This window comes from Muntiacus reevesi, chromosome 2, assembly GCF_963930625.1.
Source record: "Muntiacus reevesi chromosome 2, mMunRee1.1, whole genome shotgun sequence".
NCBI lineage: Eukaryota > Metazoa > Chordata > Mammalia > Artiodactyla > Cervidae > Muntiacus > Muntiacus reevesi.
Window position 1 is genome coordinate 83,543,051 of NC_089250.1, and position 1,031,920 is coordinate 84,574,970.

The 1,031,920-nt window shown below is 38.9% G+C and overlaps 2 protein-coding genes, 1 non-coding gene and 1 pseudogene across 3 annotated transcripts in view; 2 read left to right on the forward strand and 2 right to left on the reverse strand.

Annotated features, from left to right (window-relative positions):
* ZP4 (zona pellucida glycoprotein 4) overlaps window positions 1–238 on the forward strand; it is a 7,190-nt gene extending 6,952 nt beyond the window's left edge. Inside the window, exon 12 of the mRNA XM_065919830.1 lies at window positions 135–238. Coding sequence (XP_065775902.1) covers window positions 135–238 — 104 coding nt within the window. The remainder of the gene's footprint in view (window positions 1–134) is intronic.
* Window positions 239–90,411: 90,173 nt separating this feature from the next.
* Window positions 90,412–904,242, reverse strand: RYR2 (ryanodine receptor 2). Its single transcript, XM_065922240.1, has 106 exons — window positions 903,908–904,242; window positions 690,406–690,525; window positions 623,701–623,805; window positions 591,085–591,105; window positions 583,269–583,283; window positions 571,968–572,042; window positions 569,028–569,106; window positions 566,011–566,123; window positions 557,396–557,495; window positions 556,590–556,686; window positions 531,987–532,061; window positions 526,287–526,443; window positions 508,448–508,612; window positions 505,559–505,680; window positions 492,664–492,847; window positions 489,670–489,805; window positions 475,799–475,894; window positions 451,852–451,970; window positions 451,389–451,522; window positions 449,926–450,167; window positions 445,627–445,819; window positions 444,319–444,535; window positions 442,490–442,594; window positions 436,413–436,516; window positions 423,233–423,316; window positions 410,611–410,770; window positions 406,620–406,767; window positions 390,853–391,061; window positions 388,663–388,837; window positions 371,397–371,605; window positions 370,402–370,754; window positions 368,636–368,750; window positions 366,114–366,274; window positions 363,956–364,115; window positions 363,133–363,219; window positions 359,422–359,648; window positions 356,550–357,354; window positions 351,771–351,971; window positions 346,137–346,242; window positions 344,569–344,712; window positions 341,433–341,706; window positions 336,590–336,704; window positions 334,306–334,438; window positions 334,003–334,106; window positions 323,513–323,648; window positions 322,780–322,966; window positions 320,975–321,080; window positions 317,746–317,866; window positions 307,485–307,654; window positions 306,041–306,261; window positions 304,683–304,773; window positions 302,719–302,859; window positions 300,898–301,061; window positions 298,590–298,668; window positions 292,008–292,097; window positions 291,108–291,245; window positions 283,246–283,323; window positions 281,823–281,898; window positions 276,534–276,657; window positions 275,892–276,007; window positions 272,525–272,589; window positions 269,983–270,104; window positions 262,251–262,300; window positions 251,167–251,227; window positions 248,824–249,062; window positions 247,252–247,333; window positions 242,703–242,833; window positions 238,325–238,645; window positions 236,488–236,728; window positions 235,321–235,408; window positions 233,489–233,581; window positions 225,464–225,634; window positions 224,312–224,371; window positions 221,620–221,754; window positions 218,418–218,462; window positions 217,573–217,685; window positions 215,226–215,322; window positions 213,305–213,408; window positions 211,602–211,653; window positions 201,858–201,911; window positions 200,587–200,610; window positions 186,136–186,235; window positions 184,835–184,914; window positions 180,401–180,477; window positions 179,530–179,603; window positions 169,306–169,386; window positions 168,024–168,112; window positions 166,515–166,643; window positions 155,792–155,896; window positions 152,814–152,895; window positions 148,327–149,624; window positions 147,449–147,516; window positions 144,645–144,792; window positions 141,093–141,179; window positions 140,113–140,331; window positions 138,526–138,656; window positions 137,199–137,241; window positions 134,402–134,535; window positions 130,714–130,774; window positions 128,987–129,133; window positions 126,194–126,328; window positions 107,202–107,358; window positions 105,733–105,797; window positions 103,609–103,709; window positions 102,571–102,622; window positions 90,412–92,054 (listed from the first exon to the last, which is right to left on the reverse strand). The coding sequence occupies exons 1-106, from the start codon at window positions 903,953–903,955 to the stop codon at window positions 91,959–91,961; spliced, it is 14,937 nt and encodes a 4,978-aa protein (XP_065778312.1). The 5' UTR covers window positions 903,956–904,242; the 3' UTR covers window positions 90,412–91,958.
* On the reverse strand, window positions 209,846–209,931 carry LOC136162214 (small nucleolar RNA SNORD62). The gene has a single exon (XR_010662033.1). It is a non-coding gene; the product is annotated as a small nucleolar RNA SNORD62 (small nucleolar RNA).
* Window positions 696,147–710,301, forward strand: LOC136159007 (small ribosomal subunit protein eS24 pseudogene; annotated as a pseudogene).
* Window positions 904,243–1,031,920: the final 127,678 nt, after the last annotated feature.

Consider the following 1,031,920-nt stretch of genomic DNA (forward strand, 5'->3'; position numbering starts at 1 on the left):
CTTACTGGTTTGGTCAACGTGAACCTCAAAAGGAATGACCTAGCTTTTTTTTCCCTATAACTCAAGACTAGCAGCCTCTATTAGGATGTAACATCACTTGACTTCAGCATACTAACCTATGTTTCCATCCTCAGGGTCTCCTGTAGACTCTCAAGCTCTGTGGGTGGCTGGCCTATTTGGAGTCTTAATTGTTGGAGCCTTGTTCGTGTCCTACCTGGCCATTAGGAAATGGAGATGAGTTACTCAGATCAAATGTTTTAATAAAACCAGATTGCACTGCTAGTCTCCTCAGCTCCTCATTTGACAAGTAATCTCTTTAGACTAGCTCATCTGCTGTTGGCCTCCCCTCTTTCCAACTCTTCTTCAGCTCTTCCATCTTTTGAATAGAACATTTCAGTAGAATTTCCTAGTTTAACAACTCAAGCAGAACCTACAAAAATAAATATCTCAGGCTTAGCAGACATATTTACAAGCTCATGAGGGTGTAAAACAGAACTCTTTCAGAAAATCAAACTAAGGAATAACTAGTTTAGAGCTAGTCATGAGTCTTCTAGACCATCGGTACTGCAACTTCAGTGTGCATCAGGATCAAAGGAGGTCTGGTGTAAACAGATTACTATCCCAACCCCCGGACTTTGAATCTTCAACTACTTGTCTTATCTGTTGGCCTAACATTAATCATTAAGTAGGTCTGGGCTGAGGCTTATGGACATTTGTAATCACTCCTCAGGTGATACTGATCTTTCTATTCAAGCATCACTTCAAAAACTAAGGTCTAGGACAATGCCTAAAAAGCAGCATCTGATCTTCAATTGATCAACTGGAAGTAACTTGCTCAGAAGAGGCTTTGGTTTGAGCTAGAACCAACAAGTAATTTCCCAGTTTAGTTCTTAAGACTAATAGAAAAGGGGGGAAAATGAATTATTGTGACTTCTCTATGTAAACATCCTACCCAAAGGACTCCTACAACTCAGCAGTCCCCAACATTTATTTTTAATTGGAGGATAATTGCTTTACAATGTTGTATCGGTCTCTGCCACACATCAGCATGAATCAGCCATAGGCATACATATGTCCCCTCCCTTCCGGCCCCCACCCCATCCCACCTCCCTAGGTTATCACAGAGCACCGGTTTGAGCTCCCTGTGTCATAGAGCAAGTTCCCTCTGGCTGTCTAGTTTACATAAGGTAGTGTAGGTTCCAATGCTACTCATTTTGTCCCACCCTCTCCTTACCCCATTGTGTCCCCCAAGCTTCTGTTGTCTCTATTGCTGCCCTGCAAACAGATTGATCACTACCATTTTTCCAGATTCCGTATTTGAAAATACAATACTTGTTTTTCTTTTTGACTTCACTCTGTGTTTAGTTTGGTAGCTCAGTTGTGTCCGATTCTTTGTAACCTGATGGACTGCAGCATGCCAGGCTTCCCTCTCTATTACCAACTTCCAGAGCTTGCTCAAACTCATGCCCATCAAGTCAGTGATACCATCCAACCATCTCATCCTGTGTCGTCCCCTTCTCCTCCTTCCTTCAATCTTTCCCAGCATCAGGGTCTTTTCCAATGAGTCAGTTCTTCGCATTAGGTAGCCAAAGTACTGGAGCTTCAGCATCAATCCTTCCAGTGAATATTCAGGGTTGATTTTCTTTAGAATTGACTGGTTTGATCTCCCTGCAGTCCAAGGTACTCCCAAGAGTCTTCTCCAACACCACAGTCCAAAAGCGTCAATTCATTGCCACTCAGCTTTCTTTATAGTCCAACTCTCACATTCATACATGACGACTGGAAAAACCATAGCTTTGACTAGAGGGACCTTTGTTGGCAAAGTAATGTCTCTGCTTTTTAATATGCTGTCTAAGTTGGTCATAACTTTTCTTCCAAGGGTAAGCATCTTAATTTCATGGCTGCCGTCACCATCTGCAGTGATTTTGGAGCCCACACAGGCTCTATATCTTTAATCTTTTTGGCACCAGAGACCATTTCAATGAAAGAATTTTTCCACAGACTGGCATCAGGGGATGGTTTTGAGATGATTCAAGTGCATTATGTTTATTGTGCACTTTATTTCTATTACATCAGTTCCAACTCACATCACCAGGTATTAGATTCTAGATGTTGGGGATCCCTGCTGTAACTAACACTGATAGCCAAGGTCTGTGGATCTCTCTTCCCAGAGGGAGGCTCTGAAAGTATGCCTGATTAAATAAGATGCCAACATTTATCTTCCTGGAGCAAATTCCAGGTCTTTTTGAAGTACATTGTTGATAAACATTGGCGTTGTTTCTAGCCTGGGGTGGTTAGTAATAAACCTGCAATGAACATTGGGGAGTTCATCTTTCAGTGTCCTATCTTTTTGCCTTTTCATACTGTTCATGGGGTTCTCAAGGCAAGAATACAGAAGTGGTTTAAAAAAAAAAGTGGTTTGCCATTTGCTTCTCCAGTGGACATATTTCGTCAGAAGAGGTGGAAAGAATACACAGAACTGTACAAAAAAGATCTTCATGACCCAGATAATCACAATGGTGTGATCACTCACCTAGAGCCAGACATCCTGGAATGTGAAGTCAAGTGGGCCTTAGGAAGCACTACTACGAACAAAGCTAGGGAAGGTGATGGAATTCCAGTTGGGCTATTTCAAATCCTAAAAGATGATGCTATGAAAGTACTGCACTCAATGTGCTAGCAAATTTGGAAAACTCGGCAGTGGCCACAGGACTGTAAAAGTAAGTTTTCTTTCCAATCCCAAAGAAAGGCAATGACAAAGAATGTTCAAACTACTGCACAATTGCAATCATCTCACACGCTTGCAAAGTAATGCTCAAAATTCTCCAAGCCAGGCTTCAGCAATACATGAACCATGAACTTCCAGATGTTCAGGCTGGTTTTAGAAAAGGCAGAGGACCAGAGATCAAATTGCCAACATCCATTGGATCATTGAAAAAGCAAGAGAGTTCCAGAAAAACATCTATTTCTGTTTTATTGCCTATGCCAAAGCCTTTGACTGTGTAGATCACAATAAACTGGAAAATTCTGCAAAAGATGGGAATACCCGACCACCTGACCTGCCTCTTGAGAACTCTGTATGCAGGTCAGGAAGCAACAATTACAACAGGACATGGAACAACAGACTGGTTCCAAATAGGAAAAGGAATACATCAAAGCATATTTAACTTATATGTTTATTTAACTTAAATGCACAGTACATCATGAGAAATACTGGACTGGATGAAGCACAAGCTGGAATCAAGATTGCCAGGAGAAATATCAATAACCTCAGATATGCAGATGACTCCACCCTTATGGCAGAAATTGAAGAACTAAAGAGCCTCTTGATGAAAGTGAAAGAGGAGAGTGAAAAAGTTGGCTTAAAGCTCAACATTCAGAACACTAAGATCATGGCATCCGGTCCCATCACTTCATGGCAAATAGAGTAACAGTGGAAACAGTGGCAGACTTTATTTTGGGGGCTCCAAAATCACTGCAGACGGTGACTGCAGCCAGGAAATTAAAAGACACTTGCTTCTTGGAAGAAAAGTTATGACCAACCTAGACAGCATATTAAAAAGCAGAGACATTACTTCGCAAACAAAGGCCCATCTAGTCAAGGCTATGGTTTTTCCAGTAGTTGTGTATGGATGTGAGATTTGGACCATAAAGAAAGCTGAGTGCCGAAGAACTGATGCCTTTGAATTGTGGTGTTGGAGAAGACTCTTGAGAGTCCCTTGGACTGCAAGGACATACAACCAGTCTATCCTAAAAGAAATCAGTCCTGAATATTCATTGGAAGTACTGATGTTGAAGCTGAAACTCCAATACTTTGGCCACCTGATATGAAGAGCTGAGAGCTGACTCATTTGAAAAGACCCTGATGCTGGTAAAGATTGAAGACAGGAGGAGAAGGGGATAACAGAGGATGAGATGGTTGGATGGCATCACCGACAGGATGGATATGAGTTTGAGTAAACTCCAGGAGTTTCTGATGGACAGGGAGGCCTGATGTGCTGCAGCCCATGGGGTTACAAAGAGTCAGATATGACTGAGCAACTGAATTAAACTGATGAACATTGGTAGCCAGCCTCCTTCTTATGTACAACCTTGTGCCATTTCCTGGTTGGAATCAGAATGGCCTTGTGTGACAATTAACATGGTAAACATCATGGTATTGCTGGCACTGGGTTATAAGAGATGTCACAGCTTCTGCCTTAGATCGCTTGCTCTGGACAAGTTAGCTGTTATGCCACAGTAAGGATGCTGAAGCTGCCCTGTGGAGAGGGTCTGAGGCTCCCTGGCTAACAGCCATGTCAGTGAACCTCCAGTGGTAGTCCATATCTAATCAAAACCTTAGGAAAGGCTGCACCAGAACCACCCAGCTGAACCATTTCTGAATACCTGCTCCACCACAACTGATGAAAGATTAATGTTGTTATGCCATCACAGTTTGGGATTTTAAGATAACTAAGACAAAGTCTTTAAACTTCTTAGATGTCATGTCATCTCTTGAATACCAAGGAGTAGAAGTGCTCAAAGGGTGTTAACTCTATAAGCAACTGCCAAACCATTTTCCAAAGTATTTCTAATGTCTTTACATTCTTACTAGGTTTGTAAAGAGTTCTAGTAGTTCTAAATCCCTTAAGGATAGGCTTAAGATTCCCTCCCAACTTCTTGTTGGGAGGGTAAACTTGCTAGAGTCAGATATTGGCTCCTCCTCAGCTTTTGCTTATTTCAACTTATGGGGGCCCAGAGCTGTCTCAGTTCCCCTCTGTCATTGCTCTAGTTTCTGACACTGCAAGTTTAACTGCATATTTTGTTAAGACTGTTTCCTCCTCTTCAGTTTTGCAAGCTGAGGGGGTGGGGGGTTGCTGCTTGTGTCTAAATGGCCAACAAGCAAGGGAGCTTTTAAGCCATGAGATGTAATAGAATTCACAAAAATTGCAAGGCTGAGAGACAGAATTAATACTTTCAGTCATACATATGAAAATCTACTAGCCACCAACCATTTAGAGATTAAAGAAGTATCAAGTTTCCTTCATTTTCCAGGGGTACAGTTTTCTTAGGGTGAGTCTAAGAAAACCCAAAGCAGCTGGCAGCAGGCTGAAAACAGTATCTGGACATCAGTCCCATAAGTTGAAACATGATTTTATGTTCATGTTCTTAATGTTCAGTGAAATAAGCTCCCTTCCATACCAGGGATTGACAGTACAGGACTCTATTTTAGCAAAGAGGAAACTTATGGATGTGGCCTGGGAACAGGAGAAGCAACAGGGAACCAGAAGTTGAATATCATAGCAGCCATTCAGGTGGAATCTTGTGATTTTTAATAGAGAATATCAGCCTCCTGCTACTTCCATCTTCACCCGGAATATTTAGAACAGGATATGGCATGACTCTTCGCCAGACATATAATCCCTACAGATTCAACCTTCTCAGTTCTGAAATAAGGACTTTATTATTTATTTCTACCTTTAAATTCTTCATTAGAATATTCTTAATCTCCAATCATTTTCCATTGGTCCTTGTTCCTAGCTCTTCCTTGGAAATTCTACTTCCCTGATTCCTTGCTCAGAGTTTTCATGCTGTGAGCTGGTGATGTGCTTTTTAAGTCTTAGACCATAGCATACTTCTGTCTTCTAAAAGCTAAAACTTAGCTTTTATTTAATATTAATAAAAGTCTCTACATGCCTTACTGCAACAGCCATAGGCCAGAGGGAGCCGAAATTAAGTAGTTCTGCCACTTAGCAACTTCTTATCACTTTTCCCAAGAAGTATTGCTTTTTCATCCTTACTAATATGAAACTGAGGACGTTGCCACAGAAAAATAAATCACCTTCAAGCACTCCCCAGTAGCCCAGTTCAGGTGTTGAGAAGTGGCCAAATCAAGTGAAGGCTCTCATTTTATTCAAAGTGGTTAGGGGGTAGAGAAGAATGGACTGACTATACAAAGATTTATGGCTATAAAATAAATAGGTTTCGATGAAATTGGATTGAAAAATGTTATACGTACAGAATTTTGGCTTTTCATCTCAATAAAGGGTTGGATCATAATAACTGCTGCTTCTAGCATATGAAGAGTTCTTATGTGCCTGGTCAGTTAATTTGTCCCCTCATAGCATAGAAATGCTGCTGTCTCAGAAGGCTGAATTTGTTTTACATGTATCAGAAAAACCTATGAGGTTAGTTTCAAATAAGGTATCCACTTTCTTACCCTGAAAATTACCCTTGGCCTTATTGTCCTCTGTGGGATAAATGGTAGGGATTAGGGGACATGGAGTGGATGGAGATCAGGAAAACAGGAGAGGTGCCAAGCTAGGGAGAGAGACCCATGTCTCCACCAGACACTGATTCCTCACCGTGGTGAAGCTGTACCTGAGAATCAGTCCTGAGACTGAGGAGGTTCTTGTTGGGAGGTCTAGGTCCTGTTGCCAGTGGCCTTCATGGCTGGTTGTGCTACCTAGGATTCATCAAATTCAGACTTTCATCCTAAAAATTCACTTGTCCTTGTCCAGGTTAAAAGGCCTGGCACAGACCATGAACTGAATGAATCACACCAAACTATGTCATAATTTAACCAGATTTAAAGGAGTCTTGAAAATTCCCAGAAATTGGATGGCCAGATTTTAATGAGAACACACTGATCTCCCAGCACAGAACTCCTGACCTGGCAGGCCTTTTAGGGTATGCAGACTGTCTGCCTCTTCAGCAGCCCCTGGTGGTTCACAGGAATGACGAAAGCTTCATGGTAACTAAGGAGTGTCCCTTTGCACACACTTAAATGTCTTTATCTTGTGATAATTAGGAAAGCCACAGACTTCAGATTCTTCATTAAAACACTCACAACTCTTTTCTCCCCTTGAGGAAAAGTACTTAAGCAAGAAATAAAACTGCCACAACAAAACAAAACAGAAACACAAATCCAGTGGCAACTGTATTATGCTTTTCTCTTTGGAAACCTAGGTTCTCACAGTTTAACAGCTTTAGTGACATATAACTCACACTCAATTCATCCATTTAAATTGTACAATTATTCAGTGGTTTTTTTGGATATTCAGAGTTATGCAACTATCACTACACTCAATTTTAGGACATTTCTTCATCCTCCTCAAAGAAACCCTATTGGAAGTCACTCACAGTTCCCACCTCTCCCCAATTCCTGACATCCACTAATCTACTGTCTGTCTCTGTAGATCTGCCTGACTTGGAGCATCTCACATAAATGAAACCATATAATATGTGGCCTTTTGTGACTGACTTATTTCATTGCATAATGTTTTCAATATTCATTTATGCTGTGAGGTGTGTCTGTACTTCTGTCTTTTTTAGGGTTGGATAATGTCCCATTGTTACTTTTTGTGTGTCCATGGACATTTGGGTTGTTTCTACCTTTGACTATTAAGAATATTGCTGCTATAAACCTGTATACAAGTCGTTGTACGAACATATGTTTCTCTCTAGGTTATAGACCCAGGAGTAGAATTTCTGGGTCATGCACTAACTTTGTGTTTAACACTTTGAGAAACTTTGGAACCGCTTTCTAAATTGTTCCACCATTTTACATTCCTGCCAACAATGTATAAGTGTCCCAATTTCTCCGCATCTTCACCAACACTTACTATTTGTCTTTTTGTCTCATATTGCAAAATAAGATGAAAATGGTTTTTAAACATGAAAAAAGGGAAAATAAAGGGACCGACAGTTCTGCCAGTAAAAATACTAATATGTATGACCAAATTAGAAAAAATTCAAACTGTGTAGAAAAGCACAAATAAAAGCTACCCCCATTCCCACTCCCATCACTCTTCTTGAAAGTGAGTATGTCAGGCCAGAAGAAACAAGCCTCGTGTGTACATGGTATACTTTTTATTTGGTGTCAGTTTGATTTTGTTGTTCTTGTTCAGTCACTTAGTAATGCCTAACTCCTTGAAACCCCATGTAGTGCAACACACCAGGCCTCCCTGTCCTTCACCATCTCCCAAAGCTTGCTCAAACTCATGTCCATTGAGTTGGTGATGTCAGCCCCTTCTCCTGCCTTCAATGTTTCCCAGCATCAGGGTCTTTTCTAATGAGTGGGCTCTTCGCATCAGGTGGCCAAAGTATTGGAGCTTCAGCTTCAGCATCAGTTCTTCAAATGAATACTCAGGACTGATCTGCTTTGGGATTGACTGGTTTGATCTCCTTGCAGTCCAAGGGACTCTCAATAGTCTTCTCTAACACCACGGTTCAAAACCATCAATTCTCCAGTTCTCGGCTTTCTTTATGGTCGAACTCTCAAATCCATACATGACTACTGGAAAAACCATAGCTTTGACTAGATAGACCTTTGTTGGCAAAATAATGTCTCTGCTTTTTAATACGCTGTCTAGCTTTTCTTCCAAGGAGGAAGCATCTTTGAATTTGACAGCTGCAGTCACCATCTGCAGTGGTTTTTGAGCCCCCCAAAATAAAGTCTTTCTGTTTCCATCGTTTCCCCATCTATTTGCCATGAAGTGATGGGACTGGATGCCATGATCTTAGTTTTCTGAATGTTGAGATTTAAGTCAACTTTTTTACCTCCTCTTTCACTTTCATCAAGAGGCTCTTTAGTTCTTCTTTGCTTTCTGCCATAAGGGGGGTGTCATCTGCATTTTTGAGGTTATTAATATTTCTCCTGGCAACCTTGATTCCAGTGTGTGCTTCATCCATCCAGCATTTTACATGATGTACTCTACATATAAGTTAAATAAGCAGGGTGACAATACACAGGCTTGATCTACTCCTTTCCCAATTTGGAACCATTCTATTGTTCCATGTCCAATTCTAACTGTTGCTTCCTTACCTGCATATGGATTTCTCAGGAGGTAGGTAAGGTGGACTGGTATTCACATCTCTAAGAATTTGCCAGTTTGTTGTAATGGACACAGTCAACCAGGACTTTCCTGGTGGCTCAGATGGTAAAGCGTCTGCCTACAATGCGGGAGATGCGAGTTCAATCCATGGGTCGGGAAGATCCCCTGGAGAAGGAAATGGCAACCCACTCCAGTACTCTTGACTGGAAAATCCCATGGACGGAGGAACATGGTGGTCTACAGTCCATGGAGTGACAAAGAGTCAGACACAACTGAGTGACTTGACTCACACAGTCAAAGGCTTTGATGTACTCAATAAAGCAGAAATAAATGTTTTTCTGGAACTCTCTTGCTTTTTCAAGGATCCAATGGATGTTGGCAATTTGATCTCAGATGCCTCTGCCTTTTTGAAATCCATCTTGAATATCTGGGATTTCACAGTTCATGTACTGTAGAACTTGGCTTGGAGAATTTTGAGCATTACTTTGCAAGTGTGTGAGCTGATTGCAATTGTACAGCAGTTTGAACATTCTCTGGCATTGCCTTTCTTTGGAATTGGAATGAAAACTGACCTTTTCCAGCCCTGTGGCCACTGCTGAGTTTTCCAAATATCCTGGCATATTGAGTGTAGCACTTTCACAGCATTATCTTTTAGGATTTGAAATAGCTCAACTGGAATTCCATCACCTCCACTAGCTTTGTTCGTAGCGATGCTTCCTAAGGCCCACTTGACTTCACATTCCAAGATGTCAGGCTCTAGGTGAGAGATCACACCATCTTAGTTTTCTGGGTCCTAAAGATCTTTTTTGTATAGTTCTTCTATATATTCTTGCCACCTTTTCTTAATATCTTCTGTTTCTGTTAGGTCCATACCACTGAGGAAGGCTTTCTTATCTCTCTGCGTTATTCTTTAGAACTCTGCATTCAAATGGGTATATCTTTCCTTTCTCATTGCTTTAGCTTCTCTTCTTCTCTCAGCTATTTGTAAGGCCTCCTCAGACAATCATTTTGCCTTTTTGCATCTTTTTCTTGGGGATGATCTTGATCCCTGCTTCCTGTATAATGTCACAAACCTCCATCCATAGTTCTTCAGACACTCTATCAGATCGATATTTGTCACTTCCGCTGTATAATCCTAAGGAATTTGATTAAGGTCATACCTGAATGATCTAGTGGTTTTCTCTACTTTCTTCAATTTAAGTCTGAATTTGGCAATAAGGAGTTCATGATCTGGGCCACAGTCAGCTCCCAGTCTTGTTTTTACTGACTTCTCCATCTTTGGCTGCAAAGAATATAATCAATCTGATTCTGGTATTGACAATGGTGATGTCCATGTGTAGAGTCTTCTCTTGTGTTGTAGGAAGAGGGTGTTTGCTATGACCAGTGTGTTCTCTTGGCAAAACTCTATTAGCCTTTGCCCTGCTTCATTTTGTACTCCAAGGCCAAACTTGCCTGTTACTCCAGGTATATTTGACTTTCTATTTTCTATTTTGCATTTCCGTCCTCTATAATGAAAAGGACACTTTTGGGGGTGTTAGTTCTAGAAGGTTTTGTAGGTCTTCATAGAACCATTCAACTTCAGCTTCTTCAGCATTACTGGTTGGGGCATAGATTTGGTTTCTGTGATATTGAATGGTTTGCCTTGGAAACAAGCAGAGTTATTCTGTCATTTTTGAGACTGCACCCAAGAACTGCATTTCAGACTCTCTTGTTGACTATCAGGGCTACTCCATTTCTTCTAAGGGATTCTTGCCCACAGTAGTAGCTATAATGGTCATCTAGTTAAATTCTCCCATTCCAGTCCATTTTAGTTCATTGATTACTAAAACATCAATGTTCACTCTTGCCATCTCCTGTTTGACCACTACCTATTTACCTTGATTCATAGACCTAACATTCCAGGTTCCTGTGCAGTATTGCTCTTTACAGCATCAGACTTTACTTCCATCACCAGTCACATCCACAACTGGGTGTTGTTTTTGCTTTGGCTCTGTGTCTTCATTCTTTCTGGAGTTATTTCTCCACTCTTCTCCAATAGTATATTGGGCACCTACCAACCTGGGAATTCATCTTTCAGTGTCATATCTTTTTGCCTTTCATACTGTTCATGGAGTTCTCAATGCAAGAATACTTAAGTGGGTTGCCATTCCCTTCTCCAATGGGCCACATTTTGTCAGAACTCTCCACCCTATGAACTTTGTGGGCAAAGTAATATCTGTACTTTTTACTACACTGTCTAGGTTTGTCATAGCTTTTGTTCCAAGGAGCAAGTATCTTTTAATTTCATGGTTGCAGTCACCATCTGCAGTGATTTTGGAGGCCAGGAAAATAAGTCTGTCACTGTTTCCGTTGTTTCTCCATCTATTTGCCATGAAGTGATGGGACCAGATGCCATGGTCTTTGTTTTTTGAATGTTGAGTTTTAAGCCAGATTTTTCACTCTTGTGTTTTACCTTCATCAAGAGACTTGTTAGTTCTTTGCTTTCTGCCATAAGGTTTGTGTCATCTGCATACCTGAGGTTATTGATATTTTTCTACTCAATCTTGATTTCAGCCTGGCATTTCACAAGATGTCCTCTGCATTTAAGTTAAAGAAGCAGGGTGACATATACAGCCTTGACGTATTATTTCCCCCATTTTGAATCTGTCCACTGCTCTTTGTCTGGTTCTAACTTGTTTTTTGACCTGCATACATGTTTCACAGAAGGCAGATGAGGTAGTCTGGGATTCTCAACTCTTTAAGAATTTTCCACAGTGTGTTGTGGTCCACAGAGTCAAAGGCTTTAGCACAGTCAGTGAAGCTGAAGTAGATGTTGTTTTTCTGGAATTCTGCTTTTTCTATGATCCAACGGATGTTTGCAACTTGCTCTCTGGTTCTTCTGCCTTTTCTAAATCTAACTTGAACATTTCTAAGTTCTTGGTTCAGATACTGTTGAAGCTTAGCTTGGAGAATTTTGAGCATTACTTTGCTAGCATGTGAAATGAGTGCAATCGTGTGGTAGTTTGAACAGTCTTGACATTGCTCTTCTTTGGGATTTGAGTGAAAACTGACCTTTTCCAGTCCTATGGCCACTGCTGAGTTTTCCAAATTTTCTGGCATATTGAATACCACACTTTCACAGCATCATCTTCTAGGATTTGAAATAGCTCATGCGGAATTCCATCACCTCCACTAGCTATACAGTTTTATACCTGTATATGGTATCACTGTCATTTCTTGCTATACGTATATGTAATCCATCTCTTGTCCAGAAGGCCTGTAGCCTCTGAAGAAGAAGGACATGTCGGCTCAGGATAACCAGCCAGCCTTCAGGAGTCCTGAGGGCAGAGTGGTGCCTTTTCGTTTGTGTCTTCCATGGGCTCACCAAAGTACTCTATGTGTAAGAAAAAACATTTTCACAAGCTGGCTTTTTATTTAACTGTGGCAGGAAGAAGACCCTAGTGTATGTGTTGGCTTTCTCTTTTTGCTGAGCTTCCCAAAGTAAAGCCCAAGGGATGGGGAAGCTGACCCCAGGGTCAGTGGTCCTCTTATGTGCCTGCATTGTACTCTGCTCTAGGCCATTAGATCAGGCTCCATGCTCTTGATAATGCCTGCATACTCTCAACCATATCTCCTTCAAATGGATTTTCCTGCAAGCATGCTGTTTCTGGCATTTGCTGTTGCCCAGGAAGCTACAGGGACAGGTGATGGGAAAGCATTCATAATTAAGTTTATTCATAATGATGGCTAGGGAAGAAGCCTTCTGTCAAAGTCACATTTAAATTCGATGAGTCAACCCTTTTTGCAATTACCATGCAGAAAAGCTTAATATAATCTATTGAAGTGGCCTCTGTAAGATGACACAGAAACCCTTAGACACCTCCAGGATGACTCGATGCCCTTGGTTTGAGACAATCAACTTAATGTTCTGTGTTTCCTGGGAATGAACTTTCCCTCATTTCACCCCATAGTCTACATTATGAGATTCCCTACATTGTCAAGAACCATCTTCTTTTGGCCAAAATATGGAAACAATTGAAATAGTGTAGCACAGTGAAAGTACTTCCCCAGTTCAGATATGATGAAAAAATTTAGTAGAATATATTAATGGAAATGTGGACAGAGCACAAAAGCAGTGGTATTTAGATATTATGATTGTAATAAATATTTATTTCATGCTAATGATGCAATGGGTAAAATAAAGAACAAAATGAGATGCAGAATTAATCATGTGTCTACCCTGGTGAACTTAGCTAAGTGAAAAGTTACTCTATGAAATAGATGATGTGGAAAGGAAAAGATTAGTTTGTGCATTTTAACCTCTGAAATAAGTGTTTAGGAAGCATAAAATAATAATTAACATTTTTAGCATATATAACATTCCAGACACTGTGTGAGTGATTTCCATGGATTATTTAATGTTTACAATGCCAAAGAAGTATATGTTTAATAAATGATGATGATCATGGTAATGATGGAGCTTCCAAGGTGGCACTACAGGTAAAAAAAATCTGCCTGCCAATGCAGGAGAAGCAAGAGGTTGAGGTTTGACCCCTGAGTTGAGAAGATCCCCTGGAGGAGGACATGGCAATCCACTCCAGTATTCTTGCCTGGAAAATTCCATGCACAGAAGAGCCTGGCTGGCTACAATCCAGGGGTCACAAAGAGTCAGACACTACCAAGCACATGGTAATAGTAACGATAATGTTAATATAGAGGATCTCTACCATTTTGTGTGCACTGTGCTAAGCTCATTAAATATATCATCATATTTGATTCTCATAACTCTTTTCTACATATTGATGTAATTTGTGATATCACAGTTGTTAGAGATATAGACAGGCAAAAATAGCAAAACTTACTATTTCTAGTATGCTATATCCTACAAAAGAGAAAAACTTACTTATCTATACAACAGTCTCTTTTGAATTTATCATGGGAGGTTGACAAAGATTGTTTTGGTTTCTCATCCATCTGGTACTTTCCTTGACAAGAATGAGAGACACGCTCACTTGTGAAAGCAAAAGTAAAATTCATTGCTCACCTATATTTTCTTAAACACTATGTGTTGGGCTCTGCATGAGGGAGATACTAAGGATCAGAACTCAGTGTCTAAAGAACAAAAACATATTAACTGTGATACAAAGATAGAGACAAAAAGGGCATTGACTATGGCCACATACAGGTACCAAAATATGAAGTGAGGGCTTAGGAAGTTGGGGGTTAGATTGGTGAAGAGTTGGAATAGGAAGGGCAGAGAGAGGGTCAGGTCTTCAAGAGAAAGCAGAACAGAAAAGCACGAACAGAACCTGAGAGACAGCAAATAGCCTGATGTATCCAACCAAATCCTAAAGCATATGGTAAAGCTACTAATCCGTAAATGCTGTGAAAATGGTCTGGAATAGGTGGATACATCAATAGAATGAAGTACAGAGTTGAAAGAAAACCATTTATATCAATGAACTTAATATATTAAAAAGGCAGCATTTCTAGTCATTGCAGAAATAATGAGGAATTTCACTTCTTACTCTGTATAACACTGTAGGTCAGGAGTTCAGACAAGAGCATGGCAGAATGGCAGGGATGGCTTATTTCTGTTTCACCACTGTCTGGAGTTTCCCCTGGAAGATTGGAAGGCAGGAGGTAGTACTATTGCCCACCTCCCTCCCTCCTTCCCTCTTTTTATCATGGGCCATGAGTACTCCTCATGGCTTCTGCACTTATGAGTCCATAGGACCCATATTCTCCTCTTTCCCACAGTCTGCATTCTTTTGCTAAATCACACCAGGATTCCAGTTTCCTCACAGCTTCAGTTTGCACATGGCTCTTAATGGCCACCTAGACCCTGAGTCACCTTCCTGAATTTTATGCTCCATTCCCTTAGACATGAAATTAAAAGATGCTTGCTCCTGGCGGGGGGGGGGGGGGCGGGGGGGGCGGGGGGGCCCGGGGGGCGGGCGGGAATGACAAAACTAGACAGCATGTTAAAAAGCAGAGTCATTACTTTGTTGACAAAGGTCCATCTAGTCAAAGCTATGGCTTTTCCAGTAGTCACATATGGATTTGAGAGTTGGACTATAAAGAAAGCTGAGCACTGAAGCATTCATACTTTTGAACTGTGGTGTTGGAGAAGACTCTTCAGAGTCCCTTGGACTGCAAGGAGATCAAACCAGTCTATCCTAAAGGCAGTCAGTCCTGCATATTCATTTGAAAGACTTGCTGAAGCTGAAGCTCCAGTACTTTGGCTACATTATGTGAAGAACTGACTCACTGGGAAAGACCCTGATGCTGGGAAACATTGAAGGCAGGAGGAAAAGGGGACAACAGAGGATAAGATGGTTGGATGGCATCACTGACTTGATGGACATGAGTTTGAGCAAGCTCCAGGAGTTGGTGATGGACAGGGAAGCCTGGCATGCTGCAGTCCATGAGGTTACAAAAAGTTGGACATGACTGAGTGACTGAACTGAAGACAGCATATTAAAAAGCAGAGACACTACTTTGCCCACAAATGTCCATATAGTCAAAGCTGTGGTTTTTCCAATAGTCATGTATGGATGTGAAAGCTGAACCACAAAGAAGACTGAGCACTGAAGAATTGATGCTTTTGAACTGTGGTATTGGAGTAGACTCTTGAGAGGCCCTTGGACTGCAAGGCGATCTAACCAGTCAATCCTAAAGGAAATCAACACTGAATATTCATTGGAAGGACTGATGCTGAAGCTCTAATACTTTGGCCACCGGATGCAAAGAGTCCACTCATTAGAAAAGACTCTGATGCTGGGAAAGATTGAAGGCAGGAGAAGGGGATGACAGAGGAAGAGATGATTGGATGGCATCACTGACTCAATGGACATGAGTTTGAGCAAGCTCCAGGAGATAGTGAAGGACAGGGAAGATTGGAATGCTGCAGTCCATGGGATCATAAGAGTTGGACAGGACTGAATGACTGAACAACAGTCCTTAGCCAGTCCCCTTTGTATATCCAGTTCCAAACTCCAGGGCCAGAAATATGATTGGAGCAACTCATCTTTGAAGTCAGGCCTCTCAAATCATGGGTAACTAGCAGCCCATGATTGGTTGTCCTTGGGGCACATAACCATACCTGGTCCAATCACCTGTTGAACAGGTAAGGTCATGTGATGCAAACCAAGGCCACTTAACTGTAGTTGGGCAGATCCCATTAGCATGGGTTAGCATGAAATTGTGTAAGCCTGGGCTGTCTCTTCCACCAGCATGAGGAGAGTTTAAATGCCAATTTATTGAAATAAAAATACAGTTCCTCATTTACACTTGCCACCTTTCCAGTGCACAAAACGCACCTCCCTCCTCACCATTGGGCTGCATATATAGCCTAAGCTAAAAGAAATAATCTCATTCTTCTGGACAGGGACAGATTTGGGGTCCTTGTTTGACTCAGGAAGGTTCACTTTTCCATGACTGGACTAGGTACACACAGAGAACTGTTTTGTCTTTGGAGAGCAGAAGCTCTAAGAATCATATTCGCCTAAATCTGCTACAGGCCATCACTACAACCAAGTGGAGAGAACCTGACAGAGAACTGCATCAAATCTAAAAACAGCAGCGATAACCCTATATGCAAAACAGAAAAAGAGACACAGAAATACAGAACAGACTTTTGAACTCTGGGGGAGAACGTGAGGGTGGGATGTTTTGAAAGAACAGCATGTATATTATCTATGGTGAAACGGACCACCAGCCCAGGTGGGATACATGAGTCAGGTGCTCGGGCCTGGTGCACTGGGAGGACCCTGAGGAGTCGGGTGGGGAGGGAGGTGGGAGGGGGGATCGGGATGGGGAATACATGTAACTATATGGCTGATTCATGTCAATGTATGACAAAACCCACTGAAATGTTGTGAGGTGATTGGCCTCCAACTAATAAAATAATATTAAAAAAAAAAAAAAAAAACAGCAGAGAAAGGGAGAGGAGGAGGCAGAAGACAAGGAAGAAGTGAGAAGAAGCTTTAAAATGATTTTTGTTTGTACTTCTGGGCTCACCTGTACATGAAGTGCCAGCCTCATAAACAGTCAGTATGCTTCCACTTGCTGGAAGGAGTCTAAGTTTGTTTGTTTCATTTTAAGCCAAAGGGCTTGGCTGAAACTCATTTTCTCCACATCCTGAAGCCAACTAAGTACAGGGAAGAAAATCAGCTGATAATGTAGTTTATACTAAGTTACAAGTTACTTATGGCTCAGTGTTTCATCTGCTCACTAAAAGGTCAGATTTTGAAAGGACCCTGGAGTTGATGCCCTCTTTCCATAGTACTCTATGTTACCTGCTTTTTTTTCTTTTCTTCATATTCTCTTCTTTATTAGGAATTAGTTTTTTAGAGCAGTTTAGATTTATAGAAAAACTGAGGAGAAAGTATCAAAAATACCCCTATACTTCCTCCCTCCCCAACAATTTCCCCACTTATTAGCATCTTGTAATAGTGTAGTGCATTTATTACAATTGATGAACACATATTGATACATTATTATTAACTTCATGGCAAATAGATGGGGAAAAAGTGAAAACAGTGTCAGATTTCATTTTCTCAGGTTCCAAAATCAATGTGGAGATTGACTGCAGCCACAAACTTAAAAGACACTTGCTCCTTGGAAGAAAAGTTACGACAAACATAGATGCTGTATTAAAAAGCAGAGACATCACTCTGCCAACAAAAGTTACATCTAGTCAAAGCTATGGTTTTTCCCGTAGTCATGTATGGACGTGAGGGTTGGACCAAAAAGAAGGCTGAGCACTGAAGAATTGATGCCTTCAAACTGTGGTGCTGGAGAAAACTCCTGAGAGTCCCTTGGACAGCAAGGAGCTTAAATCAATCAATCCTAAAGGAAATCAGCCCTGTTTATTCATTGAAACGATTGGTGCTAAAGCTGAAGCTCCAATACTTTGACCACCTGATGTGAAGAGCCAACTCATTGGAAAAGACCCTGATGCTGGGAAAGATTGAGGGCAAGAGGAGAAGGGGGTTACAGAGGATCAGATGGTTGGATGGCATCACTGACTGAATGGACATGAGTTCGAGCAAACTCAGGGAGACGGTGAAGGATGGGGAAGCCTGGTGTGCTGCAGTCCATGGAGTTGGAAAGAGTCGGACATGACTGGGCAACTGAACACCCACACATAATTTATATTATGGTTAGTTCTTATTGTTCTACAGTCTAAGGATTTTGACAAATGCATGATATTGTGTATCCACCATTACAGTATCATGCAGAATTAGTTTCACTGCCCTATAAATCCCTTGCTTCACTTATTCATCCCTTTCTTCACTCACATCCCTGGTGACCAGTGATCTTTTTACTGTCTGCATGGTTCTGCTTCTCCAGAATGTCATGTGGTTGAAGTCATGAAGTACAGAGTTTTCATGTTGGTTTCATTCACTTAGTAATATTCATTAAAGTTTCCCCATGTCTTCTCATGGCTTGGTAGGGCCTGTTTTAATTACTGAATAATATTCCATTGTCTGGATGTACCATAGTTTCTTTATCCACCCAGCTACTAAAGAACATCTTGTAAAGCTGCTGTAGACATATGACCTCTTTCTGTTATGGCTGCCTAGCCTATTTTGAAAGCTGCTTCTCTTATTTCAAGAGGAACTCAGATGTCAGCTGCTTGAGGAAAATTTCCTAACTCCCCTGAATGATATAAATCACAGCAAACACTCAACCTCTTACATTTCTTACATGCTTCTATAACTCAATTATCATATTATTGGATAGATTCTTTGTCTCTCTTTACCAAGTGATCTGTTTCGTGATGTCTTACTCTCTACTGAATTACTTAGTCTTTACTTCAGTTTCCTGATCTATAAAATAAAAATTGTCAGAATTAAATACATAGATACAATATGTATGTTATATATATATTTATATATTTTGAATATATATATTTTTTTTTCAGTTTTATTTATTTATTTTCTTTACAATACTTTATGGGTTTTGCCATACATTGACATGAGTCCGCAATGGGTGTACATGTTCCCCATCCTGAACCCCCCTCCCACCTCCCTCCCCATCTCATCCCTCAGGGTCATTCCAGTGCACCAGCGCCAAGCACCCTGTCTCATGCATCGAACCTGGACTAGTGATTCGTTTCGATGCCATTGTCCCATATCATCCCACCCTCACCCTCTCCCACAGCGTCCAAAATACTGTTCTGTACATCTGTGTCTCTTTTGCTGTCTCACATACAGGGTTATCGTTACCATCTTTCTAAATTCTATATATATGCATTAGTATACTGTATTGGTGTTTATCTTTCTGGCTTACTTCATTCTGTGTAATAGACTCCAGTTTCATCCACCTTATTAGAAATGCTTCAAATTATTCTTTTTAATGGCTGAGTAATACTCCATTGTGTATGTGTACCACAGTTTTCTTATCCATTCGTCTGCTGATGGGCATCTAGGTTGCTTCCGTGTCGTGGCTATTATAAACAGTGCTGCGATGAACACTGGGGTGCACGTGTCTCTTTCAGATCTGGTTTCCTCGGTGTGTATGCCCAGGAGTGGGATTGCTGGGTCATATGGCAGTTCTATTTCCAGTTTTTTAAGGAATCTCCACACTGTTCTCCATAGCGGCTGTACTAGCTTGCATTCCCACCACAGTGTAAGAGGGTTCCCTTTTCTCCACACCCTCTCCAGCATTTATTGCTTGTAGACTTTTGGATAGCAGCCATCCTGACTGGCGTGTAATGGTACCTCATTGTGGTTTTGATTTGCATTTCTCTGATAATAAGTGATGTTGAGCATTTTTCATGTGTTTGTTAGCCATCTGTATGTCTTCTTTGGAGAAATGTCTGTTTAGACCTTTGGCCCATTTTTTGATTGGGTCATTTATTTTTCTGGAATTGAGCTGCGGTGTGCTGCGATTCGTGGGGTCTCAAAGAGTCGGACATGACTGAGCGACTGAACTGAACTGAACTGAACTGAGCTGCAGGAGTTGCTTGTAAATTTTTGAGATTAATTCTTTGTCCGTTGCTTCATTTACTATTATTTTCTCCCATTCTGGAGGCTGTCTTTTCATCTTGCTTATAGTTTCCTTTGTTGTGCAGAAGATTTTAAATTTAATTAGGTCCCATTTGTTTATTTTTGCTTTTATTTCCAATATCCTGGGAGGTAGGTCATAGAGGATCCTGCTGTGGTTTATGTTGGAGAGTGTTTTGCCCATGTTTTCCTCTAGGAGTTTTATAGTTTCTGGTCTTATGTTTAGACAATATCTGACACACAGTGTACACTATATAGGTCTTCCCTGTAGCTCAAATGGTAAGGAATTTGCCGGGTTTGATCAGGTCCAGCAGACCCAGGTTTGATCAGACCCGGGTTTGATCCCTGGGTTGGGAAGATCCTCTGGAGAAGGGCATGACAACCCACTCCAGAATTTCATCACCTCCTACTAGGTTTGTTCATAGTGATGCTTTCTAAGGCCCACTTCGCTTCACATTCCAGGATGTCTGACTCTAGGTGAGTGATCACACCATCATGATTATCTGGGTCATGAAGATCTTTTTTGTACAGTTCTGTGTATTCTTGCCACCTCTTCTTAATATCTTCTGCTTCTGTTAGGTCCTTACCATTTCTGTCCTTTATTGTACCCATCTTTGTATAAAATGTTCCCTTAGTTTCGCTGATTTTCTTGAAGAGATCTCTAGTCTTTCCCAGTCTATTGTTTTCCTCTATTTCTTTGCACTGGTTACTGAGGAAGGCTTTCTTATCTCTCCCTGCTATTCTCTGGAACTCTGCAATCAAATGGGTATATCTTTCCTTTTCTCCTTTGCCTTTCACTCCTCTTCTTTCACAGCTATTTGTAAGGCATCCTCAGACAACCATTTTGCCTTTTTGCATTTCTTTTATTGGGGATGGTCTTGATTACCGCCTCCTGTACAATGTCATGAACCTTTGTCCATCATTCTTCAAGCACTCTAGCAGATCTAATCCCTTGAATCTATTTCTGACTTCCACTGTATAATCATAAGGGATTTGATTTAGGTCATACCTGAATGGTCTAGTGGTTCATTGTTTTTCAGTCACTGGCAAATGCTCTTGGCCAGTACCAATTTGTAGTTGACAGGCAAGTGCAAATTTGTAGTTGACAGTGTTAATCCCAATCTCCTAGTTTATCCCCCACTGCTTTCCCCTTTGGTAACCGTAATCTTATTTTCTATGTCTGTGCTTCTGTTTCTGTTTTGTAAATAAGTTCATTTGTATCTCTTTATTTTTTGGATCCTGCATATAAGTGATACCATAAGCATCACTATGAACAAAGCTAGTGGAAGTAATGGAATTCCAATTGAGTTATTTCAAATCCTGAAAGATGATGCTGTGAAAGTGCTGCACTCAATATGCCAGCAAATTTGGAAAACTCAGCAGTGGCCACAGGACTGTAAAAGGTCAGTTTTTATTCCAATCCCAAAGAAAGGCAATCCCAAAGAATGCTCAAACTACCACACAATTGCACTCATCTCGCATGCTAGTAAAGTAAAGCTTAAAACTCTCCATGCCAGGCTTCAGCAATACGTGAACTGTGAACTTCCAGATGTTCAAGCTGGTTTCAGAAAAGGCAGAGGAACCAGAGATCAAATTGCCAACATCTGCTGGGTCATTGAAAAAGCAAGGGAGTTCCAGAAAAACATCTATTTCTGCTTTATTGACTATGCCAAAGCCTTTGACTGTGTGGATCGCAACAAACTGTGGAAAATTCTTAAACAGATTGGAATACCAGACCACCTGACCTGCCTTCTGAGAAACCTGTATGCAGGTCAGGAAGCAACAGTTAGAACTTGAAATGGATCAACAGATTGGTTCCAAATAGGAAAAGGAGTATGTCAAGGCTGTATATTGTCACCCTACTTATTTAACTTATATGCAGAGTGCATCATGAGAAATGCTGGGTTGGAGGAAGCACAAGCTGGAATCAAGATTGCCGGGAAAAATATCAATAACCTCAGATACGCAGATGACACCACCCTTATGGCAGAAAGTGAAGAACTAGAGTCTCTTGATGAAAGTGACAGAGGAGAGTGAAAAGTTGGCTTAAAGCTCAACATTCAGAAAACTAAGATCATGGCATCTGGTCCCATCACTTCATGGCAAATAGATGGAGAATCAGTGGAAACAGTGGCTGACTTTATTTTTCTGGGCTCCAAAATCACTGCAGATGGTGATTGCAGCCATAAAATTAAAAGACAATTCCTCATTGGAAGGAAAGTTACAACCAATGTAGAGAGCATATTAAAAAACAGAGACATTACTTTGTCAACAAAGGTCCTAACCCTAGTAAAGCTATGGTTTTTCCAGTGGTCATGTATGGATGTGAGAGTTGGACTATAACGAAAGCTGAGCACAGAAGAATTGATGCTTTTGAACTGTTGGAGAAGACTCTTGTGAGTCCCTTGGACTGCATGGAGATCCAACCAGTCTATCCTAAAAGAGATCAGCCCTGGGTGTTCATTGGAAGGACTGATGCTGAAGCTGACACTTCAGTACTTTGGCCACCTGGTGTGAAGAGCTGACTCATTGGAAAAGACCCTGATGCTGGGAATGATTGAAGGCGGGAGGAGAAGGGGACAACAGAGGATAAGATGGTTGGATGGTATCACCAACTCAATGGACATGGGTTTGGGTGGACTCTGGGAGTTGGTGATGGACAGGGAGGTTGGCGTGCTGCGGTTCATGGAGTTGCAAATAGTCAGACACAACTGATCGACTGAACTGGACCTGAAGTGAATTGAACTGATATGATATTTATTTCTATGTCTGACTTACTTCACTTCATATAATAATCTTTAGGTCCATCTATGTTGCTGCAAGTGGCATCGTTTCATTTTTTATGGCTGAGTAGTATTCCATTGTATATACATACCACTTCTTTTTTATCCAATCATCTTTTTTACCACATCTTTTTTATGATCAACATTTAAGTTGTTTCCATACATTGGCTTCTATTAATAGTGCTGCTATGAATTTTGGGGAGCATGAATCATTTTTAATTAGAGGTTTTTTCTGGCTATATGCCCAGGAGTGGGACTGCTGGATATACTAACTCTGTTTTTAGTTTTTTAAGGGATAGCTATTTCTAAGGGTTGTTGTGGACTTAAAGGAGGAAGCACCAGGTAGAGAGCTGGCCACAAGTTCCCTTTCTTTTTCTTGTCCACCTGATTTGCCAGAACAGTAAGTTTCTGAGGATACAAATACAGCTCTTGCTTCTAAGAACCCACTCCCCAGTCCAGCTGGATTTCCAAGTATACCTCTGCCTCATTCACAGCTGACTTGCCTTAAGGTTTAGACATAACCAATTCTCAGAAGTTGAGTCAAAGATTAAATTTTAGAAAGATTAAATTTCTTTGAGCCAGAATAGTACTTGAAACTTACTTTATAAATGATCTTTGATTCCTCAGTAGTGATAGTCTCTCCACCCTCCTTCCCTCCCACAGTTCAGTAGATGATGTCTAACTATCTGATCTTGCAAAGTTATTAAATATGCATTTGTTAAAGTCATTCTCTTCTCCCCCCACTCTCCCTGGAGATTTTATCCTAATTACCAACTTGCTTTCCTTCATTAGACTATGATTTGTTTGTGAATTTTTTGTTTTGCTAGCATGTCTTTGTAGCTGGAGGACTCTGGGAATTTGTGCCTGGATGCCAGTTGTTTTTTTCTTCTTTCCCTCCAAAGGGGTGAATTGCAAATACCTGCCACCTCTTCTCAGCCTTCATGGATTGGGCCCAATGTCAACCAGTATTCTTATCAGTAACGAGGTTTATATCATGCAGCAATGTTGGCTGCACCTAGATAGGGGAGATGAAGGGGAACACCAGGTTTGCCAATCTGTAGCTCAGATCATGCTTTGTTTTGTTGTAGGAAGTACCTGTGAGCACTTGAGACTTGTCCCCTCAACCGTTCTCTTCATGCTGGTTCTCAGGGATCAGCAGGCTGCTCTGACAGTGGACATTTGGAGGGAGTGCACTTGAGCAAGCAGGTACAAGAGGGGTCACAACTATAGTTGGTCTCAACGAGCATTTTGGAACTTCATAAGCAATTTGTCCGAGAAGGTGATGACATCCCACTCCAGTACTCTTGCCTGGAAAGTCCCATGGATGGAGGAACCTGGTAGGCTGCAGTCCATGGGGTCGTGAAGAGTTGGACACAACTGAGCGACTTCACTTTCACTTTTCACTGTCATGCATTGGAGAAGGAAATGGCACCCCACTCCAATATTCTTGCCTAGAGAATCCTGTGGACAGAGGAGCCTGGTGGGCTGCCATCTATGGGGTCACACAGAGTCAAACATGACTGAAGTGACTTAGCAGCAGCAGCAAGCAATTTGTGCCTTGGCCTGGGTTCTCCTGAAAGCAAAGACTGAGACAACATCCTCTGGGCAGGTAGTTTGCTTGTTAGAAGAGGAGCAAGGGACCAAGAGGAGAGAAACAGAAGGAGCAAGCGGTGATGCAAGAGGGTGTTGCCATGTCAGCAACTATTACAGCAGATGGGCTCTATCTCCTGGAATTATCTGAGGAGCTTTCTGACACATGACTCCAAGTTTTCCCCCCAGGTGTAAGAAAAGGACATTATTTATCCATTGGTTCTGATTTCCCTGTCAGTCAAGGTGGAGTCCCTTATGACAAAACTCCTTGAGTTGCACTTTTGGGCAGCACATGCATGAGTAACCTCAAAGGTGATGGGAAACCTCAGGCATGTCCCACTGCAGCCCCAGAGAAACTGAGGAAGGAGACAAGGATGCACAGCATGAGCCAGACCCAGCGCTGTCGGGACAGCAGTCCAGAGCTGGCCAAACGCCTGCATGGAAATACAAGGATCCCATTGGTCCTTTTAATTTTCTACTCTCAATCTCATTTCACAAATGGCACAATGCTTTTTCTCAAATCCTGTATCTGATGCTACTCATTTCCAGCTGAAGGTTAGAAGGCAAATTAAAGGTGATTCCCAGCACTATTTAATGACACTCTGGGTGCTGTCAATTATTTTGAAGCACATTGTAAAACTCTCCAAAATAATTCAAACCTGCATATTAACATACCATAGAATATATTTCAGAGGAGTACTGAGGTGGGAAGGGCTGCATATTGTTAAGTCAAGCAGTGGTGAGATGTCCCTGTTCATAAAGCTTTAGAAGAGCTTAAAGAGCAACACTTGTCTTGACACTGGAGATGAGTAACTTCAAGTCCTCAAAGGTGTAGGTGGTGATGATTCAGGATGTATTCAGGAAAATAATTTCCTCCAACAATAGAGGAAACCATTGTCTGATCCTGAAGTGTCTCAAATGTGATTCAAATGGCGCATCTTTATATCTTTTCAGTGTAACAAAAGTAAATTAGAGTCTAAATGTAAACGCTGGAAGTCCTAGAGGGCAGGGAGTTGATTTATATACTTATCACATTGTGACTAATCATGTATTTGAAGGGCATGGGGAAATTATGCTAAGATAGGCAGAATGTAAAGGCCAGGGTGTCTTCAGAAATCAATTACTTAACTCTGGTTCAAAATGACACCCATGGTAACTGACAACAGGAGGTTTCTATTCAGATCTGTAGGGAAACCATGTCCTTCACCATTTAAGTTAAGGAAAGAACACTGTGTATTACCCTGAGGAGCAACACCAGTCCTCTAGACACTAGTAAGGTGAGCTACTTGGCTCAGCATGTGTAGACACATGGCTGTAGTCTTGACTGATTTCTCATTCTGAGGATGTTTTCAGGAACAAAGCATGACATTGGGACAACATGGAAGGATATTTGCCTGAAGAAGAGTGGGTCTAAAGCCTTAAAAAATACATATATTTCAAGTGTGTTGTGAGTTCTGGAGAACAGGCCTTATGGTATTTGTCTATGCTATTTCTATTCCAAACCAATGGGAATTTGGGCAAAGTCACTATCCCAGACATCACTGTGGAGTATCAGTGGAGGCATGAGAAAGAGAAAGGGGGAAGGGAGATCCAATGAGAGAATGTTCCAGTGAAATAAATTGGTATGGGTTAAAGATAATGTTGGAGACAGGACAGAAACTAGGAAGGAGCGTTTATAAGACTAGTCATCTTTAAACTGTGTGGGAAGTGAAGACAAAGTATTTTGAGAGGGACAGACAAGGTCAAGGCATTAAGAAACAATGGCAATTTATGAAGTTGATTTTAGAGGTTGAAGCAATATATTGAGAAGGTTATGTTAAAGGCACATTGGTATGAGTGAGGGATTTAGCTGCAAGCTATGGATATATTTGGCTGCAACTCAATAAAAATGATTAAGGATAAGAAAAGAAAGCCATGATTTGACTCTTCTGTTCCAATAATGACTGAAGAGTTTAACCTTTGCAGTTCTGGAATTGAAGACACAGCAAAAGTTCAGGCTGAGCTTGACAATAACACAAAGAGATGGGGGAAGGAGAGAGAGGAAGAGAAAGAGCAATGCTCTGGAGGGCATCCATATGAAAGCAGCCTGCCAATGTGTTTATAAATGTGATCAACTTCCTTCTCTAAATTCTCATCAAGGGAGATTAAAACATTTTTAATATGATACTTTATAATTGGCTTGGGAAAATTAGGTGGAAGGCAAATGCAAATCAGATAGGAGACAAATTCCAGTTAAAGAACACAGGAGAAAATTTAGATGTGATCAGCTTCCAGTAAGTGAATGAGTGACAAATGAACGGAAAAAATCATCATCTTTCTCTTAAATGCCAAAGGAAAGTGTCATCTTGAGGCTTATCCAATTTATTACAATCCCATTGTGAAGATTGCTATAATGCAGAAATCCTTGTCACAATTATATTCTGCAGTATTCTAAATTACTGAAATAACTGAAAACACTAAAGAGAATTAAATGTATTTGATTTACCACACCCCTAAAGCATGGATGCAGAATATTAACAAATATGATAAAGACTAATAATATTTGCTGAGCATTGTTCAGAAACACAGTAATGTGGGTGCTTTATCTCATTTAATTCTCCTGACAATGCAATGAGGTATGAAACTGTTATCCTCATTCTACAAGGGGAAAAACTGAGATTTAAAAGGGTTAGAAAATGTACCATATTTGGTTTTGTTCAACTCTGTATTCATAGTACCTCCTAGCCTAGTGACTGGCAAGTAAAGAAAGGCATTAATAACTATGAGTGATGAGTGAATGGATGAAAAAATGAATTGGTGATGCCTAAACTCATATCTTGAACTGCCTAAGGCCAAATCTTTAAGAGTTCTGCTCTATTGTTTATTACTAATATGACTGTGAAATACAGTTTGAAATTAGTTTTATAATATTAACAACCTTCAGCAACCACCCAGACAAGTAAATCACATCCTTTCTTTGGCATTTTGCAGCTAATCTGATGGGATATCTACCAAAACAATTTAAACACCCCTGGAGAAAGTAGACAAAAATTGCAATTTAGCCCTTTCTTCATTTTCCAAACCAAAAATTTACCCCTAATTTCAGGGTAGGCTAAAAAAAATTCCAAAAAAACAAAATGTACATTAACAAAAAAGTGAAGCAGCTGCCAAAAACACACCCATCCTTACAAGTAAATTCCAAAATATTCAACAATCAGATAGACATCACAGTGATTTTTTAAGAGCCTAGAAAGAGAGAGAGAGAGAGGGAAAGAGGGAAGGAGAGAGAGAAAGAGCAATAATGCTTACAGGAGACAGCATTGAAGACCCTCAGAGAAGTTTCAAAATACTGAGAAGAAACAAAATCAAAGTTGTGCAACGTAGGTGATCCACGTCATGTTCACCACGGCAGAGAGAAACCTTGCACATTCACTTATGAATCTCCTTCAATTCAGTGGTCGCGTTGTCTCAACCCGATACAACATGATGGTACAATCATTGTATTAGGAGCAGAACACGCTGTGCTGATTCAAATAGCGGTGGCATGAAACACACGTAGCCAGGGTGTTTTGCTGATGCTCCTCACTGGTTTCCTCTGTTAGTGATCCCAGGGCGACATCCAGCCTGAAACTTGGTGCTAATGTAAAAGTGGAGTATGTTTAGCTCCATTCAGTTGCCTTTTCCTGGCTCTGATTATAACTTGCCTCCTCCGGTGGTATTAATTAGGTTGCAAAGTTACACTGCCACAGCTGAAACAATTTCAGTATGATGGAACGTTCCACCAGAATCTTGATCCAGCATAAAAAGTTGGGTCTGACAGTGAAAAGCCTCAGATCCAAAGCCTCAGTGAGATTAAACCAAGGCCCGTTCAGCTGGGTTCCATGCAAGAAAGTGAGAAGACTTAAGACAGTCGAAAAGTAGTTTTGTGAAGGTGGAGCATAAAACTCCTCTCACAGCACCAATTAAAGAGGCAGACATTCATGTAATAAACAGTTACTGAAAAGCTGTAACTTACCGAAAATTGTTCTAGGCACTGCTGAATAAGAGCAGAGTAAGGCAGCAATGCTGACCTTCAAGAGTTCACCGTCTAATAAAACAAAAGAGATTTGCTTTTTTAAAAAAGCATTTTGGTAAAGTGACATTTAAAATTCCATACAAATTACAGTGAGGAGAGACTGTTTCTTGTGGGCTATCATGATCATCCTCTCCACTGGAAAACAAATAAAAACACTAAATGAGATATAAAAGCTGACTATGGTTTAAATTTTTTTTTTATTAAAGCACAACATGCTTAGAGAAAAATGTGCCAATAACTACATAGTTGAATAAGCACAGAGTGATGCAGCAACCTCCTAGATCGACAAATGTAATCCAGTGTACATTTCAAAAGCCAGCCTGTGCCCGTTCTTAGCCACAAACCTCTTCTTCCCTCAAGTGGACTTTAAAACCATAGGTTACTTTTTCTCCATTTGTTATCATGCCATATTTACTGCTTTTGGATCAGACTTCTTTCATTCAACTGTGAGATTCATCTATATTGTTGCTTGTGTGGTAGCACATTCATTTTCATTGGTATATAGTAGGTCATTGCATAAATATGGCATATCAGTATAGAGTTTGTTCACTGAATTATTGAGGGCTATTTTCCTACTGTATGGTCAGGCCACTCAAGGTGGCTATTCTCTTGATCTCTGCACATCCCCAGCAGACCAATGCCTGCTTCACCTATACCTACTCACCTGACTGACCTTCCTAATCAGTAAATGCCTACCTACCTACTTATCTCAGCTGTTGATTGTTCTTGTCAAAGGGGTGTTGAAGGGTGAGCGCCTCTGCTGGTTTCCCTGGTGGAACCAATGAGCCAGCCTGATATCAGTACCACCTGTAATTGGCAATCTCCCCTTCCCCCCAGGAGCAGAGATTGCTCCAGTGTCCTGCATTCTCTGTCCTGCCTGCTGTCTGCCGCACACAGAGTGGGGTGTTGCTCCAAGACCCTGCTTCAGACTGTCGAGCTCCCCCTATTCATTAAAGCAATGACATCTCTGTCACTCACTCTGGGTTCTTTCTTCAGTCTTGAAGTTGATTAAGCACAGGACTTGCAGTCCTCCAGTTGAAGCCCAACAGCTGGTGGACCAGCCAGCAGACGGAAGAAACTTCCGTGAGCGCCAAGATGTGGAGAAGGAAGGACAGTGACTGAAAAGTTACAGGGGTCTCCACTAACATGTGGGGCCTGAAAGTTTGCAGAGGTTAGCCCAGAGTGACTGTCCACTAATATGTGGGACCCCCAACGTTACAGGAGTAACTGCAGTGTGGCCGTCCACTAACGTGGCGCAAAAACTTCCAGTAAAAGTGACGTAAAAGTGAAAGCCACTCAGTCGTGTCTGACTCCACGACCACATGGACTATACAGTCCATGGAATTCTCCAGGCCAGAATACTGGAGTGGGTAGCCTTTCCCTTCTCCAGGGGATCTGCCCAACCCAGGGATAGAACCCAGGTCTCCCACACTGCAGGAGGATTCTTACCAGCTGAGCCACAAGGGAAGCCCAAGAGTTCCAGAAGTGATCCCAAAAGTTGCTGGAGTAACCCCAGGGTAGCTGTCCATTAATATGGGGGGGGGGGGGGGGGCCTGTGGTGGCTGTCCTTGATAAATGGGGTCTACCAAGAGATTTAAAGAGCAGTGTTCCCCTAATGTCTCTGCTGTTGAATCAAAGTGAGCATTTTTGTATTTGGTTAGCTAGATTCTAGGGGGAATGGGTCTTTCTTTTCTTGTGCTTTTGAGATGTAAATGATCCACCTGGGCTTTCAGAAACTTTAATCAAATGTGATCTCTAAAAGTAGGGGAAAACGCAAAATGATAGGATACTGAAAGAGGAACTCCCCAGGTCGGTAGGTGCCCAATAGGCTACTGGAGATCAGTGGGGAAATAACTCCAGAAAGAATGAAGGGATGGAGCCAAAGCAAAAACAATACCCAGTTGTGGATAGGACTGGTGATAGAAGCAAGATCCAATGCTGTAAAGAGCAATATTGCATAGGAACCTGGAATGTTAGGTCCATGAATCAAGGCAAATTGGAAGTGGTCAAACAGGAGATGGCAAGAGTGAATGTTGACATTCTAGGAATCAGCGAACTAAAATGGACTGGAATGGGTGAATTTAACTCAAATGACCATTATATCTACTACTGTGGGCAGGAATTCCTTAGAAGAAATGGAGTAGCCATCATGGTCAACAAATGAGTCCAAAATGCAGTACTTGGATGCAATCTCAAAAACGACAGAATGACATCTGTTCGTTTCTAAGGCAAACCATTCAATATCACGGCAATCCAAGCCTATACCCCAACCAGTAACACAGAAGAAGCTGAAGTTGAACAGTTTTATGAAGAACTACAAGACCTTTTAGAACTAGCACCCAAAAAAGATGTCCTTTTCATTATAAGGCATTGGAATGCAAAAGTAGGAAGTCAAGAAACACCTGGAGCAACAAGCAAATTTGGCCTTGGAGTACAGAAAGAAGCATGGCAAAGGCTAATAGAGCTTTGCCAAGAGAATGCACTACTCATAGCAAACATTCTCTTCCAACAATACAAGAGAAGACTCTATACATGGACATCACCAGATGGTTAACACCAAAATCAGATTGATTATATTCTTTGCAGCCAAAGATATAGAAGCTCTATACAGTCAGCAAAAACAAGACCAGGAACTGACTGTGGCTCAGATCATGAACTCCTTATTGCCAAATTCAGACTTAAATTGAAGAAACTAGGGAAAACCGCTAGACCATTCAGGTATGACCTAAATCAAATCCCTTATAATTATACAGTGGAAGTAAGAAATACATTTAAGGGACTAGATCTGATAGACAGAGTGCCTGATGAACTATGGACAGAGGTTCAGGACATTGCACAGGAGACAGGGATCAAGACCATCTCCATGGAAAAGAAATGCAAAAAAACAAAATGGCTGCCTGAGGAGGCCTTACAAAGAGCTGTGAAAAGAAGAGAATTGAAAAGCAAAGGAGAAAAGGAAAGATATTCCCATTTGAATGCAGAGTTCCAAAGAATAGCAAGGAGAGATAAGAAAGCCTTCCTCAGCGATCAATGCAAAGAAATAGAGGAAAACAACAGAATGGGAAAGACTAGAGATCTCTTCAAGAAAATTAGAGATACCAATGGAACATTTCATGCAAAGATGGGCTCAATAAAGGACAGAAATGGTAGGCACCTAACAGAAGCAGAAGATATTAAGAAGAGGTGGCAAGAATACACAGAAGAACTGTACAAAAAAGATCTTCACGATCCAGATAATCATGATGGCGTGATCACTCACCTAGAGCTAGACATCCTGGAATGTGAAGTCAAGTGGGCCTTAGAAAGCATTACTATGAACAAAGCTAGTGAAGGTGATGGAATTCCTGTTGAGCTATTTCAAATCCTGAAAGATGATGCTGTAAAAGGGCTACACTCAATACGCCAGCACATTTGGAAAACTCAGCAGTGGCCACAGGACTGGAAAAGGTCAATTTTCATTCCATTCCCAAAGAAAGGCAATGATAAAGAATGCTCAAACTACTGCACAATTACACTCATCTCACACGGTAGTAAAGTAATGCTCAAAATTCTCCAAGCCAAGCTTCAGCAATATGTGAACTGTTCAACTAGATGTTCAAGCTGGTTTTAGAAAAGGCAGAGGAACCAGAGATCAAATTGCCAACATCTGCTGGATCATAGAAAGAGCAAGAGAGCAAGAGAAAAACATCTATTTCTGCTTTATTGACTATGCCAAAGCCTTTGACTGTGTGGATCACAATAAACTATGGAAAATTCTGAAACAGATGGGAACACCAGACCAGCTGACCTGCCTCTTGAGAAACCTATGTGTAGGTCAGGAAGCAACAGTTAGAACTTGACATGGAACAACAGACTGGTTCCAAATAGGAAAAGGAATACATCAAGGTTGTATATTGTCACCCTGCTTATTTAACTTATATGTAGAGTACATCATGAGAAATGCTGGGCTAGAGGAAGCACAAGCTGGAATCAAGATTGCTGGGGAAAATATCAATAACCTCAGATATGCAGATGACACCACCCTTCTGGCAGAAAGTGAAGGGGAACTAAAAAGCCTCTTGATGAAAGTGAAAGAGGAGAGTGAAAAAGTTGGCTTAAAGCTCAACATTCAGAAAACTAAGATCATGGCATCTGGTCCCATCACTTCATGGGAAAGAGATGGGGAAACAATGGAAACAGTGTCAGACTTCATTTTTCTGGGCTCCAAAATCACTGCAGGTGGTGATTACAGCCATGAAATTAAAAGACGCTTACTCCTTGGTTGGAAAGTTACAACCAATGTAGAGAGCATATTAAAAAACAGAGACATTACTTTGTCAACAAAGGTCCTTCTAGTCAAGGCTATGGTTTTTCCGGTGGTCATGTATGGATGTGAGTGTTGGACTCTGAAGAAAGCTGAGTGCTGAACAGTTGATGCTTTTGAGCTGTGGTGTTGGATAGGACTCTTGAGAGTCCCTTGGACTGCAAAGAGATCCAACCAGTCCATCCTAAAGGAGATCAGTCCTAGGTGTTCATTCAAAGGACTGATGCTGAAGCTGAAACTCCAATACTTTGGCCACCTCATGCGAAGAGATGACTCATTGGAAAAGACCCTGATGCTGGGAGGGATTGAGGGCAGGAGGAGAAGGGGATGATAGAGGATGAGATGGCTGGATGGCATCACCGACTCGATGGACATGAGTTTGAGTAAACTCCGGGAGTTGGTGATGGACAGGGAGGCCTGGCGTGCTGAGGTCCATGGGTTGCAAGAATTGTACACGACTGAGCAACTGAATTGAACTGAACTGAACTGAACTGAACTGAAAAGTGGGGGGAAAAGAGCTTCTAGGTAAACTCTATAGGAATGATTGTTTGGGGGACTATCTAAAATAGTCTCTCCAGATTTTTGTAACTTGAAATGAAACTAAGTGAAATGAAGAGAATTCATTTACTATCTGGATCATTTCAAGTAAAACAAAATATTGGAACATTAATTGCTGGGCCATCTGTATACCTACCTTACCTTCTTAGGAGAGTTAGACTAAAGCATAAGTTTTCCAATCAGGAAGTGCTGATATGGCAAACAGTTTATAATTACTTGCTTCTTGGTTTTTGCCTGAGATTAAGGTTTTTAAGGGTTATAAGATTATAACCAGTCATAATTCTGATTATTGTAACCAAGTTTCTTCATTAAGTAAATTGTAATCAGGTATTTAATTGTGATACTTTTGCAAACCTGCTGCATCTTCAAGAAGATTCGTATGAAGGACCTTTGACTAGTATGGGTCTCTGATAAATCTCAGATTATGCCACTGAAGTGGGTAAAAATTTTTAAGTCCTAATGGAAAACCTGATGCCTTCATAAAAAGTTAACAAAAGGATTGTTTACCAAGTGAACTGATGAATATGGTTATAATTTGTATGGTTTTAGTCTGGAGTGTTACTGATTTTGATCTGTGCTTTCTCCTTCCCCTCAAGTTAAGTGTGATTTACAGGAATTTGATAAATTACACCTGTGTGAAAATTGAAACGTCTCTCTCTCTCTCTCTGCCTGGTTCCTACATAGGTTTGAGACTCTTGTGAGCAGCCTTATCAGGTAAGTAGGAAAGACTGTTTCCTGACACGTACAGGAATCTTGATATTTTGGAGAACTCTAGAAAAGAAACATCCAGAGGTGGACCTGATGGCAGGTCTTTGGCATGGCTTTCTTGGCCTCCAGAGCCCTTTGGAGAATTCAGTCTGAGATTCTGTCTGAAGAATTCCTCCACAGCCAGTTTGGAGCCAATTGACCAGGCATGTTTTAAAGACAAATTAGTCTTGATTTGCTGTGTTTGGTAGACAGTAAGGTAGTTTTAGAGAGGAAAGTTTTATTTCAGTGGATATTAAATTCTGCTTTTGCTAATTGAGATCTTTATTTATGAAAGTTTCTGCATTAACCATACTTTTACCCTGATGATCAGGAGGTGAAAGTAATTATCTAGTGAAGTTATCAGAGTATAACTACTCATGATGTGTGACACAGCTTGCTTTTTGTCTACTGTTAAAAGCACATGTACAATGCTTGTGTGACAATTGGCTATAGATGATTAGATACATGATCACCATATCTGATTAGTTTTCCCCAGTGTGGATGACTAGGAAAATACAAAGCAGGCCTATTACTGAGGGACATGAGTTACACCCAAGGCAGGCAACTGAACCACCCCAGCTTCTAGGGACAAATATTTCGATCATCAGTGCTTTCTATTAAATATTTGGAATCAAAAGGGAAAATGATGGGAAAATCTGCATATATTGATGTATGGGGAAGTCAGAAGCCTCGTGCATTGTTTAAGTTAAATTTTAGTGATCAGAGCAGTCTATTTAGACATGCACTGTACATATGCTTTGTCCACTAAGGAAGGGAATGCATTTGAAAGTCAAAACTTAATAGCTCTGGTTTCAGACATCTATGGTAAAACAAGATGGGCATTGCAGTTGTGATTTTTTGTTTGTTTTTGACTTGATTCACTGTCTTTAATTTTTAATCAAAGTACAATTGATTGACAATGTTGTGCTAGTTTCAAATGTACTGCAAAGTGATTCAGTTATATAAATAAACTTTTGCAGATTTCTTTTTCTTATAGGTCATTATAGTTCCCTGTGCTATATAGTAGGTCCTTGTTGGTAGTCTATTTTATATGTGGTAGTGTGTATATGTTAATCACAAACTTAATTTACCCCTCTTTCTCATTTGGTAGCCATATGTTTGCTTTCTATGTCTGTGGGTCTTTTTCTGTTTCATATATCAAGACCGTTTCTATCTTTTTTTTTTTAAGATTCCACAAAAAGTGTTTTCATGCGATATCAATTTTTCTCTCACTAATCTCTAGGTCTGGTCTGTTCATGTTGCTGAGAATGACATTACTTCATTCTTTCTTATGGCTGAGTATATTCTATTGTTTACATATGTCACATCTCCTTTTTCCATTCCTCTGTCAATGAACATTTAGGTTACTTCTGTGTCTTGGCTGTTGTAAATCTTGCGGCAATGAACATGGGGGTGCATGAATCTTTTTATTGGGATTATAAGTACTTTATAGTATTGTGTTTGTTTTTGTTGTACAACATCGTGAATTGGCCATATGTATACATATATCCTCTCCCTCTTAAGCCTCCCTCCCACTCTTTCATTCCACCTGTCTAGGTCATCACAGAGCAACAAGCTAAGTTCCCTGTGCTATACGCAGCGGCTTCCCACGAGCCATCTGTTTTACACATGACAGTGTATACTCTCTCAATTCATTGCCCCCATCTGCTCTGTGTCCACAAGTCCATTTTCTACGTCTCTGCCTCTATTCCTGCCCTGTAAAAGGTTTGGTACCATTTTTCTGGATTCTAGCAGCAACAGCAGCATACTATATTGCTGCTGCTAAGTCACTTTAGTCATGTCCGACTCTGTGCGACCCCATAGACGGCAGCCCACCAGGCTCCCCCACCCCTGGGATTCTCCAGGCAAGAACACTGGAGTGGGTTGCCATTTCCTTCTCCAATGCATGAAAGTGAAGAGTGAAAGTTAAGTTGCTCAGTCGTGTCCGACTCTTAGCGACCCCATGGACTACAGCCTACCAGGTTCCTCCGTCCATGGAATTTTCCAGGCAACAGTACTGGAGTGGGGTGCCATTGCCTTCTCCGATACTATATTGCAGACCTCCTCAAAATCACAAGAAGCTGTGATACTATCTTGGAATGCGATTACTGCTTGTATTTTGCTTAATTGTCATGATCTCCCCTGTGTTGTGCCTGTTGGATGTCTTACATTTCATGTCTAGCAGAAGGGAGGAAATCTATTTGGGGACTGAGGAGCAACACTGGTCTCACTACAAAATAAGTCTAATTGCTGGGTCTACAGCAAGATGCTGTAATCCTCTGGACTTCCATGAAAAATTGACATGGCTAATGACTATGTGGGGAAGCTGACCATGGGGAAAAAAGACCCTCACCATCTTCCTGTCCCACATGCCAATACATCAGAAAGACTCCTGTTGGTAGGCGTTTCTCTACAGCTGACTACACATAAGCGCCTATGGGCTATGCTGTGTGGAATGGACTAGACTGACTTCTGGACACACCAGCCCAACTAGTGGAATTAGCTGTTTTTGTTGTTGTTGTTTAAAAAGACCTAATCAGTCCACCCCTAACAGCATGCAACATAACTTGGGGTGGCAGACTTGTACTGTGACTGCTGACTTGTGCCTAGGCCACCAGAATGTTTCTTTTGGAACCAGGGCCTTATCCTCCCTGTGGGGGTGGCTCTGGGTTTGTGAATACCAGGGGTGGCCTTACCTTCCTTGTAACTGGAGAGGGCACTGCTACTTTTAACTCTTTCTCCATTGATCTGGTGAGCTCTTGGCTCTGCTCCTGTCTGTATTGTATTTGTGGCATTCTGATTTCAGTGCCTCCTACGTTACTAACCCCAGGGATGTTGCAAAAGAGGGATGGACCAAGATTGTAAGGGTTATGCAGGGAGTTTAGAGGTAGGGTATGGTCAAACCCCTGAAAGTGGCTGTTCTGTTGCTCTTTACATTCCCTTCCCAACCAGTGCCTGCTTCACCTATACCCTACTCACATGAAAGAACTTCCTGTGTACTTGTCCTCAGCCCCAGCTAAAGATTGACCTTATGAAAGGGGCAGTGAGGGGTGTGCCCCTCAGCTAATCTGCTTGGTAACTGATGAACCAACCTGACATCAATTCCCTGCACAAATGGCAATCTACCCTGCGCCAGGAGCAAAGACTACCTCCATATCCTGCCCACCACGTGTCACACATGAAGGGGTATTGCTCCAGGACCTTACTTCAGATGTGCAAAACTCCCCATCCATTAAACTGTTGACGTTTCTCTTGCTGACTACAGACTCTTTGTTTGGTTTTGAAGCTGGGGATGCACAGGGCATAGTCCTTAGTCATGCGTAGTTCAGCCCAATACCCACAGTGCTTAGCTATTATGGAAAATTTTTCTATGAAAATTATTGTATTTACTTTATGGTGTACATATGTCACAGTTGGATGAATACCAAGCAATGGGATTTCTGGCTCACATAGTATGTATATGATTACCTTTAGTAGATATCACTACACAGAAAATTATCTTATTAAACACCCTTTATGAATTAGTAAGAATGTAAAGAATAGTCAGGGGACAAAGTTTCCTCCCTCCCATCCTTCTGTCCTCCTTCCTCAATAATTCAGCCTACAAACCAGTGGGTGGGGCATCTGACAGGAAATGACAATGGTAGCAACCTGGTCTGTGGTATCTCAGAGGAGTGAGGAATGCAGCTTCATGGGACAGCAAGAGTGAACATGGCGGGGAAGCCAGGAGAGGAATGCTGAGGGACGAGAAGGGTGTCCAGAGTGGAGGGAAGTTACCGAGCTGGTGGCAAAAGTGACTGGGTGTGGCTGACTGCACAGTAAGAGCAGCCCCATGAAGACATCAAAGGCTGAGTGAGATAAGGAGAAGGGACCAGGTGCAGAATGATGAGGAAAAGGCAGCTTAGTTACATAGATGGAGTAATGGTCCAATGAGTAAACTTGTTTAGGATAAAGGGATCCAGGTTTCTAACTATTGGAGAAAGGAGTTACAAATATGGAAGAGGAGAAACTTAAATGAACTCTATGATGTTAAATTGGACTTGGAGATATCAGTATAGATGGTCTCAATACATAGAAATAGATATAGATATAGATGTGTGTATATATGGAAGCATATATATTCCCCAGCTCAGTGCACTGTGACTAGGGATAATTTTATGTCTTCTTTGTCTCTCTGGGTGCCTTTTCTTTATCTTGCCTAGTTTCCTTAGCCAGGACCTCTTGTATAAAGTTGAATAGAAATGGTGACAGCAGATTTCTGTTGTTGTTTCTGAAGTTAGAGGAGAAAACTTTGTCTTTCACCAATAATTATGATATTAGATAGATTTTTGTTTGTTTTTTGGTAGATGCTATTATCAGGTTGAGGAAATTTCTCTCTCTTGAAAGTCTGTTGAAAGTCTTTATCATGAAAGGGTATTGGGTTTTGTTAAGTATTTTTTTTTTGCCTCTATTGAGATGATCATGTATATTTTGTGCTTTAATCAGTTAAAAAATTAACTCTCTATTTTCAGTCTTTTTTCTCTTTATTTTGGGTAGTTTTTTTGTTGTTGTTTTGCTATTTCTTCAAGTTAACTTTTCTCATGCATTCCAGACTTCTGTTAAAGTGTTAATCCCATCTTACATACCTGTCATCTCAAATGCTGTGCTGCTGTATTATTTTGTCTCTACTGGTATTTGTTTTCTATTACTATCATAACAAATTACCACAAATTTGGCATCTTGAACCAACAGTCACTTATTATATCGCAGTTCTATCAGTCAGAAGTCTGTCCCATGTGACTTGGCTAATTCTATGCTTTGTGTTGTATAAGGTTGAACTCAAGGTGGCAGCAAGGCCATGTTCCTTCCTGGAGGCTCTGGGGGTGAACACATGTCCAGGCCCCTTCAGGTCACTGGCAGGAAGTTCTGTGCTGCTGTCGACCAGAACTTCCTATTCCCTCGCTTGGGTGATTCTCTAGAATCACTCTTCTAGAGGCCACTCACATCCCCTGTCCCTGGTCTCCTTTCCTCCATATTTAAAGCTAGCAACAGTGGTTCAAGTTCCCATCACACTTTCAATCTCTCTAGCATTGCCTTCTGACTCATGTCTTTTTTGCCTTCAGCTTGAGAAATTTTTTTTCAGATATTTCTTTCCCTAGCTTCAGAGTTTCCTCACATGCTTGTGTTGATCTCTACTCAGCTGAATATGAGAAGGGTACCCTCCCCACATTTGTAGAGCTCTCCATTTCTCCCTCTCTCTCTGTATATTTCTTTTTTTTCTGCTTTTCCTTCCACATAACACCAACCAACTTTGGCCTCCCCAGAGTCCTAGCAACGTCTTGTTAAATTGGACAAGGTGTGATAGTTGTTGTTTCAAGTAAGAGAAATTAACCAGCATTACCTTAAATAGTGAATTGATATTTACTTTGAAATGAAATACTAAAAACTTAAATTTTTATCACATAATTTTTAAACTGAGGTATAATATACATATACTAAAATGACAAATCCTAAAAATATAAGTTGACGAATTTTTACATATGTATATGCCTATATAACCACAACCCTGATCAAGCTATAGAACAGTTTTAGTATCTTTTAATATGCCTGTTTCACAACTCTGTTTGTTTCCTTTTGTTACCCATAAGATAGCTGTCTGCCCAATTTTAAATTTTATTTTTATTTTATATTATTATATAGTATATTTATAATATCATTTTAATTTCAGGTATACAGCAAAGAGATTGTTATACATATGCCCATTATTTTTTCAGATTCTTTTCCCATATAGGTGATTACAGATTATTGAGTACAGTTTCTGTGCTGTATAGTAGGTCCCTGATGATTATCTATTTTTTTATAGTTGTATGTATATGCTAATCCTAAACTCTTTAATTTTCCCTCTCCCTACCTTTCTCCTTTTCATAATCATGTTTGTTTCTAAGTCTGTCTGCTGTTTCTGTTTTGTAGATAAGTTCTATTGTATCATTTCTTTAGATTCCACATGTAAGTGATAATATATTTGTCTTTCTCTGACTTACTACACTTAGTATGATAAACTCTAGGTCCAACCATGTTGCTGCAATAGAATTATTTCATTCTTTTCTATGGCTGAGTAATATTTCATTGTATATATTGTAAAACGTCTTCTTTATCCTTTCCTCTGTTGAATTTAAGCTGCTTCCATGTCTTGGATATTGTAAGTAGTGCAGCAGTGAACACTGAGGTGAATATATCTTTTTGAATTATGGCTTTCTGCAGATAATATTGCCCAGGAGTGGGATCATCTGGTAGTTCTATTTTAATTTTCTTAAGGAAGCTCCATACTGTTCCCCATAATAGTTGTACCAATTTACATTTCCACCAACAGTGTAGGAGGATTCTTTTTTCTCCACATCTTCTCCATCATTTATGTTTGTGGGCATTTTGATCATGGCCATTCTGACTGGTATGAGGTAATAGTACCTCATTGTAGTTTTGATTTCCTTTTCTCTAATAATTAGTGATGTTGAACATCTTTTCATGTGCTATTTGACCATCTGGATGTCTTCTTTTGACAAATGTGTATATATATATATATATATATATATATATATATAGCTACATGAGTTGCTTATATATTTTGGAGAGTCATCCCTTGTCAGTCACAGACTTTACAAATATTTTCTCCCATTCTGTGGGTTGTCACTTCATTTGGTTTATGCTTTCTTTTGCTATGCAAAAGCTTGCAAGTTTAATGGGGTCCTGTTTGGTTATTTTTGGTTTTGTTTTCATTATTCTAGAAAATGGATCCAAAAAGATATTACTATGGCTTATGTTTCTCTAAAGGTTTCATAGTATCTGGTCTTAGATTTAGCTCTTTAATCCCTTTTGAATTTATTTTTGTGTATGGTGTTGGAGAATGTTCTGATTTCATTCTTTTACCTGAAGCTTTCCATTTTTCCCAGCACCACTTATTGAAGAGATTGTCTTTTTTCCATTGTGTATTCTTGCCTCCTTTATTGTGGATTAGGTGACCAAAGGTGCATGGGGTTATCTCTGAACTTTCTATCCTATTCCATACCCTGTTAATCTATATGTCTATTTTTGTGCTAGTATCATATTGTTTTGTAGTATAGTCTGAATACAGGACTGATTCCTCCAGCTCCTTTTTTCTTTCCCTGGGTTGTTTTGGCTATTTGGGGTTTTTGTGTTTCCATATAAATTTTAGAATTTTTTGTTCCAGTACTGTGAAAAATGCCATTGCTGATTTGATAGAAGTTACATTGAATCTGTAGATTGCCTTGGGTAATATAGTCATCTTGACAATATTAATTTTTCTAATCCAAGAGTGTGGTATATTTTTCCATCTGCTTGTGTCAACTTTGATTTCTCTCATCAGCATCTTACAGTTTTCAGAATACAAGTTTTTGCTTCCCTAGGTACTTTTATGCCTAAGTATTGTACTTTCCAATGTGATGATAAATGGGATTGTTTCCTTAATTTATCTTTCTGATCTTTTCTTGTGAATGTATAGAAATGTAATAGATTCTATAAATTAATTTTGTATCCTGCAACCTTGCTGAATTCATTGATGGGCTCTAGTAGTTTTCCAGTAGCATCTTTAGAATCTTCTATGTATAGTATCATGTCATCTACAAACAGTGATAGTTTTACTTGTTTTCCAATTTAGATTTTTTAATTTCTTTTTCTTCTGTGTGGCTATGGCTTGGACATACAAAACTATATTGAAAGTACCAAGAGAAGACATCCTTTTCTTTTTCCTGATCATAGAGGAAATGCTTTCAGCTTTTCACCATCGAGTATGATGTTAGCTGTGGATTTGTCATATGTGGTCTTTATTATGTTGAGGTAGGTTCTCTCTATACACACTTTCTAAGGATATTTAACAAATGGTGTTGATGTATATTTATGGCTGATTCATGTTGATGTATGGCAGAAACTAACACAATATTGTAAAGCAATTATCCTCTGATTAAAAATAAATTTATTTAAAAAACATTTTTTCTGCATCTATTGGGATGATCATATGGCATTTGTTCTTCAATTTATTGATTTGGTGTATCACACTGACTGATCTACTTGATCATGGTGTATGATCCTTTTAATGTATTATTGTATTCAGTTCACTCATATTTTGTTGAGGACTTTTGTGTCTGTATTCATCAGTGATATTGGGCTGTAATTTTCTTTTTTTGTGGTATTATTTTGGTACCAATACAAATACCAGACTTTGGTATCAAGGTGATGGTGATTTTGGTCAGGGTGATGGTGAGCTAATAGAATGTATTTGGAAGTAGTGTTCCTTCTTCAATTTTTTGGAATAGTTTCCGAAGGATAGGTGTGAACACTTCTCTAATTATTTGGTAGAATTCACCTGTGAAGCCATCTGGTCCTGGATTTTGTTTAAGAGTTTTAAAATCACAGATTTCAGTGCATGCCATTGGTCTGTTCATATTTCCTATTTCTTCCTGGTTTAGTCTTGGGAAATTGTATCTTTCTAATAGGTTGTATATTTTATTGATGTAGAGTTACTTGTAGTAATATCTTATCTCTTGTATTTCTATGATGTCAATTATAGCTTCTTTTTGCTTTTAAGTTTATTGATTTGAGTTCTCTCCCTTTTTTCTTGTTGAATCTGAATAAGGGTTTATCAATTTTGTTTATCTTTTCAGTGAACCAACTTTTACTTTCATTGATCTTTTCTATTGTGTTCTTCATCTCTGTTTCATTTATTTCTGCTTTGATTTTCATGATTTCTTTCCTTTCTCTAAGTTTAGGGCTTTTTTGTTCTTCTTTCTAGTTGGTTTTAAGTGTAAGTTTAGGGTGTTTAAGGTTTTTCTTATTTCCTGAGGTAAGGTTGTATCACCATTAATGTCCCTATTATAACTGCTTTTGCTGTGTCCCGTAGATTTTAGATCGTTGAGGTTTTTTCCACCTATCTTTCAGTATTTTTTTATTTCCTCTTTGATTTCTTCAGTGATCCATTGATTGTTTAGTAGCATATTCTTTAGCCTTGCATGTTTGTCCCTTTTTGCAGTTTTTTTCTGGTAGTTGGTTTCTGATCTCATAGTGTGGTGTAAGAAGATACTTGATTTGATTTCAATATTCTTAAATTTACCAAAGCTTGCTTTGTGGCCCAGCAAACCACAAGTGATGTGTCTTGGAGAATATTCCACGTGCACCTGAATGTATATTCTGCTGCTTTCGGATGGAATGGTCTATAAATATCAATTAAGTTCATTGGTCTAATGTGTCATTTAAGTCCTGATTTCCTATCTGGGTGATCTGTCCACTGATGTAAGTGGGATGTTAAAGTCCCCTATTATTATTGTGTTACTGTCAATTTCCCCTTTTATGGTGATTAGCAGTGCCTTATATATTGAGTTCCTCCTGTGTAGGATGCATATATTTATAATTGATATATCTTTTTCTTGTATTGATCTCTTGATTATTAATGTTAGTAATGTTCTTCTTTGTCCCTTGTAACAGTCTTTATTTTAAAGTCTATTTTGTCTGTCAAGAGTGTTTCTGCCTCAGCTTTCTTTTGATTTGTATTTACATGGAATACCTTTTGCATCCCATCGCTTTCAGTTTATATGTGTTCCTAGATCTGAAGTGGGTCTCTTGTAGAGAGCCTATATTCAGGTCATGTTTTTGTATACATTCAGTTGGTCTGCATCATTTGGTTGGAGCATTTCATTCATTTCTGCTCAAGGTAATTATCAATGTGTATGTTCTTACTTTTATCTTGTTACTTGTTTTGCATTCATTCATAAGTCTTTTTACTCCCCTTCCTCTTTTATTCTCCTGCGATTTGGTGGTATCTTTAGTGTTATATTTAGATGGCTTTTTATTTTCTTTGTGTGTATCTATTGTAGACTTTTGATCTGCAAGTACATGAGGTTTTGATACAACAGTCTATATATTTACAAGATTTTTCTGTTTCTGGTCTTTAGTTTCAAATGCAATTTCAGTATCCTACATTTGTACTCTGTTTTCATGATTGCTGGTTAAGGTGTCATATTTGTGTATGGATGATTTTTTACCATTACTGTATGATATGCCTTTACTGGTGAGCTTTCCCATTTCATAATTTTCTAGTTTCTAGTTGTGGCCTTTTCTTTTTTGCCAAGAGAAGTTCCTTTAGCATCTGTTGTAAAGCCGACATGATACTAACTTCTCTTAGCTTTTGCCTGTCTGTAAGGCTTTTGTTTTCTCTATCAAATCTGAACAAGAGCCTTGCTGAGTAGAGTATTCTTTATAGGCTTTTCCCTTTTATTACTTTATATACATCTTGCCACTCCCTTCTTGCCTACAGAATTTCTGTTAAAAACATTGCTGATAGTCTTCTGGGAAATCCCTTGTATGTTACTTGGTACTTTTCCTTTGTTGGTTTTAATATTTTTTCTGTCTTTAATTTTTGTCTATTTGAGTAGTATGTGCCTTACTCTGTTCCTCCTTGTGTTTATCCTTACTGGCACTCTGTGCTTCCTGTAATTTAATTGAGTGTTTCCTTTGCTATGTTAGAGAATTTTTTGGCTCTTATCTCTTTAAATATTTTCTCAGGCCCTTTCTCTCTCTCCCCTCCTTCTAAGACTCCTATAATGTGAATGTTGGTGCATGTAATATTGTTCCAGAGGTCTCTTAGACCATCTTCATTTTTTTTTCATTCTTTCTTTATTCTGTTCCATGGCAGTGTTTTCCACTACTCTTGTCTTTCACTTATTCGCTCTTCTACCTCATTTATTCTGCTATTGATTCCTTCTAGAGTACTTTTCAGTTATTATATTGTTCATCTCTGTTCTTTAAAGGTTCCATCTCTTTTAAACATTTCTTGAATCTTCTCAGCCTGTACCTCCATTCTTTTTCTGAGATCTTGCATCATCTTTTCTGTTGTCTTTACCCTGAATTCATTTTCAGGTAGATTGCCTATATCCACTTCACTTAGCTGTTCTTACAGGGTTTTATCCTGTTCCTTCTTCTGTAACATGTCTCTGCCACCTCGGTTTGTCTAACTTTCTGTGTTTGAGGTCTCTGTTCCTCAGGCTGCAGGTTTGTAATTCTTCCTGGTTCTGGTGTCTGCCTCCTGATGGGTTAGGTTGGTCCAGGGTCTTGTGCAGGCTTTCTGTTATGATGGACTGGTGCCTGCCCACTGGTGGGTGGAGCTGAGTCTTGTCCTTCTGGTGGACAGAACTGTGTCAAAGGGTGTGTCTATAGGCAGCTGTAGGCTCAGGATGACTTTAGGCATTGTGTCTGCTGGTGGGTGGGACTGTGTTCCTGCTCTATTGATTGATTGGCCTGAGGCATCCCAGCACTTGAGCCTGTAGGCTGTTGGGTGGGACCAGGTCTTTGTGTCAAAACGACCACCTACAGGAGAGCTGATGCCAGTGAGTTTCTCCTAGGGTGTCCACCAGCAGGGTCCTTGCACCCACAGTGAACTGCAGAAGACCCCTACCTACCCAGGAGACCCTGAAAGGCCTGCAGGTGGCTCTGATCCAGGCCCTTGTGGAGTCATTGCTTTGCCCTGGGTCCCATTGCTCATGAAACCTTGTGTATGCCCTCCAGGTGTGGAGTCTGTTTCCCGCTATCCTGTGGACCTCCTGCTCTCAATCCCTGTTGGCATTCAAAGCCAAATGCTATGGGGGTTCCTCCTACTGAATCCAGAACCCCCGGCTGGTGAGCCTGACCTCAGGCTCAGAACTGTCGCTCCTGAGGAAGAACCTCTGTGATAGAATTATTTTCCAGTCTGTGGGTTGCCAATCCACCAGGCATGGGATTTGATTGTATCCTGAATGCTCCCCTCCGACTATCTTTTCATGGCATGACTTCTTGTTTGAGTGTACAATATCTTATTTGGTAGGTTCAAGTCTTTTTTGTTGATGATTGTTCAGCAGTTGTGAATTTTGATGTGCTCCTGAGAGGAGGTGAGCTCAAGCCTTTCTACTTCACCATCTTGTCTCTTGTCTATCAAGAACCACCTTCTTGATAATACCCTGACACTAAAGATTATACCCTTGAACATTAGTTTGAGAAATACTGATCTCTAGGAACAAATTCAAAGTCATTACCTCAGGACTGTTATGGATTGAGTTGTATCTCTAGCTCCCCATCTCTAACCTCAGAATGTGGTCTTATTTGAAGAGAATCTTTACAGTGGTAATCAAGTTAAACTGAGGTCATTGGGGTGGGCCCTAATCCAATATGACTGATTGCCTTATGAACATGAGAAATATAGCCAAAGACAGGCACCCAGGGAGAATGTCACATAAAGGCTAGAGTTGCTTTGCCACAGTGAAGGATCTCCAAAGGTTGCCAGAAAACATCAGAGTCTAGGAGAAAGGCATAGGACAGATCTCCCTTACAGCACCAAAGAGAGGTGTAACTTCATACCTCTGTCTCTAGAACTGAGACAATAAATTTGTTTAAGCCACTCAATTTGTGGTGCTCTGTAACAGAACATAATATGAATAAACGGCATTCAACTGGGCTTCACTCATAGGTCAGTCAGTGAAGAATCTTCCTGTAATGCAGGAGAACCCTGGTTCAATTCCTGGGTTGGGAAGATTCCCTGGAGAAGGAAATGGCAACCCACTCCAGTATTCTTGCTTGGAGAATCCCATTGACAGAGGAGACTTGCAGGCTACAGTCCATGAGGTCACAAGAGTTGGACATGACTCAGTGACTAACTCACCAGGCATTCAACATGTTTCTAAATCAACAAACTATAAATATGCCCATTTTCTACAAATTAATCAATAATTTAACAAAATTATAATGAAAACCTCAAAGGAAATTTTTTGGAACTTGAGAAAATGATTTAAAGTGGTATCTGAAAAGAATTAAAGCATTAGAAATATAGAGAGGTTAGAGAGGAATAATAAATTATGATAGAGGGCTGACTTTATTATTATTAAAACATAATAAATTAATTAAAATATGGTGCTAAGGTAGAATTTGTTCAAATACTTATTATTGTCAATAACAGAAAGCTACTTCAAATTAGTTTAAACAGCAATATCATTGTTTAATATAACTGAAAAGATGTATGGCAGGCTTCCTGTGGTGGTTTAATTTAGAAGCTCATGATGACCTCTAGGATTATAGCTCTGTTTCCCTGTTATTCTCTCTTCTCCCTTTCTCCTTCTGTCAACTTTATTTTCAGACTGTCTTCTATACAGTAGTTAAATGAGTATCTGACCTGCTAAAGCTTAATGCTTGTCATTCAGATCCAACAGGATAGATAGATTGATACATGTATATAACTATCAAAAAAGAGAGTCCCAAGATTACTGCCTTTAACCACCTACCCTGTAAAAATCACAGGGTAAGTGATATAATTACTTCATTGCTGACTCTCTTTGAACTATATGAAAAAGTTCTTAGGCAATGATAATTAGAATCAGAACAAAAGGACACTTGAAAATAATAGGGAAGAAACAAAGTTTGTTAAAATTCACTAGTGAAATCACCTTTGAAGGAATGTTTTTAATAACAAATTCAATTAGTTTGGTAGATTAAGGGCTTACTGACATTTTCAGTTCATCTTTTCAATGTGGTACAGTGTTTTTCAGGAATCTGTTCATTTCATTTTAGAAAAAGGCTAAATTGTCAAATTTATTGCTCTACAGTTATTAATGTTCATTATGTGTTTAATATCTGTAGTATCTTTGATGATATCTTCTCTTTTATTCCTGAAATTAGTAAATTGTGCTTTTATTTTCATGCTCAAGTAATAATACTATAGATTTGTCAACTTTTTTATTCTTTTCAAGAACCAATTTTGAGTTCATTAATCTTTTCTATTTTTCTGTTTTCATTTTGTTGATTTTAGCTCATATCTGTCTTATTTCATTTACTTTGGATTTAGTTCTCTTTTTTAAATTCTAGCTTCAAATATAGAAACCTATACAATTAATTTTAAACCTTTCCTTTTTACTAATAAAAGAATTTTAAGCTAAACATTTAGCTACATCCCATAAACTTTGTTCAACTTTAATTATTGTCTTTTTTTTAAATACTCTGTAATTTCTTTTTTCCTGTTAAAAGTTTTACTTTCAGCTATTAAAAGGGGAGCAGGGCTAAAAAAGAGGGGGTGGCACTAACAACAAATAAGAGAAAGTGGTAAAGTCCTTATGTTAATAATTTGGTCCCTGGTCACTAGTTCCTAACTGGCTTTTAGTCTTGGATTTTTATATTAGGGTTGGGAAGAAAGGGGTCATCAATCCCATTTCCTCATCTTCCTCCCAACTTAGACCTTTAACCAAGACCTTGCTGTTTCCTTTTTTGACAATGGTTCCTTATCCAGTACTACAGCCAAAGATGACATTCAAAGCAAGTGATCACTGGTTGACTTCCATCTGAACCTTAAACCTGAATGGATTCAGCCGCCCTAGGAAGCTCATACTCCTTGCCCTTTCTGGTTCTCCCTCAGAAGAGCAAGTATATGCATGCTGTTGCTTCAGTCATGACTGACTCTGCGTCTGTGGTCTCTGTAGCCTGCCAGGCCCTGCTGTCCATGAGATTCTCCAAGCAAGAATACTGGAGTGGGTTGCCATTTTGTTCTCCAGGCAGAAGAGCAATAGGAACTCTAGAAAAACCAAGCTTGAAATTTACGTGAAATAGTAAATATACAATCTAAATACTCTCTTTTACAACCACGGAGAATAAAGTAGAAACAAACAATCAGAATTACAGAAAAAATATACTATTTTAGATTTGCTTAATTATTCAGAAGTTTAAAGCACTGAATTTTATAATTATGATTACACTGAATTATTAAATTTTTTTCCTCGACCTTGGAAAATCTTTAGATTTAGGAGTGCTAATTATCTCCTGTGAAATCTCATTTCATTATTTTGGGTAAGTTTATAATATAAAATCCCTTGCTTCAAATTGTATTTTTCAGTTCTTAGCATTTACTTTAACTTTGAGTTTTAGAATTCTGTCATTAAGCATCAGGTAAAGTAATCTAGTCCTAGCCAGTTTAAATGACTTCATCAATACAGATTAAATAAATTTACTAAATGTGTATCGCTAGTAAGTGCTAGAGCTGGGGCTGGAATCCAGATCTCCTGACTCCTAGGCTAGTGCTTTTACACACTACACTTGAAGACCAGTACGTCATAACATCATCAAATAATCTTAGGTTCTTAGGGGCCTCAAGATCATGTAAACTCCCTTAAATTATAATCCATGAACCACTTGTATCCAAACAGAGATTGGGTGCTGATTTTAAAAGCAGATTCCCTGACCTTATCAGACCTTCCAAATCAGAATACTTTGGGGTATGGCTGAGGAATTTGATAGATTTGTAAACTTATAAATTCGCAGATGTTTGTTATGTACCTATACTGAGCATACTTTTCTAGGAATACTGAAAAATTACAGTCTTTACTTAAAATCTTCTCATAGCGGCTTCCCTGGTGGCTCAGTGGTAAAGAATCCAGCTGCCAATTCAGGAGATACATGTTCAATCCCTGATCCAGAAAGATCCCACATGCCTCTGCACCACAGCTGTTGAGCCTGTGCTCTAGACCCCAGGAGCCACAACTACTGAACCCACGTGCTGCAACTACTGAAGACCACAGGCCCTAGAGTCCATGGTCTGCAACAAGAAAGTAGCCCCCAATCACAAGTAGAGAAAAGCCCCTGCAGCAATGTGGACCCAGCACAGGCAAAAATACATTAAAAATTAAAAACAAATTCTCACAGGGAGCACTTAACTTTTAAAACCATCATAGTCCACTGTTGGGGAAAGCATTAAAAAGCCGTTGGAAAGATGAACAAAACCCCTGTTTTTATTACTTTTAACAGTTGGTTCTAGCTTCTTGAAACAAAACAGAATAGGTTTTTCTTTTTTTTTTTCCCCTGGAACTTAAAATTTTCAAATTCAGTAAACAGACTCTCTGTACTTTCATTCAAGTAATCGATCATACCATTCTCCTTGTTGGAGAAAATGGAAGTAAATTAAATGTTAAAATTTTGTTCTCTTTCTGGACCTGCTAGCATTATGCCACATTTCCCTAAGATTTGAAGCTATTTTTTCTCATTCATTTTTGATTATTGTATATTTCAAATGTATAACATTCCAACAAAAAAGTTACTGGATGGACACTTGTATCAGGCCCAGATCTCATTTGCTTCCTTGGATCTCTTCCATGCCACCTACTTCCTGGCCTCCAGCCACTGGCTATCCCTCAGCCTCCCCCACCAGACAATTTTGTTCATGTCCTTGTGGTTCTACTGCCTGGGGTTGTAGCACCCAGGGAATGTTGGCTCCTTTTGCTACTTACAAACTTGGACCACCCACCCATTGAGAGTATGGATCTGTTACCCAGAGTGTCCTCTTAGAGGAACCCTGGTGATTCAGTGGAGCAGGTGTTAGGAGGAGTTGATATGTCCCAGGATGAACTCTGACCAAGGGGGACAGGGGATAGAAGAGAAGTAATATATTCACTGCCTGTTCTATCTTCTCTCATCAATTATTACAAGACAGAATTTCCTTTACAGAATGTCTTGTGAAGTCCTGGTGGGCCAACTACACAGCACCTGCCAAGCTGCTCTTCTACTGCTTGTGACTCGTGGCGGAGTGGGGCCAGTGCATGCATGGATTGATTTGCATTGCTGAGCAGCCTTTCTTGACTCACTCTTACTGCTTGACTGCCACAATGAAGCATAATCACTTAATATCCTTGTCTCGAGCTACATTCTAAGATAATACCATGTTGGTACAGGCCAAGATAAACAGAAAATTGTTCCTTTCATACTATCGTGCCTTAATGAATGATCATGTGTGTAGGATTTTGCCTCTGCTCATTTAAACTGAACTTCCATGACAATTTCATATGCAGACAGTCATTTCAAGATTTATACTTTTAAAACAAAATGATAAAGAGTTTCTACCATTTACCTCACTGGTGAGAAAACTTCTTGAATAATTGTGTTTCTTCTGTTTATAATAAAAGATGAATAAGCTGTCAATCTATACGTTTTTGTTAATTTATATCTTGCCAAACCTTCTGCTCAATTCATCTTTTTAAAAAATTTTATTGAAGTATAGTTGATTTACAATGTGTTAATTTCTACTGTACAGCAAATGATTCAGTTATAGATATATATATATAGATATATATACATTCTTTCTTATATTCTTTTCCATTATGGTTTATCAAAGGATATGGAATATGGTCTCCTGGGCTATACAGTAGAACTTTGTTATTGATTCAATATATAATATTTTGCACCTGTGAATCCCAAACTACCCACTTCAAGAATCACTGCCTTGTTGTGGCGAAGGGGCTTGCATAACTCAATGAAGATATGAGGAGAGAGGGATAGTGAGGCCTAACGTGCGGCAGTCCATTGGGTTGCAAAGAGTCAGACAGGATTGAGCAACTGACCAACAACAACAACAATCCCGAACACCAAATCCATCCCTGTCCTACCCGTCCTCCTCCAGCCACATGTGTGTTCTCTGTGAATCTGTTTCTGTTTCACAGATAAGTTTATTTGTGCCATGTTTTAAATTCCACCTGTAAATGATATCATATGACATTTGTCTTTCTAACTTAGTACATTAATCTCTAGGTCCATCCATGCAAATGGCATTATTTTATCTTTTTATGGCTGAGTAGTATTCCATTGTATATATGTACCACATCTTCATCTTTTTTATCCATTCATATGTTGCTTCTAAGTCTTGGCTATTATAAATTGTGCTGCAGTGAACATTGGGGTACATGTATCTTTGTGAATTATGGTTTACTCTGGATATATGCCCAGAAGTGGGATTGCTAAATTCTAGATAGCAACTCTATATTTAGTTTTTTGAGGAATCTCCATGCTGTTTTCCACAGCAGGGGCACCAATTTACATTCCCACCAACAGTGTAGGAGGATTCCTTTTACTCCACACCCTCTCCAGCATTTGTTATTTATAGACTTTTAAATGATGGCCCTTTTGACCAGTGCGAAATGGTACCTCATTTTAGGTTTGATTTTCATTTCTCTAATAACTATAGATGTTGAGCATCTTTTCATATGCCTGTTGGCCATGTATATGTTTTCTTTGGAGAAATGTATATTTTGGTCTTCTGCCCATTTTTCAGTTGGGTTGTTTGTTTTTCTGTTGTGTCATATGAGCTGTTTATTTATTTTGAAAATTAAGCTCTTATTGGTTACATCATTTGCAAATATTTTCCCCCATTCTGTAAGTTGTCTTTTCATTTTGGTTATGGTTCCCATTGCTATGCAAAAGCTTATAAGTTTGATTGTTTCTCAATTGTTTATTTTTGCTTTTATTTTTATTGACTTGGTAGAATGACCTCAGGAGATATTGGTATGATTGTCAGAGAATGTTTTGCCTATGATGTCTTCTAGGAATTTTATGGTATCATATTTTGTGTTTAAGTCTTTAAGCCATTTTGAGTTTATTCTTGTACGTGGTGTAAGTGTGTTTTCTAGCTTCATTGATTTACATGCAGCTGTCCAACCTTCCCAGCACCACTTGCTGAACAGACTCTTTTTCTCATATTGAACTGTTTTGGTTACTATAGATTTGTAGTATTGTCTGAAGTCTAGGAAAATTATTCCTCCTGCCTGGTTCCCCACTACCCCTACGGATTACTTTGACAAGTCTAGATACTTGTTCTAATTCTTTGAAAAGTGTCATGGGATAATTTTATAAGGATTGCATTAAATCTGTAGATTGATTTGTGTAGTGTTGCCATTTTAATAATATTAACATACTTTCTATTTCTTTGAATCAACTTTAGTTTCCTTTATTAATGTTTTATACTTCTAAGCATATGTCTTTCACCTCCTTGGTGAGGTTTATTCCTAAGTATTTTTCGATGAAATTTTAGAAGGGATTGTTTACATTCCCTTTTTGATATTTTATTTTCAGTATAAAATTTTCTTTTTTGATAGTGTCTTTGTCTGATTTTGGTATCAGGGAGATGATGGCTTCATAGAATGTCTCTGGGAGTGTTCCTTCCTCTTCAGTCTTTTGGAAGAGTTTGAGAAGGATGCGTATGGGTTCTTCATTGTATGCTTGGTATAATCTGTGTACCAAACATTGTATGTGAAATCATCTGGCCCTGGACTTTTGTTTGTAGGGAGCTTTTGGAGGTTTTTTTATTTTTGTTTAATAACAGATTCTATTTCACTGCTAATGACCAGTCTATTCAAATTATCAGTTTATTCTTGATTCAGTGTTGGTGGATTGTGTTTCTAGAAACTTGTCCATTTCTTCTAGCTTGTCCAATTAGTCAGCATATAATTATTGATAATGTTCTCTTATGGTTTATTTGTTATTTCTGTAATATAGTTTGTTATGTTTCCTTTTTCATTTCTTATTTTGTTTATTGGGGCCCTTCTCTTTTCTTCTTGGTGAGTCTGTCTGGAGGCTTGTTAATTTTGTTTACTCTTTCATAGAACCACCTCTTAGTTTTACCAAATTTTTTTCTATTTTTTATTCTCATTTATTTCTTCTCTGATCTCTATTACGTTCTTCCTTCTGATGACTTCTGATCTTTTAAAATTCTTTTAGGTGGTATGTTAGGTTGTTTATTTGAGAATTTTCTTTGTTCTTGAAGAAAGTCTGTATTGCTATGAACTTTCTTCTATGAACTGCTTTTGTTGCATCCCATAGATTTTTGTATGGCTGTTTTTATTGTCACTTGTATCAAAATACTTTTAAATTTCCTCTTTGATTTCACTGTTTACCCATTAATTGTTTCGTAGCATGTTGCTTATGGTCCTTGTGGTCCTGTTTTTCTCATTTCTTTTTCTGTGGCTAAATGTCTAGTTTTATGCCATTGTGGTCAGAAAAGATGCTTGAAATAATTCCTATACTCTTAAATTTGTTGAGTCTTGTTTCTGTGCCCTTACGTATGGTCAGTCCTAGAGAATGTTCCATGTGCATTTGAAAAGAATGTTTATTCTACTTTTGGGGGGGATGTAAGACCCTGAAAGTACCAATTAAGTCTAACTGTCCTATTGTATCATTTAGGATCTCCATTGCCTTATGGATTCACTGTCTTGAAAAATCTGTCCATTGATGTGAGTGGGATGTTAAAATATCCTACTATTTTGTATTCCCATGAATTTCTTCCTTTATGTCTGTTAGTATTTGTTTTATATATGTGGATGTTCCTATATTGGGTACATAAATGTTGACAAGTGTAATATCCTCATCTTGTATTGATCCTTTTATCACATTATTGAGCAGAGGCATATTAATATGTTTTTTGCTATCCAAATTCTATTGATTAGAGTATTTCAATATTCACTTACATAACAAATGGCTGGCCACAGACATTAGTTTCTGCAAAATTCCCCCAGTCAATAATGTGTTAACATTATCTAGTATCTTGTTTTATGTTTCTCTATGGCCTATGTTTTAAAGTCTATTTTGTCTGAGTATTGTGACCCCCTACTTTCTTGTCATTTCCATTTACATGAAATATCTTTTCTTAACCCTCGCCTTCATTCTATATGTGTCCTTTGCCCTAAGTGGGCCCCTTATACACAGCATATCATTGGCTTTTTTGTTGTTATTGTTAACCAATCTGTCACTCTGTCTTTTTAATTGAAGCATTTAGTCCACTGACATTTAAGGTAGTTGTTGATAGATTTGTATTCATTGCCATTTAAATCTCTTTTTCCCCCCATTGACTTTGTATTTATTCTTTGTCCCTCCTTTTTGTTTAACATTTTATGGTTTCCTTTTCTTTTATATTATGCTTGCATTCTCTTCTTTTGCTTTTTTGTGAACCTGTTGTATGTTGTTGATTTGTGATGACCCTATTTTTCAAGTATGTTAACCCATTGCTGTATTTACTTGCTTTAAGTTGATAGTCATATAGGTTCAAATGCATACTTTAAAAAAAGTCTACATTTCTTACTCTACTCCCCAACATTTTCTACTTTTGATGTCCTTCTTTGCATCTTCATGCTTTTCGTTTTGCTGTTCATTTTGGCTATCATCACTTTTACAATTTTTTTTATTTTAATTTTTTTATCTGTGTATTGTCTTATTTAAGTGATTTACCTTTTCATTCTATTTCTTAAACATTCTTGCTTATTTTCTTTTTTTTTTTTTCATTTCTTTTAGGATATCTTTAGTATCTCTGTAGTCTTTTATTTTTTCCTTGTCAGAAAAATTCTTTCTCCTTCTGTTGTAAATAACACTCTTGCTGAATAGAGTATTCTAGGTTGCACATTTTTCCCTTTCAGGGTTTTGAATGTATCTTGCCATTCCCTTCTGGCATGCAGTGTCTCTACAGAGAAACCTACTGATAGCCTTATGGTGATTCCTTTGTAGTTAACTCTGATTGCTATCATTGGACTTATAAAACTATGTTGAAAAAAAGTGGAGAGTGGACATCCTTGTCTTCTTTCTGATCTGAGAGGAAATGCTTTTAGTTTTTCACCACTGAGAATGGATTTGTCATATATGGCCTTCCTTATGTTGAAGTAGTTTTCCTCTAAGCCCACTTTCTGGAGAATTTTTATCATAAATAGGCATTGAATTTTGTAAAAATCTTTTTACACATTTTTTTGAGATGACCATATGATTTCTAGTCTTTAATTTATTAATGTGGTGCATCATTGATTAATTTGTGGATGTTTAAAAGCCCTTTCATTGCTGGGCTAAATCATTTTGGATCATGGTGTATGACACTTTTAATGTATTTTTGGGTTTGGTTTGCTAGTATTCTGTTTCAGATTTTTCATCTATGCTCATCAGTAATATTGGCCTGCAATGTGTGTGTGTGTGTGTGTGTGTGTGTGTGTGTGTGTGTGAAATATCCTTGGTTTTGGTATCAGGTTGTTGGTGGCTTTGTTAGGGGAAGCACACTGATTGAAACCACTCACCCTGGCCAGGCACCATAGTAACCATTTGCATGAGTTGTTTTATGACAGGAGATCCTGATAAGGAATACGGAACTAGTAAGCCACCACCAGCCTGAAGAATTCGGGAAAGGTCAAAAGGAGACATGGCATGTCCGTCCACTTCCCAGAATCCCTCTTGCTAGCATCCATCTTGGCTGAGCGATGCGTGCGCCACCAGGAAAGGCTCTGAATTAGACTGATTGGCCAAAGACCACCCGGAAACTAATCCCATCACCATGAAACCCAAGACTGTGACCCACGCGGCAGAGCAGTTCTCCTGGGTTCCCTTACCCTTCTGCTCTCCACCCGGGTGCCCTTTCCCAATAAAATCTCTTGCTTTCTCAGCACGTGTCTCCTCAGACAATTCTTTTCCAAGTGTTAGACAAGAGCCCACTCTTGGGGCCCTGTAGGGAGCCTCCCCCTTCCTATAACAGCTTCATAGAATGAGCTTAGGGTGTTCCTTCCTCTGCAGGTTTTTGAAATAGTTTGAGAAGTATAGGAGTTAACTCTCCTCTAACTGTTTAGTATAATAGAATTTGCCTATGAAGCCATCTGGTCCTGGACTTTGTTTGTTGGAAGTTTTTTAAATCACAGTTTTAATTTTAGTACTTGTGATTGATCTATTCATATGTTCTATATCTTCCTGGTTTAGTTTTGAAAGGTTGTACCTTTCTAAGAATTTGTCTATTTCTTCTTGTTTGTCCATTTCATTGGCATATAATTGCTTGTAGTAGTCTCTTGTGACCCTTTGTATTTCTGTGATGTCAGTTGTATTTTCTCCTTTTCCATTTCTAATTTTATTGAGTTAAGTTCTCACTTTTTTTTCTTAATGAGTCTGGATAAACATTTATCAATTTTGTTTATCTTGTCAAAGAAGCAGCTTTTAGTTTCATTGATCTTTTCTATTGTTTTCATCTCTATTTCATTTATTTCTGTTCTGATCTTTATTATTTCTTTCCATTTACTAACTTTGGGTTGTGTTTGTTCTTCTTTCTCTAATCACTTTAGATATAAGGTATTTACTTGATATTTTTCTGGTTTCTTGAGGTAAGATTGTATTGCTATAAACTTCCCCCTCAGAACTATTTTTGCTGTGTCCCATAGGTTTTAGATTCTTGTGTTTTCATTCATTTGTCTCAAGGTATTTTTTACTTCCTCTTTGACTTCTTCAGTGATCTATTGGTTGTTTAGTAACACTGTTTATACTTCATGGTTTCTGGGTTTTACCATTTTTTCCCTATAAATGAGTTCTAATGTCAGAGTTGTGGTTGGAAAAGATACTTGATATTACTTCAGTTTTCCTAAATTTACTGGGACTTGATTTGTCACTCAAGATGTGATTTAACCTGAAGAATGTTCCGTATGCTCTTGAGTAGAAAAGTGTATTTTGTTACTTTTGGATGGATTGTCCTATAAATATCAATTGAGAATGCAACACTGTTAAGTAATTATCCTCCAATTAATAATAAAAATATCAATTAAGTCTGTCTGGTCTAATGTGTGTTTTATGGCTTTCATTTCCTTATTGACTTTCTGTTTGGGTGTCTGACAATTGGTGTAAGTAGTTGTTAAAAAGTCCCTAATTTTCTCCCCTTTTACGGCTCTTAGCATTTGCCTTGTGTGTTGAGATTCTTCTCTGTTGGGTGCGAGTAAGTTTATAATTACTATGCCTCCTTCCTGGCTTGAGCCCTTGGTCGTTAGGTAGTGTCCTTTCTTGTCTCTTATTAAAATCTTTAAAGTCTATTTTGTCTGATATGAACATTGCTACTCAAGCTTTATCTTGATTTCCATTTGTATGGAACATGTTTTTCCATCCTGTTGCTTTCAGTCAGTATGTGTCTCTAGGTTTCAAGTAGATATCTTACTAGAAAAAGCATATGTACAGGTCTTTTGTATCTATTCAGCTAGTCACTAACTTTTGATGGAGCATTTAATTCATTTACATTTAAGGTAGCTATCAATATGTGTGTTCCTATTGCATTGTTTTCAGTGTTTTGGGTTTGTTTGTATAGCTGTTTTTTGTCTCTTTCTCTTTTTGTTGTCTTTTCTTATATTTTAATGATCATCTTTAGTGTTATGTTTGGGTTGCATTTTCTTTTGTGAGCATGTGTCTCTTGTAGTTTTTGGTTTGCATTTCCCATGAGGTTTTGGTAAAGCAGTCTATACATACGCAAGATTGTTTCAAGTTGCTGATCTCTTAATTTCAAATGCAGTTCCCTATTCCTGCATTTGTACTCTCCTCATGGTTTCTGGTTTTGATATCATATTTATGTGTGATGATACCCTGCTTTTATTGTATGTTTACGTTTAACAATGAGCTTTCCCTTTTTTTTTTTTTTTTTTTTTTAGTTATAGCCTCTTTCTTCCCCCCTTCCTAGAGAAGTTTCTTTAACATTTCCTGTAAAGCTAGTTTGATGGTGCTGAATTCTCTTAGGTTTGGATTTTCTGTAAAACTTTTGATTTCTCCATTGAAGCTGAATGAAAGCCTTGCTAGATAGAGTATTCTTGGTTGTAGATTTTTCTGTTTCATCACTTTAAGGATATCATGCCACTTCCTTCTGCCTGCAGGATTTCTGCTGAAAAATCAGCTGATAACATTATAGAGATTCCCTTGTGTGTTATTTGTTGCCTTTAAAAAAACGTATTTATTTTTGGCTATGCTGGGTGTTTGTTGCTGCATGCAGGCTTTCTCTAGTTGTGGTGAGCAGAGGATACTCTGTGTTGCAGTGCACAGGCTTCTCATTGAGGTGACTTCTCTTGTTGTGGAACACAGACTCTAGGCACATGAATTTCAGTAGTTGCAGCATTAGGGCTCAGTAATTGTGTCTTGTGGGCTCCAGAGCTTGGGCTCAGTTGTGGTGCATGGGTTTAGTCTCCCCACAGCATGCGGAATCTTCCTGGACTGGGGATCAAACCCGTGCCCCCTGAACCCATGTCCCCTGCGTTGCAGGCAGATTCTTATTCAGTATACCACTGGGAAAGTTCTCTTGTTGGTTTCAATCTTTTTCTTTGTATTTAATTTTTTTTAGTTTGATTAATTTGCATCTCAGCATGTTCCTCCTTGGCTCAGATGATAAAGAATTGTTTACAATGCAACAGACCTGGGTTTGGTCCCTGGGTTGGGAAGATCCCCTGGAGAAGGGAATGGCTACCTGCTCCAGTATGCTTGCCTGGAAAATCCCCTGGACAGATGAGGCTGGCAGGCTACAGTCCATGGGGTCGCAAAGAGCTGGACACGACTGAGCGACTAACACTTTCACTTTCATCTTCCTACTTAGATTTATCCTGTATGGGACTCTCTGTACTTCCTGGACTTGAGTGACTGTTTACTTTTCCATGTTAGGGAAGTTTTTGACTATAATCTCTTCAAATATAATCTCTTCAAAGCTCTTCAAACAGACCCTTTCTATTTCTCTTCTGGGCCTGCTATAAGTCGAATGTTGATACATTTAATGCTGTCCCAGAGGTCTCTGATACTGTCCTCATTTTTTTTTCATTCTCTTTTCTTTATTCTTTAATGCTGCAGTGATTTCTACCATCTTGTCCTCCAGCTCACTTCCTCTACCCATTCTTTGGCCTCAGTTATTCTGCTATTGATTCCCTATAGTATATTTTTTCATTTCATTTATTTTACTGTTCATCTCTGTTTTTTCTTTGTTTCTTCTAGGTCTTTGACAAACGTTTCTTACATCTTCTAGATAAGTGCCTCCATTTTTTTTTTTTTTCTCCAAGATCTTGAATCATCTTTACTGCCATTGCTCTGAATTTTTTTTCGGATAGATTGCCTATTTCCTCTTGATTTAGTTCTTGTAGGTTTTTATCTTGCTCTGTCATCTGTAATATATTTCTCTGGCTGCAGGATTGTAGTTCCTCTTGCTTCTGGTATCTGCACCCCACCCCCCACCCCAGTGGATGAGGTTGGTCCAGAGGCTTGTGCTGCTAGCCTCTTGATAGGGGGTTTGACTGATGTTGTGGTGACCAGAGCCTGCCCTGGGGATTGAGCAGACCTTCCCTTTGCTCTATGATTGTCACTGCCATGTCAGGGGCAGGTCTGCTCCCTAGTTGCTGATCTGTTTCTTAGCTGTTTCTGATGTTCAGTGCAAGGTAGGCAGGATTGGAGCACTCCCACTGGGAGAGATGTCACTGAGTATTCCTCTTCTGAAGCTGTTCTCCTGTGAATGTGCTCTGTTGTGTCCCCATTTGCCTATTGTGCAGGCTCACAAAGTACTTGTTGTTGGCACTCTCTTGGTCCCACCTTAACTGTGAGTATGTTGGCAGTTGGTCCTAGTAATTCTCAGATGTTATTTTCACCAGGCCTCCGGGACCGATCCAATGTATTCAAGTCCCAGGAGTGCAGTACCCAGGCACCTTGATCTGCTATGGGAGCTATGAGGTAGCTCACACTCTGGCTTGACCCAACCCTCAAATGTAGATGCCCACAGCTGCTAAAGCCAGGGACGTCTCAGCAGCAGGAACACTGGTCCATTTGGATGTTCTGCAGGCGCTGAATTTGAGAAACTGTCAGCAGAGCTGTAACTCTGCAGTTCACACAGCCATAAGGAAAAATTTTAACTCTTCTTCTTTAGTCACAGCTCTCCTGGGCTCAGCTGTGGTTTCAGCCCACCTCTGTGTGTGTTCCTTCCACTGGAGTCTGCTCTGTAGGTTGCCAGCACACACAGGCTGTCAGCTGGGAGGAGGCTAAGGCAGTAATCAGAGCGCGTGGGCCACCCAGGTAGGAAGGTGCTGGCAGCAGTAATTGGAACCCCTGAGCCTCTCAGTCTGGAGGGAGCCGAAGCAATGATTGTGAATAGCAGGTCACCAGGTAGGAGAGGAGTGGCCAAGAAGTGATGATAGGGCATGCTTGCCAGCTCCAAAAGGAGACTCCCTCCCCCAGTGCCCTTGCTGACGTACAACGAGAGAGAGATTGCAGTGGTGGCCCCACTCTTTGCACATCACTCAACAATGGCACCTTGCTTCTATGTCGGCCCATGCTTCCTCCACAAGCATTTCTGGTTGCAGAGCTCCTCAGGCTGGCCCCTCACCGCCAACGCAGTCCCCTCTGCAGGTCTGCTCTCCACACCCCACGTGGCTGCACCCAGCCGCCATGTGCACCAGAGGACACCCAGCTCAGTTTGAAGCACACAGAGCTGTGGCATGGACTATCTGTGTAGGTCTCACTGTCCTGACGGCCACACACGGCCGGCTTTGCTCTCTGCCAAGCGCCTGAAGCTCCCCTTCTTTCCTGGCTGATCTCTCTGCCGGTGAGGGGGTGTCCCCCAATGCAGGACTGTCTCCTCACCTTCAGTTTCCCTCCAGGGATGCAGGTTCCATCCTGCTCCTCCTCTTCCTTTTCCCTTCTTTCTTCTATCCTACCAGGTTATTTGGGGGTCTTTCTCATCCTTTTAGATGCCCAGGGCTCTCTGCTAGTGTTCGGCAGGCGCTCCACTTATAGATGTATTCTTGATGACTGGTGAGGAGAGATGAACTCCTCGCACTCCTGCTCCTCTGCTGTCTTAAGGATCTCATGTCAGCTTTTATAATCAGTTATCGTATAAGTTAACAATCTGCTTACATTTAAAGGGCACTGACTTTGACAAAAGCCAGGTCTCAGCCAATATGTCACCTAGCTGTGTAAACTCAGACAAGTTGTGCCTTTCTGAACCATGATTTCCTTATCATGAATGAGGAGCTGTGGCCACACATGCTTTCCTGCCAGACACTCATATAAGATTCTGAGAGCAAGAATCAAGGAGGACAATAAATATGCAAATCCTTTAGCACAAACTGGTTATTTAGTGGGTGGACTGGGGTACTGGGAGGCAGAAAGGAAAACAGTGACTATGGATACTCAACTTTGGCTCCATGAAGTTTCTTTGTCCTTTTTGAATCAGAGCTTCAGGTCCTGAAGAGGCTCACTCATCCACTTGGTCTCTTCCAGCCATCCAAGGTCCGCTGTGTCCTGTGAATTCTTGGGGAGAAGGGTAGCTTTAATTCTAGAGAGGTGCACCCAACCAGGGGTCCCTTTAGTTTTACTGTGGTGGCAGTGATGAGAAGGACCTAACTAGGCCTTGCACTTGGGCAGTACTTAATCACAGGGGGACCTTTCTCTCCGTGTTTTTAGGAGAATAAAATCTCCCAGCTGACCCTGAATGGGGTCCATTTCTTAGCTGAGGACCAGCGAAACCCAGTTTCCATATTCTGATATCACCATCTGGACTTGTCATAGATTAATTAGGTACTTAATGAGCTCACTGGTTTTGGCATTCACCAAAATGTCAGGATAGAAAGGGCCTACCATAAGTCATTTCAAAGGAGTTGAGCCTTAGCCCCATTTCAGGTGCAATGCTGATTCTCAGGAGGGCTATGGATAAAGCTCTAAGTTTATGATGTCATTTTTTTTTACTGAAACATAATTGCTTTACAGTGTTGTAGTAGTCTCCTCAATACATCATTGTGAATCAGTCATAATTGTGTGTGTGTGTGTGTGTGTGTGTGTGTGTGTGTGTATCCCCTCCCTCTTAAGTGTCCTCTCCCCAGGCCCCCATTCCACCCCTCTGGGTCTCTGCCATACATCAGTGTGAATCAGTCATAATTATGTGTGTGTGTGTGTGTGTGTGTGTGTGTGTGTGTGTGTGTGTATCCCCTCCCTCTTAAGTGTCATCTCCCCAGGCCCCCATTCCACCCCTCTGGGTCTCAGAGCACCTGGCTGAACTCCTGATATTATACAGCCGCTTCCCAGTAGTTTTCTATTTTACACATGATGTTATATATATGTCAGTGCTACTTTCTCAATTTGTCCTAGCCTGTGATATCTCTTGATAGAGTTTAGCCAAGATTGTATTTATTTTTCTTTCTTTTTTATCATAATAAAATTGTTTTCAAACATACAGCAAAGTGTTCAGATATATATAGATATGTAGATACAGATTTTTATGAGCTTCCCTGGTGGCTCAGCAGTAAAGAACCTGCCTGCCAATACAGGAGACATGGGTTTGATCCCTGGGTAGGGAAGATCCCCTGGAGAGGGAAATGGCAACCCACTCCAGTATTCTTGCCTGGGAAATCCCATGGACAGGAGCCTGGCGGGCTATAGTCCATGGAGTTGCAAAAGAGTTGGACACAATTAAGCAAGTGAGTGTGCACACACATACACATATAATTATTATTAAAAAGTATTGATCATAGTTCCCTGAACTATCCAGTAGGTCCTACTTGGCTATCTATTTTAAATATAGTAGTGTGTTTATGTTAATTCCAAACTTCTAATTAATTGCTCCCACCCTCTTTCCCTTTTGGTAGTCATAAGTATGTTTTCTATGTTTATGGATCTATTTCTGTTTGGATATTAAGTACATTTGTATCTTAAAAAAATAAAAGGTTCCACATGTAAGTGATAACCTCTAATACCTGTCTTTCTCTCTGGCTTACTTACTATGGTAATTTCTAGGCCCATCCATGTTGCTGCAAATGGCATTATTTCATTCTTTTTTATTGCTGAGTAATATTCCATTGTATATATGTACCACATCTGGACACTTTTTAGGTTGTTTTCATGTCTTGGCTAATGTAAATAGTGCTGCAATAAATACTGGAGTATGTATCTTTTTGTATGGTTTTCTCCAGGTGTATGTTCAGGGGTGGGATTGCAGGATCATATGGTAATTACATTTTTAGTTTATCAAGGAACCTCCATTGTGTTCTCCAATTGCTGTACCAATTTGCATTCCCACCAAGATTGTAGGTGGGTTCATTTTTCTCCACACCCTCTCTAGTATTTGTTATTTGTAGCCTTTCTATAATGGCCATTCTGACCAGTGTAAGGTGATACCTCAGGTGATTTGCATTACTCTAATAATTAGCAATGTTGAGCATCTTTTCATGTGCCTTTTCACTATCTTTATGTCTTCTTTGGAGCAATGTCTATCTAGGTCTTCTGCCCATTTTTTCATTGAATTTTATTTTTAATTGAGCTGAATAACTGTTTGTGTATTTTGGAGATTAATCCCTTATTGGTCACATCATTTGCAAATATTTTCTTCCATTGTGTATGTTGTCTTTTTGTTTTGTTTATGGCTTCCTTTGCTGTGTAAAACTTTTAAGTTTAATTAGGTCCTATTTATTTTTTGAAAGAAATCGAAAAGATGACACAAACATATGGAAAGATAAAGTGTTCTTATGTTGGAAGAATCTATAATTGTCAAAATGACTAAAGTACCCATGGCAATCTACAGATTTGATACAATCCCTATCAAATCATCAATGCCATTTCTCACAGAATGAGGACCAAAAAAAAAAAAAATATGGAAACACAAAAAGACACCAAACAGCCAAAGCAATCATGAGAAAGAAAAATGGAGCTGGAAGAATCAGGATCCCTAAATTCAGACTATGCTACAAACCTACATTAATCAAAACATTACCAAATTGGCATATAAAGCAGAAATATAGATCAGTAGAACAGGATAGAAAGCCAGAAATAAGACCACATATCTATGATCAATTAATCTACAACAAAGGAGGCAAGAATATACAGTGGAGGAAAGTCTTTTTAATAAGTGGTGCTCAGAAAACTGGACAGCTACATGTAAAAGAACGAAATTAGAACATTCTCAATCACCATACACAAAAATAAACCCAAAATGGATTAAAGATGTAAATATAAGACCAGATACTACAAAACTCCTAGAGGAAAACTTAGGATTCTTTTTAAAGTAGATTTGTCCTTTCTCCTTTTCCCACTGATTAAGGTCTCCAGCCAGCATGAGGTTGGTAGCAAATGCCTGTGGCAGTAGAGATTTGTTACGTGACCTTAGCCACAAAAGAGGGGCCATTAAAACTTCGTAAAGACTGTAATGTCTGAACTGAGGAATTATTTTCTTTCATAATGCCATTATTGCTTCCTGAGCTCTCTGGGTACATGTTGGAAAGGCTTCACCAACCTATTAACACTTTAACAACCAGTAAGTATTTACATCTCTGAGAATGGCATCTGAGAAAATTCTATTTGTCAGTCTTCCATCAGATAAATTCCTCTTCTTTGGATGAACTGGAGGAGGAGTGGAGACCTAAGTTTTCCCCCTGGGTTGTTATGGTAGTATATACTACAGGCCTTAGTGATTTCTGAGACAGTCTGAGGAAAGCCTATGCTGGAAAAATTTCTTCCACCAGGTTAGTCAAATCATCCCTCCCCAGATGAGAGGAGTCATAGAGTGCCTTTAAAATTGTCCACTGTAATTCTCTGGGCAGCATCATTGTTTTTTCCTCAGTCCACCATTCACTGCGGCCATTTTTATGTCCCCTAGCTCTGGCCTAACTTTATTTTCTCCTTTGTATGCTGGGGTGGTAAAAGCAGGTTAGTACATGAAGGAATAAGGTGGCCCAAGTTGAAGGGATTTTAAGAGCTGCACTCTACTGTCTTGTCGGCCAGGTTATTTGCTGATACTGTAAATTTCCCTTCTGGCATCTCTTACAGTGGATAACTGCCATTTTCTTGGGGTCTCGTTCTGCCTCTAGGAGTTCTAAGAGAACTCCTGGCAGTGCTGGAGGGGAGAGCCCCGTGCAGTCAGAGTCCCCTGTGTTTTCAGATGGCAGCATGAGCATGTAACACAAAAATGCAGGCTTAGAATTTGTCTAATGTTGATCCTCTTGTCTTTTCCTAGGTTTGGAGCTAGAACTAGAGCTATAAGCTTGGGGTTTTTTTGTGCCAAGGTTTGAGGTGGCAGGGCATCAGTCTCTGTGAGCTTGTAGAAATCTACTCTGGCATACCTGGATTTCTGAATGCCATTGTGTATGTAGTTGCTTCCATCAATAAACCAGAGAACATCAGGGTCCTCCAGGGGCTGGTCCCTAAGATCAGGTCTGCTGGAATATTGTTCGATGGTCTCAGTACAAGAACGAGACAACTCCTCTGGGCTTTCTACTTTCATAAATATAGCTGGATTTAAGGCATGTCATACTGTAAGGGTCACTTCACAAGAGTCAAGGAGGGCTTGATATTTTGTGAGGCAGCCTCCAGTCAGCTCTTGCTGTCCTTCAATTTCTAATATTCCCTGTACCTGTGTGGGGTGGATACCTCAGGGCTCTTTCCTCTTGTGGCCTCTTCAACTAGCACAGCTGCGGCTGCTCTGACTCCCTGGCCACCCCGGGGCTGCTGGGTCTAATTGCTTGGAGAGATGCTACTGGCCATGGAATTGGCCCTACTTTGGTTGCCAATTTTTGAGAATTCTCCATATTATTCTGCTTTGAGGTCAAAAGAGGGCTTGTTAAGATCTGGGATCCCTAGGGCTGGGGCACTAGCCAGGGATGTCTTAATATAATCAAATGCTCTTTTATAAATTCCTTGTCCAATCTAGAGGTTCTATGTCTGGTCCCTTCAAGGCCTTATGGTGGATTTTGTTTTTATTTTTTGACTGCGCTGGGTCTTCACTGTGGGATGTGGGCTTCTCTAGTTGTGGAGCACAACAGTATGTGGGATCTTAGTTTTCTGACCAGGGATTGAACCCAGGTCCTCTGCATTGGAGTAAGGAGTGCTGTCCACTGGACCACCAGGAAAATACCCTCATACAATGGTTTTCCCTTGAGACCAAATCCAGGAATCCAAATCTCATAAAACCCAGTCATTCCTAAGAAGGGTCTAAGCAGTTTCTTTGTTTGTGGTGATTGTAAATGGACGACTGCTTCCTTATGCTGGGTTGTAAGGGTGCAGTTCCCTGGGCTTAGAACATGTCCCAGTGAGGTGACAGTCTGGGAGGAAGTTTGGGCTTTCTGTGGGGATACTTATGCCCCTTGGAGCCCAGAAAATTGAGGAGCTATATAGTGTTTTGGCTCAGAGGGTAAAGCGTCTGCCCACAATGCAGGAGACCTGGGTTCGATCCCTGGGTTGGGAAGATCCCCTGGAGAAGGAAATGGCAACCCACTCCAATATTCTTGCCTGGAGAATCCTATGGATGGAGGAGCCTGGTAGGCTACAGTCCACGGGATCGCAAAGAGTCGGACACAACTGAGCAACTTCACTTTACACTTTACACAGTGTTTTAGTCCGAAGCTTTCGTTGAAGGGCTACAGATAAGGAGGTTATATACATATGGTGATAATGGCCCTGTATCTAACTTTAGTTCCCTTAATTCCAGGCCTTTCCAGGCAGGTGTGGACTATCCTGGAATCCATGAGGAAGGACATTATTGGTATATTGTTGGGTTTCATCAATGTCTGTGTCAATCCATTCAGAAGCAAAAAGGGGGTACTTTCCTGGTAGTCCCGTGGTTAAGAATCTGCCTGCCAATGCAGGGGACATGGGTTTGATCCCAGATCAAAACTAAGATCCCACACACCATGGGGCAACAAAACCCATGTGCCACAACTGCTGATAGCCACAGATACTGAGCCCATGTGCTCTAGAGCCCAAGCTCTACAACCAGAGAAGCCACCACACTGAGAAGCCTGTCACCACAACTTGAGAGTATCCCTTCCCCTGCTGCAACTAGTGATAGCCTGCATGCAGCAAGAGCCCGTGTACTATAACGAAGACCCAGCACAGCCAAAAACAAATAAAAAAATTTTTAAATGCTATTTAGACTTTCCTGATGGCCCAGAAATTAAGACTCTGCACTTCAAATACAAGGGGTAAGAGTTTGATCCCTGATCAAGGACTAAGATCTCAAGTGTTGTGAGGTGTGGCCAAAAAAAAAAAGAGTATTGAGAATCAGGGTGAGCTGGTATACAGAATGCATCTTTATGATCAAGGACTGTAAACCAGGATGTATCCTTGGGTATCTGAGTAGGGTTGTACATGGGTTGGGAACAACTGGATGAAGAGGAATTATAGCTTCACTTAAGATTCAGAGATCTTGAACCATTCTATATTCCCCACTAGGTTTGAAGACAGGTAGAATTTAAGTATTGCAGGGAGATTGACATGGCACCAAAAGCCTATAATTAATCAATTTTGAGATCAGGGGTTGAAGGCCTTGTCGGGCCTCTGGTTCTATGGAATATTGGTGCCTGGAAGAGAAGTTACTAGTTTTTTTCAAGGGGATTTTTATAGGGATGACAAACTTCAACATCCTGGGATTCTCTGATCCCAGTTTTTCAATTTCTTGGGGAATATTTTGGGGTGGACTGTCCATGTCTTGTATAATACATAGCCCAGAGAAAAACATTTCTTGCTTTTGGTTTTCACAGAGATTAAAAGTCACCCTCAAAGCTGAGAGAAAGTCCCTTCCTAATAGCAGGCTGGGACATTCAGATGTGACAAGAACTTGTGAGTTATAAGGGTCTTTCACCAGGTGTAAGTTAGAGGGGTAATGAAGTGTTTTATCTTTTATCTTTCTCCTATCTCAACAATAGAACAGGTTTGGGGAGCAAGGGGTCCAGTGTGAGAAGTCAGGACAGAGTAAGTGGCTCCTCTGTCCCCTGGAAACTGGTAGGCTTACCTGCCATTTCAATGTTGTTGTTCATTCGCTAAGTTGTGTCCGATTCTTTGCAACCCCATGGACTACAGCATGCCATGCTTCTCTCTCCTTAAGTATCTCCTGGAGTTTGCTCAAACTCATGTCCAGTGAGTTGATGATGCCAAACAACCATCTCATCCTCTGTTGTCCCCTTCGCCTCCTACCCTCAGTCTTTCCCAGCATCTGGGTCTTTTCTAGTGATTTCACTCTTCACATCAGATGGTCAAAGTATTGGAGCTTCAGCATCAGTCCTTCCAATGAATATTCAGGTGATTTCCTTTAGGATTGGCTGGTTTAATATCCTTGCAGTCCAGGGGACTCTCAAGAGTCTTCGCCAGCACTACAGTTCAAAAACATCCGTTTTTTGGTGCTCTGCCTTCTTTATGGTCCAACTCTCACATCCATACATGACTACTAGGAAAACCATAGCTTTGACTAGCTGGATCTTTGTCAGAAGAATGATATCTGCGCTTTTTAATATGCTACCTAGGTTTATCACAGCTTTCCTTCCAAGGAGCAAATGTTTTTTAATTTCATGGCTGCAGTCACTATCTGCACCAATTTTGGAGCCCAAGAAAATGTCACTGTTTCATATTTTTCCCCATCTATTTGCCATGAAGTGATAGAACTGGATGCCATGATCTTAGTTTTTTGAATTTTGAGTTTTAAGCCAGCTTTTTCACTTTTCTCTTTCACCCTCATCACATTCTTCAGTTCCTCTTCCCTTTCTTCCATTAGAGCAATATTTTCTGCATATTTGAGGTTGTTGATATTTCTCTCAGCAATTTTAATTCCAGTTTGTGATTCATCTGTCCCAGCATTTTGCATGAGGTATTCTGCATATAAGTTAAATAAATAAGTAGAGTGACAATATACACCCTCGTTGTACTCCTCTTTTGAACCAGTCTGTTGTCCCATGTTTGGTTCTGGCTGTTGCTTCTTGACTTGCATACAGGTTTCTCAGGAGATGGGTAAAGTGGTCTGATGTCTCCATCTCTTAATTTTCCACAGTTTGTTGTGATCCACATAGTCAAAGGCTCACAAAGATTCACATAGTTACTGAAGTAGCAGTAAATGTTTTCCTAGAATTCCCTTGCCTCTCAAATGTTGGTAATTTGATCCCTGATTCCTCTGTCATTTTTAAACCTAGCTTGTACATCTGGAAGTTCTCAGTTCATGTGCTGCTTAAGCCTAGCTTGAGGGATTTTGAACTAGCATGTGAAATGAGTGCAATTGTGCAGTAGTTTGAACATTCTTTGGTATTGTCCTTCTTTGAGATTGAAATGAAAACTGACCTTCTCTAGTACTGTGGCCACTGCTGAGTTTTCCAAATCTGCTGGCATACTGAGTGCAGCACTTTAACAGCATCATCTTTTAGGATTTTAAATAGCCATTTCAGTGGTATCCTGTAATTGTTCTTGTGTGAGGATGACTGTCTTCTCAGGAGCACTGGGTGTTACTGGGTCCTATCAATCAACCTTGGGGGAATTTCCTTCCTTCAGAGCTGGGGGCATTCCCTCCTCCAGTGGCTCACTTTCTTACAGTGTGGACATGGTGTCTGGGTGTTTGCTGGGACCTGTTTCCTGGAGTCTAGGGTTAGGGCTCCCACAGTTTAAAAAGGCTTCCTTTCCTGGCAACAGTCTTCTGGAAGTACTTTAAGGGTTTCCAAGGAGATGGGTTAGGTTTTCTTATGATGCCTGCAGTCGGTCCTTTCATATGTCACATTGTACCTTCCTTTCCTCCTCAACCTGGCCTCTGTTGTTAAAGATGGTGAAGACTATCAGTAAGAAGGTTGCAAGGCATTTGGGGCCCATAGCAAACTTTTGAAGCTTCCTACTGATGTTAGGGGCTGATTTGCTAATGGAGTGAGCTGCAAATTTCGAGGGTATCCCTCAAAAGTGTCTGGGCCTACATCTGTATAGTTTCTGATGGCGTCTCCCAATGAAGCCTGAAATAGGACTGGATTTTCACCTTGATCTTGGGTGATCTCTTTAACTTTAGTGTGGTTAACAGGTTTAGTTATGCATCGTTTCTTCCCTTCCATGAAGCAAAGGATCATGTGGTTCCTTCTTGTGATTCCAGGCTGGCCTGGCTGATAGTCCTATTGAGATCCATCAGAGGCACTGCTGTCATGCCCACAGGGCATTGGTGAGGTTGGTTGACATGTCATCCATAAGCATATGTTTGAGCCTGTGCCCAAATACAGGTCTTTCCTCTGGCACAGCAGTGGGAAGGGACAATATGTAGGTCCTCCAGGTAAGGTCATAGGATAGAGTTAGTCCCCGGAAGTTGCCAGTGAGCCAACTGGGGCCCTCTGAGAATCAGCCTAAAAGAGTGCTGGTCAGTCCAGCACACTGGTTGAGGCTGGACACAGAAAAGGGGGTGTATCCCCTGGGAACTCCCCGAGACCCACCTGCTACTTCCTGAAGGGGGCAGGGAAGCTCTGGCTGCACTTTTGGTTCCAAAGAGTAAAGAGGCTTGTAGGGCAGGGAGGGTATGAAATTGGTGGAAGAGCACTGGGTCATGAGTCTTCTGTCTGGGGCTCATGTTCCTCTCCAAGTTGCCATCTAGTTCCATCTCCAAGATGCCACTAGAGAGGGCTTTTGTGTAGCGTGCATGGGTCCCAGCTGGCAGGGGGGCTGTCTCACATAGGACTTGCAGAGCTCTGGGTTCTCTCATAGGATTATAAAAGCCTGAATATAGAAACTTCTGTCCATTTCCCCTGCCTTTTACAAGAGATGTCTAACTGTAGGGTGATATTATAATTGAGGCTTTCATTTTCTGGCCAGGCTTCATCATCTCCAAGATTATATTCAGCCACGCTGTGTTACAAAAGAAAGCGAGATTTTCTTATTTTAAAGAATCTAGATAAAACTTGTCCCAGTGACTCAGAACCACCTGAGGGGTGAGTCCGTGGGGATGGAGGAAGAGTTTCCCATTGTTCCTTCATGGAGAGGGTGCGCCCATAACAGAGAGAATCACTAACATTAGGAGATCCAGAGGGCATTTCTGAAGACATGACTGGTTCCAGACATCCCCGTCCACTTAGTCCTGTTGACACTGGCCACAGCTGGGGTTAGCTTCTCCCCCATGTGGTGGTCCTACTGGCCCTAGCATCCAGGGGTCTCTGTCCTATCCTGGCACCTTCAGTGCCCAAGATGAGTGACCTTCCTGAAGTCTTCTCTATACTAGATTCTATGGCCATTTATTAACCTCTGTGTTCTGGGGTATGTTCTTCTAGAATTGTTGTTGCTGTTCCATTGCCCAGTCATGTCCAACTCTCTACAACCCTATGGACTGCTGCACACCAGGCTTCTTTGTCTCTCACTATCTCCTAAAGTTTGCCCAAGTTTGCTTCCATTGCATTGGTGATGTCATCCAGCCATCTCATCCTCTGACACCCTCTTCTCCTGTCCTCAATCTTTCCCAGCATCAGGGACCTTTCCAGTGAGTCAGCTATTCAAAAAGATGACCAAAATATTGGAGCTTTAGCTTCAGCATCAGTCCTTCCAATGAGTATTCAGGGTTGATTTCCTTAAAGATTGACTGGTTTGATCTCCTTGTTGTCCAAGGGACTTTCAGGAGTCTTCTCTAGCACCATAGTTTGAAAGCATCTGCCTTCTTAATGGTCCAGCTTTCACAACCATACATGACCACTGTGAAGATTACAGCCTTGACTATATGTACCTTTGTTGGCAGAGTAATGTCTCTGCTTTTCAACACCCTGTCTAGGTTTGTCATAGCTTTCCTGCCAAGAAGCAATTGTCTTCTGATTTCATGGCTGCAGTCACTGTCCACAGTGATTTTAGAGCCCACGAAGAGGAAATCTGTCACTATTTCCACCTTTTACCCTTCTATTTGCCATGAAGTAATGGAGCTGGATGCCATGATCTTGGTTTTTTGTTTTTTTTTTTTTTGTTTTTTTTTTTGATCTTGGTTTTTTAATGTTTAGTTTTAAGCCGGTTCTTTCACCCTCCTCCTTCACTCTTATCTAGAGGCTCTTTAGTTTCTCTTCGCTTTCTGCCATTAGAGTGGTTTCATCCACATATCTGAGGTTGTTTATGTTTCTACCTCCTATCTTGATTCCAGCTCAAGATAGGAGCTCATCCAGCCCAGCATTTCTCATGATGTGCTCAGCATATAGGTTAAACAAACAGGGTGACAGCAGACAGCCCTGTCGTGCTTCTTTCTCAATCATGAGCCAATCAGTTGTTATATACAGGGTTCTAACTATCGCTTCTTGACCTGCATACAGGTTTCTCATGAGACAGATAAGATGGTCTGGTATTCCCATCTCTTTAAGAGCTTTTCACAGTTTCTCATGATCCTCACAGCCAAAGGCTTCAGCATAGTCAACGAAACAGAGGTAGATGTTTTTCTGGAATTCCCTAGCTTTCTCCATGATCCAGTGATGTTGGCAATTTGATCTCTGGTTCCTCTTCCTTTTCAAAACCCAGCTTGGACATTTGAAAGTTCTGGTTTTCATAATGCTGAAGCCCAGCGTGCAAGATTTTATGCATGACCTTACCAGCATGGAAGATGAGTGCAGTTGTCCAATGGTTAGCACATTCTTTAGTACTACCGCTCTTGGGAATTGACCTTTTCCAGTCCTGTGGCCACTGCTGGGTCTTCCAAATTTGTTGACATATTAAATGTGTCAGGTGGGTGTATGCTCCTTGGTTCTTTGTCTCGTCACAACAAAGATTGGGAGTGACGGACATTAAAGCCCCCTCAGCAGGTCACAGCTCTCAGGTCTTGGACAGACTGTGTTATAGCTCTTAAAGAAATCAGTGTTACAGCTCAGTGTTACAGCTCTATTTATTTAGATAATATCAGGAAAATCCATCTTCGAGGCGTGAGGGAACGTCGATCCAAAGACGCGAAGAGAGGAGTGCCCCATCGCGTGGGGGAGAGAGAGAGAGAGAGAGAGCATACACACGCGTGGGAAAGAGAGAGAGAGAGAAAACCCTTTGACTCCTCTTTTTATATGTTTTTTCCTTCCCCCTGGGCCTGTCCTATGCAAATTGAGCTTAGGCAGGAGCGCTGCTCTACCTGAAGTCCTTACTCTGGTCCTCGGACCTTCCTTTGACCTTGCTCTGCTCTATTTTCGCTGGCTTTTCCCTTCCTTGTCTTTTAGCCACCGCCATTTTGGACTCCTTTTCCCTATTCTACCTACCTAACATTCCCCCCTCAGGAGATGGGAGGCCCAATTCTTTGGGAATAGGGGCGTCGAGGTCTTTCTGGCTTCTTCCTGCTGAACTGGGATGGCGAGGGGTATTGGGCCTCCCCCTCTTGCTAGTCTCAGGCCTCAGAGTCCTTATAGCAGTGTCCATCTAAGCGGAATGATGTTTTCCGTTGTCAGCTGTAGTTTTGTATCTTTGTTGAACTGGCACTGCATGTTGTAGTTTGTTGACCTGAGCAGAGACAAAACAGGTTAGACAATTGATAATGCATGGAACAATCATAAGCAGCATCAGTATGGCATAACAAGGACTAGTAGGGGCATTAGCTAATTTCAAATTCACATAGCCAGGATGGCTCAAGTCTCTCCTTGTTCAGAGATCAGAAGATCTATCTCCTGTCTGTTTTGGAGTACTATCCCTGCCAAGTTGTGTTGGCTCTTTAGAGTTATCCTGAGAAATCTTATCCCCAGAGACCAGATTTTGGGGTTGTTCATTAGAATGGCACTCATTTGTAGTCCTGAATAGGTATCTGAGATCTCCCAAGGGCTCAAAGGTGTATTGAGTGTCCTCTTCTCTTTTCTTCCATGGCTTGACTCATGAATAGTGAATCCAGGAGTCATGTCCTGGAACCTTGGCCGCTGTGGGAGTAGAAAGTATTACAGGGTAGGGGCCCTTCCATGTGGGCTGGAGTTGAGCCTTTGGGGACCCATCTTTCCAGACTTTAATTATGACTTGTGTCCCTGGAGCATATAGTGATGACTCCTTAGAGTCTTGTGGGTCCTGGTTCATACCCTACAAGCATATATCCTGTTGGAATTGCCCAATGGCCATGGTATAAGACTGGAAGGTCTGAACCTCTGGATCTAAGAAGAGGTCATTGACATAAACAAAAGGTCTCCCATATAGCAACTCATAAGGACTAAAACCAACCTGTTTCTTAGGGGCAATATGGGTACGGAGGAGAGCTATTGGTAAAGCCTCCTTCCCTCCCAGGGAGGTCTCTTGGGTTATCTTTTTTATCGCTGATATTAAGAATTGATTGGCTCTTTCTACTTTTCCTGAAGACTGAGGCCTCCAGGCACAATGGAGATAATGCCCAATGCTTTAGAGACCCCTTGGGTGACCTTAGAAGTAAATGATGTTCCATTGTCACTTTGTAATGACCTGGGAAGACCAAACCTTGGAATGATTTCATGGAGCAGTTTTTTTACCACCTCCTCAACCTCCTCAGTCCGGGTGGGAAAGCCTTCAATTCATCCTGAGAATGTATCTATCATGACTAATAGGTATTTATACCCTTGAGAAACTGGCATCTGGGTGAAGTCCATCTGCCAGTCCTCTCCTGGATAGGTCCCATGTCGTTGGATGGACTGGGCCAGCTGGGGTCTTTGAGCTCCTTGGGGGTTGTTTAATTGGCAAGTGGGACAAGAGGAAACCACTTGTCTTATAGTTTTTTGGGAGCCTGTTCCTCTGAAAGACCTTTCTAGTAATCTTTGAAGGGCCTTTTCTCCTAAATGAGTGGTGGCATGTAAGGAGTTAACCAACTTCCATTGGAGGTTCCCAGGCAGAAAAACGAGTCCCTCCTTTTGGAACGACCCCATATGGTCTTCTTGATAGCCCTCACTCTTAGCTTTAAGAGTTTCACCTTCATTTATGTGAAGGAGTTTCTGGCAAGTTAGTCTGTGGAACTAAGGTGGCAATCCCTATTTAGGTCATGGTTCTGTAATGCTGCTCTCTTAGCTGCCTGATCGGCTGCTTGGTTTCCTCATGCCACATCTGTGCTCCCTTTTTGGTGTCCTTTAAAGTGGGAGCCTGAAACCTCAGTGGGCAGATGGACTGCCTCCAAGAATCTAAGGATTTGATCACCATATTTGATTGGGGACACTCGGGTGGTCAAGTGGCCCCTTTCTTTCCAAATAGCAGCATGTGCATGTAGCACCAGAAAGGCATACTTGGAGTCAGTGTAAATGGCTATTCTTTTTCCTTTTCTCAGCTCTAAAGCTCAAGTCAGGGCTATGAGCTCAGCTAGTTGGGCTGAAGTACCTTGTGGTAGAGGCTTAGCCTCTATGGTCTCAAAATTGGAGACTACTGCATATCCAGCTCTTCTTTTTCCATCCAAGACAAAGCTGCTTTGTCAGCGTACCAGATTTCCTCAGGATTGGCCAGAGGATCTTCTGACAATCCTTCTCTGGGTTTTGTTCAGTGGTCCAAGGTTTCTAGACAGGAGTGAAAGGGGAGAGAGCCCTCGGGGGTAGGCAGGAGGGTGGCTGGGTTAAGAACCTCGAAGGGGGATATAGTGAGGCCTGGATTTTCCATCAGTATTACTTGATATCTGAGGATTCTTTGATCAGACATCCACAAATGGCCTCTCCCATTTAGGAGCTGTTTTACTTAGTGGCTGGTAAAAATAGTTAGTTTGCCCCCAAAGGAGAGTTTTAAAGCATCTTCTATCATGATTGCATTAGCTGCAAGATTTCGAAGGCGGGGGGGCAGCCTTGGGTAGTTGGGTCAGGTCTCTTGGATAAGTAGGTTACAGGCTGGGGCTCAGAACCCAACCTTTGAGTTAACACCCCCAAGGCTATCCCCTCTCTTTCATGGACATAAAGTTGGAATGCTTTTTTTGAATCTGGCCACCTCAAGGTAGGTGCTTGAGTTAAGGCCTGTTTTAGTGTAGCCTCTGCCTTCTTTCAAGGAGTTCCCCACATCAGTGGGATTGAATCATCTCGTCCCTTTAAGCTTTTATATAAGGGCTGGGCAATAAGACCGTAGTTGGGTATCCAGATTCTACAATACCCAGTTAGCCCCAGGAAAGCTCGCAATTGTTTTCGAGTCGTGGGGGAGGGCAACTGGAGGATTCCGATCAAAGGACAGCCTCCTGGACCCGTGTGTAATCTGAACTCCCAGGTAAGCAACCTTTGTCTCGACCATCTGTGCCTTAGCACGGGAGACTTTATCCCCCTTTCTGCCAAAAAGTTTAGAACCTGAATTGCATGTTGTTGGGCACTTTTCTCATCTGAAGAGCAGATTAGTAGGTCATCTATGTATTTTAATATTTTCCCATTAGGCCCCAGGTCCAGATCTAGGAGATCCCGGCTAAGGGCCTGTCCAAACAAGTGGGGGATGTCTCTGAACCCTTGAGGTAATACTGTCCAAGTCATCTGTTGGTATTTTTCTCCTGGGCCCTCCCACTCAAAGGCAAAAAGATATTGGGATTCTTTAGCCAGTGGTATGCAGAAAAATGCATCTTTGAGATCCAAGACTGTAAACCACTTGGCACTGGGTGGGATTTTTCCCAAGATTACATAGGGATTGGGTACTGTGAGTTGGAGGGGGACTACAGCTTCATTTATGATCTGGAGATCTTGAACCATTCGCCAAGCTCTGTCCTTTTTCTTTACTGAGAGGATTGGGGTGTTATTTGGAGAACTGGTGGGGACCAATAGCCCACAAGCAAGGAATTTATTTATTAAAGGCTGTAGTACCTCCCAAACCTCTCTTTTGAGAGGATATTGTTTCCAGTTAGGAAACCGAGTGGGATCTCGGAGGACAATGATGACCGGTTCAGCTTGGCAGGCTAGTCCAGGAATCCCCTGGTCTCACAACTGGGGGTTAATTTTGTCCTCCTATAGTTTTTGTTCTCTCTCTATTGGAGAAGGTGTAATGGATTCTTCAGTAGTAACCAGAAGCTGTAGGACCCTAGGGACTGAAAAGCTTCCCATCACAAGGTAAGTGAGTATGTCTCCCCAGTTTAATGAGTATGTCTGTTCCCATTAAGGGAGTAGGACACTCAGGAACCACCAGAAACTGGTGGGAAAATATCTGTCCATCCCAGCAACAAAGAAGTGCTTGGGTGAATCTTTTAGTAGTTGCTTTTCCTGTAGCACCCAAAATGGTACATGTTTGGGAGGAGAAGGCTCCGGAGTAGGAGATCAAGACAGAGTAGATAGCCCCTGTGTCAACCAAGAAATTCTCAGACCTACCTGCCACATCCAGTTGCACCCTTGGCTCCAACCCTGTGATGGTTATCTGTGACAGGCGGGCTGACTGGAATGGGCGCTTCAGTCCTCTTGAACCATCCTGAGGGAAGGCTTGGCCCTTGACCTTGAGGCTCTTGGGTCCCAAGGGCAGAGTGCTACCCAGTGTCCCAGTTGATGGCATTTGTGGCAAGCCATTCTAGGAGATTTGTCACGTTAGGACACTCTTTGGACCAATGCCCTGCCTGTCTACAGATTAGGCATTAGCCTCGGTACCTTGTCATTTAAGGAAACAGGGTGTGCCATAGGGCTTCCCTGGAGGACAGCCAGCATCTGGGAATGCCTTGTCTCTATCTTTCTCTCCCTCTCCTGGGCCTTGGCCTCTTTCTCCTGTTCTCTGTTATAAAAGCTATTGGTGGCTGTTTGGATCATCTCATCTAGAGAGGAAGCAGAGTCCTGCTGCTGTAGCTGTTGTAACTTAATTCTGATATCTGATGCATATTGAGACAGGAATTTGTCCTTTAAAATCACCTGTCCCTCGTAAGAGTCTAAGTCCAAATAGGTAAACTTTTGGAGGGACTCTTTTAGCCTTTCCAGAAAGGGAGTGGGGTTCTCATTGGGCTCCTGAGTTATTGCTAAGACCGGGCATAGCTGGTTAGTTTTTACTGGGCTGCTTTTAGTCCTGCCTTCACACAGATTAGAAAATGATCCCTTTTCCAGATGTGTTCAGGGTCATTATAATTCCAGTTAGGATCGGAGGAGGGGATTGCAGTTTCTCCTACTGGGTATCTATCATTTGACATGTGAAGCCCTGTTGCATACCTCCAGGCTTCCTTTAAGACCCTAGTATGTTCAGGGTCATCCAGTTGTCAAGGATGCATCTCAAGGGTGTCTGCTGGGATATGGATTGTTTATTTCCCATCTGAAAGACAGTCATGTTAGGGAGGAAACAGAAAAGAAAAAGACTAGTAGCTTTCTGAAGCTCATCCTACCCAGAACTGTAGCAACCTGAGAGCCAGGCATCCCCGGGTTAGGCTGCAGATCCGCAGACAAGCTGAGGCATGACAGCCTCCTAGAGATCGAATCCCCAGACAGGTCGAGGCATGACAGCCTCCTGAGAATTGGGTCCCCGGGCAGGTTGAGGCGTGACGACCTCCTGGGACCCTTGGGACTAGAGGATCCCCAAAAGTTTGAGGCGTGACAACCTTTTGAGGACCAGATCCCTAGGCAGGTCAAGGCGTGATGACCTCCTGGGACCCCGGGCTGGAGTTTGGGCGTCCCCAAAGTCTCCAGTGTGACCAGTGCTAGGTAGGATTAAGGGGATACAGTATTTCCCTCCCAAGGCCAGCTATCTTCTGGTTGTCCCTCTAGAAGATTGTAGAGGCAGCATTGTGGACCCGGATGGGGCTGAGGAAAGGAGCATGAAACAGGAGGGAAAGGGGGGCAGAGCACAACCTTTGAAAGAATGACATAGCACAAGGGCATAACATATACCGATTAAAATCAGTTGGGTCCAAAATGACAAGTCAAATTCAGGTAAACCTTAATCCCCAATCTATAAGCCAAAAGACACACCCAGAGGTGGCAGAACAGCCCTAAGGCACTGTCAAAAGAGAGAGGAGTGGGTGGTTCCCCAAGGGCTGGGATGATCCTCCTGCTCATTAGCATATGAATTAATAAGATAGGATAAGTGAGGTAGAAGATAAAATGATGGAAATAAATGAAGCAGAGACGAAAAAAGAAAAAAGAATCAAAAGAAATGAGGACAACCTCAGGGACCTCTGGGACAATGTGAAACGCCCCAACATTCCAATCAGAGAAATCCGAGAAGAAAAAGACAAAAAGAAAGACCATGAGAAAATACTCGAGGAGATAATAGCTGAAAACTTCCCTAAAATGGGGAAGGAAATAGCCACCCAAGTCCAAGAAGCCCAGAGAATCCCAAACAGGATAAACCCAAGGCAAAACACCCCAAGACACATATTAATCAAATTAACAAAGATCAAACACAAAGAACAAATATTAAAAGCAGCAAGGGAGAAACAACAAATAACACACAAAGGGATTCCCATAAGGATAACAGCTGATCTATCAATAGAAACCCTCCAGGCCAGAAGGGAATGGACTTTAAGGACATACTTAAAGTAATGAATGAGAATAACCTACAGCCTAGATTACTGTACCCAGCAAGGATCTCATTCAGATATTAAAGAGAATTCAAAAGCTCTGCAGACAAGCAAAAGTTGAGAGAATTCAGCACCACCAAACCAGCTCTTCAACAAATGCTAAAGGATCTTTGCTAGACAGGAAATGCAGAAAGATTGTATAAACGTGAACCCAAAACAACAGACTAAATGGCAATGGGACCATACCAATCAATAATTACCTTAAATTTAAATGGGTTGAATGCCCCAACCAAAAGACAAAGACTGGCTGAATGGATACAAAAACAAGACCCCTATATATGCTGTCTACAAGAGACCCACCTCAAAACAAGAGACACATACAGACTAAAAGTGAAGGGCTGGAAGAAAATATTTCACGCAAATGGAGACCAAAAGAAAGCAGGAGTCGCAATACTCATATCAGATAAAATAGACTTTCAAATAAAGGCTGTGAAAAGAGACAAAGAAGGACACTACATAATGATCAAAGGATCAATCCAAGAAGAAGATATAACAATTATAAATATATATGCACCCAACATAGGAGCACCACAGTATGTAAGGCAAATGCTAACAAGTATGAAAGAGGAAATTAATAGCAACACAATAATAATGGGAGACTTTAATACCCCACTCACACCTATGGATAGATCAACTAAACAGATAATTAACAAGGAAACACAAACTTTAAATGACACAATGGTCCAGCTAGACCTAATTGATATCTATAGGACATTTCACCCCAAAACAATCAGCTTCACCTTTTTCTCAAGTGCACACGGAACCTTTTCCAGAATAGATCACATCCTGGGCCATAAATCTAGTCTTGGTAAATTCAAAAAAAATGAAATCATTCCAGTCATCTTTTCTGACCACAGTGCGGTAAGATTAGATCTCAATTACAGGGAAAAAATTGTTAAAAATTCAAACATATGGAGGCTAAATAACATGCTTCTGAATAACCAACAAATCATAGAAGAAATAAAAAAAGAAATCAAAATATGCATAGAAATGAATGAAAATGAAAACACAACAACCCAAAACCTATGGGACACTGTAAAAGCAGTGCTAAGGGGAAGGTTCATAGCATTACAGGCTTACCTCAAGAAACAAAAAAAAGGCAAATAGATAACCTAACTCTACACCTAAAGCAACTAGAGAAGGAAGAAATGAAGAACCCCAGGGTTAGTAGAAGGAAAGAAATCTTAAAAATTAGGGCAGAAGTAAATGCAAAAGAAACTAAAGAGACCATAGCGAAAATCAACAAAGCTAAAAGCTGGTTTTTTGAAAAAATAAACAAAATTTACAAACCATTAGCAAGACTCATCAAAAAACAAAGGGAGAAGAACCAAATCAACAAAATTAGAAATGAAAATGGAGATATCACAACAGACAACACTGAAATACAAAGGATCACAAGAGACTACTACCAGCAGCTCTATGCCAATAAAATGGACAACTTGGAAGAAATGGCCAAATTCTTAGAAAAGTATAACTTTCCAAAACTGAACCAGGAAGAAATAGAAGATCTTAACAAACTCATCACAAGCAAGGAAATCGAAACTGTAATCAGAAATCTTCCAGCAAACAAAAGCCCAGGACAAGACGGCTTCACAGCTAAATTCTACCAAAAATTTAGAGAAGAGCTAACACCTATCTTACTCAAACTCTTCCAGAAAATTTCAGGAGAAGGTAAACTTCCAAACTCATTCTATGAGGCCACCATCACCCTAATTCCAAAACCAGACGAAGATGCCACACACAAAAAAAGAGAACTACAGGCCAATATCACTGATGAACATAGATGCAAGCATCCTTAACAAAATTCTAGCAAACTGAAGCCAATAACATATTAAAAAAATCATACACCGTGACCAAGTGGGTTTTATCCCAGGAATGCAAGGATTCTTTAATATCCACAAATCAATCAATGTAATACACCACATTAACAAATTGAAAGATAAAAACCATATGATTATCTCAATAGATGCAGAGAAAACCTTTGACAAAATTCAACACCCATTTATGATTAAAACTCTCCAGAAAGCAGGAATAGAAGAAACATACCTCAACATAATAAAATCTATATATGACAAACACACAGCAAGCATTACCCTCAATGGTGAAAAATTGAAAGCATTTCCCCTAAAATCAGGAACAAGACAAGGGTGTCCACTCTCACCACTACTATTCAACATAGTTTTGGAAGTGCTGGCCACAGCAATCAGAGCAGAAAAAGAAGTAAAAGGAATCCAGATAGGAAAAGAAGAAGTAAAACTCTCGCTGTTTGCAGATGACATGATCCTCTGCATAGAAAACCCTAAAGACTCTACCAGAAAATTACTAGGGATAATCAATGAATATAGTAAAGTTGCAGGATATAAAATTAACACACAGAAATCCCTTGCATTCCTATACACTAACAATGAGAAAACAGAAAGAGAAATTAAGGAAACAATACCATTCATCATTGCAACAAAAAGGATAAAATACTTAAGAGTATATCTACCTAAAGAAACAAAAGACCTATACATAGAAAACTAGAAAACACTGATGAAAGAAATCAAAGAGGACACAAACAGATGGAGAAACATACCGTGTTCATGGATTGGAAGAATCAATATTGTCAAAATGGCTATACTACCCAAAGCAATCTATAGATTCAATGCAATCCCTATTATGCTACCATCAGTATTTTTCACAGAACTAGAACAAATAATTTCTCAATTTGTATGGAAATACAAAAAACCTCGAATAGCCAAAGTAATCTTGAGAAAGAAGAATGGAACTGGAGGAATCAACCTGCCTGACTTCAGGCTCTACTACAAAGCCACAGGCATGAAGACAGTATGGTACTGGCACAGAGACAGAAATATAGATCAATGGAAGAGAATAGAAAGCCCAGAGATAAATCCATGAACCTATGGACACCTTATCTTCGACAAAGGAGGCAAGGATATACAATGGAAAAAAGACAACCTCTTTAAGAAGTGGTGCTGGGAAAACTGGTCAACCACTTGTAAAAGAATGAAACTAGAACATTTTCTAACACCATACACAAAAATAAACTCAAAATGGATTAACGATCTAAATGTAAGACCAGAAACTATAAAACTCCTAGAGGAGAACATAGGCAAAACACTCTCCGACATAAATCACAGCAAGATCCTCTATGACCCACCTCCCAGAATATTGGAAATAAAAGCAAAAATAAACAAATGGGACCTAATGAAACTTAAAAGCTTTTGCACAACAAAGGAAACTATAAGCAAGGTGAAAAGACAGCCCTCAGATTGGGAGAAAATAATAGCAAACGAAGCAACAGACAAAGGACTAATCTCAAAAATATACAAGCAACTCCTGAAGCTCAATTCCAGAAAAATAAATGACCCAATCAAAAAATGGGCCAAAGAACTAAGCAGACATTTCTCCAAAGAAGACATACATATGGCTAAAAAACACATGAAAAGATGCTCAACATCACTCATCATCAGAGAAATGCAAATCAAAACCACAATGAGGTACCATTACACACCAGTCAGGATGGCTGCCATCCAAAAGTCTACAAGCAATAAATGCTGGAAAGCGTGTGGAGAAAAGGGAACCCTCTTACACTGTTGGTGGGAATGCAAACTAGTACAGCTGCTTTGGAGAACAGTGTGGAGATTTCTTAAAAAACTGGAAATAGAACTGCCATATGACCCAGCAATCCCACTCCTGGGCATACACACTGAGGAAACCAGATCTGAAAGAGACACGTGCACCCCAATGTTCATCGCAGCACTGTTTATAATAGCCAGGACATGGTAGCAACCTAGATGCCCATCAGCAGACGAATGGATAAGGAAGTTGTGGTATATATACACCATGGAATATTACTCAGCCATTAAAAAGAATTCATTTGAATCAGTTCTAATGTGATGGATGAAACTGAAGCCTATTATACAGAGTGAAGTAAGCCAGAAAGATAAAGAACATTACAGCATACTAACACATAAATATGGAATTTAGAAAGATGGTAACAATAACCTTATATGCAAAACAGAAAAAGAGACACAGATGTACAGAACAGACTTTTGGACTCTGTGGGAGAAGGCGAGGGTGGGATGTTTCGAGAGAACAGCATCGAAACATGTATATTATCTATAGTGAAACAGATCACCAGCCCAGGTTGGATGCATGAGACAAGTGCTCAGGCCTGGTGCACTGAGAAAACAGAGGGATCGGGTAGAGAGGGAGATGGGAGGGGGGATCGGGATGGGGAACACATGTAAATCCATGGCTGATTCATGTCAATGTATGACAAAAACCACTGCAATATTGTAAAGTAATTAGCCTCCAACTAATAAAAATAAATGGAAAAAAAAAAAAAGACACACCCAGTGGTGGCAGAACAGCCCTAAGGCACTGTCAAAAGAGGGAGGAGTGGGTGGTTCCCCAATGGCTGGGATGATCCTCCCGCTCATTAGCATATGAATTAACCCCGGGCCTGCAAAACTTACTAAGGTGCATTCCATGGCCCAAACCCTTGCCCTCGGCAATGGCCCACACCCTGAAGCATGGCTTCCTCTGAATCCTAACAAATCCACCTCTTTTTGGCTGGGCTCGAGTCCCGGGATAGAACTGAAGGATAGGAGGAAAAAGCAGTGGGAAAGATGTGCCAAGGAATCCCCTTCATCGCCTGCTGGAAAATCTGCTAAATTCCTGACCTGTGCTCACAGTTTTCATTGGCCTGATTCTTGGCACAGAGTAGGGACAGAAGAACCCCCACCGGCCCCAGTAACAGCTACTGGGGCCCAGCAGATAGTGCCTTTGGGACATACCGAAGAGTATCCTCTCCAGAGTCCCTCAGTTGCACCCACTGCCACCCGCCTGTTTGTGGGGGGTTCAAGGAAATGAGAAATGAGAGATTGTAATTGTTAGGCATATCCTTCCAGCCATAGGACGAGGACCACCTACCTTAACCGGAGGTCTTCTGGAATCTGAGACTGAGCCACGTGGGCTTTCTGCTGAGTTCGTTTTTCACTGTCCCAGTTTCCAGCACAACAGGCCTTCCCCTGTACTGGGTTTTCTTCGTGTTCTGCTTCTACCACGGGAGCGTCGCTGAGTTGGGCTCCTGCTGCGCTTGGCCTCTTCCACGTGGAGGTTGTTTCAGCCAGCTTAAACCTGAGTCACGGCATCATAGATGTCAGGCGAGTGTATGCTCCTCAGTTCTTTGTCTCGTCACAACAAAGATTTGGAGTGACGGACATTAAAGTCCCCTCGGCGGGTCACAGCTCTCGGGTCTTGGACAGACTGTGTTATAGCTCTTAAAGAAATCAGTATTAGAGCTCTGGTTTATTTAGATAGCAGCAGGAAAATCCATCTTTGAGGCGTGAGGGCACCTCGATCCAAAGATGTGAAGAGAAGAGTGCCCCATCGCCAAGGAGAGAGAGACAGAGAGAGGGAGAGAGAGAGAGAGCGAGAGCATACGCACGCATGGGAAGGAGAGAGAGAAAACCCTTTGGCTCCTCTTTTTATATGTTTTTTCCTTCCCCCTTGGCCTGTCCTACGCAAATTGGGCATAGGCAGGAGCTCTGTTCTACCTGAAGTCCTCACTCCCGTCCTCGGACCTTCCTTTGACCTTGCTCTGCTCTATTTTCATGGGCTTTTCCCTTCCTTGTCTTTTAGCCACCGCCATTTTGGACTCCTTTCCCCTATTCTAACTACCTAACAAATGCAACACCTTAATGGCATCATCCTTTAGCGCTTGAATAGTTCTACTTGGAAGTCCATCGCATCCACTAGCTTTATTAACAGCAGCACTTCCTAAGGCCTACTTGACTTCAGTCTCTGGAATATCTGGCTCTGGTGGCTGACCCCACCATTGTAGCAATTGATTCATTTGGATCCTTTTTATACAGTTCTTCCGTGTATCCTTTGCATCTTTTTTTGATCTCTTCAGTGTCTATTAGGTCTCTACTGTTGCTGTCCTTTATTGTGCCCTTTTTTGGGAGAAATGTTCCCTTGATATCTCCAATTTTCCTGAACAGATCTCTAGTCTTTCGCCTTCTGTTGTTTCCCGTTCTTCTAGAGTAGACATCCTCATAGTTCTAGGACCTATTTAGATCCCAGCTTTTTTTCCTAAAAGAGTGGTAAATTTATGGAAACTGGCCATTAAGGCAAATGGTTTGTGAAAAACCCTCTTTCCCTTCCCTTTTGTGGGAGGCACCTCAGGACCTCAGCGCCACCCTCTCACCACCCCTCCCACAAGCACTCTTTTCTAGCTGGTGGTGGGGCTGGACACAGGCAGGAGATATCATGGTCAAAGGTGGAGGTACTGTCTGCACTTAGGGGTATGGAGAGCCCAACAGTCCTGCAAGAACACGCCCCCAAACACTCCCCATTAAATGACCCTGGGGAGGCCAGCATGGCAAATGTCAGTGCCCAGGCATGTATCCCTGGGGCGTAGCCATGTATGGACCCTACCCTGGCACGACCTGCCCTGTCCCAACAGCATGAGGTGGATGGCAGTGGGGGCAGGGACAGACCCCCATCACCTGGTGGACCACGGAGAAGGCTGGCTGAATACAGGGTGGCTTGCAGAAGCCAGTGGCAAAGGATGGCGGCCCAGATGCAGTCCCACCACTATTAGTTCCAACCACATGGGGCAGGACTGCCCCGCTTCCAGCACCAGGGGTTATGCACACAGACCACCCACTGGACAAAAGAGCTCCTGAAGGGCTGCAGTGTGAACACTCTTACACTCTAAGGCTGCATTTATATTGCCACACAATCGAACCTGATGAGAGTTAAATGATGGATAAGGCAAATCCAGAGGGTCAGGCTCCTATGGTTTAGGTCCTTCACTGCCTGTGAGAATGGTTGGAAACCTTTCCTGACATGCCTTGCACATAGTGAGGTATAAGACCTAGTGGCAAGATTGGAAAATGCCTGGTAGATTTTTTCCCCATTTCCAGTGCAGTAAGGCATGAAATAAGAGTGGAAAGTACGAGTGAGATAGGGACAGAGAGGAGACAAGGATGTTCAGGTATAGGTGAACCAGGAATAAGCTTCAGGGAGGAGGCAGTGTTATTTATGCTTTTTACTGTGTGCTTAAAACTGTTGTGTGGAAATTGCCTTCGGGTGGGTGGACAGACCCATTGTCTCTTTAGCCCATCCCATGAACCAGTCATCTGGATCAGAGTGTTCCATTGACGAGTGCCCTGATGACTTTTAAATCCTTGACTCATGCCCACACCTTTGCAGCAACAGGTCCAAAAATGGGAAATTAGAAAGTGAGGGGCAGGGCGGGGGTGGGGTGGTGGGAGGTAGGGAGGAGAAATGAATGAATGGCAGGAAGTAAGACAGTACCTGTCAAGTACAAGGGAGGAAAGAGGCTAGTTTCTTGTCTCACAGAAAAAATTCAGAGACAAAACAGGCAGGTCAAGAAAGTAAAGAGAGGATTAATTTACATGATAGTATGCCAGATTGCCCAAAGAAATATCAATAACCTCAGATATACAGATGACACCACCCTTATGGTGGAGAGTGAAGAGGAACTAAAAAGCCTCTTGATGAAAGTGAAAGAGGAGAGTGAAAAAGTTGGCTTAAAGCTTAACATTCAGAAAACTAACATCATGGCATCTAGTCCCATCACGGCATGGCAAATAGATGGGAAGACAGTGGAAACAGTGTCAGAATTTTATTTGGGGGGGCTCCAAAATCACTGCAGATGGTGACTGCAGCCATGAAATTAAAAGATGCTTACTCCTTGGAAGGAAAGTTATGACCAACCTAGATAGCATATTGAAAAGCAGAGACATTACTTTGCCAACAAAGGTCCGTCTGGTCAAGGCTGTGGTTTTTCCCGTGGTCATATATGGATGTGAGAGTTGGACTGTGAAGAAAGCTGAGCGCCGAAAAATTGATGCTTTTGAACTGTGGTGTTGGAGAAGACTCTTGAGAGTCCCTTGGACTGCAAGGAGATCCAACCAGTCCATCCTAAAGGAGATCAGTCCTGGGTGTTCATTGAAAGGACTGATGCTGAAGCTGAAACGCCAGTACTTTGGCCACCTCATGCGAAGAGTTGACTCATTGGAAATGACCCTGATGCTGTGAGGGATTGGGAGCAGGAGGAGAAGGGGAGGACAGAGGATGAGATGACTGGATGGCATCACCGACTCGATGGGCATGAGTTTGAGTAAACTCCGGGAGCTGGTGATGGACAGGGAGCCTGGCGTGCTGCGATTCATGGGGGTCACAAAGAGTCAAACACGACTGAGCGACTGAACTGAACTGATGCCCTCAAGGGGCTTCCCAGGTGGATCAGTGGCCAATGCAGGAGCCACAGGAGACGTGAGTTCAATCCCTGGGTCAGGAATTTCCCCTGGAGGAGGAAATGGCAACCCAGTCCACTATTCTTGCCTAGAGAATCCCGTGGACAGAGGAGCCTGCAGGCTGCAGGCCATAGAGTTGCAGAGAGTCAGACGTGACTGAGCATGCACGCACATCTCTGAAGGGGAGAGCAGGCTGGCTCAGCTGAGTGGCTGCCATGTTTCTCTGGCAAACTGGTTATGTGGGGCGTAGAAATGAAGAAGTGGACTATTCATTTGGGAGGGAGGGTTTTTGGGTTTGTTTTTACTGATTTTCATCCCAGCCCCACCTGCCTGAGGGGAAGAGGGATTTTTGTTTCATTTAACCTTGATCGGAAGTGTCATGGCATTGGTGCATGATAATTGTTTATCTGCAAGGCTTATTTTATTGTAATAAGGGCATAGTGAACAAAAGGTTGTATTTGGACACCAGAAATTCCTGCCTTTTCCTACCTTTCTTTGCGTTCAGGACACTTAGGACAGGCCACACACCCCAAAATATATGGTTTCCTGTCATTCTGGAAGTTCCTGCTTTTCATCTACCTAGGGATACTAGTTGTTTACAAGGTGTGTGGTTTCCTACCATTTGACCCATGGTCCCCTATACTCTGCTCATAGCTAGCTAAGTGCTTGCTTTAGCACTATGACTGTTTATTTTATGAAGTAGGATCAAGAAATGTTTCCCAGAGAAAAATAGTGGGGGAAGAGTAAATAGGAAAGGGAGAAAAATGTTGTGAGAGTGGAAGTGGAGATGTGAAGATATGATATTACAGCACTCTTGGCAATTTTTTGAATATTTGAAAATTTCTAAAGGGATTACATTTCTTGAGATTGAGTCAGGCAGCCCTGAGTTTAATCAGAGAAATAGAGAGTTCCAGTGTAATTCATGCAACATTTCCTGGGAGAATTAATAATAATGGTAAGGAAGAAAAGCCACCTCCCAACACCTCTTTGAGGCCTTGAGAAGGGAATAGAGATGCCCTCCTCTAAAGGTAGGCCACTGACACCACCGATGACAGGTTTTTTTTTGATTATTTTTTTTCCATTTATTTTTATTAGTTGGAGGCTAATTACTTTACAATATTATAGTGGTTTTTGTCATACATTGACATGAGTCAGCCAATACATGTAAACCAATGACAGTTTTTAAAGTGAATGACACAACTACTCTCCTCTTCCTCCAACACTGATGCCAAGAGCCCACTAGTGGGAGGAAGTTTCCTTTCCTGAATTCAGCCTCTTTCTCTGCTTCTCCCTGAGTACTTGTCTGTCACCTGCTAGGGTTCTAAAGCCAGGAGCAGTCAACTAGGAGAATCTACAAGAATCTGCAGAATCCAGGCAAAAGAATCTGCAGAATCCAGGTAACTGCTAGGAATTTGTTTGCTCACCTCTCACCTGTACTGTTGTTTCATGTAAAAGCTGGCTTTGGCATTATAAACAAAAGATCTGAATCTATCAGATTTTATATCCCAGAAAAACATTTATTCCTCTCCACTGTGTACTTCCTCTGAAGTGTTTTGTGACAAAGGAAACGTGGTCTTGGGTGTTTTGCAGAGTTGATGTCATTTATTTTATCCAAATTTCTCAATACATGGGCTCACCTCCCTGAGCAGGATTGGGGATGGAGACTGCACAAATTGACTGCTTCTCTTTAATGAAAATGTTACTGAGAGGTTTAGTATGAGCTTCTCCAGAATATGTCACTTTGATGTGTGAATTACTTTGAGCTGAAGTCAACCAAGCCTCAAAAGACACAGGAAGAGCTTTTTATCTTCACCTTAAGTGTCTGAAAGAATTCAGACTAAAGACCTAGTCTAGGAAGAGAACTGACCAGGCATAACTATGAAGAGTGTAGGCCGGTGTGAGAAGCTGGGGGAAGCCCGGGGGACCCGTTTGTTCAGCTTCCTTTGTGTCCCATTGCCTATATCTAGTGTGACAATCCATAAGTTTACCAAATATCTACTCACCAAATATTTGCTCTTCCCACTTTCCTGTGAATTATTTTCTTTCCCTTTGAGGGCCCAGACCCCTCCACACCCCTTCTGAGCTCAGGAAGGTATATAAGCCTCAATTGCCTTTCATGTCTTTGTGGAGCTCATATACATACAAAGTTTGTTTTTCTCCTGTGAATCTATCTTATATCAATTTAACAGCCAAAGAACCTAGAAAGGAAGAAGGGCAAAGTTTTCCTCCCTTACAATATCAGAAAACAAATGCAAAATCTAAGTACTACAACTTTGATATTATGAGAGCTCCAATGAGCTGGAAAATGACAGTTGATACCCAGCACCATGCTTTGCAAGGCAAATGTTCAATGCACAATTGAAAATTTAATACATCACTAAGTTGTGGGCCAATCCTCTTTCAGATTAAGACAGAAAATGAATCCCTGGTTACAATGTGGAAACAAATTTGCCCTGAACAAGGAAGAGCTTTCTAAAATGAAAGAAAGCTGGATAAAAATGAAAATGATTTTGGAGATGATGATTTTTCTGTCATTGGTGGTTTCTAAGAAATCTGGATGACCCCAAGATAAAGAAATGACAGGCGTGGGGCTAGGTGATTCAAAATGCTAGATAGCTCTGAGGTTCCATAATCGTATGTGATGAAAAGCTGCTTAGTTACAGGGAAGTATGATGGGCTTTAAGGCAGTATTTGGATTGCCCTAGACACACTCAACTGAAAGTTCAAGGCTTTTTTGATGAATCCCAGTTTATAAGTGAAATGGAAAAAGAAAAAGGTGAGAAAGTTAGTTAAATAGTTTAATCAGAGCAGTTTTACAATTCTAAAATTAACAAGCAGACTTGTAATAAAAGAGCGCCAATATTTGCAAAATGACCTTGCTTCCATTCTGAATCTTTTTATTTGTAAAGATTCACATCACATTTAAAAGGACTCAAAATGGAGTGATTGATATTATCATCCATGTTTTTTGATGCAACTGGTGAAATCCCTGAATGGATATTGCTTCAGCTTTGATATTTAAAAAATGGCCTGAAAAGAAGTCCTTAATCCACAACTGATCACAGGTGGCTGAAAGAAAGAGAAAAACTCAAAACTACTGTCAAGTTCATAATGTATCATATTGTTGGTGGATGACACTGGCTCCAAATACACAATTAAGCCCACAACACTTTATTACTATGAATATAATTATCATGAAAATTCTCTCACGTGGATCAACTTGCTTCTGAAAGTTTTCTTGGTTTGTTTAAACTTGCATAATAAACATGCAATAAATTATTTCTTTTGAAAGTGTATTTTTTGCAGTCTTTTTGTTTTCATACAAAGATTTCATAAAGTTGCAATATTGCATCAGAGCATTACCAAAATAACAGCAGGAGCACAGGGGGAGGGGAAGTGGGAATTTGGATGAATGAGAAGAACCTCCTCTCGTCCTGAGACAGGCCACCCGTCTTTTTCAAAAGGTGCACACAAACTGCTTTTCTTACCCTCCCCCACCGAAGAAAAGCATGAAAGAAAGAAAAAAAAAAAAAAAAACTCACAAAAGTCAATCTAACTAAGAAAAAAAGTCGACATAAAGAAAATAAAGATTTTTTTTTCATGCACATATCTTCTGCATAGCTCAACCCACATATAGTAAGGCACTATTTCCCTTCGTAACTGGTGTCCACAGCAATCTGGTAAGTGCTACAGTGCTCTGTGACCATTAGAGAGTTCCTTTCCGGATGGTGAAATAAAGAGGCTGAATGAGTGTGGCTGCCACGCTTCCCTGTGAATGTCCAGAGTGCAAGCAGATTTCCAGGAGTCCCAGAAGGAAATCTGTCTGTATAATAATGATTGAGAATCTCCAGAATGTTTTTCTTTTCAAAATTCCTATTTTGTCTGTGTATGAATTTAGATTATTCTTCAGTCATTATTCTTAAAGAAAATACCCTAGGTGGGGGGAAAAGCAGAGTCAGGTCTTCAGAAACACAGCTTCACTACTCCAAGAAAGCATGTAACGCTGGCAGTTCACAACATCAGCAAGATGTTTTCAAGAGAACAGAGAGAGACAGAGTCTAGAAACAGAAGGACAGAGACAAAGAGAGTGTGTGTGTGTGTGCATGTGTGTGTGTTTTGGTTTTTGGAGGTGATCTTGGACTGAGATTAATTTAGCTGGTCTTCATACTGTTTCCGGAAACAGTCTCCGGCTGGGAAAAATTCCCAGCACCTTTCTTGATACATCTTCCAAACATAAGATTCCTGTGAAAGTAAAGGCAGTGTGTTAACAACATGTCTTTCCTTAGGATCTGTGTGTTACCACAAAATACAAGATGGAAAGAAACCCAAATCTGTTATTATATATATCACAAACTATCACGGTATATTACATATAGTTATATAATTAGAGACTCTCAAATTCACTTAGATGGTTCCTAAATACTCCAGGCTGTATTTATTTCTACTAATAATGGATCTTCATCCTGACCATAATAATGATAAAAAACTATTTGTGATATATGATTTTGAGAATTCCTTAAAATTGTTATTATTAATTTCACCATTCAAATTCAAACTATTAACAACAGGAGGTGAATATTTGAAGAGAGAGAATTTCAAAAAGCTTGAGCAGAACCTTAAACATTTAATATGCAATTATTTCTTTTTATTTTTTTTACTTGAAATATAGTTGATTTACAGTGTTGAGATAGTTTCAGGTGAATAGTAAAGTGATTCAGTTACACACGTGTGTGTGTAAGTGTGTATGTGTGTCTGTGTATTATTTCCAGATTCACTTCCCTTGTAGGTTACTATTAAGTATAGTTTGCTGTGCTATACAGTAAGTTCTTTCTGATTATGTTTTACATATGGTAGTATGTATATGTTAATCCCAAGCTCCTAATTTATCCTTCACCCCTCTCCCCTTTGGTAATTATAGATATGTTTTCTATGTATGTGGATCAATTTCTGTTTTATATATAAATTTACATCATTTTTGTAGATTCCACATATAAGAGATATCATATGATATTTGTTCTTCTCTTTCTGACTAATATCACTTAGTATGATAATCTCTAGGTTCATCCATATTGCTGCAGATGGCATTATTTCATTGTTTTTTTATGGCTGAGTAATATTCCATTGTGTTTGTATGCATGTGATATATATACAAAGGTTGTTTTCATTCTAGGCTATTGTAAACAGTGCTGTAATGAACACTGGGGTGCATGCATTTTTTCAAACTAATGGTTCTCTCCAGATAATGCCCAGGAGTAGAATTGCTGGATCACAGAGTAGCTCTAGTTTTAGTATTTTAAGAAACCCCCATACTGTTCTCCATCATGGCTGGACCTATTTACAATCCCAACAACAGTGAAGGAGGGTTCCTTTGTCACCACACCCTCCTGGCATTTATTATTTGTAGACTTTCTAATGATGGTCATTCTGACTGGTATGAGGTGATACCTAGTTGGAGGTATCACCTCCATTGATTTGCATTTCTCTATTAATTAGCAATGTTGGGCATTTTTCATGTGCTTTTTGGCTATCTGTATGTCCTCTGTGGAGAAATGTCTATTTAGGTCTTCTGCCCATTCTCTGATTAGGTTGTTTGTTTTTATGATATTGAGGTATATGAGCTGTTCGTATTTTTTGGAAATTAATCCCTTGCTGGTTGCATCATTTGCAAATATTTTCTCCCAGTCCATAGGTCATTTATTCATTTTGTTTATGGATCCTCTGCTGTCCAAAAATTTAATTAGGTTGAATTTGGTTATTTTTGAACTTGGTTATTTTCCCATTACACTAGGAAGCTGATCCAAAAAGACATTACTGCAATTAAATCAAAGAGTGCCCTGCCCATTTCCTCCCCAAGAGATTTATAGTATCAGGTCTTACATTTAAGTCTTTAATCCATTTTAGGTTTATTTTTGTGTGTAGTGTTAATGTTCTAATTTCATTCTTTGACATGGAGCTCTCCAGTTTTCCCAGCACTGCTTTTTGAAGAGAATGTCTTTCTCCATTATATATTGTGACTTTTTGTAGATTAACTGACCATAGGTATGTGGATTTATTTCTGTGTTTTCTATCTTGTTCCATTGATCTGTATTTCTATTCTTGCACCAGTAGCACACTGTTTTATTGTAGCTTTGCAATATAATCTGAAGCCAGGGAGTCGGATTCCTCTAATTCCATCTTTCTGTCTCCAGATTGCTTTGACTGTGTAGGGTCTTTTGTGTTTTCACACAAATCAAAAATTTTATTGTTCTAGTTCTTTGAAAAATGCCACTGATAATTTCACAGGGGTTACACTGAATCTGTAGATTGCCTTGGGTAAGTGTAGTCATTTTGACAATACTGATTCTTCCAATCCAAGAACATGATATATCTTTCCATCTGATTGTGTCATCTTTGATTTCTTTCATCAGCATCTCATAGTTTTTAGAATAAAGGTCTTTGCCTCCTTAGGTAGATTTATTCCTAGCTACTTTTATTCTTTTTGATGCAATGGTAAATAGAGTTGTTTCCTTTTATTTTTGTCTTTATGAAGTTTTCATTTTTCTTTAACTTTATTGTAGCTGATTTACAGTATTATGTTAGGTTCTGCTATACAGCAAAGTGAGTCAGTTTTACATATGCTCTGTGTATTCAGTAGCATCTGACTCTTTTGCTACCCCATGAATACCTGCCAGACTCCTCTGTCCATGGGATTATCCCAGCAAGAATACTGGAGTGGGTTGCCATTTCCTCCTCTGGGGATCTTCCCAATCCAGGGATCAAAGCTGCATCTCTTACATCTCCTGCACTGGCAGTCAGATTCTTTAGCACTGAGCCACTAGGGAAGCCCTCATTTTACATATACATACGTTCCTTCTTCTTAGACTCTTTCCCATAGATTAGAGAGTTTCAGGTAGACTTCCCTGTGCTATACAGTAGGTATTTGTTGATTATCTATTTTATATATAGTAATGTATATATGTCAATCCCAATCCCCATCTCCCAATTATCCCACTCCCCTTCTCCCTACTTGGTAACCATAAATTTGTTCTCTACATTTGTGACAGTATTTCTACTTTGTAAATACTTTCATTTGTACCATTCTTTAGATTCCATATATAAGTGACATCATATATTTGTCTTTCTCTGTCCAGCATACTTCACTCAGTATGACAATCTTTAGGTCCATCCATGTTGTTGCAAATGCCATTATTTCATTATTTTTTTAATAGCTGAGTAATATTCCATTGTACGTATGTACCACATCTCCTTTATCCATTCCTCTGTAGATGGACATTTAGGTGCTTCTATGTACTGATGATTGAGACAGTGCTGCAATGAACACTGGGGTACATGAATGTTTCCAAATTATGTTTTCTCTGCATATATGTCCAGGCAATGGATTGCTGGATCATATGGTAGATGTATTTTTAGTTTTTTAAAGAAACATCCGTACTGTTCTGTACAATGTCTATACTAATTTACATTCCCATCAGTGTAGGAGGGAGGGTTCTACTTCTGCACACCCTCTCCCGCATTGGTTACTTGCAGATTTTTTGATGGCTGTTCCAAACGGTGTGAGGTAATACCTTGTTGTAGTTTTGATTTGCATTTCTCTATTAATTGGTGATGTTGATCATATTTTCAAGAATCTCTTGGCCATCTTACAAGTCTTCTTTGGAGAAATGTCTATTTAGATCTGCCACCCATTTTTTGACTGGGCTTTTTTCCCTTTAGATGGAACTTCATGAGCTGTTTGTGTATTTAGGAGCTTATTGCCTTTGTCAGGCGCTTCATTTGCAAATAGTTTCTGTCATTCTGTGGGTTACCTTTTCATTTTTATTATGGTTTCCTTTGCTGTGCAAAAGCTTTTAAGATTAATCAGGTTCTGTTTATTTCTGTTACTCTAGGAGGAGGACAAAAAATAGTTTCTGTGATTTTTGTCAGAGAGTGTTGTTACTGTGTTTCCCTCTAAGGGTTTTACAGTATCTGGCTTACATGCAGATTTTAAACCCACTTGGATTTTATTTTTATGTGTGGTGTTAGAGAATGTCTCAATTTCATTCTTTTGCATGGAGTTGTTCCCAGCACTACTGGGAGTTTTGCATGGAAGTTTTCCCAGCGCTATTTATTGAAGAGACTGTCTTTTCTCCACTGCATATTTTTGCCTCCTTTGTCATAGATTAGGTAACCATGAGTGCATGGTGTTTTGTTTTGTTTTTTAATTGGAATATAGCTGCTTTACAATGTTGTGTTAGTGTCTACTTTACAGAAAAGTGAATCAGCTTTTTATAGCTCCTTTTTGGATTTCCCTCCCATTTAATTCACCACAGAGCACTGAGTGGAGTTCCCTGTGCTAAACAGTAGGGTCTCATTAGATACAACCGCTGCTGCTACTGCTGCTGCTGCTAAGTCGCTTCAGTCGTGTCCGACTCTGCACGACCCCATAGACGGCAGCCCACTAGGCTCCGCCATCCCTAGGATTCTCCAGGCAAGAACACTGGAGTGGGCTGCCATTTCCTTCTCCAATGCATGAAAGTGAAAAGTGAAAGTGAAGTTGCTCAGTCGTGTCCGACTCTTAGCGACTCCATGGACTGCAGCCTACCAGGTTCCTCCATCCATGGGATTTTCCAGGCAAGAGTACTGGAGTGGGTCGCCATTGCCTTATATATAACTAATATAACTAATTTTATACATAGTATCAGTGGAGTATATATGTCAATCCCAAGCTCCCAATTCATCCTACTCCCCCTTTCACCTTTGGTATCCATACATTTATTCTCCATATTTGTGTCTCTATTTCTACTTTGTAAATAAGATCATTGATACCATTTTTTTCAGATTCCATATTTATGCATTAATATATGGTATTTGTTCTTCTCTTTCTGACTTACCTTACTGTGTATGACAGTCTCTAGGTCCATCTGTGTCTCTACAAATGACCCAGTTTCATTCCTTTCTATGGTTGAGTAATATTCCATTGTATATACATACCACATCTTCTTTATCCATTCCTCTGCTGATGGACATTTAGTGTCCTATTATAAATAGTGCTGCAGTGAACATTGGGGTACATGTATCTTTTCGAATTATGGTTTTCTCTGGGTATATGCCCAGTAGTGAGATTACTGGGTCACATGGCAGTTCTACTTTTTAGTTTTTAAGGAATCTCCATACTGTTCTCCATAGTGGTTGTATCAATTTACATTTCCACCTACAGTGCAAGAGGGTTCTCTCTTATCCACACCCTCTCCAGCATTTATTGTTTATCGATTTTTTGATGATGGCCATTCTGATTGGACTATAAGCGCAGAAGAATTGATGTTTTTGAACTGTGGTGTTGGAGAAGACTCTTGAGAGTCCCTTGGACTGCAAGGAGATCCAACCAGTCCATTCTAAAGGAGATCAGTCCTTGGCATGCATTGGAAGGACTGATGTTGAAGTTGAAACTCCAATATTTTGGCCACCTGATGCGATAAGCTGACTCATTTCAAAAGACCCTGATGTTGGGAAAGATTGAAGGCAAGAGAAGAAGGGGACGACAGAGAATGAGACGGTTAGATGGCATCACCGACTCAATGGACATGAGTTTGGGTAAACTCCAGGAGTTGGTGATAGACAGGGAGGCCTGGCAGTTCATGGGGTCGCAGAGTCGGACATGACTGAGCGACTGAACTGAACTGATTCTGATTGGTGTGAGGTCATGCCTCATTGTAGATTTGATTTGCATTTCCCTAATAATTAGTGATGTTCAGCATCCTTTCTTGTGTTTGTTGGCCATCTGTATGTCTTTGAGAAATGTCTAATTAGGTCTTATGTCCATTTTTTGGTTGGGTGTTTTTTTAAAAAATATATTGAGCTGCATGAGCTACTTGTATGTTTTAGAGATTAATCCTTTGTCAGTTGCTTTGTTTTCAAATATTTTCTCCTATTCTGAGAGTTATCTTTCCATCTTGTTTATAGTTTCCTTTGCTGTGCAGAAGGTTTTGTGTTTAATTAGGTCTCATTTGTTTATTTTTGTTTTTATTTTCATTACTCTAGGAGGTGGATCAGAAAGGATCTGCTGGGATTTATGTTAAAGAGTGTTCTGTTTATGTTCTCCTCTAAGAGTTTCACAGCTCCCGGTCTTGCATTCTCTACTGTGACTGTAGCTGGTTCACAGTGTTGTGTTAGGTTCTGCTGCACAGCAACGTGACTCAGTTTTATATACGCTCTGTGTGCTCAGTAGCATCTGACTCTTTCGCCACCCCATGAACGCCTGCTGGCTCCCCTGTCCATGAAATTTCCCAGGTAAGAATACTGGTGTGGGTTGCCACTTCTTTCTCCAGGGGATCTTCTTGACCCAGGGATTGAACCCATGTCTTCTGCATTGTAAGCAGATTCTTCACCACTGAGTCACCAGGGAAGCCCTTTGTACCAGAAGCACACTGTTTATTGTAGCTTTGTAGTACAATCAGAAGTCAGGGAGCCTGATTCTTCCAGTTCCATTTTTCTTTTTCAAGATTGCTTTGGTTATTTGGGGTCTTTTGTGTTTCCATACAAGCTGTAACATTTTTTCCTAGCTCTGTGAAAAATGCTATTGGTAATTTAATAGGAATTGCACTGAATCTGAAGATTGCTTTGGGTAGTATAGTCAATTGCACAATATTGCTTCTTCCAATCCAAGAAAAAGGTATATCTCTGTTTGTGTCATCTTTAATGTCTTTTATCAATATCTTATAGTTTTCTGCATGCAGCTGTTTTGCCTTCTTAAGTAGGTTTATTCCTATGTATATTATTCTTTCTGATGCAATGGTAAATGTGATTGTTTCCTTAATTTCTATTTCTCACCTTTCTTTGTTGGTGTATAAGACTGCAAGAGATTTCTGTGTGCTAATTTTGCATCCTGCAAGTTTACCAAATTCATTGATGAGCTCTAGTAGTTTTCTGGTAGCACCTTTGCAATTTTCTATGCATAGTATCATGTCATCTGCAAACAGTGACAGTTTTATGTCTTTTCCAATTTGGATTCACTTTATTTTTTTCTTCACTTATTGCCACGGCTAGGACTTCCAAATCTATGTTCAATAAAAGGGGGTAGAGTGGACATCCTTATCTTCTTCATGATGTTAGAGGAAATACTTAGTTTTTCACCACAGAGAATGATGTTTGCTGTGTTTGCTGTATAAGGCCTTTATTATGTTGAGGTACATTTCCCCTATGCCCACTTTCTGGGGAGTTTTTTTTTTATCATAAATGAGTGTTGAATTTTGTCAAAAGATTTTTCTGCATCTATTGAGATGGTTACATGGTTACTGTTCTTAAATTTGCTAATGTAGTGTATCACACTGACTGACTTGTGGATACTGAAAACCCTCTGGCATCACTGGGATAAATCCTTTTCGATCATGGTGTATGACACTTTTAATGTATTGTTGGATTCAGTTTGCTAGTGTTTTGCTGAGAATTTTTGCATCTATGTTCATCATTGATACTGGCCTGAAATTTCCTTTTTTTGTTCTGTCTTTGAATGGTTTTGGTATCAGGGTGATTGTGTCCTTATAGAAGGAGCTTGGGACTGTTCCTTCCTATGTAGTTTTTTTTTTTTTTTTAACAGTTTGAGAAGAATAGGTGTTAACTCTTCTGTAAATATTAGATAGAATTTGCCTATGAAGCCATCTTGTCTTGGACTTTTATTAGGAGTTTTTAAACCACAGCTTTAATTTCAGTACTTGTGATTTGTCTGTTCATACTTTATGTCTTCCTAATCCAACTTTAGAAGGTTGTACTTTTCTAAGAATTTGTCCATTTCTTCTAACTTGTCCATTTTATTAGTGTAAAGTTGCTTGTAGTAGTCTCTTGTGATCCTTTGTATTTCTATGGTATCAGTTATAAGTTCTCCTTTTTTCATTTCTAATTTTATTGATTTGAGTTCTCTCCTTTTTTTTCTTGATGAATCTCCCTAAAGGTTTATCAGTTTTGTTTATTTTCTCAAAGAAGCAGCTTTCAGTTTCATTGATTTTTTGCTACTGTTTTCATCATCTCTTTTTCATTAAATACTGCTCTGGTCATTATGATTTCTTTCCTTCTTCTAACTTTAGGTGTGTTTGTTCTTATTTCTTGGGTTTCTTTAGGTGTAATGTTAGGGTCTTTATTTCAGGTTTTTGTTTCCTGAGGTAAGATTTTATTGCTATAAACTTCCGTCTTAGAATTGTTTCTGCTCCATTCCATAGGTTTTGGATTACCTGTTTTCATTTGTCTGTAGTATGTTTTTATTTCCTCTTTGATCCATTGGTTGTTTAGTAAGGTATTGTTTAGTTTTCATGTGTTTTTGTCTTTTACAGTTATATTCATAGAATTTATTTTTAATCTCATAACCTTGTTATCAGAAAAGATGCTTGATATGATTTCAATTTCCTTAAATTTACCAAGGCTTTCTTTGTGGCACAGAATGTGATCTATCCTGGAGAATATTCCATGTGCACATAAAAAGAATGTGCGTTCTGCTGCTTTTGAATGAAACACTCATCAATGAACTACATCTGGTCTAATATGTCATCTACGGCCTATGTTTTCTTATAGAATTTTTAACTGGGTGATCTGTCAATTGATATAAGTAGGGTATTATATCATAATTATTGTGTAACTGTCAATTTCTCCTTTTATGTCTGTTAACATTTACCTTCTATACTGGGGTGCTCCCATGTTGGGTGCATAAATATTTATAATTGTTATATCTTCTTGATTGTTCCCTTGATCATAGGTAGTGTCATTCTTTGTCTCTTTTAACAGTCTCTATTTTAAAGTCCATTTTATCTGATGTAAGTATTGCTACTCCAGCTTTCTTTTGATTTTCATTTGCATGGAATTTTCCGTCCCCTCACTTTCAGTTTATATATGCCCCAATTTCTCAAGTGGGTCTCTTGTAGACAATCTATTTAGGCATCTTGTTTTTGTATCCATTCAGCTAGTCTGTCTTGGTTGGAGCATTTAACCCATTTCTAGTCATGTCAGACTCTTTGCAACCCTATGGACTGTAGCCTGCCAGGCTCCTCTGTTCATGGGATCTTCCAGGCAAGAATGCAAGAATATTGGAGTGGGTTGCCATTACCTTCTCTAAGGGATCTTCCCATCCTAGGGATTGAGCCCGAGTCTCTTATGTCTCCTGCACTGACAGGCAGGTTCTTTACCTAGTGCCACCTGGGAAGCCCCATTAATGTGATATTCTTATTACTGTTTTGTTAATTGTTTTGAGTTTATTTTTATTAATTTGTTGTTCTGAGTTTATTTTCTTCCTTTCCTCTTCTGTTCTCTTTGATTTGATGATCATCTTTAGTGTTGTGTTTGGATTCCATTTTCTGTGTGGGTGTATCAATTGTAGATTTCTGATTTGCGGTTGGCATGGGATTTTGATATAGCAGTCTGTGTGTATACTTGATTAAATTGCTGATCTCTTAATTTCAAATATCCTGCATTTGTACTCTCCTCCTCCCACAATTACTGACTTAGATATCATATATGTGTGAGAAGTATTTCCTACCTTTATTATATGTTTGCCTTATTGGTGAGCTTTCCCATTTTGTAATTTTCTTGTTTCTAGTTTTGGCCTTTTCTTTTCCACCTAGAGAAGTTCCTTTAGCATCTATTATACAGCTGGTTTGGTGGTGGTGAATTCTTTTAGTTTTTGCTTGTCTGTAAAGCTTTGGTTTCTCCATCAAATATGAATAAGAACCTTTCTGGGTACAGTACGTATTCTTGATTGTAGGGTTTTACTTTTCATCACTTTAAATATATCACACCACCTGGCCTGCAGAGTTTCTGCTGAGAAATCAGCTGCTGGTACTATTATATAGAACCTCTTTTATGTAATTTGTTGGTTTCCCATTGTAGCTTTTAATATTTTCCCGCCTCCTGAGGAGACCCTCCAAAACCAGCAGGTACGTCTGGCCCAGGCTCCTATGAAATCACTGCTTTTGCCTTGGGTCTGATGCACACGAGACCTTGTGTGCACCCACCAGCAATGGCGTCTTTGTTTCTTCCAGTTCTTTGGATCTCCTGCATTTAATCCCTGCTGGCCTTCAAAGTCAAATGCTCTGGGGGCTCTTCTTTCTGATGCCAGACCCTCAGGCTGGGAAACTCAAATGCTCTGGGGGCTCTTCTTTCTGATGCCAGACCCTCAGGCTGGGAAACCTGGCATCAGCTCAGAAGTCTCACTCCTGTGGGAGAACTTCTGTGATATAATTGTTCTCCAGTTTGTGGGTTGCCCACCTAGGGGTCATGGTATTTAATTATACTGCAAGTGGCCCCTTTATACCATCTCATTGTGGTTTCTTCTTTGTCTTTGGATATAGCATATCTTTTTTGGTAAGTTCCAGGCTTTTTCATCAGTGGTTGTTTAGCAGTTAGTTGTGATTTTGGTGTGCTCCTGAGAGGATGTGAGCTCAGGGTCCTTCTGCTCTGCCATCTTGTCCCAGGATATGCAATTATTTTCAAATGACAGTAATACTGTTGGATGAAGTTCACTTGAAATAATCTGCTATCTTATTAGGCAATCAAGTACATTATAATTATCAAAACCCAAGCTCGGCATTTTCAGCTAATAAATGTTCAATTCTAATTTTACTTTTTTCTACAACGGCAATCTTTTGTATACTCATCCAGAATAAAAGGAATTTTATACTAAGATACCATGACCAATATCTGAGAGTAATTCTGATATTAATGTTTAATGTACACGTTTATTCCAGCAAGCAGAGATTCTTTTATCAATTTTTTCAGATGATGTAGGTCAGTGTTTACGTACCTGTCCTGTGTGCTCCGTTTCATCTTTGTTTATGAGATACATCAGAAAAAACCTACAGACACACAGAGAGTAATCAGAAATGGATTGTATGGAAATAGCATAAACAGATACCTCTGATCTTGCTATGGGCTAACTCTTTATGGCAGAGCATAGAAATGTGTCAAACCTGAAGGGCAAAGAAAAGAAACAAGAAATGCCATGGGGACCAAAAGCTTATCTTCTTTTAAATATTTTTTTCAAAAGAGCTAAAATATATGCACCAGTCAAGTTATACTTCTTGGGAGCTGCTTTATGCCAGGTTTAGTGCTAGACCCTGCCTGCAACTATATCCTATTGATTCACTTATGGGGCAGGAACTGCGATCCTCATTTGGAAAATCAAGGGTTAAAAAGGTTAAATAACTTGTCTAATATCGCATACTTTTGAATCCCAAAGTCCACTTCAACGCTATTCTTTATCTCTTCTTTTAGATATTATTATCAGGTTAGAAACAGATTAAGAATTAATATTGTACCAAAGTACAGTTTCTGGCTAGTCTTGAGTAATAGCTAGATTTCTATGTATTAAAAAAAAAATGTAACTTTTATCTGTGTTTTCCAATAGTGCTTAAAGAGCTCTGTATTTTCTCAGGAAAGAAAAATGAAGATTCACATATTTCTAGGGAGCAGATGGAACATTCCTGTTCGAAATAAGAAACACAGACAAAGCTCTCTGAGAGGCTTGGTGCACATTCTGCTCATCCTTTCCACCTTTTCATTTCATGTTCTAGAAGGTATCTTTCTAGATACTTTGTGGAACAAGATACAATATACAAGATACAATGATACAAGATACAATGTGGAACATTGCAACTTCATTTCCTAAGTTAACCTACTCTTGAAGAAAAAGAACCACTAGCTGTGGGTGTTTCCCTCCAGGAGGCTTATAAGAAGCCTGAGGCCAGTGGTAATGAGAGGGGTTCTCTCTCCAGTTTCTCCAACATGCTGAGTTGAAGCCTGGGTATCGGGAGAGGCAGGGGAGTGAGTCAGGCATACTCACAGATAATTGGCCAAGTTGTGTTCCTGTAAAGTGTGAGTTTCAAAGCCATGTGGCACAGTGTCAAAGTAATCATTGCCTATCCCACAGATGAAGCACTTGGTCTGGAAGACAAAGGCAAATATTCAAAGGTCACAGTTGAGAAAGGAAAACATAACTCACCACTCGGGGGCAGTTACTTGATTTACTCAGTCTACATAAAAGATCATCCCAGAAGGCCGCACCAAGTACTTGAATACCAGTTTAGCTGCTCCCACAACTACAGATTATTGTGGAGTTTCAGTGACATAGGAACCAGCAGCAAGAAGTAACAGGGGCAGAAAGAGTACAGGGTGATGATGGCTGAAAAGCAATGTGTTCTTTTTTCCTCCAGCCTGAGTAAGCACACCCAGGCTTGTTGATCACTCTTGTTTATGACACTGGCTCTAGCTAGGCATGACTAAATGTGTCCTCAGTTGAAACTACAAACTTGGTACCTATCCTAGTTATGTCTGATGACCAAGTTGGGTGGGTGGGGGACACCAAACCAAATACCAAACTATGAGGTATAGAATCAACAATTCAGAGAAGGTCCACCATGTGCCAGGTACACAATTAACCTGTGGCCATGCATTGGGATGACAATCTATTCTAGAAATAGGATGCCTTCTCTCCCTGCTTCCCTCCCATTCCATCCATCTCTCTCTTCACTTGCTAGGTCTGCTATCTGCAGGCCCAAAACACAGGGAGAAGCAGGCTTTCCATTTTATCATTAGCACTGCCTATGTATCAACTCAAATGAATTCAATAATTATTATCCTCATGCAGCTCCAGATGCTCATCATCCCTGCAAATTAGAAGCTATTTTGTACCACTAGAGGCATGTTTATGATGCCCTAGATGCTACAATCAAGATTCTAGAGCCTAGAATCAAGATTATTAAGATATTTTATAATTCTCTTTGCCTTACTGATCAACAGCTACTGATGACAGAAAGGCTCCACTCAGCGGTCCAGTCTTGGACACCATTCAGGGTCTCTTAAATAAATAGGTTCACACTTAATAGCTTTCCCTAGGAACTTGCCCTTCCTCTGTCACCTCCCTTGGTGACTGCGTTTAACTGAGCCACCATGCTTCTTTCTAGAGGCTCATGCCAGAACCTTGGTATCATTTCTGCTTGCTCCAAACTTCATCCTCTGCATATGGCCAATCACCAAGTTCTTTTCATGCCAGCTCCAAAGTACTCCTTGAGTTCATCTGGTTTCTCCCTCCTCAGTGGCACTTCTTTAGCAAGAGCCTCATCATCTCCTACCTAGAAAATGCTGACAGCTGCTTCCCTGTTCCTGGTCATGCCTTCATTCCCCCTATTTTAATCTATACTTATTTTTTATAGTGTAAATCTGATCATGTCACTGCCCTGCTTAAAACCCTTTTCCTGTTTCCTAGCTTGTAAGTTACACTGTAAATTTCTCAAATGCGTTTTTACACTCTTAATTAGTTGGCCTTCCTTGTCAGTCCCATTATTAGAATGTAATACTCCATCCTGCACCAGTTATGCTTCCAAGGGAAAAATCTGCATATCAAATTCCCAAAAACCAGAGTCTTGGTATATAGAACCTCAGGCAGTGACATTCTCACAGAATCCAATGGGCATAGTGGGGCACATCAGGGTGACGGGGTTTCCTAAACTGTCCTGCACTCTCTCTCTCTCTGTGTCTCTCTCTCACATCCACACCTCTGCAATCTTCAGGCCTCAGCTTGTGCATCTCTTCTTTTAAAAACTTCCCTGATCATCCAAGATGAAATGAGACACAAGCCCCAAGGACCCCAGTACTCAGGGTTTCCTCCTATAAGTGCTCATCACACTGCTCTGTGATTGCCTGTTTACTTATCTGTCAGTGAATCCATCATTTAGAATGGACGGTCTTCCCACTGCTGGAGGGGTGGATGGTGCCATATTACTGTCTGTATGTACCTGGAGCCCACCACCTTGCTCAACTATACATGTTGCCTGAACCAAAAACAGGCCAATGAAATTACACATTGTTCATGTTCTTCCCCCTTCCTCCCACTGCCATAATTCTTTGATAAAGGCAGTAAGGACAGAGAGTGTCCACAACAAAAACGTATAGTGAGAAACAGACTTACCTCCATGTCTTCTTTGACCTGTTCCTGTTGGTCTCTTAGTTCCCCAAAAGCATCGATGATTAAACCTAGTGTTAAATAAAGACAGGATTTAATCTTTAGCAACCAGAAAGTGATAATGAAATTCACAGCCCTTTGGCTAATCCTCCTAAGGAAAGGGACCATGTACAGCTACACTGGGAAATGCACACACTGGATACTCCTATGAAGGCAGTGGCGTTATCTCCTGGGGTGGGGAGGGCAGAAATACATGCAGCTCCCAGGCCACACACTACCCAAAAAGGGGTTTAAAAATGAAGCAACAGAGCAGGGAAACCTTTGGTTACCTTGGCATCAATAAATGGTATGTTATACTATCTGCTTCATGCTAAGAAAGAGCAATTGAGATTTATGTTCATAAAGTACAGAAAAGGCCACCGATAAGTTTTCAAGTGTTAATTTGCAAGTCAAACATGCTTATATTCATTGTGAGGAATTTGCCCCAAATCTTTTTTTCCCCCACAAATTCCTTATCAGTAAACTTCCTGCAACGTTATTAACTGCAGCAATCAGCCAACTTCCTCCTGCTCTGTCCCCTTTTCTCCTGTGATTTGCCTGACTGTTCACTGTCTTCCAAGTGTATTATGACTTTGCCTTCTTATAAAACATTATTATTACACTCAAGAAAGACATAAAGGAAAGAGAGACACAAAGGGGAAGATCATGAATCCTTTAAATGTGTTCCTGTGCTTTACTAAAAAAAAAAGTACCATTTTTGCCTCTGGAATTTAGAGGATAATGTGTCATTAATAGACATGTAATTCAAGCTAGGAAATATGTAAGCAGAAAAAGACAACATGAATGATTTTTCTAAGGGGAAAAAATGTTACCTTGGAAAAAAGGAGGGGAGAAAAACTACCCACTCCAAGTTACCTTGGGGTGAAAGAAGGAACGAGTGGGTCAACATGGAGCTATGGCGGCGTGTGAGGGGCTGGATTCCAGCCCTGACACTTTGCAGCTGTGCACTTCAGCTGAGTCACTTGTTAGGGCTCAGTTTCTTCAAAGGTGAAGAGCAGTACTCTGCTCACAGGGCACATGGAACAGACATCATTTTTAAAGAAATATTTTCTATAATCCATGGCTCAGAGCTTTATATAATTTCCATGTGAAAGACCCAAAGAGGTTAAATGGCTTGCCCACCGTTAGTTCTAAAGGATGTCAGTGGCAGGGCTGGAAATCAGACCCAGGAAAGTGCTCTTTCCGTTATGTTATTTGAAAGGAGTCCAAAGAAACTTGTATTCATCTCTTCCCCCAGACCAAGGTCCGCTACGTCTTTGTTTTTCCCTCTACAGATTTCCAATGAAGAAACACTGAACGGAAAAGTTCTATTTGGCTTTTCTAGGAAACACTTGACAGTCTTACCCTATCTTTAATGTCAGCTTCAACAATAAGTAGGTCAGATTCTAGATCTTCTTGACCTCCAGTGAGCTTACCTTGTATTATGGCCAAGAGAATGACAATTACAAAAAAGAAGAAGGTGATGTCAAAGATGATTCGATATATCTCATATTCATCACCAGCTGGATCTTCGATTTCATCACCAATACCCCCTCCGGCACGTACTCCAACATACATGTGGAACATATAGCACTGGAAAATAAAGGAATGGCATCACCTCCTGGAGGATCATTGCCCATTTTTATAATCAACACACCTAAGGTTCTCTCTAGCTCCTAATCTTTACTCTGGAAATTATGAGAATCTTTGCCTTCTACATCATTTCTCTTTGTTTCAATATTTGTAACTGTGATGCCAACACTTGATTCTGCTGTCTCTTAAACAAAAGGCTGTACTGCATACTCTGCTTAGCACCGGCTGACACACTTTGCAGGAAATGCATCTGGCATTAAGATCATACTGGGGGCACAAAACTATATTTAATTGCATTGTTCAATTTTTTTAGCATAACAGATGAAGGAATGGGGAAGTAAAAGTCCAGTGTATAACTGGATAGAATGTTAGAAATAAAGAATAAAGAAAAAAAAAATTAAGAAAATAAAGAAAAAAAAATCAGACTTAAGACTTATCATCCCCTCATCTATCATATGTGGAATATAATGCACAAAGTTTTTTAACTTTAATTTCTAGAATAAAGAAAAATGAGAGAGGCAGGGAAGAAATAGCAGCTTATCATTAAGATGCTAAAAGTTTAAAGTAACCAACAATATGTACTGCTGCAAATGTCCACTGCCAATAAAAGGGTGTAGTAAAATGCTTTGGGGTGGGGTTTCTCAGCCTCATCACTATTAACATTTCAGAAAAGATAATTCTTGGTTGTGGGGTTTCCCCCCTTATATTTCTGGTCATTCCTTCTCAGCCCTGTCGGCCACTTTTTCCTCATCTCCCTATCTCTTCATAAACTGATCCCCAGGATTGGGTTCTCTGATTTCTTTTTTTTTTTTCTTTTAGGACATTCCCTTAGAAAACTTTTCTAGTTTCACACTTAAGCATCATCTGTGGTAATTATAAAATATTTCTGTTTACACCTCAGGTCTCTTTCTTGAATCCCAGACTTGTATCTCCAACTTATTTTTCATTTGATGTTTTATGATCTCATTTCATTATAATTAGTCCCATTATAAGAAGAATTACTTGGGTTACTTCCTTGTCATCTTGCGTCTTTGCATCTTGCATGACTGCTCAGTCATGTCCAACTCTTTGTGACCCCGGGGACTGTAGCCTACCAGGCTTCTCTGTCCATGGGATTTCCCAGGCAAGAATACTGGAGTGGGGTGCCATTTGCTTCTCCAGGGGATCTTCCCGACCCAGGGATCAAACCCAGGTTTCTTGCATTTCCTGCACCGGCAGGCAGATTCTTTACCACTGGCACCCTGGGAAGCCCTGTATCATCAGTGCCTGAATAATGTTCAGCACTTAAAACTCACTGGGGATGACTGAAGAGTGAAAAATTATGATTAGCCGGTTGTTTCCTGGAGAACAGCTCAGATACACCTCAAATCCTCAAGTAGTTTTAAAGAGCACCAAATTCAAGCAAAGAATACAAGATAATACCAAAATACTCATACAGACAGCCTGATGAGATCAGTGGTGTCTAAACTTAATTCTGCATCCACATCTCCCAGAGGCGTAAACATTCCGAATTCCTGGTATCACCTACTGAATTAATCTCTGGAAGTAAGATTTGAAGACACTTTAAGAAAGCCTTTGGGGAGATGCCCCAAGAGTCTCCTCAGTTTGGGTGAGTGAAAATGCCCTGGATGTGAGAAACAGGTCCAGGTCATCTTGGCTGTGTTTTCAGATGTACATATATTTCTTCTAAGTTGATTAAAGTTGTTTAGGGAACTATCAAGTACCTCAAAGAAATGCACTGCATTGAATACCTGTCAATCATGCATAAAAAGAAAGAACCGTTTTTGGTGCAGTGAAGCAAAGGCTTGCAAAAAAAAAATTGTTTTCCAAATTCTGAGTGTCCTGTCAGTTGTTCATTTTGGTTAAACTGTCAAGATACCTCCTGCTGTTGTTCAGTCGCTAAGTAATGTCTGACTCTTTGTGACCCCACGGACTGCAGCACAGCAGGCTTCCCTGTTGTTCACCAACTCCCGGAGCTTGCTCAAACTCAGTCTATATTGATGGAAGACCACACACAATTTACATTCTTCATGGTAGTGGTCCTGTATATAATGAATAGATAAGTGAAAAGCTGGATCACCCAGAGAGAGAAGAAGGAAGCTTTTTCAATGATTTTTGAAATCTACATGACAAATTTTAACCTCCTTTGAAAAAGATGTTCAATGCCTTTTTGGAATAAGGCAGTATTTTCCATAGTCCAGTTACTGCCTGGCCAAATCCACCAACAGGGATGTTATTAAAGAACGTATTCCAGCCCTCAGATTGGGAGAAAATAATACCAAACGAAGCAACAGACAAAGGACTAATCTCAAAAATATACAAGCAACTCCTGAAGCTCAATTCCAGAAAAATAAATGACCCAATCAAAACATGGGCCAAAGAACTAAACAGACATTTCTCCAAAGAAGACATACAGATGGCTAACAAACACATGAAAAGATGCTCAACATCACTCATCATCAGAGAAATGCAAATCAAAACCACAATGAGGTACCATTACACGCCAGTCAGGATGGCTGCTATCCAAAAGTCTACAAGCAATAAATACTGGAAAGCGTGTGGAGAAAAGGGAACCCTCTTACACTGTTGGTGGGAATGCAAACTAGTACAGCCGCTATGGAGAACAGTGTGGAGATTCCTTAAAAAACTGGAAATAGAACTGCCATATGACCCAGCAATACCACTCCTGGGCATACACACCAAGGAAACCAGATCTGAAAGAGACACATGCACCCCAATGTTCATCGCAGCACTGTTTATAATAGCCAGGACATGGAAGCAGCCTAGATGCCCATCAGCAGACGAATGGATAAGGAAGCTGTGGTACATATACACCATGGAATATTACTCAGCCGTTAAAAAGAATTCATTTGAATCAATTCTAATAAGATGGATGAAACTGGAGCCCATTATACAGAGTGAAGTAAGCCAGAAAGATAAAGAACATTACAGCATACTAACACATATATATGGAATTTAGAAAGATGGTAACGATAACCCTATGTGCAAAACAGAAAAAAGAGACACAGATGCACAGAACAGACTTTTGAACTCTGTGGGGGAAGGGAGGGTGGGATGTTTCGAGAGAACAGCATGTATATTATCTATAGTGAAACAGACCACCAGCCCAGGTGGGATGCATGAGACAAGTGCTCAGGCCTGGTGCACTGGGAAAACCCAGAAGGATCGGGTAGAGAGGGAGATGAGTGGGGGGGGGATCGGGATGGGGAATACATGTAAATCCATGGCTGATTCATGTCAATGTATCACAAAAACCACTACAATACTGCAAAGTAATTAGCCTCCAACTAATAAAAAAAAAAAGACCGTCTTCATTGGACTGTAGGTTTTAGAACACAAAGTAACTGGCCCCTTGTCAGTTAGTATAAGAGCACTGATATGGTTGTCAAGACAAGGAACTGTAATTAAGTGGGGAGAGAGAACAAGATGGCAGAGGAGGTGAACATGCAGCACATCTCTCTCCATGGATACAACAGGAATACACCTTCAGACCCTGAAGTGCACGCAGAACACCAGCTGAGAGTGGACAAGAGTACCTGACCAGTGGAAAAGAATATATAGAACCATGCAAAACTCGGTAGGATGAAGGAACTAGGGGGAAAAACAGGAGTGTTAGTAGAATTGGACCTGCCCTCGGCAGGTGGGGGAACTGAAGCAGGGGTCTAATCCCCACATGGGGGCAATTCTCTGAGTCAGAGGAGAAACATTTAAGGCTGGGAGTGAAACAGACGATCTGTGGCAGCCTAAATTGAATGAGACTCACACAGTCCTTGCCCTTGCCACAACCACACATACCCTGGACAGGAACACTGGTCCCCTGGAAGGTGCAGCGGCTGGGAGCGGGAGTTTAGGGATTGTGGAGCAATCCCAGTGTGAGGGCTGATGTTGACTGTGGAGAGATGGATTGAGGAGATGTGAAGGAGGAGACTGGGGTGGGAAATGCCTATGGAGGAAAGCCAGGCAGCCATGGAAGCAAGGTGATACTGCTGAGTCACGCAAAGTGGGTGGAACCATCACCATAGCGTCTCCTTTCCACAGGCCAGCACCAGCAACTGAACAATAGACAGGCTGGCCCATCAAATGCCTAATGCACTGACCTACAGAGTAGGACCTCACCCAGGATGCCCCTTTAAGTGCCTGATGCTCCATTCTACGGAGTAGGACCCAAGCCAGGGGGGGCCCCCTCTATGTGCCTGATGCGCGGAACAACAGAGAAGGACCCCAGCCAAGGGAGTCCTCTAAGCACCTGAATGGGCAGAGCTACAAAGACTGGACAAAGAGGCCTTCTGATTACCAGCTACAAGAGGTTCAAAAAAAGACTGACAGGGCCATAACTCCTGCAGGGGAGGCAGTCCGTGTCCCTGCACATTTGGTGCCCCCAGGGTCCCCACAAGCCAAGCAGCTATGCCACCTTCACACTCAGCTCTCACGGGGGCAGAGCTGCCACAGGCAAAAAAAGGCTTGCCTTTATGCATGCAGGGTCACTTCGGTTATGTCTGACTCTTTGCGACCCTGTAGACTGTGGCCTGCCAGACTTCTCTGTCAGGAAGGAGGGTTCTCCAGGCAAGAATACTGGAGGGTATTTGCCAGTACTGGTTGCCATACCCTTCTAGAGCACTATATTTCCTGCTGTCCTAGCTGCCAATCCCCCTGAGTACCTGGTGCTGCCATAACCCCTGTGACCCAAGCAGCTGCACCACCTCCACACCTGGCCCTCACGGGGCAAACCCAAGCTCTCCAGGGCAGCCTCAGGCGCAAACCCAGTGGATGACTCACATGTAGAGGTAAAAATAAAACCACAATTGAAACCCAGGGGCAGTGTGGTTAAGGAAGATCCAAAACTTTCCCACCAGCTGTACAAGCTGCAGAATAAATCCACACAATCAACTAGGCAGACTCTGTGTCTAAGGAGTATATAAAAGGCCACTGAGAGCTCCCACAAAAGAAAACGCACTAGCTCTGACAGCAGTGGGCATTGGAGGCAAGGGCACACAGGAGCAGGACCAGGTTAGAACCTGAGCTGCCACCACAGCAGGTCCAGAGACCAGCAGTGCTGGAGGGCATCCCGGGGAGGTGAGGTGGACGGTGACTCCCAGCGAGGGAAAGGACTCTGACAGCAGTGACTGAAGAAAAACATTTATTCTTCTAATTTTTTGACTTGTTCTGTGGATTCTTCAGGAATTTTTTTTTTTCATTTCTTATTTCCCTTTTCCCCCCCTTATGTTGTAGTTCTCTATTTTATTGGCACTAAGAAATACAATTAAGCTTTTTGAGTTTGGTTTTTGTTCCACAGTCACATTTTTTATTGTTGTTATAAACCTCTACCGCTACATTGGGCTTTTGCAATTCTGTAGAGTTTTCCTTTTTTTTTTTCTTTTTAAGTTTTTAAAACTATTGTTATTTTTTCTACATTTATTCCTTTGTTTGCTTTTCCTACTGTTCTTTTCCTCTTGCAGTTCATCTTTAACATATATAAATCTTCTTTATCTACCTCTATTCAACTTTGCATATCTATTTGTTCTTTCTTTTCTTTCTCTCCTTTCCTCTCAACATATTTGTTAGGTTTATTTTCATTGCTTTATACCCCAATTGGTACCTAGCTTTAGTTTTGTTTTCCAGTTTGTGCTTTAGCTAGTTTTGTTCTGCTAGATATAATTTTTGGTTTCCTTTGTTCACTGGGTCAATCTATTGTACTTTATTTTTGTTGAACTGTTTTGATTTTGCTTACAGGTGTATATATATATGTGTGGGTATTCAGTCACACTTTTTATTGTTGCTGTAAACCTCTGCCTATGTGTTGGGCTTTTGCAGATCTATGGAATTTTCCTTTTTTTTGGCCTTTTTCTTTCTTCTGGCTTTTTTTTTTCACTTTTAATTTTAATTTTTAAAAATCTATTCAATTTCTTCTATATTTATTCCTTTGTTTGCCTTTCCTGCTGTTATCTTCCCCTTGCATTTAATCTTTAATGTATATGAATCTTCTTCATCTACCTCTATTTAACTTTGCATATCTATTCTTTCTTTCCCACCCTCTCAACATATTTGTTAGTTTTCTTTTTATTGCTTTATTTCTCACTTAGCACCATGCTTTAGTTTTGTTTTACAGTTTGTGCTTTAGTTCTTAACTGGTAAATATAATTTTTTATTTCCTCTGTTTGCCAGGTCAATCTACTATATTTTTGTTGGATTATTTACACTTTGCTCATGGGTGTATATGTGTATGTGTATATTCCATTATTTTAATTATTATTTGCCTGATTTTATAACTGTCATTTGTCTGAGGTTCATCTTTGGTTTCTCAAATTGGATATTTGTTTTAATCTCACTAAATGCCATAGCAAACCACTTGTGGAATCTTCATTTCTGACCAGAGATCAAGCCCTGAGCATTTGCAGTGGGAGTACTGACTCCAAGACCCTAGACTGCCAGAGAACTAACCCTGCTGCTGCTACTGCTAAGTCACTTCAGTCGTGTCTGACTCTTCGCGACTCCATGGACTGCAGCCTACCAGGCTCCTCCGTCCATGGGATTTTCCAGGTGCGAGTACTAGGGTGGGGTGCCATTGCCTTCTCTGAGAACTAACCCTAGGCAGCATCAAATACTGAGAACTCACACAAAGGAAACCACATGAATACATCACCCAACCATCAATTGCACCACCCTATGCAGGATGCCTCATCTAAAAATCAAACAAAACAAAATACAAATCACCAGCAGACAGGATTACCACCTCACTCAGTCTTTCCCATCAGAGGAAAAACAAACAAATAAACAAAAAATCACCACAAATCTCACCCTATATGAAGCTTACACAAACTACTGGATGAACCTTAGGAGGGCAGAAACCAAAAGGAAGAAAGAATTCAACCTTCTTCAAGGAAACAATTCAACTTCCCTTGAAGTCTGGGAAAAGGAGACCTCAACCATAATAAGTTAAAAAAAAAAAAAGAAAAGGCAGAGGAATACTACACAAATGAAGAAACAAACTAGAAACACAGAAGTCCAAATAAATGAAGAGGAAATAGGGAAAAGACCTGAAAAAGAATTCAGAATAATGATAGTAAAGGTGAACAAAAACCTTGAAAACAAAATGGAGAAAATGCAAGACTTAATCAACAAAGACCTAGAAGAATTAAAGAACAAACATAAATAGAAAAACAACACAATTACTGAAATTAAAAATACTCTAGAAGGAATAAATAGCAGAATATCTGAAGCAGAAGAATGAATAAGTGAGCTGGAAGATAACATGGTGGAAATAACTTTTGAAGAGCAGAATAAAGTAAAAAGAATGAAAAGAACTGAGGACAGTCTCAGAGACTTCTGGGACCGTATCAAATGTACCAACATTCAAATTATAGGGGTCCCAGAAGAAGAAGAGAAAAAGAAAGGGTATGAGAAAATTTTTGAAGAGATTATAGTTGAAAATTTCCCCAACATGGAAACAGAAATAGTCAATCAAGTCCAAGAGGCATAGGGATGAGATGGGGAGGGAGGTGGGAGGAGGTTCAGGATGGGGAACACATGTAAATCCATGGCTGATTCATGTCAGTGTGTGGCAAAAACCACTACAATATTGTAAAGTAATTAGCCCCCAACTAATAAAAATAAATGAAAATAAATAAATAAAAAGTTTAAAAAAAAAATCAAGTCCAAGAGGCACAAAGACTACCATACCCAGGATAAACCCAAGGAGAAACACGCCAAAACACATGCTAATCAAACTAACAAAGACTAAACACAAAGAAAGAATATTAAAAGCAGCAAGGGAGAAGCAACAAGTAACATACAGGGGAAACCCCATATGCTCAACAGCTGATCTTTCAGCAGAAACTCTGCAGGCCAGAAGGGAATGACAGGATATATTTAAAGTAATGAAAGGGAAAAATCTACAAGATTACTGTACCAGTAAGGATTGCATTCAAAATTGATGCAGAGATAAAAAGCTTTTCAGACAACCAAAAGTTAAGAGAATTTAACCACCAAACCAGCTTTCCAACAAATGTTAAAGGGACTCATATGGTCAAGAAACACAAGAGAAGAAAAAAGATCTACAAAATCAACCCCAAACAATTAAGAAAATGGCAATAGGAACATGTATATCAATAATTACTTTAAATGTAAGTGGACTAAATGCTGCAACCAAAAGACACAGCCTGGCTGAATGGATACAAAAACAAGGCCCATATATATTGTAGCTGTCTACAAGAAACCCACTTCAGACCTAAAGACACATATAGACTGAAAATGAGAGGACGGAAAAATACATTCCCTCAAATGGAAATCAAACGAAAGCTGGAGTAGTAATCCTCATATCAGACAAAACAGACCTTAAAATAAAGAATATTACAAGAGATAAGGAAGGATGCTACATAATGATCAAGGGATCAATCCAAGAGGAAGACATAACAGTTGTAAATATCTCTGCACCCAACACTCAAAACATAATACAACACTCTATACAAAAGACAAACATTAACAGACATAAAAGGAGAAACTGACAGTAACACAATAATAGTAGGAGACATTAACACCCCACTCACACCAATGGCCAGGTCATCTAAACAAAATTAATAAAGAACACAAGTCTTAAATGATACATTAGATGAGATGGATCTCATTGATATCTTCAGGACATTCCATCCAAAATCAGAAGAATACACCTTCTTCTCAAGTGCACATGGAATATTCTCCAGGATAGACCACATCTTGGGTCACAAATCAAACTTCAGTAAACTTAAGAAAACTGAAATCATATCAAGTGTCTTCTCCAACCACAATGCTATGAGACTAGATATCAATTACAAGGAAAAAACTGTAAGAAACACAAACACATGGAGATTAAACAACACATTTCTAAATAACCAAGAGGTTACTGAAGAAATCAAAAGGAAAATAAAAAAATTTCTAGAAACAAATGACAATGAAAACATGACAACTCAAAACCTATGGATGCAACAAAAGCAGTTTTAAGAGGAAAGTTTATAGCAATACAATCCTATCCTCAAGAAACAAGGAGAGCATCGAATAGACAACCTAACTTTACACCTAAAACAACTGAAAAAAGAACAAAAAAGTACTGAAGTTAGAGAAGGAAAGAAATCATAAATATTTCAGTAGAGATATATGAAAAAGAAATGAAAGAAACAATAGTAAAGATTAATAAAACTAAAAGCTTGTTCTTTGAGAAGGTAAACAAAATTGACAAACCTTTAACCAAACTCAACAAGAAAAGAGAGAGAAGAATCAAATCAACAAAGTTAGAAATGAAAAAGGAGAGGTTACAACAGACACTGCAGAAATATAAAGGATTACAAGAGACTATTATGAACAACCATATGAAAATAAAATGGATAACCTGGAAGAAATGGACAGATTCTTAGAAAAGTTCAATCTTCCAAGACTGAACCAGGAAGAAATAGAAATTATGAACAACCCAATTACAAGCACTGAAATTGATGCTAGGCTCAAAAATCTCCCCCAAAATAAAAGCCCAGGACCAGAGGGCTTCACAGGAGAATTCCATGAAACATTTAGAGAAGAGTTAATGCCTATCCTTCTAAAACTCTTTCAAAAATTGCAGAGGAAGAAACACTTCCAAACTTATTCTACGAGGCCACCATCACCCTGACACCAAAACTAGACAAAGACAACACAAAAAAAGAAAAGTACAGGCCAATATCACTGATGAACATAGATGCAAAAATCCTCAACAAAATTTTAGCAAACAGAATTCAGCAACACATCAAAAAGCTCATACACCATGTGCAAGTTTGGTTTATTCCAGGGATGCAAGAATTGGATTCTTCAATATACACAAATCAATCAATGTGACACAGCATATTAACAAATTGAAAGATAAAAACCATATGATAATCTCAATAGATGTCAAAAAAGCCTTTGACAAAATTCAGCACCGATTTATGATTAAAACTCTTCAAAAAATGAGCATAGAAGGAACTCAATGCCAGAAAAACAAAGAGCCCAATCAAAAAGTGGGAAAAAGACCTAAACAGACATTTTTCCAAAGAAGACATACAGATGGCTAACACACGTGAAAAGATGCTCAACACTGCTCATTATTAGAGAAATGCAAATCAAAACTACAGTGAGATATCACCTCATACCAGTCAGAATGACTATTGTCAAAAAGTCTACAAACAGTAAATGCTGGAGAGGGTATGGAGAAAAAGGAACACTCTTGCACTGTTGGTGGGAATGTAAACTGATACAGCCAATATGGAAGACGGTATGGAGATTCCTTTAAAAACTAGAATAAAACCACCATATGACCCAGCAATTCCACTCCTAGGCATATACCCTGAGGAAACCAAAACTGAAAGAGACACATGTATCCCATTGTTCATTGCAGCACTATTTACAATAGCTGAAACATGGAAGCAACCTAGATGTCCATCGACAGATGAACGGATAAAGAAGTTGTGGTACATATACACAATGGAATATTACTCAGCCATAAAAAGGAATGCATTTTCATCAGTTCTAATGAGGTGGATGAACCTAGAACCTATTATACAGAGTGAAGTAAGTCAGGAAGAATTTGTTCTAATGTGTTCTAATGTATATATATGGAATCTAGAAAAATGGTACTGAAGAATTTATTTACAGGGCAACAGTGGAGAAACAGACATAGAGAATAGACTTATGGACATGGGGAGAGGGAAGAAGAGGGTGAGATGTATGGAAAGAGTAACATGGAAACTTACATTACCAAATGTAAAATAGATAGCCAATGGGAGTGTGCTGTATGGCTCATGAAACACAAACAGGGGTCTGTATCAACCTGGAGGGGTGGGATGACAAGGGAGATGAGAGGAAGGTTGAAAAGGGAGGAGATACATGTATACCTATGGTTGTCTGAGGAGGCCTTACAAATAGCTGTGAAAAGAAGAGAAGTGAAAAGCAAAGGAGAAAAGGAAAGATATTCCCATTTGAATGCAGAGTTCCAAAGAAGAGCAAGGAGAGATAAGAAAGCCTTCCTCAGCGATCAATGCAAAGAAATAGAGGAAAACAACAGAATGGGAAAGACTAGAGATCTCTTCAAGAAAATTAGAGATACCAATGGAACATTTCATGCAAAGATGGGCTCAATAAAGGACAGAAATGGTAGGCACCTAACAGAAGCAGAAGATATTAAGAAGAGGTGGCAAGAATACACAGAAGAACTGTACAAAAAAGATCTTCACGATCCAGATAATCATGATGGTGTGATCACTCACCTAGAGCCAGACATCCTGGAATGTGAAGTCAAGTGGGCCTTAGAAAGCATCACTATGAACAAAGCTAGTGGAGGTGATGGAATTCCAGCTGAGCTATTACAAATCCTGAAAGATGATGCTGTGAAAGTGCTGACCTCAATATGTCACCAAATTTGGAAAACTCAGCAGTGGCCACAGGACTTGAAAAGGTCAGTTTTCATTCCAATCCCTAAGAAAGGCAATGCCAAAGAATGCTTAAACTACCGCACAATTGCACTCATCTCCCACGCTAGTAAAGTAATGCTCAAAATTCTCCAAGCCAGGCTACAGCAATATGTGAACCATGAAATTCCAGATGTTCAAGCTGGTTTTAGAAAAGGCAGAGGAATCAGAGAGCAAGTTACCAACATCTGCTGGATCATCGAAAAAGCAAGAGAGCAAGAGAAAAACATCTATTTCTGCTTTATTGACTATGCCAAAGTCTTTGACTGTGTGGATCACAATAAACTGTGAAAAATTCTGAAAGAGATGGGAGTACCAGACCACCTGACCTGCCTCTTGAGAAACCTGTATGCAGGTCAGGAAGCAACAGTTAGAACTGGACATGGAACAACAGATTCGTTCCAAATAGGAAAAGGAGTACATCAAGGCTGTATATTGTCACCCTGCTTATTTAACTTATATGCAGAGGACATCATGAGAAACGCTGGGCTGGAAGAAGCACAAGCTGGAATCAAGATTGCTGGGAGAAATATCAATAACCTCAGACATGCAGATGACACCACCCTTATGGCAGAAAGTGAAGAGGAACTAAAAAGCCTCTTGATGAAAGTGAAAGAGGAGAGTGAAAAAGTTGGCTTAAAGCTCAACATTCAGAAAACTAAGCTCATGGCATCTGGTCCCATCACTTCATGGGAAAGGGATGGGGAAACAGTAGCAGACTTCAGTTTTTGGGCTCCAATATCACTGCAGTCATGAAATTAAAAGACACTCCTTGGAAGGAAAGTTACGGCCAATCTAGATAGCATATTAAAAAGCAGAGACATTACTTTGCCAACAAAGGTTCATCTAGTTGAGGCTATGGCATTTCCAGTGGTCATGTATGGATGTGAGAGTTGGACGGTGAAGAAAGCTGAGTGCCGAAAAATTGATGCGTTTGAACTGTGGTGTTGGAGAAGATTCTTGAGAGTCCCTTGGACTGCAAGGAGATCCAACCAGTCCATCCTAAAGGATATCAGTCCTGGGTGTTCATTGGAAGGACTGATGCTGAAGCTGAAACCCCAGTACTTTGGTCACCTCATGTGAAGAGTTGACTCATTGGAAATGACCCTGATGCTGGAAGGAATTTGGGGCAGAAGAAGGGGACGACAGAGGAAGAGATGGCTGGATGGTGTCACCGTCTCGACAGACATGAGTTTGAGTAAACTCCGGGAGTTGGTGATGGACAGGGAGGCCTGGCGTGCTGTGACTCATGGGGTCACAAAGAGTCGGACACAACTGAGCGACTGAGCTAACTGAACTGATGGCTGAATCATGTTGAGGTTTGACAGAAAACAGCAAAGTTCTGTAAAGCAATTATCCTTCAATAAAAAATTAATTAAAAAGAAAAACCTTTGGATACCACATTAATTTCTTATAACTAATATCTAAAACAGTGCTTGAAACTGTTAACAGTGGATATGTGGGAAGAGAAAGTTTTATTTTCCCTTATATACTCTTACATACTATTGGAATTATTTTTACCATGTGAATTTCTTGCTCTTATTAAGAAAAACTGGGGGTTATATGTTTTTCTCCATATCTATTCTCACATGTGCTTAACTGTGGCCACATGAAACAGAATCATCATTGCAGCTGCTCACTATTTACTTAATGAACTAGCACAGTCCATCCGTTTCTGGCTTTTGCATCCTTAGCTTTGTTTGTAATCCGTCCTGCCCCCTTGGGCTGGGGACCCAGTTTGGACAATCTACCTGCCTATGGTCGGGCCCGTCTCTCTGTCCAATTCTGGCTCTTTAACTCCTCACAATAATACCTACTGTGAGTCCTCAGTAGATCAACTGCAGTTCCCAGTTCAGGTCCTAGAATCCTAGCTCTCCAAGTCCTGCCTGTTTGACACGTATGTGACTAAGATCATCCAGATAATTCCTGCTGATGAAGACTGTGGATTACAATTTGGCTCCCCACATAGAGTTTTTCTATGGGAAAAAGACTATCAGCTTGTTATTTGAACTCAATGTGTGGAATGTGAATACTCTGACTCAAATGTATGACTCAGGATTCTGGTTAATGTGAGTCTGTCTTCAGGCGAATGATCCACTTTTACTTTGTAGATATTAAAGTTGAAAACAAGACCATGGGATGAGGCTAAATTACTGAGGTAAACATCTTCTTTTTAGATTTCTCTTCAGCCACCTAGCCTCTCCTGGCAGTATCCTTATCTCACTGCTCACCTTCACTCTATAATAGCACTAAGAACTTTAAGGAGGGGATTCTACCATTTTTCATTAAAATGAAATATGGCCATTCTGTGAAAAGACAGAGTTTTGTGGATGTGATCAGTTAGACTTAATAAGATACCAAAGTTCTTAATAAGAAAATGAGTAAAGTACACAATTCACCAATGGAATTTTGATACAGATTTTCCCAGCATTCTCCTTCATTATCAGAAGTTATCACCAGAAATATCAGAGAGACGGTTGTTTTGTTAGAATAGAAGGAAGTGTGGTGATCACCCACTCACTGGGGTGACAGGCTTTCAGCTATCAGATTATCATTCTGCTCCTGAAAAGGGAAATTCTTTCAGCTACCTTCCTTTTCAGAGAATCAGCTTCAACCTGATAATAGGAGCTGGAGGGGCAATGCAGGGCAGCAAAAAGATTTACTACTTCAGAAAATCTGAGTAATGAGGAAGGAACATGCCTGGTGCTACACAAACCCGGCCAGGGCAGTTGTTAATTCTCAAGATTTAATGTTCAGTGACTTCCCCCCTTGGTCTACCTCCTAAACTAATACATTCTGGGGTTAATCATTGTTTATGTTGCCTTTAGGGAACACTGGAAGAGTAGCAGTTTCTAGTGAACTGGTGGTTTGATCCCTGGATGGGGAAGATCCCCTGGAGGAGGGCATGGCAACCCACTCCGGTATTCTTGCCTGGAGAATCCCAAGGAGAGAGGAGCCTGGCGGGCTACAGTCCATAAGGTTGCAGAGTCAGACACGATTGAAGTGACTTAGCACACACGCATGCACGCACACACACACACACACACACACACACACACAAATATCCTTGTAAGATCTCTATCTTGGAAAAAGAAAAAAATCGGGGATAGGGACGAGTAACAGACACACGGAGAGAAAAAGAGAGATTGACTCTAGAGGAAAACAAATTATTCCTTGAGAAAATAAGGTAAAGTAAGTAATTTAGAACAATTACCTAAGCAGGTTACTTCCCTAGGAGTATACTTTTTATCTCAACTGCCTAGAAAGCTTTTTCCAAAATACATGGGTCTTTATATCTTCCCTACAGTTTCTGACTCAAGGGATCTGGGGTTGGTCTTGAAGATCTGTGGATTTACAAGGATTTTTCCTGGTGATTCCTCTAAGCATTTGAGGCTGAAAACCACTCCTTTTGTGATGAATGCCCTCATATATGACATATCAGTCTCCCTAGCTACAATCTGCTTTTCGCTCTGAACTTTAAAACTTCAGATTACTTTTCACTTTCTCCTCCTACATTCATGGTGAAGAGGTTCAAATCCTATCAGGTTACTCCTGGTTTAATTAGATTGATTCTCTGGCTCAAAACACCATGACCCTAAATAAATAAATAAGTAAAGAAAGAAGGAAAGACATTTAAGTGTGAATCATCACTGTTTGCAAAACTGCAGTCACAGTGCCACCTGCTGTAAGTTATGAAACACTGACGGGTGAATTAGATCCTTGGGAAAACCTGCAGTGTTCCTTGAGACCCAAAGAAGTGAGAAAAACCTATCTCAGATGAAAATACTAGATTTTACTCATTGAAAAAGAAATGCGAAGGAGACTGGCATAAAGGATTCTCTAGGGGAATTACAGTAATTAAATCCGACCATTTCCTACTCCATAATTTCGTCTTGCTAGATATTTGGTTTTACTAAGCCTCCACTTTTAATAAACTCTACAGATGTTGGCATCTTCCAAATCTACCCACACAAGCATTTGTAAGAAGCAAATTAAAAGGAGTTTTCAGATCTAAAGGGTTTCCCTCGTAGCTCAGCTGGTAAAGAATCCACCTGTAACGCAGGAGACCCTGGTGTGATTCTGGGTTGGGAAGATCCCCTAGAGGAGGGAATGGCCCGGGGGAAGGGAACGGCTACCCACTCCAGTATTCTTGCCTGGAGAAGTCCATGGACAGCTGAGCCTGGCAGGTTAAAGTCCACGGGGTTGCAAAGAGTCAGACTCAACTGAGCAACTTTCACTTTTCAGATCTAAAACTGAAAGGTTACTCTAGATAATGTGGCCTCACACAATAGTTATTAAGGCCAATCAGCTGGATTTGAATGTGTGCGAAACGACTCAGTCTCTTGTCTGGTTCAACTGATTGACCACAGAACATGGTCACAAGAGAGGCTGGAACCGAGGTGTGGTTGGTGTCTTGGGACTGAGTCTTCTTCTGTAAGAAACACACACCCAGGATGAAAACTGTGATGCCTCCAACCTCGCCTCAGTCAAAGGCAAGGTACATTTATTGTTATGTGTAGAGACAGAAATACCTAAGACAGAGTTGGTCAGACGTAGTCTAATCTATATGGACAGAAATTCTTCAAAATGAAGAAAATCCTGGCTGTAACTCAGTTCTAAGCCCATAGTTGAAAAGATCAACAAGTCTATTTCCCCATCTGCAGGTAAGGCAAACTCCTCTACGTTCTTTATATGTATGTCATGTCACTGGGTAAAATCAGTCAGATAAAGGCAGTGGTCTTCCTAACCCACTTCGTGTTCAGATAATGCATGGATTCTTCTCATAGTAAGTCCATTGACAAAATTTACCAAAGCAATGGAAATTCATTCCGAGAGCAAAATTCAAAATGTAGTCATCTAAGGATACCACTGGAACAACTTGAACAGGGTCAACGATGACTCATGATGTGGCAAGGAGAGTCCACGACGTTTGGCAGCGGGGGTGGGAGGTGGTCTTGCCGTGGTGGGAGAGGGGAAACTAAGTCACATATTGTTCCCACTCTGTAACACAGGCCACTGCATATCCCTGTCTGAAACCACTCCTCCTTTCCATCAGTCTTGAGGGGTTCACTGAGCATCATACCCTCTGGGGCTGAATGACTCCAGAGGAACTCTATGACCCAAGGCTTGTGAATTCTGAGATTTAGAACCTCTGTGGTGTTTCTCTTGGAATGTTAATGGATCTCCCGTGGGTCAGGGTAGGCACAAATGCCCTTTGTGTCTTGTTGCATCTTGCAGTCCCCCACTCCCCTGCCTGCCTCTGGCCAGCCGCTACCCCGAGTCTTCAGGGTCACGGGACACAGACAACATGTGGTTTTAAAGGCAGCACACAGAAGAGGAGCTGAAGGATCTCTAGAGTACTTTCTTCCCTGGGCCTGGAATGGCAGGGTAGGGGTGTGGAGAAGCAGGAAGGAGGTGTTAGCGACTCTGGTGAAGGTTATTACTAGTGATTAGGCAGTCTGCCAGAGCCTAAGTTTTCTCTCTCCTTTATCTGTGACCCTAATTCCTGTAAGAACACTTGCTAACAGTTTCTTATGTATCCTTCCAGAAAAATCATACACATAGTCCAACATATCTAATATATATATTTGTGTGAGTGTGTGATCTTGTACGTTAGGCTTCTATCACAATACTGTTCAGGATCTTGCTTTTTTACCCCACTTAAATACAATTTGTATGTCTTTGCATATTAGCATATTCAAACATATCTATTATTTGAAAAAGCTACATACTTTTCCATTATATGGATCTACCATAATTTATTTAATTAGGACCCTATAGATGATAATTTATATTATTTCAATTTGTGATAGCAACTAATATCCTTGAATATACAGAGACATATTTATGAATGAAATTAGATCAGTTAATAGCAGTGGGACATAAGTATAAATCAAAGATTAATACACTTAAAAATCTGATAATCATTACAAAATTTCTCTAAAATTGCTGTTAACTTCCTACTAATGTTCATGAAGATGCCAGTTTTTCAATCAATTCAATAACTCTAGGTATTAAGTCTTTAGGTGGCAACTGAGTGTTTTGATTTGCATTCTTAAACTTATGATAGAGCTGAGCATCTTTCCATATTTACAACCTCAATTTATTTTACAGTGAATTATCTAGTCATATAATTTGCTTGTTTTTCTTCTTCTGGATGTGATTAAGACTTTATAAATTAAGGAAACTGGCTCTTTGTTACAGTGTTCAGCGTGTTTTTGTTAGCCTGTCATTTGCCTTTGAAAAGAAACAACTATAAGGAAAATCTTAAAGCAATTTTTTGTGCTTGCATGAGTCCTAGGTTTTATGTCATACAAACTCCTTTCCCCATTAAAAAATTGTTATTATTTCAAAAGTCAAATTCTGTTTTAACTTTCATTCATTTTTTATTTCTTTTGCACTGAAGTTTATTTATTGACATTTCATTTGGGATTTATTTTGATGTAAAGAATTTGGCTGGCATTAATTTTTATCAATTTTCCCCCAAAAGCATGTCCATGGTACTTCTACCATTTATTATTTTTCATTTTATAATTTCTAAGGCCACTTTTATCATTCTTTTAATTTCCGTGTGTATCTAAATCTACTTCTAGACTATTCCATTGTTCTGTCATTCTCTAGTATGAAAATTGTCTTCATTACTAGTCTTTTATAATGTTAGTAGTTCTTGCTCATTATTCCTTTGAGATGTTTATTTTTTCCTAGAGTAATTTTAGCATCACTATATCTATCTCTTTAACTTATACCAAGCTCAGTGGTATAGGTGTCTCGACTTGGAGCTCATTGAAGGATTCATCTATTTCCAGGTAATGGTTAATATTTTGTCTAATTTTTACTTCCTAGTCTAGGATCCCATGTATGGTAATTTCTGATTTGCCAGTATCCGAGATGCAGGTTACAGAAGAGTGATAAAACAATATAAAAGCTTTAATGTCTGTTGATTTTAAAATCAAGAGTAAGAGTAATTTAAGCCAGGATACTGAATATAAAAAGTATTTTTGGACATCAGTAATTTCAGCTAACATCATTAAGGTGAACAAATACCTAAGCCTTCAAAATGTTCTACAAGGAAATAACTTTACCTGCTGTCCTAGAATATATGAACAATGGGTTAAAGGGTTTACATTAATCCTTCCAGTTCTAAGGACTTTACTTGGCATTCTATTAATTATCAGGCTGATGCAGCGGATGTGCAAAACTGGCAAAAATGCTCCATGTTCCACAAAACATGAAAATCTTTAAAAAGCCACACAGCTTTTGCTGTATACACTACTTTATATTTTGCACTCTGAAAGAATAAGTATACAATTCTCTGAACAGAATAAGCAGGAGAACTTTTTTCACTCATATGAGATCAGAGTGTGTGAACTTACTGTTAGCATGTCATCGCATTTCATGTCTGGTGTATCGCCATCTTCACTTTTATTGTAGAATTTTCGGAAAAAATTGAATGCCACGACAGTATATAGGTATACAACAACAGCCAATAAGCCAACAGTTAATACAAGCTGGAAAGCAATGTGACATTGAACATATATTAGAAATACAAATCAGTGGATTTACTGACTAAAAGCTAATGGAATCCACACCTTATAATCATCCTTTTCTTATACCCTCAGTGGGGAAGTCTATTTTCATGGTCTGTTTATTTTATCACTTTGTCAGATTACTTTATGTAAAACTTGACTACTTGATTGGCTAATAAAGGCATGCTATAACTGGAATATGAAAAATCGCTGATTTAGTTTCCTATCCAAATTCAATTTGGATAATTATTAATTAATATTTATTTTAATAAAATTATTTAAAATAATTGTTTTAATAATATTAATAAGCAGCTTAATATGTTCATTTTTCTATTATCTAAATATCTGGGGGTAGATACTATACTAAATACTTTCTTTTCATAAGGTCTGTTCCTTTTAAATAATTTACATTCCTAATAAAAACTATCTCATTTTTGTTATGATAGTAAGAGGGGTTGCAAATCATGTTTTCCTTCAATAACATCCTAAATTAAAATAGGAATTTCTTCTAACACCTGGAAATGAATACCTGTTAATAGTATGTAATATAAATATTAAAAAAATAAAAACTAAGAAGTCTGGCTTTGTTACTATAAAGCAGTGATCAAAGGGAAAGACTCCTTTAGTTACATATTTACTTTTTTGGCTATGCCACATAGCATGTAGGATCTTAGTTTCCCAGCCAGGGATTGAACCCATGCCCCCTGCACTGGAAGATCAGTCTTAATCACTGGACTGCCAAGGAAGTACTGGGAAAAACACTTCAAAATAGTGTTAGTTATTTGGTATTAAAGGCTAATTTTCTTGTTGTATAAATAAAATTCACAGTTTGAAAGGTCTTCTTTCAGCTGCACGTAATTTTTAATTCCAAACTAAACACTATATATATATATATATATATATATATATATATATATATATATATATATGCGTGTATATATAAACACATCTTATGGAATATGTATATATATGAATATACACATAATTTGTATATGAATATTTTGGGGGCTATCCTGGTGGCTCGGATGTAAAGAATCTGCCTGTAATGTGGGAGACCTGGGTTCAATCCAGGTTTGGGAAGATCCCCTGGAGAAGGGAAAGGCTACCCACTCCAGTATTCTTGCCTGGAGAATTCCATAGACAGAGGAGCCTGGCGGGGTTGCAAAGAATCAGACACTACTGAGCAAAACAGTTTCACTTTCATGTATATTTTTTAAATGTGCTTTCCACCAAGTTGGTGAAAATACTTTTCTGGTTCCATCATAGAAATTCTAAACACACTAAAATACATTATTTTTTATATCAACTTCCTCTGATTACAACATACCCCTTATGTTGTGGTGGCATATATTAAGTCTTATAAAAATCACTTTATAATTATCTGAAATAAAACATGTCTTAATAGAGGGCTTACTTCACTCCTATAAATTAAGTACAAAGCCACCGTAAATTTTACATGTTTACTATAAGACTAAGCTCTCTATATCTCTGCAAATGGAAATCTGATACCTTAAAAAGAGAGGGAATAGAATTTAGAAACAAGCAAAATTTAGAAATTGAGAATAGTGCTAGATTTTTTGTGTGAAAACACTCCACAGATTCAGCATCTCCAATTCTTTGAATATGCTTGGAGCTCAAAATTAATCTACTAACTGACCAACAAATAATCACAGTATAGTTTTTGTCACTGGATTTATGCCATGCCATGCATAACATACTCATATTCAGAAACTAGAGTGACATATATAAGAACAGCCTGCTGAAATTTAGAAAACTGAAGGTCATGATAATGTGAATTTAACTGTGGATATAGTTCAAGGTTTTAGGAAGGGCACCAATTTTAAAATATGGTGGATTATAAAATTCTGGAAAAAGAAGGACTCTTTTATTCCAAGTAAATAACATAGAATGTGTTACCTCTCAGTGGACACTTGATAAATAGAGAATGAATTGATAAATTTATTAATAATGAACACTTTAACATTACAAGTGTGTTGCATTAGAACATAAGCTGATTATCTGAAATTAAGCCAACTTTCTTCCAAGTAAGCATGACCTGTCAGGTGTGAAACATTATTATTCTTTTTGCCCAATATAAAAGTGGGGAAAAGAGCCCAAGAATATCCGGTTTAAAATACTGTATTAAATTACGGATGCAGCATCTGTTTTATTAATAATGCAACTAGTGTGTTAGGATGTTGTAGCATACTTTGGTTTCCCCACAGTATCAAATATAGCAAATATCATATTAGGAATAAAACAATAACCATTTTCCTGAGAATTTACTGTGCCAGGGCCTATGCTAAGACCTCCACGTTTATGTTTTTATTTCAAATTCTCACAAAACCCCGGTAAGGTAGGTACTTTTGTTGCTTTCCTTCAAAATGAGGGAGTTGAGATTTAGGAATGGTAAATAATTTATCCAGGGTCACAAAGCTATATCAGTCAAACCAAGACTTGACGTAGGTCTAGGGGGCTCTCAAACTACAAATCCTTATGGTTTCTAGGAGAAAAAGCACAGCTCCTCTATCCACAAAAGCTTTAAAACTGTACACTGTCATTTGAGGTTTGGTTTTACTTCTGTTGGAATATTTGTTAGTTTTTCAGTTTTTTCAAGGGAAAGAAAAGATAAACTTTTACCTGTTTGCCATTGTGAGTTACTGATGACAAGATGGTTCTTAATGTCTTGAATCCCATAGCAATGTCCAGAAGATGAGCAGCAAAAAAAAAGTTATTGTAGTGTCCAAGAATGGACATGGTCATATACCAGGCAAGGTACAGGAAGGACTATTAAGATGAAATGAGAGAAAAGAATGTCAGAAAATAGAATATATATTATTGTCAAAAGCTACTCTGATATTCTAACTGCTCCATTGACTTTATCTTTTGATTATGTACTCATATAATTCCAATTATTTATATGAGTTTGTGTATTTTATTTTTATTTAGTTCATTCTGCAGGGTTCAATGCCATCCATTCTCTCCTTTACACTAGATTGGTTGTTTTTATTTATTCTCCCACAGAGAAAAATGAATTGACTTACTATTCAACAGCAGCTTCTATCAATCAGCCTCAGCGCTATTGCTAGTTTGGGCCAGTTAATTCTTTGTCATGGGTACCATCGTGTGCAGTGTACGATGGTTTGTAAGCAGCATCCCTGGTCTCTATTCACCAGTTGCCACTAGCATGCCCTTTTCCCAGTCATGACAACCCAAAATATCTTCATATGTTGCCACATGTGACCGAGTTGAGGTGACCTTTTTATTCAGGGAAGCTGCTTCCACTGTTAGGTGAAAAGTTAGCTGAAAGATACCTTAACTAGCAGTTGACAAAAGATATTTCAAGACTTGAGTTTGAGCTCTTTGGAGAGTTCTCTAAGATACCCAGGATTCTGGGCCATGACTGGATGAGGCAGGGGTGGAGACAGAGGTAAGAGTATGCAGAGGAGGGGTGTCACAGGTCTTTAGGAGAATGGAAGTAAGGTTCACTATAAAAGTCTGTGCTAAAATTAGAGTGAGATTTTTTTAGACTAAATGAGATGTCCAAGGAAGAAGCACAGAAGTGAGAACAGCAGAAGGCCTTAGGGGATGTTCTTACGTTCCTTTCTGAGTGGATGTGAGACGATGGTAAAAAAAATTAAGAAGCAAGAATGAGGGGATGAGCTGAGATCTACAGAAAAAAATTGTAGCCAATGTATTCAGCCGTGTTTCGTGATTCTCTCTCACAACTTCCCAGCAGCAAATAGTAGCATTAAAAACAACTGACAGTAACAGTTATTTAAACTGAAAATTCTAAGAGTCAAAAACGTCAGGCTATTGAACCAATGAGGTAGTATAATGTGATTCTTTGCCTTGGACAGCTGGTGGCTTTTAGTCATGGGTGATTTTTTTCATAATATTTGTACATATATGTGGGTCCTATGTTTTACTCATAGACTCTTTGATAAAAGGAAGATCCATCAAGAAAAAGAACACAATAATGTACTTAACTTGGCAGAAACAACTGGATTGCAACTAATGTTAAGAAAAACTTTTAAAAACTTATTTAGAACTTTCTAACATCTGTAAAAATTTTGAAGAATGCCATTGTTCAACTAAAACCTGAATGAAAATACACATGAATTTTCATCTCAGTTTCACCTTCTTGTGTAAATATATTTTCATTTTAATCTTTCAGCTAGTGAAAGAAATGGAATGAGAGATGGGCTGATGAATCATGTATTTCTGTGGGTCTTTCTCAGATATGGTCAGTACTAAATGAACCGATGTTTGAATAACTTTCTTAAGTAGCCATCTTTCCACCTGATGAAAACCAGCAAACTCATCTGATCAGTGTGTTTTACTTTGTGGTATTGAAGGTAGCTTACGTTGTCAGTGAAAACGACTCCTAGTTTCCACATCTGATACTTCACATCAATAGAGTTCAGTCTGGAAAAACAAAAGAATTTGTAGATATGTACATGAAGCAAAGGCTCACAGGCTTACAAGAGCCTGCTGGCATTCACTCCCCGTGGGATGGGGTAGGGCTGGCAACCATCTCAGAATATCAGTTCTAGTTCAGCTGCCCAGGGAAGAGCTTGAGAGCTCCATTGGACAATGTATTCCAGAGTTTTGCGATTTTTTTAGAGGAATCTTAGAAGACAAAACAAAGCGTCATTTTATCTTCTATTATTTAAAAATAGGGTTTTTTTGACCTTTTCTTTTCTCTACATTAAATGTAAGATAAACACTTTACATCTAACAATTATTCCTGAACATTGTACAGATTAACCAACATAGGTTTATCAAGACTTTCCTCTCTAACTTTCACTCTACATTTATAATTGCATACCAACAGAATTATTTTTAGTTCAACTAATAAAAACCTGCATAAATGTCCACATTTACTTTATAACGGTACTGATTCTGCCAGTAAAAGGGCTTATTGGTTTTGTTTTTGTTTCCTTTTGAATTCAGAAATGCCCCTTCTCACATCCTTCTCTATCTGAAAAGGAATTTAACCCTTTCCCTTGGTTCCCACAGCACTTTGTAGTCGCCTCCCTTTATAGCCACTTCCCACAGTTTTGTAGCTGTAGGTGTGTATGTATGTATGTACATGTATTTACACCTCTCTCACTAGTCTCTAAAATCCCCATCACCAAGCACATTACATGATACACTGAATGCATCATATAATATTGAATAATGTTGAATGAATGAATTGCCACATAAATACTTCTGATCTTTGCAGAATAAAATAGACATGTATTAAAATATACTTTTCAGCTTTCTTTTTTCAGAACTTGCACTGGTTTATAGGGCTAGACATTATAATTTTGTTAGCCTTCCCAACATTCTAGGAATTGATATAATAATATGATGTAATTTTTAGTGTTATTTTCAAAACGGCTTCTCTAGAGAAATTGTTTTAGTCTGTAATTGCTTTTTTAATCATTTCTTTAATTAGGCCAATCTTAAATTATAAGTGCAGTGATAGTTTATCATCTAATGTTGACTTCATAGGAGGGTTTTCCCCTTGGAGTTAAGGTTTAACTTACTTTAGCCTAGGATATTTTACTTTTAAGGAAATAAAATTGTAATTTTGTTATTTTAAATAATCATTTTTAAAGTTTCATGAATGTTTACAATAGGTCTCAATATAACAATATTTTTTCTTAAAAAGATTAAAAAAACAAACAATTTGGGACACTTTGCATGAGAGCATAATTATTTCCCATGAAAGCAATCCAAAATAAAATAAGGGTTTTATCAGGATGTCTGAATTTCCCATGGTAGTTTTGTGCTTTATTTAAAAATCTATTCTTATGATTAGTTCTTTTCTATCCCTATCATTCATTAGGGTAGCAAGTCGCCACTAACTGCATGAGAAGTATTTTGTAGTACACAGTTCTCTCTTCTCACCAATGGCGGCAGTAATGCTCTTTGGGCAGTGCTGACTCCACCCTCAAGGATGGAGCACAGCTGATCTAGACCAGTCATGGCCTCCCCAGCCACAGCGCTTGGTTCAGAGGTAAACTAGAAGCCAGACAGCTCTGAGATAGAAGCTCCCCCCTCACTCCATAAAGACACATAGTGAAGAAGTATGCAGGCTTTCTGGCTGTTGGAGGCCATTCCACCCCAGGAGGCAAGTTGGCCACCTATTTAAATGTGCACATTTGTCGCTGCAGTTGTTCAGTCGCTGAGTCATTTCTAACTACTTTGCTACCTCATGGACTAGCCCGCCAGGCTCCTCTGTCCATGGAATTTCCCAGGCAAGAATTCTGGAGCAGGTCGCCACTTACTTCTTCAGGGGATCTTCCTGACCCAGGGATCGAACCCATGTCTTCTGCATTAGCAAGTGGATTCTCTACCACTGAGCCACCCAGGAAGCCCAAATGTGCACATACCAAGTCCTCTATGTTTGACTGATAAATGCATGCACACACAGATACCTGATCATAAATCATATAAATCATCCTTGTATGCAAATGTTCACATTAAGATAATATTCATATAGAAACCAGATAATCTTTTAAAACGCCATCTTTAAAACACTTTAATAAAGGAACACTACATGTAAATTTTTTCCTAGTAATGTGTGTTATTTACTAGCTGACTGCAATTTTATTATCCCTATTTAATGATATTAATAAAGTCCACATTAATTTCTTCGTACTTTTCTAGGGGTCAAAACTGCAAATATCTACTATGTAAAACAGTGGAAAATTCTACTAATTTACAACTGTTCATAGCAAAACAGTAGTCTAAACTTTTCTGTTTTTTCACTTATTTTCCAGAGTCACAAATATGACCAAGTAAAATGCATAATTCAGTAAAAATATTTAATTCTACCTTGCTTATCAGGGATCTGAAAATGTTAGTGGGAAACTCAGCAAACTTTTCACCACTGTCCTTGTTTTACATGATATTCTAACATAAAGGTCTTAATGCCTAAGGGTTATCAACTGTGTTTCTTTTTATATTTGGTGATTTGGTCTTTAAGAACCATATTTGTTTTCTTAAAGTACCAGATAATACTTTAAACTTAAGTTCATAATTTCTGTTACATATTTGCTTATTGAACTACTTTTCAACTGGGTTCACATTATTTTTAAAGACTCAACTAGCTCTAACCAAGGTTTCAGGGAGAAAAAAAACATGACCAAAAAGATAGGTCAGCCAAAGAGTCCTTTTTAATGCTAACTAAAATATTTATCTAAGACAATCTAACTCTGCTCTACAGAACCTTAAATATTTATGTTTTCAAAGAAATCATCACATACCTAGTTGACTGACACCTTAAATACACCTTAAATAAGGGATGGTAACCACTGTTTTTTCTAAAATTGTTGTGACTACAATAAGAAATTACTTTTTAAAAGCATATAGGCTTTACATTTATTTTCAGGTTACAGTTTATTAAATTCATAAAATATAAATAGATGTATATATACATATACTCATACTACACATGTGTGTGAAAGTCAGTCTCTGGTGAAGTCAACCAGTTTACATTCTCCTAGTTATATCATAACATTCCATGCAAACACTATAGAAGGGTGCCTCATTTTAATGTAAACTTTCTAAGTAACAGTATGATAACATGGTACCAAGTCTTTGCTATTTAAATAAAATATAACAATTATAATAAAAGGATATGAACTTTGAACATTTCTAATACAAGGCCTACATGACTCCCTTTTCCAAAATAAGAAAATTAACTTCTTTTCAAATAGGAAGCTTTAAGAAAACATAGTCAAATATTATGTTTTTGTACCTCTGACTTCGACTTAAGTGGCATTTAGGGGTAAAAAGGCAAATCAAATTAAGAACATAAATCTTTTTTTCTTGCTTTATATAAATAACAAAAAAAGACATGTTCAAAAGTTATAGATTAAATCTAATGATTCCAGAGCTCAGAAGTACAAAAGCAGATTTTGTATATATACTGTTTCTCTCATCTCTCTGTTCTTCTGACACTGAAGGAAAGGAAATCAATGCTCTAGCAACTTCAGAAGTGTATTCATTTTTCCTCCTTTCTACACACATCTTGAATAGAGCAAAATTAACACTCACACAGCTGACAGGGAGCTGTCTTTCTTCGGCTTCTTCTTTTCCCGGGCATCACTGAAGTCCAAGGCAGCTTTGTCCATGCCAAGTAACTCGCTGATTCTGTCTCGGCCATAGAACTCTCCATATTTATCCATAACCTGGGGCAAGAACAGAAGCGTTTTACAGACCTCCACCATTAAGTAGTCTCATCTATGTATGTACATACAAACATCAGAGTATTTTAATACATAATAAATGTCTTACTTTCAAGTTCACTTAAAAATCTAACTTACAGCTCATGTCCTATGATCATACTATTAAGATCTAAGTGAATTTAACAGCATTTATTTGTTTAGGGCATGCTGCACAGCAAGTGGGATCTTAGTTCCTCGACCAGGATCGAACCTGCGCCCCCTGCATTGGAAATGTGGGGTCTAAGCACTGGACTGCCAGGCAACTCTACTTAAAGCATTTTAAATAATACCTAGCTGAAGAACATGATTTCTTAGGCAAGAGAGGAAGGCATGCAAATAGAAGTGGATGGGCTGAAGGAAATGGGTAGAGGGGTGGTGGGAGGTAATGGAATAAAGTAACTTCTACCAAATTCATACTTTATGCTGGGAATTATGCTAAGAATTTTGACTTGTTTTCCATCATGGGGCTCTTACAATAAGGAAGTTTCCTCTTATTAGCATCCTGCTCTGCAGGCAAAGAAATTGTATCTTAGAGAATGTCACATGCCCAGGGTTGGTGGGCTTGGCAAAAGAGCGGGTGAGGAAACATCCAGGCAAGGCTGGCTCTCAGCAAAGGTCTCCTGCACAGAGCACAACCCGCCACTGGGATGGTCATGACACGCTGGTCTTCCCTCTGTGCTCTCCACCTGAACCTGAAACCGTGTCACCATCCTCAGGCCCTCAGTTAACTCTAGTATAGATGCTTTATCCATCACTAGAATCACTTCTCAGCAACCCCCCTTGGTTTCCTTGCTCCTCTGCCCCATCACATTTGCCTGGTTTTGCCCAAGTGCTGGGTTTTTAAATCAGTGCTGAGACGTGGGCTCACAGATCACCTGTGAGCTCAGTACCTCTGTCTCTTCTATAGCAACTCTTGGCTTAGGGTTTATATACCATGCGGATCCTGCAGATCAGTGAAAGTGGAGGCAACAGGAAAAGTAATGAAAGAAATCCAGAAGGAGAGAGAACTGGCAGCAAAAGAGGGACAAGAAAGCAAGGAAAAGGGATGTAGGAGAAACAAAGGCATTGGGAACCAGAGAGAAAGGAGGGGGATGTTAAAGTAAAAGATTAGGTGATGGAAAAATACATAAATAGAAAGAAAGAAAGGATTAGCAGAAATTAAAAAGAGCATTTTTGGAATGTGGACAATCAGGTAAACTGAAAGAAAACATAAAAGAGCAAAGGTAGTTTAAAATCCCATGAATGTATACTATTTAGGCTCATTAAAACAATTTGTTTTGCATTATTCTCACAGTACTGAAGAGGAGCTGGGCTGATCTGAGTGGGACTTCTTCAGGGGTTATATTCTCGCCCAGGAGGACAAATTGGACCCCAGAGCAGGAACGCCATGGAGAGTCTTAGCTGCAATTACAATTTGTCTACTTATTTGACTCTAGATATATCATCTCCTTTAGAGATAACTTAAAGTTGCTTCTTTATACTGTTAAATACTTAATATGAATAAAATATTCAAATCATCTATTTTAAATTACTTAAAAATTATTCTTTCAAAGCTCTGACCTAACTTGGATGCACTCATTTGCATTAGTACAATGCTACTACTTTGTGGTCACAAGGAGACAAAAAACTTGCACCAAAATGAAAATCAGCAAACATTCTGCCCCTTCCAACTAGAAAGTCTCCAGGGTTTTTTGTGTTGTTCTGTTTTCTCTAATGTGCTTCATTTTAAATGATGTACTTGATTTAAATTCTTGGCAAACTCACTTTCTCCCCTCAGACTGGTATCAAAAAATTTGTAGCTGCTAGTCACCAACCACCCTCTGAGTACCACTAAACTGGTAGAATCAAAGGGGGAAAAGATCACTTCATTCAGCAGATATTTGTGGCCATTCTACCGCAGACCATATATATACACTGGAGCTACAACTCATATGGTACATGGCATGAATTGATTCGGCTTGGCAACTGGAGGATTCAAGGAATAAGAAAGAGATGCAAAATAATGTTTACTGTATTTTACAATGTACAAGTACTGTGTATGTATTATATATTTTTTTTAAAGTGATCTACATTAAATAATGTGTGATAGGAAGAGCATAGATAAATCCTTGACTCTCAAAATCAGAACTGACAGTCTTTACTGTCTTCCTCCTACCATCCTATGATGTGCATCAGAAGGAAAAAACTATCAAAATTAAAAGTCTTTGAAGTTTATGTAAAGTAAATAAAATTTAGTCCTCTGTTGTTATAAAACAACTTTACTTCTTTATAAGGGAGAATTCCAGCCCTGGTAACTCAGCTGTCTTATCAGAAAAGAACCTTCAGTCAGTTACCCAATCTCAGAGAAATTTCTTACCAGTTCTTTTTAATGTACAGGCTGAGCACTGTTTAATCACCTGAGTCAGACGATAGGTGGATGAGCAATGCTTATTTAATTTTTAGCTGCAGAGTATGGATTTTTTGCGACATTTTTGAAATTCATATTCAATCCTATTTCCATTTTGAAATGACATTGACAGATAAAGCATACCTCAATATCTCTTTCTACATATGAGCCACAGCAAATTCAAATCTGAATTGCACTTTGGGAAAAAATAGAAAACTTAAAGTGTTCTAAGTAGTATTACCTTTCTTTTAACAAATTTGTCCCAGTAGTTGTTGGGAAATGACCTAAAAGATATAAAAGCACAGAAGTAAAATATAGTATCATTTAAAAAATGATAAATAACAATATATTGTTTGGAATAAACAAAATACTAAAAATAATATGTAAATGTGTTCTTTCATTCACAGAAATTACAATGAACTTTTCCCATCTTATTTCATAATTTTTCTATAAGAATATTAAATATTATTTTAAATGTTAATATATCCATGTAAATCACAAAAAATATGGACTAATATTGTTATGGATAAAATATGAACATATTTATTAATAAGGAGTTATATTTTTATTTATGTATGTCAATATATACATTGCTCTGTCAATTGTCTTTAAAAATTAAAGTATCTAAAAATCTGTCACTGTTTCTCCTATGAAGTTTTTAAAAACAACTCATTACCACCAATTTTTCTCAAGGAAACTGAGCATATTAACATCACATGATCCTGGCATCTTAAGAAGTCACCTAAGGGGACAGACTTGATTGGATTTAGTATTAGTAAATAGAGTTGCTAAACAAAATATTGAGCATTTAGAGTAAATGTTTATAACACACATATACATCAGCCCCATTTGAACTTACTAGAAATCATAACCTTTTAAGAATTAAAAAAACTAATTACAATTAAAAAGAATCTATTTCACTCAAGTAGCACAAACTACTAGAAAATATTGTATCATTAATACCTTTAATAGTGTAAATTAGACTTCAATGATGGATTTATATCTGAAGCAACAGCTAGTCCCTTGGATCTTGATCTCGTAAGGCTAAATAATTAGTACACAGAAAAGCACTTGATTTTCTGTCATATTTCACATGTCATAATGCTTAGCTAGGTATATGCCAGACTGCTGGATGATACCAACTAAAAATTTCCAACTTAGATTAAATGTGTGAAAGTCAATATTTTTGCCTTTAATGCTACATCCCTTTCCTTAATGAGTAATTTTGGCTTCCTCTACGCTTTTCTGTGAGATAACCCTGCACTGCAGGTTGTGTACCTTGAGCTACACACATCCCTGAACACTGAGTAATGGATGTTAAGTTCCATTACTGCCGTGGAAATGGACTTAAAGCCATTTTTGATGGAGGAAATCAGAACACAGAGGGCAAAAATTGATGGCATCCATTAAGAGGATGATGGAGCTCAGTCATTTGATTTTCTTGGCTGAATATATAACTATTATTCACTTCTGCTAAACTTTTGACAAATCTGCAGGAACTCTGGCAAAGTATTTTATGTCCTGAAATTTTTTGAGCACAGAAATGTTTCATCTAATTCTTTACTCACTGTGTGTTGATTACGAGTCTATCCCACTGGCCTTTAATATCATCTTCTGAAGGCTGTTCTGTAATATAAAGCCCATCAAATTCCAATTTTCGAGCTACTTCCTTTTCTCGCTTAAAAATAACCAGTGGGACCTACATTTGAAAAATAAACATGTTAAAATTAGTTTACATTAACCGGCATCTCTTGTGGTCACTATCTATACAAAACAGCTTTTGGAAAGAAATATTTCCCAAGTTACTTCCAGGAAAGTAAAAAGTGAGTGAAAATGAACCAGCCATATTTAGGCAGAAAGAGGCATCTAGAGGTTTTAGAAAAACAGAAGATAGTGTAGATATATGTATGCATGTGCTTTTAAATACAGAGAGGTTCATAGATAATTTGCATTAATGAAATAAATTTTAAATATTGAGAAAAAGATTATATAAAATTTATTTTCTTTTGCATATAATATATACATATATATATATATGAATGCAATAAAACATAGCACTGTTATAATGTTCCAAAATGCATACTTTTAAAAAATTTTAGAGCTTTGAAAAATCTATTTAATAACTGCATGCTCAGCATGCCTATATATGCTATTTTGAAATAAATTCTAATTTCGACATCAGCAAAAATGTTTGTCAATTTGCCAAAATGTCTCCAGAATTTACTGACACTCTTTTCATATGCACAGAGTTTACACAAGACACAGATGCAAAAAAGATGCAAACATGGTAGAAGTATCTAAGAACAGCCCCCTGTCCCTCTCATAAAACAAGGGAAGGAAAGGGAGGTAGAGGTGTTTCTGAAGAAAACTTTACATTCTAATCATTTACTCTGGACCTTAGTTTTCCAAAAGTCTTGTATAAGCTTCCCAGTCAGAAGCAGGGAACAGTGAAACAAAAGCCCTGCAGCATTAACAGTGCCATGTTAGGAAAAGATAAAAGAGGTGTGCAAAGGTAGTGTGAAGCTCTGAGCACTTGGAGAGACGACCTTGAGTTCTATTCACCAAACTATACTACTCCCTTACAGGATTCAGGAAAGAAGCTAGGGTGATGTGTGACAAACCATGAAGCATTTCTGCCAAGGATGGTGAGAGACATGTGCCTAATAGCAGAACAGTTGAGACGACTTGGAGGTCGAATATGATACATTTCTAGAATTTTTACTACACTGAACATTGCTAGTACACAGTGGGTTGGTTACTGCTGTGCTGTCAAGTTACAGGTGAAATTTTCCATATGTGAATAATTACTGTGGGGGGAGAAACAAAAACAAAACTACAATGTCACAGCCACATCCCCTTCCCATGGCAGCCTGCAGCCTGTGACCGGTCAACACAGAGCTCCAAAGGGCAGGCTCCAATGCCCCCAGCCCAGGACCACCCTGAAGGGTGTCTCAACTTCAGAACAGAGGCTGTGACGTGCCCTGTTGGGTCTGTTCTCTCTTCCCCATGCTGCCTCTTCCCTTTGCCCCACAGGTGTTGATGGAACATTCCCTAATAAACTGTGTGTCTGCAGTTTCCATCTCAGACTCTGCTGCCCCAGAGCAACACGCATGCATGCGGACACACACAAGTTCCTTGGTGCCTTACTGTCTTACTTTCAAGCAGTAGTATCCGATGATGCAGAAGAAAGAGATGACCGTGTGCAGAATGGCTAATATCCGCAGCGTGGGCTCCATGTAGCCACTGCTCTCCTCCAGCACGTAGTGCACCGCGATGATTCTAGGCGAGCTGCTGTCCAAGCTGCTGACTCTGGCGCTTCCACTTGAACTGCGAGTGGGTAGTTCCTTTCCTTCAACCACAGAAGAAGTGGAGACCTGATTCAAACCATTTAGAGAACAGTCAGTTCATTTTCTCTAAGAGATCAGGGTGAACAAGAATCAATGGGAACTCAGCCTTAGCGGCAAAGAGCTGGATGTGAAGCCACTGCATGATGAAAAGACCAAGCACAGGCTGAAAAGATAGCTTTTCAAAAACCCAGCACAGGGAACTATAGTCAATATCTTATAATAACCTATAATGAAAGAGAATCTAAGAAAGAAAATATATGTATATGCACACACACATAAACAAATCGCTTTGCCATACAACTGAAACTTACACAGCACTGTAAATAGAAAAACAGAATGAAAAAATAGAAATAGAAACGGCAAATGATGACCATATTTTAAAACTCCCTCTAGTCTAACCAGTTATGAGGGTTAAAATGCATGCAGGGGAAAATTAGATGGCTAAGTTGTCTTCTCAATGATCAAAAGAATTTAACGGAATACAGGTATGCCATACCACAAGATACATGTGACATATCAAGCCAAATCAGGCTACAAGTACTGTGGGCAAACCCTCTAAAATCCCACATTCTTCAGTGGGGGCATTTCTCACTTAGTGCGAGGGAGCTAATCTATTCTTGCTGTCCCAGACAGTCAGTGATGCACCTGAGATTCAGATTTTCTCTTTCATCAAAATACATTTCAGAAAAGATGTTCGTGTGCTTATTAGTGGATCTGTCAAATCATTACATTCAGTTCAGTCTACTTGTAATTTCACATTGGTTATTAAAAGACTAAGACGTACGTACCTTATAAAACAGCAAGATGAAATTGATTGCAAATGCGACAAATAAGGCTAACATTCTCATGTTGTAGAAGTTGCGAGCAAAATAGTTCTGAAGGTGAAAAAAATTATTAAAAGGTCATTGAATCAAGAGATTTGAAATTTGAAGGCAATTGAAATAAAATATTCATGCATTTACCGAAAACTGTTTCTTGAGGGCCTATCATTTATTAAGTCCCATGTTTGGTGCTGTCAACATAATAGTGAATAAGAAAACTTAAACCATCACGGAGCAGAGAAAAAAAGCACACTCACAGATAACAAAAAATAGCCTAATTTCAGGGAATGGTAAATGCTCTGAAGAAAAATGCATCCGACTAAGGACTTAGGGAAGGGGGTACTATCTGGATAGGTGGTCAGGGAAGGTTCTTGGGAGGTGGCATTGGAGCTGAGGCCTAGATGCCACAGGGCAGTAATCAAGTGAACAACTGTGGGAAGGCAACGTCATAGAAAGAGCTTGGAGGGCAGAGGTCCTGAATTCTGAGGGATGCTGCTGTGTTTGATGGATAGCGAGGAGGTAGCAAAGTGGGAGGAGGAGAGAGTGGGAAGGAATGAGGTCAGAGAGGTGAGTGGGGGACAGCGTTCTGTAGGCCTTTGATAAAAAGTCTGCGCTTTGTGCTGTGGATGATGGTCACACACAGATGGTATGTGTGCAAACATTTATCCAGCTGAGCTGTATAATTAAGGTCTGTAGACTGAACTGTTGCTTGTAAGGTATATCTCAATAAACACAAAAGAAACGTTAAGAAAAAGAAAAAGTGTTGCCCCTTAGTGCAGTGGTTCAGTGTCTGATTGCTGAGATCATACTGGCTGGTATGAAGCCTGACCCCACCACTTCCTCACTGCGGGAGGACAAGAGACTTAATCACTCTTGTAAGCATCACTTTTCTTATGTATAAAGTGGGGATAACAACAAAACCTGTCTCATAAGTTTGTTATGAGGATTAGATAAGTTACTATAGGGGAAGGTAATCATTAACATTATTACAACTGGAATTACTATTTTACTGTAAATGAGATGGCAAGCTCTTGAAGGAGCGGAAGAGGGCTTGATGCGATCAGATGATTTGCAAACATGATTCCAGCTACTGTGTCTAAAGTAGACTGGAGGCATGGAAGGCAGGGGACCAGTTACAAAGTTACTGCAGGATGCAGAAAGAGGATGTTGATGGTGGTGGCTTGAACCAGTGGTGGCTGTGGAAATGCTAAGAACCGGGAAGACTCTGGATATATTTAGAAGAGAGAGCTGAGAATTATTGTTGGATTTATCGAGGTAGGAAAAAGAAAGGACTCAATAGAGGGTAACTTCTGGATTCTGGGGTCTGAACAAGTAAGTAAATGCCTGGTGTCATTTATTGAGCTATGGGGGAAAAGTACAAAACACTTATTAGAGCAGAATTAGGTTTAAGTGAAAAGATTTTGGGACATACCAAGAATTTAAGTGGGAGATGACCAGAAAGTATCTATCTGAATATATCAGGGGCTTTAGCATTATAAGGCCAAATCAGAATGATACTTCATTAGTTATCTCTCTCCATGGACACAAACTGACTTGGATGGTGTCATCTCCCCACATATGATCCTGACTGTTCTGCCACCATTTATAGGACCAAAGATGGTCACCACATCCAAATTGGGTCAGTCACATTGGTTCCCCTGAGAAGGTGGGACTGGGTCATAAAGTCTGGGTTAGTGACTTTGGTTATCTGAGCTGGGAGGTCACGAAGACTGGTGTCACGAGAGGCACTGTGGCACCCGATGTGGCCATGAGTAGGCTTATGCATGCAAACAGGTGAGCAAAGAAAGTGATGGTGCAAAGAGAAACAGGAAAGAAGGCACCTCTGGGACAGAAGGATGGGGAGAAAAACCTCAATTACTTGCTTTGTTCAACTGCAGTTACATAAACTCCTCAGGAACCCACTGGGGCTGCTACAGCTTATCACAGCGCCTGTACAACCTCACACCCTAGGCAGACCACACCAGCAGCCGTGGCCACTGTGACGGCAAATCAAACCACGGATGTTCCAGGGTTGCCTCAAAGACATTTCCGTTCCATCTACTCTGTACTAAATAATATAGGAAACATACAGTGTAGTTTAAGAAAGCATAGTTCTAACTATTAATAAGCTGTATAAATTATTTAAAATATGTCATATATATATTTATGTATAAGCAGTTAGAATATATCATGACAGAACAATCCATTTTGCTTATAGGTGAAGTTCTATACTATATGAGTTTTTGGTCTTATTTTCCTCAAAGGTTAAATTTGATTTTGCCTTTCAAATGGCTTTATTATGGAGTGTTGTTCTTAATTTCTAGGTCTGACATTTTTGGTCAGTACCTCACGTAGGTTTATTTGAGACATTCATCTCCCAATCTTTTCCTATTTATATGATACAAATATATAATATTTATACACATATACATATATACTCATATAAAAGGTCTTTCAGACAAAATTTTTAACAATTCTATCCTGTACAAAAAGGAATAGAGAACTACATCTTCTTTTTTGTTTTTCACATATAAGCAGATATTTTATTAACTAAAGGAGCATTTCTGAAAAATGTTTAGGATACTACATAAAGAACTATCTTCTCCCTCTTCTTTCACTTTTTTACTTATTTCCATTTAAAGAATAATTTTGAATAGATCTTATTATCATTGGAGAGTTGGCTCACTGCATTAATATTTTTATAACTGGATTTTTAATAAAAGGGCAATTCAAGAAAGATTAACTAACCCCACTCTGAAACATCAAGATGAATTATTTGTCCCCTAGAAGGCTTGTTTTGCTATCATATATTGCAGAGCCTTACATAGTGTCCTGGAAAGAGGGAGCCTCGGGGTATGTTAATTAACTTACTCTTTTTTTTTTTTCTATTTTCTTTTTTTTTTTTCCCCAGAGGGTTTTGTCATACATTGACATGAATCAGCCATAGAGTTACACGTATTCCCCATCCCGATCCCCCCTCCCACCTCCCTCTCCACCCGACTCCTCTGGGTCTTCCCAGTGCACCAGGCCCGAGCACTTGACTCATGCATCCCACCTGGGCTGGTGATCTGTTTCACCATAGATAATATACATGCTGTTCTTTCGAAACAGCCCACCCTCACCTTCTCCCCAGAGTTCAAAAGTCTGTTCTGCACTTCTGTGTCTCTTTTTCTGTTTTGCATATAGGGTTATCGTTACCATCTTTCTAAATTCCATATATATGTGTTAGTATTAACTTACTCTTTAAATGTCCTTTTGGGAAGATGCTGGCAGTCACTAAATCACATGGTCTCAGGTCATGTGAATGTGTGCAGAGATTATGGGTTTGATAATAGGGAGCCATGGACCAAGACATTGATTCTAACATATAAACACTAAGATGGGCAAATACCATATACGTTCAGGGCTGACTTGATTCTCTGATTACCACCCAAGGGAAGGTCAGTGGATATTTATTGCACCCGAATGATCATGGTCTTACAATATATCAAAAGCAATATTCATTCTAAAACATCTTACTAGAAGTTTCTGTTGATAGGCTATGATTTTCTTCCAGAATGCTGACTCAGGAACTTCTGGCTCTCCATATCTGTGTGTGTGGAGCTGTCTCAGTTTTTGTTTACCCTTGTCTTCTTTGGCTTTTTCTTCTTTTTCTCCATCTTCTCCTCTATGAACGCAAATGAGTGAACTATAAACCAACCAGACACCAAAGAACTGAACAAGCTTTATGCCAAAATATATAAACATACAAGTATTTAAATCATAGTATCAGTTTTAATAACTGATGCCTCTTCTAATTTTAGAATTAGCAGTAGAATTTCTGGCTTATCATAGCCTCCTATATATGAATAATTCTGTGAAGTTCAGCTCTGTAGGACATCTTATGGGCTTCATTTTTCTTTGTATCTATACCCAGTATATTCCTTTCCAAGTGTACAATGAAATAGCTAACTGAAAAGGGAATAATAGAGACTTTCTTTTGGTTGTGACTTTCAACATACCTTATTTTTCAATTCTGATTTTAACGTTCAGCCTCTAACACTGACTAGCTATTAGGACTTAAAATCAGAGGCATATGCATTTGGTTGATGACACATATAGAGAATGTCAATATGTTAATTTTGCAGACAATAATGGAATTGGGAGCACTGAAATTTGATACTTAAATCTCTCCAGGTACAAAATACCAGGCCTTCATGGAGATGTATTTATGTATATATGTTATCATATATATGTAAACCACATAGTATAACTCATACTTAACCCATATGAGACTTTTCCAACATTATTTTTAACATTTAAGAGTTGCCACTGAAATGACTGTCAAGCTCTCTTACGTTTGTCTGTGTTTCATTGTTATAGTCATTTACATGGCCATTTTTAACTGATTCAACAGTGCAAGATCTGTGACAATGAATGGCTCTGATTGTGAAGAATAGACAATGGTGACCCTCATATGAGGCCTAATTCAAACAAACCAATGGTAAAAATACACCTTTGAGACAAGGAAGCTCGAAGCTTAAATATTTAGCAGCTATTCGACAGTATTTAAAGAATAATTGCAAATTTTGTTTAGTGTAAATAGTAGCATGGTAAATATGGTTCTTTAAACAGTCTTTAGCAATTAGTAATGTGTACAAGGTACTTATGGGTGAAATGACATGGTGACTAGTATTCTCTTTAAAACAACTTGTCCCACCGAACGCCTCAAAACGTGTGTGTGTGTGGGTGTGTGTGTGTGTCTATGGGTGTGTGGTGGGGATGGTTGGCAGTAGAAAACCTACATGAAACAAGGTTAGCAAAATGTTAATAATTATTAGAACTAAAGTGAAAGTGAAAGTCACTCAGTTGAACTGATGCTTTGAGATGCCATGGAACTATATAACCCATGGAATTCTCCAGGTCAGAATACTGGAGTGGGTAGTTATTCTCTTTTCCAGAGGATCTTCCCAACCCAGCAATTGAACCAGGGTCTCCTGCATTGCAGGTGGATTCTTTACCAGCTGAGTTACCAGAGAAGCCCTTATTAAAACTAGGTGATGGGTTTACAGGTGTATGTTATTACCTTCTCTCTTTTGTCTGTGTTTGAAAATTTTATAGGCTTCAAGTATCTTTATGTTTATATATTGTATTTTTCTTTCAAAGCATATGATAAAATATTTAACTGAAAAGAGAAAAATAATGATGACTTTTTTTGGCTGTGACTTTTCAACATACCTTGTTTTTAAATTCTGATTTTAATGTTCAGTCCTTAACAATGACTAGCTATTAGGGCTTAAATGCTTCCAAATTTTCTCAAGTATCTTAGAAATTAAAAAATTTGATTTTCCCTGCAAAAGTATTAAATTACTCAAAAGGTAACTCTAGTAATGTCAAGCATGCATGTGAAAAAGTTGAATAAAACTGTTTTTCCGTGAAAATATAATAAGAATTATTTCTGAATTATTCACTTTAATATTATTTTAATTTTATAGGTATAACTAAATTAACATGATTCTAAACAAACATTTGTCTAATCTAGGGGGAAAAACAGACAATGAAAACAGGCCAAAGAAAATAACAGAACAGAGGGGAAAAATAAAGTGCTATGTGAGAATAGTGGTACTATATGCAGTTAAAAATTTGATTTCCCCAATTTTTAAAAATATGCATATAAAACTGTGCAAACTTGGGGAATGATGTAGGTCTCCATTGTTAACAGGAAGCCAATTTTATGAGAAAATTACACATTTTCATTGTTTCATATCCAGCTCTTTATGCCTTAGTAATGCATTTATAACTATGCTCTCCATAGCACCAAGACTATTGGTGAAAATGAAGCTTCCTCGGCCCCACACCAGCCCTGCTGACTCCGAACCAGTGTGGGGGCCCAGGAAACTGTGTCTTTAACAGACTCTCCAGGCGGTTTTTAAGCAGGTGGCCCTGGGACAGTGTGTTGAGGTCCACCAGTCCCCAAGAGTCTATGCAATGGCATTCAGAATGCCTGTCCCCTCCCTTCTTTACAAGGACAGAATAGACACTCAATTAAAAAAAATAAGAACTACAACAGTCATCTTGCAGGGAACATCACATCACATGGAATCATACAGTCGTTTCTGCTGAGAAACACACAAACAAAATCCTCATGGAACCAGAAAGAGATAGGACTGCCCCCCCACCGACCCAGGTAGGTGTTTACACTGATCCCCGCCCACAGGCTGAGGGCTTCCACTGAGATGACAGGTGTCATCTTGCAACCTGAGATTCTCCCCACTGCATCCCCGAAGGGAGAGGATGAGTGAAAGACACTGAACCAAAGGAAGGGACACAGAAACGACACGTACTCAGCTTTCTCAGGTTCGGATTTACTTTCTTCTTTTTCTTCCTTTTCTTCTTCTTTTGCCTTCTGTTCCTTGGATGAGTCCATGGGAAAAGAGAAGCGGGATAGCACGTCACCTTTGAATGAGTTCAGGAAGCTCTGTGACCCTGCGTCAAATTGTAACCTATAAATGATACCCTCCTGCCTCAATCGAGGGGATAAAACCGCCACGTGTGCCCTTCCTTCTGCTGCTTCGTGCCCGTCCCCCTTCCCCACACTCACCTGCCAGGCCAGAAGGGAGCACCAACTTTCTAAACTCCTTCCCACTTATTTCACAACCACCTTCTTTCCCTCACTCACCTACTCAAATCTTACTCATCCTCCAAACCAACTTAGGTCCCACTTTTTCAGTCTCACCCAGCTACTCCAAGCCATACTAAGCTTTCCATTTTCTCATGTAATCTCCACAGTCTGCGGCCCATGCTGCTTACCACTTAATGATTTTCTAATTTTTTTCATGAGTGGTTTATCTTTCTAATAAACTCCTTAAGGCAACTTGAAAGCAGTGATTACATCTTACATTTCTTTTAAATCCGTATGATACCCAGGGGTACCAGACACATGGCCAATCCTCATAAAATATTTGTGGAAGGAATGATTATTGATCAACTGCTTAATGTTGTGAGGGTGAGTACCAGAGTTTGTACCTTCATAGTTTAATGAAATAATTTGTAAAGGACCTTCAAAAGGCTGGCTGGCTCTGCCTACTAAAAAGCCATTACTCTTTGGCAAGTCAAGTCATCTATTGAACACCACTCTGGCACAAGCAAGACAGCTGATGTCAAGTTCACTTATCATGCCCACCTGAAGTCCAGAGAGCTGCTGTGACTGGAGGTAAGTTACCTGGAACTTTTCTTGCACCTCTGGGATGGGGACGGGGTTGCTCATGAGGTCACTCAGGCCAGCATTGGGATTGTGAGGAATCAGTTTGTACTGCCCTCCTTCTCGCTTCAGGTCCAAGCCAAAGATATCGGAAAGCAGGTCACTCTCCTCTGTCAGTTCCTTTAAATCCGTCAGATCTTCAGAGGGCAGGGCCCCTTCCAGAGTTTTCCTCTCCCCCTCCTCCCCGTCTCCTCGAACCTCATCCTGTGTGGGGTCTGGCATGTTGGCCAGGAGCTCTGCCACTTTAATCTTCTTCGCACCTTCGACTAGGCTTCCTCCCAGCAGGAGGCTGCCGATGATGCGCGAGAAGCCTCTGAAAACGCTGGCTACAAAGTGCAGGAGGCTCATCAAAATACCCCAGTAGGATGTAAAGAAGGCCGTGATCATGTCCTTCACTGTCATCTTCTTCACCTTCTTCATCTGCTTCTTCAAGCTTTTCAGGCTGAGCATCCGCATAAGGATCAAGATATTGTACCTGAGGGCAAACAGGGCGGACTTGACCGTCACGATGGAAAAGAAACCCATCCTTGGACCCTGCTCCTCCGGCTTCTCCTTCTCACTCTCCTCTTTATTCACTGACCTCTCGTTCAGATCTGACTCTGATATCTGAGCCGCCAGCTGCATCTCGAAGATGGTGTCCTCACAGAAGTTCACAAAGAGCTCCATCTTCTCCTTTTCCCCCCCTTCATTGACCACGTCAAATATAAATTGTCTTTTGGACTCCTTGACCTGGGGCTTCTCCCACTGGGTTCGGCTGGACTCACTGATTTCAAAATACACCCTCTCTATGCGCTTGGCACTGCCCATGATCTCGATGCGGCCCAGGAAGGGCTGGAAGTAATTGAGCACGCTCTCAGCCAGTTCCAGAAAAGTCTGCAGCCGGGTATCATTGGGCATGTGCTCGGAGAGGTTTGTCAGAAGCACTGCCACGTTGAAGCCAATGTCCTTGGCAGGCTCGTGGAACCGTTTGACAAATTCTTCATAGTCCAGGGTTTCATTTTCATCTGTCTCTGCACAGGACAGGAGAAACTCAGTCTCGGACTGGGTGTAGTGTTTATGGCTCTCCATGGCTTTGTGAAAGTCCCTCTTGGAAATAACTCCCTTACCATCAGGGTCATACTCTTTGAAAGTATCAGAAGACGTCAAGTCCTTGAGTTTTAAGAACATGTCAAAAAACTTGAGAATCATCTCCACGTTGTTAGAAGATTCCACGAGCATATCAACCATCTGTTTGCCAATGGTGCCATTAACAACATTGCCTGGGGATAAAGAATTGCATTGGCTCAAAACGAACATTCCCAATAAAACCAGTGTCAATGGCAGATAGAAGCCAATGTACGTTGAGTGTGTGTGACCAGTCATTGCACCCTGGTCCAATTGTGTAAGTTGCTGCTAACTTGTGCAGGTAAATAATAAACGTCTTAAAATGACTTTTAAAAAGTGTCTAGAGAGAAAATAACAATGTAAATCTTATATGACATCTGAATCAAAGATAGATCTTTTCTCTTCCAATGCGTGAAGGAAAAGATGGATAATTACTTGTAAACTCTAATTTTAGAAAGTGATTACATGAACATATGCAAAAGCATATTTACAAAGTAATCAGACAAATGCATGTAAAACAATATGTGATGAAAGGCTGACATTTTTCCCCTCCAGTTGATCCCAGAAGCAACATGCTTTAGGATTTTTTTTTTTTAATTTTAAAAAGGCAGATATTTATATTATCCTAAAACCTGAAACGGATCCAGTCTCATACTAATAATAAAAATAAGTGTTTGCATAGCCCTTTGGGAATGAAAAAATCACTTCTCACAGACATTACCTGATTTCATGTTCATACCTGAAAATACTTGTGAGGGAGGTACTTTTCATTATTAATTATGATTTTACTATTGAGGAAACTGTGTTTCGCAAGGTTAAATTAAAGTGCTTGCTGTAGCATGATTATTGAGAGCTAGGGCCAGGACTTCAAACGGAACCACTGAGAGCAAATCAGATGCTCTTTCTCATGTAAAACGTAAAAGACCTCCTTAATTTCCTCATGGTTCAGAATGTTTATAGCTAGAAAATGGCATATTATGAATAAGCCTGACAAAATGAGATACTACCCTATATTATAGAGTCATCATTCCTTGAACAGAATGTGATATGTAACACAAAGGTAGGCATCAGAAGAAAGATACATAATGATGGGTTTGTGGGGTTCATCTGTAAGGCAGTAAACACCAGAGTTAAGAGCATGGGCCCAAGGGCGTTCCTGGTGGTCCAGTGGTTAAGATTCTGCCTGCTAATGCAGGGAACACGGGTTTGATCCCTGGTCTAGGAAGATGCCACATGCCTTGGGACAACTAAGCCCGTAGGCCACAACTATTGAAGTGGTACACCTAGAGCCCACGCTCGGCAATGAGAGAAGCCACCACAATGAGGAGCCTAAGCACGTCAACTCAAGAGTAGCCCCCATTCAACCCAGTTAGAGAAAGCTCACACGCAGCAATGAAGACCTAACACAGCCAAAAAAACAAAAAAGGCACTGGCTCGGGAGCCACGCTGTTGGGGTTTGAATCCAGATCCCACCATCTGCTGGCACAGCAACCTGGGCAGATTTCTGAGTCTCTCTGCACTACTTGCAAAAGAGTGGTAACGATACTAACCAATTCACAAACCTGGTATTCAGATGAAAAAGTACTTAAACGAGGTTAATTTTAACTCGTTATTCCTTCAGTTATTATGGCTGTATTGCTGCTATTTAGACTAAAACTTGAATTGAGGTCCTGGGAAAAGGATCTTGTGCTTGGAGGATATAGAGTGACTGCCAACTAAGGGTTTCAAGCAAACACTGCATCTTTAAAGTCCTAGAGCAAGATGTGTCTACTACCTTAATTAGTTAATGCAGGGTAGACTAAGTGAGAGAAATTAGGAAGGACAGTGAAAGAGGAGAGAGAAAAAGTTGGCTTAAAGCTCAACATTCAGGAAACAAAGATTATGGTATCCGGTCCCATCATTTCACTTCAAGGTAGATAGATAGGGAAAGAGTGGAAACAGTGGCTGACTTTATTTTTCTGGGCTCCAAAATCACTGCAGATGGTGACTACAGCCATGAAATTAAAAGATGCTTACTCCTTGGAAGGAAAGTTATGACCAACCTAGACAGCATATTAAAAAGCAGAGACATTACTTTGCCAACAAGGGTCCATCTAGTCAAGGCTATGGTTTTTCCAGTAGTCATGTATGGATGGGAGAGTTGGACTATGAAGAAAGCTGAGTGCCGAAGAATTGATGCTTTTGAACTGTGATGTTAGAGAAGACTCTTGAGAGTCCCTTGGACTGCAAGGAGATCCAACCAGTCCATCATAAAGGAGATCAGTCCTGGGTGTTCATTGGAAGGACTGATGCTGAAGCTGACTCATTGGCCACTTGATGCGAAGAGCTGACTCATTGGAAAAGACACTGATGCTGGAAAAGACTGAGGGCAGGAGGAGAAGGGGATGACAGAGGATGAGATAGTTGGATGGCATCATCGACTCGATGAACATGGGTTTGGGTGGAGTCCCGGAGTTGGTGATGGACAGGGAGGTCGGGCGTGCTGAGGTTCATGGGGTCGCAAAGAGTCAGACATGACTGAGCGACTGAAGTGAACTAAGAAAAAAAGGATAGGGAACATAATAGTAAACATTCTGTAGTGGCTCTGGTCGCATTCACATGATTTCACAGAATGCTCGCATAAGCTGTCCTGAGCTCCGTTTCATAGAGGAGGGAAGTGAGAAACGGAGACATTACTCACGTCGGGGTCATGCTGCCTGTGTCAGAAAGTGAGACGTGGGTGCTGGTGGCAGATCTCAGAACCCCATCCCTTACCTGCTATATTTACTGCCTGAGATAGAAAGAAAACACAGTAGCAAAGGAAAATAAGGTGGAAAGAGAGAGAATGAAAACCCAAGAAAGAGGCTTGTAGAAGGGAGAACTTAGGCTGCCACCAGCCTTGGCGGGTGGGGTGCTCTCTACTGCCTTCTCCACCTGCAGAAATTGATGACCCACAGGAGCTATAAGGCAGTCAGCTCAAAGCAGCAATTTACGCATTTGGAGTGTCCCCAAACATCTGTAATCCCTACTGCTTACAAACAAACAAAATGACTAACAAACAAAACCCTCTTTAAGGTACTCTCTGAAGAGCACACCCTTTAAGGTGTCACTATGAAGTGAAAAATACTATTATAAAACGAAGTACTACTGGTTTCACTCCATAGCTTTGTGACCTGAGATTGGCAGGATTTCTTTAAAGAAAAAACTAACTTGAGAAAAGAGTAGTCAAGCCAGCAATAAGTCTGAGGTATCTGTCCCATTTTGGCACTGATATTTTATCCTTTGCAGCAGACTGACTCCCAGAGCAAGCATATATGGAATCCTTCAAAGAATAAAGGGGATTTGAAGATATAAATCAAAACTACCTTCCAACATGGACAGCAACATGACGACCATGTCCTTCTGAAGATCCATCAGTTCTTTTAGTAGCTCAATTTGACTGGAGTCCTGAAAGTGTTAACACAGTGCATTTGAGATGACATGAGAAAATTACGCAGCAAGAATGCCATACTCATCCTCACAAAAAAGAATACTTTTCTACCGACAGCAGACTTTACAGCATTATACAGCCAAAAAGAAGCCAAATAAACGTCTGAAGCTTTTTAAAAACACACACTTCAGAATGAAAGAGTATTTACTATTGATTCCAATTCCAATATTTTTTAAAGTATTCGTAAGGACAGTGAATAAATCTAACAAGAGTACGGAAGACCTAAAGCAATGGTGAGGACCCTCGGGTCAGGCAGGCAAGACTCAGGTACTTTTGAACACTGGGCATCCTTCTTCTCCTTGAAAACACTAGACTTGTCTTTTCTTCTTTCTAACTTACTACACTGAGATGCTATACACATTGTAAAAATTAACTTATTCTGGAAAACACAGGCATAACAGTGATATGAGATAAACTTACCCTACATAAATCTAGCCAAAAAATGTACACAACTATGTTATTTACCAGCTTTATTAAGCTTTTGGATATTTCTCTATTTAAAATTTTCTAGGTTTTTGGTCTTCGATTTTTCACCATGAAAAAAAAAATTTATATAGATATGTTGTGTACAAACATCACTATGCTTATATTCAGTGCCTGAAAACATGGAATACTGATATCTACATTATAACCCCATGCAGCATCAGAGTTTTTTCTTATTTTAAAACTATACTTTTTTTCAAAAAAATACACACACACACACACACACAAATATATATATATATATATATGTGTGTATACACACACACACACACACACACACACACACACACACCCAAAAGGTATTGTTTTATTCACATGAATTTTTCTACACAGGAAGCCAAATTTCAACATTGTATGAAAGATGAGATTTATTTCTTTCTAAATAGTTAGTACCTCAACTAGGTCTATAAACTATGAACAACTGCTAGGTAGCACTGCTAGATTTAATAAAATGATGGAAATACATCCAAATAAGAACTCTCTTGTGATAAATTTGGTTCATGTTGATTTTCTTTACTTACTAAAATGTCACTAGCAATTAGATGAAAACAATCATGATATTTCCTTATTTGGTAGAAGTTACCAATAACTAGATACTGACAAAGATTCTCTCCTTGACCAAACTAGCCAACTCCTCTGGGCCCTCTTCCCAAGGAGGCTTTAATCTTGGTTTATAAAGCCTTGAACAACTAGGAAATGGGATTAGCAGATGCAAACTATAGGATGGATAAACAAGATTCTACTGTGTACCACAGGGAACTATATTCAATATCCTGTGATAAACCATAATGAAAAAGAATATTAAAAAAAAGAATGTCCATATGTATATAACGGAGTCATTTTACTGTATAGCAGAGATTGACACAACACGGAAGATCAAGTATTTGTTGTTGTTCAATTGCTACATCGCGTCCAGCTCTTTGTGACCCCATGGACTGTAGCATGCCAGATTCCCCCTATCCTTCACTATCTCCAGGAGTGTGTTCAAATTCAAGTCCACGGAATCAGTGATGCTATCTAACCATCTCATCAGTAAATCAACTACACTTCAGTTTAAAAAAAAAAATGGCTAGAACAAAAGGCAACCATGATTTCTAAAAGCTCAAAGCTACTTCACTAGGAAGACCCCAGGCCCTCTTAGGGTGCTTGCCTGAGAAAACTCAAGGCTGTCAAAAAAGTTTACTATTTGTTCCAGCCAACACCTGAGGATGCTAGAACCTGTCTCCCAGGCTCCGTAGGAGGTAGAATACTAATGTCAATACTTGCCAGCTAGCAGGCACAGGTGGCCCATCATGTTTACACTGACCAATCTTTTATAATTTTTCTCTTTCCTGAGCCCTGATCATCCCCTCCTCCTCCCATTATCTCTGTACAAGTCGAAGTTGAGTTCAGCTCACACTAGATTTTTCTCCCTACAGTGACAGTTATCACTGATTACATCTGCTCTTGCCACTTTAACCTGCGCCTGGCTCTATCTGAAAATATTTTCCAGCTTGGAGGGCAGGGTGGAGGTGTGAGTTTCCTCACTTTGCTAGAGGCAAGGAGACTCAAGGAAGAGATGGACATGTGAATGAAATTGCGGGGGCTGGACTGGTGGTCCTCTGACTTTTAATCTTGCATTCTCTCCTCTCTTGACACCTGACAGATATCCACACTCAACAGATATGTCAAATCTCAGGACATCCCAGTAAAATTCCCAGCATCAAAGGGACATATTTACTCAAGATTTATATTTAGAGTTTTTCTATTCATATACCTCTGACTCCACATGCAATACAGGGGTGAGCAAATAGCATGCTGACGTTTCCAAGATGTGCTCCCAGACTACCATTAAGCATGGTGAAAAATCTGTTTCTTCATCATTTGCCTATCTGTACTGCTATTTTTTTCTTTGACTTTCATGAAGTTAAATACCCGGTTAATTGGTAAATGTCATCTTTTGAGAGCAGCTGCTTGTTTATGACCCTATAAGAAAACTGTCTCTCCTTAACAAGGGATTTGGAGCAGATTACAAATCCTCTTCCAATTACATGTGTGGATGAGGAAAATTCCAGTGAGTAATCATTGAGATGCGGGTCTATGAAGGATTGTAAAATGTACAGTGTTTATTGTACTATTGTACTATACTGCTTTATTTCTCCATTATAGTCAATTCCTTTATCTTTTATTCTCAAAGTTGAATAATGGCTCCCACCTATTTGCATAAAATTCTTTTATTTTAAAAAAAAAGGATTTAAAAAAAATGTCATTTAAAAGATGTATAAAGAAGTCATCTAAGAAAGATAATATTCTGACACGGGAAAGTGTTTAATTTGCCAATGATCACAGTGTACAGTGCTCACACAGGCTGAGAGAAGACAGTGACTTTACCTGAGACAGCTTCATCTGCATGTGGGCAAATACATGAAGAAAGCCCACCACAGCGTCCCAGAGCCTGCTGTGAGCCAAACTCTGCTGGTTGCCAGTGCAAGGACCCTGGGCCAGAAACAGACAAACAACAGTCATTCCTGATAAATTAACTGCCAAAATAAACTTTACAATAATAGATTTTATTTTACTTTAGCAACAAGTGACTGGAAGAGAGGACTGCATTGAAGATACTGACAAGATGTCAAAGTGGAAGCATCACTTAAGGACCTAGAGCTGAGGAGAAAAGACATAACTGAGCAGGAATGAGGCCCTCCCAAAACAGACCTCCACTCATGTCCTCGGCCTTCCTTTTGTCTGTAGGAAAACTTTAGTCAAAGAATAAATTTAACCAAAGAAGGGGGAAAATGCAGAAGAAAGGAAAACAGGCAAGACAAAATAGTAATACTTCAGCCAATTAAACAAAGTCAAGGACCTTTAGTTCCTTCTCAAGGACAACAGATAATATTCTAAGCCATGTCCTCTGAGCTGTTTGGCAGAGACTGAAACCCCTACCAGGTGGACGAAGTTAACTGTATACTGCCCACCAACATGTAGACCAGACAGGTTGATGATGTTGACTCCCAATGACCTCACCACCAGCCAATCAGAAGAATGCCCATGAGCTGATCACACACCCCACAAGCCCCCTCTCTCAACAGTCCATGAGCTGATCACACACCCCACAAGCCCCCTTTCTCAACCTGTCCATGAGCTGATCACACACCCCACATGCCCCCTCTCTCCACCTGTCTACAAGCTGATCACACACCCCACAAGCCCTCTCTCTCAACCTGTCTGTGATCTGATCACACACCCCACAAGCCCCCTCTCTCAACCTGTCCACAAGCTGATCACACACCCCACAGATCCCCTCTCTCTACCTGTCCATGAGCTGATCACACACCCACAGGTCCCCTCTCTCAACCTGTCCACAAGCTGATCACACATCCTGCAAGCCCCCCTCTCAACCTGTCCATGAACTGATCACACACCCCACAAGACCCCTCCCTCATCCTGTCTTTCTAAACCTTTACCAGAAAGTCTTCAGGGACTTCAGGCCTTTAAAGTTCTAGCTGTCCTGGACTCCTTATTTGGTGCCTGCAATAAATACTGCACTCTCCTTCACCAGCACCAGGTGTCAGCAGATTGGCTTTACTGCACACACACAACCAGACCCTGATTTGGTTCAGTAACAAAGACAGTAAATGCCAAGTATCTTCATATTCCTAAGTAAGGTGCTAGATTCAGTACTTGCAAAAGGAAACCAATTAGATCTTTCTAGCCTTAACACATAAAGGCGTTGAAGCTGAAAAGGGACAGACTTTGCAAAGTGCTCTCCAACCTCCATCCCGGCAGCAGTGGGTGAGGACAGGGCTACCCTTGCCTTCCTTTACACCGAGAGAGAGAGGAGGCCTCAAGAGAGCCATCAGGAGTGCTTGACTTCTGTCTTCTGAGGTTGGGCAGCAGTATGATTTTGTAATCACATAGGTCAGGGAGTCCCCAAAGAAAGAGAACCAGGAGTATCTTTTTTGACGTAAGGGAAGCCATTTTGGCCTGAGTCATTTTTGTGATCTCAGCCGGGTCACAATGCTTGCCCTTGGATAGATCTCAGTAATCAGTGATCTTAAGAAAACAAAGGAGCACAGGAATAGAGAAAGCGCAGTCAAATAATAGTGCAGTGAAAACCAAGTTTTAGTTCCTCCTCCAAAGAGGTACATAATCTGATACAGTCCTTGAGTTTTGCAGGAGCTAAGGCCCTCACCCAGGTGGGGACAGAATGATGACATCTCTCCTAATTTCAGTCAACTAAAGCTTGGACCCTGTCAACCTCTGTCTGAATTCTTCACTGCTGAAGCCTCTTCATGAATATGCATGTACCCTTAGCCTAAAACTTTCCCAATTTTGCTGTTTGGAGAGACACTGCTTTGGGAAAGAACCCTAGTGTTCTCCTTACTTGCTGCAAGTAATGGTAAATCCTTCCTTCCCTCAATCTTTGGTTGTATCTACTGGCTCAACATCCATCCAGAGAAGAACCTAGTTTTTGGGTAACAGCCTGGTATTAGAAAGTGTAAAAGAGGGAAAGTAAGAAAAAATTGATTTATTAAGTGGGAGCTATTCTGCCCAAAAGGACTTTGAAATATTGCCAAGGAAACTGTCTGAAAGGGTAATGCGATTTTCGGAGGTGGATGGGGGCCACCAGATGCACAGAGATTGTGGAATAATTTGAAACTGGAAGGGAAAAGACACGTTTCCAGGCACTGGAAGCAGTAGGAGAGCCAAGCCCTGTCATAAGAGGAAGAATACAATACGTCACCCAGGTGGCCAGGCCACAGTGCAGTCCTGAATTCCACGTGCCTGGAGGAAAACCTCCCTCCCCATACTCTTCAGGGTTCCTACCCTAAGGAGGCCTGAGGCTGGCTTGTGGGGGAAGGAGGAAAAACAGACGCCCTGTGGAGAGAAGGTAGAGAAGCCCAGATCCTACTTCTTGCTCTCTACCCTCAGCCCACAAGGCCATTCCAGCATGAAATCAGGCATGAGGGGAAGTTTTTTGTTTCTTTGAGGGGGAGTTTTAAAATGGGTAAGAGTTAAGTGATGGTGTCACCATACAATGACTGAAGTGAGACAACTCTTGTGACAGTGACTGAAGGAATTTTGCTTATCTGAGAGTGACTGAAGTATAAGGTCCATTCAAACAGGGGTAAAGAAAAGGGCCACAGAGTAAGTTTGAAGAGACAGTGGGGAGAAGGAATCACTTAATGTAGAGATTAACACATTCAGTGTACCTGGCCAAACTGATTTTACAGAGTACATCAATCCTGTCTGGCTTCTGGGTCAAAGCAATAGATTTTCAGGATTTCACTGCGGTCCATTGTTGGCAATGTGCCCAGTGTGCTTGCAGTAGAGAAGAAACCAATTCTGACTTCCTGTTGAAACTGTTTCTTTAACTTGCTTTTTGTTGCTTTTGTTATTACAATCATGCATAATGAGCTGCCTAAAAGGACCCTGAGCCTCTGCCTGACTGTAAAGTAAAATGCCTTTGTTCAACTCAAAAAGAGACAGTGTGACACTGCCTACCTGTGAATGGAAGAGATTAACACATCCCTTTCAAAGGCTGAGCCTTCCTGGAGATGTTTTCCAAGACTGAAGACCCTTTCTGCTCTACTTCCTCACTGCCTCTCCCTCTGTATTCTGCCTTTTGACTTTAGCTCCTCATTGCTTCTTTCTCTCTGATTCTATGAAAGGGCCTGTCATCCAGATCACAATAAGATGGATATTTTGAGAAATTAGTCTGACATCTTCTCAGTCAGCTGGCTTTCCTGAAGGAGGAAACAGAACAGGCTCTATCTTGAAAGCAGGACTCCATCTTGGGCCAGACTGTGGACTTTGAGTGATACGCCCAGTATCGATGGAAATGATATACCAATGGAAAACCAGACCCCCTCATTTATTCAGTGCCTATAACATGAAATCCTCGCTACTATTATATACAGAATGGATCAACAACAAGGTCCTACTATATATAGCCCAGGGCACCATATTCAATATATTGTGATAAATCATGATGGAAAATAATATGAAAGAGTGTGTATACATAAATAGATGTGTACATATATATACATATGAACATATATACATATATAAACATATTATATATATACATATATATAAAGCTGAAGAAGCTGAAGTTGAAGTTGAATGGTAATATGAAGACCTACAAAACCTTTGAGAACTAACACCCAAAAAAGATGTCTTTTTCATTATAGGGGACTGGAATGAAAAAGTAGGAACTCAATAAATACCTGGAGTAACAGGCAAATTTGGCCCTGGAGTACAGAATGAAGTAGGGCAAAACATATAACAGAGTTTTGCCAAGAGAACACACTGGTCATAGCAAACACCCTCTTCCAACAACACAAGAGAAGACTCTACACATGGACATCACCAGATAGTCAACACCAAAATCAGACTGATCTTACTCTTCACAGCCAAAGATAGAGAATCTCTATACAGTCAGCAAAAACCAGACTGGGAGCTGACTGTGGCTCAGATCATGAACTCCTTATTGCCGAATTCAGACTTAAAATGAAGAAAGTAGGAAAACCACTAGACCATTCAGGTATGACCTAAATCAAATCCCTTAGGATTATACAGTGGACATGACAAATAGATTCAAGGGATTAGATCTGATAGACAGAGTGCCTGAAGAATTATGAATGGAGGTTCGTGACACTGTACCAGGAAGCAGTGATCAAAACCATCCCCAAGAAAAAGAAATGCAAGAAGGCAAAATGGTTGTTTGACAAGGCCTTACAAATAGCTGTGAAAAGAAGAGAAGCTAAAGGCAAAGAAAAAAAGAAAGATGTACCCACTTGAATTCAGAGTGCCAAAGAATAGCAAGGAGAGATAAGAAAGGCTTCCTCAGTGATCAGTGCAAAGAAATAGAGGAAAACAATAGAATGGGAAGACTAGAGATCTCTTCAAGAAAATCAGACATATCAAGGGAATATTTCATGCAAAGATGGGCACAATAAATGACAGAAGTGGTATGAACCTAACAGAAGCAGAAGATATTAAGAATAGGGAGCAAGAATACACAGAAGAACTATACAAAAAAGATCTTCATGACCCAGATTACCATGATGGTGTGATCACTCACCTAGAGCCAGACATCCTGAAATGCGAAGTCAAGTGGGACTTAGGAAGCATCACTATGAACAAAGCTAGTGGAGGCGATGGAATTCCAGTTGAGCTATTTCAAATCCTAAAAGATGATGCTGTGAAAGTGCTGCACTGAAAACGCCAGCAAATTTGGAAAACAGCAGTGACTGCAGGACTGGAAAAGGCCAGTTTTCATTTGAATTCTAAAGAAAGGCAATTCTAGAGAATGCTCAATTGCACTCATCTCACATGCTAGCAAAGCAGTCAGGTTTCAATAGTACATGAACTGTGAATTTCCAGATGCTCATGCTGGATTCAGAAAAGGCAGAGGAACCAGAGATCAAATTGCCAACATTTGTTGGATCATTGAAAAAGTGAGAGAGTTCCAGAAAAAATATCTACTTCTGTTTTATTGACTTGAACTTCCAGATGTTCAAGCTGGTTTTAGAAAAGGCAGAAGAACCAGAGATCAAATTGCCAATATCTGGTGAATCATCGAAAAAGCAAGAGAGTTCCAGAAAAACATCTATTTCTGCTTTATTGACTATGGCAAAGCCTTTGACTGTGTAAATCACAATAAACTGTGGAAAATTCTGAAAGAGACAGGAATACCAGACCACCTGACCTGCCTCTTGAGAAATCTGTATGCAGGTCAGGAAGCAACAGTTAGAGCTGGACATGGAACAACAGACTGGTTCCAAATAGAAAAAGGAGTAAGTCAAGGCTGTATATTGTCACCCTGCTTCTTTAACTTATATGTAGAGACATCATGAGAAATGCTGGGCTGGATGAATCACAAGCTGGAATCAAGATTGCCCGGAGAAATATCAATCACCTCAGATATGCAGATGACACCACCCTTCTGGCAGAAAGTGAAGAAGAACTAAAGAGCCTCTTGATGAAAGTGAAAGAGGAGAGTGAAAAAGTTGACTTAAATGTCAACATTCAGAAAACTAAGTTCATGGTATCCAGTCCCATCACTTCATGGGAAATAGATGGGGAAACAGTGGAAACAGTAGCTGACTTTATTTTTGGGGGCTCCAAAATCACTGAAGATGATGACTGCAGCCATGAAATTAAAAGACGCTTACTCCCTGGAAGGAAAGTTATGACCAACCTAGACAGCATATTAAAAAGCAGAAATATTAATTTGCCAACAAAGGTCCATCTAGTTAAAGCTTTGCTTTTTCCAGTAATGTATGGATGTGAGAGTTGGACTATAAAGAAAGCTTAGCACTGAAGAACTGATGCTTTTGAACTATGGTGTTGGAGAAGACTCTTGAGAGTCCCTTGGACTGTAAGGAGATCCAACCAGTCCATCCTAAAGGAAATCCGTGCTGAATATTCATTGGAAGGACTGATGCTAAAGCTGAAACTCTAATACTTTGGCCACCTGATGCGAAGAACTGACTCATTTGAAAAGACCCTGATGCTGGCAAAGATTGACGGTGGGAAGAGAAGGGGATGACAGAGGATGAGATGGTTGGATGGCACCACTGACTCAATGGACATGAGTTTGAGTAAGCTCCGGGAGTTGATGATGGACAGGGAAGCCTGGCGTGCTGCAGTCCATGGGGTCGCTAAGAGTCGGACATGACTGAGCGACTGAACTGAACTGAGCTGATATATATGTATGTATGTATACAATGAATAAATGAAATAAAAAACAAACAAAAACACCTGGCTAACTGTCAAAAGGCAGTGACTTTCAAGTTGACCTTCTTGTGGAACAATAAATACAACTTTCTCTTTTCTCACCAGTTATCCTGTTGTCTTAATCTAGGAATTTTGACAATAAAATGTCCTCTTACTCAAGTTCTTCTTTTCCCTTTGTTAAACTGGAAGTGAAATCTTAGAGATTACTTTTATTTTGATGATTTTGGATTTCCCCTCTTATATAATTTTCTATAGTCAGCTAAAATTGAAGTTAAAAACCAATATGCAATGCTGTCAACTGAAAGCCAGATCAAAATAAGCATGAAGGAAATTATGAGGTTTTATTCATAGTATCATCAATAATCAATAAATATTATGATAAGGCAAAACTTGAATCATAACTTCTTGACTGATATATGTGTGTGTGTTTATACATACATACATATCAAGAGAGAGAAGTTAAAAAATGAACTGGCCATAATAAACCTTGTTCTTTTACCTGCTGACCCACGAATGTTCATTTAGAATGTTCTGTGTTATGTAAATCAGTTCAGATACGCAGTCCTGTCCACTTTGCGACCCCAAGAATTCCAGCACACCAGGCTTCCCTGTCCATCATCAACTCCCTGAGCTTGCTCCAACTCATTTTCACCAAGTCGGAGATGTCATTCAAACATCTCATCCTCTGTCATCCCCTTCTCCTCTTGCCTTCAATCTTTCCCAGCATCAGGGTCTTTTCTAAAGAGTCAGTTCTTTGCATCAGGTGGCCAAAGTATTGGAGTTTCAGCTTTAGCGTCAGTTCTTCCAATGAATATTCAGGACTGATTTCTTTTACGATGGACTAGTTGGATCTCCTTGCAGTCCAAGGGACTCTCATGAGTCTTCTCCAACACCACAGTTCAAAAGCATAAATTCTTCAGTGCTCAACTTTTTTTATGGTCAAACTCTCACATCCACATGTGACTACCGGAAAAACCATAGCTTTTACTAGATGCATCTTTATTGGCAAAGTAATGCCTCTGCTTGATTAATAAGCTGTCTGGGTTTGTCATTGCTCTTCTTCCAAGAAGAAAGGGTTTTTAACTTCAGGGCTGCAATCACCATCTGCAGTGATTGTGGAGCCCCCCAAAATAAAATCTGTCACTGTTTCCATTGTTTCCCCATCTATTTGCCATGAAGTGGTGGGACTGGATGCCATGACCTTCATTTTTTGAATCCTGAGTTTAAGCCAGCTTCTCACTCTCCTCTTTCACTTTCATGAAGAGGTTCTTTAGTTCTTCTTTGCTTTTTACCATAAGGGTGGTGTCATCTGCATATCTGAGGTTATTGATATTTCTCCCAGCAATCCTGATTTCAGCTTGTGCTTCATCCAGCCCAGCATTTCGCATGATGTACTCTACATACAAGCTAAATAAGCAGGGTGACAATATACAGTCTTGACGTACTCCTTTCCCAGTTTGGAACCGTCCATTGTTCCATGTCTGGTTCTAACTGTTGTTTCTTGACCTGCATATAGGTTTTTCAGGAGGCAGGTAAGGTGGTTTGGTATTCCCATCTCTTGAAGAATGCCCCACAGTTTGTTGTGATCCACACAAGCAAAGGCTTTGCCATAGTCAATAAAGCAGAAATAGATGTTTCTCTGGAACTCACTTGCTTTTTCAATGATCCAATGGATGTTGGCAATTTCATCTCTTTTGTAAATCCAGCTTGAACATCTAGAAGTTCTCAGTTCATGTACTTTTCACAGGAGCTATTTCTGCTCATTGGCACTGAACAGTGATTAGTTAGTATTGTCCTGGTCCTGGTTCCTCTGCCTCTTCTTAATCCAGCTTGAACATCTGGAAGTTCACTGTTCACGTACTGTTGAAGCCTGACTTGGAGAATTTTGAGCATTACTTTGCTAGTGCACGAGATGAGGGCAATTGTGCGGTAGTTTGAGCATTCTTTGCCATTGCCTTTGGGATTGGAATGAAACTGAACTTTTCCAGACCTGAGGCCACTGCTGAGTTTTCCAAATTTGCTGATGTATTGGGTGCAGCACTTTCACAGCATTATTTTTTAGGATTTAGCTCACCTGGAATTCCATCACCTCCACTAGCTTTGTTCATAGCGATGCTTCCTAAGGCCCACTTGACTTTGCATTCCAGGATGTCTGGCTCTACGTGAGTGATCACACCATCATGATAATCTGGGTCATGAAGATCTTTTTTATATAGTTCTTCCGTGTATTCTTGCTCCCTATTCTTAATATCTCTGCTTATGTTAGGTCCATACCATTTCTGTCCTTTGTTGTGGCCATGTTTGCATGAAATGTTCCCTTGGTATGTCTAATTTTCTTGAAGAGATCTCCAGTCTTTCCCATTCTATTGTTTACCTTAGGTCTTTGAATTGATCACTTAGGAAGGCTTTCTTATCTCTCCTTGATGAATATATCTTTTCTTTTCATCTTACATAAATAAGTTAGAATAAAAAATTTTGCACATTGAGAGGTCAAAGGATACTTCTAATTTTATATAACTTTAGGACTCTCACTTACTTTTGGAACCAAGAAATGCCTACTCTTGGCTCAAAAGGCATTTGTGTTTTAGTTTTTTTTTAAGAAGCCATTTGCTGTTTCTATAAAATTCACTTGCTTGTGAATGTCAATCAATAAGATCAATCAATCTTATTACTTAATCAGGACAGTTCACACCAAACATGGAATGGCTCTCTTTCTAGACACTGATGAGAATATTAAGGCAATAATGGAAGCCAAGGAAGATAAGGAAATAGGAACATGAGTGGTCTGGACTGGATTTCAAACTTCACTTGCGTTTGAATAAAGAAAATTTATAAGAATTATCAAGTGTGGCTTTCCCATTTTGAAATGCTAAAATAAGAATCCTCTTCCCTGCCGAAGGAGAAAACAGAAATAGTGAGATCCTTCCAAGTTATTAATACAGAGGAGAGGGTGAACCTAGGGGAAGTAAGGAGCAACCACGCTTCCATCTTTCCTCCACACCACTCAGCCCTGGCGGCTTCACTTGGCCATGAAGAGTTCTCTCCCACATTCATTCTCAGATACCTGCAAGTATGCCAGGCTTTGGAGACACAATCTGTTATTTTTACTTAACCCTTTCCCCCTTAAGACTATGTTTTGTCTGACAAAGCAAACTGTGAGTTTCTTCCTCCTATTTTATTTTTGTACATGACACTTCAGTTACAGTGATGGAGTCAGAGTAATATCAGCCATGGACACAAGTCTTCTAGAAAATGGCAACGTTTTGCTTGCTGAAGAAAGAAGAATTTTATAAATTCTTTTAAGAATCTGCAGGTCAAAACTAGAAGTCTACCCCAAGAAGAATGTAAAGCAAATCAATGTAAACAACGTATATTATTCATGGGACTTGAAAATTTTAAGTATATTATAATTATCCTGTTGTATTGCTATATAATATATTTATATATACACACATATATGTACACACACACATACTGCGTGGGCAAAGAATGCCGCCTGCCATTTAAGTAAACAAAGGATGCTGCTGCCATCAAGCCAACAGCCACTGCAGCCACCCCAAATGGTTTACCTGAGGGGATTCAGGATCCAGGCCCTGAGAGGTAAGGTGCAAATCAAAGGAATGAGTTCAGGGAGCCCAGACTCTTGCACCTTCCCATACATAGGAAAGCACAAAATCCACTAACTTCAGATGTCTGGTTTTCTTTAATTGTAATCTTTTGATATTCTGACTACTTTATTTATTTATTTATTGCAAAAAACTACATATCCTGGCTCATCCCTTACGTTTTTGGACAGTCACTCAAAGCTGAGAGGCTGCTCCTGGGTTTAAGCCCTAAGTAAGTCCACCAAATAAAACACAATTTCCAACTTTTAGGTTGTGAAATATTTTTCTTTTTTCAGTTGACAACACACACACACATTAAAGTGAAGTTTTTAAATGCTCTTTTCCTTTTTAAAAAGTTTCTATAAAACTCCCTCCTCATTCTCCCAAGAATACTATAAAAAGTGCTTTAAAGTTCTGCCCTTTCTCCTTCACTTCTTCTCTCTCCTTCTTCGTTAATATTTATTGAGTGCTTAATATATACACTAGGTGTTGGAGATACAACACATTCAACCTCATGGTTCATGCTTTAGTATCTCATGATATCTCAATCCACCAAGTGGTAAAGCAAGTTCATTCCACATAAATTCACATGTCATTTTAAATGACCCATCGGTTAAGATTCTACAGAAGGGGTCATTAGGAAATGTGGATGAGAGCAGGAAAATACTTTAGGCATGCTGCATTTTTTCCAAGAAATTTAATGCTAACCAGTTGACTCTTTTTCCTCATTCTTTTTCAAATAACAGAAATGCTTAAAAGTTTACCTGAATATACTCTGTAAGAGTGTTAAAGACTTGTTTTGCTACTTGAATAGCTTTGGAGAAATTCCTTTGTCCTTGTTCATCAATGACATCTTTCCCAGAGTAATACCAATAGAAATCACTAATTGATTCCTGAAAAAAAGAGATGATAGGATTAAGGCTCATTCTGAAGCTATCAAAGACCAGTCCAGTTTTAGACTCTTTAAAGGAAAGCATTTTAAATAACAGATTGGAAGCAAATAAAAAGATCTGTGAAATAAACACTATTCTCAATGATTTTCCTAAACATAAAATACAGCAATATCCTCCCTAGATATAAATAACATCTGGAGAGAAGATAAGCAGAAAACTTAGCTTTAAAAATGACTTTTTGTCTCTGAAGACCTTGAAATTCACAAACATAAGGATTCATAACACTAATGCATATTTATCCATAGAGCAGTTAAATATTACCATATGAACACAGAAATTAGACAAATCATAGAATATAAACATCTGGTCTACTTTTTCTCCAGTAAAGCCAGTAACATTTCTTTAATGAGAATTTCATAATGTTCCTGACTTGTGTAAAGGCCCTGGAAGAAACTGGTTGGATTACTTATAAATACTGACAACAATTGTAAAAAAAACATCTAAATATGACTGATCTGTCCAAACAGGATGTTTTCAACAATAACTTACATTTTAAAGGAATTTTAGTTGCCTAAATGAATAATATAATTTGGGCTACCATGTAAACTACATTCAGGTTTTGAGATATGATTTTGAAAGTTACAGATATATTTCAGCAAAGCTTCTTGATATATTTGCTTCAGAACTAGACTTTTTCTCCATTAGTTTTAGGTAAGAGTGTTGTGCTTTTACATATTCAAAGATTAAGGAAGAAACAGGGAGCTTGTGATCTTAAAAGTACTACACCTGATTTCCTTCTAAATAAAATGAGAAATAAAAGTATAAAATTCCATAACGAGACCTACACCTTCAGATTCAGTTCTAGTAACATGGAGAACATTACTATAGTATTGAAGATATTTTTAAGTGATGGAGTGTTAAGATGAATTTTTTCATCAGACATTTGGAGAGCTGAAAAGAATTGACCTTAGGTTCTTGCATTTAATTGTATGTTAGGTAGTTTGAAAGCCTTTCTTTCCCATTTGTAGTAATGTTTCAAACATTCTTCTCCCATTTATATATCAACCACAGAGGAAGGAAAAGAGCATGTTGATGCTTTACAAATTGAAAAGGAATTTAAAATGCCATCAAGCTAAAAACTGCAGGGAAAAAAACATTCCTGCTTATAGAAAGAAAATAAAGTAAGAGCCAGAATCAGAGGCAAAGATAATAGTGGCAGTTTCAACCTAACATTTGGGGAAAGACTGTGATCAAAGACAAAATACCTCAGTAAGTTTTGCCCTTATAAATCAAAACACATTATACCATGTCAGTTTCACAACTGCCATATCATGCCAACTAGCCAGCGTTTTAATTTGCTACTAATAAAAAGCAACGTACCTGAACTCTCAGAAGGTAGTCTACAGTAGAGATGATTATATTGACAGTTGTATTATTGCCAGTCTGAGTTCTCAGATAATTTTGAAAATCTATATAAGATCAAAAGATGTTATTAAAGTGCATTCAAAAATTTTAAATTAATTCTTTGAATAATTCTAAGAGCAAATGATGTCTAGACCAAAATCACCACAGCTTCTATAGTGTTATATCTGATACTTGAACACTGAATAATTTATATTTTCCATAAAAAGTGAGCACCTCAAAAACAAACCTAGGTGCTTCACAGAATATCAATATTTAAATTTCGCCCAAGAGGTTTGTTAACACCTGTTTCCCGATTCCTTGCTCTAAAGCTCTGGGCATGTGAATGACCAAAAAGGACTTCCACCCTGTAGGATAGGGTAATTAAATGATTTATTCTATAATCTCTTGTTCTTCAGTACTGTGTTAAGTGTTGGGGAAAGAAAAAAAATCAAGATAAAGCTCCTGCCTTCACAGATGCACAAGCCTGATGGAGAGCTCGATACATAAACAACAAATGGAAATACATCATGGCAAGTTACATAGTGAAGTAGATTCCCCCAGTTAAAGAGAGGAGGTAAAAAAGAAAGACACCTACATATGTCTCCACAGCTATTTATTGTATTTAATTTACATCTTTTTTCACAATCTGCATCTTTCTATCAGCTGTGTTCTCCAGTATGAGAAAAACTAGTAAGAATTATGAAATTCATGTTTTGAAAGTCTATATTGTGAACAAAATTTCTTGAGATTTTCTTTATATCAAATATGCACACTACATTTTTAAAACCTAAAAACTGTCTTCAAGCAAGTCAATTTTAATTAAAAAATAGCATGTATGTGTAAAATGTACAAATCAATGCTATTCTAGAGCTTTGCTTTTCAAATTATTGATTATACACATATGCCATTCAAATGGACTTCCCTGGTAACTCAGATGGTAAAGAATCTGCCTGCAATGCCATTCAAGCAAGACAATTCAGCATTACTGTAATTTTATCACTAAAAAATATCTCTCTTAGAATATCAATATCTTAAAACCATTTATTTAGAGGGGAAAAGAAAGAATTAAGTGAAATAGCTAGCAAAGGACTTTGAAAGACTCAAAGTGACATAGAAAATACCCCAGGGCCAATGCTCAATGTTCAAGAACTTTCTCGACCTAGGAGAAGCAGAACAATTAGAACTAAGAGGCTCCTGTTATTACTGGTTTCAAAATGCTTACTGCTGGGTACCATGAACAGTCTGGGGTCTCACAAACCTGAGTTGTGTCCCTCACAAAGCAGTTGCAAGAAGCGGAAGAGGTCACAGGTGAATTCGTCATCCTGCAGAACCTTTTCTCCTGAAGGAAGTCCAGAGGGACCCAATGTTATCAACCACTTTAGCCTCAACCTCCCTTTGCATCCCCACCTCCATCAAACTTGCATATTCATCTAGCATCGTCTGAACCAAAAACAATCACAAATCATAGCCACTTTTCTATCTGAAGCTCTTAAGATCATGCGCTTGACAGATAGATGCACTTTTTCTTGGTAAGAAAAGAACATTTGACTCTTAAAAACGCAGATCTCTCTCTGTTAAAGTAGCAGCATGGGTTTGGCAACATTTTAGAAACAACCTGAAGAGGTTCAGAGATTTGAACTTTTTCCCCCTTTCTTTCTATCTTTCTTTTTGTGTAGGATCTCTGCATCTCTTACAAATGTGGAAGTTAAATCTGCTTTTTTCCTAGAGTCTGACCAAAAGTTTCAATACAAAGGCATTCGGTATATATATAAAATAGGGCTAAGAGTTTCTTGTATTCACATATTAATTAAAGGATTTCTGTGAAAATTCTAAATGACTAGAAAATGTTTCTTAACTCATTTCAATGAATTCTCTCATGAGCTTGTCCAAATAGAGTGCTCATTGGTTGTAGCATTCCTTCCAGAGGAGGAACTGGCAAGCATACCTAACTCCAAGTATCAAAGCAAAAGAAAGACTTTGCTGATTCCTGCTAAGAAAGCTAAACCTAACAAAGCAATGTGCAAAGGAGGACATCTCAGAGCCACTGGAGGTATTCCGCATCACTCAACACTAACTATATGTGTGGGGGCCAGGATGAAGCCTCAGGAAAGGGTTCAGATATTTCACCTCTATTTCAATTTAAATGTACCTTGATCACAAGTTACTTTGAAAGCAAAAACACAAAGAAGAAAACAAACAAAAAACTGGCACCACACAAATGAAAGTTGAGTTTAAAAGCATAGAGTGTCCGTGAAAAAAACACTGTCAACATTATGAGTGTATGCTCTGGAATCTCAATTTGTTTAGAAAGCAAAATGACAAAAAACATAAAAAATGTTGTTTGGCAAGTGAATGAATATACTCATGTATTTAAAAAAATAATAATAACTTTTCAGACTGGAGATAACTTTGGGCTAGGAAAGAAAACTATGCAATGATCATGTGTTTACTGGAACCGAAATTATGAATGATCATAATGACAGAGAGGTGATGGACTTACCAGTCTGCAGTCTGTGACTTTCAAAGTGAGAGGCTTCATATAATGGGAGGGTTAGGAAGCAAAACCATTTTGAAAACTAATATAAACATTAAAAAAAGTACATAAAATCACTGTACTGGTTTCCCTATGAGCCTGTAAGATATGATATTTGGTGACCAAACTAAGATCACCATGTCGATAAATGTGACATGGCAAATCTAAACGTTTAAATGTGCGTTGTTTTGAATTTCAATACATGGCTGATAAGCCCATTTCTCAGTGTTTACATTCATGACAGAATAGGAAAAAAGGAACAGTCTAAACTAATAAACAAACTAAACTCTTCACTGATGACACTTTGTATCATTTCGTGAAGATGCTTTAAAATGATATTTAAATCAAAATGAGTTACATAGACTTACTGACTTTTTCCTTGTTGAACCCATCTAAAATGTTTTGTTTTTTCCATTTTCAGAAATTTGAATCAATAAAACCAAAGACATACTATCAATCTTCATAACTTCAATGTGGAATACGTAACCCGTGGTAGAAAGTATTCAGGAAAGTTAACACTGAAATAAATTAATATGTAGTCTACCAGGGTACCTAGAAATGCTCTGTACAATGCACATTAATTTATAACATAACATTTTATTTTTTGTTGGCATGCACAGTATCTTTTAGACTATATACCGAAACACACACAAGTGACTTCACTTACATTGGACACGCTGCACACAGCAGAATGAGAGAGAGAACAGAGGGGAAAGGGGGCAAGCCTTCATTTACCGTCAGGCGATACCAGGTTATTGACTAGGGTGCTACTGCTTAAGGAATACATTCCTGATTAAAATGCTGCCATTGCCCATGCTGCCTGTAGGTGGTGGAGGAACGAAGATGGAGGATGGCTTTATGTCTGCAGAAGGTACACGAGCACCAGTCTATTTTGGGATGTGCGCAAAAGAAATTCCATTGTAAGATGGAAACTAAGGTTAATAAGAAATAACGAAATGGAGTAAAATGTAGTTGAAAGCGCTCTTACATTTTAAATATCTTACTTGTAATAGCTGCATGATGGCCAAATGTAGCTATTGTGAAGGGCTCTCCCTTGGTTTTGTTTTCAGTTATAAAGGGCTTATCATTTCTAACACTGTAATAAAGGGGAAAGCTGTTTCCACACTGTTGTGATGATGAGTTTGCTCCTTGTGCTTTAGGTTTCTCGTCTATAAAATGAATGGAAAGTGCATACTGCACACCCCACTGGCTACATAGTCTATCCGACCCCTTTGTAAAGAGCTGTGAAAAGGCTAGAATTATCAGGAACAGTGGCGATGACACTAAATAAAGCTGGGAACAACATGCCTATGAACTTAGGTGTTAGTATTTTCAAAAAGTTGCCTTAACTTTTTTAAAAAAATATTTTATTTATTTATTTATTTTTTCATTTATTTATATTAGTTGGAGGCTAATTACTTTACAATATTGTAGTGGTTTTGCCATACGTTGCTATGAATCAGCCATGGGTGTACATGTGTTCCCCATCCTGAACCCCCCTCCCACCTGCCTCCTGATCCCATCCCTCTGGGTCATCCCAGTGCACCAGCCCTGAGCACCCTGTCTCATGCAAAAAAGTTGCCTTAATTTTAATGGACCAAATATTATAAAAAACACAAATTTTCACCTGGAAATAATATTAGGTAGACCTTATTTATTCAAGCTACCAATAAAAAGTAATTCCTCTTTTAGAGATTTAATAAAATTAAAATACTTTAAAAGGCTTTTCTACTCCCAAGTGGTTTATCTAATTAATAAAAAAGTACACAAAGTTTTGCTTAAGTTCAGTTAAAACAAAGTTGTTTTTACTTAGACTGTCCATACATATAGCTCATATATTGGCAGACCTATCTCCAGAAAAGATTTAACTGTTAATAATTAATTATCAATAACTGTTACTAAAATTAGTGAAATAAATAAAAAGACTACTATATACATAAACAACTGCATTAGCATCAATAGACTCCAGAAGACTAAGATCTCCAGTGTTGTAGGGTCTTGCTATGTCAATATCTCTAATAATGTGGAGATTAAAAAAGTGAGTAGTGTGAAATATGAAACTGGCTGCATTAAACAAGTCCCCCAAGTCTATTAAGTGGATCTCAAAAGCCCCCATTGCCAAGGACGAAATAATTCTGATTACAGATCTTTAGAGAACTTAAATATTTACTTTGTATATGGAAAAACTGAAGGATAAAGGCTAAAAACTTTTAAATAGTAAAAAGTTAGGTATTTAAATCCATGTGTGTAGTTTTAGTATCATGTTGCTTAAATGATCTAAATATGACTGCTTAAATAATATTACAACTCAACTACCAAAGAATAAAAAATTTATTATTTATTCATTTGGCCATTTTTTGTGGTTTTTGGGATCTTCATTCCCCAACCAGGGATCAAACTCCTGCCCCCTGTAGTGGGAGCACGGAGTCCTAACCACTGGATCACCAGGGAATTCCCTGAGAATAAAAAACTTGAACATGGATTTATAGCTAGCATTTAGTTAGTGACTATAGTGTGCGAGGCATTGTGCTAGATATATTTCCTCATCATTTCATTTCAGGTTTGCAATAATCCTAAAATGAGGTGATATGACCCCATTTTGTTGTTTGGGAAACAACTCAGAAATTAAGTAACTTGACTACTCTCATAGAGCTATTAACAGGAAAAAGACTTGAATTCAGTAAACTTCAATAAACATTCATTACATGTCCCCTATATGCTAGGCACTTTGTGAGATGCTGGAGATAAAAAAGACTAATGGACACAATTCCTAACTTCAAGAAGGTCAGGTAACAAACAGCTAATTTCTATACTGTATGGTCTCTCTAAATGCAGGAGGCCATAGTTCCTCCACTTCACAAAGTTCACAACAGTAATCAATCTTTGACTAACAATCATTTTGCTTATCTTTTATTTTAAATTGTGGACTCCTAACTTGTTTTCAATTTTAGAACCCAGGGAAACCCATATTTTAGACATGTGGTTTTGGAAAAATCAATTCACCTTTCAGACTCTTTTTTCATTGTTTTGATATGGGACTTAACAATCTCCTGACTTCCATAATTCATAGAGCTGCTGCAAGAATCAAATTGGTTCAAACAAGTACAACTGCTTTGAAATATGCAAAGCATAAAAGGAATCAATGTGAAGTTTTAATGGCAGGAGGTAATTTTAAAAGTCCTAGATTTCTAAAATACAGAATTCAAGTGGGTTGTAATAAATCATTTATAATTTTATTAAATGCATGTATTTAAACTAAGGTAACAGCCTGACACCATGTATAAAATGCATTCCTAGATAATAAAAATGACCACTGTATGAAATAAATTAGGTATGACCCATGGATAACAGAATTAAAGGCTAGCAGTGGAGAAAAAAATATTTTGCTTTCAAACATGATTTCAGATTGTTTTCCTTGTAGCCTTCTCTCTTCACTTTTTTCCCCTTTTTCTTTCTTTTTTTTTCACTTAAGTGTGTGTGTGTGTGCATACACACACACACACACATATATATATGGTCTATTTGGTATGCTAGCACTACTGAGAATGAGAAATCTGTAAATTTTAATGTTAGTAGATTCTACCGGAAGCATTTTGAAGAGTGAATGTGGGAATTTAGATTCCAAGTGAATCAACACACAAAACATAATATTACAGAAGTGTTATTTAACGGCTCTCCAAGGTCTCAGAAAGAAAGTGCAAGTTCCCCGTAAAGAAGGTCCTTTAGGGTCTCCCACAGTACCTTTCCATCCTCTACTGGCTTCATTTCTTTTCAATCACACCGGGTTAGTTACTGTTCTCCCATATGTTTTGTACCTTAAACTCAGCATATGGGGATCTCTTTCACTGGAATGCTTTTCTTTGCTTTACTTATCTACCAGATAAACTTCTGCTTCAGGCTGTGTGTTACATCTATGATGATATACTTCCCCCAGCCCTGGCAGCTAACTATCAGCTCAGTTTTTCTTACACAGAGGGAACTGCTCTGAAGTTGCTTATTTACAAGTCTCTCTACACAATACTCTGGATTTCCTGTATAAATCCAATATCTAGGACAGTGTCTAGCATGTAATAGCCACTCAAATTCAAATGAGTGCTTCAAAGTTTAAAAACTGTGCAAGGATGTTAAAAAAAAAATCTATTTAGTGCCATTAACCATAGGCTTTCCTTGAAGAGAATATTTACACAGGAATGGCAGAGTAATATAGTTAGGCTCCAGATGGATATCAGGATCTACTGGATTCCATGTGGGAAAGTACCCTTGGGACAATCTAGGGTGGAAGATAGCCAATAAATAATTAAGCACTAAAAACACTAAAAAACATGAGCGTGGTCAATATTTAAAGATTGCTACAATTATCCTTTTGATTAATTAATTAAAAGGAAACCTTTTCACTTAACTTCACATAAACTTCATGAGGTCACTATAAATATATAGGCAAGAACCTCAATGCAACACATTACCAAATACAGGTGGAAATGGAAGAAGCTTAACTTGTATTAATGTTTTATATAACATTTTAGAAAATCAAACAATTTCTGAGGAATCAGATCAGCTTCCAAATTTTAACTTGTTTATGAAATCAAGGACCCCTGCAAAATGATTAAAAATATAATGCAGTATCTTCAACTATATTCCAAGATGTTTGAAAGAAGAAAAATTGCACTTTCAAGCTCATCATGAATTTGTAATGAGGATAAATGGTACTGAGGAGAAACAAATAAAAAATCCAAGGATGGAATGAAATTTCAAAAATTCATAGAAGTTTTTGGTTTTGAACTTCATTTCATATAGTAAAATAAAACATATAGGACTAAAAAATATACAGAGAGGACAACACTGAGCACATCACAAAATCCAAACACATCTGAAGAATTTTTTTTCTTTTTTTAACAAGGGGGAAGTCCAGACTTTTGTATTGAGTGGGCCAAAAAGTTCCTTCAGGTTTTTCTGTAAGATGTTATGGAAAAAACAAGTAGGACTTTTTGCCAACCCAACAAAAATGAGGGAAATTTAACAAGGTGGGGTAAGGATACATGGCAAACTTACATGACAATGACAGTATAGAAAAAGGAGTATCAACAATTAGTCCGATATCCTTACACAGCTGTCCTATATTTGTGGATACAGGGCTATGACCACGCTATGCCATTTTATATAAGGGACTTGAGCATCTGTGGACAGGAAGAGGGTCCTGGAACCAATCCCTCATGGATCTCGAGGGACAGCTGTATACAAACCTTAGAGAAGCATGTATTTCCTAATGGTATCTCAATCCAGATGGGGAGTATCATGTGAAATCATAAAAAGCCTAAAAGTGGTATTGAAACTTCAACAATGGATTCAAAAATTGGCCATAGATGGGTGCCTTTGAAGGGAGACATTAGGGGGCCCATAATTCTAACCTAAGTCAATGTGCTGGACAGAAAATAAGTCCCCTAAAGACTCCTAGAGACTGGAAGGAAAGGGAATTGGCTTGTGGAATTGGCAAATTAGAGACAGAAAGAATGCCTGCGTTTTAGCCTTGATCCTGCCACACCGCTGTATGACCCTGGACAAGCCATGGAATCTCACTTTGCCTTGCTCTATTTATAAAACAGGGGGAATACCATGGGAAAGTCACGGGTATGAAAAAGTTCATGTATTTAAGTCACACATTTTACATAGTGACATAATTTATGGTCATTTCATCATCAGCAACAGATTTAGCTTAATAAACAGAATTGGTTAGGATGGAGATTTAGATCCATCAAATTATTTTCTCAGTCCTGAGCTTAAACCACATAAGCCTCAAGCTGTGAAGCAATGAGATCACTAATGGATTTAGATCTTTCAGTCTTTTCTATATTTTCCAAGAGGGATGACCTAGGTTCTTTCACTTATAAGGGTACATACTTTTCTTAACAGTTGCAGAATCTTAAAAGAATGGCCACGTAACAAAATTTTTTTAAAAATGCCAAAGATAGAGTCGGTATAGGTGTTCTCAGTCTTGGAAATAGTATAGTAATCATTAGAGCCAATGAGTTGTCATTGTAGTCTCCTAAGAGGTCTCTTGATGAAGGCAGCAGTGTGTACTGAGAAAGCAGAACTTAATCTCTGAAGCCATGCTGACACACAGAATACTGTTTGAGAAAACCTCATCCCTTCTTTATCACCACCACATGTCATGTCTTTTAGAGACTACCTTGCTTCCCTGGTGGCTCAGAGGTTAAAGCATCTGCCTGCAATGCGGGAGACCTGGGTTTGATCCCTGGGTCAGGAAGATCCCCTGGAGAAGGAAATGGCAAACCTACTCCAGTACTCTTGCCTGGAGAATCCCATGGATAGAGGAGCCTGGTGGGCTACAGTCCACGGGGTCGCAAAGAGCCAGACATGACTGAGCAATTTAACTTTCTAACTTTAACTAGCTTTGCAATATCAATGCCATCTTTGTTATTATGCTAGCCTGAAGAGTAAATACTTGCTACTGTTTCTAGTGTTCTTCCAATTTGATCTCAAGAATGAAAGGTCATTTTATGTTAGAAGGTTTTTAATATGTGATATTTTCAAAGGCACAGAGAAAAACTGTAGATCCCTTAATACTTGGAGGTGAACTGGCAGAGTCCAATGGCTTAAAGGAGACTCAACCATTCACCACCCACCCTGGATCAGCATTGATTTTCCCATGCACCACTTGGTGCAGCCATAAAGCCACAGTATGTCCAAAACAGAAACGCCACAGGGAAACTATTGCACACATTCACTCATTTACACAATAGTTGCAAACACTGGGTCCACCAGAACTTCTCTTAAATGAAAGAACAGAACCAAACAAATCCAAGGCCATCATTTAAATGCTTGTTGCCCCTTTATGTCTGCTATGTTAATGACTACACATCCTCATAGGGAGAAAGAAAAGGAAAGCTTGATACATAAGTCTTAAAAGTAAAAGGATGCATAATGATGAAAAGTAAATAATCTACTTGCTAAAATGGTCTAGAAAAGGAAAAATGCACAAAAACTGTCACTATCAAGACTGTACATCAAGCTAACAACAAATAAAGGAGCAAATAAAGAAAAGGCAGTTCATTTTTAATAATTACCACGCTCATGAGTGATGACTGAGGAAGGGAGAATATACATGGACAGTAGTTGAAAGGAAAGGAAATGGGGAAAAAGAAAAGAAGTTGAGACATTGTTTTTGTTTTGCTGTTTGTAAGGAAATAAAATATAAACGTGTTAATCAATTTGGGCAATAACTTTTGTGTGCATCTTTAAAAAGAATAAACTAACCAAACCAATCTCATATTGAGAGACAGAACTAATTCTCACATCAGGATGGCTGCTCTTATCAACTTATTTCTGAATTGGGACTCACAAGTGTTATTCCAATCCATATCTGGTTGATAAAAGTCTAGGAGGCCAGGAAAACAAACCTGTGTGGTCACTATCTCTTTGTGGGAGCTGATGTAGAGAGTGACATGGAACGGTGAATGGAATTATGTTCAGAGCCTCTGGTACATTAGGCAAAAACTTCAGGGGAAAATAAAATTGATTACTAATTCCAAAACAGGGAAATCAGCTAGAGAACAGACTCATTTTTAGGCACTTTACAGCTGTAAAAACCCTAGGACGTCCGTGAGGCCTTAGAGGCAATGCAGTTGATGGGACGTGGGCTTTGCAGTGGCTCTGAATTCTCCAGACAGGTCCGTTAGGCCAGGAGTTGTAACTGGTGACACAAATGTTAGTAATGAAGAGATTTAGCTTGAAGTTCCTTTTCAGAATATCTAAGTAAGTTCAGAATTCTGCTGGTGATTTTCCTTAAAGGTAGCTAACCCAATTAAATAACCAATAATAATCAAGTATTAACTTGATGTCTGAACTTCTACATTCAAATGCCAAGCACAAAATAAAATTACACAGGTGATATAGAAGCAGCAGCATTAGAATATGTATAAATGATCATCTTTAAAATACAGGAAGAAAAATGCAACTAAATTCTTTTTCCTATTGTGAGAATAAAAATATACAGAGATAATTAGAAAGATTCATTAATTCTAAAATATTTTAGAAAGGCAAGCGGACTACCAATGGCAGAAGGGAGAAAATTTATTTTTTTTGCAATAAGCGTAGTTTTTTAGAAGACCCAATGTTCTAAAACTAATACGTTGATAAGGTAACAACTCCAAACCAGACAAAACAAACAAAAACAGATAAACACACGGGGCCTTACTCAAACTAAAATAATTTAAAAATCAAACACAAAAGAATAAAAACAAATCAAAACCAAAAATAGAGAAGATAGTTTTTTCTTAGTAGATACCAAAATGAATGTGCAGCAACAATTATTTCTGCTTTAAATGCACAGTGTGCTAAATTTTCTAGTTTACACATCTATTTAAAGAGAAAAACTCTATTATGTGAGTTATTTTTATGCACATGTACATTAAATGATCAAAGTTAAACACAAAGACTACTCTTTAATTTATTTTCTTAAACAACTTGTACTTGAAAAGACATGTGGATTTATCAAATAGAAGGATAACTGAGCTAAAAGGGAAGAGTAGTAAGAATATTGATGGACTGAAGGCTCTGAAAGCATTTCTATCCTAAGGAGATAGAATCTGGAAGCCTGCCAGTTTGCTAAAATGGCCAAAGGAAGTCAAACATTTTCTAATTTGGCTCATTCATGCACTTTATAATTTTAGATATAATTCTATGATAAGGGTTGTTTATCCCCAGCTAGGGGAAAGGTCACAGACAGTGGGTCTGAAATAACAAGGAGTCAATTACCAACATGGAAGGTTAGGTTTGGGGTCTTGGATGTGACCTATATAGGTGTCTAACTACGAACTTTTAAATGAGTCACGTAAGCATGGTGTCCATTTAGATAACCTTGCATCTCTCTGTACTGGAAAGGTAATTTCAGGGAAGAAGTGGGGACAGGTGATCTTTTTAAGTGATCAGTACCTGATCCTTCCTCAGTCACCATCCCAAGTCCTTCAGCTTTGTTTTGTCGCTCAAATGCATTTAGGTCGAGGACACTGCAATAACAGGGAGAAAAACATTTAGAGGACTAACAGAACCTTTCCTTTCTTCAGAAGGGCAATGTATATCATGAAGTGTGAACCGAATGCTATTATGCATTGAAAACACCCTGACTCAATGTCTACCAATAGTGTTTTTTTGTAGCAGACCACCTCTCCAGGGACCACACTGAAATGATCCATTTGAAAGTCAAGTATATGCCATTAATGGGTTTCAACTTGGAAGAACATTACAAAGTCAGCAGGCATAATAAACATGTTTTTCCAGTTGGAATAGCTTATCACATTAAGTATGTGTCAGGTTCTTTAGTCAAATGCTATCTGAATGATTTTAAACACTGTAAAAACTAGAAAATGATCATAAATTATTTGGTTAAGGATCATTGTAGGGAAGATGAGACGTGATCTCAAAGCTCATAGATAAAATGAAATGGACTTTTCTGGTTTTCAGAAATCATCCAAGGTCCCTATTTAAGCACAAGGAATATTATTTTAAGACATTATTAACATGGAACAAGTTAGTAATGCAGATATTACTAACATCTAACAGCAAGACAGAATATAAGACACCTGCATATTTTTGCCCCACTTGAAAGTGTGTTTAACCATTAAAAAATCTACTGTGAACACAACATTCTAAAACAACTATATACTCCAATAAAAATTAATTAAATTTAAAAAACTGTTTCAATAAAAAAAAATTTCTGTATATAAGTACCATCAGTAATGTAAAAAAAGTACTTTTAAAGATACAACCACTGAGTGGAACTAAAGCAAGGAAAGCAGGTGCTTACCTGCAGGACTGCATCAGGCCAGCCAGGCTCTGAAAGAAGCCCACATCCTTTTTCTCCTTGAGGTAGTCAAGCATTTTCTGCAGTAAATAGATAAACCACATGGTCACTGAACATAAATCTTGTTTTTTGTTAAATAAGAAACAACAAAATATTCTTTCTATGCTAAAATAAAGATAAAAAATATCAGTGCATACAAACATGACCATGAAATAGTGACACGCCTGTCACATCAAGAGACTTGCACATTTCTGTGTGTGTGCAGCAGGACACACCCATGGCTTGGAGCAAAGGAGGTGCTTTACAAAACACCACAAGCAGTATAAACATCGGGGAAAATAGTACCCTTAGTTCTCTTCAAGTCACTCTGTCAGCATTTAGAGATTCAGATACTTAGTTCAAGTTTACTGGGAAGAAGGCCCATCTGAATGCTATTCACAGATTTCACTACAAAAGTAAGCTCCAATGGAAGTTTGATGCGTGATGCAGGGCACTCAAAGCTGGTGCTCTGGGACAACCCAGAGGGATGGGGTGGGGAGGCAGGTGGGAGCGGGGTTCAGGATGGTGGGACACATGTACACTCATGGCTGATTCATGTCGATGTATGGCAAAAACCACCACAATATTGTAAAGTAATTAGCCTCCAATTAAAATAAACAGATTAATTAAAAAAAAAAAAAAAAGGTGAGCTCCTTAAAAAGCAGTCATCCAAGAGCTCTGACTACCATATACTGCTAAGACAGAAACTCAGTTTCCATTACCATGGTCTCTAAACTCAAGGAATGGTGGGAACCATTTGGCTATTAATTTTTCTCCTCTGTTCTCAGAATGATGTCCAGATTCTGTGGTCAACATATTGGTTAAACATAAATGTAAAAAATACTAATGCAATGCATAGCTGTGAGTATATTGTCATATGCCATAGGGAAACAGCTACTTCGACTGTGAATAGGATGTGCTGGAGGTTTCAAATAAGAAGTACATTGCAGATAATAAGAGAAACACTAAGAAAATAAAGACACTGCTCTTCTTTGAATCTTAAATTCCTACTATCAGTGCTATTTAGACAGGGATCGGCTAAGCAGTCAAAATGATGGTTAACTAATCTTTTTTAAGAAATTAGAGTTAAAGGTAATATAAAACTAAATATGTGAAGGCTGCATACACACACACACACACAAAGTGTAGTGTGTGTGTGTGTGTTTGCACACATATGGATACACCTACACATGCATAGATCAATACAAATACAGACACATACAACATAGCTGTTTTGGGGGTGTATGTGTGTGTGTGATAACTTACCGGTGTAATAAACATGAAGCAGTTATTAATCATTGGCCTTTTAAAACAAAATGAACATGGCTTACATGGCAAAGGAAGGTATATCTGAAGGTTTAGAGAGAAAAAGAAAGGATCTGTACATACAGTGAGTATATTTATTACATGATCTCTCAAGGTTCCTTTTAACTCCAAGGATTCTGGATATATATATGTATATGTATATGTGTGTGTGTATGTGTGTGTGTGTGTGTGTGTGTGTATATATATATATATATATATATATATATAATTAAGATCTTTTGAAGTAATACATAAGCTAAGGGAAACTATTTCTTGATCAGTATTGTGGAGAGATTAGGTAGGTTTTCTTTATTTTCCCTTACATTTTAAAAAAGTCATATAGTCTTTTACTATGGAAATCAAAAAAGAAAATCTGTAAATTGGATAGTAAAAAAATTCACTTTTATCTTTGCTAATTTCTAACTGAAATTTAGCATTCCTTTCAACAAGTAATCTAAGCAACAAACACAAGTAGGATTAATAATGGCTACGACTTTGTTACCAATAAACATTTCGGATATTTTCCTATCACATTACAGTTGTTATAGCTACTTAAAAGTATTTAATCTTTTCTTCTCAATAATTGTTAGACTAAGCACTAGATCTTTTATTTAATGAATTCATAAGGAAATACACAACTTTATAAAAAACCTGTTATATAACATTTTGATAACCACATTTCAATATACTTTATTTCTTTTGTCAACCTGTGTAATTTTACTTTGTGCACTTATAAACATTACACCAAGAAGAGGCCAGAGTTTTCAATACAATTATAACATGTAATGATTATATTTACAGTAAAAAAAGCACACAATTTGAGAACAAGGTAAACATGAATTTTTCAGTTCTTCTACTACTAGTTTGGCCAAAAATATTGTTCATATTTTCCTATAAGATATTACAGAAGAACCCAAATGAACTTTTCGGCCAAATCAACACTTCATCTAGTTCAAAACTGAGCCAATCCAAAAGAGGCCTTCACAATTTTCTGTTTTTCTTTTCTTAGACTCAAAGGTCTTCTAGGAACATATTCATGGCTTTGTCCCACTGTAGTGATTCCCACCTCAGTGATTCTGAGGTTCACAACAACTTGAAGTCAAACATTCTAAGGTTCTCACCAGCCTTCCTTTCCTTCAAAGAGAGAAGCCCATTACCTGCCTCACTAAAACTCAGCCAGGAAAGAATAGTTATTAGTTCCCTGTTCATCAACTGTTCTTTCTCATACAGAAGCCAAGATATATAAACAAGAGATCTTAGTTTTAGAATAACACCATCTGAAGTTTATATTTTACTGTTTTTCAATAAGCATAAGAATTTTTTCTCCAGTGAATCAGATCACTAGCCCAGGTGGGATGCATGAGACGAGTGCTCGGGCCTGGTGCACTGGGAGGACCCAGAGGAGTCGGGTGGAGAGGGAGGTGGGAGGGGGGATCGGGATGGGGAATACGTGTAACTCAATGGCTGATTCGTGTCAATGTATGACAAAATCCACTGAAATGTTGTGAAGTAATTGGCCTCCAACTAATAAAATAAAATTAAAAAAATAAAATTAAAAAAAAAAAAAAAAAAGAATTTTTTCTGTGCTCAGAGACACAATGTCAGCTGTGTCCCCAGAGGCATGCAGTACATGCTTGTCACTCTGTTCCTGTTTTTTTTCTTAAGTCACTCATATATATATATATATATATATATACACTAGTGACATAAACTTGATTTACAGTGTTGTATTAATTTTTGCTGTATAGCAAAGAGACTCAGTTATATACACATACACCTTTGTTTTATAGTCTTTTCCATTATGGTTTATTGTTCCCTGTGCTATACAGTAGGATGTTGTTGGTTATCCACTCTGTATATAATAGTTTGCATCTTCTAATTCCAACTTCTAAGCCCTTCCCTACTCTCCTCCCCCTTGGTAACCACAAGTCTGTTCTCTACATCTTTGCGTCTGTTTTCATTTTGCAGATAGGTTCAATTGTGGAATATTTTAGATTTCACATATAAATGAAACGGTGTCTGTCTTTCTCTTTCTGAGGTACTTCACTTCTTATGAAAGCCTCTAGTTGTATCCATGCTGATGTGAATGTCATGGCATTATTTCATCCATTTTTAATGGCTGAGTAGTATTCCATTGTGTATATGTACCACTTATTTATCCATCATATGTCGATGCACATTTAATCTGTTTCCATGTTTCAGCTATTGTAAACTGTGCTGCTATGAACACAGTAGTACATGTTTCTTTCTCAATTATAGTTTTTTCTGAATACATGTCCAGGAGTAGGATTGCGGGCTTATATTTTAATCCTATTTTTAGTTCTCTGAAGAACCTCCATACTGTTTTCCATAGTGGCTGTACCAATTTACATTCCCACCAACAGTGTAGGAGGGTTCCTTTCTCTTCACACACTCTCTAGTATTTATTAATTTATAGTAAGTCACTCAGATACTCTTATTCTAACAAACTTACAGATCTTTGCATTCAGTTGTGTAGAGAAATTGCATTATCAAATCCCCAGTCCTGATAACGTCTAACTTTCAAACTGAATATAGTTATAAAACTTGGTTGGGAAGTGATTTTTATCTTATCTTAGGAGAATACAAAGATTTATAACTGGAAAAAATTCTGAACAGTGCATCCTATTTACATGTTAATCCAGGAGCCAGCTTCATACTATTAACAAAATCTCAAGAGTCAACTTATAGGAGGTATAACACTATGAAACATGTTCCCAAACTAGGCTGCCTAGGTAAGGATATTTATATTTCAGTATTAAAACAAAACAGCTGCTTTATGCTGACTTGGTCACGTGAAATGCAGCATTGCAAATGACAACACCACATGACATGACTTCAGACTTCTAAAGAGAAATATGATCTATTGTCGTACCCAGAAGCTGTGTTGATTGCGCTAACTAGAAGATATCTGGATACTAGAACAAGACCATAAAATAAAAACATATTTTACATAGAAAGTGAAAAAAAATGTACAACTAACTGTTCTTTTAGGATGACTGAAATAGTTCAACAGGATGGCTATATGGTCCATCTATTTGAAAAGCACATTGTGTGAAAGGCTTAATGACATACCTGCTGCACTGTCGAGTTCCCTCCATTTAAGATAGCAATTCCAAGTTTCAAAGTAGCAGCCACCATGGGTCCAGTTTCACCTTAAAAATAGAAAATATAGTGTTCCTTGTATCTCTTCACTTGCTACATTAACTAATTACATCTCAAAATGTGCACTTTTAAAGTCATTATTAGCTTCCTACAAATGTGTGCCATGGTAGAGGACAGACTGACTTATATACCAAAAGAAAATTAAGTCATAATGCATATGTTGCCATCAATGTTTTTACTAAATTCTGTTTACTATGTCCACAAATTGAAATTACATGAGAAAACAGAAAAAAGGAACAGACAGAAACAAATGATTTTGAAATACTGATATCTAAAATTATTAAAATTTAAAACTAATCATGTGAAATAAAATAATATTGAAATGAACGTAAGCCACTTAAAACTTTCTCCCTCCTCCCTCAAGTATGTTTGAACAACTTTTATGATTTCCATTTCATAACTTTTATCTTATTAAGATGACTAGTCATAATTTTAAGTTCTTCAAGCAATAATGACAAAATTTAAAATCCAACTTGTTGTCTATAATTTAGCATATTATGTTTTATTTTTAATGTAATTCACCTCCACTTATCTTAAAAATGAAGCAATCCTTGTATTTGGAGAGGAGTGTTTAATATCGACTATTACTTTTCCATTCCATTCAAATTATAGTAAAAAGTTTTCATAAAGATGATGTTACTAGTGGAAGAAAAAGCAGCTTGAATTGCCTGGCTATTGAAAAATGCAATAGCACTTGAATTGCTAAAAATGACTCACTTTAAAAATCTAAACATTTATATCACGGGTCCTGAGGGCCACATCCAGCTTGGTACCTATTTTTGTAAATAAAGTTTTATTGAAACAAGGCCACACTGTTTATGTATTGTCTCTAGATGGCAGACACTATGGCAGAGTTGAAGAGTTGCCCTGAGACCCCAATGCTTGAAAAACTGAAAATATTTACTACCTGGCCTCTCACAGAAAGTGTTTGCCCACCCCTGATTTACCTGATCAGTTTGTTAGCATTGTGTCCCAATATAATTCCAAGACTTAATGAACAGAAACAAAATAGATCTCTTAGTTAAGACTTTGATTGAAAATAATTAACATTGGATCTGGCAAAAGAGTTGGCCTTTATGAAGTCACCTGACTTCATCATAAACATGAAATTCAGAAACTAAATAAGTCAGTATAATACCAACAAGGCAGCTCCCAGGGAGTACGGGGAAATCTGAAGAATCAGCCCTCCCAAGAGAGGGCAATGAGCTCACCTTTGCTGGCACTGATGGTCTGCAGCACCATCTCAGCAGCACCGCGGTCGTGGAGCCTGGCTTGCTGGTATAGAAGCTTTTGCTTTTCCATTTCTTTTTCCTGAACACAAATCCCAACCATTTATGTCGTGACTATCATTAAGCAGAGTAGCTTTCTATAAACCATATTTTCATCATCTCTTCATGTATGGGCTCTATGACAACATTATGGACCATTTCAACACCAACAATGTTATCCAACAGATGCTAACATAGTCAGCTCTCGGTTTTTCCCTTCATATTTCTTGTGATAGACTTTTGGTACTTGTTTAACAGGATGAATTTTCTTAATTTCAATGACTAGATTAGTCCAAAGCCTGTATCATACTTTTGAAGTACTATACTTCATCATTGAAACTTGCACTTTCTGAATGATACATTTGTGCATCAGTTTGCCATGTTTACAATCATCTCCCAAGTCATGGCCATAACTTGATACTGCTCAGCAAATGGCTTGAGTTGCAAGTTATCACTGAGTGACAGAAAAACATCAACTGAGGACGTGTTGGAGTTTAAGCAAAATTGAAAGCTGATATGGATAAAAAGGTAGGCTTCAACTAAGTAGTGGACTTATGATAACAGATCTCCCCAGTCCCCCCCCAAAGAATAAAAGAAGCAATGTGCCTTTATATTTTGTATTCTCAGGTGGTAACAAACGATACTGCATGGTACTGCTAGAGCAATGGCTGGAGATTGTTCTTTTCCACTGAAACTACCATTGAAAACATACAGAAGGAAATCAAAATAAAATATAAAGGCACAGCAAGTTCAAGACTGGTAGGATCATTCACTTGAGCTATTCAGTTCGCTGGAGAATTGAGACGGAACCAAGCAGTATAAGTTGCAGAATGAAAGTTGCATAGAGCCCTATGACAGCGCGTCCATCAAATGGCGTGGTAGAGAAGCTTAGTCAATGGGACATGAAACAGTCAATTAGTATCATGTCCATAAACACAACGGCCAAAACATATATGACCTAAGAGCAGGAAGAGCTGCAGCAGAAGTAGCCAGAGTGACAGCTTTGCTGCCATAAACTTTCCATCCAAAGTACAGAAAATAGACACTGGAAGATGGAAGAGGTTTAAAAAATGAAGGCTTGCTAGTTACAGAATATGAAAAAGAAAGTAAACTAAAAAGAGGGGGGGAAGAAATGGGCTCAAACAAATGAAAAAAGAAACCTTTAAATCAAAAGCAACCAACACAGACATTTATGCTGTTACCAGAGAGTTCTCGCCGAGGCTGGCAAATTTGTCTCTTAAATCTTTGATAATATCGTGCTGCGAAAACAAAATTGATCAGGGTTTTTTTTCACACTATATAAGAGCTCCTGTGATTAAATTTTATTTTTTCTTAAATTATGTGATAGGCCTAAATGGAAGCAGAGAAAAGAAAAAAAAAGGCAGCTTTGCTTTATATGTAGCCATGCTAACATCTAAAAGGTTTGCCTTCATGTTTAAACCTCTTCCTGTGAAGTCAAAAACAAAACAAAAACAAAACCACACAGACACACAAAACCATACTGTCATTACAACACAGTTTGAGAAAAACTGAAAGAAGACCCTTTTGTCTGCTCTTCAGGTGTTTTATAAAATTAGTGAGCAACATTTGATTCTTCCTTTTAGACCCAACAATCTTTGACTTTCCTCCCATTGCCAGAGCTATTTACAGAACTTTTACTTCCCAGTTTAACCAACTCCCTTTGTGATAGACTTTGCCAGTAAAACAGTGATAAGAAATTATTGGCTTAAGGAACTGCACTGTAATTTTCTATCAACTAAAGAAGCAAGGGAGCTAGAAAGATTGATTCTTCTATTGACTCAGTACAACATACAAAGACAGTCATCAAGACATCCAAAGAAGATGGAAGATGCCAGCATGCTGTATATTCTTGAGGAAAAACAAAAGTAGGTAGACCAACTCAAAGATCTGCCAGAGCCACCTGCACAATAGATTCTAAAATCACAACATCCTCTTCGGTAACTGAAATCACTCATGATGGACAGACCTTATGAGCACCAAGAAAGACAAGGTAGCAAATTGCCTTCTTTTCAAACTTAACTCTCTGAGCAAAGATTACACATTTCTCTCACATAATATATAAATTCCAATAACAATACCTTGGGGGAGATGATGACACTCATTTGAAACAAGAAAATGTTGAACAAAAAAGATATGCTGATCTAGAAGCAGCAAAATTACTTCATTAAGAGGGATTGACCACTCTTTTGAATTTCTTCTGTTAGATTGAATTGGAAGCTCCCTCTTCAGAACATCTTTAATATTATTTATCTTTGTACTTTGTTGTCCTTTGAGGACTGCTTCTGGGTATATAAAGCTCCAGGAGTTGGTGATGGACAGGGAAGCCTGGAGTGCTACAGTCCATGGGGTCGCAAAGAGTCAGACATGAATGAGCAACTGAACTGAACGGAACACTGGATGTATAATTTAATCTCATTAGAAATTTGATCACGACATAAAAAAATAAAACTTTGAAAGTGAAACTAGAAAGTTTTCATACAATAAAATAATAGACTATCTGGAAAAAAATCTTTCATTTCATATCTATTGCAGATTAGCTTTTCTAGGCATATTGGAGAAAGATCTTTTAAAAGTATCTTAGTTAGGGAACATAGCAAGTATTTACTATAGCATTTAGATACTTTTAAAAGATCTATCTCCAAGGAACCCTACTTTTTAAAAGTATTTTTAAAAGTGGAATTCCTCGTCCCTCTCCACTCCCAATTCCACTTGAACTGCCTAAGGGTGTTATATAGGCACTATACCTTCAACCTGTAGTTTCAGTCTTTAAATTATTCCAAGGTCACAAAGGAAGGTTAAGGTAAAAAAATAAATAAGTAAATAATCAGGAACAGCTCCACAATTTGAATTTTCCCTTAGGCAAAAAGTTCTGATCACCAGAAGTAACGCATCATCAGCTGTTTTCTAAATAAGATTGTTATGACTCTTTCAAGGTCAAGGGTGATCATATGTCAGACCTATGATAAAATCAGTCATTGAATGGAAGTATTCAACATCATGATTTGCTTCTAGTATAATTGAAGTCTGTAATAAAATTGCTGATAATTCTCCACTCTGTCTAAGAGTGGCTCAAGTCTTTAGCACTTGATGGAGGGGAGGGAGGGAGGGAGGAAGGAAGGATCAAGACCTGAAGAAAAAAAAAGCCATTCAATTCTTCAGAAATTTGCCTTATATGAGAAAAAATATTGAGATAAGAATAAATTATACCGTCCCTTGCTTCTTGATGGATAAAACAGTTTATCCCCACAATAGAGATGAAAATATGATGACAGCAAAGGAATTCACATTGTTTCTGAAGGACCCTGCTAATTTCATGGACATTTGGGACATCACAGGTTGAGGGCAACAATTCTATAGCCTATGCATGCTACTGGCTTGCATTTTGTTGCATTTTCAAGTCTTCAGCAACTGGTGAAAAGGTTTCCATATGTTTTCCTCTTAAACTGAATGTGGAAGCTGATTATAAGTGAAGAAAAATTTCCAGGAGATGAACCCTCTCTAAAAAAAGTCATAATGTAGTAATGTTACAAGTCAATATTAAATCATCTTATTTGGCATCTTAAATGTAGTCATAATCTACAAGGTGATGTTGAGACTTAATATTTCAAGAAGAAAAGATCAAAATACAGAAGATTCAATTAAATAACTATGAGGACAAAACTGAAAAGCAGTGAAATAGTACTAATAGTTTGGTTTACAACATAAACAGGCCAACTCAGACTAACGGAAAAACAAAAGTGATAGATAACAGTCACATTTCCAGAGATTCACCTAATTTTGTTCTATATTCCAGCTTCCAAAACTATAGATTAGCTATGTTCCTATATGGATGACTCCCAGTGCTAGGGAAACACTTATAAGATTATAATTTTACTCAACAATGGATGGTTCCCCAAAGTTTTAAACTTTAACTTTTTAAAAATCTAAATGTACATGGAGGTTTCTAGAAGTAAAGCTTCATGAGGAAAAGTATCACTGTTTGTTTGTTTATATTAAACACAACACCAGTACACATACACTGGATACTCAGTAGCTTCCTGCACATAAAAGATGTTCAAGACTGTATAAACGAAGGATGGAACTGAATAATGTGATATCATTTAGTATGCAAAATTAATCTGAAACTTTACAAACATTATCTTTCAGGTGAAGAGCTACTAAGTTAGTAAAATGTAAAGTTTAGCTTCCTTTTAGTACATGGTCTATGAAGTTGAATTATACATACACAAAAAAAGAATAATTCTCAAATTGTAGTTTTTAATTCATTTAGCAGCTTAATTGTTTTATTTTTTATCTTCCAGAGTTGTTCTCAATAGGATGGTCACAGTTTCTAATATTCTCTTTAATTTTAAAAAGTGTCTTTTTACCCAAAATAAACTTTGTTTAAATGCCAAAAATTTACTAATGTGTGATCAGAGACAACAAAATTATTAAACCAGAAAAATTTAGTTCAGATAATGTGTTGGAGGCTCTGAAAGTCAGACATTATGCTTTACTTCCTGTATCAGATACACTTGCATTTGTAAGAATATCATTTCCCCTAGATTCTGCATATTTAGGACTAATTAATACTACAGTGAAATACCAAATGTTCAAGCTGGTTTTAAAAAAGGCAGAGGAACCAAGGATTTAATTGTCAACATCTGCTGGATCATCAAAAAAGCAAGAATTCCAGAAAAACATCTATTTCTGCTTTATTGACTATGCCAAAGACTTTGACTGTGTGAATCACAATAAACTGTGGAAAATTCTGAAAGAGATGGAAATATCAGACCACCTGACCTGCCTCTTGAGAAACCTGTATGCAGGTCAAGAAACAACAGTTAGAACTGGACATGGAACAACAGACTGGTTCCAAATAGGAAAAGGAGTACGTCAAGGCTGTATATTGTCTCCCTGCTTATTTAATTTATATGCAGAGTACATCATGAGAAACGCTGGGCTGCATGAAGCACAAGCTGGAATCAAGATTGCCAGGAGAAATATCAATAACCTCAGATAGGCAGATGATACCATTCTTATGGCAGAAAGTGAAGAAGAACTAAAGAGCCTCTTGATGAAAGTGAAAGAGGAGTGTGAAAAAGTTGGCTTAAAGCTCAACATTCAGAAAACAAAAATCATGGCATCCGATCCCATCACTTCATGGCAAATAGATGGAGAAATAGTGGAAACAGTGGCAGACTTTATTTTGGGGGGCTCCAAAATCACTGCAGATGGTGACTGCAGTCATGAAATAAAAAGATGCTTACTTACTCCTTGGAAGAAAGGTTATGACCTAGACAGCATATTCAAAAGCAGAGACATTACTTTGCCAACAAAGGTACATCTAGTCAAGGCTATGGTTTATCCAGTATCCATGTATGGATGTAAGAGTTGGACAATAAAGAAAGCTGAGCACAGAAGAATTGATGCTTTTGAACTGTGGTGTTGGAGAAGACTCTTGAGAGTCCCTTGGACTGCAAGGAGAGCCAACCAGTCCATCCTAAAGGAGATCAGTCCTGAATATTCATTGGAAGGACTGATGCTGAAGCTGAAACTCCAATACTTTGGCCACCTCATGCGAAGAGTTGACGCATTTGAAAAGACCCTGATGCTGGAAAAGATTGAAGGCAAGAAGAGAAGGAGAAGACAGAGGATGAGATGGTTGGGTGGCATCACTGACTCAATGGACATGAGTTTGAGTAAATTCCAGGAGTTAGTGATGAACAGGGAGGCCTGGCGTGCTCTAGTCCATGGGGTCGCTAAGAGTCAGACACGACTGAGCAACTGAACTAAACTGAATACTATGCTGGATCAGTTGGTAAAGAATCTGCCTGGAATACAGAAGACCTCAGTTGGATTCCTGGGTCGGGAAGATCCAGCTGGAGAAGGGATACGCTACCCACTCCAGTATTCTTGGACTTCTCTGGTGGCTTAGCTGGTAAAGAAGCTGCCTACAATGCAGGAGGCCTGTGTTCCATCCCTGGGTTGGGAAGATACCCTGGAGAAGCGAAAGGCTACCCACTCTAGTATTCTGGCCTGGAGAATTCCATGGACTATCTAGTCCATCGGGTCACAAAGAGTTGGACATGACTAAGTGACTTTCACTATTATGGTAAAGCAATGAACCCAGCTGAGTTAAAATGATTTTCTAATTCAAGATCCTATTGACAAAATCTATGCTATGCCACAAAAAGCTCCAGTAACCAAGGACAAAATGAAAGGAAGGAATGAGTAACTCTAAAATCAGAGGGTATCAAATTAACAACGTGATGCTGATTTATCATTAGAGGGCATGTAGTTTGTCCTGAGTACAATGTTGACTTAAAACAGCATTCATCTACCTATTTGTTTGTTTAAGCCTTAAAAGCACTGAATACTGCCTTGAATACAGAGAATGAGTGCCTATGCAGTCTACTAAGATAGCCTGACAAAGGAGAGAATAAGGACAATAAGGTGATTTATGACCTCCCATAAATTCGAACAGCTGACTCATCGGAAAAGACCCTGATGCTGGGAAAGATTGAAGGCAGAAGAAGAGGGTGACAGAGGAAGAGATAGTTGAATGGCATTACTGATTCAATGGACATGAACTTGGGAAAAGTTGGGGAGATGGTGAGGGACAGGAAAGCCTGGCGTGCTGCAGTCCATGGGGCGGCAAAGAGTTGGACACAACTTGGCAACTGAACAACAACATGACCTCCAATCACAGGATGAAATGTTTTAGGTGAGAAGGTGCCAGAAGGTTGGAATAATTAGAAGAAGCAGTTAGAAGAAATTGTATCACAGGAACTCATCATTTGGATTTTGAGCTCCCCCGATTCTAGTAGTTCAAGTATTAATATTTACAATTCTAAGTTTTCACAAATGGTTATTAATCCCATCCCGGGCTAACTCTTAGTTGCACTTTAAGTACTTGACACAGTCTCAAATTCCCTGCCAGGTGTTCCCTGTTTAGCTGAGAGAAGGACTTTTCTTGAGACTTTCTTGAGGATTCACAGACCTTCCATTCTTCAAGATACCTGGTGCTTGTTCTACACTAAACTATCCCATGATGGCACCTATACACCTGGACTTTATTGTTATTAATTCTCAAATAATTACATTTACTGAATCACCAAGGACCTTTTTAAATTATATCACACATTGCTATTCCCACAAAGATCCTCAGGATGAAAAATGCTTCAGGTATTCCTTTTTTTCAAAACAAGAAGATTGTCTCTGTATTTTATTGTTATAGCAAAATTTTACATTTATATGGTTTTATGTTGACTTCTAGAAACCTTGGAATCAGTAGTACTGACAACCTGCAGCAAATGAGCAACACTGTGGCCTGAACTTCTGGATTACTCACATTCTTGGAAGACCCCTAAATGCTTTCCATCTCCCAATACATTTTTTTCTTTATCTAACTGTATTGTGTATAATTGTGTGATATTTTAAATAAGTGAGGAAGTGATAGAGATACATATACATGTACAGAAACTAGACATTTTCTATAAATCATTTTTATTGTGACATCCCTACACCAAAAAAAAAAAAAAATGGAGCTTTTCTTTTTCATTCCTTCAGAAAAGATCAGAAGAAATATAAGGAAAATTTGCATGCATCTAATCAGTATTTTTGCACCTAGAAACCTAGAAGAGTTTTGAAATTGTCCTGAAAAATGAAAAGAACTTCTGCAAAACCAGCAAATCAGACAGTTTTAAAGGTGGATATTACCCCTGAGAAAACAGCTCAGAACTTTCAGTCCAAAGATGAAAACGCTGAGGTACAGGGCAATTAAATACGACCAGCTGAAGGTCATCTGGTTAGCACCCAGATGAGAATCCAGATCTCCTACCTTGTGAGGTTCTGTGGTCATTATGCTGAAAAATTTCCTCTGTGGGCTTCTCTGACTTGATTTTAGTAAAGAAGGGAAATTGATTAAATATAATGATAATAGCAAATACTGAGAGCCTGTTATGTGATATGCAATGTTCTAAGCGGAATATATATATATATACATGTATGTATATATATATACACACACATATATATGTATATAAATTAATTTAATCCTTATCACAATCCTAGGAAGTAGAGACCTTAATTAGCTCGATTTTATAGATAGGCAAATTGAGACTTAAGATTACACATCCATATGGTGGATCTGGGATTCAAACACAAGTGGTCCATTCAAGTGTCTATGCTCTTAATGATTCTGCTGTATTTTATTTCCTGTACATAATGTGATCAAGCATAAGCTTCAACTGAGATTACTATTATTTTTATTTGATATTAGAGCATAGCTGATTAACGATGTTGTGTTAGTTTCAGGTATAGAGCAAAGTGATCAGTTATACATTATCTATTCTTTTTAAAATTCTTTTTTTCATTTAGGTCATTACAGAATATTGAGCAGAGTTCCATGTGCTGTATAGTAGGTCCTTGTTGGTTATCTATTTTAAATATAGCAGTGTACACATGTCCATCTCAACTGGGATTATTTTTAAACACAATAGCACATGAAGTCAAATTATTGTGCATATCAAATGCACAATTAGGTGTTTAAATATGTGTTGTCTGCATATCATATGCTATTTAGGCCTACACATTCATATATATAAATTACCATATACAATATAGAGGATTGTGCTTTGGGGGAATTTTCCTTGTATCAGGACCAGTACTCCAGTGTATCCTAAACCCCCTTCTCTCTAGGTCTTAGCAACTTGCCTTGCTTCTGAAGTACGGTGGCCCTATAGACGGTTTGTACCAGTTATTTGGTTATGAAAGCTAACTCTTAGCACCACAACCACTGTCTAAGGAGACCACATACTAATGGAAATGGAGAGACAGCAGTGCCCGGACACTCAAGAGGCTGAACCCATGCTGGTTCTGGTTTCCCTGGTGGCTCAGACAGTGAAGTGTCTGCCTACAATGTGGGAGACCCAGGTTCAATCTTTGGTCGGGAAGACCTCCTGGAGAAGGAAATGGCAACCCACTCCAGTATTCCTGCCTGGAAAATCCCATGGATGGAGGAGCCTGGTAGGCTATAGTCAGTCCATGGGGTCGAAAAGAGTCTGACACGACGGAGCGACTTCACTTTCACTTTCTGCTTTCTGGAAGAGCAGACATATGAACAAATTAACACCCTGTGACCAGAAGTGCTCCTTTTTCCTCAGGAAGTACCAGCCCATGATGTATATGACTTCTTCAGGGCCATCTAACACAGCCAAGCAACTAGCTCTACTGCTGGTTGCTGTGGCTAGCTAGCCAGCTCAAGAATGCACTAGTGTGTTCTCTCTGCCTCCCTGCATCAGATCTCTCCTTCCTCACTCTTACTTCCCCAAGACTGTACCAAATCCAACAAAGTGCTAGCAAATAACCTCTTTACTCTGTTTTCTACAGAACCTGGGCTAAGATGGGAGGATATTACTTGAGATCAACAATTTCAGTATATAAAAATGGAGTTGGCAGACTGAAACAATAAGATTGAGTATGAGAGACCACGGGCCATGGAAACTCCTTCCCCCTTTCCCTTCAGTCACTCAACAGTATGACAGCTGCTCAACACTCTAGAGTCCATATGTTGATACCACAGAGCTTCTGAGGAAGAAACTAAAGAAGTATACATTTTCTTAATAAGAGAGAATTACTTCCATGTTTTATAACCATAGATGTATCTCAATTTTTAAAATATTTAATGGTTCTCTTTGATTAAGATTCATGAAGTCATTACAATTTAAATTACTGTGCTCTTCAACAAAGGAAACTATAAGCAAGGTGAAAAGACAGCCCTCAGATTGGGAGAAAATAATAGCAAATGAAGCAACAGACAAAGGATTAATCTCAAAAATATACAAGCAACTCCTCCAGCTCAACTCCAGAAAAATAAATGACCCAATCAAAAAATGCGCCAAAGAACTAAGCAGACATTTCTCCAAAGAAGACATACAGATGGCTAACAAACACATGAAAAGATGCTCAACATCACTCATCATCAGAGAAATGCAAATCAAAACCACAATGAGGTACCATTACACGCCAGTCAGGATGGCTGCTATCCAAAAGTCTACAAGCAATAAATACTGGAAAGCCTGTGGAGAAAAGGGATCCCTCTTACACTGTTGGTGGGAATGCAAACTAGTATAGCTGCTATGGAGAACAGTGTGGAGATTTCTTAAAAAATTGGAAACAGAACTGCCATATGACCCAGCAATACCACTCCTGGGCATACACACTGAGGAATCCAGATCTGAAAGAGACACGTGCACCCCAGTGTTCACTGCAGCACTGTTTATAATAGCCAGGACATGGAAGCAACCTAGATGCCCATCAGCAGATGAGTGGATAAGGAAGCTGTGGTACATATACACCATGGAATATTACTCAGCTGTTAAAAAGAATTCATTTGAATCAGTTCTAATGAGATGGATGAAACTGGAGCCCATTATACAGAGTGAAGTAAGCCAGAAAGATAAAGACCATTACAGTATACTAACACATACATATGGAATTTAGAAAGATGCTAATGATAACCCTATATGCAAGACGGAAAAAGAGACACAGATGTACAGAACAGACTTTTGGACTCTGTGGGAGAAGGCGAGGGTGGAATGTTTCAAGAGAACAGCATCGAAACATGTATATTATCTATGGTGAAACAAATCACCAGCCCAGGCTGGATGTATGAGACAAGTGCTTGGGCCTGGTGCACTGGGAAGACCCAGAGGGATTGGGTAGAGAAGGAGGTGGGAGGGGGGATCGGGATGGGGAATACATGCAAATCCATGGCTGATTCATGTTAATGTATGACAAAAACCACTACAATATTGTAAAGTAATTAGCCTCCAACTAATAAAAATAAATGAAAAAAAAGAAAAAAAAATTACTGTGCTCTTATAAACAGAAGCCAAATAAGCTCCTTCAGAGATCAAATTATGGGTAGCTATTGGAAAGGGAACATCTTATAGGCAATTCATTACCAAGAAAATGAATTCTGTTCAAAATTAGAATCATTGGAGGGGCCAAATGAAAGTGTTTTTATCACGATGTTTAGCTATATAACATCGATCCTTAAGACATTTTAGACCTAAATTGATTCCTCCACATGTAATCATACATTCTTTGGAATGTGAGCTGGGTATTGATTGCTCTGAGTATTGGGCAGGTATGATGTCACTTTAGTTATGTCTGAGGCCCATCCAGGAGAAGACACAGATTAATCTAAATTTTTATTACAGAATATCAACTCTGCCACAGCCGTATTTGGCACTGAAGACACAAGGAATTCTCCTTAATCAATAGTACAGAATAATAGGACCTCAGGGACTCACCAGAGAATTCATCTGTGAAGTAGAAACTGGGCATTTGCCAAAGGATGATGCAACTTGCTTAATACTGTACTTGAGAAAGACGGTCTAGAAGGTGAGTTAATGGTCCATTCCTTTAGATTACTTACGATTCACTGTCATTAATTTAGGTTTTTCCATGAGTAATAAATCTATATTATAGCACTTAACATTCCACAGAAATGCTTTCATTGAATTATCACTGAACGATGCACCCTCAGCTTTGAAAGAATAGTAATAGGAGAAGCAACCATTGGAACAAAGTTTCTGAGTGTTTTACAAAATCTTAATTTAAAAATGTGATCTGCTCTGGTCCAAAGTTTCTTGTTATTCTAGGTGAGAAAAACCCATCATGCTCAGAAAAGTTACTTGACTTGAAACATTATGATTTATTTCTTATTAGTATGTGCTTTGCTTAAGAAAAATTCAAAGGCCAGAAAGGCACTGGACTGTAGTAATTAACACTCTGGGTCATTGCTAAAACATTTCTTCCCTTTCAGTTAATACTGGCTTTTTTGTGATTTAACTGTCCTTTTTTGTAGTTTTAATATTAAAGTAGCCTGAAGTCAAAGAAATATATTACTACTAATTATGCAATAAAAATTTTAATAAGTAGTTGTAGATAAATATACACATATTACAGATAAAGCTGGGAATTAAATTATCAACTTAAATCAGGCAAGTTTTAACAGGATCTCATCAGTAAAACATACATGTGACAGAAGAAAAGGACTGGCTAATACCAGGCACTTAGCCTCCACTCCTTGTTTTCCATGTTTCTTGAGCTTTATTTAGTTTACTTTATTCCTCATGGAAAATTTCCTTATAATGCTACCTTTTTAATCTACTTCTTTCTTCTTTTCAGTATCTTTATAGATGGAGAATTTAAGTAGAAAGTTCAGTAAACATTAATAATCAGCCAGTTATTGGGATAAAATTTAATAATCACACACACTATATTATTCCCAAATTTATTTAATATAATTTATTTAAAGAATTACTGAAACTACCAAATGACCTTTCAAATTCATTATAACTTAGATGAAAAACTCCACTATCAGACTATACCTAAATGATGTTAGCCAACCAGACATCTCAATGTAAAAAGTCTAGTACGTTACTAAATTTATAAAGAGAAAGTAGTAATTCAGTTGTCTGGCCAAATTTTTTCAGTCATGATATTGGTATCAGAGAGTCAATTTCAGACAAAATTATCCTTATAGGCTGTTGATTCTATCAACTCTCTGAAAACCATGATTCTCTTTTTTCAACTTGGGAAGAGTTCAAGTTCTTTACTTACATAGTATATATTTTGCAAATAGATTGTTATACAGATTAGACATAGATGATTATAGTACAAAATTACATGAAGAATGAGTGAAGCACTGGTTAAGAAGTGAAAATTTCCAAATCTTGTCTACTGTGTTATGCAATTGAATATATGGCAACCACTTGTAACTTTGAAATCCTCTCTCTGCTGGGACAGTTATATCTGGTGGCCTCTAGCTCCTTTGGGGGTTAATTACCAGGTTTCACCATTATGTGATCTTCTCTCCCAGCATCCTAAATCCATGGCATGTAGCCCATTCTCCCAGGGGGTGCTCCACAGTCTCCTGATTTCTTGTTCTCCGTATGACCGGAATCCTACACTCTAAATGGTAAGATTCCACTACTAGGAATTTTCAAATTTTTTTTCTGAATAGGGAACCTTTCTAATGTCACCAAATTTGATCCTATTTACCAAATTGTATTTGCCTTTAGTTCTTCCTGAAACTACATTCCTCTTCAGAGTAAAATGGTTTTCTTAACCAACAACACTTTCTTATCCCTGCCTTCCTTATCCACCCCCATTCCATGGATGTCAATATATACTCGGGCATGAACTTCAATAGTGTCTAACGAAATCAAATCTTTGGTGAATGTCAGGAGGTCCCTTCATATTTTCCACCCTCAACAAGTCACAGGAATTCTATCTGAGATCATCAGTGATAAAACTATAAAAATCCAACAAATCAAGATTATACCCATGATACCTACTGATAATTATAATTTATAATTTTTACACATATTATATGCCATTAAATTATATCCATCTGATTGGAGCTAAATCTAGTAGCATCTGCATGAAGTCAAATTTTAAAATGGTATAAGAACAATATATTTCTCCAAATATAATAGTGAGTAAAAAACATTATAATTTGTTTCTTAAAAGTAGATTAAAAAAAAAAAGTAGATTCTTTATGACATTCTAAGTTCACTTTAACAGCAAATAGTTCACTTTATAAAATAGAAGGCAAAAAAAGGACACTCTACACTCATATAAAAGAGAAGCTTTTTTTCTTTTCTTTAACTAAAGTCATTATAGGCATTTTCTTTTTGGGATGTTTATACCTGATTTTCTGACTAAACAGTCTCATGAAAATAAAATGTAAGCTTAACAGGGTTCAAATGAAAGGCAAATTTTTGTGATTCTAAAATATTTTCTCTCAGCAAACTTTCTACATACTTAGCTCTTCAGAATATTCAGAGATAGAAAAGGTCATCTAGCTCTTCCCTAGAAGGAAATAGTAAATCAACACTGAAATCATGGAATGTCCTCTCTAATTACCAGTTGAGGGTATTACTAGCACAAAAGAAAAGGAGGTTATTTCTAATCACACCAGCAATACCATATATCATATCTCTTTTCTAGAAATGAGACCAGTATAAAAACTCCCAAGAGGGGTAAGGCATGAAATCTTACAATGAAAAGTCACCAGCTAAAATTTAATCACCTAAAGGGTGGACTTTTTCACCTCAGCACCGTACGCATTCAAATTCAACATGGAGGACAAAATTTCAAATTATGAGTCATTTAAATTGCAAGAAGAATAAACTTATGTCAAGGAAGGGATACTGAAGAGACCAATTGCATTGGAGCTACAAACTTGGTACAAAGATTGCAAGATCTTTTTTTTTTAAACAAAAGAATCCAAGATGTTGGGTCTAACAAAGGTAAATGTCACAAGAAACTGAAACTCAGACCCAGACAAATACACACATATATATATAGTTTTACCTTGCTGCGTTGGGATCCTGTGACCTTAAGGAAGGATGAGGACAAGAAGCAAAATCGCAATAAACAACTGCTCGGAAGACAACTGATAGAGTATATATGGTGTGCACTTCAGAAAAATAGTATGACTTGCTGCTCACAGCTCATTCTAATTTAGCTAAGTTTCTTATCTTATTGAGACTAGAACACACATACATTAGAAAAGATTATAGTGTTATCCAGGAAATGAACCTTAAGGCATTTTTTTCTCAGCCAGCAATAGTCATGGATTATTCTCAAATTAGCTTGTTCCAGCATTTTTTTTTTTTACACAATGACTTCAATGCAATGCCACAGGGACACTCTCACCCAGTTGTTCCAGAAAGGGTCCTACTCATTATCTACTCCTCACCTACTCGTTTTTTTGTGGGTCCACTTTAATTAAAGACTTACAGCTGGCTACTAATATAGTTCCAAACTTCTAGCTCAAAGCAGACACGTAAATTAAAAGCAGGAAAAAAAAAAAGAGTCTAATCTATTTCATTTAATTTCTTTTTGAAAATTCAAAAAAGAAAAAAACAATAAATAAGGAGAATGGTAGTTAGCAATAGCTAGTCTTTCTTAAATATATATATATATTAAAAAAAAAGTACAGCCTAAGCCAAGGGGGGAAATAATATTTGCTTTCTTTTTGGTTAAAGAATATTGAGCAATATTTCAAACTATAAGGAAATTTAAAAGTTGAGAAGGTTTGAGGGAATAATCATATAATAGAACATAATCCTAGGAATATATGCAATCCTGCCTCATGCAAGCAAACTGTGTGCCACCATTTGCATATGTACAGGGGATGAGTGACCTAATTGGGCAGAAGTCGAAAGAGGCCAAATCTTTCGGACTTCTTTGATTCAGAAAAAAAATTCAAACCAAGGCTTTAATTAGAAACTTGAAATTGGGTTGCTCTTCCATAAATATTTTTCTCCCATGTCTGCTGGAAATTTCATATCCCATCCTTCACCAAGATGAGAACAATGAGAAGCAACCTCATCTCCAAGATGGAGGAACACTCATCCTGAACATATGGGCTTTATTTAATTCTTAAACTAGTCTAAGTTCCTTGGCCTTAACTTCAGCAAATGTTAGGACTCAAATTTGTCCATCCAGCTTCTGACATGCAGTTCCTTGACACAATAAGCTGCAATAAGCCATGAAGCAAGAAACATAAATGTCAGTTAGAAGCTATGAAACAATGTTTCAACATAGATAGAAGACAAATAGTGAAAGATCCATCTTACTTCAAAACTCTTCACTTCCTCTTCCCCATCGTCATCTTCCTCATCATGACAACTCTGATACATGTAAAAAAAATTGAGAAAAGGTCAACAGGATAAGAATATGTTGAGACAGAAAATATAAATGAATTAGCGCAGAATAATAAGTCACTTGTGCTAATTTATCAATATTATTTGAATATATTCATTATATGTAATAAACTTACATGATATGATCAATGAATTTGTGAACTAAAAGAAAACTATACTGTGCAAATACTAAAGTGCCAATTTTATATATATCATAGAGATATTTATGAGGTCTGTATCATACTGTACATACTACTTTTTCATGCATTTTCCTTGTTGAAATCAAGTTACAAACCTTAAAGACAAGATCATTGTTTTTTCCTCTTTTATCCTTCCATCACAATGTGTTAATACAAACATATTTAATAGCTATGAATTAAAATTAAAAGAAAGCAGTGTCTATTAATTAAAGTGAATCTTGTAATCCTTTTTTTTAATAAGTTAATTTTTTGTTATATTTGGTCTATAGGAGGAAAGTAAAATTCCAACTGCTACCAACATACTTCTTTTACAGAAAAATTATAAAACTGACCACTGAATTATTTTATTTTTCCAGAAATAATAAAGGAGCTGTGCATGTATTCTTAATTAATTCCCACAGCTGAAAGTTTTGGTTACTAAGGAAGAAGAGCTGTGCGGTGGTTAGGAACCTGGTCTGAGGATGCAGAGTGCCCAATTCAAATTCTGATGCTGACATTTAAGAGCTGTTTAGTCTAGGACAAATTCCTTTACCTCTCTGAGTCTTTGTTTTCTCATATTTAAAGCGAAAATAATAAAAGCAGTAATAAGCTTCCTAACAGGATCACATGACTTAACATATGGACAGAAGTTACTAACATCATACAGGAGGCAGTGATCAAGACCATCCCCAAGAAAAAGAAAAGCAAAAAGGCAAATAAGTTGTCTGAGGAGGGCTTACAAATAGCTATGAAAAGAAGAGAAATGAAAGGCAAAGTGAAAAAGGAAAGATATATCCATTTGAATGCAGAGTTCCAAAGAATAGCAGGGATAGTAAGAAAGCTTTCCTCAGTGATCAGTGCAAAGAAATAGAGGAAAACAATAGAATGGGAAGGACTACAGATCTCTTTAAGAAAATTAGAGATACTATGGGAACTTTTCATGCAAAGATGGGCCCAATAAAGGACAGTAGTGGTATGCACCTAACAGAAGCAGAAGATATTAAGAAGAGGTGGCAAGAATACACAGAAGAACTATACAAAAAAAGATCTTCATGACCCAGATAATCATGATGGTGTGATCACTCACCTGGAGCCAGACATCCTGGAATGTGAAGTCAAGTGGGCCTTAGGAAGCATCACTATGAACAAAGCTAGTGGATGTGATGGAATTCCAGTTGAACTATTTCAAATCCTAAAAGGTGATGCTGTGAATATGCCAGCAAATTTGGAAGACTGAGCAGTGGCCACAGGACTGGAAAAGGTCAGTTTTCATTCTAATCCCAAAGAAAGGCAATGCCAAAGAATGCTCAAACTACACAACTGCACTCATCTCACACGCTAGCAAAGTAATGCTCAAAATTCTCCAAACCAGGCTTCAAACAGTACGTGAACAGTGAACTTCCAGATGTTCAAGCTGGATTCAGAAAAGGCAGAGGAACCAGATATCAAATTGTCAACATCTGTTGGATCATCAAAAAAGCAAAAGAGTTCCAGAAAAATATGTACCTCTGCTTTATTGACTATGACAAAGCCTTTGACTGTGTGGATCACAACAAACTGTGCAAAATTCTTCAAGAGATGGGAGTACCAGACCACCTGACCTGCCTCCTGAAAAATCTGTATGCAGGTCAGGAAGCAACAGTTAGAACTGGACATGGAACAACAGACTGGTTCCAAATTGGGAAAGGAGTACATCAAGGCTGTATATTGTCACCCTGCTTATTTAACTTACATGCAGAGTACGTCATGAGAAATGCTGGGCTGGATGAAGCACAAGCTAGAATCAAGACTGCCAGGAGAAACATCACTAACTTCAGATATATAGATGACACCACCCATATGGCAGAAAGCAAAGAAGAACTACAGAGCCTCTTGATGAAAGTGAAAGAGGAGCGTGAAAAAGTTGGCTTACAGCTCAACACTCAGAAAACTAAGATCATGGCATCCGCTCCCATCACTTCATTGCAAATAGATGGAGAAACAGTGGAAATAGTGACAGACTTTCTTGTTTTGGGCTCCAAATTCACTGCAGATAGTGACTGCAGTCATGAAATTAAAAGACGTTTGCTCCTTGGAAGAAAAGCTATGACCAACCCAGATAGCATATTAAAAAGCAGAAACATTACTTTGCCAACAAAAATCTGTCTACCCAAAGTTATGGTTTTTCCAGGAGTCATGTATGAATGTGAGAGTTGGACTATAAAGAACGCTGAGTGCCAAAGAATTGATGCTTTTGAACTGTGGTGTTGGAGAAGACTCTTGAGAGTCCCTTGGACTGTAAGGAGATCCAACCAGTCCATCCTAAAGGAGATCAGTCCTGAATATTCATTGGAAGGACTGATGCTGAAGGTGAAACTCCAATACTTTGGACACCTCATGTGAAGAACTGACTCATCTGAAAAGTCCCTGATGCTGGGAAAGGTTGAAGGTGGGAGGAGAAGGGGATGACAGAGGATGAGATAGTTAGACAGCATCACGGACTCAATGGACATGAGTTTGAGTGAACTCCGGGAGTTGGTGATGGACAGGGAGGCCTGGCGTGCTGCAGTCCATGGGGTCGTAAAGAGTCGGACACAACTGAGTGACTGAACTGAACTGAACAAATATGAATACTATTTAAGCAAATGAGAATATGAATACAAAAGGTTTTTTAAGGATATAAAGTTGTACCTTCTCTCAAACATGTCATCTGCCATATATATTTTGTTACCTTCAGAAATACTGGGTATGAACAAGGTTTGAGTTGGAGAATACATTTAGAGAAGTTGGCATTTACAGTAAAAGATGTGTTTGCTCTTATACACAGGAATTTGGGACTCTTATCTAACAGGTATTTCAAAACAATCCTTTTTAAGGAGTATTTTAAACCATTTTTTTTTTCTTAAGAAAATGAAGTGAGATTTGCTTCTAAAAAGGTTAAAGTTTGCAATCAAAAAAATAATCTATTAAGCTTGAAATACTTGGAGAATTCAACAAAGAATTCAACAAATCCATAAGCTAAACTTGTACTGATTGGCATGGGACATGCTGGGGCCACAAGAAAACTATCACAGATGTCTAGCACCTTTTAATGTACTTAAGAGAAACTGAAAGATTTATAGGCATAGGAGATAAGTTCTTCAACAGCAAATTGCATCCACATATTATGATGATGCTGGATAAACAGTAGGTTCTATTAGATGGTCCTAAAATACAGGATTCAATTTTCTGGATCAAACTGATCATTTCTAGGGAAGGAAGAGTAATACTGTATGCCAGAAAGGAAAAAAAGTAAATAAAATCCATACATAATGGGGCAGAAGCATGACAGAGAATTTGAAGAAAAAAATAAGAACCAAAATAGAGGCTACATCTTCAGACCATTCAGATATCTAGAGCAAAACTCAAAACTAGCAATGAGAATTCATAAGCATAAAGTTTACACGGGGTACTTCTCACCATCACTATCTGCTGGAAACTTCATTCTGCAAAACAAGTATATTTCATATCTTTTTCACTTGCCTTGCTGATTCTGTCACTCCTCAGAAGATAGAGGATGCAAAAAGAAATTATCAGGATGAATTTCAAACTGAAATCCATTTTGGATGGATTTGGATGAGGTAGAAGAGAGAAATTTCATAACAAAGTGACCCTTGCATTTTATAATTTTAACCAATGAAGAATGAAACACTGGGTATAACTTAATGTGTATCTTTCAGTAAATTATCTTGCTCTCTTCTTGTAAGAGCAAGAGAAAAAGTTTTCACTAGCCAGAAACTCAAAAGAGTGTTTACTTTATGATGGTATTATTCTAGATACTTCTACATAGTGAATCTTGTTTAAATTGGTAAAACCATTCCATTTGGACAGAACAGCTTCAGACAGTTTAGAAAGGATGCTGGGATATAAACAGACATTCTGAGAATCAAGCATGAGTGATCACAATGAGGAGAAGGAAAGGGCACCAGCAAACCAACATGGATGAACCGAAAATTTTCTAAGATGTTCACAAGAAGAGATATACATGATAGAAGGAGGGTGTTGGGAAGATTAAAAAAAAAAAAGAAATTAACCCAAGGTTTAAAATAAAGTGTGGCTCGAAAAATACAAAGATGTAAAATGAATTTTAAACATACAGCCAAAGGAAGGAGAACAAGGAATACTAAGTATATGATTTAGTGCAGAAACTGTAGTAATAATAAGATAAAAGTGCAGAATTACTCATCAGCTGTTTGCTTCAGACTTAACCACCAAAGAGAAGTGATTTTTAAATGTGAAAATTACCTACTCAAGAAAATGAAAACTAAGACCCCAATGAAATGTCATACTACATCCACCTGGTTGACAAAAATTAGTAAAACATAAAATATAAAATATTGGAGAAGATATGTATCACCAGAATCTCTCTTAAACGTAGCAAGGAGGAATGTAATTTGGGGCAGTAACTTTGGAAAACGGTTGGGCATCTTCTCAAATTTAACATTCATACATCCCATGACCCATGGCTTTTGGATGTGAATATGAATAGGCATTTCAAGCCCTTTTTCACATCAGCAAAAATAGAGATTCAACACAAAAGGCTACAAACAAAAAGGTAAATGGATAGGCTATGGTGTAGTTGTACAAGGGAATGTAAGTCAAATATAAGTCAAATCAAATTATCTCCAGCACACACAAAAGTACAGATGTATCTTAGAAAACAACAGTGAAACTATTAAGTACCAAAACTTTACATACAGCATCATGCCCTTTTAAAAGTTAAAACAACTAAAATCTTAAAAAATACATAATTTATATATGTGTGTGTATATATATATATATATATAAACACGTTTACATGTGATAGGGCTTCTCAGGTGGCTTAGAGATAAAGACTCTACTTGCCAGTGCCAGAGACACAGGAGACGTGAGTTCGATCCCTGGGTCGGGAAGATCCCCTGGAGGAGGAAATGACCACCCACTCCAGTGTGCTTGCCTGGAGAATCCCATGGACAGAGCGGCCCGATGGGCTACAGCCCATGGGGTCTCAAAGAGTCGGACACGACTGAGTGACTGACAATGCACATATATATATAATATATATATTTACAAAAACTTCATATAACTAACGAAAACTGTGTAAAGCTCCTCTGTTCATGAATTCTCCAGGCAAGAATACTGGAATGGGTAGTCATTTCCTTTCCAGGGTGGGAGTGTATCATGGATCCAGAGTTCTGATTAACCCAATTCTGGGCTCCAATGATTAAAAAAAAAAACAATGAAAACTGAAATTTTATAAAAACCAATTATGATGTGAATGCTGCCTTTATAAAGTCCTACAATAATGAAGAAAGACAGGATGACAGAAGTCTTTCGAATAGAGTTCAAATGTCAAGACTCAAGTCAAAAGTCATATATGAATGTAAAACGACCACTAATAAATTCTGAGAAACCATGAAGTCCAAGGGAAATTTTCAGACTCCTGGGATGCTGACTGCCAGAGTGAACAAAGGCAGCCTCGTGAAACTACTTACTAAATAGTTTGATGTGACTTACCAAAACTAGCAACTTAGGGAAACACTGGGATAGCACACTTACTAAGTCTGTGGGTAACATAAATGCAAAGAGATATTTAACACTGGATGAAAAAACTGAACTTTAAAACTATTTTGGCCTTGGACAATGGTTCAACTCCAGTTAGAGAACTGATGACTTAACTAAAGCCTACATCAACTGTATGATAAACCTTAAAAGAAATTCATAAATGACCTGGAATTGAGATGAAAAGGCAGGCTCACAATGAGAGAAAAAATGCAATCTGGCTGTTCAAAAACTAGTGAGTTCTTACAATTTATTGTAAATGTACAGAATCCCAGGGCAGAATAAGCCAGGATAAAGTCCCACTGTGCACTACACAGGTACACTCCTAAGCGGCACACACCCTGACAACTGACTGGCAGAAGAAGTGACGGAAGCGTGGCATTCCTGGGATACATTAAACAACAAACGGACAGAGACTAGTTACTTTTGATGGGAAAATCTTGACGAAGAGTGAGCATCAACAAATATTTGATCATTTCTCAAAAGAGATTAGATTTAACTGTCGGATGCAACCAGGACAAGTGTAGGGGCTGACTCTTCTCCCGTCACAAGGAAGAATGTGAACTCTCAGGAATCTCTTACTCTCAAAACAGGAGCTTTTCCCTTTTCAGACCACTTGCTCATTGCTTCTTCAACTAAAAGGAAAACAGTCCAACGACTATTTTACAATCTCCTTACTTATCAGCTCCCTCTTGTCTCATTTCCTTATTTGTCTTACTCAGAATCCAAGATCCAATGCCTCAGCCACTCTCATAATGACAGAAAAAAGCCCTATGATCCTCTGTCCTTCAACAACAGTCTGGTAAATATTGCCATCCTTGATGAATCTAACTTCCTGCCTTCTCTGACTCTGCATTTGGTTCTGGGAACTGCTAGGGTAAAGCTACACAACCAGGAAGGCTGGTACTGCCCAAATTCATAAGAACTGACATCAACCAGGCTTTCATATTTTAATCAAGTGTTTTTTAAAAATTTATCTTGTTGAAGGATAGTTGATTTACAATGTTGTATTAGTTTCTGGTGTATAGCAAAGTGATTCACTTATACATACGTGGCTTCCCAGGTGGCGCTAGTGGTAAAGAACTTGCCTGTCAATACAGGAGACATAAGAGACAAAGATTCAAACCCTGGGTGGGGAAGATCCCCTGGAGGAGGGCATGGCAGCCCCCTCCAGTATTCTTGCCTGGAGAATCCCATGGACAGAGGAGCCTGGCATGCTACAGTCCACAGGGCCGCAAAGAGCTGGACATGACTCAAGCGACTTAATACAACTATCCCAAACTCCCAATCCATCCTTCTCCCACCTTCCTGAAAACCACAAGTCTGTTTTCTGTGTCTGTGAGTCTGCTTCTGTTTTATAGATAAGTTCTCTGTGTCATGTTTTAGATTCCATATATAAGCAATATCATACAGTATTTGCCTTTCTCTTTCTGACTGATTTAGGATGATAATCTCTAGTTCTATCCATGTTGCTACAAATGACATTATTTCATTCTTTCTATGACTGAGTAGTATTCTATTGTATACACATACACACACACACACACACACATATATATATATATATCGAATTCATCTTTTTTATCCATTAATCTGATGATGGACATTTAGATTGTTTTCTTTTTTTTTTTTATTTCTTGGGCAAAGGGCACAGTCAGGAGGACAGCATGCATGTCCGAGAGCAAGCCTGTGTCGCGCTTCAGGCTCTCATTCCAGAGGAGGAAGCAAGGTCCTCCCCCAGCAGGACAGATTCTCGACAGACTGCAGCAGAAATCACCCTAATTTTACACTCTCAGGAAAGCAGGAGAAAGAACCACAGGCTGGCTGCAGGGGTCAAGAGGAAAGACAGAAAGGTCAGCGAGGCCCAGAGACCTCCTTCTAAGTAGTGACCCAGTGAGTCCCCCAAAGAGGGGAGCTGGAGAGCAAGGGTATCTTTGTGCCCCCTTTTGTGGCACAAAAAGGCAGGAGTCCTTTATGCTTTGCCTCCAAAAGTGACATAAAGCACTGGGGTCTGGGGCTTAGGGTCCCTAGTGTCTTTGGATCTTCCTGAAGCCTGTCATGACAGGACGAGGCGGGAGCCACCAGGCCCAAGGGAATGCTCCTACGGCTGGAACGAGGTGTGAGAGAGCAAGGAGGTGGGTCAGGAGACCCTCAGGAGGGGGGGCCGGGGGCCACCACGTGTCATCTCTCAGTCACGCTCCTCTTCATCTCCCTGCTACTGAGGCCACAGTGGAGGGGCAGAAGGATCTACTGGAATCGCATCACTGAGACTAGATTGTTTTCATGCTTTATACACTATGGCTTTCAAAACATTAACTGGATATGAAATCTATTTAGAGATTCATCATCTCAGAGACCTTTTTATTTAAATAGAATAGAAAATATCAGACGATATACTGCTCATAATTTAAATATAATTTCATGGTGATTTTCTTTAAAGGTAATTGCTTTTATGTCTGTATAAATATACTGGTAAATGTATTACTATGAGTGGGAAGCCATGACTTTTCCTTTATGCTCTCTAACCTGCCCTGTCACCATGCTCAAAGCATGTCAACTGTTCAAAGCCTCATTTCACAAATTAGTCCCTGTCTATTCTTCTTGATCCTTCCCACCAGAACAGAAGCATGCTAACATCTGCTTTTTAAAAAGTAAAAAAAAAAAACAGGCAAACAAGCAAAAATAATCCCCCTTCGACCTTATAATTCCATCTAGATGTTTATTACCTTGTATCTTTCTCCTCCTTCTCAGTCTTCTCAATAAAGAGCCTTATGCCACATCTACTCACACGGAAGTCTCTATTTCCCCACAGTACACACTTGGGCCGTCAATGTTCCCTCAACATTCTCTGCAGTTATTCTCATCATGGTCACATGATGTCCATGGAATAAATCCTGGGGAATCTTCAATCCTTATGTTCAGTCCCTCAGCAGAGTAAGACCTTGTTGACCACACATTCCAACAGTTCCTATGTACGCTCACACTTAAGGTTCCCTCCTATTTTTCTGGTGAGAAGTCCCTTTGTTCTAGTCGTCTCTTAAGCATTTGCGTCTTTAAAGGCTTGGTCCTATGCTGACTGTTCTCATGCTTCCTTTTCTGCCTGAGCAAGATTATCCACTACTTGGCTTCAGTTTCCTTCTAATGCTGACAAATAACAAAGGTATATTTATAAGCCTCCCATGAGATACAGAATGTCAGAAATGACTATCTTACCACACGCTGGACATCTCCGTTTAGATGTCTCACAGGCATCTTTAATGAACATGTTGAAAATTTAATTTGCCATCTTGCCTCTTCACTCTAGGCCTGCATTGATTCTGGTGCTCCCCGACTTAGAATATGGTACTGCTGTCAACTCAGATGCCCAAGTCAGAAGCCTCAGAGAAACCTGACACCTCTTTTATACTCATCACTTCATTCATTTCCTTGCTCTAAGATTAAATGAAATAACCACCCAGTAAATACTTAGCTATTACTATTTTTGCATGGTCAACTCATCATTCAACAGTCAAGGACTTCCTTAAAACTCAGTGCTATGCAACCTACTCCATATACTCCTAATTGCTCCTCTACCATTAAACTTGTCAGCATCTTTTGGGTAATCATTTGTTCAAAGTTTGCCTTTCCTATCAGATGATAAACTCTAAGACGACAGGATGTGTGTATTTCTCTCTGATTCACCATGTTATCTCCAGTATCTTGATGCCCAGTGAATATTTGTTGAATGAATGAATGTTTGGAAAATTAGTGAGATTCCCAAAAATAAAAATGTTAAATGAAGAAACAATGATTATCTGTCAAAAAAAGTTAGAACAGATATTCAAGAAACAAGTGAAAAGTTGAGATTAATGCCCATAAGTTTTCTAAAATTTAACAAGATTTTAATTGAGAAATATGTAGAATTTTACATTTTACCATTAAAATCAAGACATTTATTTACCTTTGCCATAATATCTGCATAAGCCATATATAAAAAATCTTCCTCCAGTTTGCTATGAAAAACAAGAAAAAAACAACAGTTTTAAAGTAGGTTAGTTACACAAAAAATTACCATCACCATATAAAATAACCTTCTTTCAACAAGTGTGTTTTTTTTAAATGAAGCAAACACAAAACTTAGAGCAATCATTCAAAAATATTGTAGAATCAGAAAGCAAAGATATTTGACTTCCTCAAGAGTGGCCCCATCTTACCTTACAGTCTAATATAATAAATATGTTTGTGTGTAAAGAAACAATCTACTGATTTACACACAAATGTAGTAGCATTAATATTTTCTTAAAAATACGAACATTGAAACAAGAAAATTTACGTGATGTCAGGGATTTTGACAGCAGAAGTGATATCTGATATTTGTTGGAAAGACTCCCCAAATTATTATATGACTACATAGTGAAAAAATATAATGGTCATAAGGATTCTTAAAAATTAAGACAAGTTAAAATCTATTTATTATCTTCTTTTGAAAAAGCATGAAAATCACTAATTCACTGAAGAAAGACTTCCATCAAAAAATTCCTGATGTTTGCAAAATTAACAGTTTTAAGCTTACAGCCATCAGAAAAGTCCACTTATGAGAAAGACCTCATTACCTGACAATGCCACAGGGAGCTGCTCTATGCTTAGGGATGAGATGATTTGGTTAGTTAGGAAATAATAAGAGAGAGAGAGACAGTGAGAGAAAGATGGGTCACATTAGCTAAGAGGGAGAAATGTACATTATTATGACATGCACAGAGGTCAGATGAACTCATCAAGACTCATGTGAATAGGGACTGATAATTCAATTCTTTTCCTGCTTTGCCTGGGGCAAAGCTGGCTTTCTTTCCCAAGACAGGGAAGCTGATGAAGGTTTTGAAACCTCTGCAAGGTCTCATCTACAGAATGAATCTACACCATGCCCCTGTAATGGGCAGGTGCTGGCACACTTTAATTATCAAGCCTATGAATGCATTTCTTATTCAATTCCGTAGAGGTTTTGCCCTCTGTGGTTACAATGAATTCAGAAGAACAAGAACCAACAAAAATGGAGAAGGCCTTTAAAACAGATCTCAAAGAAACTTTGCATTAAGTGGATGGCTTACCCATCTTCTCAAGTTTCCTAACACTCACTGAACAATGGAGATAATCTATCCAGGAAATTTGGGGTCACCGGTGGTCTCCAACATTTTTGGTATTGAAATTCACTTTGGGCTCTTTTGTTTTAATTTCTAAAGGATATTTGTGATAAAGAGAAGATTATAAGAAGATTCAGAATCAGCTCAACCAGCTAATTACAATGTTGTTAAAAGAATTAGAGCTAGGTAAATATTAATGTTTGATAGGTAAATATTAAAGTCTGAAGTAGAACGAGTGGGTTCATACATGTATACCAGACTGGTCCTGTGAAGTGAAGTGAAACGAAAGTTGTTCAGTCTTGTCCAACTCTTTGCAATCCCAAGGACTGTAGTCCATGGAACTCTCTAGGCCAGAATACTGGAGTGGGTAGCCATTCCCTTCTCCAGGGGGGTCTTCTCAACTAACTTTGAACAATTTTCTCTCCTCTCAAGAAGAAGATGAAATTGAAACATGTGACGGACAGAATACTCAGACATGGGTTTCTGTTTGTTCCTCCTATGTCTCCTGTGAACTCCCCAACCATACCATTTCTCCGTTAAAGCTGTTCGACTAAACAGAAGGATCAGCTGATGAAGAGGATCAACCCTCTTAGCTCCTTCATCTTCTTCTGGAGGTTCTGCTCCAGGTTTCTATAAAAAAGTCAAATTCATAAAATTTCACATTAAGGTGAAATGTTCACTTCAAACCCAGGAGCACTATGAAGGCTTGGAATGGCAAATAAAAAGAAAGCCTTTTTCTTTCTATTGTGGTGCATGTGTGTGTCTATGTTATATGCATTGTACCTTCATGTCTGTATTACATGATCAATGCAAAAGTATACAGTTTTAAAGAATAAAGTTGGGACTTCTATGGGAGTCCAGTAGCTAAGGCTCTGCACTCCCAATACAGGGCACACAGGTTTGATCCCTGGTTAGGGAACTGAGATCTCACATGCCACACAGTACAGCCAAATAAAATAAAAATAAAATAAATTTTTAATTTTTTTTCTTTTTTTAAAATTTTTAATTTAAAAAGTTGTTTAATAATGGAACAAAAACACTGTGGGCAAGGATGATTTACATCATTTAAAAATTCTGAATACTATTCTTATGAGCAGCATCATAACTAACTGAAAAGTGAACTGCTACATGGATTTCAGTGGCGCTAGGAAGATCTCAAATACAAAAAAAATTGCAATAAAACACTGTCACTCCATGTATAAAAATTCTGTGCACCTAGCAAGGCAAACTGTTTTATCACATGAAACATTTTTGTTGCCTACATAGACAGAGATAGGTAAAGAATGCTGAATGACTTAATATTTGAGCCACTTACATGTTATTCTCACTTTTACTTTTAAAACTTAAAAAAGTAATTTCATTTATTGAACATTTACCATAAAGAAAATTACTAAGCATTTTTTACTGACTTGAGAATGAATTAATCCTGTTTGTTGAATGACTAATGAATTTTGTATCTCTATCAGACTTACCCATTCAAACTGATATTCTTTCTATGTAAATGATGTTCTTTCTTGGATTTAAGGCTTAATGTTGCAGCTAGTATGGTAAATCTGCAAGGTTAAAATATTCTAATATTCTAAAGAAAAATGAAACTCACTTAAAATATATGGGATCATTGTACAGCAAAGACTAACACAACAGTGTAAATCAACTATACCCCAATAAAAATAATAACTAAATTAAATATATGGGAATAATCAGGATTAAGGTTTTATGAATGAGATTAGTTTGTCCATTGCATGCCCTGATTATTTGTGTGTTTTTTCAAAAAAACCTTTTAGACAAAAATTTTAACTTTGGAATTATGAAGCCTCTCAGTCTACAAAACTCAGCAGAACGATATGCTTGTAAATTTTCCTGAGAAGATGGTTCTTGATCAAATTTTTTAATAGGTCCACAGCCTATAAAAAATTGAGACAATGGCTCCCTTGAGTGAAGCATTCTCAGTAACACAAGCCTCCTTATCAGCATGGTTGGGTGAAAAATTCTACTTCTCCATTTATGCTGTATCTACTGTGACTTCCTGCTCTTCCTGAATCCAATCTATCATTCTCTGCCCTGTATATGTTTAACAACCAGTCACTTTTCATTGGCTTTTGTTAAGCTTCAACTTATTTTTGGTGAATCATTCTTTATGGTTCAGCTTTTATAGTTCTATCCTGGTTCTGAGGTGTTTGAAGTTGCTTTGAGGAATAATTTAAAAGAACAATAGAGTCAAAATTTAGTTAAATTTTGAATTACTGGATGTTGATGAGATCTCTTTGAAATAAGAAGAGCGAATTTTCCCTAAATATTACATGCAGTAATAATCCAGAATAAAGTTTCCTAAGCTCCATAGGCTGCAATAATGTTTCCTCTTCAACGTTATAAGATAAATGGCTCACACAAATGTTATTCCACCAAGCCCAGACCTTCTTTCCTCTTCTAACCCAGTAAAAACATACCGCTAAATCTTCTATCAATTTATCTTCAAAGTAATGTTCTTCTGTCTCAATCCAAGACTTTTCATATCCCTGAAGAAAGAGATTGACAGCCCGATGCCTAAAAGGTAAGCACAATTTCAAAGAGCCTTTTTAAAAAATAAATTGAAAAGTCATTCAGTAGCACTTAATCACTGGATTATCTGTGCATTAAAAGAATAAATAAAAATAAACTTTCCAGTCTTGACTGGAGAGGCAAGACATTGCAGTCGATAGAGAAAGCTTTCTCGGATCACACACTGACCTGGATTCAGTTATTTCTAAGTTTTGTAAGACTGGTCAAGTTATCCAACTTTGTCAACTTTCCTTCTCTCATTTATAAAACTAGGATAACGCCATCTACGCTTCAGTTTTGTGAAACTCAAACAGATAAAGAATATAAAACATGTTGGATATGCTCATTACATGGTAGCTCTTACGACATAAAGTGGCTTTGGATAAACAGTCGTGAGCATCAAGGAAGGAATTATTCAGTCTTCCTGCTAACATCAGATATAGCCTCTGAGGATTACAAAACTAAATGTATCAAGGGAACTTTATGGGAGTATATCCAAAGATTAAATCCTAAAATACTGATGAAAATAGTTGCCTATGAATTAAAGAAGACCAATAAAGACTAAAAGAATAAGTAAACTCATCTTGAAATTGATGCGATATATGGCTAAGGTTCCCCTAAGAAAGTCACATCAATAAGGGAACGTAAGAACATACCAGACGTGTTAAAATGAGATGGTGCCATTGTAGAGTGGAATGCTACAACATTAACAGTATTAAAGGTAGACTAAGGGATCGTGAGACATAAAGTTAGATAGGTTTATGAAGGGCCTTGAAATCCAGGGAGAAGAACTGACCAGGCACCTGGAATGGCCAGAACTCACCATCAATTCTTGTACAAGAGAGAGGCTCAACTCTACTGATAGATCAGAACCCCCTGGGGAGTTTTTACACAGTACACATGCTAAGCCCTCAGATATTTTGATTCAACAGGCTTGGACATTCCTCAGGTGAATCTGAGTATATTTCCTAAAAGTACCAGGTCTGAGAACCACTGGAATAAGGAATACAATTTTGAATATGTTATATCAGAGAAAGTGGAATAGCAGACTCTGTTATATTGTAGAAACTAACTTGTAATCTGCTATTTGATGGAACTGGATGTTGAGTCAATAAAGTGAGTTAAAGAGGTACCATGACGGGTAATATATTTGCATTATTCCCTTAAGTTAGTTCCCTATCAATTCTTTTTCCCAAAGATGAAATAATCACAAAAGTAACAAACAATGATTAACATTGTGTCATGTTCAGTTCTAAGCATTCTGTCTACCTCAACCCATTAAATAACCTAAACAACTCTATGAGGCAAACCTTATGGTACAGTTGAGAAAACTACAACAAAATCAGAAAAGAATCTTGTCCAAAATCATGCACTTATAAGCTGTGAGGTCAGGATTCAAATCATGGCAGTCTGACCCCAGAGACTGGCTCCTGGTTACTCTGAAAGTGAAAGTCGCTTAGTTGTGTCTAGCTCTTTGCAACCCCATGGACTAGACAGTCCATGGAATTCTCCAGGCCAGAATATTGGAGTGGGTAGCCTTTCTCTTCTCCAGGGGATCGTCTCAATCCAGGGATGGAACCCAGGTCTCCCGCATTGCAGGCAGATTCTTTACCAGCTGAGCCACAAGGGAAGCCCAGGAATACTGGAGTGGATAGCCTATGCCTTCTCCAGAGGAATTTCCCAACCCATGAATCGAACCAGGGTCTCCTGCATTGCAGGCAGCTTCTTTATCAACTGAGCTATTGAGGAAGCTATTTCTCTTTCCTGCCTCAAATACGTGAGCAGATCCTCCTAAGTATTTAAAAGCAACAGATAACAAACTTATAGTTACCAAAGGGGAAAGGGTGGGGAGGGATAAGTCAGGAGTCTGAAGTTAACATATATATGCTATTATATAGAAAACAGATAACCAGCAGGACCTACTGTATAGCACAGTATCTATCTATTCAATGCTCTCATAACCTATACAGGAAAAAAATCTGAAAAGGAAAAGATAAATGTATAAATCATTTTACTGTACATCTAAAGCACTATACTTCAATAAAAAAAAAAAAAATCTATTCAATAATGACATTACAGGCCAATGAGAACAACCAACAAGGAAAAATGAAGTTAAGTATTACACAGAAGAGGCGATAAATCTCCTTCATCCTTCTCTTGGACTACTATATCCATGTTAAGGTATATGCTAGCCTCCTATCACTTCTTAGAGGAAGAGTAACTTTAATCTATTACCGACATTAAAGAAATCCTGACCTCGGCAGATTATATAAAGGAGCCATTCGGAAGCAAGCAACCACAGCACGTTTCCTCTGCTTAGAGAGCAGTTTGTGCCACACGGCCTTTTTGGATCTCTGAGGATGCTCAACCTGAGGTAGAAAGACAGAGACATACATATTTAACCCCCCAAACATCTTCAGGAACATAGTATTAAACAACTGTACCTTTAAGCTAAAAACTTGTAGATTTTCAATTTTCCAAAAGTATCTTACAATTATTACGAAAATATCTTCAAGTTACCCTATGCTACATTTGAAATAGTTTAGGATGTTATGTATTTTCCTAAGAAAAAACATCATATTTTCCCAACAATGTGTACTTAAGAAGCTGTATCATTTTTAAAAACCAAAGAAATAGGAAACCATCCTATATGAAATAATTTTGCATCTTTTAAAAAATTCAGTTATGGTGCCAAAACATAAGTAAAGAAAAATTAACCTATCCTTGCTTATGCATTTTCACTAATTTTATCCTAAGACCTACAATAGTAAATATAAATAGAGGCAGTTAAAGAAAATTCTAATGAAGTCTACTCTTTCTTAATATATTTAATAGGATGGAGAGAAAATGACAAGTCTTCGTGAACACATTAGTAGGAGTGAGTAAAAGAATTTAATTTTGCAAAAATGTTAAACTATGTAATTATTTTGTTAGATAGGGACAAATGAGAATTTATAAGTTGCAGTAAATGATGCAAGCAAGCTATGTGTTTAGCTAATGGCATTTGGAATTTCAAGGAAGAGATTAATCATAAGTATTAGAGGGAAAAAATCCCAACATGGAATTCTACATTCATTAGTAATTTCTAGGCAATTGAACACTGTACTTCCCAGATTGTAATATCTCCGGCGCATACATGTAGATTTCTGGAAGAAATAAAAATGTTATGTTAGCTAAAAAAAAAAGTAAAACTAAAGGTATTATCCTTTGCAGTAAAGAGACAAAATATGAATGTAATAATAATGCCTGAAGAAAACATTTAGAATGTTTGGATTACAGTGGTTTGGAAATTTTAGCAAAGCAATTTGTGCAATTTGAAAGTACTTATTTCTGTGATCCTCTTTCTTCTATAAGATCAAGAAACACTTTCTGATGATTATCCAGTTAGTTCAGTTTTTTCTCGGTCATGTTAAGCAAAACAAAACATTGTTGAGACAGTGCAGGTAAAAACAGAATCAAGGATAATGCTATTCACTGAGAACAAAGCATTCTGATCAACATGGGTAACACTTAACAAACATAATTAAGTACCTAAGCACTGATGAACATGTTGGAAAAGGTCTCTGCTGTCATGAAGGCTGCCATTTGGCAGAGCATTTTATTACCCAAAGGAAAGACCTTAAATAGTGAATTTTCCTATAAATGAAGTAATTAGACGTTGGTAAGATCTGTGATCCTTGAGTGAACATCAAGATGTGTCTTGCAACTGTTTGAATGTCTGGCTGTGCTGATGTGTTAGCTTGTCTGGTGTTTGAGTATTAGAAAATCCCAAGAAGACAGCTCACTCTTCTGAGAAAGATGACCAGATGTACAGTATAAAAAGTCACTTGCATAGGTCACTGACATTTGAGATAAATTAAGTCTTTCCTGTGCATCCACCACTTTTGCAAGTGAAAATATTGTTTAGCAAGTGAAAATATTCTTAGCAAACTATTCTATGACTCACAAATTAACATAAGAATAGAGAGATTACAGGAATGAATTCTGCACACAGATATTCCCCACTCTTTTCTGTTTTTTGATAATTCATGAGTTCTTTTACTCATATTCTTAACATTTTGAAGAATACTTGGCCATTAAAATCTGACCTGCTTACCTTTTCCTAGATATTCACACATCTTAAAGATTTACACAGGGATCACCCTCATCACAGCTAGAGTAAGTCTGGGTTCCTTTTATTCTCTTCAGTACGTTCTGTATGATAGCACATCTAAATCATTACATAGTTATCTACGTGTCTGTACCCTCTACTAGAGCACCAGTCACTTGAGTTGAGTGACAGATTTCAACCCCTAGGACCTGCAGAGTACAATGCTGTCATATGGTAGTGCACACAATAAATATTCATGGGATAAATAGTTGCTCAGTAAAATGAATCTCATTACTGTGCAAATGATATCATTCATCATGGTCACATGGATTTATGAATATATAACATATGACTATAACAAAACATAGTTAGAGTTCAATAAACTTCTTTTAAGTATCTAAAAGTCATTCAAGAAACTTAGATATGTATAAGAAAACCAGGAAGAATTAAAAACTCACGATACAGTAATGCCATTTAATTGGTGACGCTAGTGGTAAAGAACCTGCCTGCCAATGCAGGAGAGGTAAGAGATGCAGGTTCGATCCCTGGGTCAGGAAGATCCCCTGGAGAAGGGAATGGCAACCCACTCCAGTATTCTTGCCTGGAGAATCCCAAGGATAGAGAAACCTGGCAGGCTACAGTCCATAGGGTCACAAAGAGTCAGACACAACTGAAGCGACTTAGCATGCACAAGCATATGTAGCACAATCTTCTTTAATATGTATATCATTTCAGATATACAATTCTATGACTTTCTTTTAACTTTTCTATTTTAAAAAAGTTTTGGTCAAGCTGTGTGGCATGTGGGATCCTGGTTCCCCAACCAGGAATAGAACCTGTAGTGTCTCAACCACTGGACCACCAGGGAATCCTCTATGCCCTTACATATCACTTAGCATTTCATTACCTCAAATCCTGTCATCTGCTGATATATGATTATTTATATTTATTTAATATTTCATGACAACATTTAGGGAAACATTAAGTTGCCTAAATAATATTTTATTATCATATTATATTATTAATATTACAGTGTTACACAGTGTGGATACATATTGATAGTCATACGGCATAAGAGTATCCTAGCTTAATTTCATCAGGTATAGTGATAAATTTCATGGTTTTCGAGAACTTATTTGCATTTTAGTAAACAAGAAGGCAGCAGCAAACAAAAAGGAAATTAACAGATACTGCATTAGATGATATCCTCAGTTATTCAACTGGCTAGGGCAGAGATAGGAGATTATGAGATAAAATAGAAATCAAAGAAATATATTTATTATTGCTATTCTAGTGTGTTCTACAAAACATTCAGATAACAATATCCTGAGATGATACAGGACATTTTATTATTTTATGTTTAATGTAAAATAACTGCCCCTCCATGTCGGGCAGGTATTTTCATGGAGACCCAGAGACAGCACACTTTTGAGTTTACATTGAGCACCTTCAGTCTGGTGTTAGTTGGTTGAATGGGTCTCATGAGAAACAGATAAAGTCTCTGGGTTGCAGATATTTTACGTAAGCTAGGAGATTCCTTATACAAAAACATAATCCACCAGTTGATAACATTTCAGATATTATTGGTTTGGGAATTCTTGAGTGAAGGTAATAAATAAGAAAATAAGATACACAGTAAGCTTTGTAGTTTAAAATAGAAAACCACAGAAAAATGATATAAAACATTATTCTCACATGGTTTTAATATTAATGCATTGCTCTTCTCTAAATGTAATGTATTACTGATCCTGAGAAAAATCAGCTCAAAAATATTAAAATGAAGGGTTAAACAAGTGACCTTAAATTCAAATACGAGACCAGGGAAAGACAGTATCTCAAACACGTTGCTATGAGCAGTAATGAAAAATACAGGTATAAAATATTTGAAGTCAAGTGTAACTCCTGAAATTTTTGTTAGAATGGTTTAAAATTAAGTATATAATCCTAATTATCTGTTTAATTTTAGAAATATTTTGGAAAAGACAATAAAACAGAGGCCTTGATCTCCCTCAATACATTATCTAGCAATAGTTACAAAAATTATAACCTTGGAAATAATGTTGATTAGATACTAAGCAATCCCGAGGCACAGATTATTTTTAATGAACACACTGAACACGCATGCTTCTTGGCTCACAAGTTAGCACACGTCCTTTAAGAAAACATTCTTACAAGGTTAATGCAAATGTGACTGCATCAACACAAAAGCTAACCTGTTCAAGATGAAAAAGCACGTTTGCTATATCCAAGACCCTTTCCACTGTCTTCTCAGGGTCTGAAGTGTCTTCGGTCCTGTTGGGTAAATCTTTGTAAAGAGCCATTTGCCATCTAATAGCAGGATCCTCCAACTGCAGAAAAAAGAAAACCGCTCAAAAAGTACAGAGGAAAGAGAGGAACATCCACTTCTGAAGAGTCAATCTATAGCTACGTATCCAGCACAGCACAGGGTGAAAACATGATGCAGAGATCAAGACAAAAGTACCTTGTACTCTTGAAACATCATATGGTGAGAGAGACAGACATCAAATAAATGTTTACAACTGTACAGGGCTACTAGGAAGAAACAAAAGGTACCTTGGGAACTTAGCCTAATCTGTTGTGGTTGGGAAGATTTCTCTAAAGTGAAGTTTCAGCTAGGATTTAAGGATGAACTGGAGATCACCAGGGAAAGAAAACAGGCAAAAGCTATTTTTATTTTTTTCTTTTCCTTTCACTCGAATCAGTGAAGATTTACATATTTACTTTAGAGGCAATGATATAGGATCACATTTAATGTGATCCAATAAATATAAAAGTCCTATAAATAAAAGGACTCAACAACAGAGCCCAGACTCACTGAAACTAAGATACCAATGAATATAAATCAATGAAGGCATATCGAATCATATTCTGATAAAGTAATCTATAGACTCTACTTTTTAATACTGTCAATTTTCTTGAGTTAAAGATACAATGGAATTCTGAAGGTTTTTAAGAAAGATTATTTTAAACTATAGAAACTGACAAATATAAGCATCTTTCCAGGGATAGATCACTTCAAAGAAATAATTTAGAATAACTATGTCATTAAAAACAGGCAAAGCAATACTTTTATATTTCTCCTCCCATTAAATATTTCCTTTCAACATGGGAGATGGAGAATAATGAAGCAGAATTAGATCAACAACATCCAAAGCTTTACAACTCCTAGCCAGAGAAAGCAGAGCCTGAATGTTTCAAAAAAATAACTTTTATCTAGTCGGAGGCAGAACTTTGTACACTGAATGACTTGTCAACACCTATTTGTCCTTTGATAAAACAAAATGCTTCTTCTTTATATACTTTTTTTCATCTGAGGACTATTGGACTTACAGATTTTATTCTTAAATATAAAATTACCCCCTCTTGTCCCTAGGATTACCAGTCCTACAATTTTAAGACAATGTGTTCAAGAAGGAGCTGAGAACAAAAGAACTCATTGTTTGTAAATCCATATATATGAGGGCCCAACCCTTAGTATAAAAATTCTGTAATGAAATGTCACAAAGAATAAGTATTTATTATGTCTTTACTTTCAGGTTTTATTCATTGGGAGATGAAATACTGATTATACATGTTCATCCTTCTCAGCTCTTCTCTTTCTTCCTGATACCACAATATACAACATACATTGTCCAAAGTATTCCTATAAGTAACCTCTAGAATATCATGGAAGGATTTCCTCCTGCTTATCCAAGACATAACTTTTTATTTGCTGTTTCCTTAGAGTGGTATAAACACCTACTTAAGAGGTACTAAATACTTCCTGTCTCTATTTGGGACTATGGTTCTCAAAGCATGGGCCCAAATTCCCTAGAAATCTTGAGATCCTTTCAGCGACACATGAAACATTCATGTATAAACTTGAGGTTCAGCTGGAGGCTTTATAAATATTTTGAATAATGTTCAAAATCTTTTTGCTTTTATCTGCAAAGACATCAAGCTTGTATGGGAATTAAACTCCTACTCTGTTAAAATTAAAATTAGATGAATGACAGAGTTCATAAACAAGTGCACATGAAATCTGCCCTAAATAATTTCTGTGCATTGCAAATATTGCAAAAGCATGTCACACCTTTATCACATTATATTCTGAAGTGTTAAAAAATGAATATGGCTTGGATCTTTGCAAAGAAACATTTTAATACCCAGAAAGGAATACATTATACTATAATCAATACTTTTTGACATCTGGACATTTTCATAATTTAAAAAATCCTCAGAAGGGACATCTGAATAGAAGCAAATAGTTGAGTCAAAATAACAAACTGCAAGACATCTCATATTAAATAACTGGTCCAGTAAACAAATGAATAGTTTATCCACTACTATGAAAGCATTTCCAAATAATGGTAAATACTTTGACTACAAAAACTACTTAGAGCAAACATTTTACCCACAGTTAAAAACTAGATGTTATAATGATTTCCATTCATGTTTCTCTTCTAAATGTACACTGGCTTTCCTATTACAGTAATTCTTACTATCTCCTATGTGCTAATGACTTTTAAATAAATATTTCATTTCTGAGAACTAGGTGTAAAACATCAAATTTTCATAGACAACTGCCTCTGTTGTCACAAAAGTCCTCAAATTCAGCTGTATGAAGGAAATTCCCAACTTTTATTTCAACTGGCTCCATCCTTTTTTTTTTTTTTTTAAACAAAGCTTGACAGTCTCTGGTGATCTACTTTAGAAATACGTCTTTTGTTATTTTGAGAGACATTAATTCAAAAGGATTTGCAAGCAGAATAATGAATGATTAAGATGATATATTTTCACTATCTTACTTGTTAAAGTAACATTATTTGGAGTATTTCTTCTAAAGAGAGATTAACTATATAGTTTATAGGTGCTAAGGGTCCTTTTGAATAATATTGGGCTTACCTTGCCTTGTAAGTGAATATTACTGCGGATTATATCTCGAACTTCATCCTCAGTGTCTTTCTGTCAAGAAATAAATGTTACCTAAAAGAAGTCTTATAATGCATCCATGGTCACAAGTCAATAGAAATAACTCCAACTTCTTTTGAAATAGTCTATGTCTGAACAAACATCTTTATAGGATTTAATACATGCCATAAATCTGGGGGATTATCGCTCAGGTAATTCTTTGATATTGCTGGGACTTGAAACAAGACAACCACTTAACTGAACTTCACTGAAAGTTCACTAGATTTAATGCAACTCAATTTCCAGGTCACAAGAAGTAGAACAGAGGCATATTCCCTTAGGTTTCATAAGAAGGTCTCCAGTAAGGTCTCTAAAATCTCCATGAAGTCATTTTAGCCAATAACATCTACAAATATCCAGTAATCATGAGGAGCAAAGTCTGAGAAGCAAATATTAAACAACAGCCAATAGGCCTGCATCCCTGCAGCCCCCGTGGCCACAACCTCCCTTCAACTTGCTCACAGGAGGGTCTCAAAACTGTGGAGATACAGAGAGGCTCCTCAGGGTGGGAGGGAGAATATACCTTTTATTTTACATGTATATAACATAGCATGCCTATTTTCAAAAAACTGCATTCTCTATGTGTAGCCATAGAGGAAAGTTGAAGGCCATCAAGAAATCTTGAGAACTTCAATCTTGATGCTCACAAAGGAGAAAAACTGATTTAAAAGTCAACATCGTATCCACCCACGATCAGCATAACACATTATGCACCTAACCTAACACATTATGCATTTATGAAAAAATACCCATCATAAATCTGCAGATACCTCTCATCACAAATTTGATATAGGAGTTTATATGAAATCCATTTCTTCCCCCACTACTAGTGACTTGTTGCCATCTTTCCATTTGGTGTGTGAATATACCCTTGAGGTTATTAACATAATTTAGAAATAAAAACAGCCTCCAAAAAAATATTAGGCCATCTCTGTATCTGAGTCCTAGGGCCTATATAGAAAGACTGGTTAATAAAGCCTTCAATGAAAAGAAACATTGACACAGAAGAGTGAGACAAAGGAATCCAAACACTTGAGGAACTGGAGGTCAAATGATCTTTCCCAATGGGAGGAACAGGAGCCTTACCAGACTAAAGCGATTTTTGGCCAGAGCAATGAGCTCCTGGTCCCCAGGGGCACAGATGTTCAACCCAATGGGCAGTAACCGCTTCAGAGCGGCCACAATAAGAGAGGTCTGCATGGAATATCGGTCCCCTTTGCGCTTCATTTTCTTCCTTTCCTGATCAGAAACAGCTGCCTATGGAACAAAGACAAACATTGGAATCTGCAACAATTTCTTGTCTCAGGATTCACGAGCCTTTTCTAACTGACTGTGGTTTTCATCTTCCTCATTTTCTGCTGGTCCCTGTTTTTGAAAATCCTACTGAGGATACCTCTTCTCTTTCCTTTTCAGCATCTCTTGCTGTTTTTGAGTCCTACTCTCAGATTCTCAAGTCACTGTAATTCCCCAGTAGGCATTTCTATATAATTATTTTTTAAAGAACAAAAAAGGGTTATTATTTTGTTGGTTTGTTTTTGTTTTTAGTCTGGCCACACCATGTGACTTGAAGAATATTAGTTCCCTGGCCAGAGATTCAACCAAAGCCCCCGCCAGTGGAAGTGTGGAGTCCTAACCACTGGACCAACAGGGAATTTCTTCTATATAATTTCAGAAGGAAACTGCACATTGTAATTTTAGAGAGGCATATAGATGTATGAAAAATTCATGGTAATTTCAGATACTATATGCTATATAATTATCAATGCTTAAGAGGAAAAAAATGTAAGAATAAATGGTTTTGCTTTGACAAATGCTTGCTTTGTTGCATACACCCAGCATATATAAAACTCTCAAACACTTATTTGTGTTTTACATAGACTGTTACATAGACTGAACACTTGTCTCTCTAAGGCCTTAATCCCCATCTAACAGAAAGAGACATATTAATAATATACTAATCAGTGTTACTTAAATATTTAGGATTATCTCTGGATGACTTGCTTACAACTGAGCACAACCATGATACTTCAGAGTTCTCTTGTAATTCTGTTGAAACCATGCCTGTGCTAGGGTTACCTCAAATTATAGAGTCTACTTTTCACTGGGTAGTGAGGATCCTTTTTTCTATTTAGAGGGTACATTCAAAGACTAAAATTAAAACAACTGTCCCATATACCTTTGTTCATATATGCTAAATTTCTTTGTAGCAAAAAATCAAACATTAAAGATACTTTTATGATAATGATATAGTGCAACAGTTTTGAGCTGATAAAAAAACAGAAAATAATTTAATATACAAATGATTTGTCTTCCCCCAAAGAAGGCAAAATATATCACAACATGATACTGAAAGAAGTTTTTTGCATAGCAAAAGTTTTGAAACAACTTAAATCATGTAGTGACAGTAGCTGATATGTTAATAATATCATATATATTATATCACATAACATATCATTACATATATAGTATATATTGATATATATATATAATGTATTAAATCTGAGCCATAGTAGTAAGAACCATATTCACTTTCCAAAGAGATGTATTTATAGCTTCAGTCGTGTCCAACTCTTTGCGACCCTCCAGGCTCCTCTGTCCATGGGGATTCTCTAGGCAAGAATACTAGAGTGGGTTGCCATTTCCTACTCTAGGGATCTTTCTGGTCCAGGGATCAAACCCATGTCTCTTATGTCTTTTGCATTGGCAGGCAGATTCTTTATCACTAACGCCACTTGGGAAGACCACTTATTGCATAGATCCCACTTTTATCTGTACCAATTTGTAAGAGATTATTCTAAGTTTCATAAAAAAGTACAATGAATAATTACTTCTACTCTTAAATTCATTAATCTATAAAAATAATGAATTAGTGGTTTTGAATGAGCTCTTTGCTAAAAGGAAACATAGCCACAGTAATTAAAATAATCAACCCATATGAGGAACCGCCATCCTAAAAATTAAACAAATTACGCAAACATATTTCTATCCAACACTGGTAGTCTGGTCTTAGAAAAACAATATTACTAAATATTAACACATTAAAACCTACATTTTATTGGTGTTGAAATTTTCTTTGATTTTTAACTTTTAAAGATCTTTCAGCTTTATGGCTGTATAAGTAAATGGAACTTTAACTTGGTTTGATATTTATAAATATTTAGGTGACCTTATAATAAAAATAGTTTAAATCAACACTAAAGGCAACTCTACATTGTTCAATTTTGAGAAATATTAGAAAAATTAATTCTACTTATGCTCAAAATATTATGTAATCTTGTTTTCTATACCACAGGAAATCTGTAAACCGAAAAGAATAGTTAATATATCTTTGAACATTTATGGATGATAATAGTCCACTGTTGGTATGAAGAAATTAAATATACAAAAAACCAAATATCCTCATGGACATCTGTATGTGTTGGTTTTGCTTGTTCAGTGCATTTCCTCCCCAGACTTTGGAGCTCCATTAGGGAAGTAGTCAAACCTATTTTGTTCCTTTCTGTATACAGAACTAAGCACTGTGCCTGACTCATAGGAGCTGTTCAATAATTTGAACCCGAACTGCTATAGTTACTGAATGTGCATATTTTATTTTCAATCCATTACCTAACATTTGAATCAGACATGAATACACAATAACATGGTCAATATGTAGGCACTGATGAAAGAAAATTTCAGATATTGAGATCTGGGGAAGTCATTCTTAAGTCATACATAATTTAACTGAAATTTTACGTTAACCAGAACAGCTTGTTTTGTGGCCCGTCAAACACTCATTGCACATCTGCTTTAACTATTAAAGAAAATAATACATTTAAAAAATTAAAATAGAGTAACAATCGTTCAGGCATCCAAAATGGAGCTCAGCGGCCACAGTGAATGTGATGGGAGACACGATCCTAAATTACTGAGAACATGAATTTTCTAACTGTACCAGACTCAAAGACACCACCAGCCACCCTCAAAACAAGATCTGCTAGCAGCTTCCAGCTTTTATAGTCTCCAGCCTTATAGTCTCAAGACCTCCTCTGGTAACTATGCAACTATTTCAGATCCCAATCAATCCTTACTTAGCAAGCACACTTACTTCTTGCCAGCTCCAATCATAATTCTTGACAAACAATTTAAGTAATTTTCTGGTGTTTGCCTTTATTAGTCTCCTGCATTTTGCAGTATGGCAGAACATAACTCTGACAAGTGCTTCTTGAATCTGTGTCTCCCAGGTTACAGTTGTTTGGTTCTGATAAAATTCCTGTTTATTTCTATTATTAGATTGCTTATTATTTCTGTCAACAGCATAGTTAAGGAGGAAAGTAGGACAAATAAATTCTATCTAAAATAAATCTCTGTGTGTGTATTTCTATCTTTCTTTCACACACACCACAAACATAGCTCCAACAATTTCACCTAAAATGATCTAAAATTTAATAGAGGACCAAGAAAAAGGGAAGAATTTTCTAGTTTTCTCCCACTGAAAAGGCCTACAACTCTCCCAAAGTAGAAACAACCAAAATTATAGATGATTTAAACATTTTTAGATATATGAAGTATAAAAGTGAGACTATACATCAAAAAGACAAAAGATACAAGTTTTGGCGACAAAGTGGAAGAAAGGGAACCCTTGTGCACTATTAGTGGGAATGCAAATTGGTTCAAGCACTGTGGAACTGCATGCAGGTTTCTCAAAAAATAAGAAAACTAGAACTACCCAAGTATTATGGCCAATTATCTATACACTAGTCTCTCTCTAGGCTACAGATATTTTGCTTTAGGTCAAACTGAGCTTCCCTATTCCAGATTACCTTATTCCATATTGGTCTGCTGGCCAACTTACAATCCTCTTCTAATTTTAGAAATGGTACTCCATACACATAGTGATTATCCCTGCTTGAGGGACTAGCTCAAGACTTGATATGTGACAATTTGTCTCTTGGTTGGTGTTTGTATTTGGTCTCAATCTCTGTTCATAACGAGTTCCTGGTGATCTATTTCACATATGATAATATACATGTTTCAATGCTATTCTCTCAAATCATCCCACCCTTGCCTTCTCCCACAGAGTCCAAAAGTCTGTTCTATACATCTGTGTCTCTTTTGCTGTCTCACATATAGGGTCATTGTTACCATCTTTCTAAATTCCATACATATGGATCAATATACTGTATTGGTGTTTTTTCCTTCTCACTTACTTCACCCTGTATAATAGGCTCCAGTTTCATCCACCTCATTAGAACTGATTCAAATGCATGTTCTTTTTAATAGCTGAGTAATATTCCATTGTGTATATGAACCAAAGCGTTCTTATTCATTCATCTGCCGATGGACGTCTAGGTTGCTTCCATGTCCTGACTATTATAAACAGTGGTGTGATGAACATTGGGGTACATGTGTTTCTTTCAATTCTGGTTTCCTCCGTATGTATGCCCAGCAGTGGGATTGCTGGGTCATATGGCAGTTCTATTTCCAGTTATTTAAGGAATCTCCACTCTATTTTCCATAGTGGCTGTACTAGTTTTACATTCCCACCAACAGAGTTAGAGGGTTCCTTTTTTTCCACACCCTCTCCAGCATTTATAATTTGTAGACATTTTGATAGCAGCCATTCTGATCAGCATGAGATGGTACCTCATTGTGGTTTTGATTTGCATTTCTCTGATAACGAATGATGTTGAGCATCTTTTCATGTGTTTGTTAGCCATCTGTATGTCTTCTTTGGAGAAATGTCTGTTTAGTTCTTAGGCCCATTTTTTGACTAGGTCGCTTATTTTTCTGGAATTGAGCTGCAGGAGTTGCTTGTATATTTTTGAGATTAATTCTTTTGTGAGTTGCTTCATTTGCTATTATTTTATCCCATTCTGAAGGTTGTCTTTTCACTTTGCTTATAGTTTCCTTCGTTGTGCAAAAGCTTCTAAGTTTCATTAGGTCCCATTTGTTTATTTTTGCTTTTATTCCCATTACTCTGGGAGGTGGGTCATAGAGGATCCTGCTATGATTTACATCACAGAGTGTTTTGCCTATGTTTTCCTCTAGGAGTTTTATAGTTTCTGGCCTTACATTTAGATCTTTAATCCATTTTGGGTTTATTTTTGTGTATGGTGTTAGAAAGTGTATTAGTTTCATTCTTTTACAAGCAGTTGATAAGTTTTTCCAGCACCACTTGTTAAAGAGATTGTCTTTTCTCCATTGTATATTCTTGCCTCCTTTGTAAAAAATAAGATGTCCATAGGTGTGTGGATTTATCTCTGGGCTTTCTATTTTGTTCCTTTGATCTATGTTTCTGTCATTGTGTACCACACTGTCTTGATGACTGTGGCTTTGTAGTATAGCCTGAAGTCAGACACGTTGATTCCTCTTCCATTCTTCTTTCTCAAGATTGCTTTGGCTATTTGAGGTTTTTTTGTATTTCCATACAAATTGTGAAATTATTTGTTCTAGTTCTCTGAGAACTACTGTTGGTAGCTTGATAGGGATTACATTGAATCTATAGATTGCTTTGGGTAGTATACTCATTTTCACTATATTGATTCTTCTGATCCATGAACATGGTATATTTCTCCATCTATTTGTGTCCTCTTTGATTTCTTTCATCAGTGTTTCGTAGTTTTCTATATATAGGTCTTTTGTTTCTTTAGGTAGATTTATTCCTAAGTATTTTATTCTTTTCATTTAATGGAATTGTTTCCTTAATTTCTCTTTCTGTTTTCTCACTGTTAGTGTATAAGAATGCAAGGGATTTCTGTATGTTAATTTTATATCCTGCAACTTTACTATATTTATTGATTTAGTTCAGTTCAGTTGCTCAGTTGTGTCCGACTCTTTGAGACTCCATGAACCATAGCACGCCAGGCCTCCCTGTCCATCACCAACTCCTGGAGTCTACCCAAATCCATGTCCACTGAGTCGGTGATGCCATCCAACCATCTCATCCTCTGTCATCCCCTTCTCCTGCCCTCAATCTTTCCCAGCATCAGGGTCTTTTCAAATGAGTCAGCTCTTCGCATCAGGTGGTCAAAGTACTGGAGTTTCAACTTCAACATCAGTCCTTCCAATGAACACCCGGGACTGATCCCCTTTAGGATGGACTGGTTGGATCTCCCTGCAGCCCAAGGGACTCTCAAGAGTCTTCTCCAACACCACAGTTCAAATCTTCTGCTGGAGTCTTTAGGGTTTTCTATGTAGAGGATCATGTCATCTGTAAACAGGGAGAGTTTTACTTCTTCTTTTCCAATCTGGGTTCCTTTTATTTCTTTTTCCTTTCTGATTGCTGTGGCTAAAATTTCCAAAACTATGTTGAATAGTAATGATGAGAGTGAGTATCATTGTCTTGTTCCTGACTTTAGGGGAAATGCTTTCAATTTTTCATCACTGAGGATAATGTTTGCTGTGGGTTTATCATATATGGCTCTTATTATGTTGAGGTATGTTTCTTCTATGCCTGCTTTCTAAAGGTTTTTTTTTTTTTTATCATAAACGGATGTCAAATTTTATCAAAGGATTTCAATGTATCTATGGAGATAATCATGTGGTTTTTATGTTTCACTTTGTTAATGTGGTGTATCACATTGACTGATTTGCCAATATTGAAGAATCCCTGACCTCTTATGGCCTCTCTCTATGCTTCTGTTAACACTGGTCTAAACTGACAACATAATGACAAAGCAAAGTGATTCACTAACAGTTTTCAATTCAAAATACCCCTGTGAAATGTATACTCTTAGTATACCATCTTCCAAAGGAGTAACTCCTTACTCTTCAGGCTTATTGTCTTCCCAGAGAAAAGAAAATTTATCATATTTTATGAGAGTTTCAATAACATAGACACACAAAATAATAATCCATAGCAGTCAGACAACTAGAGATGTCAAGCTTCAGCTAGCATTAGATTCAAGTTCATGTCTAGTCATGTCAAATACATGTAATTACAACTCTAAATAAGACTAGAGTATTGGGTGATGCTGTTTTATTTTCCCAGTGATCATTAACAAAACAAATCAGATGAACTCTTGGGATTCTGGGGTATCATCTCTCTTCTCCCAAGGCATCACTCTTCAGTAATTTGTTGAGTTGGCAGAGACTGATTTCCTTGGCTAGAGTGTCATACTATTTTGCATCTTTGACCATTCACTAGCATACCTTGTGTGCTATCCCATGTAATATATTCATCTTCTTATTTAGTGGTAATGCAAATGATAAAAGCATATGTTTTTCAGTGTTTTGAAAGGTCCTCTGCAGAGTTGGAAATGACTGAGCAACTATGTACACATGCCAGTCCCCAACTTGAGTGATAGAGAAAACAAACATTTCCATTTCATGTATAAAAATTTGGAATTTATCATGTGGTTCTTTCTTAAACTATGCAGCTAATTATTTTGAGGTGTATATACATACATATATTTACCCTTGATGAATACATATCATTGACTAATTATATGTACATCATACTGACTGGCAATTTTGTGAATGTGTACGTCTATTAAGCATGCCTTATTTATTCTGATGCTTTGATATCTTGGGCCTTGCTGATCTTTGATTGCTCCTCCCAGAGCTAGTCAATTCCTAGTGATACAAAATTACTTGCCTGTAAGCATATCTTTCACAGACAAACCAGTCAATCCAGAGTCCTTGTCTTCCAATCACTTCCTTTACCTGAACCTCAGTCCACCTGCCGTCATCACCAAGGACCAGGCACCAGACAAATAGGAACAGTCCCAAAATTCCAGAGCCCACTGAAATTATTCAAACCATCCAATTCTAAACCTTCTTATCCTACCTTGCCTGCTCCTTCCCATAGAAACCATAATAAAGGTTCTTGTTCACATTCTCCCCTTCCTCCCTCTGCCTCATGACTGACCCTTCTGCTTCCAGGGACTGTGAATAAAATCTTCTTCCTCCCTGATAGTCATTTCCATGTCTATATATCTTACCACACCTGATTACAAGTCCTAGGTATCCTCAAACCTGTGTTGGTATGTGTTTAGTCAGTAAACAATATTATCAAACCTATCAAATTCCAGGTATAAACCTTCAAGATCTAAAAAATATCAACCTATTCAACAAATGAACATTATATTCAAACATTTCCTAGAACATAAAACAGATTATAGAGCATACCTTGGACATCTTTGACTTGGTGTCCATAATAAGGAAAGACATATTGTTGATTTCATTCTGCACCACGAAGTTCTGCTCCTCCCTTTTGAAATTCTGAGAAGTTCCAAAGGAAGTTTCAATTAAAACCACAGAGATAAGAAGTTCAAATAATTAGAAGTTACACAGGACCCCAAAGTTTCTACCAAGATAAGTAGTAATTTAATATATAAGACATAAAGAAAGGAAACAAATAGTTGTTGAATATCCAGTGAGGGTGCCTGGCTGGGAACAACAATTCTGGGAACTATGATAGAAATATGAGTGCTTTAAAGATGGGAAAACTAAGATTTAGGAAATTTAAGTAAACAAGTCACACAGCCACCAGGGGATTAAAATGAATACTCGAACTCCAACTACTTGATGAAAAGCATATGTACTGCTTTTGGAATAAACACAGAATTACTAAGGGCAAGCACAACTATAACACAACTTTCTGTCAGATATTTTAAGTACTTTTTCATGTACCCTAACATTATTTTATTCACTTTAAATTTAGGAACATAAAAACACCAGCAAAGTCAAGTGTTTAAGCTGTGGTAGTAGTTAAAGCAAATATGGAATAAGAGCAGAAACCATAGAGTTTTAATAGACAGGCTAACAATATAGCTGTATGTCCTTCTTTTTTAAGAAAGCAAAACCTGAACAAAAGAGCTTCATAGTAAGCATCTACATATATTAATAATTGATAAGTAATAGAAGATTTCTATTGAGGACAACGAATAGACTAAGCCTCAATTTTAATCCAGCTCATATTAACATTCTAATTTTACTATTATGGATACTTATATAGTTTCACCTTTAAAAATTTGGGTTAGAATATATATGGGGAAACAAACAATGAGACTTTATTTTGAGGGGCTCCAAAATCACTGCAGGCGGTGACTGCAGCCATGAAATTAAGACACTTGTTCCTTGGGAAAAAACAAAACAAAACTGTGACCAACCTAGACAGCATATTAAAAATCAGAGACATTACTTTGCTAACAAAGGTCCATCTAGTCCAAGCTATGGTTTTTCCACTAGTCATGTACGGATGTGAGTTGGACTATAAAAAAAACCTGAGTGCCAAAGAATTAATGCTTTTGAACTATGGAGTTGGAGAAGACTCTTGAGAGTCCCTTGGACTACCAGGAGATCCAACCAGTCCATCCGAAAGGAAATCAGTCCTGAATATTCACTGGAAGGACTGATGTTGAAACTGAAACTTCAATACTTTGGCCACCTGATGCAAAGAACTGACTCACTGGAAAAGACCCTGATGCTGGGAAAGACTGAAGGCAGGAGGAGAAGGGGACAACAGAGGATGAGGTGGTTGGATGGTATCACCGACTCCATGAACATGAGTTTGAGTTAGCTCTGGGAGTTGGTGATGGACAGGGAAGCCTGTCGTGCTGCAGTCCATGGGGTTGCAGAGTCAGACACAACTGAGTGACTGAACTGAACTGAACTGAAAAGATTTGTGTTTTAAATATATTCATGGAATTCAAAAGCACATATTGAGATTTTTTCTTATTCTTAAAAGTATCATGGGCATTCATCTAAAAACCTACTGCTTATAATAAATACTCAGGGCAATTAAAAATCTCTGTGACTGAAGAATAATTACAAAACTCAACAGAAGGCTATACTGCCTCAAACTCCCCAGGGAAACCTTGTCTCTCTCCTCACCAGTTTAATGATACATATGAGACGAGCTTGAGAAACTGTGATCGGTATTAACTAAGGGGATTGGAAAATTGGTTAAATTTTGAAAGTCCTTAACATATAAGCACTGTTAATATTTTTCTACTTACATGGGATTTTGACCAGTAGATAAACACCTCAGCAACCATGCGGAAAAGATCTTCTGCTTCTTGGTTAGGCTCTTTCAGCCACTTTGCCCTGGATCATATAATAAAGTGGTACCTCAGTTACTTCTTCAAGTTAATAAAAAAAAATCACTTCCCAAAGTTAAGTTTGAAACCAAGTAAACTGAGGGCAATCGCACTTGCCCACAGAGCTCATAAATGGATCAGTGTACAGTTGTAATGTTTAAAATAATGTAAACATTGTAACCGACAAACTGCTAGCTTTCACATGTGAGAGGTGGACTGCTCCAGAACGGGATCTCCAATTGTAATTTTTGCTTGCCGAAATTCACTTATCTACAAACATCTGGTAATGTCATCCTCATGCAAAATCTCATTGCTGGAAGTGAATGAAGCAATTCCACTGGGACATATGAACCCAGTAATGTTATGACTGAATTAGAGACATTAAATCACTTTTGAGCATTCCACCTCAGGGGTCCCCAATCCATGGACTGTTACCAATCCATGGTCTGTTAGGAACCAGGCTGCAAAGAAGGAGGCGAGCTGCAGGCAAGTGAGCAAAGATTCATCTGTATTTACAGCTGCTCCCCATCACTCTCACTATCGCCTGAGCTCTGCCTCCTGTCACAGCATCAGTGGCATTAGAACTCTACTGTAAACTGCACATGTGAGAGATCTTTGTTGTGTACTCTGTTTATGCTGTTGTTGCTTAGTCACTAAGTCGTGTCTGACTCTTTTGCGACCCCATGGACTGTAGCCCACCAGGCTCCTCTGTCCATGGGATTTCCCAGGCAAGAACACTACAGTGAGTTGCCATTTCCTTCTCTAAGGGATCTTCCCGACTCATGGATCAAATCGATGTCTTCTGCATTAGCAGGCAGATTCTTCACCATGGAGCCACCAGGGAAGTAGCCCTTATTTGCAGAAACACAAACTCAAGGCTCCCAGTGATTCTGCATCATGGTGAGTTGCATAATTATTTCATTATATATCACTATGCAATAATAATAGAAATAAAGTACACAATAAATGTAATGTGCTTGAATCATCCCGAAACTATCACCCTCAACCCAACCCTGGGTCCATCGAAAAATTATTTCCTATGAAACCAGTTCCTGGTGCCAAAAAAGTTCGGGACTGCTGGTCTACCTGTTATAGTCCACAAATCTAATCAGGAGTGGATAGAAGGCATAGAGATCTCTGGCCAGTGTGGTGAACTCATCTAGGATGAGAAGTTCAGCTTCAGACATATCTCCCCTGGCCTCAGATTTCAGATGGTCCTCTTCTGATACCACCATCGCTGCCTTTTTCTTGAGCTTCTCCATTAATGGCAAGAAATGAGTTTTCAAGAGCTGAGGTTTCACTTTATTTATAATAGGCTGGGAAAACACTGTTTGAAGACAGACATTAATATTCCATTCTGCATAAACATTCATTAAATGAGGATTAGATGGTCATTACAATTGTAGCATGATTAAGCCTCCCTCTCCTCCAGCACATGGCTTCCTTCAGAATTCAGCCCATGCCTCAGCCCCTTTTCTAGTCCCAAACCTAATTACATAGCTGCTGCTCAAAAATGATTACTGAATTGAATTTGATGTGCTTCCTTGTTTTCAAAAAAGAAACTGGCAGCTAATTGAGAATTTAGAAAAAAGACATTCATTCACTTTGGAAATCAATTACTTTCCCACAAAGAAGAAAATTTCCCAAATGGAAAAAGTCCCCTGGCCCTCTCTTTTTTTTTTAAAGAAGAGATACACACTGAATAATTCTATGAGATCACATACCTACTACTATATAACCACTATGCCATTACACTTTAACTGTCTTCATCTTTGTTCCAAAGGAAGAGTTAGATTACATATAATACTGCCTTTTTATTTAGTAATAGTTGAAGCTGTTAACAACAGCTGTAAGCTTGATTAGGCCATTTTTTAAATTTAATTTTTATCTTATATTGGAGTATAATTGATTTACAATGTTGTATTAGTTTCAGGTGTACTGCAAAGTGATTCATCTATACATATACATATATCTATTCTTTTTCAGACTCCTTTCTCATATAGGTTATTAGAGAATACTGTAGAGTTCCCTCTGCTATAGAGTAGGTTCTTATTGACTGGCTATTTTATATATAGTAGTGTGTACACATTAATCCCAAACTCCTAATTTATTCCTCCCCCCACCCCAACCCCAGCAACCTTTCCCATTTGGTAACGATAAGTTTGTTTTTTAAGCCTTTTTTAAAATGAATTTTTTCCCTGTAAGTGTAACATAGATGCATTGGGGAAATGTATAAAAGAGAAATGTTAAAAATGAACCAAAATCACCCTATCCAAACTAATAAGACATTGGTGTATTTGGGCGAGAATTCTGTCAATGAACAACTTCGTGTGTATACCTCCAAATTCAAGTTTTTAAAACTCTTTCTTTTAATCCTCCATGATATTCTGAATATTCTCTAAGTCATAAAGTATTGAAATCTTAACATTTAAAGAAAGCATAATATTTTGGAATATGGATATACACAACCTATTTAACCATTCTCTAGTGCCTGGTCACTCAAATTGCTTCCAATTACTCAATATAAATAGTGCAATCCTCCCTGACTCCTGCAAAGACAGATTACTAAAAGTGGGTGAGTTCAAAATCCAGTTTTATTTTTGTCTCTGTCTACAGATCATTAATTTTGATTGCTGTGTTATGATTAACCTTAGCAAGATTAATCTTCACAAGATTGGTCAAATTAAGAAAATGTTTACTCACTTAAATGTACTAACTATATGGAAAGTTACACAATGTCTGATTAAATCTAGTTTTGCTTTTCTTTTTAAGAACAGTGAACAGCATGAAAGAAATAAGCAAGAATATTTTTTGAGTACAGAAGCAAATATTAATCAAGACTGAGAGAGGAAGATTCTAGTCTTCTGTACTTCGAACCTTCCTGAAAACAAAATGCAAATGGCACATTCCTTCTCAGTCTTACCTGCTAACCTCTTCATCCAGGCTCCCTCATCAATACCCAAGTTGTTATATATGATTTTCAGGATATTGCCCAGAAGTGTGTTCATGTGCTCTGAGTTCAGAGCCGTACAGCACATCTCAGCCCTGCCCGGATTATTCTCAGGTCCGTGCTCCCACCAACGAGACATGTAGCTACAAAGCATGGGCAGAATAACTTCCATTACGTGTGGCATCTGAGTGTAGCGAATACCGGACTCAGCCAAGTCCACAATTTCTTCCATGAGCTTCTCCAAAGATGGTATATTTGGACAAACATCTTCCACGTTAGTAGGCAAATTAAGAGCTAGAGAAACACACATACAAGTGACACATGTTCAGTCAAAGAAGTCACCTACCAGCCACATGGCTACTGTTAATAACAGACATGAGCAATCATTTCATGCTGAGCTTCAAAACTCAACCAGACCTGGCACGCCTTCAGCTGGATCCCACTCCCTCTTCTCATGGTAGCTACTTCAAACTTTCTCTGCCCCCAAGTCCCGACTCCACCAGCTGAAGATCAGCAAATGACCATCCCTTGTACTTCAGAGCAAACGGGAGTATCAGATGTCTCTCCCTCCAACTGCCTGCTCTCATGTGGCCAGGATTTGTGCATCTGGTTTCACATTCACCTCTATTCCCCTTTTCAGAGGAAGGAGTTCTGAGGTTCACTGCTCCACCTGTGACCTGATGTCAAGACTACACTCCAGCAGAGGCCTTGCTCAGGATTGCATTTTCAGCTCCTTCTCCACTGTCTCCTCCCAGGCAGCCTAAACATAAGCTTAAGTCTCTCCCAGAATGTTCACTTTCCAGGTGCTCTCCTAGCCACAGATGTGAATGCTCTGCTTTCTACCACTAAACAATTTTTTTTTTTAATCCTTATCTAAAGTAAAATTTTACATCACCGACCAAAACTCCCTTTTCCTCAAAAATCCCCCTTTCCTTAACTTCAATGCATTCAGTCTTTCTCGACTCTTTTTTAAATTTTGTCAGCCTCTTCTTAACTAAATCTTTTCACCTTGCTGAACTTTTATATGTGGGTTTTCTTTAGGGATTTGTGTTGAACTCACTTCTCTTAGCTTGTATGTTTGCCTAGGCAATTCTGGCCATTCCTATGAGATTCTGTTCAGGCAAATTAACTCTCAATGCCATATTTCCTAAAGCTTTGTGTGTGTGTGCACACTTCATAAGGAATGTGTCAAAAACCAATAAACTGCAAATGGGTCTAAATTTAAACTTGACCTTTCCTCTCCAATCTACCTTTTGAGACTGTACTAGTAGTATCTCGGTGAGGACAATGTTGTCTGGTGAGTCACCCAGGCTAGAAACCTGGAAGAAATTCTAGGCTGTGAGGCTCCTTCATCTCCTATAGGAGATGCTTATATCTCAAGGATTTCTCATAACCTCAGCACTACAAACTTCATCCAAGGGGCCTGATCCAATCAGATCTCTTCTGAATCACCACAGTCATTTTCTAATTGGTGACACACACTACTTCCTCTCTCTTATTTCTATCATGATGGATTTCTCAAATGCAAATCTACTCATGTTACTCCGCTTTTCAAAGCCAGTGAAAGGGCCCTATTGCACTGGCACAGTCCCCACTCCTTACCTGACCTGGAAAGCCTACCTCACTCTTCTTGGTTTTTCAATACTTACCTCATATTTTCTCTTTCTTCCCTGAAAGCTATTGCTACCTCAAAGTACTTGAAGTTTCTCCTAAGGACTAGCGTTTCAGTGTCCCTAATTTCAAGGCTCACATTGTACCAACTTTGCTAAGTCTTCCCAGGTGCTCTTAGCTCAAACTGCTTTTTTGCATCCCCAGTGTTCTTTATTGTGAATTCTATCACATATATTCATCAGTTTCTCTCCCTTGATGCAGCTAGAACCTCCCAGAGGAAAAGAACCAAATCATATTCATCTTTGTATCACGTCTCCTCCACCTACCAACAATCATATGTTGAATGACTTGAGTAAAAAGTGAATGAAGGGGAATCATTAAATGCAATTCCTTTGCTTTGTTATGAAAATAGTATATTATAAAAAATAAGCAGGTAAATTATTGTCTCTGTATATTTCCTGATCTGTGATGAAATAATAATCTGCTTCATTCTTGATTCATTGCAAAAATATTAACAGATCAAAAATCTTAATAAGACAACTTAATAAGACATGCTAACACAGATATTATAATCAAAATTTAACTGTGTTTTACTGTTTACAAATATATTGTGCAACTATCTAGAAAAATATTGCTAAGTTATAGTCAACATATTTTCCTTTAGCTTCCTCTCTATGATATGAAATTAGAATCATAAACTAGGTAAAGTAAATGATAAATATTCAACTTTTAAAAAACATTCTTACTTGAAATTTTCACTATAAAATTAGTGTAACCAGTAACTACCATACAAACATGAATTACACAAAATGATCTCATTAACAGAGACGTATGCATTTGTGAACAGCAAATATTCTTGTCCAAGTTTGGGGAACTCAACATCTACTTCTGTTTTATTGACTATGCCAAACCCTTTGACTGTATGGATCACAACAAACTGTGGAAAATTCTGAAAGATGGGAATACCAGACCACATGATCTGCCTCTTGAGAAATCTGTATGTAGGTCAGGAAGCAACAGTTAGAACTGGACGGAGAACAACGGATTGCTTCAAAATAGGGAAAGGAGTACATCAAGGCTGTATATTGCCACCCTGCTTATTTATCTTATATGCAGAAGTACATCATGAGAAATGTTAGGCTGGATAAGGCACAAGCTGGAATCAAGATGGCTGGGAGAAATACCAATAACCTCAGATATGCAGATGGCACCACCCTTATGGCAGAAAGTGAAGAACTAAAGAGCCTCTTCATGAAAGTGAAAGAGGAGAGTCAAAAAGTTGGCTTAAAACTCAACATTGAGAAAACTAAGATCATGGCATCTGGTCCCATCACTTCTTGGCAAATAGATGGGGAAACAGTGGGAATAGTGACAGACTTTCTTTTTTTGGGCTCCAAAATCACTGCAGGTGGTGACTGCAGCCATGAAATTAAAAGACGTTTGCTCCTTGGAAGAAAAGTTATGACCAACCTAGACACTATATTAAAAAGCAGAGACATTACTTCACTAACAAAGGTCTGTCTACTCAAAGCTATGGTTTTTCCAGTAGTCATGTATGAACGTGAGAGTTGGACTGTAAAGAAAGCTGAGCGGCAAAGAATTGATGCTTTTGAACCATGGTATTGGAGAAGATTCTTGACAGTTCCTTAGACTGAAGGAGATCTAACCAATCCATCCTAAAGGAAATCAATCCTCAACATTCATTGGAAGGACTGATGCTGAAGCTGAAACTCCAATACTTTGGCAACCTGATGCGAAGAACTGACTCATTGGAAAAGACCCTGATGCTGGGAAGATTGAAGACGGGAGGATAGGGGGTTGACACAGGATGAGATGGTTGGATGGTATGGTATCACTGACTCAATGGACATGACTTTGAGCTGGTTCTGGGAGTTGGTGATGGACAGAGAGGCCTGGCGTGCTGTAGTCCATGGGGTTGCAAAGAGTCAGACATGACTGAGCGGCTGAACTAACTGATTGCAAGGCTTTTGGAAAACAACTAATATATAATATAGTTTATCAGACTTAGAGGACAATACTATTAGAAAAAATCACATAGAATCAAACTGTCCCAATAAGATGGATATACCAAGTGAACTGAGAAAAATGCAAAGTATGAATCTAGGCTGTTGCTGCTAAGTCGCTTCAGTCGTGTCTGACTCTGTGCAATCCCATAGACGGCAGTTCACCAGGCTACCCTGTTCCTGGGATTCTCCAGGCAAGAACACTGGAGTGGGTTGCCATTTCCTTCTCCAATGCATGCACGCATGCTAAGTCACTTCAGTCATGTCCGACTCTGTACGACCGCATGGACAGCAGCCCACCAGTCTCTCCTCTGTGCACAGGATTCTCCAGGCAAGAATACTGGAGTGGGTTGCCATTTCCTTCTCCAAAGAATCCATAATCATAACAAATGAGAATACTATACACGTGCTGACTACCTTTAAGAGATAACTGAATTAGAGTGACCTATTTTTTGCATACTGCTGATTATTCTGTCTTATTATTAACAGGGTTAACTTGTCTGTGGTTCATTAATTTAAAAGAAACTAATTTTCTTTCAGAAAAACAATGGAGATAGTATAAAACACTCCAAAAAATTTCAAATAATAAGACTTAAGAACAAATAGCATTGGAGATAAATTAAAAGAGCCCATTAAAAAACCATGGTTGTAAAATACAACAGATGTCACTCATTGTTAGCTTCAAATATCAAGTACCACGCGTGCTTCTGTGCTACCTGATCTCTCTCTCGAAGACTTCGTGTTGTAGATGGAGTAAATATTGTGCTTGTCCAGGTGAGTTTCTAAAAATGCTACAGGAAAGGCACCAGCAAAAGCAGCCAGACATTCTCCCAATGCCGAACGTTGCCTGTAAATGGAAACTTTACATTTTTAAAGTCTTCTAAGTGAATAACTGAAGAAGTTATATTAAAATTGGCATAGTCAACCTAAAAGAAGGACAATCATAGAGCTACTGATAAAACCTACCCCTCAGATCCAACCTCTATATTGCAAAATATCATATGCTTTCCATAGCAAGTTCCTTACCATTTTTTTTAAAGCTAAATTACCTGTCAGCTAAAAAGAAGTTAAAAACAGTACAGACAAAAACAACAACAACAACAAACACACTTGTAAATGCCTCCACTAGTTGGACATTTCATTTGACCTCCTTTTCTTTCTTGTTTAACACAGTGCTCTAAGGAACAATTCTTGCCATATGAATAAATGGATTTTGATTAAAAATTTTAAAAAGTAAAGTACTAATACTAACACACATACAACTTTCTGAAAATTTGCCATATATAATTAATTTCAGGGTTATATAAGTAATTTCAGATTATTACTCAGTTATGAAATAGTAAAACACACTAGATGCTAAAGACTATTGATAACACTTAAAACTGATTTATCATTTTCAAGAGAAGGAGGTGCCTTGGGAATCAAACTGTGATCAATTTATTCAAGAATTCTCCTGCCACTGATATATTAAAATTCTCTCTCTCCCTCAGTTTTCTACTTAATCCAAGGCTTTATTGGCACCTTAAATGTTTATTAAATATAGAATAATATGAGAGTTCAGGAAATTATGAACTCTTTAAATGACTTTGTATACATATTTAATTTAAAAGTCAATAAAATGGATTAAGTTAAGACAAGATAACATAATTCTCTTGGGTAGTTTTAAATTTCTTACTAAAAAATAATAAATAATGCTTGATTATTCAATATTTTAATTAAAATGACTAGGTATGTACTCTGCTAGGAGAAAATATTCCTTCATGGAAAGAAACTGAATAAGGTAAAGTTCAATTTAAACTTTTAATAACATTGCATTACTAAAAATAGGACATCAAGAAATTACAAAGAGCACAGGCTTTTATTCATACAGATCCAAGTCCTGATCTTACTCCTAATGCTGTGTCACTCACTGTAGGAAAATTACTTATACTTTTCAACTTTTTCTTTCCTTACCTAAAAATGAGGACAGAATTGCAAAATATCTGGTACACGATATAGGTTCAATAAATGTTTTAAAATAATGAGACATACTTTAAGAATTTAATAGCCTAAAGTGTTTTGTGTATGACCCCAAGGTAGGTAATCTATTTCCTGACATCTGATTCAAAGCATGAAAGCGGTACTCGTTCAGTTGTGTCTGACTCTGCAATCCCATGGACTGTAGTTCACCAGGCTCCTATGTCCATGGGATTCTCCAGGCAAGAATACTGGAGTGGGTTGCCATTCCCTTCTCCAGGGATCTTCCCATGCAGGGACTGAAGACTGGTCTCCCACATTGCAGGCAGATTTTTCACCATCTGAGCCACCAGGATATTGGGCTAGTCCTTTAATTTCATTAATAATTCTTCTGAATTATTTAATGATTCACTTTAAAATACCAATTCAAATAGTAATTCTCAGATTAATTTTGATCATTTGTGTTGTTTTCTGGAAATAGCAATATTTCTTTTAAATGACTTGTATAAAAATAACTACATTTTTTAGTATAGCATCATTTTTTCTAAATACCTTTTATTTACCTTCAAATTTTTATTTTTATATTCTCCCAAAATCACTTTACAATTGTGAAGTTAACTGAATAAAATGCACATGTATCTTTCTTTAGACTCTAAGAGAATGATCCAGATTTTATCAACAAAAATATCCAGGCAAGAATAGCAAAAAACAATAACAGTAACTGTGAGGTATAAGAGAATTTTGACTACCAGATATTAAAATAAATTACAAAATACTAATAAGTTAGGCTAAATGGTACTGCTCTTATCATTCAAAAAATCAAATAATAGAACAGAATTCTAGGATTATCTATTCTAGAACACATTCTAGAAATACAACCTATCACATTTAGTGTATGATTGAGCTTATTTCAAATCAGTGAATAAAAGAAACATTTAATAAATCATTATGTTAGACACAGTGGATGATTTAAAAATTGAATTTAAATTCTACATAACACCAAACAGAAACATGAAATTCAGATGCATTTCCAGTAAATTCTCTTCTTAGCCCTGAGAGAATCATTTCAGAAGAGGGCAACAGAGGATTAGATGGTTAGACACCATCACCAACTCAATGGACATGAATTTGAACAAACTCTGGGAGATAGTGAAGGACAGAGAAGCCTGGTGTGCTGCAGTCCATGGGGTCGCAAAGAGTTAGACACAACTTAGCAAGTAAAGAACAACAAACGATTTCGGACATTCTCTGCCTTCCTCAGGCTTCTCACGCTTGTTTTCTCAACTATGATTTGGCTAAAGACTCAGATCATTCTTCACTGAGACAACAAAAGTTATTAGACACAAACCTAGCCTTACCTTCTACTTGTCTCCCATTGAGTGAGTAAAGAAAGTTTTGAGTCCAAAAAACCATGTTTTAAAAAATACATTCCTGACTACTCACGTAATTCTCTGTATTGTGTGCTATTCACACACAATAACTTGCCACTGTAACATTTATCAGTTTAGTTGCTCTGTTTCGCCTCTTCCACTTGACATAAACTCTTTGAGGGCAGGGATCTATCTGCTCACTGTTGTATCCCAGAATCTGACATCTAGTAAATATTTACTGAATGAACAGAAGAATTAAAAAGTAAATCTAGACAAATGAAAACTTGAAAAACCTAGGAGATCAAATATTTTAATTTCTAGCTGCTAAGGTATAGTATAAATTTTTTAAAATCATGAAACTAAGAGGAAGACACACATGACATAATTGGTAGATCTGACTATATAAAAGTTCATAACTCTCATGACATAAAAACTATCTGCACATTATGTTTTATATATAAGCACTATAAAGGTATAAAAATGTGAAAAATCATAAAAACAGGAGAAATAACAGACAAGAGGTTAATAATAAATAGAAAGGTTATTACTAATGAGTAAGACAACAAACTAATAGAAAAATGGACAAAAAATCAGAAAAGGTAATTTATCAAATAAATAAAAATGGCAAAGTAAACATAACAAAGTACCCCATATCAAGTAATCAGAGAAATGCATCTGAAAGTAAAAATGATATCCCATTTTAACTATTAAATTTATAAATAGTAAAAAAGAATAATCAGAAATGAGAAACATGTGAGGAAGTAAGAATCCTCTTGCAAACTTTATAGTATAAATTGAATCAGTTTTTTAAAAGACAGCAAAATGTGTATCATAAACCATTAATATATGCATACTTTTTAACCCAGATCTCCAAATTCTGATAAAGGAAAGAAAATACACATAGAAAACTGTGAACATTGATTTAGCATTATTTGTGATAATGAAAAAGAGAAAAGAGGCTACATGTCAAAAATGAAGGAACGTTTCGATATATTATGACACTTCCTTAGGATAAAATATATTTTAGAGTCACATAAAATTATTTTTAAAAAGAGTGACTTAAAATGCAGATAAAACTTCCAAAATATTTAGAAAAAATCAATTATTTTTTTTCCATTGATCTAGTTTCCTATATCTTGGTAATTGCAACTTTATCATTTTAAAAAAGTTTTAATATTTGGTAGGCCACATGCATACACATTTATTATTTTATTTTTCTCTCTCAAAATTGTATTGGCTAGTCTCATGCATTTATTCTTCCTAATGAACTTCTGAATTATTTTTTCAAGTTCAGTAAAAAAGCAAATATCTACTTGAAATTGTATTATAGTTAAGATTAATTTGAGAGTAATTTACATCTATTCAATGTTCCTCTCTCAGAATATCGTTTGATTTACTTCATTTATTGGTCTTTTATTAGCATGTCTTTTTATTTATTTTACCTGTTAAAAAAAGCCTTCTTTTTCGTCTCTCTTCCATAGAAATTTTTTAATGAAGTTACCAGTGATCCCTTTTTTTCAGTTCAGTGGGGACACCTTATCTTACTTGATCTGTCCACATCCTCTGACCCTGCAAATCTTCCCCTCTTGAACTTAAGAACTTATGAAAAAATTAAACTGCTTTAATAACTACCCATATTTAATCTTTTATAAGATTCATTAATGCTGTAAAGTTTAAACTTTATATTAAATATGGTCTTTACCATTATTGCTTTACATTTTTCATTCATAAATTGGCATTTATTATATCAGCAAACATCATATCAATCAAATTTAGCATTTAGCTTAAAGATTGGCTAACTCTTCCCAAGGAATTCAACATATCAATCTGGCTGTTTAGTTTATAACTAAGGAAAAAGTTATAAAGTGAAATCCTTGAAGTGAATAATTATAACATCTAAAAAAACTATTAGTAAGACGTTAAGCTCTTAAAATCTTACCTTTCCACATAAATACTCTTGCTGGTTCCCAAAGCATACAAGCTAGTCAGAATTCTATAACATGACACCTGTACATCTTCCACTAAGGAAAAAGAGAATTTCATTTAAAACACTTGTTACCAATACACTGTCCTGAGAAAGTTTAGGCTAAAAACAAAATTCTATATCAAAGACATACTAATACTGTAATATTTGACAAAATGTAAGAACATATAAAATTATATTTAAATTCATAATTATATTTTAAAATACAAAATTTTTTAATTATATTTAAATTAAATTTAAAACTTTTTTCTCAAATAAAACTCTTTTCTTGAAGGAACTGAAAGCATTCTAAAGAGTCATGCTCTGATTATACAGACAGAATATTATCAGGAACAATTTATCATTTTTCTTTAGGTATAAGAATAAGGATTTCTTCAAGAATAAAACTAAGCACAAGAATATCAGGGAGGACAGGTCCATTTTGACTCCTGTTTCAAAGGTATATAAAGACAGTATCTTTTAACTCTCAAATGAACAAGAATGAGAATGTTGGAGAATGGTGTGTATCATTTATTTCTGAAACAACCTGGAATTCAAAGCATAAGAAAGTTACTCGTGTAGTTTCTAGAGCTAGAAAATAAAACTTCTAAGATGATCTCTGATTCAATAAACATCCTCAACAGGCAAAGAAATATAAGAACCTTGGATTTCTAATGCCAACTCTGTTACCACTTTCTGGAGGACACACCATATGAATGGAGAAATCATTCTCCTCTCCCATACTTGTTTCTATGTCAATATGGGACGGGAAGTAATGTTCCCACTGATTCAAGTAGTGTCAATATTTTGAAACTAGTCTTTGTGTTATTCACTGATTACCACCATGGTTTTTATAGAACTTTACTTTACCTGGGAGACCTACACCATTTGAGAGTCTGAGTGGGTGGGTCTGTTGGCAATACCCACTTGACTACTAGATACGGGCTCTTATCTTCTTTCATGCTCATATAGGCAGAAGGGAAGAAACTTAGGTCATGTGGTTCTCTTTCCACTCAAGCTTAGGCATTCTGTGGATATTTTTTAATAACTACAGAATTCCAGACAAAAACAGCAGATGAACTCCCCTATGAAAACAGACTGAAATATATAAACCAAAGACATTGGAGCCACCCTACTAGATCAATTATTTAGACACAGACTTTGTCTCTGCAGTCTTCACAATTTGGTAGGATAGCTTGCAGAAACAATTTGCATCAACTCAGAAATAATTTGAAAACACTTAATGCTGCACGTCCTATAGTGAAACTGCGTTAGAACTTTCCATGGAAAGAGACAACACAGAAAGAGTATAATTTGTAATGTCAACAGTGTGGAAGTGACTATCTATAACCACTACCTCACTGGTCCCTCCTGTGCATTCACGATCAATCTCTATAATAATGGCTTTGAAACTGAAATGTCAACCTAAAGTGTTCTGCCAAAAAAAAAAAAATTACTGTAGGCAGTGTTTGAGTAATCTCTATGACGTGGCTGTTACAATTTCTGATTGTACTATTTAGATAATGAAACTCTAATAGATTTACATACATATTAGATCTTCTCCGAATTGATGCTGGCCAATATGCTCAAATAATGATGACAGCATTGGCAACAGTGCCACCGTGGTATAATTGATAATCTGAGTAACACCTTTGGGCTGGTTTCGGGTGTGGGTGAACTGGCCCTGCTTAAGATTTTCCATTGTCTTCTCCAGATCCTCTGCGGCATTGTCCAGGAAAGCTCTGAGTGCACTTTTAACACTCTCCAGGCCAGTCTTCATCACAGTCCTATGGAGGAAAGAAGGGTAGGAGCACATGAAATACAAATAAAACATGCTTGTACATCATGTTTATTTGTTCATGACGATATTCAGTCAACTTAATTTTTTTAATCCACTTTTTTTCTCATTTATTTTTATTAGTTGGAGGCTAATTACTTTACAATATTGCAGTGGTTTTGTCATACATTGACATGAATCAGCCATGGATTTACATGTGTTCCCCATCCTGATCCCCCCTCCCACCTCCCTCTCCACCCGATTCCTCTGGATCTTCCCAGTGCACCAGGCCCGAGCACTTATCTCATGCATCCAGCCTGGGCTGGTGATCTGTTTCACCCTAGCTAATATACATGTTTCGATGCTGTTCGCTCAAAACATCCCACCCTCGCCTTCTCCCACAGAGTCCAAAATTCTGTTCTGTACATCTGTGTCTCTTTTTCTGTTTTGCATATAGGATTATCCTTACCATCTTTCTAAATTCCATATATATGCATTAGTATACTGTATTGGTCTTTATCTTTCTGGCTTACTTCACTCTGTATAATGGGCTCCAGTTTCATCCATCTCATTAGAACTGATTCAAATGAATTCTTTTTAATTTTAATCCACTTTCAAGTAATTTTTTCCTATATACTTGAAGTTATAGTAATATCACTCCATAAATGCATATCCTTTCCTAAATGCCTTTAGAGTCAACTAAATTAGGATCTTGAAGCAAAGAGTAGTTCTTTTTTGTTTTTTAACATCCTTCCTACTCTCCCTACCCTCCCTGTGGCCGCACAAATGAGGAACCTTAGTCCCCCAACCAGGGATCAAACCCCAAACCTGCCCTCTATGTTGGGAGCTCCGAGTCAATTTCGGGACTGTCAGAGAAATCCCAAATGGCTTCCAAAGTTCTATTGCTTTATGCTTTAAAACTGTGGTCTCAAATTTTGAGAATACTTATTTCATGACTAACAAAACTTAGGTCCTGAGCCAGTTTAGTTCATCTCAAATCCAACAAAACTAGACTGTTTTGTGAGGCAGTGGGTGTGAAAGAAACATTTAATGCTGGTTAAACCAAGTTACCAACGGACACAGATTTTTTTTTTTTTTTTTTTTACTTTTAACGGTAAAAGATCAGTTTTTTCTAAATAAGTCTCTGAAGACTGAACTCTGTATCAAAGTGACACGCTAAAAGCCACTATTTTGCATAGAAAATCAAGGTGCATAATTGTATCTTCTTCCTTCATTTACTATAATAAACATCTCAAATAAAATTTTAAACATTAAAATGAATAATTTAAGGTATCACTGAATATTCTCTGTGGAAGAATTTTAGGAACTTTTATTTAGATATATCCTGGATAACTAATCAATTAAATGAATGGCTTAAAGGCTGAATCAAGCTAACCAAATTGATTTTGTATTTGGATTTCTGGTCATGGTGATATCACGGCAGGGTAGAAAGTGCACGGACTTGGAAATTGGTCTACTTCCACACTTATTATAGAATCTTGAGCTTCACTTTACTCAACTGTAAAATAAGACTAAAACCCTCATGTTTCCTATAAAACTAAATATTATAACAAAATGGAGTACAACTACCATGCTTTGAAGTTAATAAGCTGTCTAGAGTTGTAGCTCATTATTTTTACCTCACATGATACAGTCCCAATGCAACTCTCAATTATATACCTAGCCACTACAGAAATTACTTGAAATTTAAACAATCTGTATCTGATTAAATATAAAAATAATATAATGCTCTTGTATTATTGGGCTTTCCTTGTAGCTCAGTTGGTAAAGAATCTGCCTACAGTGCAGGAGACCTGGGTTCGATACCTGGGTTGGGAAGATCCTCTGGAGAAGGAAATGGCGACCCACTCCAGTATCCTTGCCTGGAAAATCTCATGGACAAAGGAGCCTGGTGGGCTGCAGTCCATGGGGTCACAAAGAGTCGGGCACAACTGAGCAACTAACACTTATTTACTTGTATTATTAATTTATAAAATCTTTTCTTTTTCACCTGAAGTCTTCATTACAATTCCAAAGAAGACACTAGCTTTTTCTTCACATTCCTATACATCATGTTTACACTCATTGACTGAGATAAAAACATATCCATTTACCTTGCATCCAAAGTCTGACCCAAAATATGAAGACAGTTGACAATTGATGTTGCATCATTCCCTAAAGAGGAAACAAATAGCTGTATAAACTGCTCTGAGAATTTCTCAATGTCTTTCCGTTAACAATGCTTGTGTTCCAAATATTAGTCAAGGCACAACTCAATAAGGATAACTCAATTCAAGGGACTTTTTGATAATCAAGTTTAAAATCATGCAGTTTTTCTGCTTAAAAGTGGTTATGCAAATGTAAGTAGAAAAGCAATAAAGCATGTCTCATCAAATAGCTGACATACTCAAGAAGCATTCAAAGCACTGCACCATCCAAAGAATTTTAACTGGATACATCAAACATATCCCCCTCCCCATACCAGCTCACATTATTTTTAAATCATATTGTATGTCACCCTTTTAAGTTAGCTGATATCTTCTGTCAAATGAGGTGAGCTAAATTCTAATAAATGTAATTGCCTTTTAATTACCCCAAGTGTGTCTGCTTTCTTATTGTATTCAACTGCATTAAGATGAATTATTTTGCCTGAATTTAACTGCGTTCACATGAACTAACATGCCTGAATGTTGTTGGTCTTTGGTGAAAAAGAAGTACCAGACCATCATGTAAGAAAATATCAGAGGCTGAAGAAGTTAAATGCTACTTATGAGATATCTGAAATGGGGCAACTCCTCTTGAAAAATAAGATGAAACTCAACCATTTTGATAGGAATATTTCACCACCAAGTACAGAAATATGAATCATATAATACATATATTTTACTTTATGATAAGGATACAATAAAGAAAATATGAATCCAAAGTAACAAAGTGACCACTCACAATATAGTCTGACACTCATCACTTCTTCATTTCATGCTTTCCTATGTGTAATATATACAATAATTTCCTGGTTCTTAGGTTAACAACTCTTATTTAAATGTGAGTTTTTAAAACATTTGCGTATACAACATTCTTTATACACAAAAGTACCCTAAAATGAATGAATTAAACACACATGGAAATTAATAATATCCTTAGTATGTGGGTATTCCAGTTTAGTGGTATAACACAAACACAAAAAAATAAATTAGGTATTCATTGCTGAGACTATTGAGTTCTTTCAGTAAGTGTTCCATTAATCTCACGCTTTGAATCTCACAACTGCCAATAATAATGAAGACAAAATCAGTAGAAATGCAGAATTTGTCATGCCCCTGTCTATTGACTAGTGGCAGTACTAGGGTTTCTACTATAGTCCTGAGAAGTATTATTCATTTGATCATTCATTCACTCAATAAATACACGATAAATACCAGGTACTCTCAAACTTCCAGTAATAAGCTAGAGTATGGTACTTGCATTTTAATGGGGGACACATAATGAACTATTAAGCTCCCAAAAATCAATATGTTATGTAATATCCAGACATGGTAAAAAGTATATATAGCAGGGAATGGGGATTAGAACAACTGGATAGAGTAACAGGGGCAGTGGTCATTGGGCCCTCCCCAAGAAGGTGGCATTTGAGCAGAGATTTAAATGAAGTGAAAGGACAAACCATGCACATATCTGGGAGAAGAGTCCAGGTGGTACAAACAGATGTGCAAAGGCTCTGGGGCAGAAAATGAACCCAGTGATCCTGGCAAGGAAGTCAAGATGGCTGCTGTGGACAAATTCAGGAGAGAGAAGGAGAATGTATGGTGGAGACAAGGGAATCAGGTTCTAGCGTGTCACAACCAGAGCACGCACTTTGGATTTTTTTTTTTTTTAAGTGCAATAGGAAGACATTTTGAACAGAATGTGAGCCAATTTATATGTTAAGAGGATTCATCCCAGTCTGCCAGATTCTGGGAGGGCAAGAGTAAAAGTGAGTTAGGAAGCCCTCACAGTAGTCTAGAACCAGCGGACTAAAGATGGCAAATATGGCCTAGGATATTATTGGTGAAGCAATTAAGAATGTATGTTCAATTTTTGCTTACGTGTTGCATGTTGGTGAGAGGGAAAGGAGACAAGGATAACTCCGCAACGGTTTTGGTGAGCAACTGTCTGAGCAGTTAGGTGAATGGTGGTAGGATTCAACAATGTGCAGAGAGCAGGAGGTGGGGGTCAGAGAATGCAAGGGGAGGGGAGGGGTGGGAGCTGGGCATTCTGCTTTCAACAGGTGAAGTGCAACGGGCCTATTCATCTCAGGATGAGATATGGAATAGGCAACTGATACAAAAATCCAGAGTGCAGAGATGAGATCTAAGTTGGAGCTGTAAATCTGGGTGTTCTAAGCATATGGACATGTCTGTGAATCATGGGGCTGAATGAAATTAGTTAGCATGAACATAAATATAGAAGCAGAAAGGTCCAATAACCTCTAATGTTTGGAAGTAAAAACAATAAGGAGGAGGCAGCACAGAAAATGACAGAGGGAAGGCCCAAGAGGGAGAGGGGATACAAAGCGATGCCCATGAATCTCATGCAACCGAAGTCAGCACCAATTCAGAGAGGCTGGCCTCTAACTCTCTTCCTAAAACTGACAGTTATACTGTCCCTTTATACAGACAGATGATCAGTATCTGTACTTCGTAAAGATGAGCCTGACAATGCCTTTTCCAAAAGGAGGTTCAGGGCATCTGAAACTTCAGTTTGTACGAGCTCGTGAGGTGTGATTTGTGTTTGCTCTGTGCCCTGATGGAGCCCAGCACCTAGAATAGTGCCTGACATACAGCAGGAGCCCAGTTAGCATCTGCGGGGTGGCAGTGGGATGTGAGTATGAAGAGTAAGAAAGGGGACCAGTGGCTAGACAAGTTCTGCGAGTCAAGTGAACATCTTTACGGTGAATATGAGATTTCTGTGATTTTTTTTTTAATTTTATTTTATTAGTTGGAGGCCAATTACTTCACAACATTTCAGTGGGTTTTGTCATACATTAACACGAATCAGCCATAAAGTTATATCAAAGCCACAAAACTATAAGCTCAAGCCGGATACACATTTTCGGACACTCCAAATCAGATAGAGTACAACTTTAAATGGAAACAGCCCTCTGTAAAAAAGGTGGGGGAAAAGACCCTAAGGAATGAAAGAAAATATTAACTGAACTTTAGTGTTATAATGTATGAACCAAGCAAAAGAATCAATTTCATTGGCATATATAGATGCCTAAACTGATGGTTAAGCATGAAGAGACAAAGTATGTAGTAAGACTTTTAAATCAAATAGCAACCTGGATATTGTCTTTCTGAAGGAGATCTAGATCACCATCAGGGCTGTCAATCACACTATTAGTAAGAACCAGAAGGGCTAGTTCAGAGCACAGTAAGATGTTAAAATTTTAAGGTGATGACTGTATTTTCAAGCACTTAACTGTATGCAATTTCTTAACTGCTCTATGTAGTATAAAAACCAAAAGTTTGATACTTTCAACTCGTGTTTTTTCAAAGTTCAAAGCTACTTCCTCTGACTTCAAACATAACTCTCATACTTCTAAACACTTAGGACAACACTTATGGATTACCCATTATCTTTAAGATTGTGTTTGCATGTGTGTGTGTGTGTGTAACATCAAAGATACAAAGGTACAAAATTAAAATTACAGCTCATAGAATCTAATGACAACATACAGCAAGCATAAGGTTTTTAAAAACATTGTTAGCAACTCATAAAATAATACAACTCCCTAAATAATAGTAATAACAAAGCTAAAGCTGTTAAAAGTCAAAATATCCTTTTTGCATTTTAATCTCAAACTGTTTTGTGGTTTTAAATATAAGGTTTATACAGTTCAGGAGCTTTCAATGGTATCCAAAATTTGATACATGTAACTGCTGCTGTTTTATAAACTGATATACTAAGAATTCTCAGAATGTTGACTTTCTCCTGGGTAAATAGTCAACAGTTATTCTAATGTTCTAACAGTTATTCTTGTTTACTTTCCTAACATGGCTCCTGATACAATATCTCATTATACTATCTTCTCTGAAGAGATGATTAACCTTAGAAAAATCTTTATTAATAAGATGAAATAAAATTATGCTAAAAGAAAAAAATTCTCTCCAAATTATGAGTAGGTAGAAACTGAAGCATGCTGAAGATTTTATTACTTCTGAAGTCTGTGATATTGAAAAGAATAAAATTACTAAGTCCCTAACTTAGCGAAAAGTTTCAGTTAAACTGAGAATATATATTACACATGCTATTCTTTTGCTCAAAGTCAGGAAATCCTCTCAGAGTGACATATTGAAATGAAAGAAGTATCTATCTATCTATCTTCCGATATTATGTTCATTGAAATGTCTGAGTCTGATATTTACCCTCTATAAGAACTAGGCTATTTTCTATATAGCAAGTTTCCTTTATACATCGAAACTCTTGCTTTTCGCATATATACTGTCCTAAAACTATAGAATCTTTCAGTCACAGGAGTCAGACACAACTTAGTGACTAAACCACCATTCATCATTAAGAGGATCCTTAAGGTCTTAATGTGACTGAAAGATTCTGTAGCTTTAGGACAGTATGTATGAGAAAAGCAAGAATTTCCTAATGTATAAAGGAAACTTGCTATATATTCAAATAGATAACCAACAAGGACCTACTATAGTACAGGGAACTCTGCTTAATATTTTCTAACAACCTAAATGTGAAAATAATTTAAAAAAGAATAGATGTATATGTAACTGAATCACTTTGCTGCAGACATGAAACTAGCACAACATTGTCAACAGAAACAGAACAGAAACAGAAAACAGAACTCTTCTAAAAGTAGCAGATTGTGTTACTTTTAAAATTGAATTTAAACCATTAAATTATTAGCATAATGACATATAGTTCTCCCCAGAGGCACTATACTCAGGGATTCTTAGTGCTTCAAATGACTTTCATTTCATTATATGTATCCTATTAAACAAACACATACACAATCTGAACCTTTTTAGGGACTACAAACATTAACAGTTGTTCCTCAGTATCCGCAGGGGACTGGTCCCAAGGCCCTCCCCCAACACCAAAACCCAAGGATGCTTGAGTCCCTTGTATAAAATAGCATAGTATTTGCAAATAACGCACATGCATCCTCCTTTATACATTAAATCATCTCTAGATTGCTAACAATACAGAATACAATGTAAAAGTTATGCACAAATTTGTTGAGGTATGGTGAATTCAAGTGCTACTTTTTGGACCGTTCTGGAATTATTTTTTTCAAGTATTTTTGACCCCTGATTGGTGGAATTCATGGATGCAGAGCCTGCAGATATGGAGGGATGACTATAATATCTCCTAACATCTCTGGTACAAGAAAACTCTTCATTTAAATACATGAACAGGGTTTGGGGTGGGGGACTCACAGAGGAATCAACATAAACTTAATCCACTAATTTTTTAATTAGACAGAGATACCAATGGATAGAACTCACTGTATTACTCTATTTACTACTAAAACTCTTTTAAAAACAATATCAAGATTTCGGCACTAATTTAAATCAGTCATACTCAGTTAGGGGGAGAAAACAAGTATTTTAACAAAACCTGTTGTTTCATTTAAACATGTGATAATACTTGTACAATATTCCTGAAGCTAACATTGGATCTGTATTAATGATGTGAAAATGTTGAGTTCTAGGGTTATTGAGGTCAACCAGAAGAAATATTGCTGATAAGAAATATGCTGATCATGCTGCAAAATGCTTGCTTTACTCCAGGCATTCCTAGAAACCTGTTTGTCAACAGAGCTGGAAATTCTCCAGTAAATCTTAGGGCTCTCTGGACTGTCTTGCTAATTAACTGTCTTGCTAACATGTTAAAAACTCAGCGGAAAACAGGAAAGTAGACAAAGCCTCTAAATGATAACTATTTTTTGCCAGCCTTCTGGAATAGTTACTTGAACTGAATAGATCATTGTTGGTAGAGTTTAATGATCTTGTTGTTTTAAGAGTCGTTAGTTATAGTGTTACTTCTTTTTCAATGTAAGTGCTCTAAGTGGAAGGCTTCAAGAACTTTTTAAAAATGTGATTCTCATCAATTGTGAGATAAGTGGTTACTATATTTTTCTTAATCTCAAGTGGAAAAAATGTAAAGTTAGGGCTATTTGTGATTGTAAGAAAATTCCAAACCGATAGCACTTATCTCATTGCTAGCACTTATCTCATCTGCTTACTTATCTACTCTTTAGACTGTAGCCTTCTTTAAAGGTAAGACCTTGTTGGTTGATTCATTCTGTCATAAGATATTTATAAAACAGCCACTATGTGCCAGACTTCCTCCTGGGCTCTGAGGATACAAAAGTAAGCCCTCAAAGAGCTGAATTTTGCACCAGAGAGAGAAGTTAATCTAGTAACTCACCAGTGAGAGGAAGGAAAAGTACATAGAGCTAAGAGAATGTTATAATAGTAGAGAGAGCATAATCAGAGAGGTCAGTTATGATCTTCCAGAGAGAATGCTACTTGTTGAAATCTGAAAGGTGTGAGGGACTGGAGCGGGGCATATATAGGATCCCATTACAGTCATTAATCACAGATGGTGCAAATGGCCTGGGCAGATATGAAAATGACACTTTCAAGAAGCAGAGAGAAGACCACTCAAGCTGAGGCATCGTGAGGAAGCAAGAATTCTCTGGGAAACAGGGATGGAGGGGTACACGGGGGCAGACTATGAAACACTAACCAGATTAAATGGCCAGATTAAGAATTCTGATCTTAATTCTAGAGAAATGGGAAGCCACTGGTTACACAAGAGTATATTCAGTTTCAAGATCATTTTTTGCTTTGTCTTGTTTTTTGGAGGGGAGGCCAGAGATATGATGGTTTTGAAACACAGTTTAGAAAGGCAGGAGGGAGTTCTGAAAGCAGGGTTAGTATGTTCTAAGAGACATACAGGTGAAAGATACCTGTAGATTGATTTAGGTTGGGAGTAGTAAAGAGGTAAAAAAATCTTCATTTTTCTATCCTCAAAGCCTAAGAGAATGCTTCACACACAGCAAATATTTACTGAATGAATGCACAAAATGAATGTCATTAAGGCATTTGATTTATTTTCACATGGAAAAAGAAAGCCGTTAAGAAACCCTGTGTCACCATTGCTATTCCTGTTGGGAGTTATAGTTACCAGATTCCACTTCCTCTAAAAATAACTGAAAGCCTTAAATAGGCTATAATAGTAGAAGTTGAGTATTCTCTAATCGCCTTAAAATTAGGCAGTTAAGACAGTCAGAATTTCCACTTAGCAAAAGTGAGGGAAAATGGAGGCATTAAAAGGAGTATTTTGTTAGTTAACAATGTGTCCCTGAAAATGGCACATGCAGTCCTTATACCATGTCAACCTGCCTGGGTCTTAGCCAGTCCTAACTGATTTTCCAAAATATAAGAACTTATTTGTTCCAAAATATACCAACTTATAATTACTAGCAAGCATTTCAGAAGTCAAAAGGGAAGACTACATATAAAACTGTTGCTGTTTAGTTGCTAAACTGTGCCCAACTCTTTGTGATCCTATGGACTGCAGCCCACCAGGCTCCTCTGTCCATGGGATTTCCCAGAGAAGAATACAGGAGTGGGTTGCCCTTCTCTTCTCCAGGACATCTTCTCTACCCAAGGACTGAAACCATGTCTCCTGCACTGGCAGGTGGATTCTTTACCACTGAGCCACCTGGGAAGCCCTATATATAAAACAGATGCTATTTTACTTACTATTTTTTCCATAAAGTATTTTACAGGTATACCAGAACTACTGTTATGCTGGGCCTATGACTTGTTCCCCTTCTTAAAAATCCTACTTTTTTCTAAGATAAAATGAAGTGGTTTAAACACCTGCAAAAGCATATATGAAGCATAAAAGCATGACTCATCTCTTTAATTCTTAGTGTGCTTCAATGTATAGAAAATATTTTAAAGTAGGTAAAAGATAAAGTAAATATAGAAGTCTAAATTTGGGGAATACTCATTTTATACATCAGAAAAATTTCTGAACCAGAGATGAATTTTTAGAGATATAAATATAATCTGCCAGCCACATTAGAATAAATATTTCATTGCTGATCAAACTCAGCTCCCCATAATTACTACCATCAGGACAAGAGTTTTGTCACCTGTTTTTTTTTTTTAATGCTTCCTTCTAATCACTAATCCCACCTTCCTGACATGTTTCAGGTTAATGTATTTCTTTCTATATTTTTTGCTACTTGACACAAGCCCAAGTATTTCTTTGTTAAACTCAACTTTCACTTCTGTCTCACTTTATCCTTAAGTAAGGCCATGAACAATTTTTTGAACTAAATACAGGAAAAACATTTTGATCATCAATTGGTGTCTCCCAGAACACAGAAAAACATAATGTAAAGATAGGGTGAAAGAAAAAAATAAGAGATTAATATGTCCATATACAAAAGACCACTGTATATATGCTGTCAGGTCTCTTTTTCTTTAGGAAAATCCACAATGGTATAATTGATACATCAAATGGTCAATACTTGGGACTTCCCAGACAGTTCAGTGGTTAAGACTCCGTGCTATCACTGCAGGGGGCACAGGTTGATCCCTGGCTGGGTAACAAAGATCCCGCATGCCCCATGATATGGCCAAAAGACAATAAGTTTTTTTTTTTTTTAAGTAAATACTTGAATTATACCACTTTTGCTTTGATGTGAAAATGCCTAGATTTTAAAGGCTTCATGGTACATGTACTTTAAATAGCTAACTGCCCTAGTTTAGTCTGTATGCAATTTGATTCATCTAAATATAAGCTGTACAAATAAGACTAAGAATACCTTAGACTTGAAAGTGGTACGATTACAGTTTACAAAACACTTTAACATCATCATCTGAGATTTTATATATACAATAGATCTCTAAAGTTAGTAGTTATTTTAATCTAGTTTCAAAATGAAAAAAATAAAATAAATAATGCTCAAGAGAAGTTAAGTCCCTTGTCCAGATCATTCAACTGGTTCAGTTACAAAGAGGGGACTTACAGACAGGTTTTCTGATCAAAATCCCCTATTTTCTTCAGGACATTACGTTAATGTCTAAAACCAAGCTATAGCTATAATATGTAAAGTTTACAAGTCTAAGACCTAACATGCTAACATGCTGACAAGGCTATATTAGAGTATTGTTGAATAATAAAGACTTCTTGACGTTTGTATCATTTTACAAGCAAATGCCAAAGCAAATTTGAAAAAATAATGTGACATTAATAAAATGCACATTAAAATAAGCTTTCCGGATAAAGACACAAATTAGTTTTCCAATAAATTCCTGTTAAAAATAAAAATAATTGTATTTAAAGGCAAAGGGATATAATATACAATGCCTAGATGAAATATTAGAATCACAGATGAAATGAATGTTAAAATCCAGTTCTTCTCCTCTAATTGCTACAAGTTACAGTATGCATTTATCTTCCATTACTGAGCCCTTAATATATTCAAAGGAAAAAAGGAGATTAAACAACAGGCAGAATTAATACATGATAATGAAAGTCTACATTAGTAGACCAATAGATTAGTTTAAATATAGTTCCTTTGCAGAGGGTTATATAAGTTGCAAAATCGCACGAGGTAGGCTTCTCGGATGCTGAAAATGTTCTATGCCTTGAAGTGAGAAAATGGGCAAATACATGTAAAATTCCATCAAGCTATGTCATCATGCTGCTCTTAAGATTTGTGTACTTCACTGTATATACGGAATACCTCAAAAAATTTAAAAAGTGAAGTTATAGCAAAATGTAACATTGGAAACCAAGAGGTTAAAATATGTAAGAAGCTAGAGATAAACAACAGAAAGTATTAAGGGGTCCCCACCAGAGGTAGATATAATTAGAAAGTATTCTCTGAAGACAGATGGAGAATTTTTGAATACATAATTATTATGAGAAGGTTAAAAAGTACATGAAAGTTCTGTCTGAATAATTTACATAGAAGTTTTTCTAAGTTGAAGAGAAGTCAAAACAAAAGGTAGTCAACTGGAAATCATTCTGAAAGCAATTTTCCTATTAATTTTGGATAACTGAAACATTAATGCAAAAACCTAGGCAATTTATGGGAACCATATCTTAAGAGTACCCAAACGCTGGATATAATAATATTAGAAACCAAATGCAGCATTAAGTAGTCACATCCAGAAGCTATCATTTCTTAAAAAATGTAAAGAATGTAAAGATTATTTGCATATATATATATATACACATATATATATATACACACACACACATATACATGTGTACATTTACCTATTTCTCAGTTTCTCCATTGTGGCTTTTTTTGTGTGTGTGTGACTTTTACAGTAATAACATAATCCTTAGGTTTTTTTGTGAATGGACTAGGACTTATAAACCTCTATAAATACACTCAGTGTTTTCTTACTGAAGTCACCACAAGACTGTCTCAAAATCTAGAGAGCCTTGGGCTAAAATTTACCTTGGCAGTTTACGAAAGCAGATGCAGAAAAGTGTAAAAAATAAACTCTGCCAACTGCTATAGAGTCTTAAAGCCCCACTGCAAGGAGAGTCTGTGAAAAGTGAGTGACTGCCCTGCACGGCTATTGGAAAGCAGTGTTTGGGAACATGAACTTCAGCTACATGAATTCTCAGAAATGAACAAAAACTGACTACTGTGGAGTTTGGAGGTACCAGAGAAGTTGCTTTTGGCAAATCCAGGCCTGTCTCTATTATGAAGTTCCAATGTCTGGAATACAGTCAACATGCAAATTTGTAGTCAAGAGCACTGAAAAAGTAAGTGCAACTAAAAACTGCAGATGGGTATTTAATCTATCAGAGATAAACAAACACAAATTCAGAGGCCCAGTTTTGCTTCACTCCTCTGAAATAAAATAAGGTAGAAAGTATCATTTTTATTCATTTGATCTTTAATAACATAAGTTTGTGATTTTCAAGTGTGCTTTGGACTGGTATACAAAGTTACGGTTTTCAATTTTACTATAGGTAATGCTACTTATAAACAACCTTGAGGACCTTACCTTGGCCTATAACGACCATGCATGCAGCCATGCAAACATGCATTCATGCAACATAGCAGCACATAACACAGTGCAAAAATGGCAAAGAAAACCAAGTGATGGCCATGCTAGAATTTGTTTAAGGGTCTCCTTACCAAATAGTGAAATCCTATGCCTGACAAGAACTCCAAGTTTGCAGAATAGGCTGAAGACAAAAGAAAAACAAAAGAGAAAAGGGAAAGGGGGGAGGGAAGGTAGAAAAAACAGGGAGAAATTAAATTCAAATGAAATAAAACAAAAAAAAAAGAAGAAGAAAAAAAGAAAAATAAACAGCTGATATATGAGCCGGAAAAAAGCAACATGATGTCACGCAGAAAGAATCAATTCTCTGAGCAGAATGTGGAGTAAAGGTATTAAATAAAGAGTCTTTGAGTGCATATCTTTAACAAACACGGTTAAAAAAGCACATATTATAAGTAAAGGAACCAAAAAAAATTGAAAGCAAAGCTAATTAATATAAAAGCAATCTATACAAACCCCACAAAAATATAACTACAGAAAACCATAAGGAAAAAAAATTAATTTTATCTGTACCAAAGTACTACTGAAATTCTAGAATTTTTCTTTTTGTTGTATGGACATTATTTAACAATGGAAGTATGGTGCTTTGTGCACAAAATGCTACTTTTAGTATGCTTTCTCATTTGAACTTTCCTTCTCCTAGACCTTGACCATTACCCCATACACATATACCAAAGCATCCAGTGAATATCACACAATGAACGAGAAAGAGAATTTAAACAATTTATAATCACTCAAAGAAAAACATTACAGCTGTTATAACCTAAAGGACTTTGAATGCTAATGCATGAGTCAAAAATATATCCCCTCTAGAGTGAGTTCCCAGGTCTTTGTGCCCTTCCTGGCGCTCACCCACAGAAGACTCCAAATAAGGGTGCCCAGCACTCAGCGTGATGGCACTGCTGCGCATGAATGCTCACGTCAGAACCCAGACTCTGGGCAGTACCTGGCTTTGTCCTGTCGTGTCTGTCACCAGGCAGTCTGGTGACCTCCTTGCAGGGTCCTATTGTTAAGAACCTTTCACTTCCATGTTATGACCCCTTCCAAGCATCCCGCAGGATTCAGCTCAGGACATGTTTACTCCAAAAAGCCTTTTCTAACCCCTGGTGCTCCTTTACCACTTCCAACCCAAGCTCACAGATGTCCCCTCCCAGCCAGGGGCCATCTGCCAATATCTATAATGACACTATCCTCCCATCTTATACCTGACATTATTTTCACATCTATCCACACTTTCCTGAACTCTCAGACAGCACAGGTGTTCCATAGCTAGAACTTACCAAAGCTCTACTTTTGAAAATCCACTTGTATAGCACCACCCACACTCAGCCTGACTTTCCCAGTCATGTAGCAGCTATGTCCTGATAGCCCTGTCCTCTCTGGCCATCTTTGCCGTCACTACCAGGGTACAGATATACATGCTTGGTACTGGGGATATAGACTATGCCATGGAATACAGGGCTGGCAACTGCTCATGGCAGAATAGGAAAAAGGAGACAGAATCACCTTTTTGATGTTGACCACTTTCACAGTAAGTTTTGCCCATTATTTCTCACTTTAGTAACAATGTGATATAATTTATTGGTGAAAAGTAATTATACAGGGCATAGGGTAGCTTTTCCAAGAAAATATTCATCCACAAGTGCTTAAACGACGTTGAAGTCTTAGGAAATCTCTTATCAGTGCTCTCTCTCTCTTTCTTTTTTTTTTCCCAAACAATGATCTTGTCAAGTAGACATTAGACACAAGATTCAACCTTGGTCCACTGAGCTGTATTATCTATCTTCAGGCTCTAACTGAAATGAACAAAGACAATAAAACAAAAGCACCTTTCTCCAGGTACCCTCATTCACTGAGCTTTCTCTGTGTTAAGTCAATAAGGATCTGTCTCTGGGACTTCCCTTGTGGTCCAGTGGTTAAGACTCCAAGCTTCCACTGTAGGAGGCATGAGTCTGATCCCCAGTTGGGGAACCAAGGTCCCATATGCCAAGTCACACAGACCCCCCCCCAAAAAAAAAACCCACAAGGATATGTCTCCATCTGAAAAGAGAGTTAACATCTTAGAATTGCATACATTTTGGATTATTGGAAACTATTTTAAGTGGTATCTTTTACCTCTTAACTCTCTAGTATTAGGGTGAAACACCCTGAGATGATGTTGAATTTGTAATATACAGATCATGTTGTAACCCGATTAATCTAAACCTGGGATGTTTTGTGATGATGGGAAACAGAATTGCTCTGTATCCCATCCCATTGGATCACATTTATGCCTGAGAATCTGTCAGAGAAAAATGATTTCTTATGACCAGCTGTTTCCTAATGCTGTGCTGTTATTAGCGGCTCAGTTGTGTCCAACTCTTTGCGACCCTGTAGTCGCAAAGGCTCCTCTGCCATAAAGTCTGCCAGGCTCCTCTCTCCATAGGGATTCTCCAGGCAAGAACACTGGAATGGGTTGCCATGCCCTCCTTCATTCCTAACCCTAGTTATTCCTAATTAGTAACAGATGTGTCACCAGAGAGACATACAGATGTATGTTGAGTTGGTCAAAAAATTCATTCCAGTTTTTCAGGACACATCATACAGATGGGAAAACCTGGATGAACTTTTTGGTAAACCCAATGGAAAGCTAGGTCCTCAAAACAGACAAAACATATCTCTTCCCTTCTGTGCTATCCCCTTTCAGGGTGTAATTCCTGTGCAAACTCTAGGTCTGACTATTATCAGCGCTAACCTGTAGTTTCTCTAAAGCACTTCCCATAATCCTGTTAACCCTTTGTTACTAACATACTTAAGAATTCAAAAGGCATCTGCAGCTTCCTTCCTGACTCTCTGCCTTGTGAGTGTCCTTTCCACCCCTCACAGCTTCTCCTTGAAGTTCTCAATACCCTTCAAATAGTTCATCTAATAATCTCTTTTTCAGTCTCCGTCCTGGAGAGCTCTCCACAGTACTCGCCATCATTAACTAATCACATCTGTGAAACTCTTGTTTCTGTTTTATAGTATTATTTCCCACCTCCTTGCTAATGAATTGTTCTCTCTATTCTTCAAATACCCGCTTCTTAAAACCCTCCAAGGGTAACAACTCTCCAAGTTTTGGTGCTCAGCCCTTTTGGCTTCTCCCCATTTCTACCTTGGTTTCCTCTTGCTTTCCAAGCTTCAAGCAATAGATGGGCATAGATTGTCCCCAAATACATCATTCCTTGCCCTGATCTCTCCAATACCAAACACCTATTTCTCACTTCCTGCTGTACACTTCCAGCTAAAACGACCTGTTAGCACTTACTTCTTCTTCCAGAAACACCAGTTTAACCAAATTCAACCTCTTCTCAAAACTGTGTTGTGCTGTGCTAAGCTGCTTCATCCATGTCCGACTCTTTGCAACCCCATCAACTGAAGCCCACCAGGCTCCTCAGTCCATGAGATTCTCCAGGCAAGAATACTGGAGTGGGTTGCCATTTCCTCTTCCAGGGGATCTTCCCCACCCAGGGATTGAACCCGTCCCTCTTACGTCTCCTCCTTTGGCAGGCGAGTTCCTTACCACTAGTACCAAATCAGTTCAGTCAGTTCAGTCGCTCAGTCGTGTCCGACTCTCTGCAACCCCATGGACTGCAGCACGCCAGGCCTCCCTGTCCATTACCAACTCCTGGAGCTTACTCAAACTCATGTCCATAGAGTTGGTGATGCCATCCAACCATCTTATCCTCGATCATCCTCATCTCCTCCCGCCTTCAATCTTCCCCAGCACAAGGGTCTTTTCAAGTGAGTCACCTCTTTGCATCAGGTGGCCAAAGTATTGGAGTTTCAGTTTTAGCATCAGTCCTTCCAATGAATATTCAGGACTGATCTCCTTTAGGATGGACTGGTTGGATCTCCTTGCTGTCCAAGAGACTCTTAAGAGTCTTCTCTTAATACCACAGTTCAAAAGCATCAATTCTTTGGCACTCAGCTTTCTTTACAGTCCAACTCTCACATCCATACATGACTGCTGGAAAAACCATAGCCTTGACTAGACAGACCTCTGCTGGCAAAGTAATGTCTTTGCTTTTTAGTATACTGTCTAGGTTGGTCATAGCTTTTCTTCCAAGGAGTAGGTGTCTTTTAATTTCATGGCTGCAGTCACCATCTGCAGTGAGTTTGGTGACCAAAAAAATAAAGTCTGTCACTGTTTCCATTGTTTCCTCAAAATTAGCTCTTCTGAAGTATCTTGCTTTCATTAGTGACACCAGCATTGTTCCAACCACTCAGCACAGAAACTTCAGCCCCATGTTGGCCTTCTCCTGTTTCCCTGCCACAAGCCCCATTACTGAGGTGCTCTGGTTTCCTCCTCCTGTGTTTCTCACACCCAGCCTCTTTCTGCATTAAGCCTCCTCTGCACTCCCAGCACTTTATATATGGCTCCATTGACACTCATCACAATGTGGTATATGGCCTAGCTGTATATGTGTGTGTCTACTCGACTGTACTTCTAAGCTCATTAAAGCTGGGAACTGTGCCCTCGTACCTGTGTGTTTATCCTCAGACCTAGGGTAGCATTTGGTACCCAGCGGGCATTCAGAACACTTGCTGAACAAACCCAAGGGTAGCATCACCTACTGGGGGCACCAATCCTGTTACGACAGCCTGCACCCCTGTCATAGCTCTGAACGGCTGCTGCGGTCTCCGAGCTATGCTACTCTTATCAATCCCACTTTTGCTGCCAGGCTGTTCTCAGTTTTTCTATTTAAAAAGCATTAATGGCTTCTTAGTGCTCATGAATTATTTTTAAAAAGCAAAATGAAATTTTATTCTGGCAGTTACTATCAATTACCGTGTTCCATAAGGAATCTATATAACCTACATTTCCCCTAAATGACCCAGCTTCTACTTTTTATGCTGTTATTTAGGAAATATTCCTTTCTTAATCTCTGATCTGCATATTTTTTAAAATCACCTTTGACTGTCATGACTTCCATACACCTCTAAGCCCATCCATACCCATCCGAAGGAGTCTTACTTTATCTGGAATCCCATAGCACTGCTTGGCTTTCTGCTACTGGAACTATATGTATTTCCATACACTTAGCCACTGCCATGGCACACTCCTGAAGTACAGGGGCTCTCGTCTAACACATCTTTGTGGATAGCAGAGCAAGAGATGCTTGATATATAATTTCTAGTGCCAGAAGGTATTCTAACAACTAATGGGAACAGCTTGGTTTTAACTGTGGAAAAGTTAACTTAGACCCACTCAACTACAGCTACACGCAGCTATTAAATCATGGCAGTTCTCATTGTGGGTGTGAAGCCATGCTTGTACGCTCACAGTAGCAGAGTCAGTTTTTTTTAAATCTATTTTATTCTTTTTTTTTCTTTTTCTTTTTTTTACTTATTTTAGTCAATAAAGTAATACTTAGCTGAAGAGGTACAAAATCAGATTTATAAATTTCAGTGACTCCACTTCAACATACCAAACAAATTGTTTGTTTTCATTAATGTGGTAGTGATGTTGGTTATTTTAAAACATAGTTTTATGATTATTAAGGTAAGATATTTTTTCATTTTAAAAACTTAGAAAACACATAAAAATAGTAGTACAAAATCTACATGTACTACATAAAGAAAACTACCATTAACATTAAATATATCCCTTACTGCTTTTCTATACCTAAAAATTTAGTTTAAAAAAAGATCCAGATCAATACTATTTGAACATGTATTTTATTTTTTAAATAATTTCCCTAAGTTGTCACATATTTATATCCATCATCATTTTAATGACTGGACAACATGTACCATAATTTGCTTATCATCACCTTATTCATTTTTCAACTCTGATTTTTTTTTTCTCTCTGAGCTTAAGTTCAACCTATGTTTGGCACAAAAGTACTGTGAAGTAATCAGTTACCTTTCCTATTACATCTCTCATTTCTGTGTGTTGGTATTTTAATGGCATATATTCCTTTTGGAAGTGCTCATTGGAGAAGTAAAACTTATCAACCCTCTTTCCAAGAGGTGAAGAAAAATTTGAAGATGAAATCATTAAAAACTGGGGAAGTATTACTATAAGAGCCCCAAACTACATCAGTGGAGGCTAGCACAGACTCATGATGTTCTTCTGATTTATTCTATGAGGGATATATTTGGTAAAGGAAAATTAGTTACTTCTATAGTTAGTGAATTATTCTCAGAGTAAGACTAAAACTGAAACGGCAATAAAACACAAAAGGGAAGGGGAAAGAGCAGAATTCACACTTTTTTTTAATTTCCCCCCTATATTCTCTAATTATATTGTCTTGATTTATGTAATTGAATGTCATTAAGTTAACACCACCTGTAAGAACAAAGTTTCTGTTACAAAAGGCTAACTGGCCAGAGAAGACTAGGTGACCGTGCGGTTGCCTTGGTTTCAGAGTTTAAGGGTAACTTGGCGCACGGACATGGGGCCAGCGATGTGGATGAGTGCACGCATGAAACGAGGCGGGAAGGGTCCCTCTCTCTCCCAGAGAAGATGGAAAGAAGGCCAGGCCCAAGTGGGCAAGGGATGAAATCTGCATCTTGGAAAATAGTTCTTCCTTCCCTTTTCTTCTGGTAACAGAGCTGGTGGAAACAAAGTAAGTCACTGGGATGGGTTCTCTGTTATCTTTATGAGCTTTGCAAGAACCTTATTATTTGAAGAAGTTTGGAAACATTTTTAATGCTGTTGCAATCTTACATCACATAACTGGCTACTTATTGGTTGGAAAAACAGACAATAAACAAACTCAAGAGATGAGCTTAAAATTCCACCCCCAGTGTTACATAACAAAGGAATCTTATTTACTCTTTACCCTCTGGTGACAGGTTATATTCAATCTCATCTCATTCTGTTCAATTGACTGATACTGCACTGCCATTCAGCATATTATTAAAGTCAAGTCCATGCTATGACTCTAAAACTGCTCTAAAATGTCTTAAAAAAAAAAAAAGGTTTGTTTTCCAAGTAAGTTACTGCTGACAAATACATAGACACTGTGAGATAATAAATGCATATTCTTTTAAAACACTAAACCTGTGATAATCTTGCTAAACAGCAATAGATAGATAAAAAGAAAGTGAAGTCCAAGGAAACCCGGTATTCTGCTTTATACAGGGTACTCATTTTCACAGAAATTTTTTTTTTCAATACAATCTAAAAGCTTGGTATAGACTCCTGAGCAATGTAATACAGAAGCAGGCTTTCTCAGGATGCATCATCCTAACTTCTGGCAGAATTTTGAGGACTCAGACTTGAAATTGCCAGCAGAATCACAAATCTAAAGAATACTTAGGTTTAAACATAAATGAGAAAGCACTGCTAAGATGTGGCTTGAGTGGTGTGAGTGGAAAGCCTCAGAAAGTATGTATGTTTACATCATTTTATTCCAGGATTGGTCAAAAGTTTTTTAATTTAAAATTATAATTACTATAAATGAGACTTTGCCCTCCTAAAAAATACAGGCTGGCAAAAATATTAGATTTGAAAAAATTTTAATGAAACCAAAGCTAAGAGCATCATTTATCAAAAATACTAATATACTGATGTATCTCTAGCCTCTACTTGTAGATTCTGAACTGTGCATTTTATTCCCTCAACTCAGTATTATATTTAGCAGTAAAAGATAAGAAAATTCAATACCTAGAACACATGTATTAACTTGCCCAAACCATCATCCTTGTAGTATTTGATTCCCAGGGGCCAAGGAAGATGGGTGAACACTCTGCATGCTCCTACTTCAAGATCCTGAGATACTCTTTCTCAAATGCAAATACACTTAAACAACAGTCTTTATTTTTATAGCTGTTTACCTAGTCACCATTTCTTTCTCTTTGTTTGATGCATGTCCTCCAGAACAGAGAGGTCTGCTTGCTGCAGATAAGAAGTATAAACGGTGGTTTTTGAAATACTGATCAATTAAAGGAAGAACGACCTGAAAGAAAGGAAAAGAAAACAGATCTACACAGTGGAATCTTCTGGGGGCCAATGCGCGCTGAGTCTTTGGTGCAGCCAGAGCTCTGTTCACAAGCAGTGAGTCCCCACATTCACAGCCATGCTATCAGCACCATTGCAGAGCACCCCTCTCTGCTTTCTCCAGCCTGGGAGTGTGTGTGTGGGTGGGTGGGTGGGGGGCTGGGGGCCAGGGTGCAGGGGTAGGGTGGGGCGGGGCGCCATTATGAAAAACACACTGAATCTTCAGTGTTTGAAATTAGGCTCAATACTTCCTCAAAATGAAACAGTCTTAATATTTTCACACTGCAGTTCAGTGCCCAAAAAATTCAAAGGCAATCAAGGACGACCTTCTGTGGAGTCTCTACTATGTCTGGGGACTGTAACTGACATGCTGTAATTTCATGTATCCCAGTGACCACGCTGTATGGTAGGTGTTATCAGCCCTGTTTTCGAGGTTGAAGATGGAGATGAAGATAAATTGAGATGAAGAAAGTGAATGATGTACTCAGTCACATCGCCACTTACTGACTTAAAAGCTCTTCATCCCTGGCCTTGATCAAAGCCTACCTGTCAATTCTGCACTCTAATCCTGCTGGCCTTTGTCCAATTGCCCCCGTCCCCATCCACAGGCTGTGTACATGCCATGCCCTCTGTCTGAACTGTCCTCCCCACACCCCATAACCGAGTCACTCCACCCCTCCTGCAGGCCTCAGCGCAGTAGCACTTCATCAGGTAAGCCTTTGCTGGCCTATCAATGACATAAACTCCCCATATCTTCTGGTCCTCTAACATCATTTGCAATTTTATATTTTATTTGTGTGATTTTGGATTAGTCTGTCTCCCTAAGAGTCTATAAGGTACATGAGAGATAAAAACATTTTGGGGATTGTTTAAACCCTTCTCTTGGCCTCTATGACTCCTGCTTGCTCTGTTACATTATCACTGACTCTCTTGTGCCTAGGACTTTGCTGCAAGCCTGTAGCAAGTACTAGATATATATTCATTGAATACATAAATGAAAAAGGTGATAAGAATAGGCATTATCAGTATTTAGACTCTCGTCTAAATCCAGTTTTTTCCTACATGGTATATTTTAAATAATACATTTATTATTTTTTAATAACAGGAATACACAAGTTTCCAGTGATCTGTCTAGAAAGTTATGACATTGTCTGAACTTAGCGATTGACATATAATAGGTACTCAATAAATATGTGAATGAATGAATCACAGAGTGAGTAGAAATTAAGCCTCATGAGGCATCTGCAAACAAAATTACTAGGAGTGCTGAACACATTGGCAGTGGTATACAATGTATTCTAAATGCATGATTAGAGGTCATGAATACAGCATTTCTGATCACTGGTTATCAAGGAGGATTACACCCTGGTAGAATAGATACCTAGCAATGTGCAGCCTAAGACAAACTTCAGATGATGGATACAGACTTTGGGTGCTATACTGAATGGAAAGAAAAGACAGAAGAAATTTCCCTTATAATAAAAAATACAATTCTGAAAACATAATAGAAGCCAAATATTAATCAATCAAAATAATATGCCATTTTACAAATGACCTATAGTTGCCACATGTAAGTTCTATGACAGGAAACTGACAGAAACACTCAGACCTTCGGGTTAACTAAAGCGTGCTGTAGCTAGGAACGCTTCCCGGGGGATTCTGTCTTCGTGACACTGAACCTACATCCCTGCAGGCTAACGCAGGACACAGACCAGACACACGGTGAGCACTGAGTCAGTGAATGGACCCAACGTGGAGACTGCACCTCTTCACCTCTTCCCTGGACTGGCTGAAAGGGAGTCAGGAATGCTTCAGACGTACAGCAAACTTTTGCTGAATTCATATTAAGTGGAATAAATAAAAATGATTGGCTATTACTCTAACTATAAACAACTGATCCTGTTTGAGCTTCAGTTTTCCTTTTCTGAGTAGGACTCGGCTCCACAATAAAGATTCTATAGTATAGGTTATAACGTAACCACTGACAAGTTAACTCAGGCTTCTCCTCTTTAATGAAAAAATATGCATCTAAAATTTTTAAATCAGAACAATATTCAAACATTAGGAAGAAGCTATTTCTCCTTTATGTCATATGATGAAGCCAAAAAAAGAGAACTTTGAGTCAGACTTCATAGAGAACAAAGTCATTTGAGGAATACCGTATGAAGAGTAGAACAAGTTATTTTAAGTATGACCAAGGATGCTGGGAGCAAATTTATCCCACATGATTCATGCAGTTATTTTCGTGCCACAGAATATTTACTTAGAAGAGAATTCATATTTGTAGACAAGTGCATTCTGCAAAAAGGCATCCATCTAAAGAGTATATTTGGTAAACAAACATATTGAAGGAAAAACAAGACAGATTGTATACTGTACTTTAGCAAAGAACTTGATTTCTTGCTCATAAGGGAAATGTTCTCCTTTGCTTCTGCTGCCACCATCTGTAGACATGAAGAGTTTTTTAGGTACATGTTGCACTTCAAACACTGCAAAATATTCACCCAAAACGCAAAGTTTAGAACACACTGCTAAATGTGTTACCCTCCTAAACTAGACACAAAGAGACAAAGGTTAACCTCAGCAGTGTCATTAATGAAAAAAAAAAAAATGAAAAATATACCCAAGTCAACATAAAAAAGCTTTTGAGACAGCCCACACATGTGGTTACAATCACAAATTTCTGATGTAACTCTGAGATCTTATTAATATGTACTGAGAAAACTGGAATAAAGTAAAAAGTCCACATTTCTAGCAGTAAAATCCCACATTTTCTTTCAGTGAGAAAGAAGTTCACAGGGGTAAGAAAAGTGAGTAGAAAATAAGTAAACAATATTCATTAGATTTTAACTCTAGTCTCCCATAAAGATAGTTACTTCTTGGTGTGACAAAGCTAAAGCTGTTAATATTAATATACCAATGGAAAAATTGCAGGAAGCCAGTGCCTGTGATGAGGGGGAGGACTACAATTATAATACTAGGTTGGAAAATTAACATTCTGCTAAAGAACAAAGAAGTTCACCAATGTCAAAAGATAATCCCCATAAGCAAAGCAAAAATCCTCAGAGTTTTCCCATGGTATATAAAATGAGTTCAAGGTTAAGAATTGATTGACCGAATGCATTTAGCTTAAAAGGTGGCCTTTCCTCATTCCCTCATGCATACAGAAGAGATTTCATGCATACTGAAGAGGCAGTAATAAACTATAATAATCACAATAATATGCAGAACAGATTGGAGAGCTAAGAATTTCAGAACTGGATGTAAGGTTTTAGTAAAATTTGTAAGCAGAGCTTCCATTTTTTATAAGAATCAAACTGACTTTTCCTGGAAAAAGTTCTTTTGCCAAGAGAAATAAAAACAATTGGAAACAGCCTTTAAATTTTTAAAGACACAAATTTGGCATAAGTTTTAGATAACCTAGGTGATATTTTGTAAAATGAGACAATGATCTTCCCATGGATAAATAATAGAAAATTAAGTCTTTTTAACATTTATGAATTTCATTTTTTAAATCAACTTGTCACTAAATCTCTCTCAGACATTTGCACAATGGCTGGATCTACTTAAGGGGCTTTTCAAATAAATGCTATTTGGACAGAATTTGTATCTACCTAAATCTTATCATATTTCAAAGCATTAAATAGGAAATATTTTTCCATTAATTATACATTTTAATAAAATGCTTATGTAGAAACTGTGAAAAGATCTGGAGAGAGTAGGATCTATGATATAACACAAAAATTAGAAAAGGCACATACATATTCTTATTGACACCATGAGTCTATGTTTAAGAATGACTATGTTAAAGATGTGCTGCAAAGGCAATAAAGTGAAAAATAAAAGAAGGTATCATAAAAATTTGGGGTTTTAGTAACAGTGGAAAATGAAAATAAATGACTATACAGACAATCTCAACTCTCTCTGATTCTCTAACAGTGTTCTTATACATAACTTGCTTTGCAGTCACCTGAGAAAGGAACGGCTAACATCAGCAATTGTAAACAAACAAACAAACAAACAAAAAACCTAATTTTGTTGGGCTCTATACTAATCTAACCTTATTTCTCCCCAGAATTCTGTTTATAAGACCTTCTCCTATAGAAAAAAAGAAATGTGTGAAGTAGGTGAACTCACCCTGTAGTAAGCTTCTCACTACTTCTTATACAGAAACACTGTCCTAGGAGGTTTAGTCAGAAACTTGAATATAGTATGACTAAAGCCTAAACAAATTTCTCCTTCAAAGTTCTGTTTCTGTTATCCATAGCGAAGCAAAAGAAAGTTTGTTTTTCTTGTTCCCGTCTCCAAATGATAACTCTTTTTTCCCCTCTTCTACTTTCTCTGGTCAAAAAAAAGACTGGATGCCAGAATTGCTGTTCATTCATAAACTATTAAATGTGGAATAGAAATGTCAACATTTAAGTTTATGCATAAAAGCTTCAAAAATTCACCATGGCCTCATACTTGTTCTTTGGCAAAATATCATTCAGAGTAATTTGGTTATTAGTCAGGATGACTACCATATTTTAAAAATATACTGATGGATGACATACAAAGAGATTGCATATTATGGATTAGTTTATATAATTGGTCTTTATGAAAAAGTTGGTTAAGAGATCAAAAATATAGCATTTGTACTATAGGAGGCAGGTTGAGAGAGAGGAAGGTTCTCTAAGAGACTGATGCTCAAACTGAATATCTCTAACCACATCTGGGATCCAGGGACCCAGGAATAAGAAAATATCAGAGCTCAAATTTCTATAAACTTTAACCTGATGCTATGCTGAAAACTAAGCATAAATCCTAAGATAATAGCAGCAAAAAGAGCCCCTGGTTAGGAGGGATCTTTTGCTGACGTATTGCTATGAGACCTAGGACTATGGGCCCCAAGTAAAGGGGCTGAAAACCGAAAGAACGTGGGTTAAAAAAACATAAAATAAAAACAGAAATACAACCTTAAAAGTGGAAAAGAAAATAAGATCACCACCAGCAGAGCACACAGTTTTTCAAAAAGGACAAAACTCTACCCTTTATATCTAATACCAACCAGTGGCTGGAAGGGGATCGGACATGAAGATAAGTCATTAACAGCTTGAATTTTAATTCAACAATGCTAGGACAAACACAAAATAAGAGAAGTGAGAGGAGGCTGTCTTGATGATCTGTTCCAAATCTACAATTTAAATTAAGGAGTTCTTTTTGTACTTAAATGTCACTGAGCCAGATGGGGAAGACATCTTTTCTTTCGCCCTAAGAAGATAATAAAGTATTCCGCATTGCTGATACTCTAGCATAAATGTGTGTTCCTGCAAAGGCTAAACTTGAGGGCTTTCCATTGTCTAGAAATTTGGAGAATCCATAGAGTTTTAGTTCCTTTTTTTTTAAAAGAGCAGAACAATTAATTTCATAAGGACAGATTTAACTGTACCTTAAAATTTGATGTCCATCCAATGTATCTTTCAAAATGAAAAATCAATGCCAATATACATTTTAAGGAGAAAAGAATTGCATGTTAAAATTTTTTAAAGTTCTCAAAATTTACCTTAAAAATTACTTCATCCTTAAAAAATGAGTTTTCCTATCGACTTTTAGACTCAAGTTAGTATTAGGATGGATATAAAAATGTTTACACCATCAGGGAACAGACCATAAGCATCCCAGTGGTCTGTGTTGTCCTATATCCTGATGTTGTAAGTAACAAGCGTAACAAAAACTGGGCTGTTAGTAGCAGGACCGTGGTACCTACCAAACTCCAGGATATACTGATGGGCTTCATCCACATAGCGAATGAGTTGCTGAAGGAAACTATAGGCAAATCGTTTCTCAATAGAAGGTGTGTCCAGTTCCAGGTCTTTGAACCCTCTAGGATGGCAAAAACAAAAAATGGAAACCAACATCTAACTGACTATTAGAAGGCAAGGTAAAAACAAAATATATTTTGTTAAATATCTACATACAGAGAGGGATCTTAACATTTTACATACAGCGATATATACATTTATACACAGACATAGATACATTTGCAAGGTTAGCTAATATTTTATAGCTAAAAATAAATTGTAAAACATACTTTGCATCTGATAAGAAGCTGTACTTAACAAATATTACTACACAATAAGATCTTGCATTTAGAAATACAGAGTGTCATTTCTGCCTAGAGATTTTGCCTAAATGATGAATGGGGACTTAACATAAAAAGTGTAGGGAACTCAATTATATGGCAGCTAAGGGCATTAATGTTTCCAACATATATATTTTGAGCACACTAAACAGTAGCTCTGACATTTAAAAAGGCCACAGAACTCATTTTCGGCATTAAATCTGACAGGGCTTCTTTAATACTCAGCCTTTTAACAGGAACGTGTGGCTGGAGCAGGTGTGCTTTTACCTGGACACAGCATAGCCGTTGATCTGCAGGAACTTGAGGATGTCCTGTGCTTTTTCCCTATCCTTGGCTTTCTCTTTGGCTGTCAGTGTATCATAAGGTACCAGCAGGGGATGGTTTCCACCTCCTAAGAGGGTGTCAAGATGAGAATACAGCATAGTATTTAGAAAATAATCTGAAATGAGATACGGCTGCATTTGGGTCCTCCTAGTAGCTGAGATGTAAAGAATCTGCCTGCAATGCAGGAGACCTGGGTCCCATCCCTGGGTTGGGAAGAATCCCCTAGAGAAGGGAATGGCTACCCACTCCAATTCTCTTGCCTGAAGGACAAGAGGCACCTGGCAGGCTACAGTCCATGGGGTTGCAAAGAGTCAGACACAACTGAGCGACTAACACTTTCACTACTTTCACAATAGAATTTTAACTTTCACTACAGAATTTCTGGCATCCTCAAATTATACATAGAATATATAGGGCTCTCATCCAAGACTCTTTCCTCACTAGTCCCTTTAATGCTCCAATTAATTTTAGGAAACCTGTTCAAAAAAGACTATGCATATGCCTTCTAAGATGCAACTAAAACTTGAACATAAAGACAACTGTAGAATCAAGTGCCAAAGACATCTACAGTCACACAAGAAAGAAAAAGAGGCCATGTTTTCCTTCCCACTCAAATGAACTCTGAATGCAGAGTGTACTATGCACTAAAATTTGCACAGCTGGATCCAGTGAAATTACAAGGCAGGTTTCAAGCAAAATGCTTCATTTTCTAATGCACAGAGAAAAGAGAAAAAATTGTCTTAAATTTTCCCTGTGCCTCCCAGATCAGAAAATACTTTATTATCTTTGTTGTTGTTGTTTAGTCACTAAGTCTGACTCTTATGTGCTCCATGGACTGCAGCCTTCCAGGCTCCACTGTCCATGGAATTCTCCAGGCAAGAATACTGGAGTGGATTGCCATTTTCTTCTTCAGGGGATCTTCCTGGTCTAGGGATCACACCTGGGTCTTCTGCATCGCAGGCAGAGTCTGCCACTGAGCCACAGGGAGCTTACTTTGCAGTCACATATTTATAAACACACAAAACTCAGATTGTAAAGGTACAAGCTGATTGCTGTTAATTACCTAATAAAAGTAGCATATGTAATTGATTGACTTAGAATTCTGGCAAGAATCTAAGTTTCTAGGATATCTCTTCTGATAAGAAATACAAAAAGCATTCTTTTAGATTTAAAAATTCTGGGAAGCATTTAAATTTTAAAAACCTGACCAAGAGAAAACCATTTATAAAATTATAAATTCTGTAAAAACGTTTGCAAAAATCATAAAAATCTCAAAAGATCGTAACCAGATGTAAAGATCTGGTACAAGGAGCACTGTTTAAGTAGCAGCAAAAAGAATAGCTTGGTATGTCCCAGATTAAAAGTTTACAAAACACATAAAGGAATATATTTTATGTGGGATGTTGAAATTTCTTGAAATATAACTGCTAAGGAACTCCAGAATAAAAATAACTGAAATGACTGTTTTGTTAAAATTACAAGGAAACATAAAGCCTGTGAAATGTGTCCAATGGGGTTAAGTCAGGAGTTCCAGAGCAATCATAAATGTTGAATCGGCCCTCAAAAAAGAAATAAGCAAACAAAAGGACAAAGGAGAATATGCCATGCTCTCCTAGAGCTTGCTTGGATTGAGTGCCATCTACAGAAATGTAATCACGAAATGAACCTTCTGACCATTAGGGGACACTATGTGATCGCAAATGCAAGGGGCAGTCAGGCGCTACTACACTGACATGAAGCAGATTAAGAAGCCGTCAGTTATTTTACAGTCTGATACAATTCTAACTGTCAACAGACTACAACTGTCATATGATAATACTAATAAACATTCTGTGACCAGCAAGAAGGATATGAAATAAATTACTAAGCCCGCTGAGAACAAATCTGACTTCTAGCATATTTTATGAAAAAATTTATAAAGCAAATATTTAATTTAATCATCCTGCAGTTATGACCTATTTTTGCATGCAGTTCTTTATTCCTAGGGAAACTGACAACTTAATTTGTAATCCCCAATGATTCAGGGATCAGACAGTAACAGATCATTTTGGGAAAGGTAGAGAGGCAAGGGAGGTGGGGGGGAGGGGGAAAGAGAAAGAGAGAGACAGAGACAGGGAGAAAGAGAAAAAAGCTTAAACTTTAAAAATCCTAAGGACACAAAGGGCTTCCCTTGCAGCTCGGTTGGTAAAGAATCTGCCTGCAATGCAGGAGACTGGGGTACAATCCCTGGATCGGAAAGATCCCCTGGAGAGGGAAATGGCAACCCACTCCAGTATTCTCGCCTGGAGAATCCCATGGAAAGAGGAGCCTGGTGGGCTACAGTCCATGGGGTCCCAAGAGTCCAACACAGCTTAGCAACTAAACCACCACCAAGGACACAAAGAACCTTTGGCCTTAGATAGGGCAGATACTTTAAAGTCAGCCAGCAGACTTGAAATTATGTCCTTTGCTGTGCCACTAGCTAAAGGCAGTGGACTACCCCGATCTGGCCCATTTATAAAATATACTGTATGGAAGGGAAATAAAGAAACTAGCTACACTTGAGAGGTGAATAAATGTGTAGTACTTTCCAGGACTCTGTCTCAAACACACAGCACAGGCCAAGCGCATTCATTCTTGCTAAAGGGTCAAAACTGCTTGATACCTCTGCTTTTCTTGGCTTCATGACAGATCATCAGAGCCCACAATATGTGGCAGTAGGAAGCAAAGAATAACAAGGAATGCTAGCTGTTTCCATTTTTCACTAATTGGGGAGCACAGATAAAATTTCTTGGACTTTCACTACTTTATTCAAGATATACTCCTTAAACTGCCTGATTTCCCCAACTCTGTCAGATTCTTGAATCAGGTTGGGAAGGCACTAAGGAACAAATAACCTGGGAGAGCAGAAGAGGAAGCTTTCTCCAGATTTATCTAAAGTGGATTCGTCTTGTGTACATAGACGTAGGGATGATAAACACACATACACCCCACCACGCCCTCCCCAAGAGCTACATGCAGGTGACAGGCCCCTTGTACGCTTCCACCCCGATCTTGAAAACGGAAGCAGAGTTGTCAAGACGTGAGCTGGCTTTCTCCAGGAGAGACACAAAGTGGAGAAAAGTCACCTGGAGTTTCTGCCCTAAAACTGTCCACAGTCTCAAGCCTCACTGGCTCCAAGACTCACTTCTCCCTCCCATCAGCCTCAATACTTAAATGCCAAGATCCAGGGCTCTGCATCTCAACACCTGTCCTACTAGTCTGCTGTCTTAGTGCCAGAAAACTCACTGTCTCCTTTGAAAGGAGGAAGAAGACTAATTTTGCCACCTCATCTTTTAGCCTTTCCTGTAACTATGTTCATCTTTCCACACAGTACAAATCTGAATCAAGACAAGCTGGATGCAGAGGTATGGATGTCTCATTTACAAGTGATGTCCTTCAAAGAAAACACTGATGTTAGGGCATTTAATGGCTGGCTCAGAAATTAAAGGATAATGATGACTTTGCAATGCACTAACTTAGAAGGGAGTACTGAGATAGCTGCTTATTACTTTTTATTTTAATTGGCGTATAGTTGCTTTACAATGTTATATTCGTTTCTGCTGTATAATGAAGTGAATCATCTGTGTGTGTGTGTATACACACAAATGTATATATACACACATACTCTCCCTCTTGGACCTGCCTCTTACCCTCCCATCCCACCACTCTAGATAATCACAGGACACCAAGAGCTAAGCTCCCAGCAGTATACAGCACCTTCTCACTAGCTATCTATTTTGAAGTGAAGTGAAGTGAAAGTTGCTCAGTCATGTCCGACTCTTTGTGACGTCATGGGTTATATACATAATCCATGGAATTCTCCAGGACAGAATACTGGAGTGGGTAGCCTTTCCCTTCTCCAAGGGATATTCCCAACTCAGGGACTGAACCCCAGTCTCCCATACTGAGGGCAGATTCTTTACCAGCTGAGCCACAAGGGAAGCCCCGCTATCTATTTTACATATGGTCTAATTAATTACTTTTAATCATAACCAAACCATAGTGATTGAAACGTACTTAGAAAAGAATAACTGAATTTTTCATGTAATTTGCTCATGGAACAAATAGTAACTTTGTTAACTAGTTATGTGGACAATGCCCCTACAAGAACTTTACTAAGTGAAAATACTGTGACTCTGTGACTCTGCTCTCCATCCATCCTTCTATCTATTCATACATCTACCAGTCAACCAAAGAGCTGATCATTCATTTTACAAACATTTATACAATGTTTCTAGAAAAACAGGCCTAGCACTAAGCCAAATTCTGGAAGAGGCAATTTTGGTATATGGAATTCTCTGTTCATTCCTATGATCAATTCTAATTTGTGTGATTCTGTTTCCCAGTGCTAAGTGCCTGGTACTATCCTCCAAGGAAACCTATTCCTTTCATTATGAAATATTCTCATCCTTCAAAATGATCTTCCTCCATATTTTTACCTATATCAATAAGTAAGAAATAGAGCTTCCTGGTGTCCAGTGCTATACAATAAGGATGACAAAAATCATAAAAGTTACAGCCCTGAGCTTGAATTATATTTTCACTGGGGAAAAGAAACCCACATAGAAGATTATTAAAGAGAACACACACAAACATAAAATGTGTGTATAATCTAATGTTGAATAAATAACAATGAAAGAGATGATCAGTACAAGATGCACGTAACTGAACAAAATATTTATGCAAATATTACATATTTATTTTCAGAAATATAATTTTCTTAATAAATTAAGAAAAGATCTGAGAAATGACTAAGGGAATATTAGGTCATTTTAGTATTCAACAAAAACAGCAGGAAAGGGCAAGCAAAAGCATGTAAGAGACAGTACACAACTGGACTGAACAAACTAAGGAGGCCGAGGATAGGAGAAACAATGAAATGAGAGAAATATTTAGTCTGGGGGTGGAAGTCATTGAAGGAGGTCTAATTAATTAAAAGGATGAGAAATATAGATATCGACAGGCTAAAATGGGCAAGAGAGACCATTTGATACGCCATCAAAATTCTGAGACATGAGGAACTATATACTAGCAATAAGGAAATCAGAAAATAGCATTTCCACCTTGAATCTATTATAACCATATTTGAACCATTCTAATAATCTAAAGGGTATAACAAACTCTTGTGCCAAAAAGACTACTTTATCCTTATTGTACATTCAAGGACTCAACCTCTGGTCATTTTTTAATAAGGAGTTTAAAAAATATTACCTTTGGCCTCCAGTTCCAGTTTCTTTTTCTTTGCCCATATATTATGGTAGTTTTCAGCCATCATTTCTGCCATAGCCTTAAACAAACAAAAATTTTGCAACTAAGTTATACTTTAAAAGGATACTAGAAAAATATAATTTTGGTTTCCAATATGTAATATCAAACATGTTTTAAATGAATAAATTGTAGTGTGTTAGTGCTAAAATACATCTAAAAGAAAATTATTTAGAATTTCTTGTTTATAATCTGAAATTTCAAAGGTTTCTAATGATCTGTGAAATTATAAAGTAGTAAATAGCCAGAGATGATTTGATGGGAAAGGTCATTGTTCCTTGAAACATTTAAAGACACGTGTTTTATTAATTTAATAATGAAACTTCAAACTAGCTATGGACTTTAAAAATATGTCTGTTTACAAGTTCTTATTTCAGTTTCTAAAGCTTTACAACATGATTAAAACTTACTGAATAAACACTGAATGCAGGGAACATCCAAGGAACAGACGGAATAAATGTCTGTGCCAATCTAGGTGACAGATCTTGGAGCCTCATTAACTTTTTCTGTGGCCTTTGACAAGATTGCCTCTAAAATTCCTTTCACTTAAGACAAGCTTACTATGTCATTTTAACATATTCATACTAGAAAATGACAAAAGGCAAGCCTAATCTAATCTTTAGATTTTTATCTTTGTATACTTACTTCTCTTGGAATGATACTAACAATGCCAATATCACTGTGTGATCATTATATTGACCTGTCAACTTATGTCCCATGGTAACAAATTTTATCTTTTCACTCAAATCAGGCATTTCACAGTAGGCTCCTTATTGACAAAAGAGAACTATGACAGGAGCAAGCAAAATGTTGTCAGTTTGGTTAAATAAACAACTTATAACAGTGGTCTCCAACCTTTTGGCACCAGGGACTGATTTCATGGAAGAAATTTTTCTATAGACTGCAGGGGGTTCAGGATGATTTAAACTCAATACATTTACTGTGCACTTTATTTCTATTATTATTATATCAGCTCCACCTCAGATCATTAGGCATTATATCCCACAGGATGGAGACCCCTGACTTATAACACATATTCTTTCATGAGTAATTAAAGTGATATTTGAGTAGAGCATTATAAATTACTGATTTAGTTTCTTCTTCTTCTATATAATTATATAATTATTTAATTATATTAGGGTTTTTAAAAATAGATATGATCTTTAAAGAAAATATATTATTTGGAGGAAACACCCTGAAAAGTCGTATCAACTTTTATAGCATTAAAAGCTTAGGGTACATTATCAATAAATTCCATGGACCTTCTCTATGATCAGTACATTCAATAATTCATGCTGTAAAATAATGCAGGAAATCCATGTATACTTTTTAAAAATGAAATTTGAAGAGTATTTTAAAAAATACTTACATGCAGATCTCTGGATAGTGTAACATTGCTCATGTCAATGGCTCGTGGGCTATACCCATGGGCGGCATCTACAGAAACCTAGATAATGCACAAAAAAATAACAGCTCATGAGAAAACCCAGTGGAGAGAGATTTAAGAGGCACTTTGAAAACATTAAGGCAAGCAAATTCTCAAATGTACCATCTCCTCAGATAAAACAGGCTAGTAGCTAAACAAGCTGATTTTGCAGACGTTATCTAGCAGATTAAATTATATATGGGTGTCTGACAATTATTTCTGGTTGAATAATACATCCCAATATCTTAGGGTCTGCCAATCCAGAAAGTTAATGCTCAGGATGCACACAATTCTGAAATATTACCCAAGTCAAAGGATAATTGATTTCTTGAGTTTCTTACAAATTCTTATCGGCTATAGTGAAATTTACTTCTCCTCACACAAATGCTAGCTAATCACAGGTCAGTATTTATAAATGTCTTTATAGGTCAAACAGCAAAGCCCCAGGAAAGCAACCATTCCAAAGAGGAATGGTGACTGGGGATCTTCTTTGGAAACCAAAATTGTGCCTAACACAAAATCTAAAATCAAAAGCATTATCTGCTCCTTGCTACAACCCTGCCCAGTACTAACCTCATTTCACATACCATACCCAGCCTGGTAGCCCAGTCCAGACCCATGGCAACCACCTCTGATTATTCCTCCTCAATTGCTATTATGGATCAGTCACAAAATTCTATCTCTTCTACCACAAAAAACATCTCTGGTATACAACCTCCATATCCATATCCACTGTCTTTGATCTAACTTAGATATTTAATGTTTTTGTTTTGTTTTGTGGAATATATACAACCTCTTCCTAAGGAGTTTCTTTCAGCCTTCTATCTCCTTCTCTGATTCCTTCTCTACTCTGTTGTCAGAAATATACTTCCAAAATATTTATTGTGTTATTCCCTGAGTTATAAGCCTTTCCACAGCACAGTAAAAATCTGCAGGCCTGGGCTAAATCATATTTGTCTTAGTATTCCCAGAGTCTGGCACAGGCCATCTTTCATCAAATTTAGGATTATAAAATGATTGTCAATCTCACAGATATTGAGATATAGCAATCACATGTCTTACAACTAATAAAAAGGTATTAGACTCTCTGCAACTTTTGTTGAATAAATGAATAAAATAGAGCTGATGTCGATAACTTTATTTGTTCCTAAAATAAAATTCTCAGTATTTAATATCCTCTTAGACCATGTTGCTTATATAACTGAAATGTATATCCTTTTGGTTTTACATTGAATTATTGAGACTGACTTAAAGAATGCAAGTAGACATCTCTTTATTCAGAGAGAGATTCTTTTAAAAGTTTTCATCACCTGTTTCTCCTCTTTATATATGCAGAAATCAGAAGACTGGCAAATTTCTTCTATACTCTCAAGTTACCTGGAATACATACCCATTCAGAATTTAATTTACTCTAGTCTTCTTAGCAATAATAATAACAACCACCATGTGAATGGTTGTATGTAAAGCATGTAGACTATCTCATTCAAGTTTTAGAACAACTCTGAAAAGGAGATATTGCTACTTGCCATTTTAAAATGAGAAAGAAAGTGATTCAAAGTAAATAATTTTAACCACTATCATGTAAATAGTAAACAGAAGAATCAAGGTTTTAAGTTAATTATATCTAATTCTAAAGCACTTCTCAAATATCTTAAAACAGCCCCCAATGTCCTTCCTGATTCGACTCCTGAGACCTCTCCTCTCATCTTGTTGTTAGTCCCTAGCTCCAACCTTACTGCATTCCTTGTTTTTTCTCACAAACTTCAGGCTACTCCCACACCTCAGAGCATGTGCACAACTTGTCACATTTTTCCCCTGGATATGTCTACCTCTCTTAGCTCTATTCAATTTATCTTCTCCATGAAATCTATTCTGATAACACCATATAAAATTGCAACTCATCCCCACAGGTTATTCAGCTCCCTCCTCTGCACTCACAATCTGACTTTCCACGCTGGTTTCTCTTTCCATAATATTGATCATAGTGTGATATAATATGTAATTTACTTAAATCTGTTCTTTACTTTCCCCATAAGCAGGAAAATCCATGAGAGCAGAGATGTTTGTCTATTTTGTTCAGGGAACTACCTGAAAAGCTTAGGACAGTGCATGGAACAAAGCAGGTGCTCAGGAAATATCTACTGAGAGAATGAATGAATCATTCCTCTGTCCTAGCCTGTATTTTAGTTCAAGATAGGTAACAAAGCACAAGCTGGAATCAAGATTGCCGGGAGAGACATCAATAACCTCAGATATGCAGATGACACCGCCCTTACGGCAGAAAGCAAGGAACTAAAGAGCCTCTTGATGAAAGTGAAAGAGGAGAGTGAAAACGTCAGCTTAAAACTTAACATTCAGAAACTAAGATCATGGCATCCAGTCCCATCACTTCATGGCAAATAGATGGGGAAACAATGGAAACAGTGACAGACTTTATTTTTGGGAGCACCAAAATCACTGCAGATGATGACTGCAGTCATGAAGTTAAAAGATGCTTGCTCCTTGGAAGAAAAGTTATGACCAACCTAAACAGAATATTAAAATGCAGAGACATTACTTTGCCAACAAAGGTCTGTCTAGTCAAAGCTATGGTTTTTCCAATAGTCATGTATGGATGTGAGAGTTGGACTGTAAAGAAAGCTGAGTGCCAAAGAATTGACGCTTTTGAATTGTGGTGTTGTAGAAGACTCTTGAGAGTCCCTTGCACAGCAAGTAGATCAAAACAGTTCATCCTAAAGGAAATCAGTCCTGAATATTCATTGGAGGGACTGACGCTGAAGCTGAAACTCCAATACCTTGGCCACCTGATGCAAAGAACTGACTCACTTGAAAAGACCCTGATGCTGGGAAAGATTGAAGGCCGGCGGAGAAGGGGACGACAGAGAAGAGATTGAGTCCCATCACCGACTCAATGGATGCGAGTTTGAATAAACTCCAGGGGTTGGTGATGGACAGGGAGGCCTGGCGTGCTGCAGTCCATGGGGTCACAAAGAGTTGAATATGACTGAGCAACTGAACTGAACTGAACTGAGGTAACAAATTTCACTCATCCTCTTCTCCTTCTTAGGATAGAAGCTTATTTTTAGAATTTGTTTAAATAATGTATATTCTACATGCGTAATAAAAACTAGATGCAAGAAAATAAAATTGGGGGTAAAAAAATGACTATTAAGAACCTGTGGAATACACCTTAAATTGCCAGAAATGTCCTCCTTTTCTGCTGACGTGAGTGACTATCAAGTCAAAATTCACCAGTTTAGCACCTCAGATCTCCCCACTTCTAATTCTATCAGCATTTTTACACTCATTCTTTTTTATTTTATTAAAGTACAGTTGATTTACATAGTTGTACTAACTTTTGCTGTACAGCAGTAATTCAGTCACACACACACACACATTTATGTATATTCTTTGTTCACATTCTTTTCCATTATAGCTTATCCCAGGATACTGAATATGGTTCCCCGTGCCGTACAGTAGGACTGTGCTGTTTATCCATCCTGTCTGTATATAACAGTTTGCATTTGTTAATGCAAACTCGAAGTCCTTCCCCTTGGCAACTACAAGTCTATTCTCTACGTCTGCATGTCTGTTTCTGTTTCATAGATAAGTTGATTTGTGCCATATTTTATTGATAGATTCTACATATAGGTATATACTCTATTCTATATCCTGTCAAGTTATTGGCTTTGTCTATGCCCATATATTATCTTAATATGCAAATTATAAAACTCTAGTTGAGTAGTAAGTTTCCTGAAATCATGCTTACAATGATCATAATGAGGTCCAATGTTGACTGCAATATATGCTCACCACATTCGTGATTTGTAAGCATTACAATGCGATCCTTACAATAACCTTTTAAATTAGATGCTCTTTCTTTGCTGTTTTATCTGTAAAAGGAGAACACTGCTGCATAGGAAGGTTAAGCAGTGTGCCCAGGCTCATAAAAAGCTATCTGCTCCACGGCGAGCCAGGACTTCAAACCCAGATCTTGCTGAGTTAAATACAGGCCACTTCTGCCTTGCAGACAGAGTACTGAGTCCCAGCGGAAGGAAATGAAGAATACCGGCTCAGAATCATGTCAACAAGTGATCTCAATTCATCCAGGTATAGTCCTTAATATAAAGTGATGAAATCAAAAGTGTTCCTTAGTTTATTCAAGAGTGTACCTATTACATAATAGAAAATATCTTTATAATCACATGGGAAATCAATACTGGAGAGAAGAAAGACATTAAGAAGTTTGGCAAGATGATAACTGAAAAAGATGATAATACTGTAAGGTTAGTAATTAAGAAATGATAATCCATTTTAACATTTCAAGTTATATTGGATCATGTTTAAATAATGTTAGGGTGAAAATAATGACAAGGATTATAAATATATTTTCAGCATTTGCTGCTTTCTGTTTCTGACACTTATAGAAATATTCTTTTCTTTAAACTACTAAAAGTCAAAGTAACACAAATACAAACAAGCTCTTTTATTTACCTTTGAAAAAATGCTTCCTGGCATTAAAATATATAAATAATAATGGTAATCATGAGTTACCATCTACTGAGGTAAACAGATTAAGTAATGTGCCCAGCAGTTTATTTCTACAGAGTGGAGGTCCCAGGATTGAAGTCTACCTCTACGGCTGTCCCTCTTAATCCATACATCTAGCACAGGCACCTCCTAATATTTTTGAATGAACAGGGGGTTTAACAATATATGTCATATATCACACATGTCACTGAAAATCAGTAAGACTTAAGTGATGGTTATGTGGCTATCATATAAAATCCTATTTATTGAGGGTTTATCGGGCACTGAAAACTACATTACGAGCTAAGGGGGAAGTAAGGAAGAAAGGAAATAAACACAACATAACATTTTTTAGCACTCTTGAGAAAAGTTTACTTTAATTCAGCAAAACAATTAATTTTCCTGGGGTTAAAGAAAAAGGTAATCCTTTTCTGATGATTGACTGGTTATAGTTTATACTTTATAATTTACAGAGTCTGTGATGACTTTCAATGTTTCAGAATCAGTTTCTTAAATCTGGGGTAAGACTATATCTGACATGATCTAGAACCATTTTGGAGCTTGTTATGTTTCATCGTCAGTTACTGTTTTGTTTTGCTTTGTTTTTCAGGGGTGCTTGCAAAAGTATGCAACCCATCAGTTACTTTAATCTTCAGGGGAGCATGGCTAAAACCATAGGATGACCCTTTGCTTCTCTTCCTTTGCTGATAGTCTTGAAATATTCTAGAGACAAGACAGGAAGAGGCTACTTAGCCGTCAGCTCTACCCGCTCTAACAGCAATGGTGAGAAAACATCCGGCAAAGGCAGCAGCGAGAGAATGGGGTACCCCTCACACTGCTGCAGCCCCTCCCGGCCTTCTCTGGGCTGTGCTTCAGCATGCTATGTAGGCCCAGTTTTTTCTGGCTAAGAGGCAGGTCTTTTTTCTTATCTGCCTTCTACCATTTCTACTCTTTAGTACTGGCTCATAGAATTGGGGCCATTATTATTTCAAAGCGCATGCTCTCATTCAACACACCCAGCTTTAAATTAGAGCCCATAAATTTTGCTACCAAGAGTGGGGCAGAATCTATGTTTCCTGGCAAAACTTCACATCACTTCCATTATGTAATAATATCCTTATTTCCTATACAATTTAGAGGGGGAAAAAAACCCCAGATAATTATATTTTCTGCACTCTGAGTAGCTTGTATGTACCACTAGCCCAAATCTTATCATTGGAGTAGGTTTAACCTGATTGTCTCTAACACCAAACTGTGAGTCTTTTGGAACAGAATCAGATCTTCTTATCTTTATATTCCTATGGCCCAGGACTCAGTTTGTGCTCAATATTTGTTTAAACAGATTAAAACAAAATGGAATTTAGTTAGAAATATGTGCAATCATGATATATGCTTTTATGAACTTCTATGTTCATGATACTTAGGAGAATTTTATATAAAATATGCACCTGGGCTACCAGATGGTGCTAGTTGTGAAGAATCTGCCTGCCGATGCAGGAGACACAAGAGACCCAGGTTTGATCCCTGGGTCAGGAAGATCCCCTAGAGCTGGAAATGGCACCCCACTCCAGTACTCTTGCCTGGAAAACTGCATGGGGAGAGCAGTCTGTTGGGCTACATTCCATGAGGCCACAAAGAGTTGAACATGACTGAGTGGCTGAGCAGAGTAGGCCCAAATCAAAACTTAAATCTGTTTAACAGTATATTTCAAATGTGAAGCATGTGAAACACATGCTTTGAGTGTCTTCATTTTCTGCTTTCAAAAATGTTATCAATATAAATGGCAACAAAAAACATAATATTTTGGCTAAACCAAATATAGTGACCCAAACAGTTTGAAAGGGACAATGGTAGGTTTAGCTCCTAGGAGAAATCAAAGAGCCAGCTGGTATCTGGTCAAGGCTAGGTTCTCTTCCAACAACAAAGAGACAACTCTACACATGGACATCACTAGATGGCCAATACCAAAGTAAGATTGATTAAATTCTTTGCAGAAGATGGAGAAGCTCTATATAGTCAACAAAAATAAGACCTGGAGCTGACTGTGGCTCATATCATGAGATCCTTATTAAAAAATTCAGACTTAAATTGAAGAAAGTAGGGAAGTTCACTCAGGCCATTCAGATATCACCTAAATCAAATCCCTTATGATTATACAGTAGAAGTGACAAATAGATTCAAAGGATTATATCTGATAGACAGAGCACCTGAAGAACTATGGATGGAGGTTCATAACAATGGACAGGAGGCAGTGACCAAAACCATTCCAAAGAAAAAGAAATGCAAGAAGGCAAAATGTTTGGTATTTTGCCAACAAAGGTTCATATAATCAAAGCTATGGTTTTTCCAGCAGTCATGTATGGATGTGAGAGTTGGACCATAAAGAAGGTTGAGCACCAAAGAATTGATGCTTTCAAACTGTGGTGCTGGAGAAGACTCTTGAGAGTCCCCTGGACAACAAGGAAATCAGCCCAGAATATTCACTGGAAGGACTGATGCTGAAGTTGAAACTCCAATACTTTGGCCACCTGAGGCAAAGAGCTGACTCACTGAAAAAGACCCTGATGCTGGGAAAGATTGAGGGCAGGAGAAGAAGTGGGAGACAGAGGATAAGATGGTTGGATGGCATCACTGACTCGATGGACATGACTTTGAGAAAACTGTGGGATATAGTGAAGGACAAGGAAGCCTGGTATGGTGCAGTCCATGGGACTGCAAAGAGTCGGACACAGCTCAGCAACTGAACAACAGCAAAGGTTCTCAAGGTGGAGGCTGTGCTTACTGTGCCCTCTTGAGCACAGAAGCCCCATGGCCACGCTCTGCTGAGCTGAGTGACTTCTTGACTTGGCCCACTAACAGCGTGCTCTTTCACTCCTGCTCTGCCTGTCCAGTTGTATATCTTCCCTTTGCAAGTACATCCATGGAAGTTTTAGGTCCAAATCACTACTATCTGACCACTCCACTAGCCCCTAAGAACCAATCTGCAGTTCTTATTGGCAAGGAGACAAAACCTCTATAAACAACCTAATTGTAGGTAAGGAACACATTTATTAATATACCTTTAAGACTTTATCATCAGGTACTCCTTTATATACAGTCAGAAGTACAATCTGACAGATAAACTCTAAGGCCTAAGCTTACTTAAAGAAAAAGTAGACTTTCTAAACTTTGTATTAGTCTTCAGAATTTTCAAACTAGTTGCTGCAGAAAACACAATAATTAAATGAAATACTCAAATTATTTTAAAATGATATAAACATCACTGTGATATTTACCTGACTTGTCTGAGAAATACGACGGGTACGGTTATAAAGGGCCATGCTGTCTCCCTCCCGTGTCCTTTCAATTCTCCATCCCCAAGCCAGCATAGTTTTTAAAGATTCTTTAATTGGCCAGCGATAAATTTCTTTTTCCTAGTAAGAAAAAAAAAAGAGAAAAAGATGGCATATGAGGAACCTAAATAAAAGTTTAAAATAATTAATGCTTTCTTCTGAAATATTCTACCTTCACCTAAACATTTTTGATTAGCACTTTTTATTTAAAAATAAAAGAGGAAAGTAAAAATTCTGAAGAGCAGAGTGTGAGCTGAAATCTAGTTTGACTAATGCTGCTAAGAAGGATCCTGGCTTATAATAACATGAGGTTAATTGTCTTTAGTTTCCCTAGAAAGCAGAAACACTATTAGGAAAAAGTTCCAGATTACATGACACGTGCTTGACGGCTTTTCTACAATCTGAATAAACAGAGAAGTAACTTATTCTATAAGCAGAGAGCCAGAAAATCCTTTACAGTTCATTTGTCAAGATACTTTCCCCCCAAAGAAGTAAAATACATGAAAACATAAATAATAAAAATATTAATATATATTACTTCATTATAACTTACAAAAGACCCTTTAGATTGATAAGAATATTTTCTAAAGTTCTTAAAAATATAGAAGAGGAATAAAAACTTTTTAAAAAGCAGAAAAATATTACATAGAAAGGAGAATAACCAGTAAAATACTGAAAGAAAATGGGATTATGAAGAAAAAGACAAGACAAAAAACTGTAAAAAGGAGACCTATGAGAAAAGGTAAAAATAGTATGCATAAAGAAGACATTTTAATAACAAATTCACATAGCAAAAACTTCCACCCCCAAATTAAAACTATGTAAACTTAAAAAAGAAGTCACCTTTTCAGATAACAGTTTATATGGCTTCATTAATGGTTGAACTTTAGATGAGTCTGAATATATTTCTCCATAAATCCATCCATTTGCCAACTAAAAAAAATCAAAATTGTTTTACATGCATTAATTTTAGAGTGTGGTTGTGCATGTGTTTAAGTATGTACTTGATAAATGTAAAATCAACCAAGATAAGCATTAAGGTTTGAACTTTTGTCCAGTATAAGTCAATATAAAGATTTTTGTCCTAGTCAATATTATTTTGAGTAATCACTGGGAACAATTTTTTGTCTGTTTGTTTCTCAGACCAATTTTTTGTTTGTTTGTTTCCCTGCAGCCTCTACAGGGAAAGTAGAGAGTCGTAACAACTGGACCACCACAGAATTTCCTAGAACACATTTTATTTCTGCAGAGATGAAAAGCATCCAGCCTTCCTTAGACAGATCTGTGATTATGTCAATCGCCTTCCCCTAGGAGGAAGCTATAGGCTGCACAGCCAATGTGATATTCATTTTAGCTTATCAGGTTTAACTAAGGACCTCAACCTGTGACACATGTATGTGAGACACTCATTTTAATCTGAAGCAGCTGTTTAATTTGGAAGCCTCCCTAAATAATGCTATTTGTTTTGCTACTCCTATGTTCAATGACCTCACAACACATTTGTCCCACATGCTTTTGCCCATATAATTTGGCACACTTCACTGTTTCCCTGTATCATATCACGTATGTCTATGGAATCTGAGTAATTAGGCTGAAACAGTTCAGGACCACTTTCCTGTAAACTTCCTCTCCATCACCACCCCTGACAGCTTGGTACCTAAGACAGTCTTTAAATAGGGCAGATACTTCAATCTTACTGACTTACCTACTGCTGCTGCTGCTAAGTCGCCTCAGTTGTGTCTGACTCTGTGCGACCCCATAGATGGCAGCCCACCAGGCTCCCCCACCCCTGGGATTCTCCAGGCAAGAACACTGGAGTGGGTTGCCGTTTCCTTCTCCAATGCATGAAAGTGAAAAGTGAAAGTGAAGCTGCTCAGTTGTGTCCGACTCTTAGTGACTCCATGGACTGCAGCCTACCAGGCTCCTCCGCCCATGGGATTTTCCAGGCAAGAACACTGGAGGGGGTTGCCATTGCCTTCTCTGGACTTACCTACTAACGTGGTTAAATTACTGAACAAAGAAAAAGTCACATGCTTAACAAAACAAAAATGGGGATTCTTAGAGGAAGGAAAGGACTGGTTGGCCAGGGCAAGGATTGAAACTGGGTAATACTGAACTGACACATAACACAAGCATCTTTTGAAACCTTTGCTGTTTGATTTTCCTTTCAGCAAAGCAGCATATCCTCATTCTAGATTCCTGCATCATCTCAACTTAATTTCTCTGACAAACCTATTTTAACCATCTTCTCTCAAGTTTTACTAGGCTCAACTGAAAAGTGACAACTGTGCATGATAGTTCCTCTAGAAAAATCTCATAAAAGTACGTAGGACTTATGTTACACATTGGGACTACTTAGTTATCTCATTCAAGTCGCTCATCTTCTATTGACAATGCAAATAAAACATGCCATTTTGCCCTGCTAAGGGAACTGAAGATCTACTTAGTGATAAGAAATGCAACTGAAGACTAGAAGATGTAAATAATTACTACATTCTGATTAAAAATTTTCAAGATCTTTTTGTAATGTAAAATTACACATAAAAGGTAAAGTTTCCTTAAAAGATTTCTGGATGCAGAGTCACTATGTCTTACTGAATTTGTCTTACTGAGTTTATTTTTGTGTATGATGTTAGGAAGTGTTCTAACTTCATTCATTCACATGTAGCTGTCCAGTTTTCCCAGTACCATTTATTGAAGAGGCGGTCTTTGCCCCATTGTATATTCTTGCCTCTTTTGTCCAAAATAAGGTACCCATAGGTGCACAGGCCTATTTCTGGACTTTCTATCTTGTTCCATTGGTCTATATTTCTGGTTTTGTGCCAGTACCATATTGTCTTGATGACTGTAGCTTTGTAGTATAATCAGCAGTCAGGAAAGTTGATTCTTCCAGCTTCATTCTTCTTTCTCAAGACTGCTTTGGCTATCGGGGTCTTCTGTGTTTCCATGTGAATTGTGAAATTTTTTGTTCTAGTTCAATGAAAAATGCCATTGGTAATTTGATAGGGATTGCACTGAATCTGTACAGTGCATTTGGTAGTATAGTCATTTTCACAGTATTTATTTTTCCTACACAGGAACATGGAATATCTCTCCATCTGTTTATGTCATTTATGATTTCTTTCATCAGTGTCTTATAATTTTCTGTGTACAGTTCTTTTGTCTCCTTACATAAGTTTATTCCTAGATATTCAACTCTTTTTGTTGCAATGTTGAATGGGATTGACTCCTTAATTGTTCCTTCTGATTTTTCAGTGTTAGTATATAGATTTCTTTTCTGATCTAGATTTCTTTCATTTTTCTTCTCTGATTGCTGTAGCTAGGACTTCCAGACCTATGTTTTATAATAGTGGTGAAAGTGGACACTCTTGTCTTGTTCCTATCTTACAGGGAATGCTTTCAGTTTTTCACCATTGAGAATAATGCTAGATGTAGGCTTGTCATATATGGCCTTTACTATGTTGAGGTAGGTTCCTTCTATGCCCATTTTTCATCATAAATGGGTGTTTTCATTATAAATGGGTGCTGAATTTTGTCAAAGGCTTTTTTCTGTGTCTATTGAGATCATATGGTTTTTATATTTCAATTTGTTAATATGGTAATATCACACTGACTGATTTGCATATATTAAAGAATCTTTGCATCCCTGGAATAAACCCAACTTGATCATGGTGTATGAGCTTTTTGATGTGTTGCTGAATTCTGTTTGCAAAAATTTTGTTGAGGATTTTTGCATCTATGTTCATCAGTGATATTGACCTGTAGTTTTCTTTTTTTGTGGTTTCTTTGTCTGGTTTTGGTATCAGAGTGATTGTGGCCTTGTAGAACGAGTTTGGAAGTGTTACTTCCCCTGTAATTTTCTGAAAGAGTTTTAAAAGAATAAGCATTAGCTCTTCTCTACATGTTAGATAGAATTCTCCTGTGAAGCCATCTGGTCCTGGGCTTTTGTTTTTTTGGGAGATTTTTGATCACAGCTTCCATTTCAGTGCTTATAATTGGGTTGTTCATAATTTCTATTTATTCCTGGTTCAGTCCTTGAAGACTGACCATTCCTAAGAATCTATCCATTTCTCCCAGGTTATCCATTTTATTGCCATATAGTTGTTCATAATAGTCTCTTAAAATCCTTTGTATTTCTGCATTGTCTGTTACAACCTCTTTTTCATTTCTAATTTTGTTGATTTGATTTCTTCTCTCTTCTTTTCTAGATGAGTCTGGACAAGGCTTCTTCTTTGGTTCTTCTCAAAGAACCAGCTTTTAGTTTTATTAATCTTTAGTATACTTTCATTTCTTTTTCATTTATTTCTGATCTTTATGATTTCTTTCCTTCTACTAATTTTGGGGGCTTTTTTGTTCTTCTTTTTCCAGTTGTTTTAGGTGTAAACTTAGGCTGTCCATTTGACGCTTTTCTTGTTTCTTGAGGTAGGATTGTACTGCTATAAACCTCCCTCTTAGAACTGCTTTTCCAGGATCCCATGGTTTTGAGTTGTGTTTTCATTGTCATTTGTTTCTAGAAGTTTTTTGATTTCCCTTTTGATTTCTTCAGTAACATGTTGGTTATTTAGAAACATGTTGTTTGTGTTTCTTACATTTTTTTCTTATAATTGATATCTAGTCTCACTAGCGTGAGACTAGTGTCACTAGTGTCGTGGTCGGAGAAGATGCTTGATACAACTTCAATTTTTTTAAATTTACTGAGGTTTGATTTGTGACCCAAGATGTGGTTAATCCTGGAAAATGTTCTATGTGCACTTGAGAAGAAGGTGTATTCTTCTGCATTTGGATGGAATGTCCTGAAGATATCAATGAGATCCATCTCATCTAATGTATCATTTAAGACTTGTGTTTCCTTATTAATTTTCTGTTTTGATGCTCCGTCCATTGGTGTGAGTGGGGTATTAATGTCTCCTACTATTATTGTGTTACTGTCAATTTCTCCTTTTATGTCTGTTAGTATTTGCCTTATGTATTGAGGTGCTCCTATGTTGGGTACATAGATATTTACAATTGTTATGTCTTCCTCTTGGACTGATCCCTTGATCATTATGTAGTGTCCTTCCTTATCTCTTATAATCTTCTTTATTTTAAGGTCTATTTTGTCTGATAGGAGGGTTGATACTCCAGCTTTCTTTTGCTTCACATTTTCATGGAATATATTTTTCCATCCTCTCACTTTCAGTACATGTGTCTTTAGGTCTGAAGTGGGTTTCTTGTAGACAGCATATATATGGGTCTTGATTTTGTATCTATTCAGCCAGTCTGTGTCTTTTGGTTGGAACATTTAGTCCATTTACATTTGAAGTAATTATTGATATACATGTTCCTATTGCCATTTTCTTAATTGTTTGGGGTTGATTTTGTAGATCTTTTAAATTCTCTTGTGTTTCTTGACTATATAAGTCCCTTTAACATTTGTTGTAAAGCTGGTTTGGTGGTACTGAATTCTCCTAACTTTTGCTTGTCTGAAAAGCTTTTTATTCCTCCATCAATTTTGAATGAGATCCTTGCCAGGTACTGTAATTTTGACTGTAGACTTTTCCCTTTCAGTACTTTAAATACATCCTGCCATTCCCTTCTGGCCTGCAGAGTTTCTGCTGAAAGATCAGCTGTTAAGAGTATGGGGTTTCCCTTGTACGTTACTTGTTGCTTCTCCCTTGCTGCTTTTAATGTTCTTTCTTTGTGTTTAGTCTTTGTTAGTTTGATTAGCATGTCTCTTGGCGTGTTTCTCCTTGTGTTTATCCTGTATAGGACTCTTTGTGCCTCTTGGACTTGATTTGACTATTTCCTTTTCCATGTTAGGGAAATTTTCAACTATAATCTCTTCAAAAATTTCCTCATACCGTTTCTTTTTCTCTTCTTCTTCTGGGATCCCTATAATTCAAATATTGGTGCATTTGATACAGTCCCAGAAGTCTCTGAAACTGTCCTCAGTTCTTTTCATTCTTTTTACTTTATTCTGCTATTCAGAAGTTATTTCCACCATTTTATCTTCTAGCTCACTGATTCATTCTTGTGCTTCAGATATTCTGCTACTGATTCCTTACAAAGTATTTTTAATTTCAGTAATTGTGTTATTTGTCTCTGTATGTTTATTTTTTAATTATTCCAGGTATTTGTTAATTGATTCTTGCATTTTCTCCATTTTGTTTTCAAAGTTTTTGATCATTTTTACTATCATTATTCTGAATTCTTTTTCAGGGAGTTTACCTATTTCCTCTTTGTTTATTTGGACTTCTGTATTTCTAGTTTGTTTCTTAATTTGTGTAGTATTTCTCTGCCTTTTGATTATTTTAACATATTGTGTTTGAGGTCTCCTTTTCCCAGGCTTCAAGGCTGAATTCTTTCTTCCTTTTTGTTTCTGCCCTCCTAAGCCTGGTCCAGTGGTTTGTGTGAGCCACTTAGGGTGAGATGGGTGCTGATATTTTGTTTGTTTTTCCACTGATGGGCAAGGCTGAGTGAGGGGGTAATCCTGTCTGCTGATGGTTGGGTTTGTGCTTTAGTTTTGTTTGTTGTTTAGATGAGGTGTCCTGCACAGGGTGCTACTGGTGGTTGGGTGATGCCAGGTCTTTTATTCAAGTGGTTTTCTTTGTGTGAGTTCTCACGATTTGATATTCCGTAGAGTCCATGGGGTCGCAAAGAGTCAGACACGACTGAGCAACTTCACTTTCACTTTTCACTTTCATGCACCAGAAAAGGAAATGGCAACCCACTCCAGTGTCCTTGCCTGGAGAATCCCAGGGATGGCAGAGCCCGGGAGGTTCCCGTCTGTGGAGTCGCACAGAGTCAGACACGACTGAAGCGACTTAGCAGCAGCAGCAGAGGATGAGATGGCTGGATGGCATCATCGACTCGATAGACATGAGTTTGAGTAAACTCCAGGAGTTGGTGATGGACAGGGAGGCCTGGCATGCTGCGATTCATGGGGTTGCAAAGATTGGACACGACTGAGAGACTGAACTGAACTGACTGAGGGCTACTTCTCTGGTAGTCTAGGGTCTTAGAGTCAGGGCTCCCACTCCAAAGGCTCAGGCCTTGATCTCGAGTTTTGCGTGGTTCTGTATGTTCTTCTCCTCTGGTCAGGTACTCCTGTCTGCTCTCAGCTGGTGTTCTGCATGCACTTCTGTGTTTGAAGGTGTATTCCTGATGGATCCATGGGAGAGATGTGCTCTACATCCAACTACTCCTTCGTCATCTTATTCTAACACTGTGCTATTTATGAACACAAATATTCTTATTCATAGGTGTATCCTAAGTATATCAGTGGCAGAGCTAAATATTACATTAGCAAATCATAACTAAATGTTCTTTCCTAATCTAATGCTCTCACTTGAAAGTAGAAAATTGGCATGGTCAGAAACATGTGAGGCAGAATCAGTCATTAGGCACATTCATTAATGATTTAGAATGTGATGTTCTGACTTTTACCTTATCCATTGACCACTTGTCATGGGCATGTTCTGCATATTTGTTAATGAAGTATTCCAACTTCTCAGGAATTGTAATACTATGAGAAAAACAAAGAAAAGAGGCTTGATTTTCATAGGATTTTCAGGGAATCATTCATAATTTATTCCACAGCTTATGACTGTTTATATTTCATTCAATGCAAAACTGTTAAAAAATTGGTTTAACAAGGTATTACTTTTCCATATGGTAGAAACATTATGAGAAAAGTCAAGCAAATAAGATTCTATCTGCTCATCTTATATTTATTCATACGTTATATCTTAATATAAATTATACACAATAAAAATTTTACATAGTATGAGAAAAATAATTTAAATGTATGCAAGAAAAGGACAATAGATTGCACCAATTATTTTTAAAAATCTGAATAAAGATATAGTTAGATAATGAGCTTACAGACATACTTTACTCTCACATTGGTTCTTTGAAGTTATTCTTTTTTGATTTTAATCTCTTCTGCAACAACCATAAATGGGTAAAAGGCTGCTGAAATGTGATGTTACATTTTTGAAATGTACTAAAATTAATTATAAGTTAATTGAATACAACCAGTGATGTGTGAATGATTTTAAATAATAATGGTCTATATATAAATTCTAAATGTTACTAACATGAACTATAGGGAAAAGCATTTAATCAATCCATGCTTTATGATTGTGATAACATTTCTGCTTGAGTTCTTTCATGTTTAAATAAATATTTAATCTCTCAAACAGACATCAAGTCCATGCAATTGGTGACCAAGTCTGATGGTAAATGTAAGACTTGGTACTATCACATATATCTATTAACAAAAAACTAAGTATGTATATAATTCCATTCACTGATGAAAATAACTTATTAATGCAGTTAACTTTGAGAATAGAATTATAAGTAAAACCTGATATAATGAGGTTTACTGTTCTTTTCTCGCATGTTATTAGTTAGTAATTGAACTTTATGAGACACATGTATTTTAAAAACAATACGTAAAGATCACAGAGATGTAGACATTATTGATATCACTATGCAAACCTAATCTGTTAAGAGGTCCCCAAAGGGGTAAACTGAGGTAAATTAATATATACGCCCAGCATTTACTCATTAATTGGATTCAATTAATCAACATCAAAGCCATGACATAGTTCTGATGTTATTTGAAAATTCTGGATTACATTGTATGTTAGCAAACCACAAACTTACCCACGAAGGAATGTGAACATGTGACATTTTGGTTTACTTACTTTAGAAGAGATACAAAGGATCAATCAATCACATAAGCCAAATACTGGGGGGTAGAGTCTTTTCTCACAGGACTGTCATCAAATACCAAACATGCAAATTTAAGGCATTATCAAACTAACAGCATACCACTTGGGTCAAAATTTTGATCTGGTTATGGAAGCTAAACCAGCTAGGGGGACACAAGAGGCCTGAAAGTTGAACACCCAAGCGAATTCAAATGCTGTGGATGATAACTACCAAGTGACTACCTTGCTAATACTGATCTTGCTGAGTGACTACAGAATGGATAAGAGAATGTGGCATGAAGAGCAGCCTCTTTGCAAGTGGAAAACCATGATTCTACTTAAAGATAGTAACAAAAACAAAAGTGCTGAGACCCCAAACACCTAACATGCCCAAAGATCTACAGAACAATTTACACAACCAGGTCCATGGAAGAACTTTCATAACGTTAGGTAACATTGTATCTGTAGTTGAGACTGTCACACTGCACCCTCACTGCACAGCTAAATTTTCCAGAGATATTCTCATCTGACATTCCCTTCACTCTCATGCTGTGCTTTATAAGGCTGAACACTGACTACTAACCCCAGGCCTGGCTGAGATGTAGTGATGATGAAGTGATGCCCCACTGCTCATAGAAATAGCCTTGCACTGCATGCTGGAAGCATCCCAGTCAAAGACTCTACACAGAGGTTGACTGCAATTACTAATTTAACATTTAGGGGAGAACTTCAACTAAAAAGATAACTGATATCATTTCTTGATTCTCATGATTATAGATATAACCATGTGGTTACATACAGAGAATCCTGGTGATAGTAAGAGTATATCTCTTAAGAGGTACATCTTATCTATTTCTGGTATTCATGTAACCATTATTATTACTATTATCATTTCACCAAGTAAAGGGACCCCTATTAAAAGGATACCAATTCAAAGGGGGCATGGATGAGAGAAAGTTCACTTTAGTACCTTATTCAATTTCAGACTTCACACATCATTTACAATAAAAATCTGCTGCAATAGAAAGAGTCCATACTTTGAGGTATCAACAGGTTGTGGATTAAAGTTCCCTTCAGAATCCATTGATGACTGTTTTTCCATCATACTGACATAATTTGACTCCATGTAGTCTGGAGGCAAAGCTCCCGCAACTGCACTCAGGCAAGGCAGTGCCAGTTTGAAAAGTTCTTGTTCATATTTCTGGGAAGAAATGGAGGACCAAAAAAAATAAATATCCCATTACAACTTAGCAAAAGTTGTCAACATGAGCACTGCAACTGACACGATGTTGTAGGAGAAAAATGGAAATACCTTCAGCTAACTCAGTTCCCCCAAAGATTCTTTTTCTAGAAAACGCAAAATATGGCCTTAAATTCCAACAAACATAAGAGAAACTGAAGCTTTTTACTGAAGTCGTAGCATAAAAAGCATAAAATCTTTGCTTCTCTAAAAGTTTGTTTTCCAATATGTGAAGTGAGGTGAACTTGAATATTCAAAGTGTACGACATGCTTTTACAACATAAACATGATTTCAGTCGAGGACTACATTAGTTACAGATTATTACAGCTAGTTACAGATTATTGCTGTGCCATGCTATAAAGACTATATATGAAAAATACCTAAAGAATAATACCCAGAGAGTAAGAAATTTTAATTTTATACATTGCATTTCAAGGTATAAAAAAAATTCTGAACAGAGAAAGAACTTTTACAGGAAAAATGCATAACCAAAACTTCCAGGGAAAAGTATATTAGTTACATAGTTAAACTGTATTTACAGATTTTTTTAAAAATCAAAAATAATAATTATTTTTTTAAAGTTATCTCACTTTGAGTGCTAACTTTTACAGTTGCAAATTCTTCTAAAAATACGTTCTACATATTGTTTTAAAAGGAATCTCAGTTTCCCAAACACAATTCAACAAGAAAAAGCATTCAGATGTAGCTACCACATGTTATCACAGATAAACTTCCTTTATTATGTAGCAAACTTCTGTTATACTATTCCAGTCATCTGATAATGCCTGTCTGGGAATTCAAACTGATTTTGATTAATGATTTAAGCATAAGCATAGCAAGCATGTTCTAATTTTCACTGAAATACTATGCTTCAGTTTCCTGCAAAGTGTACAAAACTATTCACTGCAAATTTGGCAACTATTAGAGGATGTCACGCACATAAAGCAAGAGTGAGTGCAGACACTTAAATCACCATAGCAGCAGAGTGTGAAAAATCAATAAGGCTACTGGAATATTATAATTTTAAGAGCTCTAATATTTAACATTTTTACATTTGACAAGATTTCTTCAGGCTTTATAAGATTGGGGAGGTGACTGATGAGGGAGGGTTTGAGTCCAAATAAATCCAAATATACCAGAATATACCAGATATTCAAATATATACCAAATATATATACCAGATATATACACCAGATATATATGTACCAGATTTATATATATATATCAGAATATGCCAGATATTCAAATATATACCAAATATATATACCATATATATATATATATATATACACACACCAGATATATATCAAATATTCAAATATATACCAAATACCAAATATATCAGATCAATCCATGTGAACAATCTGCTAAAATGCTTAGCCATTTTCAAGTCAAAAAGTGTTGTAATTACAAGAAACAGGTTACCATCATGATTATGAAAAGTCAATATAAATTGCATTCTCAACATTTGTTATAAAGAGAAAAAAACAAAATTATGTCAAGTCTTGATAAGTAAAGGTAGCATTTCACTATTCTACTAGGAACACTTTCTTATCAAGAACCTATGGTTTTTCAATTATTTTATCATACAAATAAATCCACAAAAGATTAACTTACCTTTTGAGACAGGGCATCAAAGATGCCCCAGAACAGCTTTCTTGATAAATGAAGTTCTTCTTCTGAGGCAGCTCCGAAGTTTCCCCACCCTCCAGGCAGGCAGTAATATTTCCAGCATCTTTCATAATGATTTGTCAGCAGCTAGGTAGGAAAACAATTATAAGAGCACTGAACTAAAGATACTTCAATGTTATTTTTTTTTTCCATTTCCTCCCAAAGGCATTCTAATGCCATGTAACAAGGCCAAGTGGAAGGAAACTACTCAATTCCATATGAATTCTTTTGGAAAATACTATTACCTTATATAGGATATCTCTTTAAGATTTAACACTGATTACAATTTAAAGACCAAACACCCAATTTCACAAATTATCTTGAAAAGAATTCTTTAGGAGGCTGATTGGCTATCTGTGTACTGAGATCTACTTTAGTTGCTATCACTTACTTATAATTTTATGACTTGTTATCTCCTGGAATCTATGAATTTAACCGAGTGATTGGCGTTAAGGTGACCCAGAGGATACAGCACCTAACCTGTGCATTCTAAGGGGACAGTGCCTCTGGATATGTTTGCTTCCTCTCTGCCCATCACTAATCACTATACTTCATGATTCCATTATTTAGTAACTCTTTGGATAAGGTATTTGTGATTAATACACTAAGAAATAGTCACAACTAATTGCCAAATTAATAAAATGATCTTTATAAAGCAACTATATGTTTTGGACTCTTATCTATATCTAACAAGGAAAATAAACTGATAAGAGTTACTCTTATTAAAACTAACTACATATCTTACTGTAGACATATTTTTTTCTCACTTAGTATCCTTCTCAGTTATAAAACACACAAACGCACAATTTAGGAATCTCAAATGATGAAATACTGAGATCTAATTTGCTTGGACTAACATAGAACTATCTATAATGCAAAAGAGTTTTATCACATAAAGTGATCCTGTATTTTTTTCAGGTATCTTCTAGCTCATTTGTATCAAGAAAATTCTACGTGACAAGCAGTATCCCAGGTAAAAATGGGATTTTCAGCAAGGACAGAATTTACGGAATTCATTAATTCCCCTAGGTTTATTAAACCAAAATTAATTTTCATAGAGAAAGATTGTTTTTTGTTATTAAATACAAATTAGTGTAATGGCAGCTCAAAAAACAGCAGTTCATTTTTATCTCAAACCTCTTTGTATAGCACCATTACTGTGTGGCCATGAGAAAAAAATATAATGCTTACCAGGCGGCAGAGCAGAGTGGTCACCTATAAAAAGTCCATTACAGGACAATGACCTCCATGCACCCACCATGCCACTAGACCATTTATTAGTATACACCTAACATCTTAATCCTCAGTGTGGATTGGGATATTCAACAACAAAAAAATATTCGAAGTCAATAAGATAGAATGAGACTTGATCATTTCCTGTGCAGAATAATAAAGCTGGGAAGCAAATATGTCAGGCAATTTTCTATACTCTATGGTAAACCGTAACTGCATATACTAAGGATTATTTTGAACCTTATGAGATGATATTTGGAAACTGTCATTTGATTAACAGACTTAGCAAATGCTGTTTTTAAAGTCTATTCTTAATGCCTTGAGGTTGTTAATACTTTAGGCCAGGCCTATTACCATGTTTTCCATAGTATATAAGAATATATTGGCTTAAGAATATATTGACTCATCTTTATCTTATGGCCTGTTTTCTTTCCACTGATTTCTATTTCCACTGACATACAGCAAACCAATCTTAGAATTTCTCTGGCCTTTTATTACTTGTTTATTTAGGTTTATGTACACACAAATACAACTTACACGTCCATTTCAATAACTGGAAGAAAATTTCCAGCATTCAATATTAAACATGATGAATTTAAGAAATGTACATATTGTAATAGGAAACAAAAGTCAGAGTACCCAGTAATCAAATAACTACAAACATTTCCTGTACTTACCTTAAGAGGCATCTTTGCATGTTCATTTAATAATGGGACATCAAATACTAATCGTCTGAGTAAGTGTTGCATCATAGAAGGTCTCAATTGGCTGGTGGAACAAAGCTAATTTTAATAATGAATATCTAATAATGTTTAAACTAAGTAGATAATTCATTAAACCAGATTATACACCCCAAGAACCTACACCTACACTTCTCTTCAGATGATGTTAATTTTAGGTGTTCCTAATTCAAAGATTAACTGAGAGTTACATAATTTCATAAAAAGTTATATTTCAAACTCATCTCTAGCTCCCTGATCTGAAGACCAATCTTCATTTGCTATAGGAGATGTTCCTCTTCAGCCCCTTCTCTTCTCACCAGGCAAAGCCACAGAGCCCACTGTTCCTATTAATTTAGTAAATGCTATTCTCTCTTTTCAACGGGTGGGAAGGGGCTCAGTGACTAGATCAGAAGCAGAAAGAGGAGGCAGAGTAGGAGCAAGAGGAAGAGAAAGACTAAGAAATTTTGCCAGAGGAGAAAGGGAAAGAAAACTAACACCCTGTGACCATTTATTACTCTGGTAATCCCGAGTGCTTCACCTCATTTAATATTTTGAAAAAATCAGTGAGACAGGTTTTGATTCCATTTCACAGAACTGTATTAGGGTCGGGAAACTAAGATTATGAACTAATCTCTAACCTCTCTCAGTCCCATCTGGCTCCTACACCCATACACTCATTCCACTGTGAGTGAAAACCCTTCTTTCACCAATGTTCTGGACAGATGGCAAGCTTTCCCCTCCAAGAGCTCCTGTCCATTAGGAAGAAACCATTAACCTAGATAGGGGTCTGAGAAACTGTCAGTTGCACTTGTCGGAACTTCAGAAGAAGATACATGTTTCTGGTTTTCCTAGTAAGACCCTTGATTTCCATCATTGTCAAACATAGGCTATACTTTACTGTTTTTACTATATTACTAGATATATTTCTTTTTTACCTTTAATAAGTCTCTTTTTTTTTCTTTTCTCTTCTAGAAGAGGAGTTAAAACCGTAACACACAGTTGAAAAGTTAATCCTACACTAACACAGCCAGGGATTCCCCACACAACACCTTTACCTGCCAACATCCAGAACAGCATCATCAGTCCAACACCATATTCAATGGCTAGATACCTATAGTCTTGGAGGAACACTCCTGAATTTGATCAGGAGCAAGAGTGCTCTGGTAAGACTCATAACTCTACACAACAATGACTAACATCAATTAATTTTTTGGCCCAGAAACTGTTGCTAACATTCATAACAAACTGTCAAGGACCACGGAGTAAATTCTCTCATTTAAAGAAACAGGAAGCGGATTTCACTGTCCACTTACCCACAGATAGAGAGTAAGCACACTTCTATGGAATCCCGCTGAGCTTTGGTGAGCGAGCAGCCCTTAGAAAGCCGGTACACAGTGTGAAGTAACGAATCAATGAGAGAAGCGTGGTGCTCGGTGCCCGCAAAAAGAGGGGCGCACCTTGTTAACAAGGGCAGCACGGCTGTGCACAGGTACCGATTGAGGGCCAGGGCCATGTCTGTGGCACTCAGAGCAGCCTGGAAGGGAAGTGCAGAGGAGCCCATCATCTGCATTGGTCCGGAGGCAACTTTCAAAGGCATCATACATGTTGACATGTTATTTCACTATCCAGAAATTGACAAAAGTATGTAATATGGAAATGGATTCCTCTGTTACAGCTTTAACTGTGGTTCATATGCTTTTTTTAACCACTAAAAACAACAGATTTTTAATTGCTCATCAATAGATAAAAATGAATGAAATAATAGTTATCTCTTCAAAGAGTCACAGAAGTTCATGTTCTATAATAAAATGTTAAGGGTAGGATGGGTGAAAGATGAAGATGCTAATGATATCAAAGAATGGGAGACTCTCCCTTTACTAGCAGAGGCAAAAGGAGTTTATTCTCACAGTAAATTTCAAACACTTTATACTCATGTCATATATATACTCATCGTATTTATGCTCGATCGATTTATGTCGATCAGAATCAACGGTCAAAGGTTCATTTTCTTACCATGCTATCATCTATAATACATAGGGTTCAGAAATTCACATGAACACAACCAAAAAAAGAAAAAAGAATTCAGTTTCATTTTTATGATTCTCCTCTCACGGTTTTCACGAGGGAGCTACTGCCAACTCAAGATCTGATTTCCTCCGATATCAACAAGACATATAATTGAGAATAAAATAACGTATTATTACAACTACTAGAATAACATTTAGCATTCCAGCTTATTTTAAAAATGTTTCAAATAGTAGAACATTTACACTGATGGTGGCAGCTTCTTGACATGGGCTACTGATCTCACAAAACAGATTTTAATTTATATGTACATTAAAAAATGAACACAACAGGATGATACTGTAGTTGAAAGACTCAATAATGTTCACTAGACCTTTTTAATACTTTAATTGCTTTTACTGAGACACACAATTATTTATGTCGACTTAGAAGTTGAACAGGAACCACTGTGACCTCCCTAATTAGGGTTATATAAACTTCTTACTGTCTTCCATTGCACTGATCAGAATTCTTAGTGTACTCTTTGGGTTGTCCATTTTCTCCACTATTCAGTAAATTCCTTGAGGATATAGTCTATCTTATTTTCTGTTTACTCTCTGCTACCCTAAAAAATTGGCATTTGATAAACATGTGGGGACAATGAATGAATGAATGAATATATCTGTGAAAGAATTTCAGGTGGCAGAGACTGAAGAGTTAAAAGTTGCAGAATTCATTTGTTCAAATCATTACCGTGTCTAAGGAAGCAGCAGCGCGGAGATCTGGCAGAAAGCCAACCTCAAGAAGATGGAGGAGGAAATCCTGAACCTCAATTCCATAGACCCTGTCAAGGAACAAAACCATGGCTGCCTTGTGATCTGGACAAAACCCTGCAGACATGTCAGGCTCCACCACATTCCCATCTAAAAGAGAGAAGGTGATACACCGCTGTTAATGGCCATGCCATCCATGAAGGTTGATTACAAATGGCTACTTTCAGCCGCTCATGTTTTAAATAAAGTTATCAGTTGAATGCTTTTCTGTTCTTCTAATACATTCAAGTAAGGGCTGGGAATCAGCTGAGGAAATATGGCAGTGCACTGTAAATCCAAGGTCATTTAAATGCTATTTTAGCATCTATTTGTTAATTGTGTATGTGATTAGGACAGAGTATTATGCCAGATTATGAGAAGGAAACAAAATGACACCCATAATCCAATTATAAAACTAGGGGTAAATATCCTAAAAGCTAATATGTAAAGCAAGGTTTGCAGTCTTTTCAAAACAAGAGCAGGTCTTTAAAACATTGGTAAGACTCATGTACTCTATGTGATAATCATGGTATGTTTACATCATTTACATATATATGGCTTAAAGAATTATAAAATAATGAACAAAACTCTATGAACCAGTTTGACTTTCAAATGAAATATGTTTCATTAATCATAATAGCATTTAATAACATGTAAAACATATTTGAGAGCCATATTATTTTCTCTATCGACAGTCAACACTTGATGCCTATATAGTGGAGTGAATTTCTTAGTATAACTCCATAGATTCATAGATGGGATCACTGAAATGAAAAATTAGGGAATTACACGCCAATTTAAAATACTGGAGAAAAAACTTGTTTTCTGTTTGACCATGGGATAATTATGCCAAATTGTTGCTGAAATATACTGTAAGAGTCCACAAATTATATCACAGAATTTTTAATACATGCAAACGTTAAAAAAAAGCAGGCCCCTGAGAAAGATGATACATGATCATACCCAACCTGAAATAACAAAGTCACAACATTTTTGTTTTCATTCATACTCAATGACTGAATCTGAACATAAAAATGAACAAAAGGTGTTTTAAAGGACGATTGGATTGAAGACTAATGCCAAATTATTTCCATTCCTTATAACAAATAATATAACTAATATCTTCCTTCCTATAATTATTAATACAATAATAATAACTCTTGACATCTGTGCTGTTGTCAGGTACTGATAGGAGTGTTCCAGATACAATCTCATAAATATTCACAAGAGCAGTATGAAGGGGGCATTATTATCTTCATTCAACACAAGATAAAAATCAGTTTTCAGAAAAGTTAGCTAACTTGTCTAACTAGTCATCGGCAAACTTAGATTTAAACTAAGTAAAACTGCACTTAAAATCCGATCCAGGTAATTTAATCCCTGCATTGAATCAGAAAGCTCTAATGACACTGAATGGAGTAAGAAATGTCAGCTGCACTGGCGTTACTCTGTGCTCCCTTCATCATTCATCGCCTGAAATTACTGGCTCAGACAGCCTGTGGAAATCTGCTCCATCCAAGAGCTGCAGGAAAAGAACATCTACTTCTGAGATTAGATACCTGACCCTTACGTTCTCTAAACTCCTCCTTCTTTCATTATCATTTTGGGCTAGGGTAAGTATAATAAAAATTTTTAAGACTGGTGAAAACTGGTCCATCAAAAAATCTACAAACAATAACTGCTGGAGAGGGTGTGGAGAAAAGGGAACCCTCCTACATTACTGGTAGGAATGTATAGTGGTCTACCCATTACAGAGAACAGTGTAAAGGTTTCTTAAATAACTAAAAATAGAACTACCATATGACCCAGAAATCCCACTCCTGGGCATATAACTGGACAAAACCATAATTCAAAAATTTAACACATCTCAGTGTTTGGAGGAGCACTATTTATAATAGCCAGGGCATGCAAGCAACCTGTGTCCACTGACAGATGAAAGGATAAAGAAGATGTAGTACATATAAACAATGGAATATTAGCCATAAAAAGAATGAAATAATGCATTGGAGCAACATGGATGGACCTGGAGATTACCATACTAAGTAAAGTGAGTCAAAGACAAATGTCACTTACAAGCAGAATCTAAAAAATGATACAAACCAACTTACAGGACTTAGTAAACAAACTTAGCATTACCAAAGGGGAAAGGTGGGGGAAGGGAGAGATAAATGATGAGGTTGGGATCAATTAGTATATATACACATTAGTATATATTGGCTTCCCTGATGGTTCAGTGATAAAGAATCTGCCTGCTATGCAGGAGATGTGAGTTAGATCATTGGGTCGGGAAGATCCCTTGGAGAAGGAAACAGTAACCCGTTCCAGTATTCCTGCCTGGAGAATCTCTTGGATAGAGGCACCTGGCAGGCTACAGTCCATAGGGGTCACAAAGAATCAGGCATGACTTAGTCACTAAACAAAAACAACTCCTATATATAAAATAGATAATCAATAAGAACCTACTATAAAGCACAGGGAACTCTACTCAATGCTCTGTAATAACCTAAATGGAGAAAGAACCCTAAAAGAATATATAAATATATGTGTGTGTATAACTGAATCAATTTTCTGTACCCTTGAAACTAACAACATAGTAAAGCAACTATACTCTATATAAAATAAAAATTTTAAAAACCTCAGACTCAGGGAAACAATGTATGAAAAAGGCTTTAGCTTTATATACTAAATACAAAACAGAAATTATCACTGATAACTGGTGATGCTTAAAGAACCAACTGATTTCCCATTGAAACATAAGAATATTGATGGTTTGAGTTTTAAGGTTGATTTAAGGTGTAACACAGCAAAACAGAGACATAAAAGTTTCTCTCTGTGTTCTCCATTTGTTGCTATTTGGTCGCTAAGTCATGCCAAACTCTTTATGACCCCATAGACTGTAGCCCTCCAAGCTCCTCTGTCCATGGGATTTCCCAGGCAAGAATACCAGAGTGCGTTGCCATCCCCTTCTCCAAAGGATCTTTTTGGACCAGGAATTGAACCCATGTCTCCTGCACTGGCAGGCTGATTCTTTACCACTGAGCCACCGTGGAAGCGCAACATTCTCAACAGAGGTTAAATAAAAAAACGCAATAATTTAACAATGGCCAGTAGATGGCATTTTAAAAACTAACTTTCACTGCGATGATGACAGTCCACACATAGAATTCTTTAATTCCAAGTTAGGCAATATACTTCATTGTCATTATTCAGTCGCTCAGTCGTGTCTGACTCTGTTACTCCATGGACTCCAGCATCTCAGGCTTCCCTGTCCTTCACTATCTCTGGGAGTTGGCTCAAACTCATGTTCATCAAATCAATTATACAAACCCACCATCTCATCCTCTGTCATCCCCTTCTCCTCCTGCCTTCAGTCTTTCCCAGCATCAGAGTCCTTTCCAATGAGTCGGCTCTTTGCATCAGGTGGCCAAAGTACTGGAGCTTCAGCATCAGTCCTTCCAATGAATATTCAGGATTGATTTCCTTTAGGACTGATTGGTATGATATTCTTGTGACCCAAGGGATTCTCAAGAGTCTTCTCCAACACCACAGTTCAAAAGCATCACTTCTTTGGTGCTCAGTCTTCTTTAATGGTCCAACTTCCACATCCATACATGACTACTGGAAAAACCACAGCTTTGACTATACAGACCTCTATCGGCAGAGGCAAAGTGATGTCTCTGCATTTCAATATGCTGTCTAGGGTGGTCACAGCTTTTCTTCCAAGAGGTGTCTTTTATATTCATGGCTGCAGTCACCATCCGCAGTGATTTTGGAGTCAAAGAGAATAACATCTGTCACTATTTCCATTTTTTTGTCCATTTATTTGCCATGAAGTGATGGGATTGGATGCCATGATCTTAATTTTTTTAATGTTGAGTTTTAAGCCAACTTCTTCATTTTCATCAAAAGGCTCTTTAGTTCCTCTTCACTTTCTACCATAAGGATGGTGTCATCTGCATATCTGAGGTTATTGATACTTCTCCTGGCAATCTTGATTCCAGCTTATGATTCATCTGGCCCAGCATTTTGCATGATGTACTCTGCATATAAGTTAAATAAGCAGGGTGACAATATACAGCCTTGACATACTCCTTTACCAATTTGGAACCAGTCTGTTGTTCCATGTCCGGTTCTAACTGTTGCTTCTTGACCTGCATGTAGGATTCACAAGAGGCAGGTAAGGTTGTCTGGTATTTTCATCTCTTTAAGTGTTTTCCACAATTTGTTGTGATCCACACAGTCAAAGGCTTTAGCGTAGTCAATGAAGCAGAAGTAGACGCTTTTCTGGAATGACCTTGCTTTTTTTATGATCCAACATATATTGGCAATTTGATCTCTGGTTCCTCTACCTTTTCTAAATCCTGTTTGTACATATGAAAGTCCTCAATTCATATACTGTTGAAGCCTCGCTTGAAGGATTTTGACCATAATCTTGCTAGCATGTGAAATGAATGCAACTGTGTGGTAGCTTGAACATTTTTATAGCTCATATTTATGACCAAAAAAAAATCATAACTTTATTATAACACAACTAGGTGGAACAAGAAAGAAACTAACTAGAAAAATCTAAAAAGTTAGTAAAGAAAGAAGAAACTGCCACATTGCAGTTCATGGGGTCGCAGAGTCGGACACAAGTTAGTGACCGAATAAACAACAATAACAAAAGATAGATAGTTGGACGAAAAGGAGATCTATTGCAACTTTTGGAGCAATTCTAAAAGAGATGTCTGAACACTCATAATCCTTGTTCTTAGTTCCACGTTATTACTAATTTTAAATGTAAAACTAGCATTTATTTATTTCCTAGTCTGTGTGTTACTCTTATCCTAAGAGTATCAATTTTGTGGCTCAAAATGTAGGGGAAAGACAAAATATTTTAAATAGGTAAATGAACATGAGTTAGAAGTGAAGTAAAAGAGGTAAATGAGGACAGTCACTTTACACACAAGAAAAAGAAACTGCCTAAAGTGGGGAATGAGCAATGCAGTGTAGGGCCACCCAAAACAGACAGGTCATGGTGGACAGTTCTGACAAAATGTGGTCCACTGGAGAAGCGAATAGCAAACCACTTCAGTATTCTTTTCTTGAGAATCCCATGAACAGCATGAAAAGGCAAAAAGATAGGACACTGAAAGATGAACTCACCAGGTCAATAGGCACCCAAAATGCTACTGGAGATCAGGGGAGAAATAAATCCAGAAGGAGTGAAGAGATGGAGCCAAAGTAAAAACAACACCCAGTGTGGATGTGACTGGTGATGGAAGTAAAGTCCAAATCTGTAAATAGCAGTATTGCATAGGAACCTGGAATGTTAGGTCCATGAATCAAGGCAAATTGGAAGTGATCAAATAGGAGATGGCAAAAATGAACATCAACATTTTAGGAATCAGCAAACTAAAATGGAATGGAATGGGTGAATTTAACTCAGATGACCATTATATCTACCACTGTGGGCGAGGATCCCGTAGAAAAAATGGAGCAGCCATTATAGTCAACAAGAGTCCAAAATGCAGTACTTGGATGCAGTCTCAAAAACGACAGAATGATCTCTGTTCGTTTCCAAGGCAAACCATTCAATATCACAGTAATCCAAGTCTATGCCCTGACCAGTAATGCTGAAGAAGCTGAAATTGAATGGTTCTATGAAGACCTACAAGACCTTTTAAAACTAACACCCCAAAAAGATATCCTTTTCATTATAGGGGACTAGAATGCAAAAGTAAAGAAATACCTTGTGTAACAGGCAAATTTAGCCTTGGAGTACAGAATGAAGCAGGGCGAAGGTTAATAGCATTTCGCCAAGAAAATGCACTGGTCATAGCAAACACCCTCTTCCAACAATGCAAGAGAAGACTCTACACATGGACATCACCAGATGGTCAATAATGATATCAGATTGATTATATTCTTTGCAGCCAAAGATAGAGAAGCTCTATACAGTCAGCAAAAACGACCAGGAGCTGACTGTGGCTCAAATCACGAACTTCTTATTGCCAAATTCAGAATTAAATTGAAGAAAAGGGAAAACCACTAGAACATTCAGCTATGACCTAAATCAAATCCCTTACAATTATAAAGTGGAAGTGACAAATACATTCAAGGGATTAGATCTGATAGAGAGTGCCTAAAGAACTATGGATGGCGGTTTGTGAGACTAGAGAAGGCTGGGATCAAGACCATCTCCAAGAAGAAGAAATGCAAAAAGGCAAAATGTTTGAGGAGGACTTACAAATAGCTGTGAAAAGAAGAGAAGCGAAAGGCAAAGGAGAAAAGGAAAGATATGCCCATTGGAATGCAGAGTTCCAAAGATGAGCAAGGAGATATAAGAAAGTTTTCCTCAGTGATCAATGCAAAGAAATAGAGGAAAGCAATAGAATGGAAAAGACTAGAGATCTCTTCAAGAAAACTAGAGATACCAAGGGACCATTTCATGCAAAGATGGGCACAATAAAGGACAGAAACAGTATGGACCTAAGAGAAGCAGAAGATTAAGAAGTGGAAAGAATACACAGAAGAACTATACAAAAAAGATCTTCATGACCCGGATAACCATGATGGTGTGATCACTCATCTGGACTCAGACATCCTGGAATGTGAAGTCAAGTGGACCTTAAGAAGCATCACTACAAACAAAGCTAGTGGAGGTGATGGAATTCCAGTTGAGCTACTTCAAATCGTAAAAAATGATGCTGTGAAACTGCTGCACTCAACATGCCAGCAAGTTTAAAAAACTCAGCAGTGGCCACAGGACTGGAAAAGGTCAGTTTTCATTCCAATCCCAAATAAAGGCAATGCCAAAGAATGCTCAAACTATCGCACAATTGCACTCTTCTCACATGCAAGTAAAGTAATGCTCAAAATTCTCCAAGCCAGGCTTCAACAGTACGTGAAATGTGAACTTCCAAATGTTCAAACTGGATTTAGAAAAGGAAGAGGAATCAGAGATCAAACTGCCAACATCCATTGGATCAAAAAAGCAAGAGAGTTCCAGAAAAACATCTACTTCTGCTTTATTGATTATGCCAATAGTCAACTGGTTGTGTGGATCACAATTGTGTGGATCACACAATTGGTCGTGTGGATCACAAGCAACCTCAGAGAATCCTTCAAGAGATGGAAATACCAGATCACCTGACCTGCCTTCTGAGGAAGTGTACGCAGGTCAGGAAGCAACAGTTAGAACTGAACATGGAACCACAGACTGGTTCCAAATCGAAAGGAGTATCTCAAGGCTGCATATTGTCACCCTGCTTATTTAACTTATATGCAGAGTACATCATGAGAAATGCTGGGCTGGATGAAGCATAAGCTGGAATCAATTGCCAGGAGAAATATCAATAACCTGAGATATGCAGATGACATCACCCTTATGGCAGAAAGTGAAGAAGAACTAAAGAGCTTCTTCATGAAAGTGAAAGAGGAGAATGAAAAAGTTGGTCAGTCAACATTTAGAAAACTAAGATCATGGCATTTGGTCCCACCACTTCATGGCAAATAGAAAGGGAAACAATGGAAACAGTGAGAGACTTTATTTTAGGGGGCTCTAAAATCACTGCAGGTGGTGACTGCAGCCATGAAATTAAAAGACGCTTTATTCCTTGGGAGAAAAGTTATGACCAACCTGGATAGCATATTAAAAAGCAGAGACATCACTTAGCCAACAAAGGTCCGTCTAGTCAAAGCTTTGGTTTTTCCAGTAGTCATGTATGGATGTGAGAGCTGGACTATAAAGAAAGCTGCGTACTGAAGAATTGATACTTTTGAACTGTGGTGTTGGAGAAGACTCTTGAGAGTCCCTTGGACTGTGTGGAGATCCAACCAGTTCATCCTAAAGGAAATCAGTCCTGACTATTCATTGGAAGGACTGATGCTGAAGCTGAAATTCCAATACTTTGGCCACCTGATGCAAAGAACTGACTCATTTGAAAAGACCCTGATGCTGGTAAAGATTGAAGGCAAGAGGAGAAGGGATGACAGAGGATGAGATGGTTGGATGGCAGCACCAAATCAATGGACATGAGTTTTAGAAACTCCGGGATTTAGTGATGGACAGGGAAGACTGGCATGCTGCAGTCCATGGGGGCTCAAAGAGTTGGACACAGCTGAGTGACTGAACTGAAAGTGGGGAAGACAAAAAGCTAGGGGACAATTTTTAAGGTCCAGCTTTCCTTAAAATTAGAATGAGTATTCAGTTATCACAACTTTTCTGTCACCTGGAGATGTGAGTGTGTTAGGTTAACACACATGAAACTTCTCTTCCTAACAATCATAGAGCTGCCATGTAGAATAAGCATCTTCTGTCACACAGCAATCCCCTCATTCCAGATTTGAGTTATCACAGTTAATCTTCTCTGGGAAAAATTCATGAAAGAAAAGGGCCATCATATGTACTTCCTATCCAATCAAATTTTCAGTCTAAATTCATCAGTTCTGTTCAGTGCAGTCACTCAGTCATGTCCAACTCTTTGCGACCCCATGGACTGCAGCACACCAGGCCTCCCTGTTCATCACCAACTCCCGGAGTTTACTCAAACTCATGTACAGTGAATCGGTGATGCCGTCCAACCATCTCATCCTCTGTTGTGCCCTTCTCCTCCTGCCTTCAATCTTTCCCAGCATCAGGGTCTTTTGCAATGAGTCAGTTCCTCCCAATAGGTGGCCAAAGTATTGGAGTTTCAGCTTCAACATCAGTCCTTCCAATGAATATTCAGGACTGATTTCCTTTAGGATGGATTGGTTGGCTACAAAAATGACATATAAATGGGACTTCTCTGATGGTCTAGTAGTTAAGAATCTGCCTTGCAACACAGTGGATGCGGGTTCAATCCCTGGTACAGGATCTAGGATCCCACATGCAGTGGAGCAACTAAGCCTGCCACAACTAGAGTCCATGCACCGCAAGGAGAGATCTCACATGATGCAACAACGATCATGCACGCTGCAACTAAGACCTGACCCAGTCAAATAAATAAACAATTTTGTAAATGACATATGCAACAATATCCAATAAAGTCTTTAAAACTGAACAAAACTCCAATTGGAATAAGGGAAAATAAAGTATAATTTGGATCTAACATATCTTTTAGGTGCCTTCAGTAACTGCTTATATCTTCTTATGTTAGGCAGAGTGAATTATAATACCAACAGGGAATTAGGCCTTGAGCCCAAGCCATGTGCCATTTCTGCTATAGTCTGGGGCATGACAGAGGCTCAGTGTGAAAGAAGGCTGGGACCTTATTACCAACCCCTTCACTCCATCCCTCCTGAGCTGCCCCCTCCCATCTTCTCCCTAGACCCAGGCAGGGGCACGAGGAGCCATAGCTTCTGGCTATTTATATGCAGAGTCTGTTGATTTTATTTTGTATGCTTTTGAATTAATACTGTAAACTAATCATAAGCAGTTTCTAAACCAAAAATTACATGTTGTAAAAGAATAACAAATGTTGGGTCAAACTAGGGAAAAAGAAATCTTTTTAAAATATGTTCTCCTTAGTCTTAAAAAGCCTACTTCTTTGAACACACTGGGGATTTTTAAATCCCTAAGTCAAAAGCTATGACCATTGTTTTAGGGGGAAAAAAAGCATTATAAAAAAGTGACTACGAATGGGACTACCCTGGTAGTCCAGTGGTTAAGACTTCACCTTCCAATGCAGAGGGTGCAGGTTCAGTCCCTGGTCAGAGAGCTAAGATCCTGTATGCCTCATGGCCAAAAACCCAAAACATAAACAACAGAAGCAATATTGTAACAAGTTTAATAAGTACTTTAAAAATGGTCCATACCAAAAAAAATCTTAAAAAAAAAAAACAGAAAGAAAATGTCCATGAAAACAATCAAAAAGAGTGAATTAAAGTACTGCTGTCAAGAAAGACAGTGAAGAATGGAGGACCAAAGAACTCCAGGAGAGATATTAGACAGACAGTTGAGGTGTCTATTTCTTCTTCTCGGGAAACTGCAATGTCACATGAAAAAGAATAAAATCCCATTGGAAACATAGCTGTTTAAAAACAAGGACTACAGAAAATATTTTATAAAATAATGTACTTTAAAAAAAAAAAATAATGTACTTCGTGGTTAATTTTTTAAAAGAAATATGTAACTGTACTATGCTGCAAGGAGAGAAACTGTGAGCACTATGACATTATTGAAAACAACACATCATCCAATGTCCTACTGAATTACAAAGAATGGAAGATAGTCTTACCTTTGGCTATTGTGGGCATCTGAAAAGCGATGCTGATCACTCCCACCAAATCTCCCAGTGGAATCAGAGATCTCAAAATAGACCTGATTCTGATGGCTTCTCCCTTGGCAGCATGAATCAACTACAGACAAAAAAGAAAAAAAAAATGAATCAACTACAGGCAGAAAAACAAAGGAATGAAGAATATTGTGTGAAATCAATGTTCTAATTCTATCTGGAAAAGTGAAAGAATGGGAATCTAAGTCTGAAATAATTTTCTGTTAATTACACACAAAATTAGATTTCTTCTTTAATAGAACCACTCTATGATCCAGCAATTTCACTCCTGTATATATATCCAAAGAAAAAAACACTAATTTGAAAAGATATATATATCCAAATATTTACAGCAGCATTATTTATAATTGCCTAGATACAGAAGCAACCTAAGTGTCCATGCACAGATGAATGGATAAAGCTGTGGTGTATACACACACACATTTTATATATATATATATATATATATAAAATAAATCATATATATATGATATATTATTGTATTATTATTATATATTATATATACCCTGGATACTCTAGAGTGTATTATCCTTAGTGAAATGAGTCAGACAGAGAAATACAAATACTGTATGTTATCATTGTATGTGGAATCTAAAAAAAACACAAATGAACAAATGTAACAAAAACAGAAACAGACCACAGTTACAGAGAAAAAAATCAGTGGATACCAATGGGCAGAGAGAAGGGTGGAGGGGCAAGATAGCATTATGGAATTAAGAGATAAAATTGTTATATATAAAATAAATAAGATACAAGGATATATTGTATAGCACAGAGAATATAGCCAGTATTTTCTAATAACTTTAGAGTGTAACCTGTAACAATCTTGAATAACTATGTTGCACATGTGAAACTAATATAATATTGTGAAGTAATTATACTTTAATTTTTAAAATTTAATGAAAAATAAACAATGAAGTTGAACCTCTCTTGGAAATTGCCACTTCAGGCTTACAGATAGATATTTACTTGCCCACATCAGTTTCACTGACTTCAGCACACACGAGTCAAATATTGCCGTCTAGGCCAACAGGTACCTCCATTAGAACAATAGCTTTTATCCTCTTTGGGGTATTAAAGTACTGGATCAGCCAAAAAAAGTTCACTTGGATTTTTCCATACCATCTTACAGAAAAACCCAAATGAACTTTTTGGCCAACCCAATATTTTAAGCCTGATAAGTCTGTGAATGCTTACCCCCCAGAATTACACATACATATCTATCCATAAAAAGAGCAACCATACAAAGGGAAAAATTATTATCGCTAGACTCTGAACACATACTAATATTTATGACTTCTCTAGTCTCTTCCTTGTTTTGTGATGAAAATGTAACCGTATCTGTACCTACAGTCTACACTGATTTCTCCCAGGAATGGGTTAATAATGGGGGAAAATGATGAACATGGATGCTAGCAGGTCTGTTAGACCTGACGTCCCCAGTCTTCTACTGGTCTGTTAGAAAGTGAGCTACATGGCAGGAGGTGAAAGGAGAGGCAAGCCAGCGGAGTTTCATCTGTATTTACACTTGCTCCTCATTACTCACTTCAGGTGTCACTGTCTCCCATGACCCCAGGATGGGACTGTCTAACTGCAGGAGAACAAGTTCAAAGCTCCCACTGATTCTGCATTATGGTTAAGTTGTATAATTATTTCATTATATATCACAATGCAATAATAATAGAAATAAAGTGTACAATAAATGCAAAGAACCTGAATCATTCCCAAACTATCCCTCTCTTCCCAATCCATGGAGAAACTGTCTTCCACAAAACCCGTCCCTGGTGTCAAAAAGGTTGGTGACCACTGTGTCAGACCTTCACTGGCTAATAAAATACCTATGAAGAATGTAGATCTGTCATGGTTACAGGTCTCAGCCAGTCTCTGAAACAGACTGGACGCTTCCAGAACCAGGGAGTCATTTGTTCCTTCACTGTAGGGTGTGAAACAGAAGCACAATTTCTAACACCTAGGAGATCCTTCAATTAATGGTTGCTGAAGATGAACAGATTTCAGAAATGCCAAGATTAGTCCCTTATTAAGTCATTTAGTTTTTTTTTCCCTTTAATATAGCAGGACAAGGATCTTCTATTTACTAGCATTATTTCTCTTGTGATTCCTTTGATCAACTACTTTAATAGGGAAAGAACACATATTGTCAGCATAAAGGTTTTGTCTGAAATCACTCCTAACACACAATATTTTAACAATTAAGTCCCATTTACTAAAATGAAAACCTCAATGGCAGCAAGTTCATACAAAAAAATCAGACTCCAGGTTTTCTAACATTCTAATATTTCTTCACACTGTGATTCCTCTCTATTCACAACAAAAGATTACATCCAGAAAGCAAGAAAGTTTTAAGTTATGGGTGTGAGAGAAAAAAGACAGAAACAAAGTCCCCCTGAAACCAAAGATTTGAAGGGTAGGGAGAAGGGTGATTTAACAGGCATTGTGGCTTCATGCTCAGAGCAGTCAGAAGTATATTTGCTTTCCTCCATAGCACTGGTCCATCTGCTACAAACTCTGGTTGTTTCCCACCCATCAACAGATCATGAAGCTAATTTCATGGACCCTGGCTAGCATTTTTAAAATTAATATAATGGAGAAAATCAGAAAAAAGTATAAAATATCAGAATGTATCACAGAGAATCAGTCCACAAACCTCAATTACATTTTGGTCAGAAAGTTTATGAAAACACTAATCAACAGCTCTTTCCTTTCCCCTAAACTGCTCCTATTCCCACTTCCCCTTAAAAAGTGGTCAGCTCATAGCAGCTCCATAGCTTCAAAAGGACTAAATACTATATAGCAAAGAAATAATTCTTGAGAGGAGCAGTGCTTTATGCATACACTAAATAGGAAAGGACATTATATAGAAAAAAATATGTTCTTTCCCTCTTAGAGTGTGGGAAGTCTTATATGAGTTTTAGAGATATATTAGAAACTGACTATTCTATTAATGAATCATACTGAAATCTCACTACTAATTTTTATAACCAAGGTATTTCCAACTAAACAAACACTTGTTCAGCAATTATGCTGCAGCTATTATTTTTAATGGAGCATGAAGATTACTGGTTTTGGATATTTTGTGCTCTTTGTCAGTGATGGGTCTCTTAACAGAGAGAGATACACCAGGATTGTTGCTCCTGGACTCCAAGACACTTACATGCATCTCAGGAGCACAGCGTCCTAACAGGTCAATCAAAGCTGCATAGAAGGTCATGATGGCATTTCCCATGTGGATGGTGTCATCCTCTTCCTCGTCTGTATCACTTTCATGGATTTTTCAAAAGAAACAAAGAGAAGCAAACAGGATAATAAAGTAACATTTCAGATTTATTACATACTTCTCAAAGGACAGGGACCAGTATTGTAATTACTTCTGCCTCCTCTGACACTTTTCATATATATGTTTAATATACAGCTTGTCATTTCTAAAAGAAAAAAATGGGTTAAAGATATTATTTGAGATTTTATCACCAAGAACACATGTGTGGGAACTTTAATATTAAACATCCTTTGAAAGGAAAAAGTGGACTTGTTAATTTGATGGCATCAACTTATTTGTACTGGCAAAGAGGATATTAACAAAGAAAATAATTGATGGACGAAATTGGTAAATTTGATTTTCTATACAACACACAATTAGAGAAAGGGTGATAAAGATCTGTCCTACAAGACTCCCAGAATAGTGATTTCCCCAGAGTACTTCATAAACGTGATTTCATTTACTTACCTTTGTTTACTCTGCCCAACCACCCACTCCCAAGTAATATGACATGAAAAACATAAATATTTCATTATGTCATTGATGAGAGAGAAATCTGGATGGCCCTGGAAGATCATCTCATTCTTCCCTTTGGAGGCCTGGCAGACAGCTGCCTCATCTGGATTTAATGGTCTGCAGAGTGACAGAAGACTTGTTGACAATATTGTTCCTGGCCTGCAAGGCTGTCTTCAAAGCTCTCAAGTGCACACCCACTCATGTGATACTTGACCAGCAAGCTCTTGATGTACATTCTACTACCTAGAAAAACTAAGGGATCCCTAGTTTGTCAACGACTAACTGATAAATACATAACATGCTTTTGGAGTGCTCCCATCCTGGAACCCTTGTCTTAGAGTGAATGGAACACTTATCCCAGATCTTTAAGTGGGAGAACCAGGATTTGCAGGACTTCTCTTCTTGGAAATTTTCCTCCACTAAGCCTTATGTTATATCTCTACCAACAGTGCTAGCAGTGTGGTTACATGTCCCTCAAGCAGGACACTCAGCTCCAAAGATTAAAAGAACAGGAAGCTGGAACTTCCCTGGTGGTCCACTCATGAAGACTCCACACTTCAACGGCGGGGGGGACAGGTTCCATCTCTAGCTGGGGAACTAAGATCCCAAATGTCATGTGATGTGGCAAAAAAAGGGGGGGGATCAATATGCCTGGGTGAACTTATTGCTGGAACTGAGTTAACAACATATACTATGGAGAAATGTAAGTTAGTCAGTGCCTCCCATTATCACCACCAGGACCTAAACAAAGCGCTTTATTCCTCAAAATGACAACATCCCCTTTTCTTTACTTTGCCAATACACCAGTTTAATTAAGTCCCCACCCTCTTGCTAAAGGCCTCTTTCTCACTTACAATTATCATGAAAACTCATTCCAGCTATCCTCCCAGTAAACTCTAACTTCAAAGGTTCATCTGTCATCTTTTAATAACTCACTATGCCATAGAGCCTTAAGAAAATTCACAGAACACATCTCCTTCTGCAATCTCAATTTCTTTTTACTAAATCCACACAATATTCCTGATGTCTCTTTGCTCATCCCTTCTCCCAAAACACATTTGATTTTCAGGGGCAGAAATCCTGAGTACTGGAGTATTATATTACAATTAAGATAACAAAAATTTATCTTGTAAAACTAAAAGTCAAGTAGTATCACTGAATTTTAAGAGTGTGTATATTTGACCTACGGTGTTTTGCTGGATCCGGTAGTTGGTGAGGGACCATCTCGAGAGGGATCCTCGGCTATTTTTATGGCTTCTTCCATGGCTGCGAGCAGGCCGTTCCCACCTTCCCCCCTCAAGGCAGGACCGAAACACTCAGGCCTCCGAATGAGCAATCTCACCACAACATTTGCATTCTCCTCCACGCTCTCCCCTAGGATCAAACGGGAAACAGGAGGAAATAAGCATTGACCACGTGGAAGTTCAGAGGAAACATCATACTAATTCATTTACATTTGAAGAAAGTTAACTAAAATCAAATAAGGCAGTAGCAGAGCCAAAGTTGAATCCAAATGCCTAGGGTTCTGTACACAAAACACAGGAAAGCTCTTTTCTTTCACCTCACATTTTCAAAGTAAATAAAAGCACGATAGAGATAGAAACTATTTATTTTTGTTAATTTGTTACACAGAGTGAAGATCCTAGCTATTATTAGAGTCTAATGATAAAAAGAACAAGAATCTAAGAGCCTAAAATTTTTAATAATGAAAGCCTAGCATGTACCAAAATAAATATTTTAAAATAAATGATTACTGTGAAAAAACTTAATGATTACAAAATAGTCAATTTCTTTACTACTATTTACTTCCTTCATGAAAATGCTGGGATGCCTCATTATTTTGCACCTTCTTCGTTTTTTTGTTTTTTTTTTTTAGTTTTAAAATAATGTTTTTAAAAGATCCTACAAGATTCATCCTACCATTACAGAAGACAGCAAATCTGAGAAAGTCAAGATATCTCTCTCCTTCAACTGGATTCCACCCAATGTCTGGATAACCCTTTGACACCAGCATCTGGCAACTCTGCAGTCCACAACCAGCCAAATATCGAACCACCTACAACAGAGAAGAAGATAAGCATAAGCATCACCCGTGGGGTGAGAATTCATTTAGATGCTTGCACTAGACATGGTAAATCATATCATCAAAGAATGGTTTAAAAATCACTTGCAAAAACAAAAATCACTTGCAGAAACACATTCATTTTAATCTCATGACTATCTACATGAACTCCCTGTAATAAAACCATAGAAATCAAGAAATACTGACAAATCATAACAAGTGCTATCACAGTAAAAATGTTTACAAAGCAACTTCATGAAAGAAAAATATCCCTAAATTTCATATCATCTGAGACTTTTACCCACAAGAGTTGTAATATTGATAAACTTCAATATTTTGAAGTTTATGTAAAATGAACATCAAAAATGCCTAGTGATCTCTGGCCCAATGTAAAACCTGAATCCATCTGAGATACTGAAAGATCCACCTGAGACATAATGATGCTATAAAGAGTTAATTACTCCCAAAATAAGTATCAGTTTAATGGGGGGATGGGTGTGTGTGAGAGGACATCCTAGAGAGGTAGAGAAATCTAAGCTTAGAGAAGCTTAGAGTCAAATATCTTTAGGTTCAAATCTGACCTGCATTAGGACTCAGTGTATCATGAGCCATGTATCATGGCTTAGTGTCCAGAGCCATGGGTTTACTATCTGTAAAGTTTGGGATAACACTACCTATCTTTCTGTATTGTTAAATTTAACACATTAAGATTTCTGCTTAGCTTGGTCTTTTAAAATATTCCATCTTATGTGAATATTGATCCTCTACAAGATTTCATCACAGAACCAGTTTTTAAAAGAAATCCCTAAAGCAGATGGTAAGAGGAGCAACTTATCAAAAACAAAACAAAACAAAACTACATCCAAATCAGTCACAAGTGAAGTCAGTCTTAAAAATAAATGCATAATACAGCTAAAAATATTTTAAATCATCCTTATTGAGGTATAATTTATGTACAATAAACTCATCTATTTAAAGTGTAAATTCAATGAACTTTAAGAGATTTATCCACCTGTAAGAACATCCACAATCAAGATGCAGAGTATTTCCACTGCTTCTCAGATCCCATGATTTGTGCAGACCATCCCGTCCTACAAGCCTATGTCTTGATCACCTGTTCTCTGCCACTACAAACTAGTTTGCATGTTCTAGAACACTGATGCATGCAGATACACTGTGGGTCTTTCTGAGTCTGGCGTCTTTCATTCAGAATAATAACTTTGAGATTCATTCATGTTAGAGTACATGTTGGCAATCCATTCCTTTTTAGAGCCTAATCATGGCATTTTGCTACTTAAAGAAATACCCCAATTATTTTATTTTATTTTTTGACCAGCTGATGGACACTTCAGTTGTCTCCAGTTTTGGGCTCAGGTGAGTAAACCATTATCAATATTCATGTACACATCTTTGTAGAGATACACATTTATATTTCTATTGAGTAAATACCTAGTACCAGAAAGGGTAGGCACATATTTATGATAAGTGAATATTTAACTTATTAAAAATAATGCCAAACTGCTTTCCAACTGACTAACCATTTTTCATCCCAACAGCAATAGATGAGTGTTCCAGTTGCTCCAAAGTCTCAGCATTCAGCATTGTCTATTTAAAAAAAAAAAAAATTCTAGCCATTTTATCAGTGTGTAGATTAAAATATTTTGGATTATATATGGGAAAAAATGTTCCAGAAGTTATTCAGAGATGCAAAGCTGCATGATGCTTGACTAGCACATCAGAAGGATTTGAAGAAGAATCCACTTTTTAATGCCTTCAACAGCTATGCACTGACTGGAAAAAAGCCAAGAGTGACAGACGGGAAAAAAAAAAAACCCTGTGCTCACTGGCCTTACATTATACAAAAAAGTAGATTTTGAAAAATACATAAATATATAGACTTAAATATAATTTTAAACCATAAATATTTAAACTGTAGCACAGATAGGGAAGAGAAGAAAGGTGACTTTGGAGCAATGACTGGAAGGATCTCTGGAAAAGAGCCATGACGACATCTGGCAAAAGAATACTACAGACGGAGAGAACAGCAAGCACCAAGGCCCGAGGGCAGGTGCAGACCTGGCAAGTGCCAGTCACAGCAAGGGGACCAGGGTGGCTGGAGCAACAAGCAACGGAGAGTGGCAAGAAATGAAATAAAACAATACGTGATAGTCAGACAGGGTAGGAACAATTCAAATGCTTTTTACTGTTGCTCAAAGTGAGAAAGAAAGTCTAGAAGGTTCCGGGCAGAAGATTAACATGAAACTTTCAAGAGACTCACTCTGGCTGCAGGTTAGGCTCAGGTAGACTATTTAGAATGTAACTGCAATTAAAATATGGGGGAAATTTATCCATATTTTGGTAAACATATATATGGCTTACTATGATTAGAGTGCACAGCCTTTAGTATACTAGTAATAACTTGCACTGTAATATGCAAACTTGTCTGATATAAATTATATACATGAGATGTTAAAACAACCTTTTAAGGAAGCAAAAATGCATAGTTAAAGTAAAAGTGACAGCAGATTATTGTGAAAGGACATAAACATCCAAGAATATAAACTTGATTCTCTTTCCAAAGAAAAACGCATGTGAGGAGGAGCCAAGATGGCAGAGGAGTAGGACGGGGAGACCACTTTCTCTCCTACAAATTCATCAAAAGAATAACTGAACGCAGAGCAAACTTCACAAAACAACTTCTGATCGCTAGTTGAGGTCATCAGGCGCCCAGAAAAGCAGCCCATTGTCTTCGAAAGGAGGTAGGACAAAATATAAAAGATAAAAAGTGAGACAAAAGAGCTAAAGACGGAGATCTGTTCCAGGAAGGGAGTATTAATAAGGGACGTTTCCAGACACCGGGAAACCCTCGCACTGGCGGGCCTGGGGGAAGTGTTTGAATCTCGGAGGGCAACCTGACTGGGAGAGAAACAATAAATAAAACCCACAGATTACGAGCCTAAAAGCAACTCCCAGCAGAAAAGTACCCCAGACACCCACATCCGCCAGCAGCAAGTGGGGGCGGAACGGAGAGGAGCGGGCTGGAGGGCTGGGGGCGAAACGGAGAGGAGCAGGAGGAGGGCTGGAACCGCGCGGCAGCGCAGGGCGCGCTCCAAATAGAGCAGCCGGGAGCCTGAGCAGCGCCAGCCCCTCCCGGCAGCGCCAGCCCCTCCCCGCAGGGCAAGGGATTAGCTACTTGAATAAGAGACCACCTCCGCCCGCCTGTGTCAGGGCGGAAATGAGGCCCTGAAGAGACCGGCAAAAAGAAGACAAATAAACAAAGGGACCCTCTTCAGAAGGGACCGGTGCAACAGATTTAAATCCCTGTAGAAAACACCGACTACACCAGAAGGGGCCTGTAGATATCGAGAAGTGTAAGCTGGAACGAGGAGCTATCTGAAACTGAGCCAAACCCACACTGACCGCAACAGCTCCAGAGAAATTCCAAGATATGTTTTTACTTTTTTTTTTTTAAGTAACAAAAAAAAAAAATTTTTTTATTTTTTCTTTATTATTTTGTCGCTTTTACTTTCGTTTAAAATTCCCTATTGCTCCCCCATTACTCCTTAACTTTCATTTTCATAGATTTTTACGATTTTTTTAATTAGGGAAAATTTTTTTTTTCCTTTTTTTTCTTTTCTCTTTTTTCTTCTTTTTTTTTTCCTTTTTCTCTTCTATTTTCTATTTTTCTTTTTCTCTTATTTCTTTTAAAGTCCTCTAGTACTCCTGTACTGCTCCTTAATTTTCATTTTCAATACACTATAACCTTACAGGAAAAAAAAAAAAAAAAAGAAGAGAAGCCCTATTTTTAAACCAAACTTCATATATATTTCCAAAATTTTTTTCTGGGTGTTTTGGATTTTGTTTTTAATATAGTATTTTTAAGATTCTAACCTCTATCCTAGATTTTTAATTTTTGTTTTTCAGTATGTGATATAAATTGTGAACATTTAAGAATCCAATATTCAGTTCTCATTTTTATTCAGGAGTGTGTTGATTATTCTCTCCCAATCTTGACTCTCTGTTTTCTACCTCAGAGCACCTCTATTTCCTACTTTCCGCTTCTCTTCCCAATCCAATCCTGTGAATCTTTGTGGGTGTCTGGGCTACGGAGAACACTCTAGGAACAGACGACTGCGTAGATCTGTCTCTCTCCTCTTGAGTCCCCCTTTTTCTCCTCCTGCTCATCTCTATTTCCCTCCTCCCTGTCCTCTTCTTCATGTAACTCTGTGAACCTCTCTGGGACTAACTAACGGGAGAGAATCTTTTTGCCATTAACCTAGAAGTTTTATTATCAGTGCTGTATAGTTGGAGAAGTCCTGAGACTACAGGAAGAATAAAACAGAAATCCAGAGGCAGGAGACTTAAGCCCAAAACCTGAGAAAACCAGAAAACTCCTGACTACATGGAACTTTAAGTAATAAGAGACTGTCAAAAAGCCTCCACACCTACACTGAAACCAACCACCACCCAAGAGCCAATAAGTTTTAGAGCAAGTCATACCACGCAAATTCTCCAGCAACTCAGGAACATAGCCCTGAACATTAACATACAGACTGCCCAAGGTCACACATAACACATAGACCCATCTCAAAACTCATTACTGGGCACTCCATTGCTCTCCAAAGAGAAGAAATCAAGTTCCACGCACCAGAACACAGACGCAAGATTCTCTAACCAGGAAACCTTGACAAGCCAATCGTTTAACCCCACCAAGGAACCACAGACCTCAGGAATACAGAAAGCCCATTCCAGACACAGCAATCTAAACAAGATGAAAAGACAGAGAAATACCCAACAGGTAAAAGAACATGAAAAGTGCCCACCAAGTCAAACAAAAGAGGAGGAGATAGGGAATCTACCTGAAAAAGTATTTAGAATAATGATAATAAAAATGATCCAAAATCTTGAAAACAAAATGGAGTTACAGATAAATAGCCTGGAGACAAAGATTGAAAAAATGCAAGAAATGCTTAACAAGGACCTAGAACAAATAAAAAAGAGTCAATTAAAAATGAATAATGCAATGAATGAGATCAAAAACACTCTGGAGGGAACAAAGAGTAGAATAACGGAGACAGAAGATAGGATAAGTGAGGTAGAAGATAAAATGGTGGAAATAAATGAAGCATAGAGGAAAAAAGAAAAAAGAATCAAAACAAATGAGGACAAACTCAGGGACCTCTGGGACAATGTGAAACGCCCCAACGTTCAAATCATAGGAGTCCCAGAAGAAGAAGACAAAAAGAAAGGTCATGAGAAAATACTCGAGGAGATAATAGCTGAAAACTTCCCTAAAATGGGGAAGGGAATAGCCACCCAAGTCCAAGAAACCCAGAGAGGCCCAAACAGGATAACCCAAGGCGAAACACCCCAAGACACATATTAATCAAATTAACAAAAATCAACCACAAAGAACAAATACTAAAAGCAGCAAGGGAGAAACAACAAATAACACACAAAGGGATTCCCATAAGGATAACAGCTGATCTATCAATAGAAACCCTCCAGGCCAGAAGGGAATGGCAGGACATACTGAAAGTAATGAAAGAGAATAACCTACAACCTAGATTACTGTACCCAGCAAGGATCTCATTCAGATACGAAAGAGAATTCAAAAGCTTTACAGACAAGCGAAAGCTGAGAGAATTCAGCACCACCAAACCAGCTCTTCAACAAATGCTAAAGGATCTTCTCTAGACAGGAAATGCAGAAAGGCTGTATAAACGTGAACCCAAAACAACAAAGTAAATGGCAACGGGACCACACCTATCAATAATTACCTTAAATGTAAATGGGTTGAATGCCCCAACCAAAAGACAAAGATTGGCTGAATGGATACAAAAACAAGACGCCTATATATGCTGTTTACAAGAGACCCACCTCAAAACAAGAGACACATACAGACTAAAAGTGAAGGGCTGGAAAAAAATATTTCACGCAAACGGAGACCAAAAGAAAGCAGGAGTCGCAATACTCATATCAGATAAAATAGACTTTCAAATAAAGGATGTGAAAAGAGACAAAGAAGAACACTACATAATGATCCAAGAAGAAGATATAACAATTATAAATATATATGCACCCAACATAGGAGCACCGCAATATGTACGGCAAAAGCTAATGAGTATGAAAGAGGAAATTAATAGTAACACAATAATAGTGGGAGACTTTAATACCCCACTCACAACCATGGATAGATCAACTAAACAGAAAATTAACAAGGAAACACAAACCTTAAATGACACAATGGACCAGCTAGACCTAATTGATATCTATAGGACATTTCACCCCAAAACAATCAACTTCACCTTTTTCTCAAGTGCACACGGAACCTTCCCCTGAATAGATCACATGCTGGGCCATAAATCTGGTCTTGGAAAATTCAGAAAAATTGAAATCATTCCAGTCATCTTTTCTGACCACAGTGCAGTGAGATTAGATCTCAATTACAGGAAAAAAAATGATAAAAATTGAGACATATGGAGGCTAAATAACATGCTTCTGAATAACCAACAAATCATAGAAGAAATCAAAATATGCATAGAAAGTAATGAAAATGAAAACACAACAACCCAAAACCTATGGGACACTGTAAAAGCAGTGCTAAGGGGAAGATTCATAGTGTTACAGGCTTACATCAAGAAACAAGAAAAAAGCCAAATAAATAACCTAACTCTACACCTAAAGCAACAAAAGAAGGAAGAAATGAAGAACCCCAGGGTTAGCAGAAGGAAGGAAATCTTAAAAATTAGGGCAGAAATAAATGCAAAAGAAACTAAAGACACCATAGCAAAAATCAACAAAGCTAAAAGCTGGTTTTTTTAAAAAATAAACAAAATTGACAAACCATTAGCAAGACTCATTAAGAAACAAAGAGAAAAGAACTAAGTTAACAAAATTAGAAATGAAAATGGAGAGATCACAACAGACAACACTGAAATACAAAGGATCATAAGAGACTACTACCAGCAGCTCTATGCCAATAAAATGGACAACTTGGATGAAATGGACAAATTCTTAGAAAAGTATAACTTTCCAAAACTGAACCAAGAAGAAATACAAGATCTTAACAGACCCATTACAAGCAAGGAAATCGAAACTGTAATCAAAAATCTTCCAGCAAACAAAAGCCCAGGACCAGATGGCTTCACAGCTGAATTCTACCAAAAATTTAGAGAAGAGCTAACACCTATCTTACTCAAACTCTTCCAGAAAATTTCAGGAGAAGGTAAACTTCCAAACTCATTCTATGAGGCCACCATCACCCTAATTCCAAAACCAGGCAAAGATGCCACAAAAAAAGAAAACTACAGGCCAATATCACTGATGAACGTAGATGCAAAAATCCTTAACAAAATTCTAGCAAACAGAATCCAACAGCATATTAAAAAAATCATACACCATGACCAAGTGGGCTTTATCCCAGGAATGCAAGGATTCTTTAATATCTGCAAATCAATCAATGTAATACACCACATTAACAAATTGAAAGATAAAAACCATATGATTATCTCAATAGATGCAGAAAAAGCCTTTGGCAAAATTCAACACCCATTTATGATTAAAACTCTCCAGAAAGCAGGAATAGAAGGAACATACCTCAACATAATAAAAGCTATATATGACAAACCCACAGCAAGCATCACCCTCAATGGTGAAAAATTGAAAGCATTTCCCCTAAAATCAGGAACAAGACAAGGGTGCCCACTCTCGCCACTACTATTCAACATAGTGTTGGAAGTTTTGGCCACAGCAATCAGAGCAGAAAAGGAAGTAAAAGGAATCCAGATAGGAAAGGAAGAAGTGAAACTCTCTCTGTTTGCAGATGACATGATCCTCTACATAGAAAACCCTAAAGACTCTTCCAGAAAATTACTAGAGCTAATCAATGAATATAGTAAATTTGCAGGATATAAAATTAACACACAGAAATCCCTTGCATTCCTATATACTAACAATGAAAAAACAGGAAGAGAAATTAAGGAAATAATACCATTCACCATTGCAACAAAAAGAATAAAATACTTAGGAGTATGTCTACCTAAAGAAACTAAAGACCTATACATAGAAAACTATAAGACACTGATGAAAGAAATCCAAGAGGACACAAACAGATGGAGAAACATACCGTGTTCATGGATTGGAAGAATCAATATTGTCAAAATGGCTATTCTACCCAAAGCAATCTATAGATTCAATGCAATCCCTATCAAGCTACCAACGGTATTTTTCACAGAACTAGAACAAACAATTTCACAATTTGTATGGAAATACAAAAAACCTCGAATAGCCAAAGTAATCTTAAGAAAGAAGAATGGAACTGGAGGAATCAAACTGCCTGACTTCAGACTCTACTAAAAAGCCACAGTCATCAAGACAGTATGGTACTGGCACAAAGACAGAAATATAGATCAATGGAACAGAATAGAAAGCCCAGAGATAAATCCACAAACCTATGGACACCTTATCTTTGACAAAGGAGGCAAGGATATACAATGGAAAAAAGACAACCTCTTTAACAAGTGGTGCTGGGAAAACTGGTCAACCACTTGTAAAAGAATGAAACTCGAACACTTTCTAACACCATACACAGAAATAAACTCAAAATGGATTAAAGATCTAAATGTAAGACCAGAAACTATAAAACTCCTAGAGGAGAACATAGGCAAAACCCTCTCCAACATAAATCTCAGCAGGATCCTCTATGACCCACCTCCCAGAATATTGGAAATAAAAGCAAAAATAAACAAATGGGACCTAATGAAACTTAAAAGCTTCTGCACTACAAAGGAAACTATAAGTAAGGTGAAAAGACAGCCCTCAGATTGGGAGAAAATAATAGCAAATGAAGAAACAGATAAAGGATTAATCTCAAAAATATACAAGTAACTCCTGAAGCTCAATTCCAGAAAAATAAATGACCCAATCAAAAAATGGGCCAAAGAACAAACAGACATTTCTCCAAAGAAGACATACAGATGGCTAACAAACACATGAAAAGATGCTCAACATCACTCATCATCAGAGAAATGCAAATCAAAACCACAATGAGGTACCATTACACGCCAGTCAGGATGGCTGCTATCCAAAAGTCTACAAGCAATAAATGCTGGAGAGGGTGTGGAGAAAAGGGATCCCTCTTTCAGTGTTGGTGGGAATGCAAACTAGTACAGCCGCTATGGAAAACAGTGTGGAGATTCCTTAAAAAGCTGGAAATAGAACTGCCATATGACCCAGCAATTCCGCTTCTGTGTATACACACTGAGGAAACCAGATCTGAAAGAGACACGTGCACTCCAATGTTCATCGCAGCACTGTTTATAATAGCCAGGACATGGAAGCAACCTAGATGCCCATCAGCAGATGAATGGATAAGGAAGCTGTGGTACATATACACTATGGAATATTACTCAACTGTTAAAAAGAATTCATTTGAATCAGTTCTAATGAGATGGATGAAACTGGAGCCCATTATACAGAGTGAAGTAAGCCAGAAAGATAAAGAACATTACAGCATACTAACACATATATACGGAATTTAGATAGATGGTGGTGATAACCCTATATGCAAAACAGAAAAAGAGACACAGAAGTACAGAACAGACTTTTGAACTCTGTGGGAGAAGATGAGGGTGGGATGTTTTCAAAGAACAGCATGTATATTATCTATGGTGAAACAGATCACCAGCCCAGGTAGGATGCATGAGACAAGTGCTCGGGCCTGGTGCACTGGGAAGACCCAGAGGAGTCGGGTGGAGAGGGAGGTGGGAGGGGGGATTGGGATGGGGAATACGTGTAACTCTATGGCTGATTCATGTCAATGTATGACAAAACCCACTGAAATGTTGTGAAGTAATTAGCCTCCAACTAATAAAAGAAAATAAAAAAAAAAAGAAAAACACATGTGATTGGATAAAATATGTTAAATTTCTTATTCTTTATAATTTAAAATAATATTACATACAGTAGTATGTATTATATATAATAACATACAATGTATTAGTCACTCAATCGTGTCTGACTCTTTGCAACCCCATGGACTCTAGCCCACCAGGTTCCTCCGTCCATGGAATTCTCCATGCAAGAATACGGAGTGGGGAGCTAGTCCCTTCTCTAGGGAATCTTCCCTACCCAGGAATCGAACCCATGTCTCCTGCAGCACAGGCAGATTCTTTACTGTCTGAGCCACCAGGAAGTCTATTACATATAAGAAGTGTAACATATTTAGAATACATAGTATATTATAGTTATAACAACATAATTATAATTATTTATAGTTAAATATCTTGAGAAACAATTATAAACAACTGTAACTCACAGAAGCACATCGGGCAGAGATTGTACCTACCTTTTCCAGATCTGGCTCCCGCAAAGCTAAAGCTAGTTCATTATTATCCATCACCGAGGCTGCTGCCACATCCAATGGTGTTGACCCTCTCATAGCTGGTGAGGCTGTTAAAGCAAAGATGGAACAAACCTGAATTGTGCTGTAACTCTGAATCCCATATAAAAACATACTTTGACATAGAATTTCATTTCTAAATACATTGCACATTGTACCAATCCAAAATAATTTAAAGTTTAGTTTTAAAATCCAGTTTGTATATCCCTTTTATCTTAAAGATTCAATGAAAGTCATACATTTACTTACCAAGACCAACACTGCTGTTTTCCAGTAAATAACTGAGATGATCAAACATGGCTTTCTGATTCTGCCTACTTATACGACAGAAGTAACAGAGGAAACGGCAACAGTTGGCCACCATCTTTGGAAAAGTGATTTCCTACATAAAGAGCATTTAGTTAGCTGGGAAAGCAAAGAAACTTTGTTAATAGTGAGTTCTGAAGTTGAGGTCTCAATCAGATTGCCCATCCATGTGTGCCCATGTCTACGAAGCCTCGGATACTAAAGACCTTTAAAGTCCAGATGAGGGCTCATCTAGTCCTAGAGCCACTAAAAATCAAGCCTGACACTAATAGGAAACCTCACTATTGTCAATGGTTTGATATGGAAAATATCTACAGCCCTATACTTAAAGGTAGCATGAGCCTACTTTAGGATTCAGGCAGGCTCAACAGTGATTCTTGACGCCCACTATTAGCTGTGCTTCCTTGGAAAATTAAACAATCTCACTGATTCTATTCTGAAAACTGGAATAAGATGGATAATATTTAGGCAAAGGAAGGACAGTTCAATGAGGCATTTTGTGAAAAATACCCAGTTTAATATTTGGAACCACATAATAGGATGTTGAAGCTGAAACTCCAATACTTTGGCCACCTCATGTGAAGAGTTGACTCATTGGAAAAGACCCTACCTAATGCTGGGAAGGATTGGGGGCAGGAGGAGAAGGGGACGACAGAGGATGAGATGACTGGATAGCATCACTGACTCGATGGACATGGGTTTGGGTAGACTCTGCGAGTTGGTGATGGACACAGAGGCCTGGAGTGCTGCGATTCATGGGGTTGCAAAGAGTCAGACATGACTGAATGACTGAACTGACTGAATACGATGTTCTTATCATCAGTGTTGTTGTTGTATTATTATTAAGATTCCAGGAATTCAGATCTTCCCTGACTGGTACATGACTTGTCTCCTGTGATGAATACCCTTCCTGGAAGGTCTGCCTGCTAGGCCCCAGCAAACATATCTCCCTTGACATCTAGATCTTATTCTAGTATACCACAGATAATCCCCAAAGAATCCAAGTTCTTATTAAACAGAATATTTTATAAATATCTTTATAAGTTTGTCTAACCAAGAGTCTGAACGTGAGAAATATGGACTCATTTCCAAATTCAGAAAAATACATTTTAAAATTTCAAAAAGAAAATCATTTTTCAAATCAGAGGTCATGAAATGGTACTGCTTTACGTGGAATTATATATTATTCTATTCATTTGGTCCTAAAACTTTTTATTTTACATGTTAACCATTTAAAATGTCACCTTAGAGTCTTACAACAAGTACTATACAGTATCATCTTCAAAATACTATAAAGCATATTCTGCATCAGGAATTCAGTGGAACTAACTCTTGTCTGAATCAGGGGAATGGTTGGGTCTAGAGAGTATGTTTTTGTTATGGACTTTGAATGTGATGGAAATGTATTTAACTGTATAAAAATTAGCATATTATTAACTGTTATAGTTTCTAAATATCTTCTAAATTAGAATAATAGAGCAAATAGCAAGTTACATGGCATTAGACAAATTATCAGGCTTCCCTGGTGACTCAGATGGTGAAGAAACTGCCTGCAATGCAGGAGACCTGGGTTTGATCCCTGGTCTGATCCCTGAGTCAGGAGATCCCCTGGAAAAGGGAATGGCAACCACTCCAGTATTCTTGCCTGGAGAATTCTATGGACAGAGAAGCATGGTTGGCTATAGTCCATGGGATCACAAAGAGTCGGATACAACTGAGTGACTAATACGTTCACTTTTTCAAGCAAATTATCAATATCAAAAAAAAAAAAAAAAAAAACCCAAAACTTCAGTCAGACCTCTTTATCTGCAGGTTACACATCTGCAGATTCAACCAAGAAGCAAAAACTACGGAATGCTCTAAAAAGCAAAACCTGAGTTTGCTGTATGCCAGTAACTATTTAGATAGAATTTATATTAGGTATTGTAAGTGATCTAGACATGATTCAGAGTATATGAGAGAACGTGCATAGGTTTTACACAAATACTATGCATTTAACCTAAGGGACCGGAGCATCTGCGGATTTTGGTATCTGCAGTAAGGTCCTGGAACCAATCACCTGTGGATCCTGTGGGTGTGACTATAGAAGTATAGCCACCTCTCAACCTGTAAGGGATTGTTTAAAAAACAGTTCTAAGAGGATTTACAAAATTCACAAGAATACACAATGAATGTACTCTAGGAGGTTACAGTAAATTGCACCCCAAGAATAAAGGGTTTCCTTTACCTTGGACTCTCCACCTCCAAGGACATTGACCATGACCTCCATTACTGTCTCATGCATCCCAAGTGCCCTCATGAGATTAGGATGCTGGTAAAACACTTTATTGTTCATGATATCCCTAGAAAGGACAACACAAGTTTAAGTGAAGCAAAGAGTTATAGCAAAATTTAAATAAAAATTTATCTGAGATCATAAGTATTTTGGAAATAATTACTAGCATGTATGGACATGTAAGAGAAATCGTCACCAAGTCTTAAAAGAAAATAAAGATAATTGGGCTTTCCTCAAAAATACAGAAAGTTTTCCAAAGATATTATACAAATCATTTATTCTTTTTAGTTGCAAGAAATGTACTAATAAGTAAATATTAATTTATATGACACAGAGTTTGGGACACTTATCATTCCTAATTCCATGGATATCCAAATTCAACCTTATTTTGTACAGAAATATGAAGCAGTGTTATTCTTACTTTCTTATGAAAGTTCCTATATAAATAATTGCTGTATAAGTATCTCTCCTTTTCATATGCACTGTTTTTAGAACTATATTCATGATTTGTATGTTTAAGAACAGTAGTGCTATTTCCTGCTACATTTATGTTATTATTCTGGTGAAACTCTTTTAAAGGCGATGTATTCTCCAAGAGACACCAAACTAAACTGAAGCCCAGGTACAAGTAATCCTACTTATTAAAAGAGACAATTAATTTAAAGAAATGGCAGGAAATGATACCTAAAATGTTTCATTATTATTGTATTACGTATTATTATAATACATATATAAAGGCATTTTAATGTTTAACAATCATTGCAAAAGAGAGCTCGGTTAATTTTTATTTTTACATATATCAAATCACACAAGAGTCTTTTCCATAAAACATTTTCTGTCAGAATCAGAGCAAGAAAATAACATACAACTGATAGGAAATTTGAAGCTTTCCTTTTGAATCTGATTACCTTAACTGAGTTACTCATCTATTCATTTAGTCATATTCTGGCTATATCAAGAAAGTGAAATAATATGATTATTTTCTTTTAGTTTTAGTTCTTCACTTGTAATTTATTAATCACTTTGTTTAGGTTGTGCTTATGAAGACAGTTTTTAGGTAGCACCACTCAGATAAATGACTTGGGGGCCCAGGGCTAATTGTGTGTCTGCTCAGCTGCTCAGCTGTGTCCGACTTTGCAGCCCCACAGACTGTAGCCCGCCAGGCTCCTCTGTACATGGAATTTTCCAGCCAAGAATACTGGAATCAGTTGCCATTTCCTACTCCAGATCTTCCTGACCCAGGGATTGAACCAGCAACTCTTGTGTCTACTGTGTTGGTAGGCAGATTCTTCACCACTGTGTCACCTGGATAATATAGCTCTGATCTATTTCATGCAAGGACAAACAAGGTAAAGGCATCCTTTCCTTCACAAATGATAGCTTGCCAAGAGAACCTCAACCCTCAAACCACAGATGTAATCATGAGATTTGTCCTCCTGTTAATTCAAATCTTTTTACATGACATAAGTTTGGAAGGTATCTAATTGAAAAATCTCATTTGCTTTTAGTTCAAGGTAAATTAAATGGATCTTTAATTCTACCACCAGCAGGCAGGTTGTCACTCATTAAATGTGTCACTTTGGGAACTTTCTAATCCCACAAAAAAGTAGCATTTTATCTTGTTTCATAATCATTTTGAGTTTCATCCCTATTGAGTGATGTATATGTTAATAGTACCTCTTACTGTTACATGGTCATTTAAGAAGAAAGTGCTCTCCATTTCCTGGAAGGCTTCCTTTCTCATTTAATTAAGATCACTTCTCACCAGAGGCTCCCTCAGGTTAGATATAAGCACTAAGAGTCCAAAAAAAGGCTCATGCACAGACAGTTGTAAGAACATAAAATTAGCTTATGTTGTTTCAGTCTCTTTGTTTTCCTTCTTTGTCCCAAAAGTACACTGATTTTTTAGTATGCAATCATTTTAAGGATTTCTGGAATATAACTCTCCAGTTTATGATTTCAAATATTTAATAGTCCCACAGGAAATATCTAGTATAATGTTATGAATTTAAAACATACATAAATATCACATAATTTGTGTCTTTCCATACTTTTTTTTCTTTCCCCTCAGAATAAATTTTTTAGCCAGAGAAAACATCAGTTATTCTGTTTCCTTAGTTGTTTTTCAAAGAGCCAACTCCAAGGTTTTTTAACCCTATTCATTGATTACTTGTGGATGGTAAAGAATCTGCCTTCAATGCAGGAGGTTCCTGGAGAAGGGAAGGCCTACCCACCCCAATAGCCTTACCTGGGGGTTCCATGGACCCGGGAGCTTGGCAGGCTACAGTCCCCAGTGTCAACACGACTGAGTGACTAACACACACACACATTATTAGAGTCTTATTTTACCTATGTCACTAGATATCATTATCTCCTCTTTTATCTGTCATTCATAGAACCAAACTAGCTTTTTTGGTAGTAAGGGGCCTAAGTATTTGTCTTCTGCATCACTTTTCAGCATTCCACATTCCAGATTTTTACATCTTTACATTTAGCTATTTCTTTCTTATGAATATCATGTAGCTTAATTTAAGTTTTTATTTTTCTCTGGTTATTTTAATTCTCTTATGTTTCTTTTTTTAAAGATTATTTTGATGTGGACCATTTTTAAGTCTTTATTGAATTTATTACAATATTACTTCTGTTTTATGTTTTAGATTTTGGCCATGAGGCATGTGGATCTCAGTTCCCCAACCAGGGGTTGAATCCACACTCTCTGCACTAGAAGGTGAAGTCTTAATCACTGGACCACAGGGAAGTCCCTCTCTCATATTTTCTTATTCCCAAACCATGCAAGCTTGTTAATGATTGCTTACATATATGCATATATGTGCTAAGAGTTGGACATGACTGAGCGACTTCACTTTCACTTTTCACTTTCATGCATTGGAGAAGGAAATGGCAACCCACTCCAGTGTTCTTGCCTGGAGAATCCCAGGGACGGGGGAGCCTGGTGGGCTGCCGTCTACGGGGTCGCACAGAGTCGGACACGACTGAAGCGACTTAGCAGCAGCAGCAGCAGCAGCCAGTAACATACTCACTGAAACAGATTACCTCCCACTTTTCTGAATTCCATTTTCTTTTCCATTATATACATACAGCCTTTAGGAGGCCTTTCAATCAGGGACTATAAGTAAACATTCTGAAATTTCTTTGTTCTGCCCTCACTCTTGAATAGGGAATATAAACTCCAATATTCAAATTCACATGAAGCACAAGCTTATGATGATAAAATTTTAGTTGAATAACACATTCTAAATAAAGGGTTATTATTTTGTGGTCTCTTAGAACTTTGTGATCTTTTATTAGTTTTGCAGTTGAGAATTCTAAACGTTGTTTCTTTTCAAGTGTCTGGGCTTTTCTATTTGCTTTCAAAATATTCTATTTATCACTGACGTTATGGGGTTTCACTACAGTCTACCCAGCTGTGGATGTGGAACTATTTGTACTCTAGAAATAGGTAAATTCATGTTTGTTATCAGTTCTGAAAAACTCAAGCCAATAGCTCTTCCAAGCTTTCCTTCTATAGTTCATCTATTCTGTCTTTTCCATAAATCCTACTTGGCATGTTAAGGATCTTCTTATACTATTCCCCAGGTTTCTTAATTTCTCCATCAGTGCTGCATTACTGATCTCCTCAGCTCTATGATTCTCGTCATTAATTCTCTTCAGTTTTATTTATCTACACTTTTGATACTTTTAAAATCACTGCTCTTAATGTCAATTATTATATTTTTTACTTCTAGAACTTTTTTGTGGATATTTTTCAATTTCTCATGGACTTCTTGTGTGTCTCATTTTGAGGATTTCATCTGTTTCTTGGCATTTTTAAACATTTTAGATACAGTAACTTCGTGTTCTCTTTCTGGCTTTCTATGATTTGAAGTTCTTCGGGGAGGTGTTCTAACTCCACTTTTCACTGTATCTGCAGACCTGCCTATGGTGGAATATTTTCTTAGGTGCTCTGCACTTTCTGACTGGATGCTAATGTTTGGTAGCATGGAGGCTTTTACTGTTCACAGTGAACTGAGTTGAGAAAGCATAGCTTCAGGCCAAATTACGTTAACTTCTCAGCTAGTGGATCCTTAGACTATGCATGAGGCATAAATGTTAACCCTGTCTAAGGCAAGCAGATGTCAATTGCTACATATAGGATGGATAAACAACAAGGTCCAATTGTATAGCACAGGGAACTATAATATCTTGTGATAAACCATAAAGGAAAAGAACATGAAAAAGAAAACAAAAACATATATATATATAGACATGAATCACTTTGTTGTATACCAGAAACTGAGACAATTTTGTAAATCAACTATAATTCAATAAAGAAAATGTTAACCCTGAAATTTACATAAAGTACAACCTATGATGTTGAATTTTCAGAATAGCTGTTTTATCCCATTATTTTCTCAGGAGACATGGAGAAACTTCTTTATTATCTCCTACTAGTAATATTTGTACCCCTATGGATTTTAATGAGTTTTTATTAATCTGTATTTTTATACATGATTGGATATCACTCAGAAACTAATAAAAAAACAAATCTAAGATATGTTATGTACCACAGCCACCTTGGCATCTAGTTGTAAAATTAGTCATGCTTGCTTTATTATTGAGCAATTTTCCTATTTAGTTTTAAAACATAATCTCTAGAAAACTGACAATCTAATGATCATAAAATCTAGATGGAGTATTTATGCTAAAATGCCCACTATATTACTACTGGGATAAACAATTGGAAAGAAGACATTTATAAGACAAAGGTTATAATATCAACAGTTAAATAACTTACCCTAATCCACGAATCATAAGTTTCTCTTCTTCTTTGCCCATTCTCACACTTAGCAGAGAACGAATCTGACCAAGAGATGCTAGCAGATTGATGGTATCCTCCACAGAAACACCATTTATAGTATAGGTCTTTGGCAGAGCCCGTACCAGACCCCCAATGCCATCATACTGTCGATGGAGCAATACAAACATGGCCCTCACCAACTCAGGGTCTTCAATAACAGACTCTTGAGCCCATCGGACCATGGTCTCAGAAATCAACTGCTGAAGAGTGGCTGCAAAGTAATCATGGATACTTCTTAAAAAAGGAAAATAATAAGGCAGATTAGATGGGTATTTCAAATGCATATTTCAGATAATCTAAAAGTGAAAGTGAAGTCGCTCAGTCGTGTCTGACTCTTTGCAACCCCGTGAACTGTAGCCTACCACTCTCCTCTTGTCCATGGGATTTTCCAGGCAAGTGTACTGGAGTGGGTTGCCATTTCCTTCTCCAAGGGATCTTCCCAACCCAGGGATCGAACTCGACTCTCCCACATTGTAGGCAGACGTATTACCATCTGAGCCACCAGGATATAACCCAAACTGGCATCTATGTTTGTACAAGAATCAAAAAGGAATAATTTTTTGAAAAAATATAAATATTCTTTAAACAATCATCAGTGACAGTATGTCAATAAAGATGAGTTAACAAGCATGCAAGGATAAAAATACACAAACTTTCTTTAAAAACTATTCTTATAACTAAGGCATTTAAGCTATTTCAAAATTATAGCAGCTTTTCCAGAACTACTATTGGCAACCATAGGGTAATCAATGGGTTGTCCTATTACTTTTATTTTCTTTGTTTCACTCATCTCCTCCCAAAAGATATGACATCATATATCCTTAAAAAGGTCAGTCATGGTCATTTAAGGAGCTTCTTTTTTAATCCAACTGTTTCCTCATTTAAGTACTTAGTAGTAGTGACCTCATGAAATTACATTTCTACTTCAATTTGTATCCCTAATTGTCACTTAAAATGTCTTCAAAGGATTTGACTGTGAAGCTGTATTAAGTTGAAAAGTTATCCTATACATAAATGATTACTTGCAATGTGATCAGCAATAACACACTTAAAAGCAACAGGACTTTCAAACCTCTTAAAGTATATAGTAAAATGATCAAAGCTTAGCAGGGCTGATGTGACTGACTCATCTTGTTGTTGTTCAGTTGCCAAGACATGTCTGACTCTTCGTAACCTCACAGACTGCAGCATTCCAGGTTTCTCTGTCCCTCACCATCCCCGGAGTTTGCCCAAGATCATGTCCAATGAATTGGTAATGCCATCCAGCCCATCCTCTGTTGCCCTCTTCTCTTTCTGCCTTTAATCTTTCCCAGATCAGGGTCTTTTCCAAAGAGTCATCTGTTCACATCAGGTGGCCAGAGTATTGAAGCTTCAGATGCAGCATCAGACCTTCCAATGAATATTCAGGGTTGATTTCCTTCAAGATTGACTTGTTTGATCTCCTTACTGTCCAAGGGACTCTCAAGAGTCTTAATTCATACATAGGTACTAAATTCCTATCATCAAAACACTGGCTGATTTCCAAAAGAAACTGCTAATCTGTTTTAATCTATGCCTTATTAAAGTAAAAAAAAAAAACAAAAAAAAAAAAACACAGCTCAGATTACCATCTGAGAACCTGTCTGCAATGCAGGAGACCGGGGTTTGATTCCTGGGTTGGGAAGATCCTCTGGAGAAGGAAATGGCTACCTGCTCTAATATTCTTGCCTGGAGAATTCCATGAACAGAGAAGCCTGGCAGGCTACAGTCCAAACAGGGTTGCAAGAGTCAGACACACTTTACTTTTCACCAATTTTAACCAAATATACAATTTAGATAAAATGCCAATCTACTTCTACGTATCTCAAAACCATGTAGTCATTGTCAATAGGTCAAAATCATAAGCCTGTTAATAACAAAAAATGCTTCAGAAGAAACTCTGAACTCTGATTTTGAAGACCTGACTCAAATGTGGTTGTGATACTGAAAAATAAATATAGCAGTAATTATATGGATAAAAGATTTCCATTGTAAGTTAGGGGGAAAAAACACAAAAATTGTATGAGTTTGTTTTTTTCTTTCTTTCCATAAGCGCTGTTAATAAACTGACACTGACTCTTAAATAAAAGGAGTCTCAGAGTGAATCAGCTGATCTCACAGGCCTACTTCATGAACACTTTCTGGATGAGTGTGCAGGTCTGAAAAACCCGTTGCTTCAGTGTGCTTTATTTGGTTTCACAGAGTATCAGCTATGACTTATCAGTTAAATAGGATATGGATGAATCAGAAATGCATAAGGTTCTAGAAAATATTTCCAAACCAAAATATAGTTACAGACAATATCTATTTAAACTTTAAGAAAAGATTTAACTCAATGCAAGAATATTTGAGGGTCAACAGCAATTATTTAGATATGAAGCTCATTTTATACTTTCTCTTGATAGCTGCTGCTGCTAAGTCACTTCAGTCGTGCCCAACTCTGTGACCCCACAGACGGCAGCCCACCAGGCTCCCCCGTCCCTGGAATTCTCCAGGCAAAAACACTGGAGTAGGTTGCCATTTCCTTCTCCAATGAATGAAAGTGAAAAGTGAAAGTGAAGTCGCTCAGTTGAGTCGGACTCTCCGAGACCCCATGGACTGCAGCCTACCAGGCTTCTCTGTCCATGGGATTTTCCAGGCAAGAGTACTGGAGTGGGTTGCCATTGCCTTCTCCTTCTCTTGATAGACTCTGATCCAATTATTTTGCTTTTTAATTTATTTATTTTAATTGGAGGCTAATTACTTTACAATATTGTAGTGGTTTTTGCTATACACTGACATGAATCAGCCATGGGTGTACGTCTGTTCCCCTAAATCTTTAGTTCTCTAGGGATAGCCCATCCATCCTTACAAAACTGCCATCTCTCAGTCTGTTCCTGCAAATATAGTCTGATGCTGCTATCTACTTCTGGTGGCTATGGGGATCTACTTAACAACCCGATTCTTGCAAGCTGTAAATTCAACTCTCTCACTGGTTCATCTAATGTAAAATTTGTTCAGATGATGAATAAATGTCGTGGTGGAGTCATTTTGGCAGTACCCTTTCATAGCTTACATGACTTCTTGGAGTCACTCTCAACTGGCTTTTCAGCTTGCTTCTTCTTTAGGTATGTCACCTTTTCTACCAAGGACAGCAGGCGTCCTCTAATAGTTAAATCATTGTTTCCATCCAGAGACCTATCTTCATCCAGCTCAATTCCTAGTAGGAAGAAGACAAAGAGAAATAAGAAAAGAACAAATAATGTTTAAAAAATGCATTGAGGGGAAACAATTCTCAGGTTTTGCAATTTTTTCTGCTCATAACTTAAAGCAATGAAACATGCCTGAAACATCTGAGGAAACCAAGTTAAGTGATCTTTTCCACTAGCATTCACAGGTAAGATTCAATCACTGCTCTCTTTTTCTGCTTTCTCTTTTTCCCCTGTCTTTGTGAGACTGGAGCTATCAGCAGCTAGCACAAAATATAAAGCCAAGCAGAGAGCAAAAAGACTCTTTTAGGAGTTAAAATCCATTCTACCACTTAAGCTAACCTTAGGCATTTCTTGACCTTGGGCACTGTCTAGACCTATAGTTCTGCCCTCCCTAAACACCCTGCTGGCTTTTTATCCTCCTTACTTGCCTCCAAAAATATCAGTGATATTTTAATAATTTGAGACACAGAGAGTGCATATATAGTTAGATATACAAAACAAATGAATATTTTATGTCTGAAGCAATAAATCTACCATTTTAGAGTATCCCTTTATTTATAGCATCTGTGTGTGTGTGTGTGTAGTTATTTATAGTATAACCTTCTGGCAGTCATTTAGTGGTTCCTCATTCATAAGCTGAATTAATATACTTTTACTGTCTTCATTAAAATAAAATACCACTTAAGATATAACTAATTTGTTTTCTTTCATCAAGACACAGACTTTTTCACATCACCGCATAAAGAAAGGAAAACACCAATTGATTGGATTCAGAACATTCAATCAATTCCATTTTTAAAGTTCTTAGAATAAAAACAGGGGCATGTGTGCTCAGTTGGATCCAGCTCTTTGCAACCCCATGAACTGTAGAGCCTGCCAGGCTCCTCTGTCCATGAGATTATCCTGCCAAGAATACTGGAGAGGGTTGCCATTTCCTCCTCTAGGGGATCTTCCTGACACAGGGACTAAATCTGTGTCTCTTGCTTTGCAGGCAGATTCTTTACCACTGAGTCATCTGAGAAGCCCCCAGAAGAGGGAAGAATTGCCTTAATAGGTTTGGGCTACTGACCTGCAACTTATCAAAGGAGTTCTTTAGGCATTAATTAATTTCAAACATGCCAGATTTCCTAGGTCAATCCTTAAAAGGGGCCCCTCAACCAGTTGAAATATAACAGCCTATGAACAAATTTCTTTAGATTAAATCAACTTAAAACTTCCTTCTTTGACAAAAGTTCCCGGTTACATGTCCCCATTCCCCAGGCCACTGAAGGAAGAAGAGGGGAAAAGGAAAGAATGTTGGTCATGTTCTGCTTGGTCTTAATGCCTTTCTCATCTCTATACCCCTCAAGGCTTTCCACATGAGAACTTTTGTACCAACATATGTGTACTAAAATATATATTCAGTAAGAGTTCTAGGTCAAGAAGACCCTACCACAATGTGTCATCAAATCTTCGTGAAAATCCAAGAGTTGGTCTCGGATTTCTTCAGGACATGGACATTCACTTTTGTCATCCTTAAAATTGAGAAGCATATTGATCTGAAAGTTCAGAAAAAACAAGAGGAAGAACTAAAGCAAAAGAAAAGTGAATCTAGGAACAGCATAATAAAGAAAATTATAAAAATCGAAAATGTTCAAACTCTGCTTTTAAGTATTCATGGACTTGTGCCCAACAGATGAAAAATCATTATCTATTACTCAATCCAACAAATAACACAATCAAATAATTCAAAGCTTAGCATGCTAAAATAGTCATATTATTTGAGTCTCCTTTCTCACTTTCACAAAATCTTAGACCTGTGTATACTTAGTGTTTTTAAACTAATTAAGACCTAAGTTTACTTACTAAATTTTTATTATCCTTCTAGATATTTTTCTAGCTAATTTGCATGCATTATTGACTATTTTTAAGAACTATTTTGTTAAAAGTACACAGCAAAGAAGGAAAACCAAACATAACTGAAGAGCAATATAATGGATCACTATGCCTTTTCTAATATTAATGGTTCAACTGAACAAACTGCAAGAAACTTTCTTCCATTTATTTTAAGTTTTGGATACAATAGTATTAAATTCATGAATGAAGAAAAGTATGTTCCATAATTTTCCTTTATGAAACAATTGTAAGTTGTCCTTTTAGAGTTTTACGTATGTAAATTTTTTGTTAAACTATTATTTGAGAAAATTATAGATTCATATGCTATTATAAGAAATAATACAAAGAGATCCTGTGTATTCTTTATTCTGTTACCCCACTATAGTGACATCTTGCAAAACAGTAGTACAGAATCACAACCAGGATACTGACTTCGATACAGTCAAAAGAAAGAACAAGTCCATCCCTTCAGGATCCCTCCTGTTAATCCTTTTATCACCACACCCTCTTGCTTGCTCTTCATCCCTAATTCCTATCAACCACTAACCTGTTCTCCATTTCTATATTATTGGCAATTCAAGAACATTATACAAACAGAATCATAGAATCACATAGCATGAATACATGTATCCCCATATTATCTATCCTTTTGCAATCTATAGTCTGTAGTGATATCTCATTTCATTTCTGATTTGGTAATTTGTGCTTTCTTTCTTTCTTTGCTAATTCCTTTAGAATTTTATTGATTTCTTTAATTTTTAAAAATAACTAGCTTTTGGATTCATTGATTTTTTCATCGTCCTGTTTGCAGTTTCATTCATTTCTCCTCTGTTCTATATTACTGCCTTTTTTTTTTTTTGCTTGTTTTGGACTTATGTTGTTATTTTTCTAAATTCTTGTGATGGCAGTTTAGATTATTACTTTGAGTCTTTTGCTCTTTTATATATAAGTATTTAATGCAATAAACTTCCCTCTTACACAGTTTCAGCTGTTTCCACAAAGTTTCATATGTCATATTTTCTCTTTCTTTCAGTCCAATGTATTTTTTATTTTTTTCTTGAGACTTGTTCCTTGAACTAAGTGCATTGTTTAGTTTCCAAGTGTTCAGAGATTTGCCTGCTATATTTCTGTTACTAATTTCTAATTTGACTCATGGTGAAAAACCATCCTGTATGAAAAAAAAAAACAAACCAATTCTTCTACATTTGTTGAGGCTGTTTCATGGTTCAGGCTATAATCTATCTTTGCAAATGTTTCATAGACACTTGAAAATAAACCTGTATTCTATTATTGGGCAGAGTGTCCCATAAATATACAAAGATCCTGCTAGTGATAACACTGGTGTATTCTCCTCCATTCTTGCTGATTTTTTGTCTATCTTGTCCTTCAAATATTTAGAGAGGGGTGTTAAAGTCTCCAACTACAACCCTGTATTCATCTATTTCTCCTTTCAATTCTATTTGCAGCTCTGTTGTCTAGTGCATACACATTTGTCTTCCTTGTGGACTGACCTCTTATTCTTATATAATGTTCCTATCTATGACAAATTTCTTTGCTCTGATACAGTCATCTTATTTTCTTTTAATTAATTTTTCATAACATACCTTTTTCATCCTTTTTATTTTCAACATATCATTACATTTTAAGTGAATTTCTCAAAGACAGCATATAGTTAAGCCAAGTTTTTAAAATTCACTGGCAATCTCTCTTACTTTATTTAAATTATTTATACTCATGAATTTATTGATATGCCTGTCATTTTGCTTGTTTTCTGTTTGTTTTTTCTCATTTACTTTTCCCAAAGTGCTGTGGGTTCCCTGAACTATTTCTAGGATCCTATTTTGAACTATCCATGGGTATCTCTTTGCATAGCTATTTTAGTGGTAACACAGGATATTATATTAATATATACATAATTTATCTCAGTCTACCGGTATTAACACTCTATCAGTTTAAATGAAATACAGAAACTTTATCTTCCGTTATGTCCCTTATTCTCCACCATTGAAAATACAATTGCCTTAAATATTTAGTAAGCATACATTTAGAACATATCAGAGTTACCATTTTTGCTTTGCACATCAAACATAATTTAGAAAGTTCAAGAGAAAAAAAAATTGTATTTACCCCTATTTTAACACTTTCTGTAGGGTAAGGGAGTTAGAGAAGGCAAGGTTCAGAAAAAGAAAAAGACTGGCACTTTACGGGAACAGATCACCTTTAATGAGGTGAGAAGGGGCAGCAGTGAGATTAAGTGAGTTGCTGCCCTAACCCAAGAAAAGAGCAGGCATATAGAGGCATGTATGTAGAAATCTACTGTCTTAAGGGGGCTTGTTCTCCAAGGTTGCTCAGGGTAGTTATCTCTTAAATGGCTAGGGCAAGAATTCTGGAGATCTGCCAGAAGCTGAGACCAGCTGGGAATGGGGCATAATCAACCCTAATGTCCATTTTTTTCTTCTGGTGAGAGGGTTCTTTGTTTTGCATAGAATGGTGGGGAGGACCCGGAGGGGAGTTTTAACTTCAAGCTATTTTGAGCCTTGTAACTTTCCTTCACTTTCTGTTGTTGTTCTTTCCTGATTTTTCAAATTTTCTTTTATCATTTCCTTTATGTTTAAAGAACTTCCTTTAGGGACTCTTTCAGGATAATCCAATTCTGGTAGTTTTCCTTAATTTGAGAAAATTTTGATTTCCCCTCGATTCTGAAGGATATTTTCACTGCACATAGAATTATGGTTGACAGGTCTTTTCTTTCAGCACACGAAAAATGCTGTGCCACTTCCTTCTGTCCTCTGTATTTTCTGATGAGAAATTTGTTGTCACTTGACTTGTCTTTCCAAGCGTCATTTGTTTCTTGGTCCTATCAAGATTTTTCTCTTTCATGTTCAGAAGTTTGACTACAATATGTTTTGGCTTACATTTGGGGTGTATTCCATTTGGAGTTTACTCAGTTTCTTGAATCTCTATAACTTTTGCCAAATTTGAAAAGTTTTCAACCATTACTTTTTCAAGAATGTTTTCAGTTCATTCTCTTTCTCCTATCTCTCTGGAAATCTAATGCCATTAATGTTAGATCTTTTGCTATATTCGCATTGGTGCCCCAGGCTCTATTTTTTTCACTGTTATTTTCTATTATGGGGGCTAAACAACGTCTATTCTCTCTTCAATAATATTTTTTTTCTTTTCCACTCCATTGTGCCATTAAATCCACCTACTGATGATTTTTAATTCAGACACTGTATTTTTCAGTTGTAGAATTTCCATTTGGATCTTCTTTGTAGCTCCTATTGTTTTTGCTGCAACTTTTTTATTTTTGTCATCACAGAGTTGGTATCTATTGATTGCCATTTTTCATTCAAGTTTTTGCTGGATCTTGGTGTGTTTGTGTGATTTTTAATTGAAATCTGGACATTTTTGGTAGTACCCTGGAGAGGGAAATGGCAACCCACTCCAGTATTCTTGCCTGGAAAATCCCATGGACAGAGGAGCCTAGCAGGCTACAGTCCATGGGGTCACAAGAGTTGGACACGACTTAGGAGACTTTGTTTCTTATTTAAACTTCTGACTTCTGATGCCATTACTGCTAGGTGGCATACACGTCCATTTCTCCACTTGACCTCCTTGAAGGAGAGAGGAGACCTCATTTCTGCTGGGTGAGGCTGGGAACAGTGGACCTGAACTCACACAACCCTGGCTGGAAAGGGTGAGCGCCTTAATACACCTCCCTCTGTGACCTTATTGACCCTTTGGAAGGGATAAGCCTCATTACCACTCAACCAGGATAAAGTCTCAGCTTCTCAGGGCCCCAGCTGGAGCACCTGTGTACAACCTGATCCGAGCAGACATCTAAGCTCTCCACTCGGTGTCTGCTGGTTTGGTGGGGGGTGTGGCACCAGGTTTACTGTGGTCTTCGGCTGGAGTAGCATGGTCATTACCTAAAAGTTTTCTCTCTTGCCAGAAAAACAGTTTTTCTGGTTCTCTGGCTAGACCAAGAAGGTACTTGTTGAGGCTTTTCTTGGTGTTTCTGAGTTGCTGGCTTCTTTAGCTCCAAGTTTGTGATAGATGAGAAAAAAACAAAATCCCAGGGAACTTGCCACCATGTCATTCCTCAGCTCCCAAGTTCCACAGCCAGTCTTTCTTCTGTCTTTCAGTCTTCTTATGTTGTCTTTCGTGTAATATCCAGGGTTATAGTTGTACTTAGAAGGAAGAATAGGCAGAGGTATTCCATTTTTTCAGAAGCAGAAGTTTCCCAATAGTATTTTAACAAATGGAGTTATTCTGGGAGAAGGTGGATTTGTTCTCCGCTCAGTAAATGTTCTTTACAGTAATAAACAAAATTCCATGTCCCTTCCCTCAAAGACTTTACATTCTGGTGAGAAAAAGATAAATTCTACAATTACTCCCTAAGTACCTCCATTCACAGCTATCTTGGATATAGAGGGAAAGAGCAAGGTAAGATATTGAAGATGAGATCTGTATAAGTTATACCTTTTAACCATCACAGCTACTGGCTGGGCCAAAAAGCTCATTTGGGTTTTTCTGTATCATCCTTTGGAAAAACCCAAATGAACATTTTGACCAACTCAATACATTTTGGTAATTTGTCACAGTAAGAGACCCATCCTGAGGAAGATATCAGAAAGTTCATGGCCCTAGAATAGCTCATTCTTGGATTTAGGCATAGGCTTCTGACTTGGTTGCACCCTAGGGAGACCTGGGTTTGGAGGTGAGCAACCAGAGGAAGACCCACAAAGAGGTGATCAATATTCCTGCAAGACTGGTGGCAGTGACATGGGGTTCTTCGAGGAGACACAAAATGAAGTGTATTAAGTCTTAGAAGTCAAGGGTTCCTATTAGCTGGGGTGGTGCTGTGCCAGCCAATGAAGACCCCCCTGTGACCTGGATACTTTTCCTACTTGAAGAACTTCAGAATCTGGCACACTGGCTTCCTCCAAGGGTACATCATATACTCGATACCTTTTAATAAGTCTCTTATTTAATTTGTTTAAACTAACCAAGTAGATTCTTTTGGTGAGACCTATGATTACTGACAAAATGAACTTAGCCAGTGTAAAGAAAACAGGAAAAAAAAAAAAAATACACTTGCAACTTCTGGTAAAATTCTGCAATGTGTCAAATATGAATGAATAAAACCCAAAGTAAGGAAGGAAGACTTTTCTGTTCATTCTTATACCTGTTCTTGAGGCGGGGATCTGAATTCCTTTGTTTTCCTGGCTGTGAGTGCAGCCGACATGTTTAAGGCTTGCATAACTTCGTTATAGCGGAATCGTTGATTGTCTTGGAGCTTGGCTACAAAGTCATCTGAAAAGGCCACAATGGCTTCTATTCGGTGCCGGACCTGGCAGTCACAGAGGTATTGAAGTAGCAGGCACATCTAAAGAGATGATTAAAAAGATACAAAGCTTAATTTCTGAATTTTTCAATAGTTAATGTATATCAAAGCATAATTTGTGACAGACACACTTAGTTGTCAACACTTCTTTATTAATAGAATCCTGATTTTATGTAGACAGCAATGTGCCCAGTCTAGGGGATGAAATACAATTTGTCTAAGCTCAAAAGGCAAATACCCTTTGATGTCCCTTTGATGAACGTTTACTGGCCAGTGTCCTCTGTGGCTAGAGGGGCTATAGCAAATAGGGTAGGTAAGAAAAAGTTTGCAAGGGGTCTTCTGGGAAAGCATTTTTACCATTAACAAAAGACTAGAATATCCTATTTTCAAAAACTGGCTAATGGCACGATCACTGATGGAAGGAGGAGGTAACACACTTTAGGATAAAAACCATAAACTGAGGATCACAGAAAGATATTATGGTCTGGGTTCCTGATGACACCATTAAACTACTACATTCATGCTAGAACTGTCTACCTCCAGACTCTGCATGTAAGTTAACTAAGTGGTTCACTGCTTATTCATTAAATAGTCAGCTGGGTATTTTCTTACCAGAAGCCAAAAGGATTTTTAACTGATACAATGCACCATAGAAACATGCCTTCCAGAAAATGTTCGGCCCAAGATTTGGGAAATATTTAAATGTACTTTATACCAACTGTGATATAAACGCACAGCAGTGTTACAGGACTTTAAATCCTCGTATTCCACCATCTTAAGTACAGCCATTTCTGTCGATGCTGCCTCTAAGCTAGCCCTAGCGTCCATGCCCCTCTCCCCACCTGCTTTGCCCCACTCCAGTGGAAACACAGTCTCCTCAGCCTTGACCCTGCATGTCAGCCTCCTGACTAGGTGGGCTCTGGACCACCCTCTCATACTCCCCTTATCTATCTTCCTCATAGCAGCTATGTTGAGATTTTTTAGAACAGACTTATCCTGCTGAAATTCTTCAATGTTTTTTTTTCCGTTTATTTTTATTAGTTGGAGGCTAACTAATTACTTTACAATATTGTAGTGGTTTTTGTCATACATTGAATTGAATCAGTCATGGATTTACATGTATTCCCCATCCCAGTCCCCCCTCCTGCCTCCCTCTTCATCCCATCCCTCTGGGTCTTCCCAGTGCACCAGCCCTGAGCACTTTTCTCATGCATCCAACCTGGGCTGGTGGTCTGTTTCACCCTTGACAGTATACTTGTTTCAATGCTGTTCTCTCTGAACATCCCACCCTCGCCTTCTCCCATAGAGTCTAAAAGTCTGTTCTGTATATCTGTGTCTCTTTTTCTGGTTTGCATATAGGGTTATCGTTACCATCTTTTTAAATTCCATATATATGCGTTAGTATACTGTATTGGTCTTTATCTTTCTGGCTTACTTCACTCTGTATAATGGGCTCCAGTTTCATCCATCTCATTAGAACTGTTTCAAATGAATGTCTGTTTAGATCTTTGGCCCAAAGATCTAAACAGACATTTCTCCAAAGAAGACATACAGATGGCTAACAAACACACAAAAAGATGCTCAACATCACTCATTATCAGAGAAATGCAAATCAAAACCTCAAAGAGGTACCATTACACACCAGTCAGAATGGTTGCTATCCAAAAGTCTACAAGCAAGAAATGCTGGAGAGGGTGTGGAGAAAAGGGAACCCTCTTACACTGTTGGTGGGAATGCAAATTAGTACAGCCACTATGGAGAACAGTGCAGAGATTCCTTAAAAAACTGGAAATAGAACTGCCATATGACCCAGCAATCCCACTCCTGGGCATACACACCAAGGAAACCAGATCTGAAAGAGACATGTGTACCCCCAATGTTCATCACAGCACTGCTTATAATAGCCAGGACATGGAAGCAATCTAGATGCCCATCAGCAGACGAATGGTTAAGGAAGCTGTGGTACATATACACCATGGAATATTACTCAGCCATTAAAAAAAAAGGGAATTCATTTGAATCAGTTCTTCAATGGTTTTAATTGAACTTAGAATAAAATTCAAAATCCACCATATGGCTGGCATTAGCAAAGAGGTAGACTCTGTATTTACTGCCTTCTCCCTATCTCACCCTCCCTCCTCAGCTCATAAAGCTGTAGCCACACTGGTCTCTTCTCACCTCAGAGCTTGTATGACAAGCTTCTAAAGCACTCTTCCCCTCCTTCTTCACAGGTGTTGAACCTCTGCTCATCAACCTGACCTCAGCTTAAAAGGCCTCAGAAAGGTCTCCTCTCACTTTTCTCAAAGTATTCCAGCTGAAATTTTTCTTCTAGAAATCCATTTTTTTCCTTCCAAGCATTTAATGTGATTAATTATAAGATATTCTACAGAAATACATAAGTATGCATTTCCCCCAAGGACAGTGATCTTCCTTGAGCCAGCACCCAGTGCCTGGATCAGAGAAAGATGTCAATCAATGCTGACTGAAGAAGGAAAAGCAGAAAAGGGAGTCAAGGATGTAAGCATCAAGCTGATATTAATGGAAGCATCTGAACTGAACCAAAGTAGCATTAGGAACAAGTCTTTCGGACACCTGCGTGAACACAAAGGCAGTCAAGGTCTTTGTTTCCTTAGAAACATAGATAGGAAGTAAAATCTTGCCATTTGAGAATAGACACACCTACTGGTGAGCAAGTATCCTAAGGTTGGAAGGGTGGAGGTGGGGTAGAAAGTGGTATGAAAAGCTTTGTGTTTCAGGCATTCCAACAGAATGTCAGTGAAACACTGACACAGAACGTCAGTGAATCTGCAGAAACAAGGAGAAACACAAGGAAATTGCTAATGAACAAGGAGGAGAAGTGTAATAGGGAAAAACAAACCTGACTCCATATTGGATTCATTTCTTTAACCTTTACACTCTATTGTTTTCACTACAAGTTAATTGCAAAAGGGATGTTGCTTACAGCAACAGTCCCCAACCATTTTGGCATCACGGACCAGTTTTGTGGAAGACAACTTTTCCATGGATAGGGTAGGGGTGGTGGTTTCGGGATGATTCAAGTGCTCATATGATAATCTAACACCGCCACCAATCTGGCAAGAGGCAAAGCTCAGGCAGTAATATGAGTAAGTGATTCAGAGCAGCTGTAGATACAGATGAAGCTATGCTTGCTTGCTGGCCTCTCACCTCTGGCTGTGTGACCCAGTTTCTCACAGGGGGTTAGGGATACCAGGCTTACAGTGTCTATAACAGCCCATCTCCAGGGGCCCTGCCTCCCATGCCTGAACATTAAGCTAAAATATCTTTGTTTATGATCACAGGAAACATCCCAACCAGGGTCATCTGTGAACAGCTGCAGGAAAGAAGAGATTAATATATCCCCTGCCAAATACGGGGCTTCCCTGGTGGCTCAGATGGTAAAGAGTCTGTCTGCAGTGCAGGAGATACAGGTTCTATCCCTGGGTCAGGAAGATGCCCTGGAGAAGGGAAAGGCAACCCATTCCAGTTTTCTTGTCTGGAAAATCCCATGAACAGAGGAGCTTGTCGGGCTACATTCCATGGGGTCGCAAAGAGTCGGACACGACTAAGCAACTAACACACCACATGTCTCCCAAATGTGGTCACGAAATATTTGCTATAACTTAACACCTTTTTTACTCAACCTCCACATCTCTCCCTATTCGTTCTAAAAAAGAAACTAGCATCCCAACCTGGGCAAGATGGTTCTTTGGGACACAAGCGCACCATCTTCTCAGCCTGCAAGATGTCTGAATACAGTCTTCTATTCTTCATTCCAACACTTCAACTCCCAATTTACTGGAGTGTCATATAGGGAGAAGATGAGTCGGGGCTCTGTGAAACTGGCAGGACAAAATCCCATCTCCTGTGCTCCTTTCAGACACACACATGCACACACACACACAAATATGCATACACACATTCAGAGAAATAGTGACATGCCACATCACATATGTGTATGACAGGCAGACCTGTTCTTGACCAGGAAAATTTTGCCCTGATAAAAATTTAAAATGTATCTTTTACTAACCATGGTCAATTAACCTGATTCGAAAATTAATGGATTTCATTTGGAGAAGACTCTTGAGAGTCCCTTGGACTGCAAGGAGATCCAACCAGTCCGTCCTAAAGGAGATCAGTTCTGGGTGTACATTGGAAGGACTGATGTTGAAGGTGAAACTCCAATACTTTGGCCACCTGATGCAAAGAGGTGACTCATTTGAAAAGACCCTGATGCTGGAAAAAATTGAGGGCAGGAGGAGAAGGGGACGACAGAAGATGAGATGGTTGGATGGCATCACCAACTCGATGGACATGGGTTTGGGTAAACTCCAGGAGTTGGTGATGGACAGGAAGGCCTGGCGTGCTGCAGTTCATGGGGTGGCAAAGAGTCAGACACGACTGAACGACTGAACTGAAGTGAACTGATTCCAAATGCCAGAAAATTAGATGGGCATGTTCCCAAGTACAACAAGAAGCTGGTTAAGTTTATGAAGAACTATAAAATTACCCAGGAACACAAATACACACACACACAGAGAAAGAGACCAAGGTCAACGTCAATAGGTTGTGAATTCACTGCCATCGTTTGTCTCTGTTTACCTGTAATTTTACTGGCTCTGGTAGTTTCATTTGGAGCAGGCCCTCCTTGGGCCTCTTAGCGCCTTTGTTTTCTTCGTCTGGGGCTCCTTCCAGCTTGGAGTCTTCCACGCAGGGCTCCTTCTCCACCACCTCGGTCTCCTCCTCGGGGCTGGCGGCTTCTTTGAACACACTAGGCTCAATCAACTGCAGGACGTGCTTCAAGTCCTCGTTGTGGAAGACACCCATGATGAGCAGGGTATAGAACAGCTTGATGAGAGGGACGAAGAGGAACTCAGTGGTGCCCCCAACGGGGTCTCGCGCATGAAGGCTGCCCTCTCTCACGGCTTCCGTCAGCATCTGAATGGTCTTGGCCTTCAGGATGTCCAGCGGGAACTCCGGGCTGTACTGGTAACCCTCGGTATTAATGCTGACAAAGCTCGGGGAGGAAAACTGCATCCGCGGCCGGAGGGAGGTGCTGAGGCCGATGCCCGGGAGCCCGTGCTTTTTGCTCTCATCCGGGAAGAGGGTGATGCTCTTCGTCTCCTCGGTCATGGGGACGATGAACTCGTTGTTCATCATGAGCCTGGCGGTGGCGTAGGAACTGAGGTGGATGTCAATGAGCAGGTCGTAGTAGCCGGCGCGCAGCAAGCCGGGCATGTACTTGTTCTCGATGGCGTAGAGCAGCTGCGGCTCGTCCACGTGGCTGCACAGGGCGTGGGCCACGCGGTGGTTCCCGAGCGCGCAGACAGCCGAGTAGAGCCGGAGAGTGTGGTAGTGGAACTTCAGCAGCTCCTCCTGCTCCGTCAGTTCCAGAATGTCCACAGATCTGGAGACGGGAGGAGGTAAGCATGGACACTGAAAACGGTTCTCCATCAGAGGAGAAGCCTGCCTGTCTCCTAGGTTTCACAAGTTATAGAAACAGACACTTAAATAAGCATGTATAAGTGTTTATTTAAGCATCTACTTGTATTTTCTGCATCCCCTCCCTTTTATGACTTTTTTTTTTGGTGGTTGTTGTTTTATTTTTGTTTATTTTTAGGCTGCATCATCTGGGATGCAGGATCTTGGCTCCCCCACCAGGGATGAAACTTGTGGCCCCTTCACTGGCCCCCCATGAAGTGGCCCCTTCACGTCACTGGACCACCAAAGAAGTCCCTACAGTAATTTTTTTAAATTAGTCTTTTATGACATGTTTGATGACACCACAGTTTTTTTTTTTTTAATCAATTCTAGATATTTAAAAAATTTTCTTCCAGATAGAATTTTATGTTGAAAATAGTGCTTGGAGCTTTCTTCATGCCCCGTCACCCCAAGATTCTGGGCATCACTTTTATTAATAGACAATCTGGGTCTCAAGTTGAGCCTGGGGACTCCCCTCCTCTCAGAATTTAAGCACTCTTTGGAAAATCCGGAATCTCCTTTTCCAATTTGGCTAACCAGCTTCAAGAAGACAGAAAACTAACTCTGCCTTAGGCTGACTTGTCTCTAACTTTAGGATCAGCTATTACCCTAATAACAGTCACCAGTCAGTCAATTTCACCAGTCAGTAGGTGAAACGGAGGGATAATTCTTTTGACATAACTACCTACTTATGTGTCCCTCAAATACCCAAACATATGCCAATGCCACCCTATTTCTATCAGGTATGTGCTGCTCATGAAACAAACATTATTAGAGACATTTTCACTTAGGAAAATTTCTATTGGGAATCTTGAATTTACATCAGATCATTTTGCTCCTGCCATACATCATCAGCTTTCAGCACAATTAAACTTTTAACATATGGCCAGAATAAGCCTAAAGTCAAGTCATTCCCTTTAGAAGACAGTCTATTTTAAAAGCACATAATTTCTTTAGAGGGACTAAGTTTTCAAAACTATTTAAATTACATAGATTGTTCAGGGACAACACTATAGCATTAAAGGTAGAAATTTGATACATTCATAATCAAGGAACTGCTCATTCATCCCCAAAGGTGCCCTTGGTGAGACTAATATAATCTCATCAGGACAGGGGCTGTTATACACTTTGCTTATTAGTATTCGCCCAGCACCCAGCGTAGCACACAATAGATAATGAGCAATTATCTGTGATTCTTTACCATTAGGCTTTGCCACTATCTTTAGATGCCTTGTCATCCTGTCCATACTTATCCACTGTACATGTCCTTTTCAGGTCATAGGCATTCTGTCAAAAGCCGCTGTGACGTGATGGTGCTGACTTATTCCAGACCCCATGTTCTGACTCAGAGTAATTACCCACCCGTGTATCACCTTGGCTTCCAGGAAACCACACATCTGCTAGGCCCAGCTACAAGCACCTCGCTCTTGGAAAGGTATGATTGAGTATGTCTTCCCTCAAAGTGAAGTAGAGGATTCCCATATCTTAGCTGGGCTCTTCAGTCTCCCAAGAAGACTGCTACCTCACCCCTCAGCCTAGCTGATGATTTAAATATATAAATCCATTCATTGTAGCAACACAGAGTATCTACACGCTAGGTTCTTACTGAAATCACTTAGAAATTATTTCTCTGGTTCCGCCTCTACTGTCTCACAGTTCTCTGATATTCTCTTAGTGTGCTGCCTTAACTCAGATGGTGGCTGTACCTGTCTGAAATTTTACTTGCTGTTTTCTCATCACCAAAACAAGAATGAGGGAATAAATCACAGACTATTAAATCATACCTTTAGCTGCAATACAATTATTTTCTTTCACTAAACAAGGAGTTGAGATATAGACTGAAACTTGGAATGTGCAAAATAACGTATGCCTTGCCACATGTTATTAGCATTTTATAAAGCCCATTTTGTTTCCCCAGCAGCACCCCTGAGCCCCTGGCCAGGGTCTAATTTGATAGGTCCCCATTAGACAGTAAGGGATGTTTGGGCCTGACCTGTTCTCCTCTGGGATATGAAGTGACATGAACTGCAGAGGCTCCACGCACTGCACCAGCCAGCCCTGGCGTTCACTTATTCGAGAGACATCTACCTTCAAGAACTGGTTGGGCATTCTGCTCCACAGGACATGTGAGAGAAATTGCACATGGAGACGTGGGGGACACTGTGGCACAGGATTTTTGTGCTCACTCTTGAATAATCCCGCTGAGAGAGGCATCACATTCTAGGAAATGGGAAAGCAGAAAAGAATGAATGGATAACACACTCCTTGGGGTCAAAAAAGTGATAACTAGAGTTCTGTGCAGGAAAGAGATAATGAAAGATACACTGTGTGTTGAGCAGAGTCAATACAAAAACTAACAAATTGGGTTGAGTTGTTCCAGAAAGGACCAGCAGAGAAAATTTGAGGATCTTTTCTCCTCCATACTAAGTATGGAGGATGCATGAGCACTAAGGAAGCATGAGCAAGCAAGTATATCCAGTATCTGTTCTACATCTTTACAAAGCCAAGTCCTCAGCACACCTGGCAAGGCTTTAGCTGCTTTCATCCAAAGGTCCTGAAAGACTGGTCACATTCACTTGGCTTTCTTCCTCTCTCCTTGTCTGTCCTTTGTCACCCACCTCATTCATCCTTAAGCTACTTACTACCCCACTCATCATCAGGTTTGCCAGGTTTGAGTAACTAGTAATATACCAGAGACAGTTCAACAGATAAACATGACTACTAAATAAGAAAAGAGAATTAACCAGGTATGAACCAACACAACTTCTTTCTCCACCTTCCTCCACCTCCAATACATACCTTCAGTCATCTCAACTCCTACAATTTGGTCTCAGGGAAAGAAAAGTCTCTACTTTGCCAAAGCTTATTCATTCATTTTTGACCATGATACCACCCTGCCTGCCTCTTCTGGCCCAATGAAACAATGAACTCATCTCTCTGCATTATCTTTGGTCTCTCTCTCTCCTCTAGAACCTTCTCTACTGCTTTATTTACACTTCCTCATCCTCAAGCTACTTTCCTGTTCTCTTCTGCTAATGGGGAAGATAAACAAGGCACTTGTATCAGACACTGAGAATGTATCAGTGGACAAAACAAACTTCCTACCCTCATACAGCTTCTATTGTTTTACTAGAGCTATAAAACAAACAAAATAAGCAATTAAATAGTTTATTAGAAAAGAAGTCATGGAGAGGAAAAGAGAATGAGGGTGAGAGAATCAGAATGCAGGACAGCAATAATAAACAGCATTATCAGAATAGGTGTAACTGAGAAGACATTTAAAGAAAAATCCAAAGAAGAACCATGTGGATATGCAGAGAAAGAAACTTCTGTGCAAAGGAATCTGTGAATGCAGAGGACCCAAGGAGGGAATTTGCCTGGCAAATCTGAGGAAGAGTCGAAGGACAGTGTGGCTGCAGTGAAGTGAAAGAGGAGAGATTAGGAGAAAATGAAGTCAGAGGGAAACAGGATGTCAGATGGTTTAGAACTTGTGAAACTTCATGAGACCTCTTAATTTTATTCAGGGAAACAGGGTTTTGAGCAGTGAAATGACATGATCTGATTTTCATTTTAAAATAATGACAGTCACTCAGGTGGTTCTATCATAAACAGATGGGTGATGATGAATTGAATGATGAATGAAATGAATGAATTGATGATGGGTGAATTGAAGAAATCCAGATGGGAAATAATGGTGATGGAAAACAGTCTGGTGACCGGCAGGACTGATGGTGGTCAGTAGGTGGAGGATTTGCTGGGAGATAGAACTAGGATGCAGAATGCAAAGGAAGGAAGCCAAAGATGACTCTGAGGTTTGGGGTCTGAGTTATTAACCGACAGGACAGGAGGACTTAGGCAGGCAGGTCAGGAGGAGGGGGTAGTGATGGTCAACAGTCCATTTTTGGACATATCCATCCAGTATGTGATATCTATAGCAAAAAATGGAAAATGTCAAATAAACCAGTATTAGAGTCTGGGTTCTGAGAAACTACCACTTTTCTGTCAAATTTTAACTTTCTTTCAATTGTCCAAACTTGCTACCTGTCCTTCATGTTCAAACTTGAATACTAAGAATTGAATAATCTTGAACCAAATAACATAGCTTCTTCCATTATTTTATGGAAATTTTTTGAAAGGTCACTAAAGTCCTCCTACTTAACCAAAGTCACAGGTTCCTTTAGTCTGTATTATACTGACTTTTCTGTGGCAGCTGGAATCTCATGTTACAAAAGCAGAGACTGCATTCACATGGTTTAAGGAACATGCCCAAGGTAACCAGGCCGCATGGCAGCTGCCCATCAACTTCACTGTGAGGTGTGCCCAGCGTCTCAGTGTATACAACTGCAAATTTCAGCTAAATTCCTCTTCCCAAATTCCAACAGGCTCTTCTGCTTGTTGTTGTATTAGTATCCATTGTCTGGCCCAATGAAAATTATTTAAATTAATCCTTTTGGGATGAACATATACCCAATACTATACGTAAAACAGATAACAATGATGTACTACATAGCAAGGGAACTGTACCCAATATTTTGTGATAACCTATAAAGGAGAATCTCAAAAAGAATATGTTTATGTATAACTGAATCACTGTGCTATGCTATACACTTGAAACTAACACAACATTGTAAATCAATTACATTTTAATTAAAAAAAAGAAACATCTCTCCCTCCACACACAAAAAAATAATAATAAAAAATTCTTCATTTCTCCTTGAGCGCTGAATCCAATCAACAAACTCTTTTAATCCAATTTACTGACAAACTCAATTAATTTCTCCCCTAAAACATCTTCTCATGTATCATTCGCTCTCTATGATGACTTTCATGAATCTTATCATTCTTCTCCCACATGGATAGAATCAAATTGTGATATCTAATTATTACTGCCTGCTCTCATTTTTATGAGAGCAGATGTTTTCCATATTACTACCAACATATTTTTCCAAAACAGGTTTGATTATACTCAGTCCCTTCTTTCAAATTTCCAGCGAATCGCCACTGTCTATGGAATAGGTGTCAACTTCTTAGTGTGGCAGTTAAAGATGTTTCAACTGGAACCTGCTCTACCTTCCATCTATATTAATCTCTGGCCACATCCCAGAAGCATCCTTTGATACAATAACACTGAATTCCTTAACCTGCAGCATTTTTCATGCCTTCAAATTTTTACTTTTTCACCTTCTGCATAGAATGCCTTCTCCAAGCAAATGTACCTTAAGATCTGCTGTTCAGGTTGTGAAAAATCAACCTAAATGTTACCTGCTCTTTCAGCTGCTCCTGATCCACACCATCCTACTTAGCTATTTTCTTGTTTATGTTTCCAGAGTACTCAGTACCTGCCACTCTTCTAGCACTTACCAGTATGTAGCACATTTCCAGCCTTTCAATCCCATTCACAAACTCACCTGTGAGTTCAATGATTACTGACTTGTATATAATTTGGCATATTTGTTCTGTGTAAGTCTAGTTTTATTGAATAATTTATTTATGATGACCAAAGAAAACCCCTTCTAGTTAATGATGTTACCCTAGTGACCTGAACAAGAATTACAGAATTTTCAAACATGGCAACATTTTTCTTAGAGAGTGATTTATATGATTAATATCAGTACTAATAAAGACGTGAATTCATTTAAGAAGTAAATGCTATTTCCTAATGGAAAATAACCCAAATACAATAACAGGAATGGATCATTCTTACCTTTATTCTTCCCAACTCAAACTGAAAAACATTGGGACTTGTAGCTTGCGCAAAAACTGCAGGGAATAACTTTGTGCTTGGCTCCACCTTAAATAAACAAGCAAATTCCATAATATTAGTAAGGGCAGAGACACAAAGAAAACACACTTTCTTCATAACACTTACAGGACACTTTCACAGAAAAAGACTTTTCCTTCCTCTCATATGGATATTCCCTTTCAATAACTGGAGTATTTCATTTCAGGACTGTGTGAACATTTTTGGAGAAATACACTGCTTACTCTGAAGGACTTGGGGCACAGTTATTATTCAAAGAGAAGTAAAAATACAGAATCAAGTCATTTGTGTCTTCATGTCTTATTTCTAATTTGCGCTTTTTTTTTTAAACTCTTTTTGGCCATACCACAGGGCCTGTGGGAACCTACTTTCCCAACCAGAGATCAAACTTGTGCCACTGTATTGGCAGCATGGAGTCTCAACCACTGGACCACCATGAAAGTGAAGTGAAGTTGCTCAGTCATGTCCGACTCTTTGCAACCCTATGGACTGTAGCCTACCAGGCTTCTCTGTCCATGGGATTTTCCAGGCAAGTGTACTAGAGTGGCTTGCCATTTCCTTCTCCAGGGGATCTTCCCATCCCAGGGATTGAACCCAGGTCTCCTGCATTGTAGGCAGACACTTTACCCTCTGAGCCAGCAGGGAGGACCACCATGAAGACCCGATAATTTCTAATTTACTTTTTGGTATTGCAAAATGTGTTTTCCTCTCTAACAAGGATAAAGATTTCTTCTCTGGAGGCACAAGGTCATCCCTGACCACACACCTGATAATAGGTGCTCAGTTCCTTGCCGTTGGCCGTGAAGGTGAGCAGCCCACTGGCGGCATCCACCACGCAGCCAATCTCCAGGCCGTTGTTGTTGCGTCCTTGCCCTGGGCTCAGGCTCTCACCCGCACACACCATATAGCAATTGCTGCGTTTGATGCTGAATTGTAAAAAGACATATTTATCTTTGTACAAGCAAAGACAGTGTGGTAAGCATGGATGTCTGGCAGACTAAACCTAAGTTATGCTGTGCAAGCAACAAGCTCATGCTGAAATGGGACAGGTGCACAATGGGCCCGATTCTGTGATTCTGAGCAAAATTCCACTGACTTCAGTGGACATTCTGAGTCAGGTCTTCCAGTCTCTCAATTTCACACCTAATGAAGACAGGTCAACTGGTAAGAAGCAAGGTTAAGAACTGACCTGTACCTTCCCTCCAAAAACTCAAACCAAACTGGACCTTTTTCTGAGGTTCAAAAAAGTTTAAGTATGTAATAATCATCCAAATTGGTAATTTTCATTCTCATAGTTTTTTATTTTAAACCACTTATTCTGAGATGAGAAGCATCCATTTCCAGACACTATAGAGCCCTAGGCCAATTCTACACGAGCCATCAATGACTCAACAGATGTAAACTTTGGCCAAGATTAAGCCCCTTTCTGGATAATTCCTGGTGATCTGTTATGAGAGATGGATCAGCTGGGATGTGCACCAGATCCGTGATGTTAACAATAAACCCCACCTGAGTTTCAAGCTCACCAAAACCTTTATCAGAGATGGTGGCAAACTTAGATGCTTTGAGTTTGCCACTACACAGTGCATGTGTGAATGAGGCTAGAGAAAAGGCCAAATGCAGGCAAGCAGTAAGAGGAGAGTAAACAGGTTGAGATAAAGTCAGTTTCTGAATAATCAAAAGTTGGCTGTGTTTCTATGCCCTTTTTACATAAGTTTCAACAACCTTCCTTAGCCTGTATTTCCTACACCAAAATCATCAATCAGATAACAGGGATCCCCAACCGCTGGGATCTAATGCCTAGGGATCTGAGGTGGATCTGATGCAATAATAATAGAAAATGCACAAGTAAACATAATGTGTTTGAATCATTCCCAAACCATCCCCCTACCCCTGACCCGTGGTAAAATTATCTTCCATGAAACTGGTCCTTAGTGCCAAAAAGGTCTGGGGACCGCTGATGTTATCACAGCCCTATTCTGAGTTATCTCCTTTCATTGTCCCCATCTATGAAAATCAAAATATCCATCAGAATACGTCTGGAAACAGGTAGTTTGGGCCTCCCTATTGATGTACACAGTACTCTTCATTGGAGGATTTTTTGCTAAGTCCACTGTCTCGAGTGCTAAGTTCGCTGCGGTTCAAGTGTTACAACCTGAAGGCAGGAGAGGGAGCTTCCAGTCACCAAAAATAATGACACAGGTAGAAAAGAAGAGTTATATTCTAGGGGAAGAGAGGCTCTTTCTATGAGAGCTATCACTGCAGATCAGAGAGGATGCAGACACAACCGGCCAGGTCTCCTCTTGGCTTATTCTGCAAGGAAGAGAGCCTTCTTCACTTTTTTGAAGGTTTGGTTTGAGTTTCGTTTGCTTTACAAATGAGAAAGGATGGCACAGAAAGTGTAACTGACTTACCCAAAGCCACACAGCAAGTCAATGGCAAAGCTGAGGAAAGAATCCACTGCTCCTCAGTTGGAGTTCAAATGTGTCCATCCGGTCTAAACCACTAGCCCACACTCTCTTCACGTTTTTCTCCCCACCACCTAACCAGTTACCAAGATACAGACCAGACGACAGGCTAAATGCCTCACATTCACCTGTCTCTTAATTCCCGGAACGAAGGCTAAGTAATGGCAACCCAAGTTGCTAGCCATGTGCAATGTCTCCTGAAGGAACATGTGATTAGTACCCCCAAGACGCAATGCTCTTACTATATACGATTTTGCACTTGCAATATATTCAGATTCCTTACTGGCTTGTTTGAGTAACAAAAAGGATACTGACATTAATGGTTTGGTTATATTGTTCCTATAAATAGAATATTATTTTAGGTATAAAAATCCAAGAGAAAACGATGCCTAGGTTTATCCACATTTTTATTAGATATCATTTATGTAACAAAAAATGGAGGAAAAACCAACCAACCTTTCGTGCACCTTTCCTTTTTCATCTCCCAGAGTCACGGTCACTGTACGAACTCTGTCCAAGTCAAAGCCTGTATCGTACTGATGGAAATCAGATGTGATCCAGCCCACCCAGACATTGGCAGGTTCTTGTCCAGGAAAGATTCTCACTGAGTAATAGTACTGTCAAGATAGCAACACCAAGTATTGGCAAAGCAAAAAGAAATAAAACTTTGACTTTCAATGTCATTAAGTTGCCTAAGAAGGTATGTCTTTATTTAAAATCATTTGACCTATTTATAGCAACATCAATGCAACTAGAGATTATCGTACTAAGTGAAATAAGTCAGAAAGAAAAAGAAAAATACTTTATGATATCACTTATATGTGGAATCTAAAATATTACACAAATGAACCTATCCATGAAACAAAAACAGAAACTCAGACATAGAGAACAGACTGGTGCTTACCATGGGGGAGGGGGTTGGAAGAGGGATGGGTTGGGAGGTTGAGGTTAACAGACAGAAGCTTTTATACACAGAATGCATAAAAAACAAGGTCCTACTGTATAGCACAGGAAATTATATTCAATATCTTATAATAACCTAGAATGGAAAAGAATCTGAAAAATATAATATATATATGTATAACGGAATCACTTTGCTGTACATCTGAAATTAATAGAACATTGTAAATTAACTATACTTCAACAAAAAATAAAGTAATAGTATATTCAATTAAGCTATAAAAACAGCAACAAAACTCAAAGCTTAAAAGCAGGAAAAAAAAAAAAACACTTGGCCTAATTAAAATGACATAGGCACAAAGGACTGATGTGACAAAATAAGCAAAGTCTTGAAACAGAGATCCCAAATTATTTCAGAAGTAATGGGAAAAAGAGAAAAGACTATCATGAGCCAAGATGATCTGAACCTTTTTATTAAATATACTTTCAAGTATGAATGTATGGTGATGTATATGTATGTATGTATATATATATGCCTGTGTGTGTGTGTGTGTATACATATATATTATGTTTACATAATAAAATCATCAGTCCATTAGGCAGGTAAGCTTTGAATTCTTCAAGCTTATTCAAGAACACTAATCTATTCTAGAGTTTTCATACCTGTTTTAAACCTGTTTCATATTGTTTTATACCCTAAATATGCTTTGTTTTAGTGATATGTTGCTATCACTAACATAAGATCCTTAAAATCACTCCTTAAAATCACTTTGAAATAGTTCAGATCTAACATGTGAAAGTCAAGTTCAAACACGGGGAACTTTACAAGGGACACAGCTCCCGTATTTTTTTTTCTGTTTGGAGTTTTATGAGGAGTGTTTTAAAATATTTAAATGGCAGACAGCACAACTTGACGTCTAACAAAGTATGATAAATGGTCTTGTAGACACACCACTGAGATGAAGGAAACTACACAAGGTGATTGGAAAACTTAGGTGGCAAATTAAAATGTTACCAAGGAAGAGGATTGCAAAATTAGGACTGAGGGTGCCATTAGGTGCTATTTTTCTTTTTTTTTTCTTCATTTATTTTTATTAGTTGGAGGCTAATTACTTTACAATATTGTAGTGGGTTATGGGTGCTATTTTTCTTAAAGTAGCTTGCATAATATAGGGCATCCAGTCCCATCATTTCAGGCAAATAGAGAGGGAAAAGGTGGAAATGGTGGCAGATTGTATTTTCTTGGGCTCCAAAATCACTGCGGATGGGCACTGAAGCCATGAAATTAAAAGATGCTTGCTCCTTGGAAAGAAAGCTTTGACCAACTTAGACAGCATATTAAGAAGCAGAGACATCACTTTGCCAACAGAGTTCCGTATAGTCAAAGTTATGGTTTTTCCAGTAGTCATGTACAGATGTGAGAGCTGGACCATAAGTTCAATTATGATTGAACTTTGGCGGAGCATCAAAGAACTGATGCCTTCGAATTGTGGTGTTGGAGAAGACTCTGAGAGTCGAATGGACTGCAAGGAGATCAAACCAGTCAATCATAAAGGCAATCAACTCTGAATATTCATTGGAAGGACTGGTGGTGAAGCTGACGCTCCAATACTTTGGCCACCTGATGTGAAGAGCCGCCTCAGTGGAAAAGACCATGAGGCTGGGAGAAATCGAAAGTAAAAGGAAAAGAGGGTGGATGAGATGGTTAGAAAGTATCCCCAACACAATGGACACGAGTTTGAGCAAACTCAGGGAGATAGTGAAGGACAGGGAAACCTGCTGTGCTGCAGTCCATGGGGTCACAAAGAGTCAGACAGGACTTAGTGACAGAACAACAGCAACAACAATCACCTCAGAAAATACATGCCTTGCAACTTTCTGGCCCCTGAAACATAAGTGAGTAATTATTTTAAAAATACACTTGCACAATAGTGGGCCACCCTTGTGGCTCAAATGGTAAAGAATCAGCCTACAATGTAGGAGATCAGAGTTTGATCTGAATCAAAGCTAACTATTTGAAACACAAACCATGATCATTTGGCAAACGGAAATAAATGACGAAAGCAGCAACCTCATACCGTGGACGTTTGCATCAAGTAATCGTAGTCATCCCTCTCATCTGCAAGGACATCTTCAGTGAGTCTTGCAGAATGGCTGGTGCTATAATCTGGCTTTGTTCTTCGAAGCAAAAACCTGAAATATATTAGAGGATTAGGAATAAGCAACTTTAAAATGTTCTGCCTATCTCAAACATGAACGTATAATTAACTTGACTGTTTGACTGGTTGTCAAACAGTATGATTAACCCCCAAGAGGACATCTGACAATATCTGGAGATATTTTTGGTTATAACAACTGGTGGAGTGTGCCACTCGCTTCTAGTGGTGGAGGCCAGGGATACTGCTAACCACCCATCAATGCACAAGGCAGACTCTTACAATAAATAATTATATGACCTAGAGCACTGGCAATAGTGCTAAGGTAGAGAAATTTGCATTTATTGCAAGAAAGGATGCAAAAACAATTTGCCTTCTTCTCCATTAAAAACTACTATTTAAAATAAAACACTAAAAATATTATTTAGAATATAAAGACAGAATACTTCAACCAATGCTGTAAATGGAAACATCTTAAAAACTAACTCTTGGGAGAAAGTACTTACAATCATATATCTGAAGATAGCTTAATATCTAGAATATATAAAGAACTCCTACAAATCAGTAACAAAAAAGCAAATCACCCAATCAAAGGAAAAAAAAAAATGGCCAAGAAGTCGAATAGACATTTCTCTAAACATGATATACAAATAACCAATAAGAATATAAAAAGATGTTCAACATCACTGATCATCAGGGACATGGAAATGAAATCCACAGTGAGACATCACTTCACACCGTTTAGGATGGCTACTAGCAAAGAAACCAGAAACAATGGTTGACAAGGATATGGAGGAATTGAGACCCTTGTGCAGTGGTGACGGAATTGTAAAATGGTACAACTACCATGGAGTACAATAATCTTTTTCCTTAAGAATGTAAATACAGCACCACCAGGCATCCCACTTTTGACTATATATCCAAAAGAACGGAAAGTAAGGTCGTGAAAAGCTATTTGCACATCCATGTTCATAACAGCATGAATCACAATCACCAAGAGGTGGAATCACTCTAAATGGCCATCTGTGGATGAACGGATGAACAAAATGTGGTGCATATACACACACTGTATGTATATACACACACTGTATGTCGTTCAGCCTTAAAAAGGAAGTGAATTCTGACCTATGCTGCAACACACACGACCCTTGAGGACAATATGCTACATAAGTCAGTCACAGAAAGACAAAAACTGTGTGACTTCGTTTATATGAGGTATCTAAAGCAGTCAAATTTATAGAAACAAAAAGTGGAGATGAGCAGGGGCTGGCACAGGTTGGAAGGGAACGCTGTTACATGGGTGTAGAGTTTCAGTTTTGCAAACTAAAAATGTTCCAGAGATCTGTTTCACAACAATGTGAATACACTTAGCTCTACTGAACTGTACACTTTAAAAAGGGTTATGATGGCAAATTTTAGTTTTGTCACAATAAAAAAAAATCATAGGAAAAGTAACTCTTGAGATACGTTGTTAGTGCTAACAAATCAGAGGGCAAGCAGGCTGCTTTATTCCTCTGTGGAATCCTTGGCACATAGAGAAGGAAGAAGAGGTAGAACAAACTGACTTTGGACATGCCTTACCCTCTACTGCCCTCTCCTGTGACACCACATAATAACTACATATTTAAAATAATTTACAAAATTAAAATTACAAAAAATTTAAAAATCATTTTGCATATATCAATGACCTCTGTTTCAGACGAGAGGGTTTTTCCTGAGCATAATCTTTGTGGTTATTAAACTCTGGTTTTGTAGCCTCTTTGTCTTTGTCTCCTCGATCTGGCACCAGATGGCCGTGAGCTGTCTTCATGAGAACCTCAAAGTCCGAATCCACATCATAATCCTCCAGATCATTCTTGGGCCCAAAGAGGCCGGTGCCAGGGATCCCTCCAGCTGCAGTCTTGGAGAAGACCTCTGCACACTCTATGGGCATGCTCAGACGATAAAACATGATATCCGTGCTGCTGTTCTGAGAACCAAAGGACTTCTGAGTGACCTTTAAACATGGGGAACTGTCGATGGTGCCATCTATTCTGGTTACCTAGCAAATGAAGAGACAATCATTCAGATGCTCAGGACTGTTGACTTCCTGATTCCAAAACCCCTTTAAAAGTGCATCACACCTTTAAAACCCCAGACATGGCCCACTCGTGGCATGATTTTATAAATGAGATCATTAAACATAGGGATGGTTGTATAAGCATATGCTCACAGTTCTGCTTCTAACTCAGAAGACAATCTGGGAGATTCACATTACAACTGTATATACTCAGATTGAGCCTGCCATTGCCTATATATATATATATTAAAAAAATAATTACATACAGTTGACCCTTGAACAAGGAAGGTTTGAACTGCTTGGATCCACTAAGATGTGGATATTTTCAAGGGGAAACACTACCATGGACACTACATAATCCATGGTTGGTTGAATCCGCAGAAGCAGAGGGCCAACTATAAATTATATGCAAGTTAACCACCAAGTTGTTCCAGGGTCAACCATAGTTAATCAGTCTAATCAGCCTCTCACACAGTACCTAAAATCAGAGGGAATTCTATCCTTAGATTCCCCTATAATGGAACACATTAGAAGCATCATTTTAAGTAAATGACAGTAATTGTCTAAGTAGGAACTTCCACTCCTGGTTTTGGCCAATGGTCCAAGTGTTAAAAAAAAGCAAACCTCAATATGTTCATGGTTTGATGGAACTTGGAGAAATTGAGGAAGCCTCTTGCTCAGCCACATGGTAATATCCCTATTTGTGTTAACGGCAAATGGCTCATAGCCCTCTTGTAAGCCACAGATGGTGAAATATTTCAAGGTGCTGACATCCTTTCCAAAGTTCATCCTGCCCACTTGAGCCACTCCAAGGCTACACACAGGTATGAATCCTAGGAAGAAAAAATACATATCAAACATTTTAAGATCATTCACATAAAATCCTTTTAGTATGGAATTACCAAAAGTATCACTCCAGAACTCTTACCTTAGTGAGAGCTGTCACCCCAAGGCAAAAACAACAGTAGAGTAAAGAAACCATGGACACTATTTCTTTTTTCTTTTAATTGGAGGCTAATTACTTTACAATATTGTGGTGGGTTTTGTCATATATTCACACGAATTGCCCATGGGTGTACATGTATTTCCTATCCTGAACCCCCCTCCCCATCCCATCCCTCAGGGTCATCCCAGTGCACCAGCCCTGAGCACTTGTCTCATACATCGAACCTGGACAGGTGATCTATTTCACATATGATAATATACATGTTTCAATGCTATCCTCTCAGATCATCCCACCCTCTCCTTCTCCCACAGAATTCAAAAGTCTGTTCTTTACGTCTGTGTCTCCTTTGCTGTCTTGCACATAGGGTCTTAAATGTGAGGATCAGAAGACCAGTATTTGCCATTGGCATTGTAATTCAGTAAATATGGGCTCTAGGTAAGTGCCTTCTTTCATCTTAAACAACTTCTGCAAAATGAAATAATGGCTAAGCACCCCCAAGTCCTCCAGGAATCATAGCGAGCACAGTCCCCACCCCACAGTCTCCTAGTTCCAAGGTGCACAGGAAAAATGAGAAAGAACTGCCAAATTGTGCTGCTACTGAGCCTGAAATGTGTAAACACAAAACACAACTAAGTTATGGATTTCTTTACATGCAATGCAACGGAAAAAAAAAAGGTTGGAGACAACATTTTTAAAGGTTTTCATTCACTGATAGCTGCTTTTGACCTTTGAAGAGAATTTTGTCTGCTTTTTTCCTAGAGTTTCCTAGATCTAAGCATCAAAAATACACATATAAATAAAAATTTTGAAGTAGTTGCTAAAATCCTACTGAAACTCCTTCATCTGTCCCATTTCCTTCAATATCACTGTCAGTATAGCTAAAGAAGGATAATGCAAAATTAACATAAATAAGATATGAAATCAAAAAGTAAGTTAAAAGTTAACAAGAAAATAAATCAAAAGCAACAGCAATGAGAAATGAAGAAACAAACATTTTAATGTGTGTCAGGGTTAATCTTTCCACTATTAAATAAAGAAGGGAAACCACATTAATTATGTTAATTTTTAAAATTCTTTGGAATTAGCTGCCTGGTAAGGGGATGAGATGATGTATTTCACAAGATGCAGCATTTATGTACTTTTAAAAACCTCAGATATGCAGATGACACCACCCTTATGGCAGAAAGCAAAGAAGAACTAAAGAGCCTCTTGATGAAAGTGAAAGAGCAGAGTGAAAAAGTTGGCTTAAAGCTCAACATTCAGAAAACTAAGATCATGGCATCTGGTCCCATCACTTCATGGCAAATAAATGGGGAAACAGTGGAAAGAGTGGCTGACTTTATTTTTTGGGGCTCCAAAATCACTGCAGATGGTGACTGCAGCCATGAAATTAAAGGACATTTATTCCTTGGGAGAAAAGTTATGATCAACCTAGACAGCATATTAAAAAGCAGAGACATTACTTTGCCAACAAAGGTCCGTCTAGTCAAGACTATGGTTTTCCCAGTGGTCATGTATGGATGTGAGCATTGAACTATAAAGAAAGCTGAGTGCCGAAGAATTGATGCTTTTGATCTGTGGTGTTGGAGAAGACTCTTGAGAGTCCCTTGGACTGCAAGGATCCAACTAGTCCATCCTAAAGGAGATCATTCCTGGGTGTTCATTGGAAGGACTGATGTTGAAGCTGAAACTCCAATGCTTTGGCCACCTGTTGGGAGGAACTGACACATTTGAAAAGACCCTGATGCTGGGAAAGATTGAAGGCAGGAGGAGAAGGGGACGACAGAGGATGAGATGGTTGTATGGCATCACCAATTCACTGGACATGAGTTTGAGTAAACTCCGGGTGTTGGTGATGGACAGGGAGGCCTGGCGTGCTGCAGTTCATGGGGTCGCAAAGAGTCAGACATGACTGAGCAACTGAGCTGAACTGAATTTCTTTCTGTTATACTTTACATGAAATTTCAAATAGCCAGCACAATAAACAAGGTCAGTATTGGGATGCAGACTACAAACGAGAGCATCTAACTTGTAGATCAAAGAAGCAGAGGATCCGAAGAATAAAATACGAAATTTCTACCATTATGATTTCCACTCCTTTCCTTGCTGAAATTAGTGGCAGTGAAAGCATTATATTGGGCTTCCCAGGTTGCTTAGAGTAAAGAATCTTCCTGCCAGTGCAGGAGATGCAAGTTTGATTCCTGGGTCAGGAAGATCCCCTGGAGGAGGAAATGGCAACCCACTCCAGTATTTTTGCCTGGAGAATCCCATGGACAGAGGAGCCTGGCGGGCTACAGTCCAAGGGGTCGCAAGGAGCTGGACATGACTGAGCAAGCACAAAAGCAATGTATAACTCTCCAAACAGCACAAGACAATAGAAATAACACCTGATAATTCACAAGGATTTCACCCAGTGTGTATCACCAGTATATACTTAAATAAACAGTTGTATCACAGTGCTACCAACCAGGAAGCATGACCACATCCAGCTGGGTTCAAGGAAGTGTGAATAATGAGTTTCTAGTTTAAACTAAAAAAGCCACAGCTGTGTCTGTAGCTGTGCCAGTTCTTGATGATGTAGTCAATGAAATAAGCGTCCCCAGAGGAATAAAAAAAAAAAAAAAAAAAAATTGAATAAATACAATAGATCTGAAAGAGTTTAAACTACATGGGAACAAACTGGCAAGCCTAACATCCATTTGACATAAACTAGGGGATATCAAGATAGAAATAGCTCCTCTGATGCTAAACATTTGTTTCTTTCTAATCACTTTATGTGTAGATGGAGTTACTACCCTAAAAGTGAAGTTAATGAATACATAAAAATATCTGTATAGATAGTGGGTGTTCATTATATTAATATCTGAAGTTTTCTGTATGTCTGATATGTATGTAAACATTTGTATGTCTGATGTTTTCATCTAAAAAATCAAGTACTTATTGCTGTGTCCAAAGATTTATGTCCTAGACTGTTCACTATGACTATATTTAGAATCCTAGAATATTGGTTTGGACAATAAGTATGTTTTTCTTTTCCTTAAGATAGTATACTACTTAATTTTTGAAAATCTGTTTTACAAAGGTTCATTAATATTTAGGATATAGTCATAGTAAATATTATTTCAATAAAGAAAGATGTAACACATGGCTTACTTTTAAAGATGAAAAAACACCAGAAGGTTTTTTTAATCAAAAAAGTTTCAGAATTTTGGAAGTTTTAATACTTTTTTCTCTTTTTATGTTTCTCAATTACACAATTTTTAAATGAATACATATTTTATTATGAAAAAAAGTGATATTGTGTGTAAAAATATTCATTTAAGAAAATGGGATACAGAAATGTGGAAGAATGATGGGGATATAAGATGGTTCAAAAACATGTTCTTCAATTTACTGAAGTTCAAGTTCTCAATGCTAGTGAGTGTGTACTGAGCTCAGTACGAGAAATCCTGCTACCAAAATTATACTAGTGCAAGAGTGATGAAGAGTGATTTAGTAATATGCGTTACTAACTCTACCCAATATTCTATAATAACCTATATGGAAGAAGAATCCAAAAAGAATGAATATATGTATAACTGAATCATTTTGCGGTATACCTGAAACTATCATAATGTGTAAATCAACTATACTCCAGTAATTTTTTTAAAAAAGACACTTTCAACTATTTATTTCTTTATCCAAGTTTTTTGAGCAGCTACTGTGTGCCAGAAACCAGAAATGTTAAGTGACTAACACAGACCAGCTAAAAGGTTCTCACAGTCTAATATGACGGGGAGATTAGTGAAGAAGTGAAGCCAAAATAGCCTACTGACCCACTGAAAAAGCAGGAGTGACAAGGGGCCAGGCAGAGCAGAGAGATGAAGTCAGAAGATTTTGCAAAAGACCTACCATCTAGTAGAGGGCAGACAGGCAGTACTAGGAAATGACTAAACACAGAGTTTGGAATCCAATAGACCTGGATTCAAATTTCAGCTCCACTGCTTCTTGGCAAGTTACTTAAACTTTCCAAGCTTTAATCTTTGCTTCTGTAATATCTATGCAATACGGCTATGGTTTTAAAACCAAGATCCCATAGTACTTGATATGTATGTTCACTAAACTAATTTTAAATGGGGGGAAAAAAAGGTAAAAGAAACTAAATAGCCATAATAAGAGAATGGCTAATTATGATATACACACAAGATTAAATAGGTACAATCACTAAAAATCATGTTTAGGACTCAAAAAAATAAAATTGTAGAGGCAGATAAAACTACCCTGGCAACACTTAAAAACGGGTTATTCCAGGTGAAGCATATACAGGTGTTCACGGCACTATTTTTGCACTTCTCGAAAAGGCTGACATTTCTTAAAATACAAAATTAGAAAAATATCAGAAGTTATGCTTAAAATGTTTTTATGCCTTAGGACAATATTTATCAAATTAAGGTTGCAAAAGAAAATTATTTTTACACCTCAAACTTTTAAATGGGAGAAAACACATTAAAAATCAAATTTCTCTCTGGGTAGTGGAAACATAATTTTTAACCATTTTTATTATAATCCTTTATACAAATGTTTAAAATGTATTAATCTTATGAAAGATAAATGAATATAATTTTTCATCAGCTTATAGCAGTAGGTTTTTTTTTTTCTTTTTTGCTTTAGCATTTTGGTCTCCTTTAGGAGAATATATTTGTGAAAGTATATCCATAAGTAGAAATTATGCTATTTCTTTCACTTTTTAATTTAAATGAAGTAGAACCTAATAAAAATTAAATTGTATTCTGACCTCTTCAGAGGTCAGATCTCCTGGAGAAGGAAATACAACCCACCGCAGTATTCCTGCTGGGGAAATCCCGCGGAGGAAGGAGACTGGTGGCCACAGTCCATGGGGTCACAAAGAGCCAGGCATGACTTAGCCCCCCCCCCCCCCCCCCCCGCACAGCACAGCATGATAATAAAACAATGGTTATTTCTACAAACTATGTTTCTAAAATGACCATCTTACAGCAGGAGCGGCTAGATGACAATAGTATCGGAGCAAACAGAGTGGAGAAAAAGCACTTTTCAGCTGCCAGGCCTCGGTCACTTCCATTTGGTCAATGTCCTGCAAAGAAATGCTTACCGCACAGGGCTCCCTAATAGCAGCTAAATTCCGAGTGTTTATCTAACGCTTCATCTCAGTGACCATTAACAATCACTCACTGTGACAAGAATCATTATTATCTTTGCCCAGTGACTGAACTCCCATCTCAGTTTAAATCACAGCTAAGTGGTCAGAAAAGAACCCCTGGTGTGCCAGATCTCAGAGTCCACACTTTCAGCCAGGCCTATAAATTCCCAAAGAGTAGAGATTTTAGGTTTCACGGATCATATAGTCTGTCAAAATTACTCAAGCCTGAGTTGCACTGCAACTACAAATAATCTGTGAACCAAGGGGCATGGGTGTGTTTCAACAAAAGTTTACTCACAAAAACTGGATGTGGCCCTCAGGCCTTAGTCTACCAACCCCTGCTCTAAGTTTTCAGCATTCAAACACTGTATCCAGTCCCTCCATTTGGCAAATATCTAATGTACACTGACTACGTGCCAACCACTGTTCTAGGCACTGGAGATAGAGTTGTGAACAGAACAAAAAGGAGCCCCTGCCTTACCAAAGCTTACCTTTATGTAGAGAAGGCAGATACTAAGTAAAGAGTTATCAATATACATAATATAACGTCAGAAAGTCATAAAAGTTATCAAGACTGATGTCTCACCATAAATTACACAAGTTGATAAATGACCTCACTCTTAATAACTGTTCACAGTAAAAAATGATGGTTGAAGTTCAATTCTTTATTAATGTGAGGTGAGAGCTGAACTCAAAAATATTCCAACCCAATGAAACAGATTTCCACAAATTCACACACAGCTCCCTCAGAATAGGTAAAATATCAGTCCTACCTTCCTGTCCTCTGTGTTCTCCATCTTCTGTTCCAGTTACCTTAACTGACATCCTACAAATAACAAAGTCTGATGTATCTAAAGGAAGTTTTCTTCCTGGCGGTGCGTCTTAAATTAGTACACATGAGTCCGGTTGGTTACTTGGGCCTGTGCCAGACCCGCCCTAACAATGTGTAAATCTGTTAAAACAGTGGCTACAACTTATGGCTAAATTGCTTCCTCCAACAAAAGACAGATGGCTTCAGCAAATTTTAACTTTCTCCCTAGATGAGCCACCTCACTCCTGAGCAGAGGGGTGTGTTGGGAGCATGCAAGTCCAGCAAAGAAACTGGCAGTCACAAGGGTGTGGGGGCGAGATGGGGGTGTGAAATCTGTGGTGGGAGCCAGGATAAAAAGAATACAAAGTAGATCACAAGCCTACCAGCTTTTCCTAAGAACACACAACTCCAGATTTTGGACTTTCTAAAATGCAGGTAGAAATCCACATTCATAACCTAAACTAAATGGACAAAAGCAGATAAAAATGGATAATATTATGCTAATGTGTAAATCTGAATTCTTTGATCAGAAGGAAGGGCAACATTTTCAGTGGTCTACTATGTGCCCGATTATATGTAGCACCTTTCCATCTGTTATTAAATATTAACCCCAGTTTTCACAGTGAGGAAACGACTAAGATGTTAAATTATTCTGTCTAAGGTCCTAAAGTTAGTTAAATGGAATGCTAAAATTTGAATCAAGAATGCTGATAGGGAATGTAAATCAAAAATTGTTCACCTTAGATTTCTGAAATCTTTAGAACTTTGAAAGAGGTATGAAAAGACCATTTCCAATTAGTGTTTTTTTATTTTAAGGAAATGAAAACAGAGGGCTATACGTCCAAGACCATATAGCAAGTATTATTTTCCAGAACTGGATCTAGAAGCCAGGACCTCAGACATGATATTTGTTGCTTCTATTCCATTTTGGCTTTGAAAATGAATTAAGAATTAAGGATGGGAGACCAGGATGGGGAATTCGTGTAACTCTATGGCTGATTCACATCAATGTATGACAAAACCCCCTGAAAAATAAAAAAAAAATAATTAAAAAAAAAAAAGAAAATGAATTAAGAAATCATGCCACGTGAGGTCTTAGGGGACTTCCCATGATGCACATGCATCTGTAGCGCAGGACTTTGTAACACCAGTGCTGGCACAGAAGGGACATCTCCATGCCTTCTTCCTGGCTCTTGATTCAGTAGGGTTTTATTTTTGAGCTTGAATGCCATTTCAAAGCCATCACGGGGCTTCCCTGGTGGCTCAGTGGTAACAAATCCACCTGCCAACGCAGGAGACACTGGTTTGATCCCTGATCTGGGGAGACCCCACGTGGCGAAGAAAAACTTAGTCTGTGTACTACAGTGACTGAGCCTGTGCCCTAGAGCCTGGGCGTCACAACTACTGAGCCCACATGCCCTGACTCCTGAGGCCTGGGCACCCTAAGCCTGTGCCAGCAGCAAAAGAAGCCACCACAGTGAGAAGCCCGCACGCTGCAGCTAAAGCGAAGCCCCTGCCTGCCGCAACTGGAGAGAAGCCCACACAGGAACGAAGACTCACATAGCCAAAAATAAGTAAACAGTAAAATTATATACAAAAACGTCCAGGGTTTTTTGGGTTTTTTTGGTACCATCTTGCAGAAAAATTGGAATGAACTTAAAAAAATAAATAAAACCATCCCATTCTCCCCATCAGTTCAAATCCAGAAAAAAAGAATGTTTAGTATACACAAGGTCTGACATCCTTTATCCTGATTCCTTGACCTTTTCTGTATAATTTAAACCCTAAATCTTGCTGTTTGGCTCTACTGCATTTACAAATAGTAAACTCCTGGTGTTGTACATCTATATAACTCCTTCTAGTACCTCCAAGTTATATTCACAATATGCAAAACTGCCAATTTGCACAGAGGTTAGTATGTATACAAATTATTTTATTAACCATCCACCAAGTTTATTCATTCTCAAAATGCTCTGTAAGGTAGAAACTTCCTCTATTTATCAATATATAAAATTTAACTGTCAACTGGTCAGCTTAGGTTGAACAGTTTGATTTTCACTGAATTAATCAATCATTTCACAATGAATTTCCCCAAATGACATGCTGTTTATATTACATACACACAAGCTCAAAATACATGTTAAATAATAATCTAAAAATAAACTGCAAAGATTAAAAATCTTACATTTAAAAAATTTTATTTTTTGACCCCATATGGGATCTTCCCTGACCAAGGATTGAACTCATGGTCCCTGTGTTGGAAGCACAGCCTTAACCACTGGACCACGAGGGAAGTCCCAGAATCTCCTCAGTTCTTAAAGTATTCATGAATGTACAACATTTTAAGAGTTATTCTTGGAAAAATCCAGAGAGCTTCTAGGATAGCTTCCCTTTCTGATTCTAGACAAAACTATGAGACTGTTTATGCTGGTTTCCAACATCTTCATATTCTCTAGAGTTTGTCAACCACTTTATAACTAAATGTCTTTATCTACACTCAAAATATCTAGTGTCCCAATCTATTTCCTTAGCTGTTTGGATTGACCCACTGCAGGGACTCATAATCCTAACTTCTTCCTTCTTTCAACAAGCACTTATTTTTAGGGGAAAGTGAAAGTGAAACTTGCTCAGTCGTGTCCCACTCTTTGTGGCCCCATGGATATAAAGTCCATGGAATTCTCCAGGTCAGAATACTAGAGTGGGTGGCCATTCCCTTCTTCAAACGATCTTCCCAACCCAGGGGATGAACCCAGGTCTGCCACACTGCAGGCAGATTCTTTACCAGCTGAGCCAGCAGGGAAGCCCAAGAATACTGGCGTGAGCAGCCTATCCCTTCTCCAGGGGATCTTTGCTACCGAGGAATCGAACCAGGGTCTCTTGCACTGCAGGTGGATTCTTTAGCAGTGAGCTACAAGGGAAGCCATATTTTTAAGTGGGGAGAGTCCCAAAAATGTTACTTTCCCAGGTCTGTTGCGAACCTGAGTCCCAGTTCTGTATCAAGAACAGGTTGTACAGGGTGGTACTAGCTACAGAAAGGACAGATGTTATGATGGAATCAGAAAGGCAGTAGGTATTTGGGACAGTACAGACCCAACCTTAATTTACACCATGTTGATAGCTACACTGGATGAGTCATACAAATAGTCTGTACTTCAAACAAGGGTAAAATAATATTGTAAGATAGACTGCTAACTTTCTATACTCTTTTTCTTTCTTTTTTTAAGACAGCATAATAAAATCAATAACGGAAAGCTATTCCTCCCTTTTCCTTTAGCGGTCCTTTCTGCCTAAAGTTATGCAGCTATTTTAATGATTAAAAATATTCTTTCGGTTTTCTCCCCAGGAAAGGAATTCCATGCAGTCTCAGCACCAGGAATTGTTTTGCTCATTGTCCTTTCAAGTGTTAGATACAGAATCAAAAGCGCCCTTTCTGGATTTGATTATAATTATTACAGGTGTAAAACCTGAGGACCCAGAGGTGATTAACAGAAGAGCTGACAAGCTTGAAAAAGCTCCAGTGTGATGAGACACTTACACGAGATACATGCTCATAGCCTACTTTGTACAGTGCAGGTAATCTCTAGACAAAATAACTATTATTTCACCATCAGGCAAGATGTTAAATAATTCTCTTCCTTGCTTTAAATTAAGGATGTGATTAGCTCTTCAAACTACTGGTAACATGAAGCTCTTGCACATTAACTGTAAATTAAGAATGGTACTAGGGATGTAAAGTATAGAGGGGGGTCATGTATTCATTTCCTAAATTGCTATAGCAAAATACTACAGACATTTTCTGTACTCATTCATCTATCCACAGGCATTTGTATTTTTTTTTCATAATGTGGCTATTGTGAGTAATCCTGCACTGGACATGGCAGTGCAGAGATCTCTTTGAGATTCTAATTTCTATTCCTTCAGGACTATATCCCAAAGTGGGATTGCTAGATCACATGGTAATATATTTTAAATTTTTTGAGGAACCTCTATACTGTTTTCCACAGTGGCTGCACCAATTTTCATTCCCATGAATAGTGTACCAGGGACTCCTTTTTCCCATACTCTCACCAACATTTGTTATCTTTAGGTTCTTTTTTAACATATTCTTGCAGGTGTGAGGTGATATATCATTGTGGTTTTGATTTGCACTTCCCTGGTGATTAGTAACATAGAGTACCTCTTCCTATTTATTCAGTTTCTTTGCTTATACTGAAAATGGGTTATTTGGTTTTGGTTTTGGGTTTTACTAATGAGTTGCAGGAATTCTTTATTTTGGAATATCCTTTATCATATATGTGACTTGTAAATATTTTCTCCCATTCCATAGACTACTTTTTCATTGTGTTGATAGTTTCCTTTGTTGTACAAAAAGTTTTTAGTTTAATTCCACTTCTTCATTTTTCCTTTTGTTGACTGTTCTTGTTGTTGAAAAAATCATTGCCAAGGCCACTATCAAAAAGCTTCTCCTTTATGTTTTCCTCTTAGTGTTAAAGTTTCAAGTCTTATGGTGAAGTCTTTAATCCATTTTGAGTTGATTTCTGTGCAAAGCCCAAACTCATGTTGTACACAGTCACAGAAACATTTTCTGTATGGTTCAGAATCAAGTAAGGGTCCAATTTCATTATTTCCATATGAATATCCTATTACCCCAACACCGGTTATGAAAAAGGTGAATCTCTTCCGACTCTGTGTTTATGGCATCCTTGTCAAAGATCAGCTGACCATATATGATCAATCTCACAATAAATTTTATCTCTTAATAAAGTTTAAAAATTATTTTCTCTATAAAAGTATTGTATACTTTCTGTTAGAGTGATAACTAGTGACTACTGAAAACTCCTAATATTACTGTAAATGGAGTCTTCTATTTAGTTTTGCAGGTTTTCTGTTAGTATAGAAATGATACCTTGCTAAATCTTCTAATTATTCCTAGTAATATCTGTAGCTTCTTGAGGGCAGAGGTCCCCAACCTTTTTGCCACCAGGGACCAGTTTTGTGGATGACAACTCACAGAGAGGGTGGTTCAGGCAGTAATGAGAGCCACGGGGAACGACAGATGAGGCTTTGCTTGCTCACCCCGTCACTCACTTCCTGCTGTGTGGCCTGGTCAGTCACGGCCTGGGGGTTGGGGACCCCTGCTTTAGGGTTTTCCCTGCAAATGATTACATTATCTGCAAATACAGATTGTTGTTCCTCTTATTCCAGCTCTTAATATTTCCAATTTCTTTTCTTTGTCTTATTAAAAGTTTGAAAATCAGTTCAGGAAAAGACACTTTTTAGCACAAGAATATACTAAAGTACTAAAAGAGTTTATAAATACTCTATATTTAAATTTTTTCTTACATCTACCTGTCTTTATATTTGTGCCATACTTGACTTGGGCTATTTTTCCATCTTCATAGCTACTTCTTATCGCTATAGAGAATGTCAGCTCAGACATAAATATATTGGCTAGTAAAGCATCAAGAGAACAATGTTTTTAAGATATATAAAAATATATTTATTCTCCACTAGCCCTGTTCTTGTCCATTATGGTAAGAATTACTTCCACTGGTCTCCGGAGGAAGTGTATTAAGAAATGTTCCATATAAAAATTATCACTTAAAAAACAAAAAACAAAAAAACTTTAGTCCCAAATTTGATATGGAATAAACTCTGGCTTTGGTAAGATGAAGCAGACTCTGGATGAGTCAGGAGAACTCCTTTCAGGTTCCTGCTATAGAGCAGGTATCATAGTTTGACTGGCTACCAGGCCTCTGTGGGTAAAAGTTAGAATATCTTCTATGTTATGAGAAAGACGATTTGTGATAAAAATAACTCCTGATTAGTTAACTGCATATAGATAGGGGGAATATATCTAAAGATTCCTGATGAAGAGACATGCTTGAGGTGGAGCAGTGAGCAAGCATAAATTCCTGTTATATTCTGAATAGACAGGCACCAAGCATGCCTTTTGATAGGAGGTTCAGCTGAAACTAAAAATGTATTGGTCAATATAATTTGTTTTCCATTGCTGTGAGACAAATTACCACCAACAGCAGTTTAAAATAATGTCCATTTATTATTTCCTAGTTCTATAGGTCTTCCCTGGTGGCTCAGATGGTAAAGAGTCTGCCTGCAATGCAGAAGACCTGGCACGATCTCTGGGTTGGCAAGATCCCCTAGAAGAGGGCAGAGCAACCCACTCCAGTATTCTTGCCTGGAGAATCCCTATGGACGAGGAGCCTGGCGGGCTACAGTCCATAGGGTCGCAAATAGTTGGACACGACTGAGTGATTAAGCATAGCACAGTTCTATAGGTCAGCAAGTCTAGGTATGGCATAACTGGGGTTCTCTGGTCAGTGTCATAAGAATGTAATCAAGATACTGACTGGACTGTGTTCTTACATGAAGCTCAGAGTCCTCTTCCAAACTCCTTGGTTGTTAAATTAATTCAATTCTTTTTAGTTGTATGATCAAGATCTCCTTTTTCTTGTGAGTTAGCAACCATGGGCTGTTCTCAGATTTGCACCATGGGGCCCTCTCATATCAGAGCAGTTTGCTCCTTCAAGTCTAGAAGATTTTATCTCATACTTTGAATCTCTCCAACTTCAAGAAGCACCCAATCTCTGATTAGGTCAGGCTCATATGGTCCATCTCTGCTTGATTAGCTTAAAGTCAACTGATTACTAACCTAATCACAAAGCTATACCTCATCATATTCAAATTCTGCCCACACTCAAGAAGAGAGGGTTATACAAGACATGTCTACAAGAGATCCTCTTAGAATTCTGTCTTCAATAAAGGATACTGCTACCTCTTTTCCTGGTCTCTCCCCAATCTTGACCCTGAATGTTTGTCAGTCTAGTGGGGAGAAGAGACAAGGAAGAACTCACAGAAAACCTTACCAGGGACAGCAACTGCACTTGTCAGCACTATTCCTTGGCTGACATTATAGCCAGAGGGCTCTTTGAAAAATGAAGACTCAACTAATCTCTTCATTTTATCTACAGATGCTCTGAAGTGATTTTTTTTTTAATCCAAATAGAAGGAAGAATCCTAAAAGAGGATTTGCCACATAGATGAAATAGCTTTTAAAGTCTGAAAACTCCACTCCAGGACTACAGCTCCGTAACACTCTTGATCTTGACCATGTAAGTCCTGGTCTTTGAGGGGAGTTAAAAGACTGACAGAACTTGTTCTTCTACCAGAGGCCAGTATATCTCAGCAATTTGTTCTTTGTTCAAATCACATATAGGCTTTAAGGTCAAGTCTGTGGTCACTGAGGGATAGTGCAATCCCCTTTTGAGAAAGAGATCTGTAGCCTTTTAGAAAAGCCTCAATTGCGTCTTTATTTTGTGTGTGTGTGTGTTTGTGTGTGTTTTAGATTTTTTTTTTTTTTAAGTTTTTTTTTCATTTACCTTTATTAGTTGGAGGCTAATTACTTTACAATATTGTAGTGGCTTTTGTCATTTGCATCTTTATTAAATAACCATAGCCTCACCTGGAACTAAATGGATGGCTATATCTCCACCTGGATTTAACTGGATAATCCCATTAGTCTTTCAAAGATTTTTGTAATTTTCCTTTTGATGCTATCTAGAAACAGTTTATACTGGTCAAGACATCGTTTCAGCTATGTAAACTATACAAAAGGCAGAGACATCAAAATATGTTTAGCCATGTTGTCTATTGAGCTGATCAGATAGGGATCTGAAGAGTGTGTGTATGCAAGTGTGTGTGTACATATATGTACATGTTTTATATAGATAAAACTTTCTGTCCATTTTATTACATAGTCCTTTTGATTGCTTTACAGATGACTAAGCTATTTCTGCAGAAACAAAAAGAAATGATGGGATCTTTAAAAACACCAAGTCAAGCATGACACAGATACAAAGACGAACTAGGTATAAGAGCAATCTGAAAAAGAGCACTTCTGAACCTTTTTAATATGTTAGCAACCACAGCATATTCCGGATGACCTAAATTAAAGGTTTTTTGAATATACTCCTTTGAGCTGTAGACATCCCGAGGGCTCACTCTCAATGGTGATGGGTAAGTTAGAGAGCTCAACTCAGGGCCTCATGTTATACTTTTACCCACAGCAGTTCCATTGTAGATTTTTAGGAAGCTATGGATTGAGTTGAGTGCACTCTGCAAAGGCTCATATGGGAAAAGAATTTTTAAAAGGGTGGGTCTATGATTCACTTTGCTGTACGCCAGGAGCTAATGCAACACTGTAAACTAACTATACTCCAATAACAATTTTTAAAAAAGCAGCAGCTATATAAAGTAAATTGGAAGGGAAAGGGAAAATTCCACTTCCATAAAAAAGCATTTGAAAGTTACAGGCATGGATAAGCTTTGTAGTCCTTTTAATGACAGAAAGTTTAAAATTATGACTAGTCCTTACAAAGTTAATAGTTAACAGTCATGTCTAAATAAAACTTATCACCTGCTTTGGAGACCAAAAGGATACTTTCTAACACATCCAATAATAATCTAATGAATGGACCATAGAATTTTAAGATAATTCATCAGAAAGCTCTTTATAATTCTAACATCATTCTATGAATCTATGTGGTACAAATTAAACATGCAAAACTTACACAGTCATTTCAAAAATTGAACTTCAAAATAATAAAAGCATAATATGCAAGCATTTTAAAATAACAATTATAGAAACAAAACCTCAGGTTATATCCATAGTACTGGACAGTATGGACATTACACAGAAAAAACACCCTCTCCCACCTTCCCTATGAAATGCTGACACTCATATCCCAAAAGCAAAACTAGAGGAGGGGAGATAGGCGATGGAAGGCTAAAGGGAAGAATGGGAGCGCCCTGTGGGGCTGCTGAGCCAGAATCCTTTCCTTGTCCCCTGTTTCTTGTTTGTAGGAAATAGACTGTGGCCTCCTTGAACGACCCCAAGTTCCAAAGGGCAGATTCGAACAGTTGCTAACCAGGAAAGGGAGGGAACACAGAGACAAGAGAGGATCAGTCAAGAAACAACAGCTGAGTCTTGGGACAGAGTCCAGGTTCTGCCTCAAAAGACACACACAAACTTATCTTTAGACTCGTCACAGAACCAAAACCCCCAGCAAATGGAGGATGCCAGCATTTTCCATTCCAGATTAAAGGAACCAGAGATACTCATCAGATTACCTGAGATCAGATTGAAGAAATGCAGGCCCTATGCACACACACCCTGATCTCAGGAACCCCACCCTTGAACCAATCACTATTAAACTCCTCCCCAAATCCTCCTGATGGCAGGAACCCACTGTGCCCCCCTCTGCCTGCAAAGCAATAATGGTATTTTCCACTTCATCCCAAACTCTGCCTCTGAGGTTCAATTTGGCACCGGTACACAGGCCAAACTTTCAACATCAGTTTCATCCACTACCCAGAGATACAGGTATTCAAAACAAGTTATAAAAAGGCAAAATTCCTACTATTTTCACAAATCTATGTTTGAAAACTATGGTCACACCTGCTCAAATCCCTGGGTCATACCTGCTTGAAAAATATGGACCTAACTGTTCAATTCCTGGGCTGAGAACATTCCCTGGAGGAGGAAATGGCAAGAAGTTCCATTATTCTTACCTGGGAAATCCCATGGACAGAGGAGCCTGGTGGGCTGCAATCCTTGGGGTCACAAAAAGTCTGACATGACTAAGCACACCTGCTCAAAAGCTCAGTTAATGAATAACTATAGAACTTAATGCAAATAATGAACTGGCTAAGGTTTTTTTATGGTTGGTGAGAAATTTATAGACTGTTAAAAGTACTGATTGAGGTACATCTTAAAATCCAAGACTATATATACATATATTAATATATTCGAGTAACAACTACTCAGTTATAGCCAACTCGTTTTGAATACATGGACTATAGCCCACCAGGCTTCTCTGTCCATGGGATTCTCCAGGCAAGAATACTGGAGTAGGCTGCCATGCCCTCCTCCAGGGGATCTTCCAGACCCAGGGATCAAATCTGTATCTCTAACATCTCCTGCATTGGCAGGTGAGTTCTTTACCCCTAGTGTCACCTGAGAAGCCCCAATAGGATATATTCAGTCATTTTGAAAAAAAAAAAAAGTGTTAGTGTTAGGTTATTTTGTTTATATGCTCTAGATTAACACTATTCAATAGAATTTTTGTTGATGATATAAATGTTCTGTATCTCTCCTGTTCAATTAGCCACCACTAACCATAGGCTCCTGTTGAGCATTTGAAATGTAGCAAGTACCATTAAGAACTCAATTTTTAACTTTATTTCATTTAAATTAATATAAATTCAAAGAACCTCATGTTATGACAGTGGCCATCCCATTGGAAGTACTGTCCTGAAAAACACCTACCCTCTCATTTCTTTTACAAACAGCTTTGTCTTTCTCTTACAACCCTTTTCAAGGTCATCTCATAGACCCACAGGCAGAGGTATTTTTACCCTGCATTGTGCTTCCATGGGACTTTCTGCATTTCTTTATTATAGAACTTATCCATGGAATAGAAATTGTGCAGGTGCAAACTTGCCCTGCTAAACTATAGTCTGCATAATGGTAGGACAACGTTTCATTCTTGTCATCTCAGAATCCAGCAGAGGGCTTGATATGCAGTAGGCTTTCGATATATTTTTTGAAATGAATGAAAGAAAAGAAGCTATAAGCAGCTGATTGAACAGGGTCTAAATGAACATTTAATATGTGTGGAAAACTATCCTTTGTCTGTCATTATATTTTCTTACTCGCATTCATAAAAGCCATTTATGCCTTAGCAGGATCCTAGCTCTGAAGTACAGAGAGAGTTTCTGCTTAAGTCATTTCAAGCCTATTGGATCCAATAATCCTTATGGGCACCATTGTGGTTTACAGCTGCAACTCATTTGCTCACTCACCCTCAAACTGAGATGGTTGGTAAAGGGGCATCAGAACAAAGAACTTCCCTGTATCCCAGCCTGAAAACAACACAAGATGCGGTACACTTACCATCACCAACATCAAAGTCCTTGAAAGCCAGTTCTGAACCTGAATCATCAAGGAGGATTTCACCATTCAGTGTGAACATCATGGTGTGCTCTGTCATGTCAACCATACACCCCACAACATCGCCAGCTTGCCAAGAGCGCCCATAGTGCTCATTGCCCTGGTGCCACCGCTGGGCCTGGAGAGAGAAGAGTCACTGTCACAGAAAAAGCCAGAACGGCACCCGCCCACCGCTACTGGAACAATTCAGAGTAGCCCTTGTATTAACGTGGCGGGAGGAAGAAATGCAGTCAGCCCATCTGTCTACAGCAACTCACTAAGTGATGTGGAGGTACCCAGGGATTCTCAATCCTTGACAGTAGCACCATATGTTATTGAATGCTGAGAAAAACCCAAATGCTGCTTCATGATTTAACAGTCTATTATTTTAAAAAATCGAACCCTATATCCTTTCTGTTCAAAGAAAAACTTGTGTCTTTAGAAATTAATATTTCTCACTACAATGAACACTTCCCAGGATATGAGTTGCTTTTCTCCACTCCCCCAAACACAGAGAATTATGAGCTGAGAATAAGCTGGAAACTGATCATTGAAAATGACATTGTAATTTTCATCTCTTTCAAAACAAAATTCCATTTATTGGAACCAGTGGCACCACATTTTAGCAAAATAGAAAGCTAGAAGCACTTTAGTATATACTAAAATGAGAAAAGGTTTGAATCAAACTTAAAAATATTAATATATTTACTGAAATAATAAGCCAAAAATTGTATATATGTGTCAACACTGCTTTATATATAACACAGGTGAAATCTCATAAATACATTTGAAACACAGTCTTGATAAATGTGACTTTTGAATCTGTAAGTATATTCTAATGATTTACAGATACAAAATTATAGTATTTTATCAGATAAATCTTTTAATTTTCCCCTAATGTATCATCTTCACTGTAAACTGATATATAACAGAACATACTCACCAATGCAAAATAATGATTCTTCTAAAGAATATAATCAAGCTACTGTACTTTTAAAAAATTTATTTAACTAAATTAGGTACCAAAAGGTGTTAAATTTTTCTATCTGAAATAGAAAATAGGACTCAAAAAATGTAACATTTCAGAACAAAGTGGGTCAGTTGCCCTAGAAGACACAATACTGATTTCTAGTCCAAAAATGCTTTCCTAGACACACACCTGGCTACCCAAATGTCAAATATCTTCACAATTGCTGATTTATTTTAATTTTCTTTTCTTTAATTAGGAAAAAAGCTCCCTCCAAAAGAAAACAAATTTACTGAAGAAAATTAGCAAATTAAAATAAGATAAAAGAATAAAATATCAATATATCAACCAAAACTGACAATTACTATTCTATAGTGGTTATGTCCATATATACATATTTTTAATTTTAAAATATTTTATACAGAAAAAGTAAACATTCAATATTTATATAATGTACAAATAAACAAAGTACCAAAAAAGAAGAAACTGACCAGCTTTCATCAAACTGAAAAAAATAAAATTACTCATAACATTGAAAATGGAAACTTTTGGTGATTATAAACAGCAAACAGCATTACTATGGCTATTAAATGTTTATATCTATCATTAATTATTGCTTGAGGATAAATTCCTTCTATGGAATTGCTATGTCAAATGGATATATTTTGCATTAGCATATAGAGTTTTAATGCCTTTGATAGATGAGGATAATTTGTCTTTTTTATATTATAGAGAATATTTTACTTCTTAAATTTTGAATAGTCTTGAATTTTCACAGGGTGAGGGGTCTCAAAATGTCTCAAATGTTTTGAGACTACAAAAACAGAAGTTGTCCTAGAAACTATTTTCTGAGTTCGGGTTCAGGAAAGCACAATATTAATATTTTGTGTGTGTGTACTGTTGTGTTTGACACGTTGTGACCCGAAGTACCGTAGTCTGCCAGGCTCCTCTGTCCATGGGATTTCCCAGCCAAGAATACAGGAGTGGGTCCCCATTTCCTCCTCCAGGGGATCTTCCTGACCCAGGGACTGAACCCACATCTCCTGCATTGGCAGGAGCCCCTGGAAAGCTGGACCATCACAAGGAAAACCAGTGGAAATGCAGTAAGGCAGTGTGGCGCTCACAGCAGCCTACAAAAGCAGGAACCCACAAACTCCAGTGTTTGGCGCCCAGCAAAGCGCACTCACCTTGAAGCCATCAAAAGCAAAGGCACGTTCATCTGAGCCAAGCTCCTGATCAGGTTGACAGCCTGGCCTGCTCCAGCCAACTCGCATGTCTCCAGCAGTGACCGCCTCGAATTCAAAATACCACCTTCCAGCCTTCACAGCGTACGTCTTCTCAGCACGGAAGATCCGGAACCTCTCTCCCGTGCCGCTGCACATGTCTGCTCTGGCAGCTGTGAACATAAACGGGTTCTGGTGATCACCGGGTGGGGAACTGAAAGAGGAGGGCAGATACCACTTCCTACAGGAGCAATGCTAATGATACCTCCTCTTGATTCGCATGGAACAAAGTGTTTTCACATCAGATGGACTTTGGAGGCGCTGGTGGTTAAACTTCACTAACTCTGTAAGAGCTGATGATGATGAGAAATTTTTTTTCCTTTGGGAAAAATTTTACCAAATACTTGGTGGTCTGGTAATGGAAACCAAAATGACAGTGGGAAATGAGATCACTTGAGGGCATGAATGGTAAGAAGACAATAAAAAAGGCGGATGTGGTGGGAGAAGTGAGGGGTGGAAGGACTCCGGCGAGTGGCCCTGACATATACATGCACTGCTGTGTGTAAAACCGATAGCTATGGCGAGGCTGCTGCAGGCACAGGGGGGTCAGCTCGGCATTCTGCGCTGACCTAGAGGGGTGGGGCGGGGCTGTCACACGTAAACAAATGGCTTACTGGCGTCATTGTTCAGCAAAACTAACAAAAAACACTGCAAAGCAATTATACTCCAATTAAAAAAGCAAGAAAGAGACATTTATGGGTTGGAGAAAAGAGGGAAGAATCAGTCAGGAAGTGAGGAGGAAAGAGAGAAAACCACAAGAAAGAGATAAGCATTCACAGAGAAGAGTAACCATTGACAAATTTCACAGACAGGATGCCTAAGTGCGTTAGGTGTTCCTCTAATCTACATCTTCACTGTAATGTGCTATACATACCAATGCTGTGTTTAAGAGATTTGAAGAAACAACGAAAGGGTGAAGTCCAACATTAGGATGAGTGCTGTGTGAAGGGAAAAACATATCTGTAGGAAATGAGATGTACATGAGATGGAAAGGAAAGTGAAGTCGCTCAGTCGTGTCCGACTGTTTGCAACCCCGTGGACCGCAGCCTCCCAGGCTCCTCCGTCCATGGGATTTTCCAGGCAAGAGTACTGGAGTGGGTTGCCATTTTCTTCTCCAGGGGATCTTCCCAACTCAGGGATTGAACCCGGGTCTCCCGCATTGCAGGCGGACACTTAACCCTCTAAGCCACCAGGGAAGCAGTGTCAGGGAAAACTTCAGACCAGGGAAACTGGAGCCAGGATAACTTTAAGAATGTCACCTCCTAGGAATTCACAGTGCATGGGGACATCAGTCCCATTAACAGATATCAAAGGGTATGGTCAGCTCTGTGAAGATCAGGGTTAAATACAGAGGAGGAAATTTAAGTGACTTGACCTACATCTCACAATTAACAAATGGCAGAATCTGGGAGCTGCCAAATGCTACAGACTGTGTTCTTTCCACTCTGCCTCCAGCAGCTGACACAGAATTAGTAGATACCAGCTACATATTAGTTCTCATCTGTTCTCAAGTTAGGAAAGACCTTATAACTAATAAAAGTTTAATAAGAACTTAACAATTGATATGGCTAAACAAATAAAAACAGTCAAGATAAGCTCTAAAGTTTGCCAATTAACACACAGTTAGATCATCTTTAACAATTTAAGATTAGATTGAAGAAAAGAAAAATGGACTAAAGAGGTTCTAGCCCATAATAGGGGCTGCTTTAATGAAAGGATCAGTTATTGCTTTTTGATGATTATATGATGATTATAGGGCATATAGATGAACTATATCTGATAAACCTTTCAAAAGCTGTGTTGTTTCTGAATAAACAATATTTTGTTTTTTCCCCTCACCTACATACACATACATGCTCACACCTAACAGCCTCGTCTGCTCCAGGCAAATCTCCTGTGTCCAAGAGTGAAGCCTCAAAAGTCACACACTCGTATCATGCAAGACACTCACACATCTTCCTGAAAAAATAGAGGCATTCAGGTCAGTCACTCAGTCATATCCAACTCTTTGAGACCCCATGGACTGCAGCACGCCAGGCTTCCCTGTGCATCACCAAAACCTGGAGTTTACTCAAACTCATGTCCATTGAGTCGGTGATGCCATCCGACAATCTCATCCTCTGTGGTCCCCTTCTCCTCCCAACTCCAGTCTTTCCCAGCATCAGGGTCTTTTCAAAAGAATCAGTTCTTTGCATCAGGTGGCCAAAGTATTGGGGTTTCAGCTTCAACATCAGTCCTTCCAATGAATATTCAGGACTGATTTCCTTTAGAATAGACTGGTTAGATCTCCTTGCAGTCCAAGGGACTCTCAAGAGTCTTCTCCAAAACCACAGTTAAAAACCATCAATTCTTCGGCACTCAACTTTCTTTATAGTCCAACTCTCACATCCATACATGACTGCTGGAAAAACCATAGCTTTGGGTTTAAAAATGAGACATTTATACTCCTCTATAGAGCAGACAGCATGTACAACTTTCTCTGAAGAGAAAAGGTTTGCTTTTGATACATTCAAGTTAGAAGTGGAAAGAGACTTGAATGAGAAAAACCTTCACCTTTACCTTCTCCGTGAAGGGTAAAAATTTCTCACATCTATTATTTAAAAACTCAATGATTTTTGAAAGATTGAATAGTAAACTACTTTCCAAGGATAAGAAAATTTACTATTAGCAAGACAATTCTATATGTCATGGTACTAAAAAAAAAAAAATAGGAAACAGCACATTTCTAGAGTCAGTGTCTCCCTCAAAACAGAACACCGATCCATTGTTTCTTTAAGTCATGCTTGTAATCTTCCTGAAATGCATCATAGAGGTCCAGAATATGATCAAGGAACTACATGAGCCTTGGGAGATTATGTGTCAGGAAAATAAAATGCCCTCACATATTTATCCTTATTTTTAGTGATGCTGACATTTGTAAATACAATCATACTTACTACATTCTCATGTGGACTAACAGATTAAATCCCCAGTTTCCTAAGTATGGAATATTTCATTTTTTAGAAATCTAAATTACTGAAAAATTCATAGGTCCTTTTTCTTATTTTAAATTTCCAGGATATCAGACTCCACAAAATGCAAAGTATGCTCAAAGAGCCAAATAAATTTTAATATTAGTTTAAGTCAAAAACATTGGGAAATGTGATATAGAAATATAACCACTACATAATTTCCTTAAAATCCTACAACAAATTTCTCTTGATATTAAGATTCATCATTAATCTTCTCTACCAATAAAGGTAATAAAAATAGGGGGACTATAAAGAAAATCTGGGTCAATAAGAGGCAATGATGAAGAATTTGTTCATCCTGGCATTTTTCTCCTTGACCTCAAGCTGCTGTACTGTTCTTTTTCTTCTTGAAGTATAGTTGATATACAACATTGTATATATGTACAACAGTGCCTCACAATTTTAAAGGGTATACTCCATTTATAATTATAAAAAATAGGCTATATTCCGTGTTGTACAATATATCCTTGTACTTATTTGCTACACAGTAGTTTGTACCTCTCAACCACCTACCCCGACACCTTGCTCTTCCCTCCTCCTCTCTCTCCACTAGTAACTCTACTTTGTTCTCTACTTCTGTGAGTATATTTCTTTTTTTAAAAAATGTATTCACTACTTTGTTTTATTTTTTCGGATTCCACACATTTGTTGCTGTTCAGTTGCTAAATGATGTTCGACTCTCTGTGACCCCATGGACTGTGTGTAGTACGCCAGGCTCCTCTGTCCTCCGTATCTCTGGAGTTTGCTCAGAATTATGTCTATTGAGCTTGTGATGCCATCTAAGCATTTCATCCTCTGCTGCCCCTTTGTCCTTTTGCCTTCAATCTCTCCCAGCATCAGAGTCTTTTCCAATGACCCGACTGTTCGCATCAGGTGGCCAAAGTATTGGAACTTCAGCTTTAGAATCAGTCCTTCCAATGAACATTTAGGGCTGATTTCCTTTAGGAAGGACTGGTTGGATCTCCTTGCAGACTAAGGGACTCTCAAGAGTCTTCTCCAGCAACAACAGTTAGAAAACATTAATTGTTTAGCACTCATCTTTCTTTATGGTCCAACTCTCACATTTGCACATGACTACTGGAAAAATCATAGCTTTGACTTTCTGAACTTCTGTTGGCAAAATGACCTCTCTGCTTTTTAACATGTTGCCCAGGTTTGTCACAGACATCGAAGGAGCAAGTGTCTTATAATTTCATGGCTGTAGTCACTGTCCACACAGATTCTGCAGCCCAACAAAATAAAATCTGTCAGGGCTTCCACTTTTCCCCTTCTATTTGCCATAAAGTGATGGGACCAGATGCCATTATCTTAGTTTTCTGAATGCTGAGTTTTAAGCCAGTTTTTTCACTCTCCTATTCCACCCTCATCAAGAGGCTCCTTAGTTCTTCTCTTTCTGCCATTAAAGTGCTATCATCATGACTGAGGTTGTTGATATTTCTCCTGGCAATCTTGATTCCAGCTTGTGATCCATGCAGCCTGGCATTTCGCATGACGTAGTCTGCATAGAAGCTAAATGAGCAGAGTGACAATTTACACCCCTGCTGGGAACCAGTCTGTTGTTCCATGTTCCATTCTGTTGCTTCTTGACCCACAGACCCACAGGTTTCTCAGGAAACAGGTAAGGTAGTCTGTTACTTTCATCTCTTTAAGAATTTTCCACAATTCATTGTGACCCACACATATGTGACATCACACAGTATATGTCTCTCTGACTTATTTCACTTAGTATAATGTCCTTCAAGTGCATCCATGTTGCTATAAATGGCAAAATTTTCTTCCTTTTTTAAGCAATATACCACTGTTTATCTACACCATATCTTCTTTATCCACTCATGTGTTGATGGACACTTAGTGTTGGTTACTCAGCCGTGTCAGACTCTTTGTGCTCCCACGGACTGTAGCCCATCAGGCTCGTCTGTCCACGGAATTCTCTACCAAGAATACTGGAGTGGGTAGCCAATCCCCTCTCCAGGGGATCGTCCCAACCCAGGGATTGAACCTGGTCTCCTGCATTGCAGGCAGATTCTTTACCGTCTGAGTCAACAGGGACACTTAAGTTGCTTCCACACTGCAGGAAGATTCTTTACCAGCTGAGCCACAAGGGAAGCCCCTAAGTTGCTTTCATATCTGGGCTACTGTAAATAATGCTGTTATGAACACTGGAGTGATTGTACCTTTTTGAATTAGTACTTTTTATTCTTTCAGATATATATACCAGGAGTGGAATTTCTGGGTCACAATTGCTGCACTATTCTTACACTCATTGATGGCATTCAACTGAACTTGAAGTGAACATGCTGTTCATAGATATCATCATGCAAAGGACTTGCACGCTTCACGGATTTTCCTCCAAATGTTCACATGGCTCACTTTATGTTCTAATTTTCTTACATTAGTTTATAGTGGCTTGCAATCATGGTTTAAAGAAGAAACAGACCAGTATCCTGTTTCTTGATAAAATTACTAAGTAGAAATCTGAATCCACAGACATTAAAAAAAAATATACCCAGGCAATCTGCAACAAATTTCTGTTGCATATCCTATAAACATTAAGCAGCTGAACACAAAAGTAGGCCCTATAAGTCCCTGCTGAATTGAGTCTAATAACAAAGACTCTCTTGAGCCTGGAACACAGGAGCGCTGCCAGACAGCTAGCCAGCAGCATCACCGTCAAAATACAGAACTTTCCTCCAAACATGCAATTGTTATTCTTTGCTTGAATTTAAACACTCTATATTCATATATTTCTAGCTCATGTAAGTATGTTACATAAATTATTTTTATACAGTTATAATAAGTGCAGTAGCAATTGACATTTTAAAAAATGAACAGCAGATAAATTCCCATCATACTCTATCAAGGCTACTCAAAGAAAAAATTCAGGATGTAGGCCTTTAAAAACCACTTTAAGATTAAGGGCAAGGTCTGATAATATACTGTGTTCCTAGTACCCCAGAGATCCTACCACTGAAAAGGCAAACACCAATGACCATTCAAATAGGACCTAAAATAGCTACACTCACTGCATCTAAACCATACACTGAGACATGTACCACTAGAGGGCAGTGAAGATCTAACTATAGATTAAAAGTATATATTATAGTAAGCTGGAAGGCAGGCTAGTCTCTTGAAAATTTCACACTTATCTAGAATCCTTTAGGTGTATCTACTAACTAATTTTATAAAATCACTGATATTAATCAGTCATTATTTTAACCTCCTGGTATAGCCTCTAAGTAAGCAATTCAAATCTTGATAAAACCTTGTAATGAATAAGCATAAATGACTTTTCCAAATATGTTAAAATATTATTTAGGACAATTCTCCAAAGATAGTACAATTTCAACACTGAGTTCATATTCATCCTGGACTACATAAGTCAGCATTCTGCTGACTAATAGAAAATAAATAATAACCCTGATGAAATACATAAGGTCGAGTATTCTGGTCATATGCCAACAGCCGACTCATTGAAAAATACCTGGTGCTGAGAAAGACTGAGGGCAGAAGAGGGTGTCAGAGGATGAGATGGGTGGAAGGCATCACCAATGCAATGGACAAAATAAACTTGGGCAAACTTTGGGAGATGGTGAGGGGCAGGGAGACCTGGCATGCTGCAGTCCCTGGGGTCGCAAAGAGTTGAACATGGTTGGGCAACTGAACAACAACAGACTCAATTTTAACAAAAATATTATGCCCTAAGGTAAGGTACACAATCTATATTCAAAATGGATAACCAACAAAGGACCTTTTGTATAGCACATGGACCTCTACTCAATGTTAAGTGGCAGCCTGGATGGGAGGGGAGTTTGAAGAAAGGACACATGAATATGTATGGCTGAGTCCCTTTGCTGATCACCAGAAGCTACCACAACCTTGCTAACTGGCTATAACGCAATACAAAATAAAACATTTAAAGTTAAAAAAAAAATTTATGCTGTTAATTTTTCTGATGTCAGCATAACAGTATTGCCAATTACAAAGTTTTAAATTTTATCTTAGTGATCAGACATTTTGCTTCATTCCATAAATCATCTCACATCTATTTTTTCATTTGCATTTTTCACCATCCTTGTTCTGAAGATCACAATTTTCCAAAAGCCTCGCAACTGGTCTCTCTATCCAAGGACTCTCCCCCTCCCATCTGTTCCCTCCCACTGTTGTCATAGCTGTACTGCTGCTGAACACTCTAACCACAAATCAAACTTTTGCTTTAAAACTTTCTGAGGCTAGAACTTCTCACACAAATTTACCATGTTTCTTAGCTGGGGTTTTCAAAATAGTCCATATTTTAGCCTAATCCTTCTATTTCCAACTATTGCTATTCTCTATCCACTTAAACTCTGTATCTTAGCCTAACTTGACAATCAATTTTCCCTCATCTCTTTCTGTATTCAATTACATCAGGTACACTTCCCCTCTGGCACGAATGCTCTTTCTACCACCAATCCCAACTAAGTATTTTGATCTCTCTAACAGTGAACTCAGACACTGTTTCTCTAATTGGAAAATGAATCTTTCTTATGTGTGTTCCATAGCTTTCAGTGACCACACATGGTAAACAGAATAGACTCCACAGAACAAGTTAAGAACATTCATCAAACAAGTAACAACAACTGTAACAACAATAACAACAAACATAATAACAAATCCTGGAGGAAGCGAGAATCCAGAGCTGCCTCATTTTATTGTTTAAAATGTTCAATTTTCAACAAAAATAGTGAGACATGCAAATAAGAAAGTATGTTTTCTATGTATGGGGGGAGGAGTCAATAGAAACTGTCACTGAGGAATCCCAAATACTGGCCTTTAAGACAAAAATGTTAAACTAGCTATTTCAAATATATTCAAAGAATTAAAAGAAATATTGTTTAAAGAACTAAAGGGAAATAGGAGAAAAACGTCTTACCAAATAGAGATTATAAATAGAGACTGAAATTACTTTAAAAAGAAATTCTGGAGTTAAAAATTATAATGACTGAAATTAAAAATTCTCTAGAGAGGCTAAACAACAGGTTTGAGCTGGAAGAAGAAAGAATCAATGAATGTGAATAAAGATCCACTGAGATTATTAAGTATGTAAAGCAGGGGGAAAAAAGAAAAAGAAGAAAAATAAGCAGAGTCTTACAGACCTGCCAGATGCAGCAAGCCTAACAATGTACACATGATGAATATCTCAGGAGAGGAAAGAAAGAGAAAAAGAGGCGAAAGAATACTTAAACACTGACAAAACATTTTCCAAATTTGGTGAATAAAATTAATTTACAGATACAAGAAGCTCAACAAAATCCAAGTAAGATAAACTCAAAGAAACATGTAATGCACATCACAAACTACTGAAAGACAGAGAGAGAATCCTGGAAGCACCAAGAAAGCAGCAGCACATCACATACAAAGGTCCTTCGTACGAGTAACAGCTGACGCCTCATGTGAAAACATGGAGACCAGAAGGCAATGGGGTGAACATACACAGTGCTGAAGGGAAATGCAGCTAGAATTCTATATTCAGTAAATCTTTATTGTTCTCTCCAAGGCTTCTAACATACAGCATCACTCTTTCACTTTTCCCTCTTAGAAAATAACCTCACTTAATATTTCAACAGAGAATTCTAACTAAACAGTAACAATTCCCCTAGCTTCTTCTTGATTTTCCATAACATAGTTTACTGCATCTTTTAAATCCTTACTGCTCCCCCATCAAGCTTAGTGGTGTGTGTATTCTTCTTATGTAAGGCCAAACCTTTTACCTGTGTTGTAAACTTCATTTCCCCACCCCTAATCATCCTCAGATCATGCTTCATCAAGTTTCTCTCTTTTATTTTCAACCTCCCCTTTCCTCTGATTCTTTTTCTTAGAACCAGAAACCATTGCTTAAAAATGTTCAAAGTTCTTCTATTTAAAAAAAGGAAAAATGTAATCCTCTCTTTCTCTCTAGCAATAGTCTCAGCTACACACACACACACACACACACAAACACACGTGTGTGAGTGTGTGTAAATTTAGTCTTGGTTGTTGTGTATAGTTGTCTCAAACACAACTCAAACTGAAATTCAACGTGTTTAAAACCAAACTCAGCATCTCCTCAAGTTTCCATCTCTGATTGTTCCAAAACCATTCCAGACACCTCCTTCATCTTTCTACCGATTCTCTCTCTAAAGGTCAAACGAGTCTGTCCTATTCTCTCTATGCACAGTGCTGGTTAAGTTCAGGCCTTTGACACTCGTCATCAACACCAAACTGCTGTCCTCACCTTTCAGTTTGTGCACTTTCAGCCCATTCTCCAAAGAGAAATGGAATGATTCTTTCAGCTGAAAAACCTTCTGTTTCAGTCTCTGCCTTCTCTCTTTCATTTCCTTCTACTTCTCAAACTCTACTTGACATTCAGTCATGCAAACCCAGCCGAAAATTCCCAGGTGCAGTCCTCCCTTGACTGCCAAGCCTTCACACACTCTTCCCTCTGTCTTAACAAATGAACCTGACTGATTCCTACTGATTCTTCTAAGTAGATGGAAAACACATCTCCAAATATTGTGTCACACTTCTCTTCAAAAACTGTGGGCTTAAGTGTTAGATGCACTTAGTGACTCACTTCCAACAAACAGAATGTGGTAGAAGTCATTGCAATATGCATTGAGGCTTCTTCCCTGCACTATCTCTTAGATCACTCACTCTGGGGTAAGCCAGCTGCTACGTGAAATCACTGAAGTATCTCTGCGAGGAGGTCTTCATGACAAGGAACTTAGACCTCTTGCCAATATACAGAGAAAATCTGAGTCCTTTACCCAATAATTACGCAACTGAACTGTCTTAGCAGCAAATCCCCCAGCCCCACTGAAGTCTTCAGATGACTGCAGCCCTGGTGGACTTGACAGAAACCTCGAGAGAGGCCACGATCCAGAACCACGTGAATAATCCACTTGTGTGTACGGGCTAAGTGGCTTTAGTCATGCCTGACTCTTTGCGACCCTATGGACTGTAGCCCGCCAGGATCCTCTGTCCATGGGATTCTCCAGGCAAGAATACTGGAGTGGGTTGTCATGCCCACCTCCAGGGGATCTTCCCAACCCAGGGATTGAACCCATGTCTCTTATGTCTCCTGCATTGGCAGGCGGGTTCTTTACCACTAGCACCATCTGGGAACCCAGTGAAATCCATTCACAAATACCTAAAAGAAAGAAACTTTGAGATCAACAAATGTTTGTTGGTTTAAGTCATTAAATTTGAGGGAGAGAACAGTTACACAGCAGTAGATAACTAATACATACCATTTAAGAAGACTTCTCTGACAGCTCAGTTAAACCACTGCTGTGATACTTGGGGATTAATGCTTACATCACACAAAAGTGTGAAAAATTTAGTCTACTTTCCCTGCCTATAATGAAATCTACCTGTGGGCAAACTTTTTCATTCATTGTTGAATCTAAGCACAGTATATGTTCAAAAACTACATATTAAAATCAAATGGAAATGAGGATGATCTGAAACAGGCAGGTAATATGAAACTCAAAGATGGCATCACTGACTTGATGGACAAGAGATTGAGCAAGCTCTGGGAGTTTGTGACAGACAGGGAAGCCTGGTGTTCTGCAGTCCATGGGGTCACAGAGTCAGACACGACTGAGCAACTGAACTGAACTGAAGCTGCTTTTCTTCCTTCTTGAAATTCATGTAAGTCACAAGAAAGTGGGGAAGCATAACATACTAATATATTGCTTCACTGATGTGTTAAAGCAAAATTATATTACACTTGTAAATAATATGTATGTAAATATGTATGTTATCAGAATAACATCTTATTCAGCATCCTCCTGAATATAGTTCTCACTAAAAGTGAAAGTATCAGATGTATATGACACGATTTATGCCCATAATTGATAATGTCTTTAAATATAATCATCGACACGATTTATGCCCATAATTGATAATGTCTTTAAATATAATCATCATTATTTTTCTCTAGCATATACTGCATGTTTCTTTATATAGGGTAAAATGTATTCTCCTCCTTGAATACTGACTGCAATTAACTAATTCCATGAAAACTCAAGGTTATTGTTAGAGCCATCATTAATCATTTCTCTGAGCTGCAGTGGGTTTGTTTCTTTACTGTTTTCTCTTAATTAGCTGGCTGTCATCTATAACTTAAGAACTGAGTCAGCTTGACATTGGCAGCGCTCTACATAATTTTCAATGCTCAATCAGAAAAGTAATGGTATAGGAAATACATATAAATAGGGTAAATAACTTCCAAAATGTTTTAAATAAAGCAGAGTTGGGGAAGGAAGTGAAGAACACACTAAGAGTCTAGACAGCCAAAATATAAATATTCATGTAGAAAGGAATAAAAATAAAATTGGAGGATATCAAGTGGTTGCTATATTAGACTTTAAAACCAAAGATGATTTTTTTCACTGAAACTTTATTATCATCATTATAACATCTTTCCAGCAGAAAAGATAAAGATTGTCATCTCTCCTATCTAATACTATCTAGGGAGATACAAAGGTAAGAAAATATAAAGTTAGAAAGAGGCCCCCAAACATCTATGACTATTGTACACTTGCTAGATATTTATTGTATGCATATTAGATATATACCTAATAGAGTAGTTGAATCAAATATTTTTAAAGTATGGAAAATACTGGAAAATGGTATACTATTACAGGCATTCTTAATGAATACTTGTATGCTCGATATATCCAACTGTTCATTAAAGAGTGAGTTTAATAGGTCATTACAAAAAAGGTTTGTAGATTTTTAAAAATAGGAGCTCTTAACACTATTACTAATGATTGAAGTTCTCCATAGGATACCATAGTCACTAAGAAGATGTAGGAAAAGACACTTGCAATTATGAGAGTTCACTCATAATAATTCATGAGTAGGTATTTGTAAGGCTTCCTCAGACAACCACTTTGCCTTATTGCATTTCTTTTTCTTGGGGATGGTTTTGGTCATCACCTCCTGTACAGTATCACAAACTTCCATCCACAGTTCTTCATGTACTCTGTAATCCCTTGAATCAATTATTGGGAATAGATTGGGATTCTCTTGAATAGAATCCCTTGAATCTATTGGGAATATACATAAATGTCTGAAAGTGTAGCCAAAAAATGAAGATAATTTATCCCTTTTTTGCCAACAGAACATGATGGTCATAGCAAATATCCTCTTCCAACAACAAAAGAGATAACTCTACACATGGACATCACCAGATGATCAATACTGATCAGATTAACTACATTCTTTGCAACTGAAGATGGAGAAGTTCTGTTTATAGTCAGCCAAAACAGCTCTATACAGCTCCTTATCGTAAAATTCAGGCTTAAATTGAAGAAAGTAGGGAAAAGCACTAGGCCTTATGATTATACAGTGGAGGTGATGAATAGATTCAGGGGTTTTGGAGTGCCTGAAGAACTATGGATGGAAGTTTGTCACACTGTACAGAAGACGGTGACCAAAACCATTCCCAAGAAAAGAAATGCAATAAGGCAAAGTGGTTGTCTGAGGAAGCCTTACAAATAGATGAGAAAAGAAGAGAAGAAAAAGGCAGAGGAGAAAGGGAAAGATTGAGCCAACTGAATGTAGAGCTCCAGAGAATAGCAAGGAGAGATAAGAAAGCCTTCTTAAGTGAACAATGCAAAGAAATAGAGAAAAAACAATACAATGGGAAAGACTAGAGATCTCTTCAAGAAAACTGGAGATACCAAGGGAATATTTCATGCAAAGATGGGCACAATAAAGGGCAGAAACAGCAAGGATCTAACAGAAGCAGAAGAAATTAAGAAGAGGTGGCAAGAATACACAGAAGAACAGTTAAAAAAACGTCTTAATGATCTAGATAACCACAATGGTGTGGTCACTCACCTAGAGCCAGACATCCTCGAGTGTGAAGTCAAGTGGGACTTAAGAGAAGCATCACTACAAACAAAGGGAGGATGCAATTCCAGCCGAGCTATTTCAAATCCTAAAAGATAATGCTGTTAAAGTGCTGCATTCAACACGCCAGCAAATTTGGAAAACTCAGCAGTGGCCACAGGACTGGAAAAGGTCAGTTTTCATTCCAATTAATTGCAAAGAAAGGCAATGACAAAGAATGTTCAAACTACCACATAATTGAACTTATTTCACAAGCTAGCAAGATCATGCTCAAAATCCTTCAAGCTAGGCTTCAGAAACACATGAACTGAGAACTTCCAGATGTACAAGCTGGATTTAGAAAAGGCAGAGGAACCAGAGATCAAATTGCCAACATACCCTGAACCATAAAATAACCAAGGGAATTCAAAAAAAAAAAATCTACTTCTGCTTCATTGACTACATTAAAGCCTTTGTGTGGATCACAACAAACTGGAAAATTCTTAAAAGAATGGGAATACCAGACCACCTGGCCTATCTCCTGAGAAGCCTGCATATGAGACAAGAAGCAACAGTTAGAACTGGACATAGAACAACAGATTGGTTCCAAATTGCAAAAGGAATACATCAAGGTTGCATATCATTACCCTGCTTGTTTAACTTATACTCAGAGTACATCATGTGAAATACCAAGCTGGATAAATCACAAGCTGGAATCAAGATTGCTAGGAGAAATATCAACAACTTCAGATAAACAGATTATACCACTTTAATGGCAGAAAGAGAAGAGGAACTAAAGAGTCTCTAGATGAGGGTGAAGGAAGAGAGTGAAAGAGATGGCTTAAAGCTAAATATTAAGAAAACTAAGAAGATGGTATCCAGTCCCATTACTTCATGGCAAATAGAAGGGGAAAGGGGGAAAGGGGGAAGTAGTGACAAATGTCCCCTTCTTGGGCTCTAGAATCACTGCGGATGGGACTGCAGCCATGAAATCAGAAGACGATTGCTTCTTGGCAGGAAAGCTATGACAAACCTAGACAGTGTGTTGAAAAGCAGAGAGATTACTCTGCCAACAAAAGTCCATAGAGTCAAGGCTATGGTCTTCCCAGTGGTCACATACAGTTCTGAGAGCTGGACTATAAAAAAGGCAGAGCACCAAAGAAGCAATACCTTCAAACTATGGTGCTGGAGAAGACTCCTGAGAATCCATTGGACAGCAAGGAGATCAAACCAGTCAAACTTAAGGGAAATCAACCCTGAAAACTCATTGGAAGAACTGAGGCTGAAGCTGACTGCTCCAGTATTTGGTCACCTGATGCAAACAGCTGACTCATTGGAAGAGTCCCTGATGCTGGGAAAGATTGAGGGCAGAAGGAGAAGAGGCATCAGAGGATGAGATGGCTGTATGGCATCACCACTGAACTTGGACAAACACTGGGAGGTGGTGAGTGACAGGGAGGCCTGGTGTGCTGCAGTCCCTGCGGTCAGAGAGTCGGACATGACTGGGCGACTGAACAACGGCCCAGGATAAGCGTATGTAAATATTCACTTGTTACACATAATAACATTATATAAATATCAGCAATCATTACTATTTAAGGCTGAATTTCTATGCAGAGATACTACACTAAAAATATTGGCCATTAGCGAATATCCAGCATAGATTTTAAGAGTTTTCTACCAAGAAATATAGGCACTGCAAAGAAACACACAGAGCTCATGTCATTTTTGGCAGTTTTAAAATATGGATGTTAATACAACTCAAACCATAGGAGAAAATGATTAAGGGGTTGACTACTTAAACCGTATTCTTAAAAAGTATTATTCAAAGGAAATGTGTTCTTCATAGATCCTCAAAAATCCATATATTCAACACATTTATTGAGTGTCTGTTCTAGAGTGTTTTCCTTAAAGCAAAATATTGTACTAATTAATTACTATGGCCTATATGTGAGACTCTAAATAATGAAGATTTAGAAAACACTAGCTCATCATCCTAAATTTACAGCAAGTTTCCCACATATGAACGAGTTCCATTCTGAGAACACATTGACAAATTTAATTTGTTCATAAGTTTAACAAAGTTAGCCTAGGCACTTAACTAACATAGTCAGTTATATAGTATTGTAATAGGTTTAGAATACTTTCCACACAAACAATACATAAAAGTAAACACAAAAAATAAAAAGAAGATTTTCACCCTTACGTTACAGAACTTTGAAAAGTACAGAAGTACAAGACAACAGCTGGATACAGGGGTTAGTGAACAGGCAAGAAGAGTCACTGCTGGAGGAGGAACAGGAGGTGGAGACGGTGGAGCTGCAGGACCCTCGGCAAGAGGAGACGGGGGCAAGCTGCAGAGTCACTCACGCCTGAAGTGACTGGGCAAGTGAACCCACATTCGCATCTTTGAAAGTTTGCAACTCGAGGATTCATATGCAGAGGACTTACTGTTCTCCCATAAACAACTAAAAGTAGCTGTTCTGAAAGAGAGCTGGTGAGGTGGGTGGGACTGAGGGGCAATATCAGAATCACAGAATTAACTGTGTCCTCACACTCTTCAAGAAGGTAAACTCATTTCTTCCCCTCTGCAGAATCACCAAGGTCCTCAGTCACTCTGATTAGAGATGATCTAGTCCTTTAAGTGTCCTTCAGGACAAAAGTTCACTAAACTCCTGGCCTAAGTCACATACTTCAAATAAAGGACTCTTATCTCACACTTCCTTTTATTCATGCATTTGGCTTTAAAGAATTTAGAATTCTATTTTGCAATGAGAGGAGAAGAAAGTGAAATGGAAATACCATGATCTTGATCCGGTGCCTCCAGGTTGTAGCCATATCCCAGGAGTGTGCGTACAGCCTCACGGAGGCTATCCTTATTGGATTTCTTAGTTCTGTCATCTAGAAGGGCATAGGGAACAAGCCGAGGGTTTCTTCTGTTCTTTACATCCTACAGGAAGGAACAAAAAAAGGTATGTGATCATCAAAGGACAACCAACAGCATTTGGAAATTACACAGCCACCAAATACATCAAAATATAAAGTGTCTGAAGGTAGATATTGTGCTTTTTACCTTCCCTTTGTCTTTCCAGGTTGTAGGAGTTAGTGAAATACTACCAGTACAAAGAATCTATCAACTGAGTCACTGATCAATGTAAATCAGGCTCTCTCCATGAAAAGAAAATGCAAAAATAACAGTAATAACAAAAACCAACTTCAATGATCTCAATAACCATCATCCATCTGTCAAGATTGCAAGGCAATGGGCTAACTTAAGAGAACCTACCATTTCCTTGCCCAGTTGACTGACAGGTCTTTGTTACAAAAAAAGCCTAATTAGTAACCATCATCACTGTGCTTTTTGAGTCAATGTACAACACAAAGCCGCTGTCCCTTCCTCAGAGAAAAGTCAGTGTGTGATGGCCACCTCACAAACTCAAATAGCTTAAAAAATGATAAACTGACTCCATCAACTGGTGAACCAGGTAATAGTGGGAGCATTACAAGAATTGCAAACCTCACAGGTTTTTATAAAAGAGGCTCCAAGTTTAAAGCATGATTAAAATGGCAGTGACCAAGCAAGAACACAGGCTATCTTACCATCTTAACAAAAGAATACATAATTTAAGTGTAAATTCAAAATCTGGGCAGTGGAGATGCCCCAAGACTGCAAGTCTTTCTAACACTTAAGAAATTACTTCTTTGCATTCATTCGTTGCTGCAGATTTGATCAAACTTTCCATATTCCAGGAGGGATGCTGCTGCTGCTGCTAAGTCGCTTCAGTCGTGTCCGACTCTGTGCGACCCCATAGACGGCAGCCCACCAGGCTGCCCCGTCCCTGGGATTCTCCAGGCAAGAACACTGGAGTGGGTTGCCATTTCCTTCTCCAATGCATGAAAGTGAAAAGTGAAAGTGAAGTCGCTCAGTCGTGTCCAGCTCTTAGCGACCCCATGGACTGCAGCCCACCAGGCTCCTCTGTCCCTGGGATTTTCCAGGCAAGAGTACTGGAGTGGGCTGCCATTGCCTTCTCCACCAGGAGGCATATTCAATCTCAATTCATCTTAGCATGAAGAACAATCTGGATGCTGTAGATATTCCCAAACATTCTCCAAAAAATATAAGCTATTTGGTGAATAGCATTTGTTCTGGTTGGGGAGGAACAAGGAAAACTATTTCCCAATTTCTTCTTCCCCTTCTCTAGCAAATCTGTAGTAAATACCTTATACTGACTACCTGACCATTTGGACCAGAGTTCAAATCATCTGGGTTGCTCATTGGGGAATCCCACTCCAAAGCCACCCCCAAAGAAATAAGCACTATAAACAGCTTCAAGCCACAATACCCAATGTCTGTTAGTTATTCTCACGAGTATGACCATTAACAGAGATCCATGGACTTGCCTGGTGGGCCGGCGGTTAAGAATCTGCATCCCAGTGCAGGGAACAGGGGTTTGATCCCTGGTCTGGGAAGATCCCACATGCCACAAGACAACTAAGCCTGCATGTCTTAACCACTTACCAGCACCCCTCCCTTTCAAAATGGTGGCAACCCCCCAGCTTTTCCTAGAGAAAAATTAACAGGCCTCTGTTGAATCACACTTTCTGGATATGGTGTTCTGGGGATCTGATTATACGAAGAAGCTGCTCCAGGGGTTTCCATGCACAAGAGTGCTTGAAATCTAGTGTGCTGGAGACACAGAAGGAATTCAAGCAAACGCCTGCTCTCAAGAAGTTTAATCCCATGATGAACCAGACTATTTTAAATAGAGGATGATGAAAAATTAAAGACAATGCTCATTCAGATAACCCAACAAAACTGTGTTTTGTCAGTGGGGAATGGGGTGGAAGCTGGGAGAAAGGACGGAGAAAGTTCCAAAGAGAGCTTTGGCCAACTCAGACAGAACCCTGTGCTTTTACAAAGAGGATCCACCTGCACAAGGAAGAGATGGAGAGCAAAGGGGTCCTGGTTTGCCCCACAGACTCAGTGATCTGCAAGGCAAGGGAGCAGTCCTTTGCCAGAGAAACAGTGAGGACTGTCCAATCCCCCTGTGTCATATGGCTCAGGTTCTCACACACACACACACAATGCTGAAGCCAGCTGAGTACTGATGATCTCCTCAGTTACAACAACTTTAATTCAATATAAGAATAGCTTATTTTATGAAGTAAATCAAGGCTATGCAGTTTTCCTTAGCCTTTGAAATGACAAAAGTTGTGGGCTAAAAAGAATTTTGGAAATATCAAATCAACATTTAGTCTTTATCCTGCTGGTAAGTAACAATCCAGTTTAGTCCTGAAAAGCTTTAAGTAAAGGTATTGCCCACCATGAGCTGCCAAGAAGTATTGTAACAAGAAAGAGGAGAATTTGAGCTCTGGAGGCAAAAGGCTTGATTCCCATCCCGGTTCTGCCACCTGGGTAGCATTGGACAAACTGCTTTCAAGCTCCCTGTGTATCATATGGGAATTGCAAATAAAAATTGTTCATCCTTCATGGAATCGTTGTAAGAAAACACACATAAAACTCTAGACATAGTGACTGTTGTTTAACAATAATAGCAGTTTTGTGTACTATTTGTTAGGTGCTAAGCCTTTCTCATATATGCTATATATTAAATTCAATAATTTAGTGAGGAGGAAACAGTGGCACAGAGAGAATTTAAGTGGCCACTCCAAGGTCACACAGTCACTAAGAGACAAGGCTAAAATTTGCTCTGTTTTGCTGTCCCCATACAGACCCAATGTCTGTTAGTTATTTTCACGAGTGTGACCATTAATAGAGATTCATGGACTTGCCTGGTGGGCCGGCGGTTAAGAATCTGCATCCCAGTGCAGGGAACAGGGGTTTGATCCCTGGTCTGGGAAGATCCCACATGCCACAAGACAACTAAGCCTGCATGTCACAACTGCTGAAGTTTGTGCCTCTAGAGCCAGTAGTCCACAACAAGAGAAGTCACTGCAGTCTACGGCCATACCACCCTGAACGCACCCGATCTCGTCTGATCTCGGAAGCTAAGCAGGGTCGGGCCTGGTTAGTACTTGGATGGGAGAAGTCACTGCAATGAGAAGCTCGCGCACTGCAACTGGAGAATAGCACCCACTTACCATAACTATAGAAATCCCAGGCACAGCAACAAAGACCCAGAGCAGTCAAAAATAAAATTAAAAAAAAAAAATTTAAAAAATAGAGGCCCACAATTCTGAAATCTAGAAAAAGAAATTTTTTTAAACTAAGTTTAATAAAAACGCAGTTGGTGGCAAAAAATGACCTGCATTAATGCAAGGCTGTTAATAATCATTTTTTCTCTCTCTTGGTTTCATCAGTCTACACTGCTGAACAAAGAATAATTTATACATAGTCTGCTGCTCTGCTGAGGGCACTATGGAACAACTTCATTTTACCACCATTCAAAAAATCTGGATTATGAAATTCATCTGGCCCAAGGGGCATTAAATGTGACATTATGGACCTCTTTTATTAATTTATCTTGATACTATCATATTTTACATACTTAAAAACAATCCTAAAAATCAATCTCAGAGAAATGTCACAAAACGACGTTATAAATCAGTGGTCTGGAAACGTTCACTGGGAGCCTCATGATAAAAACCAGGCTTGAGGACTGACGTCCTGCGTCCAGCAACAAACAAGTGCTTCAGTGCATATGTGCATTAAAGACATCTATATGATGTGAGTTTCAATATAGTCATTATTTAATCTCTCTGTTACAAAGTATACTAGTCCCCACTTAGGACAATTTCAGAGCATGTGCTGTAGAACTAAGGTCCCACATACCTGTTGGATGCCGTAGGTCCAGCCCTGTCGAATCCGATCCCGAGCCCACACGTTATGAGCATTTTCCGCCAGCTTGTCCACCATAGCCTCTTGAGATGGGGTGAGTTTGATAAAGCTCAGGTCCATTGGGGCAGGTTTGTATCCACTTGTCAGTTGGTAACTACAAAGCAAAGCCAAAGACATAGACAATAGGCCTGTCCAAAAAAAATCAAGGTTGAGAAATTCCTATATTAATCTTTTAACTTCAATTGTTTCTAATTTTTATTGTTCCATAGACCACAGTGGGCTTCCCTGGTAGCTCAGCTGGTAAAGAATCCACCTGCAATGCAGGAGACCCCAGTTCAATTCCTGGGTTGGGAAGATCTCCTGGAGAAGGGACAGGCTACCCACTCCAGTATTCTTGGGCGTCTCTGGTGGCTCAGCTGGTAAAGAATCCGCTTGCAATGTGGGAATGTGGGAGACTGGGGTTCGATCCCTGTGTTGGCATGATCCCCTGGAGGAGGGCATGGCAACCCACCCCAGTATTCTTGCCTGGAGAATCCCATGGGCAGCGGAACCTGGAGGGCTACAGTCCATGGGGTCGCAAAGAGTCAGACATGACTCAGTGACCAAGCACAGCCCAGCCCACAGTGGTGACCCGTGGCGATGTGCCTGGTCAGCAGTTACGGACCCCTTTCACTTAAACTAAAAACTCATCCGGTCGAAAAGCCACCTGATCTTTATGTTTTCACTTTTACATCACTAAAACAGAAAGGAAGCAACACCTCTCTCTCAAATTTGAGAAGCATTTATCATTGTTTGTGTCCCAAACGTTGATGCTTTCGTATAGCATAACCAAAGTATCAGTAATTAAAATAGTTAATGAATTTCTCTTTCTGTTAAGTCCTCAGTTTTCTTCAACATTTACATGTTATATTCATGTAATATTTATTTCAGAAATCTGTGTATCCTTTCAGACACAAGCTGTTCATTATTCTACAGGGGAATTCTAACACATTCATACTTTATTTTTCTATTGCCATTCCAAGTTACATAATTTAGGAAGCCTCTAGATAAGACAGAGACTAGAAAATACCAGGCATGTAATCATCTAAAATATGATTAAGGCCTGGATTTTAGGGAATGCTTACCAGAGGCTATTTCTACACCTTGAGCTAGAGAAGAAAGGTATCAAGACCAGTATAATTATTAATTTGGGGGGAGAAATAGAAAATTGAAAATATAAAAATTTTCAGACTTTTCATGGTCCAGTGGTTAAGAATTCGCCTGCCAATGCAACAGACACAGGTCCCATCCCTGTTCTGAGAGGACCCCACATGTTGCAGGGCAACTAAGCCCGTTTGCCACAGCTACTGAGCCCATGCTTTAGAGCCTGCGAGCCCCAACTACTGAAGCCCATGTGCCCTTGAGCCCATGTAGCCAAAAATAAATAAACAAACAAATAAAATTTTAAAAAGAAAGAAAATATAAAATTTTGCACACACATTTATTAGGGCGGTATGACTGCTACACGCACACACACATACACACACACACACACACACACAGAGACATCCGTCTCATCTATTAGAGAGACTGGCACAAAGCCTACTGTACAGCTGGTTCTCTTTCATTCTCTGTCACTGTTCCGTCCCCTTCCATCAACTGTGCCTTGGGGTCAGGATCTGCTTCTGATCCATTTTTCTAATTATCATTATACTTAGAAGAGTGCCTGGCAGAGAACAGCCTTTCGATCTATAGTCTTCAAAAGGACTCACTTTATGTACAAAATGAATATAAAGAGATAAGCATCTTCATCTCAAAGATTCTCCTTTGGTGCAAACAAAGTAAACAAAATTTGCCAGATGATTACGCTAAGTAAAAAAAAAAAAAAAAAAAAAACCAGACCATGAGAAAATGGTCTAAGATAAAACTATAAGTAATCGTTATTCTTCTAATTATTCTGGCTTGTGGCTAGCCAAATTAAAAGGTAAGCTCCTTAATAACAGGGAGAAAACCTAAGATAGTGCCTGATATGTGGTGGATATTCAATAAAAATCTGCTGATTGAATCTGTGTATGACAGAAATAAATAATTTAAGGTTGAATAAAGTTGACTTTACCTTAAATAACTTCATTATACTTCATTATACTTCACTGAACTTCTACTTCGTTATAAGACATCTTGCATTTTATAAATGATTTATCTATAGGCAGCAGTCTTAAAGAACGTTTTGTTTCGTTTACGCAGATCAGATTGGTCTGGCAATTGCAAAAATTGTGGCTAATTACTACCTTATGTCACTTCATTTACGTCCACAGTTGAATTTACTGACATGAAATTTTGTTCTGTTTTAAATCATTAACAATACATTTTATTTTTCTATAAAGAAGCCACACGGGACTTCTGAATCACTCATACAAATCACTGCCTTTTATAGAATCTGTATGTTTAAATCGACATATCTGTCAACTGTAAGCACAGTCTATATTCAAGTTCTCACTTGGAAAATATTTTCTTAAAGAAAGCACTCAATACATTTCAAATGCACCAAGAGGTGATCAAGCCCAGCATCATCTAATTTCCAAGTTTAACATTATTTGCTGGACGAAGAGTTGGGGGCAATGATAAAGAACTTGGTCTTTTGTACTCAACCCCTTCCCACCTCTGTTCCTCACCCCTTGCTCCTGAATTTCCCCAATATCACCCAGCACATAATTCTCTTTCTTCTCTAATTTTCCCGTGGTCCTGATCCTTCCTAGCTGTAACAGACAGGCTCAAGTTTTGAAGGTACTCTGTGAAGAATTGATTACAGCCTATGCCACTTTAGTGAGTGATATATGTTTTCTAAAAAGAGGAAAGATACTTCTCTTGTGATCAATTCTAATAGTAGACTTGTCAGCAATGTCAAAGGGAGAGGAATTTTTGAAGGGTATTTTCTACAAAAACTTACCGATAAATTCTATTAGTCTATAGTAGAACTACACAATCTACTGTATTTCTGTAGAGTAGTATGACATATACTATATGTACATGCCATAATTCTGGCATAAGCATTTCTCTTTACTTTCTAAATTTTTCTCTCACTGTATACATTATCTATTAGAGTTGCTTTAGATTCCAATCACAATGAAAGCCTACGGAGATTCATTTGCATCTATTGATTTGAAATGACCCAATAATTAATTCACATTCATTTTCAGATGTAGACTACAATTCATTCTACCAGCTTTCCCTCATAGTCTAGTGTAAGAAAGAATTTAAAGTTCCAAGTAGTACTTTTAAATGGTGAATAATCCCATTCAAATTGAAGTTATTAATTCCCATTTCACCTGAACCTTATTTCCACACTGTTGTACTTCATCTTTTACAGTGTAAATAAATACAAATATCTTTGAAATTAAGACTTCAACCTCAGTATGTTAAAAATGGTAACATCATGAATGCTTTTATATGACTTACAAAATCATTCACAGGACATAACAAAGAATCAAAATCACTATACCAAAATGAGATTTTTAAAAGTACATAAGTGTACTTTAGCAAATCATGCCCATTTCATCTTATTAATACAATCTAACTAGGTACATAAAGATCAACCAACTACTAATAGAAACTATTTTCTTTTTGTGGTTGGAAAAGGACAAAGAATGAAGCTTTTGAGTAAAATGCAATCGAAGTGAATCTTGGAAGCTAAATAATTCCAAGTAAAGTTTCAGATTGATTTCCAGAAATTTAAAAGAAATAAAGGAAAGATTGCTAAAATTCTTCGGAAATGGGATTTTGTAGCCCAAATACTAGGGAAAAGGCATGTCATTAGTAATTACACTAATAGAAAACATGCTTAGCTCATACTAAAGACATCTATGTGGTACATTCTACCTTGTCAGGCTTTCAGGGAAAATTCTCCCAGAATCAGTCAATAGATCTCTTTCTTCGGTCATGTATTTGTCCAGTAGGTGTAGTTTTTAACTTCCTTTACTTTCATACTCTAAGATGCAGTACCATCAATCATTTTGCAAATTTAGGTTATGAGGAATATATATGGTACTAAACAAATACATTCAATATAGTCATTTTCAAAGTGTCAAAGTTCTTTTGTAGTTACTAGCTGTTAGTTTTATTTGATGTAATACCTAATAAATATTTTTTTTGAAAGTGAAATTAACAAATCACATAAAACTCTCTGAGCATCAGTTTCCTTACAGCAAAATTTCTTTTAAAAAACTTCTTTGCCCGGTGAGGGGGGCAGGGCTGGTGGGGGGAGGACTGAGAAACCGCCAGTTTCATTTGCATTGAATTACCAAAGATGTAAGCAAACAACCTATAATGCTTGGCCCCAGGGGTGAACTGTCATACGAAGCGGCAGTTCAATTCTGTGCTTCATTCCCACCTGACCCACATTCCTTCCCCAAGCAGGAATTGTAAGTGAGTTTTTTCTAAAAAGTGTTCAGTATAATGTCACTAAAGGGCCAATTAAAGTAGTGCAACAAAAACGTGGCAGAATACCAAAACATGAAGGATAAGTCTTTTCTGTTTTTCCTGCCTCTCCCACCTCTCAAGCTTACTTGTTTAGTATGAATCAGAGTAAATGAAGCTTGGAAGTCATTACATTGTGAAAGATGCACAGTAAACATGAAAAGATTATGTCCAAGTTCAGTGGATGTTAGCTGTAAATTTCAAAACCAAATCAGTCCTCCAAGTACCTTGGAACAAATGGGAAAATCTCAGATGACTGCACACCACAGATACTCAGAACAAGTTTTGCTAGAAGCACAGCTACTAAAAATGGTGCTGGGTTGACATTCTCAAAGAAAGGAGACAGAGAATATTAAAAAAAAAAAAAAAAAGCCTCCAGAAAACAAATACAGAAGAATAATTTCAGTTGAGAAATTAGAAGGAATCTGCTTCTTCTACTACTTTAGGGAAATTAGAAGGAATCTGTTTCTTCTACTCCTTCACTTCTTCTCTTTACATGTATTTTAAAAACTCATTTATTTACTTATTTATTTGGCTGTCACTAAATGGAAACAATGACAGACTTTATTTTCTCAGGCTCCAAAATCAATGCAGATGGTGACTGCAGCCATGAAATTAAAAGAAGCTTGATCCTTTTGAAGAAAAGCTATGACAAATCTAGACAGCATATTAAAAAGCAGAGACATTACTTTGACATTACAAAGGCCCCTCTAGTCAAAGCTATGATTTTTCCAGTAGTTATGTATGGATGTGAGAGCTAGACCATAAAGAAGGCTGTGTGCTGAAGAATTGATTCTTTTGAACTGTGGTGTTGGAGAAGACTCTTGAGAGTCCCTTGGACTGCAAGGAGATCCAACCAGTCAATCCTTAAGGAAATCAACCCTGAATATTCATTGGAAGGACTGATGCTGAAGCTAAAGCTCTAATACCTTGGCCACATGATACAAAGAACTGACTCATTGGAAAAGACCCTGATGCTGGGAGAGATTGGGGGCAGGAGAAGAAGGGGATGACAGAGGATGAGATGGTTGGATGGCATCACCAACTTGATGGACCTGAGTTTGAGCAAGCTCTGGGAGTTGGTAATGGACAGGGAAGGCTGTTATGCTGCAGTCCATGGGGTCGCAAAGACTCAGACACAGCTGAGCGACTGAACTGAACTGACTTGGCTGCATTGGGTCTCAGTTGCAGCATGTGGGATCTATTTCCCTGACCAGGAATTGAACCCAGGCTCCCTGAATTGAGAGCTCAGAGCTTAGCCCTTGGACCACCAGGGAGATCCCCATTTTGCTTTTAAATAAACACATAATATGACATGCCCTGTGCCTCCACCATCTTTAATCCCTTTTTCACTCCAAGTTCTTCTTCATAGCCCCTTTGAAACAAATCAAGAGAAGATCATTTCAAGAAAGACCAAAAAAGCCATTCTTGGCTTTTGGATTTTTAGAATAGGCTTTGAAAAGTCATAGCAGAGACAACAGTATTTAGAGAAAGACCTTCTGATATGAATAGCTCTACTTTTGAATATTAAAAGAGCAAGGACCTGATGTGCTGGATGAAGGTTTCAGAGTCTAGAGGAGAGAATTAGAGGAATTCAGTGTTCTCTATCCTCTTGCCCAGAGGGAGACCAGACAGATCCCACAGTCAAGACAGCTTCTGGCTTACTTACCAGATTAGATGCAGGAGAATGGCCAGTTTCTAGAATCTCCCACACCCAAACCCTTGTGCAGCAGATTCAGGAGAACAGATCTGGCACCAAGCCAAGACTAGGGTGCCAGGCAACCTTCCTCCCTCTCTCTGCCTAAAGACTAAAGTCCTCAAGCTGCTGAAGACAGTATTCCTAGGTTTCCAACCTCCAAACGAGGCCTGAGTGGAGGTGAAAGAACAGCAAAGACCTTGAGGACTCAAAAGAGGTGAGGAAGAAAGATCCAGTGTGTGGTCCAAAGATCAGTCAGGAAAACGTGCATCCCCAAATGAGGCAGGAGACAGACGGACCCCAGGCTGAGTAGCTGGAGTTTATCCCCCATGGACAGATACTCCAAGATGAGGACAACAGCAGGAGGATATTTGGAGGTGCTAAGCCCTGTCCAGATAAAAGATAAAGAGACTACAGTTTCCTCACTCTCAAAGTCAAGGACAGCTTCCCAACTATATATGCACAGAAGGGCTCCTTGAAGATCAAAAAGGAAGGGCTATCACCACGTAGGCAGTGATGTTAACCTACCCACTAGAATCCATCTTGGCTGAGAGATGAGCACACAGACACATGGGAGGATCCTGAGAAATACTACAGATGGACCCAGAGCTAGGCAAGCAAGAGGACAGTCTAGAGGAAACCCAGAAGAAATGCTCCATAAAAGTGATCAGGGGGCACGAGTCTCTCTCTGAATCTGTCCTGTGAGTATATTCACATGTACCTTTTTTCTCCTAATAGACACTTTGTTTCACTACTTTCTGTCTCTTTGTGGTAGTTCATTTCAACAAAGCTGATGGGTCAGGGACCCTGTCACACTGGTCACTGGTTTGGTGGCTAGAATTCAGTGCTCTCACCACTGAGACCTGACGTTAATCTCTGGCTGGGAAACCAAAATATTGCTTCAAGCAGCTGCAGGCAAAGGCCACTCAAAATCAGTAAGATGTCAGAAGAGATAAATGCAGACAATTAATAAAGAATCTCCTTTGACCAACCTGACTCAAGCGCCTCCGAATCCTCTTTCTGACCTGGCTTCTGACCATAGACTTTGACCTTGTTTTGCTTAGTCCAGTTTTAGCAAGACTCCTGCTTAGGTCAGCTTGGTGGAAATCCCCCACTCATGATATCCGATCACATTCCTCATCCCCCACCTTTGACATCCTATCACTCTGATCTGCCATTAGCAACAATCCTACAAACTTTGCTTTACCAGAATCCCCTTTTCCCTTGATGTTTCCTCTTAGTAATTTTCCACCCACTGACCCCTAACACTGGTCCTGTCTACAAATTCCCACTTGTCCTTGTTGTATTGGGACTGCCAAAAATTCATTCGAGTTTTTCCATAATATCTCACGGAAAAACCCGAATTTTTTGGCCAACCCAGTGTATGACTACTGAGGTTTCTCTTCCCCTATTGTAATAGTTCTGGAATAAAATTTGCCATTATTCCTTTAACTTCTGTATGGCTCTGGCTTTCTTTGATGTAATTCAGTTCCTGACAGCAAACTCAAATGAGAATGTCCAAGGACCCAATGTTTCCTCCCCAATCAGGTGAGTGTCCCAAAGATACATAGCCCTGGGAGTAAGAAGGGGGTAAACTTTGAATTTGAACTTAATTCAAATATTTATCCTCCGCTCGAATGTTTCAGGCCCTGTTCTGGGAACTAATGATACATCATTGAATAACATGGATAAACAACCTATTTTTATAGGTAATTATGTTTAGATGAGGACTAAGGTAGTAAGTAAAACAAACATAATAGTATGTTAGATGATATTTAAATACTATCAGAAAAAAATCAAGTAGGAAAGGGGACAGGAGAGAAAGCACAGTTTTAAATAGGCTGCAATTTTAAGGAGGCAGAGAAAGACGGCTTTCAGAAGATGACCTTTGAAATCAAAACACATAGGTGAGAATAAACAGAAAACTGCGATTTCAACTGAGTTTGCAGTGAAAAGACTAGGAATGGGTTGTCACTAACAAGCTGCATTCTGGCTGCAAGGCCCATTGGGTTTAAACAGGAAATTAAGTCCAATGAGAACAAATGAACAACAGTACATGTTGGCACATTTTAAAATTTGTGGTCTGTGAAATTTACTCACTACACATAAAAAGAGTATATAAATATTTCTTTCTTCACAATCACAGGGCCTCATATTTATGGGGAAAAAATCCAGTTGCATTTGTAACACTATTTTTCATTTAGGTAAATATTTATAGACACTGTATTTTGTGTGTGGGCTTGTGTCTATATGCATTGTATAAATATGGGTCTGAATATTCTGGATCCATCTAAGCATTAATTTCTGAAAGTCATTTAAATTTATACACATATATGAACACTGAGAATATCATTTTTAACCTTGTATCTGCCCCAATATGCCTGAGAGATACCAGTTACACCTCAACTTGACATCACGATAGTGGTTTTACAGCAGCAGGGAAAGACTGTGGTGCAGGAGGGAGGGAATTTAGCACGAGTCGTAAATACTTCTCAAATAATTCTAATACACTTTTTCATAACTCAGCACTATCTCTTACTTCCCAGTGATATATAAAGCAACCAGTTTCTGACCTACTACATTTGGGGTTGACTTAACAGCAGATAAGTGCTAACAAAAAGTGTGAATAACAGGCATTGATATTCAGATAAGAACTGCATTTTCATTTAAACTTTTAGATTTAAAAAAATTCTCATTACTCAGGGATATAAGATATTGTGAACCACAATATCTAGGAATGTGTTCCTTTTCAGTTGTATTTTACTTTATTCCTTCAGCAATTGGACTCTGCTCATCAAACTCTGCAGTGGGTCAAGAGTTTAATTTTATAACACATGTGGGAAGATTTACAAAATTAAGAATAGACAATAATGTGCTACACTTTTCAGTTGCCCGCTGGTTTGTTTAGAGAGGAGGGTGAGGAGAAAGAGGGAGAAGAAGCAAAACAGAACTACAATGAATCACATATTCTATAAAAGTCCTCACAGATTTTCAGAGAGATGATCTGTATTATCAGGGAAAATAACTAACACTCAGGTTGCCTATTTTAAAAAATGGAATGAAGCACATCATTCTAACTACCGTTTGAATCTCCACTGTTCTTAAATCTGAAATGGATCTCCTGTAGGCAGTGTATAGTTAGGTCTGTTTTTTTATCCATCCAACTGCTCTATACTGTTTGAATGGTGAATTTAATCCATTTACATTTAGAGTAATTACTGACATGCAAAGGCATACTAACACCATCTTATTAATTGCTCTCTGGTTACTTTTTATTTCCATTGTTTCTTTTTCCCTCTGTCTATGTCTATATCCATAAATTATTTTCCATGTTGATATGCTTTGTTTTCTCTTTCTTGGTTTTGTTGAGTCCATTCTAGGTTTTTCTTTTGTGGTAACCTTGCAAATTACATAAAATATCACACAGATAAAACAGTCCATTTTAGTCTTATCACCTTTGCAAACCTATAAAGGATCCAACTTTTTCTCCTCTCTTTTATATTACTGATGATAAAATTTACTTCTTTTTATGTCCTGCATTCATTAATAATTTATATTTATAGCATTTATAATTCTTTTTATGGGCTTCCCTTGTAGCTCAGTCAGTAAAGAGTCTGACTGCAATGCAGGAGACCTGGGTTCGATCCCTGGGTCAAGAAGATCCCCTGGAGAAGGAAATGGCAACCCACTCCAATATTCTGGCCTGGAGAATCCCATGGACAGAGGAGCCTGGCAGGCTACAGTCTATGGGGCCACAAGAGACGTACAAGACTGAGAGACTAGGCACACATAATTCTTTTACTATTTTCTTCCTTTAACTTTTGTACTACAGTGAAGGGGTTGATACACCACCCTAATACTTCTCTGCGTCAGACTGTCTTTGTTTCTCTAACACCAGTGTACTGTGTATTTTTGTTATGTTGTCTTGTTCCTGATCAGCGTCTTTTCATTTCACCTTGAAGAATTCCTTTCAACATTTCCTGCAAGTCAGGGCTCTTGGTGGTGAACTCCCTCAGCTTTTGCCTGGGACAGCCTTTATGTTTCCTTGAGATCTGTAAGGCAACTTTGTTGCATAAAACATTCTTGGCTGGTAATTTTTATCTCTCAACACTCTGAATGTGTCATTTCATCCTCTCCCGTACCATAGAGTTTCTGTTGAGAAATCAACTAATAGCTTAATGAGATCACTTTGTAGGTTACTTTCTTTCCCCCTAGTTTATGTAGGATGATTTCTTTCTCATTGATTTTTGACAGTTTCACTGTAACGCATCTTGGAGAGGTCTTTTTACTTGAGATAAAAGGGCATTCTTTTAGCTTTATGGACTTGTATGTCTAAGTCTTTCCCCAAGCCTGAGATGCTCTCAAATATAGTTTCTTTAAATGAATTCCCTGTCTCCTTCTCCCTCTCCTATCCTGAAACCCAATTATTCAGATATTTGTGTTTCTGGTAGAATATGATAGTTTTTATAGGCCTTCATCACTCTTTTAATCTGAAGTGTCCCCTCCTCTGGTAACTGGATCATTTCTTTATTCTTATCCTCCAGGTCATTTACTCTTCTACTTGGTCTGCTCTGTTACAGATGCTATCTGTTACATTCTTCACTAGATGCATTGAATACTTTAGTTACAGTGTTTCTGTTTGTTTCCTTTTATACAATAGGCCCCCTACATACAAATGAGTTCTATTATGAGTGAGTCTGTAAGTCCAAAAAAGCCCAGGTATCTAACTAACACAACTGCTATATGGTATTGTACTGTAATAGGTTTATAATATTTTCACACAAATAATACATGAAAAACAAACACAAAAAATAAAGAAAAGATTTTTTAATCTTACAGTACAGTACCTTGAGGGCTTCCCAGGTGGCGCTAGTGGTAAAGAACCTGCCTACCAATGCAGGAGACATGAAACATAGGTTTGATCCCTGGGTCAGGAAGATCCCCTAGAGAAGGGCATGGCAACCCACTCAAGTATTGCTGCCTGGAGAATCCCATGGACAGAGGAGCCCGGCAGACCACGGCTCCCAGAGTCATAACGAGTTGGACACGACTGAAGCGACTTAGCAATCAAGCATGCATAGTACCTTGAAAAGTGTAGTAGTGCAACAGTGGGCATACAGGGGCTGGCATCGAGTGAACAGGCAAGAATTACGGACTAGAGGAGGGAGAAGGGGCAGGAGACAGTACAGCTGAAGGACTGTTAGCAACAGGAGACAGGGGGAGGGCATGCTGCAATTTCACTAATGCCTGACATTTGATGGCACAGGTCCTGGTTCCTTGTTGGAACTAGATGCACATCTGCATCTTTGGAAGTTTGCAACTTGAAGGTTTATATGTGCAGGACTTACTGTATATGGTTTTGGTCTCAAAAATTAGTCCTATACTTTATACAACTTTGTACAATGTGTTTTTAATACCATTTTTTAAATGGAGGAACTGAGTAAAAATGTTTGTTGGCCTAAAGGATCTGCTATAATTTGCATGGCAAGCATGCTATTTCTACTTTAATTTTATCTGGGGTGACTAAAGAAAATTATGGAATAGCTATGTATACTTTGGGTTTCCCTTCTGGCTCAGCGGGTAAAGAATCCACCTGCAATGCGGGAGACCTGGCTTCGACTCCTGGGTTGTGAAGATCCCCTGGAGAAGGGAAAGGCTACCCGCTTCAGTATTCTGGCCCGGAGAAGTCCATGGACTGTATAGTCTATGGGGCTGCAAAGAGTCAGACATGACTGAGCGACTTGCACTCACTCACTCATGTGTATGTTATTTCAATCTCCATGATAGTACTTGGTAAACTTCCAGGCATGCTATTTACAACATACAGGCCCCAAAAGAGTGCTTTGAATACTTAACAAAAAAGTAATAAAATGAAACAGCTACAATTCATTAAGCACTTAACTTATTTAATCCCTAAAACTTCCCTTATTAATACCTGTGAGTGGGTAAGAAAGCTGAAGTTTTAAGAAGTTAAAACAAGGTCACAGAGGTTGCAATACAGTAGGCAAAATAACTCCCAGAGCATCCCATGGCTCAGTTTTCTCATCTTAAAGTGGGAGTGATAACACTGACTTCATAACACCTCCTAAAATAGATTTTCTTTGTGAAAATAAATAAAATGATATATTTTCTGGTGAAAAGTGGGAAACCACATGCAATAAGGATGTGGACACGTGCTCTCTCACACACACACACACACACACACACACAAGGAAAATAACCTACTCATAACACACTACCAAATATTTTGTGAGCCTACTTCTCCTTAGGGCACTGTGATGGAAGCTTCAACCCACCACCATAAACTTGATGTGGCCCCTATATTAATGCAGCATGTTTAAATCCTGAATCTGAATTTTATAGCTTATGTGTAGGCAAGGAATCTAGGAATCCATTGAGAGTTATGAAGGTGCAGTAACACTCAAGTAATGCATGGACCATTTAACATTGCTTAGACATTCAACTTACTTCTTTGGCAGCTTCATTTTTTTCACCTTTTCTTCAGCATGTTCATCTGATATACCCACATGACATCCTAAAGCCAACAACGTCCTGGAAAACAAAACCAAACATAAGTTGCAATAATCCCTTCCCTATGTCCACAATAATCCAATATAATAGCAGCTGGGAATGAGGTACAACAGTCCACCTTAAATGCAGAGAGGTCTTTTGCTTTGGAGCAAAAGGAAAGCTTACTTACTTGTAAATTATTTACTACTGAGTAATGAGTAGGACATTTGAAAATTGAACGTTTCAAACACAAAAAGGAAAACATTGAAAAATCTCTTTCCAATCCTGACTCTCCAACTTCTGTTCCTTTCCCTAAAGGAACTGGTTGTTACTAATTCTTGGATGTACTGCTAGAATCTATGCATATTCTAAAGCAGATTTGTGTGTGTGTGTTTGATGCATGTTGTGGCTTTCCTTCTACTCAATGATTAGCTGCAAGAGACAGTTTTCCACAATTTGCTATCTTGACTTCACAATAAAACTTTGATACACAATATGACTTTGATTCACTATCCTTCATATACAGCTGGTTTATTTTTCAAGAGTTCTGAAGTGTTCCATTCACTGGATATGTCACAGTGTTTAATCCAATTTTCTGTTCACAATTTTTGTAATTACAAACAATGCTGCAATGAATAACCTCATACATTGAACTGTATGTACTGTAACCTATAGAATGGAGTACAGAATGAAGCAGGCCAAAGGATAATAGAGTTTTGCCAAGAGAATACACTGTTCATAGCAAACACCCTCTTCCAACAACACAAGAGAAGACTCTGCACATGGACATCACCAGATGGTCAATATCAAAATCAGATTGATTATATTCTTTGCAGCCAAAGATAGAGAAGCTCTATACAGTCAGCAAAACCAAGACCGGGAGCTGACTGTGGCTCAGATCATGAACTCCTTATTGGAAAATTCAGACTTAAATTGAATAAAGTAAGGAAAACCACTAGACCATTCAGGTATGACCTAAATCAAATCCCTTACGATTATACAGTGGACGTGAGAAATAGATTCAAGGGATTAGATCTGATAGACAGAGTACCTGAAGAACTATGGAAGGAGACTCATGCAGATTGTACAGGAGGGAGGGATCAAGAACTTCCCCAAGAAAAAGAAACGCAAAAAAGAAAAATGGTTGTCTGAGGAGGCCTTACAAATAGCTGTGAAAAGAAAAGAAGAGAAGCAAAAGCCAAAGGAGAAAAGGAAAGACATACCCATTTGAAATGCAGAGTTCCAAAAAGAGCAAGGAGGAAGAGCATGGAAGAAAGTCTTCCTCAGTGATCAATGCAAAGAAATGGAAACAATAGAATGGGAAAGACTAGAGATCTCTTCAAGAAAATTAAAGATACCAAGGGAACATTTCATGCAAAGATGGGCACAATAAGGACAGATATGGTATGCACCTAACAGAAGCAGAAGATATGGCAAGAAGAGGTGACAAGAATACACAGAAGAAGTGTACAAAAAAGATCTTCATGACCCAGACAATCATGATGGTGTGATCACTCACCTAGAGCCAGACATCCTGGAATGTGAAGTCAAGTGGACCTTAGGAAGCATCACTATGAACAAAGCTAGTGGAGGTGACAGAATTCCAGTTGAGCTATTTCCAATCCTATAAGATGACGCTGTGAAAGTGATGCACTCAATATGACAACAAATTTGGAAGACTGAGCAGTGGCCACAGGACTGGAAAAGGTCAGCTTTCATTCCAATCTCAAAGAAAGTTAATGCTCAAACTACCGGACAATTATACTCATTTCACATGCTAGTAAAGTAATGCTCAAAATTCTGAAAGCCAGGCTTCAACAGTACATGAGCCGTATACTTCCAGATGTTCAAGATGGATTTAGAAAAGGCAGAGGAACCAGAGATCAAATTGCCAACATTCATTTGATCAATGTAAAAGCAACAGAGTTCCAGAAAAACATCTACTTCTTCTTCATTGACTATGCCAAAGCCTTTGACTGTGTGGATCACAACAAACTGTGGGAAATTCTTCAAGAGATGGGAATACCAGACCACCTGACCTGCCTCTTGAGAAATCTGTATGCAGGTCAGGAAGAAAGTTAGAAATGGACAGGGAACAACAGACTGGTTCCAAATTGGGAAAGGAGTACGTCAAGGCTGTGTATTGTCACCCTGTTTATTTAACTCATATGCAGAGTACATCATGAGAAACGCTGGGCTGGAGGAAGCACAAGCTGGAATCAAGATTGTCAGGAGAAATATCAATAACCACAGACATGCAGATGACACCACCCTTATGGCAGAAAGTGAAGAGGTACTAAAAAGCCTCTTGATGAAAGTGAAAGAGGAGAGTGAAAAAGTTGGCTTAAAACTCAATATTCAGAAAACTGAGATTGTGGCATCTGGTCCTATCACTTCATGGCAAATAGACGGGGAAACAATGGAAACAGTGACAGATTTTAATTTTTTGATTTCCAAAATCACTCCAGATGGTGACTGCAGTCATGAAATTAGAAAATGCTTGCTCCTTGGCAGAAAACTTATGAAGGACCTAGACAGCATATTAAAAAGCAGCGACATTAGTTTGCCAACAAAGGTCTATCTAACTAGTCAAAGCTATGGTTTTTCCAGTAGTCATGTATGGATGTGAGAGTTGGGCTATAAAGAAAAATGAGTGCCGAAGAATTGATACTTTTGAACTGTGGTGTTGGAGAAGACTCTTGAGAGTCCCTTGAACTGCAAGGAGATCAAACCAGTTCATCCTAAAGGAAATCAGTCCTGAATATTCATTAGAAGGACTGATGCTGAAGCTAAAACTCCAATACTTTGGCCACCTGATGCGAAGAACTGACTCATTTGAAAAGACCCTGATACTGGGAAAGATTGAAGACAGGAGAAGGGGATGACAGAGGATGAGATCATTGGATGGCACCACCTACTCAACGGACATGAGTCTGAGTAAACTCCAGCAGTTGGTGATGGACAGGGAGACCTGGCATGCTGCAGTCCATGGGGTCGCAAAGAGCTGGACACAACTGAGCGACTAATCTGAACTGAAATGTAACCTTCATCTGTAGGATAAATTCCTAGACACACAATTACTGGATCACAGGGGATATACATTTCAATGTTTGACAAATATTGCCAAAATGTCTTTAAAGCTGGTGATCATTTATATTCCCATAAGCAAAGGATGACACTGCCTATTTCCCATGCCTGTTCCAACAGAGTTGTCCATTAATATCCTAATGAGATCTCATTTATAGTTTTAATTTGCATTTTTCTTAACACAATTGCATTTGAGCATCTTTTTTCTGCCTCACTGGCATCTGTACATCCTTTTGAGAGGGTAACAGACAGGAAGGCCAGGGGTCTCCAAAGGGAGGAAATAGGCTGCAAGTGTCAGACATTTTCAGGAGGAAACAAACTAGAGATTTTTTTCCTTCTCTTTACAAATTTAACAGGAGGTTTCTCTTAAAATACTGTGTTGCCACGACACCTGGTTTCACCTGAAGGTAACTATTCTCAAACCTCGAGTTAACCAATACATTTTTCTTATGGAAATGCTTGTCTTAAGTTATGTTAATGTGCTATGCATTTATCCCAGACTCTGTCTTCAAGTCAGTTCTGCCAAAGGCTTAGAACCTACTTGACAAACCAGTATGTTATACTCAGATATTGTTCCCCTAATCTATGTAAACGAAACTATTTGTATGGTAATCTGCCCTTCTACAAGATTCAAGTCAATCGTTTTATGGCCTGGGATGAATCAGCTGGTGCCAAGATTATCACAAAATGCAATTTATGGATGAGGGGCCTGGTGCCATTCTGAGTTTTAAGACATTCCTTTCTTTTCATTAACAGACTGCTAGTGACTATATAACATCCAGCTGAAGACTAGCAGGGGGTACTCTTTCTGCCCACTTCTGATGCCTACGTCAGAAGCTTTCTCTATCTCCTTTATACTTTAATAAAACTTTACTACACAAAAGCTCTGAGTCATCCAGCCTTGTCTCCTCCAGAGGCCAAGAATCCTGGCGTCTTATCGTGCAGCAACAACTTTTCACTTTCTTCTATGAAAATATTCCTTGTTCACTTTTCTGTTTGATTTGGGCTTTATTGTTGCAGTTTATAATCTCTTCAAATACACAAGATATAAGTTACAAATATTTTCTCCAGTTTGTGATTTGTCTTTTTACTTTCTTTATGGTGTTCTATGTAGAGTTTTCAATTTGTTGTGATTTCATTTTGCTTTTACACGATTGAATCGTTCTGTTTTTTTATAAAAATGGCTTCTGGGTTTTATATAATACATAGAGATTGGGCTTCCCTGGTAGCTCAGTTAGTAAAGTAACCACCTGCAATGCAAGAATCTGCCTGCAATGCAGGAGACCTGGGTTCGATTCCTGGGTCAGAAATACCTCCTGGAGAAGGAAGTGGCAACCCACTCCAGTATTCTTGCCTGGGAAATCTCATGGACAGAGAAGCCTGGCAGGCTACAGTCTATTAGGTCACAAAGAGTCCAACACGACTGAGTTACTGAATCACCACCAGAAAGAAATTTCCCATTTGTTAAATTGTTTCAAGGAAATATCCATGCTTTTTAAACAAGAGTCAGGGAGGCCATATGTATTAAGATTAAGTGTTTAACTTTATTTCCCTGATGGATACTCAGTTATCCATAACATATTTACCGAATAATAAGTTTAAAAATTTATTGGCATACAGCTGTTTTACGTGTTAGCTCCTGCCATACAGCAAAATGCATCAGCTATATGTATATGCATAACCCCGCTTTATTGGATTTCCTTCTCATTTTGGCCACTATGGAGAATAGTATGGAGGTTTCTTTAAAAAAGTAAAATAGAACTTCCATATGACCCAGCAATCCCACTCCTAAGCATATACCCAGAGAAAACCTTAATTGCAAAAGACACATGCACCCCAAAGTTCACTGTAGCACTACTTATAATAGCCAGCACACCAAAGCAACCTAAAGGCCCATCAACAGAGGAAGGGATAAAGAAGATATGATACATACAGGGAAATTACTCAGCCATAAAAAAGGAATGAAACTGTGCCATTTGCAGAGACACGGATGGACTGTCATACAGAGTGACATACGTCAGAAAGAGAAAAACAAATATATTAATGCATATATATGGAATCTAGAAAAATGGTACAGATGAACGATTCATTTTTACCACTGATTTGAAATGCTACTTTTCTGATATACTTAAGTCCCCTTATGTTTTTAAATCCTTTTCTGGACTTTCCAGTCTAGAAAAATCTCCTTTTTACATAATACACTGGGATTCCAATTTGCCAATAACAGTTTTTCCATTGTTTAGACACTCCCTATTGTTTTTTAACTCCCTTTAATGAGTGACCTTTTGTTGATTTTCCCAAGAAAGATCATCATCATTCACACTTAGAGTTCAACTTTAAAAGTCCCCAGACTTGGGCAGAACAATATCCTTTAGTATTCCTGATAATGAGTGGTTCCACCTACTTCAATAGAATAAGATGCAATGGCATAAACTTTTTGGATGACAATTTCTAATGTCTGGTCAGTTCCAAAAGGAAAGGTCAAGTATCTAAAATCCATTTACAGTTACCCTCCTTAACATTTAAAAAAGTGACAATCTGGAGATAGATATAGATACACACATTTAAACATCCTGTTATTGTTAAATTTTAGATTATATACGACATAAGTGAGATTGACTATTAAACTGCAAGAGCAGGAACTAACTGAAGCTGTGCAGTTAGTTAAAACACGTACCAAACAAGGGGCTTCCCTGGTGGCTCAGTGGTAAAGAACCTGCCTGCTAATGCAGGAGACACAGGTTTAATCCCTGATCCAGGAAGATCCTACATGCTGCAAGGCAACTAAACCTATGGCACCACAACCACTAAGCCTGCACCCTAGAGTCCAGGAACCGTGACTGCGAAGCCTGTGTGCCTAGGGTTCGTGCTCCACAACAAGAGAAGCCACCTCAATGAGAAGCCCGAACACCACAGTTAGAGAAAGTCCACGCAACAACGAAGACACAGCACCGCCAAAAATAAATAAATGAAATTATTTTTTAAAAAAAGAATGTGCAAATTAAAATGAGATAGATCAGCAATAGGAAAATAGAAATTTGACTCAGAACAAACACAGGTTATGCTTGTTCAAACACTGCCCAAGGAACAGAAAGTTCCCTGCCATCATCTTCCATTCATTTATCTATTCGGTAAGTATCTTTTGAATTCCAATGTGTGCCAGGTCCCGTGCTAAGTTCTGGGATAAGCTAATAGACCAGTGAGGACTAAGACAAAAGTTAATTATAAAGCAGTGTCTTGCTTGTGGTGACAAATATATAGGGCTATTAATGGGTCAAGCAGGATATTAAACCAGCTCTTAGGGAAATCAAGGATGACAATAATATTGAGATCTATCTCAAATCTAGGTTACTAAACTTCCAAGTGCAGGCCTACCAAGAAATCTGATTAGAACATAGAGAGCCCTGCCTAATACATTAAGTAAGGGTAATGACTATCATTGAATGACCATCACTACAATCCAGTTTTAGAATATTTCCATTACACCATCAGATTCTCCAAGCCTGTTTGCAGTCATTCATCATTCCCACTCCAAGCAATCATTAATCTGTTTTCTGTCTCTATAGAATTTCCTTTTCTGGATATTTCATATAGATAGAATAATATTAAATCTTTCATGTCAGGCTTCTTTGACTAAGCATAATGTCTTTCAGGTTTATCCATGTTGTAGTGTATATTAATAGTATATTTCTTTTTATTATTCAATAGTATTGCATTGTATGTGTCACATTTTCTTTATTCATCAGTTTATTGAAATTTGCAGTTTCCAGTTTGGGACTGTTATGTGTGATGATTCTATGAACACGCTTTGATGAACATTCATGTACAAGTGTTTGTGTCAACACAGGCTTTTATTTCTCTTGTATAGGTATCTCTATTGCATAGGTATCTCTCCTGTGTAGGCATCTCTCCTGCGCAGGCATCTCTGCTGCGTAGGCATCTCTCCTGTGTAGGCAGTTCTCCTGCCTAGGCATCTCTCCTGCCTAGGCATCTCTCCTGCGTAGGTCTCTCTCCTGCGTAGGCATCTCTCCTGCGCAGGCATCTCTGCTGCGTAGGCATCTCTCCTGTGTAGGCAGTTCTCCTGTGTAGGCATCTCTCCTGTGTAGGTCTCTCTCCTGCGTAGGCATCTCTCCTGTGTAGGCAGTTCTCCTGCCTAGGCATCTCTCCTGCCTAGGCATCTCTCCTGCGTAGGTCTCTCTCCTGCGTAGGCATCTCTCCTGCGCAGGCATCTCTGCTGCGTAGGCATCTCTCCTGTGTAGGCAGTTCTCCTGTGTAGGCAGTTCTCCTGCCTAGGCATCTCTCCTGCGTAGACATCTCTCCTGCGTAGGTAGTTCTCCTGCCTAGGTATCTCTCCTGTGTAGGTCTCTCTCCTGCGTAGGAAGGGAATTGCTATGCTGTTGTTCAATCACTCAGTCACACGTCCGAGTCTTGGCGAACCCATGGACTACAGCACATCAGACTTCCCGGTCCTTCACCATCTCCCAGAGTTTGTGCAAACTCAGGTCCACTGAGTCAGTGATGCCATCCGGCCATCTCGTCCTCTGTTGTCCCCTAGTCTGTCACTGTTTCCACTGTCTCCCCATCTATTTACCATGAACTCATGGAACCAGATGCCATGATCTTAGTTTCTTGAATGTTAAGTTTTAAGCCAGCTTTTTCACTCTCCTCTTTCACCCTCATCAAGAGGCTCTTTAATTCCTCTTCACTTTCTGCCATAAGGGTGGTGTCATCCACATTTCTGAGGTTATTGAGGTTCAGAATACACAATACACAAGAGAAATAAAAGCCTATGTTGACACAAACACTTGTACATGAATGTTCATTCTGAGGTTATTTCTCCCACTATCATAAATTTATGTTTAACCTTTTAAGGAACCACCACGTGTCAGGGCCATTTTACATACCCTCCTGTAATACATGTAGATTTCAGTGTTTTTCTACATTTGCAACAATACTGAGTATATCTGTCATTTTGATTATGACCATTCTAGTATGTGTGGCTGTATCTCATTATGATTTAATTTGTATTTTCATAATGACTAATGATGTTGAGCATCTTTTCATGTGTGTATTAGGCATTTACATATCTTTATTAAAATATGTTCTCAAATGTTTTGCCCATTTTTAACTGGGCTGTATGTATTCTTATTATGTAGTTGTAAGAGTTACCTATATATTCTGTGTACAAGTTCTTTATTGGCACATGTATGATTTACCACAAATCCTACAAATGTAAACTTACATGATTTATAAATATTTTCTCCCACTCTGTACCCTATGTCTTCATTTTCTACATGGTTTCTTTTGTAGTACAAAAGATTATACTTTCAATGAGATCCAAAGTATTGGTTTTGTTTTCTTTTACAGATATTTCTGATACTATAGCTAAGCACTTTATGTCTAATCCAAGGAGATTTTTGAATGAGAACAATGAATATTTTAAGAAATCTATTTAATACTATTAACCACATCAAGTTCTTTGAACAAGAACTCTTTTGTGTTTACATTATCTTTTTTAAAAATTGGGGTATAGTCACTTTACAATGCTGTGTTAGTTTCGGCTGTACAACAAACTGAATCAGCTCTATGTATACATATTTCCCCTCCCTCTTGGGTCTCCCTCCCACATAATCCCCATTCATTCAATCCATCTGGGTCACCACAGAACATTAAACTTAAAAGTTTTTGCACAGCAAAGAAAACCATAAATGAATTGAAAGACAACCCTCAGAATGGGAGCAAATATTTGCAAATGAAGCAACTAACAAGGGATCAGTCTTTAAAATGCACAAACAGCTCATGAAGTTCAATATCAAAGAAACAAACAACCCAATCAAAAAATGGGTGGAAGACCTAAGTAGACATTTCTCCAAGAAAGACATATAGATGGTCTTTATGTAATCTTTATTAAGACAATTTTATTTGACTTAACACTGCTCAATTCACGCACTTCAAATGGTTTTACGGTCTGCAGAAGATTGGGAGAGAGCAGTATGGGCCATGAAGCTTGTGCAGAGGCTAACAGACAAGAACAGAGTAGAGGAAGTGGAAAAGATGTGCTAGGGGTCAGCTCCCATCTGATTCCTCTGTGTCCCACTGTAACTTACATATGCATTCAGTACATCTTGACTATAAGATTAAGTGGCAATAATTGGTTCATGTGGCATTTTATTACTTCAACTGTAAGGTCACCGACAAGAAGAGACAGACTGGCACAAAGCCACAGAGAGAACAGAAGGCACCCCGTTTCTCTGATAAGCATTTGGTATACAAAAGCCTGCCTAGAGACTGAGTTTTATTGCTTATTTGTTGCTTCATTCATTTGACAAGCATTACCGAGCTCTGTGTAAAGTTCAAATGATGGTGACTAAAATCAACTGAGATGCCTGCCCTCAAGAAACTTAGGTCTGGGACTTCCCTGATTATCCAGTGGTTAAAAATCTGCCTTGCAATGCAAGGGGACATGGGTTTGAGCCCTGATGAGGGAACTAAGATTCCACATGCCTCAAAGCAAGCAAGACCTTATGCTGTAACTACAGAGCCCTCACACCACAATGAAAGATCTGCAAGATGCAACCAAGATTGTGGATGCTGCAACTACTAAGACCCGACTCGGCCAATTAAATAAATGAATGAATAAAAAAATTTAAGAAACAAACAAACTTACATAAGAGGTCTGGTGGAGTACAGTGGCCATCCTGTGATTATACATAGAAAGATTCTATGCTGAGAGATACAAAAGGGCTGAGTGCCTATCAAAGGGGGCTTTATTGAGTCAAGCAGCTCAGCAAATGCTGCCTGAAGTGACCGGAGATCTAAACGATAAGAATAGGGCCTGGAGGAGAGCATTACAGAAAGTGGACACAAAGGGGAAAGGGACATGCAAACAGGCAAAACAAAGGCTAGTGTGATGTCAAGCAAGGGAAAATAAAAGCAGCCTCCTATAAGATGATGCTGGCTAGAAGGGAAGGACCTTGAAGGACCATTAAGCAAATTAGGGTATTGCCTTTATCTCAGGAGCAATGAGAAGGAATTCAAATAGGGAGAATGGTATAACCTAAATATTTGGAAAAAGTTCAGCAGGCTACAGAAGGCAAAATGGGTAACAGAAGAGCCAGGTTAATATTTCAACTGTAACTGTCAGGATAGTTTTATAGCTTCAGGTGGGGCATAGAGGTAGCTTAGGCTAAAGACATGGAAGCAACCTAAATGTACATTAACAGATGAATGGATAGAGAAGATGTGAGATATATATGTGTGTGTGTGTGTGTGTGTGTGTGTGTGTGATACACACACACACACACACACACATACACATGCACTGGAACAATTACTCAGCAATAAAAAAAGGATGAAATAAGCTATTTGCAGCACCACAGATGGACCTAGAGATTATCATACTAAGTGAAATAAGTCAGAAAGAGAAGACAACTACCTTATGATATTACTGATATGTGGAATCTAAAATATGACACAGAGAAACAGACCCACAGACATGGAAAACAAACTTATGGTTAGCAAAAGGGAAAGGGGGGAGGGATAAATTAGGAGGCTGGGATTCATGTATCACACTAATACATACAAAACAGATAACCAATAAGGACCTACTGTATAGCACAGGGAACTATACTTAATATTTTACAGTAACCTATATGCGAAAAAAAATCTGAAAAAGACTATGTATGTGTGTGTGTGTGTGTGTAGATAACTGAATCACTGTGCTGTACTCCTGAAACTAATACAACATTGTGCATCAATTATACCTCAATTTTTAAAAAGGCAGCTTAGGCTAGGGTAGTACAGTGCTGCTTTGAAAGAGGATGTCAGAATTTCTGCAGTGCTATACAACGTACAGATGACCACTCAAATCTGGAAGTTAGCTATCTTTGTCAACAATTTACATGACAAAAGTCACATAAGTGCAACAACAAAAAAATCATATTCACATGAAATCACCACAAATCCAAAATAAGGAATATTCTGAAATAATCGTTCGCTTATTTGTTACTTGGCACACCTCAGGATTTGGTGAGTAAAGTTGCTAATCTCCCCCATAGTATATATAAAAAAGAAAAAACACCTAAACGTTATAGAGTGCTTCTTCTGTTAGACATGATGGTGCTAGAGGCTCTATCAGCTGTGTGTCATTTAAGCTTTACTACAATTTCACTAAGCAGATATACTATTTTAGCAGATATACTATGATCCTCATTTTAAACTGATGCTATTAATAAAAAGCCCAAGGTTCAGAGATACTAAGATTTCCTCTGAAGAAGCAAGTCCTTAAATCCTAGCCATCCAATCATCTGGATTCCTTGTTCTTACCCAGTCTGTTCTAGTGCCTGTAACTAATCAAGTGAATAAAATGAACACAAAAATTACTATACTTTCTTTAAAGTACTGACTGGGCATAGCTTGAATTTTGCAGAATAGGAGCTCTATTTTAAATTTTAAAGAAACAAGTGAAATGAGTCCATCATAACACCATGTAAATATGAAGAATGAGTTCTTGAAAAGGTTTATTAGCATTCACCATAGGCAACAGCACCGTGGTATGTGCAGTCTTATGATTAATCGAACCAGCCACCAGGGACTGAAAGGAATGAGACTAGATCATGTGTAGCAGTCAAAGGTTCACATGCCAAATGTGAATATGCAGACTTCTGCATTACAGGTTACCCAGGATCTGCCTAGCTGGCTTAGCTGTCAATTGTTAAAATTACAGGGACTGTACCACAAATTTAACGAAATTATCTTAGGCAATGAACTTTCAATAAATTCATTTTGTTTTAAGAGATGGATAAATAATGGGCTGTCATGAATTACCAAGATAAATGTACAAGCTTCACATCAAGATCACAGAGGAAGACAGGAGATGCAAAGAGCAGATACACGGGTCACAGTGATGTGTTCTGCGGTCCTTATTACAGAAAAGCTTTGTCGTTAGTTACCTATAGTGATTTCTCCATTTACTTGGTTTGTATTCATATATTCCTTTCCCTTTTAAGTTACTAGTAGAGCCCAAACTCAAGGCCCAATTTATTTATTTATTTTCATAATGAAAATCACTACATCATCTTTGCCGATATAAACCTGGACTGAAGTCGTAGAACTTGAAACAGTGCTTGTGTTCTAGATCTTTGGTAAAATAATTTCAATAGAAATAGCTCTTTACACTTAACAAAACTGAAACAAAACAAAGATGGGGGAAAAGTATTGTTTCATTCCTAACATAAGCTGGTATTAGGATAAGTGATCTACTGGAACAAATCCAGTTCTTCAAGTTCAACAAGGATAGAAAAGCACAAAACTATATACTTAGTAAGTTCTTCATAAGTACTTACTATTTAACAACTGTCTAACCATTACTGAGTTAGTGAAAGGATCCCGTTTTCTAATCATGTATCAGCAAGTCTTACAGTGAAAAACAGGTCTAGATGAGAAGCTAGAGAAACTGGATCCCTGTTCTAGCACAGCTACTAACTAACTGTCAAGACATTTGACAACTCCATGAGAAACCTCAGCTGTGACATCACTGGTCAATCTGAAATAATAAAACACAGCCCAGGGTGCTGTTAGGAAGTTTAACCCAGCATCTATAAGTGAAAAAATAAAGCTCTAAGTAAATAAATATACTAATTAGTATAAAGTAGCATATGGTATTACTACTAACACTAATAATGCATGTCATTATTCAAAGCTCAATGCAATACCTTAACTGGTATAAGAATTCTGAAACACTCATTTTAGTATCATCACTTATCTTGTCACACACCAGTAACGATTTATAACTGACAATCTGAGAAGTACTGAGTACAATGGCAAAATCCTTATAGTCCCAAATACCCATAAACATCCATAGAGAACCCTTTAGGAAACACATAGAGCACAAAGTCATAAACAAATGCCTAGTACAAACAAATACTGATTCAATCTACCAATGCATTATGAAAAAAATCTAACTGGAGCTAAAATAAATTAAACTGTAATATCAACACCTTGTTTCCTTCAGGGAATACAGAGAGGAAAATGAGAAATTTAAGAAACTCACTTCAGGGTCTCAAGCGACATCTGTAAATTGTAATTGCGTTCCTGTTCAGGCAGCTTGGAGAACTCCACCAGACATGGGTGCTGTCTCTTATTGTCGTCTCTAACCTGAAACAGAACAGGAAATCAGCATATAACAGTTTCTAAGGTCCTATACTAATGATGGTTATCCAATTGCATGGAGGAAGGTGAAGTGGGAAGCAAGAAGGGAAACTGCAACCTTCATCCCAGCAAGGCGGCCTCGGTCATCCCTCAAGCATGGCTAACGCTGAAGGTCAGTGGTAAACCTGGCATTGTCTGGGCTGCCTCATGCCTTCTCCTTGCCACCGTTCCTGGTCAGTCCCAGCCTTCACGTCTGCTCTGCCCTGGGACCTCCACGCCCACTCTCACATCAACTTACAGCCTTGGCTTCAGCCTTACTTTCTCAATGTGGCTTGTCCTCCCCACCTTCCTAATCTGCCAATCTGCTGCTCATGCTATTTTTTTTTTTTTCTGTAACAGTTACCACTGGCAAGCAGACTAGGGTCTTATATATGGGATTGTCTATCTTCCTGCACTGCAAGAATGTAAGACCAAAGGAATAGGGACTGGGCTTTTTTGTTCTTTGATAATGTGTTCTCAGCACTGAGCATGTGCCTGGCACATGGCAGGCATGCAACAAATGCTTTTAAGCTGAAATGAACTCTAGGTAAGAAAGTGTCCTAATAACTCAGTTGTTATTGTTACATGTTTAGACACAGATTAGAGACATCAATTAACGTCATGACTGATTGATACAAACTCTCCAGTGGTGGTTCCTTCCAGCTGTTCATTTCATCCCATGTAAGTTACTTCTGCTCTAACAAGTCACTCCAGAGCCTTACCAAAGCAAGGTAATATCCCACAGATACCTTTCATATTAATCCTTGAAAGTGCTAGCAATCAGAATAAACTAAAGTCAAGATTTTAGGACTGAATTAATGAGGAAGATGTTCTGTATCCTTGCATTAGTAATTAGATTTTTGTCTTCTTAGAGGCCTAAATTACACCAGCACTACTGCCACGGTGACACCTCAATCACAGCCATATGCTCTAAGGGAACAAATCACTCCCTGGGAATAATTACCAGGTTTTATAAATGTCACATGAAAAAGTAGGAAAACACAAGCAAGAATTTTTTTAAAGTATTCAGGAGCTGACAAGTTAGAAACAAGATAGTCTTTTCTTTCTTGATCATTGCAAATGAACAGGACTTACACATGAGCACACAACTCATTTACTTAAGGGTGTAAGTGTGGAAATGAAGCCGTGAGTTACAAAACCAAACACTAAATGCTAAACATAAAGGTAAAAATGAATGTGCCCAAGTTCAGAGACAATTTACTCTCTATCTATGCAATTTCCACTTACCCTCTACTCTCTACACCACAGAGTAACTGTCCCCATCATCCTCTCGGGTCCCAAGCCAAAACAAGAAATCTATCCAGATTTCCTTCCTTCTCTTAAATACTTCCCATACTTGAACTTCTTCAAAACATCTGCAGTCATATCTCTCCACTCCTCCTGCCAGTACACAATTGGGAACCTCACTACCTCCCACCTGAGTCCTCTCCCTGACCTTTTTGCTGCCTCCAGGTTCACTGATCTTCCACAGGAATAGCAGAGCTCAGATCAAGTATTTACCACCCTCTGGAAGCCTTCCCTGATTTCACCAGGAGAGCTGTAAATATCCCTTGCTTACAGTTAGCTTATCCATCATAGTCCTTAGTTTGTAATTGTTTGTGTGTCTATTACTCAGCTAAACCAGAAGCTCTTTTAAAAGGCAAACTCACTAAAACAAGGTCTTTTCAATTTGAGGACTACAGTACCAAACACAAGGTTAGGCAAATAATATGCAAAGGAGACAGATGAAGGCTTGAATGGATCTGCCTGATGTTTTTCCACAAAATAGAGCTCCCAATCAAAAAGCAGGAAAAAGATCTAAACAGACACTTCTCCAAGGAAGATATACAGACGGCTAACAAACACATGAAAAGAAGCTCAACACTGCTCATTATTAGAGAAATACAAATCAAAACTACAGTGAGATATCATCTCACACCAGTCAGAATGGCCATCAACAAAAAGTCTACAAACAATAAATGCTGGAGAGGGTATGAAGAAAAGGGAATGCTCTTGTACTGTTGGTGGGAATGTAAATTGCTACAGCCACTATGGAAGACGGTATGGAGATTCCTTAAAAAACTAGGAATAAAACCACATATGACCCAGCAATCCCACTTCTAGGCCTATACCCTGAGGAAACCAAAATTGAAAAAGACATATTCATCCCATTGTTCATTGCAGCACTATTTACAATAGCTAGAACATGGAAGCAACCTAGATGACCATCGACAGATGAATGGATATAGAAGTTGTGGTACATATACACAATGGAATTTACTCAGCCATAAAAAGGAACACATTTGAGTCAGTTCTGATGAGGTGGATGAACCTAGAACCTATTGTACAGAGTGAGGTAAGTGAGCAAGAGAAAGATAAATATTGTATTCTAAAAAACGGTTCTGAAGAATTTATTTACAGGGCAGCAATGGAGAAACAGACATAGAGAATAGACTTATGGACATGGGGAGAGGGGAGGAGAGGGTGAGATGTATGGAAAGAGTAACATGGAAACTTCCATTACCATATGTAAAATAGATAGCCAATGGGAATTTGCTGTATGGCTCATGAAACTCAAACAGGGGCTCTGTATCAATCTAGAGGGGTGGGGTGGGGAGGGAGACGGGAGGGAGGTTCAAAAGGGAGGGGATATATGTATACCTATGGCTGATTCATGTTGAGATTCGACAGAAAACAGCAAAATTCTGTAAAGCAATTATCCTTCAATAAAAAATAAATTCATTAAAAAAAATAGAGCTCTTGCATGATGCTCCAGTGAAATACACCCCAAAGACATTTAAAGAAACTAATCTCTTTGCAAAAAATAAAAGCAAAAAATTTATTCAAGAGTTCAAATTACTCCAAAGAAAAACACAGTTGCTATACAATGGAATATTGTATATTCCATTCAAGGAACCCATTTGAGTCAGTTATAATGAGGTGAATGAATCTATAGCCTATTATACAGAGTGAAGTATGTCAGAAAGACAAATATTGTATATTAATGCATATATATGGCATCTAGAAAGACGGTACTGATGAACCGATTTGCAGGGCAGCAATGGAGACAGAGACATAGAGAACAGACTGTGGACACGGGGCGGGGGGAAGGAAAGCATGGGACGAATGGAGACAGTAGCGTGGAAACTACATACTTCCACATGCAAAACAGCAATGGGAACTCACTGCATGACTCGGGGAGCTCAAACCAGCGTTTTGTGACCACCTAGAGGGGTGGGATGGGGCGGGAAGGAGGGTCAAGAGGGAGGGGACATACATATCCTTATGGCTGATTCATGCTGCTGTATGGCAGAAAGCAATACAATATTTTAAATCAGTCCTCCTTCAATTAAAAATTACTAAATTAAAAAATAAAAGGTAACTGACAAAACAGGAAAAAACAACAACATAAAACATGGACCTGCACTCCTTAAATGGATGAATTCTAAAATATTAACTCAGAGAAAGACTGGAACACATCAAACACTTATGGAATTGGTCTCAGTGAGAGGTGTACCTAAGTCTAGGATAACAGAGATGATAAAGCCAGGGATCAAAGATACTGATCTGAAAAGAGTTTCAGGAGAGCCCCAGTCAAAGAAGACACAAGGTCAATTACGAGATGGAAGGACAATGCGAAACCTCTTCACGTGTCAGTCCGAGACTCTCCCAAATTACTGATCTGATAGGATATTTGTGGTTGTGCTTGCCCAGAGTGAGACCTAAGGAAAAAAACGGCTTCATTTTTCAGCAAGTATTGGGTCGATTCCCTGTCCCAGGAAAGGTGCCAGGTGCCAGCACCACAGCAACAGACTAAGTGCTGAATCTCCCCCGCAGAGGCACGTAAAACCCAAAGTTGCTGCCATCAGTCTCAGACCAGGTAAAGTGTAACTGGCCAGTCAGTTTGGCTCAGAAACACCGTGTTCCCTTTCAGCACCTGCAAACTAGTAGCAATAATGGTATGGTGTTGAAATGAACTGAATTTACTTGCAAGAATAGATAATAATGAGACCTTATATTTCCTCTTTTTTTAGAAGAAGAAACATAAAGAAGTTCATTGTAGAATGCTATCATTTAGGGAACCTATAGAAGCTTGCAATAGAAATCATCTTTTTTGAGTGTAAACCTATTAAACAATTCCTGTTACTATGATTTTTTTTTGGGGGGGGTGGTAGTTACTTGTTTGTATGAGATCTTTTTAAATCCTAGCCTGTAATTATCTTTCTCTGAATTTTGTCTGTAATTCAAATCTTTCCCTATCTCGAATCTTGTGGTAAATTTGTCTGTAATTCCTCTGCCAAGTGACTAGGAATACTTTTACAATATCTCACCTCCTACTGACTTTAATTAATGATAAATATTTAACACTCATTCACTTCCTCAATTTTTAAAAGTCAAAGAAAATTGCATAAAACCACATACTTAATAAGGTACTTCAAGTGCTTGCTGATTAGACAACTGTCTAACTATCACTGAATTAATGAAAGGATCCCATTTTCTGATCATGCATCAGCAAGTCTTATAGTGAAAAACAGTTCTAGACAAGAAGCCAGAGAAGTTGGATCCTAGTTCCAGCACAGTAACTAGCTGGAAGGCATTTGAATCATTGGCAGCGGCATCACTGGTTAATTTGAAATAATAACACACAGCCCAGCGTGCTACTGCGACGATTACCCCAATACCTTTAAGTGAAAAAACAAAGCTCTAAATAAATAAGACGAATTAGTATAAAGAAAGCGAAAGAAAGTGAAGTCGCTCAGTCATATCCGACTCTTTGCGACCCCATGGACTGTAGCCTACCAGGCTCCTCCATCCATGGGATTTTCCAGGCAAGAATACTGGAGTGGGTTGCCATTTCCTTCTTCAGGAGATCTTCTCAATCCAGGGATTGAACCAAGGTCTTCCGCATTGTAGGCAGACACTTTACCGTCTGAGCCACCAGGAAAGTCCATAATTAGTATAAAGTAGCATGGTATTCCCTGGTGGCTCAGTGGTGAAAAATTTGCCTTCAATGCAGGAAACACGAGTTCGATCCCTGGGTCAGGAAGATTCCCTGGAGAAGGAAATGGCACCCCACTCCAGTATTCTTGCCTGGGAAATCCTATGGACAAAGGAGTCTGTCTGGCTACAAGTCCATGGGGTCATAAAGAGTCAGACGTGACTTAGCAACTAATCAACAACAAGCATGGTATTACTACTAACACTAATAATAAATGTCACTATTCAAAGCTTAATGCAATAAATTATGACTGCGCTGAATACACTCATTTCTATATTCAGTCAAATATAAATGTTATAAATATTGGGATATTTGGACTATTAATATCATAAAAATGAAAGCACTGCCACAGTCCTGCTTAAAAAAAAAAGGTGTATAACACACTGGTATTACATGAGAAGTTGTTTTGGTGTTACCTAAATTTTATTGATAAACTATAAACTAAGTTCTCTAAACAATAATCATTTGGAAACATATGCAATCATTATTTCTCAGCCTCTCTTCCACTTATGAAACCAACTGTGAACCTCTTCCCTGTGAACTTATACTACTAAATACAACTGGGACTAAAAGAAACATCAGAGGAGGAGAGTAAATTAACTTCTTTCTTTCCATTTTCAGTTTTCACTTTCCGTTTCAATGAAATTTCTTCCTAAGGTCCCTAGAAATCAATGCCTATTGTCTGTATATGTTAACTTTGATTTTAAAAATGTAACTTTCAACCTGAATATTAATAAGTTTTCAATTGTCTAGGCAACTGAGCCATCCTTCAATGACCCCACCACTAACGTCATTCCCTCTCTTAAAGAAAAACTGCAGACAGAATAAAACTTAGGATGAAAAAACTCAATCAGATCAATTCATGTCACCATACAACAGTGAGAAGTGTTTGCAGAAAGATGTATTAATAGAATCTGAGAATAAATTTCAAAATTATGTACCGGACCATACTGCCAGCCAAGTTCAATTTTATTCATCACCCAGAGCTCATGGATATTCTCTGCCAGTTTTTCTCGTATCCTCTCCAGGTGGGGAGGCAACACAATCTAAAATTTTAAAAAGAGGAAAAGAAAAAAAAATAAAAATAAAAAAATAAAAAGAGGAAAAGAAAACACACATCAGAAACAAATGCAAGAAAATGCAATGTTAACTGTTCTTATTGTGGATTGAAATGTAATCATATAACTGGGTTCCAGATAATCCATTCTAAATTTATAAAACTAGGTATCTAAATAATTAGTAGGTAAATTTGGGGAACAAAATTTAGAAAGAAAGAAAACAGAGTACTACTGAGGACAGCCATCATTTAAAAAAAAAAAAAAGGTCTTAATGGATATGGGATAATCACAGGAATATGCATTATTTAAAAAGAGAAATCACTCCAGACTCCTTAAACCAACCTGGCCAGCATTCACAGGCCAGGATGAAGGCAATACAGTGTCCAAAATATAATCCGCTGAGTTTAGAAATATCTGATGGCAAAGATTTATATCGTCCCTTAACTCTGCTACTTGCAGTGGTTTCTAAACATAAGCCTCAGGGGGAAAAATCTGAACATGTTTCCCTTAAAAAGGGGAAGTTTAATGGCCTCTTCATAAAGAACACTAAATGATTTTCAAGATGAGGGGTTGGCTGTACATGTCTGATGATGCACAGACATTGCCCCACAATCAGTCCCTCAACACAGACAGCAGGCAACTGCCTACAGTGTTCATGGATGGGGTGGAGTTTCCATGGTGAGCAGGCCAGCATTGCCTCCTTCCCCTCCAAACAAGAGGTTATCCAGGTCTCAGGAAATCCTAAATGTGCTAGTGACACCAAGAAATCCCACTGGCTGTTCCAGTTGATTTCCATCCTCCAATCATGTTCACTGCTCAACTCTGAAAGCACCATATACACCCGGCCTTGTTCCAGCAAAGGCAACACAAACTGAATGTGAGTCATGAACAAAGCATGCTTATGTTATGCATCATATAAAAAACTGGCAGGGAGAGATAGGAAATACAGTTCACGGCACTAAACCACAGAGGCGTCTGAGGCCTGCTCTTACTTCGGTATCAGACTTCAGAAGCAACGCCTCTGATCTTTGAAAGCTAATGAACAAACTATGACTATCTAACCAACTGGACTGAACTTACTTCACCTTCAAAATAAAACAATATTTAATTCGGTGTCAGGATAATTTCACGTCTATGAAAGAGAAGAGCATGAATAATGGCTAATGTTGCTTGGGTGCCTATTTGCAAAGTACGGTGCCAATATGTTCTTTATTATACATTGAACATACTCTTAGCATTCCAATCAATGAGATGAGTAATGATTTTTTCAAGTCTCAGAGCATGCACTGGATCCAAGACATTTTGACTCTAGAGTTTATGATCTCAATCTCTACCTGAGATAAAAGTCAGTTAAATCACTTAAAAATGCCAACTGTATATAGACAAGGAGAAGAAATTTAAAATTCCACTACTACCTTATGTAAAAAAACACTCTAAAATTAGTAAGCATTGACTTAGGTTGTGGCCCAATTGTTCATTGTAAAATCAATTTAGTAACTTAAAAACACTTTTAAAAAACAGAACAGACTCAAAATGAGTAAGCGGACACGGTAAAGGTAAGCATTATTTTATGAAACTTGCTTCACTTATACATATAAATTGTATTACTGTAAAATGCATCCCTATAGGTTCCAGTCCAAGGAGTCTGAAACCCACTGCATGTGGGAATGGCTGCAGTTCAAACAGTGCCATCACAGCTGATGATCCAGTACCTGGGTGGTGTCCACTGGGATCGGCGTGAAGGCAGCTTGTGTCAGGGAAACCGTGGGGCCCAGGAGGTCCCGCGTGTAACTCCTTTCCTGCTTGTACTCCCGGCTGTGCTCCACCTTCAACTTTTCTTTTGGCAGAACAGCTTCGTAACAAGGAGCATACCCAGGCGGAGGAAGGAATTTAAATTCTCCATGTCTCCCCCCAAGCAGAAAGCGTACTCTAAAAAGGATGCATCTCAGGGTAAGTTATATCTCTGGCATACAGAAAAGTTTCCTAATCAACAAAATTCAAGGAATAAATTCTTAGTATAAAATTAACTTTGTCAGAAGTCACATCTTCTCCTCTAAGAACCATCATGAAGTCAGTAACTAAGAGTTTAAGAGCCTCTAATCTAAAAGTAAAACCTGATTAAATTATGTTAATTGCTCAGCAAAACTATATCACTCTCTGGAGAAATAATAAAAGCACATGCACCATATTCCTATGTGAATGAAATACCTGTCTGTAGTATTTGGTCATTTAATACCTCAAGGTACCCAAATAACCAACAGAGAAAGACAGATTTGATCTAAATACCTATATATCAATACTTAAAATTACAGGGCTGGATGAGATCTGATAAAAAGAAAAAACAGCCACTTTCTAGCATTCAATTTCCCTGTGAAATTCCTTAAGGGAACTCAAATGACACTTCTTGATACTGAATTATCATTTTAATTACTCTTTCTGTCTGGTAGTAGTGAAAAAGCAAAGGGTTAGAGAAAACCACCTTGACCCAGCTGATCACAAGCAGGTTATTTACAAATATAACAGGTAGAGGGTGATATGGAAAGGAGTCATCTTGACCTGATCACCCAGAAGTGTGTCATTTCAGTAGAAATGAAGGGATTTGGAGTCCAGAATATAATGAAAAGAAAAATTAATGAAAATAAATATGAAAAAATTAATGACATTTTTAATCCAACATTGTGTATTTACCCTTAGTAAAGTAAAAAGTGAACTTAAGTGGACTAGAAATATTTCTGGATACTGGATAGAGGAAGAGATATTAGACTGAGTTATCTAAATGGCTGGATATATGGACAAAGAACTCAGCATCCTGAGATTCCCCTCTTGAATTAATCTTATCTCCAACCTTCAAGGAACAAGTTGCTTGTTGCTTCAAGGAACATTTTGCTACAGGGCAAAATGCCCGGTAGACAGATGCCCAGGAGAGCAGGTTAGTGAAGCAAGTGTGATGGCAATGCAGAGTCTTCTCTGAAAGAACAAGAAATGAGAAGGCAAACAGACCAAAAAACAGTGATACTAACTTGATTCCTGCAGAGAAACTGACAACTGGAAAGAAGAGGCCATCAATGTTGAAATTCTCAAACATGCCTTGAACAGGTTGTCCATTAATTCGGAAGGAGATGCTCGGGGCACTTAGATCTAAACAGCAACTGATGACATCATCAGTTCTCAAGAGATGCTGGTTTGGTGAGCTGACAGTCCGGGCAATACAACCTGTGGGGAAACACATTAAAGGAGGATGATATCTTTTTATCTCAGAGAAAATCATCATCAGAGACCAAGTTAAAGATTTGAATAGGCAGTGACAATGAATAGTACTGGACTAGAAGAAATCTTGAATATATTTTCATGTTATATGTCAGATCTTTAATTAAAAAAAAAAACTGTTGCTTTTTTTAGGAGCAATGCTATTTTTATTGTAAAATGGATCTTCTGATATGCAGAAAATTTTGCATGCAGATGGATGGTATTTGATACAGATACCATCTTAGAGTTGATAACATAATGATGTCAGGGGAAAACCTCTAGGGAAAGACTTGAAGTCAAAGATCTACTTTACCATCAGCAAATTACTTAACCTCTATAAGCCTTGATTTCTTGTAAACCAAATGCCATTGCCTTGCAGAGTTGTTATGATGACTAAATTAATGTTATACAAGAACAGAGTCTTAGACATGGAACATATTCACTTCAGTCCCCATCTCAAAGATTAAATTCCCTTTATTTTATAAAATAAAAACATAAAAGGATACTGAAGAAAACAGAAAATATGATCATTTGTACATTATTTGTTGAGAGACAATACACATCAATTGGTTTGTTTCTGTTCTATAATTTATTCCTACAAGACCTTAGTTGGCTTCTTAAGTAGGAAACAGCAGGATACAATTTGAGGCATGAAAATGATACTGGATAAATGTCATTTCTTGCCTTGGCCAAACTATGATTTACACTCATTCTTGACTGTGTCAGAACTTCTTGGCCTATGAGTCCCATGGGCAAACTGGAAAACAAGAAGGTAAGATTCTCCTAAACATTCATGCTCACAAATGTGAACATACAGTATTTTTCGATTTGAGCAAAGACAAAAATAGATTTGATGATGCCAGCTTTGAATTTTTATAACACCTATTTAAAATTTCTAGCATGTCCAGATTTTTACCAACAATATGTTGAAATGCCAATAGTAGGGCAGATCTACATTATGAAATATGTAGATTTTTAATTTTACCAATATTCAAATTTGCAAGTAGTAAATTCATTATGAGGTGGTCCCTCTAGAATTTCCTAGATATAATAAACGGAATTATTTAAGAAAATCACGCAAAAAGCAACAGAACTCACAAAGTTCTGCATTCCTGTCTGTATCAAGATCTGAAGCTGATAATGTGGTTATACAGATATTTGTTGCTGTTTAGTCATTAAGTCATGTCCGACTCATTTTTGAGCCCATGGACTATAGTCACCAAGTTCCTCTGTCCATAGGATTTCCCAGGCAAGAATATTAGAGTGGGTAGACATTTCCTTCTTCAGGTAATCTTCCCAAGATTATCTGGTAGATTCTTTATCACTGACCCACCTGGGAAGCAGTCAACAGATATTTACTATAGTCCAAGTATGTTGTTCAGTCTGAGGAATGAGTATGCCAAAACTAATGACTATTTAAAAGGCCCCATGGTAAACTGTTTTGTAATGCCTGAAACAATTAGGTTAGAGAGAAAAGATCACTAGCAACCAACCTAAGCCCATGGTTTCAGTGGCACTGACACTGCTGCATCTGCTAGTGAGCATTCTCAGGTTGCATTTATGACTTAACAGGTGTATCAGATCAATATGAGAACTACATTCTTATTTTCTACATCAGCCAGAAAGGAAGATAGCAGTGGGCTTTCCATAGGTCCTATAAGAGAATCCTTACCTTTCTTTCCTGTACTATTCTCTGACATTTCTTCATTCTGTTCTACCTAAGTTCTTCAAAAGCACCGAGATTTTTTTCACACTACTGACCCTAATACACAGAAGATATGGATGCCAGAAACAGAATCATTATTCCCCGAAGAGGAACACAGCAATGCTGTGCAAAGTTTAAGGTGGGAAGAAGAAATGAAAACAGAGATTGAAACTTTTGCTGATGAACCAAACTCTGGTACCAAGGAACAACTCTATTCTCCAATCACAAAAAGCTAAGTGTCCCCCCCCCCCCCCCGCCACCAGAAATCACAGATGCTTAATACTTTAAATTCAACCTCAACCATTAGAAAGAAAAGGTATAGGAGAGTGAACCTGAGAAGATTATGCAACCTAAGATGAATTTAACCATGGTAACTCAGTCAGAAGTCAATTAATTTAGATCTGCCTTTATTGATCATGAATCTAAAATTAGCAAGCGAGTCCAATGGCTTAAGAGAACACAGCTATCAACTGCACATATTTTCTTGCCATTAGGAAAAACAATCAAATATTTTCTCTTGATATAAATTAAAGTTTCAAGATGATTTTCTCCTGAAATTCTACAACCTATGCTCCTTTCTGTGATAGATTCACTGAATATTCCTGTTGCTCTTATCATGCTATTTAACAGATACTTAGTCATAAAAGGCATACTGGACACAGTCCAATTCCAGAGGCTCTGGGTTCTTCCCATGTGTGGATAGAAAAAGCTTCAAACTAAATGCAAACTTCACCATTTAGTGAAGTGACGCTATATGGCTGAAATTAGATGCAATGCAGCATTTTAAAAAAAACCAGAGTAGTGTTTTGTTTTCTCCTAAATTTTACGCAACAGGAAAACAAGTGAACCTGTTTCATTCATCCAGCTGAGGATCCATTTTGTGTGCAGTGACATGTGAAGGTAACAGAGGGAGGACGACCTCTCACGGGTAACAGTTGAAATGTCTTATAAAACAGACATTAATTCTATTTCACGTTTGTCAGGTCTTCTGAAGTTAGGGCTCTTTGCCTTTTGGGTCAGTAGAAAAATTTTGGAACAAGCATTGTGACTCTTTCTGAGCAGCACAGAACACAGTGTATAAGATGTGCCACGCTGCAGCCTGGGCCCCAACCAGTGCCCACAGGTTAGATAAAATACCCAAAATACAGCTTCATCTCTTCAGGCTACTGAGCTACTGGCCCTGAAGAGAGGGAAGATTTAGTACACATTACTGTTGAACACAAATATAGAGTGCTTTCATTTGTAAACCCCCTTACCACAGACTCTTAGGCTTTAATTAAATTTATATTAAAATATCTTTGCACAATTTATGATTTATACAGCATTAATAAATGAATATCATTTGATTTGCCCATAAGAGGTAAAGTTCAACATTTTGTACTGTAAGAAACCTCTGCATATTTTCTGTAGGTTTTGTGTGCTCAGTCAGGTCCAACTCTGTGATCCCATGGATTGTTGTCCACGAGTTCCTCTGTTCACAGAGTTTTCCAGGCAAGAATACTAGAGTGGGTTGCCTTTTTCCTACTCAGGTGATCTTCCCAACCCAGGGATCAAACTTGTGTCTCTCGAGTCTCCTGTGTTGGCAGTAGTCTTTACCACTAGCACAACCCGGGAGCCCCCTTCTATAGGTTAAATGTGTTATAAAATAAGTTTGGATTCATTCTAAATGCAGCTTTATGAATACAAGCATAAGTCTGCAGAATCCAGATGAAATCTAATACCTACAAAATCAAAGGCTAAACTTTTAAACAGAGCCAATCAAAATAAATCTTTTAATAAATCAGAAAAGAGTATATTTTTATACATTACCAATTTTCAATATATGTTCAATCATTAAAGCTTAGGGTTGTTAGCTAGTGAAATGAGCTATACATTTATTTTTTAACAGCTCCACACTTCTGAAACAACACATCATTTGATTGTGGACTGTTTCCTCATAATACATTTAATAAATTGCCCATTCCTGACATTAAGCTATCAGCCAAGAGATGAAACTTAGTCTTTTAATTATGATTATTTTCCAGGATTTTTTTGGTTCCTGTTTATACTGGAAGCTAAAGCTTTGCACATACCAACTAAAGCACGTAGGAAACATTTAAGTTTTTGCATTCAATTCGTGAATCAGAAGGCCACTTCTGATATATGTCATTCATACACAATTCAGTCTTTCGGAGACGTACTATAATTGTGAGAGTTTTCCTTTTCCTCTAGTGAAATTCTGCTTTTGACTTACCACTTTCACCATTTTAGTGTTGCATTTTTGAAATCAATGTATCTGACTTGAGCAACACAAATAGGTTATGGAAATGTACAGTAAGGGCAAAATATTTCCTTGAGAACACTGTGAAGGAAAATGGATGGTACTTACCTGACCAGAGGTGAAGGCCATCGAATCCGTAGGAGAAGAGGTCGTCTCCGACGCCGTTTCCACCCCATTCCTCGCCCCCGCCGGGGTAGGGTGAGTAGCCCTCTGTGGAAGCCCAGCCCACGCGCAGGTGAGTGGCTTCAGCAGTCACGAAAGGCTCCGTGTGGTCCACCATCAACTCATAGTACCACTTCTTATACTGTGCAGAGCCTTCACTGACACCCAGAAAAATATTGGGTCTCATGCTTTAAAGAGATGGGAATAGCATGTGAGAAAATCCAAATAAACCTTTCATTGTCTCAACTTACATCATGCTATCCTTAATTAGTCCTGCTTCTCAAAGATACATTGCATTGACCAAGAAGTTTGTTTGGGTTTCCAAAACATTGTACAGAAAAACCTTATTGACTTTTTTGGGAAACCCAATGTTTCCTTAAGTGCAACAAATTATTGAAACAATCACTGAAGTCTACTTTAACAGCCAATCCTACAGTTAATGTTCAGTGACTTATGTTTGCTTTTGGGAACATTTGGCTACATCACTCAACAGCCTACTACATTTTTTCATAACTGCTCTTCAACCTATTTTTATATCATAAACCATATTTAAGGGGAGACACTCAGGATAGCATCAGGCCCCAGAATTAATGGAGTTATTATTAATCCAGGACATAGAGACATTTTCCTAAGCTAAGGTTTGTGTCACACAGGGTTTGAGGCTGACACAAGTCATAGCCTTAGTGAAGGTACCAAAGTGATTAATCACCTTTGTTGTTCTCTATGCCTCGCGGTGAAGAGTCTCTAGTTAGTTGTATTTTAATTGCATTTTATGAAGAGATCCTAACCCAAATTAACATTAGGGATTAGAGAAAGTCTCAGGAATGCCACCCATTAACAACAGGTCTCGTATAGAAAGAACAATAAAGGAAGTCTCAAATGAATCTTTATTAAAAAAACACAATATATTTGTGTTTAAAAAAACACACACACACACGCAGAGGAGAAATACATAACAAACCCCACATTTTTGTTTGAAACATGGTGAAGTAGAAAGTATTTCCTGGATAGCTGCTAAATACTGTGCTAAGTGTATCAAAGTCACTACTACCACACACAACACCTTCTTAATTATATTCAATATTATCATTGTTACATATGGAAGGCATTATAACATGGTGGTTAAGAGCTCAATCTCTGGAATTAGACTCTAGCCTCATTTTCAGCTCAAAAATTTTAATTTATAAAACATGGATAACAGTAATATTTCATGCACACACAAACAGTGAAGAAGGCTTGTAAGGAATCTGGCATTGTGCCTGGCACAGAGTACCCAATGAATGTCTGACACATTGGAAAGTAGATCTAACTGGAAATGCAGTTTCACTGACTTATGGACTTTATTGTATTTTGGATATCTGAATTCCTATTATACAACCAATCTGGTGACATGGTCTGTCTGAACCTACCTGCTCACATGGTTCACAAGGCGTGTCTGCAACAACAGGTCTCTTCCTGGCAGAAGATTGTCACAGATGAGATGCTGGTTAGAACGGACTGCTACTCCATGGCAAACACAGAGCGAGCATAAGACATCCAGAACCTGAAAAGAGAAATCCCTTTCAGCTGGCTCTCATTCCCTTTTCAGATTCAAGCATCAGCAGTAATTTCCACAAACAGAAACATATTCCCTCCAGGTACCTCTGACCCAGTCACTTTAAACATGATAGCAATGAGTCCACTTATTTTCCACAACTGAGAACTGCTCCATTCCCCCACCGGTGCTATGCATAACCACTGCACAGCATTATCTGATTGCAGTTAAAAAGCGAAAAACATGAAAAATGTGACACCTTTTTAAAATTATCTTTATAAAGAATATGTTTGAAATTATTCCAGAATTCATTTCTGGCAGTAAAATGGTTCACTTACCTTGTGATTTCTTCCATGCTTGTCTAAAAGTGAGATAATGGATTTTATATGGCCTTCTTTAATAATATTGAGAGCTTCTGGACTTTCTACTAGCACGCAGTGTAAAACTTCAAGAATACCTAAACAGAAAGTAAAGAAAGGGGGAAACATGATTAACTAGTCTACAATGATCAGTGACTTCCCTCTTCTCTATGTGCTTATTGAGGTGTTGACTAAATGTAGTACAATTAAGTGCTCAATGTGTTTGTCACCAAGCATCTGTGATAAGTGACAGCTGGTGTTTGGGAGGCAGGGCTGATAACCAAATATGCTAACAAGTGAGGACGAGGCAAATATACAGTGTTCAGCTAAGTAAGCAGGTAACTCTGCCTATAGAGAAATGAAAGAAGGCAACATTTAAGTGGGGCCACAGGGAACTCATACATGACCATTTTCCAGAGAGGATAACATGGGCTGACTGAAGTCTTGAATGTTGGGCAGAGCTGATGTGCCTGAGGTACAAAGCCAGTAGGAGATGGAATAGGTAGATTATGGCCAGTTTAGGAAGATTTCAGACGCTAAAAGCATAATTCTGCAGCAGTGCATTTAACCCATGGAGATCATTACATTCTTCTGGAGGTTTAAAGTCAAAAATGTTTCTTGGTTTACAGAACAAGAGAAATATACGAGATTACACAAAAAGAAAAATAAAATATACAAAACCTGAATAACAATGGTGATATTTTGGAGCATTAGTCATCAGAGAGGACAAAATAGAATGTATCTTTTCTTAGAGTTTAAAACAGACATTAGAAATAAATCTCATTATCAGAAATTTTAGTGTGAAATTGCAAAGCTAAATGGGTACACATGTATTTATATTTTCAAAGCAAGGCTGCCTTGTCAACAGAGAGAATGTAGTTCATTTGCAGCAATTAAACATAACATTTAGAACATGTGATCACTGTCTGAGAGCTACATAGTATTAAGAAGGATCTCAAAGGAACCTTGTAGAAAGGTTTATTCATTTCAAATGGAGATTACTTTCTCAGAACAGAAATGTACTCAGGTGTACAAATTGTATAGAAGTAATTCACTATAACTGTCACAAATGACTCTTGATCTGAACCCCGACCCATTACAAGGGCTGTTAATGCTAATTTCTTCACCAATGATTTAATTCTTCAAAATATATAAATGTAAATTCAGTTTAAAAAAAATACCCAAAAAGGTTAAATTAATTTTTGGTGTGGTTCAATATCTGTTGTGGTATTCCAAAAATCCATGCCAGTTGAAAATCAAAGAGAGTAGAAAATAATCATACAATAGACTAATGGATAAATTAAAGAAGATTTTTATATAAAGTTATGAAAATTATTTCTGCTATTAAAAAAGTAAGCAATAAAATAAACTCCTTTATTCCAAGCAAAAAGAAACGAAAATAACAGAAAGGGAAGAGCATTTTTAATAGATTATTTATCCTGATGTCATATGTCATTCTGATGTTTTTTGTTTTCTTCCTATTTCATATTAGTATAGAGCACATGGCTGCCTATATTTACAAATAAAGTTGTACTGTGTATACACATCCATATCCATTGACACATCTTCTTGGCACTAAAAGTATGACTCTGCAGTGCATCCTAACCAGTGGAGCTCAGTCACTCTCCTGGATGTTTACAGTAGAAAATGTTTCTTAGTCTCCAAAGCATGAGAAGCATAAAATAATACAAAGGGTGCCTTTGCACTAAAAAGGCAGGGTGAGTGACTACAGCAACAAAGCCCTGTGATCCCAGAGCCTAAAATATTTACTATCTGGCCTTTCACACAAAAAGTTTGCCAATCTCTGATATAAAATGTAATTATTAAGAAAAAGCTAGTAGACGATTAAAAAAAATCAATTATTTCTATAAATAAACATTCATAAAAGCCTAAAGCATTTACGCACCTAAATATATTAGAAAAGATGAAAGACAAAATTTTTGGAAAGAACAGTACATATCAAAAATGGAAGAATAGAGCCAAGATGGCGGAGGAGTAGGACGGGGAGACCACTTTCTCTCCTACAAATTCATCAAAAGAATAACTGAACGCAGAGCAAACTTCACAAAACAACTTCTGATCGCTAGCTGAGGTCATCAGGCACCCAGAAAAGCAGCCCATTGTCTTCGAAAGGAGGTAGGACAAAATATAAAAGATAAAAAGTGAGGCAAAAGAGCTAAGGATGGAGATCCGTCCTGGTAAGGGTCTTAATAGAGGATGTTTCCAGACATCGGGAAACCCTCGCACTGGCGGGCCTGGGGGAAGTGTTTGAATCTCGGAGGGTAACCTGACTGGGAGGGAAACAATAAATAAAACCCACAGATTACGAGCCTAAAAGCAACTCCCAGCAGAAAAGTACTCCAGATTCCCGCATCCGCCAGCAGCAAGTGGGGGCGGAACGGAAAGGAGCGGGGGGGGGCATTGCTTGGGGTAGGATCCGGGCCTAAGTGCCCTGAGGACAATCGGAGGGAGCTTGTGTGAGTTCCCAGCTTGAACTGTGGGAGAGCAAGAGAGAGAGAAAATTAACCGGCCGGAACACACTGCCGGCTGTTCGCAGAAAAAAGGGACCGAGAAAGTCCTGAGAAGAGCTCGCAGGCTGCGGACCGGCCCAGCCCCGCCGGAGGCAGGAGGCAGGGGGGAGGGGAAGGGGGCAGGTTCTGCCCCAAGGATCGCATCCCCTACCACACTGCAAACGGGCCTCCGCCTTCTAATAAAAGACCTCCCGAGATTCTGGATGGTCGACATCCGCCGGGAGGGTCGCGGCTAGACACAGGGCACACGCACCCGACCGGCGCGGGCGGGGACTGGGGCTGGGGACGCGGAGGGCAGAAGGCGCACGCACCCGACTGGCACGGGCGGAAACTGAGGCTGGGACCGCGGAAGGGAGTGGGCGCGCTGCACCCGGGGAGAGAGCGTCTGTCAAGCTCCTGGCTGCCTGAGCCACTCGGGCGGCGTAGGGACAAAACGCAGGCGCAGCTTTGTGTTCCGCGCTTTTGTGAATCACCCGAGGGCTGGAACCGCGCACAGCGTGGGGCGAGCTCCATACAGAGCAGCCGGGAGCCTGAGCAGCGCAGACCGAGAAAACAGCGCCGGCCCCTCCCTGCAGCGCCGGCCCCTCGCTGCAGCGCCGGCCCCTCGCCGCAGCGCGTCTGAACTAGCTACCTGAATAAGAGTCCACCTCCGCCCGCCTGTGTCAGGGCAGAAATGAGGCCCTGAAGAGACCGGCTACAGAAGCCATATAAAAAAAGGGAACCACTTCAGAAGGGACCGGTGCAACAGATTAAAATCCCCGTAGAAAACACCGACTACACCGGAAGGGCCTGTAGATATGGAGAAGTGTAAGCTGGAAAGAGGAGCTATCTGAAACTGAGCCAAACCCACACTGACAGCAACAGCTCCAGAGAAATTCCTAGATATATTTTTACTTTTTACTTTTTCTTTTTTTAAGAAAGGAAAAAAAAATTTTTTTTTCTTTTTTCTTTTTTCTCTTTTATTTTCCTTTAAAATTCCCTATCATTCCCCCATTAATCCTTAACTTTCATTTTCATAGATTTTTATGATTTTTTTAATTAGGAAAAAAATTTTTTTATCCTTTCTTTTCTTTTTTCTTCTTCTCTTCTATTTTCTATTTTTCTTTTTCTCTTATTTCTTTTAAAGTCCTCTAGTACTCCTCTACTACTCCTTAATTTTCATTTTCAATACACTATAACCTTACAGAAAAAAAAAAGGAAGAGAAGCCCTATTTTTAAACCGAACTTCATATATATTTCCAAAATTTTCTTGGTGTGTTTTGGTTTTTGTTTTTAATATAGTATTTTTAAGATTCTAACCTCTACTCTAGATTTTTAATTTTTGTTTTTCAGTATATGATATAAATTGTGAACATTTAAGAATCCAATATGCAGCTCCCATTTTTATTCAGGAGTGTGTTGATTATTCTCTCCAAATCTTGACTCTCTGTTTTCTATCTCAGAACACCTCTATTTCCTCCTTTCCGCTTCTCTTCCCAATCCAATCCTGTGAATCTTTGTGGGTGTCTGGGCTACAGAGAACACTCTGGGATCAGACAACTTCGTAGATCTGTCTCTCTCCTCTTGAGTCCCCCTTTTTCTCCTCCTGCTCATCTCTATCTCCCTCCTCCCTCTCCTCTTCTTCATGTAACTCTGTGAACCTCTCTGGGTGTCCCTCACGGGGGAGAATCTTTTTGCCATTAACCTAGAAGTTTTATTATCAGTGCTGTATAGTTGGAGAAGTCCTGAGACTACTGGAAGAATAAAACTGAAATCCAGAGGCAGGAGACTTAAGCCCAAAACCTGAGAAAACCAGAAAACTCCTGACTACATGGAGCTTTAAGTAATAAGTGACCGTCCAAAAGCCTCCATACCTACACTGAAACCAACCACCACCCAAGAGCCAATAAGTTTTAGAGCAAGACATACCACGCAAATTCTCCAGCAACTCAGGAACATAGCCCTGAACGTCAACATACAGGCTGCCCAAGGTCACACCTAACACATAGACCCATCTCAAAACTCATTACTGGGCACTCCGTTGCACTCCAGAGAGAAGAAATCAAGTTCCACGCACCAGAACACCGACGCAAGCTTCCCTAACCAGGAAACCTTGACAAGCCAATCGTCTAACCCCACCCACTGGGTAAAACCTCCACAATAAAAAGGAACCACAGACCTCCAGAATACAGAAAGCCCACTCCAGACACAGCAATCTAAACAAGATGAAAAGGCAGAGAAATACCCAACAGGTAAAGGAACATGAAAAAAGCCGACCAAGTCAAACAAAAGAGGAGGAGATAGGGAATCTACCTGAAAAAGAATTTAGAATAATGATAATAAAAATGATCCAAAATCTTGAAAACAAAATGGAGTTACAGATAAATAGCCTGGAGACAAAGATTGAAAAGATGCAAGAAATGTTTAATAAAGACCTAGAAGAAATAAAAAAGAGTCAATTAAAAATGAATAATCCAATAAATGAGATCAAAAACACTCTGCAGGGAACCAAGAGTAGAATAATGGAGACAGAAGATAGGATAAGTGAGGTAGAAGATAAAATGGTGGAAATAAATGAAGCAGAGAGGAAAAAATAAAAAAGAATCAAAAGAAATGAAGACAACCTCAGGGACCTCTGGGACAATGTGAAACGCCCCAACATTCGAATCATAGGAGTCTCAGAAGAAGAAGACAAAAAGAAAGGCCATGAGAAAATACTCGAGGAGATAATAGCTGAAAACTTCCCTAAAATGGGGAAGGAAATAGCCACCCAAGTCCAAGAAGCCCAGAGAGTGCCAAACAGGATAAACCCAAGGCAAAACACCCCAAGACACATATTAATCAAATTAACAAAGATCAAACACAAAGAACAAATACTAAAAGCAGCAAGGGAGAAACAACAGATAACACACAAAGGGATTCCCATAAGGATAACAGCTCCCTCCAGGCCAGAAGGGAATGGCAGGACATACTGAAAGTAATGAAAGAGAATAACCTACAACCTAGATTACTGTACCCAGCAAGGATCTCATTCAGATACGAAGGAGAATTCAAAAGCTTTACAGACAAGCAAAAGCTGAGAGAATTCAGCACCACCAAACCAGCTCTTCAACAAATGCTAAAGGATCTTCTCTAGACAGGAAATGCAGAAAGGTTGTACAAACGTAAACCCAAAACAACAAAGTAAATGGCAACGGGACCACACGTATCAATAATTACCTTAAATGTAAATGGGTTGAATGCCCCAACCAAAAGACAAAGATTGGCTGAATGGATACAAAAACAAGACCCCTATATGTGCTGTCTACAAGAGAACCACCTCAAAACAAGAGACACATACATACATACATTACAGCATACTAACACATATATATGGAATTTAGAAAGATGGTAATGATAACCCTATATGCAAAACAGAAAAAGAGACACAGAAGTACAGAACAGACTTTTGAACTCTGTGGGAGAAGTTGAGGGTGGGATGTTTTGAAAGAACAGCATGTATATTACCTATGGTGAAACAGATCACCAGCCCAGGTGGGATACATGAGTCAAGTGCTCGGGCCTGGTGGGCTGGGAAGACCCAGAGGAATCGGATGGAGAGGGAGGTGGGAGGGGGGATCGGGATGGGGAATACGTGTAACTCTATGGCTGACTCTTATCAATGTATGACAAAACCCACTGAAAAAAAATAAAAAATTTTTTTAAAAAAGGAAGAATAGCAGTGTGAAAAGAAATCTGATTTTTCTCATGTTCAGCCTGTTTTAATGGGTTTTCAGAGTTTTGAGTTTTTATCAAATTTTTTTTCCAATGGAGCCATATCAGATCCAACAAATAAGCACACAGTTGAAAAGAACTAACTGCCACTGAGAAATGAAATTTTTCCTGCCATACCAATAAATAAGGATGTCCCAGTCATCAGCAATTCCAGCCCTCCAAGATGAGCTGGTGAGCCCTCAGGGCTCTCAGGAGGAGAAGAATATCTGCGATACAACAGCCACTAGGCTGCAGCTACTCCTTAACATGAGCCCCAAGGGAGCTCAGGAGGTGAAAAACACAGGAAAAAGGCCCCAGATAGATGAGGTTACACATCAAAGGAAAGATTTCATTAGCCCAGACTCTTGCATCTTCCCATATGTAGAAAAACATAAATTCCTTAAGTAAATTCCTTAAGCTGGCATATCTGGTTTTCCTTAATTAACAATAATCTTTTAATGTTCAGACTACCTGCCCTTTGTTGTAAAACTTTTATATAACCTGGCTCCTCCCCTTGCCTCCTAGGAGCAGTTCTCTCAGGGTTACTTGAGATGCTGTCTCCCAGGCCTGAAGTCCTACAAATTCCCATGGAACAAAACATAACTCAACTTCTAGGTTGTGATTATTTTTTAAGTCAAAACTTCTAATTCTGAAAATAAAAAGTAGAAGAAAAAATTTTTAATTTCAACTGTTGGAATAAAACAGTTTTTTTATATATAATAAGAAATTATATAATTATTTTATATATAATAAATTATATATAATAATATATTATATAAATATTTTTATATATAATAAGAAATTATATATAATAAGAAATTCCTTAAGGAAAGCAAATTGGAAACACCAGAAGAATAATTTTCAAAAAATAAAGACTAGCAAGATTGACTGCATTATGTGTCTATATAAATCATGCTGATATATGCCTCAAAAGTCTGTGTAAAAAATGAGAGAAATAATGTTTAACATTACAATGGCAATAGTTGACTAAAGATGATTTAACATTTAAATTTTAAATTCACTGAATAAGACCCAGGAATGGCAATACTACATAAAAGTTATGGTGGCATTCTCAAAGAAAAACTTGAAAGCTTGGTAGATTATAACAGAATTATCTGAATGAAAGAATTATGAGTATACTACACAGTGTTCAAAAAAAAAACACGCCCAAATATGACAAAAATTTTATTTTATAAATTTAATTGAAGAGGAAAAGTTAAAATTTTACCTCCTTTTGCCTCTGTAACTCATCCTGCCCCCTGCAAAGTCTGGATCACGTAGGTCACATAGTCTCAGAAAGTGGGGACTTGCAATACTAGGAACTGGAGTTTATCTCACTCACCCTTGTCCTGCTCTTTGCAATCGCCCAGCCCCTGCAACCCCGCTTAATCATGCCTGTCCAGGTCAGGCATCCCCCTCCCCATCTTGACCACTGTTCCCACGAGTGCAAAAACCCCTTAGTTTAAACCCCTTAGTTTAAAACAGCTAGTGTTGCCCACTACAGTCTGTCTATAAAAACTCTGCAGGCCCTTTGTTCGGGGCTCAGAGCTTGGAGTGTTAACTCCCCTGGGGCTGCTGGCGTGATAAACCCGCACTCCCCAAATCTCCAAGAGCGGTGCTTAGTTTCTCCAGTACTGGTTTCTGAAACATTTCTGGAGGCCCCAGTGAGATTCCAGCCACGCAGGCCCCTCGAGCAGCCAGACTGGTGGCTCGGCCAGGCTGGAGTGAAGGAAGCCCGAGACGGACGAGGAGGCGCGCCACCTGATGTATTCCGGGTCTCTTTCGGACCGGTGTTCTGACTCTCCCGACAGCTGCGCCCCAAATGCAGTCATTGGAGGGATGGACCAACTCACCAGGAATGGCCACAGGGTAAGGTGAGGCCCCGGGGCCGGTCCCCAAGCAGGAACCTACCCCGACGGGCAGAAGAGGAGACTGATCACCTCCTTGGGCTCCCAGGAAGGGAGCATCTGATAGGGAGACCTCGGGACTTGGGAGGAAGGGAGGCATCAGGACTGATCACCTCCTTGGGCTCCCAGGAAGGGAGCAACAGTTAAAGAAACCTGTAGACTCGGGAGGAAGGGAGGCATTGTGATAGCCTCTGAATGACTGTGAGTGCCTGATTGCTGATTGAACTGGGTGAGAGAAATATTTCTTTTTGGAAACTGCAAAACCAATTCTTCTTGCATATGCAATTAAAAACAACTAGCTTAAAAAACAAACAAACAAACAAAAAATAATAAAAACAACTAGCTTGTAAAAAGACCTGTCCAGGGAAAAGCCTGAAGTTAACCCTTTCCATGTCCTTGAAATACACAGCCAGCTTTGCCTGAGACCTTAGCCTTGGGCAAATTAGAACTTCAAGCAGGAAAAAAAAGAGGGGGAGGGTTAAAGAGATATTTTAAACCTCAAACTGAAAACTATAAGATCTCTGTCAGTCTGTCTGTCTGAATTTATGTATGTCTCAGTATATGTCTTTTTTCTGATAATATTGTTGAAGTTGTAAATGAGTTCTAATTTAATTGGTCTAACGAAAAGTAAGCACTTACAAATCAAACAATTCTAAATACAAGAATGAATTGGGAAATAGTCAATATTAAATATCAATATTTAATATTAAATATTAGTATTAATGTTTGTTTGCTAATCTAATAAGAAAGTAGGCTTGAATGTTTTTAATAAAGAAGATACAAAAAAATAAAATTACATTTTCTAAAGGGAAAAGAAAGTAGGTCTCACTTACAGACAATAAGTCAGTGGTGGTAAAGTCAGTAAGTCAGTAAGTAAAGCAGGTGGCTGTTACAGAAAGTGATTAAAAGGTTTGTGGAATGTGGACCGTGAAAAAGTTTTGTACATGGTTAGGACTGACTAAGTTTAAAATAAATTTAATTAAGCTTACCCAAATGAGTTTAAAGTAAGCTGGTGCAAAAACTTAAATTCGGCCTTTCTTTCTGTTAAGAGGACATACTTTCTTCAGATGCTGAACTGCTTTTAATAATAGATTTAAGATTTTTTTTGTTTTTTTTTAACCTCTTAATTGATCGGTTCTATATTTACCTTTGAAATCTTTTGTTAACTTTGGCTAAGTAAATAACTGTTATTTCACAGAAACTTATATGATCCTACCTGACTGTTATAAACCCTTTTGATATTTACCGACAAAACTTCCTAAATAACTTGACTTCCAGCTAACTTCGGGATGCTTCAGAGGGTCCCTGAGACATCCCAAAGAGCTATTAAGCTATCTGGGCTCATAGGACATGTTAAATTACATGGGAAGTACTATTAAAGGGGTGAAAAATCTTTTCAGGTTATGCTGTATGGTTGATGGTACTAATACAGACATTCTAAAATTATGTGAAATTCATATAGATCTGACATGCCCTGATAAAATATGGTCACTTATAATTTTAGTTATCATATTAAAGTGTTATAACCAGGTTTCTTTGTCAATTGTGATAGAATCAGATTCTAAACATGCCTTCTATGGTTTTACTCTCATGCCTTTAGAAGAATGCTGCTAGTTCTTCAAGATTTATGGAAAAGACTTTCTAAGATTAAACAGATAAATAAATTTTGTTATTAACAATAAGCTGGTACCAGACTGGAATTTGGTCTTCTCTCTATTTAGAGAACAAAGTTTTCTTAAAATGCAACTTTTGATAACAGACTAAGAATTTCTTTACCTTTAAGTGATTTATATGGTTTTAAAATCTTTTTGTTTCTTTGGGAAAGTAAATAAACATTATTTAAGATTATGGTACATGCAGACTTCTGCTACATGAACATGGTACATTCTGCTTCCACAAAAAATAAGCCCTCATGGTTAGACTTTTGCTATCTTGATGTTCTTAAAACATAGCAATAGTCTGCTCTTAAATCAGGAAATTTAAAATGGATAAACAACAGCTGAAAATCAAAGAGCCAGGGCTATGGGAAATCCAAGACTGCCACTTGGCTTTTCCCGGCTCCCTGACAGACCTCATTTTTATTTGATGGTTTAAAACCTTACCTGATTACACTGTTAATACCCTCACAATGAGTTCTCCAAAAAAAAAGAAAAAATTATGTTTCACTAAATATTAAGGTCTAGTTTTGTTAATTAAGGTCTGTGCTTACTAAGACTCACTTCTGAGAAAGTTTCTTGTTATACTGCTAAAAGGTTTAATTAAGTTATCAAAAACGACACTCTTAAGATTGTTTCTAAAGCTTATCTCAGTAACCAGTCTTTGGATAAAGGCAGATGCTCCGTGATGTACAGCCAGGAGATTAACACTTGGTTAATCTTGGTTAATAATCATTTAACTGAGACAGATGACCTGGGTTATACTGGGCTATACTCAATGAAAGTTCTTGACTTAAATTCTTGCTTGTGAACTTACTTATAACTGCTAGCCATAATACTTTCTATGTAGTGTGTTTCAGAAGATTATCTACTCTGTTACCAAATGTGTGACTGAGCCTATGATAAAATGTTGATATGAGATGATATGAGATCAATAATTGTAATAATGTAACTCTAGATATGGGAAGAAGCAACAAGAGGAAATATTTTCCTGGATCAAGAGACTAGTAAGACAGGTATGGTCCAGAGACTTTTGCTACTTACAAGGCCTGGTCTAGCGACAACACATTGAATGGCTTGTCAATGGAATCTTTGTTAGACCTGGGAATGAGCCTTCCCAGCACTGCGGAACACAATGACCATGAAATGCCCCAAAACATGGTCAAATATGACTATGAAGAGGCCCTGCTGACTTGAAGTTGGCCCTTGCCAGTTGCCTCTACAAAGATTAAATCATGAACACTACAAGATGCTGACCTTCAACACCCGCTTGAAAGGAGTTCAGGAAGGAGATAAGAAATAAGGCACTCTGTGCTCTGGGAAAATCCAGAAAAACAGGCCTTCAGATAGTCAGATGTTTTCAGGTAAAGATTTGTATGAGTCTAAATTCTTGCATCTTCTCATACCTACAGAAACACTAATGTCACAAACCAATGTCTGGACCTGGTTCTCCTCGCTAGCGCCTCGGCAGCTTTCCTACTTCTATTAATCTTTGGGTCATATATCTTTAACTTCCTTGTTAAGTTTGTTTCTCCAAGTACTAGTACGACAAGAATATCCCCCAGCCAACACCCAGACAGTGCTAGAACAAGCTGCGTTATTCTGTGGAGTCTCATTGCCTTCTGTAAATGAACCCTGAGGTCCTCAGGCTATTCTCCCTTTGAGATCATATATGGGAGACCACCCCCCAGTGACTAAAAAAGCTCACGGGAGACCTCCAACAACTAGCTGACCTGGAGATATCCTGACACCTCCAGGCCCTGGGAAAGTCTTCCACCATATCGCCTGAGAAACCTGAGAAAGGACACCCATTCCTCTTGGCAACTGAGTTCATCCCTATCAGCCAGGATATGAGATATGGGTTAAAGACTTGGAAAAGTAACCACTTCAGCCAGTTTGGATGGGCCCTCACACGGTCGTCCTGACAACCCTTACTGCTGATAAAGTTAGGGGAGTCATCCCTTGGATCCACCACACCACAGTCAAGAAGGCAGCGACTTCCTATGATGAGGACACCTGGAAAGCAGTTCAGGGCCCCAAAAATCTCCTCAAGGGCTGGTTCCAAAAACAACGACCCTCACCCATGAAGGGTGCTGAGCCCTGCTCTAGTCACTCCAGGAGCCGAGTAGTCAATGCACCACAGAAGCCTAAGGATTCTACAGCGTTGCTCCAGCCACACTCCAGCAGCTGGTTGGTCAACACATGGTAGAAGCTTGAAGATCTGGCTATCAAAATATCAATGGATCATAAAAAGGAGAGAGGAACTAGCAAACTCCTGGGGTAACTGGAACAATATCTACAGAGGGACATCGTGACTTCTCCCTTTAGCCAGTCCTCTCTTCATGTCTTTGTGGCAGTCTTATTTGGCCCTTGTATTCTCAATGCAATTACCCAGTTCATAACCTCTCAGATTGAATCCATGAAGTTACAAATGGTAGTAGCTCAATATAGCCCCCCCTAAACAATGGGGAGCTCTAAACGTCCTACCAAAACATGGATGATGCTTTCTACAACCAGTGACAGAAGCATCAAGAGAGGGGAATGAAGAGAATAAGTTAAAATTTTACCTCCTTTTGCCTCTGTTACTCATCCTGCCCCTTGCAAAGTCGGGATCACGTAGGTCACAGTCTCAGAAAGTGAGGACTTGCAATACTAGGAACTGGAGTTTATCTTATTCACCCTTGTCCTGCTCTTTGCAATTGCCCAGCCCTTGCAAACCTGCTTAATCATGCCTGTCCAGGTCAGGCATCCCCCTCCCGATCTTGACCACTGTTCCTGCAAGCACGAGACCCCTTAGTTTAAACCAGCCTATTAACAGCTAGTGTTGCCCACTACAGTCTGTCTATAAAAACTCTGTAACCCCTTTGTTCGGGGCTCAGAGCTTGGAGTGTTAACGCCTCTGGGCCCTCCAGCGTAATAAATCTGATTCTCCAACTCTCCAAGTGTAGTGCTTGGTTTCTTGAGTACTGGGTTTCTGCAACATAATAATTTATAGAAATGATTTGTGAAGTTTCTAACAATGACACAGAAATGTAAAATATAAACTTTCAAGAGTAGATACAAAATCCGATATATATTAGGATTGCAACTATGTAAAGTATATTTATTGGTATAATATTAAATACATATTTAAAAAACATCAGAAGTTACCACATCAGGATGTTAGTGGGAGTTATTGCTGGAGTATGTACAACTCAGTTTGAACTGGAAAGTCCACTGGTATGTGGGTTTTTTCCACTAAATATGGACTATGGTGGTACATGATCCAAGGCTCATTTAATCTACGGATGTGGAACTGCACATACAGAGACAACTGTAAAGTTACACATGGATTTTCAATAGCACAGGCAGTTGGCAACCGTGAGACCCATGATGTTCAAGGATCAACTGTTCTCTTCCAAAATTTTGTCCGCTCAATGAAAGGAGCACAAAAAACTTTTAAAGTAGAAAACATTTCTAGGTTTTGGTTCAAGGTAGTGACATTGGTGTGCCTAGCGTGCTGCAGTCCAAGGGGTCGCAAAGAGTTGGACATGTCTGAGCGACTGAAATGACTGACTGGAAGAGACATTGGAAGGTCCTGAACTCACCTCCTCCCAAGAACACACTACATCTACATGTATATATGGAACAGTTTCATTTGAAAGAAACTAAAAAACTGAGTGAATCCTACATATCAGGCAAACACAAACATACACAAAAACCCACCTTGAATCAGGTGTGAAAGGCTTTCACATGATCTTGCTATAAACCCTACTCCTAGAGCCATTTGCCTTAAAACGTTTATGGCTGTAACTTCCTGAATCGTTTATATTCTCATGAGCAAGAAAAATTTTCGAGGATATAACGAAGTGTCTGGAAAGAACTTAATAATATTGGAAGCATCCAAGTGCTGGGGTGGTAGAGTATGCTCCTCACAGTACTTCCTGTAGTTGAAGTATAATGGCCCAGTTTGCTTTTTATCAGTAGACTCACTTGCATGTTATTTGGCTTCTAAAACTATGAGAGCTCCATCTGGGATCAAACTTAACTGTCCTACTTTCTGATCACGGCTCATGCCCAGGGCTTTCCAAGGTTGAACCAAATTTGTTGAGGGTCTGTATGGAAAAACTGGAAACAAGCCACAGAGCAGAAGTCTTGTATTTGGTCTAACTTAACCTACCAGGAGATTTTACCTTGTGCCAAGTAGGCACAAGGTCACTGGTGAACCTTGTTCATTTGAGAGAACGAGTGAAAAGAATCAGACTGGTAGCCACTCCAACATAGAAGACCCTGGGGGCCAGTTGTGAGAAATAATACATGCAAAGTTTTTAGAACAGGGCTTGGATCCAAGTATTGTTATAATAAACACCTGCTATTATTTTATGGTTGTAACAAAATAACATAAAAGACAGTGAAATAAAAAGGACGAGTAAGGAAACATTATAAACTATGTTTCCTTTTAAACAGAGGATAAAAATTTAAAAATAGGAAAAGGTATAGAAATGCTGAATGTACAACTCTGATTAGAAGAAAATTTCAGGAAAAAATAAAAACCCACTGATCAGCAGCAACACAGAAAAGCGCATGTGTAAATCAATTATACTTCAATAAAATTACAAAGGTGAAACTTCAGTTATGTCCATGGCAATGGAACAGAAGTTCAGCACCCAAGAGTACTAGAAACGAACCATGTAAAATGTAGAGATCACTGTGATTTTGCTTTTAATAAGCAATTTTTCTTAAGTGAGAACTTCCTGGATTATACAGCTATTCTAGGAAAAGATTTCCCCTTTTATTTCTCTAGTTAACCAGGATTCTCTAGAGTACATGAGTGCTCAGTTGTTCAGCTGTGTCCAACACTTTGTGGTCCCATGTACTGTAGGCCACCAGGCTCCTCCATCCATGAGATTCTCCAGGCAAGAATACTGCCATTTCCTCCTCCAAGGGGTCTTCCAGATCCAGGGATTGAACCCATGTCTCTTATGTATCCTGCATTGGCAGGCAGATTCTTTACCACTGTGTCACCTGGGAAGCCTGGATTTTGTGGAATGCCACCCTAAAAGACTACATGCAGGGAGAAATAAAAGCAGCAAAAGGAGTGAACACTCCTGTCTTCAAACCAACTATGGAGAATCTAAGGATGCAGGATGGAAACCTGAATTCTAGGAACTGCCCAAGAAAACTGCTAGAAGACAAAGGCTTTCTTGAATCGGTGGAGAAAGTGGCTGCAGCCTGGATGGAGACCAGGCACCCAGGATAGGTGGGACAAGTCTTAATATAAGTCTGCTGTAAGACAACTGCTTGCCCTTAGCTGCAAAATGGGTAGCAGCAGCCCAGGTCGCTGGACCCAGTATAATTTTAGGAGAGTACTAGAATCCTCCAAGGACAGGGAAGTGACCATAACACATGCCACCTGACCACCCGCCCTTGGGAATCCGCCCTTTCATATGCTCATCTAAATCTTCAGGTGGCTGGTTAGTTAGAGCCTAGGGAAACCACTTCTGTATATACGCTCCTTTTTGAGGTGTAAAGACCAGGCATACAAAATCCATCTTTCTATAAAAGTCCCTAAAGTCAGGAACAAGACAAGGGTGCCCATTCTAACTACTACTAATCAACATAGTTTTGGAAGTTTTAGCCACAGCAATCAGAGAAGAAAAAGAAATAAAAGGAATCCAGGTTGAAAAAGAAGTAAAACTCTCACTGTTTGCAGATGACATGATCCTCTACATAGAAAACCGTAAAGACTCTTCCAGAAAGCTACTAGAGCTAATCAATGAATATAATAAAGTTTCAGGATATAAAATTAACACACAGAAATCCCTTGCATTCCTATACACAAACAATGAGAAAACAGAAAAAGAAATTAATGAAACAATTCCATTCACCACTGCAACAAAAAGAATAAAATAATTAGGAATAAATCTACCTAAAGAAACAAAAGACTTATATAGAGAAAACTATAAAACACTGATGAAGGAAATCAAAGATGACACAAACAGATGGAGAAATATACCATGTTCATTGATTGGAAGAAACAATATAGTGAAAATGAGTATACTACCCAAAGCAATCTACAGATTCAATGCAATCCCTATCAAGTCACTAACGGTATTTTTCACAAAACTAGGACAAGTAATTCCACAATTTGTATGGAAATACAAAAAGCCTTGAATAGCCAAAGTAATCCTGAGAAAGAAGAATGCAATTGGAGGAATCAACGTGCCTGACTTCAGACTATACTACAAAGCAACGTTCATCAAGACAGTACAGTACTGGCACAAAGACAGAAATATAGATCAATGGAACAAAATAGAAAGCCCAGAGATAAATCCACGAACCTATGGACACCTTATCTTTGACAAAGGAGGCAAGAATATACAATGGAGAAAAGACAATCTCTTTAACAAGTGGTGTTGGGAAAATTGGTCAACCACTTGTAAAAGAGTGAAACTAGAACACTTTCTAACACCTTACACAAAAATAAACTCAAAATGGATTAAAGATCTAAATATAAGACCAGGAACTGTAAAACTCCTAGAGGAAAACATACGCAAAACACTCTCTGACGTAAATCATAGCAGGATCCTCAATGACCCACCTCCCAGAGTAATGGAAATAAAAGCAAAAATAAACAAACGGGACCTAATTAAACTTAAAAGCTTTTGCACAATGAAAGAAACTATAAGCAAGGTGAAAAGACAGCCTTCAGAATGGGAGAAAAAAATAGCAAACAAAGGAACTGACAAAGAATTGATCTCAAAAATATACAAGCAGCTCATGCAGCTCAATTTCAGAAAAATAAATGGCCCAATAAAAAATGGGCCAAAGAACTAAACAGACATTTCTCCAAATAAGACATACAGATGGCTAACAAACACATGAAAAGATGCTCCACATCACTCATTATCAGAGAAATGCAAATCAAAACCACAATGAGGTACCATTACACACTGGTCAGAATGGCTGCTATCAAAAAGACTACAAACAATAAATGCTGGAGAGGGTGTGGAGAAAAGGGAACTCTCTTACATTGTTGGTGGGAATGCAAAACTAGTACAGCCACTATGGCGAACAGAGTGGAGATTCCTTAAAAAACTGGAAATAGAACTGCCATATGACCCAGCAATCCCACTGCTGGGCATACACACTGAGGAATCCAAAATTGAAAGAGACACATACACCCCAATGTTCATCGCAGCACTGTTTATAATAGCCAGGACATGGAAGCAACCTAGATGTCCATCAGCAGATGAATGGATAAGAAAGCTGTGGTATATATACACAAGGGAATATTACTCAGCTATTCAAAAGAATACATTTGAATCAGTTCTAATGAGGTGGATGAAACTGGAACCGATTATACAGAGTGAAGTAAGTCAAAAAGAAAAACACCAATACAGTATATTAACGCATACATATGGAATTTAGAAAGATAACAATGACCCAATATGTGAGACAGCAAAAGAGACACAGATGTAAAGAACAGACTTTTGGACTCTGTGGGAGAAGGCAAGGGTGGGATGATTTAAGAAAATAGCACTGAAACATGTACATTATGATATGTGAAATCGATCACCAGTTCAAGTTCAATACATGAAACAGGACATTCAAAGCTGGTGCACTGGGACAATGCTGAGGGATGGGATGGGGAGGGGGTTTAGGATGGGGGACACATGTACACCCATGGCTGATTCATGTCAATGTTGGCAAAAACCACTACAATATTATAAAGTAATTAGCCTCCAATTTAAATAAATTAATTTTTTGAAAAAGCCAGGCATGCTCTCAGCCTAGTCACTTCCACTTTTCCTTCACACTTTAACACCTATTGTTAGAAATAAGTTATGTGGTTAAATAGTAAGTATGGAAAATGATTATAAAGTAAATTCTATGCTGCAAAGTGGTAATTTTTCTCTAATGTGATCCAGTTGAAGATTATGTTTCAAGAACTATTTTCTAGAAAAGTAGTTTGCCATCAATCCCATACACAGGCTTGTACAAAGGCATTCTGAAAAGGATAAATATTGTGGATACCCAGAGACTTGAATCATGTTTGCATTCAGAAAACAAGGTTCTTGTTCATTTGGACTTTACTTTGGGAGAATTCTTTTTTCATTTTTCACATTCAAAATATAGGAAGCCCTCCAAATCCAGATTCCCCATTCTCTACCCTCTTTTTCCTTTCCAGTTACAACTTAATGCTTTACTACATACTCTATGGCTGTATACTATTTTAGTGTCATTCAAAAATGACTAATTTTTGACAAGAGTCTTAGCTAACTATCAAATTAGTAATCTTTAACTTCTAATATATGATTTCAAACATTTACAGTGAATATCTTTGAAAAATTTAGTTTCTGTTCCCCTATATTTAGTGACCCATCAGCATTAAATATCATTTACACATCTTGATGACCCAAGATCATTATTAAAAACACCAATCACTGTAATGTGCTCTAGGTGAATCTCTGGATGCAAACAGATGATTACATGTGGTGTTACAGAGTCAAACATGTATTGATCCCAATAACTATCATAGAAGATTTTCTTTAAAAGGTCTCCAGTATCACCATGATTCTGATTCAGTGTTTCTTATATGGTTCAGGTACATGATCTCCTGGGTTTAGCATAGCTGACTTTCTGAAAAATCAAAAGCTTTCAATCAAGAGCTAAAGACACCTTTTCTATGGCTATCTCCTAAAAAATGGTCTCTTTCTCTGGTATCACTGGTGTTGCTTGGATTTGCTATATCTATGTCCCTAGTACTGGATCTCATACAATATCCTGTGAGCCCATATTCTTTCTAACTCAACTGATTATACCTAAGTAGATATTAAGGTGGAGGAGTTTCCTAAACACAATCTTCTGTGACAAATTATTCCAGTAGCTACAAAACTTTTCCTTTGACAAATGATTGGTTTATGCTCTGTAAGAAATAGTTGTGACATCTTTGGAAGCTTTAAAGTGTCATGTTTCCAGGTAGCAAAAGCTGGACTGTATGTTAGTACAAAGCTCTGGCAATTCAGAACCACTCTCAGCCCCCTATTCTGCTTAAAGCCAGAAGGAACACCATTCATGGCATTTGCTAAGTATAGGAGGAATTAGCAGGAATCCAGAAGAAGCCCACTTTGATCCCTGCAAAACTATCTGGGGGAACAGACTATATAAAAAATAGGAAAAAAATAGTCAGCCTCCTGACCAGCTGATTGTTCTTAACCACCTTCTGAAAAAGTATCTTAAGGGCTGAAAAAATTCCAAAGAAACACCCAGCCTGAGTGGATTACATCAATTCAGTCAACAGTATTTTTTATACAAATCTTTTGTCTTTGCAATTAAATTTGGCCCACACACAGAATCACACATGAAGTCTGGGACATTGTCTAATTTATCCCCCCATACCCCACCAAAAAAATTCATAGTGGATATTCTTATAAACTGATCAGATAGTCTAATAAGGCTTTATGCAGTGGTGATATTGGTCAACTTTAGATAATGCAGAACATCAAAAAAGAAAAAAGCTGCCTTTCTATCATACAGTGAAATAGCAGTTGCCTGGGTAGTGGTTGCTGCCCTGGTCAGACTCTCACGTTCTCCATTTGGTGAATGCTGCCTGACTTCCAACTGCCAGAGTCTGCATTTCTTTGTTTTAAGATTTGCTCAGACTCCAGCAGCAGCTAGAGGAGCCCTACAATTAATGTCGGTAGGAGACAGCACCACTCAACTACAGAAGACAAACTGGTTACAAATACCCCAACTCCCTCACCTCTCAGGTGGGATAATGCTAATGCAGGTGTCTGCAAAATTCCCCCTCACACCAGAAAAATAAAAGCCTCGGGTACCCATGGGTGTAACTTGCTTTACGAACATACCCTCTCTACCTGTCTCACGTCCACTCAAGTCGCAAATAACTTGCCTTTCAATCCTTGTCTCACGGTCTACTTCTGGTGGAACCTAAACTAAGGTAAGATTTTTTCATTAACACAGCCTCTTGCTGACTCTTTTCAAAACTTCACAGCTTTCTACTTAATTTTGCACAAGTTTATTTTGAGTTTTGTCCACTGCCCTTTTCTGAAGGCAGCTGAGAGCTGTCATCCCCCAGCTCTGCTCTGTTGCTCATATTCTGATACAGAAGCTACTAACACAGTTGGGAGACTGACAAGCAGCGGGGCATGTGTGTTTAGCAATCCCAGATAGAAAATAAGATGATGCATGTGGAAGCACTCAGTAAACAATACAGCATGACTGAAATATATTTATATTATTTCTTGTGAACATACACATATATATGCAGAGCTTTATTGTTAGTGTCTATTTTAAAAACTGAGCAATGTTCTACTTCCTCTAGGGGAAAAAAAAAAGAGTTCACTGAAACTTGTACTGTATTCTCTACAGTAGAGAAACTTGTTTCGTGAAAAATATTTTAGATAGTTAAAAAATAGGAGGCTATCAGGCATAGTGAACATATTAATATTTCAAGCCTGATATGAGGGAGCTGGTTTTCATCTTGGCTATAAAAGTTAATTCTAGCATCTCAAAGCAGTCATTTCAAGGTTTTGTGCCTCAATTTTCTTTCTCCAAAGTGAGAGTGTGAGGGGGAGCATTCTCTAAGGGCCCTTGCTACTCCTGACTTTCAATCTGCTTTCTCTGAGCACAAGGCTTCTATTTTAAGCAGAAATATCTGCTACTAATGGCTGGATTGGGAAATGATCATAACAAGCAGTGATGTGCAGCCAATAGATCTGTGCCTTTAACTGACTAAACTGAATCCTAAACACTGGACTCTGTGTGGCTGAGCTTGAAACCATATACCATTCTCAATGTCCCTGTTCTCTGAAGTACAAAGGCTTTTGCTTTAGTCTCTCAGGCTTCCATTAAGTCTTAAAAGGATGACTCAAGAGTTAATGATTAGGAATCAAATAGTATTTGTCTGTACCTAATGTATACTGGAATGCATTTTTAAGGCTAACTTAATATATGTCCTAAAAACAGATTGCATTTTTCCCTCTCTGCTATGCCGTAGGCCCTCACCAGCCATTCACTTCAGATGTAGTAGTGTACACAGGTAAATCCCAATCTCCAATCCATCCCCCCCACTCCTGCTTGGTGTCCATACATTTGTTCTCTGCATCTGTGTCTGTATTTCTGCTTTGCAGTAATAGATTCACCAGCAAGAGTCAAATTCATAGAGTCAAATTCATAAAAGCACATTGGTAAATGTCAGGAGCCAGAGGCTAAGGGTCGGGTGGAAGGGGGAGCTAAGTGTTTAATGGGGCAGAATTTCAGCTTAGGAAGGTGAAAAATTTGGGAGATGGATGATGGTGACAGTAGCACCATTTGTATGAACTTAATGCCACTGAATTGTACAGTAAAATATGGTTGAAATTGTGTTATTATGTGACTTTTATCAAAGTAAAAAATAACATTAAAAAAAAAGAGTCAATGATTCGGAAATGTGAAGATGTTAAAAAAACAAAAAAGCATTGAATTGGGAAACTGGTAACAATTTTGACTACAAGTCCTTTGGCTGAATCACCAAACTCCCAGGTCCCAAAAGATATAGATAAAGACCTGACACGCATACCTAAGTTGTTTTTACAGGAAGCAGACACCAACCAGATGAAAACTGCTGACCACAAGCACATAGACTCTACACTGCTTGAAACTAAAGGTTGATGATGCTGGAAACTTCAGCTTGATGCCGACCAATCTGACAACTGTGCGTGAGCTGATCATGCACCCTGCAGCTCCCACCCCCACTTTCTTTGATGGTTTCCCTGAAGGCCATCACACTCACACTTTGGAGTGTGAGCTGCCCGTTCCCCCAGCCTGGCATCCTGCAGTAAATGCTGTACTTTCCTTCAACACAACCCAGTATCAGTAGACTGGCTTTATTGTGTGAGGACAAGTGGACTCAAGTTTGTTTTGGTAACAAGGTCAAAGGATGCTCTGCTCTGTTTTTTCCTTCTCTTTCTCCTCTTTTCCTGTGATTTTTTCTTTTTTTCTTTTTGCTGTGCATATTTTTAAAAGTGAAGCAACTTACAGAACCCATACTTCATCCTGAAGGTTGCTCTGTTCCTTTCTCTTTCTAGATACTCCCTGGGCCAGTGAAAGAGAACAGCATGCACTTTTTTGTATACAATGAAACTTACCAATAACTCTAGATGCTTTGAATCAAGAATTTATCCATTTTTGCAATCCCTGCCATCATCTTACTACTATCTGATCACTTACTCATAGTAGCTATTAAGTTTTTCCTTAATGAATATATTCTATATTGATATATAGTCATCTCACTCACACTGTGGTACCCTGAAAATTTTTGTCTCATAATTATTACACCATTTTTTCTATCAACAATTTGCTTTTTTATATTTGTCACCCAATGATCCAGCAATGCTTTAGAACTCAGTGTTACTCAAATTTCCCTTACATTAGATTTCTAAGTTATTCAATCTTAAACTCTGAAATTCTGCTCTTTGACTTAAAATCAACCTCCTTTGACCACAATCATCTGTACTTCTTTCTCTCTAGTCATTCAAATTCAGCAAACATGTCCCTGAATGGGTCTCTATCATGCACAGTCATGGAATTATTTCTGTACTGACAAGTATTTTCTTAAGTGAATTTAAACATTCATTATTCTTTCAACAAATGCTATAAAGTACCTACTAGGTGCCAGACAGTATGGTAGATGCAGAGAACACAAAGATGAATAAAACTGAGCCCCTGACTTCAAGGAGTTCACCACGTTTAGGCAATGGAGAGGAAAAATAAGTAACAGAAATGGGCATTAGTACTATAGAAAAGCAGCTAATGGAATACTACGTGAACTGATATAGGAGCAATAGACTCAGCTTGGGATGTCCTTGAGGCAAACTGCTGTGCCACAGATGCATGGGTACATCTCCACGACATCGATACAAAAATAACATTCTTGTTAGACACAGATATATCAGATTTTACTGTCTTTAATTATTTTACAATGATGCAGACTTTTATCTGTATTTACTAAATCCCTTTAAAATAAATTACTGTGACTGAATCTCACAAATATACTGAATGAAAGAAACCAGACAAACAAAAATTTACTCTGCATGATTCCAGGCACACAGAGTTCAAAAACTGGCAGAATAAATCTATGATATTAATACCTAGGTGCTGGAGCAGAGGATTGGATAGGTGGAAGAAGGTTTCAGGGTATGTTTCTGATAGGTGATAATATTCTGTTTGTTAACCAGTTGTTACACAAATACATTCTATTTGTGAAAAAGAACTGATCTGTATATTTATAATTTATGAACTTTTCTATAGAAATATAATATTTCAATAAAAAGTAAAGGGAATGAAGACGTGGAATAACACAGGTTAAAATGCTAACAGTAAATATCTCTGGTTGATGGGAACATGGATAAGTTTTGAAAAAACATTTCTATGCTTTTGTATCTTCCAACTTAGTAACAATAATCACATCTTATTATTTGACTCTGAATAAAAATACTATTGTTTAAAAAATTAAAAAATAAACTATTGTCCTATATGATTTGGAAAACCAAATTTTTTTCCAAATCTGTCCGCATAAGCATTTAAACAAAAATTTAAAATGGGAATTCCAAACCAATCTAATTTTTTCAAATTAAATTCACTTAAAGTAAAAAACAAAGACAATTCACCCAAACAAATTTTTTTATCTCTAGAGTATTGTATTAATTGGAAAAGGAAATGGCAACCCACCACAATATTCTTGCCTGGAGAATTCCATGGACAGAGGAGCCTGGCAGGCTAGAATCCATGGGGTCACAAGAGTCAGACACCTCTTAACGACCAAACCACCAATGTATTAGTACATCAGGAAGAATTGATTTGAAAAATAATGGGAATTCTGGCTCTTCAGTGGCTTTCTGAACTTCATTCTTTTATAAATGTAAATGAAAAAGATACTCTTACATTGCTTTTCAGAAATAATTAATGAAAATACCAATGATTTCAGCCACCAGTAAAAATATTAACCTAATAACAGGAAAACATTTATATTGCACTGAATTTGTTTTTATGTCTTAAAGGACATAAAATAGAAAAAAATGAATACTATATCATAAAAAGGAGAGATTCGAAAACCTACCAGAAGAAGCTTCCAGTCTTTCCAGTCGGCTGATTAACCAGTCAAGGGATCCAGAAAATTGAGCACAGTTTTTACGATTTCCTCTAATTAGTGCCGCTGCAAAAGAAAAAGCAGATTTTACAGTTATGTGATTTTCTAGTTTGAAACCAAAGTAAGTCCATAGTAGGCACAAAATATTGGATCAAAAACAAAACACATTAATTTTATACCAAAAACACATACAAATACAAACACACATATATACATATACACACAAAATTGAACTGATATTTATTAATGGGGACCGTAAAAACACTGCTTATTAGAAGAAATATATTTTTGAGAAAGTAACATTTCATATTCCAAGCAATAACGAAGGGTAATGGAAAAACTAGTGTCCTGGGATTTTCCTCACTTGGGTTCTAATACTCACTGCTTTTAATTAGCTGTGAGACTAAATTATTTAATTTCCCTAGAGTTCAATTTTCTCACCTATATAATGAAGATGTTAAGAGAACATCAGTTTTTCTGAAAATGTAGCACAAGATACTAGGAGATACAACAGGTAAGTGTAACAAACATACAAAGATGTACCATCAAATTGTTATAAGAAAACACAGGGTGTGAGGGCAGATGGCTAATGAGTTTGAAAACCTTTCCCCCCCTGCATCTCTTCTTCCCATTTAGAGATTCAAAATGCATATGAAAGATTCTAGAAACTAATTTCTGCAGTAAAGTCACCTATTTCAACTTTTTTTTAACCTAGTAGTGTTTTCTACACCTCTTGAACCAAAGAACCCACTTTATCTGAAATTCCTATGTCAACTTTATGATATCTTTCAACCTAATTTATATACTCAATTTAAAACTTATGTTTCTAAATCATTCAGTTATTTCAAAGCAAATATGGTAAATATTTTATGTAAATTCAACTCTTAGGCCCATAAGATTGTTCGGAAACTGTGTAACTGCTGAAAAATGGCAAATGACGTTTTTATATATTTAATGTGAAAAATATGTTGCTATAAGAAAAAAACCACAATTTAAAAATCTGATAGTACCAGGAGGTAGTTTAAAGAACTGAAGTTTGAGAATGCCACCTGTTCATCTGCTTGTTAAGAGCAACAGGGTTCAATGAAACTAAAATACTTCCTTCATATTTCCTCTTTCTTCCTCCCAAAAGCTGTTACCTGGCCTGAGAGGAAGAAAAGAAATAATGACACAAAAGACAAAAAGGATTAGGTTTGTTCAACTACATAAGAAAAGCTCTTTTGTGAATGGAATCCCCATAACATTTGTACAATTACAAGGTGATGCATTCAATTACTTAGGCTCTCCTGCAGCTCTGGAACCAATAAGAACCAGTAACCACGAATACACACACACACACACACACACACACACACACACACACACACACATCCAATGATAAGCGCCAGGGACAAGTGTGTTCAGGATGAGGTGTGGTAGAGGAGTCCGACATGCTCAGTGGGACCTCTGCTTTTAACCTGTAAGAATATCTTTTCCTGACCAAGAACAATAGGAATTGACAGAAAGTATATGGTGAAGAGTTTGAATCTTTATAAAGTATCATTTGCTTAAAATTTAATCCCCTCCTTTAATTTTGCCTCGGGCTTTTTAAATTAAAGATATCAGCTATTTTCTAGAAGTCAAAAGTGAGAGATAAGGTAATTCTTGAAGAAACTAGGATTTCTCTAGTGGTCCAGTGGTGAAACTCCGTGCTCCCAACAAAAGGGGCATGGGTTTGATCCTTGGTCAGGGAAGATCCCACATGCCACAGCAAAAAAAAAAAAAAAAAAACAACAAACTAAAACTGTACAAATAAACCCTTTTAATAACCCATGGGATATTTAAGAAAATCATAAAGTAAGCCACTGAGAAAAAGGTCATTAAACTTACTGCAAAGAGAGATGGTATATAAACTATGCTCTCGGACAATAATGTTAATGATAAGTAACTAATGATTAGTAAGAAAAGCAGAAACAAAAATAATCTGCCCAAAATCAGAAATAAAAAACAAACGTAAAACTTGAAATGAGTAAGAAAAGCAGGAACAAAAATAATCTGCCCAAAATCAGAAATAAAAAACAAACATAAAACGTGAAATGAGTAAGAAAAGCAGGAACAAAAAAAAAACCTATATAAAAACTTAAAATTTTTCCAAAATAATACTTTTAATCAATGAAGGAATCAATACCACAATTCGAGAATATCTAGCAACTATCAAAACTGGGCACAACTTTACACAATCAACAGTAGACAGTCAAAGCTGTACTCAAGGAAAAATAAACTAAACATTCTAATTGTAAGAAAAAGAAATGAAAAAAGCAAAATGACTGTATGAGGAGGCCTTACAAATAGCTGAGAAAAGAAGAGAAGCTAAAGACAAAGGAGAAAAGGAAAGATATAACTATTTGAATGCAGAGTTCCAAAGAATAGCAAGGAGAGATAAGAAAGCCTTCCTTAGTGATCAATGCAAAGAAATAGAGAAAAATGATAGAATGGGAAAGACTAGAGATGTCTTCAAGAAAATTAGAGATACCATGGGAATTTTTCATGCAAAGATGGACACAATAAACGACAGAAATGGTACAGACCTAACAGAAGCAGAAGATAATAAGAAGAGGCAGCAAGAATACACAAAACAACTGTACAAAAAAGATCTTCATGACCCAGATAAACATATTGGTGTGATCACTCACCTAGCGCCAGATACCCTGGAATGGGAAGTCAAGTGGGCCTTAGGAAGCATCACAAAGCTAGTGGAAGTGATGGAATTCCAGTGGAGCTATTTCAGATCCTAAAAGATGATGTTGTGAAAGTATTGTATTCAATATGCCAGCAAATTTGGAACTCAGCAGTGGCCACAGGACTGGAAAAGGTCAGTTTTCATTCCAATCCCAAAGAAAGAATGCAAAACAATGTTCAAACTACCACACAATTACACTCATCTCAAACACTAGCAAAGTAATGCTCAAAATTCTCCAAGCCAGGCTTCAACAGTATATGAACTGTGAACTTCCAGATATTCAAGCTGGATTTAGAAAAGGCAGAGGAACCAGAGAGCAAATTGCCAACATAGGTTGGATCAGCAAAAAAGCAAGAGAGTTCAAGAAAAACATCTACTTCTGCATCACTGACTACGCCAAACACTTTGACTGTGTGGATCACAACAAACTGTGGAAAATTCTTCAAGAGATGGGAATTCCATACCACCTGACCTGCCTCCTGAGAAACCTGTATACAGGTCAAGAAGCAACACTTAGAACTGGACATGGAACAACAGACTGGTTCCAAATCGGGAAAGCAGTATGTCAAGGCTGTACATTGTCATCCTGCTTATTTAACTTACATGCAGAGTACATCATGAGAGACGCTGGGCTGGAAGAAGCATAAGCTGGAGTCAAGATTTCCAGGAGAAATATCAATAACTTCAAATATGCAGATGACCCCACCCTTATGGCAGAAGTTGAAGAAGAACTAAATAGCCTCTTGATGAAATTGAAAGAGGAGAGTGAAAAAGTTGGCTTAAAATTCAACATTAAAAAAAACTAAGATCATGGCATCCGGTCCCATCACTTCATGGCAAATAGATGGAGAAACAGTGGAAACAGCGGAAGACTTTCTTTTGGGGGGCTCCAAAATCACTGTAGATGAGGACTGCAGCCGTGAAATTAAAAGATACTTGCTCCTTGGAAGAAAACTTATGACCAAACTAGACAACATATTAACAAGCAGAGACATTACTTTGCCAAAAAAGGTCCGTGTAGTCAAAGCTATGGTTTTTCCAGTAGTCATGTATGGAGGTGAGTGTTGGACTATAAAGAAAGCTGAGCACCAAAGAATTGATGCTTTTGAACTGTGGTGTTGGAGAAGACTCTTGAGAGTCCCTTGGACTGCAAGGAGATCCAATCAGTTCATCCTAAAGGAAATCAGTCCTGAATATTCATTGGAAGGACTGATGCTGAAGGTGAAGCTCCAATACTTTGGCCACCTGAGGCGGAGAACTGACTCACTGGAAAAGACCCTGATGCTGGGAAAGGTTGAAGGCAGGAGAAGGGTATGACAGAGGATTAGACAGTTGGAATGCCATTAGCAACTTGATGGACATGAGTTTGAGTAAGCTCCAGGAGTTGATGATGGACAGGGAAGTCTGGCATGCTGCAGTCTGTGGGGTCACAAAGATTCTGACATGACTGAGTGACTGAACTGAACTGCTAAGTAACAGAGTGAAAAATGTTAACTAAACATTCCTTCCAAAACATTCAAAGAGAATATAAAAAATAAGTAGAACAGAAAAAAGAAATAGAGCAATAAACACAGACATTAATAAGTTAGAAATAGTAGAGGTGATCTATGTAATAAACTGAAATAACAGGACTGATCAACACTGTCAAGGACCCCTTCCCTTTAAATAAATGCCAACAACTTTAATCAAGAAAAAAGACATAATTAAGAAGAAAAGGAATCATACACAGCCACTTATTGCTGTACTGAAATTTTTAAACTTTTAGGAAAAAGGATGACTTCCAAATATTTTTTCATGAAAATTGACCCAAAGAAGAAAATCTAGATAGAATAACAAACAATGAGTAATATTGAGAAGTATGTCAAAGTCAAAAACATTTTTTTCTAAATTTAGGAAATAAGTCATTGCTATGTTAAACTGTTCCAAAGTAAAGAAACTAAGAAAACCCTTCCAATATATTTTTTCAAGACAGTAAAACTTTGCTATGTAAACCTAATAAAGAGAGCATGCATATCAGAAAACTAAAGGAAACTCTTAGCTATGAATACAGATCCCCAAATCTTATACAAGGAGGCAATTTATAAATCACTATAAGCAGTGCATTCAGTTCACTTCAGTTGCTCTTTGCGACCCGATGGACTGCAGCACGCCAGGCCTCCCTGTCCATCACCAACTCCTGGAGTTTACTCAATCTCATGTCCATCGAGACACTGACACCATTTAATCATCTCATCCTCTGCCGTCCCCTTCTCCTCCTACCCTCAATCTTTCCCAGCATCAGGGTCTTTTCTTGAGTCAGTTCTTCATATCAGGTGGCCAAAGTACTGGAGTGTCAGCTTCACTATCAGTCATTCCAATGAATATTCAGGACAGATTTCCTTTACCATTGACTAGTTTGATCTCCTTGCAGTTCAAGGAACTTTCTGTCCAAGAGTCTTCTCCAACACCACAGTTCAAAAGAATCAATTCTTCAGTGCTCAGCTTTTTATAGTCCAACACTCACATCCATACATGATTACTGGAAAAACCATAGCCTTGACTAGATGGACCTTTGTTGGCAAAGTAACATCTCTGCTTTTTAATATGCTGTCTAGGTTGGTCATAAGTTTTCTTCCAAGGAGCAAGCATCTTTGAGTTTCATGGCTGCAGTCACCATCTGAACTGATTTTGGAGCCCCCAAAAATAAAGCCAGCCACTGTTTCCACTGTTTCCCCATCTATTTGCCATGAAGTGAAGGGACCAGATGCCATGATCTTAGTTTTCTGAATGTTGAGTTTTAAGCCAACTTTTTCACTCTCCTCTTTCAATTTCATCAAGAGGCTATTTAGTTCTTCTTCACTTTCTGCCTTAAGGGTGGAGTTATCTGCATATTTGAAGTTATTGATATTTCTCCCGGCAATCTTGATTCCAGCTTGTAGTTCTTCCAGCCCAGCATTTCTCATGATGTACTCTGAATATAAGTTAAATAAACAGGGTGAGAATACACAGGCTTGGCTTACTGCTTTCCCGATTTGGAACCAGTCTGTTGTTCCATGTCCAGTTCTAACTGTTGCTTCCTGACCTGCATAAAGATTTCTCAGGAGGCAGGTCAGGTGGTCTGGTATTCCCATTTCTTTAAGAATTTTCCACAGTTTGTTATGGGTTCCTTACTCCAATGAGAGAGAAAATGTGCTAGAATAAATCAAAGGTGAAACATGATGATCACCATAGACTCTGATAATGTATATACTTCTAATAAAAAGTAAACTTAAATAGAATGCCTCTGGAACATTATCAAAGCAAGTCTACATGTGTGTGCATGTGCTGGGTATGTTTTACAGATAAAGTGTGATTTACTAAAATTCAGCAAGTTAGTCTTGAAGAAATCAGTTAAGCGAGTTTCTAAAGTAATGAAAAAGTATACAGAGAAATGCAAGAACACTCATCCTAACACTGTTTACAATAGCAAAGCTTTGAAAACAGCTTGAATGTGGGCTAAATAAATGATGACACATCCCATCAGTAGGGTAGAATACATCCACTAAAGCCTGATGGCAGTTTATAGTTACTGCCAAGGAAAGATGCCCACAGTACAGAAGTCAGTGGAAACAAACGCTATTTAAGGATATGGAGAATATGAGCCCATTTTGATGCAAGTATGTACACAGAACTGAAGAAAAAGGAAAAGCTCTTCCTTCACGTACACAGGGCTCACAGTGGAGCCAAGACTTAAAGCCAGACAATTTTGATCCCTGAGTCTGTGCTCAGGTCCTGAGCTATGCAGCCCCCTCCCCCACAATCTTTTCCTGCTGGGATTCTGTCTGGAAAGTTTAGAAGGGCAGGGTCATGGTAGTATATAAGCAAATTAAGAAAACAGGTATCTCACAAGCTTGATTAGATAATGAATTCCCATCAAAATTAATGACTTTCATTTCATAGCCATGAGATCATTACCAAGTTGGAAAAAAAGTAATATGTCTTGGTAATGAAATGCCTTTTTAGGATTTCCTGGAGAACAAGATGAGAAAAAACTGTAACTACTACCGTCAGAGTAATATCTGCTATGAGCGGGTTTGAAGCCAATGCCCTTCTTTTCTACTCCTTGACTGCCTTTCCCCAGTGTTTAGGGCATTTAGGAAAATCTGTGTCCCTAAGATACTGGGAAAATAATCTGGATTTGCAAAAACCTTTCCTTGCTCTATCCTTTCTCAGTCTTTAAAGATTCAGAAACTGGTAACTTACGCCTTCCTAAAAGAGAAGGTGTCTACCCTGTTTGTTTTATACTTTGAATTTTCATAAAATGCGTATTCACAAAGAGAGTTTGCCAAAGAACATTTTCTAGACATCTTTAGAAAATTATCCTGGCTTGCAAGCCTCCTGCAGATTAATTGTGTGGATGTCGGAAAAGATGTATGAGAGCATGTCCCAGTGATGCTTCGCAAGCTATGAACATCGGTGTCTGTAAGACCCCTAGGTCTTCCAGATGGCACGCTCATAGATGCACTCTTGTGACTCTGAACCTAGACACATAGTAAATATATCCACATCAGATTTTTAAATTGTTATAGATTATCATCCCCTCCATCTCCCTTTTCTCTCCATGCTAAATAAAACTGCTTAAGTAAAGGAGGAAAAGGTGTATTTTACACATGACTACATGAAAGACTCTACGGTCCACCTTTCTGCAAGAATGAGGAGGAGGCTTAATTAAGCTAAAGTTACTGATGGTAGAACCAAACTTTCTATTAGTAGGGTAAAGAGGGACAATGACATAAATATATTGTTGAACTCAAAGTACTGCTGACAGTCTGAGAATTCACCAGCCAAGGTAAAATAAACACTACATATACATGTCTACCTATTATATGATTACATCAACTTCAGTAAAAACTATTGGTGTCAGATGGTCCTTATGTCAAATAAGATTTTATTCATTGTTTTTTTCCTGATCATGAAATCAGTGTTCACTATAATAAAAACAGAAAATGAAGAGTAGTCAAAGGAACAAAACGTAATCGAACAAAGTGACAAATTTTCTCATAATTCTATTCACTTGAAATACCATTATTAAGCCATGTGTATACTGAAAAATATTCCATTTATATGCACTGACATAAATGTTCTTTTAACTCAACTAGAAAGAATAAATTAGCTTCCCTTACATTATCAATTATCTAGCATCACACATTTCTGTTATCTATTTTTTCAATAATAAAAGTAATATATACAGTACTTCCCTGAGTGGTAAAGAGTCTCCCTGTCAGTGCAGGAAACACGGGCTCAATGTCTGATCCAGAAGGAGTCCACATGCCATGGAACAATGGCGCCCGTGCATCACAACTACTGAGCCTGTGCCCTAGAGCCTGTGGCCCACAAAGGGAGGGGTAGCTCCCGTTTGCGGCCATCAGATAAAGTTCACACAGCGATGGAAAACCAGCACAGCCAAAAACAAATGAATAATACATGCAGATAGATTAAGAACACGTTTATTAATACACAGGGACAAGTCAAAGATCTCTCTCCCAAGGAGCAGCTACCCAACAGTTTTCTGGGCATCCTTTCAGAAATATCCACTGTATACACAGGAATGTATCTTTCTCTACATATTTTTAATTGTATGTAATTGGAATCTAACTATACACACAGTAAGCATCTTGCTTTTTTTTCCACTTACTATCATATGCAGTCTAGCCTGATTCATACAATTTTTCAAATAGTATACTTATCTCAATTTTCAATGATAACACATACCTATACTCTATAGGTATATTATTACTTATATAACCAATTCCCTGTTGATAGAAAAATTGTTTTCAATATTATGCTATCTATAAATAATTTTTAAGTAGATATCCTTTCCACACTTGTAGAGACATATTTATGTCTCTAGACTGTATTTCTTAAAGTGGAAATTCTGAGAGCTAAAGGATATACACATTTAAAGTTTTGTATATACTGATGACTGAGACTTGCTTGGTTTTTTAAATTTTCATCAATTTATACTCCCACCAAGAAGATTCTGCTCAACATTTTCCCCAACGATGGGTATTACCATTTTGTCTATGCCAATCTAACAGATGAAGTATGATCTCCGCTTATTTTAACTTCCATTTCCTTATTTGTCATGTTGAGAATCTGTTACTATTTTATTCATTGTTCTGTAAACTACCCGTTGCTACTAACTGTCTGTTTTTCTGATACATGATATTTTCATATAGATTTATGAAAATTATATTACAGAAACTAAGCCTTTGTCTTTCATATGGCCTGCACATTTTATAAAATTCCCACCTGTTTATTTTTAATGATATTATTTATCCTATAGGTTTTCATTCTTATGTAGTCAATTGATCAGTTTCTTACTAATCACTAACAAAGACTAATAGTAACATGCATAGAGATGGTCAAGGCATTACATGCAGTAACTACACAGCACTGTGGCTAACTCTGCTATTTACACCACCTGTCTCTCTCTCACTCAACCATAAGATTCATGATAGCAGAGACTATATGCTGCTCACAACTGTACCTCACTTGCCAGATTAGAATATTTCCCATAGCAGGCATCCAATTACTCTCTGATGAATGAATGAAGCTTCTATTGAAACCCACATCCACTGGATTCCACGTTCCCCCAACATGACACAGTCTCTGTCACCAAGGATGCCCCTTCAGGACACTGTATAAGGAATTAAGAGGCAAAAGACTTGGGAAAATATGCAAAAGGGAAAAGCAATATATATATATTCAGAAGATCCTTCTTAATGAGATATATATATATATAGATAGATATAGATATATACATGCAAACATATATATCTTCAGAAAAGCTTCCTTAATTACACACACATACCTACATACATATACACACACAGGAATAGCAGATTAACAAAAACCCTCTCAGGAATAGCAGTGTGAAAATATAAGCTATAGTTAAGAGTGAGTGTGTGTGTGCGTATGTGTGTGTACGAGTAGAAAGTATATTGAGAATTTATGTCTTTTATTGTATGAAAAAATTAATTTGAAAGCCACAAAACATGCATAGCCTGAAATCACTGTATGCTATCTTAGTTACATATGTTGTTATTATGCTAATATTTTCCATTACAATGTGAGTTTTAGGGGGTTCTAGTTATGTCAGTTTTAAGTCCCTTAAAGGAACTTAATGTAGCTCCCTTAAATCCTCCCTTAATCAAAAAGGATTAAAAGAATTAAAGAAATAAATGCATATATTTAAGAAAAACATACTATATATATGCATACATAATATATAACATATAGTACAAATAAATGTGAATTTACTGCATATCAGATCTCTGATATAAAATAATTCTAGACAGTCTGAAAGGACAGTGCTGGATTAGAGGTAAAGAGCTAGGTAGGACTGAGAGACTAGAGATAAAATGACTGCGGTCACAGGGGAACCAGAAGGGACACACCAGCCATGGGGCTTGAGGATTTCAAGAATACTCAACTATTTTTCTTATTGTAGAATAAGAAGTTGTATTTCAAGTATCGGAGAGTCAATGAAAATGCTGACTGTGTGTGTGAGGGCTTCCTGGAGTCTGAAATAAATATCAGTGGAGAGAAGAGGAAGAACTGAGAAATTAACAAGAAACCTATAATACCAGGTTCTCAACATGATCTTGAGGTTTACATTTCAAACATCTACTGAACGCCAGCGATGCACCAGACATATAGGCTACTAATGTATGAGATGTGTGATGCTGTGTTCAGAGAATGAGTAACAGAATATAGAATTTCAACCTGGAGGGAACTACAAAGAAAACTTTGTTTCTTCCATCTATGATAAACCAAAATGAAGGTGTATCTGCAATAATCATGATGCTATGACCTTCTATCACCTGATCTGGAACTTTCTTGCTATACCCAACAATTACAAGTTTATTTTCTAAGACATATTTAAAAGGCAAAAACAACATAAAAAATAAAGAAGTGGAAGAAGAGAGCATTACTATGAGGGAGAAGATGACAACAAAAGCATCCAAAAGAAGTGAGAGTATATGATAAAAATATGTTATGCTACGCCTGTGACGTAAATCACCATGTGAAAGCCATCCAACCACATTATGAATGTCTGTAAAGAGCAAAGAGGAACACAGCATAAACTACTGCAATTTTTGCTGAGTGTATGCCAAGCACACCGAGAAGGCACAGATATAGAACTCCACAAGCTTAGAGGAGGAGATCTCTGACAAGATGGAATGCTGAGAAGATGGGCTCATGTGGGACTAACTTCAGAATCAAAAAGGAAGTATTTAATGTGCATCCCTATAGAGTCCCCTCGCTCACAAAACTATACCCTACATGACTCTCCTCTTTTAATCAACAGTAAATCTACAGCTATGGCCACCTTTCATGCTCAGAAATAGATTTAAATATTAAAACTAAACATCATTTACTTTAGTGCAATAGTAAAACATGAAAAGCCTCAATTAAGAAGCAAGTTATAAAGCTGCTGTAACTGTTACATAATCATGTTGAATAGACATAACTCAGGTGCCTTGAAAACCCAATGGTAGTTCTGTGAAAAATACCATTGGTAGCTTGATAGGGATTGCATTTAATCTATAAATTGCCTTGGGTAGAATAGCAATTTTGACAATATTGATTCTTCCAATCCATGAACACGGTATGTTTCTCCATCTGTTTGTGTCCTCTTGGATTTCTTTCATCAGTGTTTTATAGTTTTCTATGTATAGGTCTTTTGTTTCTTTAGGTAGATATACTCCTAAGTATTTTATTCTTTTTGTTGCAATGGTGAATGGTATTGTTTCCTTAATTTCTCTTTCTGTTTTTTCATTGTTAGTATATAGGAATGCAAGGGATTTCTGTGTGTTAATTTTATATCCTGCAAATTTACTATATTCATTGATTAGCTCTAGTAATTTTTTGGAAGAGTCTTTAGGGTTTTCTATGTAGAGGATCATGTCATCTGCAAACAGCGAGAGTTTCACTTCTTCTTTTCCTATCTGGATTCCTTTTACTTCTTTTTCTGCTCTGATTGCTGTGGCCAAAACTTCCAACACTATGTTGAATAGCAGTGGTGAGAGTAGGCATCCTTGTCTTGTTCCTGATTTCAGAGGAAATGCTTTCAATTTTTCACCATTGAGGGTGATGCTTGCTGTGGGTTTGCCATATATAGCTTTTATTATGTTGAGGTATGTTCCTTCTATTCCTGCTTTCTGGAGAGTTTTAATCATAAATGAGTGTTGAATTTTGTCAAAGGCTTTCTCTGAATCTATTGAGATAATCATATGGTTTTTATCTTCTAATTTGTTAATGTAGTGTATTACGTTGATTGATTTGCGGATATTAAAGAATCCTTGCATTCCTGGGATAAAGCCCACTTGGTCATGGTGTATGATTTTTTTAATGTGTTGTTGGATTTAATATGTTTGCTAGAATTTTGTTAAGGATTTTTGCATCTATGTTCATCAGTGATATTGGCCTATAGTTTTCTTTTGTATGGAAATACAAAAAACCTCGAATAGCCAAAGTAATCTTGAGAAAGAAGAATGGAACTGGAGGAATCAACCTGCCTGACTTCAGACTCTACTACAAAGCCAAAGTCATCAAGACAGTATGGTACTGGCACAAAGACAGAAATATAGATCAATGGAACAGAATAGAAAGCCCAGAGATAAATCCACGAACCTATGGACACCTCATCTTTGACAAAGGAGGCAAGGATATACAATGGAAAAAAGACAACCTCTTTAACAAGTGGTGCTGGGAAAACTGGTCAACCACTTGTAAAAGAATGAAACTAATACACTTTCTAACACCATACACAAAAATAAACTCAAAATGGATTAAAGATCTAAATGTAACACCAGAAACTATAAAACTCCTAGAGGAGAACATAGGCAAAACACTCTCCGACATAAATCACAGCAAGATCTTCTATGACCCACATCCCAGAATATTGGAAATAAAAGCAAAAATAAACAAATGGGACCTAATGAAACTTAAAAGCTTCTGCACTACAAAGGAAACTATAAGTAAGCTGAAAAGACAGCCCTCAGATTGGGAGAAAATAATAGCAAATGAAGAAACAGACAAAGGATTAATCTCAAAAATATACAAGCAACTCCTGCAGCTCAATTCCAGAAAAATAAATGACCCAATCAAAAAATGGGCCAAAGAACTAAACAGACATTTCTCCAAATAAGACATACAGATGGCTAACAAACACATGAAAAGATGCTCAACATCACTCATCATTAGAGAAATGCAAATCAAAACCACAATGAGGTACCATTACACGCCAGTCAGGATGGCTGCTATCCAAAAGTCTACAAGCAATAAATGCTGGAGAGGGTGTGGAGAAAAGGGAACCCTCTTACACTGTTGGTGGGAATGCAAACTAGTACAACCACTATGGAGAACAGTGTGGAGATTTCTTAAAAAACTGGAAATAGAACTGCCATATGACCCAGCAATACCACTTCTGGGCATACACACTGAGGAGACCAGATCTGAAAGAGACACGTGCACCCCAATGTTCATCGCAGCACTGTTTATAATAGCCAGGACATGGAAGCAACCTAGATGCCCATCAGCAGACGAATGGATAAGGAAGCTGTGGTACATATACACCGTGGAATATTACTCAGCCGTTACAAAGAATTCATTTGAATCAGTTCTAATGAGATGGATGAAACTGGAGCCCATTATACAGAGTGAAGTAAGCCAGAAAGATAAAGAACATTACAGCATACTAACACATATATATGGAATTTAGAAAGATGGTAACAATAACCCTATATGTAAAACAGAAAAAGAGACACAGAAGTACAGAACAGACTTTTGAACTTTGTGGGAGAAGGTGAGGGTGGGATGTTTTGAAAGAACAGCGTGTATATTATCTATGGTGAAGCAGATCACCAGCCCAGGTGGGATGCATGAGACAAGTGCTCGGGCCTGGTGCACTGGGAGGACCCAGAGGAGTCGGGTAGAGAGGGAGGTGGGAGGGGGGATCGGGATGGGGAATACGTGTAACTCTATGGCTGATTCATGTCAATGTATGACAAAACCCACTGAAGAAATAAATAAATAAAAAATAAAAATAAATTAATTAATTAATTAAAAAAAAAAAAAAGCCAATGGTAGTTCTTACCCAACAACTCATACAAAGAATTCAGAATCGATTTCCAAGATTCCCCTGCTTCTCTCCCAGCAACATCAGCGAAGTGAGCAGCACTGCTATACACATGCAGTCTGTCTATACACTCGAGTACGAGGTTGATCATTCCCTGGAAAGGCAGAAAGATAACTGTCAGCAACTGTGACTCTGCTCACAGGCCAAAAAAAAAAAAAGAAATTGCCAAGTTGATTTTTTTTTTAAAGTCTGGCTTAAAATAAGTCTGTTAATCATAAAGAACATTGAGATCATTTATTCAAAGAACAGGAAGAAACACACTTGCATGCGAAATAAAATGTTCTTGAAATAATTCAAGTGGTTTTTAAATCCTGAGTGCTATTCTCAATTAGAAACAGAACAATATAAAAAATATGTATTTCTTACTTATTGTAATAATTTGCAAGGTTTAATAGTAGGTTGATTAACTACATCAAACAAGCATTCTACTATGAGTGAAGAGGTTCAGAGAGTGCCACTCCAAAATAAGTCACTTCAGCATAAGGAATATTAGGGGTGAAGGCCATTGAGAAAAATCAGACATGAATAATTCCTACCCTTCTCCACTCCATCAGGAAGGACAGGAGGGTGTCTGAGACAATGCCAGTCTATTATCAGTTCAGAGCCTGCACAGAATAATCTATGCATCAAACTAGTCATTATTATCCATTAGTTTCCACCTTATATTTACCTTCTAACAATTTGTTGCTTCAGCAGCTACCCAGAAACTCAAAATGCCTTTCCTTTGTCTTATCACTTCTCTACAAATTAATTTTTTTTTAATTAGCATGCTATATAAACCTGAGTTCTAACCGTTTCATGTAAGACAGGCTAGGACCTGGGACCCTTTGCCGCAATGCCTGCTTGCACCTGGACACACCTCTTCTAGACAACAAAATACAGAGAAACTGTATGGGATTAAAAATAACTGTTGTACATGCACAGATAGGACAAATTCTGGACAAAAGATACAAAGAGACAGAAAAACTCAACTGCCACTTTTGAAGACCCTGAAGCAAAATCAAGGTACTGCACATGTCCCCCACACACAGCATCACTTAAGAGGTGGGCAAAGCCTCCAAGTCAACCCTCCCACCTGACTCCTGGACACAATGCTACCTTGCCCCATGTAAGGAATCACGTTATCCCCCTCCTTGATGGAGTGAGCAAACAAAGGAATCTGTTGCCTGTTCTCCCTTCCCCTGTGCTACAGCAGGGACCCCAATAAAGCCTTGCCTGAATTCCTTGCTTGGCCTCTGATCAATTTCTACTGACTGGGGAAGGCCAAGAACTCTGGTTGGTGATATTTGGAGTTACCCATCACGGAGTACTCCCATGTACACACACAGTGTATACATTAGAAATATTTCATTTGTTCTTCACTTATACATCTATCTTCTGTTTGTGTAACCTGCAGGGCCCCAACCAATGAAGCTGAGCAGAAGAAACTGATTTTTCACCTCCCCTATATAAGCATGAGAAGAGATCATTACTCTTAGGGAAGATATAATCACAACCACCACCACCATCACCATCATCATCACTTTTCAATAGTAAACTGAAGATGTACTAAATACAGGAAAGCTCATGGAAAGACATTTAAGGCAAATAAAAAATTCATTATAGAAACTTTGTAAGAAGCTATCTACATTTCAAATTATATTTTTATTATTTCTAGATCAAGATTGCCAAAATGAGGCAAAGCACATTAATGGAAAAGCTATGAGGAGTTGACAAATTAACTTCCTTCACACAAAGAATTTAAGAGGGACCGTGGCCCTAAGAACACTTCTAGGTTCCCATCCAGAGTGTGTTATTGAGAAATACACTAATCCAAATCAATATTTTAAATTTTCACAGCTCAGTATTTCATTCTAGTTCTTCCATATATAAAATAAGTGTGGTATGCCCAGCAGTTTGGCATGTACAAAAATAAAAAAATCCCAGGCAACTATTCCATGTTGCTATTATAGGTTTATGTTGACATTTCCTGTGCTTCCTTGCCATTGTGATCTCTAAGTGGGTTATTTCTTTTGTACACAGTGAAAAAAAAATTCTCAAAAATTAGTTATCAGTTTCAATGGCTTTTGATGGAAAATTAGGCAACAGCTTTAAAACTAGAAGACTATAGACTGGGGGACTATGGGAACTCAGTTAATGTCCACTAATCTTTTTCTTTTCCTTAGTTACTTTTACTCAGAAAAATGCACATAGTCCATTAGCACAGGGGGAACTGAGAAGAAAGGGAACAAAGGCTGATCTGGCCTGATCTGACAGCTCAACTCTGACACCCTCCCACTGAAATTCTTGAATACTAGGTCTAACATTAGCATTAGGACCATTAGATACATCACACGATCCTTCTGCTCCTCTGCCTATAAATTATGGCTTGAGTACTTTTTAGCAGTGGAACTTCTGTAAAATATAATCATATATAGAATCTTAACACATACAGAAAAGAAAAAGAGGGATTGCTTTGTCTGAGCAGGGAGCCTAGAGCCGGCCTCCCCAGGAGGCCCTCTCCCAGACAGCTTCCATCCCCAATACAAAGCTCCAGTGAGTCCTGAGGCATTTCCGAGGAGCCCCAATGAACCTGTTGAACAGTGTGAAAACCCCTGTGCTTTTCAAGGACTGTGTTCATTTAGACTTGTTGAGAGTCTCTTTTTATATGATGACCATAAAGCAAACTACAGCACAACAATGATCAGAGTGAAGGCTGAGCAGACAGTGAAATAAAAATGTCTTTTGCCAGAGGAATGAAGAGTGTCATCTTTTAAAATTAATACTTATTGAGAGAGTAATAACAACCATTGCAGCATTCCTCCAAGGTCTGATTCTCTTCTCCCCTTGTACAGTAGCATACCTGCTCACATGTACCTCAATATGCAGATAGTCAAACGGGTAGAGAATGTCCGACACCAAGAAGTTGTTTCCCCAAGACGATGACAGAAATGAGTGTTCGTAGAAACTCACCTCTTCCTGGAAGAGATTCTGCCTGTTCTTCAGAGCTCGTAATCTGTTCTGCTTATCTTCATGCTCTAAATGCTCATCTGGTGGGTGGAAGTAGCCAATAAGGTCCTGCAGACTCAGACTTACAGACTCTATAGGTAAGTCTACTGTGGAAGCCTTCACCTTTTTGCTGAGAGCATCAAGGCCCCTAAAATAAATAACAAATATTTCTCCACATCAGTGAACCACAATTTTATCAATCTTTTTATTCTATAGATGATTGAAAGCTTTCTTTTCTCTCCCTGTATGCCTGTAAAAGGAACGATAAGAAAGACCCCATGCTCTGCTTAGTTGCTGTCATGTCTGATTCTTTTGAGACCCCATGGACTGTAGTCTGCCAGGTTCCTCTGTCCATGGACTTTGAGTGGGTTGCCATGCCCACCTCCATGGGATCTTCCCAACCCAGGAATCAAACCCAGGTCTCCCACATTGCAGGTGGATTCTTTACCATTTGAGCTACTAGCGAAGCACTAGAAAGACCCTGAAGTGAAGTGAAGTCACTCAGTCATGTCCGACTCTTTGCGACCCCATGGATTATAGCCTACCAGGCTACTCCATCCACGGGATCTTCCATGTAAGAATACTGGAGTGGGTTGCCATTTCCTTCTCCAGGGAATCTTCCCGACCCAGGGATCAAACCCACGTCTCCCACATTGCAGGCAGACGCTTTAACCTCTGAGCCACCAGGGAAGCCCCAGAAAGGCCCTAGTTTTCCTCAAAGAAAAATAATGAATATTTAAAAATTAGAAATGTTATAGTCTATCAAGTATATATAATACTATGTTAAAGGCACCAGTATCAAGAAAAACTCATCTAGAAGAAAATCTAAATGATCTGGAGAACTGATACCTACAAAACCATGGTCTAAATAATCAGAAATCAGTTGATTTTCATTTTAAAGCACTACATACTTTAAGGATTGAGATGCAATTTCCCAGGTTTCTAATTCTGGAATTTACTTGTTTTTGGCGTAGGAACTGTTTACCGCTATCCCATCACTAATATTCACTGTCATCCTGCCCAATTTTTGACAATTTAAAATTTATCCCTATAATAAAAAATTAGAAAATTCACTCAATCAGAAAACAAAATATTAACATGCTTTTCCATTGTCTGAAAGAGATGTATTTAAAAAGTAGGATAAGAAACAGCATCAAGTTGTATTTTCTAGACTTTGAAAAAAAATATGACTACAACTTAAATGTGATATTTTGCTGCGCTTTGAGACTCTGAATTTAAAACTCACATCTGTGTATGTATCTTAAAAGAATTTTAAACAATAGTGTTGGTAAATAAAAAGTATTTCAAAATAAAAAGCTTAGTAAAAGAATACCCAACAGATAGTATAAAGAATGGGAGAAAGCCTATACTATAGTTGATATAGCAATGTTTATATTGGTCATGACAAAACTTGATGCATAAATATACTACAGTTCCTTCCCTGCCCTCTGCATTAGCAAAACTGTAAGACAATATTTTATTACAAGGAAATATGTCTTTTGAGTTATCTGACTGTACTGCAATTTATATTTGAAAAAATTGTTGTTGTTCAGTCACTAAGTCATGTCTGACCCCTAGTGACCTCATGGACTATAGCACGCCTGGCTCCTCTGTCCATAGGGGTCTATAGGCAAGAATACTGTGGTGGGTAGCCATTTCCGTCCCCATGGGATCTTCTGACCCAGGATTTCAACCTGGGTCTCCTACATAGGCAGGCAGATTCTTTACCCTCTGAGCCACACAGAATTGCCACTGTCTTTCATGGTTTGCTCAAATTCATGTCCATTTAGTCAGTGATGGTATATAACTATCTTATCCTCTGCCTCCCCCTTCTCCTTTTTGCCTTCAGTCTTTCAGTCATTAGGGTCTTTGCCAATGAGTCAGCTCTTCACATCAGGCAGCCTAAGTATTAAAGCTTCAGCTTTACCATCAATCTTTCCAGTAAATATTCAGGGTTGATTTCCTTTTGCAATGACTGGTTTGATCTCCTAGGAGTACAAGGGACTCTCAAGAGTCTTCTCCAGCATCACAGTTCAAAACCATCTATTCTTTGGCACTCAGCCTTCTTCACAATCCAACTCTCACATCCTTACATGACTACTAGAAAAATCATAGCTATGACTATATGGACATTTGTGGGCAAAGTGATGTCTCTGCTTTTTAATAAACTGTCCAAGTTTGTCACTGCTTTCCTTCCAAGAAGCAAATGTCTTTTACTTTCACAGCTACAGTCACCATGCACAGTGATTTTGGAGCCCCCCAAAATAAAATATGTCACCGCTGCAACTTTTTTCCCTTCTATTTGCCATGAAGTGATGGGACCAGATGTCTGATCTTAAGTTTTTTGAATGCTGAGTTTCAAGCCAGCTTTTTCACTCTCCTCTTTCACCCTCATCAAGGTGCTCTTTGTTCCTCTTCACTTTCTGCCATTAGAGTGGTATCATCTGCATATCTGAGGTTGTTGATATTTCTCCCATCAGTCTTGAGTCCTGCTTGTGATTCATCCAGTCCAGCATTTCGCATGATGTACTCTGCATATAAATTAAATAAGCAAGGTAACAATATACAGCTTTGTTGTACTGTTTTCTGAGTTTTGAACTAGTCAGTAGTTCATGTCCAGTTCTAACTGTTGCATCTTGACCCATATATAGGTTTCTCAGAAGACAGGTAAGGTGGGGTCTGATACTCCCATCTTTAAGAATTTCCCACAATTTGTTGTGATTCACACAGTCAAAGGCTTTAATGAAAATGAAGCCGAAGTAGACGTATTTCTGGAATTCCCTTGCTTTCTCAGTGATACAACAAATGTTGGCAATTTGACCTCTGGTTCCTCTGCCTATTCGAGACTCAGTTTGTACATCTGGAAGTTCTCAGTTCACGTACTGCTGAAGGCTTGCTTGAAGGATTTTGAGTATCATCTTGCTAGCATGTGAAATGAGTGCAACTGTATGGTAGTTTGAACATTCTTTGGCATTACCATTCTTTGGGAATGGAATTAAAAGTGACCTTTTCCAATCCTTGGAGAAGGAAGTGGCAGCCCACTCCAGTACTCTTGCCTGGAAAATCCCATGGATGGAGGAGCCTGGTAGGCTACAGTCCATGGGGTCGCAAAGAGTCAGACACGGCTGAGCAACTTCATTTTCCAATGCTGTGGCCACTGCTGTTTTCCAAATTTACTGACATGTTGAATGCAGCACTTTAATAGCATAACCCTTTAGGATTTTAAATAGCTCATCTAGAATTTCATCACCTGCACTAGCTTTGGTTGTAGCAATGCTTCCTAAAGCCTACTTGACTTCACACTACAAGATATCTGGCTCTAATTGAGTGAGCACACCATTGTGATTTTCTGGGTCATTAAGATCTTTTTTGTATAGTTCTTCTGTATATTTTTGCCAATTCTTCTTAACTTCTTTTGCTTCTGTTAGCTCCCATTACTGTCCTTTATTGTGCCCATCCTTGCATGAAATAGTCTGTTGATACTCCAATTTTCTTGACGAGGTCTCTAGTCTTTCCCATTGTATTGTTTTCCTCTATTTCTTTGCACTGTTCACTTAAGAAGGACTTCTTATCTCTCCTTGCTGTCCTCTGAAACTCTGCATTCAAATGTGTATATCTTTCCTTTTCTTACTTGTCTTTTTCATCTCTTCATTGCTCAGCTACTTGTGAAGCCTCCTCAGACAACCACTTTGCCTTCTTGGGCCTCTTTTTCTTTGAGATGATTTTGGTCACTGCCTCCTGTACAAGGTTAAGAACCCCTGTTCACAGTTCTTCAGACATTCTGTCTACCAGATCTAATCCCTTGAACCTGTTCATCACTTCCACTGTATAATCATAAGGGATGTGATTTAGGTCATACCTGAATGACCCAGCAGTTTTCCCTATATTTCTTCAATTTAAGCCTGAATTTTGTAATAAGGACCATCTTTGTAACCAAAGATGGAGAAGCTCTATACAGTCAGTAAAAACAACATCTGGAACTAACTACGACTCAGATCATGAGCTCCTTAAAAAAAGAAAAAAGAAAAAAAAATGTTTTAAATGAAAAATTTGAATTTATGATGCTCGAAAACATAATTTTAAATATATCATCATTTACCCTAAATATTACTAATAATTTTGGAATATTTTGACTTCAACCTTATAAACAGCTGAAATAGTTAAACTGCATGACTATCCTAAAGTTTCTATCTGAACTTCCAAGTCAGATATATCAATTAAATTCATCTATTACCTCATCTTGTTATCTCTGTAAATTCTTTCTATGCTCAAAAAGCAACAGAAATGACTTGGCAGAAGAAAATTATTTCTCCCTTCTTAAAATGAACACTTATATACAATGAAATATTGCTATTTTAGACATTTTAACCCATTAATTCTAGTTGAATGATAAATATAACAAAGTCAAATTCAAATCTCATCCACAAATGCAAATAAAATTCAAAAATAACTCAAATATAATATCTACATTTTCAAACTTAAAAGGAAATAATAGCAAATGTCAGTTGTTAGATTATTAGGTTGAATATATCTGCTACAAAAAATGTAATCATTTAATTGCTTTCTAGGAGAAATTTCTTGTCAGAAAATGCTGTCCAAGACTCTTAAAATTGTTAATGATGCAAAGTTTTAGAACTTCTATCCAATATGAGGACGTTTTTCATCTTAATTTATCAAGGACCAAAAAAATGAAAAAACAAAACAAAACAAAACAAAAAAACCTAGGGGAAACCAAAGGTGATAGAATCACACTATGCCAAAACAAAAATTAAAGGTATGAATTCCTCCCCTACTTTTCATAACTTAAAGATTAAACCATATTATAAACAGATTTATCCCTTGTCCCATTTACTTGAAGAATACATTCATTAATATACACCTACAGGGATTTAATACACTTAAAAAAAATAGTCCAGAAGAATAGAATACATTCCCCTATACACAGAAACAAATGCAAACACATACACCCTCACACACACTCCACGACCAGTACCCTAACCTTGGTGACAGAGACCAGAATGGTCATAGAAAATAAACTACATAAGAAAAATACAAATGTATAAACACAAAATAGATTTTGACTTTCACTCTATTAAATAAAAAAGGTCTGAGTTTACATATTTAAAATAAGGTTTTTAATAGTATATAAATCTATATTAATAAAATGAATATCTAAAAAATTACCTTGAAAAATACCTGAATATTGTGAAGATTGAGGTTTTAAATACTTTTAGTGATTTTATGGATGTGACAGAAGTATCAAATTATGTTACTTAACATACACTTTACAATTTCTATAATCATGTAAAATTTTTCAGTTTCTCAGGGATATTAAAGAAGCTATATTAAATTGTATCAGGCTACATTAAAGCTATTTAAATTCAGGAATTCAAATAATTCAGTAATATTAACAAACACATAAATAAATCTATATATACAGATACACATATATAGATATGATGAACAATATAACCAGCAGGTAAGTATTCCAGAGAGAAGAGGGAAAAATAAAGCTAAATTAAATTTTAAATTTTAATTTTTTAAAAAATGAGGACACAATTAAGGTTAGGTAATTGTAAAAAAAAAAAAAAAAAAAAAAAGGGAAACTGCCTCATTAGGTTCAACCATTGCACCTGTTACATGATCACAGTAGACAGATTTTAAAAGGAGATGCTGGGTAACTCAGGAAAAGAGAGTAGCTTAGTGATAGGCTTGTGGTGAGAAATCAAAAGGAGAATAAATATAAATATAGAAGTAGAAAATATTAGACTACATTTGCCAGAGGAAACATGGAATCTCATCCTGAAGTAAGAATTACATGTGTCAACTTTTGAATTACTTCTGGACAAGATAAAGTGAACAGGGACAGCATTTACTCTCTTCTGAAACAATTCTTCCCTCCTTCCACCCCCCAAAAAATACCAGACAAAATATCTGGGGAAGAACATATTTCAAGACACTGAACATCAAGATACAAAGGATAGGTAGGGTAACAACCAAGGTGAGCTGTACATTTGTTCCAGTTTGCCTTAGAAGAATTTCTCAGCTATGATGTAGGTAGGTAAGGGAACCCAAGTGAGGCACAAAAGACTCACTGAGTTGAGCAGACACGGCTGAGAGTCTGGAATACCAAGGGTGCTAGAGTTTGCAGGACACAGTACCAGAGAGGAGACAGCTTTACAACAGTAGACTCTAGAGGACTAAAGAGGATCCCTTTCAAATATTCAGCCGACTATTGATCAACATGTACACATGAGAAAACTGCCTCCAGCAGGGAACAGAACCCCCCAAAATGATTAGAGGGGACAGTAGTCAACCCTTACCCAGGTTCTGAAGTCAACCTCCTTCCATCAGCCAGACTAGAAGTCCTCACAATTCATGGGGCACCAAGTTGAGGATACAGGTAGGCTTGCTTCAATAGCAGAGAATAACCAGTCCCAGATTCAACCCTGCTCTGCTCCCACCCCAAAAATTTGAAAAGCAAATTCCAGAAGAATCAAACTTGGCTGAGTGACTTAACTGCCTCCCAGAAAAATCTTAAAAACACTGATAGGAAGACAAAAATATACAGTACCCAACAAATTTACAATGTCTGACAACTAAACAAAAATGACCAGATATATAAAGCATAAAAGATAATCATCAGTAAAAATAAAAATCAATGAACCAAAAAAATTCAGCTGAGAATATTATACCCGGGGGGGAGGGGGGAATCACTTAAAATAAAGGTAAAATAAGAACATTTCAGAAATAAGTACAGTGGCCAAAAGTGCTGATCTCCAACTGACATGCACCATAAGAAATGTAACAAGAACTTTGGGAATAAAGATAAACTACCTAAAGGAAATGCAAATCCTCAAAAAAATAATGAAGATGAAAACAACTGAAATGGTAACTCTGGGCACAAAATGTTGAATGTTTTTGTGTGTATTTAAATCTCTTTTAAAAATCTAACCTTAATTAAAAATTATAAGAATGTAGTTTGGGGTTTATAATATCAATAAAAGCCAAATGTATGACAAAAACATGACAAAGACTGGGAGAGAAGTATTCTATTGAAATGTTCTTATATTATTCATAGAGATAAAATGACTTGAAATTACAAGATAATGACAGATGCTAAAAATATTAAGCAACCATGAAAATGACAAAAAATTATAACTAATAAGCCAACAAAAACAAGATTAAGATAGAATTGCAGAAAATATTCAGACAACACAAAAGAAGGCAGAAAAAGAAGGAAAAGGGACAAAGACCACATAGGACAAATCCAAAAGGAATAATATGATGGCAGACAAAACTATATATCAATATTCATACAAATATAAATGGACTAAATTTTACAGTTAAAAGGAAGTGATTGTCAAAGTGGATAATAATTCAAGACTTAACTACATACTGCATGAAAGAAATGACCTTTAAAGATGCAAGTATGTTAAAAGTAAAAGTTCTTTTAAAAATATACAATGCTAACACCAAGAAAAGCAAGAAAGCAGGAGTTCAATATTAACATCACACAAATTTGATGTCATAGCAAATATCAGGAATTTTAAAAAGGCAATTTCATAATAAGGGGGCCAGTTTATTATATCCTAAACTTTTATCAATCTAACAACAGAGCTTCAACGTACATGAAGAAAAAAACCAGAACTGCCAGGGGGAAGTAGAAAGATCCAATTATAATCAGAAATTTCAATACCCTTCTCTCAATAATGAATAGAACATACAGACTGAAAGTCAGTCAGGAAACAGACAACCTAAACAACACTATCAGCCAACTAGATCAAATGGACACTTATTAGTACTCTACTCAATAAAAGGAGAATGGGCACATGGAACATTTATTTCCCAGTGCACACAGAATACTTAGCAAGATCGAACATTTCCTCAGAGAGCAACTAACGGCAAACATTATGAAAATGTCTGAAAGGACTTGTGACCGAGTTGATTCGCATGATCTTGGTTATAAAGCTAACAAAAGAGGGATCCATTCTTAGACTGAGTTATAACACTGTTCATGGTTCAGTAACAGTGAGGGATATAATTTTTTCAGGGTGACTTGGAGTAGTCATGCCTGCCTCTGCATCAACCTATGCACATCCTCCAGTGTACCTAAACCATCTCTAGATTACTTATGATAGACATTACAATGTAAATACGATGTGAATAGCTCCCAGCTTGCAGCAAATTCAAGTTTTGCTTTATGGAACTTTCTGGGCCATAAGTCACATCTGGATAAATTTAAAAGCATTCAGTCTTTTAAGTATGTTTTCTGACCTCAAAGATATTAAATTAGAAATCAGTAACAGAAGGATTTTTGGAAAATCCCAAATACATGGAAGAGGAGGGCATGGCAACCCACTTCAGTATTCCTGCCTGGAGAATCCCCATGGACAGAGGAGGCTGGCAGGCTACAGTCCATGGGGTCGCAAAGAGTCAGACATGACTGAGCAGCTAAGCACAACACAAATATTTGAATACTCAACAACCTATTGGTCAAAGAAGCAATTAAAAGAGAAATTAAACACAGCACAACAAAAAGTGACAGGGGACAGTAAGGACAGATATTTAAGCACTAAAGGACAAAGAAAAGGTTTCAAACTAATGATATCAGCCTTCATCTTCTGAAACCAAAAATAGGAGAGCAAATGAAACCCAAGGGAAGCAGAAAAAAGAAAGACTGCAGATCAGACTGGGAATCAGATCATCTTTTAAAATGATTATCCCTCCCTCAGTTCCAGGACCTTCCTCAGATATCAAACTCAAGTCCCTTATATAACAATGGTATAGTACGGGTTTCCTGGTGGCTCGGAAGATAAGAATCTGCCTGCCATGCAGGAAACCCAGGTTCAGTCCCTGCACTGGGAAGATCCCCTAGAGAAGGAAATGGCTACCTGCTTCAGTATTCTTGACTGGAGATTCCAACGGACAGAGGAGCCTAGTGGGCTACAGTCCATGCGGTCACAAAGACTTGGACACGACTAAGAGACTGAGCATGTGTGAGCATGCACACACACACGTATATAATTATTACTAAAATATATTGAGTATAGTCCCTGAACTGTCCCGTAGGTCCTACTTCATTAACTATTTTAAGTAGAGTAGTGTGTTTATGGTAATCCCAAACTCCTAATTAATTGCTCCTGTCCTCTTTCACTTTTGGTAGTCATAAGTTGGTTTCTATGTCTGTGGAACTATTTCTGTTTGGATATTAAGTATATTTGTATCTTAAAAAAAATGATTAAACATACAAGTGAAATTTCACTTTCATATAACCTACTAATATTCTTCTGTATACTTTAAATCATCTCTAGATTACCTACGTAATACTATGTAAATAGTTGTAAATACAATATAAATGCTATGCAAATAGTAGCCATCATGCTTCAAATTCAAGTTTTGCTTCTTTAAACACTCTGGAATTTTTTCCTAATACTTTTGATTCATGGTTGGTTGAATATATAGATGCAAAATCCTTGAATATAGAGAGCTATCTAAAGTTAAATATGGGTTATATAACTAACCCATTTTATCAAGAGAAGTATAATGAATGAATTTCATCCAAATAACCCAAATAAAAACTGAATTTTATTATGAAGCAGCAAATACTTAGTAAGTACTTTTGCCACAGAACCCAAATTTCCCATGTTTGGTTCTCTAATCAAATTAAGCAAGAAATAAGATTCTAAAACTAATCTTCTAAATCACAGGTTCTTTAAAGAAAAAAAAAATGAGTACTCTTGAGCACAGAGCAAATGTGTGAGAGTCAATCACATCCAATGTGAATTATCGTATCTTGATCAACATAGAAAATGTCACTTAAGGCATAGTATCACTACATTAAGTCTAAACACTGATATAGTATCTTTCTGACAAGATATACTTTAAAACAAATAATTTTTTTTCTGTTATTAAGCTAGCTCTTTCTTGCCAAATGGAATGTCAACAGTGCCTCTGAAAATACCACAAAAGTCACATTGCAATAAAAACTTCTATAGTTGAAGAAGTCAGTACTAATGGATAGACTACACAGAAAATAGGCTATTTTAAAGATTTATGATTATTTTCCTCAATAGAACTGATTAGGCAGTAGGATAGAGAAGGGAATACCAGACCACCTGACCTGCCTCTTGAGAACGTGTATGCAGGTCAGGAAGCAACAGTTAGAACTGGACATGGAACAACAGACTGGTTCCAAATAGGAAAAGGAGTACGTCAAGGCTGTATATTGTCACCCTGCTTATTTAACTTATATGCAGAGTACATCATGAGAAACACCTGGCTGGAGGAAGCACAAGCTGGAATCAAGATTGTGGGAGAAATATCAATAACCTCAGATATGCAGATGACACCACCCTTATGGCAGAAAGGGAAGAAGAACTAAAGAGCCTCTTGATGAAAGTGAAAGAGCAGAGTGAAAAAGTTGGCTTAAAGCTCAACATTCAGAAAACAAAGATCATGGCATCCGGTCCCATCATTTCATAGCAAATAGATGGGGAACAGTGGAAACAGTGGCTGACTTTATTTTTCTGGGGCTCCAAAATCACTGCAGATGGTGATTGTGGCAATGAAATTAAAAGACGTTTACTCCTTGGAAGGAAAGTTATGACCAACCTAGACAGCACATTAAAAAGCAGAGACATTACTTTGCCAACAGAGGTCCATCTAATCAAGGCTATGATTTTCCCAGTGGTCATGTATGAATGTGAGAGTTGGGCTATAAAGAAAGCTGAGCATTGAAGAATTGATGCTTTTGAACTGTGGTGTTGGAGAAGACTCTTTGAGAGTCCCTTGGACTGCAAGGAGATCCAGCCAGTCCATCCTAAAGGAGATCAGTCCTGGATGTCATTGGAAGGACTGATGTTGAAGCAGAAACTCCAATACTTTTGCCACCTGATGCGAAGGGCTGATCATTTGAAAAGACCCTGAAGCTGGGAAAGATTGCGGGCAGGAAGAGAAGGGGACAACAGAGGATGAGATGGTTGTATGGCATCACCGACTCAATGGACATGGGTTTGGGAGGACTCCGAGAGTTGGTGATGGGCAGGGAGGCCTAGCGTGCTGTGGTTCGTGGGGTCTCAAAGATTTGGACAAGACTGAGCAACTGATCTGAACTGAACTGAAAGAAGAATTATGGAAAGGACAAGATGGAAAAAGTCTAAGTTGAATTGATCCTAGATAAGTTACAATTTCCCAGTTAAAATATTGCTATAAAAAATAAGAATCTCATGATGTCTACTCCAGCAAGCATTACTCCATCTGAAAAGGGTTAGGATTTATATAAGACAGAGAATTGAGATAAATACTAAGGATATGATGAAGGTGAATGCTCTGCACATGCTCTGATTTCATGAAAGTATGCACAGAAATGCAAACACAATGCAATGGTTTATAAAAGAAGCAGAGAATAATTGACATTCATATAATCTTAGGTGGTAAAGGTCTTTTATATGCTATAAAACCAAGACATGATTTATTGAGCAAACCACAATGGAAAAAACACTTTAAGATCTTTTCCAAACCAAAAAAATGGGGAAATATTTACAATTTATATAGGAAATTAATATCTCTAACATAGAAAAAGCTCATAATGGCCTAATATAAATATTATCAAATAACAGGGCAAATCACAAAGAAAAAATAAAAGAAGAAACCTGGCCAAAAAATATGAGATATACTCATTGGTTTTTTTAACAATTCACACTGATGTGCAAATTTTAAAAAACTAAATATCATTATAAATAAATATGTGGAGAAAGAAATGGCACCCCACTCCAGTATTCTTGCCTGGGAAATTCCATGGATAGAGGAGCCTGGTGGGCTGCAGTCCATGGGGTCTTAAAGAGTTGGACATGACTGAGTGACTAAACAGTAACAAATAAATAAGTATATACTATAAATATATACATGCAGGCTTGCATGTTCAGTTGCTTCAGTCCTGTCTGACTCTGCGAACCTATGAATGAAGACCTCCAGGCTCCTCTGTCCAAGGGGATGCTCCACCTAAGAACTAGAATGTCTTGCCATTTCCTCCTCCAAGGATCTTGCCGATCCAGGGAACAAACCTATATGTCTCCTGCATCAGCAGGTGAGTTCTTTACCACCTGGGAAGAGCATATACACATATATATCAGTTTTTCCCATCTTTAAATTGGCAAGTGTAAAAATAGATATAATACCTATCACCAACCAGAATATATATTGGTATAAGGTTTCCAGAAAACACTTTGGACACAAATTAGACTTAGTTTTGTAGATATGCAATTGTTTCCATTATTACGTGGTAAAATTTACTTATTACAAGAATCACCTAAAAAAAAAAATTCAAAATTCACAAAGTATCTAGGAAGTACCAACTTCAGTGTGAAAGAGCTAGCACAAAGGTATGTTATAGAATAATTCTCACATACAGCTAACAATTATAAGTTTCACATACAGTTCCTAAAACCACAGTCATTTCTTTAAAAATCATTTAAAGGAAATAGACTCAGTACTCTATAATAATCATAAGGGAACAGAATTTGAAAAAGCACAGATATATGAATATGTATAAGTCACTTATAAGTGACTTTGCTGTATAAAGTCACTTATATGAATATGTATAAGTCACTTATAAGTGACTTTGCTGACTAAGTCACTTTGCTGTATACCTGAAACTAACACATTGTAAATCAACTATATTCCAATTTTAGAAAGAAAAACACAAAATCATCTAACTAGCATTTCCTAATGTGTTCAGCAGAATTGCCAAACTGTATGAGATTTACCAACATAATATGTTTTAGAATTGTTTATTTGTAATCTGAAAACAAAATTGAAATAAAATATCAAGCAATCACAACAAAGAAGGAAAATGTACCTAATAAATCTATTAAAAAGAAAGACTGTGCTCCGGATGACACGTGCTGTTCGTGATTCTTCATGCTGAGATCTGGATAAATTTAGGCCATCATCCATGTGTCCTTCATGATGCATAATAGCCTGCATGAAAGGACAAATAACTCCATTACTCCCAACATCCGTTTTTCAAATGGGTGTTAGGAAGATGTGCACTCAAAATGGTGAACTATGACAATAAACAGAGTCTAAAGACAGGTGAAATACGCTGTACACAGTCATGCTCAGGTAAAGTAATATATACAGGTCCCTGTACAAATCCATCATTCAATATATTTATTCAGTTTTTGCTTTAAAGATGAATCTGTTGTTGTTTAAAGCACAAATCAATAAATGTATTGATTTGAAAAACAAATATTAGAGTGCTTTCACATATCTATATTCAATAATTCATCCACAGTCTAAACAAACTCTGAACAAAAGAAGCAAAGGAAAACATTACATGGGATACCACTTATACAGTAATTCTGAACATAGCAGGGTTAATTTATAAGCACTGAGCAATGCTTCTAAGGTATGTCAGTTCTTTTAAAAAATGTATTTTATTGTATTATTTCTTTTGTTAGGCTTTATATTTCTGAATATACAACATAAAGAGATAATTGAACAGCTGAATGAATTTTACAAAGTGAAACAACTGTGTAACACCCAATCAAGAAAGAGAATGTTAAGGCACCTTAAAACCTGCCCCAGTGCTCACTTCCTGTCCCTGTTCTCCAAGGTATTTCCTATCTTCTGGACTTGTTTCAACAGCAAAGGTCACTTGTGTACTGACATGTAAATGGAACCATATGTGTCTAACTCCCTTCACTCAACACCAACAGCAAGATGTCTTCAGAACGTTTAACCAGATAAACTGAACTAAAATTAGCAACAAGAACTAATATCACAAACTATTTAAAAAGCAATGTAAAGATAATTTTCTCTATACCAAAATCAATGAGATAGAGACACAAAGTCTTTTTTTCTATTTAAAGTTTTGTTTTTTTCCTTTTTGCCACTCCATAGAACACCTGGGATCTTAGACTAAACCAAACTGGGTTTAGTCTATGAATATAAAGATTCTTAAATATTGTGATGTCTTCTACCAGAGATTGAACCTTTGTCCCCTACAATGGAAACTGGGAGTCTTAACCACTGGACCATCAGGGAAGTCCCAAAGTCAATCCCAAAGCCTTAAATGCATTCACTGACAAAGAAAAAAATGACCATAATGAAGCAATGTATTACTCATTTTTAGACTCTAAAAAACAAAAACAAAATTGAAAAGATGAATTAATTAAGATAAAAAGAGAATTTAATGAACTAGAAAGAAAATGATATAGTAGGTAAGGATGAATAAAAGAAGATAAATGAAAGAGATTAACCTCTCACAAAGCAGGCCAAAGATAAAATTGAAAGAAAGAAATAAACACATGAAATATGATATAAGATACAAAAGACATTAAAATTATAAAATATAATAAATCAATGCTGTATAAAACTTAATCCCCATCTCCAATTTTTTATTTTAAGAACATAAAAAAGAACTGACTACCCCAGAGGACATGGATGACTTCCTAGCAAGTTAAAAATCATCAAAAGGAATCTCCTTAACATAGAAAATTTGATGATATCAACTTATTTAACAGAGATTGGAAAGGAAATTTAAGATCCAATATTTAAAAGATCATAGGACTAGACAATTTCACAAGTGAGCTCTAATGAACCTGCAAAGAGAACATGCTCTTTTAATAGTAGACTAGTAAGTGAGCAATGACTGCTGCCTGTCTTTACACAGTCTGTCACCTATGAATGGTCTACATTTTCTAAAGGTGGAAAAAAACAAAGGAAATACTACTTCATGAAATCTGAAAATTGTATGAATTTCAAATTTCAGTATCCATAAACAAAGAAAAATTAATGCATAAATTTATCAAATGAATATATGTGGCAATTCTAGGTAAGTTCTAAAATAAAATATAAGTAGAAACCAATAAGATTTAAGCAGAATAATAAACTAGGCCAAACCGGGTTTAGTCTATGAATATAAGGATTCTTAAATATTGTGATGTCTATTAACTTATTTATCAATGAAGTAAAAGACACTAAAATATGATTTTTATCTCCCTTCAACTGATAAAATTTAGCAATCATATCTGCTTTATTAAAGTCAGATAAAATGAAATAGGAGAATATTATTTAAGTATATAAACTATTTTAATTGTCTACAGGATGCAAGAAGGCATAAAAAGAGAATTTAATGAACTAGAAAGAAAATATTTCTTGAGTGAAAGAGGAGTGAAAATTCACAATAAGAAGTCATACTGAGATGAACAACCAGAATAGATGAAATGACAGCAAGCTGAGATAAATGTGACTTGGGCATAATAATGAAAAACACAAGAAAACTAAAATTTCAACTCTTTCATAGTTCACAGCCTTGTTGTGGTGAAGGGGTTTCTGTAACTCAATGAAGCTATGAGCCACGCCCCATGCAGGGACACCCAAAAGCGATGGATCAAAGTGTAGAGTTCTGACAAAATGTGGTCTACTGGAGGAGGAAAAGGCAACCCATTTCAGTATTCTGTCCATAGGACAATCCTATGGACAGAGGAGCCTGGCAGGCCATACAGTATATGGCGTCGAAAAAAGTCAAACAGGACTGAGCAACTAAACAACAACAAGAAAGCAACATCTAATACTGCTCACCATACAAAACCCAGAGAGTTTACCAGGGTGGGACTGGACCTCTAGCTTGTAAATAAACACAGCAAGTGGCTGAAAGTGTTGCTACTTGTTTGGGTCTTGCATTTTTGTTTTTCAGTTATTAAGAATGACCACAATAGACAGTGTTTTCGTACATTCTTACCTTGCGTTGTATGGATCCCATTCTCACTGATTTCACATCCACAGACTGGTAAGTCAGCCACAAGCCTGTACTGATGTGCTGTATATAACACACTGAGTCTCCATATTTAATTTCAGAGGTTCCCATGCCATCGACTTCTTTTCTCACTCCTACATCCAATTTTTCCTGGGAGAGGGGACAAAAAAAAACAAGCAAAGGCTTTAAAAAATACTGGTTTAATATCAAAGGAACTTTGCCTTGTTGTAAATCATGTTCCTTGAAAAATGCAGCCCTCTGAAATAATAATGGTCAAATGTTCTATTGTAGCAGTTCAACCTCTACTAGAAACTGAGTAGGAGATTGCAAAGATAAATAACATACTCCTGAATTATTCATACGGGCAGAAAATTATTTTGGCCATAACACAAAATTTTATATTGCTTCATGGCAAACTCCAAACTAGAGACCTTAAGATCAGTAATTTAGGTTTCATACTCTTTCCAGATTATTATTTTTATGATTAATGACTAAGAGTATAGGTTGGGGGACAGAAAATCCAATTTTGAGCCTAATCTCTGCCACTTAGTACCTCTGAGGCCTTAGGATAAGTTAATTAAACCTTTTAAGCCTCTGTTTCTCATCTGTAAATAAAGCTAACATGAGAACCTCCCCCACAGTATCAGAAAAAACGAGATAATGAATGCAACACTTTCAGCACAGTACCTGGGATAAAATAAACACTTTAATAAACTTTCATGATTTTGACCATGAAGCTGTTATTTATAATGCTGATGATGAATTTTGTTTTAATGAGGATGTTAGGAATAATGATGATTTCTTTCAAACCCTATTCAAGGGTATAAGTCAGTTTCAATATAGTTTTTGGACTACAGAGTTCCCTATGCTAGGAAGAAACAATCAATCCTCTGATACCAACTAAATATTTCCTTTCAATCCTGATTTGTTTTAATGCTTCTTCCTTCAATTTTCCCTTCCATGTTTCATTCTGGTCTTCAAAAACTCATTATGCCTTGAAGTACTGTATAATTCTTAAAATAGCAGAAAAAAAATCTAATCTCTTTTGGTTACAATATCTTCTTTTGTGGTTTCTTACTGTCCTTGTTCTAATTTTCTTGTTAAATTTACTTTAAATTTTGTCTATCTCTTTGGCTGTTTGAGCATTGTTTGAAATCAGTACTAGTTATATAAATGTTTCTAGAAATTAGGTTGGATTCAATTTTATGTCTGTTAAACCACCAAAAGGAACAATTCAAGTAAAACAGAAATTTTGATTTCTTATGGTATTATTACACCACACTAATAATTAGCAACTCCGAAATAATTATGGACACTCCGTCAACAATTGAAAATTAAAACTTAAAAGAGTTTCGATTCTTAATGCAAAAAGGGTCAAGGTCATATAAGAAAGTGAATGCAATTAGAAGTTAAGTTGATTTAACCATTATGCAAATAACCTTAATCTGCAATAAAACAGATAATAAACCATTCCAATTTCATTCTATCAAACCAGATAAACTACAAATCTACATAAACCAACCCTCTAAATAGAAAAAATAAACTCTAGGAAAAATATATAACAATGCAATTATCTCCTCAAAATAAAACAAGGAGCTTCTAACATGATTTTTGTTTTTCCTTTATCCCAGGAAATTGGCTTGTAGTCTATTTATAGGCTTGTGGCTAGTGCTTTGAAAAGTGCAGCTACTAAGTACAAAGGTATGCTGTGCTTGCTTTTTACTGAAGTGCTTCACATCACTCTCTGGGTTAGAACTTTTAATTCCAAAACTTCATGATGACCATGTTTTTGTAATTATTCTGATCCTCAAGTCAAGTAAGAACTGCTAAAGTGACATGGGGGGGGGGGAACACCAGATTATTTGCTTTTTACAAGAACAAAAAGCCAGTCAGTCTTTTCCTTCTTTTATTTCCTATCATTTTCTGTAGCTCAAGTTTAGGAGACATTCAGGTGAAAATAATCTAGATGATCTGACCAATCACCATGGTAAGAACATGACAGCTGGTAAAAGCATCAAACAGAAAACTAGTCTGTCTTTCCAGAAATAAAGTGTCCAAGTTAGGTGAGACATCAGATTCCTAAAACCCTGTATTAGCTAACCTATATCTAAATTAGTGACATTTAGTTTTAGCATTACCTTGATATATTTTATAAATCTTCTATATTTAGTTTTCTTTTTAGTTATTCTAGACATGGGAAATGACTGTAGTTTAGTTAGGCTAATCATCCCAGAGACAACCAGTTAGAAAAATGGAAAAACATATTTTTTAGACTCTGTTGTTAGGCATTTCAGAAACCAAAAGCAGAAAGTGAACAGCAGACTTCTCTATAAAGACAAAGACTACTCAAGTGATTTGTAAGATGTAGCCTTTGTCTAGGGGCATGCCCTGTCCAATCTGCTTGGAGCTCAAGTAGAAGAAAGGTTCTTTTTTTTTTTTTTTCATTTATTTTTAATAGTTGGAGGTTAATTACTTTACAATATTGTAGTGGTTTTTGCCATACACTGACATGAATCAGCCATGGATTTACATGTGTTCCCCATCCTGATCCCCCCTCCCACCGCCCTCCCCATCCCATCCCTCTGGGTCTTCCCAGTGCACCAGCCCTGAGCACTTGTCTCATGCATCCAACCTGGGCTGGCAATCTGTTTCACACTTGGTAGTATACTTGTTTCAATGCTATTCTCTCAGAACATCCCACCCTGGCCTTCTCCCACAGAGTCCAAAAGTCTGTTCTATACATCTGTGTCTCTTTTTCTGTTTTGCATATAGGGTTATCGTTACCATCTTCTTAAATTCCATATATGTGTGTTAGTATACTACAATGGTGTTTATCTTTCCAGCTTACTTCACTCTGTATAATGGGCTCCAGTTTCATCCACCTCATTAGAACTGATTCAAATGTATTCTTTTTAATGGCTGAGTAATATTCCATTGTGTATATGTACCATTCTGACTGGCATGTAATGGGACCTCATTGTGGTTTTGATTTGCATTTCTCTGATAATGAGTGACGTTGAGCATCTTTTCATGTGTTTGTTAGCCATCTGAATGTCTTCTTTGGAGAAATGTCTGTTTAGCTCTTTGGCCCATTTTTTGATTGGGTCATTTATTTTTCTGGAATTGAGCTTCAGGAGGTGCTTGTATATTTTTGAGATTAATCCTTTGTCTGTTGCTTTGTTTGCCATTATTTTATCCCATTCTGAAGGCTGTCTTTTCACCTTGCGTAGAGTTTCCTTTGTTGTGCAAAAGCTTTTAAGTTTCATTAGGTCCCATTTGTCTAGTTTTGCTTTTATTTCCAATATTCTGGGAGGTGGGTCATAGAGGATCCTGATGTGATTTATGTCAGAGAGTGTTTTGCCTATGTTCTCCTCTAGGAATTTTATAGTTTCTGGTCTTACATTTAGATCTTTAATCCATTTTGAGTTTATTTTTGTGTATGGTATTAGAAAGTGTTCGAGTTTCATTCTTTTACAAGTGGTTGACCAGTTTTCCCAGCACCACTTGTTAAAGACGTTGTCTTTTTTCCATTGTATATCCTTGCCTCCTTTGTCGAAGATAAGGTGTCCATAGGTTTGTGGATTTATCTCTGGCCTTTCTATTGTTCCATTGATCTATATTTCTGTCTTTGTGCCAGTACCATACTGTCTTGATGACTGTGGTTTTGTAGTATAGTCTGAAGTCAGTCAGGTTGATTCCTCCAGTTCCATTCTTCTTTCTCAAGATTACTTTGGCTATTCGAGGTTTTTTGTATTTCCATACAAATTGTGAAATTATTTGTTCTAGTTCTGTGAAAAATACCGTTGGTAGCTTGATAGGGGTTGCATTGAATCTACAGATTGCTTTGGGTAGTATATTCATTTTCACAATATTGATTCTTCAGTATATTTCTCCATCTATTTGTGTCCTCTTTGATTTCTTTCATCAGTGTTTTATAGTTTTCTATATGTAGGTCTTTTGTTTCTTTAGGTAGATGTATTCCTAAGTATTTTATTCTTTTTGTTGCAATGGTGAATGGTATTGTTTCCTTAATTTCTCTTTCTGTTTTCTCATTGTTAGTGTATATGAATGTGAGGGATCTCTGTGTGTTAATTTTATATCCTGCAACATTACTGTATTCATTGATTAGCTCTAGTAATTTTCTGGTAGAGTCTTTAGGGTTTTCTATCTAAAGGATAATGTCGTCTGCAAACAGTGAGAGTTTTACTTCTTCTTTTTCTATCTGGATTCCTTTTATTTCTTTTTCTGCTCTGATTGCTGTGGCCAACACTTCCAAAACTATGTTGAATAGTAGTGGTGAGAGTGGGCACCCTTGTCTTGTTCCTGACTTTAAGGGAAATGTTTTCACTTTTTCACCACTGAGGATAAAGTTTGCTGTGGGTTAGTCATATATAGCTTTTATTAGGTGAGGTATGTTCCTTCCATTCCTGCTTTCTGGAGAGTTTTTATCATGAATGGATGTTGAATTTTCTCAAAGGCTTTTTCTGCATCTATTGAGAGAATCATATGGTTTTTATCTTTCAATTTGTTAACGTGGCGTATTACATTGATTGACTTGCAGATATTAAAGAATCCTTGCATTCCTGGGATTAAGGTTCTGTCTTATTTGATACTTGAGGTATCAAAGGACACAGTTTGGGGCTTACAAGCAGACAAAAAAATTAGACGAGCTAAATCCTGGATGAGAAAAGTAGCCACAAAATCTGTTTATGCAATCTGCCAATTCTTGTTAACCATTATACTATGCACACCCAGGGGCGCCCTAGTAAATAGTAGCAGCTAGACTCCAAAATAACTGAGCACAAACAGTACAAGCAACAGCCCACTGCCAAAGAAAGAAAGAAATTGGAGCTTCAGTTCAGCAAGATTCACTGCCTGAAAAAATCAAGGTCACTCTTGAGAAAAAATAAAATAAAATAGCCCCAATCCCAGAATTCAAATAATCCTACTCATGAATGCTTGGAAAATCTAATTTCCAAATGAATATTAATATGGTTCCAGAAGTTTAAAAGATCAGCCTGAAAAATAAAAAATGATGTTTTGGCATTGGGTATGTCAATCTGGCTCATGACTATGTCAAAACTATGTCTGAACAACTGTTCTCCTTAAATTATATATACTGGACATAATAGTGGAGATTAGACTCATTAAGAAATTTAAACTAGTCCTAATAGCATAATGTTTTAATTATATGGACAAAGGTAGTTCAAAGACATTCTTCTAGCATTAACTGAAATTTTCCTTAAATGTCCCCAAATTATTCTGTCAAGTGACTGAGAGAAAGAAGACAAAGGCCTACATCCTTAGCAGATGGAGTATTTTGGTATTTTCTCCTTAAGACAAGTAGTGGCTAAAGTTTGAGAGTTAAAAGGTCAAAAATTAATTTATTTGCTTCTATACAGGGGCACATTTTGGCAAAAAAATAGCTGGTCACTGTGAAATATGAGTCTAACAATGCTACAGGTTAAGAGAAATTGCTGAGATGGACAGGCCAGGCCAAGCTTAGCCCATCCAGGGCAGAACTGCAAAAAAACACACAGCTGGCTTTAGCCCCTGTGTTCAGAAGTTTCATGAGGAAAAACTCCAGTGGGTGGGTTTATGGAGAGAAGAGCTTTAAAACTTTTCCTGTATTTGGAGATGTAAGCAGCTTGTAGAAGGCCCCTCTTTTGTCTCTTCACTAACCTTAAACCAGGCACCCCCATGCTCTACTCATTTTCGGCCCTAGCTCACCTTTCAAATCTTTACGTCACACAATAGTTTGCAACTTGTTGGTTCTTTCCCTAAATCAAAGAAGCAGAAATGAATAAGTAATTAACAGATGACCAGATCACTTCCCTAGCTTCCCCTTCAGAAATCTCACAAATAAACTGTGTAAACAAGGCAGTATCTAAAGAAAGATCATGTAAAGTCGATGAGCCTGCACACTGCGGGGGATGGCCATGACTCTGACCCCCTATCTCAATGATTCACTAGATTACTTCCTGGTTTCCCTTTAAAAGCTTCCACTGCCATGCAGAATCTTCAGAGGTGGTTTTGGGGGTTGCTGAGTCCACCATCTCCCCAGACAGTAGTTATTCTGATTCAAGGCAACCTTCCTTTCTATCAGCATTTGTGACTATTCATTTTGTAAGCAGCGAGCAGCAGACCTGATTCAATAACAGAGGGTCTTTGAGGAGCTTCCATGGGGACAATGAAACAAGGACACAGAGCCTTAAGAGAAGCCCTCTAAAAATCTTGTACTATATCTTCCCTCCCCTGGAGTGTGGGCAGAACCAGTGAACATGATGGGGTATCACTTCTGCAATTAGGTTGTGTTACACCGCAAAGGTGAAAAGATCCAGCAGATGTAGTCAGGGTCCCGATTCAATTGATTTGAGCAAATAAAGTGGGAGGCTTCCCAAGGTGAGTCATACTTAATCAGGTGCAGTCTTTAAAAGAGGATTTAGGCTTTCCTTAAGCACAGAGACTACAGTGAGTCCCATCGATTTCATTCTGCTTACAATCTTCCTCTTCAGGACATTTGCACTACAAACTCCTCCGCCAGCATCCAAATCTCAGAAAGCAAGTCCATATAAAACATCCTTTCATATATATGTCTCTCATTCTGACACTGTCTCTCTGGTTAAACTCTGACTGATATACCTCATTTTTTTTCTTTTTTTTTTTTTGTTGTTGTTGTTGTCTTTTTTTACTTCATTTTAAAGGACATTGCTTCTTTCTAATTTTACAAGCAAAATCTGTTCATTGCAGACAACTACAAATACATAAAAGTATCAAGAATTAATGATCACCTATAGTCCTCATCTCTCCCAGAGACAACCATCATTAACATCTTGTTGCATTTCTTTGCAGCATCTCCAATTTTAAAACTTGAAATATAATTGGCCTACAATATTATGTTAGCTCCAGATATACAACACAGTGATTCAATCATAATGCTATACATTACAAAATCATCACTATGATGTCTAATTACCATGTGTCATCTAAGATACTACAATATTATTAATTATATTCCCCATGCTGAACATTTCATTCCTATGACTTATTCATTTGTAATTGGAAGTTTGTACCTTTTAGTTTCTCTCCCTTCTGGCAACCAATAATGTTTGTCCTCTATATCTATGAGTCTGTTCTGTGATGCTTGTTCATCAGTTTTGTTTTTTAAATTCTGCATATGTACATATATAAATATATAAGTGAAATCATAGAGTATTTGTCTTTCTCGGACTCAGCATATCCCCGATGCCCATCCATATTGTTGTAAATGGCGAGATTTCTTTTTTCAGATGAGTAACATTCCATCATATATATTTGTATGTACACCATATCTCCTTTATCCATTCACCTGTCAATGGGCACTAATCAGTCTTAGTTAATATAAATAATGCTGCAATGAACACAAAAATGCACATATCCTTTCAAATTAGTTAAACACCTCATCTTAACCACAGATGGTTTCACCAAGCTCACTGTCAGGCTTAATGCTATTTAAAGTTACCATAAAAACTAAAACTGAATTTCTGTATCTTCTGTAAAAAGATAGTGGGCATTACTTTCTATTATGCCATCAAAACCCTTTGAGAAACAGCACCTGATTGCAAAAATTTATTCTGAATTTAATCCTGATTAAAAACAAAAATCCATCTGCATTGAAAACTTCATATAACTATTTTGATAACAAAAAAAGCCCAAGTTATCCATTTTGATTTTAATTTTTAGATATTTAATCAATCACGAAGCAACCATAAATGCAGGTGATCACAGATGAGCAACATTTCTTTTTATGTGCTACTTATTATTATTAAACCACAAGTTTTATCATTAAAGGAGGCTTCAGATTTACTATTAATACTTAGGTTCAGAGTATAGATCTGCCACTTAACTAACCTAAGCCTAAATATAGTCATCTACATAATGAAGACTAAAAACAGTATCTAAACTTCATAGGTTTGAACTAGGATTAAATAAGAAAACACATAAAAAGGACTTAGCACATTACTTGGCACATTATAAACTGTTAGCTTGACTCTTATTTTTATTGGTGGGTCTATATATTTTAAAATATCTTAAACATATTTTGAGCCAAGAATAAAAATCTCAAATAAAAACATGCTAAAACTATGTCCTAAAAATATTTTGTTCTATTTTTACAATTTGCTCCATAATCCTTGTAATCTCATTGGAAGTCTTATTTGAGGTTGGTATTCCATCATTTCAATAGCTAAAGGTTTCTATTTATGGTTCATGAGATGAAAAAGACTGCATAAAATCACCCAAAGAGGAATATTGTAGTGGCATTTTAAGTTAAAAAAAAAATTACATCTTGGGGGCAGTGTAATACAGGGGTGATTGTCAACCTACCTTATGATTAAAACTGACATTTCAATACACTAATGTAACGGTTTAAAATTCTAGGAGTAGAGAAAGTGAAGAAAAGTTCTATGAAAACCTGCATGAATCAAACTGAATTTTTCATGATATAAATGCTTTCTTAAAAAAAAAAGACCAAGGATTTTGCAATATATATGTGCATCAAAACATCACATTGTACATCTTACTTTCACACATTATTAAATGTCAGTTATATCTCCCTAAAGCTGAGGGGAATAAGGGGACAACATGGGTGATATTATAAATTGTCTTTCACTTTATTGTGTTTATTCTGAATATATCCAGTCATCAACAACTGATTATTCTGCAAATCCTGAACTTGAGAATGGCTAATGAGTGTTCACATTAGTACAAAGATATTCCAATGACAATTTTAAAAATTGCTTTTTTTTAATTTTTTTTATTTATTTTTTTTATTTTTTATTAGTTGGAGGCTAATTACTTCACAATATTTCAGTGGGTTTTGTCATTGCTCCTTATATTAACTAGTAGAACAGATTTTTAAAGCTGTTCACAAAATTTTAAGTAAGAATGATCTTGAAATGAAGTGAAGTGAAAGTCACTCAGTTATGTCCAACTCTTTGGGACCCCATGGACTATACTGTCCATGAAATTCTCCAGGCCAGTATACTGGAGTGGGTAGCCTACCCTTCTCCAGGGGATCTTCCCAGCCTAGGGATTGAACCCAGGTCTCCCACATTGCAAGTGGATTCTTTACCAGTTTTACCAGCTGAGCCACAAGGGAAGTCAAAGAACACTGGAGTGGGTAGCCTATCCCTTCTCCAGCAGATCTCCCTGACCCAGGATTCGAACTAGGGTCTCCTGCATCGCAGGTGAATTCTTTACCAACTGAGCTATGAGGGAAGCCCAGAATGATCTTAATGTTTTCAAATATATAGAATATACTTTCAAAGCAGTTTCACACAATCATAGGTAAGGGAATGCTAATGTAAAATAAGGGTCCTTAAGAGGTGATTTTCACTTCAGAATTCCTAAAACCATACCCTTGATTCTAAGATAAAAGTTGGTATTTTCAACTGTTCTAAAAAAAGTTTAATTTTTCACCAGTAATAAAAACTTGGTTTACAATATAGTAATTATGTCAACCAACAGTCATTTATTAATTGTCTACTCAAAGTACACCAAGAACCAAAGAAATATCTTACACACAAATCTTTGCCTTCCAGAAATATAAGTACTCATTATTTTCATTGGATATAGAAAAAATATGTAAAAATATAGCAAGCATTTTCAGCTTGTCAGTGGCATTAAGGGAAAACAAGAATCAGATACACCTTTAAGAAAATGTGATTATTTATTCAAAGACCAGGGACCATAACCAAGTATAATGCTTAACAAAAGGATGAAAGAAACTGTTTACCTATATCATCTTCTCTAAAATGTTAACAATATAAAAACAGTATTTTATTTTAAAAACATATTATGTTATCTATAATTAAGAATTGTACTTTTACTCTATTTTAGTTTTAAGTTCATGCTTTTTTATTATGCAATTGCACCTTTCTTCTTGAATAATTTTTAATTTTAGTTTTTAATTTTAATATGTAGCCCTATTAGTATAAAAATATGCATATAGTTGTTAAAGACTGAAATACATACACTCAATAGTTGTTTCTGAGTGATGGATAGTACACAATTTTAATTTACCCCTTACCATATTTTTGCATTATTTCTTTTTAAAATCTTCTATAATGATTGCACATTATATATAATAGAACAAAGTAATTTAGAAACAATAGTTACTGTCTTGACTTCATAGAAAACACTGTATTACCTAATATGTCAATGATTTTAAAATGAAAATTCTGTGATTTTAAAAATAAGATTTCCCAAAAAAATTAAAAATAGAGTTTCCACGTGCTCAGTGGCTTCAGACACAACCGATTCCTTGAGACGCTGTGGACTACAGCCTCCCAGGCTGTTCGGTCCACGGGATTCTCCAGGCAAGAGTGCTGCAGTGGGTTGCTGTGCCCTCCAAGAGATCGAACCCCCATCTCCTGACTGCAGATGGGTTCTTTACTGCTGAGCCCCCAGGGAAGCCCCCAGAGTTACCAAACCATTCAGCAATCCCACCTCTGGGTATTTATCCAGAAAAGCTCTAGTTCAAAACGATACAGGGACTCCTATTTTCATAGGAGCACTATTCACAGTAGCCAAGATATGGAAACAACCTAAATGTCCCTCAGCAGCTGAATGGATAAAGAACATGTGGTACACACACACACACACACACACACACACACACACACACACACACACACACACACACACACACTAGAATACTACTCAGCCATAAAAACAATGAATGCCATTTGCAGCAACATGCATAGCCCTAGAGATTATCATACTAAGAGAAGTTAAGTCAGAAAGAGAAAGTCAAATACCATATTCTATTAATTACATGCTGAATCTAAAATATGATACAGTTCAGTTCAGTTCAGTTCAGTCACTCAGTCGTGTCTGATTCATTGAGACCCCATAAATCGCAGCACGCCAGGCCTCCATGTCCATCACCAACTCCCGGAGTTTACTCAAACTCATGTCCATAGAGTCAGTGATGCCATCCAGCCATCTCATCCTCTGTCGTCCCCTTCTCCTCCTGCCCCCAATCCCTCCCAGCATCAGGGTCTTTTCCAATGAGTCAACTCTTCACATCAGGTGGCCAAAGTATTGGAGATTCAGCTTCAGCATCAGTCCTTCCAATGAACACCCAGGACTGACCTCCTTTAGGATGGACTGGTTGGATCTCCTTGCAGTCCAAGGGACTCTCAAGAGTCTTCTCCAACACCACAGTTCAAAAGCATCAATTCTTCGGCGCTCAGCTTTCTTCACAGTCCAACTCTCACACCCATACATGACCACTGGAAAAACCATAGCCTTGACTAGACGGACTTTGGTGACAAAGTAATGTCTCTGCTTTTTAATATGCTGTCTAGGTTGGTCATGACTTTCCTTCTAAAGAGTAAGCATCTTTTAATTCCATGGCTACAATCACCATCTGCAGTGATTTTGGAGCCCAAAAAAATATTTTTGGGCTTGCACTGTTTTCCCATCTATTTGCCATGAAGTGATGGGACCGGAAGCCATGATCTTAGTTTTCTGAATGTTGAGCTTTAAGCCAACTTTTTCACTCTCCTCTTTCACTTTCATCAAGAGGTTTTTTAGTTACTCTTCACTTTCTGCCATAAGGGTGGTGTCATCTGCATATCTGAGGTTATGCTTGCACTGTTTTCCCATCTATTTGCCATGAAGTGATGGGACCGGATGCCATGATCTTAGTTTTCTGAATGTTGAGCTTTAAGCCAACTTTTTCACTCTCCTCTTTCACTTTCATCAAGAGGTTTTTTAGTTACTCTTCACTTTCTGCCATAAGGGTGGTGTCATCTGCATATCTGAGGTTATTGATATTTTTCCCAGCAATCTTGATTCCAGCTTGTGCTTCTTCCAGCCCAGCGTTTCTCATGATGTACTATACATAGAAGTTAAATAAGAGGGTGACAATATACAGCCTTGACGTACTCCTCTTCCTATTTGGAACCAGTCTATTGGTCCATGTCCAGTTCTAACTGTTGCTTCCTGATCTGCATATAGGTTTCTCAAGAGGTGGGTCAGGTGGTCTGTTATTCCCATCTCTTTCAGAATTTCCCGTCATTTATTGTGATCCACACAATCAAAGGCTTTGGCATAGTCAATAAAGCAGAAATAGATGTTTTTCTCTTGTTCTCTTGCTTTTTCGATGACCCAGCAGATGTTGGCAATTTGATCTCTGGTTCCTCTGCCTCTTCTAAAACCAGCTTGAACATCTGGAAGTTCACAGTTCACGTATTGCTGAAGCCTCGCTTGGAGAATTTTGAGCATTACTTGACTAGTATGTGAGATGAGTGCAATTGTGCGATAGTTTGAGCATTCTTTGGGATTGCCTTTCTTTGGGATTGGAATGAAAGCTGACCTTTTCCAGTCCTGTGGCCACTGCTGAGTGTTCCAAATTTGCTGGCATATTGAGTACAGCACTTTCACAGCATCATCTTTCAGGATTTGAAATAGCTCAACTGGAATTCCATCACCTCCACTAGCTTTGTTCATAGTGATGCTTTCTAAGGCCCACCTGACTTCACATTCCAGGATATCCGGCTGTAGGTGAGTGATCACACCATCATGATACAAATGAACTTATTTATGGGACAGAAATAGACTCACAGACATAGAGACAAACTTGTGGTTGCCAAGGGGGAGTGGGTGGGGAAGGGATGAATTGGTAGTTTGGGATTAGCAAGTGCAAACAATTATATATAGGATGGACAAACAATAAGTCCTACTGTGTAGCACAAGGAACTGCATTCAATATCCTGTGATAAATCATAATGGAAAAGAATATGAAAAATAATGTATATGACATGTACAACTGAATCATTTTGCTATATAGCACAAAACAACATAACACGAAGTCAAGTATACTTCAATAAAATAAATTAAAAAGATGTTTTCCTTGATTTCACCTCTGTTTTCACGAATCTCAACCATGTTATACACAAACTGATAGTGTGTTATTAGCAACCTGTGTATTAGAGTGGCTCCATGAACGTGAGCTCCATACAGGAGACCAGTTTTACAGAAATCAAACAGCTCATTGGGTTTCCCAGGTGGTGCTAGGGGTAAAGAACACAACTGCCAGTACAGGAGACTTAAGAGACCTGGGTGTGATCCCTGGGTTGGGAAGATCCCCTGGAGGAGGGCTTGGAAACTCACTCCAGTATTCTTCCCTGGAGAATTCCATGGACAGAGGAGCCTCGCAGGCTACAGTCCATGGGGTCGCAGAGTCAAACATGACTGAAGCAACTTAGCATGCACATATGCATGCAAACAGTTCATTAAAAGGCAATATTGAAATTTCAGTTCTCTGTTTTTTCAATGTCAGCTATGACAGTATGCAATCACCAAAAGTCAGAAACAGAACCTCTGAGCAGAGACCACAGAAGAATCTGGTCAGTAAAAATTCTTCATATGCAAACTATAACACTGACCGAACAAAAGCAGAGATATTTATGGGGAAATGTTTCAAAAGCTATTGCTTTGGATGAGAACTGTTTCTAGATTTTGAAAATATTCATAGCTTTTGAGTCAGTATTTCTGATTCGAGGTCTCCCCATAAAGAAAGAAATTTAAAATGTGCACAAAACTCATGTCCAAATATGTCAGTGCAATGGTTGAATTTTTTAACAGATTTTTTTGTTACAAAGGAAAAATGGCTATCATAACAGGCAAAACAACCAGAGATTTTTTTTTAAGTTAATAAAATCTTTCCCCTTGCACTCATATTCTCATATACCTTCCATTTTGATCTGTTTTTTAGTTTTATTTTTTATATTTTATGGAAGTATAGTTGATTTGCAATGTTGTGTTAATTCTCACTGTATAGCAAAATGATTCAGTTCCATATATATGCACATTCTTTCTCATATTCTTTTCCATTATGGTTTATCACAAGAGTTTAAATATAGTTCCCTTTTGTACAGTAGGACCTTGATGTTTATCCATTCTCTACATAATAGTTTGCATTTGCTAACCTCAACTCCCAATTCTTTCTTCTTTCTCCTGCCTCCTCCATTTCGATCTTTCTAAAGCCATCAAAATTAAAAGATTAGCGCAGATTTTTCACATCTAACATATAATAATATACAAACACACACTGGGGTCTTTTTCTTCACTTTTAAAAAAAGGTAAGATTTTTAAATTGCATCCTAATTTGCTTTTTTTCACTCAACAATATGATGATGGATATCTTTCCAAATCAATATTCTCATAGCTAATACCACTAAGTTACCAACTCTATTAATATTTGTTAAACATTTGAGTCCTTACCAGGTTTTTTTTTGCCATGGCAAGGAATGATAAAGGTAATATGCACAGTTTTATTTTATTTCTATAAGAAAACCCCTCTCATTTAAAATGCACTTATATAGAATGTTGCTAGATCAATGGAGGCATGTATGCAAGACATTTTGAAATGTTAATATATGTGTCTGTTTTGTATTTGCATTTCCGTAGGAATAACCCAGACCCTATTTTGCTCAGTTCAGTTCAGTTCAGTTCAGTTCAGTGGCTCAGTCATGTCCAGCTGTTTGCAACCCTATGGACTACAGCACGCCAGGCCTCCATGTCCATCACCAGCTCCCGGAGTTTACCCAAACTCATGTCCATTGAGTTGGTGATGCCATCCAACCATCTCATCCTCTGCTGTCCCCTTCTTCTCCCGCCTTCAATCTTTCCCAGCATCAGGGTCTTTCAAATGAGTCAGCTCTTCACATTAGGTGGCCACAGTTTAGGAGTTTCAGCTTCAACATCAGTCCTTCCAATGAACACCCAGGACTGATCTGCTTTAGGATGGACTGGTTGGATCTCCTTGCAGTCCAAGGGACTCTCAAGACTCTTTTCCAACACCACAGTTCAAAAGCATCAATTCTTCTGCGCTCAGCTTGCTTTACAGTCCAACTCTCACATCCATAGATTACTACTGGAAAAACCATAGCTTTGACTAGAAAGACCTTTATCGGCAAAGTAGTGTCTCTGCTTTTTAATATGCTGTCTAGGTTGGTCATAACTTTCCTTCCAAGGAGTAAGCATGTTTTAATTTTGTGGCCGCAGTCACCATCTGCAGTGATTTTGGAATCTAAAAAAGCTAGAGGCATCCATTTGCCTCCTGGAGAAGTAGGGCTGTTATAGTAGAAAGAATGAAAAGAGAAAGATTGTGGAGGTATTCAGCTTTCTATAGCAAAATAGGATTTCTGAAGATTATAGGAATATGATTGTTAGAGAAATAATGAAAAGAAAAAGATGAATTTCAGATTTCTCCAGCAATAACAGGAACTGAGGAGACCACAATTAGACAATAGTGTCTGGCAGCTGCCTGGGAGCCTGTAGAGTGGATAAGAAAGCGCTTCACTACATGAGATCCTGGGGCAGTTCTGACAGCCTTGGAGGTGAATGAGTGACTAGCCAGTACCGGGTTCCAGACCCGGAGATCAGGCTTGGTTATTGAAACCCACCCTGGGCAGTGGTTTGGAGCAGGGTTAACCTCATGTTCACCAGCTCTTCTATACACCCAGCTAAGTGACTATCCATAGAAGGTGGACAAGTGACTCACCTCTCCTGCCTTTAGTTTTTCCATCTGGATAATGGGGATCCTGTTTCTCAGTGAGATCACTTACAGAAAATACTCAGCTCAAACTGTAGACTTACCGAGAATCACAGAATGGTAGCAATTATCATCTTTAAAAGGTGAAGGATTTAGGGGAAAAGGGGTCCCTGCTTCCCAGTGCCTGAAACAAGGTTTAGGAAGGCATGGGCTATCAGCATCTTCCCTGCTCCCAGTTGAGATCAAGTCAGCCCTCATACGTCCTGGGTGAAAACATGTCCACTTCCTTTCTTTTACAGACTTCCCTTTCTTCCACTACCTTCGTTCAATAAATTTTATTACAGTTGAATGCTTGGATTTTTACTCAGAAATATCTTGTTTGTTACTTGATTTTGAAATTTTTAGAAAATATTATTTGACTTACCACTGTTTTACTGGAAGCAATCAGAGCACCTTTTACTTTTCTTCTTTCACCTCCAGTTTTTGTTAGATATATATTTACCTTTTTAAATGCCATGTCTTGAAAAAATTTCTAATGTTATTTCAATGTGATATGCATGTTCATATTTTTCCCCTTCTCTGGGATTTTATTTCAGTAGATACATTTTGCTGGGATGTCATGCATTTCTTTGTGCTTTTCCAATTTTCTGCCATCTTTTTTTCTTGAAAAGGGCTTTCACCATGAGATAACTGATCATCTTTTGCAGGTTTAATCTTTTTGTCTTTCTGGACCGAGGGATATCAGTGGATAAACCAGTAAATTCCCACCTCTGTGGTGAAAGTCTTGAGGAAGAAGCCTACTGGCACCAAGTCTGTTCACAATGTGATCAACTGCTTTCCAACTAAAGAAAGTCCACCCAAGTACTCCCCCCTTCAGAGCTCCCCTGTGGGTCCCTATAATAACTATAAAAGCTGATCCTGTCTCAGATTATCCACTGGAACTGACCAGCCTTGTCTGTTTCCACCAGAATGAATAGGGACCTACACTGGATGTCGTTCCTGGAAAATTTGGGAGAACTCACCAGATCAGAAGCATCTTCCACCATTCTGTGTCTTCCAAAGCAAGAGAACTGAGAGCATGGCATTAGAGATGTAAACTCAGGCTACTATCGTTTCAGAGTTAGTTCTGGTCTTGCTCAAACATACCTTTATCTGTGACACGGGCATAAAGTTATGCATCTCTGAGACAAAGCTAACCAGTAATTCAATACCATTTCTAACACAATGCCCAAATTTCACAATAATCTTTAACTTAAGGACAGAAATATACAATTATCTTAAAAAGGCACACAGCAGACACTTGGCATGTGTCAAATGAATAAGCGATTTTCAGCTTTCCTGAGACACTTGACTATTCAGGACATGTGCTGTTTTACTGAGGCATGGTTAGCAATCCATTGCATGGTGGGGTTGGTGAACTGGGAATCTCATCAGGTACTACGGCTTCCTAGGCGGCGCTAGTGGTAAAGAACCTGTCTGCCAATGCAGGAGATGTAAGAGACCTGGATAAGAGACACAGGTTTGATCCCTAGGTTGAGAAGATCCCTTGAAGCAGGAAGTGGCAACCCACTCCATTATTCTTGCCTGGAAATTTCCACGGACAAAGGAGCCTGGTGGACTACAGTCTATGGGGCCACAAAAAGTCAGACACAACTCAGCTACAGTCTATAGGACCACAAAGAGTCAGACACGACTCAGCTCACACACACACACACACACACACACACACACACACACACACACACACACACACATCAGGTACTGAGACAGTCTAACTGTGCACCAGCATTTCAACCTGACTTTGATGTACACTTATTTTGTCTATTCTACTCAACATCTACTTCAGAGGAATTCTCATGAAAGATCTAAGGACATTCTTAGATGTTTTGTCCTTACACAGGATTCAACAGACCTAAGAAGAAAGGTCTGTATGTAAGAGCAGATATGTAACCGAGCCTGCGAGGAAAAGGTTCTGCTGATGTGCCCCTCACACTGTTATGCAAGAGCAGCACAAGGTCTGTGCTTACCGCATTGTCGATGCCTAAGAAAACTAAAAGGAGTTGGATGGATATGCTCCATGAAAATAGCCAAAGAACCATAAACCAAGTGAAACACCTGGGCAGGTTTTACTGGTTGAGGAAATGGATTTGACTGAAGAGGAATGAATAGAAGAGTAACTGGGAATTTAGAAATTTGTGTAAAACATACATCACTTTTCTTTGTATTTCTAACATCAAAAGAAATGCAGTGGGAAATCCAAAATTATATCCGTCTTACCTTGGAAGATCGGAAGGTAAATGCAGTTGATTTGACATCAGCTTTCTCTTTGTCCATGAGTAGAAGGCTTTTGTCTTCCATGAGACTCAAGTATTTTCCTGTTGTGACATGGCGTAGTCGAAAAGGTTGTCCCCATCTTATGTGGCTTCCACTCCACCTAACAAAAAATGTTAAGACTTGATCCAAGAGCAAACGCAATGACAGGAGAAACAGTAATTAAAATGTATGTGTCAGACGATGAAAAAGGAGGTTTTACATACACTGTCCTCTTGAGTGTTTCCAAAACGTTATGATGGTGGCAGTATTTTTATTTCACAAATAACAAAATGGTTATTTGGAATGGTTATAGGTAATATTCAATGTCACGTAGATAATAATAAGTAGAAGCAAAATTTATCTCAAGGTCTTCTGACATTAAATATAATACTGTCCACACCAAACACTACTAAGATGGCTAAGAACTTGTGTTCTGAGTTAATTTCTAATCACTAGTCACAAAGACATTATGAGATTAAAATGACACTTTAAACTCATAAAACTCATAAACTAGGATTTACTAGCTTTTTGTTGGATTTGAACAGATTTGAAGGCGAGTGGTACTAAAGTTAATGCCTAATTATGTTAACTGGAATTCATATATACAAACTGAATTAGACATTTATCTGAGAAAAAGAAATCTCATCTTATGCTTTAAATTTTAATAATATGGAACAATGATGTCAACAAAAATCAAGGAACAAAAGAGACAAATGAAGAAACTAAATTTGAATAGGGTCAAGAGAAAAAAGGCAAGAAAAAGTGCATGTAAAGCACAGAAAATGAAAACTAAAGTTGCAGAAAAAAAACAAAAAGCAAAATTGTGATTATCAAAATCTGCTTTTAAAAACAGTGGATTTCGAATAGAGAAGAAAAGAAAAATGAAGATACAGACCATTCTTACATTGTACAGAACTGTGTTAGCTGAAAGCTATATATAACAAAACCTTGCCCTCACTATGGTAAAGAGTGGAAACAAAGTTCCAATAATGGAGACTTTCAGTTATCATGCTAGTGTGCAAAGCAAAGACAGCCTCTTAGCAATGATAAGAAATGTGATAAAAATCAAACTTTTTTTTCAATAAGGTAAAAATAAGAAAGATTCCCCATGCCCATATAACCAAGAGAAAATAATGATGGCAAAATTTCTATCAGACAAATTAAAATTCAAGGCAAAAAGTATAAAGGAGATATTATTGTTGTTGTGGAGTTATTAAGTCATGTCCAACTCATTCGAGACCCCATGGACGGTAACCCGCCAGGCTCCTCTGTCCATAGGATTTCCCAGTCAAGATTACTAGAGTGGGTTGTCACTTCCTTCTCTAGGGAATCTTCCTGAGCCAGGGATCAAACTTGCATCTCCTGCTAGGCAGACAGGTTCTTTACTACTGAGCCACCTGGGAAGCCCATAAAGAGGATACGGTTGATTACTTTATAATGAGAAAGATATGCTCTAAAAAGAATGCACTATTTCATGAAGCTTCACATGCCAAAGGCAAACAGAAAATGAAACACAAGACACACAAGCATAAACTTTTAAAAGATAATACAGGAGAAGCTCTTACCACTACAAACAAATCAAACAGATAAAAATAAATATGTAGAGCATTGCAATATGATTTATTAATTAATAAACTTGTTTCCATACAGAATCACTAAAAACTTTTAGGTTCTATAAGTTATGAACACTATATTTATTTTTTTAGATTTGCAGTAAATTTATTAATGCCAATTTTGTTTCAACAAATTATCTTTAAGTCAATTTTATGCTGTTGTTGGACCATAAAGAAAGCTGAGCGCCGAAGAATTGATGCTTTTGAACTGTGGTGTTGGACAAGACTCTTGAGAGTCCCTTGGACTGCAAGGAGATCCAACCAGTCCATCCTAAAGGAGGTCAGTCCTGGGTGTTCATTGGAAGGACTGATGTTGAAGATGAAACTCCAATACTTTGGCCACTTGATGCAAAGAGCTGACTCATTTAAAAAGACCCTAATGGTGCGAAAGATTGAGGGCAGGAGGAGAAGGGGATGACAGAGGATGAGATGGTTGGATGGCATCACCGACTCAATGGACATGAGTTTGGGTGATGGACAAGGAGGCCTGGCATGCTGCGGTTCATGGGGTCGCAAAGAGTTAAGACACGACTGAGCAACTGAACTGAACTGAATGCTGTTTCCCTAACTTGGATTTTTCTTAACCTGAAATATTAGCCTGGAAAATTAATACTAGAATGATACTGTAATAAGTTCAAGTTTTACATGGAAATGTTTACAAAGATAATTACTTTGGACAATTCCTCCTACTAAAATAATAACCATGTACCAATAAATCTGATAATAACACAGTAGTGCCTTAAAAATGAAATTTAAGTTTGTTTACCAACAATAGCATGTTAAAGCATTTCTAATCTGGTAATAGAAAAGCTTTGTGTATTCCCCTCATAAAATTAAGTGTACTGTTTGCAGGTGCTACAAAAAAGCAATTATTTTTAATACCATTCCATTATTTCAAGGATCATTTGAATATTTTATCAAATAATCACTCATCCTACCCAGAGAAAACAACTTCATTTTCAAAAAGTTCATAAGTATGTCCTGAAACACATACTTTTCACCAGAACGTCTAGACAGGATTCTGGATCCCATGTTCAAATCTATTTGGGCTCAAAACGAATAGGGTTCATATATATAAGTTCTCTTCTCGACCCACCAAGGGAATTCTGTTAGAAATAGAATGAACTTGCCCAATTCTCAGTCAAATATTGTGAAGTCTAAGCTCATTTTCTTTAGCTCACAAGCGCTCAAATTAGCTCATCTCATGTGTCCATGGTCCAAAAGAAAAGAGGACAAGGACAGGAGAATCAAGGGCAAGAAACTAATATTTCAGTAAAAACTGAAAACAGTTGAAATAAAGTAGTTATATAAACCAGTTTCCTAAGTTAACATATTAGACAACTGTTCCCAATGTATTATCTACATTTACTTGTAAATATCTCAAAGGAATGAGGATGTTAATTTTTTTTAAATTTGTAACATAAGAAAGTAGAATTTTAAGTATACATAACACGTATTTATAAAGGAATGAGGATGTTAATTTTTTTTTAAATTTGTAACATAAGAAAGTAGATTTTTAAGTATACATAATGTGTATTTATAATTGCAGTGATCATTTCTATTACAGAAGCCAACACATATCCTACATATAATAGTCTTAAATTTTGCATTGGGGTATAATATAGGAATGTGTTTTCTATTACATTTGACTTCCCAAATTAAAGCTTACTTTATTAAAAAGTTCATGATACTGAAAAATTTTTGACACAACTAATGCTATTTGTATGAGATTGCAATATAAAACATATAATTACTAGACTACATAAATTATAACAAATATATAGTTTGGCACCTCACTGGAGAAAAAACCCATATGGCATCCCAAAGATTACAATATAAACATTGACCTTTGGAATATAGTCCTGTTATACACATAAGCAGTAATTTGAATATCACTTCCAAAGTAAAAGAAAAGTATGTAATTACGTGACCATTGAATATAATAAGAACACATGCAAATTGAATGCAATCTAATTTACATATTTACAGTGATGCCAAAGGAAGTCAAAGATGCAACCAAATCTTTTTAATAAAAAACTTCAATGGAGAATCCATTCAGATACTTTCAAGAGTATTTCTGTAATTACAGCTCATCAATAACATTGCTGACAATGAAACGGAAGTCTTGTCAGACTTTTAGGAGCTCTTATCCTTTTTTATTTTTTAATAAGTGATAGACAGGTTTAGGACCTGTCTTCCTCAAAAAAAAAAAAAACAACAACAACAATAATTTAAGTACACAATCGTGAAGGATAGGTAGAGCTACAAATGTGAAAAAAAATCTGAAATCTGTTTTATAAAGGCACTATTTCATCTCTAATTAAGCTGTCATTTTTAATAATACATAAGGCAAATTACAGAAATATATGTATATATTTGGAATTCTTTTCCCTAGATTCTCTATATAATTTATGAAGCACATAAAGGCTATGAGCTTTCTTCCTTTTGCTTTATAAGTCATCTCTTCTATTTCCATCCCATTAATAGATTCACTGTCCATAAAATCTTACTTTTAAGTTCAAGATTTATCAGTTTTAATATTTCAGTGGGTTTGACCAACCATGAATTTATATAGAAAGAAACTTAGTATTATCAATTAACTGATAAATAATGGATTAATATAGAGCACTTTTTAAAAGTTGCATACTTACAATCAGAGGAAATATAGAAATATATTTAATTTACATGCATATTTTTGTTGAGTAGGAGTAGACAGAGTGAGCAGATCATCAATCATAAAAAAATCTGATTGGGGTAAAATTCTGTCATGGGAGAGAAAAACTAATATGATTTCAATGAGAAAGATGAACAATATTTTTTTTACTGTTAAAGAGACCATGTTCAAGCATTTTTAAATAAATAAAGATGGGTATTAAATTGCAGAAGTACACAAGGTCAATGGGATACTTTTATGAGAGTAGTTTACTCATGTTATCTTAAAATGTCACTACTTAAAATACACTGTAAGTTATATTCCATGCATCCATGTAAACTGATAATGAAAAAAATTCTATGTTGAGCCTAGCAATGTTCAAGGAAATACAAAGTTTTTGAAATTATTGTACAAAGTACATAAGCAAAAAAATAAAATAAAATAAACCCTGAAGACCACTGAACTATTTTAATCATTAACCTCAAAATATCAAGTTAATAAAATACAGCAATTCCATAATAAGACAGTTCCCTACACACATCCACGAAGAGTCTATTACCCTAAATCAATAAATTTTTGAAGTGTAATATAACAGGGAACAAATTCATGGAAACTGTTTTCTGGACAAAGGAATGACCTTCTAATCTTTTCTTTTAATTTGATTGATATTTAAATTCTATTTAAAATAGTTTAGTTCAAAATGACACCCTTATCAGAATCGCGTTTACTTAGAGTAACTAAAAGTCAATCTCTGGACAGCTTTTTGAAGTCACCAGAAAAAAAAGATAATCATTATTTGTATAATGAATACACAGTGAGTCTGTTTTCAATTCACATTTCTCACTGGGCTACCAAGCTAGTTTTAAGTAAAGATAGTGACTTGTAGTGATGACTCTGACACCTCATTTGGGTTAAAGTTCCCACTGGTTTACATATGCCTTTGTAATCTGAAATGTGATTCAGATCAAGCCCTGATCTGATATGTGTGACAGGCCTGCAAATAATTTGTCCTGACTCCAAACCTTACATCACCCTGCACTAGGAGCTCTTCCTGCCAAGAGAAGAGGCACAGACTGGGATGAATCGATAACACAAAAACAAATGAGGCTAGAAAAAAAGCAGATGGTATAAAATCATTGCTTATGACCTGGTGAATGTAGGCTAGTGAACAGTAAATAAATGCAGGGGGAAGGTAAAACAAGAGAGTGTTTCATCTACGTGTTGTTTGTTAGCATGACCATTTTGCAGAAAAGTTCAAGAGCATTAGATATATGGAGTTGGCCAAAAAGTTCACTGAGGTGTTTCCATAAGATATTACAGAAAAACCCAAACGAGCATTTTGGCCAGCCCAATCTTTTGTACCCAAAGCATTAGGATGAATTCAGAAGTTCTACTTACGCAACTCTTAGTGTCTCTAGTCGCCACAGGGAACGTGCGTGAACCGATACAGCACCACCTTCGTAATGAACAGTTCTGTTAAAAAAAAATATGAATATAAAAAGCCCAATTTTAATGTTGCATTCTTAGACTCTATTTTTCAAGTCAATTAAAAAAGAAAGTAAATGGAAAAGCTTTGGATAAACTGCAAAAGCTATACTTTTTGGTAGGAGAGAATATAGCTGGAAATATAAATAACAGTAATAACAGTGAACTGCATAAACAATTGATTTAAACACATTTCTTTGTCATTTACTCCCTGTAATCCCGTTCATCCTCTCTCCCAGTGAATACTTGTACTATTAAACTTAAGTCTATAAAAGTACTCTGTTCTGAGTTTAAGTGCTATTGAAGTGTAATATATTATAGCTTCCCAGGTGGCTTGGTGGTAAAGATCCACCTGCCAAGCAGAAGATCCAAGTTCGATCTCTGAGTCAGCAAGATCCCCTGGAGAAGGGAATACCCACTCTATTATTTATGACTGGGAAATCCCGTAGACAGAGGACCAAGGTGGACCACAGTCCACGGGGTCACCAAAGAGTCAGACACGACTTAGCAACTAAACAACAACAAAGAACGGTTCTCCTATTTTTTTCCTTCTTACCATTTATCTGTTGGGGAAAAAAAACTACTATCATTTGTCCTGGAGTACTTTCTACCTTCTGACTTTGCTGATGACATCCTCACAGTGTTTTTTTAACATCTGCCTCTAAGTTGGTAGTTATATTAAAAAATCTAGAAACTTGCTCATGTTCAAGGTTGAGAAATGTTGGCAAGAACACTTCAGCAAATGGTGTTTGCCTTCCTATTACATCACATCAGGACTACTTTTTACAGTAAAATTAATTCAAGATCACCCAGATCTATCCATTAGAATTTAATTTCAGGTACCTCAATGACCAGGGTCCTCGGCAAGAATTTTCAATTATGGTTGCAAATATAATCATGGGGCTAGCTTTTAAAATCCTGACATATTGCCCTTAACACTGGCCAAATTAAACTCAATTTGGAATCCCCAGCTGGTCATAAGAGGCAGCCAAAGCTGGGAAGCTATGGTACACATCAGTTTCTACACACTAGCACTTCTGACACTTCAGTGCGGTAATTCTCTGCTGTGAGGGGCTATCGCGTGCACTGTAGGGTATCTGACACATCCCTGGCCTCTATCAACCACACACAAACACAAGTCATCCAAGTTGTGACCCACAACGTGAATCACAACTTGTACGTGAACACCTAAGTTGTGACAATCTAAAACGCTTCCAGATAAGATGAAATGTCTTCTGGGGACAAGATTACTCGCAATATCAAAACACTGTTATGCATCAGTAGTTCTCAATCTTTAGTGAATGCTGGAATCATCTTTCAAGTTTTTTAAAATACAGACTGCTGGAGGGGAGCAACATAAATGTCCACCAAAAGATGAATGGATAAGGAAATTGTGGTACATATATACAAAGGAATATTACTCAGCCATACAAAAGAACAAAACTGAGTCACTTTTTAGTGATGTAGAGGGACAGAGAGTCTGTTACACAGAGTGAAGTGAGTCAGAAAAATAAATATGTATATTAAGGCAGGTATACGGGACTCGAGAAAAATGTTACCGGTAAATCAATCTGCAGGGCAGGAATTTGACGCAGACATAGAAAACAGACAAGTGGACACAAGGGGAAGAAGAGGGTGGGGCAAACTGAGTGAATTAGCACCAACATGTGTACACTATGGGCTTTCCGGGCGGCTCAGGCAGCAGAGCATTCACCTGCAGTGCAGGAGAAGCGGGTTCAATCCCTGGGCTGGGAAGATGCCCTGGAGAAGGGAATGACAACACATTCTAGTAGTCTTGCTGGGAGAATTCCATGGACAGAGGAAGCTGCGGGGCTACAATCCATAGGGTCCCAAAGAATTGGACATGGCTGAGCAACTAACACGTTCACTTTTATATCTACACTATCATGTGTAAAATAGATGTGGGAAGTGGGAAGCTGCAGTCTGGCACAGGAAGCTCAGCTTGGTGCTCTGTAATGACCTAGAGGGGTAGGATGGGGTAGGTGGGCGGGATGCTTAAGAGAGAAGGGATTATGTGTATACAGATTCCTGATTCACTTCATTGTACCCAAGAAACTAACACAACAGGGTAAAGCAATTATAACCTAATAAAAATCAAAATCCATACACACTCCTGGGCCCCCGAGTTTCCAGTTTAGTAAAATCAATAACTTGTATTTTTAACAAGTTCCCAGGTGATGTTGATACAGCCAGTCCACACTCAGAATCACTGGACTAAAATCATTATTTCATTAGGATAGTGATTCTTAGTCTTGGTTGTATGTTATAATCACATGGAAAGCTTTAAAAACTCCAGACAATTCTCAGACCATTAAATTAGAATCTCTGTGTATGTACTTGAAAGGTAATGAGTGATAAAATATAGATGTATGTTCACGTGCATTTGTGTACAATATATATTGTACATAGTGATAGATACATACAAACGTAGATTTTTTAAAATTTGTTTCTAATTGGAGGATAATAGCTTTACAATATTGTGTTTGTTTCTCCCAGACTTTTAATAAAGATCTCATACTTGGCTATAAAGAAAATTTTATAAGGCTTTTTTAAGTGTAGCTATTTACTCACATATTTTCTGATAAAATTTGGGAATAAATAGTAAAATGATGAAGGAAACAACAATTTGGAAAAGTAAGAAACTCTCCTAAATTGCTTATAGGTCAAAGAGGAAATAGAAAGTATACCCTAACGAGAATTAATAAAAGAAAACTTCATAACACATTTATCAGCCACAGGTAAACTTTTAGAGATTGTAGCCTACAATTCTTAATTATTGAAGAAATAATGAAATCCAACAAACCAAAGAATTGTCTGAAGAGATGAGAGAATTCAAAAGCATGTCTTCAGCTTTCTGTTCACTAACTCTATTGAACTAATGAACCAAAACAATGTTACAGCTGAAGAGAAAAAAGAAAGTGTGCTAAAACTACTGGACAATGATATTATTTGCAACAAAATTTTTAAAAAGAGTCTTCTACTTCATAAATCAGAAGTCACTGAAATTTTACTGAAAAGGAATTTTTAAAATATGCACACCTATTAAACAACAGCATGTGCCTTGTTCAACAATACTTTAAAAAATCCCAGGATTCGGGCTGTAAATTATGACCTAAATAAAACATTATCCTCCAACATAACACACTTCATTAATAAACTCATATTTCAGGCTGATCACATAAAACTGCCCAAAGAAGTCCTTTAAAGTTATTCTTTTAATAAGGACAGATTATTCCTCTCATCAATTCCACTTCTCATAAATGTTATAATATTGTTCACTGAATGAAAGCGGCGAGCTATTTTTGTATTTGCAGCTATAGAATACTCTTTAAGCCTCATCTCAGATGTCAAACCACTTATTTCTCAGCAAAAAGCAGGCACTCTGACAACCAGGATAGCTCATCTTCAGAGTCGGAGCCCCAGAAAAACCTAGCATTAGCATACAAATAAAAGCACAGGTCCTCAGCAAGAATTCACAGCCTGGCGGTTTGGCATTTACCAGCATGTATATATAACAAAGTCTTACAGGATACAGAATTCCAATCAGTGGGCTTCAGCACAGAATCATAAAACACATCGCTAATAAAAGATTCAAGGCTATAAAGAGACCCCTCCCTTCAGCAGAGAAACTAGAAACACCCAGAATAATTTGATCAAATAGTTTTATCAAATATTTGGGTACTTGGTGACCCACACAAGTTGACACATAAAATTAAACATCACAATACCTAATTCAGAGAAAATTCAATCTATCTATCTATATTTCTCAATCTGTAATTAATGGCCACATTGCAAGGGATTCCTATTTTCCTCTCCAAGATAAAGATGGATAAATTAACAGTGTTTCAGAACAGGTCTACGTGCAGGTCTATGTCCCAATAAAACTTTATTTAGAAAAACAATTAGTGGGCCAGATTTAAGCCACAGTTAGAGTTTGCTGACTCCAATCCAGAAAATCACACCCGTATTATCGTTAATTTTAATCTGAGAGAGAGGCAGCTAGACGAAATTCAAAGTCTAAAATTTTTCATAAGTGTTTTAGTCAGGGTTCTTCAGAGAAAAGAACTATTCATATACATATATGTGCATATGTACATATGTATGCATATATGTATGTGTATATATATATGCACCCATATATACATATAATTTTATATAAAGAGTTTACTATAAGGAGTCTGTTCATGCAATTACAGAGGCTGACAAGTTTTAAGATCTGCTGGAGACCCAGGAGAGCTGATGATTTAAGTTCCAGTCCATGTCTGAGAACCAGCAAAGCCAATGGCGTAATCCTAGTCCAAAGACCACAGGTTCAGATCTCAGTTCAGTTCAAAGGGAGGATAATATTGATGTCTCAGCTCAAAGACAGTAAGAAGAAAGAGTTCCCTCTGATTCATGAAGAGTCAGCCTTTCTGATCTATTCAAGTCTTTACCTGATTAGATTAGGACTACCCACATAAGGGAAGGCAATCTGCTTTACTCATCTGTAAATTTTAATGTTAAACTCATCTAAAAACACTCACATGAAACATCGAGAATAATTTGTTCAAATAGTTAGATCAAATATTTAGGTACTTGGTGATCCACTCAAGTTGACACATAAAATTCAGTTCAGTTGCTCAGTCGTGTCCGACTCTTTGCGATCCCATGGACTGCAGCATGCCAGGCCGTCATGTCCATCACCAACTCCCGGAGTTTACTCAGACTCATGTCCATTGAGTCAGTGATGCCATTCAACCATCTCATCTTCTGTCATCTCCTTCTCTTCCTGACTTCAATCTCTGCCAGCATCAGGGTCTTTTCCAATGAGTCAGCTCTTCACATCAGGTGGGCAAAATATTGGAGTTTCAGCTTCAACATCAGTCCTTCCAATGAACACCCAGGATTAATCTCCTTTAGGATGAACTGGTTGGATCTCCTTGCAGTCCAAGGGACTCTCAAGAGTCTTCTCCAACACCACAGTTCAAAAGCATCAATTCATCGGTGCTCAGCTTTCTTCATAGTCCAACTCTCACATCCATAGATTACTACTGGGAAAACCATAGCTTTGACTAGATGGACTCTTGTTGGCAAAGTAATGTCTATGCTTTTCAATATGCTGTCTAGGTTGGTCATAACTTTTCTTCCAAGTAGTAAGCATCTTTTAATTTCATGGCTGCAGTCACCATCTGCAGTGATTTTGGAGCCCCCAAAAATAAAGTCTGCCACTGTTTCCATTGTTTCTCCATCTATTTGCCATGAAGTGATGGGACTGGATGCCATGATCTTTGTTTTCTGAATGTTGAGCTTTAAGCCAACTTTTTCACTCTCCTCTTTCACTTTCATCAAGAGGCTTTTCACTTCTTCTTCACTTTCTGCCATAAGGGTGGTGTCATCTACATATCTGAGGTTGTTGATATTTCTCCTGGCAAGCTTGATTCCAGCTTGTACTTCATCCAGCTCAGCGTTTCTCATGATGTACTCTGTGTATAAGTTAAATAAGCAGGGTGACAATATACAGCCTTGACATACTCCTTTTCCTATTTGGAACCAGTCTGTTGTTCCATGTCCAGTTCTAACTGTTGCTTCCTGACCTGCATACAGGTTCTCAAGAGGCAGATCAGGTGGTCTGATATTCCCATCTCTTTCAGAATTTCCCACATGAAATTAAACATCACAATAACTGAAAGAAAATCTAATTTATATATCTATATTTCTAAATCTGGAATTAATAGCCACATTGCAAGGGATTCCTTCTTTCCTCTCCAAGATAATAATGGATAAATTCACAGTGTTTCAGAGCACTTGAACTATCCCCCTAAAAATTTCTGTTTGATCAGTAAAGCATGAGCAACAGTACTGGCTTCTGCCTGAATTACAAAAACAAGTTAGGTTGTTCTCAATTTACTTTTGTTTCTTCAACACAGGGAAGCCCTAAATTTAGTATATTATTTTAACACTGAACAGCTTATAGTTAATTATTACTGCAATACCACAGACATCACCTTTTTTCTTCCAAATGAACTTCTTTTTTCTTAAAATCTACCATATGACCTTAATGCATAGGGATAAGAAATGTTGCTATTAGAGTTCTATTTTTGAACACATTTTGGTTTCATTTTTGTCTTTATAGAGGTTTGAGTGTGTAACAAATCCTAAACAACAAAAGAAGAACAAAAAAATAAAAAAGGAAATTTACTCAGTCACATCCAGTTTTGATAATGAATCAGTTACACAAATTAAAAATAGAGAAGAGCAGTTTACTGAGTTTTAAAGATTGCCTTGCCATTTCAAATGTTTATGATATGCCTATGTAGAATTTAGTAGGGACAAAAAAAGTCATTATCATTGTATTTTAGTTACCACAATGCAGGACAGTAAGAACAAATAGCAGAATTCTTCATTTTTCCAAACTTAATGTTCAATAAATGAATGACAGACCACAGAATTAACTTTTTTTTAAAAATGGTTTTTTAATCCTAACAAAATAGATCTTAAAAGTCACAACTGGTATCCACAGGAACTACCACTATGTTTTATCAGAAAAGAAATGTTTTAATATAAGTATGCAGCAAAAATGATTGCTCTTCTCCCTTTTTACACACATTTATTAATTTAAAATATCATTGAATATTTATACAATCCATCACAGACACAGGCTAAAGAATAAAAAACAATACAGTTACATTAACAAATGCAAAAGGAATTTGACAGAACCCAACATCCATTCACAATGAAAACTCTATCAACTAGGAATAGAAGGGAACTTCCTCAACTTGATAAAGATTATCTACAATTAACATCTTATGTAATGTTAAGAAACCAGATGCCTTCCCCCTAAGATCAAGAACAAGGCAAGAATTTCCCCTCTTAATATTCCTTTTCAACATTGTACTAGAAGTTCTATCTAATGCAATAAGAGAAGAAAAGGAAAGAAAAGGTATGTGGATTGAAAAAGAAAATTTTTAACTGTTTTTGTTCATAGATGACATGATTGTCTATGTGGAAAATTCTAGAGAATCAACAACAAAAATAAAACTCCTGGAACTAAGCCGCAATTATAGGAAAGCTGCAGGATACAAAATTAAGGCAAAAACTAGACTTCAGTGATGAACAACAGGAATTTGAAATTAAAACACAAGACATTTATATATCAACCAAAGAGAAAATGTGCATTTCTTAGGTATATATATAACAAAATATGTACAAGATTTTTTCCTAAATGTTCTATGTTTTACATTTATGCCCATGATCCATTTTAATTAGATTTCATATAAAGTGTGAGGTTTGGACTGTGATTCACTTGGGGGGTGGACATATGGGTATCCATTTGCTCCATCTGAGTGTCTTAAGTCTAGGGAAAAAAATCACTTCTTCTCTTCTTTTTTCTGTTCTCCCTTGCGTGTAAGACATTAAGTATAATGACTTCTTTGGATTTAGTCTTTAGGGAATAAAAGGCAGGAAGGGTAGTACCTTGCAGAAAGCTTAAGCTTTCTGCCAACTCTCAAATCTTCCCTGAGAAGAAAAGTGCACTGAGACTGCTAGTTGCTTCACTGGGGAAAAATAATAGAAAAAGTACCAGGAGAAAACATAAAATAACATCACAAAAACTATCTCACAGGCAAAAGTTCTGCATGTTGGCAAGTATATGAATTTTCTCTGAAGAAGCTATAAGATACAACAGATTGTCAAATACCCACAAACCACCCCAATATTTTTTTTTAAATCACTGTCTTTAAGGCTCAGATTCGTGCTATAGGAACAGTGATTCTTCCCTGTAGAATGATGTGAAGTTAAGATGCTTCCTCTTGGCCAAGAATGTGGGACTCATTGTCCTCAAAATAGAGTTCTATTCACTCAGGTTGGTAGGCTGGTTTAGTTAAGATGGTGCTTCTTCCCTTCCTGGAATTGCAAGTGGATAATTATCTTTTAGGAGTCACCAAAATCATACAAATGAGGGCGCCAAACCCTCCTGAGTTAATCAGAGTGGTTCTCAATGCAGGCATCCCACTGCTCTTCTTAAACAACCTGCAAGAAGCGTGTGACTTTTTTTCTCCATTTTTTTCTTTTACAAATACAAGATCATCAGCACTTGTGTGCAGACTCCCATATACACATAACTATATAAAAGGGGTAAAGAATGAATAATATAATCCTGGATGAAAACTAAACAGAAGAGATGAAGCCTGGCTTGGAGAATTTTAATTAGTACTTTACTAGCGCATTAGATGACTGCTAATGGATTAAATATGCACTCTCTGAATTATGTCATGCTTTTAAATGAATAAATTTTAAAAAGGATCAGTTAGGGGAATATTATTCAGAATTATTGTTTGGTATCTCTAATGTGAAAGTCATTATTAGGGGAACACCAATAAGGATAATAAAAGGCAGTATGTGGCACATGGCACTTATCTGGGGCAGTTAAAGACAAGACAATTCTATTACCAACACATCTTCGACCAAATTAAGTTCTGTGTAGTAATGTATTACCAGACCCCAGATACTGAGGATTCATCTATGAATCCTTGAAAAACAGGCAAATCACTCACACACAATTTCCACTGAGAGCTGACACTATTCAAATAGCAGTTTTCAAAGTAATTATTGGGAAGAAAAGCTTGCTTTATTAACTTATAGGCTAACAAAAGTATAACCTTAAAATCAAGGGCAACAAAGATTTCTCCTTGCCTGAACTTCCTCAGTGGGTAAAATAGTAAGATATGTTTTCCCACCTAAGTCACCCTCTTTTGACCTGAGCCCTGAACATACCTCTACCCTAAGGAATAAGCCTGACCCCTCCACACACACACAATGAAATAAACCAGGGAAATGTTACTTGTTCTTGTTCCCTCCTGCTACAGCAGAGGCCCCAATAAAGCCTTGCCTGAAAAAAATTTTTGAAAGATATATTTTCCAAAATCTTCTACAGTCTCATTTTTTATAGTCAGCACACACACACCAAATGCCTAGAACCTACAAGCCCTTCAAAAACATTAAATGAATTGAGTTAAAGTGACTGAAAGCAGACCTACGATTAAAAGATTATTACATATCTCCTCAGTAGAATTTCCGCTTGGACCCCATCTACTATGTATGTGCCTATGAGAGTGTTTGGCTGATCAGCTCAGCCCCAGGCAGGTGCTAAGGCAAGCTGTCAAGAATCTCTTCATCTAACAGAGAAATCAAGAAGTACATGCCTATATAGCACTTAAAGAAGTATCGCATATTTACTCAGGGCTGAGTTTGTGAGATTTCTATTGAAGTTGTCTCACAAGCAGAATGGTCATATTTTGAGATGACACATCTATATGAAATGTAAATGGATTATTGCAGATTAAAAACAATAACATCCTTACACTCTGATTCCATATTAAAAGGATTACATAAATATCACTGAAGCAGAAAAACAACAAACTACATGCTGCCGCTTTTACTTTTCAGTCTATACAGAATAAAATACAACCACAAAGTCGTGGAAACTGAAAAGAAAAGGAAGCTTGTCTTTTTTTTTCTTCCTTAAAGATATTGCTTACACCTGGATTAAGTTAAAAAACTGAACGTGAGCCAGTGAAAATGGTCTTAAATTTTCACTGAGAAAATAACTGGGAGATTTCTCTTTTTTTCTCAGTCTTAATGTTTAATCTATTGTCTCTTGGAACTCACTCACTTCAGTGAAAACACCTCAACTGCTTTTTAAATTTTGCTGAAATCAAATGGCTTCAATTGTTATATTTTCAATCCTTTGCTTTCAAAGGCTGTATTTTTAATTATTTTAAACAATTAAAAAAAATTTTTTTTGGTGCTCTGCAGCCTGTGGGATCTTAGCCCCAGACAAGGGATAGAACCCATGTCCCCTGCATTTGAAGCCAAAGTCTTAACCACTGGACTGTCAGAGAAATACCAAAGCCTGTGTTTTTGTAAATACTGTCTTCTAGCCAGTCATTCTCTGAGAGTTTCACTCTAGACTAATTCAGGCTCCTAAAGGAAGACAGGCCAAAGCAAGATTAGGGTGCTCTCTGCAATCAGCAGGGAGGGTAAGTTTAGGTGAAGGACTGAAGTTCCTTCCAGGGAGAAGAGATAAAGAATCAAGAATAGCTCTCCTTCATGTGCGTACTCTTCTAGTAAAACTATTTGACAAACCTATCTTATTCCCAGACCCAGGCTAAAGAGGTATGTATGCACAGGACATGAAGGAGAAGAGAAGAAAGGAAAGTTCTTGTGTGATAACCTGACCCTTTTGGTGGAAAACAGAGGAGCTCTGGAAGCTTGCTCCAAGGTAGTGACTGAAGGCATACACACCCTGCAGGATATTACTCATCCAATTGTGTACTCAGATATAAACCATGCATCTCCTGAGAAGTCAGGGAGACATTTAATTCATTAGATCACACCCATCTCATGCCTTATCAATTATTTACCAAGTAAAGCTCATTAGGTCATAATATTAAAAGGGGCATGAAGGTAAAAATATTCTCAAGCACACATACAGAAAGGCTTTTGCCTGCTGAGTCACTTCTGGAGACCAAAGGTAGCATTTATCTCCAGACACTGTCAGAAACAATGACTTAACAACTCTGCATTTGAAAGCAAGAGGACAGAGCAAGTATTTCATGCCAACAGTGATGCCTGGTAGATGTAAACAGGATAACCTTTCTTCCTCCTTCTCTCTCCCCTCTAACCCAAGACAGACACACATAATCGGGCATATTTTATCGATACATGCATGTATATATGTGTGCATTTATACACAAGTATTTTAAGCTTTTACTGTCAAATATCACACTAGGATGTAAAATCCTTGAGAAAAGAGACTTGGTATCTTTTTAGATACTATTATAACTCCAGCACCTAGAACATGGCAGTCTTTCCTCAAATTTTTATTGAGTGAATAAAACTACTTATGAGCTATGTGTTTTAACATATCATGTTTTAACATATCACTAAGCAAAGGAGAAAAGGAAAGATATACCTCTTTGGATGCAGAGTTCTAAATAGCAAAGAGAGATAAGAAAGGCTTCCTCAGGGACCAATGCAAAGAAATAGAGGAAAACAGTAGAATGGGAAAGACTAGAGAGCTCTTCAAGAAAATTAGAGATACCAAGGGAATATTTCATGAAAAGATGGCTCAATAAAGGACAAAAATAACATGGACATAACACAAGCAGAAGATATTAAGAAGAGGTGGCAAGAATACACAGAAGAACTGTACAAAAATAGATCTTCACAACCCAGATAATCACGATGGTGTAATCACTCACCTAGAGCCAGACATCCTGGAATGTGAAGTCAAGTGGGCCTTAGGAAGCATCACTACAGACAAAGCTAGTGGAGGTGATGGAATTCCAGTTGAGCTATTTCAAATCCAGAAAGATGACGCTGCGAAAGGGCTGCACTCAATATGCCAGCAAATTTGGAAAACTCAGCAGTGGCCACAGGACTGGAAAAGGTCAGTTTTCATTCCAATCCCAAAGAAAGGCAATGCCCAAGGATGCTCTAACTACCGCACAATTGAATTCATCTCACACGCTAGTAAAGTAATGCTCAAAATTCTCCAAGTCAGGCTTCAGCAATACATGAACTGTGAACTTCCAGATGTACAAGCTGGTTTTAGAAAAGGCAGAGGAACCAGAAATCCAATTGCCAATACCCGCTGGATCATCGAAAAAGCAAGAGAGTTCCAGAAAAACATCTACTTCTGCTTTACTGACTACGCCAAAGCCTTTGACTGTGTGGATCACAGTAACTGTGGAAAATTCTGAAAGAGATGGGACCACCTGACCTGCCTCTTGAGGATCCATATGCAGGTCAGGAAGCAACAGTTAGAACTGGACATGGAACAACAGACTGGTTCCAAATAGGAAAAGGAGTACGTCAAGGCTGTATATTGTCACCCTGCTTATTTAACTTATATGCAGAGTACCTCATGAGAAACGCTGAGCTGGAAGAAGCACAAGTTGGAATCAAGATTGCTAGGAGAAATATCAATAACCTGAGATTTGCAGATGACACCACCCTTATGGCAGAAAGTGAAGAAGAACTAAGGAGCCTCTTGATGAAAGTGAAAGAGGAGAGTGAAGGAGTTGGTTTAAAGCTCAACATTCAAAAAACTAAGATCATGGCACCTGGTCCCATCACTTCATGGCAAATAGATGGGGAAACAGTGGAAGCAGTGGCTGACTTTATTTTTCGGGGCTCCAAAATCACTGCAGATGGTGATTGCGACAATGAAATTAAAAGACGCTTGCTCCTTGGAAGGAAAAATATGACCAACCTAGACAACTTATAGACATTACTTTGCCAAAAAAGGTCCGTCTAGTCAAGGCTATGATTTTCCAGTGGTCATGTATGGATGTGAGAATTGGACTATAAAGAAAGCTGAGCACCAAAGAATTGATGCTTTTGAGCTGTGGCTTGGAGAAGACTCTTGAGAGTCCCTTGGATTGCAAGGAGATCCAACCAGTCCATCCTAAAGGAGATCAGAGCTGGGTGTTCAATGGAATGACTGATGCTAAAGCTGAAACTCCAATACTTTGCCCACCTGATGTGAAGAGCTGATTCACTGGAAAAGACCCTGATGTTGGAAAAGACTGAGGGCAGGAGGAGAAGGGGACAACAGAGGATGAGATGGTTGGATGGCATCAACGACTCGACGGACATGGATTTGGGTGGACTCTGGGAGTTGGTGATGGACAGGGAGGCCTGGCGTGCTGCCATTCACGGGGTCGCAATGAGTCAGACACGACTGAGCTACTGAACTGAACTGAATACTTTTCAAAGAAATGTTCCCCTAATAATGGCTTGCACATTAGAGATAGCAAACAATAATTCTGAATAATATTCCCCTAACTGATCCCTTTTAAAATTTATTCACTTAAAAGTATGACATAATTCAGAGAGTGCATATTTAATCCATTAGTAAAGGTTGTACACATAAAGGAAACGCTTTTGTTGGTATTTTATTATATTCATGTAAAAAATGGACAGAAGTAAATAAGTACAATCCAGAGACAGAATATAGAATAGAAAATACCCTCATGTAAAAGATTTCATGCTTGAAATAAAAACTGGCAATCAAATTTCAAGACTCCAGAATGAAATCTTATTTTAAAAGCAATAATTAAAAACTGTTGCATCTGACAAATCTCTTGCCAAGCACCAGAACTTGTTCATCCTTAATTTATTCTATCTCACCATTGAAGAGTTTGGAAAACTAAGAAATTACAATTCTACAGTTAATCTTCACTGCATTTCTCCCTTTCACCTGACTGCTCACAACTCTTATTGATGATACCTTTATTATTCTTATTGTTGTTCAGACAAATTGGATAGTGGTAGTTTTAGAGCTATACATCTTTCTGAAAAATTCTCAAGAAATATAAAATAAAACCACAGTGATGCTTTCTTTTGCGAACATGTCAAAATTCAATCCATAAAAACAACATGAACAGGAAGTATGGGGAAATAAACAAACAAACAAAAATATATGTATATATGTATATTTTCTTAACTTTGGAAGGGCTCATTCTCCCATTCAATTACACTTAATTGAATGGGACAATATATGCTCTTTGTTCTGGAATTCTGATTAAAACTCCCATGAGAATGCACAGGAAACAACATACATATATAAATTTAAATGTGAATAGATTTATCCATCAGATACAGAACAGATTTGTGACTGCCCAGGGTGGGAGGGTTACAGATGGAAGGATTGGGAGTTTGGTATTAGCAGAGGCAAACTATTATATATAGGATGGGTAAACAACAAGATCCTAATGAATGGCATAGGGAACTATATAGAAATTCCTGTGATAAATCACAATGGAAACGAATATGAGAAAGAACATATATATGTATAACTGAACCACTGTGCTGTACCCGTGAAATTAACACAAAAATGTAAATCAACATACTTGAATAAACTGTAAGCATAATAAAAAAGACCAATGCATCAGTATTTAGAACTACAGCATTCATCACTGAACTGCATCTTAAATTGCTACAAGTAAGAGCTGTATTCAGTTCAGTTCAGTTCAGTTACTCGGTCGTGTCCGACTCCTTGTGACCCCATGAATCGCAGCACGCCAGGCCTCCCGGCCCATCACCAAATCCTGCAGTTTACTCAAACCCATGTCCATTGAGTCGGTGATGCCATCCAACCATCTCATCCTCTGTCATCCCCTTCTCCTCCTGCCCCAATCCCTCCTAGCATCAGGGTCTTTTCCAGTGGGTTAACTCTTTGCATGAGATGGCCAAAGTATTGGAGTTTCAGCTTCAGCATCAGTCCTTCCAATGATGAACACCCAGGACTGATCTCCTTTAGGATGGACTGGTTGGATCTCCTTGCAGTCCAAGGGACTCTCAAGAGTCTTCTCCAACACCATAGTCCAAAAGCATCAATTTTTCAGTGCTCAGCTTTCCTTATAGTCCAACTCTCACATCCATACATGACCACTGGAAAAACCATAGCCTTGACCAGACGGACCTTTGTTGGCAGAGTAATGTCTCTGCATTTTAATATGCTATCTAGATTGGTCATAACTTTCCTTCCAAGGAGCAAGCATTTTTTAATTCTGTGGCTACAATCACCATCTGCAGTGATTTTTGGAGCCCAGAAAAATAAAGTCTAACACTGTTTCCACTGTCCCCCCATCTATTTACCATGAAGTGATGGGACCAGATGCCATGATCTTAGTTTTCTGAATGTTGAGCTTTAAGCCAACTTTTTCACTCTCCTTTTTCACTTTCATCAAGAGACTTTTTAGTTCCTCTTCACTTTCTGCCATAAGGGTGTGTCATCTGCAAATCTGAAGTTACTGATATTTCTCCCAGCAATCTTGATTCCAGCTTGTGCTTCTTCCGGCCCAGCATTTCTCATGAGGTACTCTGCATATAAGTTAAAGAAGCAGGGTGACAATATACAGCCTTGACGTACTCCTTTTCCTATTTGGAACCAGTCTGTTGTTCCACGTCCAGTTCTAACTGTTGTTTCCTGACCTGCATACAGGTTTCTCAATAGGCAGGTCAGGTGGTCTGTTATTCCCATCTCTTTCAGAATTTTCCACAGTTTATTGTATTATGTATACTCAAAAACTGTCAGTGGAACAAGACATGAGCAGATAGAGAAATTTATTTACTAACCCAGGATTTATGACCAAAAATGGTTCTAAATTGCTCAGAACTAAATGAAATTTACAGTGATCTCCTTAATCAATTCAACTACTTCCCATAACAAACTGGATGTGACATTAGTTATTAAACTTTAATAACAGAATACAATTGTGTATCAGTTCAGTTCAGTTGCTCAGTTGTGTACAACTCTTTGTGACCTCATGGACTGTAGCATGCCAAGCTTCCCTGTCCACCACGAACTCCTGGAGCTTGCTCATACTCATGTCCATCGAGTTGGTGATGCCATTCAACCATCTCATCCTCTGTCATCCCCTTCTGCTCCTGACTTCAATCTTTCCCAACATAAGAGTCTTTTCCAATGAGGCAGTTCTTCACATCAGGTGGCCAAAGTATTGGAGTTTCAGCTTCAGCATCGGTCCTTCCAATGAATATTCAGGACTAGTCTCCTTTACGATTGGCTGGTTGGATCTCCTTGCAGTCCAAGGGACTCTCAAGAGTCTTCTCCAACACCATAGTCCAAAAGCATCAATTCTTCGGCGCACGGCTCTCTTCATAGTACAACTCTCACATCCACACATGACTACTGGAAAAATAGCTTTGAGTAGACAGATCTTTGTTGGTGAAGTAATATCTCTGCCTTTTAGCCTGCTGTCCAGGCTGGACATAGCTTTTTTCCAAGGAGAAAGTGTCTTTCAATTTCATGGCTGCAGTAACCATCTTCAGTGATTTGGGAACTCAAAAAAATAAAGTCTGTCACTGTTTCCATTGTTTCCCCATCTATGTTCCACGAAGTGATGGGACTTGATGCCATGATCTTACTTTCTTGACTGTTGAGTTTTAAGGCGGCTTTTCACTCTCCTCTTTCACTTTCAAGAGGCTCTTTAGTTCTTCTTCACTTTCAGCCATAACAGCGGTGTCATTTGCGTATCTGAGGTTATTGAAATTTCTCCCAGCAGACTTGATTTGTGTTTCATCCATGCCAGCATTTCCCATGATGTACTCTGCACAGAAGTTAAATAAGCAGGGTGACAATATACAACCTTGTTGTATATCCTTTCCAAACTTGGAACCAGTCCATTGTTCCATGTCCAGTTCTAACTATTGCTGCTTTACCTGCATACAGATTTCCTGCGAGGCTGGTAAGGTGGTCTGTTATTTCCATCTCTTAAAGAATTTTCCACAGTTTGTCATGGTCTACACAAAGGATTTGGTGTAATCAATAAAGCAGAAGTAGATGTTTTTCTGGAACTCTTGCTTTTTTGATGATCCAGGAGATGTTGGCAATTTGATCTCTGGTTCCTCTGCCTTTTCTAGATCCAGCTTGAACATCTGGAAGTGCAAGGATCATGTACTGGTGAAGCTTGACTTGGAGAATTTTGAGCATTACTTTGCTACCACGTGAGATGAGTGCAATTGTGCGGTAATTAAAGCATTCTTTGGCATTACCTATCTTTGGGATAGGAATGAAAACTGACCTTTTCCAGTCCTCTGGCCACTGCTGAGTTTTCCAAACTTGCTGGCATATTGAGGACAGCACTTTCACAGCATCATCTTTTAGGATTTGAAGTAGCTCAAGTGGAATTCCATCACCTCCACTAGCTTTGTTTGTAGTGATGCTTCCTAAGGTCCACTTGCCTTCACGTTTCAAGATGTCTGGCTCTAGGTGAGTGATCACACCATCGTGGTTATCTGGGTCATGAAGATCTTTTTTGTATAGTTCTGTGTATTCTTGCCACCACCTCTTAATATCTTCTGCTTCTGTTATGTCCATATCATTTTTGTCCTTTACTGAGCCCATCTTTTCATGAAATATTCCCATGGTATCTCTAATTTTCTTGAAGAGCTTTCTAGTCTTTCCCATTCTACTGTTTTCCTCTATTTCTTTGCATTGGTCACTGAGGAAGGCTCTTTTATCGCCTCTTGCTATTCGTTGGAACTCTTCAGTCAAATGGGTATATCTTTCCTTTTCCCTGTTGTCTTTAGTGTCTCTTCTTTTCTCAGCTATTTGTAAGGCCTTCCCAGACAGCCATTTTACCTTTTTTGCATTTTTCTTGGGGATGGTCTTGATCACTTCCTCCTGTACAATCTCACAAAATTCCATCCTTAGTTCTTCAGTTACTCTGTCCATCAGAATTACTCCCTTGAATCTACTTGTCACTTCCACTATATATTCACATAAGGGATTTGATTTAGGTCATACCTAAATGGTCTAGTGGTTTTCCCTACTTTCTTCAATTTAATTGAGTTTGGCAATAAGGAGTTCACAATCTGAGCTACAGTCAGTTCCCAGTCTTGTTTTTGCTAGCTGTTTAGAGCTTCTCCATCTTTGGCTGCAAATAATATAACCAATCTGATTTCGGTATTGACCATCTAGTAATGTCCATGTGTAGAGTTTCTCTTGTGCTGTTGGAAGAGGGTGTATGCTATGACCAGTGTGTTCTCTTGGCAAAACTGTTAGCCTTTGCCCTGCTTCATTCTGTACTCCAAGGTCAAATTTGCCTGTTAACTCCAGGTACCTCTTTACTTCCTCCTTTTTAATTCCAGTCCCCTATGATGAAAAGGACATCTTTTTTTGTGTGTTAGTTCTAGAAGGTCTTCATAGAACCATTCAATTTCAGCTTCTTCAGCATTACTTATTGCAGGATAGACTTGGACTACTGTGATATTGAATGGTTTGCCTTGGAAACAAACAGAGATCATTCTGTCATTTTTGAGACTGCACCCAAGTACTGCATTTCAGACTCTTTTGTTGACCATGAGGGCTACTCCATTTCTTTTAAGGCATTCTTGCTCACAGTAGTAGATACAATGGTCATCTGAATTAAATTTGCTCATTCCGGTCCATTTTAGTTCACTGATTCCTAAAATGTCGATGTTTACTCTTGCCATCTCCTGTTTGACCACTTCCTATTTACCTTGATTCATGGACCTAACATTCCAGGTTCCTATGCAATACTGTTCTTTACAGCATCAGACTTTACTTCCATCACCAGTCACATCCACAACTGGGTGTCGTTCTCATTTTGGCTCTGACTCTTCATTCTTTCTTATTTCTCCACTCTTCTCCAGTAGCATATTGGGCACCTATCGCCTTGGGGAGTTCATCTTTCAGTGTCATATCTTTGTGCCTTTCATACTGTGTATACATATAATTTCATACATATAATTGTGTATAGACTAGCTATAAGAGCTATGAGTTATAAGAAAGACCTACGTATATCCTTGGAACTTCCCCAACTCTCACATTGCTGTCCAAAAGTCAATTTTTACTTCTTTTTAAAAAATGAATCAAAATATATTTTTTAGGTTGTCATTATGTGTTTCTTATACAGAGTTCTACCAATTAAAGAAAAGTTGCCTCCTGGCTGTACTTTCCTTTGCCGTCCCCTCATTTGGTAAGACATTGAAACTGACTTATGGTAAGGATAGAGGGGGAGAAAGACATTTCTAAACAATGATATTAAGAAAGAAAGAAAGCAGTGCTCTGTAAACATAAAATTTAAGGACTACTTTTATCATTATTTGCAAGAAATTGCTCGATTTCACTGTGTAATCAAGATATAGGTAACCCTCCTTCTTCAGCAAGATCCCTCATGCTCCTGCTGCCTATTTCTGACATATTTTCTCCCTCAATTCATGACTTGATATCCATTTTCATTTAATTTTACCCATGTAAACATGCTGTACAAGGGGCATTAGAAATGTGTTCTTACTGACATCGCTACCTAAAGAGAGCAATATGTTGATCTGAATGCATGTTGAGATTAATTTGACACAGAAATAATCAACATTAAATCAAGAATAATACTGGAAGTACATTTAGAATGGATAAACAACAAGGTCCTACTGTATACACCACAGGAAACTATATTGAATATCCTATGATAAAATATAATGGAAAAGGATATAGAAAAGAATATGTATATATGTATACAAAAAGTTATATGTATATAACTGAGTCACATTCTTACAGAAAGACTGGCACAACACTGTACATCAACTATACTTAAATAAGAAATTTAGAAAAGAATAATACCGGGATGGGGGAGAAGTCTTCAATAAAGATGCAATGGAAAATTGGACCCAGAATAACATCAAAATGTCTTCAACATTTCCCCAAGTTTTCTCAGAAATGATTAATAACCAACAATCTAAAGAATTAGCAGGAGACATTATCATGCTAAGTGAACTAAGTCAGAAAGAGAAAGACAAATTTAATATGATATTCCTTATACATGGAAATCTAAAAAAAATGATACAATTGAAGTTATTTACAAAACAGAAACAAGACTCACAAAATAAACTTACTGTTTCCAAAGGGACAAGGTGGAAGGGGGATGGACAAATTAGAAGTTTGAGATTAACACACACACAATATAAAATAATCAATAAGAACCTACTGTATAGCATAGGGAACTCTACTCAATACTCCACAATAACCTACATGGGGAAAGAATCTGAAAAATAGATACATATATATGTATGACTGAATCACTTTGGTGCATACCTGAAAACTAACACAACGTTGTAAATCAACTATATTCCAATATAAAATAATAATTAAAAAAATGAAGGACTCCCTCCCTCCAAAAAATGAGTTAGCAGTAAATCTGCTCTTTAAGCATCATGTTTCATAAAACACCTCTTTAACATACAGATTCCCTGGAATTCCTGGTGGTCCATGAGTTAGGACTCTGTGCTTTCACTGCAGGGGGCATGGGTTCGACATAACTGAGCAATGCAATTAAAAAAAAATTCTCTAATATCCAGGAGAGGTGGAAAACTGAAGTCACTGCCAGTGAGCTTAGTCTGGGAAATCTGGGATGTATCTGATGCTGAATATTATCATTTGAAAGTGAGAATTAAAAACTATGCTCATCCATTCCTGGGTTTTAAAGCTGATCAAGAAAGAGGGATCCTTCTCCACTACAAACCAACCACATTCAGTTCAAAACAGTTGAGGATTTTCTTTGCTATAGTTTAGCTTCCCTTTCTCTACAATCTACGCTCTACCATTCTTTCATTGGCATACCCAGGGTCCCTCAAATGCTTCCATATCTGACTAAATGCTGTTCTTCTAAATAATAGTGATAACAGTAACAACAAAAGCAATAATACATTTGTTGATCTCTTAATATGCATCAAGATTTTATGTGCATTTTCTTATTGAACCTTCACAATCATCCCATGAAGTAGCAGCTAGTATTTAAACTGCATTTTATAGAGGAGAAAAATCATGTTTAAAGAAATTTAGTCATCTTCATGAGTCACACAACTAGTAAGGGGCAGAGGAGAGGCCCACACCTAGGTCTGTCTAATTCTATATCCCTAATCTCTACAGTAACTGTACAAACAGTAGAAGGGCTCAAAAAATCACTTGGCTTAAGTGCTTGATTTAACAAGTCAGAAATTAAGACTCCAAAGACTATGGCACAGTGTCTCTTGGCTCCTAAGTCTCTATGATTATATTATAGCATCGAACACATCTACACCAATGATCCTCCTTTGGACTCCATAGGACTCCATAACTTCCCTGGTTCTCCACTTAACTTATCATTCTGGCTTTCTAGCAACTCTCCTTTGCCTGTCCATGTTCTAAGTGTCAGCCTTCTCTAGGACTCCAGCCTCAGCCTCCTCCCTAGTTTGTCTGCAAGGTTTTGCAAACTGCAAAAATAAACATTTATTTTTTTAATTGGAGTATAATTGCCTTAAAATGTTGTGTTGGTTTCTGCTGTACAACAGTGTGAATTAGCTATAAATATACATATATTCCCTCCTTTTTGAGCCTCCCTCCCGCCTCCCCATTCCACTATTCTCAGTCATCACAGAGCACCAAGCTGAGCTCCCTGTGCTACACACAGCAGCTTCCCGCTATCTATCTATTTTACACACTGTAGCATATATGTGTTAATGCTGCTCTCTAAATTCTCCCCACCTTCTCCCACGGTATATCCATAAGTCTGTTCTCTGTCTGCATCTCTATTCCTGCCCTGCAAATCGGTTAATCAGTACCATTTTTCTAGAGTCCCATACAACGTTCTTCTCTTTCTGACTTCACTTCATTCTGTATGACAAACTCTAGCTTCATCCACATCACTACAAATGGTCTAATTTCATTCTTTTTTTTTTTTTTTTCGAGTTTTAAAAATCACCACAATTGCTGATGAGGGAACAAGCTTTGACTTCTTGGAAGTATAGTTTCTTTTTTTTTTTTTTCTCATTTATTTTTATTAGTTGGAGGCTAATCACTTTACAATATTGTAGTGGTTTTTGTCATACATTGACATGAATCAGCAATGGATTTACATGTGTTCCCCATTCCAATCCCCCCTCCCACCTCCCTCTCCACTCCATCCCTCCAGGTCTTCCCAGTGCACCAGCCCTGAGCACTTGTCTCATGCATCCAACCTGGGCTGGTGATCTGTTTCACCCTTGATAGTATACTTGTTTCAATGCTGTTCTCTCAGAACATCCCACCCTCACCTTCTCCCACAGAGTCCAAAAGTATGTTCTGTACATCTGTGTCTCTTTTTCTGTTTTGCATATAGGGTTATCGTTACCATCTTTCTAAATTCCATATATATGCATTACTATACTGTATTGGTCTTTATCTTTCTGGCTTACTTCACTCTGTATAATGGGCTCCAGTTTCATCCATCTCATTAGAACTGATTCAAACGAATTATTTTTAATGGCTGAGTAATATTCCATTGTGTGTATGTACATTACACACATTATCCATTATCCATTCGTCTGCTGATGGGCATCTAGGTTGCTTCCATGTCCTGGCTATTATAAACAGTGCTGCGATGAACATTGGGGTGCACGTGTTTCTTTCAGATCTGGTTTCCTCGGTGTGTATGCCCAGGAGTGGGATTGCTGGATCGTATGGCAGTTTTATTTCCAGTATTTTAAGAAATCTCCACACTGTTCTCCATAGTGGCTGTACTAGTTTGCATTCCCACCAATAGTGTAAGAGGGTTCCCTTTTCTCCACACCCTCTCCAGCATTTATTGCTTGTAGACTTTTGGATAGCAGTCATCCTGACTGGCGTGTAATGGTACCTCATTGTGGTTTTGATTTGCATTTCTCTGATAATGAGTGATGTTAAGAAAGAAAGAAAGTGAAGTTGCTCAGTCATGTCTGACTCTTTGTTACCCCATGGACTGTAGCCTGCCAGGCTCCTCTGTCCATGGAATTTTCCAGGCAAGAGTACTGGGGTGGGTTGCCATTTCCTTCTCCACGGGATCTTCCCAACCCAGGGATCGAACCCGGGTCTCCCGCACTGCAGGCAGACGCTTTACCATCTGAGCCACCAGAGAAGCCCTTTTTTTTTATGGCTGACTAATATTGCATTGTATATATGTAACATAACTTCTTTATCCATTCATCTGTCGATGGACATCTAGGTTGCTCTTTGCATACTTTTCAAAGCTATGCCCAAGTTGCTAAACATACCCCTGTAATTACAGTTCCTTCCTCTCTATACAGGTCTTCCATTCCTTCAACTACCCTACATGCATCTGTGATTCATATCCAACCCAAGCTTTGTCTGAGCTAAAGACTCAAAAATTCCAATTTCCCATAGACCCTTTATTTCCCATGACCCTTTGTGCTCACCAGTGTCCAAAATCTCATTCAGTCCTTCATACCATACCATACTGTATCTCCTAGAGTCTTTAACATCATCTCTCCTTTGAATCAGAAACATCAGCTCACCCTTAACTCTCTCTCAGCGACTACATTGAGTTCATCCCTAAACCAGTCAATCAATCTGACCTGAAATGTCTCTGGATCAGGTCATCCTATTCTAATGGCCACTGTCCAAGCTAAGCTTCTCTGTTTCTCCCACATGAATGACTACATCAGCCTTCTGCTTTAAGTGCATTGGTTTCCTTGATCCACAATCTCTCTACCTCTGGTCTAAGTTCCTCTTGTTCATCAGAGCAACACTTTTCAAAGATACTGACTATGTTATCCCTGCTCATTCCCACAGAATCCTTCCCAACTAACTCAGAGCAAGAGCCAGCCCATGGTTATGGCACTAAGGAGTCTTCAGAAGCTGATCCAACTCCTCCCTCCTGTCTAATTTCTATCCTTCCATCCTGCCCCTCATCACTCCAGAATAATTACTATTTCCAGGACACACTTCTGTTCATATTTTTGTTTGGAATTAATCCCTCAAAACAACAGCTTTTTGAAGTCCCTCTCATTTTCATACAAACCCTTATCAACACCATCAACATCTTCCTAGCCTACTATAAGCAGCACTTTTTAGTTTAGGAAATTTTTACAGGCTCTGTGTTTCACACTTCGCCATAACTAGCTCTGCCTGGCAAGAGAGGTTAAGACTAGTATCCATGTCTCAAACTGATTTTTTCCCAAAGTTTACCAGCTAGTTAAATGATTGATATTAATTTTCTAAATGTTTTCATTTCTAAATATTCATATATTATTAGAAATCTCCACCAAAAGACTTAAAGCCATGTAATAAATCGCCCAGCTCATCCTTCTCTCACAGTTCTCTCTTATGTATCCTACCATATCCCTTCATTAATTTGTGAGGCAAATAAAACATTCAAATCACCCTAAATATTTTTATGGTTTTTTATTACCTTGTGCACTTTTTCCTGTGATCCAGAGTACTTCTATCTTGGCCCAGTGTCAAATAATATTAACACAAGAGCAGTATTAAAATCACATAAAATATTAGGGGAAATGATTAACTTTTTTACTTATGTCAGGTGGCACTGGTGGTAAAGAGCCCGCCTGCCAATGTAGGAGACATAAGGGACACAGGTTCGATCCCTAGGACAGCAAGGTCCCTGAAAGGGGGCATGGCAACCCACTCCAGTATTCTTACCTAGAGAATCCCATGAACAGAGGAGCCTGGCAGGCTATATAGTCCATAAGATCGCAAAGAGTTAGACATGACTGAAGCAACTTAGCACACACATCAGTCAATGGGAGGTAACAGAAAAAGGTCCTGAACTTCTGGGTAGTTTGAGAACTCTGACTTTGAAACTGAATTTGAGACTAAAAACTCCAGAAAGAGAATTCATCAAAAAAAAAAAAAGAACATTTAATGAATCCCTAAGTAGTTAAATGAGCACACCTCCCACTCAGTTTCTTGTATTCAATGCATCTAACCATGTTTTCATTATACAAAAATTTTCAGCAACTCTATTGATAGGCAGCAAAAACCTAATATGAGAAAAAATTTCAGAGGAGATCAATAAATGGATCACTTCAGTGGACAGATAAACAATAATGGCCCACTTTCTATTACATGAATGGCCTGAACAGACATATCCTTAAATTATAAAAATTATGTCAAAACATGAAAATGCAAGGCTTAAAGCACTGAGCCCAGATACCAACCTCCGCTGCTCTTCACCGTGTTCTCCTGAAGGGACCGTGAGGCATTCATCCATGTGTCCATGAAGCAACCTGAGGACGTCACCACCAATCAGATACCCTAGAAGGATCGAAACGCAGTTACATTTGAACTGTCATCATCGGATAGTGAAGGCTAAACAGATCATCTGATCTGATCTCCTATTTTCACAGACAGAGACACAGAAGTCTGGTAAGGAGTAAGTACTGGACCGAAATCGCAGAGATGGGTGGGGTCACCTGTCTTCCACTCCTGAACCCTGGGTTTCCAAGTCCCAGAGTCAGTGATATTCCCACTACTATACGTGACCTCAGCCTCATAAAAGCATCCACTAAACATACAAACCTAAATAGGCTCAGATTTGAACTTATGTAAGTGAGAATAATCAGAACAAACTGATACATCCCAAGAAAATCCTGATGCCCAAGCATTGCTGTGATCCAGCACTAAGTCACACACCCTGGAAGATGAGAAATCTTGACCTTAGCCTAACTAAGCAATACCCTGAGGCCAAGACATGGAGAAAATAACCGCTAGAAAGCTAGCACTTAAAGTACACACAAGAATAAGCTAAAGTTGACAATAGTGTAAAAATAAGGAGAGCTAAATCTTAACACAAACTTCACTTTTAAGTAGCAATTGAAATAAGTTTCTTAAATGTCATGTATCTTCATTATAGAATATTTTGACACAAACAGCTCTAATTTATTTGCTCATTATCACAGTTTCAAAAGTGACTCTCAACTCTGTATCAGGGACCAGCCTCCTAGTGGAAGTGGAGTTTTTTTACCTTGGGCTGCTTCACTTCCTGAGCTGATGGGGGCCACGCTCCAGAGGGTCTGCTGGAAAGCAGCATCCACGTGCAAGCTGCCGTTACCGTAAGACAAGTGCTGCAGGAGAGGCAAAAGGAGGCATCACTACAGGCTCTGGGTAAATCTTAACATGCAAGTGCTTCTGGCCACTCAAACTGCACACTGCAGATTTGGAAACGTCCACAGAGAAACTCTGTTTCAATCCTGTCACCAGAAATGAAGAGACTAGTAGAATAAAAGTTAAGAGTTTATATCTAACTTTGGGTATTTTTCAGCTTCCTTCTAAGCATTACTACTCAAGTCACTAATCGGAAATCATACAAATTAAAGTAATAAAAATAAATTTGTGAAAACGGACTATTCTTTTGTAAAGGCTTACTATACAGACAGAGGGCACTTATCATTAAAACTACAATTAAGGTTTTAGATATTACACCAAGACAGTGTTTTGACAGTGAAGTAGGTGAATCTATAGGACTGATATGTCTTGGTTTTACGGGGTCCTTTAGGAACTTTTATCTACAATTTGACATAATAGTCATTAGATGACCATACTTCCTGCTGCTGCTAAGTCACGTCAGTCCTGTCTGACTCTGTGAGACCCCACAGACGGCAGCCCATCAGGCTCCCATCCCTGGGATTCTCCAGGCAAGAACACTGGAGTGGGTTGCCATTTCCTTCTCCAAGGCATGAAAGTGAAAAGTGAAAGTGAAGTCACTCAGTCATGTCTGACTCTTCGTGACCCCCATGGACTGTAGCCTACCAAGCTCCTTCGTCCATGGGATTTCCCAGGCAAGAGTACTGGAGTGGACTGCAATTGCTTTCTCCAGGCAATACTTCCTAATAGTATCAAAAATCAGGGCAATAAATGTCTTTCAAAATTCATTCATTTCAAATTTCAGATTTTCCTGTTTAAAATCAAATGTATTAAAAGATGGTCATATTTTACATCTTTAAGAGCCATAATTGATGAACTCTGAAATGACAAGTAAAGAAAAACAAAATTATGGATACAACCAAATGCCTTGCTTATTTCCTTAACCATTACCTGGCTGCTGCTGGAACAACCACCTGTTCTCTCAGAGTCATCTCAGTAAACATCACCAACATTCCTATAATATTCCTGCAACATTTTCCAATTTTGATAACAATAGCTTAAACTTTTAAAGATTTTAACTGCACTAGAACTTTTTCAGAAATCTGACTCTCCTAGTTAAATAAAGAGCAACCACAGCATGAAAAGTCACACTGGTATATGTCACAGGTCCTTTTAATACCCAAAGGTCTCTCCTACCTAAATATACAAATATTTATTATATATAATATTTATACTAAATACACTAAGTTACCAGCACACACAGGTACTTCATTTTCTTTATCTTAAAAACAAAATCAAAGAAATTTGTGACATTTGACATATATGTAATTATCTAGAAAATAATTTTTTCAGTCAGTAAAATTAAGAGTAAATGCATCAGATTCAGCAATAACATGCTCTTACCCCTCACCCCCACACCCTCCTCTTCACCTGAACCTGTCACTCTTAAGCAAAATTTCAGTTGAGATGCCTTTACTGATTTAATTTCTTCTCTGATATGTTAAAATTCTTTAACTGTTTACAAATAAATCACATGCCAGCTGCTTCTACAACCAAGAAAAATATATTTTCTTTCATAGCCTTCAACATACAACATTATCCTTTAGTGTATTTTTATTTCTCCCTCCTGTAAGCTATCTGGCACAGGCTCACAACCGTATTCCTTGCATCTGAAAGGGTTATAATAAAGAAGTAAGTGCAGAAGCCAACCAGAACTTTCAAATCAAAGTAGCATAAACTTTAAAGACTCTAATTTAAATTATTTCATAAACATTCTTATTTCAATGATGAAATCCAGAATAACAGCAAAAGAATAGAAAAATACATACACATTAGCTGAACTGTAATTACAGTGCTACAGGAACTCAGAGATGAGACCTGCCTAATCAGAACCAAGTCCATTGTCCTGGGCCTTGAGGACAGGTGGTGTTTCCACAGGAGAAACTGGGTTCCATGTGGAATGAAGCATTTTAGGAGCCAGTATGATCATTTGGCCTGAATCTCATATTGAAATATTTAGAGATGCTGTCTTCAAAAGTTTGCACATACATTGGATTTGGGTATCTGTATTCATAATGTTAATGTGCTAAGTAAGTGTAAATATACTAAAAATACCAAAACTTTTCTAACCTAGTTCGGAGATTTTCATTCCTAATATTCCAGAAACCTCATAGTTGGAAGTTGCCTGGGCTTTTTTTTTTTTGGGGGGGGGGGGCCTCTAACCTCTAATATGGGAAATAGGATGCAAAGAGGCAGAGATAAAGGAATGTAAGCACAGTAAAGTTTCATCTTTGGGGCATATAGCATATACTTAGAAACAGAGTGAGACAAAGGCCTGCAGACAAGGCAGGTGCCAGATCAAGGACCTTATTGGGAATAAGGAGCCACTGCAATGAAAAGCAGAGACGGCAATGGCACCCCACTCCAGTACTCTTGCCTGGAAAATCCCATGGATGGAGGAGCTGGTAGGCTGCGGTCCATGGGGTTGCCAAGAGTTGGACACGACTGAGCAACTTCACTTTCACTTTTCACTTTCACACATTGGAGAAGGAAATGGCAACCCACTCCAGTGTTCTTGCCTGGAGAATCCCAGGGATGGGGGAGCCTGGTGAGCTGCCATGTATGGGATCACTCGGAGTCAACACAACTGAAGTGACTTAGCAGCAGCAGCAATGAAAAAATAATGGAGGAAGGAGTACTACAATGTAATTTTCAAATCATATCTAAGCCTGAAAGTCAAAGTGTTAATTGCTTAGTTATGTCTGACTCTTCTTGTTATGCAATGTTCTGTCCAAGGAATTCTCTAGGCAAGAATACTGGAGTGGGTAGACATTCCCTTCTCCAAGGGAACTTCCCGACCCAGGGATGGAACTAGGGTCTCCTCTATTGCAGGCATTTCTTTACTGTCTGAGCTACTAGGGAAGCCCAAGATATACAATAAGTATAAGCATAAAAATAGGAAAATCTCAGCTTGTTGGAAAAAAGTTAAAAAAAAAAGCCCTTAAGATCATATTATACCATTTAAAGTTATCTAGATAATATCCACTCTTCTCAAAGAAATATTCTCTACGCATAACTCTTTCGGATGCCTCTATTTAATTTTGCCACTTCACCAAGAAAGGGAAATCTGCATAAGAACCACACTGTCTGAATTCACAGGTCTGTGAGGTAAAATATTCAGAAGGCAGTAACAGTTTCAGTAACTAGCACTAAGATGAGTTATCCTTAAAGCAAAAACAGATGTCCAAGGCTGAAAGCACAGTTGGCCTTAGGCTGAAACATGCAACTGCTCTCAAACGTACACACCTTCCAGGGCACTGGAGGGACCTGGGAAGAGTCATCTGCTCCCTTCTATCGCCTTGATTCGCATGTTAGTGACTCTAGAGTTCTCACAGACACATGAATCATATGAGGAGCTTCCCCAAAAAAGGAAGATTTGGGGAATTTCCCTGACAATTCAGTGGTTAAAACTTCACCTTCCAGTGCAAGGGGGTGCAGGTTCGATTCCTGGTCTGGGAGCTACAATCCCACATGTCTCAAGACCAAAAAAACAAAACAAAACAGAAGCAATACTGTAACAAAATCAATAAAGATTTTTTAAATGGTCTATATTAAAAATCTTATTAAAAAGACAAATTTGAATTCATGAGGTGGGGCCAGTCGGGGGATGGGGGTGGACAACCAAGGCCACTAATCCAAGAAGCATGCTTTGAGTAACAAGATTTTATATGATAGAAGCACACAATCTCAGGCTTAGAGAAGATGCTACAAATCACCTCCCAGGAGATCTCAACCTGGAATCCACTTTGATACCTTCCGTTTCCTTTGTAATTCAGTGTACACATTGTATGCATTTTAAAAGCTAATGAGATAAGGAATATCTGACTGCCCAAAAGGTTTAAAGCACAAAAATTTTTAAGAATATCCAAATTCAACCTTTATCTGAGGCATTCATTCACTCATTTATTTCTCTCTCATTAAGGGCCAGGCACTTTGGGTCCTAGTGATGTGAGACTCTGGAAAAATGATCCTCCAGCGACAGGAAACACAAGTAAACAAGATACATCACCCTTCAGGCTTCATTTTTTTAATTCTGAGGAAAAAAAAAAATGAGAGACACAGAGAGATGTTCTTTTCAAATGGAACATGGAACAGTCTATGTTTTCATTACCTGAACCACAGAGGAAAAAAAAAGGTGACTGCGGTCATTCTAGCTATCAATATTTTCATGCAACTTGAGGCAGCTCAGTAACTTATACAATCAAACCACCTAGCATTTCTTATCAGAAATAGAGAGGTTAGTACGAGAGAAGGAAATTTTTACGAGCCTTAGAATAGCTTTGTTTTAAGCATTTTTCATCACTTTCGATTGTGAGGTTCTGCTTTTCCCAATTTACTTTTAGACAGTTGTTTGGTAATATTTTCATGAATTTTTTTAAAAAAATCTATCTGTTTCTATAGGTGACAGAGAAAATTATTCAAAAATTAATGTTTCAAATGAGAGCAATCCAATCTATGGGTTGAAAATTCCTGTGCATACCTGGCTGATTTTATATCTTTCTAACACAAATAAGAGTTGTTTTACATGCTTTACTTTATTTTGTTCAGTTTGAAATAGATTCACAGTAGTAGCTATTCGATCATGTTTCCTCTCTTTTAAATTGTATTGTTCTCTTATAATTTAAGCTGCTTTGCTAAAGCCTTTTTTAAAAAAAAATAAATAAATCATTCCAACGGGGAGAAAAAATTTCCCCGTCACTTTGGATATTCCTGAAAAATGGAAGAAGGTATCATTTTTTGTATTAAAATATGAAACAGGAAGCTTGGAAAACATTATTTTGGATAAGGGGTTTGCAATCTTTTCTGGAGATAAGATCCTTTATTCCTAGGAAATCCTGTAAAGAGGTTCAACACTTGAAGCAGAAGGCAGAGCACCCCAGGAGAAGCCTGGGGCTCCAGGAGTCCAGCACAGTGCCCTTTCGTCCAAAGACAGAGGAGAGAGAAAAATCAGTCCTTCAATCAGTTTCAATCAATTTACCATCCCAACAGATGTAACCTTGATTAGAGCAGCAAGTGAACAATTAGATAGTTTAACCTTAGCTTAACAATCACTGTTAGTGAAGAGAAATTAGATCAAAGGCCAACTACCAGAAATGACTTAAAAAAAAAAATCAATGACTGGCAATGCTTATTTTCAGTAGTTAGTTATAACTGCTGTGTTTTCAGTCAAATTTCTCAACTAATTTTTAACCATATCAGAACCTTCTCAACAAATGACTCTTGCTTACACACGACAGACCTTTATTTAAAATCAACTGTTACATCAGAGTCTGTTTACTACTCACTTCCCCTCCTTCTCGTCTTCTGGTTAAATATCTAAAGTTCCTTTAACTATTCTTAATAGGTACAAATCGCCCAGGTAAATAAAGATAACAATTTTTAGATGTGTCGTAGAGCTCAAAGTCTTGTCTGGATTAAGCATTCAAATCTCTTAATATCCCTGTAAATGGAGCTATTACACAGATCCAAAAGATGAAGAAACAGAGAGTTTGAAGAGGTTATGTGATTAGCCCAAGCTCATGCTTATCGGACTCTGTACTAACAAACAAGTGTGTGTATGTGAGAATATATGCAATCCATTTTCAATTATTCAGGTTCAGTATGTGGATTATTCCACCGCTACTGTTTATTCCAATGTCTTTTATTTCCTCACATTTTACGCTTTCACTTGCTCCAGATCCTTCTAACTAAGCACCATGTGGTCCTTGAATCCATGAACATAAGACTCCATATTCTTACTATAATCACCCATGTGGAAATGGAAGGTAATAATTAACTATGCCTAAATCCATTCAAACATCCCTCAGCTTCTCTAACCTAAACTTGAACACTAAGTTACTGTCTTAACAATATTCTCCTATAGTTCCATGGGCTTGGTCTATTTTTTCACTACTTTTTCAAGGGCAGAAACCATGTGTAATATGTGGTTGTTCCTGTGATTTCTATTATTATATGTGAGGTCCATAGAGATAACCACTAAAATCACTGACTTCATCACCAAATGAAAGTAAATTTTTAACAATCTTTTGGTCACCTATATGTACTTTTTTTTTTTAATTTACCTATTTTTTAATTGAAGGACAATTGCTTAACAGAATTTTGCTGTTTTCTGTCAAACCTCAACATGAATCAGCCATAGGTATACACACATCCCCTCCCTCTGAACCTCCCCACATCTGCCTCCCCATCCCACTCACCTAGGTTGACACAGAGCCCATTTGAGTTTCCTGAGACATCCAGCAAATTCCACTTGGCTATCCATTTTACATATGGTAATGTACGTTTGCATGCTACTCTCTCCACACATCTCACCCTCTCCTCCCCTCTCACTGTGTCCATAAGTCTGTTTTCTATGTCTGTTTCTCCATTGCTGCCCTGCAAATAAATTCTTCGGTTCCATCTTTCTAGATTCCGTATATATGCATTAGTATATGATATTCATCTTTCTCTTTCTGAATATAAAAGGTTATCAGAGGGACAATCCTGGCAGTGCAGTGGTTGAGACTCCACCCTTCTATGCAGGGAGTACAGATTTAATTCCTGATTGGGGAACTAAGATCCTGCATGAAGGGCAGTGTGGCAAAAAAAAAAAAAAAATTTTAAGGGTTATCAGAAAAGGAATTTAAATAAACTGGCTAAAATGTAACTTGATTTCTAAATGTAATTAGTCATGAAGTTCATTTATTTTCCAAGGTAACAGAAGGGGAACCTCATGCATTACAATTACTACCGTTGTTTGTACAGTGTTCTTTAATTCCAAGAATGTTCAAATTTATCCTCTCATTGCTTCATCACAGTAACTGTGGTGTTAGGGATAACTGTCACCATTTTGCAATGAGGAAGCCAGAATTCATGGAACTATGTGATTCAAGAAATTAGTGGTAGAATTGACACTTAAAAGCCCTGGCCTCAGTGAGATTCTGAATTTTCTACTCCTTCTGTGCATACTGATGCCATCCTGTCAAACTCTGCTCTGTAGTGGGAAGACCAAGTCTGTACAGCAAAAACATGCATAGTTGTGCACAAATAGAAATAAGATATGTGTAGAATTTATATACTGAGAAGTGGGCATGAATTATTTTTATTACTGCTATTGGTTTCCAAGTAAAATGACAACTCAAAATGTCTACCTCCTGATCAAACTACATCAACATCACATACACAGCACAGGCACACAGCAAGGGCTTAATAAAAGCTTACTAGACAAGCCGGCAAACTTGCACTGTCCTAGAAATGTGCGTGGTGTGTTTCCACCTACACTGGTTAGAGAAAAAATGAGAGTGATGCTCCAGGCCCCCCTTTAGCTCTGCATTATTAGCTGCTCCATCTAATAGCTCCTGTCAGTTACATGAGGCCTTGTTTCACCACCTCCCTGTCTTCCTCATTACTTCTTTCCTCAAAGCAAGTAAAACTACACCCTTCCTCTTAGCAATGCTTCGAAAATTGGAATTAATTGTGTTGGTTAGCAAAAACTTACTTGACCCACAAGACCCACTCTATTTAGAGTCTCATAGAGCCAAGGGGTACCAACTACTTTCTTAATTCAAAATCACACACAAATATTTTGATTTAAGGAAGTGGAAATAAACTCAAGCTAATTTATAGAAAATTTATTACAACAACGCTCTGTTTCTGATTTTTGTTTCAGTCATCATCCACTATGATGTCTGGGATTTTTTTATGTGGATATTCATGTAGAGTTTATAATACTCCATTTTTTATTTGTTTACTTTCTCAACTTTAAAATAAAAAATATTTTGCCCTGATATCTTATACACTTCCATTGATTGCAATCTTTTGTGAACTTCTGCATATGATTATTTTTACCAAAAATACAATTTACTAAATAAGTTAAATTAAATAGATAATGACCTTAGCACAAAAATAAAAAATAACTCCTCTGATTAAACATAAACTTCTTTCTTTAATCTCTCATTTCCAGCCCTTCTCCGCTGGAACAATGCAATGTCAGTGAGAGAATTAAACTGTATTTCATTTATTTCTCCTTTCTTAGCATGACAAGTGTTTCTCCTATAATAATTTGCTTTCATAAATAACAAAATAGGTAATCATAGCCTCATTAATACAGTTTTATCATTGGGCACAAAATAACATCTGTGAAATTTCAAAATCCTGATTGGATTGCGTTTACCTGCTGTTGATAAAACAATCCAAGAACAGGCTCTATCAATGTCATGAACATACAGACCAAGGGCATGAAGGAAGTCTGTGTAAATAATCCTGCTAAGCCACACTTCCACACATGTCACATCATTCCTCTACTTATGGAGTTATTTATAACTCATCAAATAGAGATACAGGCTTGTTTCTAAGCAATTTTCCTACATAATTGGCAATCTCAGCTTTAAAGGGATCATCTTACTGACCTGTCACTCATCTTTTTACCAAGTACATGATCTCACTTTCCACACTTACCAGGTACCTTTCAGAGGACACGCTCACTAAGATGAGGTCATCTCCAACCCGCACCTTTTCCCCTTCTGAGCGCTGCTTAGAGGCAGGATGGATGGTCCACCAACAAGCTTCACCTGCACGATGATTGACAAGTGAAACACAAAGAAGTGCCTCTTAGTTTAAAACTTGATGTTCTTGGTCAGTGACTCCAAAATAAAAGAGGGAAATGAAGTAAATCCTCAAAATCACTCTCCTGAAAATAAAACTGTCCTGTTTACACAAACTTTAGAAATTTGAAACAGAATGCAAATTCACCTCATAGACCATGAAAATCAAAAGAATTAGGACAAATTAGCTTTAGAAACTAAAAAAAGAGTGAATATATGCATATGTTTAAATGATTCAGTGTATGGCACACCTGAAACTAACACAACATTGCAAATCAACTGTACTTCAGCGAAAATTTAAAAGGAAGGAGAGAAGAAAGGGAGGGAGGAAAGAAGGGAGGGAGACAGTGACATGCAAAGGTTCTTCTCATAGAAAATTACTGTGACATTTGGGGAAGTGTGGAGTCTCTTTCCCCCACTAAGAACTGCTCTGAAAGAATATTTATTTATGCCAACATAAGACCAAATTCACCGCCACACTGATCCAACTTCGTTCCTTAGACAATCACAAGTCACTAAGCAGCTCACATGGCTCCTTCCAATTATACCCAGTTTTTTATCACTTGATTTTCAAAAGGATTTGGGGTTGTGTTATGTGACAGTTATACTGTGATAATTAAAAAGCTTCTAATTTGGGTGGATATTGATTCAAAATGAGTACAAATATTGTCACTTAAGTTTTACTAACCCTGTGCCTTATTTTAAAATGTAGCAGTTTCTATTAATTTAGGAGTAAAATAGAAGAGAATCCTACAGAATTGTCTAGGATACATTCTAAAAAGACACATTATAAAGCTATCTGAGTAAACATAAAATTAAATAATTTCTTCTAAAACAAATCAAGCATAAGCCTCATGAACCACATAACCGTTCTCCATTCTTCGGTCCCATCATGAAGGACATAAGCGTAAGCATACAATTCTTCAGTCTGCTCATGGTCCCTTTTAAACCTAACTTCTATGGCAAAATGAGAACAGTGATGCATTTGGGCTTGCATGCTAAGTCGTTTCAGTCGTGTCTGACTCTTTGAGACTCTATCAACTGTTATCCATCAGGCTCCTCTGTCCATAAGATTCTCCAGGCAGGAATACTAGAGTGGGTAAGCCAAGCCCTCCTCCGGGGGATCTCCTTGACCTAGGGATCAAAGCCACATCTCTTACGTCTCCTGCATTGGGAGACGGGCTCTTTACCACTAGTGCTACCTGGGAAGCCCCATCTAATAACTATCACTCTCTTTCTCTGTGCCTCCAACTTTATCATTTCTCCATAACACTTATGTTTAGCTTTTTTTTTTTTTTTTTTACTAATTACCAAATGCCAGAACATAAATTCAAGGCATTTGTATGTTTTCTTTACTAGGGTTTTGTCAGCTCCTATTAGCATTTTGAAGGCATTTGCTCAATATTTTGTTACACAAACCAATCTTACTTGACTGTCACCTTGCAGAATTCCTTATCTTCATTCACTCAATTCACATTTTTAGAGTTGTAGGAAGTTTTCCATTCATTCACTCAAACATTGATAAAGCACATGCTATTTGTCAACCACTGCTTTAGTAGCTGGAGATATATCAACAAATATGGGGGGGAAATGTATCTGCCTTATGAGTTTCATTCTGATTGAGGCAGGCACACAACAAACAATAAATATAGTAAATAGTTTGGTAATTCAGAATTAGTATGGAGTTATGGGGAAAATAAAGTAGCATAAGGGAATTAGGGCATAGAGATGAAGGTGACCTTGTTTGGTGAGTTTCACTATTATATAACAGTATCACTGAATGAAAACAAGTTATAGATCATGCACGTGCTTTACTTGTTTTGAGAGGGAACTGAAGACCTTTTTCACATAACTATGTGTTGAAGTAAATTATGGTGAAAAAACTAAAAAAACAAACAAACAAACTAGCCAAAGCACAGAGGAATGGCTGAGAATATATAGAATTAAATAAAAACGAGAGGAATATATTTATCTTTTTGGTGCCTGGGATTCTCAGAATTCCCTGTTAAAGGTAATGTGCTTGTCTATTAAAAAGTTAATTAGGTTGGTAAATAGAACTTTATTTTATCCATTTGTTATCTGTCAAACTTTTAGAGTATGGGAAAGTACTTCAAAAAGGAGGGCAGGTGTGAGTTTCATGTCACCTATAAAAGCAACAACCTGATGCAAGTTGATCTATTTCCTTCCATTCCTTTTTCTAATCGGTCCTTAATCTTTAATTCCAAAGGCAGACATGCTTACTGTAAAAAATAAAAGAATCAAATCATACAGAGGTGGATATAGTGTAAAGTCTTCAGAGCATTGAGAACAAAAGCACAAATAAAATCTATACTCTATTTTGAGTCTTCAAAAGGATAAATATATTAATATATGTAAATAAAAATATATATATATGTAGCATGATGACCCACAGACAAGGAAATGAAGAAGATTTTCATTTTCTGTCTTTTTGGTTGACTGTTGACACTGATTATGTTATATTTGCACACTTAAAAATGTTTTTAAGATGAAATGTAAAAGAAATAAATATGCAATAATACTTTACAAACTAATCAGTGCACGTTAATATGGTTATCAGACAGCAGGGCATGTTGCAAGTACCGTTTTCCTACCCAACTCCATCAAAAGAATAAAGTTTAAAGTCTATAGTTTGCGCATCGAGCTAATTATGTCAGGATGACCTACCAACAGGAACAGTGCACATTTCCTCCTTCTAATAAAATCTTTCCATAGTTAGCCAATGGTTTTATCCTGAAACCGTTCCTAAGAATATTCAGCCAATATATCTTCCATCGGATCTCATGGCGTCTCCCCATCCAGTTCCTGCCAAGCTCTCCTGAACACAGCTTCATCGCAGAACAAGGTGCTCACCTGTTGTATCCTCTTGCAAGCCAACATCAAAAGCCAGCTTATCAGTTGAAGACCGAGAGGTGGACAGGCAGCACAGATACTAAAAGACACAATCAGCAGTCGTCACTAAACACTTCCAGTTCTTTCCAAGTCTAATTCTGAGCACTTAGCATTCACTGGGAGCAATGTTCTAGAGGAAATGTGGGTTGTTGTTGTTTTTTCCCCACTCAGAAAAATATTGCAGAAATATGTCCTGTAGACAAAACGAGACGAGTAACTGGGGATATGTCTCTACATCTCTCATTTTATGTGATATTCATGATCATAAGCAAAAGAACAACCTGATCTGTTAGAAATCTTTCAAGCAGAAATTTGAACACTATTCACTTTTATCTTCTACTTTATTTTCAAATGTTTAAACTCTTTAAAATTCATCTAGAATTGACTGTGGTGTGTAGCATATTGCTTCACTGCAATGAGCCTTTGTCACGTGTATATCTATGTGTGTTTACCTAGGAAGAATGCAGCTCTGCCCAAGATCATCATCTCTGACTCCTCTCTCTGCCTCAAGTTTTCCTAACTGTATATTCTTGGACATAAAGTTTAGGTTCATTTTTCTGGCCAACTCCCCTACTCCCATGCTAACCTCAAAATCTACAGTAAGTGCTACAAGACTGAGAACACAGAGATGAATCTAGAATGAGCTCAAGATACACTGTCATCTACCCCAACCAAATGCAGTGCCTGAAAAAACAGGAACCCTGCCAACAAGCCTCAGGAACAGCTCTGGGGATTAAGCCAGCCCAGACTTCCCAGAATCACTGGACAAGTAATGCAAGACCCAGACAATCCCTACAATGGAAAAGGGTCCACCCAGCTCAGTGGGTGTCTGTGAGTGTAAGGAGGCAAGTGATAAACGGATTGGGGATAGAAGTCAAGTGGAATTTGGTGCCATGAGGGTGTAAATTCAATTAATCAGGAGAATCTGTTCCCTGACTGCAAACCATGGACTCCCAAAGATAAAGAAAAGATGCTTCAAAAGTCCTCGAATATATTCGTAGCTAGTTAGGAGTCTAATCTCAAGACATTGTATTCTCTGAGGTTTACAGACTTTAGATCTAGGCATATTAAATATCAATGCTAATTTGAGAAAAAGTACCAATGTTGTAATACTGACTTATCAGAAAAAAAATGCAGAGTGATTCCTATTAAAGTCTTCTATGATTTTTTCAATTATATTACAGTACCGTGCCCTGGAGTTGTTAACGTACCTTCTCTCCTCCTCTAATGTTCACTGCAACTGCTAGGTAGAGACTATAATTATTCAACTAAATGTTAATTAAATTTTATATGGCAAAGACTAGTCTTTCTTACTACTATATCTAGCACCCAGAACAGTATCTAGCACACAAGACGTGTTGAATAATATTTACTGACTGAATGAGTAAAATTTTCAGATGCATTCGCAGGCTTGGGGAGGTTCAGCAAGGTACCCAAAGCAGTATAGCATACAGGAAAGTAAGCCTCAACCCAGATCTACCAACCAACTTCAGGCTCTTTCCCATCTACTATGTATAGAGAGAGTAGTTATTTAAAAACAGACCCTCATATTTATTATTTTATGTGTTCTGATGGCTCCTGAAAGTGAAATTCTTTCCATGAAGTTTCAATGCATGAGTGCTATATGCAAAAAGGTTATTTTTATACATTTGTCTTATATCCAGTCACTTGAAGTGTTTTCCTTTATTTTACTTCATATCTTAGTAAGTCAGTCAAGATTTCCAGAACAATGTTAGATAGCATATTCTTGGGGTTTGTTTTTGTTCTGTCAAGAATGGACTTAGTGTTTGACAATTAACTATAAGGTTGGCCATTGATTTAACATAAATATTTTCCTCATCATTGAGGAAATAACCATCAATGATCAATTTTCATTAGGAATTGGTACTTTTATTGAAAACCTGTTTCAGTACCTGTTAAGATGATTACATTTTTCTCATCTGACGTACTAATGTGATGTAGTCCATTAATAGCAATGATGTTTTTAAGTCATTATTAAAATCATGTCTATACTTTTCCTATACTTCTCTTCCTATACTTTTCAATTCCATTAAACAGATTTTACACACCAGTATTCATGATGACGAAGACTGATGATTTTTTTCTGTTTTGAGGGGCATTGTTATAGAGACTATGCTTAAGTTTTTGCTCAGAAACAGTCTACTTATTTAGGGAATTATCTCCTTCTTAAAAGTAACAATTATTTTATATTTCCAAGTACTGGACTATCATGTAGTCACTAAACTAAATCTGAAAAAAATTTAAATAACATACTGTGATAATATGTAAAAAAAAAAAAAGCTGTATATGAATTTGGTTATGTAACAAGATATCACTTATACAAAAAAATTGAGATTGAAAATTTTTAAAAAGTCCCCAAGAATTTTCTGCCATTGATGTGATCATGAAGATTTCATTCTTCTGTAATTTCCAAATCTTACAGAATGAATATGCATTGTTTGTATAACTTAACAAAGCTTTCAAAAGAAGGGAATGTTTATATATTTATAATACTTTATACCTATAAGAATATGTATACACACATATATAAATGATAATGAGTAAATTGTGTCTGAGAGGAACCCCACAGATAAATGGATAATTGGGTGTAAGAAGGAGCTGATATGGGGAAAAAAAGAAACTCTCCTCCTAAACCTAGTCTTTCAAAAATAAGATACAAAGATAGAAGTCATACAATGATAGAACTGAAGGACCTGAAAGGTCCTGTAAGCTAACCATCATATTATAAATGAGAAAATAAACAGTGTTCAAAGATATGAGAAAACACACACAACTAAACTTATTAAAGCCATCAGTGGAACAGGGTCATCAAATATTTCCTCGCCCTGTATGCACAGTAGATCACATGGCCACAGAGGAGACGCCGACACGCATACTCACCATGCCGCTGTAGGAGTGCCGCAGCAGTACTGCATGGCCATAGAGGAGCGTTCGGTGGCCGCCACCCTGAGCAGTCTGCACAGAGCAGGGAAAGAGCCGGCAAAGAAAAAAGAGTCAATCTAAGTGTGTAAAATGCTCTCTTATTCTCACGAACATTTTAATGGCAACAAAATAAGAGCTAGTGCCGATGTGGTAGAGAATCCTCTTCCCAATGCAGGAGAGATTTAAGGGAAATGGGTTTGATCTGTGGGTCAGGAAGACTCCCTGGAGGAGGAAATGGCAATCCACTCCAGTATTCTTGCCTGGAAAATTCCATGGAAAGAGGAGTCTGGTGGGCTACAGTCCGTGGGGCTGCAAAGAGACAGACATGGCTGAGCATGCATGCACACAGATGAGCAACGTGCTATGGAAAGAATCCTTAAATTGGGACAAAGATACCGAGGGTAGCTGGGGGCGGGGGGGTGTGGGGGGCTAGCACTTTAATTAGTTCTTAAAGAATGAACATGAGTTCAAAAATATCGTGATTTGTAATTACTGACTCCCAGTTGTTTATTGTCTGTATCTCCCATTACACTCTGGTCCATGTTGAATAGGGACCATGATACTTTGGGCACCATGGTATCTCAGGTACCTTGCAAAATGCCTGGTACACAGTAAGGACTAAATAAGCATTTCTTCAATGACTAAGTCTGATTAAAACACAAAGATCATCAAATGAATCTTCAGGCTTAAAAACCTTTCATACCTTCCAAATGTTTCTAGGAAAAGCATCCAAATACCGTTATCTGAGATAGAAGGTGGGTGTTCACTCATTCACTTGTGTCTGACTCTTTGTGACCTCCATGGACTGCAGCCTGCCTGGCTCCTCTGTCCATGGAATTCTCCAGGCAAGAATATTGGAAAGGGTAGCCATTCCTTTCTCCAGGAGATCTTCCCAACCCAGGGATCGAACCAAGGTCACCTGCATTGCAGGCAGATTCTTTACCTTCTGAACTACCAGGGAGGCCCACATGAGATAGAAGAGTGCTTCTCAAATTCTAGCATGCTTAGAAATCAGCTGGAGAGCTTATGAAAACACAGAACCCTTGGCGTGTCCCTGAGATTCTGATTCAGTAGGTCTGGGATAAATACAGAGACATTGCATTTTAAAAATTTCCCAGTGGTGCAGGTACTATTGTTTGGGGACAACACTGAGTAGCACAAGCATCAAGGACATTTAGTCTCAGCCCTTTCTATCCTTGCCTCCAAATCCCTTTGTGCTCCAAAGAGACATGCTTTCCCTGCCATGAGCTTTCTTGCTGCTCTTAACACATTATCCCTGTCCTCTGTAGTCTTTTCAGCCTCATATGCATGCATGATCAGTTGTGTCGAACTCTCTGCAACCCCATGGACTGCACTCCGCCAGCCTCCTTCTCTCCATGGGGTTTCCCAGGCAAGAATACTGGAGTGGGTTGCCATTTCCTACTACAGGAATCTTCCTAACCCAGGGATGGAACTCCTGTCTCTTGCATTAACAGGGAGATTCTTTACCACCGAGCCACTGGGAAGCAACTCTCAGGCTCATAGATTGTTTTAAAACTCAGGTTAAGGGCTCCCTCCTCTATGAACCTACTTCCTTAGCTGACTTTGAGGAAACTAGATGAGGAGCCGCATCCAAGTGGAGTGCAGGCAGCATGTGAGGATAGGTGCCATAAGAAACAACCGCAGGGTATTAAGAAAGAGGAAGAGACGATGTGATTGAAGGACTGGGTCACGGACCAGGTTAAGATCATGGAAAGTAGAGAACATTACACTAAGGAGTTTTTACTTGTTTCTATAGGAAAAAGATGTCTTTAAGGATGAGTATGAAGATACTGACTTAAACATACTTCAAGAAGTACAGAAGAAAACACGTTAATATTCAATATCATTACACCTTCTTTTTACTAAAAATATATCTCCTTCCTATTATTCCAATTAATTTCTTTTTTAATTTATTTTTTATTGAAGGATAATTGCTTTACAGAATTTTGTTGTTTTCTGTCAAACCTCAACATGAATCAGCCATAGGTATACATACATCCCCTCCCCGTTGAACCTCCCCACCCCACCCCTCTAGGTTGATACAGAGCCCCTGTTTGAGTTTCCTGAGCCACAGAGCAGATTCCCTTTGGCTATCTATTTTACACATGGTAATGTAAGTTTCCATTTACTCTTTCCATACATCTCACCCTCTCCTCCCCTGTCCCCATGTCCATAAGTCTATTATCTACGTCTGTTTCTCCATTCTTGCCCTGTAAATAAATTCTTCAGTACCATTTTTCTAGATTTTGTATATGTGCATTAGCAGGCGATATTTATCTTTCTCTTTCTGACTCATTTCACTCTGTATAATAGGTTCTAGGTTCATCCACCTCATCAGAACTGACTCAAATGTGTTCCTTTTTATGGCTGAGTAAATTCCATTCTGTATATGTACCACAACTTCTTTATGTATTTATCTATTGATAGACATCTAGGTTGCTTCCATGTTCTAGCTATTGTAAATAGTGCTGCAGTGAACAATGGGATACGTGTCGCTTTCAATTTTGGTTTCCTCAGGGTATAGGCCTACGAGTGGGATTGCTGAGTCATATGCTGATTTTATTCCTAGTTTTCTAAGGAATCTTCATACCATCCTCTATAGTGGCTATTACCAATTTAGATTCCCATCAAGAGTGCAAGAGTGTTCCCTTTTCTCCACACCCTCTCCAGCATTTATTGTTTGTAGATTTTTTGATGATGGCCATTCTGACTGGTGTGAGGTGATATATCATTGTGGTTTTGATTTTCAATTCTCTAATAATGAGCGATGTTGAGCATCTTTTCATGCGTTTGTTAACCATCTGAATGTCTTCTTTGAAGAAATGTCTGTTCAGGTGTATTTCCCACATTTTGACTGGGTTGTTTGCTTTCCTGCTATTGACTGTGTATGGGCTGCTTGTATATTTTGGAAATTAATCCTTTATCAGTTGTTTCCTTTGCTATTATTTTCTCCCATTCTGAGGGTTGTCTTTTCACCTTGCTTACAGTTTCCTTTACTGTGCAAAAGTTTTTAAGTTTAAACAGGGCTCACTGTTTACTTTTTTTTTATTTCCATTACTATAGGAGGTGGGTCACAGAGGATCTCGCTTTGATTTACGTCACCAAGTATTCTGCCTATGTTTTCCTCTATACTTTCTGCTGTTACATTAAGGCCTTTAATCTATTTTGAATTTATCTTTGTCTACAGTGTTAGGAAGTGTTCTAATTTCATTCTTTTACATGTAGCTGTCCCGTTTTCCCAAGACCACTTATTGAAGAGGCTGTCTTCGCCTCATTGTATATTCTTGCCTCCTTTGTCAAAAATAAGGTTCCCATAGATGCATGGGTTTATTTCTGGGCTTTTGGTCTTATTCCATTGGTCTATATTTCTTTTTTTATGCCAGTACCATACTGTCTTGGTGACTATAGCTTTGTACTATAATCTGAAATCAGGAAGGTTGATTCCTCTAGCTCCATTCTTCCTTTGAAAGACTGCTTTGGCTATTGAGAGTCTTTTGTGTTTCCATATGAATTATGAAATTTTTTGTTCTAGTAATTTGATACGGATCACAGTGAATCTGTAGATTGCGTTTAGTAGTATAGTCATTTTCACAATATTGATTCTTCCTACCCAGGAACATGGAATATCTCTCCATCTGTTTATGTCGTCTATGATTTCTTTCATCAGTGTCTTATAATTTTCTCTGTATGGTTCTTTTGTCTCCTTAGGTAAGTTTATTCCTAGATATTTAATTCTTTGTGTTACAATTGTGAATGGGATCAATGTCTTAATTTCTCTGATTTTTCCATTGTGAGTATATAGAAAAGGAAGTGATTTCTGTGTATTGATTTTGTATCCTGCAACTTTACTAGATTCACTGATTAGCCCTAGTAATTTTCTGATACTATCTTTAGGGTTTTCTATGTACAGTATTATGTCATCTGCAAACAGAGCTTTACTACTTCTTTTCTGATCTGGATTCCTTTTATTTCTTTTTCTTCTCAGGTTGCTGCATTTAATTTCTTAAAGTAACCTTATTTGTCGATTATGCTTAAAACACTGCCAAACCATTTAAAAACTGATATTAAAAGGCATTAAAATTATAAGAAAAAGTATTTTATCAAAAAATGGAAATAACTTCACGTCCTGAGTGAGAAAGGGAAAAGTCGACTGCAAAATTATATTCCTCCTAAGAATGAGGACCAGTTTAGAGAGTAATTTCATTTTCTGTAAGACGTTTGATTTTTTGTGGCCGAGAAAAATTTATTTACCTTGTCTGATCTGTACTACTTGATAGGACCTTACCTTTTCCTACCATATATAAGTTCCAGAGCTATAGATACAGTTGAAATTTAATGACACTACACAGTCAAGGTAGTTTCTTTGACTTGTAGTTTTTTTGACTTGTCTTCTTGACCAAAACAAGGTATTTCTAAATGAAGAACAAGGCTTCAGATTTAATTAGAATAGTATTGAGTGCTATTTTTTTCTATAAAGCTTTGCTATGCACTTCATATGTTCATATGCATGTATAAACTGTGCTGTGCTTAGTCATTCAGTCATGTCCAAGTCTTTGTGACCCCATGGAACTGTAGCCTGCCAGGATCCTCTGTCCATGGGGATTCTCCAGGCAAGTATACTGAAGTGGGTTGCCATGCCCTCCTCCAGGGGATCTTCCCAACCAAGGGATCAAACCGAGGTCCCCCTCATTGAACGCAGATTCTTTACCATCTGAGCCACCAAGGAAGACCATGAATACTGATGTGGGTAGCCTATCCCTTCTCTAGTGGACCTTCCTGACCCAGGAATCGAACCGGGGTCTCCTGCATTGCAGGTGGATTCTTTACCAACTGAAGGTATAGGTTATCCACTCCATATTTATTTTTTCTTCTCTTTAAAGTAGTATATATTTTTCTTTTCAACTGGAAGTCTAAGGACTTAATAATGTATTAGGACTGTGGCTAGAATAGTCACATGAACAGTATAGTTTGTTTTTTAAACAAACTTAAATGAAAATCTTAATATGTTTATATAGTTACATGAAGCTTCCCTTGCTTTATACAGAGGAATTTCTAGAAATCTCTGAGGGCAAGGATGTCTCCAAGAGTAGAGAGCTAGATGGATAGGTCGGGTCTCTATGTGATTTTTTTTTTCTTTCTTTTTCCCATTTATTTTTTTATTAGTTGGAGGCTAATTACTTTACAATATTGTAGTGGTTTTTGCCATACATTGACATGAATCAGCCATGGATTTACATGTGTTCCCCATCCCGATCCCCCCTCCCACCTCCCTCTCTACCCGATCCCTCTGGGTCTTCCTGGTGCACCAGGGCCAAGCACTTGTCTCATGCATCCAACCTGGGCTGGTGATCTGTTTCACCCTTGATAATACACATGTTTTGATGCTATTCTCTCAAAACATCCCACCCTTGCCTTCTCTCACAGAGTCCAAAAGTCTGCTCTGTACATCTGTGTCTCTTCTTCTGTTTTGCATATAGGGTTATCGTTACCATCTTTCTAAATTCCATATATATGCGTTAGTATACTGTATTGGTCTTTATCTTTATGGCTTACTTCACTCTGTATAATGGGCTCCAGTTTCATCCATCTCAATAGAACTGATTCAAATGAATGCTTTTTAATGGCTGAGTAATATTCCATGGTGTATATGTACCACAGCTTCCTTATCCTTTTGTCTGTGGATGGGCATCTCGGTTGCTTCCATGTCCTGGCTATTATAAACAGTGCTGCGATGAACACTGGGGTGCACGTGTCTCTTACAGATCTGGTTTCCTCGGTGTGTATGCCCAGGAGTGGGATTTCTGGGTCATATGGCAGTTCTATTTCCAGTTTTTTAAGAAATCTCCACACTGTTCTCCATAGCGGCTGTACTAGTTTGCATTCCCACCAACAGTGTAAGAGGGTTCCCTTTTCTCCACACTCTTCAGCATTTATTGCTTATAGACTTTTGGATAGCAGCCATCCTGACTGGCGTGTAATGGTACCTCATTGTGGTTTTGACTTGCATTTCTCTGATAATGAGTGATGTGGATCATCTTTTCATGTGTTTGTTAGCCATCTGTATGTCTTCTTTGGAGAAATGTCTGTTTAGTTCTTTGGCCCATTTTTTGATTGGGTCATTTATTTTTCTGGAATTGAGCTGCAGGTCCACTCCATATTTTTAAAATATGTTTGTATCATATAGTTGCTTATTAACACATCAAATGTCATTGCTGTTTTAAAATAATTTAACTTACTAAGTATATAACATCTATATATTTTGAGCTTTCCCATTTTAGTAATATTTTCTGGACAAAAATGCTGTGCTAATCAGTTTAGGTCATTTCTTGCAATTCCAGGCTTTTGTTATTCAAGAGGTCTTTTTTTTATTTTTAATAAATCAGACTCTACAGGAGAACCTTTCTATATCTCTTGACTGTTACGAAACATGATTTCAGAAGAAACACAAGGAGATCTTAAAAAGACCTTACTGCTTAGGTAATACTAAGCTATGCAACCAAGGTTTAAAACAAGAGAAACAACAAAAAGAAATCTGCTTTAGAGCACTTTCATAGTGCGCAGATATTTAAGCAAAGAAGCTTTTAACTTTTGGCTTCAAATACAAATAGTAATAGTTGGGCAAAGAGTGGTTTCAGGGAGGAAAAACAAGTATCTCTATGCAAAGCCTATACATCACTTGAAAATAAGTTTCATGCAAATGTGAACAGTACTAACTGGACAGGAGCAGCACAGAATTGCTGAGCTTGGCATCTGGTCCACCTGCAGATCTCCAGCAGCAGAAACTATGCAAACATGCCTGCCATCTTCAATAATGAATAACAGATTTACAGGATGATTACAATAATTAATGAGAAATCTGGCTTCAGTGCAAAATCAATATGCCTGACAAAGCCAGACAGCCACTTGGCATCAGATGGCCAGCTTGTGATGGTGTCATAAAGAAAAGTCTCCAGAGGGAAGACACCAGAATCAGGACAATTCAGTTCAGTTCAGTGGTTCAGTTGTGTCCGAGTCTGTGCAACGCCATGGACTGCGGCACGCCAGGCTACGCTGTCACCAACTCCCGGAGTTTACACAAACTCATGTCCACCGAGTCAGTGATGCCATCCAACCATCTCATCCTCTGTCGTCCCCTTCTGCTCCCATCTTCAATCCTTCCCAGCATCAGGGTCATTTCAAATGAGTCTGCTCTTCACATCAGGTGATCAAAGTACTGGAGTTTCAGCTGCAGCATCAGTCCTTCCAATGAATATTCAGGACTGATTTCCTTTAGGATAGACTGGTTGGATCCCTTTTCTGTCCAAGGGACTCTCAAGAGTCTTCTCCAACACCACAGTTCAAACCATCAATTCTTCGCCACTCATCTTTCTTTATAGTCCTACTCTCACATCCATACATGACTACTGGAAAAACCATAGTTTTGACTAGACGAACACTTGTTGGCAAAGTAATGTCTGTGTTTTTTAATATGCTATCTAGGTTGGTCATAACTTTCCTTCCAAGGAGCAAGGGTCTTTGAATTTCATGACTGCAGTCACCATCTGCAGTGATTTTGGAGTCCCCCAAAAAAGAAAGTCTGTCATTGTTTCCATTGTTTCCCATCTATTTGCCATGAAGTAATGAGACTGGATGCCGTGATCTTAGTTTTCTAAATGTTGAGTTTTAAACCAACTTTTTCAATCTCCTCTTTCATGTTCTTTCATGTTAAAGGCTCTTTAATTCTTTTCTTTCTGCCATAGGGTGGTGTCATCTGCATATTTAAGATTATTGATATTGATATTTCTCCCGGTAATCTTGATTCCACTTTGAACTTCATCCAATCCAGCATTTCTCATGATGTACTCTGCATATAAGTTAAATAAGCAGGGTGACAATATACAGCCTTGACGCACTCCTTTTCCTATTTGGAACCAGTCTGTTGTTCCATGTTCAGTTCTAACTGTTGCTTCTTGACCTGCATACAGATTTCTCAGGAGGCAGGTCAGGTGGTCTGGTATTCCCATCTCTTGAAGCCCATTCCACAGCTTATTGTGATCCACACAGTCAAAGGCTTTGGCATAGTCAATAAAGCAGAAGTAGAGGTTTCTCTGGAACTCTCTTCATTTTATGATGATTTTATGATGATCCAACAGATGCTGGCAATTTGATCTCTGATTCCTTTGCAGCCAAAGATGGAGAAGCTCTATATAGTCAGCAAAAACAAGACCAGGAACTGACTGTCGCTCAGATCATGAACTCCTTATTGCCAAGTTCAGACTTAAACTGAAGAAAGCAGGGAAAATCACTAGACCATTCAGGTATGACCTAAATCAAATCCCTTATGAATATACAGTGGAAGTGACATATAAATTCAAGGGATTAGATTTGATGGACAGAGTGCTTGAAGAACTATGGACAGAGGTTTGTGACATTGTACAGGAGGCCGTGATCAAGACCATCCCCAAGAAAAAGAAATGCAAAAAGGCAAAATGGTTGTCTGAGGAGGACTTATAAACACCTATGCAAAGAAGAGAAGTGAAGGTAAAGGAGAAAAGGAAAGATATACCCATGTGAATGCAGAGTTCCAAAGAACTGCAAGGAGAGGTAAGAAAGCCTTCCTCAGTGATCAACTGCAAAGAAATAGAGAAAAACAACAGAATGGGAAAGACTAGAGATCTCTTCAGGAAAATTAGAGATACCAAGGGAACATTCGTGAAAAGATGGGCACAATAAAGGACAGAAATGGTATGGACCTGACAGAAACAGAAAATATTAAGAAGAGGTGGCAAGAATACACAGAAGAACTATACAAAAAAGATCTTCATGACCCAGATAACCATGATAGTGTGATCACTCACCTAGAGCCAGACATCCTGGAGTGCAAAGTGGGCCTTAAGAAGCACCACTGTGAACAAAACTAGTGGAGGTGAAGGAATTCAAGCTGCACTATTTCAAATCCTAAAAGATGATGTTATGAAAGTGCTACACTCAACATGTCAGCAAATTGGGAAAACTCAGCAGTGGCCACAGGACTGGAAAAGGTCAGTTTCATTCCAATCCCAAAGGCAATGCTGAAGAATGCTCAAATTACTGCACATTGCACTCATCTCATATGCTAGCAAAGTAATGCTCAAAATTCTCCAAGTCAGGCTTCAACAGTAGATGAACTGTGAACTTCCAGATGTTCAAGCTGGATTTAGAAAAGGCAGAGGAACCAGGACCAGGACAGTACTAACTAATCACTGTTCAGTGCTAACCAGCAGAAATAGTCCCTGTGACAAGGAAGCATCTGGCTGGTTCTAGGAAGTTATTAACAGTGTGTCTGGGTTTGAAACCCAAAGCCAAGTTATGATTGAAAAGTGAAAGTTGAATAAAATTTAGCATCCTTTTCCTTGTAAGTGGCTTAAATTACTATAGTTTAACGCATATGCCTTCACTCGGTTAAATTTTAACCTTTCTAGATGATTCAAAGCAGGTACAAAAATAAGTCACTGGGTTTCTGACCTTGCAATTAAAATAAATCACAACCTAACTAAATTATTTTAGGTATGCCACTTGGTTTAAACTAAATGGACATCATTTTTCTATTGCCATTGATTTTTGTATGAATCTGCTCATGAAAGAACTTGAGGTGCATGCTTCAGGGAACTATCCCATTCACCATCCTCCAAGTAAGGATAGATATGAAACTGATAAGAGATTTGGATAGGGGTGAGATGGTATTAATAAAATGAGTACAATAAATGCAGATTTAGTGAGCAAGTTTATTATTTGTTAACATTTGCAAAGAGAGAACATATTCATGTTTCCCACTATTGATAACATTGTCCAACCAAATCCTTCATTTCATGATATGTTTCATTGAGCAGTTCATGTCTTCTCTTTGCAAGGTAATAATATATTTTACTGAAAAATAATAGATGGAATATTTTGAAATTCTGAAAAATGTTTTGGGTCCTTGTTGCCTGGGACTTCAAATAAATACTCTGCTCTGTCATTCTACCGAAACTGTTCAATTCTTAAGGCTAATGAATAGATCCATGTGTCAGTACAATGCCCCTTTTCAGAGTTTTGTTAAATAAGAATGTAACTCCACAGACAGACATGGATACTTTGCTTCCTAGAAAAAATCTAGCAGTCACTTAAATCTACATTCAGAATTTTAATTTCATACTTTTCAGAGTTTCTGTCTTTTGAAGTGATATTCTTTTAACATCTCAAACTATATGAAGCCTTCATTACCTGAACACAACTTCTCTATACACTGTTCCTCAGCTTTTAGGATAAAAAATAAACTTTGTTAAAGTTATATGGGAAATGTGGTAGGTACATAAAAATGAAAACATTTCTACTTTTTGTCTCAAACAACATTCTGCTGTTCCACATTTTCCCCTACATGTGTCCTTTAATGACATGACCATGGATTTTACTCTGCAATTTTAGTCTGTCTCTTTTTAAAATATTTTCATTTTTATAATTTGATAGAGGAATAGAAAGAAGTTGAGGGGCTCCCCTGGGGGCTCAGTGGTAGAGAATCTGCCTGCCAGTCCAGGAGCATCAGGTCCATCCTTGATCTGGGAAGATCCCACATGCCACGGAGCAACTTCGCCCATGTACCACAATGACCGCGCCTGTGCTCCGAAGCCCCATGGTCACATTAGCGGAGCCCACACGCCACAACTCCTGAAACCCGTGTGCCCTACAGCCTGGGCTCAACAACAGCAGAAGCCACGGCGATGAGAAGTCCAGGCACAGCAACGAGAGGAAGCTCGGGGAGCCACCAGGACCCAGCACAGCCATGAATAAACAAATAAGAGGGTGAATTATTTTCACTTCTCCTGGAGTAAGTAATTCACTAGGAGTCTCTTGATGTCTCTTCTAATTTTCCAGTGTATGAATTTCCTATTACATTCACGCAAGAGTGCATAAACATGTAACACTCTTTACAGCTCCCACAGTAAAAATTCTAAATGGAGAACTGTAGAAAAAAATAACTGCTTCAATGGAAGAAATTCCTGACATTGGCTAAATAAGACCTAATATGTCACAATGTGACCCAAAGATATAAAATGTCATTTTTGACAAATCTAAACATGGGATGTACTTACTTAGATTTTAAAGTTCTAAAGTTTGGTTTAATTTTTTTCAACTTGAAAAAGTGAAGAAAAAAGCCACAAATTTAAAAATTAAACAAATGTGACTAACCAAACATAAAACATACAGAGTAACACACATACAGTAGATGATCCAATGTCTTACCTTCATCATGAATTTCTGGAGGGGCATAAGGAAAAAAGAGAAAATATTAAATACACATTATTTCAAAGACATTTTAAAACCTCCTATTTATAAAGACTACCTTGTTGTAAGTGGAGTAACATGAACAATAAACAAAAAAATATTCACTGTGTTGTCACAACAAAACTCAATGTCAACTACATGCTAGAGAAAAACTGTAGCAAGCAAAACTCTCTTTTAATATGTTTTTAGATTAGTTCATTCTTTTTCTGTGAAAACGTGCTGCTTGACATTAATGCGTGATTCAATTTACAACATTTCTAAGCATCTCAAAAAAGGTATACTCTTAAAATTATACTCTGGAAATGGTCTAGACTTTTCTTTCATCTTATCTATTATATAAAATCGCAGTAATATAAACAGCAACCCACCTAACTTGAGTAAAATAGTGGATTAGAAACAGGTACAGTAGACAATCAATTAATATGCTGTGATGGGCTGCCCATATTTCATGCAAAAAATGACCAAAAGCAATTCCTTAGGCACTACATATTGCTATATATGAATTTCAAAGAAAAAAATCACAAAACTTTTCTTTTTCTCTTGATTCAGCCACCTCTAATGATTTATATTAAAACAGCTCTTTTTCTTCTACAAAATATAACATGTACATGTATTCCTTTCTTTTTCTTTAGACTCATAAAGTTTCTTTGACTTCTTATTCCTGGGAGAGGTACACAGATGGAAAGAGTGAAGAAGGAAAAATATTATATTTGACAACTTAGGGCAAAATCTAGTTGCCAGGAGCATGTAAGTCCTACAGAGGAACACACACACATACCCACATTAGCTTTAAAGAAAACAAGGGGAAGTTTTCTAACACAGGTGTTAAATATCACACTTGCTTCCCTGAAACATACAGACATAGTAATATGTATACGACTAAACGGCAATTCTATCATGAGTGATTGTTTCATTTTCAGGATTATAATTTTAAGGAAAAATTGTAAAGAAACATTTCATTCTCATCTCAGAAAACACAGTCTGTGTAGCTACACTGTGTAGTTAATATCCACGGTAAATAATACCCTGGAACTTATTTTTCATGTTGAAACTGACTAATCACGTGCCTACAAATGATCACCAGTGATATAGATATCAATGAGGAATTACAAAAAATCATTGTAAGTCCTAATTCAAAGAAAAACTTCAAAATCATGTTACAGAACATGGTTTGTAGTAGATACTTTCTGATGAGATTTTTGGTTTTCTAATTTATCTAAGTTTTGGAGATATTTCTTTCAGAAATGGTCTCAGCTTGATTTTGTCAGTTATTTAGGTTGAACTACTTCAGAACTGTAGCAAATAGAAAAAAGTGGTCAATTCAGTTTTTGAAGTCTGCTCATCATAATTTTTAGTTGTATGTGAATGCAGCATGAGCAAGCCAGAGAAGAGAGTAATCTGTATAAATGATAAAATAAAAATGAGCCCTGTAAATAAGCAAAAGCTAAAATAGCCATCATACAAAGAGAAAGAAGAACAGATGTAACAGACACACATTATTTTCAAAAGATAAGAACATGAAAGGTTATTTCTGGCATTACTGACATAATTTTTTGTACAAATCGTCTATTGGTTCATTTGGCTTATTTCTTTATGAGATATCCAAAAGGGATCATTCAGGGCAAGAAAGAAGGTAAAACATATTAAAATATAAAGGAAAAATATATTATTTTAATCTCAATGTCAATGGCATAAGTATGATAAAAAGCAACAGAAAAAGAATAAAAATTCCTTACAAGTTGATAATGACAGGAGAAAAAAAAAGAAAACTCATGAATGATAATATTGAAACAAATAGCTTTGATTTAGGTGAAAAGAATTATCATTTACATGCATGCAATAAGTGTAATAAGGAAATTATTTAAGAGATAAAATATCATTAGACAACATATGGAGATGGACAACTATAAAGAAAAGGCCAGGCATGGTGCTTTCTGTCTTGGAAGAAATTTGAGGATGAAAATCAATTCACACAGAAACACAAAGAGGGGAATTTTAGTTCTTTAGGGCAAAATTGCAAGTGGCAGCAATTCATTGTCTCAGGTTTAGTTTAATTACTCCAGAATGGACAAGTCAGATGAAGTGTCAAATGTGAGCAAAAAATGGGGACATATCCCCTCTTCCCATTGTGCTACATTAACATGAAAACCAGGAAGAGACATAGCAATTCTTACATTTTAACTCAAACAAATATGGCACTGGGAGTCTAATGGATGATAAAAACAAGCAGGAGCCTTTGATCTATAAGCTTATGTTACTTGATCTAGTAGATATAAAAGCCCTCAGGGATTTTCTTAGCATATAAAATGATTATGATTAGAAAAACAAATCAAACAATACTTTATTCTAAAAATTGCAATCAAATATCAGACTTCAAGAGAATGCATAATTATATTCAATCTGTTACTGGTACAAAGAAAGAAACAGTGATGTACAAAGCTTTTCTACCATAATTATGCCTTTCACCGCAACACTGGATTATTTTTAACTCTTATTTTAGTTTTGTGAGATGACAACTGATTACAAAAATTTATACCTGTACAAACGGACTTTTCTTAGAAGTTTTAAAAGAACCTTTACTGAGATGTCTTCTTAAAAATTACACAGATAAGGGATTAGCAACAAAATTAACATAGGAATATAATGGAAGTTTAAAAGAGATTCAAGGGTTTAGATCTGATAAAGCAGTGCCTGAAGGATGGAGGTTCAACACATTGTAGAGGAAGCAATGACCAAGACCATCCCCAAGAAAGAGAAAAGCAAAAAGGCAAAATGGTTGTCTAAGGAGGGTTTACAAATAGCTGAAAAAAGAAGAAAAGCGAAAGGCAAAGGAGAAAAGGAAACATATATCCATGTGAATGCAGAGTTCCAAAGAATAGCAAGGAGAGGGAAGAAAGCCTTTCTCAGTGATCAATGCAAAGAAATAAGGAAATCAATGGAATGGGAAAGACTAGAGATTTCTTCAAGAAAATTAGAGATACCAAGGGAACATTTCATGCAAAGATGGGCTCAATAAAGGACAGAAATGGTATGGACCTAACAGAAGGAGAAGACATTAAGAAGAGGTGGCAAGAATACACAGAAGAACTCTACAAAAAAGATCTTCATGACCCGGATAACCACGATGGTGTGATCATTCACCTAGAACCAGACATCCTGGAATGCAAAGTCAAGTGGGCCTTAGAAAGCACCACTACAAACAAAGCTAATCCAGATGATGGAACTATGTTGAGCTATTTCAAATTCTTAAAGATGATGCTGTGAAAGTGTTGCACTCAACATGCTAGCAAAGTTGAAAAACTCAGCAGTGGCCACAGGAATAGAAAAGGTCAGTTTTCATTTCAATCTCAAAGAAAGTCAATGCCAAGGAAAGTTCAAACTGTCACGCAATTGCACTCATGTCACACGCTAGCAAATTAATACTCAAAATTCTCCAAGGCAGACTTCAACAGTACATGAACTGTGAACTTCCAGATGTTCAGGCTGGATTCAGATAAGGCAGAAGAAACAGACATCAAATTGCCAACATCTGTTGGCTCATCAAAAAAGCAAGAGTTTCAGAAAAACAAATATTTCTGCTTTACTGACTACATCAAAGCCTTCAACTGTGTGGATCACAACTAACTGTGAAAAATTCTTCAAGAGATAGGAATACCAGACCACCTGACCTGCCTCCTGAGAAATCTGTATGCAGGTCAAGTAGCAACAGTTAGAACTGGACATGAAACTGGTTCCAAATAGGGAAAGGAGTACATCAAGGCTGTATATTGTCACCCTGCTTATTTAACTTATACACAGAGTACATCATTTGAAATGTCAGGTGGGATGAAGCACAAGCTGGAATCAAGATTTCCAGGAGAAATGTCAATAACCTCAGACATGTAGATGATTCCACCCTTATGGCAGAATGTGAAGAGGAATTAAAGAGCCTCTTGATGAAGATGAAAGAGGAGGGTGAAAAAGTTGGCTTAAAACTCAACATTCAAAAAACGAAGATCATGGCATCCAGTCCCATCACTTCATGGCAAACAGATGAGGAAACAATGGAAACAGTGAAAGACTTTCTTTTCTGGAGCTCCAAAATCACTGCAGATGGTGACTGCAGCCATGAATTTGAAAGACACTGGCTCCTTGGAAGAAAAGCTATGATAAACCTAGACACCATATTAAAAAGCAGAGACATTACTTTGCTGACAAAGGTCTGTCTAGTCAAAGCTATGGTTTTCCAGTAGTCATGTATGGATGTGAGAGTTGGACTATAAAGAAAGCTGAGTGCTGAAGAACTGACTTGAAATGGCTGTGGAGTATCAATGAGAAAGGTGCTGGACCCCTTCTTAATTTAACCCAAGCGGACAGCAGAAGGAACCCCGAGGGCAGACTGGTAGGCAGAGGGTTGAACTGTTTCCTGTTATCCTTCAAGTGACAGAAAAAGGTAACAAATTCTACCTGTGACTGCAGACTTTCAAAATTCCTAGAGCAAGTGCATAAGATTTGACTTCTGTGGGTTTTCAATGAAAGAAATAACTCAAATCTAAAACTTACTGAGATCTACACATAAGTTATACATTGATTCACTTGCAAAACTAAGCGGCATGACTGTCAGCTCAGTGTTATCTCCAATACTTTCTCATAACTAGAAAGCAATCACTAAAGTAAAGGTTTGCAAATAAACATATCAAGAGTAAATTTTGAGATGAGAAATTATTATGAAAATGAGAGAGAAAAAAACTACACAGCAAGGCAGGATCAAGAAAGCAACCAAATGCACAGAGGAAAAATGGGAATACCTCGAGACGATAGTAAAAGGGGGTTTTATTCACTTACACATTCTATTTCCAAAGGAATTAAAGTTGCTTGAATGGTTGGTTTAAGAAATATTGGTTTGGATACAGCACAGAAACACTGAATGTAAGTGAAGGGATAAAAAGATGAGAGAGGGACTTATCTTAGGATGGCTGATCTTGGGGAAGGAGCACAAAAAGGTGAAACACATGTTCTTAGAAAGAAACAGGTTTCCATTCCCAAGATAAGAATTCAGATCAGAATTTTAACTATAGGCAAAGAAGAGAAGACATTTCAAAAGGAAAGGACTGAACAAAATTAGTAATAGGCTAGTTATAAAGAAATAAATGAAGAATTATAATTATTTCCAGAGTTATAATATTGAATTAGTAGTTCTCCAAAATCCACACAAGGGTGTCATCATCAGGGAAATGGTAAATTTAATAAACAAAACTTCTCTTAAATTAAGGACTGAAAGAGATGAAAAAAGAGCAAAGAATCACACACACACACCCACAAAACAGGTGGACATACGACTGTCTGGGAAACAACTGAAAGGCTACTGAAAAGACAGCAAATGTCTCAAAATGTTGCCTCAGGAGAAAAGCATCGCAGAATCAAGAAAAACAACGAAACTAAAATAAAGCCATCAGTTAATCCAATCTTAGCTGATTCATCATATTAAGTCACAGAGCGAACAACAAAATACAACAGTGAAGGGCCTCACTGTTTGGCTCATTTGGGGAAAAAAGTGGATCCGGAATGTCAGTGGTGGAAAAGGAGATTCTCTTTTCCACTCAGAATTACAAGGAGTTGAGAATTAGAAGGCTCTTTCCCTGTCTGCCTGCCCCCCTTCTTTCCCTCTCTTTTTCAATAGCTGAAGAAATTGAAACCAACAGTAATAACATAATTTGGTTACATTACACATTGTCACTCTGTTGGTCCCCAAACTTATCCTCCAGATTCCTGGCAACTGTTAACTTTCCTCATGATATTTTATCATTCACTCTCACTTTTCAAGATTGTATGAATATGGAAAAAGCCTTTTTCTATAGCACATGGAAAAATATAAAACTTAATAAGAACTTAAGATTAAACGGTCAAGATTTAATTGACGGTCAAGATTAATTGTATATCTTTGTGTCTGACTCTTTGTGACCCCATGGACTGCAGCACCCCTGACTTCCCTGTCCATCACCAACTACCTGAGCTTGATCAAACTCATGTCCATCGAGTTGGTGATGCCATCCAACCATTTCCTCCTCTGTCACCCCCTTCTCCTCCTGCCTTCAATCTTTCCGAGCATCTGGGTTTTTTCCAGTGAGTCAATTCTTCTCATCAAGTGGCTAAAATATTGTAGTTTTAGCTTCAACATTGATCCTTCCAGTGAATATTAATACAAGATATTAATATACAAAGATATACAATATTAATACAAGTCTTCCCATTGACCAGGAAGTCTTCCTTTCGATGATCATAATAACAAAGCCAATTATATAGAGATGATAATGTTCACACTAGCAAAGTAATGCTCAAAATTCTCCAAGCCAGGCTTCAATAGTATGTGAACCATGAACTTCCAGATGTTTAGGTTGGATTTAGACAAGGCAGAGGAACCTGAGATCAAATTGCCAACGTCTGTTGGATCATTATAAAATCAAGAGAGTTCCAGGAAAACATCTACTTCTGCTTTACTGACTAGGCCAAAGCCTTTGGCTGTGTGGATCACAATAAACTGTGGAAAATTCTTCAAGAGATGGGAATACCAGACCACCTGACCTGCCTCCTGAGAAATCTGTATGTAGGTCAAGAAGCAACAGTTAGAACTGGACATGGAACAACAAACTGGTTCCAAATAGGGAGAGGAGTACGTCAAGGTTGTATATTGTCACCCTGCTTATTTAACTTATATGCAGAATACATCATGCAAAAAGCCAGGCTGGATGAAGCACAAGCTGGAATTAAGAATGCCGGGAGAAATTAACCTCAGATATGCAGATGACACCACCCTTATAGCAGAAAGCAAAGAGCTAAAGAGCCTCTTGAAAGTGAAAGAGGAGACTGAAAAAGTTCGCTTAAAACTCAACATTCAGAAATGTTAAACTCAACATTCAGATCATGGCATCTGGTCGCATCACTTCATGGCAAATAGATGGAGAAACACTGGCTGACTTTATTTTCTTGGGCTCCAAAATCACTGCAGATGGTGACACCAGTCATGAAATTAAAAGACACTTGCTCCTTGGCAAAAAGCTCTAACCAACCTAGACAGCATATTAAAAAGCAGAGACATTACTTTGCTGACAAAAGTCCATCTAGTCAAAGCTATGGTTTTTCCAGTAGTCATGTATCGTTGTAAGCGCTGGACTATGAAGAGGGCTGAGCACTGAGGAGTTGATACTTTTGAACTGTGGTGTTGGAGAAGACTCTTAAGAGTCCCTTGGACTGCAAGGAGATTCAACCAGTCCATCCTAAAGGATATCAGTCCTGAATATTCACTGGAAGGATCAATGTTGAAGCTAAAACTACAATATTTTAGCCACTTGATGAGAAGAATTGACTCACTGGAAAAAACCCAGATGCTCGGAAAGATTGAAGGCAGGAGGAGAAGGGGGTGACAGAGGAGGAAATGGTTGAATGGCATCACCAACTCGATGGACATGAGTTTGATCAAGCTCAGGTAGTTGGTGATGGACAGGGAAGCCAGGGGTGCTGCAGTCCATGGGGTCACAAAGAGTCAGACACAACTGAGTGACTGAACTGAAATGAATGTTCTAGTAATACAGAATATTTGAACAGATCCCATTTTCAAAGAAACAAAACTAGAAATTTAGAAAGTTCCAACTAAAGACTGGTAAAATACGTGTTGGTTACAACATACAGTTACTTTGAATACTAATAATATCAGCCACACCAGGAAGCCAAACAAAAAGATTAGAGGCAACAGCAAACATGCAGCCATTTAGATCACAATCTCTTAGAAAACACATACCCATTTTTCCACATCAACCTTCTGTGGAAAGAAAAAGCCGAGATAAATAATAAGCAAACAAACAAACAGCTAGCAAGGTTTTAATTAGTGTCACTTAAATAAACTGAAATGTAGTCCCTGCACCAAAACCTATCTCCAATTCTGAAGGACAGGTAACAGTATTCAAACTTTTAATTTATAGCATTTAATCTCAAACAAACAAAAAAATTTCATTTAATTTTGTTATCAGAACCTCAAAAGGCACTGGGCTGAGTTTGTACCAGGTACATGAAATAAAAATAATCTAATATATTCAAAAGCAAACGTGAACATTTATCACGTTCTCAAACCTACAGACCTTTGATTCTGGAACCACTATTCTCTTAAAAGATCAATTTAGAAATACAGCATCTAACTATACATCTCTGATAAAATAAAATTTCTCTTTGCCAAATCTTTCCACAATTATACAAAAGTTCACAATATAACAAATGGTATATGCTGCCAAAAAATTCTGAAACTGCATCAAAACATTTAAAACATATTTATTAATGAATTTGTTAGTCTCATAACCATTATGTACTCTTTAAAAAATAAGTGAATATAATTATATCCAAAGTGCAAAACAGAACAAATCACAAAGCCATATATTAACAAAAACTGCCTTCTCCTGCTCAATCCATCAGAATTTAAAAATCTCAACACTCTCACCTTAAAGGTTAAGTTTCTATAACCAACCTCCCTTCTTTAGCACATATGAAATACCTCAGTGAAACTTGAGGTGTGCTTCAAATTCCTCATTCATTTAAGTTTATTTGCAATTTTTTTCCTTAGAAAATTCATTAATTGAGTCAAAAGCTCACACTACTTAGGCAGGAATATTTGCCATAATTAAGAACCTCCATTCCTTAGTAAACAAGCTTCAAGAAGGAAATGTGCATAATATTTACATACACACTAAATATTTTTTAATATTATAAAGTGATATAAAAATATCAACCTAAGTATACAGGTAGGATTGTTTTGAAGGCCCAGTGAAATTCAATAGATTCAACAGATTACTTGTAACAGAGCATTTTGGTTTCTTCAATAATTTACTTCATCTTCAGAAAAATCTCTTCTAAGCCTACTCCCAGCCTAGAAAGAACACTTTACTGAATGGAAAGTCCTGGTTTTCATTATATACTTTCAAGATATTTAACTGTTATCTAAAGTTCAAGTTCTTATTTTAAGCATGAAACCTATTAGAATGATGAATATATTTCTTTAGATCCTGAGTCACAGGAAAGCAATCTAATCATGGCAAGTATAAAGTAATTATCACACAGTTTTCTACCTTTAAAAGAACAAATTCTTATATTTATTCCTTTCATGAAAAATAAGGAAACATGAAATGATTTCCCTTTCATGTTTACCAGGAAAACAGGATATGTCATATTTCTCAATGATTAACAAAGACATCGCGTTATTCCGTCACTATTTTCATATCTCAGTTTTAACATACACACACGTTTGCATCACCACAAAGATAAAGTGCTGTGGGATTTTTCTAGAAGAAAGAAAACCTGTAATCAAGAGTCATAGTTACTAGTTATTAGTAATAAATGGTCTTTAAAGATCTATATTATAAAACAGAAATGTCTCTTAAGAAGTAGGAACTAGTTAGCAGTAATATAACAGACTCAGGATCCAAACAGCCAAAGAAAGGCATAGCAACAGCATGTGCTGGGGGTGAAATTTCAGCTAAACATAAAAGACAAAACAAATGGTCCACAGAGTTAAAAGAGTGATAAAGTGCAAAAGTTGTAACTATGCATAAGTGACGCAGAGAGATTTCATGACACTTATGAAAGTTAACAAGAACTATTTAATTAAATGCCTATTAACAATGAAAAATACAATGATTTATATGTAGCTCATCAAGGAAGGAAAATATAAAGTGCACAAAGAAATGGACCAATTTTATAGTTTAAACAATTACCAAATCCATAAAGTATATAAGATAAATGAATATCCCAATAATATTTTACCCAAGTATGTGGGATTTTTAAAAAATATATCAACTCTATTAATTTAGGGAAAATAAATATTTCACCATCTGTAGAAAGCTGCCTTAAATATTTTAAGACCGAAAATGAGCAATCTTATTTTCAAATAAAAACAAAACTTCCATTAAAGAAAATAAAACAAGTCAAAGGAACAGCTTGATTTAGCAAAGAGGACATAAGTTAAGAATATAATACAAAAGTAGTTAAGTCTAAATTTTATTATAGCATCATACAAAAGCTGAAACACCCACATGACATCTCCATTATTGTATTCATATTTTAGTCAATATGTACAATTAGCATGTTCCAATAATTTATATGCCTAATTAACATATAAATTATAAATTAGGGTACATAAATATGAACTTTTCAAAATTAACATATAAATTATAAATTAGGGTACATAAATATGAACTTTTCAATAATCTACAAAAACAAATTTGGTTGTTTCTTCCAAGCTGCTTAACTTACTTTACTGTTTAAGGTAAAAAATGTTATTATTATTAAAGCTATAGGTCATATAGTTAGAAGTTACTATGTGCCAGGTTTTGAGCTAAACACTTTACATGTAATCTTATTGCCTGCATTTTATATATGAGGAAACAAATGACATGCAAATGTGTTACAAATTTTCCTCAGCAACAACAAAGTTGTTGGAAAAAAGCTATTGGACTTGATCTTGAAATTGGGTTTTTAACTTCAAAGTCGCATTCTCCTAAGCAATTCTTTGTACGCCAATACCAAGATACATCATCTTTTTGCTTCTCTTTTGCTTCAAATTTTTAGTCTATTTAATTTTAAATTTTTCACCAGGTATTTCTTATGGTTAAATGTCACCTAATACAATGTGTTAACATCAAGATAAGAGAATGCAAAATGAACCTAGAGATTCTTATGATATCAAATATTTTACCTAGTCTCAGTTATTCAAACAGCAGGTCTGCTTTTTCACCTAGATAAAGTTCACCTATAATTACAACACAACAATTAAACATCCATCATGAATATAACATTTTTAATATCAAGGCATAACATAAGAAAAAGAATTTGAAATATTTAATTCACGCCTACAATCCATTACCGTTTTTAAAAATAGACAAACGTGAAAAACAAAAAACTACCCCATAAATAATTCTCCACTGCACATGTTTATTATTAAGATTGAGAAGAAGAACATGAGAAATTTGCACACAGGGTTCAAGGATTCAAAAGACAATAAAGTCATTTCAATTTTTTAAAGTAAAATTACAGTTTGGAGGGCCCACGTTTTTAATAAATATAACAAATTCAGAAAATATATAAATCCTGAATATATAACTTCATAAAACTTTACTTCATAAAATATATAACTTCATAAAACTTCAAGTAAATAAACAAACCCATGTAATCATCACCCAGATCTAATAATAGGACAGAAACTACAACCTAGAGGCTGCCTTCACATCCTCTCCCAAGGTAACTACTATTCTATCACCATGGATTAATTTTGTAATTTGGAAATACAGCCTGTGTTCTCTTTTTATCTAGCTTCTTTAGCTGTCATTAGGTCTCTAAGATTCATCATGGTGGTGCATGTAGTGGTAAGTAATTCATTTTCCCTGCTTATAATATTCCACCATATGAGTATGTCACAATTTATTTACCCATTCAACAGTTGAATGGGCTTCCTTTGTGGCTCAGCTGTTAAAGAAACCAGATCTGAAAGAGACACATGCACCCCAATGTTCATCGCAGCACTGTTTATAATAGCCAGGACGTGCAAGAAAGCTAGATGCCCATCCACAGACGAATGGATAAGGAAGCTGTGCTACATATACACAATGGAATATTACTCAGCCATTAAAAAGAATACATATGAATCAGTTCTAATGAGATGGATGAAACTGGAGCCCATTATACAGAGTGAAGTAAGCCAGAAAGATAAAGACCAATACAGTATACTAACGCATATATATGGAATTTAGAAAGATGGTAATGATATCCCTATATGCAAAACAGAAGAAGAGACACAGATGTACAGAACAGATTTTTGGACTCTGTGGGAGAAGGCAAGGGTGGGATGTTTTGAGAGAACAGCATCGAAACATGTATATTATCTAGGGTGAAACAGATCACCAGCCCAGGCTGGATGCATGAGACAAGTGCTTGGGGCTGGTGTACTGGGAAGACCCAGAGGGATGGGGTGGGGAGGGAGGAAGGAGGGGGGATCGGGATGGGGAATACATGTAAATCCATGGCTGATTCATGTCAATGTATGACAAAAACCACTACAATATTGTAAAGTAATTAGCCTCCAACTAATAAAAATAAATGGCAAAAAAAAAAAAGAAAGAAAGAAGGAAAGAAAAAAAAGAAACCACCTGCAATGCAGGAGACCTGGGTTCGATCCCTGGGTTGGGAAGATCCCCTGGAGAAGGGAATGGCTACCCACTCCAGTATTCTGGCCTGGAGAATCCCATACACTGGTATAGTTCATGGGGTCACAAAGAGTCAGACATGACTGAGTGACTTTCACTCACTGAACAGTTGAACATTTGGGTTGTTTCCTGCTTGGGGCTATTACAAAAAAATCTGTGGTAAACATTCTTGTACATATCTTTCAGTGAATATAGGAATATATATATATCCAGTGGTATATACCTAGAGTGGAATCTCTTGATCATGGATTTATAAATGTTTTGCTATAGTGGATACAGCCAAAGAGATTTCCAAAATGGTGGCATGCATTTAATTCTCATCAGAAGTATACTAGTTTCACTTGCCCCCCATCTTGCCAATACTTGGTATTACTAGTCTTCATTTCAGCTCTTCTGGGGAATGTAATACCTCATCACAGTTTTCAGCTGCATTTCCTTGACACTGGATGAAGCATTTTTTCATATGCTTTGGAAATTTGGAATATCTCCATTGTGAAACATTTGTTCAAGTCTTTTACCCATTTTTTTGCTATTAGTTAATCTGTTTTTGTTCTTACTGATTTGTCAGAACTGTTCATACTTTCCAAATATCCTCTCCCAGTCTGTGTCCTGTCTTTTCCATTTTTTAATGGTAACTCGGAAGACAGACATTCTTAGTTTGGGCATAATTTCTCAATCTTTTCCTTCATTGCTGGTGCTTTTTGTCCTGCAAAGACCCTTCTACATTATTTTTGAGACAATTTATTATCTTAACTCTTACCTGAGACCTACAATCTGTCTGGTATTGATTTGGGGAGCATATGGTACTATGGAGAGAATTTAGATTCATTTTCCCTTCTTTTAGCTATTCAACTGACCTGATCATCTTTAACAAAAAGATAATTCTTGAGCCCACTGCATTGCACTGTCACCTCCATCATGTCAAGTTACTAACCTGTAGAGGTACTGATGAAATCTATTCTATTCTGGCCTATTGTTCTATTTTTGTTATCCTAACCACTATTCCATCAAAATAATTTTTGATATCAGGTATCCAAAGGCTCCAATTTGGTTCTTAAACATTATATTTGTTAATATTGACCATCTTTATTTCCTGTAATGCTGAGAATAGACTTACAAATTTTCATGTACACGAAAAGAAAACCTGTTGGGATTTTGATTTTGATTGCACCGGTTAACTGATAAACTTAGAACTGCCATCTTTACAATATACTGCATTCCAGCATCATATATTCCTCTCTATTTTAGGTCATCTTTAGTTTCCTTCAAAATGTTTTTCAACTTTCTATAGAAAGGTCTGCACATCTTTCATTATAATTATTCCAAGGTATATGTTGTGCAAGATAAGTGAACTCATTTTGAAATTTTTATTTTATTTTTGCTAATATATAAAAGATAGCTGAAAATGGATACTGAGTTCTAACTTTGCTAAATACACTTTTTATTTCCAATAGTGCCTACCATCACCCCTTTATTATACTAAAATAATTCACTGTTTCACTGGTTTTATAGTTTCTATCAGATTAAAGTGTTCCTTACCTTACAAATTTACTAAGTTTGCAACAAATTATTTATGTTTTAAATGCTTTGAAGGTATCAACTAAAATACAGTCTTTTCCCATTGGTCTTTTAATATGGTCAAAGGCATTAATCGGTTTTATGGATACATTAACTACTTTTGAATCCCATATTAGCTATAATATGCTATAGATTTTATATATCCATAAATTTGATTTACTGGTATTTTATAGAGGATTTCTGAGTCTATTACTTCAATGAATATTAGCATATAACAACTTTTTTCTGGCACGATCTTTCTCATGGTTTAGGACCATGGCTATGTTGACATCATATAATTAGTTCAGAAGGATTCTGAAACAGGTTAAGATTAAGATTATTGCTCTCTCAAATGTTTTTTAGAATTGACCAGAGAAGCCATCTGGGTCTGGACTTCTTCATGGTAATGTGAATTTCAATAATTCTCATTTTTTAATATTTTAAATCTGAGATCTAATTGTATTAACTTTATATTAAATGAATGATTTGATATTTGCATATATTGTGAAATGATCATTACAATAAATCTAGTTAATTTCCATGACCACACATACTTACAATTTTTTTCTTGTAATGAGAACTTTTTAGATCTACTATCTTAACTTTTAAAATATCATACAGTGTTATTAATTATAGCAAACATGCTGTACATTATATTTCCAGGGATTACTTACTTTATAAGTGGAACATTGTATATTTTGACCACCTTCACCCATTTTGCTTCTTCCAATATCCTGCCCCTGCAACCACCAATCTGTTCTCTGGAACTACAGGTTCAGTTTTTCTGTATGTTTTTCTGATTCCATATAAAAGTAAAATTACATAGTTTTTGTCTTTCTCCATTTCACTTGTTCCTACATAATCCCTTCAATGTCCATCCATGTTGTTAGAAATTACCTCTTTTTGTGGTTGTATAATATTCCACCGTGTGCATATACCACATTTTCTTTATGGATTCATCCACTGGTGTTCACTGAAGTTGTTTCCATGTCTTGGCTACTGAAAATAATGCTGTAATAAATATGGGGAACACATACCTTTCCAAGTTAGTATTTTCCTGTCCTTTGGATAAATACCCAGAAGTGGAATTGCTGGATCATGTGATAGTTCAATTTTAGCTTTTCAAGGATCCTCCATAATGTTTTCTCCAGTGGCTGCATAATTTACATTCCCACCAACAGTGCACAAGGATTCTCTTCTCTCCACATACTTGTCAACACTTGGATTTTTTTTTATTATAGCCAACCAACAGTCAAAAAATAGATTTCACCAAAGTTTTGATTTGCATTTCTCTGATGATTTGAGATCTTGAGCATCATTTAATGTACACTTTGGCCTTTGTATGTCTTTAGGAAAATATCTGTTCAGATTCTCTGACCAGGGCTTAACCAGATTGTTTCGTTTTGTTATTGAGTTGTATGTGTTCTATATATATTTTGGATGTTAAACCTTATCAGAGATGTAATTTGCAAATATTTTCTCCCATTTCATAGGTTACCTTTTCATTTTGTTGATGATTTCCTTTTCTGTCTGAAAGCTTTTAGGTGTAATGCAGTCCCAATTGTTGATTTTTGCTTTTGTGGTCTTTGCTTTTGGTATCAAATCCAGTATTCACCAACACTGATATCAAGAAGCTTACTGTCTATGTTTTCTTGCAAAAGTTTTATGGTTTCAGGTCATAAAACTTCAAGTCTTTAACCCATTTTCAATTGATTTTGTCATTGGTATAAAATAGTGGTCCCTTTTCATTCTGATGTGAGACTCTGTCCAGTTTTCTCAGTACCATATTGTGAAGAGACTGCCCTTTTCCCATTGTTTACACTGGCACCTTTGTCATAAGTCAATTGACCATCTATCTATACATGGGTATATTTCTGGGCTCTCTGCTATGTTCCACTGATCTATGTATATATATATATATATATTTTTTTTTTGCTAACACCATACTGTTTCCATTACTATAAGCACAGAATATCTTTCCATTTATTTGTTTCTGATTCAATTTCTTTCACCAGTGTCATAGATTTCAGTGTAAAGGCTCTTCACCACTGTAGTTAAATTTATTCCTATTCTTTTTGATCCAATTGTAAGTGGCACTGTTTCTTTAATTTCTCTTTCTGATAGTTTCTATTAGTGTAGAGAAATGCAACAAATTTTTGTATATTGATTTTTTTTAACCTGCAGCCTTACTGAAATCATTTCTCTATGTAACATCATATCACCCATGAAGTGTTATAGTTTTACTTCCTCCTTTCCAATCTCATACCTTTTCTTTTTCTCTGGTTAAGATTTTCAGTACTCTGTTGAATAGACATGGGAAGAGTGGCCATCCTTGTCTTGTTCCTGATCTTAGAGGAAAAGCTTTCAGCTTTTTACTGTTGAGTAAAATGTTAGCTGTGGACCTGTCATATATGACGTTTAGTAAGTTGAGGTATGCTCCCTCTGCACCCACTTTATGGAGAGTTTTTCAATCATAAGTGGATGTTGAACTTTGTCAAATGGTCTTTCTGCCTGTTGAGATGGTCACGATTTTTACCCTTTGTTTTGTTAATGCGGTGTATCACATTGACTGATTTATGGATGATAAGTCATCTTCACATCACTGGGAAAAAAACCCAGTTGGTCATGGCATTGATCCTTTTAATGTATTGTTGAATGCAGTTTTGTACAGAATTTTTTCCTCTGTATTCATCAGAGGATATTGACCTATAATTTTCTTTTCTTGTGCTTTTCTTGTCTGGTTTTGGTTTCAGGTAACACTGGCCTCAGTGAATATGTTTAGAAGTATTTCTCCTCTTCTGTTGTTTCAGTTCAGTTCAGTTGTATCCAACTCTTACATGTCACCAAGTAAGTCCAATAATGCACTGAATTATACTTTAGCCCAATTTCCTATCTTTATTCTGATTTTTGTATTAGACAGAATGTTATTTTAATTTGTCAAATAATGTCAAACAATGAAACAGACTTATACAATACAGTAAACTTGGCCATCTCCCACAATATTATATTCAACTTAATAAAGGAAAAGATTTTGAATTTTCACTTGGAAATTTAAATATTTTTCTTTTAAAATTTAAACTGAGTAATAGAAGACTAAGATCTACTGCTTCCTAAGTTATTCCTCTTTTAGAATAGGAAAAGTTCCTGTAATACTCTTTACATTGCTTTCTGAATTTGTCCAAATTCTGAGGAATGGTATAAACACTCTCTAACTCAAAACTACCAATATCTCCATTTTCAAGCATAGAACATATTAAAATGGGGCTTGTACATAATGTTTAATGTTAACAAATTCAAACTGATGGGTACTAAGCAAATATAGCAATTCTCTTCTGCATAAGCTCTTACCAGAATTACTAAGTTTGATTAAATACCACAAGTAAATTCATCTGGGAAAATAAATATTTAAGAAACATATGAACAATTAGTGAGCAGAAAAAGAGAATAGGTAGAGCTAGCCTTATTAAATATTAAAATGTTCCTAAAATACAGTGATTAAATCAATACTGTTTTGGTATAATAATAGACAGACATGTGTGACAGAATATTCAGCTTAGAATAACCCATCTGGGAATGCATCAACTTAATGTATGACTAAGAAAGGCATCACAATAAATAAGGAAAGGAATCACCAGTCGTGAAAAATGATGGGCATTCTTCTTAGCCACTGGGGGAAATAAAATCAAGTTAAACAGCAATCTTAAATGAACTCTGGATGGATCCACTATGAATAATAATGAACTCTTAAATAAATTCTACATCCATTTACTATTTAAAAAGGGATGGGTATAACAAAGGGTATACAATGATATAAACAAAACAATTCAGTGCAATCTCAATAAAAATATCAGCAAGTTATTTTGTGGATACGAAGAGAAACTTATTCTAAAGTTTATATGGGAAAACAAAAGACCCAGAAAAGCCAAAACAACACTAAAGGAGAAGAATAAAGTAAGAGAATTGATACTACCCAACATTAAGACTTAACTATAAAGTTACAGTAGTCAAGACAGTGTGGTACTCATGAAAGAAGAGACAAACGGACCAATAGAAAAGAACAGATAGCACAGAAGTAGACCCACACAAATGGAACCAATTTATCTTTCACAAAGGTAATTTAGTGAAAAGAGAACAGTCTTTTCACCAAGTGGTGCTGGAACTCTACATCTGTATACAAAAAAAAAAGAAAGAAAGAAAGAAAAGAAAAAAGATTCTAGATACGGATTTTAAAACTTTCACAAAAATGAGCTCTAAGCAGGTCACAGCCTTAAAATAATATATCAACTATAAAACTCCTAGAAGATAACATGGGAGACCATCTGGGTGACCTTGGGTTTGCTAATGACTTTTATAGATATAATGACAAAAGCATGATCCATGAAAGGAAAATTGTTAAGCTGGACTTCACTGAAATTAAATCATTTTCCCTGTGAAAGAGACTGGCAGCCAAATGAAAAGTCAACTCACAGGCGGGAGAAAAACTTTACAAAACGTATATATTATAAAATTCTGGTATTCAAAACATACAAAAACTCTTAAAATGCAAAAATATGATATACAATAGAATACTATTCACCCAAAAAAAAGAACGAAATAATGTCATTTGCAACATGGATGAACCTACAGAATATCATACTAAATGAAGTCAGAAACAGAAAGATAAATACTATATAATATCCCTTATCTGTGAAATCCAAAATATGACACTAATGGACTTATCTACAAAACAGACTCACAGACACAGAGAACAGACTTGTGGTTGCCAAGAGGAAGAAGGGATGGGGGAGGGAGGAATTACAAGTTTGGGATTAGCAGATGCAAACTATCATATAGAGAAATGATAAACAACAAGGTCCTACTTTATAGCACAGGAAACTACATTCATACCCTGTGATAAGCCATAATGGAAAAGAATATGGAAAAGGAAACATGTATATGTGCATATGTGTGTATACAGGCATCCCTGGTGGCTCAGTGGTAAAGAATCAGTCTGCTAAGCAGGAAATGTGGGTTTGATCACTGGGTTGGGAAGATCCCCTGGAGAAGGAAACTATAAGCCTCTTCGGTATTCTTATCTGGAAAATCTCATGGACAGAAGAACCTGGCAGGCTACAGTTCATGGGGTAACAAAACAGCTGGACATGACATAGTGACTACAGAACAACTATATATATACACACACACACATATGTACATATATGTATAACTGAATCACTTTGCTGCACAGTAGAAATTAATATGACATTGTAAATCAACTATATTTCAATTTAAAAACTTAACAATATGAAAATAAATAACCCAATTTAAAATTTGGCAAAAGGTATCATCAATAGATATTTCACAAAAAATATATCAGATGGCATGTAAGTATATGAAAAGATGGTGTACATCATATGTCATCAGGAGCTTTCAAAGTAAAACAACAGTAAGATACAATTACACAACTATGAGAATGGCCAAAACCCCAAACTGACACCACCGAATGCTGATGATGAGGTATAGCAATAGCTTTCATTCATTATTAGCTGGAATGCCGCAAGGTACACACCCTAGAAAAGTCAGTTTGGCAGTTTCACAAAAATAAACACAATTTTAACATATGATCCAGCAATCTCTTTCCTTCATATTTACCCAAAGGAGCTGGAAGTGTATGCCTACATCAAAGTCTACACATGAGTTTATAGAAGCTTTATCCACAATTGTCAAAACTTAGAAGCAATCAAAATGTTCTTCAATAGATAAAGAGATAGACAAACTACTGTATATCCAGGCGATGGAATTCCGTTGTTGTTCAATTGCTCAGTCATATCCAACTCTTTGCAACCCAATGGACTGCAGCACACCAGACTTCCCTGTCTTTCACCATCTCCCAGAACTTAGTCAAACTCAAGTCCATTAAGTCAGTGATGCCAACTTAGTAATAAAAAGAAATGAGCTCTCGAGCTAAGGAAAGACACAGAGAAACCTTAAATGCATCTCCCTATGTGAAAGAAGCCAGAATGAAAAGGCACCATACTGAATGATTCTAAGTATATAACATTATGGAAAATGCAAAACTATGGAGCCAATAAAAAGATCAGTGGTTAGAAGGGAGGAAGGCATGAAAATGTGAAGTTCAGGGGACTTTTAGAGTAGTGAAACTATTCTGTCTCATACCAGGAACAGTGGATACAAAACATAATATATTAACTTAAAAAAAATATGCTTGCCATGCTGCATGGCATGTGGGATCTCAGTTTCCTCACCAGGGATCAAACTCTCATCCCATGCATTGTTAGCACAGAGGCTTAACCACTGGACCATCAGTGAAGTCTATGTCAGAATTTTTAGATTGTACAGTACAAAGACTGAACTATAATGTAAACTGTGAAGTTTAAATAATGATTTGGCAACATTGGCTCTAATGTAAACTATGAACTTGGGGTGGTAATATTTGTGAGTTATAACAAATGTATCACATTAATGCAAGATTTTATAATAATAAGGGATATGGGGGAGGGAAAAGGCTATAGGACATTTTCAAACAATTTCTGTAAATTTTAAATTGCTTTCAAAAATTAAGTGAAACAAAACATTTTAAGAAATTAAAAATATATTCTAATATAAAGAAATTATATAATATATATAATTATATATATATACCAAATGTTATATATATATATATATATATATATTATATATACACCAAATTATTATGAGAGAAATGAAGAAAAACTTAAAAATCCAGTGATATGGATCTCTGAGTAAAATATTACTTCTGGCTGGGAGGATCATGAAAATAGTCAAGGAAGACACTTTCTTGGACATAAGCATAGAAGGACAGGGTAAAATTGTGAAAGATGCAGAACTGCAAGTTGAGGAATTAATGTGGTAAGAATATGAGAAATGTATCAGGGGAAAATAGAGCTTATTCAGGGAGTGAATCCAATCTAGATATAGAGTGGACAGTAGGAAAAACTAACTAATGGATAAAGAAGATGTGGTACATATATTCAGTGGAATATTACTCAGCTATCAAAAAGAATGACATAATGCCATTTGCAGCAATATGGATGGACCTAGAAATTGTTACACTGAGTGAAGTCAGTCATACAGAAAAAGATAAATATCATATGATATCCTTTATATGTAAAATCTAAAAAGAAATTATACAAATGAACTTATTTACAAAACAGGGACAGACTTACAGACTTATGGTTATGGGGCAGGGACGGAAGGGTGAGGGAAAGGGATAGATAGGGAGTTTGGGATTGACAGGTACACACGGCTACATTTAAAACGGATAACCAAGAAGGGCCCACTGTAAGCACAGGGAATACTGGTCAATGTTGCGAGGCAGCCTGGAGGGGAGGGGAGTTTCCGGGAGAGTGGACATGTATGTGTGTATGGCTGAGTCCCTTTGCCGGCTCCCTGAAACTATCACAACACTGTTAATCTGCTACACCTCAATATAAAATTAAAAGTTTAAGAAAAAAAGAATAACTAAAGCTAGACAGAGAGAGAAACGAAAACCTCAGGTTTCTTCATAAAATTGTTCACTTGGCAACAATTAAATTAATGAAATTAGGTCAGAGGACAGTTCATTCAACAGTTACAGGCAAGTTAAATACCTAGAGACAAGCCATAATCAAAACAGGCCTTGACAAAGCACAACCAGAGTCATCTAATCATTGGCTGAATCTCCTGTTCACAGGTTTCTTCCTAAGCAATTCATGAACAATTTTCAAAGGAAATAAAAACTCTTTATGGTGAAACGAACTACAAATTTACTGAATTTAAATATCTATGTAGCATTCACCTCAAATCCATACTGAAGGCACAGAGATTATACCTCATGAATAATTAACACAATATCACTCATTTCCCTACTCATAATTGTTAGACACACTAATACCATTAGAAATAAAACAGTCTCCAGGCCATGGGTGTGTAAAGAAAATCTCAGTTTTTATCTTTTCCCTGGCATCTTGTTTTTATTTCTTCACCCTGCTCACTCAAAGATTTATAGTTTATAAGGCACAGATTCCACTTATGTCCTATTCTGGAAAAAACATTCCTAGCTCTTTAGGCTCTACCTCACCATTTACTGTTCACAGAACTTGGAACATAGTTATTCATTATAAGTCTATAGAATAAACAAGTGCAAGTAACTCCAGCTAATGAAGTATTAAATTTTGTGGCTGACAATCGCTTCTTCTGTTGTCTCTGCTGTGATTTATCTCTCACTTCTCACTTCCTCTGCACTGTCTGATTTCACTAGGACACTTCTCTCTCATGTCAGATCATGCAGTGATTTCAGTAGGTTCTTCTCTCACACCAGGCTCCCTGACTCCAAAACTACGGACATCAGTTGCCTACAACGCGGAGCCCGTTCTGTGTGCCTTGGGTGTGCTACTCTCTGTACTCTGTCAGTGGTCTAAGGACAGTTTCAGCGTTTCCTATTCCAACATAGAACTCGACCCCAGCTCTGTTGCAGTCTTAAGAGATAACTGCTTCACTGCTATCTCAGAAGTCACACCTGGTCATATTGCCCATGTTGGCCTTTCTTTGTCCAGACGGCCCATCTGGTCTCTAAGCTACACAGATCCCCCTGGATTCTGTTTTTCCCTCACGGCTCTGAGGTTAGTTGTAAAAAAGTATAGATTCTGACACTATGTGGCTACAAGTCAAAAAAATTGCTTGATTTCCACTAAGTCCTTAAATTTGAAATTATATGAAAGATTCTGTATGGTTAGAAATTATCCTTCTTTTTTTTCCCCTGGGGAACAGGTTTGTAATTTTTATCTATTCATCAAGATACCACAACAGGGCATGGCCAAATAATTTCTCACCTGGACTGGAGCACTATGGACAGTGAAGGAGGGATAACAGGAATTAAGTTGTGACATGTGTTAAGCTGAACTGGGCAGGCAAACAAGGACGTATGCTGTTCTAACTCCCAAAGTTGACTTTCCCACTTTCTCTTCTGAATAGATTTCTTTTGTCTCAGAGCAGAGCAGGGCAAGGAGAAAAATAGCTGAGCTTAACACTCAATGTTATACTTAGATTCAAACTTGCTACCACAGTAGTAGGCGCAGAATTGTTGGCACTTTTCAGTCCCTTAATTTTTAGGTTTCTAAAATCTATTTTTCAATCCCTCAAGTCAGCAAATATTTACTATCTGATTCATTACATGCTTTGTCCTAGGTGTTCATGCTAAAGCCATAAACACAACAGATCAAAACCTCTGCATTCATGAGATTTACACTGTAATAGAGATAAATGGTTTATTTAAAAATAAAAATAACCCAGAGAAAATCATAAATCAAAAAGACATATGCACCCCAATGTTCACTGCAGCACTATTTACAATAGGCAGGACATGAAAACAACTTAAATGTCCATCAACAAATGAATGAATAAAGATGTGGTACATATGGAACATTATCAACCATGAAAGGGAACAAAATCCAGTCATCTGTAGAGACATGGATGGACCTAGATACTATTGTACAGACTGAAGTAAGTCAGAAAGAGAAAAACAAATACTGTATATTAACACATATATGTGGAATCTAAAAAACACTGGTGTAAATGATCTTATTGCAAAGCAGAAATAGAGACAAACATATGAATACAAAGGGTGGAGTAAGGTGGGATGAACTGGGAGATAGGGATTGACATGTGTACACTATAGAAACTATATATAAAATATTAACAGATAACTGGTGAGAGCCTACTGTAGAAGACAAGGAACTCTACTCAATGCTTTGTGATGACCTAAACATTCACCTAAAGAGAGGGGGTGTGTGTGCATATATATATACACATATATACATATACAGCTAAGAGAATACAGCTATATGGATATAGATGTATTCACTTAGCTGTATTGTAGAGAATAACACAACATTGTAAAGTAACTATACTCCAGTGGAAATTAATGAAGACAAAAAATAAAAACACAAATGCACAATATTAATACATCAGAAGGAAACGAAATGTTTTGGAGAAAACTCAAGTGAGGTAAGAAACGGTGCTAGTGAGGGTATGGGGAAAGTAAGGAGAAGCAGCATTTGATGAAAAATAGTTTAAAAAGATATATTCTGTCAAATTAGACTGTAATTTTTTAGGAAAATAAAGTTTACTTTAAGAGAATAAAAATTAGAATTTGTTTAGTTCAACAGGTCATGAACATCTTTAAATTACTGGTAAATTCAGAATCATCTATCACAAATACTTGCTTGATTCACTTGCTATCAAACATTTACACATGAAATTTTTTTTTACTTTAAATAGAAAAAATCTGAGGAAGATGTCCAAATTGAATGACACTAACAGAATAAAATAATCTATACATTCAAGAGTCATAATCTAAAACAGTGCATAACTCTGGCATAGTGATTCAATTACATGCTGATGAAACTGACCTCCTTATTGAGTTTGGTGCTGTTATCTCTGGAAACCACATCATTCAAACACGTAGAAATATGCAGTATACTTTGCTTCAGAGTAGGAAGCTGTCTTTTCAGAGACAAAAAGACAATAAAACAAAGCGTCTACAAATAGAGGGTATATATTTCAACCACAGACAAATGTCCACACTCTTATAAGTGGTAGACAAATGTTTTTTGCCCAGTGAATATTTTTCTCTATAAGCCTTTTAAGAAGTTATAATTATGTTCACCTTCTAAATCACTGCACTAATTTCACAGATGAAAGATAGGTACATGGTTATACACAGAGGCTTTAGACAAGACGCTGCCTAACAAACATGTCAGTCAGTAATGTCTTGGTTCATTTATCAGCATCACAGAGTCATTCCCAAGGCAGTATTTTACCAGGGGTGCTCCTGAACAGCAAGGTACATGGTACCCAGCTTCCCGAAGTAAATGTTACTCATAGTTAATTGGGAATTTCAGTTTCAATATAAATAGCTAGTAACATCATTTTGTCAATTATATAAACAGACTAATCTATTAAGCTTTTCACTGCTTTTAACCTATAGAAGACCTCAGCCACTTATGAAGGGATGTGTGTCTTTATACAGGGGGGTAGTGCTGGGTAAGTAATTAAGACATCCCTCCTCTGGACTCTCATTGGACTTCACTATCAAAGCGTATTTCACCCATGTTCAATCATTATTTACTTTTACTTTTCACTATTAGATCATTAAATTCCTCAAGAACAAGGCTGCATTCTTATTTATTCCTGCATTACCAGCTTGGAATTCACAATAGCATCTCATCGTACTTTTGTGGAACAAATACTACATGAATCAGTTGGGTGAAGAAGTAAACAAGGGTTTAACATTCCCCAGATATAGAAACAACTGAACATAGACTTTGATTTTTCTTTCTGGGTAAGGATTTATTGATAACTTGATACACCTAGTTTGGCTCAAGAACCTGGAGGATCTCAAATATAAATAAGTTTTTCGAAATAAGGCTTAAGGAGGATAACACCATGTCTGCTCAACATTCATTTACATATATAACCCTTCTCTTTCTTCCAAAGAAATCCCTAATTTTGTAAAGGTATCCTCTCTCCCCTCTAAGCCAGTTGTGTTGGCCACATTTCCCCTTGCGAGTCAATAATCTGGGCAATGAGTATGTGACAGTGGATATAATGGGAGGTCCACCAGGTGGTTTCTGGTAAAATCTCATTAGTTTCATAAACAAAAGTAAAGAAAGCCACCTGCTCTGTGTGTCTATGGATGATGCTGAATTTGGGTATCATCCCTGAAATTGTTGTAGCCATGCTGTAACTAGAGAAACTAATCCAAGAACCAAGGAACAGAGTCAGGAGAACTAAAGGAAATCTGTGCCGGAGCCCTAATCAATTAAACCTGATTCTCTTGCTTTCATTTTTTTAGCGTCTTAATATTTTTAAGTGGAATATAATAGCTTTACAGTATTCTGTTAGCTTTGGCTGTACGGCACAGTGAATCAGCTATACTTGCACATGGACTTCCTCTCTTTGGGGTTTCCGTCCCATGTGCGAGGTCCACTGTGCTGTAGGTTCTCACTAGCTGTCTACTTCACACATGATAGTGTACAGATGTCCATTCCAATCTCCAAATGCCAAGTCCCACATTCCACCCCTCTTCCACGCTTGGCATCCATACATTTGTTCTCTATGTCTGTATCTCTATTTCTGCTTTGCAAACAACTTTCATCTACACCATTTTTCTAGATTCCACATAAATGTATCAATATGATATTTCTCCTGACGTCACTCTGTATGACAGTCCCTAGGTCCATCCACATCTCTGCAAATGGAATAATTACATTCCTTTTTATGGCTGAGTAATATTCCATTGTATATTTATATACCACATCTTCTTTATCCAGTCCTCTGTTGATGGACATTTAGGTTGCTTCCATGTTTTGGTTACTGTAAATAGTGCTGCAGTAACACTGGGGTGCATGTATCTTTTCGATTTATGGTTTTTCTCCTGATATATGCCCAGGTATGGGATATATGGTAGCTCTATTTTTCATTTTTTAAAGAACCTCCATACTGTTCCCCATACTGGCTATACCAATCTGCATTCCTACCAATAGTTTAAGAGGGTTCCCTTTTCTCCATACGATTTCTAGCATTTATTGTTTGTAGATTTTTTTGACGAAGACCATTTTGACTGGCTTTAGGAGAAATTTACTGTAGCTTTGATTAGCATTTCTCTGATATTTTAAACCACATATGATTAAATTATAAAAGATGATACAACAGTCCATGGAAAAATATTTATACATGATGTTCTAGACGGATATAAACCAATATTAGCTGTGATTATCTTCAGGGGAAAAACGGACTATGAAGAAACTATCTTCAGTTTATACTCTTCTATATTACTGTTATGAAAACTGAAGACTGAAACAGCTCTAGAATTTAAACTTAAGCTGAAATTTAAGTGTATTTTTATATTGCATGCATGGAAGGCACTAATTTCTCCTAGTTTTATTGAGATATACTTTATATATATATATCATGGTGTAAGTTTAAGGTGTATAGCATAATGATTTGACTTACAAATATTGTACAATGATCACCCAATAATTTTAGATAGCATCCATCATCCTAGGTAGATAAAGTGAAGAGAAAATGAAAAAAAAATTTTTTCCTTGAGATGAAAACTCTTATAATTTAATCTCTTAACATTTTTTCTATATATCATATAGCAGTGTTAACTATAGCCATCATGATGTACATGTACTAGTACTTACTTACTTAGAACTGGAAGCTTGTAATTTTGACCCTTCCTCCAATTTCCCTCTTCTCGACCTCTGATAACCGCAAAGCTGATCTCTTCTTTTTTTTTTAATTTTTTACATTTTAATTAGTTGGAGGCTAATTACCTCACAACATTTCAGTGGGTTTTGTCATACACTGACATGAATCAGCCATAGAGTTACACGTATTCCCCATCCCGATCCCCCCTCCCACCTCCCTCTCCACCCGACTCCTCTGGGTCCTCCCAGTGCACCAGGCCGGAGCACTTGTCGCATGCATCCCACCTGGGCTGGTGATCTGTTTCACCCTTGATAATATACATGCTGTTCTTTTGAAACATCCCACCCTCACCTTCTCCCACAGAGTTCAAAAGTCTGTTCTGTACTTCTGTGTCTCTTTTTCTGTTTTGCATATAGGGTTATCGTTACCATCTTTCTAAATTCCATATATATGTGTTAGTATGCTGTAATGTTCTTTATCTTTCTGGCTTACTTCACTCTGTATAATGGGCTCCAGTTTCATCCACCTCATTAGAACTGATTCAAATGAATTCTTTTTAATGGCTGAGTAATATTCCACGGTGTATATGTACCACAGCTTCCTTATCCATTCTTCTGCTGATGGGCATCTAGGTTGCGTCCATGTCCTGGCTATTATAAACAGTCAAAGCTGATCTCTTTTCCTGAGTTTCTTTTTGTTGTTACTGTTTCAGATTCCACAAATACATGAGATCACACAGTATCTGTCTTTCGCTGTTGAACTTAGCTAACACCCTGAAGGTCCATCCATGTTGTCCCAAATGGCAGAATCTCCCCATTTTTATAGCTGAACATTATTCCACTGTACATAGGTAACACGATTTATTTATCCATTCATCCATCAATGATTGTTTCCACTGTCGTGGTTATCATAATGCTGCTCTGAAAATGGGGGTGCAGATATCTTTTCTCATTAATGTTTTCATTTCCTTTGGATATATTCCCCAAATTGGGGGATCTTATGGTAGTTTTGGATCAGATCCAGCAATCATATAGGATTGCTGGATCATATGGTAGTTCTGGATCACATTCAGCAATCATATAGGACTGCTGGATCATACAGTAGTTCTGGATCACATCCAGCAATCATATAGGACTGCTGGATCATATGGTAGTTCTGGATCACATCCAGCAATCATATAGGACTGCTGGATCATATGGTAGTTCTGGATCACATCCAGGAATCATATAGGACTGCTGGATCATATGCTAGTTCTGGATCACATCCAGGAATCATATAGGACTGCTGGATCATATGCTAGTTCTGGATCACATCCAGCAATCATATAGGACTGCTGGATCATATGGTAGTTCTATTTTTCGTTTTTGAGGATCCTGTACACCGTTTCCCACAGTGGCTCTACTAGTTTACAATCTCACCAAGAGGAGAGGATTCCCTTTGTTCTGCAACCTCATCAGCATTTGTTACCTTTTGTCTTTTTGATGATGACCATTTTAAAAGGTATGAGATGGTATCTCACTGTGGGTTTGACTTGCATTTCACTAAAGACTAGTGGTGATGCGCATCTTTTCATGTACCTGTTTGCCCGTCACACCATCTTTGGGAAAATGTCTATTCAGTTCTTTTGTCTATTTTTGATTGGATTATTTGGGGTTTTGCTATTGCTATTTGTTATTTTGGAATTGCATGAGCAATTCCAATTATATATTTTGGGCATTAATGCCTTATCACATACTATGGTTTGCATAATATGATTTTCCATCCCATAGGCTGCCTTTTCCTTTTGTTAATTGTTTCTTTTGAAGTGCAGAAGCTTTTTAGTTTGTTGGAGTCCCACTTGCTTATTTTTCAGTTTGCTGCTTGTGCTTTACATGTCACTAATGACTTTCCACAATACCAATATATAAAATTTATTGATTCCTTACCACAGTTCAGATGGCATCGTCCTGACACAAAAATAAAAATTCTGAGTGTGGTATTATTTTTCTTTATCAAAAAGGAGCACTGTTCAGTCTTTTGTCTCTTCAGAGGCAGATTTCTACTGCCCTGAGAGTATTTAAAAGTATATCACAGTTTCATATCCTCATTGTTTGATTCTGTGTTTTAAGGACACTTAGAATATGCAGAAAGTGAAAGTGAAGTCGCTCAGTCGTGTCCAACTCTTCAGGACCCCATGGACTAATGTAGCCTACCAGGATCCTCAGTCCGTGGGATTTACCAGGCAGGAATACTGGAGTGGGTTGCCATTTCCTTCTCCAAGGAATCTTCCCAACCCAGGGATCGAACCTGGGTCTCCAGCATTGCAGGCAGATGGCTTTACCGTCTGAGCTACCAGGGAAGCCCCACAGAAAATGCAGAGAAGTAACATATTTGAAATGATGAACAATGTCAAGTGTTTAAGAAAACTTCATTTTTCTTCCCAGTGAATCATTAGCTCATTCATCTGAGTAACTTATTTTTAATAATGTGCAGAACATAATCTATCTTATATGAACCATGAGCAAGATGTGCCAACCCTTACTTTTTCCTTCACACTACTCCAATTCACTTTAATAAAGAGAAAGCAAATTGAAAAATAATCAATATGAAAACAAAACTCAACCAGGGAAGATACAACATTAATTATTAATTTTTGATGCTTATCCTACTGGCCCAAGAGCATGAACAAATAAGTCTTTTAGATATAGTGAACATGTACCATAAATACAAGAGAAATATTGAGCACCACTTTTGGAATGAAAACTCTTTAGAAAATAAAGTTTTCTTAATTTAAAATGTGTGTGAACCTATTAATTCATATGGATGTGTGTGTGTATGTGTGCATGTATATATACACACACATAGGATCAGTTCAGTTCAGTTCAGTTGCTCAGTCGTGTCTGACTTTTTGTGACCCCATGAATCTCAGCACGCCAGGGCTCCCTGTCTGTCACCAACTCCCAGAGTTTACTCAAACTCATGTCCATTGAGTCAGTGATGCCATCCAGCCATCTCATCCTCTGTCATCCCCTTCTCCTCCTGCACCCAATCCCTCCCAGTATCAAGGTCTTTTCCAATGAGTCAACTCTTCGCATGAGGTGGCCAAAGTATTGGAGTTTCAGCTTCAGCATCAGTCCTTCCAATGAACAACCATGACTGACCTCCTTTAGGATGAACTGGTTGGATCTCCTTGCAGTCCAAGGGACTCTCAAGAATCTTCTCCAACACCACAGTTCAAAAGCAACAATTTTTCGGTGCTCAGCTTTCTTTACAGTCCAACTCTCACATCCATACATGACTACTGGAAAAACCATAGCCTCGACTAGATGGACCTTTGTTGGCAAAGTAATGTCTCTGCTTTTAATATGCTATCTAGGTTGGTCATAACTTTCTTTTCAAGGAGTAAGCGTCTTTTAATTTCATGGTTACAATCACATTCTGCAGTGATTTTGGAGCCCAAAAAAATAAAGTCTGACACTGTTTCCAATGTTTCCCCATCTATTTCCCATAAAGTGATGGGACCAGATGCCATGATCTTAGTTTTCTTAATGTCGAGCTTTAAGCCAACTTTTTCACTCTCTTTCACGTTAATCAAGAGGCTTTTTAGTTCCTCTTCACTTTCTGCCAGAAGGGTGGTGTCATCTGCATATCTGAGGTTATTGATATTTCTCCTGGCAAGCTTCATTCCAGCTTGTGCTTCTTCCAGCCCAGCATTTCTCACGATGTACTCTGCAAATAAGTTAAATAAGTAGGGTGACAATATACAACCTTGACGTACTCCTTTTCCTATTTGGAACCAATCTGTTGTTCCATGTCCAGTTCTAACTGTTGCTTCCTGACCTGCATATAGGTTTCTCAAGAGGCAGGTCAGGTGGTCTGGTATTCCTACCTCTTTCAGAATTTTCCACCATTTATTGTGATTCACACAGTCAAGGGCTTTGGCATAGTCAATAAAGCAGAAATAGATGTTTTTCTGGAACTCTCTTGCTTTATCGATGATCCAGTAGATGTTGGCAATTTGATCTCTGGGTTCCCCTGCCTTTTCTAAAACCAGCTTAACATCTGGAAGTTCACGGTTCACATATTGCCAAAGCCTGGCTTGGAGAATTTTGACGATTACTTTACTAGTGTGTGAGATGAGTACAATTGTGCGGTAGTTTGAGCATTCTTTGGCATTGCCTTTCTTTGGGATTGGAATGAGAACTGACCTTTTCCAGTCCTGTGGCCACTGCTGGGTTTTCCAAATTTGCTGGCATATTGAGTACAGCACTTTGGTAACAGCATCATCCTTCAGGATTTGAAATAGCTCAACTGGAATTCCATCACCTCCACTAGCTTTGTTCGTAGTGATGCTTTCTAAGGCCCACTTGACTTCACATTCCAGGATGTCTGACTCTAGGTGAGTGATCACACCATCATGATTATCTGGGTCATGAAGAGCTTTTTTGTACAGTTCTTCTGTGTATTCTTGCCACCTCTCCTTAATATCTTCTGCTTCTGTTAGGCCCATACCATTTCTGTCCTTTATCAAACCCATCTTTGCATGAAATGTTCCCTTGGTATCTCTAATTTTCTTGAAGACATCTCTAGTCTTTCCCATTCTGTTGTTTTCCTCTATTTCTTGCATTGATCACGGAGGAAAGCTTTCTTATCTCTCCTTGCTATTCTTTGGAACTCTGCATTCCAATGGGAATATCTTTCCTTTTCTCCTGTGCTTTTCGCTTTTCTTCTTTTCACAGCTATTTGTAAGGCCTCCTCAGACAGACATTTTGCTTTTTTGCATTTCTTTTCCATGGGGTCTTGATCCCTGTCTCCTGTACAATGTCACGAACCTCCATCCATATTTCATCAGGCATTCTATCAGATCTAGTCCCTTAAATCTGTTTCTCACTTCCACTATATAGTCATAAGAGATTTGATTTGGGTCATACCTGAATGGTCTAGTGGTTTTCCCTACTTTCTTCAATTTAAGTCTGAATTTTCCAATAAGGAGTTCATGATCTGAGTCACAGTCAGCTCCCAGTCTTATTTTTGCCAACTGTATAGAAATTTTCCATCTTTGGCTGCAAAGAATATAATTAATCTGATTTCGGTGTTGATCACCTGGTGATGTCCATGTGTAGAGTCTTCTCTTGTGTTGTTGGAAGAGGGTGTTTGCTATGACCAGTGCGTTCTCTTGGCAGAACTCTATTAGCATTTGCCCTGCTTCATTCCATACTCCAAGGCCAAATTTGCCTGTTCTTCCAGGTGTTTCTTGACTTCCTACTTTTGCATTCCAGTCCCCTATAATGAAAAGGACATCTTTTTTGGGCGTTAGTGCTAAAAGGTCTTTTAGGTCTTCATAGAACTGTTCAACTTCAGCTTCTTCAGTGTTACTGGTTGGGGCATAGGTTTGGATTGCCATAATATTGAATGGTTTGTCTTAGAAATGAACAGAGATCATTCTGTCATTGTTCAGATTGCATCCAAGTACTGCATTTTGGACTCTTTTTTGTTGACCATGATGGCTACTCCATTTCTTCTAAGGGATTCTTGCCCACAGTAGTAGATATAATGGTCATTTGAATTAAATTCACCCATTCCAGTCCATTTTAGTTCGCTGATTCCTAAAATGTCGACATTCACTCTTGCCATCTCCTATTTGACCACTTCCAATTTGCCTTGATTCATGGACCTAACATTCCAGGTTCCTATGCAATACTGCTCTTTACAGCATCAGACCTTGCTTCTATCACCAGTCACATCCACAACTGGGTATTGTTTTTGCTTTGGCTCCATCCCTTCTTTCTTTCTGGAGTTATTTCTTCACTGCAGTAGGTGTCAAATATTGGGCACCTACTGACCTGGCGAGTTCCTCTTTCAGTATCCTATCATTTTGCCTTTTCATACTGTTCATGGGGTTCTCAAAGGCAAGAATACTGAAGTGGTTTGCCATTCCCTTCTCCAGTGGACCACATTCTGTCAGACCTCTCCACCATGTCCTGTCCGTCTTGGGTGGCCCCACACGGCATGGCTTAGTTTCATTGAGTTAGACAAGGCTATGGTCCTGTGACCAGATTGGCTAGTTTTCTGTGATTATGGTTTTAGTGTGTCTGTTCTCTGATGCCCTCTCGCAACACCTACCATCTTACTTAGGTTTCTCTTACCTTGGACGTGGGATCTCTCTTCACGGCTGCTCCAGCAAAGCGCAGCCGCTGCTCTTTACCTTGGACGAGGGGTGTCTCCTCACAGTTGCCCCTCCTGACCTTGATCGTGGAGTAGCTCCTCTCGCCTCTCCTGACATTAATATTGATTGGTTTGCAGGAAAGCCAGGCTATGAAACCAAATCATACTTTTAAGTCCTTATCAACTAGATATCTCTGATTCTCATCTCATCTTGTCAACATCTTACTTAAACTGTATTTCCATGATGTAGAAGGGCAAAGAATGGCACCTCAAGGCCATCTGCATCCTAAACACAGATACTATGAATATGTAACGTTACTGGCTTTGAAGATGAAAGAGGGACCACCACCCAAGAATAGAAGCTAGAAAAGGCAATGAAGTATAATAGATTCCTCCTTAGAGCTATCATAATTAATGTAGTCCTGCTGACACCTTGATTTTAGCCCACTGAGACTAATTTTCAGAATTCTTATCTGAAGAACCTGAAGATAATTAGTTCATGGTGTTTTAATCCATCGGGCTTGGAACATAATTTGTTAACAACAACCAGAGAAATTAATATATATATGGCTTCTGTAGCTATTTCCTCTTGGTTTTCCCCCTATCTTCCTAGCTGTTTCTTGCCAGAGCCTTTCATGGGGTGCTCCTCCTCTTGTTCCCATTGGTTTAGTATTGATATCCTCTTAGGCTCTCCCGCTGCTCTCCTCATTACATGAATACTGCATAGTAAAGAGCTAAAAAGCATAGACTTCAGACTCCAATTGACATTAATTTGTATCCTAGTTCACTTACTAAATACATAAACTTTTCAGATAATGCAGTTTTCTATTTTATAGAAATTCCATTTTGTCACTTGAATCATTTTTATACGTTGATTTTTTAATTCTTTTGTTGACAGTAAACGTGTTTTCCTTGATTTCACTGAATATAGCCATAATAGCTGCTTTAAATCTTCATCTGCTAAGACTGTCTCTCTGTTGTTCTTGGTAGTCATTTATCCTGAGACTGGGTCATATATGATTATTTCCTAAGCAACTGTGAACTGTGTCCTGTCCTTTTATATTGTTGAGGTTCAAATATATCCTGCTGAAGAACACTGATATATTTGTTTTAACAGGCAATCCACTTGGTAGGACTCAAAACGCAAACTGCAAAATGCTTGGTGGCAGTGCAGATCTCAGTGCAGTAATAATGTTAGCAGTGGTAACTGAATTGACGTCTGTCCCCCATACAGATGGTTAAGCATCAGCCAGAGACCTGGACAGAGTTTATGCGCAAAATTTGGGTCTCCCTCTCTCTGGATATCTCTTCTCTATAACTACTCCTTGACTTCCGAAAGGCCCTAAATATTGTCTTCGGAGAGACCGTGCTTGTTCTTTTGAAGTTTTAGCAACCACAATCCTCAGGCTAAAAACCTTAAAAATGTAAAACAAATCTGCCCCAATTCCATTTTCCAAGTCTGACTCCTCTCCAGAATCTTCCTGCTTTTGTTCAACTCTCTGGAACCCTCAGGTAATTGCTGTTGGCTTTGCTTTTATTATTTGGACCAAATATTTGGTCTGGAGAAGACATTTGCATTCCCAAAGCAAACACAGTAACAATAAGATATGGGTTTCCCAGGTGGTGCTACTGGTAAAGAACTCGCCTCCCCATGCAGGAGACATAAGAGAGGCGGGTTCAATACCTGGGTCTTGAAGATCCCCTGGAGGAGGGCATGGCAACCCACTTCAGTGTTCTTGCCTGGAGAGTCCCATGGATAGAGGAGCCTGGAGGGCTACAGTCCATATGCTCACAGAGAGTCGGACACGACTGAAGTGACCTAGCATGCATTCCACAGACTATAGTGTGCTTCCTATGTGCTATGAATGTTCTACACACTTCTTATTGACTTATGAGATTCTCACAATACAATGGGAGGACGTTATTATTTGCCCCCACTTTACAGACGAGAAAATGGAGGTACAGAAAGTTTAAGCAGTTTTCTGAAGATTACCAGAAATTTAACTCATGAAGTTTCTTTATCATCTATATGCCAATCACTATGGAACAAGGCACACAGCTTGAACTTCAACTTCTGCTCTTGCATTTATATAAAATGATCCTAAATACAATCACTTGCCTGAAATTAGTACTTCATTGTTTGATAAATGTATTTTTTAAAAACTGATCTATGGTGCTTTAGTGTTTCTAAAATGCATTTAAAAAAAAAACACCTCATTTACCAGTTAATTTAAATGGCTACTTCATGATGCATTTAGAATACTTTCAGAATCAGTTCAGTTCAGTCACTCAGTCGTGTCCAACTCTTTGTGACCCCATGAACCGCAGCACGCCAGGCCTCCCTGTCCATCACCAACTCCCGGAGTTTACCCAAAACTGATGTCCATTGAGTTGTGATGCCATCCAACCATCTCATCGTCTGTCGTCCCCCTCTCCTCCTGCACTCAATCTTTCCCAGCATCAAGGTCTTTTGAAATGAAAAGACCCTGAACTTTCAGAATATATGCTTCTAAAAAAGCAGAGGTTTTATTAAAAGAGTGTCACAATTGTATTAATAATCCTCCCTATTCTATAACTTCATTTTTCATAAAAACTGAAAGTGTTGGAGTCTGATATATCTCTCTATTGGTAACTAAGTCTATTGATACTGTGGCATTTTGTAACTTTAATTACAAGACTATATAATTTAGAAATACGAAACACTCTTAGGACTTCATATAAAATAATAAACCATTTCAGCAAATTGAAACATAAAAATCATAGTAAGACTTATCCCTAAACATGTTACATATTGTCCTCTTGGCAAGTACGTTTCTAATAGAATTCTAAAGATCAGCATAATGAGATCAAATTGTTTCCTGGAGAAAATATTTAAGTGACTTTTATATTAATAGCTTTAATATTATTTCCATTTATCTTAGAAATTATGTTTAATAGAAAGTCTAAAGAAAATTCAAAATAATGCCAAGTTCCATAAACTCAATCCCTTCCTTCTGCTAATACTACAATTATATCTACTATTTAATGATAACACACATCATATGGCACTATAATTATCCTTCTATTCTTGCATTAGACTGTGAATCCATTAATGGTGAAACTCACTTATTATTCACCTTTCTATCCACAGAGGTTTATAAAGCATATCTTCTAAATATTCAAAGTTTGCATTAAATATATGAATGATTAGGACTTATTCATACTAAGCAATATTTATAATTACATTGCAACTTTATAGATATTTAAAGCACTATTTGTAATTTAAATAATAGGAAGCTACCAAAAAAACTCGACCAATTACCTATAGTAATGAGGAAAATATGACATGAATGAATGATACTAATAAGAACCATTGAAATTAAAATTTTTAATCTCTTTCCCCACCAAAAAGTAGGATATAAGGGACAAATACTGTTTTTAGTTTTTGTTTCTTGGTTCAAGCTACTAATAATCTAACAGTAAGGTACCAATATCAAGAGGCTACAAGCAAAAGTTAAAAGGGACAGGACCCTACAATTCTCCTGCTGCTGCCGCTTCAGTCGTCTCCGACTCTGGGCAATCCCATAGACTGCAGCCCACCAGGCTCCCCCCTCCCTGGGATTCTCCAGGCAAGAGTACTGGAGTGGGTTGCCACTGCCTTCTCCTACAATTCTCCTAGAAACAGCTAAAGCAAAAGACAGAAAGGACAGTCAATGTTATTTTTGTATATACCCTTCTAAACAGTAATACAAGTAAGTCACTTAATATATTCATGGTGTTAAAACAAAAGCAATGCATTGTCAACAAGTGATAACTATTAAAAACAGTATTTGAAAAAAAATTATCAATAAATTTCACAGATTGCAAAACAAAAGCCCTTTCCACTATACTGTCTCACTTCTCAATTCATATCTGTGTTTCTATGAAATGGAATCCTAAGTTAAACTAGATATTACAAAAATAAACTTGAATGGAGAAAGAGTTCATTGAAAATGCTTCTGAATTAAGGTATAATGAAACAAATGGCCAAAAGCATAGGATCATCTAAATTATTAAACTTTATTAACCAGAACACACACACAAACAAGCAAATACTATCACTGACTTATACATTATAATTTAAAAATCATAAAAAATCATCAGATTTAGTGATTATTAAATGATATCATATATTGAGCATCCATATAACAGTGGCTGTTTTTATTGTTTTACTTATTCCTTTTTTCATACCTATATACGCCTTTGACTGAACTGCTACTAATCCCTGAGTGCCTTTTCCCTGGCCTTGGCAGTTTGCTTCTCTGCAACTGCTAGTTCAGGAACCCCTCCCCGCTCCCTCCAATATCCCAGTCAGCCAGTTCTCGCATGTGATCCCGCCAGTTTGATGATGGCAGAGTAAGGTTAAAATATAGTCAGTGATATTGTTTGCTTATTTGTGTGTGTGATCTAGTTAATAAGATTTAATAATTTAGATGGCCCTATGCTTTTGGTCATTTGTTTCATTATACCTGAATTAATTCAGAAGCATTTTCAATGAACATTTTCTCCATTCAGTTTTACTTTGTAATGTCTAATTTAATTTAGGACTCCATTTCACAGAAGCACAGATATAAAGTGAGAAATGACACGGTATAGTAGAAGGGCTTTGGTTTTGCAATCTGTGAAATTTATTGATAATTCTTTTTTTCAAATACTGTTTTTCACTAAACTTGATGACCCAGGTAGCACCAGTGGTAAAGAACCCGCCTGCCAATGCAGGAGATGTAAGAGATGCAGGTTCCATCCCTGGGTGGGGAGGATCCCCTGGAGGAGGGCATGGCAACCCACTCCAGTATTCTTGCCTGGAGAATCTCATGGACAGAGGAGCGTGGCAGGCTACAGTCCATGGGTTCACACAGAGTTGGACACAACTGAAGCGACTCAGCACACACAAACCTGATGATAAAGACTGACCTTCCTTAAGGCCACAGAGTAAATATGTGGCACAACTGGTATTCTTAACCAGTTCTCAAATTCTAGAAAACCTAGCTTTTAGCCCTATGCTATATCAACAATATGCAAAATAAATCTGAAGAATGAGAGGAGATAGACAGAAGTGGATACAGAAGTAGACTAGTGATCCAGAGCCACCTAAAAGCTGGGGGGCAGGGAACAAAAAATAACAGAAGCAAGGAATTGATGCCTGTGCCAAACTAGTTATGCAATATTTTGAATATCACTCTTAAACATCTCCTGCATTGGCAGGCAGGTTCTTTACCACTAGCGCCATCTGGGTAGTCCAAACATCACTCCCAGGTACAATCAAAACTCTCCTGTAGTCTAAGAGAGCATTTTCTTTCCCCCAAATATAATATCCTCTGAGTCACTGGACAGTGGTTCTTCCTAGTCTAAAAGTGAGATTTGGCTCAATGAAATATTTTCCTTTTCTGAAGCTGTTTTTTCTCTATTTTTCATTTAAGAATTAATGTCTAATGGTAGCTACACTGGGCTTTATAAATGATGTTCCACGTATCACATAAATTATCGCTTTATCTCTGACAGAAGCTTTCTAGATGGAGCACAACTGAAAATTAAGCTAAATAAATGTATTTGGGAGGGGGCAGAAATTCTAACTAATAAGTATCTTCAATAAGTCCAAAAATGGTATTTTCAACACTTTCTATATACACAGATAATTTGAGAGCTTGCCTAATCCATTGCCCAAATTCCGGGGAGATAAAACCTCTTATCAAGCGTTTAAATTTAGAAAAAGCAGCTTAGCAATATGAAAAATTTATGGTGATTTCATCATAAGTTGGTATCTACAAAGATAAGTGAAATGACAATACACACTTTTCTAGACGGTCATGCAAAAGAAAAAGAATTTTCCTTCATAAAGACAGATTGGAATTTCAAAGCAGATATGCCTCAGTGATGTTTTAAATTCAAGAGGGGTTGGTTATTCCAGGTAGAAAGGAAACTAGTTGAATTGAGAAAGGCTTTATTCCTCTTTAATTCAATCCTACTCCAAAAGCACTGCATTAATTTACAGAAAAACAATTTTTTAAACTTCATGTAGTTTAATACTATAATTTCAAACTGTTGTAACCAAAAGTGTACTTGAAAAATTAAAATATGCATGACATAGTTGGATCTTTTAAAAAATAAATCTAATAAATTTATTAGATTAATTTAGATTAATAAATCTAAAAATAAATCTAATAAAAAATATCAAAAATAATTTGATATTATTCTAATATCAAATAAAAATCACTAAAGTATCTCTTCCATATATACATATATGTGATATAGTACTACAATTTTAAATTAATTTAAAATTAATGCACAAAGCAATTAAAGTCCTAACCTCTGTGACACTAAAATTTAAAAAACTACAAGGCTAACGAAAATACATTACATTAGAATTGATCATTCATTTTCTATTAAATGGTATATTATCATTTTTTAATCTCATTACTTATCCAAACCACAGCAATGATTAACAACAAAAAGAGCAACACATGGACCAATAATGGCAAATAAAAATGTTCAGTTTCATTCCTGGAAATAGTATAGTTTATTAAAATATATACCACAGTAATTATAGCAACAAGCAAATGAATAAACAAGAAACAAAAATTTGACCAATCACTCTCCTGCTTAACTCTAAAATTTAATGAATCAGCTAAGAATGGGTAGTAGCCCAGAAATCACTCAACATAAAATGGAATATAATTTAAATTACCAAATAAGCTTTCAAAGAAAAGTGTCTGCATTTGGCGACAGAATAAAAATCTCAATTTTCAGAAGAAAATGATTAGCTATTTGCACAATTACAACTGATTAAAGCTGTAACACCATAATTTCGTTACTTCAAATATATGAGTGCCATGAAATTTTACTTGCCATAAGGAAGCTTAGAACAGAGTCACATGGTTAGAGGCATTTGAAAATGAAATAAAGATTAATGACAGCCATGCATAAAGCAATTAATTGAAAGAGTCAAAGTAACAGCTCTGAAAATGTAAGAAAGCACAGAAATGCTCAAAGAAAGAGATTCTGCTTTAACTACTGAAATAAGCATGAGGTTCAAGGACACAGATGGATTTTTTTTTAAAGTTATTTAAGACATCAACAGATCTCCTGGATAAAGCAGAAAGGCAAACTTAAGAAAATCACAACTAAATGGCATTGACTTATTTCAGTCAAAAGAACATCTCCAAAACCTGTGAAGAAATAATTTATATAATAGCTGAGTTCTTTAACATACTGCCAGCCTACATAAATTAAGTACTTGCCCCTTCAGACTTTTCCACAGTGTTAGCCAGCATCTCCTGCAAGGCCCGGACAGACAGGGACTGCTCCAGCACGAAGGTGCAGATGGAGAGGTCTGGAGGGACATTCTGTGCGGAAAGAGGGAAAGCCACCATCACCATCACCATCATCATCACCTTCACCATCACCATCACCATCACCGTCACCATCATCACCACCTTCACCTTCAATCATCCAGACCCAGACTTACCTTATGATGCTTCAGCTTCATTCACAGAAAGAAAGAATACTTGTCAGTTCTCTGACATGAGCTCCCAAATCATCCAAATATACTCTCTATACCACCCACACTTAAACCGTGTTTTAACTAGTGGATAACTATAGCTCCCATTTACTGAGTGCCTACTCTGATTAGGCACTGCACTCGAAGCTTTATCAGTAACACTCGTTGTCATCTACGATAATGTGACTGTGTGGATAAGAAACTAGAGAAGTTATGTTACTTTTCCAAGTCACAATTACTAGATTTTTCAAGCTGGGACCAAAAAGCCAGACTTCTCTGAAGCTCAAGCATTCATTTCTAATTTGCCAAGCAGTTCGCTGATAAAAACTAAAAGGACAGAAAAACACTTCACTCAGTAGTGAAGTTAAGCAAATATAAAATTGAATTGGTATAAAATATTCATTTACATAGACTTGTTCTTATTCACAAAGATAACAATTACCCTGTCTTACTGAAGTTGGATATCATATCTAGCTTCTAACTTTGTATGCAACAGTTTGACTTTTATTTGGTGTGTATGTATTGCTTTATTTGGTCAATCATCCTTTTTTTCTATTTCCTTCCATAAACTTCCACTTCAATCAAGTAATAACCCCATAAATTCTGAAAAGCAGACAAACAACACAGGGTGGGAAGTGACTGCCAAGTTAGACAGTACTATCCCAATCAGGAATAAATATGTTATCATCCATGCATGCTTCTGTTTTAGATAAGCAGGATCCAGTAGGCAATGCAGCTGTTCAATTCAGATGTTCAACCTAGCATTTTCTTAACAGAAGAACATTATAAATACATTAAACACAAAACAAAAGCAAGAATATATCTTCCTAAAAAGAATATTATGAGGATAAATTGATAACCTAATTCACTGCCTCAAAATTACAATTTACAGTGTTGAAGCATTTATTAAATTTAACCACTACCAATAAAAATATCCTTATCAGCAAAGAATGATGTTTTAAGGTTTCAAGGAAAGATTAAGTACTAGGGTTCTAGGAGTTTAAATTATTTTATGGAAAAAAGAAGCATAATTACTAGGTTTACTCATACCCCACAAGCCTTGTTGGCATCCATGTTTTGCTTTTGAATGAACTTTTCTGAATTCCTCTATCCCTTTATCGCATGTTTCTGTGTACCTCCCTTCCAGCCCAACTTCCTTTCATTTCTCCTCAGACTGTCTCGGCTGGTAGTCAAAAGAATCTCTCAAATCTGGGTGCAGCCACTGCTTTTATACTCCGCAGTAATTGAAAGAAGTTTTCCTCACTGAGGTATGGGGAAGTCATTCTGGTTTATACAACACTTGGCTTGAACTTTATTTTAACCAGAACAGTTTGTCTTCTGATCTATCAAACAGGCATTGTACATCTGCTTTAACCATTTTTAAAAATTGCATTTACCAGACTGCTTAGATGAGGATAAACGTCCATTTTGAAGACAGAGATAAATGTCCCCACTTGTACATTCCTAACGCTAGTACTCCTTCAGTGACGAGCTTTGTGGCCCAAACACCAAGGTTCATGCTGACTTGCTGTGTTTGCGCTAATCATTCTCTTAAGAAACCTAGAAGGGTTGTATCCCCTGTCATATTTGGTGTTTGTCTTTTGTTCTGACAAGACATAAAACTGTGGTTCAGGCATTCAAAATGGGGCTAGTTGGCCACTGTGGATGTGATTTTAGACACATTCCTGCATTACTGAGAACCTGAATTTTCTGAACTGTATCAGATTCAGAATGCCACCAGTCATGGTCAAAACAAGATCTATTGGTAGCTGCCAGCCGCACCTTTACGGGTTCATGGTCTCCTCTTGTAACTATTCAACCATTCCAGACCTTAACCAATCCTGGTTTAACATGCATCCTTACTTTTTGCCAGTCCAATTATAACTGACAAACAACTTATGTAATTTTGCAGGTTTTGCCTATATAAGCCTCCCCTACTTTGTAGTCTAGCAGAAGACAGTTCAGATGCTTTTTGAATCTATGGCTTCCAAGCTATAGTCCTCAGTGTGACTCAATTAAAACTCTTATCTACCTCTGTCATGGACTGTTTGCTGATTATTTCCATTGACAGCAGTCAGCTAGACAAGGGTTTTCTTTCCAAAAATCCTCAGATGAAAGACTGGAAGCTAGGAAACAGACTCCTTTCCATCCTGAAATTCAGGATAAGGTCTTTTAAATTTAATATTCTCAGTTCTAACTATATTAATAACAATTTATCACACTGAAACAAATGTTACTGGAAAAAACTGATTATTTATTCCATTCATATCCACTTAAACTGAGAGTTTGGAAGCTACACTTTGACAAATAGCACTGATAGAGAACTATGTTAAGAAATGGTGTGCTGATGAACTAATGTCTCAAAAAAAAAAAAAAAGGTCTAGATTTGCCCATTTCTGTGGTGTAAATACTCCAATGATGGCTGATTTCAAAGTATCGAAGTTTACTAATCAGCTCACAAACTTGCTAAATATGTAATAATCAGCTCTCAGAAATCTGCAAAAGCCACTGCCAACATACCACTGAACTGATTTCAGACACATATTTATGAATTGCTTTAGAATCAGTATATTATAAAAAAAAAAAAAAAAGAATCGGTATATTATAATACTCAAAAGACTGGATGCTATAAACAGACAACCAAAGCTAAAATCTAGGCCTTACTACTTAGGAGCTCTTAACTTTTATAATCTTTAATTTTCTTCCCTGAGAAATTGGACAGTAATTATATCATCCTCATAGGGATGCTGTGAAAAAATAAATGAGATAATCTAAGTAAAAAGCTTACCGTAGAGTCAACACCATAACAAGAACACAAGAAAAGTGAGCTACTGCCATTAGCTTTGCATATCGTCATCTCTCCCCATTTATGAAGCACCACTCATTTCTTAAAATCGGTTCTTAAGTGAATTCTACTTTAGAGAAATAGTGTTTGAAAACACAAAGTATTAACTATGCACCTGTTCATAACACCTAAAGTGTTCTGGTACTTTCAAGAAAAGGCACTTTCTGGTCATATTGAAAAGTTTACTTCTTGGGTATACTTAAATTGTTTCCTGTTTCACTTTAATCAAAATGTTAAAGTATGAATCACTGAAACACCTTAAATTTATTTTAAAGATACTTGAAAATCACATGAATTTGAAATGAAATAATCCTGCCAACCAAATTCATATTTTTAGACTGGCATGCTCATAACAGATAGCGAGAGTTAACAGGAATAAATGAACAGACAATCAGCAAAGGAAGTTCTTTCTCACAAACTCTAGCCTTTTCTTGCTTTGGAGCCGTCTATCTCTCTCTCTTTCTCTCTCTCTCTCTTTCTCTCTCTGTCTCCCCCCACAACTCCCCATCAAAACACACAACTGGAACAGAACGGCTGAGCAGTATAGAAACAAAAAATGTTTACCCCTTACAGGAAAATTTTGAACAACACAAATCAGAGCTTTGCACTGTTGTCTGTTTCTTTTGCTCTGAAGAAAAATGGTCTGGTTGCTTTAGGCAAAGGAATCATTACCAAAACTTGTATACTTTTTAAAGTAAACTACTAAAAATATTCCTTCATTTAGATGCATATTTCTTCAAATAACCCTGAAGTTTTTAAATCATACTATATCATTTATATTAAGACCTTTTCCCACTTCCCCAAAATGAAGTTGTCAGAGGAAAATAAACGGTCTCACCCATGAATTAAAGACCAACTATATGACCCCAAATCAAAATGACTCCTAACATCAAGCACAAGAGATAAAGTATAACAGTCAATGTATCTGTACTGGAAATGTCAATGCACAAGCATTTGCAAGTCACCATCTTTTCCTTAGTCTTTTTTTTTTTAACTCACGTCTAATTACTGAGAAATTAATTTTTAGAACTTCAATTTTAAAGAACTTTACTTACCCTTTCAATGAGTATGCTCCCAAATCATAAAAGAAATCCTTATGCAACATATGCTTTACCTTCTAGGTACTTCAAAACAGACCACATGGGAACATGAAAAGGAAATACCACTCCATCTGTACACCTACCTGCCTCTTAAGCATTACATTTACTTGTCATACAAAATTAAACCAGAGAAACTTCAGTCTGTCTTAATGTCTATCTAGGCTGCCCAGAACCCAAAGTAGGCAGACATATTTTTGCTTTTTATCTAGAGACAAGATCAATTTAATCAGGATAGGTGTTCTTTGCCAAAAGTAACAAACCTAAACCAAGCAGCATGGCTGTATAACTTTTATTCTTTTTAAAACACAAACTGGTCCCCATTCTCCTCCGCCTGACAAATTATTACCTGATCTTTGGGGAGAGAAACAATTTCCAAGAATAACCACAACAGAGCATCTGGCTTTGCTGGCACTGGAGAGTGAATGTAAAATCAATTAGGTTTTCAACTGAGGTACCCATCAAACCATTTGGCAGCCACGGATGTATCTGCCTAACTCACTTACAAGCCTACTGAAACATGTTGCTGCCGTGACTTAACTGTAACCAATAATTTGGGACTAAATAAGCCACTGTAGGGGGCTTCCCAGGTAGCTCAGCAGGTAAAGAATCTGCCTGCAATGCAGCAGACACAGGAAACACAGGTTCCATCCCTGGGTCAGGGAGATCTCCTGGAGAAGAGAATGGCAACCCACTCCAGTATTCTTGCCTGGAGAACGCCATGGTCAAAGGAGCCTAGTGGGCTGCAGTTCATCGAGTCTCAGAGAGTCGGACACAACCAAAGCAACTGAGTGCTGGCCACTATAGACCTCTTTTGTTATCACCACGTACAACCTGCATACTAACAAACCACTCCATTTGAAGACCTTGATTCCCTTGCTTATATTTTCTTCCTTAGTGTGAAATATCCAACTCCAGGTCTCCATCAGTGGAAAACAATAAAATCAAATATAAAAGCATTTTTGGTGAAAATTCAAATACTGATTTTTTTTAAAAAATTCTCTATTTCCAAACTTAATTGTTCATAAACTCCCTCCTACATAGGAATTGGGCGGGCCTTTGGATGTTTATCTTTCCAAGCCTTTTTCTAACATTTGCATACAACTGTATGTTCACACAGAAGTATACAGACTGGGGACTTTCTCAGTGCCCGGTTGTTGAGAATCTGCCTTGCAGTACAGGAGGTGCGGGTTCGATTCCTGGTTGGGGAACGAAGATCCCACATGTTGTGGAGCAACCGAGCCAACACCACAGCTACTGAGAGCACATGCCACAATTAGACAGCCCATGGACCATAACTAGAGTTCCTGCACCATGACGAAAGATCCCTCACAATGCAGCAAAGACCCCTGTGGTGGAACTAAGAAACTAACACCTGATGCAGCCAAATAAGCAATGTTTTTTTTTTTTTTAAATAAAATTCTTAACAAGATGGGAATACCAGACCACCTTCGAGCCTCTTGTGAAACCTGTATGCAGGTCAAGAAGCAACAGTTAGAACCAAACATGGAACAATGGACTGGTTCCAAGTTGGGAAAAGAGTACATCAAGGCTGTATATTGTCACCCTGCTGATTTAACTCATATGCAGAGGACATCATGTGAAATGCCAAGCTGGATGAAGCACAGCTGGAATCAAGATTGCGGGGAGAAATATCAATAACTTTAGACAGGCAGATGACACCACCCTTATGGCAGAAAGCAAAGAGGAATTAAAGGGTCTCATGAAAAAGATGAAAGAGGAGATTGAAAAAGATGGCTTAAAATTCAGCATTCAAAAAATGAAGATCATGGCATTCGGTCCCATCACTTCATGACAAATGGATGGGGAAACAATGGAAACAGTGACAGACTTTATTTTATTGGGCTCCAAAATCAATGTGGATGGTAACTGCAGCCATGAAACTAAAAGATGCTTGCTCCTTTTAAGAAAAGGAATGACAAATCTAGAGAGCAAATTTAAAAGTAGAGATATTACTTTGCCAACAGAGGTCTGTCTAGTCAAAGCTATGGTTTTTCCAGTAGTCATGTATGGATGTAAGAGTTGGGCCATAAGGAAGGCTGAGTGCCAAAGCATTGATGCATTCCAACTGTGGTGCTATGTAAGACTCTTGAGAATTCTCCTGGACAGCAAGGAGATCAAACCAGTCGTTCCTAAAGGAAATCAACCCTGAATACTCACTGGAAGGACTGATGCGGAAGTTCCAATACTTGGGCTACCTGATGCGAAGAGTCGACTCACTAGAAAAGACCTTGATGATGGGAAAGACTGAAGGCAGGAGAAGGGCACGAGAAAGGATGAGATGGTTGGATGGCATCACTGACTCACTGGACATGAGTTTGTGCAAACTCCAGGAGATGGTGAAGGCCAGGGAAGCCTGGCGTGCTGCAGTCCACAGGGTTGCCAACAGTCAGACACGACTGAGCAACTGAACGACAAAGATTGGCTTTACCCATTAATGGGCTCATGCCAATTACATATTTTGACTTACTAATGTGTATTGAAGATCATTGTTAATAGATCTCTGTTTACTTCATTCTTCACAACCGCTAAAGAATCTAGATAAACCATATTCCTCCTGAAGACTGGTTCAAAGACTGGTTCAAGTTTAATACCATGAAACATTGTTATTCAACTTGGACCTTCACCCTCCCACCCTGCAACAACTTACAACAGAAAGTGTTCAATGTTAGATGAGTTGACCTCAAGCTACGGTTTTACCTCTTTCTAGAAAATTAAGCAAATGTGTAGACAGGGACACAGTAGTTACAACCCTAATGGCAGATCTCCACTTTGGGTTTTTTCCCATAATCTTATGATTCTAACATGAAGACAAGCAAATTTACCTTTCTGTGTCACACAGTTAACCAAAGTCATGCACCAAACAACCTTCAGAGTAATGCAGAGATATATCAAAATGTATTTTGAAAATAATCAGGTATTGAATTTTGATAGTTTAAGAGCATAAGAAAATAGGCAGGGCACCATACCAAAGGACATGGGATTTTGACTCAACGCATAGGCTGGCAAGGGATTCTAGGTAAATCAGCCTGAGTTTCCCCATCCCTAAGTGGCAATACACTCAACTATGCTTCAAAGAACAGTTCTGAAACAAATAAGAAAATCAATGCGCTGCAAACAGAAAATGTCAATAAAATTTTATTTTCTCAGTGTAATTAAAAATGTATCTCACAATGAAAACTCAGAAACACAGAGATATAAATTAAGACAAAAGTTGATCTTCTACCAAGAAATGTGAAGATGGTATTCTCTGGAGTGGAACAGATGGTCTGAAGTAGACTCAGGTTTGTTTTTTCTCAGTCACCCATCTGCTGAGTGGCCTTTGGCAAGACACAATAACCACTGAGGGTCAACTTGTTCACAAACTATGGAGATATCAAATTTCTCTAAAAAATAAAGTTGTCATTGCTGTTGCTTAAGTTGCTAACTGAAGACAAGAACGAAGCAAAATTACATCTACCATATGGGGCAAAATATCTTCTAAAATGTTTATATATCCTACAATTCCAATATAATTGTGGTCTGTATTCCCTGACTTATTAATATGTGGAATACTGTAGAAAAGAAATATCAAATTGGATATAAGAAAAATCTTAGTTCACATTTTCCTCTTTATGTTTTCAAAATTCTAATCACAATATTTCCCCAGGCTAGGAAAGTGAATATTGCTAGACTTTCACACATTTAATGGGAGTCCATAGTTCTGGGTAGTTTTCCTTGTCATATTCTTTTTCTCTTCATCATTTTGCACCAAACATTAACAGAAGATTCGATTAAAGAAGGAAATATGTACCCTGTCTCAATCACAGGATAAATTCTTTCAGAGATCAGCTATTTCAAAGACAAGGTTAAATGTGACCGTAAGAGATGAAACTAGTATGTCTGAGTTTCCACAGGTCTCAAGCCTTTGGATGCCTTCAGAAAAGCTCAAGTCATTCCAAGTGGCATTGTTAAGAACACAGGTCTAAGTGGGAAAGGCTCTGTTAGTAGGTAAAACAGGTTAACTAACAGTACATCACCATTATAAAGAGTCACAGCCTGCAAATTTACCAGTTAATTATGAAAATCCCTAGTGAACTGATAGGGGTTCATATGATTTGCTCAATGCTCATATTTTCTCCTTGGCATATATACATCTTTTGTAATATAATCTTACTAAACATAATATTAAGTAGATATGTCAGTCTATCTTATTGTTCTAATTATTTTAACATTCAGCTGACTCAAATGTGACAGCACAAATCTAGAGGCATACTAGTTTGACATTCCACACTGCACGACCTCTCTCCTTTTGTATTACATAACAGGAATGTTGTATTAGGTCAATCCTGTTCATATGTATCTTTTTATTTTTTAAATTCTGGAAGTATGATAATACATTTACAGGAGATTTGGAAAATACAGAACAAAGTTACATATAGTTTTACTATATATCACAATTATTTGTTAAATAGATAAAGATTTTCGGTTGGAGTTTCAATATTAAACTCTCAAAAATTAATAGAATGAATAGACAAAAAAGTAGAAGAATACAGTAGACCTGAAAAGCACTATGAAACTATTCAGCACAATTAAGATTTATACAATTTTCACACAACAGCAGGATATAAATTCCAAGTTCCCATAGACTATAAACCAGGAGACACTGGAACTATAACCAAGGATATAAAACAAGATGCAATAATTTCATGGTCTGAAGGTATTGAAATCATACAGAGTCTGTTCTCTTATCACTGCTGTTTACATGTATCTTAAGTGGAAGTCATTGTTGGTGAGAACACACATATAAGGCAATTTGAAAGCAAGACATTCAAAGAGAAACTGAGGAAAGACTTCTGCTATGACTTAAGCCTCAAAATGATCTGCAAAAATCTATTAAAATTCACATGTGCTACTAGTGATTCATTGGATACAGCCTCCTGCTTTAGAACACTGATAAGTCAAACCTGTATCTGTCACAAGCTCAATAAAAACTTAATAAACCAACTTTCCACACTCTAGATAATGGCCCACTTATCTAATTTGCATATAAAGCACACAACTTCCAGTCATATGTGTCAATGATGTTCCATGAAGTTGGGCTCAAATTTGAAAAATCTGATGTTAAAAATCAATGGAATTCACCATCAAATTCAGAGCTTAGAGCTGAGTAACCAGCTAAATAAATGGATGAAGAAAGAAACCACAAAAACAAATCAATCAGTGGAAGTACCCACAAATTACATGGGAGCAATGTTTCACTCTATTCAATAGTCTTTTTTTCAGAATTAGCAAGATACATACATGTCTATTACATATGTACACAGTAAATAATTGGCACAGTCATGATATCAAATATACAAAAATAATTATGGCAGAAATAACATATGTCCTACGTATTTATCAGTTAGCAGAGTCTGTGACATCTCAGCCTTGCTCCCTGCAAGGGCCCAGTGTGCCACAGACAATGAGCAAACTTGGCGGATTCAACCACTGAAAATTTCCAATGATCCATAGAGTTGTCTCTGCAGAAATTTGCAAAAAAAAAAAAAAAAAGAGAGAGAGAGAGATTTGGGTAGAACCTATTCATTAGCCCATTTCCTGAAATACTCGGGGAAAAAATAATTTTTACTGTAACCTGGCCAACCTAATCATCTGACATATGACCTCTGTCACAAAATCCATACCGCCTTACCTCACAGTCTGCTTAAAGAAAAGGGAACAACTCACACTAACTTATGGATAAGGGCAATCAACTGGTTCTAACTTAGCTAGAGCACTATGAAAAGCCAAAGGAGGGTGGGAAGTGAAAACAATAATTATGGCTTCTACATCAAGTTATGCAGGCGATGAGATGATGTCTTCAAATTTAATTAACAACGTAATACAGTGCAGATTTATTCAGGCATAACCATACAGCCATCTCACTCTTTGCAGGCATCTCATTCTGTGAAAGTGTGCTGGATAATTTCATCTAAATTAATTTAAAATGGCAAGGGCTAACTTAATTACTCAGTATCAGTCTGAACAAATTAAGCTGGAATCAAGTCAGTAGTATGACTCAAATCTCAAAACTGAAACTCCAAGCAGACTCAGATGGAGACAGTCAACACCTTGGAATTCCTACCAGGAATTCCGCTTGCATGGATTTTCTTTAAGAAAATGGCTTTAATAATGATTGGCCTCCAACTAATAAAATAATATTAAAAAAAAAAAAAAAAAAGAATGTAGGAAATAGCCATGTAGACATAGCTTTAAGAATGTAGGAAATAGCCATGCAGACACAATTATGTAAACAATAATGGTTACATGTAACTTCTCAAGTGTCCTCTGTGTGCTAAGTCCTAAATCGCATCAAAACTCTATAAGACAAGTATTACTATCTTCACTTTGGAATTGAATAAACGGTGAGTCAGAAAATTAAATGACTTGATTTAAACTAGAAACTATTAAGAGGCATATTTGCTTAGCCCAAAATCCATATATCACACTGTCCCTGTCAAGGTACCCTAATTACCAGCTTCTTTTTTTTTTTCGTTTTTGTTTTTCCGTACATTTGTCGGAACAGCTTTATTATCGATAAATCAAACTTCAATGTAACAGTGTAAACACTCTAGAAGAAACTACACACAGAATTAAAGCCACAAATACCCCCAAACTCTATGACTTTGGTTTAAGGGACAGTTCCTAAGTTCATTACCCAGTATGAGACCCCTGGGAAAGTACTGGCAAAAGCAAAAGTGACTAAAACAGTGATCCTCCTTAGGAGATGCCCTGTGGGTATATCTGGATATAGGGATCATTCCCTCGTTGTCTGAAGATTATGTCAATTGGCAATGTAATACTTTCTGGTTGAAAATTCTTGACAAGAGAGAGGTAAATGGTAGAGTTAGAAAACTAAGGAGATATTTCAGCTGTATTTGTGATACCTAACCTGAATAATGTAGATGATCTGGACATACTTGAGAGTCCTATTAATCCATGTAATTTACAAACATGCAGCTGAAGATAAAAGGATACCAATACAATTTGAGTAATCAAAAATTCCATTCACCCCAGCACATAATTTAGACCAGAAGGGGGCTAATGGTAACATAAATAATACTTTAAGAATGATAACTATAGCAGCTATATATATGATATATGAAAGGTGAAGTATGACACTTTTTAGTGACACTTTCTATGTTCAAGGATCAAACTGGGAAATATAAAAAGATTTACAAGCTACATTTTAAAAATCATCCTCAGCTATAAGGAGAAATTCTCATAATTTCTTTTAAAAATGTAGGCAAAACTATAACCTATACTTACTGAGAGAAAAAACATTCAAGAGATGGTCATTGAATGTCCCCAAATACTGGAGTTAGCAGATAAAGACTTCAAAGAAAACATTAAACATAAATATATTTAAAGTCTGGAGAAGGAAATGACAACCCACTCACGTATTCTTGGCTGGTGGACTACAGTCCAAGGAATCACAAAGAGTTGGACACAACTTAGCGACTAAATAATGACATATTTAAAGAACTGAAGGAAAAAAAATGTTTAAAGAAATAAAGTATGATAATAATGAATCAATGAACAGAAATGCTCACTAAAGATATATGAATTATACAAAGAGGAATAAATGGAAATTCTATATTTTAGTATAATAACTTAAATGATAAAAATATTAGAGGGGCCCAGTATCAAATTTAAAATGAAAGGAAAAAGTTTCAGTGAACTTGAAGATTATTCAATAAAAATTATTCAACTGGAAGTATACAGTGGGAAAAAAACAATTAAGCCTTAAAAACCTATGGAAAAATATCAATATAAATGTAATGGGACTCCCAGAAGAATAGGAAAGAAATAAAAGAATAGAAAATATATTTGAATAAATAAAAGTCAAAAGCTGCCAAAATTGAATGAGAAACATTCATACTGCTGAACGTCAAAGAGAAAAACAGAAAGGAAATATTTAAAGCAGCAAGACAAAAGATTATTCATCACAATATGATTAGTTGCTGACTTCTCATTTGAATCAACAGAGCACAGACGGCAGTTGATGACTTATTCAAAGAATTGAAAGAAAAAAAGTCATCAACCCAAAATCAATATAGAGCTAAACAATTTTTCAAACATTAATTAAAACGAAGACATTCCAAGATAAAAAAGGATGGAGAACTTATTGCTACCACAGTTGCCCTACAAGAATGTCCACTCTCACCACTTTTATTCATAATAGTACTGGAAGTCCTAAACAAAGCAAGAAGGAAAGAAAAATAAAAGGCACTCAAGCTGAAAAGAAAAAAGCAAAATTCTTTCTATAAGCAGATGACCTAATATTATACATCAAAAATACTAAAATGCCACCAAACTTCTTCTTATAAATAGAAAGATATTCTAGGCTCAAAGATTGGAAGAAGTATCTTATAAAAATACCTACACTACCTAAAGTGATCTCCAGGTTCAATACAGTCACTGTCAAAATTCCAATTTCATTTTTCACACAAATAGAACAAACAATCCCAAAACTTAAATGTAACCACAAAAGATCTCAAATAGCCAAGGCTACCCTGAGAAAGAAGAAAGCTGAAGGCTTCATGCTTCATGAACTTAAAGTACATTACATCACTCATTATCAGAGAAATGCAAATCAAAACCACAGTGAGGTACCATTACACGCCAGTCAGGATGGCTGCTATCCAAAAGTCTACAAGCAATAAATGCTGGAGAGGGTGTGGAGAAAAGGGAACCCTCTTACACTGTTGGTGGGAATGCAAACTAGTACAGCCACTATGGAGAACAGTGTGAAGATTCCTTAAAAAACTGGAAATAGAACTGCCATATGACCCAGCAATCCCACTTCTGGGCATACACACCGAGGAAACCAGATCTGAAATAGACACGTGCACCCCAATGTTCATCGCAGCACTGTTTATAATAGCCAGGACATGGAAGCAACCTAGATGCCCATCAGCAGATGAATGGATAAGAAAGCTGTGGTACATATACACCATGGAATATTACTCAGCCGTTAAAAAGAAATCATTTGAATCAGTTCTAATGAGGTAGATGAAACTGGAGCCTATTATACAGAGTGAAGTAAGCTGGAAAGAAAAACACCAATACAGTGTACTAACACATATATATGGAATTTAGAAAGATGGTAACGATAACCCTGTATGCGAGATAGCAAGAGAGACACAGTTGTATTGAGCACTCTGTGGGAGAGGGCAAGGGCGGGATGATATGGGAGAATGGCACTGAAATGTGTAAATTATCATGTGAAACAAATCACCAACCCAGGCTTGATGCATGATAAGGATGCTCGGGGCTGGTACACTGGAATGACCCAGAGGGATGGGATGGGGAGGGAGGTGGAAGAGGGGTTCAGGATGGGGAACACATGACCCAGAAGGATGGGATGGGGAGGGAGGTTGGAGGGGGTTTCAGGATGGGGAACACATGACATGCATTCAAGTCAATGTATGGCAAAACCAATACAATGCTGTAAAGTAAAATTAATTAATTAATTAATTAAAAAAATAATAAACTACATTACAAAGTTATAGTAACCAAAACATGAAAAAGACACATAGACCAATAAAACATTACAGAAACCAAAAAATAAATCCATGCACATACAGTCAATTCATCTATAGCACTTAAGCCAAGAATACAAAATAGGGAAAGGATAATCTCCTCAATAAGTGGTGCTAAGAAAATTGTATGGTCACACGTAAAAGAATGAAACTGAACCACTACCTTACACACCACACATAAAAATCAACTCAAGACCATCTAAAGACTTGCAGGTAAGACCTGGAGGTGTAATACTCCTAGAGGAGTGGACAGGGAGTGGCAGAGGGGGGTGGTCGGGGGGTCCTTGACATTAACCTTGGCAATTTTTTTTTTTAATTTGACACCAAAAGCAAAGACAACAACTAAATAAGTGGTACTACATTAAAGCAAAAAGCTTCTACAGAGTAAATAAAACCACCAACAAAATGAAAAGGTAAATCATATCTCTGGCAAGGGATAAATATCCAAAATGTAAAATGAATGTATATAACTCAATAGCAAACAATCCGGCTTAAAAACTGGCAGAGAAAGTGAACAGACATTTTCCCAAAGAACACAAACAAATGCCAACAGGTATAAAAAAAGTGTTCTACCTCATTAATTATCAGGAAAATGCAAATCAAAACCACAATGAGATATTACCTCACACCAGTTAAAAAGGTATTTATAAAAAAATAAAGATAAATAACAAGCACTCAGTTGGACATAGAGGAAAGGAAACACTTTAACACTCTTGTAAGAACTTAAATTGGTGCAACTACTATGGAAAACAGTATAAAGAAAAATTAAAAATAAATCTACCATATGATCCAGTAATCCTACTTCTGGATATAGATCTAAAGTCTTCAAGGAGATATCTGCAGTCCTATGTTCACTGCAACATTTTTCAAAATAGACAAGATAAGGGAACGATCTTAGTGTCTATCAAAGAATAAACGGTAAATGGAGAAGGAAGATGTAAAATATATACACACACACACATATATATATATACACAAATACATATATACATCTATATGTGTATTTATACACACACACACCATGGAGAATTATTCAGCCATGAGAAAGAAGGAAATAATGCCATTTATGACAATATGGATTTTGAGATTGTTGTGCTAAATGAGACATCAGACAAAGAAAAATATTATATGATATGGAATGTTTTAAAAAGCCAGAGACTCAGAAACAAGAGACTAGAATGGTGATTACCAGGGGAAAGGTTTAAGATGAGTGAATTCTGAGGATCTAATCTACAGCACAGAAATTACAGTTAATAATACTGTATTATATACCTTAAAGGTGCTAAGAGGGAAAGTCTTAAATGTTCTTGTAAAAAAAGAATAGTAATTATGTGAGGTAATGCATTCATATATATGTACATATATAATAAATAGACATATATGAGAACAGTACAAAATGAATGAAGCTATGTGGAGTAAAATTTCTATATTTTGCTGGAATTAAATTAGTATTAATCTGAAGTAGATTTGGAAGTTACAACGATGACTTAAAATAAGGTATATTATAATCCCTACAGTAACTATTAAGAACACAGCTGAAAAGATATAAACTTTAAAAAAAATGTTTTCAAAATGTCACACTAACCATTAACAAAAGAAAAATCAGAAACAGAGGAACAACAACAAAGGAGGCATATTTTTAAAAATGGCAGGTGTTAATCCAACCATTTCCTACTTATTTTAAAAAGAAAATGTGTTATATAAAATGGAATATTATTCAGTCTTTAAAAAAGAAAGAAATGCTGACATTCAACAACAACATCAATGAACCTGGAATTATGCTGAGTGATATAAACTGGATTTATAAAGACAAATACTGCATAATCTCACTTATATGTGGAATCAAAACCAGTCAAACTCATAAAAGAAGTGGAATGGTTGTTGCCAAGAGGTGGGAGTTAGAGGAAAAGGAGAGATGCTGGGCAAGGAGTACAAAGTTGCAGTTATCCAAAATGAATGACTCTGTAGATCTAATGCACAGCATAGTAAGGATAGTTCTTAATACTGGATTGCACACTTGAAACTTACTAAGAGAGTTAATCTTAAGTGCTCTCAGCGCCTAAAAAACAACTGTAACATATGAGTGATGGATATGTTAACTAGCTTGATTGCTGTAACATTTCACATGTGTATATATATGTGTGAAAACATCACATTTTATACCTCAAATATCTACAATGTTTGTTAATTACAACCTCAATAAAGCTGGGGGTAAGGGAATCTCATTGTCTAATAAATTAAGACCTATCTTCCCTATCTGGTATTCATATTCTGGATCCAACCTAATTTTCCAGCCTACACTAAATGCTTACAACAATATGCTCAATTAGATAATTCTCTATTTTTCACAAATACATCTAATTTTCCTATCTTTGGCCTTTGTCCAATTTCTACTCATCATTCAACTCCAACCTCAACTACAATCCCATCCATGAAGCATCTCCTGATGACCCAAATTGCCAGATATTATACCTATTTTTATACAACATATCATTCATGCTACTTCGTAACTTTATGAGACTTTGTTACCCTCCATAAACACCTTACTTCTTATGTGCTTTGATGAATATTCTTAATAGTCGTAAAGAGATGGGAATACCAGGCCACATTACCTGCCACTTGAGAAATCCGTACACAGGTGAAGAAGCAACAGTCAGAACCAGACATGGAACAACAAACTGGTTCAAAATTGAGAAAGGAGTACGTCAAGGCTGTTTGCAGTCATCCTATTTAACTCACACGCAGAGCACATCATGCAAAATGCCAGGCTGGATAAGGTACAAGCTGGAAACAAGATTGCCAGGAGAAATATCAATAACCTCAGATAAGCAGACGACACCACCCTCATGGCAGAAGGCAAAAAGGAACTAAAGAGCCGCTGGAGGAAGGTGAAAGAGGAGAGTGAAAAAGTTGACTTAAAATCCAACGTTCAAAAAATGAAGATCACGGCATCCGGTCTCAGCACTTCATGGCAAATAGATGGGGAAAAAATGTGACAGACTATTGTCTTGGGGTCCAAAATTAATGCAGATGGTGACTGCAGTTATGTAATTAAAGGATACTTGCTCCTTGGAAGAAAACTATGACAAAGCATATTATCTAGCATACACAGACAGCGTATTAAACAACAGAGACATTACTTTGTGAACAAAGGTCTGTCTAGCTATGGTTTTTCCAGCAGTCATGTATGGATGAGAGAGTTGGACCATAAAGAAGGCTGAATGCTGAAGAATTGATGCTTTCAAACTGCGGTGTTGGAAAAGACTCCTGGAAGTCCCTTGAGCTGCAAGGAGATCTAATCAGTCAATTCTAAAGGAAATCAACACTGAATATTCATTGGAAGGACTGATGCTGAAGCTCCAATACTTTGGCCACCTGAAGTGAAGAGCAGACTGCCTAGAAAAGACCCCGATGCTGGAAAAGACTGAGGGCAGGAGGAGAAGGGGGTGACAGAGGATGAGATGGTTGGATGTTATCATTGACTCAATGGACATGAGTTTGAGCAAACTCCAGGAGACAGTGAAGGGCGGGGAAGCCTGGCGTGCTGCAGCCCATGGAATCACAGAGTCAGACAAGATGGAGCAACTGAACAACAAACAGTGCTGCCTGTGCCTCATGCAAATGTCTACTGAAGAAAAACAATTCTGTGACACAGTACATGTACCATCTCATTGCAAGCAGGCCAGTGAAAAAATATTTCCTTATAAGTCCTAGGAATATTTTTTAATTACTTTTTAAATATTGACTGATAAGTTTTAAATGAAGGGTACGAGTTTTCAATAATACAGGTGTGATTCTTCAAAGATAAACGTATGTTAAAATAATGCAAAAACTAACATTTTGATATTATAATGACCTAAAAATTCAAGTTTATGCTGACTGGAAAAAATATCTTCATAGGATTGAATATTAAGCAATCAAAAATATCTACACAGAATTTAATTTCATTATTTCAGGATCCTTTTTTGTAGAAAATGAAATAAAATTGATACATACCAAATCCATTCACAGGCAGGTTACTAACCTGAAAGATTCATTGGGTTTTTACAGGAATAAATTCTTTACTAATAAAAATTACAGGCTTCTAAATCTTTTATTTGGCAAGTACCACAGTAGACTTAAAGGTCTAATGCCTGATTTAATCCCAGTAAAGAGACTTAATGATAAAATCACCCCATCAAAATAACCATCCATCTATTTTCTATAAGCTAATCCCAGTTTACATTAATTTCATCCACATTAACCACAGCTTATGTTTATACCCATAAGTGGTTAAAGAATGAATGACCTACTTAAACGTTGGTGTCTGCTGAAATGCATCTTTGTTAGACTGATCTCATTTCCCGCAGAAACCAATTTCACTTTCTTTATGACAGAGCACCAGATCATAATGATAAGTGAAAAACAAGCAACATAAAGTACCAGGGACTCCAGGAAAACCTTCATCTGTGTTCCACAAAACATTCCCTTCTTTAAGCATTAAATCACCCAAACTTTTACAGGTTATACCTGTAACACTAACCAACCATTAAATTGATACACACACAATAAAGGACTTCCCCAGTAGCTCATGGTTAAAGAATCTCCTGCATTGAAGGAGCCACAGGAGATGTGGGTTCAGTCCCTGAGTTGGGAAGATCCCCTGGAGGAGGGCATGGCAGCCCACTCCAGTATTCTTGCCTGGGGAATCCAATGGGGAGTATTCTTGCCTAGAGAATCCCATGGACAGAGGAGCCTGGCAGGCTACAGTCCATGAGATCGCAGAGAGATGGACACTACAGAAGCAACTCAGCACAAACACACGTACACATATTCAATAAAACTAGCAATTAATTTGTCATAGTGTACTCAAATTCAGATTAGTAGTCTGACCAACTGTAAGGCTAGTATCACATTTTACCTATATAACTTTAAACCTCTAGCTAGAAACAGGTTTTTAAAGGATAGTATAAATTCAACTTAATTAAAGTTTTATTTTCAAGGATGCCTAATTGTGATATGTAAATCTTTCATACATGTTATAAAAGATTAAAATGAAAATTAGTAATACAAATAGCATTTTCTATAGTACAAATCTATTTTATTATAATTGCAATAGAAAACATTATTTTTTGCTTGGGTTTTGAATAAAATGTGACTAAACATGCTTCCTTCTTTTTAAAATCTTAAGACTGAAATTCTGTGAAACAATAATATGAAAGGCTGGCTTTCAAGTACAGTTTCTCCCAGTAATTTATTTTAATGACTTTCAAAACAGAAAAACATGAAAAAATGAAAAAGGATTTCTGTTTTTCATTCTAATCCACCAATTATAAAAGGATTTTTGTTGAAATTTAGCTAGTAACTCTCCATATTCCCCATTGTCAACCAGTTCTTAAACTAATTACACATTTTTTTTACATTTTTTTAATATTTTTAACAAACAATTAAAATTTCACTTTACCTTATTTAAACAATTAGAAAATTTTACATTCATATTTTTTAAAGTCTGCTTACGTCAAAGTTTATATACTTGACAGATTTAGAGCATTTTTGGCACATACTGATGCAATGTAAAAACATACTCAAACATCAATTTTCAAAATGTTCTCTCCATGGTAAGATTACTTAGAAAGCAGGTACTTTTTCACTGTAAAAATGTCATCTTCACCTTGGAAATAACTCCAAGGGAACTGTGTCATGAAAAGCTCCTGATTATGTCACTGCAATTCTGGAACAGTTAAATTTTTGTAAAAATAAACATTAAAATTAAGTAAATTCAAATTAAATACTTTGCCACAAAATTGAAAGAAGGTTGTCTATAGTATAAACATACAGTATAAACAGTATGAATGAGATGTGCACATCTCATTTTAAAGAATTGTGGAGAATTTATATTGTAGCTCCAACTTCCTTGCTGCAATAGTGTGCCTAAGAAAGAAAGTATGAATCAATCCCATGTAAGGAGCTAATTCTGTGAATTTACCCAAGACTCTTGATATACGCAAGATTTGCCCAAGTGTTTTCCCCGCAAAATGTGACATTTTGTCTTTTACTATTAAAGAAGACAAAATAAGAAGCTGCTAAATATTTTTCAGGGATATTTGAAGTCATGAAACTCAAACCTCATGTTCTAAATATTTACTTCTTAAATGTCTTACTGCAATGATGACATACTCTCATTAGCTTATATTAAAGGAACAACTGATTCAGAGAGTAAGATGTGCAATTAACAATAATACAAATCCCTACATATCCCCTGATATTTTAAATGGTTTGAGCCATTTTCTTTTCAGATGTAATTACTGTCATTGTTTTGATCTCATAACACAGCTAGCAAAGAGTTTATGGAAATAAAAATATCAGCTATTCTAATTTTTTTTTCATTTGTACTTAACATTACCAGCATAGTTTTCAATTTGTGTCTCTCTGCAGAATATGTTAATTCCAGTTGTCTACTTTTCAAGCTAATTTAAGCACAACTAAAAGATTTATAATAATGATGATAAGAATAACACTCACCTAGTATCTATACTTGCCCTCTTCTTTAAGCACTTGATATTTATTAACTCAACTCATCTATAAAGGTACATAAGATAGATATCTAATAAACTAAATTAATTTTACATTATGAGATAATGTATCAAACAAATCTGAACTGTGGGATGCCCACTCATCTCCAGGATGCCTTGCATTCATTAGGCAACAAATGATGATGATAAGAAACTAAATGTCATTGAGACCAATAGTGGGAGAAACAAATTGTGTCATAATTATTAGTGAAATTTCATTGTTTTCTTTCCTGTTTTTGGCTAAAAATAGTATTTAAAATGTTACATTATCTTTCCACACTCCATTGAATTGCCATGTCTAACCCCTAGAGGCAACACTTTAGATTGGAGACTACCACAAGAAATATTAGGAGTCTACTATTTTGTTATTTTGTAGGCTACAATAGAATAATAATACTGGGCAGACAGTACAGTTAAACTTAAAGGTCATACTTAAGATAACTATTAAAAACTTTAAAATAACTTACATATATATATATATATATATATATATAAAATATAGTAATAAAGTGTATTTAGTACTGGGAATAATAGTTTCCATGACCTGTATAAATATCACAGAAATGGAAGAGACTCTGGTTAAAGCACTGGATCTATCAGGAGCCATGAAATTTGATAGAAAGCTAACAAATAAGGAACAAAGTTCAAAGGAGTTTAATAAATAAGACACATGAAAAAGTTCAATAAGCAAGTAAACCAGCAAATATGCACAGAGGATAAAATCATAATGAACACATTATGACAGTAATTTCAGAATTACTGTAGAAGTTCTCCTTCTATTCCGAGTATATTTTTCACCATTATACTTTGAAAACCAAGACCAGTATTCCCTGTTGCTTTTCAGTGTTTTAAGAATACCCGAAAAATTGATGCTTTTGAACTGTGGTGTTGGAGAAGACTCTTGAGAGTCCCTTGGACTGCAAGGAGATCCAACCAGTCCATCCTAAAGGAGATCAGTCCTGGCTCTTCATTGGAAGGACTGATGCTGAAGCTGAAACTTGAATACTTTGGCCACCTCATGCGAAGAGTTGACTCATTGGAAAAGACCCTGATGCTGGGAGGGATTGGGGGCAGGAGGAGAAGGGGACGACAGAGGATGAGATGGCTGGATGGCATCACCGACTCGATGGACATGAGTTTGAGTAAACTCCGGGAGTTGGTGATGGACAGGGAGGCCTGGCGTGCTGCGATTCACGGGGTCGCAAAGAGTCGGACATGACTGAGCGACTGAACTGACTGACTGACAAATTCACTAGAGTCGAATGCTTAGTTCACGCCAAAGAGAGTTTATCACACGGCAGTCAGAAAGAAGCGTGGGATCCTGACTTTGCTTTTGAGCCGCTGCGTGCAGGGCTGCGCTTAATCTCTCAATGGTGTCTGACTCTCTGCGACCCCACGGACTGCAGCTCACCAGGCATTCTCCAGTCAAGGATACTGGAGTGGATTGCCATGCCCTCCTCCAGGGGATCTTCTCAACCCAGGGATTCCAGGTCTCCGGCACTGCAGGAAGATTTTTTACCGTCTCAGCCACCAGGGAAGCCCCAGCCACCGTAAACTCTCTGAACTTCAGATTCTCCTCAGGACGAAAAGTGTGTAATACTTAGGAGAGTGTCTAATAATCATGTGCATATTAAAAAATGGTTAATTGTGTTATGATTCTAAAGTTTTTAAGGTAGAAAAGAAAATACTGTCTGGATTCAACTACAGTAGACAAAATGGTATCTTAAGTTAGAGAAAATTTAATAGAGAAACTGAATATGTCTCATACTGCTATTTTCTTAGGTACAAGCTACTGAAAGTGTTGGGACGTAACTCTTCATCTCATAAGGGTTAAATTTTTCTTCCCACTGATTAAACTGCATATTTTTATTGTAATGAGGAGCTATAATAATGTAGAATGGATACCAAAGAAATGATGATGAAAGTTTTAGTCTTAAGTTGACCAATATAAGGACCAACTCTTATTAAGTTACGTAATCTAAATGCCTCAGGTTCCTCACAAGAAACAAGCAGGAGGGGTAAAATCACTTTAAAGTGACTTCAAGTTCATTTTCTAAATGATATCCACAGTCACCACTTGCTTGGTTTGGTCACATCCGTAACAGATCTGTTTCTACAGTTTTTAATACAATGGAAACAATTTAAATCATGGAAACAAAAACCCACACAGAAAACCCAAAACATTAGATAACAGAAAAGGGCAAATAATTACTTTCAGTGTCAATCAAATGAAGCATAAACAAGAGAACAACTTTAAATAGTTGTCCTCCATTTTCATTCATTTCAAAAGAAATCCACTTAAATGTCCTCAACAGGTTCACATGCAAGTAAATGGAACTTGATACTGTAAAAAGATTAAATGATGGAAGAGCTCGTAGACTCTTCACACACAAATATTTAAAATAATGCTAGATTATAGTCTAGTTATAGTGGAAGTCGCTCAGTTGTGTCCGACTCTTTGCAACCCCCTGGACTATACAGTCCATGGAATTCTCCAGGCCAGAATACTGGAGTGGGTAGTCTCCCTTCTTCAAAGGATCTTCCAACCCAGGGATTGAACCCAGGTCTGCATTGCAGGCAGATTCTTTACCAGCTGAAACACAAGGGAAGCCCAAGAATACTGGAGTTATTAGCCTATCCCTTCTCCAACAGATCTTTCTGACCCAGAAATCAAACCCGGGTCTCCTGCATTGCAGGCAGATTCTTTACTAATTGAACTATCAGGGAAGCCCAATGCTAAGATTACCATAATTGACTGTTAAGTCATTGACCAATCTGAGGAATAAAAAACTGTGAAATTATATAACTGAATGTTCAATAAGCACAAACATTACCTTAAATTCAGACACAGCAAAATTTAAATTTTGTGACAGGACACAAGACCTCATTAGGTTAATTCTTAGCATGGTAAATAGATGATCAGATAATTATAAAAATAATCCCACTAGCTACTGTATGATTATTCAATAGTCCAGTCTTAGCAAATATTTTAAGCTTCTCTCCTCAGATCGAGTTGTTAATTTCCTTATCCACATAGTTGCTCTCCTGCTTACTAATACAGCAAAGATTAAGAGAAATCTTTTCATTTATTACCAGCATTTTCTCTAGATTATAGTCAAAGTTTGCAGACTGGGTATCAAGCACAGTTTTATTAAAAAGGTATCATATACTCAAAATTATATAAAGAATGTATGTTTTAAATAAAATGAACAACCATGAATCATCAAGGAATTTAAAAATATTAACACAATAGTATGAGTAATTTTGAAGGTCCCTATATCCCTCTACTCAATATTTCTTTGATATTGTTTATAATAGTATCACAAAAATTATATACTATTTAAATTTGCTAGGGTTTGCCTTTTATGTAATCTGTAACATAAAGTATATATTCTTCTGTAAGTTTTTTTGGTGGAACAATATTACATTTCTGAGAATCATCTATGCTGAGGTGAATAACTATATTTCATTTTTACTGCTACAGAGTACTCCATGGATAAAAATTGTTTCCAATTTTTTTTCTTGTCAACAATACTGCAACAGATGTTCTTATATGTGTTTCCTTCTGCATGTGTGCAAAAAAATCTCACTAAGAAAGAATACTTTAAATTACAGTGTACACACATCTTCAAGTTTATTCAATAGCCAGTTTTCTAGTTACATTCCTACCAGAGGTGAGTGGAAATTCCTAATGCCCCACATTCCCACCAACAATGATATGCCCAGTCTGCAAGATGACCCTTTATTATGCTTTTAATTTTCATTTTCCCAATTAATAATTAGGGCTGAGGGTTTTGATGGTGACTTGGTGGTAGAGTCTGCCTACCAACGCAGAAGACACAGGTTCCAGCGTGTGCGCCACCTCTGCTGAGCCTGCGTTCCGGGGCCAAGGCGCCAAACCACTGAGGCCCGCGTGCCCTAGGTTCACAGTCTGCAGCAGCAGAGGCCCCACCACCTCAGGGCGGCCTCCAGGTCACCACAACCGCAGAAGACTTCACAGCAAGGAAGATCCAGCACAGCCACAGATAAACAAATAATGAGGGCTGATGATGTTTTCATATTATAATGGCCCATTTGTATTTCCTCTTCTGTGAAATGCCTCTTCACATGCATCTGTTTTCTCTTTGGTTGTCATTCTCATATTTATTGATAGCAATATTCTATGTACTCTGATACGTCTAGATTTTATGTTTCATGTTTTGGTATGCAACAAACAAACAGTACTTTTGGGTTTTCCTTCTATGGTCTACACTTTTTACTTAATTGATAAAATACATGTTCATAAAACACATGGCACTTTAATGGTTCGATACCTGGTCAGGGTGCTAAGATCTCATATGCCTCAGGACACAATGAAAGATCGCAAATGACATGATGAAGATCCCACATGCTGTAACTAAGACCCAGTTCAGCCAAATATGAATAAAAATTTTAAAAAGACTCTGTGCTCTCAATGCAAGGGGCACAGGTTCAACCCCTGGTTGGAAAACTAAAAGTTCACATGCCTCATAGGGTGGCAAAAAAAGAAAAAACAAAAAACAAACCTGTTGAGTATTCAATTTAATCAGTGTTTAAAGAACATATGGTAACTGGCCACTACAAAGTTAGTTTATATTTAAATCAAAGTCATGTGTCACAAGAAACATTCTCATTTCCTATAACATTTAAATGTTCATTACATATTTCCTTTGAGGAACAGAAGTTCTTTTTAATTCAATCCCACAAATATTTAGTGAGTAATTATTATTACTTCATGTCAAACATATTGGGAAAAAATGGAAACAGTGACAGACTTTATTTTGGGGGGCTCCAAAATCACTGCAGATGGTGATTGTTGCCATGAAATTAAAAGACGCTTGTTCTTTGGAAGAAAAGTCATGACTAAGCTAGACAGCATATTAAAAAGCAGAGCCATTACTTTGACATTACAAATGTCCATCTAGTCAAGGCTATGGTTTTTCCAGTAGTCATGTACGGATGTGAGAGTTGGACTATAAAGAAAGTTGAGCACCGAAGAACTTATGATTTTGAGCTGTAGTATTGGAGAAGACTCTTGAGAGTCCCTTGGACAGCAAGGAGTTCCAACCAGTCCATCCTAAAGGAAATCAGTCCTTAATATTCATTGGAATGACTGATGCTGAAGCTGAAACTCCGATACTCTGGCCACCTGATGCAAAGGACTGACTCATTTGAAAAGACCCTGATGCTGGGAAAGACTGAAGGCAGGAGGAGAAGGGGACGACAGAGGATAAGATGGTTGGATAGCATCACCGACTCGATGGATGTGAGTTTGAGTAAGCTCCAGGAGTTGATGATGTACAGGGAAGCCTGACGTGTTGCAGTCCATGGGGTCGCAAGGAGTCGGACACAACTAAGCAACTGAAACGAACTGAATTACTATGTGCCAGAAACTAGTTTTCCATTAAATTCACTTCCATTATTTATAAGACAGTTACAAAGACTTGGTTGTAGCTTGGACTGATACGCAGAAAATTCAACAGATAACACTTGTGCCATGATGTCTTCAGGGGGGGAGAATAAAGCTGGAACTTACCAGCAAGCTCATAAGCGTTTATTTTATCAAAAGTGTGGAGAAGTCACATGTATCTCTTCTGAGGTGAAAGTGTTAGTCGCTCAGTCGTGTCTGACTCTTTTTGATCCGACAGACTTTGGCCTGCCAGGCTCCTCTATCCATGGGACTCTCCAGGCAAGGATACGAGGGTGAATTCCCATTCCCTTCCCCAGGGAGCCTCCTGACCCAGGAAGAGAACTGAGGTCTCCCACACTGCAGGCAGATTCTTTACGATCAGAACCACCAGGGAAGGCCTTTATCCCTTCCGGCATCAATTAATTCTCTGCCATCACTCTAACTACTATCTGATGATGAACTGTTAAGAGCATTATCAGAAAAATTAGGAGAGAAGCACTTTTTCTAACTCAACATTGAAGATGTTGTGTGAGTTGCCAACAACTTATTCATGACAGTCAGAGAACATATAGGATCACAGAAAAGTTTACAGTGGAGCAGGGTTACACTCAATATGTTAGCAACAAGGGTAGCATTTAAGCCTCACTCATTTTTAGTAGGGGGCTTCCCCGATAGCTCAGTTGGTAAAGAATCTGCCTGCAATGCAGGAGACCCCAGTTCGTTTCCTGTGTCAGGAAGATCCACTGAAGAAGGCATTAAGCTACCCACTCCAGTATTCTTGGGCTTCCTTTGTGGCTCAGCTGGTAAAGAATCTGCCTTCAATGTGGGAGACCTGGGTTCAGTTCCTGGGTAAGGAAGATCCCCTGGAGAAGGGAAAGGCTACCCACTCCAGTATTCTGGCCTGGAGAATTCCATGGACTTTATAGCTGATGGAGTCCCAAAGAGTCAGACACAACCGAGCAACTTTCACTTTCATTTTTAGAAAGGAGATCAGACAAATATTAAAATTAACATATATGTACATGTTACCTGGGATACAAAAGAAAGTATAACTGATGCCCCCCAACCTCAAAGATAGCCATCTTTAATAGACTAAGAGTTTGCAGAAAATGAAGAGTACAATAAAATCAAGCAGGATAAACATTAATAGAAGTAACCAGATTGCCAATCAGGCAGAGGAAACCTAATGTCTCTATTAGTCAAACTCCTTCTCCCAAACCAAAACAATAGGGAAAAGATCTCTTAAATGTTCACTGTCCATATATCACCTTAACATAATCTCTCAATAATCCTCTGTAAGCCTTCCCTATTTGATATCTCTTACCCATAATACAGCCAAGGCAAAGGAAGTGCTTCTTGTCTAATGACTTGCTCAAATCCAAACAGAGAGGAAGTGAAAACCTTCACCTAAAATCCAGGTCTCCCAAAGTCAAGGACAACACCCTCTCCTCCAAACTTGCAGATGTGAATGCCACAAGTCAACTGTACTCTTTGACCAGAAAATAAATGTGAGAGGTGGCATCTCAGCCAAGGAAATTATTTTCCAAACATTATTCCAGGCTAAACCTTTGGTTTGTGCTTTCCATCCTAGCAATTTAAAACACATTATGAATTTGTCAGCAGTTCCACAGCCCTTAGCATAATTAAAACCCATTAGTCTGGTTCACTGCATAATGGTACCACATGTGCTGTGAAAACATATTCACCTAAAAGCTCCTAGGAGGACATTAAACATTCACAACCAACAATAAAAACTTAGCAGAACATGCCAAAGGATAAAACTTTTTATTAGCAGACAAGGTAACTCACCACTCAGGAATACTATACTTTCAGGTTCAGCCAGCGCTAGTTTATGACTTTGACCTATTAGACGTGAGGGAAGAATCTGGAATGCCTCAGAAAAACTTTTCTGGTTCTGAAGGCCACCACATCATGTCATTACAATGCTGAAAACTTCTTACCGCAGAATTCTGAAAGAAGTAACATGTTCAAATATCCACCCTAACCTAATAAGTGCATTTTATAAACAAAATTCCTTCTGCTTATTATTAACTTTTCATGACTTAAACCTTATACATTTCTTCTTCCATACTCAAATAGACTAAGTTTCATCCCTAGATCCTTTCCTTCAGCAAAAGATCACCTTCTGAAAGTCACATTAGGTTAAAAACATTCTCACCAATGATTACAATTCCACCAACAGAATAAAGAGGAGGAAATGGAAAAGTTGACAATATTTTAAGAATTTAAGCTAAGACCAACTTTGAGTTTAGAGCAAAACCTATGTAGATCACATGATAAAGAAAAACAAAACTCTAAGAACTGTATTTTAAGTGCTCATGATTTTGACTAAAAGAAATATCTTTTTCCCCCTAAATTTTAAAGGGGTTTTCAGGTTTTATTTATACCTATAAAGGTTATATGAAAACCACAATCACAGAAATGAAATGAAAACCACAATCACAGAAAACTAATCAAACTGATCACAGGGACCACAGCCTTGTCTAACTCAACAAAACCATGAGTCATGCCATGTAGGGCCCTCCAAGACAGACGGGTTATGGTGGAGTGTTTTGACAAAATGTGGTCCACGGGAGAAGGGAATGGCAAACCACGTCAGTATTATTTCCTTGAGCACCCCATGAACAGTATATCTCTGAGCACATTTATGCAAATGCTGAATAGTTTATCAGAAGCACTCAAACATGACACAAAAACAAAGTGAATCTTACAGAAATGTTTTTCCTTCTATCTGTATGAAAATCATCCTCATTCACTCTGTTACTTTGCTGTTATATTGGTGCCGATGGATGCCCTCAAGAAAACAGAATGAAGCCAATGAAGAAAAGATTAAGAATTCTGATTCCCTTAGATTAGAAGAATTGAAAAACAAAACTTAAAATAACACTGTGTCACCAAGTCAGTCACATATTACATCTGTAAAGCCTAGAAAATGGCTCTTTGTTTGTTTTTCTGGTCACAGATCCCATCGTTGAAAAATGTACGTATTTGTAATTGTAGCTACAACTTTCACAGATTTTGAGTCCTCATAGGTCAGCCCTGGATGATTAGAATCCCTGCTAGGAACCATTTGCTGGTGAGGTCAGGAATCTCACCTTTATCTTTCTGCATTAGCATGCAGCAATGCGCCTGCATCCAGATGGTGGCAGAGTTGATGAATGAATGTGTGCGTCTGTGGTCAAGTGACCACAGAGAAGAATTTGATAGGTTAACGGAATGATGTAACGTGCTCCTGAAGGATAAATGATTCAAAGGCATCAGAAGCATCGTTGTTTTACATATATGTGTGTGTGTGTGTGTGTGTGTGTGTGTGTCTATTACTAAACTTGGGGCTTCCCAGGTGGCCTCTAGTAGTAAAGAATACCCCTGCTAATGCAGGAGACAAATGAGATGCAGGTTTGATCCCTGGGTTAGGAAGATCCCCTAGTGGAAGAAATGGTAACTCACTCCAGTCTTCTTGATTGGAGAACCTCATGGGCCTAGGAGTCTGGCAGGCTACATTCCACAGGGTTGCAAACAGTCAGACATGACTGAAAACTCAGCACACAATTACTAAACTTATATTTGAGTGCTTCCAATTCATTACAAAACTCGTTTCATATTGAGAATTGCACAGTGAAATTCTCAATATGAGTTCCGGAATACTTTGTTTTAACTAGAAACTTCAAAATTAATGTTATCATTGATATTTAAGGGTGACTATCATGCTTCAACCTTATTCTAAATCAAACCATTATTATATACTCCCAACTGATGTGATTCTCCTAAAAATGCTTTAAAATTGTTTGAAGTACTTATTTTTCCTGGGTTTTAGAAGTTCACGTACGTCTTTCAACCTAATGCCTACCTTTACCTTACTTTTCTGTAGGGAGACTATTCTAAAAATGACATGTGATTTCAACCTATATGGAAGTCATCAGTCGGTGTTAAGACACACTGGAGAGTTTAAGCCGTATCTGTTCCTGCAGTTTGTTAGGGCAGAGCACAAAGACTACCTCCATCCCTCCTCCAGGTATTTAACTCTAAGGACCAGCCTCATGGGTTTGTCTTCTTTTATTCATTTCCCTCCTTTTCTTTACACATCAATGTTCTTCCCCCTCTCAAGTATTTCTATTTCCAGGATAGAATTTTCTATTCGTTTCCTTTCTCTTTCTTCTCCTACAGAGTAAATAGGACTATTAATTATATCTTTCATTTTATCATTTGTATTTCTTGACAACTATTTTGCTCCTTGCACATTCTTTACTTTTTCCAAATATGTGCATTTCTTCAATAATTTCTAAAGGTGTGATTTTATTTTCATGTTCATCATTCACTTTTCCAGCAATAAAACAGCTACCACTAAAATTCAACTATATATGGTATTTACATTTTAGTCCTCTATGACTTTGTACACTATTCAATTCACAGCAATTCTAGTTTGTTTAGATGAAAAAGTTCCCAAGAAAGATTTTTATATTCTTTGCAGACCAAAAAAAGTATCTCCTTTGCTGAGCCATTCTTTTCTGATCTACGCAACATGAGAGCCCTTTCTTCTATATTCACAAATCCCTCAGAGGATTTTCACCCAAACCCATGGTTTTGAATATCATAATATAACCCCATGACTCTCAAATCTATTAATAGGTCATGAGACGTCATCTCTCCTTAGGACTCCAGGCTGACATTAAGCTGCTTATGTGACATCCCTACTTGATGACATAAATCCAACATAGTCAAAATAAAACTCTAAATATTAATGTCCTCCTTTCTCTATGCCTTCCACCAATCTTGCTCATCTCAACAATATACTCAAATACAAACATCTTTGATTCCTTTTTTCCCCTTACCTCTCAAAACCAATGCAATAAAGATTTTGCATGCAATTACTCCTGTTGTCTTTACCCAAATCTCATTCCCTAGCTTGCAAAGCCCATGATGAGCTGGTCTGTGCCTGTCTCTCTGACATTTTCTCATGTCACTTACCCACTTGACCTGCTAGACTCAAACCATACTAGCCTCTTACTGTCCTTCAAACAGTCCACGCTCATTCTCACCTTAGAGTCCTTGAACCATCTCATCCCTCTGCCTACACTGCTCCTTCTGCTACACATCCAAAGCATGGTTCCTTCGAGCTATTCAGCAGAGAGGCCTTCTATAATTAAACCAATCTAATAGAGCTATCCTCTCATTTACCACCACGTTATCTTCCATAGCACGTATCACTGCTATCACTGATTGTTAACTAAATTAATTTTCTGTCTTCATCCACGAGAATGAAAGATCACAAGATGATGAACTATATTTCAATCACCACTCTATCACCATGATTCCGGAAATTGCTGAGCGCAAAGTAGGCACTCAATAAAGTGTTAATTAAATGAATGAATTTAAAGAATTTAAACACAATTAAATTCTATGAATTTCATGGCATTGACGGTTTTTCTTTTTACAGAAAATTAACACATTTACTACAAGATCTCAAGCAAACATTCATTTCAGGCAATTTTCATGGAAATTCTTGGCAGTAAAGAATATTAAAATATTACACTACAATGTTTAAAATGTTCCAGAAATTATAGTACCTCCACACTCAACCTGGTGTTAATTATACAGAATTATTACATTTTCAATAATTAAAATGCAAATAACCCATACTTCAATGTTGCTTCATATTATCTAAAATATCATATTTTATGTTCCTCTGAGTTTAAGAAATTTAATTTCAACTTCATGTGAATTTTGCTAGCAATGTGAAATATATCATCAAGATCTGCTATGGTTTATTTTTTTCCAGTTTTTCTGTACCCCAACCCTCTTATACTAATACAGATTAAGACTTTTCATTACATTATACTTAAGATGACTCTAAGAGGTAATCTTCCCTCCCTTCTTTTGGCTTTTCTGCTTCCATCTTTATTCCAAACACTGCAAGTACAATTTTTAGAAGAACATTTTTTTAGGTCATTTCCATGTCCAGTCCCCCTCCCCACCAGAAAAGTCCCATACTCTTTAATACTATTTCACTAACTCTTCTCACAAAGACTTTGTGCCCTAGGTTAATCAGCCCTTCTCGAAATCTCTGACACATAATTCAGTGGTTGCCCACCTGTGAGCCTGGGATTAGGGATTATAAAAAGGAATAAGTGCAACCACTATACATTTCAAAAGCACTGTCTGAGTCTAAATAACTTACACATCTTGGAAATGTATGTTTATCCATATATATGTGTGCATATGAATTCCATATACTATATTTAAATGTATTTGATTAATCAAATAAAGCATTTTATTTAAATACCCAATAGTGCTTCCAAATTCATAGTTTAGTCATGTTCCATCTTCGTAATAGACACTATAAGCTACTATGAGCTTAAAGTCCTAAAAGTTCTTTTGAAATTTAAAGGTGGCTCCATATTTAAGTTTTATTATATTCTATTTCATTGATTGAATTTATAATACAAATACTATGCTGCCAAACCATGTGCCTGTCACACCAAAGCAAGATCAACAAACACTGCCTCAGAAGTCTCCTTAATAAAGTAAGCTTCACCTTTAAACATTTAAACATTAATGAGCCATCAGTTTCATCCAACTAAGGTAAATAATATTTATATTTTAATTCAATTCACTCTTTACTCATCAAATATTAAGTAAGAAAATGTAATAAAGTTATTTCTAAAAGCCTCTATCGTTTTACTTAGCTAGGTCTGAAAATTGGCAATACTATAATATACTCCCTAGTACTGAGGAAAAATTACTTGAGCATATCTCTAAACCAAAAATGAACAAAAAAATTAAACTTGAAACAAATTTTTAGACAACGGGGCTCATCATTTCTTACGGGTAGATCCATAAGGAGAGCCATCAAACTGAATACTAGTAAGTTGACTACCTTAATTTACTGATTTTAACCTATTTAACTTATTGCTTATTCATATTACCTATTCCGCTTTATCTGAAATAAAAAGAGGAGACATTCAATGCCGAGGAGACATTCAATTCAAGCAGTCAACTCCTTGAGTGAATAATAATGAAATGTAATATATTCAATAAAATATATTATGTTTTAAATATGTAAAATGATATTTTATAATGTCAATATTAAAAAAACATTTCTCAGAAGTTGACCACATTCTAAAATCATTCCAAATGTGTCCAATTACCTTTAGAAAACCGATTTAAACCTTAGGAATGCATTTCATATAGTAGGTAAGCTCTATATTTATAAGAAATGAATCTTACTACATTTCTGTGTTTGTCCAAAGAGCAAACCCAAGGATAACACAAACACATTTAGGTATTGTTCCTTTCTTAGGGGTGAACTATCCTCTATGTACCTCTAAAAATTATACTTTCTGTATAGCCATGGTCTACTAATCTCCAGGTTCTTCCTCCAAATAACTGGACTTATCCTGCAAGATTTGACTTTAGCATCATTTTATCATTGAGCTAGACGACCTTCCTATATTTCCATAAACATCGTGTACTGGACCCTAGAGAGTACCTATGACACAAAAATAAAGACTGACTTCTTGTCTCCACATGCGTGCATGCTAAGTCACTTCAGTTGTGTCTGACTCTTCGCAACTACAGACTGTAGCCTGCCAGACTCCTCTGTCTATAGGATTCTCGAGGCAAGAATACTGGAGTGGGTTGCCATGCCTTCCTCCAGGGGATCTTCCTGACCCAGGGATTGAGTCTGTGTCTCTTAAGTCTCCTGCATTGACAGGCAGGATCTTTACTACTAGTGCCACCTGGGAAGATCAGCTCATTAGCTGTGAGCAATTAGCAGTAAGCAGAATTGACATGTGTCTCTTTAAAAAAAAAAAAAACCACTCAAAAAAGGAAGTCAGTCCTCTGTACTCTTCTCTTCCCTGCCATAGTAAATAAAGTCATTCTAGATGTGGAATGTTAGTTACCTGGGGCTAGAAAGTGACCAACTGGAGTAGAACTCCTAACCAGTGTTGGACATGTACATGAATTAAACCACTGAGGTTTGGGGGTTCATATTTTTTTCCTACAAAAGCATAACTTATCTTAACTAACCCAGGATGGTAAATCAGTTTCATTCCAGGTACAATTGACTGGCAGTAGCTTCCTGGAACAGAGCACTGAAAAAAATAATGAGACATTTTGGAAAAATTAGAAATGAATGCAATGTACAGTCAACATCTCCGTAAGTATGGGAGACTAGATGAATCCGGAAATCCAACCTAGATCATATGTTTTATGAAAAATGAGGCTTATGAACTTTAGTTACTAATGGCCTGAACAGTAAGCCCAAACCACAGCTGGTTATTTCCTGTAGTTGCAATATAATTCTCTAGTATAAACAGCCTCAGTTTTTCTCTATTCCTATATTCCTCTTCACCAAGTTGAATGTCTTACTCCCACACTAAACCCTGAATTACAGTAATTTCCAGTAAGGCAATTACTGCCGCACACTTCTAAGGCATAACCTTGAAAATGTAAATCTAACAAGACAAAAAATTATTATTCATGACATCAAATCCCAGTTTAATTACTTGAGTGTTTACTGATCATTTTTAAAATATTCTGGCTATGAATCAACAATCATCTTCCATAAGCTATTTTCTAATGGAAACTTCAGAAACGCAAAATAGTATAAAAGTATTACAATAAACAACAAATTTTCAACACCCAGCTAAAAGATAACTTATTACATATACAGATGAAATCAACCAGGTACCCAGAACAGATTTTATTCTGTTTGTTCCCCTAAAGAAGTAGTAGGTTACACAGCGTTCCCCTACAGGAGTGGTAACCCTTGTCACAATCAGTGACTCTGTACTAAAATGCTATATTATCGAAGATGGCAGAGGAATAGGACGGGGAGACCGCTTTCTCCCCTACAAATTCATCGAAAGAACAATTGAACACTGAGCAAATTTCAAAAAACAACTTCTGATCGCTAGCAGAGGACATCAGGCGCCCAGAAAAGCAGCCCATTGTCTTCGAAAGGAGGTAGGACAAAATATAAAAGATAAAAAGAGAGACAAAAGAGCTAGGGATGGAGACCCGTCCTGGGAAGGGAGTCTTAATAGAGGGAGTTTCCAAACACCAGGAAACCCTCACACTGGCGGGTCTGGGGGAAGTTTTTGAATCTCGGAGGGCAACCTAACTGGGAGGAAAAATTAAATAAGGCTCACAGATTACGTGCCTAAAAGCAACTCCCAGCAAAAAAAGTACCCCAGACTCCCGCATCCCGCCACCAGCAAGTGGGGGCGGAACGGAGAGGAGCGGGCGTCATTACTTAGGGTAAGGACCGGGCCTGAGTGCCCTGAGAGCAATCAGAGAGAGCTTTTTTAAACTGTGGGATAGCAGGAGAGAAAATTACCCAGTCCGATCACACTGCCGGCAGCTCGCAAAACAAAGGGACTGAGAAACTCCAGAGAAGAGCTAGTCTGCGGCAGACCGGCCCATCCCCTCCGGAGGTAGGGGGTCGGGGAAAGGGGAAAGGCTCAAACTCGGCCCCAGAGACGGCATCCCCTCCCACACTGCAAACAGGCCTCCAGTTTCTATCCAAAGACTTCCTGAGATTCTGGATGGTCGACATCCGCCGCCAGGAGGGTCGCGGCTAGAGGGCAGCTCCTGAAAACAAACACAAGCCGCTGGCACCTGACCTGGTGGGCACAGAAACTGAGGTTGGGGCCATGGGGGGGGGGGGGCGCACCGCACCCCGGGAGAGTGCACCCATCAAGCTCCTGGCTGCCTGACCTGCTCTGGCCGGGAAAGGCACAAAACGCAGGCGCAACCGAGTCCGTGGTTTTGTGGAGTGCCGGAAAACTGGAACCGCACGCAACGCAGGGCCCACTACCTATAGAGCAACCGGGAGCCTGAGCAGCGTAGATGGGAAGGCACAGACTCCCGTGAGTGGGAACAAACCCAGTGTGGCCGGAACACGGTGAGTGCTCCCCACACACAGCGATATCTGTCTGCAGCACCCCGCCCTCCCTGTAGCAAGACTGAACTAGAGAACATAATAAGAGATCACCTCCGCCCGCCTGTGTCAGAGCAAAAATTAGACACCAAAGAGACGGCAAACAGAAGCCAAATAAACAAAGGGAACCGCTTTAGAAGGGACCAGTGCAACAGATTAAAATCCCTGTAGGTAACACCGACTACACCGGAAGGGGCCTGTAATATCGAGAAGTGTAAGCTGGAACGAGGAGCTATCTGAAACTGAGTCGAACCCACACTGACCGCAACAGCTCCAGAGAAATTCCTAGATAGATATATATATATTTTTTTTAATTTTTTTCTTTACTTTTCTATTTTTTCTCTATAATTTTCTTTTATAATTCCCTATTACTCCCCCATTACACCCTAACTTTCTTTTTTGTTTTTTAATTTATTTTTTTTTTTTTCAGTGGGTTTTGTCATACATTGATATGAATCAGCCATAGAGTTACACGTATTACCCATCCCGATCCCACCTACCACCTCCCTCTCCACCCAATTCCTCTGGGTCTTCCCAGTGAACCAGGCCGGAGCACTTTTCATATATTTTTACAATTTTTTTAATTAGGGAAAAAAATTTTTTTTTCTTTTTCCTTTTTCTTTTGCTTTTTCATGTTTTTCTCTCTTATTTCCTTTTAAAATCCTCTACTACTCCTCTGTTATTCCTTAATTTTCATTTTCATTTCACTATAACCTTGCAAAAAAAAAAAAAACAGAGAGAAGCCCTATTTTTCAACTGAACTTCATATATATTTCTAAATTTTTTGTGTTTGTGTTTTTAAATATTGTATTTTAAAGAGTCTAACCTCTATGCTAGATTTTTAACCTTTGTTTTTCAGTATGTGATATAAATTTTGGACATTTAAGAATCCAATATTCAGTTCCCAGTTTTATTCAGGAGTGTATTGATTACTTTCTCCCACTTTTGACTCTCTGTTTTCTACCTCAGAAAACCTCTATTTCCGCCTTCCCCTTCTCTTCCCAATCCATTTCTGTGAAATCTCTGTGGGTGTCTGGGCTACAGAGAACACTCTGGGAACAGACAACTGTGTAGATCTGTCTCTCTTCTCTTGAGTCCACCTTTCTCTCCTCCTGCTCATCTGTATCTCCCTCCTACCTCTCCTCTTCTTCATGTAACTCTGTGAACCTCTCTGGGTGTCCCTCACGGTGGAGAATCTTTTCACCATTAACATAGAAGTTTTATTACCAGTGCTGTATAGTTGGAGAAGTCTTGAGATTTTTGGAAGAATAAAACTGAAATCAAGAGGCAGGAGACTTAAGCCCAAAACCTGAGAACACCAGAAAACTCCTGACTACATGGAACATTAAGTAATAACAGACCATCCAAAAGCCTCCATACCTACACTGAAACCAACCACCACCCAAGAGCCAATAAGCTCCAAAACAAGACATACTATGCAAATTCTGTAGCAACGCAGGAACATAGACGTGAGTGTCAACATACAGGCTGCCCAAAGTCACACCTAACACATAGACCCTTCTCAGAACTCATGACTGGACACTCCATTGCACTCCAGAGAGAAGAAATCCAATTCCACGCACCAGAACACTGACACAAGCTTCCCTAACCAGGAAACCTTGACAAGCCAAATGTCCAACCACACCCACTGAGAGAAACCTCCACAATAAAAAGGAACCACAGACCTCCAGAACACAGAAAGGCCACTCCAGACACAGCAATCTAAACAAGATGAAAAGGCAGAGAAATACCCAACAGGTAAAGGAACATGAAAAATGCCCACCAAGTCAAACAAAAGAGGAGAAGATAGGGAATCTACCTGAAAAAGAATTTAGAATAATGATAATAAAAATGATCCAAAATCTTGAAAGCAAAATGGAGTTACAGATAAATAGCCTGGAGACAAAGATTGAGAAGATGCAAGAAATGTTTAACAAGGACCTAGAACAAATAAAAAAGAGTCAATTAAAAATGAATAATCCAATAAATGAGATCAAAAACACTCTGGAGGGAACCATGAGTAGAATAACGGAGACAGAAGATAGGAAAGTAAGGTAGAAGATAAAACAGTGGAAATAAACGAAGCAGAGGGGAAAAAAGAAAAAAGAATCAAAAGAAATGAGGACAACCTCAGGGACCTCTGGGACAATGTGAAATGCCCCAACATTCGAATCATGGGAGTTCCAGAAGAAGAAGACAAAAAGAAAGGCCATGAGAAGATACTCGAGGAGATAATAGCTGAAAATTTCCCTAAAATGGGGAAGGAAATAGCCACCCAAGTCCAAGAAACACAGAGAGTCCCAAACAGAATAAACCCAAGGCGAAACACCCCAAGACACATACTAATCAAATTAACAAAGATCAAACACAAAGAACAAATATTAAAAGCAGCAAGGGAGAAACAACAAATAACACACAAAGGGATTCCCATAAGGATAACAGCTGATCTATCAATAGAAACCCTTCAGGCCAGAAGGGAATGGCAGGACAAACTGAAAGTAATGAAAGAATAACCTACAACCTAGATTACTGTACCCAGCAAGGATCTCATTCAGATATGAAGGAGAACTCAAAAGCTTTACAGACAAGCAAAAGCTGAGAGAATTCAGCACCACCAAACCAGCCCTTCAACAAATGCTAAAGGATCTTCTCTAGACAGGAAATGGAGAAAGGTTGTATAAACCTGAACCCAAAACAACAAAGTAAATGGCAACAGGACCATACCTATCAATAATTACCTTAAATGTAAATGGGTTGAATGGCCCAACCAAAAGAAAAAGACTAGCTGAATGGATACAAAAACGAGACCCCTATATATGCTGTCTATAAGAGACCCACCTCAAAACACGAGACACTTACAGACTAAAAGTGAAGGGCTGGAAGAAAATATTTCACGCAAATGGAGACCAAAAGAAAGCAGGAGTCGCAATACTCATATAAGATAAAATAGACTTTCAAATAAAGGCTGTGAAAAGAGACAAAGAAGGACACTACATAATGATCAAAGGATCAATCCAAGAAGAAGATGTAACAATTATAAATATATATGCACCCAACATAGGAGCACCACAATATGTATGGCAAATGCTAACGAGTATGAAAGAGGAAATTAATAGTAACACAATAATAGTGGGAGACTTTAATACCCCACTCACAACTATGGATAGATCAACTAAACAGAAAATTAACAAGGAAACACAAACTTTAAATGTCACAATGGACCAGCTAAACCTAATTGACATCTATAGGACGTTTCAGCCCAAAACAATCAACTTCACCTTTTTCTCAAGTGCACACGGAACCTTCTCCAGAACAGATCACATTCTGGGCCATAAATCTAGTCTTGGAAAATTCAAAGAAATTGAAAACATTCCAGTCATCTTTTCTGACCACAGTGCAGTAAGATTAGAACTCAATTACAGGAAAAAAATTATTAAAAATTCAAACATATGGAGGTTAAACAACACGCTTCTGAATAACCAACAAATCATAGAAGAAATCAAAATATGCATAGAAATGAATGAAAATGAAAACAAAACAACCCCAAACCTATGGGACACTGTAAAAGCAGTGCTAAGGGGAAGATTCACAGCATTACAGGCCTACCTCAAGAAACAAGAAAAAAGTCAAATAAATAACCTAAATCTACACCTAAAGCAACTAGAGAAGGAAGAAATGAAGAACCCTAGGGTTAGTAGAAGGAAATAAATCTTAAAAAATTAGGGCAGAAATAAATGCAAAAGAAACTAAAGAGACCATAGCAAAAATCAACAAAGCTAAAAGCTGGTTTTTAAAAAAAATAAAATTCACAAACCATTAGCAAGACTCATTAAGAAACAAAGGGAGAAGAGCCAAATTAACAAAATTAGAAACGAAAATGGAGAGATCACAACAGACAACACTGAAATATAAAGGATCATAACAGACTACTTCCAGCAGCTCTATGCCAATAAAATGGACAACTTGGAAGAAATGGACAAGTTCTTAGAAAAGTACAGCTTTCCAAAACTGAACCAGGAAGAAATAGAAGATCTTAACACACCCATCACAAGCAAGGAAATCGAAACTGTAATCAGAAATCTTTCAGCAAACAAAAGCCCAGGACCAGATGGCTTCACAGCTGAAGTCTACCAAAAATTTAGAGAAGAGCTAACACTTACCTTACTCAAACTGTCCCAGAAAATTGCAGACGAAGGTAAACTTCCAAACTCATTCTATGAGGCCACCGTCACCCTAATTCCAAAATCAGACAAAGATGCCACAAAAAAAGAAAACTACAGGCCAATATCACTGATGAACATAATTGCAAAAATCCTTAACAAAATTCTAGCAAACAGAATCCAACAACATATTAAAAAAATCATACATCATGACCAAGTGGGCTTTATCCCAGGAGTGCAAGGATTCCTTAATATCCGCAAATCAGTCAATGTATTACACCACATTAACAAATTGAAAGATAAAAACCATATGATTATCTCAATAGATGCAGAAAAAGCCTTTGACAAAATTCAACATCCATTTATGATTAAAACTCTCCAGAAAGCAGGAATAGAAGGAACATACCTCAACATAATAAAAGCTATATATGACAAACCCACAGCAAGCATCGCCCTCAATGGTGAAAAACTGAAAGCATTTCACCTAAAATCAGAAACAAGACAAGGGTGCCCACTCTCACCACTACTATTCAACATAGTGTTGGAAGTTTTGGCCACAGCAATCAGAGCAGAAAAAGAAGTAAAAGGAATCCAGATAGGAAAAGAAGAAGTGAAACTCTCGCTGTTTGCAGATGACATGATCCGCTACATAGAAAACCCTAAAAACTCTACCAGAAAATTACCAGAGCTAATCAACAAATACAGTAAAGTTGCAGGATACAAAATTAACACACAGAAATCCCTTGCATTCCTATATACTAACAATGAAAAAACAGAAAGAGAAATTAAGGAAACAATACCATTCACCATTGCAACAAAAAGAATAAAATACTTAGGAGTATATCTACCTAAAGAAACAAAAGACCTATACATAGAAAACTATAAAACACTGATGAAAGAAATCAAAGAGGACACAAACAGAGAAGTATACCATGTTCATGGATTGGAAGAATCAATATTGTCAAAATGGCTATAATACCCAAAGCAATCTATAGATTCAATGCAATCCCTATCAAGCTACCAACGGTATTTTTCACAGAACTAGAACAAATAATTTCACAATTTGTATGGAAATACAAAAACCCTCGAATAGCCAAAGTAATCTTGAGAAAGAAGAATGGAACTGGAGGATTCAACCTGCCTGACTTCAGAATATACTACAAAGCCACAGTCATCGAGACAGTATGGTACTGGCACAAAGACAGAAATATAGATCAATGGAACAATAGAAAGCCCAGAGATAAATCCACGCACCTATGGACACCTTATCTTCGACAAAGGAGGCAAGGATATACAATGGAAAAAAGACAACGTCTTTAACAAGTGGTGCTGGGAAAACTGGTCAACCACTTGTAAAAGAATGAAACGAGAACACTTTCTAACACCATACACAAAAATAAACTCAAAATGGATTAAAGATCTAAATGTAAGACCAGAAACTATAAAACTCCTAGAGGAGAACATAGGCAAAACACTCTCCGACATAAATCACAGCAGGATCCTCTATGACCCACATCCCAGAATATTAGAAACAAAAGCAAAAATAAACAACTGGGACCTAATGAAACTTAAAAGCTTTTGTACAACAAAGGAAACTATAAGTAAGGTGAAAAGACAGCCCTCAGATTGGGAGAAAATAATAGCAAACAAAGCAACAGACAAAGGATTAATCTCAAAAATATACAAGCAACTCCTGAAGCTCAATTTCAGAAAAATAAATGACCCAATCAAAAACTGGGCCAAAGACCTAAACAGACATTTCTCCAAAGAAGACATACAGATGGCTAACAAACACATGAAAAGATGCTCAACATCACTCATTATCAGAGAAATGCAAATCAAAACCACAATGAGGTACCATTACACGCCAGTCAGGATGGCTGCTATCCAAAAGTCTACAAGCAATAAATGCTGGAGAGGGTGTGGAGAAAAGGGAACCCTCTTACACTGTTGCTGGGAATGCAAACTAGTACAGCCGCTATGGAGAACAGTGTGGAGATTTCTTAAAAAAACTGGAAATAGAACTGCCATATGACCCAGAAATCCCACTTCTGGGCATACACACCGAGGAAACCAGATCGGAAAGAGACACGTGCACCCCAATATTCATCACAGCACTGTTTATAATAGCCAGGACATGGAAGCAACCTAGATGCCCATCAGCAGACGAATGGATAAGGAAACTGTGGTACATATACACCATGGAATATTACTCAGCCATTAAAAAGCATTCATTTGAATCAGTTCTAATGAGATGGATGAAACTGGAGCCCATTATACAGAGTGAAGTAAGCCAGAAAGATAAAGACCATTACAGTATACTAACACATATATATGGAATTTAGAAAGATGCTAATGATAACCCTATATGCAAAACAGAAAAAGAGACACAGATGTACAGAACAGACTCTATGGGAGAAGGCGAGGGTGGGATGTTTCAAGAAAACAGCATCAAAACATGTATATATTCTAGGGTGAAACAGATCACCAGCCCAGGTTGGATGCATGAGAAAAGTGCTCAGGCCTGGTGCACTGGGAAGACCCAGAGGGATAGGGTAGAGAGGGAGGTGGGAGGGAGGATCGGGATGTGGAATACATGTAGATCCATGGCTAATTCATGTCAATATATAACAGAAACCACTACAATATTGTAAAGTAATTAGCCTCCAACTAATAAAAATAAATGAAAAACAATAATAAAGCTAACAATCTGTTCCAAAAATAAAAAAATAAAATGCTATATTATCACCAGAAGTCCACAGTTTACACATGAGAGTTCACTCTTGGTGCTGTACATTTTATGAGTGTTGGCAAATGATTTGTATCCACCATTATAGTATCATACAGAATAGCTTTGTAAGGGAACCACTGACCAAAACCACCTACCTTGGCCAAACATGATGATGACCACTTGCAGGAGTTGTCTCACAAGAGGGGGTCCCAGTAAGAAACACGGTCCTGCTGCCAAAAACTAACGAAGAATTTTGGAGAGGTCAAATGGAGGGAGGACACGCCAGCCTGTAATATGTCCTACCAACTTCTGAGAATTCTTCACGCTGCAATCCATCTTGGCTGAGAGATGCAAAGCCAACAAGAAGGACCTGAGTCAGACCAAATACAGGCCAAGCAAGAGGACTGGCCGAAAACAACCCAGAAGCTAATCTCATTACCAGAAAATCTCAGACTGAGAGCTACAAGCTATGTGGCAGAGCAGTGTTCTTGAGGCCCGTTACCCTGCTGTTCTCCGCCAAGGCGTCCCTTCCCAATAAAGTGTTTTGCTTTGTCAGCACGTGTGTCTCCTTAGACAACTCATTTCTGGAATGTTAGATAAGAGCTCACTCTAAAGCCCTTGAAGGGTTCCCTCTTCTTGCAAAAGTTTCACTGCCCTAAAAGTTCTCTGTGTTTCATGTATTCGTCCCATCCTCCCCATAACACCTGGCAACCACTGGTCCTCTTACTGTCTCCATAGTTTTGCCTTTTCCAGAATGTCATACAGTTGAAATCCTATAGTAGGGAGCCTTTTCAGATAGGCTTAAACATTAATTCCTGGCAGCACGAAGACTGTCTATGCATTCATTGGAAGGTAAAATAGGATTTAAAAAAAAAAAAAAAAGGCAAATGAATTGGTGCATTGTCAAAATAGATACATCAGTATTAATTAGGTCATCAGTCCAAAGAAGGAAAATCAGTTAAAAAATCAACCAACATTTAACTATCTACTTCCTGCAAAAATGTATTATGAACTTGAGATATAAGATGGATGGGATATTGCCTCCTCCTGCAGGTTTTTTCCTGGTTATTAATCAATAAATTCAGAAAGTAAATGTAAAGGGCCAAGTGATTCAGCAGCAAGAGGGTCAGTAGAAGGAATACGCAAATAAGCGAGAAAGGAGGAGGAGAAAGGGAGGGAGGAAGGGGAGGAGGAGATGGAGAGGGAGAGAAAGAAGGGAGGGAAAATAGTATGAAAAGAAAAGAGTCATCTTTTCAGAGAGGAGGGGATGCAAATTAATGCAGGAGAGCTTCACATATTTGATAGCTGCCTAAAGTGGGAGCTACAATGTTGGAGACCTGAGTTCAATCCCTGGGTCAGGAAGATCCTCTGGAGAAGGAAATGGCAACCCACTCCAGTACTGTTGCCTGGAAAATCCCATGGATGGAGGCGCCTGGTGGTCTACAGTCCATGGGGTCGCAAAGAGTCGGACATGACTGAGCAACTTCTCTTTAAAGGCTAAGCAGGCTTCCTTTAGGTGAAAAATTAGGCAAGGATGTTTCAGGTAGAGAGCTGAGCATATTCAAAGGCAAGCTGTCTTTTAGTAAACTCAATCAGGCTGGACTGATTATACCTCCAGGGAAGTTTATGCCTGTCTAAATATACAAAACAGTACAAAATGACAAAGATTCACTCTTTGACCAAATTCTCCCCAGGCGCCTCTATACCCTCTTTTCAACTAGGCCTCAACCTTAGCCTGTAAAAACCAAAGACTCAAAGATGATTTTGTTCATCCCTGCCCTCGCCAAACTCACATTCCTGCACTGGGCACACTCTGCCCAGGAATGGGCAGAGTCCTGACCACTGGATTACCAGGGAAGTCTCAAACATAGTTTCTAATGGCTCAGTGCCACTCTAGACGCTCTAAAAGGGCCTTTATGAGAAAGCTCAGGGCTACTAAAAGTATTTAGTTTGTTTTAGCCAACACCTGACAATAGGCCCCACCACTCTTTCTTAAAGCATATACTAAAAGACCTTACAAATATGAATCATTCTTCTGTCCTTTTCAGATATACTAGCATCTTCAACAGCTCAAGACTACATTTCTTTTTTTTTTTTGTTGTTGTTGTTGTTGTAACATTTTAATTTATTTATTTATTTTTTTAATATTATTTTATTAGTTGGAGGCCAATCACTTCACAACATTTCAGTGGGTTTTGTCATACATTGACATGAATCAGCCATATAGTTACACGTATTCCCCATCCCTATCCCCCCTCCCACCTCCCTCTCCACCCGACTCCTCAGGGTCCTCCCAGTGCACCAGGCCCGAGCACTTGACTCATGCATCCCACCTGGGCTGGTGGTCTGTTTCACCATAGATAATATACATGCTGTTCTTTCAAAACATCCCACACTCACTAACGCATATATATGGAATTTAGAAAGATGGTAACGATAATCCTATATGCAAAACAGAAAAAGAGACACAGAAGTACAGAACAGACTTTTGAACTCTGGGGGAGAACGTGAAGACTACATTTCTTAAGTACCTAAAAGCTATCCCTTTGAAATGCAATCATCAGGAAGGATGGCATCCCTGCCTCCCAGTCTCTCTGGAAGTAGACAATCCTGTCTTCAGTACTTGCCAGCTACCAGAAAGAGCAGGCCTAATCAGTATTTACACTGAAAAACCCTTTGCAATTCTTCACTCTCCTTACTCAATTGACACCCTATTTGCCCCCTATCTATTCCCTCATCCTCCCTTTAAAATACCCAGATACAGAGAGAATGAGATGGCGGAGGAGTAGGTGAAGGTGGAGTACATCTCTCTCCATGGTTACAACAGGAATACACCTTCAGACACAGAATCGCATGCAGAACACCAGCTGAGAGCAGACAGGAGTACCTGACCAGTGAAAAAGAATATATAGAACCACACAAAACTCGGTAGGATGAAGAAACTAGGGGGGAAAACAGGAGTGTTAGTAGGACTGGACCTGCCCTCAGTGGGTGGGGGACTTGAAGTGCCCCGAGCGCCACATCAGGGCAATTCTCTGAGGCAGAGGAGAAACATTTAAGGCTGAGAGTGAAACAGCAGACCTGTGGCAGCCTAAATGGAATGAGAATCAGACAGTCCTTGCCTCAGCCATACATACACTAGACAGGGACGCAGGACCCCTGAAATATGCAGTGGCTGGGAGCTGGAGTTTAGGGATTGTGGAGCAGTGCCAGGGTAAGGGCTGCTATTGACTGTAGAGAGACGGATTGAGGGAGTGTGAGGAAGGAGACTGTGGTGGGAAATGTCATGGAGGAGAGCCAGGCAGCCATGGAAGCAAGGCAATACTGCTGAGTCACATGTAGAGAGTGGAGTCATCACCATAGCCTCTCTCCCCACACGCCAGCATCAGCAGCTGAACAATAGGGAGGCTGTTCCATGGAACACCTGATATGCTGACCTAGAGAGTAGGACCTCCCAGGGCACCCCTTAAAGTGCCTGATATGCTGAACTACAGAGTAGGACACCACCCAGGGCACCCCTTTAAGTGTCTGACATGCCAATCTACAGGGCAGGACTCCAGCAAAGGTGCCCCCTTTAAGTACCTGATGTGCCATCTACAGAGCAGGACCCCAGCAAGGGTGGCTCCTCTATGTGCCTGACGCGCCAATCTACAGAGCAGGACCCCAGCAAGGGTGCCCCTTTAAGTGCCTGATGCACCATCTACAGAGGAGGACCCCACCCAGGGTGCCCCTTTAAGTGCCTGACGCGCCGATCTAGAGAGCAGGACCCCAGCAAGGGTGGCTCCTCTATGTGCCTGACGCGCCAATCTACAGAGCAGGACCCCAGCAAGGGTGCCCCTTTAAGTGCCTGATGCACCATCTACAGAGGAGGACCCCACCCAGGGTGCCCCTTTAAGTGCCTGACGCGCCGATCTAGAGAGCAGCTCCCCGGCAAGGGTGGCTCCTCTATGTGCCTGACGCGCCTCACGACAGAAAACAACCCCAGGCAAGGGAGCCCTATAAGTTCCTGAATGGGCAGAGCTACAGAGAAAGACTGGCCAAAGAGACCTTCTGATCACCAGCTACAAGAGGCTCAAAAAGAGAGTCTAAGAGGGCCATAACTCCCGCCACAGAGGCAGTCTGTGTCCCTCCACATTTGGTGCCTCCAGGATCCCCGCAAGCCAAGCAGCTGTGCCACGTTCATGCTTAACTCTCTCTGGGGCACAAGTGCCACAGGCAAAAAAAAAAAGTCTTGGGTCTATGCACGCAGGGTCACTTCAGTCATGTCCAACTCTTTGCGACCCTGTGGACTGTGGCCTGCCAGGCTTCTGTGTCAGCAGGGTCCTCCAGGCAAGAACTGGAGTGTGTTGGCCAATACTGACTGCCAAACCCTTCTTCTTCTTCTTTTTTTTTTTTTAAATAAAAAAGAAAAATTTATTTTACAGTTTAAAAAAATGCAGTAGTTGGACGAATACAAAGCCAGATTGTCTTGAAATACAAAAATCCTACCTACAGACTACATATTTAGCTAAAACAGGATCTAGCTGTTTACCAGAACTAATTTCAAAATATACATATGTGGATCTACACAACTGGTATTTTACAAGTTCTTGAAAATCTATCTTCAAACTAGAAAGTTAAGCAGAGTCCCGTTGCCTCAAGCTCAGCGCTGCAGTCGGGCTGTGCCTTCCGGTTCATAGTCTGTTCGCAGTTCCCTCCCACTCCAGCTGCAGCGTGAGCTTGGGGGAGAGAGGCTGCTGCTTGGGTTCCTTTCCTGTTGGCTATTTATGGCAGAGGTGCATTATGCCCGGTCCCAGCCAGGGAAGAACACGATGTCTGTGCAGTCTCTGAAGGGTGGACAGACGAACGCCACTTCACAGCCAAGGTGCTGATGCGGGGGTCCTCGCTGCTGGTCTTCAGGGTCAGGATTCCGCTTCGTCGTCCTCGCTCTCATCCTTGTTGTTCTCCTCCTCTCCTCTCTTCTCTTTAAGCATTTTCAGATATTTACTAGCTAAAATCTTCTTTGGTAATATATCTGCAAGGAACTGAAAAGTTTCCGACTCCTCCGCAGTATTTGATAAGTCACTATAGGTGAGAGCTTTCTTTTCTTTTCCACTGCCATGTCTATAGGAATACGTGGCGAGATATTGAACAGAGTTCCTATGCGCCGCAACCCAGACCTCCCCCGCGCGAGGGACCTGCCAAACCCTTCTAAAGCACTATATTACATGCTGCCCTAGCTATCAACTCCCCTGAGTACCTGTTGCTGCCAGAACCCATGCAATGCAAGCAGTTGCACCACCTCCACACCAGGCCCGCACTGGGGCAAACCGAAGTCCTCCAGGGCAACCTCAAGAGCAAACCTTTGTAGAAGACCCACATGCAGAGGTGGAAATAAACCCACAATTGAAACCCAGGGGCAGTGTGGCTAAGGAAGAAGACCCAAAACTGCCCACCAGCTATACAAGCTGCAGATTAAACCCACACGATCAACTAGGCAGACTCTGTGTATAAGGAATATATAAAAGGCCACTGAGAGCTCCCACAAAAGAAAACACACTAGCTCTGATAGCTGTGGACATTGGAGGCAAGAACACACAGGAGCAGGACCAGGTTAGAACCTCAGCTGCCACCACAGCAGGTCCAGAGACCAGCAGTGCTGGAGGGCATCCCGGGGAGGTGAGGTGGACTGTGACTGCCAGAGAGGGAAAGGACTCTGACAGCAGTGACTCAAGAAAAATATTATTCTTATGTTTTGAATTATTCTGTAGATTCTTTTGGATTTTTTTAATTTTTTCTTGTTTTTTTTTTCTTTTCTTTTCTTTTCTTCCCCCTGCTATTGCAGTTGTCAATTTTACTGGCACTGTGAAGTCTAATTAAGCTTTTGAGCTTTATTTTTCCCTCAGTCACATTTTTTACTGTTGTTATAAACCTCTGCCTCTACATAGGGCTTTTGCACTTCTGTGGAGTTTTCCTTTTTTTTTCTTTCTTCCATTTTGTTTTCTTTATTCTTTTTTAAATTCTAATATTTTTAAACATATTATTATTTTTCTACATTTATTCCTTTGCTTTTCCTACTATTCTTTTCCCCTTGGAGTTAATCTTAAATGTATACTAATCTTTTTTAAGTACCTCTATCTAACTTTGCATATCTCTTCTTTCTTTCCTATCCTCTCAACACATTTGTTAGTTTTGTTTTCATTTCTTTATTCCCCACTTGGCACCTTGCTTTAGTTTTCTTTTCTAGTTTGTGCTACAGTTAGTTTTGTTCTAAACTGTTAATATAATCTTTGGTTTCCTTTGTATGCCGGGTCAATTTATTGTATTTTATTTTTGTGGGACTGTTTTGATTTTGCTTGTAAGTGTATATGTATATGGGTATATTCGGTCACAATTTTTACTGTTGTTATAAAACTCTGCCTCTACATTGGGCTTCTGCAGTTCTGTGGAGTTTTCCTTTTTTTTTTTTCTTTCTTCCACTTTTTTCTTTTCTCTTTTTTATTATTTTAATTTTTAATCCTATTATATTTTTTCTACATTTATGCCTTTGTATGCCTTTCCTGCTGTTCTTTTCACCTTGCAGGTAATCTTAATTTATATAAACCTTCTTTATATCTGTTTAACTTTACATATCTATTTGTTCTTTCTTTTCTTTCTTTCCTTTCCTCGCAACATATTTGTTAGTTTTGTTTTCATTGCTTTATTCCCCACTTGGCACCTTGCTTTAGCTTTGTTTTCCAGTTTGTGCTCTAGGTAGTTATGTTTCTAACGGGTAGATATAAATTTTGATTTCCTTTGTTCACTGGGTCAATCAACTGTACATTATTTTTGCTGGACAGATTAGATTTTGCTTATAGGTGTATATGTATATGTGTATATTCCATTATTTTAATTATTATTTGCCTGATTTCATAACTGCCATTTGTCTGGGATTCATCTTTGTTTTCTTGTTTGGGGGCATTTGTTTTAATATCACTTAATGCCAAAACAAAACACTTGTGGAATCTTTGCTCCTGACCAGAGATCAAGCCCTGAGCCTTTGGAGTGGGAGCACTGACTCCAAGACCCTAGACTAACTAACCCTAGGGAGTATCAAATAGTGAGCACTCACACAAGGAAACCACATGAATACAAGACCTGGCATCACCCAGCCACCAGTAACACCCTGTGCAGGACGCCTCATCTAAACAACAAATAAAACAAAAATACAAACCCAACCGTCAGCAGACAGGATTAACCCCTCACTCAGCCTTGCACATCAGGGGAAAAACAAGCAAACAAACAAACAAAAACTCAGCAAAAATCTCACCTTATAGGAAACTTACAAAAACCAATGGATCAACCTTAGGAGAGCAGAAAACCAAAAGGAAGAAAGAATTCAACCTTGAAACTTGGGAAAAGGAGACCCAAAACACAATTAGTTAAAAAAAATAATGAAAAGGCAGAGAAATACTACACAAATGAGAGAACAAACTAGAAACAGAGAAGTCAAATAAATGAAGAGAAAATAGGCACACTACCTGAAAAAAAATTCACAATAATATAAAGATGATCAAAAACCTTGAAAACAAAATGGAGAAAATGCAAGGATTGATTAACAAAGACTCAGAAGAATAAACATACAGAGACAAACAACACAATTACAGAAATTAAAAATACTCTAGAAGGAATCAATAGCAGAATATCTGAAGCAGAAGAATGATTCAGTGAGCTGGAAGATAAAATGGCATAAATAACTTCTCAAGAGCAGAATAAAACAGAAAGAATGAACAGAATTGAGGACAGTCTCAGAGACCTCTGGACAATATCAAAAATGCCAACATTTGAATCACACGCGCCCCAAAAGAAGAAGAGAAAAAGAAAGGTATGAGAAAACTTTTCAACTTTAGTTGAAAATTTCCCCAACATGGAAAACAAAATAGCCAATCAAGTCCAAGGGGCACAAAGAGTCCCATACAGGATAAACCCAAGGAGAAATAAGCCAAGACACATACGAATCAAAGTAACAAAGACTAAACAAAAAAGAAAGAATATTAAAAGCAGCAAGGGAGAAGCAGCAAGTAAATACAAGGGAAACCCCATATGCTTAACAGCTGATCTTTCAGCAAAAACTCTGCAGGCCAGAAGGGGATGGCAGGATATAAAAAAAAAAAAAAAAAAATTTTAATATTTAAAACACTGAAAGGGAAAAATCTACCAAGATTACTGCATCCATCAAGGATATCATTCAAAATTGATGGAGAAATAAAAAGTTTTCAGACAAGCAAAAGTTAAGAGAATTCAACACCACCAAACCAGCTTTACAATAAATGTTAAAGGCATTTAATTTATATAGTCAAGAAATATAAGAGAAGAAAAAAGATCTACAAAATCAACCCCAAACAATTAAGAAAATGGCAATGGGAACATATATATCAATAATTACTTGAAATGTAAATGGATTAAATGCTCCAACCAAAAGACACAGGCTGGCTGAATGGATACAAAACAAGACCCACATATATGGTGTCTACAAGAAACCCACTTCAGACCTAAATACACATATAGACTGAAAGTGAGAGAATGGGAAAATACATCGCATGCAAATGGGAAGCAAAAGAAAGCTGGAGTAGCAATCCTCATATCAAACAAAACAGACCTTAAAGATTACAAGGGATAAGGAAGGACACTACATAAAGATCAAGGGATCAATCCAAGAGGAAGGCATAGCAATCAGAAATATCTATGCACCCAATGCAGGAGCACCTCAATACATAAGGCAAACACCACCAGACACAAAAGGAGAAGCTGAGAGTAACACAATGATAGTAGGAGACGTTAACACCCCACTCACACCAATGGACAAATCATCAAAACAGAAAATTAATAAGGAAACCCAAGTCTTAAATGATACACTAGATGAAACAGATCTCATTGATATCTTCAGGACATTCCATCCAAATGCAGAAGAATACACCTTCTTCGTAAGTGCACATGGAACATTCTCCAAGATAGATCACATCTTGGGTCACAAATCAAGCCTCAGTAAATTTAAGAAAACTGAAATTGTATCAAACATCTTCTCCATCCACAACACAATGAGACTACATGTCAATTACAAGGAAAAAACTGCAAAAAACATAAATTCATGGAGATTAAACAATAGACTTCTAAATAGCCAACAGGTTACTGAAGAAACCAAAAGGGAAATCAAAAAACTTCTAGAAACAAATGACAATGAAAACACGACAACTCAAAACCTTTGGGATGCAGCAAAAGCAGTTCTAAGAGGGAAGTTATAGCAGCACATCTTACCTCAAGAAACAAGAAAAACATTGAATTGACAACCTAACTTTACACCTAAAACAACGGGAAAAAGAACAAAAAAAATCCCTCAAAATCAGAAGAAGGAAAGAAATCATAAAGGTCAGAGCAGAAATAAATGAAAAATAAATGAAAGAACAGCAAAGATTAACAAAACTAAAAGATGGTTCTTTGAGAAGATAAACATAATTGACAACCGTTTAGCCAGACTCATCAAGAAAACAAAAGAGAAGAAATTAAATCAGGAAAATCAGAAATGAAAAAGGAGAGGTTACAACAGCCAATGCAGAAATACAAAGGATTTTAAGAGACTATTATGAACAACTATATGGCAATAAAGTGGATAATCTGGAAGAAATGGACAGATTCTTAGAAAAGTTCAATCTTCCAAGACATAGAAATTATGCACAACCCAATTACAAGCACCGAAATTGAAGCTGTGATCAAAAATCTCCCAAAAAACAAACCCCCAAGACCAGAGGCTTCACAGTAGAATTCTATCAAACATGTAGAGAAGAGCTAATGCCTATCCTTCTAAAATTCTTTCCAAAAATATGCAGAGAAAGGAACACTTCCAAACTCATTCTATGAGGCCACTGTCACCCGGATACCAAAACCAGACAAAGACAACACAAAAAAAGAAAACTACAGGCCAATATCACTGATGAACATAGATGCAGATATCCTCAACAAAATTTTAAAATTCTGTTTGAATTCAAACAGAATTCAAAAATACATGAAACAGTTCATACACCATGATCGAGTTGGGTTTATTCTAGGGATGAAAGGATTCTTCAGTATATGCAAATCAATGTGATATACCACATTAACAAACTGAAAGATCAAAACCATATGATAATCTCAATCGATGCAGAAAAAGCCTTTGACAAAATTCAGCACCCATTTATAATTAAAATTCTTCAAAAAATGGGCATAGAAGGAATGGGCATACTACCTCAACATAGTAATGGCCAAATATGATAAGCCTACAGCAAACATTATTCTCAATGGTAAAAAACTGAAACCATTCCCCCTAAGATCAGGAACAAGACAAGGGCGTCCACTTTCACCACTATTATTCAACATAGTTCTGGAAGTCCTAGCTATAACAGTCAGAGAAGGAAAGGAAAGAGAAGGAATCCAGATTGGAAAAGAAGTAAAGCTCTCACCATTTGCAGATGACATGATACTGTACATAGAAAACCATTACTAGAGCTAATCAGTGAATTTAGAAAAGTTGCAGGATACAAATCAATACACAGAAATCACCTGCATTTCTATATATTAATAATGAAAAATCAGAAAGAGAAATTAAGAAATCAATCCTATTCACCACTGGAACAAAAAGAATTAAATATCTAGGAATAAACTTAACTAAGGAGACAAAAGAACTGTACACAGAAAATTATAAGACACTGATGAAAGATGACATAAACAGATGGAGGCATGTTCCTGGGTAGAAGAACCAATATTGCAAAAATGAGTATACTACCAACATGCAATCCCTATCAAATTACCAATGGCATTTTACACAGAACTAGAACAAAAAATCTGACAATACATATGGAAACACAAAAGACCCCAAATGGCCAAAGCACTCTTGAGAAAGAAGAACGGTGTTGGAGGAATCAACCTTCCTGACCTCAGATTATACTACAAAGCTACAGTCATCAAGACAGTATGGTATCGGCACAAAAACAGAAATATAGACCAATGGAACAAGATAGAAAGCCCAGAAATAAACCCATGCACCTATGAGTACCTTATTTTTTACAAAAGAGGCACGAATACACAATGGGGCAAAGATAGTCTCTTCAATAAATGGTACTGGGAAAACTGGCTAGCTACATGTAAAAGAATGAAATTAGAACACTTCCTAACATCATACACAAAGATAAACTCAAAATGGATTAAAGACCTAAATAGAAGACCAGAAACTATAAAACTTAGAGGAAAACATAGGCAGAACATTTGATGACATAAATCAAAGCAAGATCCTCTATGACCCACCTCCTAGAATAACATAAATAAAAACAAGTGGGACCTGATTAAACTTAAAAGCTTTTGCACAGCAAAGGAAACTCTAAGCAAGGTGAAAAGACAACCCTCAGAATGGGAGAAAATAATAGCCAATGAAACAACTGACAAAGGATTAATTTCCAAAATATACAAGCAGCTCATACAACTCAATGCCAGAAAAACAAACAACCGAATCAAAAAGTGGGAAAAAGATCTAAACAGACATTTCTCCAAAGAAGACATACAGATGGCTAACAAACACATGAAAAGATGCTCAACATCACTCATTCTCAGAAAAATGCAAATCAAAGCCACAATGTCTCAATGGCCATCATCAAAAGGTCTACAAACAGTAAATGCCAGAGAGGGTATGGAGAAAAGGGAACGCTTTGAACTGTTGGTAGGAATCTAAATGGATACAGCTATTATGAAAGACGGTATGGAGATTCCTTTAAAAACTAGGAATAAAACCACCATATGATCTGGCAATCCCAGTCCTAGGCATATACCCTGAGGAAACCAAAACTGAAAGAGACACATGTATCCCATTGTTCACTGCAGCACTATTTACAATAGCTGGAACATGGAAGCAACCCAGATGTCCATCGACAGGTGGACAGATAAAATAGCTGTAGAACATATACACAATGGAATATTACTCAGCCATAAAAAGGAATGCATTTGAGTCAGTTCTGATGAGGTGGATGAACCTAGAACCTATTATACAGAGTGACGTAAGGCAGAGAGATAAATAGTGTATTCTAAAACATATATATGGAATCTACAAAAATAGTACTGAAGAACTTATTCACAGGGCAACAATGGAGAAACAGACATATAGAACAGACATGGGGAGAGGGGAGGAGAGCGTGAGATGTATGAAAAGAGTAACATGGAAATTTACATTATCATATGTAAAATAGATAGCCAATGGGAATTTGCTGTATGGCTCAGGAAATAGGCGCTGTATCAACCTAGAGGGGTGGGATGGGGAGGGAGATGGGAGGGAGGCTCAAAAGGGAGGGGATGTATGTATACCTATGGCTGATTCATGTTGAGGTCTGACAGAAAACAACAAAATTCTGTAAAACATTTACTCTTCAATTAAAAACTAAATAAATTTTAAAAAATACCCAGTTATATTCTTACAAACTGACATTGAATGAAGCTCACACTGAGCTCTCTGGCCACATGCAGCCTCTGCAGTGAATCTGTGTGTGTCAGAGGTGAACTCCAGGTAGGTTTTTCTCCAACTGGTTCTATCCTCCTTAGAATTAGTGGGTATTTCTCCCAGGTTTTTGATTCAATTGTTTTTAAGTCTAATAATCTCAGTGTTTTTATGAAGTTCTCATTTCATCTCAAGAAACACTGATCAGAAGCTCATCTCTGACCACAATGAGAATTCTTTAAAATCTTTAAATTATTCCAAGAATGAGTATTTAGCTTCTATGACAATTTATTGATGCTATATTACTCACATACTCCATAAAGTGCTTCCTACTTAGGTGATTTTAATTATGTCATCTTTGTCCTTGTGAATCACCACCCTTTTCTAACTGGGCAGCAGCATCACTGTGCGTTTAAAAAAATAAATTATTTTCACACAGCTGACAAACTGTAATTTAGGAAACACTTCCATTCTGGCCAATATAATTATCTACTGAAAATATTAGACATTCAGTAGACAAATGTCTACTGAAAATTAGACATTTTCTTATAACTTCTATGAGAACTTTAACAATGCAATCACTTATTCTTTATATACTGGGTATTCATACATCATTAGGGTATCTCCTTTATGCCACACCTACCATGTATTTTACTTTGCTCCAATGCACTGGGGAAAAAATAATTACATAAACTAAAACACAAGATTTTAAGAAACAAATATGGCTATTAATAATATATGCTCTTTGCTGAACAACTGGTCTTTCTTTTACCTCCCTTTTGCTCAAAATTCTGTGAATATCACAGTGAATAACAGAATAAAAAAGCAACAATGTTAATATTTATTTTCCAATAATTATGTTTTATTACTATAAATTTTATGAAAAGACTAATAAGTATCTGATATTTATGTTTCATAAACTTGATTTTTAAGGTGAATGTTTCTCATATCATCCAGCATATATCAAATACTGACATTTTTATTATTCAAAAATTCTCACTTGCATGAGTTCATCTGGAATATTGCAACTATTATGCATCATTAATACACTAACACATTATTTATGATTGTGAATGATATTCTGAAATGAGAGTCACTGAAGATAAAACATTGCTCTATCATGTTTCATTATGGGAAGAAATACTTTTAATTAAAGTGACATCATAGAAATTGGAAGAGACAGAATTCTTGATACTGTTCAACCCACCAGTAGGGAAAAATCAACAGTGTTATTTCATAGGTACAGTACATATAGAACAGTCATAGAAATATAGAACCACTGGAATGCTGAGCTGAAATAAATCTTAAAGATCCTCTTACTGTATCTATCCTGAGTCCACAAAAAGAGTAACACCAGAAAGTCATGTGTGAAGCAACAATATCATTAAACAAGAATCCTGTTTTTTTTTTACGAATTTTCTTTTTTGAGGGACCACTTCATTACTATTGATAAATGATTGGTCTAAGACAATCATTGGTCTCCTTTAAACTTAACATGAATTTGAGTTTGTATGTGTGTATGTATGTGTACAAAACCATCATTCCATAGATATGTAAGTTTCAATGTACCTTACAACTGGTCTAAATATATGAAGGCTGCTGATACACTGCTATTATAACCCACTATTTTACAGACGTCTCTCATAAATTCATCCTGGGTAGTTTTCCCATTGATTCATTTGAGACTCAGATATATCATCAAATCATCTGCAACTAGAAATGTTATACGCAAACTTAACTCTATATACCTAGTAACACTGGCTTGTTCCTCCAACCCACATGTGCATAGCAGAGATACTGAAACTGAGCCTGCATGTTTAACTTATATCCACCTCAAACCACTAGCGTCTCCCCTGTAAATATAAGGTGCTGAGTTTTGAACTGAAGTGTGTGAGAATATGTGAGTGTGTGCATATGTTTGTAAAATAAATGTTCAGGAGATATCCATCAATTCCTATTTTATTATTTTTTGAAAAATAGATTGTAAGTTTTATAAACTGATTTTTCCCTATTCTCCGAGATGTCAAAAGGATTTTTTTCCTGAGCTCTACAAATATGAAGAATCACACTAACTGAGTTTTTGGTATTGAGCCATTCTTGAATGCCTGGAATAAACCCCACTTGGTTATGATGTATGTCTTAAGGCAACACTGTTTTCTGTTAAAACATTTTACTTTGGATTTCTGTGTCAATATTCATATTTAAAATTATTCTACAATTTTTCAAAATAATTTTTTAAGATTTTCAAATCCATGTTATACTTACTTAACAAAATAAATTTGAAGATTTCCCACTTTCCCTATCTCTGGAATAATTTAAGCTGCATAGTTAAAATTGGGGTTTATCTAATCCTGGTGCATTTTTTATCAGGAAATTCTTTTATTTATGACAATTAGTCTGTTTAGGCTTTCTGTAGTGTACTTAATTTTTCTACAGAATGATTCATTTCATGAAGATTTCCAAATCTAGTTGCATATAATTGAGCAAATGGTCCTTTAGGATTTAATTTACTAAATTTATACTAAATTTTGACTGTCCCCCCTTTCATATCCTTATGTAACCTCTAATGTTTTAATATTTGTACTTTCTCTGTTGATTTTTTTCAAGAAATCAATTTTAAATTAATTCATTTTTATCTTTATTAATCCTATCCTGTGGCTTTTTCTTGTTTACTTTTTCTTCTAGTTTTTATCTGCTTGCTTAATTCATTTTATTTTCTTTTTAATTTTTATTAATACATTCATTTGATGCTAAAAGTTTTCTCCTGGTAACCTTCTTAGATATGCCCACATATTCTAAATTATCATGTATTCATTTTTGCAATATTCAAGAAATTCTTCCATTTTAGTTTATTTTTCCTTTGACCTAACATTTATTTAATAGTGTGCTTTGCAATTTTCAAGTAGAAGGAACATAAAAGTCCCTTTGGGAGCTTTTTTTTTTTATTTTTAGTTTGTTTTTAGAAGTCCTGTTTATTTTATTGCTGTTCTTTGGAATTGACTGAGCTTTTCTTTGTGGGCTAAAATATGGTCAATATTCTTTTTTTTTTTTTTTTTTTTTGACTTTCTTTTTTTTTTTTTTTTTTAATATTATTTTATTAGTTGGAGGCCAATCACTTTACAACATTTCAGTGGGTTTTGTCATACATTGACATGAATCAGCCATATAGTTACACGTATTCCCCATCCCAATCCCCCCTCCCACCTCCCTCCCCACCCGACTCCTCAGGGTCCTCCCAGTGCACCAGGCCCGAGCACCTGACTCATGTATCCCACCTGGGCTGGTGGTCCGTTTCACCATAGATAATATACATGCTGTTCTTTCAAAACATCCCACCCTCACGTTCTCCCCCAGAGTTCAAAAGTCTGTTCTGTACTTCTGTGTCTCTTTTTCTGTTTTGCATATAGGGTTATCGCCACCATCTATCTAAATTCCGTATATATGTGTTAGTATACTGTAATGTTCTTTATCTTTCTGGCTTACTTCACTCTGTATAATGGGCTCCAGTTTCATCCATCTCATTAGAACTGATTCAAATGAATTCTTTTTAACAGCTGAGTAATATTCCATGGTGTATATGTACCACAGCTTCCTTATCCATTCATCTGCTGATGGGCATCTGGGTTGCTTCCATGTCCTGGCTATTATAAACAGTGCTGCAATGAACATTGGGGTGCATGTGTCTCTTTCAGATCTGGATTCCTCAGTGTGTATGCCTAGAAGTGGTATTGCTGGGTCATATGGCAGGAATCCAGATAGGAAAAGAAGAAGTGAAACTCTCGCTGTTTGCAGATGACATGATCCTCTACATAGAAAACCCTAAAGACTCTTCCAGAAAATTATTAGAGCTAATCAATGAATATAGTAAAGTTGCAGGATATAAAATTAACACACAGAAATCCCTTGCATTCCTATACACTAACAATGAAAAAACAGAAAGAGGAATTAAGGAAACAATACCATTCACCATTGCAACAAAAAGAATAAAATACTTAGGAGTATATCTACCTAAAGAAACAAAAGACCTATACATAGAAAACTATAAAACACTGATGAAAGAAATCAAAGAGGACGCAAACAGATGGAGAAACATACCGTGCTCATGGATTGGAAGAATCAATATTATCAAAATGGCTATTCTACCCAAAGCAATCTATAGATTCAATGCAATCCCTATCAAGCTACCAACGGTATTTTTCACAGAACTAGAACAAATAATTTCACAATTTGTATGGAAATACAAAAAACCTCGAATAGCCAAAGTAATCTTGAGAAAGAAGAATGGAACTGGAGGAGTCAATATTCTTTAATGTTGTATCATGTTTCGATAAGAGAGTGTCATGTTGGTCTCATAAATGAGTTAGGAAATATTCCTTCTGCATCAGTTGATCACCGACTCAATGAACTTGAGTTTGAGTAAACTCCAGGAGCTGGTGATGGACAGGGAGGCCTGACGTGCTGCGATTCATGGGGTTGCAAAGAGTCGGACACGACTGAGCAACTCAACTGAACTGAACTGAACTTCCTTAAATGTTTGATAGAATTCAACAGTGAATAATCCACTGGGCCCAATGCTTTCTGTCTGGAAAGTTATTGAATGAATGCATATAAATATATTTGGAAACAGTATAGGTATTATTATTTTCAAAGTTCTGCTAGGGAAATTAAGAACAAGAAAAATAAAACTTTTTATTTTCACTTATTCATTCTCTGATGCTCTTCCTTTCTTGCTAAAAATCTGAGTTGCTGACCTATATGTTTTCCTTATTACTGAAGAACTTCTTTTAACACTTCTTGCAAAGCAGGTCAACTGGCAAAAAAAAACTCCCTGAATTTTTGTTGTCTGAGAAACTCTTTATCTAACCTTCACTTTTGAGGGGTAGTTTTGCAGGATACTGAATTTTAGGTTGGTACACTTTGCTGTTGTTGTTGTTGTTTTCCCTCAACACTAAATATTTCACTACTGTCTCTTGTTTCCAATAGTGTTTTGAGAAGCTGAATATAATACTTATCTTTGCTCTTCTATAGGGACATTTTTGCCTCTGGCATCTCTCTGGACTTTTTAATTTTCTGTACACTGAAAATGATATGCCTACATGTAGGGGTTTTTCATTTATTCTGCTTATTATTCTCTGAACTTCCTGTATCTGTGGCTGTCTGACATTAATTTGCCAAAATCATCAGTCTTTATTATTTCATATATTTCTTCTATTCCTTTCTTCATGATCCTAGAGAACTTCTGTAGTTGTCCTATAGTTCTTAGATACTCTATTCTGTTTGGTTTTTCTTTCAGTAATTTTTCTTTTTGTTACCAGTCTTGCAGGCTTCTTTTGAAGTACTCTCAAGCTCAGAAATTGTTTGCCCAGCAAATTCCCACTTATTCATAAGCCTGTCAAAGGCATTCTTGATTTTGGTTCCAATGTCTTGGATCTCCAACATTTCTTTTCCATCGTTTCCTAGAATTTCCACCTCTCTGCTTACATTGCCCATCTGTCCTTGCAGGCTATCTACCTTATCCATTGGAACCTTTAGCACAGTAATCATGTTTCTTATAAATTCCTGGTTTAACAGTTGTAAGTCTGGTGGATAGACATTATTCTGTTCCTTATCCTCTCTCTGACACAGAAAATTACATTGATATACATAAAGGAAAATTGTAAATGATTATATAAATAAATGTAATTAGATTGCTCCACTTATATACTATACATAAATTATACATGATTACTTATAAATTATACATGATTATATACAAATTATGTATGATTATATATTTATATTCATATATATAACTAATATGTGTGTGTATGTATAGTTACAAAGCAAAGAGACAAATAAGGAGTAGAATTAAGTCTACAGGCAACAAATAAACAGATAAAGATTGAAACGACCTTTCTTGTATCCTTAGGAAAGGAGGGTGGGACAGCATAGCTTCTGTAACTTCATGGTCCTGTAGCAACTTGTTCTGCTGTTTTCACCCATTGGTCAAAGGAAGGACTTTTTGACATGAGATCTCTTGGTTGTCTCCCTGCCCTACTTTTACTTGGCCCTTCTCTATCCTTTGCCCCATCAGTCTTGCTCCATCTGAACTGGATTCCCAACAATTGTCCCTCAGAGGAAGACCTGGTCAACAGAAGAGCCTTACTGGTTAGTTTCACAAGTCTACAGGCCAAGATTGCTGTAGAAACATCCATCCTTATCATACTTCCTTCGTTTCTTTCTAGTTTTAGCTGCCAATTTCACATAGCCCCCCATGATTTCTAGCTAATACTTGTTACCAGTTTCCAAAGATGGCAGAAATCATGCTGTCTTCCCTGTACTTCCTCCTCTTCACTTACTGACACCAGATTTGGGATACCTTGTCACCTAGGTTTTCTTAGGTATTATATTGTCTGTGGGTTTCACGTTTTGCCATCAGCATAGGTCTGTTTTTAATGTAGAGATTCAAAGAGAGTAACAACTATGCTTCTGTAATAACTTCTAACTTCTCCATAAACTTTTAATAATAACAAAGTGGGTATCTCTGAAAATCACTAAAATACAGAAACAAAAATGTCTTCCATATATAGAGTGCACAGTAAGTACCCATAATTATGAATTACAAATAACCAATTAAACACATCAGACATATGCTTACATTTTCTGCAAGAAAATCTATGCTGGGATTATGAAACATTGTCTTTCAGGCAGAGATTAGCCTAAATAAGTATCCTAGGAGACTGAAACAGGCTTTTGAAAAAGTAAGTCTTGCATTTGATTAGAAGATTCTGTAGCTTAAGATATTTCTGGGATCATTTCCAGGAACACATACATAATTTACAGTGACTGACCACTCAATGCTAACAATAATTCTGTTCTCCCAACCTTTATAATAAATGCAGGAGAACCAATTTGAGGGGTAAAAAAAGGCAATCTCTCATTTTCTACCAATGAATATCAAATTCAAGTGCATCTGCATGAAATATATCAGTATCTAAGTTTGATAGTTTAAACATGAAATGAAATCTACAGCTTTGACTCTTTGTTATTATATAAAATTAGAAGTTTATTTTATAAAAGTATGTCCTAAGACTAGTGGTTTCCTTTGAAATTTAATAATCTATTAAATGTTATAAATCACTTACTTCTGCTTCTAAGAAATGAAAACATAAATGATCTATACCCAGGGTCCTCAGACAACTCAGAGCTGCTACATGTAGCTGGGTGTATACATAATTACAAATTCAGGAAGAGAAGGTGCTGTGGATATTACACAGAATTAAGCCCAACTGACAATATAAGAGCAGCATAAACAAATCATTTGAGAAAAACAGTCCATAAGAGGGACTGTTGCAGATAGACTTTGAAGGACAAGCAGTATTTCACCAGCAGGAAAAGTAAACGAAGGACATACAATTCAGTGAGAACAAAGTAAAATGGAGATATGAAAAAAGCAAAATAATACTGACACAGTAGGGAACTGTCAAGTAATCTGAGTAGGGGAGAGAAAAGAGTATTTATGCTGTAAGAACTATAAAAAAAATTTCAGATCAGTTTGCTGGACTTCAATTGCTATTTTAGTCTACACTTGATAAACAATTTCAGTATCTCATTCTAAACACAAATTTTCAGATAAACCAAAAAGGAATAAGGGAGCACAGCAAGAACAAAAGAAATGGCTGAAATGGTCAGTGCCCTAAGTCATCAGTCACAACTAATAACCAAGTAGCCCTTGACGTACATAACTGCAAGTTTTTGCTGAAGCATCAATGATTACAGTATCATATTTGTTTCAGGTACACTAACAGAGTATATTAAATAGAATGTTCTGCCTATGTTCACTGCTAGGATTTGATGGCTTCAGGTCTAACCTTTAGGTCTTTCATCCATTTTGAATTTATTTTGTATATGGAAACATTCTAATTTCATTCTTTTACAAGTAACTGTCCAGTAGTCCCAGCACCACTTTATTGAAGAGACTGTTTTTAATCCATTGTATATTCTTGTCTCATTTGTCATAGACTACTTGACAGTAGGTGCCTGGGTTTATTTCTGGGCTCTTTATTCTGTCCCATAGATCTATGTGTTTCTTCTTATGCCAGTACCATGTTGCTTTGATTACTGCAGCTTTGTAGTATAGTCTGAAGTCAGGAGCATAATACCATCAGCTTTATTCTTCTTTTTCAAAAACTGCTTTGGCAATTCAGGGTTTTTTGTGTTTCCATATACATTTTAGGATTATTTGTTCTAGCTCTGTGATAAATGTCATGGGTATGTGACAGGGATTCACTTCAGTCACTCAGTAGTGTCTGACTCTTTGCGACCCCAAGGACTGCAGCATACCAGGCCCCCCTGTCCATTGCCAACACCCACAGTTTAGCCAAACTCATGCCCATTGAGTTGGTGATACCATCCAACCATCTCATCCTCTGTCGTCCCCTTCTCCTCTGCCATCAATGTTTCCCAGCATCAGGGTCTTTTCAAATGAGTCAGCTCTTCACATCAGGTGGCCAAAGTATTGGAGTTTCAGCTTCAGCATCAGTCCTTCCAATGAATATTTAGGACTGATTTCCTTTAGGATGGACTGGTTGGGTCTCCTTGATGTCCAAGAGACCCTCAAGAGTCTTCTCCAACACCACAGTTCAAAAGCATCAATTCTTCGGCACTCAGCTTTCTTTACAGTCCAACTCTCACATCCATACATGACTACTGGAAAAACCATAGCTTTGACTAGATGGACCTTTGTGGGCAAAGTAATGTCTGTGCTTTTTAATATGCTGTCTAGGTTGGTCACAACTTTTCTTCCAAGGAGCAAGCATCTTTTAATTTCATGGCTGCAGCTACCATCTGCAGTGATTTTGGAGCCCAAGAAAATAAAGTCTGTCACTGTTTCCATTGTTTCCCTATCTATTCACCATGAAGTGATGGGACCAGATGTCATGTAGACTGCTTTAGGTAGTAGAGACATTTACTGATATTATTTCTTCCAATATATGAATGAAATATATTTCCATTTCTTTGTATCATCTTCAGTTTCCTTCAACAGAGTTTTATAGTTTTCATGGCAAAGGTCTTTCACCTCCTTAGTTTATTCCTGAGTATTTTACTCTTTTTGATGCAGTTTTAGACAGGATTGTTCCTGTGTTTTCTGTTTCTGACATTTCATCATTAGCAAATAGTAAGCAGGGCTAGCGTGCTCACTGGGCTCAGGCCGTGGTATGCGATAGGGAAGGTGAAGGAAAGCCGCAGCCGTCTCCGCAGTTTTCAGTCTGCCCTCTCCACCCTGCTTTAGGAGCAAGCTAGTGCATGCCCACAACTCACAAGCAAAGTCCAGGCTTCCCACAGCCCTTCTGTGAGGCCCACCAGCTCTCCAACCAGCAAAGGAGCTCAATTTCCCTCTGCCAGACCCCTGGGCTGGGACACCCAACATGTGGCTGGAGCTGCTCACTCCCCAGGACAAATCTCCACCTTTAAAATCTCTCTATTCCTCCGAGTCCCCTTCCAAAAGCACAGGTCCCAACCTGATCACTTCTCTTCCCTTCTTACAAGATTCCATGTGGCTCTTTCTTACATCTTTGGTTGTACAGGACTCTCTGAGCCAGTTTCTAGTTAGTTTTCAGTGAGAAATGTTCCACATGTAAATGTATTTTTGATGTGCTTGTCGGGAGAGGTGAGCTCCACCTCCTACTCCATCTTGACTGATCTCAATATTAACTGGATGCCTAGCCTATTTCAGTGACGCCTACTCCATGACACACCTACTAGAGAAATCAGGAGAATTCATTTTTAGTACTGGAAATCAGCTCTTATATTAAAGACCAAGGCAACCACAGCCAGTACAGTGAAAAATCAAAACCTAGCTAACTGGCCTGCCTGGTTCTAGCCACTACAAAAATACCAGAAACCACAGGGAAAGTCCTAAATATTATACTCCTGATATGTTTTTTAAAAAGAATATTTTTCACAACTGATATCTAGCACAGTAATTTTCACAAAGAGAATGCTCAATAAACATTTGTCAAATTAAAAATAAATCAAGGCACGGCTATAAAATGCATAATGTTATGTCACCCATTATTGTAATATTAGTAACGTGACTTGGCCCTAAATTATTTTAATAAATCATATATAGACATTGTTCCATTGTTCACAGAATAATCAAAGGGGTACTGTGTCATTAAGAATTGGGGATTCAAATCAAAAGACTGAGGGGTAAGTGTGAAAATTTGCCATTGTCACGGCTGTGGCACCAAGTCACAGGAAGCCTCTGGTCTCATACCTGTCCTCTCTCAGCCATCCACACCCTCAAGTGAACAGTGAACAGAACAACAATAGCTATGCATAACACACCCTTATTGTGACCATCGAATGCAATCATGCATGTCAAATGACTCTGTAAACTAGAAAGTGCTACCCAAAAGATTAATAAGCTGACTTTTCTGGTTGACTGTCTACCTGCAGAGATATCTGCCTTTCCTCTCTTTCCTTTATTCTATACACTCTGATCCATCAGCACTCCCTCTATATCCCCCAAGCATATTCCCTACCCCTCACACAAAGTTTCCTCACCATCATTGCTTCTCATCAGCAGACCCAGAAGTTGCCCTGCAAACTTCTGCAGGCACCTTCCACTGCTCTCCACGCTTTTAATCTTAATCTTTCCACATTCCCTAATCCAGTGGTCCCCAACCTTTTTGGCACCTGGAACTGGTCTGGCAATTTTTCCACCAACGAAGAAGGGGCAGGGATGGTTCAGGTGGTAATGCAGCCAACGGGGAGGGGTAGATGAAGCTTAGCTAGCTCACGCACCACTCACCTCTTGCGGAGAGGCCCAGTTTCCTAAGAGGCCACAGACTGGTCTGTAGACCAGGCGTTGGTGACCCCTGCTCGAATCCACAAAAAAGTCAAATCAATCTTTTAAATATTACATAGAATTGCATTGCTCACCTGATCCAACAGTTTCCTTTCTTACTAGGAAAGAATAACAACTATGGGGTTGGACAATAAGTTTGTCTGGGTTTTCCCATAAGATGTAATGTAAAAATCCAAACCTTTTGGTCAATCCAATACTTACCAAGGGCTAGTAGGCCCTTCACCTCCCCTCACTGGTGGCCCCATTCGTGACACCAGAGGTGCAGTGCCTACTGGTCCTTCCTTCTAGAGACCGTAAGCACATTCCTAATGAAGGGCCCTTGCACTGCCTGGCGCCTCTTTCCAGAATGGTCAGGAACTTACTGCTTCTCCCTTTCTCACTTCATTCAGCTCAAACATCACTGTCTCAGAATGGCCTTCCTTACCTTCTCAGATGAGTCCTTACCTCATCACTCTCCACCCTGTCACTCTGCTTTTCTTCAGAGCCCTTATTGGTTCTGAAATTATTAACATGTGTACTTATCCCCTGGGATATAAACAGCATGAGAGCAAAAAGACTCTGTCTGTTCCTGTTAACAATTGCATCTGAGTTATTTACATGGTTTAGGGGCTCAATTGAAATGCACTTAATGGATAGTGAAAAGACTGCTCAATTCCCTTTAGTTGATGTGTTCTATAGAAAACAGAAGAGTGCCCATAAATAACTTCAATGTCACTAGTAAATCCTGAATGTTTGAATGGCCTGAAAAGGCTTTATCTCACCTTGGAATTCGAAGTGGACTCCAAGAAGCAAAGTCTGTTGCCAAATCCTTCTGCTGCCAAACATAGTTTCTGTTGTTCTTTGTGGATGGTTGCGGTACACTGTAGAACCACTTCATCATCCTGCAAAAGGGATAAAAAGAGAAAAGAAGTGAAATTTGGCATGACTCAGTCTAAATCAGATCTAGAAGATTATTATTTTAGTGCATTTTAAAAATCAGAGAAAAATGAATCTAAGAAATGTCCTTCCAGAAGCCACACAATCAATTCCTACAGCATTTTTATTTACCAAAAAAAGATAACTGGGTAGCAGAAGTCAGAAGAAGTTATTACCATTGACAACAATTAACAGCTTTTTGCAATTGACAGAGGCAACCTGAATAGAAAATGGTAAAAGACAGGATTTCTATGTTAGAGTTCTTACACACTACTTTAAATCATCAAAATTATCAAGAAATGGTCTGACATACTCCTGGAACATCAAGTATCATCAAGAATGGAACAGAGTCTACTAGCAGGTGCACAATCACATTGTTCTAAAACTGACTCAGGAAAACAGGTCAATAACAGAGCTTCTGGGTTCAAATCAACCCAAAAAATCATCTTAGTTCAACCATGCACTGGCAACTTGATCATCTGTGAAATAATCCTGGATTGCTTAAAAATTTACAGAGAGGTGATTTTTTAGTTCAATCCTCTGAGCTCCCACACTTGGTTTCCAATCAATTACGTTCACAGAATTACAGGAAAAACTGTACAAGGGAAGGAAGACCCACAGGATGACGGCACAGGCAATATGAGCACAGCAAGAAGCATGGGCTTCAGAATTCGCAGCAGCTGGGTTCCCATTCCGGTTCTGCCATCGACAAAGTGAGGAGAGAAATGAGATGAACTCACACAGTGACTGACAAGCAAAAGGCCCTACAGCAGCAAGAAATGGGCGATACCATGATCATTTTTTAACAAAATATCTCAGTTTAACAGGTTCTAAGTGACAAATACCTAAGTCTAACCATTTGTATTTTGATATTTCAATCTCAAAGAAACAGTATACCTAACAGAGAAGTAAACAAACAAACACACTTATCAACCCTTTTAATTAGAATGAAGGTGAAAAGGGAATATGAGTACACGCTAGAAGACCCTCACCATGGTAGAATGGTGGAGAAGAGGTAATGTGACAAATATTCAAACGCAGAAAACAAGCCCTTTTGGTTAACCTGAAAACAATGCTATATCAATTGGAAAAGTACAGCTCTAATTTAAAAACCTTTATTAATGCCATGTACTTGCTTTATTTCCTGTGTGGTAGCAGCAGTACCTAATAGCTGGCTCATAGCATGGGTCAAAGCCAGGTCCAATCTCTTAATAATTACTTTCCAACTATCCCCCCAGTGCTCATTAATTTCCAGTGAGCATTCAATGGTTGCATTTCAAAAGTCAATTGCTTAAAAAAAAAAAGCCTTATTTTCATACAATGAGTACATCTAAAGATTACTTCACATTCAGCACGGCTATAATAAAAAATAGTGAAGTATCTTTGTTGCTTATATAATCTGCAAGATCAAAGACACATTGTGTTTGCCAAATAGGTGGTGTTGATAACACAGTGCTGAATCGTGCTGGGGTGCTCAATGCCTTCCCAAATCCCCAGTGCCTTTGCTCTCTTGTCTCACTGCCTCTGTGGAGCGAACTCCAGCATGGAAACTACACTCTTGGGTAAGATAGACTTCTTTGGATACTAGAGGTGATCTAAACACGAGTTAGGGGTCTTCCCTGGTGACCCAGTGGTTAAGTGTCCACCTTCCAATGCAGGGGATACAGGTTTGATCCCTGGTGGGAGAACTAAGATCCCACATGTCACAGGCAACTAAGCCATGTGCTACAATTAGAGAAGCCCGTGCACTAACAAGAAAAGCCTGTGTGCCTCAACAAAGAGTCCACAGAATCAGAAATCTTCAATAAATACCACTTAGTAAGTAATTACGGCAGTGGACTAATTAAAGACGTTTTAGGAATGAGAATAAGAAAATACAGCAAGGTACAGGACAGGTAAGAATAAACAGTGCTACCCAGTAAGCTCCGAAAGAAGAGAAGGCACGTCACATTTACCAAAAATACAGCGAATACCAGTCCTGGCATTAATTTATTTAATCCTCCCAATATTCCAGCAATATACTGATCATTCATACAAACAGTTGAGGAAAACGAGGTTCAAAGTAACTTGTCACTCACAAAGGGCTGATCATACTTATTTCCAAGAATTGGTCATGAAACCTGAAAAGTCCTAGGCCCCACACTGGTTCTAAAGGGTCAAGTGACTTTTACTACTTCTGTTATCTAGAGATGTACTTCTCTACCTTTACCATGCATCCTCTTACTCATGGGTCTTGGGTAGATTCTGTGTTTCTAACAAGAGCTTGAGGATCAGGGAGATTCAGAATGAGTCCCAGAAAGGACTGTGATCCCAGAAAATAGGTGAGAAGTCTTTTATAAGAGTTTGTAGGCAATCAGTAACAGTCGAATGTTAAAATACGTCATGGACTTTGGACAGAACTAGAAATGAGAGATACTCATTAGTATGTGGTACAAACCAACTTATATAAGGGAAAGGAGCAAAGTACTGAACTACTCTATCAAACCAATAAAACCACCTCACTGTGCAGTTTCCTTCCAATTTAGTACCTCGACATTGTGTGATGTAGTGCACAGTCATGAAGTAACACTGAATTTACGGAGCTCCACCACACCAACAAAATAGTCTATGACTACAACTTTCAACCATGATCCAACCTTGATGGATAGAACCTAGCTTGAAACACATATAAGATTATCTCCAGTTTATCTGGGAGCTGATTCTACTTTAATTCCTGTAAGCAAACCATTCCTTTTTGACAAAAAGTAAAATATACTCAGTAGTGATGGACCAAACACCAATTCACAAACACCTGCAAATTCCCTTTAATTAACCCATCATTCATCTCATTGCACTATTTTTCTCCAGAACCACTGAGGTTTGGTAGCCTACTGACTATGCATTTGAAAAGTTTTGACAAGTAGTTTATTTTTAATTATTATAACCAATGTACAATAAATCTGGCTACGGTTGACACACACGTATGTGCATACGATATTGGTACACACACTCACACAAGAAATCTATCCAAAAAGAAAGATTAAACAGTGCCTGATACTGATTGGATCCAGAGAGTTAACACTGCTCAGGTAACAGAACAATAAGGATACATTAAAATATCACTTTGAGGGTCATAAAGCATCTTCTAAATCAGTCTCTGCTACCCAGGCCTTGAGGTCCAGACTGCTAACTTAACTATCATTTCTTGTGTTCATGTTTTGGTTGCACGTGCGATTGGTGTGCCTCAACCTATAAAAACTAAAATCACCCTTCAATACTCATCACCTTTTGGTATACTTTGTTTTTTGAGTTCCAAGTACCTAGGGCAACAGATTTTCATTCAACTCACAAGAAATCACATTGCAGGAAAAAATTCTACAAAAATGAATTGTCCTTCTGTTTTGTTATTTTACTTTTTTAAATTTCAAAGTAGCCTTAGAAGGTACTAATATCTTGCTGTTTCCAGAAATACTTGAACCTACACCAACGCCAAAACAAACATGAAGAAACAAAATTACTAATCTTGTCTTATAAGATTCTGAATAATAAATTGTGAATAAAGAAATTTTTTATAAGAAACTTCATGAACAATTAGATAAATGGCATGGCTTAAGTAAGAGAGACATCCAGCATATTGTCACCAAGTCCAATGACATCTGCACCATCAGTATCTTTTGATTCCATTACTCTCTCACCACCCTAGCTACAATCAACTCTTACTTAGACATCTTCAAAATCTTCAGAATAGCTTTCCACACTGCAAACTCCCTTACAATAGTGCTTCACTTTAAAGTCTCACCATGAGCCCAACCATACTGTTTCCTGGCTTACAACCTTTTACTGGCTTCTCATTGGTCTAAGGAAAAAGACCAAAACCAACCTCTAGCCTAAAAGGCTGTGCACTGCATGGTCTATGCAAGCGCAACATTTCTTCCTACCAACCTTCCTTCATTCCTATGCTCCTACATGACTCTTGTCATTAAACCCATTCTCCACCCTCTAGCTAAGACAATCACCTTTCAAATATCAATTCAAACATCTCTTCCAGAGGGTAGCCTTCCCTGACCCACCAGGCTATGGTAATTACCTTGTTTTGTGTTCCTATGGCACTATTTTCCTTCCTTTCATTTCTTCGATTGTTACTATGCATTCATTTATGTAATTATGAGAGTATACAGTGTCTAACACTGTGCCTGACAAATATACACCATAAATGATTATTTATCATAATCCACTTTACGATTACTCAGAAACATGCACTCCCATGCTGATAACTGGAGTTGCTTTCTAAAACTGCCAAGAGACTATTTAATTTCCCTAATTAAGGTGAGCATTATACGATCCCATTAAATGATTTCACAGTTAAATGTGCCAGGAAATAGGGCATTATTGGGGAAAATCACTGATCCTATCACATTCATGAGAAATTTTAATGTATCACAAGTATACATTGGATCACTGAAAAAAAGCAATCGAGTCCTTCATTTTCCCCCTATTTCCACATAAACACCATAAAAATTAGACCACAACTCTTTCCATATACAATCTAAGCTATCCAAGCATATTATACCCTTGAAAAGTCAAAATATGCTCTTAATAACTCTGGTCATTAAAAAGTCCCTCATCACACCAAATACTTCCCTTAGGCTCTGATTAGGCTTATCTTTCAAAATGTTTATCCAGGTTTAAACTTTCATAACTGATCCTCTCCTTTAGTTACATCCTGATAATTTTGCCACAGTTGGCGGTAACTCAAAAAGTTCACCATCAGTATTGTATCCAATGCTATCTGTCAAGCAGGTCAGATTAAACTCCACAAAAACCAGGTATCCAATGAAAATAAACAGCTTAGTTAAAACGTGAGGGAATCATAACACCATTCAATTTAGACCACTGCACACAATAAATACTTCATAAATATATGTTGGATTGAATTCCTTTTGTTAAATGCTACTGTATTTTTCCTGTGATTTTTCATACAGCTTTTAAGTATAGACATCAATTATTTACAGGGGGAAAGCCAGCACCACAATACTGCATTCCAGGCAATTTTATGATGAGTAAATAAGACATGATTTCTACAACAAATGCTGCCAAGTCTGCTGGAATGGTAGAACATGGAAAATAATTATCAAATAACACCACCAACAGCCTCTTTCAAGCATTCACAACTGAAATATTTTCTGAGGACATAATGTATGCTAGGAAATGTTCTAAGCCCTTGAGAAAATTTAGTAAATAAATCAAAGAACTCTGAACTTATTAGGCTTACCTCCTGGCAGGGAAGAGAGACACTAAACAAACAGTAAGTTCACAAATTAAATTAAAGGTGAAAAGTCTGTGGGGAAAAAATGGAACAGGATAAGGGGATCGTAATGATGCTGCAGTGGGGGTGATTAAAATTATGAATAAAGTTATCAGGCTTCACTTGGGCAAAGATTTGAAGCAAGGAAGAGGAAATCAGTCACATGCCCTGCAGAAGGGGCATTCCAGGCAGAAAGAAGGCCTGTGAAAGCCTCTCAGGCAGAAGAGTACCTGGCACATCCAAGAAACAGGGGTGATATCACCGCAGATGAAATGGAGTAAGCCAGCGGGAGGATGGCGGGAGATGAGGGTCCAGGTCAGTACAGACCCTGAGCCCAGTGTAAAGCCTCTGGCTTCTTCTCAGGGACTGGGGAGCCTGTGTCATGTACTAAATGCAACCTACAGGGAGGCGAAGAAGAAGCAAGGTGACCTCACAGGACCACTGCAACCATTCAGCAGAAGTGAGGGTGACTCAGATCGCAGTGGGAACAGTGGAGGCAGAGACAAATGATCAAATCCTGGATGTACTTTGCACTGATCTAGGGCCTATTATGTTCCAGAAGCTGTGATAAGTAGTCACAAGTTTACTTCATGTGTTCCATCAACATGCCTACCTTTTCTAGCCTACTGCCAAATAAAATGTTAACTGTATTATTTTTCTTTCTTACAGCAAATATGTAGATAGCAGAACAAATGAGCTAAGAGAATCCAAAGAAAACCAGCCCGTATCTGTGGTCTCACACTGAGTCTACATTTCTTCATTTTAAAAATGCAGGTAGTCCTCAGTTCGCACATTAGCACAGGACTCTAAAAATGACCATGCAAAGCAATCTCTGGGAGAATCACTTACGAATTGTTCCTTGATCTTTACAACTCTCCCTAGTATCAGTTATGAAAGTACAGAAAATAAAATAGCAAAACTAATATTGGTTTAGCATGCTGTAATTTACTACATTAGAAATATGGAGAATGGAAAGAGTTTTATTTCTTCAGAAAACACTTATCAAGAGTAGTCTGAACAGCGCTTGCCTTATCCTTCTCATGGTAACTTTCCCTGGAGAACGTACATCTCTTCAAATGTCACGGCCAGTGGTTATAATCCCACATTTTTCAACATTTTCAATGTTATAAAATATCACAGAGTTCTTTATTATGAACATCTTGTCACTGTCAGTTCCTCTGGGACATCTTTATCCTTTTTGTCACATCTGTTTCCCTCACTTAGGTCCTTCACTCCGTTCTCTGACTGCACGGCTGTATTTTCTCAAGCAGCTAGAGTGTCCACACTCCTGCATTCAGATATTGCCTCTACAGCTCTATGTTCAATTGGAATTTCATTTTCACCACCTTTTGTTTCATTACCAGACCTTCACCTTTGTTAGGCAATTCCCATGTATCCATCTGTGTAACATGTCCTGTGCCTTGATCACAGGGAGATAAGGAGGGAATACACCAACAGACTTGCAGCCTGTGTGTGAACCGCAGACTCTGAGAGAAGCAATGTGATTGGCCATGGACCTAATAGGCATCTGGCATCTAGTAGGAATTCACAAACTCAAGAGCCAGCAATGAAGTCTGTACCTTATGCAATGACTCATACTGAATAAATCACGGTAAATGAATGAGCCATTACATTGGGGTATCTGTGCTATTTAGTTCAATGATGCTAACGGCAAGTTGTACAAATCACAACCATGCCAGGTGCAGGCCGCCTGTGTTTATTGAGACCCTGCTAAAGACAAAGCAACTTGAACGTAATATATTTTGAATGTAGAAGTTGGAAAAAACTGCTAACAAATTATATGAAAGGAAAAAACCTGAAAGCTTTGTTTAATAAATTGCAACTGTGCAACTGGAAAAAATCCAACTGTCACACTGGAGAGAAACTCTGTAAATGGAGTAAATTTGAAAGAGCCTATAAAATCAGTTTTAACTTTTATACCCACTCAAAAACTCACAAAAGACACTCTATGAATGTGTTCCCTGTGGAAGAGCTTTCAGTTACCACACATCCTATTAAGTACATGAGCAAATTCACACTGGTGAAAAAAACATAAGAATGTTATTTCTCTGGAAAAGTCTTTAATACATACTCTGTACTTAGATAACATCAGATCCTTCACACTAGAGAGAAACCCTATAAATGCAATGAATATGGAAGAGCCTTCAGGCAGAGCACACAACTTTATAGAAACAAGATAATCCACACAGAGGGGTGAACTGCATGAATATAACGATTACAAGAGAAGTGTCAGCCAAAACACCAACCTTTGTGCACAACTTAGGTAAATCAGAATACCTTGAATGCAACTAAAAATGTAGACTACAAAAAAATGCACCTTAACTATTATATATCAAAATATGTAAGTATATGACAAGAATGAATGGAAATACAGATAAATATGTAATTTGCTAATTAAAATTACATATGAAAAATCAACTATAAGGTTTAAAGATTTTAAATTGTGAAAGGCAAATTTTAAGACTTTTAGAAGAAAATATGAGTGAATATCAATATTAGCTTATAATTAGAAAGATTTTTCAAGCAAGACACAACACAAAAGGAAAGACTGATAAATTCACCTTCATTAAAATTAAGAACTTCTGTTCAATAAAAGCCACCACAAAATAAAATGAAAAACCAAAAACTATGGAAGATATTTGAAATACATAGATAAGATAAATGAATATAAAGAAATTATTAAAAATCATTGAGGAAAATAACAGGAAAAAGGCATAAAGAGCATTTCACGGTAGAAAAAATATAAATGGTGAATTAACACATGAAAACAGGTTACAAGTGACTACAATATCAGTAGTTCAAGAAATATAGGTACTAGCAATTAGAGAAATAGAGAATAAAAGCAAAATAAAATCTATTTTCTACTCTTCAGAGTGGAATAAAAAAAGTCTGACAATACTAAGTGTTGACAAAAACGTGGAAAAATAGGAACTTTTATGCCCTCCTGAGAGGAAAGTAAATTATCTATATTAAGAAAAAAACCCTTTAGAAAACAACTTGACATAGAAGTTGAAAATGGGAATACCATTTAACCTGGCAGTTCCATTCCTAGATAAATTCACTAAGAAAAAACTCATTTATTTGTATGAGAAAGCATGTATAAGAATGTTAATTATGGCACCAAAATCATGAATGAGAAAATGGTGCCAACTATAAAATTCAGCAGAAGAAGCAAGAAAAATAAGTTAGCAATAAGATGGATAACATCTTCAAGGAATAAGCTGAGGTAAGCATTTCAGAACTGAGGCCACAGTCAACGTGCACTGGAAGAGCTCTCTTTTGTGGTGCCTAACACAGGATGCTGGGGCACACACGGTGAGCTCAAGGATCCAAGCAGAGCCGGACATTCATAAAAACAGTCACAGGTCTTGGGAAAAGATAGGAACCATGACATCAAGTGCTACTGAGGGATGCCAGAGTTCACAAGTTACTAATTCAAAACCTCCAGCCAAAAGACATGCTTTGCAATAAAACTAAAGGCACCAAAGACAAAAGGAAAGACGTAATATCCCAGTAACGCACAAGAAGGTCTGTGAAAGATTCCTAAAACATAGAAGGGACCCATGAGCTGACAGTAGAGACATTTGGGGGAAAATCTATTTTTAGCAATACTTTTATTTACAATGATATGATCCCATCTGAACTGCAGTGTGACTGTCCAGCCCTCAGTTTCTCACTAGCAAATGGATCGAATATCCTTCAAGGTCCCTTCCAGCCCTCATATTCTATGGCTTTGTGGAAAAAGGCAAAAGGAGAGAAGGGAATCTCTCTCCCATACAAATTAAAAGAGAGAAATTAAATGTACCTTTCAAACTTTTACTGTATATGCCTATCTCTCGAGCCACCACCCTTTTCTGGTGAGAGAAAACTAGAGGCTATATCATTAGTATCCTCATGTTTTTGTGTTATGTAGGCATTTTTTTATGTAAGAACATAGTAATACCGATTTTAATCTCATGAAAAAAATACAGAAATAATCTACTGCTCTGTGCTGATGAATATTAAGCAAAAGTAAATGTACAAAATGTCACATAAGAGTTTACAGCCTGTGATGACAGCATTAGCCATGTGTCTGGGTAATGTCAGCTGGACATTGTCTTGAAAGGAGTCAGACAGAAACATACAAATATCAGAGATGATCAACACATCAGACCTCTCAATTTCCAACAGTCACAAGAGGCATCTATCCAAACATCAGGTAGAAGGCAGAATGCTTCCTCTGAGCAAATAAACATTTCATCAATGCCTTTCTATTCTCAGTTTAGTAGGAAATATCACTTCCACCAGAAATGAACTTTACCTGTTTCACCTGTAATACCCTACATTAACAACTGCATCAGGGTAGGATAAATTTATGTCACCAATAATCTCTGAGTAGACCTTTTGGTATTCTCTAATAGTTTCACTGTCACCAACCACCTAATCCAAAGTCAGACTCTGCTGGTCTTCCCACAGGCCAGTAGCAGTCTTATTACTGACAAGAGTCTTTAGTTTCCTGCCAACTGAGACTTAACAAAAATAAAAGCTGGAAAAACTTCTAAAGAGGTCTTAAATGCCTATCTTGAATGTCATAGAAACATAAAACATGATATAGATAGGCCTTTTTTCTCATGAAGAGCCACAAATAATGATCACATTTTAATAGGTCTATATTCTGCTTGAATCTAATATGCACAAAATGTGAATTTTTCTTCCTCAAAATTGTGCTATTTTCCATTTGCTCCTTATCTCCATAAGTAGCACTGCCAATCAAAGTAACTAAAATCAGACAACTTTGGAAGTCAGAAAAATAAAGAAAAATACCATATATCACATATGTGGAATGTAAAACAGGACACAAATGAACACGTCTACGAAACAGAACCAGACTCACAGACACAGGGAACAGATCTGTGGTTGCCAAGGGGGACAGGGTGGCAGGATGGATTGGGAGTTCAGGATTAGCAGATGCAAACTATTGTATACAGAGTGGATAAAAAACAAGGTCCTACTGTATACCACAGAGGACTATATTCAATATCCTGTGATAAACCATAAATATGAAAAAGGATGCATGTGAGTCACATTGCTGTACAGCAGTAATTAACACAACATTGCCATTAAATTAAATTTCAATCAAAAGTATCAATAAACTAAAAAGAAATCAGACAATCAGGCATTATCTTTATTATTTCCTTCTACTCACTGGCCATGTTCCTTTCACGGGGCCCACTGTCACACCAGGCCCCGTGTAACTGACCTTTCTCATGGTTCATTAGACCCTGGCACAATCGATTTTCTCCCATCTCTACAACAAAATCTCACAAGTTCCCCCACTTTGTTTGTCACAATCCAGATATATATGTTACCTTCTGGTTTCTCCAATGCAGAAAGCCCTTTTATATCTTAAACTTTTTTGCTTGTTTTTCCCTTTACCAGAAATATTCATCCTCAGGACCTTTGCAAAGCCTGTTCTTTTCCATCCTTGAGTTCTTCACTTACAGTCCTCTCCTCTCCTTATCACCCTACCCATCTTCTTCCTCGTTTCGTTATAACATGCATCACACTCTCTAACTTCTTTATTTAACTGTCTTCTGCCCACTGTCTTCTGTATATTCCATGAAGAAAGGGACTCTCTACCTTGTTCATACTGCATCCCTAGGACCCACGGCATAGAAGATATTCATAAAGGACATCTGAAGAGTAAAAGAATAAATGTATTACTCCTATGTCTTTCAAAGAAAAGGAAGTTGCCATTTATTATATGCTAGGATGACCTCCTCTCTAGGGGCAGCTAACAGTCATTAAGCAACTTTGTTCCAAGAATAATGCATTTTCTCAATGACACATTAAGGGAAGGTCCATGTCAGTTCTGTTCATTAACTTCTATCCAGCATAGACCACAGCATCTGGCACAATCCAGTCACAATACAATACATAAACAAATGAAGAGATACATGAGTTAAGTATTGATACCTAAAGAGATGGGAATACCAGACCATCTGAACTGCCTCTTGAGAAATCTGTATGCATGTCAGGAAGCAACTGTTAGAACTACAGGGACCTGAACAACAGACTGGTTCCAAGTAGGAAAAGGAGTATGTCAAAGCTGTATATTGTCACCCTGCTTATTTAACTTATATGCAGAGTACATCATGAGAAACGCTGGGCTGGATGAAGCACAAGCTGGAATCAAGACTGTGGGAGAAATATTGATAACCTCAGATATGCAGATCTGACACCACCCTTATGGTGGAAAACGAAGAAGAATTAAATAGCCTCTTGATTAAAGTGAAAGAGAAGAGTGAAAATGTTGGCTTAAAACTCAACATTCAGAAAACTAAGATCATGGTACCTGGTCCCATCACTTCATGGCAAAAGATGGGGAAACAGTGGAAACAGTAACAGACTTTATTTTCTCCGGCTACAGAATCATTGCAGATGGTGACTGCAGCCATGAAATTAAAAGACGCTTACTACTTGGAAGAAAAGTTATGACTAACCTAGACAGCATATTAAAAAGCAGAGACATTACTTTGCCAACAAAGGTCCATCTAGTCAAAGCTATGGTTTTTCCAGTAGTCATATATGGATGTGAGAGTTGGACTATAATGAAAGCTGAGCACTACAGAACTGATGCTTTTGAACTGTGGTGTTGGAGAAGATGCTTGAGAGTCCCTTGGACTGCAAGGAGATCCAACCAGTCCATCCTAACAGAAATCAGTCCTGAATATTCATTGGAAGGACCGATGCTAAAGCGGAAACTCCAAAACTTTGGCCACCTGATGGGAAGAACAAACTCGTTTGAAAAGACCCTGATGCTGGGAAAGAGTGAAGGTGGGAGGAGAAGAACAACAGAGGATGAGATGGTTGGATGGCATCACCGACTCGATGGACATGAGTTTGAGTAAACTCCAGGAGCTGGCAATGGACAGGGAGGCCTGGCATGCTGCAGTCCACATGGTCACAGAGTGGGACATGACTGAGCGACTGAACTGAACTGATTGATATTATGTTTATTAGTATGAGTAGGTAGCATTATTATGGTTACTTTACAGATGATAAAAACAGGCATTGTGAGAATAAATCATTTGCCCATGGTTACCAGACAAGTGGTTGAACAGAATTCAAATCTGTGTGAGACTCCTAACCTTTGTGCTATACAGCCTCCTGCAATGATACAAAATCACCACACTAACAGTCTAGCTAGGAATCTACCCAGAAACTAGCCCTAGTATAACCCCCTGGTTCTTTTTTATCAAATGTTTTAACAATGTGGCTATAGGTAAAGTGAATATAGTTACTGTATTCAGAGTTAACTGTGTTAAAAACAAAATCAAATGAAAAAAAAATCACATGAAAAATTTACATAAAATAACAAGCTAAATTTCTTTGAAAAGAGGAGCAGCAGGCAATGGTGAGATGAGAAATAAGCTTGTCTGTATCATCAGCACATAATTAAAATTCAGCCAATAAGTAAAATGTAGATTGAGAAAGGACTATTCAAAGTAGTGCTACGTAATGGGTTTGTAGCTAAGGGGAAAGAAAGGCAAAGTAGAAGACAAAGATCAATACAGACAAAAGAGGAGGAAGGGACTTTGGTAATTTCCATGTTAGAGATGGAAAAATACCTATTTCCTGGGCTACTGTAATGTATTAATATCTGCCATATCCTTTGAAACTCATTAAAATACTTGATAAAATGAAGTTATTGGCTTAGAACTCGGCAGAGCATCTTTCTTTTCAGTTACAGCTGCCCCACATTTCCTTGTTACCTTAAAACTTAGGAAAGAGGAGCTGCAGTAAACCAAGACGGCAGAGGGTCATGGCCCCAAGGGCAGGCAAAGGAGGCCCTGCAGGGAGCTTCCAAACGGTCATGAAACCACCCACAGGGTCGGCCTGATTTTTAGCACCACCATACTCAAGTGATTCTAAACACTGTAGGGGAATACAGTTCTATCTACCTAGCTGACTGCTCCGCATGTAGATCACACACAGAGTTGCTAAGGCATCAGGAAATCTACACACATACACACTCACACACACATGCACAGAAGCTGGTATATTAAACAGCACAAGTAAATATTGCACAAATAATTTTGGATGCAGACACAATCCTATAATCTGACTCCAACTATAGAAGAACAGGTGTAGATCAGGATTGATGCACCTCTAAGACCAAAAAAAAAATTCATTTCAGGATCATAATATGATATACCCCATGTATTCCCTAGTGAAACTTCATTTCAAAATATGAAAGAAAAAAAAAAACACGGAAACTGCCCTTATGAATATCACCTAAGATATAGAGATGGCAAACTATACTTTTTAATAAGACAGTAAGGAAGAAGAAAAAAGTTTCCCAGAGATCATGAGGTAAAAAATAATGTCTTTGTTCCTATGTTATAAATCCTTGAAATCAGCTTCTGAAGTATTCTAAATATTTTTTAAAATTGAATTTTACAATGATAAAGAGTCTAAAATTGCTTGGATAACATATGAAGTCATAAAGGTCACAAAAACAGAAGCAGTTACAAAAATTAAGCATTTTTAATTTGAGCTTTGTAATGAGAATTGACATGCAAATAAAAAAATCATATCTAGAAAGGTTGAAGATACTTCAGACACTCTCGGTAACTGTTTCATGTGAGACAAAGATTAAGGTTGACACACAACGTCACTAACAATAACATCAACATAAAGGTATCCTTACCACTTTTCCACTTCAAAAATAACATGCATAGTATCTACACCTGTGTTGCAGCCCAGATTTGATCTGAATGTCCTACTTGAAGACGACCTCATACATAAGGCTGAATTTGCTAAAATTCATCTTAATATATGTGCACACCTGCCTACATGGAATATAGCCACAGAAAGAGCTAGTAAAGTAAAGAGTGCTCCTCTTTGTACCTAGAGCACTGACATCACACAGACACAAGGAGAGTAACTGAGCACTAGTAATGTCTCCCTGTTACCAGGGAGACGCTCAAGTATAAAGTATTAAGAGGCCAAAGGGCATGGCAGATGCGCTGGCCCCTTAGGGGTCATTCTGCAACACAGCAAGTCTTAACTATTATACAAAGTGTTATTGAGATATTATGCTCCTATGAAAAATTAAATGTACTTATTCATATTACTTTGAAATATTCAGTAGCTATTCAGGTTAGATGAGACCCATATTTAAGTATCAATATATGTGTATGCTATACATAATATATTGGTTGAGATTGAATGCATATTTTAGAACATTCAAAGTCCTCTTCCTCTTCTTCTTCTAAGCAGAATGGCAGCGACCAGAGGGTTAGTTAAAGCAGGAGAGATTTTCAAAGATCCATGCCATACTTGGATTACAGAAACCATGTTAAGTCCTGAAGAGAAAACAATTGTATATGAATTACCACAACATTTTAAGGATGGATAGTGAAAAGACTATTAAGGAAGAATGCTGAAAAGATGAAGAAGTAATTTCAGAGGCAATTTTCAAGATCTGAATCTATACATCAAAAACTGTTTCAAGATAGGCAATTTCTGACTCTTGAGGACACTATCCTTTCTTGATTACATATAGAGACTTTACCTTGCTCCCACATGTACAAGTCTATGACCTCCAGTAAGTGTATTTTTCCTGTATGGCACAATATGGACAAATTTTAAGACTAATCAAAAAAATAATCAACAATGGTCTGGATATATATAATTATACCTTCCACAGAAGAATAAACATCAAACAGTTTTTAGTAAAAACATCGAGTATAAGAAAATATTACTCATAAAAACTGTTTAATCTAGTTTCTGGAATATGTTTTGATATGTATCTCCCCACTTGCATGTCTGTGCAAGGGTTCATAGCCCAGAATGTACGGACGTTAAATTTATTTATGGATTCATAGAATTGCTTTTGAAAAACACAGTGAGATGAGTTTGCAGTTTCAACCTCCAATTCACTTTTGTAATTGGCAATCTTATTAAATTCTGTTCCTGCTAATTATAATTCTTTAATTCAAATGGATATTACCATCCAGTGCACCAAAACATACATATTTTTATATGCTTTCAGTAAATTACCACAACTTTTCTTGAAATTTGTAAATATTTCCACTGAGGGCTTTTCTCTGACCTGGGAATGAATCAATGAACCAACAAATTATATCTGACCATTAAACTGTTTCTGGTAAGAGTCAGGTTGTACATTTGTACTCTAGAAAGTGCGTATAAGCAAAATAGCAAATTTCAGCTTTTCTGTTCTTTTCACTCAGCTTGACACCAGTATTACATAGATCAGCAAAAGGTTACTTTGTGCATGAAGCAAAGTCATGATACAAGCATTAGGACTAGACTGTGAAAAGCTTAGTATTGAACTCTCAAATGCCAGTTTATAAGGGCTCAAATATAATGGATGGAAAACATAAAAGTTACCCCAACAAAGTGAAACACACAAAGTATCTGCTACAGAAATCTCTGTGCAAAAAGAGCCCACTAAAGCCCAGTCAGAAACCCAGGATCTAAAACCCATGTTCAACACTTCTAGTTGTGATCCTAGGTGATTTATTTATTATTCTGTCTTCAGTGTTTTCATCTATTAGATGGAAGTCACATAGTGTTATATAATAAGTTTCATAATAACAGTTAATATGATAATAAGTTATATAATAAGAACTAAGCTATGTGATTATTAATAACTTGTCCACTATACATAACTATTCCTTAAACACAACAGTTAGAACTGGACATGGAACAACACACTGGTTCCAAATAGGAAAAGGAGTACATCAAGGCTGTATATTGTCACCCTGCTTATTTAACTTATATGCGGAGTACATCATGAGAAACGCTGGGCTGGAAGAAGCACAAGCTGGAATCAAGATTGCCAGGAGAAATATCAGTGACCTCAGATATGCAGATGACACCACCCTTACGGCAGAAAGTGAAGAGGAACTAAAAAGCCTCTTGATGAAAGTGAAAGAGGAGAGTGAAAAAGTTGGCTTAAAGCTCAACATTCAGAAAACTAAGATCATGGCACCTAGTCCCATCACTTCATGGAAAATAGGTGGGGAGACAGTGGAAACAGTGTCAGACTTTATTTTTTTGGGCTCCAAAATCACTGCAGATGGTGACTGGAGCCATGAAATTAAAAGACGCTTACTCCTTGAAAGGAAAGTTATGACCAACCTAGATAGCATGTTATAAAGCAGAGACATTACTTTGCCAACAAAGGTCCATCTAGTCAAGGCTACGGTTTTTCCAGTGGTCATGTATGGATGTGAGAATTGGACTGTGAAGAAAGTTGAGCATCGAAGAGTTTATGCTTTTGAGCTGTGGTGTTGGAGAAGACTCTTAAGAGTCCTTTGGACTGGAAGGAGATCCAACTAGTCCATCCTAAAGGAGATCAGCCCTGGCTGTTCATTGGAAGGTCTGGTGCTGAAGCTGAAACTCCAATACTTTGGCCACCTGATGTGAAGAGTTGACTCATTGGAAAAGACCCTGATGCTGGGAGGGATTGGGGGCAGGAAGAGAAGGGGACAACAGAGGATGAGATGGCTGGATGGCATCACCGACTCGATGGACATGAGTTTGAGTAAACTCCAGGATTTGATGATGGACAGGGAGGCCTGGTGTGCTGTGATTCATGGGGTTGCAAAGAGTCGGACACGATTGAGCAACTGAACTGAACTGAACTGAACTGAATCACTTGTAATACTAAATAATATGAATTAAGTATAAAGCATTACTTTAGCTTTTCTGGGTTTTTTTGTTTGTTTATTTACTTTTCCCAGGCCATGTGGCTTTTGGGATCTTAATTTCCTAACCATGAATTGAACCCCCTGAGACCTTGGCATGAAAGAACCGAGGCCTAAGCACTGGACCACCAGGGAATTCCCGGAAAGTATTGCTTTTGGACTAGACTCAGAGTTTAAATCCTGATCTCCAGCTCTCCTTTTACAAGTCACTGTGATTGTCTGTATCTTCATCTATGAAATGAGATAACAACTACCTTATAGGATTGCTGCAAGAGATTAAATTAATCAATAATATTTACAAAGTGAACAAGAAAGGGTGCCAAGAATATAAAAGATTAATAAGTATTAATTCATCATTCCTATTTTTCTAAGCAGTAAATTTGCTTATTCATGACATGACCAGAACATAGCAGAACAAGTTTTCACACATGGGGCTTACACTCAGGAAGAGATAAATAAGTAAATGAATGATCTATAAAATTTAATATCAGATAGTGACAAGAGCCAAGAATACAAAAGGACAAGGTCAAATGCTTCTAGAGTAATGAAGGGGATTAAATTAGAGGCTGGTCAGAATCAGACTCTCTGATGAGACAACAATGAACAGAGATCAAAATAAACCTGGGAGAGACTTCTCTAGTGGTCCAGTGTTTAAGACTTCACGCTTCCACTACAAGAGGCATCTGTTCAATCCCTGGTCTGGGAACTTCCCAGACCTCAGATCCCCCATGACATGCAGCATGGCCAAAAAGAATAAACTTGGGGAAGAACATGTGGAATATTTCAGGCAGGGAAGAGCAGCAAACGCAGAACCCATGCACTAGGAAAGGGTCTGATGAACAAAGAGTTGAGAGGATAATAGAAGAAACGAGGGTGGAAAATTAGTAGAGTTAGATCAAGAGGGGCTTGTAGCTCATGGGAAGGATTCTGGAGTTTAGTCCAAGTATGATAGTAGCAACCTATAAATTTAATGCAATCCTTATCACCATTATCCAACATTTTTCACTGAATTGCACAAAATAATCCTAGAATTTATATGGAAACACAAAAGAGAATCACCACAGTAATCCTGAAGAAAAAAAAGAACAATTCTGGAAGTATAACCCTCCCTGACTTCAGACTATGCTACAAAGCAACAGTAATCACAATAGCATGGTTTTGACACACAAAAAACCAGAAACATATACTATGAAACAAAAATAGAGAGCCCAGAAACAGACCATACACCTACAGTCAATCTACAAAGACAAAGGAGACAAGAATATAATATGGAGTAAAGACAGTCTCTTCAACAAGTAGTGCTGAGGTTGCTGGTCAGATACATATAAAAGAATGACACTATAACATTCTCTAGTACCATATACAAAAATAAACTCAAACTGGTTTAAAGATCTAAATGTAAGACATCATAAAACTCCTAGAAGAGGACATAAATGAAACATTCCTTAATATATTCCACGGCAATATTTTCTTAGATCAGTATCCCAAGGCAAAAGAAATAAAAGCAAAAATAAACAGATGGGAGCTAATCAAACTTAAATGCTCTTACACAGCAAAAGAAACCATCAACAAAATGAAAAGACAGCCTATGGAATGGGAGAAAATATTTGCTAAAAATGAGACCAACAAGGGGTTACTATCAAAACATACAAACAACTTATACAATTCAACATCAACAAAACAAACAACCCAATCAGAAAAAGTGCAGAAGATCTAAAGAGACATTTTTTCCAAAGATTTACAGACAGCTAACAGGCACACGAAAAGATGCTCAACATTGCTAATTGTTAGAGAAATGGAAATCAAACACTGCAATGAGGTATCATCTTATATAGGTCAGAATGGCTATCATCAAAAGCTCTACAAGTATTAAAAGCTTTAGAGGATGTGGAGGAAAGAAAACCCTCATTCGCTGTTAGTGGGAAATTGATGCAGCTACTAAGGCAGAGTCTGAAGATTCCTTGAAAAATTAAAAATAGAATTACCATATGATCCAGCAATTCTACTCCTGGGTATATATCCAGAAAAAAATCAAAAACTCTAATTCAAAAGGATATCTGGCTCTTTTCCTCCCTGGCTGCTTGAAGATCAGCCGCCATCATGATAGCGGCTATTGATGTGGACCTTGCAGTTCTAGATCTTGGAAAATCACAGTAAGGTCAGGAAAAGATGGACTAGTTATTAAAGCTATTAAAACGAGTGTTATGTTTTCAGAACGACACAGTAACTATCCGGACTAGGAAGTTCATGACCAACCGACTGCTTCAGCGGAAACAAATGGTCATTGATGTTCTTCACCCTGGAAAGGCAACAGTACCTAAAACAGAAATTTGGGAAAAACTGGCCAAAATGTACAAGACCACACCAGATGTCATCTTTGTATTTGGATTCAGAACCCATTTTGGTGGTGGCAAGACAACTGGCTTCGGCATGATTTACGACTCCTTGGATTATGCAAAGAAGAATGAGCCAAACATAGGCTTGCAAGACATGGCCTGTATGAGAAGAAAAAGACCTCAAGAAAACAGCGAAAAGAATGCAAGAACAGAATGAAGAAAGTCAGGGGGACTGCAAAGGCCAATGTTGGTGCTGGCAAAAAGTGAGCTGGAGACTGGACAACAGAAGGAGTAAAGATTCTGCAGTGACTGTATCTGTGGTGCTTGTGCAGATTTTTCATGAAAGAATAAACTAAGACCTTTTCCAAAAAAAAAAAAAAAGATATCTGCACCCCACTGTTCATAATGGCACAGATACAACAGCCAAGACAGGGAAACAAACCAAGCGCCCATCAACAGACTAATGGCTTAAGAATGTGTGGTACAAACACACAACAGCACACTAGTCATGAAAAAGAATGGAATACTGCCGCTGGCAGCAACGTGGATGGACCAAGAGAAAACCATGCTCAGTGAGATAAGTCAGACAGAGAAGGACAAATACTATAAACTTACATGTGAAATCTAAAAAAGAATACAAATGAATATCTATACAACACAGAAACAGACACAGAAAACAAATTTATGGTTACCAGAAGAGAGAGAGAAAATGCGGAAAGGACAAATTAGGAGTATGGGACTCACAGTTTAAAAACTAGTACAAACAAATGGATGTGCAACAAGGGTTCCCTACATAGTACAGGGGATTATACACAATATCTTATAATAATCAATAATGGAATAATACAATATGCAGTAAAGAATCGTTATGCTGTACACCCTCAATTAGTACAGTATTGTAAATCAATAAAACTTCACTAATCAATCAATCAGATGGTAGCCATGGAGGATTGTAAGCAGAGGAGAGATATGACTCATTCCCACTTTAAAAGAATCATTCTGTCTGCCATGTTGGGAGCACAAATACTATTTGAATGGTTGTCATTATAGCCAAAACAAAAGATAATGGTGGTTTCTATTAGGAGTGTTGCCTGTGAAAGTGCTGGCAAGTGGTTAGAATCTGGATGTAATTTCAAAATAGAGTTGACAGGATTAAGCATGGAGATAGAGAAAAGAATGATTTTTAAGGTTTCAGGCCTGAACACCTGGTTAAATGCTGGCACCATGTCATGAAACAGGGAACACCAAGGGAAAGGCATACTCAGCAGGGGAGGGGCTTGTGAATTCAAGTTTGGACATACTAGCTTTCTGATGTTTTTCATCCAAATGAGATCTCAAGTAGGCAGCTGAGATATAACTCAGATTCAGGGAAGATGCCATGGCTGAAGATAAATAGTCAGGAGTCACCAGTATGAAAATGTATTTAAAGATCGTCATACTTGTCAAGGGAAATGAATGGGTGAGTAATAACTAGAGAATCTGAAAATGAACCCTGACCATGGTGCACACTGATATTATGAATTTCAGATGAGAGAATTCAATAAAGGAGAATTATAGTGAATTATCGTTAATGGGCTATAAGGGAGGAGGAAAATCAGGAGCCAAATGAAATAAATGTGTTACAAAGGAAAAATCCGTCAACTAAGCAGAATACTGTGCAGAAGCTAAGTGAGAAGAAGGCTTAGACTCACCATAATGGTTGGCAATGTGGTGTTCATTGGTGGTCTTGCCAAAGGTTGATGCAGTGGAACAGTGAGGCTCAGATTTAGAATCGAGGGGATTTAACCTAGTTCCAGGGCATGAAAAGAGACGCAGACATAGAGAACAGACATGTGGACACAGGGGGAAGGGGGATGTGGGGTGGGGCGTGCTAAGAGGGAAGGTGGGATGAATTGGAGACCAGGATTGATATATATATATATACACACACACTATCATGTGTAAAAGAGATAGCTAAATGGAAATCTGTGTAGCACAGGGAGCTCCCGCTGGCTCAGATGGTAAAGAATGTGCCTGCAATGCACAAGACCTGGGTTCAATTCCTACGTCAGAAAAATCCCCTGGAGAAAGGAATGGCAACCCACTCCAGTATTCCTGCCTGAAGAATCTCATGGACAGAGGAGCCATGGGGTCTCCAGACAGAGTTCATGCGATCTCCAAGAGCTGGACACGACTGAGCGACTTACACACTGGGAGCTCAGCTCAGTGCTCTAGATGACCTAAATGGGTAGGATGGGAGAACGCGGGAGGCTCAGGAGGGAGGGGATGCATGTGGACATGTGGGTGATTCATCACATTGTACAGCAGAAGCTACCACAACATGGCAAAGCAACTGCTGTTGCTGAGTCATGTCCGACTCTTTGCGACCCCACGGCAGCACGCCAGTCTTCCCTGTCCTTCACCATCTCCCAGAGTTTGCTCAAACTCATGTCCACTGACTCAGTGATGCCATCCAACCATCTCATTCTCTGTCCAATTATACTCCAGTTAAAAAATAAAGTTAAATTTTAAGAGAGAATGAGAGGAGAGGGTGTGGACCAACAGGAATAGACAATTTTTGAATTGTGCTAAAATGAGGAGTAGAGAAATGATACAGCAACTGGAGGGGACTATGGAGTTAAGGAACGAAATACTAGGGAGCTTCTGTAATATTTCAGGGATTCTTCTCAGCACTATGGAGAGAGGTGATCAAAACAGACTAAACTCTTAACTCTCCTGGGGAGGTGTAATAGGAGAAACAGACAATACACAGATATATAGATATATAGGTTGGGGAAATTATATAAAATAAAGCAACGTAGGACAAAGAAATGATGAGCACTGATATTTTAAATGGCTACAAGTGGAAAATGCTATTTGTGTGAATGAAATGACAGAGGAAGTCATGGAGAAAGATGAGAAAGAAAGATGCTCTTGATATATGTTTGAGAAATATATTATCATATACTGATAGGAATAATCCTGAAAAAAAATAATAAAGTAAAAAGGCTTGTAATTCAGGGAGAGATGGGGTCAGTGACTCTCCACCTGGGGTCAACAGCACAGGTGGAGGTAGTGTCCTCAAGTAGGTGGGAAGGTGGAGATCCTGGAAGGGTGACTGACGCAGTGGATAAGTGACGCAGAGGATGCAGAAGTTCTCTCCCAAGGGCTTCAGTTTTCTCAGGGAAATAAGGTTATTAGCAGCTGGAAGCAAGAGTTTGAGGAATGCAAGACACCGTGCTTGGCTGAATAGTGAGGATAAAATGCACTATGATCATGGACACAAGCTGGACATGGTAAGTCAAGAATTCTCAAAGTGCTAGGACAAGTATCCTCAAAGCACTCAGAATCCATTAAGAAGAGAGCACAAGTAGATAGTTGATAGCTGATACTAGAGTGAGTGTGGACTACAGCACCATGAACAAAAAAGAGATCAAATGGCAGAGGAGCTGACAGACATCTGGGTAAGTCATACTGGGAGTGTTGTCATGGCTGTTCCTCCTTCTGTGCCTTAGTCTAGCTTTAAAAAAATTTTTTTCTTATTATTTTCACTGCAGGACAGTGGCCTTACAATGCTGTGTTAGCTTTTATTTCATAGCAAAATGAATTGGCTATTACTGATATATATGTTGTTTAGTCACTAAGTTGTGTCTGATTCTTTTGAGACCACATTGTCTGTAGCCCACCAGGGTCCTCTGTCCATGGGATTTCCCAGGCAAGAATACTTGAGTGGGCTGACATTTCCTTTTCCAGGGGATCTTCCTGATCCAGGGATAGAATCCACATTTCTTGTGTGGCAGGCAGATTCTTTACCACTGAGTCCCCAGTAAGCCCATGTATATACCTATATTCCTCCCTTTTGGATTTGCCTTCCATTTAGGGCACGATAGTGCATTAAGTAGAGCTTCCTGTGCTATACAATATGTTCTCATCAGTTGTCTATTTTACATACAGTATCAATAGTTTACATACATAAATTTTTAAACTGAAGTATAGTTGATTTACAATTTTCCAGGTGTACTGCAAAGTGATTCAGTTATATATATAGAGAGAGATGTATAGACATACATTCTTTTTCAGATTCTTTTCCATTGTAGACTATTACAAGGTATTAAAAATAGCATCCTTTCTATATAGTAGGTCCTTGTTGTTTATTTATTGTATGCAGTAGTGTGTCTGTTAAATCTACCTTCTAATGTAACATTTCTTTAGAGCTCTTCCCTGCTTTCTGCCCAGTTTACTTCATCCCAGTACAACTTGAGGCACATTAGGAAAGGCTGTTACAGTCATCTAAAAAATTGTACACAGGGTCAAAGTATAAATTACCCTCTGTAAATCCTGAAGTAGACAGATGGAATTCCTCATGGAGACCATGACTTACACATTCATCACACTTTCTCTTTGCATCTTTCTTTTCCTAGACTACACTCTTCAAAGACAAGGACCATGTTTCATTCTTGTGGCACTTGTGTCAGTAATCATACCAAGAATATAACAGATGTTCAATAAATGTTTGATGGATGAGTGGCTGAAATAGAAGGTACAAAATATTTTTTTAAATCTCTAGCAAACATAAGTTAAAGAGCAATTCCCTCATTTTCTAGCTGCTTAACCTTGGAATAGTCTACTTCAAGGAGATTCAAGTATCTCATTCATTAAAAAAAATAAAAAACTACACTTACCTTTCTCATTGGATTATTATAAAGATTAATTAAATGAAACACACGAAGTCCTTTGCAAACTATGAAGTACCATACAAAAGTTGGCTATTACTAACATCCACATAACTGGTAACTTGGACTAGCAACAGAGGTCACCAACAAGGTCATAACTAGTTTTAGCAGCATGGCGAACCAGTCAAGATCTACCACTCCTGAGAACATTGCACTAGGTCAGCATTATCCAAAACTGACAGAAACTCATGCTAAGCAACACAAAACTTAAAAGAAAATGTAAAAAGGTATTTACTATAAGAAATGCATAAACCATACTGATTAGGACAAAGAAAGTATTAACTTCCCAAAAGTACTCATCAAAAATTTCATCTAGAAAGAAAGTGGCACTTTAAATTCCACTGGTTTCTGATATCTGATGAAGGATGTTTAATTCAGCACCTTTTTAAATCTCCAGATTTAAAAAATTATTTAAGAGGATATTCACTGTCTAGTCATCCTTGTATGTCATTTAAAAATCCAAATTGGATTTTTTAGAAACTTCTCACTGTTAATATAGTGTCACAACTCTATCTTCTTCACAACTCTATCTTCTTATTATCATGAAAACTGGGTTCATTCGTTCATTGCTTTACATGCCTCTCAGAGCAAATATGCAGTTACATTAAAACATCCTTTTCCAGCAAAAGATGTAATGACTATATTACAAGCAAAAACTAGATTTTTTAAGAATAAAGAAAGAAGGAATATCCTGCCTGGGATCCTCTGGATGATTATCAATAAGGAGAAATAAAGAAAATATCATCCCAGTTCTTGTGAAAGATATCTTGGCAAGAGATGATTTAGTCAAATACTGACTGAAACACAACCTGAATAAATGGATTTTTCCAAATTATGTATCACCTTCATATGATTCTAATCAGATTCAACAAATCCCAAAATACTGTGATTTGTAGTCAAGATTTGGAAAGTATTATGGAAACATTTGAATTTTTGGCTTATTCTTTCCATATGTCAGTTACAGTGTAACTTTTCAACTTTAAAAGACCCACCTATTTTTGCTTTTATTTCCAATATTCTGGGAGGTGGGTCGTAGAGGATCCTGCTGTGATTTATGTCAGAGAAGGTTTTGCCTATGTTCTCCTCTAGGAGTTTTATAGTTTCTGGTCTTACATTTAGATCTTTAATCCATTTTGAGTTTATTTTTGTGTATGGTGTTAGAAAGTGTTCTAGTTTCATTCTTTTAAAAGTGGTTGACCAGTTTTCCCAGCACCACTTGTTAAAGAGATTGTCTTTTTTCCATTGTATATCCTTGCCTCCTTTGTCGAAGATAAGGTGTCCATAGGTTCGTGGATTTATCTCTGGGCTTTCTATTCTGTTCCATTGATCTATATTTCTGTCTTTGTGCCAGTACCATACTGTCTTGATGACTGTGGCTTTGTAGTAGAGTCTGAAGTCAGGCAGGTTGATTCCTCCAGTTCCATTCTTCTTTCTCAAGATTACTTTGGCTATTCGAGGTTCTTTTGTATTTCCATACAAATTGTGAAATCATTTGTTCTAGTTCTGTGAAAAATACCATTGGTAGCTTGATAGGGATTGCATTGAATCTATAGATTGCTTTGGGTAGAATAGCCATTTTGACAATATTGATTCTTCCAATCCATGAACACGGTATATTTCTCCATCTGTTTGTGTCCTCTTTGATTTCTTTCATCAGTGTTTTATAGTTTTCTATGTATAGCTCTTTTGTTTCTTTAGGTAGATATGCTCCTAAGTATTTTATTCTTTTTGTTGCAATGGTGAATGGTATTGTTTCCTTAATTTCTCTTTCTGTTTTTTCATTGTTAGTATATAGGAATGCAAGGGATTTCTGTGTGTTAATTTTACATCCTGCAACTTTACTATATTTGTTGATTAGCTCTAGTAATTTTCTGGAAGAGTTTACAGGGTTTTCTATGTAGAGGATCATGTCATCTGCAAACAGCCAGAGTTTCACTTCTTTTCCTATCTGGATTCCTTTTACTTCTTTTTCTGCTCTGATTGCTGTGGCCAAAACTTCCAACACTATGTTGAATAGTAGTGGTGAGAGTGGGCACCCTTGTCTTGTTCCTGATTTCAGGGGAAATGCTTTCAGTTTTTCACCATTGAGGGTGATGCTTGCTGTGGGTTTGTCATATATAGCTTTTATCATGTTGAGATATGTTCCTTCTATTCCTGCTTTCTGGAGAGTTTTAATCATAAATGAGTGCTGAATTTTGTCAAAGGCTTTCTCTGCATCTAAAAAGCAAAAATAAACAAATGGGACCTAATGAAACTTAAAAGTTTTCGCACAACAAAGGAAACTATAAGTAAGGTGTAAAGACAGCCCTCAGACTGGGAGAAAATAATAGCAAATGAAGCAACAGACAAAGGACTAATCTCAAAAATATACAAGCAACTCCTGCAGCTCAATTCCAGAAAAATAAATGATCCAATCAAAAAATGGGCCAAAGAACTAAACAGACATTTCTCCAAAGGTGACATACAGATGGCCAACAAACACATGAAAAGATGCTCAACATCACTCATTATCAGAGAAATGCAAATCAAAACCACAATGAGGTACCATTACATGCCAGTCAGGATGGCTGCTATCCAAAAGTCTACAAGCAATAAATGCTGGAGAGGGTGTCGAGAAAAGGGAACCCTCTTACACTTTTGGTGGGAATGCAACTAGTACAGCCGCTATGGAGAACAGTGTGGAGATTTCTTAAAAAACTGGAAATAGAACTGCCATATGACCCAGCAATCCCACTCCTGGGCATACACACTGAGGAAACCAGATTTGAAAGAGACACGTGCACCCCAATGTTCATTGCAGCACTGTTTATAATAGCCAGGACATGGAAGCAACCTAGATGCCCATCAGCAGACGAATGGATAAGGAAGCTGTGGTACATATACACCGTGGAATATTACTCAGCCATTAAAAAGAATTCATTTGAATCAGTTCTAATGAGATGGATGAAACTGGAGCCCATTATACAGAGTGAAGTAAGTCAGAAAGATAAAGAACATTACAGCATACTAACACATATATATGGAATTTAGAAAGATGGTAACGATAACCCTATATGCAAAACAGAAAAAGAGACACAGATGTACAGAACAGACTTTTGAACTCTGTGGGAGAAGGTGAGGGTGGGATGTTTCGAAAGAACAGCATATATATTATCTATGGTGAAACAGATCACCAGCCCAGGTGGGATGCATGAGACAAGTGCTCGGGCCTGGTGCACTGGGAAGACCCAGAGGAATCGGGTGGAGAGGGAGATGAGGGGGGGGATCGGGATGGGGAATACGCGTAACTCTATGGCTGATTCAAGTCAATGTATGACAAAATCCACTGAAATGTTGTGAAGTAATTAGCCTCCAACTAATAAAAAAATAAATAAATAAAAATAAATAAATAAATAAATAAAAGACCCACCTAAGATATCCTGGACTCTATTTTCTATTTTTGCTTTTAACATAATCAGCAATAGGTTTCCCTTTCAAAATAATCATTTCTCCCCTTGCCCTCCACTGCCATAGGTTCCATCCACCTTTCTCCAGCTACCTCAATACCCCATGGAGGGGTCATTGTTCTGCAGAATGTTTCTTTTTAAAGAGCCTCTTGATGAAAGTGAAAGAGGAGAGTGAAAACCCTGGCTTAAAACTCAACATTCAAAAGACTAAGATCATGGTATCTGGTCCCATCACTTCATGGTACATAGATGAGGAAACAATGGAAACAGTGACAGATTTTATTTTGGGGAGTGGCTCCAAAAATCACTGTAGATGGTGAATGCAGCCACGAAATTAAAACATGCTTGCTACTTGAAAGAAAAGCTATGTCCAACCTAGACAGCATATTAAAAAGCAGAGACATTACTTTGTCAACAATGGTCCATCTAGTCAAAGCTATGGTTTTTCCAGTAGTCATGTATGGATGTGAGAGTTGGACTATAAAGAAAGCTGAGCACCGGAGAATTGATGCTTTTGAACTGTGGTGTTGGAGAAGACTCTGGAGAGTCCCTTGGATTGCAAGGAGATGATCCAACCAGTCCATCCTAAAGGAAATCAGTCCTGAATGCTCATTGGAAGGACTGATGCTGAAGCAGAAACTCCAATACTTTGGCCACCTGATGCAAAGAACTGACTCACTTGAAAAGACGCTGATGCTGAGAAAGATTGAAGGAGGGAGGAGAAGAGGATGACAAGAGGATGAGATGGTTGGATGGCATCACTGATTCGATGGACATGGGTTTGAGCAAGCTCCGGGAGTGTGTGGTGGACAGGGAAGCCTGGCGTGCTGCAGCCCATGGAGTCGCAGAGTCAGAGACAACTGAGCAACTAAACTGAACTGAACAGGGTGCAAAGCAGTCCTGATTAATCTACAATGGCCAGCTAGGGACAGCTTATCCCGCAATCACCAGAGCCCTCTTACCTGATCAGCTCAGGAAAGAAGCTTCTCGTGCAGCTGAACATAAAGAAACTACTAGCAGCATCTGAAAGATTCCATGACATCTGAGTGGGCTTCCTTCCTAAAGTCTCCTTCACCCTGTGGTTACCGTATGTCTTTTAATGAAAATCATCCCTGACAGGAGCCCTTCCACCATGAATGGGCCAGAGAGGGGGGGGTGGTGCTCTGAACATCAAAGTCTGTGTAACTTAAAACTCCAGAGCCAAAGGAAATTACAAGAAAAGTGGAGCTGCAGCTCAAAAGCTGACTTTACAGAAACAATTTTTTTTTCAGAAGCTCAAATGCTCCTTCTTCCTGCGTTATTTAATGGTTTTGAGGTCTTTCACTTTTACCTTCTTCTGCAACAATCTCAGAAAAAATCAGAAAATATGTGGTTATGCAACTACGATAAATTATGAATCATTGAAAGTTGTTTTCTTCCAAATTAAAATAAAAAGGAGATAAAATGCAACAATTAAGCAAATGCCAGTTCTAGACAAGATAAAATTCAAAAAGATATCTTTCAACTAGTACCAATAGTCACTTGCACAATAATACACAGACCTGCAAGAAATAGAATAACAACAAGGAAAACAAAATTTTATTCATCTCCCACTAAAACTGACTAAAGTAGCCACTGCTTGGATGAATTTATAAATTGAAGAAGAAAACGGTAACCCACTCCAATATTCTTGCCTGGGAAATCCCATGGACAGAGGAGCCTGGTGGGTTATAGTCCTTGCGGTCACAAAGAGTCAGACGCAACTTGGCAGCTAAATAACAGTTGCTTGGATCAACTTATAAATTAAGCTAGTGGTCACTGAATCACAGAATGAAACTGTTGGAAGCAAATATCATTTAAAAAGTAAAAATCATCATGTGTACTCCTATTTCTGAGAGAAAACCAATCAAAGAAGAAGACAAAAACTGCAAATGACCAAACCAAAAAAAATAGGAAAATAGAGGAAGTTTCAGGTATTTTCAAAATGAGTAAGAAGTTATCAGTATTACTTGAGGAAATCAAATATTTCAGAAATAATGCTAGTATCCAAAAAGCAAATATGTCTGCCTAAAATTGAATAGGACTGACAATTCCATAATGCTGCTGGCATTGAGGGGGTCAACTAGAGTGGAAAAAAGCAGTGAAACAAAGAAAGAAAACAGATTTAAACATTTATGGTAGGGGTTCCCTGGTGGTTCAGTGGTAAAGAATCTGCCTGCCAAAGGAGACTTGGGTTCAATTCCTGATCTGGGAAGATCCCACATGCCTTGGAGCAAATAAGCCCATGCTCCACAACTATGTAGTTTATTCCTAGCTTTTATAATCTACATAACTGTAACATGACTTTAAATATCTGAATTTTAATAACTTTGAAAAGAATTTTAAGATCAAATTTGCTATGTAGGTTGCATCATGTCCTAAAATCACAGACCAATTCTAAAGTAGACAGCTTATGTAGAAATTGTCTCATAAGTCGTTCAGTTCATGGTGAGCTCTGCCCTGACCAAGCTCCGAAGTCCAAAGAGAGACTTTCCAATAGAACCAAACGGGCCTCTAAAGAGGCCAATCATAACACAAACACAGGTTATCTTTCATAAGCACTGACAAAACATGAAACAGCGAGTGAATGTATGATCCAGAAATCTAATTCCTGGGCATATATCCAGACAAAACCATAATTCAATAAGATACATGCACCCCAAAGTTCACTACAGCACTGTTTATTATTCAAAAAGATGTATGTACCCCCCATGTTCACAGCAGCACTGTTCACAAAAGACATGGACACAACCTAAATGTCCACTGGACAGAAAAATGGATAAAGAAGAGGTGGTACATATGCAACAGAATAGTACTCAGCCATTAAAAAGAGTGAAGTAATGCCATTTGCAGCAACATGGACCTAGAGGTTATCATACCAAGCCGGAGTCAGTCTGAAAGATAAAGACTAATACTGCATGATATCACTTATACGCAGAATCTAAAATACAACTCAAATGAACTTATCTATGAAAAAGAAACAGACTCACAGACATTAAAACTTGTGGTTGCCAAGAGAAAGTGGGATAGGAAAGGGATCGTGTGGAGTTTGGGATTAACAGATGCAAACTATTATATAGAGAATGGATAAACAACAAGTTCCTAATGTATAGAACAGGGAACTAGATTCAATATCCTGTGATAAACCATAATGGAAACAATGTAAAAAAGAATATATATATATATATCGGGGCTTCCCTGGTGGCTCAGATGATAAAGCGTCTGCCTACAGTGCGGGAGACCTGGGTTCGATCCCTGGGTTGGGAAGATCCCCTGGAGAGGGAAATGGCAACCCACTCCAGTACTCTTGCCTGGAAAATTCCACGGACCGAGGAGGCTGGTGGGCTACAGTCCATGGGGTTGCCAAGAGTGGGACACGACTGAGCGACCTCACTTCCCTTCACATCAGCTGAATCATTTGCTGTACAGCAGAAATCAGCACACTGCAAATCAACTATATTTCAATAAAATTTTTAAAAATTAATTTTTAAATAAAATCATGAATCCATTGGTTTTTATGAGACAAACATACTTTAAAAAGCCTTTGCTATAAATGGCTTTGAAAAAGGGAGTCTCTATTGGAACCAGTCAGATCAGACTGGAAACACTAAATGTAGAAAGATGATTTTTTTTCTAAATACCACCTTATGCATGAGTGTAAAAGGATGGTAACATTTTAGCAGAAGGGAGTGGCAATATGTTGTTTGGACAGCCCAGTCATCACTGCCGCTTTTCTGGTGAGACACTGATATTCCTCTTCGGAGGGACTTTCTTCTTCCAGACGCTCAATCCAGGTGGCTTGGGTAGAGCTGATTCTGCCCCTTCTCCCCTCTGAGGGGCAGGGGCACACATGTGACCAGGGCCTTCCATCTTCCTAGTGAAGGACCCAAGTGGGCACAGTGACATTCAATCCCACCAGGGGAACTCTTAGGAAGGAGACATCTCTATCTGCCAGACTCAAAGCTAGTAGAATATGGGCCTGGAGCTGCTGGTCACCATGTTGTTACCTCATGGGAAAAACCTGTCTGTATACAAAGCCAACCAAGAAGAAAACACAGCCAAGAAACAAGAGGATTCCTCGAAACAGTGTCATCTGAATCCCTGGAAAGTGCTATGCTTGAATTTAAATCCACCCTGAACCTTTCGATAACATGAGTCAACAACACATCCCTCCTGTATTTTGACTAGAACCAGTGTGAGGGGGATTTCTGCACATACATCCAAAGAGCTCCTCCAGGAACCGGAGTAAATCAATATACTGCTCTGACAAGAGCAGGACGTGAAACTGGAAGCACTTCAAACTTAAAGCTTTTCCAATGAAAGGGTCATTTTCTGTGGGAACTTTCCGTGGGGATCTTGTGCTGCAGTGACTTCCACAAGGTCACTGCTCATCTTAAGACATCATGGTGTTTATCTTCTTAATCCCTTATGGCGTTTAGTTGCTCAGTCGTGGCTGACTCTTTGTGACCCCATGGACTGTAGCCCGCCAGGCTCCTCTGTCCATGGAATTCACCAGGCAAGAACACTGGAGTGGGTTGCCATGCCCTCCTCCAGAGGATTTTCCCAACCCAGGGATTGAACCCAGGTCTCTAGCATTGCAGGGAGATTCTCTATCATCTGAGCCACCAGGAAAGCCCATGGTTCACAGTAACAGGACAATGGTGACTTCACACTAGCAGCAGAACATTGAAGTTTCTAAAAAAATTCAGGACTCAAATTCTCTTTATGATACCAGAAAATTAAACCCCAAGTGAAAACAATGACTGGAAGAGGCAAAAACTTGGGACATTTTTGTGTGCTGAAGCACTAATGACAGCTTTAATGAGCAAGCAAAGAATCTTCTCTAATGATACACTCCGAAGAGAGAAAGAAAAATGTCCTTGTATCCAAACTCCCTCCCTCCAAGCTGGGAATATTTAAATCTTAATTATTCCTCAGAGTCCTTGCACTCATGCAGAGCACACCGATGATGAAAAAGCAACATGTTCTCTTGACACATATACTACATTGTAGAGCAACAGCTAAGAAAAGAAAATTCGAGCCTCATTCAAGTGCACTGCTGCGTGACTACTGAATGCTGAGCACCTCCCAACTGGATGTGCTCAGAAACATTTTTCAAAAGAATAAAAACACATGTATTTCCATATATGGGTAAAAGTTCCCCCATCTTTTACATTACAAATTTTTGCATTTATATATGTCTATTTGAAAGAGGAAGCAAGAGAAGCATCGCTGGGAAAAGTGTATTAGGCTGATGGTGACCCACCTCCCTAATTGATTTAGATCCCTTTATTGTTATTTTTCCCAATCAACTTACACACGCTAGTCAGTAAGTTAGAGAATATCTCATTATCCAATTCAAAACAAAGTTGAACATTAACTGCAAAAGTCAACTGCAAATCTACTATAGATCGTTGGTGAATCACAGGTCTGTGATCAATCTGCATATCCAGGGCAGTTACAAATTAAAATAACAGAACTCCAGTACAGCCCCTCTGGCTGACGGTTCCATAGTCCTTGTCACAGCTCCTCCTACTGGAGAAGTTCAAAACCAGGTGATCGAGAGAGAGATTAAAATCATCAATATTCGAATATCAATATTTCCCTCTCTGAACTACAGGATCATCATAAAACCAAGGGATAAAAGGATACTTACAAGGCCTTCAACCGTTCCACTCCTACTTTTAGGAAAGGACCACACAAAAACATCTTAGACTGCAGATCTCCTCAAAATAATACCTCAAAGCACTTTATTCCATTTTCTACCACCAAAACTACCTTAAATTACTTAAACTCAGTCCAAGTTCCTTCTGTCTTGTTGACTGCTCAAAGGATAAAAAAAATTGCTGCCTGCTATCTTAATTACTGTATTGTTTCTTACTTTTAATACTGAAAAGAACCTCAGACTTCTTTTCTCTACCACTAACTATGCATGCAACCTTGGATGTATCATTGAATTTTCCTAGATCTAAATTTCCTCCGGTACAAAATAAACTATCAGGACAAATCTGCAGATTCTTAAGGCTTTCCCTAAGTTAAAGTTCATCATGTAACCGTGGATTGATTATTGTTCCCTAGACTCTGTTCTACCTCTTAAACACATGCCTCATCTGCATTTTCCCTAAATCCCTAGCTCTTTCTTGCCAATTCCCAAGGGGGTAAAAATGATAATAATAAAGCAAAGAGTTCAAAACAAGAAAACTTCAATGCTATTCACTGATCCCCCACATCACAATAAACAACCCTGTAGAACAGGAGGTGACCTAACTCAGCAAATTGTAAGCATCTAAAACACAGCAGGTACATATCAGAGGTAATAATAGTCATCCCTTCGTCATTAGAAATAACTCTCTCCAATTTGTAAGTGAGGTTTTTGGTGTTTTATTGTTGTTGTTATTTTTGAAAATGAATGTGTGACAAGATGCTGTGGAGGGGAAGGAAGAACTTTGTGCACATGAGCTCATGGTAGTTCCTCAGAATATGCTGGAATGAATGAAGGGTTGAAAAAATTTCTAGTCATAGAATTCAAAATAACACTGGGACAAAGGCAACTGTGTGTTGAACACCAAGACTTATTTCACATTCCCACTCAAATATACATACACATGACACAATAAAAGTTAGCATGTGCTGGTTTAAATAATGACACGTCTATACCCCACCCTTTGCCCTAAAAACTATCTTGACGGAGCTGGTGCCCAGCCTTAAAGGATCATGGGGAAGTAGCTAAACAGTCTCTCATTCTCTTAGACCCTTGTTATTTTGATGGTATCCATAATCATAACTTTATTATCTTTACATCTGCTTGGGATCATCAAAGTTCCAACTGCAGTAGCCAAACTCAAACTTTTCCAACTGTTTAAAAAACCAGACAATAAGTAGCTCACTCCACAATCTCTACTTGGAAGGAACTGTGCCCCAATTCAGGTTATTCCAGGTTAATATCCAGGAACCACTTTGAGAAGCATCCGTACAGAGGATAGAAACCATAAAACCAAGCAAGATAAAGAATCTGACTGCTGATGTCGAGATCATAAACTGCATGGACTCCATATGATATTATCAGACACTCCCAATTCCACTTTTGGGACTGCTCCCAGGAGGTCTGATGTCAGATCAAGAACAAATGTTCATCAATGACCAGGAGAAGGTGAGCCAGGAAGGCCTAGATAGTGACTTCCACACAACAGGCAGGGCCTTTGGCTAAAAGTAGGAAAACTCCTTGTATTTACATGACAACTCTCTAGAACCATTAATTCTGCTTTTTGCAAATACTATACAAAGAGGGAAAGTCAACACATATGGACTGGGGTAGAGGAAAGAGATCTAATGGTAACATCTAATCTCTTATCAATCACTCACAAATGCGGAGAGTATGCATGGGCTCCTAAATCAAGATCTTTCAAAGAAGATACCAAGTGGGCCCTGAATCTCAAGGAGCGCTATGTAGCGGTTTCAACCACTTCCATCATTCAGAGTAGAGAGGATACAGTTTTCACAGCATCCACAAACTACTTTAAAAATTAATGAGACTCTTGAGCATTTTTAAAAACTCACAAAACTAAGCTTCTTCATGATAGTGATGAACATCCACCTCAACTTTAAGTCCCCTACATCCACTCCAATTTCAAGAAATAAGTTGCCGTGGTTTAGTCAGTGCTGCTTGCCAATGTAGGAGACGCAGGTCTGATCCCTGGGTCGGAAAGATCCCCCGGAGAAGGAAATGGCAACCCACAGCCCAGTATTCTAGACTGGGAAATCCCGTGGACAGAGGAGCCTGATTGGCTAGAGTCTATGGAGTCGCAAGAGAGTCAGTCATGACTTGCAAATAAACAACAACAGCAATGGGCTTATCAACCCACCTACCTACAGTTAGAATAGCTAATGGTTTAAAGAGTTATTAGCACATTTAAACTGAAGTTTGGATTTGGGTTACACTTAAAAAGGCGTATCACTCCAAGGTACACTCTAAAATATATATGTAAATAAGATGCGGGGTGTGTGTGTGTGTGTGTGTGTGTGTGTGTGTGTGTGTGTGTGATGGAATATTACGTGGCCATAAAAAATGAAACATTGCCATTTGCAGCAGCCTGGATGGACCTAGAGAGTATCACACTAAGTAAGTCAGGGAGAGGAAGATAAATACACAGTATCACTTATATGCAGAATCTAAAAATTATACAAATGAACTTATTCACAAAATAGAAACAAACACAGAAAACAAACTTACAGTTACCATAGCAGATGGAGTGGGAGAAATAAATTAGGAATTTGGGATTAACAAGTATGAAATACTATATATAAAAAATAGGAAAACAAGGACCTACTATATAGCACAGGGAACTATGCTCAATGTCTTATAATAATCTATAATGGAGAAGAATCTGATAAAATAGATACAAATGTATATGTGCAACAGAATCACTTTGCTATTCACCTGAAACTAACACAACATTATGTTAACTGCAACTCAATAAAAAATTTATATAGTATAGAAAAAAAAATTTTTAAGTATATAAAACTACCAAGTTGGGAACGGCAAGACTAACAGCCACCAAACTTGAGTAATGCTTCCACATGCTAAGTCTTTCTAGCCATGTAACATGAACAAAAATACAGTAAAGATTAATCAGAAATTTATCCAATAGAAGAAGAGTACAGAAAGTCCCCTAAAAAGGATCCATCAGTAACTAATACAAATTCATTGAATAAGATCAAGAGGGGGAAAAAAAAAAGCTCCTTACATACCAAACTTATCATTTATGTCATAAACTTCTTTCTCCAAAAGTACAAAAAATTATGTTCAACCAATAGAGTTATACTCAGACAGGGGGAATTTCAAAATGGATAAAGCCATCTGTGACCCTCTAAAAAAGTCCAAGTTCCAATCTAGTAATATGTTCTTATAGCATAATTAAGTACATTTGGAGTATTAAAATTAATTGGAGCCCAGACATTCAAACAGCAATTTACAGTATTCACAGGAATATTCACAGAGCTTCCCTCGTGGCTCAGTTGGTAAAGAATCTGCCTGCAGTGTAGGAGACCCAAGTTCAGTCCCTGGGTTGGGATGATCCCCTGGAGAAGGGAATGGCAACCTACTCCAGTATTGTCTGGAGAATTCAAGGGACAGAGGAGCCTGGTGGGCTACAGTCCACGGGGCTGCAAAGAATCAGACACGACTGAGCAAATAACACATACACAGACACACACACAGAGGAATATAAGAATAATCTCAGAACATTTCCTTTAACACATGTGCCTTCCTAGCTGCAAGGGGTGTTTTTTCAATCTTCACACTCTTCTCCTGTAAGTTTCCTTCTTTCTCCTTCAATATCCCAGCCTGCCATGAAAGGTAAAGAGAAAAAAAAAAAAAAAAGTGACGCATGGCTTACCCCAAACATACTGTGAATGATGTAGTAAATAAAAATGTCTTCAGTGTTGAAATACATTCAAAAGTTATTTCCTATTATTCTAGCATTCAAAACTTTCTTGCTCCTCTTCAAATTGTCTGATGTGTCCCCAGGAAATTCATCCAACCACACCGGCACACTGATCTCAGAATTCTGGCCTCCAATATCGTGAGAAATAAATGTCTGTGCTTAGAAGCTACCCAGTGTGTGCTATTTTATTATGGCAGCCCAGATGGACTAAGACATCACGTGGAATACAGAGGTTGCTACCTAAAACTAATTAGACCACATCATGTTTGGCACCTCTTGCAGTAAACAGGCCTCATCACAGCATTAACCCACAGGAATCCCAAAGATGCTAAGAAATTGGTCCACCACCACCTGGATCCTTGGCAAAAGAAATAGGTATAGGTGGTGGCTCCTTTGAAAAAGTCAAGGGGAACAAGACTGGTGGGAGAGGGATATCCTTCACAGTCCAGTGGTTAAGACTCCTCGCTTCCAATGCAAGGGGTCAGAGAACTACGATCCCACGTATAGTGCAGCACAGCCCAGAAAATATGTTTTTAGTTGAAGAAGAAAAGATTAGTGGGAGCTACAAAGACTGAACGACATGTCATTACTTACTTAGGCCATGACTACGATGTTATGGACACAAGCCTCATGTGAGACATTTAGGTCCGTGTTCCTTGGCTGTGGATTATTCTAGTGCCACATACATCACCCTTCACTGGGCAACATGGAAAACCACTTTCTGTATTTATAACCACATACTATATTCTGTACAAATCAACAAAGTTTCAGCCTCAGGGGAAATTTATATGAGTAAAACAAAAAGGTATGATATTAATTAATTAACCATTTCTACTCCCTACTGCTAAATAACAGGCTCTCCACCATGAACTCACAAATATTTCATCAACATGAATTACATTTGTTCAAGAAGTTTTAAAAAGCATTCATTCACTTTACCTACTGCTGTTCAGAAAGGCATTTAACTGGCTTAAAAAATAAGCAGGGAAAAGCAGATTTCAAAAATGACCAACATATAAAGTTTTTTGATTTTTTTTAATATAAAGTTGATTAGAGACAAATCAATTCTATCAGCCACATAAACAAATCTCATAATCCCCAATCATTATGCTAAAGTCACATTCATCTTAAAATTACCACAGATTTAACTTGTGTAAAAAGAAAACCAAGTGTGCCCTAAATTAAAATCAGTCATAATTTTTGGAGCAGCTTTAAAAAAAAAAGATCTCAGTATTTAATTGATTTATATTAAGCCAACCAACAGAAGTAGGACTAAATCTACACTTGGAATAAAGATAAGCTCGTTTTTTAAAAGCTGAGTATGTCTCTACTTTGACAATTCCTTAAAAATATCTTCATTTGGGAAAAAAAAAAGTAAGTATAATTCTGAGAGGCTTCTTTATTAACTTTAAGTGACTATAAGGTGTTGCTTTTATTGTATTTTTCTAAAGCTATTTGCAATTACATGATTTGATAAGTCTAAAACTACTATAATTATGATTTATAGAGGAGAGATTTAAGTTAACACTCTCAAATAAATCAAGTTATATTAGGGATAATATCAGAAATATTTATTTTAAAGGTTTTGAACCGATCACTAAGGTTACATTTCCCCTCTCTCTGCTTATCCCAACCACAATTCAAGTTTGATTTTATTCAATTTAGTTTTTCATTTGGCATAAATAAAAGACAGTTGCTTTTTATGATTAGTTTCAGTTATTTTTCTTAGAGTAATATAACATTTCAACATTTTGTCTACCTCTAAAATTAACAAAATATATTATGACATTAAAGAAAGCATCTAGATTGCATTGGCCAAGCAGAGGGCAGAGCTCTATAAAAAAACGAAAGGTATTTTGCTAGACTACCATTCTTACATACGAGCAAAGAGATGGCACTGGGGAAAATGCTCTGTGACACCCAATAAGTTCATCACTTGCCCAGAGTGTGTGATGCAGAAATGCTGGCTAGGTTTGGAATCCATGGAGGTATACTGAGGCACTTCAGTTTACATGACAAGGCTTAGTCATAGGAAAGAATGAAATAATACCATTTGAAGCAACTTAGATGACCTAGAGATTATCTTAGTAAATGATGTAAGTCAAAAAAGACAAATATCATATGTTAATTCACCTATGTGGAATCTAAAAAAAAAAAAAAATGGTATAGATGATCTTATTTGCACAGCAGAAATAGAGACACAGATCTAACAGTAATGCTAATTTTTTGCTAGATTCCAGATTTGATCAACTCAAATCTCTAACGTTAGAGGACAGTCCTTTCTCACCATTCCAGAGGATTCTCCTTGACCACCCACTCTAGCCTTCCACCCCCAGGAGATGGCCTGACCTCGCTGTCTGGTCGACTTGGGGGAAAGCAGGCATGTTGGGCTCAGCTCTGCCTTTTCTTCTTCTTGGGAACATACTGCTCACAAGGATGGGTCCCCTATCAGGAACTAATATTACATTTTAATCTTTCACATGCTTTGCTCTTTATTTCCCATGTTCTTCAGAACTGAGGCAAGCAACCAGATGCTACTGACTGGGTGTACTCAGAGACCAAAACACAGAAACCATCTGAGAAGATGCACAGAAAACCAAAGCTCTAGCTGATGATGCAACAGAGAACAAGCACATATTCTGAAATCATTAAGCCCTCTGAAAGGACAGCACAGTGGTGAACAGTGAAATATCTACAGCTTCAATGCTATATTTGAATCCCTCTCGGCCGACAATAAAATTGAGGGCAAATTTCTTAACTTCTCTGGGCCTCAGTTTCCTCACCTGTCAAATGGGGATAACAATAGCAAACAGAAATAACAATGTAAGTTCATATCTGTAGTAGAACTCCAAGAAAAAAATGAACTATAACGGGAAAGTTGTAGGAAAAAGAATCAAATTGGTCTACCATGAGTGCTGTGCCTTACAACAAGAAGGTTGTCCTGTAGCTCGGATGGTTAAGAATCCGCCTGCAATGCAGGAGACCCTGATTCAATCCCCGGATCAGGAAGATTCCCTGGAGAAGGAAATGGCAACCCACTCCAATATTCCTGCCTGGAGAATTCCATGGACAAAGGAGCCTGGCGGGATTCAGTCCACGGGGTTGCAAAGAGCCTGACATGACTAAGTGACTAACGTATACAAACACACACACAAAAAGAAGAGGAAATTCCGCAAGAGTACACCATTTGATGTACACACAAAAATTCTTTGCGTTTTTGTTTTTGTTTACTTGTGTGTCTACTCTTGTTTTTCATGTCAGTAACTGCTCCTCACCTGCTACCCAAATTTGTGATGTGGGTGAATCTGCCTGATGGGGCAAATATGTGGTGTGGCCAATTTTTTTCTGGATGACAGAAGAAAAGTCACACATACATCCTTTGCTCAGGGTTTCTATGACTCAAGACAAGTTATTTCTCTCTATTGCCTACCTTAAGAAAATAGGAGAGGAAAAGTAAATTTTGTTACTTGACTCACCAGAGTACATGTTAACTAACGAAATATGCCTACATCTAAAATATGAACTCCAAGAAGAAAGTTAGGTTCTCAGAGACCTTTCATCTTATTAGGAACCAAAACGAACTTTATGCCTTAATTTAGCATTATTCAGGAACACAGGAGACAGTAGAGCCCTGTAAATGGGCTCAGATGAATCACCAGCACTGGGCTTCAGGACACACATTATCTTAAGGGGTCAATTTGCTTTGGCAGCAAGCACCCAAAACCTAGGCTCAGATGGAAGACAGGCAGATAGGCAGCATAGAGACACCCCATTTGTAGAAAAGCACAGAGTGTTTTGAGTCACTTTTGGAAAAGATAATCCACTCTGTTGTCATAAGACAAGGCACATGCCAGAGGTTCTAAAATTCTCATCTTCTAATGTAGAGAAATGGGTGCTATAAACAGAGGATTAAGCAAAATGTTGAACGCTGTAGATCTTTTCATTATCTTAACTTTTATCTATTATTTTACTATAGGATTAGTTCTCACCAAACCTGTATCATTTCAAACCAACTTGTACATGTTAAAAAGGAAGACCTTAACTAAAATGTTGAACAGAATACAGACAAGCCTACCTTCTTATTTACCCTGAAAACAATAATTTGCTTTCAACTACATATAACACAAGTATCATTAAAACCTTAAATATAGACTGAAAACCTCAAGGAAGAAGAAAAACATTTCTTTGCAGAGTACTACGAAATATCTGAGGAAAGAGAGGACAGATACAGCCAAAAGAAAGAAATCCAGGTGGACAAAATAAGAGGTTTGAGTTTATTTCAAGAACCATAACATTTACAGCAGCTCTCTGGCTTATTTTTGCACCAACATACCCACTGGCCCTAAACTTCCATTTTGTTCTGAAAAATGACACAAACTGTCACACGAATATCATAGTCCCAGGATAAAACAGTCACACAGGGCATCCCGTAGCTACTTCAGTTAAGTTCAGTTGCTCAGTCATGTGCGACACTTTGCGACCCCATGGACTGCAGCACATCAGGCTTCCCTGTCCATCACCAACTCCCGGAGCTTACTCAAACTCATGTCCATTAAGTCAGTGATGCCATCCAACCATCTCATCCTCTGTTGTCCCTTTCTCCTCTCACCTTCAACCTTTCACAGCATTAGGGTCTTTTCAAATGAGTCAGCTCTTCGCATCAGGTGGCCAAAGTATAGGAGTTTCAGTTTCAGCATCAGTCATTCCAATCAATATTCAGGACTCATTTCCTTCCGGATAGACTGATAGGATCTCCTTGCAGTCCAAGGGACTCTCCAGAGTCTTCTCCAATACCACAGTTCAAAGGCATCAGTTCTTCAGTGCTCAGCTTTCTTGATAGTCCAACTCTCACATTCATACGTGACTACTGTAAAAATCATAGCTTTGACTAGACAGACCTTTGTTGAAAAAGTAACGTCTCTGCTTTTTATTACATTGTCTAGGTTGGCCATAACTTTTCTTCCACGGAAAGTTAAAAGCATCTTTTAACTTCATGGTGGCAGTCACCATTTGCAGTGGTTTTGGAGCCCAAAAAAATTAAGTCTGTCACTGTTTCAACTGTTTCCCATCTATCTGCCATGAAGTGATGGGACCAGATGCCATGATCTTCGTTTTCTCAATGTTGAGCTTTAAACCAACTTTTTCATTCTCCTCCTTCACTTTCATCAAGAGGCTCTTTTGTTTGTCTTCACTTTCTGCCAGAAGGGTAGTGTCATTTGCATATCTGAGGTTATTGATATTTCTCTCAGCAATCTTGATTCCAGCTTGTGCTTCATCCAGCGCAGCATTTCGCATAATGTACTCTACATTAAGTTAAATAAGTGGAGTGACAATATACAGCCTTGATGTACTCCTTTCCTGATTTGGAACCAATCTGTTGTTCCATGTCTGGTTCTAACTGTTGCTTCCTGACCTGCATACAGATTTCTCAAGAGGCAGGCCAGGTGTTCTCATGTTCCTTTCTCTTTCAGAATTTTCCACAGTTTATTGTGATCCACACAGTCAAAGGCTTTGGCATAGTCAATAAAGCAGAAATAGATGTTTTTCTGGAACTCGCTTGCTTTTTCGATGATCCAGTGCATGTTGGCAATTTGCTCTCTGGTTCCTCTGCCTTTTATAAAACCAGCTTGAAGATCTGGAAGTTCATGGTTCAAGTACTGCTGCAGCTTGGCTAGGAGAATTTTGAGCATTACTTTACTAGTATGTGAGATGAGTGCAATTGTGTGGTAGTTTCAGGATTCTTTGGCGTTTGATCTGTGATCATTGCAAAGAAATAGAGGAAAACAATAGAATGGGAAAGACTAGAGATCTCCTCAAGAAAATGAGAGATAACAAGGGAACATTTCATGCAAAGATGGGCTCAATAAAGGACAGAAATGGTATGCACCTAACAGAAGCAGAAGATATTAAGAAGAGGTAGCAAGAATACACAGAAGAACTGTACAAAAAACATCTTCATGACCCAGATAACCACGATGGTGTGATCACTCACCTAGAGTCAGACATCCTGGAATGGGAAGTCAAGTGGGCCTTAGGAAGCATCACTATGAACAAAGCTAGTGGAGGTGATGGAATTCCAGTTGAGCTATTTCAAATCCTTAAAGATGATGCTGTGAAATTGCTGCACTCAATATGCCACCAAATCTGGAAAACTCAGCAGTGGCCACAAGACTGGAAAAGGCCAGCTTTCATTCCGATCCCAAAGAAAGACAATGCCGAAGAGTGCTCAAACTAACGCACAATTTTGCACTCATCTCACACGCTAGCAAATTAATGCTCAAAATTCTTGAAGCCTGGCTTCAACAGTACATGAATCATGAACTTCCAGATGTTCAAGCTGGATTGACAATAGGCAGAGGAACCAGAGATCAAATTGCCAACGTCCATTGGGTCATTGAGAAAGCAAGAGAGTTTCAGAAAAACATCTATTTCTGCTTTATTGACTATGCCAAAGCCTTTGACTGTGTGGATCACCACAAACTGTGGAAAATTCTGAAAGAGAAAGGAATACAAGATCACCTGACCTGCCTCTTCAGAAATCTGTTGAGAAAGCAACAGTTAGAACCAGACATGGAACAACAGATTGGTTCCAAATAGGAAAAGGCTGTATATTGTCACTCTGCTTATTTAACTTATATGCAGAGTACATCATGAGAAACACTGGGCTGGAAGAAGCATAAGCTGGAATCAAGATTGCTGGGAGAAATATCAATAACCTCAGATATGCAGATGACACCACCCTTATGGTAGAAAGTGAAGAACTAAAGAGCCTCTTGATGAAAGTGAAAGAGGAGAGTGAAAAAGTTGGCTTAAAACTCAACATTCAGAAAACTAAGATCATGGCATCCAGTCCCATCACTTCATGGCAAAAGATGGGGAAACAGTGGAAACAATGGCTGACTTTATTTTGGGGGGCTCCAAAATCACTGCAGATGGTGATTGCAGCCATGAAATTAAAAGACACTTACTCCTTGGAAGGAAAGTCATGACCAACCTAGACAGCATAATAAAAAGTAGAGATGTTACTTTGCCAACAAAGGTCTATCTAGTCAAGACTCTGATTTTTCCAGTAGTCATGTATGGATGTGAGAGTTGGACTACAAAGAAGCTGAGTGCCAAACAATTGATGTTTTTGAACTGTGGTGTTGGAGAAGACTCTTGAGAGTCCCTTGGACTGCAAGGAAATCCAACCAGTCCATCCTAAAGGAGATCAGTCCTGGGTGTTCATTAGATGAACTGATGTTGAAGCTGAAACACCAATACTTAGGCCACCTGATGTGAAGAGCTGACTCATTTGAAAAGACCCTGATTCTGGGAAAGATTGAGGGCAGGAGGACAAGGGGATGACAGAGGAAGAGATGGTTGGATGGCATCACCGACTCGATGGACATGAGTTTGGGTAAACTCCGGGAGTTGGTGATGGACAGGGAGGCCTGGCGTTCATGGGGTCGCAAAGAGTTGGACATGACCGAGTAACTGAACTGAACTGATCACTGAGAAAGGCTTTCTTATCTCTCCTTGCTATTCCTTGGAACTCTGCATTCAAATGGGTATATCTTTCCTTTTCTCATTTGCCTGTAGCTACTTAGCCTCCCTTTTCTATGATTCCTACCAATGGTTATTTGTAACCCTCTCACACTGTCTGCTCTGGAGCAAGCTGATGCTAACATTTCAAGCATCTGTCTTACCAAAAAAACAAAAAACAAAACAAACAACAACAACAAGAAAACCCCATGAGCAGGGTGCCTAACGTTCAATTTAAAATGTCATTTCCAAAATGGAACATATCATTCCCCAAGGATCCAGGCTGAAATGGCTGGCACTGACTCGCTGACATGGAAAAGAAAACCCACGTCTATGCTGAACTTGACCACCACCCGGAAAAGGTCACTTCAGTGATCTACTTCCAAGTACACATAAAAGCACCTCCTTCCTTGTTAAATACACAAATGCTTTATATTTATTTACATCAAGAAATAGGTAAAATACCAGCTACTGATTCTACATAAGAATATGAATCTACTAAAATGCACAGTAAAGGATTTTCCTTTTTAAACAATTGGTAGTGTAACATACCTAAATCAGTATAGGTGTTATCAGCAAAATGTATGGGATGGCCTGAATTTTTCCAGGATTTTCCATGCCCTTCTCTTTCTAAATCATATCCTTCTGGTACAGACTAGCTCTGTTACTTGTTAAAATTGCCTCTGAATCTACAATTATCTTAAAAATAAAATCTGGATTACAAATAAATCAATCAATCACATTTTCTCCCATCATGATAATACCTATAAAGTATACTGTGTTAGAAATGTCATGGCTGTGACTGAAGCAAAGTTAATCAAATTGTTATTTCTACTACTATTTTCTTTAAAAAAAAAAACACCCTTCTTTTTGCATATCTCATAAACTAAACATCTTAAGTGAGCAAAAGTGAGCTTTTGTTTTACTGTTTCATCAAATCAAGTCTTTAATTCGAGTCTTTCACTCAACAAAATAATAATCAATGAACATTTTCCCAGAAAAGTAATGGGTTTAAAGAACACAAGTGTGCGAGATATTTCTGTTAGCATGGAGGCATATCTTCAATGTTGATGAATGAAAGAGACAAGTAGACTAATTCACTGGACTACTTTCAAATGCTGAGAATAATTTTGTCCTCTGAGGTGGTTTCCCCAACCACTACTTCTTGATAATATTCACTTGATATTCCTAGATGCATTTCTTCAACTACAAAGTACCTGCTTGGAGAAGATATTGTGATTGTTGAAGATAATGCATATGGAAGAAAGAGTACAGTGTGGGACACAACAGGTATTCAACAGTACATAATCAATCATACATCCTATGCAGCACATAACCACAGTTATAAGCATAGACACACATATGGGGCAGATATGTCCTAGATCTGCTTCTCAGCACAATGCTTTCCACGTGGCAGGTCTCAAAAAAGATAGCTGTTGAGTAAATGGAAAATGGAGAGTCCAAGATTGTTTAAAATTGCAAAGCTTTAAGAAACTAAACATAAGTGGAGACCGGAACTTACGTCCCTGGTCTCCTGATTCTTCAAACTCACGGTGAGTCCTTGTTCTGAGGCTGGCCTTTGGTGTCTGGCTCATTTAATAACCGTGTGAGGTAGGTGCTGTGCTCCCCTATTTATACATGAGAAAACAGAATCTGCTGCTGCTGCTAAGTCACTTCAGTTGTGTCCGACTCGGTGCGACCCCATAGACGGCAGCCCACCAGCCTACTCTGTCCCTGGGATTCTCCAGGCATGAACACTGGAGTGGGTTGCCATTTCCTTCTCCAATGCATGAAAGTGAAAAGTGAAAGTGAAGTCACTCAGTTGTGTCAGACTCTTAGAGACCCAATGGACAGCAGCCTACCAGGCTCCTTCATCCACGGGATTTTTCAGGCAAGAGCACCGGAGTGGGTTGCCACTTCCTTCTCCAAGAATAGAAGCTGAGAAAGAAGATAAAACATCTCTTCCCTCCTTATGCCCTTCTACAAGATCTCATTTTTGTGCAGGTATTTATGTTTCTCAAGGGGCCCCCCTACTCTGAGGTGCAGAGATTGTTTTCACCTTGTCAGGAATTATTACAGAAACAGCCACTGGACCATTCTCTGGTCAAAGAGATCTAAGAGAAGTATCTTTGGGAAAAGGATTCTGGAAAAATGTTTTTCTCTACCAGGAAAAGATCACAAGACAAAATGGTCTCTTTTCTTCCTCTGGTCATTGTCACATCCGAATATGATACCCAGCAGTCCTGTAGCCAACTTGCTATGAGTTAATAAATAGGCTAGCATCAAGTATCACAGATGAGAGATGAACCACCTGGATCGGCCAACTCTTAAGGGGCTTGATCTGTGCATTTCACTTAATTCCCTTTGGTATAAGGTATTTGAAAATAAGAGTCTCTTACTTGTAGCCAAAAGCACCCCAAGTGGTCTCCTGCCCAAAGTTAGACAGCACCCTGTGCAGACTCAGGTCTCTCAGAAGCCCTGGTTTGTTCCATTATTATTACACTTCACGGGATGGTGTGTACCCGACTCAGAGTCCATGTGAAGAGAAAGCATCATGTGACTGATCCCTTCTAGACACTTCACATATATTATATAATTTCATCCCCATAACCTAGCCTTTGAATCTGGGACTCAAATACCAAATTCACCATCATGAATTGCCTTCTACAGAAAGCTAGATTTTACTAAAGTAGAAAAAAATTTCTCTTAAGAAGCCATCAGTTGTATCAGAAGCCTTGATTTGGAAACCATGGCAGAAAGAAATTGTGCTTAGGAAGTGAAACATATAACATCTCGGATAGTTATTCAACCTACCTGAGCCTGCATCTCCTCAACCATAGAATGCCTTTTTGGAGAAGCTCATGTGAGACAGTGAGTGTTCAATACTCAAAAAATACTCTTAGTTAACAGCCCTCCTGAATCTATCCATAGTAGCACTGGAAAAGAATCAATGAGCAGGAAAACCTCTGAGTGGTTACTTATTAATCCTGTAATCATAATCAATAAATCACAGTTTTCATTCAGCAAGGGTTCCTCTTACTGTTTATCCACCATCAAAATGAAAAATAACCCTTAATAATCTATAATCTTATTTATCTTTCCAGAGATGACAGAGAATTATTAAACCCTATTGATGTTTCCTCAAGGGAAGAACAAAGATGAAAAATGAATGTGTAACAAAAAAATCCAACCAGCTTCTAAATGGCTTAGAAATATTAATAGGAGAGCCACCCTGCATATCAAGATACAGATTTCAAAGGCCACCAAGTCATTAGTCACTAAGTGATTTTAAATTCTGCCATTAATTCCCTTGTCCCCATGAACTATTATTTCACATTTTGAATCCCACAGTAACATGTCGTCTGAGCCAACCCAACACAGCAAAGTCTCTGTATGCAGACCACCAGTCTCAGAGTAAAAATCCCTTCTCTCCCTCAGTAGGTCCTCATGGTGCCTCAGAGAGAACAGAGGTCTCCTCCGGTGGACACAGGGAAACAGCAGTCAGCAGTCCCTGTTCCCAATTAATCACATGTACATGTTCAGTCGTTCAGTTGTGTCTGACTCTCTGCTACCCTTTGGACTGTAGCCCACCAGGCTCCTCTGTGCATGAGATTTTCCAGGCAAGAATACTGGAGTGGGTTGCCAGACACTGCTTAAGTACCAATATTGTGCAATCCTATCAACTCAGCATTCTTATTATTCCCATTTGACAGAGAAGAAAACAGAGGCGCAGAGAAATAACAAGGTCAGGGTTGCATGGTTAGTATGTACTATGCAGCCAGGATTCAAAGCCAGGCCAACTGATACCAAAACCTCAACTTTAAACCACTGCCCCCTTGGTAACAACTAGTCAGCATCCCAAACGCAATCTTCCCATCACTTAAGGTACATTTCACGTTCCATCCACTGTCTTTAAAAATGTATCTTTTTGACTCTTAACATCAACTTGTCTTTTACAAGTAGATCAACAAGTCACCTGAAGCCTGAATCGCCAAAAGGGAAAAAGTTTGTGTTTTTATTTAAGTATAGTTGATTTACAATGTTATGTTAGTTTCCGGTGTATATCAAAGTGATTCAGTTATACATATGTGTGTGTGTGTGTGTGTTCTTTCTCATATTCTTTTCCATGATATTTTATCACAGGATACTGAATATAGCTCTGTGCTATACAGTAGACTTTTGTTTATCCATCCTATATATACGCTAATTTGCACCAAAAAGTTTTATTATAATGTCACCAGGAACTAGCAACACACAGAACAGAGAAAGAGAGCAAAAGATAACCAAAGATTTCTTTGAAAGAAAAAACAAGTAAATAAGACACATCAGGGTTGGACTGAAGATGCCCTTTTGAAGGTCACTTGTCTGCCCAGTTTGCTCAGTGACTTGCCAATCAAGTCCCCATTGGGGAAGGCTCCCCCAGGGTAAGGAGCATCCTTGGACAGAGATCCCAGAAGCCTTATTCCACCAGCCCACTGTGGAAGAACTCTGCTTCCTACTAGAGACTAAATACTATACCATCCAGTAGGGAATTTCAGGTACCCTGAAGGAGCAGGAGAGAGGCAGGGCAGAGTCCTCCACTTTCACAAACAGTAGGTAAACACCCACTGTGCACGAGGCACTAGGCCACCCAACACTGGGCGTGCGCTATGCCGAGACCTAGAGTAAATGCTTCAAATTACAGTATCTGAGTAATGCACTGAATTCATTACAGGTTTTAAAACATAATCAATTTAACCCAGTTTATAATCTTTATTTTTCTAGGTTATATTTTAGATTCCTAAAATATTTTATCATTTTATTGATTTTTTTAAATAAGCAGAGAAATTTTTGTTTTGAAAGCTAATATTCAAGGATAAATTTGCATTTAATATACCTACTGAAACAGATGTATACTTGGCAAAGACTGAATTCACAGTAATTCAGATGTCGTATGGATTCTAAATTCCATCTATAAATCAAAAGTCTCCAAAAATCAAAAGGGAATTTAAAGGCAAGATGTTCTAAAGCATGATCTTACTGGACTAATATTTTTCATCCCATGTGTTGTTACAGGATTTATATTGAGGATGATATAACTTGTTAAATACTTTTAATTTATATTTAACTTGAAATACTAGCTTATTAACTTGCACAAACTAGAGTGCCAATAATATTATCATGAGATGACACAGTCCAAATTTTTAATTCCTTAAATCTTGTGACCTAACACAATCTTAAAAATATAATTACTAGAATATACTAGAACATATTCAGAGGATTTTCAAGGAACAATCTGTAAAGTTCAGTCCATATTTCTACTAAAATGTTACTCTATAATGTAGCCACTGCACGGAGAACTGCATGGAAGTTCCTTAAAAAAACTAAAAACAGAACTACTATATGACTCTGCAATCCCACTCCTGGGTGTATATCCAAAGAAAACTAGTCTGAAAAGATAGGTGCCTCTCAGTGTTCACAGCAGCACTGTTCACAACGGCCAAGACATGGAAACAGCCTAGATGTCCGTCAGCAGATGAGCCGATGCAGAAGACGCGGTGCATGGACACGCTGAAACGGCGCTCAGTCACAGCAAGGGTGAAACAGCGCCAGGATAACGCAGCGACACGCATGCGCCCAGAGACCGTCACACCACGTGCAGTCGCTTAGACAAAGACACACACCATATGATGTCGCTTACTTGTGGAATCTTTAAAGAGTAAACAAGTGAACTCAGTTACGAAACAGACTGGTGGACATAAAAAGCAAACATGGTTACCAAGGGGGATATACCTGAGTGGGAGTGGAGCGGATAAATTAGGAGTTTGGGGTTAACATATACCCACTACTATATATAAAATAGGAAAACAACAAACACATACTGTACAGCCCACAGAACTACAGTCAATATCTGGTAATAACCTATAAGCAAAAAGAATCTGAGAAAGAATATACATGTATGTTAAACGGAATTACTTTATTGTATGCTTACCTAACACAACATTATAAGTTACCATATCTCAAGTTAAAAAAATAAAATGTTACTCCATTAAAACACGAAACTTTGGCAACATGAGACTGCAAGTAAATAATATGAAGCCCTCAAACTATGCATTGTTATGAATTAACAAAGAAGCTCTTTATCATGGAATGCACCTGCAGTATCCTAAGAACTGAGCTAAATGGTTTACATGTACATCTCACATAATCCTCACTGTAAAGATGAGGATATAGCAACTTCCCAGGGTCACAAAACTAGGAAGCCCATATCTTCTAGCCTTCTCACCTAGCTTCCCTCTTCATCTGTGTATGAATATAATAAAAGTATTTTAATATGTTTACAATGATTACTATACATCAAAAATGCCCACTTAGGAAGCAAATACAGTCAGCCCTTGGTGTCTTGAGAGAGACGGATTCCAGAACCCTGCCTCTCCCAGGTACCAAAATCTGCAGATGCTCAAGTCCCTTACAGAGTCCACACTCTGTATCAGTGGGTTCTGCATCCACCCCATTCAAACAACTGTGGATCCACCCAGGTTTATTCAATTTGCAGATGTAACACTGGCTGATACAAACAGGAAATATGGCAATATAGATATGTGAAGAAAAGTATTCCATATGTTTTCAGGAGAACCAGTAAACAGAAATCCTCATTTATAGCACCTTACTTTTAGAAAAAAAGACCGATAAGTAATAAATATATGCTCCTAAGAATGACATTCAACAATCTTGAGAGACATATCAGTGTTAATCCATATTTAAAAGGCTTAGAACTCACAAAAACAGCATTCTGAAATATTCTAAAATATATATTGGTTTTCTGTGCCAAATATGCTTCTGACTTGTAAGCTTACAAATTATCAAAAATGATTATATGCTTGAAAGTAGGATGAGCCCTGGCTATTTCATTTTCCAAATTTAAAATCAACTATATTTTCTCTATCAGCTTTTGATTTTCACATGAAAAGCATTTAAAATGGCAACAATATCGAAGTCCTAAAGGAAAAAGAATGTCAATGGGAAACGCTGTATAACTTTTAACTTCCACTTAAATCTTTACACAATAAATGGAAACAAATTCTGGAGAATATTATACAACCAAAAATATTAAATATGTTCAGAGAAGTAAAATAAAGTTTTCATAAACACAAGAGTAATAATGACTCGAAAAACACAGGGGACTAAAATGAGCTTGAAGAAAGCGCCAGTGGGAAGAGTTGACAAGATGGTAACATAATAGAGACGTTAGTTTAATTTTAATTAGTTAGTATGTCATACTTTAAAAGTGATGTTCTTTTTTAAGCATTGAATTATAGATGCCTAGGAAACCAATCAGATCTCAAACACTGAAGGCTGATGAACCAGAGGCTATCTATGCACTTTACAAGAAAAAAGCAGTATTCCACTCAAATCTTGCCAGTGCTACTTATTTTCTTCCTGGAAAGTTTTTCAAATGCTTCTGGGAAGGGGAAAAAAAAAAAACAATTCTTTTCACGGCTTCTTTACCCTGGGATTGCTGGCTCAGTTCCTGGGCCCAATGAAAGTATAATGGGTGCCAGCACTAAGATACAGTCCTGTTTACAGAACAGAAGGACCTTAACCCATGTTCACCCTCACCTTCCCTGAGCCGACTTCTGAACATCTAATGTGCAGAACACATCGCTTAGGCTATTTTCTTTCTCCTGCTCAAAAACTACAAATCCTTGCAAAATTTCTAATCTCAAACTCCTTGGCATACATGTTTCAAAAGACTTTAAAAAGTGCATGTCTTTGGTTTAGCAATGCTATTCCTAGGCATTTTTCTTAAGAATTTAGAATGTTCTTAAGAATTTAAGACTATGGTGAAACAGATCACCAGCCCAGGTGGGATGCATGAGACAAGTGCTCGGGCCTGGTGCACTGGGAAGACCCAGAGGGATGGGGTAGAGAGGGAGGTAGGAGGGGTGATCGGGATGGGGAACACATGTAAATCCATGGCTGATTAATGTCAATGTATGACAAAAACCACTACAATATTGTAAAGTAATTAGCCTCCAACTAATAAAAATAAATGGAAAAAAAAGAATTTAAGAATGTTCAAAAAGGACCATATAAAATTATTTTCCCTGTAATATTATTTATAATGGTGAAAAATTGGGAATTCTCAGATGTTCATTAGTATTTTTTTTTACATTTCATTGACGTATCATATTTATTGGCAGAATGGAATTTAAAGGGATATTAAAAACACCAAAGGCAGCTCTGTTTGTCCCAGATCAAAAGTACTGAAAGATTCTAGGACTCACTTTACGTTTCCCATTTCCAACCCCAAGTCCTGGCAGGCTCCTAACACCTCTTCTACGCTCCCTTTAGGAAGGAGACAAACCTGCTACCTTCAGGTCAAAAGCTTGCTTTTTGTAAACCTCTAGCATTATACAAGTATTTTACAAATCTATAGTATAAAAAAAGAATTATGGGGGTATTCATCTCTATATGATAGAAATAAATTGAACTTAATTTTTTCCTATATTGTTTTTAGTATTTCCTGAGCTTTTCCCAAAGAACATTCTTTGTAAAAAAATGAAAAGAAACAAAATACACTGCAAGAAACAGTCAATAACAGGACAGATGTCTGCAATTTTTTAAATGCTTAGTCATCTGCCAAACAGATTTAAGATGGCACTATCATAACATTAGCAAATATCTTTCATGCTCTGTGCAAATCTGACTTCAAATATTTTATCTATTTGATTTCTCTCATATAATTAACTCCATGTGTTTCCATCATCAATTTTCTCTTAAGTATGTTCCACATAAAAGGTGACAATTCCCTCAAGTGGATCCTACTTATCAACCATCCTCAGGGGTAATAAATCACGCTAGATGGAGTGAAATTAAAGGAGTGAGTCACTAAGAATAATCTTTAAACACACAATGCAATTATTCAGTACACACGGAAAGCACTTTGGCATTAAGGTAAATTAAGCATGGTGTTGATATTTCTTAACAGTGGGGCAACCACGGTTCAGAGGCCTGCTAAATGGATAAATGATAAAGTAAAGAATAAATCCACTGCAATGAAACTGTCTTCTGGAAAATAAATGATTCATTTCTTTGACTTAAGAATGGGTACAATGGTGACTTCCCTGGTGGTCCAGGGGTTGGGAGTCCAGCTTTCGGTGCAGGGGGTGTAGGTTTGATCCCTGGTTGGGGAACTTAGATCCCACATGTGCACCGCAGCTGGAGAGAAGCCCGTGCACCTCAGTGAGACTCGACACAGCCAAATAAATAATTTTTTAAAGAAAAAGAAGAGCTGGTACAATGGCGGAAAAACTCTTAGACTTGGTAGACAGAAAACCAGATTTTCATCCCAGTTGTACCACTTACTAGCTATGATAACTCTGGCAAGTTTAAGTTAAAGGTTTCATTTCCTCATCTGAAAACTAACTCTGAAAAAAATGTCAGAGGTATTACAGGTACAAATGCAAAATTATCTTGCTAAAAAGGATGACTCAAAAAGCATAAGCAATTCCGAGCCTCTCTAGCACTGTTGCAGAGTACATTGCTTTTGTTGCACACAGATAGAGAAATAGTGTCAGCACAGCCCCAGCTCCCCAAGTCCACGCCACAGGGTGGCACTGCGCTCGAAACAGACCTTAGTGAGCCTAGAGGTCAGTGATCTCTGGACCAGACAAAGTTTCTATGCTATATTCCAACAGGGAAGAAATGCACAAATTCATCCCAGCCTGTATTGTCATCCAGGAATGCCATTCGATACCCTTAGCAGAATCCAAGGCCAAGGGTGAACTCAAACATGGCGCTGAATGAGACCTGCTCCCTCAGTAGCGTGTAGATTTCTCTGTGGGATGAAAACCATCTCAATCAACTCCATTTGCTCTCCCACAGTTCCCAGGAGAAATATCTAGGACAATACATAAAGGCTGCAAAGAGAACAGCACTGGAAGATAAGAAAATCAACTACATAATTTTCAGCCTCTGAGGAATTATCCAGAACCTTGGTCCAGGTAGTCCTAGCCCTGCCTTGCTCAGGCTGGACTGCTGATCCCAGAGCCTGCTTTCAGAGGTGGTGGAGCAGTTTTCTTCATCAGGTAGCCCTTAGCAGGCATCAAAACCTCTCTGCACAGACTCTCCTAAGACTGTCGCACCCAGGGATGCTAATGGTAAGGAGAACTGAGACTAGGGAAGCTGATGTACCTCAGGACAGAATACAATCATGAAGACAGGGGGAAAAAACAAGGAGCTGGCCTGCACCAGAGGAGCAGGGGAAAATGCTGACTCAGTGCTAGGTCAACCACTCATGTTGGACATCAGAAACCAACCAGGGCTACACTTACAAGTTGCCCTCCAGATCTAAGGGAAAGTTTTGAGATCACTTAAAAACAAAGAGACTGCTGGTAAAAGATGGGCTCTTTTAACTCAATGATGGGCACACAGGGGGAAATGGTGCCCAAAACAAGACTCTGTGACACACACAGAGAATTCCCAATATTTCAGAAGGAAAACATACTATTAACTGAAATATGGGACAGTCATGGTAAAACCACTTTTACAAAGAGTTTATTGGTACAGAAGTGATATGAGATAAAAAGTGAAGAAAAACAGAATATGCACGATATGAGTAAGATGATTCCAAACTTATTTTTAAAAAGGAAAGAAGAATATGCACTAAACAGAGAAAAAATAAAATATATTAAATGTTAACAGCAGTTTATCTCTGAATAGCAGAATTTTAGGTAGTTTTTGTTTCCTTACATAATTTATTTATATTTCCCTACAAATTTTCTCCATGTTAAACACATTCCTAATAAAAATATCATTATAAATTAAGAAAAAAAGAAGTACAATCTTTCAGAAATCCTAAGGATGTTTCAGGTGTAACACACTCCCCTCTCTGGCATTTTTAATTCACTTGGATTCATATTTTCCAAAGAAAAAAATATATAAGGAGCAAAATTAGAGCATCAGAATAAAGCTTTAATATAGGTAAACACATACATGTATACGTAATCTCTAAAGACTTGATCATTTGTAATACAAAATAAAAATTTAAGATGATGGCATTCCCAAAAGCATGTCCATCCAACAAAATCCTCTGTGTGCCTGTGCGTGTGTGTAGCATCTAAAGAAGCAAGTACTACTCAGCACTTCTAGTTCAACCACTCTATTATTCAAGCATTTTTCAAAAGAAATCACATTACATATGCATCTGAACACATTTTACGTAATAGAATACAGACTGTGTTTCAGTTGAGCAAAACACACACAAACACCCATTCAGAAGGAAGTCACTCAGCGCCTCATGATGTCATAGTCTTGGACATTCAAAATCATCACTGCTGTAAGCAAACAACAGAGTCAGCATACTCCATAATGATGGCACCATAATGATGATGAGTGCTTTTGTCACTCTGAGCTTTTGTCACTGGCTCAGTGGCTACCAGTGAGAACTCTGCTTAGCTACGTCACACATGTTGTAGTACAGAAAGACAACAATCACCGCAAAGGCGCACACCTATGTGCACTAGCAGTGCTTGCACCAGAACAAAGGTGCCCTGACATGTGAGCTTCTGCCCATGGCGTTCCCTGGGCAACCTGACGTCAGCTCACCCGGGCAGTAAAGCTGGTGAAGGCATGAGGGTCTCGCTCTGAGCAAACCTGAATCTCTGTATCTTTCTAAACCTAATGCTCTACACCTGTGTTCAAAGGTCCTATCTAAGGTGAAAAGTAAGAAAAAAAGTAACATTCTATAATAGGTCCGTAATTATGTAGAAAGCTGAAAAGGATGGGACTCTTTTACAGTGTTGGGATCCTACAGTGGAAGGTGGATTTATATATATATATATATATATAGAGAGAGAGAGAGAGAGAGAGCTCATGTTTGAAAAATTTTGAAAAGATAGTCATTCAGTTGGATAAAATAACATAAATTACTTCACAAAAGCAATTTTACCATAACAGCTATTCCTACAGCATTCGTCAACACTGATCTTTCAAATGTTTGGCTTCATCATGAAAATACAATGTCCAGAAAAGCATCCAACAGTGAATTGATGGATCAAACAAGAGTTTTTGGAATAAACTAATGTGCCTCATTTACAACAGAAAAAGAATGGACACTACCTAAAGAACTCACAGTAAGGGAGTAATTTCATAAAATAAGGTACATCTACTTGAAACAATATTACTTAAGATTTAAATTATGGGACAAATATAATAGCACATAACATTAACTGTAAAAGTCAACATATGCAAATATCTATTATTATTACACCTACATGGGCTATAATTAAACACACATGCAAAATACAGCTGATCTATTAGGGTGAAAGGACTGTGAAAAACTTTATCTTTTAAGAAAATGTTCATGATGGTGCTTTACAAAGTTGTTCCCATGGTAACAATTTCATACAGAAAAGTTTCACACTCACAGTATTACTCTCCTCGCCTGCCTGCCTGCTCCCTTCTCTACATTTCCCCATCACAGAGCTAAGTGATCAGAGTTGAGAGAAAACCTCCGAGTAGGAACGACATTCAAAAGATATAGATGGCCAGGGACCTACCTGGTGGCCCACTGGTTAGACTCTGAACTCCCAATGAAGGGGGCATAGGTTTGATCCCTGGCCTGGGAACATGCCATGGACTTGGCCAAATAAATATCACTATTTTTTAAAAATCTATTTAAAAAAAAGATATAGATAGCCATCTTCAAAATTTCTAAATGAGTACTATTCAGAGCAAGTTTCCAGTTAACAAGTTATTTTTTAAAGAATACTCATGGGTAAAGGAAACTCTGTGTATATTTTGCAAAGGAAATGGACTAGGGGAATATCAGGTTGTGTGATCATCAAATCTGTTGAAGTCTCTTATAAGAAAAATCTGGTGAGAGAAAGTGTTGCAAATAAAAATGAGTGACAAAGATATGAGAGCAGAGTATCATCAGACACAAACAGCAGATCCATCAGATCAGGCACATCTACTTTGAGAACAAATTTAACTCAAAATTTATGAGTAAATATAAGATTTGGATGATTTTGGATGAAAAACTTTTCTTATGTATGATGAAATTGATAATAGTTGATAGTACCACCTCCTAGGTCTTACACTAAGGTTTTTTCCTGCCCCAACTCCTCTCTCCAACTTCTCTATTATCAATGTATCCTACACTCAAGTTTATCCAGAGCTGCCCTCTCCTAGGAAATTCAGATAAATTGTGATAACCTATCTGTCAATCATCTAGCAGGTAATGCAACAAATCGATAGATAATGATGAAATAATTCAGATAGACCCAATGGTGTTTATCACACTAATTCTGAATATACTCTATCTTCCCATCCATCACCTAACAGATAATGTTTAACACAAACAGGTCTATCATAACACTTGCCCATAATCTAGCATCAGAGTCATCATGTAAGCAAAGGAGGATTTAAACATCAGAGCCTCCAGAGTCTGTCATGCAATGAGAACTGCACATGGCAAGTTGGACCTTCCTGTAAACCTCAGTGAGGGTGTTTGAAGACAGGGGGACAGGAGGTTGCCAATAATGTCAGTGTGTAGAAAGGGGCTTGCCCAAATTATTATAAACGCTGAACCTACAGACTAAGAATTATTCCATTTTTGGTGCATCAGCTTTCAGGCAAAGGACATCCTACTCATGTCTGCATGTAATGTCCCTCTAAACAGCCAGAAAAACAAATGAGATTTCACAGCAAGAATCACAAAGCTATTTTTGTCTGAACTGACAAGTGTGCATCTCATCTGAAGCTACAAATCAACCTACCTGTCTAGAACTATTAGGGAAAATAACAGACAGCTGTCAAGACCAATTTTGCCAGTGAAACAAGACCTTGAATAACAGCAAGGGCAGTGTCAGGACCTCACACTGACACTAATAGTCTACAGAAGTAAACAGGCATCCAGTCAGATTGATTTCTTTCCTTTGGTTCCTGGTGACAAAGCCAATGACAGACACAGGTCACACATGTCTTGGTCCAGTCAATTTTAATTCTTGGCTTAAAGAGGCTTATTTGAAACACACAACTCAAGAAAATGCTACTCTGATATTACTTATCATTAAAATTACATCTTTCCATAAATGTTCTCCTGTATCATTAAACTCCATGTAGGAAGGTGCGGAAAAGGAACAATGATCAACGATCAGAGTTGGGAACCCTACATTGATCAGTCTTATATGGTTGACACACAGTCAGATTCCTGAATGACTGACATCACCATATTCCAAACTGCAAGCAATTCAGGAAATAAAAATTAAAAGAAGTAGTCACAGAATGTGTAACCTTAGCAATGATTGGAGTATTGAGGTTCCTCTGAACCAAATTCAGAGAAAGAAAAAATCAAAATTATATTAACACTATATAACACAACTGCTGTTTTCTATAGTTTGTTTTCAGCTTCTTTTGGAGAGGAGGGAGGAAGAAGTTATAAACTCAGAATATCATACTGACAAATATCTAAAATATGTCCCAGAATGACAAAAGTCATGCCCTGCACATCTGCAAAATTTCCACTTATTTTCTGATGACTATCTATTTCTACTTCACTCATTAAAGGATAACACTGAGAATGGGTGGTAAAGAATAAAACAGAATAGACCAAAAATAAAGAGGTCCAGTGATGCTACACTGCTAGGATTCAAATCATTACTCTGCCACACATGAGCTCTGTGGCTTTGGGCAAATTACTTAGCCTCTCTGGTTTCCTTATCATTGAAAGAAATATTATACTAACAGGCCTATTTCATAGGGTTCCTAACCAGATAAAGGCGTTATCAGTTACAAAACATTTAATACAGGCATAGAGCAAGTGCAAGAGAAATATTTATTACAGGACTTCCCTGGCAGTCTAGAGGTTCAGAGTCCACTTGCCCATGCAGGAGCATGAGTTTGAGCCCTACTCCTGGAAGATTCCACATGCTGCAGGGCAACAGAGCCCACGAGCCACCCACTGAGCCGGCACACTAGAGCCCGCTGGCCACAACTAAGACCATTCGCTAGAGCCGGTCTCTGCAGCCAGAGAGGCTACCACAGTGAGAAACGCACGCACCGCAGCTAGACAGCAGTCCCTCCATGCCACAACTACAGAAAGCCCTCAAGCTCCCACGAAGACACCACACAGCCCCCCAAAATAAAAAATTTCATTTCATTTAAAAAGACTTTCAGAAATATTTCTGACAGTCAACAAAAATCAGATCATCAACAAAAGTTTCTGGAGGAAATTCAAATTAGCATAATTTTAAATGTAATTATAGATGTAGCTATTGATATATTATTGAATTTTTTACTAGAAAACGATTTTATATTGCATTTTCCCATGAATCAGACATGATTGCAGACATGAAATTGTTTTTCATGATCCAGAGAGTCGAGAGAACCCTAGAATTGTTGCAACCCTGTGCTGTTATATATTGTTATTTCTCAAGCCAAAAATTTCTTGCCTCAGTTATGCAAGTAAAATTTCCTTGAAGGCAAAGACCACATCAGACTTTCTTTTTATATATTCCGTAGAACTCTGCAACCTACCAGGCATGAAGCCTGCACTCATCAAGTTAATTGGATTAATCTGACAATTTTTTACCTTACGAACCTGACATTTAATTCAGTTTATTAAATTCTTAGTGTAAATATAGAAAACTTGGTCAATCTTGTTTGGTTAGACTATAATCCTTCAATTTGTTGAAAACTTTCTTAGGGCATACATGAACTACCATTTCTTCAGAAAGAAAGAAAAAAGCAAATATATTTCCAGAAATAACTTCTACAGTAGTTTTCTGAATCTTTTTTCCAGTTTTCAACATAAATTCTGGACACTGGCCCATTCCAGAACAACAGGAACAAATCAATCCTCCAAGCTGAAAATCTACTCTTGCCACATTTTTCAATACTTCTCAGAGTGGGAGCCTATTTAAGAAAACAGAAGATTTATTCCTTATTTATAAAGGCTAAAGACATAGAAACAAGCACAGAACAAAGAATTCTAAGAAAAAGATTCCACCCTCAAAAAAATGTCAACGTTATAGTCAAACATATTTAATAAACATCATTAAAAATCTAATTCCAAGGAGTTTCCCAGTTGTCCAGTGGTTAGGACCCTGTGCTTCCACTGCAGGGGATACAGGTTAGATCCCTCGTTCTGAGATCCCTCGTTCTGGAACTAAGATCCTGCAAGCTGCACTGCATGGCTAAAAAAAAGTATTAAAAAAAAAAATCTGATTCCCTTAAAATGCAAGGATTACGCACACCACACTTCATGAAAATACAATGCTTTTGAGATGGTAATACATTCCTATAATGACAGAAAAATGCTAACACTTCTACAGACTCAACACATAAACTATAGTCCTATAGTAATAAAAAATATATTTATTACAGATAGGAACAAGTGGATCATTTCATTTGTAGGCAATTTGATGAGCAGTGACTCATCTGCAGTACTTTCTGGAAACCATTCTATCAAAAATTCTGAAATGTATGGCCATAACCTAGACTATGCCATTACCTCAACACAATTCTCTTGTGAAATCATATACTCTAATTTCCCCACTGGACAATCTTCTTCCTTCTCTTTCCCACTGTCTCTTTGCCAAAAATTTGTCCAAGTGTACCAGACAGTGTTCCTGACTTCTTTTCCTTCTTTAAGCAGCAACCCCACTCACCCATGATTGATCAAATCAACTAATCTTTAAACCCAGTTCCCTCAGTAATTCCCCACTTCCCTTGTCTTTCTGCTGCAACCACCTTGCATACTCACATCCTCAAATCAACACAGCTACTTGAAATCTTGTACTCTACCCTCAAACTCTAGTTCTGGAGCATTACTGCATAAAAGTCATAAGATTCTGCTATGCAGTGCTCCTAGAAATCTAATTTTCATCTTAAGTGAGCACGATCGCTATTTCTCTTTCTGTTCCCCCTGCTACAATCCTAGAAATTCACCATTCTAGCATTCTGCTGCTGCTGCTGCTAAGTCACTTCAGTCGTGTCCAACTCTGTGTGACCCCATAGAAGTACCCCACCAGGCTTCCCCGTCCCTGGGATTCTCCAGGCAATAACACTGGAGTGGGGTGCCATTTCTTCCTCTGATTCTAGCATTCTATTCAGTCTTCATCATTCTCATTTCTACAAGATGACATTACGCTCCATCTCATCAACTTCAAGACATGACCACATTTACAGGTCTACACAAATGCATCTTTTAGAAATTGGCTTGATTTATTATGTTTTCTCTCTTTCCTCACTGAGACAAAAATAATCAAGTTCTTTTAATCTGAATCTGAGTCTTTACATCAATACTGTTGGGTCGTTACATAATTAAGGGATATATAAAGAGATTAAGAGAAAGAAAAATATGGTTGAGCAATAAAAGAAGAAGTGTATTTAATAAAATTCAAGATCAATTTAAAAAACAACTCAGAGTAGTCAAGATGAATGGGAACTTCGTTAATCTGAGATGTTATCAAACATCATCATTAATGTCTATTCATAACGCTTCTAACGACCCCTGTACTAAAAATCTGAGCTTCTGCAAGGGGACAAGAAAAAGCAAAAAAAGGTACGAAGATTATAAAAGACACTGTTCACAGACAATATGACCGGCTACAGAACCTTTAGCCAATTTATCTAAATGAGACTTCGGTAAAGTGCCTAATATCAGTATACAAAACAATTTATTTCACATATACCAGGAATTAACAGAATATGAAAATTCTAAAAAGGTTCCATTGATTATAATAAGAAAAAATATAACTACCTGGCAATACATGTAACTGACTTTATTTTGGGGGGCTCCAAAATCACCGCAGATGGTGACTGCAGCTATGAAATTAAAAGACGCTTACTCCTCGGAAGGAAAGTTATGACCAACCTAGACAGCTTATTAAAAAGGAGAGACATTACTTTGCCAACAAAGGTCCATCTAGTCAATGCTATTATTTTTCCTGTAGTCATGTATGGACGTGGGAGTTGGACTATAAAGAAAGCTGAGCACCAAAGAATTGATGCTTTTGAACTGTGGTGTTGGAGAAGACTCCTGAGAGTCCCTTAGACTGCAAGGAGATCCAACCAGTCCATCCTAAAGGAGATCAGTCCTGGGTGTTCATTGGAAGGACTCATGCTGAAGCTGAAACTCCAATACTTGGGCCACCTGATGCAAAGAGCTGACTCACCTGAAAAGACCCTGATGCTGGGAAAGATTAAGGGCAGGAGAAGGGGACGACAGAGGATGAGATGGTTGGATGGCATCACCGACTCAATGGACGTGGGTTTGGGTAGGCTCCGGGAGTTGGTGACGGACAGGGAGGCCAGGCGTGCTGTGATTCATGGGGTCACAAAAAGTCAGACACGACTGAGCGATTGAACTGAAACTGAAATACATGTAACAAAGTATACCTACATATTTCTGAAGATAATTATAAACTTTTAAAGATATTCATTAATGGGAAGCAAAATTTATGGGGAGATATACCATATTCACAGATGGGAAGACTCAATATTTTAAAGATATAAACTTTTCCCAAATGATTCATAGATTTAGTATCATTCCAATTAAAACACCAAGTGCACCTCATATACTTTGATCAGCTAATTCTTAGATTTACATAAAAATCCAAAGTGTCTAAAATAGCTATAGACATGTTAAAATGAAGACCAAAGTAGAAGACTTATTATCAAGATTTCGTATAAAGCCAGAGGTAAGACAATGATAATGGCACAGAGTTGGGACAGACTTGGTAGGACCAAAAGAAATCCACAAGTATATCAGAAATTTCAAATATGTCAAAGCTGATGTAATAATTGCGGTAAAGATGAACAATAAATCAGTACTAATATGGAAAATAGAAACTTGCAAGAAAAATTCCAGACGAAGCAAATACATAATTGTGAAAAGCAAAATTTAGAAACTTAGAAGATAATAAACGGAGAAAAAAAAATATGACTTCAAGAGTTTAAAAAAAAAAAATATATATATATATATATATATCTTTAATAAGAGAAAAAGCACAACGTCCACAAAAAGAAAAGGCTAAAAATTCCAACTTTACTAAAATCTTAAAACACTGTGTATCAAAAAACATCATGGGGCTTCCCTGGTGGCTCAGTGGTAAAGAATCTGCCTGTCATTGCAGGAGACATGGGCTCACTCCCTCATCCAGGAAGACCCTACATGCCTGGGAGCAGCTAAACCCTTGCGCCACAATTGAGCCTGCACTCGCAGCCTGGGAGCCGCAGCTGAGCCACATGCCACAGCCACTGAAGCACAGGTGGCCCAGAAGCCATGCTCCACAACGAGAGAAGGCAACAAAATGAGAAGCCCGCACGTTGCAGCTGGAGTGGCCCCCCACGTGCTGCAACTGAAGAAAGCCTGCACTGCAATGAAGGCTCTGAATGGCCAAAAATAAACTCATAATTTTTTTAAAAAAACCAAAACATCGTAACATCAAAAAGCAAATCAAAGACTGAAGGAAACATTTGCCATACAGAAAAAATATATATCCATAGTATAAACAGAACCAAGGAAAAAAGCGCAATGACAAATGGACAGAGAATATAAGTAGGGAATTCACAGAAGAAGGAACCCAAGTGTCCAATAAACATACACAAAGATATTCAAGCTTGCTAATCATCAGAAAATTTAATTTTAAAATTTTGTTACAGTATCCTTTAGGTTGGCAACAACAAAAAATTTTTTTAACTCAAAGTCTGATAATCCAAACAATGGAGACTCAGGAACTCATTCACTATAGAAAGAAGAATTAATTGGAATAATCGTTCAGAACTGCAATTTGTCATAGTTGGAAAAACTGAAAACACATAAACCCTCAGACTTAGCAATTCCTACACCAAATTTATGCTCTAGACAGCTCTAGACAGTTTCTGTAGACATGCTCAAAGTGACATGAGCAAGAATTCTAACTAGAACAGTGTCTCAAAAACAACAAAACAGTAACACCTGAAAACAATATAAATACAAAAAGAGAGGAGAATGAATTAATAAACTGTGGAGTATATATGAAATATGATTGCAAAGGAATATTATACAATATACAAATCACTGAATCAATCTAGAGAAATCTCAAAACAATATTGAAGAAACAAAGTTACAGAAGATGAAATATATCATTTTATCATGTTTTTAAAAATACAAAAGAATATGATTTATTGTGTATGTATAGATGGAAGGGAAACATGCAGGAAAATGATAGACATCCAAAGGAAAAAGATTCTCTCTGGGCAGGCAGGGTAAGAATGAGACCCAGGAGGAGCACATAGGAAGTGTCAATAACGTCTGTAAACTTTTTTCTTAATCTTGGCAGTGAGTACATGACTGTTTCTTATAAAATTCTTCATGTTTTTTTGTAAGCCTAAAAATATGATCAAATTATTTTTTTAAAGTGTTTAAAAAACACAGAAATTTGAAGATAGAACACATGGGTGTACTTTTTTAAATGAAGGCATTTAATTTCATGTAAATTATACCTCAATAAAAATTTCTTTCAAAAAAGGAAAAAACTTACGACCTGTGTTTAAGGAACTGTGATATAGAACATGATCCAAATATTTTCAATGTAGCTCCAATCTATTTTCCTAAAGAAGGAACCTGTACTAGATATGGATGAAATATTTTAAAGTAATAAAAATGAGGAATAACTTTTAGAAGCAAACAAGAGTTCATTTAGAAGTCAAGAACTATTTTTAATAAATTAAATTTCAAATTAGTAATTTAGATAAACTTGTAAAGTTTACATTTATTAAATTTTATTAACTTAGTAATTATTAGAGAAAAGATAAGAAGTGAAAGGCAAAGGAGAAATATACCTATCTGAAGGCAGAGTCGTAAGGAGAGGAAAGAAAACCTTCTTAAGCAAACAACGCACGGAAAAAGAAAACAAGAGAATAGAAAAGACTAGAGACTTCTTCAACAAAATTAGAGATACCAAGTGAACATTTCATGCAAAGACGGGCACAATAAAGGACAGAAACAGCAATGTCCTAACAGAAGCAGAAGATATTAAGAAGAGATGGCAGAATAATAACCCGAATAACCATGATGGTGTGAAGTCAGTGGACTTTAGGAAGCATCTATACGAACGAAGCTACTGGAAAATTCAGCAGGAGCCACAGGACTGGAAAAGGTCAGTTTTCATTTCAATCCCAAAGAAGGGCAATGCTGAAGAACATTCAAACTACTGCACAATTGCACTGATTTCACATGCTAGCAAGGTCATGTTCAAAATCCTTCAAGCTAGGCTTCAACAGAGTATGCAGAGGACATCATGAGAAATGTTGGATTGGATGAAGTACGAGCTGGAATCAATACTGCCAGGAGAAATATCAATAACATCAAATAGGCAGATGACACCACACTTAAGGCAGAAAGTGAAGAAGAACTAAAGAGCCTCTTGTTGAAAGTGAAAGAGGAGAGTGAAAAAGTTACCTTAAAATTCAACATCCAGAAAATTAAATCATGGCATCTGGTCCCATCACTTCATGACAAATAATGGGGAAACAATGGAAACAGTGGCAGAATTTATTTTCTTGGACTCCAAAATCACTGCAGATGGTGACTGCAGCCATGAAATTAAAAGACGCTTGCTCCTTGGAAGAAAAGCTATGACCAACCTAGAAAGCATATTAAAAAGCAGAGACATTCATTTGCCACCAAAGGTCCATCTAGTCAAAGCTATCATTTTTCCAGGAGTCATGTATGGATGTGACAGACTCTAAAGAAAGCTGAGTGCCGAAGAACTGATGCTTTTGAACCGTGGTGTTGGAGAAGACTCTTGAGAGTCCCTTGGACTGCAAGGAGACCCAACCAGTCCATCATAAAGGAAATCAGTCCTAAATATTCACTGGAAGGACTGATGCTGAAATTCAATCTCCAACATTCTGGCCACCTGATGCAAGGAACTGAATCACTGGAAAAGACCCTGATGCTGGGAAAGACTGAAGGCAGGAGGAGAAGGGGACGTCAGAGGATGAGATGGATGGATGGCATCATTGACTCAATGGACATGAGTTTGAGCAAGCTCTGGGAGATGATGATGGACAGGGAAGCCTGGCATGCTACAGTCCACGGGGTCACAAAGAGTCAGACCTGACTGAGCAAGTGAACTGAACTGAGGCTTCAACAGTGCATGAACCAATAACTTCCAGCAGTTATAGCTGGATTTAGAAAAGGCAGAGGAATTAGAGATCAAATTGCCAACATCCATTGGACCATAGAAAAAGCAAGGGAATTCAAGAAAAACATCTGCCTCATTCAGTTGAGTTGCTGAGTCGTGTTGCCTCCCTGTCCGTCACCAACTCCCGGAGTTTACTCAAACTCATGCCCACTGAATCAATGATGGCATCCAACCATTTCATCCTCTGCCATCCCCTTCTCCTCCCACCTTCAATCCTTCCCAGCATCAGGGTCTTTTCAAATGAATCAGCTCTTCACATCAGGTGGCCTAAGTATTGGAGTTTCAGCTTCAACATCAGTCCTTCCAATGAACACCCAGGACTGATCTCCTTTAGGAAGCACTGGTGGATCTCCTTGCAATCCAAGGGACTCTCAAGAGTCTTTGCCAACATCACAGTTCAAAAGCATCAATTCTTTGGTGCTCGGCTTTCTTTATAGCCCAATTCTCACATTCATACATGACTACTGGAAAAAATGCAGCCTTGACTAGACAGACCTTTGTTGGCAAAGAAATGTCTCTACTTTTTAATATGCTTCCTAGGTCAGTCATAACTTTCCCTCTAAAGAGTAAGCGTCTTTTGATTTCATGACTGCGATCACCATCTGCAGTGATTTTGGAGCCCAAAAAAATAATGTCTGACACTGTTTCCCCATCTATTTGCCATGAAGTGATGGGACCAGATGCCATGATCTTAGTTTTCTGAATGTTGAGCGTTAAGCCAATTTTTCACTCTCCTTTTTCACTTTCATCAAGAGGCTCTTTAGTTCTTCACTTTCTGCCATAAGGGTGGTGTCATCTGCATATCTGAGGTTATTGATATTTCTCCCGGCAAACTTGACTCCAGCTTGTGCTTCTTCCAGCCCAGCATTTTGCATAAAGTACTCTTCATATAAGTTAAATAAAATGACAATATACAGCCTTGACATACTCCTTTCCCCATTTGGACCAGTCTGTTGTTCCATATCTGGTTCTAACTGTTGCTTCCTGACCTGCATACAGATTTCTCAAGAAGCAAGTCAGGTGGTCTGCTATTCCCATCTCTCTCAGAATTTTCCACAGTTTATTGTGATCCACATAGTCGAAGGCTTTGGCATAGTCAATAAAGCAGAAATAGATGTTTTTTCTGGAACTCTCTTGCTTTTTCAATGATGCAGTGGATGTTGGCAATTTGATCTTTGATTCCTCTGCCTTTCCTAAAACCAGCTTGGACATCTGAAAGTTCACAGTTCACATATTGCTGAAGCCTGGCTTGGAGAATTTTGAGCATTACTTGACTAGTGTGTGAGATGAGTGCAATTGTGTGGTAGTTTGAGCATTCTTTGGCATTGCCTTTCTTTGGGATTGGAATGAAAACTGACCTTTTCCAGTCCTGTGGCCACTGCTCAGTTTTCCAAATTTGCTGGCATACTGAGTGCAGCACTTTCACAGCATCATCTTTCAGGATTTGAAATAGCTCAACTGGAATTCCATCACCTCCACTAGCTTTGTTCATAGTGATGCTTCCTAAGGCCCACTTGACTTCCCATTCCAGAATGTTTGGCTCTAGGTGAGTGATCAAACCATCATGATTAACTGGGTCGTGAAGATCTTTTTTGTACAGTTCTTTTGTGTATTCTTGCCACCTCTTCTTAATATCTTCTGCTTCTGTTAGGTGCATACCATTTCTGTCCTTTATTGAGCCCATGTTTGCATGAAATATTCCCTTGGTATCTCTTATTTTCTTGAGATCTCTAGTCTTTCCCATTCTATTATTTTCCTCTATTTCTTTGCATTGATCACTGAGGAAGGCTTTCTTATCTCTCCTTGGCAGTCTTTGGAACTCTGCATTCAAATGGGTATATCTTTCCTTTTTTCCTTTGCTTTTTCCTTTTTTTCTTTTCACAGCTATTTGTAAGGCCTCCTCAGACAGCCATTTTACTTTTTTGCATTTCTTTTTCTTGGGGATGGTCTTGCTCCCTGTCTCCTGTACAATGTCACGAACCTCCATCCATAGTTCATCAGGCACTCTGTCTAGCACTCTCTGCTTCTTTAACTATACTAAAGCCTTTGATGTGTGAAAGTCACTCAGTCATATCCGACTCCTTGCCACCCCATGGACTATATGGTCCATAGAATTCTCCAGGCCAGAATACTGGAGTGGGTAGCCATTCCCTAATGTGTATGACAACATTTTGAAAGGTATGAGCTATATAATTAACAATATAAGGCAATATTATTATCATAAAGTCAGAAAAGTGTTTCCATGTGTTATTATTATACCCAGGCTATCCAAGTAAAAATTTTTTTTCATTTTTCCTTGTGTTGATCAATGCATTTAATATGGCTAAAATGCAAGTAAAAATAATTTATTATTAGAACATTAAAAGTCTACCAAAATTACATTTTACTAAGTATCCTTAGATAATAACATACTCAGTTGTTCCTTAAGCTGCCATTTCTTTTACACTTGTAATTATTTCTTAGCTTATTATGACCTCTGCATTATGAAAAAGGAAAGTATTGTTCTGATATCCTTGAAAGGTAAAGCCTTGAGATTGGAAAAGAAATGAACAGATTCCTTTAGGTACTCAATGTAGTAAATAACCTGCCAGACAAGAGGTAGTATTAGACAATTAGCTACCTGAAGACTTAAATTACAAAGAACTTCTCCCAAAGAATTGTTTCTATTTCTTCACTAATATTCACAACTCAATAAGAAGAAGCAGAGTTAACACTTGATGACTACTTTTGCAATAGTATATGAAGCCCTTGTGGTCTCATGTATTACCCGATTTATTCCTCACATTCACACAATGAAATTGGTAATATTATGTCCTTTCACAGGTGAGGGAACGTCATAAAGAGATCAAACAGTTAACCAAAGATTACATAATTACAAGTAGTAAATTTGGAACCAGAATACAGATCTGTCCAGTGCCAAATCTGGTATTTTTAACCACTATTCCACACTGCCTCAGTACATAAACACAAATGTATAAAAGGCAAGAGAGTCCACTTCTTAATTAAAGACTGGAGGAGATCTATCACATTCTAATACTGGTTCTTTCTAAGTGCCAGAATTTTAGGTGACCTAATTTTTAAGTCAAATACATTTTAATCTTTGGAGTTTGAAATTTAGCCTTCTGTATTTTTCAAAATTTATATAATAAGCATGTTCAACTTTATAGTAAAAATAAACATACTGGAAGAATAACAAGAAAATGGGTTTATATGTATGAACCTAGCAGCTTAAATAATCATTCAAAAGAGTTCAAAGAAGAAAGAAAGGGGAAAAAAAAGAGTTCAAAGAGTTGGGAGAAATTTTTAAATATTTATTCACAAATCAGATTTAATTCAGACATGTAGATAACCTGATAGGTGCCAGGCTCTCCATGAGGCACTTACGTGTGCAAACACCATCTTATTATGCGCTTACCAAGAAGACCTCCAGCTATGAAAAACCTGGGGTTCAGAGGATTCTCCGAGGAAACATGATTCCAGCCCCTTGCTCCTCAGCTGCCTTCCAATTATATCAAAGAAAGCGTCAAAGGGGTACAAGATGATGTTCAGAAACTAGAAGCTTCAAGTCCCTGCCTCTTCTAGACAGATTCAAGGAGTAGCAGAGGTCCAGTAATCAAGACTAGGCTTCCACTGCAGGGGGCACAGGTTTGATCCCTGATTGAGGAACCAAGATCTCTTACACCCCGCAGTACAGTCAAAAAACAGTGGAGGGAGGGTAGCAGTGATGCTCTTTCATCTTTTCTCCAACAACTGACTGAGTCGTGCTCACTCTCCCTAATTCCATATACAAGAAGAGTGTGGGCAGGGTTAGCGTCCACGTGAATGGTCAGTATTCATTTCCTTAACTCTCCAACCTCAGCACCTGCCTGCCTAATGCCCCAGGCCCCACTGGTACCCTGCTGTTTCTGCCAAATACCTCCTCTTCTCCTGGATTCGCCACACACACTTGATCTTCCAGACTTCTCTCTTCTGTACAGTAACTTCAGGCGCTGGCTCACTGGCAGTGTGAGCTCTGTGTCTCATTCACCTATTATACACAGTGGGCTTCAAAAGAGTTAGGAATCATTCATTCATTAATGATCTTGACTTTGTGCCTGAAAGAACTGTCATTGCCACAAAGCCTTTCTTCTCTGGATCTCTATTCCAGGTCCCTCTTAGCCAGCCCTGCTGGTGTCTGGGATAAGAAAGGGAACTTGGCAGATGCCAAGAAACTGTAAAGTCATATCTGTACGCTGCCAGCAGTGCCATCAAGGTCATGAGAAGGAGAAGAAGAAATTAAATGCATTTATGCAAAGAATATATTTGAGAATGTGGAAGAAAGACATTTCCAAGCAAAATTTCTCTTTGAGTGCTCCAATCTATGGCAAGTACTCAGAGATATTAAAAGGATTCTGCTTGCTCAAAGTTTTGGAGAAAAAAAGAGACGTGAAAGATGGCATAACAGTTATGAAACAATGTTTGGCTCAAAAGAAAGAAAATCTCTTCATTAGAGTATTTCATTTAAATGCCAGAAATATAGTAAGAGGAGAAAAAAAGTGAGAGAGGTAATAAATACATTCTTCTTAACTCTGATCAAAGTAGTAATGTCTATGATTTTGTTTTAGAGTGTTTTATAATATATTTGTGCTTTTTAAAAGTATTTGTCAGCTTTGACATGAGAAGAAAACATACATTTTACTTCCTCAAAGTTTTAAGAATTTCCAAAAAAAAAATAAGAAAAATAAGAACCAAATACAAATACATAAAAATAAGAGCCAAATACATTGGCAATTTACAACAGCTTCTTCTCTGTAAAGCAATATTCAATACCTAACACTGAAGGAAATGAGGCTACTGATCTGTGGAGGGCAATGAATTCCCTCAGGGTTGATCATTTTAATCAGTTAACATTGTCACTGTGACTAGTTATAAAAAGTCATTCAAAAATGTGCAAGACACTTTTCAAAGGCAGAGAAAGGCAATTTTCAGAGGAACTCCAAACAGGTATCATCTTATGCACAGATTTTTGGATTTGAGACAATACAGAACAATGCCTGCTTCATCTACGCCATTATGTTTGGGTTCTAAATAACATCAAATAATTTAATTACATATAATATCTACACTACTATTATAGCTAATGTCTACTAATGACTATTCAGTTATTCTTTTTTAATTTTTATTTTATACTGAATATAGTTGATTTATAATCTATTAGTTTCAGGTGACCAGCAAAGTGATCAGTCATATATACGTGTGTATATACATATATATGCCTATATATTCTTTCCAATTATTTTCCCATATAGATTATTATGGAGTACTGAGTAGAGTCTCCTGTGCACTACAGTAGGTCCTTGTTGGCTAATTATTTTATTTATAGTAAAGAAAAAGAAAGGGAGGTCACTCAGCCGTGTCCGACTCTTTGCAACCCCATGGGCTGTAGCCTACCAGGCTCCTCCGTCCATGGAATTTGCCAGGCAAGAGTACTGGAGTGGGTTGCCATTTCCTTCTCCAGGGGATCTTCCCGACCCAGGGATCGAACCCGGGTCTCCCGCATCGCAGGCAGACACTTTACCATCTGAGCTACCAGTAGTGGTATATGTTAGTCCCAAACTCCTAATTTACCCACACACACACACCCGCCACCTTCCCCTGCTGGTAACCATAAGTTTACTTTCGGAGTCTGTTTCTCTTTTGTATAGCTAGTCTTCATTTGAAAAGGCACACTAAAGTGGAGTAAAATTTAAAAAATCAAGAAAACTGGCTTTTTATAAGTTTGACTTACCTTATTTCATTGCTCTGTTCTAGCTGAGAATAATTGCCCTTGGCCTACGTCCCTTTCTTGAATTTTAAGATGATTAGTGTCTTCCAAGATCTTTTGACTTCCATGTAAAGCACTGTCCAAAGGCTAATTAATTACCTGGGCAGTTGAATGTGCAGCTTCTGTAACATAAGTGAGTTCACAGAATTTGGAATGACTAACCAATGTACTAAACACCACTTGAAATGATTTTGTTCAGTCAAGTTTTGCCTCTGCCCTCTAGAGCCACCAGGCCTTGGACAATTCACCCCATTCCTCAAAGTTTAGTCTCTTGAAACTGAATATTCTACAGAAAACTCCTGCCTCATCTGTATCACTGTGGTGCTGGCATGAGGCCATGGAAGAAATTCAAAAGTTATGGCCATAGTTAATCAGGGACTTGCGTACACAGAGTCCATTTATTCTCACTGAAGGCATCTGACTCAGAAATGGAGCAGATATTACTCAGCAAATAATAAATACAGGGCAGCAGCAACAGAAAACTCCTATCACCTACTTCTTCCTCTATGAAAATTTTATCAGTCACTCACTATTTGAAGCTGTTAACTGAGAATGTCTCACATAATGCTAATATTTGTCAGCAAGTGTAATTAAATGCTCCCTGTTTCTACCAATAAATCAGATCAGAAGTGGTTAAGGTCATCTTTTCATCAGTTAGAGCTGGAGAATACTTGCTTACTGACGGCATTGCATGGTTTGATTGTGCTGCTCCTTTAATCCGGCCTCGGTCAGAACACAAACATGCCAACATAAGCTGCCCTGAAGCAAAAGAAATGTTTTAGGGCCAAAAGCTCACTTTTCTTGTTAAGACTGGTGAACAGTTTTGTCTGATAAAATCTAAGGCAGTCAAGATTCAATGCATGCCCTATCAAAATCTCAATGGTATTCTTTGCGAAAGAGAGAAAAAAAAATCCTAAAATTCATATAGAAATGCAAGAGATCCTGAATAACTAAAACAATTCGGAAAAAGAACAAAAAAGTAGGAGGCCTTGCATTTCTTGATTTCAAAACATACTACAATACAAAGGGCATCAAGATGGTGTGATACTGGTATAAAGACAGATATACAGATCAATGAAACAGAATAGACTCCAGAAAAAACCTTTGTGTATATGGTCAAATGATTCTCAACAAGAGTGTTCACAATAGGAAAAAAAGCAGTCCCTTCAACAACAGTCTTGGAAAAACTGGATATCCACATGATCAACTGCAAAAGAATAAAGCTGGACCTCTACCTTCTTCTATATACAGAATTAACTAAAAATAGCTAAAAAGTAATACAAATGAATCAATATACAAAGCAGACTCACAGCCACAGAAAAGGAGAAAGGGAGGGACAAATTAGGAGTATGGGATTAAGAGATACAAACTACTGTATATAAAAGAGATAAGCAACAAAGATTTAGTTTAGCACAGGGAATTATATCCAACATCTTGCAATAACATAACAGAATATAATTTTCCAAAAATAAAAACTGAATCACTATGTTGTACATCTGAAACGAAGGCAATATTGTGAATCAACTAAGTCCTCAGTTGCTCCATCGTGTCCGACTCTTTGTCCCACTATGGACTTCAGCCCATCAGGTTCCTCTCTCCATGGGATTTTTTCAGGTAAGAATACTGGAGTGGGTTGCCATTTCCTCCTCCAGGGGATATTCCAAACCCAGGAATCAAACCCACATCTCCTGCATCTCCTCCATTGCAGGTGGATTCTTTACCATTGAACCACCAGGGATGCCCCTATACAACAATAAAAAATTTTTATAAAAACATCAATAAACATGGATGAGAGACCTACACCAAAACCTCCTAGAGGAAAACAAGATGAAAGTTTCATGACACTGAATTTGGCAATGATTTCTTAAATGAGACATCAAAAGCACAGGCAACAAAAGAAAAACATAAACTGGACTATATCAAATTTTAAAACTTCTGCTCATCAAAGGAAACAATCAATAAAATGGAAAGGCAATCTATATAATGGGATAAAATAGCTGTAAATCATACCTCTGTTAAGGGGACAATATCCAGAATATATAAAGAATTTCTACAACTGAACAACATAAAAATTTTCACAATAGGCAAAAGAGTTGAATAAACAGTTCTCCAAAGAAGATGAAAAGATGCTCAACATCACAAAAGATGAAAAGATGCTCAATATCACAAAACAAATACAAATCAAAACCAGATGAGGTACCACATCACACCACTGCAGATGGTCATTAACAAAATAACAAGTGTCAGCAAGGATATGGAGAAATTGGAACCTTTGTGCACTGAGTTGGTGGGAATGTGAAGTGGTGCGGCCATTATGGAAAAAAAAGTAAGTTCCTCAGAAATTTAAAAATAGAATTACTACACTATCTGGCAACCCCACTTCTAGATATTTACCCGAAAGAATTCAAAGCAGGATCTTTAAGAGATATTTGCACTCCTATGTTTACTGTAGCACTAGTCACAATACACAAGAGATGGAAGAAACCCAAATATCCACCAGAAGGCGAATGAGTAAAGAAAATGTGATATATTACAATGGAATATTATGCAGCCATAAAATAGGAAATCCTGTCACATGATACAGGATAAGGTATCATGTAAGCCTGGAAAACATTAGGCTAAATAAAGTCAGTCACAAGAAAGCAAAATACTCTGTGATTCCATGATATACCTATGTCATAAAAACAGAAAGCTGAAACATGATAGCCAAGGAGATGGGAGCAGGTGAAGGAATTAACTTTTAAAGGGCATACTGTTTCAGTTTTGTAAGATAAAAAAGTCCTGGAGATCTGTTACGACTATGTGAATATACTGAACACTACACTGAACTATATAGTGACTAATGATTAAGATGGAAATTTTAATGTTATATTTTTATTGCCATAATAAAAAATGGAAAAAACCAAAATGCAAAATAAAAACTTAAAAAATTCGAAGGCAGTTGATATTGATACTAAAGAATAATACTACAACACTAGACTCCCCAGAAAAAAGTAATCTAATAATTCATGTTAAATAACATAATGATAAGTGCTAACATTAGCGAGTATATATACCATGTGCTATGCTAGGAGCTTCACATGTATTTTCTGATTTAATAATCCCTATAGTTAGATCAGAATTACTATCTCCATTTCCTGTGAAGTACTAAGGCTTAGAGAGGTCTCGCTCAGACAACCAAGTGACGCCCAGTCTGCACTGCTGAGTGTTGTGATGTACGTTACAGGACCTCCTTACTTTCTCTGAACACTTACCCAAACTAGAAAATAAAATCCTCAAAGGATACCATCTTTTCTAGATCAAACAGAAATGAACAGCCAAAAGAGGAGTGCTGAGCTTTAAAAAACTGAAGCACAGTGTCCCAGGTGAATTTCTCATTTTTATTAGAGAGAGCTTACAATAGCTACCCCAGGTGAGGAGTCGCTCACCCTTCTTTCTTTTTTTTAAACATTTTATGTTGGAGTACAATTAACAATGTTATGATAGTTTCAAGTGTACAATAAAGACATAGATGCCGTTTTCAAATTCTTTTCCCATTTATCTTATTACACAGTATTGAGTATAGTTCCCTGTGCTACATAGTAGGTACTAATTGGTTATCTATTTTAAACATAACAGTGTCTTCATGTCAATCTCCAGCTCTCAATCTGTCATCCCCAACTCTCAATCTATCCTTCCCCACAACCCTCCCCTCTGGTAACCATAAATTCACTCTCTTAAACTGTGAGTCTGTTTCTGTTTTGTAAATAAGTTCATTTGTATCATTTTTTACCTAAATTTCTAAGTAAATGTGAGAAAACCATCTTTGGGGAAATATATATACAGCAGAAGCAAGCTCATTTAGCGATCTTGCACAGACAAATCACGGCGGGCATATATCATGACACCCCTTTACTGAGAACAGCAGTCAATGGGTCCCAATCGATGGCAGGTTCCTCATCTGAAATTAGCTGCATACGGACTGGGGACCATGAGACACGGCCAGTGCTGCTGGCTCAGCCACACAGCTTTAGCAATCTTGGCAAAGGGAAGAATTTAAATTCAAGTATGAAAAGAAAAGATCCTTCAGACGTATGCATAACACGACAGACAGCAAAGAGCTTTAAGATTTTTCATGAGCAGGACAACTAAAAAGCAAATCACAACTAAAACCTCAAACACAAGACATCCCAGCCTTCATAGACAGTCCGGAGAAGACCTTGGGTTCTTAAAATAATCCCCTCAACACATAGGAGATTGTGCAATTTTTCATCTGCCTTTTGCCAAGGGAGCAATTGCAAAGTGAACGCCTCTATGACCTTCCCATCACTGCACTTCTATTACAACTCTCATCTGAATTCAGAGGGTGGGGCTCTGAAGGACCCATTGATTGACTTTGTGAACTCAGACTGCAGCGAGCTCTGGCTCTAGCTTTCGGAGGTGGATGCAAAGCTGAGCTCCCTTCCCCGGGGCCCCCTCAGAGCTCCTCAGATCCCTGCCGTGGCACAGATGTGGCCGTCAGGGCCGGGCTCTCGGGGGGCCTCGTGATGCAGGCTGGGTCCCGCACAACCTACGAGGTCCACAGTCATCTGACGCAAGTATGTTTGGCTGCAAGCTCATTGCGGGTTTCAGCGACACAACCACAGGAAAAATCACTACTTTAAAAAAAAATAAAATAAAGCCTTTTCCCTCTGTTTCCAGCAGTAAATCAAGACAATGCAATTTCTGGGGACAGAAACAAAACAGTGATGCAGTCTGTTATGCAAGTGGGACTTACTCTGTTCCTGTTGCTGCATTAGAAGGAATGGCCACAATAATCATCCAGAATATAGCCTTCAATCTTGGTAACCAAAGTTGAAATCAGACAACTGTAAACCAGAGGATCTAACCAAACACTGAGCACTGCAGATACCATACAAGTCAAAAAATCAAAACAGCATCAATATGAATATTGATGAGAGCCTCACACTCCACATGGTTCAGCTAAACTGAAATTGATGTCACTGCAACAGTCTGACAGTGGGATCCAAATTTCCCATCATATAATAAGGATCTCATAGAACCATGTATTTGTTTTTACATATGTAACTGGGTATGCTATAGAAGAGGCAAACATGATGATGTTTGCATTAAAATACTTCTAAAATATACTGAGTTATGTCTGGAAACTAAATACAGAGAAATGCAATATAGAAAAAAGTGCTTTTCTAACTCACAGTGATCAAGTCCTGCAAGAAAAGCACTCATCTCCCATGAGGATGAGAAATCAAGATGCATGGTTTACCCGCAAGAGGGCTTTGAATTTCTGGGGGTGGGGAGGGCAGCTCCCAGGCTACAGACCCATGAGGTGCTGGAGCTACAGCGTGTAGACCCCTGAAACCCAGGAAAACAAGGGCCTGAGACTCAGAGACAGATCTTTGTCAGGATGATCCTGGCAATGAGACCCTTTGACCAGGCACCAAAGGAGTAGGCACAGCTGTTTTCCAAGCTGCACAAACTTCAGGCAAGCGGAAGACCACGTGACACAGCTGTCAGAAGCTCTGCTGCATCTGACCGTGGACGCTAACGTCTCCTTAGCTTTCAGCAGCCTTGGCATCACCTGTCATCTACGGAAGTCTGACTGTCCCAGGAAGATGAATCGTGACCACTGCCTGTGAACTTCCACTTGCGTTATACACAGCCATGCACTACCATGCACCTTCCCACCTGGACCCTGAGCTATGGAGGCAAGCAACTGGGTCTTCGGCATAGCTGTATCCCCAGTATGTACGGTAAGGACTCAGACGTGTGCTGTTTCTTCCTGGGCTGAGAAAGGGTCTGAGACACCTCTTCTGAACTCAAGGGGTACCAACCTAAGGATGAACCACAGGTGAAGAAGCTGGTGATGGGGGGATCTGTGGAGTAAAGAAGTGCTCTAGGGTGTGATAACCAGCTCTGCCTGGATAAATAGAGCATATCTTGGTCCATTTGACTCGCTGTAACAAAGTACCCTAGACTGAGTGGTCTGTAAACAGCAGACATTTACTCCTCATGGTTCCACAGGCTGCAAGTCCAAAGTCAGGTGACAGGAGAGCTCTGATGAGAGCCCTCTTTCAGGTCACAGACTGGTGACTTCTCACTGTGCCGTCACATGGCAGAGAGCTACAGGGCCTCTTTTATAAGGGCACTAATCCCATTCATGAGGGCTTTACCTCCATGACCTGATCACCTCCTAACACCATCCCCTTAGGGATAATGTTTCAACACATGCATTTTGAGAAGGATGCAAACATTCAGCCTGTAAAAGGGCATAAAATATACCTAAGTAAATCTGGAGAAATATGCCAAAATCTAAATATATTATGCTAACTATACCTGTCAAAGAGTGACGGTCAGGACTTTTTTGCATAAAGATTTCTTCAAATGGGAATACAGTAGGTTCTACACACTTCTAATCAAAATTTAAAAATTAAAAAACCATAAAGAAATGTATGAGTCTGGAGAAACAGAAGCAGTGCCAAACGATAAACAATAATAATGTACAAAAACAAGATTGTGAACATCGAAGTTCATTTATGGATTACCATCGAACACCAATGGCACTTCAGAGATAGTTGAAGTCAATCATCTAATTTTTAAATAAAAGCAGATTACATAAGTATTATTTTTGTCAGAAACTATCTGTTCTGCAACCATGCCTATAATTTAACAAAAAATAAATTATGTAAGCCTCCAGAAAAAAAAAAATGCATCCTTGTTGAGATTAATGGTTCCTGGAAAATTGTTCTTTTCTTGTAAATTGTGTTCCATAATTTGAGAAAACTTGCATCATCTTGAGTAGATAAAGCTGAGCTGGCATCTTCCCATCCCATAATTGGGAGAAAGAAGAGGAGCCTCATGCCCTCCAAGACTGCAGCAAGATGAATCAGCCATCAATCACCTGCTCAGCCCAGTCCTGCCTGCTCCTTTGTATACAATACCCTTCTTCAGAGCCATGGAGTCTTGGAATACAGGCTTTTTCTGGAGACGCAGGGCGCCCCTAGAGACCACACGCACCCTGCCAGGCCAGTTTGCTGCATACCCCCGATGCCCCGCCACCTCCACTCCCAGTACACCCACTTCAAGGCACTCCCAGAAGGTGAAAGTGACAGGCTGCTTCCCAAAGCAACAAATTATGTGAAAAGGGTTGTCATAACCCTGATCCATTTAACAGCAAGATCGTACAGTGTCTAGAACCACCTTCCTTAAGTATCTGGGGTTTCAGAGTTCTCATCACTGACTCCCCCAGAAAACTGGTATGCAGTATGAAGCTTTATATTCAGTTGTCAAACTCAAAAAGTAAAGTCACTCAGTCACGTCCGCCTCTTCGCGACCCCATGGACTCTAGCCTACAGGTTCCTCCATCCATGGGATTTTCCAGGCAAGAGTACTGGAGTGGGTAGCCATTTCCTTCTCCAGGGGATCTTCCCGACCCAGGGAACTCAAACTCAAAGGGATCATGGAAAATCCAACTAGTATCAGCCACCCTCTTTTACAGAGAAAAGCCCTCCCTTCTCTTCTGCCCCTGCCCCATGTCACTGGTATTTTAGCCAAGGGAATAAAGAATGAGACATAATACTGGATTTGAGTTCAGGAAGAGCACTGAAAGGTCATCAAGTCCATCCCCCTGTCTCTCCATCAGCCCAAATCTCAACTGTTTAATATTTTACTTTCTTTCTAAGGTTACCTCAATAGTGTCTCCACAACTCGTTTATACGTATATCCCTTGCCTGCACTATCTGGAAATTCTCTTTTCTCTTCATCTGTTTATGTCAAGTTAATATTTAAATACCTGTCCCATTAGATGGCTTCCCTGGGGGCTCAGTTGGTAAAACATCTGAGCATCAGCTTGCAATGCAGGCAACCAGGGTTCGATCCCTGGATCAGGAAGATCCCTTGGAGAAGGAAATGGCAACCCACTCCAGTACTCTTGCCTGGAAAATTCCATAGACGGAGGAGCCTAGTGGGCTACAGTCCATGGGGCCGCAGAGTCGGACACGACTGAGCGACTTCACTTTCACTTTCACTTTCATTAGGTATTAGGTGGTTTTCACTCCTACGTCTTTCCTAAAACTGCCATCACAAGGTCACCTGTGGCCTCCCAACTGGTAAGCCCACAGGTCTGTCTGCAGTTCTAAACCTAGCAGACTTCATTCGATTCTGCTGGTCACTGCCTTAATAAACTTAGCATATACATATGCCCTCCTCTAAATTTTTCTTTCCTGGTTCTATTGCTTTCCCTCTAACTTATCTTTCCTAGACCATGTTCACAGGTTTTCTTCTTCTACCAAACTTTTAACTAGGAATTGTCTAGGATTTCATGTACCAAGAAGATAGATGAATGCAAAGTAGATTCTGCATGCAAAGGGTTAAGAAACTAGGATGCTATATTTTTGATAAGGAGAAGAATTAGTGGTGATTGTTCAAATCTGTAATTCTTGTAACAGCCAACTTGTTATGTGGGGACTGATTGAGAAGCACCAGAGTCAGGATTCTTCCATCAAAGAACAGCCACTTGCCTTCAACAGAATCTGTGTGAAGTAAACTGAAGCGCAGTCTGGTTGACCCACTAGTGTTTCCACTTAGCATACTACAGAGAGCTCTCAGTTTTCACAGTTGCTCCCTCTGATGATCAGCATATTCTAAAAGATAACACTAAGGTTATTCATTACAAATTCCTCCATAACAGGTCACTACTTAGCACCCCTCGATGGAGTGTCACTGGATTTAGAATAAAATTTACACTCCTTATGCTGCTCTGGAATGCCTAAATGTTGGGTCCCTGCCTACTTTTCAATTCTTCCTGGCCTTCTTTGTGGCTCCCTCAAATATACCAATCTGAATCCAACCTCTGAAAACATAAAGGTTAGATAATAACATATGTTCACAGCATGTAATATAATCAACTCACCCAATTTTATACACACACACACACATATATATAGTAGATGATACTATTTTTATGAAGTTTAAAACTCTAAAAATATATTGTTTAGGAATATATTTGTGTTTCTCCCAGTAAAAAATAAAAGAAAGCAAGAGAATGAAAAAAAAAAAACAATAGCAAGATAGTGGTGGTTTCCAGGAGAAGGAGGTGACTCCTGGGAAGGGATCAGGAAGAACAGGGAGCTTTATTTTAAGCCACATAACCTCTTCTGGGTGTACCAAATGTGTCATAATTCAAAAGGCAAGTCTGCAGTGTCACACCACAGATGCCAGTAACCCAACTACAATTTACTGTGTACCAAATTCTTGGCCAAGTAAGCAGTGGCTTATTAGCCACTGCTCTTTGCTGGCAAGTTCCTGACTCCAGTCCTTCTGAATCAACCACTGCATAAAAAGTTGGCTGTCACAGAATTACAGATTTGAATAAAATTAAGTCACCCCTAACCCTTCTCTTTTTCAAAACTGTATCATCCAGTTTCTTAATGCTTTGCATACAGAATCTACCCTGCATCCATGCAGCATAGGCAGGAGACCTATACTTACATTCAGGAGCCATCCTGCAGTGGTCATGTTTCTGAGGCTCGGGGCTGGCTGGTTTGCTGGTCCTTTGTTCCACACTGTTTCTAGTTGAGGTATACCAGAGCCAGCTACGCAAACACAAGCCCCAGCAGCCCCCAGCTCTGCCACATTATCTAAACCAAATCAATGACGCAGCCTGGCAGTTCTGACATCCCTGGACTGTCTCTTGAGGAATCCCTGGATGGGAAAAAGCCCTCAGGAGCTCCCAGCCTGGGTTCAAACCTTGGCTCCACTGCTCACCAACAAGTTTGCCCTTGAGTAAAGAACTTAACCTAGGAATAACCAGTGGACGCTCTCTCTCAGGCTACTGTGAGGATTAGATGAAATAATTCACAAAGCATCTGATAGAGAAAGGGCTGAATCTGCTCAGTGTGGGTTAGCAACACTTCTTATTACGATTACTGTTGATGTGGTGGTGGTTTTTATTATTACTATTATTATCATCACTATCATCATCTGACATGACAGATGATGACGATGATGGTGGTGATCTGATCTGACCAGGAAGACAAAGCAGAAAAAGAGGAGCTGCACCAAGACATCAAGAGTTGGAAAAGTAAGTCCCAGAGGACATAGAATCGAGTTATGTATTAGAAATGACGAGGCCAGAAATGACGAGGCCAGAACGTTAGTTATCAGAGGACAATCAATAGAGGAACCAAGATCCAAACATTTAAAAAACGTAAAACTCAGGCCACACAGAGGAGCTCAGGGTCTACCGCTCAAAGGGGATGGAGAACAGACAAGGGCTAAGAGGCTGGGATGGGCAGTCTGGAATCTCCCACTGTCACTCCAACAACACAACTGTGCTATTCTCAGACCCTTTCCCCCACCTCTCAGCCCCATGAGAGTCCTGCTTTCTAGATCAGGGGAGTGAAATGCAGCATTCACCCATGACAAGGATGTGGTTCAGTAAGCTGGATCCCCTATCAACAGACCGCCTAGAATCAAATCCTTATCACCTGCAGTGTCAGAGACGTGAAACCTGGCTAGAAAGCCAGGGTCTGGCACTTTGCCCTATCCTCCAGCTCACAAAGCACATTCCCTTCACTCTCTCCTGCTGCTTCTTGGCCAAGCAAGCAGAGTTCAGTCCCAGCACAGAGCCCTGGGAGATGATGAGAATCAGGAGACCCTCACTGAATGGGCAGAGCTGCCCGACCTCTCCGCACCTCCCTCTGAAAGTCCAGTCTCAGGTGTGAGTGGGAATTATGGGGGCTCTGGACATCGAGGTGTGGAGCCCTGATCAGACATCTAGGAGCCTTGTGACCTCCACTAAATTATTTATTTCCCCCTTGAGTCGGTTTCCTCAGCTGTAGGAAAGAGAAATAATCCTATCACTGAGATGTTAGAAGTTAACTGAAATCATGACAAAGAGTTTTAAAAAGTTAGAATCTGTAAATTCTGATAAATATTAACTCTCCCTCTCTGCTTCTCCCTCCTCCCCTCTTACGGGGGACCAGTGCAAGGGCTTCTGAAGGTTATTCCAGGTCTCCTAAATTTAGAGAATTTCTGAGGTATTACAAGGAGATTCTAATACAAGCTTCTAAATTTATTGCTAAATCTTCAAAGTTGCCTATAAAAAATGCAATGAGAAAGACTGGGTTAAATACGATGTGATTAACCTCATCATCAGAGAAGAGTTTAAGTGAATCTTTGTCCAATAAGCTTTATAAGTATATCTTTTAACTACTGGAAATAATTCAAAGGATGAGTGAAAGTGATGTAGAAATCCCAGTACTATTTCTGTTCCTCTGTGACTTGCACTGGGGCAGAGATAACACCTCACCAAGATACTCTTAAAGAAAGAAGAACACGGGCTGCCCTAAAAGATATCATATGACAATACCTATTGTAATCCAGGCAGAATAGTGTTGAAACAGGAGAGAGAGACTTAACAGAATAAAAAGCTCAGAAACATGCAGGTGACAAAGGTGGCAATGAGCAAAGACAGTCTATTTGATAAACAGTACCAGGACAAAAATGTACATACAGAGTAAAAAATAAGGTATCTACCTGAAACCATAGAGCACATACTAATAAAACTTGATGCTTACTAAGAACCTAAGGTTGAAAGCAAAACTTCAAAGTTCTGAGAAGGAAATTTTTTATAATCTCTATAACCTTGGAGGAGAGAAGGATTTCTAAAACCAAATACAAAAAAGTTCTAAATATAAAGAAAAATGATAGACATATTTTCCTCCTATAAGAATTTAGAGTTCCTGTTCACTACAGTGCTCTAAAGAGAGTGTAGAAAAGACAAGTCATAATCGAAGGAAGATAGATATCCCAGCATGTCATGGGCGAAGAATTGGGTCTTGAAAATATAAAGAAAATAAGGAAAATGACAACTGAATAGACAAAAGCATTTCCAGAAGATGAAAGATAAATAGCCAATAATCATTTGAAAAGATATTTGAGCAAATCAGAAATCAGAGAAATGCTAATCAAGGCCATGTTGCTGCTGCTAAGTCGCTTCAGTCGTGTCCGACTCTGTGCGACCCCATAGACAGCAGTCCACCAGGCTCCCCAATCCCTGGGATTCTCCAGGCAAGAACACTGGAGTGGGCTGCCATTTCCTTCTCCAATGCATGAACATGAAAAGGGAAAGTGAAGTCGCTCAGTTGTGTCCAACTCTTTGTGACCCCATGGACTGCAGCCTACCAGGCTCCTCCATCCATGGGATTTTCCAGGCAAGAGTACTGGAGTGGGGTGCCATTGCCTTCTCTGAATTAAGGCCATAGTGAGATTTTATTTTACAACCATAATTGGCAAAAATTAATGTCTTATGATATCAAGTATGGCAACGATATTGGACATGCACAATTCTTACATCTGAGAGCATACATCATAAAACTCTGGAAAACAATCTGGCTTAGTCATATAATATATTGTATATTTGTGACCCTGGAAAACATTTACCCAATATGTAAACATTATATATGTATAACATTATATATACATATATATATATATTTCTTTGAAAACTTTGGAAAACAACTTGCCATTATCTTATGAATATGAATATGTCCATACCCTACAACCCAGTAATTTCCCTTCTAGGCATAAATCCTAAAAAATTCTTGCACCTGTACATCAGAAGACATACACAAGATGGTTCATAGGAACTATTATTTTTAAAAAAGAAAATCCAATCTCCATTAGCAGCAGTTTGTATAAATAAATTGCTGTATATACACATATACTTATAAGTGGAATACCATACACTTGTGAAAATAAATCATCTATAGCTATGAGAATCCATTGGGATCAATCAGAAACATAATGTTAACTGAAAATAGCAAGTTGCAATAGATTACATTTATAGCATGAGAAATCATTTTTAAATTTAAAAAAAGCAAATAACTCATGTGGCTTTTAAAAACAGGAAAGCAAGAGAACAAGAACAAATTCAAGATGGGGTTATTGCTTGAGAACTAATGTAATAGGGAAGAACAAACCCAGTTCCATATTAGATGTTTCTTTTACTCTAACCTTTGTATTCTATTGCTTCTAATACAAATTAAGAATGCCTGAAATATACAGACTAGCCCATTCTCAAGGCTCTGACTTTTAAAGGCATAACATTTTCCTTTTTATATGGAGGTAAAAAGTTGCAGAACAGAGGATGACATTTGTCTTGTTGGAGGTTTACAAAACATCTTGACCTATGTGGACAGATGCAAGAACAAAGGATTCCCACACTAGCAAGTCTGGAACAACCACATCCCCTCCACTTTCAGTACAAAAGAAGCCTGAATTCAAACCTGGGGAAGATGGCTCTTTGAGACATTAGTCCATCATTTTCTCAGTCTTCTAGGTTTCCAAATAAAGTCACCAATCCTTGCCTTTACGACCTGTTTCTCAACTTACTGGCCTGTCATATAGTAAGCAGTATGAACCTGGACTCACTCAGTAACACTAGGAATTCCAATCAAGAAAATGCTCACAGGGAACTAGTGAAGCTGAAAATGCTTCTCACACAGAGGGGTGTATTTACACATTTTCAGTTTATTTCTAGCTTTTATAATCTATATAACTGTAACATGACTTTAAATATCTGAATTTTAATAACTTTGAAAAGAATTTTAAGATCAAATTTGCTATGTAGGTTGCATCATGTCCTAAAGTCACAGACCAATTCTAAAGTAGACAGCTGACTTTATAATGCACGGCTTTCCTGGTGGCTCAAACGGTGAAGAACCTGCTTGGGTTTGACCAGGGTTTGATCCCTGGGTGAGGAAAATCCCCTGGAGAAGGGAATGGCTACCCACTTCAGTATTCTTGCCTGGAGAATTCCATGGACAGAGGAACCTGATGGGCTACAGCTCATGGGGTCACAAAAAGTCAGACATGACTGAGTGACTAACACCTTCATTTTTTTTCTTTTTCAATCAATTCAGAAGGACCAAGGCAAAAACAGTGGCAGCAAGAGAGCTTAAAAATACAGTCAGAGCCAAAGCCAATTTCCATGCTCTATGAGATTCATAAGAAGGTACTATTTTTTTTATTTTTTTCATTAGTTGGAGGCTAATTACTTCACAACATTTCAGTGAGTTTTGTCATACATTGATATGAATCAGCCATAGAGTTACACATATTTCCCATCCCGATCCCCCCTCCCACCTCCCTCTCCATCCGATTCCTCTGGGTCTATTTTGAAGGACAACCTAACATACACTAAAGTCCATCTTTTTATTTACAAAAAGATCTAGTCATTCTGTCTGCAAAAGCAGTGGTAATCTCAGTAAATATCAATATATCATTTCCTCCCCCATAATTAAACATCTGACACATGTACCTGTTCCCCATAGTAACTTGTTTCAGAGACACGATTTTCTGGAAATACTGTGTGTTTTTGAACCTTCTAATAAGTTTCCATACAAAGTTACAGAACATATTCACCATACACACAGCAGTAAAATGCAAATGCAGGATTTTCTATCAACTCTATCAAATAAAGTGTCAATATTTTCACTGCCATCCCAAGCAAAATGCTTAACACCTGCAGTCTTAAAAGATTTTTACTTTTTAAAGAACACAGTTCACAAGGTACAGACAGTACTGACAATTTAATCACAAGTTCAGGAAAGCCAATGAAAACAATAGTGTTCACGTAGTTCTAACAAAACCCATGATACTAAAGTTTGGTTTTTTTAATCAGCAAGATTTCCAAGTCAAAACCAAGGGTTTCCTTATATCCAACAATACTCACTGGAACTAGGTGACAGAACCCAAGAAAATAATCTTTCAATGACTTTTTGTGATTTCATAACTATGGATGTTTGTAGTTGCTAGTGTATTTTAAAGTAAAGAAGGAATCACTGGCAATTACAATTAGAGAAAATTATTTGAGAAAATTTTACAATGTGAATATGAGTGATAGAACACTAGCCGTTTGTCTGAGTTAACAGGAAATTATTATAATCTAAAAATTAACTGTCTAACCCATCACATCTACAGTGCACTTGATACTGACAATGCCAATGCTGTAGGATGGGAAAGCAGAAGGCCTGCTACGGGTTTTCCAAATTATAGCAGTCAATATAGAAAAGAACCTTATTACAGGTCCTTCTGTCTGCAAATGAAGAATGTAGGATGAACCTGGGACCCAGCGGAGGCTGTGCTGGCTGGGATTGTCTTAGCACACTCTGCTGGAAATGAGAGATAAGTTTAGTTTCAAAGTCATTCAAAAATTGTACATAAGATATGCCATAGTTACATACCAAAGGAATCATGTCAGCAGTTCAATGATCTCCACAAAAGTAAGCACAACACAATCAATTTTCAAATATATTACAGACGCACACATACACATGAACACATGGGTATGTAAGTATGCAGGTATAGAGAGCCACACACTGAAAGGACATAAGTCCCATATGCAGTTATAGTGGAAGTGAAAATCGCTCAGTCGTGTCCAGCTCTTTGCAAGCCCAGGGACTATAGAATCCATGGAATTCTCCAGGCCAGAATCCTGGAGTAGGTAGCCATTTCCTTCTCCAGAGGATCTTCCCAACCTAGGGATCGAATCCGGGTCTCCCGCATTGCTGGTAAAGGATTCTTTACCAGCTGAGCCACAAGGGAAGCCCTGGGGTTACAGAGAAGGCTCTACAAGTAACACAAAATGTCATAAAGGCCAAAAAAGAAAATAAATCTCCTAGAAAACTGACATCTATAACAGCAGGTTCCAGAGTAACCATTTTTGCTATTTTAAGATCCACTGTAAGAAAAATAATGAGAAAAGATTATTTCTGAAAAATATATAAAAGAACTCAAGAACTAAAGCATATAATTAAAGTGCCTTCAGGGGACACTATCTAGATTGAATGTGACATGTAGAGATTATATAGAACATAATAGAGCTATAAAATGTAATGCAAATGAGACCTAACACTTTTAAATAAACAGAAAAATATGAGCCTTCAGATTAGGAGTATTATAAAATTTGCATACTCAAGTGCTATGCATAAGCTCATGATTCATTTGGAAGTTATACATTATTAACAAGACTGAGGCTTTGCAATCGTAAGGCTGACTCATGATAAGACACTTAAAATCTGAAGAAAAATATTTGTTAGGAAATGCTGCAAACAGAAAACTTTATTAACAAAGTGTTTTTCTTTTTTATCCCTCATTGACAAACTTACATAACTCAGTGACTTGGTGTTTTTAAAATACGGAGTTGATTACATGGATCATCTTTCCTCACTAGTAACCGAAATCCTTTACAAATAATCCTGAATCCTGATCCTGGGTCACTGTTGGAGTATTTATAACAGCAGAGTCCAAAAGAGTTCCATTATGAAAGCATTCCTAAATACTTAGCACGATTTAAATGTATTCCCCACACTCCTCTGACTGTTCTTTGAAAAGGCAATAGGTATATCAGAAAGAAGATGAGATTGGAAATTTTCAGATTCGGTCTAAAGGGAAATAAAGAACTAAATACATAATTGCCACTCACCGTCTTGAGTGCCACCACAGAAAACACCGTACTGCCGGGGAGGAAGGTGCAACCTCCGCTAGGGCAATGGGGTCAGTGGAGGCTGAGGTTAAGGGCAAAGGGCAGCAGGTGGGCAATGGAAGAGAGAAGGTTCATAAATGGGAAAGATCATCTAGAGAGAGTAGGAGCATCCAGAATCCAAGGGAGCCCAGTCTGGGAGGCAGGGACCAAAGATGGTGCCTTAGAGCTGGGCAAGAAACAGCTCACAAAAGGAAATTCAGGTGGATAGTAACAAGAACATACTGGTTGTCTACAATTTTTTTTAACATTGCCACTAATTTGAAGAGAGAGTAAAAGTTAAAAATCCTTGAGGAAAAACTCTGAGCCACATTCAGATTTATTATAAATGCACCACTCTTTAAATTCATTTAATACCTTGTTTAAATATTAAACTAGAGTGAATGAAGAAAAATGAAATGTTTTTAATTCTTGTAATATCATAATCAAGTATCCTTGGAATTATCTCTTCTAAATTAAATATAATTAAGTACACTAATCTTTTACCATCAAAGGTCAAACACTCTTTTAATGAGTCTGGCCGATTTTTCAATGCCTAAACAGGAAATGGAAAATCACGCATAAAAACTGCCCTTGCACATTATATAGACAGGTATTTACAGCATGTGGATGAGTTCAGCCTATTTATGTGGAAAATTTTAAATGCAGAAAAAGAGACCAATCACTCTCACTACTGCGTGACCTAGCTACACTCTCCTGCAATTCTGAGTGGGTGGGCAGTGTGTCCTCTCAAAGAAGTAGCCATCACAATTAGCAATAGATGCAAACTATTATACATAAAATGGATTCACAACGAGGTCCTGCTGCATAGCACAGAGAACTATATTCAATATCCTATGATAAACTATAATGGAAAAGAACATGAAGAGGGATATGTGTGTGTGTGTGAATCATCTTGCTGTGTAGCATAAATTAACAACACTGTAAATCAAATATACTCAATAAAATTTTTAAAAAGAAGTAACCATCACAATACCACTAGTTAACAGTCAGGGAGAACTGGCATGATTTTTACACATATCTCCTCTAACGCTTCCCAAAACCCAGTGAGATGGATTCTACTTTGTGACTGTCCTTGTTTTATAAATGAGGAAATTCAGATTTGGACAGGTTAAGTAATTTTCCCAAGGCACAGAGCTAATAAACAACCATGCCAGGCCTCCAACCAATTGTCTTCAGCCCAAAGCCCAAAAGAAGGAGTCAGCTACAAAGCAGGACACACACACGAATCGTTAAGGTGCTTCGCTTTTATTTTCAGAGTTGCATCTAACCCTGTCTGGGTGCACTGAGCTGCTTAGTCAAAGGGTCATTAGTTGAATCTATAGCAGCTACAGCAATGCACCTGGTTCCCAATTAATCTTTTCACATCTTTCCTCATCTGAAAAGCCGGGTCAGTAACACCTTAGTAGTAATAATAACAATCTTAACATGTTTCTATGAAGATGAAGTAGTTGATATGATTAACCAGGTGCATACCAGCCGAGCGCGCTCATATTCTCAGCCTTCTGGCATTTGATATCCCAAGCATGTGAACATAAGCAAACAACCTTACCGAGGATCTAACACCCATCACTCTGTGGATATGATGTGGCATATGCAAACCACTGTTCCCGAAAAGGGAAAGTCTGGGGTCCTCAAGAACCTCCGTGAGTGCCCCAGTCACACCCCTACCCAGATGGTGACAGCAGATCCTCCTCCAACATTCTAAGGACAACGAGTCCTTAAAGAAAACAGGTCAATAAAACTGGTTTTGCCAGAAGCATCTGAGGGCAAAAGAAAATCTGGTAAATTTCTGAAAATATTTTCTTGCTTTTTGCATACCTTTTTACAACTCCTAATACAAATATTATATTTTGCCACTGGCTTCATGAGGATGTGATACTCATTGGAGCACTGGCTTTCCTCTCTAAACCAAACAGGTATTGAAGACAAAAGAGAACAGTTTGTAAATTATCATCGCCTCTGTTTCCTCTGCACACTGGTCTATGAACTAGGTGACATTAATTTTCTGGATCTCACCTCTCACCTCTTAACAATGCCCCTCACAGGTGGTAACTACTTGGCACATTGCTCCCTTGTTGACAACTAGGTTAATAATAAAAAGCTAGTCTGTCTGAATCCAAACCTGGAAAGCATAAGGAGCTTCATGCACCCAACAGCAAATGAAATTCGAAGTCTAGGGAGAGAACCTACTGATTAAATTCAACTTTTATGACCATACATTAAGAACTAGGTTAAAGAGGAATAAGAGCTCCTCCATGGGAAGAATGAAATAGTGGTTTAGTGGTGTAGTGTTAGACACTCAGTCATGGCCGACTCTGTGACCCCGTGGACTGTAGCCCGCCAGGCTCCTCTGTCCATGGAATTCACCAGGAAGAACACTGGAGTGGGTGGCCATTCCCTTTTCCAGGGGATCTTCCCGACCCAGGAACTGAACCTGGGTGTCCTGCCCTCAGGGCTCCCCTGGCAGCTCAGCTGGTAAAGAATCCGCTGCAGTGCAGGAGACCCCGGTTTGATTCCTGGGTCGAGAAGATCCCCTGGAGAAGGGATAGGCTACCCACCCCAGCATTCTTGGGCTTCCCTGGTGGCTCAGTGGTAAAGAATCTGCCCACAATGTGGGAGACCTGGGTTCAAACCCCGGGTTGGGAAGATCCCCTGAAGAAGGGAATGGCTACCCATTCCAGTATCCTGGCCTGGAGAATTCCATGGACTGTATAGTCCATGGGGTCGCAAAGAGTCAGACACGACTGAGCAACTTTCACTCCTGCATTGCGGACAGATTCTTTACCAGCTGGGCTACAGGGAAGCCCAAAACAGTGGTTTAATTATGTCCGAATAGCAGTGGCGAGAGTATTTAAGCCAGACTCTGACTAACTTACTACTCTCTTCTCAAAGGTCTGCACAAGTTCAAGGGCACAGCCAAGCCAACTTGCTGCTTAGCAGACACTGATGTGAACACCAACAGAGTCTGGCTCGGGGAACACGATGGAAACAAAAATGAAAGGCTTTTCACCTCTTGGGAGCAAAGCAGAGAACTCATGAGTAAAAACATTGATAGTCCAGCTAAGAAACTATTTGTGTTTGCACAGAGCTCTGTGATAGTCAACCTGCTCGGGAAGCATAAGCAGCTTCCTCATTGACATCACAGAGAGCCTTCTGAAGAAACAAGGCAAGTGCAAACGAATCTACCGCAGGCTTTTTCTAAACCACTATGCTGAATAATTAGAGAAACTCTGACGAAAGCCGGTTTTGAATAACAAATTCCAGGGGAATCTTTTGCTCTTCCCTAGATAATAACTGATAATATTTTGATAATAGTTAATGTATCAATATACTATACCTGTGTCAATACCTATGACAATATCAATACCCATGACTTTCTAAAGCCTAGTAAGGAAATGAGTATATGCAAGTGAAATAATATAAACCAAAGGCATCCTGATTCTGGTATTAACATCACTGCTGTATTTTCTCTGGAAGTGGTCAGCGCAGGACAGGCTTCATGGGTTGTAAACTGTATGACCCACAGACGTGATTATCGGTTTCACTTTTTTGGCAAGTGCTTCATTCCACATTTCATATTGTAATTAACATTTTAAGGCATACATTTTAAAACTTTTTTTTTTTATGAGAAGCCCTATTTTCAATTGAAGTCCATCCATTTGACCTCTCTCTCCTCTTTACCATAACCAACACCCTCCATAAACCTCCCAGAAATCCTAGAACTACTTAGAATACAGATTAAAATTGCTTGTGTGATGCATTTGCATACTCCTTCTCCACCTACACCAGGTCCTACACCTACTCACACTCCTCCCTCAGTTCCTACTCCTATTTTTACAATACTCCTACCCCAGTTTTCACTCCTTTACCTACTCCTGATCTACTACATCTAAGCCTATGTATCTACTTCTCCATCTAAACCTGCATCTACTCCTGACCCTATACCTCTACCTACTCCCACATGTATATATAATTATATATGTAATTATACCTATACTTTGCTGATGCCTCAGACAGTAAAGAATCTGCCTGCAATGGAGGAAATGAAGGTTCGATCCCTGGGTCGGGAAGATTCCTGGAGAAGGGAATGGCTACCCACTCCGGTACTCGTGCCTAGAGAACTGAGAGGAGCCTGGCAGGCTACAGTCCGTGGGGTCACAGAGAGTCAGACACCATCGAGTGACTAACACTTTCACTTTCGCCCACACCTATTCCTCCTCCTACATCTGCACCTACTCCTCATCCTGTATCTATACCGACTTCTACATCTACACGTATACTCACATCTACACATACTCCTACACATATACCTACAAATATTCTGTTTTCTAGAATGACTTTTAAGGCAGGTACTACTGTGCTTTGCCTTAGCTGTATCTTCATCCAGCTCTACAACACAGCAGTTCAACATGTGACCATAAGTCATATACGTACCCTTCTCAATCTGTAGGATAATAATCTTTTTTTAGTTCCTAATCTCTTTCTTGTATCATTACAAAGCACTTTAACAAATATTTATTTTAAACATTAAAAAAAAAAAACATAGGCTTGTGATGAGGGTGAATTTCATTACCAAATTATTTCTCTTTAGTTTCATTTTATAATTAGTCCACCAGTCTTCTGAGTCACTGGCACCCCCCAGGCCCCTGGCGGAGACGGATGAGATGTGCTAGGTGGGTTCAAGTCCTCATCTAAACCCTGACTCCCACTGCCCTCCACCTTGCGTACTGGCTGCCCTCCTGCCACAATGCCCCTGCCTAAGCTTCCTGCCAGGCTTCCCCTGCCTAAGAGCTTGGCCCTGGCTGCTTCTCTGTGTGGAAGGCTCTTCCTCTAGTTCTACCCATAGCTGGCTCCTTTCCATCATTCATGATTCGACCCAAGTGGCCCATTCATAGAGAAAGAATAATTAGACCAAACCTGCCTAAAATGCCCTCCCTCTTACCCTCAAATACCATATTGCTGTCTTTCCCAGTATTATGGGAAAGACTGTGTGGTTGTTTTCTTCTTTATTTTTTTTTTCATTTATTTTTATTAGGTGGAGGCTAATTACTTTACAATATCGTAGTGGTTTTTGCCACACATTGACATGAATCAGCCATGGATTTACATGTGTTCCCCATCCCGATCTCCAACATCCCTATCTGAAATCATCTTGCTTACTTATCTTGCTTTTATCAGTATCTCTCCATCTTCCAACGTAAGCTTCATGAGATAAGGATGTTTCTTTTGCTCACCACTGAATCCCCAGCACCTAGAATAATGACTTAACACAATAAGCATAAGCATGCAAAGAAATGAATAGAGGAGGGAAAACATGTCCAAACTATAGCTAAATCAATACTAAATAGCTAATTTTAGAGGAGTTTTTATACATGAAGTTTTATGTGGTGTCTAAAAGCTGATAAAAGATACAAGTTTAAGTAGTACCCATTCTTAGAAGTTTCACTAAACAACGTGTCATGCCTACAGTATGTGAGTTATCTATACAACAAAAACTTAGTTAGGTACAAATGGTACAATTATTTCTAGGGCTCCAAACAGATCTGCTTGCTTTATCATTTATTGCTTAAAATATTCCAATTATGCTATATGTTTAGAAATGTGAAAGTAAAATTCCAGTCCTATTTATTTTTAAAACAGGGTGAGAAATTAGAAGCATATTTCACCTGGCAAGAAAGCAATTATCATGCAGCAGTCTATTCACACCATAAGCCAAAACAAAAACAAAATGATCTTTTGGTGTTTGGGGGAAAGCAATTTCTAAGTAATAAGATGACACTTAGAAATGATGAATGCATGTTCACACTAACTACAATTCAGTAACAATTTAATGTTTTATGTAATCACAGACATCTCATTCGATCACTATCAAAAGAAAAAAGAAATCACCATGGCCTACGAAAGCTAGTCAAAGTTTCCTATTACTATGGAAAACCCAAAGATGAAGAAAAACATGTCATAGGATAAAATATCTCAAATGAAACATTTAATCAATTCTTTTCTTTTTGGATGGTTACAAAGAATAAAACAAAAACAGAAAAATCAATAGCCAAATTGTTTCCAGTGCCATACACTCCATGGGAATGAACTTAACAGACTTAAATATTCCTCGTATATGTAGGTCAACATCCTAAAAGATCAAAAGCCAAAACAACTTCTGACCATCAAATTAAATCTACAGCCAGTATAGAGCATTTAACATCTGAAAGTAGGGTGTATCTAATGGCAGATAGTTCTGCTGTTCCATGTAGTGGCATTAAAAAAAACTAAGAAAAACAGATTACTGAAATCTAAAACATTACTCCCATCCTTACATTTTCCCCAAACTCTAATTCACGTATTATGCAGTACACATTTCTTCATCCCCATTCTCCAAAGAAACGGATGTTTCTCTCAGAGAAAGGATCGAGAATACATGGCATAGATGAGCAGAAGGCTTGGAAATCTATCAAGCTGATAATCAGTCTCTAAAGAAGTAATAGACTCTACTTTTAACAGGCAAGGATAAGAGAAGACATGTAACACCAAAGTTCATAGACCCCCAGGAAAAACAGGATGCCAAAAATGTAGCTATGAAGTTCTCACACCAGTCTCTCCCTCTGCACACAGATCAAACCCATTTTTCTTAAAGCTTTGTCCCAAACAAAACATCTAACAAGTAATGCCCAGGAAGAGAAGGTCATTACAGGCACAGAGGGAGGTTAGTGGTCACTCTCTGCTTGGCAGCTGGCCAGGCCTACCAATCCCAAGTGGCATCCACACGAGTGCTTATAGGTAAACTGAGTGAGATGGAAGGCCATCTGTAAGGCACACCATGCCAGCCACAGGTTCCAGGCTGTGCTAAGGTCTACTGGTCTCCTGAGATCAGAGGCCCAATAAATCAGTTTCCCTTTGACCGGGTATCCAGGAAAAGAAGGGACTGTGATTGCTGTTTGCTGTTTTGCTTGTTTGCTTAAGAAAAGCAAAATGATCTTATTTGCCAAGCAGAAATAGAGACACAGACCTAGAGAACAAACATATGGACAGGGGGAAGGAGGTGGGGTGGGATGAATTGGGATAGCGGGACGGACATATATACACGATTGCTGCTATGCATAAAATAGGTAACTAATGAGAATGCAGTGTACAGCTCAGGGCACTCTACTCAGGGCTCCGTGCTGACCTAAATAGGAAGGAAACCAAAAAAGAAGGGACGCATGTACACAAATAGCTGATTCACTTCGCAGTACAGCAGAAACTAACACAACGTTGTAAAGCAACCATATTCCAATAAAATTTAATTTAAAAACAGAAAAAGTCTGCCTCAACTAGAATCCCAACTTTCCCTAAGGGCTCACGACATCCTAGAACTGCAGTGATTCCCTTCCAAATGCCATAACATAACCAAGAATGATCAGGCTATCATATTCACCAAGTAAAAAATTATAGCAGATAAAAGAAAACCCTCACCATCACAGCCACAAATATTACTCAGCAATATTGCTGAGCCTTCACTGGAGACAAAACTCCTGAATAGTCTTTGTTCCTCTAAGAAAAGCTGGACCATTACTGTTTGATGTGAGAATCACTACTCCCACCATTCATGAAATTTTTATTAGAAGGTAGGAAATTCTGAGTGTTCACATATCATTCTGGTGCCTCCCCACTGACAGGAATTATCATGCGACTCTTCTCTGTCCTCCAGATTGAGGGCCGACCCCTGGAAACTGCCAAGAGGACAGACGTCTTGGCTACCAGCAGGGAATCACCCAAAATGCCACTGCAGTTATCTGCAGTCTGTTTCATCAAATATTCAACAAAGCACAACTCTGGAAATCAAAAAGCTTTGGTTATGACATTTGGAAGACGATCTTAAATGCTAAGTGTTAATAGCCAATCCACAGTGAAGAGGTGGGTTCTGTTAGTATATCTGCTGCTTCATTATTCTTCAGCATATTTTTGCTCAAACCCAAACAAAACATGTAGCCTCATCTCATGTAATTTAATGCCAAGCATACTCTCTGGTGACTACTGATTTTCTTGTTAAGCTGTGCTGTACAGAGATTGAACTGAAACCCTAGAACTTAACAAGTACACCCAGATGCTTCCATTTCCTTGCCTCTAAACAGGTGTGAGACGGCAGCAAGTGCTCTCTCTAAGCTCAATGAGACCTTCCGGAAGTCAGTACAATTTGTAACTAGAATTGCAAATGCTCTATTGTGTCCAGTTGCCAACATGAAACTTAGGCGTGCCAGAGAATTATTTTGTTTTCTTGAATACTCATACCATGACTCAATGACATAACATGTGTAAAGAATAAATAAAACACATGATGGGTTTTACCTGCTTTTCAACAGTGAACTGTTAAGTTCATTCATTTTAAAACATAGGGCTAATTTCACTTACTAAAAAAGTTTTTCCAAATAATTCGAAAATCTGGGCTCCAGCCCTGAGAGATTTCAGTCTAAATATCACTGTAAACAGTAGCAAGTCACATATTTCAAAAAGATCATCCATGTGTACAAATGTTACATATGCATCAGAAAACAAAATATTTAATTGGCTTATCATTCTGCCTCCAAAACATTCAGGCAGAAAGTTATCTCTTTTATTGCTGGTGCTGCCTAATATTATTTTCAGGAGGCTGCTCACAAATAATTTCAGAGAACCAGAGGGAAGCCAGCAAAACCCTCAGGTCAGATGACAGGAAACTGTCCTCAAGAAGCAAAATTCCCAGATTCAACTGAACTTAACGGGACCAGCCCCATAGGAACACACATCCGTAACAGCCACAGATGATGCTCGCCCTGCCGTGGTGAGTAGAGCACTAAGATCAACCTCACACAATTTTTCATTTTGAAATTTCAATAACAAATGAAAGAAGACCATTTAAAATGAAGTCAACAACATTGTGTAATGGAGGCAAAGGCAGTTCATTATTTACACCAATCTTAGAGTTTCCCTGTAACTCAAATGGTAAAGAATCTGCCTGCAATGCGGGAGACCTGGGTTCGATCCCTGGGTCAGGAAGATCCTCTGGAGAAGGGAATGGCTACCCACTCCAGTATTCTTGCCTGGAGAATCCCATGGACAGAGGAGCCTGACGGGCTACAGTCTGTGGGGTCACAAAGATTCAGACATGACTGAACAACTAACACTGCTGCTATTAATTACTACTACGAAAACCAGGGCCCGATTTTTGACAGTCTCAAAAATGTGCGTTTCACGAACCTGCTTCTCCAGTGTTTCCAGTGAAGCAAACCAAAAGCACAGAGATTCTCATTCACTCTAAGAAATTTCATGCTTTCTGAGTTCAGCAGTAATTTGCATATGAATTTGTCAATAATTCTTAAGCTGATCTCCCGAAAATCAGTTTCATTCTTTCCTGTCACTGATTTTTCAGCCATCTACCACTTTACCTGCCTCTTCTGCCTTTCCCATCAGCACTCTCATTCCAGGCATAAAAAACAAAATGAGTAATAAATAACGTGAGATCTAAAAGCATGAACTTCGCAGATATTTCTCTGAAATACATTCCTACAAGGGGCTGGATTATTAAATACATTATAGCAGGTGCATGGGATATGGAAAGGAACTAGAGAGGGCCCCAGTGGTTCTGGAAAAAGGACAAGATTGCCTTTTGAGACTGAGCATAATACATACACACTGCTATACATAAAACAGATAATTAACAGGGATCTACTGTATAGCATAGGAAACTCTAACTCAGTATTTTGTAGTAACCTATAAGGAAGAGATGGAGAAGGAAATGGCAACCCACTCCAGTGTTCTTGCCTGAAGAATCCCAGGGTCGGCGGAGCCTGGTGGGCTGCCGTCTATGGGGTCACACGGAGTTGGACACGACTGAAGCGACTTAGCAGAAGCAGAATGAGGAAGAGAATCCGAAGAATAGGCATATAAGGACATAAAATATCAATATATATGTATAAATGAGTCACTGTTCTATATACCTGAAACATGATATTTTAAATCAACTACACTTCAATAAAAAAATAACAAAAAGAAAGAAAAAAAAGGAAGTAGCAGAAACAAAATTGTAAACAAAGATAAGCAAAATCAATTCGCAGAGCTCTGGCCTGAACTGGATTGCATTTACAAACGTTTAACAATAAAAAGTTGTCAAAAAGGTAGAGAGTCATGGGAGGAGGAGGGCCTTAATTCCAAGCTCCTCAAGTGCCCTTTGGCATAACAGTTCTCAAATCTTCGGCCTGCCAACCCATGTAAGCCAGCAAGCTGGCCACTCGCTGTCACAGCTTCCCACTGTCACCTTCTGTTCCTCATCATTATCTATGGCTCTCCTGGTCTTTATTCTTGCCTGCCTATGCTCCCTCAGCCGACCTCCCTCTCAGCACAACTGAGAGCATGTGTTCTGTCCTCACCGCACCCTAAGAGCCAAGAAATACTGCTTGATGAACAAAGAAGGGGCATGGCTCACCAAGGCTACCGCCCGGCAACTACAAAAACCAGCCCCACTGACAAAGCATTTCTCAGCATCAGTTAACAGATCAGTGCTTGAGTGTTGCTTCTTGGTTTGGGGAGCTTTCTGAATTTGAGGCAGGGAATCTGATTCACTCCAGGACATGAATGAAACTACTTTTCGGGTCCGGCAAGAAACAGAGTCTGACTTCATCTCCCCCTCCCTCCATCAACAACCTGGGTGGGACCTCCCTGGCGACCCAATGGTTAAGACTCCATGCTTCCTCTCCAAGGGCTGTTGGACGGATCCCTGGTCAGGAAACTAAGATCCCACATGCCTTGCAATGTGGAGGAGAAAAAAAAAAACAAAAACAAAAACAAAACCTGGGTAGCTGAAGATTGGCTGAGACAGTCCCTCTGCCCCTTAGCTTGCCTCCTCCATTTTGTCTGTTTTATATCCAGTGGCCTGAAGCATATGCCAAATTCTAGAGCTCATAAAAGCTAGTCAAATCTTTGTAAACTAACACACCCTGGAGCTAATAAAAAGGGTTGTCTCCAGCTTCCTCCTTCTGTCTCAATTTTTCAAAAGGAAAGACCAATCTGCCAACCCCTGTGGTCAAACCTGAGTTCACGTGTCCAAAACACAGTGAGGTCAAACAAACCAAAACACAGGAGATGGAAGAAGAGAAAGGTTTACTGCAAGGGCCGAGCAGGGAGAACAGGCAGCTCACGCTCATAAAGCCCAAACTCCCCAGTGGTTCTCAGGGAAGTTTTCAAAGGCAACATTTGTGAGGATGGCTGCAGGGTATGGGAATGGCTGTTTTCAAATTTCCCTAAACTTGTGATTACATTTCTTCTCAAAATTCTACCATTCAACAAGTCTTTTTCATACAATCCAAAAACATTAAAAGAAAACAATAGCAACTAATAATCAGAAGCTGCTAGCTAAAGCTTGCTAAGTTTAAAGATGCTTTTGGTCAGGTATTTGTTAAGTTTATTTACATTCGTTAACTTTAAAATGGCTTTTAGTCATCACATCTGTATTTGTCTCCATGTAACCTTTTTTAGCTTCTTGATGATAGAGGTTAAGATCAAGGGACAGAGAAAACAGTGGGGAGGGGAGTTGAACCTGACACACCAAAGTCCAGTGAAGGTTTGATGAGTGAATTATGTAATTACATGATGATTCTATATTAACTTATAGTATAAACTTACAAATGCCAGACTCACAAATGATCCACAAAAAGAGTAAAAAGCTGGGTAACCTGCTTCCAAATCTCCTCTTCCCAGAAGGAAACTCTGTACCAGTTCATAATACAATCCAAACATAATATAACACTGCTGCTAAGTCGCTTCAGTCGTGTCCAACTCTGTGCGACCCCATAGACGGCAGCCCACCAGCCTCCCATCCTTGGGATTCTCCAGGCAAGAACACTGGAGTGGGCTGCCATTTCCTTCTCCAATGCATGAACGTGAAAAGTGAAAGTGAAGTCGCTCAGTCATGTCTGACTCTTCGTGACCCCATGGACTGCAGCCTACCAGGCTCCTCCGTCCATGGGATTTTCCAGGCAAGAGTACTGGAGTGGGGTACCATTGCCTTCTCCGAATATGGCACTGGGGACTATCCTACGGGAAATGCAGAAAAACAAATCTTGGCATATAACAGATGTTCCACAAGTGAACAACCCTATTTACCATCTTGTTGGAGTGGAAAGAATGTGGGTTTTGGAACTGATAGACTTTCATTTGAAACCTAGTATTACTGTATCACCAGCACCTACGATCCACAATGTTTACATCAGAAAAAGAATCTCTTTAACAAGGATACTTATATGTATCTATGAAAGAGTGAAGGAATAAATATATGAAATGAGTATTACTGTCATCCAAAACAACTACTTCTGTAGTATGCAGAGGAAGATATCTATTTGTAATTTCTCGATTTAAAATATTCTGGCGGATATTGACATGGAAGAGATATCTAATGATTTATATATTTTGCTTCAAATTCAAGTAGAGAGCATTATTAGAGTCAGGATTTTTTTAATTAAAAAAAATGCATTGATCAACAAACTGAAAAAAACTGTCAGCTGATATACTTACTTTAGTTATATTTAAACTAGTTATCAACACTAGTTTAATACAAGGTTTATTTTTCTTTTTCCAAAAAATTTGCTAGCTAACCGTGCAGACAGGAGTATCTTACAGAGTGTGAAAGGTACAAAAATCAAAAATGGAACTGAAATCATTTGAGATTATCATTAGAAAAGTGTCTCAAACTCATCTTGTTTGTTAGCAAAAAGTAAAGTCCTGGTGACTCAATTGGTAAAGAAACTGCCTGCAATGCAGAAGACCCAAGTTCATCCATCCCTGGGTCAGAAAGATCTCTTGGAAAAGGAAATGGCATCCCACAACAGTATTCTTGCCTGGAGAACTCCATGGACAGAGGGGCCTGGTGGGCTACAGTCCACAGTGGGGCACAAAGACTCGGACACAACTGAGTGACTTTCACTTCACTTCAAAGTCCTAGTCAAATACACTTTATAATCACAAATTCCTCTGGACACACTTGATTTTTTCAGATGATTGAAAGTCAAAGTCGCTCAGTCGTGTCCAACTCTTTGTGACCCCAATGGATTTCTCCAGTCCATGGAATTCTCCAGCCCAGAATACTGGAGTGGGTAGCCTTTTCCTTCTCCACCCTTCTCCAGGGGATCTTCCCAACCCAGGGATTGAACCCAGGTCTTCCACATTGTGGGCATATTCTTTACCAGCTGAGTCACAAGGGAAGCCCAAGAATACTGGAGTGGGTAGCCTATCGCTTCTCCAGCAGATCTTTCTGACCCAGGAATCAAATCCAGGTCTCCTGCATTGCAGGCAGATTCTTTACCAACTGAGCTATCAGGGAAGTCCATGCTTACATGATTCTTTTTAACAGTAATATCTGCATGTATAGCCCACAGTTCAAATAAATGATTCCTAATCTATAAATAACAGAATCTCCTAATACAGTATTCCATTTAATGTATAACTTAATTATCTAGTAAGCAAGTTTAAATTACATGATTTTTTAAATGGCTGTAAAGAAAACAAGTGCAGTGGGGAATAAAACTCTGAACAAAATCCCACCATGGGTCTAACACCTAGGAATGCATTACCCCTTTATGGAAACTTATTATGCTTCTACATGTACAAATAATTAATAATAAAGTACAAACTACAATAGTTTAGAATTTAATTGCAAAGAACAATTTTTTTTAAAATCAATTTTCACAATCAATTTTTATTTCCTTGTTTCACTTTCTTTACCATCTACTGGGTGGGGGGAATCCAAGTTTAAGCCCATCACCTTGACCCTGCAGAATTTCACCTTCCTAGAAAAGAACTATAAAGATCAATAAGAAGCTGTCAGTAGACATTAGTAAAATGGACAACTCCATTACAAGCAGAATGAATGTACATCCAGACACTTAGAACTAAATTCTCAAACATCCCTTCTGCTTAAAAAAAAAAAAAAAAATCCACAAACATTTCTTCCAAGTCCAAAACAAGCACAGAAACAAACAACAACAACAAAAAACATTAAATTTCAATGTCTTCCAGGATGGCATAATCTGAGTAATCTAGTAGAAAAGAGCATCACTTGGTATTATTGACCAATAGAACTTAATTCAGAAATAATATTAAACACATAAGGAAGAAATGTAATGGAAGACCATAAAAAACTTGAACTAGATTGACACATTTGAAGAACATTTTCTCAAAAAAATGGACAAACTTTTGTTTTCAAAATATTTAATTAATGTGTATACTCCAGATTCTAATGAAACTAATGTGAAATATATAACTTGTTTTCTAAATTGGACAGTATTAAGGGCTTCCCAGGTGGCGCAGTAGTAAAGAATCTGTCTGCCAATGCAAGAGACGTGGGTTTGATCCCTGGGTCAGGAAGGTCCCCTGGAGAAGGGAATGGAAACCCACTCCAGTACTCTTGCCTGGGAAATCCCACGGACGGAGGAGCCTAGAGGGCTACAGTGCATGGGGTCACAAAGAGTCAGTCACAAGTTAGCAGCTACACAACAATACCAGTATTAAGGTATACTTCTTCAGTATCAGGACAAGTAATCCGAAGATTTCACTGTTTATATCATATGCGTTTGTCAGATACAGACTTCAGGAATCATAACATTATTCTATTAACATGCCTTATTTATCATTCCGTTAATAAGGCATGGTCCCTGACCTCAAATATTTAATCTGGAGGGGAAAATAATACTCATACTCACATAGGAAGCAATCAGTGAATACTAAAAGATGATACAAAATTAAGTTTTCAACTGCAAATTAATAATTTCATAGGATTCTATTTTCATTAGGGGAGGATTTCACAGTGATTGATATGGGTCTTAAAACATAGCTTGGATTTCTGTATTTTATTTCTCTGTAAGACTGAAATTTTCCAGAAGGATCTATCTACCACATGCTCTTTGCATCCCTGATTTCCAGTCCTTGCTGAGTACACAATCAACTAAGTATTTAATGAAATGAATCACAAGTGCCACAAAAATGTAAGTGTTCTTCTCATCAAAGCACTGATACAGAACCTCTATCTTCATATTTTAAACAGAACTCTCCTGTCCACTGGATCACCTTTCCTTTCTAGGTACACTGCCTTCAGACCACATTGTCCTGGGCCCAACATGATAATCTATAAATTAGTTCCCATTTCTGGTCTTGCTTTTTTCTCAACACTTCCTATCACCAATGAATAACCTGGACTATGCATGTACAAAGAGGATGCTGCTCTCTGCCAGATCACATCGAGTCTGAGGGAAAACACGTCTTCCAACATTGGCTACCACCTGGCGCATCACGTAAACTCTTCAGAGCTCCTTAGCCTCATCTTAGACACACAGGACTAGATCTATTTCTTATTTATTCATTCATCCGTCCATTCACTCATGCAGTTGGCTATCATCTAAATCTTTTTCTGTTGTTGCTATTGTTGGCCATGCTGCCCAGAATGTGGGATCTTAGATCCTTAACCAGGGATGGAACCCGCGCCCCTTGCATGGAAGCATAAAGTCAACAAAGGGCCCTGGAGTCAACACTATGAAACCATAGTGTTGGTTTCCCAGTAGTCATATGCGGATGTGAGAGTTGGACCATAAAGAAGGCTGAGGACCAAAGAACTCATGCTTTTGAATTGTGGTGCTGAAGAAGACTCTTGAGAGTCCCTTGGACAGCAAGGAGATCCAACCAGTCCATCCTAAAATAAATAAACTCTGAGTATTCATTGTTAAGGAATGATGTTAAAGATCCAATACTTTGGCCACCTGATGCAAAGAGACAACTCATTGGAAAAGACCCTGATGCTGGGAAAGTTTGAAGGCAAAAGGGGAAAGGGATGGCAGAGGATGAGATGGCTAGATAACATCACTGACTCAAGAGACATGATTTTGAGCAAACTCCAGGAAATAATGAAGGACTGGGAAGTCTAGCATGCTGCAGTCCATGGGGTAGTAAAGAGTCAGACACAATTTAGTTGACTGAACAACAGCAGTAAATGTGTACAATACTCAAGATGCTTATTCATCTTGTTCTCTCTCATTAATGTCCTTTCCTTTTCCCTTATATGTCCAAATCCTGTCAATCTTTTTTAACTCATATGATTTCAAATCCTTCCCCTCAATACTTACTAAAACTTAATCTGACCTCTGTTCTAGGACTACAGAGGGGTCCTTCTCCACACCTTCAAGATCACCGTTTAGTGTGGAAATAAGTAGGCAACTGCAATTTAACATCCAAGAGAATATTAATTAGCTGGACATTAAATAGGAAATTGTGCCTTTTTTAAAGCCCCAGCTTTGCAAACTCTGAGTCAGGAAAGTCAAACAGGGTTTTAAGATTTCTCAGATTCTTTAATGTAAAATCAGGAGGCGAATATGAGTGTTTCCTAAACATTTTTGATTTATTAAAGCTAGAATATAATTAACATAAATTTTACTATTTTAACTATTTTTCAGTGTACAGTTCAGTGATCTTAAGTATGTTCACAATGTTATGCAACTATCAACACCATCCACTCCAGAACTTTCTGATCATGGGTTCTGTGGAGAATACTACCAATGTAAGGTGCCAAAGAACACATTTTAAGAACTATGTGACATGGTATCAGGGCTATGGAAGGAAATACATAGGAGGCTGTGAGAAGTCAGGCCCCAAGCCACTACTGAAGGACTAGGGCAGGTCTCTCAAACACAGGAGGGCCTGAATGTCTACCCAGACATCTGCAGCCCAAGAGTTAGGCAGAACTGATAGACGTGAGCAGTAAAGGCCCACCTTAAAACAGATACTTCATCCTCAGGCCCATGAAAATTATTCACAGGCCCTCAGAGACAGAGGCGCATCATGTAAGTGAATGGCTGGTTAAATGTCAAGGAGACTGACCAAGGAGAAAACAAAATGAAGCCTGTGTTCCCTTCCTCACTGCAGCGGTGATGGTCATCTTTCCTAACTCCTGGAGACATGGAATCCAACTTGCGTTCTCAGCGGGGAAGAGCAGCCCCAGTATCAACCATTCGCATTCAACCCAATCCTATCTAGAGCTCCATAAATCATCATAGAATAGCTGGCCATGCACGAAACACTAAAGCATGTAGAAATAAACCACAGGCACATTGACATGAACATTTACATGACTGGCCAGAGGACCACCAGGGAAGTTCCAACTAACACATCATTATTAAAAATTTAATAAATGTTCTTCCACTACAAAACTAGAAATATCTACCTTCAGTTTCACATCAAGCCATTTATTCTTCCCCTTCAATAAAACTCTAAAATCAAACCTAATGTCCTTTCCCTAATTTCATATATTTCGTATTTCACTGTCTGATTATGCTCGTTCATTTCTTTCACATGTTGATTTGAACCCCCCCATTTTTTTTAATCTGGGAATTTAGTTTGAGAAACAGAGACAACTGTAAATCCCAAAAGGAATAAAGACCACTGAGACTTGGAGTCCAGCGGCTCCCCCATCTCCCACCGTGACACCTGAGACTTAGCAAAGGCAGTAGGAAAGCATGAACAGTGACAAAGCATTCAATCTTACTCTGAAAACCAGTAAGAACAAAGTCTAGGAAAACACACACAAGCATAATCTACTTTAAACTGTGAACATTATGTACACCGAAGTCTATAAAATCTCTCTAGAGATAGGAAGAAAGTTCAAATCCACACCAGTCATTACGAAGTTCTTTCATTTAAGTGCTATATTATTTTCAGAAAACAGGATAAGCAGTTCCAAAGTATCTCACAGGCCAATCAAAAACTGAAAATAACTTAAATGTGGAATCTAAAAAAGTTTAAAATTTGAATAAAAACAAGCCCATAGACCCAGACAACAGATTGGGAGTTGCCAGAGGCAGGGGTATGTTATGTAATGCATGGTGACTATAGTTAATAATACTGCACTCCTACCTGAAAGTTGCTAATAACAGTAAATCTTCAAAGTTCTCAGCACAAGAAAAAAAAATTCTTTAACTATATACGATGATGGATGTTAACGAGACTTGTAGTAGTGATTATTTTGCAATACATATAAACATTGAATCTTGTGGTACACCTGAATCTAATGTATGCCAATTATATCACAATAAAAAATAAAATCCTAAATAAAAAAAAAAGAATAAAATCAACTTCATAGAAAGCTATACACTACACTTCCCAGTTGTAGATTCATGCTGTGCAAATTAAAACACTCAAAAAACTTCTGCAATAATGAAACATCAATTTTTTTTCTCTAGGGGTGAAAAAACTGAAAATAAGCTGCAACTCACTTTCCTTCGCCCATACATCTTCAACCTCACACAGAGGATAACATCATACTGGATAACTTCATCATCAAATCTCTGCAAGTCTCAATAGACCTCAGGCTGCCCCACCAGCCACATTTTGCTCATGGAAGCAAAGACTCACCCACTTATTACTGGGTGAGCTCTCTTGTATCATTGTAAAGTAACAATGGAACAATAAAGCATCTAGGAATGTTCAGAAATACAAAGCTAAATTGAGGAGAAAGCCAGAATCTTATTCGCAGAGAACACTGCAGAATTCATAATCTGCAATTCCTGTGACTGCTTCCTTTCAGGGCTATAATCAGAGATTAGCAATGTCCTCTCGGGACAGCAACGTCGCTGAAAGTCCCTCTCTCAGGCTGCAGTTTTTACTCCTACTCATCCTTCTCTCACATGGTATTTATCTCCCCGAGGTTACCCACCCATTACATCTACTATACTGTAGAACAGAAATTTTTTAAAGCAATTGTGTCTTTTAAATTTTTCAAACAAGAATATTTTAAAAGGCATCATTATTTTTATCTGTTTTTTCAAAAACACTCTTTGCCCAGTGATGAAACTATTTCTGGAGTAGAAGACTACTTCTTTATTCCCAATACAAACATAGCCTTGGGGTTATTTAAATGAAAAATATGCAACAACTCACAGAAGAGTCATCTAAATTTATGATGTTCATTTTCTACCAATGGCCTAAAAAATGGTTTTGCGGGTTGTCTACAAACTTATTGGAAAAACTAAAAGATATTTATTGAGTTGTGGTTTATAACCTTCCAGAATCACCAAAAAAAAAAAAAAAAAAAAAAAACCTCTGCATACACATCCGTCTATCTATAACTATTTCATGCCTGCTGACTCAACGGTAAATTCATTACTCCAAAAGCACTGCATTGGCACACTAGAATTACTTCACGTAAATATGATCACCTAATTTGAACTGTAAGAATAAGGATGGGCAGCAAAGGCGCAAAGCTTAAAAAAAAAAAAAAACCACAAAGCAATTTAGTTTCCAATTAGAGAATTCTTAGGAAAAACACTGTGTTTCTTCCAATCCCTGACCAACTTGTCCCTTTCCTCCTATATGCCCTGTCTCTACTTACAAAGTCATCATTTACCCACTCACCAATGCTAGAAACCTTTATCTCATCCACAATTCATTTTCCCTCCCTTAACATGTCTTCCTGGAGAAGGAAATGGCAACCCACTCCAGTATTCTTGCCTGGAGAATCCCATGAACGGGTGAGCCTAGCAGGCTCCATTCCATGGGGTTGCCAAAGTCGGACATGACTGAGCAACTAACACTCTAACATGTCTTCAATTCTTAACCATCTGACTTCTGTCCATTCTTGCTCCAAACAGTCTCTCATATCTGTCTACTTTTTGTCCTGACCTTCTTCCACAAAAGGATCCTGAATTATTCACTCTGACTCCAGTCTTTCTACATACACCCTAAATCATCTTTCAGAAATGCAAACATGGTCCAACACCTACCATAGTGACCACTATAAAAGTCCTTAGTAAACAAGTGCTGGATCATGGCCCAATAATTAAAAATTACTGTCTCCACATCTAGCCCACCTCCATCTTCTAAAGGGCTTGGATTATAAGGACCACCCAGCTTCATCAGCAACTTGACATTCTATTATTACACACGACAATAACATAGCAATTGAGATCACACATGTTGCACTGAATATCACACACTGAATTCTTTTTTAAATTTCACCTTGAAATTTTTTATAATTTCTATCTTCACTTAGCAGGTGAAAAAACTGAACTCTACAATCCTGCCATTATCCTGCTTAAAGCTTGGTGGTAGCAGTAAACACCATTTAATTTGTTATTTCTAAATAACATATAGAAGCAATCATTCAAGGGGCATTTCGAGAGATGTCTTACGTATTACTGAAAGTCATTTTCATGAGAGTCAAAACACCACAGTTTGGGTGGCTGCCTCTTTAGGATAATTATTTCACTCTGGTATACCCATCACTAGAACAGGCATATGCTCAGTTTTTAAGTAAGCAATAACACCTTTCAGAAGAAGCATGCTGGACAGTTCTGGCAACTGCAGGATTGCATCCGAATATTAATGTCTTCATACACCAATTTTAAAATTAAAATCAAGCAGAGTACAGTCTTGATGCAAAATTCAATAGACCCAAAAACTATTTTCCTGACAGCACATTATTCCTAGATCTAAAATTAATCAGAAGTAAAAATCAAGATGAAAATTAACCAACCCAGTCTACTTTCTCCTGTGATTCCTATTTGTTTCAATGTTGCCTACAAAATCATGGCCCTCCCATCTAAAAGAAGAGAGATCGTGTAAAACTAAAGCCACCAAGTTAAACCCTTGCCCCTCATGTTAGAAAATTAGAATTCTCTTCTTCCAACAGCATATGGAGTTAAGTAGACCCCTGACAATCAAAAGCAAAATTAAACACTTTGAAGCCAAAATCTATGGGATTTTGTCTTAATTCCTTCAGACAGAAAATCCAGAAGGATTTCCAGAATTCTCCAGTTGAAAGACTCAAGAGTTTCATTGCTGCATTTTTTAATTCTGCAAATCTCTTACTGAAAATCTGTAAAATGTATCACAGATTCAATTTCCATTTTCTACTGGTAATGTTTTTCTTTGACAGAATAAAGAAGATAGCTATTTAGATTATGTTGTTTAAAAAAAAAAAAGAAAAAACTTTCCAACTGCTAATACAAGAAAATACCTGCCTAACCTATACTCAGGGGCTTTCCACATGCTGATGCTGTGGTAAGTACTGAGGATACAAAGATGAGAAAGACTTGGTCCCGGCCCCATCCTGAGGCTGGTTTTCTGAGACCCTTCCACCACTAACACTGCTAACCTGAGGGCAAGCAGCGCCCAGTACAGGTAACAGGTAACATCAGTAGATGCTGCTTCTAGACATGGGAGTAGAATAACACTAGTGGTTTCTGTTGTAAACTGAGCCTTCAAATTTGTTACATGACACAAAGTCCCACGAATGAGCTTTTCTGAGTGAAAAACGGGCCAATGTACAAATCAAAATGCCAATGTCTTTTACATTAGAACATATTGGTACCTGGCTTTCTCACCTAAATGTTCCCAGAAGGGCACCATTTCAAGATACCATTGAGGTTGTCTGGGCTTCCTTTCACATGAACACAAGCTAATATGATAACCTAAGGCCAGCCATGAAACAGCTTGATGTTCCAATTCAGTTTCTGGAGAAGCGAGAATAAAAGTTAAACTCGTTCATAAATGGTGGTATTCTATAAGACAGGTGGGGAAAACTTTCATTTCATTTCTATCTCACAGGAGAATAATAAGACCCTCAGGCATACACACTGAGGAAACCAGGTCTGAAAGAGACACGTGTACCCCAATGTTCATCGCAGCACTGTTTATAATAGCCAGGACATGGAAGCAACCTAGATGCCCATCAGCAGATGAATGGATAAGGAAGCTGTGGTACATATACACCATGGAATATTACTCAGCCATTAAAAAGAATTCATTTGAATCAGTTCTAATGAGATGGATGAAACTGGAGCCCATTATACAGAGTGAAGTAAGCCAGAATGATAAAGACCAGTACAGTATACTAACGCATATATATGGAATTTAGAAAGATGGTAATGATAACCCTATATGCAAAACAGAAAAAGAGACACAGATATACAGAACAGAATTTTGGACTCTGTGGGAGAAGGCGAGGGTGGGATGTTTAGAGAGAACAGCATCGAAACATGTATATTATCTAGGGTGAAACAGATCACCAGCCCAGGCTGGATGCATGAGACAAGTGCTCGGGCCTGGTGCATTGGGAAGACCCAGAGGAATCGGGTGGAGAGGGAAGTGGGAGGGGGGATCAGGATGGGGAATACGTGTAACTCTATGGCTGATTCATGTCAGTGTATGACAAAAACCACTACAACATTGTAAAGTAATTAGCCTCCAACTAATAAAAATAAATGAAAAAAAAAAAAGGAAGACAATTCTGTCTCACACTACAAAAAAAAAAAAAAAAAAAAGACCCTCAGGTTCCTTGTAAAGAGAGCTAACAATATTATTCTGCTTCTGTCTTGCACTCTTCCCCTCACTTTCAGAAAGCTGCCTATGATTAATCTTAAGCAAACTGTCATTTTTTTGTTTACGGCACTTCATTAGCAAGTATGCTTGGGAGACCTAACACCTAAATCTCACCAAAACAGCTTTATAAACTAACTCTCCATTTCAAGTACTTCTCATATGCCCCTACTCTAGCTCCTTTAAAATTTTCTTGCAATTTTCAAATATTTCAAGAATACAGACATGCATAGAAAATTATGTAAGTGGCATCTTTTGAACAGACTATCCAGATCTAAAAAAAAAAAAAAAAAAAAAATGTGTCCTCTATCACACGTGGTATCAATTATTGCCTTCGTTTTGGAGGTACTATCTCACAGTACGTTTGACCCTCTGAAAACCCACCAATGCTTTGAACAATGCTTCCAACTTGATATGCTCACTGTAAAGGAAAAGCTGACCTGGGAGAAGCTAGAGCTTGGAGCCAGAAGTGAACACAAAAATTAAACAACTTAAACAGTTTACAACGTTTGAGCAGGGTAATAGATATCTCCAAATTCTGAAAAATAAGGCAATTTTATCTAGAGCTTACAGAATAAGGCAATTCCAATGATAATAAAAATAATTTCTACCGTTGAATACATACTGCATACTAGGCTTTTTTATATTTATCATCTCTATCTTTGCAACAATCCTACAATGTAGGCATAATGATCACGTAAGAAAATGGAGATTCGTAGTAAACAGTCCAAGAATACACAGTCAGACCAGGATTCAAACACAAATAAGTTGGCTTCAAAACGCATATTTTTTCTACATTCTTCCATGATAAAAATGGACCATCCATTTTCTAATAAACTCTGGCTTGCAATAAGCATACCATATACACAGATATCAATGGAAACCAATCTTCCAAAAAAAGGCAATTTAGACAGGAGAAGCTATTTTTTATTACCTACCTATCCCACTGCTTGATTATTATTAGACTCTGGACACTTTAGGCAAAGTGCATGTACATGCCCATGTCATCTCCACTACAATCCGTGTGTGACCCAACACATGGTAGAGTTCAGCAGAGAACCATCCTGTTATATCAAATTTTCAGGTGACCCCACCACGGGGCTTGCTAACTATAATTAAGTCTGTCCTGAATAAAGCCAGATAGGAGTGACATAAGAAGGCCAAGGTCAAGCCAAGGAAATGAGTAGAAGTGTGTTTAAGGAAACATTGAAACTGGCCAGCATCACTTGCTTGGTTATTATCCCAACAGAAGAAGACTTTGCAATAGCTACCTACACGTGTGTCTCTGCTCTCTTCAGGTAAGACTGATTCTCTGATGCCACAGTGTTCCAAGATTCCAAAATGTCCACCTATTCAGGACACAAGGACTATGTACCAGAATGCCATGAGGATGATACACAACAAATGAAGAAATTACTCCCCTAATCCAGGAGCTCATTTTACACTATTTATTGTGTAAGGGGCAGAAACCTCATAGTGAAGCTACTCACACTGAAACGTAAAAACGTGACCAGCAATGAAATCTCAAAATTCCATGACTGCTCCTATACAAATCCAAACTGTTGAAAGTCTAAGACGGACATCGTTTGAGCAAGAGGAAGATGGATTCATGAGGAAATAAAATTTAAAATGAAAAAAATCAAGAAAGAACACCCTAAACAGATGATTTGTGTGTCTGTTCCACCCCTGTCTCCATGCCCTGGTAATGCTGTACTTTGTTGGGTATTGTTAGTGTTACCAGAATAGCTGCAGACTCCTTTCCTCTCAAACAGGAATACAGAAATTTATCAAAATTAGCCAAGACCAACAAGGCACTCACTGCCTGTTCGATTATTACACTAAATTTAAAATGCTCTATATGTCTTTTTATCTCTCAGTCAAAAAGAAATATAAGTCAGTATGTCATTCATCTTTTCTGGCACAATATATTATTACATATTTATTTATTATTACATATTTTATTACATAAAAAGAGTTTCTGGTTGACCCCAAAGACTTGTTACTATGAGTTCTGTTTAGGCATTAATCATCCCCATCCTAGAACAAAGGACATTTACAGTCCCCCCAAATTTTAAAGCTTGTATAAAATGAAAGGCAAATTCAGATTTTAAAATATTGTTTGATGCTAAACTAATTACAAATAGGTGATTATTCTAGAATTGAAGGGGAAAGAACTCCAAGAGAAGGTATGCCTCCAAATTATTCTCTTTTTTCAAAGATTTAACATGATATATCTGTATTTTAAAACTCAGAAATTAAACTACTAGAATAGATGAAGAGATTACTTAAGATGTGTTCTGGAAATAGATTAACACATTCTCCAAGAGAAAGAAAAAACTGGCAAAATGACAATTCAAACAAGTCCAACTCCCAGAAAGGTTCAGAGTGTTTTTACTGGTGGACAGAAACCAGCTAAAGAAAAAAAAAAAAAATGCATTTTAAAGGGATTTAAACTGTCTCGATTGTCAATGAAAATAGCTGGCAATACAGCACAGCGCTATGAGAAGAAACGCATCCTATAAACAGTGGAAATTGTTGGCTCCACGAATGCTGAATGCTATGCTATCTACATATTAGAAGTGGGGTCCCAGGAGAATCATGTCAGTGATTCTTGGAACTTTCCCATGCATTCCTCTCCATGTCAACTTAACAACATTCCTAAAACCACAAACCACACACTCAATTCAGCAGCTCCCCTTTCCAGTATCGGTGTATTCTCTGCATAGACAACACACAGCCTAGAGATGTCACGTTAAACAAAAATGTGGGACTAAAAACAGTGCAATTCTTGAAGTTAGATTTTAAATCATACTTGGACATCTCCCTAAAATTCCCGAATTCTACCCTCTGATATATCTTTTCCTTCATTCCAAAAAGACGGCTTTTTTACGAAAAATTCAACAATTGATTGCATTTTCATTATACCAAAGACAACACTGCATATCAAATTTGTTATCCAAATGGATGCTAACCTCCGATCTCTCCTCAGTCGGTTATGATCTATTATCAGCATAACGATCTCGGCAAATTTTACTCTAAAATTCTCGTCAATACTGACATTACCTTGTTTACTGAGCATTCAAAGCATTGAACATGATTTTTGTTTACTCACAGTGGCAGCTGGAAGAGAAAACCCCTTCAGTTTTAACTAATAATAGAACTTGACAGTCAAAACTCCCTACATTTAAAAATACAGATGAGGCATATAATCTCTTCCTTAAAAATCCTATTTTTAGACTAGCAACCATCAGTTTCCCAGTGTCCTCTTTTTTCTTTCTTTACTGCCTTCCCCAGAATGGAAAGCTAGTGTTCTCTGGTCTATTTAGAAAAGCTAGCTTCAGGTCACTAGTGTTCATATGGATAGCAGGTCTAGACCCAGTGTGTATATAAAGGAAATGCAGCCAAGGGCCTGGCCTCATAGAGCTCACACTGCTGCAAGAGAGGAGGAGGCAGACAGTCAGCATGGAAACACACAGAAAAATAAAATATTTTCAGACGCTTAAGTGCTGCAAAGAAAATAAAATGTGGGGCCCAGCAATTCCACTCCTGGTATACACCAGAGATGCCTGCATATGGCACCAGGGGACAGACCAAGAAAGTTCATAGGTTATCACAAGACAGTATATCCACAGGAAGGAGAGTGAATAAATATATGCTTCTAAGGACATGTAGTGGAATATTAGCAACTGGCAAAAATTAATGTGCACAGGTGCAGGCAACACTATGTGAATCCCAGGAACATAATGCTTAATGAAAAAATGATACAAATGAACTTATTTACAAAATAGCAACAGACTCACAGATCTCAAAATCAAACTTATGGTTATCAAAGGGAAATGTAGGGGAACCTGATAAATTAGGATACTGGGATTAACATATATACACTACTATACATAAAATACATAACTAACAGGGCCTACACTATTCCATAGGAAACGCTACCCAATATTCTATAACAACATATATGGGAAAAGAATCAGAAAAAGAATGGACATATACGTGTGTATATATGTCCAGGGCTTCCCTGGTGACTCAGTGATAAAGAATCTCCCTGCCAGTGCAAGACACTGGGAATTCCATCTCTGGGTTGGAAGATCCCCTGGAGAAGGGAATGGCAACCAACTTCTTGCCTGGAAAATCCCAGGGACAGAGGAGCCTTGGTGGGCTATAGTCCATGGGGTCACCAGAGTGGGACATCACTTAGCAACTAAACCACCACCAGCACACATACCCATATACATATACCTACCTACACACACACACACACACACACACACACACACACACACATATACATTTATATAAATGATTCACTTTGCTGTATACCTAAACTAAATAATGCAAAAATTTCAATAAACTATACCTTGATAAAATCATAAAAAATAAATAAAATGATGTAAATTTTAACAAAAGAAGAAAAAGAAACACAATGCTAACTGGAAGAGGCTAGTCCCAAAGGACCATAGTGCACCTTTTTCTTTAAAGTCCAAAACTAAGCAGAGCTAAACTATTAGTTTAGAACTACAGGTTTAAAAAACATGCATATGTGGTACAAGCAAGGAAATAATAAATAGAAAATTCAGGAGAGAGAGAAATTCCTCTGGGAGGAAGTCAGGGGGTCAAATAGAGGAAACTCAAGGTTAGTTCTCAAGCTGAACACCAGGTACACAAATATTTACTTTATTACTAGACTTTATAACTTAGGTATGTGTTACATACATTATTGTGTATGTATCAAATATTATACTCAAAAAGCTATGAAGTCTACGAGTCTAGAGCAGCTAAGACTGAACCGTGATTTAAAGGCAAATGAAAAGAATAAGAAGATTAATTTTCACTGTTAAAAATAAGGGAAGTGATGTCCTCTTTCCCTTTTCTTCTAGTATTTACTTTGCAAAATTTGTAACTGTGGGTTTTCCTTGCCTCTTTGAAATATATATAAATTCTTTTAAAGGTAACTAAGGCTTCTGCCAGCTTCCTGAGCCAGGAGTGTCTTTCTTAAGGACCTAAGAACCATCTCTTTGTAATGGAAACATCTCCCAGTTTCTGTGGGAAGGTAGGAGTCACACTTATCTGGGCTGCACCCAGCTCCCAGATGCAAAACTATCTCCTGTCATACAGAGAGAAAAAATTTTTCCTGTGTGCATGAAACCAATTAATTGACAGTCAATCCAATGACCAGGTGAGCTTAAGACAAACTATGTGTAATAAATGGTACCCTCAAATCTTCTTACCTGAGGACAAGTTACTGTCTGTTCTGAGAACATGTTTGCAGTGGGTTGTGTCTACTTGGCTACATAAAAGGGTGAGATTTCCTTTTCCTTACTAACTCTTAGCAGATAGCCTATGAAGCTCATCACATTCTGGTTTAATGCTTGTGTGCATGCTCAATTGCTAAGTCACGTCCAACTCTTTGAGACCCCATGGACTGTAGCCTGCCAAGATCCTCTGTCCATAGAATTTTCCAGGCAAGAAAACTTGGATGGGTTACCATTTCCTCCTTTGGAGGATGTTCCCAACCCAGATATCAAACCCTGCATCTTCTACACTGGACAAGTGGCTTCTTTACCACTGAGACACCTGGGTTTAATGCTTATTCAAATAGTAAAACTTTTTCTCTATTCCCTTTGTGCAAAGGAATTCTAGGTTGAAAGCAGATCTGAGTGAATTCTGTTTCCCAGACAGTGCTTGGCAAAGGGTTATTGAATTTGGGTCTTAGGTCAGATTCCCATGCGGCAGATCCTAGAAGGAGGAGTCATGTGCAAGAGGATTAGTAAGGATATGCTCCCAGGAAGCTGGTAAGGTGGTAAACAGCAAAAGAGAGATGGGGGGAGGCAGGTAGGGGAAGCCAACCGAAGGGACCATGGAAGCCAACATCCCTGATTTCACAGGGGAACTTGGGAGTGCAAATTCTTTCTCTGCCTCAACAAGGTACTGTCTTTCATGACCACACAGTGGACAGTTTTCAGGGGGTATAGGCAGCAGGCAGTGACATAAACTCGCAGGCACTGGTTCTTTAGCCAAAGCAGCTATGGTAACTGGAGGAATCTCTCCCAAAGAAGTGCTGCAGAAGTCCAAATCAGGAAGCAAAAGCTCTCCCACGCCAAGAGAGGTAAGCTTTAGAGAAAGGTAATGAACCAAATGAGATCAGACATACAAACAGGACCCAGAGGCTGGGGTTACCTTAGCATACGTAAAGGAGTTTGGGTTTTATCCTAAATGCAGAGAAGCCACTGGAAGCCTTGAAAGGAATGAGTTGATTTATGTTTTACATAATTTCTGAACCATCAAATCAGAACAACAAAACAATAGGGAAATGTGGTTACTCTTGTGCCTCAGCAGATTTACAAATGTCTTGTCACAGATCTATGAGTTACTCACCAAGACAAACTGTGAATGTTAAATTTAAGAACACCAAGGAGCTATGGAACCATCCTTCTTCAAGGAAGAAAGAATCCGGAAGACAGTCTCAGTCTATTTAGAGCTGGTGGGTGTCTTCACCCGCAAGGAGCTGGTGAGAGGAAGAGGCAGAGAGAAATCAGCAGTCCCACTGGTCCCCATATGTGTGGCAGATAACAGAGGCAGAATGCCTATAACATCCTCCCTCCAGTCTCAGCTTCCAGGGAAACAGGGAGAGGATAAAATAAAATGTCAGTAGGGAGCCTCTTCTGTGTGTCTGACCTGGAGCTCAGCTGTATATTAGGGAAGAGTTTTGTATTCTCTTACAAGTTATAGTCACTAATAGGATTTAAGCCTATAAACTTAAATTATACATAATCGCCCATCTCTGGGAATCCGGCCTCCCAGGTAATGAGCATTAAGCTAAAATACTTTTGTTTAGCTCCCAGGAAACATCCTGACCAAGCCCACCGGTGAATGACTGCAGGGAGGAAGAAATTAACAAATTCCCTCCAGAGGCAGACAAAAACCAGGAAATGTTTGACTTCACTCCCTCCTCTAAGTACAAAAGGAATCCGAATTCTAACTCAGGCAAGATCTTTCTTTGGGACTTGAGTCCTCCATCTTACCAGTCTACCGGCTTTCAGAATAAAGTTGCAATGCCTTGCCCCAGCAACTGGTCTCTCGATTTACTGGCCTGTCTTAAGGTGAGCAGCACAAGCCTGGGCTCGGTAACAATAGAACAGATGAGACCAAAGACCCCACGCTGAGAAACCTCTGTACCTCAAAGATCAGCAAGCTCCTCCCCATCATCACAGGGCAGTGGGAACCCGAGCACTGTGGTTTCCTCCACACTCTATGATGTACCCCAGATTACCAAGTATTACTCTTAATCCTACCACATTGCTTTCTTCCCTGGAGTTCACACCCAGAAAGACTATTTAAATTCATCTAAGATACATGGAGCATGAGGCCATTTTTCTAATGCATGGTTCAGCCTTGTGTAGCTTTCTTTTGGAGAAAATATGGCATGGAGACATGAAATACTGCTAAAGACAAAGCATTCCACTCTGTGTCCACGTCCAACACTTGGGTTTCTTACAAACACCTGAATAACTGACTACACTGGAATGTAAGAAACAGAAGAGAGAAGGGACTTTGGCGCCAACAGGTGCACACACCTCTCCTGTAGGTTGCTGGCCTATCCTACAGGCCCAGAGGCTAAGAACAAGACTCAGAGGATCAGTCAATGCAATGCAGGGAGGTCAGGGGAGCCAACATATAAGAAGGTATCTCCATGAAGGAGCTTCTTAGATAAGAGTGTATCTGATTGGCCTCCTATAAGGAAGGATCTGACGGCAAATTCCACAAGTGCTCAGGGCTTCCCTGTAGCTCAGGCGGTAAAGAATCTGCCTACAACACAAGAGACCCACGTTTGATCCCTGAGTCAAAAAGGTCCCCTGGAGAAGGGAATGGCTATCCACTCCAGTATTCTTGCCTGGAGAATCCCATGGACAGAGAAGCCTGGTGGGCTACAGTCCATGGGGTCGCAAAGAATCACACAATGGAGCAACTAACACTTTCATACTTTCTGCAGGATATAAAGGGGGCTTTCCAGGTGGTGCTAGTGGTAAAGAATTCTGCCTGCAATGCTGGAGACCTGGGTTCCATCCCTGGGTTGGTAAGATCCCCTGGAGGAGGAAATGGCAATCCACTCCAGTAATCTTGCCTGGGAAATTCCATTGACAAAGGAGCCTGGTGGGCTACAGTCCACAGGGTCTCAAAAGACTGAGCACAAGAATGACCCCAAGATACAAAGCGTATATTTAAGCAACCAGAGGTCACCAGAATACCCCATAAATCTAGACAGAGTAGGGAACTGGGGGGATGCCTCCATCTGAAACATCTTGGAGGACTGGATTAAAACAAAATTGACTAAAAAAGTATTTGACAAAACTCAACCACTGTTCCTAATTTTTATTTTTTGGTTTTTTTGTTCCTAATTTTTTTTAAAAATCTTACTGAACAAGGAATAAGAGAATTTCCTTTACCTGCTGAATTCGATTAAAATCCAACAACAAAATCTTACTTAATAGAGAAACATCAGAAACACCTACACCTTCAAGTCAAAAATAAGAGCAGGATTCTCAGCAACACTGTGTCATTCAACATGGTACTAGAAATTCTAGAAGGTATAATCAGGCAATAAAAATAAAATGTGTGCATGCTTTATTACTCAGCCATTCCTAAGCATGTCTGGAAGATGTTGTCTGTGTACAAAGAGACATGAACAAGATTGTGCAAGGCAAAACTGTTTTGTAAGCAGAAATTTTTTTAAAAGAAAATAATTTAAATGTCCATCAACAGAAGGAAATTTAAATCTTGCAATCTATTTCTACAGGGGAGACCAAGAGTGCACGAGTTTCCAGAACCTTTCTATTTAAATATATCTATATACATATTGAGAGATATACACCTTAAATTCAAATTTGTAAAATCATGCTACATACTACAAGAAATTCTACCAGCGAGGAGGGCCTACTTTCAAACTACTTATTTGAAAAAAAAAATCTGAACAAGACCATCTCTAACAGCCTCCTCTGCCTGCTCTTCTATAAGACTATAAATAAACCTGTGGGTGACTGGATTTTGTGCCAGGGTGTGTCAGACACCCTCAGATGGAACATCAGTGTTGTATGTTTTCTGAGAGAGAATTCAGGTTCACAGAGCACTGTGGAAAAAAATTAATGAAAACTTCATCTGTGATAATTGACCTAATAAATTTGCATGTGCTTCTTTTAAAAGTTTGCACTATCAGTTCAGTTCAGTTCCTCAGTCGTGTCCGATTCTTTGTGACACCATGAACTGCAGCATGCCAGACCTCCCGGTCCATCACCAGCTCCTGGAGTCCACCCAAACTCATGTCCATTGTGTCAGTGATGCCATCCAACCATCTCATCCTCTGTCATTCCCTTCACCTCCTGCCCTCAATCTTTCCCAGCATCAGGTCTTTACATATGAATCAGCTCTTCCTATGAGGTGGCCAAAGTACTGGAGTTTCAGCTTCACCATCAGTCCTTCCAATGAACACCAAGGACTGATTTGCTTGAGGATAGACTGGTTGGATTTCCTTGCAGTCCAAGGGACTCTCAAGTCAAGAGAACACAGTCCAAAAAAAAAAAAAAAAACAGAGAACACAGTCCAAAAGCATCAATTCTTCAGTGCTCAGCTTTCTTTATAGTCAAACTCTCACATCCATACATGACTACTGGAAAAACCATAGCCTTGACTAGATGGACCTTTGTTGGCAAAGTAACGTCTCTACTTTTTAATATGCTATCTAGGGTGGTCATAACTTTCCTTCCAGGAGTGTCTTTTAATTTCATGGCAGCAATCACCACCTGCAGTGACTTTGGAGCCCCCAAAAATAAAGTCTGATATTGTTTCCACTGTTTCCCCATGTATTTGCCATGAAGTGATGGGACCGGATGCCATGATCTTAGTTTTCTGAATGTTGAGCTTTAAGCCAACTTTTTCACTCTCCTCTTTCACTTTCATCAAGAGGTTTTTTAGTTCTTCTTCACTTTCTGCCATAAGGGTGATGTCATCAGCATATCTGAGGTTATTGATATTTCTCCTGGAAATCTTAATTCCAGCTTCTGCTTCCTCCAGCCCAGTGTTTCTCATGATGTCCTCTGCATATAAGTTAAATAAGCAGGGTGACAATATACAGCCTTGACGTACTCCTTTTCCTATTTGGAACCAGTCTGTTGTTCCATGTCCAGTTCTAACTGTTGCTTCCTTACCTGCAAATAGGTTTCTAAAGAGGCAGGTCAGATGGTCTGGTATTCCCATCTCTTTTAGAATTTTCCACAGTTTATTGTGATCCATCCACACAGTCAAAAGCTTTGGCATAGTCAATAAAGCAGAAATAGATGTTTTTCTAGAACTCTCTTGTTTTTTCGATGATCCAGCAGATGCTGACAATTTGATCTCTGGTTCCTCTGCCTTTTCTAAAACCAGCTTGAACATCTGGGAGTTCACGGTTCACATATTGCTGAAGCCTGGCTTGGAGAATTTTGAGCATTACTTGACTAGCGTGTGAGATGAGTGCAATTGTGCAGTAGTTTGAGCATTCTTTGGCATTGCCTTTCTTTGGGATTGGAATGAAAACTGACCTTTTTCAGTCCTGTGGCCACTGCTCCGTTTTCCAAATTTGCTGGCATATTGAATGCAGCACTTTCACAGCATCATCTTTCAGGATTTGAAATAGCTCACTGGGAATGCCATCACCTCCACTAGCTTTGTTATAGTGATGCTTCTTAAGGCCCACTTGACTTCACATTCCAGGATGTTTGACTCTCGGTGAGTGATCACACCATCGTGTGATTAACTGGGTCATGAAGATCTTTTTTGTACAGTTCTTCTGTGTATTCTTGCCACCTCTTCTTAATATCTTCTGCTTCTGTTAGGTGCATACCATTTCTGTCCTTTATTGAGCCCGTGTTTGCATGAAATGTTCCCTTGGTATCTCTAATTTTCTTGAGATCTCTAGTCTTTCCCATTCTATTGTTTTCCTCTATTTCTTTGCATTGATCACTGAGGAAGGCTTTCTTATCTCTCCTTGCTATTCTTTGGAACTCTGCATTCAAATGGGAATATCTTTCCTTTTCTCCTTTGCTTTTCACTTCTTTTCACAGCTATTTGTAAGGCCTCTTCAGACAGTCATTTTGCTTTTTTGCATTTCCTTTTCTTGGGGATTGTCTTGATCCCTGTCTCCTATACAATATCACGAACCTCTGTTCATAGTTCATCAGGCACTGTATCAGATCTAGTCCCTTAAATCTATTTCTCACTTCCACTGTATAATCATGCAAATTGTCAAGCACAACTCCTTATTCGACTTAGTTGGCACATATCAATCCATCAAATTTTTGGGGGTCAAAGTAAATAAATACTCATGTGCAGCTTTAAACTAAAATAATAAAGTATGGAAGTTGTGAAATATGATCTAATCTAGTGATTCATAAATTACATTCTACAATACTGCTTCAGGCTTCTATGAACATTTGGTTCTACTTTCTTTTCCTAGTAAATTTCAAACTTATCAAAATTCTTATTAAAGAAACATACACGTTCAAATGTATATTGTAATCAAGCAAATGTATCCTGTAACTTTTCTCATCTCTAGCTTTTGAACCAACCTAACTCAAACACAGACACAGCCTTTTCCTCCCCAAGTCCGAACTTGGGAGCATCTCTGGACACATGTTTTGAGCTGTAACATCACCAAGCCATGCCTGCCAGTCAGCAAGTTCCACTTGTCAAGGCTGCCATACTTACAAAGAAGTATCAGAGCAGTTGAAATTATTAGAAAATGTACAGCTTTTTGCTCTTATTTATAAAAAAAGGATTATAAATAGAAATATTTTAAAAATACAGTTGCTAGTGATAAGTGAGATAGAAGATCATTAAGTGTTAGGCATATACGATTCACATTTAAAGTATACAACTGACTGGCTTTCAGCATATTCACAGTTGGGCAACCAGCACCACACTCCATTTCAGAATATTTTTACCACTCCCCAACATGAATACTGTACTCCTTAGCTGCCACTCAAACTTCCCATCACCCTCAGCCCCTGGCAGCCACCAATCTACCTTCTATCTCTACAGGTGTGCTTATTTTAGGCATTTCATATATGTGAAATCATACAACACAGGGGCATGTCTAGTGTCTTTCACTCAGCATTGTATTTTCAAGGTTCATCCACATTGTAGTATATATAAGTACTTCATTCTGTTTCATAACCAAATAACACTCCACTATGAGGATATGCCACATTGTGTTTATCCATCACTAACTCATGAATATTTGGGCTGCTCCTACTTTTTGGCTGTTATGAATAAGGCTGCTCTGAACATTTGCGTACAAGTTTGTGTGCAAATGCATGTTTTCATTTCTCTTGTGTATATAGCTGGGAGTAAAACTGCTGACTTGTATGTTAAGTCTATGTTTAAACATTTAAGGAACTGTTGAGCTGTTTTCAACAGCTTCATAACCTTACATTGTCACCATGTGTAAGGGTTCTAACTTCTTCCTGTCCTCACCAACACGTTTCTCTTTTTGATTAGCATTAACCTAGTGAGTGTGAGGTAGTATCTCATTGTGGTTCTAATGTGCATTTCCTTAATAATTAAGGATGCTGAGTATCTTTTCACGTGCTTACTGGCTGCTGCTTCTGCTGCTAAGCCACCTCTGTCGTGTCCTACTCTGTGCGACCCCATAGACGGCAGCCCACCAGGCTCCCCTGTCCCTGGGATTCTCCAGGCAAGGGTACTGCATAATCAATTTTTATACACCTTTAAAATAAGATTACATCCAAAATAGGGGATCTCCTAATTACAATTTTTTAATTTATTTTTTAATTGAAGGATAATTGCTTTAAAAAATTTTGTTGTTTTCTGTCAAACCTCAACACGAATCAGCCATAGGTATACAAAATTACAAATTTTAACACACCAATATTGCCAATGTGCTGATGTGTTCTCATTTACTCATTTCATAATGAGTATATTTTATAAATACGAACTTACAAAATAATACTAAATTATTTTTATATGTGGTTCATAAACAACTTTATCTTTAAAAAGGACTATGAAACCATTCATGCATAATGCTCAGTCATGTCTGACTCTTTGTGACACCATGGACTGTATCTTCTAGGCTCCTCTGTCCACAGGATTTCCCAGGCAAGAATAGTGGAGTAGGTTTCCATTTCCTCCAACAGGTGATCTTCCCGACCCAGGGATCAAACCTGCGCCTCTTGCATCTCCTGCATTGAACAGGTGGATTCTTTACCAACTGCAACACCTGGGAAGCCACTAACCTAATCAAACCTCATATGTTTATTTCTACATACAAATATCTAAATGACAAAACTAGACTGGGATGGAGAATTATCAATTATGATAATAATAATGTTTTATCTCTGAGACTACCTGCTCTTTCTGTCAGAAGTAGATGAATAATAACAAAAAAATTAATAGAAACACCTTAGGGATACATTGTACCATACCTCAACACAAAAGTAGTAAAACTAGGAAGTTAACCAATAAACGATTATCACTAAAGTCCAGTGGAGAAGGAAACGGCAACCCACTCCAGTATTCTTGCCTGGGAATCCCATGAACAGAAGAGACTGGTGGGCCACAGTCCATGGGGTTGCAGAGACGTGGCTTAGCCACTAAACCACACTGCCAAAGTCGGGAAGGTGGTCATCCAGGAAGGGTATAGCACACTTAGGGGTTTCTGTAGGACAATGTCCTATTTCAGGCAGTGATTAAACAAGTCTTCACTACTTATTTAACTGCTAATAGACTTTATACATCATAATGAAAAGTTAAACAGAAATTTTTGCTCATGCAAACTTCCCAGTAATTTAGAGATTTTACTTTAGAAAAGAAACTGCTTAAAATTCTTAAAATCCATTCAAAGTTGACAATTAAAAAGAGAAAATTATCTTCCTTTGATCCTTCAGCCTAATTTGGAGACCACATATATATCTTAATTTATTCTAAAAAGAGCATTGCTTTAAAAAAAATAATCCATTTTTCCAAATAACCTCCCGTTTGGTAAATATCATTTGCTGCCAATTTGCTGAAAACTATGTGAACTGAAAGATCATAAATTCCTTGACATCTGTCAACTCTAAACTGAGCACGACCCCAGGATCACACCTGTTCTTTCTCTTCATTGGGAAATCATTAGCAGCAGAAAGGACATCTCACATTAGCCACTAAAAGCCTTACTATTTACACTGCTTAGCAGCCCAGAGCCTGCTCTCTAGTCAATTATTTCGGAGCTGAGAACTAACTAGAGGTCAGCCCAGTGAAACAAACACAGGCAACAAGCTGCTAAAAATAATAGCAGGCAGAGTGATGCCACGCTCCCCAGTCAGACACCTACTACTGGCAAAGAATTGTTCTTTAGGGGAAATGAAACTAGAGGTTACAGCGAAGACCCCTGCCCCTCTGACATACACACAGAACTTTGTTACTTGGTCATTCATGAAGCAAAGTAAAAATTTGCAAGGTTAAAACCATTGGCTAGCAGGATCTAATGTAGAAGGAAATGGCAACCCACTCCAGTGTTCTTGCCTGAAGAATCCCAGGGACAGAGGAGCCTGGTGGGCTGCCATCTATGGGGTCTCACAGAGTCCGACACAACTGAAGCGACTTAGCAGCAGCAGGATCTAAAATACTCTAGAGAGGTCTAGAATATTCTACTCAGCATCCTTTTTTAGCCACCAATCTATATCTTTGATGCACTGAGAACCTTGGCTTTCACACTGCGGTATATTTGAACAGGCAAACCCTCTGCCTCCCCTCAGGATTTCTCCCTCCCACACACAGCCTGCTCTAGAAAGATCCAACGCGTAGAGCACACATCCTAAATAACTATCACTCTGCAAGATGCCAGGCCTGCCCAGGACCTGCCAGAGGAAGCAGGGTGAGTGCGTTACAAACTTCTTGGGAGTCTGACAACCCATATGGTAGGGAAAAGCAAGGGAGGGAGAAAGAGGGAAAGGTTTGATCTGGCCCTGGAGCTCACCGAGGCCCTCCTGATCAGCATGTACCTTGTCACACAGCCCAGGTGACTGCAGGAAACAGATGACAGCAGGAATAATACAGGGTTATTGAGCACTTTATATAACTCTGCCCTGCACTAGATATTTTTCCAAGAACCTCTGTGTTACAGCATATCACAGGCCACACCATCTTCTTTTTGGCCCTGCCAGGTGACATGTGGGGTCTTAGTTCTCCGACTGGGGATGGAACCCATGCCCTCTGCATCGGAAGCGCAGAGTCATAACACCAGACCATCAGAGAAGTCCCTCCACATCCCTTTTTTACATGGCAACTGCATTCTAGACACGTCCCAGAGCATTGCTTCTACTTCACTGCACCAAACAGCATTAATTAAATTCACTTGGCAAAGCTGGTGGTTTAGGTCGGGGTAGAAGGGTAGTTTGTCACGGATGTTCAAGTTACGTAAGTTATTTGTTTGCAACCCTGCTTCCCAAGAACCAAGACGAGCACAAACTGAGTGGGGCTCCTGCTGCCCACCCTCTGGCCGGGGCAGCATCCCCAGCACCCCCAGAACCCAAGGACCAAACGGAGAAGCCATTAAAGCTAGTACACCTGCAGGTCCAACCTCCAGGACGGAGGCTCTGCTAGCTCTCTGCCTCATGCTGTCACCTAGAAAGACGGCATTCAGTTTTGGAAAGATCCTCTAGAGATATCCATACAGGTAAAGGCTTTGAAAGCAAAAGCTGTACAAAAGACTAGCCCATGAAAATTGAGGATCCTCCACAAGCCATCAATCCAAACTCAATGTAAAATACAACTGGCGGAATGAACTTGGCTGAGAGAGTGCCTTTGGAATTGGTCAGCCAAAGAGCAATGAGAAATCTCGGTTCCCCATGAAGTTCTATTAAAGAAACTTTTTTTTTCACTTTCCTCTGTGGTATTATACCACAAAGATAACTGAGAAGTGATGCTACATCATCCTTGGTTGCTGTTGCTAAGATTTCTTGGAGATACCTGAAAATAAACTGAATGTAACTGAGTAACCTTACATAAGGCATTGAAAGCATGAGTCATCTACCACAGAGAGTTTGCATACTAAATATGTTGCAAACAGCTTACTTGGTAACAGAAAGTGATCTAACTTTCCTCTTTTCCAAACTCTGCCTCCACTTTTCAAATTCTACTTCATTATTTCCATTTTTCCTTCCACGATGAAATAGAGTAGAGAGCAAAGTGTTCAGAGCCAAACTACCTGGGTTTGAGCCCCAGACCTGCCTTTTTTCAGTTCTGTAACTCAGCTTCCCCATCTGTGGAAGAGGGATCATAACAAAACTATCACAGCATGTCCTGAGGATTGAAGAAGTTTATGAGTGTGGAGTACATACAACAACCTCCAGCACTTTTTTACAGTTGTTTACTAGCATGTTACAACCGAAATTCAACTCAAAGTGTCCAACACACAGTGAGGCCAACTGATAACAAAACATCTGAGTTCGGAGCAAAGAGAGGTTTACTGCAGGGAGTTGCAAGGGAGATGGGCAGCTCAACCTTCAAATATCCAAACTCCCAGAAAGCTCTCAGCAAAAACCCTTTTCTAGGAAAGGTGAGGGAGGGGCATGGTTAGCTGTTTCAAATTTCTTGGTGTCAGATCATTTGCTCTTAAAGTCAGAACATGGTCAGGTAACGATGTTCTTATAAATCTCTAACAAACGAATGTTATTCTCTGTTCTGACAAGAAAGGGTGAGGCCCCAGGTCCGGGCTAAGAGAAGGTAGATCTCAGTTAGCGGCTCCCTCAGGTCCAGGCCGGTCCGCAGACCTTGGCCAGCTGTCATTGCTGAGGGAGCCAGGCGCCCAGCTCAACTGGTCCTTAGGCTCCTCGGGTCACCAAAACTGGGGGCAGTGGGGGAGGGAGCCCCACGAACTGCAACCCAGGCAGACTGCCGCTATTAGGTCACAGAGGCAAGGATGGGGAAGGGGTTCACTGCTGCCTCAAGGCCAGAGCCAAGACCAGTGAGTGACCTTAGAGCCCTGCAGGACACAGCCCCCAGCCTGTTCCCTGGGCCCCCCACCAGCTCACCCACTGGCCCAAAACCAGGCGAGCTGCAGGGCCCTGTGGAAATGGCTGAAGGCAAGATCCGGTTCTTACCTCACTCTTCAGCCTTCCACCACCACCCCACCAACCAGCAGCTGCAAATCCCTCACTAACGGTTGCCTGTGGGCGGGACCCAATGCAGCGCTGACCAATGGCTGAACAGGATCACTCAGGGCTGCTCGTGGACAGTTGATTGCCTGGGGGAGGGGCCCACTGTGCACCAACCAATGGCTGAGCTGGATCACCAGTGATCCCGTGGTACCACCGCCTGGCAACAGGGGGATGTAACGGCACACAGTAAGGGCCACCTGCTAAGGGCGGCACCGCGCCCTGCTCTATTACAGTATCATTATTACAGAGTCAAAATGTTGAGAGTTCCTTTGACCACTTGCTTTAAAGGAAGTGTTAAATTCTATTTTACCCTGCTCATCTTTACACACATACTAATTAAGAGAACTTCAGACAAAACGGCTAAAACCTAAAAAACGATACAAATGAACTTATTTATAAAACGACTCAGATTTAGAGAAGGAACTTACTGTTGGAGGGAGAAGGGATAGTTAGGTAGGTTGAGATCAATACATACACACTGCTCTATTTAAAATGGATAATCAACAAGGACCTACTTAGCACAGGGAGCTCTGCTCAGTGCTCTGCTATGTGGTTGGCCTGGATGGTAGGGGAGTTTGGGGGAGAATGGATTCATGTATATGTATGGCTGAGTCACTCTGCTCTGCACCTGAAACTAACACAACATTGTTAATTGGCTATACTCCAATATAAAATAAAAAGTTAAAAAAAAATAACCTAACTGAAAACCAAAAACCACTCCTCCTGAGTGAGAGGCCAATAGCAACGTGAATCCACCAAGCCGGAGGAGCAGGACTGAGTACCAGAGCAGTATTCTGAGCCAGAAGCTTCATCAGCTATCCCACCTCGGTGCCCGGGAAGCAGCCCAAAACCCTCCACGCTCCCAAGTGCTGACTTAGCCCCATCAGTGAACAAATCACACAGAAGTCATCCTAGTGAGCTCGGGGCTTCAAATCCAATAAAACACTTCTCACAGCTGCAAACGGACATCTAGGCAACCAACAGCACACGTGCTCCCTTGCCTTTCCAAACCCAAGTAAGACCATCACCAACAAGAGTGCCTTCCCTCATTCTACAAGCACCTAGGGGATGCCTACTTGCCCTCTGAGGAGCAGACCAACCCTGAACACGCAGTATTAAAAGGCCCAGATACACAGTGCTTAACACTTTTTCTTCTCATGCCTAAATTATATGTAATAAAGCCATTCTGGATACGTGGGAATAGTAGACTTCTCACATTCCATAAGAGGGTCAACCAACCTCCTGTTTCAACTTGTCATGAGCAAAATATTCATGTCTTTACCAGATTAAATGAATCATTTACTAACTCTTAATAGATTTTACCAGTTGGGTTTCCCTGGTAGCTCAGCTGGTAAAGAATTTGCCTGCAATGCAGGAGATCCCAGTTCGATTCTTGGGTCTGGAAGATGCCCTGGAAAAGGATAGGGCAATCCACTACAGTATTCTTTCCTGGAGAATCCCCATGGACAGAGGAGCTTGGTAGGCTACAGTCCATGGGGTCACAAAGAGTCGGACACGACTGAGCGGCTAAGCACAGCCAGCACATCAGATCTCAAGTAGAAGAGGCACCTAGGAAACACATCCTAAACCAAAGGTCTAAATCACATAGATTAATGTCTGAGAAAACTTTGGATTTCTAAAACTTTTCATTTCTTCCCTTCTAATGATCTTGTTCTCCACTCGATTCCATTCTTCATACCTAGGGTCACCCCCTAGGCCTTATTAAGTATAATTCCTCCAGAACCTCACTTGCAAGCATCCCACTTGCAGCCCTGCTTGTACTCTGTCTGTGACTTGTGTGACCCTTGGCATCTATAACCCCTGATCCTGCCTCCATCCCACCATCTCCCAAGCCCATCCCCTCCTCCAAAATCCTCACTCTGCTCATCACCCAGCTCCAGTCTATAAGCCACAATCACACTCCTCCCTGGTGTATACCCTCACTTCCCTGTCCTCCCTGCCTGACAAAATCATCCCTGGGAATAGCCCAAATGTACTCAGAACACCGAGTGGGACCAGATGGAATGACTGAACTTGTCCCTGTTTTATCTCACATCATCCTAAGCTGTTTCACTTTTCCCCTCTCTGCATACCTCCAGCATCGTCCCAACTCTTACTCTCAATGGAAGACAAGGCCACCTGTTTCATTAAGAAAACAGAAGCAATGGGAAAAATCACATAAGCTCACCTAGCTGTATCTGTGACCATATTCCCTGCCTTCTCCCCAGTTTATACAAATGACTTGCACTCACTCCTGGCTATGGCAACTCAACCCTCAGGTAGAAACACACAGCCCTGTCCCCTCCTTTGTCCTATTCAATGACATTACTCCTCTATCTTTTTTGCCTTTTCATACTGTTCACGGGGTTCTCTTCTCCACTGGACCACATTCTGTCAGACCTCTCCACCATGACTCAGTGGAAACAGTGGCTGACTTTATTTTTCTGGGCTCCAAAAATCACTGCGGATGGTGACTACAGCCATGAAATTAAAAAACGCTTGCTCCTTGGAAGGAAAGTTATGACCAACCTAAACAACCGATTAAAAAGCACAGACATTACTTTGCCAACAAAGGTCCGTCTAGTCAAGGCTATGGTTTTTCCAGTGGTCACGTATGGATGTGAGAGTTGGACTATAAAGAAAGATGAGCACCGAAGAATTGGTGCTTTTGAACTGTGGTGTTGGAGAAGACTCTTGAGAGTCCCTTGGACTGCAAGGAGATCCAACCAGTCCGTCCTAAAGGAGATCAGTCCTAGGTGTTCATTGGAGGGACTGATGTTGAAGCTGAAACTCTAATACTTTGGCCACCTGATGCGGAGAGCTGACTCATGTGAAAAGACCCCGATGCTGGGAAAGATTGAGGGCAGGAGGAGAAGGAGACGACAGGGGATGAGATGGTTGGATGGCACCACCGACTTGATGGGCATGAGTTTGGGTAAACTCCGGGAGTGGGTGATGGACAGGGAGGCCTGGCATGCTGCGGTTCATGGGGCCGCAAAGAGTCGGACATGACTGAGCTACTGAACTGAATTGAACTCCTCTATCTCCTGCATCAAGTGTTCCCTATTGACTAGACCCTTCACACTAGCATACATATGTGCTTTGAGTCCTTCTGTCTTAAAATTCTCTTGATCCTGCTTCCCAATCCAGTTACCATCCCATTCTTCTCCTTTCCTTTAGAGACACATTTTATAAGAGTCGTCCATACTCACTACTTTTTCCACTGCTCTTGTATCACTGTAATTAGTTCAAAAAGTGACCCCATGTCAAGATCATGAAGAAGCTCCAGAGTGATAAATCCAATTCTCAATCACCATCTTTTACTTCATAGCATGGCAAAGTGGTTGGGAGTCTAGACTCTGGAGCCAGCCCACCTGAGTTCAAATCTTGGCTCCTCCACTTACATCTTGGGTGATTCTGGGTAAATCAGTTGATCTCTTATCCTTAAAATGATTCCCATTGTGGTGGTGGTTTAGTTGCTCAGTCAAGTCCAACTTTTTGTGACCCTATGGACTGTATTCTGGTCTGCCAGGCTCCTCCATCCATGATACTTCCCAGGCAAGAATACTGGAGTGGGTTCCATTTCCTTCTCCAGGGGAACCTCCCAAACCAGGGATTGGACCCAGGTCTCCTGAATTGCAGGCAGTCTCCTGCATTGCAGGTGGATTCTTTATTGATTGAGCCACCAGGGAAGCCCCCCTTAAAATGAAAGTGATAATAATATCTCATAGAAATTGTTGTGTGACTAACATCAGTGACATCTTCTTTGTAGGATTTTCTTCAGTAGGTTTTCAGCACACCACAATCTCCTGTGTTTCTTCCAGTTGTCTATTGGGTCTTCTTCATCTCCAGGATTCCATCGCACATCTTCAGCCCAGGCTGCTCCTCTAATCTCCAGATTCATTAATATCATCTATGTTTTCATTCTGGCTTTCCAGGTGGTACTAGTGATAAAGAATCCAACTGCCAATGCAGGAGACACAAGAGATGTAGGCTTTATCCCTGAGTCAGGAAGATCCCCTAGAGGAGGAAGTGACAACCCACCCCAGTATTCTTGCTGGGATAGTCTCATGGACAGAGGAGCCAAATGAGCTACAGTTCACGGGGTCACAAAGAGTCGGATATGACTGAGCAACTGAGTACACATGCACGTACACATTTTCATTCAGTCATATTTTTAAGCATGTATTTTAGGTCAGGCTAGTCACAGAACTGTGGAGGAGCTACAGAAGATTCTTGTGAGTCCCTTGGACAGCAATGAGATCAAACTAGTCAATCCTAAAGGAAATCAACCCTGAATATTTGCTGGAAGGACTGATGCTGAAATTGAAGTTCCAATACTTTGGCCACTTGATGCAAAGAGCCGACTCATTGGAAAATACCCTGATGCTGGGAAAGATTGAGGGCAGGAGGAGAAGGGGGCAACAAAGGATGAGATGGTTGGATGGCATCACTGACTCAGCGGACATGAGTCTGAGCAAACTCAGGGAGATAGTGAAGGACAGGGAAGTCTGGCATGCTGCAGTCCATGAGGTCACAAAGAGTTGGACACAACTGAGCAAATGAACAACAACAAGGCATTGAAGGTACAGCAGAAAATAAAACAGTAAAAAAAAAAGAAAGAAAAAGAGAGAATCCTGCTTCATGGGGCTACTGGATAAATGAAGGAGACAGTAAGCAAAATGAATGAAACATATTATGGATTTAAAAAGGAGAATGCTTATAATCATTCCACTTCACAGACGGGGCAGTACACTTCTCTTTGCAACCTCCTATCCTTTGCACTATCAGTGTCACATAGTTTACTTCTATATATGCTACAAACCCCACAATACACTGTTCAGACAACCAATTATTGATCAAAGAGAGCAAAAATTAGAGGGAAATGTCTGTTTTTATTTACCCACATTGTTACTATTTCCAGCACTCTTTATTTCTGTGTAAATCAAAATGCCCATCTGTTATTATTTTCTATCTGCCTGGTGAGCTTCATTTAAACTTACACTCATTGTCTGTTGGTAATGAGTTTTATCAGTTTTGTCCGAAAATGTCTTAATTTTATCTTCATTTTTGAAAGACATTTTGTCTAGGTAAAGCATCTGGTTGGCAGGGTTTTGGGTTTTTTTTTTTTCTTTCAGTACTATAAAGTTATGACTCCACTGTCTTCTGGCTTGGATAGTTTATGAGAAGGCAGATGTTGTGATTACCTTTATTTCTCTGTTGCAATAGTTCTGTTTTTTCTGTACACTCTCAAGTCTTTCTCCTTATCTTTGGTTCTGAACAGTTTGACTACTACATGCCTAGGTGTCTTTTCCTACCTACTTACTTTGCTTGAGGTTCTCTAAACTCCTTGGATTTGTGGTTTGCTGTCTTTCATTAACTTTGGAAAGGTCTTACTCATTATTTTTAAGCATTTTTTTTTTTTTTTTTGCATCTTCATCTCTCTTTCCCCTCTTTGAGTTCCCTGTATATGTTTAATATTTGTCCTATCTCAGATATACTGTTCTCTTTTCTTTTTCCATACTTTTCATTCTTTGTGCTCTGGTTTGACTTTTATCAGCCCCATCTGCAAGTTTACTGATCCTCTTGATTCCTCTGAAGTGTCCAGTCTGCCAACAAGCCCATCTGCATTAGTTATTTATTGATGTGTATTAAATCAACCCAACACTAAATGACTTAATGCACTGTCTCTGTGGATCAGGAATCTTAAAAAACTATAGCTGGTGGTTCTGGCTCAAGATCTCTCATGAAGTTGCTATCAATGTCATGAAACCATATTGTGGCTTCTGCCTTGCTCTCTGCTTGGTTCCATGTTCTAGGGGAAGCCATCCCACCTTGTGATGAAGACCTATTCAAGCAATCTATACAGGGTCCCATGTAAAAAGGAATTATAGTCTTCTAGTTCCACTAGACGGAGAAGGCAATGGCAACCCACTCCAGTGCTTGGAAAATCCCAAAATGCCTGGAAAATCCCATGGATGGAGGAGCCTGGTGGGCTGCAGTCCATGGGGTCGCTAAGAGTTGGATGACTGAGTGACTTCACTTTCACTTTTCACTTTCATGCATTGGAGAAGGAAATGGCAACCCACTCCAATGTTCTTGCCTGGAGAATCCCAGTGACAGGGGAGCCTGGTGGGCTGCCATCTATGGGGTCACACGGAGTCAGACACGACTGAAGTGACTTAGCAGCAGCAGCAGTTCCACTAGAACAACTAGTTCTGTGTGAGTTCAACACACTAGTTCAACTAGTTCAACAACTAGTACTGTGTGAGCGAGTCAACTTAGAAGCAGATCCTCCAGTTCCAACCAGTCCTTCAAATGATTACAGCCCCTTGCATGCACTGATGCAAACCCCCCCCAAAAAAAATTCATACTTATCACATAGACTTGTCTGTTTTTCACCATTCTGCTATTACATCTGTCACTTAAAGTACATTTCAAGGGCATTAACTAATTATCTTTAATAGGAATGCCTGTCCTTAATAGTCTGTCTTATAACTTTGAGTCTATTCTCTTGTTCTCTGAGATCTACTTTTCTAAGAGACAAGACAGCCACTCCTTCTGTTGCTCAAAGCTTCTTCTCTGGGTAATTCTTGATGAGGACAACGCTATTACTTGTATTTCATTAGCTAAGAACCTCATAAAACCAATACTGCTACAGCACACCTAAATATCCTATCTTTGGTTTTTATCAAAGATCACCAAGGAAAGGGCCACATGAAAAAAAATTTTGCACTTACTGAAGAACTACTGCCAAGGACATTGTTTATATTACTCATTGTCCTTATATGAAGTCCCATGAGAAATTCCTCTAAGAATTTAAAGTCAAGAAAAACAAAGTCTCTAAAATAGATCTGTGCTTGTGGTTAGATATTTGCTTCCTTTGCTTGATTCTGATTCATTATTTAAATTTTATTAATGTTAACTTATGTGAGTCTCTGACTGACAGCTACTCCAAATTCTTTGGGAGAAATACTAGAAAGGTCAATTATTAGATACACAAGACATACCACAACTAGGGTGAATAACTGTCCTGGTTTGCCCAGGACTGGGTATGTTAACATGAGACATTCAGTGCTAAAACGTGAACAGTCTATGGGGACTTCTCAGACTCTGCACTTCCAATGCAGGGGGCGTGGGTTCGAACCCTGGTCAGAGAAGTAGGACCCTGCATGCCACGAGGTGCAGCCAAAAATAAATAAATAAATGAAACCTGGAAGGTCTCAAGCAGACCTGGATGAGCTGGTCAACCATAGCATAAGGGAAAAATGCAACAACTTCCAGAAGGGATCTTAAAATTCATTCAATCAGATTCTCTCCTAGAGCATTCAGGCATGCAGCCCTGCCAACACCTTGATTTTAGCTCAGTGAGACCCATTTCAAACCATGGAATTACAAACCTGTACGTTAACAAATTTAAGTCATTCAATCTGCAGTCATTCCTTACAGCTACAATAGAAACCTAAGAGAGTGAACTCCCCATCTCAGAAGGTAATCAAGCAGAAGTTGACTGGGCTATTGTCAGCATACCACAGAATTTAGCCCTAAACTGGGAGAGAAGTTATAACAGGTGACCTCTACAACTCCTTCCAACCCTAAGACTCTGTAAGTAAATATTTCCTCTGAATTTCCAGACATAAGGTGGCTGACAGGTTTGGGGCAACTCATTACAAATGGGCCATAAACCAGTGACCAGACTCCACCTTGCTTCCCATCTATGAGTCAAAACTCACTGTAACTGCTCTCCATCTGTAAAATCCTTGCGCTCTAGAAATATTTCACTTGATATCATTATAATGATGCAATATGAGATGATTATATAAAAGTTCCTCCTTGGGAGAAAGAACGATTGTAGCATTAAAATATGGTTTGTGGCTCTGCTAGGCCAGGGCTTTAAAAACTGATAAAAAATCAATGAGAGGGTCTTCATCAGTATTTATAAATAACAATAGAATCAAATACAGAAAAAAATATGAAACGTTTTTCACAAGTATTTGTGTCAGTTCTCTGTAAAGAGTGTGTGTGTGTGCACTGAATCACCATGCAAAATGTTGTTCTCACTTTGGGTCACAGCACCAAAAGTTTGAAAGTACTATACTAGAATGGATCAAAGACACTGTTTAATAAAAAACAAACATACACACACACAAATTACACTGTCATATACAACTGCTACAACCCTGACACTTGTTCGTTAAGTAACTTCCAGGGAGATACAAAAGTCTTTTCATTGCAGACTCTCTAGAAAATTTAGTTTAACCTTTACATACATAAGCTTTCCACTTTAAAAAACATTTAAAGAGAAAATCTGTTAACTTTCAATAGAAACTATTTGATAAAGTGATGGCACATTTACAAATAGCTCAAACTTGGCTGCAATTACAAAAATGGCTACTTTTGCAATTCCTATCAAGTGTCAGGCAGCAGGCCTAAAAGTTAGCTAACTGCTTCTCCTGTCATTTAATGAGGATCACAGAATTTGCTGAATAAGCCTTTACTCATCCTACATATGCCATCATTTTTGTGCTTGTTCCCTTTTAGCTTTCATCTTTTGAAAAGGAAAGGTCATAATCCTGCTAAGTCCTTCCTTATTTAGAAACCCAACATTCATTGCAAATCAGCAGAAAGTTGATGTGAAGGGACTTCACTGCTAAAATGACCTTCTTCTCTCAGTTTCTTCCCTCCTGACTGGGATCATCACCATCAACATCAACATCCCTGACCTTCAACTTCAACCCCATTTTTCTGGCAGCTAACATGAATGAACCCCCACTTTTTCATAAAAATGATCAGCTTATCAATAACTCATTCAAGGCACTGATGAAAATGTTGACCCCCAAAGGGACTAAGGCAGGACTCTTCCTGGAGGGTCACCAACCTGCCAACTACTGCTTTCAGAAAACAGCCATTGACAAATGTCTTTTGTCTCCACATTAACGAGCCATCATCTAACACACTTTCTCTGGTTGTTGTTGTTTAGTCACTAAGTCTTGTCCAACTCTTTGTGACCCTATGTGCTGTAGCCCACCAGGCTCCTCTATCCGTGGGATTTCCCACACAAGAATACTGGAGTGCGTTGCCACTTCCTTCTCCAGGGGATCTTCCCTAACCAGGGATCAAACCCACGTCTTCTGCATCTTGGCAGGTGGATTCTTCAGCCCTGAGCCATCTGGGAAGCCCATCCTTTCTCCAACACCTCACTCCTTTTTTCTACAAGGGTACCAAAAGGCCTTATCAAATATAACATGTCCAAAACCACACATCCCATTGCTACAGCATTCAGCGAATGTTTCCCAAGGTAATGATGCTACTTAGAAACACAACAAGCTCACCCACCATGCTTGTTGGAGTGAACCCATGATGGACTTCTGGTGATTGATGCTTCCCCTTCTCATAGAACATACATTTATGTTAACACTGATTAACTGTCCAGAATTCATCTGAGACTAAAATTAAAGTTTAAAATCTAAAGTTCGTGGGACTCAGTTCTCTGTCCTCTGCTACCTCTTTCTATAGCTCCTCAATAACTAAGGATAATGATTCGACAATCACCACAACATAGACTAGAAAAATCCTAGGAATTAATTTATTCAGATCAGGAAACCAACTCATTTGGAGTTCAGTTTCACCTTGTTTATCCTGGGCTTCAAATCTCTTATAAGTAAGCTTTTCCAGCCCTCTCCTTGACCAAGAAAACAGAAGCAGCAAAGGAGTTACATGTTTTCTCTATCTTCAGTGACTCAAACTAAATGAGAGAATTTTTTTAAGTTTCACTTTATATTGGGGCATAGTTGATTTACCTTATATGCAGAGTACATTATGAAACACGCTGAGGTGGATGAAGCACAAGCTGGAATTAAGATTGCCAGGAGAAATATCAATAACCTCAGATATGCAGATAACACCACCCTTAAGGCAGAAAGTGAAGAAGAACTAAAGAGCCTCTTGATGAAAGTGAAAAAGGAGAGTGAAAAAGTTGGCTTAAAGCTCAACATTCAGAAAACTAAGATCATGGCATCTGGTCCCATCACTTCATGGCAAATACATGGGGAAACAGTGGCAGACTTTATTTTGGGGGGCTCCAAAATCACTGCAAATTGTGACTGCAGCCATGACATTAAAAGACACTTGCTCCTTGGAAGGAAAGTTATGACCAACCTAGACAACATAATAAAAAGCAGAGACATTCCTTTGCCAACAAAAGTCTGTCTAGTCAAGGCTGTGCTTTTTCCAGTGGTCATGTATGGATGTGAGAGTTGGACTATAAAGAAAGATGAGCACCGAAGAATTGATGCTTTTGAACTGTGGTGTTGGAAAAGACTCTTGAGAGTCCCTTGGACTGCAAGGAGATCCAACCAGTCCATCCTAAAGGAGATCAGTCCTGGGTGTTCATTGGAAGGACTGATGCTGAAGCTGAAACTCCAATACTTTGGCCACCTCATGCAAAGAGCTGACTCATTTGAAAAGACCCTGATGCTGGGAAAGACTGAGGGCAGGAGGAGAGGGGAACGACAGAAGATGAGATGGCTGGATGGCATCACCGACTCAATGGACATGAGTTTGAGTAAACTCCAGGAGCTGGTGATGGACAGGGAGGCCTGGCGTGCTGCATGGGGTCACAAACAGGCGGACACGTCTGAGAGACTGAACTGAACTGAACTGACAGTTGATTTACAATGTTGTATTAGTTTCAGGTGTGCAGCAAAGTGATTCAGTTATACATATATATTTATCTATTCTTTTTCAAATTATTTTCCCATTTAGGTTATTACAGAATATTGAGCAGACTTCCCTGTGCACTACACAATAAGTCTTGGTTGGCTATCTATTCTAAATATAGCAGTGTGTACATGCAATCCCAATTTCCCCCCTGGTAACCATAAGTCTGTTTTCTAGGTCTGTGAGTCTGTTTCTGTTCTGTAGATAAATTCAACAGTATCATTTTTTTTGAGCCCATATATATGCGATATACAGTACTTGTCTTTCTCTGACTTACTTCGCTTAGTGTGATCATCTCCAGGTCCATCCATGTTGTTGCAAATGGCATTATTTCTGAATGGGGGAATTTCTGTAAAATGCCAGCCATAGTACTTGGCTCTAAGCTGATACTCAAGAACATTTGCTTTCTTCCTGTTTCATCAGGAGCTGAATAATTGCTCTTCATTTTTCTCCTTGACCTAAACACAAACCCCCAAAGATGGTGCTTGTGGCTTTGTCTGCATTTTGCAAACTGCAGCTGCCTCACCTCTCTGAGTTATTCATTCTTTCTGTTGCCATATTTACAAGTCAGTACCATGCTTTCTACACACCAGCTGTAGGTGTTACAGTTCTTACTAACGATGCACACACACAGACAGGGCAGTTTAAGTCTGCAGTGTGGATTCCAGCAGGAGAAGGAAGCTCCTCCGTTTTCCCTGCCCCTCTGCCTAGGCAGGCCCCTGGCTTGGCTGCAGCCCACACCATCAGGACAGGCGTGCCTGGCAGCAGGGCAGAGAGCGCCACACGCAGCACCAGGTCAGTGGCGGTCGGCGGGATCACAGACGCACGACACAGACTCTTCTCACAACCACTCAGAACTCCATTCCGGAAAGCCCTCCTCAGCCGTCATATATTTTAGAAAACCAGTCATGGAAAACAACAACAATGGCAAGAACAGGAATAATACAGATCTGTATAAAGCACACTGAGCTTCATAGCAAACCTAGGGGTAAGCTCTGCTACTGTTTACCTTTTGCCAATGACTCAACAGGGGCTTAAAGAGCTTCAGAGATTTACTTGAGGTCATGGAGTCATTCAGTGGAGGAGCTGGACCCAAACGAAGCTTGGACCCACCTTGATGCTGTGCATTAACCATTCATGAGCACTGACAACGTTCATGTATGTGTTAAACTTACAAACACTGCCTCTTGTCAGACTCATAAGAACTTTGCATTTTAAAGATGAATCAGCTACTGTTTTCCACAGACATTTAAGTGGAACTAAATATCCAGTGTTGTTGGAATTCGAAGGCCAATTCCTGACCTTTGTAATTCCTCGGGTACTTAATGATGGGGTGTTTAAATAATATAATAACAGCGCTTACTACATGTCAGGGAATGGGATATGGGTCATGAAGAAATGATGTCATTAATCTTAGCAATGTCCCTATGATGAGAAAACTTTTATTAAACCATTCTATAGATGAGGAAACTAAAGGTCAGAGAGGCCGATAAATTTGTTGGAGGATACAAAGCAAGGGATTCCCTAGTGGCTCAAATGGTAAAGAATCTGCCCACAATATGGGAGACCTGGGTTCAATCCCTAGGTCGGGAAGATTCCCTGGAGAAGGGAATAGCCACCCACTCCAGTACTCTTGCCTGGAGAATCCCACGGATAGAGGAGCCTGACAGGCTACAGTCCACGGGGTTGCAAAGAGTCGGACACGACTGGGCAACTAACACCACTACTACCATTACATGTGGAATCTAAAAAATGATACAAATGAACTTATTCATAAAACATAAACAGACTTACAGACATAGAAGACAAAATTATGATTACCAAAGGGGAAAGGGGGTGGGAGGAGGGATAAATTAGGAGTTTCGGATTAGAAGACACAAACTACTATATATAGATAAACAAGGTCCTATTGTGTAGCACAGGGAGCTATCTATATTCAATATCTTGTGAAAACCTCTAATGAAAAAGAATAAGCATGTACACACATATGTACAACTGAATCAGCTTGCTCTACACCAGAAACAGAACACTGTAAATCAACTATACTTCAGTTTAAAAAAATAAAAGAATCCCTTTTAAAGAAATGCCTGCCTGACCATGCGTAAGTTGGGCAAACAGCTGAGAGAGGAAGATGCAAGCTGTGTGTGTATTTGGAGCAAGGAAGACCCCAAATGGGCACCATGCCCAGGGCTACCTGTTCTGACTGAGCTAAGGGTGCGTGCTGAGTTTTCATTTCACTTCAATAAAAGTGTTAACTAGCATATGAGGACTTTCCTGGTGGCTCAGTGGTAAGAATTCACCTGCCAAGGCAGGAGACTCAGAAGACGTGGATTTGATCTCTGATTCAGAGAGATCCCCTGGAGAAGGAAATGGCAAGCCACTCCAGTATTCTTGCCTGGAGAATTCCATAGACAGAGGAGCCTGGCGGGCTACAGTCCACGGGGTCACAAAGAGTTGGACACAACTGAGTGACTAACACACACACACACAACTAGCATATCAATATTATAGCTTTAAGAAGTATTCACTCTTACATCATCTTAAAAATAATGCCCTCAGAGACGTTGAAACTGACTGATGGAAATTCACCTCTTTATCACCCAACAGGTATTTGTTGGTCTACTGAATTCAACCATCTAGCTCTCTATTCCTCTGCCTGCAAAATTCTAGTTCTGCTCTCTTTTGTCACAAGTGTGCTACACAGCTTCTCTGCCCTCGTCTGTGGCAGTTTAAGTCACTCCACAAACATTTATGAAGTGCCCTCTCTAGACCAGAAACTGTGCAAGGTGCTGGGTGACACATCCGCTCCCCCTACAGTCAGGAGGAAGGGAAAAGGCCCCTTTCCAAGCTGAACCCCTTATAAAAGCTGAACCCCAGAACTGGTTAGTACCTAAAGATCAAGGATTTATTATTGATTCCTGCAGAGTACTATGTCTTGGACACAGAAAAGGGGTAGCACACAGTCTGCTGGGGTGTGTGAATACAGCTCCTGGTAAGATTCTGTGAAGCTTACCTAATAAATATCTATATAATGCTAAGGCTTTGTGAGGTTGGGCACTTAGGGATAAGAAAGCAAACAACCAAGACACGGGATTAAGAAGAAACCTGCTAAACACAAGAATGACAGCAAATTACACAATGAACCATAAACTAAATAGGAGACAGAACCTCGGTTGTTATTTTAAAAGTCAGCTTCGTGTCATGAAAGAATCACGGCCCCCAACTCCTAAGAGGCTTACAGCTGCCTCCTCGAGAGACAAATGCACCTGGATCCCCAGCAACATGAAACTAATTGTGATGCTATGGAGGTTGGAAAGGTGAGCCCTGCATCAAAGGAAGAAAACAGTAAGTCATTTAATCCTCAGTTTGCCTGAAAGGGGTAAGCCACGAGCCAATTTTGTTGTTGTTGTTGTTGTAGCTTAGAACAGAGGAGAGTTGGGGTTCTCCCTGGCTAAGGCATAGGCTAGGCAAAAACAATTCTAATAAAAAAGGTCAATAAACTTTAAAAAGAAATCACTCAAGTGAAAATAAAAGGGAACAGCTGGAAAGAGTTGACTCACAGGGGCCCTGACTCCCCTCCATCCGTGTATCACCTCCTGACCATCCACTGGGGTTCACCCCACTTCCAAGAGAATCATCAACTACAGTCCATCTGGCTGTGCAACAAGGGGGATGCCACAAGGGTTCCTGACACGGTGCCCACTTTCGTGGAGCTCGCTGTGGACTAAATTACATTTCATCATCTTGTTTTCACAGGCTCTCAGACAGCTCTCCCAGGAGCCAATGCTAGAGTTCCGACAGGGCAGAATCAGACGGCATGCAGGCTTATCTGGCCTCAAAATCACAAGCTTTCTCTTACCCTGAACGGTCCCCAGCAAGAAGGCAAAAGTGACCAAAACACTAAGAGCAACCCAAGGGCAGCAGTCTCCTCCATGTGACACTTCTGGTTTCTGTCTCCATTTCCTGCCCTGAAGCACCCTTCACACCCAGGACCTCAAAACTCCACATTCCCTCAAAACCTACCTCTTGGGCTACATCCTCAAAGCAAGGGCCACTGCCTAGGACATCCAATTCTCTGTCATACACGGATGGCTCCATGGGAAGTCGGGAGAGGAGAGTATAGAACTATCATTTCCTCTGAGAAGCAAAGAGAATGATCTCTCCTCCATCCTCTGGACTCTCAAGAGAAAGAAAAGAAAGCAAAATACAACTGTTGGCATGTGCCATCCTATGACTAATTCAACAAGGACAGTGCTGCAAATGTCCTGACTTCTTTCCCTCTCAGCAGCCTGACCAGCGCCAGAAACCTCACCAAGTAGACATGCATTTATTTCGTCTCACGTCCAGCCTCCAAGCAACCACCTCCAGGACACAAATGCTCCTGAAAAGGACTGTGCAGCAAATTGACAAACAGTGGGCTCTGCATCCAGCGCCTGAGACCCATCATTACATTGGATCTTACCTTGATAAAGTCATTTAAGTCCAGAGTCTCCATGAAGGCAGGCTACACAAGCTAGCTTGGGGAGTGTGAAGAGCAGATAACACATGGAAGGACCCTGCAGCAGAGCCAACGGCTCAGCAGAAAGTAGGCAGGTGTTAGTGGATGCTGACTGGCCATCCCAGTTCCAATAAATCAAGCTGGAAGTTGGAGTCCCCAAGAGAAGGTTCCAGAGCACTGGCCCCCAGAAAAAGGAACTAAGTTGTGAGACATGGAGTGGTGGAGGAGCAGAGCTTACCTCGGAAGTTAGGAACTGCTAACCTAGACGAACTGAATCTGCCAACTCTGCCGTGAGCAGTGGTTTCCAATGTGCGACCACACCGGCTGCATCAACATCATCTGGGAACTTGTAGAGACCCCTCAGGCTCAGACCCAGGCCCGCCTGGTCAGAAATCTGGGTTTTCCTAAGCCTTCCAGGGCATTCTGAGGCTGGCTTATATTTGAGAACCATGAGCCAGGAAAGCCAAGTGCACAGAACATGTAGTTCTATGGTTCTGTAGTTCTAGAAGGAAAATTAATACAGGACATAGCACAATCCAACATTTCTACTGTTGAAAAGCACAGCCAGAGGATTAGCCTTTCCAAGTGTAGCACAAAGGGGGCGGTCGGCCACGTGTGTCTAGGGACCAAACACTGGAACCTGTTATAGGAGGCAATGCTCTGAGTCAGGTCACACGCTCAGCAAACACAGTGAAACAGAGCAGGACCCTATGGTCCTTGCCCACCCACCCCCCACAATGTTCTCAGCCTGCCTGCTGTCTCTGCAAAACTTTAGTCAAAGAATAAGTGTAGTCAGAGAAGTGAGAAATGTGGAAACAAAGGAAAACAGTCAAAGGAAACTAAATAATAATAATGTAGTCATTAAGCACAGTCAAGGACCTTTAGTTCTTTCTCAAGGGCTATAGGCAATATTCTGAGCCAGATCCCGTGAGCTGTCTACAGATACCGAAACCTCCACCAGGAGGAAGACATTAATGACCAGACTGTACCCAGGACATGAGCTGCCACAATTCCATGAATTGTGACCAGATTATACCCAGGACATGAGCTGCCACAATTCCATGAATTAGCCTCAACAACATGGGAACTAACAGACCCTAGAACTGAAGATTAAATGTACCTAAAACATCCAAGATGATGCTGGTCAGACCACCAATGACCGATTTGAAGATGACAGAAGGTTCCAGAGCACAGGCCCCCAGAAAAAGGAACGAAGTTGTGATGACACAGAGAAATGGAGGAGCAGAGCTTACCTGGGAAGGCAGGAACTGACGGTGCTGTTTTTGCATGGAGCCCCTTCCTTCTGTCTATAAAAGCTCTTGCCCCACTGGCTGTCAGTCAGGAGGAGTCGGCCTTTGAATAGATGTCCACACTCCCCCCCACAGCTGCCAGCATCTGAAATAAAGCAAACTTTCCCTTCCACCAATCTGTCCTGTTTATTGGCCTTTGGGTGATAAACAGCCGAATCCCACACCTTTTGGTAACAACAGCACAGCAGAGATGACAGTTAAAGCAAAAAGCCCTACAGAGGTCATCCTACCTGGAAAATATCAGCAGTTGGATCAGCAATCATCTAGCTTTCTGTATTTCCCCCACCTGCCTCAGCACAGATTTTTAACTTTCCCAAATCAATCGAGTGGCACTCCTGCAGCTGAGAGGGCGCTGCAGGGCAGAGAGGGCATCACATGGCCGGCTGCAGGCACTCCCATCCACAAGCCCGCACGGAGGCCGTTCTACACGATCCATGGTCTTGGCTGGTTTTAGGGTCTCAAAGCAGATAATCAGCTACTGGTTTTCAATTTTCCAAAACATACAGTTACCATCACAGACAAAAATCAAGGCACAAAAACAAAATCTCCCGTTTCAAGGCAATTTTCTCTCCAAGCAAATCTATGCCAGAATTTAACTACATATAATTTGCCGGCTTAGAAAAAGAATCGTTTTTAATTTAAAAAAACATATAAATTAGAAGTGCACAGACATTCCTCCAGACCTTTCTTTGCAACCTGAGAATCTATGTTGTTGTTTTTAATAGCTCAGTCAGTCCAACTCTTTTTTTTGACGCCATGGACTGTAGCCCACCAGGCTCCTTTGTCCATGGGATTTCCTAGGCAAGAATAGTGGAGTGGGTTGCCATTTCCGACCCCAGGGGATCTTCCTGACCTAGGGATCGAACCCACGTCTCCTGCACTGGCAGGCAGATTCTTTACCAATGGGCTACCCCATTCTCGGAGCTCCGAGAATCTATAATTATTCCAAAATAATATAATCAATTAGGTTTTCCCACTGGCTATTTTGTTGTACAACACACACACAGGCCACACACCCCAAGAGATTGGTCTCTTCAAGACTCCGGCAAGTAAGCCTCAAAGGCAAGAGATTAGACTAAAATTTTTAGTGATTTCAGAATTAAACCCACTTGCTCAGGTCTGTGTAGAACAGTGGAATCACCAGTGTGGGCACCGCAGAGATAAGCCAGTGAGTAGATCCTTGTCACCACCATCAGGCACGCACTCCAGACGCTCTCTGGAGCCAGCACCCTCAGAACACAGCAGTAAGTCAGAAAGAGAAAATATCATATATTAACACATACAGGGAGAAAAATGGTACATGTGAACCGATCTGCATGCACAGCAGAAATACAGACACGGATGTAGAGAACAGATGTATGGATACCAAGGTGGAAAGGGGGGTGATGAACTGGGAGATTGGGACTGGCATATATACACTATTGATACTACACATAAAATAGATAATTACTGCGAATCTACTGTTTGGCACAGGAAACTACTCAGTGTCTGTGATGACCTAAACAGGAAAGAAACCCAATAAAGAACCGACACGTGTACATATGGCGGATTCACCTCCCCGTACAGCAGACAGCAACACAACACTGCAGAGCAACTATACTGCAATAAAAATATTTTTTTAAGCGGGCTTTCCCAGTAAAAAAAAAAAGGAAAGAAAGAAATCACAGACAACAAGAGATAATACTGCAACAGTCCTAAGACCTGCTTCACAGATGTTCCTGGCCACGCACATCACCTGAGGTGGTGAAGGGAGCCGGCTCACCGGGAGCGGGGCTTCTCCCCCCATACACACCCCTGGTCTCCCCAGGTCCTCCGCTCACCCCGCTGCCTCCCGCTCCTGGGGAAGGAAGCAGCTTCTCGATCTGACATACCAGGGAGAGTTACTGTAGGCGGCTGGGCCGGGGGCCAGCTCCCTCTGGAAGCGAGCTTCAGCAGGCTCTGCTACTGCTCCAGGGCCCCGGCCACGCGGGAAGGGCCAGCTCAAGGTTCTGAGACAAATCAGCCTCCATCCATAAACGCAACGAGCAGAACTCCTGGCCTGCCTGACTTGGCAGCCTCACAGTCCAGCCTCCGGTAGGGAATAGGTGACGTTCTGACCTCTTTTTGTCCTGGTCGTTGCTTCTCTTCTTGGTTGCTCAGAGCCTGGGCAGCACTGAGGACCAGGCCTCCCTGGGCCCGGTGGGATACCTGCCCCAGGGGTGTCTAATGATGCAGATGGCCAGCCTGCCCACACCCCGACCGCCAGCTCTGTGAGGCCACATCAGAGCCTACTGCTGCCACAGGAGCCCAGGAGACCCCTGTTATCTGGACAATAAAGGAGACACTGTCTGAAAGAATTTTCGAGCATTGTGTTCCCTGTGATACCAAATTGGAATCTGTGGGGGCCAGTTTCTGCAGAGGTTTGCAGCACTTTCTAGAAATTTTGCTCTAATCACACCCACGGGAGAAAATTACAGAGAAATTACAGAGACCATGAGCTCGGGACAGGAACATTTTATCTGAAGGTCAAGCAGCCCGGCAAAGGAGTAGAGGCTTTCCAAGGATGACTCCGAAAGAATAAATGAAGATCACGGAAAGCACAGGGGCTTCTCTGGGGGTTCAGATGGTCCAGTGGCCAAGACTCCACCCACCCAATGCAGCAGGCCTGGGTTTGATCCCTGGTCAGGGAATTAGATCCCACATGCCCCAGTGAAGATCAAAGATCTCGTGGGCCACAACTAAGACCTGGTGCAGCCAAATAAATAAATATTTTTTTCTTAAGGTAAAGGAGCAAGTTACCGCCTCTGCTTAACATCCTGCAACAATTCCCTGGTCACTGCTAGCAGGAAGGCAAGTCCTTCCAACAGTCCTCAAATTCTTGCTGCCACTGCCCCAGCCCCTCTGACTTTCCCTGCTATCCCACTCTGCTGGAACTCTTCAGGCACACTCCAACTCCAGTCTTCACATTGGCTGTTCCTTCTACCTGGAGGTTCCTACACTGATCCCCTCCCCTCTTCAAGACTGCTCAGATGGTGTCATCCAAAGAAGACCCATCCCAACAACTGCCTTTAAAATCATCCCTGGTCCTTTCTTCAACCCCTTCATCCTGCTCTACCTCTCATTTTTTCCCTAGAGGACCTTCTAACATACCATGCAATTCACTCACTAGATTGATTTTTTATTATGTCTTCCCCACCACAGGGTTTCCCAGGTGGCTAAGTGGTAAAGAATCTGCCTGCTAATGCAGGAGACATGAGCTTGACCCCTGGGTCAGGAAGATCCCCTGGAGAAGGAAATGGCAACCCACTCCAGCATTCTTGCCTGTAAAATCCCATGGACAGAGGAACCTGGTGGGCTACAGTCCATGGGGTCGCAAAGAGTGGGACATGACTGAGCGACTGAGCGTGCACGCACGTCCTCACCTCTGCCTCTGTGAAGACAGAGGATCTGTTCAACACAAACACTAGTGAAGTGCCTGGAAGACAGTGACCAAGGCAGCGGGGCTGGCTCGGCCTCCTGCTCCTCAACCAACTGTGTTTGCCAGAACAGAGAATCTTCAGTTGGGAGAACTGACGTGCAAGCAGAAGGCAGCCACCATTATTTGAGATCTTATTTGCAAGGTTCCAGAAGGAGTTTCTGCATCAAAATGCCCTCCCACCCCCACCTCAAAAGTCAGTCAGCATGCCTGAATTTGCCAGCATCATCCCCAAACCTCAGGAGAGGGCCTGCAGGGAGGAGAGAGCATGGTGAGACCTTCACATTATTAGCATCTGGGCATGAAGCAGTATGTTCGAATATTCATCACCCAAAAGGACTTCCCTGGTAGCTCAGATGTTAAAGAATTTGCCTGCAATGTGGGAGACCCAGGTTCGATTCCTGGGTCAGGAAGATCCCCTGAAGAAGGGAACAGCTACCCACTCCAGTATTCTTGTCTAGAGAATTCCATGGACAGAGGAGCCTGGTGGGCTAGAGTCCTTGGGGTCACAAAGACTTGGACACGACTGCGCAGCTAACACTTTCACTTTCAAAAGTCAACCTAGAGAGGGCCTATCATGCCCAGGCACTGTGCTTAGAAACTCAGAACTAAGTTAAGGGGAGACTCCATCCCTACCAACAAGGATGCTGGGCTCTCAGCAGAGACAGAAGCATGTACACAGACAGCTGTGTGCTCAAAGCTGCAGGGAAGACGTGCACAGCCTTCCCTGGAAAGACGGGACTAGAGAGAGGACAGCTCCTTTCTAGTCCATGTGAGACATGCTGAGGGGCCACGCTGGTGGTCCAGTGGTTAAGAATGAGAGAGGAGAGATGACCTGGCAAAGAAAGGAGGAAGAGGGAACAGCACCTTTAAAGTCACAAAACCGTAAAAGGCATGGCACATTTAAACAATGGTGTTGCTAAACTCCCTGGGCTGGAGAATTATAGGCAAGGGGCAGTGAGGAGGTGGAAGGCGAGGGAGATGCTTGGTCTTGAGGGAAGGGATAGGCAGTAAGAGTGAGGATAGCGCAGATATCCAGGAAAACAGCCCTGAGGCAAGCAGTGGAGGAGCCCAAGGGAAGAGGTCTTGCTGCCAGGGGCTGTGATGAAAAGGCTCTGGGAAGTGAGAAAAGGCACAGGTGGCTGAAAGAAGGAAATGGCCTGGAGTGTGGGGCAGAGCTCCTGGAGGGCTGGGACAGCTGGTGGCCTCAGAAGCAACCACCGATCACTGAGAGTGATGCAAGAGGGACTCGGCCAGACTACCCCAGGTCCGAGCCAGAATCAGGCACCTTCCAGTGGTGACAGATACTGGTTGGTCCCTCTAGGTCCTACTACCACAAAAAGGCGGGTGGAAGATGGACTGGAGAGAGGAGAGCTCTCTCCTGCTGCTGCGGCTGCTAAGTCGCTTCAGTCGTGTCCGACTCCGTGCGACCCCATAGACGGCAGCCCACCAGGCTCCCCCGTCCCTGGGATCCTCCAGGCGAGAACACTGGAGTGGGCTGCGTTTCATTCTCCGCCCTTTCCTAGTCCAGGTGAAACACACTGAGGGGCCAACATGGTGGTCCAGTGGTTCAGAATCTGCCTCGCAAGGCAGGGGCTGCAGGCTCAATCCCTGGTCGGGAACGAAGATCCCACACGCCACATGCAACTGCGGGGCCCTCGTGCCACAGTGAAGAGCCCACGTGGCGCGGTGAGTACCCTGCCCGCCACAACTGAGACGCAACACAGCCAAATAAATAAATACATCTTTTTAAGATGCAGTTATGGCCACAGGAGACTAAAACAAGCCTTAAGGAACCTCAGCCCAGGATGATGGAAGCAAGAAATGCCTAGATGACCAGAAAGAGACAACCAGACCAGAGGAAGCCAGAGTTCATGGTCACAAACAAGAGAAAACCACTGAGTTGGAATGCTGACGGGTGCTCCCAGAATTTTAATGGGGAGAAGTGGAGAATCAGACTTGAAAAGTGGGCAGGAACCAAAGGAAGCTGGCGGCCAGAACAAGGCCCATGGCCGAGGCACTCACAGGAGCAGTTAGGAGAGCCCAGCACCGACACTGAGTTAGCTCTGATCTGCCCCCGTCAGAGTCTAATCAGGGGTGCCCAACTGGGTCCCCTGTCTAGGGCAGTGTTGTTAACCTACTTTCCTATGTGTGCAGTAAGTGTAAATCTCCTGAATGTATCTGCATTAAGAAGTAGCATTACTATTAACAATAGACAAGATATGGAAACAATGTAAATGTCCATCAGAATGGATTAAAAAAAAAGTGATACACACAATGGAATACTACTTAGCCATAAAAAATGAAATACTGTCATTTGTAGCAATATGGATGGACTTAGAGATTATCATCTTAAGTGAAGTAAGTCAGAGAAAGACAAATATCATATATCACTTACATATGCAATCTAAAATAGGACACAAATAAATCTATCTATGAAACAGAAACAGATTAACAGACACAGAACAGATTTGCGGTTGCCAAAGCCCAGAGGAGGCGGGAGAGGGATGGAGTGGGAGTTAGGGGTTAGCAGATGCCAACTGTTATACAGAAAATGGATAAACAAGGCCATACTGTATAGCATAGGGAACTATATTCAATATCCTGTGATAAACCATGATGGAAAAGAACATGAAAAAGAATGTGTATATATGTGTAACTGAATCACTTTGCTGTTCAGCAGATATTAACATTGTAAATCAACTGTACTTCAGAAAAATAAATCCAAACAGAAAGAGGAGGCATTAACCATATGTGTGCATATGTGTAGGGTGGGCGGCAGGGACAGAAATCTCTTTTGACCTTCCCGGGTGCTTCTCCAGGCTAAGCAGTACCTACCACTCTCCCCTAAATAGAGCCTCCACTCAGGCTGAGTGATCCAGTCCCTCTGCCAACCCTTGTTCCTTCTGGACATTCTCCCCCTCCTGTCCATCCTTACAGGCTCATCTCAGGCCCAGTCTACTCAGCCCCTCCAGCCCAGAGCTCCTTGACATCAAAATTCCTACAACACTCACAGTCAAGTGATCCAGGAGACTTATCTGATATCACCTTATTTCAGTAACTCCCCTCTGAGGAATACACAGACTTTAAACAAGATTGAAATCATAAATGCAGAAATAACCTTCCTTGTCTTTCTTCACCTTAGCTTAGAAGACATACTCCATATATGTTAAGTGACTGATAAACCAAACAGTGAAAAACAGAAGGAAAAAAAATGAAACGGATGAAAACTGCATTTTGTGTTAATTCTTTAACAGATTCCTTGGTAGTGGGGCAATAATTACTCAATTAACAATAAGATACCTGCTGTTTTTGTTTTTGTACAAATAAAGGTCTGCAGTATTTACAAGCCTGTCTGGAGATCCATTTAGCACTTACTTGATATTGCCTTATACTATTAATTACCCTCTTCTGCATATATTGATTTTAAATTAGATTGAAAACATAATACAAGTAAGAATTCTCACTCTCTATGTATGTGGTGGGAATGGGGGTTGCTTTGATCTCTTGAGCTCAATGTTATTTGCCTGATTGTGGGGGAGAGATGGATTGGTAGTTTGGGGTTAGCAGATGCAAACAATTATATAAAGGATAGATAAAGTCCTACTGTATAGCACAAGAAACTATATTCAATATCCTGTGATAAACCACAATAGAAAAGAATGTCTCTATGTATAACTGAATCACTTTGTACAGCAGAAACTAACATAACATTGTAAATCAGCTATACTTCAATAAAATAAATTTAAAAAAATAAAAATTATTTGACTGATTACCTAAAAGGATAAAAAATACATTACAGATAAGCTTGTTTTCTGTACAATCACTGCTCTAAAGAGATAGTTTCCCTTATTAATAGTAAGACCACATATTATTGCACCTGTACCAAAAAAAAAAAAAAAAAGGCTGGGGGCGTCCCTGGTGGCTCAATGGTAAAGAATCTGGTTTTGTATTATACTTACACTCATATCATATTTTCTGGGTTTTTTTCCTTAATGGTCACATTATTTTCTCAGTGTTAAAGATGACTGTTAAGAATCATTCATCTGGGACTTCCCTGGTGGTCCAGTGGTGAAGACGCTGCACTCCCAATGCAGAAGGTCCCGATTCAATCCTGGCCAAGGAACCGGATCCCACATGCTGCAATCAAGAGTTCGAGTGCTACATCTAAAGATCTTGAATGCCACAGTTAAGGTCTGGTGAAGCAAGGTAAATTTCAAACTTATTAAAAAAATTTTTTAACTTTGAAAATCCATTAGTTTATCGGGGGAGCGAGGGCTATGTGACTCAGAGTACGAGCAGGTGAGGAACTCGGATTTCCTTTGGCATCGTATGCAAATGGGGTACACTGACCTACGGTATTGAATGTCACAGGGCGCACTGACCTTTGGCATCAGATATAACAGGGCACAGTGATCTTTGGCATCATATGTAACAGGGCGCACTGACCTTTGGCATCACGTGTAATGGGGCACACTGACCTATGGCATCAGATGTAACAGGGTGCAGTGATTTTTGGCATCGTATGTAACAAGGCGCAATGACCTTTGGCATCAGATGTAACAGGGCGCAGTGATTTTTGGCATCGTATGTAAATGGGGTACACTGACCTATGGTATTGAATGTCACAGGGCACACTGACCTTTGGCATCAGATTCAACAGGGCGCAGTGATTTTTGGCATCCTATGTAACGGGTGCACTGACCTTTGGCATCACGTGTAATAGGCACACTGATCTTTGGCATCAGATGCAACAGGGCGCAGTGATTTTTGGCATCATATGTAACAGGGCGCAATGACCTTTGGCATCAGATGCAACAGGGCGCAGTGATTTTTGGCATCATACGTAACAGGGCGCACTGACCTTTGGCATCAGATGTAACAGGGCGCAGTGATTTTTGGCATCGTATGTAATGGGCGCACTGACCTTTGGCATCACGTGTAATGGGCACACTGATCTTTGGCATCAGATGCAACAGGGCGCAGTGATTTTTGGCATCATATGTAACAGGGCGCAATGACCTTTGGCATCAGATGCAACAGGGCGCAGTGATTTTTGGCATCATATGTAACAGGGCGCACTGACCTTTGGCATCACGTGTAACAGGGCACAGTGATTTTTGGCAACGTATGTAACAGGGCGCACTGACCTTTGGCATCAGATGTCACAGGGCACACTGACCTTTGGCATCACGTGTAACGGGGCACACTGACCTTTGGCATCACGTGTAATGGGGCACTGTGATATTCAGGAGCAGAGAAGGCCAAGATGTGTCTTAGGAAGACACTCCCTTGGGTCCTGCTTGAATATTTAGCAGGGTCTGCTGCTCTAAGCCTCATGAGCTTCTTTTAGTCAAGACTGAGTCACACATTGGCCCTATTGTGTTCAAGACTCTGATGGCACAAGTGGCTTTCTCTTCCAAATGTTCTACATTTGGAAGGTCTTAAATCCCCCTTTCATACCTGAAGAGTTCAATGTTTCCCACTGTGTGGGAAATGAGTTGGGAGTAAAAGAAATCATCAAAATCGATCTTGATTTTTATATTCAAGTACAATTTTAATGTGTACATTTGAAGACAGAAAACAGTAAAGGAAAGTGCACTGGAAATTCAAATCATGATCCAAGGTATTTCTCTGACACCAAAATGTGCATCAATAAAAAGCAATGTAGATGGATCACAGGAAGGAAGTCTGGCTTCTCTAAAGAGAAGTCAGACTAGCTTTGACATGAAAAGACTTTGCCAAGAGCTCTGGGAAGAGACAGCAATACTCAACACCAGAGAAAGCAGAGTTCATGCCAATGGTAGGAATATGGGGAACTTGAAACTCATGTCTGCAAAGACGACCAACCAACCAGATCTTGTGACAGAGCCATCAGCCTGTCAGGAATACGCCAAGAGATCAAGCCCTGAGCACTGACTCCAAGATCCGAGACTACCAGAGAACTAACCCTAGGGAGTATCAAATAGTGAGAACTCACACAAAGGAGACCACGTGAATAAAAGACCCAGCATCACCCAACCACCAGTAGCACCCTGTGAAGGACGCCTCATCAAAACAACAAACTAAAGAAAAATACAAACCCAACCATCAGCAGACAGGATGACAACCTCACTCAGCCTTCATGAGAAGAAAAACAAGAACCAAACAAACAAAAAAAAGCACAAATCTCACTCTATAAGAAGCTTACACAAACCAGTAGCCCAAACTTAGGAGGGCAGAAACCAAAAGAAAGAGAGAATTCAACCTTGAAACCTGGGATAGGAGACACATAAGTTAAAAAAATAATGAAAAGGCAGAGAAATACTACACAAATGAAGGAACAAACTAGACACAGAAGTCCAAATAAATGAAGAGAAAATAGGCAAACTACCTGAAAAAATATTCAGAATAATCATACTAAAGATGATCAAAAAGCTTGAAAACAAAATGGAGAAAATGCAAGAATCAAAGACCTAGAAGAATTAAATAAACACAAAGAGACAAACAACAAAATGACTGAAATTAAAAATATTCTAGAAGGAATCAACGGCAGAATATCTGAAGCAGAAGAACAATCAGTGAGTTGGAAGACTAAATGGTGGAAATAACTTCTGAAGAGCAGAATAAAGTAAAAAGAATGAAAACAACTGAGGATAGTCTCAGAGACCTCTGGGACAACATCAAACACACCAACATTCAAACTATAGGGGTCCCAGAAGAAGAAGAGAAAAAGAAAGGGTATGAGAAAACTTTTGAAGAGATTATAGTTGAAAATTTCCCCAATGTGGAAAAGGAAATAGTCAATCAAGTCCAAGAGGCACAAAGAGTCCCATACAGGATAAACCCAAGAAGAAACACACCAAGACACATACTAATGAAACTAACAAAGACTAAACACAAAGAAAGAATATTGAAAGCAGCAAGGGAGAAGCAACAAGTAACATGCAAGGGAAACACCATAAGCAAAACAGCTGATCTTTCAGCAGAAACTCTGCAGGCCAGAAGGGAATGGCAGGATATATTTAAGTACTGAAAGGGAAAAATCTACAACCAAGATTACAGTACCCAGCAAGGATCTCATTCAAAATTGATGGAGAAATAAAACGTTTTCAGACAAGAACAAGTTAAGAGAATCAGTACCACCAAACCAGCTTTACAACAAATATTAAAGGGATGTATATAGTCAAGAAATGCAAGAGAAGAAAAAAGATCTACCAAATCAACCCCAAACAATTTAGAAAATGGAAACAGGGATAAATATATATATCTCAATAACTACTTTAAATGTAAATGGATTAAATGCCCCAACCAAAAGACACAGACTGGCTGAATGGATACAAAATCAAGATCCATATATATGCTGTCTACAAGAAACCCACTTCAGACCTAAAGACACATACAGACTGAAAGTGAGAGGACAGAAAAATATATTCCATGCAAATGGGAAGCAAAAGAAAGCTGGAGTAGCAATCCTCATATCAAACAAAACAAACCTTAAAGAAGATTACAAGAGATAAGAAAGGACACTACATAATGATCAAGGAGTCAATCCAAGAGGAAAACATAACAATTGTAAATATCTCTTCACCCAACATAGGAGCACCTCAATACATCAGACAAACACCAACAGACATAAAAGGAGAAACTGACAGTAACACAGTAATAGTAGGAGACATTAACACCCCACTCACACCAGTGGATGGACCATCAAAACAGAAAATTAATACGGAAACACAAGTCTTAAATGATACATTAGATGAGATGGCTCTCACTGATATCTTCAGGACATTCCATCCAAATGCAGAAGAATACACCTTCTTCTCAAGTGCACATGGAACATTCTCCAGGATAGACATCTTGGGTCACAAATCAAACCTCAGTAAGCTTAAGAAAACTGAAATCATATCAAGTATCTTCTCCAACCACAACACTATGAGACTAGATATCAATTACAAGAAAAAACTGTAAGAAACACAAACACATGGAGATTAAACAACACGTTTCTAAATAACCAACAGGCTACTGAAGAAATCAAAAGGAAAATTTAAAAATTTCTAGAAACAAATGACAATGAAAACACAACAACTTAAAACCTATGGGAGGGAAGTTTATACCAATACAATGCTACCTCAAGAAACAAGAAAAACATCAAATAGACAACCTAACTTCACACCTAAAACAACTGGAAAAAGAAGAACAAAAGAAAAAAAACCCAAAATTAGTAGAAGGAAAGAAATCATAAAGATCTGAGCAGAAATAAATGAAAAAGAAATGAAAGAAACAATAATAAAGATTAATAAAACTAAAAGATTTGGTTCTTTGAGAAGATAAACAAAATTGACAGACAATTTTGACAAAATTTAGCCAGACTCAAGAAAACAGGAGAGAAGAATCAAATCAACAAAATCAGAAATGAAAAAGGAGAGGTTACAACAGACAATGCAGAAATACAAAGGATTATAAGAGACTATTACAAATATATGGCAATAAAATGGATAATCTGAAAGAAATGGACAGAATCTTCGATAAGTTCACTCTTCCTAAACTAAACCAAGAAGAAATAGAAATTATGAACAACCCAATTACAAGCACTGAAATTGAAGCTGTGATCAAAACTCTCCCAAAAAACAAAAGCCCAGGACTAGATAGCTTCAGAGGAGAATTCTATCAACATTTAGAAAACAGCTAATGTCTATCCTTCTAAAACTCTTTCAAAGACTTGCAGAGGAAGGAACACTTCCAAACTCATTCTACGAGGCCACCATCACCCTGACACCAAAACCAGACAAAGACAACACAAAAAAAGAAAACTACAGGCCAATATCACTGTTGAACATAGATGTAAAAATCCTCAACAAAAAAATTTTAGCAAACAGAATTCAGCAACACATCAAAAAGCTCATACACCATGATCAAGGTGGGTTTATTCCAGGAATGCAAGGAGTCTTCAATATATGCAAATCAATCAATGTGATATACCATATTAATAAACTGAAAGATAAAAATCATATGATCATCTCAATAGATGCAGAGAAAGCCTTTGACAAAACTCAGCACCCATTTATGATTAAATCTCTTCCAAAAATGGGCATAGAAGGAACCTCTCTCAACATGGTAAAGGCCATAGATGATAAGCCTACAGCAAACATTATTTTCAATGGTGAAAAACTGAAAGCATTCCGGCTAAGACCAGGAGCAAGACAAGGGTGTCCACTTTCACCACTATTATTCAACATAGCTCTGGAAATCCTAGCTACAGCAATCAGAGAAGGAAAAGAAATAAAAGGAATCCAGATCAGAAAAGAAGTAAGAGATGACATGATACTGTACATAGAAAACACTAAAGATAGTATCAGAAAATTACTAGAGCTAGTCAGTGAATTTAGCAAAGTCGCAGGATACAAAATCAATACACAGAAATCACTTGCATTTCTATATACTAACAATGAAAAATCAAAAAGAGAAATTAACGAATCAATCCAATTCACCACTGCAACAAAAAGAATTAAATATCTAGGAATAAACCTACCTAACGAGACAAAAGAACTGTACACAGAGAATTATAAGAAACTGGTGAAAGAAATCCATGATGATGTAAACAGATGGAGAGATATTCCATGTTCCTGGGTAGGAAAAATCAATATTGTGAAAATGACTATACTACCAAATGCACAGTACAGATTCAACGTGATCCCTATCAAATTACCAATGGCATTTTTCACAGAACTAGAACCAAAAATTCACAATTCATATGGAAACACAAAAGACCCCGAATAGCCAAAGCACTCTTGAGAAAGAAGAACAGTGTTGGAGGAATCAACCTTTCTGACTTCAGTTTATACTACAAAGCTACAGTCATCAAGACAGTAAGGTACTGGCACAAAAACAGAAATACAGACCATATGGAATAAGACAGAAAGCCCAGAAATAAATCCATGCACCTACAGGTACCTTATTTTTGACAAAAGAGGCAAGAATATACAATGGGGCAGAGAGCCTCTTCAATAAATGGTACTGGGAAAACTGGGCAGCACATGTAAAAGAATGAAATTAGAACACTTCCTAACACCATACACAAAGATAAACTCAAAATGGATTAAAGACCTAAATGTTAGAACCAGAAACCATAAAATTCTTAATGGAAAACCCACATCCTAGAGTAAAGGAAATAAAAACAAAAGTAAACAAGCGGGACCTGATTAAACTTAAAAGTTTTTGCACAGCAAAGGAAACTTTAAGCAAGGTGAAAAGACAACCCTCAGAATGGGAGGAAATAATGCAAATGAAACAACTGACAAAGGGTTAATTTCCAAAATATACAAGCAGCTCATACAACTCAATGCCAGAGAAACAAAGAGCCCAATCAAAAAGTGGGAAAAAGACCTAAATAGACATTTCTCCAAAGAAGACATACAGATGGCTAAGAAACACATGAAAAGAAGTTCAACATCGCTCATTACTAGAGAAATACAAATCAAAACTACAATGAGGTATCACCTCACACCAGTCAGAATGGCCATCATCAAAAAGTCTACAAACAATAAATGCCGGAGAGGGTGTGGAGAAAAGGGAACACTCTTGCACTGTTGGTGGGAAAGTAAATGGATACAACCACTATGGAAGACGGTATGGAGATTCCTTAAAAAACTAGGACTAAAACCAGCATGTGACCCATCAATCCCACTCCTAGGCATATACTCTGAAGAAACCAAAATCGAAAGAGACACATGTATCCCATTGTTCACTGCAGCACTATTTACAATAGCTAGAGCATGGAAGCAACCTAGATGTCCATCAACAGATGAACGGATAAAGAAGTTGTGGTACATATACACAATGGAATATTAATCAGCAATAAAAAGGAATGCATTTGAGCCAGTTCTGATGAGGTGGAAGAACCTAGAACCTATTATACAGAGTGAGGTAAGTCAGAAAGAGAAAGATAAACATTGTATTCTAACACATATATATGGAATGTAGCAAAATGGTTCTGAAGAACTTATTCACAGGGCAGCAATGGAGAAACAGACATAGAGAATAGACTTATGGACATGGGGAGAGGGGAGGAGAGGGTGAGATGTATGGAAAGAGAAACATGGAATCTTACATTACCAAATGTAAAATAGATAGCCAATGGGAATTTGCTGTTTGTTTCAGGAAACCCAAACAGCGGCTCTGTATCAACCTAGAGGAGTGAGGTGGGGAGGAAGGTGGGAGGGACGTTCAAAGGGGAGGGGATGTTTGTATACCTATGGCTGATTCATGTTGAGGTTTGACAGAAAACAACGAAATTCTTTAAAGCAGTTATCCTTCAATAAAAAAATAAATTAAAAAAAGAAAAAAACAACTGGGGCATCCACTGGCCAGGAGATCACAGAATGGAAATCTTGGTTTGTCCCTCTGCACAGCTGCAGCCCAACTAATGACTACTAACATCACTGGTCTTAGACATACATGGAATATTATCACACTTGGTTTAAAAAAATAAATTTCCAGAAGGAGTAAACTAAAATATTTTACTTAAACCCATATCCTCCCTGCCAAAAGAATTTAAAGTTGCTTTAATTGTATTATAAAAGCCATTTTCAAAAAAACAAAAAAAAAAGACATTTCCTTCTGTCTTATCCTCTGCAATCTCTTATACCAGAGAGTCATGAGGATCCCTGAAAAACAGAAATAAGGATTAAGTAGAAATCTATGTAAATATACCAGAGACCCAGAGGCCAGACTTCCAAAACATAATTCCTTCTTTTTTAACCTGATTTAAATAATGGAATAGATTTCAACAGTCACCCAATAAGAGAAAGTCAGTCCTGTCATCTGGGGTTCATTTCCTTATTAACAGTTAATATACAAGAACAAAGAAACCAGACAGGATAGATTCTCCCAGATTCCTTAACTCAAAAAGCTCAGCCTCTTCCCAACTCCAGGCCTGTACCATTTTTCAGAGTTTAGCACTGATGGAAAAGGCTGGCAGCTCTAAAGAATTCCACTCTCTATTTATTTATCTACATAAGGGACATAGTTTGGATCCTTTATACACCGGAATACTTGAATCATACGGGTTGGAATACAAGTCATCCAGAAGTTGAGAAAGAAAAGAAAATATATATTCAGGCTAAAATGGATCCAATTTTAAGAAGGCCATTAGCCCCAATTTTAGTAAAGTTTTGAACAAACAGCCTGGACTAAAATAGAATAAAGTCACAGGGCAAGTGAAAAGCTTTCACTTGGGGACGCTATCCCACAGCAGACTGCGGGACAGATCTTCCATCCAGTTCCTTCTGGGTGGGAGACCTCTGACGCAACACAGTTGAGGAGAAAGGCTTTCTGCACCGGAGCCTGCAGATTTAAAGGGAGCATGAGACACTGAACTCGAGTGGCACGGTCACAGACGTTCTAAACGGACTGGAGAGCTCCATCTGTGCTCCTATGAAACAATCATCGCCTGGCCAAGTGGTGAACTCTTTTCTTCATTATTTTTAAAGATTTTCTTGAGGTGGGCCATTTTTAAAGTCTTTATTGAATTTGTTACAATACTGCTTCTGTTGTTTATGTTCTGGCTTTTTGGCTACCAGGCATGTGGAGTCTTACAGCTGCCTGACCAGGGATCAAACCCACACCCCGTGCCCTCGACGGTGAGGTCTTAACCACTGGACAGCCAGGGAAGTCCCTAAGTGGGACTTAAATAGCCTTTGTTTTACAGGTAATTATCTTCAATTTTTTTTTTCCCTGAAGCAGGTTACAGATGGTAAGACAACTAGCACAAAAGTCAAACTCCTCCCAGATACCATTAGAAAAAATGGTTAGAAAAATAAGATGCCAATGTATTAAATATCTTCCTTCGCCAAAGGCAAAGCTGCTCAGGGAAATCAGAATCAGAATTGAAAATAATGTAGTCCCAAATATTTGTTTCAGAGGCTGTAAAAAAATCCATTCCCACAGAAAGAAACCATAAACTCCAAGTGTTCACTTCTGTTTAAAAAAGAAGAAGAAGAAGAAAAGCTTCACAGTTTAGAAATGACAAGGAAGAAGCAGGAGTATCTCAAGTATAATGACAACAGCTAGAGAAAAGAGTTCCATGTGATTTAATCCCAAACAAAACAAGTCCAGGAAGAGACGTCCCAGCCTGGCAAGCGGACAGCAAAGGGCGCTGTTCCCTCAGTGGAAAGTATTTGCAGCAGGGCATTGCTTAATGTCACGACCCAAAAGGTCTGTCCCTTCTGTTGCAGGAAGAGACTGTCAAATTTGGTTTTTATTCTTCCATCCCATAAATCCAAGACTGTGGAAGTCTATGAAAACACAGAATAATTTTCAGGATTCCAGGAGCCATGACCTTCACCATTTTCCCGTGACAGTTTATAAGTCCAATGCTTCATAATAGTTTATTTGAAGACACAGACCTCTGCATGAAAAAGGAAAACTATTCTAAGTAGAACAATTCATGTGAAACCTAGTGTTCTCAGGGCACATGCTGTCCCTCCCGCTCACAGTGCTCAGGGTTCAAGGTCAACCCCAAGTCTACTTCCCTGTATATATGTAGCTGACACCCTTATCCCTTGTGCTAACTCCTCTTGCCTGAGCTGTTGCTTGAGTCAGACTAAACCATGCAACGGGTAGTTTATTTCATGTCTATTTCATATCCATCCTGTTTTCTGGTTGGTCTCCTTGGTATATAACTTTTTCCCAGCTGAGAACACTGTGGGGCAATGGTTAGTTGTTAAAATTTCCCAAAGCATTCACAGAGAGAATACAAAAGGTTAGCTCTTTGATCTCCAGTTATCAGCCAGCGGGATGCACTACAGTTTGCCGAGTGGGCATTTCCTTTCAGTGAGAAAGAAGATTTCAGTGGCCCTGCTGTCAGCTAAAAGTATGATAAATAAGCCTTTCATTTTCAATAACACGTCTCTGCCACAGAGTGATTTCAGGCATGGTCCTAGTAAAACATTACGCTTCTCTTCCACGCGTGGAAGAAAGAGGGACCCTTAATTTCCAGGTTGAAAGAGGGCTGCACGGCTCCACAGAAGCTGCTGTGGAAGTATGCGGTACAAGTTTAGAGTATTAACAGTATTCAGTGAGAGACCAAATTCTAGAATTACGTAGTGTTCAACTCTGACTTACATAATTCCAAGTTCCATAGCTGAAGCCAAGACTTGGCTTCCCTTAACAAGACAAAATGATTAAATATATAAACTAGATCTTAGATACTCTTGATACACCCTTGTATCTTTATTGTCTCTAAAACATTAAAAAAAAATACATACTGGCAGAAGAGACTCACTACTTGTATGGTGTTATTTCTAACACTGTAATCTCCTAAAGGCATGCTCCAGTGGCAACCCCAGCTCACTTGCCATCTTGATTGTGTGTAGATGGTCCTCTTTCTGGGTCTGTTTCTTCTCTCAGCCCCAGCCTCACAGTGGGGTCTCTCCTGCCCCCCAAAACTTCCTTTACAGAATGCCCTCAGCTTGCCCCCCTCAGGTGAGCCCCTGACCCACTCCACACTGCTGCCCTCCAACTAAGGAAAGCTGGACCACCACTGTGCTTCCTTTCTGTACTGCCAGCCCACTGAAACCACCAGTCCCTGAAGCCACAGGGTGGGGAAGAAGAACAAGGGCTGTGGAGTGAGACAAGTTTGAAGGGAACTCCACCTCCCCCATCCTTTCTCTAGAATTTGGGGTGGAGGGTATTTAGCAAAGCGAGAAATGTTAGTAGTATTTCCAACATTTTCATTTGCAACTAGAAGCTAAAGAACGTACTTAACCCCTCTGATTCTCAGAAGTGTCACCTATAAAACTAGGATAACATTTAACCTCATGAAGTTGTCTGAGGTTTCTGCAACATAAGCCCTATGGCATGCTTAGCACGTCACAGGGTTTTAGTACAAGGCACCCAAGAGGAACTCAATACATGGCATCGAAAGACAAAAATAAATGATGCATTTCTAAAACTACAGGATGTTTGATAAAAAATGAAGCCACTCTGTTAATTAATATGTACCGGGCACCTTCACTGCTATGGTTTGAAGTTTGCGTTTCCTTCAATTCAGTTTGAAATCCTAACCCCCAAAGGTGACAGTATTAGGAGGAGGAGGTGGTCAAGTCATGAGGGTGGAGCCCTTAGGAATGGGATTTGTTGTTGTTGTAAGTCTTGTCTGACTCTTTGCCACCGCATGAACTGCAGCACGCCAAGTTTCCCTTTCCTTCACGCTCTTCCAGAGTTTGCTCAGATTTATGTTCATTGAGTCAGTAATGTTATCTAACCATCTCATCCTCTGCTACCTCCTTCTCCTTCTGCCTTCAATCTTTCCCAGCATCAGTTCTTTTCCAGTGAATTGGCTCTTTGCATCAGGTAGCGAAAGTACTGGAGCTTCACCTTCAGTATCAGTCCTCAGGATTAGCACCCTTATAAAAGAGACTCCAGAAGTTCCCTCCCTATGACAGACAACACAGCGAGCAGGTGCTATCTATGAACCAGGAAGCAGGTCCTCACCAGACACCAAAACCCGCAGGAGCCTTGATCATGGACTCGCCAGCCTCCAAGACTGTGAGAAACAAATTTCTGTTGTTTATAACCCACCCACAGTCGCTAGTGTTCTGTTACAGCAGCTGGGATGGACTAAGTCTTTTACATTCAAGGAGTGTTATCAAGAAACAGTAGGAGTGACAGAGTGACTCTTAGGAACTGAAGCTTCAAGAGCAGCCAGAGTCTTGACAGGCAAGGAATCCCTGTGGTCAAAGAGAGGATTCAGTTCTTCTGTTGAGTGAAATTAATTGTGAGGACGTCCCTGTAAGTGAGATAATTAGTGTGTGGCTTCTTTGGAGAAAGAAACAGCAACCCACTCCAGTATTCTTGCCTAGAAAATCCCATGGATGGAGGAGCTTGGTGCAGGCTACTGTCCATGGGGTTGCCAAGAGTCGGGCACGACTGAGCGACTTCCCTTTCCCTTCCCTTTGTGTTTGTCCCAGCCTGTCCTCAAAAAAGGGAAAGTTACCTGTATTCCTTGCTCATAAGGAATTATTACCTAGTAGGTCTGTGACATACAGAATGCACTTTAAAAAGTGCACAAGAGCATTTAGAGATCATAGAAAAGTTAAAGCACAAACCCAGTACAGCTGAACACCCACAGAACCAGTATTAGGTGGCGATTATTTGCAATAACAAAAGAACTTTCTACAGAGTTCCAGTATGTAGCAAGCTTCCTCCTAAGTGCATTTCAGCTGTATGTTGGTTTTTTTGTCATTCAATTCATCCTTTCAGGAGCACCCTATCTGTAAAGCCAGCTGTAATTCTTCTCCACACAGAACCACAGAAGTGGAAGCAGAGGCATCACAGAAGGGGGTTGCCCAGCTCCCCTGTCCCACCAGCCCCTCCAAACACAGACTCCCCCAGCTGCCCTCCCTGCTGTCAACCAAAACTCATCACTCCTGCCACCCACCTGGAGTTCACAGATTCACCCTGCAAATATCCAGTACTGGCTGCCTTCCCGCTGCTTCTATATCCACACCCTGCCCTGCCCCAACTCTGGTACTACACACTTCAAGCTGAACTAGTTTGCCGTGGTGTGAGGAGGAGAATCGCAGAAAACCATCACAGACAAATTATCCAACTTTCAGGGAAATCACAACAATCGTGTTGCTCAGCAGAAGAACTGAATCATCTCTCTGGCCGCTGGGATCCCTGCCTGCCAAGACTGGCTGGTCTTGAAGTTCTGATTTCTAGGAGTCACTCTGCCCCACCCACCCCCCCACCTCGTACTCCCTGCTCCAAACCACAAAGCTTGTTTCCACTTCCACCTCCAGCACAAGACTGAGTGCTTCCCCCAGAGTCCATGGTCCTAGAGAAACAAGGCGATGTTTCTATATGACCCCGGACCTCAAGGCTGACACTGCTCTCTTCCCAGTCACCGAAGCCCAGCTCAGAGTCAGCCCAGACTCCCTACAGAAGCTCTCTGCAGTGGACGCTCTATCATGTCTCTCTGAAGCGCTTTTGATCTACCATATCCTTCATCTCTCTCTTGACTGACTGCTCAGGCAGCTCCATGTCATGAATGAATCATATACCCTCTTTTTATGTTCTGAAGTCTTAAAGTCTCCGTTTTTTCTTAGCTCCCTCCCCAGGGCATCATCATCATAGGCTCCAATTGTAATAGGAAAAAACAAATCTGACTCCATATTAGATCTGTTTCTTTCACTTTAACCTCTGTATTCTACTGCTTTTGCTACAAGAATGTTGCCTACAGGGCTTCCCAGGTGGTGCAGTGGTAAAGAATCCGCCTGCTAAGTGGGAGATGCGGGTTTGATCTGTGGGTCAGGAAGATCCCCTGGAAATGGCAATCTACTCCAGTATTCTTGCCCAGAAAAATCCCACGGACAGAGCAGCCAGGCAGGCTAGTCCATGGGGTCTCAAAAAGTTGGATATGACTGAGCATGTACACACATCCCCACCAAGAAGGTTGCCTATAGTTTGAAATATACAGGATAACCCATTCTCAAGGCTTTGGCCTTTAAGGGTATAACACTTTTCCATTCACACAGAGATTAAAAGTTGCAGAACACAGAATAACATTTCTCTTGCTGAAGGTTCACAGGAACATCCTGAGCAGGCCCACGTGGATAGCTTCAAGAACAATGGATTATCATAGTAAGATGTTTGCAACAACCAACCACACCTCTCCCTCACTTTACATTTAAAAGTTCTTTGCTAAAACCCTTTGGGGAGTCCAGGGCTGGAGGGACATGAACCACCCTTTCTCCTTGCACTGCCTGCAATAAACCTTTCTCTGCTCCTATTGTTTGGCCTCACTGTGCGTTAGGTATGCAAACTTGCGATCGGCTTAACACTAACATCTAATCCAAAATCACTCTACATTTCTTAAAGAGCCTCCAGTCTCAGCTGTTGGATCATTTCTACTCAAATTACCTTAGAGAATAGTGCAGCCTAATATGGGAACCACTAGCCTAATGTGGCTATTTAAATTCAAACGAGTTGAAGTTAAATAAAATTTTTAACTGCAGGTCTTCAGTGGCATTTGCCACATGTCAAGGACTTAATAACCACAGGAGGCTAGTGGCCACAGTACTGGACAGTCCAGATAAAGGACATTCCAATCATCACAGAGAGTCACAGAACATTGGAATAGACCCATATACTGCTGCTCTGCCATAGTCAGATGGAGGGAAGACTCCAATTTGGTTACAGTGGGATTTATCCAAAAATGTGAAGGAAGAGAGTTTTGAACTAGGTTTTTAAATCATGATAACACTATTTTATGTCTGTATGATATTTCGCATATATAAGGATTTTTTACATATATTTTTTTAAAGAACATGATTTCCAATGGAGTAACATTTTCTCTGGCATAATCACATATGCAAAGACACACATAAGGAAGTGCAAAGTCTGAGAAGTCAGCAGAACTTCTCTCTCAAGAAAAAATTTTTCTTTGATTTGCAGGGCTTTTAAGGTTTCAAAAAGGCCAGCTAGATTCTGTCTAAAGATATTTCAACTTACTTTCATATTCCTTAATTTGACCTTAACAACACTCTATGCTGCTTCTGGACGACACCAAAACCATTGTCAACCCAGACATGGACAGACCACATCCCATTACACAAATCTTAATGGTCCATCTTTTCTATAAGGACTCCCTTCCCAGGAGATCAGTATTACAAAGGTGCTTCAGGGCATTTTAATCAAGCAGCTGTCATTTCAGCTATATCCATATGTCAAATGAAGACCAGAGAGGGCAAGGGAAAAAACAGTACAAAATAAAAGGAAAAAAACATACGTATACCAAAAACACACCTCCATTTTTAATCCATCCCCTCTCCATATTTCCATCCTCTTAAGCAAGAACCAAAGTACATTTAAAAGTCAAATCACTAACTGCACTTCACTTGAAGATCAGAGGAAACAGTCCTTTTTAACCAAAGGTACACAGAGGCTCAGCCATTCAAGCAGGTTGCATTGACTATACCTATCACAATATCCTACTTCTGTACCCAACTGTATGTTCTCATTGTGTCTGTAGCAAATCACCACAAAGACCATCACTTAAAACAATGCAAATTTATTATCTTATAATTCTGGAGGTTGAAAGTCTAAAATGGGTTGGCAGGGCTGTGTTCCCTCTCAAGACTCCAACAGAGAATCTGCTGGCTCATGGTCCCTTCCTCCATCTTCAAAGCCTTCTAATCTCTCTCTCTCTCCAACTTTTGCTTCCATGATCACATCTTCTCTAACTCTGATCCTCCTGCTTTTCTCTTATGAGGAACCTTGCAATTACACTGGACTCACTGAAATAATCCAGGATAATCTTCCTATTGTAAAATCCTTAACTTAATCACATTTTCAAAATCTCCTTGGTCTATAAGGTAATATTCACAGGTTCCATAGATTAGGACATGGATTTTGGGGTGGGGGCCATTATTCTGTCTACCATATGCTACCTAATTAAGAGCAACCTTCTAAAGTACCATGGATTAATTACAAATTCACTATACAGTCTCACCAACTGAAGTTTCATATGTGCATTGCTGCTGCTGCTGCTGCTAAGTCACTTCAGTCGTGTCTGACTCTGTGCGACCCCATAGACGGCAGCCCACCAGGCTCCCTCGTCCCTGGGACTCTCCAGGCAAGAACACTGGAGTGGGTTGCCATTTCCTTCTCCAATGCATGAAAGTGAAAAGTGAAAGTGAAATCACTCAGTCGTGTACGACTCTTAGCGACCCCGTGGACTGCAGCCTACCAGGCTCCTCCGCCCATGGGATTTTCCAGGCAAGAGTACTGGAGTGGGGTGCCATTGCCTTCTCCAAATGTGCATTACGTACTTGAATATCAGAGAGCATACAATGGGAATAGTTACAGAATAATGTTAATTATTTTACTAAACTATTGACCTTTTTATATTTCTTAATAAGACAATATGCAATTATCATTTGCAAGAACTAGTGTGGATTTCACTATACCTTTGACGGACTTTGGTGATAAAAAATCTGAGGTTGCACATAAACTTGACAAGAGATATTGTAGTTCAACTCACTTTTAGAGCTTATTTCTTTAAAAGCATGGACTTTTTGTTACTTTTTACTAACTCACTACCTCCAAGTGACAAATCTGAACTAGTACTAGACTGAACAAATTATTTCCAACATAAATATATTCAAAAGGAATGCAAGAGCATATGGAAAGAAATGGTTCTTGTTTTCACACTGCCATTTTATTGGTATGCTTAGTTGCTCAGTCATGTCCAACTCTTTGCAACCCCATGCACTGTAGCCCACCAGTGCCCTCCTCTGTCCAAAGGAATTCTCCAGGCAAGAATACTGGAGTGGATTGCCATGCCCTCCCCCAGGGGATCTTCCCAACCCAGGGACCGAACCCAGGTCTCCTGCATTGCAGATGGATTCTTTACCAGCTGAGACACCAGAGAGGCCCACCTTATATGGAAATACATCTAAAAATCTGACAGAGTGGTGGGAAAGAGGCCCCAAAGGGAGGGGATATATGTATAAATATAGCTGATTCATGTGGTTCTACAGCAGACCATAACACAACACTGAAAAACAATTAAACTTCATTTTTTAAAAAAATTTTAAATAAAAATCTGACAAATGCCTGAGAAGAAGTTGGACTTATTCTCATATATGCCTACCAAGATGTTAACCTTCTTCATTTACATCTAAGAAAAATTGGTCTGAGATCCATTATGGAATAAAGTTTCCTATTTAAGAATGGGTTAAGTGGAAGGCAGATGAAATGAGCAGAATGAACAGAGATCCCCTGAGAGGTCTGAAGTACTTAAAGGGAAGACTCAGCTGGTGAAAAGGGCACAAAACATGAGGGTACTTCTCCATGCGTTTGGGGCTATTTTTAACCCAAGGATGAGCAGTTCAGCTTCACAGGATCCACACAGGTTTGGTTGGCTAGATGGGAGCAAAAAAAAAAAAGGCTTTTCCTGTTACAGTATAAACTCAGGCAAGAAAGGGTTATTCCGGCTTTATAAATAATAGAAACACTTAACTGAGATTCAATGAAAAGCTATCTCTTACAATACTGTCCTGTTACCTCTTTCAAATGCAAGATAATATGAGCTTTATCTTGTATTATCACACGACAGCTTAATCTAAACATGTCTAAGTACCATGAGAAAAACATTACCTACCACAGATTCAAGACTGGAAAGAATTAACTTGAAGGGTAGAAAACTTACTTTACCCCCTGAATATTTTCTACAACATAAAACCAATGCAGGTTAATCTGTGAGGTCCTACTGTCATCTTTTGCAAGTAATGGAACCCCAAAACATGAAAGAATGATAAGTCATTGATTCACAGCCTCAGAAAAATCAGGTACAACAACAATGCCCCTGGTTTGGGTTTTAGTTTGGTTTTCTCTTGTATGGCACAGGAGTTTGGGGTGAGAGGTTGTGAAAAGCATTTATTTCAGCAGCCATCCAACACCTACTGACATATCTGTTGAAGGAACCTATGAAGAGGGTCCTCTATTGCAAGGAAATTTCGAGAAGGAAGGGACAGGATAGGTACCTGCTCCCCATCTCTCCCGATCAGGCACTGAGACTTAGAAGCAATGCTCACGACGCGTGAGATGGCGGCCAGGAGGACCTCACTAACTATCTGCATTTTGCCCAAATATCAAAGGCCACCAATCTACGACCACACACATGCCAGGCACATAAGCCAGGCAAGGCTTTGGACATGGCTCCTCCTAAGTACTTTTACATTGGGAAGAATAAACTCAGTGAGTAGCATGTCTCCTATCTATTTACATCAATTTCTAGCATTTTCTGGAAAACTGAAAGGGCAAACAAGGTCATCACTCCATCTCTAAATTTGAAGGTGGGCATACTTCTCAGCTGGTGCCAACAGATACCGAATATACTATATACAAGCACATATACAGAAAACTTAAGCCAACATTCACAGAGAAATAAGGGGGTGAAGAGTGTCTTTCTAAAGTGCTCTAAACATGGATGGGGTCTTCCCAGCTGGCTCAGTGATAAAGAGCCTGTCAAACAGGAGATGTGGGTTCGATCACTAGGTGGGGAAGATCCCCTGGAGAAGGAAATGGCTACCCACTCCAGGATTCTTCTCTGGAAAATCCCAAGGGTAGAGGAGCCTGGAGGGCTACAGTCCATGGGGTCGAAAAGAGTAAGACACGACTCAGCGACTGAAACAACAACAACAACAAAACATGGATGGACCCAGAGAATATCATACTGAAGGAAGTAACTCAAAGAGAGAAGGTGAAATATACGATATCACTTATATGTGGGATTCCCAAAGAAAGGCAATCCCAAAGAATGCTCAAACTACTGCACAACTGCACTCATCTTACACGCTAGTAAAGTGATGCTCAAAATTCTCCAAGCCAGGCTTCAGCAATATATGAGCCGTGAACTTCCAGATGTTCAAGCTGGTTTTAGAAAAGGCAGAGGAACCAGAGATCAAACGGCTAACATCCAATGGATCATCGAAAAAGCAAGAGAGTTCCAGAAAAACATCTATTTCTGCTTTATTGACTATGCCAAAGCCTTTGGCTGTGTGGATCACAATAAACTGTGGAAAATTCTGAAAGAGATGGGAATACCAGATCACCTGACCTGCCTCTTGAAAAACCTGTATGCAGGTCAGGAAGCAGCAGTTAGAACTAGACATGGAACTACAGACTGGTTCCAAGTAGGAAAAGGAATACATCAAGGCTGTATATTGTCACCCTGCTTATTTAACTTAGATGCAGAGTATATCATGAGAAACGCTGGACTGGAAGAAGCATAAGCTGGAATCAAGATAGCCAGGAGAAATATCAATAACCTCAGATATGCAGATGAAAGTGAAGAGAAACTAAAATGGCAGAAAGTGAAGAGAAACTAAAACGCCTCTTGATGAAACTGAAAGAGAGGGAAAAGTTGGCTTAAAGCTTAACATTCAGAAAACTAAGATCATGGCATCTGGTCCCATCACTTCATGGCAAATAGGTGAGGAAACAGTGGAAACAGTGTCAGACTTTATTTTGGGGGGCTCCAAAATCACTGCAGATGGTGATTGCAGCCATGAAATTAAAAGACGCTTACTCCTTGGAAGGAAAGTTATGACCAACCTAGACAGCATATTAAAAAGCAGATACATTTCTTTGCCAACAAAGGTCCATCTACTCAAGGCTGTGGTTTTTCTAGTGGTCATGTATGGATGTGAGAGTTGGACTGTGAAGAAAGCTGAGCCCCAAAAAATTGATGCTTTTGAACTGTGGTGTTGAAGAAGACTCTTGAGAGTCCCTTGGACTGCAGGGAGATCCAACCAGTCCTTCCTAAAGGAGATCAGATCAGTCCTGGGTGTTCACTGGAAGGATTGATGCTGAAGCTGAAACTCCAATACTTTGGTCACCTCATGCGAAGAGGGGTCACAAAGAGTCAGACACGACTGAACCACTGAACTGACTGATATGTGAGGTCTTTAAAAAATGGTACAATGAATTTATTTACAAAGCAGAGTCAAGGATGTAGAAAACAATAATGGCTACTGAGGGAGGGGAAGTGTGGAGGGTAAGCTGGGAGACTGGGATTGACATGTACGCACTACTCTATTAACAAACAGATAACCAACAAGGACCTATCATACAGCACAGGGAACTCTACTCAAAACTCTGCAATGACCCATATGGGAAAAGAACCTAAAAAAGAGTAGATGTGCGTATATATATAACTGAATCACTTTGCAGAACAAGCAGAAGGTAGCACAACACTGTAAATCAACTACACTTAAATATAAAAAATTTTTTTAAAGAAAACCTCATAAACTACATGAGAATCTCAAATTTTCATTAAGGCTCCTTTTTAAAACACAACCAAGCCGACTGTGGTAGGAGGAAAGTGAGAAGAGAAACCCAAGATGGCCACCCCGATGTGGAGACAGATATCAATCCTGCCAACATCTCAAATCTGAGAATGTGGGGAGATGCAGTTCAGTTTCCCTTGTGTGTGCTGGGTCTCTGACAAAATACGTGAATGCCATTTCTGCTTTACTGACATCTCCGTGGGTTGAAAAGAACAAACGCATCCTGGCACATCTGGTATTAGGAATAAATCTACATCCACAAATGGTACTTGAAGAGTGAATCATTACGCTTCTCACATTGTGCCTCTCCATTTAAACAAAAACATTTACATTTTTTTTTATCCTGATGTCACTAGACTATAAAATCGGATGATTCATCACAGGTAGGTAACCAGGTTTGCAAAGCAGCAGCAACAGCAGCAGAGGAAAACCAAATGAGTATAGATCATAAACCTGGGATTGAAGCTGTTATCAGAACAGTGGGTGAGGGAGATGCTGCACCAATACACTCAATAAAAACCAAGCCTAAGGAAAGAAGACTGGTCAGTACAATATTCGCTTTTCTCAGCTGGTTCAGGTGCCATTTGGGACACAAAAGTTAACATGTCAGGGAAGAAGAGAAATCTGGCAAAAGGTTCTCCCTGAAGCCGTTCCTCTCGCAGAGAATCCAAGCTGTAATGTGAAAGCAGCCCTCCTATCTTTCTCAAGTACAAGTTGAGAACAGTGTTTTCATGGCCAGTGGCCATGAAAATACACTAGGCAGCCTGACAAGAAAAGAATTCACACACCACAATAAGCCATAGACACTATAATTTGAGCTTTCTAGGTATAAACACACAAATACAGGCAAGGCAAACTTTTCCACGATTAGTATTAACTTGTGCATTATTACCAAGTCTATCTTAATTGAAAAGATACAATTTTCACTGCTTTGTTCAGACAACCTGGTTTCACTGCTGCTGCAGGATCAGGGCCCTACATGTTTACACCTCAAATCATAACACCACCCATGACCTCTCCTCCCAAAGCCCCTACACTCCCAGCATCACAAGATAAAGTGATGTGACCCTATCCAGTACCTCATTCCACCCCACCATCATCACCACCCTACACAGAGCACCAGTGATATTACAGGAAATAAAATTCCCCTAAGCAAGGCTTAGCTTGGATCAGCTAACCAACAGGCTTAAGCTCCCTCTTGAGGTCAGCACTCCTTCCTTTTCCACCAACAAATCTTAGTAAGATAGACGGTAACAGGAATGGAGGAAAGGATGATTCATGACAGTAGAGTTGAGTTTAAAAATCATGGTTGCTAAGATGGGAAGTGTTATGGACTGTCTCTCCAAAATTCATATGTTGAAGCCCTAACCACCCTGGACTTCAGAATGTGAACTCATTTGGAGACAAGATCCTTAAAGAAGTAATTAAGGTTAAATGAGGTCACTAGGGTGGGTCCTTAATCCAATGTGACCTGCGTCCCTGTAAGAAGAGAAAAGTAGGACATAGACACACACGGAGGAAAGATCACATGAGGAAGCAGTGAGCACAGACAGCCATCTACAAGCCGAGGAGAGAGGCCTCTAGGGAAACCAAACCTCCCAATATCTTGATCTTGGACTTCTAACCTCCAGAACTGGGAGAAAAGAAGTGTCTAACCTGTAGATGTCCAACCTGTAGTATTTTGTTATGGCAGCCCTAGCAAATTAACATAGGAAGGAACAGAGCATCTTATAGAGTCAGAAGTTGAGATTTCCTACCTACTTCCAGACAGCCGTCTTCCCCCTGCTGATCTCTCTCCGCAAGTCCCTAGGAGCTTGGAAACCTTATACAGTCCCGGAGTGGAAATTAAGTGACAGAGCATTTCACTGCAAATGCTTTTGGTTCCTGATGTCAGGGAAGCAATCTGATTTAAAACGCACACACACACACACACTGACACTACTCCAAAAATACATCTGTGGAATATCCCATGGCTTCAGGCTACTGTTCTTTTTCTTTGTTTCCTTCTCCCCCTTCCAGCTTCCAAAAACAGAAAAGAAGATACTTAACATTTATTGAGTAAGTTAAGAATTGCGATGAGTCAACTCACTGGAAAAGACCCTGATGCTGGGAAAGATTGAGGGCAGGAGGAGAAGGGGGTGACAGAGGATGAGATGGTTGGATGGCATCACTAACTCAATGGACATGAGTCTGAGCAAAGTCCGGGAGATGGTGAAGGACAGGGAAGCCTGGCATGGTTCAGTCCATGGAGTCGCTAAGAGTCAGACATGACTCAGAAACTGAACAACAACAACAAATCTTACTAAGTAAATTTCATCTTGTGCAGAAGCGAAGCAACTCAGAGAGGCTAAAGCAACTTATCCAACAGTGGAACCAGAAACTTAACTCAGATATTTCTAAATTCAAAGCCCTTACTTTCCCCACAAAGCCAGCTTCTTTCCTGCAGTCAAGATGGTTGAATGTTTTATAAAATTGTTCTGTTAGGGGCGCGGGGGGGAGCCACTGCAAACCCTCTCCTAATAGCCCTAGAGATTAATTTTAAACTGGTATTAATTAGAGGCTGTTTACTATCTAAGCCTGCAGAACAACTAAAATTTCACTTCAATTTTCACAAATCATGCTAAAAATTAACATAAATGACAATTAACACACTTGAGTAGTTATTATGGAGAAAGATAAACCAATGAAATACCTACTTTTAAAATTCAGCATAATGACTCTAAGAAGGTAATGTGAGTTCTGTGCTTCATGCCATTTTTTTCTCAGCCTTTGGGGACACAGCTCCAGTGACCAGGCTATGCCGAGCTCACAGAGGCCACGTGCCAGGAGGCGGCCAGCCCTGCCCCTCCAGGCAGGCGCTTTTCACATTTCTGCCTGGGTGTAGCAGATGAAATCAGCAGTTCACTTCACCTTATAATGAGCTCAAATCAGCTTAATTTAATTTTCTTTCCCGAGATTTTCTTTCCCAAGAACTGAAAAGGGATGGATGTCTTCAGGAACTGCCTGACTATAAGCCAAGTCCACAAGCAGTAAAACTGGGAACAGCGAAGATGCCCAAAACTGCAAGACCAGCTCCCAGGGACAGAAGAGGGGTGAGAGAGGATGAAAACAGCTCCAACCCCTCCTGGCAGCAGGGAGAGGAATGGGGGGGGGGGGGGGTGGCGAGCTGAAAGGACCCCCTCCCCCACTTTTCTATTTGTTCCTGGAAAGGGTTTCTCTGCCCGTGAATAAAAGCAACAACCACCTTCATGTTCATCAATAGCTCTATAGGCCCAGTCACCTTGCTGCCTGGAAGAATTATGTGCATCGTTAAAGCTGCTGGCCCTTCCCAAGTGAGTGCCATTCAATTTCCACCATAGTCTCAGCTCCTGGGTTCTCAGTATTCACAGCTTTTGACTTACACAGCACCATCATTCTCTTCCTGATTTAGAAAATTAAAGGAAATATTAGAAGCCAGGAAAATTAAAGAAGCATGGACAAAAGAGAGAAGCCAGCTTCCTACAGATGACTCTGATTGGGGACAAGCTGAGGGTGAGGTAATCACGGGGCATCTGGTGCAATGAAGAGGCGCTGGGTAGATCCTTCAGCACAGTGAGCTGGTAGCTGGCTGTGAGCAAACGGGAGGATGCGTGGGAAGATGAGGAGGACGGAGGACCAGATTCTTGGGTATCCACATGCAGGCAGTGGGAGAACCCTGGAAGCCAGGGAAACCAGGGAGGATAGTGACATAACCACTGTTGAGAGCCCGCTATCCAGCGTGGCCCGTCCTGTGTGCCTTTGGGAACTTGAGGCCGGTCCACGTGGAGATGTGCTGCAAGCATAAAACACACACTCGCAGACAGACAGAACAGACTTGTGGTTGCCAAGGGCAAGGGGGTGGGCGAGGGATGGACTGGGAATTTGGGATTGGCACATGCAAACTATAGTAAGTCCCCTACAGATGAACCTTTATGTTGTGAACTTTCAATCTGTTTGCAGGTCCGACCAAGTTAGCCTAGGCAGGTACCCACTAACAAAATGGGCTATATAGTACCACACTGAAATAGGATCCAGTACCAGGCTCTAATTCTGGACAGGCTGCAAGTCACTGTGTTAGTCGCCCAGTCGTGCTTGACTCTGCGACCCCATGGACTGCAGCCCCCCAGGCTCCTCTGTCCATGGGATTCTCCAGGCAAGAGTACTGGAGTGGACTGCCATTCCTTTCTCCAGGGGATCTTCCTGATCACGGGATCAAACCCTGGTCTCTTGCACTGCAGGCAGATTCTTTACCATCTGAGCCACTGGGGAAGCCCATAAGTCACTCTGAACAGTCACACACACAAAAAAAGATGCAAGTAGTTATGCAAAAAAAAAGAAAAGATGCAAAGCAGTTATTTTCCTCTGGCAAATTGTTAAAACATCCAACCCTCGTTTCATAAACAACTAGACGCTATTCAGGCTTCTGTAATCCTCTCTCCCTTGCAAGAAGCAGCAAGAATTAAGGTCATCTGACACTGCTAGTGTGGATGGAAACATTTGTTTCACATGCAAATTGTATCACAAACCTGCCCTATTAAATTCTTCAAATAATGAACTTTAACAATAGCAGAGTCCAATGTGACAGTCTTTCCACATAGCAGAAACGCACCGAGAAACTAACAAGCACACAGCCCACACACATCTGTTCACCCAAGCACTTGGTGGGACCCGTATGGTACCGCGAAGGTGGAAACACTACAAGATTGCACAAGGGGCAATTTACATGGCAATTCTCTCTTTGGTATAATACCAATATACTTTTGCCCCTAACTGGAGGTACTTAATACTAGGGTTTCTTTGAGGGGGTTAGGACTAAAATTTTATTTTGTTTCACGTTGGAGCACACTCAATTAACAATATTATGTTAGTTTCAGGTGTGCAGCAAAGTGATTCAGTTACACACATCACTCAGTCGTGTCCAACTGTGACCCCTGGATTGAGGCCTGCCTGGCTCCTCCGTCCATGGGATTCTCCAGGCAAGAATACTGGAGTGGACTGCCATTCCCTTCTCCAGGGGATCTTCCCAACCCAGGATCGAACCCAAGTCTCCCGCACCACAGGCAGACTTTACCGTCTGAGCCACTAGGGAAGGCTATGCATATATCTATTCTTTTACAAATTATTTTCCTAATACAGAATATTAAGCAGCATTCCTGTGCTATCCAGTAGGTCCTTGTTGGCTATTTTAAAAATATAGCAGTGTGTACATGTCAATTCCAAAACTCTCTAACTATCCCTACCTCCCCCACCACCATTTCCCACTTAATACCAGGGTTTTAATTCCACAAGATAAAGGGGCAGTGCATGCAAGTGGCACCAACAAATTAAAACAGAGGTGCACTGACAGTAACAATATTAACATTTCATTTCCAGGCCTCTAGAAATCCTTAGCATGAAAGTTCATTGATGTCTCCTACCAAAGATCTCTGTTTTAAAGCAGAACAGTGTAGCTATTAGCCGACAGGCTCTGGCAGATGCTGAAGTCCTTAATCCAAATGGAGAGCAGAGTTATTTAGCCTCCTTGTGCCTCAGTCAAAATGAAGATAAAAAACAGTATAGACTTCACATGTCCTGTGAAGAGAAAATCAGTTAACACACAAACGTAACAGGGAAGAACAAATCTGACTCCATATTAGGTCTGTTTCTTTTACTTTAACCTTTGTATTCCATCGTTTTTCCAATAATAATGTTGCCTGTAGCCTGAAAGACACACACCAGCCATTTCTGAAGACTCTGGCCTTTAACAGTATAACACTTTTTCATTCTTTATAAAGATTAAAAATTGCAAGGATAGATTGGGAGTTTGGGATGGACATGTACACACCACTGTATCTAAAACAGATAACCAACAAGGATCTACTGCATAGCACAGGGAATGCTGTTCAACATTCTGTAATAACCTAAATGGGAGAAGAATTTTAAAAAGAACAGATACATGTACATGCATAAACTGAATCACTTTGCTGTACATCTGAAGTTAACAGAGACTGAATTAATCAACTACACCCCAAAAGAAAATTTAAAAAACAATCTTTAAGTTGCAGAACAGAAAATAATCTTTGTGTTGTTGGAGGTATATAGGAACATCACGACCTGACCCAGCTGAACAGCTGCAAGACGAAGGAGTCCCACAACAAGCCTGGAGCAACCAACCACACCCCTCCCCTTGTATAAAACAAGCCTGAACTCTAACTCTGGGGCATGTCTACCATCTGCTGGTTTTCTGAGTAAAGTGGCTATTCCTTGCCCGAACAACTCTCTATCAGCCTGTCTTGAGGTGAGCAGTCCACGCCTGGACTCAGAACTAAAAACTGATTTGCAATAGGACCTGATGCCTACTAAGTCTCAGTGATGTCACCGACTATTTCAATTGATTAATGCTTATCAGCACCTTGATCAGATGAAACCAAAATCCCAGATGGTGACTTCATAGACACAAACGGTGTGTGACCAGGAGTGGAAGTTTCACCTCTAAAGACATCTTCGTCTCCATTAAAAATTCACAGTGATCTTGGAGCTGTTAACTCTTCCCTTAACAAAGATCCTGACAATTCCTGCCTTCCAGGAAGTATTTCCAAATAGCCCCTGGTGGAGTTTAAAAGAAAGAAGAACTAACCAATGGCAGCCAGGGGAGGAAAAGCTGCTCTGTGAGAAGAAGCTGATGACTTTCCAGGAGTAAAGCTTTTGTGTCTTTAGCTCTTGGATGTCTATTCCCTACAACATAAATAATGGGAGCCTCTGGGAAGTACAAGATTCCTATTAAGACGGGACTTCACAGGTGATTAAGACCAAGCTTCCACTGCAGGGAAGGTGGGTTCAATTCCTGAGTGGGGAAATAAGATGCATGCTGAGTGGCACAACCAAATAAAAGAAAATAAAAATATCCCTGATAAGGGCCAATAAAAATATCTTTCAGTTCTGCTGGGTCACTGGGGCTGTGTCTCACAATGAAAGATGTGAGTGACATATACTTTATACATGTACAACATGCATGTAACGTATATTTTGCACATAAATTGAGAAAGTTTTACACTGTCATGAGAAATTTTACTCAGTAGTCAAGTTTAAGCAACCAACTTCAAGCATATGTGCATGTGTATGTGTATGGGTTGTTGTCCAGTCACTCAGTCATATCCAACTCTTTTCAATTCCATGGACTGCAGCACACCAAGCTTCCCTGTCTTTCACCATCTCCCAGAGTTTGTTCAAACTCATGCCCATTGAGTCAGTGATGCCATCCAACCATCAATTTTTCCCAGCATCAGGGTCTTTTCCAATGAGTCAGCTCTTCACATCAGGTGGCCAATGTATTGGAGCTTCAACTTCAGCATCAGTCCTTTCAATGAATATTCAGGGTTGATTTCCTTTAGGATTAACCAGTTTGATCTCCATGCAGTCCAAGAGACTATTAAGAGTCTTCTCCAACACCAGTTGGAAAGCATCAATTCTTCAGTGCTCAGCCTTTTTGTGGGTGTGTTATATGTATATGCATATGCATATGCACATATGCATGTTTAAAGGGAGGGACCTCTCACAGGTCCACACTGTCCCTTTATAATCCGCAGTTCCAAGCTTCCCAGGTGGCACCAGTGGTAAAGAACCCACCTGCCAATGGAGGAGACATAAGAGACTTGGGTTCGATCCCTGAGTCAGGAAGATATCCTGGGGGAGAAAATGGCTAGCCACTCCAGTATTCTTGCCTGGAGAATCCCCATGGACAGAGGAGCCTTGCAAGCTACAGTCCACAAGGTTGCATAAAGTCAGACACAACTGAAGCAACCTAGCATGCACACATGCTAAGATTTCCAAATACAAAGATGAAAAGACAATATAATCTACAGTCCTAACTTGAAGTATGGGCCTTGGGTGTCAACATAAGAGGACTGAGGAGCACAAACCTGTGGGCATCCTGGACTAAAGCAAAGGTTGATACATCACATCTATGGTTCAGGGCCTTGGCTGATATCCTTTCCCATAAAGTGGATTTCATATGTGACTTGGCTCTCTTCCGAAGGTAGAAAAAATAAAAGGAGCAGAGGGGGTGAATAAGCAGAATTATGAAACACATTTTCCAAAATTTTGCGTATAGCCACAGATTTTAAAATTGCATCATTACCATCCAAGCACAAAACCTAAATCAGCAGGGTTGATTCTTAGGTCTCTAGGTTAATGATGACGATAAGACTTCCATACACCATTCTATGAACATGGCTCCCCAGTGCAGCATCAGCTCTGACCCCACATCTAAGACCTGCCCTACAATCCCAGCTTTATTAGTATCTCTACCTACACATACACCAGTCTGAAAACCAATGATATCATCCTGACCTAAAAATCAGCTCCACCCACTGATGTCCCTCTGTTAATAATGTAACACGGAAGAATAAAATCTGACTCCATACTGGATCTGTTTCTTTTACTTTAACCTTTGTTTTCCCTTGCTTTTGTATTATAATCACACATAAAGGCTCACCTCTGGGAACCCTGCCCCTCTGCCTGAAGGTTAAACTAAAGTGCCTTTGTTCAGTTGTGAATGGCTGCAGGAAAGAAGAAATCAACACATCCCCTCCCCTATGCTGGCCAAACCAGGAGATATTTTGCAAAATTCATGGCTTTTTTAATTCACTTCCTCTCCTCCTCCCCCTATCTGTTCTATAAAAGAAACTAGCATCCAGACCCATAAGATGGTACCCAAGGACTATAGTCTGCCGCCATCTCAGATACCTGGCTTTCCAAATCAAGCCGCTAGTCCTTGCCTCAACACCTCATTTCCTGATTATTGGCCTGCTGTGCAGCGAGCAGACAGAGCTTGGACTCAGGAACAATAACACAATCATAGTTCCAGTCACACAAACGTAAAACCTCTTGAGTCACCTCTGATAAAGTGCTCAAGTGTCCAGGAACAGGTCAGACTCTACAAGGGCAAACGATGGCTGCCCCAGGTTAACACTGGCCACAGCTGAGATGGCACTTGAATGTGCACTGTACTTATGGCTCGTTCATAAAACCAATCATAACACACACCGTAAATCTATTTGTGGAGGCAGAGGCTGTGGTAAGGGCAGACCACATATACAGGTTATGCAAAAAGACAGAAGCAAGTGACTCTGGATGAATACAAATGACGTCATGGTGACTCCCGTTCAAGGCCAGTTCAGCTCCAAGCAGGCTCTGCGTGTCTCCCTCCTTGGCCACACCTTCCTCCCCAAGCATCGATGGTTTCCTCACCCTCCTGACAACTGTCGCAGAGTTTAGGGCAGCAGTGTCTGACAAATTGTACACAAGTCACATGTATGACTTTAAGTTGTCTGGTAGCCACACTGAAGGGTTACCAAAGAGGGAAAGGGGGAAACGGAGAAGTAGGAGCTTGGGAATAAAACACACACACTGCTACGTATAAAATAGATAACTAACAGGCACCTGCTGTATAGTGCAGGGAACTACACTCAATATCTTCTAATAACAAAGGAATCTAAAAAAGAATATATATATGTATAACTGAATCACTTTGCTCTATACCTGAAAGTAACACAACACTGTCTACGAACTATATGTCAGTAAAAAAGCTTTTTAAAAGATAGAAAGAAAAAAGGAAGCTAGATCTGGAGACTATCACACTAAGTGAACTAAGTCAGAGAAAGACAAATATATCATATCATGTATATACAGAATCCCCCCAAAAAAAATTTTTAATGTTACAAATGAACTTATTTACAAAACAGAAACAGACTCACAGACCTACAGAATGAACTTATGGTTACCAAGGGGGAAGGGTAGAAGGGAGGGAGATATATATAAATATATATATAGCTGATGTACACCTGAAACTAATACAACATTGTTAATCAACAGTACTCTGATATAAATTAGTTTTTAAAATTTTTATTCAACTATAATTGATTTACAAGGTTGTGTTAGTTTCTGCTGTACAGCAAAGTGAATCAGTTATACATACATCAATACATATGTCAGGCGAGTGTATGCTCCTCTGTTCTTTGTTTCATCACAACAAAGATTTGGAGTGACGGACATTAAAGTCCCCTCAGCGGGTCACAGCTCTCGGGTCTTGGACAGACCATGTTATAGCTCTCAGGTCTCGAACAGACCGTGTTACAGCTCTTAGAGAAATCAGAGTTACAGCTCTATTTTATTTAGAAGATAGCAGGAAAATCCATCTTTGAGGCGTGAGGGCATGTAGATCCAAAGACGCAAAAAGAAGGGCACCCCATTGCACGAGAGAGAGAGAGAGAGAGAGAGAGAGAGAGAGAGAGAAAGAGAGAGAGAGAAAGAGAGCGCGCGCGTATACACACGTGACCGGGAGAGAGAGAGAAAGAACATACGCATGCGTGGAGGGGAGAGAGAGAGAGAGAGAGAGAGAGAGAGAGAGAGAGAGAGAAAGACAGAGACAGAGACAGAGACAGAGACAGAGAGAGAGCGAGCAAGCGAGCGTGCGCGCTACACACGCGTGGGGGAGAGACAGAAAGAGCGTAGGCATGCACGAGGGAGAGAGAGAAAGCGCATATGCACACGTGGGGGGGGGGGGGACCCTTTGGCTCCTTTTTTTATGCGTTTCTTTCTTCCCCCTGGGCCTGTCCTATGCAAATTGGGCTTAGGCAGGCGTGTTTTTCTACCTGAAGTCCTCACTCCGGTCCTCAGACCTTCCTTTGACCTTCCTCTGTTCTATTTTCGCGGGCTTTATCCTTCCTTGTCCTTTAGCCACCGCCATTTTGGACTCCTTTTCCCTATTCTAACTACCTAACACATACATTCACTCTTTTTTAGATGCTATTCCCATATAGGTCATTACAGAGTACTGAAGAGAGTTCCATGTGCTATACAGAAGATTCTTATTAGTTCTCTATTTTATATACAGCAGTGCACATATGTCAATCCCAATGTCCCAATTTATCCCTTCCTCACCTTCCCTCCTGGTAACTGTAAGTTTATTTTCTACATCTGTGACTCTGTTTTGTAAACAGGTTCATTTGTATCATCTTTTAAGATTCCACATGTAACTGATATCACATGATATTTGTCTTTCTCTATCAGACTTACTTTGTTCAGTATGACAATCTCTAGGTATATCTATGTCACTCCAAATGGCATTTCATTCCTTTTTATGGCTGAGTAATACTGCATTCAGAAAAAACAATAAACAGACTCCAATGTTCACTGCAGCACTATTTACAACAGCCAAGACATGGAAACAACCTAAATGACCACTTAGGGAGGAATAAAGAAGAGAAATTAGTTTTAATCATATACTTGATATCATCTAATATTGGACATGGAACAACAGACTGGTTCCAATAGGAAAAGGAGTATGTCAAGGCTGTATATTGTCACCATGCTTATTTAACTTATATGCAGAGTACATCATGAGAAATGCTGGGCTGGAAGAAGCTCAAGCTGGAATCAAGATTGCCGGGAGAAATACCAATAACCTCAGATATGTAGAAGACACCACCCTTATGGCAGAAAGTGAAGAGAAACTAAAGAGTCTCTTGATGAAAGTGAAAGAGGAGAGTGAAAAAGTTGGCTTAAAGCTTAACATTCAGAAAACTAAGATCATGGCATCTGGTCCCATCACCTCATGGGAAATAGATGGGGAGACAGTGGAAACAGTGTCAGATTTTATTTTGGGGGCTCTAAAATCACTGCAGATGGTGATTGCAGTCATGAAATTAAAAGACGCTTACTCCTTGGAAAGAAAGTTATGACCAACCTAGATAGCATATTAAAAAGCAGAGACATTACTTTGTCAAGGCTATGGTTTTTCCAGTGGTCATGTATGGATGTGAGAGTTGGACTGTGAAGAAGGCTGAGTGCCGAAAAATTGATGCTTTTGAACTACGGTTTTGGAGAAGACTTTTGAGAGTCCCTTGGACTGCAGGGAGATCCAACCAGTCCATCCTAAAGGAGATCAGTCCTGGGTGTTCATTGGAAGGACTGATGCTGAAGCTGAAACTCCAGTACTTTGGCCACTTCATGTGAAGAGCTGACTCATTGGAAAAGACCCTGATGCTGGGAGGGATTGGGGGCAGGAGGAGAAGGGGACGACAGAGGATGAGATGGCTGGATGGTAACACCAACTCAATGGGCATGGATTTGGGTAGACTCCAGGAGTTGGTGATGGACAGGGAGGCCTGGCGTGCTGCGATTCATGGGGTCGCAAAGAGTTGGACACAACTGAGCGACTGAACTGAACTGAACTGAATACATTTAAAGTAGTATCATTTCAACATGTAATCAATATTGAAAAACCACTAATGAAATATCTTACATTCTTTTTGCCACACTAAGTCTTGGAGATCTGGTATATATTTTACACTCACAAAACATCTCAATTCCCATGAGCCATGTTTCAAGTGTTCAAAACCCAAGTGTGGTGAGAGGAGCTACCATGGTGGACACAAATCCCTCTAAATAATGATTATTTCAAATACAGCCCCATGTGCTCCATAGGCCCCTCTCTTTCTGAGATTCTTTTCTGGCCCTTGCCTACTCTCTCCACCCACATTCTATGTTGCAGTTGGACTCTTCCACCCAAAACGATCTGACTCACTTGCCCAAAGTATCAGCCTATTTGTACTGCCAACACCTACCACAAACCAGACAGTCAGTGAATGTTAAATAATCAACTGATTAAATACACCAGGATGAAACCCAGGTCCCTTAAAATGATATTCAAGTTGACCCTTCCACCTTCTTCTTTGTAAATCCTCTACCCTCATTTCCAAAATTCCAGTGAAGATAGAAAGTGAATATTCCGTGTCTTCAGGAGTACCAGCTACACAACCTGGTGAATATTTTTAAATACGTTTGTGTTAAAATGCTCTGATATAGGGACTTCCCTGTATCTCAGGGACTGAGTCTCAGTGGACTGAGTCCACTGGGCTGAGACTCTGCACTCTCAATGCAGGGTGCCAGGTTCAATCCCTGGTCAGGGAACTAGATCCCACCTGCCATAACTAGAGTCTACATGACACAACAAAGATCGAAGATCTTGCATGCTACAACTAAGACCCAGTGTAGACAAAATAAATAATCTCAAGGACTTTAGAAAAATAAAGTTAAACACTCTGATACATACTGAAAGGAAAGGTCAGACCCCTATCAGTTGTTAAGATTAAATACAACTCTCCAAATATATTCAGAGCACATAGCAAGCAGCTTTAAAGCAGATGCTGTAGAAAATCTCTAACCACGCCCATTGGCATTCCTCCCACTCCTGCTGGTCGGCACACTGATGGAAACAAATGTCTGATGCTACCTGGTCACAACCTCATGCCTCCTTATCTCTACTCCACCAGGACTCCCCTCACCTCTCTCTCACACCCCCTCTCCCATCTCAGATGCCAGGAAGACCACCCTGACTGGTGAAAAGTAGAATTCCCTAAACTGCACGTGACCTTAAAAGCGTCACAATTCCCCTGGCATCGATTACACCCACTCACCATTGTTAGGTGGCCAGTTTTCTCTCAGCCCCTACAGCACAGAATCCTTGAGGGCAGGGACTTTATTTCCTCCAGCTTCCAACTCCCTAGTGTGATTTCCCGCTGACAGATGTACGAACAGAATGTGCAGCCAATTCTGCTTCAGGTCACCCAGGGTGCAGGAGAAAACATAAGAAGTGAAAAAGTAAAAAGTTCAATGCAAACATAAGTATGTAAAATCATCCCACAGTGACTTCGTCGTGCAAACACATTTTCCTTCTTTGTGGGTGATGAGTTTATAATAATACGATGAGCAATGGAAAACAATGAAAAATTTAGGGTGAGGAGAACAGAGGAAAATGTTTACTAACATCATGTCATACTCTATGTTCGTTTCAATGTTGAATGTAAATGTTTAAGAAAAGCTTACTAATAAAAGCATAGTCAGGAGAAACTCGTATTCAAGTGAAAAATCATAAAGTAAAACATATTCTGTGAGCAATGGCCTAATAAAATAAGTTGAAATAAATATCTCTGAAAATAAAACATCATTTAAAAGTCTAACTTCTTGCTTGACACTAGTTAGAATAAAAAAAAATAGACTTTGCCAAAAGGAAAGGAAACCATTCAGTCCTGATAATTCAGTACTTCACTTAGGTTTTTTAAAAATGGTGAAAGTCAAAAGTATTGACTGATAAAAAGCATCATCAGTGATTTTCTTTGGGAAATATTTCTGTCTCATGTTAAATATTATATAAACATTCCTGATTTCTTTGGACTACTTTAGCCATTTGGATGACAGACGTTAATAACTAAGTCCAGTACAAAAGTGCGCTCTGTACCATCATACAAGCTATAAATGTCCAAGTTGTTGTTCTTATTTTGAAATGTATTACATACACTAGGTGCAAATAAATTTTTAAATTATTAAATCCTCAAGGACTTCCCTGGAGGTCCCGTGTTTAAGACTTTACCTTCCAGTGCAGAGGGCGCAGGTTCGATCCTTGGTCAACGAGCTAACATGTCTTGCAGCCAAAATAAATAAATAAAACAGGAGCAACATTGTCACAAATTTAATAAAGGCTTTAAAATGGTCCACATCAAAGAAACATTTTAAGTAAATAAATTGCTAAAAAGTAAATTTATATATTAATACACATTTTAAAATCACCCTGTTAAAATCACTCTCTTTAAATTCCATTGCTAAATATTTGAGTGGTTCTCTTTATTCTTCCTCCGGCTTTCTCTTTATCATCACAGAATACAACCAGATTATCAGGAAAAGATGCATAACTGGGATAGACTGCAATTTATTACATGGCTTTTTCTAGAACCAAGAATACATTAACCAACACTCCATTAAAAACAAAAAATCACAGCTCAAGATCATACATCCTAAGGAGTCATTTTCTCCCATCCATCATTACATTTTTCTTGCTTTTAATAAGCTCATTTCAGAAAAAGATCATTCTCCTAAAGTACCTATAACACTAAAGTTTAAGAGGTAAGGTATGAGAGATATCTCCATTGTGTACATTCTTTCTTCAACTGGCTTACCTAGGAGCAGGTTAGAAGAAAATGTCAGTAAAAGGTCACAGCACAAAGAGATTCTATTAACAGTAACAGGAAGTTCATTCTATACATCAAACGCCAGAAAACAGAATCAGGGAAACCACTTATGCACAGAGTATTTGGGTGAATAAGAATTCATTTAAATATTGGCTTTAGTCATAACAGAGTAAGAACTTTCCTACAGAAATTCCCATACCCAAGCTCATTTTTGTGAAAGTCAGGGCAAATGTAGTTATGATAGGAATATAGGGTAGATGACACCAAATTAACAAATGGGAAGTCTTTTTTTTAAGCCCTAAGAATAGAAAACATCCAACCAACAGCAAAAACAGATAAACTATTTATGCAATTGCCTACATTGGCAGAGGACAGAAGGACAGCCAACATAATTTTATCCATCATAATAAAAATTTCAACAGCACATGTGAAACAACAGCAATTTCAAATGTTCTGAAGCCATGTTAAAGGTTCACGATGTATAAAACTAGTATTTTTGCCAAGACACAAATTTTGCTGGTTGATAAGTGAGACCCAGTCACCCAGTCTCTGTCAGTGTGGTTTTGCTGTAATCACCATACTGTATATGCTGACTTTCAAGAAGCAATAAAAAAGAGAAAAAAGAAAAAAATTTGTTTCCCTGAGAAATGAGAAAAATGGCCCCAGAAAGAAAGCCAAGTACTAGTGCTATTGATTGAGCTTACTGTGAAGAGATCTTTTTTGAATTTGTTATATATAACAAATTCAATTCAACATTTTATGCCTTACTTTATCCGAAATTTTGAATTTTTTGGTTAAGAAATATATATATATGTACAATATGATATAAATAATATGTTATATATAATAATAGCATATATAATATATATATTAAGAACATACAATATATTATATATAAATGGAATTTTCTAAGCAAGAATACTAGAGTGGGTTGCCATATCCTCCTCCATATCTTCCTGACCCAGGGATTGAACCTGCATCTCCTGGGACTTCTGCATTGACAGGTGGATTCTTTACTGCTGAGCCACCTGGACTGAGCCATTGTATATAAATATATATAATATGCTTATATATTATATAAATATATATAATACATTCATATTATATATAAACATATTTATATTATATATAAGCATATATGTTATATATATAATATATGTGTGTATATTATAAATATATATATTTCTTAACCAAAAAATTCAAAATGATTAAGCCATGGAATGTTGAATTTGTTAGTGACTTAGTTGCATGATGTGACCAATTACACCACAAACTGTATGAAGAACAAGGCAATGGAGGTTCATTGTCATCATTAAGGAGAAAGGATGTGAAATTAATATGCTTGCAGGTTAAAAAAAAGACTCAGTTAAAGGAAATAAAGAAATACGATGCACTGAGTAAAACATGGAATGTTAACAGAAGTAAGTTAGGCAGGAAGAACCTTCCATAATGGCACAGTAAGCCAAATCAAAAACACCTGGTCATGAATTGGAAGACCCAATATAGTCAAGATGCCTAGTCACTCCAAATGAGTACACAGGTTTAATGCAGCTCTTTTCAAAATCCCAGTGAGATATATTGGTAAATATACACAAGACTATTCTAAAATGCATATGGAAAGGCAAAGGAACTACAAAGATAAAGCAACGTTGAAAAAGAGGAATAAGGTGGGAGGAAACAGTCTACCTGATGTCAGTGCTTATTAAGTGGCTATAGTATTCAAGACCACGTAGGAGAATTACCTGGCGGTCCAGTGGCTAAGACTGTATGCCTCCAACACAGTGGGCACAAGTCTGATCCCTGGTAAGAGAACTAAGATCTTGTATGCCACCAAAAAATAAATTGGAGAAAAAAAGGACTGTAGCAGTCATGAACAGAGAAAAGATGATGGAGCAGATTATAGAGCCCAGAAATAGTCCCATACAAGTATGACCAAGTGATGAAAACAGGAAGAATATCACAAGAGAATCTGCATCTAGAAAATGAATCAAATGCAAATTTTATTACTAAAAAATGAATACTGAAAATTCAAGAATTCAGTAGATGGGTTCACCATAACTGGACAAAGTAGAAGAGGTTTGTGAGCTGCTAGGTGAGAAGGAAATATCCATACTGAAGCACACAGAGAGAAAGGAGCAAAAATACAGAAGAGAATACAAAAAAGACACGGATAAAAAGAGCAAAATACAAACTGGAGTCCCAAAAAGTGAGAAGAGAGAGAAAATGAAACAGAAGCAATTGTATGAATAAATACTGGCCAAGAATTTTCCAAAAGGATGAACAATATCAAGCCACAAATCCCAAACAGAATAAAAAGAATGAAAATATCTCCTTTAAAAATTAAACAAATTTAAAAAAACAATAAGACTTACAGCTGATCTCTCAAATAGAAACAATGAAAGCCAGAAGAGCTGAAAGAAAAACCACCAGCAGTCATCAATTCTATACTCAAACAAGGAGAAATAGATGTTTTCAAATAAAAACTGAGCAGATTTACCGTTAGTAGACTCAGGATAAAAGAAATCTGAAGAAAGTTCTTCAGACAGGAGAAAAATGATCTCACATGTAAGCATGGTAATGCAGGAAGGAATGAAAGGTACAAACCAGTATAACACACTGGTAAATCTAAATGAATAGTGACTGTTTAAAAAAAAATATAGTAATAAACTTGTGGTTACTAAAGGGGATAGTATGGGAAGGGTATATAAATTAGGAGTTTGGGATTAACATATATACACCACTATACATAAAATTGGAAAAGACCCTGATGCTGGGAGGGATTGGGGGCAGGAGGAGTAAGGGGACAACAGAGGATGAGATGGCTGGATGGCATCACCGACTCGATGGACATGAGTTTGAGTAGACTCCGGGAGTTGGTGATGGACAGGGATGCCTGGCGTGCTGCGATTCATGGGGTCGCAAAGAGTCGGACACGACTGAGCGACTGAACTGAACTGAACTGATACATAAAATGGGCTTCCCGAGTTACAGGCGGGCTGGCTAGGAGGGCTCCCCCAAGTCTCCGCCTCTGCACTCTGGAGCTCTGGATTTAGAGGCTCGGAAAAGTGATTTAGCCCCTGGCAGCCACCATTCTACTCTGTTTCCATGAATACAACTTTTTGAAATTCCACATATAGAGAATCAATGGCTCTTCTAAGGGGAACCTGTGCAGTGAAAACGATCACTGAACTGGAAATTGAGAGCTGGGTACTCATTTTCATCTCTTCCACTAAATTCCTTTGTGACACAGATCAAGCCCTGAGCCTTTGGAGTGGGAGCACTGACTCCAAGACCCTAGGCTACCAGAGAACTCACCCTAGGGAGTATCAAATAGCAAGAACTCACACAAAGGAAACCACTTGAATACCAGACCCGGCATCACCCAACCACCAGTAGCACCCTGTGCAGGATGCCTCATCTAAACAACAAACATAACAAAAATACAAACCCAACCATCAGCAGGCAGGATTACCCCCTCACTCAGCCTTGCCCATCAGAGGAAAAACAAATGAAAACTTAGCACAAATCTCACCCTATATGAAGGTTACACCAACCACTGGACCAAGCTTAGGAGGGCAGAAACCAAAAGGAAGAAAGAATTCAACCTTGAAGCCTGAGAAAAGGAGACCTCAAACTCAATAAGTTTAAAAAAAATGATGAAAAGGCAGAGAAATACCACACAAATGAAGGAACAAACCAGAAACAAAGAAGTCCAAATAAATTAAGAGGAAATAGGCAAACTGCCTAAAAAAGAACTCAGAATAATGATAGTAAAGATGATCAAAAACCTTGAAAACAAAATGGAGAAAATGCAAGAATCAATCGACACAGACCTAGAAGAATTAAATAATAAACAGAGAGAGATAAAATGGGCTTCCCTGGTAGCCCAGCTGGTAAAGAACCCACATGCCATGCAGGAGACCTGGGTTCGATCCCTGGGTTGGGAAGATCCCCTGGAGAAGGGAACGGCTCCCCACTCCAGCATTCTGACCTGCCTGGAGAATTCTATGGACTGTATAGTCCATGGGGTCGCAAAGAGTCGGACAGGACTGAGTGACTTTCACTGTCACTTTTCATATATAAAACAGGAAAACAACAAGGACCTACTGTATAGCACACGGTTCATTATCTTGTAATAACCTACAATGGAAAGAATCTGAGAAAGAATAGATATACATATACATGTATACATATACATGATATGTATAAATGAATCACCATTCTGTATATCTGAAGCTAACACAACACTGTAAATTAACTGCTTCAATTTTAAAAAATGGTTTTAAAAAGCTTGAGCATATGTATCCTCTAGTCAGCAATTCCACTCACAGGTGTTGTACATCAACTGAAAAGTATGCATGCCTATATTTAATGGGTTCATTTAACTATTTAGTATTTGAGAATATCAATACCAGTTTTATTCCTAATAGAGAAAGCTGCAAACAACTCAATGTCTATCCACAAACTGGCATTGTTATTGTTGCTGCTGCTGTTGTTGAGAGGCTAAGTTATGTCTCTTTGCAACCCCATGGACTGCAGCACACGAGGCTTCCCTCTCCTTCATTATCTCCTGGAGTTTGCTGAAACTCATGTTTATTGAGTCAGTGATGCTATTTTTTTTTAATTTTATTTTATTAGTTGGAGGCTAATTACTTCACAACATTTCAGTGGGTTTTGTCATACATTGACATGAATCAGCCATATAGTTACACGTATTTCCCATCCCGATCCCCCCCTCCCACCTCCCTCTCCACTCGACTCCTCAGGGTCCTCCCAGTGCACCAGGCCCGAGCACTTGACTCATGCATCTCACCTGGGCTGTTGATCTGTTTCACCATAGATAATATACATGCTGTTCTTTCGAAACATCCCACCCTCACCTTCTCCCACAGAGTTCAAAAGTCTGTTCTGTACATCTGTGTCTCTTTTTCTGTTTTGCATATTCAGTGATGCTATTTAACCATCTCCTTCTCTGCCACCCCCTTCTCCTTTTGCCTTCAACCCTTCCCAGCATCAGAGTCTTTTCCAGTGAGCTGACTCTTTACAACAGGTGGCCAAAGCATTGGAGTTTTAGCATCAGTCCTTCCAATGAATATTTGGGTTGATTTCCTTTAGGATTGACTGGTTTGATCTCCTTGCAGTCCAAGGGACTCTCAAGAGTCTTCTCCAGCCCCACAATTCAAAAGCATCAATTCTTCAGTACTCAGCCTTCTTTATGGTCCAACTCTCACATCTGTACATGACCACTGGAAAAACCACAGCTTTGACATACATGGGTCATTGTCAGCAAAGTGATATCTTTACTATTTAATATGCTGTCTAGGTTTGTCACAGCTTCCTTCCAAGGAGCAAGCATCTTTTAATTTCATGGCTACAGTCACCATCTGCAGTGATTTTAGAGTCCATGAAAATAAAATCTGCCACTATTTCCACTTTTTCCCCTTCTATTTGCCATGAAATGATGGGACCACATGCCATGATCTTAGTTTTTAGAATGTTTAATTTTAAACCAGCTTTTTTACTCTCCTCTTTACCCTCATCAAAGGGCTCTTTAGTTCCTCTGCACTTTCTGCATAGGAGTGGTATCATCTGGGTGTCTGAGGTTGTTGATATTTCTCCTGGAAATCTTGATTCTAGCTTGTGATTTATACAGCATGACATTTCACATGAGAGATGTGAGTTTGATCACCTGGTCGGGAAGATTCCCTGGAGGAGAAAATGGCAACCCACTCCAGTATCCTTGTTTGGAGAACCCCATGGACAGAGGTGCCTGGCGGGCTACAGCCCACAGGGTCACAAAGAGTTGGACATGACTGAAGGGCCTTAGCACTCAAGCATGCACATTCTACTTAACTTCACGGACACAATCAGATATATAACACATAGTCCTTGTCCGCTAGTAGCTCTTCCTAAGACTTAATTTGCCTCTCAAAGACTCTTTTATTCCTATTAAAGTTTTAAGTGCATTAAAAAAAAACTTTTAAAATTAAAGTGTAGTATAAAATATTCATGTACATAAAAAAATTAAAAATAATAATAAATTTTAAAATTTTTTCATGTACAGTAAGGTACGTATATCTGAAAAGTACAGCTTGGAGGACTTTTGCAGTGTGAACACATAGGTGTTATCACTCAGATCAGACCTAGAAGCCTCCCTCAGGCTCCCGCCCAGTAAGTACCTGCATCTCCAAAGGTACCAATATTCTGACTTCTAGCAGAACAGATTTGTTCTGCCTGTTTTACAGTTTATATAAGTAGGATGATATCATATACACTCTTTTGTGGTTGTTTCCTTTGGCTTAATATTGTGTCTGTGAGATGCATCTGATGCTGACTCACAATGGTCATTGCTCAATGCTGCGAAGTAGGAAGAGATACCTGGAGTTAACAGCAAGTTTTGCCTTGGAGGACAAAATGAAGCAGGGCAAAGGCTAACAGAACTTTGTTAAGAGAACACACAAGAGATGGCTCTACACATGGACATCACCAGTTGGTCAACAGTGAAATCAGATTGATTATAATCTTTACAGCCAACGATGGAGAAGCTCTATACAGTCAGCAAAAACAAGACCAGGAGCTGACTGTGGCTCAGATCATGAGCTCCTTATTGCAAATTCAGGCTTAAATTGAAGAAAGTAGGAAAAACCATTCAGACATTCAGGTATGACCTAAATCAAACCCCTTATGATTATACAGGCTTCCCTGATAGCTCAGTTGGTAAAGAATCTGCCTGCAATGCAGGAGACCCCAGTTAGATTCCTGGGTCGGCAAGATCTGCTGGAGAAGGGATAGGCTACCCATTCCAGTATCCTTGGGCTTCCCTTGTGACTCAGCTGGTGAAGAATCTGCCCACAATGTGGAAGACCTGGGTTTGATCCCTGGGTTGGGAAGATCCCATGGAGAAGGGAAAAGCTACCCACTCCAGTATTCTGGCCTGCCTGGAGAATTCCATGGGCTGTATAGTTCATGGGGTCACAAAAAGTTGGACACAACTGAACGACTTTCACTTCACTTCACTATGATTATACAGTGGAGGTGACAAATACATTCAAGGGATTAGAAGGGCCTGAAGAACTATGGAGAGAGGTTCATAACATTGTCCTGGATGTGGTGACCAAAACCATCCCAAAGAAAAAGAAATGTAAAAAAGTAAAGTGGTTTTCTGAGGAGGCTTAACAAATAGCTGAGGAAAGAAGTGAAAAGCAAGGGAGAAAGGGAAAGATATATTCAACTGAATGCAGAGTTCCAGAGAAAAGCAAGGAGACACAAGAAGGCCTTCTTAAATGAACAATGCAAAGAAGTAGAGGAAAACAATAGAATGAGAAAAACTAGAGAACTCTTCAAGAAAATTGGAGGAATCAAGGGAACATTTTATGCAAGGATGGGGACGATAAAGGACAGAAACAGTAAGGGCCTAAGAAAAGCAGAAGAGATTAAGAAGAGGTGGCAAGAATACACTGGAGAACTACACAAAAAAGGGCTTAGTGACCAGGATAACCACGATCAGGTGGTCACTCACTTAGAGCCAGACATCTGGAGTGTGAAGTCAAATGGGCCTTAGGAAGCATCACTACAAACAAAGCTAGTGAAGGTGACGGAATTCCAGCTGAGCTTTTTCAAATCCTAAAAGATGATGCTGTGAAAGTGCTGCACTAGATATATCATCAAAGTTGGAAAACTCAGTAATGGCACTAGTGGTAAATAACCCACCCGCCAACGCAGAAGCACCACCCCGGGAGCCCCATCTGGGCAAAAGGGGCCAAGCAAGCTGCAGGACAGGAGGTTGAAAAGAAAAAACAAAGTGCTGCTGGCAACCTGTGATTAAAAAAATACAAAAGAGAAAGGTTTAAGATAAGCTCATAGCCCCCCACAAATACTTGACACACAGAAGGTAGTAAATATTAATCCATCGTTGGTAAATGCAGGAATATGAATACATAGATAACTGTGGTCCCATCCAATACATTCATAATATCACCACTCAATGAAAACATCAGTTTAACATATGGTCAATCCAATATTTATAGCCTTCATAATGAACTGCAGAAACCACAAGTCAATTAAATAAAAATGTAGTTAAATAAAAATGAAAGCCTGAAAACTTTTTAATTCATCACCTACCTCAAAAAATATAGCCTCTGTCTCCTATAATTTACAGTAACTTCTCTTCTCTCTTCCTCACCCACATGAAAAACTGTTACACTTGTGATATTTCAGTTCACGACACAGAAGAATCTTATCAAAAAGATTTGAGCAATCATTTTCCCCTGCCCATAAAAATTGGCTGAATTTATCTAACCTTAAAACTAGACTCCATTTATCCACAGTACCAGGCCCTTCCTTGGAAGCTGTCCTGCTAAATTAAGCAGAGTTCTTGACTCTGATGGTCTGAACAAGCAGAAGAGGGTGCCATTACTCATTTTCTCTTTTACGCAAAGATCTGCAAATCCTTCTCTTTGATTTATTTAGCAGGCTCTTTTGGTCAGACTTTAATTTGCTCCATTATTCATATCAGAAGGCAACAGCATAAACCATCACTAATGCTAAGATCTGAAAATCCATTTCTGTATCCTGAGTCTGTCATCAGCCATCCAGCATGCCCACCCCCTCTTATCAAACTCTAGGCTTCAGACTGCTCACACGTATGAGAGACGGGGGCGGGATGGCCCTGCTCTGTCCTCACTGCGTGCCTGCAAGAAACCGGGGTCCTGAACTGAATCGGTGGTACCATTCTCTACCAACATTCATGGCTTTGCCAGGGGCCTCTCCAGAGCCATATTTTTGTCGGTGAAATCTTATCCCTGATTTCTTGTTCTGCCAACCAAATGAAATTCTCAAAGTGTTGTTCTGTAGAAAAAGTCCTTGGCAGGACCAAAACTGGAAGATGTTCTACTAACAGTAGACACAGTACTGTTATCATTCTACAATGAAAATGTTGGGAAGCTGTCTCACCGTCTTCTAATTTGTGCTTGAGTGTTACCACCCTCATCTCCCCTTCTTTCGACCAGTATCCATAAGCAGTATGACCAGGCAAAAAGATGGTAGAGTCCCAGCGGTAGAGAGGAAGAAGTCTTGAGATTATATGGCCCAACGTCTCTTTTCCTTCCATTAATCTCCAAAATCCTCTTTTACATTTGCACAAGAGTAATTTCATTCTCTAAGAAAGGAGGCAGAACTGGATAGGTGTGATTGGGTAAGTCTGAGTGAGAGCCCATCCTAAGGTTTAATTTTGGCACCTAGAAGAGTGAAAGGTAGAGTCCTTGACCTTTAAACTATGAGGATCTCCCACGCCCAGCAAATCCTGGCAGTCCTGGGCATAGCTGGGCAAGACCAAGAAACAGATAACATGACCGAACACTTCACCTAGTGCATTACTGGTTGCAGAAAGTTCTTTAAAAAAGTACAGACTATATAAATTCAACTAACATTTGGCTTACACAGATACATTACATACCTATATGTGCTGCAGTGTGCTAAGCTGCTTCAGTTGTGTCCAATTCTGTGCGATCCTGTGGTCGCAGCCCACCAGGCTCCTCCGTCCATGGTATTTTCCAGGCAAGAATACTAGAGAGGGTTGCCACGCCCTCCTGCAAGGCATCTCCCTAACCCAGGAATCGAACCCACGTCTCTTGCATCTCCTGCATTGGCAGGAGGGTTCTTTGCCACTAGCGCCACCACTAGAAAAGGTAAGATCTAACTTGATAGAGGCAGAGGTGGTGTACTTTTATCTTAATTATGTGTCTGATACATGGTCAGCATGCAATTTGGCTAGTTGAGAAGATCCTATAATAACCCTCATCTCAAAAGGAGTTTTCTTTTCAGGCCTTGTTGTGAGCAATGATTGAGGCCCTGAAGATATTAAGACAATTCTTTGTTGTTAAGTGCAGATATCTGTTGAAAGCTTTTACTTTTATATCACTGATGTTAAGTATGAAACCAACTGGGATTTGCACAGTTAAATGCTATATATACTTACTGCTCAAATTTTTTTTCAAAACAGATCTTTGCAAGCTATAAATTGTATCTGTGGTGTGCTGCCAATTAAACTAACATGTAAGCTTTATGGGAATTAAAATATCTCAGAAAAATGTAAATTGCTTAATTCTCTGAAAAATTACTGAAATTGACATAGCCAGCTAAACTATGTATCACAGTAGGAGAGCCAAGGGCAGTTGTTACCAGAAGAATCATTTTGTCTCCTAAGATATTTTGACATGTTCCCCTGATCTGAGCTGTCAGAAAACTGTTCTAACATAGTCCATTTGCTGAAAATTATTTGTAAATACGTATATAAACCCTGCAGTCTTTTTGAATCAGTAGCTATGGAAAAAAATAAATAAAGCCAGGAGCGAGATGAACTTCTCCCACTCATCCTAATGGATATGCTAGGCTGGATTATTTAATCACCAGCACCATGCAACATCCAAACAAAACACGCCCAGCTTAGGATCAATGAAGCTCTAAGTTTAATTGCTTACTGCAAGGTTCCCAGCAGAAAATGAAAGCTTGCGAAGCTAACCTAAAACCAAATGAAGACAGTGTGTGCTCTCAAACGAGGCAAAGCAGTAAGTAATTCTCTGCTAAAAGAGAGGATGTGTCCATGTATTTGTGCGCCCAATTATGGCAGCAGGTGGAGGGTGGAGCAGTCTCTAGCCTGACCCGTATCTAGGCAGTTGCTGCACAGATACCATCAATAGATTATGGGCTCTCCCTTAACGAAAAAAAAAAAAGGCGGGGGTGGGGGGAATAATCAGTAGTTTTCTGTCAACCTTGCTTCCCCCTCAAGCTACCACCTCTCCTCCTCGTCCTCATCAATCAGTAACACCTACCTGTGTCATCTAACTCTGCTTCTGATGCCCTCCTTGTCTGAGAACCCATCCATTTCCATGGCTTTGCTATCATACCAGTGGTATCCAAATCTTGGGTCTCTCTAGGCCCATCCTCTCTTCCAAACACGAAATCCACATTTCCAGCTTTGCCCCTGGACTGTTTCCTAGGAGTGCTGTCATAAAGCACAGCGAATGGACAGCTTAACAGAAATGCACTGTCTCCCAGCTCTGGAGGCCAGAACTCTGAGATCAGGGTGTCAGCAGGGCTGGGTCCTTCCAAGTCTGTGAGGGAGCACCTGTTCCAGGCCTCTCTCCTGGCTTCTGGCAGCCCTCGGCATCCCCCAGCTCAGAGAGGCATCACTCCAATGCATCTGTCTTCACGTGGTCTGCTCCCTATATATCTCCACATCAGCTTCCCTCTGCCTGTCTAAGTCCAAATTTCCCCTTTTTTTATAAAGACACCAGGTCATACTGGAGTAGAGCCTACCCTTGCAGCTGTGCATGCTCAGGCATGTCCAACTCTTCGCAAACCCATGGACTGTAGCTCACCATGCTCCTCTGTCCATGGGATTCTCCAGGCAGGAATACTAGAGCAGGTTGCCATTTCCTCCTCTAGGGGATCTTCCTGACACAAGGACTGAACCCACATCTCCTGTGTCTCCTGCATTAGGAGGCAGATTCTTCATCACTGCACCACCTGGGAAGCCCCAGAGCCCACCCTTATGACCTGATTTTAGCTTCCCTACCTCTGTAAAGATCCTGTCTCCACATAAGACCACATTCTGAGGTCCTAAGGCTTAAGACTCCTATGGAAACATTTGGAGAGGGATGCAAATCTAACCATAACATACCTTAAAATCAGGATGTCTCAAACTAATCCTACTAGCTTCCCCTAAAACATTCACTTGGACCATGTTTGTTTGAGTTTCCCAGGCTCATCCCTATCTTTTGCTTCTCCTCACATCGAATCCGTTACCAGTCAATCCTGTACACCCTTCCTCTAGGACAGCATCTCTTAAGCCTTCCCCCTCTTTTTCATTCCCACAACCACCACACAAATTCAGGCTGAATTATCTTGCACTGAGTACATGGTGACTGTCCTTAATAGGCTTCTTAGCTCCGGTCTCTCTCTGATCTTGCTGTATCCCAATTTATCTTATAAATTGCTGCCACATTAATCTTCCTAACAGACAGCTCTGACCCATTTCCCTCACGAGAGAGGAGAAAAAAAAATAATGATAACTTCAAGAGCCTTTCTTACCTTGTAAGTTCAGAATAAATCCCTGTCCCTGGTGGTCTCAAGTTCCCACCCTTCAGGGATTAGCCCAGCCCACACGCTCACATTATCTCTTTCCCAAACACGGCCCCATGTATTTCCGGCTGTTTCCATCAGAATCCTGCCAAGAAAAGAAACAGCAATCTCACAGGGCTTCTTTAAAAGGCAGTGAAGGAAGAGATCAAGGAGTGAGCGTGGAGGGCTCTGGAGCCCAGCAGAGAGGGGCAGACACCCATGCCCAGGCACAGCGGGAAGCTGGTGCCCGGCCTCCATCTGAAGCAGTGAGCAGAAGCGATGAGAGCTCCCCAGCACCCAGCAGAAACAAGCGTCTCCTGGACACAAAGCAGGTCAGACATGAGTGAAAAAAGTACCAAGGATGAGCAAACAGAGTACCAACCCTCCGCCTCCACTTACATCCCTTCTCCCCTGGCATCCGGTCTGCCCACCTCCCCAGACCAGTTCACCAAAATCCTATCCATCTTTAAAGGGTATATGAGTGACACAAAAGATGATGTTTTCCTGGGAAAAGCAGCACTCAGACAAAAATGCACATGTGTTTAAGATTTTACCGAATTCATAATTAAAGAGAAGCACCAGTGGACATTACCACACGTTCAAAGGAAAATCCAAAGAACATATGAATATACGCATCCATCAGGAAACCTGAAATGAATCTGCTTGCTGAGTGCAAAACTGCTCAGTACCCACACCTGCATGCCAGTAGATGCAATCTGCATTTTCTCTGATCAAGAATCCAAGATCCAGGAACCATCACCATCAGTTTTCTACAACTTAAAGAGCTGTAAAATAGCTCGAAGCTGAACGAAAGGTAAAGATAACTCAAACGAGGGACTGATGGACAACAGGGCAACCATGATTCTTTCCATTATTGGCCAAATTTGGTCTTTCCCAATGTTCCCTGACTACTGGAAGGGAGGAAGGAAGGAGGAAAGGAAAGAAAAGGGTTTTGGCATCAGAAAGACCTTGGGCTCACCACCAGCATCACTTACTCATGAACTGACCTGCAGTAAGTAATTTCACTACCTACAGCTCAGTTTCCTGATCTGTACAACAGCAATTAACCGCTTTATGGACTAAATGAATTGCTCTAGGAATCAGATGAATGGTGGCAATCCTGAGCCAAGTAAATGGTAGCCAACATACCTGAGGTCCTTGCATTTTCCATCACTACAAATCATGGAGTTAGACCAGAAGTTCCTTTTCAATTTGAAAATTGTGTGACTGTAAATGCTGTCTCCTCCATGAAGACTTAGACCATCATAACTACCAGACGTGGACCCCTACTTCCTGTCCCATCTCCTCCCCTGCCAGTTCTCTGTCTCATGTCTACTCTGTAGTAGAACATCTGCTCTCTGCTTATTCCCCGTCCAACCCACCAAACATTAGAAACTCAGGCCAAGGGGGAGAGAAGGGATGGATTGGGAGTTGGGGATTAGCAGATGCAAAGTATAACACATAGGAAGGATAAACAATGAGGTCTCACTGTATAGCATGGGGAACTGTATCCAATATCCTGTGATAAATCATAATGGAAAAGAATATGAAAAAGAATGCATGTATGTATAACTGAGTCGCTTTGCTATACAGCAGAAATTAACACAATGTTGTAAATCAACTATACTTTAATAAAATAAACTTTACAAAAAGAAACTCAGGATCAAGCTCAAATATATTGGAGTTCTAGCACACAGAATGGCCCCTAGTACACAGTAGGTACTCCACAAATATTTCAAACTGAACTCAAAGAAAAAATTAATCAAAACCACAATGAGCTAAATAAAAATGGAAGATATGTACAATGGCAAAAAAAAAAAAAAAAAAAAAACACAGAGAACTATCACATAACCCCATTAGAATGGCTTGGTGGGAATACAAACTGGTTCAGCCACTATGGAAAACAGTACTGAGAATCCTAAAAAAAAAATTAAAATAGAAAGAACTACTATATGATCCAAAAATCCCATTTCTGAGAATTTATATGAATGAATCAAATACACACACAATGAAATATCATTCAGCCATAAAAAAGAATGAAATCTTGCCATGTGCAACAATACAAGTGGGCCATGAGGGTATTAAGCTAAGTGAAATAAGTCAGACAAAGACAATACTGTATGATCTCACTTATACTGAGAATCTAAAATTAAAAACAAAACCACCAGACTCACAGAGAACAAACTGGTGGTTGGTAGGGAGGAAGGGGGGTGGCAAAATGGGTGAAGGAAGTCAAAAGGTACAAACCTCCTTGAGTTTAGTTATAAAATAGATAAGTCCTAGGAATACAATGTAAAGCATGGTGATTACAGTCAGTATGATACTACTGTATTGTGTGTGTGAAAGTTGCTAAGACAGATCTTAAAAGTACCTGTTGGTGTTCAGTCACTATGTCATGTCTGTTTGCGACCCCAGTGGACTGCAGCACACCAGGCTTCCCTGTCCTTCACTATTTCCTGGAATTTGCTCAAACATGTCCATCGAGTTGGTGATGCCAACCAACCATCTCATCCTCAGTCACCCCCTTCTCCTCCTGCCTTCAATCTTTCCTAGCACCACAGTCTTTTACAATGAGTCAGTGGCCAAAGTATTGGAGCTTCAGCTTCATCAGGTGGCCAAAGTATTGGAGCTTCAGCTTCAGCATCAGTCCTTCCAATGAATATTCAGGGTTCATTTCTTTTAGGATGGACTGGTTGAATCTCCTTGCAGTCCAAGGGACCCTCAAGAGTCTTCTCCAGCACCACAGTTCAAAAGCATCAATTCTTCAGCACTCAGCTTTCTTTATGGTCCAACTCTCACATCCATATATGACTACTGGAAAAACAACAGCTTTGACTAAATGGAATTTTGTTGGCGAAGTGACATCTTTGCTTTTTAAACACTGTCTAGGTTTGTTGTAGCTTTTCTTTCCAGGAGCAAGCATCTTTTCATTTCCTGGCCGCAGTCACTGTCCATAGTGATTTTGGAGTCCAAGAAAATAAAATCTGTCATTGTTTATACTTTCTCCCTATCTATTTGCCATGAAGTGATGCGACTCGATGTCATGATCTTAATTTTTTGAATGTTGACTTTTAAGCCAGCTTTTTCACTCTCTTTCATCCTCATCAAGGGCTTTTTAGTTCCTCTTCACTTTCTGTCATTAGAGTGGTATCATCTGCATATCTGAGGTTGTTGATATTTCTCCAGCAATCTTGATTCCAGCTTGTGAGTCATACAGCCTGACATTTTGCATGATGTACTCTGCATGTAAGTTAAATAAGCAGGGTAATGATACACAGCCTTTACATACTCCTTTCCAAATTCTGAACTAGTCTTTTGTTCCATGTCCAGTTCTAACTATTGCTTCTTGACCTGCACACAGGTATCTCAGGAGGCAGGTAAAGTGATCGGGCATTCCCATCTCTTTAAGAATTTTCCACAGTTTGTTGTAATCCACACAGTCAAAGGATTTAGCGTAGTCAATGAAGCAGAAATAGATGTTTTTCTGGAATTCCCTTGCCTTTTCTATGATCCAAAGGATGTTGGCAATTTGATCTCTGATTTCTCTGCCTTTTCTAAATCCAGCTTGTATATCTGGAAATTCTCGGTTCACATACTATTGAAGCCTAGCTCGAAGGATTTTGAGGACTACCCTGCTACCATGTGAAATGAGTGCAAAGAAGTTCTATCACAGGAAAGATCCTATCACAGAAAAAAATATAAAATTTTTACATGTGGTGATGGATGTTCAACCAAACATGCTGATCATTTTGCAATATATACAAATATCACTATCATTATGTTGCACATCTGAAACTAATAAAATGGTATTTGTGAACTGTACCTCAAACAGACAGACAGACAGATAGATGGATGGATACTAAAGCAGTCTCACAGGAAAAAAAAATAAAGAATAGACAGGGCCCTGGAGCAGAAAGGGATGTGACCACAATCACTGCTTCTCCTTTCCCAGTTCATTCATCTGCTTTTGCATGAGTAGGACAGAAGCTGGGCTGATTTTTGTAGGCTTTCCTGAGCGATGCCCTTCTCTGTTGCAGCAGCAAGACTTTTAAACTCAGTAACAAGACTCCGTCTTCAGCAGATGATGGTCCCCTTTACTGTCACAAAGAGGACAGAAGCAGAACTGGAGGCTTTAAGCTCCTTTGACAGCCATCAGTCAGAAACAGTTCATTCCAGCTTTTCATTTGTCTGTGACTCAAGAGGAAATGTTCTCCTGACATGTCAGTGAACCAACAAGACAGAATTTGTAAGCTGATCACAACTCCCAACAGTGGGCACGGTCTTAAAAGACACATCATGTCAGATGTGTCCAGGACCAAAGGGGATGGAGGGAATATCCTATATGATAACAAGGAGAGTGATAAGAGAGCGCCGAGGATTCAATTCAGTGAGGTGGGCGAGTATGTGTCCCTGCTGACGTTTTCAGGTGCCCTAATCATCCTTTAACATGCTGTTGTTCTCTAAAACTACTGTGCTCTACCCAATGGGATCGTAATTGTACATGTCCCTGAAGTACTTTATGATCAAAATTTGGTAAAAAGAAATATGGAGCACTATCTTTCTTTCGTGTGTGTGACCAAAATTTCTTCAGGAAAATGTCTTTGGGTGTGTAAGATAAACACAGACTTTAGTAAAATTTAAGACAGGTCATATTTTGATCACCATAAACCCACTGTGGAAAACGAGTGAGCACAACTCTTAATGACTAGAAGCTCAGCGTGACATTCAGTACCTATGTTAACAATGCCCCAATTTACTCAACATTAAGGATTTGATTTTTTTGTTCCTGGAATTTTTCTTTTTTCTTATCTCTTTTTCTTCGTGCTCTCAAAAAACTCTTTTACTTTGTGGCTTTGGTTGTGCATTAAAAATCAGTGAAACTCATGAGTTCATGTGAACTATATGAGTCTGATTCTAAATTCAGAGGGAAATAAACTGGGAGATTAGGGTTGACATATGTATTTTATATATATATATATATACACACACACTAGGATATATGTATATATTAGGATTGATATATATATATCAATTCATATTGATGTGTGTGTGTGTATATATATATATATACACATATATTAGGGTTGAGATATATATATACTCTGATACTATGTATAGAATCAGAGATTCTATTGGGCTTTTGGGCTTCCCAGGGGGCTCTGTGGTAAAGAACCCACCCGCCAAGCAGGAGACTTGGGATCAACCCCTGGGTCAGGAAGATCCCCTGAAGAAGGAAATGGCAACCCACTCCAGTATTCTAGTCTGGGAAATCCCATGAACAGAGGAGCCTGGCTGGCTACAATGGGGTTGCAAACATTCAGACATAACTTGGCGCGCAAACCACCACTACCACACAAAAGACACCTTCTGAGAACCTACTATGCAGCTCAGGGAGCTCTACTCAGCGCTCCACAGTGACCGAAATGGGCAAGAAATCCAGAAGAGAAGGGACATATGTGTATGTATAGCTAATTCACTTTGCTGTACAGTAGAACTAACACAGCACTGTAAAGCAACTGTATTTCAATAAAAAGTAGTTTTAAAAAATAATAAAGTTCAGAAAAACAACCTTAAAAAAAAAAAAAACTATTGCAATTGCATTAGAAGTGGAACCAATGTGCAAAAACAAAGTTTTTAAGATCACAAACTCCTTTAAGGGGAAAAATAAAAGTGCCTGCATAGGAGAACAAATATCAATAAATGGACCCCACAGATTTGTTCTTCCTCCCAGGCTGATGCAGATTCTGAACCCCTGCTCTCCAATCACACTAGGAAGTGTTCATCCCTGTGGGCAAGGAGTGCTCCCAGCACCCAGGAGGTAAGTCCTGCCTCAACCCCCTCCAGACCCAGCAAGGCCCGTCACTCTCTGAGCTCCCACAGTACTTTCTACTGTTCCACTCACTGAGCCCTGCATCTGCCTCAGCTCCCCAGTGAGAGCTAAGGTCTTTGTCAGGAAACCGGCAAATACGGATGAGTGCCTGGTGACAGGAGCTGCCCGGCAGTCACCTAGGGGAGGTCTCATCTGGCACACGTGTCAGTGGTTCTTGCTCTGTGGACTCTGCCTGGATAACGGGCATGGAGGCAACTCTGCGCCAGTCCTCTGAACACCCCAAGTCAGTAACATGGAAAACTTCAAGTTTCAATTTCCAGAAGAAACAGCACTGCAGGATTCTTACTGGGCCACTGGAAGCAGGAAAAGCAGCTTTTCATCTGGGCTTTGAGGCCAACTATCTATAATGTTTAGGAAACCCCAGAAATATGGGTCAATTCTTGACCAACCCAAGTAGAAAAAGAAGTGCTTCAAAGCTGAGATGGTGGAGAACCAGACATCACTATGAGTTTAGTTGCTGATGCTGTGATCCACAAAGATGAAAATACCCAGGGATCCCCAGCATCACCCAAAGTACACATGTCCAATATTTGTTCTCAGAATGTATTATTAACATATGATGTTCTATGCTTGTGCTAAAGGGCCCTTTATTTGTCTGTGAACTTCTAAGCAGCCAAGGCTTATATGAAATTTTTTTTTAATCCACAATAATAGCTGATGCGCTTGTTATACATAGCGCATCATAGGTACAAAATATATATTTGTTGAAAGCATAAGGGAAAAAAGATAACATATAGAAGAAACTGACCTCCAGCTTCTAGATACCAAATCTAATGCATTTGTTTGATTGCTTACTACAAATAAATGACAATGGATGATATTGTGAAAAAAAATGAGATGTCCAGTCCCAGGGCAAGGTTTTATTACACTCATTCTTCTAAATGGTTTGAGTCTGGCTGACCCCAGGACTCTTAACAAGGCAATGAGCCGCTCAGAGGTAAACAATTCCCCATTTTTCAGTTCCCGAAAGAATTTTTATGGGACTCTCACCAATCCCAAGGTTACACTTACTAGCCAAGTTCCCATCCCAGCATTCTCCCATGATTAATAAAGACGAAAGTAAGCCGACAAAATCTCTCCGCTGGATGCCCCTGTGATGCCCAGGAAGTCTCCTCACCATCTAGAAGCTTCTCACTTGAAGGACAGATTGTGGAGTGAACCCAGGGTCCCTCCTGGCAGCCCCTGTCACTCAGACTCACTCAGCCCCTCCTTTGTTCCCTTTCTGGCCTTCGTTCACCTGTCTCAGTCACTTTCCTCTCATTATTTCCTCACAAGGGTGAGACGTTGCATGATAGGGAACCCAAGTAGGGTGTCAAGAATCAGATTATTCTGATCCAAGGAGAGAAGTCAGACTGTGTGTGCCAGGAATCCAGAGCCAAGGAGTGGTGGCAGGAACACGAGGGTGTTTAAGGGGCTGCAAAGGCAGGAGGGTTCACGGTGAGTGCAGTGGCTGGAGAGGGGGAATCGAGGGCGAGCACAGTGCTGGGGTGAGAGAGAAATCCAAACCTGAGCTAGGCGGCCAGGTCAGCAGTGGCAGGAGACGACGACAAATAAAAGAACGAGAGGAACAAAAAGAACTGAACTATATCACTTAGAGTCTTTAGGGTTTAAGGAAAATATTTTTAAAACTTTCCTGAGTCCCTAAGCTAGGTCCTGGTGGATTCAGGTGCTTTTCTGGAGATTAGGATCACACTGGTATGTTTAGGCCAGAGCCACTGGCCAATGCACTCCACTGGGAGGAAGAGCCCCCGGGGGACAGAATGCACGTGTACTCAGGATGGCATGTACAGAGTGGGAGGGGAGTTAAAACAGGCCGCAGGCAGCTGGAAATGAGAGCCCAAAGGCCAGCAGATCTGGGAGGGTTTCCGCTACGCAAACAAACAGCATTGGGAAAGCTCAAGTCAGTCCTCTGGCTCCCAGAGCTGGATGAAGCCACTGTTACACTTTTCAAACTCTATTAGTCCAAGGATCCCAGACTGTGAGGCACAGATAAGCTCACGAAGGCAGAATAGTGAGAACCAGACATAGGACAGCATCTTTGAGGACAACTGAAGACCTGGAGTCGATAAAGTGAAAAGAACCCCAAAAAAGTGTGCCCAGAAATGTACAAAAATAACTTAAAATGTATCCTAGCTCCAGAGGCAGACAAAGGAGCTTCCAAAAGTGGAGCCAGGTTGGTAGAGTTTGTGAGGTCTCAAGGAACAGGGGTGGGGGAAACATTTAGATTTGGCATAGAGGAGGTTACCATCATATCATCTACTCAAGTGATTTCAACAGAAGTGATTCTCACAGAAGTGAGAATTACCTGGAGTGGTGGAGACCACATCTTGAGGAGTTGGGTGGAGAAAGAAGGCTAGAGTCAAACAAAGAAAGTCAAACAAACAAACAAAGGAGAATTTAGCATGATTCAAGATTGACCAGAGGGAACAAGTGGAGAGGGAGGCAGAGAAAGGATGGAATGCATGCAAGATTCCCATCGTGGACCAGCGAGCATCTGAGATCTGCGATCTGGGACACAAGAGGGATTGCAACTTCCGAAAGGAAGAAAGAAACGTCCTTGTCAACAGCTAGGACAAGAGAGTAGATTTAGACAATGAACCCTGTGAAGGTGACGGTAAGTATAAAACTGAACAGGTGGATTTAGATCTACTACACAAAGAACGCTGTGCTAATAAACTAGAAATATGGGCAATTCTTCAGAGATTTTCACACACTTTGCATTACTCTAATGCTGCTAGTATGGGCTGAATGTTTGCATCCCCCCAAATCTCCTGTGTTGAAATCCTAACTCCCAAGGGGACAGTGTCAGGAAGTAGGAGAGGTAATTAGATCATGAGGGTGGGACCCTTGTGAATGGGATTAGTGCCCTTTTAAGAAAAAACAGACTCAGAGACTTAGAGAATGAATTTATGGGTATGAGGAGGGAAAGGATGAGGGGAAAGGATAGTTAGGGAGTTGGGGAGCAACATGTACACACTGCTGTATTTTAAATGGATAATCAACAAGTATAGCACTGGGAAACTCTGCTCAATGTTACACGGCAGCCTGGATGTGAGAGGCGTTTGGGAGAGAATGGACACATGTATATGTGTGGCTGAGTCACTTTGGTGTGCACCTGAAACCATCACAACATTGTGAATCCGCTAAACTCTAACATAAAGTGTTTTAAAATAAATAAATGGAAGAAACATAGGAGAAATGATTTTTCTCTCAGCTATATAAGACTACAACAAGAAGACAGACATCTCAAACCAGGAAGAGAGTCCTCATCACATGCTAGATCTACTGGCACCTTGATCTTGGCTCCAACAAACTCCAGAACCATAAGAAATAAATGTTTGTTGTTTAAACCACCCAGGCCATGGTATTCTATTATAGGGGACTGAACCAAAGACAGTCCCTAATCTGGAGAGTGATGCTGGGCCAAACCATTTCACCTCTCTGAGCTTTTCTTTATCTGCAAAATGACAGGGGAAGGAGACACAAGGGAAGACAAGGTAATGTTTTCCAACGATTTCTTCCTACCCAAGTATCTCAGTGTTTCTACATGTGCTTTTTCCATCTAATTGTTCCATGCCAACCTCTAAATCTTTGCTTTGCAAGTGTAATTGCAGACCACTTGTTTTCCTTATGTTGAATGCTTAACACCTAGCATCATGCCATGCATAAAGAAGGTGATCAACAAATGTTTTTTTTAAATTAACAAAATTTCCATAATGTCAGAGTTTCAGGAGACAGATGTGTGCCTTGTCATCACTCCCTCTTCCCCAAGGGTTATTTACAGAACCACAGTCACCCAGAAGTTGTAATCCTTTCTCTGGCAATTCAGCCTTGATAAAAACACTTATCTAAAGCCAAAGGACAAACAAGATGGAATGTCAAGTAAATTAGTGCCCTAAGTGTTTCAGATCCTGCCCTTCTGCCAATGTGCACACACCAATTTCTAGATTAAGAAAAATAAGTGACAAAAATAAGCCTGGGTCAGTTTTCCAACAGTTACTTGGGGAAAAAAAAAAATACCACAGTGCATATCAACCGATAGCTCCTCATGCTTTCATTATCAGGGGAGCAAAAACTGCTCACCCAGAATCTTGTTTGTACTCTGTGACATTCCCATAGCTGAGAAAACTGACTATGTCTCCTATTTGCTGTAAACCAAAAACAGGCTTCAGCAGCTGATAAAGAAGGCTTTCTCTCCTGGAAAAGACATCCACCTAAGATCTGAGTTTTAGTCTTGCTTCCGCACCGCTGAGCAGCTGACTTTGTACAATTAGCCTCCCTGGACCTCTACAAACTGGGGCTACACATTCCAGTCTGATCTATTTCCCTGTGTTGTGCACTGGCATTTACACGTTATAATCACTCTTGTGGCTCAGCTGTAAAGAATCCGCCTGCAATGCGGGAGATCTGGGTTTGATCCCTGGGTTGGGAAGATCCCCTGGAGAAGGGAAAGTCTACCCACTCCAGTATTGCAGCCTGGAGAATTCCATGGACATGACTGAGCGACTTTCACTTTCTTTCACCATTAATTGCTGAATTCTTTCTGAGATGCTTCCTATCAACAGCAAGCCAGATGTGGAAGCATTGAGAAGAAATCTATGGTGAAATATCTCATTCTGCAAAGGAAGACACATTCCTATTGGAAGAACTTCTGCAGACAGGATTAAGTCTGAAGTCCCAACCTTTGCATAAATGCAAAACTACAAAACACAGCACACCCCCAGAGGAACTCCTCTGTGCTTACACAAAATGAAAGAAAAGCAAAGTACTTGGGAAAAATCAACTCCGGTGTTTTACATCATGGTTTGCTTACAGTTAAGGGATTCCATCATCACTATCCTGGTAAGCTAAGGACATTTTTAAAATAAAATAAACACGTCCCAAATCATGGTTGTGTGTGGAAATGATAGTGAATAAAATCCATCATGGGCTAAAGGTATATTTCATGATAGGATTCTTCTAAGTGTCCCAGCACGTTAAGCATTTACATGTATATATTCTTAATTTCTCTCACAGATAAACACATCAGAGTAGGCTTGCTTCTAGCTGGTGGGAAAACCACTGAATGGATGATCTTTCATCTGTGTAAGCGTTTAAAAGGAATATTAGCAAACTCACAACTGCATAATGGAAAAGAGCTAGGAGAGAGACTAACAGGGCTAAACAGTGACAAAACTCCCCTTTACAAGTGAAGAATTAATTAACTGATTGATCAACTCATTAATTAACAGCAGCAGACATAACTCAGGAATGGAATCCATTTAAGACTTCACTTTTGCTTCCTTGACAGTGATCATAAACCTCTGCAAGAAGAAGGAAGAAGAAAAGCTTTCTGTGGACACAAAGATGCCAAAGATTCAACAAAGCACTGCTGTGCTTGAATAAAAACCCCAAAAAATATTTAAGGTGCTCTACTCAGAATATACAATATGTCTGGTCAAATTCACCATTATGGCCTTTTAACGACTAACAGTTCAACTTTGTTTTTTTTTAAACAGGACAGTTATCCATAATCTGTAACCATTTTATGTAGATGTGTAGGTTGTTAATACTCCCTGGGCTACCAAAAAAACAAAGAAAAAAATGCCCCCCCCCCAAAAAAATGTAAGAACTACATTCTCTCCATTCCTAATTCCATTAACATTTCTGAACCAACAACATTTTCAGGTTAAGAGAATAAAATAGAAAGGAGCAAGGGCAGACAGAGCAGTGATAAAGGTTTGAGAGTTTCTGTATTAAAACTAAAATTTAGGGGGAAAGGCATGTTTTTCCTTTTAGATGTTCATGCCACACCAAAAAAATTCCCCTGCTCCACCAAGCTACCTCCTTCAAGGTCATTTATCATCAGCACAACAGCCTACGGATGTTTTATTAAAAGAAAAATCCCAGCCTAGGACTGCCAGATCTCTACCCAGGACCCACTTATCAAAGGTGTCGCTGGGGCTGACAGGCAGCTGTCCAGGGGCACAGACTTAACATTACTTTATATGTACTGAAGCCCATCAGCAAGCACATTACCTCGGTCCCCATTAAGTATTCTGATAACACCACCTCCATGAGCTCGGCTTAACATTTAAGCCTGCAGGAAGCCCTTGAGTGCACAGAGCCTTCCAAAATTTTCTAGCTAATTTTAACCCTATGGAGTATGGAAAAAAATTGAATTTAGAGATTACACAGCAACTAAATATTTTACCCACCCAAACAAAAGCTTTCACAGTATTGAGAAACAGCTTTTCACGTGGTTTTTTATTAGTTATTAGAAAACCATACAGATAGTTTTCCACTAAAATAAATAAATAAATAAATAAATAAAAGTAAACTGTCTTACTAGTAGGCTTAAAATACTCCTGATGAGCAAGGGTTTCCTGAACTGGTTCTTTAGGGCTGGGTGGTGGAGCAGTAGTACCACCAACAGCATATGTAATGGTGCATGACTCGCAGCTATTAGATCAAATCACTGGCCAATCTGATGTGTACTCTGGATTTTATTCTTTCTAAAGCCCCTACCCCCAAGCAAAAATGAGTGCCAAAAAAAAGAAGAGCTAAATAGAAAAACAGGCCACTTAGAAAGCTCTTGAACAAATGTACTGTTTTCACTCGTTCAGGACCCAAATACATCATCTAGGCTCTTTTCGCACCTAAAAGTTGCTATCTGTTTAATGTTTCAAAACCTAAGTCTCGCTCTAATTGTCTGTGACTGTGGGGGTAATTGGAAGTGGGCAGCGACAGCTTTTTTACTGTTGGGGAAAGAAGAGACTGGAGAAGCTGCAGTCTTTGGCAGGGGGATGGGAAGTGGAGGGAATCCTGGAAGGGAATATCCTTCGGAGAGGAGGAGGCAAGTGCAGGGAAAGGAAAGACCGAAAGGATGCTGCAAACGCTACCCCGGCGAGTCTTAACCAGAAGTTACGACATTTTCTTTTGCCAAGGGGCTCTCCAGTCCCAGCTTCGAGGGGAGCAAAGCCTCAGCCAAGGAAGTATCTGCAGCGTTCGAACAAATCAGCGACAGGAAAGAGCCCTGCCAAGGGGTACTTAGGAGAAAAAAACTGTATTAGTGTGAAGCCAAGCTTTCGCTGCTGCCGCTCAGCGTGGAAATTCCGGGTAGCCTCCCTGCCCTTACACACACGCGAACACACACACACACACACACACTTTGCTGCACTCAGCGTTCACTAAGCCAACATTTAGAGAACGACGCGTTCACGAGGTCCCCCGCCGCCCCCGCGTGCGCGTGCACAGACACTCACTTCCCATCCCTTGCACGTTGTGCGAGCAGTCTCAGCACCACCAACGGCCCGAACCCAGGCACCTCGATGTCTCCCTCCCCTGCGCAGCACCTCGACTTGCGGGCAGTCTCGGGGCACACCCTGCACCCGCTTCCCCGACCCCAGCCACGCCAACTAGGCGAATCCCGGGGTTGAGTGACTGCGCGCGGGTCTAACCCGAAAGCCGAGAAACCGCGCCGCGGCGGAATTCCGGGCAACAACCGCGTCCCCGCCGGTCCCCGCTCCCCACCGGCCACTCTGTACGGTCTGTGCCCCCGGCTGCCCCGAAGCTCCCAATCTCGCCGACCGGTCTGGCCGGATCTGCAGCCCCCGAGTCCCCAGATTCCCGCTGCTCCGAGGCTCCCGATCTCGGCGCCCCGGGACCAAGCCGGTGCGCCGCCGGCCGCTCTTCGCGCTCCGGCCACGCTCGGTCTCCGGGCTTTACACACGGGCGCACAGACACGCACCCTCCCTTCCCTCGCCCCGGCTCGCACACCTGCGCCCCCGGGGGGTTGCCCGGCTCCTCCCGCATCCCTGGAGGCAGCCCCCTACCCGCCCGCGCGTCCCACTGCCGACCCGCCCAGTGGATGCCCCGGCTCCCTCTAACCGCCCCCCCTCCGGGGCAACCCGAGACGCGCGGCGCTTACAGTTCGCAGGAACTGGATCTCATCCTCGCCCTCGCCCCCATCGGCCATGGCTCTGCTCCTTCTTGCAGGGGCCGGCTCCCGAACCCAGCGGAGCCCGGCGTCGCTGGCGGCCCCTCGCTCTGTCTCCTGCTGCTGCTGTTCCTGCTGCCGGGAGCCGGGGGCGGGAGGGGTCTGAGGCTGCTGGGTGCCGAGCGCCAGGCGGTCCCCGCCTGCAGAGCGGAGGAGGAGGCCGGCGGGCGGGGGCGGCGGAGGCGGGAGCCTCCCTGCGCCGCACTGTGCGGGAGGAGGGCGACCCGGCCGGGAGGACGCGGGCAAGCGGCCCCGCAGCCCCGCCGCGCTGGCTTCGCGCGCCCCGCCTGCCGCAGGCGGACTGCTCGGCCCCGGCTCCTCCGAGCGAGTGCGCTGAGCCGGCGGAGCCCGGGTGAGTGCCGCGGTGGGGGCGGGGAGTGGGGGCGGACGGGCGGGGAGGAGCTCGCCGGCTCCCCTCTGCTGCAGGTAATCCGCAGCCCGCTCCTCGGGGCCACCAAATCCGAGACCCAGCGCCGCTTACTGGCCGCTCCGGGTATCGGATTCGGAGCGCACCCGATGAGCGCGCAACCTTCCACCTGCGCCCTTCGGTTTCCCTGGGCTCTTGCACCTGCGGCTTCTGACCTTAAACCTGCGCTCACGATTCCTTCTCCTGTGGGAGCGGAAGGGGCTCCCACAGTACTTTCCGCGGCACTTCAGATCTCAGGCAAGAATCATCTTTCACCCGGATGCCCGGAGTGGATCACCTCCAAGTAAAGGTGATTTTAAACTTAGATTACCTCTATTACCCGATCATCCTGAGAATTCTTTAGTATCTAATGTCGGTGCACCATGCTTCTCACAGATCAGACACACAAAATGCATGGTACATAGAACTGTAACAAATTCCTTCACAAAATGCATGGTACATAGAACTGTAACAAATTCCTTCAACAAATACATGGTGAAGCCCAACACTGGAGTATAAACAGACCGGGGTTTATACTCTATTAGAAGTGCTTAACTATGAATTGCGATAAGCTATGAGATATCAGTATGAATCATTGAGGCCGTCTAAATTCGGACTATGGTACTCTCTGTCCTCACTATACGGCCATTTACTTCTAAAGAAAGTCGAGCATTTCACCACAAGTATCAATATGTAGTTCCCGCAATCCTCCATGCAATTAGCCACCAAATTGCCATTTAACAAACTGCTGTAAGAAAACACAGGGTCTGAGACAATTTGGACAGGAAAGCACTTATCTCTTGTTCCTAGTGCACGACTCCTTCATTTAAGATACTTTAAGTATATGCAAACCAAAGACTGCAAATGCCAATCCTCCAAAGAGGCAGATGCTGTCAAGTGAAGGTTTTCATCAGTTTACCTACATTGCACATTTTGCAGCATGTAACTAGTTACTAAAATCTGCATAGTAGATTCTATGCACCTTACATCCTATTTTCAGCTTTCATGAACTTTATACTTACTGAGCCAGTTTTGCATATTTCCAGTAGAATGAATAACATAAAGAATATGCCTATAAATACTGTCCCTCTTGGTGAGATTAGCAATGCTCTGCTCTGTCTTATGATACTAATCATATTACCAAAGTTCTTGACATATTTTTGTATATTGACCCATAATGACTAGCCAATTCTTTCTTTTTTTTAAGATTTTTTTTTATATGGGCCATTTTTGAAGTCTTCATTGAGTTTGTTACAGTACTGTTTCTGTTGTTTATATTGTGGTTTTTCCACCCAGAAAAACCATGTGAGATCCTAGCTACCCCACCAGGGATTGAACACACACCTCTGCATTAGAAGGCAAAGTCCCAACCACTGGACCACCAGGAAAGTGCCAAAGACTAACCAATCCTTAAAGCATAATTTACATGAATTTTTACTCCTAGGAACCACTAAATAAACAATCAGGGAATCTCACAAAAGATAAAGTCCACCATGAGAAATGGCTTTATTCTGAAATTGACTCTTCACTTTATGTTGAATAGTTTGATCTTCCAAATTGATGACGTATCAAATAACCCTTTCCCAAGTATATTATGCAAAGATGTGCATAGACAGTTTCTTAAAGCAAACATCCATAGTTTATGTGCCTTCTACACATATGTTCAGTAAAATACTATAAAAACTCTAACTCACCAGGTTTTCATTTTGGCATTTTATCTAGGCTGTAAACTTTTCTAACAAGAGCTATATTTAGTATTTCACTACTTCTCTCAACATAAGTGATATATAATGCTAAATGGCCTAAGTACCCAATGATTATCATTCACCATATAGAGTCTTCAATAGAAATAGAGAAGAGGATGGTTATAAAATGGAACATTTGAAAGAGAAACATGTATCCCATTGTTCATTTCAACACTGTTTACAATAGTTAAAACATGGAAACAGCCTAGATGTCCATCGATAGATGAATGGTTAAAGAAGTTGTGGTACATGTATACAATGGAATATTACTCAGCCATAAAAAGGGACACATTTGAGTCAGGTTCTAATGAGGTGGATGAACCTAGAATCTATTATTCAGAGTGAAGTGAATCAGAAAGAGAAAGATAAGTACCATATTATAATGCATATATATATAATCTAGAAAAATGGTTCTGAAAGATTTATTTATAGGACAACAGTGGAGAAACAGACGTAGATAATAGACTTATGGACATGGGTAGAGGGGAGGAGAGGGTGAAATGTATGGAAAGAGTAACATGGAAGCTTATATTACCAAATGTGAAATAGATAACCAATGGGAATTTGCTGTGTGGCTCAGGAAACTCAAACAGGGACTCTGTATCAATCTAGAGGGGTGGGGTGGGGCGGGAGATGGGAGGGAGGTTCAAAGGGGAGGGGATGTTTGTATACCTATGGCTGATTCATGTTGAGGTTTGACAGAAAAGAGCAAAATTCTGTAAAGCAATTATCCTTCAATAAAAAATAAATTCATTCTTTCTGAAGACCTGCCTCTTGAGAAGTCTGTATGAAGGTCAGGAAGCAACAGTTAGAACTGAACATGGAACAACAGACTGGTTCCAAATAGGAAAAAGAGTATGTCAACGCTGTATATTGTCACCCTGCTTATTTAACTTATATGCAGAGTACATCATGATAAATGCTGGGCTGAAGGAGGCACAAGCTGGAATCAAGATTTCAGGGAGAAATATCAATAACCTCAGATATGCAGATGACACCACCCTTATGGCAGAAAGTGAAGAAGAACTAAAGAGCCTCTTGATCAAAGTGAAAGAGGAGAGTGAAAACATTGGATTAAAACTCAACATTCAGAAAACTAAGATCATGGCATCTGGTCCCATCATTTCATGGCAAATAGATGGGGAAACAGTGGAAACAGTAGCAAACTTTATTTTTCTGGGCTCCAAAATCATTGCAGATGGTGATTGCAGCCATGAAATTAAAAGACGCTTACTCCTTGGAAAGAAAGTTATGACCAACCTAGATAGCATATTAAAAAGTAGAGACATTACTTTGTCAACAAAGGTCCATCTAGTCAAGGTTATGGTTTTTCCAGTAGTCATGTATGGATGTGAGAGTTGGACTATAAAGTAAGCTGAGTACCAAAGAATTGATGCTTTTGAACTGTGGTGTTGGAGAAGACTTTTGAGAGTCCCTTGGACAGCAAAGAGATCCAACCAGTCCATCCTAAAGGAGATCAGTCCTGGGTGTTCATTGGAAGGACTGATGCTGAAGCTGAAACTCCAATACTTTGGCCACCTAATGCAAAGAACTGACTCATTGGAAAAGACTGTGATGCTGGGAAAGACTGAAGGCAGGAGGAGAAGGGGACGACAGAGGATGAGATGATTGGATGGCATCACCAACTCAATAGATATGAGTTTGGATAAACTCCGGAAGTTGGTGATGGACTGGGAGGCCTGGCGAGCTGCAAATCATGGGGTCGCAAGGAGTCAGGCATGACTGAGTGACTGAACTGAACTGAAAAAATACATAAATAAATAAACAGAACATTTTTGTGAACTGTAAAGCACAAAAATAGAATACTATAAAGCTTATGAGCCTCTAATCCTCTAGTAAATGTATAAATACATGTTTGAGAGTGATCCATATTTATTTTTAAGGAAAACTGAAGCAAACATAGCACCCAAATGGTGGTGAGTATATTGGTTTAATATTATTTGGGATACTCTGATTTTTTAATATATTTGATAATCATAAAAATATAAATAATTTTTAGAAGAAAGCTACTAAAACTGTTAAAAACTATGGGAAATTTTTACTTACACTAGTTTTAAAATTTGTTCTGGTTGGTTTCATTTGTGTATAATTTTCTAGTGTCTTCTGATCAATTGTAGCAAGAAAAACATTTTTTCATGGACAAGATCATAGAATGATAGCATGAGAACTAATCTCAATTTTAAATATAACTTTTTAAACATTTTGTATTGAAGTATAGCCAACTAACAGTGTTGTGGTGGTTTCAGGTGAACAGGAACTCATTCATACACATATACGTATCCGTTACATACATGTATATACATACATACATGTAGCCATACATATAAATGTATCCCAAACCCTCCTCCCATCCAGGCTGGCACATAACAATGAGTAGAGTTCCATGTGTTATACAATAGGTCTTTGTTGGTTTTCCATTTTAAATATAGCAGTGTGTACATGACCTTCCCAAAGTTCCTAACTATCCCTTCCCGCCGCCAACCATAAGTTCATTTTCTAAGTCTGAGTCTCTTTCTGTTTTGTAAGTGGAAACAAATATAATTCAGATACAGCTTAACGTTTATGTTCCATGTCTTTAATTCTTATTATAGGCTTAAGTTACAAGAGATTAGCTAGTATACACTTTCACAGACACAGAACTCTGGTTCATAAAATAGAAAAAATATTTTGTTTATTTAGAACATTCATAAGTGTCCAATACTTGGTATCTATGAGATTTGTAATTTTTATAAAATATTTCTTTTTTTAAAATGCATATTACATGTAATAGTCTATTTTGCTTTTTGCTATTGAAATTTATTATCTTAGAATTGCTTTATTGGAACTGATGTTGTATTTCCCATAACACTCCATTTCAGGTCTTTATTAATTATAATATAACACAGTTTAGATGATAATGTTTCCATATTTGTAGTCCAAATTTAGGGAGTGTTTTTCTCTATGACCCATTTTATGTCCTATAAGAGAGGGGGAGAAAACCATATTTCTTTTTATTTTTTTAATTAAGTTTTTTTTTCTACAGTCACCTAATTAAGAATGAGCCAGCACAGCTCACTGTTCACTTGGCAGAACTCTAAACATCCTTAAAGGAGAAAAAATTGAAATAAATGTAAAATTTTTCATTTTGCCTTCCAATTTAACAAAGCTCACTGGTGATGTATACAGGCATTAGAAAATTAATTTCTTCTTCAAGGTTTCTATTAAAATCATCTAAAATGCTCAGTATTATTTCAGTTCAGCTTCTTTCCTTAAGATCATAAAAATTAAAGATCTTAATGTGGAAGTGGGCGTCTCTGGGATTTCAGTAGGTTGTTATAAATTTAGGGTTCGAGAGGGCCTCTCACATAAGGTTCAGCCCTCTGTGCATTAACTCAGATTTCCAGTTTCAATATTTCCAGAAAAGGTTTCATAGCATTTCTTCTAATCCCCTTTCAGAATTTAACAGACCAAAATTTCAGAAAATGTCCCCTTTATTTACATCTTTATTCTATGTATTCTAAAATACTATAGTCCCCATATGTACCTGAACTAGAAAATAAACAGTAGACACCAGGTACTCACCGCAAGCTGGCCTCCAGGGGCAACAGAGCTGGGAGTGACATCAAAGATAATGATGGTGTTGGTGATGGTGATGATAAAAGATCAATGGCTGTTTACTGCACTCCAGGCACTTTTTATTGTTTCTTTTCATCGGCAACATCATTTTAGAGAAAAGGAGGCCAAGATTTACCAAAGCTAAGTAACCTGACCAAGATCATGATAAGGCAGGGGTCTGAGGATGCCACACCTGAGCTCTTCATCACTGCTTTGGTCTGTTACTCCTCCCAGATCCCAGGGTGGAAAACAAAGAAGAGTCTAGACTAGCAAGAACTAAAAAAGGCTCTGGCAGTCCCAGGAGATTCACTGCTGGTTTCCAGCCAACATTAAGGGTCCTGCTGGCTCTTACAGTGCCAAGTAAATTCTGGAGGAGACGAGGATTACTATGTGCTCAGAAATAAAACCCAACTCATGACCTTCTCCATAGTTTGGATTTTTAGGGGAAATCTGTTTTTGAAGATTAAGAAGTTATTCATCACCATCTCATCAGCTCCTTAGATTGAGTTTAAGATTATGATCTAAAAACTATGAAGTTCCAAACTATAATCAGTATTCTGATATCCAGGGTCAGGATTGAACTGAACATGGATGACAAAAGTGAAGGTTGACCCTACATAACAGAAAGCTTACTAATCAATCACCTTCTCTATTGGAAGAAGTGCTCCTGAGGAGGTATGGACACCCTAAAGACATTCCTAACCCAAATTACCTCAATGGCTTCACAAGAAAGTCACTGTGGCTACTGCATACTCCCCGAGGGCAGATCTTCCTCCTGGTTTGACTATTTGTCTTGTACCATAACTCGGATCCAAAACCTAATCATCCTCTTTGATGCCCCCACCTAGTATGGGCAAAATGTGTATGTCCCCAAAATCCATATATTTAAGCCTACCCCCCAAATGATGCTACTTGGAAGTGGGCCCTTTGGGAAGTAATTAAGTTTAGATAGATCATCAGGGTGGGGCCCCCATGATGGGATTAGTGCTCTTATAAGAAAAGGGAGAGAAATAAATAAATAAAAGGTCATACAATTACACAGTGAGATGGCAACTGCCTACAAGCCAAAAGAAGAGGACTCAGAATGAACTATTTTCAAGCACCTTAATCTTGGGCTTCTCAGCCTCTAGAACTGAGAGAAATAATTTTTTATAGTTTAAACTATGCAGTCTCAGTTGAGTTCAGTTCAGTCGCTCAGTCAGGCCTAACTCTTTGCGACCCCATGATTTGCAGCTCGCCAGGCCTCCCTGTCCATTACCAACTTCCGGAGTTTACCCAAATACATGTCCATTGAGTTGGTGATGCCATCCAACCATCTCATCCTCTGTCATCCCCTTCTCCTCCTGCCCTCAATCTTTGCCAGCTTCAGGGTCTTTTCCAATGAATCAGCTCTTTGCATCAGGTGGCCAAAGTATTGGAGCTTCAGCTTCAACATCAGTCCCTCCAATGAACACCCAGGACTGATCTCCTTTAGGATGGACTGATTGGATCTCTTTGCAGTCCAAGGGACTCTCAAGAGTCTTCTCCAACACCACAGTTCAAAAGCATCAGTTCTTCGGTACTCAGCTTTCTTTATAGTTCAACTCTCACATCCATACATGACCACTGGAAAAACCATAGCCTTGACTAGATGGACTTTTGTTGACAAAGTAATGTCTCTGCTTTTTAATATGCTATCTAGGTTGGTCATAACTTTCCTTCCAAGGAGTAACCATCTTTTAATTTCATGGCTGCAATCACCATCTGCAGTGATTTTGGAGTCCCAGAAAAATAAAGTCAGCCACTGTTTCCACTGATTCCCCATCTATTTCCCATGAAGTGATGGGACCAGATGCCATGATCTTATTTCTGAATGTTGAGCTTTAATCCAACGTTTTCACTCTCCTTTTTCACTTTGATCAAGAGGCTCTTTAGTTCTTCTTCACTTTCTGCTATAAGGGTGGAATCGTCTGCATATCTGAGGTTATTGATATGCAGTCTATGAGGTTTTTATTAAGGTCATTCAAGCAAACTAAGGTTATTTCCTCACCTTCACCACCCAACATCTCTTATGGGTAAAAAATGTCTTCCTGATTCTTGTCCTTATATCCCAAATTATTTCACTAACTTTGCAACCAGTCTTCTTGGGTTTTGTCATTTACTGCTGAGTCATCTTCCAGACTCCCACAGAGATAACCTCCTATAGCAATGTTTCCATCTTGTAACTTCCTGGCTTGGAATTGGAGCCATTGAAGAATGGCTCCCAGACACCTACTGTATTACATTCAAACCCCTCAGTTTGGCATTTGAGACCCACTGAGATACAGCCTCCTACAAACCTTTTCAATATTTATTTCTAAGTATCCCCTCTTTTTGGCTCCAAACCAAACTACTGATTCCCAGATAAAATGTGTGCATTAATCAACCATGCTTTTTCTTATGCTGTTTCTCCTGCCACTGTGGCCAGAAAATCCTGTCAATATCTGTTCCAAGGAGTAATTCTAAACCTACTTCTGGGCTTTGGATTACTCTGGCCAGAGACTGTAACTCTCTCTGGTGCAACACAGCCCTTCATCCTACATCACCCAGGGTTATAGTTATGTTTCTAAGACTAGTATCCTCCCAAATGCACTAACAACCACCTGGAGGCAGACAGTGTATCTGTTTATCAAGCTCATTCTTCCTAGGTAGTAATTAAGAATCAATTTCTTCTTAGATGCAAAGTGGCTACTAGTTAGTGCTACCATTTTTAAAAGTACTTATTTATTTGGCAGTGTCAGGTCTTCATTGCGGCACGTGGGCTCTTTTATAGAGCAACGTGGGCTTCTCTAGTTGTGGCATAGGTCCTAGAGCATGGGGCTCAGTAGTTGCAACATGCGGGCTTAGTTCCCTGACAAGGAATCAAACCCGCATCTCCTGTATTGGAAGGTGAATTCTTAACCACTAGGCAACCAGGGAAATCCCACTGCTACCATTTGCACCTGACTTTCCAGTTTTACTTTCCTTTTAAGAAGATTCTATCTTAAAACACCATTCATTCTTCCATCTATCACTTCCTCTACGTGAACATCATTTATTAACTGCTCACAAAACAGAAGTAAACCCCAAACCTTTATGAATACAGAGTCTATTCTAGAATACAACCCATCCTTCTAGTGCCTTCTAGGATTTCATGTAATAACACAGGACAATAGCAGGTTCTTTGAACTCACTCTTCATTCAGTCCATCAGCAAATATTTACTGAGCATCTATTATGTACCAGGCACCTACATAGCACCTACTATGTCCTAGTGAATAAAGCACAGGCCCCATGCTCACTGGGTTTATTCTAGGGAAGGTGGTAGAAACATACAAATAAATATATACATCAAGTGCATTTGGTGCTATGAAGAAATATAAAACAGGGTAAGGGAATTGAGAGTAGTGAAAGGGATTTGTTTTATAGATATAATAGTCAAGGAAGGCATCTCTGATGAAGGCCTCATGGCAGTAGAGACTTGAATCAAGTGAGGGAATGAGCCTCATGGGATCTAGAGAAAGTTCATTCCACATAGAGGGACTGGTATATCAAAGATCTGTGAGGTCAGATGGCATGTTCAAAGAACAGCAAGAAGGGCAGTATTATGGGCAGAGGAGGGAGCGGGAGGATGGTGGGCAAGGAAGTCAGGGAGGCAGTGAACACCATACATATCCTGCCTCATTCCAAGTGGGAAGAGCCATCACTTCTTTTCAGGAAAAGGGTTTAATGTGCTCTGTCTGCTTTGAACAAAATCAGGTAGGTATCCATTTTAACATCTACCCTGAATCTCCCTGCTCTATATATCTCAAATTTCTAGTTATTGGAACCTTCCATCTGAGTATCAATTCTCTTTATCTGCTGAGCTTTTCTAGGAAGTCCAACTGGATGGATTAAATTTATTCCTTGTCATACTGCCCTTTGTAAATGGCTAAAACAAAAAGACCTATGCATTGTTCCTGTCCCAGGAAATAGGGCAAGGTAGTGGTCATAAATGTGGACTTCAAAGCTAAATAAACTCAGTTCCAATCCCTTCTTTACCATTTACTATGAAATTACCTGACTGTCTAAACCTCTGTTTCTCCATGTATCAGATGAGGGCAATACCTCACAAGGTTGCTATGAACCTTAAAGGAGATAATGCATATAAATTGCAGAGCACAATATCTGAAATATGGACTCACTCATCAAATTGTGAGTGCCTGTGTATGTAACCTACATTTAGAACTGATAAATTTAAAACTTACATTGTCTATGTTCTCAAAATCAATCAGATAGTATGCTTAGTGAAACAACTTCAAAAATAAGATTTTTTTCTTGTTTTTCTATTATCATTAGTATAAAGAGTTTCTCTGGAAAGTTTTCATCTATGACACAGATGCACTAACTTTTCCCAAAACAGTCCATTATCTTTTAGAATTTTTTTTTTTTTAGCTACAAGTAATAAAGACCTAAAAAGCAAGGCCTTAAACAACATAAGGAATCATTTCTCTTGTGTAACACTGTCTAAAATTAGGCAGTCCAAAACTGGTACAGCAACTCCACAATTTTATTAATGTGCCATCCTTCTTCTATCTTTTAGCTCCATCATCCTTAGTTCATGAAATAAAGTCTCATTGCTGCAAAATGGCTCTTCAGTACCAGCCATCAGGTCCAAGTTCAAGATGGGAATGAGGGTGTACAATAGGCCAAAAGCCATATGAATCAATCTACTATTTAAGAAGATTTCCTGGGATCCACACCAAAAATTCTGACTTCTATCTCATTGGCTAGAATTTACTTACCTCTCTTTATAAAAGAGGCTATGAAATACGTTTTAGCTGGTTACATTGCAGTCTTCAAGACAATCAGGGTTCTGCTGGTAAGAAAAAAAAAAAAATGAAAGTGAATATTGAGCAGGCAACCAGCAGATTTGGCCTCAACCTCTATACAAAGAATCTCCTGAAATGCAAGAGACCCCGGTTCGATTCCTGGGTCAGGAAGATCCGCTGGAGAAGGGAAAGGCTACCCACTCCAGTATTCTGGCTTGAAGAATTCCATGGATTGTATGGTCCATGGGACCACAAAGAGTTGGACACCACTGAGTGACTTTCACTTTTTCATACAATTGTCTTTTCATATGATATATGTACATAATGTTACAATTTTATGGTTAAGAGGGTGGTCTCAAGAATGTGTACAATTTCTTAAGGAAAGAAATATATTTTTTGTCATCAAATCAGGTCATCATTTGCTTAATCCCTCAAATAGAAATTACTCTAGGTAATTCTCAAAAGCCTAAAACAACTTCTGGAATTTACTAAAATAGACTTTTCCCTATTTTCATCATCAGTTTATTCATATTTTTCCTGTCACACCTACTGAATGTATTTTACATGTATTTTCATGCTGTCAGGCACTTAGGATGGAAGGTGTTGAGGAGATAAACCAACAACGGCAATAAGTAAGAAATGACTTGTAAACTGAATGATGAAGAGGTATCATCCAGGTTTGTAGAGGGGGTGGGTATAGGAAGAACAGTGATTCTCATGATTAAGGAGCATAGGAAAAACCTTACTGTAGTTTCTTGTTTATAATTAAATTGCTCAAAAACTAGTTATCAAGTGCCTATCATATACCAGGCACTGAGCTAGGGTCTAAAAACACAAATAAAACAAAACATGGTAAGATGATACTTTTTTATCTCAGCTTCCACTAAGGCACCAGAGCCAAAATCAACAAAAGAAGTGGCAAAGACTCCCACATTTCAAGAGAAATTCTAGAACATCTACATAGGAATTGTAGAGGAAGGTGCTGGAAACTGATTTTGAAGCCCTTAGTCCTGAAGGATATAAAAGGGTAGAGATTTAAGGAGCTAAGAGAGAGTCGATTTCTTTGGAGAAAACTGGAGGGCTGTCCTATTTCTGAACCTCCCCACCCAGTCTGGGGGAACAGAGGCAGGCAGGAAAGACAAGGGCATTCCTCTCATCTCAAGCCAGAGGCTAGAAGATAACTGCTCAGAGAGTGTGAAATAGGTTCCCTGGAGATTCCTGTCTGATTCCTGCCTGAGAAAGGCAAATAGTGAGAAACTCTTCCCGGGGGAGACACAGCCACACAAGCAGGTAACTGCCTACCTACAGACCACAGGTCTATTTTCCTGCAACTTAGCATCCTGTATTAAAGGAGCCTGAAGAAATGCAAATCAACACTGCAATGAGGTATCACCTCACCCCAGTCAAAATGGCCATCATCAAAAAGGCTACAAATAATAAATGCCGGGGAGGGGATGGAGAAAAAGGAATCTTTCTACTCTGCCGGTGGGAACGTAAGTTGGCACAGCCACTATGGAAAACTGTGTGGAGGTTCCTTAAAAAACTAAAAATAGAGTTACCATATGATCCTGCAATTGCACTCCTGGGCATATATATGGAGAAAATAGGCTTCCTTGGTGGTCCAGACAATAAAGAATCTGCCTATAATGCAGGAAACCAGAGTTCAAACCCTGGGTTGGGAAGATCCCCTGGAAGAGGGCATGGCAACCCACTCCAATATTCTTGCCTGGAGAATTCCAATAGACAGAAGTGCCTGAAGGGCCACAGTCCATGGGGTTGCAAAGAGCCAGAGACGACTGACGACTAAACTCAGAAACTACGGGTTTCTCTTGTAGCTCGGTCGATAAAGAATCTACCTGCGATGCAGGAGATCCTGGTTCAATTTCTGGATCAGGAAGATCCCCTGGAGAAGGAAATGACAACCTGCTCCAGTATTCTGGCCTGGATAATCGTATGGACAGAGGAGCCTTGCAGGCTACAGTCCATGAGGTCACAAGAGTCAGATACAACTTAGGGGACTAAGCCACCACCACCATATAAATATATATATATAGTTGTTGTTGTATACACAGTGGAATATTACTCAGCCACAAAAAGAATGAAATTATGCCATTTGCAGAAACATGGATAAATCTAGATGATATCACACGAAATGAAGTAAGTCAGACAGAGAAATATTGTAATATATCTCTTATATGTAGGATCTATTTTTTTAAAAAAAGGATTCAGATGAACTTATTTACAAAACAGAAATAGACTCACAGACATAGAAAACAACAAACTTATGGTTACAAAGGGTAAGAGGCAGGGAAAGGATAAACGAGGAGTTTGGGATTAATATATACACACTAGTATATATAAGCTAGATATTCAATAAGGACCTACTATATAAAACAGGGAACTATACTCAGTATTTTGTAATAACCTATAAGGAAAAAGAACCTGAGAAAAGAATAGATTGTAATACATGTGACTAAGTCACCGTGCTGTACGCCTGAAACGAACATGATTGTAGATTAACTGTGTGTGTGCTTCCTGGGTCAGTCGTGTCCAACTCTTTGCGGCCCCATGGACTGTAGTCTGCCAGGCCCCACTGTCCATGGGGGTCCTCCAAGCAAGAACACTGGAGTGGGTTGCCATGCCCTTCTCCAGGGGATCTTCCTGACCCAGGGATCAAATTCTGGTCTCCCACATTGCAGGCAGATTCTTTACCATCTGAGCCACCAGGAAAACCCCAAATTAACTATACTTCAACAAAAAGGTTTTTTTTCCCTTTTTTTTTTTTTTTTTTTTGGTTGAAATTAACTATACTTCAACAACAAAAAATAAAACTAAAATAAAATAGAGGAACCTGACCAACAGGGCTTCCTGCCCAGCACAGAGGCAAGAGATGGGGAAGAGAGTGGGGCGGGGAGGAGAGAGCACCTTTTAAGGAACCGCCAGGGGCAAGTAACTCAGCTCCACCCTTCCTACTCTTCTTTCTCAGCAACCCCCTCCAACCTGGAGGGGGAGAGGCTACCTGTGGGGAGAGGGAGAGGAGGAGAGGACTGAACTAGCGAAATGAGACGCTGACCTCATGGTCCATCAGCTTGAGGCTTCTCAGCCAGATGCCCCCAAGCTCCAGGAGAGAGGAAACTTTTTAACGAAGCTGAAAGTCGTGACTGTCACACCGGACCACACATTCTAGCATTGCACCAACACTCTGCTGCAACTGAAAGGGGCAGGAGAGTCCTCTAAATTACGGGGTCAAGAGTTCCCTCATGGAAACGGCCCAAAGCAAGCCTTTAAATAGTTTTAAAGAGAGTGAGAAAAAAGAATAAAGTTGCTTTCCATGGGTCTCTAGTCAGCTTTGGCCTTTCAACGTAACAGTTGCACCAAGATGCATGATACACAGCCTTGCCTTCAGGAAGCACACAAAGCTTAACAGGAAAAAGGGGTTTTAATCAATTATAACCCAACATGCTAAATTTAGAGCTACAATTGTGGGGCATATGGAATAGAGAAAAAAGGAAGCTATATGGAAGCATTCAATTTTTTGCAGATGTTGAAGTAGGGTTATCAGACAAAATACAGACCCTCTGATGAAATGAGAATTTTAGATAAAGAATACATTTGTTAGTATAACTTACATGCCATGCAATATTTTTACTTGCTAAATCTGGTAAGGCTATGCTAAAGGGACAGAGATTAGCCCTGGGATCCCTCTTAATTGATGTAATCTGTTCTCCTCATTGCTCTTGTCCATCCTGGACTCTGGGTTCTACATACATGCCTGTCACACCTGGACCACAACATACCTGCCACTTATCTACTGTTATATTTATAACTGCTTCATTGAGAAATTGGGAGGATGCCAAGGAAGTCATCTCAATATTGTCTCTGTGCTGTGATTTCTCAGTGGTTTCTCTCCAATGCCAACCTCTCTGCCTAAATTCTGAAATTATAACCCAACTATCTACTCAATCAGGTGACACAGTGGTAAAGAATCTGCCTGCCAATGCAGGAGATGCAAGGGACTGCAGGTTCGATCCCTGGGTTGGGAAGATCCCCTGGAATAGCAAATGGCAAACTGCTCTAGTATTCTTGCCTGGAAAAATCCATGGACAGAGGAGCCTGGCAGTCTACAGTCCATGGGGTCACAAAGAGTCAGACACTATTGAGCAACTAAACGCACACAACTACTCAATCCCTCCATGTGGATGGACAGCAGGCTACCAAATTCAGTGCCTCCTACACAGAGACGGCAACTCTCAAATTTCTTTCCCAGACTTGTCCTTCTTAAGACTTCTCCCATTTCAGCTTACAGTTCTCAGTTGATCAGTCCAAAGACCCAGGCATCATCCTTGGATCAACTCTTTTTCCTTATTCTCCATGTATTATCCATTGCCAAGTCCTACCTCTAAAGATATTCCAGGTTTGGTGCCCCTAACAATGCCCACTGGAGGCGTCTTTGGCCAAGTCTCCTCCCTCTCCTCTATGTCAGCAGCCTCTCTGCTTCCCCTCTTGCTAACTCTACTCCACCCGGTACCACAGCCGTGGAATCTTTTACAAACAAAAATTGGACTATGTCATTCCCCTGCCCCAAACCCCTCAGCCCTCTTCCCTTTGCCCATAAAGAAAATCCATACCCTTTGTCACATGTCCTCAGGGTCCTGCATTCTCTGTCCTTTCTGGCTCCTCTCTTCATACTTGCCCTTCTCTTTATTCAATGCATTTCAACCCCACTAGCCTTCTCCACCCATCAGAGAGGCCAAGGTCATGCACTAGCTGCCCCCTTCCTGGGGCACTCTCTCCTGGATTGACTCATGACTGGCTACTCACCACTATTCAGATCTCAGCTCAAGCATCTTCTTCAAGAATCCCCCTGATGACCATTTGTAAGGCACCAGCCATTACCCCCATCACGTCTTTCCTCATTCTTCTGCTTTATTTCCTTTGTAGCTGGTTATCACTACCTGAAATTATCTTATGTATATGTGTCCCAAGCAGAAATCAGAATCCTTGCTGAAGTCATGAAAACTAATATCTGTTCCCTCCCCCTCAACCCAACAGACTTGTCATTCTGTCATAGGAGAAGATAATTTTAGTTTGACAGGATTTGTTCTTTACAAAGCCATGCTGTTTACTATTGCTTTTATTAAAATATTTATAAAATAGTTTCACAATTATTTTCTTCCACCCTCTTTCCAGTTAGGGAGGGTTGTATTTATCAGTCTAAAGACATCTAGATTATTCTTTTCATAAACGTGTGACATTATTTTTGTTAATGTCCAAACTTCCCCTCCACAGATTCTTTAACATGGAACCAATGCTTACTCAGTACTTTAAACTGTAAATAACCAAACTTGTGAATATATATAACTCAGATTTTTTCCTTACTTTAGATTCAATTTATACCTCCAAAGTAAAACCACACAGTACTGTTCCAATACAGAAACATACATGGATAGACAAGTTGATAGGCTTCTTTTTTAATACTTCTGTCCTATAGGTATCATTTAAAATTTACCTAATAAATTGGGACTTTCTCGATGTTCCAGTGGTTAACACTCTGCTTTCTGATGCAGGGGGCCTGGGTTTGATCCCTGGTTGGGGAACTAAGATCCCACATGCCACATGGCCAAAAATAAATATATAAATAGGAATTAAATAATTGTTAAGGGATTTCCCTGATAGCTCAGTTGGTAAAGAAACCATCTGCAAGGAGACCCTGATTCAATTCCCAGGCTGGGAAGATCAGCTAGAGAAGGGATAGGCTACCCACTCCAGTATTCTTGGGCTTCCCTCATGGCTCAGCTGGTAAAGAATCTGCCTGCAATGTGGGAGACCTGGGTTCAATCCCTGGGTTGGGAAGATTCCCTAGAGAAGGGAATGACTACCAACTCCAGTATTCTGGCCTGGAGAATTCCATGCAATTTACCTAATAAGTAAAAATACCTTTGTTTATATATCTCATTACTAAGATATTTAGTCTTTCAATTTTCCTGTAGGAACTTTGCTTTAGTTTTCTCATTATACCTACTAACTTCCAGCATTCTGCAGGTTTCTCCTGGTAAACTGCCTCACTTTCATTCCTGTAAGATTCTCATTTATATTCCATGTACTAGAATGTATTTTGCTTAGTCAATTTGTTTTCATTTTCCATTCTTCTATTTCCAAGTATGGAAATTACCCTTTTGTTCTTCATAAAACATATGCAAAAATGTCCAGTCTTCTTGCTCTGGCTTCAATTTTTATTTCTTTTTCAGTCTATACTAATCCAATTTGCATATCCTAAAAATGCATTTTAATTATTTGCTCATCAATCTTAATCTGTTTAGTATAAAATATCTTTAGAAAAAAAAATCCTTGTTTCCAACAATCAGCAGCAGCAAAAACATCAGCTTATTATTTAGGGAACTACAGCCTCATAGCAGGAATCATTTAACCCCAAATGGACGCTGGTCCCTTCACTGTTTCCCTAAATCAATCTGTCTTAGTTGGTTCAGGCTGCTATCACAGAAACACCATAGATGGGGTGCTTAAACAACAAACACTTGTTTCTCACATTTATGGATACTGGAAGTTCAAGGCCAAGGTACCAGCGGATCCCATATCTCTGAGTGCCCTCTTCCTGGTTTGCAGATGGCTGGCTTCTCACTGTGTCTTCAGATAGTGGAAAGAAAGAGGAAGCTCTCTGGGGTCTCTTTAAAGGGCACTAATCCCATCCAAGAGGGCACCACCCTAATGACTTAATCATCTCTTAAAGGACCCTCCTCCTAATGCCATCACATTGAGGGTTAGGATTTCAGCACGGGAACCTGGAGAGGAAAGCAATCATTCAGTCCATCACAAGCCTAAGACAAGAAGCACTCGGCAGCTATGGCCGCGTAGTCTGGAGCAAACCTTCACTAAGGTTCTAGGTCATTCCAGGCTCAGCAGCTTGGGGCCTGCTTCTGAATCCTATTTTGACCCCTTCCTTGTCTCTTTCTAGACTGATGTTGTACCTCATGTTTTTCAGGCTCTACTCCGGCATGGGAGCTCTGCCCAAGGCTCCAGCTGGCTGGTTGTGGCTGATGATCTCCCTACCTATGCTTCCAGTTGCTACCAACCCCACTCACTCTCTCCTCTCTCTTCTGTTAGAACTTTTGTTTATGTGCTATCCTCTCCATTCTCTGTCTCCTCTCTCCACTGCACCACCCCCAATCCTTGGCAATAACCGCCACCATCACCTTTGGCTGGACTCTAATGCCAAAGAAGAGAAGAGCCATCAATCAGCTGGAACCACTCACTTCCAGTCTGCCTATGAGAGAGACAATTTCTATTTTATTTAGGCAATTGAAGTTTTGGGGCCTCTGTGTAACAGAAACTTGAGCATGACCCCTAAATTACCCAATCTCTTAATCCTAAATAAGAATTCAGAGCTACAGATAAGTAGATATTTTAGCAAAGCCACAACTAGAATAAACAGCAACAAAGGACTTAGAAAATGAAAGAAAATACAGGATGCGAAATTAAGCTAAATAATGGCAATAACAGCAACAATAAAATGCTGCACCCCTAAAACAAGAACAGGTACCTCTGCAAAAAGAATAACAAGAAAACAAGTAAAAGTTCCTAGAAATTCTAGCTCCAGTGTTCTTATCCACACTTGACAAAAGAATAAATAAGGGACAGAATAATAACAACAACAACATAAAAACAGTTCTTGGAAATTCAAAATGTTAACCAAAATAACAATTTCAACAGAAATGTTGCAAGTGAAGATGAGATTTCCTAGAAGTAGAACAAAGACAGAGATAGAAAATAGGAGAGAAATGGCAGGATGATTTGAGAGAATACAACTGAAACACATACATTACTGTATGTAAAATAGATAGCCAGTAGGACTTTGCTGTATGATGGAGGAAGCTCAATCTGATGCTCTGTGACAACATAAAAGAGTGGAATGGGGTGGGTAATGAGAGGGAGATTCAAGAGAGAGGGGGCATAGGTAGACCTGTGGCTGATTCGTACTGATGTATGGCAGAAATCAACAAAATATTGTAAAGCAATTATCTTTCAATTAAAAATAAAAATTTAAAAAGAAAACAACAAAAATAAAATTAATAAAATAAATTTTAAAAAAGAAACTAGGAAAGATGAAATTTTAATCCAAGAGACTAGGCATCTTGTTCAAAATAGTTTTACAAAGAGAGAGATAAACAGCAAGGTCCTACTGAATAGCACAAAGAATTGTATCCAATATCCTGTGATAAACAATAATGGAAAAAAACCTAAAAAAAATGTATGCATATAATATATATAATAATATAATATTGTACATAATATATATAACATATATAATATATATGCACATATAATGTATATGTATGTATAGCGTCCCTTGTGGTTCAGTGGTAAGGAATCCACCTGCCAGTGCAGAAGACACAGGAGACACAGGTTTGATCCCTGGATTGGGAAGACTCCCTGGAGGACAAAATGGCAACCCACTCCAATATTCTTGGCTGGAGAATCCCATGGACAGAGGAGCTGGTGGGCTACAGTCCATAGTGTTGCAAAGAGTTGGATAGGACTGAGTGACTGAACACAAATGCATGCAATGGATAACTGAATCACTTTGCCATACAGTAGAAATTAACACAGCATTATAAGTCAACTATATTTCAATAAAGAAAATATTGATTAAAAAGAGAGAGAACAGAGAAGATAAAGGGGACAAATTATCAAACAATAATACAGAATTGAAGCCTTTAAGTAGAAATTCTGAAACGGCATGAGGAACCTTTGCTCTACTCTATGTGTAATCTCTATCTGAGCTTCTGGGAGAATGAAGTGTTTGCTATTTTTAATAAAATGTGCTGATTACGCAGCCCAGGTCCCAGTGGGCAGAAAGTATTGGGGGACACTAGCAGTCCAAACAGACCAAGCAGGACCAATACACAGACTGACATGAGAGTTGCAAAACCATTCAGCAGTAGGTCCTTACCACGTAGCATCATCAATAATGGGAGAGGTGGGGCCCTAGCCCTGTTCTCATAATTAGAAGAGGCAGAACCAAGTTAGAACATCAGTGATAACCCCTGAAAGGCCAGCAGGTTGTTGAGAGGTATCTAATTCATTGTACTCGAAGCATCCCAGTTCCCCCAAGACCTGGCACATAGGAGGAAGACAATTGCCATCGATTGAAAGAAGGAACGAATGAGCGCCTAAGGAAACAAAGAACTCTCCTGGAATGGGTATTAAGGGGGCGCTGTTTGGAAGGAGGATCAGGTCATGCAGGTCGAAGATGTCTGTGCCCTTACAATTCAGTGGGTAGGTGGAAAGGCTGGACAGACAGAAAAGGCCAGGGGCAGAGGCAGAGCACCATGAGGGGGTAAACCCAAGCCCAGGAGGGCAACCTCCAGACTGAACACGGAAAACCCTGGGGAAATGGCAAACTAGGTCAGTAAGTATCAGTGGAGAGCTTCAATAGCCCACACATGGACTGCCTCCTCTAGAGCAGGGGTGGGTGAGGTATGGGATAAGAAGCAGTCATTTCAGAGCCCCAGAGGAAAGGGAAGATACTGGGCTGTTCACTGAACTGGTGAGAGAAACGGGTGCTGAGTAGCTCTGCGCAACAGCAATCACAAGACAATTAAATTCAGTGTTCTGAAGACAGGAACAAACCAATCCCTCCCACCAGAAAACACAGCACTGACAGTGAAGAAAGCAGTCTTAGGAGAAAAAGAGCAAATGACTTGCAGAAAATCTCTACCTTTTCCAAAGCATCTTATTAAAAGCACAAGACAAATGAGATACATCACAAGTCCAAAAGATCATATTTTTTCAACAAAATTCCTACATGAATAGGTGGCAGAGTGGGTTTTTCTATTTGTTTGTTTTTTACTGGAAGATAACAGCAAAGGGGTGGGGGAGGGGAAAGAGTAAAGAATAATAAAAGGGAAGGAGGAAAGAAGGGAGTTTTTTTTTGTTGGTTTTTTTTTTTTGCTAGGTACTCATTTAGGTTAATTACTCCTCTTTGGGGCATATCAATTATACAGAGAGAAATTAAGTTAATAATGAAACTAGCTACCATGTCTTGAGAACCACATAAAATCAGCCTGGAACTAGATACTGAAACATGTTCCCTTCCCCTAATTAGATTTAAGTTGTGAGACATGTTGGATTTGGATTTAATTCCAAGGGCTATAGGAAACTGTTGAAAGGTCTCAAGCAAGGAAGTAACATGATCTGATTTTTGGTGTAATAAGAAACATTTTTTCTTATTTTTCTCATTTTTAAATTGCTTTCAGTGATAGTTGACTGTTTAAAGCAAAACTAAGAACAAGGTATTGTGGAGTTTATGTTACAATGTGATGTGAAATGTTTGACAAAAATAAAGGATGACTAGGGGCAGGGTGGGGGAGTGAAGGATGGAAGTTACGGCAACATGGTTGTTATCCTAAGTGCCAAATGCTAGGATACTATTTGAAGGTTTGGGCTTCCCAGGTGGTGCTAGCGGTAAAGAACCTGCCTGCCAATACAGGAGACATAAAAAGATGTGTGTTCAACCCCTGTGTCAGGAAGATCCCCCGGAGGAGGGCACAGTAACCCACTCCAGTACTCTTGGCTGGAGAAACCCAAGGACAGAGGGGCCTGGCAAGCTACTGTCCATGGGTTGCAAAGAGTCAGACACGACTGAAGCAGCTTAGCAGACAGACATTTGAAGGTTTGAACTGTGATAAATTAAAGATGTATCTTTTCAATCCGAGCAAAAATTAATAAGTATATAAAAAGTGATAATAATAAAATGGAGGTATAACTAATAAGCAAAAAATGTAGGGGAGGGAGGGGGAGAGTGAGAGAAACAATATAATAAGCAAAGTCGATTTAAAGGAAGGAATGAAAGAGGAAACAGAAAAAGGGAGAAGTTGAGACAGTGTCATTGCTAGACAGAGGCTTTAGGCTCTCTTAACAAGCCGGAGTCCCTTTGCTACTCCTGAGCTGTTCATACTGCATTTGTAGCTCTCCTTTTCCAAGAGAGCTGTCTGCCACTAAGAGAATTTCTTCCATGCTGGAGTTATATTAAACACTTAAGTTTTTAAATTAAAACAATAGTAAAGTGCCCTGACATTTTGTTCCTAGAGCATGTGGAGTAATATTTTCATAGTTACTCTGGCAACCACAGAGGCAAGAGTGGGCAGGAAGAAAGGAGCAGAAGGGCTGGCATGGGTGGCGGGGAGGTAGAAGGAGCACCTCGCTGTGGCGTGCTGGCTCAGGTCCTAACAGGATGGGGCCAGAAGTCCAGCTACTGCCCAGAATATGGCCCGGATCCCTGGCCTGAGTCATCATCCCGTGACTGGAGAAATGTCGACAGATTATTTTCTCAAGAAACTAGCGATAAACCAAGGGATGCAGGAATTAAGAGCCAGTTCTAAAAAAGGAATGTTTACATAGGGCTCAACGTCAGCCTAGGAAGGGCAGTTGTTGGTTGAACCACTGTTTGTATACAATAGGTACAGGCGTGGCCATGTCCACAGATACTGATGTGCTGTCAAGGACGTGATTTTACCAATGGGGCCAGAGTCTGGGGCAGAGTCTGAGCTGGGTTCCATTATCTCTGCTACCTCTGTGTTTATGAAACATGGCTCCGTCAGTATTTCGTCAGCCACTACTGTGGACCAACTGTGCATGGCACTGAACCAAGGACTTTGGAAATATAAAAAACAAAAGCAATCAAACAAACAAAACCTCTACTCTACCCTGGCCAAGATACAATGCAAATAAGGCAAATAAACTCACGCTTATATGACCCACACATTTTAACTCTTGAATCTTAAAAAAAAAAAAAAAAAGCAGTGTTAGGAAGGAAATAAAAGCTAAAACTCCTGATGGAAGTCAACACATCTTAATATTGGGTTGACCATAAAGGCTGTTTGAATTTTTCCATAACATCTTATGGAAAAACTTGAATGAACTTTTTGGCCAACCCAATAGTTAACAGCATTGGCTTGGCTCCATGTGGCCCTGGATTTGAATTTCAACTTTTACTTACTCGTTATAGGTCCTTGCCAAGTACCTATACTTACTGACCTTGATTTTGCAAATGTAAAAAGGAAAGGGAAGTTCTCACCTTGTGAGTCTGTTCAGTCATCAGCTGGGAACCATTCAATGGGCTGCCTGGCTCTAACCAATTATCCTGGGATTTATTAGGTCCCAACGCGTCTGTGGGGTCGCACAGAGTCGGACGACTGAAGTGGCTTAGCAGCAGCAGCAACAACTATAACAAATACCTCATCCAGAGGGCCGAGAACATGGCCTGGGTAGGGTAAGCCAAAATCTACTCCAGAGAATTCTCCAAAATTGTGAGGGAAAGTGGTGAGCCCAGGGAGTAGTTTCTACTGAAGGAAGCTGCGTGGTTGCCCCTAGGGGCCCCGCTGTCACTCAGGACCTCTCTCTCCACCTTCATTCTGAATTGGGCTATAAGACAAGAGGCGCAGAACTATTCACACCTTCCTGCCTTGGGTGTGGGTTAGTTGAGAAATAGAAGCTGTGTTGGGCCTTTGAGAGAATGGTCCAGGGCCCACTTGTAGGAAACTGTGCAAAAGAAAAGTGGGGTGACCGGCAATGAGATGAGGAAACTTGTCACTGCCTCTGTAAAGCAGCAGAATCCACTTAGGCTGAAGTTGTTTCACCTCTCTGTTGGATTAGTCACCCAGTTCACAGTATTTTTAAGATAGTGTTCTATTTATATACCCAACAGCTAAGTATGGAACACTATGTATGACTCCACAAATATTCAAAATTATTCCACAGAGACTAAAATGAAAACATGATTGATAAATGAAACCGGACCAGATTACCTCAACTTTCAGATGATTATATCTAGAAAGTAGACAATATTAACATTGAGATGACTTTTAATCACAGTCAGAACCAGAGAAAAAGTTTCCATTTGTCTATCTCCTTTTCAAAACAGAAAAAAGTCTCAAATATCTTATAAGTATTAATGTAAGAAGTGATTTTGAGTACAAATAATCTCTTTTTCCAAATGTGGTCAAATTGGTTATAAGAACAGCTAAAGTCAAACTAGTTTCCTTGAGTGTCGAATGAGAAGACACAACTCTGATTCTCCTTGACTAATAGAATTGTTACATTGTCTGGTTAAACATGGAAAATATCATAGTATGCGAGCATAAGAGCTTTCACTTCTAGAATAGTGGCTTTGTGGAAAGAGAACTGGAGACTTGAGTTCTAGTCTCCTGCTCCGGATGAGTCAGTTAAAATGTGTTAAGCCTTCACCACAGCACAATTCGCAGTAAACAAGGGAAGAAGAGGAGGTTTGTCCTTTCCTTCAAGTGATTTAGCATCTAGTCAGTGTCACGAAATTAAAACCAAAGGTCCAGAGGCGCCCAGTAAGACCGTTTGTGACGAGGTTCTACACTGGTAGATGATTTGGAGAGACGGCAAGCATGAAATTTAGATGAGGTTCCCCTCCTGGCTGAGGGGGTGGCCCTTGGTCCCAAAGATGGAGATAGTTGTCAGGCGACCTGGGCAGGGCCTTTCACAGATCTACTGGACAAATGAGAGTGGGATAATTTCCTTCCTGCTTTATAGGACTGTTGTCAGATGATGTGAGAAATTGTTTTAAAAATAATTTTAGGGACTTCCTTGGTGATCCAGCAGCTAAGGCTCTATGTTCCCAATGCAGGGGGCCAGGGTTCGATCCCTGGTCCCGGAACTAGATCCCTAGATCCCACATGCTGCAACTAAGGGTTCACAACCACAGCTAGAGATCCCATGTGCCACAACTAAGACCCAGTACAGCCAAACAAATAAATATTTTAAAAATAATAAAGGGAAGTTAAAGCACATATCTGACATAGAATCAGACAATGTTTTACTTGTTACATTGATGAATAGGCTGCTGTCCTTTTGGTTGTAACTTCATTTCTCTATGCTTCATTTCAGACACACATAGTTTTTTTCTGACTCTAGATGACACCATTTTGGGGAACACAAACAATATATGCCAACACTTCAGCCACAGCCCCACTGCTAATGTGCTGAGACTCTTCTCTGGGCAGTGGCAACAATAATTATGTGTGAAGCCCTTTCTATTTGTGGCCTTATCACTTTGACTGTGGATTCCAAATCTCAGCTAGGTCTTCTCTGGCCCCCGATGGACAAAGTCAAGTTGCTCAGTCTAATTCTGCTACTTACCCGCCTGATAAAGACAGCCACTCAATGGATGCTGATTGCCATTTGCGGCATTTTTCCCTTCCCTGACTATAGTCCTCAGGTGGTTAGAGACTGAGCATCCTGTTTACCTCCAGACCTATTTTGCATAGACAAACTGACTTCCAACAACTAGATTTTTAATGCTATGTTAAAGAGCCTCTGTGGGGAAAAGAAAAAGACACATAAAGACAACAGAGAGAGACAGTAGTGAATAGTTGGAGTAAGTAAAAACAGTGCAGATGAACCTAGTTCCAGGGCAGGAATAGAGAACAGACATGTGGACACAGTGTGCCTAAGGGGGAGGGTGGGATGAGGTGGGAGATCAGAAGTGACATACGTGCTGCTACGTGTGAAACAGCTAGTAGGAACCTGTGGCATGGCACGTGGAGCTCAGCTCGGGGCTCTCTGATGACCTGGGGGGGGTTGGGGGGGCCAATAGGAGGGAGGTCCAAGAGGGAGGGGATATATGTATACATATAGCTGATTCATTCTGTCACACATCCAGAAACTAACACAATATTGTAAAGCAATTATACTCCAATTTTTAAAAATAGAGAAAAATAAGAACCAAGCCTTCCCTGTCTGCTTCCTGTATTTTGGTATCTCAACCCTCAGTAGTTCTTCTGTCCCAGTTTCCCTTTCGTGTTATTGACAAGAAGCCTGGAAAGAGGGAGGCAGTGGAGAGAGGGAATACAAAGACATCAAGGTACCATGCTTTAGGGGAGCCAAGGGGAGCAGTGGCACACCCCGAACACCTTCCTGCTCATCCTACTTTTGCTCTCTCCCTGTATCATTTCCAGTTAAGTTTCACCTTTTGCTCAGCTGCTTAAGCCTTAGAAGGCGATTTCTCTAACCCTTCAGTGCTGTGGAGCTCAGGAGAGGATTCAAAAACTGAAGTCACTTTCGCCTTTTCCTCTGTTCTCCTAGCGTTGAGGGAGTCCCAGACCACTGTGGAGCTTAAAACCCAGTATGTGTGCTGTGGCCTCAAAGAAGCTGAGACTCACTGCTTGAGGGGTTAAAAAGAGTCTAGCTCAACCTTGCCTTGAAAAAAGAACTAAAGTCAAAGAAAAGACAGGCATAGTTGCGTGACAAAATGGATGGGCTAGAAATTCCAGGACTGTCATAGCAGTTCATAATATTTGCACTACGATCTTCCATTTTCCCGAATTTTTAGTCCTCTACTTTTATGGCAAATCATTTACTATCTGAGACATTTATTACCATCTGGCTACAGTGTTTAGTTCCCAAGAATGCTATGCGGATTAACAATACATGGTCACGTGTTTTCCTGAGAGGAATGACCTAAAGTGAACTAACAAAAAATTAATTATATCATGCTTAACCAATATTGGGTGCTGCACACAAACTGGTATTACTAACACCAGCAATTATTGCATTAGATATGTCTTAAATATATCCAAAAAATCTACATAACTTTTTATATCAGCTTAAATAATAATTGTTAAATTGCCATGAGGATCCTAAAGCATTAGGAATTAATAATTCTCCCTTTCCATACCATGTGCCGGCTTTCAATTTTATGAAAAGGTTGGAAAATGAATTTTAAGAATGCTAGTAGCTATGCTTTGAGCATATAAAAGAAGGAAGCATTGAATTTTTCTTTGTACAGTTCATTGGAAGGACTGATGCTGAAGCTGAAACCCTAATACTTTGGCCACCTCATGCGAAGAGTTGACTCATTGGAAAAGACCCTGATGCTGGGAGGGATTGGGGACAGGAGGAGAAGGGGATGACAGAGGATGAGATGGTTGGATGGCATCACCGACTCGATGAATGTGAGTTTGAGTTGGTGATGGACAGGGAGGCCTGGCGTACTGTGATTCATGGGGTCGCAAAGAGACACGACTGAGTGACTGAACTGAACTGAACTGGTAAACTAGGTAAAAATGAAGACAACTTTTCAAAGAATGGAGCGACAATGCCCTTTACAACAGTATGTAATTATGGCTTGGCTAGGAGAAAAAAAGCCTATCCAAGGCCACATGTTCTAATAGATATGGGTTTCTCTACACACACCACTTTTTAGCAAAAAGCCAGAGGCTGAGAATGTGTGTGTGTGTGTGTGTGTGTGTAAAATTTATTCATTCATTCACTTAATTAATGTTGATTGAGCACCTAGTTTCTATCAGGCACTGGGTATAGAATAATGAATAAAAAAGACAAAAATTCCTCTTTCGTAATATTTACATGCTAGAGGATTACATATAAGCAAATGTACAAGTCACCTAATTATTTATATAGACTCAAAGCTATATGTGTGCATTGACATACATATTCTAATAAGATATTTATTCTTTCCTATTTGCAGCAATATCTTAATAGTACAATCATTATAATCTATGTTCCTAATTATTTTCTGCTTCTATGAATCTTTCAACCTCTCCTAGGTGGGTACCTGAATAATGCTGAAAACATCAACCAAATCAGAAAAATAGCTTTCATATGCTGGCCCTTGAGTTAAACCATGACAACATTCAAAAGTGAATTTGTGGTTTTAGTTCCAGGATGGAAAATAAATGGAATGGAATAACTACTGTCCTTCTCTCCCAAATCCCACTCATTGGAGAGCAAAAGAAAGAGATAAAAATGGAACAAACACAAAATAGTACAACAAATGGGAAAAGTTAGCTATCAATGAAGTAGAATTGTTGACAAATTCTGGAATATGGAATATTTGAACAGAAAGAAAAAAAAGAGAGAGCAGAGGAAGCTACAGTCTGGAACTTGCATTAAAGAAGACTGATGTGGATGCCAGGGAGATAGTTCCATCAGGTCTCCAGAATCAAGAGTTGATGGGGCAGAGGTGACACCTCCTAGATGGTGGAGTAGGAGACTCCAGTCACTGTCCCCCACAAAGATCAACAATTAGACAGCCATCCACAAATGAAAACACCTCTGAGAGAGTTCTGGAGTCCACTTAAGAAACCTCAGCAAGCAGCACAAAGGAACAAAAAACCTGAGAGTAACCACACTAGAAGAGAAGGAAGAAGCTACGTTTTGCTGCATCATCTCATGCTCCAAGCCAGCATTGCTTATGCCAAGAGGGAACTCCCAGTTACAAAGAGTTCCCCTAACTGACAAAGGGAGAGCAGGGTGAGCGACTAGCTTCCCCAGCCTTTAGGGGCACAGCCCAAAGGTCTCACTTTGAGTTCACCCCACCCAGACTGGCCAAGCTGAGAGGAGAGAGATGGCTAGGAACAAGGAAGAAGAGCAGTACCCTGATCAGTTCCAAAGAAAAAGCGACCAGAGGTCCCGGTTATCTGCTCTGCAGAGGACCCCAGCAGCTTCTGCCTCCAGTGAAACCAGCAACCAGCTGCAGATTTCACTGGTTTGGGACCATAGGTATTCATACCCACTGATGTCAGCTGCCTGAGTCCCTCTGTGCCCACCCCTAAACCCACCCCAGCCTCCACCAAGACCATGTGCACCAGCAGCCAGCTCGGGCCTGTGAAAGGGCAAGATGCCAGCCTAGAGCGCCTGCAGCCCCCTCCTCCGCTGCGCACTAGCATACATGCACCCGGCACAGTCTCCAAGGCCATGTGTGCGCCGATGGCAAGATTTTACCAGAGAAGTGCGCCCTGATAGCCAAGGCCTACCAAGCACGTGCAGGCCAGGGTTTCCCCTTTCCTGTCATTAGCCTATACCACTGGGCTTCTGTAACCAGCTCCCCCATCTGCACCCCTACACACATCAAGCCCACTCTGCCCATTTCTGGCCTTCACTACTATGTACATGCTGGTGGGGAGATTGTGTGGCCAGAGGAGGGCACAATGATAGCCAGGGCCTCTGCAGCTTCCATAGGCCCAGATCCAGGCCTGTACCCACTGGACTTACCTGCAGACAGTCCCTCAGGCTGTATACCTGCACACTCCTAACTTGACTCCTGACACTAGCCTGCACTGCTGAGCACCCATGATGAGAACCAACATTCACAGGCAGGATGTCAATATGAAAACATTGGATCTGAACTATACTTTAGATGAAATGAACCTAACACACATACAGATCATTCTATCCAACAGCAGAAGACATAGCCATCCCAAGTCCCCACAGACCATTCTCCAGGATAGAGCATATGATAGGTCACAAGATAAGATTTGGCAAATTTAAGAAGATTGAAATCGCAAGTATCATTTCCAACCAACCACAATGGTATGAAACTGGAAATCAATCATAGGAGGAAAATTGGAAATTTTGCAAATATTTGGAGATTAAACAACACTCTCCCAAACAACTAATGGGTCAAAGATGAAATGTTTAAAAATATCTTGAAATAAACAATAATGGAAACATAACATACCAAAACTTATGGGATACAGCAAAAGCAGTGCTAAGAAGGAATTGTATAATGATAAATGCCTATACTAAGAAAAAAGTAAAACTCCAACAACTTGACAACTCAAAGAACTAGACAAACAAGAACAAACCAAGCACAAAGCTAGCAAAGGAACCCAAAACCTAGTAACAATTAACAACAACATTTTAATTAAACAACAACCATTTAGTTTATATCTTAGAGCCTTGTGGGTCAGGAATTCCAGCAGGGCTTTGTCAGACAGTCTCCTGTTCCCAGGGCAATGACTAAGGTCTCTTGGTGGTCCTCAGTCGGCAGGTAGCCTGATCTGAGATGGCTTCCATCATTTGTCCAGTGCTTTAGTGACAGTGGCTGGAAAGCTCACCTGGGACTCTGGGTTGAACCCCCAACACACAGCCTGTCCAGTATGATGGATTCAGGGTCGCTGGACTTCTTATGTGACAGCTTAGGACTCCTTGAGATTGCCATTCACACCTGAGACAAAGTGATCATAGACTGAGATTCATGCCTGGAATTTAACCAAAAAAGGACCCAAGACCAGGGGAAGGTCATGAGCTGAACCACAGAACCAAAATGGACAGAGGTGAGTGGATTTTTATTGTGCTAAAATATGTACAACATAAAATTTGCCGTTTTAACCATTTTTAAGGGCATGGTTCACGGGCAGTGCATACATTCACACTGTTGTGCAACAATCACCATCAATCATCAGAGCTTTTTCATCTTCCTAAACCTTTAAGTTTAGAGAATGTATCCATCGAACACTAACTCCCCATTCCAGTTCCTCCCCCAGCCCCCGGAAACCACCGTTCAGCTTTCTGTCTGGATGAATTTGACTATTCTGGGTACCTCATAAAAGTAGATTCATACAATATTTGTACCTTTGTGTCTGGCTTATTTCACTTAGCATAATGTTCTCAAGGTTCATCCATGATGTAGCCTGTGTCAAAATTTCCTTCCTTTTTAAAGATGAATAATATTCCATTGTATATATACCACATTTATTTAACCATGCATCCATCATTGGACACCTGGGTTGCTTCTACCTTTTGGCTTAAGATATTAAGAGATTAGATTCTTAAAGAGATGGGGATACCAGACCACCTTACCTACCTCCTGAGATTCTGTATGCAGGTCAAGGAGCAACAGATAGAACTGGACATGGAACAATGGATTGGTTCCAAATTGGCAAAGGAGTATGTCAAGGATATATATTGTCACCCTGCTTATTTCACTTCTATGCAGAGTATATTATGTGAAATGCCAGCCTGGATGAAGCACACGCTGGAATCAAGAATGCCAGGAGAAATATCAATAACCTCAGATATGCAGATGACACCACCCTTATGGCAGAAAGTGAAGAAGAACTAAAGAACCTCTTGATGAAAGTGAAAGAGGAGAGTGAAAAAATTGGCTTAAAACTCAATATTCAAAAAACAAAGATCATAGCAACCAGTTCCATTACTTCATGGCAAATAGATGGGAAAACAATGGAAACAGTGACAGACTTTATTTTGGGGGGCTCCAAAATCACTGCAGATGGCGACTGCAGCCATGAAGTTACCAGACATTTGCTCCTTGGAAGAAAAGCTATGACCAACGTAGATAGCATATTAAAAAGCAGAAACATCATTTTGCTGATAAAGGTCTGTCTAGTCAAAGCTATGGTTTTTCCAGTGGTCATGTATGGATGTGAGAGTTGGACTATAAAGAAGGTTGAGTGCCAAAGAATGGATGCTTTTGAAATGTAGTGTTGAGAAGATTCTTGAGAGTCCCTTGGGACTGAGGAATCAAAAAGTAAGAAATCCAAGGTGAGAAACTTTAAAACAAATAAATCACAGATGATCTGGAAGAGTTCCTAACAACTATAAACACACACACACATACACACACACACACACACACACTGCCTTTCACACATACCCAACAAGGGCTCCCATGGGCAGGCTACAGTTGTGTAAAGCGAGCAAGCAAGCGTGAGCAATCTGTTCTCATACGTGAGCACATTTAAAATATTTCTCCCAACTCCCTTTGTGACCAAAAGTATAGATTAAAAAATCGTCTGGCTGAACCATTTACCACAGCCAAGACATGGAAGCAACCTATATGTCCATTGACAGATGAATGTTTAAGGAAGATGTCATACATATATACAATGGAATATTACTCAGCCACTAAAAAAGAATAAAATAATGCCATTTGCTGCAACATGAATGGACCTAGAGGCTGTCATAATGAGTGAATTGAGTCAGGCAGAGAATGAGAAATATTATGATATATGATACAAATGAACTTGTTTACCAAAGAGCAACAGACTCACAGACTTTGAATATGAAATTCTGGTTACCAGGGGGAAAAGGTGGGGGGAAGGAATAATTAGGGAGTTTGAGATCAACATGAACACACTCATATTTAAAATGGATAACCAACAAGACCCTACTGTATAGCACAGAGAACTCTGCTCAATGTTATGTGGCGACTGAATGGGAGGGGAGTCTGGGGGAGAATGGCTACATGTATGTGTATGACTGAGTCACTCTTTCGTGCACCTGAAACAGTCACGTGCTAAGTCGCTTCATTTGTGTCTGACTCTTGGCAGCCCCATGGACTACAGATCGCCAGGCTCCTCTGTTCGTGGACTTCTCCAGGCAAGATATACTGGGGTGGGCCGCCATGCTCTTCTCCAGGGAACTTTCCGACCCAGGGATCGAACCCACATCTCTTTCGTCTCCTGCATTGGCAGGTGGGTTCTTTACCACTAGCTCCACCTGGGAAGCCCTGAAACCATCACAATACTGTTAATTGACTATATTCCAACATAAAATAAAAAGTTAAACAAATAAATAAACTTTACACAGCAATGTGAATATGCTTAATGTTGAACTGTACAATTTAAAATGGTCAAGATGTTAAACTTTATGCTATGTGTATTTTATCACTATTTAAAATAAAAAATTTAAAAGTTATTAAAAAAAAAAAGAATGGAATAATGCCATTTGCAGCAACAGGAATAGACCTAGAGATTATCATACTAAGTGAAGTAAGTCAGAAAGAGAAAAAAAAAAATATATCATATCACTTACATGTGGAATCTAAAACAGGACACAAATGAACTTGTGTATGAAGTAGAAATGAACTAATAGACTTGTAGCTGCCAAGGGAGGCAGGGTAGGAAACGAGTGGGAGTTTGGGATTAGCAGATGCAAACAATTATTTGTCTGTATAACTAAATCACTTTGCTGTATATCTAACACACCATTGTAAATCAACTGTACTTCAATTAAAAAAAAATCTTTTAAAAAAGAATCACCTAGCTTAGATGAGGCAAATGGAACCTGTGGCTATAACCTCAGATTCATAAATTGTTCAAGCAATGTTTACTGAGTATCTTCTGTGTGCCAGGCATTAGGCTTGGTGCTCTGCATAAACCTGTGAACCAGTCAGACAAAAGTCCAAGCCTCACCCTAGAGTGCAGAAATACAGTCAAAAGTAAACATCATAATTAAGTGACTTAGCTAATGTTTTACATCACCATCATTGTTTACAATAACTTATTCATTTATTTATTTACTTACTCAGCAAATATACACTGACTGTTTTATCAGCAGGCCGTGGGATATAGCTGAACACAGGATATACCATTCTATTCTGTTTTCAGAGCTGAATTAACCAACATTCTATGTGTGAAATATGGTGTCTTGTATTTTATTTTTTAGCACTAGTACATATATATTTTTAAAGCCATGAAATAAAGATTTGAACTAAAGAGGAGACTAACAAGTCTGTTCAGTTCCTGGAAAGTTAATTATAAAATAAATTAGAATCCCCATGATAAGAGGATTTAATAGCATTAAAAACAAGGATAAAATAAACTCAGTGTGCTACTTGGGACATTCATGCATAATTTCAGATTCATCCTTCAGTTATGTTGCAAAAGCAAGAGGCAAGACTTCCCAGAAGCCTGACAAAAATCACTGGATTCTAAAGTGTTTATACATATTTCGCATCTCAGTGGTAACAACTCTCTTGTATGCCTTTCACTTCAGAATATTACTAATATCTGGTCAGAAAGCATAGCCACAAAATTGTACAGGGGAGCTTATGTGTGTCAGCATGATGAGAAATGTTCTTTTGGGTAAAGGGATTTGACATTCCTTAAAGAATGGTATGTCATTCCACAGCTGCAAGAGAGAAAGGAACATTTATAAACTGTCAAGAGATTAAAGAGTAGAAACCAAGACCAACCATCCAGTGTGGGTAAAAAAAAAAGTTAGTTCATCCTCCAGCCCAGAAGGGGGCGGTGAGTGGGAAACTCTCAGAGTTGCCTCCAAGCTCCCCTTTGTGGCTCTGCTTGCAGGCCACCAGAGGCTTCCCCAACAAGGCCTCAGTCTGTCCTTGGAAGAGGGGAGGCCCAGACAGGCAGACAGGAGGCTTTCATGGAGCCCTGGCTCTCCTCCCCCAACTTCCCTTCTTCCCTCCCTGCAGGCCCTCTCAAGCTTCCTCTTCCTCTATCACAAAAAGCTGCCGAGCATGTTAGCGCTCCTGTTAGATCTCCGATGCAGCACAACTTTGAATAGTAGTGTAACTGCTTGACATTAAGCTTTTTGATTATAGTTTAAGTGCCTGACATTAAGACACTGATTGTAGAGGCACCCCTTTCCAAAGACATCCGCTTCAGATAAACACCCTGCCAGCTGTGGGACACAGAGGGGGAGTTAGGGGGAGTTAGGTCAAGAAGCCCCCTCTCAGAAAACCCTGGGAACCCAGATACTTAATAGCGGGCCCACTTCTCCCTGCCTGCATCCTCATTCCCACTCTTGGGCCTTAAATCAGCCAATAAAGAGTGCCCTCCTTTAACCCTGGACACCCACCCTTGAATCCTGACAAAGGCAGACCCCAGGCCCATGCTCTTTCTCTGCCTGTGACCTCACGGTGTGGGTCCTGGGTATGCCTGTACCTTCCATGGCCTGTAACTAACAGATCTTGATCCTCAAAGTTCCATGATGGTTGCTGAGGGGCGTCCTGCAATTATACTAAGAACCACAAGGAAGGGCTGGTCCAGCCACAACCTTGGCTCTGGAAATGCCAGTGAGAGTCACAGAGGCCCAGGGGAGCACCACAGACCCTGCCAGCTGAGAGCACGGCTACCTGTAGGCTGAGAGCCACGCGAGGCTGTATAAAGCACAAGGAGCCTCAGTCCCTTCCTGTGGCCTAAGCATCAGGCGGTCAGATCCCCAAACCCCCTTGAGGGCTCATCTCTGAAGTTATCATAGATCCTAAGTGCCTGAACAGAGAGGAACTCTGCTACTTCTGAGAGTGCTGTCTCTAGATGCAGGTTCATGATGAAGTCTCCACCGGTCCATCACAGAAGGAGAAAGAGGAGGGCAATTTGGAGGGTATCTGTGGAAGGTGGCACTTTACAGCGAAAGACTGCCCTTTGCTCCATTGTTCTTAACCCCAGGGCGGCCCAGAGCTTGAGGCTGTTACTGGACACACACCGCCCAGGGACTCCACCCATGTTCACCACGATGACAGTGATGTTCCCGGGAGACGCACGGCCTGGCAGCCTGGCCTGCTCATACGGCGGCAGTGGATGGAGCTTGGTTTTCTTCTCTCTCCTCTCTTCCCTCCTCCTTATCTTCCCTCTCCTCATCTTCCTCCTCCTCACTGGCGATCAGAGGAAAATGGGAAGGATGTAGCTCAAGGGCCAGACTTCCCCTGGAGAGCAGAGACCCAGTCTGGGGAAGTATGGAGAAAAAAGAGAGAGAGGACTAGTTTACTTTGTTTCCAAAAGGGCAAAGCATGAGAGAATAGACTTGTGGTTGCCAAAGGGGAAGGGGCTAGCGAAGGGATGGATTGGGAATTTGGGATTAGCAGGGGCAAACTGGTGCATATAGAATAGATAAACAACAAGGTCCTACTGCATAGCACAGAGAATGAGATTCAATACCCTGGGATAAACCATAGTGGAAAAGAATATGTGCACATGTGTAACTGAATCACTTTCCTGTAGAGCAGAAATTAACACGACATCGTAATTCAACTATACTCTGATAAAAAATAAATTTTTTTTCATTTATTTTTATTAGTAGGAGGCTAATTACTTTACAATATTGTAGTGGTTTTTGCCATACATTGACATGAATCAGCCATGGATTTACATGTGTTCCCCATCCCGATTCCCCCTCCCGCCTCCCAAAAATAAATTTTTAAAAAACTGGGGGGGGGGGGGGAAATGAATATAACAAACTTAACAAAGCAATCAAACAAAAACTCGCCAGGAATTCAGAAACATAAGAGAAAGAAATGAGGAGATACAGGAATATAGACCTCCTTTGTCCTATACAGAAATATATATAGTCTCCTTTGTCCTATACAGAAAAATTTCAGCTGCAAGGCCCACCTGGATAGCCAGTAGAAGACACAAAGGTGAGTACTTACATTCTGAAGCAAGTCCTTACATATTTTCCTGACTACCCACTCACTACACTTGTCTTTCAATGTCTAGTCTTTAAATTCCATACCATTTCTATTCTCTAAAGAAGCAAGTCAAGAGGGAGTCAGGGTAAAAGGGTGAAAGGAAAGTAGGATTGCAAAGCAGGATTCCTAGTAAGCCGTTAGTTGGGGCCCTCACCAGTGGGGAACTTGATAAATTATTTTCTCTGGGCCTCCTTATTTGAGAAAATGAGGGGACTGTACTAGCTGATCTTCTTCAAAAGAAGATCATTTTGAAGTCCACTTTGGCCTTTCCCAGCTACAGTCAAAAGACCGGAAATGAAGCTCAGGGCAGTTGATAAGTGGAAGGGCCATCATTTGGCTCCCCCTCCCCCTTTCCCAGTCCTCAGATGCCACAGTCCTACAGAATCAACCTCCATGAGCTGTAACAATTCAGTCCACACATTGCAGCTCAGTCCCCCAGGGAAGATACCAGCAAGGCTCATATTTACCTTCCTTCTTTTCCCACCCTTTGGACAACTATTTAATGGCCACTTCCTGTGTGCCAGGCTCTAGAGGAGATCCTGGGAACCAGACAAATAGTACAGATTTCCCTCTTTCAAGTTCACAGTCTAGGGTGGAGAATTCAAAGCCTGCATTGTCACAACAGGGCGACTGGTGCTTTGACAACCCCTGAAGAGTGTGGGGCGGTCACCAGCACAGGTGTGCCCCCTGCCAACCGCATCCTCCCTAGCCCTGGGCACAAGACCCACATGACTCCTCGATAAGGGAAAACAATCCAATTATAGCAAAGAGTGATGCACATCACTATCTCCAGTGATGATCTGGAGAGGTTAAAACTAGGCAGCTCTACCTAGTGAAGAAAACCAACAGGAATTCTAGGGGCAAGGAGCCATTTGCTACTTGGAGGAAGCCTTGGGTCCCCTGGGGCCTCAGAAGTTCTCTATTGGGAAAAGATCATCACCTCTGAGCCTAGGAAGGTGGGTGGGGCTTCATCTCAGGAAGATAGATGACAATTCAACTATTCCAGACATCGTCCCCTCCCCCCCACCACCTCCCTCCCCAATTCCCCCCAGCCACAGCATCTCTGAGAACACAGAGGGACTGTGTCCCCATCCAGATGCCCCTGGGACCCTGTGACCAGTGGGCAGGGGAGCTCTACTGATAACTGACACTCAAAAGCGTCAGAGAGTTGGCTGCCCGGCCTCCCCTGCTGTGGGAGGGATGTCTGCCCGGGGAACATGAAACATTAATGAGGAGAATCTGAGAGGCTGGGCTTCTTTTCTCCCCAGACCAAACCCAATCAATAAAATTGTCTCAGCTTCTGCCAATAAAAGGCAGGATAGAAGTTTGCATTACCCCTGGGTGGCCAGACAGCCATGAGAACTACAGAATATTTGGAGTTAGAAGGCCTCTTAAGGTCCCCTAACTGTGCAGAGAGGGAAACGGACGTTCCGAGTTTCAGTGATGTAGTCACCAGCACCGCAGGGTGAGTGGCAGAGCTTTGGTTGAGACTCACCCCTCGAGATAAGCTCTGACCCTACCAGTCAGGATCAGGAAGCCCTCCAGCCTCGCAAAGCCCATGAGGAGGGGTGTCATGGGGTGACTCGTGGCAGCTCCTTTTCGCTTGAAGAAAAGCCCCAAGGGGGAATAGAGAGAAAAAAAGCTAACCCAGGCTCACCCAGTGCCTGGTTCCTGCTTGGCCCCCTGGGCACACTGGTATCCTCTGGGCCTTGGGAGTAAGCAGAACCAACAGGCCTGGATTCCTGCACGGTGGTGGTGTCCAGGAGAACCTGGGAGGCACAATCAGGCCAGGGTGCCCTGGGACTGCTCCAAGCCTGCAGTTCTGAGCACTCTGGGGTGGCAGGGCACGTCCATGGCCAGTCTGGGCTAATTCACTCACAAATGAGGTAATCATGACAAAACTCTTCTGAGCCATTTGAGTTTTCTAGGCACGGAGTCAGTTGGCCTTAATTAGTCTTATAAATTAAACTGTTTTTTAAAACCTGCTTTGGGAATTGACCACACTTTGGAAAACGCAGATTTTACTTTTTTAAAGCAGTTTTAGGTTCACAACAAAATTGCAAGGAAGGTACAAAGTTTTCCCATATGGCCCCTACCCCACACAGGCACAGCTCCCCTTCCCCACTTGTCAACAATCCCCCCACAAGGGTGGGACATTTGTTCAGGGGATGGATCTACACTGACCCGTCACCATCACTCAGAATCCAGAGTTTACGTTAGGGCTCACTCTCGGTACTCTATTGAAGGGATTTCTGAGGCTTCCCTGGTGGCTGAGACAGTGAAGAATCTGACTGCAATGCAGGAAACCCAGTTCAGTCCCTGGGTCAGGAAGATGCCCTGGAGAAGGGAATGACAACCATTCCAGTATTCTTGCCTGGAGAATTCCATGAACAGAGCCGCCTGGGAGACTACAGTCCATGGGGTCGCAAAGAGTCGGACAGAACTGAGTGACTCACACACACTCTGAAGCTTTTTTATTGAACCAGCAGTGTTCTCTTCCCCGTGAGTCTGGAGGAAATTATTTTTTTCTGCAAAGTGTTCTTTTTTTTTTTTTTTTGCAAAGTGTTCTTATGGTGAAAGTTCAGCCCTGAAGTTAGAAAGAACACAGCATGATGGACCCTGTTCCCCTGTTCATGCCATGTGAGGTCACCAAGTGCCATGGGATGCCAGTCATCCTGAGGTCCATGGGAGAAATGAGGACAGTTGACTTATCACAAGGGCCACCCCACACCCCACAGAGGTGCTGTCTCCATGTCCAAGGGATAAGAAGCTCTTCTCTCCTCGCCAGCTTTGAAAAAGCTGTGAGCACAGTGCTGTCAGCAGGGGAGGGTGACAAAAGATGCAGAGCAGGTGACATCCACGAGAGGGGCCAGGCACTCCTGACACTGACAGCTCTGCACCTCCATTCAGGGAAGCTGGGCCTGGGAGTCATCTAAGTTGGGTGACTGACTTGGCCAGAAAGACAGTCAAGAGGACAAGGACATCTGAGGGTCACAGATGGTTTCTCACTGCTGGACTTTTCATAATATTCCACCCCCAAACTTCTGCCTACAAAGGCCTCATCACCAATCACGATGAGTGATGGGTGACTCCTCGTCTGTCCTGAGTCCCCAGCACACTCACTCCTCAGAGCACCTCGGGGAATCTGGAGCATCTCCAGAGGAGACTGATGACCCCAAACACCTATGCGTCTGTTCTGGGAGCTTGGTTATCCTACAAGAGAGAACCATGACCAGAGGCTCCATGATGGCCAAATACACTGGGCTCCAGCCTGGACATCTGTCTCACCTTCCGGTTAAAGGCCATCAGGACTATCTCACAAGGGCCCTCGGCCCTGCCTACCTCGGAGTTCTCTGTGATGTCATAGGAGGAATTACAGAAGCACATGACCCAGAAGGGCAGAGAGGGGGTACTGGAGAAGAATCTGAGAAGGCTCGAGGGATGAACTGGTGGAAGTCATCCACGTAAAGACAGGTGGCTGGAGACTCTGTGACAAGATGGTAGTTTGATTAAACAATCTATAAATAATATTGCTGAAGAGGGTGTGGAGAAAACGGAACCCTCCTACACTGTTGGTGGAATGTAAATTGGTGCAACCACTGTGGGCAACAGTATGGAGGTTACTCAAAAATTTAAAAATAGAGTTGCCATATGATCCAGCAATCCCTCTCCTGGGCATATATCTGGTGAAAAGTATAATTCAAAAAGATACATGAACCCCAGTGTTCACATCACCACTGTTCACAATAGTCCAAACATGGAAGCAACCTAAAAGTCTATCAACAGATGAGTGGATAAAGAAGATGTAGTGTATAAACACAGTGGAATATCACTCAGCCATTAAAAAGAATGAAATAACGCCACTTGCAGCAATGTGGACGGACTTAGAGATTATTATACTAAGTGAAGTATTACACTAAGTGAAGTAAGTCAGAAAGAGAAAGACAACATATGATACCACTTATATGTGGAATCTAAAATATGACACAAATGAACTTCTCTACAGAACAGAAACAGACTCACAGAGAACATACTTGTGGCTGCCAAGGAGGAGGAGGTGGGAGAAAAGGATTAGGAGGTTGGGATTAGCAGATGCAAACTGTTATATATAGAATAGATAAACAACAAGGACTGACTCAATGGACATGAATTAGCAAACTCTGGGAGATATTGGAGGACAGAGGAGCCTGGCGTGCTGCAGTCCATGGGGTCGCCAAGAGTCAGACACAGCTTAGCAACTGAACAACAAAACCTATGTATAGCACAGGGAACTATTCAATATCCTGTGATTAATCATAGTGGAAAACAATTTATAAAAGAATGTATGCATATGTATAACTGTACAGCAGAAATTAACACAACATGGTAAATCAACTGTACATCTATTTTTTTTTTTTAAAGATGGCAGTTTGAACCTACACATTTACCTTTGTTCCCATCTGTAGTGATAGGAGGGGAATGTTGAAGGTAAAAACTCCCATTAAAAGGTGGGAGAAGAGAGGTAGCTGGAAAGCTGTTGAAAGGGTGGTGTAACTACACAGAAGACCTGAGAAAGCTGAACCTTAAACCAGTAGTGAAGAAAGTTAAAAAGCATCCAGTTAATATCAGAGCATCCTCAAAGGTTCAGGAGCTGGTGTCACTGGTTACCTCCAGAAGACAGGGATGTGAGGGGGGTGTAGGGCATGAAGTAGGTCTAAACAGAATGGCACCAAATCGCTTACCGAGAAGAGCCTGAGATATAGTCCCAACTCCCCACCCTAGGAAAAAAAAACTAAAGGCTTTTCTCTGAAGAAGGTCTCTAGACTGGTGAATCCAGGTCCAGCCATGGGTGAGAGCACCATACTGAAAGCAAGGGAATTAGGTGAGCATTTATTAACAGTTGTTGAGATTCCCAGATGTCTTTCCCAAGTCAGTTCTCAGGATACTGGAAGAAGAAGACTGGAAGATCCTTGAGGAACTAGCCTCTCTGTAAGACATGCTTAACAGATTTTCTCAATGAAACAGCCAGGTACATTCTCTACAGTGAATCCTACAATTTCGCAAGCCCCACCAACAAACCTAGAGCTCTCAATGGTCTTCTTAGTACCCCATTCTTAAATGTGGACAACCAAGAGTCACTAGATAGTTGATAAAAGCCTCTAGAATAGGTGCAAGAAACCAAAAATTTAAAAGAGCAAAAGAGAACTTGAAAGAAACAAAGACCATATGAAGGGAATAAACTTTAACAATTTTTCTTTAATGTCAACCGAGAGAGAAGATAATTGCTTCCATAAAACAAAAACAAAATGTTCTCAAAAAGGAACAAGCAGATAATAAAGAACTCTTGGAAATTAAAAATATGAGAGCAAAAATGAGAAGCTGAGCAGAAGCAGTGAACGATGAAGTTGAGGCAGTCTTTCAGAAAGTGAAGCAGAAAGAAAAAGAGATGCATTATAGGAGAGAAATGATAAGAAATTTGAAGTACCAATTTAGAAAGTCTACCACCCAAATAGCAGTCGCAGAAAGAGAGAAGAGGGGAAAAGGAAGAAAGTATGAACAAAGCAATATAATTTCTCCAAATTGAAGGACATGAGTTTCCATTTGAAAGGAAGTACCAAGGATAATCAAATTGGACCATAAAGAAAGCTGAGCACTGGAGAATTGATGCTTTTGAACTGTTGTGTTGGAGAAGACTCTTTAGAGTCCCTTGGACTGCAAGGAGATCAAACCAGTCAATCCTAAATGAAATCAGTCCTGGATATTCATTGGAAGTACTGATGCTGAAGCTGAAGCTCCAATACTTTGGCCTCCTGATGCTGGGAAAGATTGAAGGCAAGAGGTGAAGGGGACGACAGAGGATGAGATGGTTGTATGGCATCACTGACTCAATGGACATGAGTTTCAGTAAGCTCCAAGACATGGTGAAAGACAGGGAAGCCTGGCATGCTGCAGTCCATGGGGTCACAAAGAGTTGGACATGACAGAATGACTGAACTGACTGACTGACCAAGGATAACACTGTAAGATTTCAGAATGCCAAGGACAAAAAATGGCACAGAAATCAAAATGGCACCAGAAACTAAAGACAATGTCAAACTGTCTTAAAAATGTGAAAGGAATATTATTTTCCACATAAAACATGATATCAAGTCAAGTGATCAATCAGATAACAGGGTAGAATAAAGACATATTTTGATGAGCAAAGTCTTAGAAATTTATCTGGCATAAAACCTTGGAGCATAATTACCTGAGGACACTATTTGATTTTGTGTTTCATCAACACTCTGAAATAAACCAAAAAATAAAAAGACACAGGAAACAGGGAATTCAACAGGTTGTTGGATAGTGAAGCAAGACTCAAGCAAGTCCAACTAGTCACCAGGCATGGAACACAGCCAGTCAGTCCAGACTGGAGCACATCAGAAAGAAGATGGAATTGATATAATACATCTAAATATGTTGAAAAGAACTGAGACATTTGGCACAGAGTTTAGGGTTACATTAATGATTAGCATTGTATTAGAGGCAGAAATGAAGAAAACAAGATGATTGTTTACTCTAGGGCTTCCCTCGTGGCTCAGATGGTAAAGAATCCACCTTCAATGCAGAAGACCCAAGTTTGATTCCTGGATCAGGAAAATCCCCTGGAGAAGGGAATGGTTACGCATGCCAGTACTCTTGCCTGGAGGGTTCCATGGACAGAGGAGCATGCTGGGGCTACAGTCCATGGGGTCCCAAAGAGTGGGATACTACTGAACAACCAACACTTTCACCTTCACTTTTCATTTACTCTAAGGAAAGCAGAATATTTTAGAAGAAAGTTTAAATCATTATAGTTTACTTCATGGCTCAGCTTGGAGTAGCATTTTAAAGGTCATATTAAAGTAAACTCTAAATATTGATCTTACCAAAGTTTATAGGTAAATAGTTTTGGAAGTGGGGGTAGAGGAACCAAATAGGTGGATGTCTGTAGTGGAGGAAAGAGTAAAAGAGAGATATGTCCTTATCTTCCATAAAAGAATATAATTGATATTATCTAAAACTGAAAAATTGAGAAGTTCCCATCTAACAATGCTATGAAGTCACATACCCAAAGAATCACCTGAAAGAGTTGAAAGCGTTATCCTCTAGGAAAGAAGGAAAAGGAGACCTCTGTGTTTGGCAATAAGTCTTTTAAAATAATTGCTTTTAAATTATGTTGTAAAAAATTTTTTTTATATAAAATAACAAAAATCAAGGCAAGAGAGTACTGGGCAGGACATTCTCAACAGAGGGAATGGACTGGCATTGCCTTAGCATCATAGAATGTTCTGTTTGTTATAGGACTTAGGATGCAGAGCAAAAGGCAGGGTCTGTTTTTCCATTTCATATTTAATACTTAAGTGCTTAAAGTGATATAAACTGTTTTTTGTTCTGAATGAAAAGAAACAGATGGCTCTGTAAAAGTCAGAAAATACCAGTGTCCCTTTGATCTCATCCTAGATTTTTCTGCTTTCAGCTGAATCCACTGTAAACAGTGAAGGATGCATTTCGAACCTCATTCCAGATATTTGAAAGTAGAGGACGTGATCACATATTTAATAATGAAAGCACAATCTAAAGGGCTTTGTCTCATGCTGAACACATGGCTATTTCCTTCTGACACAGGGCAAATATTAAGAGAAAGTCACCATATTTATAAACAAGATTTAATAGTGCTCACAAGAATAGAGTTTGCTCCCAAATAGGAAAACTATACATTGTTTTGTTTCAAAAGTTTACAAATTCAGTGCCTGAAAAATCCAACAGGTAAGCAGCAAGACTACACGGGAGTCCCACTTCCATTTACATTTTGTGCAAAGAAGGCCCCAAGACAACGCTGCGCCTATCCTAATAAGAGAAAAGGTTAGACAGTCCACGAAGTCATAACTTGTCTTGAACCAGCAGAGAGGGAAAAGATGTCAAGGCAAATAAAGGCACTGGATTCCTCAAAGAGTGACAAGCTCTTCCAAGGACAGCTGGGACAGAGTAACTCTTTCACCATTGAAAGAGCACATGAGGAAAAAGAGATTGAGTCACAAGTGGGTAACAAGAAAGAAGCTAGAAAGTGAACAGATTCCTAAAGGCCACATGCAGCTAGTCTATCAGTTTAGAACTTGTAGCTCCAGGTACACAGAAAGTTTGCGTGCATCCCAAGACTTTTCCATGAAACTCCACTCATGGTTCACAAGTGACTGGAACTGACTGGGCACCCAGAGGACCTGGGTGAGCTCCCCTCTTTAGCAGAGATGTGGCAGGTGAATGCAGCTTCTAGAGGACAGGCACAAAACACCACCTGCTTCCCAAGATGTTCTTCTCTTGTGAAATAAAAGCCTTAAGTTGTGGGAAAGCAGCAACAGATCTCCCCTTTACTCCTAGCTCTGCTGAGGAAGAGGAAAAAGAAAGCTGTTTGCTTCTTGGGAACAGGGTGTGTGTTAGTCACTCAGCTGTGTCCAACTCTTTGTGACTCTATGGACTGTAGCCTGCCAGGTTCCTCTGTCCATGGGATTCTCCAGGCAAGAATACTGGAGTGGGAAGCCATTCCCTTCTCCAGGGGATCTTCCTGACCCAGGGGTTCAACTGCAAGCAGATTCTTTACCATCTGAACCATCAAGGAAGCCCATCTACTGTTATATACATGAAGCCTATCATTCAATAACAAATTATAAGACACACAGTAAAGCAAAGAGGAAAAAAAAAAACCCATTGCTAGGAGACAAAGCAATCAGTAGAATCAGACTCAGAGATGACGCAGATGTTGTAACTCATAGACAGAGAATTTAAACTAGCTGATTAATATGTTAAAAGATCTAGTAGAAAAGATGAAACAAGGCATAAACAGACTGGAAATTTAAGCAGAGAGATGGAAACTGTATTTTATTAAATCAAATGGAAATGTTAGAAATGGAAAACACAACATCAGATATGAAGAATTTCTTTGATGAATTTATTAGCAAATCAAACACAGAAGAAAGGAGAAAATTACTGAACTTGCATTTATAGTTTTTAAAAATGATCCAAAATAAAACAAAAAGAGAAAATAGAGTTGAGGGGGGAAAAGAAGAGGGTATCAAAGAACAGTTGGACAATGTCAAATTGTCTAAAACATTAGAAACTGGAGTCTCAGGGGAAAAAGAATACAGAGAAAGAGGTGCAAGAGATTTTTAAATATACAGTGAATACCAGTTTTCCATTAATGAGAAAACAACAAATTATGACTTCAAGAAACTCAGAGAACTCAGGAAGTATAAATAAAATACACATACACACAAATACACATTGGGCATTTCAAGCTGCTGAGAGATAAAGGGGAAATCCTGAAAGCAGCTAGACAAAGAGATGAGCCAGAAGAGGTAAAGAGGAAGCAGATCACAAGTTTTATACCCTATATAAACAAGTTTTATACCCTATATAAACAAGTTTGAGCTTTTTCCCCCCGAAGACAAAGAGAAGCCACTAAAGGATTTTAAACAGAAATGATTTGAGTGAATTTACACTTACAAGGGGCTTCCCTGGTAGCTCAGCTGGTAAAGAATCTGCCTGCAATGCGGGAGACCTGGGTTCAATACCTGGGTTGGGAAGATCCGCTGAAGAAGGGAATGGTTACCCATGCCAGTATTCTAGCCTGGAGAATTCCACTGACAGAGGAGCCTGGCACACTATAGTCCATACGGTCCCAAAGAGTTGGACGTGACTGAGCGACTTTTATTTCACTTTCACACTTTACAAAGAACTCTCTAACAGTAGTGTGGAGAGGTACTTGGAGGAGGCAAATCAGAAGAATGGATAAATGTATTGTGGTGTGTTTCCATAGTGAAATAACACACAGCAATAAAAATAAATGGACTAAACATATTACCATGGATGAATTTTATAAGCATAAGATTAAATGAAAATATCAACTTAACATATGATACAACTGAAATAAAAGTTTTAAAGTGATACTGGTAAAGAATTAGAAACATAAAAATAATATTCATGAAAATTTAAAAGTAAAATAGCCTGGGGAAAGAGTAGAGCATATAGAAGAGGTTAATCAGCCATAAGTACACAAGGGTTTTAAAGATATTAGTGATGTTTTATTTCTTATTTGCAAATCATATATTTGATGAAAGGTTAATATCCACAATACATAAAGAACTCTTATAGCCAAATAGCAAAAATCAAAACAATCTGATTAAAAAATGATCAGAGGATTTGAATAGACATTTTTCTAAGGAAGACATATAGATGACCAACAGGTACATGAAAAAGTAATATCAATAATCATCAGGAAAATACAAATCAGAACCACAATGAGATATCACCTCTCACCTGTTAGAATGGCTATTATCAAAAAGATAAGAAATAACAAGGGTTGGCAAGAAAGTTGACAAAAGGGAAATTGTCTGCACTGTTGGTGGGAATGTAAATTGGTGCAGCCACTATGAACAACAATGTGGAGGTTCCTGAAGAAATTAAAAATAGAACTATCATGTGATTCAGCAATTTTGTTTCTCTACCATATGATTTAACAATCCAGTTTCTGGGTATCTATCCAAAGGATATGAAAACACTAACTCAAAAAGATGCATGCACTCCAACATTCATTGTATCATTATATACAATAGTTAAGACACGGAAGCAAACTAAATGCCCACCGATGGATGAGCGCATAAAGAAAATGTGAGGTACACACACAGAGAAGAATATTATTCAGTCATAAAAACCAAATCTTGTCATTTGCAGCAACATGGATGGATCACCAGGGCATTATGCTAAATGAAATAAGTCAGACAGAGAAAGACAAATGCTGTATTATCTCATTTTATGTGGAATCCAAACAACAAAAACCTGAACTCATAGATACAGAGAACAGATTGGTGGTTGTCAGAGGTAGGGAGTGAGGGATGGGTGAAACGGGTGAAGGTGGTCAAAAGGTACAAACTTCCAGTTATAAAATAAGTAAGTACTGGGGATGTTATGTACTGCAGTGTGACATAGTTGATAATACCATATTGTATATTTGAAAGTTGCTAAGAGAGTAGGCCTTAAAAGTTCTCATCACAAAAGAAAAAAATGTAAGTATGTATCATGATGGATGTTAATTAGACCTATTGTGGTGATCATTTTCTAATATTTGTGTAATAGTGAATAATTATATTGAAACTAATATAAAGCTAAATATCAAATTGTATATCAACTCAAGAAAAGAAAAAGAAAAGTCAAGTTTAAGATTTTAAACTTAGAAAAGGAAAAATGGACAAAGAATTTAAATAAACATTTTTCCAAAGACATAAAAATGGACAAAGAATTTAGACATTTTTCCAAAGACATAATAATGGCCAATAAACACATGAAAACATACTCAGTATCATTAGTCATTAGGGAGATCTGAATCAAAACCCCAATAAGATACTACTTTATACTCACTAAGATGTCCAGAATAAAAAAAGACAATAATAAGTGTTACCAAGGAGGCAGAGAAATTGGACCCCTTGTACACTGATTGTAGGAATATAAAATGGAACAACCACTCTGAAAACAGCAGAAAATTCCTCAAAAAGTTGAACATAGACCCAATAATTCCACTTCCATGTTAGGTATACACCCAAGAGAACTGAAAACACTTCAAACACTTCTACATGAATATTTATGGCAGCATTATTCATAATATCCAAAAGATGGAAACAACCCAAATGTCTATCAATGAACAGATAAGTAAACAAAATATGGTATATTTGAACAATGGAGTATGAGTAGGCCATAAAACAGAAATGAAATCCTGATGCACACTATAGCATTGGATGAACCTTGACAATATTATGCTAAGTGAATTTGAAGCCAGTCACAAAGGACTATCTAGTGCATCACTATATTTACATGAAATGTTCAGAACAGGCAAATCCATAGCAACAGAAAGTAGATTAGTGCTCACCAGGAACTGGGGAAAGAAAAGAATAGGGAGTGACTTCTGAAGGGTATGCCATTTCTTTCAGGGTAATGAAAATATTCTGGAATTAGATAGGGATGATTGTTGTACAACCCTGTGAAAGTAGTAAAAAAAAACCCACTAAACTGCATGCTTTTAAAAGGTGAATTTTATAGTATGTGAATTATATTTTAATTAAAAGTAAATTAATGAGAAGAAGATGATGATAAAGATAACATTAACAACTCTTTCTCCATAGCTTTGAAGGATGTTACAACACTGACAAAGACAAAGTTTGAAGACAGAAGAAAGGACTCAGATAGAGGAAGTGATGGAAAAAAGGCCCCTTAAAAAGCTGATGGGACAGAATATAGAGCAGCACCACAGAAACTAACTACAGCAAGAATAAAGCCTCCCACCCACGGGCATGAGGGGGGGAAAAAGATGAGATGAGGATGAGAACCGCAGGTATACAGCTGAGTGGGTCTGTGGAAGGTCCAGAAGTTGAGAAGTTTGCCAAGACACTGTAGAGGCAAAATTGGAAGTGGGGCCTGAAGGGAAGTGAAGTATCAAGGGTAATTGATAGATGCCTTCAAAGTTTTGAAACTTAGCGCCTGAAGAACACTGGTTAGAAAACAGAACTGCTTTGGGGGATATTGATGATGTCCATTTTGAATATGCTGAATTCAACATATTGGTAAGACATTTGGGTGAAGATGCTTAGACAGCTACTAGAAATTCAGGATTTCAGAAAGTGGTCAGAGGTAGAGATGGGTTCTGGGAGAGAGATATACACAAGTAACAGCTGGAGTTGTAAGAGTGAATCATCTCCTTAGGAAGTCAATGGAGAAGGCAGAGATATAGGCCAAGGGCAAAAGTTTGACGAATGTGTACTTTTATGGAGAGACAAATACAGAGGGATCCAGGGAGACTGAAAAGGGGTGGCCCAGAATAAGTAGGATAATAGAAGGTAAAAAGCATCAAAAGCCACTGAATAGGAAAGCTTCAAGGATGAACGGGGGTATAATGGCACTGAATGCTGCTGAAAAGACAATAATAACTGCTAGAATGCTATTTAAAACTGTGAGATCCTCAGTAATTCTGAAGCAATAGTTCTTCAGGAAAAGTTGGAGTGGCATCCAGAGTCCTAAGATCAAAATTTAAGTGCTGGAACTACAGAATGTGACAACTCACTGCTCTCGGCTTTACAAGAGGACAAAGCCAGAAGGACCTTTTCGACAGATAACGCTCGGCACGGTCTTACGGTATGACTATAGAGTACAGGGTAGGGTGCTACGCACACGTATTCCAGCCTGAGGCAACATCAGACAAACATATTCTCCGGTACTTCATAAAACAGAAGAGAATATCATTGTTAAAAGGGGCTAGGAAAAAGTTTTTTTTCAAAAAAGGGGCTAGGATACCACATGGCCCTATCCTCTCCACTTTTAGATAAGGAAAACCAAAAATCTTAACATGTGATTAAATTAATTTTCCTGAGAATCTGAAGTTTTTTGGTGACAGAGCCAACTTCACAAGTAAGGATTTCTGCTTTCCTTATTATTGTGTCTCCCAAGAAAATACCACTCATTTCTATAAAATAACCTCCAGTGCCCTTTAAGAAGTAAGAAGGGAAGGCAGTAGAGACACATGATGCCCAGAAAAATCTGTTTCTTAGGCTGGCCTGTTGGAAATCTGTTCAGCCTGTTTTGCAGAGGTCATCCAGCTGTGAAAGCAGATATTTGTTCCTTTTTGTCATTGATTTGGTGAGTCTAGCAGAAGATTCCCTTTCTTTCTCTCTCACAATGAATCTTACTGCTATGTGTCATCCAGGATGCCAATAAATGACAGCATTCACCCAACAATATGATCAGGTCACCTTTAGACAGTGTTTGATGCCCATCTGGAGGAATAAGTCCCTCTGTCCCATACCTGCTTATTTCACCCAAGATGAGAGCTATGTCTCAATTTTAGCAGAAGTCCTCTTTTCTCTCTCTCTCTTTTTTTTTTTAGTTCTGTAAGCTGTCTGTACCTAAATTTTCTTGCCTTTACTTTTTAAAATAACTTCACTGAGATAGAATTCATACACCATGCAATTCATCCATTTTAAGTGTATCAATACAATTCAATGGTTTTTAGTACATTCACAGAGTTATACAACCATCACCACAGTCAATATTAGAACATTTCTATCACCTCAAAAATAAACCCTATAGCTGTCATTCTCCTATCCCTCCTACGCCACCCCACCCTAGCCTTGGGCAGCCATTAACCTACTTTCTGTCCCTATAGATTTCCCTACTCTGGACTTTCATAGGAATAGAATCATATAACATGTGCTCTGTGGCTGGCTTATTTCACTTAGCACAACTTTTCAAAGATCATGTTGCAGCATGTATAAGGACTTCATTTCTGTTCTAAGACCAAATATTATTCCATTATATGCGATGCCACATTTCGTTTATCCTCCTGTCTGCTGATAGACATTTGGGTTGTTTTGGTGCTCTGCTGTGCTTAATTGCTCAGTTGTGTCCGATTCTTTGCAACCCCATGGACTCTAGCCTGCCAGGCTCCTTTGTCCATGGAGATTCTCCAGGCAAGCATATTCCCTGGAGGCCATGCCCTCCTCCAGGGAATCTTCCCAAGAAACCCAGGTGTCTCTCATCACAGGTGGATTCTTTACTGTCTGAGCCACCAGGGAAAATGAAGAATACTGGAGTGGGTAGCCTCTCCCTTCTCCAGGGGATCTTCCTAACCCAGGAATCAAACCGGGGTCTGCTGCACTGCAGGCAGATTCTTTACCAGCTGAGCTAACAAGAGGCCCTGGGGTTGTTTCTACCTTTTGGCTATTATGAATAATATTGCTGTGAACATTTGTGCACAAGTTTTTCTGTGGACCTGTTTTAATTTCTCATAGGTATATACCTAGGAGTAGAATTGCTGGGTCATAAAGTAACTCTATGTTTAATCATATGAAGAACTGCCAGACTCTTTTCCAAAGCAGCTGGAGAACCTCTTCTTTAAAGATATAGATTTTTAAAAAATTATTTTTCAGATACATGTTTTGACAACTGGTAAAAATTTGGAGGAAAAAATAAAACTCTAAGCTGAAATAAAAATAAATAAATTATTTAAAAGCTCCACACTTAAAATCCTACAAAACATCAAATAAGCTCTAAAATTAAACTATTAAAGAAAATATGGATGGATATTTTTATCATCTCCAGATAGGAAAATCTCTGTAATCTTGGTATAAAAAGAAAAAAAAAGAATCATAATTTGACAATATAAAAATTAAATAATACCAACTGGCAAAACAAATAAAATTTTTAAAAACTGAGACAAACAACAAACTAGGGAAATCTCCCTGTTATATATAGTAATCTGAGGACTGATATTCATAATAAAAAAGAGAGTTCTTACAAATCAATTTAATATTATCACCTAACTCCCATATGCCCTCGCTCAAACAGGGGGCCCATGATGACAGCTTAGGTCTTCGACTATCAGTGTTGTCTTAGCTTCCTGGGGCTGCCATAACAAAGTAACACAGACTGGGTGGCTTAACCAATAAAAAACAATTTTTTTCCCTTCGTTCTGGGGGACTGGAAGTCCAAAATCAAGGTGTCAGTATGGTTGGGTTCTGGCGAAGGCTCTCTGCCTGGCTTGCAGACAGCCACCTCTGGCTATGTTTTCACACGTCAGCGAGAGGACACGCACTCTGGAGTCTCTTCTTACAAAAACACTAGTCCCACTACAAGGGCCCTACCTCATGACCTCATATAGCCGGAATTACCTCTCAAAGTCTTCCAATACCATCATATTTGGAGTTAGGATTTCAACACATAGATTCGGGGGTGGGGGTGGGGCAAACATCTAAATGCCAAGTAGGGCTCTGTGTCCCACAGTCATTTATTGAAATGTCTGGTATTTTTTCCATGATCACTCCCTATGTGTTGGATGTGCCATGGACATCTGTCATGATGTTCTGGGTCCTTCCTTTTGAAGATGCAGAGTCTCTTTCAGCTAATGGGTTTCAGATCCAAGATCTGGTGAGGTCTGGGAACTGGCAAGGAGTGTGATTTTTTGCTGGGATGCTTTCTTCTGATGGTATAAACTGAGTGGTATTCTTGTTGTTTGCCCATCTCTCTTTCTTCCAGGGTCCCATGTTCTCGTATCCATCTCCTTAACTCTCTGCACTCTACTTTTGTCACCAAAGCCTGCCTTATCTAATGATATGTCCAGGTCTCCTTGATCAGACACTCTCAGAACATAGTACCACATGTAATCAGTAAGTTCCTCTTGGGGAGCTGGGAGCTGCAAGATGCTGGGAAGACCTTACAGCCTCTTTGGGAAACAGTCCTTTTCCCATGTGGATCCAAACTGGTCACATCTTTCTATCTGTACCCTAAAACTTCACTAGAGGTGAGCCACATAGGAAGGCTGTGACCCTGGTCAAGGCAGTTCTCTTGGGGCTCAGATCATCTGCCCACAAACCCCTAGTGACTACAACCAAAATCCTTCCTCAAGAGGGGTTCTAGTCAAGCATCTTCAGCTCCATCACAATGTTTCATTGCAAGGAGTTTCCAGGACATTTTTCGAAGCAGAAACCCTCTCCTAGTATTTAATCTCCTCCCCATGGGAAAGGACAATATTCACTTCAGGGCCTCCTTAGGCTTAACACCTACCTTCTCCTGCTCTTTGAAAAAGCTTGCGTGATAGGGGTAGGGTAGGATAATTAGTTAGTTTTGAAATTCCACTAGGAATGGAAAAACAGGGAAAAAAGAGAGAAAGAGAGAAAATGAATTTTAAGGGGGTTTGGGAGGCTGTTGTAAGCTAATGACCCCTCAAGAAAAGAATCTAGTAACCTAGCAACAATCTAGTCTACCCTGAAGGTGCATCCAAGTGTCGACACACTCAAGCCACAGGTCCTGATAGTTAAAACACAGACAATAGATCTGGGATCTGAATCTTGTTATATGAAGTCAGAGAGTTAATGGTCCTTGAAGAGTAGCATTTCTCCACATAGCCAGAACAAGAATACAGGTGAACAGTGAAAGAAACTGGGTGAAAGAGGACAGTTTACTGAAACCTGAGATGAATTACTGTATGTTAGTACATATCATCAGCTCAGTTCAGTCGCTCAGTCGTGTACGACTCTTGGCGACCCCATGGACTGCAGCACACCAGGCTTTCCTGTCCATCACTAACTCCCAAAGCTTATTTGAATTCATGTCCATTGAGTCGGTGATGCCATCCAACCATCTCATTCTCTGTTGCCCCCTTCTCTTACCACCGTTAATCTTTCCCAGCATCTGGGTCTCTACAAAGGAGTCAGTTCTTTGCATCAGGTGGCCAAAGTATTGGAGTTTCAGCTTCAGCATCAGTCCTTCCAATGAATACTCAGGACTGATTTCCTTTAGGATTGACTGGTTGGATCTCCTTGCAGTCCAAGGGTCTTCTCCAACACCACAGTTCAAAAGCATCAATCACCCTTTTGCTAATATACATATGATTTAAATGGCATCTAACAGTTCCAGTTAGACCACGTAGAGTTAAAGGAGGAACTAATGATGTGAGTCTTGATGTCTACCTAAAAATGAGGAAGAAGGTGACCTGCTCCCCTCCCAGTGTTTTCTTGGTTATAAAAACGTAGCCCTCTTTGTTCTCGGGGCTGCACTCCCTTGCCTGCCTGTCTGTATCTCTCACAAGCATCCTATGCTAATAAACTCATTCTTCACCTGCCACTTTGCCTCATGCTGAATTCTTTCTGCACTGAGACAAAGGAACCCGAGCTTCAGTTACAACCTGATTCCAAGTAAGTGGTTTTAATTAAAACACAGTGGGTTTTGGATCTCCCCAATGATCCAGTGGCTAAGACTCCGTGCTCCCAATGCAGGGGGCCCAGGTTCAATCCCTAGTCAGAAAACTAAATGCCAGATGCAGCAACAAAGGTCAAAGATCCTGCATGCCACAACAAAACCTGGCACAGCCAAAAAAAATACAGTGGGTTCAAGGCCCCTCTTAAGTCAGAAATTGTGGGCTCAAGTCCCAATCTCAGGTGCACCTGGATTTGAGTTCTTTCCAAGGAGGAGTGCAGCTTCATGAGGCTGCAAAGCCACCCCTCTGTGACCATAGCACTTCTTTTCTCCTTCAAAAACTAGCTGTTCAACTCCCAGGACAGAAGCAAAAACAAAATCCTTAAGTCAAGATCCGGTATAGGGGAAGCAATGTGGGAGGCTGAATGCAAGGAAAGGAAGAAAAGAAAAGCCCAGTCTTCATCTCTTGGGAACCAGCAAGCCCTCCATACCAGTCACAAAGAAGCTGCTTAATAAATATTATTTGATGATGATGCAGCAGTTCTCAGCAGCATATATTCCCTTGTCACTTTTTCCTTGCTGCTCATAATCACTGACAATGATTATGTACACACACACACACGCACATGAGTATTTTTAGCTTCCTATTGCAAAGCATTTGGTAAGCTGAAAATTCCTGCACCAGCCACCTGCAAGGACCATCTTGCAGCTCACAGAAATGCAGCCTGCTTGGAAATAGCAGCTGTTCAGCAGCCCAGGGCGATGCCACAGAGGAGTGCAGGCAGGACCTTAAAGACAAATGACCTAGCAGTTGGGTCAGCAGGTGCAATTCTAAGCAGCTGAAATATATATAAGGAGCGGATGATAGAAGCTGAGCAGCGGGAAGGGGACTTCAGACTCTTACCTCTTACATATACCATATGTATATATGTGGATGGAAAAATCCAAATGAACGTTTTGGCCAACTCAATACATCTGTATGAATATACATATATATATAGTCATGTCTGACTCTTTCAGACTCCATGGACTATATAGTCCATGGAATTCTCCAGGCCAGAAACCTGGAGTGGGTAGCCTTTCCCTTCTCCAGAGGATCTTCCCAATCCAAGGATCAAACCCAAGTGATTCTTTACCAGCTGAGCCACCAGGGAAGCCCAAGAATACTGGAGTGGGTATCCTATCCCTTCTTCAGAAGATCTTCCTGACCCAGGAATTGTACTGGGATCTCCTTCATTGCAGGTGGATTCTTTACCAAATGAGCTATCAGGGAAGCCTACATATATATGTATATATATGTATACACACACACACACACACACACACACACACACACACGGGGCTTCCCAGGTGTGGCTCAGCTGGTAAAGAATCTGCCTGCAATGCAGGAGACCCAGGTTTGATCCCTGGGTCAGGAAGATCTGCTGGAGAAGGGACAGGCTACCCACTCCAGTATTCTTGGGCTTCCCTGGTGCTCAGCTGGTAAAGAATTCTGCAACGCAGCAGACCTGGCTTCAGTCCCTGGGTTGAGAAGATCCCCTGGAGAAGGGAAAGGCTACTCCAGGATTCTGGCCTGGAGAATTCCATGGACTGTATAGTCCAGTTCAGTCACTCAGTCGTGTCTGACTCTTTACAACCCCATGAACTGCAGCACGCCAAGCTTCCCTGTCCATCACCAGCTCCCGGAGTTTGCTCAAACTCTTGTCCCTTGAGTTGGTGGTGCCATCCAACCATCTCAAGCTCTGCTGTCTGTCCATGGGGTCCCAAAGAGCCAGACATGACTGAGTGACTCACTTTCACACACACACACACACACACACACACACACATAACTTATTATTCACATTGCTGCACAGCAGAAACTAGCACAACATTGTAAATCAACTGTGTTTCCATAAAATTTTTTAAATTAAAAAATTATCTATTTTAAAGAAACACACATCACAGCCATCCAACACCAATAGTCAAGTCTACCTACGGTCATCTGTGTCAAGCTGGCTAAATGGCTGAGGCTAGGACAACAGGCATTCGTGAAAACAAACACAACTTCCACAGTTAGGGTTACACTTGCAACTTAAAGGTTGTGACCAAATTTGGTTGCAGATCATCACAAAATGCTGGCTAAGTTTACAGTTGCTTGGAAAACTTGCTTTTACTGGCCTTCACTAGTTCACTATGGTGGTGGTTGTTCAGTTGCTAAGTCATGTCCAACTCTGTGACCCCAACTGCACCAGGCTCCTCTGTCCTCCACTATCTCCTGAAATTTGCTCAAACTCATGTCCATTGAGTCGGTGATGCCATCCAACCATCTCAACCTCCTCTGCTCCCTTCTCCTCCCACCTTCAATCTTTCCCAGCATCAGGGTCTTTTCCAATGAGTCAGCTTTTTGCATCAGGTAGCCAAAGTATTGGAGCTTCAGCTTCAGCATCAGACCCACCAAAGAATATTCAGGGTTTATATTGATTCAAACAAATCAGAATTTAAGTCAGAATGACATTTTAGATCGTTCACTTCGGTGTCATAGACTTGGAGCCTCAAAAGACAAGGGTGAACCAAAGGTGCGGTCTGATTAAAGCCAGGAAGAAGTATAAAAGCTGCATCTGTTCTTCCCTCTCCCTCTCTCTTTTCTCTCCCTCCCGCTCTCTCTTTTCTTCCTTCCTCAAACAAGTTTTTGTTATGTTTTTTCTTTGACCTCTACAAAGTTAGATGGACACCTTTCTTTTGAAATATGGGAGTGCAAATGCTAAAAGTATCAGATGATTTTTGTCCCCATTTTGATTTTTAAAAAATATTGTACTAAAAACACTGGAACAACAACAAAAGAAAGAAATTGTTCACACTGCATCATCCCATCCGCTTTATTTCCTGCTTCCTTCCATCATTGCTCATAGAGTTGAATGCATGGCATAGCAAGAATCATATTTTTAAAATTCTTATTGGAGTAGAGTTGATCTACAATGATGTGGTAGCTTCTGCTGCGCAGCAATCTGAATCAGTTACAGACACTACACACACACACACACACACACACACATATCTCCACTCTTTTTCAGATTCTTTTCCCATATAGGCCATTACAGAGTATTGAGTAGAGTTTCCTGCGTTATAGAGTAGGAAGAATAACATTATACATATCATTTTTCTCTTCTGCATTTTTCACTGTATTTTGAACCATCACCTGTTTTTCCTGTTGCTTCAGCTCCCCTTCACCACACATACTAGAGGATAAACTGAGTGGAAGCAGGTATTCAGTCTGTTTTGCTCACTGTTTCACTATCTAAAATAGTGCTTGGCATATTGTAAGCATTCAATAAATATTTTTGAATGAATCATCATCTTTAGTGATTATACCTTTTAACAGATGCTTAGATCCCATTGAGTAGATAATGTGGCTATTTCCTGCTGCTGAACATTTAGGGTGCTTCCAACTCTTCACTCCCACATGAGTAATAAAACAGCAGCTATCACCAGACCTATAGTTTTTTCTTTCACTTGAGTTATTTCCTTTCTATGAGGTCTCATGGGTGGGGTTCATGGTTGAAGTGACTTTAGCATTTTTATGCTTCTTGACATGAAAAAGAATTTTCCAGTGTAGGCTGTCACTAGCAATGCCTGGGTGCATTATCAGATAGTTTTCCAGCTGATTCCTAGGGGTGAAGACCAGGTCTGAGGACCAGATGGGAAGCAATGACAAGACATTTGTGGGTTGTACATCCTGGAAGCTCTCACTGCCTTCAGTCCTCTGTTTTAAAGTCATTAAATGCTTTCCTTGTTTGTGTGTTCCCAAGTACTTCCTTAATGCCATCAGTCAGTCAGTTCAGTCGCTCAGTCATGTACGACTCTTTGCGACCCCATGATTTGAAGAATGCCAGGCCTCCCTGTCTATCACCAACTCCCGGAGTTTACTCAAACTCATGTCCATTGAGTCAGTGATCCCATCCAACCGTCTCAACCTCTGTCGTCCCCTTCTCCTCCCCCCTTCAATCTTTCCCAGCATCAGGGTCTTTTCAAATGAGTCAGTTCTTCGCATCAGGTGGCCAAAGTATTGGAGCTTCAGCTTCAGCATCAGTCCTTCCAATGGATATTCAGGACTTATTTCCTTTAGGATTGACTGATTGGATCTCCTTGCTGTCCAGGGGACTCTCAAGAATTTTCAACACCACAGTTCATCAGTTCTTTGGCTCTCAGCTTTCTTTATAGTCCAACTCTCATATCCATACATGACTACCGGAAAAACCATAGCTTTGACTAGACAGACCTTTGTTGGCAAAGTAATGTCTCTGCTTTTTAATAAACTGTCTAGGTTGGTCATAGCTTTTCTTCCAAGGAGCAAGAACCTTTTAATTTCATGGTTGCAGTCACCATCTGCAGTGATTTTGGAGCCCCCCCAAAATAAAGTCTGTCAGTGTTTCCCCATCTATTTGCCATGATAGAGTCATCACCTCTATCTTATTGGGTTTAAATCATTAAGTGTAAGACAGGAGTTGAATGCTGCTGAGCAGCTGAATCTGACAGAGAGTTGGACTGCCCAGATGCCTTTTGAAGCTCTTGCATTTCATGTGGGCTGGACACAGGTTTCACACAACTGCAACCTCCATCTGCTCCTCTGTTATGGGCTATCGCCCTCTGTGTGGGCATTGCTTACTCTGCACAAGATGTGTCTATGTAAAAATTTTGCCTTGCCACCTACTCCTTCACCAAAACTGCACCTGTTCTCAGTCAAACTCTACATCTGCTGGGAGCACATGGGCCACTGGCCTGTAGAGGAAATTCATATAGAACTTACAGTCCAGTTCCTTCTATCAGTTGCCAGTTACCCTGAAATGGGCTGGAAAGATATTGGATGTTCGTGTGAGAAACACCTGTTTGATTTCCAGCTCTGAGAAGCTGTAAGAGCGCAAGTGAGTCACTCCCCACTCAGCATCCTCAGTCTCCCTTTCTGTCACATCCCTTTCAGAGATATACCTGCATCTCTCCTGGTTGGGCCGGAACTGCGTGAAACCAGGGATGTGAATGCTTTGCAAGCTGTGAAGGGCTATGAGACACGGCATTGTTACCACTATGATGCCAGCTGGGAAGTACACAAGAGCCCTCGGGCAGCAGAGGGTGTTGTCTGCCCTCCCGGCACCCATGCCCAGACCCATCCTTGCTCACTGAATCCCAGTTGTGTTCAGGCAGCAGGTGGCTTTCTGTCTGGTACCAGGAATGATCACGACTGATTTAAAGGAGTCATGGAAATCCTGTCGCTTCTTTGCTGGTTTGAGACAAGCAGGCGAGCCGATTCACACTTATGACACCAGAAGTGAAGCACTGCAGGGAATGGTGGCCAGTCTCTCGATGGGATATTCTTCACTGACATAAGAAGGGAGCCTTAGGAGGAAACATGCTTCTCCTCCTCCTGGCCTAGGTGTTGCCAAGCGAGGCCCTGGTGCTGGGCACTGCAGCTACCTTCTGGCACCAGGAAGGAAGAGCCAAAAGCAACAGAGGGGCTGATTCAGGGTCCTGGTTTGGTTAAACCAGTGCATTAACCATCTCTGGGACTGCCACTATCCAGATTCCTTGTTATGTTCAATTTGCTGGGGGAAAAAAATCAGATATTCTCTTACCTAAAGGCATAAGGTGAGAAACCTGATCAGGCTGAGGGGGTCTTGGCCAGCAAGCTTACTTCCTTGCCTTCTTGCTTTTATCTACTTTGCTTGACTGTGGGTTACTCTGAAAATTATGATGATTAATAATTAATAAAGCTCTGAGGCAAAACCAAAATCATATGTGAACTCAGAAGTAAGTGGCTACAGGGAAATAAAATGGTGATATGAGGAATGAGTGAACTGTGGACATAGGAGAAGCAGTGGTCTGGGAGGTCAGCCACCGTGGTCATGGAGGGGCGAGGACAGAGAACAGAGCCGGGCAAGGAGTGAGTTAAGGGGAGCTTGGGGCTAGACAGGAAACTCTGAGGAGGAGAAAGGCCTCCACCTGGAACGCTACTGTGCACCCCTCTCTGCGTGCTGGATGCTACCCCCAAATGCAACTCTTATTTTCTTGACGAGGCTGGATATTTTGTCTCCCTTCTCATAAAAACATTCAGCGTAACCTTCTGCTTTGTACGATGTTGCACCTTAAGTTCACGGAACTGTGCTAAGTATACTCCTTGGCTCATGACATGTAATCACCCGTGGTCCGTCCTTAGTCCTTCCTACTTGCGTTACTTCGTTACATTACATAACAAACACTGCCAAGCCAATCTCACCCAAGTGTTAAAAATGAAAAAAAAAAAAAAATGTACCAGTGATACACACCTATCTGTGTGCTTACCTGTTATCATCTCACTTTCCAGCTTGCCTCCTACAGGCAATTAATACCTTGAATTTGTATTTATCATTCCTACCTTTCATACTTCTCTTTTGCTTTATCCTATGTATGTATATATATAAAATTATATAATCAATATGTTTTTTAATTTTCCTGGTTATTTAACATCGCATAGCTAAGAGTCACCCAAGTTGTGGCATGTGGCTGGAGTTCAGCTATTTCTCTGTGGTATGACATTCCATTGTGTGGATATGCCACAATTTATCTATTCTCTTATCAAAAGTGATTGCTTTTTTTTCTAATATCTAGAACAGAAATTCTATGAACAAACTCCATCTTTTCAAACACAATTGAGAAAAACACCCTCAAAATACAGAAGAGGCAGATCTCAGTCACATATATAATGGGTAAAGAAATAACTAGGAGCTCTTTGGATAGTTAGACAAAGAATTTAACACATGAATAGGATTACTCGAGACTTAAAAAAACTCTCTGTTTAAATAATTTGGGGTATATACAGCCAGTTGAAGTACATGAACAACTATGAGAATAAATCTAAGGTTTAATTTTAAAAAGAGATAAAATGGAAATGTCGTTTATTTATCATTAGTTAGGTCAGTGATCCATGATTGCATTTTGCTGAAAACTAATTTATCTTGGAAAAGTAGGGCGTGGCTGTCACAGATGAAATGAGGAAGAAAATTGAAGCAGTTCTTGTTATATTTGGGTCAAAATATAGTTTGATCTCAATTTTCTAGGTCATCTAGGTAAAACTTGTCCCTGGGATGGAAAGGCCAAGTAATTACTTTATTTCACATTGCTTTTTATGATAGAAAATAAGTACATACTGGTTTTCCTCTGAAGGAAACATAAAGCACAACTTTGATCCATTTGAGCATTAATAGTGCATATATTATATATTAATTATTCATTCATTTGTTTAATCAACAAGATGTATTGAGCACTGTTTTAGGCGCAGAAGAAAGATATGTTCTGAAGAGAAATAGAACAAAGAAGGGAGAGAGGGTGGGAGGTCTGGTATAGCTTCTCTTAGAAGTGACGTTGGAGGACGTGTAAAAAGGATAAAAGAGGTGGGTATTTTTTTTTTATGTTGAAATTTATTAGTTTTTTTTATAGGGGCTTTCCTGGTAGCTCAGTGGTAAAGAAACCACCCGCCAATGCAGGAGATGCAGGTTCAATGATCCTTGGATTGGGAAGATCCCCTGAAGAAAGAAATGGCAACTCACTCCAGTATTCTTGCCTGGAAAATCCCATGGACAGAGAAGCCTGCCAGGCTACAGTTCAAGGGGTCACAAAAAAGTTGGACATGACTCAGCAACTAAACAACAACAAATAGTTGCTTTACAATGTTGTACAACAAAGTGAATTAGCTATAAGTATACACATATCCAATCCCTCTTGTCCCTCCCTCCCGCCTACCCCATCCCACCCTTCTAGGTCATCACAGAGCACCAAGTGATGTGCTAGACAGCAGCTTCCCACTAGCTCTGTGTTTTACACATGGCGATGCACATACTTCAATCCCAATCTCCCAATTTACACCCCTGTGCCCACACATCCACTCTCTACATCTGCATCTCCATTCCTTCCCTACAAATAGGACTACTGTTCCATTTTTATAGATTCCACATATATGCCTTCATATGTGATATTTATTTTTCTCTTTCTGAGAGGTGGGTATTTAGAGGAAAATATTTTGAGGTAGAAAAAGACAAGCACAAAGATAGGAGCACCCCAGAGGCTCTGAAGAAAACAAGGAGAGCAGAAGAGGAGGTCGTAGGAGAATATGAGGAGGACGTGGCATCAGAGTGAACACTAGGGTCTTGCTGGACTCTGTGAGGACCCCGGAGGTTTCTGAGCAAGAGAAAGAAGTGATCTACTTTCCATCTTCAGAGGCCCACGTGGCCTGCCTTTACACCTTTGGTCAATGAAATGAAGGGGTGAAAGCAGAAGCAGGCAGAGAAAGTAGGAGGCTGCTGTAGAGTCCAGAAAAGTGATGCCTAAACTACTACAGGGGATAAGAGATGGGATTGGGGATGTTTTTTTAATGTAGAGATCGCAGGATTTGCAGATGGCTTAGTGAGGCGTGGGAGATGGAGATTCAGTTACAACAGACAGGGTCACCCATGGGGTCTCTGCAACTTGAACTGTCAACACCTAATCCCAGAAAGTGGGTTTTCCCAAAAAAGCTCCACCTTTATAGGTTCCTGAGTGAGGTCAGAGCATCTGAGTGGAAACAGGAAGCACCCCAGAGGAGACAGCCACTTACTTATTTTCTGTGTTTCTTTCTGTCCCTGTCCATGTTAGAAGCACTTAGAAGTGTACGTGTTTATTTAAGAAAATTTGGAAAACAGAAGAAGAATAAAAACAACCATCCTTCCACCACTGAGCAATTTTAAAGCCATGTTGACATTCAATGTAAGTTTCTCCAGGCTTTGCTAATAGGCACTCACAGTTACAATGATTCTCACATTAAAAAATGAGAGCAAGATCACACTCCTTTGTGATTTTCTTCTTTTTAGCAATCTGACATCATCTCTATTTTGTCACTGATCCATTGCAGTTTTGCTTAAACTTGTCTCCTACCCAAAATTATCCTTACAATTTTTGAAACAAATATGAACTGGGAGATGATTTCACTCTCATTGATCTCTTAAAAATATGAAACTGATCTAACAGATTGACATTATTCTCCACTTTAGTCTTAAAAGGGAGGGCATTCAATCATCAGATGGGAGAATGGGGCCAGGGCTCTCTAGAGGGCCTCAAACTCTTCCACTGTGTGACTTTCAGACACAAGAATCTTGCTTTATATATATATATGTAGAGAGAGAGAGAGAGGACTTCCCTGTTGGTTCTCAGTGGACAAGAATTCACTTGCCAATGCAGGAGACACAGGTTTGATCCCTGGTCCAGGAAGATTCCACGTGCTGTGGAGCAACTAACCTTGTGCACCCCAACCACTGAGTCTGTGAGCCACACCTACTGAAGCCTGCTCACCCCAGAGCCACGTGCCACAGCTCCCGAAGCCTGCGTGCCTAGGGCCTGTGCTCTGCAACAATGAGAAGGCCAGCCTTGCACAGCGACGCAGCCAAAAACTAAAATAGATAAAAAACAAACCTAAAGAAATTGTGCCATTTGCAGAGATGTAGATGGACCTAGAGACTGTCATACAGAGTGAAGTCAGAAAGAGAAAAACAAGTATGGCATATTAATCATATACTAATACATGGAATCTAGAAAACTGGTATAGATGAACTTATCTGCAAAGCAGAAATAGAGACCGACGTAGAGAACAAACGTGTGGACACCAAGGGGGTAAGAGGTGGTGACGGGAGGAAATGGAAGATCAGGACTGACATATATACACCGCTGACACTGTGTGTAAAACAGATAAGAAAGGAGAACCTAGGTACGGCACAGGGGACTCTACCTGCTCTGCGGTGACCTAAAGGGGAAGGAAATCTGGAAAAGAGGGGGTGTATGTGTGCACACAGCTGATTCACTGGGCTATACAGTAGAAACTAAGACAGCATTGTAAAGCAACTTTACTTCAGTTTATAAAAATGAAAACACCCAAATTTGGTCTCTCCCATTTCTGTCTAAATCATCAGTTCAGTTCAGTTCAGTCACTCAGTCGTGTCTGACTGCGACCTCATGAATCACAGCACACCAGGCCTCCCTGTCCATCATCAACTCCCAGAGTCCACCCAAACTCATGTCCATCGAGTTGGTGATGCCATCCAACCATCTCATCCTCTGTCGTCCCCTTCTCCTGCCCCCAATCCCTCCCAGCATCAGGGTCTTTTCCAATGAGTTAACTCTTCGCATGAGGTAGTCAAAGTATTGGAGTTTCAGCTTCAGCATCAGTCCTTTCAATGAACACCCAGGACTGATCTCCTTTAGGATGGACTGGTATGATAAACCCACATAAAAAGCATTTATCTTTAAAATGAGAAATTAAGAATGGATTAAAAAAACCAACACCATATCCTGAGAAGCTTTAAAGTCTAACAGTCTAAACTTTCCAGGCTCACAGCACTTAGGCCTGAGGCCACTTGGGTTCCTCATTTTCTCTCTTTACTCTGTAATAGAAGCCTTTTCTCCCACCCGAGTACTAAGTCCTTACCAGGCCCAACTGTGCTCAGCTTCTGAGATCAAATGAGATTGGGCACATTCAGGGTAGTATGGCCATAGACTAGAAGGCTTTCCTAACAACCAAAGCTCGTAAGAGCCCAGGGGTGAGCTCTGTCATATGACTTCTCTGGTGGCTCAGATGGTAAAGAATCCGCCTGCAACGCTGGAGACCTGGGTTCAATCCCTGGGTGGAAAGATCCCCTTGAGGAGGGTATGGCAACCCCCTCCAGCATTCTTGCCTGGAGAATCCCCAGGGACAGAGGAGCCTGGCAGGCTATAGTCCATGGGGTTGCAAAGAGTCAGACATGACTGAGCGACTAAGCACTTGACTGGGTCAGAGGCAGAGCTGGAAGCAAGACGAAGTTACATTCCAGGACCTCAACCATAGGATGCCAGTAAGTCATTTCCCAGTAAATGTTATTTCTTTATTAGTATGAGTCTTAGCAGCATTATCTTATTCATATATATGAAGACTTTTACACTCCCTTGTGCATGCATGCATGCTAAGTCACTTCAGTCATGTCCAAATCTTTGTGATCCTTTGAACAGCCAGGCTCCTCTGTCCATGGGATTCTCCAGGCCAGTATACTGGAGTGGGCTGCCATAGCTCCTCCAGGGGATCTTCCCGACCCAGGGATTGAACCCGTGTTTCCTGTGTCTCCTGCCTTGGCGGTCAGGCTCTTTACCACCATGCCACTTGGGAAGCCCGCTATACTCCCTTACTGACAAGGAAAAGAGATGCTTGCAGAGCCAATAGTGTTTATAGCTCTGAAGATGTGGGCTTCTCCTTTCCGTAATGATCTGTGGAATTTCATTGTTTGCCTAAGAGGAGCTTAAACACTCAGGATGAAAAAGAGCAGTAAGTTCAGAGCTTCAGTGGGAATACTGGATGAGTTGTACCCATTATCACATCATTTAAGGGCTTCCTGGGTTCCTGGAACCTATCAAGACAGTGAGGAAAATATTTGGATCAGTCAGCTATATGTGATAAGCAGAACAGTGGCTTTCATAGGAAAGCAATATTCTTCATAACTAGCCAATAAGTACAGTCTATGGAAAGATACAAATCTTAGTGCCAATCCTTGTTCTGCCTTATTAATTGACCTACCTTGAGTAAATTACTCAGTCTTTCTGAGTCTTACTTTTCTCTTCTGTAAAAATGAGAAGTTCTGAAGATGAACCAAGAATATGCCTATAGAAGTATTTAGCATAGTGTATAGTAATAATTAATAGTCAATATCTGGTAGATGCTATTATTATTACTATTATTATTACAATACTATATAATATGTCTATGTAATATACAATATTACTACATATGTAATATTATTACATAAAATATTATAATGTTTATATAATATTATGTAATATGTAATATTATGTGGTAATATGCATATTATATATTAATATTATTATATGTAATATTATTGTAAATATTATTATTATTGGATCATTGTTATTATCTTCCTGTCATTATTCCAATTCATCCACCCTAAGTAATTGCCATCCATGCTGGCTTGTTTTCCAGTACCTTCAAGGATCAGTAGGCTAGCACATTACGCAGGATCTTTTAGTCTTTCTATAGCTCAGTCTTCTTGTATCACTTCTCAGCTCACATAGTTCTTGGCTGACCAAGTAAGCCAAACAAGCTCTCCAAGTTGTTCTCTGCGGCCAGAAAGGATCAGTCTGTTTGGGAGTCTAGTTCTTTTGGAGGAATAAACATGGAGAATAGAGACAGGGCTTGCAGTGAAGAAACTAGGCTCTGCAGAAAGATCTCTGAGACTGAACAGGGGAGCGAGAGCGGAGTTTTCTTAAGTATCAGGGATCTGGAATGAGAGGATACCAACACAAAGGCTTAGGAGAGCTCTGTCTGTGTGCAAGCTTTGAAAAGGACATGCCCTCTGGGACAGTGCTGCATCTCAACAGTGCAGAAGAGGACAAAGAAGCAGAAGGTCCTTGTGGGAGGCTGAAAAATGGCTCCCCAAAAGACATCCCTGTCAAATCCTTGGAGCCTGTGAATGTTACCTTAATTGGAAAGAGGATCTTTGCATATGTGGTTAAAGATCTTGAGATGGGGAGATAATCTGAGACTATCATGGTCAGCCCTACATGCCAACCCAAGAATGCTTATAAGAGAAAGAGAAGACAGAAAAGAGAAGCTACAGAGGAGAAGGTGATGAAAAGATGAAGGTAGAGACTGGAGTGATGCTATATGCCCACAGATGTCAAGGAGTGCCAACAGCCATCAGAAGCTGGAAGAGGCAAGAAAGGACTCTACCTTAGAGCCTTCAGAGGAAACACAGTCCTGCTGACAACTTTGCTTTAGGACTTCCAGCTAGAAGAACTGCAAAGAAAACTGTGCTTTTTTTCTTAAGCCACCAAGTTTGTGTTAATTTGTAACAGCAGCTACAGGAAACTTATACAATCTTCCTTTCAATGTCCTGAGAAGCATATGTCTTAACCCTCAAGAACTCCTAAATGATCTTAGAAAGTGGTAGCCTCCCCCACAATCTTTCTTGCCCTCAAAACACACAATTGAGATTGAATTATTCACAAGACTGATAAATAGGAAGTTGGAGCTAAACCTAAAAGTAATTAAAAAATTATTTTAAAAAAATAAAAATAAAGCTAGGTGCCTTTTCTTGGACCTAATTATTGTGGAATAAACCCTTTCCTGCTGTATCTCAGGATGCTTACAAACAGGTTGCTGCCACCAGGCTTCTCCTCCCCTCCTGTCATTGTCCCTACCTCCATGGATCCAGGAAATTCCAGGGAAACGGGAAGAAAAGCAACAGTCTCTTCCCAGGGATTAAGGTAGCATACCTCATTCCCAGAGGACCCCATGTATCAGGAAGTCAGTAACAGCTCCTCCTCCCTGCAAAGGTTAAGGCTTTTCTATGGAGTCAGTGGAGGCATACATGTTAGGAAGGTAACTCCATCTCACCTTGGTTCCAAATTCTCCAAGAAATTAATCCCACCAGCTCTTCCCTCTCCAACCCAGTATGGTCAAGGAAGAGCTCCAGGAGTTTAGGTGCTTGTGCTATGATGTAAAGTCTGTGCAAAATCTGCCTCATTTATTAATTTATCGACATCCTGCCCACATCTCTACCCAGTTATCTTTGAAGCACTAACGCATTCTGCACAAAATTTACAATTATATTAGTTTTCCTGGTTTCATCCTTTCTTGTTATTTCCTGCCCAGTGATCACCAAACATCCTAACATTTTGGAGTCTGTCTTTGATCTCTCCAGTGATGGGAGCCCCTCTGCCGGTACCACCTACATCTACTCTGCCATTGATTCTCTTCTCAGGTATTTTTTCTAAAAATGCCAAGTTATCCTAGACCTAAACTACAGCCTTATGAAACTCAGCTCAAAATCCATTTCTCATTTTTATTCCCTGGAACCCAGTGGCTATTCCCTCCCTTCTCATACAGTAGATCCTTCTTGTTTATCTATTTTCTGATTAGTAATGTGTACCTTCTATTCAGAGACTTTCAAAGTGTCTTTATCTCTCTCTTATTCAAGTCATACTCTGAGAGCTGTCATTTCACAGGCCAAATGGTTTATCAGGCAGTTTTGCTAAACAATGTTTCCTCCCCTACAAGGAACTCTGCCCCCAGGGTGTTCTTATTTTCTCATCACCTCATCTTCATATATCTATGTTTGTGGAATATAGAGTTCCCTTCTCCCAACTTTTGTTGCTTCCCCCTCTTATGCCAAAATGAGGAAAAGGGAACCCTCAAAGTTTGTGACTGACTGACAAAAGTCAGGAAAGCAAAGAACCCAATAGATGTGAGCTGTGAGATGTGGAGTGACACGAGACAGTGAAATTTCTCTTATCATCACTGTGAACACTCCACAACAGGGGGCCATAGATGGGTCTAGTTTACCATCGAGGTGGACCAGCTAGTCTAGCAATTGACTTGCTGAGTCCTCCTACCTTTTCACTGAGCATGTGAATCCCAGGTAGGGAGGGAAGGAAGCTGGGAGGGAAAGAGGGAAGGAAGGGAAAATGGGAGAGGGGAGGATAAGAGGGGAGGGGAGAGGAGAAGGAAGGGAGGAAAGAAGGATGGAAGAGTGTCCAGAATTCTAGGGAGGCATTGAGCCCAGAAGAGAAAAACTGCACCGTGGAATAGCATAGCTTTACTACTCTGAAAATCCTGATGGTTTGTGAGAAGGAACTTTCCCTTTTCTGAAATCTTGACATCCTGGGACTGCAGGAAGAGAGTTCTGACAACAAATTCCCTGAGTAAAGCAGACGGGAGAGGACGCTGCCCCTTCCTGTTGGGAATTTGTACAAACTAAAAAGCAGCAGGAGGCAGGGAGAGCTTCGAGATCTACCTGCAGATCCTGACCTATGTTTAGCAGAGGTTCTTACATGGAACTATCCCTTGGGTCACTGTGCCCTAATCCCACAGTGGCTCCTGCATGCCTCTTAAATTACCCAAACGTGAGAGGAAAGCTAGGCTGGAGAGTGGGCCAAGAGTAGACAGGAATTCTCTCTTCTCTATACAACTCTTCTGTAAATCTAAAGTTGTTTCAAAATAAAAAATTAAATTAAAAATCAAAAGTGTCCTTCCAGGGCTAAAACCCCATTGGATGCACACTGCACCCTAGAAACCCTATCTGGTCTTCTATGACCTGACCGACCTCTCTTTTTGATCTCATCTCCTAATTCTTTCTATCTTGGTAACTCTCTTGGCCTTCTTTCTGCTCCTTGAATCTCCGATTCCTTGGCATGTAGGTTCTTTCCCCCTGGCATTCTCACATCTTCACAAGGCTGGTCCCACTACTTCATCTGGGTTTCTGCTCTAACACTGCCCCCCCCCCCACCAGAGAAGCTTTCCTATGCAAAATAACACCCCATCTAATCCCTGTCACTCTGAATCCCTCGATTCTGCTTCATTTTTAAAATGACATCATCTTATAATTTTATATATTATTGTTTGTTCATTGTCTGTCTTCTCCATTTGACTTAAGTTCCATTAAAGCAGGAAATGTGTCTGTCTTCTTTGCTGCATCCAGAGCCTAGCAAAATCCCTGTAGAACAGCTGTTTCATAAATATTTATTGACTAATAAATGAAAGAATGGAAACTTATGGGAAAATGAAGTGCCAGGAATGACCATGATATCTCTGAAGAAGAGGAAGTTTGGGCTGGGGTGGTAGGCTTGCCCTCTAATATCCAGATATTATACCATTGCAGTAATTTATAATGTCATAAGAACTTCCTTGGTGGTCCAATGGCTAAGACTCCAAGCTCCCAATGCAGGGAGTCCAGGTTTGAACCCTAATCAGGGAACTAGATCCCGCATGACACAACTAAGAGTATGCATGCCACTGTTAAAGGTCCCACATGCATCAACGAAGACTGAAGATCCTTTGTGCTGTAACTAAGGCCCAGTGAGGCCAAATAAATAAATAAATAAATATTTCCAAAATGTGTATATATAATGTCATAAAGTTCATCTTTCCTCAGGCAGATCCTCTCGGAGGATAGGTTCAATCAAAACAAGGCGATAGGGACTCCCCTGGCAGTCCAGTGGTTAAGAATCTGCCTTCCAATGCCAGGGACTCAGGTTCAATCCTTGGTTGGGGAACTAAGACTCCACATGCCTCAGAGCAACGAAGCCCACGTGCCTCAACTACTGACCCTCAGGCCACAACTAGAGTGCATGCACCACATCAAAAGATCCGCATGCCACAAGGAAGATGCTGCATGCTTCAGCTAAGACCTGAGGCAGCAAAATTTTTAAAAAGGCAAAAAACCAACCAAAAGAAATACAATGGAAAACAAGGGCATGGCTCAAAAAGAGGATGGTGACAACCAAACATGGGATACTAGGAGCCCCAAGAGGAGGAAGGTCAACAGGATCCTCAGAATGATGGTTAATGGAGATCTCAGCATGGCAGCAGGTCAGCCCACCCAACTGAAAGATGCCTACATCAGGGACTCATTCAAGGAGAACAAACTGACAGACTATCTGATGTGGGTAAATGTTTTAAGAGGAGATTTAGATAACTGCCATGAACTACAAGATTGAATTACTAAAAGTACTTAGAAAAATAAGCAAATGAATAAAAAGTACTCAAAACAATGAATATATATAAATATATATATATATGAAAGTGACAATGTTAGTCACTCAGTCGTGTCTGACTCTGCAACCCCATGAAGTGTAGCCCAACAGGCTCCTCTGTCCATGGAATTCTCCAGGCAAGAATACTGCAGCAGTTAGCCATTCCCTTCTCCAGCGGATCTTCCCAACCCAGGAATCAAACCCAGGTCTCCTGCATTGCAGGCAGATTCTTCACCGTCTGAGCCACCAGGGAAGCCCCTCTATACATATACATATCACATTTTCTTTATCCATTCATTCACTGACAGATACTTAGGTTATTTGTGTATTTTGGCTATTGTGAGTAGTGCTGGAATAAACATGAGAGTAAAGACATCTCTTCAATATTCTATATTCATTTCTTTTGGATATATACCAGAATTGGGATTGCTGGATCATATAGCAGTTCTATTTTTAATATTTTGAAAAATTAGTTTTACACTGCTTTCCATAGTGGACGCACTAATTTACAACTCCAGTAACAGTGCACATGGTTTCCCTTTTCTTCACATCCTTGTCAGCACTCATCTCTTGTCTCCTTAATGATAGCCATTCTACTAAGTGGGAGATGATATCCCATTGTGGTTTGATTTGCCTTTCCCTGATGATTAGTGATGTTGAGCATCTTTTCATGTACCTGTTGGCCATTTGTATGTCTTCTTTGGAAAAAAAATGTCTATTCAGTTTCTCTACCATCTGATTTTTTTTCTATTGAGTTGTATATTGTGCATATTAACCCCTTAATGAATATGTGGTTTGCAAGTAAGTATTCTCTCTCATTCACAGATCACCATTCCATTTTGTTGATGGTTTCCTCTGCTCTGCAGAAGCTTTTTCTTTTGATGTAGTCCCACTTGCTTATTTTTGTTTTGGTTGTCTTGTTTTGGTGTCCCATACAAAAATAACATTGTCAAAACCCAGGTCAAGGAGCCTACCAAAAATCACCAACAGTCTCTTTCATGCTAGAGCAATGGAAAACTTTTCTACTCCCATCTTATTTAGTCTCACAGCAGCTCCACTCTCAGAGGACCCCTTCTGCTTCTTGAAAAACTATTCTTTCAGCTTCTGTGATGTTCTCCTGGGGTGTTACTTTGCTGGTGACAGTAAGTGGTAGGCTGAAAATAGCCTCCCAAATATATCTGTGTCCTAATCCCCAGACTCTGAATATGTTACTTTATGTGGCAAAAGTGACTTCGTGGGTGTGATTAGATACAGGGATCTTGAGATACAGGAGATTTTCCTGGATTAGCTAAGTGAGCCCTAAATGTAATCACAAGTGTCCTTATGGGAGGGAAGGAAAAGGGCATATGACTACTGAAAAATATGGTGAAGTCAAAGCTCAGCAAGACGCTATGCCGCTAACCTCAAAGATGGAAAAAAGGACCACGAGCCAAGAAGTGCAGCTCTAGGAGCTAGAAAAAACAAGGAAACAATTCTCCCCTAGAGCCTCTCCACTCAAGGAGTGCGATCCAGCAGACAGTATGGTTTAAGCCCAGTGACACTGATTTGAGTCTTCCGACCTCCAGAACCGAAAGAGCCTAACTGTGTATTATTGTCAACACCATGTCTTAATTTGTTAGAGTGCAATAGGAAACTAGTATACTTGCACTCACCCTGTGGCCTTCTCTTCCCCTGTAAGTCATTTAAACTCTAAGTGCTACAGGGCTCAGCCCTGAGCTGGCATAAACTTTCGCATCACACTTTCTTCCCTGCTGGTCTAGTTGATTTCCCTTCCCCAACACACAAACTGTTGAATGAATGGATGAATCAGCCCCCTTAAGTGCTAGCTGACAGCAGACTTCTATATCTTGACCTTGGGGAATAGAAGTATTTTCCAGAAAATATCTCCAGTTTTTCCAGAAATATTTGGCACTAGCTTGCAAAGGGATCTTGAGTAAGTCACTTTACCTCTCACTGTCCACCTGTTCCCCACAAGATATTTCTCACCTTCCCATCCTGAGTTGGACGGACCACGTGCCCGTGAAGCAAGGCAGTCAGTGAAAAGAGCCTCAGCCTCACAGATACAAGACGTCTGTCAGCAGGCACTTCCTGTGCAATGACTGTATTTATTCTAGAACCTAGAATTAGATTTAAGAATGCTCTCAGGGGGGCCCTGTGTTCTTCTGCCATCTGGGATCTTAACTGCCTGAGCTGGAGCCATGGGGAAGAAAAACAGCACCATTTCTGGAGTCCAGAGCTGCTTGTCCTTGAAAATTTCTGCCACCCAATTCCCTTGTCAAAGGGCTCAGTATTGAGACACACTACTGGTAAATCTGGAATGACACGGTCAGGATGCTGCCCAGCTCACCTGACATGTCACAGGAAAAAACAAAACAGGAGTAGAGTCTTCGACAAAGCGCACTGGCGTGAGAATGAGTGAGTACTTTGAGAGAACAGCGGCTTGCACATTGGCCATGTTGAGGGCACATCTTCATGTAAAGGGGAGGTGAGAAACCCCCAGCTCAGCGAGGCAAGGCATGCTGCACCCCTTAGATGGATGGGTTGCACTGTCTGCCGAAGATGGATTTGCAAGCGCAAAAACTTTTCACTTTGCGGGGGATGTGCCTAAAGGATGCATTGCTAGAAAACTCCATTTGAGAAAATGTTAATTAAAAAGCAGACACAGACATTTTGGACACAGTGGGGTAAGGAGAGGGTGGGACGATATGAGAGAATAGCATTGAAACATACACATTACCAGAAGTAAAACAGATAGCAAATGGGAGTTCGAGGTATGATGCAGGGAACCCAGTCAGTGCCCCGTAACAACCCAAAGGGGTGGGATGGAGGTGGAGGTGGGAGGGGGGTTCAAGAGGGAGGGGACATACATATACCTAATGCCAATTCATGTTGACATTTGGCAAAAACCATCACAATATTGCAAAGGAATTATCTTCTAATAAAAAAAAAAAATATGTTCCTTTTTTTCTTCTTCTAATCCTGCAAATATCTGTTCCTGTATTTAGACCTATTGCTCTGACTATATGAAAGGGAGACCTCAATTATGTAAAAGACCGGCCCTGCTGAGCATCACCTGATAAACATCAGTAGGATCTCAGGGGCCAAGCCAGGAGGCGGGGTCTTTGATGTTTGGCCTGCCAGGCGTGGCTTCTGCTGCTCTATGAATCTGTATATTTGGATGGAGTTAAGCTGCCTGGTTTGTGGATAAGCCAAAAACTCAGGAGTCTTAGATAAGGTCTTCACTCTAGAAGTAGGACTTTTGGATCACTGATTTCAAGTTCCTATGACCTGAATGCGATGTGTGAGCCCCTTGCATTCGTGGAGACCTGATTTCCAATTTTGAATGTTTTAGTTCCTTCCTTCCCACACCAAAGCCTCTCCCCAGAAGCAGTAACCTTTGTTTCCCAAGCTTTGGGAGGCATTGAGCTACTTCCAAATGGTGGCGGTGGCGGGGAGGCAGAGGGAGTTAAAATAACTTAGTAGTTTTGTGCTGAGAACAGGCCTTCTATTCCCTGAAAGATTCCTGAGAAAAAGATAAACAATTTGAAGTCCTGCTCAAAATTAGCTCCCATACGTCATCTTGTGCTTGGGCTCAGTCGCTCAGTTGTGGCCAACTCTTTGCAACCCCACGGACTATAGCCCACCAGACTCCTCTGTCCATGGGATTTTCCAGGCAAGAATACTAGAGTGGGTTGCCATTGCCTTCTCCCGGGAACCTTCCCAACCCCAAGGATCGAACCTGAGTCTCCTGCGTTGGCAGGTGGCTTATTTACTGCTGAGCCACCTGGGAATGATAAATTCATTAGGGTAAAGACATTCTCTCCAGAGCATACAGTCTAGTAGACTTTTTGTGAATTACTTTGTACAGATATTCACTCATTCATTTATTCAGTGCATATTTATTACCTTTCAAGGCAGAGGTCCATGAGTAAATGGGGGTCACAGTGCTCAGGGCACGGGAGTCTTGGCTTGGGCTTCCTGGAAGTCCTGGACATGGTGGGGACTTTGAAAGGCACACTCAGTGCATGAAAGCAATAGGCACTGGAGAGGAAGAAGGCGGAGAAGACAGGAGGAGAGTGGGAAAGCATCCAGTTGGCGGCCATCCTCCTAGAGCCGTGGCATCTACCGTGTGCGGATGAACGACATTCTTGCTTGTTTCCATTTGCTGAAGCCGCTCTGTGATATCCATAGGCCCTGATGCCAATAGGCTGCCTGGTTTATGGATACACCAAAAACTTAGGAATCTTGGTTAGTTTTCAGATCTACAAGCAGGGCCTTTGGATCATTTGTTTCAAGCTCCTAGGACCTGAACACAGTCTATGACCCTCTCTACAATGAGCTCAATGAAGGCAGGGACCAGCTCAACACATGCATTTGGTACTCTGTGTCCACTTCCCTGTGAATTTTCTTTAAGCCAAGATCCATGTTCTTTTCCACACCTCCAGCAGCTCCCACTCTGGCTCTGCATCCTTGCTACCCTCTGGTCTCATCCTTGGCCACTTGTGGCCATCCACCATGGCCTGGCTGCTCCTTATCACATGTTCACTCACCACAAGATATTTTATTTCCCCTACTGTAGACATTCTTCCCTATGATTTTGATAATTTCCCCACTCAGGTCTCAGTCCTAATGTCTCGTCCTGGATTCACACTTCTGGAAATGGCTCTTCCCCTGAGAGCAATGGGGAAGACTGGTAAAGAGAGAACTGCATCTCTGTGGAAGCAGCAAGAAGCTACCAAGGCTTAGAACTGCAGGTCTAAGAGGGAAATGTGGCTATAGATGAGTCTGGCATCTGGGACCACTGCTTCTCAGAGGCATACAAGAATTCTGAATGTGGAAGTTGAGCACCTGACAAGCTGAGCAGAGTTCACATACCAAGAAACTAAAGGTCATTTAAGAGTACATTCTTTTACATACACTCCACTGTTCATTGCAACACTATTTGAGCAGCCAAGACATGGGAACAACCTAAATTTCCATCAACAGATGAATGGATAAAGAAGATGTGGTACACACATATAAATGAAATATTACTCAACCACAAAAAGAACAAAATAACACCATTTGCAGCTACACGGATGGGACCTAGAGATTATCATACTAAGTGACGTTAGACAGAGAAAGGCAAATATCAGATGATATCACTTACATGTGGCATCTTTTAAAAAAATGATACAAAAGAACTTATTTACAAAACAGAAGTAGACTCACAGACAGAAAACAAAGCTGTGGCTACCAAGGGGGAAAGGGAAGAGGAATAAACTAGGAGTTTGGGCTCAGCATATACAGACTGCTATATATAAAATGCATAAACAACAAGGACCTACTCTAGAGCCCAAGGAACTACACTCAAGATTTTGCAATAATCTGCAAGGAAAAAGAATCTGAAAAAGGGTAGATATAGATACAGATACAGATAAGTGAATCACTTTGGTGTACACCTGAAACTAACACGACATTGTAAATCAATGGTACTTCAATTCAAAAATAAAACTAAAAAAGAGAAATCATAGACTTCCTTCATTCAATTAAAAAATAATAAATAAATTTAATAAAAGATAATAATTTCTACTAACCCACAGCGATGAGCAGGATGTATCAACAAATCAGTCTTTTTATGTTTCTTCCTTAAAACATACAGTACTACTTTATGAATAGTTTTTAAGAAAGAAAGAAAGGGGAAAACACTATGGGCTTCAGAGACTGCTGAGGAGGAGGGGTCTAGGAAATATCCTGAGCTATTAGTTACTTTGGGAATAAGTGTGAACCAAGAGGCCAGGCTTCACAAGATCTGAAGGTCAGCTTCAAATAATTTAAATCCGTGATTCAATTAAGGCAATCTGGAATTATGAGTGTTTGTAATTTAGATGCCTGCCAGAAGCAGTACATCCTCTCTGGAAGACTATAACAGCATTAAAAGTCCCAAATTAGCTCTCTATATTTTCATGTATAATATCTGGCACTTATTAAAACATAATTAGATGGCATGGTGACGGATGGAAACTAAATTTTGATGGTAAGTATACTGTAGTATAGAAGCAGAAATATAATGTACATGTGAAACATGTAATTTAATAAATCAAAGCTACCTTATATATATATATACACATATATATATACACACATATATATAATTAGCCATGTAGAAAGATAAAGCATGACCAAAAATAAAGGGAAAAATAGAAACAGACCTACACCAGGTCCATTTAATAAAGCAGATACAAATGTTAAAATAACCATGATAAATATAATTAAGAATGTAGAAGACAGGATTAAGAATTTTAATGAATAAGTGGAAATCATGATTCAAAACTATAAAAGATGAACCAAATGTAAATTCTAATATGGAAAACTACTATGACTGAGATTAATATGATAATAGATGGGTTTAACATTGGATTCAACATAACAAAAGAGAGAATTTATAAAGTAAAAGCCAGGCCAAAAAATGTATACTTAGAATGAAAACCAGACAAAAAGAGAATACAAAAAATAAAAAACAAAAAGGACATGGTGAAAAGTTCTAACATAGTCAAACTTGTGTCCCAGATAGGAAACAGAAAAGGAATGGGGCAAAGTAATGCTTGAAGAGATACTACTTAGTTGATGAGAATCCATGGCTGCATGTGTGTGTGTGAGCGAGAGAGAGAATGTCTGTGGCTGTGGGGCTTCCCTGATAGTCCAGTAGTTAAGAGCTCACCTTCCAGTGCAAGGGACATGGATTTGATCCCTGATAAGCGAATTAAGATCCCACATGACTTGGGGCAATTAAGCCCACGCTCCTTGGAAGAAAAGTTATGACCAACCTAGACAACATATTAAAAAGCAGAGACATTACTTTGCCAGCAAAGGCCCATCTAGTCAAAGCTATGGTTTTTCCAGCAGTCATGTATGGATGTGACAGTTGGACTATAAAGAAAGCTGAGCACTGAAGAATTGATGCTTTTGAACTGTGATATTGGAGAAGACTGTTGAGAGTCCCTTGGACAGCAAGGAGATCCAACCAGTCCATCCTAAAGGAAATCAGTCCTGAATATTCATTGGAACGACTGATGCTAAAGCAGAAACTCCAAAATTTTGACCACCTGATGCAAAGAGTTGACTCATTGGAAAATACCCTGATGCTGGGAGAGATTGAAGGTGGGAGGAGAAGGGGACGACAGAGGATGAGATGGTTAGATGGCATCACCGACTCAATGGACATGGGTTTGAGTAAACCCCAGGAGTTGGTGATGGACAGGGAGGCCTGGCGTGCTGCAGTGCATGGGGTCACAGAGTCGGACACGACTGAGGGGCTGAACTGAACTGCAATTACTGAGCACATGCTCCACTCAAGAGAAGCCCCCTATGCCACAACTAGAGAAAGCCATCGCAGTCAAAAAAAATTCTGTGGCCATGCACCAGCCTACAGGACCAAAGCTATACTGACCTCAGGATTTTAGCCCCCATTCAAAGGCCACCCCCACCCCCAGTCATCAGGGTCACCCACGTCTCCCTCCTATCCTTCTCTCAGTCTGGGATGTTTGCTGTCGGAGTCAATAATGCTCTTCACCAGAATTTCTGGTTCTCCTTCTGAGCACGGTAGGATTCCATTTCCCTGTCCCCTGGAAGTCAGATGTGAGCAGGTGCCTTGCTGTGGAAATGACATGTGACCATCGCTTGTCTTAACAATAGATTTAACATATGTTCTTGTCTCCTTTTCTCAGTGTCAACACAGAGCGTCCATCAGCCCCGTTTACAGGTGAGCACAGAGGCAGAGAGCTTCCTGCCAATCTGCAAGGAACACTTAACACACGAGAAACCTGTGCTGTTTGAAGCCACTGAAACCCTGGAGTTGTCACCACTATGAAACACAGCCTACCCAGACACAGGTCCTTTCCACCTGCCTCTTCCATCTCGTTGTCCCCATTTCCTTCCTATTCCAACCCAAGCCATCAGGAGATATTTTCTTTCTTTAATTTAGGCAATAGAATCTTTCTTTCCCTTTAGGACCTTTTCTATATATATATATTCCTTTTAAAAAAAAAACTTATATATTTGGCTGCATTGGGTCTTAGTTGAGACATGCAAGCTTAGTCACTCTGTGGTATGTGGGATCTTAGCTCCCCGACCAGGACTTGAACCTGCATCCCCTTCATTGGGAGGTGAATTCTTAACCACTGGGCCACCAGGGAAGTCCCTCTATTCTTATTTCCTATTCCTCTTTGCTGAAGGTGGACATCTCTTTCATTTCTAAGAATGCACCTTTTATCTACTTCCAATGGAAATTTCTCAGGCAAATGACTAAAAATCCTAACTTAGGGAAAAATCTAACTTCCTCATCTCTCTGGCTGTCTGAAGCCCAGCCTTCTCTGAACTTCAACCATTCTGCAGCCTTTCGGGTTGCCACTGCTGGCAGATGGAGAGGAGCTGCTCCAGGTTTTGTGTGAGAGGGGAATTCAGCCGGTGAATCCTACTGGCAGAGGCTGCAGTCAGTTAAGGATTCTGGGCCATCACCTAGCAGGCTGCTGGCATGTGATAAATGTAAACAAACAAACCACAGGCTTTGGATGAGAGCTTGAGAACTGTGTGAAAACAAAGAAGAAATCTAAAAAACAGGGGAAAGATGTACACATAGAGCTGATCCACTTTTCTGTACAACACAAACTAGCACAACATTATAAACCAACTATCAGTCCAGTTCAGTTGCTCAGTCATGTCCAACTCTTTGCGACCCCATGGACTGCAGCACGCCAGGCTGCCCTGTCCATCACCAACTCCCAGAGCTTGCTCAAACTCATGTCCATTGAGTCGGTGATGCCATCCACCCATCTCATCCTCTGTCATCCCCTTCTCCTCCTGCCTTCAATCTTCCCCAGCATCAGGGTCTTTTCCAATGAGTCAGTTCTTTGCAACTATACTCCAATGAAAATTTTTTAAAATGTAAAAAAAAAGGTAATTTTTTTTCAAAAAGGATTATACTATAAGCACTGTTTTATAATCTAATATTTTAAACGTGAAAATATACTATGGCCATTTCAATGTGATTAAATATTCTTCTACTGTTAAAAAAAAAAGAAGAAGAAAACTGAGAAGGAAGATCCTTCTTATGATGGCGAGCATCCTGTTCTGTGAACAAGGACAGAGGCTGAAGCAAAAGGCTTCATCTATTTTTTTTTAATGCCCGAAACTAGCAGCCTGGATGTGTATCTGGATATGAAAGGGCATACCTATCGGATCAGCAGGGGAAAGGAAATCCTCTCTGATTTGCTAGAGAAGATGATTTTGTGTTTGTCAAGTATTGTGTTCTTAAAAGCTTCAGTGGGTCTCTGAATTCCAGTGCTTACAGTTGCTAAACACACAGACCCATTTTCTACAAACAAGAGGATAATGAAAGGCTTCTGTCCTTTCCAGGCATGAGGATGAGTCACAGAGAGCGTCTGAGGAAGCCCTGTCTCCTCGGGGGACAGGTGGAGTTCCTCCCCCGAAGGGAACTGGTCCCTGCTGGGCTCAGTTGGCGGTCCTCTGCCCACAGTTCTACATCCCATTTCCCAGCACTCAGTCTCTGAGTGCCCCACGGCGGGAACCCTGCTCTTTTCACACAAAAGTTCAAAGTCCCATTTCTTTCTCGCTTCCCCACACGGACCTAGCAGCAATTTACCTCCACAGCATGACCCAGCTGGAGCGCAGGAGGGGTTCTGACTCCAAGGAGGGGCAGCTGGTTTAGGCTGGGCCCTGCCCTGGAGAACACGCTGGCATTCTCAGCTCCTTGGGGCCACATCGTGCCTCTGCCTGTAACACTCAACAGTTGGTGAGGATGGTGGCTCAGTTCTCCAGGCAGAACTGAAACAGCTGCCATCCGATGAACTATTTTAAAATATACTGGTGTTCCTTAGAGGCAAGGAGGTGAGACTGGTAGATTTCTTTGGAATCTGAGAAGAAAATGAAATGTGGTCTGTCTGCCCAGCACCAGCCGTGTTCGTGGGCAGAGCAGGTGGCTGCCTATATGTTGGTCTGTGAAGGGTGCCAGGAAGGTTCGCAGCCAAAAACCCCCCACCCCCTGCACCCAACTGGTCCTGAGATGCTAAAATCTACCATCCTTCATCCCATCATCCTTTCCTTTACAGGGTTCCCTCCTTCTGCATCCTCTTTACAAATGCGAGGAATTTTAGGAGAAGAAGATCCTTTCTCATTAACTCTGTTATGGACTTCGTTGTGTCCCTCCAAACTCATATGCTGAAGCTCTAACTCCCAGAACCTCAGGATGTGACGGTGCTTCAAGAATGGGCTTTCAGGGAAGTAATGAACGTTAAATGAGGCCATGTGGGCAGGAACTATCCAGTCTGACTGGTGTCCTGTAAGAAGAGGACGTTTGGAGAGACAGAACGATGCCGGGGATATGCATGATCAAAGTCTACATGAAAAGGCTGCAGAGGGTGGCCATCCCCAAGCCCAGGAGAGAGGCCTCAGGAGCCTACCCTATCTGCACCTGATCTGGGGCTTCCCGCCCCCAGAGCTATGCAAAAATAAATCTCTGCTGTTTAAGTCACTCCATCTGTGGTATTTTATTATGGCAGCCCTAGCAAATGAATACAGTCCTTAATGTAAATTAGTTTATCCACAGAAACAGACTCACAGACATAGAGAATAGACTTCTGGTTGCCAAGGGGGAGAGGCGGCCGGGGAGGGATGGGTTGGGAATTTGGGATTAGCAGATGCAAACTATTACATGTAGGATGGATAAACAGCATGATTCGACTGTACAGCACATGGAACTACATTAAATAGCCTTTTCCATAGTGGAAAAGGATATGAAAAAGAATGTATATATATGTATATATATATATATATATATGTATGTATAACTGAGTCACTTTGCTGTAGAGCAGAAATTAATACAACATTGTCAATCAACTATACTTCAGTAAAATACATTTTAAAAAAATCCCTAAATTAGTTTATCCAACTCTACTCTTTGCCAACTCATCGAGGTTTGGAGTGGAAAAGGGAAATAGGGCCTTCCTCAGAAGAGAAGTTCTGGAGAAGATTCCCAGGCTAATGTCTTGGACTGGAAGGAGGGAAAGATAAAGCATCACCCCAGAACTTAGATGCAAACATAACACCATTGAGTCCCGCTAAAGACAAACACCTTTGTCTTCCCAAGTTTGCTGCATCTGACCCTGTACGTCACACGGGCTCCGCTACAGTGTACCTCTCACCCTCCCTCTCCACCCCCCACCCCAGTCTGTGTGATCGGCACTTTCCCAGGAACAAAGAGACAGACCATCCTCCAACCCATCAGGTTTACACTGCAGTCTGCTGAAGTGCACCTGGGCCCCCCCTGAGAGCCAAGGCTATGTCTTAGTCCTTCTGTAACTGAGCAGAACCCTATAGGTCCTTTTAGGGGCAGACTTCCTCCCCTGCCTCTTGTTTGTAGAAAAGCTTTTGTCTCCCGGACCTCCCCTTAGCCACAAAAGGCTGGCTCAAGATTTGAGGACTAGAAGAATGTGAGCATGTAGTAATAGTATCAAAAGGTGGCATTGGGTCAGGAGAACTGGTAACAATTTAAGTAATCGATCAGCCATATAGCAGAATCACAGAATCTTTAGTTCTTCCCTGAAGGACACAGATAACAATGTCTGATATACATTCCTGATTTGTTTTACAGATACTAAAATCCTCATCAGATGGAAGAAATTAACTACATGATGACCATGAGCATATAGCCCCCAGGCCTCCTGGAGCCTGAGGATTGATGATGTCAACCTCTGTGACATCACCCTGTGACCTCGCCACCAACCAATCAGAGACTTGTGCACAAGCACTCCCTAAGACTGTCTCCTTCATCTTACCTTTAAAAACTCCTCCCTCGGAGTCCAAAGGACTGTTCTATACATCTGTGTCTCTTTTGCTCTCTCACAAACAAGGTTACCATTACCATCTTTCTAAATTCCATATATATGCGTTAGTATACTGTATTAGTGTTTTTCTATCTGGCTTACTTCACTCTGTGTAATAGGCTCCAGTTTCATCCACCTCATTAGAACTAATTCAAACGTATTCTTTTTAATGGCTGGGTAATATTCCACTGTGTATATGTACCACAGCTTATGTACCACAGTACCTCTCTGTGGGAGAGGGTGAGGGCGGGATGATATGGGAGAATGGCACTGAAACATGTAACTTATCACATGTGAAACGAACCACCAGTCCAGGTTCGATGCATGATACAGCTCGGGGGTGATGCACTGGGATGACCCAGAGCGATGGGATGGGGAGGGATGCGGGAGGGGGGTTCAAGATGGGGAACACATGTACACCCATGGCGGATTCAAGTCAATGTATGCGAAAACCAGTACAATGTTGTAAAGTAAAATAAATAAATAAATACATTTTTTAAAATAAATAAAAATAAATAAATAAATAAAAAGCTGTGCAACTAAAAAAAAATCAAAGTCCTTAATTTTTTTAAAAAAATTTTTAAATAAATAAATAAAAATAAAAACTCTTCCCTGAAATCCATCAGGGAGTTCGCGCCTTTTGAGCACTAGCTGCCCCTACTCCTCGCTTGGGGCCCTGCAGTAAATGCTGCACTTCCCTACACTGCCACCAGGTGTCAGTAAATTGGCTTTACTGCACAGGTGAGAGGGCTTCCCAGGTAGTGCTAGTGGTAAGGAATCTGCCGCCAAAGCAGGCAGACGCAAGAGATGCGGATTTGATCCCTGGGTTGGGAGGATCTCCTGGAGGAGGGCATGGCAACTCACTCCAGTATTCTTGCCTGGAGAATCCCTTAGACAGAGGTGCCAGGTGGGCTACAGTCCGTGGGGTCGCAAAGAGTCAAACACGGCTGAGGCAACGTAGCACACACACACAGGTAAGAAGACCCAAGTTGGTTTAATAACATTCTTTTTCGTCCTTGTAACACCTAATATCTATCCGTGGGTCAGGAAGATCTCCTGGAGAAGGAGATGGCAACCCACTCCAGTATTCTTGCCTGGGAAATATTCCCTGGATGACTGGAATATCTGCTGATTGAGTCAATATGATCCTGCTTTATTTCTTGCCAAAGTGAGGTCTGGATTAATTCGAAGCACATTCAAGGACTGACTCCAAATATCCTTCCAATTACAGCCTGAAGATCATCAATGACCTGGTCACCCATCTGGCCAGTTTCCTCCTGTGTCGGTCTAGAATTAGGGTGGCTGCTCAGCCGGCCTGCCTGCAACGGAAATTCGGCCACAGCTGTGTTCAGATCCACCCAATGTAGGCTCTTCACTGTAACAATAACCTGAAGAGGTTCTTCAACATGGGGCTTCTAGTGACAGCAACAAAGCTAGTTACCAAAGGCAGGGTCCTTTAGCATGCCTTTTAATAAAGTCATCCTAAGTGTACAGTCACGCGCACACACACCACCCCACACTAAAGAACAGGCGATCACAGTGTGGTGTGGTTTTGGATACAGTTCTGATTCAGTCCCTGCATGAGGCTGTGTCCTCCTCCTTCAGTGAGGCCAGGGCTGGCTCAGAAGGGCCCAGTTCTTGATTTCCTACTCTATTCTATCTTGAAATTTCTATAATTTTTGAACAAGGAATCCCACCCTTGCACCTTCTTGCACTGGGCCTCACAATTACATCCGTGGTCCTGAGAGAGGCCTCAATGTTTTTCTGTATATGCGTGTTCAGTTGTGTCCGACTCTGTGCAACCCCATCGACTCTGGTCTGTCAGGCTCCTCCGTCCATGGGATTCTCCAGGCAAGAATAATGGAGAGGGTTGCCATTTCCTCCTCCAGAGGATCTTCCTGATTCAGGGATAGCACACGACTCTTCTGCATCTCCTGCATTGGTAGGCGGATTCTTTACCACTGAACCACCTGGGAAGCCCTATCTGTGTATGAGCTGATATATAAATTGCAGAGAATTCTCAGACTTGGGGTCTGTAATTCAGAAGCGCACCCGGGGGTTTCCACGGTGAGGCAGAAGCACTGACCTAAATGCGGGCGCCTCCTCGTCTTGGAGGGCCCGAAGACGAGGCCTAAAGGCAGTCATTGCATCCAGCGGGGTAGCTAACCTGGAATCACGCTCAAGGCCACAGTCAACAGAGGAGGGTCTGGAAAGAGGCCTGGCCAGCAGCCCAGAGAGTCTCACTGTCACTGGAGGGCCGAGGTGAGAAGCCAGGGAGTTTGGTGCGAAACTGCTGCAGGTCAGCTGGGAGCGGTGCACAGACCCCAGGGAGCAGGAGCTGCCCGAAACTGGTGGAAGAGTTCAGGGACCTGGTCAACCGAGCTGGGGTTAGGGGTCGACTCCTTCCCCCCCCCCCCCCCCCGCCGCTGAGAAACCAGAAGAAAACTGGGGACTCAGGAAGGGAGAGGACGGGAGCCCTGTAGACCCCCTTAGGGCCTGCCGGACAGGGATCTAACCTCCTGGGTTAACTAGCGCCCTCTGGCGGCCGGTGCAGAAGATCCCAAACCTGTTAGGGTGGAGCTCGCGGCCAGAAGAGCCCAGTGACAGAACCCAGCCAACAGGTGCATGTCTTTATGCTAAATCTCGAATTTCTATCAACAGCATCTCCGTAGCTCTGGCTGTCTCTGCTCTTATTTGTTGCAAATTTTGGCCAAAATCCCGGAGTTTAAGAAAGTTTATGGTCATCTTCAGTGTTTGTACTGCAAACGGCTCTTCCTAGCGGGGTAAAATCAATCTTTCTCCTCCTCTCCCCTCCCCTCTTTTTCTCCCTCTCCCTTTCCCTTCCTGCCCCAGATCTTGTTAGCAATGAATTGTAGCCTGAAGGCTACCAGAAAAATCTCTTGACTCACAAGACCTGTGTCTACCCAGAGTGTCCTGTGCTTGTCACAACCATCCACTTGGCTGGAGGAGCTGGCTTGAAAACTGCCCACCTTCTCCTTGTTGGGGCTTGCTGTTTAACCATTTCATGTCCATGTGTGCTATATATTCACTCCCAATGCAAAGACTTGCTTTGTATAAGAAATACAAGTAGAGACACATGAGTTATATTCTGGATTCATTCTCTAAGATTCCTGCCAGAATCTATTATAAATAAACCAAAATCTGATGGATAAAAATCTCCCTGAAAATTGTCTGAGATCTAAAGCATGTAGTCAACATATCCATATGTGAACTGTGAATCAGTCTGGTAATTTGACCACGGCTCATGGGTTTTTAGTCCTAACTGGGTGTGCCAACCGTACAATCACATCATCCTCACAACAACCTAGGAGGACTGTTCCTTAACATCTCTGTGTTATGAAAGAAGCAGCTGAAGCTCTGAACTTGAAGGACTTGCCAAACTCTCATGGCTAATAAGTGGGGGAAGCCAGGACTTGATGCCTGCATCATCCCTGTCTGAGCATCTTGACAGAGATGGAGGGAATCTCTGATTCCAAGGGAATCAGTCCCAGGGAGGCTAATCCTATTGTTGCTCTCCCAGGACAAGCACTTAGACCCAGCCATGGTAGCTGGACCTGGAGCTGCTCAGCTCATAGGTTTTCTCTGCTGCCGAGGTGGATTCTGACAGCTTATTACATTACCTTTATCTCTGTACTGTTTCGCTGCTTCCTGGCATTGACTGTGTGTTCAGGCAGATTTCCCTGACTGCTTTGGAAATGTGCTGCTTGAGATCACTGAATCAAAGGCAACGGTCTGCAGCTTCTAGAAGGGAATGCCCAGTTGTTAACCCTGGCTCTGTCTCTGTATGAACCTACCCACCATTACATGGTGTCTGCTTCAGTGACTCAAACTCTGGGGGTTGTATTTGGCTTGATTCACTTTCCAGTTTGTAAATCTGACAAGCCAGTCTATTGCAGAATCAGATCTCTGAAGGTCGTGAGATCTCATTGCCTTAAAACGTGTTCCACTAGGGTAGTAAATGGTTTTGTGTTAGATCAGTGAGTGTATGTGTGCATGAGTGTGTGTGTGTGTGTGTGCGTGTGTGTGTGTGTGTGTGTGTGTGTCCTGCCCACCCCATCTTCCCTGTCACCCAGATTACAAACCTGGGTCATCTTCAGTTTGCCCACACACACACACATATACCCACAAGCCCGCATCATTTCCTCAGGTCCCCAAGTGTACTTTTTGGAGTCTCCTCCTTTGCTCTGATCCCAAATGACTCTATGTGCCTCCTGCCCTATCTGCCTTCATCATATTAGTGCTGAATCTGCATCCAGAAATAAGGTCAGCCCTGTGACAGGTCTTCTCATAACCCCACAGGACTGGTTCCCTGATCAATACTCAGTAGCTCTGCATCCTAAGTCCTGCAAAATCTGTCTCCAGATTTACCCCCAACCCCATCATCTTATAATTCATCCCACCAACCCTGCTTAAAACCAACATTTACTGAGCCTCTGCGAAAGCCAGGGACCCTGCACCTGGTAGGGCATGCTGGTCATGGGACAGAAGCCTGTGAAGTCATGGTTCATTCTAGTCCTTTTTGAGTCCATTCCAGAGCCCCTGTGTCCTCCCGTGACTCTGCCCAGGGCTGGCTCTATTCCCCCTGCTGTCTTTCTTGCCCATTAAAATCATTCTCATTTTCCAAGTCAGGGGTCTACTCTCTGTGACATTGACCCTAATCCCTTTGAAATCCCCTCCTGAAGCCTGGGTACCTGGGCTTTAGTCCTAATTTGCTACTAACTAAGGTATAAATCTGAGGAATTTAAAAAATCTCACTGAGTCAGTTTCCTCATCCTGAAAAATTGCAATAATAAAAACACTTCCTCACAGAGATGTTGAGAGGATTATGTTACAATGAGTACAAATGAATACAAGTGAGACTTTGTCCTTAAAGTATTGAAAATGGGATAAGAGATGATTTTTAAAATCTTGGTTCCCACATGTTGCTTTGATTGCTATGATCAAAGGATAATGACCTGATTACCCTCAGATCATTCTGCCTTCCCTTCCTATCTGCTTCCTCTAGTTGATTTTTAGTTTCTTGAGGCCAGAGGCTGTCATTTATCTTTGTATTACAGTGTCACCGAGTAGCAAACTTTAACCACTGTACACGTTTAATAAATGTTGGCTTACTTGAGTTTGATTGCTACACGATTATGGATATGTTGGGAAATTTTAAGGTCATTTTACCCATTCCCCCGCCTCAAGTAGGACTTTGCTAATTCTAGGTAGAGGAAAGTGTGGCGCATTGGCAACCTATTCCACTTTTACTTATTTTACACAAACTGAAAACCTTAGACATTATTTTGTGCAAGCATAACGAATAGATGCCCTTTTCTGTGCTGACTCCGATCAGTTAATAATGGCTTCCTGAGTGTTGGCAGTGCCACAGTTGATTAGTCATGCCTGCCCCTTGTGCAAGTTGGGCAGTTCGGGGTGTGCACTAAATCTCGCCCGGATTTAACCCATTGTTCCTACTTACACACGAGGAAACGGATGTTCAGAGGAGCTTCTGTCATCCTCAAGGCCACAGAGTTAGTCAGAATCAAGGCATAAACTGGAGGAGCGCAGGTCTTCAGATCCTGCGAACTTTGTGCATCGCCAGGTGTGAAAGCGTGAGTTGCTCAGTCATGTCCAACTCTTTGCAACCTGCAGTGTTTTTCAGAGAGACTGGAGTCTGGAAAGAAAGAAAAAGACTCAGTTGTGAGTCGATGGCCCACTTGCCCATGGATTTACCTGCCCACGCTTGTCGTTCTCTGGCCTGGGGGTTGTGTCCTTGAACCACAGCCGATGAGCAGCGCTGGCCTAGGGCAGGCGTTGCCCCTTCAAACCATGGGCACGTCCTTCTCTCACACCACCTGTCTCAACCTGGAATTGCCAGATGGGGCCTGCCCAAACCGCAGGATGGCAAGGCTGAGTCCTGGCTACTGCAGAAGCGGAGAGAACTCAAATAAATACCCGAGAATGTTAAACTCTTACAAAATAAGATTAGGTGCTTGGTATCCCCCTGAGGGAAAATATCCTCTTCTTCATAATGTTGAGTTGGTGATTTCAAATTCAAAATGGCATTATTGAAAGGAATTCTTGGTGGGTTATGTAGGGGGAGGGGGGAGCCAGGGATTATTCTGAAAGATTTTTTTAAAATGTCGGAGAATTCAGGATTTCCAAAGAAGCTGAAATTTCTAAAAGAATTCAGATTACACACTTTATGTCAATAGAATTTAGACTCTTTATATACAGACTAAAAGGAGGTAGGGGAAGAAGGAGGTACCAATACACACAAAAAAGAGCACGAAGAGGCCAAATGGGGCTCCCCAGGTGGCGCTAGTGGTAAAGAACCTGCCTGCCAACGCAGGAGATGAAAGATGTGGGTTTGATCCCTGGGTGGGGAAGATCACCTGGAGGAGGGCATGGCAATCCAATCCAGGATTCTTGCCTGGAGAATCCCATGGACAGAGGAGTCTGGTGGGCTACGGTCCACAGGGTTGCAAAGAGTTGGACATGGCTGAAGCAATTTAGCACACATGCACTCAAGAGGCAAAACTCATTAATAATCCACATCTGCTGTCAGGAATAATTGATATTGCAGCTGTAGCCATGCAGTCCTATTGCTGAGTCACATTGCATTACAGTTCTCACCTAAACACAACTTGATGCCAACTATCAGATGACATGCTTCGTTGTTTATTTTAGTATATAAATAGTTGTTTGTAGCATTGTGGTATATTACATCTGGAGAGGAAGTTAAAGACCATGGCCCACAGATGTCCCCAAAAGGTGAAAGTCCTTAGCTGAGGCCACACTGCCAGTTACAGGTAAAGTTCACCAATAAACCTAGGCGTCTCCATTTAAAGTCTTTGTGCTGTCCAGTATACACATCCCAGAGCTACAAGTTTTCCGTGGAGACAGGGATAGACCACCGAAAAGAAACTCTCCAAAGAAATTTTGTTCATTCCCAAAGACCAATATTTACATCACCTGAGTTAACAATCTGTGTGTTACCTTTTCCCTTGATACAGTCAAATAATTTCCATGGACCCACTGTTGGGCCCCAGAGAGCTCTCCTAGCCTTCCTTGCAGATAAGTGGAAAAACTGGTACTTGTTAATTGCCTATCTTGTGCCAGGGACCACCCATATTATCTTACCAAACCTCACCATTTATTTTTAATAACCTGATTCTTTGAGAGATTTGGTCACTTACTCAAGGTCGTAAGACTAATAGTGGAGATGGAATTTAAAGCCAGGTCTCCAAATCCTGTGGACTTTGTGTATCGCGAAGCGTGAGAGTGCTAGTTGCTCAGTCATGCCCAACTCTTTGCAACCTCATAGACTATAGCCCGCCAGGCTCCTCTGTCCATGGGATTTCCCAGGCAAGAATACTGAAGCGGGTTGCCATGCCCTTCTCCAGGGGATCTTCCCGACTCAGGGATCGAACCTGGGTCTCCTGCACTGCAGGCAGATTCTTTACCGTCTGAGTCACCTCCTAAAACCCATGTGGTTAGAGGACATTTGCTGTATTCTATCAGAAAAGGCAGGGAGGGTGGGAAGGAGGTGGGAGGCAGAGTCAGGCACTCTCGGTACTCAGGTACTCAAGTAAGATCTCAAGCGCATGACTTGCAAGCCTTGATTCTCACCTCCCTGCTTTCTGCAGCCTTGGAGTCACAAGGAGCACAGGAAATGCTCATCTGACCTCTCCCCGGATGAACTGGAACCAACCATAAGTTGATGGTTAATTTTATGAATCAACCTGGCTGGGCCACAGTACCAAGATATTTGGTCATCTGTTGTGATGCCCCTGTGAAGGTATCTTTTTTTGCTGAGATTTACATTTAAATCAGTAGACTCTGAGTTAATCAGCTTCCCATTCATAATGTGGGTGGGCCATTCAATCAGTTGACAGCTTCAAGAAAGAGACTGAGAGGCCCAAAGAGGAAGGAATCTTGCTTCCAGATTGTCTGCGAGCTACAGCATCAAGTCTTCCCCAGGTCTCCAGCCTCCCTGCCCACCCTGAAGATTTCAGACTTGCCAACCTCCATAAGCTTGTAAGCCAGTTCCTTAAAAGTTGCCCTTTCTCTCTCTCTCCACAACCTCCCCCCCACCCCATCTATATCTCCTACTGGTTCTGTTTTTCTGCACAATCCTTGCTCATGCACACGGAGTGAGCCCCCTGGAGCACCTTCGGTCTCCAGCAGAGGCCTCCTCGGGGCCTGCCCAGATCTCTCTTCTCCAGGCCCCACCCTGATCTCCATTTGCCCTTTCCTGGTTGGGGTGGAGGGTGGGGGGTGGAGGGCCACTTCTGCCCAAACCAGGGCTGTTTCTACCTGTTCAGAGCACCTGAGAGCACAAGAAGGGGGGCTGACAGTCCCCCCACTCCTCCCACAAGAAGCTCCAGCCCTTTGTATGTGGGGCTAGGGGGATGGTCTGTAACCAAAGATTCCATTTCACCTCTCCTGCAGATCTGAACTTCTGCCCCTTGGACAGCAGAGGGGAGGGAACCTCAGAGGTTAGGGTATATGACCAGCTCCTCAATCTGCACCACTCATACATTTCTGGTTGCCAAAGGAGAAACATCAGGGTCCATATGAACCACCAGGGGGTGATTCTTGGCACCAAAGACATAAATTCCAGTGGGAACATGGGACCTGGGCCAGGGTTCCATCCAAAGCAACTTAAACATCTTTGTTTCCTTCTCTGTGAAATCCTCTCATTTCTCCCTCTATTGATTTGAAAGTCATCCATTATATTTCTAATCTTTTCATCTACAGAGTAAAGCAGTATCAATTCAGTTGAACCACGTGAAACTGCCAGCATTGGGACATTTTTAATTTACAAAAACTGGTAATTTCATGTGGTCCAACAGGTTCCACCAGCATGAACCAGGATCTGTAACACATTTCTTATCTCCCTTAGGTACACAGATTTTCAAGTCCCACTTCCTTCATCTCAACATTGTACATTGAATATTATCTGCAAATTTAGGTCCATGTTTCTAATAAAATGCTGTTTTTGAAGCAAGAGTACATTTTACTTACTTTTTCTCACTGCTACCTCTTGTATGACCCTTGTTGTTGCTGCATTCTTCCAACCTCTAACAGGAACGCAACCTCTAGTGGTTTTTCAGTGGAAAATACGGGTGATAACTTCTCAAAGGCTTCATGTGACTTAAAATGTCTTTATTTTGCTCCCACTTTTAAATGATTATTTGGCTAGATATACAAGTACACTTCACATTTTTTCCCTCAGGTATTCTTCCCTTACATCCTGACTTCCAAAGTTCCCAATAAAGAATCTGTTGCTTTTGCAAAATTGTTTTTGTGTTCAAGATATCCAAATTGTCTCTTTCCAAAGCTACATGTCCTTATTTCATAATCAGAGCTTTAGGGATGTGACACCTTCCTTTATTTCTTTAAAAATTTTGTTTTTTTCCAAAGGTTTTATTTGTAATAGCCTTAGTTTATGTACCCCTATGTTCACAGCTTCACTAGTCACAATAGCCAAGACATGGAGACAACCTAAGTGTCCATCAACAAAGAAGATGTGGTATTTATATACAATGGCCTATTACTCAGCCATAAAAAGGGAAGAAATAATGCCCTTGTAGCAACACAGATGGACCTAGAGATTATCATCCTAAGTGAAGTAAGTCAGAAAGAGAAAGATAAATACCATATGATATCATTTATGTGTGGAGTCTAAAATATGACACAAATGAACATATTTATGCAACAGACTGACATACACAGAGAATAGACCTGTGGTTGCCAAGGGGGAGCGGGAGGCGGGAGGAAAAGATCAGGAGGCTGGGGTTAGCAGATGCACGCTGTAACACACAGGATGGATAAACAGCAAGGTCTTACTGTCTAGCACAGGGAACTATATATCAATGCCCTGTGATAAGCCACAAGGGAAAAGAATTTTTTAAGAAAAGACACGGTCACTTCTTTAACAGAACCAAGCCCAGCCTCATCACCTGCCACTTCAGGATGAACAACAGAATTTTCCTTCCACAGCTGATTAGAAAACAGATGCCATCCTGTGAGGCAAGCCCCTGCCTCCATCCCTCCCTGGCGCCTACTCTGGCTTCCAGGTTAAGTTAATCTCAGTTGGTAGGGCCTGGGAGAGGGCAGGTGTGGGGCTGCCAGCATGCACCTCTGTGGAGGGGCCTGGAAGCTGGAACTTGATCTTTGCTCCTTGTAAAGCTACACATCTTGTTCTGAAGCATAATGTTCGGATTTTTTTTTTTTTTTTAATGCTTCAGAAAGGAAAGAGAAAGATAAAAAAGAAAGGCAGACAGGCTGGCAAGAAAGAACCATTTCTATCTTCCTTCTCTTTTAAATCCATCTCTGGACGCATTTGTTGGCAGCCCTGCCAGCTGCTGAGAGTTGGCAGCAGGCTACAGTGAGGAAATCAAATCTCTGTTCCTCCAGAGATATTTAAATTGTGGCTTCACCTGAAAGAGGACAGACAGCAGCCCACAAGGCAACCTCCCCACTTCTTACAGAGCTCTGAGAAGCAGCTGGGTCCTGTTTCCCAGGCCTTGACAACACTTCCTACTCCTTCCGCCTACAGGAATATTCTGGAAACAGGCGCTAGTGCACCACCTCTCCTCCCCTGCAACCAGAACCCAGCGAGGTGCATTCTCAGTAGGTTGGTGTTCTCAGTAGGTTGAGAGTGTCCCAGGAACTGAAAGGGGATGGAGGAGAATAGGAATCCTGCCCTCGTGCACAATATTATAGCTCCCCACTGCTAAGAATACACTCTTCATAAGAAGACTGATAAATTTGGCTTATCTGTACACAGAAGTATACATTTACATAGTATGAACACAATACAGAATAGCCAATATATATTTTAAAACCAGCAAGCTGATGCAACTTTCTGTGGCAGTTTGTTTGGAAAACTCAGCATTCATTTTCCAATTAAATACATGATGTAAATACATATCAAAAGGCATGCAAGTGTTTTTAATCATTGACCCCAGAATAGCACTGCAAGGAATGTGCCCTAAAGCCACCAATTCAGTGAGAAAAAAAGAGCCAGGATGTTCAATGATTGTTGTTGTTGTTAAGCTGCAGAACTGGATATTGACAAATTGTGCCTCAAAGAAAAATGGTTAATTAAGAGAAATCAGTGTGTTGTGACATTATGCAACTATTAAACAATGATCATGATTTACTATCATGTTATGGCATGTCAGTTGTGATTATTACGATATCACATGGGAAATATTTGTGATATACCGTTAAGTGAAAGAACTGGAAGATATATCTGGTATGTGGACTAACCTGACAATTTTACAGCAATTTTTCTGCAGGCGGGCATACAGGAGGGTGTTGCAGAAAAATGAAATTAGGTGTTTTAAAGTAGTAGGAATATGGGCAAAAGTTTTCTTTTGATGGTGCCATGCTAATTTTAAAATTAAAATGGAAACAAAAAGCAATGCAGATTTTAGTTAGCTCTCTGCGTTGATGCATTAAAAAAAACAAACACAAAACTTTTAACTCATAGGTAGTTCATCTAAGTCCTAATCATTTCCATCCTTGGTTCTAGAGCCTGAAGAAAGGCTCTGTAGAAGGAAAATCAAACTGAGAGAAGGGGCAGGGAGGAAAGAAGAAAGAATTGAAGAAGTGGGGGTGCAGGGGAGAAAATGGTAAGGAAAGATATCCAACCACCTCATCTTTGGCCTCTATTTGCTCTTAAAGTTTTGTCTGAAGCTGAGCTTATTTCTTTAGCTCCCTCAACTGATTCCTCCCTCAAATTACATTTTTTTTCTGATTTCATAGCTACCTCTCTCCATCATGAACATCAGATTCTCTCTTCAATTAATATTATTGTAAGCCAAGATCTGTGTGTGTGTGTGTACTTAGTCCACACTAAGAGTTGTGTCCAACTCTTTGCAACCCTTTGGACTATAGCCCACCAGGCTCCTCCATCCATGGAATTTTCCAAGCAAGAAGACTGGAGTGGGTTGCCACCTTTTCTCCAGGGGACCTTCCCAACCCAGGGATCGAGCCTGCGTCTCCTGTGTCTCCTGCATTGGTAGGCAGTTTCTTTACCCACTGAGCCATCAGGGAGGCCCAAACCAAGATCTATGGATTTTAGTAAATGCTAATAAAAATCAGTCTGGCAAATGAAAGAGCAAAATGATTGGAAGACAATTTCAAATTTCAAAGATGACTGCCATCACCCATCAGTTTCTTGCAATAGTTCAGTTCAGTTCAGTCGTTCAGTCGTGTCCAACTCTTTGCGACCCCATAAACCGCAGCATGCCAGGCCTCCCTGTCCATCACCAACTCCCAGAGTCTACCCAAACCCATGTCCATTGAGTCAGTGATGCCATCCAACCATCTCATCCTCTGTCATCCCCTTCTCCTCCTGTCCTCAATCTTTCCCAGCATCAGGGTCTTTTCAAATGAGTCAGCTCTTCGCATCAGGTAGCCAAAGTATTGGAGTTTCAGCTCCAACATCAGTCCTTCCAATGAACACCCAGAACTGCTTTAAAACTTGGCAACGGTTGTTCTCTTACCTTTCTAATTGCATGGCCTTCTCCCAGCTGGTTCAGAGCATCCAGGCACAAATTGGAAGAAGGGGATGTTTGGGGGAAGATGAACAATGTCACAGAAAAAGTGCAGAGAAAAAGACTTAGTTAATATTCAGCTTTTGACATGTAAAGTAGGATTAACTACTAAGGCAATGGTGTTGCAACTAGGCTACAGTTTTAATAGAGGATTTTTAAAATACCTTCCTCTCATCCACTGGCATATTAACCATCAAGCCTGGATGAGTCGGATCATAGAGTCATCCGTCTAATGAAGAAAAGGCAAATCCATTCGTCCTTCACAGTTACTGGGTGGGAATGACTTGAGAACCTGCATTCCTCTCTAGTAGAAGCAGAATATGACCATTGTAAGTTGAATTGTGTCCGCCTTCCAAATTCATGTTTTGAAGTCCTTAAACCTCAGTTTATAACTCAGAATGTGATCTTATTTATGAAATAAGATCTTAGCAGAGGTAATCATGTTAAAATGAGGTAATAGGGTGAACCCTGATCTAATGTGTGTGTGTTAGTGGCTCAGTCATGTCCCACTTTTTGTGACCCCATAGACTGTAGCCCACCAGGCTCCTCTGTCCCTGGGATTTCCCACGCAAGAATACAGGAGTGAGTAGCCATTCCCTTCTACGGGGAATCTTCCGGACCCAGGGATCGAACCCAGATCTCCTGCATTACAGGCAGATTCTTTACCATCTAAGCCACCAGGGCAGCCCAATCTAACATGACTGGTGTCCTTTTATAGAAGGAAATTTGTGCAGACAGCTATACAAGGCCATGGGAGCATGAAGATGGTTATCCATAAGCCAAGGAGAAAGGCTGAGGACAGACCCTCCCCCCACAGCTCTGAAAAAGAACTGCTCCTGCCAGCACCTTGATCTCAGGCTTCTTCTGGCCCCCAGAGGTGGGAGACGACAGATGTTCTGTTGTTTAGGCTACTCAGTTTGTGGTGCTTTGTTATGGCAGACCTAGCAAACTGAAACAATGACCAAGGAAGAGAAAGAGATGATCCTTTCTCTCCACTGTGAAGGGCCAGAGGAAGAAGAAAGGGAAGCTCCTCTGCTCTCCTGGTTTCGGGCTCCGGAAGAAGGCCCAGTAAGAGGCCTCCCTGGACCAGACTGTATGCTACCATAGCCAAGCAGACTTGCCACACAGGATGGCGAGGTGAGCAGGCCTCAGGCACCCGTTGTCTGGACTTTCCTTGGTTCTAGTGAGGTATGTTTTAAGGGAGGAAAAATAATTTTCATTTTTCCTCTACCCTTCTAGGTTCTAGCCTACGTCCCTGTAATAAAAAGACAGATTAGCAGGAGCAAAACAAATGGAAGCTTAGTAATAGGTTTACTGGATACCTCCCTGAAATGGCCCACACCAAGCACCTTAAATATCATCTCCAGTTAAAGATGAAAGGAGATACTGGGGGTACAGGGCAGGGGATGCCAGTTGTGGGAGGTTATCAAGCAGAGCACAGTAAACTGGGAAGCGGAAGTTATGCAGGTTAAGTTGCTGTCATCTCCACTGATGAGCGTTTTACAGATACTGGGTCATTCTCCTCTTCCCAGTACAATCTTACAATGGAGATGTCCCTTAGAAATATAAACATCTCTTCCTAAAAGGGTCGCAAAGATTTGGACACGACTTAGTGACTGAAAAACAACAAAAAGGCAAGTTTTCATTTTCAAAGATTTTCCTGTGTCTGCTGTTCCTTAAAAATAAACAACTCAGGAATTCCCTGGTGGTCCAGTGGTTGGAATCTGTATTCTCACTGCCCAGGGCCTGGGTTCAATTCCTGGTGGTGAAAATACGAACCTGTTTAGTACAAGCCACACAGTGTAACCAAAAAAAGAAAAAAACAAACAAAAACCAGCTCAAGCTAAACTTTATGCCAAAGAGACACATTCGGGGTGGTACATTTTATTCCTCTTCAAAATACGAGACCCCCATGGCTGACAGCATCTTTGGGGAGAGGGGTGAGCAGAAGAGGTCCCAATAGCAGGGATGAGGAGGCTCTGAAAGGTTATCTCGATGCCCAGGCCAGCGGGAGACACAGTCAAGCTTCAGAAGGAATATGTCCAGACTGGGCTCTAACCAGACAGAGAGAGACCAATTCACAAATTAGATTTCAGCTGCAAACAAGAGCAGCTCCCAGATGGATGAGAAACGTCACCCCCCAAAGTAGAGAGCACTGCTAAGTACTCCCAAAACCCTCCCCACCACACGAGAGGCATGAACGCCTCACCCGCTCCACTTACTATCTTAGAGAAAGAAGGGGGCAGAAAATACATCTGAGAGTATGAGCATTTTTAGTCAAGAGGCACTGGGCAAAACCAAATGATCAACAAGCCGGGATGGACATTTAGTTACTCCCCCCCCCCCCGCCCCCGCCGCAACTGCCAAGTTGTATTGTGAGTATAAACTCTCCAGTGTGTACACAAAATGTCTCACAATCAGAGGACTTGGGGGTTGTGGGAGTAGTCTAGTGGGGCCATTCAGCACCAAGGCCACCGTTTCAACAAAACAACTTCAGAACACACACACACACACCGGGGATGGTTACACTGGCCCCTCTTGTGCTTCCAAGAAGGGATTGGGTGGATTTGAAGTTTCTCAAACCATTTTGGTGTCACTAGCTTCAAGTCATGGGGTTTCGCAGCCTGGGGGAGTGCTAATGAAAGTCAATATCAGCTCCACAGACCTGCTGCCACCCCACTGTCCAATCAACCAAGGCCCGTCCTGGTCTATCAGCCACATTAGATGCTCAGGCAAGGGACGGGTTTGTCAGGGGCTGTCGGGGCTGAGACTGAAGTGGGCAGAGTGGTGAAGGGTTGCTGAATCCTGAGCCGGGGTGTGCCAGATGGGGAGGCTCCCCTGTGAACCTGGACATCATCCAGCTGGTGCTCTTCCTGCCTGGGAGGAAGAAACCCCTCGCGGGAGGAAACCCACCAACCAAAGCCTCCTTAGGTTATGGAGGCGAGTCTTTAACTATGAAATGTTCACTGTAAAGAAACAGTTCTTTAGATTTGAAACCAAAGTGAACAGTGTGATGGACAGATGGGTCTTCAGGAGTCCCGGGTATCAGAGCTCTTAATATAAGCTTCTCCCTCAGTGCAGCCCCAAGAACCAGCTGCCCATCACCCAGTCTCACTTCATAATAAAAGCAGCCAGTAGACATGGTCATGGGCTTCCCCGAAAGCTCAGTGGTAAAGAATCTGCCTGCAATGCAGGGGATGAAGGTTCAAGCCCTTGGTCAGGAAGATCCCCAAGAAGGAAATGACAACCCACTCCAGTGTTCTTACCTGGGAAATCCTATGGACAGAGGAGCCTGGCGGGGCTGTAGTCCAAACGGTCGCTAGAGTCACAACTGAGTGAGCAGCAGCAGACATGTTCATTAACCAAGTAATTATTAAGAAACTGCTAACAGTTCAAAGGGCGGTTCCCAGTGGCTAACACACAGAAGGAGCCTCTAAGACAACCGGTGTTTTCCTTCCTGGGCCTGTGGACCTCCCCAAGCGGGAGGCACTGTGTGGAGCATGAGAGGGAAGAGAGGGATGCACAGAGGTTCAGACACAAAACCCGAGGGAAAGAGAGGCGGCCGAGCACAGTGCAGGGATTCAGTCACACGTCCACTCAGAATGCACTGATGGGACCCTGGTCGGGCGCCCGATACGATGGAGGTGTGGAAGTTACAACCGCAGGCAAAGCAGCCTTGCCCTTGGGTAGCTGATGCTCTGGTACAGGAGACAGAGAACCTAGCGGGCTAGAATATCGGTAGTGATGTGTGTTAGCCAAAACCTGCCTAGCAAGCTAGGTAGTGATGGGGTGGAGGAGAGAGGAGCTGTCCTTTTACGAGACAGTCAGTAACATCTCTCTAAGCGAGGGCATTTGAGCAGGGACCTGAGTCACACTGGGGACTGCTCCACAGGACTCTGTGTGGAGAACATTTCAGCAGGGGAGAGCAGGACCAGGGAGGCTGAGAGCACGGTGGGAGACGAGAGCAGACAAGCACCCAGGGGCCAAGTCACATAGGGGTTTAGACCTGATTCTCAAGGAGAGAAGTCCCTGGGGGGTTGTGAGGAACAAGATCGATGGATGAGATGTAGGTGTGAGAGAAAAGCGGGATAAGGATTGGGGCCTGACCTTGGAGGGGCATCTGTTGATGTGGGGATGGGTGGAGTTGGGGGGTCGGGCATAGTGCTTCCAATGAAGGTCGCTGAGCATTCAGAGGCAGAAAGAGAGAGAGGGGAGGAATTATATCCGTGTCTTTTCCCGCTCTTCTCCCCCTTCTGCACAAGCTCCTCTTCCTTCATCATTTGTCTTCATTAGCTTATGCTCTCCTTGCTCTCTTGCTCCTGCATGCATTTCTCTTTCTCTCTGTGCCATGAGTTTCCTAGGGACACACCTGTGCCTGTACCCACTCCATGGGGTGCCTCCTGTGGTATTTTCACAATCACATAAGCAAATTTCTTCTTGCTGATGAAGTACAAATGTCAGAATTTGAAATATTATTTTTTTTCCATTTATTTTTATTAGTTGGAGGCTAATTACTTTACAATATTGTAGTGGTTTTTGCCATACATTGACATGAATCAGCCATGGATTTACATGTATTCCCCATCCCGATCCCCCCTCCCACCTCCCTCTCCACCCGATCCCTCTGGGTCCTCCCAGTGCACCAGGCCCGAGCACTTGTCTCATGCATCCCACCTGGGCTGGTGATCTGTTTCACCCTAGATAATATACATGTTTCCATGCTGTTCTCTCAAAACATCCCACCCTCGCCTTCTGCCACAGAGTTCAAAAGTCTGTTCTGTGCATCTGTGTCTCTTTTCCTGTTTTGCATATAGGGTTATCGTTACCATCTTTCTAAATTCCATATATATGCATTAGTATACTGTATTGGTATTTATCTTTCTGGCTTATTTCACTCTGTATAATGGGCTCCAGTTTCATCCATCTCATTAGAACTGATTCAAATGAATGCTTTTTAATGGCTGAATAATATTCCATGGTGTATATGTACCACAGCTTCCTTATCCATTCGTCTGCTGATGGACATCTAGGTTGCTTCCATGTCCTGGCTATTATAAACAGTGCTGCGATGAACATTGGGGTGCACGTGTCTCTTTCAGATCTGGTTTCCTCAGTGTGTATGCCCAGGAGTGGGATTGCTGGGTCATATGGCAGTTCTGTTTCCAGTTTCTTAAGAAATCTCCACACTGTTTTCCAAAGCAGCTGTACTAGTTTGCATTCCCACCAACAGTGTAAGAGGGTTCCCTTTTCTCCACACCCTCTCCAGCATTTATTGCTTGTAGACTTTTGGATAGCAGTCATCCTGACTGGCGTGTAATGGTACCTCATTGTGGTTTTGATTTGCATTTCTCTGATAATGAGTGATGTTGAGCATCTTTTCATGTGTTTGTTAGCCATCTGTATGTCTTCTTTGGAGAAATGTCTGTTTAGTTCTTTGGCCCATTTTTTGATTGGGTCATTTATTTTTCTGGAATTGAGCTTCAGGAGTTGCTTGTATATTTTTGAGATTAGTCCTTTGTCTGTTGCTTCGTTTGCTATTATTTTCTCCCAATCTGAGGACTGTCTTTTCACCTTGCTTATAGTTTCCTTTGTTACGCAAAAGCTTTTAAGTTTCATTAGGTCCCATTTGTTTATTTTTGCTTTTATTTCCAATATTCTGGGAGGTGGGTCATAGAGGATCCTGCTGTGATTTATGTCGGAGAGTGTTTTGCCTATGTTCTCCTCTAGGAGTTTTACAGTCTCTGGTCTTACATTTAGATCTTTAATCCATTTTGAGTTTATTTTTGTGTATGGTGTTAGAAAATGTTCTAGTTTCATTCTTTTACAAGTGGTTGACCAGTTTTCCCAGCACCACTTGTTAAAGAGGTTGTCTTTTTTCCATTGTATATTCTTGCCTCCTTTGTCAAAGATAAGGTGTCCATAGGTTCGTGGATTTATCTCTGGGCTTTCTATTCTGTTCCATTGATCTATATTTCTGTCTTTGTGCCAGTACCATACTGTCTTGATGACTGTGGCTTTGTAGTATAATCTGCAGTCAGGAAGGTTGATTCCTCCAGCTCCATTCTTCTTTCTCAAGACTAATTTGGCTATTTGGGGTCTTTTGTGTTTCCATATGAATTGTGAAATTTTTTGTTCTAGTTCATTGAAAAATGCCATTGGTAATTTGATAGGGATCATATTGAATCTGTAGATTGCATTTGGTAGCATAATCATTTTCACAATATTGATTCTTCCTACTCAGGAACATGGAATATCTCTCCATCTGTTTATGTCATCTTTGATTTCTTTCATCTGTGTCTTATAATTTTCTGTGTATAGTTCTTTAGTCTCTTTAGGTAAGTTTACTCCTAGATATATAATTCTTTTTGTTGCAATAGTGAATGGGACTGATTCCTTAATTTCTCTTTCTGACAATTTATCTTTCTGTTTCATTGTTAGTATGTAGAAATGCAAGTGATTTATGTGTATTGATTTTGTATCCTGAAACTTTGCTAAATTCACTGATTAGTTCTAGTAATTTTCTGATACTATCTCTAGGGTTTTCTATGTACAGTATCATGTCATCTGCAAACAGTGAGAGCTTTACTTCTTTTCCGATCTGGATTCATTTTATTTCTTTTTCTTCTATGATTCCTGTCGCTAGGACTTCCAGAACTATGTTGAATAACAGTGGTGAAAGTGGACACCATTGTCTTGTTCCTGATCTTAGGGGGAATGCTTTCAGTTTTTCACCATTGAGAATAATGTTTGCTGTAGGCTTATCATATATGGCCTTTACTATGCTGAGGGAGTAAAGGTCCATTGTTTGAAGAGTTTTAATCATAGATGGGTACTGAATATTGTCAGAGGCTTTTTCTGCATCTATTGAGATGATCATACAGTTTTTACCTTTCAATTTGTTAATATGGTATATCACATTGATTTATTTGCATATATTGAAGAATCCTTGCTTCCTGTAATAAACCCAACTTGATCATGTTGTATGAGCTTTTGGATGTTTTGCTGAATTCTGTTTGCTAAAATTTTGTTGAGGGTTTTTGTGTCTATGTTCATCAGTGATATTGGCCTGTAGTTTTCTCTTTTTGTGTTGTCTTTGTCTGGTTTTGGTATCAGGGTGATGGTGGACTCATAGAATGAGTATGGAAGTGTTCCTTCCTCTGCAATTTTTTGAAAGAGTTTTAGAAGGATAGGCATTAGCTCTTCTCTATATGTTTGATAGAATTCTCCTGTGAAACCGTCAGGTTCTGGGCTTTTGTTTTTTTGGGGAGATTTTGATCACAGACATAAGACTGAACTTATCTAAGAATCTGTTCATTTCTTCCAGGTTATCCATTTTATTGCCATATAGTTGTTCATAATAGTCTCTTATAATCCTTTGTATTTCTGCATTGTCTGTTGTAACCTCTCCTTTTTCATTTCTAATTTTGTTGATTTGATTCTTCTGTCTTTTGTTCTTGATGACTCTGCCTAAAGGTTTGTCAATTTTGTTTATCTTCTCAAAGAACCAGCTTTTAGTTTTATTAATCTTTACTATTGTTTCTTACATTACTTTTTCATTTATTTCTGCTCGGATCTTTATGATTTTTTTCCTTCTACTAATTTTGGGGGTTTTTTGTTCTTCTTTTTCCAGTTGTTTTAGGTGTAAAGTTAGGTTGTCTGTTCGATGTTTTTCTTGTTTCTTGAGGTAGGATTGTATTTCTATAGACTTCCCTCTTAAAACTGCTTTTGCTGCATCCCATAGGTTTTGAGCTATCATGTTTTCATTGTCATTTGTTTCTAGAAATTTTTCTATTTTCCTTTTGATTTCTTCAGTAACCTGTTGGTTATTTATAAGCATATTGTTTAATCCATGCATTTGTGTTTCTTACAGTTTTTTCCTTGTAATTGATATCTAGTCTCATAGTGTTGTGATCGGAGAATATGCTTGATACTATTTCAATTTTCTTAAATTTACTGAGGTTTGATTTGTGACTCAAGATGTGGTCTATCCTGAAGAATGTTCCATGTACACTTGAGAAGAAGGTGTATTCTTCTGCATTTGGATGGAATGTCCTAAAGATATCAGTGAGATCCATCTCATCTAATGTGTCATTTAAGACTTGTGTTTCCTTATTAGTTTCTGTTTTGATGACCTGTCCATTGGTGTGAGCAGGATATTAATGTCTCCTACTATTATTGTGTTACTGTCATTTTCTCCTTTTATGTCTGTGTTTGTCTTATGTATTGAGGTGTTCCTATGTTGGGTGCATAGATATTTACAACTGTTATGTCTTCCTCTGGATTGATCCCTTGACCATTATGTAGTGTCCTTCCTTATCTCTTGTAATCTTCTCTAAGGCCTATTTTGTCTGGTATGAGGATTGCTACTCCAACTTTCTGTTGCTTCCCATTTGCATGGAATATATTTTTCCATCCTCTCACTTCCAGTCTATATGTGTCTTTAGGTCTGAAGTGGGTTTCTTATAGACAGCATACATATGGGTCTTGTTTTTGTATCCATTCAGCCAGCTTGTGTCTTTTGGTTGGAGCATTTAATCCATTTAAAGTATTATAGATATATATGTCCCTATTGCCATTTTCTTAATTGTTTGGGTTTGATTTGGTAGATATTTTTCCTTCCCTTGTATTTCTTGACTATATACATCACTTTAATATTTGTTGTAAAGCTGGTTTGGTGGTACTGAATTCTCTTAACTTTTGCTTATCTGAAAAACTTTTTATTTCTCCATCAGTTTTGAATGAGATCCTTTCTGGATACTGTAATCTTGGTTGTAGATTTTCCCCTTTCAGTGTTTTAACTATATCCTGCCATTCCCCTCTGGCCTGCAGAGTTTCTACTGAAAGATCAGCCATTGAGCTTATGGGGTTTGCCTTGCATGTTACTTGTTGCTTCTTCCTTGCTGCTTTCAATATTCTTTCTTTGTCTTTAGCCTTTGTTAGTTTGATTATTGTGTGTCTTGGTGTGTTTCTTCTTGGGTTTATCCTGTATGGGACTCTTTGTGCCTCTTGGACTTGATTGACTATTTGCTTTTCCACATTGGGGAAATTTTCAACTATAATCTCTTCAAAAATTTTCTCATACCCTTTCTTTTTCTCTTCTTCTTCTGGGACCCCTATAGTTTGAATGTTGGTGTGTTTGATGTTGTCCCAGAGGTCTCTGAGACTATCCTCAGTTGTTTTCATTCTTTTTACTTTATTCTGGTCTTCAGAAGTTATTTCTGTCATTTTATCTTCCAGCTCACTGGTTTGTTTTAATGCTTCAGATATTCTGCTGTTGATTCCTCCTAGAGTATTTTTAATTTCAGTAATTGTGTTGTTTGTCTCTGTGTGTTTATTCTTTAATTCTTCTAAGTCTTTGTTAATTGATTCTTGCATTTTCTCCATTTTGTTTCAAGGTTTTTTTTAATCATCTTTACTGTGACACTATTCTGAATTCTCTTTCAGGTAGTTTGCCTCTTTTCTCTTCATTTATTTGGACTTCTGTGTTTTTAAGTTGTTCCTTCACTTGTGCTTTATTTCTCTGCCTTTTTGTCATTTTTTCTTTTAATTTATTGAGTTTGAAGTCTCCTTTTCCCAGGTTTCAAGGTTGAATTCTTTCTTCCTTTTGGTTTCTGCCCTCGTAAGTTTGGTCCCTGATGACTCAGATGATAAAGTGTCTGTCTGCAATGCTGGAGACCCGGGTTCGATCCCTGGGTTGGGAAGATCCCCTGGAGAAGGAAATACCCACTCCAGTACTCTTGCCTGGAAAATCCCATGAACAGAGGAGCCTGGTAGGCTGCAGTCCATGGGGTCGCAAAGAGTTGGACACGACTGAGCGACTTTACTTACTTACTTAAGTTTGGTCCAGTGGTTTGTGTAAGCTTCATATAGGGTGAGATTTGTGCTAAGTTTTTGTTTGTTCATTTGTTTTTCCTCTGATGGGCAAGGCTGAGTGACGGGATAATCCTGTCTGCTGATAATTGGGTTTGTATTTTTGTTTTGTTTGTTGCTTAGATGAGGCATCCTGCTCAGGGTGCTACTGGTGGTTGGGTGATGTCGGGTCTTGTATTCATGTGGTTTCCTTTGTGTAAGTTCTCACTATTTGATACTCCCTAGGGTTAGTTCTCTGTCAGACTTTATTTTTGGGGGCTCCAAAATCACTGCAGATGGTGATTGCAGCCATGAAATGGCGTTAAAAAACGCTTGCTTCTTTGAAGGAAAGTTATGACCAACCTAGATAGCATATTAAAAAGTAGAGACATTACTTTGCCAACAAAGGTACGTCTGGTCAAGGCTATGGTTTTTCCAGTGGTCATGTATGGATGTGCGAGTTGGACTGTGAAGAAAGCTGAGCGCCGAAGAATTGATGCTTTTAAACTGTGGTGTTGGAGAAGACTCTTAAGAGTCCTTTGGACTGCAAGGAGATCCAACCAGTCCATTCTAAAGGAGATCAGTCCTGGGTGTTCATTGGAAGGACTGATACTGAGGCTGAAACTCCAGTACTTTGGCCACCTCATGCGAAGAGTTGACTCATTGGTGAAGATCCTGATGTTGGGAGGGATTAGGGTCAGGAGGAGAAGGGGACGGCAGAGGATGAGATGGCTGGATGGCATCACCAACTTGATGCACATGAGTTTGGGTGAACTCTGAGAGTTGGTGATGGACAGGGAGGCCTGGTGTGCTGTGATTCATGGGATTGCAAAGAGTTGGACACAACTAAGTGACTGAACTGAACTGAACTGAGGGTTAGTTCTCTGGTGGTCTAGGGTCTTGGAGTCAGTGCTCCCACTCCAAAGGCTCAGGGCTTGATCTGGTTCTGGAGGCTGATGTTCACCATCAAGTTGGCAGCAGATCAGGTTCTGGTGAGGGATCGCTTCCTGGTTGGAGACAGACCAATATTCCCTTGTAACTTCAGGTGTCTGCATCTCCTGCCCTGGGCTCACTGTCTCTCCAGGTGGCCACCAAGCTTAGCGTCCCCAGGGCAGGGAACATGGTTGACCGAAGGTAGGAGGCTGAGAGGGTTTGCAGGGCAGGTCGGGGAGATGGTGCGAGAAGTTGCCGCCAAGGAAGAAGTCTTGCTCTGCTCCAGCAACTTCTTAAGGAAGGCCCTGGCTTCCAGGTCCAGTGGGGCCCCTGGGAAGGGCATCAGCCTACCAGGCAGGGCTCCGTGGAGGCTGAAATGGACTTTTTCACTCTCCTCTTTCACCCTCATCAAGAGGCTCTTTCTCTTTTGTTCTCCTCACTTTCTGCTGCTAGAATGGTATCAGCTGCATATCTGAGGTTGTTGATATTTCTCCCAGCAATCTTTATTGCAGCCTGTGATTCATCCAGCCTAGGATTTCACATGATGTATTCTGCATCTAAGTTAAATAAACAGGGTGACAAGATACAGTCTGGTCACACTCCTTTCCCAGTTGTGAACCTGTCCACTGTTCCATGTTCACTTCTAACTGTTGCTTCTTGATACATGTACAGCTTTCTTGGGAGACAAACAGGTAAGGTAAGACAGACAGGTAAGACTACAGGTAAGGTAATCTGGTATTCCCTTCTTTTAACAATTTTCCACAGTTTGTTGTGATTTACACATTCAAAGGCTTTATCATAGGCAATGAAGCAGAAGTAGATATTTTCCTGGCATTCCCTTGCATGATCCATTTCCTGCAGAAGAAACTAGTAACCCAGTCCAGTATTCTTGCCTGAACCCCACGGACAGTATGAAAAGGCAAAAAATCCATGTATATATGGTCAATTAATTTACAACAAAAGAGGCTAAAGTATACATTGAGGAAATAACAGTTTTTGCCATAGTTGGTATTGGGAAAACTGGACAGCTACATGTAAAAGAATGAAATTAGAACATTTTTTCTCATTATATACAAAAATAAATTTTAAATGGACTAAAGACCAAAATGTAAAGTAAAAAGCATAAAACTCCTAGAAACAGGCATAGGTAGAAGAGTCTTTTATGTAAGTTTTAGCACTGTTTTTTTTGGATTTGTCCTCAAGCAAGGGAAACAAAAGCAAAAATAAACACAGAGAACCTTAAACTTAAAAGTTTTTGCACAGTGGAGGAAACCACCAACAAAACGGAAGACAACATACTATAATGAACATACTATAATACAATGAATATACTATAATACAACATACTAAAATGAGAGAAAATATTTGCAAATGATATATATCTGATAAAAGATTAATAGTATGTAAAGTACATAAATAGCTCAAACAACTCAGTATCAAAAATATAAACCAATTAAAAAGTAGCCAGAAGACTTGAATAAACACATTTCAAAGAAGGCCTAAAAATGGACAACAGGCACCTAAAAAGGTATTTAACATCATGAATTATCAGGGAAATGCAAATGAAAATCACAATGAGATATCACTTTGTACCTGTTGGAATACCTAGCATCAAAAAGACAAAGAAGTGTTGACAAGGATGTGGTGAAAAGGGAACCCTAGTACACTAGGAGAGGGGATGCAAACTGGTACAGCCACTGTGGAAAAGTGTGGAAGTTCCTAAAAAAATTTAAAAATAGAACTAATATATGATTCAACAGTCTTATTTCTGGGTAATTAGCCAAAGGAAATAAAATCATTATCTTGAAGAAATATCAGTATCTCCATGTCCTTATGTTTACTTGCAGCACTATTTACAATAGTCAATGTATGGAAACAACGTAAGTTTCCGTTGATTGAAGAATGAATAGAATACACACACACACACACACACACACACACAGGAATATTATTCACCCATAAAAAGAAGGAAATCCTGCCATTTGCAGCAACATAGACAAAAATTATGCTTAGTGAAATGAACCAGGAAGAGAAAGACAAATACTGCATGATATCACTTACTAGTAGAATGTTAAAAAAACAAAAAAGATCAGGCTCATAGTAACAGAGTAGAATGGTGGTACCCAGGGGCTCGGAAGTGTGGAAAATGGGGATAAATTGTAATTTTCAATTATACCTCAATAAAACTGAAATAAAACCACTTTTGTTAATAAAATACACCTTTCTCACTGTTGGAGAAAGCAATTACAAATATGGAAAGGAGGCATGACCATCGCCAAAGCTGGCACTCTCTGGTATCTTTTTAATCTGAATTTTAAAAAACATGCCAACATTTGGAAACATTTTGGATAAATGAGAATTCATTGTAAAATTAATCACAATCTCGATAGTTATATCTTTGGATATTCTCTAATTCTTACTTAGAATTATTCTAAGACCATAACCCAGGTATCTATTAGATTTTGCTTTGCTTTAGAATTTTCAAAGAAAGTATCTTTTAAAAATTCTTTCCAATGAAAAGGAACAGTGATTTTCAAAATGTATGCACAAAACAAGAGGAATTTTCTGTCAGAAGTAGGCACAGTCCTTGGAGCAGCCAGAATTGTCTGGTGTTTCCAGTTTAAACCTCTTAGCTACATTTCTGTTTCTGTAGAGCAAGAGCAGATCCCAGAAAAGTAATTTTTCTTCCTTTGTAGAAACTTCTTTATCTGGCACAAAATGGTAACTCATCAAACCTGCAGTAGAAGGCAACTCTTCACCTCTCAGTCAATATGATCAACATTAAGCATCCATCAAATGAAGGATTGGGAGTGATAACCTTAAAAAATCCTGCTAGGCAACTAGCTATTGATTCTCTGTTCAGCCTGATGGATGATGGTGCAAAGGCAAGAAGTGATTGGAGAAAACACAAGCCTGCCTGCCTGCCTGCATTGGGCTGGTTCAGGCAGGAATTCCGGCCAGAAAGCATCATCTCCGGTTTTACCAAAAACATAATTCCGTCATCCTGATTCATCAGAATTAGATTCTAGCAGGATATCTACTCTTCCTTGCCTCGCCTTTGGATTTTCAGAAAAGCCCAGAGAACAATTTACAATAAAACATAATTACTTTTAGCCTGGCTGTTTATATGCTTGGGACTATTTGAAGGATGAAGTTTGTGATTTATACCAAGAAAAAAAAAATTGGCATGTTTAATAGTATAAAGGGGCTTGGCGAAAGGGCTTAATTTATTTTTGAGATTAAATTCTTTTCAGGGGCTTTAGAAACATTGATTCATATGAAAATAATAAATGTGCTAATTACAGCTTAATTGTTTCACTTCATTAAGCCAACACCACAAGACTTCTCATTAGCCACATCAACTTCATGGGTGAAAATGATTATAGCTCTTGTGCAAAGACTCCTGGAGTCAATCAGCTGTCATCAGGCTGAGCTACTCTTGACAAGAATCAGAGAGTTAGCGATCTTCCTGGCAGCATCCTTCTCCCACCTCCACAGGTGTTCATTGCCCTTAGGGTTTCTGCAGTAACATTTCTAAAGCTCCCCTTGCCCAGTTACCTTAAGAAGGATCGAATATTGAGTGGTGCTTTATTACAGCACTTGCAACTTTCTGTTACAATGATTTATTCAGGATTCTCTTCTTACTAGACTATAACTTCTAGTCAATACATTTTCATTGAATAAATTAATGTGTGATTGATGAAAGTTATAAATGACGAACATTGGGACTTCCCTGGTGGTTCAGTGGTTAAGAATCTGCCTTGCAATGCAGGGGACATGAGTTCGATCCCTGGTTGGGGAACTAAGATCCCACATGCTGCAACTAAGCCTGCACATCATGACTACTGAGCCCGAGTGCTCTAAAGTCCATGTGCCACAACTCAAGATGTTGTACACTACAAACTAAGACCCGACACAGCCAAATAAATATAACTATTTATTTTAAATGATCAGTACTGTTTTGCCCATTTCAAAGTATGGACAAAGCCAGAGATCAAATTGCCAACATCCGATGGATCATCGAAAAAGCAAGAGAAGTCCAGAAAAACATCTATTTCTGCTTTATTGACTATGCCAAAGCCTTTTACTGTGTGGATCACAATAAACTATGGAAAATTCTGAAAGAGATGGGAATACCAGAACACCTGACCTGCCTCTTGAGAAACCTGTATGCAGGTCAGGAAGCAACAGTTAGAACTGGACATGATACAACAGACTGGTTCCAAATAGGAAAAGGAGTACGTCAAGACTGTATATTGTCACCCTGCTTATTTAACTTATATGCAGAGTACATCATGAGAAATGCTGGGCTGCACAAGCTGGAAGCACAAGCTGGAATCAAGATTGCTGGCAGAAATATCAATAACCTCAGATATGAAGATGACACCACTCTTATGGCAGAAGGTGAAGAGGAACTAAAGAGCCTCTTGATGAAAGTGAAAGAGGAGAGTGAAAAAGTTGGCTTAAAGCTCAACATTCCGAAAACTAAGATCATGGCATCTGGCCCCATCACTTCATGGGAAATAGATGGGGAAAGAGTGGAAACAGTGGCTGACTTTATTTTGGGGGGCTCCAAAATCATTGCAGATGGTGATTGCAGCCATGAAATTAAAAGACGCTTACTCCTTGGAAGGAAAGTTATGAGCAACTTAGACAGCATATTAAAAAGCAGAGACATTACTTTGTCAACAAAGGTCCATCTAGTCAAGGCTATGGTTTTCCCAGTAGTCATGTATGGATGTGAGAGTTGGGCTATAAAGAGAGCTAAGCACCAAAGAATTGATGCTTTTGAACTGTGGTATTGGAGAAGACTCTTGAGAGTCTCTTGGACTGCAAAGAGATCCAACCAGTCCATCCTAAAGGAGATCGGTCCTGGGTGTTCATTGGAAGGACTGATGTGGAAGCTGAAACTCCAATATTTTGACCATCTGATGCAAAGAGCTGACTCATTTGAAAAGACCCTGATGTTGGGAAAAATTGAAGGCAGGAGGAGAAGGAGACGACGGAGGATAAGATGGTTAGATGGCATCACCGACTCAATGGACATGGGTTTGGGTAAACTCTGGGAGTTGGTGATGGACAGAGAGGCGTGCTGCGGTTCATGGGGTCGCAGAGAGTCAGACACGATTGAGCGGCTGAGCTGAATTGATGGACAAAAAATAGATCTTATTGAAGTTGTGTTCTGGAGGATAACACAATGGCTGGCACAACATGGTTGCTAAAAGATAATAAAGAGAAAAATGATGACAATCTCTTAACCTCAAAAGAGCAAGCTCTGATGGGAGAATTCTGAACTTGGACAAGAACAGATTTGAATGAGAGTCTTTCCAGGTACCACCTGGAGTTACATGTCTCCCACTGGGATCTCCCAAAGAATTCCCTGTGTGAATAAATCCCTTTGACTCAGACCCGGTCGAACTACAGCAAACAGTTGCCCAACAGTCATGAACTGGCTGTCACTGGACATGTGCAGGGAGAGTCAAGATGTGTCGAAGCCACTGGTTCAGGGTCCCTCCATCCAGAGGATTATGTGAGCGTGCGTCATGTTCTCAGTTACTCCATTATTCACAGGGTGACAACAGAGGGCTATCATTATCATCCAATGAGGGTTCAGCATTACCAAAGAAGCAATAAGAATGTTTTCCAGCTCAGAGCATTAATTCTTATCACAGCAGAGTGGGATATCCAAGCACATAAATCAATTCCCATCTTAATTAGTCAGTGTCTGCTGAAAACCTTGAAATTGAAAAGAGACATGTAACAAAAGTTATATAACAAGCCTCCAGCTGCAGCCTGTCCCCTGCTGGCCCCTGAAAATCCTTTTAGTAACTATTCTGATGGTTCATCTCTTCTGTCCCCGAAACCGTGAACAGACAGATAAAGGTAAATAGTTAACAAGAAAGCATCTCAAAGCCTCTCCTCCTGCTCGAGGATGTAATTTGACTGAGTGTTGTACATTTACTTGAGTTGACTGAAAGAGAGGAAAAGACACTCATCTGGCACCAGGCAAATCAGTCGCTGGAATGTTGAGAGATGTGATCATTTTACAGACCAGTCTGGCTGGTTTACACTGTGGGCTCAGAAAAAAAGTTTTTTTTCTCTCCTCTTCATTCCAAAGTTTTGGAAATGGAAGTAAACTTCATGACTCACTCTTGTTCCTGTTGAATGCTGACATGGAGATGAAGGAATAAAGGAATAAATACAGAAACAGGCGATGAAGGAAAATCAGAAGACTGATGTCTTGTGGGTGGGGGAAAGGAATTAGTCCTCCTGTCTTCCCTCCTTTGTAAACTTCGTGATTTGACAGCAGGCATGAAGTCTTCCTCAAAACCTTAAGACTTAGGAACACATCTGGAAGATTTGGGGAAGGGGCTTTGTGTGCAGAGAGGAACAGTGTTCACATTAAGAATATTTCAAAGAAATAGAAGATCTTAACAGACCCATCACAAGCAAGGAAATCGAAACTGTAATCAGAAATCTCCCAGCAAACAAAAGCCCAGGACCAGATGGCTTCACAGCTGAATTCTACCAAAAATTTAGAGAAGAGCTAACACCTATCTTACTCAAACTCTTCCAGAAAATTGCAGAAGAAGGGAAACTTTCAAACTCATTCTATGAGGCCACCATCACCCTAATTCCAAAATCAGACAAAGATGCCACCAAAAAAGAAAACTACAGGCCAATATCACTGATGAACATAGATGCAAAAATCCTTAACAATATTCTAGCAAACAGAATCCAACAACATATTAAGAAAATCACACACCATGACCAAGTGGGCTTTATCCCAGGAATGCAAGGATTCTTTAATATCCACAAATCAATCAATGTAATATACCACATTAACAAATTGAAAGATAAAAACCATATGATTATCTCAATAGATACAGAAAAAGCCTTTGACAAAATTCAACATCCATTTATGATTAAAACTCTCCATAAAGCAGGAATAGAAGGAACATACCTCAACATAATAAAAGCTATATATGACAAACCCACAGCAAGCATTACCCTCAATGGTGAAAAATTGAAAGCATTTCCCTTAAAATCAGGAACAAGACAAGGGTGCCCACTCTTACCACTACTATTCAACATAGTTTTGGAAGTGTTGGCCAAGGCAATCAGAGCAGAAAAAGAAGTAAAAGGAATCCAGATAGGAAAAGAAGAAGTGAAACTCTGTTTGCAGATGACATGATCCTCTACATAGAAAACCCTAAAGACTCTACCAGAAAATTACTAGAGCTAATCAATGAATATAGTAAAGTTGCAGGATATAAAATTAACACACAGAAATCCCTTGCATTCCTGTACACTAACAGTGAGAAAACAGAAAGAGAAATTAAGGAAACAATACCATTCACCATTGCAACAAAAAGAATAAAATACTTAGGAGTATATCTACCTAAAGAAACAAAAGACCTATACATAGAAAACTATAAAACACTGATGAAAGAAATCCAAGAGGACACAAACAGATGGAGAAATATACCGTGTTCATGGATTGGAAGAATCACTATTGTCAAAATGGCTATTCTACCCAAAGCAATCTATAGATTCAATGCAATCCCTATCAAGCTACCAACAGTATTTTTCACAGAACTAGAACAAATAATTTCACAATTTGTATGGAAATACAAAAAACCTCAAATAGCCAAAGTAATCTTGAGAAAGAAGAGTGGAAATTAGAACACTTCCTAACACCATACACAAAGATAAACTCAAAATGGATTAAAGACCTAAATGTAAGACCAGAAACTATAAAACTCTTAGAGGAAAACATAGAACACTCGATGACATAAATCAAAGCAAGACCCTCTATGACCTACCTCCTAGAATAACAGAAATAAAAACAAAAGTAAACAAGTGGGACCTGATTAAACTTAAAAGCCTTTGCACAGCAAAGGAAACTCTAAGCAAGGTGAAAAGACAACTCTCAGAATTGGAGACAATAATAGCAAATGAAACAACTGACAAAGGATTAATTTCTAAAATATACAAGCAGCTCATACAACTCAATGCCAGAAAAACAAAAAACACAATCAAAAAGTGGGGAAAAGACCTAAACAGACATTTCTCCAAAGAAGACATACAGATGACCAACAAACACATGAAAAGATGCTCAACATCACTCATTATTAGAGAAATGCAAATCAAAACTACAATGTGATACCACCTCACACCGGTCAGAATGACCATCATCAAAAAGTCTACAAACAATAAATGCTGGAGACGGTGTGGAGAAAAGGGAACGCTCTTGCAGTGTTGGTGGGAATGTAAATTGATACAGCCACTATGGAAGATGGTATGGAGATTCCTTAAAAAACTAGGAATATAACCACCATTTGACCCAGCAATACCACTCCTATGCATATACCCTGAGGAAACCAAAACTGAAAGAGACACATGTATCCCATTGTTCACTGCAGCACTATTTACAATAGCTAGAACATGGAAGCAACCTAGATGTCCATCGACAGATGAATGGATAAAGAAGTTGTGGTCCCTATACACAATGGAATATTACTCAGCCATAAAAAGAAATGCTTTTGAGTCAGTTCTGATGAGGTGGATGAACCTAGAACCTAGAACTTCATTTCTGATGAGGTGGATGAACCTAGAACCTAGAACTTCACTTCTAGAATCTAGAACCTAGGACTTCACTACACAAAGTGAAGTGAGTCAGGAAAAAAAAGATAAATATCATATTCTAATGCACATATACAGAATCTAGAAAATTGTTCTGAAGAATTTACTTACAGGGCAGCAATGGAGAAACAGACATAGAGAATAGACTTATGGACTTGGCGGGGGAGAGGGTGAGATGTATGGCAAGAGTAAAATGGAAACTTACATTACCATATGTAAAACAGACAGCCAAGGGGAATTTGTTGTATGGCTCAGGAAACAAAAACAGGGGCTCTGTATCTACCTAGAGGGGTGGGATGGGGAGGGAGATGGGAGGGAGGTTCAAAAGGGAGAGAATATATGTATACCTATGGCTGATTCATGTTGAGATTTGACAGAAAACAACAAAATTCTGTAAAGCAATTTTCCTTCAATAAAAAAATTTTTTTTTAACAGAAAAGGCATTTTAAAAAATAAAGAAAAAACTCACTTCACTTGAAACTCAACATTTAAAAAACTAAGATCATGGCAAACGGGTCCATCACTTCGTGGCAAATAGAAGGGAACAGTAACAGATTTTATTTTCTTGGGCTCCAAAATCATTATGGATGGTGACTGCAGCCATGAAATTAAAAGAAATTTGCTACTTAGAAGGAAAGCTATGACAAACCCATTACAAACACATAAAATGGAATCTAATTAAATTTAAAAGGTTTTGCACAAAAGGAAACTATAAGCAAGGTGAAAAGACAGCCCTCGGAATGGGAGAAAATAATACAATCCCACTACTGGGCATATACCCAAAGAAACCAGAATTGAAAAAGACACATGTACCTCAATGTTCATTGCACCACTCTTTAAAAAATTGTCTTTAAAATGAACAATCTACTCCAACATCAAACAATGAGACTTTTGAACCCAAAGAAGCAAGTGGATTCTGCTCATATGGCTGTTCAAGTTCATAGATATTCTCATTGTATTCTAAATATCAGTTCAGTTCACTCAGTCATGTCCGACCCCCTGTGATCGCATGAACCACAGCACACCAGGCCTCCCTGTCCATCACCAGCTCCTGGAGTCCACACAAACCCATGTCCATCGAGTCGGTGATACCATCCAACCATCTCATCCTCTGTCATCCCCCTCTCCTCCTGCCCCCAATCCTTCCCAGCATCGGGGTCTTTTCAAATGAGTCAGCTCTTCACATGAGGTGGCCAAAGTACTGAAGTTTCAGCTTCAACATCAGTCCTTCCAATGAACACCCAGGACCGATCTCCTTTAGGATGGACTGGTTGGATCTCCTTGCAGTCCAAAGGGCTCTCAAGAGTCTTCTCCAATACCACAGTTCAAAAGCATCAATTCTTCCGTGCTCAGCTTTCTTTATAGTCCAACTCTCACAACTTACATGACTACTGGGAAAACCATAGCCTTGACTAGATGGACCTTTGTTGACAAAGTAATGTCTCTGCTTTTTAATATGCTGTCTAGGTTGCTCATAACTTTCCTTCCAAGGAGTAAGCGTCTTTTAATTTCATGGCTGCAATCACCATCTGCAATGATTTTGGAGCCCCAAAAAATAAAGTCAGCCACTGTTTCCATTGTTTCCCCATCTATTTCCCATGAAGTGATGGAACCGGGTGCCGTGATCTTAGTTTTCTGAATGCTGAGCTCTAAGCCAACTTTTTCACTCTCCTCTTTCACTTTCATCAAGAGGCTCTTTAGTTCCTCTTCACCTTCTGCCATAAGAGTGGTGTCATCTGCATATCTGAGGTTATTGATATTTCTCCTGGCATCTTGATTCCAGCTTGTGCTTCCAGCTTGTGCAGCCCAGCGTTTCTCATGATGTACTCTGCACAGAAGTTAAATAAGCAGGGTGACAATATACAGCCTTGACATAATCCTTTTCCTATTTGGAACCAGTCTGTTGTTCCACGTCCAGTTCTAACTGTTGCTTCCTGACCTGCATACAGGTTTCTCAAGAGGCAGGTCAGGTGGTCTGGTACGCCTATCTCTTTCAGAAATTTCCATAGTTTATTGTGATCCACACAAAGGCTTTGGCATAGTCAATAAAGCAGAAATAGATGTTTTTCAGGACCTCTCTTGCTTTTCCAATGATCCATCGGATATTGGCAATTTGATCTCTGGTCCCTCTGCCTTTTCTAAAACCAGGTTGAATATCTGGAAGTTCACGGTTCACGTATTCTAAACATACCCTGTACCTAAAAAAGGGGGGGATTGAAAAATGTGCTTTTCAGCACTCTCATTGTCTGCAGATCAGAACAGCCTTTTGAAAAGTAATTTGATTAAACATACCAATAGTTTTCAATGTACTGTTTCTTTGAGTAATATATATATATATTATATATATATATATAATATATATATTTGTATGTGTATTATATATATATAGTGACTTCTCTTGTGACTCAGATACTAAAGAATCTTCCTGCAGTGCGGAGACCCAGATTCAATCCCTGGGTCAGGTAAATTCCCTGGAGAAAGGAATGGCAACCCACTCCAGTATTCTTGCCTGGAGAATTCCATGGACAGAGGAGCCTGGCAGGCTATAGTCCATGGAGTATATATAATATGAATGTATAGTTACATATACAGAAACATATAAGTCATATTAAAAAAGATATGTGGTAAGTAGGTTGATGGATACAGAAACTGATAGATTCATGATATATTAATCTCCTCTCACTGCTATAACAAATAACCATGAACTTGGTGGCTTAAACAAGACATTTATTCTCTTACAGTTCTCTATGTGGTCAGAAATCAGTATCATTGGGCCAGAATCAAGGTGTCAGCAGGGCTGCCCTCTTTCCAGAGGCTCTGGAGAGAATCCATGTCTTGTTTCTCTTGCAGCTGCTGGAAGCTGCCTCTGTTCCGTGACTCATGGCCCTTTCCTCTATCCTCAAAGCTAGAAGCACACTGACTTGCTACAGTGGAGACCTTGCTTCCTCTTGTCAAATCTTTGCCTGTGTCCCTCTTCTAAGGATATATGTGATTGCACATAGGCCCCACTGGATTATCCAGAATAACCACTCCATTTCAGTGTTCTTAACTTAATTCCATCTTTTGTCATATAAGGTAATATTCACAGGTTCTGGGATTACAACATGGATATCTTTCAGGGCCATTATTCAGCTTACCCACACATGGTTGGACAGAAGGAAAGAAAGAAGTAAAGATTGATGAAAAGAAATATAATAAAACATTAGTAGTAGCTAAGTAGGGATTATAGATATGAATTGTTTTCCTCTGCATACTTTTATATAGTTTACAAGCTTTTTGCAATGAACAAATTTTATAATGAAAAATGCTGCCTATTTTCAGACTTCCCTGATGGTCCAGTGATTAAGATTCTGTGCTTCCAGTGCAAGGAAACTAAGATCCCACATGCTGTGTGGCATGGCCAAAAAAAGGAATAAATGCTACCTATTTTTAAGTGAACTTTAGCTAATTCAAACATAGCTTTTTTTAGTATATTTGAGGTGCTTTTCCAGGTAGGGATGGATTTCACTAACCTACCCATCATTCTCATGACTGGAATAATTCATTTGTAAAATGTCAATCCTGTAACAGGAACATTGTCTATAACTGTAGACCAAAATAAGTTCCCCACTTATGTCTATTCAATCTGGTCAAAATTAAAATGAAATTTCTATAAAAAGAAGATTAACATACAAAAATGTGAGGCTACATTTGATAAGATAACTTGACAAAACTCAAATCACCTTCTCTTAATCCACAAAGGCCTTGACTGGCACCCATTTGGCTCATCCATGATATTTATAGCTCCCTCTGGAAAAGTCCCAGTATCACCACGATTATGTTTCTTGTCCCTGAACTTCCCTTGCGCCTCCAGCATTCATAACTAGATTCACATGCATTGTCTATAAATGAGGTATGTTTGATGTGGTGTCGTATTAATTTTTTCATAAAGCATGGAAAAAAATCAAACATCTCCCAAGCGTCTTTCTTGTCATTCGTTAGTTAATGAAGATGTTCTGTGTTAAGCCAGGCACATGCTGGGTGCCTTCTGTGGAGGACTTCATCCCAGCTCCTGTTCTATCCTGCAAGGAGAAGGCCAGCATCATGGTCCTCTTACATAGAGAGAAGTTGCAGCCTACAGAGGCCATGTAAGCTGTCCATTGTCACCCAGCTAGTAATTGTTGGAAGTGTGGGGCTGGGGGGGCACGGGTGAAGAACGTAGAGCTTACATGACAGCTAATCACACAGTTGTCCACTGAGAGACAAAACTGTTCATTGCAAGTCAGACAGTTCATTGACAAACACACAAAGAAAGCAGAGGAGATGGTTCTTGCCCTTTTCAATATCCTTCAATTGAACTGGAGACGTAATACATATACCCTATGACGGGAGTAGAGTTACAAAGTGATACTGTATACCCTCAAAAATGCCACACACGCATGACAGAGGAAGGACAAAGATCTGCAGACTGAAGCAGTGATAACTGTGATGTCCTGCCTCAAGGCCACAGAAGCAGAGCCCAGAACCAAGATCACCTCCGAAGATGACTGAGTCCCATTGTAGTCATTGCCAAAAGCCCCCCTGAACATCACCAGCAGGCTTCCTGGCCCCAAATTAGGCAAAAATGCCCACCCTGGGAGTCACCCTAGAGCACTCCAACCAATCACCTAATGCCAACCTTCCAGCAGGAATTTTCTTTGTCTTGAGGCCAAAAAAATCGGCTACTAACCCTTGAAAATCATCACCTCTCCCTGGTCTGTCAGGCCAGCCTGCTGCACTCACAGCGGCCTGCAAAACATTATCTCTGCTCTTTGTTCTTAACAGACGCACTCCCTTCTGAAATGCCCCGTGTCAGGAAGTTCTTTTCCACCCACGTTTGGACTCTGCCTCAACACCAACGAGGGACTTTAGAGCAGGTAGTTGGTAGTTAGAGGCATTTATCTCTACCAGGCACAGGGGTTTAATGTGATAAGCCAGGGTTCTTCAGTTGATTTTACTCATCATAAATATCCTTGAATGACTGAACAGAAATGATGTTTTAAAGTAAGGTGGAACTTTTACAAATGTATGTTGCCATGAATTGACTGACTCTTTGGTGCACCAGTCTCAAAAAGCAAATTTTTAGAAAAGAAAAATAGAGGAAGACAAGAAGGGACTTGTGATTTAGGGCAATGGCAGGAAGGCAAGGTGGATCTATAAATCTCTGAAGAGCAGTTTGTTGAATAAATGCTTTCCCTTTGGAAGGCAGATGTTTATTGGTAAATACTTGTCAGCATTGTGGCTAGCTCATCTGCAAGGGGAGATGTCTGGGCACTTTTCTTCCCCAAAGGCCAAGATCAGATAAGGAGAAGGGAAATTTGACAGCAGGCTTCCCCAATGGCTCAGATGGTAAAGAATCTGCCAGCAAAGTAGGAGACAGGGGTTCGATCCCTGGGTCGGGAAGATCCCCTGGAGAATGGAATGGCTGCCCACTCCAGTATTCTTGCCTGGAGAATTCCATAGACAGAGGAGCCTGGCGGGCTACAGTCCATGGGGTTGCAAAGATTTGGACATGACTGAAGAGCTATCACACCACATCAAACCAAGCTTGACAGCAGCTCTTGGACCTGTATTCACAAAGCAATGCTGAGATGACAATGAGCAGTGGAGGCTCACTGCTAATCCCAGACCTTTCCTTCTCAGATAGAGTGATACTTATACACACGTGATGCACACATGCACACACCCCTCTTATCTGATTCTGGCGCAGCAATAAGATCAATGTTCAGAAAAAAATCTGTCCCCAAGGCATTGTACCAGTGTTTTCCACAGTCGAACACAGCATACTGATTTCAACCTGGGTTAAGGAAGGAGAAATAAAACCAGGCTTGCTTGATGAAGCCTAAAACTTGAGGTGGTTAGGGTGAGAGAGTGTAAGGAAGGTTACAGTTCCCTAACTGCTGGGAGTTGCACTCACAGACTGAAGTCAAATCTTGGCAAAGAGGCCGATTAAAAACATGGGTTACAGAGACATGGATGGATCTAGAGACTGTCATACAGTGAAGAAGTCAGAAGGAGAAAAGCAAATGTCAACTATTGATACACATACATGGAATCTATAAAAAGAGTACAGATGGACCCATTTGCAGAGCAGAAATAGAGACAAAGACATACAGGACAAATGTACGGACACGAAGGAGGGTAAGAGGGAGGGGTGAACTGGGAGATTGTGATTGACATGTATATAATATTTATATATATATAATAGATAACTAGTGAGAACCTGCTATATAGCTCAGGGAACTCTACTCAGTGCTCTGCAGTGACCTAAACGGGAAGGAAATCCAAAGAAGAGGGTATATATTTAAACATATAGCTGATTCGCTTCACTGTGCAGCAGAATTCAATACAACATTATAAAGCAACTATATCCCAAGAAAAATTAAAAAATAAAAAACATGAGCGAATATTCCTCAAAATAATATATTTGAATCTGCAGTGGAAGGTCTTCAAAACCTAAATGATATATGCACCACACGTTAGCCCCGAAAAGGAATGAAATTGAGTTAGTTGAAGTGATGTGGATGAACCTAGAACAGGGGGAAGTAAGTCAGAAAGAGAAAGACAAATATCGTATATTAACGCATATATATGGAATCTAGAAAAATGGTACTAGGGAACCTATTTGTAGGCAGGAATAGAGGCGAAGACATAGAGAAGAGACTTGCAGACATAGCAGGGAAAGGAGTGGGACAAGTCCAGAGAGTAGCATTGAAGCAGATACATTACCATGTGCAAAATAGCTAGTGGGATGTTGCCGTGTAACACAGGGGGCTCAACTCTGGGTTCTGTTATGACCTAGAAGGGCGGGATGAGAAAGGATATATGTATATATATGGCTGATTCAAGATGTTGTACAGCAGAATCTAATACAACATTGTAAAGAAATTATATTCCAATAAAAACAGAAACTGAATGATACAAAGTACTGGTGACATATTCGCTCTAAGCTCTGCAGAGAATGTTACTCTCTAGGAGGCCAGGGAAGGTGACTCATCGCAACCTAGCCCTTAGAACAGGACCTGGCCCAATAAATGTTTGATAAATGAACAAATAGATGAATGGACTGACTGAATATAAGTATCTTCCCTCTTGGGGATCTCAGCCAAAGCAAAAGAAGAGGTAATTTGCCCAATCAGCAATTTCTCTAACAACACAGGCACTGTTTGAGCTCATGGGAAGAGAAGTTTACAAGCTGGATGTAAGTGGTTTTCCCCCTGTTACAGCAAATCTTAGCAGGACCTTGATAGCAAGGTTCCAATTAAATCTACAAAATAAGCAAGGTTTTCCAGATTCTTACCCGAGTCATCCAAGTGGCCTGTATTCATAAAATCAAAGTTGATTGGCCACATACCCATCCCACTAGAATAAGCACCCACATCTTTTTTTCTACGGAAGGAAGGCTTTGTCCCTCTAAATTCTTTCTACTTTCACCACATTTCTCTGCTTTAAATGGAGCATTACTCTTTCCTACTTTCCCCCCTGCTCCCTGCCCTCAAGTATGCCCACAAATACTGGCTACTTACAAGACCGAACCCTTTGTAAAACTCATTCTTGCTTCCCACCACCCAGAAATCTTAACATTCCCCACCACACACTTTGTGAGTCAAAATTTAAGGGTGGCATCTAAAGTCAAACCTCACTTTTCACTTAATCAAACCCAATAATTACTCTGCTTTCTGAAGTCAGAGCCTCCTGCGAATTCAATACAAACCATCTAAAATTAGCATTTGCCTTCCCCTCAATGCCAGCAGCACTAAGTGACTCAGCCCTGCCAGGCACCAGCCCCTTCAGCTGCCAGGGTCTGAGCTGACACCCTTGTCACGACACACTCCTTCGTTTTGTAACCACGTTCCTTCCACATCTTTTCATTCACCCCAGTGAACCTCCTCGACTTCAGCAGCCCCCTCTCTAGTTTAAACCATGTCAGGCTTTGCTCTTCTGCCACGGTTGAGAGCCGACAGAGAGAAACTGTTTTCTGACAACAGGGGAGGGAAGAATTTCTCTTCATCTACCTTCTGCTTAAAGGAAAGGAATCACACTATCATCCTCGGGGGGCCAGCCTTCAGATATAGCAATGCATATGGTAAAACGTACCCAACACTGAAGTGCCACTGGATTTCCATGAGTCTTGGATGATGAAGAAGGAGGGTGAGGGAATATTACAATACTTACGACTCATCATTAAGGATATCAGGGATCACTGAATTGTAGGCTTTGGAAAGGTCACCGATGGGTGCAGATTTGCTTTCTGCTCTTGTTTCTTTGCACTGGTCATATACAGCATGTCTCTGGATGCTGGAAGAGCTCTCTGGAGCTGGCTGCTTTTTGAAAAAAGATATAATTGACATATAACCTTGTGTAACTTTAAGATGCGCAATGTGTTGGTTTGATACATTTCTATATTGTGATATGATTACTACGGCAGTGAGCTAAGGCCTTTATCACATCACATATTTATCATTTCTGTGTTGAGAACAGTTATGTTTAGTCTCTTAGCAACTCTGAAATTTATAATATAGTATGGTTGACTATAATCACTATGTGTTGCCTTAGATCTTCAAAACTTATCTAGTTGCAAATTTGTACCCTTAAACATCGCCCCAGTTCCCACCCCATCCGCACCCCAGCCCCAGGTCCTGATAACCACCAACCAATTTTGTTTTTATAGAAAAGCTGTTCTTTTTTGGGGGCAGGGGGGTGGGGATTTGACTTTTTTTCTTAGATTCCTCACATAAGTGATATCACACAGTATTTGTTTCTCCTCTCACTTCCTAGCTGGTTTCTTGGTGTTTAGTCCTCTAGTATGATTTCATCCATTCAACAAATATTTAAGTTTTCTACAATGTGTTTAGTAGAATTTCTAAATTTTGGTTCTGACATTGAGACGGGCTGGGACCTGGGACACTGGACTGCAGTGGCTGCATCTGGACGAGCTACTTCTGGAGCAACAAAATACAAAGAAATGATAAGGGACTAAAAATAACTGCGTGCATATGCACTTGGGGCAAATTATGGACAAAAAGACAAAAAAACAACCCCAGTAACTGCCACTTCTGAAGAGCCAGGAGCAAATGCAGGGTGTCAGGAGTGAAAGCAGGCATGGGCCCCCTGCACTGAACACCCCCCAAGGGCTGGGCAAACCGCCTAAGCCACCCCTCTGACCCGACCCATGGACACACCCTACCATCACCCCATATAAAGAACCAGCTCACGCCAGGCGGAGCAAGCAAGGGAGCCTGTTACTTGCTATTGCTCCCCCGTTGCTGCAGCAGGGCCCCAGTAAAGCTTTGCCTGAACTTCTTGTCTGGCCTCTAGTCGATTTCTATCGACTGGGGGAGGCCAAGAACCCCGGTTGATATCAGCATTAACTATTACAAATGATCAAGGAAGTTCACTGAGTACCTTATACCTATCTTCAACTTTCTGGTAAAGTTTTGGTTTTGTCTGTTTTCCCCACATCGGTTAATTGTAGCCGATGGAATAGAAGTCTCACGAGGTCTTTCTCCGGTCTTATCTGTCTGTTGGAATGATAACACACAAAGTGTGAAGCGGGATTGTTTTTTAATTATTTTCACCTTACTGATCATTTTTCTAACTACAAAAGAGAATTTTACCCAAACTCATCCCTCTGCCAAGTGAAATGGACTCAAAAATTTATATCGGGGGGGGGAAGAAAAAGTTGTATAGAGATATCCCACCTCTTTCCTTCTATCATATAACTCAATTTTTTTTTGAAGGGGGGGTGAAGGTAGGATATATCCACTTATTAACATTTGACTCCTAACTTTATTCAAGATGATTAATTTGAAGGCAGTGGAGGGAAATAGAACTCTACAGATTAAGAACCAGCCTTGGTTCTACTAAAGACCAAGCTAGTCCTTCAGCTTCCTCAACAGTTTTAAAGAGCATGTGTTAGTACTTGCCCATAGCAATGTTAGGAGAAATCAGATGATGACCAGACGGAAGGCTTTATATAAGACAAGCCATTGAGATACGTCTCAAAGATAATTGCTACTTCTCAGTAAAAAGTTATGTTATTTTAAAAATAACCAAGCACTTTTGACACTAAGAATTTTCTCACTGGAACTTTTGAAATTTTCTTGATGTGCTCATTTCAGCAGAGGTAAACACCAGCAACAATCTGTCATATCAGGCTAAACATTTTCTTTACTTAATATTTTAAATTTATTGAAATGGCAATGCCAATAAGCCAAAGTATCGCAACTGAAAAATTAAACCAATTACACCTAATACCTTATTTCTAAAAGTTCTAAAATATAAAATGGTATTTTAGTTATATCATGCAGGAATATGTTTAACATGCTAACCAAAAAACTTCAGGGGCTCTGGAGTGATATACTTTATAGTTAATGATGTCTTTTATGCTATAATCAACTTTGGACAGTTGATCCTTCTGAGAAAAGCAGAATATAACATTCACACATTTCCTTTTCTTTAACTTGAAAATTGTTAAGTTTTGTAATCTTATTTGTATAGTTCTATTCTGGTTTTATACCAGTATAGGTGAAATAAGCTTGAAGAATTTGTCCCTGATTTTATAACAATACACATGCAAGCAATGTTATAATAAATAAAACTAGTATAACTCACATTAGGGAGAGATAGGGTGGATGGGGGTTGTCTGTGAAAATATGTGCCTTTTAAAAGGGGTACAGGCTTGAAAGACACTGATCTATACACACATTTCCTTTTTAAATTTGCTACCTTTGAATCTTATCACTGATTTAACAGCAATATTTATGGTTTCATTCTAAATACACTGAGGTTAGTATCTTAATAGCAACTAATTCTGAGAAGAGTTAAAATAAAGACAATGATTTTAATGTGCACTATGTAGCTGATGTTGGCTGAATTTTATAGACTACAGTATGGGCTTCCCTGGTGGCTCAGATGGTAAAGAATCGGCCTACAGTCCAGGAGACATAAGAAACATGGGTTTGATCCCTGGGTCGGGAAGATCTCCTGAAGAAGGAAATGGCAACCCACTCCAGTATTCTTGACTGAAGAATCCCATGGATAGAGGAACCTGGCACGCTACAGTCTGTAGGGCTGCAAAGAGTCAGACACGACCGGAATGACTTGGCCCGCATGCATATACAATTTAAAAATGAACCTGCTTTGCCTCCATGTGTTTGCCTATATTCATGTATATGTGCATTTAAGTAAATGAAAAGGAAAATATGGATTTTTAGATTCATTACTCAAATTCAATCAAACTCAGAAGCCAAATTATACAAAACTAAAGCAAAGTTCAGGAAAAGTATAGAATTTTTGCAATATTACTAGGCTCTAGATTTCAATACCAGGCCTCTGTCACCAGATTCTTGGATTTCTTTCAATCCCCCCCCCCTAAAAAGAAGCTGATCTTGCTTTAGGATGTAACAATCCTACACTTTACACTAGACGGCTTTACAGGAAGAGGAAGAAACCCTTTCATCACATTCCAGGAGAGACCTCGTATATAGAAAGCTCCATCTCTGTACCATCTTCTTTTGCTTCTGCTAAGATCTGCCCAGTCAATCTTCCACCATCAAAGGCTTGCATAAAACATACTTCTCCTCTAGGTTGAGGTGTTTTATATTTAATCTCTGAGGAGAGCTCACCTTTGTTAATATCGGTCTCTCCCAAGTTTCCCTCGGCCTTCCATCTCAAACACTATCCATAAATTCTGCATGCACTGAGAAGCCTTGGACACGCTGATTATGTGTCTCATGGGCCCAATCTCAGCAGCCGCAGCTCAGATGTCTGAGTTGCTGCCACTTGGCCCCCATGTTTTCCCAGATCTTACTGTAATTTTCACTGATGATATTAAGCACTATTCACCAAGACAACTGGATTTCACATATTTTCATTGAAAACATGCACAAAATAAATGCCTGTTCTTTTTTTTGGCCACGCCAAGTGGCATGTTGATCTTAGTCCCGACATCAGGGATTGAACCCATGACTCCTGCATTGGGAAGTGTGGAGTCCCAACCCCTGGACCACCAGGGAAGTTCCAGCCTCTTCTTTTCTATAAAAGGATAATGTCTCATGATTAAAGAGAAGTAAGTATTGGAATTCTTTCAGATAATCTGGAATGAAATGTCACTTCATTCTGGTTTCTCTCTGGATGAAAGAATAAAACAGAATAGTAAAAAGTTCAAAGTTCTTTTCTCAGCGGCTGCAAGCTTCATACTCTGTAGGTTGCCATATGTATCTGCACTGTGGGAGACAGAAACTGTGATAAATATTATTCATGGGTCTGTCTGAGGTTTGTTTCTTCCATTTCATGGAATATCTACTCTCAAGGTTCTCAAAAACCATTTAATCTGTAATCTTTTCCTAGACAACAGTTCTAGAGATTGCTTGCTTTGTGAGTCTCCAAAAGACCATCATAACACTTAAAAGCAAGGGACGAGGCAAAATATATCTTTGAAAGTTACATTTGAAGATGGGAGAATGTAAGTGGAATTAGATATTCTAAGTGTTGAGAAATGACACTGAATTTAGGGGCTAATTCACTTAAATGCAAAAAATTTTCATGCAGATTATTCAAAATAGCATTTATTTCAAGATGGATTTTGTTGCCAAGCTAATCTTACAGTATCTTTGTTGTAAACATTTGAAACAGTGCAGAAAGTGAGACATACCTAAACCATGAAGTGCTCACCCCTTGCTCCTAACCCCCAGAGGTTTAAGGATTTTGTTTATCTTCGTGGACATTTTCACTGCATACATTTCTTGAAAACACACACACATGGAATCATAGTATATTTTCTGTTCTGCAATCTGACCACACATAGAGCTGATCTACAGCAAGAAGCTATGGTGAGGCAGTTTTCCCGCAGGGCTGCCAGCGTGCCATCTTTACTGGTAATTAAAAAAATTTAAGTTGGGTGTGGAGGGTGCTAGGGCTCTGATGTCCCAGTCTCCTTCTGAGCAAGAGAAATCACTGCTTCCCTCTGCTCATTCAGAAAACTCCGTAGCAAACTACATGGCAGGTGCCGAGTGAGACTCTGGGTACTCTGAGCCCAGTCAGAGGCTTGGCCCCTGCCCTCCGGGAGCTTTTCACTCTGCTCTCCTCACAAACCAGTCCCCAGAAAGCATCTGCTTCTCTTTGAAGACAAACTTCACTGAGCACCTGTCACAAATCAAGAGCTATTTTAGACACAGCATAGATGAATACGGTTCCAAACCTGCCCTTCAGAGACCAGGGTCAGACTCCAGGGGCGACATATACTGTTGCTATCGTGAGAACACGGTGAAATATGCACCCTACTATTAAGGAGGTAAGGCAAGGTGTCATTTCACTTAGCTCTGAGGAGGAGGGGAGAGGAGGGTTGGGAAGCTTTCCTGAAGCTCAAGGGCGGGATAATTTCAGGCAGAGGGGACAACACAAGCAGACAGCTCCTTCAGGACAGGCGGGGACACTGCAGCCGTTTAGGGCTGCTGAAGCGTGCGAAGCAGGGTCAGAACACAGAGGTTGTTTCACACGCATGTATCTGAGACAATGAGGGGCGGAGGGGGGACTGGTTTAGGCAGAAGGACTGGTGTGGGCATAAAGCATCAGAGCACTCACATTTACAGCTAAAGCAAGCCGGGAAACTAACCCAGAGACTGTGGCAGAGGGGTCCAGAGAAGAAATTATGAGACCCTAAACCAGGCATGGATATTTAGTGGGTAAAACCATCTGGATGTGAGAATGAACTGGATGTGAAGTTTGAAAGAAAAAAAAGGCAGGTTTTGGAATAACTACCAGGTTTAAAATGTTGGTGATTGGTAGATGATAGTCTATTTTTTTTTTTTTTGCATTACCTGGTACTTACTCCTCAGCATAAAAGCCTTTTTCTATCTTAAACATTTTCAATTCTATCTCCCCATCCCATCTTCTTAAGACAACCAAGTAATCTGCCTCACCTTGCACTGTCGTCAACCTAGCGCAGCGTGCCCCTGGTCCCCACAGCGCCCCCAACTGCTCCACGAGGGTCACCCACGAGGGGTCCTGTTCCCAGAGCTCTCGGCAGCGCCAGGCTCTGTGGTCAGATCTTGAGCTCTCTCCCTTTGCTTGCCCGACGTGGCGCCCTCTCCCGGTCTCCTTTACTCCGCATGTCGGCTCCTCCGCTGGCCCTCCCTCCTCCCTCGTCCCAGAATCAAGTCCATCTTCTCTTCA

Bases quoted from the DNA above. Each gene is read 5' to 3' on its own strand.
- RYR2 (XM_065922240.1), bottom strand. From the start codon at position 903,955: ATGGCCGATGGGGGCGAGGGCGAGGATGAGATCCAGTTCCTGCGAACT. The intron at 270,105-272,524 runs GTACAGTATACA...CCTTTCTTTCAG, and splicing joins AAATCAAGTTCTTTGCTAAA to GTCGTTCTTCCTTTAATTGA. The intron at 166,644-168,023 runs GTACGTTGCTTT...TCTTTTTTTCAG, and splicing joins ACTACCTTCTGAGAGTTCAG to GAATCAATTAGTGATTTCTA.